The sequence below is a fragment of the Hyperolius riggenbachi genome, chromosome 1 (assembly GCF_040937935.1).
Source record: "Hyperolius riggenbachi isolate aHypRig1 chromosome 1, aHypRig1.pri, whole genome shotgun sequence".
In the NCBI taxonomy this organism is placed as follows: Eukaryota; Metazoa; Chordata; class Amphibia; order Anura; family Hyperoliidae; genus Hyperolius; species Hyperolius riggenbachi.
In genome coordinates, this window is record NC_090646.1 from 135,871,628 (window position 1) to 137,025,060 (window position 1,153,433).

The 1,153,433-nt window shown below is 43.7% G+C and overlaps 2 protein-coding genes and 1 long non-coding RNA gene across 7 annotated transcripts in view; 1 reads left to right on the top strand and 2 right to left on the bottom strand.

The window, feature by feature from the left end:
• Positions 1–52,556: 52,556 nt before the first annotated feature.
• Positions 52,557–622,434, bottom strand: DLC1 (DLC1 Rho GTPase activating protein). Of its 2 annotated transcripts, XM_068278607.1 has the most exons (18): positions 622,364–622,434; positions 554,424–555,510; positions 484,436–484,591; positions 452,947–453,075; positions 378,793–378,826; positions 95,804–95,875; positions 86,103–86,184; positions 77,864–77,927; positions 72,378–73,786; positions 69,324–69,500; positions 65,734–65,893; positions 65,441–65,639; positions 63,947–64,160; positions 62,728–62,842; positions 61,714–61,932; positions 58,806–59,023; positions 57,838–58,011; positions 52,557–53,066 (listed from the first exon to the last, which is right to left on the bottom strand). In XM_068278607.1, the coding sequence occupies exons 2-18, from the start codon at positions 555,450–555,452 to the stop codon at positions 52,946–52,948; spliced, it is 4,572 nt and encodes a 1,523-aa protein (XP_068134708.1). In that variant the 5' UTR covers positions 555,453–555,510; positions 622,364–622,434; the 3' UTR covers positions 52,557–52,945. The 2 variants fall into 2 exon arrangements, with proteins under 2 accessions (XP_068134708.1, XP_068134709.1); XM_068278608.1 differs by lacking the exons at positions 378,793–378,826; positions 452,947–453,075; positions 484,436–484,591; positions 554,424–555,510; positions 622,364–622,434 and adding an exon at positions 129,867–130,203.
• Positions 622,435–680,244: 57,810 nt separating this feature from the next.
• Positions 680,245–778,091, top strand: LOC137546310 (uncharacterized). Its single transcript, XR_011026231.1, has 4 exons — positions 680,245–680,377; positions 704,620–704,710; positions 711,752–711,873; positions 777,800–778,091. It is a non-coding gene; the product is annotated as an uncharacterized lncRNA (long non-coding RNA).
• Positions 778,092–1,052,310: 274,219 nt separating this feature from the next.
• Positions 1,052,311–1,153,433, bottom strand: part of SGCZ (sarcoglycan zeta) — a 1,116,694-nt gene continuing 1,015,571 nt past the window's right edge. For all 4 annotated transcript variants that reach the window (XM_068278612.1, XM_068278609.1, XM_068278611.1 and 1 more), the window contains 4 exons: positions 1,123,444–1,123,566; positions 1,100,582–1,100,654; positions 1,054,602–1,054,725; positions 1,052,311–1,052,987 (listed from right to left, as the gene is read on the bottom strand). In XM_068278612.1, the coding sequence (XP_068134713.1) occupies positions 1,052,793–1,052,987; positions 1,054,602–1,054,725; positions 1,100,582–1,100,654; positions 1,123,444–1,123,566 (515 nt within the window). In that variant the 3' untranslated portion in view covers positions 1,052,311–1,052,792. The remainder of the gene's footprint in view (positions 1,052,988–1,054,601; positions 1,054,726–1,100,581; positions 1,100,655–1,123,443; positions 1,123,567–1,153,433) is intronic.

Sequence of the window (1,153,433 nt, forward strand, 5' to 3'; positions counted from 1 at the left end):
TTTTACCAATATTCTACTATTGCCTTTATTAAATGTATGCCACAATGGACCACAGTGCCAAAAAACAGATGTGCACCAGTGTTATGTCAAATATATTTCATTGGCAGTAATGCCCGCTGTGCTGATGATTACGTGTGGCACGTCTCCTCTTTGCTTCTTTCCTCCGCTTTGTAAAATTATTTTCCACCAATTCATGCTGACCAATGGAACATTCTAGGATCTGAATTTAGACCTGGCCTCGCTACGGTGCCTAACTTCTGTTGCAGGTATTCCAATTTTCCAGATTCTCTCTGCCTCCCACTCTGCGTTCACATCTTCTAGGGAAGGGAGGGTAGGAAAAGCAAACTTGTGATTTGTGTATTTAAATATTCAGCTGATGGGACTTTTCACTAACAGCTGAACCAAGCAATAACACTCTGAAGATAGGAAAAAAACTATTGAGACAGCCACTGGTGTAAGTAAGCAGCTAGCTATAAGGGCACCCAGTGCAAGTTTCTCATTGGGCCCCTTCAAGTGCCCTATACAGAATAATTTATACTGGACAACACAAGCTTCAGAAATAGAAGAGACCAATCGGAATTGCTCTACTACGCATGTGCGCGGTGCCTGCACCTGCGCAGTAGAGCTGCACCTATCAGGCTCAGCTGCTCAGCTATTTCCACCTGAGCATGAAAGAATGCCAGGACTGCATCTGCGTGAGACTCACACAGGTTTGTTATAATCCTGGAGCCCTGGTGGATTTTTGGCAGCTGACAGCGCTGGAATGGAGAGGCGGAGGAGGATGGGGGAAGCCTCATTAGAATCCAGAAGCTTCCACCTCCCGAGGTAAGTACCCTATAGGGGCACCTTTTTCTTACAGATTCTCTTGAACCACTTGAGGACCACAATGTTAAACCCCCCTAAAGAACAGGCCTTTTTTGTAAAATTGGCCACTGCAGCTTTAAGGCCAAGCTGCAGGGCCGCACAGTACAGCACACAAGTGATTCCCCCTTTTCTCCCCACCAACAGAGCTCTCTGTTGGTGGGGTCTGATCCCCCCCAGGTTTGTTTGTTTATTTATAATAAATATTTTTGTAATTTTTTTTTATTGAAACTGTCTTTTTTTCAGGGATGAGCAGAAAGTACACCAGTGCGAATTTACGCATCGTAGTTGCATCTACGCATCGTAGTTTGTAGGTGAAGTTGCAGAACTACGCTTACGAATTTACGCGTAGCGAAGTACCGCTACGCGTAGTTTACGCTTACTATGCGTAGTTAACATGTGTATTGCGTAGTGAACTACTTATGCATTACTCGCGTCTATTTTTCCGCATACGATTGTATGCTTACAAAGGCGCCGGGACAGGTGAGTTGGTACAAGGCAGCTACGGAACATGCGGAGCCGGAGGCCAAGGGAGCAGTGAGTTAGCAGGAGATCACAGAGGGGATCCAGTGGCGAAGAGGCCCCTGGAGTAGTCGGGACCCTGGGACAATTGCCCCCTTTGCCTTATTGGAAGCGCCGGCCCTGGTAACACACAGGTTCTTGGCCCCTGAAAGAACATAATTGCTGTATCGTCTCAGATGAGTGCAGGCTGAGAGCATTGTTCCCCTCCTTACCCCTCCCACTCCTCAGTGCAACTGCTTAGTGCCTCTCCACCCCTTCATAGCAACAGTACATGTCTGTACAGCACTCAACCCTAAACTGTCACTTAATGGCTCCAATGTGTACAAGGCTTTATTCACTTCCCCCAATGGAGGTTTTAATGTAGCTAATCTGTGTATATTAAGAATTAGTGGAAAATGACAGAAAGCACTGCAGTATGTGTTTCTCTCTACGTTTCTTGTGTGTTCTTTTCATGCATGTATCCTTGTTAGTGCCCAAAACAGATGTAAATCCAGTCATTTATCTGCAATTATCCCTTACAAACCCTGGAAGTGAGGAGGCACAATTACACTTGAAATGAACAGAACGGAATATTCTGCTGTAGAACATAATTGAAGAGCTGTGTTAGATTTTATCAGTCTCCTTTGTGGATCCCTTCTTCCTAAATGGCTCATGTCAGGCCTGAGATGTAACTGGATAGTGTTGGAGAGGTTTCAGCTTCTGGAGGTGTGCAGCAATGATTGAGAGTGGCAGCACATCCCTCTCTGCACTCTGCACTTCATGAGGCAGAACATTGTCTGCAGTCCATCAACAATGCTTCCATTTGTAAGACAATCCTCTGTTCAATCAGATCACATTATGTGCTATAATCAGCACCACAGCGGATGGGCTTCACTGGCAAATATGCTTCTCTGCATAACCCCTTCTTCCTCATAATGCAAATTCTTCTCGCTTAGATAAAAGTGTAGCAGTGCTTCTGACAAACTTACAGATCGCCTAAGTGTGTGTGTGAGGGTCTGAAAGAGACCAAAACACCTCCTTACTAAAATGTCATGAGCTTGCTGGGCAATCTGTAACTTTGGGTGCTTAGTGCTTACCCTATAGTGCTCATAGAGCCACATTAATCCATGCCATGCACTGATGAGAATCAACCAATCCGAAATAAAACAAAAGTTTGCTTTCTTAAAACAGAAAGAATTTGCGATAATTCAGGTTGGAGTGAGCTTGAGATGTCTCCCAGTGCATCACTGCTGAATATATGCAAATTAACCATTATTGCCCTTAGAAGCTAAACACACCTCCAGAACCGCTGGAATGCAATGATGTGTCAGCTTGTTAATTTGTACAGAGCCATAATAATCCAACATGCATACAGACTGTTTCGGATTGGTTGAACCTCATCAGTGCATGGCGTGGATTAATTTGTCTCTATGGAGTAAGGCTTGTAACACCGAGAGGTACAGACCAACCAGCAAGCTCATGGTGAACCAGAACTCACTGGAGTGTGTGAGGGGCTACAATGGTCCTAAAAGCCCCCTTACTAAAATATTAAGGAAAACAAAAGTTTGCTTTTGTTTCGGATTGTTTGATCCTCATCAGTGCATGGCATGTATACATGTTGGATTATTATGGCTCTGTACAAATTAACAACGGGGCAATAACAGTGCAGGCCATCCCAACAACAGCACAGGCAATCACAACACAGCACAGGCGAGCACAACACAGCACAAGTAATCGCAACACAGTGCAGAAAATCACAACACATTGCAGGCTATCACAACACAGCGCAGGCAATCACAACACAGTGCAGGCTATCACAACACAGCAAGTGCAATAACAGTGCAGGCCACCACAACACAGCACAGGCAATCACAGCACAGTGCAGGCAATCACAACACAGCACAGGCGAGCACAACACAGCACAAGTAATCACAACACAGAGCAGGCAATCACAACACAGCGCAGGCAATCACAACACAGTGCAAGCTATCACAACACAGTAAGTGCAATAACAGTGCATGCCATCACAACACAGCACAGGCAATAACAACACAGTGCAGGCAATCACAACATATAAATCTGAATGGTCCCATTGAAGTCTGTGTACTATGCATTTTTAAAAGCACACCCTATGCCACAGCCATTAATCATGTTTTATTTATTTTATCGTCTTAGTTTCAGCTTTTTTAAAAGTATGGATTAAAAAAGTAGACTTGGAGCACATGATGGATTGGCTGAATGTCATTTTCATGACATCAGAAACTATTCCAGTCTAGGCCAAATCCAGATTCCTTCAGACTGATTGGCTCATCCCTATCTCTGTTATAGCTGTTTACTTTAATTCCAGATCAAACCAGCCCAAAGCTGTGAGGAGCCTAAAGCAAAAATTAACGATAAACAGTTCCAAAAAATGTGTCTACCACACACTAACTTGAAACATTCCCATTGCAGCATCAGGCATTTTTCTTAAATGAGTGTCATTGTCTGAGGATTTAAGGAATTCTGGGAAGCCAGAGTCACCATTTTGAAGCTGAATGAAGTAAACATGAAATTAATTCTTCATGTCGCTCCATATCTGACAGTAAACACAACAGGAAAAAGCTAAACATACATTAACTGTAAACCTCACCGAAGGCTTTGAGACTCAGTCAAGGGGAAAAGTAATAGAAAATTGCCTTGAACTGCAAATTTCATGGATGTGTGCTGCGTTTGAAAATCTTCCTTTCCACCACATCAAGCAATCTGGCTCTTTTCTGCTTTTAAACGTTGGAATGATGTGGTCATAATTGAGCTTCTAGAGATGCCATAGTGAAGAACTGTCTCTGAGGGGATTATTGTGTGTTCTCATACAATGTAATGGTCTAATGGCTGCCAGTTGGTCCAGACTGTGAGAGAAATCTGCCGTACGGCTCGTGTTTCATCTGGTCAAATACAGAGACTTCCCAACCCTTGCACTAACTTGTATAATTGCAGCGTTCTGATCCGCTAAGCCATGCATTACAGATTTACATTATAAATATACAATTGTTTTCCCAGAAGCCTGTGCTTAGGCGTATGATAAAATATTTTTTCTCACAGTAGAGAAGCAATGATGTTCTGCCACAGATTGGTTGGGAACTTTCAATGGCTTTGCAGTAAAGGGCTAGTAAACACAGGCCAGCACACTAGTTTGGTTGACATAAAAGGCCTTTTTAAAGCATTCAACTATTAATGTAATCCGTAAAGAAGAAATGAGGTCAAATCGAAACTCAATTTCAATTTTGAATTGTGTTATAATGAAGCCCCAGTCGGAGCACAAATGTTTGTAAAGGAGGCACTCCATTGAGTCATAGCTCCTTCTAGGTGGCTGGATAGTGTACATGTGAGGCAGTTTTCTGTGCACGTTTTCTGCACACCAAATGTGTTTCTATGCAGAAAACGCGCACGTTTTTTCACAGCAGCTAAGGTAATTGATTCAGAAAACTGTCAAAATGTGCAGAATCAGGATGCAGAATGTCAGTTTATTTATCTGCGCGTGAAAAACACATTAAGTGTGAACTAGCCCATTGATTAACATGAGTTCTCAGTTTTTCTGTGCAGAAAACGCGTACGAAAACTGTCAAGTGTGTTCCCTGCCTCAATGACACCACCTCAGGGGACCAGGGTTTGAAATCTGGCTGGAGCCAATACCTGTTTAGTAAGGAGTCCTTGAGCAAGACTCTCTAAGCCTCGTACACATGTATGAGGGCTGTCAGCCAGAGATGGATTAAGATGTAATGGAACCCTAAGCAAGGTAGTAGATTTGGTGACCCCCTGTGTTCTTTTTAGTAAGCTGGAGAGTGGAGAGAGGTCAAAGAAGGTGGCTGGTGGGCCCCTTGACATCCACTAGGCCTCAATTACCTGCCTAGGTTGCCTAGTGGATGATCCTACTCTGCTGTCACCTGACAGGAATTGGGACTTGATCCCTCGGGCAACAGTTTGGTTGTACAGACACAGCCTAGCGATGCATCTGTTACTATGGAGTGGGGAGGAGGGACAACCCGTGATGCACGATGAAGAGGCTCGTCATGGACCAAGTGAGTGAAAGAACAATGTGCTCGGGGATCGCTTGGCCATCACAGAAGTTCTGGCGTGGCTTACACTGGCTGGATTACTGCTGGGTTTGTTTTTGTATTGGCCGTCTAGTGTGAGTGCATAGCTTAACACTGCAGCACTTAGTGGCTGCAACTCTCAAATGATTTAAATCTTAAAGGATAAAAGCACTATACAAGTGTTTATATTATTATTAGTTAAAGCCAAATAAATTACTGGGCCCCATAGTAGGAGATTACTCACAGTAAGTTAGTGCTGCTCGGATACCCCTTTTCAAAATCTGGATCCGATCCGGATCCGGATACCCAGATTTCCGATATGGGTCGGATATCCGAGTTCAAAAATTTCCGATCCGTATCGGATATCCGACCCTAGTATCCAGCGGATTCTGATATCCGGGTAGAAAACCAGAAGTGGCCTTTAAATTGCTAAAAACGTTTTTTAGGGTATATGAGGCATGTAGCATCATTATTTTGTAAAGGGGAACACTAATTGATGATGTGGGGACTTAAAATCCCCCCCCCCCCAAAAGAAAATGGCTGTCAAATAACATTAGGCCTAGGTTCCAGACAGCGGTCGTGCAGCCCACATTGTGTCCAAAGTCCAACCGCACAACTGGGACATGACAGTTTTCAGCCAAGACACCTCCAAAACAATTACGCAGCAATTGTGTTTTGGGTTAAATATAGGTGGTATCAGTGGCCTGTGGTACCCTGGCATGGCGGTGGGAGCTGCACAGACAGCAGGAGCAGAGCAATGCAGCAGCAGGTGTAATGTGTGCCAGGAGCATGCCGGACGTGACACGTTGCAATTGGTACTTAGCACGTGTCACTTGGCACGTGTCACTTGGCACTGGCCACGTGTCACTTTGTACAGTGATACTCGGCAATGCCTGGCACTACAGTGATGACGGAGAGGCTAACGGGGACCATGTGTGTGTGTTGGTGGTGGGCCATGGTGCAGTTTCTGGGTGGCATTGTTTGTTGGGTGGGGGGATTGGAATGGTGACCCAGAAGCTCTGAAAATAAAAAAAGAGACCAGGTGTGGGCCCATTCCTTGGCCAGGGCCCCATAACAGCCGCTATGACTGCTATAGTTATTCCTATGCCCTTGCCTACTCGGTCAGAACAAATAAACAACGATCAGCAAATTTTGTGTGGTGTGAAAACTAGATGGAAATGCAGGCAAAAGAAAAAAAGCCCTTTCTGACTTTAAAGGGAGACTTAAGTCAAAAAAATGATTTTAACTTACCTGGGGCTTCTTACAGCCCAATGGAGTCCTCCTGTGCCCACAATTCTGGTCCAAGCCCCGGGAGCTAGCAGCGGCGACCCCCACAAAGCTCCAGTCAGCGGCTACTGCGCATGCATGGCCCCCGAGCCGTGCATACCCTAAGAGCACTCTCATGGCCGGCAGCGCTCTGCCCATGGGCAGATGAGGAGGCACGTGTCCAGCCACTTAGTGGGGGTCGCTGGACCGGTGTCGTGGGCACGGGACGACTCTAGGGGGCTGCAAGATGCCCCAGGTAAGTTAAAATCTTTTTTTTTCAGTTGACTTTAGATTTCCTTTAACCTTCAAACCCTAATATCTAAAACTAATATCCCACTTCCCTTTGATAACAATCCTCCTAAGCAGTACTTAACCTTAGCCAGAAACCCTAAGCGATGCTCACTATATGATGCTTCAACTTGGTCAGTGTCTAGCACCTGCCACTTAGTTTGATACCAGGCACCCAAACCAACCACCACATATACACAGTGTAGAAATGTTGGTTCTGTCTAGGCAGTGCCAGCAGACTGTAGCAGTTCCACTGACTGCACTCAAACGGAATTAGCATCTGACTGCAAAATATTTTGATACTCCTGCCATTGTTTCCGCCATATTAGGCTGGCAGCAGCGTTGTCAGGTACGGTCCCCTCCCTTCATAGATAAACATACACGCTTGGGTGATTTGCATATACGTGTTCAGGTCTGTAGGTGCATCTAGGAGATAGAATGACTATGCACACGTGCCAGATTTCATGTTTTCGTTTTGTTTATAAAGCCTCAGTTATTCTCCTACATGCTGGCTGGCCTGGATTGAATACCAGCAGTGGAAGCGCACATGCACGGACTGGGATTTTAGGTTAAAACAGCACCTTGTTTGTATCCCATCCAGAACCAATTCAGGCGGAATGAATGTTTGTGTTCCAGCAGGCAGAGCCCATATGTGTGAATCTGGGTGTATTTCCTGAGGATATATGTTGTTTTCCGATGAGAAATTCCTGGCATTCAGATAGCATTGCTGCCTGTGATATCATTTCATCACGCTGTATTCTTCAGTATATTAATACCACTCGGCTTTAGAGGAAGAAGCTAGTTTATCTTGCTGATGAGAGGCAGTAGTAGCTCTATTAGAAGAAGAGATGTTTATGTAATGCAGTGTGCGCTGAAGAAACATGCTTGGTTGAGATGTATGGATTTTTACTGTCCAAATAAATAGCACACATGACATAGATGTATCAGGGAATAATAACAGTGAGCAGTGCTCAGCAACCAGAACAGTAGGACTGGTAATGTAAAGCTATGCACTGTAAAGCTATGTTCAGAAGTAGACTTTTTTAGACAAGGCTGGATTTACATTGCGGGAACCAACCTTTAGGCACAGGTCTCGATGCTCCGAGACGGTGTTGTCAGCGTGGCTCCATAATGGAGAGCACGGGTTTGTTAACTTCTGAGAGCCAACTCTCAGTACACTTATGCCACTTGTCCCTTGCCTAGTGTGCCTAGTTCTAACGCCAGCCCAGGTCTGTTATTTTAAACTTTTTGCTGTTTCCTCCATAGGTACCATGACTATTCGTCCTTTTAAGGGGGCAGCAGTGATTGTATAAACACTGGATATTTTTGCACAATTCCTGTAGGAACTGGATGATTTTAATAGAGATCATTATTTTTGTGCATGAAGTTTTTTCATATCTTTCAATTTTAAAAGGCACCGCACAATTCCCATGTATGTGTGAGGAATCGCGGGGAAGCAGCCGCCTCTTCTCAGCGTGAGGCGGCTGCTTCCGTGAAGGGCATGGTGGAGCGCGGAAGTACAGCCCCCTTTACTCAGCGTGAGGCGGCTGCTTCCGTGAAGGGCATGGCGGAACGCGGAGAAACCGCAGCGTCAGACGCGGCGGTTAGCACGCATGGCCCTGTCGCGGATACACCGCAGAGCGGTGCTGGTATGGCTGGGACTTATAGTCCTCCTAGCTTCAGAATGAGAGGCAGAACTTATATGGCAGCCAGAAAAAGGTCAGCTGACCTGGTCGGTCAGCTGACAACCCTGCTCCTTCCCATTGCTCCAGCACTTAGGGAGGTGCTGGAGAAATGTCTGTGTATATATACTGCCGGCTGTTCAGTTGCTGGTTGTCTGGTGTTGCGATCACAATGTGGTAGCACTCAGACCTTAATCAGATCCTAAAGTGTGCCGGGACCAGCTGGAGCTGTAATCCTACACTTAGCTAGATTCTGTTGATAGTTTAAAGTACTAGTTTGATTGTGATTATCTGTTATGACCCTTTGCTTGCCTGACTATCCTGCTGAACTCTGATCCTGTACCTTGCCTTTCTGATACTCTGTTGCCGAACCTCGGCTCGTCCTTAGACCCTGCATCTGCCTCCTGATTTTGTACCTCGATATATCTGATACCCTGTTGCCGAATCCTGCCTGTACTTTAGACTCCGCCTCTGCCTTCTGAATCTGTCCGTGTGTTTACAACCTGGCTTGTCTGACCTCGAGAACCGACCTTACTGTTAGAGGCGGTTCCCCAGTCCTGGTAGTGACACTCCCTCTTGAGTGTCACTCTCGTTCAGTCATTCCTTCTCTCAGCCTGACTCCTCCTCCCGAGAGAGTCCAGAAGGAATTGTGCAGGACTCCTCACTGCTTTGAGGCCAGTCCTCTATATATTACTGTTTGCACCAAACACTCTTACTTTTCTCCGGTGACCAGAGGTTAGCTTATATATCTGATTATCGGTGATACTGCAGATCATCTATAATTTGGTATATATCTGTATTCCCTGTGATACTGCAGATCACCGGTAATCAGATCCTCTCTCTGTGTTACACCGATCGTTACAGTATGAGTGTGTAGTGTGGGTAATGCATGGGGAAGCTGTTTGAGTAATCCTCTTTGATGAAACTATTCATAAATAAAGGCATGAAATTTTAATATTTATTATTTGCGCTCCTTTTGTAAATATAATTTTTGTAAGTTCCTTATCAGTGGAATTGGGGGTAATCCACTGAAAATTAGGTAGCAGCAGGTGGAAAGTTTATTTATAGTATTACAAAGTGTATAGGTAGCAGCGCCATACAGTTTTTTGATTGATTAAAGAACTGTTATTTTAAAGTGGCTCTAAACTCAGAACTTCCTCTCTGCTGCAAAAGATTAGGCACAGTGTGATAACCTTTAGGGAAAAAATATACTATTTATGGAAATCCTACAAAAAAAGTTTTATCTGCATTAACTTTCAGGGAGCACAGAAAGGGTTAAAGCCTCACTGTTTTCCTGTACAGGCACAGCCACGGCACACTCTCATTCACAGTTACTGATGAGGCTTTTTACACTCTGGTGTAGCCAAACAAACACACACAGCTCAGAGCAGTGGAGATCTACACCATTTAAATATGGAATAAAAACATTTCATTGTGTGCTGTGCAAGAGTTCAGGTACATTTTGTCAGACCCTTCCTCTTCAGCAGTCCATCCGAGCTGGAAAACCTTCACTCATATGCCATTGTTTCCATGCTAGAGGCATGCCTTCTGCTCACCCCCCTCTCTTCTCTCCATAAAATAGTGCATGTTGCTTAACTGAAGAACTATCATCTGAAACAATCACAGAAGACAACATGTCTTCCAAGTACATGTACTGTAAAGGTTCACTTATACTTATGTTCTTAAAATGACTTCAAATTCCCATTATTCTCACTTGTCTGTAAATTGACACTGCAATATTTATCATTCCTCTGTAGATGTTAACAAACAAAACAAACACTGGTTATCAGGATGGCCTAGGACTCAGGGTTTTACTTATAAAGGGGTGGGGGATGTTAGAAATAAAAGTTGGCATTTTTGAACAATAAAATGACATCTTGATTATAAGATGCCACATCATGTCTCTCAGGTCCATGGCCACAGAGCTCCTGATTGGCAGTGTGATCAATCTCTTGCAGGAAGCTGACTCTCAGCCAACCCCTGCCTGCCAACCACGGCGGTCTCCTTCAGTGAGAGAGTGGGATATTCTCCTATACTCTCTTAGGTCAAACAGATTATATGATGTTTCACACTACGGGTAATATAATGGCAGTCAGATTTTTTTTTTAAAGCAAGAAGTTTTGAGTTAGGATGATACCATGTATTGGCTAACTTAACTTAACCCAATAAATGGCATCATCCTGACTCAAAACTTCAGCAATCCATTACTCCTTTTCCCCTGTGTCCCCCTTTCCTCCCTCTAGTTTATAAGCAGAAACCAGCACTGATGACTCATGGAGAGCATTAGTCACTTAGCATGTTAGCTTTTGGCTTCTAAAAACGGGTATGAAAATTGTACATAACTTTTTAGATTTCTTATGAAATATCTCCCATTATTAATACTAAGTAATTTCTGCCTTTTTGCCTCTGTCATAGAGCTAGGAAGCTCTTTTTTCAATCAGATGTTAACAGTAATCAGATATAAAACATCCATTAATTTAAATAAAAGCTAAATATTCTAATTCAGTGCATTAGGCACATGTAGTGAATTCAAAATAATAGTATATTAAACTGATTGTTAATACCAAGGGAACAAAAATAATAATACCATAGAAGCAATATAAGCGTTTGGCATACAAATGAAATGGGTACTGAGGAGCATGTGCACTTACCACAGACAAAAACAAAAAAAGTAAAAAAACTAAGAAAAACAAACCTCACAGTAAAGCGCTTCCCCCATATTTACTCTCCTGCATGCCCTGGTCTAACAATGGGGCTCTTTGGGAAAGGCAGCTACAGTAAATTTTCTTTTCTCATCAATGAATAGCGCTATATGTAGGAAGGGCAACCATGAAAAGGCGGACATCTCATCCATGAGAGATTTCCTTGTTGAAGGCAGAATCAATGTGCATCTGTGTTGGGGAATATATTTTAGGCAGATTTGATCAGAGAGATCAAACCTGCTGGGAATCGAACAGAAAAATGTTCAAGGGTGTGACTACATTAAGTCCCGCGTAACTCTGACTCTTTCAAGTTTAACTCCAGGAAGTATTTATTTTTCTTTTGATGCTGGGTCATCCTAGTGCTCTGCTGCCTCCCACTCCCACAGTGCCTTCTGGCAGGAGGTGTGGTCACTGCAGAGGAGTAGTGGGATGGGGCATTGGGAGACACCTGTCCCCGGGCACATCATCTGGGGGGCGCTGGAGCACTGTTCAGTCCAAGGTATCCATTGTGAGCAGCCCTGACAAAGCCTCAACTGAGCAGCCAGCGTCACCAATGTGTGCGGGCAGTGCACGGCACTCTGCAACTTCCTGCACTGGATGTGGTGCCCTGCCCTCTCTCTTTTTTTTTAGATACACAGTGGCAGATTCAATGGTCACAATTCACTAAGATCATCTCCGGTCTTTAAAGTATTCACTAAGCAATTTACCTCATGCAAACCTTAAAATAAAGATTCTGTACTTAAGTTACGGAGTCATTTCTAAAGTCAAGATTTCAGTCCTTAAAATCACTACATAATTCTAAAGACAGGATGTTGATGCACAGAGGGGAATGCAAGTAATAACAATTGTAAAGTGTATGAGGAATTATCACCTGGCCTGAGCTGTCGTTAAGTGGAGAGTAAAGGCTTGTACACACGTGCAGCTATTCTGCCCAGCAATCGTCTAAACTTGGTCTGTTGGATGATAGTTAGGCATGTGTACACAAAAGACAAGACGCCCAACTGATAACAGGTGGTTTGCCCAATCCAACCACAGAGTCAACCTGCCCAACTATCGTGCAGATTGGCCTCATGTGTACAAGTAGATTCAGGAGCTTTTGAATGCGAACTAGTTGGTGCGCACGCAGTATTTATATATTCATTCTATTGAGGACCACAGTGACCCCCCTAAAGACCAGGCTGTTTTTGTTTAATTGGCCACTGCACCTTTAAGGCCAAGCTGCAGGGACGCACAACACAGCACACTAGTGATTCCCCCCCCCCCCCATCTTTTCTCCCCACCAACAGAGCTCTCTGTTGGTGGGGTCTGATCGCCCCCTAGTTGTTTATTTTTTTAAAAATAAATATTTATTTATTTTTGTATTATTTTTTAACATTTACATAATTCTTTTTTTTTTCACAAACCCCTTCCTGCCCCCAGCCGGCCAATCCTGGCAATTGGCTGTCATAGGCTACTGCCAATGAGAGCCGATTGCTCTCTAGTGCCCCAGGGGACAGCCATGTCACACGGCTGTCCCCAGTACAGAGCTGCCATGGATCGCAGCTCTGTACTTAAAAGACGGCGGTTTCGCAGTCTAACAGTCTCCAGAACGCTGCTCGGAGACTGAAGGTGGGGCAGAGCTACGCCCCTCAAGCAGGAGATGCACGTGCAGCCTGCGCCCGATCTCCTGCAGTAAACAGCCCCTGGACCTGAAGCCATTGGCGTGCGGCGTTCGGTAGGTAGTTAAAGGAGTTGGTTGTTTAATTGATCAGCGCATGTGTACGTACTTGTCCTGTAAACAACAAATTGTGAGGCTGGTCATGTTGTACAGTTGTTTTTGCATTAAGTTGCACTTGTGTATGAGCCTTTACTGCAGGCTGCAATATAAACTGAAGCATTCTGAGCTGTATTTTAAGTAGTTTATGCAGAATGGGACTTTGTTTGTACATAGAGAAATAAACATAACAGGCACACAGAGAGTGAGGGAGAGAGAGACACCAAGCAAATACACACACACACACACACACACACACACACACACACAAGATGCTAGCCTGGCTTACGCGGGCGAAAAGAGATAATTTGCATATTCAGTAGTGGTGCATTGTGGGTAACCATAAACGTTCACTTAAAGTGAACCTCTGGACTAAAAATCTACTCAGCAGAACTGAAAAGGCTTGGTGTTTCTTTAACAGTTTCACAGCATCAGAACTTTGTTTTTCTTACCAAAGCATCATTTTTAGCTGCATTTTTAGCTAAGCTCCACCCATCAAAGAAAAAAAGCTCAGGCTTTTTTCCCCTGATGCTGTGCAGAGCATGATGGGAGTTCCTATGTTGTTATTCACATTGCCTAGCAACTGGGAGAGGTGCTCAGGACACAGGACAGTTGGAACTGTGTCTCATGCTCCCTGTCACCTCCTTTCAACCAAAAAGATCTCTGCCATCATGAAATCAAACATTTGCCTGTTCTTTTAAAACAGTGTGGGTAAGAGATTATATTACCTATCTATTTTAATTAACATAACTAATGTAACTTAATGACAGTATGTTTGTTTAGGCTGGAGTTCCTCTTTAAAGCTGAATTATTGCAAGTTTCCTTCTGTTTTAAGAAGGCAAATCACACCAAGCATTGCTTTTTAGTAGGAGGGCTTTTTGGTCTTTTTTAGCCCCCTATACATTCCTAGTGGTTTGGGTCACACTGAGCTGCTTGGTAACTCTTCATTCCCATATAAGTAATGTCAGTTGCCTGACATCTGTGCTGATAATCCACCTCTAACACTAAAATTCACTGGCCCAGAATGGGAATGCATAGCAGATGCTGTGACTCTGGTCTGACCCCACTGGCTGCATGCTTGGTGCAGGTGTATACCTTAGCCCCAATTTAAATTTCAAAATGATACCCTGCGTGTGTGTGGGGAGGTGAGCATAGGCTTACCACACCTTCCATGGCCCGGCATATTCCTCCATTTGTCCACTATTGCTGCTGTTTTCCATTTCCCAGTCGGCGTCCTTCGACACGGACATACTGTGCTGCGAGTGCGCAATATGTCCTATTGGGCTTCCTGTGACAGCGCTCGCTAATGGTTCCCAGTGCCCACACATGCGGGGTATGTCCTCGTTGGCGTGCATGCGTACAGTATACTGGTCCCTGGCCAAAGCGGTCACAGGCAGCCCAATAGAATGCATGCGCATCGCTGTATGTCCAGGTCGAAGGGCGCAGACCAGGAAATCGGCAATCGCAGGAATAGCGGACAAATGGAGGAAGACGCCTGGCCATGGGAGGTACGGTAATCCTATGAGCACCTCACCACACATACACACATAAGGCGTCATTAAGAAATTTAAATTAGGGCTAAGGTATCCTTTAAACACAACTTAAAGAGACTCTGAAGTGAGTGAGCTAGGGTTTGATTATAGTAAAGGACCTTACATAGAGCTAAACCGCCGATATCCCGCAGCAAAACGAGGGGTCTTTACCCCCCTGCAAAATCCACAACTTTCTTGGTCATGGATTTTGCTGCTCATGGAGGCAGAGCTATGAGCTGCAGCTCTGCCTCCATGCGCGTCAATCGCCGCACGGATCTCCGCCTCTCCCCGCCCCTCTCTGTGAAGGATGAGTGAGAGGGGCAGGGAGAGGCGAGATTGATGCGCTGAGAGGCAGAGCTACAGCCATTAGCTCTGCCTCTTCAGATAGCGCTCCCTGGGCACCACGGAGGGGATTTGGGGACCCCAGCTAATGGCTGTAGCTCTGCCTCTCAGCGCATCAATCCTGGCTGATCGCCGCCTCTTCCTGCCCCTCTCACTCTTCCTTCACAGAGAGGGGCGGGGAGAGGCGGAGATCTGTGTGGCGATTGACGCGCATGGAGGCAGAGCTGCAGCCCATAGCTTTGCCTCCATGAGCAGCAACATCCACGACCAAGAAAGTCATGGATTTTGCAGGGGGGATTTGGGGGGCAAAGACCCCTTGTTTTGCCGCGGGGTAGTGGCGGTTTATCTCTATGTAAGGTCCTTTACTATAATCAAACTCTAGCTCACTCGCTTCAGAGTCTCTCAAAAGCTCACCATGACAGGCAGGCAACTGGCGTTGTTTATAAGTGAATGAATATGGCAGCCACCACATTCATCTCACTTCAGGTTCCCTTTAACACAGTTTAGTGCGTACAACTCATCATTTCATGAGACACACTGAATGTTCAAGAGTATCATCAACATCAGAGCAACATTTTAAACACAAATACAGTTGCAGATAGTGAGTGAACATAATAAATAGGATAAATATATTGGTCAAACTGATTTATAATTTTTGTCAGCCATCTTACAATTCTCTGCCTCTGATCAGTGCTTAAAAAAAAGTTTAGCCTATGTCAGAATATTCAGACAACCTCTGCTATGTAAGCAACTTTAGTTTGTAGGTGCTAAAAAATGTAAAACCTTAGTGGTTGGTAGTAATAAGTGTCATTTAGTATTAGACATCCTGTGGAGCAGTTTGGAAAGAGCGATGTTCCGTGTGCTTTTACTATGTCCCCAGGCTGTGTAGGATGTGCTTAGCTCCAGCAGAGAATGAGTTGGTGTACATATAATGCTTCTGGTGTAAACATGCTGGCTTTTTCAGAGGTGGCCAATGCTCTTTTTCTGCTGTGCAGGAGTAGATGTTGGTTGATCCCTTACACCTTTGTTGTAGCTGTTTGATGACATGTAATGTGGTACCCTTTACTTTTACGGTTATTCCAGGAAAACTGGAGGCTTTGCTTCTGGGCTTCTCTCTGTTTTGATCTTTTATAGGAGAAGGATACAGTTGCACGGCTTAAGCTGATTTAATGTTGTGGAACACGTCTGTTTGACATCTGTTCTCTCTTTTTCTCTCTCCCTGGCTATGCAATTTATTCTTGTTCAAAAACCTACACCTATTATCATAAACTGATTTTTCCATTCTGTGTGGAGGCACAGATAGCTCAAGCTTTCATTGCATACATATGTGATATATATAATTGTCTGTATCATTATACTATATATCCCATGTTCATTTTCTTACTTTGTACAGCACCACGGAATATGCTGGCGCTATATCATCACCTGCAAATGTAATGTCAATTGAGAAATGGCTCTCGTTTCCTCACTAGTAAAGTTCACATTTTAGAAGAACTTTTATTATTATGTTTATTATTATTTACTAACTGATTGCCCGGCGTTGCCCGGGTATGTATTTGGTTGGTGTTGGCTCCGCCCACTTTTCTAACCCTAACACACAATGACTCAATGACCTAGTTTGTGAGCTTAGCATTGTTTGACATCAATAATTTGCATTGAAATGAAACAAATCTGATTGGCTGTGGCTCCACCCTCTTTTCTGATTTTGAACCCCAGTCACCAAATGACCAACTGTACCAGGTTTTAAGCTTGTATCCTTAACAGTGCAAGAATGGCAGCAATTGAATATGCCCCTTGAAAAGCAATAAATGAATTTGGATTGCCTTTTGTAGGCTCCACCCTCTTTTATGAATATTAATCCCAGTCACCCAGTGACCAACTGTGCAAAGTTTGAGAACCCTACCGTTAACAGTGTAAGAATGGCTGTAGTTTACATTTTCCCAGTGAAATTTCTATTTGTCTCCGCCCACTGATGACCCAGCATTGCCTGGGTATCTATTTGGCTGGTGTTGGCTATGCCCACTTTTTGTAATAGTAACAGACAATTACTTAATTACTCAGTGACCAAATTTGTGAGCTTTGCAGTCTTTGGCATCAATAATTTGCATTGAAATGAAACAAATCGGATGGGCTGTTTGTGTCTCCACCCCTTTTCTGCAATTGAACCCCAGTCACCCAATAAATAACTGTACCCAGTTTGGGGCTTGTGCCATTAACAGTGCAAGAATGGCAGTAATGAAATACTTCCCTTGAAAATCAATAGATTAATTTTGATTGGCTTTTGTGGGCTCCATTAACTTTTATGAGTAATAGCTGATGAATCGGTGTTGCCCGGGTATGTATTTGGCTGGTGTTAGCTCCGGCCACTTTTTCTAACCCTAACACACAATTACTTAATGACCAAGTTTGTGAACTTTGGGGTCTTTGTCACCAATAATTTGTATATTCCCATAGAAATTAAGCAAATCAGATTGGCTGTTTGTGGCTCTGCATCTCTCCGGCATTTGAACCCCAGTGACCCAATGACCAACTGTAGCAGGTTTGAGGCATCTGCTATTAATAGAGCAAAAATGGAAGCAATTTAAATATTCCCCTTGAAAATAAACAGGTGAATTTTGATTGGCTGTTATAGGCTCCACCCACTTCCCCACAATATTAATCTCAGTCACCCAGTGACCATCTGGGCAAAGTTTGAGAACCTTTGCCATTAAAAGTGTAAGAATGGCTGCAGTTTATATTTTCCCCTGGAATGAAATGCAGTTGTTGGCTCTGCCCACTTTTTCTAACCTTAACATACAGTCACTCAATGATCAAGTTTATGAGCTTTGGGCTTTTAGTATCAATTATTTGTATATTCTCATTGAAATTAAACAAATCTGATTGGCTGTTTGTGTCTCCGCCCCTTTCCGAATTTGAAACCCAGTCACCCAGTGACTAACAGTACCAGGTTTGAAGCATCTGCTATTAACAGTGTAAGAATGGCAGCAATGTAAAATTCCCTTTGAAAATCAACAGGTGAATTGTAATTGGCTGTTGTAGGCTCCACCCACTCTCTTGAATATCCATCCCATTCACCCAGTGACCAACTGTGCAAAGTTTGAGAACTCTGCCAGAAACAGTGTAAGAATGGCTGCAGTTTATATTTTCCTAGTGAACTTTATTTTTGGCTCCACCCACTTTTTGTAACCTTGACACACAGTCACTCAATGACCAAGTTTGTGAGCTTTCAGGTTCCTGGCATCAAAAATGTGTGAATGGAAGCAGTTTATCCAGCATGGAAATCTAATTGGTTGTTTGTGGCCCCGCCCCTTTAGTGAATTTGGACCCCAGTCACCCAATGACCAACTGTACCAAATTTGAAGCCTCTGCCACTAGCAGTGTAAGAATGGCAGCAGTTTTAATATTCCCCTTGAAAATCAATAGGTGAATTTTGATTGGCAGTTATAGGCTCCACCCACTTTCTTGAATCTTAATCGCATTCACCCAGTGGCCAACTGTGGCAAGTTTGAGAACCCTGCGATTAACAGTCGAAGAATGGCTGCGGTTTACATTTTTCCATTTAAAATGAACGGCTGAAATTTGATTGGCTGTGTTATGCTCCTCCCACTTTTCCTGGATTCATAACCTCGGTCACTAAGTGACCAACTGTGCCAAGTGTGGGGACTCTGGCTTGATTACTGTGAGAATGGCAGCCTTTTACATTTTTTCCATTGACTTGAATGGATGAAATCTGATTTGCTGTTTGTAGCTCCGCCCAGGTATGCAGGGGGGCCACGAGACCCCCAGACGATATCATCCCAGGTAGTAAGGGATCTGTATACCAAGTTTCGTTAAAATCGGTCAAGCCGTTTTCGTGTGATCGCGGCACATACACACACACACACACACACACACACACACATACACACATACATACATACGATTTTATATATATAGATTATGATATACAGTATACAACAATAATGTATACATTATTTGATGAATGTTTGCCCATTGTAAAATCTTTCTTGCCCCTGAATTACATTCTTAAAGTTATATCACATATATGGTGGCGAGGTGAATTACTATGAAATGTTTGTTGTGAAGTGAACAGAAACCTCTCCTGAGCCGATTTGAAATTAACTCTTTCTCCAAGGTGACATTTTCACACCTTGTTAATTAACCTATTTTGGTTCCTGGACGTAGAAACTACGTCCAGGAACCATGCGCGCTCCCGCGCCCGATCGCGCGCGTGCATGCATGCTCCCAACCCGCGGTTCGTTAGCCAGGCAATCAGTGTATCGGGCTATGGTGCCCGATCCCTGATTCCTCTTCCCCGCTGAAAAAGCGACAGCTTCTCTCGGAAGCTTCGCTTTTTCAGGCTGTTCCCTCCCCGATGCGTCACTCTAAGCGTGTGTTACGCTTAGAGTGACGTCATGTAAACAAACTCATGGCTGCCATCTTGTGGCCAAAAAGTAAAACTACAACAAAAAGTAAAAAAAATTTAAATCAACACACAATTACATTAAAAAACTATGGTTTAAATCCCACCCTCCCAAAAATATCCAAATAAATTGTTTAATATAAAAAAAAAAACATTACAATAAAAAAACAAAAACATGTAAATATTTACCTAAGGGTCTAAACTTTTTAAATATCAATGTAAAGATGAAATATTTCTATATTTTTTTTATTTTAAACTTATAAATAGTGATAGATGCAAAACGGAAAAAATGCACCTTTATTTCCAAATAAAATATTGTCGCCATACATTGTGATAGGGACATAATTTTAATGGTGTAATAACCGGGACATATGGGTAAATACAATACGTGAGTTTTAATTATGGAGGCATGTATTATTTTAAAACTATAATGGCTGAAAACTGAGAAATAATGAATTTTTTCCGTTTTTTCTTATTCTTCCTGTTAAAATGCATTTACAGTAAAGTGGCTCTTAGCAAAATGTACCACCCAAAGAAAGCCTAATTGGTGGCGGAAAAAACAAGATATAGATCAGTTCATTGTGATAAGTAGTGATAAAGTTATAGGCTAATCAATGGGAGGTGAACATTGCTCAAGTGAAAACGACGGAACGCGAATGGGTTAATTTGCCCTTTAAACCACCAACAAAACAATACTTTTAATAATAATTTTGACAGTACTTTTTCATCTACTTTTTTGGTACCTTTTCAATAGCAAAGTGCTGGAGAGGTATTTTAAACAGAGGGTGACAAATTATCTCAAATGCAGGAGAAAAAGATAGTTGAATAAGGGACCAGGTCTCCCAGAGTGCTCTGGGTCAGAAGACTGTGGGACATCATAGCCTAGGATAGGCATCACTGGGAGGGAGTTACATACCAATATTTAGATGTAGAACATGTTTCTGATGCTGAAACCTGAATAATTAACCTAAAAATGGGTATCCTAAATAATGTATTACATTCTACTAAATGGAATTGAATTTCCTTTTTAACTTAGCCTTCACTCTCAGCCCAGCCCTCACACTAACATTCTATTGGCGGTTTTCTTAACCCTAAATGTTTCCACTCTCCTCTGCCTAACACTAACTTCATTATTATTATTTACTATTTACATAGCGCCAACATCTTCTGCAGGGCTGTACAAAGTATATTGCCTTGTCACTTAACTGTCTATGTATGTATCGCGTAGTGTATGCATCATAGTCTAGAGCCAATTAAGTTGGGCCATTTAACCTATCTGTATGGTTTTTGGAACGTGGGAGGAAACCGGAGTGCCCGGAGGAAACCCCCGCAGACACGGGGAGAACATACAAACTCAATGCAGATAGTGCCCTGGCTGGGGACCGATCATTGCAAGGTGAAAGTGCTAACCACTATGACACCTTGCTGCCCACCGTTCCAACTTTACCACTTTTCTTCCCCGAAAGCCTTAAATCAAATGTTAGGGCAAAATCCATATCACATTGTAGATGAGTTTGAGTATTGATAACTACTTTTTCTACTATTCGCTGTATGTTGACAATATATAAAGATAAAAATAAATAATAATAATAATTTGTCTTTTTGCTGTTTTTCCTTTATTTTTATTTTTTTTCAAACCATATAATAAATATTTCTTACATCTCTGCCCCCTGTACCAAATCTCCTGCACTTCCCAGTGTTTCCTGTTATAAAACTCCAACAGGAATCTTACGAGCCTACAAATCACGGACTGGGAATACCTAAAAATACAGTGGAGCTCAGCAGTCAATTATTTGTGAAATTTGCTTCAGAATAGTGGTTTATGTAAAATGACATTTGGGCTGAGTGACCCAATGTCCTTAAAAGCAAAAGCAAACACAAGTTCACAGATCGGTTGTGTTTTGATGTCTCGAGAGTGATAATCGGCTTCAGACAGATTTTGGGATAGTCTTTTCTCTTGTTTTGACTTTAATCAAAGGTGTCACTTATTGCAATCCCCAACAGATTTTCAACAGATTCTCTAATTTGTTATTTATCTCACAAGGAATGCCAGCGTTTCCTGAACTGTCATCATGGTCTCCTGATAAGTGTGAGACCAACCTGTCTGAACATGTGCTTCTATCTCCCCCTCTCAGCATTACACTTTGTATTCATGTAGTGATCTATACCAGTTGACCTTAAGCCGCATCTACACGAGTAGATGCGGCCGCGATGCTCCTTATCAATCGAGCCGCATGATGCGGCTCGATTGATAAGATCCGACAGGACGGATCTCAGCACCGCCGATTCCCTGCTCGCTCCCTGCGAGGGGACAATGGCAGGGAATCGAGCGGAAGATAAGCGGCGCCGGCAGGGACGAGCGGGCACGAGCGGGGAATCGAATGCGGTGCACGCGCGGCGAGCGGGGACGTGGCGGGCACGCGGAAGAGGCGATCCGGCGGCTAATCGAGCCGCCGGATCGCTGCAACATCTTATAGTGTAGACGGGGCTTAACAGGTTACAGTTGGCAAGACATGTGCTCTTTATATAAACAATGGAGGTGGGCCAAAGTTTTCATACTTCCTGTTATTGCACTCCATTCCCTTTTATTGAATCCGCTTTCGTGTGCAATAGCACACCAACAAATAGGCTCTATGATTTTAAGACACCCAAATGTAGGGACAGTACCAATTTTTGTTTCAATGTTTGTATGTTCTCTCTGTGTCTGCGTGGGTTTCCTCCGGGCACTCCGGTTTCCTCCCACATTCCAAAAACATACAGATAAGTTAATTGGCTCCCTCTAAAAATTGGCCCTAGACTGCAGTACTTACACTACATAATAAAGACATATGGCAATGGTAGGGATTAGATTGTGAGCTCCTTTGAGGGACAGTTAGTGACAAGATATATATATATATATATATATATATACACTGTACAGCGCTGCGTAATATGTCGGCGCTATATAAATACTAAATAATAATAATAATAATGTTTTCATTTAGGCTGGATTCACACTTAGATTCGTTGTGTTGAGTTGCGTCGCGTTGCACCATGCTTTTTTCAATTGGATGCAACGCAACCCTACACAACTCAATGCAACTCAACACACCTTATCTAAGTGTGAATCCAGCCTAAAGGGTACCCAAACTGAATTCAAACTTTAAAATGAAATAATCTGATAAAGCACTTGTTGCAAAAGGTCATCCTGCTTCTGGTTGCCTTCAGGGTTACTCCTGTTTCATGTTCTGCACAATTTTAATAATCGACTGCTTAAAGTGGAGCTGAACTCAGAACTCCTCTCTACTACTTCCTGATTCATGGAAGCAGACATATTGTTTACAGCCTGTGCTTCCAAATGGGCTAATCTGCCCATCTCTGCCGTAGGCAGTCATGTGACACAGGGGAGGATCAAATTACCACTTGTGATTAGACACAAATGAGGGGGAGTTGAACAGGTTAAAGGAGTTCTGTGGAGTCATCCAATAAACAAAAACAGATACTTACCTGGGGCTTCTATCAGTTCCCTGTAGCTATTATGTCATGTGCCGTCCTCCTCCAATCACTTGTTCCCTGCCACCGGCACTGGGCAATTATTCGTCTAACAAGATGAATAATGCGCGCTCCTGCTCGCATCTCCGGGAGCTTACTGCGCAGGCGCAGTACAAGGTTTTCTTATGCTGTGCCTGCTCAGTAAGTTCCTGGAGACGCGAGCAGGAGCGTGCTGTAGAAGGCAGGCTGTAAGAAAGACCGTATAAGCCAGTCCATGGCAACAAGTACAAGTGAGGTGGCGAAACATGTCAGGGGGAGCCTAACCGACAGACCCAGGAAGTACCCAACGCTAACTGACGGAGGATGAGCGTGCAGCAACTCTACCTGCCTGTCACGGACGGTTGCGGGGCCGCAGGCGCGTCCTGTAACCGCCCGTGAAGAAAAGCGATTGCACTCGATTCTCTGCATCGATTGCGCTTCAAATCGATACAATCTGGGTTGAGTGTGTAGGGGCAGCTGAAGTCTTTTTTCAGCAGAGAGATAGCACCAGCCCAACTGCTGGATGGCTCTTTTGATATGCTAATGAGCCTGGGCCCAGAGAGTCCCTGGCTTCAAGCTGTGCTGATGGCCCATCCATCAGGTATAGACCATGACAGAAGCAATCTAGTTGGGAGAAAAGCCAGACCCTCTGGCTCCCTCCCAGCAGGGGAGCTGACACCTAGCTAGCTGCCCCAAACTTCAAAGAGCCTTTGCCTGGGAATGACCTGCTATCAATCCCAGGGGTATCTCATATTCCATAAACTGCTATATGTATCATATTTTCTGTGTTGCCAGGCTGGCAGACCCTCCAAACTAACAGAGCATGCTTGGTCCTATCTGGCGTTGGTTCTGAGAACATTTCAGAACCTTCTGAGGTAAGGACTGCCCGTTAGGCAGTTCAACAGTGCCCTAATGATACCACAGGGGTCCCACCCCTCATGTTTGGTATCAGGCTGCTGGGTACATCGAGGCAGACCTGAAAATATTAGTAAATCTGCCCTGACCTGTACGGTTCTGTGAGATAGAGCCCATATATGGTTAAGGCATGATTTCTGGTTCCCAGGACAAGGGGAGGACTCATCTCATGTTCTAAGGGGGTGTGGGGGCCCGCCCTCACTACCTCCTACTGAATCAGGGGCATAAGAATGGCAGAGGAGCCAAACTCAGTGTCCTCCACCCTGAAAACATCTTGAACTCATCGGTGCCAGCTTGAGGATATGCTGGCATCCACCTGGTCTGAACTCTGAACTTTGATTGAAACCCAGAACTCTGAACTTTTATTGAAACCCAGAACTCTGATTTTTCCCACAAAAAGGACATCTTTCCAGGAACTAAGTATTTTTCTCCCTTCTTTTATTTTTTATACTGGCTATTACTGTTTTAATAATTGTTGATTTTAATAATTGTCTGTATATATTAATTATTTATATTGCGTGAATAAACGACTTTCTCCAAGTCATTCACTGTCCGCTACCCTGCTTATCAGCACACACAGAACTGATCCCGGGTCTCTGAAGATACGCTACTGTTTGTTTGTTGTTGGCTAGACAGAATACCGTGTGTTTAACCGTTTTATTCGCAGGACTAGTCAGTCAGTAAATCGGGTCCACTGGCCCATACCAGTGGTGGTGGCAGATACCGTGGAATCGTGTGTACGTTGTAATTACCCGTGTCTCACAGGCTCCCTTCTGGGTTGTCTGCGGCTAATTCTTAACGGTTCCTGCGCATTGACTGCGACCAGAGTTCGCACGATCTGTGCGCTGGCACCGTTTAGAAGGCTAAGTGCGGTCAGACCACTAGGGCTCCTGTGACACTGCCTTATTCAGGAGGCAACGGGGGAGAGCCCGTAAAACTCTATGCCTACAATCCAAGTCAGCTTAATGTGAGTGTAATTTTTTTTAATAAAAGTTTTAGTGTTTTTATGGAATTACGCTATTGGAACGTTTTTTATGAGGTATTGCTGCTTGCTGGAGGACTACTTGTTGCAATAAAGTGTGGGAGCAACCAGGGCCGGAGAATACCTACAGAGCCTGATGCGTAGATAGACCAACCTAACGGTGGTCATTATATTCTGGTGAGTTCTCTCCCTCATGCCTGGTGGAACCTACTGTTTAAGCGCTTTTATACCCACCTATATTTACCTATAAGAACGTCACTGAGCCTTCCCTATCTGTAGTGTAAAGAGATTCTCATGTTCTTTTGGCACACACCTCTCATGCACCAGGTCAGAAGCAATAAGAGTGAAGAAGAGTAAAAAGTGAAGAAGAGTTCATAAAAGCTCCCTGTAGTGAGGTGATAATCAGTAAAGACTCAGCGCAGTCAATGTTCAAGTTACAACTATTGAAAACCATAATGACATATAGTAGAATGTAATACATTTGTGTTCAAAATTATTCAACCCAACTGAACTCAACTGAAATTGAGTGTTTTGGCCAGTTTGACATTGATTTTGATCATTTCAGTCATCTTGTTTACAATTAAATCAAAGAGGCACTTGTCAGTCAGATGTGTCAGTCAAATATAACATAACATTTTTAATGAAATAACCACAAATGTCTTTTCTGTGCTCACATCATTATCAGTTTTATTCAACCCCCAAGTGACATTCATTCTTAGTACTTAGTACAACATCCTTTTCCAGTTATAATAGCTTTTAAATGTGAAGCATAGCTTGACACAAGTGTCTTGCAGCGATCTACGGGTATCATAGCCCATTCTTCATGGGCAAAAGCCTCCAGTTCAGTCACATTCTTAGGCTTGCACGCTGCAACTGCTTTTTTTAAGTCCCACCAGAGGTTCTCAATCGGATATAAGTCTGGTGACTGCGATGGCCACTCCAAAATGCTCCAGCCTTTAATCTGCAACCATGCTCTAGTGGACTTGGAGGTATGCTTGGGATCATTGTCCTATTGAAAGGTCCAACGTCTCCCAAGCCTCAGGTTTGTGATGGACTGCATCACATTTTCATCCAAATCTCCTAGTACTGAAGAGAATTCATGGTACCTTGCACACGCAGAAGCTTCCCTGTACCTGCAGAAGCAAAACAGCCCCAAAGCATGATTGACCCCCCGCCATGCTTCACAGTAGGCAAGGTGTTCTTCATAGGCCTTGTTCTTCCTCCTCCAAACATAGTGTTAATCCATGGGCCCAAACAGTTATAATTTTGTTTTATCAGTCCACAGAACACTATCCCAAAACTTTTGTGGTTTGTCCACAGGACTTTTGGCATACTGCAGTCGACTCTTCTTTTTCTTTGGAGACAGCAAGGGGGTGCGCCTGGGAGTTCTGGCATGGAGGCCTTCATTACGCAGTGTGCACCTTATTGTCTGAGCTGAAACTTCAGTACACGTATCTGACAATTTTTTTTTCGTTCCTCAGCAGTCACACGGGGACTTTTCTCCACTTTGCACTTCAGGTAGCGCACAGCAGTCGAAGTCAGCATCTTCTTTCTGCCACAACCAGGTAGCGTTTCAACAGTGCCCTTTGCCTTGAATTTGCAAATGATGCTTCCTATGGTGTCTCTTCTTGGCATGTTTAACATCTTTGCAATCTTCTTATTGCTATTGCCCATCCATGTGAAGAGAAATCACCTCTTCTCTTGTCTTCCTGGACCATTCTCTTGACTTCACCATGTTTGTAAACACACCAGTAAATGTCTAGAAGGAGCTGAGTATCACAGTCATTTAAATCTGCCTAATTGGTGCTTATTATGCTTGATTGCTGCTCGTTAACATCCACAGGTGTTTTCAATACCTGATCGAAAACACTTGAAGGAACCTCTGTTCTTAACAGTGGTAGTCTTTAAGGGGTTGAATAATTGTGTCAATGAAGAAATCACACAAAAAAAACATTTAATACTGTATTACAAAAACAATTGATGTCATTTTAGTTGCATTTGGTTCTTTAAAAAGTCCTTGTAAGATTTCATTCTGAACACAATTACAAATGTACACTAAATTCCCTAAAACTCTTTACAGCATTGGGGGTTGAGCGCAGATGGGGGACCCAGGTGAGGGGGGGGGGGTCAAACCTCCCTCCCCGACGCTGTGCCCAATACCCCCTTCATGCCCGCTACCCTATTATGCGGCGTATGCTACGCCGCAGGTCCGCCAGTAAATATTATATTCAGTTCTTATTTAAGTGTCTTTTTGCCTTGCCATGGGTCTATTTAAAAAGGGCGCCTGGAAAAAAGGGCGCCTGGTGAAGCCCATATATGCCAAATTTGGCTACAAAAAAGGCGCCTGGTGTAGCCCATATACCAACTTCGGCTACAAAGGGCGCCTGGTGTAGCCCATATATTCCAAATTCGGCTACAAAGGGCGTCCGGTGTAGCCCATATATGTCAAATTCGGCTACAAAGGGCGCCTGGTGTAGCCCATATATGCCAAATTCGGCTACAAAGGGCACGTGGTGTAGCCCATATATGTCAAATTCGGCTACAAAGGGCACCTGTTGTAGCCCATATATGCCATATAGTTTTTTTTGTGTTGGGCTATAAAAGGTGCCTAACCTTAAGACCCCCAGGTGGTGCCTAACCTTAAGACCCCCAGGTGGTGCCTAACCTTAAGACCCCCAGGTGGTGTCTAACCTTAAGACCCCCCCCAGGTGGTGCCTAACCCTAACCCCCCAGGTGGTGCCTAACCCTAAGACACCCCTGGTGGTGCCTAACCCTAAACCCCCATAGTGGTGCCTAACCCTTAGACCCCCCCCCTGCTTGTGATGCCTAATCCTACCCCCCCTCCCCCCTGCAACCCCGAATCAAAAATCTTGGCTATAAAAGGTTGCCCTTTTGTAGCAGAATCAAGTCGAAAAACTTGTAGCTGAATAAAAAATATGGTCTACAAAGGGGTGCCCTACTGTAGCCGAAAAAAATATGGGCTACAAAGGAGTGCCCTTCTGTAGCCGAAAACCTTGTAGCCGAAAAAAATATGGGCTACAAAAGGGCTCCCTACTGTAGGCGAAAACCTTGCAGCCAAAAAAAATTATGGGCTACAAAGGGGCGCTCTACTGTAGCCAAAACACTTGTAGCCTATATCAGAACTCGGGTGCCCTTTTCACCACTTTGTAGCCCATATTTCCAGAAATAACATTGATGTCTATGGAGGCGTCCTTTTCATACAGGCAGCTCAGGTGCCCTTTTCAACTGATCCGCTTGCCATAGTCTAATATCCTAGGCAAGAGCAAGTGAATACTGACTTACTAATATCGGTGCCCCTGACTGAACTGTGCTGCCGGGTCTACATGAAAAGGGCGCCGGTAAAAAAGGGCGCCTGGTGGAGCCCATATATATATACCAACTTTGGCTACAAAAAAGGCGCCTGGTGTAGCCCATATAAAGTTCGGCTACAAAAAAGACGCTTGGTGTAGCCCATATAAAAACTTTGGCTACAAAAAAACCAAGGCGCCTGGTGTAGCCCATATACAAACTTCGGCTACAAAAAAACTCCGGGATGTGTTAATTACTATTCCCCCTCCAGGCCGCCATGGATAGTGGGGGAATGAAATAATTCGGCTTCCAGTGCTTGTAGCCCATATACAAACTTCGGCTAGAAAAAAACTCCGGGATGTGTTAATTACTATTCCCCCTCCAGGCCGCCATGGATAGTGGGGGAATGAAATAATTCGGCTTACAGTGCTTGTAGCCCATATAAAAACTTAGGCTAGAAAAAAAAGTCAATAATATGGGCTACAGAGGGGCAGCTTACTGTAGCCGAAAAAAATATGGGCTACAAAGGGGTGCCCGCTTGTAGCCGAAAACCTTGTAGCCGAAAAAATATGGGCTACAAAGGGGAGCCCACTTGTAGCCTATATCAAAACTCGGGCGCCCTTTTCTACACCTTGTAGCCCATATTTCCAGAAATAACATTGATGTCTATGGCGGCGCCCTTTTCATACAGGCAGCTCGGGCGCCCTTTTCAACCGATCCCGTGCTGCCACCTTAATCCTAAAAATTTAAATTCTCCAGTCTGCCTTTATTTTTAAGAGAAAGTGCTCCCTTGAGAGTTGCCACCAAGTTTTAGGCTAATGAGCTCTTGGTTTTTGCTTGTCCATGAGCTGAGCTACATTGCAGAGCAGTGCCACCAAAGACCCCATGGAATGTATCCTCAGGGCATTCCATTGTTCCTTGTTTTCCATTAGAAAAGACCGGGATCACCTGTAAACAGTTAAACTCTTGCTACACACCATTTACAGTAAATTGATTCAAGAGCATCAGCATAGCGGGAGAAAAGCAGTTATGGTGTCCATTGGAATTAAACAGATGCATATTATGTTGCTTTTACAATCCTAGTCATGCTTTCCAGACGCGCAGCTCACGTCTCGGAATTGTGATGGAACAGAACGCAATAGGTATATTTTATAAATAAGGACATTCATGTGTAGATCTGAGGGGGATTTGGGTGGATTAGAGCAAGCCTGAAAGGGGCTCTGAGTTGAGATTTGTAAATGTTGGTAGGTAAACAACAAAGTGCTAACAATTAAATTAAGAACAACAATGGGTTTGATTGCCACCAAGCTGGCTGTCTGCATGGATCTTCTATGTTGTCCCTGTTTCTGCTTGAGTGAGTGATGGCTGCAGCCACCTTAGGGGGCAGAGATAGGGAATTATACCCTTGGCTCTGTGTACATGGCAAAGTCCTACATAAAAAGTAGGGGTTAAATAAATAATTAATGATAAAAAATGGATTTGCAGGTATATGTCTACCTATACTCAGCCATGTGGTAATAAAGTATTTGCCCCTTCCTTATATCCTCCACTACATGATTTATTTAAAAAAAATCCAATTGAACACACAGGCAACTCAGCACTAAATGAGTAAAATACATTAAAATATATACTAAATAATAATATAAACTGAACCTCCCTTAGTGGGGGCCATGGGAAGGGGGGGGGGGGGGTGAACCAGGGATTGCTTACATTCAGAAGGTACGGTGGCATAGTGGTTAGCGCTCTCGCCCTGCAGCGCTGGTCAACATCTGCAAAGAGTTTGTTCTCCCCGCGTCTGTGTGGGTTTCCTCCGGGCACTCCGGTTTCCTCCCACATCCCCAAAACATACAGATAAGTTAATTGGCTTCCCCCCAAAACTGGCCCTAGACTACGATACATACACTACACGATACATACATAGACATATGACTATGGTAGGGGTTAGATTGTCCCTCTGAGGGACAGTAAGTGACAAGAAAATATACTCTGTACAGTGCTGCATCTTTAGCCAGACCCGCACCTCCTGAGCAAAAGAGGTAGCCACATTAAAAGTCTACATCTCCCAGCATGCATTGCGGTCGCTGGGGTCACTGGGAACACACAACATCGCCGCGAGACCTTGAAACTGTGGCACCTGTGGGTCTGAAGAAAATGGCAGAGCGCATGCAGGTGGGGGAGCAGTCCTCCAAAGGTAAGTAATGCCTGGCACCTCCCAACAGCCCACAATATTTATGAACCTCCCTGGAGGGAGGTTTGTTTTATACATTTTGCTAATTTAGTGTTTAGTTTCCTTTAAGGAAACATGGAACAGTTTTAAATTATTGCTTTATTTATATAAACTGTTTATGTGAAAAAGCAACTGCCCCCTAATTGGGAACCCGAAGTGGGAGGAATACGGCGGCTGCAATCTTCATTCTCTAATAAAAACCTCTGCTAATGTATCCTTCCAATACAGCTAAAAGTTACACAAAGTAACTCAAAGTCTTAAAGGAGTTGTCAGTAAAAAAAAAATGAGTTTCACTTAGCTGGGGCTTCTACAAGCTCCATGCAGCCATCCTGTGCTCTCGTAGTCACTCACTGCTGCTCCAGTCCCCCGCCGCCAGCTAGTTTTGTTTTAGCCGACCTCGGGGTCCACGGGCCGCATTACGTCCATTTTTATGCATCCTGCTGGTGCAGGAACATTAACACATACATTTTTACGTGTTAGTGGTGCAACGCTAAAAAATGTTAACCCGGAATTGGTTTTGCTCATACAGGTTCTGGAAGGATGGAGGGGTAATAATGTCCAAAAGACAAGAGCTGAGGCTGCCATACTACGGCGCCACCAGTCGCACTGGGCAATCATGTGGCCTCAAATGACAAATGCAACAGTCATGAGGCCCCAAATGAACAATTATGAAATCTAGAGGCCTCAAATGTCAAATGCAGCAATCATGAAGCCTCAAATGACAAATGTTGCAATCATGAGACCTTAAAAGACAAATGCAGCAACCATGAGGCTTCAAATGACAAATGCAGCAACCATGAGGCCTCAAAAGACAAATGCAGCAATCATGAGTCCCCAAATAACAAATGCAAAAATCAAGAGGCCTCAAATTTCGAATGCAGCAATCACAAGGCCTCACATGACAAATACAGAAATCATTAGGCCTCACGTGACAATGTAGCAACCATGAGGCCCCAAATGACAAATTCAGCAATAAAGAGGACTCAAATGATAGATGCAACAAGAATGAGGTCCTTAATGATAAATGCAGCAATCACAGTAAAGCGCAGGTCCATTCCGTATATTTGTTGGTCCACTTTTGACCGATTTGGAAAACAGTCCAGGAGATAGCCTAGTGTATCACGTAGCATGGCCAGCATAACACCCCTCTTCCAGTAACACATTTCTTGAGAAAATAACCTTGAAATTTATGATAGCAAATGGTTTTTAGATGTGGTTAAATGATGTATCCTTACCAATAGGTATTGCAGCTGTGCATATATCCCAGACAAAAGCAGTGTATTTGCTACCGCAAAATTTCATGTTTCTAATCTCAACTTCTGATTTAGAATTCCAATGTGAAATTCCAAATTCAAATGAAGTATTCCACGAAATTTGATTGCTCATCCCTATTTCTGACACACTTTGGCTAAATGCATCCTCCCACAGGGAGGATTAATGCAGCTGTTTTATTCACACATATCTAATGCCCCCAGTGGGGCTGTGGAAGTAACTTTGGGTCATTTCAACAGCTCCTGCAGGGGCATCAGTGGAAGTGGTACCCTTGTTAGTTGGAAGTGTATGCTGCCCCCCATGCATACAAAAGTACTGGGGTACCATGTGCACACTTCCCAGGGCAGGGAGGTCAGCAGATGCCAGATGGCATCTAGGTCATCCTCGATAAGCTCCAGGGACAACACCAGAGCATGTCATAGGACCCAAGAAGCCCACCCCTGGATCTGGACTTGGGTGAGTTTAGCAATTTGGCTGTATTTCAAACGTTGTATTTAACACAAAAGGCACATAGAAACATTGGATACATGATAATTCTGTGATATATCCATTGTATCTACACAAAAGTGCCTTACAGGTCATCTAGATACATGTGATGCAGTGACATTATTGCACTGCCCTGTTCCACAGGTGTGCAAGCATTGCTGCGTTCTGTGCGGAGGGAGGGGGAGGACATTTGTCGTGTCTAAAGGTAACCCTTCCACTTATAGATTTGCAGCAGATTCAACCATCAGATTCCTGTCAGATGCCTGTCAGGTCGAATCTGACAGGAACCTATCTAATGTGTGCCACACACTAGGAACAGATTTCCAATTGTTTTCAGTATGAAATCTATTGAAAAGCCATTGAAAAATGCATTGCTGCACTATTCGATCCAATGCAACGCTATGGGCCATTGATCTGCTGCCAGCAGCCGATCAACCTAGATTTTCCATCCGGTCGGTTGAAATCGGTCAGAAATCAGTCGATCTGTCAATAGATCATGTTGCCTGCTGCATCAATTTCTAGCCGATTCGATCAGAGCGGTCGGGTCAGCCGTATATCGATGTCAGAAATCAGGGCTGCTCAAATCCGACCCGGGAGACATCCAAATAGTTGCTGTGCGGGGGAGGGGGGGGGGGCGTCGGTCAATCTTACCACAATGACGTCCTCTTCTGGTCCATACGCGTCGCCTCCCACCATGAGTTCCAAGTGCCGCATTTGCCGGTCACGTGACACAAACACTTCCTCCTTCAACCCGGAAGTGTTTGTTCAGCAGCCCTGTCGCAAATTGACCAGTGTATGGGTAACTTTACTGCTGGAACTACAAAAGCATTTCCCACAATAAAAAAAGCTGTCAAATCATTAGTGATCCACCAGGATGATTCACTAATGACATTATCAGTGACACTGAGGAACACTTGTATTCAAATCTGATTTGCCCTGATGTGATTGTGAATGATCTTCTCAGGTGTGGAGTGGAGGGTCTAGTGAGATTTGTAACTAACTTGAGGCATTTGATGGCCCTACCAAGCTGCAGTCTCATCACTCATCACTACACTCTGGACACGACTACACAATAATTTCAGTGGTCCTAACACAGAGGGTATGCGCATTTGATAGGATTGTTTATTTTTTTTTACCTGAGCTCGCCTTTAAAGAGAAACCGTGACCAAGAATTGAACTTCATCCCAATCAGTAGCTGATACCCCCTTTTACATGAGAAATCTATTCCTTTTCACAAACGAATCATCAGGGGGCGCTGTATGACTAATTTTGTGGTGAAACCCCTCCCACAAGAAACTCTGAGGACCGTGGTACTGCTGGCAGTTTCATCTCTGTGAAACTTGTTGCATTGTGGGAAATAGTTTACAGCTGTTTCCAACTGTCAAAAAAGCATGCAGCAGCTACATCATGTCAGAATGTAAATCAGGGATTTAAAGGATTTTACAATGGGCAAACACTGACTAAATCATTTATACATAATTATTGTAAAAATGAAGCACTTCTTTATTACATTATTTTTACTGGACTTCCTATTTAAGAATGCAATGTTCAATATTAGAATAATGCTTTCTGGTCCCTCTTGCCTCCTCTACCAGAACCTATAACACAACTGGTTACCATGCCCTGCTGACCTTTCATGTCAGACAGAGATTAGAACACAAGCCCGCCTTATCAAGATCAGTAATGACACGCTCCTAGGATGGCTCCTAGTGTAGAGATGTTTTCTGATACTGAAGGTAACATGGATTTTTCCGTCCTGAGTCAACAAAGATCAAGTGGATGATTCAAAACCCAGGAGCTATTGGGTAGTGTAAATGGACGCAGATACCGCCCAATCACATATTTGTAATAGTTGTCACATAATGGCATTCGTTCAATGTATTCTGTTTACTGTAGTTAAAAGTTCAACTGCAGTTTAAATGAACAATAAGATACATTGTAGAGACTTAGCAATAATCATGGCTAGATCTCATTTGTGAACTTTGTAGTATGGTGGCCTGTATGGGCACAGATCTTGTAAAGATAGAATTCCTTAAACCTCAAGGTATTACAAGCATGCTTTTCATATGCTGCAATGTTAAATTCCTGTTCTGCATTCATTGACTGCTATAGCATTAATACTATTAGGTTTCTCATAAACTGCGTATTCTATTGACCAAGAAAAAAGGAACACTCATATTACAGTGTGTGCACTTGAGCATATTTCATAACATCTTCTCTCAGTACTACAGAATACCCAGATAACTAATGGTGACCCAGGACCACTAGGAAAGAATAATGGACTAGAAAAGCCCTCTTACGTAAAAGCAAAGCTGAAAATAATTGTGTGTTTTTAAAACAGATGGTATTTGCAATAATTCAGCATTAACCATTTCAGCACGTGGGTATTTTTCACCTTACGGACAAGAGGAATTTTCACATTTCAGCGCTCCTCCCTTTCATTTCCCAATAACTTTAGCACTACTTATCACAACAAAATGATCTATTCCTATTTTTTTACACCAATTAGGCTTTCTTTGGGTGGTACATTATGCTAAAAATTATTTTATTCTAAATGCATTATAATAAGAATAATAAGACAAAAAATTCATTATTTCTCAGTTTTCAGCCATTATAGTTTTAAAATAATACATGCTATTGTAATTAAAATCCACACATTTTATTTGGCCACTTGTCCCTGTTATTGCAACGTTAAAATTATATCCCTAGTATAATGTATGGTGACAATTTTTGGGGGGGAAATAAAGGTGCATTTTTTCAGTTTTACATCCATCACTAATTTTTATCCCATAATTTATTAATAATATGCCCTCTTGACATACATATTAAAAAAATGTTATTCCCCAAAGTCAGTAGGTGTAATTAGTTTTACTGTTTGGCCACAAGATGTCCCCACTGAGTACTTCCTATTCGCGTACAGTAAGTGTGCAATAGGAATTAATGTGTTGCTACATTGTAACTAGGGAAGTGACGCAGGCATCAATGGATGCCTGCAATCACGGTGGCCTGGAGGGGAGATTAATGCTAATGAGAAATATTGGCCAATCAGAAAGGAACAAAGGTGTGGGAGGGGAAAACAGGAGGGAAAGAGGCTTCAGCCAATCAGGCTGCATTAATTAAGTCTAAGGGGAAGTAGAGAAGCAAAAAAAGGCTGTCAAATCTCTCAAATCTTCCTCACACTGTACCTCACACCATGAGAACTTGCTGAAGATGTTTTGGCACTGGTACTTAACTCCTGAAAAAATTGCAGTTTGACCACCAGGGGCCCTATGCAATTACCAAATTCGCCAGCGCTAAGTGCTGGCGAGTTCTAAAACTAGGCGTCAGCAAGGTCGCCTAATGCAATTGCATTTAAAAATGATATAATCGCCCAGCAAGCTCCTTTCACCCTATGCAATCGCATTGTGCACCCCTGGGAAAGCGATGCTTCCCGCCAAACATAGGTGCTAACTTTTCACCTGCTCTGAGCAAGCGCAAAGACCTATAGCTGCTGTCAGCGGGCTGTTTTTAGCATCTGGGAGCCTCATTTACTAAGGAAACCCCAGATGCCAGTGATTTAAATAGGTAAAGGAGTCAGTTTTGACTTCTTACCTATTTAAAAAGTAACCAAAAACATACCTCCATCGTTCCCGTCTCGCCGCATGTCTCACGCCGCTCCTCCGCACATCTCTGTGACTGTCATTGTTCTCGGAGCCCAGCAAAGCATCTTTGAGTCTCCCGCCGGGGCTCCCCATTCGTCCACTAGGTGGCCCAATGAGAATCATCCTGATTCTCATTGGTCCAATTAGAATCAGGATGATTCTCATTGGGCCACCTAGTGGAGGAATGGGGAGCCCCAGAGGGAGACTCAAAGATGCTTTGTCGGGCTCCGAGAACAATGACAGTCACAGAGATGAGCGGAGGAGCGGCGTGGGACATGCGGCGAGACGGAACGATGCAGGTATGTATCTTCTGAAGGTCCCGCGGTAGCGACGAGCGGCAGGAGGCGACGTGCGGTCGGTAAGAGCCTTGCGACGATGTGCTGGCTCTTGCTACAATGCGCGCACATCTTCCGGGGAGCAAGGCAGCAGTGTTGTGGTGCTGAAGGACAGCTCCACGGCACAAATGCCTCGCTCCACATCGCTGGCCACACAGGAGCATCGCTCAGCGAATACCTAGTATTCGCCTGAGTTTTGCTCCTTTACGCAAGGAGAAACTGGCAATTGAATTTGTTGGTAAATCCTGAGCGATGTGAGGAGATAAGAAGCTCGCATGTTTTCAGCTTCTTATCTCCTCGAATTGCATATGGCCCCAGGTCTCACCTGTTTGTTGGAGGAACTGTGGCTAAATTGTCTCAATAGATCACATTTTCTGGCACTGTCCTTTAATAAAACCCTTTGAGAAGCACTAGAACTCCTACCAAAGAAACTACCTATGAATTTATCTTGTACTCCACCTCATATGGGTCTTCTTCATATCAAGTTGTGTGATTTACCTCCAAAGGAAAGATTTCTTATTAGTCATCTTATCTTTGCTACCAAGCTGTCAATTGTTGATAACTGGAAAACTCATAATATATCAAAAATGTATGAAATTATTAAAATTGTTGAATTTCATTGCTGAAAGGTCCTGGGCTTTGAGATATGGTTCATTGGATAAATTCCTTTGGAGATCTGATCAATGGGTATTATTATTTCCTAACTCCAAACTATTTGACTTGAGATTTCCTATAACAAGACCTATCATTATTACTATCCTGGACTACACAAAACTCCTTGCATTGAGTCACTCTATCCTATTCTAGGATGCACCTATTGCGCTAACAAAATCAGCATCTCAAACTATGTATAAACCACCTGAAAGTCGACTACAAGGCCCTTGTTGGGCAATCCCACCCTTCTTCTTTTCCCTGTTCCCCTTGTTATTAGCCATAACTATCTGTCCTTATTAGACTTATTAATTTGTAGACTTGGGTTCTTTCATGATAGTATCATGATAATATCTGTATATTTAGACATGCCAAGAAGAAAACTACAGATCTTGTTATATACATAGTTACATAGTTATTTGGGTTGAAAAAAGACATCCATCCATCGAGTTTAACCAGAGAACAAAGTACAACACCAGCCTGCTCCCTCACATATCCCTGTTGATCCAGAGGAAGGCGAAAAACCCTTACAAGGTATGGTCCAATTAGCCCCAAAAGGGAAAAAAATTCCTTCCCGACTCCAGATGGCAATCAGATAAAATCTCTGCGTAAAAAAGTGGGATCAGCGCATCACCAGGCCGCCTCTAAATGGCCTCTGCTCAGAGATGCGCTGAGCCCCCCCAGAAACTACAAACGCACCTTGAACCCAAACAGAGGCTCTGCATATACACCAAAGGCAAAACTGTTAAGGGCCCGTTTCCACTATCGCGAATCCGCATGCGGGCAACGCATGCGGATCCGCACAGTCAGTAGAAGTGGATGGGACTGTTTCCACTTGTGCGTTTCCCCGCACGTTTTTCTGTGCAGAAAAAATCTGCAGGGTAGGGGCCTCAGAATTCGCCTGCGTGTGGAATGCAGGCGAATCGCACACAATGTATTTAATAGGGAAATCGCATGCGTTTTCCCCATGCGTTTTTTGCCGCGATTTCGCATGCGATTTCGCATAGGTACCCATGTTAATTCACACAGGCAGTGACATGGTTAAAATCGCATACAGCCTTACCTATGCGAAATCGCATGCGAAATCGCGGCAAAAAACGCATGCGGAATCGCACCCGCATGCGATTTGCCTGCGGTGATTCGCCGGCGATTTCGTAACGCTACAGTGGAAACGGGCCCTTAGTGGGAGCAGCTGACCAGAAATAAATTATAACATAGCAAAGAAATGAACAGCGCTACTTAAAAACAGATGAATGCTTACCTGCAAAAGAGTGCAAGCCCCACTTATGGGATAAAATACACACTGAGCATACACATGACCTGTCTACCACTTGGAGGATGTTAGTTTCCTGTAACAGCTTGCATGCAACTGTAACAGCTTGCATGCATGAGATAAAATCTCTGGATCAACATCATTAGGCATTACCTAGTAATTGTAGCCATGGATGTCTTTCAACGCAAGGAAAGCATCTAAGACCCCTTTAAATGCAGGTATAGAGTTTGCCATAACTACTTCCTGTGGCAATGCATTCCACATCTTAATCACTCTTACTGTAAAGAACCCTTTCCTAGATAAATGGCTAAAACGTTTTTTTCTCCATGCGCAGATCATGTCCTCTACTTCACTCCTCTTTTAGTGAGTTAGTTATTTTATTACTTTACTTTACATTTGGATGCGACTGCTGGGTACTTAGCAGGGTGTCCCCCAGTATACCAACAGGACCTGCTCCACACTAAAGGAAGTACATTGTTCCAACTAACTCAAATGTATCTGTTGACATACAACAGCTGTTTGGTATCTACCTGGTAAGCTTTCCCTAGTGTAATCAGTTCTAGCAATTAGGGATGCTCGGATACCCCTTTTTATTATTCGAGTTAGGTCGAATTCGAATAGTAAATTATTCGAGGTCGGTCGAATATTCGAGTCGAATATTTTTTACTATTCGATTCGACCTCGAAATTCGAGCTCACTATTCGAGTCGGTATTCGAGCTCATTATTCGAGCTGACTATTCGAATTGGCCTTAAATAGCTTCCAACACTTGTTTTGGGGGTGAATGATGCAAGAAACTTCTTCTTCTTCTTCTTCTATATCTTCTTCTTCTTCTTCTATATCTTCTTCTTCTATATTATCTTCTTCTTCTTCTTCTATATCTTCTTCTTCTATATCTTCTTCTTCTTCTTCTATATCTTCTTCTTCTTCTTCTTCTTCTTCTATATCTTCTTCTTCTTCTTCTTCTATATCTTCTTCTTCTTCTTCTTCTTCTATATCTTCTTCTTCTTCATCATCATCTTCTTTTTCTTCATCATCTTATTCTTCTTCATCATCTTCTTCTTCTTCATCATCTTCTTCATCTTCTTCTTCATCATCTTCTTCTTAATCTTCTTTTTCTATATCTTCTGCGTAATAAATAGCTGGTGGCGCATGATGGAAGCTCCATTGTATGTGCTCCCTGGCAGGGGAAACAAACAGACAGCAGGAGGTAAATTCAGCAGCAGCAGCAGGAGGAGGATGATTGTGTGGCAGCAGGCAGTCAATGAGGCAGGCAGCGAGACATAATAGGCTGTGGTACCTAGCGGTGGTACCAGGCCGTAAATACACAGCATGAGGTTCCAGACAGCGGTCGTAAAGCCCACATCGTGTCCAATACACAACTGGGACAACACAGTTTTCAACCCGGACACCTCAGAAAAATTAAACCTTTTTTATTTTTTAATGGTTTATTTATTTATTTATTTTTACAGCAAATTTAACATATAGCTATTGTTGGACGTAATAGCTGGTGGCAGAGTGGCAGCAGAAGGTAAAATCTGTGTACCCTGGCAGTGGGAAACACAGCAGACAGACAGCAGCAGCAGCAGGAGGAATGGAGGAGTAGTGTGAGTGTGGCAGCAGGTAGGTAGGCAGCGTGACATAATAGCCCTGGTACCTAGCGGTGATACCAGGGCTGTAAATAAACACAACAGGAGGTCCCAGACAGTGGTCGTGCAGCCCACATCGTGTCCAATACACAACTGGGACAACACAGTTTTCAACCCGGGCACCTCAGAAAAATTAAACCTTTTTTATTTTTTAATGGTTTATTTTTATTTTTTTACAGCAAATTTAACATATAGCTATTGTTGGACGTAATAGCTGGTGGCAGAGTGGCAGCAGAAGGTAAAATCTGTGTACCCTGGCAGTGGGAAACACAGCAGACAGACAGCAGCAGCAGCAGGAGGAATGGAGGAGTAGTGTGAGTGTGGCAGCAGGTAGGTAGGCAGCGTGACATAATAGCCCTGGTACCTAGCGGTGATACCAGGGCTGTAAATAAACACAACAGGAGGTCCCAGACAGTGGTCGTGCAGCCCACATCGTGTCCAATACACAACTGGGACAACACAGTTTTCAACCCGGGCACCTCAGAAAAATTAAACCTTTTTTATTTTTTAATGGTTTATTTTTATTTTTTTTACAGCAAATTTAACATATAGCTATTGTTGGACGTAATAGCTGGTGGCAGAGTGGCAGCAGAAGGTAAAATCTGTGTACCCTGGCAGTGGGAAACACAGACAGACAGACAGCAGCAGCAGCAGGAGGAATGGAGGAGTAGTGTGAGTGTGGCAGCAGGTAGGTAGGCAGCGTGACATAATAGCCCTGGTACCTAGCGGTGATACCAGGGCTGTAAATAAACACAACAGGAGGTCCCAGACAGCGGTCGTGCAGCCCACATCGTGTCCAATACACAACTGGGACAACACAGTTTTCAACCCGTGCACCTCAGAAAAATGTAAACTTTTTTTTTTTACAGCAAATTTAACATATAGCTATTGTTGGACGTAATAGCTGGTGGCAGAGTGGCAGCAGAAGGTAAAATCTGTGTACCCTGGCAGTGGGAAACACAGACAGACAGCAGAAGGGCAGTACACAGCAGCCCACTGTAGGTGTAAAATGTGTGGCTACAGGCGAGGCGACGTAATATTTAAACTGAACCAGGCTGGCTTAGTAGTGAGCAGGAGCCAGGAGGTGGTAAAGGGTGGTAAGGCATATTAACGATGGTTCCGGCAGCCAGTTCATGTCCCCCTCTCGCCGACAACAGGGGCCAGGAACTCGCCTTCCACCCACGCCTGGTTCATCTTGAGAAACGTCAGTCTGTCCACAGACTTGTGAGACAGACGTGAGCGTTTCTCGGTGACCAAGCCACCAGCTGCACTGAAGCAGCGCTCGCTCCAGATCTCCAGGCTCTTGACCCAATACTCCATGGGATAAACAGGGGCATCGCTGTCAAGCCCGCTGTAGGACCCCATGTAGTCAGCCACCATGCGGGTCTTAGTCTAATGGAGCACTTATGGCTGGAAATTGGACGATCGGGAGCCATTCTACACAACGGAGAAGATTCAATCAAATCGGACGGATTTTGATGGAGAAATCGAGTATGTCCACCTATTGACCGCCTTCTTTAGAAGTGTAGTACATTGCCTTTAGCCCATTCATCCTTTTCAGCCTACCCACTTCATAGTAAAACAGATAAAGTTCATTTACAAAGTTGCACATATAAATAAATCTTTAGACCATATCCTGAGTTTCCTGTGAGTAAGGAATATGGCAACAATTTTGGAAGGTTACTCATAGGTCCTTAAGATCACAGCCTGTACTGTGCTAGTAGCTTTCCAAACCACAGGCAGAGCTAAAATCATGCAGTAGGAGTTTTAATTAGAAGAGTCTGTAAAGTCCCGATAATTACAGAACATCTAAGAATACCTAAGGGAGGGACAAAGTTAAACACAGGGGACGCAATATATTTTTAATGACGACGTATTTCTGTGGGTGGATAAAGAAATATCTGATTGAAGTTTACAAAGCAAGCAGAATGAATCTGTAATGGGGTGATTTGTTTTAATAAGAGACTTCTGTTCTCATAGATTACATATACATTGGAATAAATGATTTAATTTGGAGGTTAAAACAAGGGGTTTGCAGACAGCTGTTTATATGGATGGAGTGTTGCTACAGTCACATGTTCTCAGCATCAGACAGGTGCTTGTGCTGTGATAAAGCTATTTACACACTTTATATGTGCCTAGGCCAATATGATCTTCCTGATTACAGCATGTGGGAAGGTAAAGTCTATGTACAGTTATCTCCCATTGACACTAGCCTCCCCCCCTAGCTATTCAGCAGGATGGAGACTTCTTCATCCACCGCGGCGTCACTGTAGTCCTGACATGTCTTCTCGGTTCCAATCACATTACATGACTTTTTATCAGCACCCAGGAGACCATGTCATGGACCATAGAAAGCCGCTACTGCACCTGCACTGGAGCCGGGGAAGATAGGGATCCAGGAGACCATGTCAGTGTTACAGCGCCACCCAATGGTGGAAGAGGGGTGATGGAAGAGTCTCTTTCACCCTCGGGTAGCACTGTAACGCTGACATGGTCTCCTGGATCCCTATCTTCCCCCGGCTCCAGCGCAGGTGCAGTAGCGGCTTTCCATTTAGCCTCAAGCGGAAATATCCAAGCTCGATCGGGTCCACTCTGCGCAGACCCGATTGGTCATAGTGCTGTGTTATACTTGCTTATAGCACAAAGGACCAGGGTGCAGATGAGACACTTCAGACAAAAATTTGTGCTGCAGCTGTTAGTAAACAAATGTCTCTACTGTCTTTACATTTTTCAAAACATCATATCTGGCTTATTGATTTGCAGCTTGCGGTGGGTGAAAATGAAAAAGCACACACATCCTTTAACACTTCATTGGTTGCTTTTGGCAAAACCTCAGTTTTTTTTTAAAATATGTCATCGAAAACGTTACATATAGAATATGCTTGTGCCTTGAGATTAAGAGCAAGCTAACATCTGGAGCCTATGAAAACATTCCACAGCAATGAGACTGTCAGGTGTATTACATCATGTCAGTTTCCCTGGCAAGCCTGCAATGATTGATTTCACACTCCCCCACACTGAAATCTGCTAATTATCATTGCATGTTCCACATGCTGTAATAAAACTACCCTGTCGGAGAAGAGGCAGGTAATTTGCTTATGGGATGTGTAAGAGGACACACAGCACAAATGCGGATGGGTGGATGAAATACAGCTGCCAGCACTCTGTGAATACATTTATTCCCCCAGGGGTGGTAGCTAAATGAAAACTTGAATATAGATTACATAAATGTCATGCTATTGAACATAATGTACACATTCTATAGTCATTACATCAAGATGCAGTAAAGCTGTTAGGATTGTTGAAAACAGGAACACGGCTAAGAAAAACAGCTCAGCCAAAGTCTAGCTTTTAATTACACCGAAATGAGGACATTTTTATTTTGGTTGGTCACCATGACTACCAATAAGCCACCGCTCTTCACAGTTTTATTTAATTACCGTATAATTTTAAAAGGGTATTTGTAGGTTTACAGAATACTAATATTACTGACACAATTCACCTCAGAGGCATAACTGCTAATCATAGGGGCCCCATGTCTTCACACCTTTTCCCTCGCCGACCCTTTGGTGACCCTCACAGCCTGGGGTTCCATCTTGCAAGGGTCATAAAACAAGTGTGGCCATCATAATCGTCACACTCACAAAAACACCTGATCTTAGGGATGGACCCCTGAATTGGAGGAAGGGAAGGTTAGTAGGTGCTGCCACCTCAGAGCTCCTCCCCTGACTGATATAACAGAATAAAGCTCAGCAATATCTGCCAAGGCATGCACACAGAATAAATTGGACCTGTTTGACACCGTACACTATATGCTCCCAACATTTCACGCAAGACACTTCAGTTGGTCACGTGTTCCTGTTTTCAAAAACATTTCAATAAAGCTGAGACAGAAGATAGGTTTACCTCTGTACCGCATCAACTCTTCTAATAGCAACGCTGCAAGCTGAGACCAATTGCCGTAGCTGCTAAAGTGAAAGGTTATCCCATTCTGGCCTGATAAAGTAGACACCTGAGCAGCTAAATTCCTATGTAATATTTGTTAGTTTCATAATGCACCCTCCTCTCAAAAAAAAGCAATAGTCCCCAAATGGCAATCAAAAAAGTGGCAGTCGCTCTTACAGACAGATCTCTCACAGGAGGATTGGGAGCTAGCTGTCAAATCTCTCAAATCTTCCTCACACTGTACCTCACGCCATGAGAACTTGCTGAAGATGTTTTGGCACTGGTACTTAACTGCTGAAAAAATTGCAGTTTGACCACCAGGTCTCACCTGTTTGTTGATGGAACTGTGGCCAAATTGGCTCAATAGATCACATTTTCTGGCACTGTCCTCTAATAAGACCCCTTTGAGAAGCGCTAGAACTCCTACCAAAGAAACTACCTATGACCTTATCTTGTATTCCACCTCATATGGGTCTTCTTCATATCAAGTTGTGTGATTTACCTCCAAAGGAAATATTTCTTATTAGTCATCTTATCATTGCTACCAACCTGTCAATTGTTGATAACTGGAAATCTCATAATATATCAAAAACTGATGAAATTATCAAAATTGTTGAATTCCAATTCATTGCTGAAAAGTCCTGGGCTTTGAGATATGGTTCATTGGATACATTCCTTTGGAGATCTGATCAATGGGTATTATTATTTCCTAACTCCAAACTATTTGACTTGAGATTTTCTATAACAAAGACCTATTATTATTACTATCCTGGACTACACAAAACTCCTTGCATTGAGTCACTCTATCCTATTCTAGGATGCACCTATTGTGCTAACAAAATCAGCACCTCAAACTATGTATAAACCACCTGAAAGTCGACTACAAGGCCCCTGTTGGGCAATCTCACCCTTCTTCTTTTCCCTGTTCCCCTTGTTATTAGCCTTAACTATCTGTCCTTATTAGACTTATTAGTTCGTAGACTTGGGTTCTTTCACGATAGTATCATGATAATATCTGTATATTTAGACATGCCAAGAAGAAAACTACAGATCTTGTTATATACATAGTTACATAGTTATTGGGTTGAAAAAAGACATACGTCCATCGAGTTTACCCAGATAAACAAAGTACAACACCAGCTTGCTCCCTCACATATCCCTGTTGATCCAGAGGAAGGCGAAAAACCCTTACAAGGCATGGTCCAATTAGCCCCAAAAGGGAAAAAATTCCTTCCCTGAATCAACATCATTAGGTATTACCTAGTAATTGTAGACATGGATGTCTTTCAACGCAAGGAAAGCATCTAAGCCCCCTTTAAAGTGAACCTAAAGGCTGCCCAAAAAAATGGGATTAACTCACCTGGGGCTTCCCTCAGCCTTCTGCAGCTGATCGGTGCCCTCGCAGCTCCGCTCCGATGGTCCAGGACCCGCCGGCGAACACTTCCGGTTAGGCCGTCACCGGCGGACAGGCATGGGAACGCGAGTGATTGTTCGCGTTCCCAGCCTGTATATCGCCCCCTATGCTGCTATTGTGGCCAGGAGGACCTGCTCCACACTAAAGGAAGTACATTGTTCCAACTAACTCAAATGTATCTGTTGACATACAACAGATGTTTGGTATGTACCTGGTAAGCTTTCCCTAGTGTAATCAGTTATACAAATGCTCATGACAAGGTATATTACACTGACTGCAACTAATGTTCATTGAGTTCTGCTGTTACTCATGTAAATCTATTGTTTACATAGACCTGTTTATATATTTTTACCAATGTAACCTTCTACAATATATATTGAAGATGCCTTATGTTGGCAATGTTATTTAATTTCTTGAAAAACCCAATAAAAATTATTGAAACATAATGCAACGTTTCTTGCGGATGACAGGTCTGGTTTGCAGGCACATGTTAGCGCCTTGGCTCTTAACAGGGAGCCATATTGTTGCAATACATCTGTAGGATTCAGTTTCACATCGTCTTGCAAGACCCAGCCCAGGCATGGGTAAACTTGGCCCTCCAGCTGTTATAGAACTACAAGTCCCACAATGCATTGCAGGAGTCTTGACAGACACAGTCAGGACTCATAAAGGCAAATGCATTGTGGGACTTGTAGTTCTGTAACAGCTGGAGGGCCGAGTTTGCCCATGCCTGACCTAGCCTGAAAAGGTAATCTGGGTAGCTGCATATGGTGATCTGAAACCTGTATAACGCAAAGTCCCTAGAATCCGGCGAGGATCCCTTGGTACATGTGCTTGCTGATTCTTTCGAGCAACCGGCCAAAAAAGCACAACCCCGCAGAATAAAATACTCACCTAGCCTCCAGGGCTGTCCTCTCTGTACAGCTCACGGCATGTTACCTGACCCATGCCGGGTCACATGACACGCTGGACGCCAATGCATGGACACCAAAAAAAAAAAAAAAACCGCTAGGAGCTACAAGACCTCACTAAACCAGCAAAACTCTCCCAAAACAGTCCCCATTATCCCTCAAGTGTGCTGATTCGTTAAGACTTCTGTCTGAGTTCCAGATAACGGGGACTTTGCTGTATATTGTTCAGCAATCAGCATAAATGTTGCCTTTCCAAATGTGCAAGTAACCCAAGCCATGTGCACCAATCTAATACATCCTCATACCATTATGCTGGGAATACACGGTTTGTTTCTGCCATGCGTTTCTCCTCTCGATCATTTTTGGCGCTCGATTCTGCAGTCGATTCTCTTATCTTTCGCTCGTTTTTCTTATCTTTTTCCATTCACTTGTATCAGAAATCGAGCAGTGAAGGAATTAAAAGGGAGATCGGACATGTTGGAAATTATCTATCGAACCATCTAATCAGTTAAAAAACGAACCGTGTATTCCCAGCATTACAGATACTGCTTGTGTGTTGTGTGCTAGTGAACTAGTATGGCAATCATAGAATATTTCTGCTTCTCCACTGTTCCTTCTCCCTTCGTGGAACCTCTCTGCACTTATCTTACCTTTGCACTACAGATGAATCAGAGTACAGAGAATGTGCTAGACACGAGTCATTTTATATAGTAAACAATAGGCATAACATGCAGGTATGTATATGTTTTAAGACATTTTTACCACACATTAAAATTCCAGCGTTGTTGAGAATGAAGCAATCCTTTCAGTTCAGCTCCTGAAACTGCTAGGATTTAAGTAGAATGTTATTTTTCCCATTGTGTACCTTCATTCTGAGCAGTGTGACATGGTGCCTCCATAGCTCCTCCATCATGTTTCTGGCAGTCAGTCAATTTAGGAGTGTATGTCGCTGCCCATCACTCAATAACTTACGTTTTGCAAATTAACAGACCACCTGCTTTGTATGGGCCCTTTTCACAGTTACTGCTTCGAGGATAATCACTGCATCCTGTAGCAGAAGCAGTGGTAGTTCTATGAGTCTATCACATTGATCGGTGAAGTTGGTCCCGTCAGGATGACGCAAACGTTGCAGTGCATTGTGTGCACTTAACCCAGAAGTTGGGTATACTTTCATTGTAAAGTATGCCTCACTGTATGGTCGCACCTTTTTGGGACCGATGCTGTGTGATTGCAGTACAATCGCACCGCAATGGAAAGTGTGAAAGAGGCCTAATACATAGTACAGTATGATCTCGTTATAATAAACTCGGGTATAGCAAATTACCTCCACAGGTCCTGGCCATTCTCCATTATAAGTCTATATATAGTATATGTTATTTGTCTGCTACATGACGCGGACTCTGGATATCGTAAACAGTGGGCGGCGCATGCGTCATATGCAGGGCCGGATTTACCATAAGGCACTGTAGGCACGTGCCTACAGGTGCTTGCTGATGGAAAGGCAGCTCACTCCCCTCCCTTAGCACCTCCCTCCCTCCCTCTGCAGAGTCCTGATGACAGTGTACATGAGAGGCTATTCACCCTGTTCTCAGCATTCCACTGACAACATCTCCCTTCAGCCAGGGGCACCTCAAGCTATCTAATACTTGGGGGGACCTCTAGTTGCTTAATACTGACAATACTTCTGGCTTCCTAATACTAAAGGGCACCTGTAGCTACCTATGACTAGCAACGCAAGTAAAGGAGAAGTGACAGCTGGGACAGCCAACATAGCTACAGTGCAGTTTGGTGGGGGTTTGAAGGTTCATGAAAGGCTTCTGTAAGGTAAATCCGGGCCTGGTCATACAGTATGGCAGTGTGAAACCCATGGTTGGCTGCTCTCTTCAGGCTGGTTGCTAGTGAGTTGATGTCTGATAACATTTGTAAGACTAGGAGAATGGCACCGGCGGTGGATATACAGTACTATACAAATAAGCAGCCTGAGGAAAGTTTAAGACTAATGCTAGGAACACACCATACAATTTTGTGTTAGATAGATGGTTCGATAATTTCCGACATGTCCTATCTTATTTGCGATCATTTTTCTGATCGATTTCTCATAGAAGTGAATGGAAATAGATAAGAAAAGATAACAGAATTGATTCGGAAATTGATCAGAAAATCGAATCGGAAATCGATTGGATGGAAAATCGACCTAAAAAAATGCATCGTGTGTACCCAGCATAATGTGAACGTCAACTTAGTAATTAAGTTATGCTCCTGGTAGGGCGTGGAGCACACTACAGGCTAAACTAAGGAGAGTCCCGCTCACAGAGGTATAGGAGCAACTCACATTACCGTTGCAAGTGCCTTATGATTGGCTGCATTTTGAAGAGAGGCTTCATTATCAGTTCAAGTGTGAATAGAAAGGACACGAGCCCTGGATACTGTACCAGCAATTTTTCCAGCCTGGCTATGCAGCCCTAAGGTATTCTTCAGCTTGTAGTCCACCAAATGTGCCAGTGCTTGTACTGTACCTCCAATGGGAGGACAGTTTGTCCTTTGAAGCAGAGAATGTACCAGGGCATGTTGGGCCATTTCTGATATAGTAAACTACTTTTCTTGATCCCTCGGGGCTTACTATAACGACATTTTACTGTATTGTAATCTATTTTGAAGGTCCACTTGAAAGAATATCCAACTGAGATTAAGGAATTGCAGCGTGCATGCTAAAACACACTAAGCTAAAGATATTAGTTTTTTGAGGAGAAAGAGAAACAATCTGGGAATGCAAAGATTCATTTACAGTAAGTAAACTTAGACACTTATGCTGGGAATACATGAGTCGATTCTGGCGCTCGATTCTGCGCCCGATCGTTTTGCCTGCTCGATTCTCTTCCGCTCGTTTTTCTTATATTTTTTCAATTCACTTCAATGACAAATTGAGCAGCAACCAACGCTCAGCCTAGAGATAGTGTCCCAGTCCCTATGCCAGTGGACAAAAGTAATTGCATGTTTATGCATTTTGCTTATGTTAAGGTTCATACATACACTCAACAAAAGTCTTTTAAATGCACAATTCTCAAATAACTTGAAGAAGTTGGACACAACAAGGCGTTATCACTGATAAGAGACGACCAACTACTGATATGACACAGCTCAAGTCAATAAAACTGTTGGATTGACTTGAGCTGCGTCTTATCAGTCAATGGTCGCCTCTTATCAGTGATAACGCCTTGTCGACTTGACAAAAAGTTGTACAACTTTACTTGACAAAAGTTGTGCAACTTCAAGTTGTTTGACAATCGTGCATTTAAAAAAACTTTTGTTGAGCGTGTGTATGTGGTTTTATGGTAGGTACCCACTAAGAGATTTTCTAGCAGATTTACAGTCAGATCGATTATTTCTAACATGTCCAATCTGATTTCCAATAGATTACCGACCGTTTTCCACTCGATTTCCGATAGGGGTGACTGGAAAACAGTTGGAAATTTATCGGAAAATGATTGGAAATGTTTGAGATTTTCTGGCAGATTTACTGTCAGATCCATTATTTCATAGTGTGTACCTAGCATTAGAGACATCGGACTGGATGACGGGGATTAGATGGTGAGCTTCTCTGAGAGACAGCAAAGGCCTGGTTCAGATGAGTGTCTCGTAGCATCTCGCTCAAATGCTTTTCTGCTACCGAGCAGAAAAGCATTTGGCATCTTTCGGCAGCCCTTCCCATCGACAGTTTTATACCCATGCAGGGGGGGCACAAAAGTATGGTGCTTAGGTGGTCCTGGAAGCTACATGTAGCCTCTAGGACTAAGCAAGATGACAGTAAGCGGCGGGATTGAGCATGGTACTTCCGCAGATGGTAAACAACCGTACAGACACTCAGCGTTTGAACAAGGAGCACCATGGCCATCATTTAACAGTGGAATAGTGACTGTGTGAACCGGCTCTTAGTGGCATGACTTTGGACTCAATCAATTGATCATCATACTCATAAAAAGATCCCAAAATTAATAAAAGTCTTACTTGGCAATGACAAAAACATTTTTTAAGTTAAAACCAGCATGAGCTGTGGAGGTGTTGAACTTTTCCGAGAAGATGAGATAGAAAGAAAGACAAAATTCACTGTGATATTTTTCCCATTTAAAACATTTAATAGTGCATTTGGCTATACTTTATAAAGACATATGCAACAAGATATAAATCTATTCTCTATGCTCTGTCACTTTAATGTTTATCATGTTTAGCATATTTAAAATTGAGGGAATGTATCCAGATACAAAAAGACACATATCTGAGGTATAAATACAAGTATATTTTAAATTATTATCTTTGCCATGCATTGACTATCTTGAACATTACATATAACATTACAGTGGTATGTACAGCGATGCCTTTTATACAGTCATAAAGATTACAAGGAATATACAAGGTTTAGATATGTCATGATATATGTGGAAACACTGATATTTAAACACTATTATTTTTAACCTGTGACATAAAACATACAATTCTTCATTGAAACAACATTTCAGTTAATACTGACAACGGTAAAACAGAAGTCTTGCAACGTCTTTCATTCAAAAGGTTTCTTCCTTTCTGTCTGCATACTTTTAAATTACCTTAAAGATTTAACTTTCTTGTTCTCCCCCTGTACGACTATGCCACTGAGAAAGTCCTAATCAGAAGCTCCTCCCACATCAAGACTCTCCACCCACTGACTTGTGCTCACACTTTAACCCTTTGTCACCCCAGTATTTGCTGCACACGATTGTCACTGCAGGAGTATTGGGGAATACGGCTACTATTATACAATATAAATATGCTTTCCTGGCCAGCTACCCATAAAAATCAGGGAATAATGAACACTTGTAGAACTCAGAAGCTGGTTTGACCACTCTGGCAGCTAATAAGTTACTTCTGATTATCCCAAAAAAATACTTGCTTCCACAAGCAGCAATACAATAGGTGAAAAGTTTTACGAGCCAGCTTCAATGTTTTACAAGCGTTGACGTCTCCTGGCGTCTGTCCAGTTCTGATCTCTGTAAATCTGTTGCCTTATTGGGATCAGTCTTAACATGATAAACCCAAGTTTACAATATAAATATAGTTGTTGTGTTCTCTTGTGGTTGACTCATACTTGCCAACAGTTGATGGTGAACAGGATCTAATGCTGGAGCAAAGGTGAACTCAGTTTCGAGCTAAAAGTAGTGGAAAAACGTTTCAATATTTATATAGTCCTTGTATTTAGAGAGGCCAAGAAGTCCTGATCACTGCTGTTAAACATGCAATTGGTCAAAGATTTTGCCAAGTCCTGGTTGCTGAGGAAACATTTCATTCAGTAATAGTAAAAAAAAAAAAAAAAAAAAAAAAAAAAAGCAAAAAGCTAGTAAGCTTATTTCCACATTCAGTGGAAAAGACAATGTTAAAATGGATAACCCCAAAAATCTAACAAATTTACCTTATTTGCCAACAGCCAGTCAACGTCACCTGTGTGACCTATGAAGGACCTGGGAACCTATGTAGTTAATCTATACTTCCTGCTGCACAAGGGGTATTTTAGTACAGGGCATAGGCATTGACCCCCACCCCCTCCCTCCCCCCTGGCTGGATCTGGATGCATACGCATATGAGTATATGTCTGGCCCAAGAAAGGCCATATGAATGCATGATCTGCTGAAGTGTGGAGTGGCTGAATAGGTTTATGGATGTTCTGTAGGCTACACAAATGCCAAATGGAATGGATGTAATTAAAAAAAGACCTAAAAAAATAAAGTATAAGGTCCCCTCCTACACAGCCTAACATACTAATGCACAGCTACTGTTATAACAACAAAAAAATAAATAAAAATCAGCATTTCAGAGTTCTGCCAGACCCCAGGAGGGTGGGCACGTTGTATGGATTTAGATGGCTTGTTGTCTCATATGACCGTGATCCAAGCTCTCCATTAGTGAAGAGATTAGAGTATGATGTCATCAGAGGGAAGCAGTAGGCAGTGCTTTGGATGTGCCGACAGAGTAGCGGTTATCAATGGGGCAAAGACGGATTTTCTTTGAAGTAGTGCTGTGCATCCAGTATGGAAGTCTGCCTAGATAAGCAGCCTCAAACTTGGCGTTCTCTTTTAAATCTAACTCCAGACTACCTTAAGTGATTGTTTCTGTGTTACAGCATGCATGTTCTAGTGCTATCATAGTAAATTGAAGCTCAGTTTCTACATGGAGCATGGCTTTAATCCTATGGAACCAATTTTGTCTTGAAAATATTGGCAAGTATGGGATTATTGTGCCAAAAAATTATGAAACAAAAAAAATGAGTCAGTCCTTCAAGTTACATTGTGTCATGCAAATTAAATAGATATATTATTAAATAGTATTCACAGAGGATAAATAAAGAGATGACCTCTAAACTGATGGGTTAGCAAACGTGCAGCGGCAAACTAATCTCACGCAATACATATAGCTGGCTACTTCCATAACCATTGCAACTTAACCTGAGATTAAAACCATTACAATTAATCTGTCAGTGTACCAGACACTAGATGACTGGACTAAATTCACAAGGACGACACACAATCACACATTCACTGTGCAAATCTTTCTCTTCTGAACAAAATAAAAATAAAATAAAAAAAAGGTTTACAGATACGTTTATAAGCATGAGTACCAATTATTCCAGTGGATACACCAAATCCCTCAGTATGCTTATTAATAAACACAAAAGACAATATACAAGCTAACTGCATATAGGAATGTGGCATTACTTTGCACAACACAGTTTCCAATTAAGTCCTCTTGCTTCTCAGAAGCAAAGTCATTTGATATGTAATAAAACATATAGGATGATATATGATGAAAGCCGTAAGGCTGATAAAGTTTAGTCCATGGCCCTAAGCACCATAACGACAAAAAGCAGCTTCAGATCTTGGATTTAACTTTTTTCCAAGCAACTTAAGAAAAGTCCAGAATCTTCCACTTGACTCCCGTTCCACTTCCTTGAAAAGGATGGCGAGATAGGTCTGAGATGTCACCTTGACTTGCCATTATTGCTTTCTGGCTGAGGACTCTGAAACGAGTCTTTAATCCTCACAACTTCTGCTGCGCATAACTGTCCAAAAACTTTATTGTACCATTCTGGCATGTGGCCCCTGAAACACAAAACAAGACAATCCATGAGGAACAGAACAATCACCAGGTCAAAATAAGCACTGCATCTTAAAGTGTACCCGAGGTGATGTGACATGGTGAGATAAACATGTGTAGTGCCAAACATCAATAACCAGGCGGTTTTACTAGTTTTATTTTGCTGCTTGAAAGAGTTAATTTTAGGCATGGAAGCGACAGCTTCTATCTTGTCAGTATCTTGTCCGGAATATAGTAAACATCGCTGATAAGCAAATTACAGCCATAAAAGTTTTCCTGGCAGAATACAACTTCTGAAGGCAGGGATAGATAAAATACATTAACTTTTGACCTTTTTCTAATTCTGGGACACTTAATAGGCTACCACTGATCAGAGACAGTAAAACATTCAACCTACTTTGTAAATGCTTAAATATAAAAGAAAACCATGGGATAGTTAAAAATGGGGGGGGGGGGGGGATAAATTATAATTGTTTTATCTCATCAATGTTCACCTCAGGTTCACTTTAAACAAACCTTCACATTATATTTTTTTATATTAAATTCTAAAACGCTTGATCAAAAAGGTGATAAAAGAAAACCATGGGTGGCTGTCACCATATTATCACATTGTAAGAAAAATGATCTTGAGGAGGTCGATGGTAATACGGTAATTCCCTAAATCAATAATTCCATAAAAAAAAAACTATGTAACTTATTACTTAGAAGTGTCAGTGCAGGGGAAAAAAAAACCAACAACAAAAACCCCCCCACAAACATTATTAAAGGATTATCAGTTTTGGACAGACGTAGGAGAGCTGAATCCCACACTGGCTGTTTCCATCTCTGCTGGGGACAAGGGGCTTCAGCTATGGCACATCAGGAAGGCTCGATGTGATTCAGAGCCTTCCTTCTATATAGGCATCTTATTTTATTTTCTCGGGGTTTTCTTTAAGAACACACACTCATCTAAAGTGAATAGGAGTTAATACATTTAGTTAAATGCTGGACTTAAAGTCACTTGTGAGGCTATAAAGCAACACCTGAAAGCAGACCTAATAGTGGATTTAGATCTTTACTAGGAGGGGTTGTGGGGTGAGCGTAGTCCAGTTCAAATAACATCCACATCTGTTGCATGGTGTTCAATGTAAGGCTTTGTTCGCATGTACAATTGAAATCGCTGACGCCAATGATTTTCAATTTTTTGCACATTTTTCCCCCCTCCTGGTGCTTACTTGCACGTTGAGATTTTGTGGAAAGCGCATTTCAAATCGCTTTTGCAGAGCGATTTGTTTTTTCACTTCCTGGCGCAAGTCAGGAAGTGAACTCTGACTCGGAAAAGAATAAATACAACGTATTTATTCTTAAAAGCGCAAACACAATCACCGCACAAATTGATTTTGTGAGCATTTTGCGTTTTTCATATACCTTCCATTGTAGCAAAATTGCCCTAAAAATGGTTCAGGCAGCACTTTGGATCGGAAACAAAACGCTCAGATGTGAACTCTCTCATAGGGAATCATTGCACAAGAGATTTCAGGGCGATTTTGAAAATCCCCGGCGCTTAAAAAAAAAAACCCAAAACCGCAAAACGCCCTAGGTAAGAACAAGCCCTGTGAATCTGAACAAACAGGAAGGACACCAAATGCAAACTAGGAGTTCAATAATCCAAAATAGAAATATCTGTCTTAACTCTTGACATGAAAAATATACATGTACACAAAAGCTCTACTACTAGCATGTGACATTTTAATTGCAGTGTCCCTTTAAATTAAGTTTACAGAACCGAGTCATAAAAAGGAATTTGTGTGTCCAAGCCTACCTCAATCTACACAAGATATATAAAGAGAAATGAAAATCTCATCAGAAGAAGATTCCTGAATAGAGGCTGGGCCACATTTAGACGAGGGATAAACTGAAAACACAGAGGGTACTTCTGACAGGAAGCCTGTGATGAGGGATGGTGGTGACAAGCTCAGTCATGTGGGCAGAGTGAATGGCAGTCTAACTAAGACTTGTCATTAACGTGTTGACAATGCCAAACTTAATAGAAGAAAGCATCGGTCACATGAAAACAGGTTTCACAGCAGGGATTTCTCTCAGGTCACTGTAAGGAATATAACTTTCTTATGCTCTAACACATCACTGCTTAATCAGACATAAATTATATTATATTAATTTTTTGTCTGATATATTATATAATATATTATATTATTATATCTGATTATTATTATTATATAAATCCAAACAAAATGCTGCAGTGTTTTCTCTTTACAAACACTGAAGGAGCAGCATGCGTGTCTGGGCCTACAGTGCATTTCCAAGACAGCCATACAAAAACCCAATCAACTCAGAGGGCGTAGACCATACTTCAGCTTCAACATGTGTAGGGGTGGTCAATGATATGCAAGTAATTTCAAGTTGATGCTGAATTATGCAAAGTTTGTATGCAAATTTGTGCAGCTTGAAAATGGACCAATCAAATTTAACCTCAGCAGGATTTGGTTTATTTTCAAGATGCATACATTTGCATAATGCTGCATCTCACTGACCATTCCTAAACATGTGCAATGGTGCCCCTCTGTGGAGGTTTTTTTTTTTTTTACCACATGGGTTTAAAGTGGATCCGAGATAAACTTTTACTCATTGCATAATTGTATTCCTTTCATATACAGGGTCTTCTCAAAAAATTAGCATATTGTGATAAAGTTCATTATTTTCTGTAATGTACTCATAAACATCAGACTTTCATATATTTTAGATTCAAATACACACAACTGAAGTAGTTCAAGCCTTTTATTGTTTTAATATTGATAATTTTGGCATACAGCTCATGAAAACCCAAATTCCCTATCTCAAAAAATTAGCATATTTGATCCAACCAATAAAAGAAAAGTGTTTTTAAAACAAAAAAAGTCAACCTTCAAATAATTATGTTCAGTGATGCACTTAATACTTGGTCGGGAATCCTTTTGCAGAAATGACTCCTTCAATGCGGCGTGGCATGGAGGCAATCAGCCTGTGGCACTGCTCAGGTGTTATGGAGGCCCAGGATGCTTCGATAGCGGCCTTAAGCTCATCCAGAGTGTTGGGTCTTGCGTCTCTCAACTTTCTCTTCACAATATCCCACAGATTCTCTATGGGGTTCAGGTCAGGAGAGTTGGCAGGCCAATTGAGCACAGTAATACCATGGTCAGTAAACCATTTACCAGTGGTTTTGGCACTGTGAGCAGGTGCCCGGTCGTGCTGAAAAATGAAATCTTCATCTCCATAAAGCTTTTCAGCAGATGGAAGCATGAACCCACTTTTGAACCAGAAACAGTGGCAGAAGCGAGTGACCTGGGCTACAGAGAAGCAGCACTGGACTGTTGCTCAGTGGTCCAAAGTACTTTTTTCAGATGAAAGCAACTTTTACATGTAATTCAGAAATCGAGGTGCCAGAGTCTGGAGGAAGACTGGGGAGAGGAAAATGCCAAAATGCCTGAAGTTCAGTGTCAAGTACCCACAGTCAGTGATGGTCTGGGGTGCCATGTCAGCTGCTGGTGTTGGTCCACTGTGTTTTATCAAGGGCAGGGTCAACGCAGCTAGCTATCAGGAGATTTCGGAGCACTTCATGCTTCCATCTGCTGAAAAGCTTTATGGAGATGAAGATTTCATTTTTCAGCACGACCTGGCACCTGCTCACAGTGCCAAAACCACTGGTAAATGGTTTACTGACCATGGTATTACTGTGCTCAATTGGCCTGCCAACTCTCCTGACCTGAACCCCATAGAGAATCTGTGGGATTTTGTGAAGAGAAAGTTGAGAGACGCAAGACCCAACACTCTGGATGAGCTTAAGGCTGCTATCGAAGCATCCTGGGCCTCCATAACACCTGAGCAGCGTCACAGGCTGATTGCCTCCATGCCACGCCGCATTGAAGCAGTCATTTCTGCAAAAGTATTCCCGACCAAGTATTGAGTGCATAACTGAACATAATTATTTGAAGGTTGACTTTTTTTGTTTTAAAAACACTTTTCTTTTATTGGTTGGATCAAATATGCTAATTTTTTGAGATAGGAAATTTGGGTTTTCATGAGCTGTATGCCAAAATCATCAATATTAAAACAATCAAAGGCTTGAACTACTTCAGTTGTGTGTATTTGAATCTAAAATATATGAAAGTCTAATGTTTATGAGTACATTACAGAAAATAATGAACTTTATCACAATATGCTAATTTTTTGAGAAGACCCTGTAGTTTATAGGGCATTCCTCAAGCCCAATGCGTTTTTTGTTTTAATACTCTAATTCCCTATAAAACTAAACAAACTACGCCAACAGTTTTTCAGAGTGCCTCGGCATTTTTAGACAGTACCAAGCGCTTACAGGAGTTCAGTCTGGGCAGTAGGAGAGGGAGGTGTTCCTGTTACTGATTTCAGAGGCAGAGGGGAGGAGGAGAGGGGACTGAAGTTACACACAGGCAAGCTGATAGCATCTCCAGCTCTTAGCCTGTGACAATGTGACAAACAGAACATGGCTGCCCTCATTGTATCACAGGAATAAATAATCAAACTTTTGAAACTTTTGCAGCTAGATACTGTATGTTGTGTAAACTATCTAAACTTTAGACAAGATATATAGGCAAGTTACTTATTATAGTTAGTTCATCTCGGATCCGCTTTAAGCACACATTTACTAACGTAGCTTTAAAATATGTTCATTCATTTCTCTAGAGACTAGAAGGAAGTGTGCTTTCCACGAAGGTAGAAATCCCCCTGTAGATGGCATCTAGATTTCTAAATTGTGGTGCTTACCTTAAATCTGCCCGGTACAGATAGGTTAGCTTGGATTTGCCTGTGCCACAAGGTTCTATGAGGTATTTGGATTGCAGTACGTTGACTCTTACTCCCAGTAAAGGAGCTTGGTCGTGGTCCACCGATGTAAGCTGAAGTATGCAAGCTCCTTTAGCCAAATTGCTCCTCCATGATCTATACAAATGAAAGCATACACATTTAAAAAAAATATATTATTTAAGTTTTATATTAAAACCAAATTTTTACATCGGATTGTCATAGGATATGTTAACAGCTACAGGTATGGCAATGTTTGATTCATCAATGGTCAATAACATTGTCCGCTTGACACGCGTACTAAAAGGTAGAGGTCACATAAAACAGAAAATGGAGGCCTTCATTCTGTTTAAAGTAAAAATGTCAAGTCACTACCAGAGGCCCTGTACTGTCTGTTACAGTCCTGAAGAGAGTCACATGATCAGTGGACCAACCATTAGAAATGTTAAATGGGGAGAAGGCTAGAGCATCTCCATAGAGAGCAACAGTTTGACTTACCGTCAAAAAATATATGACACATCAAAAATATATGGGCGCCTTGTGCTGCTATTAAAAGTAGACAATGATCTTCTAAAATAGGCTAGGCATATTTTAGGTAGCGCATAATTTTGGTGAAGGATGAAGAACTGCTAGTAAAACAATACGATCAAAAACTGATCCATGTAAAAACTGATCCAAAGGGGTCAGATTTTATTTGGGCAACAGTTTTTGATCCGTGACTTCCACTCGATAACTTGAGCTCCATTCGGGCAGAACAGACTGAATGGATCCATTCGAATGGAGTAATGTGAACGGATCCCATTGATCAACATAACATCCGCTGATCGGATCGTTTGGTTTGAACTGGCTCTAAGAAGCGCATGAAAAAAAACTCATGGGTTGTGCAGACGTTTACTTTTACTAAAGAGGTGCCAGGTTTACTTTAAACTCACCTCAAAACAACAAAGTCTCTAGCCGGATGCGGAGCCATGTTATTCTGCACATATTGGTATATATCAGTTTGCTCGTCCAAAGTTGCAATAACTTTTGAGTCTAGCAGATCAGCATCCCATAGATGCTGCTCCTTAAGCAGACGCTGAAGAACGTCCTCTGGCTGAGCTGGAATCTCAGTGGTGCTTTTCCACAGGCGAAGAGGAGGACCATCAGGTACCTGAGATAGAAAAGACAGCAGAGAAAATTAAAGAACAAGCGACACCCATGCTAACCTAGAAATAAAAAACACATATATAAGTAGATAAATACTACTTCTACTTACATACAGATGTATTGTGCTATCCACGTAATGATTCCTGTGAATTTTATATTCTTTAGCAGTGGCCATCTTGCCAAGCTAATGCCGACATCATATCCTCCCTGACTCTTGTTTTCCCCCCTCCCTTCTCTTGCTCATTGTGTATTCATTAGCTGCCCTCCTCCCAGAGTCTTCAGACACTCCCACTGAGGTGTATACTAGGAACTGCACTGTCTTTTATTTACACATCCAATCGCTGAGTCACCTCAGCCTTGCTTGTAAACACAAGTGATAAGAGGGTGTTTCTGATAAGCTGCTAGGCAGGGAAATAAATGGAAGAGGAGGAATATATTCTGGATAAAAAGAACTCCCAGCATTCAACTGTTTGGCACTAGGGCCAGTGCTCCTAAAGTATGTGATAACTCCAAACCATAAAGCCGCATCTACACAAGTAGATGCGGCCGCGATGCTCCTAAGATCCGACAGGACGGATCTCCGCACCGCCGATTCCCTGCTCGCTCCCCGCGAAGGGACAATGGCAGGGAATCGAGCGGGGACTCTAATGCGGAGCGGGGACGCGCGGGCACGCGGAAGAGGCGATCCGGCGGCTAATCGAGCCGCCGGATCGCTGCAACATCTTATAGTGTAGACGGGGCTTAACAGCAGAAAAAGTTTTGAGTATAGGATTAGCATCTTTATCACTTAATACACTCAGACCAGTTGCTGTTGAAATTAGATTTTTATGGTGACAATACCGCTTTAAAGGGAACCTTAACTGAATGGGGGGTATAGAGTTTTTCTTACCTGGGGCTATTACCAGCCCCCTGCAGCAGTCCTGTGCCCTCGGCGCCGCTCTGGAATCCTCTGGTCCCCCACTGTCACTTAGTTTCGTTTTTGACGACTCACCAGTCGCCGGCCGCCATGCGTATTATTGGACGCATTCACCAATGCAATTAGCGCTATTGCGGACCGCAACGCGTACAAAAATACGCGTTGCCGCATATCTACGCGTGCGGAATGCGGCAACGCGTATTTTTGTACGCGTTGCGGTCCGCAATAGCGCTAATTGCATTGGTGAATGCGTCCAATAATACGCATGGCGGCCGGCGACTGGTGAGTCGTCAAAAACGAAACTAAGTGACAGCGGGGGACCAGAGGATTCCAGAGCGGCGCCGAGGGCACAGGACTGCTGCAGGGGGCTGGCAATAGCCCCAGGTAAGTAAAACTCTATACCCCCCGTTCAGTTAAGGTTCCCTTTAAAGATGTGTTTAAAGGGAACCTTAACCACAAAAAAAAGTTTCGTTTTTGCCGACTGGGAGTCGGCCGGCCGCCATGGGTACGTTTTTACGCATTCCTGCTGGTGCAGGAAGCTATTGCCGACATCAACAAGTACATTTTTACGCGTTACGAGTGTAATGCATGACATTTTACGCATTACACCCGTAACGCGTAAAAATGTACTTGTTGATGTCTGCAATAGCTTCCTGCACCAGCAGGAATGCGTAAAGACGTACGCATGGCGGCCGGCCGACTCTCAGTCGGCAAAAACGAAACTAGCTGGCAGCGGGGGACCAGAGGAGCCATGAGTGACTGCGAGGGCACAGGATGGCTGCATGGGGCTGGTAGATGCCCCAGGTAAGTAAAACTCATGTTTTTTATTTTTTTTTTTGAGTTAAGGTTCCCTTTTAGGATACTGAACTCATCACTAATAAAGAACATCAAGTGTATGATTTTACCGAACTGTAGAGAAATTACCACATAATCATAAGTGAGGCATTGTATGCTACGTATGAAAGGAACATACACAAGAACATGTAGACACTTAAAAATAGCACAGAGCCATTGATCAGCTACTAACTAATGTGAGGGTTTCCAAATATTTTGCAGTGCTGCTGGCCTGAGGACAGGGAGGGAAAAAGTAATCAACTGTCAAGCGACAAATCAACACCTCACAAGAGCCATAGCACAGCATAAACTCAAGCAACCGCCTTGTCTTAGGGGCTGGTGTACCACCTGCAAGCCACTAATCTGAGACAGCAATGGTCATCGCATTGTCACTCAACCCTCCCCTGTAACATTTGTGATTTTTCCCCCCACTTCTATCCACAATTACAATAAAATGGGTGCCCTAAAAACGATTTTAAAGAGGCATATTTTAAGGAAAACTGCATGGTGTATTCCCAGCACTAAAGACTTAAAAAAGTTGCACAATGCAAATTCTCAAAGCAATCAGGTGGGTTGCTGTAAAGTAGGAGTATTAAGGTGCCCATACACATTTGGACTGTGTCATTCCCTCTCTGATCTGATTCTGATCACAAAGGGATAACATTTCCTCATATGCAGCACACAGATTCTCAACAGATTCCACCATAAAATCTGTTGAACGTTTATCGAACCGTAGCACCGCATCGTTGGTGAAACATCTAATACTGTGCAAGACTTTTTGCTGCCTAAAATTTTTTTTTTTTTTTTTTTTACAAATGCTCATCATCAATGAAGCAGACTGACAGAAGCACCAGCTCGGTATTTGGTAGTGTGTGTCCTGCACAACTAAAATAGACAAATGAATACATTCCTCATAACCGCATACGTGAAAGAGCGCAACTCACTTTTTTGTAGGCCAGGTCAGCCGGCTCAGATGTTGAGCAGCTGACCCAACCTTTGAACTTGTCCTTGGCCTCTTTCAGCAAGTTGTCAATGCCCTCTTGAAGGAAAGCTTGATAGTCACAAAGCCCCTCGCTATTCCCGTTGGTCAGTTCATCCAAGCACACTGGCCTCAGGTCTTGTTCCATGTAGGAATTGCGACACTTGTTCATTTCTTCAGGAATCTAGAATGGAAAAAATAAGATCAGATCAGCTGAGCCTTCTAACAATAACATGGTTGTAAAATGATTTAATGTGTTTAGGGAAAGATTAGGCACAGACTTTACAAATCACTATTATTAGCACAGCGGCAAAGTAAATGGCGTATATTTACTACTGCCAAACAATGCAACAATTTAATTAATCCACACATTTTAAGTATTTGTGTAATCAGAGTGAATTCAACATTTCAGAAAATGAAAAAACAAATTGTACTGCTGTATTTTGGTAAGTCTGCATGCAGGTGTATAGAGGCAACCAGTAACTGGTTATTTTTAGTATTTATATAGAGCTGAAATCTTCCACAGCGCTTTACATTTAGTCTTGTCACTAGTCCCTCAGAGGAGCTCACAATCTAATTTCTACTATTATCATGTGTCCATCATAGTCTAGGACAGGGGTGTTGAACTCAAATACAAAGTGGGACGAAATTGTACACTGGGACCTTGTCATGGGCCAACCTCAATGTCTACTGGCCACCTTCCTCCCTTATAAAGTTCCCAGGGGTCTAATGGCCCCTCTTCAGCTCCTATACAGTTCCCTGGTGTTTAGTGGTCCCCTCCCCTATACAGTTCCATCGCGTTTACTTATTTCACACATCTCCCCCGTATGGCTTCCCTACAAACTCTGCAGATAGTACCCTGGCTTGGATTCAAATCAGGAAAGCAGCGCTACAAGGCGAGAGTGCTAACCACTACACCGCCATTCTATAATATGCTGTATGTATCATATCAGCTCTGATACAAAGCAACAGTAAATACCTGGAAGAGCTTTTTGCATTCAGCAATCATATGTGCCAGGCCTTGTGTGGCTGCAAGATTCTCATTCAGATCCTTCTGATCAGGCTTTCCCAAGCTCTGTTTCCTGTGCATGACCCTAGAAGAAAACACAAATGTAAATTCAGTTATGGTCAGCAAATACAAGAATTTACTCAAGACAACCTGAACTAATGAGAATAAGGGAGGGTGCCATGTGTATTTCCTTTCAAAAAATGCTTGCTTTCTGGCTGTAATGGTTATCTTTTGGCTTTGGCGGTTTGAGCGACACCTGAAATCAGAATGCATCAAGTGTAGTCAGTATGTTCATCCTCTGGGTCAGGGTCTTCAAAAGCGCTAAAGGCAGAGGATAAGTTCAAATGCCAGGCAAGTAGCATTTTAGAAAGGAAGTATGCAATGTCACTTTCTATATTTTACTTATTTCAGGTTTCAACTAAACAGAACTTGAAGTGAGAGGGATATGCGGGGTCTTCTGGACATGCACAGAAGACCCCGCTACTGATGCGACTGAGTCAGTTACCAGGGCTGACTGCAGCTGAACGGCAGACCGTGGGAGGACGGAGAGGGAATCTGATGTGCTTACGGGGCCGGAGGAAGCCATGGTAAGTATCAAATCTTTAGTTATATCCGTCTCTGGTACGCTTTAATGCTGGAAACAATTTCCGGCCCAATTATTTCCGACATGTCCAATCCATTTCTGATCGAGAAAGGGAGTGATTTTGCAAGGTTATAATCAGAAAATCAATCTATTTATTGATTGGGAGCAGTCTGGACATGTACTCACGCTACAACTTCCTGCCTGATCACCCGTCGATCAGACAGGAAATCGCATCATGTGTTCCCAGCATTATTTCCTGTTAAACAATGCAAATTGCATGGCTGTCCCCCTAATGTTAGGTACACATGGTGCAATTTCCCATGCGACTGGTGAGATCATACCGATTATTTCCGACATGTCCGTTTGGCTTCTGTTCGATAATGGGAATGATTTAGGAAGTTGCATTGTGTATACTGTACATGTCCAAACTCTATAACCAGATCTATTTTCCAATGATAACTTTCCAACACTCTTACCACTTAAAAAGTTGGTGAAGCTAGCTAAACTTTACAGAGAAACCTACATGATGACTGCATCCACCCTAGCAGAATTCCACTTTGTTGAGATGTATTAATTTACATAAGTAAGGCGCTGTAAACAACATACCTGGGAGAGGAGTTCTCTCTCTTCAGAGTATTGAGGTGGAACAGAGACGGCGCTAAGCACACAGCCAGGTTGGTGGGCGTCATCTGGTTTTCATCCACAGCTGCAGCAACATCACTCAGGAAGTACAACAGAGTCTGCAGAACCTCCCTGTTCTCATCAGGCAGCAGCATAATGGCAGCCTTGATTGCCTGGAGACGCTGGTCCTTCGGAACATCTACAAAGAATGCAAAAAACTCAATATAACCTCGATGTGGTAACTGTTATATCTAGCAGTCCATAGCAAGGGCTATAGATACACACACATACATAATACATATATTACACACACAAGAAAAAGTTCCCTAAACTGTTGTAAGTAGTTTAAAACGCATTAAAAGCACAACAAAAAACAAACATAAAACAGTTTGTACCATATGTCCAAGTCTAGCAGTGTCTGAAAGTAACTAATTTATACATGTTTTACTATGTATATCACGACAAACTTACATATAAAAAAAACGTACAATCTCCGGTAACGGAACCGGTTTGTAAGTAGGGGATCGCTTGTGTATGGTGTTAGTATAAGTCAAGAGTTGTGCAGGTGACGACCACAAGTAAATTGTTAAATTGTGCAGTGGAGTTTATTTGTTGTTGTTGTGGTGGTGGGAGGGTGAAGTGGCTTCAATTCCCAGAATTCCCAGAAAGTGTTTATTAGGAAAGGGAATTAAACTATATTTTTGTAACTTGAAAACCCAACATTCCATTACAACATTCTTTACTGAGAGCATCAGCAGTTTTGTACGTGAAAAGTCATCTTCTCCCAGCAGACATTGCTTTACAAGTACGTTTTAAAAGGAATTTTGCAACAGAATTCTAGGATTACTTTCTTTAAAGCGGACCTAAACTCAGAACTTCCTCTATGCTTTAAAAAATAAGCAACAGCATAATTACATTTAAAGAAAAAACATTTGTCTACTTCCTGCTTTCACAGAAGCAGACCTAGGGTTAACATGTGGTGTTTAAAAATTAGCTACTCTGCCGAGGTGGCCAGCTGACACAGCTGAGAGATCAAATTGCAGTTGTGATTAGTCACAGATAAGGGGAAATTAGACAGGCTAAACTCTCTAAATACCCACAGTGCATTTCTCTAGGTTTTCCTTCTGTCCTGTGCAAGAGTTCAGGTCCTCTAAATTAATTGAGAGATGTAAACCCTAAAGAGTTATTTAGATAGTCAGTCACCTTGAGCAAATACAGGCAGGTTTGGGCATATATGAGTAAAATGATAGAACTGGCTTGAAACGCACCACTTTATATTCATTAAACTGTGTGACTACCCAGTGCTTTGGAAACACTCTTAGAATACAGAGTAAAACTTATATATCAGTATATCAGTTAAAAACTGGAAGATGTAAAGCTCATGCAGCAGGCCCAGTACTTTCACATTCAGCCATTGTCACCGTTATGTCTTTGAGAAATAGTATCTTGTATGGAAAATCATTAATGATAACTACTTACACTGATAGATCTGCAGGAATGTTTCAGAGAGTTTGTTGGTGAGAAGAGGTTCAGGCAAATCCCGGAAATACTGCTTCAACATGTCAGCCACATCGTAAGCAGACTGCCCCTCGTAGATAGACCCTTCAACGCTGTTCTCACTTATCTCTCGCAGTGCCAGAATCCGAGACTTCACTCCAGATTTGCGGAAAAGTCCCACCTTTAGGAATAAAGAAGCAATGTAGTTTGTGATCTTTGCAAGTTCAGCTGTCAAAAAATAAGTAGCCGTTCCAGTTACGTCCCATTAGACATACCTGATCCAAACACTGACTACGCAGGTAGCGCATGGCTTGCTGGATGCACTGTGGCAATGCCTGGCCAGACCTCTGAACATTAACTGTTAATGGAACACCAAAAACATTTTTGTCCTTGTAGTCCGGAACTTTGACCCGTTTCATAAACTTTGGTACAGCCCTGCATGACAAAACGAGAACACCACAAGTTAGAAAACATAATAATCTCATATTTTTACAATGCATTGTGATACTGTCTAAATGACACAGCTGAATACCTGAACATTTAATTTGAAAAAATATCCACAGTAAATTGCCCCTACTCCTCCAACAGGAAATGGTAACCCCCTTTGCTTTTTATCACTTCCTGGCTCAGATCAATTAATTTCCTCACATTACCAACACCCACATATCCAGCTACTACTGGAAATACTAGAAAATTAGTTAATGATAGGTAAAACACAGCTCGAACCAATGAAGGTGCTGAGCGAGTGTGCTCAAAGAATCTGGTTGATGGCTGTGTGAAAGGTGTGGCTATATATTTGAGGACTGTAAGACAGACAGGAGGGCACAGAATGTGGTTAGCAGGGATGAAGGAGTAACAGATTTTTGATAGGAGATGAGGTGAGCTCACTACAGGATGGTTCGATGTGTAGCTTACAATAAGGGTGGGCATAGTGGAATATCAAGGACACACGCTAGATAGAACTTGGCCAAGGTGCTATAGTGCGAGGAAATTGAGACCCTGATGCAAAAGCACTCCAGCAATCAAGTCCCCTATGCCAGTGATCTGCAAACTTAGCTCTCATGATTCATAAAGGCAAATGCATTGTGGGACTTTTTAAATTGGATAATTGGATTGGAAAGGGTTACTATTCTCCTGCAGTACAGCTTCTGCAGTAGTTTGTGATGCTTGTGTCCAGATACACTTTAATGTGTCAGGATTCCAGCTCAGTAATTCACTTCAGAGCTCCATGAAGAGTTTCTGCTAAACTTGTAGCCAGAGGATACTGTTCTATTAACTCAGCTGAATAATGAAGGCTGTGCAGAAGCCAAAAAGAAAGTCAATAAATCCTGCTGCGAAAGACCCCTAATAATGTCACTTCTTCACTCTCCTGTTCATCAAGACAAAATAGTCTGCTTAACAAAGAAGGTTTTGTGCATGGAGATCTGCTGTTAACAAAGCCCAAAAGTGAGGTCTGCCACCCAGCAGTATGCAGAGCAGCAGGGATCTGGTGTAAAGCATTAGGGGCTGTCAGCCAGAAACATCAGCTCTACAAATGAGCCCTTTGAACAAGAAAGGCAATTGAAGGGAACATGACCAGTGCTACAGGAGTTCAGGAAAAGAGTCACAGTAAAACAATGCTCTATAATTCCTCTTTATGCTCCAAACCATTTAAAATACATCCAGCACTTTAGTGTCCGAGCCGCCCGCCTAACATGCAAGTCGCCATGGCGGCATCTTTCTTCACATCGGAGAATTACTGAATGGAAAGGATAATACCCGCTTTGTATACATAGCGAAAGCTCACAACATTATGGCTCATACTGAGAGACTCTTAAACACGCATGAAATGTTTACAGATCCTGGTTTCTGTACGCCATGACAGTCTGTGAGAATTCATGTAATCGGGCCTTTGAACATCGAAAACACTAAAGAAGCTTGAGCTACAGATATCTGGCATGTAGATGGGACTTTTATTACAGATTCCATTGATGCCACTGGCAACTCATTGAAGAATGAGTGAGCTTATAAGTACTCATATCTGGGCCAGGAAACTATCTGCATGAAGTTTGTATGTTCTCCTCGTGTTTGCATGGGTTTCCTAATGGTACTTTGGTTTCCTCCCACACCCCAAAATCAGATATGTTAATTGGTTCCCCTGAATACTGGCCTCTACAATAGGGACATAAAACTGACTAGGGTATGTATTAGATTGTGAGCTCCTCTCAGGAACAGTTAATGAAGAACTGTAATTAAAGCACTGTGGGACATGTCAGTGCTAAAAAAAATACAATATTGTTATTGCTACTATTAAAGGATACCCGAAGTGACGTGTGACATGATGAGATAGACATGGGTATGTACAGTGCAAAGCACACTAATAACTATGCTGTGTTCCTTTTTTTCTTTCTCTGCCTGAAAGAGTTAAATATCAGGTATGTAAGTGGCTGACTCAGTCCTGACTCAGACAGGAAGTGACTACAGTGTGACCCTCACTGATAAGAAATTTCAACTATAAAACTCTTTCCTAGCAGAAAATGGCTTCTGAGAGCAGGAAAGAGATAAAAAGGTTCATAGATTTTAGCTCTGGCATACTTCAATGAATGTGTCATTGAGCAAAAACAATAAAACAGTTAAAACTTAAAAAGTAGATTCAAACACAAAATAAAACTGTGGAATATCTTAAAAAGTCATTTTTAGGAGAAGGAAGATATATACAATCATTTATTTCATTAGTTTATTGTCGCTATGGGTGTCCTTTAACTATTCCAAATGCCCCATAATCCATTAATGGTTTTGCTCCCCTGCAGAGATCAGAGGATCCCTTAATGCTTATGGTTTTAAAATATATCTCCATTACTCAGTCTGTTTACTGCTGTTACTGACCGATTCTCCAGTCTCCGCATCTACGTCTCAAACTCCTCACCACTGGTCTCTCTAGGGGAGTAATTCATAAAAAAAAACCCAAACCACAAAACTACCCACTGCCTCCAATCACTATAACCATTATAATGTATAGGTATGATTATACATTAATTACCTTACACCAAAATGCAGCACCAGTCCTGATTATACCATAGAACACTATCATTTGCATGGAATCTTTATAATAAAGTATAACAACACAGCAGGCTTGATGTAGTACAATTAATAAAGTAAAATAGGCCATAGCAGCCCAAAAAAGGCCAAATCCAGGAAAAAAAAAAAAAAAAAAAAAAAAAAATTATATATATATATATATATATATATATATATATATATATATATATATATATATATATATATATATATATATATATATATATATATATATATATATATATATATATATATATATATATATATATATATATATATATATATATATATATATATATATATATTTTAAAAAAAAGCCAAGAAGGATTTCTCATTTTCAGTCTGGAGGGAACTCCATGGCATTGATATGGTTCTTGGTTGTCTCAGGGGCAAAAAATGAGAAGCAGTAATGAAAACATTAAATGTATGCTAATTCTACCACACAAAAGAAAAAAAAAAAAAGGGAAAAGAAACATTTTATCCAACATGGTTTTTGTCCTTGTTGGAGAGATTGGTTTTCTTCCTACCAGGACAGAACATAAGCGTGGAACTGCCACAAGGGGTTGCGACAGCAGTAAAGAACCCAACACAGGGTTCACACACTATTTCCTTCATACTTTACAAAGCTTTTCTTTCTGGTTTTGGACTTCCAGTAATTTAGCCCAGTTTAATAGATGACATTATAAACAAATCTTAAAGTTAACAGCCATTGTTTTAATACCTTTAAGGAACAGGTATTACACCAAGACTAAAAAATCCTTAATCACAGCTAGCCCACACCACTCGCACGTTATGATGTCATGCTTACCAGCTGAATCCATGTTTGTTTGACGGGGTGTATTTCTCCAGGAGAGCAGTTAACTTTAAAAGCGAGAACTTCTGCAGTAAATTAATCTGAGTCACCGACTGGCAGTTGATTTGTAGTGATGCAGACCTCAAGCTGGGCCGATGTGAGCTCTGGAAGCTGTGCCATCTGAATGGATGCCTGCAGTGTATAAAGAAATGATTAGGAAACGTACGAGGTTTAGATCTCTCACACATTCGCCATGATTAAGTGAACAAGCCTCAGCTTACATTTTATGAATCACTGTAATGACTGCTCACCATGGAATCATCAGAACCACCACCTACGTAATGAAGTCTTGGCAAGTTCAGATAAATAAAATGTGCAATAGAGGAAGAAGTGGGACTCGAGATGTTTCAGTGCACCAAATGTACGTAGTCACGTTTTCACAATCCATGTGACCAATGAGAGCAGAGAGTTAATCAATTACTTTGTGTATATTCCCACAGCTCTGTGTCTTAAAAGACCTGAACTCAGAACTTCCTCTCTGCTCTAAAAGTTAAGCAACAGCATAATAACATTTCTTTGTTACAGCTGATACAAATCCTGCAATACATCTGCAGTGTGTCTACTCCCTGCTTTCATGGAAGCAGACAGCATTCACATCCTAGGTTTACAAATTAGATCAAATTACAACTTGTAATTAGACAGGCTAAACACTCTACATACAGGGTGCATTTCTCTGTTTTCCTTCTGTACTGTGCAGGAGCTCAGGTCCACTTTAAAGCACATCTGAAGTGAGAGGGATACAATGCAATGCAAACTACCTGGATGTCCTGCTGATCCTCTGCCTCCAATGCCTGGTACACTCCATGCAATTCCCTGTCAGATAGAGGAGTCAAATCAATTATTTCTGACAGGTCCCATCTGATTTCGATCAATTTTCTATAGAAGTGATCGTAAATTGATCAGAAAAACGATCGGAAACCAGATTGAACCTGTCAGCACTAATCGATTTGATCAGTCTATCTGATGGGAAATTGCATGGTGTGTACCAGGCATTATACTTTTAGCCTTAGACCCCCAACATGCATACATGTCAGGGGCTCTGACTGAAGTCTGTCTAGATTAGCTGTATGCTTGTTTCAGGTGTGGGATTTAGACACTACTGAATCCAAAGAGATCGGCAGGACAGCCAGGCAACTGGTACAGTTTAAAAGGAAATAAATATGGCACCCCCCATATTCCTCTCACTTCAAGTTCCCTTTAAAAACTAAACGCTACTGTATATCAAGACAATTACTGATTAAAAGTGCCAAGCAGAAAGTATACCTAATACGCAAATCCCCATTACCCAGAAAACAAAGGGGTAAAATATCAAAACACAACAGCTGCCAATCAATTAACCGGCAGCTGATGAGTTACAGTTGTCAAGGCAGCGATAGGCAGTTGATGCCTTAGATTTGCTTATTGCAGAATTCTGAGCAAAACGTTTTGTATTCGGCAAATTCTCCACTCTACACAACTGAATTTAGAGTCTCCATGGACTCAATATAAGCTGCTCTGTTGCTTGGGAAGGGATAGGAGGGTGGAATAAGAAAACACCACGAAACCTAGGCTGTGGTCTCTTCATGTAGTGTTAGCAAAGCAATAAAGCAACTGAGTGTGCAAAAATAACAAAGTAGATCTGTTGTATTTTTGATATTTCATTATAGAAGCAAAACCAACAATGGAATACGCTGGCATTACTGATCAGGCCCTATTCTAGCCAGACACACACAATCATGCACTATCATGGGTTACTTGAAGTAAAGCCTGGAGTCCATTTTTTCCAGATGACTTTGGTCTTACATTATATTTATTATTTTTATCAGAAATGTACGGCAGTTATTCTTTACTTTTCTCCGCTCCCAAGGATGTCCTGCTGCAATTTCAATAGATCTGACACCATCGCTTCCTGCTCTTTATGCAGGAAGCTGTGTTAGAAAGGTCACAACACTTTCCTGTCAGCTGAACCCAGATTCACATGAAATTTCACACGAGAATTCTAAACATTTACACTTCTATGAGCATATGCGTGCATGATAGTTTACATTACAGAGCAGCTATTTTTAGATTGGTCATAGTTTTCCTTCAACTCATAACCACAGTCAATGCTAATATTGACCATATGCAAGCAGATCTTTTGTTCAGGGCATGAAAAGGCATTATACATATCTGGCCATTCTCTGAAAGATCACTGAGCACCTTGTAAAATCAATAATGGAAAACTTCAAAATGAGTTTTTGCCATGTGGCCCTCTATGCTCACAAACCTTTTCATACCTGCTTGGCACACAAAAGACATTACATGACGTTTGCGTTTTTGGCTGGATCATGCAATGATCTAATGTTGATAACTACAGGCTTCATTTAAAGCCCAACTAAAACCAAACACAGAACTACACAGAACTACATAAATTCTGAAATTTAATTCAGCTCTCCAAATAGACTCCTGAGCCTTCCAAGCTTATTGTTCAAGGTGGGGTCTGGCGACGCACTAAAGGTCTCGAGTGGGCTGTACCAGCATGGTGACCGATACAGGCTCCTGCTCTTGTGCTTGAAACTAAATTTGGAAAACATGAGCCGTTAACTATGCAACTAAAGAAACAAATGCGCAAACTACTTGTATGCGCCTCCCTATTTTTTTCCAGCCACGTTTTCTATTTGAATGCTGGGAAATGTCTTCTATTGTTTTTCCTAATTTAAAAGTCATACTCACTCCTGGTTGGTTCGCCTTCAAGCTAAATACAGTCAAGGTAGGAAGCACATTGAACTGCAGTGACAAGCACACTCCTCTCACGAAAAAATATTCTGACCAAAGTGGTCTATATATAGTTTATATCCCTATCCCCATCATCCTCATTGCAGTCAGAATTTGCTGTGTTCACTTTTGAGTTATAAACAATAACAGCTACACAGTTTCAGCCACCCTCAATTATGAGTTATCTACAGAATTAATCAACACATTCACATATTAACAACTTTTCCCTGTTATTCTTAGAAGGCCGTAAAACTCACAAACACAAACTTTACTAACCTGTTGGATCTGGTCAACGAAGCGCCAACTCCAGAGTCTCTCCTCCCTTGGATTACTGTTGTCACCTCACATTCATTCAGAGAGTTCCCTGTGCTGTCCAGATCACTGAGCACACTGCAGTCATTATCAATATCTAAATGGATCTGCTTGGGAGAGGAAGGGCAAGGAGACACAGAGTCTAGAGCAGAATCTGAATCCCCCTCATCATAAAATTTCTCTGTCCACTGGTTGACTATTCTCTGCATTCCTTTCACATGATACAAGATGTCATCCAGTTCTGGGAAAATATCCTCATTTTCCAGATCAGCCAGATCACCATTACTGGAGTACAGAAAAGTTCCCGGGACATTGTCATAGATACTCAAACGGCTCCCCTCAGAACAACAAGAATTGCGCCTCCTGCTGCTGAAAGAACTTTTGCAGCTATTCACACTGCTGACACTGTTTTCCCTTGTGAAATCATGTCCATGAAAACTTCCATTTCGCCAGTTTACAGAAGAACTGCTATCCACGGGAGACAAATTTCCATTTGAAAGTGCTTTGGGAAATGTTCCAGGCTTGTGGTCCTCAGGGATAAAAAATACATCCTCACCAAAACCCCTCTGGTTTTTATAATTCTGCTCAAGAACATCACTAAAGGTTGACTGGTTGAATGGATCAAAGCCTTCAAGATACATTCCAACTCGTTTGTGGCACGCACTTAGGCTCCTTGTTCTTGTGACTGGACTAGGAGTGCTGACTGCACTGCTCGTTTCGGATTGGCTGCTACTACTGCTCGTCTGCGTTGAGTTCGATATACTCCTCTTACGTACTTTTGGGGCATTTATGTGGTTTCCATTAAGAGAAGAAATTTCCACACAGTTGAGCTGTTTTAGCTTATCATCATCAACTCCTTCTTGTAATATAGGTTCACTTATTGTTAGACCGGTTTTGGGCTGAGATTTCTTTTTGCCGTGAGAGGTTTTGATTTTCAAACTTTCCATCCTCTTCAAAAGACTCTTTGTTCTGGACCTTGAGTTCTTTTCATTTGCTTTCATGTTAAAATTAAAACTGGAAAGTTCTTTTGGTGATGGAAGGCTACAAAATGAATCATCATTTGCAAAAAAGTTTCCAGAAGAACAAACACTGACCACGGAGTTTGTTCTGGTGGTGCCCGCATCACTCGGAGCATGTGCTCTTTGGCTGTCACTGCTGGTACTGTGGATGGAGGAAACTTCCTGGTGTTCACTTAGGTCGGTGAGAATGCTTTCCTGGCTAGCTGCATTTGCCAGCAGAAGGGATTCTCCATGCATGGGCTTATGACACTGAAACAAATCGAACTCTTCCAGTCTCGACCACCTCTTGCTGTCCCTCTGGAATGTCCATTTACCACTGATTGCACAAGGCTCATCTTCATCTGAATCTTCACTCTGAGTAGTAAATAGAGGATTAATCTCATTGGTCTCCCACAGGCAAAATTCTCAAATTACCCAAACATTTCAAATTTCAAATATAAAAAACATAGTACTCTCCATAGAGGTGCTTTACTTTTCTCTCTTTTTTAATACTTTAAAAACAAAGCACAATGTAGTCCTACCTAATGAAGAATAAATCATTAATCATTTTTAAGGCTGGTACACACCATGGAATTATCACATCAACGGGTCGATTGATAATTTCCGGCATGTCTGATCTGCTCCTGATGGAGAACAGGATAGATTTTCAGATCACTACTGCACAAATTTGACCCCATTCTCAATCGGGAGAAGCTAGGACTTGCTGGAAGTAATCGATCGACCCGTCGATCGGATGTGAAAATTGCATTGTGTATACCAGCTTTTAATTATTTGGAAGTTTTATTCAATAAATCTATCAAAACAAAACTGGATCAAAACCCAAAGCCTAACTTATCACCTCTGGTCATAATATTGCGCAAGAGTCAATAAGGAAAGTGGAAATTTTTGTTGACCGGGTATGGGGTGCAGCACCAGTAGATTAATGACTGCATAACTTTGTACTGCATCACCTGAGCTAGCAGTGGCTTTGTTTATAGAAATTCGATTTCTGCAGAAATCTGAACAGGGATATATTTGCAGGATTCAGTGCCCCTCACATAATGTTTGGATGCTTTTAAATAAAGGAATGCAAATTTTAATTTTTACAGATACAGCTTTGTACAATCCAAATGTGGCATTTTAGGTCAACTATTGTTACCTCTGACTTGACAATATTTCACAATGAATAAAAACTGCTATGAGCCTTATTTAAAAAAAGGTCAGAACTTTAAAGTCCAGCTGATTTAATTAAGTGTTCAGTTGTTTTCTACTACAAAATCCAATCACATAACCCGAAGAAGCTTAGCTGAAGAGGTGAACAGCAGGCTTTTGTATGTGGAGCTGCTGCTGAAGCAGAACGTTACTGGCAGGTTCAAACAAAACTGATCTAATGTGGCAAAAATGGATCAGAGAAACCGGTATGACCAGCCTAATGCCCAGTACACATGATGCAATTTTCCCATCAGATAAACATTTAATAAATTTCAACATGTCCGATCTGCTTCTGATGGAGAAAGGGATCAGTCTTGTGCAGTACTGGTCTTATGCTGGGTACACACTGAGATTTTCTGGCCGATTTACTGTCAGATCGATTATTTCCAACATGTCCGATTTGCTTTCCAATCGATTTCCGAGCATTTTCCAATCATTTCCGTTTACTTTAATAGGAAATCGTATCCTATTCCTTTCTCAATCAGCAGCAGATCGGACATGTAGGAAATCAAACAAGGGGCAATTTCCCATCGATCTGACGTGAAAATTGCATCATGTGTCCCCAAGTCTTAAGCCCAATATACATGATACGATTCTTTGTACGATTCGATTACGATTCTATTTACGATCTGATGAAATCCAGCATGTCCGATCAGGATTCGATTCGATTCAATTCGATTTGACATTGCAAAACAATGGCAAATCGAACTGAATCTAATCGAATCCCGATCGGACATGTCGGATTTAATCGGATCGTAAATAGAATCGTAATCGAATTGTACAAAGAATCGTATCGTGTAGATTGGGCTTTAGAGCCTTCACAGGACATGGCATTGGGCTTGCATGCTAGAACTGCCTATATAAGCTTGTATTTGCTGAATCTCAACTCACTCAAGCCCCAAGACCTGTAAGGGCCTGTTTCCACTACACGCAGATTGGATGCAGAAAAACTGACTCCAATGAATGCCTATGGGCCTGTTTCCACTAAACGCGATTTTTATGATGCAGATTTTCCCATAGGCATTCATTGGAGTCAGTTTTTCTGCATACATTCTGCATCCAATCTGCGTCCGATCTGCGTGTAGTGGAAACAGGCCCTAAGAGGTCTAGGCACCCTCATAACAGAGGCCAGATGTAGATCCAGTGGATACTTAATGTATACATAGCCTTCAGCACAATATTTTCCTAAATTGTATATACAACTTTATGGTCTCTGAAGGAATAGCTTGCTGATTTAGTAATCCAAATACGGAGGAAAGGGCAGAATAAACAAGGATTCTTGGGATAGTCTGCATGAGAAAGGCTGGCCGAGTTAAGCAAAGTTACCACCAAAGCTTCCACCCCCCACCGAACTAATATAATTAACAACAGCAGTGCTAGAGGCAACATTGCATTAAGTAAGCAGGTCCCAACATCTGTGCAAAGGCTGCACACAAAGAAATAAGAGAAAAAGAAGAGGACAATTAATAGACCGACATGTGGCAGTTTGTGGTTTTAGTAACAAATCTTAAGATATGGAAAACAAATTAATACATTTAACTGCCAGTGCTCAATCTCCCCACTTTTAATACAATTCTACTTTTTCTGCAGATTAGATTAGTTTTTATCCAGTCTCTTAATGCAGCAGTAATGTGAAAGAACGCACTCAAACAAAGCAAAAAAAAAATGCATTTCTAATTAAATTGGGACCAACAACATTGGATAGTGTGAAGAAGAGGGAGGATCTTTGAGGCTTCGATCGTCTCCCATGGGGGAAATTTCCTCTGTTTCCGATGGTCACAGTCTCAGGAAATCCCTTATTCAATTCCCGTTTTCTTCTAGGTTTTCTCCTAGGAGATAATTTTTTATCTTCTGTTTAAAATAATTTTTCAGGACTCTGCAATTCAGTACCATAAAAGTAGCTGAAAAAGTACTGACAAAATTATTCTGAGTATTTCCTTGCTTGTTGGTGGCATAAGGTGCGTACACACCTTTGATGGAGGTCACCCGGTCCCCTTAGGCTACATCGCTGGGCCGGCCTTTACCGACGCATGTCAGCTGTGTAGCCGACAACGCGTTCTGTGGGATGACGGAGTGGCGGAGCATGCAAGACATCACGTGGTACGCACATAGATGTTGGCCACTAATCAGTCAAGTTGATCCATCGGGCAGATCGCTTGTAGAGTGGCGGTCGCGGGCTCCTGTACACACACACACCTGTCGGGTGAGGTGGTCGTTTCTGGCCGCCCCAGCCAACTTTAGTCAGGCCTGTGTATGGGGCTTTAAAGTGTTAAATTAAGTGTAAAAATATCACCTTGGAGAAAACTTAGGATAAAAAGTAAATTGAATAAGATCCAAAGGGCTTGATTAACTAAGACAAATAGCATGCCTTATCAGAGATAACGCGCCTTATCAAAGTAGCACAGCGAGCACTACGAACCCGCAGGGGTTCAGGGCAGGGCAAGTGGAGCTCTCGTCATTGCCAATTGGCAGGCATAAGATCGTAGCGCTCCCTATGCTACTCTGATAAGGTGTGTTAACTTGGATAAGGCATGCTATTTGTCTTAGTGAATCAAGCCCAAAGTGTGGAAAATTCCACAAAAGGGAATTCTTGTTTTGGGGAGAAGTTTTCTACCTTCCTGCATTATCTGGAAAGTGAGGAGAAACCCTACAAAATATTGGGCTGGAGGACCACCTTAATACACAGGCACATACTAAACATATACATTTCCCTGGACGTTTGAGATAGTATTGTGTGTGCCAAGGTTAAAAAGATCGGTGTGGCGTAAAGATGTCTAGAATATGTTAAATGTTGACATTGAAGCTATGAAGGATTTGTGAAATTAGGAGCCAGAGAATGAAGAAAAGTTTACCGCACCATATAGGTAATCCGTGTTAAAGTCTTGGTAGACAAAAGAACATTGTTATATTGCAGAGAGTACTTATGAAAAACCTATAGGTCACAAGCCATGTGACAGCAGTCAGTCCCCTGGGATATTTGTGCTTGCAGGTGTTCCCTGATGCCCATCTTCCATCACCTGACTTCTATCCTCATCTACAGAGGCTTCATTAAGATGCTTTTCAAATTGAAGGGCAATTTCAAAACTTGGGAAGACCTTCCGTTTGCATTTTAATCTAAAATGGATTATCACTTGTAAAGGGAACCACCAATTAACTAGTTGACCACAAGCCTGGAGAGGTTACATTCTTCATTAAAACCACTTTCCATATTTTAAACGATCTCTCTCTCGCAAAACTCACCCTTTTCCTGTTTGGACTGATTTCAAGTTTCATGACCGCACACTTGTTTAGCGTATTTAGCCTTCTGTAAGAGATCAGAAAGATAGAAAACTATTAGTCACAGAGCTAAAATATGGACATATTTTATACAAATTTCTAGATGTTCAATTATGGCTCTCTTTTTAATTTGTTAGCAGGTAACTAACCAAATGACAAAATACAGTAAAAATACACATTACAGGATTAGCGATATACCCGTATACTCTTTCTGGGAACAAATGCTGAGTAACACAAATAACCCAATATTGGTTGGATCTGTCCGCCACTCTAGCCTTGCAAAGCTGTAGTCAGTCCAATCTAATCACCTGTGTGCAATAGCCAGCAGCTGAAAACATTAGTAGAGTAGTAACACAGAGGCGCCAAGTGGAATAAAAGGGATTAAAAAAACATTTAAAAAGGGGGAAGTTGGTCGACTCACCTCCCTCATGAAAGAGGCGAGTCCACCAACTTCCCCCTTTTTTTTCCCCTCATGAGGGAGATGAGCCCACCAACTTCCCCCTTTTTAAGCGGTTTTTAATCGCTTTTATTCTACTTGGCGCCTCTGTGTTATTACTGGAGGGGTGTATCCCCATTCCTTCCTGTCTACAGAGAGCGACTTATACCTGAGCGGGGTCAGGTCAAAATTCTCCCCGCCTGCCTATCCAGTGGTTGCCTTTGTGGTAACTCAGGTTTGTGAGTATAATCATTGCCTTGTTGTACATCTGACCAATTGTCACAGAGATACTACACTATATTGGGCTCGGTTTCTTTTTTGTCTCTTTCAAGCTGAAAACATTAGTTCCCTGATACTATGGCCATCTACACCAAATTAATAAGGACAGGCCTGGACATCTGAAAAGGCCTCCAAGCCTTGGGTAGCCGCGGAGCAAATGGGTGGTGGGACATGGAAAAGTGGTTGCTCCATATGGAAGAGGCAGCTGCAAAGTCACAAGAATGTTGGCCTGAGATTGAAAAAGTATAAATCTGGCCTTAAATAAGATTGTCCATGATACGTTTACTCAGCTGTTGATTTTTTCTCAAAACTTGATTATTTGAGCTGGCACTTTTGCTCAACTATTGGGCTTGTGTCTTGGATCTATAGTTATTGGCTACTGTTCAAGTTCTCCCATATACTAACAAGATCATTTTTTTGCATTGCCTATGGCCAAGTGTGCAGATCAGGGTGGTAATACCCAAGCCAAGTAAACAAAACAAGCCACCAAACACCAAAGCTATAGTAGTAACTGTATATAGCCTTATGGCTAAAATTATGATGGAATTCAGAATCTGAACATTAATAAGGAGTTCTATTTCTAATAATGTTTGATAGACTAATAAGGTTAAGGTATAAAACGTTGTTTCTCTGACTCCCCAGGCTAGGGGCACATTGTGGAATTTTTCTCTACTACTTGCCTATTTCAGTAATAGTTCAGTGGTCAAGGATCTGTATTTGATGTCCTGAGTGTTGCCAACACCCACTGTTTACATAGAGCCCCTCCTCTTATCGTCCTGCAGCATAATGACATTTCTATGGACAAAATGGACTCCTTGTAAAAAGGTAAAACTTTACATGAACTTGGTAGAAGCTAGGCTAATTTGAGTATCCATCTTTTGCTCTGCTTTGAATTGAAGATCTATGAGTAGCTTTACTGGCAGAAACATGCACAAGATTCTTTAGCAGAAACGCTTTGCCCATCTACTGCACTTCATACACTTCAGCATTTATAGATAGACAACATAAATACAGCCAAGCCATCCTGCATCTAACATTGCTGGCTACTTAATCTGTTTAAAATAAGCTCCATATTTAGTATTTACCTAAGAGGCGAGTGGCAAAACAAACCCCCTTAAGTATACCTGAAAAAATTCTAACCCAATGCCAAGATAAGCAATCCTGCGTCTAAAGAGATCTCCCTTTACTCACAGGTAAAATATGCTGGCCCAGCGAATCTCTTAATATCAGCCTTGTATGTGTATGTAAAGGAGCGCTAGTTGAAATTCTTTCCTTTGAATACACACTTCACAGCCAGCAGAGTACTGTATATGACTGTGTTCTTTATACTCGCTCGCCTGCCATGGTGGACAGCACTGTTCAGTATACAGTTTAAAAGTGGCTATAGAGCTTACAGGAACTGGGATAGTTTTGATCTTTGGATCTGGAGCTTATATTTACAGGTAACCACCCAAATCAATGGGTATAATCCAGATTTGATAGTTCAGGTCAATTCTATTAAACCTATTAAACAATTACCTTCCTCTAGATCAATCTATTACATTTAGTTAATTTCAATGAACCAAAATATATTTATTTGGAACAGACAGGGACAAATTTCCAGATAGGCAAAAAAGGCCCGGGCCTTGAGTGGCTGGGCGTGAAGGAGGGGCGGCTTGACATTGAAGAAGGGATGCTGTATAAGGAGGAGGAGGCTGCAAATTGAAAAGGGAAGCTGCAATTGGAAAGCAACAAGAAAAAGGGAGGCAACTGCTCAAGAGAGCTATACGTGAAAGACAGAGGCTGCTGTACATGGTTTTACACATGCAAAAGGGTCTACATAAGGAATGGGATGGCACTGCTGCTCATGAAAGGGGAGCAACATGAAAGCTGGCTTTGGGAATGGATATTCACTAAGGAGGTGTTTATCGAGGCTGACCGTTTTGTTCAACACCAACAATGGCATTGAAGCCACAGATCAGTGTGTAACACATTTGTTTGGTGACGGTCGGCCCTATATTGTCCTTTACTTTAATGGCTTGATCAATGGGACAGCAGACATGTTGGTGTTTAGGAAAAAAGACATTTGGACTGGAAATTTGGGGATACTCTTAATTCTCAGGAATAGATTGAATTCTTTGTCATACACATTTTAGCTGCGTAGCAAAGTATTTTGTTGCACAAAATCACTAGACTTGTTCATTTCTATAAGGCAGAGGGAGATACGGCTCCATCATATCCAGAATAACATGTTGTAAGCAGCACAGCACAATATCCATGAGGTAATTTCTGTACCTGACCTCCTGTGGGGATAAAGCAAGCCTGTTCCTTCACCCACATAACAGTGTTATCAAGCGCCTGGTAACAAAATCTATTTTCTATAAACTCACTAGTGGAACCGATCCAGTCTCGTCATGTTCACAAAATAAATAAATATGCCCTCTATAGGAAATATAAGAGCCATGCTACTGCGGCACATAAAGAACAAGCACATGTACGCTAGATAAGAGTCAGATTGTGCGCTAAAGATGAAAAACACGGGTCATTTATTACGGAGGGAAGACTCCTTTCATTGTGCACAGAGAACATGTTGATTCCAGAACCTTCGTCTCCACGATGCATCAGTCACTCACAAGAAGCACAGACTGTCCTTTCTTCCACATTTACACATCCAAATGCTAAATCCTAAGCAAACAAGTTGTGCGGTTGATTCATGTTTTTTCCTTGCCAAATATATACTCTGCAAACTATTTCAAAAATGCATTTGGTATGCACAGCAGAAACTTAGGCCCTTTAATACTAAAACTTCTTCCCCCCCCCAAAAAAAAACAAAAACAAAAAACAAATACCAAAATCAGAGTAACAGCAGAAACAGAATGGCATTGCTTTGCTACAATACAACTACAATAAAGCTAGGATGCTTTTTGACTTCCATTTCCTTTTACATACTTAAATCAAGAGTTCATTATGTGGAAAGTAGGATGACCCATTCAGTCCTGACCTATAACCATCTGATAACCTGGTCACAGTTGTAAAGTTAATGAGTTTGAGCCGTAAGCCTCTTTAGCTTAAGGGGGGAGTTTCACGTGACATACTTATTAAGACGACTTATTCTTCTATTGCGGCCTCATTATTAGCTGATCACACTTTCATCCATGTTGGCATGGCTTTCCACCACCCAACGAAATCCAGCAGTATACAAGATGCATCAAGCAAAGTTAAAAGTGAACCTAATGATAGACATGTGGGAGTGGTCATTGCAGCCTCCCCAATTATAAAGAATGGTTCAGTACAATTGCTGTAAGGAAACCAAGATCCTCCAACCCCGCATATAAAAACAAATGTTCAATGAAAATAATAGTCTTGCCATAAGTCCCGTCTCCAGGGAGAATCTGGAGTTTCTAATGCTGGGTACACATGGTACGATTTTCTGACCCGATCGTTTTTTCCGCTCGATTCTCTTATCTTCGCTCGTTTTTCTTATCTTTTTCCATTCACTTCTATGAGAAATGGAGTGCAGAATCGATCGGGAGTAATATCGGACATGAGGGATTTTATCAATCGGATCCATCTATTGCATGGAAAATGGTACCATGTGTACCAAGCATAAAGGCTGTGACTCTCAGATTTTGACAGTAGTTCCCAGACAAGAATGGACATTTTACCCATAGTACTCATGGGGCAAGGAGGACAGTCTCTCCCCCAACCCCCCCCCCCCCCCAAAAAAAAGAACTCTCAAGCACAAAATGTATAGATCATTCTGTCCTTAAGCTACAGCTGTTGATACTGCCAATATTGTACGAAGGCTTCTACCTCCTTCCAAGACTAATCCTCCCTCTACTACTTTTAAACTAGCCCTACCTTACACCCTATTCCTGACATTACCCCTCCCTTCCATACACCAGCTTGGGCTACATCTTGCACTCAAATTATACACCGCTATAGCTACAATTAACATTGCGGGCTAATACCTGCCTCAGCAAGCTCCTCCCACCACCACCACTCTTCAGGCCTCAATGTTAAACTTTTCATGCAGAATTTAAAAAAAATGATTTCTATTACATATAAAACGTGTGGCACTTTAAAGTAGCAAATGTCGCACAAACTTAATAAGAACAATGTGGTGGGATCCCATTAACTGAGCATAATCCTATATAATATGCCTGTGTCTCTGCGTCCCCTTGTCCCTGTGTCCGTGCGTTTGCGCTACTGCACACGTGTAGCACGGACAGCTGTTGGGACTGGACCAGGAGGCTGGAAAGGTGCGCATACGTGCTGACATGTGGCGGTCACAGGGGCTGGGGGGGGGGGGGGGGGTTGTGAGGGAGACCTAGAGTCCGTTATATTAACGGGCTTAGGTCTGCTAGTTAATATATAAAGGGCAAAAAGCCAGAACAAAGACTTACTTTTAAAAATTTTGACTCTGGTCAAAACTGAAAACTGGTCGCTATGGATTAATGCATCTCTCACATCATGCTTTCCCCAGCGCTTTACTCAAAATAGATTCATATTTCAGGACTATGGAAAAGGGCAGTGCAGGAATGCCAAAATTGTCTAAATTTACCATTAAATTAATGCAAACCAAACAGAACAATTCCAAATGAATTCTATTCCCACTAAAATTATATAGATTGGGACAGGACATTGATGGCTAATACAGACAAAAAGGCAGTGACAAAAAGAATGATAGGCCATACAGCGGAACAAACAGGAATGTAACAATGTATCTGAACAGCTGGAATTATCTAGTCCCATCCAGCCTCATCCAATTCCCTTTCCCAACCTGCAGAGACTTTGATGTGCAGGAGAGAATCTCCCCTGGCTGATAAGGCTGTCTAATCTCTCAGAGACTTCATTTTAATGTGGCTACACAACAAAACTGCAGAGTCGGCTGAAAAAAGATCCAGCCCCGGCTGTTTTCAGGAAGATAACTTTTACTTTTGTAAGGGAATAGTTCTGGAAAACCAAGTTACAATCTTTCTGATACGCATGGCATCAGTTACAAGAAAAACCATGTCTGCACGGATTACATTTCTGCTGGGTCACAATTTATGGTTGCCAAAGAACAAAAACAAGGGAAATATGTTGTCTTTTCGTGACCTTGAGGATTATCTGGGCAAGTCAAAGAAATGAGAGTCTCTCCTACACACCATGTCTTCATTATTGTTTTTAAGGTGAAGAATGAGAGAATGAAGCAGAACATATGAGTCTGTGCTATAAAATGTACAGGGCATACATCTTTTAAGAAGCCTCTGCCAAGCCATATTCACAAGTTACAACAGCAAAACTGACCACATATCAGATCCATCTAGTGTAAAGGTCTGGCTCGTAGGCATGTCTTATAAAGGTCATCCAAAATGATCATTCTCAATAGGTTTGGGCAGCCCTTTCCTGTACAAACACACTGCCCGGCTATTGGCGGGAAGATTGGGCTTAAAGAGAGTCTGAAGCGAGAATAGATCTCGCTTCAGACCTCATAGCTAGCAGGGGCATGCGTGCCCCTGCTAAAACGCCGCTATAGCGCGGCTTAACGGGGGTCCCTGTCCCCCCAAACCCCCTCCGTGCAGCGGGGGAGCGCTTCCTGGTTGGGGCAGGGCTAACCGCCGCAGCCCTGCCCCATGCGCGTCTGTCAGACGCGTATCTCCGCCTCTCCCCCGCCCCTCTCAGTCTTCCTTCACTGAGAGGGGCGGGGGAGAGGCGGCGATGCGCGTCTGATAGACGGGACTGGAGGCAGGGCTGCAGCCGTTAGCCCTGCCTCCAGGAAGACAATCCCCACGACCAACTTGCCGACCATCTTTTGCGGGGGGTGGGTTGGGGGTGAAGGGACCCCCGTTTAGCCGCGGGATAGCGGCGTTTTAGCAGGGGCACACGTGCCCCTGCTATATATAAGACCTGAAGCGAGATTTAGTCTCGCTTCAGCGTCTCTTTAAGTGCAAAAAAGGTCTTTCCTGCAGCAGATTGTCAGCCAAAGCAGTTCTTACCAGCTGTTTCAAGAGACTACAAATATCTTGCCTATAGATATGTCAATGTACAAAGGTACATACAGACATCAAATGATAGAAGCTCAAACAGACTAGAACAATCACATTTCTTTACATGTGTGACACTGACCTCCTGACTCTGCCCCTCTCTCAAGAGAAAAGCAACTGGTTTGGTTTGGATTTTACTCAGCTGATTATTGTATCCTAACATAAGGCAGCTACAGGAGAGCTGTGGTTCTTCTGGCCCTTCATTAAAATGCTGCAAAATCAAGCATGATGCTAAGGCACAATTCTATCAGATTCATTTTATGCCGAAGTGCAATATTGCCATGTGTGATGGTGGATTAGGAAAGCTCACTAGTGTCAGGTAGCATTTCAATACAACGTAACTGTACAAGGGAGCAGTACAAGAAGGGAACAAAACAAGAACATTTTTACATCATCAAGAAAAAGTGATCCATTTTTTTTAACCACTCATTTCTTCAAACAGTGCAAAAAGTGAGGTTTGCACATGGCCGATTGTTGCCCCACATTAGTGTATTTTGTATTGTTTTCTAGAAAGGCCCACCAGCAGGGAATCAAGAGATTAAGTAAGGTCAACAAAGCATGGAGCGGTACTGTAGAAGAAAAAGTCTTTGGAGGAGTTTCAGCTAATGAAGGCAATTTATGACAGAAGAACTAAAACCAAACACAGCCAAGCCTTTATGCCTTCATGTGACAAGGGTCAGCGCTTTTCAATATAGGACACCACAGGTCCTGCTCGGACATTCTTGGGGAGTTTGCACACAGATCATCTTCAGACACATGATCAGCTACAGCTTCCTAGCCATTAGCCAGTGACCCTATTCTACTTAGTAAATGGCTGGCAGACTTTTAACATTCTTTCTCTGTAGGCAATTCTGACCTCTACAAATACACATAAAATTAGCCCTTAACATCATTTGTTAATGGCACCAGTTAAAGAGGCACTAGTGACATAGTAAAATGCAGTAAATTATTCTGGATACACACTTTTGTAGTCATTTTTCTGGTTTCACCATTAGAAACACTTAATGTAGCCCTGAACTCCAAGTGATGTTTAGCCAAGGTTGAATAAATATGCAAAATTTTCCCCGTTCAGAGCATTCTAGACGTCCAGGTAGATTTTGTAGTGGCAACGGAACTCTCAGTAAACAAAGATACAAAAATTATACGACTCAGTTTATGAAACCACTGACTCCAGGTACCCAAAAATTGATCCAACTCCTCAACTCCACAGCCCTGCCACCAGAATATAAAACTGAGAATTCCACAGAATAAACAGCCTAGGATAAGCCTCAGTGAGAGGGCTGGGCTATATATCAGTACATAGAAATATTTAGCTATAGGAAGTGTTTGATGCTGGAACCAAGATAATAACCATAAAAGTGGGCGTCCTGAATCAATTACTGCATTCTACTATACCCTGTATGTTGTTACAGTTTCTCTTCAATCTGTTTTCATTAGTGTTAAAAAAAAAAAAAAATAATTTCATTCTTGCAATACTAACCTGCACAATGCTTCAATTGCATCTCTATCCAGGAAATCATGGTCCTTCTTCACAGCAGAGATGTCGATAGGAAACAGAAGATCTGAGGGAGACAAACAGAAAATATCTATATTTACTCACACCGCTAAGGAAGAAAAGAAAAAAAGTCCTTTCGAGGAACTGTGATTAAAGTGTGAATTTGACCAAAAGTGCCTTTCCCCCTCAGACTTCTCTCAGAGGAAATTGTCAGGGGCTAAAGTGGTCTGTAGATCTTTAGATTGTCACCTGATCCTGACAAATTTGTCAGGGTTAAGTGACAATATCACATCTCTTATGAGCCTTCTGTAGACTAAAATAATGGGACTGCCTTCACACAACACAACTAAACAAGCACTAGACAACGAGGTAGTAAATTTGGGCCACACAAAAAGCACGATTTTGGTTTGGCTTGCCTTTTAATTTGCTTTAGTATACTTTAATTCCTTGAATATATAGTGTTGCAGTACTTTAGTATGAGGCTTTCACTTTCACCATGAACATTCTCATCCTCAGTTAAAACGTATCGACATGAGCTGTGACTGCTTAAATGATTGATTAAAGGTTGTTCACACAATTCCAGTCTCTGAAATTATTGTGCATAATCACATCAATAATAGTGAAAATAATACTACTACCTGAAAAATCTCCTGTGTTTCGGCTTCCCATGTCCCTGTGTGTGTGTGTGTGTTTTTCCATAGTGCGCATGTGCAGGGACACAGAAACACTAAGGGGGATTGACGCACGGCTTGCAGGGAAGGACGGGGCCAACAAGGCAGGCGTGCGCGGCGGGCACATGCGCGCTGTTATGCAGCGGTGACAGAATTAGAGCCTGTCTTTAAACAGGCTTAGGTCGCATCATAATAATAATAATAATAATAATAATAATAATAATAATAATAATAGGTGTGTGTGTAGGAAATATATATCTATTTAGTGATGTTTTTATGCCATATGTCAGCCAATAACTGGAAAACTGGACAAAGTAGCAGGTCTACAGGTGATACTTTTCCCTTTCCTCTGAATACATAAATACCCCAACTTCACACCTTGTCATTGCAGTGGGAGTGGGGTGGGTGGAGTAGGGGTTAGTAGAAGAAGGAATAGTACAAAAGAATAGAATAGTAATAATTATAATTTTACTTTTTATTGAACGTTCCTTTCAGAACTTTTACCCAATTTCAGTAGTCAACAGGGTTTGTGTTTCTGTGAAGCATACAAACTGATGGTTTACAGAAGGGAGTTTACTTGCGGACCTACAGGTCAGCTGGATAGCGCTGCCTGTTGCCTTTGATGTAGGATTTGAGCCTTTGACCAGGGTTCAAAGCCCAGCTAAAGCCAGTATGTAAAACAGTAAGGAGTCTTTGGGCAAGGCTCCCTAATGATCCTGGTCACCCATAAAGCGGGCCTTAAGTAGCTGCAGCTCTGGCGCCAGGAGAAAAGCGCACTATAAATGTTGTGCGTCTTGTCCACCTCTTCGGTTGTGTGTTTATATAAGATTTTTTTTAAATAAGTTTGATTTCAGGCCAAAATTGATTGAAATACTGACTATCCAAGTTCACTGATGGCTGCCTGGGAGAAAAAAACGTTTGGACAACTTTCATTGACGCCCTTTCAACAATGAAAAAAAAAGTGTTAAAGGAACCAGATGCTTCCTCTAAAACACAACCATGAAAGCGAAATGGAGAAAGAAAAGACCAAGATAAATGGTGCCTTGTGCCACCTCAAATACCACCCTCTGAGGCACCGCATCACATGGTGGAACCTTCACATGCAGCTTTGATAAAATTCACATGGGACACAGTGGAAAGGTCGGGGAAGTTGGGCAAGGCAAAGATAAAAGCCAAGAGCCAGGGAGCTGGGAAGCTGAATTTAAACCATCTGCACAGGATCAAAGCTTAATATGATGTTAAATATCCTACTTGAAGATAAATATTTGCCCAGTCTGTACACATGTTTGCAGTATCTTGCAAAGCTAGAAGATTAGCAACCCATTATTTACCATGTCAGTGGGGATATTTTGGATAAATCTTCTAGTTCAGGGAGTACACAACCTTTGGAACTCCAGATGTTACTGCACTATAATGAGACTGGCACAACATTCTTGGAGATGCAAGTCAGGAAGGTCATCTGGGAGAAGGGAGTTGCATAGCAAAATTGGAAAACAGGGCAGGAAGTTGGAAAATAGCCCGGTCATGAGAAGGACTGGACAGTTCTCATCTGTGTGTGACAAACGACCCTACAAGGTGAGGCCATCAAATCAACAAATACAATAAATGCTATACAGTATAGACTGCTACAGACCATACATCTCATCCCAGTGTATACTTCCATTTTAGTATGTGCCTTCCTCCACAGAATCACCTTCACTAGGTTTTTTGTAACTGGTTAAAACATTAACACAAGAATCAGGCTTGCTCCCACAATACCTCCAGTTTTTAAAAGATCTAGCCTGTTCTTTTTATGAGAAAACACAAAAAAACCAAGACGCTTATTTCCAGTAAGCAGGTACATTCGGACGTACAGTTTTACGTAATATTAGAATTTAGGAAGTACTGTAAAAGACATTGTAGTAACTGAAATTCATCCTAGTGCCCATTCCATATGTTTCCTTCCCTTTATGGGATGTTTGGGTTTTCTATAATCACACTTCCTCTTATTGATGGTAAAAAGTGTTGGCTGTGGCATAAATCTTAAACTGAGATACTTGGCAGTAACCACACTTAAAACAGCTGTTTTGAGCATTTGTCAATTCTGAAAAGTAGAGGACAGCAATGGTATGGAGTGTACACTGCAGCAATGAGCAGAAGTAGAGGGTCTCGGGCTGGAAGGGGGACAGTTGTTTAAAAGGAGTCTCTGCATTGTACTTAGGTTTACTAACAAAATTCCAGTGGAAGGAGAAACGATACTGTAGAAAGTGCAGCATCTGGCAGTAGCCTATCAGAAAACATAAAACACATTTTAGCTGATCTGGTTGCTCTAAACTTATTAACCAGTGCATTTTCTTTTCACTTTCCACATATCAGACATTTCTAGCATGGTTATATTGGCGCAAACATAGAAATATTCTCCTTTTCAAAACACTAACCTTTAACTGTAATGTAATGCTTGCAAACCTGAATACCTCTTGATACAGGCCAATCACAGCATGGCCAATGACCACCTTCTGTTTGGCCAGTTGGTCTCTGTATCATCACTCTTTTTTTTTTTTTAAATCAACTGTCCTATATTTTTAAAGGCTCGAGTACACGTCCACACAATCTGCCCAACTATCGTCTAAACCTGGTCCATTGGAAGACAGTTGGGCGTGTGCACAACTGGCAAACAACAAGACAACCAACTGATAACAGGTGGTTTAATAGATCCATCCGGCGGATCAACCTGCACAACTATCTGGCAGGTTGGCCATTTTTGTATAAGTCATCTGAACAACTGTTTTTGAATGTGGACATGCCATGTAGTTTGTCATTTAGCTAGTGCACTTAGTATTTAGTGAGTTGGTGTGTGTGTGTGTGTGTGTGTGTGTGTGTGTGTGTAGGTGTGTGTGTGTAGGTGTGTGTGTAGGTGTGTGTGTTTCTGTGTGTGTGTGTAGGTGTGTGTGTGTGTGTGTGTGTGTGTGTGTGTGTGTGTGTGTGTGTATACTTGTGTAAACAACCTGTCCTGCAGTTGGTCATGTTGTGCATTATGTTGTGTGTATGAGCATTAAATTGTCGTTGACCAGTTAATCCGCACAGAGGGCCAGTTTGAGTATTCAAGGTTAAAATTACATTTGTGGGGGCACCAAAGATATCTAGAAGCCCTTTAGTGGGCTGGCCATCTGAAAACATGGTTAAAAAAAAAAAAAAAGATGCTTCATTGCATATAATACGTTGCCGCTCAATAATTTCATGCTTATATAATATTACAAGAAATCATAGCATTGGCATATAAAAATTTCAGCCAATGATAAAATAAAGCGCACTGCCTGCACTGATGAAGAACCTATATTCATTCAATATTCAAAAAGATACAATGGAATGGGAATTATTTTAACAAAAGGAAGAGCAATTGAAAAGAACTACAGTTAAAGCCTTGTCCAGGAAATGGCATTTACTGACCTACATCTGCAGACGCAGCTCCTTTCTTAGTTATTTTTGGCTCACTAGAAGTTGTTAACCTCTTCCCAGCATGACAGGTTTCCAGGATTTACAAGGCCCATTCTTCCCCTCAGCTCTGGGAATTTCAGCTGCTCTTAGGAATTACTTGTAATAAGGTCTCATTAGATTAAAAAAACACAGCTCTTCTTGGATGAATCAGTAGAACCTTAGCCATTTCCTCTAGACTGCAGAATTTTTCTTCTAGGTCACATCATCTTATGGATTAACCTGAAAGTCTGCTCCTTAAATGAAGGAGAATAATTGTAGGAAATGAGTTTTTCTTTTCCCGCAGAGCCGGCAAGTGCGTTCATTGAGAAGCTCACAATTGACCACCTCTGTGTGTCCAGCTATCCTCCACGTAGGAGGACGACAATCCGACATAGACATAACAGAGGAAAAGGAACCTGGGCTTCAGGTATGTGGCTTTATGAGAGCGCCAGACGTCCCAGGGATCAGAGTTCCTCTCCACTTCACGTCAACCTATTTCTGTTAGAAACTCTTATTGTATAGCAATTAATGTTTTAAATAGTTTCCTTCTTCCTTTAGCAGATGGATGTTTCCCATAATCAAAACCAGTCTAGGAACACATAGGAAGGAAAGGTATGCACAAAACCGCCAGAAGGATGCCCATTTTCTGGAGGCATCTGGTTGAGTGAGTGCAACGTACGGCAGTAAAAATTTTAAAGGAAACTGTAAAACTCAAATTTCTGTAGGATATATTAGCAAGAGGGGTTTGCGAAGCAACAGGAACTTGTAGGTTACCTTATATGAGATTTAGTTGGAAGCAGGAAGGAGAATATAAGCTCCAAATATCAAGTGACAGTCCTGCTCATAATTGGATAGTGCAGTTAGAAGACACTGAAATTTCGGAGAGGTTTTCAATATTTCAACATTCTATTATGAAATGTTCAAAGAAGTTACCGACCTGGCAAAAATAGTTCATAATTGTGTCCCAAATTAAAGCCCTAGTTTTTTTGTTTTTTAATGATTATTGAGGAAAATCTAAATTTATGAAGTACAAGTTTTGCTTGCTGCACATAAACCATTCTTGGTGTTTTATTTTTTTTGTTTTGATATTCACTACCTGGCATACTGGGGTTGCACTGCTATCTTAGGCATGCAATTTTCTCATCAGATCAACGGGAAACTTCCTGTTGGGCCGCCAAGTTCCAGCATGTCTGATCTGATTCCGATCGAGAAAGGGAATAATTTTGAGATCAGTAGTACACAAAAATCAATCACTTTCTCTATCGCAAATCAGACATGCTGGAAATGATGAAATGATGGGAAATTTCCAGTCGATCTGAAGGAAAAAAAAAATTACATATGCATGCTAGGCATTACTGTGCCAATGTGAGAAGCTGTTTGACTTAGAGAATATAAAGTCTCAGCTATATAAAGTACTCTCCCTATCCATTACTCACTTAAAGTAGTTAGGGACGAGGCACTTGGTAGTCTTTCGGCAGGCGGTGAGCCTCCCCACTGCTTCATTTTGCTCAAAAACTAGGGAGCGGAGGGAGGAGGTGGGCAACCTCTAGGGGGGATTCCATGCTGGGAAAGCAACTGGCATTCTCTTGCCAAGCTCTACACTTTGTGCATGGATCTTTGAGTCATGTGACTGACCTATCCAATGGGAATTTCTCTGGAACAGCTGCATCAAATATGAAAATTGTCAGCGCAGTTACAGTCTCCTATTCACATTTAATAAAGTGTACCCAAGGTGGATTGTGACCTAAAAAACAGATACTCGACTCGTATTCTCCTGCACCAAACCATTGCCGTATGTGGACATCTAGAAGATATCTGAAAAGAGCTTGACTGATAGGTTACCATGGCTGCGCTTTCAGCCCTGTATGAGCTGTCGCACAGGTGCGGCTATACTCGTGCAGATGCAGCACAGCTGCTCTTCTACACAACGGGGAGTGCGAACGCAGACTTCAAGAGGGTCCTGGGCAGCAGTGGTGGTCTGAAGGAGGACACGGGAAGGTTCTGGTGGATCCAGAGGCTTTCATCTTCCTTGATAAGTATTTTATTTATTGGTCACAATCCGCCTTAGGTTTTCTTTAAAAATCTAGGCGGATGTACTAGGGCTTTAAAGCTATCATTAAACTACCACGGTTATGAAATGAGCCAAATGTTTCTGTTAACTAGAGAACAAACTTTTCATAAACTTCATCCAAGTGTATTACATGTCAAGTACGCAACGGAGGGGCCATCCTAACGCTCACAAAAACAGCGTGGAGACTCCGCTTCTCACAAATAAAACATGATACTTTCCCTTTTTATATCAGGATAACATATCTGCCGCTGGCTCAGGAGACTCTGTAGACGAAGTTATGAAAGGAAAAATATTTACTGCTTGTATTTGACTAACTCTGCGTTACAATAATATGGATCCTATTTCACAAGCCTTTTATTGTACACAAGTCAGACTCTCATGGCATGAAGATTCCCGAGCTGGGTGTCTGGCCACATTCGTGTGTCATAATACCAGTCTGGATGTGTCACGTTCGGCTGATACAGGGAAGGTCGTAAAAGGAGAAGAAAGGCAAGAATGGGTCTTGCGTGCTTTATTGTTAAAACAGAAATTATTATTCTAGTCAGTTGTGTAACAAACTATTTCACGCCAGTGCCAGCTTTTAGCAGTTTTAGCTAAAGAGTTTAAAATGTTGATCCTAATTTGTTCTGTCGCAGACTTTGCAATTCACTACCAAAATTAGTGTAAGGCTCGGTTCAAACTGGTCTGTGTAAAAACTGATCCATGGAACGGATGTTTTTAAAAGGCATCAGTTTTCCATCCGTGACCCTCTGTTCTGTTAGCGTGCGGTCAATGCAACACATCCGCCGTTCCAGAAAATTTGCTTCAGACCGAAATTTGCGATCCGTGTGGTGAAATGGATCAGTTTGAATGGACCAATGTGAACAGATCCTTTGGTTAACATTGGATCCCTTCGCATCTGTTCTCATCCGCTAAACTGTCCATTTTGTAGGCCAATGTGAACTGGGCCTAATAAAGTGATCTTAAAATCAACTTGAGCAATAAATTACATAGATCATCCGGTGCTCCCGTGGATCTACCTGGTCACACACCACTGTTCTACCTCTCAGACCTCCCTATTCTTTACTTGCCTTTCCTTTTTTCTTTTCATCTCTTTAACTGCTCTGTCTTTAATTTTATAGTGAGTTTCTTTTTCTTTGGACCATCATATATTTATGAACCTTCATTTATCCTGGTTGACATGGTGGGTATTTGAGTCTATTAATGTGAAGTCACTTATACTCCCTGAAATAAGTATTATACTGACTAGGCACTTTGTTGTATGTTCCCTACGGGCCCAAAGTTGCTGTGCATTTTACTTTTGCAATTTTTTGGAGGAGATCTCTCATAATACTACTAAGCTCTACAACACATGTTGTGACTTTCCTCATGATGACACGTTTGTTATACAGGTAGTCCCCAACTTACGAACGACCCGCCAATATGAATGGCATGGATTCAGTGCTTTCATGGGAACAAGCCCCCAATTTCTTTTTTGCAAATTGCACTTGTAGTTTTGGAGAAAATCGATTTAAAAGAAAATCAAAGAAAAAATGGCTTTTAAACTTGTATAAGCAGGCACAGAGGACAGAGAGGACAGAGGGGACACTGGAGGCACAGAGGAGGTACAGGGGGCAGAGATAGCACATTGTTCCGACTCAAGAACAGATTCAGGTTAAGAATGAACCTCTCGTTCGTTAACTGGGGACTACCTGTATATCCTATGTAAGCCAATAAGAGTTTGAACTCTACTGCCTGTAATCACATCATCCGCACTGGTTAGCGGCACTTTCTAAATATCTTATAACTATCTTGTCCGGGCATTCAATCACCCCTATATGTCATCTGACATTATTTGGGTTCAATCGTATGTCATATTGTATACGTTGATTGTACCTGTTTCTTCCTCTTCTATTAAACCTTTTTTTTAAAAAAAAATCTATTTAAACCAAAAAACAAAAACATAGGACATGGTGACACGATGAGAGGTTTTCAGTACAATACGTTCTGTTCCATAAGCCCAGTCCTCATGGGAAAATCTCTTTCGCCCAAGGGATCATGTACCAATTCCTGTCGGGTGACAGAACATTGCCGACACTGCACAGATGCTTCTTCAGCCTCCTGTCTAGCAATGTGCCTGTTGCTATGTGGGGGGGGGGGCACGACGAGCAGCATGAGATGGAGCAAAGTCCCGTGGGCAGGGGGTGCTCTGGAAACGCAAATGATCTGCCAGATCTTTAGCAGACGTTGGACGGGCACTGTACACACGCTAGTCTGAATCCCAATTCTTTGTTATAGCCATCATTATTGGCCGCCACGCAGGGCTGGTTTAAGCAACAATGGGGCCCCAGGGCAAAATAAAGCTGCCCCCCCCCCCCCAACAGATACCCCGGAACAAAAATCGGCATTTAGGGACCTTTTTTGCAGCTGGTATAGTCAGGGTGTGAAGCCCCAATCAGTCGGAGCTCCACATTCTGGCTACCCCAGCCTGCATGGGGGACAAGGGGTTAAAAAGTTTCAGGAGGGGGGACCCCACAATTTTTTTTTAAAATTCCCACACTCTAAACATAAAAAAAAAATTGGGAAAATAGGAAAAAAATGCCAGGGATCTTCATGCAGCCATATTGCGGCTGTATAGCGATCCCTGGCCAAAGCGCTACGGCTGCGTATGGACCCCCAGGAAACCCCGTCAGGAAATTTATTGCTCTTTCTTTTGATGCATGTAAAATTACACTACCGTTAGGTTTGCTACTAAAAGTGACATTTACCACATTTAAAAGTATACTTTTTTCCTTCGAAACGTTAATATCGATTTTCTCAAAAACTATAAGGTCTTTTTCAAAAATGTTTTTTTCCTCTTATTCCAAATGATCTCCTTAACATATTCTACAAATTAAGGGTTTCTAGCATTTAAGGTGGATTTGCTATTAACCATTACAGTCGGCAGGTTTTTAAATGTGTATTTTTTTTCCTTTGAAACTTTAATATCGATTTTCTCAAAAACTATAAGGCCAATTTGAATTTTTTTTTCCTCTTGTAGCCACTGGGGGCCCCTACAAGCTCTGGGGCCCTGGGGCAATTGCCCCCTTTGCCTCTATGGTAGCGCCGGCCCTGCCGCCACGGCTGAGTTCAGACCAGCGTCTGTATGTAGCTATAGAGTTGATATAAAGAATGATATTAATTAATCCTGTTGCTGTAAGTGTCAAGTGGAAGTTTATGATGATAGATGATTTAGCTGACAAAGCTCCGGAGAGGAGTTCCAATTTGGTTTAGAACTACTGAAATCTCTGTAAATAAAGTGTTTTCACTGCAATTACGGTATCCTCTGATTTTGTCTATTTTAATCACATTTCCGTTTTTTCCATTGGAATTCAAAATGATTTATATACATTTTAATTAATGCAGAATTTCTTGTTTGAAAAATTAATCCTGCTTCAATTGTTATACATAAGAAATTATTATTTTAATTAAAAGATGTAAATTGAACATACATCTTGTTAGACCACACTTACCTTCATAAAGTTGTGCATATTGGGGAAACCCTGCTGCCCGCAGCCAATCACATGCTTCCTTCGCCTCTATTTCTGCAAGAGAATGAAAGGAGACCCCAATGTTAGTGATCCGCAGAGTAACAAGTTCCTCAGCACAACCTGTACCCTCTCTATAGAAACAGTATTAACATGCAAATGGGCTACAAGGGGGGCACGGCCTCCCTCCATTGTCATGCATGGAGGTTTCCCTTTTTAAGCAGGGGATTACTTTTCACCATTTCCTCTTTATTGTTAATTAAATCACATTTTAGGCACGTCTCTTAGCAATGAATATTACTGAGGTTCTTTCTACAATCTGACAAATGCTTAAAAGCAGAAGGAAGACATCAACCGGGTGGAGGCTGTCAAAGATTGTGAAAGAAAATCGTGTGATTAAAACATACAGTAAGCCATGTAATATCCAAATGATTTACGGTATATTTCCAGCACAACAGACAGGCAAATATTAAAAACCACTACTGGATAGTTTAAGGAAGCATAATGAACAGAAGATTGATTTCTTTCAAAATAAATTAGTAAACGAAATGCCAAGAAAACAAATCATGATATGGGCTTTTATAGCCTGGTACACACACACATGCAATTTTGATTGGCCAATGTTAACACTTCCATGTAGTATGAGAGGTTACCTACACAATCGGTCTATATTATTCAGAATCTGTTGTACCTGATGCTACATGGAGGTGGTAAACATTGGTCAGTGATTGGTCAATCAAAATTGGATTTGTGTATGCACCTTTCTGCTGGACCCACACCATACAATTTTTTTACATGCCAGATCAATTTACAGCATGTCTGATCTGAGGATCAATCAATTTTTTTAGTGATTTTCTGATCGATTTCCATAGAAACAAACGGAAATCGATCAAAAAAAATCACAAAAAAACAAACAAACAAAAAAAACAACGATTGATCCTCAGATTGGACATGCTGGAGATAATTGATCTGGCAGGTAAATCTGCCCAAAAAATTGCATGGTGTGGATCCAGCATAAGACATGTTATGGATTAACAGTGGCGTATACATAGTTACTGGGTGAAGGTTTTGATAAGTGATAGTATAAGTGTTGATTGCGCACTGCTGCTACCTACGATATACCGTACATAAATTCCTCACTGCTGCTACCTACGATATACCGTACATAGATTGCGCACTGCTGCTACCTACGATATACCGTACATAAATTCCTCACTGCTGCTACCTACGATATACCGTACATAGATTACGCACTGCTGCTATCTACGATATACCGTACATAGATTGCGCACTGCTGCTACCTACGATATACCGTACATAAATTCCTCACTGCTGCTACCTACGATATACCGTACATAGATTACGCACTGCTGCTATCTACGTTATACCGTACATAGATTGCGCACTGCTGCTACCTACGATATACCGTACATAAATTCCTCACTGCTGCTACCTACGATATACCGTACATAAATTCCTCACTGCTGCTACCTACGATATACCGTACATAAATTCCTCACTGCTGCTACCTACGATATACCGTACATAGATTGCGCACTGCTGCTACCTACGATATACCGTACATAAATTCCTCACTGCTGCTACTTACGATATACCGTACATAAATTCCTCACTGCTGCTACCTACGATATACCGTACATAGATTGCGCACTGCTGCTACCTACGATATACCGTACATAAATTCCTCACTGCTGCTACTTACGATATACCGTACATAAATTCCTCACTGCTGCTACCTACGATATACCGTACATAGATTGCGCACTGCTGCTACCTACGATATACCGTACATAGATTGCGCACTGCTGCTACCTACGATATACCGTACATAAATTCCTCACTGCTGCTACCTACGATATACCGTACATAAATTCCTCACTGCTGCTACCTACGATATACCGTACATAGATTGCGCACTGCTGCTACCTACGATATACCGTACATAAATTCCTCACTGCTGCTACCTACGATATACCGTACATAAATTCCTCACTGCTGCTACCTACGATATACCGTACATAGATTGCGCACTGCTGCTACCTACGATATACTGTACATAGTCTGTATACTGAATCAAACTATACAATAGATCAAAAACATAATAGTATCAAATAGATTTTCTTATAGTCTATGTTTATATAGAAACTAATGTTGGGAATACACGGCTTCCGCTCGTACATCTTCCGCTCGTTTTTCTTATCTTTTTCCACTCACTGCTATCACAAATAGAGCGGCAAAAAGATCGAGCAGGAGATCGGACATGTCGGAAATTATCTATCGAGCCATCTATCTGACTCAAAAACGACCCGTGTATTCCCAAGCATAACCGAAAATATAATTGATCACTGTATGGTGACTATTACTATGCTTATTCACACTGAGTCAATCTATATAAATGGCATCTATTGTGCTGTAGAAAAACACAAGTTAAAATCTGTTGCCTACAGTGCTATTTACAATGCTCACATAGACACAGCGATTCCATCTGTCTGCAGCTGCACCTCCCCCACCCAGGGCAACAGGCGGACTGAACATTTGTCCTTACAGCCCCCATATGTGTGATGGGATAAGCCATAATCTCGCCTTCAAAATCAAATCTGTCTGAAAGATGGAGTTTGTTTTTCACCAATATGGAAAACACAAACTGATGATAAAATCTCTTCTTTATTGTAATTATAAAGGTTGAGCACACATACAGTCAAGAGTTTAGCAAACTAACAGCATGTTACATGCAATAAATCAACTTACAAAAAAACTCAGCAATAATATTTCAGAGGTAGAACAGTTATAAGATATACCTGTAACTAAAAAAAGACATCATCGGAACACTGCTTGTTATTATAACATAAAAAGAGCAATAAGCGGAGACACTAAAACAAATTGGGATGAAACAAAAACTATTTGGAAACAAGCCCAACCGAAGGCCTGAACAGGAATTCATGATTTCAATGCCAAAGGCAGGGATGGTATTTTAAGTGAGATAAGGCACAGAAAGAATTTTATCTGTACAGTCCAAAGAAATGGATGTCAAAGTTTGTGCAATGTTTTGGCTTACAACAGGATTTCAATCCAATATAATAAAGTAATAGTTGTGAACATTAAAAATGCAGCAATTAATATTACTCACTGTAAAAAACACTGCATTGCGAGGTTGGTTCTAGTCTACCTTATGCTATTTATAAAAAGATTTAGATAGAGATGGGACAGGATGGGGTGTGGTGGTGATGGGGGGCGCAAGGGTGGTGTGTGTGCCTGACAGACACATGCCTTTGTACAGCCTTGAGGTGATCAATATTAGATCAGATTTTTGCTTTGATAGGACATCTGTAAATGTACACTGCTCCACCCCTGGCCAAGCAGCAAGTTCCGCCCTCTGGACAAGGCATACGTGTCACTCTACTGCTGACGCTTCCTTTGAAACTCCTGTAGGAACCGTGGCCTTCAGGTGAAAGCCATTCATCTTGTTGAGTGATGTCTTTAGACACTTTCCGAAGCCAAAACGATTGTTACCGATTGCGTTAGATAGAAATCTAAACGGGATTTAAGCTTCATGTTGAAGCTGAGTTGAGCAAGACTGCAATACACATAAATTATTGCGGAGATACTGATCACTTTGCTGAAAAATGACATTAGCTTGTCAAAAGATTGGAAAAAACAAAACAAGACAAAACAAAAAAAACCATAACTGCTGCTCAAGTGCCACACCTCAGAAGTGTTCTGAAGGTGCATCTACACCTCTACTTATACTTTAACATGAAGTGGTCCAGGCTACACAGGTTCCAGGTGGAGATTGCAGTGAACCTACTGCTCATAGCAGCCTAAGCTTATCCAAGGGTGGAAAAATTATTGTGAAGCTATTCCATAGAATCCAAAGGCAGCAAGACAGTTTACAAAGCCAACTCCACTAAAAAAAGAAGAAAACGCTACACTTTAGATGCCACTTGGGATTTCTCAAGCATTTAGCCAATTCATAGCTATCCTTCCACAGCAAAATCCTTCAACCTAACCAAATCAATGATGGGACTATACCAGCTCATTCAACCTGTCTAATGCTGGGAATACACCATACAATTTTCTGTTAGATTCTTCTGTTAAAGTAGCCATACACTGGTCGATTTGCCATCAGATTCGACCAGCTGACAGATCCCTATCTGATCGAATCTGATCAGAGAGGGATCGTATGGCTGCCTTTACTGCAAACAGATTGTGAATCGATTTCAGCCTGAAACCGATTCACCATCTGCTGAGCCCGCATAAATTACCTGAAGCATCTTCTCTGCATCACGGCATCCGCGTATAACTTTCTGTCACTCCAGTGACAGCGGAAGTTCAAATAGAGCGCCCTCTATTTGTACTTCCGCTTTCACTGCAGTGACACAGGAAGTTATACACGGATGCCGGATGCGGAAGATGCCAGCCGGGAGGTGATGCGGAGAAGATGCCGGGAGCCAGCTTCAGGTAATGTCTACCTGCGTCGATCGTACGCCGCTAGCGATGCGCTCCCTACCCGCGGGCGATCGACGGTAATATCCTGCACGGAGCGATCAACGGGACCGATCTATTTCAGGATGAAATAGATCGAAATTTAGCGTTTAGCGTGAACGATTTGACAGCTGATTCGATTCCAGTGATCGAATCTGCTGTCAATCGACGGGTAATCGGCCTAGTGTATGGCCAGCTTTAGATTCTTCTGTTAGATTTTTCTGTTAGAATGCATAATTAGATTATTTTCTGTAGTGAATGGTCATTATCTCTGGTGCATTGTCTTCTGTTCATTTCCTGCTGAGTAGAACAATTCCTAATTGCTCGGCAGATAGATGGTTAGATAGATAATTTCCAACATGTTGGAATTTATCTATCTGGCAGGTAAATCTAAAGCCCCATCTACACGGAGCTACATCAGAGCGATCCGGCGGCTCGATTAGCTGCCGGATCGCCTGTTCCGCATCCCCGCACGTACCCGCTGCATCACCGCTCGCCCGCGTGTCGCATTCGATCCGCCCTCGTCCCCACCCGGCGCCGCTTATCTTCCGCTCGATTCCCTGCCATTGTCCCCTCGTGGGGAACGAGCAGGGAATCGGCGGTGGCGAGATCCGACCTGTCGGATCTCATCAATCGAGCCGCTAATGCGGCTCGATTGATAAGGCACATCGGAGCCTCATCTACGCGTGTAGATGAGGTTTAACAGAAAATTGTATGGTGTATTCCGAGCACAAGATCTATAGCCACAAAGAGACTTTTCTGTGCTGAAAAAAAAGAATTTTTGTACCAATTTTTTTTTCTGAATACCCAAGACCAGACCAATGAGAAATTCATTCTACACTTTCAAATGATCAGAATAACTACCAGGGCTAGCTACAATGGGGCCCCTGGGGCAAAAGTAACTAGGGGGACCACCTTACACCCCCTTTCAACCAAATCACCCTCAGGGCCCCTGAGCCGGCTGTCAGGCTCAATACAATCCAAACAATATCATTAGAAGTCCATCATATGTCCCCTAAAAAGCATTTTTCTGGTCCCCATCGCCTCCTTTTCCTATACAGAATAAGCACACATCATCCCCACTCATTTATCACCATATTTGGAGGGGAGTAGGGACACCTTGGGGGGCCCCACAGATTCTGGGGCCCTAGGGCAATTGCCCCTTTTGCCTCTATGGAAGCACCGGCCCTTTAACTACACACATCAAATAAAGGAATATTACTAGCCCTTTTTCAGTTTTTGCATCTGAATTGAACGCAAAGTGTGCAGAAAATATATTTAGGTGCTGCACACTGAGCTGGTGGTCATTTCGGATGCAGCCTTAGTGGTATGCGCTGGCGTTCTCCTCGCTTTTTCAGTTTTGCCCACTTTACAGACTTGGAGAGATCATATGCATCATAAGCAAAATCTTCTGGAACTTGATTCTCTATGTTGCAACTTCCACCACGTGGCAAAAAAAATAATCACCGGAAGACAACAGAGTTTGACAGAAATAAAATGCGTCCTGAATGATTCTAACAAACCTAGATATGTTGCACAAATGCCAATTGCAAAAGTTAATATGAGTAATCTGTGTAAACCTTCACATTACAACCCTCCCGTTCAAGACACAAAGACATCTTAGAAGACCTTTTTTGAGAAAGGAGAAAAGCAAAGTCTGCAGTACGGTGTAACATACAATTCAATTTAGTGAAACCAACACTGACTCTTTCACATTTTGCTTAATCAGGCACACAGGTGGTGAGCAATCAAATTCTCAATGTTTATCCAGCCTTGACTACATTCAGCTTTCTTGATGAGCCAGAACAAAAAGACTTCATTAGACACAAGTGACTAGACAATTTTACCACCTACTCGGCTAGGATACGATCCCTGCCCAAAGTACGCCGGTGACATTTCACATATTCCAGCACAATCACTTTGAGGGCAAAAGAGAAATCCTCCAACATTTGACCTTTTGAATCGAACACTTAAAATATTTAATAATGGGCAGGTCAAGGTCAAGCAACTTGTAAGTCCAACAGAATGCTACAAAAGAGCCAACCAGGAATGCTGTCACTCTAAACTCTCCACTTCTAATTAGCAAGATGGATTTGGAGAGAATGGAAAGTATTGTCGTACAATTCTCTTAATCCCTGGTTTGGGGTCTCTGTGGCTCTGAAGCCATAATGATGTACACATTGCTGGAGTCACTAGAGAGCAAGGAAGAAGACGGGTCTTCTCACTGAAAGACGTGTATTTACAGAAGTTCGGCTATTTACTTCTGCCTAAGGTTAAAAAACACATGGCGAGTAGCACGTAGGACTGTAGCAAGGGAAGCAGTATTATAAACTGTCCGATTCTTAGTGCAACCACCACTAAACACAAGAGCCTCTGGAATTTCATAGGCAATTTGTAGCTGTACATGAAAAGAGCTGTTGAATAAGAAGAGAGGGTCAGGAAAGAACATTACAGGACAGCAATGATTTCATGGATCCAAGCCAAAGTGTACAAGAGAGCGGCTGATAACATAGAAAACGCTCTCTGGTTGACAGAAAGGAGAAATGGCTCGTTTCAGGAAAGTGGGTGAAGCCAAGAAAATTAATTCTTTATACTTCTGTGGTTAACGGAGGAATTCTAAACTTCTGGTTTATAGCAAAGATATAACTGTAGGCACACCGAGTCCTGGTCTCCCAATTTCTACCTGGCTGTTCCAGGCTATTCTCCATAGCCACAGTATGTGGTGCTTATACTGGGTACACACTGAGATTTTCTGAACGATTTACTGTCAGATCGATTATTTCCAACATGTCCGATTTGCTTTCCGATCGATTTCCAAGCATTTTCCGACCGATTTCGTATTAAATTGAATGGAAATTGATTGGAAAATGCTCGGAAATCGATCGGAAAGCAAATCGGACATGTTGGAAATAATCGATCTGACAGTAAAATCGGCCATAAAATCTCATAGTGTGTACCCAGCATTAGGTATGGCAGAGTGACGCATACGCACTGGCAGTGCCGCCCGCAAGATTAAGCCCAATGACTAGAGACACGGTGGCATAGTGGTTAGCGCTCTCGCCTTGCAGTGCTGGGTTCCCGGTTCGAATCCCAGCCAAGTCAACATCTGCAAGGAGTTTGTATGTTCACCCCGTGTCTGCATGAGTTTTCTCCGGGCACTCCGGTTTCCTCCCCCCCCCCCCCCCCCCAAATGCCTCAAACCCCTCCATTCCTTCATATACTGTACATTTGCCATCAAAGCAGAGGACATATAGCCACTGGCTTACTATAGGGTCTGACTTGAGATATACACTGGACTTCAGTGACCCACCAATAGGGCTCAAGAGAACCGTTTCATTAAAAGCGGACCTGAACGCTTGCCCAGGACAGAAGCAAAACATAGAAAAATCCACCCTGTATGTATTTAGAGAGTTTAGCCTGTCTAATTCCCCCTCATCTGTGACTAATCCCCAATGTAATTTGACCTCTCAGTATTGTCAGCTCAAGAATGTCGACAGAGCAGCTAATATGTAAACATATTATGTTAACCCTATGTCTGCTTCCACAAAAGCAGGAAGTAGACACTGCATATTTATTTCAGGAATCAGCTGTAACAAAGGAATGTTTTTCTTTAAAGGTTATTAGGTTGTTGCTCATCTTTTAGAGCAGAGGGGAAGTTCTGAGTTCAGGTTCCGCTTTAAAGTAACTACGCTGGCATGTTGGGAAGGTTTCACGGTATGTTATGTTAAGCCCCCTCTACACCATTCAATTCCAGGCGCAATCGATCTCGATTGGATTGATTAAATCCGACATGTCCGTCCGGGTTTCAATCGATCGTGTGATCGATTTTGCATTGAAAACTAGCCAAAATAGATTACACGATTGATCGAATTCCGATCGGACATGTCGGATTTCATCGATCCAATTGAATTTGATCCAACTGAATTTGATCGATCACGCCTGGAATTGAGTGGTGTAGAGGGGGCTTAAGTTTAAAGCGATCCATGGTGACACAGTACTAGAGAACTCGATCATGCCTTAAAATTGCAGTAACATATAAAATATATAACTCGATAATACTTTTAAACACTTTTTAGTTCTTGCTGAAATAAGCTGTGAAACATCCCTAAAGTCTGTTTTGCTCTTTTTACAGCTGTGTATAGTTTGAATAAACTTGTCATACCTTTACCAGCTGTGTCAACATTGATATGCACCCATCAGATGCTTCCCATCAGAACCAAGTCGCTTGATGATTTCTGAATAAATCTGTCTTAAAGTAAAAGACAGACCGCTGAAACTATCCCTTGTATAATGCAGGATCCACACCATGCAATTTTTTGGCAGATTTACCTGCCAGATGGATTATTTCCAGCATGTCCGGTCTGAGAATCTATCGATTTTTATGAGCGATTTTCTAACTGATTTCCGTTCGTTTCTTCACACAAAAACAACAACAACAACAAAAAAAAAACAACCTATTGAGTCTCATGTCAGACATGCTGGAAATAATCGATCAGGCAGGTAAATCTGCCAAAAAAAAAAATTGTATGGTGTGGATCCAGCATTAGAGAGCTAAAGGGGCCCATACACCTAACGGTTTTCACGTCGATATACAGCCGTTTTGATCACAGGGATCGAAACGGCTGTGAAATCCCCGCGCACACCGATGACAGAACGATCGATTTCCGTCCGAAATCAGTCATTCCTGCCGATTCCCGTCGACCCATGGGAGTGCGTCGTTAGCGGCGCTCAAATGCCCAACGACCGACGCAATACAGCGGGTATACATTACCTGCTCCGGCCGGCGCGAATCCCCGCTCACTGCTGTCTTCTACGCTCTGGTCTTCGGCATGCTTCACTTCTTCCTGCCCGGCAGGAAGTTTAAACAGTAGAGTGCGCTCTACTGTTTAAACTTCCTGCCGGTCAGGAAGAAGTGAAGCATGCCGGAGACCAGACCAGAGCGGAGAAGAGGACAGCAGAGACCAGGGGATTCTCGCCGGCAGAGCAGGTAATGTATGCGGGGGGAGCCGTGGCAGCACCACCACCACAGATTGTGAACGGTTTCAGGCTGAAATCAGTTCACAATCTGTTTGCAGTAAAGGTGGCCATATGATCCCTCTCTGATCAGATTCGTTCAGAGAGGGATCTATCCGTTGGTCGAATCTGATGGCAAATTGACCAGTGTATGGCCACCTTAAGGAGGTGGCCATCTTGAAAGATCCTCTGGCTTAAAGAGACTCCGTAACAAACATTGCATCCTGTTTTTTATCATCCTACAAGTTCCAAAAGCTATTCTAATGTGTTCTGGCTTACTGCAGCACTTTCTGCTATCACAGTCTCTGTAATAAATCAATGTATCTTTCCCCTGTCAGACTTGTCGGCCTGTGTCTGGAAGGCTGCCAAGTTCTTCAGTGTTGTGGTTCTGCTATGAACTCCCCCTTCCAGGCCCCTCTATGCACACTGCCTGTGTATTATTTACATTAGGGCAGCTTCTCTCTTATCTTTTACAAGCTGGATAAATCGTCCTCTGAGCTGGCTGGGCTTTCACATACTGAGGAGTTACAGACAAGGGCAAAGCTGTTTGCAGGAAGAAAAGAGCAGCCTGAAACTTCAGTGCATGAGAGATGCAGGGGGAAAGAAACACACAAATGATCTCTTGAGATTCAAAAGGAAGGCTGTATACAGCCTGCTTGTGTATGAATGTATTTTCTATATGTGGACATACTGTACATCAACCTACTTCCTGTTTTGGTGGCCATTTTGTTTGTTTATAAACAAACTTTTTAAAACTGTTTTTAATCACTTTTAATGCGGCGGGGAGCGGCGAAATTGTGACAAAGGGTAATAGGAGATGTCCCCTAACGCACTGGTATGTTTACTTTTGTGCGATTTTAACAATACAGATTCTCTTTAAACACTTTTGCAATCACACACTAGGAGCATGCATAGGGGGGCATTTTAAGACTAATGCTCTTTTCACAATAAACGAGTTATTCACCAGTTTGATTGGCGATCCCTTGATGGAATATCTCCAAAATATCTGTACTACCCCATTTTAGATGGAGTTCTTTAATCTGCTACCCAACTGGCCACAATAAAACTTCTTTAGAGAACTAAATGTAAATGTTGCATTTTTAAAATTAAGAGATATGTCTGACATAATATCAAACTAATAGCAATGTTATTCGTTATTCTCACAATCTGCCATATTCAGAGTTTTATTTTACCTGACCTTATGGAATAGACAACACACTAAAAACATTCCTGACACATCGTAGCCCCATCCAATTAAATTCACCCATACACGGCTTATGGAGGATGCCCTGTAGTTACCATTCATAAACACACTGCATGATTACGTTATCCAGTATCCACATCTGTAATGAATACAGCTCTCGGTGACAAGACTCGGAGCAGACAAAACATATGTAATCGTTAAAGCCCTATACTGGTATCAGCACAGCCATGTCTGAAGAGGAGAGCACGTCTACAAACTCAGATTCACATTGGAATGCGGCAGATAATATCTCATTGTTTGGGCAGGAATCGGTAGAAGATGCAGCACCCTGCATGCAGCAGGAAGTCCCTCCGGTAAGGCTGTATTGTAACAAGCATGCAACAGGCATGTGGGGCGGTGGTGGAAGGAAACAGGAAATTTTTATTGGAATCAGCCTTGTTTGTTAGCCGGGTTCACAAAAGCTGGCTCTGAGCTTTTCAATGAAGTTAAGCAAATCTCCTTTGTGTGCAAAGCTGGGAACTATTAAGCAATGTTAACCTACTTCCTCAGGCTTTAGGATAACATCTTTAAAACACACAAGTCATCTACAAAATGTCAAAAAAAGTCAAAAAAAATAAAATTGAAATAACTTACAAATACTTAGGATGGTAACGAGATCATTTTCAGGCGGAGACACAGGAACTAATGCAGAAACTGCCACAAGCATATACAACAAGCTACCTAAGGATTGTCTGGTAGTGTCAGGGTTAATAGAAAGCTCTCAGGTCAAGCAGATGGCCCTGCAACCTTGGAACACAGACATCCTCCTGGTCATCCTGGCTCCTAGGAACAGCAGGGGAAGATTTCCTTATCAGCACCTCTGGCTCTCTCTCTTTTTTAGCCATATTTGCTCTGCCAGCTGCTGTGAAGATGTGCAGATACAGCACTGTATAATCTCAGTCCATCTCTCCAGGTACTACATACAGCTCTACTGATGAAATTCTCACCCACCATAAACCATGCTGAGCAAACAGCAGGGGATCTAACGGGTTTATGACAAAAAACAAACAAAATCCTCTTACAATACAATGCATATAAAGTTCTCCCTCTCACATGTACACACATCACTCCTAGACTTTCCCTGCAGTGGCTGTTATTTGTATTTCAATGATTGGGGTCACTCATCTTTTACAATAAAATACATTCAATTAACCTCATTGCTTGCTATAGACTAATGAAAGCTGACCATACATAGATTTCCACCCAATGTTCCAAAACATGGATTAATCTCTAATTGCAACAGGAATCAAATCCTACCATACAAAGCATATGGATTATCAATAGCTTAATTATATTGGAACCAATTAGGTTCTAAGAAAAAAGTATCGTAATGCAAATTTCCACTGTTCAATACAGTACTATGCATTGGGCTATTGTTCTATCGCCGCTCCTGCTCATCCAACAGTCAACCTATATTTTCCATCCTGTCTGATCAATACTTGTGATTGATTTTTGGTAAAAATTGAGTAAAATTCAATCAACCTGACATTTTGGATAAACTTATTCCCATTAAATTTGCTCACAGTGTTTTAATCTGCAGGGAAACTGAACAGGAAAATCAATGTATGTAAGGGCACCTTAATGATGCAAGAGAGGAAAAGTACAGACAACAAACACAGTCACAAATTATACATAAGTATGTTTAACTCCGGCAATATTAAGGTTGACCTGTGGACTTCATAAAAAAATGGAACGGAATGCTCCTGAACCTGACTGATGAGACAGTGTTCTTGTCTATGGAATGGGGTGACAATGGCAATGCTACATCTATGACCCATAACGGCTGACGACACTGGCAGATGTTGTGTAAAGAAGCCAGGTCACACACCTAGAGGAAGGACATGTTTTTAAGGAACCAATTAGCCCAGAGTTTTCCAAAATTTTGTGAATTTTTCTAGATAAACTGGATATCTGCTTTTTCCTCCTTGGTTTAAAATAACGGATATGCATTTTTTTCCCTCAGTCCATGAAACTTTTGGACAAGTCCCACTAGACATGAAGTCAATGTGCTTCAAAAATGTGAATCCAGCCTAATTTTAAGTTTTTTTTGCTTTTTATCAGTGGAACTGAATACTAAATATGTCCTACTGGCTCTTGGTTTTGTCTAATCCTGCTTTAGGGCAGGTGCCAATAAACTTGCTGAAACAATCACTTCTGATCATGTCTTCCACCAGTTTAATGTCTGTGCCGGTATGCCCCCTTTTTATCATCTAGTTGGTTGGGTTGCTGGGATGTCTGCCTGCGACAGGAGACAGATGCTAAGAAAGCAGGAAGTCTGAGCCATCCAAACTCTTCTCCCATACCATTATTAGCCACATGAGGTAGTTAGGTGGGGGTCAGGTGATCTGTGCTTACAGAGGAAAAAAAAAATGTCTGTGCCCCTCACCTACCTCCTCCCTCTGCTGTTTACACCTTGTGGTCACTGCTGCAGCTCAGTAGAGTCTTATCTTCCTGTAGATTTACTCCCTTCTAAGTGTGATAAAAAAAAATGACCATTCTCCCACCCTGGCCAGGGTCTATAGTAAATGAATAAATAGAACAGTGAGGAATGATAATGGTTCCTTCTTGCAGGAAGAGCAGGTTGATGACACGTACACAATAGTGGGAAGGATTACTGTTGTGATGGCCCTGCCTAGGAGAACTCATGGAGAAGCATGTGATCAGCTGATAGATTTGTAAAGTTCTGATTTGCTGTGACGACTTCCTGGTTTAACACATGATCATGATCAGAACCTTACAAATCTATCAGCTGATCCCATGCTTCTCCACAAGTGCTAAGCATTGTCATCCCCAATTACATGCTTTATTTCTAAGTGAGCAGGGTGGAATAAGACAATAAAAAGAAAGATCTCTACTGAACTGTAGCTGCAAAGCAGGCTACAAAGAGTTATGCTGGATACACACTGTGCGTTCCCGCACTCTATTTCCCGCTCAATTCCCAGCCGCTCGATTATTTCCGACATGTCCGATTCGCGTTTTGATGGATCGTTAGGTCGATTCGACATTTACATGAGAATCGACCTATCATCGAAACGCGATCGGAAATGCTCGGGAATAATCGAGCGGGAAATCGAGTGCGGGAACTCACCGTGTGTATCCAGCGTTAGTCTCTTAGCAGCAGAGAGAGGGGAGTTTAGCAGGTTCAGGTGATGACTTTGTGCTGGGCCATAAATACTGTTAACTATTAAGGAAATGCCCACTGCGACAGCTGCCTGTATCATTAGGGATGCCTTGGGTCACAAAGACTGACTTTTCTAATGGAAATTTCTCTATAATGGTTGCATCAAAAATAAAAAATCGCATGAGTAATATGACAAAGCCTGTGAGGCCGAACTAGGGCTTTATTATCATATAGTATATGTGTCATGATGGAAAATGATTTTCTGGAGCACTGCAGAGTAGTCAACTCTTTGTGACCTCTGTGAAAATCACCCTCTCCTCCTAGGTATACTATTCTACTTATGCATGCCTAGGATTGCTGATAATTTTACCCAATATGCTAGAAAGCCAATGTTTTCTTTCTGACATTTCCTCTCCATTTCCTTCTCCTCCTTTGTACTTCGGCATACTTATGATGAGATTAGAGATTTCAATAAAAGGAGCTTTTGTAAGTCTTTGAGAGTCAGATACGCAGAGCCAAGTCCTGGAAGAGGAAGGCACACTCTAATAACACGATCCCTAGAAGGAGATGGCATACCAGCCCTTTCACAGTACCGTGATGACAGTTGAAGAATTACTTCATTTGCATCAATGACTGCGGCTTTTGTACACAAAGCTGACATTTTCAAAAGCTATCGAGGCATGTCAGGCTTTTTAGCAAGACTGTACGTGTACAGTTGAAAGTAGACAACAAACTTAATGCTACACGCCGCAATGTGCGAGGAAGTTTGCATACCAGTGTAATACAGCTAACTCAACACTATCACTCCACAACGGGAAGTGCCAGAATACAGCGCACCAATGTCTCTTTTCTAGAGGGACAGCACCACTTTTTGAAGAAAAATGCCTTTTTGGGCGATGTTCAGAACTGTACGAAAATATGCAGTTATGTAATATGTAGGCTCATACACATGTCTAACAAAAGTGCACAACCAACGCAACAACATGAATTGTAAGCATCCAATAGAGTAACAGAGATAATCGGCACAAAACACTGTAATGGCAGGCTCTTTTTTTTTTGAGGGGGGGGGGGGGGGGGGTGTCTTTGGTAGTTACTCACTGTGCCTCCGGTTAAGAATATCCACTGTACAACACAGAGAGAGAACCGGGCGCCAGCTGAGTTGCAGAATTACCAATTTATTTCATCCCATCCAGTGACAGATACAAACATCAGGCAGCAGGCGTAACAGCCGTTTCGCAAGCTCAAGCGATTGCTTCCTCAGAGACCTCTGAGCTTGAGCTTGCGAAACGACTGTTGGGCCTGCTGCCTGATGTTTGTATCTGTCACTGGATGGGATGAAATAAATTAGTAATTCTGCCACTCAGCTGGTGCCCGGTTCTCTCTCTTCTTGTTGTAACATGAATTGTATTTTCAACGCACCACCCAACTGAACAACCAACTCATTTGCATATTGTGCATGAAAGCGAAAAGATGGACTGCACAATATGGCTGCATTAAAAATTAGCAAAAGTCACTTAGAACCACTTGTAGACAAGTGGCCAACTGCACGATATCAGCCCAACAGTTGGGCTAGTTGATCTGCCAGTTGGATCAGGTAAACCACTTGTTATGAGTCGCTTGTCTAGTCGTTTGTCATACACGCGGACACCCAACAGACCAAGTTTGGAGGATGGTTGGGCAGAAAAGTTGCGTGTGTACAAGCCTTAAAATGTATGCCCAGTTGCTTATCTCCAGATACAGTAATAATTTGCAAAAGGAATCACAAGTGAAGTACGGTCTGGTGTCAGAACAGATATGCAGACCTCAAACCACCATAGAACAGAACAGATATGCAGACATCAAACCAACAAACTTTGCTTCAGGTAATACCTCTAATGACTAACTGTGCAATGTTTATTGCCAGCTTTTGAAATGTTAAGTTTATTCTTGAGGCATTATACAGAACTGGATCAGAACTTCTAGTCATTATTGCAGTACTAAAATTCTTATTACTCCATGTCTGTAGGGTGCATGGAGATGACAAACAATAGGGTCATATAATCACTGATGCTGGAGAAGATGCTTCCCCCCCATGTGATGGATGACAGGAGCAGTGCTCTTTGAGAATTACACAGATGAGTTGTCACTGGAAGTTGACTTTTCCACACAAACACACCTGAAACAATCTGGAAAAACTTCTACCGCTTTCACAAATTAGTCTAGGGCAGGCATGGGCAAACTTGGCCCTCCAGCTGTTATGGAACTACAAGTACCACAATGCATTGCAAGAGCCTGACAGCCACAGTCATGACTTGTAGTTCCGTAACAGCTGGAGGGCCAAGTTTGCCCATGACTGGTCTAGGAAATTGCTAGGGTCATGACAGTTAAACACAGACACATCTATTGAATAAATATTATTTAACACAGAATTGCCCACTGGCTGCCTACCAGACAAATAATTCAGGTTATTTAATAACTGTCTTTCAGAGGGGCTCACAATCTATTTTTTACCACAGTCATACGCTATACTATCATCTGCAGAGATTGGGAATCGATCTTTCGAGCGACAATTTAGGGCCAAGTGCAGCACTGTTGCTATGGAGGGGGAGTGCAGTACATGACAGAGCGGCTTCTGGCAGGTTGGGGGGATATAGAACAAGATTGTTCAGGAGTCATTAGGCCTCACTAAACATCCAACCTATCGGGGGCTCCTGTACACAGAATAAAAGATTCTTGGCCACGAAGGTCCTGAACGACCACCTTGGCTGAGTTTAACCCAGTGTGTGTCGAAAGCTCAGTCTTCAGATACCAAAACAATTCAGTCTGCACTCTGGAAACTCCTCCTCTCACCCACTAGTCACCTCATCCCACACCTGCATTCAGAACTAGGACATATCACCAAGCTACTGATCCACGACAGTCTACCACTCATTCACGGCACCACAGCTTACTGACTCCCTTCAGTTTGTTTTTCTACCCTTTATTCCATTTGATTGTAAGTTTTTTTTGATTAGGGTCATCCCTCTGAAAGCATAATGGTACTGCTGTATATTTCATCCCTTTTTTATATACATATATGAAAAGGACGTGCTAAATGACTGTGTATTACCTGGTCTAATTGTATCATGTAATGATCTGTAAATTTGTCAGTGCCACTGTAAAATTGGAAAGCTGCTGTATACTGGAGCTATGTAAATCAGTAATCAATTGCTAAAAGGTTAGAGAAACAGCAGTTGTGTGATTGTAGGTCCAGTACACACACACAAAGTGAGAATTCCTAATTATAACCAAGTTGTCCTGAATGTAAGTCCTCACTGCCTGTGAATGCCTGAAGCAACAAATGCCATTTCTTTATCACTGGAGAAATCCTACCTGTAGCCAGCTTGGTATGACCCACATGAAGGCTGCATTCTAAATGTCAATTATTACAAAATTTGTTGTCTAGCTCTGGAGAGTTCTGTTGGGTACATACAGTAAGATTTTCTGTGCGGTTTTGCGACCCGATTGTTTTTCCCGAATGATTCTGCACTCGATTCTCTTATCTTCATTCGTTTTTATCTTTTTCCATTCACCGCTTTGAGAAATCGAGTGCGGAAACGATCAGGAGCAATATCGGACATGACAGATTTTATCTATCGGATCCATCTATCGCCTGGAAAATCGTACCATGTATTAGGCATTACAGTAAATCAGCCCCATAATATGGAAATGAGAAGTTCATTTTCTTCCCTGTGGGAAAACAAATCAATTCTGCTAATGATGGGAGCGACTTCAATGTTGTAAATTGAAACATAACAGCCATTTGGCCAATCCCATGCCCGATGAGAATATGAAGCAGCTGAAATGTCTTCATGATGAGGCGATTTGGATCAGCAGGATCACCATCAAGCATGCTGATGACTGTGGGTAGAAAGAAACCACAAAGGGTTCAGATGTCAGCAGCCACTTGGCCTTGGCAGCAAATGGCTGCATCCCCTCCACTGAGGCACATGGTCAAACTGGACACGCATTTGCTGAATATGACTTTGTTCAGCCCACAACATGATGCATCCATGTTTACAACTCAGCCCTGCTGGAGATGAATGATTTTCACACAACTGAGAGGACATAGTACTATAATATGCAGTTATAGTAAAATATTTTATTCCCTCAGATGTAAATCCTTGAACATAAATGCCAGAAAAACAGAATGTCCCAGAATAGGCTGAATTCTCCAGTGTGAAGTAAATAAGTACAAGTTGGACATAACTGTGTGAGTTGTAAGATGGTCGCATTCCTCAGTAGCCATTTGTGCAAGCTGGTGAAAGCAGGAAGTCATTCACATGTAACACAGATAGCAAGTGTTTTCAATAACTCTCGCACTGCAATAAGACAAATAAATAAACAGAGCCATTCATTCAGGTCTGGTCCAGCCATTCATTGCTCATTAGCCCCTGCCCTCTCTTCTGCAGGCTCAGAGTGCCTGTCACTGCTGGAAGGGAGTGAGTGCCCAGACTGAGAGGAGCCAGGTGTTTGGGCTTACGTGCTTCCTGGTGAGGCCGCAGCGCACAACCATCTTGAATTAATGAACATGGTAGGAGTGAGGGGAACAGTAAAAAGCTATGCATGCCTCCATATCCCTCTCCTTACAGTTGTCCTTTACTCCTCGAGTGCCCTTTCACACTGGGGTGGTGCAGTATTTTTACTGCACCCCACCGTCAGGCAATGAAAGTCTATGGAGACACGTTACAGTGCGACGGAAGTGACGTTTTCGCCGCATCCCTGTCACAGGTCCAGAACTACGTTACCGTGCGGCTTCTGCATCAGCCCGGAAGTCATGTTAGTTTATGGCGAAGCCTGGATTTTTAAAAAGTTTCCGGCACGACTTCGCGGCGCAGAAGCGTATTTTTACAATACGCTTCTGTGGACTTCAGCATACCCCTAAAGCAGGAAGTGACCGCAAGCCCACATCACTTCCTGCTTGGCCCAATGCCAGATGGGGGATACCGTGTAATAACGTGGTATTCCTGAAGGCCTGATTTGGAGGTGCAAAACTGGCCTCAGAGTTTTGAATATTCCTACCCGGCTCTGCATAGATATTGTATAGCAGCAAAGCTCTTCATTCATTATGCGTGGTACACACCATGCAATTTCCCATCTGACAGAAGGGTTAAATCGATTAATTCCCACAGGTCCGATCTGATTTCTAATTGTTTTTCTCATCGAATTTATGGTAACTTCTATACAAAAATCAATCAGAGAAACTATCGGAAAGGAGATCGGACTTGTCGGAAATAATAAATTTGACTGACAGGAAATTACATGGTGTGTACCAGGCAACTAGGACATTAGCAATGCTGAACAGTGTTAGTAGGTAACTGGTTTTACCTCTGAAGTATTGTAAAACATTTTATCTCAAAGGTTTTCACAGTTGCCCTGTACAGCCACAGCTCCTACTGACAGGAGGTAAGAGCACCAACTCCTGCATATGTCACACGGTCTGCTTCAGCATGTGCATGATTTACTAGGCTAACACAAGGAAGGTGTTTCTCCTGCATTGGGCTGGGCAGGAACTGGATGAGAAATCCATTTGCTGCTTTTGGCAATTTGTGCACTAGGGCTCCTGCAAGGCAAAAAATGATCACAGGGGACATACAGTTTTTCCAAGTGCAGGAAACACAGGAGTAAAAGGTACATGTTCTCCTGGGCTGTCTTCCCTGGGAAAACGTCTGCTGGGATAACTGTAGCATAGCAGTCCACTCCAACGGAAGGCGGCTTCATAAAATTTAGTCAACACTAAGGTCCCATTCACACTTGTGCGCTTTACAAGTGATTTTAGCATCGCTGAAAACCACTAGCATTTTGAAAAACACTTGTACAATGAAAAATGTATGGAAGTGGTCTCATCTAAGCGATTTGCTGAAACGCAAATGCATTACCTGCAGCATTTTCTGAGTCATTAGCGTTTCAATGTTAAGTATAGGAGTGCTGGGAAACCGCTTTGGAAGCGCTGGCCTGTTCACAATCAGAGTTTTTCCAGCGATTTTACCCATCAAACCGTGCGGTTTACCTACAAAACACCTCTTTTTCCTGTGCAGATGTAATTTCCTGTTTATGGAAGACAAACACAGCTTATTGAACTAGAAATCACAAAACGCTGAAAAAACACTTTCTGTACAATAAAAAAAATCTCTAAGAGAAAAAAAACTCTAGAAAAATCACTCAGCGTTGGGATTGCGTTTAGCGATTTCTAGTGCGAATAGGCCCTAAAAGCAAATGTGAGTGGCCCCTCCCACCTACTGCTCAGCACTGCTTACACCTGAAAGTGCATCATGTTTGCTGGGCCAGTACTGGGTAAGTATTGCTTAAAATGAAACTGATCAATTCACTGTACTTGAATTACCAATTATATTTCCGTTCTAAAACATAAGCTAACCATTGCCATTGTTTACATTTTAAATCAGTAGTCAGAACTCCCGCACACAGTGTTTTTCAGATTTAATCAGCACTTCAATAGCACATTAATCAAACAGAGATCATTTCACGCTGCAGTAGCATCACACTATGGCCTAACAATCTGATATAACATTCAATAAAAATGTTTTCCTACTTTGTCTTACCCATAAAGTTACCATATTTGCTTTTGTGCACAATATTGTCTGTTTACAAATTACAAATTCCCAAAGTACAGTTTACCTGCGCTGAAAGCTGCCATTGTGTTTTATTGCATAGCTGCTGTATGTATATATTAAAAATCTATCTAGCGATCACGTCTCAACTCTTTCTGCTTCTCAGCTCAGTAAAGCGCAGTTCCAGCAGTTTTCTAATGTTTATTAAATGTATCTGACAAAGGAATGTAAACAAAAGATAATGTTATCACCTCTTTGGATGCAACCAGAAGCTTTCCACTGAAGCAAGGAGCTTTCCACTCCAAAGTACTGTGTTTAACTGTTTGAATGCGGTTCTGTTACTTTTTTTGTGGTAGATTTTATGCTGTAAATTATATTTTAGGACAAAGAGGAAATACTGAGTTTCCTACCATTTTATACACATAATTGGGTCTTCTTCATAAAAGTGCTAAATTATCACTTTTACCTTCATGCACAGATCCATCCCATCCTGTCAGTCACAATTTATAAACCCAATGCTCACCTCCAATGGGATGCCAGGATAATGGCTTACAATCATTTCTGCACAAGGACACAGATAATGAAAAAGGAATTCAATCGCTTCATGTGGTAAGACTAATGTACAGAGTAACAATCTGTATATTGTACTGATCCGAGGATCAGAGGTCTGAAAGAAGAAATAAGTGCGCTTAAAGAAAATATTATTTCAGCAACAATACCAGGAGGATAAGCTAGTACAAAGTGTGTCACAGAATTCTGCAACGGGTGAATGGAAGAGTCAGGAGACGCTTTTCTCCTGCCACAGAGTCCTGTGGAAATCTCCCAGCCTCCACATTCTTCCATACTCTTCAGCCTTGTGGTCAGACATAATAAACAATAAGAAAGACAATCCTGACATCCTGTGTACCACACACGTGGTTATTTACACTAAACTCCACTGCTCTGGCTGTCAGCGCTGAAGAACTCTTATGAATGGCCCAAACCAGCAGGATTAAAGAGACACTGAAGCGAAAAAAATATATGATATAGTGAATTGGTTGCGTACTATGAATAATTACTAGAAGATTAGCAGCAAAGAAAATATTCTCATATTTTTATTTTCAGGTATATAGTGTGTTTTCTAACATTGCATTATTCTATAATATGTGCAGATTACACAACACTCAGCATTCAAAATGATTCTTTCAGAGCAGTCTGTGAACTAATGACCTCTCCTCTGGCAGATAAAAAGTAAATAGTTAACTAACAGTTGAAATAATAAAAGTCAGAAAACAGCCCTCTCCACAACTTTGAAAGTCGTAGAGATAATGGCTTTTTTTGTATAGAGATAACAACTGGAGTTTCTTAACTCTTCCTCTACTGGAAACAATTAGACTGATGTATCTGATCTTAATGTTTTATTTCTTAGCTGTACTACACATACAAATCATAATATAGTTTTTTTTCGCTTCAGTGTCTCTTTAAGGAGCAACTTAGACATGAAATAAAAATATAAATAGGGTGCAGACATAAGTACCCTGAAACGCTTAAAAAGGACCACTGTTGCAAAAGTCAAAATTATATATAAACATATACAGTACATATAAGTAGTATGTTTCTTCCAGAGTAAAATGAGCCATAATTGACTTTTCTCATATGTTGCTGTCACTTACAGTAAGTAGTAGAAATCTGAGAGAACCGACAGATTTTGGAGTAGCCCATCTCCTCATGGGGGTTCTCAGGGTTTTCTTTATTTTCAAAAGCACTTAGTGAATGGCAGTTGCTCTGTCCAACTGCCCAAAAAGTGGACGGTGAGCAGGGAGGCTGCCCAGCAACTTTGTATAAATCCTTTTCAGGGAGTGTCTTTGTAAAGAATAAACAGCCATGCTGAGAATCCCCTATAGAGAGATGGACTAGCCCAAAGCCTGTTGGTAATAGATTACTACTACCTACTGTAAGTGACAGCAACATAGGAGAAAAGTAATGTATGGATCATTTTAATCAGGAAGAAATGTACTTATTTGTACTGTTTACACATATATTTTAAAGTTTTCGCGACAGTGGTCCTATAACTGTTCCAATAAATAGAAGGCAATGCTAGCCACACCTGTCTTTCACAACGGTTGAAACAATGTCAATTGAGGTAATATAGCATAAAGTTTTAAAGGACAACTGTAGTGAGAGATTTATGGAGCCTGCCATCAGGGCTGTGGAGTCGGAGTAATTTTGGGCACCCGGAGTCGGAGGTTTCATAATCTGAGGAGTCGGAAGATTTTTGGACTGACTCCACAGCCCTGCCTGCCATATTTACTTCCTTTTAAGCAATATGAGTTGTCTGGCAATTCTGCTGATCCTTTGCCTCTAATACTTTTAGCCTTAGACCCTGAACAAGCATGCAGCAAATCAGGTGTTTCTGACATTATTGTCAGATCTGACAAGATTAGCTGCATGCTTGTTTCTGGTGTTATTCAGACACGACTGCAGCCAAATAGCCCAGCAGGGCTGCCAGGCAACTGGTACTGTTTAAAAAGAAATAAATATGGCAGCCTCCACATCCCTCTCACTACTGTTGTCCTTTAAATAAGGATGATACCATTTATTGACTTCACCCTTTCCAATCCAACATCAGCCTAAGTCCATCATTGCATTTTCCCCTTTAACTCCGATGTCCAACAAGGAGCATAATGGCTGCTTCTAGGAGTAGGGTGGTTGGAAATAACCCAACGGCATCAGCCCCTGCAGATCAAAGCATTGGACTTATGATGCACCACGTAAAAAGAAATATTAAGTGTGTGCACTTGGGACCACCACTGCCTGCTCCACATCAAGTCCAGCATGGCAGCAGGCTACTCGTATCAAAGCGCAAGGAGGTAAAGACTCTACTGGCTCCCCCCACAGTAGCACAATGAGATCACGTGTCCCCTCAGCACAGATGTGTAAAATGCAAAGGGTTAGATTGGTTTAGATTGGTGATCTAAACATCGGATTATAAAGGGTTCAGCCCTGTACACACGTAGGTGTCAGGACTCCATACCTTGGGTGACAGTTCGAGGCAAAGTCCATAGCGGCAAAATTAGACGGAATTAGTTAGAACAACAAAAATAATCAAAATGAATCTCCTCTCAGCATAGAAAAAAAATATGGAAAAAGGCAGACAGTCAGGACACCACCAATGCAACAATCCTCAGTTAATTCTGAAACCGGAAAATTTGCAATACCACCCACAACCGTTTCAGTGAAATTTTTTTTTGTCCCTTCATGCTACAGGGAGCCTCTTGCTTCTCCTTCCCCCTCTGCTCTCCATAGAACATTACAAGTCTCTCATCCCAATAGGGAAAATGTAAAGTGTGTGTAGAGGACTTCAGACTTTATGATTTAAGGCAAAGAAACTCCAGGAGAGAAACTTTGCAAAAGTCAAGAAAAAGCCAAAAGAAAAAGCTCAACCCAAACTGGATGCTAAAAAATTGCCGCCAAGAACTAGTTATTTTCCTCCTTTTCCTGATCTTGCAAGAAAACTATACAGTTTAAGTTAAAGCTGTGTGAACCATGGCCAGTGGTAATGCACTCAGATAAACATTGCTGGGGTCTTTCAGAGCTCATGGAATAGCAGAACGGGGGATGGGAATGGTCTGCAGTTGTTTATGGAGGCTGAACTGTTCTGAACCACCAATAACTGAGATGTAAGATCTCTCTCTGGCTGCATAACCTCATGATCCAGGAAAACCATCAGCTTTATTTATCTGTGACTTCTCTCTGGGAGATTTCTACCATTTTCTTGAAATATTAACTACACGGCCACACTCAGATAATCCACAAAATGTGTCTTCAAACCAGTATTTGTAAATCAAAATACTGCTTATTAGAACATGGCCACTGAAACTTTTGCTTATAGTTTAGGAGACCAAGGCAGGCAAGAGCTAGGTCTTGCATCACTTCCTGTTCCTGTGAAGCCTGGACAAAAAGGACATGAGGTGAATTCTTGACTGTTACTAGAGATGGGAAGTTCGGATCTTTTCAATGATCCGGATGATTCGAATCGGATCATTGAAGAGATCCGGATCTTTGATCCGAATCTCGGATCATTTTACTACAGGAAGCATTCGGGGGTGAAATGAACAGCAGGACAGGTCTGTGGACAGGAGAAGGGGAGGGGGGTGGACACACAGAGAAGGGGAGAAGATGGACAGAGGGCAGGGAGTGGACAGAGAAGGGAGAAGGGACGAGCAGAGAGCAGAAATGTTTGCACGTAATACCCACATGCTGCAATCATATGCTTTACATATATTTCACCTATATGTTCATCTGTACACTTTGAAAGAAAAGGTCGCACAGTGAAAGAAAGCATTCCCAGAAGATAAGTGCAGCTGTTTAGTGCCGAGTGCAGGAGGATTATATTGCCTTTCAATCACAGTGTCTGCAAAGTTACTGAGCTGTGCTGAGCCAAAAGTTTCCAATGTGATCACTGTGCAGCACTACGGAACAGACAGCCTATAATGGGCAGCACATTGCAGCCAGTGTGTGTGCTCTACACATATCTGGCAGTGGCACCCATGTCCCCTCTCTCTCATCTACCTGTCTCCCTGCAAGGCTGCCTCCCATCCAACAGAGCGATCCCTGCTTCCAGGACCCCCGCTGCCCGCTGAGAGGGGGCGTGTCGCTCCTGGCCCCGCCCCTTTTGCGATCCGAATCGTTCATTTTGATGATTCGGATGATCGACTCATAAAATAGATTCGGATCAAAGATCCGAATCGTTCATGATCCGGACAACACTAACTGTTACAGTGTCACCAGAACAGGATATGAGGTAAATCAGCTAATGAGGTACCAGAAAATATGGGCTCTTTAGGGAAATATCTGATGATTCCCTGCAGGCTATTCCCTGAAAGGATGTGAAGACAGTCCTTCACAGCTGGGATGCAAAAAAGGTAGAAGTTACAGATTTGAACCTTATACTTTACTCTGACCAAAGTTAAATTGTAGCCTAGCTGTGGTCCATATGTTGTGTGCAAGATTTGCAACATAGTATCCAGGATTGTGCTGTGGAGAGGGCAGTAGAGCCATGAACAAGGGCTCATTCACACCAGTGCACTTTTTTCCAGCAACATGCATCTGTTAGGCCTTGTTTCCATCTGTCCGCTTCTATCCTCTTTTTATCAGCACATCAATGTTACAGATTGATACATGTTGCCGAAAAGCGGACAGAAGCGCATAGATGGAAATGAGGCCTTAACATTATATGCTGAAAAAAAAAGCGGACAGAAGCGTACGAAGTGTGAGCTGTATTTGCGTGTGATGGGGAAGTTGGTAGCTTTTTCTCTCCATTTGGCTGCCAGTATTTATAGGAGGCCTACAGGTGAAAGCCTAGTACACACATCCAATATTGATTGGCCAATCATTGGTCAATTTTGAGGGATTCAGATTTTGAATACCAAGCACAGATTGTGTAGCTAAGCACGTAGAAGTAGTAAAATTGGAGAATCAAAATTAGATGTGTGTGCGCATCCTAGAGTCCCCTGCAACTTGCATACAAAGTTTCACAACTGACCTGCTAAATTATTGCCAAATAGTAAATGGCAAATGGATTATCCAGTTTCAAAATCCAAAGAGCAAAGTAGAGGTAAATCTAAAGCTACTTACACACGCTGGATTGAACTTGGCTGTGGCAGCCGATAAAGACACTTTGCCTGAGAATCTAGCGTGTGTACAGCGGCCGTATGACGTTTGCTAAAGAGCCAGCATGCCAGATCTTTAGTAACCCCAACGCCTGATTGCATTGTTCTCTGCCCGCGGGAAGCTGCTCCGTCAGCACCCCCTGCCCCCCCATCCCGCATAGCAACACTTTGCCAGCCTGGTGACGCATCTGTACAGCGTCAGCGCTGCACTGTCGCTCAAGGGATTGAGTATCGATCACTGCTGGTCGACAAAAGTGCCTCTGCATTACCTACATCTGCATCAGTTTCTCAAAATGCCTCAATATAAATAAGCTCATTGTTCAATCAGAACTGAAATGTTCTCCTTGACACAGATTTTGTGTGGTCGGTTTTTGTTGTACAATTGTAGCTGGCCCAGCGTGTGCTGCTCCACAAGCAAAGGAAGAGGAAACATCTGAAGTTATTCTTATGTTTAGAAAGCTTTTTTTGTCACATACATAGCACGTCAGGGTGGGTCTGGCATTGTCTGGAGCCACTAGGAGTCCAAAAGCATTGGCTCATTTCCTTCTTCCTGTCACTGGGGAGGACACAAGTACAAGACCTCTTGTTTACCTCTGCTGGTCATCCTGTTCAAAGCAGCATCCTAATTTCCAAGCCAAAACAGAGACGCCACCCAAAAGCTGAATGCTGCTAGTTAATCACAATAGGCCCCAGACATTGTGGTACCAGGAACACAGATACAAATGCAACTTCAGTCTGCAACAGAATAGCTGCTTGGTGAATGGCTAATTATTCAAAATGGAAGTCCAAAGAGCACATCAGGTGTATTGATAACTAAATCTAACCTATTGAAATGTTTGTCTCTGTTTCTAAGGGGGCAGCTTGTATGTCAAGAGATTTATTTAATAAACCAGACACAAAATAATTGGTCGTCTGCCCCTGGTTTAAGATCATTAAGGGGCAGCTGCAGACATGGTGTAGATATGATGAATCCATGCCCTCTATTACCACCTAGATAGAGAGTAGCCGGGTAATCATATAGGTCCTAGCTTGTATTTTTTTATTTTAATATATAAAAGACACACAAAAATAGAGATGACACTGGGTTAGGTTTTGGTAGACAGAAGAGATGTACCGTAAGTGTTGGATTTCTTTATCAGACATTTTAAAATATGGCTGTAACGCATCACCAGAACTTCTTATGCGAATAAGTGCTTTAAGAAAGAGAGACGTTGACGTATCCCCACCTTGCACTATACAATGCTAATGGTACAATTTTTTCTTCAGATTTGATCTTTCAACGCAATTTTAACGATTAAAACTAATCGGAAGGCTATTATCGATTGTTCATATTAATGGAACAATATTAAAAAAAAAAAAAAAAAAAAGTTTTAAAATTCCATTTCAATCATAAAATCCAACTTTCGGATTAATATTTTTTCTTTCCAATCGACCACCGAATCATTTTACATTGATTTGCACCACACACACACACACCGCAGTTTTCTATACAATTCAATCTTACAAATTGTGTTGAAACACGGAATCTGAAGGAAAAATTGTATCGTTAATGGGCACCATAACGATTTTACTGTGAACAACCCATCATTCTATAAAAGATAAAGAAATATTCATTTTATGGATTCACCTAAATTGGATTTGAGTGAAAGGGAAATGCAAACCAAGCCTGAGCACATATCGAATATGAATGAAACAGCGCCCCTAGTGGGCATATACAAGATAACACTTTGCTGTCTCAATAATCAATGCATTATGTCATTTATAAACCAGCCCACACAGAAAAAGCCTAATGCTATCCTACATCCATATACATGACCTATACACAGGGAAAGAAAAAGGCTCATTTTGAGAGACATAACGCTGAGCATGAAATACGTGAACAGAAGTGGCGATGATAAATGTGTGTTGAAGTGTAAAGCCAGGAATGTGACTGGGATGGGAGCACATCTGCTAAGCATTTTCCTCCCATTCTTCCTGTGATCGGCCTGTCACTGGCATGCATGGAGGCACGCACCAGGTGAGGTGATAGGCCCCGCCACCATCTGCCATCATACAAGGAAAAACAACGTGGCAGAACAAAGTTGGTAAGTTAAAGACATCACCTAACACCAATTAGCCACACTGAGGACGAGCAATGGCCTGTGGACCAGATGGATGCTGAATTCTATAACCCTTCCAGGCCTGCTGACAGATTTATACTCACAGGCTGATCTACAATCTGTTACGGTATTATTTTTCTTCTGCTTCAGACAAGGCAGACAAAAGTGATGTGACAAGCTGCACCTTATCCTCTGCTGGGAATAGGAGGCTCACAAACCTGCACTGGGTGTCCAAACTCAACACAGGGAACAGGAATAATTGATTTCAATGTGGCAAATAAGAAAAGACATGTAAAGCAGTGTGGGGCAAAGCCTGATCATAATTTGCAGTGCTCTATCCCACAGCAACCAGTCACAGTCACACTTCATTACCTAAAAGCAGCAGAGCACTGGGGGAAAACCAAAAATCGGTGAGCAGTGGTAACCATGAAACAGAATGAAAGGGGTCTCTCACTTACAGATGTATGCCAGCATAACCAAATCAGTGCTAATTACATAGTAACGTATAAAGCTTTGACAACAAAATAAGCAGATTTTAAATTAAAACAATAACACTCAAGGTGAATCCAATGTGAAAATAAACTGATGAGATAATTATATTTATCCTCCTACTCCTAAAAGTGACTTTTTTTTTTAAAGTATCCTAGAGTTTTATTTTATATTTAAAAATTTACAAAGTAGGTTGAACGATTAACTGTCTCTAATCAGTGGCAGCCTATTAAGCGACCCAGAGTTGGAAAAAGTTGAAAAGTTTTCATTTATTTTATACCTCCCTGACCTCAGAAGTTGTATTCTGCCAGGAAAACCTTTATGGCTGTAATTTGCTTATCAGTGATGTTTACTATATTACTGCCAACATGACAGAAGCTGTCACTTCCATGCCTAGAAAATTAACTCTTTCAGGCAGCAAAATAAAAACAAGGAAAACAGCCTGGTTATTTATACGTTTTGCACTGTACATACACATGTTTATCTCATCATGTCACCTTGGATACACTGTAAAATGCATCACCCCATTTTAGGGAAATGCATATAGCTGGCTGTTAGTGGCTATGAGGGAGATAAACCAGCTGTTTAAACAGGACTATAGCCACATTCTGCAGTCACCAGTCCAGGACACTGTGGCCTGGGCAACTTATTCACTGTTATGCGAATGCAGATAGTTCGTAAATCCAAATCACAGTGTTCCATCTGGTTGGATACACTCATAGGCAGAAATTGTTCTCTATTCTACAAAGAAAAGGAAACACTCATGTCACCAACACACACTGGCTGTGCCAAGAGATTCACTATGTGTGAACATGGGCCAATACTGCCAACAAGCTTGTACCTAATGCATGTGAAGACCCAATCTGCTGTAAAGACTGCCAATCTTCACTATGGCATGTGCACAGCCATTCTGCCAATCTTCACTATGGCATGTGCACAGCCATTCCGCCAATCTTCACTATGGCATGTGCACAGCCATTCCGCCAATCTTCACTATGGCATGTGCACAGCCAATCTGCCAATCTTCACTATGGCATGTGCACAGCCAATCTGCCAATCTTCACTATGGCATGTGCACAGCCAATCTGCCAATCTTCACTATGGCATGTGCACAGCCAATCTTCACTATGGCATGTGCACAGCCAATCTGCCAATCTTCACTATGGCATGTGCACAGCCAATCTGCCAATCTTCACTATGGCATGTGCACAGCCAATCTGCCAATCTTCACTATGGCATGTGCACAGCCAATCTGCCAATCTTCACTATGGCATGTGCACACCCATTCTGCCAATCTTCACTATGGCATGTGCACACCCATTCTGCCAATCTTCACTATGGCATGTGCACAGCCAATCTGCCAATCTTCACTATGGCATGTGCACAGCCAATCTGCCAATCTTCACTATGGCATGTGCACAGCCAATCTGCCAATCTTCACTATGGCATGTGCACAGCCAATCTGCCAATCTTCACTATGGCATGTGCACACCCATTCTGCCAATCTTCACTATGGCATGTGCACACCCATTCTGCCAATCTTCACTATGGCATGTGCACAGCCAATCTGCCAATCTTCACTATGGCATGTGCACACCCAATCTGCCAATCTTCACTATGGCATGTGCACAGCCATTCTGCCAATCTTCACTATGGCATGTGCACAGCCATTCTGCCAATCTTCACTATGGCATGTGCACAGCCATTCTGCCAATCTTCACTATGGCATGTGCACAGCCAATCTGCCAATCTTCACTATGGCATGTGCACAGCCAATCTGCCAATCTTCACTATGGCATGTGCACAGCCAATCTGCCAATCTTCACTATGGCATGTGCACAGCCAATCTGCCAATCTTCACTATGGCATGTGCACAGCCAATCTGTCAATCTTCACTATGGCATGTGCACACCTAATCTGCCAATCTTCACTATGGCATGTGCACAGCCAATCTGCCAATCTTCACTATGGCATGTGCACAGCCAATCTGCCAATCTTCACTATGGCATGTGCACAGCCAATCTGCCAATCTTCACTATGGCATGTGCACAGCAAATCTGCCAATCTTCACTATGGCATGTGCACAGCAAATCTGCCAATCTTCACTATGGCATGTGCACAGCAAATCTGCCAATCTTCACTATGGCATGTGCACAGCCAATCTGCCAATCTTCACTATGGCATGTGCACAGCCAATCTGCCAATCTTCACTATGGCATGTGCACACCCAATCTGCCAATCTTCACTATGGCATGTGCACAGCCAATCTGCCAATCTTCACTATGGCATGTGCACAGCCAATCTGCCAATCTTCAAACTTGGGCGTCACTCGACAAATTTAGCAAGGTCTAGGGAAGTGAACAACCATGCAATACCACTTCCCTTTCCATTTCTATCCCATCCACTGTATCCTCATGATAGAAGTATGGCTTACAGGCCCATGAGGGTATGGCGGTGCCCAGAAGTCTTTGCATCCATGCCCATGGGCCTCACTAGAGATGGCCAATGAGAATAATTAAGACTTGCAAGTTTCATGCAAACTGTGTAGTCCTAGGAAATGTGCCAAATCAAATTTGACAGGAAGTGTCATTCATTGGCTTAGTTCCAAGCTGCACAAATATTCCACTAGGTTTACTTGCAAGTCCATTATTTGCATCTCATTGGCCATCTGTAGACAGCAGTGTTTTCATCCTGGTTGGGTGATGGTCTCTAACCTGGCAAACCAAACCAGCAGCAGATGGAATCAGAAAGAAAGCCTCCTCCAGTCACCACTTTCCTGGTAGATAAAGTCATTTCTAGATGCTCCATATTGCAAACTGGGTTTGCTGGTTCAAGCCAACAATCTAACCACCCCTGCATGTCTATGAAGAGCCTGACATGTCAACTTTGGACTGCTAACAAGTCTAGTGGACACACGAAAGCTGTACCGAGCAGAACATTGGCCCCGTTTTACTAGGCTTATTGCGCACAGGCCATATTGATTGGTCAATGTTACCACTTCCTTGTAGTAGGAGGGCCAACAGACTTCAAATACCATTAACAGATTGTGTAAGTACGGTAAGCTCTCATACTACGTGGAGGTTAGTGGTAAAACTGGATGTGTGTACTCACCCTAAAGCCTGAAACACTTTCAATTATGATTGCCTAATCATTGACCACATTTACCACCCCTATGTGGTATGAGGGGTTAACTACACAACCTGCTCATAGTATTCAATATCTGTTGACTCTCATACTACATGGGAGGTGGTAAAATTGGCCAATCAAATTTGAAGGCGTGTACAAGGCTTATGTTCATTCAGCCAGTGTGATCCAGCGAACTTTCCAAAAGTTAGCAAATGCCACCTGGGTCATATCAGATCCTAGTGTCTAGTTGAAAAGCAGTCATATGCAGTAAAACATTCTGGTAATGAATTCAAGACAAAATGGATAACAAACCCCATTTAAAAATTGTTAGCAATCCTTTTTGTAATGATATGAATCAGAGCTGGATTTTGGGATCACAAGGACTCTCTGCAGCTCTCTTCATATTTGAGTACCAGCAGGAAACATGGGTCAGCAAACAAGCTCTTGACAAAACAGGGATGCATTTTATTTGTGATTTTTCTCTTCTTCATGCTACCAGCAGGACATGCTGTTTTTAGGGAGGGTTCAAAGGAATGACATCATGGGCACCACAAACAGGAGGAGGGGGGGGGGGTAATTTGCCTTGTAAAAAAGCCAAGAGACTAATTAGCAAGAGCTTCAAAAGAAATGATTACTTGAGTGTGTGTCTTAACAGACAACATGCACACAAACTGCTGTAGTCAGTCCATGAGCGTCTGTGGATCATGGAAACCAAGATACAAACTGTCTACATCACTCAGCCAGTCATCTAACTGCATGGGTAGTAGCCAGTTATACATCTGAATTGTATAGTGATGATTCAATGAGGAAATGTAATCATCCATGATACCAAGCGTCAGCATGAAAACCTTTTATTGCAATCATGCTGTATACATCATGCTGGTTTTACAGACTTCTAAATAGAATATAGCGTTATTTCACCCCAATTTTCCAATTGAAAAGCTCTTGAATAATGTAGTCCTATGGTTTTTTTCACACTGGAACGATTCAGACCCACAGCCAAAATTGCATGGCGATCGCGCTGCTATGCAATATTTTCACAATTCAGCAATCCAAAAATATATTTTCCTGCAAGTTTTAATTTTTTTTCCCATAGGAAATCTCAAGCGCACCACAACCGCGCCATACACTCAACAGATGGGCCAAAAACTGCAACGGAATCAACGTAGTGGGAAATAGGAGATGTGAGATCGAACAGCAGCGCAATCACATTCCTCGCACTGGAAACATCCATTCGAAATGGCTTCCAAAAAAGGTCTATAAAATCGCTCCAAAATTACTAATTGCTAGCTTTAGCTGTGAATAAGTACTACAGGTACATGCATAGATTTACATATTAAGATTTGTATTTGAAGGAAGTACTCAAACCCACATACACACGTGCTTGATTAATATCCATACACAAACATCTGATCCACCACTACACAAGATAGAATCCAAAATCATTTAGCTGTTGATTGAATCTGAACACATTTTGAAACCCAAGAGGCTGATCCAATTCACTCGTTCTCCTAAGTTTTCTTCTGAGATACATTTTTCATCTTCTGTATAAAAAAAAAAAAAAAAAAAAAAAAAAAAAAAAAAAAAAACACACAACCAAAAACCTTTTAGCACTTTGCAACCGAAAAAGTACTAAAAAGTAGGTGAAAAAGTACTATCAAAATTATTCTATGTTTTGTTTTTTTGCTTGCTAGTGGCCTAAAAGGCATTCTATTTATAAGGTGTGATAATATCACCTAGGAAAAAACTTGGGGGAAAAGGTAATTTGCATCACATCATTTTACAGATGAAAAGTAATAGCCAGCACTTCCACTATCCCATGAGCAGTGAGACCCAGGCGGTGGTGGTCACACTCACAGCAATGGAGGGATTAGCCTAGCCAGAGCAGGCAAGATGGAAGGATGGATTGGGGACAGTCCGGAGTCCCCCCGGCTACACGACGTGCAATAGTCGCGGCTCTCCCCACTGATGCACGCCTCCAGCACATCGCTCAGATCACAGCAGCAATGTAATTAAAAAGCAGCGGAAGGTACCCTGCCCAAATCCCCCAGTCTACCTGGCTGTGGCTGAAAGCTTCCTGCAGCTTTCTTAATGAAGTGCTGCCCCGCTGCAGTCAGGGGCCACACTTCCCATGAGAATTCCCACGCCCGGGGACCCTGGCAGAGGGGGATAAGCCGCACGTACACATCTTATAGAGAAAGAAAAGGGGGGCTTACGTGTGAGGATCATTATCTCCAGCTTCTCGTTGCACATAAGTGGATCCAGCGCTAAAGCAAAAATCAAACTAGAAAGCTCCTTCAGAAATCCCCCTGAATGATATGAGCGAGGCGAGCCAGCTGGAAGCAGTCATCGCAGAACTTCAGATCAAGGTATAAATGTGAGCATCCAAACGCAAAATAAGGTCCACGCTGCTAGAAGAGGCATGTAATCCAATGAGTATCCCCTGCAAGCGCCATGGTTACTGCGTGTATCTTCTGCACAGAAGGCGTCAGCAGAGCAGCCTAGTCAGTGAAGGTTTCTAAGCAATAACCTATCCAGCTCCCAGCTACTCACACATACTAGTGCCAGAGTAATAGATCCTGCCTCTCCCACTGCCTAGGCGTGCCATTCAAATTCTCCTCTCCTTTCTCAGAATCCACGGCGCCTCCTATCCCCGGCCACACAAAGAGCGACATCTACAGGAGGCCGCCTACATTTTCCAAGAAAGCTGCTTCTTGTGAGTCACAAAACCCCCATTCATTTACAGAGAGGAAAGCTACAGGTTGTCTGTCTACCCCCTTCACGACTTACCATCATTGAAAAAGATTTTCCAGCCAGACTGAAGTTTGCAGTCTAATTAACTGGAGCTGTGATGCAGGTACATTCAGGTTCAGACATTCTCTCAACAGGTTTTCGAGACTAGCAGCAGTTAGTAGACTCATCAAATAAGTCTAACATTATAAACCCCATAGTGTAATGTTTTTAGGTTCTTTAATGATATTGGTACACACCATTCAATTTTTCCACCACATTGATGGGAAATTTACCATCGTTGGACAATTTCCAGCATGTCTGATCTACTTATGATTCAAGAAAGGGATCGATTTTGTACAGTACTGATGTATTTATACTAGGGTGACCATATTTTGATTTCCAAAAAAGAGGACGATCACAACAGCATGTGGGCGTGGTCATGGGTGGGGCCAAATATACAAGACCTTAGCAGTGTGCTGTTCAACTTCGTGGGCATGGAGGGATGTTTTTTTTTTCCAGACCACATGGTGGAGGGCCGGCCAACCACAAAATGCAATCAGATTCACAGAAGAATTTCCCACAAAATGCAATGAGATTGGCAGCAGATTTCCCCACAAATGTGCGGACAAGGTATATGCATGGCCGGATTTCTGGCAAGGCCACATAGGCCATGGCCTAGGGCACCAGATAAACAAGGGGCGGCCTGCAGACAGTGGGCATTATTTGCAAGTGTCCAAACAAATGAAAGTGGTCAGGATAACTGCACTATTAGTACCAGCTGGCATCTGCCTGTGCTGTGTTACAGGCAGCTGCAGTCCGTTAACCAAACGTTTGTGAACAGTGTGTGACTAGCAAAAAGCCAAACCTTGTCCAATGACATAGCAGCAGCTGCAGGCAGTTACAGAAGGCCGGTTCTCACGCACTTGGTGTGGGGGATGAAAGGACCTGGGGCAGCACCAGCAAATAGTACAGAATACAGAAGGCAGCGTCTCACAGTACCCATTTCTTAATTATTGATTGGCCAGCGCTGTTACCCTGGAGACAGCAGTGGGTACAGGACTCACTTTTACGTGTTGCTGACCCCACCCAATGTCCAATTGTGAGCCACTTTTGACTATGTGTGTGTGGTGGAAGGCTCCCAGCACGCCCATCACCTGTAGATCGCTTGATTGACCAGTTCCCCCGTGTGACATGATTGATTCACTTCACGTTGCCATGGAGACCTCGGCACTAGCCGCAATAGTGGACACCATCGGCCCAAAAAGTTTGGGTGTGTGTGGAGAGAGGTGGTAGGATACGGTTTCGGTTGGGGCGGCTGGTGATAGTCGGCCTTGGGCGGTAAGAAGTACAAATCCGGCCCTGGGTATATGTCCGCAGTATAGGTTAGATAGGAATATGGCCCCAGTATAGGTTAGATAGGAATATGGCCCCAGTATAGGTTAGATAGGAATATGGCCCCAGTATAGGTTAGATAGGAATATGACCCCAGTATAGCTTAGAATCTCAGACCCTTATGCTCCCACAGGCTGGCCACACAGCAGAGTGACTTCACTGCTAACTCAGGCCCTTATGCTCCCACAGGCTGGCCACACAGCAGAGTGACTTCACTGCTAACTCAGGCCCTTATGCTCCCACAGGCTGGCCACACAGCAGAGTGACTTCACTGCTAACTCAGGCCCTTATGCTCCCACAGGCTGGCCACACAGCAGTGACTTATCTGCTAACAACTCAGGCCTTTATGCTCCCACAGGCTGGCCACACAGCACCAGCATGACTTGAATCAATTCACTGACACTGACAGACTGAACTCAGGGCTCAGGCTGTGCTGCTGAGCTACTCCCACAGGTCACACACAAACAGCACCAGTGATCAGCCCAGCGTGAGTCCCACTGAACTCAGGCTGTCTCTGGCTGTCTCCACCCCTCTGCTCTGCAATTTGCTCTGTCTCAGTGGATGGGGGGGCTGGAGGTGGAGCAGAGCAGCAGGAAGGGATTGACTCACTGCCTAGCCCGAGGAAGAGCCGTTTGAGTCAGGAGTCAGGAGCTGAATGAGATGAGCCGAACACTGGGAGCCCAAGCTGCAGAAGAACAGCTTGCACAGAGAGAAGATCCACTGAGGCTGAGATGAGCCAAACACTGTGAGCCAGGGACAGAAGAACCACTTGCAGAGATCCACTGAGGCTGAGATGAGCCGAACACTGCGAGCCCAAGCAGCAGAAGAACCGTTTGCAGAGAATCTCTGCAAATGGTTCTTCTGCTTTGGGCTCGCTGTATTCGGCTCATCTCAGCCTCAGTGGATCTCTGCAAGCAGTTCTTCTGTTGCTGGCTCACAGTGTTCGGCTCATCTCAGCCTCAATGGATCTCTGCAAGCTGTTCTTCTGCCACTGACTCGCAGTGTTCGGCTCATCTCAGCCTCAATGGATCTCTGCAAGTGTGTTCGGCTCTCCGGACAGATCAAATATCCGGGAGGACAGCCCGGACAGGTCTGAAAAAGTGGACCTGTCCGGGCAAAAGAGGACACATGGTCAGCCTAATTTATACTTACCTGGGGCTTCCTCCAGCTCTATGAAGTGCTTAGGGACCCTCACCATCCTTTCTGGTCGCTCCAATCTCATATAATCCTCCCCGGTAATCTATTATGCATGCGCGGTCCAGCTGCACAGGCGCAGAACACAGTAGTGTGGCGGGGGAGCACGAACGGCATGTGTAGAAGCGCATGACTGGCCGTGACTGGCCAGATTACCAAGGGGGGTTAGAAGAGAACAGAGCCGCCGGAGAGGATGGCGAGGAAGCCTACGCACCTCATGGGGCTGGAGGAAGCCCCAGGTATCTATAAATACACCAAGGAAACCCATCTCAGGTAAAATGAGTCCTATAGAAGAAAAGCACTTTACAAACGTTTTTGTATTGTGTTGTAAAATCGATCCCTTTCTCGATCAGAAGTAGATCAGACATGATCAAACTACTGGATATTGCCTGTCCATCTGATGGGCAAATTGCATGGTGTGCACCAGACATTAGGATCTACTGTATATCATCAATAAAAAGACAAATGGTAGAAGGGTAAGAATTGCTAATGATAGATTGAATGGAATTCATGTTAAAAAAGAGTGGGGCAAATTTAGTTTCATGAATTTGTAACGTCTAAATGTTTTTAAAGACCCCTTTGGTGATCAGCAACAAAAAAATGCTCTAAAACTGGATCCATACGTTGTAATTATCTTTGCTTTTCTGTCTGAATAGTTGCAAAGCCTATTTCCAGGAACAGGTACCACTCATAAAATAGCTCTTCTGAAACAGAATCTAAAAATGACGCAGAAAGGCAAGATGCACGATAGTAACACGATAGTCAAGAGCCTCAATATTTTCAGCTACACGCATGAAATTCAGTAATGTTGCATGTAAAGTAGGCAAGACCCTCAATAATGGGTCTTGTAGGCAAGATCCTCAGTAGTGACACTTTTAGGCAAGACCCTCAGTAGTGACACCTGTACACAAGCATTTCATTAGTAGTACATGTAGGTTATAGCCTTAGTAGTGGTGCCTGTACACAAGCATTTCAGTACTGGTGCATGTAGGCAAGACCCTCAATAGTGGCACCTGTATGCAAGATCCTCAATAGGGTCACCTGTAGGCATGACCCTCAGTAGTGGCACCTGTACACAAGCATTTCCATAGTGGGACATGTAGGCAAGAACCTAGATAGTGGTGCCTGCAGGACCGGCGCTACCATAAAGGCAAAGGGGGCAATTGCTCCAAGGTCCCAGAGCCTGTAGGGGCCCCCAAAGGGGTCTTCTCCCTCCTCACCAGCTATGGTGATCCTATACATGCCTGCACAGAATGAGGAAAAGAGGGGTTGATGGGGAGAAGTGCAGAGCACGGTGCTGCCTGGTGTCCTGCCTGGATGGATTATGTAAGACTCTGCTGTGTGTAAACTCTGAATTTGTAAGAGAAAGCAGGAGGGGAATAATGAGGACCCAAGAATGCGTTTGGGGATATAAGATGGACACCTAATGATTTTGTGTGGCTGGGAGGGTGGTGGGATGGGTCATGGGAGCTGGCTTGGGGCTGCAGGGGGGTGTTTCTAGGGCCCCCCAATTTACTTTTGCCCGGGGGCCCCACTGTAGCTAGAACCGGCCTTGGGTGCCTGTGTACAAGACATTTAGTAGTGGCACCAGTACAAAAGCATTTCAGTAGTGGTACATGTGGGCAAGAACCTGGATAGTGGTGCCTGTAGGCAAGACCTTCAGTAGTAGCACCTGTACACAAGCATTTCAGTAGTGGTACATGTAGGCAAGACCCTAAATACAATAGTGACACTTGTAGGCAAGACCCTTAATAGTGGCACCTGTACACAAGCATTTCAATATGGTACATGTGGGCAAGAACCTAAATAGTGGTGCCTGTGGGCAGGATCCGTAATAATGGTGTCTGCATGCAAAATTCTCAGTAATGTTGTCTGTAGACCAGATCCTCAATAGTGGTACTTTGGGAAAGCATTTATAATAGTGGTGCCTGCAGGCAAAGTGCTTAACAGTGGTGAATACAGGTCAATAGTGTTGCCTGGAGGTAAGATTCTCAATAGTGGTGCCTGGAGGTAAGATCGTCAATGCTGGTGTCTGTGGGAAAGATTCTCAATAGTGGAGCCTGCAGGCAATATCCTCAATATTGGTCACTGTAGGCACATGTCTGGCATTTCAGAGACAATTTATTTTGAAAAACTTCATGAAATGGGTAACAGTTATTTTATTTACTTTAGCTAGCAAAGTAGTTGTAAGCAACGGTTTTAAGCTTTTTCTTGGAAATTTAAAAAGATCCTTCAAATTGGGTATATTTCCATCAATGTTAGCATTTGTAATAGGGATGCTTATTCGGATTCCACAGAATTGAAATTTCTGTGAAAGTCCAATCTCCAAATGACGATCGGAAATGCTGATTTGCGATCGGTCTTTGGAAACCGTAATTCCATGGAAATCTGATTTACCACAACTCAGTAACTTTACCCCAATCACAGAACTCAAAAACAGTGAACCAATCAGAGAATGCAGTTATTTCCGCAAAATTGGATTACTGCGGTAATTTTAGATCAGTCATAAGATTCTGTTTTTTCTAAACAGGACTGAAGTCTGATGAAGGCTGCACAGCCGAAAGCTTACTCTTATTCTTTTAAAGGGACCCTGAGCAGGTTTTAAAATTACAATTGGAACTTACCTGGGGCTTCCCCCAGCCCACCGCGGGCTGTGAGGTCCCCCGGTGTCTTACTGGCTCCTCTCTCGGTTGCACTGCCGGCTCCATTAGTTGACGACTTCCACCTAAAGTCGCCAGTATGATTCCTCGCCGTGCAGGTTACGCGTCATTGCACCGGCCAGCATGTGCCATTATGCCGACCTGCATGAGAGTCCTCCGCAAGCACGGTTCTCTAACTCTGAACTGCGCATGCGCAGGACTCTCACGCCGCCCGGCGTGGTGACACATGTGCAGTCCTCTAACTGAACCACGCATGCGCAGGACTCTCACGCCGCCCGGCGTGGTGACACATGTGCAATCCTCTAACTCTAAACCACGCATGTGCAGGACTCTCACGCTGACCAGCCTGATGACGCATGCCGGAGCGGCGTGATAACACATAAAATTCGCGGCGGGGACTCGTACTGGCGACTTCAGACGGCAGTTGCCAATTAATGGAGCCGCCAGCTGGCCCGGGAGAGAAGCCAGGAGGATGCTGGGGGACCTCACGGCCTACGATGGGCTGGAGGAAGCCCCAGGTAAGTTCAAATTGTGATTTTAAAACCTGCTCAGGGTCCCTTTAAGTTAAGGTGGCCATACATCAAGCGATTTGGCTGTATCATCGACCATCCGATTTGATAATTTTATAGAATCGAGAGAGAATCAAGTGTGTTACAGAATTCCCAATCGATGAAAAGTGGTTGATTTCATGTGGAATACACCAGCTTAGTCGACCGAGCAGGATGCAAGATATCGGTCAATCGCACAGGAATCAGCTACTGTTCACATGTTATTCGATCGACTCTGAATCTATTTTTGCATTCAGAGTATGGAGACACAACATCACTCAGATCAAATGTGAAGGTGAATCGCATAGGATATCCCTTGTAGTGTGCGGGTCACTAGTCGATTGACTTTCGGTCAACCATACTGAGGTTGATTCCTTAACAAAGTTGATCGCTTTGTCGATTGAATCGGAATCGCTAGATGTATGGCTAGCTTAAAGGAACACTATTGCGAAAATCCTAAAATTTAAAATACAGGTAAACATATACAAATAAGAAGTATGTTTCTTCCAGAGTAAAATGACCTATAAATTACTTTTCTTCTATGTTGCTGTCACTTACAGTAGGTAGTAGAAATCTGACAGAACCGATTAGTTTTCGACTAGCCCATCTCCTCATAGGCGATTGTCAGGGCTTTGTTTATTTTTGAAAGCATTTAATGAGTGGCAGTTGCTCTGTCCAACTGCCAAAAAAGTGTACAGCAAATAGGGATGCGGTCCAGCATCAATATATAATTCCTTTTCAGGGAATATCTTTATGAAGAATAAGAGCCTTATTGAGAATCCCCCATGAAGAGATGGACTAGTCCAAAACCTGTCGGTTCTGTCAGATTTCTACTACCTACTGTAAGTAACAGCAACACAGGAGAAAAGTAACTTATGGCTCATTTTACTCTGAAGAAAAATACTTCTTATTTGTATATGATTACATGCATTTTAATTTTTTTTACATTTTCACGATAGTGGGCAATAATGGTATCATCTTGATTCAAAACTTTTTGTTTTTATGGCGCGTACAAACGCCTGATTCCTTCAAATGACGGGTCGTCGGACCCGCCCGCGGGGTGGCCGTTCTGACGACACTTTGCCCGTGTATACAGTCTGTCGGCAGGCTGATGAAGCCAGGTTTTGATTGAACCGCTCGGTGGATCGGTCAAAACCAGCCTTATCAGCCTGCCGACAGACTGTACTCATGTGCAACTATCGGCAGAACGACCGCACTGCGGGAGGGTCTGACAGACCCATCGTTTGTAGACGTACGGCGAGTGTACGCGCCTTTACTGATGGCTTATGCTGGGTACACACTATGAGATTCTCTGGCCGATTTACTGTCAGATCGATTATTTCCATCATGTCCGATTTGCTTTCCGATCGATTTCCGAGCATTTTCCGATCGATGCCCTATTTAAGTTAACGGAAATCGATCGGAAAATGCTCGGAAATCAACTGGAAAGCAAATCGGACATGTTGGAAATAATCGATCTGACAGCAAGTCGGCCAGAAAATCTCGTAGTGTGTACCCAGCATAGCACAATACAATATTCTACTGCTACTATTAAGGAAATGATTGATAATTAGATTGTTCATGAAGCATTGTGCCCATTAGATTCTCTGTTTCCATACAATTCTATCAGAACGATCTGATTAAAAATACAACTGTTCACTAAAAATCGCAGCATTGGTGGGTGGAGGAAGTGGAAGTATTGGCAGTGGTCGTGGTGAGGTGTTAGGGCTGTTGCCTAATAAATAATATGTGCAAGTGTTCAAAATACTAAAATTGCTTGCTGCTGTAATTCCTCCCCTCCTCTCTGTGGCTGATGATGCACAGGAAACGCCTCTCAGCCACGATGTTCATTCATTTTGTATGAAAATCACTGTGGAGAGGCAATTCCACAGCCACAACTGCCGGCAAAGAAGGTGGTGCTGAATCTGTAAACACTAATTTTGGGGAGTATTTTTACACTTGCATGGACTTTTCATTATATTAAGTCACCTCTCCCACCAATCCTCATTCAGTCACACAACCCAGAGTCGCACATACATGCTGTAAAACAGAGCTTAACTTTTCAGCCAGATTGGTCTCTACGTGGTTGTACCTGAAGTCTATCGAGCAAGCTCACTAGAGAGTCAGGGGCTTCCAGAAGAGATGCCAATTGCTGAAAAGGACCACTTTTGCGAAAAACGTAAAATATATGGATACATGTACAAATAAGAAGTGCATTTCTTTCAGAGTAAAATGAGCTCTAAATTACTTTTCTCCTATGTTCCTGTCACTTACAGTATGTAGTAAAATTGTAACATATCTGACAGGTTTTAGACTTGCCCATCTCCTCATGGAGGGTTTTCAGTTTTTTTAAAAGCATGGCAAAATGGCAATTCCTCCTTCCAACTGCCAAAAAAAGTGTGCGGTAAGCAGGCCAGCATTTTTGTATAATTCCTTTTCAGGGAGTGTCTTTATAAAGGATAAAGGCCATGCTGAGAATATTCCATGAAGAGATGGACCAGTCCAAAACCTATCAGTTCTGTCAGATTTCTACTACCTACTGTAAGGGCCCATTAACACTAGTAGCGCATTTCTGAGCGTTTTGCGATTGATTAGCGTTTTTTAAAATCGCTCCCATTCACTTTCATTAAAATCGCAGAAAAATCGCATCGATTTACTCGTACGCAATTGCAAAATCGTGATGATTTTTTTGCGATTTTTACCGCTATTTTAATGGATGTGAATTTTACTCTGGAAGAAATGTATTTCTTAATTATATGGGTTTACATGCATTTTAAATTTTACAGTTTTCTGCGATAGCGGCTCTTTAAAGAGAGTCTGAAGCGAGGATAAATCTCGCTTCAGACGTCATAGATAGCAGGGGCATGTGTGCCCCTGCTAAACCGCCGCTATCGCGCTGCTAAACGGGGGTCCCTTCACCCCCAAATCCCCCTCCGTGCAGCGCATCCCCTCTTCCTGGTTGGGGCAGAGCTAACCGCCGCAGCCCTGCCCCACGCACGTCTGTCAGCGCGTATCTCCGCCTCTCCCCCGCCCCTCTCAGTCTTCCTTCACTGAGAGGGGCGGGGGAGAGGCGGCGATGCGCCGCTGATAGACGCGACTGGAGGCAGGGCTGCAGCCGTTAGCCCTGCCTCCAGGAACGACCAATTCTACGACCAAGGTTTGCGGGGGTGGGTTTGGGGGTGAAAGGACCCCTGTTTAGCCGCGGGATAGCGGCGTTTTAGCAGGGGCACACATGCCCCTGCTAACTATGAGCTCTGAAGCGAGATTTATTCTCGCTTCAGAGTCTCTTTAACCATAGTTTGAAGACTATCACAATACCAATGTAAACATATCAATTTAAAGGATGGGAATAAAATTTAGAGTCAATTAAAGTTTTAAATACATTTTAAGGAGAAAAATATATACAGTTACGTAGATCTGTACATCAGTCCTGAAAGAGGGACAAATGAGGAAAAAAGAGCGATAGAGGGATTGGTTTGAATTCCCAAAGAGGGACTGTCCCTCCAAAAGTGGGACAATTGGGAGCTATGGAAAGAGGTCTGCTGGTTTATGTACAGGTGTGTTTGCGAACAAGATTAATGTGAAAGGCTATCCAAAAGTAGACAATGATAATCCCCATCTGTTTGTAAGACACATACCTCATTTTATTAATATAAACAGTACACATCTTGCTGTTATTATCGTCTTGATATAGACATCCAAAATGTAAGTGAATACCATTGATAATTATTTAGACAAAGGCAACTGAATACAGATGTAGGGAAATAATGGTGTGCTGATACAATGTGCACATTGTGCCAAAGTATGTCTGCTCAATAACTGATTCATAGGAATATCCCACTAGATCAGATTACTTGGCACTGCATTAATAGCGCTGTACTGTACAATAAATACACTATAGCTATATAGTTTAAAGATGCAGTGATGTAATAGGCATATAGGGGTAAATAGATCTACTTTATCCTGGAATTGAATAATTTGTCCTTATTTCACCGAGGATGATTTATCAAAACAGATGCAAAGAAAACAGAACAGTTGTACTTAGCAATCAGAAGATTATTTTTGTAACTTAAGCCTTGTACAAGGCAAGTCATCTGGAAGGGAATTATTATTATTATTATTTAGTATTTATATGTACTTATATGTCGCTGGCATCTTCCGTAGCGCTGTGCAGAGTATATGGTCTTGTCACTAGCTGTCCCTTGGAGGAGCTCACAATCTAATCCCTACCTTAGTCATATGTCTATGTATGTATCGTGTAGCGTATGTGAGGGGAAACCATTTAACTTATCTGAATGTTTTTGGTATGTGGAAGGAAACCGTAGAGCTCGGAGGAAACCCACACAGACACAGGGAGAACATACATCAGAATGTAAGGAGACCATTGACCATCTCACATAAATTGGATAGGACATCATAGTCATATAGTCTGTAGCCAACCCAGAGCAGGATTATCCACCAGGCAACCTAGGCAGGTGCTTGGGGCCTAGTGGGTGTCAAGGGGCCCACCTGCCACCTTCTTTGTCCTTTTTCCAGTCTCCACTACATCTTACCAAAAGGACCACAAGAGAGCCCCAAATCTACTAGGGTCCCATTACATCTTAATCAATAGCCATAACTAAGTGATAGACAAACTTGGCTCTCCAGCTGTTAAGGAACTACAAGTCCCACAATGCATTGCAGTTTGACAGCCACAGTCATGATTCATAAAGGCAAATGCTTTGTGGGACTTGTAGTTCCTTAACAGCTGAGGAGCCAAGTTTGCCTATCACTACCATAGCTGTACAAACATGTATACTCAGCTATTCCCCTGAGAAGATGTTGCTCTGGGAAATAGGCATGGTTGGATTTCTGTAAAGACATCTCGGAGCTCACTCCAACCTGAATTATCGCAAATTCTTTCTGTTTTAAGAAAGCAAACTTTTGTTTTCCATAGCATTTTAGTAAAGGGGCTTTTAGGACCATTGTAGCCCCTCACACACTCCAATGAGCTTTGGTTCACCATGAGCTTGCTGGTTAGTCTGTACCTCTCGGTGTTACAAGCCCTACTCCATAGAGCCAAATTAATCCATGCCATCCACTGATGAGGATAAACCAATCCGAAACAGTCTGTATACATGTTGGATTATTATGGCTCTGTACAAATTAACAAACTGACACATCATTGCATTCCAGCGGTTCTGGAGGTGTGTTTAGCTTCTAAGGACGACAATGGATAATTTGCATATATTCAGCAGTGATGCACTGGGAGACATCTCAAGCTCACTTCAACCTGAATTATTGCAAATTCTTTCTGTTTTAAGAAAGCAAACTTTTGTTTTGTAAAGAATGCGTAAGACTTAGTCTAGGGGGCTGCACATGGAAGAGGTGTTTGTTGAACTGGATAAAAAGTGTGTTCTTGGAGAAAAACAGGGCATCATGTGAGATTTTTTTTTTTAAACGCTTAGGTCATGTTTACTCATTGCTGGTGGTTGTGTTGGAGGTGTACTAATGAGCTGCTCAATGGAAGGGTGATGGGGAGAGGGTAAATGTAAGGCCTTGGTATGGTGGACATTAGTTGTGGTTTACTGAATACTCTACAATATATTTAGTATTTTGGCTCCGCCATCATTGAAAAATATCTGCTCCCCCCCAATAAAAAAATAGGTTTGGCCAAGCCCAACCTAAATGTTCTCTAAACAATGATGGTCACGCCCACAGCAATCTGACTGAGCTACCTTTGGGTAAACTCCGTAACTGAGCAACATGAGGCCGACTTCACGCTGTAAATTGGCGGCAGCGGTGCTGGCCCGAGGGTCGCACCGCCAAAAACAGACCTTTGGGGATTACCGCGTTATTATGTCAGGCAGCTGGCCATGCAGGAAGTGACATTCACTTCCTGTGGCTGATGCGATCACGTGCACGAAAAGCAAAAAATACGCTTCTGTGCATACGCGTTGTAAAACTGACACACGTCGCCATGGACTTACATGAGTTCCAGTCCGCCGCACGTCGATGCAGAACCACGTGGTAACATAGATCTGTCCGAGCGTCGGGATGCGGCGAAAACGTCACATCGTGCCGTACTGCGCCAGTGTGAAAGTCTCCATAAACTTTAATTGCCCTGTGGTAAGGTGCAGTATAATTACCGCGCCGCCCCGGCGTGAAAGGGCCCTGAGGGTTTACTGAATTGAATATAATTTAAATGAACTGTTTGTGAGGATGCTCGCACAATGTACTGTAGGTGTTGGTAAATTGCCCAAGCATTGCTCAGTCAGATTGTCATCCCTGTGGTGATCATCAGAGCTATGCCTGTGTTGTTGTATGTATTCCTTGTTGCCATTGAACAGAATATTTCCTCTAGTGGTTTACTATGAAACAAATAGCTTGCATCACAACTAATTAGAGCAATATTTCTACAGAGGAGTCAAAATATGACTTCCAAGGTCAGGCTGTCCAAGGCTGAGTGGGCTTATGCTTCTTGCGCAATCACAATGTTTTTCATCGCTGTACTTAACAGCTCACCAAAAATAGTTGGAAAATGCTACAAAGAAATACAGCAAAGGGGGAAAGATGAGAATAATTATTTTTTCAACACATTATAAATACTCCTTGTCAGCAAACCAGCGTTTGCTAAACAAGGAATATTTTTTAATAAATTTGTTTTGAAAAAAATTTCCATCGTCTGTGTGAGGAAATTCCAGGAGGATTACTCCATATCATCTGTGCGTTTAAAGTGAATTTGAGGTGAGAGTGATATGGAGGCTGTCATATTTCTTTTAAACAATACTAGTTGCCTGGCAGTCCTTTTGATCTTCTGGCATCAGTAGTGACTGAGTCACAACTTCGAATCAAGCATGTGGCACATTTGGTTATGGTTCAGGGCCAGGCAACTTGCATTGTTCAAAAGGAAATAAATATAGCAGTATTCATAACACTCTAATGATAGGTACACACAATGAGATTTTCTGGCATATTTCCTGCCAGATCGATTATTTCCAACATGTCCAATCTCATTTCCGATCGATTTTCCATTCACTTCCATGGAAAATGGATCGGAAAATTGATTATAAATCAGATCGGACATGTTGAAAATAATGGATCTAGCAGGAAATCTGCCTAAAAAATCTCATTGTTTGTTCTAGGCATTACCTTGGTTTCCCTTTAAGCACTGCATATCATTATACAGGGAGTGCAGAATTATTAAGCAAATGAGTATTTTGACCACATCATCCTCTTTATGCATGTTGTCTTACTCCAAGTTTTATAGGCTCGAAAGCTTACTACCAATTAAGCATATTAGGTGATGTGCATCTCTGTAATGGGAAGGGGTGTGGTCTAATGACATCAACACCCTATATCAGGTGTGCATAATTATTAGGCAACTTCCTTTCCTTTGGCAAAATGGGTCAAAAGAAGGACTTAGACAGGCTCAGAAAAGTCAAAAATAGTGAGATATCTTGCAGAGGGATGCAGCACTCTTAAAATTGCAAAGCTTCTGAAGCGTGATCATCGAACAATCAAGCGTTTTCAGTCAAAATAGTCAACAGGGTCGCAAGAAGCGTGTGGAAAAACCAAGGCGCAAAATAACTGCCCATGTACTGAGAAAAGTCAAGCGTGCAGCTGCCAAGATGCCACTTGCCACCAGTTTGGCCATATTTCAGAGCTGCAACATCACTGGAGTGCCCAAAAGCACAAGGTGTGCAATACTCAGAGACATGGCCAAGGTAAGAAAGGCTGAAAGACGACCACCACTGAACAAGACACACAAGCTGAAACCTCAAGACTGGGCCAAGAAACATCTCAAGACTGATTTTTCTAAGGTTTTATGGACTGATGAAATGAGAGTGAGTCTTGATGGGCCAGATGGATGGGTCCGTGGCTGGATTGGTAAAGGGCAGAGAGCTTCAGTCCGACTCAGACGCCAGCAAGGTGGAGGTGGAGTACTGGTTTGGGCTGGTATCAAAGATGAGCTTGAGGGGCCTTTTCGGGTTGAATGGAGTCAAGCTCAACTCCCAGTCCTACTGCCAGTTTCTGGAAGACACCTTCTTCAAGCAGTGGTACAGGAAGAAGTCTGCATCCTTCAAGAAAAACATGATTTTCATGCAGGACAATGCTCCATCACACGCGTCCAAGTACTCCACAGCGTGGCTGGCAAGAAAGGGTATAAAAGAAAAAAAACTAATGACATGGCCTCCTTGTTCACCTGATCTGAACCCCATTGAGAACCTATGGTCCATCATAAAATGTGAGATTTACAAGGAGGGAAAACAGTACACCTCTCTGAACAGTGTCTGGGAGGCTGTGGTTGCTGCTGCACGCAATGTTGATGGTGAACAGATCAAAACACTGACAGAATCCATAGATGGCAGGCTTTTGAGTGTCCTTGCAAAGAAAGGTGGCTATATTGGTCACTGATTTGTTTTTGTTTTGTTTTTGAATGTCAGAAATGTATATTTGTGAATGTTGAGATGTTATATTGATTTCACTGGTAAAAATAAATAATTGAAATGGGTATATATTTGTTTTTTGTTAAGTTGCCTGATAATTATGCACAGTAATAGTCACCTGCACACACAGATATCCCCTAAAATAGCTAAAACTAAAAACAAACTAAAAACTACTTTCAAAAATATTCAGCTTTGATATTAATGAGTTTTTTTGGGGTTCATTGAGAACATGGTTGTTGTTCAATATTAAAATATTCCTCAAAAATACAACTTGCCTAATAATTCTGCACTCCCTGTATGTATATATATCCATATGTGAGCAAGTTCCAACCTACTGAAGAGGGTGTTGGGTCAGATGCATATTATATTCTTTATTTGTAAAACTAATTTTTATTCCCATATAAAAGTGACCCAGTCTCACAATAAAGCTACACAGTGTAATTGAAGGAATAACTTTTTTTCGGTGGGTTGGGAGAAGAATGTGATTAAATTAGCTAGACGGATTAGAGGACTTGGGTAGATGAGCTGCTATATGTCTCCGCTAAGTCTTTGGATAAACATCATATAGTTAGCTGTGCAAAGGATCTCAAACAAGATCAGAAAGTTTAATTGGGAGATAATCATTTTTGTAAATATAGAGATTATAAAGTGGCATTTTTTATTTGGAGTGTAAAGGTGCGTACACACATCGGATTTGTCCAAACGACCCGTCGTTTGGACGTCAAATCGGGCGTGTGTACAGTCTGTCGTTCAGCTGATAAGAGCGGACTTGAGCGATCCGCCAAAAGAGCGGATTTGAGTGATCTGCTTGGCGGATGGCTCAAGTCCGGTCTTATCAGCTGAACGACAAACTGTACACATGCCCGATTTGACGTCCAAACGACCGTTCGTTTGCGCAAATCCGACGTGTGTATGTACCTTAAAGGTAGCCATACATCTAACAATGATTGGCAGATTCGACTAAGAGACAAATCGCTCTCTAATCAAATCTGATTACAGAGAGATCTGTCGGCTGCCCATACACCGCATGCCGATTCACGATCAATTTCAGCATGAAATCTCTCGAGAATGGCCGAGCTAAAGCCTTTGCTCTTCACCGGCAGCGAGTATGGGGCTAACAGAAGAGCAGGGGTTCGGAAGAGGACGGCACCACTACACAGGACAGGTAATGTATAAATGCACAAATTACACAATTATAAATTAGGGCAACAGCACTCCTAAGCTACGCTACTGTTTATAACTTAATTTATTCTAGAGTTATACATGTGTTTGTATAGCTGTATATTTTGTTAAGCCCATTTGTAGGTCAACATTACAAAATGAAAATTACATTTTAATGAGGTTGATTTGGGATTAGTTTCTAATTCAATGCTTGTTCAGTTTCAATATTTCTCTAATTTAAAGTTTCCTTTAAGTGCATTAACATCAGTAAATTATTTGAACAAAAGTAGGATTCTTTGTTCTTACCCTGAACTTTTGTTTGTGTTCATTAATCTGGCCGCAATCAACCCTATCTACATGGCTGATTTATAAAGTGTTCTATAATGGAATGTACTGAAGTCAATGAAGGCCGTTCCCCTGAACAGTATACTGTGTACCTAATGTAACCTTGTGCTGTAACTCACAGATCTGCTATATGCAAGAACACTAGTTACGAAAGATCTGCTAACACACTACAGCCTAATAACACAAGGCCAGGGTTGGCTTCTAGTGGTTCTGATCCATGAAGGAGCTGAAATGGCCTATCTCTTTATTGTACACTCAGCAGCACTATGGCACCATCCTATTGGACTGCTGCACACAGAGACATTTTGTTGTCCCAAGTTCGGGGATATTTGATCTATTGGATTGCATGCCATTTGGATAGATAGTGTACTGGTCAAGGGTTCTGCCTCTGACACAGGAGACCAAGGTTTAAATCTTCCTGTTCGGTAAGCCAACACCTATTCAGTAAGGAGACCTTGGGCAAGACTCCCTAACACTGCTACTGCCTACTGAACATGCCCTAGTGCATAGCCGGCCTTTGACCTGAGCGACTGGAGCGGTCGCTCAGGGCGCCGGCTTTCAAGGGGGCACCTATAGCTGGCTACCTATACCGAGGGCACCTACACCTGAATTCCTATACTGGGGGCACCTAAGGCTGGCTACCTATACTGAGGGCACCTATACCTGACTTCCTATACTGGGGGGCACCTATAGCTGGCTACCTATACTGAGGGAGGGTACCTACTCCTGCCTACCTATACTGAGGGAGGGTACCTACTCCTGCCTACCTATACTGAGGGCACCTACACATGACTTCTTATACTGGGGGCACCTATAGCTGGCTACCTATACTGAGGGAGTGCACCTACTCCTAGCTACCTATACTGAGGGCACCAACACCTGGCTACCTATACTAGAGGCACCTATACCTGGCTACCTATAGGGGGAGACCTACAACTGACTTCATATACTGGGGGCTCCTATGTTTGGCTACCTATATTAAGGGCACCTACACATGAAATCCTATACTGGGGGCAGCTATACCTGGCTACCTTCCTATACTGGGTCTGAGGGAGTATCTTTTTGTGGGGGGCACACTGCGGCTATAATGCATGGTGCAAATTGTCAGTGCTGTGCTATCATTCCAAATTAGGGGGGGGGGGGGGCTAATTGTCCCACTGATCAGGTTTCGCTCAGGGTGCTGTAAAACCTAAGGCCGGCCCTGCCCTAGTGGCTGGAGCACTGGCATTTGATTCCGCCAGGAGAAAGTGCAATATAAATGTTCTGTGTCTATCTGACAAGTACTGATATGAACATTCTTTTGGCGTAAAATATGTAGTGGACCATACACTATATCATGGATGTTCCCTACAGACCAAAGATTTTTACCTGATGAGCAACAAGGAGGACAGTGCTTCTCATTTGTTGTAGGTAGTATGAGGTACTGAGAGGCCTCTTTAAACAACACACTTGTAGAGAATATAGATAAAACCAACCAAGCTCTACATGCACATTCAGACTAATAGTTGGATAAGCTACATTACCCTTTAGCTATCTACAGCTTGCTACGGAATGTTCACTTCCAACTAGAGGGCTCCGTGGATTCCTGGGAACGACTATAATCCTCAGAGAACAAAATAGATTAAAAAAGCAAACTGATGAATTAAAAAATAAATGTATTTATTATTGTTAATATCCCATTGCTTCAAAACACATTCCATCTGACAGAAAAGTGGATTCAAACTTTTGGAAGTAAGAAAGAAGAATTAAGGTGGTCATACATCAGGCGACTTGGCGGCCGATCGACCATCCAATTCGATTATAAAGTTGGTGCCGCCAAGTGCATGCCCGACCGACAAAGCGACCAATTTTGGGATGTAAATTGTTGATAGCGCATGCTTCAAGATGTCGGTCCAAAGTTGGTTGGTTGGGTGTGCGGCGTGATGCAACCATCTGCCGCTTTGCCGCTGTGTCCCGCCTTGTCAAAGTGTATACATTACCTGTCTGCGGCTTCTGTTTGTCCCTTGATGCTCCTGGCGCATTCTCTTCTTCCGCATACACGCACGCTCCACGTGGTTTCCTGGTAAGGGCGTGTGTGCCGTCACACATGCACGCCCTTACTAGGAAACCACGTGGGGTGCGCGTGTATGCGAAGGGGAGAATGCACCCAGAAGTCAGCGGGGGACAAGCGGAGGCCACTGACAGGTAGTGTATCACTTTGGCACAGAGGGTATTAGGGAGGATACAGTGATGAGGCAGCACACAGGGCCGTTAATGTGAGACTGGCCTTAGTAACATAGCTATGGACTCTGTAAAGATGTCATCACTATATAAATACACATTGATAATACACACTCTCAATCAATGTCATCCGACATTGAGCTCAATCCCTTGGACGACACTGCAGGGACGTGGCTGTGCAGACACATCGCTTGCTTGCAAGCTAGCAACGTGTTCTACACTATGCAGGGGGACAGATTGGCACGGGAATGGCATTGCGCGACTGGCTGGGTAAGTGGTGGAGAAGAATGTAATCTACCATGACTTCACTGAAGTGATCAGCCAGGACGGATTGCTGGCTGAGCGGTCAGGGGTTATTGGGGGCTGCTGTACACACTCTGGAATTTTCAGCAGAGGCGGTTGTTTTTGCCCACCTCGGCCGAGTTTCATATGGCATGTGCACAGGCCTTTACTTTAAGTATCTGATATTGTACACAGGATTCTACTATGTTGACCTTGTCTTTCCAATCTGACCAGATAGATAGAGAGTTTGTTTCCAAAAGAAAACCTCAACAGTCTAAAGGGGCCCATACACTCAGCCGATTATCGGCCCGATCGATTTGCGGCCGATTTTGATCGATTTCAATTGATCTGACATGATGGAAAATCTAGGGGGATCTGTTGAGATGGCTTATCATTTTGCATTGGACATAATGGAAATCTGATGGCAAACAAATGCCATCAGATCGATTTTCAATAGATTTTATACTGAAATCTATTGGAAATCTGTTCCTAGTAAAAAATGTTCCTAAATACATCAGATAGATCAGAGATCTATCTGCTGCTAATCTAACGAGTGTAAGTAACAAGAAGGAGACGCAAAGTGTGTGAGAATGTGCAAAGTGCGCAACTCACAGCACTGATTTTTAATTGGTCACTTTGGACTTTGCACTTTTTTTTGCACTTTTTAAAAACTTTAATTGTCTTTTGCCTTACTTTATCAGACATGGCCTTTGGAATTACACTTTACATATTAAAAAAAGGCTGGCACACAGACTTGGATGCCACACAAAGAGGCCATGTAAACAATGCAACCCCAATTTCCTTCCAGCACACAAAATCAGTTTGAAGTAAGCAGCCGGATTTACTTATCAAGGACCTTCACTGCAAAAACCAACAGCAGACAGGTTAATCCGCAGAGGGCAGGTGGTGATGGTACTCAGGAGGAGCCCATGTGTGCTCCTTTCAGATAACAGCCGCAACCTCTATTGTGTTCATAGGAGAAGAAAAAGTTGAAAGATCAAAGCAAGTTTGAAGTGTTCTTCAGAATTCAGGATTTCTAATCCGTGGGTTTGTGGAAATAAAGTACCTGGTGCTGAGAGCAGCAGAAGGCAGTGGCGGTACACATAGCTGAGCCTTATTTTCAGTGCATTATCCCAAGTCAGTGGAGTGATGGCTGGCTATGCCACATATGTTATTGTAGCAGCTCACACATGATGTAATTTCAGATTTCAACAGCCTGGGTGAAGGTTCAAAAGATTTTTCTCTCTCCTGTCTTATTTCATTATTGCTTCTGTAAGCTTTTCTAAACTACAAGGCTAAAACAACAGGATAATCTCCAGCATCCGTTAATCATTAACTCCTACCTGTCCATATTCACAGCTTGTCTGTGGAAGCAGCGGGATAAAAGTAGCTGCAGTAAATAGTGATAATATATTAGCATGTACTGTATAAATAATATTAATCAGTGAAAACTTTCTAATTGATAACGCGGGGGTCAAACCAACAACACAAAAAGATGCTTTTTCTTTTTGCAGGCTGAGTTACTCTTGTCCACTTTTTGTGTATTTGTCAGGTTTTCCAACTCCCAGGTGTCCAGCCTGCACTGCTTTGGATTATTTGCCCTTTAAAGGCAGCAGTTTCAGAGCAGCTTACCTTTTAAACTTAAACTGGATCTAAACTCAGAATTTCCTCTCTGCTCAAAAGGATTAGCGACAGCATTAAAGCCTTTAGACAAAACAATTTCTTAAATAAAGTTTATGGAAATCCTAAAGAAACCTGAAATTTTACTTGGATTCAATTGGCGTGGGCAGCACGGTGGCGTAGTGGTTAGCTCTCTCGCCTTGCAGCGCTGGGTCCCTGGTTCGAATCCCAGCCAGGGCACTATCTGCAAAGAGTTTGTATGTTCGCTCCGTGTCTGCGTGGGTTTCATCCGGGCACTCCTGTTTCCTCCCACATTCCAAAAACATACGGATAAGTTAATTGTCTCCATCTAAAAAAATTGGCCCTAGACTACAGTACTTACACTACATAATATAGACATATGGCAATGGTGGGGGTTAGATTGTGAGCTCCTTTGAGGGACAGTTAGTGACAAGATATATATATATATACACTGTACAGCGCTGCGTAATATGTCGGCGCTATATAAATACTAAATAATAAATAATAAAGAGGAACTTCAGCCTAAACAAACATACTGTCATTAAGTTATATTAGTTATGTTAATTAAAATAGATAGGTAATGTAATCTCTTACCCACCATGTTTTAAAAGAACAGGCAAATGTTTGATTTCATGAGGGTAGCCATCTTTTTGGTTGAAAGGAGGTGACAGGGAGCATGAGACACAGTTCCAACTGTCCTGTGTGCTGATCACCCCTCCCAGTTGCTAGGCAACATGAATAACAACATAGGAATCATCAAACTACGCACAGCATCAGGGAAAAAAAGCCTGGGCAGTTTTCTTTGATGGGTGGAGCTTAGCTAAAAATGCAGCTAAAAATTATGCTCTGGTAAGAAAAACAAAGTTCTGATGCTGTGAAACTGTTAAAGAAACACCAAGCCTTTTCAGTTCTGCTGAGTAGATTTTTAGTCCGGAGGTTCACTTTAACTAGAAGCACTGACAGTATTAAGCCGGTGTTAACACAGGGCAGAGTGCTGCTGTAGCACTCCTGTGTGCGAAGTTCTGATTCACAGCTGCTGCTAAGACACTATGATCTAGCTAAACAAGCACAGAGCACAGTCATGTGAATTGAATCAGCAACGAGTTGTGAAATAAAAAACGTTTTATTGTGTGATGTGCTAGGGTTCAGGTCCCCTTTGGGTCCACTGTACCTAAAGTGACATGATGAGATAAACATCCTATATAACAATCCTCATGTCTCTGTGTCCTCCTATGTGTTTACTGCTTTAGGCAGACTTTTAAGTAAGCAGTAAAGATGTGACTGAGTTGGCAGGTGGGTATAGTGTCTCTTGTTGAGCAATCAGCACCAGTGGTTTGGGAGGTATACTGCCTATGTTTTGGGACGCACTACCTATGTGTTTGGGGGTAAAAGTTGCTTAATTTTTAATGGGGAACACTGCAGAATTATGTTATTTGGTGGAACAGTCTGTCTAATTATGTTGATGGGGGACACAAACATTACTTCAGTAATTTTACCTCCTTATAGGTTCACTATAAAGGATCTGCTGCTAATGTTCTGACACCAGATACCACAGGACTCCTTCTAAGGTCTTGTAGAGTCCATGCCTTCAAGGGACAAGCTGATTTTAATGTTTTGCCAGATCAGTGTTTTGCGCTGGTGATTAGGTGATTGTATTGAGACATTTGAAATATACTTAAATATCCTAACATTTTCAAATCTCTGCATATTTTATTTCTGCGTTCTTGCTGAGGAGACTTCCTGAAATGCCAACAGCAGCAGCAACAGCAGGATGTGAGGGGAATTCCTCCAACAGGACACAGAAAGGAATTAGTTTTTTTTTATAGTGTGGGGAAAGGTAAATACTGTGACACTTTCATTGTGATCTGTGTCCTGTTTCTCTTTACTCGTATTCAAGTTATTACTCACAGGAAGAGAGGGGTATCTCTCCAATGAGGGCAGTAACCAAAATTTGAGTGTATGGTAAAAAGTAGTGTCCATCTAGCTATATCAGTTGTGCAATTAATCTTTGAATACTGTTTTCTCATTGCTTATCAAATGTTTTGAAGTATTCCTGAAAACAGTATTTCCACTATTGAAAACAGATGGGCATCTGAACCAGCAGCCCGGTATCTCAGTTCAATGCTTTTCTGCTAGCAAGCAGGAAAGCATTTGGCAACCGGCTTTGCCAGAGCTTCCCGTTGTCCGGAAAATGCATCACTCAGGGGGGACACGGAAGCACCACGTTTAGCCCATCCTGGATGCTACATGTAGCTCCCTGGATGAAACAAGAAAACGGTAAACAGCTGGATCACGTGCGAATTTTCTTGTGTACGGCTGTCCGTTAATTTGAACGGACAGCGCTTAAATGTTAAGCACTGTGCAGTCTGAACCAGTGTACGTATACGAGCTAGCATACGGCGTGAAACACTATCCTCCCTCTGAGTCGTCGCAACTCGGAGGGAGATGTAATTCGGGGTACAGGAATTTCCAGAGCCGCAAATTAACCTTACGCGCCGTATAACTTCCTGCTAGGTACAGTGCACTGGTACATGAGTAGGCAGGCCATCTGACATATTTATAAAATTCCTTGGCAAAAGGTACTTTTGAAAAGTGGCAAGAGCTTTAGAGCCATCAGATTAATGCTACCAACTATATGTGACAGCTTTATAGGAAAAAGTAATTTACAGTGCATTTAAAGGATACCTGAAGTGACATGTGACATGATGAGATAGACATGTGTATGTACAGTGCCTAGCACACAAATAACTATGCTGTGTTCATTTTTTTTCTTTCTCTGCCTGAAAGAGTTAAATATCAGGTATGTAAGTGGCTGACTCAGTCCTGACTCAGACAGGAAGTGACTACAGTGTGATGCTCACTGATACAAAATTTCCCCTTTTTATCTCTTTCTTGCTCTCAGAAGCCATTTTCTGCTAGGAAAGTGTTTTATAGTTGGAATTCCTCATCATGTCACATGTCACTTTGGGTATCCTTTAATTGTATGTTTACAGTTTGCTTCATCCTTCAAAAACTTGTACAGTAGATACCTTTTGAAAGACAAAAACATTATTCCTATTAAATACCCAATCTTTTAAAACATCACAGAATTCATGCGTAATGCATTTTCAGTGGTAAGAAATACCCAGGTAAGGAACAGAGCAAAAAAGACCACATTGCCCTTCCTCTAGGTCAGCGTTGGCGAACCTATAGCACGCGTGCCAGACCCGGCACGCGTAGCCGAATCTGCTGGCATGCCAACGCTGCTGCGCTATGAACTGGCCGCAGCATCTACTAGACGCTGCGCCAGTTCATAGCCCACAGCCCCACTCCAGCCCCCAGTCTCCTGGGAGGCAGAGCAGGGCTACAGGAAGATGGCGTCCGAAGCCCTGTACTGGAGACTATAGGCGCCATCCTACTGTAGCCCTGCTCTACCTGTCAGCGCGGGAGATATGCAGGAGGATCGTCCGGGGGAGATGCACGCCAGAGGCCGGCCGGGAGAGAAGACTTCTGTCAGATGAGTACATTCCTTTTTTTGCAGGTGAAATGTTGCCCACTGTGTTTATTTTCTGGTGAAATGTGGCCCACATTGCGTTATTTTCTGGTGAAATGTGGCCCACTGCGTTTATTTTCTGGTGAAATGTTGCCCACATTGCATTATTTTCTGGTGAAATGTGGCCCACTGCGTTTATTTTCTGCTGAAATGTTGCCCACTGCGTTTATTTTCTGCTGAAATGTGGCCCACTGCGTTTATTTTCTGCTGAAATGTGGCCCACTGCATTATTATCTGCTAAAATGTTTCCCACTGAATTATTTTCTGCTGAAATGTTGCCCACATTTATTTTCTGGTGTCTGGGGTAACTGTTGCTGCATTTATTATTTAATGGTCATAGTTGGCTATATTTGCTACTTTGGGGTTATGGCGGGTATACTAATAAATAGCATCACACAGTTTCTGCACACCCATGATGCCCCCCCCCCCCCCCCCCCCCATTGGCACTCAGTGATAAATAAGTCGATGTTGGGTCACAGTTTGGGCACTCGGCCTCTGAAAGGTTCGCCATCACTGCTCTAGGTACATGTAATTGGATGTTACAGCTCACATGACGTTACTGCATCTCCATCATAGGGTAGCACAGCCTGTATTCAGACATTGGCACTGCGTCTACTAGATGTATTTGCAGAGTGATTATATCCCACTGTGGCAGTCAGCAGGTCAGACAGAGAGCATGATCATCCACCAGGCAACCTAGGCAGGTGCTTGAGGCCTACAGGGTGTCTAGAGGCCTACCTGCCACCTTCTTTGACCTGTCTTTGCTTCAACTTACCAAAGGACCATGAGAGGGGACCTAGGGCCCCATTGCAATTTAATCCATCTTTGCACAGAAAGACCCTTTTAGTGGAGCCAGGCTCTATAGAAACGCTTCTATGTTGCTGGTGTTGTGAAGGAGCATCTGTACTGCTAAATGGACTCTGCACACTTTGTTTTTTTTACCTTTACAGTGTAGATTAGCATGTAGTTTATTATCTTACGTAGATTTTCAAACAATCTATTTTTATTTGTAATCTATTTTTGAAGCATTTATCGAGGAGTAAGTGAAAATGGCGGTTTTGTATTACTAGCCTTTGTACACATGGAAATGAGTCTGACATGACTCCACAATAAATATTATCTACAACGTGATATCTTGTACATGAATCCGAGGGTGTTGCTTGACTGGCCCAGTTACAATAGCCAGCTATGCTTGGATTTCCTCCTGCGGAAATAACCATTTGAACCACCTAGGCTGTTGTGCCAATGACATAAAAGGCTTCTGTAGATTAAGCCTTAGGGCGCCGCCTGAACACAGGAAATCTTTCTAAAGCGATTGCATAGGAAGGCATCATATCTGTTACTCCTGGAACACAATCTATGACGTTTCATTTACAGAAACGATACACGGGTTATTTCATTTGGCATTCTTCTCCATTTAAAATGAAGGCTGATGACCTCACGCAATAAAATGCTCTAAAGATGTGTGTTGCTGTTGCCTATAGCACCTAAATTTGTAAACAGAAGCATGTTATTATAAGTAGGAAATCGCTCATGACACATGAGGTATGGGGGGTGATTTAGGGCCTGAGCACACGCTCACATTGCTTTGCAGTGCAGGTGGCCGTGTATTTGACAGAAAGGTATGGCACCTGCATTTCTCTACATTGCTATGCTGTTGACCCCTATCAATTTACATTTAAAAGGACAGAATTGCGCTGCACATACAGTAGAAATGTAAGCAACACTGCATTGTCAGAACACATGTCACCCAGGCAAGGATTACAAACTATTGCCACCTAAGGACTTGTCAGGGTCGGATTTACCAAAAGCATTGTAGGCACGTGCCTACAGGCGCCTGATGATGGAAAGGTGGCTCACTCTCCCCAAGTGCCTCCCTCACGGCTTACCTAAGCAGGGTCCTAAGCGGAGTGTAAATAAAAGGTTACTCACCTGGGTCTCGGCATTCCACTGACCTGATCTCCCTTCAGTTGGGGGCACATCTAGCTACCTAATACTTGGGAGCAACTCTAGCTACTTAATACTGAGGATAGCTCTGGCCACCAAATACTAAGGGTTCAGCGGGTGATTGTAGGTTCATGGAGGGCGAAGTCTAGGGTGCCAGTGAGTACCTTTGTGCCTATAGGCTCCTGGGCCTCATTCACACTATGCAGGTTGCCATAAGTATTTGATCAGTTGAACGGACTTGCTGGGAAATTATGATTGATCGTACACCTGTTATATTGGGGTGTATAAATGGGGGAAGGGCTATATGGTGACAACTTCACACACGACTCTGAAACCTGACTAGAGGAGAGTAATGGCCATATAAAAAGAAGCAGTCTCCAGGCAGTATGGACTCTTCTAAGCAGTTTTATTGCTATATTTAACTGTTTTTCAGTAGTCCTGGAGTAAACTGTCTGTTTTTACATTTACCATTGTGTAGTTGTACTGACTTCTTCCACACGGCTTTATGCTGGGAATACACGATGCGTTTTTGCGTTCGTTTTTGCCGTCGTTTTCGCTTTCGTTCGATTCTCCTCTCGATTCACTGCTCGATTCTCCTCTCGATTCCTTATCTTTTCTTATCAATTACATTCACTTGAATGAGGAGAATCGAAACGAAAGTAGAATCGACCAGATCCAACAGGTTGGAATTTATCTATCGAACCCATCTATCTAAAGTAAAAACTTAAGGTGTATTCCCAGCATAACTAAGTCCATAGCCATGTCTTTAAAGCAAACCTGAACTGAAGCTTAAAAGTCAAAATAAACATGTCATACTTACCTCCAGTGTAGTCTACGCATCAATCCCTTTCTCCTTTCCTACGTCCTGTTTGTCCACTGTGATCAACGGAACTCTCCTTCCACCATTCTGAAGATGGCCATTACCCCATAGCAGTTTCCTGGTCAGCACACTGTTAAATCGTAATATCGCCCACTTGAGCCGTAAAGAAACATGAACATGTCCTTGCTTATCAGTTGTCCTTTCAGTTACAACTGATAGTAACTGCTATTTTTCAAAATCTTGTCAGAACTGAAAGGGATTGTTGTAAGAAGTAAATGGTGAGCTTCTGAGAGGAACTGACGGCGAGGTAAGTACGTAATATCCATTTGCAGCTACGTCATGTGTTTATTTTTTAAAAATGTACCCGGTTCAGGTTCACTTTGTACCTCAGAGGAGCTCCCAATCTAGTCCTTTCCTTAGAAGGGCACTTTCTTGAGCACACTGGCTATGTAATAGTCAGAGGTGCTACCCAATATTAGGTAGGCATTAGTTCAGGTGAAACTCTAAAAATAAGAATATCGTGCAAAAGTGAATTTATTTCAGTAATTCAACTAAACTTTTTTGTTTTGGTTCTTCTTCTTCCATTGGCACTATAGCTCAGTTCTGGCCTTGGCCTCCTTCAGTTTCTTGCACCATCCATCCTTGTCTATAGCTGCCTGTGTCTATTTGTTAGTCTAATGCCCGTACTCATATGAAGATGGATCTGGGACCTACAGCAACGTGAACCGATGAACGAGCGTTCTCCGATCCATCTTCCTACTGTGGGAACACGCGATGGCACATGACGGGCGCGAATGAGAGTTCAAACTATTGGGGCACTTTGCGCAGGAGTCATCGGGGATCTTAAAGAACCGATCCGCTCTGACGGTCGTAATCGTCACACATCACAAAACATTGTGTAATTGTGTACACACACCCACATCACAAAATTATGGAAATGATCGCTTGTGGGGCAAAGATGTGCCATTCGCGGGAGAAATCACGCAAAAAGTCACGTGGTGGGTATGTGCCTTTTATATGGATGTGCACTGCCACTTCATCTACTTTGGTTGCATATGCTTCTGCTAGAATATTGGGAAGCTGCACTCCTTGTGATCAGGGGCGCAACTAGAGGGGAGTAGCCCCTGCAATCTCCCCAGGGGGGCCCAGAGCCTTGGGGAGCCCTAACTACTAACCTTCCCTTCCTCTGATACAGGGGACTGTATTTCAGATCAGGTGTTTTTGTGGCTACACTTGTTATGGGCGTGAAGATCATAACAGCCACACTTGTTGTATGACCCTTGTGAGAAGGATCCCCAGGCTGTGAAGGTCACCAGGGGGAGGCAAGGGAAGGAAACGTACGTTAAAAAGGGGCGCTGGGAAAAAAGGGCGCGGGGTTTTAAACGATAAACATGGATAACGTTTAAAAATATAATGTACTATATTTCGTTTAAATATTCGTTTTTATAAAGTTATAAATCATTAAAAAATGTTCATGAAATCGGCAATTGTGAAAACGTTAATCTTCCGTTTAAAAAGTGAAATGTATAATAACGTTTAAAAAAAAATTAGTAAGTAACCCTCCCTGTACCTACCCCAAACCCCTAGACCCCCGTATTGGTGCCTAAACCTAAGACCCCCCTGTTGGTGCCTAAACCTAAGACCCCCCTGGTGGTGCCTAAACCTAAGACTCCCCTGGTGGTGCCTAAACCTAAGACCCCCCTGGTGGTGCCTAAACCTAAGACTCCCCTGATGGTGCCTAAACCTAAGACCCCCCTGATGATGCCTAAACCTAAGACCACCCTGATGGTGCCTAAACCTAAGACCCTCCTTAGTGATCACTGTATTGTGTGTAGAATAATGTTTTAGAAACGGTAAGGGATAAAATATATTACAATTTACGTTACATACTGATCGGTTTATTTTGTGAATAATAATGTTTTACAAACAGTAAGGGATAACATTTAAAATAATGTTTTATTGAAATAGGAAACGTAAATCATCACAAGCAGTTATAAAACATTAAAAATCTTCGGGCGCCCTTGGAAAATGTTATTATTCTCGGGCGCCCTTTTTTCCCGTTCGGCGCCCAGTAAACGATATTTATTATGGGAGTGAATGGCGGCGCCCGATTTGTCCACTAGCCTCCTGCGCCCTTTTTTACTGTTACCGGGAAGGGGTGTTAATATTGGGGGGCCCCATCAAAGCTTTGCTGGGGGACTCCATGAATTGTAGTTACGCCACTGCTTGGGACATCCCCCATACCTGTGCCCAACCTTCTCTTCATTGTGATATTTCCATTTCCAATATAATTACAAAACTATAAAATGGATATTTCCCATTCAAGGCAGCTTGTTTTTGTGTTTGTGCCACTCTATATTTTTCATACTGGGAAAGCAGTGGATATAATTGTCACATATATGGTTTTATTCTACAGTAAACAGCATCCTTGAGATTATTTCCAGCAGGATGATGTGAGCCCCCAGATGGTCACTCTTCCTGAGACCTGCTGAGAGACTGGCCAGATGGGATCTGCTGTTGTGAACAACGCAGGTGCTGCAAATAGAACGTCCATGTAATGATCATTAATAATCGCAGTCACCCTGCAGATACACGCTGGAAAGATTGATGAAGTACGACAAAAGTGTAATAAAATAATGGGATTACCTCATGGAAATGCATATTAAAGAAGTGGGTGTAAACAAACGTCTACAAAGATAAATGGCTAATATTATAGACAAATGGACTGCTTACCTAACATGGAATATTGAGGCCAGGCTAACATCTGCTAACAGACCTCTAACAACACGTGTCCTCTGATAGGGCAGCCTCTAGGGCTAATCTACATGGGCATAGTCTATGGTCTTACAGCATCTAATCGACAATTGATGGCCAGATCCCAGAACATAAATCAAGCCCATTTATCAATCATTTGTGCTAAAAACAGGTTTGTATTGTCCCACCACATACAGCCAGCTGCTCAGTCACAGTGTAGGGCTAAATCTCACCGCTAAAAGGAAACATGAACACGGAGGAATATGGAAGCAGCTGAAGAGCAATATTGCTTGAGAATTTTCACCACAGTCATTATCACATCGAAAATGTTTTTTTTTTTATTTTGAGAAAATATTTGCAACATGGCGACAATTGGTAAAAACGCGGAAAATTGTATATTTTACTGTAAAAATTCGCAAAAAGTGCAAAATAATTTATTTTCAGGAAAAAAAAAATTCGATTAAATTTTTACGCGAAAGTTGAATTTAACACAACCAAAAATAGCGTTCGGACTACATCAATCCCTGCCATGCACTGAGGAGGACCAGATAGTCCGAAACAGGTTGTATGTATGTTGGGTTATGCATGTTGGGTTGATGTGGCTCTCAGTGGCATAGCTATGGGCCCCCGGTGTGAGTTTCACATTGGGCCCCCCAAGCACTCTATATGTAACACTTGATACGGCGCAACAAAACTTGCCAAGGTCATCCACAGTATTAGAGGTGCAAGAAGGGGATGGGGAACAGTTTGTTAATGATTACCACTATTCAAAGCATCAACAGGACCAATGAAGAGCTTATACTTTGGTTGAGGAAGAGCCCCATGGGGTCGCTCTGGCCCACGGGCCCCGATGCGGTCGCTACCTCTGCAACCCCTATTGCTACGCTACTGGTGGCTCTGTAAAATGTATTAGCTATAGGCTTGATATACACCAGCTGGATGTGTGGCATCAGAGACATAAAGAGATAATTTGCATATTTGGGAGTGATACATTATGGGAAACCATATTTGCTGAATTATCGCAAATATATTCTGTTGTAAGAAGGCAAATTATACAATAAAATGGTCCGATTCTACCTTACTTTTAATTTGATAAAAGTTGATTGGGATTTGGGAGTGGTGTATTTTTCTGATCAATTTTTATGAAAATTGAATGGTGTGTGGTAATTGTCAATTTATTAATATATATACCCGAGCAATTTTCTCAGAGTTTCCAATCATTTTTATCATAATTGAGGAAAAATGTAACACATGTGTGTGGTACATTGGTCAGATTTTTTAAATGTTATAATCAGTTAGAAAAATTGATTGCTATTCTTAGATTGAACAGATATTTAAAAAATTGAATGGTGTGTGGACACCTTTATACAACCTCAGAAAAATCATTAATTAGTTCTAGTCATGGGCCACTGTGCATGCGAGGTACCCCTGATAAATCGATGTTGGAGCATTTTGCTTATGTACAGGGCAATTCTGTGCATGCTCAGAACGCTCCCAGGAGCACGGAGGCGCCCAGACAGGACCTTGCATGCACAGCACCCCGCGACTAGAAATAGTCACAGATCTTTCTGAGGGGGAAAACAGCACCAAATGATTTGAAGGATTACGAGGGCTGGAAGAAACCCCAGGTAAGTATAAGTCAACTTTTTTTTACAGTTCAGGTATGCTTTAAAGAGCTGCACGAAGGGGATTTGGGGGGTAAGGGACCCCCGTTAAGCCGCGGGATAGCGGCGTTTTAGCAGGGGCACACATGCCCCTGCTATGTATGAGGTCTGAAACTAGATTTATTCTTGCTTCAGAGTCTCTTTAAAGAGACTCTGAAGCGAGAATAAATCTCGCTTCAGAGCTCATATTTAGCAGGGGCACTTGTTTTCTTTTAGGCTGCTTACACACAGGGACGTTACAGGCGCACGTCAGTGCGCCTGTAACGCTCCCCCAACGCACAGCAATGTAACACAAGTGGGCTGTTCACACAGCCCACGTTGCGTTACATGTAACGCTGCACGTTCTCCCGAAAGTGCAGCATGCTACGACGTTAGAGCGGCTTAAGCCGCGTTAGACTGTCTGCACATGCGCAGTCATGTTGGGGAGGAGCGGAGAGCGGCCAGGCACATGGCTAATTAATATTCACTGCACGTTGTGACGTGCAGTGTTTACTTCCTGGAGCGGCCGCTCTGTGCGGTGATTGGCCGGCGGGACCACGCATCACGGCATCACGGACGCCAGAGTGAGCTGCACAACGCGGCTCACTCTGACGTCCACATAGAAGAGCACCAGGCGTCGCGTTAGGTGCACGTTATGCGACCTTAACGTGGCACCTAACGCAACGTCTTAGTGTGCAAGTAGCCTAAAGCAAACCTGAACTGAAAATTAAAAGCAAAAAAAAAAAACATACAGACGTCATACTTACCTCCCATGTAGTCTATTCATCAATCTCTTTTTCCTCTCCTGCGTCCTGTTTGTCCACTGTGATCAATGGAATTCTCTGTCCTCCATTTTTAAAATGGCCATTACCCCATAACAGCTTCCTGGTCAGCACACTGTTAAACTGTAACATTGCCCACTTGAGCCATAAAGAAACTTGAACATTTCCTTGCTTATCAGTTGTCCTTTCAGTTACAACTGCTAGCAACCAGGGGCGTTTCTAGGGTCCTTGGAGAGGGGGGGCACCTGTGGGCACCAGGCGGGGAGGTGCGCCGTGGCAAAAAATGGGCGTGGCCATGCGGTGAGTGGGCGTGGCCATGGGTGGGGCCAAATGTACATGAACTTAGCAGCGGTGTAAGCTACAGATAACGGGCCTGCCCATCGAAATATTGGATGGAACCCCCTGTCCTTTTTTTGGATAATTTACAATCAGTATAGGCATAGATCAAAGATGTATACGCACATACAATTTTGATTGGTCAATCACTGACCCCCAATTTTACCACCCCCGTGCAGTAAGTGGGCCAACAGACAATGAATTTTTTGAACAGAGCTAAAATTGGCTAATCAAAATTGTATGTGTGTACCAGGCTTTACAGCTAATACTGTACATACTGAAAGTAGAAGGGATCAGCATACAATATAGCTGGTTTACAATCAGTAAAGGCACAGAGTAACACCTTACACTGTACACACTAAAGGTAAATTAGCACACAGTGCAGGCACTAGAGAACAGCGTATACTGTACATACTGTAGGCAGCAGAATTCAGCACACTGCAGCTAGCGTGCCAAAAATATGAGGATCACGTTGTGCGGCGTGCTTATCGTGCCGCACCGAAAAATGGGTGGGCCCTGGACCAGAATATTGGTGTGGTAACGGCCGGGTGGAGACAAATTTACATGAACCTAGCAATGGTGGGACATTAGATTATGACAGTGGTGGCGAACCTTTTGGAGGCCGAGTGCCCAAACTGCAACCCAAAAGTCACTTATCTATCGCAAAGTGGCAACCGCAATTTAAACTAAATACTGTACACTCATACATGAACATTATGGAAAATCCAAGTTGAAAATAAACTGTGAAGATAAACAATTTCATCCATCCTACTCCTGAAAAATGTATTCAATTTTTTAGAACCTCCCAGTTTTATTTTCTGTTTTAAAAAGCTAAAAAAGTAGGTTTAATGCTATTGTCTCATATGATAAGGATTCAGCTTTTCCCATAGTCTCACAGTTAGCAATCATGTGACCCCCAACAAGACAAATTCAGCAATCATGAGGCCCCCAACAAATCATGAGGCCCCCAACAAGACAAATTCAGCAATCATGAGGCCTCCAACAAATCATGAGGCCCCCAACAAGACAAATTCAGCAATCATGAGGCCACCAACAAATCATGAGGCCCCCAACAAGACAAATTCAACAATCTTGAGGCCCCCAACAAATCATAAGGCTCCCAACTAGACAAATTCAGCAGTCATGAGGCACATAAATAGACAGCATTTCACATAAATAGGCAGAATGCCCCCTTAATATGGTAGCCCCCCAAGTTAGGTAGTGAGTGACAGGGACCCCCAGGTTAGCTAGTGAGTGACAGGCGCCTCCAGTTAGGTAGTGAGTGACAGGGACTCCGATAGTGAGTGACAGGGAGCCCCTTTAGGTAGTGAGTGAGTGCCAGGGAGCCCCTTTAGGTAGTGAGTGAGTGCCAGGGAGCCCCTTTAGGCAGTGAGTGAGTGCCAGGGAGCCCCTTCAGGCAGTGAGTGAGTGCCAGGGAGCCCCTTCAGGCAGTGAGTGAGTGCCAGGGAGCCCCTTTAGGCAGTGAGTGAGTGCCAGGGAGCCCCTTTAGGCAGTGAGTAAGTGCCAGGGAGCCCCTTTAGGCAGTGAGTGAGTGCCAGGGAGCCCCTTTAGGCAGTGAGTGAGTGCCAGGGAGCCCCTTCAGGCAGTGAGTGAGTGCCAGGGAGCCCCTTCAGGCAGTGAGTGAGTGCCAGGGAGCCCCTTCAGGCAGTGAGTGAGTGCCAGGGAGCCCCTTCAGGCAGTGAGTGAGTGCCAGGGAGCCCCTTCAGGCAGTGAGTGAGTGACAGGGAGCCCTTTAGGGAGTGAGTGAGTGCCAGGGAGCCCCTTTAGGGAGTGAGTGAGTGCCAGGGAGCCCCTTTAGGGAGTGAATGAGTGCCAGGGAGCCCCTTTAGGGAGTGAGTGAGTGCCAGGGAGCCCCTTTAGGGAGTGAGTAAGTGCCAGGGAGCCCCTTTAGGGAGTGAGTGAGTGCCAGGGAGCCCCTTTAGGGAGTGAGTGAGTGCCAGGGAGCCCCTTCAGGCAGTGAGTGAGTGCCAGGGAGCCCCTTTAGGGAGTGAGTGAGTGCCAGGGAGCCCCTTTAGGGAGGGAGTGAGTGCCAGGGAGCCCCTTTAGGAAGTGAGTGAGTGCCAGGGAGCCCCTTTAGGAAGTGAGTGAGTGCCAGGGAGCCCCTTTAGGGAGTGAGTGAGTGAGTGACAGGGAGCCCCTTTAGGAAGTGAGTGAGTGCCAGGAAACCCCTTTAGGAAGTGAGTGAGTGCCAGGGAGCCCCTTTAGGGAGTGAGTGACAGGGAGGCCCCCTAGGGAGTGAGTGAGTGCCAGGGAGCCCCTTTAGGAAGTGAGTGAGTGCCAGGGAGCCCCTTTAGGGAGTGAGTGAGTGACAGGCCCCCTCCAGCCGCCGCCGCCGCTCCCCCCCCCCCCCCCTTACCTCGTAGCAGACCTCAGGATCAGCGGCGACCCGACCAGTAAGAGCGGGCGCCGGACGCACCTGCTCGATATGCGGAAGTGATGTCACTTCCGCATATCAGTGCGGGCGATGGGTCCTAGCGCCCCGCACGATTGGTCGCCAGCTTGCCGCCTGATCCTGAGGTCTGAGTGACGCGGCGGCGGCGGCTGGAGGGAGCCGCTGCCAGAGAGGGGCCGGGCGGAGATCCGTGGCACCCCAGGACAGATTGGGGGCACGTGCCCCCCCAAAATAGGGCTAGCGACGCCCCTGCTAGCAACCGATATATAACTGACAGCCATTGGGAAACATTGACGTTACATTGATCATCAGTTGCCCTTTCAGTTATAACCGACTGCAATTCATATATAAGGGAAAGCTACTGATATATTTCATTTCATTTCATTTCAGTTCTGACAAAATATTCTCACTGTAAAGGGTAAATTGTAAGAAGAAAATGGTGAGCTTCTGAGAGGAACTGATGGCGAGGTAAGAATGTAATATTCATATGCAGGTACATCATGTGTTTACTTTAAATAATTTTACGCTGTACAGGTTCCCTTTAAGCGTGGCGATCAAGAAATTCCAGAAAGATTTTATAAGAAACAAGGAAAGATAAAGAATAGTTGAAAGACTTAAAGAGAATCTGTAAAAAAAAAAAAAAAAAGAACTCCTGGATAGTACTTACCTTAGGAGGGGAAGCCTCTGGACCCTAAAGAGGCTTTCCCCTTCCTCCTCAGTAAAGGGGATCCAGCTCTGGGACCCCCGAGCACATGCGCAGTAGCGGCTCTCTGCTCATACTCCGGTTGAAATAGCCAAGTACGAATCAAGTCTGCTCCACTGCCCAGGTGCATACGGCTTGTGCCTGCACCTGTTTCGGCAATGGTAATAAATATTATTACTGCTTGGTGTCTGGGGGAGCCAGTGCTGGATCCCCTCTACTGATGAGAAATGGGGAAGCCTCCAGGAGCCAGGGCTTTCCCCCTGACAAAGCAAGAGGTTTTTTTTTACAGATTCTCTTTAAGGGCTCGTTTCCATTATCGCGAATCTGCATGCGTCCAACGCATGCAGATCCGCACATGTAATACAAGTGGATGGGCCTGTTTCCACTGTAGCGTTGTTGAGGTGCGTTTTTTTCAGCGTGAAAAAAACGCACAAAAGAGCCAACGATTTCGCCTGCGTCGGGAATCCGTGCGAATCGCCGCTAATGTATTTAATAGTTAAAACGCATGCGTTTGTTACATGCGTTTTTACCCGCGATTTCACGTGCGATTTCGCACCTTTTTCAATTTTATTTAGCCCTGGCAGTGTCATGGTTAATTTCACATGGCACCCTGCCATGCGAAATCGCGGGTAAAAACGCATGTGGAAACGCATCCGCATGCGTTTTTACAAGCGTCGGAATGCGGCCGAAATCGCGTCGCAACAGTGGGAACGAGCCCTTAAAAGAGATGGCTTGAAGTGAGCCATGATGTCAGACAACTATTAGACTTATAGTGGACACAGGCAGCAATGGATAGGATGGTGCAAGACACTGAAAGAGGACGAGGCCAGAACTGAGCTATAGTGCCATTGGAAGAAGAAAAATGGGAATTCAGTGCTTTTGAAACCCAGATAACAAAAACAAATGTGAGTATTTGCCTATTCCTCATTTTCTTATAAACTTTATTATAAGCCACATTTATACTGTAGTTGGTATAATCAAGCAGAAAAAACAGAAGATAAGGTACAACTACCTACGGAAGGCTTCAGATGTTTTACCGTACTTACAATGTGTATAGCAAGGTCTAATTTTTTTAATACTTGCACCAAGTTATTCCTAGACTTCCCATAGAGTTTTATCCCCGAAGCCCAAATGAAAGGCATACTCCTTATCTACATCTCAGAGGAGCGCTCTGTACATCATTCACACTGAAATTACTTGCAATAAAGAAGTCTTTACCTTTCCCCTCTCTTCTCCTCTCTCATTTTCAAGTTCCAGACTTGGCTGACAATGCCGCTGTGGATATCAAAGAGCAAATCTCTAGAACACAGGGATATTTACAATGGACTCTCAGCAAGTTAAGCCACCATGTCAGCTAATAAATGGATTTCTAATGAATCCTGGCACTTTGCCAGAGATTTCCTTTCTCCTTATAGTTCATAACACAACAGTGCGCCATTCTTAGGGTAAGAGGGGGAGGAAAGGCACACATAACAGAGGAGTACATCTTGGCAATATAACTGTGAGAGAGAAAATGATCTTATTGGTCCAGGCTCATGCTAACATAGGTGGTATTTCTTCTATTTAACCCAGTGGTCCTGTATCCTAAAGGGTGGTTTACCCACAACGTTTATTTTGATTATGAATTGACACTAGTGAGCTGAATAACTGGATAGTTTCTTCTGGGACTTATGCTGGGGATACATGGTACGTTTCTGTACTGTGTATCGACCAGCTGATCCGGCCAGCTGATAATATTCAGCTGACCCGATCATGCCGCTTGACCTGCGCCCGCTCGATTCCCGCCGGCGGACAATGGCAGGGAATCGAACGGTGATTAGGAAGCGCCGGCGGGGACGAGCGGCAATGCGCCAGCATCGAGCCGCTGGCTCGATCCAGCGCATAAAACGTGCCGTGTATGCCCGGCATTAGAGCTGTGCTGCGGGTAAACTGCTAAAGAAACCACTGAATTACAGTATATGTGACACATCTGCCCACCAAAAGATTATATACAGACAGTCCTGTGAGTCTTTGCACTAGCTAGACAGCATAGCCAGCCTTCTCCCACTTGTCAGTTAGACAGCATAGCCAGCCTTATCCCACTTGTCAGTTAGACAGCATAGCCAGCCTTATCCCACTTGTCAGTTAGACAGCATAGCCAGCCTTATCCCACTTGTCAGTTAGACAGCATAGCCAGCCTTATCCCAATTGTCAGTTAGACAGCATAGCCAGCCTTATCCCACTTGTCAGGTAGACAGCATAGCCAGCCTTATCCCACTTGTCAGTTAGACAGCATAGCCAGCCTTATGCCACTTGTCAGTTAGACAGCATAGCCAGCCTTATCCCACTTGTCAGTTAGACAGCACAGCCAGCCTTATCCCACTTGTCAGTTAGACAGCATAGCCAGCCTTATTCCACTTGGCAGCTAGACAGCATAGCCAGCCTTACCCCACTTATCAGCTAGACAGCATAGCCAGCCTTATCCAGATTATCAGCTAGACAGCATAGCCAGCCTTATCCCACTTATCAGTTAGACAGCATAGCCAGCCTTACCCCACTTATCAGCTAGACAGCATAGCCAGCCTTACCCCACTTATCAGCTAGACAGCATAGCCAGCCTTATCCCACTTGTCAGTTAGACAGCATAGCCAGCCTTATCCCACTTATCAGCTAGACAGCATAGCCAGCCTTACCCCACTTATCAGCTAGACAGCATAGCCAGCCTTACCCCACTTATCAGCTAGAGAGCATAGCCAGCCTTACCACACTTGTCAGTTAGACAGCATAGTCAGCCTTATCCCACTTATCAGCTAGACAGCATAGCCAGCCTTATCCCACTTATCAGTTAGACAGCATAGCCAGCCTTATCCCACTTGTCAGTTAGACAGCATAGCCAGCCTTATCCCACTTATCAGCTAGACAGCATAGCCAGCCTTACCCCACTTATCAGCTAAAGAGCATAGCCAGCCTTACCACACATGTCAGCAAGACAGTATAGCCATCCTTACTACACTTGTCAGCAAGACAGCATGGCCAGCCTTACCTCACTTGTGAGCTAGACAGCGCTGCGTAATATGTTGGCGCTTTATAAATACAATAAATAAATAAAATAAATGGCCAACCTTACCACACTTGTCAGCTAGACAGCATAGCCAGCCTCGGCTCACATGTCAGAGAAGCAGCATAGCCAGCCACAGCCCACTTGCCAGTGAGACAGCATAGCCAGCCCCAGTCCCACTTGCCTGTGAGACAGCATAGCCAGCCTCAGCCGACATGTCAGCTAGATAGCATAGCCAGCCTGACAGCATAGCCAGCCTCAGCCCACATGTCAGCTAGACAGCATAGCCAGCCTCAGCCCACATGTCAGTTAGACAGCATAGCCAGCCTCAGCCCACATGTCAGCTAGCTAGACAACATAGCCAGCCTTACCTTAATTTTTTGCAAGACTATAAGCAGTAGATCAGTGATCATAAATGGAATATATTCTTATTTACAGCTGAACATGCATATTTATTTTGCCTTCATTATAACAGTACAGATATGATGTACTTTCTTAACCTATTCACCCTGGAGGAACCCTTCAAATAATTTTTGGATCTTAAGGGAATTCTTGTATTAGCGCCCCATTCCATGTTCCTCCTCTAAAGTGTTTCCTATTACAGTAACCTGTGGTAGTGTTTCTTTTTATATTTCCCACAATCATAGTGCACACCTATAATAGAGCTCTTTATTATTCTGCCTCACTCTAAAAAGTCGTATCCTGCATCCATCTCCTGGGATTAACTGTCTCCAATGACCTAAGCTGGAAGGCAAAAACACTGCCTCTATCCAGAGGAAAGCCCAGCAGAGACTATTCTTTCTGTGACAACTGATGAAGTTTGGCATGGCCCAGGAGCTTCTGATGAGGTTCTACTCTGCCACCATTGAATCTGTGCTCTGTTTTTCCACCCTAGTCTTGTCCTCTCTCTCCTCTGCTAGCGACAGACACAAACTACAGAGGGTCATCAGATCAGCGGAGAGGATCATTGGGAAACGCCTCCACCCACTGGACCTCCTCTACAACAGCAGACTATGTGTCTAGATCACTGATGATTGCCAACGATTCCTTAAACATGGGCCACCACCTCTTCAGGCAGCTCCCATCTGGCTGAAAGTTTTGGGATATCTGCACCAGGACCTCAAGGCATAGCAATAGTTTCTTTCCCTCAGTTGTCAAGCTCTTGAACTCTATTCACGCCCTCCCCCCAGTTCCCCATCCCTCCCCCACTAGTTTTTGGACGCAGGTCACCGCTAGTGACTACATCTGCTTTATTGTGTTTACTCTGCTGTATATTGTGTGACATCTCCTGTCGCTTACCTAAGCTGTGTATGTGCCAAACCCAATTCCCGTGCACGACTCAGTTGTACTTGGCAAATAAAGCTGATTCTGATTCTATCATAATGTTTTTACTACTGTGATCCTTATTATACTGACACCCCAATTAAGCCCTTCTTTTTATAGAGGAGTCAAGGAGGTACTTTTTCAACCCGCCAACTGAGACCAGTCTCACCGGAGGGAGAAATGCCAGGGAACCCTGCAAAGTCCTCAAGGAACCCTGTGGTTCCGGGAACCCCTGATGTAGACTATACTATGGGCTAGAATGCATTCAACTATGCTTCAAATGGCCTGTGACCAAATCTATCCCTATAGAAGAAGAATCAGATGTTGGGGCTATATAAATAATAGTATAATAACAATATGGTATTCATATGTTTCTAATTCTATTTGGGACATTTGAGTCCTCTTGAGACAAGGAGAGAAGTGAGTGGTTTGGGAAATTCCGTAGAACACTGCACAATGAGTTGCTGGAATATGAATACAGGAAATAAATAAAAGCATAAGTAAAACCTGGACATCCCAGCAGCAACGTTTCCATCCAGAGTCTGAGTTTGTTTAGTGAAGGATGCTTTGGAGCACAATGAGCCACACACAGCTTAGCCGGCTGAGGAAAAAGCATGTTGATGATAATGGTTAGCACAGATTTCTCCTCAGCACACACAGCATTTCATACCACTTCCTTTCCCGGAAAGATACAGTATCTGGCTGAAGATATGAGTCTCAGCCATGCACTCCTCCTAAAGTGTCTCTGGGAAAAAAAACTGCTATGAACTTGTTCAGGGAGGTTAAACTCCAGGAATCAAAGTCCTATTGAAAAGGTTGTGTCAGGGTGGTTAAAATGGGAACAGTAAATTCGGGCGCCTGAGGCTAGTGGACAAATCGGGCGCCGCCATTCACTCCTATAATAAATATCGTTTAATGGGCGCCCGATAGGAAAAAAGGGCGCCGGAGAAAAATAACGTTTTAAAAGCGGCGCCCGGAGACTTAATGTTTTATTACTGTTTCTCATGATTACACATTATTTAATGATTTATACATTTTTAAATTTTATTTTTAAACGAAAAACAGTACAATATTTTTTTTAAACATTATTTTTAAACGAAAAACAGTACATTTTTTTAACATTATTTTTAAACGAAAAAACTAACAGGGGGGTCTTAGGTTTAGGCACCAACAGGGGGGTCTTAGGTTTAGGCACCAACAGGGGGGTCTTAGGTTTAGGCACCAACAGGGGGGTCTTAGGTTTAGGCACCAACAGGGGGGTCTTAGGTTTAGGCACCAACAGGGGGGTCTTAGGTTTAGGCACCAACAGGGGGGTCTTAGGTTTAGGCACCAACAGGGGGGTCTAGGGGTTAGGGGTAGGTACAGGGAGGGTTACTTAGGCACCAACAGGGGGGGTCTTAGGTTTAGGCATCAACAGGGGGGTCTAGGGGTTAGGGGTAGGTACAGGGAGGGTTACTTAGTAATTTTTTTTTTTAAACGTTATTATACGTTTCACTATTTAAACGAAAGATTAACGTTTTTACAATTGCCGATTTAATGCACATTATTTAATGATTTATAACTTTATAAAACATTAATTTTAAACGAAATACAGTACAATACATTTTTAAACGTTATCCATGCTTATCGTTAAAAACCCGGCGCCCTTTTTTCCCAGCGCCCCTTTTTAACGTACGCGGTTAAAATGTATAGCAACAATATATAACACTGTTATTTGTTATGTAGATTGCAGGGTGTGGCATGGTAGACAATTGGTAGGACCTTTCCCCTCAAGTCCCAAGTCTCAGGCAGAGTACAATTCTGCATAGAATTGCTCTGGTTTCCTCCATTGGTGCCAGTGTTAGGCTATCATGCACCTGTGGGACTGGGAGGGCTGGGCCAAGAAGGATTTGGCACGTGATGTGTGTAGGCGGGCACATGGGAGGAGGATGTGTTTGGACTTTTGGACCAGAAAGTACAGGTAAGCTTACGGCGTCACCAGAGTTTAGAGAGCACAGCACTGTTAATTAAAAAAATAATAATGGTTTTGGAAGTGAATAAATGCCAACTTGTGAAGAACAACAAAACTTAATGCAGATATTCTGTCTCTTGACATTCCAAACCAGGACTTACAACTGCAAGGTAATATAACAATCAACTGGTATTGCCATATATTTTAGCCTAATTAATGTCCCGTCTGGCAAATGATTACTGAGCTTGGCTGAGCACAGCTGTCCCTTACTGTGAGGGAACTTGAAAAATAAAACAATTGTGAGTCCCTAATACTGTAGTATGTTAGTATAAAACGTATTGTTTTATATTTAACTTCCCTGGCGTTATGATTATTTTGAGATTTTGGGTCTAATAGCAATGTAATTGTTTCTCAAGCTTTTAGACCTTAAAAAAACGAAAAAAAACTCATAGCACAGAGAGATCTGCAGCGGCTCCTGCAAAAAACTCACTCAGGCTGGGGATTACTGCTCTGAGCTGCGGATTTCCATCCCGATCCTGACTCGGGATTACCGCTAGGGAGGTTAATGAAAGGGTACTCACAAAGCTGGGTTACCGCTAAGATAACCACTGAGACAACAGGTGGGGACAATGAAAGAATCCGCCCCTACTCGGGTTAGAAAGGTGCTTTCTGTAGAGGGGTGACAACCCCTCCACCAAGGGTGGACTACTAGTACTAAAATGTTTTTGAAACATAGGTGCCAAAATAGAATAAAATTCATTAAAAACAGTTTAAAAAGGGAGGCAGTAATGGATTTGTCCCATAAAAGAAGATAATCAATATCCAATAGAAAAATTCTTTCATTATATACTCTAAAAATGCAATGCGTTTCTCAGGTATTCACCCACTTCATTAGTCAATGCGTTGCATTTTTGGAGTATACAATTAAATCATTTTTCTATTGGATACTAAGTCCTTCATGGGAAGGTAAATCCGCCTCTATCTACCTTTTAAAACCTTTTTTAATTAATTTTATTCTATGTTGTTCTTGTGAAGGGAGGATGAGAAGGTGGCAAAGTAGTTTTTGCCACCATTATAATCTCATGTAAGAATTGTTGCTTGCTGGGTGCCACACGATGGGAGTGCCAAAGAAAAATATGCCTAATATTAACCCGAAAGCTGGCTATACACTATTCAATTATCACTTGATTTTGTTTACGATCAATATGATGATCAATATAATGATCAATTATTTTATGAAAAACTAAAGACCAACATTGCAGATCAATCACAATTGGACCTATTTTAGCCCTTAATTTTGATTGTAATATTGCAAATGTTTAAAACTTCTTCATCTTATGATCTATTAGATGATTTGTCTACTCCAATGTCTAATAAATACAAATGCATTGAATATTGTGTCTAGTGTGTTGTACGAGTCTATACATGTAGTGTGTATCAATGACCCATGAGTTTTGTGGACTGTGCCACACCACCTAATGGTGAATAATGAAAAGTACAAATAGTTTTGCTGTTTTATTTTATAAGACCATAATGACACATTACAGTATGCAAGAAGCAGCGGCGTTTCAGTGTATCAACCTCCTTTCGCAAGCTGTGTCAAATTTCACATGAGACATTTGACAATGAGGTTGACCCTCCGAAGTATCACAGCATGCTGCATACTGCAGTGTGTCAATATTGTCTTATAAAATAAAAGAGCAATACTACATTGGTGGTGCCGGTCTCATTGCCTAATTAACTATTATTAACTATTACTATTGCCTTTTTCAAGTTTCGGGCTCATTGTGCTGTCTGGCCAAGCACATTATCTGTCTATCTCGGGTGTGCTTCCCATTATCAACTATTGAAGCACAAATAGTTGTTATGATAATAAGACCATAGCTCTATGCGTTTCATGAAACAATGTTCACTTCTTCAGGAGATTTATGCGGTACCTATCAATTGACACAAATGTATATTATTATATAGGAAGCTGCACAACCTAATTTAATCCACCTCTCAGTTTAGGGATTTAAGTAAAAATTTGTTGCCATGTGTAGTCTCTACTGAAATCTGATCCAGATTGAGTGGGACAAGATGGTACATCCGTCTCTACTAGCCTATACATTTCTAACTGGGCAGTGATTGGATGCTTGTTGGATTGGGCTACTGTTGACCCTTTTATCAGTAATATGCCTTCTGTGGCTATACTCAAGCAGATTGATCTAGTAGATATCTGTCACATCAGCAGGATTTACCAGCAGCGCAGATCATCTCTGAAGTTACATCCTTGTTCAGTGAAAAGCTGTGATGCTTCACTGTGATAATGAACGCTAAACAGCAAATGTCCTAGCACACACGCACACGCACACGCACGCACACACACACACACACACACACACACACGCACACGCACACACACTCACGAAAATGAGGGAGGAGCTCTATGACAGCATTGTTCTCTCCAATTACCCAGCTTGCTACGTGACATGACGCCTGCACAGCTCCACCCCCAAAACATAACACACCGTTAGCCTGAAGGCTAGCGACGCATCTGTCAACCTCAGCCCAGTTATGTCACCCAAGGGTTTGGATACTCATCCCTGATGGGCAACATGCCTCATACTATACGTGTGTACAAGGCTTAAATCTCACATGGAATTCTAAGATCTACAGGCAGTAGCTGTAGCAATTCTGAGCCTTGCAGGTTATATCAGCGCATGCTCTGTCTGACCTGGGCGCCGCCATACACATAATGTTATTATCCGGGCCTCAAATTACTTCTCCCTCTGAGTTGCTATGACTCGGAGGGGAATAGTAATTAACACGGAATTTGTGCGCCAGCAGGGTGAGCCATCATTCGACTCACCCTGCACCAAAATGACGGGCAGCGAGGATCCATGTACGCATTGTGAGATCTCAACTTCTAATCTAGTCACATAGGTAGTTTGTCTGAAAAAAGACATCCACAATCAAGTTTAACCAAAGAAATAAGCACTATAGACACACATGAGAAAAATGGATACGAAAGAGCATTTATTTGTTTTTATTTAGGCAGGGAACACACTTACGGAAATCATGCATATTTACTCGCATCTGAAATTACAGGGCAATGTAAAGGCTTGTACCCACCTTGCGATTCTTCCACCGCCCGGCGATTTTTTGAGCGACAAGTGATTGTTTCCACAATCTTGCAAGGTGGGTACGAGTGCACAATAAAGCTACGTACTTTCCATCGACGAGTCCAGCGACATCCCCTTGATGACGGTTGTCAAGCGATGCCTCTTCCTGCTCGCGACGTCACGCAACTTCACGACGAGTGCAAACAGGAAGTAAGCCAGAGCGGGACTTTGCGCATAGTCGTCGGGGATCTTAAAGATCCGATCCGCCATATCAGTCGCTTAACAGCGCACGATCACTGCGGGGGGCAACATCGTTTAACATGATTATGTTAAACGATGTTGCCCGACGTCAGGTAACATCGCCCCAATTATTGTCGGGTGGGTACGTGGCTGTAGGCGAACAGCGCTTTGTGATGCGTAACGATAATGACCCTCATGACAGATCGAATCTTTACGAACCCCGATGATTCCTGCGCAAAGTGCCATGATTGTTCCAACTCTGGTTCGCGCCTGTCGTGTGCCGTAGAGTGTTCCCGTGGGCAGGAATATGGATTGTTATGCCCAGTTGGAATTTAAACTCCTACAATCCAAGTTTTCCCTGTTTGAAATGAACCCAAGACAACAAGATACTGAAGCTAACTGGATATATATGAATTATTCCCATTCTTAATAATGATACAAACATTATATCAGCCTACACCCTTGCATATATGAATTACATAATGAAAGAAATGAATGAGATCCAGAGAGACCTACCTGCCTAAATTTAAATATTACAGAAAAGAAGTGCTGTTTACACGGGCGTTCCGCCAATTCATTGTTAGGCTGCGCAGTAAAGGAAGACACATTTGGTGTATTTTTAATTTTTTTTTTTCAAAGCTTCCCAACAATGCTGTTCTATTTTCATTGTTCCTGTTATGTAAGTGAAGTATTAGCACACTGCAGACAATTAATGATTGTATGGTATGAGGCAGCAGCAGTATATGGGGAGAATCGCTGCCAATACAGGAAGGGTGAGGTGAGGGGTGTTTGGGGGTGGGGGGGATGAAGGAATACAGACAAAGAAACCTCAAAGGAAGATGCAAGACACTATGGCTTTTGTTATTTGTTCCAAGATGGAAATAACTGTGTCTCCAGCTCTGATAAGCTGTCCTTTTGATCTCCCTTTCTTATAATTAGCGATACACTGGGTTGTTTATGGAGGCTGTTTTTATATTCATCATATTTTAAGCTGTACCAGCGGTGGTTGTAATGTGACAAAACCCTCATTTTCACCTCTAACTTCTGGTGACCTCTGTTAGTCTTATGTGTTACATTTGTGGCGCTGTTTTGGTTCATTAAAGGGTAATACGATTACCTAGAATTGTAAATATTTGTGCTCATTTCCAGTGTTAGCTGATAACCTCCTTGTTAGTCGAATATCATTGGGGAGGTTCTTATTACCAATCATAAAGACCCATTCTGGGGTCATGTCCTCAGTTTGGTAAATTCCAAGAAGGGTTCATTTAAAGTGGCAGTGTACTTATGCGTAGGGCTAGTTCACAGTGCTCAGCTGCATTGTAGAATAATTCTGCATGTTAACTCACTGCCCATACCATTCTATGCAGTGGGGTAGCTAACGAGCTGTGGGCCCCAATGCAAGTTTTACATTGGGGCCCCCCAAGCGCTCTATTCATAACAATAGATACGGCGCAACAAAACCTGCCAATGGCAACTACAGTGTCAGAGGTGCAAGAAGGGGATGGGGAACAGTGTGTTAATGATTACCACTAATCAAAGTATCTATAGAAGTGATTATTATGAGCACAAGACCAGTAGAGAGCTAATACTGTAGTTGAGGGAGGGCCCCTCTGGCCCGATGACCCCGGTGCAGTCACAACTTCTGCAACCCCTATTGCTACGCCCCTGATTCTATGGGCCAGTTCACAGTACATTAAAAGAAACCCGAGGTGTGAGACCTATGGAAGCTGCCATATTTATTTCCTATGGAAGTTGCCTGGCACTCCTGCTGATCTTTCTGGTCAGTAGAATCTGAAACAAGCATACAGCTAATCTTGTCAGATTTGTCATTGACATCTGATCTTCATGCTTGTTCAGGGTCTGTGGCTTAAAGCGGACCTGAACTCAGAACTTCCTCTCAGCTCTAAAAGATAAGCAACAGCATAATATATTTTCAAGAAAAAACATTTCTTTGTTAGAGCTTGAGATATGATGGTGTTTTAATTTTGGATATGTCCAAACAATAAAGAGGAACTGTAGTGGACCGGTGCGGACCTTCCTTGTGTACATATGTGTCTACTTCCTGCTTTCATGAAAGCAGACATATGGTTAACATCCTTTGTTTACAAATTAGCTGCTCTCCCGAGAAAGCCAGCTGACACAGCTGAGAGATCCCATTCCACTCATGATTAGTCACAGATGAGGGGGAATTAGACAGGCTAAACCCCTCTAAATACATACAGGGTGCATTTCTCTATGTTTTCCTTCTGTCCTGTGCAAGAGTCAGGTCCACTTTAAAGTATTAGAGGTAGAGGATCAGCAGGACAACCAGGCAATGTGCATTGTTTAAAAGGAGATAGACATGTCAGCTTCCATATCCCTCTCACCTCGGGTTCCCTTTAAAGTCTTTGGGCTTGATTCACTAAGACACATAGCATGCCTTATCAGAGATAGCATGCCTTATCAAAGTTAACACGCCTTATCAGAGTAGCATAGTGAACTTATGCCAGCTAATTGGCAATGACGAGAGCTCCACTCGTCCTGTCCTGACCCCCTGCGGGTTCATAGCGCCGCTATGCTACTCTGATAAGGCGTGTTAACTTTGATAAGGCGTGTTAACTTTGATAAGGCATGCTATTTGTCTTAGTGAATCAAGCCCTATGTCTAGTCTCCTTAGCAGTTCACATTCAGAATGCCTGCATTATGCAACTGACCATTGTGAGGCCTCTTTTCCAAGGGCAGTTGAACTGTGTGCTCAGCAAGCAGCTATCAGGCAGCAGTGAGCAGTTGTGAGAGTTTGAGAGGCTTTTCACTGCCGATCAACTGCTTGTGGAAAAGAGGCCTCAATCCAGCCTTGTGTGTTTAAAATAATTTCAAATGAGGTTCTGAGCAACCATGCAGCGTACTTGCATTATTGGTTTTCCTGCAAGCTCATCCCTGCCATTGTTTACATTACAAAAAACAGCCCTTAGGGCTCTTTCACATTAGGGCAGATTTTCTGCGTTTCAACGCAACGGGTAAAGTTTGCGTTACCCAAGGTACAATGAAAGTCCATAGACTTTCATTTTAGCTTTCACATATAACGCTGCGTTTTTGTGCGTTGCGTTACACTGCACCCAGGCGCAGTTTTTCGTCCGACGCTAGCTTTATGCGTTACAATGTTAGTGTAAAACGCACACTATGCGCGTTTTTAAACCGTTAACGCAGGCAATCAGTCCCAGAATGCAACAGAGGAACAATGTAGAAAGTTGAAAACTAAAAAGAAAAAAAAAATTACCTGCGTTTTCTTATGTGCTGTAACGCATTGAAAACGCATTAAAAACGCACACTCGCTGCAGTGCAACGCATATCAAAACGCATACAACAAAACGTATGCTTAGAGCGTTCTCTAGCGCAAGCTCTGATGTGAAAGAGCCCTTTTACACCTGCACACGTTTGGAGATATTATCAGCATGTCAACAGAGAGATGCTAATGAGTTTACACAGTAAATTAAGCCCAGTGGAAATAGTGGAGACAGCTTCAAAGCACATTCTTCAATCAGAGAGACCAGCACTGACTTCACCTTGTTTAGCATCAGTAGAAAGGTGCCCATACACTAAAAGTAGCCATACACTGGTCGATTTGCCATCAGATTCGACCAACAGATAGATCCCTCTCTGATCGAATCTGATCAGAGAGGCATCGTATGGCTGCCAGGTCTCCGCTGTCTTCTTCTCCGCTCTGGTCTGGTCTCTGGGTCCGGCATGCTTCACTTCTTCACTGTCTGGGGGAAGTTTAAACAGAAGAGCGCCCTCTACTGTTTAAACTTCCTGCCGGGACAGGAAGAAGCGAAGCCTGCTGGATCCGGAGCCCAGCGGGGAGACGGAGCAGCGGTGACCGGGGGGGGGGGGGGGGGGAGGGGATACGCGCCGGCCGTATCAGGTAATGTATCAAGCTGTAGTATTGTATTATTGTATTGTATTGCGGCGGTCGTCGGGCACTCGAACGCCGCTAGCGTCGCGCTCCCTACCCGCGGGCGATCGACGGTAATTTCCCGCATGGAGCGATTGACGGGACCGATCTATTTCGGGACGAAATAGATCGAAATTTAGTGGTAACGTTAACGATTTGACAGCAGATTCGATCCCAGTGATCGAATCTGCTGTCGTTTGGCGGGGAATCGGCCTAGTGTATGGCCAGCTTAAATGTCCCCATACATCTAGCGATTTTGCAGTACGATCGACCATTCAATTTCATCATTTTATCGAATCGAGAAGGAATTGAGAGAGGATCGAGTGTGTTCCAGAATTCCCAATCGATGAAAAGTGGCTGATATCATGTCGAATCGACCAGCTTACTCAATCGAGGAGGATGCAAGATATCGGACGATCACACAGGAATCGGCTACTGTTCACATAACATTCAATCGATTTTTGCATTCGGAGCATGGAGACACAACATTGGTCAGATCGATTAGTGAAGGTGAATCGCATAGGAATCACTTGTAGTGTGTGGGTCACTAGTCGTTCGACTTTCGATCAACTGTCCTGAAGTCGATTCACCAATAAAGCTGATCGCTTTGTTGATTGAATCAGAATCGCTAGATGTATGGCTACCTTAATAGATTTCTCTCGCCAATTCCCGTCAGATTCCATCACTGTGATCAAATTTGCTAGAGATCTTCCAAATGTAATTTTGATAGATTTTGTCTAAAAACTAAGGCCATTATCGGACAGGGTGGGTGCGGCAGTAGATCATCAATTTTAAATTTAAAATAGAAATCAGCAAATGAACCAATAGGTGGCCGCTACCGAGTAAAGACAATGACCTAAGTCTGATCACAATGCTACAGTGCACGGTGCAGAATCTTTAAAAGTAAATCTAAAGCTGAAAAAAAGAAAAACCGTGTAGCTTAACTGACATTTCTTGCAGCCCCCCGCAGTCATCCTGTGCCCATGGCATTCTTCCGCGACCCTCCGACCGGCCATGCACCACCTCGTTGCGTCCCCTGCATGGCAGCATTCTGTGCATGCACAGTATGGGGAAATCGCTACTGCGCATTCTCAGAACACTCCTGGCAGCAGGAGCACCATCAGGGTGCGCGCAACTTGGGACCACGCATGAGCAGTAGCCTCCGACTAGCCATGATCGGACAGCTTTCTGGGGGTCGCCGCTGCTTGCTGGAGAATCGTGAAAGGACGGCGTGGGCACAGGATGACTCCATGGGGCTGCAAGAAGCTCCAGGTAAGTTAAACTGATTTTTTTCTTATAAGCATGTGATGTGTCACACCATCACAGACAATAAAAATAGAAGTTTACCAGCCAGAAACAACCTACATTATAAGATTGTAACTTTGCAATATTGAATCAATCAATCAAAGGTCACCATCCTCGGGTTCCAGGATACAGGTCTTGTTATAACCTTCCAGGGATGAGCCAGGCAGTAACCATTTCCAGTCAGACATTAAACACAAGCACATATGCTAAGCGCAGAATGCTATTTATTTCCTCATCAGTTAAAAGCAAATGAGTGAATAAAATAAGAACTTACATACAGGGCCCAAGTAATGGGTACCCCGGAATCACAAGTACCCGGGCCGTGTGTGTGTAAAAACCCAGAAGGTGGAGATAGATAAAGCTGCCGCCCATCTCCCTCCTGACCGGTGTCGAACTCTTGTCACAATTTGATGATGACAGAGTTATAAACCATAATTAAGTATGGGGTGACCCCGGAGGTGGTGGGCGGGGGTTGGGGCTGCAACTGGCTCGGGGCCCTTTGGGGGGGCTTTCTCAACAGGGTTCCCTGGAACCCCAGGGTTCCTTGAGTGTTCTGCAGGGGTTCCTTGAGATCCAAAAAGTATTTGCAGGGTTCCTCCAGGGTGAAGAGGTTGAAAAAGACTGCTTTAGGGCAATTGCAACTGGCTTGGGGCTCTTTAGGGCAACTGCAACTGCCTCGGGGCCCGGGGGCAACTGCCCAGGTTGCCTCTATGGAAGCTCCAGGCCTGGGTATAAAGTGAGAGGAGCAGGGAACATACTACAACTCACCACGATCAAAAGATCAGATAAAAGAGCAATCCTTCACAAGAAAATGTACTTGGCATTCCATTACAGAGGTCACCCGTTAGAGTTAAATGTAATAGTTGTCTGCAATGCATGTAAGTTGTACAGCTAAAATCCACATCTTTTGCTAAGATTTAAAGTAAATATTGGTCGAGAAAGAAAAATGGAATGAAAACAGGGAGCTGAGATTTAACTAATCGTGTAGGTATGCGCAGGGATGTCGCATTGAGAGAGGCAGATCAACTGTACGTACGTCAGAAATATTTCAAAGGTGATGTGGAACCCTCAATAACAAAATCAAATACTTGCGTTGTGATGATTGGCAGAGGTACAAATATTACTTAAGGGAGAACCTGTTCTCGTTTTCAGAGGTCTGAAGAAAAAGTACATTTAACATTTACCAGAGTTACGGAATATTTTCCACACATTTTGGTGCTCCGTGATTATTTTATTTGCCTATCCACCCTCCAAAAACACTATAGTGCTTGTTTCGCGTAATAACTCCTGTCCTTTCATACCAGCATTTGAGGAATGTATGAAATTTATTGAATGTTTATTTGAAGCGGTGAGCAAATCTACATAGAGTGGCTCTTCTGTGGAGTAGTACATGTAAGCGGCTGAACTATACAGCCTTGTGTCATTTTCACAACTATTTCTGTTCTATCTTTCATCTGACAGGAACGCTGAATTGGATCGGAATCAAAGGCTTGTCTGGGGTCCAGCGGACAAATTCAGACATGACACGGGTGCCAAAAAATGGGGTCAAAGGCAGGAAGCATATTAACAGATAACTAAACTTTGCACAAAACGTTAAAAGTGGTCTGTGCTGCAAAATACAAACTCTGCAGTTTAAAAGCAAACGTGAAGTGAAAAAAACTTATAATATGGGCCATATGCAATTAACCTTTTCTCATGAGTTATCCCCTATGTGATGATTTTCACATTCTGTTTAAAATAACTTTTTAGCATTTTGCAATTAAAAAAAAAAAGTACTGTACCCAAAAGTTGGAGAAAAAGTACTATCTAAATTATGTAAACTGGTATTTTCTTGCTTGTTGGTGGTTTAAAAGGCATTTTATGACAAGGTATGAAAATATCACCTAGGAGGAAACTCAAGAGAAAAGGGGCCATGTGCAATTCCCTTTTTCACCTGGGTTTTCTCCTGGGAGATAATTTTGCATCTTCAATTTAAAATAACTTTTCAACACTTTTCAACTAAAAAAGTACCGAAAAGTAGGAGAAAAAGTACTATCAAAATTATTTTGAGTATTTGCTTGCTTTCTGGTGGCTTAAAAGGCATTTTATTTACAAATTTAAAAATATCACCTAGGAGAAAACTCAGGTGAAAAAGTGAATTGCATAATGCATATGGGCCAATGAATTGTATGTGAAGTACGGATAACGAATTACGGAGTGGTAGCAAAGAAAAGAGACTCATATTTTTATTATCAGTTATATAGCTTTTTTTTATTTATAAAATTGCATCATTCTGTCATATTTGCAGTTTAGAAACCACACAGAGCACAGCTAATGACCCTTTGAACTTTCCTGCAGTAAAACCTTATCTTGAGTTGTCTCTCAATGTTTCTCTGCTGTTTCAGTGCTTCAGAAAACAGGACTGTATTTGACCCAGTGGGTCGAATGGCTCAGAGCTCTTTTGCATAGATACAACAAAGTTTTTTTTTTTAAACTCTTCCTGTAATGGAAAACAATATAAGACTTTTTCTTTGCTACTAATGTTCTATATCTTAGCTGTACTACACATAGAATTCATTATCTCATAAGTTTATTTTCGCTTCAGGTTTTCTTTAAAAGTACTGTTTAGTTATGCTTTCGTGTAAGAATATAAATGCTGTTGGAGTATTCAAAACTGTGAAATGATTTTGTATGACTGATAGAATGATATTACTACGCATGTACAAAGTCCCAATATTATTACCAGTCAGCTTTCTAATCCATCCTTTGCGACCTCTCTTTTCTTCAATGTGCTCTCAGAAAACAACTCACTGCTTCTATTTACCAATGGATCCCGCAGGATGAACAGGTAAATTTGGCTCCATTAGTGTAGTGGTGGGGGACCTAAAGTATTAAGACTTTTCATTGTAGCATGTAAGTATGGCTACATTAAGATGTTAGGATCAGTACAAATTAGGCTATTGGCACGGTCGTGCACAGAGTCCTTAAGTAGGGGGTGCTCAAATACCCCCCCTCCCCCCCCCCCCGAAATTCACAGTAGTACCAACAAGTGGTGGGGGGCTTTCCCCCAACCCCCTTGCCATGCAGTGACATGTGACCTCCCTCCTCCAGAAATGTTAAGTAGTACCCAACCAGAGTAGTAAGACTCTCCCACACCATCCACCTGAGCCCCTCCGCTTGACACACACATTCAGTAACAGAGGCACTGGCTACATTTAATGGTACAAAGTCGGTCAGACCTGTCACCGGTTGCCGCACGTTCCCTCCCCGTTTTTTGTCTCTTTGGCAGCCGCATCTCTGTTGTCATGATGGAAACAATGATATATGACCCACAGGGCGCGTGGTTACTATGGAGACGCCAAGCTTTGAGGAACCTCCGACTTCTTTGCACATGTGCCGCCTTGGTTCCCGCGACCAGTAAGTTTAAGTTACTTACTGCAAGTCTGCCGCAACACTCCAGTCCACTCCACCCATGTAATAAGGAGGAAGTCCGGTGGAAGGGCCTAGGGTAGGGGGTCACACAAAGAGGGGGTGCTTATACAAGAGTAAAGCATCTGGATCCTGTAGAGGTTTCCCTCACCATCCTCCAGACCTCCGTTGCCATTCAAGGACCTCCCAAAGAAAACCTACAAAAGCTTGTTGGACTGAAGATCCGGGCAGCTCTCCTCTTGCATGAGTGCAGCTGTACTGCACCTGCATCTGTATGCCCATGCCTATGCAGTAAGCAGGAGCCACTCATGCAAGGCCATGCTAGTGTATCAAGAGGACCTTCCGGAGGGTCCCAGTGAACAGTGACAGGATCGAGGAGGACAAAGGAAACCTCCACAGGATCCCCGAGGTTTCCTTCTTCTTAGGTAAGTATATATATGTTTATTGACCCAAAGTTTGCCACAGGTTCACTTTAAGCCTCGTGCCCAAGTTAGCAGGAACATCACTTGTTTGTCAGTGTCACTTAAATATATGGGGTTCAGTTCCCAAATATGTTAAAATTACTATGTGCAAGCCAAGCAGTGCATGGCAATTTTACCGGTAGTTTTGCAGTATTATGTAGTTTGGACCTCTGGAGCAGTTGTGTATTGTGTTTTGTAAGCATCTCTTAAGTGCTTTGCAGCTTTACAGAAGACATTTTGTTGAAGCTCATATGAAACACTTGTTGACTTCCTGCAATATGTTATGTTCCTGGGTGTAGTACTAATTCTACTTATATATTTTTGTAAATTACTCAACTGGAACTAGCATGCAGATCAAAAGTACAGATTACTAATCTGTACACTTGTGTCAGGTGAATGACTCAGAAAGTAAACAGCCAGCAGTTCAGCATGACAGCCAGGCCAAAGAGGATATTCAGAAGCTGGCAAAGGAATCAATCATATTTATCTCATGACACATCGGCATTAATAAAGAGGAATATAAGTTTGCCAGGAAATAGAATTAAATCCTGTCACCCAACTCTATTGCTCATTGATTTGATCTATCTAATTTTGTTCCAAAATAATGTAATCTGTGCAAAAATCACAATCCCACAAGGTTACAGCACTTTTAGTAGTCCATGCAGCATGGTGAGAATAAAAAGCAGTCTGCTGCTCGGGATCGGTGAAGCTGTCAGATCAGTGCCTCATATAAGCATCTGTTGTGTGTGCTTTGCAAGCAGTCTTGTTGCCTGTTTTCCGTACATCAAAGGAAAAGCTATTCATGATGAAGAGAGCTGAGTACAGCAAACCTGCCAGAGTAATTATGTGATAAGGCTCCAGGGAGGATAAAAAGGAACTTTTCTAAATGATTTTAGAGTGGACCTGAACTCTTGCATAGGACAGAAGTAAAACACAGAGAAATGCACCCTTTATGTATTTAGAGCAGGGGTCTCAAACTCAATTTACCTGGGGGGCCGCAGGAGGCAAAGTCAGGATGAGGCTGGGCCGCATAAGGAATTTCACAATCGCGGCGCATCGCCGCCTCTGCCCGCCCTTCTCATTCTTCCTTCACAGAGAGGGGTGGGGATAGGCGGCGATCCGTGCGGCGATTGACCGCAGGAGGGGCAGAGCTGAAGCTGACTCTGCCCCTTCCAGGAAATGCCGGCGGATTGCTCCCCGGGCGATTTGGGGACTCTGCAGCCCTCGTTTAGTGGCAAGGATGCGGCGGATTACTTGGGAGCACTGAAGCGAACTAGAAGGAAGCTTTTGCCGGCGAGGGCCACAAAATTTGTATCGAGGGCCGCAAATGGCCCGCGGGCCGCGAGTTTGAGTCCCCTGATTTAGAGAGTTTAGCCTGTCTCATTCCCCTTCATTTGTGTCTAATCCTAAATTGTAATTTGACCCTCTCCTGTGTCACATGACTGCCTATGGCAGATAAGCAAATAAGCCCGTTTGAGAGCACAGGCTGTAAACAATATGTCTGCTTCCATGAATCAGGAAGTAGAAACTGTGCAGATTTATTTTAGGATTGTCAGCTGTAACAAATGTTTTTTTTTTTTTTGTTTAAAGGTTTTTAAGTTGTTGTGTATCTTTTAGAGCACAGAGGAGAATTTCTTTGCTAGTAGTTAAAATTGTGTGGAGCAGAGGAAAAAAACGAAATTATAATTCTGTTCTAAATTTATGGTGGTTATTGTAGGATGACTTCTTAAACCGAGCAGCATTTTTAGCCCCAAGGCATCTCAATAGCACATTGAAAATGCATGCTAACAATCTGGCTCATTACTAAAAAAAATCCATTCTACCTCTTCTTTTTACATTTAAATGATTTTTAGAGGTTTTATTGTCCTACTTTCGTGGCCTGCCATCCACAGAAAGGGCAGGCAGATAAGAAATGCGGTAATTAGCAGTAGCAATGAGCAAACAAAAGCTTTCATCAGCAGGGGGTGGGAGGGGAGAGAGAACACTGTACTTCAAACAGTTTAGAAAAGTCTAACTTGATTACATTCACACCATCCCCTGGATAAGGGCAGAGAGAAAGGGAGCGGGGGAAATGGCAGCTCCTACGGCTATTAGAAATCACAACAAAAAGCTGCTTGGATCCCTTTAATAGTTGTAAGCTGTAAGTCTTCATAAAGTTTAGCTCACACTGACGTTGCTGTTTTATTGTTTTTTTCATAACCACAAAGTGGTGTTGATGCCTGTAGCTGTATAGTAGTAACAGTAGGGTATTGTACCGTGTTAGCCATCAGTAAAAGCAAGAAGTTTTAAATAAGGATGATACCATTTATTGGCTAACTACAAATGTAGTTAGCCAATAAATGGTATCATCCTGATTTAAAACTTCTTGCCTGTAGCTGTGTCAGTGCTAATGAAGTGGCTGTTGTCCAAAAGCAACAAAAGAAAGAACCACCACAGGCGGTACACATGCACGTGGTAGAGAGCCACGACCGCTATCAGACTTTACATGTTGCGGCTATTGTCACTATCCTCAACTGCACCACTCTCACCCGTGGGCATGTGTATGGACCAGTAAACTTACAATCGCATTTATATGCCTGCCGTGAACTGCTCTCACTCAGTGCAAACGAAGCCAATTAGAAAGAAAAAGTGGGCAAACATTTTTATAGGAACTGAAATAAAATAGAAGCAGCTGGTGTTGTGGTAACCGATGTTTAGTTCAATTCGTTAATCTATAGTACAAGTTGGTTGTTATAGGAACAAGTCCAGAGGGTTGATCTTATGTTACATGCATTATTATGTGACCGATTTCATTTGCAAAATAACAGGTGCCTGCAATGATGAGCAATTTGATACGCCATGTAAAACTGTGCTGCCAGACTCATTATGTCATTTTCCACTCTCATTACTCAAGAAAAATACTGGTCTTAAGTAATATAATTCCTCCATGTCAAGTAAATATTTTGGAAAACGAATAAATGAATCAATTTCAACAGCTGTGTTAAAACAACTACCCATGCAATAAATCTAGAAAGATATGCAGTTATTTACTAGGTTAAAACAAACAATGAGAGGGGCATGCTTGTAGAGCAGGAGAGATCTTGCTTTTTATTATAAAGCTGAAATATTTGCATACAGTAGAAGCTGAAATGCAATGTTGAGCCACCATCACAGGCAGGCCCAGATTTGCATCGCAGGAGCCTGTAGGCACAGATGTTCTGGCACCCTAGACTTCACCCTCCATGAACCTACAAACCCTCACCGAACCAGTGTGCTGGCTGGCCCAGCTCTCACTTCTCCCTTACTTCCCCTGCCTGGTGTAGGTGTCCCCTAATACTGAGTATACCTCTGGCTACCTAATACTAAGTAGCTAGAAATGCTCCCAGGTATTAGATAATCTGAGGTGCCCCCCACAAAAAGGTGATCATGTCAGTGGAATGCTGAGAGCTGCGTGAGTACCCTCTTATTTATGCTCTACTTGGGACGATAAGGAGGGGAGTAAACCGCCTTTCCACCATCAGGCGCCTATAGGCACGAGCCTACAGTGCCTTATGGTAAATCCAGCCCTGAGCAGATAATGAGTAATATCAACAGATTCATGTTCATTTTACACCCAACACAGAAAGTTTGGGCAAGAACTCAAGTAAGCACTCACACTAGGGCCTATACAGGATCTTCTCAAAAAAATAGCATATTGTGATAAAGTTCATTATTTTCTGTAATGTACTGATAAACATTAGACTTTCATATATTTTAGATACAAATACACACAACTGAAGTAGTTCAAGCCTTTTATTGTTTTAATATTGATGATTTTGGCATACAGCTCATGAAAACCCAAATTTCCTATCTCAAAAAATTAGCATATGTCATCCGACCAATAAAAGAAAAGTGTTTTTAAAACAAAAAAAGTCAACCTTCAAATAATTATGTTCAGTTATGCACTCAATACTTGGTCAGGAATCCTTTTACAGAAATGACTGCTTCAATGCGGCGTGGCATGGTGGCAATCAGCCTGTGGCACTGCTCAGGTGTTATGGAGGCCCAGGATGCTTCGATAGTGGCCTTAAGCTCATCCAGAGTGTTGGGTCTTGCGTCTCTCAACTTTCTCTTCACAATATTCCACAGATTCTCTATGGGGTTCAGGTCAGGAGAGTTGGCAGGCCAATTGAGCACAGTAATACCATGGTCAGTAAACCATTTACCAGTGGTTTTGGCACTGTGAGCAGGTGCCAGGTCGTGCTGAAAAATGAAATCTTCATCTCCATAAAGCTTTTCAGCAGATGGAAGCATGAAGTGCTCCAAAATCTCCTGATAGCTAGCTGCATTGACCCTGCCCTTGATAAAACACAGTGGACCAACACCAGCAGCTGACATTGCACCTCAGACCATCACTGACTGTGGGTACTTGACACTGGACTTCAGGCATTTTGGCATTTCCCTCTCCCCAGTCTTCCTCCAGACTCTGGCACCTTGATTTCCGAATGACATGCAAAAGTTGCTTTCATCCGAAAAAAGTACTTTGGACCACTGAGCAACAGTCCAGTGCTGCTTCTCTGTAGCCCAGGTCAGGCGCTTCTGCCGCTGTTTCTGGTTCAAAAGTGGGTTCATGCTTCCACCTGCTGAAAAGCTTTTTCAGCATGACCTGGCACCTGCTCACAGTGCCAAAACCACTGGTAAATGGTTTACTGACCATGGTATTACTGTGCTCAATTGGCCTGCCAACTCTCCTGACCTGAACCCCATATAGAATCTGTGGGATATTGTGAAGAGAAAGTTGAGAGACGCAAGACCCAACACTCTGGACGAGCTTAAAGAGGAACTCCAGTGAAAATAATGTAATAAAAAAAGTGCTTCATTTTTTACCATAATTATGTATAAAGGATTTAGTCAGTGTTTGCTCATTGTAAAATCTTTCCTCTCCCAGATTCACATTCTGACATGTATTACATGGTGACATTGTTACTGTGGGCAGGTTATGTAGCTGCTCCTAGCTGTTTTGGCTGTTAGACAGCTCTAAACAGCCATTTCCTGTCTGTGAACATTGTTACATTGTGGCAGTTTGCCAGGAGTACCGCGGTATTCAGAGCCTCTAGTGGGAGTGGTTTCAGCACAAAATCAGTCACACAGCGCCCCCTGATGGTCTGTTTGTGAAAATCATTCTATTTCTCATGTAAAAGGGGGTATCAGCTACTGATTGGGATAAAGTTCAATTCTTGGTTGGAGTTTCTCTTTAAGGCCGCTATGGAAGCATCCTGGGCCTCCATAACACCTGAGCAGTGCCACAGGCTGATTGCCACCATGCCACGCCGCATTGAAGCAGTCATTTCTGCAAAAAGGATTCCCAACCAAGCATTGAGTGCATAACTGAACATAATTATTTAAAGGTTGACTTTTTTTGTTTTAAAAACACTTTTCTTTTCATGGTCGGATGAAATATGCTAATTTTTTGAGATAGGAAATTTGGGTTTTCATGAGCTGTATGCCAAAATCATCAATATTAAAACAATAAAAGGCTTGAACTACTTCAGTTGTGTGTATTTGAATCTAAAATATATGAAAGTCTAATGTTTATCAGTACATTACAGAAAATAATGAACTTTATCACAATATGCTAATTTTTTTAGAAGATCCTGTATGCAATTCCCCTTTTCACCCGAGTTTTCTCCTTGGTGATAATTTTTCATCTTCTCTTTAAAATAACTTTTGAGCATTTCACAATTTAAAAAGTACTAAAAGTAGTAGTTAAAGTACTATCAAAATTATTTTGTTTCTTTTCTTATTGATTGGGGGTTAAAAGGCATTTTATTAAAAAGGTGTAAAAATATAAACTTGGAGAAAACGAAGGTGAAAAAGTGGCTTGAAAGACAAAAATGAAATTGATAGCCCAATCTAGTGTAGTATTTTGAGTAAGTCAAGATGTGTTGTATAAATGAAATTATACTCACAAGTGTAGGTCACCACACAGGCAACCACTGGATAGGCAGGTGGGGAGAATTATAACCTGACCCCGCTCAGGTCTAAAAAGTCGCTCTCTGTAGGCAGAAGAAGATGGGGATTCACCCCTCCACCAAGGGTGGACTAGATCAACAGTGTAACAAGAGTAACAGAGGCGCCAACAAAGAATAAAAAACGATTAAAATCCGTTTAAAAGGAGGGAAGTGGGTGGACTCACCTCCCTCAGGTAAATCAATGTCCGGATGAAATGAGCCGTTATTAATATAACAGTAAAAACGACAGAAGTGGAGGAGCACCCATGCAAAAGGATATGGGGTGTGCCGTAGCTTTAAGACCACTGTACCAATGATCCAAAGATGCAGATCCAGACGAAGCAGGCACCACCTTCAGTAAATAATTAGCTCTTTATTGAAAAAGTCATAAAAAATGACAAGTCATCGATAAAAAATGGCTTTAGCGGCTGACAGCCCGCTGTTTCAAGCTCAGTAGCTCTTTTTCAAAGCCAGAAGCCATACAAACAAGTAGAGGAACAACTCCTCCTTAAATAGGAACTATGCAAGTAATTAGCCAATCAATTTAAAATCTGGCTGGCCAATGAGAGCACTCAGGAGGGCTGTGGACCTGATGGGGAACTGAAAAAAATGACATCACCAAAAACACACCTCCCAAACTTGCCAACGCTTAGCGCATGCGTATACAGCCGTCCGCATGCGGAAAAACGTACGCATTATACGCGGAAAATCATCCAGACGACAAAAAAACGTACGTGCGGTTAAGAAGGTCCGCATGCGTAAAATTGTACGCGTCCAACGCGTAAAAACCGTACGCGTTTAACGCTGAAAACTTCACTAACATGCGTCAATATAGCCGCAAAGAAGATAGTAAGTGAAATTTAAAGATATAGCAGCGGTATACAAAAGTGCCTGGGGACCACCAAAAACGTCATCACAAATATGAAACAGTCATCACAACCAAGTGTGACAATATGCAATGACAACAACAGGGTGTCCCCAGAGCAAATAACAACCGCTTATACTTACAAAAAGGCAAGATACCACACATCGCTATGCGTTCAGCAAGACACATGGGAGTTTTCCTAAAAAAAGAAAAAAGAAAAAAGAAAAAATTAAAAACAACACTAGAAAAAATGAAAGGAACACTGCCGTCCCAAGATTATCACACAGGCCAACCAGAAGGAGAAACAGTAAGCAGAGAAAGACAGTCACAAAGGATAACTCATATACAGAAACTGAGATCATATTCCCGATTTAGCCCACCCAACCCCATAACATTAAGTTTTCGAATCCACCATGCTTCCCTACGTGCCAATTCAGCCTTTCTATTCAATCTACCCCGCCAATCATAAGGTACGCTATCTATAACCTGCACCTTCATCTGTGCCACACCATGTCGAGCTGTTGAAAAATGAGACGACACAGCCTGTGTCGTATCATGATTCCGGATTGCTGATTTATGCGATGCCATTCTGTCTCGTAAGGGTTGTGTGGTCATTCCGATATATCCAAGGCTGCACGGACATTTAATTAGATAAACTACATAAGTGGAGTCGCAAGAATAGCGACCTCTAACAGTATATTGTGTGCCCTTGCATGGATGAGTGAATGTACCACCTTTTGCTATGTGGCTGCACAAATGGCAGCTTAAACAGGGAAAAGTACCAATTCTTGAACCAGTGGATAATGAATTAACAATCATGGAAGAACTCAATGAATTACAGCTACGTTGTCTAAATACTTTATCACGAATGGTGGGGGCCTTTTTGAACGAAAGCAAAGGAGGATAGCGGAACTCCGGTATCCGGGGAAAGGCCCCTTGCAAAAGGTGCCAATGTTTTCTAACAATACTGCCCATTTGTTGACTACAGGCTGAATAAGTTGACACAAAGGGCATACGAAATTGTTTCTGAGTTTTTTTAGAACGACATGATTTAGGGTACAGAGTATGTTCTGGGTAACCTCTTGCTCTAAATTTGGTTTTAATTAGCTCTTTATGGGTTTCCAAAGAATCTTGATCAGATACTATTCTCTCTACTCGTGTAATTTGTCCCTGAGGGATAGCATTCTTTACCGAGGGTGGGTGGAAACTTTGATAGTGAAGAAGGGAATTTCTATCAGTGGGTTTAGTATAAAGGGTGGTAGTCAGTCTACCCGACTGCAAAATCACCCTTGTGTCCAAAAATATTGCCTCATCTAAACTGCCATTTACAGTCAATCTAATTGCCGGACAACTAGCAGCCAAAGAGGATACAAATTCTGTCAGGGTCGAATGTGGCCCCGCCCACAAACAAAAAATATCGTCAATATAACGGAACCAACATTTGCTCTGGGGACACCCTGTTGTTGTCATTGCATATTGTCACACTTGGTTGTGATGACTGTTTCATATTTGTGATGACGTTTTTGGTGGTCCCCAGGCACTTTTGTATACCGCTGCTATATCTTTAAATTTCACTTACTATCTTCTTTGCGGCTATATTGACGCATGTTAGTGAAGTTTTCAGCGTTAAACGCGTACGGTTTTTACGCGTTGGACGCGTACAATTTTACGCATGCGGACCTTCTTAACCGCACGTACGTTTTTTTGTCGTCTGGATGATTTTCCGCGTATAATGCGTACGTTTTTCCGCATGCGGACGGCTGTATACGCATGCGCTAAGCGTTGGCAAGTTTGGGAGGTGTGTTTTTGGTGATGTCATTTTTTTTCAGTTCCCCATCAGGTCCACAGCCCTCCTGAATGCTCTCATTGGCCAGCCAGATTTTAAATTAATTGGCTAATTACTTGTATAGTTCCTATTTAAGGAGGAGTTGTTCCTCTACTTGTTTGTATGGCTTCTGGCTTTGAAAAAGAGCTACTGAGCTTGAAACAGCGGGCTGTCAGCCGCTAAAGCCATATAGTTGACACAAAGGGCATACGAAATTGTTTCTGAGTTTTTTTAGAACGACATGATTTAGGGTACAGAGTATGTTCTGGGTAACCTCTTGCTCTAAATTTGGTTTTAAAAAATAAAAAATGACAAGTCATCGATAAAAAATGGCTTTAGCGGCTGACAGCCCGCTGTTTCAAGCTCAGTAGCTCTTTTTCAAAGCCAGAAGCCATACAAACAAGTAGAGGAACAACTCCTCCTTAAATAGGAACTATACAAGTAATTAGCCAATCAATTTAAAATCTGGCTGGCCAATGAGAGCAATGATAGCCGCAAAGAAGATAGTAAGTGAAATTTAAAGATATAGCAGCGGCATACAAAAGTGCCTGGGGACCACCAAAAACGTCATCACAAATATGAAACAGTCATCACAACCAAGTGTGACAATATGCAATGACAACAACAGGGTGTCCCAAGAGCAAATGTTGGTTCCGTTATATTGACGATATTTTTTGTTTGTGGGCGGGGCCACATTCGACCCTGACAGAATTTGTATCCTCTTTGGCTGCTAGTTGTCCGGCAATTAGATTGACTGTAAATGGCAGTTTAGATGAGGCAATATTTTTGGACACAAGGGTGATTTTGCAGTCGGACTCGGGTAGACTGACTACCACCCTTTATACTAAACCCACTGATAGAAATTCCCTTCTTCACTATCAAAGTTTCCACCCACCCTCGGTAAAGAATGCTATCCCTCAGGGACAAATTACACGAGTAGAGAGAATAGTATCTGATCAAGATTCTTTGGAAACCCATAAAGAGCTAAGTAAAACCAAATTTAGAGCAAGAGGTTACCCAGAACATACTCTGTACCCTAAATCATGTCGTTCTAAAAAAACTCAGAAACAATTTCGTATGCCCTTTGTGTCAACTTATTCAGCCTGTAGTCAACAAATGGGCAGTATTGTTAGAAAACATTGGCACCTTTTGCAAGGGGCCTTTCCCCGGATACCGGAGTTCCGCTATCCTCCTTTGCTTTCGTTCAAAAAGGCCCCCACCATTCGTGATAAAGTATTTAGACAACGTAGCTGTAATTCATTGAGTTCTTCCATGATTGTTAATTCATTATCCACTGGTTCAAGAATTGGTACTTTTCCCTGTTTAAGCTGCCATTTGTGCAGCCACATAGCAAAAGGTGGTACATTCACTCATCCATGCAAGGGCACACAATATACTGTTAGAGGTCGCTATTCTTGCGACTCCACTTATGTAGTTTATCTAATTAAATGTCCGTGCGGCCTTGGATATGTCGGAATGACCACACAACCCTTACGAGACAGAATGGCATCGCATAAATCAGCAATCCGGAATCATGATACGACACAGGCTGTGTCGTCTCATTTTTCAACAGCTCGACATGGTGTGGCACAGATGAAGGTGCAGGTTATAGATAGCGTACCTTATGATTGGCGGGGTAGATTGAATAGAAAGGCTGAATTGGCACGTAGGGAAGCATGGTGGATTCGAAAACTTAATGTTATGGGGTTGGGTGGGCTAAATCGGGAATATGATCTCAGTTTCTGTATATGAGTTATCCTTTGTGACTGTCTTTCTCTGCTTACTGTTTCTCCTTCTGGTTGGCCTGTGTGATAATCTTGGGACGGCAGTGTTCCTTTCATTTTTTCTAGTGTTGTTTTTAATTTTTTCTTTTTTCTTTTTTAGGAAAACTCCCATGTGTCTTGCTGAACGCATAGCGATGTGTGGTATCTTGCCTTTTTGTAAGTATAAGCGGTTGTTATTTGCTCTGGGGACACCCTGTTGTTGTCATTGCATATTGTCACACTTGGTTGTGATGACTGTTTCATATTTGTGATGACGTTTTTGGTGGTCCCCAGGCACTTTTGTATACCGCTGCTATATCTTTAAATTTCACTTACTATCTTCTTTGCGGCTATATTGACGCATGTTAGTGAAGTTTTCAGCGTTAAACGCGTACGGTTTTTACGCGTTGGACGCGTACAATTTTACGCATGCGGACCTTCTTAACCGCACGTACGTTTTTTTGTCGTCTGGATGATTTTCCGCGTATAATGCGTACGTTTTTCCGCATGCGGACGGCTGTATACGCATGCGCTAAGCGTTGGCAAGTTTGGGAGGTGTGTTTTTGGTGATGTCATTTTTTTCAGTTCCCCATCAGGTCCACAGCCCTCCTGAGTGCTCTCATTGGCCAGCCAGATTTTAAATTGATTGGCTAATTACTTGTATAGTTCCTATTTAAGGAGGAGTTGTTCCTCTACTTGTTTGTATGGCTTCTGGCTTTGAAAAAGAGCTACTGAGCTTGAAACAGCGGGCTGTCAGCCGCTAAAGCCATTTTTTATCGATGACTTGTCATTTTTTATGACTTTTTCAATAAAGAGCTAATTATTTACTGAAGGTGGTGCCTGCTTCGTCTGGATTAATATAACAGTAACATTTATTTAAACATCAAGTGTGCAACGTGTTTCATGGTCCACTATCCCGCTTCATCAGGCAATCAAGTTTGGAGAACACAATAGAACACAATAGAAGGTCAATCTCTGGGACAAGCATCACAGAGGCGCTTGGCCCAGAGATTGACCTTCTATTGTGTTCTCCAAACTTGATTGCCTGATGAAGCAGGATAGTGGCCCGTGAAACGCGTTGCACACTTGGAGATGTTTAAATAAATGTTACTGTTATATTAATAATGGCTCATTTCATCCGGTTATTGATTTACCCGAGGGAGGTGAGTCCACACACTTCCCTCCTTTTAAACTGATTTTAATCGTTTTTATTCTTTGTTGGCGCCTCTGTTACTCTTGTTACAAGGGGAAAAAGTGAATTGCATATGGCCCTATGAATGCTGGGAAAGAGTTGCTGTAGTGGAAATCAATTGATGCAGAAACTTCCATAGCACGTCTAATGCCCATTTATCTGGAGATTGTACTTTCTGCTGACTAGCTTTATTGAATAAACCTTTCCCATTGCTGCTTCTGTTTTCCTGATCTTCCCTGATTTTCCCTGATTGCAATTGTCGTGCCTGCTGCATTTTTTTGTGCTATTTGCCTCCTGTCCAAAATGTAGGCACACAGGAAAATCTCATAGCAGTTGTGCCACTATGCGATTCATCCACGATTTGGGCATTCAAAATATTTTCCTGGCCATTTTCTTTCTCCCGTCAGAAATTGCAAACCCATCGCAATTGTACAGTACACCCGACACATTGCGTCCAGATTGCAGAGTTTCTCAGTGGAAAACTGTCCCAATTCTCTGTGCCTTAGCTCATGCCCCGCCTTCTTGGTGTGCTTCCATTATCCTTCAAGGGTGGGCAAACAGTAACGACTTTCAGGTCCTAACCCTTTCTCACTTTAATTTCAAATGTAGCTGGATGCATGTACTGCTGTGTTCTATTGCTTGTGTGTGTTGAATTTAGCATTCAGTATGGAGGCAGTGTTGGTGGGTTTTCTGGATGTGAGAGGTCCAGAGCCTGGGTGTGAGAGGTCCAGGCCCACCTGCACTCCCCTCCAGGTATCGCGTGTTGACCTTGGGGCTCCGGCCAGTGAGAGAGGTCCGGGGCCCCTGGCCATCGTGTGAACCAATCGTGTGTTTTTAAACGTTTTCTTTCAGCTCTAGGACATGGCGGACAGGTGAGCGGTTAGGGAGGGACCCCTGTGGAAGAGATGCCTGCACGGGGCGGTCCTGCTAGCGACGCAATCTTGCGATGGCGTCCAACTGAAGCCTCCCACCTGAATGCTAATGGCCGCTAGATGTGGTATGGCAGGTAAAGGGTGTATGACAGTGCATCCTGATTGGCTGATGAGCACCTGCTGACCAATTTCAAATGTAGCTGGATGCATGTACTGCTGTGTTCTATTGCTTGTGTGTGTTGCCTTTCTCACTTTAGCCAGATAGGAAAACTCACTGACCAGTGTCCCTGTTCAAATAAACTGTCTTCTAGGGAGTCCTTTTAGCTGTCACAATGAAATCTTTAAGTCAACAATGGTGCACGTACAGTATGCCAAAGGGTTTGGCAAGTTGATTATAATGACTTAAACATAAAATGTTTCACAGCACTGCAGTATTCTTTTTTTAAAGTTAAACTCTTAGTAAAATCATTTATTGTCGTTAGAAATCAGGCATAGTAGGAGCTGTTAATCTGCTGGATTTGGGGTTGAGTAACATGATGTAATACACACAATAATGAAGAAGGTGTGGACCATTTTGCTGTGTGCACGGATCACTACACTTCTGCAGCTTGTATATCCTGGAGTTAGAGAGTGATAATGACACATAGAATAACTAGGACCAAAGCTCACTTTTACTGGCCTTGTGTTGCCACTGGAGACAGAGATGTAGGGCAGTGGGAGTTCTGTCTTAGCATGTGGACCCATCACGCATCTGGAGAAGGGCGTGTCACTAGGCACACATGAGGCATTTCAGAAAGCTCTAATATTCCACTTTCCTTTTCCAACCACATGAAGTCACTTGGACAACATCCATCTCAGCAGCTTTTACACATTTTTCTAGTTTCTTATACCACGACTGAGCCATCAGCCTTAAGGCATCAAAACACTCTGGGGGTAGCGGTGATATTTAATTTGTTATGTTTTGAAATATCAAATGTCTAATGGCAACACCATTAAATACTCAGGATTTTGCTCATGATGTCATATAAATCATCTCTCAGGAACCAAGCCTGTTCTGCACACAGACTAACTGCGGACTGATTAAAGTGGACCTGGACTCAGAGCTTCCTCTCTGCTAAGCAACAGCATAATAACCTTTACATAAAAACATTTCTTTGTTACAGCTGTTACATATTCAGCAATAAATCTGCCTACTTCTGTCTACCTCCTGCTTTCATAAAAACAGACATAGGGTTAACATCCTGTGTTTACAAATTAGCTGCTCTGCCAAGGCAGCCGGCTGACACAGCTGAGAGATCAAATTAAAGTTGTGTTTAGTCATAGATGAGCTGGAATTACACAGACTAAACTCTCTAAATACAAACAGGGTGCATTTCTCTATGTTTTCCTTCTGTCTTGTGCAAGAGTTCAGGTCCACTTTAAACATCTCACGTATGAATTGTTTACTACTATTCATTAACTTTTGGTTGTGTAGATGCTCCTTCGGAGTTTGGACAGAACTGTTATTCCTATTCCTTATGCATTTGGCTTAAAGCTATTGTTAAAAATAACTGATCTGCCCATTTGGGGTAACTCTGGAAGATACATTTCTGTCACTATATCGTTATCTTTATCATCAGAAGTAGTCGTTGTCACAGGCAGCAGTCGTAGTAGCAGTAGTGTTGGTTGTAGTCAATAACAGAAGAAGTAATAGTAGGAGTTGCAGTAGAAGTAGTATAAAAAGTAGTAATAGCAGCAGTTGTAACTTCAATAGTTCTATGATTGTTGACCAATAAACTAAATTACCACCATATGAACAGTAAACCAACTGTGTAATGGGCTTATATACTGTTGTGTCTGGACAATACTCCGGCCATTGCCTGACAGTTACAGAAGATGTACAGCGATACAAAAGATGTTGGCACTATACGCACACACACACACACACACACACACACACACACACACACACACACACACACACACACACACACACACACACACACACACACACACACACACACACACACACACACACACACACACACACACACACACACACACACACACACACACACACACACACACACACACACACACACACACACGAAAGTTTGGGCAACCTTGTTAATCGTCATGATTTTCCTGTATAAATCGTTGGTTGTTACGACAAAAATTGTCAGTTAAATATATCATATAGGAGACACTCACAGTGATATTTGAGAAGTGAAATGAAGTTTATTGGATTTACAGGTGCATAAATCTGGGCACCACAAAGAAGAAATGAAATCAATATTTAGTAGATCGTCCTTTTGCAGAAATTACAGCCTCTAAATGCTTCCTGTAGGTTCCAATGAGAGTCTGGATTCTGGTTGAAGGTATTTTGGACCATTCCTCTTTCCAAAACATCTCTAGTTCATTCAGGTTTGATGGCTTCCAAGCATGGACAGCACACCACATATTTTTAATTATATTCAGGTCTGGGGACTGAGATGGACATTCCAGAACGTTGTACTTGTTCCTCTGCACGAATGCCTTAGAGGATTTTGAGCAGTGTTTAGGGTCTTTGTCTTGTTGGAAGATCCAGTCCCGGCGCAGCTGCTCCGCCCAGTGCTCCCTCCTACACTAAGGGAAGCTACCTATCCAACCTACGCTGGGGGAAGCTGCCTATCTAATCTATACTGGGGGAAGCTGCCTGCCTGCCTATCTAATCTATACTGGGGGAAGCTGCCTATCTAATCTATACTGGGGGAAGCTGCCTATCTAATCTATACTGGGGGAAGCTGCCTATCTAATCTATACTGGGGGAAGCTGCCTATCTAAGCTATACTGGGGGAAGCTGCCTATCTAATCTATACTGGGGGAAGCTGCCTATCTAATCTATACTGGGGGAAGCTGCCTATCTAATCTATACTGGGGGAAGCTGCCTATCTAATCTATACTGGGGGAAGCTACCTATCTAACCTATACTGGGGGAAGCTGCCTATCTAATCTATACTGGGGGAAGCTGCCTATCTAATCTATACTGGGGGAAGCTGCCTATCTAATCTATACTGGGGGAAGCTACCTATCTAACCTATACTGGGGGAAGCTGCCTATCTAATCTATACTGGGGGAAGCTGCCTATCTAATCTATACTGGGGGAAGCTGCCTATCTAATCTATACTGGGGGAAGCTGCCTATCTAATCTACACTGGGGAAAACTGCCTATTGAATCTATCTGCCCACTTTACATGGCATGGCCACACCCATTTTTCACAGCGGCACACGCGCCGCACACTAGTCGTTCCCTCTTGTTTCCCAGGGGTGACCCGGATCTCTCATTAACAAACTGTTCACCATGCCCTTCATGAACCTCTGATACTGTGTTACCCTCAGGAGGTTCTGGTGCACTGTATCAATTTTTATGTATAAAGTACCGCCGGGTGGGGGAGGGGGCAATGTAAAATTTGCATCAGGGCCCAAAACTCCTTAGTTACACCAGAGGCTTAGAAGTACGCATTTACTTTTACAATTTTGCTGGGAAAATGTTGCCTGTCTCATGGCAGTATTTCTGTTGGAAGGTACCCCCTTATCTATATGTGAAGCAATTTCTCTGCACAGTGTGTGCTGCTGTATTGTACTATTACTAGGTATGTGGTGATGACTCCACTATCGTGCTCTGTAACAATCTCAGGAAATGGTGGATTGCACTCCCCACGGATAAAAGGGACATATCATTCAGTAATTAAAAGTTTCAGTGCCAACAAAATGCTTCCTTTTCTAAATCACTTTGTAGTCACTGTTTCAAGCGTTAAATATAGATAATACGCTCAAAAGGGTAGGAAAATATTTTCTACCACAAAAAAGTTTCATGTAAACAGTGCTGCTGGATAACTGGATCTCATTTATTGAGAACAGTATAAAAAAATAAGAAAAAATCCTAATATATTTGTTCTTGTCTGTGAAGGGCAAAACCAACTGATTGCATTAAAGTGGACCTGAACTCAGACCTCCTCTCTGCTCTAAAAGATACACAACAGCATAATAACCTTTAAACATAAAACATTTCTTTGTTACAGCTGATACAAATCCTAAAATAATTCTGCACAGTTTATACTTCCTGATTCATGGAAGCAGACATATTGTTTACCAGTGCTTTCAAATGGGCTTATCTGCTTATCTGCCATAGGCATGTGACACGGGGAGGATCAAATTACAATTTGAGATTAGACACAAATGAGGGGGAATTAGACAGCCTCTCTGAATACACACAGGGTGCATTTCTCGCTGTTTTCCTTCTGTCATGTGCAAGGGTCCAGGTCCACTTTAAAGCATAATGGAAGGCTAAAAGAAAAGCAGACAGCATGACTAGAATGGACTATGCATGTCTTACCACCCAGTGATGCCTTTCTGTACTGTATGGCCACCTCCTCTCCTAGGACCTAGTCTGTTATGTTGAAGATAGTATTATGGCTCTTCTCTTTTTCCTAACCATACCTAGCTAGGTCCATAGACTTTTTATTTTTAAACGTTATTTACAAAGCTCTAATATATTATGCAGCGCTCTACACTAGATAGAGGACACATCACAACACTAAACAATGGTACACAGGGGCATTACAGTGTTCAACAACGGTACACAAAATAGTGATACAGCAATAAACAATGGTGCGTAGATTGCAATGCAGAGATGACTATAGCAGTTGAGTCCATATGATGACGAAGAAGAGCACATGGGGAGGAGGGCCCATAACAGCGGGGGGCGGGGGAATATAACAGGGGGAGGGGTGTATGTCCTAGATTTGGGGCTGGAGATATGAAGTTGGTGGTCAAGCAATGGAGAACAGAATAGTTTTTAAGGCCTGTGTTAAAGGGTTGAGGGTGGGGGTGAGCCTGATGGGAGGAGGGAGTTCCATAGAGTAGGGCTGCTCTGGAGAAGTCCTAGAGCCTTGCTAGAGAGTAAGTGATACTAGTGGTGGACAATCGAGTGTTGGAGTTAGAGTTGTGAGTTGGAATGGAGAAAGTGAGTTAGGGAGTATATCTGGATGAGATCTGAGATGTACAAAAGGGAGGTATGGTGGATTTGTATGCCAGGCAGGGAGCCAGGAAGCCAGTGAAGAGCAGCAACTGAAGAGGAGTGGTGGGAAGAGTGGATGAACCTGGCAGCTAAGTTTATAATGGATTGCAGGGGTTGGAGTCTGGTCTCAGGAAGTTCAGAATGGATGGCATTGCAGTAGTCAAGACTGAAGATGACCAGGGCATGGGCCCGAGAGTTTGGCGGTGTCATGGGTTACTTAGGGGTGAATTTTGGCAATGCTGTGTGGACGTAAGGGGCAGGACCTGGAAGCGGTCTGGATGTGGAGGTTGGAGGGGAATGCTGAGTTGAGGAAGGCAGTGGGTTAGAGGAACAGGGTGGATGGACATGTTGTTGATAGCAATAGAGTTGTCGGGAAAGGGCTTGATAGACGAGGTGGGAAAATTCTGAGTTCAGTCTTCTCCAGGTTGAGTTTCAATAATCTGTAGAACATCCAGGTGATGGATAGACAAGTGGGGAATTTTATCAAAAATGCAGGAGGTGACATCAGGTACTGTATATTTGGGTGTCATCAGAAGAGTAGGGAGCCGAGGACAGAACCCTGGGGGACTCCAACAGCGAAGAGGGTACAGAGGGAGGAGGATCTGTTAAAGGAGGTCTGGAAGGAGTAGTCAAAGACCATAGTTATTCCTGCATTTAAAATTTAAAACCCCACATAGACTGATAAGTATTACTGCTCACTAACACCCGACATAGACTGAAAACTCTTCCTGCTCCCTAACAACCCACATAGACTGATAGCCATACTGTCAAACTTTTGAGATAAGAAACAGGGACATATTTAAAACACGCCCCACTACACCTCTAATCACGTCCCACCGCATCCTTAGTCATGCAAACCACAAAGAATTCACAAGCAAAAGTATTTGTTTTATGATTCAAACCACACTGGTCTTTTGTATCATTATTAGTTTTCCTTGATATGGACATGTGAAAATAATAAATATATCAATTTAAAGGATTGGAATAAAGTTTTGAGTCAATTAAGCACTTTTTTCAGTAGACAAATACACATTTACATCATTCTGTATACCAGTCTGGAAAGAGGGACAAATGAAGAAGAAAGAGGGACAGTGGGATTTGGTTCCCAAAGAGGGACTGTCCCTCTGAAAAAGGGACAGTTGGGAGCTATGCTGATAGCTGTTCCTAACCTGCTACTTAGCACCCCCATCCACTGATTATTATTATTATTATTATTATTATTTAGTATTTTTATAGCGCCGACATATTACGCAGCGCTGTACAGTGTATATATATCTTGTCACTAACTGTCCCTCAAAGGAGCTCACAATCTAATCCCTACCATTGCCATATGTCTATATTATGTAGTGTAAGTACTGTAGTCTAGGGCCAATTTTAGGGGGAGCCAATTAACTTATCCGTATGTTTTTGGAATGTGGGAGGAAACCGGAGTGCCCGGAGGAAACCCACGCAGACACGGAGAGAACATACAAACTCTTTTGCAGATAGTGCCCTGGCTGGGATTCGAACCAGGGACCCAGCGCTGCAAGGCGAGAGAGCTAACCACTACGCCACCGTGCTGCCCACTACGTCACCGTGCACTGATGACTATTTTTGCTCCCAAACACCCACAAAGATATCAGTCTTAAAAGTCCTGCTCTCTAATAGAGATGGTCCGAACCTCCGATTTTCGGTTCGTGAACTGGGTTCACGAACTTCCGCAAACGTTTGGTTCTGGCGAACCTTCGCAACCCGCAATAGACTTCAATGGGGAGGCGAACTTTGAAAACTAGAAACACTTATGCTGGCAAGGAAAGTGATGGAAAAGATGTTTCAAGGGGTCTAACACCTGGAGGGGGGCATGGCGGAGTGGGATAGACGCCAAAAGTCCCGGGGAAAAATCTGGATTTGACGCCAAGCAGCGTTTTAAGGGCAGAAATCACATTGAATGCTAAATTGCAGGCGTAAAGTGCTTTAAAACATCTTCAATCATGGAGTGTAATTAGACTACTGCTTCACACTGACACACCAAACTCACTGTGTAACGCACCGCAAACAGCTGTTTGTGTTGTGACGGCCGTGCTGGACTGGTGCGCACCATGGCCAGAGTGCAGACCGTGGCAGTTTTCAAGCCCATATGGTTGGGCTGAGGTAGCTGAATGAAAGAACAACAGTGACTGAGTGTCCAGCTGATCAAACTTGGTCTGTCCACAATGAAGCCACGACCTTATTATCTTGGGTGTGCCTCCCCCCCCCCCCAGGACACTCATACAGCTGGCGGTCATTGCTTCATTGTGATACGCAAGCCCCTTCACATGTACATGCCTTTTGTTTTGTTGTTGCAGCTGCAGTGCAGGAAGAAAAATTGGTGGTGGCGGAGAAGGCAGTCAAGCGGCCTGCAGGCAGAGATGCTGTGTGGGGAGCGACTTAGTCTTCGGGCGGGCATTAGCACTCCGGGATCCATGCCTCATTCATTTTGATAAAGGTGAGGTACTGAACACTTTTGTGACTTAGGCGACTTCTCTTCTCAGTGACAATGCCTCCAGTTGCACTAAAGGTCCTTTCTGACAGGACACTTGAGGCAGGACAAAGACAGAAGTTGGATGGCAAATTGTGACAGCTCTGGCCACAGGTCAAGCCTGTGCACCCAGTAGTCCATCACTGCTCATACTGTCGATGGGTCTTTCTCTACCATTGTTAAAGAAAGCGTACGGCCAGGGAGTCAGGGTTCGATTCCGGTCCGGAGTTGGAGCCTGAGAAATGGCTACCACCACACATCCAAGGAAGGCAGCAGGCATGGCATGCAAGTCCCGAGGTAGTGACAAAAAATAACAATACAGGAGGACTTTCGAGGCCCTGCTGTATATGAGACAAATCCATTTTAAATCCTTTAATGAGAATCTGTTATGGAGGGCAAGTCTGCCATCCATTCAAGTGAAAGGTATGCACTGACTGCCAGGTATAATACAATGTGCAGTCACAGATGCAGCAAAAGGAATGCAGTGACTGGTATTACAATACAATGTGCAGCTGTCCCACAGGTGCAGTTAACAGGTATGCTTGGAGTGGTATATTACACAGCGTGCGGTCACCCAGGTACTGTGAACAATTATGCAATGACTGGTATTACAAATGTGCACCTGTCACACACACACAGGTACCGGACAGGCACAGTAACACTGCGTGCACTCACGTAGGTAGGTGGGTGCACTGAAGTGAACAACAGGTATTAGGTATATGCAGTGATGGGTATTATAATGTGCACCTGGCACAGCAGTAATTATACCACCAAGGGGCCAAAGGCCAGCTGCGACTGACTGACAGGGCTGTATATAATGCAAGTGGGCCACACACACACACACACACACACAAAATAGATCACAAGAACAAGATTAGCTCTCAAAAGAGCTGTTGAGGGGTGCCTTTTTTTTAGCAATAAGAGTCAGCAAGGAGCAAGCTAAGAAGCCTACAAGAGCCTAACTAAGCTTTCCCTATAGGTCTCTGCACAGCAGCTCTCTCTTCTCTAATTAATGCAGGCACACGAGTGAGTGAAAAGCCTGATGCTGCCTGCATTTTATAAGGGGGGGAGTGGCTCCAGGAGGGAGTGTAGCCTGATTGGCTACAATGTGCATGCTGACTGTGATGTAGAGGGACAAAGTAGACCCTCATGATGCACTATGGGGGCAAACCGAACTTCTGGAAAAGTTTGCTGTTCTCCGCGATCGCGAACCCCGGAAGTTCGCCGGGAGCCGTTCGCCGGCGAACGGTTCGGGCCATTTCTACTCTCTATTCCCTAACACCCACATAGGCTGATAACTGTTCCTGCTCTATAAGATCCCATATAGACAAATAACTATTCTTGCTCTTGTCCTGAACACCCCATATAATAGTCCTTTATATGTTCTTGCACAGAGATGATATACAGTATCTAGTAGCTTTCTGTGGTGTTGTTAGAGGGGTGAGTTAACATTTTAATTTCGGCAGACAGGATGCGTTTAGAAGACTGCCAATTGGTGATGAGAGATATTAGCTTATTTTCGACTTGGCAGTTCTTCCTGCTCCATAATGAGAGTTCACTCCCCTGTGCTGAACAGGAACTTTGCATGGGGCTAATCAAAATCTGAAGGTTAATGATTGAAACTTGGTAGCAGAATAATTAATCATCAGCCTTCTGATTGTAATTAGTTCCATGCAACATTCTAGCTCCTCTTCCCTGGTGAGTTTTGTCTCTTGTGGAGCAAGAAACTGCTCCAAATTCAGAATCATTACATCACTTCACTGCAAGTAAAAATATATTGATGTTCATCTGTGTTCACTGCATTATTACACTTGTGAGTACAACTCAATTGCTGTACATACCAGCGCGGGTGGAGGTGAGTGGGTGCCAGGTGCAAAAAGCCTTCTTTTCCTTCTGATGTCTTCTCCAGCTGTCGTCACTCAGTCAGACTGAGTCTGACTGAGTCTGACTGAGCCGCGGACCGGGAGTTGATGGCATCTGAACAGGAGATCATAGGAGGACGGTGAGGGACACAGCCATGCTTATGGGGCTAGAGGAAGCTCCGGGTAAGTTAAAAAAAGGCAGGTAGACATCTCTGAGTCTCTTTAAAGGACAAACCACTAGGGTAAGTATAGGTTTTTTTCCATGCACAAAAGACAAAACGTTTCATGGGTGCTGGCCTGGTTTCTCAGGTCAATACTAAAGTGCCTTAGTTGCAGTAACAATGGTCTGAGCCGGGTGAGCACCTCTTAGCAGGGCCGGATTTATACTTTTTAACGTCCAAGGCTACGATCACCAGCCTCCTCCTGACAAACAGCAATACCCACTACCTCACACACACTTTTATTGGTATCAGTAATAAGTGCATTTAAAGATGCTTATTAATGATGCAGTTTTACTGGATGATCAACCTTACGATAGATTGATTGACCAATCAATCTGAAGCTTGACCGTTTAGCAAAATTGCATTACAGTGTTGAGCTTGCTAATCGACTACAAACAACCAATTTGTTAATCATTTTATCAATCTGTTTTGTGGCTCTATTATATCTGAAATGATTGGAATGGTTATCATTTTCATTCCATTTATTGGCCAAATTGATGCTTTCTTCTCTAATAGGTTGGAGGAGCTGGGTGGAGGGCAGAGCTGGAATTGAAGAGCGGCTGATAGTGATGATGAGTGACAGCTCAGGTCACTGACTATAAGCTGCACGTTTGCTGTCCCTTCATCCCTTGAGTTCCAGTCACTTGCCCCACTGCTGCAGTTACCGTACATGTTTGGCAGCTTGACTGCAAGAGTGTACCAGCCCATAGCCCGCCCCTTGCTTCCTGTGGCCCAACACCATGGCCTTGCCTGAAATTTGGCCATGCCTCTTGGATTGGTTAGTATTAGGCATCGGTAGAAGAAGGGTTAGTGTGAGAAAAGGTATAGGTTAAGGTATAGTAAAATATCGGTACAAATGACTGATATTCTACTATCAGAGTTAGCGAGCAACTGCCAAATAATAGAATATCTGTAATTTTCCCGACACCCAAATTAATGTGGCGCCATTTTTAATGTTCTCATCTGTAATGACTAATTTAGCCTTGCTTCTGTGAAGACACTAAGTATGCAAACAATTTTGTGTTTTGGGATGTTGTTAGGGATTGTGGGGAAAGAACGTCAGACAGATATAACTGCGCCTGCCATAAACAGCACAATCCTCTCTTTGATAATGTTACAAATAAGTACATACTAACTTTCTCTGAAAAGGACATTAAGTTCCCAACAAAAACTAGTGTAGAAATGGTAACAGACTCCTGCCTTGGGAGGCTGGGAGGACCAATTTAACATGGCTGTTGCCTCGCACTGTCAATGCGGCTTTGTCATTCTCTCCCTAGACTGCTGTAAATTTGCATTCCAAGCTGAACACTGCATGAAGAAAACTGTGTGATTCACTCTTGGGGGAGCTGCTGAAAATGTGTAATTACTTAGCTATGCCGTTATAAGATGTGCATAAATGCCACACACTATTCTGGAGGAATATGGAATATCAGCTAATTATCACAGGCTTCTAATATCTGTATAAAAAAATGAATTTTACATTTAATGAAATGCTCTTAAACATGATCTGTTATTAGAATCTGTTGTTTTTCTTTAGTGTATGAAACAACTTGCAGATGATTTATTTCATTCTTTATTTATGACTTCCCTCTAGAGGGATTGTAATGGAAAATAGAGATGCTTCCTGCTATAGGCATCCTCTCAGTATGGATGACTCTCTAGCACAGCATAATACAGCTACAGTATATACTCTTCTTACTTTTCTGCAATGGACCAGGCAGTCTTAAAGTGGCTCTCCTGGTAAAAAAAAAAACATAAGGACTTTTTCGGCCCCCATTCTGCAGTCACGTACTTATGAAAGCGCCGCAAGTAGAAATGGGTGCAAAATAACGGTAATTGAATATCTGAATTCTACAGATATTTTACTATTGTCCTAACTTAGCATATTCACACACAGAACCCTCCAATTTAATGCCTAACACTAATCTCAACCTTCTCACGCCCAACCCTTTAACGGAATCAGTTGCAAAAGGCGCCTGAGCCATCTGTATCAAAAGGGCGCTCACATAGACTTCAATGTTCTTTCTGCAAATATGGGCTACAAGGTGGTGAAAAGGTTGCCTGAGTTTGTTTCGCCTACAAGGTTTTCAATTCGGCTACAAAAGGGTGCCCCTTTGTAGCCCATATTTTTCATTCGGCTACAAGGTTTTTGATTCGGCTACAAAAGGGTGCCCCTTTGTTGCCCATATTTTTCATTCAGGTACAAGGTTTTCGGCGACAAGGTTTTTGAATCTGCTACAAAAGGGCGCCCCTTTGTAGCCCATATTTTTGATTCAGCTACAAGGTTTTCGGCTACAAGGTTTTTTATTGTGCTACAAAAGGGCACCCCTTTGTAGCTCATATTTTTGATTCGGCTACAAGGTTTTCAACTACAAGGGTTTTGATTCTGCTACAAAAGTGCACTCCTTTGTTGCCCAAAATTTTCATTCGGCTACAAGGTTTTCGGCTACAAGGTTTTTGAATCTGCTACAAAAGGGCGCCCCTTTGTAGCCCATATTTTTAAATCGGCTACAGGGTTTTTGATTCTGCTACAAACAGGCACCCCTTTGTAGCCCATATTTTTGATTCGGCTACAAGGTTTTCAGCTACAAGGTTTTTGATTCTAATACAAAAGGGCGCCCTTTTATAGCTGAGATTTTTGAATTGGGGGTGCAGGGGGTGTTAGGATTAGGCATCACAAGTGGGGGGGGGGGGGGGTTAGGGTTAGGCACCACTAGGGGGGGGGGGGGGGTCTTAGGGTAAGGCACCACCAGAGGAGGGTTCTGTGTGAGAGTAGGGAGAAGTTAGGTCATAGTAATCACTGGGAGAGGGGGGTCTTAAAGTTAGGCACCACCAAGGGGGCTTAGGCATCCTTTGTAGCCAAATTTGGCATATGGGCTAAACCAGGCACCCTTTGTAGCTGTACTTGGCATATGGGCTACACCAGGCACCCTTTGTAGCCAAATTCAGAATATGGTCTACACCGTGCGCCCTTTGGAAACAAATTTGACATATGTGCTACAACAGGTGCCCTTTGTAGCCTAATCTGACTTTTTTTTCGTCTATATCAGGCACCCTTTTTTCCAGGCGCACTTTTCAAATGTATGCCCCTTAGCACCACCCCTTAAGGCCCCCCTCATGCCTAACTCTTTAGACACCCCCCTGCTCCTAACCCTTAAGACCCCCTCCACACACCGAAACCCTTAAGACCTACCCCTCCACATACCTAACCATTAAGATCCCCTCACACCTAACCATTAAGATCAACCCCATGCCTAACTCCACAGGACCCCCCCCCCCCCCCCCCGCAGTCTTACCCAGTGAGGGGTAAGTGCACGCTATTTATTGGGCTCCTCAGGCACCCAAATTTTCCCTCAAATTTGCGCCCATTAGAATATCGACATTAAGGGGAACTTTGAGCAACCCCTGTCACTTGATAAAGCTCTGCTTCCATCGCTGCTAATGTAATTTAGCTGCTATACTGAGAATTGTCGGGCATTGATGGGCAGCACGCCCATTGAAATATTGGCAGGAAATTGAGGGGAAATTTGGTGCCTGCGCTGCTTGCTGTTTATCAGGTACCATGGGCACCCAAAATCCCCCTCAATGTCCATATTTTAATGGGTGCGCGCCCATAACTGGTGCGCTGCACCCAAATTTAACCATATGAGCATTAGTTCTCAGTATGGCAACTACATTTTATTATCGGCATACCAGCGCCTACATTTCATTGCGGCTTAATTGCCGTGACCGCTGCAGCCACACTGTTCTAAGCTGAATTTTTTCTGGGTCTCGGGGTTAAATACGTACTTGCCCTGACAGTTGATGCACCACCCCCTTCTTGGCATTGCAGTGATGGCCATGCTTCCAAAGACTTCCAATGCTCTTTGGAAACCTCTGTCTACCTCTGTGCTCCCTGTGCTCCACTACTTCTGTCTTTCTGGCCCGCCTGTCCCGGTGGGCGCACTCCTCTGTGAGTCTGTGGAACTGTGCTCCCTGTGTTCCACTACTTCTGTCTTTCTGTCCAGCCTGTCCCGGTGGGCGCACTCCTCTGTGAGTCTGTGGAACTGTGCTCCCTGTGTTCCACTACTTCTGTCTTTCTAGCCCGCCTGTCCCGGTGGGCGCACTCCTCTGTGAGTCTGTGGAACTGTGCTCCCTGTGTTCCACTACTTCTGTCTTTCTGTCCAGCCTGTCCCGGTGGGCGCACTCCTCTGTGAGTCTGTGGAACTGTGCTCCCTGTGTTCCACTACTTCTGTCTTTCTAGCCCGCCTGTCCCGGTGGGCGCACTCCTCTGTGAGTCTGTGGAACTGTGCTCCCTGTGTTCCACTACTTCTGTCTTTCTGTCCCGCCTGTCCCAGTGGACGCGCTCCTCTGTGAGTCTGTGGAACTGTGCTCCCTGTGTTCCACCGCTGGCTGCATCTTCTCTGTGACCTGGCGCATGCCCAGGTTGCCTGTATAGTCTGCACATGCACGTAGTGGGACTTACTTGGGCAGTATAATGTAAAATGGCTCTGGCTGATATTTTGTGGTGTGGCTGTGATATCCTTGGTTTAGTCCTTTAATTCAATTGCAGATCTAATTGTCATGTGTTGTGTTCAGATGTTTGTATACCGGAAAAAAAGCAGCTTCTCTGCAAAGCCTTGAAGCAAAATTAGGCAGAATTTAGAATTCTGATGATTGTCTTATGACTTAGATCCCACAGTAATACTCAGGGTCAGCATATCAGTAGCTTGCCAACAACAGCACACAGCTGGATTATTACTTTTGGGTGGAGCTGGCTTTTAAATTCTCATCTTGTCACACATTTTTCTTTAATTGCTTTGAACACATTGAAAGCAACTTCTCTGTATTGCCGAGGACATCCTCCCATTAAGAGGAGTATTCCTGACATATTTGCAGGCAGAGAGAAGTGTTCCCATATGAAGTAAAACTGTGAGCCAAGTCTGAATTTTTATCCTCTTATAAATCTATAAGCACTCTCGTTCAAGATCTAATCCTGCTTACTGCATATATGTCAACATTCCAGAATGAGGCTATAACACAAATCACATGCTGCACTATTCAGCCCAGAACCTAACAACTGGGCGCTGGATGTGTCTGGATTTCATGTATTCTAACAAAAAGAACTAACACACAGCTGCGAACAGCTGCTACTAAGCGCTATCGACAAAGTACTTCTTTTATTTGTTAGAATTAGATCTATAAGCTCAAACAACAGTTTCACATTCAGTTATGAACCTATCAATTATTTTAAGATCATTTGTTTTTTTTTCCATATGAAGAACAGTTTATTTTCATTTTCAGAGTTATTCTTCAGTTTATTAAAACAAACCTGAATCAAAAATAAAAAAGTATGATGTAATGAATTGCATGTGTAGTACGGGTAATGAATAGAACATTAGTGGCAAAGAACAGAGTCTCATATATATTTTTTTCAGTTATATAGTTTTTATTTTTTAAATAACATTGCATCATACTGACACAGTAACCACACTCTTTTAAGCTATAAAACAAAGCAGAAATAATGACCTTTTGAACTGTCCTGCAGTAAAACTTTATCTGAAGCTGTTCCTCACTGTTTCTTTGCTATTTAACCCTCTGTGCGATACAATTATATCGCCCAGGAGGGGGCGCAGCATTACTTTTTTTAATTTTTTTATTTTTTAAATCATGTAGCGAGCCCTGGGCTTGCTACATGATAGTTGCAGCGCAGTGGCATCCCCCCACCCACTCCGATCGCCTTCGGCGATCAGAGTAAGCAGGAAATCCCGTTCAGAACGGGATTTCCTGCTGGGCTTCCCCGGTCGCCATGGCGACGGGGCGGGATGACGTCACCGACGTCATGGACGTCGTGACGCCAGAGGGAGTTCCGATCCACCCCTCAGCGCTGCCTGCGCAAGGGGTCGGGGAGGGGGGGGCTGCGCGGCACGGCGGGTAGCGGCGGATCGGCGGCGAGCGGCGGCGATCGGAAGTTACACGCAGCTAGCAAAGTGCTAGCTGCATGTAACAAAAAAAAATGCAAATTGGCCCACTAGGGCCTGAGAACTCCTCCTGCGCGACATACCCCCAGCTCAGCTCGGGATTATCGCCCAGGAGGTTAAAGGGACACTGTAGGGGGGTCGGGGGAAAATTAGTTGAACTTACCCGGGTCTTCTAATGGTCCCCGTAGACATCCTGTGCCCGAGCAGCCACTTACCAATGCTCCGGCCCCGCTTTCGGTTCACTTCTGGAATTTCAGAGTTTAAAGTCTGAAAACCACTGCACCTGCGTTGCCGTGTCCTCGCTCCCACTGATGTCACTAGGATTGTACTGCGCAGGCCCAGTATAGTCTGTGCCTGTGCATTACGCTCCTGGTGACATCAGGGGGAGCGAGGACACGGCAACGCAGGCGCAGTGGTTTTCAGACTTTAAAGTCTGAAATTCCAGAAGTGAACCGGAGGCGGGGCCGGAGCATCGGTGAGTGGCTGCGTGTCCACAGGATGTCTGCAGGGGACCGTTAGAAGCCCCAGGTAAGTTCAACTCATTTTCCCCCGACCCCTACAGTATCCCTTTAAGTTCTTCAGAAAACAGGACTGTATTTGACCCAGAGGGTCGAATAGCTCAGAGAAGCTTTTTTGCATAGATAACAACTGTAGTTTTTGTTTTAACTCTTCCTGTACTGGAAAACAATATAAGACTCTTTTCTTTCCTACTAATGTTCTCTTTCTTAAGGCCCATACACACGTCGGATTTTTGCGAACGACCCGTCGTTTGAACGTTCCGTCATTCGCACTTCAAATCCGGCATGTGTACAGACTATCGTTCAGGTGATAAGACTGGTTTTCAGCGATCCGCCCGGCGGATTGCTGAAAACCAGTCTTATCACCTGAACGATAGTCTGTACACACGCCGGATTTGATGTGCGAACGACGGAACGTTCAAACGACGGGTCGTTCGCAAAAATCCGACTGTGTATGGGCCTTTAGCTGTACTACACATACAATTCATTTTTTCCTTAGTTTATTTTCGCCACAGGTTTGCTTTAAAAGGCAGGACTCAGAAATATAACACAAGAATGTGGTGGCCTGAAACCTCCCGTTTCTGAGTGGTGCCCACACTCATGTTAAGCCCCCATTTTTAGTCTAATTCTGCCCTTAGACATAGTTGCTGCAAGCTAGAAACCGAGATGGTGGTGGGAGGGCCACTGACGTAGTTTGGTGAACACAAGAGGATTCAAATTTACAATCAACATATATCACTATAGGGGTTTAGGAACCTTTATAGACAGGGCAAGTTCTAGCTTCAATAAGCCCCTAGGCAAAAATTACTCAGGGCCCCACTGACCTGAAATTTCCCCCTGGAAGTGAAATTAGGTGGCCTCTTTTGTCCCTGAACCTTCATCCCCCACATAGTATTAGGTGTTCCCCAGGCTCCAGAGCTGGATAGCGGAACCCCCAGGTGCCTTCAACCCCCTTCCCTAAAGGAATAGTGGTCCCAAAGGCCCCTGTAGAGTATTGTCAGGAGAACAAGTTCACCTGTGCGGCCAGCACTCTCCTCTTCAGTTTGTGTCCTTCCACCTTCATCCTCATGGGGGACCTCTTCTAAGGGACTGTGTAGCATGTACATACTCCTGTACACCCCACCGGGTCACAGAGAAGAGGCGGCCAGCGGGGACGGAGATGAAAGCACACAAACTGATGGAGGAGCCCATCGGCCGAGCAGGCGAGTTTGTTCCTCTGCAAATACACTGCAGAGGCCCTGGCATGGGTTGGAGACCTGAGCGGGCCCCATGAGCCAGCTCTGGGCCGCTGGTTAATAGCCCAGTTTGACCCTATGGAAGCACAGGCCTGTTTATAGGAGACTGCTATGATCTAAAGGATTGTTGTAGTTTTACCCCATCCAGCTGCCATTTTGCTGGATTCCATATTGGACATGCTGGGTTGTATTTACAGAGAGAGGGGATTTAAGATGAATAAAGTGTCTGTATGATCACCTCATTTACAGCTCAACTATGCGTTTACCAGGATGCACTGGCCAATAGCTTGCACCCCGTCACATAAAAAATAGGTAGGGACAAACTCAATCCATCATGAAAAAAATGCCATTTTAAAGTTATTATCAAACTTGATCAAAATTAATGTTACTGTAAGATTTGTTATCCAATAAATTGAGAGAATCAGTCAAGGGTCTGAGTGCTTTTCCAGGCGCTGTACATTAATTCAAATTATTTAACGTTGAAAAAAAATATTTTCCAGATGTTTTCTTAGAAGACTGAAGATCTAAAATTTACACTAAATGCTGGAGGAGGTGAACAGATGCATTCAAATCTGAATAAGTTAAGAGGAACAGAATCTGTACTCTGGTAATCAGAAGATAATGTTACAGTATTTATCTGTGGGGAGGATTTCTGTCAGTGGCCCTGTTGGGTAGAACTTTACTCATTTTCTGCTCAGACGTTGCTTTTTCTATCAACGAGAATTTCACTTAAAATGTATTTTTAACAAAAGATCTTAAAGATGCATGCGATTACAACCAATAAAAATATATAAATACCAGTTTTCATTAGAAAAACACCCAAAAAATCTGGAAAGATAGATGCTCCTAAATAAAAAGTCAAAGGATTATAATTTATACCATAGTAAACAGGAAATAATAAGGGTCACATTATGATGTACTTTGTATTGTAAGGACAATGGCCTCGATTCACTAAGATCATGCTGAAGATAATAAGGCAAGAGAAAACTCCACATAGTGAGAGAGTTATCTTATCTCTTCATTCCATAAGTTATCTCCTCTGTAGTTAATTTACCTCCTCTGTAGTTATTTTCACACGCAGTTAATAAACAGCCGGGCCCATATGCAATTAACTTTTTCACCCGCGTTATCTCCTAGGAGTTATTTTTCATAGTCTCTTTAAATCACTTTTCAGCATTTTAAAATTGAAAAAGTCACCAAAAGTTGGTGAAAAAGTACTATTAAATGTATTTTGAGTATTTTCTTGCTTGGTGGTGGCTTAAAATACATTTTATGACATGTTGTGAAAATATCACCTAGGAGAAAACCCAGGTGAAAAAGTAAATTGCATATGGGCCTCTTTCTTTAACTGTGGAGTTATTTTAAGGATTGAACAGTTAACTTAAAGACAGAAGAGTTAACTTTAGGTTTGCCTGAGGTAAAATGTTTCCTGAATACGACATGCCTTATCACCATGGTAACAACTCTAGAAACGTTATTAAAGACAGGAGATAAGCTTAGTGAATTGAGACCAATATGTTTTATGGAAACACGCAGTCTTTAAAAATCAAATACTGTGTATGGAAGGCTACTATTTTCTATCATGCCCCATGTTTTCAGCACAATGTACATGTAACCCCAATGGGTACGTAAGCTTTGATATATATATATATATATATATGAGACTTTTTCTCCTAGGTGATATTTTCACAACTTAAAATAAGCAAGAAATGACTCAAAATAATTTTGATAGCACATTTGATACGTTTTCAATTGCAAAGCGCTGAAAGGTTATTCTAAGTAGAAGATGAAAAAATATCTCATAGGAGAAAACTCAGGAGAAGAAGTGAGTTGCATATGGGCCATTCTGTTTCTACGCTGGTGATAAAAACTATGCTAATATCAATTCAACAGTTCTAGCTTTATAATACCAGCACAAAGATCCTATAGATAAATTGATTAATTGACTAAATAGTTTACCAAAACACGTGATTGTGAAATATTATTCAGATAACTTTATAAATACCTTAAATATTTTAGGCTATACCTTAAATATTTTAGGCTTTCAGTAAAACTTAAACATATGTCGCCTTTTATGGAAATAAAACTTACCAGTTAACAGACCCTAAACTTCCATGTCAAATACTTTGGCTCCGAGCCTCTCTGGATGCCATCATCTCAGAAAGTCAAATAGAAACCATAACCTACAGACTTCAAGCAGATCAAACGCTTGCTGGCTGCTGTTTCTGTAAATTCCTGTCTCTTGTCTTCATTCTTTCTAAGCCATTTTATTGTAATGTGCAATTTAACATTACCAGAAAAATAACTTATTTTATATGGCCTGATAGACCATATTTATATGTTTGGTCACCAGTTTAAAGCCATTATCACATGCTGCTCACCCTCTTTACAGCAAACTTTGTGCAGATTTTGCAGAATCCTCCTCATTTCACAGATTTTTATGGTTGTAGTTGAATGAATGAGTGACATTATTTAGTCCTCATCGAATTCGAGACCATAAATCTTGAGTATAAACAGCGCTCCAGTGTTCTATCTGAGATCTAGTAAAGGACCACTATCCCCAAAACATTAAAACATATAAAATACATACATATAGAACGTACAGGTCTCCTAGAGTAAAAGATGGACTAAGCAACTAGCATTCAGTAAGTGCTTTTGTAAATAAAGAATAACTGAGAATGCCTTATGCAGAGATGGACTTGTCCAAAACCTGACAGACTGTCAGATTTTCACTACCTACTGTAATTGACAGCTACATAGTTAAAAAGTTACTTATAAAGTATGGGAGAAATTAAAATTTTACATGTATATATTTTAAATTTTACTATTTTCTGTGATGGCTGTTCTTAAAGAGATGGTCCAGGACGATTAAAAAGTAAAAATCTACTTACCTAGGGCTTCCTCCAGCCCCTGGCAGCCATCCTGTGCCCTCGCCGTGGCCCGGGGTCCCCTCCGGTACAAAATGCCTCCTGCGCTTCAGCGCACTAACGTCATCCGGACTGTACTGCGGAGGTGCCGTAGTTCTGCGCTTGCGCAGTATGGTCCAGATGATATCAGTCCGACTCCATGAGCTGCACACTGAAGTGCAAGTCGATGCCGACCTGGCGAGGTCGGCATCTGCAACGGAAGGGACCGGGAGCCACCGGAACTGCGGTGAGGGCAGCAGGATGGCTGCCAGGGGCTGGAGGAAGCCCCAGGTAAGTACATTTTGTCTTTTTAATCATCCTGGACCTCCCCTTTAATTTTAGAGGTGTTACCTCAGTGAAGGGACTGATATGTTTCTGGAACATCGGATTATGTTGTTGGTCATCTTCACTGATTAAAATTAAGGCAATGCGGACCCTGTCTTTTGAAAGGTGTGTTGATATTTAATTGAAGACTTGGAGCATCCGTCTAATTGCAACTGGCTATACCTTTAGCAGTGCTAGACAAATACAATAGTATATGATACTATGACAATCTTGCTACCTTAAAGGAGAATTACATTCAGATTTTTCTCGCCACTCTGAAGATTTTTTTTTTGTATGTGTAGAGAACATAAGATTAACTTCTGTTTTTTTAAGTAAGCAAAGGAAGATTAGGAGGCTCACTGATTCTATGCAACAGAATACTTCAACCTCATGTACAGTTTAAGTCAACCTTATTGTTTGACCCTCCTAAGGGCCTGTCTCCACTTTGTGCATTTTATTTGTGCATTTTTTGCACAAAAACACTGCAACCAATGTTAATCAATGGGCTAGTTCACACTTGAATGCATTTTTCACATGCAGAAAAACAATTAACAGCCATGCAGCACTGTCAGACAACTCATGCAGAAAAAATGATGCACAGAAAAACTGACAAGTGGAGACAGGCTCTAAGCTGGATTTTTTATTGACTCGAGTATAAGTCCACCCAGCTCAGTTAATGGCTGCACTTGGGGACCTGGAGGAGTTAATGACTGCCCTGCATGAAGTATTGCAGCCATTAACCTCTCCTGGCTCTTAAAGTGAACCAGAGACGAAGCACCCTCATGTATTTTACCATATATATCAGTGGGAACATTAGAGAAAACACCTACCCTGCTCTCTGTTTTATCCTTCACTGCTCAGCCTGCTTGTTATCAGCCCCGATAAAATCCCAGACTGAGCATTCAGTCTGGGGTTGCTCAGGAATCATTATAGCTGAGTCATTATAGCAGAGCCAGAAGGAGGGCAGGCTTGGGCTTGAAAAGACATCAGAGAAGACAGACTCAGCTATAATGATATATTCAGTCATTCTCCATTTTAAGTTTTAACTGGTTTCTTGTTTTTGCTCAATGACACATTCATTGAAGTATGCCAGAGCTAAAATCTATGAACTATTGACCCTGTTTATCTCTTTCCTGCACTCAGAAGCCATTTTCTACTAGAAAAGTGTTTTAAAGTTGAAATTTCTTATCAGTGAGGTTCACACTGTAGTCACTTCCTGTCTGAGTCAGGACTGAGTCAGCCACTTACATACCTGATATTTTACTTTTTTAGGCAGAGAAAGAAAAAAGGAACACAACATAGATATTTGTGTGCTAGGCACTGCACATATCCATGTCTATCTCATCATGTCACATGTCGCCTCGGGTATCCTTTAACCACTTGATGACCCACCCTTTACCCCCCCTTAAGGACCAGCGCTGTTTTGAGTGATCTGTGCTGGGTGGGCTGTGCAGCCCCCAGCACAGATCAGGGTGCAGGCAGAGAGATCAGATTGCCCCCCTTTTTTCCCCCCTATGGGGATGATGTGCAGGGGGGTCTGATCTCTCCTGCCTGCCTGGGTGTTGCGGGGGGGTACCTCAAAGCCCCCCTCCGCACGAAATTCCCCCCTCCCTCTCCTACCTGCTCCCCCCCGGCGATCGAGGCTGCACAGGACGCTGTCCGTCCTGTGCAGCCAGTGACAGGACGTCCCCTGTCACATGGCGGCGATCCCCGGCCGCTGATTGGCCGGGGATCGCCGATCTGCCTTACGGCGCTGCTGCGCAGCAGCGCCGTACAATGTAAACAAAGCGGATTATTTCCGCTTGTGTTTACATTTAGCCTGCGAGCCGCCATCGGCGGCCCGCAGGCTATTCACGGAGCCCCCCGCCGTGAATTGACAGGAAGCAGCCGCTCGCGCGAGCGGCTGCTTCCTGATTAATCAGCCTGCAGCTGGCGACGCAGTACTGCGTCGCTGGTCCTGCAGCTGCCACTTTGCCGACGCACGGTATAAGCGTGCGGTCGGCAAGTGGTTAAGCATGCTGGCCACTGTGGATCGATCTGCAAAGGTTAAGAGAGAGGTGCACCGCCCACCCCCTCAGCTATGAGTAAGAAATTTCAGCCTGACTCGTGTACATGTAGACCCATATCCTTTAATTTAGTAAGTCAAATTGAGCATTGGCATAACTAGAGACTATGGGGTCCCAGAGCAATTTTTTTATGGGGCCCAAGATGTAGGCACTCTTGAGCAATGCCACCTGCCCCTACCGTATGGATATGAGTTGACTGGGCAATTTACATTTCCATGCACACAATGTATAGTCCATGAGCACTGAGACAAAATCAGAAGGTGGAGAAACATATCAAGTACCACCTGGCCCCCCTCCTCTCCAGGGCCCCATAGCAGTTGCTATGGTTGCTATAACTATTGCTACGCCCCTGGAGTTGAGTATATACTGTACTTTTTTCTCCTGCATGTACAACTCTCTCTGAACTTGATGTGGTGTAACCATGAACAACAACTGCTCCCAGCACTAGATGTGCTGGAAGGCCACAAAGGCTCGGGCCTTGGGAGGCTGCAGGCCAAGTGTCACCATATGAAAGAGGAGGGTTAAAAATGGGGAGTAACATGTAAAAAAGGAAACTGATGCTCAAGGGAGCTGTTCATGAAAGAAAACAGTTGCTGTACATGGATGATACACACGGAAGAGGGGGCTGCACATGGAATGGGAGGGGTGCTGCCGCTGCGGCACAAGAAAGGGGAGTCACAACATACTTCGCCTAGGGACACAAAAAGTATAAAATTGTTCTTGACACTAAAATGTACTAACCTTTATAACTGGAAACTGTGTAATGGTAAATGCCAGGTCAGGGACTTAAAATTCACAGCTTCATCAGTATCTGCCCAGTCAGGCAGGGTTCACATTTGCGTTAGCAGTCCGGATTTTCCGGACCGGATCCGGAACGTATACTGTACAAACGGAATGGACGTTTGGCAATCCAATGATAGTCTATGGATGCGTACATACTCATCCGTTCCACGCGGACCGGATACGGACCAGATACGGACGCCGGACACTTTTCCAACTTGCTCTATTTTTCACGTACGTCGGATCCGGCCGCCGCACCCGGACCGGATCCTGACTGCACCATCTGCACAACTGAACCAATGAGAAACGGAAAGGAGGCAACACACTGGCTATAAAAAATCTGAACGTTCTACCCACTTTCTATGCGTTTTCATGGGCCCAGCCTTTGAGGAGTGGAGCAGCAGTGAATTGTGAATGGAGATATTTGGCAGCATGTTGCACGAAAAGGTGAGGCCCTACACTCCTGAGGACCTGATTCTACAGATGCAGCAGCTACCTGCCTGGTGCACCCACCATCTCATGCGAGGAGCACGCCTTCTTCCCACATAGTAATAGGTAAAAATCAAAAAGGAGATAATTCCCAGGTAAAATGAGTACAAAAACACTGGATCCATGGTCCAAACTGCAGTCTCTATATCCAAGGATGGTCTCCACACGTCAGGCTGTCTCCAACAATGACCCCAGGGCTTCTGCAGACCTCCCAGACCCCAAGAATTTATATAGTCTGTATCTCTTTAAAAACGGATCCAGATATCAACCTGATCACCTACTGATGAAAAACCGCATGCAAACAGAACGGATCCGGACCGGATCCTGAGTGCAACCGTACGCACTTCCAAAAACGCAAGTGTGAACGGGGCCTCAGAAACAGCAGTTGAAAACAATGTAAACACTGACAGTAATTATTACTCTGGATTTAAGTAAAAACTTGAGACTACTGAGCCAGTCCACAGGAAACACCCAGAGAAACCTATAGGAGCAGAGCAAACTGACTGCAATAAGCATGTTAACCACACTTTTATGGAAAATATCAACACAATAAAGTGTTTTTAAAAAGCAGGACCTTAGATATTGTTACCTCGCTGACTTTGGTATCCGCTGCTCTGCATTCTGTATCTGACATTAGCTCTGTTTTCAATCCAGCATGTCTTTTGTGAGGATCAGTTTCCCCCCCCATAGTTTTGTGGTGTTCTGGAGATTGAAAGAAGATGATTTAATGGTTGTCAAATCTTGTTTTTTGGCACAGATCTCTGTGGATGTGAGCTTTTGTGATCTGCCTGTCAGCACTGAGCTGTGTATACTATAACACCGCTTTAGGCATTTCATTGGGTTGTCATGATCTTCTCTATTAAATGCTTAGAGAGTCTGAGAATCTGAGAATGATTAGGATGGAAAATTCTCCATAATGCCTGTCTTTCGAAAAGTTGTTTGCTACTTGATAGGATGGCGAATCAAAGCCTTTTCAGATGCTTGTCAATATAATATAATATACAATGGCCATATTTAGGCATATCTTTATATATGTGCACGTATAAATGTTATACACACATATTTCAAAGAATATTATTTTCAATTATTTATAGTTTTTGCAAAATACAAATGAAAATAAGTGCTGCACTAGTTTAGGAGTCCCCAGAAAACTCCGCTGCCTGCTGTTTACCTGACATGCAAAAGCTGTGCTTCCTGATGTTATGAAATAGCTGGCAGCACTGACAGATTAAAGTGAAACAGGCCCCAAGGGAAGCAACAACTTTGGGCCCACCCTTGATGGCCACCTAACTTTTTTTTTTTGGTAAGATTTGTTGTGGACCAGCATAAATTGGACCCCCAGACTCTCTACGAGCCCTAGGCATCTGCCTAAGTGCCATGGTGATGATCTGGCTCTGGCTGGGATGCGTGGCTTCAGCTGAAAGAGCAAGCACTCTCTCCCTACATGCCTAAGTGGGAATATTTCAGGCTGGCTTCCCAGGAAGAGAAAGACATTGAGTCAGTCAAAACCAGCAGCTGCCAGTTATTTAGCAGGAAGCTGGTTAAGTAAATGGCGGTTAGAGGCTTTAACCACTTGCCGACCGCACGCTTATACCGTGCGTCGGCAAAGTGGCAGCTGCAGGACCAGCGACGCAGTACTGCGTCGCCAGCTGCAGGCTGATTAATCGCGCGAGCGGCTGCTTCCTGTCAAATCACGGCGGGGGGCTCCGTGAATAGCCTGCGGGCCGCCGATGGCGGCTCGCAGGCTAAATGTAAACACAAGCGGAAATAATCTGCTTTGTTTACATTGTACGGCGCTGCTGCGCAGCAGCGCCGTAAGGCAGATCGGCGATCCCCGGCCAATCAGCGGCCGGGGATCGCCGCCATGTGACAGGGGACGTCCTGTCACTGGCTGCACAGGACGGATAGCGTCCTGTGCAGCCCCGATCTCCGGGGGGGAGCAGGTAGGAGAGGGAGGGGGGAATTTCACCGCGGAGGGGGGCTTTGAGGTGCCCCCCCCGCCAGCCACATGCAGGCAGAAGAGATCGGACCCCCCCCAGCACATCATCCCCCTAGTGGGGAAAAAAGGGGGGCAATCTGATCTCTCTGCCTGCACCCTGATCTGTGCTGGGGGCTGCAGAGCCCACCCAGCACAGATCACTAAACACAGCGCTTAAGGTCCTTAAGGGGGGGTAAAGGGTGGGTCATCAAGTGGTTAATGTGATATACTTTCTTTCCTCCCTGACTTTTAAACTCACTGATACTTGATAATGGTATGTAATAACTGTGAATCAGCCAGGCCCGTTGTGTGTCTTTGATCGCGCTCCTGTAGCCGGGAGTGCTCTGCGCATGCACACTACTAGTCTTTATGTAGTGTGCATGGGCAGCGAGCTTCCGGCCATGAGAACGTGATCAAGGATGCCCAGTGCTGGGCCAAGGCTTGCGCAGTAGTGCACATCTTGGCAGACTTGCAGGGCCTTTTACACAGGAGGATGCCAGTAAACAGTGGGATCAGGGGGCATGAGGACTCCAGCCCACACATGCCCGAAACCTCCATTTGTAAAGGCAAGCCTTCGTGATATCCTTTAAACCTCTTACTTTGTTAAAGGGATATATGCCAAGCACAAGAAAAGAAAATGCTCACGCCCAGCATCTACGATTATGTGCATCTGAGCTCTCTCTCCTGACTATGGCTAATTTGTGGCAGCTCCTGCTAGATTTGGTACTGGAGACACATGTGCAAGTATTTGCACCTTTTATTGACTGACAGGCTGTCTGCAGACCAATTTAAATGGTGCTGTCTGGGCAGGGGCATAACTAGGAACCACCGGGCCCCCCTGCAGAAATTTTGACTGGACCCCCGACCCCTGGGGCCTGCTCAGGTCCGTTTTGAGGGGCTGAAGGGGTTGCAGCATGAGGGGAAAGCCATGGCCACACATCGGCGGGGAGGGGGGGGGGCAGTCCCCCCCCCCTGCTCACCTGGGGCTCTCCCCTCTGCACTCCCCTCCAGCGTCAATATCAGTCTCTGTGCAATCGGCGGGCGGCGACAGATACACATACTGTACCTTCCTGTGTTTACATCCACGGTGGAACGCCGGAAGGTATGTGTATCTGCCGCTACCCGCCTGCACAGAGACTGATATTGACGCTGGAGGGGAGCTCAGAGGGGAGAGCCCGATGTGTGGCCATAGCTTTCCTCTCATGCTGCGACCCCTCAAGCCCCCCAAAATGGCCCTGACCGTGCCCCCCCCCCCGTGAGTGCAGGGGCTGCAGCCCCTATTGTTACGCCCCTGTGTCTGGGAGTAAGCATTTGCTTCTCTTGTGCTTGGCATTCAGTTGAGGGGCAGATGTGGGTGATTCCCCTGGTGGTGTGAGCACTGGGGTCCACCTTGACTCCCCCCTTTAGTGTTGCATGCAGGGTGGGAGTCCAGGGTGGTGGCAGACCCTGAGGCCCCCACCTGTCATGTGCACCAGTGTTTGTGATTTTAATCTTTATTTTCCGAGCTCCTAGTGTGCAGGTCAGTGATAAGGAGGCCGGCATGAGAGGGACACCTGCACACGGTGCCCTGTGCTGGTCACGTAATCTATGATTGTGTGCAGAGATGGATTAAGATGCAATAGGGCCCTAGGCAAGGTAGTAGATTTGGGGCCCTCTTGTGGTCCTTTTGGTAAGCTGAAGTGGAGAGTGGTCAAAGAAGGTGGCAGGTGGGCCCCTTGACACCCACTAGGCTCCTAGCACCGGAAGCGGGAAAAAGGGCGCAGGCAGCTAGTGGACAAAAAGGGCACCGCCATTCACTCTCATAATAAATAACATTTAATGGGCGCCGAGCAGGAAAAAAGGGCGCCGGAGATAAATAACGTTTACAAACGGCGCCCGGAGATTTTTAATGATTTATAACTGTGCTTGTGGTGATTTACGTTTATAAAATGCACCCGTGCCAAATAACGTTTATAAAAATACTAAACATATTTATCTTATTTAACTATTTAAAACATTATTTAAAGTTTTATCCCTTACTGTTTGTAAAACATTATTATTCACAAAATAAAGCGATCAGTACGTAACGTAAATTGCAATATATTTTTTGCAGCCACAATTAGTAAAACATTATTATCCACATAATAAAGCGATCAGTAAGGGGGGTGGTTAGGGTTAGGCACCACCAGGGGGGTCTTAGGGTTAGGCACCACCAGGGGGGTCTTAGGTTTAGGCACCACCAGGGGGGGTCTTAGGTTTAGGCACCACCAGGGGGGGTCTTAGGTTTAGGCACCACCAGGGGGATCTTAGGTTTAGGCACCACCAGGGGGGTCTTAGGTTTAGGCACCACCAGGGGGGTCTTAGGTTTAGGCACCAACAGGGGGATCTAGGGGTTAGGGATAGGTACAGGGAGGATTCTGTGTGAGAGTAGGCTTAGGTATAGTTTTAGTAAAATTTTAGTAATACTAACTAATGTTTTACAACACTTATTACGAACGTAGTTATATTTATATCATCGTTATAAAGAATATTTTCAGATTTTATTATAAGAACAAACCATAAATGAAGGTTATTCACAATAATATACAATTATAACAATTAAACATATATTATTGTTTTTTTAATAAACGTAATTATAAGTTTAACTTTTGAAACAGGGAAGATTAACGTTTTCACAATTGCCGATTTCATAAACATTATTTAATGATTTATAATTTTGTAAAACATTATTTGTAAACGAACTATAGCACACTATTTTTATAAACGCTATTAATGATTAATTATTAATTAGCGTTTACACCCCGCGCCCTTTTTGTCCGAGCGCCCTTTTTGTACGTACGCCCTAGCACCTGCCTAGGTTGCCTGGTGGATGATCCTCCTCTGATTGTGTGCGACCAAGCTGTCAGTGATTTGTTGCAGCTCCAGCTAGATTTGGTACTGTAGACACAGGTGCAAGTATGTGCACCTTTTATTGGTTGACAGGCTGTCTGCCTGTGTGAAGCCGTGTTATTTCTCAGACTTTAGGTTGGGATTTCTCAGCCCCTCTTCTAAGGGCTTTAACATTTTAGAAATGTATAAATAAGAGACTCATAAATACAGTTTTCTATTCGTACACATATATGTCAAATGTGGATCTTGTAAGTAGTGTTGGGCAAACATCTAGATGTTCGGGTTCGGGCCGAACAGGCCGAACATGGCCGCGATGTTCGGGTGTTCGACCCGAACTCCGAACATAATGGAAGTCAATGGGGACCCGAACTTTTGTGGTTTGTAAAGCCTCCTTACATGCTACATACCCCAAATTTACAGGGTATGTGCACCTTGGGAGTGGGTACAAGAGGAAAAAAAAATTAGCAAAAAGAGCTTATAGTTTTTGAGAAAATCGATTTTAAAGTTTCAAAGGGAAAACTGTCTTTTAAATGCGGGAAATGTCTGTTTTCTTTGCACAGGTAACATGTTTTTTGCCGGCATGCAGTCATAAATGTAATACATATAAGAGGTTCCAGGAAAAGGGACCGGTAACGCTAACCCAGCAGCAGCACACGTGATGGAACAGGAGGAGGCACAGGAGGAGAAGGCCACGCTTTGTGAGATACAACAACCCCGGCCTTGCATGAGGGCAAGAAGCGTGCGGATAGCATGCTTTGTACCGCCATGCAGTCATAAATGTAATAAAGATAAGAGGTTCCATAAACAGGGACCGGCAACGCTAACCCAGCAGCAGCAGCAGCAGCAGACGTGATGGAACAGGAGGAGGCGCAGGAGGAGAAGGCCACGCTTTGTGAGACACAACAACCCAGGCCTTGCATGAGGACAAAAAGCGTGCGGATAGCATGCTTTGTACCGCCATGCAGTCATAAATGTAATAAAGATAAGAGGTTCCATAAACAGGGACCGGCAATGCTAACCCAGCAGCAGCAGCAGCCGCAGCACACGTGATGGAACAGGAGGAGGTGCAGGAGGAGAAGGCCACGCTTTGTGAGACACAACAACCCAGGCCTTGCATGAGGACAAAAAGCGTGCGGATAGCATGCTTTGTACCGCCATGTAGTCATAAATGTAATAAAGATAAGAGGTTCCATAAACAGGGACCAGCAACGGTAACCCAGCAGCAGCAGCAGCAGCAGCACACGTGATGGAACAGGAGGAGGCGCAGGAGGAGAAGGCCACGCTTTGTGAGACACAACAACCCAGGCCTTGCATGAGGACAAAAAGCGTGCGGATATAGCAGCAATGCTTTTTGCCGCCATGCAGTCATAAATGTAATACAGATGAGAGGTTCAATAAACAGGGACCGGAAACGCTAAACCATCCCAGATGTTCATCGGTCATGTTACTTGGTTGGGGTCCTGGAGTGTTGCGTAGTCGTTTCCAATCCAGGATTGATTCATTTTAATTTGAGTCAGACGGTCTGCATTTTCTGTGGAGAGGCGGATACGCCGATCTGTGATGATGCCTCCGGCAGCACTGAAACAGCGTTCCGACATAACGCTGGCTGCCGGGCAAGCCAGCACCTCTATTGCGTACATTGCCAGTTCGTGCCAGGTGTCTAGCTTCATGCCCGGTTTCAGGTCCAGCGGTGCCAGCCACAAATCCGTCTGTTCCTTTATTCCCCTCCAAATTTCCTCCCCTGTGTGCTGCTTATCCCCAAGGCAGATCAGCTTCAGCAACGCTTGCTGACGCATGCCAACAGCTGTGCTGCACTGCTTCCACGATCCTACTGCTGCTGGTGCTGGGTTAGCATTTCCGGATGAGGTACAGCTTTGAGATGCGTTGGAGGAGAAGGAGTCAGAGAGGTAGGTGCTGCTGTTGTTATCCAGCTGTTTGCGGCGTGGGCAACACCCGCGCCGTAGCAGGTGAGGAATCGCTGCCAGGCTCCACAAGGTTCACCCAGTGCGCGGTAAGGGAGATGTATCGACCCTGGCCGAACGCACTCGTCCAGGTGTCAGTGGTGAGGTGAACCTTGCAGGCAACGGCATTCTTCAAGCTTCGGGTTATTTAGCTGACCACGTGCTCATGCAACTCAGGCACTGCAGAGCGCGCAAAGTGGTAGCGGCTGGGAACCACGTAACGTGGGATGGCCACTGACATCATGCCCTTGAAGCTGTTTGTCTCCACCACTCGATATGGCAGCATTTCGCAGGCCAGAAGCTTGGCTATGCTGGCTGGCTGTTACTGCCACGGCCCGGGGGTCATTTGCTGGCAATTTCCTCTTGCGCTCAAACATCTCAGAGACAGACAACTCAACCGTAGCGCTGCACACCGAAGGGCTGTTGGTTGTTGTGTTTGATGAACACTGGGAGACCTCAAGAGCACTAGTCCGGAAAGTGACAGTGTCAGCATCGTCTGATGTTTGTGAATGTTGTGAACCACGCAATGGCTGGGCTACTGCTGCTGCTGAGGCGGGTCTGGTGGTGAGTCTGGTGAACCCAAGGGAGGCAGTGTTGCTGGTGGTACCCTGTCCTGCCGCGTTTGCCCACAGAGTGGGATGTTTGGATAGAATGTGGCGGCTCATGCTGGTGGTGGAGAGGTTGTTAATACTTTTCCCCCTGCTCAGGCGGGTCTTGCACACCTTGCAAATCGCCATGGTAACATCCTCAGTGCAGTCTTCAAAGAAAGCCCAGACTTTAACTGGCTGAGGACTCGGACCTCGTGCGTGATGTGCTGGTGCTGCTTAACCCACTGCTGGACGCTTGAGAGGTCATCCAAGTAATTATCTGGTCCTGTTCTTTTGGATCTGTGAGGGTTGTTGTCCTGGACAACATGGGCGGTATTGAGTGGGTTTTCTTGGGTGCTCCCCTGTGGCCTGTACGTGAACCGTCAGGGGAAACACCTCTTCCCTTGCCCCTCCCTCTTTCACCGGATTTCTTCCTCATTTCACTTATCCTTAAAGTACACGCTGACTGGCAGCAGTACAGTGGCAGTACAGAAATGCTATACAGTGGTGGGTGAGCGGTGTACCACTATTGTCAGCAGCGACACAGAGCACAATGCTATACAGTGGCGGGTGAGCGGTGTACTACTGTTCCCAGCAGACACAGAGTGGAAGTAAACACAATGCTATATAGTGTGGCTGAGCCGTGTACACAGAGTGGCATTAAACACAATGCTATATAGTCTGCTATATAGTCACCCCGAACAGGGTGATGTTCTGCAGAACCCGAACAGTGGCAAACACTGTTCGCCCAACACTACTGGGAGGGAACGTAGATTTTAGTACCTAAACACACGATACAACATGTTTTCCGGGGTCGGACTCTGAGGCACATACAGATGGTCCCGATCATCATCCTCATCATACAACTCTTCTCCTGAGTCTGACCCACCCACCACCTCTGCCACCCCAACATCCCCAGACACAGACCCCTCATCGTCCTCAACATTAACTTGGGATGCTGGCCTGAGCCAGACCTCCTCCTCCACATCAGGCCCCATCATCTCCTCAATGGCAGCCCTCATTAATCGCTCTGGCGACGGACTGATGGACACAACGTTCTCCTCCGGGGAGGGCTGCTGCTGACCACTGGCTGCTGGGGTGGATGTTATAGCTTGCGTGGGGCGTTGGCTGTTGCTGTTGTTGGGAGTGCTGCTCACAGCGGAGGTCTCTGGGGAACTCATGTTGAGCTCATATAGTGGTTGACGGTGAGTGGAGTATTACTGATCCCAGCAATATACACACTGACTGGCAGAGTACGCAAAGCTATATAGTGTGGCTGAGCGGTGTACACAGAGTGGCAGTAAACACAATGCTATATAGTCTGGCTGAGCGAGCGGTGTACTACTGTTCCCAGCAGAATCAGAGTGGCAGTAAACAATGGTATATAGTCTGGCTGAGCGGTGTACACAGAGTGTCAGTAAACAATGGTATATAGTCTGACTGAGCGAGCGGTGTACTACTGTTCCCAGCAGAATCAGAGTGGCAGTAAACAATGGTATATAGTCTGGCTGAGCGGTGTACACAGAGTGTCAGTAAACAATGGTATATAGTCTGGCTGAGCGGTGTACACAGAGTGTCAGTAAACAATGGTATATAGTCTGGCTGAGCGGTGTACAGAGAGTGTCAGTAAACAATGGTATATAGTCTGGCTGAGCGAGCGGTGTACTACTGTTCCCAGCAGAATCAGAGTGGCAGTAAACAATGGTATATAGTCTGGCTGAGCGGTGTACACAGAGTGTCAGTAAACAATGGTATATAGTCTGGCTGAGCGGTGTACACAGAGTGTCAGTAAACAATGGTATATAGTCTGGCTGAGCGGTGTACACAGAGTGGCAGTAAACACAATGCTATATAGTCTGGCTGAGCGAGCGGTGTACTACTGTTCCCAGCAGAATCAGAGTGGCAGTAAACAATGGTATATAGTCTGGCTGAGCGGTGTACACAGAGTGTCAGTAAACAATGGTATATAGTCTGGCTGAGCGGTGTACACAGAGTGTCAGTAAACAATGGTATATAGTCTGGCTGAGCGAGCGGTGTACTACTGTTCCCAGCAGAATCAGAGTGGCAGTAAACAATGGTATATAGTCTGGCTGAGCGGTGTACACAGAGTGTCAGTAAACAATGGTATATAGTCTGGCTGAGCGAGCGGTGTACTACTGTTCCCAGCAGAATCAGAGTGGCAGTAAACAATGGTATATAGTCTGGCTGAGCGGTGTACACAGAGTGTCAGTAAACAATGGTATATAGTCTGGCTGAGCGGTGTACACAGAGTGTCAGTAAACAATGGTATATAGTCTGGCTGAGCGGTGTACACAGAGTGGCAGTAAACACAATGCTATATAGTCTGGCTGAGCGAGCGGTGTACTACTGTTCCCAGCAGAATCAGAGTGGCAGTAAACAATGGTATATAGTCTGGCTGAGCGGTGTACACAGAGTGTCAGTAAACAATGGTATATAGTCTGGCTGAGCGGTGTACACAGAGTGTCAGTAAACAATGGTATATAGTCTGGCTGAGCGGTGTACACAGAGTGGCAGTAAACAATGGTATATAGTCTGGCTGAGCGGTGTACACAGAGTGGCAGTAAACACAATGCTATATAGTCTGGCTGAGCGAGCGGTGTACTACTGTTCCCAGCAGAATCAGAGTGGCAGTAAACAATGGTATATAGTCTGGCTGAGCGGTGTACACAGAGTGTCAGTAAACAATGGTATATAGTCTGGCTGAGCGGTGTACACAGAGTGTCAGTAAACAATGGTATATAGTCTGGCTGAGCGGTGTACACAGAGTGTCAGTAAACAATGGTATATAGTCTGGCTGAGCGGTGTACACAGAGTGGCAGTAAACACAATGCTATATAGTCTGGCTGAGCGAGCGGTGTACTACTGTTCCCAGCAGACACAGAACAGTAAACAGAATGCTATATAGTGTGGCTGAGCGAGCGGTGTACCACTATTCCCAGCAGACACAGAACAGTAAACAGAATGCTATATAGTGTGGCTGAGCGAGCGGTGTACCACTATTCCCAGCAGACACAGAACAGTAAACAGAATGCTATATAGTGTGGCTGAGCGAGCGGTGTACCACTATTCCCAGCAGACACAGAACAGTGAACAGAATGCTATATAGTGTGGCTGAGCGAGCGGTGTACCACTATTCCCAGCAGACACAGAACAGTAAACAGAATGCTATATAGTGTGGCTGAGCGAGCGGTGTACCACTATTCCCAGCAGACACAGAACAGTAAACAGAATGCTATATAGTGTGGCTGAGCGAGCGGTGTACCACTATTCCCAGCAGACACAGAACAGTAAACAGAATGCTATATAGTGTGGCTGAGCGAGCGGTGTACCACTATTCCCAGCAGACACAGAACAGTGAACAGAATGCTATATAGTGTGGCTGAGCGAGCGGTGTACCACTATTCCCAGCAGACACAGAACAGTAAACAGAATGCTATATAGTGTGGCTGAGCGAGCGGTGTACCACTATTCCCAGCAGACACAGAACAGTGGACAGAATGCTATATAATGTGGCTGAGCGAGGTACACAGAGTGGCAGTAAACAGAATGCTATATAGTGTGGCTGAGCAAGCGGTGTACTACTGTTCCCAGCAGCGACACAATGACAGGGGGGACCCTGGCTAGCGTGGCTGGAGCGCGAACTACCCTGCCTGCCTACCCAAAGCTAAACCCACAGACAAATGGCGGAGATATGACGTGGTTCGGGTATTTATTTACCCGAACCACGTGACAGTTCGGCCAATCAGAGCGCCATCAGGTGTTCGGCCGAACTCGAACATCACCCGAACAGGGTGATGTTCTGCAGAACCCGAACAGTGGCGAACACTGTTCGCCCAACACTACTTGTAAGGTGAATCAAAGGTTGACTTTTGGAGGGAGGGACACATCTTTAACTTTGGTAGAAGAACATAGGCGCCAAAAGGATAAAAGGAAGCTAAATGAGCTTAAAAACCAAATTCTTGGTAAATAGAGGAGGTAGTGGTGGACTTACCTCCTCCAAGTAGACACACAACGACTGTAGTAAAGACAGTCAATATATTTTATTTATGAACTCCAAATATGCAGCGCGTTTCACAGGTTTGATCCCGCTTCATCTGCTGACAGAGGTGCCTGGCTCTTCTACTGACCACATATGCTATTGCTCCGTTGTTATTGCCTGATGAAGCGGGATCAAAAGTGTGAAACGCGTTGCATATTTGGAGTTCATAAATAAAATATATTGACTGTCTTTACTACAGTCGTTGTGTGTCTACTTGGAGGAGGTAAGTCCACCACTACCTTCTCTATTTACCAAGAATTTGGTTTTTAAGCTCATTTAGCTTCCTTTTATCCTTTTGGCACCTCTGTTCTCCTGCATAATATTGAGTCCACCCTGGGTGGAGGGTTGAACCCCCTTTTTTCTCATCTACAGAGAGCGACTTCTTATTCCTGAGTGGGGTCAGGAAAATCTCCCCACTTGCCTTTACAGTGGTTGCCTAATGGTAACCCTGGTTTGTGAGTATTAATATTTACTCTATCTAGTAACCATTTACCAGTACATATTACACTATTGGGGCTCTTGGTGTTCCTTGTTTTTAACTTTGGTAGAGGTGTGAGAGAGTTTAGGTACAAAAATACAATCTTGGAATTTGATTTACATTTGAGGACATAAACTTTCAACATTTCTGTGACAAAATAGTGAATCTGGGCTCAAGAACACGGTGTAGTGGCTTTTTGGATTTCAGTTTGGAATTGAGGATATTATAAACAATAAATCCAGCAAATCTTGATTGATTGAAAAATTGTTTGCTGCTAAAGTAAAGCAATTTGTACAACATAACAAGAAAAACAAAAGTTTGCTTTCTTAAAACAGAAAGAATTTGCGATAATTCAGGTTGGAGTGAGCTTGAGATATCTCCCAGAGCACCACTGCTGAATATATGCAAATTAACCATTGTACCCTTAGAAGCTAAACACACCTCCAGAACCGCTGGAATGCAATGATGTGTCAGTTTGTTAATTTGTACAGAGCCATAATAATCCAACATGCATACAGACTGTTTCGGATTGTTTGATCCTCATCAGTGCATGGCATGGATTAATTTGGCTCTATGGAGTAGGGCTTGTAACACCGAGAGGTACAGACTCACATAACAAGATATGCATCTACGTATTTATTGTACAACTTTGAGCTCCAAACAGATCCTTTGTCTAGTCATATATGCCACATACTGACTCGTCAACCACCCAATCAAATGATGGTCAAAAAGTGCATTTGGGTCAGATATCACAAATGAAGGCCACTATACTTGCAACCTAAGTCTGCCTTCATTGGTCTGTGGGCACACTCCAGGGTACCTCAGAGAGGAGTAATCATAGATCTATGCCATAATGCAGCATGGCTTTTTATATTGTAAAGTCCCAGTTAGGGCTGCACGATAAACCATTTGAAATCGATACCGCGATGCGGGGCATGATGATTTCGTAATCATCAAAGTGGCTTTTTTTCAATGCATATAATTTTCTGCGGCCCACCCCTTTCTGCTGCATTCCGCACGTATAATTATAGAGCAGTAACCCACCCTCCAGGATCTCCCGCAGCCTCTTTCTACTTCCTCTCCCAGGCATCCGTCACACTAGTACCAGCGCCCCCTGTGATGACATGCAGTTATGTCATCACAGGGGGCGGTGGTACCAATGCGATGGGCGCCTGGGAGAGGAAGTAGAAAGAAGCTGCGGGGATCACGAAAGGTGGGTGGCTGTGCTATGCCCTCTCTCCCCGCCTGGCTACCTATACTGGAGGCACCTACCTAGCTAACATATACTGGGTGCAACTATACTGGCTATCTATACTGGAGGCATCTACCTAGCTAACCTATACTAAGGGCAACTACCTATAACAGAGGCACCTACCAAGCTAAACTATACTGGGGGAAACTATACTAGAGGCACCTACATTGCTAACCTATACTGGGGGCAATTATACTCGGGGCATTGTAAATTTAGTACTACAGCTTGATTTGAATAAAATTGAAATCACAATTTCTGAGAGAAAAATCTCAATTTCAATTTCTTTCCCCTAAAATCGTGCAACACTAGTCCCAGTTTAGACACAGACAACCACCTGCTCCACCAGTTCAGAGAGTTTAACCAAGAGATCAGGGCTGTGAAGAGGGTCCTTAAGTGGGAGGGGGGGGGGGGGGTTTGCTCAAATTTAAAAAAGGGGCCTCACCCTTCTCCCCCAAATGCACAGTAGTACCTACAAGTGGTGGGGTACCTTCCCCCCAACCCCCTTGCCATGCAGTGATACAGTGATATGTGACCTTCACCCCCCCCCCCGGCTCTCCTCCAACTGTCCCAAACCATACCCCTGAGCCCCTCCACTTGACACACATTCAGTCACAGAAGTGCTGGCTCCATGCAATGGTGTGGAGTCAGCCAGACCTGTCACAGGTGGCTGTACATTCCCCCTCCTCTGGCTAGGGGGGTAATGGTTGTCATGTGGGTGCTGAATGCAAATGCTGGGGGCCATGTGCGTTCTGGGTGTGGGTATAGGGTGCCATGTGTGCCATTACTGGGTGCCAGCTATGGGGGAAAGGGGTGTGGGTGGATATTGGGAGAAGTAGAGGTCAGTAAAAATCAGTGTGGACGCTGCAGGAAGGGGAAGTAATTGGAGGTGCTGGGGGAGGGAAAGGTCAGTTTAGGTGCTGAGGGAGGTCACTATGTGTGCTGCTTGGGACAAGAAGGGTGCCATTGGGGGAGGGAGCGGTCACTGTGGGTGCTGGGGGAGGGAGGGGTCACTGTGGGTGCTGCGAAGGCAGGATCACTGCAGTGCTAATGCTGGGGAGAAAGAGGTCAGTATGGGTCCTAGGTGAAGGGAGGTCACGGTGGGTGCAGGGTTAAGGGAGAGGTCACTGTGAACGCTGGGGCAGGGGAGAGGTCACTGCTGTCAGGGAGACACCATCTTACCTGCTCCCACACAGCTGCAGGGATGGTTACACTTGAAACACTAGGAATCCTGTATGGGACCTCTTTACTCCAAAGTGTGCCAGATGGGGAGGAGCTTCCCACAGATGATGGGTGGGGCTTCCCATGGGTGATGGGCTGGGCTTATCACGGCCGGGGACGGGGCTTATTTTTCGCAGCCAAAGGGGCCTTTTTATGGGTATTTAAAAAAGGGTGGGTGCTTGTGCACCCAGAGCACCCCCCTCTGCACGTACCTGCCAGAGATCAGTGGTTACTCACATCTACATCACACACAGCTAGCCATACAACAACACTTTTTTATGCATAATTCATAAGGACAATGCTCTTGGCCAACAATTGGCCAAATTGATCTGCAGGGCTTATCGAGGCATCGGGGGCCCCTTTACTCACAGTAGATTGTCGGCAAAAGTGGTCATTATTTCCTGCTTTAGCTGAGTTTTATTTAGTATGTTTACGGCGCTGAAGCAGCACCCTGAACAATCATTAGCATTAAAGCAACATACACATTTAAGGTTTTCCTAAAAAATAAAGCATGCAGTATAGGTGTCCCCTGATGTTGTTTCAGGGCCGAATTTACCATAAGGCACTGTAGGAACGTGCCTGCAGGCGCCTGATGATGGAAAGACGGCTCGCTCCCCTTTCCGAGCACCTCCCTCCCTCCTTCCCTATGTAGAGTCCTGATGAGAGTGTAAATGAGAGGTTACTCACTCTCGGCATTCCATCTAAAAGATCTCCTTTCAGTCAGGGGCACCTCTAGCTACTCAATATATTGAGGTTCCTTTAGCTACTTAATACTTGGGGGTAACTCTAGCGACTTAATGTTGAGGGTACGTCTGGCTACCTAATACTAAGGGCACTTGTAGCTACCTATGATAAGCAAGGGAAGTAAGGGAGAAGGGACAGGGACAGCCAGCACACTTGCAGTTTAGTGAGGGTTTCTATGGTTCATGGAGGGTGGAGTCTAAGGTGCCAGGAAATCTGTGCCTATCCTGTGAGGTAATTCCGGGCCTGTGTTGTTGGCTTCCTCTTCAGCAGTCCGGTGGGACTGATCACTGTTTCTTGACTACTTTTGTCAACGTTTGCTTCCTTAGTTCCAGAAGAGGCATGCTATTTGCTTGCCCCTTCCACCCGCCCATTGGTGAGAACACGCTGCTTAGCCAGTACTGAGAAAAATGTCTGCACGGCCCTTGTTACTAAGCTGCCACCCCCTCCCCCTTTCCCCATTGGTGTGAACACGCTGCTTAGCCAGTACTGAGCAACATGTCTGCACAGCTCTTGTTACTTAACTGCCAGTCTGCCACAGAACATGATGAGTGAAAATGATTTCGGCTGTCAAAAGTTGAAAAGGCGTAGCTTAATGCTGACTATGGCTATTGTAAGAAGCCAGCATCTCACAATCACAACACTTCTGTCAGAATCAACAACAAGCATCTAAGGTCACACATTACACAAGCATCATGCTGTGGTCATATGTGCATTGCAGAACAACGGGCTCATTTATTACAGCTGAATTAGCCGCTCCCGAGAATTTCAAGGCCCTGACTTTCATTTTCAAGTATGTACAGTTGTAGGGCATGAAAAGACCAGCAGCCAAGGGTGTCTTCCATCAGAGGAAAATATTTTCTATGGCTCGCCAATGTTAGGGTCTCTTATTTTTCTTACCTTGACTACATTATACATTTTCAGCATCTATCAATCAAAACATTGACAAAAATGTAAAGACTTTACTTTTTCAAGCTCCCCCTCCCCCCATTAGGTAAATAGAATATACCTAAGATAACAAAAAATGATCCAATACAACATTTTCTGTTACTCAATATCACCACTTAATTTTCTCAGTAAAAATCAGCACGAAACAATAATAGCATCCACAGAGGTGAATAGACATATATCATTTAGTGTAGAATATGCAGGTTAAATGCAAGATGGCACTTATGGCTACTGGAAAGATGCGTTGCTCTCCTGTTTTATTGCTATAGAGGAGGGGGAAGGAGGGTACACAGAGTGGTACACAATGAAGAGGGTGGGGAGAGGGAGAGAACCATTCTATTGGCTAGTGCTCAGCCGAGTCAATCTGCCATGGCATTGAGAAGGTCTGGAGTCGCTGACACACACATTAGATTCTTGGTCGATGTGGCCCCCACTGCCAGCTTCTGCCGAGAACCATCATACATGTGTATTATCCTTGAGGCTCATTTCACATATGGTACAGCACGATTTGCGTGCAGCATATGACCCCCAGCAGTGCAGCACAGCGCACCATAACCAACAATTTGCTCCATGAGGCAGACTGCACCAACAGGGAAATTGCTGTGACCTGCTTCCCCCTCAGTGACGTGATACCTGCTAGGCAGGAAGTGCATCATGTCAATTTGCCGGATCTACGCATGCGTGCTGCACCTGTACCAAAAGTAAATTTAAAATTGTTTGCGCTGCCATTGACTTACATTACATTGTGTACTGTGCGCACAGCTTGCCAACGCACTGCAGTTTCAGCTGAACCACTTCCACCGCATTATGCTGCACTTACTGTGCCAGGTTCCTTTGGCTTTGATGGCCCATGTGACAAGCTGCAGCAGTGGAGGAGTGGGAGAGAGCCCCATGATGTGACATGGCAAGTATGAAAGGGCCCTGAGTCTATGTACAGCCAGTGGCATGTCTAGGTAATTCCATACCCAGTTCGGATTATTTACAGACCCCACCAACCAATATTTTTGATGGTTAGTCATATTTTTGATGGGAGGGTTGATGGGTTAGGGCACCGAGCATGTAGCTACAAATTTTGGGGGATTTGGGGGGAAAAGGATATTAGACTATGACGATGGTACGAGTAGATTGTGAGTTCCTCTGAGGACAATCAGGAAGGGGAGACATACAAAAGAGGGTGATGCATACGAGGGGGGGGGGGAGGGGATAAAGGGGTAGAGACACAAGACGGAGAGCCTAGTGGGAGAGGAAAAATGACAGGAAGACCTCTCTCCAGGACTGCAGACATCACTGGGGCTTTTTGGGAGGGACGTCCTGTTAAAAGAAACCCTAAAATCTGAAAAGAGGAAAGGGTCATGGGGAAAGACAACAGGGTCGGAGGGGGAGTTGGGAAAATAGTAATTAAAAAAGCTGGGCAATCAAGCTAATCTAAATTGCCTGGAGCTTGCTTCTCTGTTCACTACAGAAGTTGGCTGTCATCACCTGTATCGCTGGCTTCTGCAAAAGCAGACTGCCCTGCATTATTGATTAATTACTCTGATCCGGATAAATAATCAATAGTCTAGGGCACTCAATAGTCTAGGACACTCTGGTATTACAGCAGCCAGTGCACATGGCTACTAATGACAGGCAACTTCTGAAGCACTAAACACATCCTGCCACCTCTCCCTGCTAATGTCCCAGCTGCAGCACAGCAATCATTCTCTCCACTCACCCTGCTGCTCAGCACATTCACTCACTGCAGGCTGTGTGTAAAGAGCGAGGAAACACATTGCCCACGGGGCTGGAAGGGGGAGGGGTGCTACATCTAGTGCAGGAAGTAGTACAGTCCCCTGCACTGCCTGCTGCTATATTCCCGAATGTTGCCCAAACTATGAAAAAAGGTCCCAGGTGGAAGAACACAGTGGCTGAGCACCACAGTGACACCCCTAGCCATGGCTACACGCGGTGCTGCTGTGAGCACCTGCAGCCTTATGGTAGGTACTCCACTGCGTACACAGCTATAGTTACCTAGTTGATCCAGTTCTAAAAGGGCACTGTCACAGTGTTATTCTGTAACTTGTCACCACAGTATGTTGTTTCTGATTAAATATGGATAAAGTAAAGTACAAAAGAGGCCATCTCGGCCCATAATCTAGCATGTGTACATAGATGTAATTTAGTGATCTACATATTTATTTATTTATTGTATTTATAAAGCGCCAACATATTACGCAGCGCACATAGGCACATACTGTTTTGTTCTAGAATGCTAAAATATATTCACCGATAGTGTTTGGCCCTCTGCAGACTCCATTTCTGTCACTAAACAGTAACTCCACTATACTTGTATTAGTGATAAGAAATATTTCTCTTTTAACTTGTGTTTATTGCTCCTGGTGATGCTATAATCAGAGTAAATGACTATCCTTTCTATACTGAAACACTCAGAGCTTTTATGTCTCTCAGTTAATTGGCTAAATGAAGCCATTGTCAGTGACATTAACGCTCTGAAGAGCCGGATGAAGTAATTTCTTGAAAATCTAATTACCCGACACTACCGATGCCTTCCAGCCATGTATTTACTTCTAAGGTGTGCTCTGGCTGTTGACCAAGCCAACAGTACATTATTATTGTATCACTGTTTATGGTTCAGCTGTAGTGGGTGAACAATGCAGCCAATAGGAAGAATGAAAAGGCTGAAGAACAGAGTCAGTTCTGAAAAGCTTTAATTTTGCCAAGAAGCCATCAAATAACACGAAGGATAAAAACAAACAGATGTACAAGAATCATTGTCAGAAGGGAAAACCTTTGATCCCCTTCAGCAGTCTCTGCTACTTCTGATCTGGCTCCCTGAAGACACTAGTAACTTTGTTACCTCAACTAATAGCATTGCTGGGGTTAATAGATGCCCTGTAAACACTAAACAGGAGAAAATGCTGCTTTCTCAGAATCCTCTTTGATCACTGACAGTTATGATGCAATGAAACAGCATTCTTACTTTTTGCTGGTAAATGAACATGTCCTGCGGTTTCATATACAGTGTAAGTGCAGGTACTGTATGTGCGGAATGCAGAGGATGGACGCGGTATAGATGATAGCAATGTATGTGTGTCATTCTCGGAAGTGCCTGTGCTGCTGATCAAAGCCTTTGCATGCCATGCACATACCCGTGCATTCTCTTCAGACATGCCATTCATAATGCATAGCTGTAGGATGGTGTGTGTGCAGTGTGTACTACTATTAATATTATCGATTAATATAGCGCCAGCATCTTCTGTGGCGATGTACAACAGCATACAGGGTGTAGCAATACAAAACAAACAAACAGGTAATACAAGGCAATGGTGGATTACCGCTGATGCAGTGAACAAATCAACCACAGATTTTTACACACGGGCTACAACTGTCGACGCAACCACGTGGCACGCGCTTGTTGCGGCGACAGGTCGCCCGTGTGTATTAGGCGCATGCCACGAACCGTCGCTTGTCAGAGCTGTCGCCAGGCGATTGACTTGGCCAATCGCCGGCAACAGCTGTCACCGCAACTTCGATTGACTTGGCCAATCGCCGGCAACAGCTGTCGCCGCAACTTCGATTGACTTGGCCAATCGCCGCAACTGTCGCTAGTCCGCCGTGTGTATGCGGACTAGCGACAGCAACTCCATACACAATGTATGGAGCTTCCGGCGGGGGGACAGCGGGGAGGAGGGACCTTCGGCGACAGCTTCTGCCCGAATCTGTGTCCCTCTGTGCGGCGTGTGTACGGCTGTTGCACAGAGGGACCTGGCGACGAGCTGTTGCTGCTTTTTTTTTTTTTATGGCTCTTGCCACAGCGGCGGCTCGTGTGTATGAGCCATTACACAGCATTGTGAGACAAGAGAGCCCTGGCCAAAAGGCCTGACAATATAAAGGCCTGTACCCACTACGCAATTTTTTCTGCCGATTTTTCAGATGATCTAGGATCTTGTGACGTGGGTACTGGCACGTGATTACATGAACAACGCTTAGCGACGTGAGGCGATAACGACCACTATGGCAGATCTTTAAAATTCCCAATGAATCTGTGCAAAGTACCGCGACTCGGGATCGGGGAATGCGCGTTGTCAGACAACTGGTATTGCTTAAAGGGAATATCCAGGCATATAAAAAAATGACAATTACTTACCAGTGGCTTCCTCCAGCCCCTTGCAGCTGACATGTCCCTCGCAGCAGCGGGGACCCCGGGCCGGCGGCAGAGAGCGGAGCTGCTGCGAGGGACATGTCGGCTGCAAGGGGCCGCAGGAAGCCCCAGGTAAGTAAATATTTTTTTAATCTGCCTGGACATTCCCTTTAAAAGGGAATAAATATGGCAGCCTCCATATACCTCTCGCTTCAGGCTTCCTTTTAAGGATATCCAAGGTCAAATAAAAAAAATTTAGTTGTAAGCTTTACTTACCCGGGGCTTCTTCCAGCCCCTAAAAGTCTATCTGCTCCAGCGCTGAATGCAACAATGTATTGAAAATATTTTCTCTAACATTTTAGTTAGGGATCATATTTATAAAACACCTGTGCCATGTTATGTGCCTAACAAATCCTTGGGCACATTCCATTCCACAACTAAACCATCAACCGTTTACATTTTATCTTAAAGTGGACCGAAGGAAAGCCTAGAGAAATGCACCATGTATGTATTTAGAAAGTTTCGCCTGTCTAATTTCCCCTCATCTGTGACTAATCACCACCGTAATTTGATCTCTGAGCTGTGTCAGCTCAGGAATATCCTTTGGCATGGCAGAGCAGCTAATTTATAAACACAGGATGTTAACAATATATCTGCTTCCACGAAAAAAGCAGGAAGTAGACATACTGCAGATTTATTGCAGGATTTGTGTCAGCTGTAACAAAGAAATGTTTTACTTTAAAGGTTATTATGCTGTTGCTTATCTTTTAGAGCAGAGAGGAAGTTCTGACTTCAAGTCCACTTTAACATCAAAAGCCGTGCAGACATCCGGAAATGTCACGCAGGAGTCTTGAAACAGTCATTATATGTGTTCCTCTAAATTAAAATATTTTTAAGTCTGGTAAACAGGAATGAATGATGAAAAGTCCCTACCCAACATTAGGTAAGCGAGCAGGATGGGAGCAACTAATGCCTGCGAGCTTAGAAGCTATTTGCTACAACATGTGTCGGTAAGAAGAGATTTTATCACTTATCGGACAAATTACGGCACATACTTTAAATGTAGCTTGAAAAACAAATTGCTGGACAATTTCCACATTCTGAAGGGGAGGGAAGTTACGTTACTGGAAGGATGAGCAATCTCTGAAATTGATCAGGCACCATGCCAGATATCTACATGTCTTTTCAGAGATAATTTCATGTTTCGCAGAATTCCATACTATCACCAAACAAGCGTATTTCAGAAGATAACAGCACATCGCACTGCTAAGTGTAAAAACATTTGTCATCCTTTCACCAATCACATTCCAAAGTCCCAAACACACTCACTTATTAAATATGTCATAAAGGAAACATTTCTGTAGGCTTCAGAGGAGACCTTATCGGAAATGGCTCCCTCCCTACATGGAATGAGGTCTGATGAGGCTACACTGATACCTGATCATTTTTAACCTTTACCCAATTTGCCCGTTCATTCAGATATTCTGAATACCTCTTTTAACCTCTCTAGCCGACCACGTCATGGTCCTGGGATGGGGATTCGCAGGAAATTGCGTGCGCCGATGTGCGCGCATCTCCGCTTGGATGTCGGAGCTCTGCTTCGTCATCAGTCTCCCAGCGGTGATCGCCGCTAGGAGACTGTTAGACGGCGAAACCGCCATCTATTTACTCCATACAGCACTGCAATATACAGCAGTGCTGTACTGTGGGGACAGCCGTGTCTGGACCCACAAGAGTGATCGGCTGTCATAAACATCCTGGGAGCAATCATTGCCCACCAACAGAGAGCTCTGTTGGTGGGCAGAAAAGGGGGGGGGAATCACTGTGTGGTGAGTTGTACGGCCCTGCAGCCAGGCCTTGAAGGAGCTGCAGTGGCCTATTTTGTAAAAAATGTCCTGATCACTAGGGGGGGTTTAAGCCCGTGGTCCTTAAAGTGAACCTTAAGCCAGGAAAAAAAAATGAGTTTTACTCACCTGGGGCTTCTACCAGCCCCCTGCAGCAGTCCTGTGCCCTCGCAGCCACTCACTCATCCTCTGGACCCCGCTGCCAGCTAGTTTCGTTTTTGCTGACAGGCCCATCAGGACTGGCCATGCGTAGCTTTTTCCGCATTCCCGACTGTAATTAGCGCTATTGCGGGCCGCAACGCGTACTACGCATATTTTTGTACGCGTTGTGGCCAGCAATAGCGCTAATTACAGTCGGGAATGCGGAAAAAGCTACGCATGGCCAGTCCTGACGGGCCTGTCGGCAAAAACGAAACTAGCTGGCAGTGGGGGACCAGAGGATGAGTGAGTGGCTGCGAGGGCACAGGACTGCTGCAGGGGGCTGGTAGAAGCCCCAGGTGAGTAAAACTCATTTTTTTTTCCTGGCTTAAGTGTCCCTTTAAGTGATTAAGCCGAATACTCACCTCACCTGATGGCACAGGAAGATAGATCCTAACAACGCCCCTTGACAAAGAGTGTTCCCTGATCTATCTTCCTGCTGGCGGATACACGTGACGTCACGCGACAACACATGAGGAGTGCGAACGAGTTGTCAAGCAATTGCTGTACTTTGAGCGCAGTAACCCTGCTTAATGCAGAAACACGGTAATCAGTCCAGCAGGAACAGAAAATCTGGGGTACATGCCACGCCGGCGCTGGGCAGTTCGGCGCAGGGTGACGGCTCTCCCTGCTGCCGCTAAACTATCTGGCAGCGTTAAATACTATTCCCCTGTGAGTTGTAGCAACTGGGAGGGAGATGTAGTTTGGGGTCTGGTGATCGCCAGATCCCCGAATTACTGTTACGCGGAGTGCGCAGCAAAGCATTGCTGCTATGATGGCGCACAGCTTTCTTAGTGCTGAAAGAATGCGTGACTATGAGATGTAATAACATCTACATCTGCTCCTTGCACTTCTCCGCAATTGGCCTATCAGCAGTACGAGCAATGCTGTCAGTAGAAGGAGCAAAGAACATAGGGTCTTCTCTAGTCCTGGATCCACCCCCAATGCTTCAGGGCCTACTTCTGTTTGTTATGCCACTGGGGACCGTGCAAAGATGTTTAGCTCAGTGGGTATCATTTGCTAAGGTAACACTCAAGTTTCCCACTGTAATGGTGCTCATGGTTTGTGTCAAACAAAGTAGAATCCTCTGTTAGCATAAGAAGTCCACAGTACTGGTTACAGGAGAGTGAATGTGGGATTCTATGACTGGTTAACAGGAGTGATGTTGGGATTCTGTCACTGGTTATGAGGGATCTTATGATGGCACTGGTAGAAAGGCCCATCTGAACAAAAAACGGGAGCTAGGCCATGAGCGCTAATTCCCACCCTGCCCACAACATGCGCACAGACGTGTCCCGCTCGCCCATCCCCCACCGCTGCCCAAAGTATATGCACACAGGGAGATGTTGCTAGCTTGGCAGTTGGAAAAAAGCAGTTTTATTTCCCACAATGCAATGAGGTTCACAGACAGCAAACAATCAGGTCACAGGGACAGAGGAGGACACAGGGGTTTTATTATATAGGATAGGATAAGTAGCATAGTAAAAAAAACAACAACCTGTGTGTGATTTATTTATTTTAGTGCCAATATTTAAATTTAAAGTAGCAATGATAAAGTTAAAGCCTTAGCTGCATATTAGTAGTTAGAAGAATGAATTTAATATATGTTTGTATCAAATTACTATCAGTGTCTCAAATGTTTTAAATTGGTTCCATTAAAGACTCCTAACATCTCAAATTACCTAAGTGTTTACGTGATTCAGTAACATGATATGTAACAGTCAAAAAGTGCTACACGCGGACATAAAATTCTAGCTCTGCATTCTACCTCTCTTCCCTGTAGGTCCTGAGTATTACTAATTTAGATGTAAAGAAGGATTAACGTTTCTAAGCCTCCGCAGCTTAATATCATCACAATCATTACACGCTCTTCACTGAGGGGTGTTATTTGAAAAACTTACTGTAATTCAGATTCCGTGAGACATATGTCAGCATGAGAGGATCAGATATTATAAATCAACGTAAGTCCCATTGTTAGAGAGTACATCCTCACAGTACTCAGCAAGCAAAACAGAAGTTTGCCTTCTTGAAGTATAACTATCGGGCATAAAAATCAAAAATCAATTATTTATTCTTATCTGGTAAACAAGTAATAAAGATGCTAACCAGGCAATCCAAAAGTTAAAATCACTATTACTTTTCTTGTTGATAAATGATCATTCCCCAGTTTTGATCATTCCCCAGTTTGCCTGAACCTTATTTGGTACATTGCGCACAAAGGAAGTTTCAGGGCATGCTGGGTTGTCTTCTTTTGCTTCTTTACTTTGCTCTTAGACTTAACTAATGCAGCCTGATTGGCTGAAGCCTCTTTCCCTTCGTTTTCCCCTGCCACACCTCTGTTCCTCTATGATTGGCCAATATTTTGCATGCTGAGACAATGCACTTTATATTGCAGAGCTGGGTGGGAGTGCCTGGTGGGTGGGAGTGCCTGGTGACTGGGAGGAGGGCGGGCAATGCATACACAATCAGGCAACGGAGAGTAAGGGAGGAAATTACATCAGGATTGGCTTCAAGATAGACACAGTTAAAATGGAGAATCCTAAGAAGGATTTTCTCTTTTTTGCTATAGAAAAATCAATAAAATCAAAACGTGGACAGTGCAATACATATGTTATGTAAGTAGATCAAAGGCTTGATTCACAAAGCGGTTCTAACTGTTTAGCCCGGGTGTGCTAAACAGTTAGCACTTGAAGTGCCGTTTGCGGACTTTTGCGCGCGCAAAGTGCCGCGATCGCGCGAATTGTGGCACTTTGTGGGCGCAAAAGTCCGCGAACGGCACTTCACGTGCTAACTGTTTAGCACAACCGTGCTAAACAGTTAGCACCGCTTTGTGAATCAAGCCCCAAGTATTTATCTATCTATATATATATTATATCTATCTATCTATCTATCTATCTATCTATCTATCTATATATATATATATATATGTATATATATGTTTTTTTTCTGAGATAGTATGGGTGACAGCCCCTCTTTAAAACAGAAGGTATTTGAGTTTTTTTCAGGTTGGAGTGAGCTTTGAGGTGTCCCATAGTGTATCCCTGCTGAATATGCAAATCAATACCTTTTGTTTGAAGAAGGCAAACTTCTGTTTTGCATAGCATTTTAGTAAGGAGGCTTTTTGATCTCTTTCAGGCCCTTACACACTCCTAGGTATTCTGGTTCACCATGAGCTTGCTGGGAAATCTGAGTACTCAGCAACATGCAGGACAGTTTAGGCAATAGTATTACAAGAATTTCCAATTTTGCAGAAAACTGCATTTTAGGCGATAAATTTACCATATGTTATCTCTTTTTTTTTTTACAAGTCAATTAAATTGAAAGGGTCCAAGCTAATTAGAAAGCTACAGACCCACCTACTGTATATTATTGATCTACATTAATTATATTTTGGGACAAGGACGAGGTCCAGGTGGGGGTAAACGGGGTAAAGAGGGTGGGCGGGCCAATGTCAGGAGGCGGGCACGGAATATTATATTACATACTAAGGCCTCTTGCACACTGCAAGCAAATCAGATTCAGATTCAGATTTTTAATCTGTTTTTACATCCGATTCCGATTCAGATTTTTAATCTTAACTGCATGCTGCGTTTTTTGATCCGTTTTTCTGTTGAATGTATTCAAGGAAAATCGGAAACGGAATCGGAATCGGAAACGGAATCGGAATCGGAAAACGGATTTGCAGTGTGCAGGGAGCCTACAGATTTAGACTGAAATATATACATAGGGCAGGGAGAAATCTGCTGCTGATACATACAGAGCAGCATTAAAGATAACATTCACAAATAATTTTGAGAGATATTATCTGCATGTGTGAGTATGGTGCGCACCTCCACAGTACCACAGAACTGCTCATGCACGAGCAGCTTCATGCTACTGTATAGGTGTGGATTGTGCTCATTCATGCCCAGTACATCAGTGCTTGTACATGGACAGGAGTGCAGCTCCAAGAACAAGTACGACAACAAGCCTGATGTGGGGTGGACAAAGCAAACCAAGTACTGGAAAGACAAAGTGGACAGAAAAATGGACAAAAAAAACAAAACACCAGGAGCCAGTAGTGCAATATATCTATACACCAAGATAAATATGTGTAAAAGAATACACTCACAAGTTTCGTATTGCAAGAATTGCACCACTGATAGGACTTATGGAGGAAAACTAACCTCTGCTCGGGTCTGCAATGTTCCACAGAGGTCGCACTCGTGGTTGGTTGGGTAGTTCCTAGTGATGAGGGCTACTCAAACATACATCCTCCAAGTGGAAGTGAGATACGTATAAACTTAAAGCGGTGGAGGCTCCCAAAAGGTATAAAGCAATTAAAACAATATAAAAAGGAGAGGTATGGTAACTTTACCTCTCCTGTGGTGAAGTAGCACATATAGCAATCCCCAGCTCACTTGTCTTTACTGCCCCTTCCAAATGTGTGCTCTATCTCTAATTCTCTGGTGGAGTGCACTGGTAGCTTAGTGACACAGTCCCACATGCCCGAAAAAAATTGTGGAGTTAACAAAAAAAAAAAAATCTAAAGTACCGCATGTTGTATTTCACCAGCCGAAATGTCCTCATCAACCAGCACTTTACGAATGGAGGCCAATATGCATTAACAAGAGCTGAGAGTTTGAACCTCGCTCTTGTCCAACTAATAAAACCCTTTGGATGTCCCAAGAACAATCCAAGTGACTGCCCACTACAATGCAGGTAATAAAACAGACTCCATTAATAACATGATACTCCCACGTCTTTACGTCTTCCTTCTGCTTTTGATAAATCGTACACATACTTCATGTGAGCAATAGTGTATATATAACACATCATTCACTAATTCACTGTGAAAGAAATACAATAAATGCTAAGATGATGGCAATTAGTTGTTTTAAACCATCTGCTATTCAAACTTACATTACAGGACTAGCTTCCCTGCCAGCTGGAGCAGGTCCACTGAGAGTGAGACATGGGAAAGAAAAGAAACTGTGCAGATGTAAAAACATAAAGACACACACACACATATATAGAAACACATACATCAGAAAAAAACGCTTCCCTTTACAAAAGCGAACCAAGAAATCCAGTCTCAGGACAACAGCTGTACTCGCCCCAGCTGCAGATGCAAATACCACTCTCTGTGAGGCGGATTAAGTGCCTTGGAATAATGTGTATGAGTTACAGGTAGGGAGGGTGGGAGACGCAGAAGTCGATTAGCTGAGCTGTTATGCTGCCCAGTGCCCACACGTACAGCAGTTTTTCAGTTAACATTGATCTTATATATATATATATACTGGTAACTGAAAACTCTGAAGGAGGTGAAGGAGGGGGCACGCACGCAAGCATGGTGGCTTTGCGCATGGTGCTGGCTTTGAGGCGGGTACGCAGGCCAAGGGGGTATTAGCAGGGGAATTGAGCCGTCTTTCAGTAGAGTTATCAATACTGACTGGTTAAAAGCTAAATAAGGCCTCTTGCACACTGCATGTGATTCCGATTCAGATTCCGCTTTTTAATCAATTTTTACATCCGATTCAGATTCCGATTTGCAGTTTGCTCCCTGCACACTGCAAATCGGAATCTGAATCGGATGTAAAAACTGATTAAAAAGCGGAATCTGAACCGGAATCACTTGCAGTGTGCAAGAGGCCTTAGGCTTAATTTAAACTTTTTCCACCCATAGGCAGACTTTCTTGTTGCGCCCCCTTCAATGTGCAGCAGCGATCCTCCTATTTTATATGCAGCCCCTCTTACATGTGTAGCATTCATGTACAGTAGTGCCCTCTCTTTTATGTTCTATTCCATTGGCAGCAACTCCCATCTTCCATGTGTTGGTCCTTATTTGTAGCCTCCCTATCCGATTTCCGCATACATGGAATAAAAGCACCAGACAATTTGGGGGCTGGGTAATGCCGATAGGAGAATATCAGTAATGTTACCAATATTCTACCACCATTGTAACTAACTTAAAGGACCACTATCTCAAAAAAGTAGGCAGTTAAAATCTGACAGAACTGACAGGTTTTGGGCCAGTCCATCTCCTCATGGAGGATTCTTAGGGTTTTCTTTGTGTTCAACAGCATTTGCTGAACAGCAGTTGCAAAGTCTAACTGACAAAATAGTGTGCAAGTGAGTAGGGAGGCTGGCATCTTACTTTTTTGGCAGTTAAACATTGGTTTAGGAAATGCTGTTGAAAACAAAGAAAACCCTGAAAATCCCCCTTGAGGAGATGGACTTGCCCAAAACCTATTGGTTCTGTCAGATTTTAACTGCCTATTTTTTTGCGATAGTGGTCCTTTAACTCTCACACTTACATCCCATCATCTGCTCTTAATACTCCCCAACAACCTAACCCAGAGCCGAGGTGTGTTTCAAAATAGTTGAACTGTCGGTGCCCACAGTTACTTACCCCCACCACTGCCTCCACTAATATACTGCATTTACTGTGTCTATACTATAGCCGAGCACTTAGGTTAGTAACTAGAGGGGAACAGCCCCTGTGTCCACGAGGGGCCCAGTGCTGTAAGGAGGCCCAACCTACTACTGCACTCCTTCTTATAAAGGGGTCCATTCTTTGGATCAGGTGTTTTTCTGGCTAGACTTGTTATGGGTATAAACATTACGATGCCCACACTTGTTTTATGGCCCATGTAAGATCGGCCTCCAGGCTGTAAGTTTAAAACACAAGTATAACAGAGGCGCCAAACGAGAATAAAATAATTAAAATCCATTTAAAAGGGGTAAGTTGGTGGACTCACCTCCCTCAGGTGTACAAGGACCGGACAATGAGACGTTGCTATGAAATACAGTAACATTTATTGAGAAACTCAATAAAGCATACTTGGAGTTTCTCAATAAATGTTACTGTATTTCATAGTAACGTCTCATTGTCCGGTCCTTGTACACTTGAGGGAGGTGAGTCCACCAACTTCCCCCTTTTAAACGGATTTTAATTATTTTATTCTCGTTTGGCGCCTCTGTTATACTTGTGTTGCAAATTGATCTAGTCCACCCTGGGTGGAGGGGTGCATCCCCATCCTTTTCCTGTCTACAGAGAGCGACTTTTTATTACCTGAGTGGGGTCAGGTCCGAATTCTCCCCACCTGCCTTTCCAGTGGTTGCCTTTGTGGTGACACACGTTTGTGAGTATAATATTGTTTTTTCTTATACTGCACTTACTTTGGTTTGACATACTACACCATATTGGGCTCTCTGTGTCATTTTTGTCTTTTTCAAGCCATCTCCAGGCTGTAAGGGTCACCAAGGGAACGTTTGTGAACCTTGGGAGACCCCATCAAAGGTTTGCAGAGGAGCCCCATGATTTGTATTTATGCCACTGTGAGCACCCACCACTATTTTTCCCTCCAAAAATTGAGCATTAAAGGGTTCCTGGCCATATTGCAAAACAGCATCAGCAATCCTCCCTGCTAGCTGCAGTTTGCCTATATAATAGTTGAACTCTAGTGCCTCCTGCTCAAATTACCTTGTTGGTGATCCTATGGCCCCTAATTACATTGTGAGTGTGTAATGAACCCAAATTCCCTGCTTTGCCATTTCCAGCATCCTCTTCCATATGAAGCAACCCTACTTCCATGTGCAGTCACCTAATTGGGCAGCAGCCGGCCCATTCTAGACCCAGGCTGCAGTGTACACCCAAGGTGCTTTGTCAATAATACTTAAGGTGCATACACACGTCTGATTTTATGCCCGATTGTCGCTCAAATCGGACGTTTGAACGACTTGTCATTTAAACAAAAAGTTGTTCAGACTCCTTGTACACACAGACGACAAAACGTTTGAAATGCTAATTACAGCTAATTTACGTCATTTGACTGGTCAATGGACTTAATAGAACAATGGACTGAATGACTGATCAAACGGCTTGTTGTTTGAATTGAAAGTCTATTAGTGTGAAACGAATAGACTTTAAAGGCCCATACACACGTCGGATTTGCGCGAACGACGGGTCGTTTGAACGTTCCGTCGTTCGCACGTTTCCGCATGAAATCCGGCGTGTGTACAGACTATCGTTCGGGAGATAAGACTGGTTACCAGCGATCCGCCCGGCGGATCGTTGGTAACCAGTCTTATCTCCCGAACGATAGTCTGTACACACGCCGGATTTCATGCGGAAACGTGCGAACGACGGAACGTTCAAACGACCCGTCGTTCGCGCAAATCCGACGTGTGTATGGGCCTTAAAACAACAAGTCGTTTGTACACATGTGCGGACCTAACTGTCGTTTGAACGACAGTTAGTGCATGGATCCGCCAAAGGGATCAGTCGAAACTGCTGCTATCAGTCTAATGATCGTTTGTACACAAGCCAAACGACCGGTTTGAACGACAAGTCGTTCAGAAATATCAGGCATGTGTACATACCTTTAAAGAGAAACTCCGACCAAGAATTGAACTTTATCCCAATCAGTAGCTGATACCCCCTTTTACATGAGAAATCTATTCCTTTTCACAAATAGACCATCAAGGGGCGCTGTATGACTGATATTGTGGTGAAACCCCTCCTACAAGAAACTCTGAGGACCGTGCTACTCCTGGCAGTTTCCTGTCTGTGAACCTTGTTGCATTGTGGAAAATAGCTGTATACAGCTGTTTCCAACTGCTAAAAAAGCATGCAGTAGCTACATCACCTGCCAACAGTAAAAATGTCACCATGTAATAAATGTCAGAATGTAAATCAGGGATTTAAAAGATTTTACAATGGTCAAACACTGACTAAATAATTTATACATAATTATTGTAAAAATGAAGTACTTTTTCATTACATTATTTTCACTGGCGTTCCTCTTTAAACTACAAAAGGCGGTGTCCTTGGAAAAGTTTCAGGCTAGCACATCCAACAAGTAGAAGCCAGATTTAGAATCTAATATGTTTACATCTCCCAGCTGGCCTGGAAAGTCAGTTCTCCTTGAAATCCTGGAGATTTTGAGCCCAGTGCCGGGCAAAGGAAATTGAAGCCAAATGAATGGGGGATACTTATTTCCTCAACCCTAAAGGGTTAAATGGCTGGAATAAAAAAACAATATTTCCAGGATACATGCAGACCATAGCAGTAAGGTTCTGTGTACTCACTGCTGCATAACACACCAAAGAGGATCAAAATCATTCCATTTATCCAATATATTCCATCCATCTTTTCATTACCAGACAAATTTGTTTTTAGGATGATATTTTGCAGTTGTTCAAATGATTTTGAATAGTTTCTCTAAGCTTTAGAATCAGAGCAGGATCATCCACAAGGTAACCTAGGCAGGTTCTTGGGGCCCAGTGTGTGTCAAGGGGCCCACCTGCCATCTTCTCTGACCCCTCTCCACCCCAGATTACCAAAATGACCATAAGGAGAAGCCACAGCTACTACCTTGCCAAGGGCCTAATTTCATCTCAACCCATCTCTGTTTAGAATCCCTGAAAATATCAGTCAGCCTCTTTACTCACTGGAAACTGGAATTTTCCATGATGGCTTTTGATCCTAACTTGTAAAAAATGTGACTGTTCAATGGGTAAGAGTAAACGTATTACATATTTGAGCTCTATAGGTAATATGAATGAGCAGACACCTTACCTAAACATAATCGTTCAGATGAACGGAAAAGCTACAGAGCGATAAAATATGGCCCCAGTCCTTCTGGAGTATTATCTGTTAACTCCACTTCCTGTTATCAGGTCACTGCTATTCACGACAGTGAGGCGCTAGAAATCTCACTGCTAATTGGCCAGCTGGAACCCATGTGGGGAAGTTTAGTGCACAACTGGCCAGTCACAGGTTTGGTTTACCATCACTAACATAAGCAGCAGAGTAGGCTCTGAAAGGTGCAGGACTTGCTTCATGGCTCTGTCTCCTTATGCTTCACAATTGTGGCTGCTATATACACCACATTTTCAACATGGGAGTTTGTATAGGATCCATCCTCTTTCAAGTGTATAGAGGGCATTCAAACTGTAGGTGGTGATACATTCACTTCAATAACAGACTCACCAGATGAATTCAACTCATCAAGGTCAAAATGAGTTTCCCCAAATTAAATTGTATCCTCAGGCTGAACGTATCCTGAACTACCACAACTAGTCAACATTTATTTAGCCAGCTCATAAATGAAAACAATAAAAATGCAAATAGTCAGCCACACAATTGGGCCCATATGTGTATTTGTATCCATAGGGAAAGATGGAATGTTCAAATATGTAGCAGGGTGTGTACAGACTTCATCACACCCTAGCAGTTTTGTCTCTTTATCGGAGACTATGGGGAAACCACACCCAATTGAATTAACTCACTTTAAAAAAACAGAACACTATTACCGTATGCCTTTTTGCTATATATTTCTTTCTAATATTCTACATTTTGTATCATGCTGTCTAATCTGAAAATGTTAAGGTACATCTCAGTCCCTTGTGGCTAGACTGAAATAATAATAATAATTCCTTTTTTTTTGTATAGCGCTTTTCTCCTGTTGGACTCAAAGCGCTTCCGAGGCAGCCCCTAGAGTGCACTCAGTAGGCACTAGGCAGTAGCAGTGTTAGGGAGTCTTGCCCAATGAACTCCTTACTGAATAGGTGCTGGCTTACTGAACAGGAAGAGATGAGATTCGAACCCAGGTCTCCTGTGTCAGAGGCAGAGCCCTTAACCATTACACTATCCAGCCCAATAGCCTAGAGCAGTGGTGGCTAACCTTGGCACTCCAGCTGTGGTGGAACTACAAGTCCCATGAGGCATTGCAATACTCTGACAGCTCTAAACATAACTCGGGGAGGCAGAGGCATGATGGGATTTGTAGTTTTGTCACAGCTGGAGTGCCAAGGTTAGCTATCACTGGCCTAGAGTCTAACATCTGTGCTTTAAACAATGCAAACTACCTGGTGTGATGATCCGCTCAGCTGGCTGCACAGGCAGACAGCTGTTTGTCCATTCCTCTAGTCTGTGGGCTGCAGGTCTCTGGAACAGAGACCTGTCTTTTCATTGCAAGTTTCTGTTCTGTTCTCTTGCTGGGGAATTTGCATACATTCGTTATGCAAATCCTCTACCTGCCTTCTTTGATGACTGGCACTATAAGAGCTTTATGTTTCCCAGAATGCTTTGCTGGTCATTTCCCTTCCTTGCTCAGTTCCTGATGGACACTGCTGGAGTGTCAGCCATTGCTATCTAGTATAGTTATTTCCTGGGGGTTGCTTTTGGCTCCCCTTCTAGCCCAGTCAGGTTGTATTATCTGTATTGCCTGTTCTGTCTTGTCTTGCCTGTTTGCCATTGTCCTGTCCCTATGGTGGTTGACAGGAAATGGTTCTGATCTATGTTCTTGGAGTATAGCTGGTGCAGCGGTTGCTACCAGCTATCTCTTCTGTTCTGTTTCCTGGGATCGCGCTAGCTACTTTGTGCCAGCGCTGGGGATCCTTCTGTTCTGTTTCCTGGGATCGCGCTAGCTACTTTGTGCGAGCGCTGGGGATCCTTCTTTTCTGTCTTGTCGGTCGCGATTGCGTTGTCACCAACGGCGGTTGATAGCGAATCGTTCTGTCTTGCTGAGATCGCACTAGCCGCTAGCGTTAGCGGCTGTGGATCTTTCTGATCTATGTTCCTGCTTGGATCACACTTGCTCTGGCGGAAGAGCGGTGGATCCTTCCTGCCTAGTTCTTGTTTTTCGTGTGTCTGTCTTGTCCGCTGCGCTTGCTACAGGCTCGGTGAGGTAACCGTTAAGCAAGCGCTCGCGTCCCCTGTTTCATGTTTGTCTGTTTATGGTTAGTTAGGCGTGCTTGTCTCTATTGTGCTTATCACGTGGAGATCGCGCATAACCGCGTGCACTGTTGCGAATGAGTGCGGTGTTCGCGGTTAGCTAGCGGTTGTTATTTTCCGTATCTCCTTATTGTATTTGCTGTGCCTTTGCTACCCTTGTATTCTATTCTGTTCTGCCTTGTGTCACGTCTCGCGATCGCACCTCTCGCGATCGCGTTCCTATTTCGTATCTGCTGTTGTGTGTGTGCGCGGTCGCGGAGTGGCGACTGGATTGGCGCACACACATACAACCTATCCCTTTTGCTCAATCTCATTTACAATCGCCTCTCTTGCGATTGCATTCTGCGTTTCGTACAATTCCTGTCTGGCACTTGTGGAGGTACAGAGGATTGGTTCCTCTGCACTCCCCAGCGCCATCTGCTGACAGGAATTTCCCTCTACAGGTGCGTAGCACCTTTTGCTGGGTTCCTGCAAATTATACGCTTGTGGAGGATCTCCGCCGTGTCAGCGCACGCGTTGTGCGCTGATCACGGGGGAAAGTTCCACAATCGTGACACCTGGCTATCCTACTGGTCCACCACCTCTAATACTTTTAGCCATAGATCCTGAGCAAGCATGCAGATCAGGTGCTCAGTCTCTGACTGAAGGTGACTTAATTAGCCACATGCTTGAGGCTAGGGTCACACTTGGCATTGCCAACGCCAGTGGAAACACACATATTGCTTCCCAATGCACAATACTGGTGCACTGGGAGCACTGTGTGGTTTAACGCTGTTGCTTTTCATCCCATGATGTGTGCGATTCCCCTTTGCTGATAGCCATCTGCTCTTGCTGGCTGCCGACCAAGAAAGCCGATTGGTCATGAGAAAACACTGCCATTTTACTGTTGCCGCAAGTGTGACCCTATTCTCAGGTGTATGATTCAGACACTACTTATGCCAAGAAGATCAGCAGAACTTCCAAGCAACTCGTATTGTTTAAAAGAAAATAAATATGGCAGCCTCCATATCACACTTCTGGTGTCCTTTAACCTGCATACATCGCAATGACTCCTCTCATCTTCTCCATGGAGTGTTGTGCGAATGGGTTATAGTGTAAGTAGAAGGCCTTAAGGCTCATACACACGTCCAACTTAATGCACAACCAACCACACAACAAGATTTTTACCTGACAAGTACGTACACACATGCAAACTAACTAAACAACCGACTCACTTAAAAGTCTGAAGCCTCAAAAAATACCTCTTTTACTAGGCAGTCCTATTCAGCAATATTGCCATAGCTGAAACGCCGCATCCCTGAAGAAGAACAATCAATTAATACTCCAGAAATCCAGCGGCAAAATGACTTTCCAGGTCGTGGATTTTGCTGCCCGGGGGAGGAAGAGCTTTGCTCTGTAGCTCTGCCTCCGGTCGCGTCAATCTCCGTGGATCTCCGCCTGTCCCGCCCCTCTCAGTGAAAGAAGACTGACATGGGCGGGAGGAGGTGGAGATTGACGCTAGTAGTGGCAGAGCTACTGCACAAAGCTCTGCCTCTACCAGGAAGGAGCCCCAAATTTTGCCCCAGGATAACGGGGGTATTAATTGATCGTTCTGCCTCAGGAATGCTGAATTTCAGCTATGGCCTTATTGCTGAACAGGACTGCCTAGTAAAAAGAGGTATTTTTTTAGGCTTCAGACTCTCTTTAAATAGTGCAACCTAAATGACAAACGGCACAACATATCCGCATTCAAAAACAACAAAGGTGTTCAAGAGAGGAGGGTGGGCAGCTATTACATCACTGTTTGGGGGGTAGATGGGAGGAACTGTGTCTGGGTTATGGCTCCTTGGGAGTTGGGGTATTTGAAGTGACAGTTACAGAGCTATTGTGGACCTAGGAGTCGGGGATGTGAGGGTAGGCTTTCATCAATGTACATGGTGACATTAACAGTTTGTTAAATTTTTATGTCACTTTTCGTTTGCATTAAGTCCGCTATTAAGTCCGCTATATTAGTAAGTATTTCTTTGCCCTTTCGGTAAGGTGAGCATTATTGTACTGTCATGTGTTCAGATTAATGGTGCATGACATGGCTTGTAATGGTGACAAGTGGACAGCCTACGCTCTTAAAAACAGGAACACATTTCTGTAGGTCAGTAAATCCGTTCACTGGTAAAATTTCATTTGTTTACTTTAAATAGTTTGCCAGAGATAAGAATGTTTTTTTTCTAGGATGCTCCAATGAACCTGTGCAGAAGTCACTGACCCTTCCATAAACCCAGGGGAAAGTGCTTTTAAAATGTCAAGGTCTTTTTTTTTGTTGTTTTGTGTTCATGTATGCACTTTACTCTGCAAACCTGGTGCATTGTACATCAACCTCCTCACTGCATGCCACAGATTGAGAGAAGCGTGAATAAACTGTAAATCTTTAAAATGTTCGCAGACTGCTTAACCATTGTACTCCAACTCTACCCCGTTCCATGTCCCCCTTTTCCCCTTACTTTGGCAATGCTGCTATGAATCTTGGTAATGCCAATAAAGCTATCTTTGATTTGAGTGACAGTGCTGCCACCATCACCTTATCTAGCAGAATGATGTGTGTGTTTGACTGGGAAACTGGTTTCAGCCCACCGCATGTTTCAGCAAACTGTATAGCACACAAGAGCCGACTGCTTCTGGAGAAATTTTTCCACTGAAATGTAGTGTTTAATTTTGTTTCGCCACAAGTCAATAACAGTCGCTGCCTCCACGGTGGTGAATATTTTGGGTTTAAAAGAAAATCTATTCAGATAAATATTTCAGTAAATCAGTATGCTCTTTTCTATGGCCAGATGGTGTGCTGTATTTATTTGGAAATTGATGTTACCTTTCAAGGTTAGCCTTGTAACTAGGCAACTGTTACTATCGTATTATTACACCTACTAAAACCTAATGTGGAGAGAAGAAGCAGAAATACATTGCACTGCTGGTTCTACTACTTGTGCTGGATTTCTTCATCTATTTTTCTATTGTGCTTAAAGAGGAACTCCAGTGAAAATAATGTAGTAAAAAAAGTGCTTCATTTTTTACCATAATTATGTATAAATGATTTAGTCAGTGTTTGCTCATTGTAAAATCTTTCCTCTCCCAGATTAACATTCTGACATTTATTACATGGTGACATTGTTACTGTGGGCAGGTTATTTAGCTGTTTCTAGCTGCTCTGTCTGTTACAGACAGCTAATAACAGCTATTTCCTGTCTCTGAACATTGTTACATTGTGGCAGTTTGCCAGCAGTACCGCGGTATTCAGAGCCTCTTGTGGGAGGGGTTTCAGCACAAAATCAGTCACACAGCGCCCCCTGATGGTCTGTTTGTGAAAATCATTGTCTTTCTCATGTAAAATGGGGTATCAGCTACTGATTGGGAAAAAGTTCAATTCTTGGTTGGAGTTTCTCTTTAAAGAGGAGCTGTTAGGTATAAGGTCTCAGAGAAAATAAACACATATATCAGTAGCTAAATATAGGCTGTACTTGCATTACATATGCATTTCACTGTCCACGTTTGGATTTCACAGAATTTTTATATAGTATATGCAGAGAATGATGCTCCTGACAGCTCATGGCAGGTTCCATGTTTGTCTGTCTCCTATGAAGCCAAATGTGTCGTCATGTCCTCCCTGCTTCCTGATCACAGAAAAGCTCGTACTGAATAACACTAGTGTGCAGTGAATATTAATTAGCCATGTGGCTAGGAACAATAGCGGACTCCTGCAGTGTACTCTGCTGGGAGATTTATCAGTGCTGTGCGCTGGACTGAGTTACATGCTATTGTTACTTGACCCTGTAACTTCTCATTAGCAGCCGAGGGGAGAGCCCCAGAATGCTTTGCAGTATGGTATGCGGCTTGCGTCTTCTTAAGAGCTTGGGAATAACAGCTTTGCTGATAAGCACACATCAAATGTAAGAGAGATTTTTATCTTCAGTAATGCCTTTTTGGCTTCCTTCTAAACTGTTTAACACAGGAGAAAAGAGGTTTAAATTAGCTTTTGTAGCCTGACAGTCCATCTTTGTGGTATCTCATCTTAGTCTATTCCCCTGATATGCAGCAATAATCTTTTAAATTATTAGGATACGTACACATGTCCAATTTTGATTGGCCAATGTAATCACTCCCATGTAGTATGAGACCTTACCTTCATAAGAGGTTCATTTTCAAACTCTTAACCCTAACCTACAAAGCTCTCCACTATCTCTCTCCCCTGTACATCTCCTCATAGTTTCTAGATACCAACCCAACTGCAATCTCAGATCTGCACACAACCTTTTTTCCTCCACTAGAATCACCTCCTTGCATACAAGATTTCTCACATGCTTCACCACTCCTCCAGGAATTCTCTTCCAAATCACATCCGTCACTCTCCAAACTTTAAAATCTTTAAACACTCCCCCAAAACTCAATTATCCCGACAAGCATACACTCTAACTAAGGCCATTCCCTTCTTTGTCCTCTGGCCAAATTGTACTTCTTACTGGGTAAATTAAAAACACATTGCCTCTAGGTATAAAAATTGTATACAACCCCACCTCTTGCCAACCCCCATTCCAATCGATTGTAAACTTGCCAGAGCTCTCTCGCCCTTTTGTGTCTTGGAATTTGTTATTAATTTTGTGTTTTGCAATTTGTTTTATTTTTTATTCATCTTGTTACTTTTGTCTCTGTAATTACCAATTCTGTATTTTGTACCAACTCTGTATTTAATACATTGGTGTACGCCATTGTCTGTATTGTTTTGTATCCCATACTTGTTTCTTACTTTGTAAAATACCACTGAATATGTTGGCACTTTATAAATTATTATTAATAATAATGATAGTATTTAAAACTGTTGGTCCTCATACTACACGGAGGAGGTAAAATTGGCCAGCGACTGGCCAATCAAAAGTGGATGTGAGTATACACAGCACCTGTATAAGTACAAAAAGAAAAATATGGCAAAATAAAAATATAGCTATATATATATATATATATATATATATATATATATATATATATACATATATATATATAGTATTTGTATCATTTGATGATCCAAGTTTTTTTTGATGATTCAAGTTTTTTTCTTTTTTAATGTTCAGATATCCTCAAAAGCGTCATTTTAGATGGCAAGCATTGATTTTGACTTTAAGAGCAAAAACACAGTAGTCTGAATTGTATGAGCTTGCTTGATGTGCACAGCCAGCAGATAAAAGCTATCAATTTACCAAGACCTACAACTTAATCTCTGCTGAGCGGACATGGAAATGTTGACACTGCAGGCTGGGACAAATGCCAACACGACCATGCTTGATTATTGCTTACTCCACTGCTCGACAATGGCTTTCTCTGCTGTGTACCAGTGTACTTAGTGATAATGCACCATTAATTCACTACAGCTGCATCTGCAAGCCATGAGGTTAATGGACGCCAGCCTTTCACTGGGTTTCCATATTAAACCAGGATGTGCAGCTGATTTAGCAGGACCTAGGACACATAACTGCAATGACTACTGTTTCTATGTGATGCAAGACTTCTTTGTACTCAGAAAAGAACAGAGGAAGGTTTGGAAAAAGGCTATTTACAAAATCTCACAGTTCCTTCAGCTTCTGAAAAAACAACTTAGATTTCAAAAGTTTTGTCTGTGGAAAACTTATTTTGAAATATTTGTTAAAGTGGTCATTGACCCTGTGGATCCTGGTCTCTGAATACAAAAAAGGTCCTACTGGAAAGGTCCAATGACATACATTAAAAAGATCGATAACTTTATTAGTAAAAAGAATACCTGGTAGAACAGACAGTGGTAACCGTAGTTCTACGGTACAAGACAGTGTGGGTGGACCACTATAGGTGAGGTACAGGGGTGGTCTTCTTTGTTTATTCCCCGCCACTCCTGAGCGAGTACCCAGTGTGGGGTGTAATTATTCCACCAGACCTAATAGGTCACTACACACTGCTGTTGAATGACACACTGTGGCTGGTAGCAAGATGGATGGGGAAGTGTTGGCAGTAAAGTAAATCAGAGAGCCGCGCTGAACTACTGATAAGTACCCTCACAGCCTGCCAAATGTGCGTCAACTATAGCCCACCAATGTGTGTCAACTAGTCACGATTCCTTGTCTCTTTGAAGAAAATGAACAAACCGTAAAGCCTTGTACACATGTGCAATAAATGTCACCGTTGATGATAGTGTTATAAGGGTGTTATTTTGGGGAACAAGCGCTGTACAGACATGTTGCTATGGAGACGGGAAGACAAACGATAGGGCAGCAGTGCATGTGTGTGACGAAAGGAAATAAATGCTTGTTGGTCTTTTGTCATTCAATGTTTCAGCAGGACAGATCACTAAGCATGTCAGGACCAGGTGTACACATGCTAGATTCTCGACCAAGAGAATGCTAAATGACCATTTCAGCCGAAGATCATTTGGCGTGTGTAGGAAGCTATAGGCTGTGTTAGCTGCAGTCTCACTTGGCAAATGTGACAACCAGGCAAGCTGATGTGAAGCCCGGCAGTTTACCATCTTGAGGTTCACGTTGGCTGTACTGCATTGTCATGTGTCATGGCAGACCTCAGATGCAGCAGTTGTTTGGAAGGAATCCATGATTTCTCAAGGACTCTTTCATACATGTCCATTATGGTTCATGCATAGTAGAAATAGTTTTGATCCTTGATGGTTTCCCGTAACCTCCAGGTATCTGTAGAATGAGAGAGACCAGGAGCCTAATGGTGCAGTATTACTGGAACAGGGAGGTATATGAAAGGATATGTAATACTGTATACTCAAAAGGGTGGGTTGCAAAAACTTGCAACCACAAGCGTCTGAGCGTGCGGAGGATATAACCGGTTTCCCAGGTCTATTGGTGCAGATACTGGTTAGTCCCTCTCCTTTATTAGTTGTGAGGACTACACAGTCCTCATGACTATGAACCCTATGAATATTTGCACAATAGACAACGTATTTCGTGGGTCTCGGCCCGTCCCTTTAGGCCAACACAAGTGCCTGAATAGCTTTCTGTCACGAGCGTGAGCACCTTTAATTAGCTATTGTAGCGAAATATAAATAATTATAATAATTGTGGCCACGCTCGTTCACAGACAGCCGAGTGATGCAAACCTCCAGAGGGCGCCGGATCACAGGTTTGCTTTAAAATGTACCACATTTTTTACAATACAAAATATGTATGCATGGCTCCAAACTCGCTATGTACTATAGTGTACCACAGCAAAATTTCATTTTACTGAGTTTAAAAAACATTTTTCTTTAAAAAGAAAATCACTGGTCCTTGGAAAAATTGTTTTAGAAATTGCGTAGTGGGCACGGGCCTTAGGAAAACAGGGTCTGAGAAGGGACATTGTTTGGACATTGTGTTAGGTAAAAGTTTGTTTTACTTGCACACAACAATTTATGAGTGTTTAATCATGTTGGAGTAATAATACCAGGCTATACAATGAGGTTAAATGCAAACAACATAGATAGCAAGCATCTGCTTAAAAGGAAAAAAAAATTGAATTTGACCCTGGAGAGCATGAAATGTGAACCGTCTCCAACAAGGACTGGTCGTATGGAGCAAGCAGGACACCATCTTTGTTCAAACCTAATTGACACAGAACATAATATGCCCACAGGGTCCCAAAATGTGTCAGTAGCCAGATGTAGCGTGTAAAAGCAAATCATTAGCATAATCAAAATGTAACAAATACAATGAGCTGAAAGAAAAATAACTGAAGGGCAATGAAGGGGGTATGAGTGGAAGCTCTGGTGGCTGAAGCTTTTTCTCTTGAGGACATTCTTCTGTTCATTCCAAATAAATGAAGATTACATTATTCCTTCCGGAGGGAAATGAAATAGGAGCTTATCTTCCTTTCACTGACTTATTTATACTGGTGTGCCCTCAAACAGGCCTATCTCTAATCTTCATAAATCATAAAGGGAACAGTGTGTTCTTTTATTTATTCTTTCATCGTAACTAAAAATAATTTCACAAAAGTTAAATCATTAAATCCTAATCATCGAAGAGAGTGCACATTAGCGTCAGTCGGGTTGTGAAAGGAAATTGAGGCCAACAGCAATGCCAGAAGTACAGGTGACAAAACCTTATTTAGAAAAACATTGGACAGGACTTTTGTGTTCTTTGTGATATGAAAAAAAGCAGCGTTCAGTATACAGGTAACCTGGTATAGATGCTTTTTATTAATGAGGAACAAACAAATAAAAACAATTAAAAACCACAAAGTACAGCACATAGGGACGTAATAGGTAGAATACAATCAATATTGTAGATACATAGATCTCACAATAAGGTATACAAAATAAGCAGGGGGTCTGCCAGCAAGATATGCATAACTGTAATGTGCTGGGCCAAAAAACGAACCACACACATAACCAATATCTATAAGATACAATAACCCAGTCTGGGTAAAAGAGAAAATGGTTTAAAGTCAAAAATTGTGAGTCAGAAAATGGACACCAGGACCTCCGTTATAAATAAATGTATAAAGCCAGGAAGGTATCTTACCAGAGAACACCCCAGAAAGTGAACGTCCGCCGCGCTGTCCCTCACAAGTATCGCAGCTAGCTGCTGCTTCTTCAGAGGATCTGACTCACACTTTTTGACTTTAAACCATTTTCTCTTTTACCCAGACTGGGTTATTGTATCTTATAGATATTGGTTATGTGTGTGGTTCGTTTTTTGGTTCGTTTTTTGGCCTAGCTCATTACAGGTAACCTGGTAATCTGACGTAAAAGCATCGAAAATATGTAGAGATGGTCTTGAGATGGTCTTGGTCTAGTAATTTTGGACTCGATGCAGATTTGTTTGCAAATTTACACAGCTTGCAATTGATCCAGTACATTATCATTATTTAGTATTTAACCATTTATGCCTCCAGGACGTAGTACCTACGTTCAGGAGGCCACGTGCGCGTCCGTGTGCTCCCGCGGCCGATCGCGCGCGTGCACGCGCACTCCCGGCCGCAGATTCGGTAGCCCAGGAATCAATGTATCGGGCTATGGTGCCCGATCACTGATTCCTCTCCCCCGCTGAAAAAGCGACAGCTTCTCTCGGAAGCTACGCTTTTTCTGAAGCTATGTCCCTCTAAGCGTACATTGTACGCTTAGAGTGACGTCATGTAAACAAACTCAAGATTGCCATCTTGTGGCCAAAAAGTAAAACTACAAGTAAAAGTAAAAAGACAGTACAATACACAAATATTTCCCCAAATAAAACACTATTTATATCCCACCCTCCCAAAATGCCCACATAAAATGTTTAATAAAAAAAACAAACAAACATTACTATAAAAAAAACAACACATAAATATTGACCTAAGGGTCTAAACTTTTTAAATATCTATGTAAAGATGAAATATTTCTCTCTATTTTTTTTTTTATAAGCTTGTAAATAGTGATGGATGCAAAACGGAAAAAATGCTCTTTTATTTCCAAATAAAATATTGTCGCGATACATTGTGATAGGGACATAATTTAAATGGTGAAATAACCATGACATATGGGCAAATACAATACGTGGGTTTTAATTATGAGGCATGTTTTATTTTAAAACTATAATGGCCGAAAACTGACAAATAATGATTTTTTTCATTTTTTTTCTTATTCTTACTGTTAAAATGCATTTACAGTAAGGTAGCTCTTAGCAAAATGTACCCCCCAAAGAAAGCCTAATTGGTGGCAGAAAAAACAAGATATAGATCAGTTCATTGTGATAAGTAGTTATAAAGTTATAGGCTAATCAATGGGAGGTGAACATTGCTCGGATGCATAAAGTGAAAACGACTGAAGGCTGAACTAGTTAAAGAAAACCTGTACTGAAAAAAGTTCCCCTGGGGGGTACTCACCTCATTAGGGGGAAGCCCCGAAGCCTCTGGACCCTATCAAGGCTTCCCCCATCCTTCTGTGTCCCACGGCGGTCTTGCTGCAGCCCCCGGAACGCACAGGCGACAAATCCGACAGCCTGTGCAATATTTACCTTTTCAGGCTCCAGCGGGGGAGCTGTTGTGGCTCTTCTGACGGAGATAGGCGAAAATAGCCGATCTCCGTCGGGTCCGCTCTACTGCGCAGGGGCAGGAGACTTGCCCCTGCGCAGTAGAGCGGCCCGACGGAGTTCGGCTATTTTCGCCTCTCTCCCTGGCGAAATGTGGATACTGTGCCTGCACTGGAGCCAAAAGGTAAATATTTACATCGCCGCCGCTCCGGGAGGATTTTCTCCGCCACCGTGGGGCCGAGGAGGACAGGGGAAGCCTCAATAGGATCCGGAGACTTCCCCCACCCGAGGTGAGTACCCCCCAGGGGAGTTTTTTTTATTACAGATTTTCTTTAAATAGCACCAACATCTTCTGCAGCACTGTGTGCAGTATAGTGTCTTGTTGCATAACTGTCCCTCAGAGGGGCTCACAATCTAACCCATACCATAGTCATATGTACGGATGGTGCAGTGTATGTGTTGTGGGGGCTCACAATCTAACCCATACCATAGTCATATGTACGGATCGTGCAGTGTATGTGTTGTATCTAGGCCAAGGGGATCCAGCGCTGCAAGGCAAGAGCGTTAACCACTACACCACCGTGCTGCCCACAGTCTAATGCAGTGACTGATGATTTCTGCTGCTCCAACTACAAAGTGCATGTGTCTACTAAAAATTAAAATAATATTTGCACCAACCTGAAATTATTAGCATCTTATTGACCATTCCTGAAATCAAGTCATTATAAAGCCATTATGCTATCTTATGTCCCTACATACCCATGAAATGGTACTTTTCAGCACAGCTCTACACTAACCTAAAGGGATTTTTACAGAGATTACATTTCTGCGGCAATTCGTGGGGACAGACAGAGGTGCGGAGGGGTAGGTAGGTAATAATGATGGCAACCTGCCCTTGTGTCCCATTTAGTGATTTCATTTTGCCTTGGTACACTTTAAATGTATCTGCACTGTCCAAAAATTGTGGGAAATAACTTGACTGATGATGTTCATAGGTACTTTTATTTTACTAAGTATCCAACAGAAGGTTGTTAGTGAGGACACAAACAGTTGCGTAGCAATAGGGGATGCAGAGGTTGCAATCGCACCGGGGCCCCTGGACCAGAGGGGTCCACTAGGGGCCCTGCTTAATCCATCTTACTAGCTTTGCGTTGGTGCTATACTGGTATGAACACCTCTATATGAGCATTGAATAGTGGTAATCCTTCACAAACTTTTTCTTTACTCTGATTACACTTCTCTGAGACAGAGCTGTCCTTGGTAGGATTTGGGGCTCCATATCAATACAGTGCTTAGGGCCCCATGTAAAACTCGCACCAGGCCCACTGGCCACAAACAAAGATTCACTTTGAATTCAAAACAATGTATTTGCCTGACATATGTCGCTGATATCAAACACCAGTTTTAATTATCGGATAACATAAGACTCGTTACCAAATATTATATGCAGCATATTAAGTATGTCATGCAAGTATACAGTCTTCTTTATCTTTTGAGCCAAATGCACTTGTAGTGTTCTTATTCGGTCCTTAACCACTTCCGGGTTCCGGGTGGTTTTGCTGATCGGTGCTGCGTGGGCTCTCCAGCCCGCAGCACCGATCAGCTAGCAGCCAGGGCGATCAGACTTCCCCCCTTTTTTCCCCACTAGGGGGATGTCCTGCTGGGGGGGTCTGATCGCCGCCGGCTGCTTGCGCTTGCGGGGGGGCTCTTCAAACCCCCCTCCGCAGCGCTTCCTGACCTCCTTCCCCTTCCCTCCCTCTCCCTCCCCCTGTGAGCGGCGCAGGACGGATTTCCGTCCTGCGCCTGATGGGATAGGCTTTAGCCTATCAGATGCCGGCGATCCCCGGCCAATCAGAGGCCGGGGATCGCCAATCTCCTCTACATATGTATGTAAACACCGGGGAAGAACTTCCCCGTGTGTTTACATTTACCCTGCGAGCGCGATCGGAGGCTCGCAGGGTGTTCCAGGGCGTTCACGGAGACACCCTCCGTGAACTGAATACGAGCGGCCGTTTCCATGGAAACCACTTCAGGATTCAGGGGCGTACTTAAGCGTATGCAGAATCCTGAAGTGGTTAAAGAGGAACTGTAACCTGACCTGAAAAACATTTCATTGCCAGCAGATAGCCTATACCTACTTTATAGGGGAAACCCCAGTATTTTCTGATATAAATCCAGCATTTTGCTGCTATGTCACCTTTAATAGCTAAGCCACGCCCCCTCAAAAGTTACATCCGCGGCAGTATATTAATTCGCCTTGTGCACACTGCCTTCTGGGTAGTGATGTCACTGGAAGCTTTTCCTGCAGTTATTGAGGGGGAAAACATTGTCCTCCCCGTCATCAAGACAGGACATGTGCAGGAGGCAGAGGGAGAACCTGCAGCCCCAGCTGAGATCATCCTCCTCTGTGCCCCTGAACTTGCTAGGGGGGAGATCCCCCCCCCCCCCCCAGGCCTCTCCATTAAACGATTCAGGGCAGGCAAACCCAGATCCGATGAAGCAGCTGCAGCTGTCTGTCATTCATTAACTAATGCACTCTGCACTGGCTGCCACCGCGGTGCACTGAGCACAAGCTCCGCCCCCAAGTAGTAGCCTTCTGATTGGTGCTGTCAGTCCACCTGGCTGAGTGAGAGGGAGTGTGGAGAGTGGACTGGGACCTTTGCTGGCTGCCTAAACTGTCTGCACCCATGATGGAGAGGTGGCTGGAGGAGCTACTAAATGCCAGGCTCAGCCTGCCTGAGAGGATGGAGACACAGGACGTCACTTTGCCTGCAATGGTTTCCTGTCATGTGTGCATGTTTTTTTTTGGTGTGCAGGCTGGCAGGTCTGTGCAGACAGAGAAGGGGGCTCTTAGTTTTTAAAGGTTTCAATTAAGGTGCCCCACCACCAGCCGCGGGAAGTCCCACCCACTTTGCGGGAAACCCTGCCCCCTTTGCGTGAAGCACCACCCACTTTTGCAGTAAGCCCCGCCCTCCAGCCAAAAGGAGACTTGGTGTGGATAGCGGCTCCCTCACCCACACAGGTCATTGTGGCGTACATTCACAGGTGCGTAACGCCTGACCTGGGTGCGGTGGGATTTACAATATAATTCGAATGAATAGCTGGAACCCAAATTATGTCTCCCTCAGACCTGCAGGGCGAATAGTATTTAACGCCTCCCTGAATTTCAGCGGCAGCAGGGAAGCCGTCATTCGACACACCCTGCGTCCAACTGACTGGGCAACATTATAATACACTAGCAGACTAAAGCCAGTTTAAAAACAGGCTCTAGGCCACACTCACAACCCCCCTCCCCTCCCGCCTGTGTCCACTACCGGCCACATGTCAGCGTTCATGCGTGTGCCCCGCTCTACCGGTCGTGCACCATGCCCGCGCCCTGGCCCTGTCCTTTTGCGCAGTAGCGCAAAAGCACGGACACAGGGACAGGAGGGGGGCAGGGACTCTGATTTTATAGCATAGGATATGCAGTGACTTCTCCTTCCATGCTGGCCTGTCTTAAAGAAACAAAGAGCTTAAATACAGTTTTATAGTGCCAGTCTTCATCTTGATCCAGTGAGGCCTGACTGATGGTAATGCTGTGCTGGCCTGGCTAGCAGAGATGCTGGCCTGGCTGGCAAAGATGCTGGCCTGGCTGGTGGTAATGCTGAGGCCTGGCTGGCGGTGATGCTTTGCTAGCATGCCTGACTAATGTTGTGCTTGCAGCTGCAGTGATAATGCTGTGCTGGCATGGCTGGGAGTGATGTTAAGGCCTGACTGATTGTCCGCTGTGCTGACATAGATGGCAGCGATACTTAGGACCGGCTGGCAGTGATGCTGTGGCCTGACTGGTGGTGATGCTATGCTGGCCTAGCTGGTGATGAAGCTGTACTGGCCTGGCTGGTGGTGATTCTGGCCTGGCTAATGGTAAATGGTGGTGCTGTGTAGTGCACTGTCTGTTGCACTGCTGTGCTATCTGTGTCTCTCCCCCTTGCAGTTACTTACTGTTTGGCTGCAGACCTGTGGGATGTGGCTGGGTGGCTGGCTGCTTGCTTCAGCCCTGGAGGAGGACGAGACACTGGGCTGTCAGTCTAGCAAGCAGAGGTAGTGGCACTGGCACAGGCACAGGCAGTCTGTGTGTGGATCTTGGTGGGCAAAACAGTGAGGAGATGGAGAGAGGAGAGCAGGAGCCAGTCTGAGGAGGCCATGAGGTGGGAGGGCATATGGCTCTGCGTCCACACATACAGGGGCTTAGCTACTCAAGCTCTCTCTCCAGCCCCAGTTCCCGCACAAACAGGGCACCTGCACCCAGCCCCAACATGGCACCCGGTACTCACACCTGCAAACAGCCTCCACATGGCACCCACTATAAGCACTCACATAAGTATCCATTCCCAGAACCATAATGGCATGGAGTTCCTTCCCACTCATAGCCGGCACCCAGGACAGGCATGGCACCATGCATTGTCAACATGTGGCACCCAGTACTTGCACCTAGCCTCCACATGGCACAAAGTACCTGCACCCTCGTGGCATCAAGTAGTTTCATCTGCACTCGGCCTCCACTTCTGTTTGGCAACCAGTATCCGCACATACCACCCATGTGACACCCAATACCCACAAAGGAAAAGAATAAATACAATATATTTATTCTTTAAAACATGAACGCAATCACTGCACAAAGCGATTTTGTGAGCGTTTTGAGTTTTTCCTATACCTTCCCTTGAGGCAAAATCGCCGCAGAAATGGTCCAGGCACTGCTTTGCTGAACACACAGCTCATGAACTGCGCTGATATTTTCCTTCTAATAGATATTCATTGCACAAGCTTTCTGGGGGCGATTTTAAAAATCAACTGTGCTTTAAAAAGGGCCGAAAATGCTTCTAATGTGAATGAGCCCTCAGTGGGGAGTAGTAAAACAGACAGCAAATTTTTCTACGCCCCACCCTCTAGGCTGAGACTTGCTACTCACAGTTCAGAAACGGACCTGAACTACTTTTTCCTCTATTCCCCGTCCATCACAATAAACCACCTTTTTTTCATTCATTTACCCTGCTGCAATTACTGTACTAAAACTGCTTTACAACTACCATTCAATTTTGTTTGTATATACAGACAAACTACTTTTAGACTCCTTCAGCTAGTTCTCTAACTGCACTTCTCTCCACACATGGATTGTGTCAGGAATATATTGGGGTGCTGATGCTGTTAAGGATAATACAGTAATATATTTTCATTTTCCCATTTTTATATCTGCTGTGGTATGTCAAAGGTGTAGATATGAAGGCTAGATTCATGGACTGTTCATGTGATTGTGTGGGTGGGTCACTAGACCTACATTTGCATCTAAAGAGGACTTCAGTGAATAGAGCTGGGGTAATCAGAAAATGGCAGAAGTGAAGTGTTGAAGTCCTTGACACTTGAAACATTTACACTTCTGTTGAGGAAGTGAAGAACTCTAGACTAAGTCAGGAAGAGTCGCTTCACCAAAAGTTGACATGTGTGTTAAACACTATTTCATTGTGAGGAAATTGAATTATTGGTGGAGGTGCAAACTATACCCTGTAAATCACATCTATGGGAAGGGGTTGGAAATCTCTGCAGACTTTAAAAACGGAGACAGGAAAAAGCCTTAATCAAGTTTCCACCTGGAGTTGAAAGCCTCACTTCACAATCTTTTGATGTATAGACTTTTACCTGGAAATGAAATATGTCTGAGATTTAATTAAAAACTAGTTCCTCCCCTCCCCAAGGAAGTTGCAGCCTCCAGGCGTATCTCACAGTATAAAACAGCAGCTAGGATAGCCACAACTTGTAGTTCTTGGAGGTAGCCCACACGGCTAGAACTAACCTGGTTCCTGACCAGAAGTGCGTACTCCCGCAACAACGCCAGATCGATACGCTGGTACGTTTATTTCCCCGTTTATTTTGGTAAGCAAAATCGCTTTGTGTGTATTTTTGTACTTTTATCTTTGTAACTTTTTACTTTGTTTTTGTAATCTTTTGTATATATTCGGTTCTGCATTGTTCCACCTTTTTCCCTGGAATATTAAATTATTATTTAATAAGCTTGACCTCTGCCTTACTAAACTAACACTCATAGCCTAGAAGAGATTGAAGTGTGTATAAGTCCATGCCTAATTGTATGCTTGAGCAACACTACCATACAAAATTGTAATTGCATTGTGTGTGGGGGCGTTTGTCATACGTTGGCCTAAAGCGTGCAGCTGACCCAACGTACAAAAAACGCCAGTGCGAGTAGCGACAGCAGAGGGGCTAACAGTATCGTTCGGAACTACTGTTAGTGTTTTTTTGCTTCACTACAGTGTAAGATTGCAACTGTGTGTGTGTGTGGGTGCGTGGCATTCCCGTATTCGGCCTAAGCGCAAAGCTGACCCAAATACGAAAACGCGGATTGCGCGCTGAGGACTCGACAGCAGAGTGGAAGTGTCTAGCGAACCGCTAGTGGTGGCAGTGAGAGGTGTTCTGAGGGGTCCCAGCCTTGTTTTAGCTCGAATAAGGCTGCTCCCCGCTTGATCTGGTCAAACCCGCAGTCGGGAACCGTATACGCAGGCATGCCGCGGGCCGGTTCCTGACAGATTGGGCGCCTACAGATGACATCAGTCAAAAAAAAGGGGTGACAGCCTTTACTGTATAACAGTTACAACTGCAGGAATAAAGGAAAAAAACTGTTACTCTGCCAGGAGTAAAAATGGTTCGTCCCAGGCATTTTTACTGGACATCGCTGAGAGGATTTTTTTTTACTGTTTACAGTTCCTCTTTAAGTTCAGGATTTAAGCCCGACGAAGGCTGCAAAGCCGAAAGCTTGCTTATTCTTATTCTTTTTAGTTACCTAATAAATGGTATCATCCTGATTTAAAACTTCTTGGTTATTCAGTCCTGTAGTTTATGCTTGTAGACCGCAGTATGCAATATGTTTGCAATGCAGAAGAACATTTGTTGCATATAAAAACAATGACTGTTTCAGAAACAGAATAACCATTGTAGCTCATGTGTCACATACTACTCTACAGAACACAAGGGCATATTTCACATTATAATACATTGAAGCATAAATGGTCAATAGACAAATGTTTCTCCACTGGTCTTCAGCCTGATCCACCACGAGCTACACTTACCAGATTACCTGTAAAGTATTCATTGGGTACAAAATAAAAAAATCAACTATTTGTCCTGCAAAATGAGAACGCCTTTTCACAACTTCCCTTGCCATTTTTCATTTAACACTTAAGGGCCCTTTTCCATTGATTCTGCATGCATGCTGCAGATTCTCGGATCACTCCGCACAACATGCACGCAATGGAAACGGAATAGTTATTATTTTTATTATTATTATAAATAAAAAATAATAATAATAAAAATAATAACTTTTCCATTGTGTGCATGTGTTTCAGGACACTATGTAGCCGCATCACACCGCGTCTAATGGAAATGGGCCCTCAAGCACAGTTAGACAAAGACAAATAACATTTATATAGCGCTTTCGCCCTGGCGGACTCAAAGTGCTAGAGCTGCAGCCTCTAGGATGCGCTCTAGTGAAGTAGCAGTAGGGAGACTTGCCTAAGGTCTCCTACTGAATAGGTGCTGGCTTACTGAACAGGCAGAGCCGAGATTCAAACCCAGGACTCCTGTGTCAGAGGCAGAGCCCTTAAACCAGTACATTATCCAGCTACCACAGTAAGGCCCCTTTTACACTTAATCAGCTGCTCTCAGTTATAACTAAAAGAAAACTGATTTTCAAAGTAATGCCCATGTTCTCCTATGGCTCAGATCCCACTATATGCATTCTGACTGAAAGCTTTTTCACAATGCACTGCTTTGGAAAAAACGCATACCAACACATACTAACGCACAGTAATGCATACCAATGCATTAAGTGCAAAAGGGCCCTTAGGGACAGTTTACACTGGCACTTTAAGGGAGACGGATCCGTTTTAACGGATGCTTCCGGTTCATTTCAGGTCCGTCAGTTCTGTTTTGTTTCCCCATATACCCCCAGACCCCCATCACCAAACTAGATTCTTGCTGGCTAGAACCATCTGTTTATTTAGCAGGTGTGATTAAAAGCATCCATTTCTTATTGTCCCCAATACAGACAGTGCTTTTAGCATCCGTTTCCACTTCGCTGGGCTCAGCAGTCCAGAAAACTTACTGCAGCACCTAACTTGTGGTCCATGCAGAGCAGATCCTTTTGAATGTACCAATGAGAATGTATGCATAGGTAAACTTAACACTGGATCCATTCGCATCTGTTACGATCCGTTCTATTACGATTCATAAACGGACCGTTTTTAGAGCCAGTGTGAATTGGGCCTAATTTAGATTGAACAAGGAAAAAAGGGTGCCGCAGGCACCTTGGAAGAAAGGGCACCCCCATAGGTTCCCATTATAAAAGCCGCAATGTTTTATTTAAATTATGCATTACCTTTTGTACAAAAAAATAATGCAGTTTTTGGCCCAAAAATATAAGCTGTACTAATTCATAAAATCTCATCTTCTGCTTAGCAATCTCCTGCTGCCTACTCACTCCCACCCCTTCACTGTTAGTCTGAGGCCGTGACAGTTTGTCATTCAGTGGGGAGGTGTGGCTTCAGCTGACAGCCCAATCACCCTCCTGCTTTCATGCCCATGTGACTAAGGGGAGTTTTTCAGACGGACTGAATATGCGTAAACACGAGGATCGCTGACCTGTGGATCATATACTTTCCTTCTTCATTCTCTAAAAACTGTGGCCCAGATGCAATTAACTGTAAGATTGCTGTGCGCTCCCTTTACTGCTACTACTGCTGGTGAAGCACCTCCTGTTAGTGCCATGGAGGTTACCACAGTAATGTGCGCATTGCTACCATAGCAACGAGCGCGTTACAGCTGTAATGCTCATGGTTCTAACCAGTTAAAGGAACACTATCAAACCAAGTGTTCTAAATGTACAAATAATGTCTAAGGGGTGCATGTCATATCGGCGCAGTGAGAGCCGAATGATGGCTTTCACCGCTGCCGCTAAATACCGAGGCGGCGTTAAATACTATTCCCCTCCGAGTTGTCGCAACTTGGAGGGAGATGTAATTCGGGGTCTGGCAGCCGCAAGAGCGCAGCATAACATTGCTGCTATGGGGCACCCAGTTTCGTCACTCGGCTCTCACAGCCGCGCGCCGAAATAAGCTAATCCGTGTCTATGTAGCTGTGTAAACATTTTCCTACTTTTTATGTTAAATAACAGAAGCAAAAGCTGTAATTCACTGTGTGTTTTAGCTACATTTCGTATGTCTCATGTGCATAAGTGAATCTCTGCAGTCAGACATGCTAAGAACAGTGTAATATTAAAGCAGATTTATATGCAATGGCTCTGGAGTCGGGTTTCACACACTACAAATGATTATGTTGCACAATAAGATACATTTCCTTCTGCAGACAGCTCTCAGAGACAAGCAGCTGAAGCTGCTAAGAGCTTTCTGTCATACACAGGGTTAACAGATGGAGTGTGAGGGACCCCCCCCCCCCCCCCCAAGGTTCAATGGCCCATCAGAATCTGGCTAATCAGCTTCAGGGAAGTGTGAAAGTAATTTGATAACAGTAAACAAACAGATTAACAGTCAAATGTATACACCCATACTTAAAGTGGATCCTAGATAAACTTTTATTCATTGCATTATTGAGTTCCTTTTGTATAGTTTATAGGGTGTTCCTCAAGCCAAATACTTTTTTTCTTTTGTTTTAATACTCTAATTCCCTATAAACTAAACAAGCCTTGCCCACAGCTCCTTTTGTGCCTTGGCCCCATAGCAAGGGCTTATGGGAGCTCAGTCTGGGCAGGAGAAGAAAGAGGTTACTAGCCATTGATTTCAGAGGCAGAGGGGAGGAAGGAGGAGGAGAGGGGACTGAAGTTACACACAGGCAAGCTTATAGCATCTCCAGCCCTCGGCCTGTGACAATGTGGCAAACAGAACATGGCTGCCCTCTTTGTATCACAGGAATAAATAAGCATAAACTTTTGAAGCTGTTTGCAGCCAGATTTGCTGTGTAAACTATCTAAACTTTAGATAAGATATATAAACAAGTTACTTGTTATAGTTAGTTTTTCATCTTGGATCTGCTTTAACAGCACTTCTAGAGTTGGGCCGAACCTCCGATTTTAGGTTCGCGAACCCTGTTCGCGAACTTCCGCAAAAGGTTCGGTTCGCGAAAAAGTTCGCGAACCGCAATAGACTTCAATGGGGAGGCGAACTTTCAAAGTTTTAAAACATTCTATCAGCTGGAAAAATGATAGAAAACATGTTTCAAAAGCTCTAATACCTGGAGCCACACCTAACTGAGTGAAATACACATCATTGCTGGAGGACCCTCCCTCCTCCAAGCAAGGTCCTTTATACCATTTGCCTACCTACACTAATTAGTTATGGGACAGCTGCTACACACTCTGCTAGGGAGATTTTATCCTCCCTTCTACCCTTCTACCCTTCTACCCATTCCCTCCTACCAGAGGGAGGAGGGTCTCTTCTGCCAGGGAATTATACTATTTTAAAAACCAGTATACATCATACCATAGCTGGGAATACATACATGAGTATACATCATACCATAGCTGGGGATACATACATGAGTATACATCATACCATAGCTGGGAATCGAACCCAGATCTCATTGTGTGGTGGACACGTCACCCTAAGCACTGTACCACTACAGAAGTAAGTGAAGCTTGCCTAAAATTTAACATTTATGCTCAATGCAATAGAACCATTAGGTTGCTTAAAGGAGAACTGTAGTGAGAGGTATATGGAGGCTGCCATATTGATTTCCTTTTAAGCTATACCAGTTGCCTGGCAGCCCTGCTGATCTATTTGGCTGCAGTAGTGTGAATCACACCAGAAACAAGCATGCAGCTAATCTTGTCAGATCTTACAAAAATGTCAAACACCAGATCATACCATAGCTGGGAATCGAACCCAGATCTCACTGTGTGGTGGGCACATCACCCTAAGCACTGTACCACTACAGAAGTAAGTGAAGCTTGCCTAAAATTTAACATTTATGCTCAATGCAATAGAACCATTAGGTTGCTTAAAGGAGAACTGTAGTGAGAGGTATATGGAGGCTGCCATATTGATTTCCTTTTAAGCTATACCAGTTGCCTGGCAGCCCTGCTGATCTATTTGGCTGCAGTAGTGTGAATCACACCAGAAACAAGCATGCAGCTAATCTTGTCAGATCTTACAAAAATGTCAAACACCAGATCATACCATAGCTGGGAATCGAACCCAGATCTCACTGTGTGGTGGGCACGTCACCCTAAGCACTGTACCACTACAGAAGTAAGTGAAGCTTGCCTAAAATTTAACATTTTTGCTCAATGCAATAGAACCATTAGGTTGCTTAAAGGAGAACTGTAGTGAAAGGTATATGGAGGCTACCATATTGATTTCCTTTTAACCACTTGAGGACCCACCCTTTACCCCCCCTTAAGGACCAGCGCTGTCTTAGCTGATCTGTGCTGGGTGGGCTCTGCAGCCCCCAGCACAGATCAGCGTGCAGGCAGAGCGACCAGATCGCCCCCCTTTTTTCCCCACTAGGGGGATGATGTGCTGGGGGGGTCTGATCGCTCCTGCCTGCCGGGTGTTGCGGGGGGGGGGCACCTCAAAGCCCCCCTCCGCGGCGAAATCCTCCCCCTCCCTCTCCTACCTGGCCCCCCCTGGAGATCCGGGCTGCACAGGACGCTATCCGTCCTGTGCAGCCAGTGACAGGCTGTCTCCTGTCACATGGCGGCGATCCCCGGCCGCTGATTGGCCGGGGATCGCCGATCTGCCTTACGTCGCTGCTGCGCAGCAGCGCCGTACAATGTAAACAAAGCGGATTATTTCCGCTTGTGTTTACATTTAGCTTGTGTTTACATTTAGCCCCCCGCCGTGAATTGACAGGAAGCAGCCGCTCGCACGAGCGGCTGCTTCCTGATTAATCAGCCTGCAGCTGGCGACGCAATACTGCGTCGCTGGTCCTGCAGCTGCCACTTTGCCGACGCACGGTATAAGCGTGCGGTCGGCAAGTGGTTAAGCAATACCAGTTACCTGGCTATCCTGCAGATCCTCTGCCTCCAATACTTTTAGCCCTAGACCCTGAACAAGCATGCAGCAGATCTGGTGTTTGACATTTTTGTAAGATCTGACAAGATTAGCTGCATGCTTGTTTCTGGTGTGATTCACACTACAGTGGCTGGATAGTGTACTGGTTAAGGGCTCTGCCTTTGACATGGGAGACCAGGGTTTGAATCCTGGCTAGGTCAAGTACCTATTCAGTAAGGAGTTCAAGGCAAGACTCCCTAACACTGCAGGGTGGCCTCTTGAGCGCGTCCCTGTGGCTGCAGCTCTTGAGCGCTTTGAGTCTGACAGGAGAAAAGCGCTATACAAATGTTTGGATTATTATTACTGCAGCCAAATAGATCAGCAGGGCTGCCAGGCAACTGGTATAGCTTAAAAGGAAATCAATATGGCAGCCTCCATATACCTCTCACTACAGTTCTCCTTTAAGCAACCTAATGGTTCTATTGCATTGAGCATAAATGTTAAATTTTAGGCAAGCTTCACTTACTTCTGTAGTGGTACAGTGCTTAGGGTGATGTGCCCACCACACAGTGAGATCTGGGTTCGATTCCCAGCTATGGTATGATCTGGTGTTTGACATTTTTGTAAGATCTGACAAGATTAGCTGCATGCTTGTTTCTGGTGTGATTCACACTACTGCAGCCAAATAGATCAGCAGGGCTGCCAGGCAACTGGTATAGCTTAAAAGGAAATCAATATGGCAGCCTCCATATACCTCTCACTACAGTTCTCCTTTAAGCAACCTAATGGTTCTATTACGTTGAGCATAAATGTTAAATTTTAGGCAAGCTTCACTTACTACTGTAGTGGTACAGTGCTTAGGGTGACGTGCCCACCACACAGTGAGATCTGGGTTCGATTCCCAGCTATGGTATGATGTATACTGGTTTTTAAAATAGTATAATTCCCTGGCAGAAGAGACCCTCCTCCGAATAGGTAGAAGGGAGGAGGGAGGCCAATTAAAATCTCCCTAGCAGAGTGTGTAGCAGCTGTCCCATAACTAATTAGTGTAGGCAGACAACTGAGTCAAATGGTATAAAAGGACCTAGCTTGAAGGGTGGGTGGGGTCTTTAGCACTGAAAGCAGTGTGCTTCACAATAACATGTCTGCTGACAGTAAAATGGAGGCGAAAAATTTAGCTCAATACAGCTTTATGGGGCGAATCGAACTTCCGCAAAAGTTCGCCTGATGCAGGCGAACGCGAACCCCCAAAGTTCGCCTGGAACCGTTCGCCGGCGAACCGTTCGGCCCATCTCTAAGCACTTCCCAAACAATTCCTATCTCATTTGAAAAAAAAAACATGTTAATCGATAGTGTTCCTTTAACAGGCGGTGCTCCACTGGCAGTCATAAGCACACCCTGCACACAGCAATTTTATGCAGTTTATGGCATCCAGCCCTAGGTTTCCTTCTTTCCTTAAAACTTTTTTATCCATAACTATTTTAAAATGACGTTCTATGAAATGTATTTAAAAACTGTGGCTGGACGGGGGATTTAATCCAACTTGCACACAGCTGTATCAAGCTATTTTGGATGTCATCAGTGCAAGATCTGGATTATGTGAGTCCATGGAAAGGGCTTGTGGGAGTAGAGGATATAGGGTACTCAATTACATTTTTTTGGTGTATTGAACAACAAATGACCTAAAAACCTCCTTCTGGAAGACATCTCAGTTTCTCCAGATTTGCTCCCAGATGAAAAAAAAAAACAAAACAAAAAGAACATTCCATTAGGACACCAGTTATTTACCGAGTTCTCACACAACTTTCCACTACGTAATGTTTTTGTTCATACTTTATCAAAGTGAGCAAGGTGTTGAGTGTAAAATCATTTTTAAGCCTCCAGCCATGTCTTACAGTCTGCAAGTGCTAATGTTTGGACAAGTCAATATGAGGTTAATAACTCCCTAGCATGGTGCAGGCATGCCAAGCAATAATCATGTTATGCTTCCACCATGTCACATAGCATTACTCTAGACAGCCCCAATGGAATGATTCAATCACAGCAAGGCCAGTTGGTCATCCTCAATACAGTAAAGTTCTTGATGACATCAGGGTAATGCTATATCTAATTTCAGCAACTGGAATTATTTCAGAATGACTTTATCTAGGATTATAAAAATACACGATTACTAATATTCATTTTTCATGACCTTGGTCTGCATAGAAACTAGGGAATTATTTTATTTCATGATAACAAACCAAAACAATTTAGTTTCTGATCCAAATTGGAGTTTTGTGTTTTAAAAACATGGTGTGTATTACCATATTTCATATCATTTACCTCCTTTATTTAGTATTCCTAAAAACAGCATAATATGCATAAACTAAACAAATTCAATTAATCCTGCATAAATAATCCTAAATTTAATTATTTCAGATAGGATGTTCCTTGGCAGTAATATGACTTGCAAATGTTCTTAAGAAAATATTTCAACCTATTTTCTAAGATACACATCAGAACTTTTTCCAAGTACATATTAACCACTTCCCTACTACAGATTACTTTCCCTTAAAAACCAGAGCAATTTTCGCATATTATGCTCCTCCTATTCATTTGGCCATAAATTACTTTATCACTACTTATTACATCCAAATGATGTATAAATATTTTTTTTTGCGGGACAAACTAGGCTTATTTTGAGTGGTACTTCTTGCTAATAATTATTTTAGTTTGTAAACATTTTAAAGGGAATTAAGAATGTTTTTTTTTTAAAGTCTTTATTTCTCAGTTTTCAGCTATTATACCTGTAGTTTGAAAATAAAAAGTGCTATTGTAGATAAAACCCACACATCTTTTTTACCCATTTGTCCTGGCTATTACAACATTTAAGTTGTGTCCCTAGTACAATGTATGGTGACAATATTTTATTTGGAAATAAAGGAGTATTTTTTCCATTTTGTGTGTTGTTTTCTCGTTATAATCTGTCAAGCCATTATTTGCAAAAATAACAGTAATATACCTTTATTATATACATATTAAAAACGTTGAGTCAATACATATTAAATGCTGTCACTTTGGCTCTTTTTTTGTTTCTTTTTATTTTGGTAACTATGGGGGCAAGGTGGAAGCAGGGCAGAAGGGTTTAATGACTTTAGGAAATGTATTTTTTAATATATGTTAATGTAATTCAAATTTTTCTCCACTAAATGTCCCCAGACACTTAATCCTGTTAACTAAGAACTGTGTTCTGGGTTACCAGGAAGTGTGTTTACTTTCATTTCAATGAATGCTCTCTGCTACCGCTTGAAGCAGTGATCATTCATTCATCAGGCACTTTGATTGGCTATGGCAGCACATGTTCCCATTCACACTGCTCGTGTCGATACGTTTCTTGTCTTCAAGTGAAGTAATTAGGGGTATATATATGTGATGTGGTGGTCGACAAGTAGTTAAAGTATAGCTCCAGCCCCAAAAATTTTTGTTCAATGATTTCATAATATGATCCAATCTCATGAGATTATTTGAAAATGTTCTACTCCTCTATCTAAAAATATCTTTTAATTGATTATTTCTCTTAGAAAATCATTCAGGACAAGTGGTAAATTAATATTATTGGGTAGAACCTTCTTTTATTTGTGATCAGTCATGATATAATCTTCAACTGTTCTGATTGAATCATCAAATAGATTTTTCAAATATCAAATTGAAAATTTAGGCCCGGTTCATATCTGCGTTTTTTACGGAACATAACTGGAACATATACTGTACAAACGTAACGGACGTGAAAGGATCCAATGTTAACCTATTGGACCGTTCACATGCGTCCGTTGGTACGGATATGTTCCGTACCTTCCTCTCCCCGGAACAAAAAAATGCTGCAGGTTCTTATTTTCAGGACCGTTCTGCTAAGCGGAACGGAACTGGACAAAAAATGCTGTTGCATTGGGGAGATGGGGAACTGAATGTTTCATCACGCTAGTGAAGAAACGGACCGTTCTGGGGGGTGGGGGGATGTGGGGTCGAGAACCTGAACGGCAGGAGGGTGAGGGAGGGTGCAGCAGCCGGGCGGGTGGTTAGTGAGGGTGAACCGGGCCTCTTATACATACCTAAAAACCGGCAGTAGGGGCATCAGTCTTCTTCCTTTATGTGACTAGTCACATGACACACTGTGTTATCACAGCACAAGAAGAGGAAGCCTCTGCCGCTGACATTAGGTATGTATTTGCTGGCAAACAGAGTGAAAACCGATCCGATCCATCGGATATCAGATCAGTTTTCACAATCCGTTTGCCAATGTGCACAGAGCCATCCAGATCCGGTGAAGCGGAGACCAGATCCACTCACCGCATCCGTTTGTCTGTTTGGCTCATTTTTTTCTAATGTGAACAATTTTACACAAAAGTAGTCCTTTAAGGATCCACAGATATAAGCCTATGCTCATGGTGTCTGCTTGACAAATATCATTATGCCTCCAGGTTAAATCATTTCCCAATCACTTTTGAACCCTCCACATGAGTGTGAATAACCCCCGCGATTCTTAGGAAAATAACTGAAGAGACAGACACATAACTCCATTTTCTCATATCCTGTTCACAAAGATAACACAAAATTAGGTTTGAACATATGCATCCTATGCATCTCTCTGTACTTGGCACAATTAAGCAAAGTAAGTTTTTGAGGGTGGAATATTTGTAATAAGTTATATCATCTGGAGTTCATCAACACCAACATGATGTAGTGAAATATTCCAGATGCTGAAATACACGTTATGGTTTTAATCACCCTAAACAAAGTTGCTCAGAATAACCCAATCAAAAAATATGGGGGCGTTTGAGCCTGGGAGCCCAATTTTTAAGTTAACCACACATTCAGAGAAATAAAAGCCAGTGGGAGTTATTGGAAGATAATGTTCTTCCTTCTCCTTCTACAGCCAGCTCTACACGAACAAGATATTGCATAGGAATCTGTTTATGCTAACGCTCACCGAGACCAAAAAGACATAGTGCTGAAGGTGCAATATATTTCAATAATCGCTTCCAGCTGTTGTAACTTACATGGGAACTTCAAAACAATTTGTTCTCTGCCGTGCTATATTTACTGTATACGTACAGACAATGATGTAGCTCCAAATAAAGTGTTGCTTTAAAAGTAAGTCCATAAAATAGGATTTTTTTTCGTATCCCTCTAACAAGAATCCAGCTGTTGCGCATTTAAAACTATTTTAATACATTGATATATAGCACTACATGTTTATTAATGTGTTCCGGGAATAGAATTCATTTGAAAAACAACATTTCCTACAGAAACAGATGTTTAGGAGTTAATCGGTTTCAGCTGATATATTTTTTATCTTTAGCTTTGTTTCAACATTGTAGAGATGTTTCAAGAGAATACATCAAAACAAATAAAAAAAAAGAGAGAAAAGGAGGGACGCTACCACAACAAAATGTTCAACCAATGCACTGGGTATTTACAATAATAAAATAATGGCTTTATTCACGGGTGTACATTAGTGTTGGGCGAACATCTAGATGTTCGGGTTCGGGCCGAACAGGCCGAACATGGCCGCGATGTTCGGGTGTTCGACCCGAACTCCGAACATAATGGAAGTCAATGGGGACCCGAACTTTTGTGGTTTGTAAAGCCTCCTTACATGCTACATACCCCAAATTTACAGGGTATGTGCACCTTGGGAGTGGGTACAAGAGGAAAAAAAATTTAGCAAAAAGAGCTTATAGTTTTTGAGAAAATCGATTTTAAAGTTTCAAAGGGAAAACTGTCTTTTAAATGCGGGAAATGTCTGTTTTCTTTGCACAGGTAACATGCTTTTTGTCGGCATGCAGTCATAAATGTAATACATATAAGAGGTTCCAGGAAAAGGGACCGGTAATGCTAACCCAGCAGCAGCACACGTGATGGAACAGGAGGAGGGTGGCGCAGGAGGAGAAGGCCACGCTTTGTGAGACACAACAACCCAGGCCTTGCATGAGGACAAAAAGCGTGCGGATAGCATGCTTTGTACCGCCATGTAGTCATAAATGTAATAAAGATAAGAGGTTCCATAAACAGGGACCGGCAACGGTAACCCAGCAGCAGCAGCAGCAGCAGCAGCAGCACACGTGATGGAACAGGAGGAGGCGCAGGAGGAGAAGGCCACGCTTTGTGAGACACAACAACCCAGGCCTTGCATGAGGACAAAAAGCGTGCGGATATAGCAGCAATGCTTTTTGCCGCCATGCAGTCATAAATGTAATACAGATGAGAGGTTCAATAAACAGGGACCGGAAACGCTAAACCATCCCAGATGTTCATCGGTCATGTTACTTGGTTGGGGTCCAGGAGTGTTGCGTAGTCGTTTCCAATCCAGGATTGATTCATTTTAATTTGAGTCAGACGGTCTGCATTTTCTGTGGAGAGGCGGATACGCCGATCTGTGATGATGCCTCCGGCAGCACTGAAACAGCGTTCCGACATAACGCTGGCTGCCGGGCAAGCCAGCACCTCTATTGCGTACATTGCCAGTTCGTGCCAGGTGTCTAGCTTCATGCCCGGTTTCAGGTCCAGCGGTGCCAGCCACAAATCCGTCTGTTCCTTTATTCCCCTCCAAATTTCCTCCCCTGTGTGCTGCTTATCCCCAAGGCAGATCAGCTTCAGCAACGCTTGCTGACGCATGCCAACAGCTGTGCTGCACTGCTTCCACGATCCTACTGCTGCTGGTGCTGGGTTAGCATTTCCGGATGAGGTACAGCTTTGAGATGCGTTGGAGGAGAAGGAGTCAGAGAGGTAGGTGCTGCTGTTGTTATCCAGCTGTTTGCGGCGTGGGCAACACCCGCGCCGTAGCAGGTGAGGAATCGCTGCCAGGCTCCACAAGGTTCACCCAGTGCGCGGTAAGGGAGATGTATCGACCCTGGCCGAACGCACTCGTCCAGGTGTCAGTGGTGAGGTGAACCTTGCAGGCAACGGCATTCTTCAAGCTTCGGGTTATTTAGCTGACCACGTGCTCATGCAACTCAGGCACTGCAGAGCGCGCAAAGTGGTAGCGGCTGGGAACCACGTAACGTGGGATGGCCACTGACATCATGCCCTTGAAGCTGTTTGTCTCCACCACTCGATATGGCAGCATTTCGCAGGCCAGAAGCTTGGCTATGCTGGCTGGCTGTTACTGCCACGGCCCGGGGGTCATTTGCTGGCAATTTCCTCTTGTGCTCAAACATCTCAGAGACAGACAACTCAACCGTAGCGCTGCACACCGAAGGGCTGTTGGTTGTTGTGTTTGATGAACACTGGGAGACCTCAAGAGCACTAGTCCGGAAAGTGACAGTGTCAGCATCGTCTGATGTTTGTGAATGTTGTGAACCACGCAATGGCTGGGCTACTGCTGCTGCTGAGGCGGGTCTGGTGGTGAGTCTGGTGAACCCAAGGGAGGCAGTGTTGCTGGTGGTACCCTGTCCTGCCGCGTTTGCCCACAGAGTGGGATGTTTGGATAGAATGTGGCGGCTCATGCTGGTGGTGGAGAGGTTGTTAATACTTTTCCCCCTGCTCAGGCGGGTCTTGCACACCTTGCAAATCGCCATGGTAACATCCTCAGTGCAGTCTTCAAAGAAAGCCCAGACTTTAACTGGCTGAGGACTCGGACCTCGTGCGTGATGTGCTGGTGCTGCTTAACCCACTGCTGGACGCTTGAGAGGTCATCCAAGTAATTATCTGGTCCTGTTCTTTTGGATCTGTGAGGGTTGTTGTCCTGGACAACATGGGCAGTATTGAGTGGGTTTTCTTGGGTGCTCCCCTGTGGCCTGTACGTGAACCGTCAGGGGAAACACCTCTTCCCTTGCCCCTCCCTCTTTCACCGGATTTCTTCCTCATTTCACTTATCCTTAAAGTACACGCTGACTGGCAGCAGTACAGTGGCAGTACAGAAATGCTATACAGTGGTGGGTGAGCGGTGTACCACTATTGTCAGCAGTGACACAGAGCACAATGCTATACAGTGGCGGGTGAGCGGTGTACTACTGTTCCCAGCAGACACAGAGTGGAAGTAAACACAATGCTATATAGTGTGGCTGAGCCGTGTACACAGAGTGGCATTAAACACAATGCTATATAGTCTGCTATATAGTCACCCCGAACAGGGTGATGTTCTGCAGAACCCAAACAGTGGCAAACACTGTTCGCCCAACACTACTGGGAGGGAACGCAGATTTTAGTACCTAAACACACGATACAACATGTTTTCCGGGGTCGGACTCTGAGGCACATACAGATGGTCCCGATCATCATCCTCATCATACAACTCTTCTCCTGAGTCTGACCCACCCACCACCTCTGCCACCCCAACATCCCCAGACACAGACCCCTCATCGTCCTCAACATTAACTTGGGATGCTGGCCTGAGCCAGACCTCCTCCTCCACATCAGGCCCCATCATCTCCTCAATGGCAGCCCTCATTAATCGCTCTGGCGACGGACTGATGGACACAACGTTCTCCTCCGGGGAGGGCTGCTGCTGACCACTGGCTGCTGGGGTGGATGTTATAGCTTGCGTGGGGCGTTGGCTGTTGCTGTTGTTGGGAGTGCTGCTCACAGCGGAGGTCTCTGGGGAACTCATGTTGAGCTCATATAGTGGTTGACGGTGAGTGGAGTATTACTGATCCCAGCAATATACACACTGACTGGCAGAGTACGCAATGCTATATAGTGTGGCTGAGCGGTGTACACAGAGTGGCAGTAAACACAATGCTATATAGTCTGGCTGAGCGAGCGGTGTACTACTGTTCCCAGCAGAATCAGAGTGGCAGTAAACAATGGTATATAGTCTGGCTGAGCGGTGTACACAGAGTGTCAGTAAACAATGGTATATAGTCTGGCTGAGCGGTGTACACAGAGTGGCAGTAAACACAATGCTATATAGTCTGGCTGAGCGAGCGGTGTACTACTGTTCCCAGCAGAATCAGAGTGGCAGTAAACAATGGTATATAGTCTGGCTGAGCGGTGTACACAGAGTGTCAGTAAACAATGGTATATAGTCTGGCTGAGCGGTGTACACAGAGTGTCAGTAAACAATGGTATATAGTCTGGCTGAGCGGTGTACACAGAGTGGCAGTAAACACAATGCTATATACTCTGGCTGAGCGAGCGGTGTACTACTGTTCCCAGCAGACACAGAACAGTAAACAGAATGCTATATAGTGTGGCTGAGCGAGCGGTGTACCACTATTCCCAGCAGACACAGAACAGTAAACAGAATGCTATATAGTGTGGCTGAGCGAGCGGTGTACCACTATTCCCAGCAGACACAGAACAGTAAACAGAATGCTATATAGTGTGGCTGAGCGAGCGGTGTACCACTATTCCAAACAGACACAGAACAGTGAACAGAATGCTATATAGTGTGGCTGAGCGAGCGGTGTACCACTATTCCCAGCAGACACAGAGTGGCAGTAAACAGAATGCTATATAGTGTGGCTGAGCGAGGTACACAGAGTGGCAGTAAACAGAATGCTATATAGTGTGGCTGAGCAAGCGGTGTACTACTATTCCCAGCAGACACAGAGTGGCAGTAAACAGAATGCTATATAGTGTGGCTGAGCGAGGTACACAGAGTGGCAGTAAACAGAATGCTATATAGTGTGGCTGAGCAAGCGGTGTACTACTGTTCCCAGCAGTGACACAATGACAGGGGGGACCCTGGCTAGCGTGGCTGGAGCGCGAACTACCCTGCCTGCCTACCCAAAGCTAAACCCACAGACAAATGGCGGAGATATGACGTGGTTCGGGTATTTATTTACCCGAACCACGTGACCGTTCGGCCAATCAGAGCGCGTTCGGGTCCGAACCACGTGACCCGTTCGGCCAATCACAGCGCTAGCCGAACGTTCGGGGAACGTTCGGTCATGCGCTCTTAGTTCGGCCATGTGGCCGAACGGTTTGGCCGAGCACCGTCAGGTGTTCGGCCGAACTCGAACATCACCCGAACAGGGTGATGTTCTGCAGAACCCGAACAGTGGCGAACACTGTTCGCCCAACACTAGTGTACATAGTGGGGATCTTGCCTCGGATAATGCAGCAGATGCCATGATAAGTGTTAGGTGAGCTTCTTCTTTGTAGCCATGTTCCCATCACCATCACTGTATTAGCACAGCCACACTGCGCAAGTGCAAATATGGCCCACGCCTGCGCAGTAGCACAGAGCCACTTGAGCATGGAGGAAAAAGCCATGCATGAGGAGATCCATGCTACTGAGAAGGCACAGGCTGTACTTACGCCTGCATAGTGTGACCGCACACTCACACATAGCCAGGAGCATGTCCATGAGAACATATTTGGCAAGGGCTTAGAGGGTGCCAGAATTAGATTGGTGTGCATAAGGAGTATCAATGAAGTCTCTGGACTATCCAGAGGCTTCTCACTTCTTAGGTAAGTATTCCATGTCATGTCTTTTTTTTTGGCAGGTACACTTTAAGTGTTCTATAAGTATTTTTGCAATACAGTTGACTTGTTAGCTGATTGATACTATGCTCTTTAAATTAACATGGTATTGAATATACAAGCTTGTCTGAAAAGGTGTGTCTTGAGGGTACGTTTGATAATTTCCAGGCTTGTAGCATGATGGATAGGCTGTGGTAGAGAGTTCCAAAGGAGAGGTTAGACTTGTGAGAAGTCCTGGATGCGAGAGTGAAAGGAGGTGACCAAGCTGGATAACAAGAGGGTGTCTTGGGAGGGGCAAAGGTTCCGGAATGGAGATTAGTACAAAATGTATGGAGGGGATAGTCTATATAGAACTTTGTATGATAGTGTTAGGAGTTTGAACTGGATCCTTTGGGTGGTTGGTAGCCAATGGAGGAATTGCCAGAGAGGGGAAGCATCAGAGGAGTGGGCTGAGACGAGCAGCAGAGTTCAGTAGGGACTGGAGAGGTGGCAGTCTTTTTTTTGTAGGCCACTGAGTAGGGTATTACAGTAATCAAGGTGAAACATGATTAGAGCATGTGCAAGCATTTTAGTAGCCTCTTGTGTAAGAAAGGGATGAATGTTTGAGGTATGTTTTAGTTTCAAAGGTTCTTATTGTGAGAAAACTTCAACAAATATAGAGTGCCAACCCCTCTGGTAGCGGATTTTTGGGTGGTGTGTTACTCGCTTGCTTCTGAAGTGTTGGATAGGCAAGTCCAACCCGCCCCATGGTCTGCATTGTTCCACAGGCCCCACCCTTAACTCTAAACTTCAGAACAAACTGCTGGGGCAAATTTGCAATGCTGCAAAAGCTTTACTTGCCAGGACTTGGAAGTCCCTCCCTCCCTCCCTCCCTCTAGGTGAGAACTGATAAACAGAATACAATACATATATGTGCTAGAGAAAATTACCTCAACAATCCGGGAGACCACTTCCCAGTTTGATTCGATATGGGACCATTGGACCACATGGGCGACCTCAAATATTTCTTAATAATGCTTACTCCCTACTTCACCTGTTTACATTTAGGTAATTCTATGTATACTGTATTTTGCTTTAATGCTGTTGTTGTTATTTTCTGGCTAATGCTTTTTAACCACTTCTGTGCCAGGGGGGTATTTTTCTGATCGGTGCTGCGTGGGCTCTCCAGCCCGCAGCACCGATCAGATAGCAGCCAGGGCGATCAGACTTCCCCCCTTTTTTCCCTACTAGGGGGATGTCCTGCTGGGGGGGGGGTCTGATCGCCGCCGGCTGCTTGCGCTTGCGGGGGGGCTCTTCAAAGCCCCCCTCCGCAGCGCTTCCTGGCCTCCTTCCCCTTCCCTCCCTCTCCCTCCCCGTGTGAGCGGCGCAGGACGGATTTCCGTCCTGCGCCTGATGGGATAGGCTTTAGCCTATCAGATGCCGGCGATCCCCGGCCAATCAGAGGCCGGGGATCGCCGATCTCCTCTACGGCGCTGCTGCGCAGCAGCGCCGTATATATGTAAACACCGGGGAAGATCTTCCCCGTGTGTTTACATTTACCCTGCGAGCCGCGATCAGCGGCTCGCAGGGTGTTCACGGAGACACCCTCCGTGAACTGACATGGAACGGTTGTTTCCATGGAATCCACTTCAGGAATCAGGGGCGTACGTAAGCGTACGCAGAATCCTGAAGTGGTTAAGCATGAATGTTGCTGTTGTACATCTGATGTTGATTTATGTTCAATATTTGTTCTCTTTTCTTGGAAAATAAAAAGATAATTGAAAAAAAATATAGAGTGCCAACATATCCCCACGCAGGGAGCTGAAGCAAATACAGATATAGTTGGCAAATATATATATATAGTATTGGAGTAGAAAATTATTATCACAAATGTTATATTTTTAGGAAAGAAAAGAAAAATTGATGAAGTAAAACTGAGGAAAGGTAAATATATAAATGCAGTGAATTACATATAAGTATACGAGAGTCTAAGGCAATATTGCTTTAAGAGGAGCACCCTGAGGCCATTGTAGAGCTTTGGCAGCCATAGGTGTCTTTCAGAAATAAGCAACAAACAAGCAAAAGGTGAAACCTATGTAGTTTAAAAAAATAGTGTGAAGCGCAACCCTCTATTGTCAGCATGTTCGATCCAAGGAGACCAAGTTTTGTCAAATTGCGGCATTCTATCTTCTGTTGTTGCTATCATTCGTTCAGGGATCATAACATTATTAACTCTCGTCACAACCTGGTCAACATCTAAATTTAATGATTTCCAGCGTGAAGCACTTTTGCACAGTTTGTTACAGTGGGGTGCGAAAGTTTAGGAAACCTTGTTAATCGTCATGATTTTCCTGTATAAATCATTGGTTGTTACGACAAAAAATGTCAGTTAAATACAGTATATCATATAGGAGACACACACAGTGATATTTGAGAAGTAAAATGAAGTTGATTAGATTTACAGAAAGTGCACAATAATTGTTTAAACAAAATTGGGCAAGTGCATAAATTTGGGCACCACAAAAAAGAAATGAAATCAATATTCAATGTCATTTTATTGATTCCAAAACCTTTAGAACTAGTTATTGGAACTCAAATTGGCTTGGTAAGCTCAGTGACCCCTGACCTTCATACACAGGTGAATCCAATTATGAGAAAGAGTATTTAAGGGGTCCATTGTAAGTTTCCCTCCTATTTTGATTTTCTCTGAAGAGTAGCAACATGGGGTCTCAAAACAACTCTCAAATGAAGTGAAGAGAAAGATTGTTCACCATCATGGTTTAGGGGAAGGATACAGAAAGCTGTCTCAGAGATTTCAGCTGTTTCCACAGTTAGGGACATATTGAGGAAATGGAAGACCACAGGCTCAGTTCAAGTTAAGGCTTGAAGTTGAAGACCAAGAAAAATCTCAGATAAACAGAAGTGATGAATGGTGAGAACAGTCAGAGTCAACCCACAGACCAGCACCAAAGACCTACAACATCATCTTGCTGCAGATGGAGTCACTGTTCATCGTTCAACCATTTGGCACACTTTACACAAGAAGATACTGTATGTGATAGTGATGCAGAGGAAGCCTTTTCTCTTCCCACAGCACAAACAGAGCCGCTAGAGGTATGTTAAGCACATTTGGACAAGCCAGCTTCATTTTTCAATAAGGTGCTGTGGACTGATAAAACTAAAATTGAGTTATTTGGGCATAACAAGGGACATTATGCATGGAGTAAAAACAAAACAGCATTCCAAGAAAAACACCTGCTACCTACAGTAAAATATGGTGGTGATTCCATCATGCTGTGGGGCTGTGTGGCCAGTGCAGGGACTGGAAATCTTGTCAAAGTTGAGGAATGCATGGATTCTACTCAGTTTTAGCAGATTCTGGAGACCAATGTCCAGGAATCAGAGACAAAGCTGAAGCTGTGCCGGGGCTGGATCTTTCAACAAGACAAAGACCGTAAACACTGCTCAAAATACACTAAGGCATTCATGCAGAGGAACAAGTACAATATTCTGGAGTGGCCATCTCTGTCTCCAGACCTGAATATAATTTAAAATCTGTGGTGTGAGTTAATGTGAGCTGTCCATGCTTGGAAGCCATCAAACCTGAATGAACTAGAAATGTTTTGTAAAGAGGAATGGTCCAAAATACCTTCAACTAGAATCCAGACCCTCATTGGAACCTACAGGAAGCGTTTAGAGGCTGTAATTTCTGCAAAAGGAGGATCTACTGAATATTGAGTTCATTTATTTTTTGTGGTGCCCAAATGTATGCACCTGCCTAATTTTGTTTAGACAAATACTGCACACTTTCTGTAAATCCAATAAACTTCATTTCATTTCTCAAATATCACTATGTGTGTCTCCTATATGATATATTTAACTGACATTTTTTGTCATAACAACCAATGATTTATACAGGAAAACCATGACGATTAAAAAGGTTGCCCAAACTTTCGCAACCCACTGTATGTGCTGGACCATTCTGTGAGAAGGGTAGAAAAGAGAGAAATCAAGAGCCCAATATGGTGTAGTATGTTGATTGCTGTGTTTGTTGTCCCCGTTTTATTACCTGAAGAAGTGGGTCTGTTCCCACGAAACGCGTTGCAGATTTTGGGGTACTATTGAATAAATGTATTAGTTTGATTTGATGACAAACCTTGGTGTCTAATTATTGAGGGGAAGTCCACCACTTTCCCTCCCGGCAATTTTTAACAATTTTATATTAATTTTATTCTGCCGGCGCCTCTGATCACCTACCAGTATTCTGTGAGAGGGGTGTTTCAGGGCGCTAGGTTTATTGCCAAGCAAAAATATAGCTTGGTCATTAGGGATTGGGTGCTGGATAACTGAAGATACAATGCCGCAAATCTGAGACCAAAAGTTAGAAAAAATCGGACATTTCCACCACATATGATAAAAGGAGCCTTTTACCCCACATCCTCTGTAGCACAGATCAGATGAGAGAGGGTAAATAGAGGCAATACGCACAGGTGTAAGGTAGGCCCTATGAAGCAATTTAATATTAGTTTCTAACATAGAGTAGTATTGACTCCCCTTTCAATAAAGTCTTGTAACAATGTGCTCATTTAGCTGGAGAGAGGGTCGAGTTTATATCAGACTCCCACTTAGTTTGGATTGAATCCATATTACCCTAGGGGCTGGTAATAAGCAGACTATATAGATAAGAAATTATCCCCCCTTCAAGGGGGCTATCTAAGCACCACCACTCGAAGTAGATAAAAGTGATATCAGAGGGCAACTGTCCTAAGGAGGACCAGTAATGATAGACTTGTTGTAGGCGGAAGAACTGGTGAGACCGGCAATGGAGAGTATCAGCTAGGGTGGGTGTAGGTATAGGTTTGCCATTGGAAATGAAATCACCCAATTTGATGTAATTAAGATTTACCAGCCAAGTCAGGTCATCCGTTGTACCGGGTGGAAAGTCAGGAGTCGAGAACACCCTAGTATTAAGGGAGGGGTTGGCCTGCAAGTTCAAGATATATCTGTAATGTTTCCAGAGTCTTCGGGTATGTAATGAATAAGGAGAAGAGGAAGCTACTCTGGATAACTCAGAGAGAGAGAGAGGACCAAACCAAAGAGGGGATAGTATAGGGCTGTGGTAGATAGGATTCTAAGCTTACCCATAGGGGAAATATAAAATTGGCTTGAGTTGGAGGTACATGAGCTAATTGAGAAGCCAGGTAATACTTGTAGAGATTTGGGACACCTGGACCTCCAGCAGACCTCGGTAGTTGCATACATTTAGATGAAATCTTTGGTGTATTGCCATTTGCCAGCCCAAATTAATTTGGTCATCTCTCTCTGAAGATGGGCCAGAGCAGATTTGGTGACTAGCACAGGGATAACTCTAAATAAGTAGAGTATTTTAGGTAATAAGGCCATACGAACAACATGGATGCAGCCAGAAAGGGGAGATCGTTCAGGAACAGCCTTATCAGTCCGCTGACAGTGCGTACACACGCACTACAGTCTGCTGAAAACCCGCCCAGTGGGAGGTGCCGACTGACCCGTCGTTGGCCGCTGTAGTGCGTGTGTACGCACCTTTAGGAGTTGAGGTTACTGGGGTATTTTCTACATTAATTATTGTATAGGTCAGGGAGGCAAAGAGAGATATGGAGGAAATGTCACAATTTCTGTTTTGTTCATGTTAATTTTGAGGAAACGAGATGACTTAAATGCAGAAACAGGAGATGGACAGTCAGAACTGGAGATAATAGTGTAAAGAGGTCAGGAGCTAAATATTTTACATTATTAAAAATGTAGATAATTAAAAATGTTATAAACAACCACTTTCAATCTGAAAAATGGATTGGAATAGACACCAAAAACAGTAATGTGTAATACCTTAACATTATACCATACCTTAACATTGCAAGTGCAAAGTCCTCAGACTTGGTAACTGATAACTAGACTCTGTGAAACTCTCTTATCTTTACTGCACTGCTGCAAAATACGGCCACTTACTATTTGGCCTACGGACTTACACGTGACCAAGCGTCTTTAGAGTACGCAAAATGGCCGTTTAGTCCTGTCTGTGCCCTAGCACCCACCTTCACGTCAGCCATACCCAGCACATTCTCCACTTGGGAATGTGACACCACATCTGTGATAAATACAATGCTATGTGCATGATGGAATCTGTATGAATAAAAGTCACACAACATCCTTTGATGTACACTTACTTACCAAGTTTGGCAATGAAAATAGCATGTATATATGTAATTATATATTACATTTTCATTCATTTTGTTGTGCCATTTAATACTTTCCTGTTTAAAGTGAACCTCCGGACTAAAAATCGACTCAGAAGCACTGAAAAGGCTTGGTGTTTATTTAACAGTTGCACAGCATCAGAACTTTGTTTCTCTTATACAAGCCTAATTTTTAGCTGCACAGAAGAAAACTGCCCGGGCTTTTTACCCCTGATGCTGTGCAAAGCATGATGGGATTTCTGATGTTGTTGTTCTCGTTCTGCTGTTTTGGTGCAATTTTTTTTTCTTTTTACATTTTGAATTTGACATTTGAAGCCTAGCGTGTGCAGCTGGGAGGGGTAATCAGGACACAGGACAGTTGGAACTGTGTCTCCTGCTCCCTGTCACCTCCTTTCAACCAAAAAGATGGCTGCCCCCATGACAAAGATGGCAGCCCCCATGAATCACAAACATTTGCCTGTTCTTTTAAAACAGGGTGGGTAAGAAATTATATTACCTATCTATTGTAATTAACATAACTAATGTAACTTGATGACAGTATGTTTGTTTAGGCTGAAGTTCCCCTTTAAACATTAAAAACATTTTTTTTTTACTTTTTTTGTCATGCTAAGCCTATTAAATAAAACAAAAGACTAAAACAAAGAAAAAAATCATAAAAGCACAATAAGTTCACTCTTAGTGAACCAATAAGTGAAGATGTTTTTCTGTTTTTGATCCAGCTTAGAAAAAGTCTCATGCAGACACAGCAGACACCTGGGCAATGGATCATGGGAGAAAAGACAAGTTGGCGGGCCTGGTTTGATCCCTATTATTTATCTATAAATAAGCTGGGAGATACCTGTCTATGTCTTCCCATCTTCGTAGCATAAACACGCAGACCTCCCTTGAGGACTGGATTCTGCCAGTATTTCCAGCCATCCTTCACAATGCTTATGGTCTCTTAAAGCCCATCTCCAGACAAAAAAGCATATTTTAGTTCTGGATGTAGTGGGGGTGGCTATTATTTGGAGGTCATTAGGACAGCTGCAGTGGAACAGGAGGTGTGGAATGTGCAGATGTAGGCAGTCTGCCTGGCTGAACAAAAACTTGGGATGGTGCTGCAGAGTAACTAAAGAACATGGTCAAAATCAATATTGCAGGCATATTGCATTACTTAGGCTGGCAACATGTTAGGTCATGCAGCCCAAAGACATTGTAAACTTACACTTACAAAGTATGCAGTGAATACCTACAAATTAAGCAGTGCATATATCTGAAATGGTGATATTTGTAATTCAGAGACGGTTGTTCAGAATACATCCTTTGCAAATTTTTTCAGATCTTTGATGGAATATAAATGGAATGAATGAGACATAAAAATACTTTGCAAAACCATCACACTTTTTGCATATTAATGTTAAGTACCTGCTGCACCCATTCAAACAGTATATGTCCTCTACTCCTCAGCAACTTCCAGCTGCCTGCTGGCTCCAACCCCCTTCCTTCCAGTCATAGTGAAGCCACGCCTCCCTACTAAAATCTGGCATCCATAATAGGCTATCAGTGTGCCGGAAGGCTTGACTTCAGCTGATGGACCAAGCACTCTCTACCCTACATTCCCATGTGACTAAAAGGGGAGTGTTTCAGACTTATTCGGGGCCTACAAGTATCTGTTGGCTGCAAAGAAGATGAGGACCAATGAATTGGTGCTGTGGGTACTTTTCTATTCAGCAAAAAGTTGTATTTTGTTTTAACAAAATATTTATGCATAATTGATTGAAAATTAGGAAATTCTATAAAATGCATGGACAAAAAAGGGCCTGAACTGTGGTTTTAAGAAACAAATTCCGCTTTAATCTCCATTACGCTCATAGTAATGACATAAGACCTAGTATTATTGGCTTTTACCTTTTATTAGTGGGGCTGTTGACAGGCACACATTCCTCACAGTGTAAGCAAACAGCTCTCACATAATAGCAGTGCCTTCATTTCATCCCTGCTCTCCCACACAAAGCTCCCTCCAGATGGACAAACCAACAGAACAATCCATCTAAAGTAGTTTTACAAAAAAGGTCACTTTTATTCATCCTGTACTGTTAACCTTTATTTTCTGTTTCATGTTTCTACGCTATGTCTGAAATGTCAGAGAGGCATTCACCCTGCCAACAAAGAATCATAGCAGTACGTGGTATTCATGGTATTCTATATGAAGCCCATTCTGCAGAGGCCATCTACTAAAGCTTTGGAAAATGTTTTTTTTGCACATTTGAAAAGGACATAAAAATGTGGAAGTAGTATCAGAAACAAGTATATGAACTGGGGTGTAACAATAGCCTTTATGATCACTGGAATTGAGGCCCACTCCTCCCCCCTCTCCCCACCCACATGCAGAGTAGCGTAGGGAGTGGTGTAATATTTAACTGTTCCGGTGCTGAGAGTTTCCTTCATGCTTCACAGTCGTACACTCTGCTTCCATTTGCCAGCTCCTGATCACATGACTGATGCAAGACACGTGATCAACGCCAGAGGATGGCAGCAGAGAGTGTGTGGCTGTGATGCATGGAGGAGACCCGCAGCTCTAGTGAAGGTAAATATTACAATGCTTCCTAAGCTACATTGCGTGGCTAGAGGAAGTGGCTGGGGAGGGTTTGGGTTTGTGTGTGGGGAAAGGGGGAGTACTTTTTATATACTGTAGGTTTTTTCTTTATTGGCTGGCTACAATTGCGGGGTGAGGGGAGGATGTTGATGGGCCTATGGACCCATGCTATCTTTTCGCAGATGGGCCATATACATTCTAGTTTCGTCCCTATATGTGAAATGATGAATATATGATGATAAAGGATGAGATTGTCAGCATTCACTCCGAGTAGTTACCAGGCCCATTAAACACAGCATCTGACTGACCAGAAATGCGATACAAGATGTCTGCCTCTGCACAGATGGTGTCCACAGGAGATGAACCTTGGTTACACATGATGCTTGGGCAAACTGGGAGGTTTGACAGCCCAAATGTTAAGAAAAACTGAGTGGTCGTGCTTATGAGTGACCTCAAGGGTCTTGTAATGTAAGCCCACGATCTAGTTTGAACTTAAAAATACACCTTTTTTTCCCAAAAAAATATTGTCGCCATACATTATACCGGGGACATATTTTAAACATTGTAATAACCGTAACAAACGGACAAATACAATGTGTGGGTTTTATCCACAGCAGCACATTTTATTTTAAAACTATAATGGCCAAAAATTGAGAAATAATGCTTTTTTCCCATTTTTTCTTATTATTCCCATTAAAATGCAGCTAGAATAAAAAAATTCTTAGCAAAATGTATGACCCAAAGAAAGCCTAATTGATGGCGAAAAAAACAAACAAGATATTTTGCTGTGATAATTAGTGATAAAGTTATTGTCAAATGAAAGGGAGGAGCTCCACGCCTTTCCTTATAGAAGCAGAACACCTGTGGGCCTGTGAGAGCCTGTACTTTTTGGTGCCTCATAGACCACAATGCAGCTACAGTATAGTGGCATCTATGTGCAGAAATGTGAAAATTGCTCTTGTCCATAAGGGGGAAAATCCCTTAGGGATGAATTAATTTGATGCATAATCCTGCATCAAACTAATTTCACCTCATTGACCCCTTCTACTAAACACAGCAAGACGCAATACAGCCAGCAGGAATTTCTGCAGTTGCAAACAATACAATGACATTCATAGCCATGCATTCATTTTGAGAAGAGAAAATGTATTTGGAGTTATATATGAAAATGTTAGAAATATACGGCATAAAACAACAGTGTGAAATGTGTGTGCTCAGAGCCAGATCTCCATCCCTCATCTGCAGATTCTGAGGTCATACATTAAAATAGTAAAAAAAGACTGGCCTTGGAAAAGTCAGCTCTGCCCTGGAATTGAAATCACTGAGGAGCTGCCAGAGGAAATGCCATCAATTTCTCACTGCATAGCTCAAACATGCCAAATGACACACTCCTAGGCAATAAAACAGATGAGAGTTATTGAGGATTGTAAATCACTGCAGGACCCCCTCATAGGGAATCACATCAAAATAGGACCCCTCGCCTATTACCTATATGCTGCTTATTAATACACGAAACTCCACAGATAGGCTCTGTGCCCCCTTGAAAAGCACCTTTCCCAGAGACATGTGAATAGATACTTAACATACTTAACTTACTATAAACACAGCAGAATACCAGTGCTTATAAGAGCTTAAATCCTCTCACCTGCCAGTCGTTTTTCTCTTGCATTTTTCCAGATAACATCCAGAGCCTTAGCAGTGGAATTCCTAATATGATCACTCAGTGATCTCCTGAGTGGATTTCTCAATGACATTTCCATTTTAAGTAAACTTCATGAAAAACTGCATCGTGACAGTCCTTGTCAATGCAAGGCAGCGAAAGGAATTAAGCATCAGATCCTGCAGCCCGCCCAGACAGCCTGTGCTATTATCAGGCAATGCAGTCCTCACTGCAGACGCAGGGTAAGCTCATACTGCAGGCAAGATTCTGACAAGCTGCCAACTCTGCCACAGTTAGTACATCTGGAATATCTTATACAGGAGGACCAGGACTGCACAAGCTTAACACAATGGGCTGTCAGTCAGCCCGCTTCAACCTATCAATGGGGCAGATCACACACTGCTACAAATGCACAATTACAACTGATTTAGAAGATACTCTAATTATAGACCATATGTTGTGATCTGAATGACTTTCTAGCAATCTCTGAGATTTTGGAGATAGGAAACCCATATATGGCCAAAGGATGAGCAAAGTGCAATAAAACAAAGTACATTTCTTAAGAATTAAAGTGCAATGATTTGCAAGTCATGTTAACCCTATATTTAATTTAAAGTGGGATTGTCACCATAAAAATCAAAGTTCAACAGCAACTGGTCTGAGCTGAGGTATTAAATGATAAAAATGCTAATCCTGCATTCAAAACTTTGAAAACTTTTTCTGCTGTTATGGTTTGGAGTTATCACACACCTTAGGAGCACTGGCATTTTAATAGCCATTGCCAAACAGTTGCATGCTGGAGGTTCTTTTTATCTATAATATATTCCACCTCTTCCCTTTATTTCCCTGCCTAGCTGAAACATGATCCTCTGCTCACTTGTGTTTAAAAGCAAGGTGTTTCGAACAGCGGGGATACCACCACGGCGGAGAGCGGCATGTCCGCCGCTTCCGCATCACAGCTGGCGGCGGTCCCCGCCTCGCAGGCGTACAGTACGCCTCAGTCAGGTCCTTCGACCGCTCACAGGCTCAGGGCTACGTGTGCGCGTGCCCAGCGGCAGGACCTTTATTGTTTGAGGAGAAGAGTCAGCTGACCCGCCGGTCAGCTGACTTCAGCTAGCATTCTGATTGGCTGGGCTTCTGGGCGGCACTGCTGAATGATCCTTAGCAGTTGTTCTTTGTCTGTTGTTGCGAATACTTCGTGTTAGCGCTCAGACCTTTGATAGCTGTAATCAATAGTATTCAATACCATTGTATTTCCTATTGTGTTTTGAACTCTGCCTGTACCTTGACTATTCTCCTGCCTTCCGATTCTGTACTTTGCTTGTCTGATCTGTTGCAGAATTCCTGCCTGAACCTCTGACTCTGATTTTCGCCTCCTGATTCTGTACCTTACCTGTCCGACCTGTTGCCGACCTTGGCTGGTATTTGACTACAATTTTGCCTAACGATTCTGTATCGCTGCTGACCGACCTGTTACTGACTCTGACTGTACGACCACTCTCTGTCTGGTGATAGCCTCAGCCTCCAAGGGCTATCACCAAAAGGAGTACTCCTGAATTACTGTTTGCACCAATCACTACACTTGTGTAATAAAGTTTACGTTCCTGTTTGTATATCTGTATTATTTGATGATACTGCAGATCATCAAATAATCAGATATTGGTAGTCGTGCTGACACACATTGTTACACAAGACTGAGGTGACTCAGCGATTGGAGGAGAAAAGAAAAAAAAGTTAAGGGAAGAAATTACATCAGTATTTAGCCTCAAACTGTGGGCAAAAGACATGGTTCCCACCAGGAACAGAATTCCCTTAATTAACTATATAAGATTCACTGAAATCAAAACGTGGACAATTCAATACATGTGTTATGTAAGTAGATCAAATATTTATCTACTAATATATGTGTTTTTTTTCCCTGGCATAGTATGGCTAATCATCCTGCTTTAAAAGAGAACAAAGAAAACATAGCAAATTATGAAAATGGAAAATATTTTTCCTTGAAAAAATATATGTTCATTCTGAACTTGATACCGGAAACACGTTAGAAAAGTTTGGATGGGCATGTTTACCTCTTGAGTTGTTTAACCTCTTATTTTAACATCATTCTCTGGTGGATCTGGGGCATTCACCACCTGTCCGCTGCTCTCGTTCACTGGCCGGGTGCTTGCTAGGGCTTGGCATCAGCGGTGGACAGGCGACGCCCCTCCCTCCCATGAAGTTGCACTTGAGCACAGCTGGTGTTCTCAGATGTGGCAAAAGACATGTTTTTCTGGCAGGTAACTCTGCCACGCGTGTCGTGGTGTTTCTAAATGCTGCCATTCGGCTGCATGTAATTGCAGCTGAAAGATGCTGGAGGCAAGCAGCCAGGAGGCCGAACTGCACAACAAACGCGCAGTTCACCCTCCTGTTGAAAAGAGGCCTGAAATGTTTTCTTAGTGTGAGTCTCCTTTGTCATATTTTATCACAGAGAGTGCAGCATCCATGTTTCCCAAAAATAATTTAAGATGCATCAGATCACAGTTTTCTACTTCACCTGTCTAAAGGTGGTTTTGGTTTGGGAACCTGGTTATATATGGTTTATTTGTTTTGTATGGTATAGATTTAGCTTGCATTTGTGAATGCAGTTATGAACTGTTCATACAGTGTTTTTTTGGGGGGTTCCTGAGCCCATGCAGATATTTACACTACAGAATCACGCCTGTTTTTAATGCACTGCTTCCTGAAGGATAAAAGATAATGGCCATCCAATATAGGATTTCAGCCTGCCTCCTTGTACAGATTCCTTTGGTTTCTTTTAATTATATTGTCCCCATATTCTTTACAATTTTACATTGAGGAACATCATTTTCAAAATTGAACTATAGTTAAAATGTTAATTCTGCCCCAACGTATTAGCCACTTCTAGGGGCAAGCATTTGTTTGGTAAAGAGGTTTTAATGGGGCTAATAGATTGTGTCTCACTTTGCTTCCCCAGATAGTGTTTTGATTACTACTTTTATTACATATCACTGAGCAAACATATAACAGAATTTCTCCCTGACATGATTCAGTACCTGTAAGCAGATGGCAGATAATTTTCCTTACTGAACAACTTTTTAAAGTGTAACCAAAGCAAACCTTGGGTACAAAAAGACTTACTTACCTAAGAAGAGGGAAGTCTCTAGATCCTATAGACGCTTCCCACACTGTCCTCCAGTCCAGGGGCGTAGCAATAGGGGTTGCAGAGGTTGTGACCGCATAGGGGCCCTTGGGCCAGAGGGGCCCCGAAGGGCCCTCCCTCAACTACAGTATTAGCTCTCTATTGGTCCTGTGCTCATAATAATCACTTCTATAGATACTTTGAATGGTGGTAATCATTAACAAACTGTTCCCCATCACCTTCTTGCACCTCTGACACTGTAGTTGCCATTGTCAGGTTTTGGTGCGCCGTATCAATTGTTATGTATAGAGTCTTTGGGGGGGAGGGGCATTGTAAAACTTACATCGGGTCCCACAGCTCCTTAGCTATGCCACTGCTCCAGTCCCCTGTAGTTGAGGGCTTGTTGGAATGAACATCAGGGTCATGTTCCTCTTCAGACACAAGTGCAGCCACACTGTGCCTGTGCGAGTACGGTCGGATCTGCAACGTAGGCTGCAGCCATTTGTTCATGTTGAGTGACTCCTTGCTACTGCACTGGCATGGCCAAGCTCAGGCATATACAGCATGGCCACACTAGTGCCACAAGAGGAGCATGGACCTGATGTTCTGGATGGTCCAAGGCAGCAGTGGAGATCTGGAGGACAGCATGGGGAGCCTCTGGAGGACCCAGAGGCTTCCATCTACTTAGGTAAGTATGCAATTTTCACCAGAAGTTTGCCTCAGGTTTTCTTTAAATAAACTTAATATAACATTTCCACATAATGTTATCCCCTAGTTTTGCAGTGTTTATTGTGAGCGATTATGGCGGGAGCTAGTACAGTTAAATCTATGCTGTGTCTACAAACATGTAGCTAAAGTTGGTCCACAGGCAGTCAGGGAGTTAGTGGCTGGATAGTGTACTAGTTAAGAGCTCTGCCTCTGACACAGGCGACCTGGGTTCAAATCTCTGCTTTTCCTGTTCAGTAAGCCAGTACCTATTCAGTAGGAGACCTTGGGCAACAATCCCTAACACTGTTACTGCCTATAGAACGTATCCTAGTGGCTGAAGCTCTGGCCCTTTGAGGCTGCCAGGAGAAAAGCGCGATATAAATGTTATTTGTCTTGTCTAGTCTTAATAGTTTTGACAATGCCCATCTTGGAAGTTGGAAACCAATCATAGTCCTGGTTTTTCTACTATGATAACAGGAGTTTGTTGTCAGCATCATACTTTACTCCTCCAGTTTATTTTCATCCCCGACCATGTAGAATAGCCACAGACTGTCCTCATCTGCCATCCTATTTCTGAAGTGTGAAAACTGTGCCGTAATGTTTCTGCAAATATGTATGAGAAATGTGCCAGCGATCAGGCTGCAATGGTATTTTCCAGAGCTGTGGGCAAGCGTTCAGCACACATTTGAGCAATAAATCTCATCCTCATGAAACGCAGAGGATATTTCAGGCCAAAACTTTCCAGTCGTGAGATTTCATTTTGAGTCGCAAGGGATACCTGGGGCTCCACCTGGGCTTGATTGTAAAACCAGTTGACTCAGCAAATGAAAAAAAATTGCCTTGTTAAGAACAACAAGCATACAGGAACAGCTTGAAGAAGTAACTCTATGCTGCTTTGCTTACGTTAATTGGAAGCTTTTCTCCTCATCCTGCTTCTATTGTACAGCATGTTTCCTGAGTGAATGCCTTGCCTGGCTCTAAGAGCTCCTTCAGAAAGTTAATTCAGCCAGTCAGTTTCACATGACGCATTCACAAAAGTGTCATGTGACTTCCGCTGTGCTTGTCTTTACTCTCTCAATGCCTGTCGGTGCTTGATCTACTCAGGGTCAAAGTTACATCTTGACCCCCAATGTTAATTGTCCCCAACACTTACCCTATCCCCCCCACCCCGCTTACACACACACGCCCTGAGTGAGACTGTTATCCCTCACCCATTCAATATTCATAGACAGCAATTTTCTCTGCTAATATGAAGAATGATTCAAGCCAGGTTTATTTTAACGCATTCCCCTCCAGGCTTAAAGTGCCCTGAACCACGGACAAAAAAATTGAATGAAGGCCATGGTGCGCTAGATTACGTCTTACTTTGTGTCCTGTCGCTGCTCGTTGTCCTCAGGTCCCCTCGTATAATAATAAATAATAATAAAACAGGAAGGTCCCCCTAGCAGTGGCGCATGGCTCAGAACCTCGCAGGTGGAAGTTTTAAACCTTGCGAGTACAGCCAAAGCAAGCGCTCATCCACAAGCAATTTATTTCACTTTGCAGACGCACTTCGAATCTCCCACCTGCATAGTTAAGAATCACTTTGCACTTCTCGGAGGATCTTTCAGGAGGCTGTGGGGATAAAAGAACTGGGCTCAATGAATAGGGAGGACCCTGAGGACAATGAGTAGCCTCAGGAATCCAGCAATACGATAACCACCAATGACAGTCAATGCCCATAAGTAACCTACCGGTAGTCCCCAAACAGATTATTTATAGCAGACGGGTAGATACAGGTCGTGACTTTATAAGGAGGACGTGATCTTTGAACTTCTTATAGGATCGTCACCTGGATCTACCCGACTGCTATAAATACTCCGTCTGTTTGGGGACTAGGCTACTGATGGACATTGACTGTCTTTGGTGGTTATCGTATTGCTGGATTGTCCCTGTGATGGCTCACGTGTTTTAATGTTTGTGATTTTGAAGATTTTGCAGTAAAGATTTCTATGAAGTTTGGAAGAAATCCCTGAGTGTGCTGGTCCTTGTGGACTTGCTACACATATAGTTATACCCCTGACACACCTCCAGTCATGCCCTTGCCACACCTCTAGACATTCCCTCACCACACATATAGACGACATACCCCCGAAACTCCACCACTCATACCTATGACTTACCTCCAGTTATGCCTTTGTCCCATCTCTATTCATGCCACTCAAACCCCTCCAGTAATGCCCCTACCATCCCTCCAGTCATGCCCCTACCAGACCTCTAGTGATATCCTTGCCACACCTCTAATCATGCCCCTACCATACATCCAATCATGTCCTTGCCACGCCTCTATTTATGTCCTTGCCACACCTCTATTTATGCCCTTGCCACACCTCCAGTCATGTGCTTGCCACACCTTTATTTATGCCCTTGTCACATCTGTAAACATGAATTCCACAAATAGTTCAGCAGCAAAAGGCATACTTTCATTACTCTGATCATATTTGTCCTTTCTGTCATCACTACTGGTTAGGAAGAAAGAGGGACAGAGGACATTGGTCCCATAAGAAAGACTGTTCCTCCCAAAAAGGGGCAGTTGTCAGCTAGGATTACTTAATATGTGAATTGACCAAACACAGGAAGGCAAGCAACAGAAAAAATAAAGGAAAAAATGTTAAAAGGTTATGACAGTCATGACTCTATTATATAATGTATATTATCTATAGAATGTATACAGGTTCGCTGTTAGTGATGGCTTTGTGAACAGTTTGAGCATATGTTGTTGTCCTTCTGGTCACTCTGTGGCCATCTGCCTTGCACAAGGGCACGAGGCATTTTGAAAGAAAAGTATCAGTTTCCATTAATTAGGGTTAAACTATCACTTTTCTGGTCAGCCTGTTGCTCTCTGCAGTGGACAGCACAGCAGTGTATTAATTATTAGTCTGAGAAACTGAAAAGTAATGTTCTATACCAAACAGAGATAATATATCAGATAGATGGAAATGCATATGCAATATATAGGGCTGCTGGGATTTGAAATTAACAGTTAAATATATGGTTTTCATTGCTGCCATTTTCCACTTTTCACATCCACAAATCATCTCATATTGTGCACAGCAGGCAAGTAATATAGCCGCTAACTAGCATTTAGCTTTGTTTCCATACTGGTGCGTAGTGCAGAGGGACGTTCAAACTTTAGCCGTGGGGCCTGATTTCATTCAAAACAAAATGAAACTTATCACACTGCATTTGTGTTTCATTCCCTTGCAACCCGGAGTTGCTACTTTTAGGTGTATTGGTGGGCAATTTTAAAGAATTTAAGGTGAGCTTTATTTAATTAAACACATGCCAGAATTTTTTTTCCTTTTCACTAATTTTAATTCCGGAAGATGCTAATTGAAATTAGTGATGGGCGAACAGTGTTCGCCACTGTTCGGGTTCGCCCGGATTTTGGCCTGTTCGGGTTCGGTTCGGCACCCCCCGAACACCTCATGGTGTTCGGGAGGGTGCTCGGGCACGCTGCCCGAACCCGAACAGGCCTTCTTTGTTCGGCCGAACACAGCCATGTCCGGCCGAACATAGCCCCCTATAGGGTCCCAGCATAAAGGGAGAGCATGCCCCGAGTGGGGGGGGGGGGTCGGAAATGCCCCCCACCCCTCCCTGCTAAGCTCTCCCTTCTGCCGGTACCCTATAATTAAATTTAAGTGCCCAAAAGTACCTGAGGAGGAGGAGGGCAGGAAGAGGGAAGCCGGAGTTCTTGGGCGCTAGTATCATCTGGTACTTCCGCCCTCTCTTGACGCACTTCCTGTTTACATTTGAAGTCGCGTCAAGAGTGCGCAGAAGTACCGCGATGACGCGTACGAGGGTACGTGTCATCATGTAGATGACGCGTACCCTCGTTCGCGTCATCGGGGTACTTCTGCGCCCTCTTGACGCGACTTCAAATGTAAACAGGAAGTGCGTCAAGAGAGGGCAGAAGCACCAGATGGTACTAGTGCCCAAGAACTCCGGCTTCCCTCTTCCTGCCCTCCTCCTCCTCAGGTACTTTTGGGCACTTAAATTTAATTATAGGGTACCGGCAGAAGGGAGAGCTTAGCGGGGAGGGGTGGGGGCATTTCCGACACCCCCCTCCCCCCCGCGCTCGGGGCATGCTCTCCTTTTATGCTGGGACCCTATAGGGGCCCCAAAGGGACATGTTCGGGTTGGGTTCGAGGTTCGGCTTGAACATGCCGAACATCAGGGGCATGTTCGGCCGAACCACACCGAACCCGAACATCCAGATGTTCGCCCAACACTAATTGAAATCTATGCCTTGTTTTAAAGCTGCTGTGGCTGGCAGGGTGTAGATTTCAACTGGCTGCCACCGCACGTACTTGCCGTTCTCGTCGCTCCTGCCGATCATGTTCCATTCACCCCACCGCAGCTCACTTGCCCTGAAGTCTCTATGACTGCAGAGCCCTATAAGTGGAACAGGAGCCAATTTCATTGCCTCCTGACCCTGCCTATCAATGTAAGCAACTCCAATTGGCTTACATTGATAGACATGGCCAGGAGCCAATGAAAGCGGCTCCTGACCAGCTTACAGGAACTCTGCTGTCGTAGAGAAGGCAGAGTGGGTGTTTTGAGGATCTCGGCATGCGCCGTGGATGGCATTTGCGGCGGGTATGTGCGGCAATTTGTTGGTATTCTGTTGTTTATTGTTCAGTGCTCTCTGGTGGTCTCTGGTCCTTAAGGAGGCAGAGACCGCTGGTACTTAAAGAGAACCCATGGTGGGGTTCTAACAACGAAATTCCCATACAGAGGCTAGGTCTGCCTATAGAGCCCAGCCTCTGTTGCTATTCAGATTCGCCCTAAGCCCCCCCCCCCCGCTCTGCGAGACCCCATAAATCACAGCCGCGCTGTGCGGGCTGTGTTTACCTCCTCCTGTCAGTCTTGGCGCTCCCTCCGCCTCCTGCATTTCTCCGGTCCCCGCCCACGTCCCTTCCCTCCAATCAGCAGGGAGGGAAGGGACGTGGGCGGGGACCGGAGTGATGCAGCGAGACTGGCATTACGGAGGTAAACACAGCCCGCTCTGACACGCTCTGTGTCGGCAGCGAGGCTGTAATTTATGGGGTCTCGCAAAGCGCAGGGGGGGGCTTAAGGGGAATCTGACTAGCAACAGAGGCTGGGCTCTATAGGCAGACGTAGCCTCTGTATGGGGATTTCATTGTTAGAACCCCACCTTGGGTTCTCTTTAAGTGGTTAATATATATTTTTTTAAATATTAACATTAAAATTATTTTTATACATTTTTTTTCCAAAAATAAATAAAAACAGTGTGCAACTACTGTTTTTAACCTTTTATCACCCATGCACTACTGGCACTACTCAGGAAGACGAAAGCCTCATACACACTTTCAATTATGATTGGCCAATCACTGACTAATTTTACCACTTACCTATAGTATGAGAATTTACTTACACAATCAACTCATAGGGCTCGATTCACAAAGCGGTGCTAACCCAGTTAGAGACTTTAGGCGTGATAACCATTGCACCACGCTGGTGAAAAGCCAGTTTAGGTGTGATAAGTTTAGGTGTGATAAGTTTAGGTGTGATAAGTTTAGGCATGCTAAGTTTAGATAAGTGTAGATGGCATGCAAAGTCCCGCACGCAAAGCAGCGCCATTAAACTCTATGCAAAGTGCACCAGACTTTGCTAGCGCAAAACTTTTGAGCAGCTGTGCACTGCGGTGCTAACGCAGTTGGTGCTTAAACTTATCATGCCTAAACTTATCACACCTAAACTTATCATGCCTAAACTTATCACACCTCAACTTATCACACCTCAACTTATCATGCCTAAACTGAGTTTAGGCATGATAAAGGGCTTTTCACCACGGTGCTAACTGTTAGCACCGCTTTGTGAATCAGGCCCATAGGGCCTGATTCACAAAGCGGTGCTAACAGTTAGCACGCTAGTGAAAAGCCCTTTATCACGCCTAAACTCAGTTTAGGCATGATAAGTTTAGGTGTGATAAGTTTAGGTGTGATAAGTTTTTAGGCGTGATAAGTTTAAGCACCAACTGGATTAGCACCGCAGTGCACAGCTTAACAAAAGTTTTGTGCTAGCAAAGTCTGGTACACTTTGCATAGAGTTTAATGGCGCTGCTTTGCGTGCGGGACTTTGCGCGCAATCTAAACTTATCATGCCTAAACTTATCATGCCTAAACTGAGTTTAGGGGCTCGATTCACCAAGCGGTGCAAAGTGTTAGCACCGTGGTGAAAAGGCCCTCTTCACGCCTAAAGTCACTTTAGGCATGATAAGAAGGGCTTCGCGCGAAGTTTCCGCGCGTAAAGTTTTGCGCGCGCTCCCGCGTGCGTGCGCGCGAAGCGCCCCGCACTTCGCGCGATGCGCCCATTAAACCCTATGGGACTTTGCGCGCGCGCCTGTGCGGGTGCGCGCGCAAAACTTTGCGCGCGATAACTTCGCGCGAAGTGCAGGCAAAAACGGTGCTAACTCAGTGGTGAAGAGGTCATCACGCCTAAAGTCCTTTAGGCGTGATAACTGGGTTAGCACCGCTTGGTGAATCGAGCCCAAGGCATGATAAAAATGGTTATCATGCCTAAAGTCTTTAACTGGGTTATCACCGCTTTGTGAATCGAGCCCATAGTATTCAATATTATTTGACCCTCATACTGCACGGAGGTAGTAAAATTGGTCATAATTGAAAGTGTGTTCCAGGCTTAACCACTTAACGACCAGCTAACGCCGATAGGCGGCGCCTGGTCGTTAGTGGTATAGCATGGTCGTACTTTCCATGCCAGTTCACGGAGGGTGCCTCCGTGAACAGTGTGCGAGCCGCCGATCGCGGCTCGCACACGTAATGTAAACACACGGGGAAGAAATCCCCGCTGTTTACATCATACGGCGTTGCTGCGCAGCAGCGCCGTAAGGCAGATCGGCGATCCCCGGCCTCTGATTGGCCGGGGATCGCCGGCATATCATAGGCTGAAGCCTATCCTACAATGCGCAGGACGGATATCCGTCCTGCGCCACCTAGGGAAAGGAGGGGAGGGAGGTAAGCGGGGAGAGGGCGGAAAACGCTGCGGAGGGGGGCTTTGAGGAGCCCCCCCCCCGCTACTCACTAATGGCCGGACCCCCCCAGCAGGACATCCCCCTAGTGGGGAAAAAAGGGGGGGAAGTATGATCGCCTGGCCACAAACCTGATCGGTGCTGCGGGCTGTAGAGCCCACGCAGCACCGATCATTACAAACTACCATACACACATCTTTGGGCCAGTGCACACCAAAAACCTCTTACACATCCGCAAACGCTAGAGGTTTTTAAAGCAGATTTTCAGAGCGGCTATTGCGGCGCTTAGACAGCCATCAAAAGACGGCAGAAGAAGTTGGCAGTACTATGTACTTACAAAACTCATACAAATACAGCACTTCTGCACACACCAGCAAACATAAATAACAAAATGTGGTGTAGCATACAACAAGAAATAGAATAGGACATGTAATGTTATGGAAACATGCAAGAGAATATTTACAACACCTACTAGAAATTACTGTAAAGATAGCTTCTGAACACTTTTACTGAAAATGTAATTTTGTCTTGGCTGGAGGGCAACGCTTGTATAAAACTATACTTTGCAGCCCTTGCGTGAACCTTCAGCAGTATTCAAGCACATGTTTAGTGTTTAAACACATCTGTGTTAACATTTGTGCTTTGCACTTCAATTTTTAAAAGTATGTTTTTGTTTAAAAAAAATAATTACAAATAAATGCATTTTGATGCTCAACCTGTACCTGGAAAGTTTATGAGAAGAGGACAGTGTGATAAATGCCCCCCTCAACCCTACAAATAGAAATCTCCCATGTTCAGGACCACCATCTGTGTACTAGAAAGGTGAAAGGAGTGTCATAAGCAATGCTACACAGCCTTGTAAAAACATATCTCTTTATTTCATTAGTGTGCTTTTCCAAGTACTTCAAGGTAACAGGTTGTCTTTAAAGGGAACTAAGCACCCTTTCCCCCTGGAATTTCCCCTGGTTTTTAATAGCTATAGGAGCTGCCATGTTTCCCCTTCTAGCTGTCCTTATTCACAGAAGTCCAAGATACTAACTTCACACCTTCCCTTTGGATAAACTCTTTAAAGCAGATGTCCTAATTACCCACCACCCTCAGTTGATGAAAGGTAGTGTTTACTTCTTGCTAATGTGTGCAATAAAACAATTACATTAGTCCTTAGCTGCCTAATGGCCCATACACACGCGGAAGAGGGACCAGCGGCGCGACGGAAGCTGTCGCCGACATTCCTCCTCCCCCCGCCGGAAGCTCCGTATACCTCAGTGGAGGTTGCTGTCGCTAGTCCGCGTACTCACACGGACTAGCGACAGTTGCGGCGGAGTTGCGGCGGCGACTGTCGCCAGGCGATTGACCGTGCCAATCGCCTGGCGACATCAGCGACGGGCGACAGTTCGGGGTGCGCGCCCGTGCGACGGCGCATACTCACGGGCGACAATTGTAGCCCGTGAGTATGGGCCATAAAACCTCTGCAGTTGGGCAGGCCAGCTGAAGTAGGCTAATAAAACCTCTGATAACTTTTAAATCCCAAATAATGAGACACATTGTTTGCATGCTTTTTTAATGTGCTATTGAGATGCCTAGGTGCTAAAAATGTTGCTCGGTTCACTTTAAATGCTCAGTAGATGGCGTGTACCCTCTGTCAGAGCACAGCTAGCTCCCACTTTGGCAAATAACTCTGGGAGGAAGGCTGGATATCCTAAGAGGATGCAAAACATACTGAGGAAACTAAAGTTGATAAACCACATCCAACTTTTCCAATACAAATAACTGTGTGAAACTTCAGAAGAGGAAAACATTATGCTCAAGAATGATGATCTTCTTCTGTCAGGCAATTTTTATATAACAGCTTAAAGTGAACCTGAAATAGACTTTATCCAGTATATAATCAGAAGTTAGCTTCAGTGAAAACTGCACATCTGAGTGTTTATTTGTTCCACAGATTGGAGCAGATGATGGATGACTAAGTGGAAGGGACCAATGTGAACTGAGCTGCCCTACTAGTCACTTCATTACATTACATACAGCGATGGGTCCCCAGCTCGAATCCCAGCCAGGTCAACATCTGCAAGGAGTTTGTCTGCGTACGTTTTCTCCAGGCACTCAGGTTTCCTCCCACATACCAAAAACATACAGATAAGTTAATTGAACTACACGATCAGGGGCATCCCTAGAAATCCCTGGGCCCCCCTGCAAAAAAAAAAAACGGGCCCCATCCCACTTCCCTAGGGCCAGCTCAGGGACTTTTGTGGGGCAGAAGGGGTCGCAGCATAAGAGGAGAGCGTGGCCGCAGATCGGTGGGGAGGGGGGACATTCCCCCCTCCTTCACCTCGGGCTCTCCTCTCAGCGCTCCCCTCCTGCAATCATTGGTGGCAGCGGGCGGCGGCGGCAGGCTGAACATATACCTCCTTCTTGCCGGAGGTCTTCCGATCACGAAGTGCTTCATGTAACTTCCTGTGTAAACAGGAAGTAGCGTGAATCTCTTAGCGATCGGAAGACCCTCCGGCGAGAAGGAGGTATATGTTCAGCCTGCCGCCGCCACCCGCTGCCACCAATGATTGCAGGAGGGGAGCACTGAGAGGAGAGCCCGAGGTGAGGGAGGGAGGGGGGAAAGTACTCCCTCCCCACCGATCTGCGGCCATGCTCTTCTCTTATGCAGCTACCCCTCCTGCCCCACAAAAGTCCCTGAGCGGGCCCTAGGGGGGCCCTAGGCCCCCCGCGGCGGCAGGGGTCGCATCCCCTATTGTTACGCCAGTGTACACGATACAAACATAGACATATAACTATGGTATGGACTAGATTGTGAGCCCCTCTGAGGGGCAGTTAGTGACAAGACAATATACTCTGTACAGCGCTGTGCAATATGTCGACGCTATATAAATACAAAAATAAATAAAATTACAGGACCAAAAGGCTTGCATGAAAGGTGAAATGTGAACAACTTGTACTATTTACAGTGCCACGGAAGATGTTGGCACTAAATAAATAAATAAATAAATAATAATAATAACTTCCTCAAAGAGAATATCATTCTCTTTGGTGGCATTCTGAAAAAACACAAATCACTATCTATCTAGGACTCCGGCTGACGTGGATAAAGGTAGTAGGTAAATTCAGAGTTCAAAATTTAACTAAGAAGCAAAGTGGGTACAATATTTGTTATAGGCTGAAAAGCAATGTGCTATTTCAATTCCATTAACATCCTACCAACCTATAACAATTGTATCCATTTTGTGTTCCAAGTAACTTTTGAACTTTTGAAGGAGAGCAAGGAAAGCCTCCTGAGGTAAGTTCCATAAATTGTGCACTTTTTTTCCTACTGGTTTCCTGAAGCGAAAAAAAAATATATATATATATATAATGAATTGTATGGGCCTGATTCACAAAGCGGTGCTAACAGTTAGCACCCTGGTGAAAAGCCCTTTATCATGCCTAAACTCAGTTTAGGCATGATAAGTTTAGGTGTGATAAGTTTAGGTGTGATAAGTTTAAGCGCCAACTGCGTTAGCACCGGAGCGCACAGCTGATTAAAAGTTTTACGCTAGCAAAGACTGCTGCACTTCGTATAAAGTTTAATGGCGCTGCTTTGCGTGCGGGACTTTGCAAGCGATTTAAACTTATCTAAACTTAGCATGCCTAAACTTATCACACCTAAACTGGCTTTTCACCAGCGTGGTGCAATGGTTATCACGCCTAAAGTCTCTAACTGGGTTAGCACCGCTTTGTGAATCGAGCCCTATGTGTAGTACGGATAATTAATAGAACATTAGTGTAATTTTTTATTATTTTAAGTTATATAGTTTTTTTTTATTGCATCATTCTCTAATATTTGCAGTTTACATACTTCACTCAGCATTCTAAATAATTTCACAGAGCAGGCTAGTGAACTTTTGAACTTTACTCTGCAGAAAAAACAAAATACAGTGGCAGACACTTGGGCCCTGATTCACAAAGCGGTGCTAACAGTTAGCACGCTGGTGAAAAGCCCTTTATCATGCCTAAACTCAGTTTAGGCATGATAAGTTTAGGTGTGATAAGTTTAGGTGTGATAAGTTTAGGCATGATAAGTTTAGGTGTGATAAGTTTAGGCATGATAAGTTTAAGCACCAACTGCGTTAGCACCGCAGTGCACAGCTGATCAAAAGTTTTGTGCTAGCAAAGTCTGGTGCACTTCGCATAGAGTTTAATGGCGCTGCTTTGCGTGCGGGACTTTGCACGCTATCTACACTTATCTAAACTTAGCATGCCTAAACTTATCACACCTAAACTTATCACACCTAAACTTATCACACCTAAACTGGCTTTTCACCAGCATGGTGCAATGGTTATCATGCCTAAAGTCTTTTAGGCGTGCTAACTGAGTTATCACCGCTTTGTGAATCAGGCCCCTGAGATTATAAGCTTCAGAAGACAGAGCTCTCTGCTCAGATAAGCTCTTTTGCATAGATAACAACTGGAATTTCTTAACTTTTCTTGTACTGGAAACAATCTAAAGGTAACAACTGGAATTTCTTAACTTTTCTTGTACTGGAAACAATCTAAAGCCTCGTCTACACGAGGAGATGTGGAGGCGATGTTCCTTATCAATCGAGCCGCTAATGCGGCTCGATTGATAAGATCCGTCAGGTCCGATTTTGCCGCCGCTGATTCCCTGCTCGTTCCCCACGAGGTGACAATGGCAGGGAATCGAGCGGAAGATAAGCGGCACGGCGCGGGGACGAGGGCGGATCGAATCCGACACACGCACGGGCGAGCGGGGACGCGGCGGGTACACGCGGGGATGCGGAAGAGGCGATCCGCCGGCTAATCGAGCCGCCGGATCGCCTCGTGTAGATCCAGCTTTAGACTCATATCTCTGCTGCTGCTAATGTTTTATTTCTTATGCTGGGCATACACGGATGCATACACGGATGCAATTATGCGCCGGATCGAGCTGCTGGCTCGATGCCGGCGCATCCCTGCTCGTCCCCGCGGATCGATCCCCGCTCTTCCCCGCAGGCATCCCTTATCAGCCTCTCGATTCCCCGCTATTGTCCGCCCGCAGGGATCGAGCGGGGAATCTTTCCGGCAGGTCATCGGACCTTATATACCGGATATTATCAATCGAGCCATCAGCGGTTCGATTGATAACAGCGCACCTCACCGTGTATGCCCAGCATTAGATGTATTACACATACAATTCATTATATCATAAGTTTATTTTTCACTTCAGATTCCCTTTAAAGCCTAAATGGGTACTGCTGAGCTGATTAGAATAACAAAGGAGTTCTGAATAGCATGACAATGATATGGCAGGTGCTATTGAAGTGCTTATTAACTACTTTGGCCTCCTGGACGTAGTAGCTACGCCCAGGAGGCCATGTGCGCGTCCGCGCGCTCCCTCGGCCGATCGCGCATGCACGCCCGCTCCCGGCCGCGGTTCGTTAGCCTGGCAATCAGTGAATCGGGCTATGGTGCCCGATCACTGATTGCTCTCCCCCGCTGAAAAAGCGACAGCTTCTCTCGGAAGCTGTGCTTTTTCTGGCTGTAACGTCCCCCATACGTCGCTCTAAGCGTATGTTACGCTTAGAGTGACGTCATGTAAAAAACTCATGGCCGCCATCTTGTGGCCAAAAAGTAAAACTACAACTACAAGTGAAAAAAATAAAACTCAAGACACATTTACATTATAAAACTATGGCTTACATCCCACCCTCCCAAAAATACCCAAATAAAATGTTTAATACAAAAAAACAAAACAAAAAAAACATTACAATAAAAAAAAATGTAAATATTTACCTAAGGGTCTAAACTTTTTAAATATCAATGTAAAGATGAAATATTTCTATTTTTTTTTTATTTTAAACTTGTAAATAGTAATAGATGCAAAACGGAAAAAATGCACCTTTATTTCCAAATAAAATATTGTCGCCATACATTGTGATAGGGACATAATTTTAACGGTGTAATAACCGGGACATATGGGCAAATACAATACATGAGTTTTAATTATGGAGGCATGTATTATTTTAAAACTATAATGGCTTAAAACTAAGAAATAATGATTTTTTTCCGTTTTTTCTTATTCTTCCTGTTAAAATGCATTTACAGTAAAGTGGCTCTTAGCAAAATGTACCCCCCAAAGAAAGCCTAATTGGTGGCAGAAAAACAAGATATAGATCAGTTCATTGTGATAAGTAGTGATAAAGTTATAGGCTAATGAATGGGAGGTGAAAATTGCTCGGATGCATAAAGTGAAAACGACTGAAGGCTGAAGTGGTTAAGCTGTAACTGTTTTAGAGTGGTCTGTATTAATTGTTGCCACTCTTTTTAAAGTGAATTGGACGTAAGAGTGATATGGAGGCTGCCATATTTATTTCCTTTTTTTAAGCAATACCAGTTGCATGACCGCCCTGCTGATCCTCTGCCTCTAATACTTTCAGCCATAGACCCTGAACAAGCACATACAGATCAGGTGTTCTGACATTATTGTCAGAACTGACAAGATGCGTGCTTGTTTCTGGTGTAATTCAGACACTACTGCAGCCAAATAGATCAGCGGGACTGCAAGGGAACTAGTATTGTTTAAGAGGAAATAAATATGGCAACCTCCATATCACTCTCACCTTGGGTTCAGTTTAAGTGTCTACACACCCTTCACAACAATGTTACTAAGGGTTTGCTTAGTAAGGGTTTCTTTAGTGAGTTTGGACCGTAGAGGAGCATCAGGCCTGGTAATAATTTGTGTATCCTTTGTAGAATGAGGGGGCAGTGTGTGGGGTGGCTACCTCTGGAGGAAAAGCTGCAATATGTGCATGGCAGCCTGTCATCATCTAGCTATGGTTTAGATTAGAATATATGTCGATGACGGGTCCAAGAACAACCTCTTTGATTTTTCTCTCACTTCATTGCCTGATACTTGGTCTCAGACTTGAGATTCAAAAACTACCGCAAGCAAATAATCAGTATAAGAGACAGGCAATTTGCATTTTTTTTCAAAGGAGATAAAAATGGCAACTTCCATATTCCTCTCACCACAGGTTTCCTTTAAAGTTTCAACTGTCTAGTCATGAAGTCTGAACTTGAGGAAGCCTGATTTATTGGACAGCATCTGGACAAAACAGTTCAAAAGACTATACAAACAGCACCTTCCGAAATACTTCACTCATTTCTACTGTCAAAACTCAAAGTTCTCCCGAACATCAAACTTGCTAACATTCCTCCCTGTGCAGATGCTTTTACAGATGTGGCCTGCACTTCGTCATGACCATTTAAACAACATTCTTACTCATCCAAAACTCTGCATCAGCTCTTTTCTCCTCTGCTCACTATACCATGCCATGTATCCTTTAATAGTCCTCTGTAGTGTCTTTTAAAGGACGTACAGGGGCATAGCAATAGGGGTTGCGACCGCATCGGGGCCCTTGGGCCAGAGGAGCCCCATAGGGCCTCTCTCAACCACAGTATTAGCTTTCTATTGGCCCTGTGCTCATAATAATCACATCTATAGATACTTTGAATAGCAGTAATCATTAACAAGCTGTTCTCTCATCTCATTCAGGTTTTAGTGTAAAGTATCAATTGTATTGTATGGAGTGCTTGGGGGGCCCCAATGTAAAACTTGCACCGGGGCCCACAGCTCCTCAGCTACGCCACTGAGGACGTACATCACAAATATATAATCGTGTATAATGTTGCATACAAGTCATTCATACACGAAGTTCATTGGCTCAAAAGCATTTATATTCATTGTGCCTTTATTACTGCATAAGGGTATTTAAGTACAACTCCATTTTCACAAAATTAAAGAAGTTTTGAATCAGGATGATACCATTTATTGGCTAACTTATCCTGATTCAAAACATCTTGCTTTGACCGATGGCTAACATGGTACAACGCTCTACTGCTTCCACAAACATAAAACAAAACCCATAGTGCATCTGATGAAACCATTTGAAGACATAACATGGTGCGCAAAATGTAAAATAGCGGGGCAATTAGGAAAACTGGAAATCTAGATTTTGAGGTGATATATAAAGGTTACAGAGTTTGTGAGGGAGGAGGGGAGAAACGTATGAAGTGGGGAGAGGGGGCAAATGCGGGCACTGTAGGGGTTGAAGTGGGCAAATGAGGGCACTGTAGGGGTTAAAGTGGGCAAATGAGGGCACTGTAGGGTTAAAGTGGACCTGAACTCTTACACAGAACACAGACACTGTCTAATTACCCCTGTCTAATCACAAGTTGTAATTTGATTTCTCACCCGTGTCAGCTGACATGACAGAGAATTGGTAAATACAGGATGTGAACAATATGTCTGCCTCCATGAAAGCAGGAAGTAGACACACTGCTGATTTATTGCATGATTTGTATCAGCTGTAACATGTAATTATGCTGTTGCAAATGTTATAGAGCAGAGAGGTCCGCTTTAATGTTATGAGCCTGCATGTTCTAGGTCTGCATGCCATTGGTCTTGATAATATGTCCACCTTCTTGCAACTATCAAACTTTGATGGATTTGATTTTTTTTGAATGTTGAATACAGTATATTCCGGCGTATAAGACGACTGGGCATATAAGACGACCCCCCAACTTTTCCAGTTAAAATATAGAGTTTGGGATATACTCGCCGTATAAGACTACCCCTCTTCCAATGTACACCAAATTAAAATAAAAATTAAAAAATCATGTGCTGGTGCTGTGTATGAACAGATACTGGTGCTGTACTGTATATGTTACCCAGTATATAACAGTATATAGTCAATTGACTTGTTGCATTGGTCAACTCTACTTAAGTAGACTGGTCAGCTCTCCTTGTCTACCTATTTATCAGAGCGGTATGGAAGAATAGATTGCGCTCCCTCAGCAGGGAGATCTGAGAGGCGGTAACAGGATAGGGCGTATCACCCGGCATCAATGACACCCGGCGTATAAGACGACCCCCAACTTTCCAGAAGATTTTCAAGGGTTAAAAAGTAATCTTATACGCAGGAATATACAGTAATAGATTGTTGGTATATGTACCTGGAAGGATACCACAATCTGATAGATCTATGTTGCTACTTATTGGACATTTTTCATGTCTGCTTTGTTAACAAAATTGTGATGCTGGTAATCTTATTTCTACTGTATATGTGAAATATTTGGTTGTTATGCTCTTGACCGCATCAATAAAAATAATTTAAAAAAATGAAATAAAATAAAACCCCCACCAGCAGTGGCATTACTCTAGAAACCTACGGCCCCTGCTGGAGGGGGAGGCTATGGGGGATATGGGGTGTGCGCCTCCTCTGCCGGGTAGTGCAGTGTAGCAGTGTAATATCTTGGCACCTGTATAATCTATGCTATATAGCTCTGACTCCCAATGTATGCCACTTAACTGTGAGCTGGCGGTATGCAAGCATAAATTACCGAGCGGCTGTAATTTATGGGCTAGAGCGAAGCGCAGGGGGCACTTAGGGGAGATTCAAATAGCAACAGAGGCTGGGCACTATAGTCAGACCCAGCCTCTGTGTATAGATTTCTTTCTAAGATCCCCACCTCGGGTTCTCTTTAACTTTAGAATTCTGTAGTTATTTTAAGGATTGACGAGTTAACTTTAGGTTTGCCTGAGGTAAAATCCTGAACAGTGGCGTAGCAATAGGGGTTGCAGAGGTAGCCACCGCATCGGGGCCCTTGGGCCATAGTAAGGCCCTCCCTCAAATGCAGTATAAGCTCTCTACTGCTCCTGTGCTTGTAATAATCACTTTTATAAATGCTTTGAATGATAATAATCATTAACAAGCTCCTCCCATGCCCTTCTTGCACCTCTGACAGTGTGGTTGTCCTTGGCAGGTTTTGGTGCGCCGTATCAATTGCTATGTATAAAGTGCTGGGGGGGCATGTACAACTCGCACCGGGGCCCCTAGCTCCTAAGCTACGCCACTGTTTCTGAATACCACATGCCGCATCACCATGGTAATAACTCTAGAAACGTTATTAAAGACAGGGGATAAGCTTAGTGAATTGAGGCCAATGACAGTACTGAGAAGTGGGACCCCAGTCTACTGGCCAGTAGAGTGGGAGATACTGATACCAAGTACCGGTATTACTTCAATTAGCCGCTGCACACTGGAATAGAGATGTCTTTTTTTGAAGGTCAAATTAAATAATGTTTTGTGTTTTTAACACTGATATGTCTTATCATTTTTAATGAAAAGTGGAGTTATCCTTTAAATTAAATATTGTACAACCTTACAAAACCCATGGATGGGATGTCCGCTGTTACAGACCAGATGTGCTTAGCATGAGATTAGTTGATACACAGAAAATGGGGAAAACAGGAAATATTTAAGAACCAGAGAGCCCTTGTCTTATCAGTGCAAATATATACACTGAAAAGCAGTCCACTGGGAATCCCAAAGTCCATGGGGAAAGCTGTAATATGTGTTGTGCTGCTTAACCACTTCCCGACCGCCCACTACACAGGGGCGGCGGGGAAGTGGAGCCCTGCAGGACGGCCTCACCCACAGAGGCGGCGGTCCATTTAAGGGCATGGGCGGAGCGATCGCGTCATCCGTGACGCGATCCTCCGCCGGCGCCTGTCACCGCTCGCTCGCCGCAACATCCCGCCGGCTATACGGAAGCGCCGGCGGGATGTTAACCCCGCGATCGCCGCATACAAAGTGTATAATACACTTTGTAATGTTTACAAAGTGTATTATACATGCTGCCTCCTGCCCTGGTGGTCCCAGTGTCCGAGGGACCACCAGGGCAGGCTGCAGCCACCCTAGTCTGCACCCAAGCACACTGATTTCTCCCCCCCCTGCCCCAGATCGCCCACAGCACCCATCAGACCCCCCCCCTGCCCACCCCCCAGACCCCTGTTTGCACCCAATCACCCCCCTAATCACCCATCAATCACTCCCTGTCACTATCTGTCAACGCTATTTTTTTTTTATCCCCCCCCCCCCCTGCTCCCTGCCCCCTCCTGATCACCCCCCACCCCTCAGATTCTCCCCAGACCCCCCCCCCAGACCACCCCCCCCTGTTTACTGTATGCATCTATCCCCCTGATCACCTGTCAATCACCTGTCAATCACCTGTCAATCACCCGTCAATCACCCATCAATCACCCGTCAATCACCCCCTGTCACTGCCACCCATCAATCAGCCCCTAACCTGCCCCTTGCGGGCAATCTGATCACCCCCCCACACCAATAGATCGCCCACAGATCCGACATCAGATCACCTCCCAAATCCATTGTTTACATCTATTCTCTCCTCTAAACACCCACTAATTACCCATCAATCACCCATCAATCACCCCCTATCACCACTTGTCACTTTTACCTATCAGATCAGACCCTAATCTGCCCCTTGCGGGCACCCAATCACCCGCCCACACGCTCAGATTGCCCTCTGACCCCCCCTTATCAATTCACCAGTGCATTAATTACATCTGTTCTTCCCTGTAATAACCCACTGATCACCTGTCAATCACCTGCCAATCACCTATCACCCATCAATCACCCCCTGTCACTGCCACCCATCAATCAGCCCCTAACCTGCCCCTTGCGGGCAATCTGATCACCCACCCACACCATTAGATCGCCCGCAAACCCGCCGTCAGATTACCTCCCAAATGTATCGTTTACATCTGTTATCTTCTCTAAACACCCACTAATTACCCATCAATCACCCCCTATCACCACCTGTCACTGTTACCTATCAGATCAGACCCTAATCTGCCCCTTGCGGGCACCCAATCACCCGCCCACACGCTCAGATTGCCCTCTGACCCCCCCCTTATCAATTCACCAGTGCATTAATTACATCTGTTCTTCCCTGTAATAACCCACTGATCACCTGTCAATCACCTGCCAATCACCTATCACCCATCAATCACCCCCTGTCACCCCCTGTCACTGCCACCCATCAATCAGCCCCTAACCTGCCCCTTGCGGGCAATCTGATCACCCACCCACACCATTAGATCGCCCGCAAACCCGCCGTCAGATTACCTCCCAAATGTATCGTTTACATCTGTTATCTTCTCTAAACACCCACTAATTACCCATCAATCACCCCCTATCACCACCTGTCACTGTTACCTATCAGATCAGACCCTAATCTGCCCCTTGCGGGCACCCAATCACCCGCCCACACGCTCAGATTGCCCTCAGACCCCCCCCCCCCCCCTTATCAATTCGCCAGTGCATTAATTACATCTGTCCTTCCCTGTAATAACCCACTGATCACCTGTCAATCACCTGCCAATCACCTATCACCCATCAATCACCCCCTGTCACTGCCACCCAACAATCAGCCCCTAACCTGCCCCTTGCGGGCAATCTGATCACCCACCCACACCAATAGATCGCCCGCAGATCCGACATCAGATCACCACCCAAGCGCAGTGTTTCCATCTATTCTCTCCTCTAAACACCCACTAATTACCCATCAATCACCCATCAATCACTCCCTATCACCACCTGTCACTGTTACCTATCAGATCAGACCCTAATCTGCCCCTTGCGGGCACCCAATCGCCCGCCTACACGCTCAGATTGCCCTCAGACCCCCCCTTATCAATTCGCCAGTGCAATATTTACATCTGTTCTCCCCTGTAATAACCCACTGATTACCTGTCAATCACCTATCAATCACCCATCAATCACCCCCTGTCACTGCCACCCATCAATCACCCCCTGTCACTGCCACCCATCAATCACCCGCTGTCACTGCCACCCATCAATCAGCCCCTAACCTGCCCCTTGCGGGCAAACTGATCACCCACCCACACCAATAGATCGCCCGCAGATCCGACATCAGATCACCACCCAAGCGCAGTGTTTCCATCTATTCTCTACCCTAAACACCCACTAATTACCCATCAATCACCCCCTGTCACTGCTACCTATCAGATTAGACCCCTATCTGCCCCTAGGGCACTCAATCACCCGCCCACACCCTCAGAATGCCCTCAGACCCCAGCCCTGATCACCTCGCCAGTGCATTGCTTGCATCCATTCCCCCCTCTAATCACACCTTGAGACACCCATCAATCACCTCCTGTCACCCCCTAGCACACCTACCCATCAGATCAGGCCCCAATTTGCCCCGTGTGGGCTCCTGATCACTCGGCCAAACCCTCAGACCCCCTTCCGATCACCTCCCCAGTGCATGGATTGCATCTATTTTCCCCTCTAACCACCCCCTGAGACACCCATCAATCACCTCCTGTCACCCCCCTAGCACTCCTATCCATCAGATCAGGCCCAATACAACCTGTCATCTAAAAGGCCACCCTGCTTATGACCGGTTCCACAAAATTCGCCCCCTCATAGACCACCTGTCATCAAAATTTGCAGATGCTTATACCCCTGAACAGTCATTTTGAGACATTTGGTTTCCAGACTACTCACGGTTTTGGGCCTGTAAAATGCCAGGGCGGTATAGGAACCCCACAAGTGACCCCATTTTAGAAAAAAAAGACACCCCAAGGTATTATGTTAGGTGTATGACGAGTTCATAGAAGATTTAATTTTTTGTCAAAAGTTAGCGGAAATTAATTTTTATTGGTTTTTTTTCACAAAGTGTCATTTTTCACTAACTTGTGACAAAAAATAAAATCTTCTATGAACTCGCCATACACCTAACGGAATACCTTGGGGTGTCTTCTTTCTAAAATGGGGTCACTTGTGGGGTTCCTATACTGCCCTGGCATTTTAGGGGCCCTAAACCGCGAGGAGTAGTCTAGAAAACAAATGCTTCAAAATGACCTGTGAATAGGACGTTGGGCCCCTTAGCGCACCTAGGCTGCAAAAAAGTGTCACACATGTGGTACCGCCGTACTCAGGAAAAGTAGTATAATGTGTTTTGGGGTGTATTTTTACACATACCCATGCTGGGTGGGAGAAATTTCTATGTAAATGGACAATTGTGTGTAAAAAAATCAAACAATTGTCATTTACAGAGATATTTCTCCCACTTAGCATGGGTATGTGTAAAAATACACCCCAAAACGCATTATACTACTTCTCCTGAGTACAGCGGTACCACATGTGTGGCACTTTTTTACACCCTAAGTACGCTAAGGGGCCCAAAGTCCAATGAGTACCTTTAGGATTTCACAGGTCATTTTGCGACATTTGGTTTCAAGACTACTCCTCACGGTTTAGGGCCCCTAAAATGCCAGGGCAGTATAGGAACCCCACAAATGACCCCATTCTAGAAAGAAGACACCCAAAGGTATTCCGTACGGAGTATGGTGAGTTCATAGAAGATTTTATTTTTTGTCACAAGTTAGCGGAAAATGACACTTTGTGAAAAAAAACTATTAAAATCAATTTCCGCTAACTTGTGACAAAAAAATAAAAACTTCTATGAACTCACCATACTCCTAACGGAATACCTTGGGGTGTCTTCTTTCTAAAATGGGGTCATTAGTGGGGTTCCTATACTGCCCTGGCATTTTAGGGGCCCTAAACCGTGAGGAGTAGTCTTGAAACAAAAATGACCTGTGAAATCCTAAAGGTACTCATTGGACTTTGGGCCCCTTAGTGCAGTTAGGGTGCAAAAAAGTGCCACACATGTGGTATCGCCGTACTCGGGAGAAGTAGTACAATGTGTTTTGGGGTGTATTTTTACACATACCCATGCTGGGTGGGAGAAATACCTCTGTAAATGACAATCTTTTGATTTTTTTACACACAATTGTCCATTTACAGAGGTATTTCTCCCACCCAGCATGGGTATGTGTAAAAATACACCCCAAAACACATTGTACTACTTCTCCCGAGTATGGCGATACCACATGTGTGGCACTTTTTTGCACCCTAACTGCGCTAAAGGGCCCAAAGTCCAATGAGTACCTTTAGGATTTCACAGGTCATTTTGCGACATTTGGTTTCAAGACTACTCCTCACGGTTTAGGGCCCCTAAAATGCCAGGGCAGTATAGGAACCCCACAAATGACCCCATTTTAGAAAGAAGACACCCCAAGGTATTCCGTTAGGAGTATGGTGAGTTCATAGAAGATTTTATTTTTTGTCAAAAGTTAGCGGAAATTGATTTTAATTGTGTTTTTTCACAAAGTGTCATTTTCCGCTAACTTGTGACAAAAAATAAAATCTTCTATGAACTCGCCATACTACTAACGGAATACCTTGGGGTATCTTCTTTCTAAAATGGGGTCATTTGTGGGGTTCCTATACTGCCCTGGCATTTTAGGGGCCCTAAACCGTGAGGAGTAGTCTTGAAACGAAATTTCTCAAAATGACCTGTGAAATCCTGAAGGTACTCATTGGACTTTGGGCCCTTTAGCGCAGTTAGGGTGCAAAAAAGTGCCACACATGTGGTATCGCCGTACTCAGGAGAAGTAGTATAATGTGTTTTGTGGTGTATTTTTACACATACCCATGCTGAGTGGGAGAAATATCTCTGTAAATGGACAATTGTGTGTAAAAAAAATTAACAAATTGTCATTTACAGAGATATTTCTCCCACCCAGCATGGGTATGTGTAAAAATACACCCCAAAACACATTATACTACTTCTCCTGAGTACGGCAATACCACATGTGTGGCACTTTTTTGCAGCCTAACTGCGCTAAGGGGTCCAAAGTCCAATGAGCACCTTTAGGCTTTACAGGGGTGCTTACAATTTAGCACCCCCCAAAATGTCAGGACAGTAAACACACCCCACAAATGATCCCATTTTGGAAAGTAGACCCTTCAAGGTATTCAGAGAGGGGCATGGTGAGTCCGTGGCAGATTTCATTTTTTTTTGTCGCAAGTTAGAAGAAATGGAAACTTTTTTTTTTTTTTTTTTTCCTCACAAAGTGTCATTTTCCGCTTACTTGTGACAAAAAATAATATCTTCTATGAACTCACTATGCCTCTCAGTGAATACTTTGGGATGTCTTCTTTCCAAAATGGGGTCATTTGGGGGGTATTTATACTATCCTGGAATTCTAGCCCCTCATGAAACATGACAGGGGGTCAGAAAAGTCAGAGATGCTTGAAAATGGGAAAATTCACTTTTGGCACCATAGTTTGTAAACGCTATAACTTTTACCCAAACCAATAAATATACACTGAATGGTTTTTTTTTTATCAAAAACATGTTTGTCCACATTTTTCGCGCTGCATGTATACAGAAATTTTACTTTATTTGAAAACTGTCAGCACAGAAAGTTAAAAAAATCATTTTTTTGCCAAAATTCATGTCTTTTTTGATGAATATAATAAAAAGTAAAAATCGCAGGAGCAATCAAATAGCATCAAAAGAAAGCTTTATTAGTGACAAGAAAAGGAGCCAAAATTCATTTAGGTGGTAGGTTGTATGAGCGAGCAATAAACCGTGAAAGCTGCAGTGGTCTGAATGGAAAAAAAGTGGCCGGTCCTTAAGGGGGGTAAAGCCCTAGGTCCTCAAGTGGTTAAATCTCTATGCCTCAAAAAGGAAAAGTTGGTAAGAAGGCAGAAGGTCTATCTATCTATGAGATAGAAAACGATATGGAGACTGATGTATTTCTTTTTAAACAATGCCCATTGCCTGGCTGTCCTGCTGATCCTCTGCCCCTAATGGTGGGAATACACGGTACCGCTCGATTGAGCCATTAGATGGCTTGATTGTTAATTTCCGACATGTGATCACCCGCTGGATCGATTCCGAGCTCGATACCGCGGGCGGGACAATGGAAAAAGACAAGGAAAACGAGCAGAAGATAAGAGAATCGCCCGAGGTGACGAGCGGGAATCGATCCGGCGACATAATCGAGCGGTACAAACATACCGTGTCACTCAACAAGCATGCAGATCAGATGTTTCTGACTGAAGTCTGACTGGATTAGCCACTTGCTTGTTTCAAGAGTGTGATTCAGACACTGCTGATGTCAAAACGATCAACAGGACTGCAAGGGAAGTGATATTGTTTAAAAAGAAATAAATGTGGCAGCTTGCATATGCCTCTCACTTCAGGTTCCCTTTAAAGACACCACCTTTGACATAGGGTATCCGAATTCAAATCCTGGCTGGAGCCAGTACCTGCTTAGTAAGGACTTCTTGGAGCGAGACTCCAAAATATTCTAGAGTGGCCTATTGAGCGATGTGCCCTTAGTGGCTGCAGCATTTAAGTGGTTTAACTCTGTCACAAGAAAAGCACTCTGTAAGCGTTAATTTAGTATTTAAATAGTGCTGACATCTAACACACCATACAGGCTTGTTACCAAATGTCCTTCAAAAGAACCGAGGCGCTAATAAAGTATAAAATAAATAAAAACTATTAAAATGAGGGGGTAGGGGGTAGTAGAGGATGTACCTTCCCACAGAAGACTTGACAGATCAGAGTTGGTATAAGAACAACCAGTTATTTACGCCAAAAAACTGCTGGAACGGGTTTCACGGGTTTATAGCCTGCTTCATCAGGCAAATACAATAGGAGCAGGAAGGGCAAGAGCGCCTCTGTACATTTGTATCTATAAAGGTGCTCTTGCCCTTTCTGACAAAGAGAAAGCTTTCTTATGTTGTATTTGCCTGATGAAGCAGACTATAGACCCGTGAAATGTGTTGCAGCACTTGTTTTTGGAGTAAATAAAAGATTGTTCTTATACCAACTCCGACCTGTCAAGTCTTCTTTGGGGCAGTAAGTCAACCAATACCTCCCCCCCAATTTAATTGTATTTAAATTATTTTGTACTTTATTGGCGCCTCTGTTTTACAAACATTGTTTATCCACCCTAGTGGAAGGGTCAATTTTTCAAAAATTTTTTCCTATCTAGAGACTTCTTAAACCTGAGTGGGGACAAGTTCCCCATCTGCCAATACAGTGGTTGCCTTGGAAGTAACCCACCTTTGTGAGTACTTTCTCATAATTTTACATTTACCTTACTTGTACTCAACATACTACACTATAGTGGGCTCTCAATCATTTGTATCTTTTTTTCCTTCATAAGGGATCACAATCTAATCTCTACTATAGTTACCTTATATACTCGTGTATAAGCCTAATTTTTAGCACAAACAATATGCTGCAATGTTACCCCTCAGCTTATATGTGAGTCAGTGGAGCAGAATGGATGATGGAGCAGGCTTTAGTGTAGTGTAAGTATCGTGCACTAGTGATCCTGCTCTTGCCAGCTGGCTCCCTACTGTGGCCGTGGCCCCCCCATCTCATACAACATGGTGTGCAGAGTGCACTGCTCAAAACTACCTGCATCCCCTGGCTTGTGGAGTGAATCGTGCAAGAAACATGTCAGTGTTGCAATGATCAGGTGATCTTCCTGTGTGGCTATCACTGTGTCGAATATCTATGGCTCCCTGTAGCGGCGTCTTGAGACAGAGGTGTATCATCCTTGGGGCACAGCTGGCTATGGGGAGAAGGAGTGACTTGTACTGGAGGCACATCTGGCTACTGTGGAGAGGGCTATACTGGGGGGAGGTCATATGTAAGTTAATCACTTTTCCCTAGGTTCTGGAGGAAAAGTGGGTACCTCGGCTTATACTCGGGTCGGCGTATAGGCAAGTATATACAGTATTGGTCCCTATCATAGTTTAAAGGTAATTTGATGGAAGCCACTATGTTTTTTGAATGTAAGAGGAAACTTGCACAGAACATGGGGAGAATATACAAACTATGTAAAGATTGGGTCCTGACCAAGATTCAAACCAGGGAGCCAACACTGCAAGGCAAGAGTGCAAGTGCAAGGCAAGAGTGCCCACTACGCCACTGTGCCACCCTTTTATGCACTAAAAGCTATATTGTGGACATTGTATTCCTGTATTATCCTTGCTCTGTTACTTATACTGTAATTAGACAATGATAGCAACCAAACTTTAAATAACAATGTAGATTGTCAAAGAATATGCAGCCAATATCCTGATGACATCACTAGACCACCTGGAGGATGCACAGCTGAAACCAACAGGACCCAGATTCCTGTTTATTTTAAAATCAGTTCATCAGCTTATAGAGAGAGACAACTGGCCACTGTTCTGTTCTGCCACTGTAATGAGGCAGATGAAGGAAACTTTTTATTAAAACACAATGGAGAAGTTTTGGATAGGTCATCCATCATTTGACATAAAATAAATCTGTTGGTAATAGTGACAGCATAAAGAATACTCACACATGTAATATTTTTATTCCCTGTATTTATACAGTGACACAAGGTGTTATCCAATAGTTTACAGAACCCACTGAAAATTTCATATCACTTGCTTTCTATCAAACAGAGGCTTAAAATATATTGCCCAAACTCCAATCTAGGGCCAGTTTAGAGCCTAGCGCATACATGTCAAACTGACTGTGGGCCAAATGTGACCCACAGAGCCATCAAATTTGGCCAACAAGTGGTTTCTCTGATTTGCATTATATTTAACCCACACTAGATCAACAGGAAAGCTGTATTGGAGGTGAACCCTAGATCATCAGGGAAGCCATTTGGTGGAGGGAGGGAAAGCACAAGACAACAGTGAACAATTTAGGGGAAGAAGGGAGCACTCAGACACCAGAAAACTGTATAGGGGATGGAGGAGGCACCAGACACCAAGTAACTGTATAGGGGAGGGTGGGGGCCTCTACACGCCAAGGAACTGTATAGGTGAGGGGGCATACGAGACCAGGGAACAATTTAAGGGAGGTGGCCACTAGACATTGAGGTTGGCCCACGACTTGGTCCTAGTGTCAATTTCAGTCCACTTTGTATTTGAGTTTGACAGCCCTGGCCTAAAGGATGCCAGTTAACCTATATGTATGTGTTTTAAAGAGAATCTGTATTGTTAAAATCGCACAAAAGTAAACATACCAGTGCGTTAGGGGACATCTCCTATTACCCTCTGTCACAATTTCGCCGCTCCTCGCTGCATTAAAAGTGGTTAAAGGGAAGGTTCAGGGAGGGTGGGGAAAAAATAAAAATCAATTTCCACTTACCTGGGGCTTCCTCCAGCCCGTGGCAGGCAGGAGGTGCCCTCGCCGCCGCTCCGCAGGCTCCCGGTGGTCTCCGGTGGCCGACCCGACCTGGCCAGGCCGGCTGCCAGGTCGGGCTCTTCTGCGCTACAAGTCCTTGTACTTCTGCGTCCCACGCCGGCGCTCTGACGTCATCGGACGTCCGCCGGGCTGTACTGCGCATGCGCAGTAGTTCTGCGCATGCGCAGTACAGCCCGGCGGATGTCCTATGACGTCAGAGCGCCGGCGTGGGACGCAGAAGTACAAGGACTTGGAGCGCAGAAGAGCCCGACCTGGCAGCCGGCCTGGCCAGGTCGGGTCGGCCACCGGAGACCACCGGGAGCCTGCGGAGCGGCGGCGAGGGCACCTCCTGCTTGCCACGGGCTGGAGGAAGCCCCAGGTAAGTGGAAATTGATTTTTATTTTTTCCCCACCCTCCCTGAACCTTCCCTTTAAAAACAGTTTTAAAAAGTTTGTTTATAAACAAACAAAATGGCCACCAAAACAGGAAGTAGGATGATGTACAGTATGTCCACACATAGAAAATACATTCATACACAAGCAGGCTGTATACACCCTTCCTTTTGAATCTCAAGAGATCATTTGTGTGTTTCTTTCCCCCTGCAGCTATCTTCCACTGAAGTGTCAGGCTGTTTCTTCCTGCAGAGTGCGGACAGCTCTGCCTGTATGTAATTCCTCAGTATGTGAAAGCCCAGCCAGCTCAGAGGAGGATTTATCCAGCTTGTAAAAGATACAAGAGAAGCTGCCCTAATCTAAATAATACACAGGCAGTGTGCAGAGAGGGGCCTGGAGGGGGGAGATGCATCACAGAACCACAACACTGAAGAACTTGGCAGCCTTCCAGACACAGGCTGACAAGTCTGACAAGAGAGAGATAAGTTGATTTATTACAGAGACTGTTATAGTAGAAAGTGCTGCAGTAAGCCAGAACACATTAGAATAGCTTTTGGAACTTGTAGGATGATAAAAAACAGGATGCAATTTTTGTTACGGAGTCTCTTTAAAGGTTGTGGACGGAAACTAAGATAACTAGTATAGTAGCTGTTAAGCAAACTAGAAAAGATGCATTTTTTTTAACAGAAATTGTTCTTAAGGAGATTTCATGAAAAAGCATTTGATCAGTTTGGTCGGGTGTTTCCTTTATGAGTCTGTGATTACCGTATTAAGGCTTAGATAGGGGTAGATTAGTGTTAAGAGTACGTGAAGGGGGTTGATGTTAGGCTTAGTTAGTGGTAGGTTAGTGTTAGGAGTAGATAGAGGAAGGGTTAGTCTGAGAGGAAGGTTAGGTAAAGTAATAATAGAACATCAGTAAAATTGCCAACTATTACTATTGGTATTATCTAGCGCTTAACAGTAAAATATCAGCAGCATTGCCAATATTCTACTAGCAGCTTCAGCGATGGTCAAATTTCCCTTTTCTGGCAACTATTTTTTGGTACTTTTTGTCACTGACATGGAAGTGGAATGGGGGTGACAGTAGCCATCTTGGATTTATAATGGAGGGGAAAAAATCCTATGTAACAGGCACAACAGAGCCGCAGTCCGCAAAAATTGCAGGTATAGCCTGTATTTTGAATACTCTATCATGGGATATGTTTTATTTGTGTGAAGCCTTTCATCTCAGGTTTCCTTTAAGAGAAAAATTTAACTAAATTAGGGCCATTGCCTGAAAGGCTTCTCTGCTTTTTCTGCTCTCTCTGCAAAGGCAAGAGTGCAAGTGCATAACTTGCAAACCTAATAACACTCGCTCTTTTGGGTTAGGTTAGCGTTCCTTTTTACCAGCGGTATTGTCAAGTTTTTTTTGTCAAACAAATTTTTTTTAAAGCTTCAGTTGAGAGACCTACTTCTATTTTTACTGGTTGTATTTACAGCTGCTATATGTAAATATGATCATTTTTTGTACATACAGTACAGTTTGATCTACTCAATAGGCAGATATGAAATCATATTAGTTATCTTGTAGTTTTATTTTGTTTTCTCAGCATATTCTAATTCCTGTAAACAGGCTGCACATAAGCCTGACATTCCACATCTGGAAAGTATTTGGGACAAATGTGAGTAGGTTTTTTGCTGAATGCGGTTAGTTCCCAGGACTCTAGTTTACCTCTGTATAGTTATTGTTATAATGGAAATACTCATGATAAAAGTTTCTTTTTCTTTTTGTTTGAAAGAGCACTTCAGTTCAGCTAAAGTTAGAGCCATTGTTATATTTTTAACAGACCAAGAGCCATAACTCTCCGAATATATAACATATCAGCCTGTAGCTGCATTCCTTAGGCAATAGACATGAGAATACTAAAACGCTTTACAATACAGTTCTTTATAATACAATACTTTTGTGTTTACTTCTGAAGATTTGACATTTTTGATTTGTATGTTTATATGAGGTTTGTTTAGTTCAACATACAAAAATACATAACTGGAATTCTACAGGAATCATGTAGTAGCTATAACTATGCCAACACCTAAACCAATACAGCACTGATTTGTTGAATATGCGGCTTCTGGACAAATCGAGCATCGCCATAGACTTTATTTGAAAACATCGTCAAGCTGACTCCAAAAAGAAAATTAATAGTTATAATTTTTTGTTTTTTTTTTCTCAGTTATTAAGCTACTGACAAAAGGGAAATTCAGGCATCAGATGGCACCCGCCAAATATCGTCTTTCCCTTTTCTGTGTGCGGGGGGGGGGGGGGGGGAGGGGGGTTAGGGTTAGGTGTCCAGAAGGGTTTTTTGGGGTGGGGTGGGTGTCGGGGGTTGGTTAGGGATAGGTGTTAGGAAGGACGTTTGTGCAGTGGGGGACAGTTAGGGTTGGGCATCAGGAAGGGTGTTTGTGCATTCGGGGGGGGGGGGGGATAGCTAGGGTTAGGCGTTAGGAAGAAAGTTTGTTTGAGGGGAGGGTGGCTAGAGTTAGCAGTAAGGGGGGAGGGTTCTGTGTGAGAGTAGGGTTAGGTATAGCTAAAGTAAAATATCGGTCACAATGACCCATATTTTACTGTCAAAAATTGTACCGATATTCTACTATCGCCAGTTTTCCTGCACACGATTTTCCTTGTTGCCCGTAATTCATGTATATGATTTTCTGTGATGTGGCTGGTCTATATAAGGACTGGCATTGATTGCAGCAACAAGCGGGGAGGAGGGAGGAGCCATCTAGTGCAAAGTAGTCTCCCAGAGCTGCAAGCTGCATTTTTCTCAAGCAGCTCTACCTGTAAGTTGGTCTTTGCAGTCTCAATATCAAGATGATGCTGAGTCAAGTATCAGAAGACCTTTCAAATAATGCTCAAGCAGTTAAATCCTTCAGTTGAGCTACTTAAGATCTCAGGGCCAAACTTTATTAACATGATTTTTAGCTGCAGAAGTCCCACTTGATACAAAAAAGTAACATTTGGGAATTTAACTTACCAACCAGGCAGTACCGAGCACAATAACTTCCGACCAGTGGCCCTAACCTCTAACATCATGAAGCTCCTCGAGCGGTTAGTCCTGGCACACCTGAAGAAGTCCACAGACGCCCTTTTAGACCCGCTCCAATTTGCGTATAGGGCAAACAGATCTGTGGATGACGACATCAATGCCAGCGTGGCATACATTACGGAGCATCTAGACAGCCCTGCCTCCTATGCTAGGATCCTGTTCCTAGACTTTAGCTCAGCGTTCAATACGATCTGCCCAGACATCTTGATCACCAATCTGACGCAGCTCGGAGTTGACCCTACGCTTCGGGCATGGATCAAAGACTTCCTGACAAACAGAACGCAGCAGGTGAAGCTCGGCAACCACCTCTCCAGTGTTAGAACCACCAACACAGGGGCTCCACAAGGCTGTGTTCTGTCACCTCTACTGTTCTCCCTCTATACCAATAACTGCATCTCATCCACGGACTCTGTGAAAGTCATCAAATTTGCAGATGACACCACTATCATTGGCCTTATTGGTAGAAACGGGGAGTCGGAGTACCGCAGCGAAGTAGAGAGAATATGTAACTGGTGCAAGGACAACAACCTAGTCCTCAACGCAGCAAAGACTGTCAAGCTAGTCGCTGACTTCAGGAGAAACCCTCCCCCCCTCCCACCTGTCCTCATTGGGGGAACCAAAGTCTCTAGGGTGACATCTGTGCGGTTCCTCGGCACGACTCTAACAAACAATCTGAAGTGGGAGCAGAATACCACCAAAATCCAGAAGAAATCTCAGCAGAGGCTGTTCTTCCTGCGCCAGCTGAAGAGTTTTGGCATGCCCAGGGAGCTGCTGACCAGTTTCTATACCTCCACCATAGAATCCATCCTCTGCTCCTCAGTCATTGTCTGGTATGCTGGTGCAACGGCCAGCGACAAACACAAACTGCAGAGAGTCATAACGGACGCGGAGAAGATCATCGGATCTCCTCTTCCACCTCTCGATCTCCTCCACTCAAATAGGATGATGAAGAGGGCCACCATGATCTCCCGTGACCCCGCTCACCCTGGCAGCCACTACTTTAAGCTTCTCCCGTTGGGCCGTCGTTATAGGGCTATACCTTCCAAAACCACCAGGCGGAAGAACACCTTCTTCCCCCAAGCTGTTCGGCTTCTGAACTCCAACCTCCCCCTATCTGGCCCGCATACCAGCGTACTCTAGCTGGGTTGGTCAGCCGGTTCCCGCAGCTGCCTGACTGGGCTCATCAAATTTGACTTGAGGCCACTACCTGCATCTTTATTATTATCATTATTATTATTATTATTTACCTGTGTTTGAAATAACAGTGAAATGGCCCATACGAACTGACTACTGCATTTCAAGTGTACGTGTTGTGTATGTATTATACCAATTATGCCTATGCCATGTGTACCACAAGCAATTCCGATTACAGCTCTTGCTGTTCTTGGCGAAATAAAGTGATTCTGATTCTGATTCTGATTCTAATCTTGGTGTAATTGCCTTCTTAAAACAGAAGGAAATTTGCAATAATTCAGTTATAAGTGAACATTTGTGGTTACCCACAATCAATCCCTGCCATGTACTGATGAGGACCAAAAGTCCGAAACAGGCTGTCTACATGTGGGTTTGATATGGCTGTGTAAAACTTAAAGCTATAGGCTTGCTATAAACCAGCGGTTCTGGATGCTTGCTTGGCTTCCCAAGGGCAAAAAGGGATAATTTGCATATTCAGTGGGGCATTGTGGGTAACCACAAATGTTCACTTATAACTGAATTATTGCAAATTTCCTTCTGTTTTAAGAAGGCAATTACACCAAGCTTTGCTTTTTTAGTAGGAGGGCTTTTTGGTTCCTTTTATCCCCCTATACATTCCTAGTAGTTTGGGTCACCCTAAGCTGCTTGGTTACTTTGTAATTCTAATCTATTAGATAGTCTATTTATATCTGTGCCCAGAGTTGGCATTAAAGAATAACTGTATTTACTAACAAGCTATCCTTGTGCCTCCCAGAGTACTACTTAAAGCTAATGGGGACCCGTTTTTAAAAAAAAAAAAGTCAGATACTCACCTAAGGATTGGCAGGCTCTGGGTCCCATAGAGCATTCCCTCTCCTCTCCCGGTGCCCACTGCTGTCCTGGCACCCCATAGCAGTATTCGACCATTTTGGTCAAATACCGATGTCTCCCGGCCGAAGGGAGGCTTCGGAAATGCTTTGGGAGCCCGAGTGCTTCCGAAGACGGGCCGCTCTACACTGTGCACGCGCGTGCGCCCTCTATGACGCACTCGCTTGTGCGCCGCCTGTCTTCGGGAGGACTTGGCTCCCGAAGACTTCTGAAGTCCCCTCAGCGGGGGATGTGAACGGAGGAGCCAGCGCAGCACCGGGGGCACCGAGAGAGGAGAGGGATGGCTCATTAGGAGTGTATCTGCCTTTTTTTTATATACGGGGTTACATTAGGTATAAAGGGTACTGGAAATGACAGGTGGAATGATGAGATAAACATGCATTTGTGTAGTACCTATCCTAATTAAAGCTTACCTATGTTTCTTTATTACTTTTTAATTTGAAGGGTTAGTAAACCTGAGCATTGAACGACTCTACTAGAGTCAGAGTGCATTCTTAAAGATGTGAAGCTTTTTTTGGTGATGGGGGGAGGGGGGGGGGCTGCAAAAGAACTGACTCTCAGCAGTGCCAGTGAGCACAAGTCCCTCTCAATCAATAGCTTCTCTTTCCCTGTGTCTTCTGTTTTCCATAAGGGGGCAGGTCTGATCTCCTGTTCTCTCATTATTCAGTTGGGTCAGGCCAATAGAGTCACAGAACAGCTGGAAGCTGAACGGGAAACATAGCACCTCACTTTACCAATTTGTATTTTTCATGTAAATACTGGGGCTTTTTCTAAAATGTCCAATAATTCACAGCAGTATAGGGCAAACTGTTACACAGCATTTTATTATCACGATTTTATTTTATTTTTTAAATAGGCCAAGAAGCTGTTAGGCAGCAATGTAAATGTAGCCTGATTTTTTTCCTACATATAGCTCATCCCACCTTCAGAAACACACAGCATATTTGTAATCAGTGCTATTCTTCCTATGTCGGGATTTCTGCTATTATTTGAGTCTTTTGAAAAATGCAACGCAGATTAATGAATAAAGTATTTGTGGCTAATGAGAAGGTTTTTTCCCAGGTATCTACATGTTATAACTGGGAGCAGTTCTGCTGTCTGTCAATAAAGTCTGTGTAAGGTCTAAAGGAATGTAAATAGGCATGAAGGACCAGACAAACTTCAAAGCAATCCTTTCCCCCCCCTTCAAGTATTCAGTGAAAGAGAATGTACTACTCACAGAGGGTAGACTTTGGAGGCCCATAGACAAAAACTTTAGGCAATTACACTTACCATAATCCGAAATAAAAGCAATATATTTATATATTTTTTTAATTCAGCTGTGTTTGAACGGCACTGACTACAAATGTATTTATTAAAAGCTACAGCATGCAGGAATAATTATGTACATGCAGCATTCAGAAGGAACTCACTATACAGGTACAAGAATGTAAAATGTGTGCCATATTTAGAATTGTATAGCGCTATATAATCTTCCAGCCTACAGATGGCACTGTTCAAAATAAACCTAGTGAAAACACTGCCTGGTGATCCGTTTTTCTTCAGCTACAGCTTAATACTTAAACCTTACCTAACATGTTATGGGGCAACAAGATCGTCTGCACAAAATAAATGATGACAGCCCTAAAAAGTTAATTTGCATTTAACAGTCACTCAGTAATGTACTGCTTTTTGAGAGTAATCTTAGACTGGGCCCGATATAATTCACTTTTTCTCCAAGCTTTTCTGCTAGGTGATATTCACATCTATCAATATAACGTCTCACTTGATGACCCACCCTTTACCCCCCTTAAGGACCAGCGCTGCTTTGATTGATCTGTGCTGGGTGGGCTCTGCAGCCCCCAGCACAGATCAGGGTGCAGGCAGGGAGATCAGATTGCCCCCCTTTTTTCCCCCCTATGGGGATGATGTGCTGGGGGGGTCTGATCTCTCCTGCCTGCTGTGGGTGGCGGGGGGGGGCACCTCAAAGCCCCCCTCCGCGGCGAAATTCCCCCTCCCTCTCCTACCTGCTGCCTCCCCCTGGTGTTCCGGGCTGCACAGGACGCTATCCGTCCTGTGCAGCCAGTGACAGGATGTGGTCTGTCACATGGCGGCGATCCCCGGCCGCTGATTGGCCGGGGATCGCCGATCTGCCTTACGGCGCTGCTGCGCAGCAGCGCCGTACAAATGTAAACAAAGCGGATTATTTCCGCTTGTGTTTACATCTAGCCTGCGAGCCGCCATCGGCGGCCCGCAGGCTATTCACGGAGCCCCCCCGCCGTGATTTGACAGGAAGCAGCCGCTCGTACGAGCGGCTGCTTCCTGATTAATTAGGCTGCAGCTGGCGACGCAGTACTGCGTCGCTGGTCCTGCAGCTGCCACTTTGCCGACGCACGTTATGAGTGTGCGGTCGGCAAGTGGTTAAAGGACTTACGAGGCCTGTTTTGTAAAAAAAACATAAAAAAGTTTGATACTTGTGTCTGTTTGTAAGGCACGGAGGACGCCGTCCGCGCCCTCCGTGCTGTTCCGCCGGGTCCCCGCTGCACAATATCCCCCCGAACGTCCCCCGACCGCACGGCCCTGGTCGGGCTCTCCAGCCTGTACAAAGATGGCGGACGGAGGTGGCCGCGGCTGCACAGTACGCATAGCCGCGAGTGCGGCTGCGCAGCTCTAAGGCCAACCCCTCGATCCACGCTACTGTTACGTGGATCGGGGGGTTGGCCTTAGAGCTGCGCAGCCGCACTCGCGGCTATGCGGACTGCACAGCCGTGGCCACCTCAGGCCGCCATCTTTGTACAGGCTGGAGAGCCCGACCCGGGCCGCGCGGTCGGGGGACGTTCGGGGGGATATTGTGCAGCGGGGACCCGGCGGAATGGCACGGAGGGCGCGGACGGCGTCCTCCGTGCCTTACAAACAGACACAGGTATCAAACTTTTTTTATGTTTTTTTTACAAAACAGGCCTTGTAAGTCCTTTAAGCCACCAGCAAACAAGAAAATACTTTTGATAGCACCCTTTCACCTACTTTTTGGTGCTTTTTCAGTTGCAGAGTGTTATTTTAAACAGAAAATGAAAATTACCTCCTAGGAGAAAACTTAGGAGAAAAAGTGAAATGGACCAGGCCGATTATGTAACAGCATTATTACTTCCTAACATTTTTCTTATTGAGAGTGCAGACTGGTCATTGCCTCTTTAAGGTATTTTTGGCCATCACTGTCCCCCGTTGGTGAGTTTTTTTCTCGTTTACTGTTCAGATAAGAAGCAGCTACAGGGACAGAGACAGAAATGAAAACCTTTTTGGTTCGTATAAGGGAAAAAGAGGTCCTCTGTTAAGTTTTCCTTATTTTTGATCATTTTGCAGGTCACACATTGATTGGGAGTGGGATATACAGTTAAGAGCATCAGACAGGAGGGAAGGCGTATTATGGTAGGAGCAGTCACCATGCAGGAGCCTGCATGATACTTGGAAATCTTGGGAATGCATTGAACAGTACCAATGCTAGTAATGGTGGTGGTGCAACAGATATTAGATCAGATTCCTGAATCTGTCCAGTACTGTTATTATTATTATTTAGTATTTATATAGCGCCGACATATTACGCAGCGCTGTACAGTGTATATATATATATATATATCTTGTCACTAACTGTCCCTCAAAGGAGCTCACAATCTAATCCCTACCATTGCCATATGTCTATATTATGTAGTGTAAGTACTGTAGTCTAGGGCCAATTTTAGAGGGAGCCAATTAAGTTATCTGTATGTTTTTGGAATGTGGGAGGAAACTGGAGTGCCCGGAGGAAACCCACGCAGACACGGAGAGAACATACAAACTCTTTGCAGATAGTGCCCTGGCTGGGATTCGAACCGGGGACCCAGCGCTGCAAGGCGAGAGAGCTAACCACTACGCCACCGTGCTGCCCAAGTATTTCCGAGACCTAGAACTGGCCTAAAATTTCCAATTTTAGGCCAACCATAACACTGAAAATTTGGAAATACACGGTAGTATTGGACCAATCAGAAAATGCGGTAGTTTACCATGGAAATCGGAATACCACTGAAATTTTAGACCAGTCACAAGACTCGGATACTGCTGTGTTTTACAGAGTCTTGTGATTGACTCTAAAATTTCCACAGTATTCCGATTTTCATGAAAAAAATTCTGCAGCCTGTGATTGGTCAAGTGCTTCAGAGCTCTGTGATTGGACTAAAATTTCAGATTTGCAGTAATGCGGTATTTTTGCAGAATACCCATTTCCGAGACAGAAACTCGGAAATCGGTATTTTGCGAAAATTTTCTGACCATCCCTTCTTCTTAGAATAGCGTATACACTGTTACACTCGAGGCATATGCAGTTAAATTATATGTAACACATGTGAAGGAGTCCATTTTAGTTCTCTTTATAGAAAGTACAAGTACATAAAAGATTACTACATGCTGGAAGCTACCATAATCAGAAAGGCAAGGCCACAGACAGATAGCCAGGAGAAGATGCTGTTCTGCATATTCCATCTGTTTCAAATATCATCACACTGATTTTATACTACGAGGTCAGGCATGTCAGCACTCTGGAAATCATTAGGACAGTTTGCAGATTCCACATAAATTCTATACAGATTTCTAGTGGAACTACAGAAGAAAATACCTGAATATTTCATCTGCAGAGGCAGCGTGTCCAGACAGAAGATTTATTATTTGCACCAGTGACATTTCTGAGGTGTTTCCAGGTGAAGTTTTCATATCTGAGAAAACTTATTATGGGAAATGCTGTAGAAAATGACCATCAACATTTACAAAGTTGTTCTTTGTAACATAATTTTCTATTTTTTCAAGTATAATGTTAAAAATGTACAGTAGCTTGAGTAAAAAATGACAGTAGCATCCCGGTTATCCAGGACTCTACCAACTGGCAGTCTCAAGTAACTGGCTAGCAGCGGAAACTACGGTAGATACTCGAGTATAAGCGGACCCGAGTATAAGCCGACCCTCCAACTTTTACCATAAAAAACAGGGAAAAAATGATTGTTCCGAGTATAAGCCGGGGGTAGGAACTTAAGCAGCTGTATGTGTATATATATATATCTATCTATCTATATACATATATATATATATATATATATATCTCTATCTATCTATCTATCTATCTATCTATCTATCTATCTATCTATCTATATATATATATATATATATATATATAGTGTCAGAAAGGTGTAATCAGAGTAGGGAAACAGTTTAAGGATTAACACTATGCAGTGCACATATAAGGGTGTTCATTGCAAGCATAGCATCAATTAAAGGCTAACAAGATGGATGAAGGACTGGTCCAGGGGACCGTTGCGGTCGCAGCCTCTGCATCCCCTACTGCTAGTTAAAGTGGACCTGACCTCTTGCACACGACAGAAGGAAAACATAGAGAAATGCACCCTGTATGTACTTTAGAGTTTAGCCTGTCTAATTCCCCATCATTTGTATCTAATCCAGTGGCGGACACAGCCAGCAAATTGCAATTGTGGGCCCCTACGACCTGCGGCGCACTAAGCGCGCCACTGCAAAAAATGGGTGTGACTATAACCTGCGGCGCGCAAAGCAAATGGGTGTGGGTAGAACCTGCAAAAATGGGCGTGGCAATGAGCGGATGAGGGCGGAGCTAACTGTAATTTAAAGCGAACCCGGGGTGAGGGTTTATTTCCTTTTAAACAATACTAGTTGCCTGGCGGCCCTGCTGATCTATTTGGCTGCAGTAATAAACTGAATTACACCAGCAACAAGCATGCAGCTAATCTTCTCAGTTCTGACAATATTGTCAGAAACCCCTGACCTGCTGCATGCTTGTTCAGGGTCTATGGTTGAAAGAATAAGAGGCAGAGGACCAGCACGGCAGCCAGGCAACTGGTATTGCTTAAAAGGAGAGAAATATGGCAGCCTCAATATTATTCTCACCTCAGGTTCCCTTGAAAAGTGCAACGCAAAGACAGTGGGCCCAAGTTTTGGTGACCCTTTCCCCAGAAAATTCACATAATTGTGCAGGTTTTCTCAAGAAAATACACATAATGTCGGCAGATATGCCCAGAAAATACGTGCAATCATGTCGGCAGATATGCCCAGAAAATACGTGCAATCATGTCGGCAGATATGCCCAGAAAATATGTGCAATCATGTCGGCACATATGCCCAGAAAATACGTGCAATCATGTCGGCAGATATGCCCAGAAAATACGTGCAATCATGTCGGCAGATATGCCCAGAAAATACGAGCAATCATGTCTGCAGATATGCCCAGAAAATACGTGCAATCATGTCGGCAGATTTGCCCAGAAAATACATGCAATCATGTGGCAGACCTGCCCAGAACATACACCTGCTAATATAAATTTTAAAAAAATGTACTCACCTGCAGCAGCAGACCTCCTGTCCCAGCCTCCTCCAGCACGCAGCTGGCATGGGTGGTTGGGTGGATAGGTAGCCTGGTGGGTGGGTGGATAGGTAGCCTGGTGGGTGGGTGGGTAGGTAGCCTGGTGGCTGGGTAGGTAGGTAGGCAGCCTGGTGGCTGGGTAGGTAGGTAGCCCTTAGCCGGGTGGGTAGGTAGCCTGGTGGGTGGGTAGGTAGCCGGGTGGGTAGGTAGCCTGGTGGGTGAGTGGGTAGGTAGCCTGGTGGGTGGGTAGCCGGGTGGGTAGGTAGCCTGGTGGGTGAGTAGGTAGCCTGGTGGGTCGGTGGGTAGGTAGGTAGGTAGCCTGGTGGGTGGGTAGCCTGGTGGTTAGGTAGCCAGGTGGGTAGATAGCCTGGTGGGTGGGTTGGTAACTAGCCCGGTAGGTAGGTAGGTAGCCTGGTGGGTGGGTAGGTAGGTAGGTAGGCAGCCTGGTGGGTGGGTAGCCGGGTGGGTAGGTAGCCTGGTGGGTGGGTTGGTAACTAGCCCGGTAGGTAGGTAGGTAGGTAGGTAGGTAGATAGCCTGGTTTAGGTAGACATCCTGATGGGTGGGTAGCCGGGTGGGTAGGTAGCCTGGTGGGTGGGTGGGTAGGTAGCCTGGTGGGTGGTTAGGTAGCCAGGTGGGTAGGTAGGTGGGTGGGTAGGTAGCCGGGTGGTTAGGTAGCCTGGTGGGTGGGTTGGTAACTAGCCCGGTAGGTAGGTAGGTAGCCGGGTGGGTGGTTAGGTAGGTAGCCGGGTAAGTAGGTAGGTAGGTAGCCGGTTGGGTAGGTAGCCTGGTGGGTGGGTAGGTAGCCGGGTGGGTAGGTAGGTAGGAAGCCTGGTGGGTGGGTAGGTAGCCAGGTGGGTAGATGGTCAGGTAGCCGGGTGGGTAGGTAGCCGGGTGCGTAGGTAGGTAGGTAGCCGGGTGGGTGGGTAGCTATCCGGGTGGGGGGCCCGACTCCTATCCTCCCTCCCTCACCTCGGGGGGCCCCCCTCCCGGTATGCACGGCGGGAGAGCGGCAAATACAGGAAGTCTCCGGGGCTCCAGGCAGGCGCTAGAGGCTCAGCGGCCGCTTGGTCTCCAATATGTCTCCAACTCTATATACTGCTCGCTACTTCCTGGTTTAGTAGCGAGCAGTATATAGAGTTGGAGACATCGGAGACCAAGCGGCCGCCCCGAGGTGAGGGAGGGAGGGAGGGAGGGAGGATAGGAGTCGGGGCCCCCCAGGAAAAAATAAATTAAAAAAAAACAAAAAACAATACTTAATGGGCCCCTGAAGCAACGGAACTTCAGGGGCCCTCGTGCGGCGGCCGCCACTGATCTAATCACAAGCTGTAAGTTGATCTCTTCCCTGGGTCCTCTGACTGCCACGCCAGAAATGGCAGATAATCTCATTTGCAAGCACAGGCTGTTAACAATATGTCTGCTTCCATGAAACAGGAAGTAGAAACTGTGCAGACAGAAGTGACCTGGTCCCCCCCGAGTCATAACTTACTGCCAGTGTCATCCCCCTCCCCGAGTGCCCCCTTTATCAAATGCCGGTCAGCTTGTGCAGGCAATTTCTTAACACCCTCCAGTGGCGAGACGCCACTGCCCGACGTCATAGGAGTGAGCCCATGATAGGCATGCAGGGGAATTCTGCTGGCGAGGAACAGTGAGTGAAAAGCTCCCGCTATTTACCGATCAGTGTATGCAGATGGAGGGACTGACAGCAGGCATATACTTCGCTGCTCCACTCTGCCGGTGAGGACGGGTGAGTGAAGGCTCCCGTTCCCGCTGTACACTATGCAGCGTATGCCAATGGGGGGATGGGGTTTGCAGACATGGAGATCCGTTACCTCATTGCAGTGCATTCTGCCTGCACAATTAAGAAATTGCCTGCACAAGCTGACCTGCATTTGATAAAGGGGGCACTCGGGGAGGGGGACGACACTGGCAGTGAGATATGACTTGAGTATAAGCCAAGACCCCCATTTTTGTTAAAACTTTTTTGACCTAAAATCTCGGCTTTTACTCGAGTATATAAGGTATTTACAAAAACTCTGGGCACGGGTCCTCTTCACTTCCTGCAGCTGCCTGCTGCACCCTCGTACAGCTCACAATGTGTCACTGACTGAGTCACATGCATGCTTCGGAAACCACTGTGTAAATTAAGCAGGCCTGAAACTTTTGCAGGTAGTCTCCTTTGCATGCTGCCCTGCATTTGCCATATAATCAAGACTTTACTGGATTAGTATTACATCGGGGCTCTCGGTTGCTTGAACTCTCAAGCAGGTGAAAGGAATACAAATTCGGTATCAGGCCATCTCTATCAGTGCCAGATAATCAAGACTTTGCTATATATATATATACTTTAAGCCTTTTCTTATCTGGGGAAAACTTCACAAAGATGCAAGTTTACCACATGATAGCTTAGCAAGCAAAGTACCCAAAGGTTACTTTTTTTTTTCTGTTGTGGAGGTGTAAAGCATCTCACCTGAAGGTGGTATCAACAGGCACACTGTTTTGCCCATCTTATGGTGCATATTAAACAAGAATATATAATGCTGTACATCAGGACTATTTCTTGGGCAGTGCAGGCAGAGTGACCGCCCTGGGCGCAGACCAGCAAATAGAAGAAGGGGGGCACTGGCATAAGGAAATCACTGCTAGGGAGCTGGTGACGCTCAATGTAGCCAAATGGAAGAAGAAAGAAGATTACCAGCGTGATCACCTTCCTTGACTCCGCCTGGGCTGCCTGCTTCCGACGTCAAGTCAACATCACGTCACCATCGTGTGATGACACCTCGTGTCCTGTAGCAGTACTGTAGGCTGTCAGTGTGTTGTGCCCATGGAGGAGTCAGCTTTCTGGGCTCTCTTCGCCTGTTTTTTTTCCTGGTCCCTGCTTCCTCCTAGATGAGTAGCTGGTCACTACTAGTAAGTAGGCAGATCTACTTGTGACCTGTGGCTGTGTGACTGTCTCTAAAGAGAAAGGGTTTGCGAGTCCCCGGGGGAAGGTAGCGCAATTTTTACACCCTCGCCCTGGGTGCAATTTAGCCTAGAAACTGCCCTGCTCCTGCTGCCTGTGCGGCTCCCATCGCCAGGCCAGGGTGCCACAGGCCACTGATACCACCTATATTTAACCCAAAGCACAATTGCTGTGTAATTTTTTGGAGGTGTCTTGGCTGAAAAATGTCATGTCCCAGTTGTGCGGTTGGACTTTGGACACAATGTGGGCTGCACGACCGCTGTCTGGAACCTAGGCCTAATGTTAATTTACAGCCATTTTTTTTTGGGGGGGAGGGGGGATTTTAAGTCCCCACATCATCAATTAGTGTTCCCCTTTAAAAAATAATGATGCTACAGTCCTCATTTACCCTAAAAACGTTTTTAAAGCAATTTAAAGGGCACTTACAGTTTTTCTATCCGGATATCCGAATCCGCCTGGATAGCCCGGATAATGCGTTTGGATATCCACATGAACGCGGATATCTGAACGTTTGGATTCGGATATCCGATCCGGATTCCGGATATCTGGGTATCCGGATCCGGATCAATTCGGATTTTAAAAAGGGGTATCCGAGCACCCTTGCTCTTTTCATAAATCCAACTACCAGTACTTACTACACTATATTGGGCTCTCAGTTCTCTCTTTTTTAGTGTGTGTTTAGCTGCTAAGGGTACAATGGTTAATTTGCATATATTCAGCAGTGATGCACTGGGAGACATCTCAAGCTCACTCCAACCTGAATTATCACAAATTCTTTCTGTTTTAAGAAAGCAAACTATTGTTTTTCTTAACATCTTAGTAAGGGGGCTTTTATGACCATTGTAGTCCCTTACACACTCCAATTAGTTCTGGGTCACCATGAGCTTGCTGGTTAGTCTGTACCTTTCTTTTTTACATCTGCTTTCTTGAGAACATAGTCATCATCCTGCAGACTTGCCCCGGGTTTATAAAAAAAGTCTGCTTTTAGATGGCAAGAGTTCACAACTTGCCTGGGTCATATCTAATTATGGTAACCCCCCTGGCGGTATGAAAAATTCCGCCAGGGGGCAGCGCAGCAGTCTTTTTTTTTTTTTTAAATCATGTAGCGAGCCCAGGGCTCGCTACATGATAGCCGCTGCTCAGCGGCATCCCCCCGCCTGCTTCGATCGCCTTCGGCGATCTCCGATCAGGAAATCCCGTTCAAAGAACGGGATTTCCTGGAGGGCTTCCCCCGTCGCCGTGGCGACAGGGCGGGATGACGTCACCGATGTCAGCGCCGTCGGGACGTCATTGGGAGTCCCGATCCACCCCTCGACGCTGCCTGGCACTAATTGGCCAGGCAGCGCACGGGGTCTGGGGGGGGGCGCGCGCCGCAACGGATAGCGGCGATCGGGCGCGGGCCGGCGGCGATCAGTGTGCTGGCGCAGCTAGCAAAGTGCTAGCTGCATCCAGCAAAAAAAAAAATTAGGTAAATCGGCCCAGGAGGGCCTGAGCGGCACCCTCCGGCGGCTTACCCCGTGTCACACACGGGGTTACCGCTAAGGAGGTTAAAGTTTAGTGAAATAATTGCCATTTCTATAAATCTGCAGCAAGAACTGTTTAAAAAGTGAGAGTGATATGGAGGCTGAAATATTTATTTCCTTTACAACAATACCAGTTGCCTGGCAGTCCTGATTATCTTCTGGCTCGGTAGTGTAAGTCACTACCCTGAAACAAGTATGCAGCTAATCCAGTCAGACTTGAGTCAGAGCACCTGATCTGCATGCTTGTTTGGGGTCTATGGCCAAAAGTATTGGAGACAGAGAATCAGGAGGACAGCCATCCAACTTCCATTGTTGAAATGGAAATAAATATGACAGCCACCCCATCACTCTCACCTTGGGTTCCATTTAAAGAGGAACGTCAGCCTAAACGAACATACTGTCATTAAGTTACATTAGTTATGTTAATTAAAATAAATAGGTAATATAATCTCTTACCCACCCTATTTTAAAAGAACGGGCAAATGTTTGATTTCATGAGGGCAGCCATCTTTTTGGTTGAAAGGAGGCAACAGGGAGCATGAGACACAGTTCCAACTGTCCTGAGTCCTGTGACCACCCCTCCCAGTTGCTAGGCAATGAGAACAACAATATAGAAAATCCCATCCTGCTTTGCACAGCATCAGGGGAAAAATGCCTGGGCAATTTTTTTGATGGATGGAGCTTAGCTTCTGTGCAGCTAAAAATGAGGCTTAGATAGGAATAACAAAGTTCTGATGCTGTGAAACTGTTAAAGAAACACCAAGCCTTTTCAGTGCTGCTGAGTAGATTTTTAATCTGGAGGTTCACTTTAAGTAATCCAGGCTGTGCAAGACACATTAAAAAAAAGTTTTCACAGAGGGTGCAGAAAACAGGTCCAGGTCTGCAGGATCGCTTATGTTTTTCAGTGATCTCCACCCCAAGAGAACCTTAGTGAACAAAGCTAAATGTTTCTGAAGTAGTATGTGTTGATGTTATGGGAGGAAGCCTATACAGAAAACAGAAACACCAATTAAACTCCAATCAGATCATATATTTATGCTAGGAATGATTAGGTATCTTTCAGTGCTAATCACTTAGCTACTGTGCTGTCCCAAGAATATAATACAATTTAACCTTTCTCCATTACCTTTCATTCTTATTGCACATATTAATTTTTAAAAGCGCTGCCAAGACGCTCTGTTTGCCTAATGGATTCAGTTTGGAGAAAGTAGTTATGAGGACCATTTCCAAATTCCACATTAGCAAAAATATTGTAACAATACATTAGTTAGCTTTTCCAAGAAATTATAATGCTTTCAAAACCGAGTCAGAATATTTTGGAACTCTGTCTTCAATATTTAATATACTTAGGAGACTGACATAAATACGTGATTAATGGGCCCGGATAGTTTGCTTGGTGGGGAATCTAGACTTTTTCTATTTAGTCTTTTGTAACATTTATAAATTATATATTATAAGAATTATTTTGGCCTTTGCAGTACTTTTTGTTTTAGAACTGATTGACGGTTGATATAAGAAAGTTGCTCTTTTTGGTTTTCCAAGTGTTGTCCTGGTTTGTTGGTGACCATTCCTCATCCTTCCCTAGTTCTGCTTGCTTCTGGTTTTCAGTCATTGGTCCATGTACTTTTCAGTTTCTCCTCCACTACTGGCAAGCTTATCAAATCTTTTGACAAAACTTAAAATAGTCCTCAAGTCCACAAAACTACATACTAAAATAACTGGGACTCAAAGAATATAGTTTTAACTAATCTGACCCTGTCAAACAGTATGTGTGTGTGTTGGAATGTTACGGCCAGTGCCCGAAATCTGGCCACTTAAGGTTCTGGCTGGCCAAAATAGCGCATTTTGGCTAAACTACGGAGGCCAATGTTGGAAACTGGCTGATGAGGGATGAAATGGACAGTTGATACCATGATTAGGGGGTTAAACTCACCACAGACCCTGTCCTTTGCTCCAGCCTGTGCTGATCAGCCAAAGCCCCCTTCTTCTGGACGTGCCTGGAGCCGTTCGGATTCTCACAAATGTTAGCAGTTTGGCAGATGCCTGCTAATAGAGTGCACATCTTTGTGCTGAGCAGTGCCCCCATAATGAGCCTGTTCTCCGGCTTGCCTCACATTAATGGACTTGCCAGCTCCACTGGGATTTAACCAATCATGTAGCTGTGCCCAGCTCCTTCTACCTTTCTGATGATCAGTTTATTTAAAAGCTCTGAAGAACTTACTCGTACATACTAATTTCCTAATAGCTGTAAATAACTATATTTCAAAACACAATCCAAGGCGGGGTTTTATTTGAACCAAAGTTCTCTTATTTATTCTTCATACGTTATTTCTTCAATTTGCGGATAATGTATGTAGATACAACATCAGACCTTCACTTCACATCAAAAAATGCCTGACAAGTGTTTTCACGGCCAAAAGCCGCTTCCTCAGAGGCACACCGTACACAAAGCATCTGTTCAAAATATATAAATCACAAAATGTACATACCATTAGAGATCCATGCGCATGTCAGGAAAAAAGATCACTCCAAAGAATCTACATTAATCTAACCCGTGGGCCTACGTCAACCTCTTATCCGCAATCTAGAACAGAAATTCATATATATATATATATATATATATATATATATATATATATATATATATATATATATGTATATATATATATATATATATATATATATATATATATATGTGTGTGTTGAGCACCTCATATAATTTGCCAAAAAGCACAAGCTCAGAGCACATAGAGCCGTACCACATGCATCCCAATGCAATCTAGATGATACCTTCTCCAACCTAAACCCATAACGTGTCTCACCACAGTATACAGCCATATCGAACCATGTGACCAAATAATGCATCTAGTATGCCACCTTTAAATACCCCAGAGTGACATCCATGGATGTCACTCTAGGGCAGCAATGGCGAACCTATGGCACGCGTACCAGACCCGGCACGCATAGTCTCATCTGCAGGCAAGCCATCGCTGCTCATCTGGCCACCGTATGATTGCATTGAACTGGCCGTGGCATCTAATAGACACCACGCCAGTTCATAGCCCGCAGCCCCGCTCCAGCCTGCATACTACGGGAAGATGGCATTTTGCATGGTAGAGTAGGACTCACCAGATTGGGGACACTTTGGCGCAGTTGGTGAGCTTAAGCGCGTTAAAGCGTAACCAAGAGCCCCTGTCACTGTTTTCCTGTTGTGTGCTGCAGCCCCTCTGTACTTATATATTTCTTATGGAGTCTGGGGACCTCCAGCGCTGCGTGCATGCTTTGCATAGAATTGCATAAAAAAATTTGGTTTGTGCTGCTCACCCCTTGGTAATTTATTTATAATTTTCCCCTGTGAGCCTGCATGACCACGCCCACCTCTAGCACAGTTAAGTATATAAATGAGTGCTTTGCACATGTTAAGAGAGTTCGTTTGGTAGCTAGGTGAAGGGTGAGGTGTTTTTAATTTCCTTTTTTCCCATCTAGTTGACATTTTAGGGTTTTTGGTTTAGTTCCCACTAGACTGCATATAAAAACTGGCATTTTGCATGGTAGAGTAGGACTCACCAGATTGGGGACACTTTGGCGCAGTTGGTGAGCTTAAGCGCGTTAAAGCGTAACCAAGAGCCCCTGTCACTGTTTTCCTGTTGTGTGCTGCAGCCCCTCTGTACTTATATATTTCTTATGGAGTCTGGGGACCTCCAGCGCTGCGTGCATGCTTTGCATAGAATTGCATAAAAAAATTTGGTTTGTGCTGCTCACCCCTTGGTAATTTATTTATAATTTTCCCCTGTGAGCCTGCATGACCACGCCCACCTCTAGCACAGTTAAGTATATAAATGAGTGCTTTGCACATGTTAAGAGAGTTCGTTTGGTAGCTAGGTGAAGGGTGAGGTGTTTTTAATTTCCTTTTTTCCCATCTAGTTGACATTTTAGGGTTTTTGGTTTAGTTCCCACTAGACTGCATATAAAAACTGGCATTTTGCATGGTAGAGTAGGACTCACCAGATTGGGGACACTTTGGCGCAGTTGGTGAGCTTAAGCGCGTTAAAGCGTAACCAAGAGCCCCTGTCACTGTTTTCCTGTTGTGTGCTGCAGCCCCTCTGTACTTATATATTTCTTATGGAGTCTGGGGACCTCCAGCGCTGCGTGCATGCTTTGCATAGAATTGCATAAAAAAATTTGGTTTGTGCTGCTCACCCCTTGGTAATTTATTTATAATTTTCCCCTGTGAGCCTGCATGACCACGCCCACCTCTAGCACAGTTAAGTATATAAATGAGTGCTTTGCACATGTTAAGAGAGTTCGTTTGGTAGCTAGGTGAAGGGTGAGGTGTTTTTAATTTCCTTTTTTCCCATCTAGTTGACATTTTAGGGTTTTTGGTTTAGTTCCCACTAGACTGCATATAAAAACTGGCATTTTGCATGGTAGAGTAGGACTCACCAGATTGGGGACACTTTGGCGCAGTTGGTGAGCTTAAGCGCGTTAAAGCGTAACCAAGAGCCCCTGTCACTGTTTTCCTGTTGTGTGCTGCAGCCCCTCTGTACTTATATATTTCTTATGGAGTCTGGGGACCTCCAGCGCTGCGTGCATGCTTTGCATAGAATTGCATAAAAAAATTTGGTTTGTGCTGCTCACCCCTTGGTAATTTATTTATAATTTTCCCCTGTGAGCCTGCATGACCACGCCCACCTCTAGCACAGTTAAGTATATAAATGAGTGCTTTGCACATGTTAAGAGAGTTCGTTTGGTAGCTAGGTGAAGGGTGAGGTGTTTTTAATTTCCTTTTTTCCCATCTAGTTGACATTTTAGGGTTTTTGGTTTAGTTCCCACTAGACTGCATATAAAAACTGGCATTTTGCATGGTAGAGTAGGACTCACCAGATTGGGGACACTTTGGCGCAGTTGGTGAGCTTAAGCGCGTTAAAGCGTAACCAAGAGCCCCTGTCACTGTTTTCCTGTTGTGTGCTGCAGCCCCTCTGTACTTATATATATATATATATATATATATATATATATATATATGTATATATATATATATATATATATATATATATATATATATATATATATATGTGTGTGTTGAGCACCTCATATAATTTGCCAAAAAGCACAAGCTCAGAGCACATAGAGCCGTACCACATGCATCCCAATGCAATCTAGATGATACCTTCTCCAACCTAAACCCATAACGTGTCTCACCACAGTATACAGCCATATCGAACCATGTGACCAAATAATGCATCTAGTATGCCACCTTTAAATACCCCAGAGTGACATCCATGGATGTCACTCTAGGGCAGCAATGGCGAACCTATGGCACGCGTACCAGACCCGGCACGCATAGTCTCATCTGCAGGCACGCCATCGCTGCTCATCTGGCCACCGTATGATTGCATTGAACTGGCCGTGGCATCTAATAGACACCACGCCAGTTCATAGCCCGCAGCCCCGCTCCAGCCTGCATACTACGGGAAGATGGCATTTTGCATGGTAGAGTAGGACTCACCAGATTGGGGACACTTTGGCGCAGTTGGTGAGCTTAAGCGCGTTAAAGCGTAACCAAGAGCCCCTGTCACTGTTTTCCTGTTGTGTGCTGCAGCCCCTCTGTACTTATATATTTCTTATGGAGTCTGGGGACCTCCAGCGCTGCGTGCATGCTTTGCATAGAATTGCATAAAAAAATTTGGTTTGTGCTGCTCACCCCTTGGTAATTTATTTATAATTTTCCCCTGTGAGCCTGCATGACCATGCCCACCTCTAGCACAGTTAAGTATATAAATGAGTGCTTTGCACATGTTAAGAGAGTTCGTTTGGTAGCTAGGTGAAGGGTGAGGTGTTTTTAATTTCCTTTTTTCCCATCTAGTTGACATTTTAGGGTTTTTGGTTTAGTTCCCACTAGACTGCATATAAAAACTGGCATTTTGCATGGTAGAGTAGGACTCACCAGATTGGGGACACTTTGGCGCAGTTGGTGAGCTTAAGCGCGTTAAAGCGTAACCAAGAGCCCCTGTCACTGTTTTCCTGTTGTGTGCTGCAGCCCCTCTGTACTTATATATTTCTTATGGAGTCTGGGGACCTCCAGCGCTGCGTGCATGCTTTGCATAGAATTGCATAAAAAAATTTGGTTTGTGCTGCTCACCCCTTGGTAATTTATTTATAATTTTCCCCTGTGAGCCTGCATGACCACGCCCACCTCTAGCACAGTTAAGTATATAAATGAGTGCTTTGCACATGTTAAGAGAGTTCGTTTGGTAGCTAGGTGAAGGGTGAGGTGTTTTTAATTTCCTTTTTTCCCATCTAGTTGACATTTTAGGGTTTTTGGTTTAGTTCCCACTAGACTGCATATAAAAACTGGCATTTTGCATGGTAGAGTAGGACTCACCAGATTGGGGACACTTTGGCGCAGTTGGTGAGCTTAAGCGCGTTAAAGCGTAACCAAGAGCCCCTGTCACTGTTTTCCTGTTGTGTGCTGCAGCCCCTCTGTACTTATATATTTCTTATGGAGTCTGGGGACCTCCAGCGCTGCGTGCATGCTTTGCATAGAATTGCATAAAAAAATTTGGTTTGTGCTGCTCACCCCTTGGTAATTTATTTATAATTTTCCCCTGTGAGCCTGCATGACCACGCCCACCTCTAGCACAGTTAAGTATATAAATGAGTGCTTTGCACATGTTAAGAGAGTTCGTTTGGTAGCTAGGTGAAGGGTGAGGTGTTTTTAATTTCCTTTTTTCCCATCTAGTTGACATTTTAGGGTTTTTGGTTTAGTTCCCACTAGACTGCATATAAAAACTGGCATTTTGCATGGTAGAGTAGGACTCACCAGATTGGGGACACTTTGGCGCAGTTGGTGAGCTTAAGCGCGTTAAAGCGTAACCAAGAGCCCCTGTCACTGTTTTCCTGTTGTGTGCTGCAGCCCCTCTGTACTTATATATTTCTTATGGAGTCTGGGGACCTCCAGCGCTGCGTGCATGCTTTGCATAGAATTGCATAAAAAAATTTGGTTTGTGCTGCTCACCCCTTGGTAATTTATTTATAATTTTCCCCTGTGAGCCTGCATGACCACGCCCACCTCTAGCACAGTTAAGTATATAAATGAGTGCTTTGCACATGTTAAGAGAGTTCGTTTGGTAGCTAGGTGAAGGGTGAGGTGTTTTTAATTTCCTTTTTTCCCATCTAGTTGACATTTTAGGGTTTTTGGTTTAGTTCCCACTAGACTGCATATAAAAACTGGCATTTTGCATGGTAGAGTAGGACTCACCAGATTGGGGACACTTTGGCGCAGTTGGTGAGCTTAAGCGCGTTAAAGCGTAACCAAGAGCCCCTGTCACTGTTTTCCTGTTGTGTGCTGCAGCCCCTCTGTACTTATATATATATATATATATATATATATATATATATATGTATATATATATATATATATATATATATATATATATATATATATATATATATATATGTGTGTGTTGAGCACCTCATATAATTTGCCAAAAAGCACAAGCTCAGAGCACATAGAGCCGTACCACATGCATCCCAATGCAATCTAGATGATACCTTCTCCAACCTAAACCCATAACGTGTCTCACCACAGTATACAGCCATATCGAACCATGTGACCAAATAATGCATCTAGTATGCCACCTTTAAATACCCCAGAGTGACATCCATGGATGTCACTCTAGGGCAGCAATGGCGAACCTATGGCACGCGTACCAGACCCGGCACGCATAGTCTCATCTGCAGGCACGCCATCGCTGCTCATCTGGCCACCGTATGATTGCATTGAACTGGCCGTGGCATCTAATAGACACCACGCCAGTTCATAGCCCGCAGCCCCGCTCCAGCCTGCATACTACGGGAAGATGGCGTCTGAAGCCCTGTACTGGAGAATTTTTGTGTTTCCAGTACAGGGCTTCGGGCGCCATCTTCCCGTAGCCCTGCTATTCCATTCAGCGCGGGAGATAGGCAGGAGGATCGTCTGGGGAGCTACACACCAGAACCCGGCCGGGTGAGGAGACTTCCATCAGGTGAGTAAATTCTTTTTTTTTTTTTTGCAGGTGAAAAGATGCCCTCATTGCGTTTATTTTCTGGTGAAAAGCTGCCCTCATTGCATTTATTTTCTGTTGAAAAGCTGCCCTCATTGCGTTTATTTTCTGGTGAAATGCTGCCCTCATTGCGTTTATTTTCTGGTGAAAAGCTGCCCTCATTGCGTTTATTTTGTGGTGAAATGCTGCCACATTGTGTTATTTTTCTGCTGAAATGTTGCCCACATTGCATTTATTTTCTGGTGAAATGCTGCCCACATTGCATTTATTTTCTGGTGTCTGGGGTAACTGTTGCTGCATTTATTATTTAATGGTCTTAGTTGGCTATATTTGCTGCTTTGGGGTTACGGTGTACTAATAAATAGCATCACACAGTTTCTGCACACCCATGATGTGAATCCTCGTTTCACCACATCATGGCGGAAACACTGCTTTCTTATTCCTTGCTGTTACATCATTATGTTAGCTCCACCCATACAATGTCATGGCCACGCCCATTTTTTGGCACCCCTGCCCCGTATTGAACCCAGAAAAATCTGGTCACTCTAGGGTTGAGGGCCTGGCATTTTTCATCTCTTCTGAGGGGGGGGGGGGGGGGGGGTAATTTTGTTCAAACTGGCGTGTTGGCACTTTATGAGAGACAAGAGACTTTTGAGTTGAAGTTTGGGCACTCGGTCTCGAAAAGGTTTGCCGCCACTGCTCTAGGGTATTTAAAGGTGGCATACTAGATGCACTATTTGGTCACATGGTTCGATATGGCTGTATACTGTGGTGAGACACGTTATGGGTTTAGGTTGGAGAAGGTATAATCTAGATTGCATTGGGATGCATGGATCCTGAGATGCACATTTGGTACGTCTCTATGCGCTCTGAGCTTGTGCTTTTTAGCAAATTGTAGGAGGTGCTTAACACATGTGTATATATATTATATATATATATATATATATATATATATATATATGAATTTCTGTGTCAGATTGCGGATAGCAGGTTGTCGTAGGCCAACGGGTAAGATTAATGTAGATTCTTTGGAGTGGTCTTTTCTCCTGACATGCGCATGGATCTCTAATGGTATGTACATTTTGTGATTTATATATTTTGAACAAATGCTTTGTGTATGGTGTGCCACTGAGGAAGTGGCTTTTGGCTGTGAAACACGTGTCAGGCATTTTTTGATGTGAAGTGAAGGTCTGATGTTGTATCTACATTAGGGTGACCATATTTTGATTTCCAGAAAAGAGGACGATCACAACAGCATGTGGGCGTGGTCATGGGTGGGGCCAAATATACAAGACCTTAGCAGTGTGCTGTTCAACTTCGTGGGCTTGGAGGGCCGGCTTTTTTTTCCAGACCACATGGTGGAGGGCCGGCCAACCACAAAATACAATCAGATTCGCAGAAGATTTCCCCACAAAATGCAATGAGATTGGCAACAGATTTCCCCACAAATGGAATCAGATTGACAACATATTTCTCTACAAACGCATTGAGATTGGCAACATATTTCCCCACAAATGGAATCAGATTGACAGCATATTTCCCCATAAATACAATGAGATTGGCAGCAGATTTCCCCACAAATGCAATGAGATTGGCAGCAGATTTCCCCACAAATGCATTGAGATTGGCAGCAGATTTCCCCACAAATGCATTGAAATTGGCAGCAAATTTCCCCACAAATGCATTGAAATTGACAGCAAATTTCCCCACAAATGCAATGAGATTGGCAGCAGATTTCCCCACAAATGCTATGAGATTGGCAGCACATTTCCCCACAAATGCTATGAGATTGGCAGCAGATTTCCCCACGAATGCAATGAGATTGGCAGCAAATTTCCCCACAAATGCAATAAGATTGGCAGCAGATTTCCCACAAATGCTATGAGATTGGCAGCACATTTCTCCACAGATGCAATGAGATTGGCAGCACATTTCCCCACAAATGCAATGAGATGGGCAGCACATTTCCCCACAAATGCAATTTTATTGGCAGCACATTTCCCCACAAATGCAATCTTATTGGCAGCACATTTCCCCACAAATGCAATCTTATTGGCAGCAGATTTCCCCACAAAACGCAATTAGATTGTCGGCAGATTTCCCCACACAATGCAATCAGATTGTCGCCAGATTTCCTCACAAAGTGCAGTATATGTAGGCAGGTCTATAGTGGGCTAACATTAATTACTTGGAGGGAGGGTGGTTGGGCAGGCTGGCACGCTATTTGCGGTGCAGGAATTGCACTGGGTAGGCAGTTAGGTAGTTGGGTGGGAAGTTAGGCAGATAGGTAGCCGGGTGGGCAGTAAGGTAGCTGGTGGCAGGGTAGGCAGATAGGTAGATGGATGGGAGGGTAGGCAGATAGGTAGCCAGGTGGGCAGATAGGTAGGCTGGGTGGCAGGGTAGGCAGTCAGGTATCTGGGTGGCAGGGTAGGCAGTTAGGTAGCTGGGTGGCAGGGTAGGCAGATAGGTAGCTGGGTGGCAGGGTAGGCAGTTAGGTAGCCGGGTGGGAGAGTAGGCAGTTAGGTAGCTGGGTGGGAGAGTTGGCAGTTAGGTAGCTTGGTGGGAGGATGGGCAGCTAGGTAGCTCAGTTAGGTAGCTGCGTGGGAGGGTAGGCAGGTAGGTAGCTGGGTAGGCAGTTAGGTAGCCCGGTGGGAGGGTAGGCAGTTAGGTAGCTGGGTGGGAGGGTAGGCAGTTAGGTAGCCGGGTGGGTGGGTAGGCAGTTAGGTAGCCGGATGGCAGGGTAGGTAGACGGGTAGTTTAGTGGGGTAGGGCACGACTCCTATCCTCCCTGCCTCACCTGGGGGTCCCCCCTCCTTTTATGAGCGGCGGGAGAGCGGCATATACAGCAGGCTCCAGTGGGGTAATCAGACACTAGAAGTCCAGCTGCCGCCCGGGCTACAGTGTCTCCTCTGTATGCTGCCTGCAATAAACCAGGAAGCAGTGCGAGCGGCATACAGAGGAGACAGCGTAGCCCGGAAGGCAGCTGGACATCTAGCGTCTGATTACCCCACCGGAACCTGCTGTATATGCCGCTCTCCCGCCGCACATAATAGGAGGGGGCCCCAAGGTGAAGGAGGGGGGATCGGATCGGGCCCCAGGGGTGAAGGGGAAAAAAATGTGGTAAACCCCGGCCCCGGTCATTTCAAAAACCCGGGAGGACGGCCCGGACAGGTCTGAAAAAGTGGACCTGTCCGGGCAAAAGAGGACGCCTGGTCAGCCTAATCTACATACATTATCCGCAAATTGAAGAAATAACATATGAAGAATAAATAAGAGAACTCTGGTTCATATAAAACCTCGTCTTGGAGTGTGTTTTGAAATATTGTATATTTAGGGGTGAACCGCACCACTTTTTTTATTCTGTCAGTGCTAGCTGTAAATAACTGCTACAGGCAGGTTGATCAACATGTGCATTCAATACATAGCCAATCCTTCAGAGCCTGAAAGAGAATTTTTAAAGCACCTCATAAGATATTCCCCTCTCCCCTCCAACCAAGGTGCCTTACCTTTGCTTTTACCAATATTACCAGTTTCCAACTCCATTAAATGTTTAAGACTTTACAATCTTAATGACCTTCTAGACTCTGATTAAATACAGTATATCTTTTCCTTGAGTCTTCTTGCAGATGATTTTTCATTGTTTCTATAAAATACTTTTTTAACAACCCGCAAGTGAAAAAGAATTAAAAAGTCATTAATAAAAAAATATGAACCTTAAAAAAATTAGAGGAAAGTAGTGAGAACATCTCCTTTGAGAAAAATGATTTGAATTAGTTCTGAATATTTATAAATAACCAAACCCTTTTAACTAAAGAAGCTGTAAGTTGCTTTTATTCGCTCCTAGTCACTACATTCTTAGCTTTGATTATAATTTTCCCAGCAGATTAGCAGCGCCACCAGAAAGGAATCATTATAGTGACTCCAAGCAGCAGCACAGACATGGCTCAACTTCACACGAGAAATTCAAATATTTCTTTCCTGAAGCTGTGGATATTTACTAAAATATCTGGCTTCTGTTTTTAAATGAACATTTTAATGTACATGCATAAGTGTGAGATTACTTGTAGCTATAAACATTACTATTTTTAAGCTTTTTCCTATAAAAAGGTGTATTGACATTACGCTGCTTGAGAGACACGCTCTGACTCAGAACATGACATACTTCCTGTCTGCATGTATTAAGCCCATTGTGGATCATTGCTTTGGCTGATGTGACATTATACACACATAGGCTGACCTACTAAATTTGCTTGGCACATTGCTGCAATTAGTGATGGATGGGGAAAGGTATGGTTAAGATGTGAGGAGGAGAGGCTGACCTATGTGGCTGCCACAGGAGACCAGAGTTCAAATCTCGGCCCTGCCTGTTCAGTAAACCAGCACCTATTCAGTAGAAGACCTTAGGCAAGTCTCCCTAAAACTGCTACTGCCTATAGAGCGTGTCCTAGTGGCTGCAGCTCTAGAGCTTTGAGTCCGCCAGAAAAAAAAACACAATATAAATGTTATTTGTTAATGAAGAAATTTGATTGGCACTAGGGATGCTTATTCGAATTTTGCAGAATTTAAATTTCTGCATTTCCAATTGGAAAAACATATTTCCAATTGAATTCAGATCAGAACTTGGAAATCGTGTTTTGGTGGAAATTACCACAACACCAATCACAGACCTCGGAAGCATTGGACCAAGCAGAAAATACCGAAACAACTTGGAAGTATTTGGCCAATCTGAGAATGCGAAAAATGACCAAAAAAAAGGTACTCTTTGGAACTCGGAAGTATGATCTTTGTGGAAATACCGCATTATAGCAACTCTGTAATTTCAGACCAATCACAGAACTCAGAAGCATTGGACCAATCAGAGAATGCAGAAACAAGTCGGAAGTATTTGGCCAATCAGAGAATACAAAAAAATGACCAAAAAAAGGCTACTCGGAAATCAATTGGAAATCCACAGGATCGGAAATGTTGGAAATCAGAGTTTCCGCAGAATCTGAAATCGGCATTTCCGATCATCCCTACTCAGTGCATTGCTAGACTCAGGAAAGGTGTGGTTAAGGTTTGAGGTCAAGGAGGGAATCTAACCCAATATTGCTCACCGTTACCATCATGCACCCAATCGAGCAAGCTGACCCTACATCCTGCAGCATGTCCCACCAATTCATGTGACCAATTTCTGCCCAAAATTAGTCACATCGTTGATTGGGCATGCACTTGGCAGCACCAATTTTCATCCGATTTGATTATAATAATTGTATCGGATGATTGATCAGCCTGCCAAGTCGCTTGATAAATGACCACCATTACAGTAATTTTAATGAAGGGTTATCTTTTAGGATGTAATAACTGCATTGGGTACAGTAAGTTTCAACAGTATTTCAGAAAGTGGGTGTATTTTAAGCATCTTGTAGAGGGTTAAAGAAAAATGTACTTGGCCTCCAGCACATTGTAAAAGTAGACATGTGAGCCCTAAACATCAGTGGCGGCTCCAGGAAATTTTTTTAGGGGGTGCTATGCAGGTGCTGGACCAATTTCCGGGGGAGCTGACGACCTGCGGCGCGCGAAGCGCGCCGCGCCAAAAATGGGTGTGGCCACAACCTGCGGCGCGCGAAGCGCGCCGCGGCGAAAAAATGGGCGTGGTCATGACCGGATGAGGGCGGGGCTAACTGTAATTTAAAGTGAACCCAGGGTGAGAGTGATATGGTGGCTGCCATATTTATTTCCTTTTAAACAATACTAGTTGCCTGGCAGCCCTGCTGATCTATTTGGCTGTAGTAGTGAACTGAATTACACCAGAAACAAGCCATGCAGCTAATCTTGTCAGTTCTGACAATATTGTCAGAAACCCCTGACCTGCTGCATGCTTGTTCAGGGTCTATGGTTGAAAGAATAAGAGGCAGAGGACCAGCACGGCAGCCAGGCAACTGGTATTGCTTAAAGGGAGATAAATATGGCAGCCTCAATATTATTCTCACCTCGGGTTCCCTTTAAAAGTGCAACGCAAAGACAGAGGGCCCAAGTTTTGGTGACCCTTTTCCCAGAAAATTCACATAATTGTGCAGGTTTTCTCAAGAAAATACACGTAATGTGAGCAGATTTTAACAAAAAACACGTCCAATGACCCCAATATGCACAATCGTTATCAGATATGGCCCCAATATGCACAATCGTTATCAGATATGGCCCCAATATGCACAATCGTTATCAGATATGGCCCCAATATGCACAATCGTTATCAGATATAGCCCCAATATGCACAATCGGTAGCAGATATGACCCCAATATGCACAATCGTTAGCAGATATGACCCCAATATGCACAATCGTTATCAGATATGGCCCCAATATGCACAATCGTTATCAGATATGGCCCCAATATGCACAATCGGTAGCAGATATGGTCCCAATATGCACAATCGGTAGCAGATATGGTCCCAATATGCACAATCGGTAGCAGATATGGTCCCAATATGCACAATCGGTGGCAGATATGGTCCCAATATGCACAATCGGTGGCAGATATGGTCCCAATATGCACAATCGGTGGCAGATATGGTCCCAATATGCACAATCGGTGGCAGATATGGTCCCAATATGCACAATCGGTGGCAGATATGGTCCCAATATGCACAATCGGTGGCAGATATGGTCCCAATATGCACAATCGGTGGCAGATATGGTCCCAATATGCACAATCGGTGGCAGATATGGTCCCAATATGCACAATCGGTGGCAGATATGGTCCCAATATGCACAATCGGTGGCAGATATGGTCCCAATATGCACAATCGGTGGCAGATATGGTCCCAATATGCACAATCGGTGGCAGATATGGTCCCAATATGCACAATCGGTAGCAGATATGGCCCCAATATGCACAATCGGTAGCAGATATGACCCCAATATGCACAATCGGTAGCAGATATGACCCCAATATGCACAATCGGTAGCAGATATGACCCCAATATGCACAATCGGTAGCAGATATGACCCCAATATGCACAATCGGTAGCAGATATGACCCCAATATGCACAATCGGTAGCAGATATGACCCCAATATGCACAATCGGTAGCAGATATGACCCCAATATGCACAATCGGTAGCAGATATGACCCCAATATGCACAATCGGTAGCAGAAATGACCCCAATATGCACAATCGGTAGCAGAAATGACCCCAATATGCACAATCGGTAGCAGAAATGACCCCAATATGCACAATCGGTAGCAGAAATGACCCCAACATGCACAATCGGTAGCAGATATCGCCCCAATATGCACAATCCGTAGCAGATATGACCCCAATATGCACAATCCGTAGCAGATATGACCCCAATATGCACAATCCGTGGCAGATATGACCCCAATATGCACAATCCGTGGCAGATATGACCCCAATATGCACAATCCGTGGCAGATATGACCCCAATATGCACAATCCGTGGCAGATATGACCCCAATATGCACAATCCGTAGCAGATATGACCCCAATATGCACAATCCGCATCACCTGAAAAAGAAAAGAAAAACCCATTTACTCACCTACAGCCAGAAGACCTTCTTTCCCGACCTCCCGTCCCGAGTCCCGACCTCATTGTGGCGCGCAGCGCCCGCGCGCCCACGATCCTCTTCCTTCCCGACGTCACGACGAGACTTCCTGCCTGCATGCAGAGAGCAGGGCTACGGGAAAATGGCCGCCCGAAGTCTGCAGAACAGGGCTCCGGGCGGCCATCTTACCGTAGCCCTGCCTGCTGCTCCGTGCTGCCGGTGTGTGAACTGACTTGGCGTCTTTTAGACGCCTGAAGTCAGTTCACTCCAGGGGGTGCTTTGGGGGTGCTTGGACAATTCTAGGGGGTGCTCGAGCACCCCCAAGCACCCCCCTGGCGCCGCCACTGCTAAACATTTACATTTAATTACATTTTAATTATAATTGAATTGATGCTAGCCACAGTAATAAAAGATAGCAAAAAATGTTGGCAAAGATAAAAGGACTCTGGAGCCAAACAGATAGCATAGTTGTGCTTTAAAGAAAACATCTTCTTGGCCAAACAAATGTGATTTGGATAGCAGAAAGTTGTCTCGAGCAGAAATGTTTATGCAGTGAGAAAAAGTTATCCTGAAGAAGCTTGAACTCTCTGGGAAAACAAGCTCCTCCTGCCGAGCTCGCCAATTACACCATGTTTATTCAAGAGATAGTTCTGGGAATTATTACAGACTGAATACACTGAAGGGCTGGTGACATCCTGACATGCAGCAGCTGCTCTCGCCTCAGCTCTTAAAGCATTTTTTAATTTAAAGTGACATTTTTTTCACTGGGAAATGAAACAACTGTATCATGGGTTAGAAAACAGTAACGCATTGTTTACAGCCATTATCGGCACAATATGTCTTTTTTAATTTTGTTAATTTTGTCAAGAACGTAGAATGTATTGGCACCAGATGTGGAAATGGATGGGATGAAAATATTAATTAATTCTAAATATAGTTTCAAAGGACTTTCACATCAGTTTGACAGACAGGAATTAAACACAAACTCCAGTACAGAAAGGGACAGAGACACCGTTTGACACTTTTTGTGGAGTGAGAAGGCATTATAACTTAAAGAGTACCTCCAGTGAAAATGACAGGCAGGGGTCTCAGGTTTAAATACTTACCGGACGTCTTTGGGCCGTAGGTAACGCTTCGGGTCGCAGGTGACGCTCTAACCCCTCCTCAGCAGTGCAGTGGCAGGAAACCTCTGTAAACCTCTGCCTGTGTTGCTGCAGCCTGACCCCAACTTGGCAGCCTCCAATTAGGCAGTGGATGCTGAGCTGGGGGTGGGTCGCTGCAATGCAGATGGGGGTGGCTAGGGCCATGGCGGTGGTTTTGAAAAAAATTGCCAGGGTTGCATCTCCAAGGGGGGCGGAGAAATCACTTGCCTGGAGAGAGAAACTAGAACAAGTAAGTATTTAACCCTACCCCCCCCCCCCCCATCCTCCATCATTAAGACTGAGCCTGTCATTACAGACTCTGTAATTTTAGGTTTCAATGGTTTTTATTGAACAGTTTTTGAAATCTTTACAACAACAGACTTTAGTAAAGCAAGTCTTATTTCTCTTAGAAAAAATAATATATATTACATACATACTCACATATATAAAGACAGTATTTCTTGTCATTGATATGTAAAGATCAATACACATACATATGTCTGTTTGAGCTATGTACCTACAAAGACTCTGTAATTTTACTGGAGTTGAATGAGTTGAGTGAATGAAACAAAACTCAAACTGAAGAGGGTTGAGCAGCAAGGCTGAATAGACAACATTTGTCACAGTCTGTAGTAAAGAAAATAGTTCGAAGGCGAGTGAAAAAAGAATTGGAATGGTAGCTACATAGCAGAGAGAGGTAAAAGAAAACTTTCTAGACTGTAGTTGCTTGACCGTAATGTTGGATTCAGTACATTTTGGGTCACGCACTTGACAAAAAAAAAAAACAACAACTATCCAAATCACTAAATAAATAAAACAAAGTGCTAATATATTTTTGGGCCTCTAAATGGAATTAAAGGACTACTGTAATGTCAAAAAAAAAGAGAGAGTTTAACTTTGCTTGGGTTTCTACCGGCCCCCCGCAAATGTCCTGTGCCAGTGCCGGGGAAAAACGATCCGTCAGTGCCCCACCATGGCTCACTTCCAGTTCTTTTTTTATATAATATTTTTTATTTGGAAGCATATGCAAGAGAATAAAAATGCCATACAGTACTTATAACACATTGGGTATCATTCATAAAGGTGTTGTCGGTAATGAGACTCAGTGCGGAAAAACACAGCTGCCGGTATTTTAGACTTCTGTGTGGGCATTCATAGAAAAGGATACAGTTGCGATAGGAGTGAGGAGATTTCCCGAACTAGGCTGGCGGTAGGCAGGCGGTAGGCAGGCGGTAGGCTTGCGGAAACAGGAGAAGCTGCGGAGTTGATACATTTCTCCGTGTTCCGCTCTACTGCAGCTGCCTGGGAGGTCTGTATCTCCATTAACTTAACATTGTTATCGCCACATCAGAGGGGGCGGTATTCCCCGTCCTCATACCGCTTGCGGTAATCTTTATGAATTGACAGTTTGTTACATTTTTTATGATAATCACTGCACAAGGCGGTGATTTATCGCTCTGCTCGGAAATGTCAGCTTCGCATGCGGAAAGAGCCTTTATGAATGGAGACTTTGCTAAGAGGTCGGTAAAGTAAAGTCAGCTGTTTTCAGCATTTCCGCATGCGGAAATGCTTTATGTATGATAGCCAATATGTAGGTACAAAGATCAAGTTACAAATCGTTATAAAATACGTATTTTCATCCTACAGACAGCTTCCATAAATTTTTTAAACTTTTTTTTTCTGCATAAGGACAGTCTTAGTTTAAATAGAAACAGAAACAGAGGTATCCCAAATGGAAATAAGTTAATAAAATACTGATGAATATTGATCGTTGTTTGAACTGCTTGTGTTGTGAAATAAGTCAAACTTCAGATTTACATTAAGAACCCCGTTAAACAATATGTCTTATATGCACTAAGACAGACAGTTAGGGACAGTTAAACCAACCCCTCCTTAAAAAGAGGGGACTCAGTCCCTAACTAAAATTACAGATGTTATAACAGAAATAAAAACAACAGTATGAAAAGAAGAAGAAAATAAGAGAAACAACATCTTTCCATCAGACGAAAGCTTTTATAATTAAACGACTTCACTCATATATACGGAAAGCGTCATCACTGACTCCACCTCGGGCAAGGGAACATACTTATGTAATATGAGATATAGTGTTGTGTAGAGAATTGGGGTTAAACATTAAACACCCACATCTAAAACCCCTAAAGAACCTGCTGTATGTCTGGTCAAATACCATTTAACCTTCCTGGCGGTAAGCCCGAGCTGAGCTCGGGCTATGCCGCCGGAAGGCACCGCTCAGGCCCCACTGGGCCGATTTGCATAATTTTTTTTTTGCTACACGCAGCTAGCACTTTGCTAGCTGCGTGTGCAATCCGATCGCCGCCGATCCGCCACCATTCGTCGCGCCGCAGCTGCCCCCCCCAGACCCCGTGCGCTGCCTGGCCAATCAGTGCCAGGCAGCGCTGAGGGGTGGATCGGAGTCCCCTTTGACGTCACAACGTCGGTGACGTCATCCCACCCGTCGCCATGGCGACGGGGGAAGCTCTCCAGGAGATCCCGTTCTTTGAATGGGATCTCCTGATCTCCAATCGCCGGAGCAGCGGCTATCATGTAGCGAGACCTTGTCTCGCCACATGATATAAAAAAAATAAATAAAAAAAAGGCTGTGCTGCCCCCTGGCGGATTTTAATACACCGCCAGGAGGGTTAATGTATTTGAAGGGTTGCATAAGGTTTAGTAATTCAGTTCTGGGGAGATAGATTTTAATGAAAGGGGCCCAAATCTTGAAAAATGTTGCAATATTTTTGGACTTGTTTTGTTCTGCATCAAATTTAGCAATATACTGTACATGAGCTTGATAATTGTGTCAACTAGATTTTTGAGGTTTGGAGTTGTTGAGTATACCCAATGTGTCAAAATTATTTTTTTTGCGGACAAAAAGACAAGGTGCTTAATAGGTTTAAGTGGGGCTTCTGGCTGAGCTAGAGAGGGATCAGGGGAATGGAATAAAGATACCCAAGGAGTAGCTTTTCTTCGAGTTGAGGTTACTTGGAAAGCCATTTTCCATGCCTGTTTCCAGAAGTTATGTACTTGTGGGCATAGCCATAATCAATGGTAGAGATCTAGATAAGCTAAGGTACATTTTGGGCAGGCGGCTAAGTAATCTGCTTTACTTGATACATGTGTAAAATTAAATGCGTAATAAGCTTTGTATATAATTTTAAGCGGCATTTCCCTTCAGGATTAACTCAATATCGTGGATCGAACCTCTGCCCAACCTTTTTCCACCGCCGGAGTTAATTTCTCCAGGCTGGTAGATAACGCCTTAGCCCAATATGTAAGATGCTTGTTTGGTGGGAAAACCAATTTATAAATTTGCAATTCTAAATATACATCAGAGATGGACTTTTTCTCATTTAGGGTACCAATGATTTCAAGAAATTTGTTATGGTTGGGTAACGAGGATTTAGGCCCTAAAATTGAATTAAAATAATGTTGTATTTGATAGACCATCATGGATTTTGTTGGAATATTATATTTGGATTGCAAAGACTGAAAACTCGTCAGATGGCTATTGGCATCTAAAACATCTGCTAATATCGAGATTCCTTTACTTTTACATAGCACCGATATGGTGGTACCGTGGCCAGCCGGGAAATCAGGAGAGGACCATAGAGGCATCAAGGGAGATAAGTGTCCGGTGAGAGATAGAGATTTTTGAAATTCCCTGAAAGCTATACAAGTATCATGCAATAATATGTTTCTTTTGATACGAACAGGGAGTTTTACAATTCCAGCCAGAGACCAAGGAGTACATCATTCTTGCTCTAGAGTGGTGTTTATGAAAAAATTTGTGTTACCCAGCCAGTCTCTTGCATGTCTCAGTATAGAAACCAGGTTGTATGCCCTAATATTTGGAAAGTTGGCCCCAGCGGCTTATTTAGGTTTTTGTAAATGTCTCAAGGGAATTCTGGCCCTTTTTCCCTTCCACAGAAATATTGTGAATGCACGAGTTAGAGCCTGTATGTCCTTATGTCTCAATAAAAGTGGCAGAGTCTGGAGGGGGTATAGGAGTCTTCCAAAACTTATCATCTTTATTAAATGGCATCTTCCCAGTAAAGATAGGGGCAGATCTCGCCAATGTTCTAATTCCGTTATGACTTTATTAATGATGGGAGTAAAGTTAAGGTAGTACATTTTAGTGGTATCCCTCGCAATCTTTATTCCTAAATATTTTATATAAGAATTGGCTATTTGTATGCCCAAGAATTGTGTTAAAGATTTAGTTATAGGGTTAAGGACCTGTAAGTTTAAGAATAAAATTTTGGATTTTGTGTTATTTATCTGAAGTCCTGAGAAGGTTCCAAAGTACTTGAAATCAAAGATTCTTGCCAAACCCTGTTTCGGGTCACCAATATATAATAAAATATCATCAGCAAATAAAGAGCAATGTAGAGACCTAGTTCCCACCTTTTATGCCCTGAAAGATTTCCCCCGATCTAAACATTTCAGCTAGGGGCTCTATAGCAAGGTTGAAGAGTAGGGGGGACAAGCTTGCACAAGGATACAACCGATGATACCACCCCTTCAACATTTATTCTGCCAGTAGGAGAGTCATACATAGACTAGTATGAATATATGCCAAAAAGGATCCCTCAAAACCCATCTTAGCCATGTCTAGTTTTAACCAGTCCCTCCCAACTAAAACTGTCAAAAGCCTTCTCGGGATCCAGAGACAAAATAGCCCCCAGACGCCGAGAAGACTCCCCCAAACTTGCATGCTCCAAAACTGCCATAACCTCCCTACTTTTGGTTCTTGCAACGTTAATGTTGCAAGCCACTGCACCTGCGTGGCCCTAGCCACACGCGTTCTCGCTCCAGCTTCCTGCGCAGGCACAGTACCCTCCTGTAGAGGGAGATAGAGCCAGCCCCTACTCTATGGAACTCACTTCCACAATCAGTACGAGAGGCTCCTTCTCTGGACAGCTTTAAAAAAAGGCTAAAATCTCACCTCTTTTCCCTAGCCTTTAAGACTGCATAATGCAGAGTCACAGCGCTTTGAGTCCTCAGGGAGAAAAGCGCTATTTAAATGTTATTGTTATTTTTGTTATTGTTATCCCCAGTATTATGTTGCTCCCAGTAGAGGTAGATACTGTATACTGTAAGTAGCTAGGAGTACCCCAAGAGTCTCTATGAAGCCACAGTGGACCTCCTTAATCATTGCCAAGACCACTACGTTTCCCTTGACTACAGGGCCCATAGCAGCCGCTATGGCTGCTGTCGTGATTCCTAAGCAGCTGCATGTGATGTTATTAATTCCACCAATATCGCCCATTTTGATACTGAAGAAGTATAACAAGAAAGCTACAATTGTATTTATTATTCATATTGTTTTCATGTACGACTCTCAACCTTATCTCTTTGGGGTGGTACCCTATTGACGGTTCATTGCCATATGGAGTGATATGGGATCTACAACTACTTTTGCTATTGTATACTCTTGGTGTTATACTGACTCCCTATTGAGCCAGTAATTGCTTTTGACATATAGGCTACAACTGTCCCTTTAAGTTGTGCCATCTGCTTTCCTGAGCAGGTCTGTGAATGGGGGACCACTATCCCTCTAGGTGTCTGTTCCTGTTTATGATACTAGGCTGTGCTGTGTCTTTCTCTGAATGGGTCTCAATTGGATATCCAACTCTTTTGTGAGGATCAATACATCTCATGACAAGAATGCTTAAAATAGAACATTATCCTTTATTGTAACATGAAACCATAAGAATTGGACTCCCAATCAGGGAGATTATATAGCATGCAACGTGGGTTAAGCCACCTCCTGGGTACTGCAGTAGGAACTAGTCCTCCCTGTGATCACTCGGGTCTCCTGATCCTTCCTGGCCAGTGGTATTACGTGGCTATTTGCTTAAATGTACTCCTGTATCCTTTGTAGCTCCTAACTATGCGTTTTGTTGCTATGTTTCATCAGGGGCATACAGAGCAAAACGTGAGCAATCTTTATCTTAGATGTCCACACCTATCATGGCGTATACACCTACCATGACCACTCATGAATATTCACTCATACCAGAAATACTTATTATTAGGGGACTGGCCACACGGAAGCATTTGCCACCCGGAGGTAAGCTGCTTATTACATTCCATTTCAATGTTGTTTCATCATTTTTTTAGCCTCTTTATCAGTTTTTGGTACTATTGTCACACCCGTTTGATCTGTATTTAATGGCCTGCCACCCATAAATCTATAAATCACTTTCTTTCTCTGAATTTTGACCATTTGTTCAGTTTCTATCTGCCTAGATGGAATTGAGCCAGTCTCCTGTACAGTCAGTGCTTGCCTTTGTGATAACCCACCTTTTCAAGTATAGTTCTACACACTCTTATCCTGGTATTTATATATCTTGGTGTTGTCCCTAGAGATTTCCTCCAACCTAGTTGATCTCCAACATGGAAACAAGTACATAGACTGCATGCAGCTAAACGTCATACTTTCTTGAACTTGCCAACAGCTCACACATTTATACATCAGCAAATTAGGACCTAGTTACACAGTAAACTTTATAGTTTCTCTTTAACGAATTCAACCCTTAGCTGTGTTTGGGCATCACGCTCAGCCATCTGCTCCATATTACTCAGTCTAACTTGATACAAATTAGCATGGAAAATTTGGTTTCATTTAGAACGTGCAACCATTAGTCACCATTAAAATATTTTTCAAGTGATTACATTAATTCCCTTTTTAAACCTAAATAAATTTAATGTCCCTGACCTAGAGAAAATAGGCATTCATTATTTTTATATTGCCCTCAACAAGCAAAATGGCTTTCTGGGTGGCATCCAGCAAGTACTGCCTTTCACTGTTCAGATGCCTGAAGAAGAGGAAGTCATTTATTAGGTAGAAGACACGAGTGCCTCTGACCCAGCAGTACTTATTTGTCACTTCTGCATGTTCTGTGCCATCTTCCTGTACTAAACTGGAGTCAGGAAAATAGCTGCTATTTTGGATGTGTTTTGATTATTTTTTGAGCATACTTCATGGAAAGGAAATATTCAAGGCCAGCATAATGCATAAACTTTATGTAGAAAATATAAATAACATTCTGGTAATGATTGTTATTAAATTGTGCCTGGCTTCATTAATGTTAATTAATGTTAATGTTAACTTGCAAGCTGAATGCGCAAATTAATTATCACTAGCCGGTCAGCTAGTACAATAGATACGGCTTTTAGGCAGCATGGTAGCGTAGTGGTTAGAACTCTCGCCTTGCAGCGCTGGATCCCTGGTTTGCATTCCAGCCAGGTCAACATCTGCAAGGAGTTTGTATGTTCTTCCCGTGCCTGTTTTGGGTTTCCTCTGGGCACTCCGGTTTCCTCCCACATCCCTCCCAAAAAACATATGGATAAGTTAATTAGCTTCTCCCTAAATTGGTCCTAGACTACATTACATACACTACACGATACATGCATAGATGTATGACTATGGTAGGGACTAGATTGTGAGCTCCTTCGAGGGACAGTTAGTGACAAGACAATATATACTCTATACAGCACCGCGGAAGATGTCAGCGCTATATAGGGTTAGTGTTAGACATTAGGAGGGAGGTTAGTGTTGCACATTAGGAGGGAAGGTTAGTGTTAGGCATCATTCAGGAGGAAGGGTTAGTGTTATGTATTAGGAGGAGGGTTAGTGTTAGGCATTAGGAGGAAGCGTTAGTGTTACGCATTAGGAGGAAGGGTTAGTGTTAGGCATTAGGAGGAAGGGTTAGTGTTAGGCATTAGGAGGAAGGGTTAGTGTTAGGCATTAAGAGGAAGCGTAGTGTTAAGGCTCGTGTGTACGAGCCTTTAGACATTAGGAGGAAGAGTTAGTGTTAGGCATTTAGGGGCGTCTCTAGCCATTTTGTCACTCCAGACAAGATAACTTGTGGCGCCCCCAGGGGGCAGAGGTGGCACATGGGGACCAAAGAGGCACATGGAGACAAAATTAGGTACAAAGGGAGACAGAAGGAGGCACATGAGGACAGAAGGAGGCAGAGTGGGACTGAAGGAGGATCAGGGGGGAAGAAGTAGCACAATGGGACAAAAGAAAAGCACAAGGGGACATAAGGAGGCACAGGGGGACAGAAGGAGGCAAAAAGGGGCACAGAAAGAGGCAGAGGTGGCACAGGGGGACTGAAGGAGGCACAAAGGGAGACAGAAGGAGGCACAAAAGGGACAGGGGGGGGGGGAGGATACACAAGGCACAGAGAGACACAGTGGCAGCTGCCTGCAACTTATGCTAAGCAGATGCAGCAGAAGCAAGTAATAGAACACCCATGGAGGCGGGGATTAGTCAAAGGGTGGGACTTCATGCAGGGGGTGGGGCTTAATCCAGTAACATGGGGCCCGCAGGACCAATGGCACTCCAGGCAATGGCCTGTACTGCCTATGCTTAAAGGCTCCCCTGTAGGCATTATGAGGGAGGTTAGTGTTAGGCATCAGGAGGAAGGGTTCGTGTTAGGCATCAGGAAGGAGGATTAGTGTTAGGCATTAGGAGGAAGGGTTAGTGTTAGGTATTAGGAGGGGGTTAGTGTTACACATTAGGAGGGGAGGTCAGTGTTAGCTATTAGGAGAGGGGGTTAGTGTTAGGCATTTAGAAGGGAGGGTTAGTATTAGAATAGGAGATCAGGTAAAGCTATAGTAAAATATTGGTAATAGTATATGAAGCTGCCCCCAGTTCACCCAATACCCTCACAATATGCACTACTGTGGGAGGCCCATGAATTCCATTAATTTTCTCTGCAAAGCACCCCCTGAATGTCATCATGTTACATTTGACACTGTGACAATGTTGCCATTTTGTGTACATCATTATCTGTATTATTATGTACCCCATGTTTTTTGCTTACTCCGTACAGCGCCATGGACTATGTTGGTGCTTTATAAATCAAGAATAATAATTATAAAATTGCCCATTATCCAGATGCTCATAAATCATTCATCACCTCATTCAACACCACTATAACAAATCTGCAGTGCTGACATATTGCTATGTATGGATTCTTACAGTTGGAAATATCTCAAGTCTAGAAAGAATCTTAATAACCTTATGACCTTCACCAGCCTGTGTAGATGGCTTTTTATGTTTCTCGCTCATGTCTGAAGTATGTATTGTCCTGATATGCACAGAAGTCTATATTATGGGTCAATGTGCCCTACATTTCCATCATTGCCTTGCCCTACTTGGAAATGCCCTACATTAATTTCATTTCTATTGCAAGCTGCATTTCTGAAATCCAACACAGACTCTTTTTTTTTTTTTTTTTGCTTTTTGGACCGGTGATGATCTCACTGCAGACAGAGCTGTCACCAAGAAGGACAGTTAGTGAGATTTGTTCTGATCATGGCCCAGATCTGGATGCGATAGGATTGGATATGACTTTTGTCTCCTATGCAGAGTCAGGACAAGGTACTCCAGCACCCAAGGCTGAGACACCAAAGTGCGTCCCTCCATCCCTCCTACCCCAGCCGTCACACACTGATTGCTATTAGACTAAGAGGCACTTCAAGGGTCCCCAACCCCCCAAACACCTGATTCTCTAGTTATCTGGCTTGCAGTCTCTGCTAGGTATCCCCTTTTCTTATTTCTCAATGCTTCTAACACAATAGGGGAATGATAGATGAGTGAGTTGTGCACTCCTACACTGCGCCCTGAGGCTGGGGCCTCTCTCGCCTCTGCATTGGCCCGGCCCTGCTCATATGTCTTCAATGGTGTCATTGCAGTAAGGATCATTTCTGTATTATTCTTAAGTCACACACAATACCATTATGCATATTTCTGTCAGAATAAGGAGGGTGATAACTTTAAGGGTTTGATCATCTTGAAGCAGGTAGATTCTGTGTTGAGATGTTTCCGTACAAGATTTACTCCAAGCAGGGGTGCTCCTGTTATTTAAATGGGAAAGCATTGCTAGGACAAGAGGAAAGTAGTTTTTATGTTAGGGCAGATGTTATTTAGTGGTGCGAAATATACTGCTGCCTGCTTTGTGCTGACAGCTTTGTAACTGAAACTAATGGTGTCTAGCTGTCAGGAGGCAAAATAACATGCAGTTGTCCGTTCACACTGAGCACATTGATGCACAATATCTGCTATTATGTGATGTGTCTTAAAGGGGGTTGTACCATCCAAAAATAAAAAAGAAATTTCCCAAAAATAGTGCCCATCCAAATATGTAACCTCCCCTTTTTTTGTAAAATAGATCCCTATATGTCCCACCACTTTTTTTATTTTTAACTGGTCTGGGTGTCTTTGTTTAACTGTTTAAACTTCCTGCAGGGACAGGAAGTTCTGTGTAGCTGCAGCGGTCCGGAACCCAGCGCAGAAAGAAGACAGCGGGGACCAGGGGAGTCACGCCGGCGGAACAGGAAATGTATACCCGCTGTATTGCGTCGGTCGTCGGGCATTCGAACGCCGCTATCGACGCACTCCCGACCCGCCGGCGATCGAGAAAAATCTTCCGCACGGACGGATCAATGGGAAGCGGTGTGCGTGGCGATTTCACAGCCGATTCGATCACTGTATTTGAATCGGCTGTATATCGGCGGGAAAATCGTTAGGTGTATGGGCCCCTTAAGATGTGGCAGTAAGGAGGGAAAAATTGATACTGAGCTGGGTTGAAAAAAACTTTTGGCACCACAGAGAGCAAGTAAGGATGGAAACCAGCAGTAATATTGTTTTCTTTTTTCGTATCACATCCTAAATCTGACAGTAAACACTAAATACAAAAGGATAGGTTAGGGAAATAAACAAATCATTTCTTTTTATTTTTCAGTTAATATGGATTTCATCCCAGTTTAAGTGCCGCACTTAAGACTTTTTCCTTGTTTCCTGTTTACACGTATGCAGTATCCAACACGCTAATAGAAAGAGGCCACTAAATATAACATGCATCACACACTTTCAACACAAAGGGTACGTTAAAATAAAATATAAAATAATATATGCATATATAACATTTACAAAAATTACACCAGAAACATACAGCCTAGTATAACCTTTGTGTTCCCTGCTTAGATTTACAGTCAGATACGTTTGTTGTATCTAACAGTATCTAACAGTAATCATATTAACTTCTTGCCGACCGTGTCACGCTGATGGGCGTGGCCGTGCTGGCAGCCCCAGGACCGCATAATGCCGATCAGAGTAAAGTCCTGGGGCTTCATTTTGCAGATCGTGCGTGCGCGCATCTCCTGCTTGGTAGGCGGAGCTCAGCTCCACCTTTAGTCTCCAAGCGGTGATCCAAGCTCGGAGACTGTTAGACAGCAAAACCGTTGTCTAATCAGCATGTACAGCGCTGTGCTGGGTACAGCCGTGTGGCACGGCTGTCCCTTGGGGGACACGGAAGCGATCCGCTGTGATAGGCTGAAGCCTATCAAAGCCGATCGCTGTGATAGGCAGATGGGGGGAGGGGAATTTAAATAATTAAAAAGCCATGCAAATTTAATAAAAAATACTACAATAAATATTTATTTAAAATAAACAAACAAACCTGGGGATGATCTGACCCCACTAACAGAAAGCTCTGGGGCCTGGGGCGAGTGTCACATGCGGGGCCTAGAGCCATAAGTGTAGGCCATATACCGTATCGCAATGTTCATGGGCTTGTCGGCCTTTAATGCAGTATACCTTATTATTATTGTTTGAAAACAATTATGTCAGGTAAAGGCCACTAAGCCAACCAATATGAAAATAAACATTTGCATGGTGGTTTTAAGTGCGGGGTGGGGGAGCTCATGCTTCAATTAATTTGGAAATTCTAAGTGTTTCACAAAATTCACATTGTTGTAGTAACTTTTGTCTTGCAAAATTTAGCAAATTCAGCAATCATGAGGCCCCCAACATGACCAACTCAGCAATCATGAGGCCCCCAACAAGACACATTCAGCAATCATGAGGCCCCCAACAAGACAAATTCAGGGATCTTGAGGCCCATAACAAATCATGAGCCCCCCAACAAGACAAAGTCAGTAACCATGAGGCCCCCAACAAGACAAATTCAGCAGTCATGAGGCACATAAATAGACAGCATTTCACATAAATAGGCAGAATGCCCCCTTAATATGGTAGACACCTCTCACCTAGCAGCAGTTTCCCAAAATACACTCAATCTGACAGCAGTGGTTCCCCAAAAATAGGTAGCCCAAGGTCTATAGGTGGCCCCAGAATAGGTGGCCAGTGGTATAGATGTCCCCAGAATAGGTGGCCAGCGGTATAGATGTCCCCAGAATAGGTGGCCAACGGTATAGATGTCCCCAGAACAGGTAGCCAGGGGTATATGGACCCAGTATATATAGTCAGGGGTATATGTCCCCAGTATATGTAGCCAGAGGTATATGTGCCCAGTATATGTAGTCAGGGATATATGTCCCCAGTATATGTAGCCAGGGGTATATGTGCCCAGTATATGTAGCCATATGTATATGTGCCCAGTATATGTAGCCAGAGGTATATGTCCCTAGTATATGTAGCCAGAGGTATATGTGCCCAGTATATGTGGCAGAATGCCCCCTTAATATGGTAGACACCTCTCACCTAGCAGCAGTTTCCCAAAATACACTCAATCTGACAGCAGTGGTTCCCCAAAAATAGGTAGCCCAAGGTCTATAGGTGGCCCCAGAATAGGTGGCCAGCGGTATAGATGTCCCCAGAATAGGTGGCCAGCGGTATAGAACCCAGCGCGGAAAGAAGACAGCGGGGACCAGGGGAGTCACGCCGGCGGAACAGGTAATGTATACCTGCTGTATTGCGTCGGTCGTCGGGCATTCGAACGCCGCTATCGACGCACTCCCGACCCGTCGGCGATCGAGAAAAATCTTCCGCACGGACGGATCAATGGGAAGCGGTGTGCGTGGCGATTTCACAGCCGATTCGATCACTGTAATCGAATCGGCTGTATATCGGCGGGAAAATCGTTAGGTGTATGGGCCTCTTAAGATGTAGCAGTAAGGAGGGAAAAATTGATACTGAGCTGGGTTGAAAAAAACTTTTGGCACCACAGAGAGCAAGTAAGGATGGAAACCAGCAGTAATATTGTTCTCTTTTTTCGTATCACATCCTAAATCTGACAGTAAACACTAAATACAAAAGGATAGGTTAGGGAAATAAACAAATCATTTCTTTTTATTTTTCAGTTAATATGGATTTCATCCCAGTTTAAGTGCCGCACTTAAGACTTTTTCCTTGTTTCCTGTTTACACGTATGCAGTATCCAACACGCTAATAGAAAGAGGCCACTAAATATAACATGCATCACACACTTTCAACACAAAGGGTACTTTAAAATAAAATATGAAATAATATATGCATATATAACATTTACAAAAATTACACCAGAAACATACAGCCTAGTATAACCTTTGTGTTCCCTGCTTAGATTTACAGTCAGATACGTTTGTTGTATCTAACAGTATCTAACAGTAATCATATTAACTTCTTGCCGACCGTGTCACGCTGATGGGCGTGGCCGTGCTGGCAGCCCCAGGACCGCATAATGCCGATCAGAGTAAAGTCCTGGGGCTTCGTTTTGCAGATCGTGCGTGCGCGCATCTCCTGCTTGGTAGGCGGAGCTCAGCTCCACCTTTAGTCTCCAAGCGGTGATCCAAGCTCGGAGACTGTTAGACAGCAAAACCGTTGTCTAATCAGCATGTACAGCGCTATGCTGGGGACAGCTGTCCCTCGGGGGACACGGAAGCGATCCGCTGTGATAGGCTGAAGCCTATCAAAGCCGATCGCTGTGATAGGCAGATGGGGGGAGGGGAATTTAAATAATTAAAAAGCCATGCAAATTTAATAAAAAATACTACAATAAATATTTATTTAAAATAAACAAACAAACCTGGGGGTGATCTGACCCCACTAACTGAAAGCTCTGGGGCCTGGGGCGAGTGTCACATGCGGGGCCTAGAGCCATAAGTGTAGGCCATATACCGTATCGCCATGTTCATGGCCTTGTCGGCCTTTAATGCAGTATACCTTATTATTATTGTTTGAAAACAATTATGTCAGGTAAAGGCCACTAAGCCAACCAATATGAAAACAAACATTTGCATGGTGGTTTTAAGTGCGGGGGTGGGGGAGCTCATGCTTCAATTAATTTGGAAATTCTAAGTGTTTCACAAAATTCACATTGTTGTAGTAACTTTTGTCTTGCAAAATTTAGCAAATTCAGCAATCATGAGGCCCCCAACATGACCAACTCAGCAATCATGAGGCCCCCAACAAGACACATTCAGCAATCATGAGGCCCCCAACAAGACAAATTCAGGGATCTTGAGGCCCCCAACAAATCATGAGCCCCCCAACAAGACAAAGTCAGTAACCATGAGGCCCCCAACAAGACAAATTCAGCAGTCATGAGGCACATAAATAGACAGCATTTCACATAAATAGGCAGAATGCCCCCTTAATATGGTAGACACCTCTCACCTAGCAGCAGTTTCCCAAAATACACTCAATCTGACAGCAGTGGTTCCCCAAAAATAGGTAGCCCAAGGTCTACAGGTGGCCCCAGAATAGGTGGCCAGCGGTATAGATGTCCCCAGAATAGGTGGCCAGCGGTATAGATGTCCCCAGAATAGGTGGCCAACGGTATAGATGTCCCCAGAACTGGCAGCCAGGGGTATATGGGCCCAGTATATATAGTCAGGGGTATATGTCCCCAGTATATGTAGCCAGAGGTATATGTGCCCGGTATATGTAGTCAGGGATATATGTCCCTAGTATATGTAGCCAGGGGTATATGTGCCCAGTATATGTAGCCATATGTATATGTGCCCAGTATATGTAGCCAGAGGTATATGTCCCCAGTATATGTAGCCAGGGGTATATGTGCCCAGTATATGTGGCAGAATGCCCCCTTAATATGGTAGACACCTCTCACCTAGCAGCAGTTTCCCAAAATACACTCAATCTGACAGCAGTGGTTCCCCAAAAATAGGTAGCCCAAGGTCTATAGGTGGCCCCAGAATAGGTGGCCAGCGGTATAGATGTCCCCAGAATAGGTGGCCAGCGGTATAGATGTCCCCAGAATAGGTGGCCAACGGTATAGATGTCCCCAGAACAGGTAGCCAGGGGTATATGGGCCCAGTATATATAGTCAGGGGTATATGTCCCCAGTATATGTAGCCAGAGGTATATGTGCCCAGTATATGTAGTCAGGGATATATGTCCCCAGTATATGTAGCCAGGGGTATATGTGCCCAGTATATGTAGCCATATGTATATGTGCCCAGTATATGTAGCCAGAGGTATATGTCCCCAGTATATGTAGCCAGAGGTATATGTACCCAGTATATGTAGTCAGGGGTATATGTCCCCAGAATATGTAGTCAGGGGTATATGTGCCCAGTATATGTAGCCAGGGGTATATGTGCCCAGTATATGTAGCCAGGGGTATATGTGCCCAGTATATGTAGCCAGGTGTATATGTGCCCAGTATATGTAGCCAGGTGTATATGTGCCCAGTATATGTAGGCAGAGGTATATGTGCCCACTATGTGTGGGCAGGGGTATATGTGTCCAGTATATGTAGCCAGGGGTATATGTGCCCAGTATATGTAGGCAGGGGTATATGTCCCCAGTATATGTAGGCAGGGGTATATGTGCCCAGTATATGTAGCCAGGGGTATATGTCCCCAGTATATGTAGGCAGGTGTATATGTCCCCAGTATATGTAGTCGGGGGTATATGTCCCAGAATAGGTAGCCAGGTGTGCCCCCAGCAGGAGGGGAGCAGCGCAGAGAAGAGTGAGAGCTGTGAGCAGCGGCAGAGAAGGGGGGCCATCTCCCCCCCCCCTTCCCTCACCTTAGTGCTCTTCCTCCCTCGCTCTCCCCTCCGGAACTAATGTGCTGGCAGGCAGCGGGCGGAACTTACCTCCGTCTCGATGCAGGGCCGGCGCGGGATGGATTTGCCGCTACTCTGGTCTGGTCCAGAGCAGAGCAGCAGCACCATAACTTCCGGCGCTGGAGTGAGACGGGAGGTAAGGTCAGGTGGCGCGGGGCCTCTTCAAGCGCGGGGCCTGGGGCGATTGCCCCAGTTGCCCCCCCCCAAAGGCCGGCTCTGGGTGAGGAGAAGGAGGGGGGGATCACTTGTGAGCTGTGTTGTGCTGCCCTGCAGCTTGGCCTTAAAGCTGCAGTGGCCTATTTTACAAAAAATGGGCTGGTCTTTAGGGGGGGGGGGGGGTTAAGCCTGTGGTCCTGAAGAGGTTAAACAAGGTGATAAAATCAAATGCAAAGGAAACTCATAATCAGAAACAATGACTATTATATCTCATAGCCACATTCAGGATTGCTCATAACAACCATTTGCAACCACATGCCGCTATCAATATGAAGTGTTCAATATCAGTAATAATATACGACAACAAAATGTTTACATATGTGCACAAGCCACCAATCAAATATTAGCAATATACCATGTGCAACAAAAATATTCAAACTCAAACACATAAATAAAATTACCATGTTTTTATAAATAAGAAGGAAACTTATGGTAACAGCTAGCTAGTGCTGTATGCGCAACAGTGCAAAAGGGGAAAAAAAAACAAAATAACTTATTGTAAGTGCCTCCAGTGGGTTGAGGTGCTAGACAGCAGTGCTCTGCTTCATTTGGAGGCTGTCTGGGTGAACAGAGCCACTTAGTGTTCAGAAAGCTCCCTAATCCAAATGCTGTATTCATGGTGATAATATTCACCAAGCTCTCAGAGACACACCAACTGCCCCGCCTATTTGCCACATTTTTGGTACTTTTGGTGCTGCACCTAGCTTGACGCTGGAACTTCACACAAAAAAAAGCTTCTGATAGGAAGCCTCATAGCCAGCCAAGCTGTGGTCAGTCACTGGTTTTGTTTATCTCTATAGGCCACCGACAACAAAAATTCTGGCAGGAATTATAATATGGAATCCTGGCAGCCAGTAAATATCAGCTTATCAGACATGTGTCAGATTGGCAGTTATTCTGCCTTCAGTGTGGCAATGCACGTGGCACTAAGTGTTAATGGCCGGTGCTCCCCCTCCACTAGTAATGGTTAAATTGCCACTTTACTGGCCATGGCAACTTTACTGGTGTTACTACATCAGGACCCTTATGGGCCAATGAATGCTTGTTAATTAACCAACTGTCATCTCATCAGTTCACTAAATAACAGCTGCTAGCTTTTATTGGCTTAATTTCTTTAGCTTCCTGGGTCAGTGGAGATGTACATTTAAGATAATTTTTGCTCATTATCCATCTGGATCGTGTCTTCTGAGAAAGCAATCAAAGTTCTCATGATGCAGAGCTTCAATTTCTCTGTGCCTAGTTGATCTTTTATCTGTGCCTGCACAATATTGCATCATATATTTAATGGTTTTGTGGAATCAGAGAGTGCTTCTTTCTTATGCCTCATTTATGATAAAATGTAAGACAGGGAATTAAGCCTGAGCTCTTAGCTCTTACAGAAGATTCTTTGGTAAAGTCAGTGAATAATTTAACACTGCTCTTCATAAGAAGAGGATCTTATTCCCCTGTCAGCACCTAATGCTTTCCTTCCCATTCCAACAAATGCAGTTATCAAGGTATATTATGTAGTAGAAAATATAAGATATTGTTGCACTTACCAGCCTTCTCTTTTTCAGAAATTGCAGGCAAAGCCTAAAGCAGAGAGAAATAATTAATATTATAATACAAAGAGTAAAAAAAAGAAACATATATCAAGCAATTATATGAGTTGGACATACTTATATTCCTATTTGATCAATGCTATACATGAAAACATATCACTGATGCCCATCTGGTAGTCTGCAAGCCACATCTGGCCTTCTTAATCTAATGGTGTTGTCCTCCTAACCTGCCCTTTAGGGATGGTCGGAAAATTTCCATTGAAATCCAATTTTGCATTCGGAAATGGGGTTATTGCAGCGGAAATCGGCATGTGGAACTCGGTGTTCTGTGGAAATAACTCATTATCACAACTTGGAAGTTTTAACCCAACTAAAGTTCTTGGAAGCACTGGACCAATCATGGAATGCAGAATTTTTCCGCACAAATCTAATTACCGCGGTAATTTTAGGCTAATCACAAGATTTAGTTTTTCCGATTTCCGATTTTTATTTGCCATTCTTTTCTTTGATGCAAAAAAAATGACAAATAAGATACTTATCGGAAATTGGTAAAACTGAAAATTTGAAGAACTGTAATCAGAAAACGGAAAATTGGAAATCGGAATTACTGTGGTCATTTTAAGATTAATTTGGAGACTTCAGAAATATTGGGCCAATCACAGAATGCAGAATTTTTCTGCAGAAGTCAGATTACAGCGGTAACATTAGGGACAATCAGAAGACTTCGGAAGTATTAGGCCAGTCAGAGAACGCAGACGTTTGCAGATCAGAAATGCGGATTCTGCATAATAGCGTACATCCGCAAAAAAATAGCGGATTCCAAAATGTTATTTTATTTTTTGCAATTAACTAATGTATTGATGGAAAAATAAAATTTTTCGCAAATTTGCCGAAGTCATAAATTCAAATTTCCGCAGAAATCGGTAATTTGGAAAATCTGTGGACTCAGAAATACACTTTTGGGAAAGTGAATTTTTTTCTGGAATCAGACATCGGCATTTCTGACCATACCTAATGCCTTTCCATATTTTCCTACATAACTTCTATAAATTAGTATAAACTGGTAGAGAATATGCTGAAAGGTGCAACTATGCAACACAGGTATGAAAATGGGCTCTACATGCTGTACAACTGTATTCAACACACAGCTAGATCTGCTTTTCTCCATAGCTCCATTCTGAGAACAGAGGGTTGCAGCAGCAGAATTACATTTACTGCACTTATGACATAGTGGTCAACTTTTTAGAAATGTGCTGCTCACACCACAGCACAGTCAAGCCCTTTCACCTCCTAGGGAGCTTTGCACTTTAACCAGCATTTCACGGAAGCTACAAATTAGTATTGCTTAAAGAGAACCTGAGGCGGAACTTTGAAATCTTAATAGGACACAGAGGCATGTTCTGTGCACAATGACATGGCTCTGTGTCCTTCAATTGCCGCTGCTAGTCCACCCATGGCTCTGCTGTCCCCCCTGAAAGTAGCGCCAGGCTAGCGACAATCTGCTTGTCGCTAGCCGACTGTTTACCTGAGGCTTCCTCCGCATTGCCTCCTCCATTACAGGCTCCCCCCTGCCGCTCCCCACCTCCGCTAGCTTTCTCCAATCGGAAGCTAAGCTATGATCCAGGAAGTACTCCTAGGTCACGGCTTAATTTCCGATTGGAGGAAGTTAGCGGAGGCGGGGAGCAGCGGGGGGAGCCTGTAATGGAGGAGGCAATGTGGAGGATGATGATTGACAAGCTGCAGGTATATGGAAGCCACAACACGCACAACCTTGAGGCGGACGGGCTACAACAGCAGAAGACCCCACTGGGTACCACTCATCTCCACTAGAGTCAGAATTTGGTGTAAAGTGTAAACAGAAATGAGAACATGGATCCATCATGCCTTGTTACCATTGTGCAGGCTGGTGGTGTATGGTGTGAGGAATGTTTTCTTGGCACACTTTAGGCCCCTTAGTGCTAATTGGGCATCGTTTAAATGCCACGGGCTACCTGAGCATTGTTTCTGACCATGTCCCTCCTCACATTCACGTGTACAAGACTTGCCTCACCCCTCCTCTGGAATGCCCTTCCACAACACATCCACCACTCTCCCACCTTTGAAATCTTTAAACGCTCCCTCAAAACCCACCTTTTCCGACAAGCATATTCTCTAGCTTAGGCCATGCACCCACTAAATAACCTAATTACGCACTGCCTGTACATATACTGTATACTTCCCCACCTCTTGTATCCACCCCATTCCTTTAGATTATAAGCTCGGAAGGGCAGGGCTCTCACCCTTTTGTGTCATTGAATGTTATTAATTTAATGGCTTCTACTCTGTTAGACATTTATACATTTTAGTCATCATGTTAAATCAAATTGTAATCAGCAGTGCTGGATCTTGTATCAGTGTTCATATTTGATGTATATCATTGTCTGTATCATTATGTATCCCTTGTTTGTTTTCTTACATTGTACAGCGCCACGGAATATGTTGGCGCTTTATAAATAAATAATAATAATAATAATAATAATAAAAGACAGGAGCGCTCATAACTTTGAAAGGAGCGTACATAACATAGGAGCCTGCGCCATGCAGCACTACCGTGGCAGCGTGCACGTGCTGATTTACCTCGTGATGCTGAATTTTACCTTGTGCTGCTGCTATAACGCAGCTCAATGAATAAACCCACTGGACTGGTATTGTCTATAATTCGGTAGAAGTTTCCAACCCTCTTCTGGGTCATATTAGAATGCAGTGCATATTGATCAACAGTTAGTCAATTATAGTTTGCGGCATTGCAGTTTCGCAGTATTTGCAAACCTACAGCAAGAATTTAATTTTAATAAATCCAGTACTGCCTTTCACTTAGTTGGCATTCCTTCCTTTTTTGGTCTCTGTTAAAAAACAGTTGTAAAAATGTCGAGAAAAGTTTAATCTTCCCCCCTCTGAGAAATTCCATTACATGCAAATTACCCATTTTGTAAAACGACACATCGCACAAACGGAGTCTCCTAGGAGCAGGACCTTCTTTGAGCACATCTGCGATACAAATCCACAAGCACCGGGAGTAATTTCAGCTATATATAGAGAACTAACCCTTACGCGTTCCCAAAATAAGCCGGACTATATACTTAAATGGGAGAAAGAACTAGGCCTGCAGATCGATTACACTGAGATGTGTGATATATGGGAGAATATCCCTAAAACCTCTATTAATGCTGACCTGGTTGAGATAAATTATAAACTATTACTTAGATGGTACCTGGTCCCCCAGAGGGTAGCCAGATACAATAAGGAATGTTCAGGGAACTGTTTCAGGGGGTGTTAAACGATAGGATCGTTCGCTCACATATGGTGGACTTGTAAAAAAGTACGTAGATTATGGATCAGAGTTTGCAGCTGGGCCTCATCCCTGATTAATGCCCCAGTCCCGCGGAATCCTCTCCATGTCCTTCTAGGTTGCCCATACCCATCCCTCTCCCCGGCCCAAAATGCTCTCATTAACTACATCTTCACAGTAACCAAAATTAAAATAGCAGCGGCTTGGAATACTCAATCCCTCTCGTTTGAGGCAGTCAAAAATAGGCTTGGAAATATCTTGTTCTTTGAGAAATTGAGGGCCCGTATGAATGATAGCATGAAAAAATTCCATAAAATTTGGGATCCATTGATAGCTTACTTATTAACTCCTGAACAAATAGCTATGGTGCACAACCAATGATCTAATTATGGTTTCATGCACAAGCAAGGATGGCAGTCCTCGTCCCTGGAACCCTCTTCTACTGTCCCTTCCCTCTCCTTTCTAACTTTCTCCTATTCTACTTTCTTCTAATCTCCACATAATCACGGTTTATCTTTCAACTTGCCTCTGCTTACGACGGCATTGTAGATGTTAAGACACTAGATGTTTACTTGAATAAGTCTGTAAATTCAACAATATGCGAATATACTCCTCTTCCTATTACACAAGTTGGCACTTACTATCGCAACTAGAACCTATTGAGCTGACCCTAGCTTATGCTAGGAAATTAGCAAAACCTATCTCGCTGGAGCTTCGGTTTCATAGCTATAGGTACTGGACAGGTATGATAGACTAGTCCTCTCCCGACCCCGTACGGGTTAGAGTTGGTAGATGGACTATCCTGCATGATAGCGTTTAGGAATCCCTTATCTGATTACTAATTGTAATAGTTGTTCTACCCACAGATTAATATGTTGACATTACTAGTGTTATACTGGCTTTCACTCGCTCAAGCTAAAGATGAGTTGACTGTAAAAATTTTTATGCTGTTTCTGTTCACCGTTGTTGAGACTTGTTCTTGTTGAAAATTGAACTGTAACACTTATAAAACTTTTCAATAAAAAACAATTGAAACAAAAAAATGTATTTATTTATTTTGTTATTTCTGGCCATCTCTGATTCTCTTTGTACCAAATAAACATAACCCCCTCCCTGCAAACAAACCCTTGTCTATAAATTCCTCTCTGACATCGCTGTTGTGACATGACTTGGCCTCCGCCAGGTTGGTGATAGGTCTTCTGGAGGAAGACCAACATATTATCACAGTGGCCACTCAGAATGTCTTCTAGGAGCGCTATGGCCATAGCTAACTCTTACCCTCCGTGCCCTTTAACCTATGGATTGGGGTTATGGCTGACTGTTACGCCAGGCGCCCACTACAGATTGCTAATTGAAACTGCTCTGTGGTTTTGCTAGCATTTTGTACAGCATCCTGCCTCTCCCTCCCCTTCCCCAGTGAATTGTGGGGTGCACCTAGGGGGTGTTGTTGGTAGTAAATACACTATTAGTTAAACTGCAGTATAGTAAAGCAACCACAAGATGTCACTGTCTGTAAAGTAAGGCAATGATCTCTAATGCTGGGAATACACGGTTCGTTTTGTACCGTGTATCGAGCCGCTGATGGCTTGATTGATAATTTCCGACCTGTCCGATACCCCACCGGATCGATTCCCCGCTCGATACCGCGGGAAGGACAATAGTAAAAAACGAAAAAAGATAAGAAGCTGCCCACGGGGACGAGCGGGAATCGATCCGGGCACCCGCGGGGACGAGCGGGGACGCGCCGGAATCTTTCGAGCGGCTCGATACACGGTTCAAAACGAACTGTGTATTCCCAGCATAAGGCCTTGTTCTCATTGTGTTCCACGTTGGGCAATTTTTGATGCGTTTTTTTTTTTTTTGCGATTCCCGGCAATTTCTGTGAATTGGGCGTTTTTGGTAAGCGTTTTGGTGAGCACTTTTTTGGACCTTTTGCGATTTCTAAGTGTCCTAGGCCTAATTTTTAAAGGGAAAAAGGACCTAAAAATCCCAGAAACAAATCACATTTAAATTGATAGGGAAAAAAAGCCCACAAAATCGCTGGCAAAAGCACTTTTCTAGCGCTTTGCGCTTCTCCTATACCTCCCATTATTACAAAATCACCCCGACAATGGTCCATGCAGCGCTTTTCAGATCAGAAAGCGAACGGAACGCACCAATCTGAACTAGCGCATAGGAAAGCATGGTGTAAGCGCTTTCAAGGCGATTTTGAAAAATCGCCAGTGCATAGAAAAATGAAAAAAACACCACTAGTGTCAATGAGCCCTGAAGATATTGGAATTTTCTGTGTTCCTCTTTGGTGGTGTATGCAGCCCTGGGCCGCCCATGATGCCAGGTGATGCTGCTTCCTCAGGTGGTGTCACACGCCAGGCGGCATCCTACCCCCCTTCAGGTTGCCGCCTCCTGCAGCAGGATGGGCTCGCTCAGTCGCCCTTGACTGTCTGCTTGTAGACCTCAGATCCTTGTGTCCCGCAGCACTGCAGGAAGAAAGGAGAGCGGTTTCCATAGCGACGTGTATACTGGAAGTAATTATGGGAGCACTCTTTAAAGGGGTCACGCGGATCTAAGGTCTACAAGAAGAAGGCAGGAGAGGGGGACCTGCTGCAGGAGGAGGCCACCACTTGTTTCAAGAAGATAAGCGGTGGCCGGGAAGGGAGAGGGTTTGCAGCAGGCTATATTGGGGGAACCTACCTGGCTAACCTGTACTGGGGAACCCACCTAGCTACCGTATACTGGAAGAACCTACCTGGCTACCTTATACTGGGAGAACCTACCTGGCTACCTTATACTGGGAGAACCTACCTGGCTACCTTATACTGGAAGAACCTACCTGGCTACCTTATACTGAGGGAACCTACTGAAGAAGGGTGCATAGCCCATTGGGTAAATCTGTCACTTTGGAGGTGTACAGGGCCTAAAATAGGGTGTGTGTGTTGTCATTCATGCACCTTAGATAGAGGGTATAAGAGAGTGTGTGGTGTTGGCTTGTAGCAGGCATATTTGTGGATTATTAAATGAGATCAAGCATCACGCTGCATTTTGATACGTTTACTTTGTGGTGTATTATAGGGTATACTATATACTAACATCATGTTTTTATTACGTGGTACTAACGTATGGAGGCAGCATGAGACATCTGCTCAGGGATCTATGTCCTGTGAAAATGTTTTCACGCTGCAGTCTTGTTACTTTATATGGTCAAGAAGATCTCTGGTGATTTCTAATATCCCAAGAATTTGCATCAGTGGGTTGCATTAGAAAGCCCCGGACTTTTTCTGCTGTTATAGGAAGTGGAAAAGACTATGAGCTGGAATAGATACACCGCAATATGCTGCAACCCACAGTAACAACATCAGTAATAAGCTTCCATATTAATCATTATTACTGTAATGCTATCTGCAATTTTTCTTTTTTTTAGCTTGATGTACAGCAGGCATACGGCTTCAATTGTAACTGTCCCCTTTTATACCAAATAGAAAGGACAGAAACTGCATTTGGTTTTTGCAACTAGCGTATTTTAAGTAGGTTTCCAACTAATTCATAAAACTATTTTTATACATTTCTCAAATAATTGCACTGGCGGTTTTAGGTGTGTATATGGCTGAGTGCAAAGATGGAAAGAACAACATTGGTAGTAGAAAAGTAGGCACTAGTTTTAAATAAGCTTTGTGTAGGAGGTGTGTAATCGTCTTTCCTAGATAAATGCTGACTTTACAAAGAAGTCGTTTCATAAAATAAAGTAAAAAAAATAAAAAACTACAAGTTAATGCAATCCATATTTGTATGCTTGACAAGGGGGAAGCAAAGCTTTAGCTTAGCAGTTTCGCACGCACGCACGCACGCACGCACGCACGCACGCACGCACGCACACACACACACACACACACACACACACACCAAACAAACATACAGGAACTTTTATGGTACCTACAAACAGTGTTGCTTGCAAATTTTCGCCAAAGTCATTTTCACATCAAAAATGCTATTTTAGATTTCGAAAATATGTCTGTAAAAATACATTGTATTTTTGCAATGTGAATTTTTGCCAAGACTGCAAATTTTTGCCAGGATTTAAGAGTAAATTACACCTTTTAAATCAAAAAATTGCAAAAAAATCACAACTTTTAAAGCAAAAAAAATCTGCAAAATGTGAAAACCACAAATGTATAACAAAATTAATTTTGAAGGCAATTTTTGCTCAAAAGTCGAATTTTACATTATTTTCGTGAAAATGAATGCGAAAAGAATATTGGCGTTTTTGCTCATCACTACATGCAAAGGTAATTAATTACATATATATTTAAGCAGAATGCCAGCCAAAGTTGCTTATCATTCCACTTTTGAACAGGTTGGGCACAGAGTAGAGTACACTGGGCCTGGGGCGTACTCTAGAGCCATAAGTGTGGGCCATATACCTTACCGTACCACCACAGCCACGGGCTTGTCTGCATCTAATGCAGTACACTTTTTTTATTGTTTAAAAACAAATAAGACCACTAAGCCAACTAATATAAGAACAATTACAATATGTAATGTAATTAAACAACCAATGGTACTACCATTTGCTATTTGATTACATTACGTATTGTAATTATTCTTATATTGGCTTAGTGGCCTTTAACTGCCTGCCAGACTGGTACCCATCCCCAGCTCCCCAGCCAGCCTAGTACCCATCCCCAGCTCCCCAGCCAACCTAGCATCCATCTCTAGCTCCCCAGCCAGCCTAGCATCCATCCCCAGCAAGCCTAGTACCCAACCCCAGCACCCAAGCCAGCCTAGTACCCATCACCGGCTCCCCAGCCAGCCTAATGCCCATCTCCAGCTCCCCAGCCAGCCTAGTACCTATCTCCAGCTCCCCATCCAGCCTAGCATCCATCCCCAGCTCTCAAGCCAGCCTAGTACCCATCCTCAGCCAGCCTAGTACCCATCCCCGGCTCCCCAGCCAGCCTAGCATCCATCCCCAGCAAGCCTAGTACCCAACCCCAGCACCCAAACCAGCCTAGTACCCATCACCGGCTCCCCAGACAGCCTAGTACCCATCTCCAGCTCCCCAGCCAGCCTAGTACCCATCTCCAGCTCCCCATCCAGCCTAGTACCTATCCTCAGCTCCCTAGGAATGCAGCGCAGGAGGTTTGGGCACAGCCAGCGCCACAATAGTTCTAATAGGAATTACAGCTATAGCGGCACACACTTAGTAACTTCTGTGCTGTCAGAAGACAGAGCTGAAGTTACTTTTAAAACACTGTAATTCGGCCGCCAGCAATCACTGGAAGCTGAATTACATATTTCCCTATTATCCACATTGACCTGGAGGGGGAATAGTAATTAACGCCGTCAGGAGTTATGCAGGAGCAGGGTTAGCCATATACTGGCTATATCCTGCACCCAAGTCTCCCGGTGGCTTTTTCATAGGTACGCCCCCAGCCAGCCTAGAACCCATCCCCAGCTCCTTAAGCCAGCCTAGCATCCATCCCCAGCCAGCCTAGTACCATCCCCAGCTCCCCAGCCAGCCCAGTACCAATCCCCAGCTCTGCAAGGCAGCCTAGCACCCATCTCTAGCTCTTTAACCAGCCTAGCACCCATCCTCAGGTCTTCAGCCAGTCTTGCACCCATTTCCAGCTCTTCAGCCAGCCTAGCACCCATCCCCAGCCAGTCTGGTATACACCCCAAGCTCCCCAGTCAGTCTGGAGGCTCCAGCCTGAGCCCCCTCCAGCTCCAAGCCATGCTCCACTGACCTAAAAGCCCCTGGGCCCCTCATGCTGAGGCTCTTGCACATAACTTAATCTGACATTTGGCAAGCTTCCTGTCAGTGTAGAAATTAATTACAAAAATGACAACGGCATAGTACAGTAAAGCATGCTGAAGAGAAAAACCTAAACAATAGAGAGGTCAGTGCAAAATGTAAGGTGCACAAAACAAAATAGGAAGATCTGTGAATTTGTAAATGACTTACTACTGTTCAGATCACAAACAGCTAGACTTCTGTCACCCTTTCCTGCACCACCACCAAAATAGGCATGGCAGGCATGACTGCGGGGCCCCCTTGAGGCGCGGGGCCTGGGGCGATCGCCCTACTTGCTCCCCCCAAAGGTCGCCTCTGGTTGGGCACTAAGTAAAACCTCTGAGGCCTGGGAACCACTGGGGCAATTTTGCAGCGCTTGCCGATCGCCAGCTGCTACACCAGTGGAATGTTATAGGGGTGGTTGCAGAGCATTCACAAAGCACTGCATGCAGCATTTTGGGAACAATCCCCAAGTAATCACGTCATGCAGTATAATGAAGAGAGAAAAAAAGCCATTTTTATTTTAACATTTAATTTTCAACTCAAAAACACAGATTCAAGGAGTCGGGTTGAAAAGTTTTTCAACAAAACAGATATTTTTACAAATATGACTGGTTACCAGGGATGGATTTCTCAAAAGGTCACCAAGGCCCTGTCCTTGGGTGGCAGCTGGCCAAGGGGCGCTGGACATGGAACAGGGATTGCTGCAAATGGAATCCAAAGGTTGAAAATAAGGAGCAACACATGGAAATAGGGGGCTGCCAGTGGCGTAGGAATCACCATAGCAGGTATAGCAGCTGCTATGGGCCCTACACCAGTGTTGCTTGCGAATTTTCGCCAAAGCCATTTTCGCATCGAAAATCCCATTTTCGATTTCGCCGAATTTTCACGAAAATAAGTACTATTTTCGCTTCAAAGGCGAAATTGCGCAATGATATTTTCGCATTAATTTTCGCCTAAAGTCCGTTTTTTCGCGTTGAATATCTAAGCCCCCTTAAAAGCTAGAATCACCAAATTTGCAGGGTATATTAAAGAGATATGTGGGTACAAGAGGAAAATTTTTTCAAAAAGACCTTATAGTTTTTGAGAAAATCGATTTTAAATTTCAAAGGAAAAAAGTATAAATTTAAATGCAGTAAATGACAGTTACTTAAGCAAACCTAGAGGTAGTGTAAATGTACTAATAGCAAAAGAAAGGGCCAACTGCCAAGTGCAAACTGCCAAGTGCAAAGGGCCAAGTGCAAAGGGCCAAGTGCAAAAGTGCAAAGGGCCAAGTGCAAAGGCAAAGTGCAAAGGCAAAGGGCCAAGTGCGAAGGCAAAGGACCAATTGCAAGTGCAAAGGGCCAAGTGCAAAGGCAAAGGGCCAAGTGCAAGTGCAATGGGCCAAGTGCAAAGGGCCAAGTGCAAGGGCAAAGGGCCAAGTGTCAAATGAAAAGGGCCAAGTGCAAAGGCAAAGGGCCAAGAGCCAAGGGCCCTTTGCACTTGGCCGTTTGCACTTGGCCCTTTGCACTTGGTCCTTTTCATTTGACCCTTGGACCTTTGCACTTGGCCCTTTGCACTTGGCACTTGGCCCTTTGCATTGAGCCCATGGCACTTACACTTGGCCCTTTCTTTTGATATTAGTAAATTTACACTACTGCTAGGTTTGCTACAGTAACTGTCATTTACTGCATTTAAATGTATACTTTTTTCCTTTGACACTTTTAAATCGATTTTCTCAAAAACTATAAGGTCTTTTTGAAAAATTTCTTTTTCTTCTTGTACCCACATATCTCCTTAATATACCCTGCAAATTTGGTGATTCTAGCTTGTAAGGGGGCTTAGATATTCAACGCGAAAAAACTGACTTTAGGCGAAAATTAATGCGAAAATATTGAATTTTCGCCTTTCGAAACGAAAATAGTATTTATTTTCGCAAAAATTCGGCGAAAAGAATATTTGCATTTTCGCTCATCACTGCCCTACACCACTAGGGCACTTTCTATTTTTCAATAAAATTATAAAATATATAACATCGGTGCTCGCATGGGCCCCCAGCCACTTATTCCTTTAACCAAGTAGCAGCTGCACCTCTGGAGATGTATGCAGCTTCTGTGCCTCTGCCAAATGATGCATAACTTAGTCTGCAGGCTGGAAAGCTGTGATAGTGAGCTGCAACAAAGAGAAGTTTCTTCCTAGGTCTGTAACCTGTTGCCTTCTATATCCACTCCACACTCCTCTGATGTCTGCAATGCAAAAAAATAGATGTAAAACTGCTTTCTCCCAGTCATAAAACCAGTAACTATTTTTACTTATACTTCTCCATCTACTTACAGATGATTAATAGGAATAGGGTCTGTATTTAAAATGTGTTAAAGCTATACTGAAGCTTCACACAAAAAATGAATGAGGTGCTCATCAATGGAGAGGGAAGGCTCTGGATCTGGAGTTAAAGAATGTCGAGCATTAGTTTGCTGGCATGTAAATAAGTGCAGTTGTTTGGTAATCTGAGCACTCTTTAGCACTCATTCTCATTTTTAGAGTTGAAAATATACTGACCTTTTTTCAATCCATCAGCCACTCTTGTGTTTTCCAAATTGCTAAAAGCACTTATTTTAACACCATGTAACAGAGAGGCCATAAATAAGGTTATGTTTGCCCCCTCGGTATCAGTTGAAAAGGGCACCTGAGCCATCTGTGTAAAAAGAGCACCTCCATAGACTTCAATGTTATTTTCACAAATCTTATGCTATTAAAATATTCAGGTATGAGTTTTTGAAAGCGCTGCCATTTATTTTGCTGTATAAATTAAATTTTTACAAATCTTGCCTACAAGGTGGTGGAAAGGGCGGCCGAGTTTTTGATTCGGCTACAAAAGATGCCCTTTTATAGCCGACATTTTTGATTCGGCTACAAAAGTGCACCCTTTTAAAGACAAGATTTTTGATTGGCTACAAGGTTCTGTAAAATCAGTTTACTTGTTAAACTCGTTTCCAAAGACTACCTTTAAATATTTTAAATATTGCTAAAACATTTTGTTGAACTATAAATACTGTATTATGGAGTAACATAGATTTTTTACACCCATTGCTGTATTTACAAGGATAAGTGGTTTTATTTCATTAAAAACTATTAAAAATCCATCAATTTTTTTGTCTTTAAATATTCTATGTGGCCTATAGAATTGAAGGACAGTTTTTTTCTGTATAATATTCTCATCAAATATCCAATTCAGTGACACTTAATATAATAAGTCAATTACACACTCCTAGGAGTTCTGGTTCACCATGAGCTTGCTGGTCAATCTGTAACTCTTAATAGAATATACAACTCTTCCAAACCACAGTAATGCACAATTTGTCTCTCCAAACGTCTACATTATTTTGCTGAATTAACTCCTATAACAGGCAGAGGTGACTATATATATATATATATATATATATATATATATATATATATATATATCTCAAATATTAGTTTGTTTTAGAGCTTTTTTAAGTCTGGAAATTTCCTATACTATTTTTCAGAGCCTTCCAAGCGCAGCCCCAAATTTCCCTGATTTCCAAATACCTTTCTATTTGTAGCACTTGCGGACATAACATTCGGAGGATCTAGGTTTTGCCTCCCACGCTGTTAGTGGAAAATAGATGTAATGATTACACTTATGTCTTCGGAAACATATATTGCAATTATAAACACATATTCAGAATTTCCCACAGATGTTTAGAAGTGGTAAATACCCCATCACGTCTTTATGGACTAGGAACACTTGAGACATCTTTTATGTATGATGAGATGATCCATGATCATTTCTGTCTCTCAGTCACCACTAGCTTTTCAATTATGATAAATTTGCTTCACAGAATTTTTATGTCCTTCCTATTAAAACATTTTTATTTTATATTTATATACCAGTTTGTAATAGTAAATACTTTTCCTCATTGCATGCAGGACAAAGCTGTTTCATTCAGGACTGTGGCTTTGGAGCTGATGTTATTGGTGGATGAAGGGGTCTGGATCCAGTGCATATATCATGTATGCTATTGGACACTGCCTGGGACCAGCTATGGTAGCTTAGAGGAAGGGCTGGGTGCTGGACACTGAAGATAAAACGGATACCCCCCGACCTATAAATTATGATTTTCAATTAGATTTAGATGCTGATTGTGGGGTTAGTGTTAGGAGATAGGATAGGAGGAAGTTAACTTAAGTTGATAAGGTAAAGAGGTTAATGTGTGGCATCAAAAAAGGGTTGATATTAAGGGGAAGGTTGGGAATTCAAGAGAGTTTAATGTTAGGAGTAAAGGTTAGGGTTGGACATCAAGCACTGATTAAAGTTACGGGAATAAGTCAAGTTTCGCCAAAAAAACATGAACAAGGTGGCCAATCAGGGTTTATTGGTATCTGAAGGCCTGCTCCCCATATTTTTGTTTTCAATGATTGAGCACAATGTTTTTTGTATTTATTTGAAATGGGAGGAAATTTGGCCAACTCAAACTGGGGGACACCGCTGCCAACAAAGGGGATCCAGGATCCCTATTCTGGTATTTTTTTTTAAATCCCCCATTAGCTAAAATAAACAAAGCATAGTTAGTTGAAAACGAGAATATAATAATTCCAGTATTTGCTAAGTGCTTTTCTCCTTCCAGACTCAAAACGCTTGCAATGCAGCTACTAGAGCGCACTTAGTAGCCAGCAGTGTTAGGGAGTCTCGCCCATAAAATTCCTTACTGAATAGGTGCTGGCTTAGAGCCCTTAACCATTACACTATCCAGCCACTAGATGGCCAATCAACTTTTAATTGCTTTAGCTAAACATGTTTTTTTTGTGTTTTTGCACCTCTGATTACTTTTTCTGCATAGCACCAATGGGAGTTACACATCAGTACTGTACATAAAACACAAGTGCTGGGGCTTTTTCAAGTACTTAGTTTTTATGTACTTAGTTCAAAATGTCTTTGTCTCAGTAGAGTCCCTCTTGTCTGGTGAATCAGGCTGATCTTGATCAGATTCATAATAAACTGACTCAGTTTGCTCATCTAGAATGAGGGGTTCAAACTAGCACGGAAAACCACATTTGTATCCTTCAGTTAAGGATTCTGAAATTAATAAGTCATTAAATGCTAATGGATTGAGATTGCTCAAGTGCTCATCAACATTGTTCACGTTGGGGCAGTTTGGAAAAAATATCTTATAAGGGTTCTTACAGTGAATTTAGTACAAGAACATTGGTATCCAATAATGACTCAGCAAGCCATCAATTATTGTCAAAACCCCTCGGCAAGCATACCATGTATGAACTAGTGTACTGAGTAAGCCTTAGCAGTCAGAGTGATTTGTCTGTTGGCGGGCGGCCCACAGATATACACTCCAGAGCATATGAGTGAGGTGAAACAAACTAAACCCGTGTTTGATTCAAGCACAACACTTTCAGTCATGAGTTTAGGACTTAATGGAAAACTCCGCTTTCATAAAAAAAGAGCCATTAATATATATGTATGCTGTACAAGTCTTTCTGCAGTTTAATGTTATTAAATTATTAAAAAAAATACTTTCCATTGCAATCTGCAACCAGCTATTCATTTCCAAAATTGATAGTAAGCTCAAATTGTTATTTTTTTTAGAAACAGACTTCTGTGTACTCTATAATGAATGCTGCTTCCATTAAGGAATGTCCAGAAAGGTCCATTTTGCCGCAGTAATAGTTAGATTCACATGTCAACACCTGCACTAATCCTTTGACTGGCATACAAATTTGACACAGGTACGAGGCATGTCAGACGAGTGTTCTTTGCTACGGTATGCGGTTGGGGGACACACAGGAGATGTGCAGGTGTGATGTCACACAGTGATAGGGTGAGTGGAGAAAGCAATGCCCATGGCCATCATTGAACCAAATCAATCCCCTAGGCAAATCGCTGGTCGAGCAGCTGGAAGGGATGTTGGTTGGGGGCTGCTGTACACACCCTGGATTCTCAGCAGAGTTCATTTTCAGCTGAGTTTCACCTAATATGTGTCTCTACCTGCCATTTTCTCTGAATATGTGATTATTCCCATGAACAATTGTGTTCATTAGCACAATACAATCATTAAAAATAGTTCCTGTGTACTGATTTCTGTTTAACTCCTTCCTGACTGCCTAACGCTGAAAGGCGTCAAGTCCTTGAGCGGGGTTTTGCAGGGCATCACTCTGCTCCGTCATCAGTCTACCAGCGGCGATCACCTCTGTTGGACTGTAAGGCCCGGTTCACATTAGCGGTTGTTTGCCAAACGGACCGGATGACCTGACCGGATCCGGACCGGATCCGGATCGGAACCGTACGGTTCTGATCCGGATCCGATCCGGATCCGGTCAGGTTGCATCAGGTGTCCATCAGGATGCGATCCGGATCCGTTTGGCAAAAGTTCGTTAAAAACAAAAAAAAAGTTGGGGTCTGGGAGGTCAGCAGAAGGGGGACCTGTGGAATCAGGCCCTCTGCTGTTTAGCACTCACCTCCACCTCCGACATGCTGCCAACATCTCCGGATCCGGATCCAGCTGTGCTGCTCCACTCCAAAATGCTTGCCCATGTGTCCCCATCCAATATCGCCGCAACAATCCCCATAGGAAGTGGGGTAGAACATCCGGATTTCTCAGCCAGTGTGTTGTGCGCTCTCCGGTTCCCATTGGTTTGTATTGGCCGGATGGTGCAGTCCGGCTCCGCCCCGGATACGGCTGCCGGAGGAGCCGCATGAAAAAATAGCGCATGTTGGAACGGAGGCCGGAGTTTGGCAGAACGGACGCATGTGAACGGACGCATAGGCTTTCATTGCTATGCCGTGCGTCCGTTCCGTCCGTTCTGCAAGCGGTGCGGCTCCGGCACGGCGATTCCGGAGGGCCACCGCAAGTGTGAACCGGGCCTAACGGCGAAACCATGTTTTTACATTGTACACGCTGCGATCTACTGCAGCGCTGTACTGGGGACAACCGTGTCACTCTGCTGTCCCCCGTAGAGGCTCCGAACGTGATCCCCTCTCATAGGTTGATGCCTATGAGAAGGGATTGCCCTGATTGGATGGTGGGGGAGAGAGGGGCAGAAAATAAACAAATAAAAAATAGGCATTTTTAATAAAAAAAAACAAATAAATAAATAAAAACCCTGCAGCAGCAATAAGTGCCCACCAACAGAAAGCTGTATTGGTGGGCAGAAAAGAAGGGCAGTTTGTGTGCTGCGTTGTATGGCTCTGCAGCGAGCCATTAAAGTTGCAGAGCACTAAATTACAAAAAATAGCCTGGCCACTAGGGGGGTGTAAGCCTACAGCCCTCAAGTGGTCAATAGTTACGTTTTCATAAAATTGAAAAAAAAATATGATCAGACTTTTTTTTTTTTTTACTTTTTTTTTTTAAACATTAATCAAAAAAGAAACACCTTTTTGACCCAAAACTGATTTCCTTATTGAATAATGCATATTAGCCCTTAAAGGGCAATAGAGATAGAGAGGTGGAGGCTGCCATATTTATTTACTTTTAAGCAATACCAGTTGTCTGGCTATCCTGCTGACCCTCTGCATCTAATACTTTTAGCCATAGACCCTGAACAAGCATGCAGTAGATCAGGTGGTTCTGACATTATTGTCAGATCTCCCAAGATTAGCTGCATGCTTGTTTCTGGTGTGATTCAGACACTATTGTAGCCAAAGAGATCAGCAGGACAGCCGGGCAACTGGTATTGTTTAAAAGGAGATAAATATGGCAGCCACCATATCACTCTCACTTCAGTTCCCCTTTAACTTTAGCAGGACACGATAACTGGAACTGAATCAGGCCCAACCCATTTGTTCTTTAGCTTATTTTCCTAATACATTTGCAAGGGTAACAAGCAAAAGTCTAATGTTATTTATTATTAAAATAGGTCTTATACTACTTTTCCTAATGGGTTATTTTTACTTTCTTTTGCTTCACATATGCTAAAAATGTTTTATATAAATAAAGTTACATCTTTAAGTAGAGATAGCTAATAAAATGGTTTAGTGTATTGGGTCAAGGAGAGATGAGCCATGAGATAATGTTTGTGAATCATTCCCTTAAAGGCATAATATGGGGATAGTTTCAAAATAAATAGCAATAATAATAATAATACACACACTCTTTAAGACACGTATGCCTAACACGAGATCTCTCTCCTGTGTTTAAGTACAACACAATACAACAATATGTACATGCTTAGGCTGGACGTACAGGAAAGACCGCAACGTCAAAGTCATTCCCATGAGAAATACTGGAATGATTGTCTTTTGTTGTGACAAAGGCTCATCTGAAATCCATTAAAATGTAATCTGACTACTTGACTGTCTTAACTCTCAGTTCATGGGACCAGTATTTGACAACCATTTAAATAGGAAAGTTTGTGCTTCCCCATGGGAGGTCATATATGGAAGGATAGAATGGTATTTAAATGCAGCATAGGAAATTCTTTGTAAACATGGCATTTTAGTATTGCATGTGTAACAATCCTAGTTTAATATCTATATACAGAGCAGGAAAGGAAATACACTTTCCTACTTCAAAAACTTTTTTTTTCTGGGGATGACAACGCCACAACAGAGGGGATGCTCACACTCAGGTACCCCAAAGACTGGGGGGTGGGGGGCTGGAAGGGGACCCTTATAAGTAAATGTCATCTTTTTTTGGCATGGTTCAGGTGTGCTTTAAAGAGACTCTGTAACAAACTTTTGAGCCTTATTTCTTCTATCCTATAAGTTCCTATGCCTGTTCTAATGTGCTCTGGCATACTGCAGCCTTTTCTAGTTGCACTGTCTCTGTAATAAATCTTATCTTCTTTCCTCTGTCGGCTCTGTCGGGCTCAGGCTGTAATGTGTGGAATGTGCAGCACTGCTTGTGATAGGCAGAAGCTTTACACACCCTCTCCAAGTTCTCCTCTCAGCCTATCACACTCTGGTTAGCAGCCATGTCTTTTGTTTGTAAACACTGCCTAAAACTGGCAATTACAAGCCAGGATTGCAGCAGGGAGTGGCAGAAACAGCACAGAGGGGCCCAGGAGAACATTATGAATAGAATGGTATGCTTTTTATTGTAAGAATTTTACAGTACAGATTCTCTTTAAAGGAGAAACATTATAGGCTTCTTAAACTGAAAGAGATTTGCACATACAGAAAAAAATGCCATTTGCCTGTACTCCATGCTAATCTTTAGGCTTTTTTGGCTTTAGTTACATAGTCTATTTCCTTCCCTGTATCAAGTATGCAGTTGATGTGGTCACTTAATCTGCATACTCTTTCTTGGCCAGTCATTTAGAGAAGAGTTCCCCAACCCTGTCCTCAAGGCCCACCAACAGTACATGTTTTGCAGGAAACCACAAACATGCACAGGTGAGGTAATTAGTGTTTCAGCAGAGCTGATTACCTACCTCTGTGGATTTCCACGAAACATGCACAGTTGCTGAAAGTGCTGAAACCGGTGCTGAAAGTTCAGTAAATTAGCATTTGTCTGACTGCAGCCTGATGCCATCCCCCTTTATCGCTAACCCCTTCCTTATTCCTCAATCACCCTTCCCCTTGTTAATCTATTCTTGACATCTAACCCTAACCTTCTAACCTTTCCATATGACTTGGCTTGAGTGTCCATTGCCCAAAGAGTCCTTTAGTAGTGGATAATGTCCTGCTACCATTAATGGCACCAATAGTTTTTGCAAAGTTGCTGTACATTTTTACTAGCGCTTCCAAGACAGCCTGCTGTGGATAATGTGGGCATTTGCTCATAGCCCACCACCCAAGCCTTTCACCAAATAACTACCCATGCCTCATTCCAAATCTAAATGCGGAGTAAGACAAGTAAGGTTTATCTGTAATAACTTTAAACATTTATCTGTTTTTAATATCCTCATTGTTTGCTCTTTCTGCAAATTTCTATAGTGACTTACATTTCTCCTTAAAGTCTAATGAAAGGTACCATGCTATGCCCTCAGATCACCTCACTACTTCTTTCCCAATTACAATTTTGACTTTAAACATTAAATGGACCTTTAACTGTTGTTATTATTACGAAAAGAAAAAAATAGATCCCTATCCCTCTTTGGTCCTCTTATGACCCAATAGTAACATCTTAACATATAACTTCTTTCCACACATGACTCCAAGACTTCTCTAGGGCTGCCCCTAGCCTCTGGAATTTCCTCCCTTGTCCCATTGGCATTGCTCCCAGGTTTAACAAAAAGCCCCACTTCTTCAATCATATCTACACATGTTCCTGTTTAACTCTTTTCCATATCTAATCAGCCATAGTTCAATTTACCCTACCTATTGTATAATATGAGCCTGATCCAATTCACTTTTCTCCTAAGTTTCTCCTAGGAGATAATTTTTCATCTTCTGTTTAACTACTTTACGACTGCGTCACGCTGATTGTCATGAATGCGGCGGCTTGCCTGGGACTACGTAATGCCAATTGGCATCAAGTCCTGGGGGCGTACTTAGCTGGGAATCTGCGCGCTCTGATGCAGGCACATCCCCACTTGAATGACGGAGCTCCACTTCGTCATCAGTCTCCCAGTGGCGATCGCCGCTAGAAGACTGTTAGACGCCATCTGTTTACATTGTACAGTGCTGTGATCTATGGCAGTGCTGTACTGGGGACAGCCGTGTCACTCGGCTGTCCCCTGGGGAGGCACAAGAGCGATCGGCTCTCATAGGCTGATGCCTATGACAGCCGACAAGGATATTGGCGGGGGGAGGGATGAAAAAAAATAAAATTAAAAAAGTCAATTTTATTTAAAAAAAAAAAAAGAGAAAAAACATTTATATAAAAAAAACCAAAAGCCTCCAGCAGCGATCAGAGCCCACCAACAGAAAGCTCTGTTGGTGGGCAGAAAGGGGGGATTTATTTGTGTGCACCGTTGTGTGGCTCTGCAGCAAGCCATTAAAGCGGCAGAGCCCTAATTTGAAATAAATAGCTGGGGGGGGGGGGGGGGGGGTTAAAGCCTGTGGTCCTTAAAGGGAACCAGAGACAAAGTACACTCATGTATTTTACCATATACTGTATATCAGTGGGAGCATTAGAGAAAACACATACCTTGCTTTCTGTTTCATTCTGCACTGCACAACTTGCTTCTAATCGCCCCCCTGCTAAAATCCCCGACTGAGCATTCAGTCTGGCTTTGCTCAGGAATATTTATAGTTCAGTCTGTGTTCTCTCATGTCTTTGCAAGTAAAAGCCTGCCCCCTGCTGGCTCTGCTCAGGAATCATTATAGCTGAGTCATTATAGCAAAGCCAGACTGAATGCTCAGTCGGGGATTTTATCAGATCTGATAAGAAACAAGCTGTGCAGTGCAGAATGAAACAGAAAGCATGGTAGGTGTTTTCTCTAATGTTCCCACTAATCTATATGGTAAAATACATGAGGGTGCTTCGTTTCTGATTCACTTTAAGAGGTTAAAATAACTTTTCAGCACTCTACAATTGAAATGGTACCTAAATTAGGTGAAAAAGTACTGTCAAATTGATTCTTCTGTTTTCTTTCTTGCTGGTGGCGGATTAAAAGGCATTTTAATGATAAGATGTGAAAATACCACTTGGGAGAAAAGTTGGAGAAAAAGTGAATTGGACTGGGCCTTATATCCCATACCTTCTAGATTGTGACCTGGATTGCTCAGGGTCTTTTTTCCTGTCTGTGTCATAGTTTAAACTTGACATGTATGCAGGTTTGTTAACTACACCCCCTAATTATTGTGTTTCCTAATGTGTTGGAACTTTATAAATAAAAGATAATAATAATAATAATAATAATAATAATAATAATATAGGACATTTCTTCCTTTCTCTAGTAAAAAAAGGCAAAGAAAGTAAAGGAAAAAATAAAAAGGAAGAAAGAAATAGAAATACTTTTGCAGAGAGCAGATTGCTTGTCCATAGTACACAATGATGCAGATTTCTGTTTTTTATATTTTACAAGTCTCGCAGAGTCTGACATGGATCACAATGGGAAACAGAGCAGAGTCTTCTGACATTGGCCATTGCCACTGTGAAGTCTGTGATGAACATTATATGTAATGCTGGCCTGAAACCCATCGAGTCTGTGAATTCAGCTAATGGCATGAAAATGTCCTGGAGGTATGCAGAGTGCGTAATTCAGACACATTCAGTAGTAGGGCTGGTGGAAGTATGAGTTCATACTTGGCAGTCCTACACATATTAGAAACGTTGTTGTTACTTAGGAAACAAAACGAAGGCTTAACAACACCCATACCAAAGGGACAAATTATTACGATGCTTTCACTTGATGAAGCGCTAAATGTCTCTTGGCTCACACCATCAAATACCGTTATGACATCCAATTACACTATCTTGAAAGAAAACATAATGTATATTGTCTGGAGCTCATAATTTACCACTTAGGCCTGAACTGTAAAGCATACGTGTTTAAAACACACAAAAACCTTTAAATGAAGGGTCAATGTTAGCGTCAAAACACAGAATTACTGTAAATCAATCATGAGTAGTAAGTGCTGTATTTTTACTGGATCCCACAGAAATGTCTCTGTACAGTGTCTGAATTGCACCCTGCAGAAAGTGGGCAAATTAAAAAGGTCGACTCACTTTCACACTGAAGTAATAATGACAGGGGGTGCCGCCCTTACCATGTCCAGGAGAATAGCAATAGCAAGACCAAAACTGCCACCCCAACTGGGAACATATGTCATTGTTACACCCACTGTGCTGTGTTAGGGAATAGAAGGCTCCATATATTCTCTATGCTTTCAGTGATCCAACTGTTGGTGGGGTTACTTCAAGTTTTCAAAATTATAAGAACATGGTCCCTTATGTTATAAAGAAATGTTGGAATGATTTGAAGTGCATAGTGTTAGCCTATGTCAGTGATAGCCTCATTTTTAAATCCAGTGAAAAACATTTATACTCCTTCATACATACAACATAGGGTCTGATGCACTGAACATTTTCAGCACCTTTATCATCCGCTTTATATAATATTATAAAGTTTTTAATAATGAGTTTGCGTTAAACACATAAGCAAAGTTTTGCATTCATTTTGCACACATATGTGCATATTAATATTAACAAAGCTATGTGAAAATTATCTCATTTAATATTATTGACTAACTTAGGCCAACGTTTCATCTGCTGGCAGAATGTTTCTGTTGCATGTCTTATGGCTCATACACACGGGTTACAACTGTCGCCGCAACCACGTGGCATGCGCGTGTTGCGGCGACAGGTCCCCCGTGTGTATAACGCGTGCGCCCCCGACCCGTCGCTAGTCAGAGCTGTCGCCAGGCGATTGGCGTGGCCAATCGCCGGCAACAGCTGTCGCCGCAACTTCGCCGCAACTGTCGCTAGTCCTCCATGCGTACTGTGTGTGTATGCGGACTAGCGACAGCAACCCATGGACCCTGGATGGAACTTCCGGCGGGGGGGAGGAACCTTCGGCGCCAGCTTCCGCCGCATCTCTGTCCCTCTGTGCGCCGTGTGTACGGCTGCTGCACAGAGGGACCTGGCGACGAACTGTCGCTGCTTTTTTCCCCCTTGTGAGGATCCCCCTCTCCCTCTGCACCATATCCATCAGCAAGGGGGCTGATGAGGAGGGGAATGGGGTGGCTTGCAGGAGGAGGGAGAAGCGAGAGAAGAGCAGTAAGTACTAATAGCTAATTTTGCATAATTATGACCAATTTTCTCATAATTAAGTTGATTGTGATTAATTTACACGTAATTACAATAAATGATACAACGGTATGAATAAACATGAAATTACGCGTTACTGTGAAATTACAATGCAAAATTATGAATTACGACAAAATTAATAATGAGCTTGCCAAACATTAAGAATTATGATTTTACAAATTACACTGCAAAATTATGCATATGCGAAACTTTGGCTAATCACTACAAGTAACCACACCTGCTCTAGCCAGTGAGTCGAGGAGTTTTGTGGGTAGCCAGGTCCACAATTGCCTGCATCTGTCATTGGTAGCAGAGGTCTCTTTTATTATACGCTCTCAGACTACCTTATATCTACAATATATTGGCCAAGGTTTCTGATAATACAATACTGCATGTGAGCTGCTTTATAGGGATGGTCAAAACTATTGAATTGTGAATACAATGAAAATCCAAAATTTCACATGGAATTCTGATCAAATTAAAAACAAAAAATTGCTTTCCTAAAACAGAAAGAATTTGCGATAATTCAGGTTGGAGTGAGCTCGAGATGTCTCCCAGAGCACCACTGCTGAATATATGCAAATTAACCATTGTACCCTTAGAAGCTAAACACACCTCCAGAACCGCTGGAATGCAATGATGTGTCAGCTTGTTAAATTGTACAGAGCCATAATAATCCAACATGCATACAGACTGTTTCGGATTGTTTGATCCTCATCAGTGCATGGCATGGATTAATTTGGCTCTATGGAGTAGGGCTTGTAAACCGAGAGGTACAGACTAACCAGCAAGCTCATGGTGACCCAGAACTCATTGGAGTGTGTAAGGGACTACAATGGTCCTAAAAGCCCCCTTACTAAGATGTTAAGAAAAACAAAAAATTGCTTTCCTAAAACAGAAAGAATTTGCGATAATTCAGGTTGGAGTGAGCTCGAGATGTCTCCCAGAGCACCACTGCTGAATATATGCAAATTAACCATTGTACCCTTAGAAGCTAAACACACCTCCAGAACCGCTGGAATGCAATGATGTGTCAGCTTGTTAAATTGTACAGAGCCATAATAATCCAACATGCATACAGACTGTTTCGGATTGTTTGATCCTCATCAGTGCATGGCATGGATTAATTTGGCTCTATGGAGTAGGGCTTGTAAACCGAGAGGTACAGACTAACCAGCAAGCTCATGGTGACCCAGAACTCATTGGAGTGTGTAAGGGACTACAATGGTCCTAAAAGCCCCCTTACTAAGATGTTAAGAAAAACAAAAAATTGCTTTCCTAAAACAGAAAGAATTTGCGATAATTCAGGTTGGAGTGAGCTCGAGATGTCTCCCAGAGCACCACTGCTGAATATATGCAAATTAACCATTGTACCCTTAGAAGCTAAACACACCTCCAGAACCGCTGGAATGCAAATGATCAAATTACACTTACAGATTCCAAATTTGCATTGCGAAATCACAAAATTGTAAAGCACTGCGAAAGATTTCAGCATTACATAAATATTAAAAGAATAATTTAAAAAATATTGTTAAAAAAACATTTTTTTGCACTAACCATAGTAATTAGCATGATTTGCAAAATTATTTTCAAAATAGGTTACAATTTTACTTTTACTTTTTGAATCTTCACATAGAATTTTTGAATGTTCACATAGTTTTCTCATTTACGTCCCTTGAGCAACCTCAGTAGACATTTTCACTATGTGCAAAAAGAATTTGTGCATTACACAAACATAACTCCAAGTTAAAAGCCAGAATTTAGAACTTTGTATATTTCATGCGGTCATCATTACTGCTGCTGTGTCCATCTAGATAACAAATTGAAGTAATTACTCCCTCAAAAAACTATACAACACGGACTTCCCATGATCCCACCCACCCTGGTAGCCGGTTCTTTGAGCTCCTCCCATCAGGCCGCCGTTACAGAACCATCTCCATTAGAACCCCTAGGCACAGGACAGGAGCACCTTCTTCCCCCAGGCCGTCCTCCTACTGAACTCAACCCCCCCCCCCCCCCAGGTCTGTCCTCCAGCAGCACCATGGAACCCGAGTCTTTAGTATCTGAAAGCAGTGTACTCCAAGCCTCTGAACTCACCTTGCAGCTCTGCCCGTTTCCCACAACTGTTCACAGAAGACTTGCTGTCCCCATGCTATAATCTGTAGGCTTCACATGCTGTATATTTATCATTTCCGCTATGTCTATGCTGGCTGGGTCTGTTATATGTTGTCTTATGTGTATACGCTATGTATTTGTGTATGCTTGCTACATGTCTATGCTGTGTTTTTTGCTAAATGTCCACTGCTGCAGAGCCCATGTGTACCACAAATAATCCCGGATACTCCAATTGGCGTACTTGGCGAACAAATTGATTCTGATTCTGATATAATAGTACAACACAGCAATAACTAAGGCAGTTATTAAATCATTTCTTTCCCCTTAAAACCAGAGGATATAAAAAAGGATTAGGCACTTTATAAAAAGAAAATAAGAGACTGAACTAGCAGACTAATCTTCTATTTTGGGATTTAAAATGGAGACTTTTTTTTCTTGTGTCTAGGCAAAATATTTCCTGAAAGTAAAAACAAATTAATATGAAGCATTGTACTAATCTGGCATAGCAAGTCTCCGCACAAAAGGCTTCCTGACTCTGATCCAAAACTAGAGATTAGTGAACAAAGGGTTAGCAAGGTGAGGTGGCAGGATGTTTTCATTTCTCTAAATAGAGGGGTCACCTGTCAGGAACCAGGGCAGTGAGGACATCAGACTGATTTAATTCAACATAAAAACAACCCGGGCAGGCTAGCTGGGACTTGAGGTTATACAACTTTTAAGAATGCACTGTTGGAAATTGCTGGTGATTCACCTGATTGTTCTCACAGTCTTTTTCCTGAACTTCCATTTGGCAGTCTGATGCTGTTCTGTTATCCTGTCCTCTTGTTTTTCTTAAATTTTAATTGAAATCGTGAGTGTGCTTCTCACCCCTGAAAGGTATCACAGTACACAGGTAGCATATACCCTAGAAGGTAGCCTTTGGTTGATATCTTATCAATATGATAGCAACACAGAAGGAGAGATGATATACACAATGCCTAAGATGAGCTATGGCTATTATTCAAGTGAACCGAGCACCAGTTTTAGCAGTAGCAATAAGCAAACAAAAGGATAATGTACTTCAAAAGGTCTAGAGAGTCATACTCGATTACATTCACACTTTCCCCTGGATAAGGGCAGATGGAAGGGAAAGGGGGGGGGGGGGAATTGGTGGCAGCTTCTACAGCTATTAGAAACCAGGACAAACTGCAGAAAAAGAAAGCTGTTTGGATCCCTGGGACCAGATTAGTCCAAAACATGTTAGTTGCCTGTAAATGGGGATCATTTTATTGGAAATGTTTAAAATCTTATAGTAAGCATTGTGCGAATCATCTCTCCCTCTGTGTTGCTTTTTGGACTGGCTGCCCAGGATCGAGCACTGTCTATCTAATAGGAATCAAGGCCAGATTTATACTTTTTTTTTACCCCTAGGCCAAGTACAGAATTAGGGCTCCTCTTCCAAGTACAACAGAGCCCCTCCCATTCCACGTTCCACCCCCCTCTGTATCATCCATGTATGCAGACCCTCTCTTTCATGCACAGCTGTATTGGACATCAGCTTCCCTTTTTGTGTGTTGCTCCCCATTTAAAGCCTTTTCTTTCACATGTAGCAACCCCTTTTCATGTCCAGAAGCCCCCTTGGGCTGCAGCCGCCCAAGGCACGAGCCTTGGTGCCCTTTACAGAAATCCGGCCCTAATAGGGATGAGTTGTACAGCCTGTCTCTTCTCGTCCATTTTCATAGCAAACTGTGTGTTTTGTTCTAAGATTTGTGACTTCATGACTGCAGGTTTGTTACATGTCCATGACTCAAATTAGTAAAGTGAAAGCAAGCAGCAATATGCAAGCATCCCAGGCAACTGGATTTTTTTTAATAATGGAAGAAAGATTGCATCCTAAATATCTATATCACTACAGGATTCCATTGAAGTGGAAAAAGTGGGCCTAAACCTATATTCCATGTATGTATGTATTGAGTCCTTTCATATGACATTATACACTATCAACTTGCTTTTCTCAGGAAATCGGATGTTTTAAAACTAAAAAGTAACCCCAAAGGGTAAAAACAATCTGCCTCAAAGAAGCTCCGTAGGAGAGTGCAGTTATTAGTCTGTTACACATGAACGATGCATACAGAGTCAGGGGGCACCGGTATGTGTATGAAGTACATCATACGATGGAAGAGGGTTTTCTATGCCCTAGGTCCAAAACCAGTATGGTTGCATCATTATGAAAATCTCACAAACATAAGCAGATTGTTTTGTGCTTTGCATGTCTCATCATAGATATTTCATATACAGTCTTTTGTTTGCCAGGCCTTTTTAGCACGTGTGATTTTTAATTCAGCTTAAAGAGACTCTGAAGTCTCATTAAAATCAAGTTTTTATGTTAAAAATATCTAACTAAACTAACTAAAACGCCGCATCCCAGCGGCTGAAATCGAACTAAATCCCCCCTAACTCCCCCTCGCAAAATCCACTACTTTTTTGGTCGTGGATTTTGCTGCCCTGAGCACTTTTGTGAGAGGCAGAGCTTTCAGCTGCAGCGCATATCTCTGCCTCTCCCCTGCTCCTCTCAGTGAAGGAAGACTGAGAGGAGCAGGCGGAGGCGGAGATACGTGCTGATAGACGCGTGTAGAGGCAGAGCTGCAGCTGATAGCTCTGCCTTTCACGGAAGTGCTCCCCGCAGTGTGCCCCAGGGAGTTTGGGGGATTTCATTAGATTTCAGCCGTGGGGATGCAGCGTATTAGTTAGGGCAATCATGTTAAAGGCATTTTTAACATAAAAACTTGATTTTAATCAGACTTTAGAGTCTCTTTAATACAGTGTACATCTACTCCTGGCTTGATAAGCTCAGTGACCCCTGACTTACAAACAATGGTGAATCCAATTATAAGAAAGAGTATTTGAGGGGGTCATTTGTAAGTTTCCCTCCTCTTTTAAATTTCTCTGAAGAGTAGCAACATGGGGGTCTCAAAACAACTCTCAAATTACCTGAAGACAAAGATTGTTCACCATCATGGTTTAGGGGAAGGATACAGAAAACTGTCTCAGAGATTTCAGCTGTCTGTTTCCACAGTTAGGAACATATTGAGGAAATAGAAGACCACAGGCTCAGTTCAAGTTAAGGATTGAAGTGGCAGACAGAAAAATCTCAAATAAACAGAAGCAACGAATGGTGAGATCAGTCAGAGTTAACCCACAGACCAGCACAAAAGACCTACAACATAATCTTGCTGCAGATGGAGTCACTGTGCATCATTCAACCATTCGGCATACTTTACACAAGGAGATGCTGTATGCAGAGAAAGCCTTTTCTCCGCCTACAGCAAAAACAAAGCCGCTTGAGGTATGCTAAAGCACATTTGGAAAAGCCAGCTTCATTTTGGAATAAGGTGCTGTGGACTGCTGAAACTAAAACTGAGTTATTTGGGCATAACTAGTGGCGTTATGCATTGGAGAAAAACACAGCATTCCAAGAAAAACACCTGCTACCTACATTAATATATGGTGGTGGTTCCATAATGCTGTGGGGCTGTGTGGCCAGTGCAGGGACTGGGAATCTTGCCAAAGTTGAGGGATGCATGGATTCCACTCAGTATCAGCAGATTCTGGAGACCAATGTCCAGGAATCAGTGAGAAAACTGAAGCTGAGCTGGGGCTGGATCTTTCAACAAGTCAACGACCCTAAACACTGCTCAAAATCCACTAAGGCATTCATGCAGAGGAACAAGTACAATGTTCTGGAATGGCCATCTCAGTCCCCAGACCTTAATATAGTTGAAAATCTGTGGTCTGAGTTAAAGATAGCTGTCCATGCTCGGAAGCCATCCAACCTGAATGAACTAGAGATGTTTTGTAAAGAGGAATGGTCCAAAATACCTTCAACCAGAATCCAGACTCTCATTGGAACCTACAGGAAGCATTTAGAGGCTGTAATTTCTGCAAAAGGAGTAAACTTCATTTCACTTTTCAAATATCACTGTGTGTGTCTCCTATATGATATATTTAACTGACATTTTTTTATCATAACAACCAACGATTTATACTGAAAAATCATGACGATTATCAACTTTGCCCAATCATTCGCATCCCACTGTATTTACTCAGAATATAATACTCAGGATAGTTTTGGCAGTAATTTTTCACCTACTTTGTGGTATTTTTTCCATTGCAAAGTGCTAAAACGTTAATTTAAATTGAAAATGAAAAATTATCTCCTAGGAGAAAACTCAGGAGAAAAAGTGAATTGCATATGGGCCCAGATGTTTTTTCTATTCAGCTCAGAACACACACCACACAACCATTCCTCAGTGATGCACATTGCCAGCTTGTCAGCACTAAAGATGTCACCACTTATGATAAATTTGTATATAAATCAGGGTGAGGAACAATGTGCAAATGAGCAAACACTGGCTAAATAATTCGGAGTGAATATTGTAAAAAAAATAAGCAATTTTATAAATTATGCTATTTTCACTACAGTTCCTCTTTAAGTCTCTGTTATGTGAAATTTGTAAAACATTGCAATGGCAAGTGATTGTATTCCTAGAGAATGCTTCCTTCCTTATCACTGATAGAAGCTTTTATAATGAACAAAAAAATACAGAGTCAAAGCATTATTTATTTACCCAAACTTAATGAACTTATTGCTTTCAGGCGCTAAGAAGGTAGAGTCCATGGCTCATATTCAATTCATTTTTTCTTCTGAGTTTTCTCCTAGGTTATTTTTCACACCTTGTGATAAATTCCTTTTAAACCACCAGTAAGAAAATACTCAAAATAATTTTGATAGTACTTTTTACACTACTTTTAGGTACTTTTTAAATTTTAAAATCAAGAAAAGTAATTTTAAAGAGAAAATGAAAATGATCTCCAAGGAGATAACTCAGGAGAAAAAGTTAATTGCATATAGGCCCGTGTATCTAAAAAAAAAAAATCATCTTCTAAAATTACTAATTTTAGTTTAAGTTATGTTTCGTAATTTTTTTTCTGAATATTTTCAAGTATATATTATCTGGCTTTGAATATCTCACAGCGCAATGTATCATAGTGAATTGAATATGAGAAAGTCTTTGGAAAAATTTAAAGTATTAGACAAACCCTTTTTATTTTCAGTGTAAGTTGACTTCTATTAAACTTGTTTAAAAGAAATGTCAAGTATATGAAAAGGAAGGTCCTGTGGTGGTCACATTCTGTGATTCCTAAAATAACTTGTACTTGTGATTTGTTCCTGGTCTGCAGTGTGGTTAGACGGCAGATGGGGAGTCTAGACATCATTGTAATTCCGATTAACATTTTTAGTTGCTTGAGTCCAAAATTAATGATTTGACATCAAGCAGAAAAGGAGCAATGCCATTAGTCTCTGTATAGAGATAATCTATCAGTAAATCGCAAGAAAGCCCAGAATACCACTAACACATTGAGGAACACTGGCAATATATGGTAAAACACAAATAATAATAATAATAATAATAATAATAATAATAATAATGGCTAGAGTGAAAATTAAGATTCATTAATTTTGTATTTTAGGCAATAACAATACTATTTATTGCAATGAGGGAGAAACACAGTGGCAGGCTCCATGGCAGCCTGCTGTTAGATGACAATATTATCTCAACACACCGATTCTTTGGGTATTCAGTATGGATAGATAACAGCGTGCTCTAGACCAGAAACTGTAGATCAGTGACCATAGGCAAAGGATAGAGAACTTAAGGTCTGGCACTGCATTCACATTCCATAAAATGAGCTTTATTGTGCTCGGTGCATTAGTATACAAAACATTTTCAAACAGTGCTTCTTATAAATAATGCACACACCCATTTGGAGCGTGGATTAGGTTGTGGGGCATAATGGTGGCTGCGGCCCGCCTAACGACCGTTTCGCTAGGTAAGCGTCTTCAGAGGCATGTGTGGCAATAATATTTATTTTTCTTTCTTTTTAAATTTTCTTTATTAACCCCCTTGGTGTTATGATTCTTTCCGGATTTTAGGGTCTAAAAGCGGTGCCATTTTTTTTGCACCCTTTCAGACCCTAAAACCTGGAAAAAAACATGCTGCCAGGGAGATCTGCAGCAGTTCCACAAACACTCACCTCCCTGGCTCCAGCGCTGCAGTTACGCCTCCAGCTCCCCAGGGCCAGGTGCGACGGTGTCACGCCATCTTAGACATGTCTTGCCTCAAAGTGGAGAGTCACACTGGAGCAGCTCTCCTGGCTGCTCTTAACAAACAGGTGGATCAGTGGCTGACCCTGCGCCAACTGGAGATTGGCAACGTGGTGTGTGACAATGGCAGCAATCTCATTTTGGCATTGAATTAGGGAAAGTTGACACATGTACCCTGCATGGCACATGTGCTCAATCTCATAATCCAAAGATTTGTGTGTAAATACCCAGGCTTACAGGACGTCCTGAAGCAGGCAAAGTAAGTTGTGTGGGCATTTCAGGCGGTCTTACATGGCCATGGCACGCTTGGCCGGTATTCAGCGGAGAAACAACTTGCCGGTGAGGCTCTTGATTTGCGATAGCCCAAGCTGGAATTCGACCATCCTGATGTCCGACCGCCTGCTACAACAGGAGAAAGCCGTCACCCAGTATCTCTACAACTACAGTAGAAGGACACACTCTGGGGAGATGGGAATGTTCTGGCAGAAGAACTGCACACTCATGCGAAATGCCTGCAGGCTCATGCGGCCGTTTGTGGAGGTGACAAACATGGTGAGTCACAGTGAAGGCGCCATCATCGACTTGATCCCGTACGCTTTCTTCCTGGAGCGTGCTGTGCGTAGAGTGGTAGATCAAGCTGTGGAGGAGCGTGAACAGGAACAGTTACAGGAGGAAGAGTCGTGGGATCAATACTCATCAGAACCAGATGTTTCCTCAACACCTGCCGCAGCACAGAGGGGGGAGGAGGAGGAAGAGTCGTGTGGGGAAGAGGAGTCAGATGATGAGGAAGGAGTTTTTTTTTTTTGAGGAGGAGGCAGCAGAAGAACAACCGCAGCAGGTGTCGCAGGGGGCTTGTGCTGCTCAAGGTTACCGTGGTATTGTTCGTGGCTGGGGGGAGGAGGAGAACTTACCTGACAACACTGAGGAAGAGCAAGAGGAGATGGATAGTATGTCTGGATCCAAATTTATGCAGATGGCATCTTTCATGCTCTCCAGCCTGTTGAGGGGCCCCCGTATAAAAAAAACTCAAGGGGAATGACAATTACTGGGTGGCCACGCTACTAGACCCTCGGTATAGGCACAAAGTGGCGGAGATGTTACCAACTCACCTAAAGGCAGAAAGGATACTGCACATGCAGAACAAGCTGGCAACTATGCTTTACAGTGCGTTTAAGGGTGATGTCACAGCACAATGGAATAAAAGTACCACTGCCAGTAATCCTTCTCCCATGTCCATGCAGGCAAGGACAGGACGCTCTAGCGATCTCATGGTAATGTCAGACATGCGGACATTCTTTAGTCCAACACCTAGCCTTAGCCCTTCCGGATCCACCCTCCACCAACGCCTCGACCGGCAGGTAGCCGACTACCTGGCCTTAAGTCTGGATGTGGACACTGTGAACAGCGATTAACCCCTGGACTACTAGGTGCGCAGGCTTGACCTGTGGCCAGAGCTGTCACAATTTGCCATACAACTTCTGTCTTGTCCCGCCTCAAGCGTCCTGTCAGAAAGGACCTTCAGCACAGCTGGAGGCATTGTCACTGAGAAGAGAAGTCGCCTAAGTCACAAAAGTGTTCAGTACCTCACCTTTATCAAAATGAATGAGGCATGGATCCCGGAGGGCTACTGCTCGCCCGAAGACTAAGTCAGTCCCCACACACAGCATCTCTGCCTGCACGCCGTGTGACTGCCTGCCCCAAGACTAAGTCGCTCCCCACACAGCATCTCTGCCTGCAGGCCGCTTGACTGCCACCACCAACAGGGTCCACCAAGACTTCAGGTGGATTCCTGAATTTTTAAGGCTGCTGCTTGCAGCGGCCGCTATAATAATTTTTCTGGTGCGTGTACATGCCTGCCTAATTTTTCTGGCTGCTCTGCGGCTGCAACAACAAAACAAAAGACATGTACATGTGTCAATTCCGTCAATTCCCCTTCGTGATCGCTACCTTGCCGCGGTGAAGGGGCTTGCGTATCACAATGAAGCAATGACCACCGGCTATATGAGTATCTCGGGGGGGGGGGGGGGGGGAACTCGGGGGCACACCCAAGATAATTAGGTCGTGCTTCATTGTGGACAGACCAAATTCGATCAGCTGGACAGTCACTGTTATTCTGTCATTAAGCTACCTCAGCCCGACCATATGGGCTGGAGAGCCGCCATCACCTGCACTCTCGCCATGGTGCGCACCAGTCCAGCACGGCCATCACTACACAAACAGCTGTTTGCAGTCACTGCATACCTTTCGCTGCATCTGTGACTGCACATTGTATTATACCTGGCAGTCAGTGCATACCTTTCACTTGAATGGATGGCAGACTTGCCCGCCATAACAGATTGTCATTAAAGGATTTAAAGTTGATTCATCTCATATACAGCAGGGCCCTCAAAAGAGTCCTCCTGTATTGTTATTTCTCGTCACTACCTCCCTGAGTCGGGACTACCTCCCTGAGTCGTGCCTGCTGCCTTCCTTGGATGTGTGGTGGTAGCCGTTCCTGCTCCTTTGCCCACAGCGTTCCTGCTGCCTTCCTTGGATGAGTGGTGGTGGTAGCCATTTCTTAGGCTCCCACTCCGGAACGGAATCGAACCCTGATTCCCTGGCCATTACCCGTGGTCACCATGATACTGAGAAAGTAATATTGAAAGTTTATCAGTCACATAGTTGAATGAATGACAGACTTGCCATCCATAACAGATTCTCGTTAAAGGTACTGAACAGCAAGCAAAACAAGTATTAGTAAAAAAATAGATGAAAGCTTTAACAATGGTAGAGAAAGAACCATCGAAAGTTGATAAGGCAGTCAGACATTACCTGACATCACTGAGTGAGGAAGAGCACTCTGGCCATGGTGCGCAGTAGTTCAGCACGGCCGTCACTACACAAACAGCTGTTTGCGGTGCGTTACACAGTGAGTTTGGTCTGTCAGTGTGAAGCAGTACACTAATTACACTCCCTGATTGATGTATACACATGCAAGATGCTTGAAAGCACTTTAGGCCTCCAATTTAGCATTCAATGTGATTTCTGTCCTTAAAACGCTGCTGTGCGTCTAATCCGGATTTTTCCCCGGGACCTTTGGCATGTATCCCACCCCGCCATGCCCCCCTCCAGGTGTTAGACCCCATGAAACATCTTTTCCACCACTTTTGTGGCCATCATAAATGTTTCTAGTTTTCAAAGTTCGCCTCCCCATTGAAGTCTATGGCGGTTCGCGGAAGTTTGCGCGTATCGAACTTTTGTGGAAGTTTGCGTTCGCGGTTCGTGAACCAAAAATTGGAGGTTCGGGCCATCTTTCATCTTTAGTCTTCGATAAACCCAGTGCTACATTCCTGAAATACAATCTTGGCTGCTATGCATGCTTGGCTTCTTCGCCCCCTTCACAGAATTTGATTAAACATATTCAGTAGCAGCCTCCCTGAATAGTGTCATGCACTAATTTGTAATGGCACAGTGTGCTATATGTTGGGACAAACTGATCCTTTGTAAAAACTTAATTGACTGAAACCTCATTTCCATGTGGTGGTCAAAGTTGGAAACAAGACACTGACTCATTGTCCAAAAGACTATGATTGAGTTATTGACATGACTCTTCAGCCTGTAATGTGTCATGTTACTTACTGAATGAAATGCCTCACGACAGGCAAGCCAACCACAGAACACTTTCTGAACTGGCTTTTCCCAAACGGTGCATAGATAAAGCACATTCAAAGGAAATCTCAGCCATGAGTGGAAAAATATAAAATGGAAAAAACATAGTATTTGTTAATTTGTCAATAGTATTAAATATATTTTAGCTGTTTAGTAAAGTGCATTGGTTTAAATAAGCTCCAGGAGATAGAAAAAAAATACAATAAAGATGGCTGTAAGTGCTACCAGCACTGACAGTGCTGTGGTAAAGTCAATGTTCGTTCAATACTTCCTGTTAACCTGTGTCCAAATGTTTGGCCCAGTGTGTGGATCCAGAGGTGTCTTTTTGTGCGTGGCTTCCTAAACATGCGCATTCATACTTGAAAAAGACATTTGTGTCTTCTCCAGTCCCACAATTTCTATTTATGGCATGAATACACTCAGTATCTCACATACAAATTAATTTAAAAAGAATTGCATCAAACGGCAATAACCCATTGATTTTACAAGTGCTGTCAGTGGAAACTGGCCATTAGGACCCTTATATGCTTGAAATCTCTGTTGCGGTGTGATTGTTATAGCATGTTTCACTTCTGGGTAAACCAAAAATGACCTGTCGCACCCCACCTCATGAACTACGGGGGACTGGAGGAAGCCCCAGCACCCTTACACACTTGAAATCTCTGTTGCAGTGGGATAGTTATACAATCACACCGCAACATTCCCAGAATGTTGCACTACGTGTTACTGCCATGGTGAGGCAAAACAGTGAGGCATACAGTACTTTCCAATGCTACACTTCCGGATAAACCACAGACGATGCATGGCTACTCTTGCGGCATCACAAGGAGACCCGCCGCGCCCCACCTCATACAGTGTAATAGTGCCAGAGAGGCACAGACACGTCCGTGCGCCTCTCGTGATCACACTCTAATGGCTCACAAGCACGACTTCACAGCTTCACGTCTATCTCTAACTCACTCCCATGGCCAGGAGCATCCTGTGCTTGTGTAGTTCACAAAGACTTCTGCACAAACAAAGAATTTTCCCGACCATGGGAGCGTGATCAAGAGTGGTGCGCGGATTCACCCATGCAAGCACAATAACCCGCGACCACAGCTGTGCTCAAAGATCTTTCAAAGGGGACAGCAGCACCCTGAAGGGCAGCGGAACTACAGTGTTAACTGTCCCCTCCGGAAGATCCTTGAGCACATCTGTGACCATGGACTACTGTGCATGTGTGAGTATGTCCACACGCCTTCCTTGTTCGCAATCCAGCGACCGGGAGCATTCTGGGATTTTGTAGTTTAAAGCGACCCTGAGCAGACTCTTTAAAAGCAAATTTGAACTTACCTGGTCCCCTCCGTGGTTCTACTGGTGGCCCCATTAGTGCGGTCACTCCGGGCAGAGTCGTGCACTACTGCGCATGTGCGGCCCATCCACACACCCAACTCGATCTCGTGCCCCTCTGCGTAAGCATCCTGCACATGCACGGTTCTCAAAAGACTGAACAGTGCATGCACAGTACGCTTATGGCGATGGGAGCGTGATCAAGTTGGGTGCATGGATGGGCCACGCATGTGCAGTTGCGCAAGACTTTGCCACACTAAAAGAGCCATCAGCAGGACCACAAGCGAGACCCAGAGGGTGCCGACAGACCTCATGCTCTAAGGGGGCTGGAGGAAGCCCTAGGTTAGTTCAGATTTGCATTTAAAGGGTTTGTCCAGGGTCCCTTTAAGTCTTTGTGAACTGCACAAGTGCAGAATGCTCCCAGTCATAACAGTGTGATTGAGAGAGGCCCATGTGGTTGGGGATCTTTTGGAAGGAACAGTGGTACTCTGGAGGGCAGCGGAACTACACCGAGGTACTCATAGACTGCTAGGGGCTAGAACAGCGGTGGACAAACTAGATAGAGGGCCATCTTCTGCTGCTCTCCCCTTCCTTCTCCCTCTCCCTTAGAAAAATACATGCAGAGCATGTACAAGAAAACTAACTTACCCAATCACTCTTCAGCTGCAATCTCCATGGCAATGGCGGCATCACATGACCTGCTGTCATTACATACCAGTGTATCACATGACATGGCCGTTGCCAAGGAGAACGAGAGAGTGCGATTGAGTGAGTTATACCAAGTGCTTCCTTGAAATTGTTCTGTCGGGAGGGAGATGGAAGGAGAGCTGCAGTGGGTAAGAAAGTTTTCTGGCCCCTGGGCTAGAAGAAGCCCCAGGTAAATAAATCTAATCTTTTCCCTTCATCTCGGATGTCTTTCTTGGCAACATTCATATTTATTGATAACATTAATTATATGCTATTGTATTTTCTGTTCTATGTGCATTTTTCTTATAATTTTCCTTAGCAGTTTAATACTTGCTTTTCGGGAATAAAGCACTCATTGTTGAGGTTCCTTTCTACATGTTTGTAGGTGAGCATAACAATAAATAGTTCATATAGAATTACTGGTAGCATTTGAATCACTTTTAAAAGATACTGATCAGATGTCTCCAATGAAATGTTTTCCTTGGAAATATGATGGATGAAGGGAATGGAATTTCAGGCCTTGAACCCTAGAAGAAGAATGTAAGAACACTTACTCATATAGCTTTACGGCTTCTACCCAGTCCTGTAATGGGAAATCTGCCCCCATGACCCTTGTGTCAGCTGTGAGTGCAGCATCTGTTACTATATTAAGTCATCAAGCTTTGTTTTGTATGCAATTTTGCTATTTTGTATATATTTGAGTGAATTCTGAAGACTTTACAACAACCATGGTATGTGATGTAAAGTAGCATTTTAACCCAGCATCCTGAGGTGCTTCTGGCTGCTGAGATAGCACACAAACATTGCATGTTGCCTGAAAAGACCAAGACATAAAACTACCCAAATGTGTTAATGTTTTTCTTTTCAAATACTGTTTAAAGCGGAATATAACCCTGCATTTGAACTTTGCTCTAAAATATTATTTACAGCATATTATATGCAAAAAGCATTTTTTTTTTACTAGACCAGCATTGGAAGGGTTAAACACAGAGGTTTAAAGGTCCTGGAGAGATATGCAAAAGTTCAGATAGATACATTCTATTTAGTTACATGTATCTATTGATAAACAGTTACACACTCTTTGGCTGTCGTCCAAGCTCCATCTCAGTGAGAGAGATGAGTCACATTCAACACTTAGATACATTATGTAAACAAAATGTATCTATTTCAGCTTCGGATGCGTCTGCAGAAATCTAAAGGAACTTTAAAGCCCTGTGTAACCCTTCCAATGCTGGTCTAGTAAAAAAAAAAATGCTGGTTGCATATAATATACTGTAAATAATGTTTTAGAGCAAAGTTGAAATGCAGGGTTATATTTCGCTTTAAGGAACTTTGCATTATAAATGACCAGTGGTTTCAATAGTGTTCAATAGTTAACAGCACACATGGGTGATTTACTGGAGGTGCTGCTGAAGAGTGAAGTCTCTCATGAAGAGTCAGCCTGCCAGATAAGAGCAATCTTACAGACCAGCATGGTGCTCTTATTTGCATTTACATAGACACCAGGGATTTGGAGAAGTGACCTGCCTAGTATGCTTTGGGTGAAATCAGTGGTGTAACTGCAAACAAAATTTCACAGGGCCAGTTTAACCACTTCAGTCCGTGAGTAGTTATCACAGATAAGACAGAAGCAATTTTCACATTTCAGCAGTCTTCCCATTTATTCATCAATAACGTTATCACTACTTATCACTAGGGATGCTCGGAAAATTCCACGGAATTATGAATTCCGTGATTCCGTCCGGAATTAGGTTAATTCCGATTCCGGTAGTGAAATCGGAATTCCTATACCTCTCAAACGGAATTCCGTGGAAACTTTATAATTCCAATGAAATCTCTCCTCCTCCTCCTCCATCCATTGCAGTAGGGAATTGCAGATTTTCAAAACAGCTTATATACCATAGCTGGGATTTGAACCCAGAACCTAGTGTGTAGTAGGTATCTGTCTAACCTCTAGACCATGACCCACACTACATGCTAACGCTGGCGGTAGCATAAACCATACTTCCATTATGATCAATTCGATAGAAAAAGTAGCATGATTAAGGATTTGTACTTTTTGAAAAGCATGCTTATATACCATAGCTGGGATTTGAACCCAGGACCTAGTGTGTAGTAGGTATCTGTCTTAACCTCTAGACCATGACCCACACTACATGCTAAAGCTGGCGGTAGCATAAACCATACTTCCATTATGATCAATTCGATAGAAAAAGTAGCATGATTAAGGATTTGTACTTTTTGAAAAGCATGCTTATATACCATAGCTAGGATTTGAACCCAGGACCTAGTGTGTAGTAGGTATCTGTTTTAACCTCTAGACCATGACCCACACTACATGCTAAAGCTGGCGGTAGCATAAACCATACTTCCATTATGATCAATTCGATAGAAAAAGTAGCATGATTAGGGATTTGTACTTTTTGAAAAGCATGCTTATATACCATAGCTAGGATTTGAACCCAGGACCTAGTGTGTAGTAGGTATCTGTCTTAACCTCTAGACCATGACCCACACTACATGCTAAAGCTGGCGGTAGCATAAACCATACTTCCATTATGATCAATTCGATAGAAAAAGTAGCATGATTAAGGATTTGTATTTTTTGAAAAGCATGCTTATATACCATAGCTGGGATTTGAACCCAGGACCTAGTGTGTAGTAGGTATCTGTCTTACCCTCTAGACCAGGGGTCCCCAAACATTTTGGGTTGAGGGCCGGGTCAACATACTTCAGACCGCTGGTGGGCCGGAGTAAACATAAAATGATGTAGAAGTCTTTGCGGACCAGACAGTGAAGCATACCCAGGTGACAATCTGCAAGCCAATTGGACAGCAGTGTCACCTGATGTGGAATTTGATTGGAAACCAGCAAAATTTCTGCTTTCTGGCTTCCATGTGGATGGGGGGTGCTGCACTGCTATTCCATATGTGGACCACCAATATTTAAAGATGTAGCTGACTGCATTTATAAGCAATACATTTTCTGTGTGGGGGGCCGGTAAGAAAGCCTTAGGGGGCCACATTCGGCCCGCGGGCCTTAGTTTGAGGACCACTGCTCTAGACCATCAACCACACTCAGGGCCAGGCTTTAGCATGTAGTGTGGTCAGAGGTGGGACAAGGTCCTTCAGCACCCAAGGCTGAGACAGCAAAGTGCGCCCCCCCCCATCCCTCTTACCCCAGCTGTCCCACACTGATTGCTATTACACTAAGAGGTGCCCCAGGGCCCCCCCCACCCCAACACCTTAATCTCTACTTATATGGCTTGCAGTCGCTGCCATGTATCACCTTTTCTTATTTCTTTCTGCTTCAAACACAATTGGGAATGACAGCTGAATGAATTGTGCACCCCCTCCTACACTGTGCCCTGAGGCTGCAGCCTCTCCAGCCTCAGCCTTACTAGTGGGTAAGACAGATACCTACTACCATGCAGTGTGGTTCATGGTCTAGAGGGTAAGACAGATACCTACTACACACTAGGTCCTGGGTTCAAATCCCAGCTATGGTATATAAGCATGCTTTTCAAAAAGTACAAATCCTTAAAGGGGCACTATGGTTAAATTCTTTGTTTTTAAGTCACTGTAATATTTGTAGGTGTATGTAGAGCATAGTAGGTTAAATGTAATGAGGACGGTGACATTTTTATTTACACTGACATACTGCTTATTTACTTTTAGAGTCACGTCGGCAGATTTAGTTTACCGACGCGACTCAGGGCAATCCATTTAGTTGTAGGAGCCATCTGTACCTGCTGAGTTATTTGTCGTTACTGGTTACCCCTGTGTGCTGCGCTGTATGGATTGTTCCTAATCTCAACCGCACAATCTGCACGTTCCACAAATCCCCCATCCGCCGTAAAGAGCAGAATTTCATCTGCTGCGCACACTGGACTACATCATCCCTCCTCGGTGGGACGCAACTGCCGTGAAGATAGAATTTAACCATAGTGCCCCTTTAATCATGCTACTTTTTCTATCGAATTGATCATAATGGAAGTATGGTTTATGCTACCGCCAGCTTTAGCATGTAGTGTGGGTCATGGTCTAGAGGTTAAGACAGATACCTACTACACACTAGGTCCTGGGTTCAAATCCCAGCTATGGTATATAAGCATGCTTTTCAAAAAGTACAAATCCTTAATCATGCTACTTTTTCTATCGAATTGATCAAAATGGAAGTATGGTTTATGCTACCGCCAGCTTTAGCATGTAGTGTGGGTCATGGTCTAGAGGTTAAGACAGATACCTACTACACACTAGGTTCTGGGTTCAAATCCCAGCTATGGTATATAAGCTGTTTTGAAAATCTGCAATTCCCTACTGCATGATGATGAGAGAGATTTTAAAATTTTTCCGACGGAATTCCGTATAAGTCGGAATTCCGCGGAACTGCCCCGGTATACCGTCGGAATGGAACGGTAACGGAATGTCTATATGACGGAATGCGGAATTGTGCCGGAAACGGAAATGGGCTATTCCGACCATGCCTGCTTATCACACCTAAATAATCTACATCTTGTTTTTTGTTTTGTTTAGTTTTTGTTTTTTTAACATAAATTGGGCTTTTTGTGGGGGGGGGGGGGGATACTTATTTTCAGTAATAACTTTATCTTCTAAGTATTTTAAAGGGAACAATAAGGGGGAAAAATGAAAAAATACACTATTTCTCCAATTCTTTCCCATATAGTATCTATATATAGTTTTAAAATAAACAATGTTACTGTAGATAAAACCCACACATTTTTTGGGGCCATTTGGGGCCATTTAAATTATGTGTCTAGTACAATGTGTGGCGGCAATATATTATTTGGAAATAAAGGTACATGACATACATAGTAAACAAAAAAGCTGAGTACTTAAGTCAACCGTTTATGTATTTATATATAAATATATAAACTGTTACTTATTCCTGTTATTTATATTTTTAAAAGGAAACCTGAGACAAAGGAATAAAAAAGTTTTATACATACCTGGGGCTTCTTCCAGCCCCCTTCGCGCTGATTAGTCCCTTGCAGTCCTTCTTCACTGCCTGCAGCCTCCTCAATCTGAGCCGGTAACTGTTGGACTTGGGGGCTTATTGTGCCTACGTGGCCTGGCCGCACACACTCCCCCAATGTGCATCCGTTGCCGGGAGAGTTCTGTGTGCAGAACTCTCCCAGCCACGGGAGCAAGACAGGGGAGCGCGCTTGGCCGCACTGTGTCTGCACCGACAGGCCCCGACTTGATGATTTACTGGGCCAGATTGAGGAGGCTGCAGGCGGCGGAGGAATGTGACGAGGGAGCGATCAGGCTGAAGGGGGCTGGAGGAAGCCCTAGGTATGTATACAACTTTTTTACCTTCGTCTCAGGTACACTTTAAATGCTGTCACTTTTTTTTATAAGCGCTTCATTTTGGTAACTATGGGGGAGGGGGTTTACTAGATTGTAAGCCTTTGGCAGGTAGAGATGGTGTGAACATACGGCGAACGCAACCTTCAGCAAATGTTCCCGAACATGCAAACTCGGCGAACTGCCATAGACTTCAATGGAAAGGTGAATTTTGAAACCTACAAAGACTTTTTCTGGCCCTCAAAAGTGATGGAAAAGTTGATTTAAGGAGTCTGACACCTCGACTGTAGCATGCCGGAGAGGGATACATGCCAAAAGTCTCACCAAAAATTACGGAGTTGACACAAAGTCGGGTTTTTATCCCTAAAGGGCAGAAATCACATTATGCACAGCTCTGGGTGTCAGTGGGCTGTGGAGTGTCACACACAGAGAAATGCGACAGTACTATCAGAATACAGTGAAATAATAATGCACTGGAGTGGTGCTGTGCCTGTAACTTAATGTAGCAACAGCAGTAGTGTGCACACAGCTCTGGGTGTCAGTGAGTTGTAGAGTTTCACACACACAACAAAAACACAGGAGACCGTTGTGCTAGCCCTCAAAAGGGCTGTTTGAGATGCTTTCACAGCAAGTGAGGAACAAGAATACAGGCCTAGCTAATGCTTTCCCTACCTATCTGCAGCCAGTCTGACCCTGCTCTCACAAACAGTCAGCAGCCAGCAGAGAATTAATACAATATGGCCACCGCAACTGCTTTTTGATAGGTGGGTGGGGGTCCAGGAAGGGGTGCTAGCTGCCACGTGGCTGACTGTGAGGTAAGGGGTCATAGTTTAGCTCAATGATGATGTATAGAGGGCGGGTCAAACATGCCAAATGTTCGAAGTTCGCAGATTACTGTCCGCCGGCAAACAGTTCAGGTCATCTCTATTGGCAGGGTCCTCCCCTTCCTAGTGTATTCTACATGATCGTGAGCTCCTTTCCTAAGACAGCCTCGTACTTGTATTACTGGGCTTACCTAACCAGCCCAAAACCGCATGATCATGTATCTTGTACCCTGTTAGACTTGTATAGCTGTGGCCTATGTTGTATAACCTTGTTATGTCTGTCATCCTTTGTATCATTGTATGTATTTATTGTCCAGGGCTGCATAACATGTTGGCGCTTTATAAATACAATAAAGAATAACAATACTAGGGATTAATAACTATTGTAAATTTATTGTTTAACCGCTTCACAACTGAGGGGTTTTACCCCTTTAGCATCCAAGCAATTTTCTCCTTTCAGCGCTCCTCACATTCATTCGCCTATAACTTTATCATTACTTATCGCAATGAAATGAACTATATCTTGTTTTTTTCGCCACCAATTAGGCTTTCTTTAGGTGGGACATTATGTCAATAATTATTTTATTCTAAATGTGTTTTAATGGGAAAATAGGAAAACATTTGGAAAAAAAACATAATTTTTCAGTTTTCGGCCATTATAGTCTTTAAATAATGCATGCTACTGTAACTAAAATCCATGTAACTTATTTGCCCATTTGTCCCGGTTATTACACCATTTAAATGATGTCCCTATCACAATGTTTGGCGCCAATATTTTATTTGCAAATAAAGGTGCATTTTTTCAGTTTTGCGTCCATCCCTAATTACAAGCCCATAATTTATGAAGTAACAGTGTTATGCTGTCTTGATATAAATATTTAAAGATTTCAGTCACTAAGGTATCTATTTATGTTTTTTTTATTGTAATTTTTATTTATTTATTTTTTTATTACAAAAAAAAAAAAATTGGTAACAATTGGGGAGTGTGGGAGTTAATGAGTTAATTTTATATTGTAAAATAATGTATTTGTATGTGAAAAATGTTTTTGGGTGTAGTTTTACTTTTTGGCCACTAGATGGCCACAGTAATTTTTTTGTAAATGCGTCCAGGAAGCGTAGGAAGTACGCTTGCAGGAAGTTCAGGGAGGCTGGGAAACTGTTTTTTTCCCACAATGATCGCGCTGCTTCTCATAGAAGCAGACGATCATTGCCGGGGGGCAGAGATCGACGAACTGGAATGGTTTTTCCCATTCATTGATCTCCGGACGTGCGGGCGGCAGTGTGCATGATCGCGGGAGCACGCACGTGCGAGTGGGAGCGCGGACAGTGGCGGCAGCAGCGGGGGGTGCGTATATCTACGCTCTGGGTGGGGAACTGCATTCCAAAGGAGCTTAGATATACTGTACCCGGGCGGCGAAGTGGTTAAAGTGAACCGGAGGTGAAAATAAACTAATAAGATAAACAATTATATTTATCCTCCTACTCCTAAAAATGACTTTTGTAAGTATCCCATGGTTTTATTATATTTTTACACATTTACAACGTAGGTTGAATCTTTTTCTGTCTCTGATCAGTAACAGCCTATTAAGCATCTCAGAGTTAAAACACAAGAACTATTGACCTTTTTTTATTTTATCGCTCCCTGTCCTCAGAAGTTGTATTCTGCCTGGAAAACTTTTATGGGTGTAATTAGCACATCAGGGATGTTTACTATATTCTCAACAATGTACCGACAAGACAGGAGCTGTCACTTCCATGCATAGAAATTAACTTTTTCAGGCAGCAAAATAAAACAAGTAAAATAGCCTGGGTATGAATATGTTTTGTACTGTACATACACATGCTTATCTCATCATGTCACATATCACCTTGGGTACACTTTAATGTGATTTTATTGTAATTTTACTCTTCCTGGTTACCAGGAAGTGTTTGAGTACTTTTTTGTGTTGCTTTGCTATTCAGATAGAGAGAGGGGCAAGAAACCTTAGCCCCCGCACCCCTTTCCACACTCACGGGTGCTGTGAGTGCCATACTTACACCGTTATGGGGGGGACTCTACCTTATAATGATTTAGGGGTAAACTCTAATTATTATTTTAGGGGGATCTCTGTCTAGCTATAATTTTGAGGCATCTCTGCTTAGTTATGATTTTTGGAGGAAACTTGTTTCTTCCTATGCATTGGAGAAGCAGCCCCTGCAGCTGCAGAGGCTCCTCCCCATACCAGCATCACCCCTCCAGAGCATATGATGTTGTGGCCACCCTTTTAATGGGGTGTCATGGTGGCCACACTTTTTATATGACTCCTGGCAGGTGGGCCTCTTGCCCATGGGTGTCACCACAGGGAAGGGAGTATCAGCATTTGGAGATGCCCAACAAAATTTTGCATGCGAGTTTCATGGTTTTTAGTTATTATTATTTTTATTATTTTTTATTTATATAGCTCCAACATCTTCCGTAGCGCTGTACATAGTACAAACAAATAATGGGGAACAAATATACATGAGAAGTAAAAGACACTGTACAGTCTTGGCATTTAATAGAATAAATACAAATACATATTGTACATAGTTGATGTGTACAAATACATACATAGTTGATGTGTTTAGTTACACCCCTGTTCCTATGTTCAGATGATATTGCCCAGGATTGCAGGATTGAGTGCATTACATGAAGTGGCTAGCTACATAATATGTTGGTGCTTTCTAAATACAATAAATAAATAAATGTACACATAATAGTATAATGTCAAAAACCTATATCAGTCCATTAAGCTTGTAAAACTTTATAATGTACTGGCTAGGTAGCCTTTTTTTTATTACTGAATGCGAGATTTTGTCAGATGTGCAGTTGGTAGATGTTCGATAAACCAAAACGATTAGCCTATGCATTTGCAATGAAAGCCTTTCCATACTGGGAATGCTATAATTTGACTTTTCTTGGCAGGAAGAATTGAAACGTAGCACAGCCGCCCATCGCACCATGTGACTGTGTATAAAGGCACTATAGTTAAAGCCCAGGATTTCTGAGCACCTGAAACCCCGGAATAATTTGTAGGAACATTCTAAGTAAGACTTCAACAGGAAAGTGAAATGGGTGTAACTTTTTCCAGAAAAGAATCTAGTGAAAACAGTTTAATGCCCTGATTTGTTTTCTCTTTCCAAGAACGATTAAAATTAGTTAGGAACTGACTAAGCTGTGCAGAGCCGAGTATCTTGCAAAAACGACAGGGTTGTCTTTTAAAGGTGATGGGATTAACCCAGCTTATGAGATCATAAAAACTGCAGGAAAAAATATGGAAAAAAGACTAACAATGAGCCTTTCATTCACGGTATGACCAATCAGATTGCATCTGAGCATTAAATATAAACTCCATCTTGCAAATACAAAAAAAAAATAGATAAAAAAATGGACACTTAAACAATCACGTTTCTTGCCTTTCATTCTATATGTCTATTATGAGCACTAGGCAGTATGCTAATAATTTTTGATTTAGTTGAGAAGTAGAGATGGCCTTATCCTCCGATTTTAGGTTCGCGAACCGGGTTCGTTTGGTTCGTGCGAACTTTCGCGAACCGCAATAGACTTCAATGGGGATGCGAACTTTGAAAACTAGAAACACTTATGCTGGCCAGAAAAGTGCTGGAAAATATGTTTCAAGGGGTCTAATATCTGAGTTTTTGCATGGATGAGTGGGATAGACGCCAAAAGTCCCGGGGAAAAATCTGGGTTTGACGCAAAGCAGGGTTTTAAGGGCAGAAAACACATTGAATGCTAAATTGTAGGCCTAAAGTGCTTTAAAACATCTTGCATGTGTATACATCAATCAGGGAGTGTAATTAGAGTACTGCTTTACACTGACAGACCAAACTCACTGTGTAACGCACCGCAAACAGCTGTTTGTGTAGTGACTGCCGTGCTGGACTGGTGCGCACTATGGCGAGAGTAAAGACTGTGGTGGTTTTCAAGCCTATATGGTCGACAGGCTGAAATTTGGTCTGTCCACAATGAAGCAACGACCTTATTATCTTGGGTGTGACACTCATATAGCTGGCGGTCATTGCTTCATTGTGATACGCAAGCCCCTTCACGGCGGCAAGATAATGATCAAGAAGGGGAATTGACACATGTACATGCCTTTTGTTTTGTTGTTGCAGCTGCAGTGCAGCCAGAAACATTAGGCAGGCATGTACACGCACCAGAACAATTATTATATCAGCCGCTGCTAGCAGCGACCTTAAAAATTCAGGAATCCGCCTGGAGTCCTGGACCCTGTTGGTGGTGGCGGAGAAGGCAGTCAAGCGGCCTGCAGGCAGAGATGCAGTGTGGGGAGTGACTTAGTCTTGGGGCAGGCAGTCACACGGCGTGCAGGCAGAGATGCTATGTGTGGGGACTGACTAAGTCTTTGGGCGGGCAGTAGCCCTCCGGGATCCATGCCTCATTCATTTTGATAAAGGTGAAGTACTGAACACTTTTGTGACTTAGGTGACTTCTCTTCTCAGTGACAATGCCTCCAGCTGCGCTGAAGGTCGTTTCTGACAGGCCGCTTGAGGCAGGGCAAGACAGAAGTTGGATGGCAAATTGTGACAGCTCTGGCCACAGGTCAAGCCTGCGTACCCAGTAGTCCATCGCTGCTCATACAGTCGATGGTTCTTTCTCTACCATTGTTAAAGAAATCGTACAGGCGGGGAGTCAGGGTTCGATTCCGGTCTGGAGTTGGAGCCTGAGAAACGGCTACTACCACACATCCAAGGAAGGCAGCAGGCATGGCATGCAAGTCCCGAGGTAGTGACAAAAAATAACAATACAGGAGGACTTTCGAGGCCCTGCTGTATATGAGACGAATCAACTTTAAATTCTTTAATGAGAATCTGTTATGGAGGGCAAGTCTGCCATCCATTCAAGTGAAAGGTATGCACTGACTGCCAGGTATAATACAATGTGCAGTCACAGATGCAGTGAAAGGTATACAATGACTGGTATTACAATACAATGTACAGCTGTCACACAGGTGCAGTTAACAGGTATGCTCTGAGTGGTATATTACACAGTGTGCAGTCACACAGGTACTGTGAACAATTATGCAATGACTGGTATTACAAATGTGCACCTGTCACACACAGACAGGTACCGGACAGGCACAGTGACACTGCGTGTGCTCACGTAGGTAGGTGGGTGCACTGTGAACAACAGGTAGGTATATGCAGTGATGGGTATTATAATGTGCACCTTTCACACACAGAAAGGTACTGGACAGGCACAGTGACACTGTGTGCGCTCACGTAGGTAGGTGGGTGCACTGAAGTGAACAACAGGTAGGCATATGCAGTGATGGGTATTACAATGTGCACCTGTCACACACAGAAAGGTACCGGACAGGCACAGTGACACTGCGTGTGCTGTGAACAACAGGTAGCACTGTGAACAACAGGTAGTTATATGCAGTGATGAGAATTACAAATCTGCACCTGGCACAGTAGTAATTACCACCAAGGGGCCAAAAAAAATAGATCACAAGAACAAGCTTAGCTCTCAAAAGAGCTGTTGAGGGGTGCTTTTTTTAGCAATAAGAATCAGTAAGGAGCAAGCTAACAAGCCTACAAGAGCCTAACTAAGCTTTCCCTATGAGAGTCTGCAGCAGCTTTCCCTTCTCTAATTACTGCAGGCACACGAGTGAGTCCATTGCCTGACACTCAGAGGCGTAGCTAGGGTTTTCAGCGCCCGGGGACAAAGACTATTAATGCGCCCCCTAAGGTGAAGGGTCGTGACCAAATGTGGGCGTGGTTATGGGTACTCCACATTTGGTCACGCTCCTTCAAATGTACATGGAGGTTAGCAGGCTCACGCTCACCCACCCTCCCTCAGTATGTACCTTCCAGCATGTTCCAAGACAAATTCAGCAATCATGAGCCCCCCACCCCCATCAAGACAAATTCCGCAATCATGAGCAAACATGAGGCCCCCAACAAGACAAATTTAGCAATCCTGAGGCCCCCAACAAGACAAATTCAGCAATCATGAGGCCCCTAACAAGACAAATTCAGCAATCATGAGGCCCCTAACAAGACAAATTCAGCGATCTTGAGGCCCCCAACAAATCATGAGGCCCCCAACAAGACAAATTCAGTAACCATGAGGCCCCCAACAAGACAAATTCAGCAGTCATGAGGCACATAAATAGACAGCATTTCACATAAATAGGCAGAATGTCCCCTTAATATGGTAGACACCTCTCACCTGGCAGCAGTTCCCCAAAATACACTCAATCTGACAGCAATGCTTGCCCAAAAATAGGTCGCCCCAGGTCTATAGGTGTCCCCAGAATAGGTGGCCAGCAGTATAGATGTCCCCAGAACAGGTAGCCAGGGGTAGAGATGTCCACAGAACAGGTAGCCAGGGGTATATGTGCCCAGTATATGTAGGCAGGGGTATGTGTCCCCAGTATATGTAGCCAGAGGTATATGTGCCCAGTATATGTAGCCAGGGGTATAAATGCCCAGTATATGTAGCCAGGGGTATATGTACCCAGTATATGTAGTTAGGGGTATATGTGCCCAGTATATGTAGGCAGGGGTATATGTGCCCAGAGTAGGTAGCCAGGGGTATATGTGCCCAGAGTAGGTAGCCAGGGGTATATGTGCCCAGAGTAGGTAGCCAGGGGTATATGCCCAGTATATGTAGGCAGGGGTATATGTGCCCAGAGTAGGTAGCCAGGGGTATATGTGCCCAGAGTAGGTAGCCAGGGGTATATGTGCCCAGAGTAGGTAGCCAGGGGTATATGTGCCCAGAGTAGGTAGCCAGGGGTATATGCCCAGTATATGTAGGCAGGGGTATATGTGCCAAGAGTAGGTAGCCAGGGGTATATGTGCCCAGAGTAGGTAGCCAGGGGTATATGTGCCCAGAGTAGGTAGCCAGGGGTATATGTGCCCAGAGTAGGTAGCCAGGGGTATATGTGCCCAGAGTAGGTAGCCAGGGGTATATGTGCCCAGAGTAGGTAGCCAGGGGTATATGCCCAGTATATGTAGGCAGGGGTATATGTGCCCAGAGTAGGTAGCCAGGGGTATATGTGCCCAGAGTAGGTAGCCAGGGATATATGTCCAGTATATATAGCCAGGGGTATATGTGCCCAGAGTAGGTAGCCAGGTCAGGTGTCCCCCTCCCCAGCAGGAGGGGAGCAGCGCAGAGAAGAGCTGCTCTCCCTTCCTCGCTGTCCCCTCCAATGTCCGGGTGGCTCAGGCTGGCAGCGGCGGGCGGAACTTACCTCCGTCTCGTCGCAGCGCCGGATGGATCTGCCACTACTCTGGTCTGGTTCAGACCAGAGCAGCGGCTGCGCACTCGAACTTCCGGCCGGCGCTGGAGCGAGACGGAGGTGAGTTCCGCCCGCCGCTGCCAGGCCAGCCACCCGGACATTGGAGGGGACAGCGAGGGAGAGAGAGAGCACCTAAGGTGAGGGAAGGAGGGGGGATATGGCCCCCCTTCCCCACCGTCCGCACAGCTCTCCCTCTTCTCTGCGCTTCTCCCCTCCCCTCCGCCGCAAAAAAAAACAAAAACCGCAGCTCAGCCAGGCTGAGGGCGCCCTCGGGGACCAGGCGCCCCGGGGCACTTGTCCTACCCCGACCCCCCCTAGCTCCGCGCCTGCTGACACTGCCTGCCTTTTATAAGGAGGGGGGGGGGGGCTCCAGGAGGGAGTGTAGCTTGATTGGCTACAATGTGCCTGCTGACTGTGATGTAGGGGGTCAAAGTTGACCCTAATGATGTACTATGGGGGCGAATCGAACTTCCGGAAAAGTTCGCCGGAGCGCAAAATGTTTGCGAACACGAACCACGGAAGTTTGCCGGGAACCGTTTGCGGGCGAACCATCTCTGTTGAGAAGTCCCCTTTTCAGGTATACATGCAAAAATAGCGTCAGGAAATTTGGGCGCCGAGCAAAGCCGAAAAATGGCTCACCCTGCTCCTGCAAAAGTCCCAGTGACGTTAATTACTATTTCCCCTCCAGGCTGCCATGGATTCAAGGGAAAATACATGATTCCTATTGCTGGTGGATGAATTATGTTGTTTTTATAGTAATTCGGGCTCCATCTTTTGACGGTGCCCAAATTATTGTCTGAATGCCGCTATAGCCGTAATTCACCTTGTGCACCCAAATTGCCTTGCGCCATTTTGGGTTGTCTTGCCTTTTCAGACCCTTTAGTTATTCACTGTTTGCAGCTCTTGGCAGGATTACTTCTAGCTATCCAATGTAGATTCCATCAATTGACATTTTTTGTAACATTATATAGTAATGCACAGGTGGGAGAGAGATTCCAGGGCAAGGGTGGGAAGGATGAAAAGCTAGGTGGCCATGCAACCATTCCTGCTAACCTAAAGCTTACTTCTCTGTTTGCTGTTTTTTGTTTTGTTTTGTTTTTTAAGTGTGGTGTCACAGTTCACTCATCTCTTCAACTACAAGAAAGGCCCAGGAGTAGTCTTAGCTACCGTAATATCTATGGTACGGCAGGGCCCTTATTACACTTTCTCTTACAGGGCTATGGAAACTGTTTTGCCCATGCGATAAAGCGAGGTGCAAAATGAAATCATGCCTAGCAGAGGATGGTTTCAATCCATCGACCTCTGGGTTATGGGCCCAGCACACTTCTGCTGCACCACTCTGCTTACATTTGTATACAATCTTCAAGTTTAAGAAGGGTACATTAGCTGAAATAATTCCACTACTATTATCTATGCTACAAAAAGGCCCTAATGACACTTTCTCTTAAGGGGCTATGGCCGCCAATTGGCCCATGTGGTAAAGCAAGGTGTAAAAAACAAAGTACACCTAGCAGAGGAGTGTTTCGATCCATCGACCTCTGGGTTATGGGCTCAGCACACTTCCGCTGCGCGGAGGAGGAGAAGGAGGAGGAGGAGGAGAGAGATTTTTTTTCTGTCGGATCATCCTTATACTGACTTGAATCGCGGAAAACATAATTCTGCGGAAAGCGATGAGCATCCCTAGAAGAAATCCTGTTGTTTTCACTTTAAACTTCTTCTAGGGGTTTCCTTGTGATTGTCTAACAAAATTCCGCATTCCGCCGGAATTACGCATCGTTCCGCGGAATTTCCGTTATAGCTCTATGGCAATTCCGTTCCGATGCAACGGAACGGAATCACCAAATTCCAGATGGAATTGCAGAAAACGGAATTCCGCAGAACGCGGTGAGCATCCCTATTTCTGTCACACAAGCTATTCTGCAAGATCAGACTGCATGGGCTAGCCGTCTCTCCCCACACACATCAATGAGCCTTTGGTACCAATGTCTCCTGCTTCACCATTTGCCCTTCGTTGGACAACTTTGGTAGGTACTAACCACTCTAGAGTAGGAACACTACACAGAACCTGCCATTTTGGAGATGCTGTGACCAAATCATTACAATTTGTCTCATGCCATAGGTACGCTGATCCTTATGCCTGCCCACTTTTCCTACTTCAAGAACTGGCCTTCCCTCCTTTTTACTGGTTCCTTTGCAACAAGATAATCAGTGTTATTTATTTCATCTGTCAGTGTTTTTAGAGGTGTATGGGTAAAGCGTTCATAAATACGCAGCCAACTCCAGCAGGCAAATAGAGTATATAGGAAATTCAGTACCTACTTAAAGTGGCCCAGTTTGTAATGTGATTCAATTTGTTCCAACCAGCCCAGTCAGCAACTTGGCAACTACAGGTATATAATATAACAGGATATGCTAACTGTACTGTGCGCAGGTTAGCATTCTTCTAACAAGCTAATCTCAGCTGATCTAGGAAGTGGGATCCATGCTGACACATGGAAGCCACTAGCTTCTGATCAGCTAGATGAGCAGTCATCCAATGCCCAAGGCAAAGATGCACCCGCACCCTCCCCCCCCCCCCCCCCCCCACACACACACACCACTACCATGTTGGCATAGTCATAAAAATGCTTTATTACATATTACAATTAGATATATATGTAATAATAAAATCAAAATAGAGAAGAAGAGTCTGTGTTTCCCATATCTGAGGCTATTCCAATACCTCTCAATAAATTACATTATAGTTTTTGAAATGTTTTTTTTCATTTTGAAAATTAAAACATTATAGTTTTTGACATTTTTAAAGTTTTGTGTTTACAAATTATCAGTTTTTTTAAATTATTATTTTGAAATGTATATTTTTGAACAGAAAGGGGGGTTCTAAGGTTAAACACCAGGAAGAAGGGTTTCAGGGTTAGATGTCAGGAAGGGGGTTTCAGGGTGAGGCATCAGGAAGGGGGGGGGGGGGGGGGTTAGGGTTAGGCATCAGGTAGCGGGGTTTAGGGTTAGGCATCAGGAAGGGGGGTTATAGAGTTAGTCAACGGGAAGGGGGGGTGCTAAGGGTTATGCATCAGGAAGGGAGGTTTTAGGGCTAGGCATGGGAGTGGGGAGGGCTTTGTGTGAGAATAAGGTTAGGTTTAGCTGTAGTAAAATATCAGTAATATAAACCAATGTTTTACTATCGTTATTATTATCCGTGGAAATATTTATTGATTTCATTCGGCGTCCAGTTCATGGTGGTATTTATCGTTTACACTTATATTGGCATTTTTCCTTGTGCCCCTATTTCATACACCTGTATACAGTAGCATCTTGGATTATAAAACAGCAAGGTTTTTTTCTCACTGTGTTACATTGAGTAAAGTAAAGAAGTAACGTTCAGTTCTGTTCCTTTCTGTGATGGGACTCTTTGTTTGATAAAGAGCGGTTATGAGCTTAGATTGGACTTTAGCTGGCCCTGCGATTGAGGGCCAGCGAATTGCTATCCAATTTATATTCCACATTTCACAAATTGTTGCAGAGTTGGACTCTAATTATGAACTGTGGGGACTACAGCCCCATTTGTTCAGTACCTGTTTGCCCAGACGGAGTTTTTCTATACTATGCTATATTTTATATGCTTTTTTTTGTTATATTACTAAATTAATTCATGTTTACTAGATGTTTTTGTGATCATTAATAAAGTTATTTGCAATTTTTTAATGCACCAAAGAGCCAATTCTCTTTCTTAGTTTTTTTTTTTATCACATTACATGTTGGCATTGTGCATAAAAAATATTGATTATCATTCATTGTAATGTGTTATTATTTTTTCCTATTTGACTGTTGTCCCTATACATTGAGATATTTCTTTATTTTATTATTTGTTTGATAAAGCTGCTGATGGTTCTGGAGAAGTGTGCTATGTACTATTTATATACAGTATACTGGGATGCGGAGCTAGTAAGCATAAGGCTGCGGTCTATGACTTAATGATAGCAGCATGACTACTTATATATACACACACAACACTTATGGCCCATACTCATGGGCTACAAATGTCGCCGCAACACGCGGCGCACGCGTGTTGCAGCGACAGGTCGCCTGTGAGTATGCGGCGTTGCACGGGCGCGCACCCCGAACTGTCGCTCGTCGCTGATGTCGCCGGGCGATTGAACCGCTCAATCGCCTGGCGAAAGTCGCCGCCGCAACTCCGCCGCAACTGTTGCTAGTCCGTGTGAGTACGCGGACTAGCGACAGCAACAAAATAAGTAATACATTGGGTTTCCGGCGGGGGGAGGCGAAACAGCGACAGCTTCCGCCGCATCAGTTGCCAGGTCCCTCCGCCGTGTGTATGCGGAGGGACCTGGCGACGAGCTGTCGCCGGCCTGTCGCGCACACGCTCACGTGTGCTGGCGACAGGCCAAAAAGTGCCCGTGAGTATGGGCCATAAGTAACACCATTGTAGCCAGAAAAGCAGTGCCCCTGATGCTTATACACTAGAGAATGTGCAGCTCTAATAAATCACTTTAATTATGACAGATGAATACACCTTAGTATACCAGCTACAATAAACATAAATCATTACTACATGGCGTAACTTGTGCTTAATTAAGTCCACTACTGTACCAGACATGTCTGTCCTATTCCCGAAGAGGAGTACCAAAGTTTGAAAATAACTTTGCTAAGTATTATTTATGTATGGAAAAACAACAGCAACGACGCACAGAAATTTTCTGGCGAGTTATTGTTTTATTTATTTTTAACTTTATCAATATATTACCTTTTTAGCACCTGGAAAGCAAAAAAAGGCAAGAGTAATACCAAACATTAAATGAATGAGGAACTACTCTGAGACAACACACAAAATAAAAAAAACGCCATTATAGTACAAACAGAATATACTGCTTGCGATTGATCTTCTGCAGATCTTAGGCAGCATGCCCCAACTAATTATATCTATGGCTGATCCAGACAGGCAGGGGAAATTTCAACTTCAATGGCATTTACAAAGTTCCCAAAGAAAAATAGCTGTGCACATAGGTCTGCAATGATGATACAAGCTTTAATCAGATTGTTGTAAGTACACACATTACACAGACAGCAGAGAAGATGGTCCACGCCTCACAAGTGTTTTGAAGTATAACCGCTTTTTTAAAGGCAAAAGAATGACTAAATGCTCAACCGGCAACAACTACTTATGTAGTCTAAAAGACAAGGGGCTTACTTCACAAAAGAGTGCTAACTGTTAGCACGGCCGTTTTCGCGCGAGTTTTCGCATTGCGTGCGCTCGCGATTTTTCATGCAAAACGATAACGGTTTCGCGCGCAAACGCAAATTTTCCCGCGAAATCGATATCGTTTTCGTGCAAAAATTCGCATTTGCGCGCAAACCGTTATTGTTTCGCGCGAAAATTCGCGATCGCGCGCAATGCGAAATTTCGCGCGAAAACGGCCGTGCTAACAGTTAGCACTCTTTTGTGAATCAAGCCCTAGGTGTGTCACTTACCAGTCCATTCGCCATCACATTCCTGGTGTCTGATTATCACTGTCAAAACTTTCCATTTCCTGAAGCTTGGCTTGACGTAACTATTGTAGGTATCATAGAAGCGCCAGCCTTCAAGAAACATGTCTCCAGCACACGGCTGGATATATGGAGGTCCTGCAGACTGGACCTCTTTGAGGATTTTGCTCTCTCTATGGGCTTGATTCACAAAAGAGTGCTAACTGTTAGCACGGGCGTTTTCGTGTGAATTTTTGCATTGCGCGCGATCGCGATTTTTTGCGCGAAACGATACCGTTTTCGCGCGCAAACGCGAATTTTATTGCGAAATCTATATCGTTTTTGCGCGAAAATTCGCGTTTGCGCACAAAAACAATGCAATGCGAAAATTTGCGCGAAAACGGCCGTGCTAACAGTTAGCACTCTTTTGTGAATCAAGCCCCATGAGGCACAATCTACTATCGGGTCTCATTTACTTGGATCCAGCCATTGCAATTTGGGTTTGGTTGCAATTGATATCACTACTTATTGATTGATTGGACGATAAAACCATGATTAACATCTGATGACGTGGCTGTACACCCTATGTTTTTATTTGTCCTTTCTCATGAATCAGGCACCTAAAAAATTGTGTCTCTGAAGAAGCGACCAAGTTTTAAGTTGCAAAACGTGCGTTAGGTTGCAAATATGGAAATTACGTGTATTAAAGACATTTTCTTATGTGAATTCATACATGATTTTTATATAGTGTAATTAAAAGCTACATTGCCCTGTAATTTGTACATGTTTCTTGATCCGCTGTGATCCTGCAGGTCATCATCTTTACTGCAGTCAAGGAAAAAAAATAGACAGCACCAACTGTTTATCTATAAACACACCCACTAACAATAGGTGGTAAAAAAAAATAGGTAACAAAAGTGATAGGTTAAAAGGTTGTTTTTTAAATATATAAATATATTTCTGTCAACAGAGAGAGATACTGCTTGCTTAGCCACTGGAAACGGACATTATTTCCCACAATGCAACAAGTTTCACAGACAGGAAACTGTCAATGCCATGGCCCTGACATCACTCTGTGGGAGGAGTTCCATCACAATATCATCCATACAGACATCCCTGATGATCTATTTAAAAAAAGGTAAAGGTTTCTTATGAAAAAGGGGGTATCGGAAACTGATTGGGATGAAGTTCAAGCCTGATTTAAAGTTCCTCTTTAATCAGGCTTCCATGTTTAGTTACTCTCAGTGGCTTAGCTAAGGAGGTGTGGGCCCTGATGCAAGTTTTACAGTGGGGCCTCCCAAGCACTCTATATATAACAATTTATGTGGTGCACCAAATCCTGCCAATGGCAACTACAGTGTCAGAGGTGCAAGAAGGGGATGGGGAACAGTTTGTTAATAATTACCACTATTCAAAGTATTATTATGAGCACAGGACCAATAGAAAGCTAAAAGTTTAGGTGGGGGAGGGCCCTTCGGGGCCCCGACGTGGTCGCAACCTCTGCAACCCCTATTGCTACGTCCCAGGTTACTCTGCATCACAGGTTATAAAGAGATTCTGTGATGTACAGTAGACTAAATAATAACAGAAGGAAAAATGAATCGGCCCAAACACAATAGTAATTGAAAGGTAAATACAATATATACAACAACATTGATAGAACAAGGAGTAACATAAGTTTTTATCATAAGTGGATGGCAACAGAAATACACGTAAACATTATCACAATAGCGAACCTATAATAGAACTGTGCATTGTAAAGCTAGATACGCAAGCATTGCTTTGTGAAATCTAACAGCGTACACCACACATGTAACCGTGACACGGCAAGGGTGTTGACGATGCGCTTAAACTATTTTTACATGGCAGAGACAACAGAGGTCAAAGCTCGTATTTCCAACGTGTTTGCCCGTTTGCGTAATGTGGAATAATGTGTTGTCTCAGCGAGATCCAGAACAAAGCATGCACACCGAACTGGAGGCTAATTCCTGCTGTGGGTGATGTAACCCAAGAATTGCAGAATCCTCTATGTGAAACATATTATAGCACTTCAAATCTATGCATACCCCATGTCAATGGCAGCAACCTTTGATCTCCATTCTCCAAGGGGGAAAGTAAGCTTTTAAATATCACTGTATTTTACATTTACAAACAGAAATTCAATAGGGTCTAAGATGTCCATTCAAAAATCTATCGTATGCTTGCTTTACAGAAATAACACGTTCTCAGGACACATTGGAAATATAATACCACCTCTTTCTGGGATAATCGGGGTCTTTAAGATGTGGGAAAAAAAGCAAAAGAACAATCTAGCGTGATCTTATTATGCTTCTTTAAACACAGGTGTGTTTTAGTACATGTGGACAGGACCTCCATTGTGTTTAAAAATGTCAGCACATGATTGTTTAAAAGGGGTATTAGCGCTCTTTTACTTCAACCATCACATTCCTAAATGTCCGAATAAGCTTCATGTGCAGCAGGTCACACAGGGGAAAAAATGTGGCTTAATATTAGAATCATAATAACGAGAGCCGAGTTGTGCGCTACCGGACAACGGCCTCAATTCACTAAGATCATGCTGGAGATAATAAGGCAAGAGAAAACTTACCTTCACACGTGAGAGAGTTATCTTACCTCCTCTGTAGTTAATTTACCTCCTCTGTAGTTATTTTACCTCCTCTGTAGTTAATTTACCTCCTCTGTAGTTATTTTCACATGCAGTTAATTAACAGCCTGTCTTTAACTCTGGAGTTATTTTAAGGATTGGAGAGTTAATTTAAAGACAGAAGAGCTAACTTTAGGCTTGCCTGAGGTAAAATGTTTCCTGAATACTACATGCCTTATCACCATGGTAACAACTCTAGAAGAGTTATTAAAGACAGGAGATAAGTTTAGTGAATTGAGGCCTATGTCTGCATTACAAAACAATGACGATGTGTACAATACCGCAAGATGCTGATTTTGAGATCAATTGCGATGTGTAGAATGCAGGTTGCAACATTGTGAACTCAGCCTAAATCTACACAGAGGCGCTATAACCCGTCCTGACGCTGTTCCAGCTTCTTCTTTTTAAAATAAATAAATTTGTATTTCCTTTACAACAACATTGTCATGTCATCTGTAGGGAGGTAAGTCCACCTATACCCCCATTTTTAAGCTGTTTAAAATATTTTATTGTCTACTGGCGCCTCTGTACATCTCATACAGTTGATCTGGTGGATGAGTGTGTCTCACCCTTTTTCCTTATTCTACGGAGAGCGACTTCTTAGCCTGAGTGGGGACAGGATAAATCCCCCATGTGCACATACATCTCTTCATGGGGGGATTCTGAAGGATTTATTTATTTTCAAAAGCACTTCGTGAATGGCAGTTGCTCTGTCCAACTGCCAAAAAACTGTGTAGCAAGCAGGGAAGCCGGCCAGCATCATTGTTTAAAGAAAACCTGTACTGAAAATAAAAGTGAAAATAAGCATACACAAGTCATACTTACCTTCCATGTAGTCTACTCCTCAGTGTCTTTCTCCTGTCCCGCGTCCTATTTGTTCACTATGATCAAGGGAATTTTCTGTCCTCCATTTTGAAAATAGCCATTACCCCATAACAGCTTTCTGGTCAGCACACAGTTAAACTGTAACATCGCCCACTTGAGCCATAGGGAAACATGAACATTACCTGGTACATCCGTTTTCCTCTCAGCTATAACTGACAGCAACTGATATTTTACTGACAGCAACTGATCTATTTCAGATCTGACAAAATATTGTCAGAACTGGATGGGATTATTGTCAGAAGAAAATGGTGAGCTTCTGAGAGGAACTGATGGCAAGGTAACTCTGTAATGTTCATTTGAAGTTACCTCATGTGTTTATTTTAAATATTTTTACTCAGTACAGGTTCTCTTTAAATCCTTTTTAGGGAATATCTTAATAAATAATAAAATACTTGCTGAGAATCCCCTATGAAGAGATGAACTAGTCCATAACCTGTCGCTTCTGTTAGATTCCTACTACCTACTGTAAGTGACAGCAACATAGGAGAATAATAATTTATGGCTAATTTTACTCTGGAAAAAACGTACTTCTTATATGACTATGTTTGTAGTATTGTGTAGTGTATGTAACATAGTCTAGGGCCAATTTTTCTTTCTTTTATTGGGGGGGGGAGGGGGATAAATTTTTTTTTTTTTTAAATGTCTTTTTTAATTAATAACAATAAATAACTAAAAATCGCAGCAGCAATCAAATACCACTAAAAGAAAGCACTATTTGTGAGACGAAAAACGGGTAAAATTTATTTGGGTACTACGTTGTATGACTGACCAATAAACTGTTTAAATTGTGAAGTGCCAAATTGTAAAAAATGGCCTGGTCACTAGGGGGGTATAAACCTCTGGTCCTCAAGTGGTTAAAGGTGGCACCAGTATAGAAAGCCAGGCATAGGTATCCCAGTATAGATAGCTATGCATAGGTATCTCCAGTATAGATAGATGACCCCAGTATAGGCAGGAGGCATTACTCTCCTCCCCAGCTCCAGCGAAGAGCAGCTCTCACCACCTCCTCTCTCCCTGGCATCCAACACGAGAGGCAGAGCAAGGCTGGATGCCGGGCAGAGCGGAGGGGAAGCGAAGATGGCCGGAGGAACGTCAGTAGAGGTGAGTATGGTACTCTTCCTTCCTTATTACATAGTTATTTGGGTTGAAACAAGACATACGTACATCAAGTTCAACCAGAAAATAACGTACAACATCAGCCTGCTCCCTCACATATCCCTGCTGCTTCAGTGATCACTACGATCGGCGGCAATCGCAGTGATCACTGATCATGTGATCAGGAGCCAATCACTATGGTTCCTGATCAGTGAGGGGGAGATACCAGCTGTCATATGGCAGCTTAATCTCCCCTCTCGGCTGTGTGCAATCGCGTCGGGAGCGGCGGGACTTCAGGGACGTTACAGTTACGTCCTGCCACCAGCAGGCAGCCACACAGGAGAAGTAATTATAACGTCCTTGGTCCCAAAGGGGTGAAGCAGCATATCTCCAGACTCCAGCTAAAACTAGGCAGAATATCCCTTAAATAACATAATAGGGCGGTATGTTCTCAGTTAAGGATAACAAACTGGCGTAACATATAGATACAGGTATGTCCATGATGACCGTCTGTTCCTAAGCCACTTCTTTTCCCCTGGCTTCATCTCATCCATTCATAGAGGTGACAACTACACCCCTGGCAATATGGCAGGTATAGTGTCTGTCGCACATGCCATGCCCCATATATGTCCTTGCCCCAATATTGACCCAGACAGCAATAAAATGCCAATTTTCACTTTTATCTGCTCTTTTTCCAACCCTCTCCAAAAGTTTTAGGTAAAGTTCAGGTTTGCTCTGCTTGAATATTTATTCTTTTTTAAATCAATTTCAAAAATAATTATTATTACCTTTGTACAAGCGTTATGAAGACACTTTGATTAGAGACCGTTAACAAGGCATATGCAAGCATTACAAGAATGGCCAGAAGAAGTAAAATCACTTATACCATAAATATACTGTATTTTATACTTCTGCTGGGTTTGTCTAAATAAATACCATTGAGACCAGTAGCTTAGAAATGCAGCCTAATTGGATAATACCGTGTGTAAATAAATTCTGCACTTAGAACTTAGAATGGGGCCTTGTGATGGCAAGTAAGCATGTACTTACATGAAGTAAATTATTCAAATGTTTATGCATCCTGCCAGAATTCTGGACCATTTGCCTGCTTTCCATCATGTAAACAGAGGATGCTCTATGACTACTACAGTGAAGAACATAACTACTATATACAATCTGACAGCCACATGACAGTAAGACTGCTATAGACACAGTATTTGTTTACATGTAAAGGCTTGATGTTCTCTGCAGAGAGAATTCAAGAAACCACCATCAACAGTATGTAAACTTCTGCTCAGCTGCACAATAATCTTATTTATTACAAAAAATGATTTCAGCAAAAATGTAATCTTTTGATGGTACACACACAATGAGTTGATCAGAATGGAAACATGTATGTAACAGTTTAATGTTGGTGTGATGTATATGAAGATAAGCTATGACTGAACTTGGAAGGTATCCCTACCCCTCAGCTTTATTATATGAGCAAAAGGGCTTCTTTAACCTATAAAAAAAGTTTCACTTACCTGGGGCTTCTACCGGCCCCCTGCAGACATCATGTCCAGCGCCAGAAGCTCCCAGAGACACAAGTGGGAGGGAGGATGCGCGGCTGCGCGGGTGCGGTAGCCATGGCCGCGCAGGTGCAGTGGCAGTCATCTAGCTAGACGAAGAGAGCTAAAGGGACCTGCTCCTGGTGACATGAGGCTCCTTGAGGACCGGCTCGGGACAGGACACCTGCAGGGCGCCGGAAGAAGCCCCAGGGAAAGTGAAATCTTTTTTTTTTTTTATATAGGTTAAAGAACCCTTTAAAGTGAACCAATCACCATTTTTAGCCCGCAGGGAATCTCAATAGGACATTGAAAATGCATGCCAACAATGTGGCTCATTATTAAAAAAAACTTCAATTTCAATTCTTCTTTTTACATTTAAAAGTTTAGCAGAGGCTTTTATTAACCTGCTCCTGAAGCCTACCCGGCCGCAGAAATTTTGTCAGATAAGGACTGATGTACGGTAATTATTTTATTGCACACATTAGCAGAGAGCAAACAAAAGCTTTCATGTGGGGGGGGGGGGGGGGGGAATTGTGGAGAGATAGGATACTGTGCTTCAAAGATTTTACAGAACTCGCAGATGCTATCTTTACACCTTACCCTGGAAAAATAATGGGCAGCAAAAAAGGGAGGGGGACATGGCAGCTCCTATAGCTATTAGAAACCTGGAGAAACTGCAGAAAAAAAGTGGCACAATCAATAAGCAAAAGGCACTCCACAGACTTCAAACTTTCGTTTGTTTTATTGCAAGCAAGGACACATACATGTTACGGGTCACCTGACCCTTCCTCAAGTGGTGACCCATAACATGTATGTGTCCTTGCTCGCAATAAAACAAACAAAAGTTTGAAGCCTGTGGAGTGTCTTTTCCTTATTGATTGTGGATCTTATGGAGCAGGAGTGGTGAACCTGCAGGGAAAGTGCACCGGTCAGCTACCTTATTCAGGTGAGCTACTTTGAAGAGCATCAAGGTGATCTTTTGAAGAAAAAAAGTGGTGCTTGGTTCCCTTTAAAGAAATTTTTTTTGACCAAAATGAATGAACACCACCACTGCCACACTCCTAGTTACGTTTCCATCACAGCTCCAGTATGCCTCCAACACCTCTACAGTCGAATTCCTGCCGCATCTCCACTCCTGCCAGTTGCTGACCCTTCTTCAACACAGACCATATGACTTGTGGTTATTGCCTCAATAATGGTCACTGAAGACTGAACTAAGACTGAACTTCTACTATTTATTAGAGTTGGGCCGAACCTCCGATTTTAGGTTCGCGAACCGGGTTCGCGAACTTTCGCGGAAGGTTCGGTTCGCGTTAAAGTTCGCGAACCGCAATAGACTTCAATGGGGATGCGAACTTTGAAAAAAAAAAAATTATGCTGGCCACAAAAGTGATGGAAAAGATGTTTCAAGGGGTCTAACACCTGGAGGGGGGCATGGCGGAGTGGGATAGATGCCAAAAGTCCCCGGGAAAAATCTGGATTTGACGCAAAGCAGCGTTTTAAGGGCAGAAATCACATTGAATGCTAAATGACAGGCCTAAAGTGCTTTAAAACATCTTGCATGTGTATACATCAATCAGGTAGTGTAATTAAGGTACTGCTTCACACTGACACACCAAACTGTTCACTGAACAGAACAGGTATGCAGTGGCGGGTTCACTGAACAGGTATGCAGTGGCAGGATCAATGAACAGGTATGCACTGGCAGGATCACTGAACAGGTATGCAGTGGCAGGATCAATGAACAGGTATGCAGTGGCAGGATCACAGTACAGGTATGCAGTGGGCTGAGGGCTCACTGAACAGAACAGGTATGCAGCCAGGAAGAAGTTAAGCCTAACTAATCTTTCCCTATGAGAGACTGCAGCAGCTCGCCCTACTCTCACTAATGCAGGCACACGAGTGGCCATAACGGCCGCCGCTGCCTGCCTTATATAAGGGGGGGTGGGGCTCCAGGGGCTAGTGTAGCCTAATTGGCTACACTGGGCCTGCTGACTGTGATGTAGAGGGTCAAAGTTGACCCTCAGGTGCATTATGGGGCGAACCGATTTTTTGCGAACTTTTGCCGCAAAACGTTCGCGTGCGACACCCGCACGCGAACCACCTAAGTTCGCGCGAACCACGTTCGCCGGCGAACCGTTCGGCCCAACTCTACTATTTATGTATTTGATCATGGCATGGAGCGAGTTTATTCCAAAACACACCTGCTCAGGGAGACATATTGGGCTTGATTCACAAAGCGGTGCTAACTGTTAGCACGCCTGTGAAAACCCCCTTAGCACGTCTAAACAAACTTTTCGCGCATAAAACTTTACGCGCGCAAAACTTTATGCGCGTAAAACTTTACGCGCGTACTGCACAGAGCACAGGGCGCACCGCGCGAAGTGCCCATTAAAGCCTATAGGACTTAGCGCGCGTAAAACTTTGCGCGCGTAAAACTTTAAAGTTAGCGCACGATCTGATTGAGAAATCCGGTGCTAACCTACTTAGCACCCTGGTTAGCGTGTCTAAAGACTTTAGACGTGCTAAGTAGGTTAGCACCGCTTTGTGAATCAAGCCCATAGTATTCTCTGTTCATATGTATTCTTGGCTACTCTTTGTTGCTAGGGATGGTCAGAAATGCAGATTTCTGAAGATGCCAATTACCGATTCCCTGGATTTCCACAGAAATTCGATTTTTGGATACTGATTACTGATTTCCGCAGGAAGGGTTTCATTTGTAATTTTTGTTAATAAAGTTACTTTTTTTAAAAAAATATGTTTTTTTGAATGTTATATTTTGCGGATGTCCACTATGATGCGGACATCCTTCATACACTACTGAATTCTCTGTCAAAAGCACTGGACCAGTCACAGGCTGAATAATTTTTCAGTAGAGATTTGAATACCATGAAAATTTTAAACCAATCACAAGTAAAACTAGGTAGTCTTGTAATTGACCTACAATTTCTGATTGTAGGCCAATCACAACACTCGAAATTCAGAAATACATGATAGTATTGAAACAATTAGAGAATGTTGTAGTTTACTGAGGAAATCGGCTCGGATACTACCTTGTGATTGGTCTAAAATGTCTGTGGTATTTAAATTTCCACTGAAAAATTCTGCAGACTGTGATTGGTCCGAGCTCTGTGATTGGGGTAAAATTTTCTGAGGTGCAGAAATGTGGTATTTCCAAAGAATACCGATTTCAGAGATCAGATTTCTGATTACTGCTGCGGAAAGTCTATTTTCCGACCATTCCTATTTGTTGGAAAATGTCAAAAACTGAATTATTTCTTTATATAAAAAAATGGTTATTTCACGGTAGAACACAATGGCCCATATGCAATTCACTTTTTCTCCTGAGTTTTCTCCTAGGAGATAATTTTTCATCTTCAATTTTAATTAACTTTTTAGCACTTTGCAATGGATAAAGTTCAAAAAGTAGGTGAAAAAGTACTGCGGAAATTATTCAGAGTATTTATTTGTTTGTTGGTAGTGTAAAAGGTATTTTATTTACAAGTTGTGAAAATATCACCTAGGAGAAAACTCAGGTGAAAAAGTGAATTGCATATGGCCCCATATAGTGGATCTTAAGTATAACTGAATGCTGTAGTACTAAAGTTTTGATTTTATATGTTGGACTAATATGTGCCTAAAACTTAATTTGCTATTGTTTTTTGAGCAATAGGGATAGTTGTCTCACAGTCCTAACTTTTATATTGCCCATCTTTTCATTACTAACCATTAAGTGACCTATATAGCGACTCTGAAGCCACACCCTGAAGAAACGTCTGCCCTTGACGTGAAACGCGTAGGGGGGCGTGGCTTACGTGCTGTCATGGCTGCTGACCTAACTACAGCCCGCATGGAATGCTGCTTCTAGCGTCCTTAACCGCTGAATGGCCTGGCTGGAACTCAGGCTGCATTTACTAAGTGTTACACCACGGGATCCCATCTGCATATGTTATGGTCCACGGTGAGCGGAGCTTCTAGGACAGCGTTAACCAGCGACATCTTTGTCTGGAAACAGCGTGGGTGAGAGCGTTCCTGCATTGATTTGCATGTAATATATGTCTATCTGCTTGCTTAGCTGAACTTTGGCTCCCCCGCTCCTTAGCACTGCCCTATGTGCTTGTCAAGCTTATGCTGCACGTTTCATCAATGGCTATGCAATTTCTCTTGTGAGCCCAGGAATAGTGTGCTCTATCTATCGACTTATGCTCTGTTTGTGGATATGTACTGTGCTTGTGATCCCTGGAAACGGTGATTCACTCAACTTGTTCATGCAGACAGTTAACTTTGAATCCTAAAAAGAGTAAAGGAACCCTGAAGGATATATATGGTCTTTGCTTCCTTCATGGACTCTCCCTTTTTTTGCCGGCCTAGGTGATGTGGGTGGAGTATGAGTGTACAGGATGGTCTGTGTGTGTACAGTGGCCACTGTATTCTATTTCTATAGCAGCCATTATTATAGTGACAGTATTGATAAGCTGAGGCTTTTTTAACATTGTTTTATTGTATTTTTGTACCATTTTTTGCATGCATAAGCTTATCCTTATCTCATCCAATTTTTCCAATTGAATAAAGTGATTAATTATAAACAGTGCCTTAAACCAATCCTTTTTATGCATTCGCACGGTTGCACTGCCTCCTATTTGGAGGGATATAACTCAGCCAATTCCTAATAAGAATTGACAGTTGGGAGATTGTGGAGGTGTTGTTCCCTTATTTCTCTATATATTATATAGCGACTCTCTATGGCAGATTTGCTTCACTGTGGAGATCATATTAGAGATGGCCCGAACCTCCAATTTTTGGTCCGCGAACCGCTAACGCGAATGTCTGCAAAAGTTTGGTTTGTGCAAACTTCCGCGAACCGCAATAGACTTCAAAGGGGAGGCGAACTTTGAAAACTAGAAACACTTATGCTGGCTACAAAAGTGATGGAAAAGATGTTTCAAAGGGTCTAACATCTGAGTTTTTGCATTGATGAGTGGGATAGGCGAAAAATCTGGATTTGATGCAAAGCAGCGTTTTAAGGGCAGAAAACACATTGAATGCTAAATTGCAGGCCTAAAGTGCTTTAAAACATCTTGCCTGTTTATACATCAATCAGGGCGTATAATTAGAGTACTGCTTCACACTGACACACCAAACTCACTGTGTAATGCACCGCAAACAGCTGTTTGTGTTGTGACAGCCGTACTGGACTGGTGCATACCATGGCAAGATTGCTCTTCCTCAGTGATATCAGGTAATGTCTGACTGCCTTGTCAACTTTTAATGGTTCTTTCTCTACCATTGTTAAAGCTTACATCTATTTTTTTTAAATTACATTTTCTGCTGGCTGTTCAGTACCAATTCTGGTCCGGAGTGGGAGCCTAAGAAACGGCTACCACCACCACGCATCCAAGGAAGGCAGCAGGCATGCTGTGGGCTAAGGAGCAGGAACGGCTACCACCACACATCCAAGGAAGGCAGCAGGCATGCTGTTGGCAAAGGAGCAGGGAGCGACTTAGTCTTGGGGCAGGCAGTCACACGGCGTGCAGGCAGAGATGCTGTGTGTGAGGACTGACTTAGTCTTCGGGCAGGCCTGAGGGTGCTTTGCAGACCAGGCATCCGTGGTCAGATGGACCCTTGACCCAACGCTGTGTGCCAGAGATTTACCACTTGCCTTTCAACATCATGGTACAGTTTAGGTATCGCCTTTTTGAGAAAAATTTGCGGCCTGGTATCTTCCACTGCGGTGTGTGGCTTTGCTTTTGTGTGCTGCTTTTCCTCAGGTGGTCATCCCATTGCAGTTTGTGCTTTGTAATCATGTGCCTTCGTAAGGTAGTTGTCCCTACGTGGGTCTTGGTCTTTCCACTGCTCGGTGGCAGAGAGTACAGATAGCATTGCTCTCATCTGAGGCAGACACACAAAAAAATTTCCACACCGCTGAGCCCTGGGGTGATGGCACTTTGGTGGTGGCGGCAGCCAACTGAGTGTTAAGTGGGGTGCCAGAATCAGAGCAGGAGGAGGAAGATATGTCACGCTTCCGTGCGGAAGCTGAGAAAGATGAGGTGGTCTGTGTTAAGCAGTCAACTACGTCCTGACAATATTGGGGGTTGATGGCACGTGCCTTCTTCTGAACACTGTACTTTGGACGAAGGCTGCACGAAATCACGACAGCGCGACCTCGAACAGACCTGCCAGGTGACCTGCCTCTGCCTTTTGGTTTTTCCATATTGGGAGGGATGAAGTGAAAGGTATGCACTGACTTGACTAATACAATGTGCAATCACACAGTTAACAGTCATGCACGGAGTGGTATATCACACTGCGTGAACTCACGTAGGTAGGTGGGTGCACTGTGAACAACAGGTAGGTATATGCAGTGATGGGTATTACAATGTGCACCTGTCACACACAGACAGGTACCGGACAGGCACAGTGACACTGCGTGCGCTCCCATAGGTAGGTGGGTGCATTGTGAACAACAGGTAGGTATATGCAGTGATGGGTACTATAATGTGCACCTGTCACACACAGACAGGTACCGGACGGGCACATTGACACTGCGTGTGCTCACGTAGGTAGGTGGGTGCACTGAAGGGAACAACAAGTAGGTATACGCAGTGATGGGTATTATAATGTGCACCTGGCACAGTAGTAATTATACCACCAAGGGGCCAAAGGCCAGCTGCGACTGACTGACAGGGCTGTATATAATGAAAGTGGGCCACAGAAAAAAAAAATAGATCACAAGAACAGGATTAGCTCTCAAAAGAGCTGTTAAAGGGGTGCTTTTTTAGCAATAAGAATCAGCAAGGAGCAAGCTTACAAGCCTACAAGAGCCTAACTAAGCTTTCTCTATAGGTCTCTGCACAGCAGTTCTCCCTTCTCTAATTACTGCAGGCAAACGAGTGAGTGAAAAGCCTGATGCTGCCTGCCTTTTACAAGGGGGGGAGTGGCTCCAGCAGGGAGTGTAGCCTGATTGGCTACCCTGTGCCTGCTGACTGTGATGTAGAGGGTCAAAGTTGACCCTAATGATGCACTATGGGGGTGAATCGAACTTCCGCAAAAGTTCCCAGTTCCCCGTGAACGCGAACCACCGAAGTTCGCCGGGAACCGTTTGCCGGCGAACCGTTCAGGCCATCTCTAGATCAGATACTGTATGAGAGTGGAGAGGTTTATTTGGGGGTCCGTGTCTCACATTCTGTACAGCTTCATACATTTCAATGTTACATCACCGTTCCTTATTTTGATACCAACACAGGTGGGCTAAAGACACAGTTATTAAAATAAATGATGTAGCCATTTATACCAAAATGTGATGGTGTCCTAAAGTATTCTTTTTGGAAGTATAGTTGTGGGTGGGGCTGGGGAAGACCCGGCTGTCATGGTACACATTGGCACCAATGACAAAGTTAGTGGGAGATGGAAGGTCCTCAAAAAGGATTTTCAGGTACTTGGAGATAAACTTAAAGCAAGGACCTCCAAGGTGGTGTTTTCTGAAATACTGCCAGTGCCACGTGCTACATCTGAGAGACAGAGGGAGCTTAGGGAGTTAAATAAGTGGCTGAGAAATTGGTGTAGGAAGGAAGGGTTTGGGTTCCTGGAGAACTGGGCAGACTTTGCAGTCGGCTACAGGTTCTACAGCAGGGATGGGCTGCACCTTAATGGGGAGGGTGCAGCTGCATTGGGGGAGAAGATGGCTAAACGGTTGGAGGAGATTTTAAACTAGGATCTGGGGGGAGGCGGGAGGATAAAGTCTCAATACGTAGACAAGATGAGGTAAAAAGACAGTGGGAACCTATCATTATGGAGGGTGGAGAGGGGGGTGGGGACAGTGTAAAGATTAAGGAGGTTGGTAAAAATTCAAGTAGCCAAATTCATGTAAACAAAATTGGTAAATGTGGTGGTAAAAATATAAAGTGCATGGTAACCAATGCTCGGAGCCTTGCAAATAAAATAGACGAACTAGAGTTCATTCTGAATGACAAAGGCTATGACATTGTGGGAATAACCGAGACATGGATGGATGAAAGCCATGACTGGATAGCTAATTTAAAAGGATACAATGTGTTTAGGAGGGATAGAACAGGGAAAAAAGGTGGAGGGGTTTGTCTCTTTGTTAAGAATTCTCTTACAGCTGTCCTCAACGATGAGATGGAGGAAGATTGCGAAGATGTGGAGTCCGTTTGGGTAAATATTCATGGTGGAAATAAAAGTTGCCAATTGCTTATTGGGGTATGCTACAGGCCACCTCTTATTAATGAAGCTGCAGAACTGCGATTACTACAGCAGATTGAAAAAGCTGCAGGTAAAAATGAGGTCATAATTATGGGCGACTTCAACTTTCCAGACATTGACTGGAGTATTGAGGCTACCCATTCTGGTAAAAGCAGCAGATTTCTGGCAGCACTACAGGACAATTACTTGACTCAAATGGTAACTGAACCAACTAGGGGGCATGCGTTACTGGATCTGATCATTTCTAATAGACCAGATAATGTATCAAATGTGCAGGTTCAAGAACATTTGGGAAATAGTGATCACAACATGATAACGTTTGATCTGGTGACTGATAGGCCAAGGGGCAGCGGGACCACTAAAACTATGAATTTTAGAAAAGCAAAGTTCACTCAAATTAGGCAGGCACTAAGTTTGGTGAACTGGGATAATGTACTACAAGGGGAAGACACTGAAGGGAAATGGCAAGCTTTTAAACTTATACTCAATCAATACTGTAGTATGTATATCCCATATGGAAACAAAATGTCTAGGAATAAAAAAAGGCCTCTATGGATGAATAGGAAGGTTAAAGATAAAATGAAGAGGAAAAAGAATGCCTATAAGGTCTTAAAACAGGAGGGGACCAAGGCTGCACTAAGCAATTATAAGGAGTGCAATAAAAATTGTAAAAAAGAAATTAGGCAGGCAAAGATTGAAGCTGAAAAACAAATCGCTAAGGATATCAAATCTAACCCAAAAAAGTTTTACAAGTACATTAACTCTAAAAAAAGAAAGGTTGACTGTATAGGACTCCTAAAGGATGAGGATGGGAACTCAATGGTGGATGACCAAGGTAAGGCAGAGTTATTAAATGCTTTCTTTGCTTCTGTCTTCACAAAAGAAACAGCACTGTTGCAAACTACAGAGGCAGAAGAGTCTCAATCTTCTAACTGTAATATGAAATACTTAACGCAGGAAGAAGTGAAGGCAAGACTAAATAAATTAAAAATAGACAAGGCACCTGGCCCGGATGGCATGCATCCTCGGGTCCTAAGGGAATTAAGTTCAGTTATAGATAAACCCCTTTATCTTATCTTTTGTGACTCTCTTGCAACTGGCAGAGTCCCAGTGGATTGGCGTACAGCCCACGTTTTCCCATTATTTAAGAAGGGCAAAAAATCTGATCCAGGAAATTATAGACCTGTAAGTTTAACATCAGTTGTATGCAAACTATTTGAGGGGTTACTAAGAGATACTATACATGACTTCATAGTAGAAAATAATCTTATTTCTCAGCATCAACATGGGTTTACTAAAGACAGGTCCTGTTTGACTAACATGCTCAGCTTTTATGAGGTAGTGAATGCTAATATGGATATTGGGAATGCTGTAGATGTGATATACTTGGACTTTGCAAAGGCCTTCGACACTGTTCCCCACAAAAGTCTGGTGCAAAAGTTGAGGATGCAAGGACTGGGGAAGAGTCTGTGTTCATGGATAGGGAACTGGCTAATGGACAGAAAACAAAGAGTTGTGGTCAATGGATCGTACTCAAAATGGGAGACTGTTAGCAGTGGGGTCCCACAGGGGTCTGTTCTGGGTCCAGTGCTCTTCAATTTATTTATTAATGACCTAGTAGATGCAGTAGTGAGCAATGTTGCTATTTTTGCAGATGATACAAAATTGTGTAGAATCATCAACTCTCAGGAAGATAGTGTCATATTGCAACAGGATCTGGATAGGATGGCTATATGGGCACATACATGGCAGATGAAATTCAATGTTGACAAATGTAAGGTCATGCATTTTGGACGTACTAATGGTCTAGCACCATACACAATAAATGGGATACAGTTGGGGACATCAAACTTGGAGAAGGACTTAGGAGTACTCATTGACAACAAGTTAAATAATCGTACTCAATGCCAAGCAGCTGCAGCTAAAGCTAACAAAATTTTGGGATGCATTAAAAGGGAAATAAAAACTCGAGATGCTAGCATAATATTGCCCCTGTTTAACTCTCTAGTAAGGCCACATCTGGAATATGGAATTCAGTTCTGGGCACCACATTACAAAAAAGATATTGCAGTTTTAGAGCAGGTGCAGAGACGAGCAACAAAATTGATGCGTGGGATGGAAGGTCTCACTTATCGAGAAAGGTTAGATAAACTGGGTTTATTTAGTCTAGAGAAAAGACGCCTTAGAGGGGATCTAATTAACATGTATAAATACATCAGAGGGCAATATAATACCTTGGCGGATGAGCTTTTTGTCCCTAGGCCTTCTCAAAGGACTGGAGGACATGATCTGCGCATGGAGGAAAAACGTTTTAACCATTTATTTAGGAAAGGGTTCTTTACAGTAAGAGTGATTAAGATGTGGAATGCATTGCCACAGGAAGTCGTTATGGCAAACTCTATACCTGCATTTAAAGGGGGCTTAGATGCTTTCCTTGCGTTGAAAGACATCCATGGCTACAATTACTTGCCTAATGATGTTGATCCAGGGATTTTATCTGATTGCCATCTGGAGTCGGGAAGGAATTTTTCCCTTTAGGGGCTAATTGGACCATGCCTTGTAAGGGTTTTTTCGCCTTCCTCTGGATCAACAGGGATATGTGAGGGAGCAGGCTGGTGTTGTACTTTATACTGGTTGAACTCGATGGACGTATGTCTTTTTTCAACCAAAATAACTATGTAACTATGTAACTATGAAGTAAACAGATAAATAGATAGAGTTTTTACTGCTACCTAGAGAAAGTTATCAGCTGTGTGGTTGCAAACGTTTGTTAATTACAGAAGAGCCACCGAATATAAAAACTGACCGATTTGATTGGCTGGGCAGACTGAGGTTGGTCTGCATGGCTCAGGTGATGTAAGAGTAGAGCTACCTACACACGTTCAACAAGTGCACAACATGCAAATGACCACCTGTGCGATACAATGAACCATACGACCTGAGGTACCGCACGACCTGTATGTCTACACACCCGGACTGATAAACGACCAACTCATTTACATACTGTGCACGATAGCGGAACAACGGACTATGCATTGAAAACAAGTACAAGTCATTTAACAGTCGTACAAACAACTTGTACACATTGACCAACTGCACAATATCAGTTGACCATAGGCCAACATAGATTTGACAGTTGGATGGGGCGCAACGCCTGTTATCAGTCGCCGTCAAGTCATTTGCATGCACACACACACCTGATTGTCGTCCAATAGTCTAAAAAGGACAAAAGTCGGATGACAATCAGGCAGTTTTTTTAAGAGTATGTGTACGAGCCTTAAAGGGGTTCTTTCGTGAAAAAAGTAGGCAAATGTGACAGATGACAGGTTTTGGGCCAGTCCATCTTTTTAAGGGGGATTCTCAGGGCTTTCTTTGTTTTCAACAGCTTTTCCTGAACAGCAGTTTAACTGCCAAAATAGCAAGATACCAGCCGGCCTCCCTAATCACTTGCACACTATTATGTCAGTTAGATTTTGCAACTGTTGTTCAGGAAATGCTGTTGAAAACAAAGAAAGCCCTGAGAATCCCCCTTAAAAAGATGGACTGGCCCAAAACCTGTCATCTGTCACATTTTTTAACTGCCTACTTTTTTCGCGAAAGAACCCCTTTAAGAAAGAGCCTAATTGGAGAACAGATAATTCTCCTCATCTCAGAATGAAGATAGCGGCTCTTTAGAAGGATGAATGAAAGTAAACCAACTTCCTACCAACATGTGCAGGGCTGGATTTCTGGAAAGGCCACCAAGGCTCGGGCCTTGGGTGGCTGCAGCCTAAGGGGGCACCTGGACATGAAATAGGGGTTGCTACATATGAAAGAAAAGACTGAAAATAGGGAGCAACACATGAAAAGGGAAGTTGATGTACAAGAGAGCTGTGCATGAAAGAAAGGGTTTGCTGTACATGGATGATACACATGGAAGAGGGGGCTACATGTGGAATGGGAGGGGCGCTGCTGCATTGGAAGTGGAGCCCCAATATACTGGGCTTTGAACATATGGTGGTGAGTGTCTCACTGAGGGGATACGTTTCCAGGCAGACCACAACGTACACTATCAGTAAAATAACATTTGTTTCCGTTTAATACTGTAAGTTATGGTGAAGACAGTTTGACTTACCATAATCTTTGGTTTAGCTCCATGGTCATGTATCTGAGCTGGTGATGAACCATCTGTGTTTTGTACCTGAGAGATGATCTTTGGTGAGAGATGGGGAGGAGAATCACCTCCAGCACCAAAAATAGTTACCTGAAGAAAAGGAAAGCAAACACAATTTCAGTTGCTAATGTATATCAACACCCTTCGCTTCTCACTAATACACTTTCAGTAAAACAATGAGAGAATCAGTGGACATTTTCAGTTATATAGGATTCCGTAGCACTGAGTAAAGCATTGAAGCTACTCTTGCTCACAGTTTAACCATACTGTATAGGCAATTATCTTGTGATATGTCCAGTCAATTTAAATGACAGTGTAGCACATTTCACATTTTTGTGAACTGGAAAAGGGGTCAAGAGGTTCAAGCGGGGATTGGATTAAAACTAGGTAGATAACATTTTATTGTTATTATTAATACCACCTCTCTTTGAGCTTGTTAAAAACAAAACCTATTTAAAATAAAACTAGATGAGTAATGTGAAGCAAAGTCTTTCTGTAGTGCTGACTGCATTTGATAACATAAATCGTCTTTTGGTAGATCAGAGAAGGGATGCTCACTCAGAATAAAATAAAACTTATCTCAACTCACTATCTGTATTTGGGGGACATCTGGCTACCTATACTGGGGGGATCATCTGGCCAGCCCCGTTTCTATGGGCGGGCCAGGTGTGCAACTATGGGGGGCCCAATGATGGAGGAGAGAGCCACAGCCACACAGAGACTCAGCCATGTGGAGGGGAGTGCAACTTCTCCATCCCTTTTCTCCCTGGGGATGCCCTCCATGCTCCTTCAAGGCTGTTGCAGTTTGATAAAGGGCATAGCCCGAAACAGAGTCTGTCATTGCTGAGCCGTGCTTGATGTAATAAAAGAGCTTTGATACTACTTTCTGCAGTGGTGCCGGTCCTACTTGATATTTTTTTCCTAGTTCAGGTGATAAAATTAAGACTAGTTCAGCAATGATAGGAATTAATTACAAGGGATCTTGGAAGAATTGTGAACTGTGTATGGCAAGTAGATAAGTTTAGGTTTATTTAGCACCTACTAGAGTTGGGCCGAACCTCCGATTTTCGGTTCGCGAACCGGGTTCGCGAACTTTCGCGAAAGGTTCGGTTCGCGTTAAAGTTCGCGAACCGCAATAGACTTCAATGGGGATGCGAACTTTGAAAAAAAAATAGTTATGCTGGCCACAAAAGTGATGGAAAAGATGTTTCAAGGGGTCTAACACCTGGAGGGGGGGATGGCGGAGTGGGATACATGCCAAAAGTCCCCGGGAAAAAACTGGATTTGACGCAAAGCAGCGTTTTAAGGGCAGAAATCACATTGAATGCTAAATGACAGGCCTAAAGTGCTTTCAAACATCTTGCATGTGTATACATCAATCAGGTAGTGTAATTAAGGTACTGCTTCACACTGACACACCAAACTCATCGTGTAACGCACCGCAAACAGCTGTTTGTGTAGTGACGGCCGTGCTTTACTGGTGCGCACCATGGAGAGAGTGCAAGTTTTGGTGGCTTTACAGCCCATATGGTCACCTGGCTGATGTAGCTGAATGACAGAACAGTGACTGTCCAGCTGATCAAATTTGGTCTGACCACAATGAGGCAACGACCTTATTATCGTGGGTGTCGCCCCGAGACACTCATCTAGGCGCCGGTCATTGCTCCATTGTGATACGCAAGCCCCTTCACCACGGCAAGGTAATGATCACGAAGGGGAATGGGCGCATGTACATGCCTTTTCTTTTGTTGTTGCAGCTGCCCGCAGTGCAGCCAGAAAAATTAGGCAGTCATGTACACGCACCCGAAAAATTATTACATCGGCCGCTGCTAGCAGCGACCTAAAAAATTCAGCAATCCGCCTGGAGTCCCGGACCCTGTTGGTGGTGGCGGCGGGTTCACTGAACAGAACAGGTATGCAGTGGCGGGTTCACTAAACAGAACAGGTATACAGTGGCGGTTCACTGAACAGAACAGGTATGCAGTGGCGGGTTCACTTAACTGCACAGGTATGCGCACTGATGCGGTGGGTTCACTGAACAGAACAGGTATGCAGTGGCGGGTTCACTAAACAGAACAGGTATGCAGTGGCGGGTCCACTGAACAGAACAGGTTCACTTAACTGCACAGGTATGCGCACTGATGCGGTGGGTTCACTGAACAGAACAGGTATACAGTGGCGGGTTCACAGAACAGGTATGCAGTGGCGGGTCCACTGAACAGAACAGGTATGCAGTGGCGGGTTCACTAAACAGAACAGGTATACAGTGGCGGTTCACTAAACAGAACAGGTATGCAGTGGCGGGTCCACTGAACAGAACAGGTATGCAGTGGCGGGTTCACTAAACAGAACAGGTATGCAGTGGCGGGTCCACTGAACAGAACAGGTATGCAGTGGCGGGTTCACTAAACAGAACAGGTATACAGTGGCGGTTCACTAAACAGAACAGGTATGCAGTGGCGGGTCCACTGAACAGAACAGGTATGCAGTGGCGGGTTCACTTAACTGCACAGGTATGCGCACTGATGCGGTGGGTTCACTGAACAGAACAGGTATGCAGTGGCGGGTTCACTAAACAGAACAGGTATACAGTGGCGGTTCACTAAACAGAACAGGTATGCAGTGGCGGGTCCACTGAACAGAACAGGTATGCAGTGGCGGGTTCACTTAACTGCACAGGTATGCGCACTGATGCGGTGGGTTCACTGAACAGAACAGGTATGCAGTGGCGGGTCCACTGAACAGAACAGGTATGCAGTGGCGGGTTCACTAAACAGAACAGGTATACAGTGGCGGTTCACTGAACAGAACAGGTATGCAGTGGCGGGTTCACTTAACTGCACAGGTATGCGCACTGATGCGGTGGGTTCACTGAACAGAACAGGTATGCAGTGGCGGGTTCACTAAACAGAACAGGTATGCAGTGGCGGGTCCACTGAACAGAACAGGTATGCAGTGGCGGGTTCACTTAACTGAACAGGTATGCGCACTGATGCGGTGGGTCCACTGAACAGAACAGGTATGCAGTGGCGGGTTCACTAAACAGAACAGGTATACAGTGGCGGTTCACTAAACAGAACAGGTATGCAGTGGCGGGTCCACTGAACAGAACAGGTATGCAGTGGTGGGTTCACAGCACAGGTATGCAGTGGTGGGTTCACAGCACAGGTATGCAGTGGTGGGTTCACAGCACAGGTATGCAGTGGTGGGTTCAATGAACAGGTATACAGTGGCGGGTCCACTGAACAGAACAGGTATGCAGTGGTGGGTTCACAGCACAGGTATGCAGTGGTGGGTTCACAGCACAGGTATGCAGTGGTGGGTTCACAGCACAGGTATGCAGTGGTGGGTTCACAGCACAGGTATGCAGTGGTGGGTTCACAGAACAGGTATGCAGCCAGACAGGAACAAGCTAAGCCTAACTAATCTTTCCCTGAGAGACAGTCTGCAGCAGCTCGCCCTACTCTGACTAATGCAGGCACACGAGTGGCCGTAATGGCCGCCGCTGCCTGCCTTATATAAGGGGGGGTGGGGCTCCAGGGGCTAGTGTAGCCTAATTGGCTACACTGGGCCTGCTGACTGTGATGTAGAGGGTCAAAGTTGACCCTCCATGTGCATTATGGGGCGAACCGAACTTCCGCAAAGGTTCGCCTGCGGGACGCGAACGCGAACCACTGAAGTTCGCATGGAACCGTTCGCAGGCGAACCGTTCGGCCCAACTCTAGCACCTACAGAGACTGGATGACATGGAGAGTTCTTTTCAGACCCTATTCTGCATGTTACTGAGCGGGGAAGGGTGCTGGGGGGGCCACACTCAGCATGGCACAGTGATTCCCGGGGGGGGGGGGGGACAGTGCCCCAGCATGCCCAAGTTTAGCGCCGCCACTGGGCATTCAAATGATCCTAACTTCCCATTCTGGAGATCGTCTGATTGACTGATCTATAAAAATAACGATCAAGTTAAACGATTGCCAGTTCAATGATCACCAGTATTGCTGATACATATTGGTGACAATCACCTTTTTGTAAAGTAGCTACCATTCAATGTGTTTACCACTTTATGAATTATTAAGTAGCATTTTCCCTTGGAAAATGGTTTCAGTGGGGTGGAAAAGAGAACAGGGTGTTTTATTCTAATACTTGATCACCACTCTTGCTGCAGATCACTACAAATAAAGGTAATGGATGCCCCTCGTGTTTAGTGAACGGTGTGTTCGCCACTTCTTTTCAAAGCCTCTATTCCAGTGAATGAAGCTGCAATTAGCCACTTTCGTACAACTCTAGTAGGCAACCAAAGCACTGATCATCACTGTAAAAAACTGACTGCCTTTTTATTAACATGGCGGTCTTAAAGGCTGGCCTGTTACTTAAATAACGATTAATAATAACAAATAACGATAACATTTCTTTTCTCGCTTTTCTCCCATAGGACTCAAAGCGCCTAGGCTCTCTCAGATTCAGTAACTGGTAGTAGGATGAAGTGTTAACAAACTTAACAAAATTTTATTTCTGCAAATGCCAAACTGAACAGGGTTTTCAGGCAGGATTTAAACACGTCCAGAGATGGAGCTTTCCTGATCTGCTGAGGTAAGGAGTTCCATAATGTAGGAGCAGCATGACAGAAGGCTCTGGGACCAAAAGTTTTCAGGTAGACTCTGGGTATGACTAGATTATTAGAACCTGTGGGTCTGAGATTGCAGGGAGTGCTACGCAGCTGAAGCATTTCTTTCACGTATCCAGGGCCCAGATTATGAAGTGACTTAAATGTCAGTAAGCGATTTTGAAGTGGTAACCTGCTAAGACTTCAACACAAATAGGCACCATTACTCTTCAAAACAAAAATTAAAGTGAACCTGAACCAAGTAGAATGATTTAAATTAAACACATGGGGCTTGATTCACAAAAGGGTGCTAACTTAGTTAGCACACCTAAAAACCCCTTAGCATGCCTAGGACCCCTTAGGTAGCTAAGTTTAGCGCTTCGCGGTGCATGCAAAACGTTTCTCTCACACCGGATGTGACTTTTTAGGCGCACCCGGTGCAACGTTGGGTATGGATGTTTTGCGCGCACCACGCAGCGCTAAACTTTTCGTGCGATTAGTAAAATCTTTGGGCGTGCTACCTGCTTAGCACCCTAGTTTGCATGCCCAAAGCTTTTAGGGGTGCTAACTGAGTTAGCACCCTTTTGTGAATCGAGCCCATGATGTACCTGCAAATGAATATTACATACTTACCTCTCTGCCAGTTCCTTTAAAAAGCTCAACATTTTCTTATTTCAATGATTCCTTCTAGTTCTGCCAAAATCCTGTAAGAACTGAAATTTACATCAGTTGCTGTCATTTATAATTGAAAGGACAACTGATGAGCAAGGTAGTGTCCATGTTTCCTTATGGCTCACATGGGCGTTATTACAGGTTAACAGTGTGCTGACCATCGGCTGTTATGGTGTAATGGCCATTTTCAAAATGGAGGACGGAGAATTCCATTCATCACAGTGGACAAACAGGATGCTGGAGAGGAGAAAGAGATTGATGAGTAGACTATGCGGGAGGTATGACGTGTGTATGTTTATTTTGACTTTAAATTTCCAGTTCAGGTTTGATTTAATGTATGCATTTTAAGTAAGTTTAGTATATAAGATGCAATAGCCTTTTATAATTGATACTACTGTATATGTGTATATTACTGACCTCCTGTATTTTTATAAAATAGATGAAAAAGCACCTGGAATTGTTAATCTTGCGGTTCTTCAGAGCCAATTGACTTTAGCCCACAGATGTCGCTCTCCAGGCCTGGAGGGCCAGATCCATACCAGTGTTTAGGATGGACTGAGAAAAAGATGAGTGTATTCCACTTGATGGACCACACCTTTCCTGATTGAGACCCATCAATTCATTTTAGCTGGGTCAAAAATGTGTGAGGATCTCAGCCCTCGTAAGACCCGTTTGACATCCCTGTTTAGCAGAATGAGTTGAGTTTCCATGCCACCTACTCTATTTACTGACTGAGCAAAGCTCTTTCTATCTATCTGGGACTTTCCATCTAGAAAAGCAGCAAGTACATTTTGTGCAATCCTCAGTTTGGTAAGGCACTTGATAACATAATTATGCCATGCACCTTAGTACTAATATGCTGTAGAAATATTAAAATCATGCGCTGGACTTTTGCCAGAAGTGAAGCTCCAATGTTGTGTAATATGTAAAGCTATAATGATGTGCAAAATAAATATATTCAACATGTTGAAATGAAGCAAGTGCCAGCCTGTTACTGCCATCATTCTGCTCTGCAACCCAACTTCCACTCTGCTTTCCCACAAGTCCTAGGCACAGTAAAAACATACAAACTCCACATAGACAGGGCCAGAGTTATGGAAAGGCCACATAAGTCCAGGTGTTGGGCGGCTGCTGTCCAATGGGGTGGACGGGCATGGAAGAAGGGTTGCTGCAGAGAGGTTGCAATTAGAGATGGCCCGAACCTCCGATTTTCGGTTGGCGAACTTTCGCCAAATGTTCAATTCATGCGAACTTTCGTGAACCGCAATAGACTTGTGAGAATCCGCTTAGCTGCCTGACCATTGTTTAGGTTTGCATGCTGCAGGACTCTGGAAAGAAGAGCTTCTGTCAGTTTTGCAGCTTGTGCTTGCAGAGGAATTTGCATACGTTGTCATGCAAATTGCCTGGCCACATTCATTGGAGGCGTGTACTATAAGTACTATGTCTTTCCCACAATGCTTGGCTGATCATAAGGAGTCTTCCTGTGAAACACTCTGGAGAGTGTCAGCCATGCTCTTTGTTTGAAGATCAGCTTAGAGTAATTCCTGGAAACTGTGCTAGGCAGATTCCCTAATGCAGTTAGGATTGTTTATCTGTTTGTTTGTTCTGTTGCTGTTGTCCTGTCCCAGTGGTGGTCGACAGGAAATGGTTCTGATCTCTGTTCTTGGAGTATAGCTGGTGCAGCGGTTGCTACCAGCTATCTCTTCTGTTCTGTCTCCTGGAATCGCGCTAGGCACTTTTCGCTAGCGCTGTGGATCCTTCTGTTCTGTTTCCTGGGATCGCGCTAGCCACTTTTCGCTAGCGCTGTGGATCCTTCTGTTCTGTCTCCTGGGATCGCGCTAGCCACTTTTCGCTAGTGCTGTGGATCCTTCTGTTCTGCTACTCTGTACCTGGATCGCGCTAGCCACTTTCGCTAGTGCTGTGGATCCTATCTCTCGCTTGTCCCTGTTTTCGTGTGTCTGTCTTGTCTGCTACGGACGCTTGCTGGAGGCTCGGTGAGGTAACCGTTAAGCAAGCGTTCGTGTCCTCTGTTTCATGTTTGTCTGTCGATGGTTAGTTAGGCGTGCTTGTCTCTATTGTGCTTATCACGTGGAGACCGCGCATAACAGCGTGCACTGTTGCGAATGAGTGCGGTGTTCGCGGTTAGCTAGCGTTTGTTATTTTCCGTATCTCCTCATTGTATGATTTGCTGTGCCTTTGCTACTCTCGTGCTCCGCCTTGCTGTAGCCTTGTGTCACGTCTGGCGATCGCACCTCTCGCAATCGCGTTCCTATTTCATATCTGTCGCGGGGTGGCGACTAGGTTGGCGCACACACATACAACCTGTCCCTTTGCTCGTTCTCATTCGCAATCGCCTCTCTTGCGATTGCGTTCTGCGCTTCGTACAATTCCTGTCTGGCATTTGTGGAGGTACAGAGGATTGGTTCCTCTGCACTCCTCAGCACCATCTGCCGACTGGAATTTCCCTCTACGGGTGCGTAGCACCTTTTGCTGGGTGCCTGCAAATATACGCTTGTGGAGGATTTCCGCCGTATCAGCGCACGCGTTGTGCGCTGATCACAGAGAAAGTTACACAATCGTTACAGTATGACCAGCCCAACCCAAAACCCCAGTGTAGACGGAATTTCTGATTTGTACGATTTTGTCGAGTTTGGGTCCTGTGTCTTTAAGAGCTTTAAAAGGCTAAATTCAGAGACCAAGGCGGAATTTCTTTCTGAATGTGTGAGGTTTTGCCTGAATCCCACCATTCAGATTTCTGATCCGTCCACATCGGCTTTTCTGTTTGCCTATGTGCTCTTAAAAGACGATTTGTTCACCTGGGCATATGATGTGCTAAAAACCAATTCTTGGAATGATAATCTGTATCAGTTTCTTGCAGTGATATTCTCTCACTGGTTTAAACTGCCTGGCTTACCACCTGTTCTGATTGAGTGTGTAGCTGCTGATAAGTCAGCTGATCTTTCCCTTCCATGCAAAACCTTTCAGTATGACAATCAGTTCAATGTGTCTGTTGCCACTTCAGGTTTTAAACAGCAGACATGCAAAGTTGCAAAAAAGGGAAAAACTAAAAAGCGCAAGCATCTGAATAAAACACTCCCTAATGATGTGTATAATGATATTGCTCAATCTCCAGGTTTTTTGCCCCAATCCAAAGCTTATGTGGATCCTGCTATAGGTAGGATCGCACACTATATTAAAGCAGTTAAAAAATCTGTTCTTGTTCCTGAACTCCACCCCTATGGAGATTATCTGGACACTGGCCTGTTTGAACCCCCATTTGCTTCCTGGGATGTTGGGGCCTTGCTGGAAGAATTCGATTTTGATTGGAAAGCCTTTTGCGATTTTTACATCGCAAAAAGCGAAAATGTCTTGAATGCTTGTCTCGATTCAATGTACCTTCTGATTGATTCCGATGAATGTGACAAGGATGATGTGGATCTGGTGATTTATGTGTGGCAGACGATTTTGGATGAGTTGCACACACACCAACCAATTTCCAATAAAGAGACATCGTTGTCGGATGATTGTTCCTACCTTTCTGGGGTAAAGCATGAGAGTCTTGACTTTGTGCAATCTGAAATGAATGAGTGTGCCGCTGTGGTTGATTCCTGTGCGAATTCTGAAGGATTCGCTCCTGACAGTGTGCAGTTTAAATCTGTGCAATCTGATGCCTGTTTCTCGGATGTTCCTGCAGATTGTGATCGGCATGAGTCTGCCGGTTTCCTCAAGGATGTGTGGGATCCTTTTTCATTTAGAAACAGATCTTTGAGATCTTCCGTCTGTGACCCTGCTATGTGGAAAATTTCTCGACTATGCAGCGTCAAAAGTAAAATTAATATGCCTAATAAAGTTTATCCTGTTGATGTCACTATTTATTCTGCAAATGAGTCTCTGTCTCACCCTGTTCACGCCTGTAAGGACCCGTTGCCTGATGACAGTTGCTCCAGTGTTTCGGTCCTAGATGCCTTGCAGTCTGCTCCGCAGATCGCGGAGGTTTGCGCTATGGAAGCATCAGTTTCACAACCTAAAGTGAGTTTTGATTCGCAGGTTTTGCCTTCTGATTCCTTGGATTCTACATTGTTAGCCGAATCTAAGAGTGAGACAGCGCTTCGGTTTTGCGAATCTGATGCTGAACCTTCTTTGCCTTGTTCAGAGACGCTTTCTCTGAACCGGCCCTGTACCATGAATAAAAACATGTTTTCCTTTCACACTGACGTTTGTGAGCCCCTTTCTTGCTCTGAGGGAAGTGCTGATTCTGCACCCTGTACTCTGGATGAGTCAATGTGGCCTTGCTTAGAATCCCCTGCAGTGTCCCTAGAGGCTTGTCTAGGTATTGCCACTATACTCACCTGTTTTTCTGCAGTTTTGGAGTTACAAGCTAGTTTGACTGCCACACAGAATTCTGGGTACAGTGAGAATGAAGTTAGGGAGTCAGTGTGTGTTCCAGTCACTATTCCTGTACATCCCGCTAATTATGATGAAGTTCAGTCTCAGGTTATGGTGGAACCATTCCTGGGACATCTGCCCTGCTTGCAGGAGGTATTTAATGTTCAGCCCTGTAACATGGATAGTTCAGAATTCTTCTTAGAAAACCTGGAAAATTATGTTCCTGAGGTCTTGTTTGATGTTCTGGAGGTCTCCGAGTTCCTCCCAAAGGGTGCAGAACTTGTGGGAGATGTCTCCTGCCCCCCAAGTCCTTCTGAGGTGTTGCCCTCTTCCGTAGGCATTGCTGCCTTGCTGGCTACCTTTTCAGCTCTGGTGGAGCTTCAGTCATGTGTAGTCAATGATGAATTTCTGTCAGATACCATTACAGTCATTGAGATTTCTAAGCCTGAGACCGAGTCTTCTTTTGAAAGACCAGTACCTGTGACCTCTACTCGTGAGGATTTTCTGCCCTGTCCTGGTTTTGGTCTGGTCGTGCTGGACTCATAGGGTTGGCAGTTCCCCGACATGTCCTGAGGTTTCTCCTGTGCTGGTGTACCCCAGTGTGCTCTGTGACCCAGAAAGCCCAAGTGTGCTTCGGTTATCAGCGTACTCAGATGCTTCCTTGGTGGAGACATGTTCTGATTTAGCCTGCCTGCTTGCATGCCCAGAAGTGGTCCCTGAAAGTCTTGATCTTGATGGGTGTCCTCGTAATTCTGAATCCGGAATTGTCATTGGTTCCATGGGGGTTCTTGGTAATTCTCCATGTGAGCCTGGTGATTGTTCTGCCCTCTTGGGATCTCTGTGGAGCTTCAAAAGGTTCTGGGAGATTCCGGGAGAAATTTTGCTTGGTACCCTGGATAAGATCAATGGTGGCTTTTGTGTTGTAAGGGACACTTCGAACAGGTATTGTGGCAAGTTTGGTATTTTCGGACGCTCCTTGGAAGGTGGTGGGTATTGTCTGGAGGGTGTCGATGGCTTCCTCTCTGGTATCCACAGTCCTGATGGGTGTTACGCTGAGACTTGTAGTGCTGATAGGCATGTTTTGGTGGCTTCTGTTTCCGATGAGGTCGGTTTCGGGTGGACTGACTCTGGAATTGGACCTTGTCGGGCTGTCCCGACCTTCATGAGTCTTCTGTTAAAGTGGTTTGGAGATATCAGTTTTGAGGGTCGTCTGGAATTCGACCCTAGAAGGGGGGGTACTGTGAGAATCCGCTTAGCTGCCTGCGCAGGCAGGCAGTATTTTGACCATTGTTTAGGTTTGCATGCTGCAGGACTCTGGAAAGAAGAGCTTCTGTCAGTTTTGCAGCTTGTGCTTGCAGAGGAATTTGCATACGTTGTCATGCAAATTGCCTGGCCACATTCAGGCGTGTACTATAAGTAGGGATGCTCATTCGGATTCCACGGAAATGCAATTTCCGAAATTCTGATCGGAAATTGCATTTCCGCATCGGAATGCGGAAATCGGTAATGCAAGTGTGTTAGGCGGATTTCCGCCGGAAATCGCGGAAATTCTGCCCGACTTTAACATCGATTTTCTCAAAAACTATAAGGTCTTTTTGAAAACTTTTTTCGGGTGGACTGACTCTGGAATTGGACCTTGTCGGGCTGTCCCGACCTTCATGAGTCTTCTGTTAAAGTGGTTTGGAGATATCAGTTTTGAGGGTCGTCTGGAATTCGACCCTAGAAGGGGGGGTACTGTGAGAATCCGCTTAGCTGCCTGCGCAGGCAGGCAGTATTTTGACCATTGTTTAGGTTTGCATGCTGCAGGACTCTGGAAAGAAGAGCTTCTGTCAGTTTTGCAGCTTGTGCTTGCAGAGGAATTTGCATACGTTGTCATGCAAATTGCCTGGCCACATTCAGGCGTGTACTATAAGTACTATGTCTTTCCCACAATGCTTGGCTGATCATAAGGAGTCTTCCTGTGAAACACTCTGGAGAGTGTCAGCCATGCTCTTTGTTTGAAGATCAGCTTAGAGTAATTCCTGGAAACTGTGCTAGCAGCTAGGCAGATTCCCTAATGCAGTTAGGATTGTTTATCTGTTTGTTTGTTCTGTTGCTGTTGTCCTGTCCCAGCGGTGGTCGACAGGAAATGGTTCTGATCTCTGTTCTTGGAGTATAGCTGGTGCAGCGGTTGCTACCAGCTATCTCTTCTGTTCTGTCTCCTGGAATCGCGCTAGGCACTTTTCGCTAGCGCTGTGGATCCTTCTGTTCTGTCTCCTGGGATCGCGTTAGCCACTTTTTGCTAGCGCTGTGGATCCTTCTGTTCTGTCTCCTGGGATCGCGCTAGCCACTTTTCGCTAGTGCTGTGGATCCTTCTGTTCTGCTACTCTGTACCTGGATCGCGCTAGCCACTTTCGCTAGTGCTGTGGATCCTATCTCTCGCTTGTCCCTGTTTTCGTGTGTCTGTCTTGTCTGCTGCGGACGCTTGCTGGAGGCTTCAATGGGGAGACGAACTTTGAAAACTAGAAACATTTATGCTGGCCACAAAAGTGATGGAAAAGATGTTTCAAGGGGTCTAACACCTGGAGGAGGGCATGGCGGAGTGAGATAGATGCCAAAAGTCCCGAGGAAAAATCTGGATTTGACGCAAAGCAGCGTTTTAAGGGCAGAAATCACATTGAATGCTAAATTGCAGGCCTAAGGTGCTTTAAAACATCTTGCATGTGTATAAATCAATCAGGGAGTGTAATTAGAGTACTGCTTCACACTGACACACCAAACTCACTGTGTAACGCACCGCAAACAGCTGTTTGTGTTGTGACGGCCATGCTGGACTGGTGAGCACCATGACAAGAGTGCAGGTGATGGCGACTTTCCAGCCCATATGATCGCCGGGCTGAGGTAGCTGAATGACAAAACAGTGACTGTCCAGCTGATCAAATTTGGTCTGTCCACAATGAAGCAACCACCTTATTATCTTTGGTGTGCCACCCCCGAGACACTCATATAGCCGGCGATCATTGCTTCATTGTGATACACAAGCCCCTTCACCGTGGCAAGGTAATGATCACGAAGGGGAATGGGCACATGTACATGCCTTTTGTTTTGTTGTTGCAGAGATGCTACTGCCCGCCCGACTGACTTAGTCTTCGGGCGGGCAGTAGCCCTCCGGGATCCATGCCTCATTCATTTTGATAAAGGTGAGGTACTGAACACTTTTGTGACTTAGGTGACTTCTCTTCTCAGTGACAATGCCTCCAGCTGCGCTGAAAGGTGCTTTCTGACAGGACGCTTGAGGCAGGGCAAGACAGAAGTTGGATGACAAATTGTGACAGCTCTGGCCACAGGTCAAGCCTGCGCATCCAGTAGTCCAAGGGTTCATCGCTGCTCATAGTGTCTACATCCACACTTAAGGCCAGGTAGTCGGCTACCTGCCGGTCCAGGCGTTGGTGGAGGGTAGATCCGGAAGTGCTAAGTCCAGGCGTTGGACTAAAGAATGTCCGCATGTCCAACATCACCATGAGATTGCTGGAGCATCCTGTCCTTGCCTGCGTGGACATGGTAGAAGGATTACTGGCAGTGGTACCTTTATTGCGTTGTGCTGTGACATCACCCTTAAACGCATTGTAAAGCATAGTTGCCAGCTCGTTCTGCAAGTGCTGCATCCTTTCTGCCTTCATGTGAGTTGGTAACATGTCCACCACTTTGTGCCTATACCAAGGGTCTAGTAGCCTGGTCACCCAGTACAGCTCATTACCCTTGAGGTTTTTTTATACGGGGGTCCCTCAAGAGGCTGGACAGCATGAAAGACACCATCTGCACAAAGTTGAATCCAGACGTACTATCCATCTCCTCTTGCTCTTCCTCAGTGACGTCAGGTAAGTCCTTCTCCTCCCCACAGCCACGAACAATACCACGGGAACGTTGAGCAGCACAAGCCCCCTGCGATGCCTGCTGCAGTTGTTCTTCTGCTGCCGCCTCCTCCTCCAAAGAAACTCCTTCCTCATGATCTGAGTCTGACTCCTCTTCCCCACACGACTCTTCCTCCTCCTCCCCCTCTGTGCTGCCACAGGTGTTGAGGAAACATCTGGTTCCGTTGAAAATTGCTCCCACAACTGTTCCTCCCGTAACTGTTCCTCTTCATGCTTCTCCACAGCTTGAACCACCACTCTACGCACGGCACGCTCCAGGAAGTAAGCGTACGGGATAAAGTCGCTGATGGTGCCTTCACTGCAACTCACCAGGTTGGTCACTTCCTCAAACGGCCGCATGAGCCTGCATGCATTTCGCATCAGTGTCCAGTTGTTGGGCCAGAACATTCCCATCTCCCCAGATTGTGTACTTTTACTGTAATTGTACAGGTACTGGGTGATGGCTTTCTCCTGTTCTAGCAGGCGAGAGAACATGACCAGGGTCGAATACCAGTGAGTCGGGCTATCACATATCAAGTGTCTCATCGGAAAGTTGTTTCTCCGCTGAATGTCCGCAAGGACCGTAAAGCGTGCCATGGCCGTGTAAGACCGCCTGAAATGCCCACACAGCTTCCTGGCCTGCTTCAGGATGTCCTTTAAGCCTGGGTACTTTGACACAAACCTTTAAATGACTAGATTCAGCACATGTGCCATGCAGGATACATGTGTCAGCTTTTCCAAATTCAACGCAGAAATGAGATTGCTGCCGTTGTCACACACCACGTTGCCGATCTCCAGCTGGTGTGGGGTCAGCCACTGATCCATCTGTTTGTTAAGAGCAGCGAGGAGAGCTGGTCCAGTGTGACTCTCCGCTTTGAGGCAAGACATGTCTAAGATGGCTTGACACCGTCGTACCTGGCATGCAGCATAGGCCCTGGGGAGATGGGGCTGTGTAGCTGGAGAGAAGATCGCAGCACTAGTAGAGTTGAACTGCCATTCAGCCAAGGAGGAAGAGGAGGACGATAGCGAAGAGGATGTAGCAGGAGGAGAAGGAGAGGAGGTGGCAGGAGGCCTGCATGCAAGCTGTGGAGGTGTCATAAGTTTGTCCGCTGCACAGCCACGTACTCCCTGCTTGCTATCGGCCACCGGGTTGACCCAATGGGCTGTGTAAGTAATGTAGCGGCCCTGACCGTGCTTGGCAGACCAGGCATCCATGGTCAGGTGGACCCTTGACCCAACGCTGATTGCCAGAGATGACACCACTTGCCTCTCCACTTCACAGTACAGTTTGGGTATCGCATTTTTAGAGAAATATTTGCGGCCTAGTATCTTCCACTGCGGTGTCCCAATGGCCAAAAATTTACGGAAGGCCTCAGAGTCCAGCAGCTGGTATGGTATCAGCTGGCGAGCTAACAGTTCCGCCAAGCCAGCTGTCAAGACGCCGGGCAAGGTGGTGATTGGCAGAAATTGGCTTCTTCTGCTCAAAGATTTCCTTCACGGACACCTGGCAGCTTTGGGCAGAGGAGCAGGAACTGCTCAAGGGCAGAGGCGGAGTGGAGGAGGGTGGCTGTGAAAGTGCATGGGAGTGGCTGAAGATGCTGCTCCTGAAGGAGGAAGAGGAGAAGGAGGGTGGCTTTTCTTTTGTGTGCTGCTTTTGCTCAGGTGCCCATCCCATTGCAATTTGTGCCTTTTCTCCATGTGCCTTCGTAAGGCACTTGTCCCCACGTGGGTGTTGGCCTTTCCACGGCTCAATTTTTGGAGGCAGAGAGAACAGATGGCATTGCTCCAATCTGAGGCAGACACTCAGATGCAATTTCTAGTGGGCCCCAGCCCTAGAGGTGCGCACACGTGCTCTATCATTGTCGCTGACGGAACCTGCAGGTGACACTACATGGCCAAGCACTGTACAGACATATCACTTGTGTACATACCTGAGTAATGTGTACTGTCTCTATGGATGTGGGTGGAGGAATGATGGGGATGTGCAACAATTACCTGGGGAGGGGTTGGGGAAGGATGGAAACAATGTGCGTGGTCATACCTGATCCTGAGAACTAGCACGGCAAGAGCTCCATTGTTAGGGCAAGTCCAGGAAGAATCATTTGGGTAGCACATTGGCGTAGGGGTTAGCACTCCTGCCTTGCAGTGCTGGGTCCCAGTTGGAATCCCAGCCAGGGCACTATCTTTAAGGAGTTTGTATGTTCTCCCTGTATCTGCGCGGGTTTCCTCTGGGCACTCCTCCCACATCCCAAAGACATACACATACGTTAATTGGCTTCCTCTTAAATTGGCCCTATGATACATACACTACATGACACATACATAGATATATATGACTATGTTAGGGATTAGATTGTGAGCCCCTGAGAGAGAGGACAAGACAATATACTCTGTAAAGAGCTACGGAAGATGTTGGCACTAAATAATAATAGTAATATTAAACATACTGCACTCAACTTCTTTTTGAATTAACATCTCTAGGAAGAACTTTAGCTTTGCTGTTGCCTCCCAATATTTTAAAAACCTGATGCTGCCCTATTTTTTACTTTGTGGTAAATAGAAAGTTAACAGAACATATCACTTACTTATCCACTGTGAAATATGAATTGCAAAATGTTTCTAATTTGCGCCTCACATATTTTATTAGTCCATGTGAGTTAGAAGAAACCAGAGCTTTGTTTGTGGTGGCAGATTGACAACTGACGTTCATCTTTGTTTTGACCACTCAAGCTTTAAAACTGACGACAAGATTATCCATGGCTTATTTTGTTTGAAACCAGAGAAATCGTCCATTGTTAATAAACATTTTGACATTTTTTAGTCTTTCACTTTCCCACAGGGTAACGTTTTCTTTGCTGCTAGTGAATAACTATGCTCTGATGCATTTTCAATATTAAAATGCATTGACGTCCATGGGGCAGTAAACAAGTTCTTACCACCCTCTTTTATGCTCATTGAATTTCCCTCCATTCTTCCTATTTGGCCGATGGGCAGAGGCTGCTGTACTTGCTCTATGTGACCAGCCTCTAAATATACATTAAGAACTGGTTTTCTGATGAGTTTTTGAATAATAATAATAAAAAAAAACTTGATAAGCACTAATTTTTATGAATGTTTTGTTGGAAGTGATGGCAGGGATTACATTATAAGATCCTCAGAGGACAGTTAGTGACATGATGGCAGGGATTAGATTGTAAGCTCTTTAGTGAGCAGAACATTCGGGGAGTGATAGGCAGCTCAAAGATCACTGTAAGTGCCCGTTTGCTGCCCCTTCATTCCCCCAGTGCTAGATCTGGCTGTTGGTAGCCACCCACTGCTATGTGCAAACTCTGTGTAGCATGATGAATGTTCAGCAGGCTAACTGGTATTGGCACCCAGCTGCCCACAGCCAACCCTTGCTTTCTTGGTGCCCTAGGCAATGGCCTTTGTTGCCTGCCTGAAATCCGGCCATGCTAAAAATGGAGTACTTTAAGGACTAGTGCTGTAAGGCGACAGCGCTACCCACTACACCACCACGCTGCGCCACTTTAAACATATCATTGCCGCTGTTCACACAGGCTGCAGCAATGGAATTTATTCCTCATGGATTTAGGATAGACAGAAGTGATGACTCTTCACATATACAGTATAAGTGCACAGCTTGTGAAATGATTGTTGGCCACATATTAAAACAAAGAAGACCAGAATAAGCGAACAGCTGATGTTCCAAGTGCTGTGACCAATCAAACGCATGCATTCATTTTTTGTTCTGAATAAGAAAAATGACAGCAGATGTTCCCTTTCTCTTCTAGGGGGATGGATTTGTGAAATTTGCTCTTCAGTAAACAGAGCGCTTAATATTCTTGTAATCTTTTATTAACCTGCAAAGTGTTTACAAGCTGCAGACATCTGTAAGAGATTAGGGATGTGCTGTGATGTCATCTCACAGACATTTATGGCTGTGTGAAAGCTGTGCTTATAGAGGAATCGCTAGGAGAAGGATATGCCCATCTATGTTACTTGCGACTTTCTCCATTGCATCAGCACAGAAGAATTAGAATAAAAAAAGCACAATAGTTTGTTTAATAGCCAGACGGCAAACACTCATCACATTAATGCCTGCTGGATACATGGTAATATATCAAATGTGTTATTCAAGCTGACAGTGTACATGTTTTGAAGCAGCAGTGAATTTTCACAAAATACGGTTCTGAACTTCCTTTTCCTTTCGGATGGCTCCCTCTGCTGGTAAAATGGTTGCAAACAAAAAGAAATTAGGAAAAAGAATAATAGCTTTAGGCAGTGGTCACAGTTGTTGAAATCGCAGGCATTTTGGCGCAATGCAAAAAGCCAGGTGAAAATACAAGTAATGCTTTCCTATGGGGCCGCTGCCTTTTCAGGAGCAAATTCTGTATAGTGTTTAAATGGACTCTGTAATAAAAAAAAGGCCCCTGTGTGGTGTACTTACCTCGGGAGGGGGAAGCCTCTGGATCCTAATGAGGCTTCCCCCATCCTCCTCCGTCCCACGGTGGCAGCGCTGGACCGTCCCTCCCCCCCCCCCCCGAAACCACAGCCCACAATTTGTTGTGCTGTGGTGCAGGCACAGTAGCACCTGCAAAATTTGCCTTCCTGACTCCAGGGCAGATGCAGTAGCGGCTCCCTGATGAGATCAGGCGAAAATAGCCGATTCCAGTCGGGTCTGCTCTACTGTGCAGGTGCAGGCAGCTTGCACCTCACCTGTGCAGTAGAAAGAACCTGACTGGGATCGGCTATTTCCTCCTGATCCTGATCAGAGAGCTGCTACTGCATCTGCCCTGGAGCCAGGAAAGTAAATATTTACATGCCCACCATTCGAGGTCTTCTAGCGCTGCCATCGTGGGACAAAGGAGGACTGGGGAAGCCTCGTTAGGATCCAGAGGCTTCCCCCTCCCGAGGTAAGTACCCCTAGAGGTTTTTTTTTCGTTACAGGTTTCCTTAAAAGAAAACCTGAAGCAACATAAAAAAAGACTTAGATACAGTACTTACCAAAGAAGAGGGAAGGCCCTGGATTCCATAGATCCTTCCCGGTCCTCTCTCGGTACTCTCACGTCACCACTGTCCCCCAGTGAAGTTATTCGACTCCAGGTCTCCTGCGTTGGAAGTACTCACAATCCCAAGTACTTCCAAAGATTGGCCGATCCTTACCATGCATGCACAAGTTCAAGCTTGCATATGTGCAGTGCTGCTGATGCGCCAGTCTTTGGAAGCACTTTGGAGGTCCTGAAGGTGTGTCTATTGAATGGGGGACAGCAGTGGAACCAGAGCACAGAGAGAGGGCCAGAAAGGCTCTATAAGATGCCGAGCTTTCCCTCTTTTTAGGTATGTATCCAAGAATCCCATTTTTACATCACTTCAGTTTTGCTTAAAAAAAAAAAGAAGGAAAGAAACAACCTGCACTACTTTTACGCACAGCATATTCGATTCCTTGTTGAAATTCTCTGGGTACTATAAAAAAAAAGCCTGCGTTCAATTGCAAACAGCTGTACTTGTTAAGCAACAAGATGGCGCCGGACTCGGACGCCTCAGCCACAGGGCTCCGGCCTTTTTTGCTTTTTTAATGGCTATCTCTCCTCCATTAACCTCTATGTTTCTACCTCTTGCTGAGGCAGGAGGCGGAGGACATGGGCACTGCCGGTCTGACTCTGCATCAGCCACGGATTGAGGTATATGACGGTCAGCAAGAGGATCAGCTGTTCGGGGGCCCACATGCAGTGCGCAGGCATGGAGAGGCAGCGCGGAGCTCTGCTGATCTGCCGCCGCTGTCCCCGGACCATCAGCGACACCACCCACGCCAACCCCGTGTGCCGACCCCATTACGGCATTGATAGCTCCCAGCGGAGAGGCCCCCATCCTCCGCACGTTCCAGCCACGGAGGACGATGTCGTGCAGGCCACCGGCCACCCTGCTGGTCGGGTGCGCACAGCTTCACATAGCTGGCTGTTTGGGCGCTCGTGCACTACCACCTTCGTCACTGCCCGACTGCTGCCCCGAGCCAGCCCCTCCAGCCACAGCCACGACAGAAGCTTCAGAGACCGCAGGCTCCCACACCAAGCAGGCCCAATGGAGAGCAGCCGACCCAGAGCTCAGTGTCCACGTGATGCGGGGCGTATGGTGTACGGTACCCCCGCTACCCAGGGCGATCAGGACGCCACCAGTACTGCAGGAGCACCCATCCTCCGCAGCCTGGGATTGATGAGGCTGCAGTATCCCCTTCCACCACGTAGGCCGCTGCGACAGTGCCTAGGAGTCCAGGACGCCAGCCAGAAGCATGTGGGACACTCCATATGCACAGGAGGCCTGACCACCGCCGCTTCCTGCTGGGCCTCCCACATGGAAGAGATCCTCAGGCTGAGCTCCAGAGAGGGTCTCCACCAGCCGCAGCCTCCAGCCTGCTCGGCCACCCACTATTTGGACTGATTGTCGGACCCAGGGGTGTTTTTTAACCTGCAGCCCTAAAAGGACTCTGCCCCTGTCTCTCTCCTCTTGCCTTGGTTCTCTTTCTTCCTCAATCTCTCTTTAGCTATCCCTCCTCTCTTTCTCTCTCTCTTTCTCTATCCACTCTTTTTCCAGGACACACTGCGGGGCATCTGGAACTGCGGTGGAGCTGAGCGAGCGCCGCCGGTAGATGTGGCTGCTCCCCTCACACAGCACTCCAGATTTCCCCACGCGTCCTCCACTATAGTTAAGTGCTGTATTTATACCGTATATACTCGCATATAAGCCGACCCGCATATAAGCCGACCCCCCAACTTTTCCCTGAAAAACCAGGGAAAAATGATTGACCCCCATATAAGCCGGGGGTAGGAAATGCTGGATTGGTGCAGCCCCCCAGTGTGTCCCAGTATAGCTAGTATAGTGCCCAGTATAGGTAGGTAGTGTCCAGTATAGCTAGTATAGTGCCCAGTATCGCTAGTAAAGTGCCCAGTATAGCCAGTATAGTGCCCAGTATAGCCAGTATAGTGCCCAGTATAGCCAGTATAGTGCCCAGTATAGCGCCCAATATAGGTAGGTAGTGCCTCAGTTTAGCTAGTATAGTGCCCAGTTTAGCTAGTATAGTGCCCAGTTTAGCTAGTATAGTGCCCCAGTATGGCTAGTATAGTGCCCCAGTATGGCTAGTAAAGTGCCCAGTTTAGCCAGTATAGCGCCCAGTATGGGTAGGTAGTGCCTCAGTATAGCTAGTATAGTGCCCAGTTTAGCTAGTATAGTGCCCAGTTTAGCTAGTATAGTGCCCAGTTTAGCTAGTATAGTGCCCCAGTATGGCTAGTAAAGTGCCCAGTTTAGCCAATATAGTGCCTAGTTTAGCCAGTATAGTGCCCAGTTTAGCCAGTATAGTGCCCTGTTTAGCTAGTATAGTGCCCAGTTTAGCTAGTATAGTGCCCAGTTTAGCCAGTATAGTGCCCAGTTTAGCCAGTATAGTGCCCAGCATAGGTAGGTAGTGCTCCCCCCGCTCCCCCCGCGGCCGCCGCTGCTATTACCTGCTTAGGCAGCGGCCGCTTCCTAATGCGCGTTCCCCTCTGAAGTTTCAGTGTATCACAGCAGCGCGCCCGGCGCTGCTGCTGTGACGATGCAGAGTGCAGGAAAGAGCGCGGCTCCCTATAGCGGCGATCTGTACCAGGGGAACCGCTCTTTCCTGCCCCCTGCATCGTCACAGCAGCAGCGCCGGGCGCGCTGCTGTGATACACTGAAACTTCAGAGGGGAACGCGCATTAGGAAGCGGCCGCTGCCTAAGTAGGTAATAGCAGCGGCGGCCGCGGGGGGAGCGGGGAGGGGGGGGGAGCGGGGCGCGGACCACCCACCACCCACCACTAGACCACCAGGGAAGACTCGCATACAAGCCGACCCCCCAACTTTTGACCCCCTTTTTGGTGGTCAAAAATTCGGCTTGTATGCGAGTATATACGGTATATAGGTATATGCTTACTTTGTACTACTGTACCTGATTGTATGTGTTGGATTGCATGTGTTTGTACCATCTCTGTGTTTGTACCATCTCCGACCCTGTATGAGCCAGAAATAATTCCGGGTACAACCCCGTTGTACTTGGTGAAATAAATATGATTCTGATTCTGATATCGTGCAGAAAAACGCTATCGAGACATCATCGGTGTTTCCCGCAGAATGTGTGATCCCAACCTCACTTAAAGTGCCACTATCACTAAAAATTGGGCAATTTAAAATATATTTAAAAACATACCAATAAAAAGTATGTTTCTTACAAAATAAATTCAGTTATAAATTACGTTTCTTCGATGTCACTGTCACTTACAGTAGTTATTGGAAATCTGATGAAACTGAAAGGTTTTTGACTAGTCCATCTCTTCATGAGGGATTCTCAGTATTTCATTTATTCTTTACAAAAGCACTCCCTGGATCTATACAAAGATGCAGCTACCCCCCCCCCCCCCATCACCACCGCCACCTGTTTGCACACTATAACCTGGCAGTTGGACTGAGCTATTGCCATTCACTAAGTGCTTTTGAAAATAAATAGAGTGAATCCATATCTATCTATCTATATGCATACACTTAGAAGGATTGCAAGTTAATTTTGGTGCAAGATATAACCGATATTGAAAATATCGGTAATAACTACACTTTCTCCCTTCCTCACACTAACCTCTCTTCTCAACACATAAAATTAAAATCCCCTGTCCATGCCTAACACTCACCTCCCTCTCCATGCCTAACCTAACACTAACCTAACCGATGGGGCTCACCCTGGCACTATTGTAAGTCTGGGTACAGTGTAGCCGAACTCACAACCAATCTGACCGCTGTTCCTACCTTTGTATCAGTTTGACTATAGTGTAACCTAACCTTTCCGTGCACTTCCCCTACCGCTGTATGAGTTTGGCTACAGTGTACTCATAACCGCTGCATGCGCACATCTATATGATAGCTAAGCGCCCATGCCTAAACTAAACTCCCCGCCTCAACATAGCTGCAATTTGCATTACTGTCTATGGTACTACTGAAGCGTGCCTGTCGCCCTTGCATCCAAAATCCCTGTATCTATCTATTTTATTAGAAATTAGCTAATGCAACAACTGTGTTGTGCCATGGGAGTATATGCTGAAAAGATACACTTTCTTATGTCTACACAGTTGTCCAATATCTTGGAAGTCTAAAGTGGCAATACATACTTAAACTCAGATGGTTTCAATACTCCTAAACACTTGTTTCCAATTTCTCGGTTACCAAATCCTGTATAAACAAAGTGGTATGCTTTTAAAAAAGTTTCCAAATATCTGTATATGTTTTTTAATTAGCAAAGTCGCATGGCTACTAATTATTAGTATTGCACTCGGCTTCAGTGCAATTAGAGACAAGCTCCATACAGGCTTCTTAACTGTTGGGCGCAAGCCTTCTGTCCACAGACCAAGTCCCCTCTGCTGACCATAGTGGGACAGTTTGTAAGTGGAAGTGGTGTCCGGTCCAGTTATTTTAGAGAAAGCAATGCTTTGTAGTGAGATGATGTAGTGCTCCCTCTTCAGAGAGGAATAGAGGGAGACTTCAATGAGAGCTACATGACTGTGCTTAATAATGCACTAAAATAAAATAAATAAATAAATAAAAGTGAGTTGGGAAATAGTTTAAAAAATGTATTCTAAAAAGGGGCTTTAATATTATGTAATATTATGGGCTTATTCACACTTCTGTGTTTTCAAACATATATACAATGAGGTCATCCAAAAAGTAACAGCCATTTGCTTTATCTGTCACGCAGGGTATTCTTTCTGTGTAATTTAACTTTCATCTTTTAGGTTAACCTCTTCTCTGTCTGCATCGCTTGTCATGTGACTGCAGAAAGCCGGTAAGTGTTTGTTCAGCAGCATTAACATGAAGACACTGCCCTTTTGTAAATACCTCAGTCAATACAGTACATTTTGTTTTCCCCATAACTCCTACAAGTGTCCAGGTTTTTTCATAGCAAACAACTTCAATGAAGTCTGTTTTGCTTGTCCAATATGTGTGGCCTAGTGCTTTGTGGACCATGCAGTTCCACAGGAAGGAAGAATGGTGGGGATTGTTGTGGGCAATATCTATGGCCACTTTGAACTCATTTTGGAGGGGACACACTAAAGACAGCCTGCATAAATTCAACAAAGTACCAAAAGGAGATACCAATAAAGATCAGTTGCACAAGGACCATTTGCTCTCTGTGTCCACCACAACTTAGCTAACTGGCCATCATATTACAAAAGAAACCACAATTGGATATTATTTGTTTGCTAGATATTGATAACAAAGAATCAGACTGTCTTCTTTTTCCAGAATTTCTTGTTATGGTAAAATGTTTTTAAGCCTCATGTGTTAAAGTCCAACATGAAGATTTATTTTTTATTTTAGTTTTGAGTAGTGTGGAAAGTGTTTGGAAACTTGCTGAATGTGTCCCCACCACAGAGTCCTTCCCACGCATCCTGCCCTTGGGACCTCCAAGTCACTTCATGGTTGTAAACCACTGTGAAAGATGTCAATAATAATATCCACAGGATGGATAATAAAGGGAAAAGTATCCACTTGTTGGATATTCTGACCCTACTTCAGTTTTATATTTTCTGTCTATGGCGTGCTCCTCAACCCTGTCCTCAAAGCCCACCAACAATCCATGTATTGTGGAAGTCCACAGAGGTAGTAAATTAGCTCTTCTGAGGCACAAATGTCCTCACTTGTGAATGTTTGTGTTTTCTTGCAAAACATGTACTGTAGGTGGGTCTTAAGGACAGGGTTGGAGAACTCTGGTCCATGACACTACCTGACGGCAATGAAATTAAGGTTGTAACCCATTTCCAAACTATCAAAAACAGTATATACTGTATATAATTTTTTTTATGGAGTTAGACAGTTATGATCCTACTAAAAGACTTTCGGTGTTTGTTTTTGTACATGCTTCACTATAAGAGAAGAAGAGCTGAAGTCAGCCAGACCCCTATTGCTTGCCAGCCTAGACAACCATTCGTGGTAAACACAAATTATGTGTGGATCAAGATTTTATCAAATTTGATTATGTTTTGTTTTTGCAATGATTCTTCAACATGTGCAAAAATCATTTAAGAAAGGTCATATCTCATTATTTAGAAGCAGAAACACTTCTTGATGGCTACCAGGCTGCATATTCTTTACAACAATAAAGCTAGCGTGTGTATGTATTGTATATGGAAGCATTTTGGTTTGATTGTTTTGTAGCACTTAAGTGACGTTAACTGATGTAACTTGAGATTTGACCAAAAGCAGAATCCCTGATGATTCATAACCTGGATCCAAGACCTACAATGTAAGGAGAACTGGCAAAACTTATTATGACTATGCTGCCTACATTCCTTTCCTATCTACCTACATGTGAAGGTGGATGGTGTACATTAAAAAAAGCCCCGTGTTTAAATGACAATGAATTTACCAACTAGTAGAATATCGGTAGATTTACCAATATTCCGCTATCTACTTTTACCATTAATAAAATTTGGGTAGATTGACCGATTTTTAAGTGATGTAAGCTGATGTCACTTGAGATTTGACCAAAAGTAGAAGCCCTGACCCCTGATGATTCATGACATGAATCCAAGAACTACAAGAAAACTGATTTATTTAATGATGCAGTGAATAAATCAGCTACAGATTTTACATAGCGGTGGAAGATACTATCAGTAAATTTACCAATATTTTACGATATAACCCTTATGTACTCCTCACATGAGCCCTCCCCTACCTATGCCTAACACTACACCTCACTTATACCTAACACTAACCCCTCTCCACCTACACCTAACACTAACCTTCAGCACAACAAGCCAGAGTTCCACTATAGCATCCGCCATAGCTGCAATTTTACCCAGCACCCAAATTACATCCCTGGAGCAGGCTTTCACCACCGGCCTATGGTAGCACCCAAATTAATTGATTTGCGTTGGTTGACAATAACTAGCAAAGGTTTGTATATTTTGCAACTACTCGGCCCCAATTCACATATCTTTATTGAAGTCTTTATTCTAGTAGGTCTTATGGCACAGTCTGTACAGTAAAGTAAATCTTTGACTTGCGAGCCAAGTGACTATGAACTTTATGGGTTACAGTATATAGGGTATTTCTTTTTTTTAAGAAAAGTTTTGGCTATTTTTGCCTGAAGAGCTAATTTTAGAAACTAATCTTCCTACAAATTCCTGAAACCTGTCCTAAATCTGTGTGCCTGCCTATAAATGCCCACTGACACTCCCGCTAATTACAACCTGCCATACAGACTTATCAAAGTTATAGTTGTATTTACACTAATGTTTTACAAAAAGCCCCAAAACATAACTTCTTTTGTATACTAGCTAAACTGTGAACTGTAAAGTATTACAATCGAGAAGAATTCTACAAATGTACCCTTTGTGGAGACACCTGCCAACGCTGTCACAACTGATGCATATTTTCTACAAAGCAGCTAGTGAATGTTTGACCATAATATCATCTTGACTTAGCATGATGAAGGTAACGGGGGAATTTGGATCCAAACACATGGGAAAGAGTAGGAATGGCAGAATAATTATCTAAATGATGCTGTATCATAAGACTTGTTAACATCTGCCAAAACAGAGATGTTTAATGAGAGGTAAATCTCTAGTACTTTAATCTGCTATGGGAAACAACGATTTTGGGTTTGTAATATATTGCTTGTATTAGACCACATTCATGGACAGACTCCAAAATTATCAGCATCAAGTCAAATCACACATTCTCAATAGTGCTGGATAATTGGCACACAGCAGTCAACTAGATACACAATTTGTTTAATATGCTGCATGATTTGGCTGGTACAAGTCTGGCTCTGACTTTCCATTGCTTAAAAGGGAACCAGGCACCACTTTTTTTCCCCTGCAGTTCCTCCTGGTTTCTAATAGCTAATTTCTATTAGCTATGGAAGCTGCCTTGTTCCCTCTTCCCCTTCTACCTGCATTTATTTATCCAGGGGCAGGTGCGAATATATATAAACTCTTTGAAGAACAGTGTCTAATCTCCCCACTTCCCCCCCCCTTCCTGCTGATGAAAGCTTTTGTTTGCTCTCTGCTAATGTGTGCAATAAAATAATTACATTGGTCCTTATCTGCCTGAAATTTTAGGGGTTGTGTGGGCCTTGGAAATAGGGTAATGAAAGCCTCTGTTAAACTTTTAAATGTAAAAGGAAGAGGTAAAAATTCAAGTTTTTTTAATCAATGAGTCACTTTGTTAGCATGCATTTTGAATGTGTGATTGAGATGCCCTGGGTGATACAAATGGTGCTTGGAAAAAATATGTATTTGCAATTGCTAAAATGTACATAGTTTTTTTTCTCATAACGGGCCCAAAGTTCAGAGCTGAAGCTACTTAAGGCGCTGGATAGGCCAGCCTGGAGCCTTATGCTACGTACACACATGCGACAACGATTGTTCGTTGAGAACGACGAACGAACTTTTAATTGATGAAAGATAGTTTTAAAAGGTGTGTAACGATCTGATCGTTAGAACGAACGTTACATCACGTAAAGCAACTATTGCGCCTGCGCATAAAAATGAAAAGTTTCACAGAGAAATAGTGAAATGCGCATGTCAAGCCTAGTACGAACGAACGACCGTTTCCAACGATGTACTACTTTTGCAAACGATCATCGTTGGTGAAAATCCGCCGAGACAGAACTTTCTTTTGTAGCGATTTGGCTCGTTCGTCGTTTGCCTTAATAGTCGGTGGTTCGTTTTTTGTAACGATTGTCGTTGGTAAAGATCGGGGAACGATCGTTACAAACGACTATATTCGCATGTGTGTACGCACCTTTAGAGTCTTTCCTTTAACCAGTACACTATTTATCTGCATATTTAAAGGGTACCTGGAGTGAGAAAAACATTACATACACACCTTACCTCAGTAGAGTCTAGTCCAGAGGCTTCCTTTATCTTGTTACATCCCTCCATTCCTGCGCTGGGACCCTTACAAATATTTGACAATAATGCTGAATATAGTGCTTGTGGCCGCATTCCTGTCCATGTGCAACCACTGCTGCACTGCACAGGCACAAAGTACTGCCCACGCCTGCACAGTAGCGCTGAGCCACTAGTGCAGGGCTCTGTGATCTGTGCACAAGTAGCTCCGTGCCATTGCCTAGTCGCAAAACCTACTGGTGCCTGTGCAGTACTGTCATGCTCCTACACATAGGGGAGCATGGCTGTGAAGAAGAAGAGGGTCTTGGCGAGAAGAGGACGGAGGGCTCCATGAGGAATGGGAAGCCTCTAGAGCATCTATAGGGTACCCTCTACAGTGATTGGTATCTAACTGTTTTTCTTCATTTCAGATTAGCTTTAAACATCTAAGCATAATGAATAAAGTGGCTAATTAAAATGTGCATTCAAAGCCCCGTTCTAGGAATTATCTGTGTTTTACAGCATACTAACCACTGCCAGCATGTGCATGTTATTTTGGCGCTGTAAGATTTGGCAAAAAACCTGCTAGCATAGTGGGTGAGAAACCAATATCACCAGACATCAACAATTAGTTTAGCCCCCTCCCAACCTAGGCATACTCCCACCCCACCATGTTAAGTTGCTATTCCCCTTTCAACAGTGGTGTAGCAATAGGGGGTGAGAGGTTGCAACTGCACCGGGGCCCTTGGGCCAGAGGGGCCCTCCCTCAACTGCAGTATTAGCTCTTTATTGGTCTTGTGCTGATAATAATCACTCCTATAGATGCTTTGAGTAGTAGTAATCATTAACAAAGTGTTCCCCATCCCCTTCTTGAACATCTGACAGGTTCAGGTTTTGGTGCACTGTATACATTGTTATGTATAGAGTGCTTTGGGGGGGAGGGCAATGTAAAACTTGCACTGGGGCATATAACTCCTTAGCCATGCCACTGCCTCTCAACATGTACCTACCTTAACATAAAGCACTATTCCTACTCCATGGGCCTGATTCACAAAGCAGTGCAAACTGTTAGCACGCTGGTGAAATGCACCTTATCACGCCTAAACTCAGTTTAGGCATGATAAGTTTAGGCATGATAAGTTTAGGTGTGATAAGTTTAGGCATGATAAGTTTAGGCATGATAAGTTTAGGCATGATAAGTTTAGCTGTGATAAGTTTAGGCATGATAAGTTTAGGCATGATAAGTTTAGGCATGATAAGGTTAGGCTTGATAAGTTTAGGCATGATAAGTTTAGGCTTGATAAGTTTAGGCATGATAAGTTTAGGCTTGATAAGTTTAGGCGTGATAAGTTTAGGTGTGATAAGTTTAGGCATGATAGTTTTGTTTTAGGCATGATAGTAAAAGTTTTGCGCTAGCAAAGTCTGGTGCGCGAAACATCGCATAGAGTTTAATGGTGCTGCTTGGCGCGCGGGACTTTGCGATCTAAACTTATCTAAACTTATCACGCCTAAACTTATCAGCCTAAACTTATCATGCCTAAACTTATCATGCCTAAACTGAGTTTAGGCATGATAAAATGGTTATCACGCCTAAAGTCTTTAACTGGGTTATCACTGCTTTGTGAATCGAGCCCCATGTCTTAGCAAGAATCCACAACATTAAAAATGTTCCGCTCCATATCCTTGCAATCTTCTTTGGAATGTATACCCCATACCCCAAAAACATTACCCCACATCCCCCAAACATTAAAGCACAATTCTCCATGTCCTAGCAATCTCCTTCAGAATGTAAATCTTCCCCCATCCCCCTAACATAAAAGCACTATTCTGTATTTCCGGGCAATTCCCTTTAGTATATAACCTTCCCATTGCCCCAGCATTAAAACAATATTTCCCATGAACTAACAATCCCCTCCCCCAGCACCTAACTTATTTTCTGCAACTCCAAAAGTAGTAATAGCCCCAAAAAATCATATTCATACAATGATTAAGTCCAGTGCCTCAATCCCCCATGCTAGGCCCATCTCCAGCTTGGCCCAAAAGCATGTGGTGCTAAAATGGTGGTGAAAAAGTGGTGAACACTGAACAGAACTGTTTGACTATTTATAAATATTGTGGCTGATGTAAAAGTGCAGATAGCTAGCTAATACTATTTTTAAGTGATGATCACTCTGAAATGTATCTAGACTTTTATAAAACAAAAATGCCAGTATTTCATTTTTGCAAGTTTCATTTAACCACTTGAGGACCAAAGGTTTATACACCCTAGTGACCAGGCCATTTTTTTTTACAATTGGGCACTTCACAACTTTAACAGTTTACTGCTAGCTCATACAACTTCACGCCCCAAATGAATGTTACCTCCTTTTCTTCTCACAAATAGAGCTTTCTTTTGGTGTATTTAATTGCTGTAGTGATTTTTTTTTTTAAATAATTAAAAAAGATGTTTTTGTTAAAAAAAGTATATTTTTTATCCCCCCACCCTAAATTGGCCCTACACTCTGATACATACACTAAACTTTACATACATAGACATGCCTATGGCAGGAATTAGATTCTGAGTCCCTCTGTGGGACAGTTAAGTGACAAGACTGTACTCTGTGCAGCGTTGTGTAAAATGTCAGCGCTATATAAATATTTATAGAACTAATTACTTAAATAAACAGCCTGCCAGCTCTGATCCCTGGCTGGCAGACTGATCGCTGGGGTCCACTGTGGACAGTGACGGGAGAGTGCGCTCTTGAGAGTGCAAGCTCACATCAAATCTTGCTCCTCACGAGATGACATCACATGGCGGTGCGGCAGAACAACAGAGCCATTCTGCCACCACCATATGGTGTCAGGCGATCGGCAAGTGATGAAACAATCAGAGTATAGTGCTGCTATCACTTTTAAGTAGAGTTCCTTCATCTGGGACTCTACTATTTTTTTGCAGTGAGTCATTCCTGTTCTCTTGGACACTCCCCTTTCTAGACTTGTGGAGCTGAACTGAAAATGGTGATGAAGTCACCATTTAATCTCTGTTTAAACTTCTAGAAACTTCTAGAGATGCACTATGTTGTGCATATGCTGCATTATGATAGAATCCCTTTTGCTTGAGGTAGAAAATCACTTAAAATAAATGGGTAAATTCAGGGGCATAGGTAGAAATGACTGGGCCCCATAGCAGAAAAAAATTATGCCCCCCCCCCCCCCGACCTTCCAACCCCATGGACCTCGGACCTCCACCCAAACATTTTGTGGGGAAATCTGATTTCCCCACAAAACGCAACCAGATTGTCGGCAGATTTCCACACAATATGCAACCAGATTGTCGGCAGATTTCCCCACAAAATGCAACCAGATTGTCGGCAGATTTCCCCACAAAATGCAACCAGATTGTCGGCAAATTTCCCCACAAAATGCAACCAGATTGTTGGCAGATTTCCACACAATATGCAACCAGATTGTCGGCAGATTTCCACACAAAATGCAACCAGATTGTTGGCAGATTTCCCCACAAATTGCAACCATATTGTTGGCAGATTTCCCCACAAAATGCAACCAGATTATTGGCAGATTTCCCAACAAAATGCATGCTCTGTATGCCACGCGCAATAAACCAGGAAGCAGTGCGCGTGGCATACAGAGGAGACACCGTAGCCCAGGGGCAGCTGAACCTCTAGCTTCTGATTACCCCGCCAGAGCCTGCTGAATATGCTGCACCTCCCGCCGCTCGTAAAAGGAGGGGGTCCCACCGAAGTGAGGTGGAGGGGGGCAGGGGGGGGGGCGGCGCCGGCAATATAATAATAAAAAATAAATAAAATAAAAAGTCCTCTCAGGCAGCTGCGGTTCCCCTGTGACATAGGGCTGCCGCGGGGCCCCATAGCAGCGCTATGGCTGCTATCCCCATTGCTACGCCTCTGGGTAAATTACCATGTTAAGAGTTTATTTAAAAGATCAGTGATGTATAGAATAATTATGGGATCAGTGTCTCTGGGGTCCAGCTTTAAGTATGGAGTCACTTGGAAACTTACATGTGCAGCTTGGTGTTGTTGCGGATCATATGCTTCTGTGCAAGATGGAGATGGAGAAATGAGAGCACTGTCTATGTCTCTGTCCAGTTGGTCCAGTTTCATTATTAGCAGCACCATAGAGTCCAGTCTTGACTGATCTTTGTTTTGTCTTAATTTCTGGAAAAGGAAGGAAAAAACATATGTGAATGTTTATCCATTGGGAAAACATGAGATACTGTAAAATGTCGTATTTAATGTGATTTCAGATTGTTGCAGTAGAAAAGGTAATTTGGGATGTTTGTTTTGAGCTACTGAGCTAGATCCATTTCACTTTTTCTCCTGAGTTTTCTCCTAGGTGATATTTTCACATCATAAATAAAATGCCTTTTAAGCCACCAGCAAGCAAGAAAATACTCAGAGTAAATTTTCACTGTACTTTTTCACCTACATTTAGTACTTTTCCAATTACAAGTGCTGAAAAGTTATTTTAAACAAAAGATGAAAATTATCTTATAGGAAACAACGGTTGGCGACCAATACACTGCATTCCAAATTATTATGCAAATTGTATTTAAGTGTCACACAGATTAAACATTTTGTTTTCCAATTAAACTCATGGATGATATTGTGTCTCAGGGCTCTTTTGATCACTGAAATCAATCTCGGACATCTTTGATAACTAGTTTGCCATGTGACCCCGATTAAAGCAAACAACTACCTAAAAAAGGTGTTCCACATTATTACGCAGGTGACCATTTTCAAGCAGTATGAGAAAGAAAAATGATCTCTCTGCAGCTGAACATTGTGAAATAGTTGTGTATCTTGCAAGTATGAAAACCTTTGTATTTCATGAAAACTTAAGCATGATCATCATACAGGTAAAATATTTGTGACTGACTCACGGTTTGTGCAGATTAAGTCAAAATGAGGAAGGGTTCTGCCAACATATACATCAGATTAAGAGAACAGCTGCTAAAATGCCATTAAAAAGCAAAAAACACATATTTGAAGCTGCTGATGCCTCAGGAGTCCCTCAAAACAACCAAGTGCAGAATTCTCCAGAGGATTTCAGTGCAACCCTCTATTTAACCACCCCTAACCTAAGTTCACAAGCAGAAACAGCAGCAGTGGGACAGAACTACAAGAAGACTCATTTTCAAACAGTCTAGTTTACTGATAAGTGCCGTGCAACTCTTCATAGTCCAGATGGATGAAGTGGTGGATGGTTGGTTTACAGCCACCACATCCCAACAAGGCTGCAATGTCAGCAAGGAGATGGTAGAGTAATGTTTGGGGCTGGAATCATGGTAAGAGAACTGTTCAGCCCTTTAGGGCCCCTGAAGGTGTGAAAATTACCTCTGAAAAGTAAGTGGAGTATCTGACTGCCCACTTTCTTCCATGGTACAAAAAGAAGAACTGTATTTTCCGTGATACAATCATTTTCATGCATGCCAATGTACCATCTCACGCTGCAAGGATTATCTTTGCATCATTGGCTGCTATTGGCGTAAAAGGATCCTCCCATGATCTCACTACTATTGAGAACTTTTGGCGCAACCTCAAGCAGCAGATCTATAAGGGTGAGAGGCAGTTTACATCCAAACAGCAGCTCTGGGAGGCTATTCATCCTGCAAAGAAATTCTAGCAGCAACTCTTCAAAAACTAACAAGTTCAATGGATGCAAGAAATGTGATGCTGCTATGAAATGTAACTTGACCTGTTAAGATGTTTTTGATTGAAATAGCTTTTGATTTCAGTAAATATGACCTCCTAATGCTGCAAGTTTATAAAACTGCCATTTTTGTTCTTTACAAATTATAAAATGTTTTGAAGCGCTATGGTAAGTAATAATTTGGAACAGTGCATTTTACAGTTTTTATTTTTTTAAAACTTACGGTTATCATTGGGAGGTTTATTCAATAACATTCAAATTATACTCTTAGGGCCTGAGCCCACTAACGCAGTTGTGCGCAGTTGTATGCAGGTGTGTCTGCTTTTCAGCATCTGTATCATTGATGTTTTGCTGAAAAGCGGACACAACTGCGCACAACTGCGTTAGTGGGCTCAGCTCCGAATGGTTGATGACTCAAAAATGATGGCGACTGTCACTTGCATCCTATATAAATACAATATATTATAGTAACTGCTCGTGGACTTATCCAATTCAATGATTAACCTTTATTCAGTACAAAATTCCACATAAAAGGATCCCCTATAACCTAAAAACACTTAAAACTGCCTGTGGAGCGCTCCTCACACATGACCCAGCACACATTACTCATACCTCACCCACACTGGTATCGGTACCACGCTACTCCGGATCTTTTCTTCAGAGTGGGAGGGAAGGAACATAATGCGAGCTATCCCTGGGGCATGAATTGATGGTATGCTGCCTGATAGAGAGAGTCCCCATGCAGCAAACTTCCACTGACACCGAGGGCATGCATATGCACTACACTGTATAGCCACCCAGCAGATCTCACCAGTCCGATGACAATATGGTAGGCGCTCTGCTCTTCCGGTTTCCAGTACTCTGCATGCAGCTATCTTCACCACCTGGCTCTACCACACTTTTGGGAAACAGCGGGGAGCGGCGGCTCAGCACACCTTGGGTCCTCTCTACGCTTGTCAGCATGTAGTGAGACGCTCTGACACAGGACAGGACGTGACCCCGCCCATCGACGCGTTGCGCCCGCCCACCGCGAGCTTCGTCAGGATGAGTGACAGGTGGGCAGGGATCTCTTTTATGCAGCCCCGGCTTTACGTATACAGGCTTCTTTTGTCTCTCCCCTTGTTGCCATGTCAACATAACACCTTTCACCACAGATCAAGGGACTGCCTTCTTTCGGCTCATGTAACATTTCTGCTACTCCCAGCACGAAACTTTAAAGCATCAGAACTGCAGGCGACCACGCTTTCACAACAGCTGATCCGCCTCCTCTATTCCATCCACCTTTATCTCATGCCGTTCTTCTGCTCATAGTTTGACATCTCATCTTGACATTTCGCCAACCAACTATATGCAGTATTTCCATTGGGTTTCCTTCCACCTTCTCTCTTTTCTCCATCTTTCATCCCCCCCACTCTCATTTTCAGCTTTTTAGCACCTTCTTACTTTTGCTGATTCTGATTTAGAGAAATGGTGTATAGTCTACTTCCTGATTCAGACCATTTGGAGTTAGGGAGTCCAGCAGGTATATCCACCTGCATTCTTGTTGCAATAGCACTCTTTCCCTATCTCCTCCCCTCCTGCTCTTATTCAGTCTATATATGCCTTTACATTTTAGTCCTTTTGTCGACCCGTCATGGTTTACACAAAAATGTTCTGCTAGTGCACTGCGGTATTCCCCGTTTGGTTTTGCCCCACAGTTTATATTACTTAAATGTTCGCCAATGCGAGTTTTCAGTTTTCTCGTGGTCATCTCCACATATATTAGTGGACAATGACATTGAATGACATAAACTGTCCATTCTGAGTTGCAGTTTATGAAGCTGCGGATCTCCCATTCTCTTCCTCGTCGGGGGGCCCTAAAGGTTTTACATGCATCCACGTAGCAACACACAGAGCAGTCCCCACACCTATGCATTCCATTCAGGACTCTAGACTGTAGCCATGTCATCTTAGGCGCCAAGTCTGAATGTACCAAGTGGTCCCTCAAAGTAGGTGCTCGTCGTGCCACCATGCTTAGGGATTTCCCAACAATTGGCCCTATCTGGGGGTCAACTGTCAGTACAGACCAATGTCGCTGAAGCACGTCATAGATCTTATGCCAGTTAGAATTGAATGGAGAGACATATCTAGTTTGACCACCCTCACTTCTCCCACATTTCTGTTACCTGGTGTTTTCACCTCTTCCCTGCAACAACTCACTACGGGTAGTCCATATTGCCCTTTCAGCACTAGAGCACAATGTTTCGTGTCGGTAGCCTCTTTTGCAAAATCTGTCGTACATTGCCTTGGCCTTGACGCAAAAATCCTCTTCCCTGGAACAGTTCCTGCGGATTCGCAGGAACTGTCCCGTCGGGATCCCATCCTTAAGATGTCGAGGATGATGGCTGGTGGCGTGGAGGAGAGTATTCCCGGCCGTGGGCTTGCGGAATGTAGTACTCCCCAGTCCTTCATCGCTCTTCGTAATACGCAGATCAAGAAACGATACCTCACTTCTACTATGCGTATACGTGAGGCGAATATTTCTCTGATTTAAATTGAGTTGGTTCATGAACTCCTCCAATTCAGCTTCACTCCCCCTCCACACCACCAGCACATCATCAATAAAACGCAGCCAAAGCCGGACAAACTTCTCAAAATCGCGTCTTGGGTATACATCACATCGTTCCCATTTGCCTAAATGGAGGCAGGCATAGGCAGGTGCGCACGGCGCTCCCATCGACGTGCCGCGCACCTGCCTATAGTGGGTGTCACCGAATAAAAAGCAATTGTGCTCCAAAATGTACTGCATTGCCCTCACCACCGAGTCATTGTGTACAGGGGTATCCGGGCTGGCATCGCCCAGGAAAAATTCCAGTGCCCCCAGTCCTACCCCATGGGGAATCGACGTATAGAGACTCTCCACGTCGATTCCCACAAGGAGATCCTCAGGGTCAACTTTAAGGCCATTCATAAGGCGCAGAACATCCCTGGAGTCCTGAACAAAGGACGGAAGAGATGCTACTAGGCCCTTGATTTTTTTCATCCACCCATTTTGATAGTTTTTCAGTGGGTCCATTTATGGCACTCACAATTGGCCTACCTGGTGTTCTATTAGCATTTTTATGAATCTTTGGGATCAGATACAGGACAGGGACCGTGAAGGTTTCCACCCTCAAATAATCCCTCTCCCTGACATCAATCACCCCTTCGTCCAATGCATCATCGATCCACTCATTGACACCTTTTGCGACTTTTTCATAAGGGCTCCCGCGCAACCGCTGGTATGTATTCGTATCTGAGAGCTGCCTTTCTGCCTCCTGCATATACAGCTCCCTTGACCACAGGACCACATTTCCCCCCTTGTCACTTGAACGGACTATTACCTCATCCGAATCTTTTAATTCATCCAGTGCTAGTCTCTCATGCCTAGTGAGATTGTCCCATCTGGGTTTTTCCCACCCTATCGATTTTAGGTTCTGGGATGCCAGGTCATGAAAGATTCTAAGGGTAGGGTTTGACTGTATGGAGGGCATGTATTTTGACTTTCCTTGATATTGTACATGCCGGATCAAGCCACCTTCACCACCCACCCCATATTCCACCACCCCTCCTTCTTTTTCTTTTGCCTCATCCTGTAAAGCCTCTAGGTTTCTCAACGCCTCACGATCCCTCAAGTTCCACCTATCTGCCCCGGCATTGTCATTGATCACTTGATCTTTGTCCACAACCCTGGGAACGCTTTCCCCCTCCCCTTCATTGGCATAAGTGGCTCTTAGTAGGACCTTACGCAAAAACATCTGAAGATCCTTCTGCACTAAAAACTCATCTCCACCTTGTACAGGTGAAAATGACAATCCTTTGCTAAGGAGGGAAATGTGGTCCGGGCCCAAGGGGAAGTCAGACAAATTTATTATATTCATGGCTGTATGTCCAGGCTCATGGCCTGAGGGACATTGTCCCAATGCTGCCATGAGTTCTCCCTGGCAGCCCATTTGAGTACCTACCTCCCCTTGCCCTGTCTCGGGGGCTGCACACGCAAGATAGGCTTCAAAGGCTGCTCTTTCTTTTTCTTCCGCTCTCGCTTTTTTTCTCTTTCTCGCTTCTTTTTTATTTTGCCGTCGCTTTCTGCGTCGCTTTCGCCTAAAAAAACCACTGATTTCAATGAGGTCGCTGATTCAGGGGAGTCTGGGTTCTCTTCAGTATCCCCAATTGGGGTTCTTGGTCTGCTTCCTGAACGTGAGCGTGGTCTACCTGGGAGATAGAGGTAGTATTCACCTTCTTTCCACTCATTTATATCTTTTAAATACTTTGCTTGCTTTTCTTTTTTAATTCTTTTTTGTGTTCTTTCTACCTCAATTTTCAACAAATCGTTAAGCTTAATAAACAGGGGATGGTCCTTAAATGAATCCAGGCCCTGAATGCTAAGCATTACTGCGTCTTTTATTTCCTGTAACTGCAAAGTTTCCTCCTCAATAATCAGTCCCAGGATTACAAAACCATGTGCAATTGAAGCCATTTTCCACTTTGGGAGGAAGCGATCATTCCGTAAGTGCTCAGCTGGTATGATCCGTTCCCGGATTCCCCATGGCAATACCCTGGCTTCCTTATAGGATTCCAGTGTAGAGATGTTCCACTTCCTCCTCAAATGTTTCAAAGTCAGCTTTCTATGTTGCCTACATAATTCCTTTATTTCCTGGTCACGACTGATTACTTCAGAGGCTGGTTCCGTTACTTTAAAAGTTGCCTCAATATCAAGATGGATGTCATCAGAGATTGCATACGCCATGCCGGTATAAGAAATTCTGATCACAGGTTAACTCAATTACTAAATAGCCTAGGGAGAAACAGCAATCAATTAAAACTACCGTTTTTATGCACAAATTAGGCTGTCTATCTCACCTGCTACATATGGATTCCATCAGACTACAAATTGTAGGAGCAATCACTATCAAGGGACAACATTCTATATAAATACAATATATTATAATAACTGCTCGTGGACTTATCCAATTCAATGATTAACCTTTATTCAGTACAAAATTCCACATAAAAGGATCCCCTATAACCTAAAAACACTTAAAACTGCCTGTGGAGCGCTCCTCACACATGACCCAGCACACATTACTCATACCTCACCCACACTGGTACCGGTACCACGCTACTCCGGATCTTTTCTTCAGAGTGGGAGGGAAGGAACATAATGCGAGCTATCCCTGGGGCATGAATTGATGGTATGCTGCCCGATAGAGAGAGTCCCCATGCAGCAAACTTCCACTGACACCGAGGGCATGCATATGCACTACACTGTATAGCCACCCAGCAGATCTCACCAGCCCGATGACAATATGGTAGGCGCTCTGCTCTTCCGGTTTCCAGTACTCTGCATGCAGCTATCTTCACCACCTGGCTCTACCACACTTTTGGGAAACAGCGGGGAGCGGCGGCTCAGCACACCTTGGGTCCTCTCTACGCTTGTCAGCATGTAGTGAGACGCTCTGACACAGGACGGGACATGACCCCGCCCATCGACGCGTTGCGCCCGCCCACCGCGAGCTTCGTCAGGATGAGTGACAGGTGGGCAGGGATCTCTTTTATGCAGCCCCGGCTTTAAGTATACAGGCTTCTTTTGTCCCTCCCCTTGTTGCCATGTCAACATAACACCTTTCACCACAGATCAAGGGACTGCCTTCTTTCGGCTCATGTAACATTTCTGCTACTCCCAGCACGAAACTTTAAAGCATCAGAACTGCAGACTGTCACTTGCATCACCTACTTAGGAAAAGCAGAGACAAATACGATTTGCATAATTACCATGTTTTTCGGACCATAAGACAAAAGTGGGCGGTGGGAGGGGGGGAGTCATTGCGTCTTATGGTCCGAATATATGGCCCGGTACTCCCCCCACATAGAAATTCCCACGGCTCGCAGGTAAAGTACCAGTAATCCTCACTCACGTTACCGAATCTGTAAATCTCAATACACAGCCCAGTGCCTGGTACATAGAAATCCCAGCGCAGCTAAATTACCAGTAATCCACACTGCCAGTACAGAACCTATAAATTCTGATAAACAGCCCGGTGCCTTCCACAGCTAAAGTAGCAGTATCCCACACTTGCACAACTGATCCTGTAAGTCCCACTTAACGGCTCCGGACCATAAGACACACCTAGATATAGAGGCCAAAAACCAGGGGGAGAAAATATTTTAAACCTGGTGCATCCATGGTGCAGGGGCATCTTTTGGAGCATCTCCCACCAAGCCGCAGGGATTTCTATGTGGGGGGAGGGGGCCAACATCAGGCTGTTTATACAGATTTACCAATTCAGTTAGTTGGCATTTGCCATGAGGATTCGCTTAGCTGTGGGCTACAGTAATTTATATGCGCAACTACATTCTAGACATCATCTAACATCATCTACAGTCCCAGTTCACTTTGAAAATTAAACAATGGGGGCAGTGGTGGTGGTTACTTCAGCTGGGGAGCAACTAGGATTGCCATTTGCTGAGATGTGCTTGAGACACAGCTTGGTGGGAGATGCTCCACAAGATGCCCCTGCACCATGAATGCACCAGGTTTAGAATATTTTCTGGTTTTTGGCCTATAAATCTAGATGTGTCTTATGGTCCGGAGCATCTTATGGTCCGAAAAATATGGGTATTTGAAACGCAGCGTATACAAGAATTTGATAGAAAAACGTTTTACTAAAAGCAAGGTAAGTGTTGGGCTACCTTCAAAATGAAGATTTACTGATAATTCAAACTTGTAACTTTATTCAGCACTGTAGACAACACATTTCGCTGCTCTGGACACCTTCATTAGGTCAATAAATGTACTTTTCCCTTATAGTTGCGCTCAGACCTCAGGTCCTTCACAATAAGGTCCCACAGGCCAAAATAAATTGCACCTTATTGAACAGAAAAAATATATACCAAGCGGGACAACGCGGAATGGGGATGCGGGAAGCTGCAGTCCACCTGACCCAGAGATGGTGATGATATATATGTTGTTTTTATGTGATTTCATTTACGGGCATTACTGTTTTTTAATGTTGTATTAAATTTATGGTGTTACACATGATCATTCCTGTTTTGAGTTCCCTAGATCATGTCCTAAGCTTATAACTCCAGGTGACCACACTATATTAGCATCTGACAGTTGGTGGATTTGATGAGAAGCCTGCTGTGCTTTGCTGCTGGTGAGCAAGGATAACTAGGGGGGGGGGGGGGGGGGAGTGCCTGAAGTAGGTGATGTTGGGCCCCTAACCCTGGTGTTTATATACACTGCTCTCAGGGTGTGTGTCACTTAAAGGGTGCTAATCTCTCTGGTTGCTCAAACAGATTACACTATATATTTTTTTCTGTTCATTAAGGTGCAATTTATTTTGGCCAGTGGGACCTTTTTGTGAAGGACCTGAGGACTGAGCGCAACTATAAGGGAAAAGTGGATTTGATGGACATGGTAGTCTAAATAGTGCACACCACCAAACTTTGAACAGTGGATTGTGTGGTAACTTGTGACTAAAGGGATAGTGATGCGCAACCTATGGATACTGTATTGGGTTTTATTAGGTCAATGAATATGCCAGATTCTGTATAGCGCAGGAGCTGGGAGAAGAATGTTAACATTTTTTAGAGTTAAAAATGTAACACTATAGTTACATTTATTAAAGCAGCAGGGACAGCCATACTATCCCAGGAAAACAAAACAAAACAAAGATATACGTAGATAAATGCGTATTCAACTTACATAACATATGTATTGTACTGTCCACATTTTTATTTCAGTGAATTTTATATAGTAAATAAAGAGAAAACTGTTCCATGCATTTTCCATCTTTACTGCCTATGACTGAAACCAATCCTGGTGTAATTTCCTCCTTTACTCTTTTTTCTCCTCTACGTGAGTAGAAACTACACTGTCATACCTAGCTTGCTTTGTAAACACATCAGATTTAAGCAGCTTCTGCAGAGGGGTAAGGTGTATTTCCCTTCTTAGCCTCTTGTCACACTGAACTGCCCTCAGCCAATCAGTGAGGAACAGTAGTGTGGGAAGAGACATAACAAGCTTCCCTCTCCTCTGCAATGTATCAGAAAGGAGCCAGGCTGACTGAGATAGGATTAATTGCAGCTGAAACATTTATGATTATATTGGAATGCTTGCAATGCAGGGTCAGGATGTAGACACAGACACAGAACATTTATATTGCATTTTCTCCTTGTGTACTCAAAGCGCCAGAGCTGCAGCCACTAGGATGTGCTCTATAGACAGTAGCAGTATTAGGTCTCCTACTGAATAGGTGCTGGCTTACTGAACAGGAAGAGTCAAGATTCAAACCTTGGTTTCCTGTGTCAGAAGCAGAGCCCTTAACCAGTACACTATCCAGCCACTATCCAGACTGTATGATAAACACAGCAGTGGGTAAATGGAATTTGATTGTATGGCTGACAATCCCACTTTAACTGTCTTTGGTAAAAACAGATTCTATATCTGTATAACTAGAACCTGCACAATTTAAGAACATGAACTTCCACTGTAGAACAGCATTTAATGACCTGTATGCAATGTAAAACAATCCTCTAATAGTGCACACAGGAAAAAAGGACAAAGGGAAACAGCCAGCAAAGCAAAACAGCCCAATATTCACTCAACACTAGTGCTATATATAATCAATTGAATGATTCAACAGGGGGAAAGCAGGTCCAGCAGTTTTTTCCCATAGGCACAGGACACCTGCAACAAATCAAAACATAAGATAGTTTCAAAAATGCATCCAAAGTCATTATCTCTTCCCGCGTACTGAGCCAAGTTCCAGCTTTGATTCACACACTCTTCATCCAGCAAATAATCATGTGACTACCCATTACTCTCAAGGAAACATGAGATACCTGGACTGCGTGATTATACACTGTACAAGAATGTGTGTGTGTGTGTGTTAGATGAATAAGAACATACGAAAGAACAGCAGCCCTTTTCTGCTACATTTGATGCATACATAAAATAAAGGCGCAGTATTCTCCTACTGGATTTTAATAGTAAAATATCGGTAATATTTACCAATATTTTTTTTCTATGGCTAAACCTAACCCTATTATCCACAAAGTTAGTAGCGCTCAGTCCATATATTTGCTTGTCCTGAAGTCTTCAAGATCTTTGCCTATTACATGGAACACACCTCAATAAAGATAAAAAAGAGACAAAAGAGTCGCAATAGTGCAGACTGTTATTCCTTCTGCGTAACTACACCACTTGTGAGTAGCATGCACAGACACACACTAGTGTCCAGGTATAAGGGGCAGGGAAGGAGACCCACCAGTGTATGATTAGACGGTGGTGGGTCTCCTTCCCTGCCCCTTATACCTGGACACTAGTGTGTGTCTGTGCATGCTACTCACAAGTGGTGTAGTTACGCAGAAGGAATAACAGTCTTCACTATTGCGACTCTTTTGTCTCTTTTTTATCTTTATTGAGGTGTGTTCCATGTAATAGGCAAAGATCTTGAAGACTTCAGGACAAGCAAATATATGGACTGAGCGCTACTAACTTTGTGGATAATAGTGTTTTACAGTTTTTGGGTAACTATATAGAGCGCACCACCTCTGGCTGAAATTGGTTGATAGCGCTGTAATCTTGTGTGTGTGTACTTTTAAGGAATTAAACCTAACCCTAACTCACATAGAACCCTTCCATGGTGGTGCTTAAAGAGACTCTGTAACAAATTTTTGAGCCTTATTTCTTCTGTCATATAAGTTCCTATTACTGTGTAATGTGGTCTTTCTTACTGCAGCATTTCCTACTTGCACTGTCTCTGTAATAAAGCTTATCTCCTTTCCTTTGTCGTGTCTGTCGGGTTGAGGCTGGAATGTGTGGAATGTGCAGCACTGCTTGTCATTGGCAGAAGCTTTACACACCCCCTCCAAGCTCTGCATGAGTCACACAGTAAGCTAGTTCTCAGCCTATGATACTCTGGTTAGAAGCCAGTCTTTTGTTTGTAAACACTGCCTAAAACTGTTAATTACAAACCAGGATTGCAGCAGGGAGTGGCAGAAACAGCACAGAGGGGCCCAGGAGAACATAAGGAATAGAATGGTATGCTTTTTATTGTTAGAAATTTAAAGTACAGATTCTCTTTAAACCTAATATCTCCCAGGTGGTGCCTCTTTCGCAAAGCCACAATGTGCGGCTATGAAGGTAAATTTCAGCACCTGAAGGTGCCCGATTAACAGCGAGAGGGGTGCCCGATATGCAATGCCGCAATGTATTTATCAGCAAGCTATTTCTTTTTCCACAGGCTTTTCCGCATTGAATGCTAATCTTGCTGCTAATCACAAATTTTCCTTCAAGGCCGCATATCACAGCTATTTAAAAAGAAGGTTGCGGCAAAGAAGGCTGCCACTGTGTGCCCAAATTTCCCCATCATGCCGCTAAAGGTGGCTTTTATCATAGGTTTTATCACCTATGGCAGCGCCATTTTTTTCTGTAACGGCTCCTGCGCCCTTTTTTCCAGTTTCGCATTTGATACTCTAAGACAAGAATTAGGAGAAAACTTAGTAAAGGTCTTTTTTCTTTCTTTTTTCTTTTTATAGGCTCTATCACACCCAATGGGAATGGCTCCAGTTTACTAAGATACAGTACAAGCACTGATATTTTCTCCTATGCAGATGTGTATTGGCAGCTGTAAGTGCAATTTTCCCAGGGCAACAAATTAAATTCCATTACTCCCTGGATACACAGAGTTCTAAATCATGTACAGGCAATAATAATGAAATGCACAATCAGTACGAAGTAGAAAGTTTTATTGTCCTTTGTTACAATTTGACATTTTTTAGCCTGCATGAAAATGTATATTACAACAGTAGCCAGACTGATATTACTATATATACAGTATTTATATGTATTCACCAGTTCTGTCACCACACATGTCACAGGCTGCCCCTTAGAGAGGCATTTTAATTCATGCTACAATTATAGGATCCTACCATAGTGACATAATGACAAATGGGGAGGGGACTTGAGACAGCAAAATAGCCCTTACGCCAACATGCCACCTTAATGCCACTTAAATATGTCCTGTTGTTATTTGTTACATAATCCTACAGAAGACTGAATAATGCTTACATCTGAAAATGGCACCTGAGAATAATGACGCACGGTGTTGCCGCTAATCTGTTTGCCGCTTATCGCTATTTAACGTTAAAGCCTTATTGTTATTTAGCGTTAAAGCCTTATTGTTATTTAGCGTTAAAGCCTTATTGTTATTTAGCGTTAAAGCCTTATTGTTATTTAGCGTTAACACACAGAACCCTCTCTGTACCTACCCCTAACCCCCCCCCCCCCCTGGTGATGCCTAACCCTAAGACCCCCATGGTGGTGCCTAACCCTAACAACCCCCCTGGTGGTGTATATTGTACTGTAACTATACCTAACCCTACTCTCACACAGAACCCTCTCTTTACCTATCCCTAACCCTAAGACCCCCCTGGTGGTGCCTAACCCTAAGACCCCCCTGGTGGTGCCTAACCCTAAGACCCCCTTGGGGTGCCTAACCCTAAGACCCCCCCTGGTGGTGTCTAAACCTTACCACCCCCCTGATGGTGCATAACCCTAAGACCCCCCCCCCCCCCACCCGGTGGTGCCTAACCCTAACCTTGACAGAGTTACATTAAATCCATTCACCGTTTTGCAGTTAAATAACGTCTGCAGTTTGGCTTATGTAGGGGGCTATTGATTAATAACGTTAGTGTGTGCCACTATTGATAAATAACGTTAGTGTGTGCCACTATTGATAAATAACGTTAGTGTGTGCCACTATTGATAAATAACGTTAGTGTGTGCCGTTTTTCTTCTTTTTTCCCTGTGCGCCATTATTATGCAGTACTAACGATAAATAGCGATAAGCGTATCTTTTTAATGTGGCGCCATTTTTATGCATAGGCGCTGTGTGCCAATTTTCACTGATCCGCTGAATAATAGCACAAAGACTAGTGTGGCACAGACAGTTTTCAGGATAACACAAGTTAGGGCTGGTGGCGACATCTTTCGTGCTTTCAGGTGATCTCTGCGCAATGTTTGTTATATCTGTGTTCTGAAGCCAGAAGAAAAAAATACCTGGTCTCCCAGAATGCCCTGGGACACAATTCCACATAGCTTAACAGCCTTGGCTGTGACATCACTCAGAGGGCAGGGCTACATGCCAATATACAGCAATATATATAGAAAGTGAAATGTTTCTTATGCTAAAACCAGGATAAGTACCGTAAAAGTGGGTATCTAGAACAATTTACTACATTCTACCATATATCACTTTAAGGTACAATTCCATGACGTGCCATTAGACTGGACATTGAACAGGAAAAAATATTATTAATTTTTATATATTTAAAAGTATTTCATTCCTTAATGTTATGAGTTGTAGACGTTTTAAACACTCTCTAGCCAGCAGGCACCTCACCTGAGTCTGGAGATAATAGGAGGAAAACATTACTTATAATACAGGTCTGTAACGTCTGAAACTGTGGCGGCTGCGGATGCGCAGGAGAGATCCGCTGCCGCCTTTGTTCCTTGTTCACAGGCCTTATCCGCCCCGGCGCCGTCCAGCTCGGGTCTCTGTATCGCGCGGGTCTCTGTATCGCGCGCGCGGAGACAGGACCTTTATGCTGGAAGAAGGCGCGTCAGCTGACCTGCCGGTTGGCTGACGTCAGGAGTGACTCGCGCCGCTAGGATTGGCTGATTGCTAGGGGGCATGGCGCTGGGCTCTCCTTGGCTTCTTAAGCCTTCACTGTTCATTGGCAACTTGTCTGCTGTTGCGAATACACTTGTGTTAGCGCTCAGACCTAGTGAGGTTCCAGTTGATGATAGATGTATATGCAGTGTTTGCGATATACATCTATCTATAGTTAGTTATTATTACATTGTATTTCCGATAACCTGTGTATGATTCTGGCTACTCTCTGACCTTGCTATTGCTAAACGATTCTGTACCTCTGCCTGATATTAACTACTCTCTTGCCTGCCGTTTTGGTACTGTCTCTGCCTGCCTGTTATCGTACTTTGCCTGTCTGACTACTCTACTCACCAGTGGGCCCTAGCCACTGGTGAGGTGCTCTGGCCATTAGAACCCACCAGCCCCTCTGGTGAGGTTCAGACTCACTTGTATAAGCTTCAGTGACTGTTGCCTTAGTACCTTGCCAGCTCCTCTGACAAGGTCTTGCTAAACTATTCAGTCACTGGTACTGTTAGTACCTTGCCAGCTCCTCTGACAAGGTCTTGCTAAACTATTCAGTCACTTGTGCTGTTATTACCTTCCCAGCTCCACTGGAAAGGTCTAGTTTAACTATTCAGTCATATGTACTGTCAGTACCTTACCAGCTCCTCTGGTAAGGTTTAGCCACACTTCTTTAGTTCTTTCATTATTAGTACTTTCCCAGCTCCTCTGGTAAAGGTATTGTTTATTGTGTTGATAGACCCTCCAGCTCCTCTGGAGAAGTCTATACTGTTGCAGCTAGTACCCACTAGCTCCTCTGGTGCGGTCTAGCACTGTTCTCGCAGCTAGTACCCACCAGCTCAGCTGGTGAGGTCTAGCACTGTTGTTGCAGATAGTACTCACCAGCTCCTATGGTGAGATCTAACCATTTATTCTACTGTTGCACACCACACCACATCACACCTTACTCTCAGCTAGCTATAATAGTATTATTGGTGATACTGCAGATCACCACATAATCAGGTATAGCGTCTGTATTATTGGTGATTCTGCAGATCACCAATGATCAGACGTCTGAGTTGCAGCACCCAATCGTTACAAGGTCTAAATACTGTACAAAAGTGTTACGTGTGAGACAGCTTATCCATCCTTACACAACATGACATGTGAAAAAGTCCTAAAAAGTAGGCAAAAAATAACATCAGGCGTTTCGTGATTTGTTTCTTGCTTCCTTGGGGCTTTAAACGTCTGATAGGGTGTGAAGACATCTCCTATGAGTAATCTCTGGAGAAAAGGTAATTGAATAGGGACCCATTTATCTCTCAAAGCACAGTGCATAGTGTTTTTTTACTGGCAGAAGTTTTTTTTTTTTTAAACAGTATCAAAAGATTAATTGATATTAATTATAGCTAGATGTATACATTTGTTTAGCTCATCCTGAATGAATCAGGAAAAAATGGCGCAGGAGCCTTACAGCAAAAAGGGCGGAGCGATAGGCACCTATTATAAAAGCTGCGACTTGCCATCCGCATGCCTCTGCACCTGTGATTCTATCGGTTTCCTCCGGGCACCGAAATTTAGCTTCTTTGCCAATAATCATGGCTCTGCGGCTGTGCCTCCGGTAGTGTAGTGGAAATGAAGCAATATGGACTGAAATATTATAGAATAGCATTGTCATATTTAGTTTGTGCCAGTACAATAACTTTTTTTTTCAGCTTCTTGACATTCAACACACTGTTTAGGCTGAGCACACAACCTATAGGCTATTTGAGGGTAGTGATATCTCCTTTTCACATACCACTGGGCATAGCATGCTTTCTTTTGCATCTTCTACAGTTTTGTTGAGCATGATGGCGCAAAACCTGACAATGACCAGGAAAAGGAAAAGTAACGCACTATGCATTTCTTCAGACATATTATTGCATAGCAATATAATATATTTAATTAAAAGGGATATTTGTAGGTGCTTCAATTTATTGTATGACCATGTGGTTCAGCAGTAGATGATTAACTGCTGCCACTTGGTTACATGCTACCAAAAGGGCATGTCCACATGGGTGGTTGTAGTTGGTAGGCAAGGTCAAACATTGTGATTTCACCATAAAAATTTGCGAACCAGAATTTTGTGGCAAGACCTATTGACTTAAATGGCAGAGAGACATCAAAAACCTGCAGGGCATCTCTGCAGTGAGGGCTGGTGCACACCAAGCGTTTTTGGTAGCATTTTCAAATATATCTCAACCTCTAGCGTTTTGCGGATCTTGAGGTTTTTGGTGTGCACTGGGCCTAACAATGTTTTTTTAAAAGATGTACAAAAACCTGTACGGTGGCATGGCCGAGGGGGGATCAAGAAGGAAATGTTCTTCAAAAAAATATGTTTCTTATGCAAAGGCTTTATTTCATGCATATGTTTCTAGATTTTTTAAATTAAGGTCTTTAGACTGGCCACTGTGTTTACCTGCCTAAAAATTGTTGGATGTTTTGAATGCACACCTAAATAACTGGGAAAATGTGACAATAATTTTGGATCATTCTACTATGCTTTTACTACTGGATGCGATGGATTGGTGTTTACTATCATCTGTATGAGGCTATGTTCCCACTTGACTTCCAGATCACGTGCGGCCGGCGGGAGCAGACAGTACAATCTCCGCACTGATGGTCTGCAGTGATCTGGCTGGAGCTTGGGGCAGATGCACTACCCCATAGGCTATATGAGGGTCGAGGGAACACATCCGCCTGGCCTGGGATTATCGTGGACAGCACACCACAGAAGTGCAGTCCACTTAGGCCCAGTTCACATCTGTGTTTTTTTGCAGAGCCGGCCGTATGGATCCAGCAATCAGGATCAGGTAAAAACTTTACGTTTTTCAGCCAGTGTGCTGTAAACTGTCAGTTATCTATTTGTTCCTATGTAGGTGCAAAACCTTCCGTTTCTGTTCCGCTGAGTGAAATGGTTCTGAAAATTGGGTTCTGCTTAATTTTTTGTCTGTTGAGTGGAACGGACAACGGATCTGTACAAGCGGATGGATGTGAACGGATCCATCGGTTTAACATTGGATCCGTTTGCATACGGGACCATTTGTACAGTATACGTTCCGCTCATTGCTAATGTGAACCGGGCCTTACTGCCATGGATCCACTGCAGCGTGACAAGTGTGAACAGCTTCTATGTATAATGAAGGAGCTGTTCACTCTCTGCTTAGCAATGAGTGGAGAATGGACAAAAAAGGCAGTTCTCCGCTCTAGTGGGAACACAGCCTTGTTTCTAACATGGAGCTGTAAGCACAAGTCATTTGCATCAGTAATTGTCAAACACCACAAACATGTTCAGGCTGTGTAAATCTATAGTAAAAAAAAAATCTCTTATAATTATCTTGGTAATAGAAATCTGTGTATGGACAGCGGAGTTATTAGATAGCAAAAAGTGTAGAGACATATCACAGTAAGTGAAAACTAAATAACGCTCTCAGCATTTTGCTAAATAAGTAGTATTTATTCACATTTGTTAATAATGAGCTTGTTATTTTAAAGTATTTACAGAAAAAGCATTTAGAAGTAATTTGACCCAGCAAAAGGGTAATCCCTGTTTCTTAAACATCTCACTCATCTGCTTCTTAATTACTTCCCAGCGGAGTCTTTACCTTTCCTCAAATTAAGGAAAACAATCCAAAATATTTTCATTTACTAATCATTCAACTGGGAAAAGACAAAATGAGCAACTTGGAATGGATTTAGAATAACTCAAGCATAGAATAATCTATTTGCATTAATCTAACTGGACCATGTTATGTGATAAAAATAAGCAACACAGAAAACAGATATACTGTATATGTAAGAAAAATAGTGAAAAAAAGCAAAGAATGACTGAGCATACTAAATCAAAGCAGCTGTTTAACCACTTGAGGACCTAGGGCTTTCTACCCCTTAAGGACCGGCCACTTTTTTTCCATTCAGACCACTGCAGCTTTCACGGTTTATTGCTCGCTCATACAACCTACCACCTAAATGAATTTTGGCTCCTTTTCTTGTCACTAATAAAGCTTTCTTTTGATGCTATTTGATTGCTCCTGCGATTTTTACTTTTTATTATATTCATCAAAAAAGACATGAATTTTGGCAAAAAAATGATTTTTTTTAACTTTCTGTGCTGACATTTTTCAAATAAAGTAAAATTTCTGTATACATGCAGCGCGAAAAATGTGGACAAACATGTTTTTGATAAAAAAAACCCCATTCAGTGTATATTTATTGGTTTGGGTAAAAGTTATAGCGTTTACAAACTATGGTGCCAAAAGTGAATTTTCCCATTTTCAAGCATCTCTGACTTTTCTGACCCCCTGTCATGTTTCATGAGGGGCTAGAATTCCAGGATAGTATAAATACCCCCCAAATGACCCCATTTTGGAAAGAAGACATCCCAAAGTATTCACTGAGAGGCATAGTGAGTTCATAGAAGATATTATTTTTTGTCACAAGTAAGCGGAAAATGACACTTTGTGAGGAAAAAAAAAAAAAAAAAAAGTTTCCATTTCTTCTAAATTGCGACAAAAAAAAATGAAATCTGCCACGGACTCACCATGCCCCTCTCTGAATACCTTGAAGGGTCTACTTTCCAAAATGGGATCATTTGTGGGGTGTGTTTACTGTCCTGACATTTTGGGGGGTGCTAAATTGTAAGCACCCCTGTAAAGCCTAAAGGTGCTCATTGGACTTTGGACCCCTTAGCGCAGTTAGGCTGCAAAAAAGTGCCACACATGTGGTATTGCCGTACTCAGGAGAAGTAGTATAATGTGTTTTGGGGTGTATTTTTACACATACCCATGCTGGGTGGGAGAAATATCTCTGTAAATGACAATTTGTTAATTTTTTTTACACACAATTGTCCATTTACAGAGATATTTCTCCCACTCAGCATGGGTATGTGTAAAAATACACCACAAAACACATTATACTACTTCTCCTGAGTACGGCGATACCACATGTGTGGCACTTTTTTGCACCCTAACTGCGCTAAAGGGCCCAAAGTCCAATGAGTACCTTTAGGATTTCACAGGTCATTTTGAGAAATTTCGTTTCAAGACTACTCCTCACGGTTTAGGGCCCCTAAAATGCCAGGGCAGTATAGGAACCCCACAAATGACCCCATTTTAGAAAGAAGACACCCCAAGGTATTCCGTTAGTAGTATGGCGAGTTCATAGAAGATTTTATTTTTTGTCACAAGTTAGCGGAAAATGACACTTTGTGAAAAAACACAATTAAAATCAATTTCCGCTAACTTTTGACAAAAAATAAAATCTTCTATGAACTCACCATACTCCTAACGGAATACCTTGGGGTGTCTTCTTTCTAAAATGGGGTCATTTGTGGGGTTCCTATACTGCCCTGGCATTTTAGGGGCCCTAAACCGTGAGGAGTAGTCTTGAAACGAAATTTCTCAAAATGACCTGTGAAATCCTAAAGGTACTCATTGGACTTTGGGCCCTTTAGCGCAGTTAGGGTGCAAAAAAGTGCCACACATGTGGTATCGCCATACTCGGGAGAAGTAGTACAATGTGTTTTGGGGTGTATTTTTACACATACCCATGCTGGGTGGGAGAAATACCTCTGTAAATGGACAATTGTGTGTAAAAAAATCAAAAGATTGTCATTTACAGAGGTATTTCTCCCACCCAGCATGGGTATGTGTAAAAATACACCCCAAAACACATTGTACTACTTCTCCCGAGTACGGAGATACCACATGTGTGGCACTTTTTTGCACCCTAACTGCACTAAGGGGCCCAAAGTCCAATGAGTACCTTTAGGATTTCACAGGTCATTTTTGTTTCAAGACTACTCCTCACGGTTTAGGGCCCCTAAAATGCCAGGGCAGTATAGGAACCCCACTAATGACCCCATTTTAGAAAGAAGACACCCCAAGGTATTCCGTTAGGAGTATGGTGAGTTCATAGAAGTTTTTTTATTTTTTTGTCACAAGTTAGCGGAAATTGATTTTAATAGTTTTTTTTCACAAAGTGTCATTTTCCGTTAACTTGTGACAAAAAATAAAATCTTCTATGAACTCACCATACTCCGTACGGAATACCTTTGGGTGTCTTCTTTCTAGAATGGGGTCATTTGTGGGGTTCCTATACTGCCCTGGCATTTTAGGGGCCCTAAACCGTGAGGAGTAGTCTTGAAACCAAATGTCGCAAAATGACCTGTGAAATCCTAAAGGTACTCATTGGACTTTGGGCCCCTTAGCGTACTTAGGGTGTAAAAAAGTGCCACACATGTGGTACCGCTGTACTCAGGAGAAGTAGTATAATGCGTTTTGGGGTGTATTTTTACACATACCCATGCTAAGTGGGAGAAATATCTCTGTAAATGACAATTGTTTGATTTTTTTACACACAATTGTCCATTTACATAGAAATTTCTCCCACCCAGCATGGGTATGTGTAAAAATACACCCCAAAACACATTATACTACTTTTCCTGAGTACGGCGGTACCACATGTGTGACACTTTTTTGCAGCCTAGGTGCGCTAAGGGGCCCAACGTCCTATTCACAGGTCATTTTGAAGCATTTGTTTTCTAGACTACTCCTCGCGGTTTAGGGCCCCTAAAATGCCAGGGCAGTATAGGAACCCCACAAGTGACCCCATTTTAGAAAGAAGACACCCCAAGGTATTCCGTTAGGTGTATGGCGAGTTCATAGAAGATTTTATTTTTTGTCACAAGTTAGTGAAAAATGACACTTTGTGAAAAAAAACCAATAAAAATTAATTTCCGCTAACTTTTGACAAAAAATTAAATCTTCTATGAACTCGTCATACACCTAACATAATACCTTGGGGTGTCTTTTTTTTCTAAAATGGGGTCACTTGTGGGGTTCCTATACCACCCTGGCATTTTACAGGCCCAAAACCGTGAGTAGTCTGGAAACCAAATGTCTCAAAATGACTGTTCAGGGGTATAAGCATCTGCAAATTTTGATGACAGGTGGTCTATGAGGGGGCGAATTTTGTGGAACCGGTCATAAGCAGGGTGGCCTTTTAGATGACAGGTTGTATTGGGCCTGATCTGATGGATAGGAGTGCTAGGGGGGTGACAGGAGGTGATTGATGGGTGTCTCAGGGGGTGGTTAGAGGGGAAAATAGATGCAATCCATGCACTGGGGAGGTGATCGGAAGGGGGTCTGAGGGTTTGGCCGAGTGATCAGGAGCCCACACGGGGCAAATTGGGGCCTGATCTGATGGGTAGGTGTGCTAGGGGGTGACAGGAGGTGATTGATGGGTGTCTCAAGGTGTGATTAGAGGGGGGAATGGATGCAAGCAATGCACTGGCGAGGTGATCAGGGCTGGGGTCTGAGGGCATTCTGAGGGTGTGGGCGGGTGATTGAGTGCCCTAGGGGCAGATAGGGGTCTAATCTGATAGGTAGCAGTGACAGGGGGTGATTGATGGGTAATTAGTGGGTGTTTAGGGTAGAGAATAGATGGAAACACTGCGCTTGGGTGGTGATCTGATGTCGGATCTGCGGGCGATCTATTGGTGTGGGTGGGTGATCAGTTTGCCCGCAAGGGGCAGGTTAGGGGCTGATTGATGGGTGGCAGTGACAGCGGGTGATTGATGGGTGGCAGTGACAGGGGGTGATTGATGGGTGGCAGTGACAGGGGGTGATTGATGGGTGATTGATAGGTGATTGACAGGTAATCAGTGGGTTATTACAGGGGAGAACAGATGTAAATATTGCACTGGCGAATTGATAAGGGGGGGTCTGAGGGCAATCTGAGCGTGTAGGCGGTCGATTGGGTGCCCGCAAGGGGCAGATTAGGGTCTGATCTGATAGGTAACAGTGACAGGTGGTGATAGGGAGTGATTGATGGGTGATTGATGGGTAATTAGTGGGTGTTTAGAGGAGAGAATAGATGGAAACACTGCGCTTGGGTGGTGATCTGATGTCGGATCTGCGGGCGATCTATTGGTGTGGGTGGGTGATCAGATTGCCCGCAAGGGGCAGGTTAGGGGCTGATTGTTGGGTGGCAGTGACAGGGGGTGATTGATGGGTGATAGGTGATTGGCAGGTGATTGACAGGTGATCAGTGGGTTATTACAGGGAAGGACAGATGTAATTAATGCACTGGCGAATTGATAAGGGGGGGGGGGGTCTGAGGGCAATCTGAGCGTGTGGGCGGGTGATTGGGTGCCCGCAAGGGGCAGATTAGGGTCTGATCTGATAGGTAACAGTGACAGGTGGTGATAGGGGGTGATTGATGGGTAATTAGTGGGTGTTTAGAGAAGATAACAGATGTAAACGATACATTTGGGAGGTAATCTGACGGCGGGTTTGCGGGCGATCTAATGGTGTGGGTGGGTGATCAGATTGCCCGCAAGGGGCAGGTTAGGGGCTGATTGATGGGTGGCAGTGACAGGGGGTGACAGGGGGTGATTGATGGGTGATAGGTGATTGGCAGGTGATTGACAGGTGATCAGTGGGTTATTACAGGGAAGAACAGATGTAATTAATGCACTGGTGAATTGATAAGGGGGGGTCAGAGGGCAATCTGAGCGTGTGGGCGGGTGATTGGGTGCCCGCAAGGGGCAGATTAGGGTCTGATCTGATAGGTAACAGTGACAGGTGGTGATAGGGGGTGATTGATGGGTAATTAGTGGGTGTTTAGAGAAGATAAAAGATGTAAACGATACATTTGGGAGGTAATCTGACGGCGGGTTTGCGGGCGATCTAATGGTGTGGGTGGGTGATCAGATTGCCCGCAAGGGGCAGGTTAGGGGCTGATTGATGGGTGGCAGTGACAGGGGGTGATTGATGGGTGATAGGTGATTGGCAGGTGATTGACAGGTGATCAGTGGGTTATTACAGGGAAGAACAGATGTAATTAATGCACTGGTGAATTGATAAGGGGGGGTCAGAGGGCAATCTGAGCGGGTGGGCGGGTGATTGGGTGCCCGCAAGGGGCAGATTAGGGTCTGATCTGATAGGTAAAAGTGACAAGTGGTGATAGGGGGTGATTGATGGGTGATTGATGGGTAATTAGTGGGTGTTTAGAGGAGAGAATAGATGTAAACAATGGATTTGGGAGGTGATCTGATGTCGGATCTGTGGGCGATCTATTGGTGTGGGGGGGTGATCAGATTGCCCGCAAGGGGCAGGTTAGGGGCTGATTGATGGGTGGCAGTGACAGGGGGTGATTGATGGGTGATTGATGGGTGATTGACGGGTGATTGACAGGTGATTGACAGGTGATTGACAGGTGATCAGGGGGATAGATGCATACAGTAAACAGGGGGGGGTGGTCTGGGGGGGGGTCTGGGGAGAATCTGAGGGGTGGGGGTGATCAGGAGGGGGCAGGGAGCAGGGGGGGGATAAAAAAAAAAATAGCGTTGACAGATAGTGACAGGGAGTGATTGATGGGTGATTAGGGGGGTGATTGGGTGCAAACAGGGGTCTGGGGGGTGGGCAGGGGGGGGGGTCTGATGGGTGCTGTGGGCGATCTGGGGCAGGGGGGGGAGAAATCAGTGTGCTTGGGTGCAGACTAGGGTGGCTGCAGCCTGCCCTGGTGGTCCCTCGGACACTGGGACCACCAGGGCAGGAGGCAGCCTGTATAATACACTTTGTAAACATTACAAAGTGTATTATACACTTTGTATGCGGCGATCGCGGGGTTAACATCCCGCCGGCGCTTCCGTATAGCCGGCGGGATGTTGCGGCGAGCGAGCGGTGACAGGCGCCGGCGGAGGATCGCGTCACGGATGACGCGATCGCTCCGCCCATGCCCTTAAATGGACCGCCGCCTCTGTGGGTGAGGCCGTCCTGCAGGGCTCCACTTCCCCGCCGCCCCTGTGTAGTGGGCGGTCGGGAAGTGGTTAATGCATTTAACTCTTATCTCAAATCTATAAGTATTTTAAAGTTGTAAAACCAATATATTCAATATATCTGACCATTTCTGTATTATGTAACAGTCTATACGTTTAAGTAAACCAATGCCTATATTTTTATGTACCCATGCTTGTTTTTTACTCACACAGAAGATGATGCCACAATATAAATCAATAATAGCAATAAGTAATAAGTAATTAGAGACAAAGCCCTTCTTTTTCCTAATGGCTCTCTCATATGCTTCCAATATACCTCTATGGTCAGATTGGCAGATGGGGCCAGGCAATGTGATTTTTCTATATTTTTTCTTTCACTTTTTAAAATCTTTTGACACTTTTTTGCTGAGGAACTAGGATTGAAAGTTGATAAAATACATACTGCATACAGCCTAAATAAAACAGCATTGCTGAAATTCAATGAAAATATAACAAAAGAGAGAAAGAAAAGTAACAAACACTTGTATAGGAAATTTTCCAACTGCTCTCCATTCTTTGCATGGATATTCACCATTGTCAAGGTAGTAAAAAAGATATGTCCACTTTTGTGGAGGACAGGTGTGTAAGGGTAGGCATAAAATGTGCAGTGTCTGGTAGCGCCCAGCTCGGCTCACAATACCGCAATGGAACTCGATGCACCGTGGAGCCAATGTGCCAATATGAATGGGCCCATTGGTTAAAACAGCTATTTACAGAGAAGGTGGACAATCAAACCAAACCCACACCCTAGCAAGTCAGTGCTTCCTAGGAAATGTTTATGGGGGCTGTGGGATTATAGATCAAGTGGCACACATTCATCTCCATGTACATTTCCCCTAATGGGAAAATAAATGTTTTCTCACATATGTGAACATGAAATATTCTGCAAATGTGCTGCTCCCTTCAGGCTCTTGTTGGTTCTTTCCTTTTCTGTCCTTGATTTTTAAAGTCTTTTTACAGTATATAGCATACATATCTCATGGCATGGGCAGCATGGTGGCATAGTGGCTACTGGCTAGCACTGCTGTATTACAGTTCTTGAGTCCTGGCATGGATACTGCAGAATCAGAATCATGTTTATTTTGCCAAGTACAACAAAAGTTGCACCCGGAATTGATTTTGGCACAAGCAGGGTTGGTGATGGTACAGTAACAGAAAGATGCATACAGTGGATACAGTAGACATTACAGAATATATACAGTGCTTACAGGTACATATGGATACATACATTAGGTGCATACATATATGTATATATACAGTAGGTACATTGCATATACAGGCATAGAATAGGGCATAGATAGGAGAAAACAAAAAGATGGACCCAGGAGAAGGGCCGGGGGGGGGGGGGGGGGGGGGTGATCTGTTGCTGTCTAGGCACTCAAAACGCTTCTGCAGCGATATTTTGAATCAGATTTCCCCCAGTCTGACCTAGGAAAGAGAAAAAGAGGAAAGATAAAGAAAGAGAGAGAGAGAGAGAAAAGAACAGAACAGTGAAAGTGAGTCCCCTTTGGATTCCAATGTAATCTGGCTGGTTAGTGTCCTGGGTCCTGCCTTTACCCCCTTGGTTGCATGTATTGAGTCCAGAATCATGTGCATGGGTCTAGCCATGGGTGAGCAGGGCGAACTGCATGGGCCCTTCTGGGTACAGACGATGACTTTGTGGCCTAGTATGGTGTTTGCAGTAGCCACAAGGCCTTAACCAGGGACAGAGGATCAGGGAAAACAGTGGCTGCGGTGGTGAGTGGCTCCCCTCACATACCTAGGTGTTTTTGAGAGTGAGTTCCACTGATCCAGTAGGAGAAGGACTTTCTTCTGGATGGAACTGGAGGCTGCAGTTTGGGGTTCCAGGTAGCAGAGCAGCTTGTGAAGCAATGGCGGCAGCGGCTATGTCCCCAGCAGAAACCCCGACGTCTCACAGACTGGCAGCAGTGGAGATATGTGTGTGTGTGTGTGTGTGTGTGTGGGGGGGGGGGGGGGGGGGGGGTTGTACAAGCGGCAGCAGGCGTGCTCTCTCGCAGTCTGGCAATTAGCACAGAGCATGAGCGTCTGGGAGCCGGTGTTCCGACGTGATATCCTACACGTCGAATTTGCCTACATCCACTATCAAACATATACCAGGAGGGTTAGGGTTAGGGTTGGGGGAGGGGAAGGGATAGTAAAAGTCTATGGGATGTAGGTTAGTTCGACGTGTAGGATAAAGCACCGGAAGTTTGTAAGCACGTGGGCGGCCGGGGACCGGCAAATTTTAAGCATGTGGGTCGCCGATCCTCCGCAAGCATCACGTGATTGACAGCACGCTCGTTCCTCCTGTGCTGTTTCCCGCAGCGGGGCTTGATGATCTGGCTCTCCATGCAGCGGCAGAGGAGGCGACCCCTGGCTGAACATTGTAGTGACACCTGGTCCTCTAGGAGCAGCAGCAGTGCTTCCTTGGATGATGGTCGGCACAGCTCACTTGGCAGCCATAGCAATGCCTTAGGATCCAGAGCCCGGTGTTCTCTTGCCCCCCATTGGGGGTGGAGCAGGGGGAACTCATCTGCGGGTTCACCATAGGGAAAAGGGAGAGAAAAGGGGTGAAAGAGGAGTTACGGCCTGAGCCCTGTGGCCGTAGCTTCCTATCCCGGTGCCATCTTGTCTTGGCCAAGACAGTATCTGCATGGAGTCTGTATGTTCTCCCCAAGATTGTGTGGATTTCCTCTGTAGATAATTTTATATGGGCTAGCAGTGGCATAGCTAAGAAGCTCTGGGCCTCAGTGCAAGTTTTACGTTGGGGCCCACCTAAGCACTATAAATATAACAATTTATACAGCACACCAAAACCTGCCAAGAACAACCACAGTGTCATAGGTGCAAGAAGGGGGTGGGGAACAGCTTGTTAAGGATTACTACTGATCAAAGCATCTATAGCAGTGATTATTACAAGCACAAGACCAATAAAGATCTAATACAGCGGTTGAGGGAGGGCCCCTCTAGCTGAAGGGCCCCGATGCATCGCAACCTCTGCAACCCCTATTGCTACGCCACTGCGGGCTAGGCTGTTCTCGGTTGAGGCAGCTGGATAGGTCTATCTTAGTTGAGAATCTGTGTGTGTACAGGTGTCCCCTAAGGTCTAGCAAGGTCATTTAATGATCTGACATACTGGATCTTTAAGCGACAATTGTCCATTAATCATCTCCTTATCCTGCTAGGAATCACTCACTGCATTGTGCACCGTGCAATGTCCCTCCACCCCTCACTATTTCAACAGATGTATCGCTCACCTAAAGCAGAGGAAGGTTTCTGATCCCATTCCATTTAAAAGACAAGCATTCTGCACCTGTACCACCTTAGTCCTAGACTGTGACAATGGTAAGCAGGGGCACAACTACAGGGGAGCAGCCCCTGCCACCACATGCTGGGCAGGGCTGTAAGGGGATCCAAACTACTACTTCACTCCTCCTAGCCTGGTGCTATTCGTGTTTCTACCGAGCTACTGTTCTCCTTTTTTCTCTCCATTGAATTGCCTGATTGAGCGGGAGTGTTTGCCCACGAAAAGCGTTGCATATTTGAGTTTCGATTAAATTGTCATTTTTTTGAATAGAAGAAAAAGTAGTGTTGCACATCCAGCTAAAACACCAATTTTATTGTTCCAGTTTAAAAACACATTTCTAAAAAATGACACAATCCAGCGTCATTAGTATTACTAAATTGTATGCGACGTTGGCGCAGCACTAATGCGCTGTTTATGGAGTACGTTGGTGATGTACTACGCTAGTCTATGCGGCCGTATGGTCGCATCGACCGGAGGTGACGTATATGTGGCCCACCATGCGGAAGTGATTGCATTCGGACTGGTCGTGCACCCCAATCGGCGGAACGGCCTTCTGTGCGCTCGTTTTGGGGATTTCCTGCCTCAAAGGTAAAAACATTATTTTAGGGGAATAGAGATTGGGGGCGGTTAGTCCTGATGATGCACCACATTTCATAGGGCACGAAACGGCTATAGACTGCTTTAACTGCCTGTACTTCTCTCCATCTATGCTGGATTGTGTCATTTTTTTGGAAATATTTGTATATTGTATATTGTATTTTTAAACTGGAACTATAAAATTTGTATTTTAGCTGGATGTGCACCACTACTTTTTCTTCTATTCAAGTTGATGGCTGCTGGATGGTGAGTTGCACTCAAAGGCTGGCGTTCTTTGTCCTGTGCATGGACGTTTTCTTCATTGATTGAAAATTGTCATTTTTTACTGAAAAAAATGACTCATAGCCTGTGTCTTCTGGAGGGAGGTAAGTCCACCAACTTCCCCCTTTTAAACTGTTTTTAGACATTTTTATTCTACATTGGCGCCTCTGTTCAAAAACCTCTTTACATAGTCTAGTCCAGCCTTGGTGGAAGGGTACATCCCTATTCTTCCTATCTACAGAGAGCGACTTCTTAATCCTGAGTGGGGTCAAGTTATAATCCTCCCCACCTGCCTTTGAAGTGGTTACCTGGCTGGTAACCCACACTTGTGAGTATACAGTATATATTGTTGGCTTATTCTAACAATTTGTAACAAATAACTACTACACTATATTGTGCTCTCGGTTTTCCTTTTTCTTGTTTTGCTGCTTGTAGATGTGCAGTAGGAGGAGGGGGGACGAGCAGGGAGGGGAGGAGGAGGGCAGGCGGGCAGCCCCTCTACCCAGCTACCTATACTGAAAGTCCCATACATACCTACCTATACTGAAAGCCCCATACCTATCTACCTACCTATACTGAAAGCCCCATACCTACTTACCTATACTGAAAGCCCCATTACCTACCAACCTACCTATACTGAGGACCCCATACCTACCTACCTATACTGAGGACCCCATACCTACCTACCTATACTGAGGACCCCATACCTAACTACCTATACTGAAGGCCTCATACCTACCTACCTACTTACCTATACTGAAGACTCCTATACCTACTACCTATAATGAACCTACCTATACCTAGCTACCTATAATGAACTAAAGGCCCTTATACCTACCTACCTATACTGAAGGCCCCTATACCTACCTACCTATACTGAAGACCCCTATACCTAGCTATCTATGCTGAAGGCATCTATACCTAGGTACCTATCCTGAAGGCATCTATACCTAACTACCTATGCTGAAGCAAAGCCCCTGGGCCCAGCAAAGCAAAGACCCCGAGCCCCAGCCTAGCAAAGCCCCCAGCAAAGGTAAAACCCCTTAGCCCCAGACAAGCAAAGCAAAGCCCCCAGCCCAGCCTAGCAAAGCCCCAGCAATGCAAAGCCCCCGGTTCCAGCAAAGCAAAGCCCCTGGGCCTCAGCCCAGCAAAGCAAAGCCCCCAGCCCTTGCCCAATAAAGCAAAGCCCCCAGACCAGCAAACCAAAGCCACGGGGCTCCAGACCAGCAAAGCACAGCCCCCAGCAAACCAAACCCCTCAGTCTACCAAAGCCCCCAGCAAAGCAAAGCCCCCGGGCCCCAACCCAGCAAAGCGTACAGCCAAGCAAAGCTCCCAGCTCAGCAAAGCCTAGTAAAGCCTGCAGCCCAGCAAATCGCCCAAAAATGCTGAAGCTTCCAGCAAATTGCCCAGCAAAGCCCAGAGCAAATCACCCAGCAAAGCCCCAGAACATCACCCAGCAAAGCCCCAGCAAATCACCCAGCAAAGCCCCCAGCAAATCACCCAGCAAATCACCCAGCAAAGCCCCAGGCCCAGCACCCAGCAAAGCCAGGCCGGCACAGCATCACCACCAGCCAGGCAGCCCAGCATCATCACCAGCAAGCCCAGCATAACCACTAGCCGAATACAGCACACAGGCCAGCCAGTCAAAAACAAGATAGAAGCCAGGTGAGGGGCTTATTTATGTGAAATACTGCCTATCAAATATATTTAAGTTACACCACTTCTATATTCATGTACATCTGGCCCCACCTATGACCACACCCACTTTCCACGGCATGACAACGCCCATTTTTTTTGCACACACCAGACAATCTTTCCCTCTTGGTGCCCAGGGGTGCCCGGGATCTCACAGGAACCTAGAAACGCCCTTGTTGTAAACTGAAACTTTGTATAAAGTGCCATGTTTTCAGCCTAGCGTAGCTTTGTAACTGCCCCTTACAGTCATACTAGTGCATTATGCTCCTTTTTCTCTTTACTACAATAGATTCCCTGACATTGTTATTTTAGTAGTAGCCAGGATACAACCATGGAGAAACAGTAAATCTTGCTTTGTATTATTTCTTGTATAACATGCCAAAACAGAGCCATCACTGCTATTGTCTTACGTCCTATAATTCTGCATGCTTACTGATGACTTTTTTTTATAAGTATTCCCAGTTACATATTTGCAATGAGTATCTGCCATGAGTTCCACAGCTGTAGCTCTCTATTCCCTGAAGACATTGCTCTGTTGTGTTTGTGTCAACATCTGTGCATTCTTTTAATCTCCAAACAGGGCGTATAATAAACAAACATATTCTCTCTCCACATACAAAGAAACTGTTATTAGATGTGCTATATATTGTTATTAGATTGCTTTTCATGCTGGTAATTTAAAAAGAAATTCTAATTGAATCCATGTTTCTGTGTTCCATTTATTTTGCCTAAGAACAAGAGAATACATCTCATCAATGGGTTGCAAAATGTATTTAATTGTACTTTGGCCATACTAGCTCTTTACCCAATGTGCTGAGCAATCAGGGAAAATAAGTTTGTTTCCTAAGGTCCCAAGGGAGTTGCACTCAGTGGTGTAACTCAAACTGGACAATTTTATGTGTCCATTTTAAGCACCGCATCCTGTTTATTAGCGGCGGGTGTGTGTGCACGCTCCCACCTCTCAGTCATGATGGGACTTGCAGTACAGGGATTGGTGAAAGGGAACATGTGTTCCCTGAGCTAATCTGAGGCTTTTAGTAAAGAAAGTACATAGTTCATAGTTCTCCTCGCTCAAAGAATGTACATAGTTACAATCAGTAACAATGTGTATTCTTGAAAATGTTTGTAAACAATAGTGTTTTCTCTCTCCCAGCTCATCTATTACTACAGATTGCTGTCAATCAGTGTTCTGTGGTGACAGGAGCTGGGAGAGAGACTGATACTGATACTAATACATTTTGCCCCCATACCTATCCTATTAACCCAAAACCTGCCCATTAACCACAGATTTTTTTCAGAGTTTTCAATAATTTTTGCATATTGGGGAAATATAAACTGTGTGTGTATGTATGTGTGTGTGTGTTTGTAATAAATTGATTTCAAAAGTTATAATCAATCGAACATTTTTTTTTGATGCAATCGTGTAAATTATAAAAAAAATCGTATGGTATGTGACCATCTTTGTGCTGCTAAAGGTCCGTACACACGCCGGACTTTAGGCAACGACGGGTCCGTCGTTGCCTCCCGCTGGGTGGGCGTGCCAGCGACAGTCCGGCGTGTGTACGCTCTGTCGTCAGACGGATACGGCTGTTTCTGAGCGATCCGCCGGGCGGATCGCTCAGAAACAGCCGTATCAGTCTGACAACAGAGCGTACACACGCCGGACTGTCGCTGGCACGCCCACCCAGCGGGAGGCAACGACGGACCCGTCGTTGCCTAAAGTCCGGCGTGTGTACGGACCTTTAGGGTATCTGCCTTTCAATGGCATTTACATATCATAGTGTGTGTTGGTGGAATCGACCTATCAGTGGTCTGCCTGTTGATTTTATTTAGCTGGGCATTGAATCTGTCTGTCAGTGGTATTGGGCATATGTAATGGACTATAGATGTTATAAATTCAAATTTAATTGGCTTCAAAGGAATGGGCTGCACGTTTACCGGGGGCAGATGAGGAGTTGCATGTGAATGGGGGAAGGTACATGGACTGAACATGAATGATGGTGGGTGGCAGGTTGACCTTGCTCCCTCTAAAAAAGCTGCATATAAGAGTGGGTCTCCTGGAAGTATCTGTTCTTCCAGATTTCATGAAGAAGCACATGGCTGATTTATTAAGTGATCAGTTTAAATGTCTCTGATTGGCTTGGCACAGTCATGTGATCACCAATGGCTTATATTTCATTCCTGCGTAGGCTGGTCCTAATCATCAAATCATAAGCCAGCACCCAGGGGCGTAACTAGACTTAACAGGGCCCTCCTGCAAAAGTAATAGCATGGATCCCCCTTGGTCCCCGAACTCCATGCGGGTCACATGATTGGGAGCCAGCGAATGACAGCAGAGAGAGTTCTTCTGTGAAGCAGCATCTGGAAGCAGGAAAAAAATTACACTCTCCTGCAGCTGGTTTTTGTGAGTGAACAGGGAGGTATTTTTACTAATTGGCTGCACTTGTGGTTGAGGAGAGGGAGGAGCAGGGGTCCCCAAAGCCTCTGTGCTCCCCACCCCCCCGCAATGGAAGGGGTCTCAGGGGTGATTGCTACGCCCACGCCGGCACCTATTCAGTAAGGAGACTTTGGGCAAGACTCCCTAATGCTGGTGCTGCCTATAGAGTGCATCCTAGTGGCTGCAGCTCTGGCACTTTGAGTCCGCCAGGAGAAAAGCGCAATATAAATGTTCCATTTATTACGGTCTTCTCCATGAATCCTTTGCAACTGAAATTCTCTTCAGAGTCATTGCCTGTGTTTCCTTAAAATATTAAGGTTTTGCATCATTATTCCAAAAAATATATATTAAAAAAGATTGCATTGTTCCATTTTAATTATCCAGATGGATGTAAATAATAGTGTAACTCTGTTTTTTCCATCAGTTAAGCAATAGTTTGAAACACGAAAGCTTGAAACAGTGTTGCCTGGTGACGTGATTTACATTTGCTTGAATGACATTATGGAAAAGTTAAAGTATAACATGTAGCAATGTTATATGAAACATTTTTTTATAGTGCTTATATTTGCTAACTTACAGCCCAATACAAGTACCACTGGGCCTGTGTGTGTGTATGTCTGTGCGTGTATATGTGTGTGCGTATGTACGGGGTGTGTGTGTGTGTGTGTATGTGTATGCGTGGCGTGTGTGTGTGTATGCGTAGGGTGTGTGGGTGTGTGTGTGTGTGTGTGTGTGTGTATGTATGGTGTGTGTGAGTATGAGTGTGGTGTGTGTGTGTGTGTATGCGTAGGTTGTGTGTGTGTGTGTGTATGCGTAGGGTGTGTGTGTGTGTATGCGTAGGGTGTGTGTGTGTGTGTGTGTGTGTGTGTGTGTGTGTGTGTGTGTGTGTGTGTGTGTATGAGTGTGGTGTGTGTGAGTGTGTGTGAGTGTATGTGTGTGCGTGCGTGTGTGCAAAGTACATACATATATATATATATATATATATATATATATATATATATATATATATATATATATATATATATATATATATACACAAAACAGCTGAAGACCTCATGGAGATGAATCACTGAAAATGAGAGAGTTAACTGGTAAAATAAATGATACAAATGTTGGCAGTTGTAACCTGACAGAGTTAGTTTTTTCCAAGAAGTACTTCATTTAGCAGAGATGAATTTTTTCATTATCAACATGATGCTGACCAAAATACATTACAATGCACCACATGAGGATGATAACTCCCCAAACCAAAACACAGAACAATATTTTACAGTCACACAGCTGCATAATGAAACAGATCAGCTTTTTTATGCTGTTCCTAAAGTGAAATATAATAAACATAAGCCACAACAGGCCATCTGTGCATGGGAATGAAGCACATTTATACACAATATTCAAACTGTTACAAAGGACCTGTTTTGCATTATAACCTTACTGCAAATAATCAAGCTTATTTAACCACTTGCCGACCGCACACTCATAACGTGCGTCGGCAAAGTGGCAGCTGCAGGACCAGCGACGCAGTACTGCGTCGCCAGCTGCAGCCTAATTAATCAGGAAGCAGCCGCTCGTACGAGCGGCTGCTTCCTGTCAAATCACGGCGGGGGGCTCCGTGAATAGCCTGCGGGCCGCCGATGGCGGCTTGCAGGCTAGATGTAAACACAAGCGGAAATAATCCGCTTTGTTTACATTTGTACGGCGCTGCTGCGCAGCAGCGCCGTAAGGCAGATCGGCGATCCCCGGCCAATCAGCGGCCGGGGATCGCCCCATGTGACAGGAGACAGCCTGTCACTGGCTGCACAGGACGGATAGCGTCCTGTGCAGCCCGGCTTACCAAAGGGGGCCAGGTAGGAGAGGGAGGGGGAGCATTTCGCCGCGGAGGGGGGCTTTGAGGTGCCCCCCCCGCCAGCCACTCGCAGGCAGCAGAGATCAGACCCCCCCAGCACATCATCCCCATAGGGGGGAAAAAAGGGGGGCAATCTGATCTCCCTGCCTGCACCCTGATCTGTGCTGGGGGCTGCAGAGCCCACCCAGCACAGATCAATCAAACCAGCGCTGGTCCTTAAGGGGGGGTAAAGGGTGGGTCCTCAAGAGAGCAATGGAGGCTGCCATCTTTCTGAAAAAGTCTAGCTCCTTGGCTGTAATGCTGATACTGAACATTTAATGTGCTCAGACAGAATACCCAGATGGCTCGGGGTAACCCAGAACCACTAGGAAAGTATAAGGAGCTAAAAGAGACAAAAAAGCCTTTTACTAAAAAGCAACCCTGAATATTATTGTGCTCTCCTAAAACAGAAGGTATTACGCTGAGTGACCCAAAAATTAGAGACACCCTTTAATAAGGAGTTGGTCCACCTTTAGCTCTGATCACAGCCGATTCTTCTTGGCATGGACTCAACAAGATGCTGAGGAGTGTTGGCCTATGCTGACATTATGGCAGCTCTAAGTTGGGTCAGATTGGATGGGGATATATTTGTTCCGGTTGTGGCTTTGTTTTAGAATGGTTGCCTGTTTCAGACTGCCAACCGGCGTTACAGCTGCAGTGCGACGATCGCATTACACCGCAACGCTAAAAATAGCCTTCAGAGATCACTGTGGCAATGCACAGTAATCTCCCTTCTGGCTGCAAGCCAAGCAGGAAGGCTCTCTAGCGCTAACTTCCTGTGGCTGAAATTACAACTCTGCGGAAGTGTATTGAAAAAATAACCGCAAATGTCGAAAATGTGCAAAAAGCAGCGTCACCATAGACTTACATAACCTCTGGTCCCATCACCATGCTTGCCGGCACCTATCGCGCTGTTGTCCGCGAATCAAATTGGAGACTCCCGGTGCATTGCACCATAGCAGGGGCTTGATTCACTAAAGCGTGATAACTGCATTACTCTGCGTAAACGTGCGTGTTTCAAAACGTTCGTTTATTATGCAAAGTAATCCTTTGCGCACGGCAGATTGCGTGATAACTGCGGTGATAGCAGTTATCATGCTTTAGTGAATCGAGCCCCATGTGTGAAATGCCCCATAGGCTTACACTGGCTTGGGGTGGCCACTAACGATACAATCTTTTTCATCCAATCTTACCAAATCTCTGTAGTAGAAGGGTAAATTGAGTGATTATATTGAATAGATAACTTAGGCAGTTACCTTTATATTACAAAGAAATGGTAAGATTGGTTGAAAAAGATTGTATCGTTAGTGGCCAGCTTTAGCGTTATGCGTGATGGATTTGCAAGGCTCAGACTTGCTGTGTGTTAAAGCAGGAAGTGATCACAGCAAATCTGTCAACAGCCCAAACCAAGTACATGCTTTGTCATGAATTATGGTCAGAGGCGTATATATCTAGAAGGGTGCATGCATGGCTCATGCTATGCGCGCCACAGCACCATCGGCGCCAATCCTGCTCCTGTGCTGTACCCCCATGCCTGCCCCTGTGCCTCCCTGTCACTCAGACCTCAGATCAGATTAATTCTGTTATCTTAGGAACATGGCTACTTAAAGTGAACCTCCGGACTAAAAATCGACTCAGCAGCACTGAAAAGGCTTGGTGTTTTTTTTAACAGTTTCACAGCATCAGAACTTTGTTTCCCTTATACAAGCCTCATTTTTAGCTGCACAGAAGAAAACTGCCCGGGCTTTTTTCCCCTGATGCTGTGCAAAGCATGATGGGATTTCTGATGTTGTTGTTCTCGTTCTGCTGTCTTGGTGCAATTTTTTTTTTTACATTTTGAATTTGACATTTGAAGCCTAGTATGTGCAGCTGGGAGGGGTAATCAGGACACAGGACAGTTGGAAGTGTGTCTCCTGCTCCTTGTCACCTCCTTTCAACCAAAAAGATGGCTGCCCCCATGACAAAGATGGCAGCCCCCATGAATCACAAACATTTGCTTGTTCTTTTAAAACAGGGTGGGTAAGAGATTATATTACCTATCCATTCTAATTAACATAACTAATGTAACTTGATGACAGTATGTTTGTTTAGGCTGAAGTTCCCCTTTAACTTATGCATATGGCTCACTTGGCTTAGTGTTAAAGAGGATGGAGAGCGAATAAGAAGAGATAGTTCCAAAAAAGTAACTTCAACAATAGCCCAAGGCAAAAACACAGGCAACCGTAACAGATGTACACGAGAAAGTATGCTTTTTTATAGGGGAAGGGGGCTTTGACCGGGGGGGGGGGGGGGGGTTGCAATTTCAGTGTTTGCTATACGCTCTGTATTACCCAGATACGCCCCTGATTATGGTACTTTTGGGCTTCACAAGATCCGACACAGGAGATAAGAAAGATGAAGATACTCTAGAGTCTGACAGTAAACATTTATTTTCCCTGATTTTAGTTAGGCTATTGTTTTGCACCAAAGAACAGCATCATAAAGAAATGTGCTTCTGACTGTGACAAGCCCATCTACAGACCCACATCTCTCAATCATGCCTCCAAACAAATGAAAAACAGGACAGTAATGAGAGATACTGGGCACTGTATGGCTGAATAGGTCACAGCAGTTTCCAATTAAGGAAGTGGCTCCTGTGTATATTGGCAACAGTGGAAAATCAAAGACATGTTTCGGGTGCGTAGAAAGATAGGACATTCCTTGGTAGGGACTGGAAAGCTGGGCCATACTATGGGGGTGGGTGGGTGTGGGGGGGAGGGAATGGGGGGGGGGGTGTAGAATGCTGGCACACCTATGGGGGAGTTTAAAGCAGTCATTAGGGACCACTAGAATTCTAGGTTATTCTAAAGGTGTCATTATATGTGTCCTAAGCAACAATGCCCACTTTTGATCACCTCCTTCTCCACTACCGTGCTTCAGCTTTGCATGCATATTCCCACATACAGGAAGGAGTGGAGCATCTGCTTTCCTATCATAAATTTGGTGTACATTCCTTCCCTTTCGTGATATGTGCTGTATAACAAATGGGATAAATACCTCAGAGCTATTCCAGACCAGGCCAAAATGTTTGTGATGCAGAGACAATACAAACAACAACAAGCCAGGAAAAGAAAGACATCAATGTTCTGTCAGCAAGATGATTCATACAGTAAAACTGACTATTTAAGATGTGATGAACCCTGGAAACGTGCCAGCTTCCTGCTGTCTGCTGCCAGCCTAAATATTTTGGATGACTAGTTTCAAAAGTTCCATAAAGAGAAAAAAATTTCTGATTTCTGACATACCAAAGCTATTTGTGATTAGTATTTATCATTCAAGGTCTCTAGTGTGTCATAAATGTCCTGTCTGTGGCAGCAAATGTAACTACATTTAGACGGAGATTTGGAAAATGACGCACATGTCCTTTAAAGTGAGCCTGAAGGGAAAATAAACTTACGAGATAATGAATTTAATGTGTAGTATGGATAATAAATAGAACATTAGTAATATAGAAAATAGTGTAATTTTTATTTTCAGTTTTATATCTTTATTTTTTAAGATTGCGCAAGCTTATCACAGTTGCAGTTTAGAGTTCACACTCTGTGTTCAAAACTGAAAAGCTGCAGTAAAAGCTCATTAGAATCCTTATCTCACTGTTTTTCAGCTGTTTTAGATTCGATTTACCTTTCAGGAAACCAGACTGACTCCCACATGCTATTAACAAGCTTTTTTTACATAGATAATCACTCTAATTTTTTAACTCTTGCTGTACTGGAAAACAGAAAGGGATTTCAGATACTTGGTATGCACTTTCTTGGTATGGCTAGGAATATATGTGTTTATGTTTATATCATTATGGCACATCATGTCACTTCCGGTACGGTAAGTATACTGTACTTTTTAACTACCAGTAAGAGAAAAAAGTGATTGGTTGGAAAGAATCAGAATCAGAATCGTTTAATTCGCCAACCATAACAGGGTTATGCCCGGAATTGGATTTGGCACAATACATAGCTCAAGAGGAAGACATATATAATAGGTTCACAAGCATGCGAAAGACATCAAGCAGAGGAACAACAATAACCGTTTACATAGTTTGTACATAACATAACGTGACATAGCAGATCATCCTGTGGTTCCTGTCCACACACAAGATAACTAAAGGACCAGTCTTACATAGAGTTAGTCAGTCCTGTGGCATGGACAAATTGATTGGCAGAGTCACAGCTCAGACCGTGGCTCGTTGAGGGAGGTGGGAGAGCAGATGGGAGTATTTGGAGGGAGTTTAGGAGCCTGACAGCCAAAGGGAAAAATGAGTTCATGTGTCTAGCGGTCTTTGTTGAGATGGCCCGAAGCCTCTGGCCCAATGGGAGCAGATTAAAGTAGCTGTTGCTTGGGTGGGAAAGGTTGTTTGCAATCCTCAGTGCCCTAGATCGCAGCCTTGTGTTTTGAAGTGTAGCAGCAAGTGAGGGGAGGGTTCTCCCAATGATCCTCTCCGCCGACTTGATGACCCTTAGTAGTTTGTACTTGTCGCTGTCTGTGGCGCCAGCATGCCAGACCAAGATTGAAGAGCAGAGAATCGATTCAATGGTGGCTGAGTAGAAGTTTGTTAGAATCTCCTGGGCCATGCCAAATTACCTGAGTTGGCGTAGAAAGTAAAGTCTCTGCTGGGCTTTCCGCTGGATAGCAGTGATGTTGGCTCCCCAGCTGAGGTCATTGGAGATGGTAGTGCCCAGAAGACGAGCGTATGGTACTCTTGCAACCTCCATGCCGTCGATGACGATGGGAGGAGGGGTGGAAGCAGCCTTCCTGAAATCTATGATCAGCTCTACAGTTTTTGCAGTGTTTAACACTAGACCTTTCTCCCTACACCACTGGCAGATTCTCTCCACCTGCTGACAGTACTCCTGTTAGTCCATACCAGAAGTGATGCATTGACATTTGACTTGTTTCTCAAAACAGTCGGTTTACCTTAACTGTTTATCTTTTTGCTTAGATAACTATAGATAACGAGGAAGATGAGCACAGGGAGTCTAGCAGCACTGCAAGAGCTACAGAAGTGGATGGCCAAGAATTATTCTAATATGTTAATCACAGAATAGTAGGCAACTGATCTACAAGGCTTACTCTCATGTTAAACTGGGATTATCATTTGTGGGAGTCCAAAATTAACTACATGAGCGTTCACCATGGTGGGAAAACAGCTGCTAATGTTGCATGTCAACACACTGACACTCCTATTGTTAAATTGGCTTCACTCACTTTTATTCAATGGGGCTGTGCATGGGTTAAAAATGCACCAGGCAGGCCATCACACTACAGACCATTACCCTAGAAGTGGGGAATATTCACTAGAAGAATCCTTGCCCAAGCAATGTGTCTGTGAGCTTCTGCTTTCTCTGCTAAAAAATACCACTGTGTTTTATCTACTGGAGTTTTTCAGCAGGGGGCCGGGGCTATGCGGACACAGGGCTGATGGAGGCATTTGGAGGGAAAGACACAGCAGATAATTATAACTTCCTATTAGAAGTGGATGCATTGGATGTGTAATTTACTCTGGAGGTCCGCTTTAAAAAAAAAAGAGTAAATCTTTCTATTCCTGTAAGGACTCTACAGGCTCTATTCCTGTAAGCTGACAAGATGTTAGACCACACAGCTTATATACATTTGAACATAAAAAGGAGATACTTTTTTTACAAAAAGAAATAAATGCCATTCAGATGCCTTAAAGAAAACCTGTAACGACAAAACTTTCCCTTGGGGGTACTCACCTCAGTAGGGGGAAGCCTCCGGATCCTATCGAGGCTTCCCCCGTCCTCTTGTGTCCCATGGCAGTCTCGCTCTGGCCCTCCGAATGGCGGGGATGTATGTAAATATTTACCTTCCCGTCTCCAGCGCAGGCGCAGTATCAGCTCTCCGCTCGGAGATAGGCAGAAATAGCCAATCGCTGTCGGGCTGCTTTACTGTGCAGACGCAAGTCTGCTGCGCCTGCGTAGTAGAGCAGACCCGACGGAGATCAGCTATTTCCGCCTATCTTCATACTGAGAGCCACAGCAGCGCCACCCACTGGAACCAGGGAAGGTAAATAAATGTAGCTTGTCAGGCTTGTCGAGCCTGGATTACCGGAGACTTCGGGGGTAGGGGGTGTTGTTGGGCAGCGCTGGATTGCCTGCAGCTACAGAGGAGGGGGAAGCCTCCTCGGGACCCTGAGGCTTCCCCCTACCGAGGTGAGTACCCCCCAGGGGAACTTTTTTTTGTTACAAGTTCTCTTTAATTAACACAGGACATCAGAGATATCTTGCAAAGATGCTTGCTAATTTATGACTAATAAGTAAATCCCCTTGTTTAAATAAACATCACATATTGACTTAAGGTGGCCACACACCATACAATTAAAAGATCAAATTTTACACCAAATCGATAAATACAAAAACAAAAGTTTTTTGGGGTTTTGTTTGGGAAATCTGATTGAATTTCCTTTTTTTTCTGATTTCTTTGAGATTGGACATGTTGGAAAATTCAGACCAATTTGATCAAGAATTGTATGGTGTGTGATGGATTGTGAAATTGTATTCAAATAGAAAAAATTGTGTGTAACTATTCAGTACATACCAAACTTTATTTTTTCTAACCAGCCAATTTTTTTATTTTATCCCGCAATTGCAACAATTTTGAAATTATGAGTGTGATACCTCTAAGATTCTGATCAAAACTTCTGATCATCAATCAAAAAGTTGGATCAGAATGCTCGAATTGAATCAAAATAAAATAAAAAAATGTATGGTGTGTTGCTACCTTTAGGCTGAGTGAAGATTTTGTAAATTCAAAGATCAAAAATGAAATAAGAAGCAGAAAAGATACAATATTTGTTATAGGCTGAAAAGAAAAAGGTGGCATTTATTCAACATCATACCAGCCCCAAAAATTGCTATCCTTATTCAAGCCTCTACCTACAGTTTTGAACCAATGTATAATAATGGATTTTGTCTCTCCTGTTAATCTTTCTTTGTACAACTTGAAGCCACCCATTAATACAGTAATGAGAAGCTCTGTCCCTGGGAGCAAAAATGTGTAGGCACTGGGAGATCAGTATAATTTTTTTGTTGACGCCTCTGTTCTGTTGTAATTAAAGAATCTCAATCACATTTAGTTATGTTTGTAAAAAGTCTCTGGGCCAGATTTATCAAAGCATTACCGACAGTTTTTTCTTCTAAAACTGTTCTAACCAGCAGAAGAACAGTTCTGCATGAGAGTAAGAAACTTCCCAAAGCCTATGTATTACCGGCAGTTTAGCCTGGATTTCTAGAGCTACACTACAGTTAAGAAAAGTGTAAATCCATTCCTTAACTGCTACAGATTAAGAAGTGCTCATTAGCAGTTCTACAGATAGTGCAGGCTAGATGTGATTTGTGAAGGGCTCCTCCCCCCTCACTCAAAGCTTGCTGACAGCAGGTGTGGTGGTTACCTCAGCAACAGCAATTCCCCTTACACACTGCACTGCCTGACAGACCTTCCTAGCTTCTTCTAGTCCTTACAGTTTAAGAAGGAATCTGCACTAGCTAGTTATTTCTTAGGATGTCTGAGACAGTTCTGCATGGATTTCCTACTAATATTTTGTCTCAGACACTCTTGATAAATCTGGCCCACTGTTCCTCCTTCTGGTGTTCAAATATATATAGGATGCGTGTTTCCCTCCAGCACCAGGCAAAAATATAATATTATGCATGGTACGTGCAAGGGGGAATAGCTACAGTTCAAGTTGGTGCAAGCCAAGGGGAGGATACCTTTTGTTTTACACTATGGACAAGTATCCAATAAGATAAAAGATATTGTGAGAAAGTGCTGACCTGTCTTGCAGAAAGATGCAGAGTGTGGGGCATTGCACAGGAATTTTGCTTATTGAAGAGGCAAAAAGAGGTCCAGATTGATAACGCAAGTCCATCAGTCACAAGTCATGTATCTACCCTTGCTATTTGTTCAATTGTTGCTCTGCTATAATTCATAGCAATGTCTTTTCCAAATCTCACACCAGATAGAAAATTCCAATAAGAGATTGTAACAATTGCAATTGCAACAACTGCAACAGCAATTTTGCTGTGTATGGATTGAAATGTTCATGTGGATTTGTCTATGTGGAAATGACTTCTCGCCATGTGAAGGTCAACATGCAGGAACATAAGCAAACCATTCTGAAGTGTTGCAAAATTCCAGAGAAACAAAATGTTCCTGTGGCAAGACATTTTGTAAGTTTCTTTGATTTATCACAGGAAAGAATAATGTGTGAATATATGCTGCGGGGAACGTAGGGAAACCCATCCACTGCTTATTGCAGGATGAACTGTTTCAGTAGTGCCCTGTTTAGGATCTATTTCATGAACTTAAATTTAATTTCATGAGTGTGTTTTAATAGATTCATGAATATTCTTTTTTTTTTTTTAAACAACATTTTTATTGGACTGAAACGTAGACAGTACAGTGGAAATAATCAATTGATCACGCAGTGTAACCAATTAAAACATTGCAGCAATATAAACTTGAAAGATATAGCAACATTATTTGCTTAAAATAGTTAAACTGATAAGCAACGCTACATGAAAATAGTGGTCAGCCCATTTTTATATAATTTTTCCTATTTTAACTAGCCTGCACATAGCAAAACCTCAACCTGAGGTAGCCATGGCAGAAAACCATTAGGCTATTTCCAGCCTAATACCGCAGACGTCCTAATCTCCGGGCAAAAGCCCTTGGGAAAGCCCAAATAAGACCAAGGCCCCAAGTTCCAGTAGAAGAGTCGGTAGATGTTGTTTTTATTTTTACATTTTTTTTTTTTTTTTATACATCCCCCAAGTTATTGATATAAAGGTAGGACGGGAGATAGACTAAGTCTCAGTCTCCCACATCATATATACCCAAATTTCCAGCTATACGTCCCAGTAGATACCATCTTGTCCATTTAAATGGTTGCATAATATTATTTAACTGCGTTCTTGGAACATATTTCTTAATAAATTGTCCCCAAAGTTTAAAGAATTTAGCAGTTGCCTTGGTCTTATGTTGCTCTGCATCAAACTTGGATATATACATTAAAGTGTGTAATGTATCCACCATTTGTTTGTGAGATGGAGGGAGAGAGTGGACCCATTGGCTCATTATACATTTTTTTGCTGCCACAATAATAAAATGTTCTATAGGTTTAATGCTTCTATCCGCCGTTGTTGCTGTGGGATTACTAGCGTGGAATAGGGCCTCCCAAAAAGTTAAGGTTCTTTTCTTTGATGTGGTTATAGAGCATATTTGTTCTACCCTTTTCCAGAAACCTTGGATCTGGGGACATTTCCATAGTAAGTGGGCCAAATCTGGTAGCTGTAGGTTACATTTTGGACAGCTGGTAAGATAGGTGGAGTCTGGGGGGAGGTGCTTGAAATTAAAAGCATAGTAGCCTTTTGTCATAATTTTCAACTGCATCTCCCTCCATGTCTCCCCCTTCACCACTTTTCTCATATCTAACCATCCAAGCTCCATTGCTTTATTTAGTTCGTCCATGCCACATCCCAGGGAATCTGCCCAAAACCTTAGGTATGTTTTAGCTGGTGATTTGATCCTAAAGGAGCGCAAATCAGAGTATAACTCAGATATGGACCTATGATCCTTTAAGTTGCCCAGGATTTTCCGCAACCCACCATGATCCGGCATGGAAGATCCTCCCAGAGTTTGAGAGACATAGGTTTTGATCTGATGGTGTAAAAATTTTTGTGGGTTTGTCAGCTTAAATCGGGTTTTTAGCTGGTCAAAGTCAAGTATTTTCCCGCTAGGATCTATTACCTGAGACAATTGGGTTATACCCTTGTTTTTCCATTCTCTTGCCATGGCATTCCATCTTCCTCCTGGGAAATCAGGAGACGACCAAAGAGGCGCCAGAGGGGATAAAAGACCTGGAAGACCCAGAAATTTGCGAAGTTCCCGCCAAGCTATACATGTATCTCGGAAAATTATATTGTTCTTAATATGCCAGGGGAGGTGTGCTAATTTAGTATGTAGGACTCCAGCAAGAGACCATGGTTTAACCATTTCTTCTTCTAAGTGGGTATTGGTAACTGATTGCTTATTTCCTAGCCAGTCTCTGACATGTCTTAAAATTGCTGCCAGATTGTAAGCTCGTATATTGGGAAAATTAACTCCTATCTTTTCTATGGGGTTTTGCAACAGTGCCAAAGGAATTCTTGCCCTCTTCCCCTGCCATAGGAATCTCTTGAACGCCCTCATCAGTCTTTGGTTATCTTTATGTTTAATTAATAAAGGCAGTGTTTGTATGGGATATAATAATCTTCCAAAGCTTATCATTTTTATAAGGTGGCTCCGACCCAGCAGAGAAAGAGGTAGATTTTCCCAGCTCTGTAACTCTAGTACAACCTTATCTACTATGGGAGTAATGTTGAGTTTATATAGTTGTGTGGGTTCTCTTGGAATTTTTATTCCCAAATACTGAAAGTAAGTACGGGCTATATAGATACCCAATGCATTGGCTTTTTCTGGGCCCCTGCCTGTACTAATAGAGCCTGAAAGAAACATGATAACCGATTTGGATCTATTGATAGACAGGCCTGATAATGTACGGAAATTATCTAGAAACTCAAAAACTTTGTCCAGATCATGATCTGGGTTGCCCAGATAGAGTAATATGTCATCTGCGAAGAGAGAGCACTTAATTTCTTGTGTACCAATGGACATGCCCGCGAAAATTTGGCTGGATCTGAAGTATTCAGCCAGTGGCTCTATAGCCAAATTAAATAGAAGGGGTGAGAGGGGACAGCCCTGTCTTGTCCCCCTTTTCAAGGGGAAAGTGGGCGAGGCTGTAGGTCCTATAACCAAACGGGCTATTGGGGAGGTATACATCAGATGCACATAGTCTAGAAAAGGTCCACTGAACCCCATTTGCCGCATCACTAGGTCCAACCACCTCCAGTCTATGCTATCAAAGGCCTTCTCGGCGTCCAGGGACAAAATCGCCCCTGAACCCCGAGAAGGCCTCATCAGCCTATGGTTCTCCAACACCACAAGGACCTTTCTGATGTTCATTACTGCTGCACGTCCACGTATGAATCCCACCTGTGATGTTTTTATGATCCTAGGGAGAATGTCCGCTAGGCGGTCAGCCAGGATTTTAGACAGAATTTTAAAATCACAGTTTAGAAGAGAGATGGGGCGGTAGGAGCTGGGATCAAATAAATCCTTATCTTTTTTGGGTATCACCTTAATATAAGCTTCATTGCTAGCTGGGGGGAATAGCTTCTTGTCTAACATAAAATTATAGAGGGACGTCAAGGAAGGTATTATTTCTGCTTTTAGGCTTTTATAAAACTCCATAGAGTATCCGTCAGGCCCAGGAGCTTTACCATTATGGGAGTTTTTTATGACTGCCTTAACTTCACCAACCGAGATAGGGGCGTTCAAGATCTCCAACTCCTCATCTGTCAGCTTTGGGAGAGAAATTCCTTGTAAAAAGTCCTGACCTTTTATAGTATCAGTAGGTCTGTCTTCATAAAGTTTCAAATAGTATTTTTGAAATATTTTAGCTATTTGGTCGGGATCTGTCTGGATTGTCCCTTGGCTGTCTTTTAGATGGGTTATATGATAGATTTTGCGTTTGCCTCTGGCTATATTAGCCAAAAGCCGACCTGCCTTATTTCCAAATTTGTAGAAAGTCCAATCTGTCTTTGATCTCCAGAAGGATGCATATCTCTTATAGCTAAGATCAAATGCAGCTTTGGCATCTAACCATAGCAATCTTGTGTGTTCGTCCATGCGAGCTACATATTCTAAGTATGTTGTTCGTGCTAAGCTTGCTGTCTTAGTATAGTCATCTAATGCCTTTTTCTTTCGGTACTTTATATAAGAAATTATTTCCCCCCTTAGCACCGCCTTGGCCGCCTCCCAATAGAGAATTCGATCTCTAGAATGTTTCTCATTATTTCTGACATAGTCTAGCCACCAAAGTTTGATTTGTTCCAAAAAATCCTCATCTTGCAAGAGTTGGCCCGGGAACCTCCATTGCCTAAAGATGGGCTTTTGGGAAGGTGTCAAAGCAAGTTGTAAGACAACTGGGGCGTGGTCAGATACGACCATATCTGATATTTCAATTGTTTTCACCATTTGCATAACTGAGGCCGAGCCCAAAAATAGATCAATGCGGGAAAGAGACTGATGAGGTGGAGAATAGAATGAAAAATCTCTGTCTAAGGGATGAAGGAACCTCCAGAGGTCTGTTAAATTGAGAGAGTGGGCAAATGAAGATAGATTCCTATCATTTTCTAGGATTCTTACTTGTTTTTGGGTGGCTATAGTGTAGCGTCTATCTTCCTTTGGGTTCAGAACTGAATTAAAATCACCTCCTATCACATATGGTGTAGAGTGATCAATGTCTACTATCAAGGGGACAAGCTCAGATAAAAATCTCCTGTTTGATTCATTCGGGCCATAAATATTGAAGATTATCAGTTGTTTGCCTTGGAAATCTAAGGTCAATTTTACCCATCTTCCGCCGACATTGCCAACTATTTGATCAAGTATTTGACAGTGGAGGGATTTGTGGATTAATATTAGAGAGCCGGCTTTGCCATTAATTGCTGGGGCACCGATAACCTGGCCTACCCAGAGCTTTTGTAGATACTTGAATTCTTCTAAGGTCAAATGGGTCTCTTGGAGAAGTGCTACATCAGCCTTTAGCTTATGCAAATGGCGAAGAACTTGAATTATTTTCTCACCCGTCCTCAATCCTTTAACATTCCAAGATATCAAACGGATTTCAAGGGGGATGAAATAAGAAAAAGAAAAATTTGTTAGTTTGAACTCTCATTGGTGAAGCCAGATGTGTCCCAGCTGAGCACATCCGCCTTCTTTCTAGTAGGGGCCTAGAGATCTTGAGGACGTCTGCGGTAATAACAATAACAGAGTGAATTAACATAACATATAAAGAATAGACAGCTGGCACAGAAGGTAAAACCTGATCTCCCAACTGACTTCCTTTTTTCCTCATGACCATCATAGGGATATCCTTGTCTCTTAAAATATATGAAGGATGACACTTATATAATTGTAGATATGACCCATGATGTAAATAGAGGAGAACTGGAAACAAAAAGCTTGATAGAGAAATCATCTCCTCTCAGCTTATTCAACCAGACTTTTAAACCTTAGTTTAGCTCCGCTTCCCCACCTAAGTGCACAGAGAAAGAGAGAGGGGACCAGGAGGGGAAAAGAAAGAAAAAAGAAGAGAGGAAGGAGTGCAACAAAATATGGAAAAGAGAAGCACATCACAACTGGCTCCCACATTCCCTCCGTGTCCTAGTCCCCACTGTCCCTCCCCCCTCCCGGTGCCCCCCACCCCCACCCCCCTTTCCTCAGTATTAACATCAGATTATAGCATATTACAGCCACCATATAGGTGGCATGCAAAAGAAAATAAGTGTGTCTGAAACACCATACAGATAGAATCCATCTAGGGGGATGAAGGTAAAGGCAAGTGTCTCATGAAGAGCCGAGACCTCTTAGTCTGTTCTCCGTGGTTTAGGGCACAATGTTCCTCAGTTCATCTGAGAAAGTTTTGCAAAAGAGAAACTCACATGTCCAAGATATGGGGCGAACCTCTCCACGCATAAGGTAATCGAGATGGAGGCCTCATGTCCATTCGTTGGTCCCAGTATCTTGAAGGTCGTTAGCCTTCTCAGACCCGTCTTGAGAATCTTCCAGTCTTGGAGTCTTTGATGCGGGTTCCTTGTTAGGAGATCCCGGAGGGGATGGAGAGACATCGCCATGTTGCGGTGAGCTTTTAGACGAAGTTCTCTCTGTTTGTGGTGACGCGGCATGAGTGTCTCGTACCGAGTCCGGGTGGTCCGTGTCTAAAGTTTTTATATAGTCCAAACTGTCTGCCGGGTTTGTAAATGATTGCATTGGCGCATCTGGGATATAGATCCTCAACACTGCCGGGTAGACTAACGCAAAGCGGATATTCTTCCGTATAAGCAACTGACACGAGGGAACAAACTCTTTTCTTGCCTTTGATACTTCCACCGAATAGTCGGAGAACACCAGCAGTTTATGGTCTAAGACTTTTAAGACTTTCTTTGTTCGATAGGCCCTCAAGATTTTGGTTTTATCGGTGAAATCCAAGTAGCGGGCAATAACTACACGGGGGCGGTTGATATTTGGGCGTATCGGGCCTAGTCTATGCGCTCTTTCAACTTTGAGTGGGCCTGCAAGGCCTAAGGCTTCTGGTATTAATGTTGTGCATAGTTCCATCAGGTCATCCGGCTTGTACGACTCGGGTAGGCCTACAAATTTTAAATTGTTGCGCCGGGACCTGTTCTCAAGGTCTTCGACCCGGTCCGCTAATACGTACTGCTGCTTATCATGGAGGTCAGACTTCTTTTTAAGTGAGGAAAAGTCATCTTCTAGAGCGCTGACCCGTTTCTGTGTATCGTCTATCCGGTAAGAGTGTTGTTGCAGTTGGGCTGTAATCGGGGCGAGGTGCGTGTGAAGAGATTTGGATATAATGTCAGTCACATCTTGCTGTAAGTGCTGTGCTACTTCTGCAGCGAGTTGTTTATAGTCTATCACAAAGGACCTACCCAAATCCTCGGCCTCTTTCATGCCGTCTGAGTCAACCACCGCCGCCATTTTAGATCTTGTAGTGGCGCCGGTTCTTGTCTTAGGCGTATCCTTGACTCGCGGTGCTTTGGCCACAAACTTGTCCATCCGGACTCTCGGGACCCTCTCTGATATCTCCCTCCAGGTTTTGAGGCTAATCGGCACGGGGTCTCGGCTCGGTTCAGCGTTGAAGTCTCGGGCGGGGAGCGGAGCTCGTTGTGACACGTCTCCTACATGAGGCGCCGGAACCGGAAGTCCCCCAATCATGAATATTCTAAGTGCACACTGGGTGTGGACTTCCTGTTAATGGTTATCCATAAAACAGAGGGTTGCAGTGGGTTCCGGTATACCGGAGGAAGCGTCTGTGCACCCGTAACATGTAGTGTGTTGTGTGTGCTTAAAACCACTTAAGGACCGGCTGATTATTCTGTGATCTGTGCTGCGTGGGCTCTTCAGCCCCCAGCACAGATCAGGTTTTAGGCAGGGCGATCAGACTTCCCCCCTTTTTTTCCCACTAGGGGGATGTCTTGCTGGGGGGGTCTGATCACCGCCGCTGCCTTGTGCCTACTAGGGGGGCTCCTCAAAGCCCCCCTCTGCAGCGCTATTCTCCCCTCCCTCTCCTTTCCTCCCTCCCCTTCTCAATGTAGGCGGTACAGGACAGCGATCCGTCCTGTACCGCCTCAGATAGGCTTCAGCCTATCAGATGGCGGCGATTCCCGGCCAATCAGAGGGCGGGGATCGCCGATCTCCTTTACGGCGCTGCTGTGACAGCAGGGCCATACGATGTAAACACTGGGGTTTACTTCCCCGGGTGTTTACATTTAGCCTGCGAGCTGCGATCGGAGGCTCGCAGGCTGTTCACGGAGCCCTCCGCCGTGAACTGACAGCGTTTCCATGGAAACCAACATGCAACCAGGCTGGTCGTTAAGTGGTTAATAAAACAAACATAAGTCTGAAGCCCATGGAGTGCCTTCTTCTACCTTATTGCTGTTAAGCGTTGTCGCGGGAGTGGCGATGAACCCGCAGGAGAAGTAGCACCGGCATTGCAACCTTGGATAAAGGTTTGCATAGAGAGAGGACCAAGGTAATTTTATTGTAGTAAGCTGGTGTCCGTCCCGCCCTCACCCTGATCCTGGGTCACCTCCTCACTCTAGAGAGAATATGCACAAACTTTCCACCCCTCATCCACTCTGCAAATCTGAAAAAAGAAAGTGCTGGGGAAAGGGGGGGGGGGGGGGGGGGCAATTGGTCCATGGGTTATCCAAAAATTGGTTTGGAAAGGGTTTGAGCTTTGCCACAATCATTGCTTATCTCTGTGTTTATGTCCTGTGGAGAGGTGTGTGTGTTTGTGCTTTAAATTCACCTATGAGTGGTGCAGGGCAGTACGGTGGGCTTTCCTTCCTGCAGTTCCCCATCAGGTACATGCATTTACATGGTGATTTTAGTTAGTCTGATCTGTTTCATTTTTGAGTATTTAAAGCGGACCCAAACCAAACATTTTTTTTAATTAAAAATATTTAGTTGCACCACTCTGACACATACAAAGATAAATGAACAATCCTTCAAACCTATGATCATTTCAGTACATGCTTTTCACCCTTCTCTTTTCATAACTAGGGTTATACTGGGGGCAGCCATTAGCAATTCCTCCATTGCTGGACACCATCTACTCCACCAGTTTGCCGGATTCTGTAAAATATTTTATATTTGTCATCATGCAGCTGAAAAAAGGCTGCTATTTATTATTATAATTTAGAAAATAGATTTTATTTCTGAAATCTTTAATTTGGGTCCACTTTAAGAACTTTTAGCAACTTTGACGCATTAGGATGTGTGGCGTGAACAAGGTCATTTTAGTAAAGCTGTGCCGCATTACTTCTGGATTGATACTGCCCTTGTCCCGTTGGTACACAAGTCGGATCTGATGCACACTTCTGTCACCTAGTCATTTGGATGCTGCTTCTTCCTACTCTGGTTACTTACTTTGTACAGGAGCAGATGATACTGAAAAATAATATCAACTGTACTACTACACACTTACACAGGTTTACTTGAATTATAAACTGCTATTCTAGTGCATGCATTATTCTGCTAAACATAATTATTAAAATATGGGTTTCAGCTATATGGAAAAGAAAAGAAATATATAACACAATCTACTATCCAAGGAAAGGGCCTTGATAACCTTGAGTGAGGTCATGAGCAAACTTAATAGATCTTTTTCCATTTATGGCCTTTAAAATGATGTAGAGGAATGGTCTAGACAAACTTGGCAGCTTCCAAGTAAGCGCTGCCAGAAAATGTATAGATGGTGAATGTGTTTTAACCACTTGAGGACCTAGGGCTTTCTACCCCTTAAGGACCGGCCACTTTTTTTCCATTCAGACCACTGCAGCTTTCACGGTTTATTGCTCGCTCATACAACCTACCACCTAAATGAATTTTGGCTCCTTTTCTTGTCACTAATAAGGCTTTCTTTTAGTGCTATTTGATTGCTCCTGCGATTTTTACTTTTTATTATATTCAGCAAAAAAGACATGAATTTTGGCAAAAAAATGATTTTTTTTAACTTTCTGTGCTGACAGTTTTCAAATAAAGTAAAATTTCTGTATACATGCAGCGCGAAAAATGTGGACAAACATGTTTTTGATAAAAAAACCCCATTCAGTGTATATTTATTGGTTTGGGTAAAAGTTATAGCGTTTACAAACTATGGTGCAAAAAGTGAATTTTCCCATTTTCAAGCATCTCTGACTTTTCTGACCCTCTGTCATGTTTCATGAGGGGCTAGAATTCCAGGATAGTATAAATACCCCCCAAATGACCCCATTTTGGAAAGAAGACATCCCAAAGTATTCACTGAGAGGCATAGTGAGTTCATAGAAGATATTATTTTTTGTCACAAGTAAGCGGAAAATGACACTTTGTGAAAAAAAAAAAAAAAAAAAAAGTTTCCATTTCTTCTAACTTGCGACAAAAAAAAATGAAATCTGCCACGGACTCACCATGCTCCTCTCTGAATACCTTGAAGTGTCTACTTTCCAAAATGGGGTCATTTGTGGGGTGTGTTTACTGTCCTGACATTTTGGGGGGTGCTAAATTGTAAGCACCCCTGTAAAGCCTGAAGGTGCTCATTGGACTTTGGACCCCTTAGCGCAGTTAGGGTGCAAAAAAGTGCCACACATGTGGTATTGCCGTACTCAGGAGAAGTAGTATAATGTGTTTTGGGGTGTATTTTTACACATACCCATGCTGGGTGGGAGAAATATCTCTGTAAATGACAATTTGTTAATTTTTTTTACACACAATTGTCCATTTACAGAGATCTTTCTCCCACTCAGCATGGGTATGTGTAAAAATACACCACAAAACACATTATACTACTTCTCCTGAGTACGGCGATACCACATGTGTGGCACTTTTTTGCACCCTAACTGCGCTAAAGGGCCCAAAGTCCAATGAGTACCTTTAGAATTTCACAGGTCATTTTGAGAAATTTCGTTTCAAGACTACTCCTCACGGTTTAGGGCCCCTAAAATGCCAGGGCAGTATAGGAACCCCACAAATGACCCCATTTTAGAAAGAAGACACCCCAAGGTATTCCGTTAGGAGTATAGTGAGTTCATAGAAGATTTTATTTTTTTGTCAAAAGTTAGCGGAAATTGATTTTAATTGTGTTTTTTCACAAAGTGTCATTTTCCGCTAACTTTTGACAAAAAATAAAATCTTCTATGAACTCACCATACTCCTAACGGAATACCTTGGGGTGTCTTCTTTCTAAAATGGGGTCATTTGTGGGGTTCCTATACTGCCCTGGCATTTTAGGGGCCCTAAACCGTGAGGAGTAGTCTTGAAACGAAATTTCTCAAAATGACCTGTGAAATTCTAAAGGTACTCATTGGACTTTGGGCCCTTTAGCGCAGTTAGGGTGCAAAAAAGTGCCACACATGTGGTATCGCCGTACTCGGGAGAAGTAGTACAATGTGTTTTGGGGTGTATTTTTACACATACCCATGCTGGGTGGGAGAAATACCTCTGTAAATGGACAATTGTGTGTAAAAAAATCAAAAGATTGTCATTTACAGAGGTATTTCTCCCACCCAGCATGGGTATGTGTAAAAATACACCCCAAAACACATTATACTACTTCTCCCGAGTACGGCGATACCACATGTGTGGCACTTTTTTGCACCCTAACTGCACTAAGGGGCCCAAAGTCCAATGAGTACCTTTAGGATTTCACAGGTCATTTTTGTTTCAAGACTACTCCTCACGGTTTAGGGCCCCTAAAATGCCAGGGCAGTATAGGAACCCCACTAATGACCCCATTTTAGAAAGAAGACACCCCAAGGTATTCCGTTAGGAGTATGGTGAGTTCATAGAAGTTTTTATTTTTTTGTCACAAGTTAGCGGAAATTGATTTTAATAGTTTTTTTTCACAAAGTGTCATTTTCCGCTAACTTGTGACAAAAAATAAAATCTTCTATGAACTCACCATACTCCGTACGGAATACCTTTGGGTGTCTTCTTTCTAGAATGGGGTCATTTGTGGGGTTCCTATACTGCCCTGGCATTTTAGGGGCCCTAAACCGTGAGGAGTAGTCTTGAAACCAAATGTCGCAAAATGACCTGTGAAATCCTAAAGGTACTCATTGGACTTTGGGCCCCTTAGCGTACTTAGAGTGTAAAAAAGTGTCACACATGTGGTACCGCCGTACTCAGGAGAAGTAGTATAATGCGTTTTGGGGTGTATTTTTACACATACCCATGCTAAGTGGGAGAAATATCTCTGTCAATGACAATTGTTTGATTTTTTTACACACAATTGTCCATTTACATAGAAATTTCTCCCATCCAGCATGGGTATGTGTAAAAATACACCCCAAAACACATTATACTACTTTTCCTGAGTACAGCGGTACCACATGTGTGACAATTTTTTGCAGCCTAGGTGCGCTAAGGGGCCCAACGTCCTATTCACAGGTCATTTTGAAGCATTTGTTTTCTAGACTACTCCTCGCGGTTTAGGGCCCCTAAAATGCCAGGGCAGTATAGGAATCCCACAAGTGACCCCATTTTAGAAAGAAGACACCCCAAGGTATTCCGTTAGGTGTATGGCGAGTTCATAGAAGATTTTATTTTTTGTCACAAGTTAGTGAAAAATGACACTTTGTGAAAAAAAACCAATAAAAATTAATTTCCGCTAACTTTTGACAAAAAATAAAATCTTCTATGAACTCGTCATACACCTAACAGAATACCTTGGGGTGTCTTTTTTTCTAAAATGGGGTCACTTGTGGGGTTCCTATACCGCCCTGGCATTTTACAGGCCCAAAACCGTGAGTAGTCTGGAAACCAAATGTCTCAAAATGACTGTTCAGGGGTATAAGCATCTGCAAATTTTGATGACAGGTGGTCTATGAGGGGGCGAATTTTGTGGAACCGGTCATAAGCAGGGTGGCTTTTTAGATGACAGGTTGTATTGGGCCTGATCTGATGGATAGGAGTGCTAGGGGGGTGACAGGAGGTGATTGATGGGTGTCTCAGGGGGTGGTTAGAGGGGAAAATAGATGCAATCAATGCACTGGGGAGGTGATCGGAAGGGGGTCTGAGGGGGATCTGAGGGATTGGCCGAGTGATCAGGAGCCCACACGGGGCAAATTGGGGCCTGATCTGATGGGTAGGTGTGCTAGGGGGTGACAGGAGGTGATTGATGGGTGTCTCAAGGTGTGATTAGAGGGGGGAATAGATGCAAGCAATGCACTGGCGAGGTGATCAGGGCTGGGGTCTGAGGGCATTCTGAGGGTGTGGGCGGGTGATTGAGTGCCCTAGGGGCAGATAGGGGTCTAATCTGATAGGTAGCAGTGACAGGGGGTGATTGATGGGTAATTAGTGGGTGTTTAGGGTAGAGAATAGATGGAAACACTGCGCTTGGGTGGTGATCTGTTGTCGGATCTGCGGGCGATCTATTGGTGTGGGTGGGTGATCAGTTTGCCCGCAAGGGGCAGGTTAGGGGCTGATTGATGGGTGGCAGTGACAGCGGGTGATTGATGGGTGGAAGTGACAGGGGGTGATTGATGGGTGGCAGTGACAGGGGGTGATTGATGGGTGATTGATAGGTGATTGACAGGTAATCAGTGGGTTATTACAGGGGAGAACAGATGTAAATATTGCACTGGCGAATTGATAAGGGGGGGTCTGAGGGCAATCTGAGCGTGTAGGCGGGCGATTGGGTGCCCGCAAGGGGCAGATTAGGGTCTGATCTGATGGGTAACAGTGACAGGTGGTGATAGGGGGTGATTGATGGGTAATTAGTGGGTGTTTAGAGGAGAGAATAGATGTAAACGCTGCGCTTGGGTGGTGATCTGATGTCGGATCTGCGGGCGATCTATTGGTGTGGGTGGGTGATCAGATTGCCCGCAAGGGGCAGGTTAGGGGCTGATTGTTGGGTGGCAGTGACGGGGTGATTGATGGGTGATAGGTGATTGGCAGGTGATTGACAGGTGATCAGTGGGTTATTACAGGGAAGGACAGATGTAATTAATGCACTGGCGAATTGATAAGGGGGGGGGGGGGGGGGTCTGAGGGCAATCTGAGCGTGTGGGCGGGTGATTGGGTGCCCGCAAGGGGCAGATTAGGGTCTGATCTGATAGGTAACAGTGACAGGTGGTGATAGGGGGTGATTGATGGGTGATTGATGGGTAATTAGTGTGTGTTTAGAGGAGAGAATAGATGTAAACAATGGATTTGGGAGGTGATCTGATGTCGGATCTGCGGGCGATCTATTGGTGTGGGGGGGGTGATCAGATTGCCCGCAAGGGGCAGGTTAGGGGCTGGCTGATGGGTGGCAGTGACAGGGGGTGATTGATGGGTGATTGACGGGTGATTGACAGGTGATTGACAGGTGATTGACAGGTGATTGACAGGTGATCAGGGGGATAGATGCATACAGTAAACAGGGGGGGTGGTCTGGGGGGGGGGGGTCTGGGGAGAATCTGAGGGGTGGGGGGTGATCAGGAGGGGGCAGGGAGCAGGGTGGGGGATAAAAAAAAAAATAGCGTTGACAGATAGTGACAGGGAGTGATTGATGGGTGATTAGGGGGGTGATTGGGTGCAAACAGGGGTCTGGGGGGTGGGCAGGGGGGGGTCTGATGGGTGCTGTGGGCGATCTGGGGCAGGGGGGGGGAGAAAAATCAGTGTGCTTGGTGCAGACTAGGGTGGCTGCAGCCTGCCCTGGTGGTCCCTCGGACACTGGGACCACCAGGGCAGGAGGCAGCCTGTATAATACACTTTGTAAACATTACAAAGTGTATTATACACTTTGTATGCGGCGATCGCGGGGTTAACATCCCGCCGGCGCTTCCGTATGGCCGGCGGGATGTTGCGGCGGGTGAGCGGCGCCAGGCGGAGGCGGAGGATCGCGTCACTGATGACGCGATCGCTCCGCCCATGCCCCTACAAGGACCGCCGCCAATTGTCAATACGGCGGTCCTTGCGGGGTGCACTTCCCGGCCGCCAATTGTACATACGGCGGTCGGGAAGTGGTTAAGGCTGTGCAGATTTAAAGTGATCTGGCATGCGCTCCTAACACATAAATTGTGCATTTAGTATATTTTAGGTAGGTCCAGGAAGTGTGATGTTCCAAAAATAAGGCAAAGGAAAGACGCTGATTGCAAGTGCAACAGATATTCAACAGAAAAGCTAAAATAGCTTTAAAGAGGAACTCCAGTGAACATTTTACTGTTGGCAGGTGATGTAGCTGCTGCATGGTTTTTGGCAGTTGGAAACAGCTGTAACAGCTATTTCCCACAAAAGTTCAAACTTTTCTTGTGGGAGGGGTTACTTGTGGGAGGGGTTTCACCACAATATCAGTCATACAGCGCCCCCTGATGGTCTGTTTGTGAAAAGGAATAGATTTCTCATGTAAAAGGGGGTATCATCTACTGATTGGCATAAAGTTCAATTTTTGGTCGGAGTTTCTCTTTAATTGTATCACGTGAGGAATGTAAACTTTCTCTGGCAATTCAGACACGCCAGAACACAGACAGATACTCAGAAAGTATGTCTGGGTACATTACAATATGAATACACCAGTTATGAATAAAATGCAATGTCAGCTCCCAGAGCAAAAAAAATGTACTTTGGGAACTTGTAATTTCTAAATGAATAATAATACTTATTCACAAAAGCAAATATGATAACTGTATGAGATATAAAAGGTAGGAAAACATGTTTTTTATTGAATATTATGTCTGAGTTTTATAACGCTTTAAGAACTAATTTTCAGAAGTAGAGTGAGCATCTGTCAGGTTTTGTGACCATAACTCTAGCTCACTGCATTGTTGTAATGCTGTATTAAAACATCAGGCACAATGAATAAGCAACTAGAAGAGAATTACCCAATACAGAAATAATGATCAACTACATGTGTCACTAGAAGACAAGTGAACCGCCAGCAAACGTTTGGTGAGGTCCCTAACATTCCTCAACCCTTTGTGAGCCCCACAGCCTGGGGGGACTTTTTTCAAGAATAATTTAACAGCTGTTTCCAACTGCCAAAAACCATGCAGCAGCTACATCACCTGCCAACAGTAAAATGTTCACTGGAGTTCCTGTTTAAGTAAACACAAGATAATGTTATCTCCAGTTCGGATGCATCCAGCTTTCCCTGCAGGGAGCTTGTAAGTCCTGTGTTTAACTAGTTGAATGCTGTTCTAGTAAAAAAAAAAATGGTGGTAGTATATAATATGCTGTAAATAATCTTTTTAAGCAAAGAAGAAATGCTGGGTTTCATACCACTTTAAGGGGGTTGATGTTACCACGTGTTAAAAGCAGTATGATTGGGTCAATTATATTTTTTGCCCAAGGACAGCTGGAGCAGAGAGGCCATATCACATTCAGGAGTAGTCTCCCACCCACACTCCCGTACAGACATAGAGATACTAGAGATGCCATCATAACTGTGATGCAGAGTAACATGCCCTCACTTTAGATATCAGCACAGGTATTGCAAACAACCAAATTCTGTATATATATATATATATATATATATATATATATATATATATATATATATATATATATATATACACATATTTACTATGTACCAGTGTAGTCCCAACTGTATCCTAGGATGGTACCTTGAAAGATGGAGAGCCTTTTCACTGGGAAAAGGGAGTGAGAAGACAGCGAGGGAGCATTCAATCTGACGGGGGCTGGAGGAAGCCCAGGTATTTATATTTTTTTATTTTATTTTACTCCTCTCAGGCTTCCTTTAAAGGGGAACTGAAGAGAGAGGTATATGGAGGCTGTCATGTTTATTTCCTTTTAATCAATACCAGTTGCCTGGCAGCCCTGCTGGTCTATTTCTTTGCAGTAGTATCTGATTAAAACCAGAAACAAGCATGCAGCTAGTCTTGTCAGATCAGACTTATAAGTCTGAACCACTGAAACACCTGATCTGCTGCATGCTTGTTCAGGGGCTATGGCTAATAGTATTAGAGGCAGAGGATCAGCAGGGCTGCCAGGCAACTGGTATTGATTAAAAAGAAATAAACATGACAGCCTCCATATACCTCTCTCTTCAGTTCCCCTTTAACTATTTATGTGCTCCCATGAAACCAGGAGGTAACTACACTGCAGCATCTCAGTAGGATTTCTGTAGGCTTTAACTCCTCTAGGACTGCGTCACGCCAAAGGGCGTGCACGCGGCAGCAGCCCTAGGACCGCCTAACGCCGATTGGCGTAAAGTCCTGGGGCTGGCTTTTGCAGGAGATCACGCACACGCTGTGCACGCATCTCCGCTTCGTAGGTAGAGCTCTGCTCCACCTTCAGTCTCCCAATGGCGATCACCACTAGGAGACTGTTAGACGGCAAAACCGCCATCTATTTACTACGTACAGCGCTGCGATCTAAGGCAGTGCTGTACAGAGGACAGCCGTGTCACTCGGCTGTCCCCTCCAGAGGCACAAAAGCGATCCGCTGTGAAAGGCTGAAGCCTATTACAGCCGATCGTGCTGATTGGCTGGTGGGGGAGGGAGGGGGGAAGAGGAAAAAAAATAATAAAAAATATTAGGAAAATAAAGAAATAAATATTTACAAAAAAAAAAAAAAACCTAGGGTGCGACCTGACCCCTCCAACAGAGAGCTCTGTTGGTGGGGAGAAAAGGGGGGGATCACTTGTGTGCTGAGTTGTGCGGCTCTGCAGCGAGCCCTTAAAGCTGCAGTGGCCATTTTTGTGAAAAATAGCCTTCTTTGGGGGGTGGGGGAGTCTGTGGTCCTGAAGTGGTTAACAAATACATTTTCTTAAAGGTTACTATGCTGTTGCTTATCTTTTAGAGCAGAGAGGATGGGTTTAAGTCTTCTTTAAATTATACAGCCAAAATACCTATCTTCACCCTAAATCATCAGTACTGTTACCATACTTTGTGTATCCGGGCAGCACAGTGGTGTAGTGGTTAACACACTCGCCTTGCAGTGATTGGTACCAGGTTCAGATACCGGCCAGGGCACTATCTGCAAGGAGTTTGTATGTTCTGCCCAAATCTGTGAGGGTTTCCTCTGGGCACTGATAAGTTAATTGGCTTCTCCCTAAATTGGCCATAGACTATGATACATGCACACACTATACAAACATAGACATATTACTATGGTAGAGATTAGATTGTGAGCCCCTTTGAGGGACAGTGAGTAACAAGACAATATATACTCTGTACAGCACTGCGTAATTTGTTGGTTCTGTATGAATAAGTAAATAAATCTACTTTACTGTCTCATCTGTATATACAACGAATGTGTGTATCTCTCTCTCTCCAGCTGTGTAGTATCTGTAAGCAAATTCAAATGATATATCCATGCCAGGATTTACAGGATCAGGGATCACAGGAGCCTATAGGCACAGATGTCCTGGCACCCTAGACGTTGCCCTCCATGAACCTACAAATCCCAGCTAAACCACACCGCAAGTGTGCTGGCTGGCCCAGCTGCCAATTCTCTCTTACTTCCCTTGTCCATCATAGGCAGCTCTATCTACATTAGATAGAGGTACCCTCAGTATTAAGTAGCTAGTGGTGCTCCCGACTGCAAGGAGATCTCTTCAGTGGAATGCCAAGAGGTGGGTGAGTAACATTTATGCTCTACTCAAGACTACATAGGGAAGGTGGCCCTAGGGGAGGGGAGTGAGCTGCCTTTTCATCATTAGGCGCCTGTAAGCAAGTGCCTACAGTGTCTTATGGTAAATCCAGCCCTGGATATATCACATAAAGCAGTGGGTGTGATCCTCTAGCCTGCTCTATTCGGAGGCTTTGCATGCACTAATAAAGTAATAATCAGAATGAAACACCAGAGGATAAGTTATATAACAATTTTAGTTACTAAGATGCTATTACATTTCAGTCTAATCACATTGAAAGAAACACAGTTGCATTTTGTAATTGAAGTTGTTAAATTTTAAAGCATGAGGATACTTGTACCCATGACATGTCTTAACTGCCTTTGCAGCAGCTACAGACAATAACAAGCTCAATACAAATACTGCCATTATTATATTACTTACCTTAGTAGTTTGATGCCTCTGGATAGCTCCCCCTAGAGATACTCCCCTGTTTGTATTAAAGGCTGCTTACTAAATGCTAAGTATTTTATTGTAGCTTTCAAGGAACATCGTGACAGTTGAAACTGGTAATTAACGCTGCATAAGGAGAGCCTTTCTTTCAGCTGAAACATCGTCCATATTTCTCCACCACATAACACATGAGTTCTATTAAGAACAAATCCCACATCAGTTCTATCTGAGTTGACAATACACTTATGTGATTTATTAAGAATAAATAACACATATGCCAAAATAGGAGAATGCATTCCAGCATCCATTGTGAGATACTGGCAGTTATACATGTGGAGGGAAAGCAGGGAGGAATCCGAAGAAATAAATGTTATCTGCATGTGATTGATACTAATAAAAAAGCCTTCATGCACCAAGAACTGAATAAAAAGAGGAATGTGTACAGTAAGGGGATGACTTTATTTGTCAGCGGCCACTACCAGACTCTTTGCCCATTTTTCTCTAGTTTTCTTTGATACGATTTTACTCACTTCATTAGCAGATTGTGCAAAAAACTAGACGCCACTTATTTATACATCAATTAAATACGTATGTGCTTGCTTCTTTTATGCAAATAGCGGAGCCTTGCAGTTGGCATGTGGGATTTTGCTGTTAGTATAGGGGTTGTGGCAGAGACACGTACATGTTAAAAGGCGCCTGGAAAAAAGTGCGCAGGGGATTGCTAATAGTAGAATATCGATATAATTACAGATATTCTTCTACTTAAAGCTAATGAGAGTATTTCTTTTTAAAAAAGACACCAGATACTTACCTAAGGAGAGGGAAGGCACTGGGTCCTAATGAGCCTTTCCTCTCCTCTCATGGTGCCCTTGGTGCAGCGCTGGCTCCCATGGTTAAATCCCCCGCTGAGGGAGACTACGGAAGTTTTCGGAAGCCGAGTCCTCCCAAAGACAGGCGGCTCCATACTGCGCATGGAGAGGGCACTTGTGCGTACGCAGTATGGAGCGGCCCGTCTTCAGGAGCGCTCGGGCTCCCAATGACTTCCGAAGCCTCCCTTTGGTGGCAGAGAGACCAGTATTTGGCTAATTTAGTCAATACTGCTACGGGGGAGCCAACACTGGAACGGGCACCAGGAGAGGAGAGGAAAGGCTTATTAGGACCCAGAGCCTTCCCTCTCATTAGGTAAGTATCTGGATTTTTTTAAAATTAAAAAGTGGTTCCCATTGACTTTAATTCTTTACCGATATTTTCTATGCCATAATCTAACCCTACTCTCACACAGAGCTCTCCTTCTACCGATGTCTAACCCTTACCCCACCCCCCCTCTACTGATGCCTAACCTTTAACCCCCACTGCTGGTGCCTAAACCTTAACCACCCTCCACTCCCTCCCCCCCCCCCAGGTGCCTAACACTTAACACCAGAGGCAGGCAGAAGGGCTGAAGACAGAGCATGGACAGAGCCGCTGGGACAGATAAGCTATTACAAAGCAGCTACACATTGTGCAGGGGTCCTGGGGAGCAGTGGGACGCCCGAGGCTCTGGTAGTGATTAACAGCAATAAAGGGACATTTGGGAACCCAAGCCTCTTCTCCAAACAGTTATTATAATGCAGCCACACATCGTGCAGTGAGCCCTGGGGACTTGGGAGCAGTCAGGAGGAGACTACCTGGGGGGGTCTGATGGCATGAGGGGGAGGAGGGGCTGGCAGCGGTGCCCCCGTGGCAATTGCCCCCTTTCCCTCAATGGCAGCGCCAGCCCTGCCAGAGACTACAGATAATTTTCTCTATAATTATATACAAAATACCTCTTTTAACTGATTGGTTGGCTCCTGTTTCAGCAGCAACAAAATATGGGGTGGAGCTAATAAGACTAGACCCAGCTAAATCCTCCTCCCTCCAATATGTAGTAGGTTTATATATGGAAACATTCTCAATCTGTAATGTGCTGCAGAAGATGTCAGTGCTATATACAGTAAATGTATAATACTGTACTATCCTACTTGCTGACAGGTAGGAGGGGCGAGAGCAAGTACTAGCACATATGATTCATTTCTTCTCCACTGGTGGGACATGTGGTAGACAAATTTTCTCATGGAGCTTCAAGGCCTACAGAACCTAGAAAAATATAGAAATCTGTCCTGCTCTAAACCATGAAAAACTGGGTGACAGTTTGGGGTATGCAAGGTAGATGGTAGGATTTTTTATATAACTTTTTGTAGCTAGTTTCACACTGGGGCATTGCAGTGCATACCCTGTAAAAACAAGATATGCTTCACTACAGCTGTAAAGACATACATCATCCAGTACCACACAGCATGCCTCGAGTTATTCTAATGGATTGCATCACATTTCTTTCCATCCGATGTGACTGTACCATTATAATATTTTGTTTGCTATGTGATTGCATTGGCCAACGTAATACAACATTCTGTATCAGTGTGAAAGTAGCCTTAATTTTACAGGGTACCCAGGCAGGGCCGGCCCTAGACTTTTTGCCGCCTGAGGCAAATTTTGATAAAATTGCCGCCCCCGCCGCCCCCCCCAGGGGGGCGCTCTGGGGGGCCGCCGAGCTGGAGGGGTAGCTGGCAGGACGGGGGTATTGGGCCTAGCGGCGGGGAGGGGGGTCGGACCCCCCCCCTCCCTCGCCTGGGTCCCCCGATCTGCACTCCCCTCCAGCCTTAAATCGAAGCAGCCGCTATTAGTAGGCACGGGCGGGGAGGACTCAGGACTCACCTCTTCCCAGCGTGCGCTCCACTGACGGCACTTCCTGCAGCGTTGCAGGAAGTGACGTCAGTGGAGCGCACGCTGGAACGAGTAAGAGGTGAGTCCTCCCCGCCCGTGCCTCTTACAAATAGCGGCTGCTTCGATTTAAGGCTGGAGGGGAGCGCAGATCGGGGGACCCAGGCAAGGGAGGGGGGGTCCGACCCCCCTCCCCGCCGCTAGGCCCAATACCCCCGTCCTGCCAGCTACCCCTCCAGCTTGCCGGCCGGCTCCCCGCACCCACGGACGGGCGGGTGCCGCCCCTGGAAATTTGCCGCCTGAGGCAAAAGTTTCACCCCGCCTCATGAGCGGGCCGGGCCTGTATCCAGGAACCTCATGCTGACCCAGAACCTCTAGGATATTATAAGTGGCTTCAATGGGCCAAATCATCTTAGCTTTGCTAAATGTTAATTGACCTTCTTAAAGTGAACCCAAAGTGAGAGTGATATGAAGGCTGCCATATTTGTATCCTTTTAAACAATACCAGTTGCCTGACAGCCCTGCTGATCTATTTGGCTGCAGTAGTGTCTGAATAACACCAGAAATAAGGATGCAGCTAATCTAGTCAGTTCTGACAACAATGTCAGAAACACCCAATCTGCTACATGCTTATTTAGGGTCTACGGCTAAATGTATTAGAGGCAGAGCGTCAGCAGGATAGCCAGGCAACTGATATTGCTTAAAAGGAAATAAATATGGAAGCCTCCATATAACTCTCAACTTGGGTTCACTTTAAACCATAAATGGTATTTTTTTTTCAACTTTATTAAGCAGGAAAGATCTCCCATAGTGCATCACTGCTGAATATGTAAATTATTCCTCTATGTCCCTAGAAGGCACACATCCAGAAACACTGGATAGCAAGTATGCCACACTAACCCAACATGCATACAGCTGTTTCAGAATGATTACTCTTTCTACTTTGTCTATTCTTAAGAGACATTTCATTGCTCCTACAGAGAAGCTTCTCTAATTCTAATGAGTTGTATAAGTACAGGGGATCAACTTACTTCAGCCAATAGCCTAGCTTATTCACACTATCATGCAGACATGAAAGGTTAATTACCTAGCTGAAGCTCAGGGCTGTCTCTAAAATGTCAATGTATGTTGAAAACACGCAATGACATAATCAAATGTCAATCTATGTTGAAGACAAGTAGCGTTGAAGGCCTTCTGCTTGAATAAGGATAGTTATTAGAGATGGCCTGAACTGTTCGCCGGCAGACAATTCCCGGTGAACATCGGCAGTTCACGTCTGTTCATGAACATATGGTGTGTTTGCCTGCCCACTTTACATTATAATGGAGCAAAAAATTGACCCTCAACCCAGAGTCAGCAGACACATGGCAGCCAATCAGCTATCCCTCCCATCTGGACCGCCCCCCACCTATCAGAAAGCCAGCACAGCAGCCATTTTGCAGTCTGTGTTTTGCTTCTGTGCTAGGCAGTACAGGGAGAGTGTGCTGCAGATAAGGAAAGCGTTAGTTAGGCCTGTGTTCTGTGTCCTCAGTGCGGATTCTTGCTGCTACCACAGTATAACAACTATTAGCCCTTCTTAGGGCTGGTACATTGTTTTTCTTGCTGTTCTGTGTGTCCAGTGCACAAGTATGCTGTTGGAGACAGGTCTGCTGGTCCTAGTAGTGCACTGACTGGATAACCCAATAATCCTTCACCACCACTACTGGCACCTAATATCCACTACTGCCCTGCATAAGGCCTTACTGGCAGGACCTATATTTTGAGGTGATTATTGCACATGGCATAAACCTGTCACCTGACCTGCGTGAAGTGACAATCAGTTCATCTCTGGCAGAGTTTTTTTTTATATTGTAATATTGTAAAAAAAAAAAATTACAGGCAGGGGCACGCCACCCAGCATGGGTCGTAGGGTTCATGCTGCTGTGGTTTCCTGTGGCCCTAGCATATTGCTTAGTGTTTAGAGGCCACATACCTTGAACTCACAAAATGCCACAGTAGTAGTTGACTGGCGTACACAGCAGCACACCCCATCTTCTACCACTTCTGCTAGGAAACTTGCCGCAACATTTTCATCCTCCTCTGATATGGGCACTCCATAACATCATTGAACTACCTCAACCCTAACATAGGGACTGGAATATCGTGATCGCCTGCACTCTCACGAATGTGCGCACAAAGCATTGCGACCATCACCACTACACAACGATTGCTGCCGAGAGGACTAACATTTACATCCTGGAGGTGTCAACTAGTAAAAACAATAATTTGCTCACCTGACGTTATCACTAAAGCTCTTTGCAGTTGTTTGCAGTGCGGTAAATGTGGTGTTCCGTCTGTCAGTGTGAACCAGTCCTAACCTTTATACTACCTGATTGACGTATACACACACCGGATGTTTTAAAGCACTTTATTCCACAAATTTTGGAATGTGGCCTGGTGTCTTCTCTGGTGCATGATGCTGAACTCTGCAGGTCAGCATCTACTGCGCCTGCGTGAGAGCCACTCGCGGTGGTGCTGACGTCATCTTGAGTGTACTCGACAGGCGCAGAACTACTGTGCCTGCGCAGTACACTCAAGATGAGGTCAATGCCACCGCGAGCGGCTCTCACACAGGCACAGTAGATGCTGACCTGCCGCATTCGGGGGCTCTCGCACAGGTGCAGTAGATGCTGACCTGCTGCATTCGGGGGCTCTCACACAGGTGCAGTAGATGCTGACCTGCCGCATTCAGGGGCTCTCGCACAGGTGCAGTAGATGCTGACCTGCCGAGGTCGGCATTTTGCACCAGAGGAAGAATCAGAAATTCTATATCAATATTAGTGCCCTTGGATACTTAATATTGGAGAACCTCTAGCTATGCAAAATGTTGTCTGTTATGCTTAAAAAAAATCCTTTCATGTAAACAGTCTCCTATGAATCAGACTGTAATTTACACTCCCAGGTCACTCATTCAAGGTGTGTATCAGCTACTCATTTGATTCTGATCACTATTAGACAATTATAAAAAAAGGTTTACAACATGTAATGAGGCAGGACATTGTTCTGTGTTATAATCTGTGCGCTTTCTTATTGTATATAAGTTGTGCTAGAAAAATTCAGTTCAGTGTGATGCATAGGCGCCAGGAGCGGGGGCTTTTTTTCCCCTGATTCGCAGTGTGATCGTTTGCAGAGGTAATCTATCCTACAGCATTTTGAAGGTTTGCCTTTTCATTCTATTCAGTTTGGCAATAGGCCGTATCATCCATACTTAAAACCTTTTGCTTATTCAAAATTAAGTCATGTTAAAGGAAACCAAAGCTCTTAATTTAGTAATCTTTTGGGCATCGTTTCCTTCCCTCTCTCGGTTATTATATTTTCAGAATCTCGCAAGCAAAAAAATTCACTTCAGTTAACCTAATTATATATAAACCTTGATTCTCAGCTTACTTTAATGCTTTTTTTTTGCTGGCGTGAGGTCAAAAAAGGTATTATGTACATAAGATGAGAAATTTATGGGTCCTAACGCACAAAACATTTCCATGAAACTTCACTGCTCATCTTTTTCTCACTTTATATAACATAACCCTTTCAGCATACAAGGTTCTAAAAATAAGATGACAAAAAGTCAAGATTAAGTTAATCACAAACACCTGACTGTGTTTCTGCTTGCTAGGTACTGAAAACCTATTATATAGTTTAACAGTAAAAGCCCTGATGCTTTTCTCATTATCATGCTTTATATTTTTTTTCACCTTCTCTGTATAATAACTTTTCAGCAGCGGGGCAAGCAAACAGTGCTCAAGTACTTCAGGGATAGTTCAGGGCTAAGCATTGCTAGGTTACATCCTCACAACATGTTCTGATGCTGCCAGGGGGAGGAGAGATGGATTCCTAGCACACAGGGCCAGATTTCTTGGGGGGCAGCTGGCCAAGAGGCGGCTGGACATGGAAGAGGGATTACTGCATATGGGAGAAGAGGCTGCAAATGGAACCCAAAGGTTGCAAATAATGGGCAAATATGGAAATAGGGAGCTGCTGCCCAAGAGACCTGTATAGAGTCGAAGGAGGCTGCTGTACATGAATGTCTTACATATAAACTTTTTTCATCAATTCTCTTTTTCTCTCTATTCCCCTTCTCTATTTAAGAAGAGTGGGAATATCTGTCTGTGATTTATATGTATGCTAGGCACACATGTGCTGTCTGCTCGCATCGCCCAGCTATGGCCACTTACCATCCTGCACTATTCACCATCTGCGTGTGTGAGTAACACACGCCGGAGCTGTTTACAATTGTTCTCAGCTCCGCCCCATAGTGTTGGATTGGTGGTGGCTTCCCTGGGTGGATGACGCACATGCTTGCCTGTTGCGTATGGCTGCATGTGTGTATTTAGGCAGGGCACGGATGTGATGCTTACCACGCCTCCCTTTGAGAAAGCCGGAAGTCCCGGCGAAACATGTCAGGGCACCTGGCGTGTCTTGGACGTCGCACTTCGTGCTAGCCAGACTGGGTTCTGCTGCTCTCTGCCTTTGCACCTCCTTGACTGCTGGGGTCCGCCGCTCGCCGCTATCCATCCGCGGCTACCCACGTTCCTGCCATATACCGGGCCTGCTGGGGCTTGTTGCATGCTGTTAGCATTTTCCTCGATAACTACTTGTCCTGCTACACACCTGCTGGTGCGGAAACCGACCTACTGAGGACTCAACACATGACAAGCTGATCTTTGGAACTTTAGTGTCTCTCCCTCAGCCGTGAGCTCCGGCGGTGGGTTGAGAGACCAAGACCAGAAGCCTCTTCGTGCCACCTTCTGCTGGAGTGGGTACAGTATACAAGTTAACTATTAACTGCTTTTGTTGCAGTATGAACTACCGCTTACCTGACACAGGTGCATGATTTGCTGTATCTGCCTGCATGAGCCTCTCCTGCTAATCTGAAGGCAGGCCCTGCTTCCTGGGCCATACATTCCCCTGCATCTATACCTCCTAACAGCTTGCTACTAAACCACTTCTCTCTGCAGCTGACATTATTGCTGGGATTAAACAGGATACCTCTATTTTTGTCATACTGGATTGGCTAAAATCGATAATCCTTTTTTTTTTTTTTTTTTGGGGATCCCTGACCTCATTAGGTGGTCATAGTTAGGCATGGGTGCATGAGGATACATGAGTTGTGGCGGTGCTGAATGTCTGGCTGCATTTTATGTGCGATTCTTTTTAATGATCTTTGTATAAGTAATTAATTAAAACATTTTTTGTACTCTTATAATTAACTAGTTGGTCTGAGTTTATTGCATATGCCTCCCAACCCCCCATTTTCCTTGACTTTTACGGTACATGAATGTTAGACATGGAAAACTGGGCTGCACGATGAATAGGAGGGGGTGCTGCACATGGAAGCGAAGCTGCAAAAAATTGGCCTGGGGTGGAAAAAGTATTAATCCAGCCTTGCTAGGTTCTTGGCAGGGTCATCCATGATAAGCCATCTCAGCCAAGAACACTCTAGTTTATGTATCGGCCTTGTGAGAAAAGGGATATCAACGTTCATTTACTTAGATTAACATTTATTCTAAGTGTTTTTTTTTCTGCATGGCAAGTAGTCAGTGGATGAGAGTACAGAGATGTTCTCGCATCCCTGGACTACATCTCCTGGAGTGTATTGTGGCAGACATGCTCTCGAGACCTCGCTGGGAACTACAACATGTGGCAGATGCAGTCAGTCCATGGATAAGAATGCCCATATGGATGGGTGGCCAGAGGCCACAGCACCCCCATAGGTAAGTAGTGACACTTATTCCTACCCCCGCCTCCCCAATGGCACACTCTATCACACACCTCCCTAATAGGGAGGTTCATTGAAAAATAATTTCAGGTGCACAGCCACAGTTCCCTTTAATGTCATTGTATAGTTAAGGAAGTGACTTGTGCAAGGGCCAAGGGGGCATAATTATGAAACTATGTTAAAACTGATGTGCACAGGCAGCGTGTGGCAAACTTACTGTTACACAGACCAGCTATGTAGCATGTGTGTGCGCTGCACAAATACCGCAACCCACATTACCTAGGTAACGCCTACATGGTTAGTATGCCATGCATTACACTACTAACTATTTGTACAACAACATAACTGGCATAAGTAACACCAATTTTAGATTTGTGAATATGCCCCAAGGTGAAATAACTGACGACAAAAGGGTCATACTGCTGAGACACTAAACATGCAAAACAGGCACTGTTGGTGGGCCTTGTGGATAGGGTTGGGGAACAATGCTGTAGACGATAACACAGTTGAAAAAGTACATTTTGACTAGGAATGCTCATTCAGATTTTGCAGAACTGGAATTCCCACATTTCAGATTGAAAATCAGCATTTCCTATTGGAAATAAAAAACAGAAATTGAAAATTTTTCACAGAAATATCAAATTACCACAATTCCTATTTTAGCCCAATCGAAGAACTCGGAAGCATTGGACCAGTCAGAAAATACAGAGTCAACGTAAAGTATTTGGGCAATAAGACAATGCAAAAAATTACCAGAAAAAGACTCTTCGGAAATCTATGGAATTGATAGTCGTCATTGGCGGAAATCAGAATTTCCGTGGAATCGGAAATCAGGATTTCCAACCATCCCTAATTTAGACTCTACAGTACCATGATAGATATCTGTGTTCAGTAGCTACATGTGAAATGTTTAAATATGTAATTAAGGTGTTCTTACCTTTTTTCTACGCAGCCTGACCTGGCCATAAATATTTCCACAAGCACTCTTATAATCCTTAGCCTGGAGAGACTCAATGCTGTCCATTGAACATGCTCCTTCGAATTGTTCTTTTGACGTGTGCAAATTGTCACCTATGACACCAGTATTACGCTGGTCCTTTTCTCCTTCTTGGCATAATGATAATATTCCACTGTTTTTAAGATCTGTTTTGGTGTCCATTTGAGAAGAATTACATGGAAATAAAGTATCAGATGGCTCATCTGGCTCTCCTTCACAGATATTTGGTCCCTTAGCATCTTTTGATACATCAGACTTTCTTCTTTGTTGAGCAACTCTAGCGGAATGTAGAAGCTGTTCTCTACCAGGCATGTCAATGTCATCCAAATCTGCATCATTACATAATGTTTTTTCTTCTGAAAGTTTTATGAATTTCTCCTTAAAAACATTTGTATTATCTGCTGTTGTTATTTCCTCCATGTGTTCTCCATCTGAAAACACATCCTCTTCTGAAGCTTCCACGATATCCTTAGCTCCAGATTTTTTGTTGTAAGCTCCATCTGTATCCTTCTCTGAAGAGGCTATATCCAGTTGGTTAATTCTAGGATTGCATGGCAGGTAGTCCTCATTTTTGAGGTCATGTTCTCCATCACTAGTTGAGAAACAAGGCCCCATCTCTATGCTGGTGTTAGCGCTGAGGGAAACAGCACAGTGATCTTCCATATCTAAGTTATCGTTCTCATCCACATCTTTGGAGACCTGAATCCCCACAAACCCACTACCATCCTGTGATTCTCCATCATTGGGTAAAGAGAGTTTCTCCTCTGGTTCCTCTGCTGAAATCCCATATTCTTCCATATCTGATTTTAGATGATCCTCTTTAAATCCATGGCAACATAACGTATCACACCCAGAACTTCTAGAAGACAATCCTGTCCACTGAGCTACATGGTCTTCCCAGCTTCTCTGAACAGCTACAGACATGTCACAGAGGAAAGTTCCAGCCAATGTTTGCAGACAGCAAAACATCTGACTGTAGTGTGGAAATCCTGTAAAGAACTGAGGATGCAACCCAGCCAAGTATCATCTGCAGAGCAAGAAATGAGATTTATTAGGGTTAAAATGATGATAAGCTATCAATGGGAAATACAGCATCATGGATGAAAAGCGTCTCTCTTCCTCCAGCCGCACATACTGATACATGCCAAACTCTCCACAAAAAGACCCTTTTTATTTTAGTCATAGGATAACTAATTTCATGCATTTGAAATTCTATAAGTCCTCGTGACTCTGTTTACCAGTAGCTTGTGAATTAGCTAAACAGATCCTGTCTGGGCTATATCCACTTCTCAAAGGCATTCTCTTCATTCCTAATCAGGCAACATCACATTTTCCGAATGCAGTCAGAGGATTCCTTTGACATCATACAAACCACTGATAACAGAATAACATCTACAAAAAATAATACAAAACTGACCAGCCTTTCTGCTTTGAGTGTATTGCACTTCCCCTCACTTTCACCACGGTCCCACTTTGAGTGAGTATGTATTGTGGTGCCTTTGCATGAGCTGGACGTTCGGTGGTGCCGCTAAGAGTAAAATATTGGTAATTTGAATTGCCTATGCAATGCACTACCCTGGCACTACACTATGCAATACCCCAGCACCTATTCTCATTTGGACCCTCCGCCATAAATGCCTAAACCCCGCCACTCCGTCCCCTAATGCCTAACGCTAACCTCCCCCTGTGGGTGTGTAACTCTAAACAGCACCTAATGTATAACCCTAACCCTCCTGGTAAGTGCCTAAAAAGAACTATCCCAACCTAATTTCTAACCCTAACCAGGAACTGGAGTACGTGAAGCAAACTCACGCAAAGAACATACAAACTCCGTGCAGATAGTTCCCTGGCTGGGATTTGAACTGAGGAACCATGCTGCCTATATCAGTCTAGAAGAGGCTTTTTAGTCATGCTGACAATGGGGCCTCATAAAACTGCCAGATATGAGCACAGCATGTCAGGAACACATTGTAAAAATAAAACTAAAGGCCCAACACAGTAAAACTGATCTGAACTTTTGTGAGGGTTCTTGCAGTCACACACAGAGATAAAGTACACAGCTGTGAAAAGACAATGTAATTAAATTACAGGTCAAAGACCTGTTCTAGGCATGCACACCAGACACCTCTGCTAAGACAACTTCACACTGAAAATTCACACACAAATGCATCCTTGTGCCTGGGTCTCTTTAAGAGCAAACTACATCATCCACGTTAGAAAGTTGTTGTTTTTTTCTTTTTTTTTAGGCACATGTCCTTAGATATTTTACAACTGTCATATCTCAATTACAAAGTGGATAAAAAACATAACTCCTTTGTTACTGAGATGATCCAGCAGATGCTTAGCATGTGAACATTCTATAAAATACAGCTGCACTGGCCATTTTCTGGAGTGCATTCCTGTAAAACCTCCAGGCTGTATGGCAGGAAATCATACAGAACACAAAAGCCAGCATTGTGGAGCAAGCTGTGCACAGTAACATGACAGCTGACTCCTTTGAGTTACACCTTCAAAATCGGAGTCTTCTCAGCTCATTACATCAAACTACCGGTTAACTGTAGCATTACATAGCTACAGTATTTGTTGTGGGTCATTTTAGTTCACTGAGGTAGATTGCCCATCCAGCCACAGTATCACATGCCTGAGGAAAAGAAGGCAGCTAATGTGTGAACTGTGGATTGCAGTTTGCATTGCCGATTGCATAACTAAGACAAACTACACTACACAAATAAAAGGTAATCTCTCTTTAGGAAAGGAATGTAGTAGTTCTCTAACTAGATAATACACATGGATTTGTGGAAAATGTGCAAGTGTTTGCAATTCATGATAAGTATACATGCTTTCTTAAGAGTTATTGGATACAGTGCAGTATATTTACGCCCCTTGAGACTTAATCTAAGCCTCAGGGGCGTAGATCTATGCACTCCCCTGCAATCGCCCGCCACATGCATGTGCTGCACTCCTGGCCGCATTCCCATCACCACCCGTTGGTACACTGAACAGTGAATAGGAACAGGTGTTCCCAAACCTGTAATCAATGATCACCGACATCAATGAGATGCCAGTGGTCATTGACAAAGTGAAAATAAACACACACATACACATTACTTTCTGTGTACTGTTCCCAGTACACAGGTATAAAGTGGTGCGATATCTATTTGCCAAGTAAAAATACATACACATTAAAACATACTACATATATTACATTAAAAAAAAAAAAAAATCCCCCATAAATTAACTACTTACCTCCCCCACTCTGCCATAGTTACCAAAATAAAACACGGATTTACCAAAATAAAAGTGACATTAAAAAAAATATATATAAATAGTTACCTTAGAGATTCAACTTTCATTAATATGTATGTCTTGAGGGTATATTACAGTTATTTTTGCAAATAAGGGCTTGTATAGTGATATACCGTATTCTCCGGAATATAAGACACACTTTTTCTCCCCCATGGAGAGAAAAAGTCCCTGCATCTTATATTCCAAAGAAAGCCCGCCGATACGAACCGCTGACCAGCCGCGATGTCTGAGTCTCCCTGCCTTTTCCCCCTGTGTGGTCCACCTTCCCCCTGCATGTCTCCGCTCCCCCTGAGTAACAATAACGGCAGAGCGACTCACCTTCCTATTGATTCCAGCTCTGTGTGGTCGTCCAGCATGTCAGCGCTACCCCTGCAAAAGAATATTTAACGGCAGAGTGCCTCACCTTCCTAGCTATTCCAGAGGCGGCAATCTGCAGACATCTTGCATACCACGTGGCTTCTCCTAGTGAAGGCTCCTGTTGATTAGTGTTGGGCGAACAGTGTTCGCCACTGTTCGGGTTCTGCAGAACATCACCCTGTTCGGGTGATGTTCGAGTTCGGCCGAACACCTGACGGTGCTCGGCCAAACCGTTCGGCCACATGGCCGAACTAAGAGCGCATGACCGAACGTTCCCCGAACGTTCGGCTAGCGCTGTGATTGGCCGAACGGGTCACGTGGTTCGGACCCGAACGCGCTCTGATTGGCCGAACGGTCACGTGGTTCGGGTAAATAAATACCCGAACCACGTCATATCTCCGCCATTTGTCTGTGGGTTTAGCTTTGGGTAGGCAGGCAGGGTAGTTCGCGCTCCAGCCACGCTAGCCAGGGTCCCCCCTGTCATTGTGTCACTGCTGGGAACAGTAGTACACCGCTTGCTCAGCCACACTATATAGCATTCTGTTTACTGCCACTCTGTGTACCTCGCTCAGCCACACTATATAGCATTCTGTTTACTGCCACTCTGTGTCTGCTGGGAATAGTAGTACACCGCTTGCTCAGCCACACTATATAGCATTCTGTTTACTGCCACTCTGTGTACCTCGCTCAGCCACACTATATAGCATTCTGTTTACTGCCACTCTGTGTCTGCTGGGAATAGTGGTACACCGCTCGCTCAGCCACACTATATAGCATTCTGTTCACTGTTCTGTGTCTGTTTGGAATAGTGGTACACCGCTCGCTCAGCCACACTATATAGCATTCTGTTTACTGTTCTGTGTCTGCTGGGAATAGTGGTACACCGCTCGCTCAGCCACACTATATAGCATTCTGTTTACTGTTCTGTGTCTGCTGGGAATAGTGGTACACCGCTCGCTCAGCCACACTATATAGCATTCTGTTTACTGTTCTGTGTCTGCTGGGAACAGTAGTACACCGCTCGCTCAGCCAGAGTATATAGCATTGTGTTTACTGCCACTCTGTGTACACCGCTCAGCCAGACTATATACCATTGTTTACTGACACTCTGTGTACACCGCTCAGCCAGACTATATACCATTGTTTACTGACACTCTGTGTACACCGCTCAGCCAGACTATATACCATTGTTTACTGCCACTCTGATTCTGCTGGGAACAGTAGTACACCGCTCGCTCAGCCAGACTATATAGCATTGTGTTTACTGCCACTCTGTGTACACCGCTCAGCCAGACTATATACCATTGTTTACTGACACTCTGTGTACACCGCTCAGCCAGACTATATACCATTGTTTACTGAAACTCTGTGTACACCGCTCAGCCAGACTATATACCATTGTTTACTGCCACTCTGATTCTGCTGGGAACAGTAGTACACCGCTCGCTCAGCCAGACTATATACCATTGTTTACTGACACTATATAGCAGACTATATAGCATTGTGTGTACACCGCTCAGCCAGACTATATACCATTGTTTACTGACACTCTGTGTACACCGCTCAGCCAGACTATATACCATTGTTTACTGCCACTCTGATTCTGCTGGGAACAGTAGTACACCGCTCGCTCAGCCAGACTATATACCATTGTTTACTGACACTCTGTGTACACCGCTCAGCCAGACTATATACCATTGTTTACTGCCACTCTGATTCTGCTGGGAACAGTAGTACACCGCTCGCTCAGCCAGACTATATACCATTGTTTACTGCCACTCTGATTCTGCTGGGAACAGTAGTACACCGCTCGCTCAGCCAGACTATATACCATTGTTTACTGACACTCTGTGTACACCGCTCAGCCAGACTATATACCATTGTTTACTGCCACTCTGATTCTGCTGGGAACAGTAGTACACCGCTCGCTCAGCCAGACTATATAGCATTGTGTTTACTGCCACTCTGTGTACACCGCTCAGCCACACTATATAGCATTGCGTACTCTGCCAGTCAGTGTGTATATTGCTGGGATCAGTAATACTCCACTCACCGTCAACCACTATATGAGCTCAACATGAGTTCCCCAGAGACCTCCGCTGTGAGCAGCACTCCCAACAACAGCAACAGCCAACGCCCCACGCAAGCTATAACATCCACCCCAGCAGCCAGTGGTCAGCAGCAGCCCTCCCCGGAGGAGAACGTTGTGTCCATCAGTCCGTCGCCAGAGCGATTAATGAGGGCTGCCATTGAGGAGATGATGGGGCCTGATGTGGAGGAGGAGGTCTGGCTCAGGCCAGCATCCCAAGTTAATGTTGAGGACGATGAGGGGTCTGTGTCTGGGGATGTTGGGGTGGCAGAGGTGGTGGGTGGGTCAGACTCAGGAGAAGAGTTGTATGATGAGGATGATGATCGGGACCATCTGTATGTGCCTCAGAGTCCGACCCCGGAAAACATGTTGTATCGTGTGTTTAGGTACTAAAATCTGCGTTCCCTCCCAGTAGTGTTGGGCGAACAGTGTTTGCCACTGTTTGGGTTCTGCAGAACATCACCCTGTTCGGGGTGACTATATAGCAGACTATATAGCATTGTGTTTAATGCCACTCTGTGTACACGGCTCAGCCACACTATATAGCATTGTGTTTACTTCCACTCTGTGTCTGCTGGGAACAGTAGTACACCGCTCACCCGCCACTGTATAGCATTGTGCTCTGTGTCACTGCTGACAATAGTGGTACACCGCTCACCCACCACTGTATAGCATTTCTGTACTGCCACTGTACTGCTGCCAGTCAGCGTGTACTTTAAGGATAAGTGAAATGAGGAAGAAATCCGGTGAAAGAGGGAGGGGCAAGGGAAGAGGTGTTTCCCCTGACGGTTCACGTACAGGCCACAGGGGAGCACCCAAGAAAACCCACTCAATACTGCCCATGTTGTCCAGGACAACAACCCTCACAGATCCAAAAGAACAGGACCAGATAATTACTTGGATGACCTCTCAAGCGTCCAGCAGTGGGTTAAGCAGCACCAGCACATCACGCACGAGGTCCGAGTCCTCAGCCAGTTAAAGTCTGGGCTTTCTTTGAAGACTGCACTGAGGATGTTACCATGGCGATTTGCAAGGTGTGCAAGACCCGCCTGAGCAGGGGGAAAAGTATTAACAACCTCTCCACCACCAGCATGAGCCGCCACATTCTATCCAAACATCCCACTCTGTGGGCAAACGCGGCAGGACAGGGTACCACCAGCAACACTGCCTCCCTTGGGTTCACCAGACTCACCACCAGACCCGCCTCAGCAGCAGCAGTAGCCCAGCCATTGCGTGGTTCACAACATTCACAAACATCAGACGATGCTGACACTGTCACTTTCCGGACTAGTGCTCTTGAGGTCTCCCAGTGTTCATCAAACACAACAACCAACAGCCCTTCGGTGTGCAGCGCTACGGTTGAGTTGTCTGTCTCTGAGATGTTTGAGCACAAGAGGAAATTGCCAGCAAATGACCCCCGGGCCGTGGCAGTAACAGCCAGCCAGCATAGCCAAGCTTCTGGCCTGCGAAATGCTGCCATATCGAGTGGTGGAGACAAACAGCTTCAAGGGCATGATGTCAGTGGCCATCCCACGTTACGTGGTTCCCAGCCGCTACCACTTTGCGCGCTCTGCAGTGCCTGAGTTGCATGAGCACGTGGTCAGCTAAATAACCCGAAGCTTGAAGAATGCCGTTGCCTGCAAGGTTCACCTCACCACTGACACCTGGACGAGTGCGTTCGGCCAGGGTCGATACATCTCCCTTACCGCGCACTGGGTGAACCTTGTGGAGCCTGGCAGCGATTCCTCACCTGCTACGGCGCGGGTGTTGCCCACGCCGCAAACAGCTGGATAACAACAGCAGCACCTACCTCTCTGACTCCTTCTCCTCCAACGCATCTCAAAGCTGTACCTCATCCGGAAATGCTAACCCAGCACCAGCAGCAGTAGGATCGTGGAAGCAGTGCAGCACAGCTGTTGGCATGCGTCAGCAAGCGTTGCTGAAGCTGATCTGCCTTGGGGATAAGCAGCACACAGGGGAGGAAATTTGGAGGGGAATAAAGGAACAGACGGATTTGTGGCTGGCACCGCTGGACCTGAAACCGGGCATGAAGCTAGACACCTGGCACGAACTGGCAATGTACGCAATAGAGGTGCTGGCTTGCCCGGCAGCCAGCGTTATGTCGGAACGCTGTTTCAGTGCTGCCGGAGGCATCATCACAGATCGGCGTATCCGCCTCTCCACAGAAAATGCAGACCGTCTGACTCAAATTAAAATGAATCAATCCTGGATTGGAAACGACTACGCAACACTCCTGGACCCCAACCAAGTAACATGACCGATGAACATCTGGGATGGTTTAGCGTTTCCGGTCCCTGTTTATTGAACCTCTCATCTGTATTACATTTATGACTGCATGGCGGCAAAAAGCATTGCTGCTATATCCGCACGCTTTTTGTCCTCATGCAAGGCCTGGGTTGTTGTGTCTCACAAAGCGTGGCCTTCTCCTCCTGCGCCTCCTCCTGTTCCATCACGTGTGCTGCTGCTGCTGCTGCTGCTGCTGGGTTACCGTTGCCGGTCCCTGTTTATGGAACCTCTTATCTTTATTACATTTATGACTACATGGCGGTACAAAGCATGCTATCCGCACGCTTTTTGTCCTCATGCAAGGCCTGGGTTGTTGTGTCTCACAAAGCGTGGCCTTCTCCTCCTGCGCCTCCTCCTGTTCCATCACGTGTGCTGCTGCTGCTGCTGCTGCTGCTGGGTTACCGTTGCCGGTCCCTGTTTATGGAACCTCTTATCTTTATTACATTTATGACTACATGGCGGTACAAAGCATGCTATCCGCACGCTTTTTGTCCTCATGCAAGGCCTGGGTTGTTGTGTCTCACAAAGCGTGGCCTTCTCCTCCTGCGCCACCCTCCTCCTGTTCCATCACGTGTGCTGCTGCTGGGTTAGCATTACCGGTCCCTTTTCCTGGAACCTCTTATATGTATTACATTTATGACTGCATGCCGACAAAAAGCATGTTACCTGTGCAAAGAAAACAGACATTTCCCGCATTTAAAAGACAGTTTTCCCTTTGAAACTTTAAAATCGATTTTCTCAAAAACTATAAGCTCTTTTTGCTAAATTTTTTTTCCTCTTGTACCCACTCCCAAGGTGCACATACCCTGTAAATTTGGGGTATGTAGCATGTAAGGAGGCTTTACAAACCACAAAAGTTCGGGTCCCCATTGACTTCCATTATGTTCGGAGTTCGGGTCGAACACCCGAACATCGCGGCCATGTTCGGCCTGTTCGGCCCGAACCCGAACATCTAGATGTTCGCCCAACACTACTGTTGATCAGTCATCAACAGGAGCGTCACTAGGGGAAGCCACGTTGAATGCGAGATTTCTGCAGATTGCCGCCGCTGGAATAGCTAGGAAGGTGAGCCGCTCCGCCACTAACTATTTTTATGTAGGGGTAGCGCTGACATGCTGGAAGCTGAGGACCCCACATCGCTGGAATCAATAGGAAGGTGAGTCGCTCTGCCGTTGTTGTTACTCAGGGGAGCGGAGACTTGCGGGGGGGAGGGGCTATAGGACAGGATGGGACACAGGGACTGGAGGACCACACAGTGTGTGTGTGTGTGGAGGGGGAGGAGGGGCTGGAGGGGACAGGGACATGCACAGGACAGGAGGACAGGAGGGGTCACAGACACACAGGAGGACAGGAGGGGACACAGATACACAGGGGAACAGTAGGGGACACAGACACAGACACACAGGAGGACAGGAAGGGATACAGGGACTAAGAGAGCAGTTTTATCTGTATGTAAATTAATGGTAATGAATAATCATGGAATCCACCCCCGCAGCCCTTGCAATTACAGGGGGGCCTGGGAGCACATAGCGGTCCCATCAACCAGAAAAATGTATCTTTTTTAAACAATTTTTTGCAAAATTTTTGCAGGGGGCCCCCATGGTTCGTAGTTACACCACTGATGGAACCCATGGGGGATCCTCACCCCAGCAAAACAATTATTTTCCTCTAGATGGGTAGTACTTAAACCACTGCTGGTTTTACAGAGGTTTAGGGATAGTTTTGCCATGTAACCTGTAAAAACCACATTAGGCATTAAGTGACCACAGTACCATGTTACTCTGGCTGTCAGACTGACGTTCTTCAATGCAGAAATGCACAGCAGAAGAAATTCACAGTTTGCAACTTGACATATTCTCAGTGCCTGTTATATCATGTAATGTATTATTTCAGTAATGAACAGTTGGACGTTTAGTACCATGACAGGGTTAAATCAGTAAAGTTATTCTGCTGAAGAGTTCGGAATGCAATGCACCTTCACTGTGCCACCAACAGCACCCCATGTGGTGTACGAGAGAACTCGCTGCCGGGAGACTTGGACACAGGATACAGCTCATACATATACGGCTTATCCTGCTGCTGCACAAGTCCTGGCAGCGTTAATTACTATTCTCCCTCCAGGTCCACGTGGACGGTGGGGAATGATGTATTTCAGCTTCCAGCCAGTGATGCTCGGATATCCCCGATCACAAAATTGAGTAAATCTGGCCACGGCAGTATCGAAATCCGGATCCGGATTTGATGCTCAAATCCAAATTTGATTTGGATTTTAGCCATGATTACGTGTAGAATCCATGATCACGGCTGTGAGCAACGGATTTTACTTTAACGTATATAGCAAAACCCCCATACATGCTACAATCACCAAAATTGCGTAAAGGTGATCAATGGGTGTAATGTAAAAAAAAATCAAGAAGAACTTTTAGTTTTTGAGAAAATCAATTTTTATAGTTTCAAAGGAAAAAATATTAATGATTAAAAACCCGCCAAAACATGATGATTTTAGAGCTTAATAGCAAGCCCCCTTACATGCTAGAAACACCAAATTTGCCAGATATGTTAAGAAGAACAGTGGGAACAAGAGGAGAAAAGTATACATGTAAATTTGGTAAATGCATTAACTGTCATTTACTGAATTTAACCACTTTACCCCCACGCGTACGGATTTCTCCGCCCCTTTTTTCCCTCCTAAAAAACCAGGGACAGAGAAATCCGTACCTTCCGCGCTACCGCCGCTGTCCGCGCTCCCACCGCTCGTGCGCGCGCACCCGCCGCTCGTGCACGGCGCCGCCCGCTCGCCCGGAGATCAATGAACGGGAAAATCCATTCCCGTTCGTTGATCTAAGCCCCCGCAATGATCTGCTGCTTCTTTCAGAAACAGCTAGATCATTGCGAGTCTCCCAGCCTCCTACTGCTTCCTGTAAGCGTCCTTCCGGACGCTTACAGGTCGCATGTAAACAAACACTCTGTGGCCATCTTGTGGCCAAATAGTAAACTACACCCTAAAAGCATTTTACATATACAAACATTACATTTACACAATAAATTAACTCATTACCTCCCACACTCCCCAATTTTTTTTTTCTTGTAATTAAAAAAAAAAATACAATAAAAAAAAACATAAATAGTTACCTTATGGACTGAACTTTTTAAATATTTATGTCAAGAGGGTATAACACTGTTACTTTATAAACTGCGGGCTTGTAATTAGGGATGGATGCAAAACTGAAAAAAATGCACCTTTATTTCCAAATAAAATATTGTCGCCAAACATTGTGATAGGGACATAATTTAAATGGTTTTATAACCGGGACAAATGGGTTAATACATTTCATGGGTTTTAATTACAGAAGCATGCTTTATTTAAAAACTATAATGGCCCATTAAAACACATTTAGAATAAAATAATTCTTGGCATAATGTCCCACCTAAAGAAAGCCTAATTGGTGGCAAAAAAAACAAGATATAGTTCATTTCATTGGGATAAGTAATAATAAAGTTATAGACGAATGAATGGACGGAGCGCTGAAAGGTGAAAATTGCTCTAGTGGTCAGGGGGTAAAACCCCTCAGTGGTGAAGTGGTTAAATGTATACTTTATTCCTTTGAAAATTTAAAATCAATTTTCTCAAAAACTATATGGTCTTTTTGAAAAAAAAAATGTTTCCTACGGTTCCCACTGTTCTCCTTAACATATACTACAAAGTTGGTGTTTCTAGCATGTTGCAATTAACCGCTAAATTCGGCAGGTTTTTAAGTAATAATCACAGCTGTGATCACAGCTATATCCGTGATCACGAGCCGGGTTTGGACCGCGATCACGTATGCATTTGGACCGCGATCACATATGCATTCGGAACTGAATCCGCGATTGAGAAGCGATCACGAATTCGGAATCCAACCTCGTGATCAGGAAAAAAAGGCCGTGGAGAACATCACTGCTCCCAGCTATTGCTTGTGGCCGAATTACAGTGTTTTACAAGTAACTTCAGCTCCGTCTTCTGACGGCGCCGAAGTTACGAACTGTGCGCCGCTATAGCCTTAATTCCTATTACGGTCTATGGTGGCGGCAGTTGCACCCAAATCTCCTGCGCTGTTATTACAGTGCTCGCCCATGTGTACCAGGGCCTCATTGCAGTAGCTAAGGCTACTACAGGTATTGTTACAACCATGGCTGCATTAAGACACAAGTTAAAGTTCAAGACCCTATATTGACAAGGTGGCCATTACTACAGATTATAGATAGAACGCTAGCACTTTCACAGTTTTGTCATCCAAGTGCAAGACAGATCCCCTTCATCTGATTATGCTGGGATTGGCAGGTATTGATTTGCTGTTTTAACAAAATCCATTAGCCTTTACCTTCCACCTGGGGGATCAATATATCAGTTAGCACTTAGCAAATTAAGATCTGCTAATACTTTATCATTACTGAATCTCTAATTCACTTGACCATCAGAATTGTTACTGAATCCCATCCTTTAGTCTTCATACATTTCTGTGCATGTGTGGTATGATCTTAAACTGCAGAATTAAGCTTCTATGAGGTTATCAGAATCAGCTCTGATTTGCATCAGTAAATTAATAAGCAAAATAAAAGACAAAGAAAGCAAGATCTTTGCAGAGATCCGTTGTTCCCTATTGAGCTGCTTGTTAGATATCTCTGCTTAGGCTTTCAACTTCTGCTTAGGCTTTCGGAGCAACACAGCTGCTCCTAAGGGAAGCAGGAAATTTGGGCGCACGAGGCAAGAGGACAAAAAGGGCGCTGCCAATCATTCCCATAATAAATATCGTTTGATGGGCGCCGAACAGGAAAAAAGAGCGCCGGAGATTATTAACGTTTTCAAATGGCACCCGAAGATTTTTAATGTTTTCTAACGGCGCTTGTGATGATTTAAGTTCACAAAATGCGCCCGTGACGAATAACGTTTACAATAATACTAAACATATTTATTGTATTTAACTAAAACATTATTTAAAATTGTATCCCTTACTGTTTGTAAAACATTATTATTCACAAAATAACGTACATTGTAATATATTTTTTACAGTCACTATTTGTAAAACATTATTCTCCAAACAATAAAGCGATCACTAAGGGGGGGGGGGGGGGGGGGGTCAGGGCCCATTCACACTGCACGCGTTTCCAGCCGCGTTTTGGAAACGCGTGCAGGTGGCCGATACGCACGACATCAGACATTGCATAGAGTGCAATGTCTGATGTTCACACTGCATGTGTTCCGGACCTGTGCGGTCCGGGATTGCATGCTGCACGCAGATTTTGCTTAAACGCGTGGCTGTCCCATTCACTTTTCAGTGATGGGATCAGCCACGCAACGCACACAAACGCGGATGGCTATGCGTTCGTACGCGTTGCGGTCCGCACGCGTTCCGCACACATGGCCATCTGCATTTGTGATCTGAACGGGCCCTTAGGGTAAGTCTAAAGTATGTATATTAGTATAGCGCTCAACAGATATAATCACATATATAGTCCTGGAAGTGATATTACTAAAATATAATTAAATTAAACATAGGTCCATTTCATAGTTGCAGGAATAGTCCCATAATATTTTCTTATCGAATAAGTTTCACTCAGATGGTACCCCTCCTCAGATCCACTTTAGTATCTTTAAAACATATCCGCTCACCGGAAAAAGCAGCTGACCCAGTCCAATCAGCATGTGCACCTCTGGCCCAGCCAGCAAGTCTCTTCAATCTTCAATGTGTGCTCTCCACAGCTCATGCATACAAAATGAAAAAATATGGACAAAAGGAAAAAAACAGATAGCGTAATACTGTTTGATATTGCTTATATCCTCCACTTCACCAGTGTGAACCAAACAGGCAACCAAATTACACTCAGTGCGTTCACATGCAGGTATTTCAAGCCTCTCACCATATGCACTGGCTGACCCAGCACAGACCAGCAAACTCGCTCAGCATGGGGCTTTCAACAGCCTATCCCCAGATGGTGAGGTTCTAAAAAACTAAAAAGCGCTGACATAGCGTAACTCTGTCTTTTATTGTAAAAAAAATTAAAAATCCAGTGCACTCACAATGCTTGTAGTTAAAATGCGCATATCAGTATCCTCATGGCCACTCTGCGTCTCCAACACTCCTTAGGCTCCGCCTAAGCAGCCTAAGCAGTGTTGGAGAAATACAACACAATATTTTTATAAACGCTATTACCGCTTATCGTTATACCTCGCGCCCTCTTTGCATGTATGCGCTCCTAAGACCATGCACTACACTCATCATGGCAGCAGACAGTTATACCACTTTTCACAGGCGCCCCAGAACAACGCAGTGCAGATGTCAAGGAACATTTTTGTAAAAGACTCAAGCAGGCTGGATTGTAGTCAGAAAGGAGAGTACTACTTGATGGACATTCCATTTACAATGTTACATGAAGGCTCCATAAGGAAGAAATAAAACTTTGTAATGGTTATACTGGTATCAATGACGCTCTCAACATAATGGCAAATATTTAACAATCTTGAGTGACTATTCTTAGATTCTTTACTAGGGCGAGAGCTGAAATATATAAGTGATGCACTGCTCAAGCTTTTACACTTGGCTGGAAAATACACTTGAGTTAAAGCGGACCTGAACTGCACTGAAGGGAAGTAGAACACAGAGAAATCCACCGTGTCCACCCTGCATGTGTTTATACAGAACACCCTGTCTAATTCTACCATTTTGCCAAGTAATCAGCAAGTGTAATTTGAGCTCCCAACTGTCTGCCGAGTCTGTCGAATTCAGAGCTAACATGTAAACCCGGGAGTTTAACCCTTTCTGTGCTCCCAGCAAACCAGGAAGTAACTACACTGCAGCATCCCTGAGGAGCTGTAAGAGCTGTAACAAGGAAATATTTTTCTGTAAAGGTTATTATGCTATTGCTTATCTTTTAGAGCAGAGAGGAAGTTCTGAGTTCAGGTCGGCTTTCAATAAAATGTAATCACTGTCCCTGATGTACTACAGGGCCTGGTTGAAGTGTGTTCAGTTGTCAAGCATAACTGCTGAACTTCTCATTCAGTTCAAGTTCAAGAGTTGGATTATCGCATCAAAAGTGTAACAGCTCTATCAGAAAGCATTGCTAGCAGTTAACAGTGAATCCAAAGTCGTAAGAATTTTCCAATAAAGATTTTCAAAACTTTGGTCTTGGAACCTCCCTGGGATAAGTAATGTCACTTCACATTTATTTATTACATCCATTGACACCGATGATGCTAGCAAATCAACTACATTTTTGGCCTTTAGTCCTGTGTGCAGGTTACTCTGCACGTGCTTGTCTTATGGGTCCTTGCTACAAAAAATATGAAAACCTTCTTTTGTACACATCCAAACAATATCTCAATAAGCATGTGTTAAACATTATGAGTCTGGAAGCGAATGGATGTTAGTTCATATGCCACGGAAATGAGAACAAACTGCTAGCGCACAATAAACAGTACTGGGCCACCATACTGCCATCACATGTTTGGCTTGCAGTTGTGAGATGGAAATGTACTATGAAATGAAATCATCTTCAAACTTAAAGTGAACCCGAGGTTAAAATAAACTGATGAGATAAACAATTGTATTAATCCTCCTACTCCTACAAATTACTTTTTTTTTTTTTTTTTTTTTAGAAATCCAATGGGTTTATTATATATTTAAACATTTACAAAGTACAATGAATGTTTTGTTGTCTCTGCTCAATGGCAGCCTATTAAGTGTCCCTAAATGATAATACATAAATTATTGACCTTTTTCTGCTCTCAGAAGTAGTATTCTGCCAGGAAAACTTTTATGGCTATAAGTAGCTTATCAGTGATGTTTACTATATTCCCGACAAGGTACCAACAAGACAGAAACTGTCACTTCCATGTCTAAAAATTAACGCTTTCAGGCAGCAAAATAAAACAAGTAGAACAGCCTGGATATTAATATGTTTTGCACTGTAAATACACATGTTTATCTCACCATGTCACATGTCAACTCGGGTACACTTTAAAGTGACACTGAAGCAAAAAAAAAAGTATGATATAATGAATTGTATGTGTAGTAATAAAACATTAGTAGCAAAGAAGTCTCATATTTTTATTTTCAGTTATATAGTTTTTTTGTTTTTGTTAAATAACATTGCATCATTCTGTCATATTTGCAATTACAAACCGCACACTGTATTTTAAACTATGAAACAGAGCAGAGCTAATGACCCTTTAAACTCCCCTGCAGTAAAACCTTATCTGAAGCTGTGTCCCGCTCTTTCTTTGATGTATAAATGTTTCAGAAAATAGGACTATCTCCGACCCAAGTTGGGTCGGAGAGCTCAGAGAAGCTCTTTTACATAGATAACAACAGACGTTTCTCAACTCTTCCTGTACTGGAAACAATATGAGACTCTGTACTAATGTTCTATTTCTTAAAGAGAGTCTGAAGCGAGAATAAATCTCGCTTCAGACCTCATAGATAGCAGGGGCATGTGTGCCCCTGCTAAAACGCCGCTATCCCGCGGCTTAACGGGGGTCCCTTCACCCCCACATCCCCTCCGTACAGCCGGAGAGCCTTCCGCATTGGGGCAGGGCTAACCGCCGCAGCCCTGCCCCACGCGCGTCTGTCAGCGCGTATCTCCGCCTCTCCCCGCCTCAACAACTCCTCCCTCCATTCCCTTTTACATCTACCTGTGGTGGGACCTCTTCTCATTGGCTGCTGGGGCGTGCTGTGCATCCTGGGAGCAAATGATTTGCTCAGCACATGCCTTTTCCGCATTTCCTGATGAAATTTTGGCAGTATACCACTCCCAAGTGTTGCCAATGATTGCTCAAAGCAAACGTGAACACATCAAGAATCACTCGGGCTGTCTCGCTAAAAAGTTTGGTAAACAAGAAAGGCCTGCTTACTTTTCACTCCTAAATGGGCTGTTTCAAATAATGCTTTTCGAGATAAAAATCCAGTTTTAAAAATTTGATCATGTGTCTTAAAGCAGCTTAAGTGAAGGAGTTAACAGCAGACTCTGTTGATGTGGTTAAATCTGCTGCTTGGTTTGCATCATCATGTTGTTCAGATTGCAGGTAAAGCACTCTGAAATCTGCAGAATAGTCGATTTATTAAAAGAGGAACTTACTAAATATAACTTAATAAATACAATTCATTATTTTTTTCAATATTATTTTAGAAATTATTTAATCCCATTGTAAAATCTTTCCTCACTGTGATTTACATTCTTAAACTTATTACAGGTACATTACAGGTGGCAACATATTTACTGCTGGCAAGGTGCATCACTGAATGTTTGTTTGCTGTATGTTCCAAAGTGAGCAGAAATAACACCTGGTCTCCCAGAATCCACTGGCAGTAGAAGGCTTTGTGACATCATACCCTTGTTTAAATATCACTGGGACAGTGGGGTTACAATCAAAGTTTTTGTGGCTGCACTTGTTATGGGTGTGAAGATTATGATGGACACATTTGTTTTATGACCCTTACAAAGATAGGCACCTAACAGGGGCGTTGCAATAGGGGTTGCAGAGGTTGTGACCGCACCGGGGCCCTTGGGCCAGAGGGGCCCTCTCTCAACTACATTATTAGCTCACTATTGGTCCTGTGCTGGTAGTGATTGCTTCTATAGATGCGTTGAATAGTAGTAATCATTAACAAACTGTTCCCCATCCCTTTACTGAACCAATGACACTGTGCTTGTCCTTGGCAGGTTTTGGTGGGCCGTATCAATTCAATTGTTATGTATGAAGTGCTTGGAGGGGCTCAATGTAAAACTTGCACTGGGGCACATAGCTCCTTAGCTACGCCACTGGCCCCCAAACTGAGGGTCACCAAGGAGGGGCAAGGGAACCGATGTGAACATTTGGGGGCCCCATCAGAGTTTTGATAGGGGCCCATTGATTTGTAGTTATGACCCTGGATATAGGAAGTGTTTCTGATTCTGACACCAGGATAATTATTGTAAAACTGGGTATCCAAAATAATGTATTACATTTTCCTATATGTCATTGTGGTTCCTTTTTTTCAACACCAACTAATCGAGCAACATATAAAGTACAAAATAAAAAATAATCTTTGCCACTGAGTGTCTGTAGAAGTCTAGAAAATCTTCTTGTCTGGTATTGGCCATAAAACCTGTTTAGCTCAGCTCCAGATTTCCTTAGCATTTCCTAGACGAGTTATTCTATTATGTGCTGCTCCTTTAATGAGTAGTTTGCGAGCCTGTCTCAGGGAAAACTCTATTATGCTTGGAAGAAAGTCCTGGACTCGGTATTTGTGTATTTCTTGCATGCAGAAAAAGCTGGACTGATAACAAGTGTTAGAGGTTCACAAAATCTTTATTTATGCAGAAGGCAAGAAGAAATAATGGAGGATTCTGGTGATCTTTGGAAAAGCTCTTAGGCATTCCTCCAACAGTTTCAACGAAGATCTCATTTTAACTTATGCTTAACAATAAAAAAAAACAGAGACGCTTTATTCACATGGAGGGTTAGAAAATGGCCATAGTGCAGCTTGGCATTTGGTTGTTTTTTGTTTTGCATCTGTTTACAAGACTTTAAAGGAAATACATGCTTTCCAACGCCTACTCCATCTTTGTAGGCAATCTGATATTGTTTTATTGGACTATGATCAACTTTTTTATGTAGCATTTAACATCTGTATTGCTCCCTGATGATTTTGCAAGCTTTTGCAGTATCCTTCTTGCCAAGTGGAAGAGGTTCAAGCTATGCCTGTTTGCATAGGGGTAGGATTGAAATCTAATAAATAATGTAGTCATAGTAACAATTGTGGCAGCAGTGTTTGATTTCACCTTCAGGATGTATGCCAAAATGGGGGTTCCAGCTTGCAGTTCTTGTTACTAGCTTTGTGTGGACCTCTACAGCAGAGACCTGCATCGGTCTTATTTTCAGACCTGCACCTGGAAACCCAGCATCTCTGCTTTGGGTTCCATAGCTACACCAAATTCCAGAGCAGTATAATTCACCAGGCAATTTGGGCAAGTGCCTAGGGCCTAGTGGGTGTGGGAGCATCTGCCACCTTCTCCGACCTCTCTCTCCACTTTAGCTTACCAAAAGGACCACAAGGGGGTGGCAACTCTATTACCTTGCTGTAATGAATAGCGGAGATACCGCCGCACGGGCAAGCGGCAGGGTGGCTGTCTCCACGTTCAAGCCGGCGGCCTTTTCCGCGCATCAACATGTCTCTGGTTCGCCTGGTCCTTCTAGTGCACACAGATGGAGAGCTACGCGCGCGCGCGGCAGGCGGCAGGACCTTTATGCCAGCAGAAGGGGAATCAGCTGATCAGGCCAATCAGCTGATCCCAGCTGGACTCTGGATTGGCTGAGTGGCTGGGGTAGCGCTGCGGAGCGCTGCAAGTATATATAGTACTTGCTTGTCAGTTGCAGGTTGTCTGCCGTTGCGAATACTTACATGTGAGCACTCAGACCTCAGTCAGATCTTACAGTGTGTTAGAACCAGTTGGAGCTGGGAATTCACACTTAGCCAGATTCCGCTTTAGTCTCTATTGTGTTATACTACTGTTATACTTCAGACTAGTTCCCAGGTGTTGAGACCAAGGACCTCACACCTAAGACTAGGAGATTGCTGTGTTACTACTGTTATACTTCAGACTAGTTCCCGGGTGTTGACACCAAGGACCTCACACCTCAGACTAGGATTGTGCTATACTGTTACCGGTTATGATCCCTGGCTTTGCTGACCACTCTCCTGCTTACTGATTCGGTACCCTGCCTATCTGTCTACCCGTTGCCAACCTTGCCTGTACCCGGATACTGTATTAGTCTTCTGTCTCTGTACTTTATCTGCTCGTGTGTTGCCGACCTGGCCTGTATGACCCTTCTGGCGTTCACTCCTCCCTTGAGTGAGCAGCCTCACTGTACTGCTTGTGACACTAACTCTCTAAGTGTCCATTAGCTGTAAAGGCTGCCTGCTTCGCTTAAAGACCTTCTTACAGTCCAGTCAGGGGACTTTACCTATAGGAGTCCACTGGCTGCAGTACAGTCTGATTCCCAGCCCATCAGGGAATCCTTGGCTGCAGTACAGTCTGATTCCCGATCCATCAGGGAATTTCTGGCTGCAGTACAATCTCCATCTCCTCCTCTTAAGGAGGTTAGTGTCTACACAGTCAGAGGCCACCTGCACCTCAGGGGTCCACTGGCTGCAGTGCAGTCCAATTCCCTGCTCTTCAGGGGATCCTTGGCTGCAGTAGTGTCTGTATCTCCCGCTCCTCGGGAGATAACCTTTCTTGCTGTTGCACCAAACACTCACACTACATTAGGTGTCCTGTGTCAAGCTATACTTGTATTATTGGTGATTCTGCAGATCACCATACAATCAGGTATAACATCTGTATTATTGGTGATACTGCAGATCATCAATAATCAGATACACTCTGTGTGCTGACACCATTCGTTACACTTGCCTAGTGTGTCATTATATTTTAATCGATCTCTTTCTGATTCACAAACTTTAGACTTTCAATCTGACCCTAACCTGCCTCTACTAGTTCTCCCTAAAATTCCTTCTTTAATGCTTAAAAAAGGGTGCAGGTGAAAAAAACCCAACAACATCCTATATAATAATTTGCAAGTGTCTCTGTGTCGTGTGTGTGTGTGTCTGCTTCCAGACATAGCCGGCCATTGACCTGTGCGACCAGAGTGGTCGCTCAGGGCGCCGGCTTCCAAGGGGGTGCCTATAGCTGGTTACCTATACTGGGGGCACCTATAGCTGGCTACCTTTACTGAGGGCACCAACTATTACTATTAATAGTATTTTTTCTGTTATACATGTGACGTGTCACGGAGATCTGAGCATTTGGCGTGATGTGTTATGATGTCAGAAAGGTTGGGGACCACTGTACCTAGGAGATATCTCAGGAGAAAAGGTGAATTGCATATGGGCCTGTGTGTGTGTGTGTGTGTGTGTGTGTGTGTGTGTGAGAGTGCATGTGTATGCGCGCATGCGCGAAGAGGATGAAGGGCGGGCACAAAAATCAGGTTTCGCTCTGGGCGCTGTGACATCTAAGGGCCCGTTCACACTGCACGCGTTTCCAGCCGCGTTTTGGAAACGCGTGCAGGTGGCCAAAACGCACGACATCAGACATTGCATAGAGTGCAATGTCTGATGTTCACACTGCATGCGTTCCGGACCTGTGCGGTCCGGGAACGCATGCTGCACGCAGATTTTGCAAAAACGCGTGGCTGTCCCATTCACTTTTCAGTGATGGGATCAGCCACGCAACGCACACAAACGCGGATGGCCATGCGTTCGTACGCGTTGCGGTCCGCACGCGTTCCGCATGCATGGCCATCCGCATTTCTGATCTGAACGGGCCTTAAGGCCGGCCCTGCTTCCAGATCAGACAGTTTGCTGTCTGTGAACCTCATTGCATTGTGGGAAATAACAGCTTTTTCCAACTGCCAAGCAAGCAAAATCTCCCTGTGTGCATATACATTGGACAGCAATGGTGGAAGGGCAATCCGGACGCATCTGTGCACGCCTTTTTACTAGTAATTTATGAATAAACAATGCCAAAAAAAGACGTTCATTTTTTGTCACCATGTTTCCAATGCTGAGCACATGCAGATTTGCCCTGATGGATATCTGCCAGATCACAGAATTTATCAGGACACAGGTAGTCACTGAAGGACGTGTGCAATGAAGAGATGTGACATTTCACAAAGATAATTTTTCTAATATGCTCCATGTGTAATAAACATCCTGTTTCTGTGTACTTTTAAAAAGTAAGTTAAAAAGGACGCTGATATTGATGGTGAAATATCAGTAATTTTAACTGATATTTTACTATGGCCTAGCTTGACTCCATTCTCACTTGAGCCTTCCCTTTATTGATGCCAAACCCTAACTGACCTCCAACTGATACCTAACCCTACCCAACTCTCCAACCACTGACCCCTCCCACTGATGCCTATCCCTAACCAATTCCCCCATCTGATGCCTAACCCTAATCAATCACCTCCAACGGATGCCTAACCCTAACCGCCTACCCTATGCCTTAACCTAACCACACACTCCCATCCCAAGTCACCTTCAGACAATATTTTTTTTTCCGATTAGCATTGTGCCCTAATTAACTTTGATGCACCATGTAAAAAGTTATAGCCGCAAAAATGCACTGAAGAAGTAGCCACACCATTTTTAACTTACGCTATTTTTAAATGATTTGCCTATTTTTTTGTAATACTTACAAACTTCATGAGATAAGGAATAGAGACACTTTTTAGCACTTGCATACTAGGAAAAAAGACAAACATCTGCCCCAGTTATGCCATCATCATGCCTCCAATAATGCCATGAAGAATGTATTTCTCTAATCTTTATGAGATAAACAAAGTATAGTCACTCAGTTTAACCCTCTACTACATAGATTCTGTGAGATTGTGCACTCAAGATTGTGCCATTAATGGGCACCTTGGAGGTTTCTTTTCTCTGCTGTACCTATTCTATCAAATGAACATACATATCTGTTGGTGATTGGTATCACACTATGCAATAACTTTGAATGCATTGGTGTACTTGTGACACTGTTTTTTCTGAACCTACGGTTTGTTAACATTATGTATTTATGGTACATGACTCAGTATTTTGTTGATATTGTTGAGATGCTACTCAGAACAGGGCCACAGTTGATGGTGGTGCTATAGAAACAAGCAAATAAAATGCCCATTCCTGTGTACTTTTGAAGATACAGACCTTGCTTCCTTCCCTGCATAATCTCTGATGATTAACCATTGACATGTTCCAGCCAATCACACAGTTCTTTTATGTTCAAATAAATGTGTATTCCCCTACATATAACTTTTTTGAATGTTAACTTACAAGTTTTCTTTAAAGCTGGTGGGGAATTTAAATAACTCGCTTTAAAGGAAATCTGAAGTGAAGAAACGCACTTCAGATTTCATGCATAACTAAGTAGAAGGAAAGCTCTGAATACCATAAGGCCTTCCCAGTCCTCGGTCCATCCCATCATTGTTGCGCCATCCCTAGTTGAAGTGAACTTTTCGGCACTCTGCAGGCAACCTTTGGAACTACTCACATCACTGAGCAGTTCCATAGACAAGTGCATTCGTTCCGCGCATGCACGTGTCCGGAGACTGCCGAGAAGTGCCGAAGGCCTAAGAGCATGGGTAGTTTACGCGGCAGGAATGACTGGACAGACCGAAGAATGCAGAAGGCTCTTTACCTATCCAGAACCTTCCCTCTATATAGGTATGTATGAAACTTGAAGTGTATTTCTCATTTCAGATTTGAGAAACTTAAGTGTAAAAGGGAAAAAATAATCAATTCATTGCAAAGTGAGAAATGAAAAATAGAAGAGAGATCAAGAAATTATTTATATTCACTATGTAATTTGTTCATGTTGTTTGTTCCACAATCAGCCTGCACATCATCATCATCATCTACTACTGGCAGAAAAAAAAAACTAGACAGCACCAACTGACATTATTTATACCCACTTACATTAACATTGCAATAAGCTAAATGGTGTTTTTTAATAGATATACATATGTGCAGAGGGCGATACTGTTTGCTTGGCAATTGGAAACAGCCGTTATTTGCCACAATGCAACGTGGTTCACAGACATCCCACTGTGGGAGGGGTTTCACCACAATATCAGCCATACAGACACCCCCCCCCCCCCCCGATGATTTAATGATCTATTCGAGAAAAGGTAAAGATTTTCATGGGAAAAGGGTATCAGCTACTGACTGGGATGAAGTTCAATCCCTGGTTACAGTTCCTCTTTAATTTCTCATTTTAAGATCAATTGACAATAAATATTTTTATGACACCAACATAATAGTTCTAATCTCAATGGTTTGAATAGAAAAAAGATACTCTGTTCATTTTCGTTAATAGACAATGCAGTAGATTTTTCATTGTTAGGTTAATAATAGCCATGACTTTTAGGAATGGACTGACTATAGGTGACATTTCCATTTTAATGAAAACCTGCAATTCTAGGTATTCATAAAGATATGTCTTGATATATTAAAATTAATCTCTACTGGGTATGGTGTTGCAGTCCAAAAGGATTAATAATCGTTCAAGGAGGAGTCCAATGAAAATCAGTGTCCATTCAATCAGGTGTAGAGATTCTCCCTTTTTTTGTCACTTGCACATTATTGGATATGTGATGTTAGTACCAATTCATTTTACTGTTTCTTCCCTGTTGATCTATCTTAATAAATCTTATTAAAACATGATTTACAGCTTAGTTACCACACGATAAAAAGCAAACTTGTCATATTTTGCACACCTACTGCACAATGTTTTGTAAGATGAACATAAGTTAGCAATAAAAACAGTTTTCAAAAATGTTCTTCTATATAACCCTATAGTGCCAAAAAGGTGGTTTTAGATTTGAAATAGTTTCTTCCCAAGGGATAGAAATTGTAATGACAATGTTCGCACATATCCCCAGCCCCTTGGGAAGCGTGGACTTGAAAACAAAGTCTTCATCTCCCTTTAATTACACACTCTTAGATATTTTCTTAATTCTCAGATCTGTTTTTCAAACAAGTTAGATTCCTTTTTTGGATGTTAAAAATATATAAGTTCACATTGCTCACTGCACAATTCACATATTTCAGATCCCAAAAACATACACAGTTAAGTTAATTGCCTTCCCCCTAAATTGGCCCTAGACTACGACACATACACTACACAATACATACTTAGACATATGACAATGATAGGGATTAGATTGTGAGCCCCTCTGAGGGAAAGTTAATTAATAAGAAAATATGTATTCTGTATAACGCTGTGGAAGATGTTGCCGCTATATAAATACTAAATAATAATAATAATTAGAAAGATCCAATCAGATACTGAATGAGGTAGCTACATTATCAATAACCATAAGCAATAATCATAATATTGTTCACACATACACAACAGCCTTACCTATTACGGTATTGAAGAATAATCTCTGAGGGGAGTTACCTTATATGCTGGTTGTAGGAAGCTTTTCAGCTATTACCAAAGATCAGTGTAGTGTGGCAAGCATTTTCTTTCTCACTGAGTAAACACACTTCCTTAATGGAAAGGTCTTTAAATCAAGTCGAAGTCCCTGAAGTTCTTTTTTTTTCCTCCCCAGTAACTTCTGTCTTCTAAAACCAGAGGGATGTTTTGTGAAAAAGGGGCCCTCAACAAGCAGGCCTAGATTACTTAGAAAGTATTTCCTGCCCAGGAGAAATATGCATGTACTAAAAGAGAGCAGCAAGGATGGAAAAAATAAAACTAAAAATGGAATCTGCAAAAAGAAAATAAGAGGAGGAAAAAATCTTCTCTGCGGAGTCCAGAGGTTTGATTTAGGAGACTGTGGCGTTTACGCCTACGAGTCTGAAACAGCAGTATGTGATGAAGTAGAGAAATAATAATTCCCAGTCTCTCTCTACTATCCAGTTAAAATATTTTTACATAATAGAAATAGATATATAAGAAGTTCAATTTGGAGAAACATTTAAGTTTTATGTTTAATGGACTACTATGTCTTCTTTCCATCATTCACACAGATTGGATGCATGATGTAAAGATTTTTTAAATCCATCTAATCCCTTATTTTTTGTAGAGTTGCTGACATATTTCAACACGTGGGGAAAGAAATAATATTTCACAAGTCATTTAATACATCAGCTCACAACTTTACCTCTCCGATGAGACCACCAAGTCCTGCTACTTTCTGACTGCGCCGAGGAACATCATCGTAATGATCCCCCTAGAATTGGGCTGACGTGGTATTTAGTCCTGTATCGTGTACAGCAAGTTTTCCAGATAACCTCTCCGTCTGCAAGCTTTGTAAAACTGTCAACTATTATCTTTTTTTTTTCACTCTTATGTCTCCGTTGAATGACTTCCTTCTGACTGCTCTGGTCTAGGCTGAGAACTTGGATCCTCATTTGGTTTTGATTAAATCCAGACAGGCTGCTTAAATGTTCAGATGTAAGCAAGAAAAAAGAAATGGCACACAGAAATATAACTGGTGCATTTATTTGATAATTACTGTAGCAAAAAGTAATATCTTTTAGTGCGATGTAAAAAAAAAATCCCCATACATCAAAACGCTTATACTCGTCATGTAATGGTTCAGATTCCTTTGGATTTTTTTTTTTGTGTGTTTTAGATTTGGTCAACATTTTTATTAGCCACTTCCGGACCACAGTAATTGAAATCTACGCCCTGTTTATGGCTTCTTATTCCTGTCAGGGCATAGATTTTAATTATTGTGCCGCACGGACCTGCCACTACTGCAAATCGCGCTGCTCTCCCGTCGCTGCAGGCTCCTTGGTGTGCTGTCGCTATGATGGCAGAGCTCTGTGTGCCAGCCAGGAGCTGAATTCATTAGCTCCTGAACCTGTGATCATTGCGAGCCAATCCACCATTTAGTAAACTAGTAAAATGTTCCTTTCTGGCACAAATACCTCACAGGAAAGGGGCAAAAGTATTGGGTAATCCAATTAGTGGAGCATGGGTAGGGTATGATAGAATACTTCAGGGCCCTTTCACACTGGTGAGGGTGGTCAATTTACCGCTCCTCACTACCGCTTTCATACAGCATGCAGTGGGGTGCGCCGGAAGTCACCAATCTACCGCACGGACAAATCGATGTTACCGCACAACCTCTGCAACCAACTGTAGGGATGTGCAGTGGACGGGAAGTCATGTAAGTCTATTGCGAGACTTGGCGCTGCGGCATGGTGTGCGGAAATGTATTTTTACAATACGCTTTCGCGCACTTTTGTCTCTCCAAAACAGGAAGGGACTGCAAGCAAATGTCACTTCCTTTTTGGATCCCAGCCAGAAGGGGATTACCGCATAGTAATGCAATATTCCCCGAAGGCTTGTTTTTGGTGATGCAGCCCCGGGCAACGCTGCCGTCAATACGCAACTCTGCCATCAATACATGGGGCTTGATTCACAAAGCAGTGCTAACCTAGTTCGCATGTCTAAAGTCTTTAGACGTGCTAACCAGGGTGCTAAGTAGGTTAGCACCGGATTTCTCAATCAGATCGCGCGCAAAGTTTTGTGCGCAAAGTTTTACGCGCGCAAAGTCCTATGTGCGCGCTAAGTCCCATAGGCTTTAATGGGTACTTCGCGCGGAGAACCTTGCGCTCTGTGCAGTCCGCATAAAGTTTTGCGCACAAAAAGATGGTTTAGACGTGCTAAGGGGGTTTTCACAGGCGTGCTAACAGTTAGCACCGCTTTGTGAATCAGGCCCATAGTCTGAAGCCGGCCTCAAAGGTATCCTATATGCATTAACCTGCCTGGCGTTCTATTAAGATCGCCAGGCAGGCTGCGGGAGGGGTTTTTTTTAATAAAAAAAAAACTATTTCATGCAGCCAACTGAAAGTTGGCTGCATGAAAGCCCACTAGAGGGCGCTCCGGAGGCGTTCTTCCGATCGCCTTCGGCGCCCAGAATAAACAAGGAAGGCCGCAATGAGCAGCCTTCCTTGTTTTGCTTACATCGTCACCATAGCGACGAGCGGAGTGACGTCATCGACGTCAGCCGACGTCCTGACGTCAGCCGCCTCCGATCCAGCCCTTAGCACTGGCCGGAACTTTTTGTTCCGGCTACGCTGGGCTCAGGCGGCTGGGGGGACCCTCTTTCGCCGCTGCTCGCGGCGGATCGCCGCAGAGTGGCGGCGATCAGGCAGCACACGCGGCTGGCAAAGTGCCGGCTGCGTGTGCTGCTTTTTATTTGAGCCAAATCGGCCCAGCAGGGCCTGAGCGGCAGGCTCCGGCGGTACTGGACGAGCTGAGCTCGTCCAGACCGCCCAGCAGGTTAATGCTAAAATGAAGGATTCCAAGGGAATGATTCATGAAATAGGAACTCTTTGCTTGGGTATTGTATAGGTTATGGTCACAGCCAGAAGTGTGGCCAGTTTCCAAATTGGCCGGCCAATGTGGAAAGTGGCCAAGAGATGTGGCCAAGGTCAAATGTAAGAGAATACATCATACCTTGGCTTGTGAGGTGACAACAAAGTATTTCTTTCCAAATGTGTGACCTGCAGGCCTATGCCTAACACTAACCTTCACCTCTCTAGTGCCGAACACTTATATCCAATCTCCTCTGCCAAACACTAACCTTTCCACCTCTCCAGATTCTGTAATTTCCAAGAAACACCAGGCAAAACAGCAAGAATTTGGCCAATTTAAGAAATGCCTAGTCTGTTCCCGCTTTGGCCGACTTCTAGCTTTGGTCATAACATATATATCAGCCAAAAAGGTAGTGTAGAAATATGGACCATAGAATCCAGAAGATAATGGAGCACAGGTGTCCTTAGAGGACTAGAGAAAGTGAACATGGATGGATCATTCAGAACCTTTTTACTGATGATAAAGTTAAAACATTTAACAGTATGTTTCATGGTTTCTGAATGCTCCTCCAAGTGAACTAAGCAGAAGATGCTGTAGAAGCTTTTATATTTCTTTCCCCTTATGGTTCATCTCTTCTGAAAGGTTAGACTTTTCGCTATTGCATAAATAAGACCTTTCCGTATGCTGTTTTTTTTTACACATGTAGATAATAAGTACTCAGAGTTACAGATTGCCCAGCAATCTCCTGGTGAACCAGAACTCCTAGGAGTGTGTAAGGGGCTACAAAGGACCAAAAAGCCCTCTTACTTAATTTGTTATGCAAAACAAAAGTTTGCTTTCTTAAGGGCTGGTTCACACGGGCGTCTGCTGAGCTTTTGCTTGGCATTGCGTTCAAACGCCAGCGTTTAAACGCCAGCGTTTAAAAGCTAGCTTTTGTAAGCTTTTGAAAAGCGTTCAAGGCTAGCAGTTCTGGTCTCTGCTATTGTTTCCTCGCGTTTACTGCCTCTGAAAGCAGCATGTTGCTTTTGAGACTAGACGCAACACTGGGATCTACTGCCAGGCTTTCATGAAAGCCTGCAAAAGCCAGCTCTAAACGCTCCCATTCACTTGCATGGGATGGCAGTAGATCCCAAAAAACGCTGCGTCTGAAACGCTGCGTTAAACGCCACAAAAACACCTGTCTGAACCAGCCCTTATTCAGGTTGGATTGAGCATATGATGTCTCTCATGACGCATCACTGCTGAATATGCAAATCATCCTTTGTTGTCTCTAACCACACCTCCAGAACGACTTGAATTCATAGAGCCACATTAATCTATGCCATGCACTGATGAGGATCAGCCAATCCAATGGGGGCTCTGTATAATTAACAAGCTGACACATCAATGCATTCTGGAGGTGCGGTTATCTTGCATGGACAATAAAGGATGATTTGCATATTCAGCAGTGATGCATTGTGGGAGACACCATACACTCACTCCAACCGGAATGATCACAAATACCTTCTATTGAAGGCAAATTTTTGTTTTAGATAATAAGTACCAAATTAAAATCAAACCAAAACATTTTGCTTCTTTACTTATCTGTTAGGAAAATAATCCAAATTTACACATTTGTGACAAAATTATAAGAACCTTTGCTTTCAGTATCTAGTGTGCCCCACTTGAACCACAAGAACTGTAATCAAATATTTCCAGTAACTGTTGATCAGTCCTGCATATCAAATTAGAGGAATTTAAGCCTATTCCTCCTCACAGAAAGGTTTCAACTCAGTATGGCGTTTGGCGTCCTCACTTGAACTGCCTTCTTCATTTCTATAGGATAAAGGTCAGGACTTTACATAGCCTTTCCAAAAATATTAACTTTATTCTGCATAAATATTCTTTGGTTGGTAGGGCTGAGAGGGCCATTAACACAAGTATTGGCAGGCGGCATCTGTGGAATCTGTCACTGCGAAGAGTATTAAGTGTAAGGTTAAGTGATAAACTCTGTAGTGGAATTCTAATGTCAGAAGAAGCAGTTCTAAGAAAATACTCCTGTGCATTTTCTAATAGACTAAGAAAAAAAAGCCAGTTTCCCTATCTTATCTTTTTCTTTTCTAGCCCAGTGGTGTAACCAACTGGGAGCAACTCCTCCATACAGATTCTAGTTTTTATCTGGGGGGCATTCTGCTGCCTGGTGACAACATTTTGGGGGACAAGCTGACTAGTGCCTAACGGTTATTTGGGGGATATGTATAGGCTGACATATTGTGATACTCTATTCTTATAGGCCATTCTTCTACTCAACTTGGACACAACCAATTCAACTGAGACTAAATATTTGGAGGGTGCATTCCCTTCCCCTGATTTGAAGGAACCCCATTGGTCTGCTAAGGACCAATGGGGCTACTTGGAGCCCAAATACAAAGATGCTTAGAGAGCTCTGAGCTATAGCTCAGAGCTCTGTCGGGTCCTGCAGCACAGACGCGGTGGCGGCGGTGGCGGTGAGTGACGTCGGGTGCGGCGTAGTTACAATGTAACAAAGTTGTTACATTGTAATAACTTTGGTACATTGTAACTGATTAGTATATTTCCGAGGATATTGCGTGGGAACTGGCTTTTAAAGGGACAGGTAAGTATTAATGGTTAATTAAGAATATTAAAGGACTTTTTTCGTGGTTATGTTTTTTGTTCAATTAAAATACTTTTTCTATGTGTTTGTGTGTTTATTTACTTTTAACTCTTAAAGGAAATGGGTAAGGGGTACTACAAGTACCTCTATACTCATTTCTCCTGGGAGGGGGGTGGGCATCTGGGGGACCCCTTTTTAAAGGGGACTCCCAGATGCCACCATGAACCCCTCCCCAGGAAATCGCGGCCTCCACCTCCACCGCCCATCGGAGGTGGAGAAGAGCCCCTTGTCCTTGGATTGGACAAGGGCTCGGAGGGGGAGGGGAAAGCTTGGCTGCCCCTCCCCTTCCGAGACCCCCCAATCCATGGACCATGCGGGCTGGTATAGTCAGGGTGCGGAGCCCCACGCGGCCGGTGCTCCGCATTCTGGCTATCCCAGTCTGCATGGGGGACAAGGGGTTAAAGAGGTCTGGGAGGGGGGACCCCACGTCGTTTTTTTTTATATTTCTCACACTCAGAACGAAGTAAGTAAAACTCTTCCCACTTGGGGGAATCTATGAAAATAAAACACTATTGTTACCTGTGCAAAAAAAACTGACATTTTCCGCATTTAAAAGACATTTTCGCCCTTGAAACTTAAAAATCGATTTTCTCAAAAACTATAAGGTCTTTTTGAAAAAAATTTTTTCCTCTTATTCCCACTGATCCCCTTAATATACCCTGTGAATTTGGTGTTCCTAAATTTTAAGCAGGCTTTGCTATTAACCGTTAAATTCGGCGGGTTTTTAAATGTATATATTTTTCCTTTGAAACTTTAACATCGATTTTCTCAAAAACTATAAGGTCTTTTTGAAAAAAAATGTTTTCCTCTTATTCCTTCTGATCTCCTTAATATATTCTCCAAATTTGAGGCTCTTAGCACTTAAGGGGGCTTTGCTATTAACCCTTAAAGTCGGCGGCTACCTAACATTGATCCATGCGTCAACTTTTCCGCTTGGCAGCATGACCTTACGCATTAATTGCTAGTAGGATTTTACGCGTAAACCTATAACGTAATAACATGAATTACGGTATACTTACGCGTAATTGCATAAGTGCTATGCGTAATTATAGACATGTACCGAAATTGACTGTCTATGCCGTAAGCGTAATTTCGTAATGCGTAATAGCGTAAAATTACGCGTAATGATCCGTAAGCGTAGCTTTCTCCATTACGACCAGCACTGGCGTAAATATGCACAATAATTGTGTAGGTTGTTGGATCGGATCCCTAAAGCATGAATGAACACTATACAGATGCAATGTATGGCTTCAGGGGAGCAACATGTATTGTTACCATTGGTGAGGAAAAGAGGATGAGTCATATTTATGCAGAAACATTTAACATGTAAATGTTCGCTACACCACTGGGTACCTTTGTTGCTTAATTTTCTCCTTAGGTACCCCTGATAAGGAAATACTGTTATCCTTATTTTCCTAATTGGGTGTTGCCATAATAAAGAAGGATTTTAATAGGACAATAATATCACATTGATTAAGATCCTATAACTTCCCATCAACCTTTTTACTGAAGCGCTAATTCAAGTAATTGCTTCTTTAATCGTCGGCAATCTGCAGTGAATATTCACTTAATGTAAATGTAACGATTGTGGAATTCTCTCCGTGGTCAGCGCACAGGATGCGAGCTGACACTGCGGAAATCCTCCACAAGCGTATAATTTGAGAGAACCCAGCAAAAGGTGCAACGCATCTGTAGAGGGAAATTCCTGTCGGCAGATGGAGCTGTGGAGTGCAGAGGAACAGATCCTCTGCCCTGCCACAGACGCCAGATAGGAATTGTACGAAGGGAAGAACGCAGGGCAAGATAGCCCTTAAAGAGAGAGAGTAAAGCGACAGAGTGTATGTGTGTCCACCACTCTAGTCGCCACCCAGCGACGATGAACCCACAACCATGAAGATCAGGTGAGAAGGCAATTGCAAGAGATGGCGATTGCTAACAGTGACACAAGACAGAACAAGCACAGAGGAGGAATGTATGTGTGTGCACCAATCTAGTCGCCAACCTGCGACGGTGGACACACAACAGAGGAAACCAAGTGAGATCACAATCGCAAGAGAAGCGATTGCGAATGAGAATGAGCACAGGGACAGAATGTATGTGTGTGAACCAATCTAGTCGCCAACCCGCGACGGTGTACACACAACTGCAGATACGAAATAGGAATGCAATCGCGATAGAGGCGATTGCCAGAGGTGACACAAGACTTAAGCAAGACAGGGCACAAGAGTAGCAAAGGCACAGCAAATCATACAATGAAAAGATAAGGAAAATAAAAAACGCTAACTAAACGCGAACACCGCACTCATTCGCAACAGCGAAAGTGTTTACAGCGTGATCTCCGCACGTTAAGCGCAACAGAGACAAGCACGCCTAACTAACCCCCGACACCCAAACATGAAACAGAGAACGCGAGCGCTTGCTTAACGGTTACCTCACCGAGCCTACAGCAAGCGTTCGTATCAGAGAAGACAAGCAGACGGACGGGAAACAGGATAGGAAAGATCCACTGCTCTTTCCGCCAGAGCGAGTGCTATCCAATGTAAAGCAACAGAGCTTAGCAGGATCCACTGCTCTTTCCGCCAGAGCGAGTGCGATCCAAGTTCAGGGACAGGATAGGAAAGATCCACTGCTCTTTCCGCCAGAGCGAGTGCGATCCGGGTTAGACAGATGAAACAGAAGGGGCTACCAGTAGCAACCGCTGCACTGGTTAGCACCCACAGACAGACAGGACGATTTCCTATCGACCACCATTGGCGACAGAACAATCACAGCAGAGAGACAACATAGACAAAACAGATAAGCAGGCTAACTGCACTAGAGGAGCTGCCTAGTGCAGTCCTCAGAATTACTTTAAGATACCTATAACAATCCAACAGGGAAGGCTGACACTCCAGGAGTGTATTTAACAAACCGTTATGACCAGCAAAGCCTACTGGTCAGCAGAAGGCTTATATACTGCCAGCCCTCAAAGGAGACAGCTGGGCAATTTGCATGTATGCAAATCCCTCAGCAAAGCAACTCAGAAAGTTGTAAGATGAAGCCAGGTCTCTTTTCCAGAGACCTGCATCTCTCAGACATAAGGAATGGTCAAACAGCTGGCTGCCTGTGCAGCCAGCTGATCGGATCATTACAGTAGATCAGCTAGATCATATCCCAACTTGTATTTATCAATCTGTTCCTTGTTCTCACCAATATTAAGACTACAAAGACCAAAATCCACCATCTGTTGTCATATTATCACTTTTCTGATGCCAGTGGCCCAAAAAAATAAATCTAAAGCCTCCAATGAAATTAAATACTTTAATATCATAAATGTGAATGTTTTTGTGATTCTTTTAATAGCATCCAGATAGACTGATGGGACAACTTAAAAACTCTACTTAATAGTAACAGACATTGTTTTTTATAGGAAGAAATTAATTGAATCCATGTCTTAATTCAGTTATGATTCTGGCCATTAGCACCTCATTTGGCAAGAAAGAAAAGTTTTGACTATATCAACAAGAAAATAAACTCTTTCTAAGCTTGGGATCATGAATTTTTCTCCCGTAGTACTTTGCATAATGCTAACATGGGTTATTATTGAGGGGCCTGGCATGCTATTGTCCATGGGGTCGCAAAGAGTTGGACACGACTGAATAGCAACCGAACAGCTGCCTTTTAAATTAACTGTACTTAAATTAGTAAACCTTAAATCAAACCTGAAGGGGAGGAAGGGGGGATGGGCAGAGGGGGCGACAGGGGCATTTATAGCCTTTATGTCACTACAGACAAAAAATCCTGTGTCAACCCCCCCCCCCCCACACACACACACACACACACACACAATACAAAAAAAATCACACACACTATAGAACACTTTACATATAGTATGAATCATCAGCTATCAGAAATTACTATGAAATGGGGCCCTAGGCAAGATAACATGTTTTGCCCTCCACTGTCACCTGCCTTATTTAGTTAAATTAGGGGGGGGGAGGGGGGCTAGTATCCACTAGGCCCTTAGACTCTTTCCAGGCCGTAGGCAGCTACCTAAGATCTCCTTGTGGATCATCCAGCTCTGTATGCCATACAGCACATGCTGACACTATGCACCTCAAATAAAAATAGCACCCACACTACAAGTTCTGACAACATGTCAGTCACATTGCAGGATCAGGTTATCAAGCAAGATGGTCTTCATTTCAGTATAACTTTTCACAAACATTATGGGATATGCAAATATGTTATCGCCTGTTAAGATAGGACTGGAGTGGGTATACCATGACATTGAAGGGCTGACCTAGTGAGATGGAACCATACTTTATTGATTCATAACCCATTCTGGAGACAAGCACGGTGTGTTGGTAGTGTAAGTGAGACAAGATAAGAGAAGTGGAATAGACGGAGGAAGGGAAGTAGCAGGTCAGAATTGATGACATGGATGAGCAGATAGATACAGTAGGAGCGGAAAGAAGGCATAGTGGATAGCACTATTGTTTTTTAGTGCTGAGCCTTAGGTTTGAACATTGGCCAGGGCCACATCTGCATGGAGTTTCTATTTTTCCCCCGGATTTCATTCAGACACCTCCTTTTCTCCTACATTTTACAACATACTAATAAGTCAACTGGTTTCCCCAAAAACAATCCTATATTGAAAATATTAGACTATAACTGTGGTAGGGATTAGATTGTAAGCTCCTCTGAGTACAGTCAGTGACATGACTATGTGATCTGTAAAGTGCTGCAGAAGATGTCACTGCTATATAAATACATAATGGTAATATTGTAGGGACATTAGATATTAATACATGTCACATAACCAGATGATTCCCTGTTATAGAATATGCTGACATTTTCCTCACCTGTATGCAACTTTCATAGGAGTGGTCGTAACACCAGAAAGACCGCTTAGCATATAAGATAAGATGCCTCCCGAAATACCATCCACAGTGAGGATACCAGCTAACCCAACCTACTTTGAGGAATTCAATTCACCATTACTTTCAGTTGCTGTATGGATTTTATAGGTTCTCAATGTGTTTGTCTAGGTTTCCTCTCACAACTCACTAGTGTACTGGTTGATAAGTGGCAAAAAGAGAAACCTTCCATTGTGAACACAGGGGGAGTAGACCAATAGTGCCAACTGCCCACTAGGGATGGTCAGAATTGGCAATTTCCAAATACAATGGAATTTCGCCTTTTTTCATTCCAAATTCTGTGGAAATTAGAAATTTCCGAATTCCGCAGTATTGTTTTTTAGTTATTATTGTTAAGAAAATTTGTTATGTTAATTTGCAAATTCCACGTAATCCATTATATTTTGCAGATGTACGCTATATTACACGTACTCCGAAATTCTGAATGCCAACCGCGGTACAGTTCCAAATTCTCTGAATGAAGTTCTTCAGTAAAAATGGTTAAGCGCTCTTCTCTGCCTGTTCCTTCTTAGACACAGCAAATATGTCATATAATGAAAAAGCCCCCCCTTCAGGGAGAGACTCACCAGACTTCTCCTCTGAGGAGTTGCTAGGGCAACGAAACGTTGGGCGGAGCCACGGAGTGACGTCACAGCGCACGACGCTCGCTGGACGCGGCGGGATTGTCTGTGTGCAGCAGGCTCGGTATCTTTTAGAGCACTAGCCAGTAAGCTATTGCGGAGAGGGACGCTAAATGACAGAGGCGTGCGCCTTGTCACCAGCTTAGTGCATCTCATCTCTGCATACCCCTGTACCTGGAATCAGGTAGCTTGTAAAACAAGGGGCTGGCTGTGTTTTTTCATTTTTGATGAAGTTTTCTGACCCAATGAGTGGTTATACACCACTGATCTGTTTTTAAATTTTTTAAAAATAAACTGGTACGCTTTTACGCGATGTGGAATCCGCTTTTTGCTTACACAGACTGGGAATAGCCAAGAGAGGACTGCCAGAGAGGCTGCGGGGTGGCCAATACCCCGAATGCGAGCATTGGCCTTGGAGGCCTAGAAGTCTGGTGAGTCTCTCCCCGAAGGGGGGGCTTTTTCATTATATGACATATTTGCTGTGTCTAAGAAGGAACAGGCAGAGAAGAGCGCTTAACCATTTTTACTGAAGAACTTTATTTTGATGGTTGCACGCATCTAGGAAGAGCGCTCCTACATGATAATTATTATATGAGCAAGGACATTATACATGTGGTTACTGCCTGCTATTGTGTTTTTTACTTAGAATTTAGCACATGTAATATGAATGTTTGATGAATGTTTGATTCATTATCTTTTATATAAAACATTTTTTAGAGGTGACCTATATAACATCTGACTCAGCATATGAGCGCAGTATCAGGGTGCTGTAATTGTTGTGAAATTCTCTGAATGGCCAGAAAAATTCAAAGCCTTGGTACTCGGAATATACCTCTTGGAAAAGTGGTGTTCTGCGGAATTTCCACACTCCAATTTTCAAATACTGCTTTGGGTTTAGGAAAGCAGATTTCCAATTAGAAACGCAGAAATGGTAATTCCACAGAATTTGGAAGCTACTACCTGCACAGCAGAGGAGAATAAGGTCATAACCTCAAGGATATGAGTTGCTGGTAGTAGATGTAGTAATGAAACAACCACAAGCTCTATAGTCACTGTGGTTAATACTATTGGACTAGAGGCACTCCAGGTGCAGAGTCGGATCATCTATAAGGCTGGTGCTACGGCCGTGTGGGTGTCCCGGAGCAGGGCGGGCACTATTTTTGACCCCCATTCCTCATCTTACCTTACCAAAGAAGCCATGTGGCCAGAAGGAGGAGCCAAATTTGCCATCTTGCTTAGGGCCCTATGTCATGTTAATGCTTCTCTACTCAGGTGTATAATATAACTAAAATCATAAAACTCTGTAATGCTTGCGGTGGTTTATCTCCCACACAAGCAGCACAGCTCACATGCTTATTAGTAAGGGGATTTGAACGCTGTAGGTACCAATGTGTTTTGCAAGGTCACCGCTTGTTCGCTTTACAGAAATTTCAGTAAACAAATATGAGTCATAAGAGCATAATCTTAAAATAAACCATAATCATTCACTCATGTTTAGTACAAAGTTTCTAGCTGAAGTTGAACCATATATTGCAACATCTTCAAAATATCATACACACTCATGACTCCATTTATACAAGTAATTGTAAACAAGGTAAAACAAAATAAAGTAAAATGTATGTATGTAAGTAAGCACAGAGTTCACTCATACTGTACATGTGTATCATTTTCCCTTAAGTTTTGCAGGGTTGAAACTGTTCCTCTGACACCCGGCCAGCGAGCGAGTGCCATACTACTCTAATGGCTCATCTGGAATAGATCACTTGGGTGTTTATCCAGTGCCATAATTATGGAGCAGTAACAACCACCACAAGCAGTGTTTGATGCTGAATACCTTCCTTACATGCAAAATAGTTTCCAGAATTTATTTTTCACTCCCACAGTTGTATCAAATGCTAGGAACAAACATGAATGGCAGTTATGATACAGGAAGAGGTAGAAGCTGGTGAGGTAGAAGCCCAAGTCCATCTATTAAAAAGCAATGCTAAGTGTGGCAAATCACACTAAGCACATAATCATCCACTTGGAAAGTTTAGTCCCCTATACTTTCCAAATGTAGTAGGCGTAATACGCCTGTACAGGGAGCTCCTGGAGATATCAGCGGGAGTGAGAATACGCATGGCCAGGGCCGTGCAGGCAGTTGTTTGCATCATTAGTCACAAAAAACTGGAAGCGAGGTGTGGCAGGGAGCGGAGGATCGTTTTGTGCCAGCACGGGCACTGGAGGTCTGCGGGGGGCTGGTAGAAGCCTCAGGTAAGTTGAACTAATTTTTTTTTACAGGTTACAGTTCTCCTTTAAGGCTATAGGCTTGCTATACACCAGTGGTTCTGGATGTAAGCCTGGCTTCAGGAGCATAAAGAGATAATTTGCATATTCAGCAGCGTACATTGTAGGTAACCTCAGTTACACACTTAAATCTGAATTATCTAGAGCAGGCCTGGATTTATCTCACAGGAGCCTTTAGGTACAGATGTCCTGGCACCCTAGACTTCGCCTTCCACAAACCTACAAATCCCAGCCGAACCGCACCGCAAGTGTACTGGCTGGCCCAGCTGTCACTTCTCCCTTGCTTCCCTTGCCCGTCATAGGTAGCTACAAGTTTCCCTTAGTTAGAGTGACCAGATTTTTGTTGGTTCAACCTGGGGCGGCCGCGCCTGAAAAATGAGGGGCTGCTTTGAAAAATGTGGGTGCTGCGCGCCGAAAAATGGGCGTGGCCATGACATTGTATGGGTGGAGCTAGCATAATGATGCAACAGCGAGGCATAAGAAAGCAAGAAAGCAGTGTTTACGCCATGGAGGATTCGCATCATGGGTGTGCAGAAACTGTGTGATGCTATTTAATAGTATACCGTAACCCCAAAGCAGCAAACATAGTCAACTATGACCATTAAATAATAAATGCAGCAACAGTTACCCCAGACACCAGAAAATAAACGCAATGTGGGCAACATGTCAGCAGAAAATAAACGCAATGGGCAACATGTCAGCACAAAATAAACGCAATGTGAGCAACATTTCAGCAAAAAAATAAACGCAATGTGAACAACATGTCAGCACAAAATAAACGCAATATGAGCAACATTTCAGCACAAAATAAACGCAATGTGAGCAACATTTAAGCACAAAATAAACGCAATGTGAGAAACATGTCAGCACAAAATAAATGCAATGTGAGAAACATGTCACCACAAAAGAAACGCAATTTGGGCAGCATTTCACCTGGAAAAAAAAAAGCATTTACTCACCTGACAGAAGTCTCCTCTCGCTCCTGGACGGCTTCTGGCGCGCTGCTCCCAGATCCATCTTGCTCCTCCTGCAGTCTCCCGCGCTGACAGGCATAGCAGGGCTACGGCAAGATGGTGCCCGAAGCCTTGTACTGGAGACACAAATAGTCTCCAGTACAGGGCTTAGGCAGCCATCTTCCCGTAGCCCTGCTCGCGCGCCGGAACGGAAGAGTATGCGGGGCTACGGGCAATGAACTGGCACGGTGTCTATAGACGCCGCAGCCAGTTCATACAGATACAGTGGCCAGAGTCCCGAGGCCCGGGATGTCCTGCTGCTAAAAGCGGGATGTTTCTCAGGACCTCATGCAGCCTGGGACAGCGCCCCCCCGAAGGCGGGACCTGTCCCGGGTAAAGCGGGATGTATGGTCACCGTACCTTAGTACAGTATTAGGTTTCCGATATTAAGTAGCTTGAGGTGCTTCCAAGTATTAGGTAGCTAGAAGAACTTCAGTATTAAGTAGCTAGAGGTGCACCTGACTGAAGAGAGATCTCATCAGTGAAATGCCGACACCCAGGTATGTAACCTCTCATTTACACTTTCATCAGGACTCTGCATAGGGAAGGAGGGAGGGAGGGAGACTCTCAGGGAGGGGAGTGAGCCACCTTTCCATCATCAGGCGCCTGTAGGCAAGTGCCTACAGTGCCTTATGGTAAATCTGGCCCTGATCGCAAGTACCTTCTGTTTTGAAAAGGCAAACCACACTAAACATTGCTTTTTTTTTAGTAGAAGGGGTTTTCAGCCTCTTTTAATCCCCAATACTTTCCTAATGGTTTTGGGTCACCCCGAGCTGCTTGGTAACTCTGTATCACCATAAAGTAATTGAATACTCCCACCCTTTGAATAATTTACACGGTGATGTAAGCCTGTTGCCTAGGTGATGTTTATTGTGGTAGGGACAGTAAGCTGTGGCTGTAGGGAGAAAAAATTGACAATGAGCTGGGTGAAAAAAAAAAGCAGAAGTGATGTCACTTCTGGCATCCCAGAGAAACAGTAAACATGGAAACCAGCTGAAATATTATTTTCTTTGTTTCATACAACATTTCTCCTAAATCTTACAGTGAACACTAAAAATCACCAGGCTAGGTAAGCTAAATAAGTAATTTCTTATTGTACTACTTATTGGATTATTTTGTTGTTGTCAGTTATTATGGTGTTTTATCACACTTTAACAGGTGACTAGACATTACTCCCTAATATGTTTGCAAATTTATCAAGTATATTCTTCAGAAAGCTCCACCTAATATCTAGATTTCTATAGCTTTGCAAAAGACTAAGCTAGCTATTTCTATGTACAGTTTTTGTAAATGTTGTAAACATTTATTGACTATATTCAGACAGCCAGGGCCGGCCCTAGACTATTTGCTGCCTGAGGCAAATTTAGGAGAAAATTGCTGATGCCCCCCCCCGTCCGTGGGTGCGGGGGGGGGGGGGGGGGGGCGGGACGTTGAGCCGGAGGGGTAGCGGGCAGGTCGGGGGTATTGATTGGGCCTAGCGGTGGGTGCCTGGGTCCCCCGATCTGCGCTCCCCTCCAGCAGTAATTAGGAAGCAGCCGCTTGCAGATCGTAAGAGGCACGGGCGGGGAGGACTCACCTTATCCGCGTTCCATTGTGCGCTCCACTGACGTCACTTCCTGCATCGCCGTCCACTTACAATACAGTGGCCGGCGATGCAGGAAGTGACGTCATTGGAGTGCTCGCTGGAACGCGGAAAAGGTGAGTCCTCCCCGCCCGTTGCCTCTTACGATCTGCAAGCGGCTGCTTCCTAATTACAGCTGGAGGGGAGCGCAGATCGGGGGACCCAGGCAAGGGAGGGGGGGTCCGACCCCCCCTCCCCACCGCTACGCCCAATAACCCTCTGGCTCGGCGGCCGGCCCCCCGGGCGGGTGCCGCCCCTAGAAGTTTGTCGCCTGAGGCAAATGTTTACCCCGCCTCATGAGGGGGCCGGCCCTGCAGACAGCTACTTATAAACCTTCTGTTTCAGGCATGATACAAAACTGAATAAAAACAGTATGGATGGTCTGAAATGCCCAATTCCGAATTTGCGGAAATTCCGATTTCCACCAATGCCAATTTTCATTTTTCCTATTTCCAATTTTCTGTTTTTTAAATTTCCATTTTTCTAATTTCCAAAGGGTATTTCATTAGTCTTTTTTTTTTTTTTTTGCATCAGAGAATGCAAAAAATGAAATACAAAAATCGTAAAAATGGATATTGGAAAAATGGAGAGTGGTCTAAAATTACTGCGGTGAGCTGATTTTTGCTAAAAAATTCTGCATTCTCTGATTGGTCCAATCCTTCCGTGTTCTGTGATTGGGATACAATTACCCTGTTGAGGTAAGTCGGATTTCTGCGTAATTTCTGTTTTCCGATTTCCAAATTTTGATAGGAAATGCACATTTCTGATCGGAAATGCAGAAATTTAAGCTCCGCAGAATCCCAATAAGCATCCCCAAAGAACAGTACAGAACTAGCACAAACTTACATATAAGACGCATAAACAATCTTGAAAGTATTTTGTAGATGTTTACAGCACTCAGAAACTGCTATCAATTAGCCCCACAGAGTCTTACATTTAGAAGTGTAAAAAAATCCTAAGGGCCTGTTTCCACTACACGCGGATTCTAGATGCAGAAAAACTGACTCCAATAAATGCCTATGGGCCTGTTTCCACTAAACGCGATTTTTCTGATGCAGATTCCCATAGGCATTCATTGGAGTCAGTCTTCTGCATCCGGAATCCGCATGCAGTGGAAATGGGCCTTAGGGTCTCTTTCTCAAGGATGACTGAACTCCTGCAGGCTAACATCCTGTCTGTACAGCACTTGGCCTCATACTGCTGCCCGAGGGATTAAGTCCCAAACTCTATGGGTGACAGTCCTCATGCGTGCTTATGAGGCTTAAGTTGCAAATAAAAATAAGGTTTTGGATAAATTAAAAAGAATAGTAGATAATAGGATAACAGAGGCGTCAACAGGATAAAAAACACTAAAAGAACTTAAAAACCCATCTTGGTAATAGAGGAGGTAGTGGTGGACTTACCTCCTCCAAGCAGAACATACGACTGTGGATTTTCAGTCCAAACTATTTTATTGGATACTTGTAAGGATTGTGGAATTATTCCCGTGGTCAGCGCACAGGATGCGCGCTGACACTGCGGAAATCCTCTACAAGCGTATAATCGGAGAGAACCCAGCAATGGTGCTATGCACCTGTAGAGGGGAATTCCTGCCGGCAGATAGAGCTGTGGAGTGCAGAGGAACAGATCCTCTGCCCAGCCACAGATGCCAGATAGGAATTGTATGAGGGGAAGCAATGCAGGGCAAGATAGCCCTTAAAGAGAGAGAGCACAGAGACAGGGTGTATGTGCGTCCACCAATCTAGTCGCCAGAGCGACAATGAACACACAACCGTGAAGACCAGGTGGGAAAGCAATAGCAAGAGATGGCGATTGCTAACAGCGACACAAGACTGAATAAGCACAGAGAAGGAATGTATGTATGTCCACCAATCTAGTCGCCAACCAGCGACGGCGAACACACAACAGCAGAAACAAAGTAGGAACGCAATCGCAAGAGTGGCGATTGCCAATAGTGACACAAGACAGAGCAAAGGTTAAACACAGGAGCAGAGAGAAAGGCACAGCATATCATACAATGAGAATGTCAACGAAAATAACAAACGCAATACCTAAACGCGGCCACCGCGCGTTAGGCGCAACAGCGACAAGCGCTTTTACGGCGTGGTCTCCGCAAGTTAAGCGCAACAAAGACAAGCACGCCACCCTGACTAATGAATGAACACAAATGGACAAATAACAGGAACGCTTGCTAAATGGCTGCCTTACCGCAGACAACCGCAAGCGTTTGCTCCAGACAGACAGACGAACGGAAAACAGGAATAGGTCAGATATGATCCACCGCTCTTCCGCCAGAGCGAGTGCGATCTGGGTTCAGGGATAGGACAGGAAGGATCCACTGCTCTTTCCGCCAGAGCGAGTGTGAACCAAGTAGAGAAACAAAGCTAGCAGGATCCACTGCTCTTTTCCACCAGAGCAAGTGTGATCCATGTACAGAAACGGAGCTAGTAGGATCCACTGCACTTTTCCACCAGAGCAAGTGTGATCCAAGTACAGAAACAGAGTTAGCAGGATCCACTGCTCTTTTCCACCAGAGCAAGTGTGATCCGAGTACAGGAATAGGCCTAGCAGGCTCCACTGCTCTTACCGCCAGAGCGAGTGCGATCCACATGGCAAGACAGACAGAAGGAGCAACCAGTAGCAACCGCAGCTACGAGAAAAATCCAAGACATAGACTAGAGAGATGCACTGCCACTACCGCTAGAGCAAGTGTGATCCAGGTACTGGACCAAACGATTCACCATCGCCAACCGCTGGCGACAGTGCAATCGCAAGGACAAGACAAGACAGGCAATACAGATAATACAACCTGACTGCACTAGAAGGATTGCCTAGTGCAGTCCCCAGGAATTACTCTAAGATAATCTTTAGCAAACAATAGCAAGGCTGACACTCAAGGAGTGTTTAAGTGGTAACAAACCATCATGACCAGCAAATGATTGTGAGATCACATGGTATTTATGCTGCAAGCCTTCAAGGGAGGTGGCTATGCAATTTGCATGACAAATGTATGCAAATTCCTCAGCAGCAGAACAGGTCTGAAACTTGCAAAGTGAAGACAGGTCTCTCTTCCAGAGACCTGCAGCCTACAGACTTGAGGAATGGTCAAACAGCTGTCTGCCTGTGCAGCCAGCTGAGCGTATCATTACAATACTCCAAATAAAGTGCAACGCGTTTCGCGGGATACAAACCCGCTTCATCAGGCAATAACAGATAGGACAATCAGGACAATCTCCCCACCTGCTTTGACAGTGGTTGCCTACCTGGTAACCCTGGTTTGTGAGTATTAAATTAATATTATTACTCTTCCAATTATACATTACCAGTACATACTACACTATATTGGGCTCTTGGTGTTCTCTCTTTTTCTAAAAAGAATAGTAGAGGCCTAATCTGATGTTCTGAAAAAAATATCAAAATGCTGTATTCAGTAATTCAAAATAATAGACTCCAAAATGTGTACTCTTCCTCTTTGTTTGGATTATGCCATCCAGAAATATTCACACAAAATCTGAAAATATTTGTATCACATGGCACAGGTCTGTCCAATTACAGGGTAAAGAAAACTTCAGGGGCAACAAGCAGGGGTATAGTTAGAGGGGAGCGGCCCCTGCAATTGCAGCAGGGTCCAGGGCTGTGGTGGGCCCCACCTACTAACCTTCCCTTTCTCCGAAAAGGGAACTATACTTCAGATCAGGTGTTTTTTTGGCTACACCTGTTATGGGTGTAAAGATCATAATGCCACACTTATTTTGTGGCCCTTGTGAGATGGGCTCTAAGGCCGTGAAGGGCACCAAGGGGAGGCGAGGGAACATTGTGGGGCCCATCAAAGTTTTGCTGTGGGCCCCATAAATAGAAATGGCTCAAACAGTTTGACGACAAACAGTATTCTGTGAACTTCCGTTGTTCGAACAGCGAACATTTGGGATGTTCGACCCGCCCCCTATACATCATCATTGAGCTAAACTTTGACCCCCTACCTCACAGTCAGCAGACACATGGCACTCTAATGGACTTCCACTCCCCTATCAAAAAGCAGTTGTGGTGACCATTTTAGATTCATTCTCTGCTGGCTGCTGACTGTTAGTGAAAGCAGGGACAGACTTGCTGCAGTCAGCTAGGCCTGTGTTCTTGTTCCTCACATGCTGTGAAAGCACCCCAAACAGCCCTTTTGAGGGCTAGCACACCAGTCTCCTGTATTTTTTTGTGTGGGTGACACTCCAAAGCCCACTGACACCCAGAGCTGTGTGCACGCTACTGCTACAACATTAGGTTGCATGCACAGTACCACTCCTGTGCATTATTATTTCACTGTAATCTGATAGTACTATTGCATTCCTCTGTGTGAGACACTCCACAGCCCGCTGACACCCAGAGCTGTGCATAATGTGATTCCTGCCCTTTATGGATTAAAAACTGACTTTGTGTCAACTCCATAATTTTTGGTGAGACTTTTGGCATGGATCCCCCTCTGACATGCCACAGTCCAGGTGTTAGACCACTTGAAACAACTTTTCCATCACTTTTGTGGCAAGAAATAGTCTTTGTAGGTCTTAAAAGTCGCCTGCCCATTGAAGTCTATGGAAATTTGCCAGATTTGCCTGTTCGCGAACATTTGTGGAAGTTGGAGCAATAGGATTCATAAATGAGGAGAAATTAGTGAAACTGCTTTTTATTTCAAAAGTATCACACCTTGGGATGCAGTAAAACAAATTAGTTTCTTTGGGAAAAATAAGGTTCATTTTTAAGAATCAACATGAAAGGCTTCCGCTTTGCTCTTAAGATGATAAATATTCTATTCATACCTAAGTGACACTTTCTTCTTCCTCTTTTCTTTTCTTTTTCCAGCTCAGTATTTTTTTTGGCAAGTGTCAGTCTTTTCCTGGTATTCCTGAACAGAGAATTATTCAGCAAATTTTTGCTTAGTAAACCGTATTCTTTCTCATATTTCCAAAATGCCTGACATTGACTGCCGCGATTGTTCGAAATATAGCAAAGTGGCTCTCAGAATTGCAAGATTTGACAATGATAAAAACGTTGTTTGCACAGCTTTCTCAAAGTCAGAATGTTTAACCTAACGCTGATTAATCAAACAATGCCGGTTTTATTTCAAAATAATTCTGTTGGGCAATAATATCTCTAGATCTATAAATGTATAAGAATTTGGTGCTATGAAACGCTAGAACAATATGGCCATTTTTTAATAAAGTTATCTGGTTACATGGAATACTTTAAGGACTGAAACTATTAAAATATGATTTTTCAAAATAAATACACATTGTCTAGGTTGGCAGCCAAAGGTACCATTGAAGAAACGTACATACTTTAGTGGAATAAAGGTGTTGTTATTCTCTAGAGGTGAAGCACAGGGCAAGATAATACAGTGTAATGTCCGTGTCTATCTATTCAGTTTTGCAACTGCAGCGTATTTGCTTAGAATAAATTAGTGGTTGACTTTCTATACTCCATTAATTAAATGGAAACACTTGGAAAATAATGTAACATACAGAAGTACTCCAAAACATATGTGATGAACCATACATGCAGGCAGAACAGTGGCGTAGTGGTTAGCAGTCGTCTTGCAGCGCTGGGTCCTTGGTTACAATTACAGAGGCAGAGGCAGTCTCGCAGCGCTGGGTCCTTGGTTACAATTACAGAGGCAGAAGAGTCTCAATCTTCTAACTGTAATATTAAATACTTAACGCAGGAAGAAGTGAAGGCAAGACTAAATAAATTAAAAATAGACAAGGCACCTGGCCCGGATGGCATGCATCCTCGGATCCTAAGGGAATTAAGTTCAGTTATAGCTAAACCCCTTTATCTTATCTTTTGTGACTCTCTTGCAACTGGCAGAGTCCCAGTGGATTGGCGTACAGCCCACGTTTTCCCATTATTTAAGAAGGGCAAAAAATCAGATCTAGGAAATGATAGACCTGTAAGCTTAACATCAGTTGTATGCAAACTATTTGAGGGGTTACTAAGAGATACTATACATGACTTCATAGTAGAAAATAATCTTATTTCTCAGCATCAACATGGGTTTACTAAAGACAGGCTCTGTTTGATTAACATGCTCAGCTTTTATGAGGTAGTGAATGCTAATATGGATATTGGGAATGCTGTAGATGTGATAAACTTGGACTTTGTAAAGGCCTTCGACACTGTTCCCCACAGAAGTCTGGTGCAAAAGTTGAGGATGCAAGGACTGAGGAAGAGTTTGTGTGCATGGATAGGGAACTGGCTAATGGACAGAAAACAAAGAGTTGTGGTCAATGGATCGTACTCAAAATGGGAGACTGTTAGCAGTGGGGTCCCACAGGGGTCTGTACTGGGTCCAGTGCTCTTCAATTTATTTATTAATGACCTAGTAGATGCAGTAGTGAGCAATGTTGCTATTTTTGCAGATGATACAAAATTGTGCAGAATCATCAACTCTCAGGAAGATAGTGTCATATTGCAACAGGATCTGGATAGGATGGCTATATGGGCACATACATGGCAGATGAAATTCAATGTTGACAAATGTTAAGTCATGCATTTTGGTCGTACCAATGGTCTAGCACCATACAAAATAAATGGGATACAGTTGAGGACATCAAACTTGGAGAAGGACTTAGGAGTACTCATCGACAACAAGTTAAATAATCGTACTCAATGCCAAGCCGCTGCAGCTAGAGCGAACAAAATTTTGGGATGCATTAAAAGGGAAATAAAAACTCGAGATGCTAGCATAATATTGCCCCTGTTTAACTCTCTAGTAAGGCCACATCTGGAATATGGAATTCAGTTCTGGGCACCACAGTACAAAAAAGATATTGCAGTTTTAGAGCAGGTGCAGAGACGAGCTACAAAATTGATACGTGGGATGGAAGGTCTCGCTTACCAAGAAAGGTTAGATAAACTGTGTTTATTTAGTCTAGAGAAAAGACGCCTTAAAGGGGATCTAATTAACATGTATAAATACATCAGAGGGCAATATAATAGCTTGGTGGATGAGCTTTTTGTCCCTAGGCCTTCTCAAAGGACTAGAGGACATGATCTGCGCATGGAGGAAAAACGTTTTAGCCATTTATTTAGGAAAGGGTTCTTTACAGTAAGAGTGATTAAGATGTGGAATGCATTGCCACAGGAAGTCGTTATGGCAAACTCTATACCTGCATTTAAAGGGGGCTTAGATGCTTTCCTTGCGTTGAAAGACATCCATGGCTACAATTACTAGGTTATGCCTAATGATGTTGATCCAGGGATTTTATCTGATTGCCATCTGAAGTCGGGAATTAATTTTTCCCTTTTGGAGCTAATTGGACCGTGCCTTGTGGGGTTTTTTTTGCCTTCCTCTGGATCAACAGGGATATGTGAGGGAGCAGGCTGGAGTTGTACTTTGTACTGGTTGAACTCGATGGACGTATGTCTTTTTTCAACCAAAATAACTATGTAATTCCAGCCAGGGCACGATCTGCAAGGAGTTTGTATGTTCTCCTCGTGTCTGCATGGGTTTCCTTTGGCCACTCCGGTTTCCTCCCACATCCCAAAAACATACAGATATAATTAGCTTCCCCCTAAATTGACCCAAGGCTACGATACATCCACTACACAATACATACATAGACATATGACTATGGTATGGATTAGATTGTGAGCCCCGCTGAGGGACAGTTAAGTGACAAGACAGTATACTTGCATTGCTGTGGAAGATGTTGGTGCTATATGAATAATACTAAATAATTATAATAATAATCATATTTGATAGACAGGTTGTCACGCCGGCTTTTGATGCGGATAGCGGCGCAGCCGCCACTTCCACATCCAGCGTCGCAGCAGCTCCCGCTGCGGCGTCTCCGGGCCTCCCGCCGGCGTCAGGGAGGTCAGGTCACTCTGGGCTTGTGGGCGAGCATCAGGCTCGCGTACGCGCAGATCGCCGACGCACTTATTCACTTAGAAAATGTGTCAGCTGACCTGGTGGTCAGCTGACACCTGCCTGCCCAATCCTGCACCTGATTGGTTGGGCTTCTGGGGCGGCGCCAGGTTGAGTTGTCCGCAGTATATCAGGAGCTGCTTCTCAGTTGCTCCTTGTCTGTTGTTGCGAAAACTTCACAGTGATAGCTCTCAGACCTTAGTCAGATCCTGGTGTGTTTGATCCGGCAGGACCCCGGTTATTCACACATAGCTTAGTAATAACAGCAGGGAATCGGCAGGATAGACAATAGCCATGATTTACCTACATCATGCTGGTGATAATAAAGGTGCGTACACACGCACTACAGCAGCCAACGACGGGTCTGTCGGCACCTCCTGCTGTGCGGGTTTTCAGCAGACTGTAGTGCGTGTGTACGCACTGTCAGGGGACTGATAAGGCTGTTCCTGAACGATCCGGATCATTCAGGAACAGCCTTATCAGTCCACCGGCAGTGCGTACACACGCACTACAGTCTGCTGAAAGTCCGCCAAGCGGGAGGTGCGAACGGACCCGTCATTTGCTTCTGTAGTGAGTGTGTACGCACCTTTAGGCAAGTTAAAACTTATAATTATAAAATATCAAGTGGCAATGTAAATGCCAGTTCACTAAAGAACCTGTCCTTATTAACCTCCTTGCCGGTCATCCAGAGCTAAACTCGGGCTAACCTGCGCAGGAGGATTGCTCAGGCCCCTCTGGGCCGATTTTCACAATTGTTTTTTATTACACACAGCTAGCACTTTGCTAGCTGCATGCATAAGTCAATCACCGCCGCTTGCTGCTGATTCACCGCTACCCGTCGCGCCGCCCCCCCCAGACCCCTTGCGCAGCCTGGCCAATGAGTGCCAGGCAGCGCTGAGGGGTGGATCGGGATTCCCTCTGACGTCCCGACGTCCATGACGTTGGTGACGTCATCCCGCCCCGTCGCCATACACGCCTGATTATTGGCTGAGGTGGTCGTTATCAGCTGCCTCTGCTGACTTTTTATCAATTTCATGAACAAGCCTTAATTAGCTGTTATCAGCAAGTTATCAGTACCTATTAAGTAAGGAGTTCAAGGTAATACTCCCTAACACTGCAGGGTGGCCTCTTGAGTTTATCCCAGTGGCTGCAGCTCTTCAGCACTTTGAGTCCGACAGGAGAAAAGCGCTATACAAATGTTCAGATTATTATCAGCAAGTGGGGATTAGGGCTGTGAGCTGTGCTGCAGTGCACCACAGGTTCTGCGATAATATGTAAACAAGGAAAGTTAACACTTTCTGTGCTCCTAGAAATGCCCAGGAAGTTAACACTTCAGTTTTTTTCTCCCTTTTTTTAAAGGAATACTGTAGGGGGGGACCATACTAGGCCTGCGCAGTACGCTCCTGGTGACGTCAGTGGGTGTGAGGACACGGCAATGCAGGCGCAGTGGTTTTCAGACTTTAAAGTCTGAAATTCCATAAGTGAACCGGAGGCGGGGCTGGAGCATCGGTGAGTGACTGCGCGTGCACAGGATGTCTGCGGAGGACCATTAGAAGCCCCGGGTAAGTTCAACTCATTTTCCCCCGACCCCTCTACAGTATTCCTTTAAGTTAAAGGTTATTCTGTTATGGCTTATCTTGTAGAGTAGAGAGGAGGTTCTTAGATTAGGTCCATTTTAAGGTTATGTAATGTTTCCACAGTGATGCTCTTATTCAATACACTTATTCTCCTATGTTTTTCCCTATATTATATTTTAACATCTTAACAATAAAATTGCTTTTAAAGGGTACCTGAGATGGGGGAATTAAAAAAAATCAAAAAAAACAAAACTTATACTTAACTGGTATTTGTAACGATTGTGGAATCGTCTCCGTGGTCAGCGCACCAGACGTGCGCTGACACGGCAGATTTCCTCCACAAGCGTATAAATTTGCAGGAACCCAGCAGTAGGTGCAATGCACCTGCAGAGGGAAATTCCTGTCGGCAGGTGGAACTGTGGAGTGCAGAGGAACAGCTCCTCTGCCCTGCCACACACGCCAGACAGGAATTGTACGAAGGGAAGAACCGTAATCGCAAGAGAAGCGATTGAGAGTGAGCACAGAGACAAATTGTGTGTGTGTGCATAAAACTAGTCGCCAACCCGGGACTGTGCACACACCACAGCAGATATGAAGTAGGAACGCGATCGCGAGAGGTGCGATCGCCAGACGTGACACAAGGCTACAGCAAGGCGGAGCACGAGAGTAGCAAAGGCACAGCAAATCATACAATAAGGAGATACGGAAAATAACAAACGCTAGCTAACACCGCACTCATTCGCAACAGTGCACGCGGTTATGCGCGGTCTCCACATGATAAGCACAATAGAGACAAGCACGCCTAACTAACCATCGACAGACAAACATGAAACAGAGGACGCGAACGCTTGCCTAACGGTTACCTCACCGAGCCTCCAGCAAGTGTCCGTAGCAGACAAGACAGACACACGAAAACAGGGACAAGCGAGAGATAGGATCCACAGCACTAGCGAAAGTGGCTAGCGCGATCCAGGAAGACAGAACAGAAGGATCCACAGCGCTAGCGAAAAGTGGCTAGCGCGATCCCAGGAGACAGAACAGAAGGATCCACAGCGCTAGCGAAAAGTGGCTAGCGCGATCCCAGGAGACAGAACAGAAGGATCCACAGGGCTAGCGAAAAGTGGCTAGCGCGATCCCAGGAGACAGAACAGAAGAGATAGCTGGTAGCAACCGCTGCACCAGCTATACTCCAAGAACAGAGATCAGAACCATTTCCTGTCGACCACCGCTGGGACAGGACAACAGCAACAGAACAAACAAACAGATAAACAATCCTAACTGCACTAAGGAAACCTGCCTAGTGCAGTTTTCCAGGAATTACTCTAAGCTGATCTTCAAACCAAGAGCATGGCTGACACTCTCCAGAGTGTTTCACAGGAAGACTCCTTATGACCAGCGAAGCATTGTGGGAAAGACATAGTACTTATAGTACACGCCTCCAATGAATGTGGCCAGGCAATTTGCATGACAACGTATGCAAATTCCTCAGCAAGCACAAGCTGCAAAACTGACAGAAGCTCTCCTTTCCAGAGTCCTGCAGCATGCAAACCCAAACAATGGTCAAAAAGCTGCCTGCCTGCACAGGCAGCCGAGCAGATCATCACAGTATTGTCAAGAGAAACAGAGGCGCCAATAGGATAAAATCATATATTAAAATTTTAAAATTCCTCAGGAGGCGGTGGTGGACTCACCTCCTTGAAGCAGACAAAATACCGTGGATGAGGGGACAAGCAAATTTATTCACATATACAACAAATAGTGCAACGCGTTTCGCAGGTATATTCCCGCATCCTCAGGCAATAACAATAATGGAGTACACACTGAAAAGACAGAGACAGCGTACAGTGTTCTTAGACTGAAGTATATATAGTGATTAAACATTTTTAAATTTTATATATATATATATATATATATATATATACATACACACACATACGTACATGAGAAATTGGTATGGAGAGAGGGGGGGTTTAGTTGGGGGGAGAAGTAGGTAAAGAATAGACGAGGAGGGTCCCTGAAAAAAGTGTCCCTGAAAAGGGACCCTCCTCGTCCTACTTGTTGGTCCTTTTTTGCAAAGTGCTTTCCTCACTTCAGGTTTACTTTAATGTAAAGTTTGTGAAATGCAGTGCGTCTCCAGCACCCCAGTCTTTTTCTGCCCGGTTGAGAATGAGTGTAATGAATCTTATGAGTTTGTATCCATGTTAGAGGGCACACTTCAGCTTAGACTTCAATCCATGCATGGTCCAATCTGTCCGACTCAACAGATTCTATCAGTTCAGAAGACACCACGAAGACCAGTCACATTGTGGCGAAGGACGACATACCATCCGAAATGACAGCAGTCCGTCAGAACTTCGCCACAATGTGACTCCGCTTCCACCATCGTCTGGCGCTTCCATTGTGCGGTGGCATGAGCTTTAATACACTGAGCTATAATTACATCCATATGTGAGACCGATGTTGGCTGTATTTTGATCATAATTGATGTGAATTAATACCAACGTAAAAGTCTTCCAGTGCTGGTCTTCGTGGTGTCTTCTGAATTAATCTTATGAGTGGCAGCACATCTGCTATCTGGAAAAATGTGCAGGGCTGTGATGTAATGCAGTGGCCAAAACCGAAACAGACCAGAGAAGAATTAAGACGAAATGGGCTCCAAGACAAAGTCAAAGATTTGGCTTCTCCAACCGGATCAGTGAATAATGGTGCACAGCACCTATGCATAAAAATGGCGCCGCGTTAAAAAGATACGCTTAACGCTATTTATCGTTAGTACTGCATAGTAATGGCGCACAGAGAAAAAAGAAGAAAAACAGCACACAGTAATGTTATTTATCAATAGCGTCCTACATAAGCCAAACTGCAGATGTTTTTTAACTGCAAAACGGTGAATGGATTTAATGTAACACTGTCAAGGTTAGGGTTAGGCACCACCAGGGGAGATTTAGGGTTAGGCACCACCAGGGGGGTGCCTAGGGTTAGGCACCACTAGTGAAGTGGTTAGGGTTAGGCACCACTAGGGGGGGTCTAGGGGTTAGGCACCACCAGGGGGGGTCTTAGGGTTAGGCACCACCAGGGGGGTGGTTAGGGTTAGGCACCACCAGGGGGGGTTTAGGGGTTAGGGATAGGTACAGAGAGGGTTCTGTGTGTTAACGCTAAATAACAATAAGGCTGTAATGCTAAATAACGATAAGGCTCTAACATTAAATAGCGATAAGCGACAAACGGATTAGCGGCAACGCCATGCACCATTATTCGCAGGCGTAATTTTCAGATGGATCCGGGTCCTCTCCAACAGTCTTTTTGGCAAGTTCAGATGAGAGAGGAATCAGATAAGCTGGCAGTCGAACCCCTTGACACCCATTAGGCCTCAGGTGCCAGCCTAGGTTGTCTTGTGAATGATCTTGCTCTGCAACAGACATATCTAACAGACCCATTTGAAAGCCAAATTGCTGTCTGCCGTAGTACAATACAGCATAATGGGATACGTGTGAATTAGCCCTTTTTTAGTGACTGGCGTTAGTTTACTTGGAATTAAAACAAAAATATAAACTAATTTATTTTCCAGTTCACACAAGCAAAAAATAATAATATAAAAACAACAACAAAAAATCCTTGAAAAGAGCTTGCATAATATCTAAGGAACAATAAATGCATGGAAATAATGACAGTCTGGATAAGTCTTTCAACAGGTGAAGATGGATTTCCCAGATGTGAGTAGAAGTAATATACTGATAATAATGTATGACATTTTTATTGATTTGCCAGGTGCAATACAACATTTTTATTACATGCGCTAGGTCTGAAAAGCTGTGTAATAGTCTTACGCAATGGCTTGCCGATAGCCAATTCCGCCCACATTAAAGAGCCGCTTTAGCTATCATTTTGGGTCAGTTACTTTTCTGCCTGTATCATATACTTTTGAATGTTTAAAATGGATCCAGATTTTTTTAAAGGCCAGGAACATGTTCTGTTAATTGTAGACAGGGCACCTTGATGGAACAGCACAGTTCATGGATGAATGACAACTAGCTAAAACAAAATGTTGACAAAACTGAGTTTTTTGTCATCGGAGCTTAACGCTTGGCAGTAAAGCAACTCCAGTCTCAGCCAGCACCACAAAGGGTAGGAAGTTTAGACCTGAATAACTTTAGCGTTGTGCACAGCTTGGGTGTATTGATTGTTGAGGAATTAAACTTTAGGAATCAAATGTTGCTGTTGTGCAGTATTACTTTTTCCACCTAACATTAAGTGTCTCATACCTCCAGCAACCCTAGTAGTCCAACCCTCATCACATCATGGCTGGGCTATTGCCATGTTCTCTATGTAGGCCTTCTGAATAAGGACCTGCACCACCTGAAAGTTAGTACAGAATGCTGCTGCAAGGCTGATAACAAACCAACTACACCATTGACGCAGAATACCAATCCTTTAAGTACTCCACTGGCTACGCATAAAATTGAGAATCTTCTTCAAAATGAATGATCCTCCGACTAACGTTAACATATCTACACAACTTAGATGCTGGATACCCGAAGGATTTGTTGTAACTGTACCACACCTTCTACAAGCTCCGATCAAAAAGATGTAGTAACTTAGAACCCCCAGAATTCAAATCAAAACCTTCGAGTCAGAGCCAGAGCCTTCTGCCATGTTGCGCTCACCTTCCCTTTGAAAATCCTTGCCCCACCCAAGGAGTCTGGGGGACCAGCCAATTATCCATAATATGAAAAAAAAGCACAGAAGAGAATTGAGAGTCCCTTATGGTGTAGCATGTCAATAATAACCAAGGTTGAAGTAATATATGAATAAGGTACTCACAAACCCGTGTTGCTGAATGGCAAACATGGTAGAAAGCTTTTTGGTGTGGTGGGTCCAACCACCCTCTGGAGTACATAGGTTTAATATGTATTCAGCAGTGGTGCTCATCCAATATTCGGGTATCCAAACTACCCAGATAATCTAAACTTTTTCCACTATCCGAACTTTGAATAGCAATTCGGATATTTTTTAAAATCCGAATAGCATTATCCGACAAACTCGGATTTCCCATCTAAAATCCTAAATCCAGATGGATAGTTAGTTCTGATATCCGAGCAGAAGCCAGAATCACCTTCAATGGCAAAATCTATTTTTGAAGGGAGAGAGAGAGAGAGAGAGAGGAGAGAGAGAGAGAGAGAGAGAGAGAGAGAGAGAGGTATGTATCATGAGGATGAGGAGGGTCTCTTGGTAAAGAGTACAGGCAACTGGCTTAACAATATACTATATATATATATATATATATATATATATATATATATATATATATATATACATACATATATATATATATATATATATATATATATATATATATATATATATATATATATATACGGTATATATATATATATTGTACACACTCAGGTAGGTCTCAAGGTACATCCTTACTGCTCTGTGTTCCTTTAAAGAACAAGTTATTATTGTGGTTGGCCATTGTAGCACAAGCTGGTCATGGATCTAATGTAATTAATGGGATTAGTCCAGTGATGGCTAACCTTGGCACTCCAGCTGTGACAAAACTACAAATCCCAACATGCCTCTGCCTCCCCGAGTTATGCTTAGAGCTGTAAGATTATTGCAATGCCTCATGGGACTTGTAGTTCCACCACAGCTGGAGTGCCGAGGTTAGCCATCACTGGATTAGTCCCACTGCTGGTCCTGGTTATTTGGCCTTATCTAAACATCACTTGAGGACTTGTTAGAGGGATACTGGGGACTACTATGTCCACACTGGTATTATTACACTGTTTCGCTTTTTACAACTGTCATTATTAACTGTTTTGTAATCGCAAAACACTGTCAATGTCACCAAAACATGTTTAGCATCTGTGCCTTACATACACATTTACAGATATTAGCAGAATGAATGATAAAGGCAAGCTGTGTGGAGCAAACATGAGTGATGGAGCCCTTCTTAGAGCCTTCTCTGCTTACCACCCCGGCTACATGACTAAAGATTAAACGCTATTAGAGGCAGTGTAATGTTTTCTGAATGGATCACAGCTGTTTATAGCTGGAGCCACCTCTGTACTATACACTCCAAAAAATCAAGAGAAGGCAAAAAAGTGTCTGTATGTCACTAGAGCTGGAAACAGCTCTCCACAAGTGTCCAGAGATTTCTTGAGAAGGTACAAACAAAGTAAAATAAAAAGATGTAAAAATTAAATTTTCTGTCCCTTAAAGGTAATCTAAACTGAGAGGGATGTGGATGTTTCCGTTTAAAAAATACCAGTTGCTTGTCAGTCCTGATCTCTTTGTTGCAGTAGTATCTAGCTCGTACACCTGAAACAAGCATGCAGCTAATCCAGTCTGACTTCAGTCAGAGCACCTGATCTTCATGCTTGTTGAGGGGCTGTGGCTAAAAGTATAAGAGACACAGGGTCAGCAGGAGAGTCAGTCAACTGGTATTATTTTAAAAGGAAAATATGTATCCTTCTCAGTTTAGGTTCCCCTTAGAGGCAACTTTTAAAGGATAACTGAAGTGAGAAGATATGGAGACTGCCATATTTATTTCCTTTTACATAATACCAGTTGCCTGGCAGCCTTGTTGATCTATTTGGCTGCAGTAGTGTCTGAATAACACCAGAAACAAGCATGCACCTAATCTTGTCAGATCCGATCTCCTGCATGCAGGGTCTATGGCTAAAAGCATAAGAGGCAGAGGGTCAGCAGGATAGCCAGGCAACTGGTATTGCTTAAAAGGAAATAAATATGACAGTCTCCATATACCTCTCGTTACAGTTATCCTTTAAGTTTTAAATTGTTTCTTAAAAACGGAACCTGAACTGAGTGAAAGTATTTAAAATAAAAACACCATCTACCTGCAAATGAAAATTACATACTAACCTTGCCACCAGCTCCTCTCACCAGCTCACCATTTTCTTGTAATTATGATTCCTTCTAGTTCTGAATAAATCTAGTCAAAACTTAAAGCCTTAGGGCCCCCTTCCACTATATCAGTTGCTGTAAGTTATAACTGAAAGGAAAACTGATGAGCAAGATAATGTTCATGTTTCTCTATAGCGTAAGTGGGCGATATTAACCACTTTAGCCGCAGAGAAGTGAACATCACGTCTGTGGCAGGTGCTGCTACAGCTGCAAGCACGTGAGGCTCATGTCCCTGCAGCTTGGGAGCTATGCATGCAATCGATCGCGATGCTCCTGGCGTTAGGGGGGATTCGTGGCAGGGGACAGAAGTTCTTTTCCGGCGAGAATGATTACTGTTTTTGTTCAAAAACAGTGATCATTCTCTGATCATGCGCTGCCTCCCGCTCGCTCGTTTCCGCCGCTCCCACGGCCAATCATTAGATTAATGAATGGGAACTTCGTTCCCATTCATTCATCTCCCCTCAGGCCCCTGTGATTGCAAGCAACAATGAGTTGCCTGCGTCACTTCCGAAGTAACACTGTAACGCATTCATTCCTATTTAGCGTACTTATTGTATGCTTATAGTAATGTGCGAGGACATCTTGTGGCCAAATAGTAAAATTACACCTGCATAGAATAGGGAATATACATTTTTTAATATGTATGTCAAGAGGGTATATTATTATTAAATTATGGGCTTGTGATTAGTGATGGATGTAAAACTGAAAAAAATGCACCTTTATTTCCAAATAAAATATTGTCATCATATATTGTACTGGGGATATACGATTTAAATGTTGCAATAACCGGGACAAATGGGCAAATAAAATGTGTAGCTTTTATGTTTTATGTTTTATTTTAAAACTATAATGGCAGAAAACTGAGAAATAAAGATTTGTTTTCTATTTTTTTTGCTTATTATTCCTGTTAAAATGCATTTGGAATAAAATAATTGTTAGCATAATATACAGTACCTCTCAAAGAAAGCCTAATTGGTGGCAAAAAAACAAAACAAGATAAAGATAATTTTGTTGTGATAAGTTGTGATCAAATTATTAGGGAATGAAAGGGAGGAGCGCTGAAATGTGAAAGTTCCTCCTGTCCATAAGGTGAAAACAATCTGATGGCTGAAGTGATTAAGGGTGCTGACCCAGAAGCTTGAAGGACGGCACTGCAAGCAATACTATTTATTCCATATAAAATGCATACAGAAGTATCAAAAGGTGCTATCCAGTGCAATAGATATTCAAGTAGGTGCACATACTGGTCCAGGTGGGCAGTCAGTGGGTGGTGGGTGCGCTTTTTCGCTTCCTGATCACTGTGATTGTGACAGTGGAGATCTGTGCTGGTGGGGACATGCTATTGTGGTCTGTGCTCGGGGTGCGCTTGCGTTAAAACTATGCCACATCAGGCTTAGGCAGCCACAAGTGCGGCTTAGTTTCAAGTACTATCGACAGTCACAAAGCAGTTAATATCAGAAGGCCTCATTTTAAATGTAAGGTTTGCTGCTGCAGAGGACTGTTTTGACTCAAAAAAGGAAACATTTTAGTACTTGACTAAGGAAGGAAAGTGAAGCTGAGTGAGAATGATAAAATGATCCCAGATTTTAAAACCAGGTAATAATTGGGCTGTGGAGCTGGAGTCGAGAAGTCAGAAACCTTTTTGGGTCCTGAAGTCTATGAAAAAATTACAGATTCCAACTTCTTATAAATTGAAATTGTAATGAAAAAAAAATACACCAAGTTCAAATGTACCATTTTACAAACAAATTGTCATAATGAATTACTTATCTGCTGTAAGTATAAAGCCCAGCACATTTACCAGAGTAAAGTTCAGCTGTTTCAGAAACGCAATACATTTTGATGACATCAGAAAGTGCCTTAACGCTTGTGATTGTGATTTGTAACAGTGATTTTGGAGTGATTTCTGTAGCGCTATGAAGGAATGCGACTTCACCAGTACATTCCTTCAAAGGCAATCCCTCCAATAATGCTTCAGGCAGTGAAATTGCAAGCAATGTGATTTCCCTAGTGGAATTACCGTCATAGCGTTTCACTATTGCAGCATCTTGCTGTAAAAGTGCTTATAGTGGGCCCCAGGCCAGCCCTCACAGAAAGCAATGACTGCAGTCAGCTGGGGGCAGCATGGAGTGTTTGACTGTGTTTGGTTTATTCTGGCACCAGTTTTGGGTGTCATCCATAACCATGTCCATCATGAGCAATATTCATAGTGTTCATTTGGAATTAGAGATGTCGCAAACCTACGATTTTCGGTTCGCGAACCCCGTTCACGAACCTTCGCGGAAGGTTCGGTTCACGGAAAAGTTTGCGAACCGCAATAGACTTCAATGGGGATACGAACTTTGAAAGATAGAAAAAAATTATGCTGGCCACAAAAGTGATAGAAAAGATGTTTCAAGGGGTCTAACACCTGGAGGGGGGCATGGCGGAGTGGGATACATGCCCAAAGTCCCAGGGAAAAATCTGGATGTGACGCAAAGCAGCGTTTTAAGGGCAGAAATCACATTGAATGCTAAATTGCAGGCCTAAAGTGCTTTCAAACATCTTGCATGTATATACATCAATCAGGGAGTGTAATTAGAGTTCTGCTAAGGTACTTAGATGCAGTGAGGTGGGTTCACTCAACACAACAGGTTGTTAGATGCAGTGAGGTGGGTTCACTCAACACAACAGGTTGTTAGATGCAGTGAGGTGGGTTCACTGAACAGTAAAGGTACTTAGATGCAGTGGGGTGGGTTCGCTCAACACAACAGGTAGTGAGATGCAGTGAGGTGGGTTCACTGAACAGTAAAGGTACTTAGATGCAGTGAGGTGGGTTCACTCAACACAACAGGTAGTTAGATGCAGTGAGCTGGGTTCACTCAACACAAAGCTGGGTATATGCAGTGATGAGGTAGGTTAGGTAAACACAACAGGCACTGGGTATATGCAGTACTGGGTAGTACAATGTGCAGCTCCCTGTCACACACACAGGTAGTCACTGAATGTGCTGGGCTGCTGGCAGTGGCACACACACTATGAATTAGCAAGGCTGTGCATGCAACAAAAGTGTCAGTTTGACACACAGCAAAAAAAAAAGTACAGGATGAGCTCTGAAAAGAGCTGTTGAGGGGTGCTATAAAAGCAATAATAATCAGCCAGGAGCAAGCTAAGCAGCCAAGAACCTAACTAATCTGTCCCTAGAAGAACAAGTCTGCAGCAGCTGTCCCTAGTCTGTCTCACTCTCTAGCAGGCACACGAGTGAGGTTAATGGCCGCCGGAGCCTGCCTTATATAAGGGGGGGGGGCTCCAGGGCTTAGTGTAGCCTGAATGGCTACAATGTGCCTGCTGACTGTGATGCAGGGGGTCAAAGGGTCAAAGTTGACCCTCATAGTGCATTATGGGGGGAATCGAACTTCCGCAAAAGTTCGCTTGGTCCAGGCGAACGCGAACCCTCAAAGTTTGCCTGGAACCGTTCGCTGGCGAACCGTTCGCTACATCTCTATTTGGAATCAGCAGTCTGCTGTGGCACATCTGACTTCCATTCTAAGGATAGTGATGGTGTTTATCTGGATCATCATCTTGGTCATGCAATAAATATATGTGTGTGAATTTTGAAATTATCTTGGCCACTGGGAAAACCAAGCACTCTTCTGCATTACCTGATGCAGTAACAGAACCCACTTCCTCGGAGGTTGACAAAACAGGTATTTTTTTCTACTAGCTTCAGAACACAGAGTATACAAACATTCTGCAGATATGTATCTGACAGCACTAAAGAGCTCACCACCTGTGATATATATCAGAATGTGAGTCAGGTTGAGGAAAGATTTTACAATGGACAAATGGTGACAAAATCATTTGTAAAGTAAGATTGTAAACAAATAAGCAATTGTATTCATTTTGTTAGATTTCCTGAATAATCCCTCTTAAGGTAGATCTTGGTAGCTCATTTACCCATTCTGTTAAAGTCAAATAATATCGCTTTTTTATTTTAACTGATTCTAGATGCCCTGTTTGGAGACCATTACATCTGTCAGGATGAAGATTTCAATGTCTATACTGTACGCATTGCTACTTCTACACTCAGCTGTCTGATGAAAGTTGAGCACCGTGTGCTGGTCGGTAGCCAGTTTCACTTTCTTTCTACCTTGTGATCACTGTGAGCCAATCACAGTGATCACTTTGTAAAAATGAAAAAAAAAAGGCTCTGGTCTGACTCCTTAAAGGGCCAGAGAAACCCCATCCTGAATCACTTAAAATATTGCGGCACAGGATGACTGAAACAGATCAGCTCCTACTTATTTTAGCTATCCTACCCCAACCCCCCCCCCCCCCCCCAACCACACACACACACACACACACACACACACACACACTTATGTAACTATTTAGCTAGTGTTCGTAACAGTGTGAAAAAAAATTGTTGTTCTTTAAACAGTAAGGGGCAAGGGCCCATTCAGAGTGGGGATTGCAAAATGCTAGCAAAATCACAAGAGTTTTGCGATGGTGATTTCATCACTATTAACACATATATTTTTTTTATTGGACATTTTCGCGATTTTTGAGCGATTGCGATTCATGTGTTTAACATTTCAATTGTGATTGCTCTAAAATCGTGAAATAGCACTTTACGGCGTTTATTTATTGTATTTATAAAGAGCCAACATATTACGCAGCGCTGGAGGACATTAGTTAAGGTTACAGACAATATTTAGGCGTGACATACAGCAATGCTGCGGTTGGCAGTAAACATCCGCAAATCGCCCCAGTATGAATGGGCCCTTAGGAATCTTGTTGTGATAAGTTTAGTTGAACATTCTGCTAAAACCACAATTTTCTGGAAGCTGTGATTGAGTACAGTTGCTTTGCTAATGCTCTTCAAATGAAAATGGCAGTTCAAAGGGTTAAAAGAACATTTTATTGGCATAAAAAACTCCATATCATAAGATGTAACTAGGCAGCAAAGAACCAACAAATGTTAACAATGAAAACATTCATGTTCAATTCATTAGTCACGATTCTCATGAGCTTCCATTAGTAGTTTTTCATAAATGCCGAAATTGAAAATAGAAAATAAAACAACATTGCAATTTCCACAGAATAGAAAAGCCACAGGTCTACTGCCAGATGAAATATCCAAGAAAGATCTCTGTAAGTTGCTGATTTGATCTTTTAAAATTACTGATGGAAACCAGCTATTTTTTAGACGCTAAATATATGTTTAGACCACAATGTTGGAAAGGGCTGTGACAATATAGTCCAGCAATCTGAACTCTCCGGCTCCTTCATGACATCAGTTATGGGTTATTCCAACAGGAAGGTCAAGCTTGTAGAATTAGTCATAAGTACAAGATCTCATTTTTTCCAGAGAAATCTTAACCTCAGTTGTTAAACTTTTTTTGTAATATAAACTAAACTCTTTTATTTAAAGAGACTCTGAAGTCTCTAAAAAAGTCTTTTTATTTAAAAAATAGGTTTAAAGCCAATGGGTACCACTTTAAAAATAAAAAAGTCAGATACTCACCTAAGGAGAGGGAAGGCTCGGTCCTAATGAGCCTTCCCTCTCCTCTCCAGGTGCCCTCGGTGCTGCGCTGGCTCCCCCGTTCGCGTCCGCCGCCGCAGGGACTTTGGAGGTCTTCGGGAGTACTCAGGCTTCTGAAGACGGGCCGCTCCATACTACGTATGCGCGAATGCGTCATAGAGGGCGCTCGCGCATGCGTAGTATAGAGCGGCCCGTCTTCCGAAACCTCCCTTCAGCAGCGGAAGTGGCAGTATTTGACCGAACTGGTCGAATAGTGCTGCGGGGCGTCCTGCGCAGGACCGGGCACCGGGAGAGGAGAGGGAAGGCTCATTAGGACCGAGCCTTCCCTCTCCTTAGGTGAGTATCTGACTTTTTATTTTTAAAGTGGTACACATTCACTTTAAAATGTTATCCCTAACTAAACCGCCGCATCCCCGCCGCTATAAACTATCTAAATCCCCCCAAACTCTCCGGGGAGCGCTTCCGTGTGAGGCAGGCCTATGAGCTGCAGCCCTGCCTCACATGCCTCAGATACTAAACGGCTGTTTTTTATAATCTGGGCAAATTTTCATAGTGTATAGCGTTTACCAGCAAATGTGCCAGATGACAGCAGCTCAGTATTGTAGTCATTTATAGTGGATGGATTCCCAGCTACATAGCACTATGGGTCTGATTACGTACCCACATCGCGATTTTGCAAGCGTTTTATTCTGCGACTGTTGACTTTTTGCATGAAGAGTGATTGTTTCCTAAATTTCACGACGCAGGTATGTATGTGCAATTAAGTTAATGGCGTTTTGTGATGTACTGCGATTACAATTGTCATGGTGGATCTTTAAGATCCTCGATGATCCCAGTCGTTGGAACTCTTGTTCGCACCTGTCGTGTGATCTCAAGGGTTCCTGCTGGTAAGAAGATGGATCAGGGAACGCTCATTTGTTGAGTTGTGTAGTTGGGGGTCCCCGATCCATCTTCCAGTGGGTACAGGCCTTAACTAAGACAAAGACACTGGGATTATTTGGCTTAATGTATAGTGTCTCAGCAACTGTGGTTGCAGGGTTACATGTGATCACATCCCCCTAGATTAACTTTTGTTAAACTGTGTGTTCTCACGCATTAGACGTCCAAAAACAAATCGATTAAAAAAAACGCTCTATTGAAATCCAAACCAAATGATGTGTTTAGATGTTCAGGAAACTGAATCCATTAAACATGAGGTTCCACTTCTGCCCCCTGAGCAATACCAATCCACCTAGGTTTGAAAACTGTAATTGGGGTACCTTGTGAGTGGTGGATGAAGCTGGGAGTGGGGGGTAGGAAAGTGGCTGGCACAAAAACTCCTCCCTTTGCAAAGCACCCTTGTTCTGTCCACACTTTTTTGTACCCCAAACAGGATGGAGGCTTATGTTGCTTTCTGGTGACCTTGTTAGTAGGGACTGAAACTAAGAACAACAACAAAAAGGTTGTAAAGATAAAAATACCTACACTGCAGAACAGCATCTGCATCAGGAAGTTTAAATATCTTAATGCCAGGCTCCTGGGCAGAATGCCAGGGTGGCAAGACTGCAATCAGGAATGAAAAGAACACATAAGAAAAGAAGAAAAATAATATTTTGAAGATAAAGAATGACGATTGCAGAAGTCAATAATGGACTGATATGAAATGCTTGCAAATCTAACTACTGTACAAGTGTTTTATGTCATAAAAAAATATTTAAGTTGGCAAAAAATGTGACCTTCTCATGAACCTAATTGGAAAGCTCATTGAAATCAATGGAGATTTAAATAAAGTGGAGGTTGGTGGGATTGTGGAAATTGTAACAATCAAAACAGCCCCCTCTCCTGGCCGACACATTTACTGATGCCATATTACCTTCACAAATATTGTTTTTTGAAGAGAAATTTAACTTGTAAAAACAATTCTTTATTTTTAATTTAGCACTCTCTGTGTGCATTCATTTATCCTGAAGCTAAAATAGTCAGCTATCAGATGGCCACTGCCAGTACTTCTTTTTTAAAAATTATCTTGTCATGTCAATACATCATGCAAAATGAGTTCATTCTTTTTCTGACCGAATAGACCATAGATTCATTGTCATGCAAAGAAAACCAACAAATATAGAACTACTATCTAATTGGAAAAATGGATCTTTGCTTATTTGGAGATTTTTCTCTTTGGATGGATATTTGCTTTTTTCACAATTAAAAAAAACACAACCCCCCCCCCCCAAACAGGGCAGCCATCAGAAATTTTGGGGCCCCTCACAAATCATCAGACCTGGCCCACCCTCCCTGGGCCCACCAACTGGTTGCTGTGCCCACCCACTAGTCACCCCAACCCCGTGTCTGTGCGCGAAGTGCGTGATGCGGCAAAAAGTGGGCATGACCATGGCATGTTGTGGGTGGAGCCAAACCCGGGGACTACTCTATCAGTTAGCCATTAAAAGGTATTATTTTTTTACAAAATGTTGTTTTTTCTACCTATATAATTTGTTTGGCTAACACGTTACAGAAACTTTTTTGCTACCTTATGTCCTGTGCAAGAGTTCAGGTCCACTTTAACACACATTCGGTTTGCAGGATGCGGTGACGATCTTCTTTGACTTATGTGGCTTTTTCCAATGCAAGCTTATCTGTGACTAAGGATTACAGTTGAGCGTGATAGCTGAACTGAGTACCACTGCCTACCTGCTTGATAGGAGCTTGCATGCTTTAAAGCCCTTTCAGGTTTTAACTTGTTTTAATAGTGATTTTGAGAATAAAAAGAGTTTTACACTATGTAAGCATTTTTTTTAATTAAATGTCCTATAGTGGGAAGAGAGGTGTTGGGGTGGCCTACATCCCAGAGGCGCATTTGGGCCCTGTCGGCTGCCGTAGTCCTCCCGAGCATGTGCAGAAGACACGACTGAGCCAGTTACTGGGGCTGATTGTGGCTGAACGGCAGACCGTGGAAGGACGGCGAGGGACTCAGACGTGCTTATGGGGCTGGAGGAAGCCCCGGCTAATTATCAAATCTTTCCTTTCAGCCGTCTCTGGTTTCCTTTAAATGTAAAAGTTAGACATGAATAACCGATTGCTACTACATAGTGCTTAATGGTTGAAGCTGTTATTTGGGTGCCAAATTCATAGGTTGGTTTTAGGCATCTATCAGGGGGCAAGCTGGGTTGGTTTCTTAAATTTAGGCAATAGGCAGGTGGGTTAGGCACCAACAGGGGGGTTAGGGTTAGGCATTAGGCGGGGGAGTTAGGCACTTATAGCGGAGGGTTAAAGTTGGAACAAGTGCTGAGTAGAGCCAGGGGTGCACGGATACCCCTTTTCAAAATCCGAATTGATCCGGATCCGGATACCCAGATATTCAGATCCGAATTTGATATCCGAATCCAAACTTTTTGGTATCCGAGTAAACTCGGAAATCCGAACCCAATATCCGTCCGGTTTCGGATATCCGGATAGAAAACCGGAACTCTCTCTCTCTCTCGCTCTCTCTCTCTTTCTCTCTCTCTCTCGCTCTCTCTCTCTTTCTCTCTCTCTCTCTCTCTCTCTCTATGCCTTCGAAAGGGATTTTTGCCATTGAAGGTGATTTTAGCTTCTGCTCGGATATCTGAACTAAATATCCGCCCAGATTTCGGATTTCAGATTGGAAATCCGAGTTTGCTCGGATAGTCTATTCGGATTTTAAGAAATATCCGAATTGCTATTTAAAGTTCGGATAGTGGAAAAAGTTCGGATTATCAGGGTAGTTCGGATATGAAAAATCTTGCTGAGCACCACTGGGTAGAGCATAGTAAAATATCAGTCATTTAAAATTACCAATATTTTACTTTTACCCAGCACCCTACAGATGTGGCCGTGCCGCAATATGTACTCGAGAAATAGGTAGAGTATAAATTAATAATAATAATAACAATTGGCGAAATAATGACATTTTGAAGCTATACAGGCTTCCTTCAAGTATAGTTTCTAAAACCGCAAAGGATAGAACTAATTAAGTCAATCTCAGCAGGACTGTATAAACTATTCAATTAGCCTGCTCTGTTAATTTCTCTCTCGGGAGAGGCTCTCAGATGATCAATTTATGCTAGTAGTACTAGTAGAAAGCACCACACGGGAATACATACACCTCTACACATCAATCCAACCTGTTATACTGGCATCACTCTCTCCTTCCTTCACCCACATTCTAACAACACTGATAGTAACTGCGTGTCAGTTAACCAACCTAAGCAGCATGCCCGTTGCTGCTGCTCCTAACCTACGGACAGCAGAATTATTAAAAATTCAGTTTCCTTGCTGAACACAAACATTAGGGTCATTTGTCAGATGTCCAATTACACCTGCTTGCTGTGCTATTCTAAGATCCTGGATGCTGCGATGAAGCATACATTTAATAGAGGCACTATGTATATTATATGTATTTGCCATCATTGCTCAAAGAGCAGCATGATGCAGAACTGACCTGTAAACATATGCTTATCTCTAAGTCTCAGCAATCAAACCTTGTCTTTAAATCACAATCCTCTAGAATAGAGTGAAGCAAGCTATAATATAAATTGTGTACATAATTTCTTAGATATTCCTTAGCTGTACAAAGAACAAAAACGAACTCAGCAAACATAAAACATAAAACATAGAGCCACATTATGCAAAAAGAAAAAAAATATAACCACATTAACAACAAACATAAGAGAAAACTGGCAAGCAACCTGTGGTTCTACAACTGTTGTAAAATTGCAAGACTCAGTTACACCCAAAGCATGCTGAGACTTGTGGTTCTGAAAAGGTTGACAGTCATAAATTGAGCATCAACTCTGACTGTCAGTGGTTGCACAATGTCATAGTGGCTGTACATGATGATTAAATGTAAGTAAATGCAGCAATTAATAATAAGAAAAGTATACTGCAGAAGACACCTTACCTTTGCCAGGTTAATGCATTCAGAGTAGGGCTGTGTGTGTGCTTCTTGTTACTCTTCTTCCATTTCTCACTACTTGCTGGGAAATCACATTAAGATCCTGAGCCCAGTTAGACAGGGTGGGTCTCTGTCATGTAGTTAGGAGAGAGCATAAAGGAACATGCCTAGAGATAATGATGTCACAGACTGGGATGCATGGATTTAATTTTATTATCACCAGCTTTTAACTGATTGCTTTCCTAATTGTATCATTTGCTTAGCGCTGGGTGGAAAGCTAAGAGAAGTCTTTTCCTTCCAGGCAACGCACGCACACTCCCACAGACAAATACTATAAGCCAATTATTATATAAATTGCACTCAGTGCACAGACTAAAAGTCTGATTTACTAAGGCCAGAAGCTTGCTCCCAGGATGCCAATCTTAGGTAATACTTACAGGGATGCTGTGTCAGCCCAGGCACCTGTTATATTTAAAGAGGACCTGTAGTGAAAATGACTTGATGAATAAAATTGCTTTTTTTTTGTTTTCAATATTAATTTATAAATTATTAAGTCAGTGTTTGCTCACTGTAAATTGTTTCCTCTGCCTGATTTATATTATGAAATGTATCACAACTGGCAACATCTTTAGTCCTGCCAGGTGATCTCTGCGGAATGTTCATTTACTATGAGTTCTATGCAGGGCAGCCATCGGGGGGGGGGGGGGGGGCACTGACACTGCAGTGAGGGGCGCAGGGCTTCTGGGGGCCCTGGGCTCCCCACAAAGCGCTGGAAGGGCCGCATGTGCAGGCTGCGGGCCTGTGGTTCACTAACCAGCATGCCGCGTTCCAGCACGTGGGGAGCAGATGAGTGAGCCCGCTACAGCGGACTTTCTATACTGGGGCCCCACCTATATCTGGCTACAGGATGCCTATACTGGGCTATCGCCTATACCTGGCTACCTATACTGGTGCGGGGCCACCTATACCTAGCTACCTATACTGGGGCACCACCTATACTTGGTTACATTTACTGAGGGCACCATCTGTACTTGGCTACCTATACTAGGACACCACCTATACTTGGCTACTTATACTGGGGTGGCTATAGCTTGCTACCTATACTGGGGGCAACTGTACCTGGCTAACCTATACTGGTGCACCACCCATATCTGGCTACCTATACTGGGGGCAACTATACCAGGCTACCTATACCAGGGCACCACCTATAGTTGAATAACTCTACTGGAGCCAGGGCCGGGCCGAGGCATAGGCTGGAGAGGCTCCAGCCTCAGGGCGCAGTGTAGGAGGGGGCGCACAATTCATTCAGCTGTCATTCCTAATTGTGTTTGAAGCAGAAAGAAATAAGAAAAGGAGATGCATGGAAGTGACTACAAGCCATATAACTAGAGATTAAGGTGTTGGGGGCCCTGGGGTGCCTCTTAGTGTGTTACGGCTGGGGTGGGTGGGATGGAGGGGCGCACGTTGGTGTCTCAGCCTTGGGTGCTGGAGGACCTTGTCCCGGCTCTGACTGGAGCACCTGTATCTTGCTGGCCTATACTGGGGCACCAGCTATAACCAGGCTACCTATACTGGGGGCATCTACGCCAGGCTACCTATACTGGGGCACTACCTATAGCTGGCTACTTATACTGGGGGAACCTATACCTGGCAACTGATACTGGTGGCACTTATGCTGGGATACCTATACTGGGGGGCACCTATACCTGGCTAGGACAGGGGGATGAGCTGAGACAGAAGGGGACAAGAGGTAACACAGGGGGATAAATGAGGCACAGGGAGAACAGAGGCAGACAAAAGAGACACAGGGAGAAAAGAGATGAGACGGGAACCTGAGGTCACACAGAGGGACACAAAAGAGGCACAAACTGAGGTGAGACAGAGGGTGCCCCCCTTAAAGAAGCACAGGGAGAAAAGAGGGGGACAAAAGAGAACGGAGAAAGGATAAAAATGGACCTAAAAGTCCCTATCTCATTTGTTAACCAGGGACTACCTGTATTTTGGCTCCACCCATAACATGCCACTTTTTGCCGCATCACGCTGTACATGCCACTTTCTTCAGTGTCGGAGCAATACACATTTTTCGCCGCAGTGCACTTTGCGCACGGACATGGGGGTGGGGTAGCTAGTGGGTGGGCACAGCAACCAGTGGGTGGGCCCTGGGAGGGGGGCCCTAGACCTGATGATGTGTGAGGGGCCCTAAAATTTCTGGTGGCGGCCCTGGTTCTATGCATGGAGGAAGATATTGCTTGCTTGGCAGTTGGAAATAGCTGTTATTTCCCACAATGCAATGAGGCTCACAGACAGCAAACTTTCAGAGCTATGTCCATGACATCATACTGTGGGAGCAATGCAGATGTCCTTGATAGTGATGATCGCAATCTTCAGATTATGATTTTGTGAAATTTCGCGTAATTTTTTGTACTTACGGCCATACATAATTCAGCTTGAACATTCAATTGATTTTGCGTAATCCATCGCAATTTTGCACAATTATGCAAAAAATGTTGGGTTTATTTTGTGCCGACTTTAGTGGTTAATAGCAAAGTCCCCATACATGCTGTTGTCACCAATTGCTAATGTTGATGGGGAAGAGTGTGAACAAGTCAAAATAGGAATTTATCAAAAATACCTTGAAGTTTTTGAGATGATCGATTTTGAAAAAGCAAAAGGAAAAATGTTTTTTAAACTCAGAAAAATGTCAGTTTAAAAAAGGTTTTTCCTTTGCATTATCAAAATCAATTATCACAAACTACAAAGTATATTTGAAAAACGGTAACAACAACATGTCTTGGGGCTTTGCTATTAAAGCGGAATATAACCCTGCATTTCAACTTTGCTCTAAAACATTATTTACAGTATATTATATGCAACCAGCATTTTTTTTTTACTAGACCAGCATTGGAAGGGTTACACAGAGTTTTAAAGTTCCTGGAGATTTCTGCAGACGCATCCGAAGCTGAAATAGATACATTTTGTTTACATAAATGTATCTAAGTGTTGAATGTTACACACTTTGGCTGTCCTCCAGCTCAGTCAGAGAGAGTGAGTCACATTCAACACTTAGATACATTTATGTAAACAAAATGTATCTATTTCAGCTTCGGATGCATCTGCAGAAATCTCCAGGAACTTTAAAACTCTGTGTAACCCTTCCAATGCTGGTCTAGTAAAAAAAAAATGCTGGTTGCATATAATATGCTGTAAAAAATGTTTTAGAGCAAAGTTGAAATGCAGGGTTATATTCCACTTTAACTGCTAAAGTCGGCACAAAATTACATGAAAATTAAGTGAAATTACGAAATTACAGTTCCTGATCAGGTTTTCATACAAAATGAATTACAATTCTCCCGAAATTTTACATTTCACACGATTTTGCAGAGTAATTGCGAATTACGATGCAAAACTACAATTACGCTAAATTCGTGCACATCACTAGTCCATGATGATCTATGTGAGAAAAGTTATCGGCTACTGATTGGGATGAAATTCAATCCTTGGCTACATTTCCTCTTTAATATACAGGCTTTTCTCAGGGGTTTTGAATGCAACTTGAACACAGTATTTGAATAGGATCTTATGAAGTAATATTGTATTTACATTTGCCTTTGACAGTACTGAGATGAATGGTAATTCAGTATAATTGAATGACAAAGCCAGTGGCGTAGCTAAGGAGCTTTGGGCCCCGATGCAAGTTTTACATTGGGACCCCCCAAGCACTCTATACATAGCAATTGATACGGCGCACCAAACCCTGCCATTGGCAACTACAGTGTCAGAGGTGCAAGAAGGGGATGGGAAATAGCTTCTTAATGATTACTACTATTCAAAGTATCTATAGAAGTGATTATTACCATCTCAGGACCAATAGAGAGCTAATACTGTAGTTGAGGGAGGGCTCTTCGGGGCCCCTCTGGCCCAAGGGCCCTGATGCGGTCGCTACCTCTGCACCCCCTATTGCTATGCCCCTGGACAAAGCATGCTAAACACATCAATGTAGAACACACCCTGAAATATAGCATATATTCTGCAGTATGTGCATGATATACATCACATCTAAGAAGTACATTGCTGCTGAGAAAAACTCAGTGCTTTACCATTACATATTTTGAGCATCAATGGCTACAGCTTTTTGTACATATAAATCACCATCATCTTTTAAAAGCAACTAGCATACAGATTGTCAACATTTATTCACAATCTGTGAAAATGAGGTGTTGAAAATGAGTAACAATGGGTTATGGTTACTAAAATACATTAAAACTTAAAGGCAGAGACAGCACATGTACATTTTAATGGCTGCTACTGCTATGCAAGTTACACAATGCAAGTTACGCAATTTGCGTAAATCATATTATGTACACAGTGTGTGCATTGCCTGTATAATATGCTTTACACTATTTGCCTAATGAATGTAACACAAGAACCACATGAGTAGCGCAAATTGCTGAACATCATTACGTAATTTGTGTAACTTTCCTTAAAATGTATGTGCACTGTCTAGGCAATGTAGGCATATCATTTTAACATAGTTTAATGAAAATATCCCAGCATCTCCCACCATGTGCAGCAGATTAACAAAGGGGCGGTCTTCCTTTGGCTCAAGTGATGGAGAAGAGTTTAATGGAGTGAAATTCAGGTTTGCAATTAGCACAATGAACTACACTCATTATACAACATTATTTCACTTTGCATCTAAATAGATGAAGAACAACAGATTGACACCTCTAGTCAAGAAACACTGACTGCAGAATAAACTTTAAGCTTCTTCCAATAACTCAACCAAAGAAATGAAAACATTACACATTTTTGTATACCAAATTGTGCACCATTGCTGTGGTTGCAGTGAAGCTTACTTTTAATCAACTGCGATGATATGGAAAGTCCAGAATTTAGAACGGTAAATTACGTAAAGATTTATGTAACCTTAGAAATACTTCAAACTTTTTCAGCCATAAAACTGTTGTGGGCTCTTTTTTTCCAACCTGGACCTCCAGGAAAATCAACTTTGTACCTGTGCGTCTGGGTCATGCCCCCTTCCCATAAAGCCATATTCCAGGGATAGATACCAAAATTGTCCAGGCTACTCTTGTATTCCATAAGGGATGCAATGCAATGTGGGTAGTATATAGTCCGACAGTGTCCATTTGAAAATATACCTCTTAAGGTGGCAACTAATAATCCAATCTTTTTCATCCAATTTGACCAAATGTATGTAGTATAAGGGTAAAATGAGTGAGTATATTGAATGGATAATTTGGGCAGTTCCCTTATATTACATAGAAATGGTAAGATTGGCTAAAAAAGATTGTATCATTAGTGGCCACCATTAGATAAATATTTAAATTAACTCTAATATAATAAACACATTAACTATATAACTTATTAGTATTAATAATTCAACATTGTGCCCACACGTATCCATCCAAACCTGTTTCTTCTTAGTGTTGATTATGTATATTTGGATATAAGGTAAATGATTTTTTTTTTTTGGTGTAGTTAAAATTTCCCTAACATCTGACTTATACTTAACACCAACTTCCACTGTTCACATCTAACCCTACCTTTTGTGCACTGTCACAAGTACTTAGGTTATCCAAAACGATAATTTGTGATGGTTTTGGGCTCCTGTTCTAAGTGTGTACAAATACCCTCACTGGTTGATGATGACAGCTTGTTAGAGATTGGACATTCTGGAAAAACATGCCAGATCACCATTGTTATAATCCTCTGCTGGTACCAGCTGCTCGCTCCTGCTTGTTCTTCCCCATCCAAGGATCAGACTGGCAGGGAGGATGGTCTCCATGGTCACTCTACAACATCAAAACAATGTGCAATTATTACTTATATATTGTGTCGAAGGTTGATGTTCACAAATAGCTCTATTCACCGTTATAAAATAGTTTGTCAGTACTCTAATCTGTTTTACCCTAGCAGTACAGTGTTGTACCATGATAGCCATCAGTAAAAGCAAGAAATTTTGAATCAAGATCATGCCATTTATTGGCTTTACTTGAAAGAAAAAGAGTAAGCTTTCGACGAATAACTACCCCCAACTACCAAACTTCACTCACTTCGATACAAGGGTCCATCCTCCAGTCAGGGGTTTTTGTGGCTACCCTTCTTGTGGATTTGAAGATCATGATGACCACAACTTTTTTAAGACCCTTGCAAGATGGGCCCCCACAGGTGAGCAGTTGCAAGACTTCAGCTATGCTAAGAGAAAACAGAAGGGTGGATGGGGTCTGAATGAATAGGGGAACACAGCTTCACATGGGTTTTTGAATCAGAAAAAAATGACTTCCAAAGGCAATATTTATTTTACAATAATCAACATGTTGCTTTTTCAATCGTGGGTTTGAGTCAGATACAGAAGAACAGTTCAGAGTAAGGATGCCAATAACCATAGTTATCCCTTAAGTTATCCAGCCTATTCAGTATAGTGGAAATACACAGTAGTCAGGTTAGGAATAAGTCAAAAGATTTAGGCAACAACCAATCAAAAAAGGCAATGGCAACTCTATCAGTGACACAGCAGCAGTTTCTACAAAAATAAAAAATGGGAGCACTCATGATCAGTGCTGATCAAAAATGCTGATATTCTTTTTGCATTCATTTTCATGAAAATAATGTAAAATTTGACTTTTGCGTGAGAATGATATCGAAAATATTGTAATAAGTTTGCGATTTTTCACAATTGTTGTGAATTTTTGTGTTAAAAATAAAAAAAACTTTTGCGCATTGTTGTGGTAAAAAGTACATTTTGTTTCCGTTCTTGCAAATTTTTGCATCATAAAGAAAAAATGTGAATTGTGGCATATTTCACTGATATTTTCTCGAAATCGAAAATAGCAAAATTTGTAAGCAACACTGATGATGAGATACATGACTCTTTATAATTGTTATCTGATCCAAATTTATCTTGCTAGGGAGAACTTTTAATATCAAAAGGCATGTAAGCAGTCTTTGGTGTAAAAGAACCCAGTTCTGTATTTGGTACTGTTAGCTCAAAGCTCTTCCCAGTTCCTCGGTTTTAGCCATGAGAATGCATACCTGGTGTAAAGTGGGCAAATTAGGTGCCAAACGAATCTAAGCCGACAAAGCTGCAGCTGCAAATTAGAGCAATAAGAAATGTAGGACTCAGTGTGGCAATATATATGGATTGCAGGAATGTGAGAGTGAGCTCATAATCTAATTTATTGCTCCCTTGTGGGCCAGACAGGAAATCAATAAGTTAAAAGCAATGCCTAGATACTAACTCCATAAATCAAAGGGATTTCTTGTGAAGCCTTTAAGTGCATGGCAAATCACATCATGTATGTGCATAAATATGAATAGATTTCAATAAAAAGTAGGCACTGGAGCAACATATCAACAAAAGCACTTGTGTACTTAAACCATCTCTGCTGTCTCCTGTCAGAGGTACCATAAAATATCCTGCTAGGCCAGGCAATGAGTAAAAGTGTTTAGGGATTATATTATTATCACCAAATATCATAGGCTAATTAATACTTGATTTATTACAGGAGAGGGATTGTTACCCAGCAGCAGCAGTGAAACTGCATACAAATTCAAAGCTCATTTTTCCTAGCTGCTGTTCGATGAGAATCCTTTTTGTTTGTTTTTAAGACCCTAAAGAGATTTTGTTTAATTTATGTTTGTTTTTGACGATTTAAGTGAAGCATTTTTCCCCGGGCTGCATACTATAATTCATATGAGTATTCCACTACTTAGTTGCCCAGCAGGCAGGCCTCCTGCTAAGTTTAAGTCTACTTAAAGGCCCTTATTCAATTCACCTTTACAGCTTCATTTTTTCCTAGGTGACATTTTCACACCTTAAAGTGGAATAAAACTCTGTTATAACATTCAATAAAAATTTGTTTTCCTACTTTTTATTTCCCATGCAGTTATCATATTTGCTTTTGTGCACAAGTAATATTGTCTGTTTACAAATTACAAATTCACAGAGTACAGTTTATCTGCTCTGAAAGCTGGCATTGCATTTTATTGCATGGCTGCTGTATTCATATATTAAAATCTATCTGGTGATCACTTCTTAGCTTTTTCTGCTTCTCAGCTCAGTACAGCTCAGTTTCAGCAGTTTGCTAATGTTTACTAAATGTATCTGACAAAGGAAGGCAAACAAAAGATAATGTTATCGCCTCTTCCAATGCAGGCAAAAGCTTTCCACTGAAGCAAGGAGCTTTCCACAGAATAGCAGTGCTGTGTTTAACTGTTTAAATGCTGTTTTGCCACAATTTTTATTTTGTGGTAGTGGATTTTATGTTGTAAAAGAGGAAATGCTTTATTTCATACCACTTTAAAAATAGAATGCCTTTTAAGCTACCAGCAAGTAAGAAAATACTCAGGGTAAATTTGACAGTACTTTTTTCCCTACTTTTTGGTATATTTTCAATTGCAGAGTTCTGAAAATGTATTTTAAACCAAAGATTAAATTATCTCCTAGGAGAAAACTTAGGAGAGAAAGTGAAATGAATAGGGGCTGTGGCTGGATATTGTACTGGTTAAGGGCTCTACCTCTAACACAGGAGAACTGGATTCAAATCTTGGCTCTTCCTGTTCAGTAAGCCAGCACCTATTCAGTAGAAGACCTTGGACAAGACTCCCTAATGCTACTACTGTCTCCCTAGTTACTGCGACCTAGTGAATGCACTCTGGCGCTTCAAGTCTGCCAGGAGAAACACTTGATATAATATAATTTGTCTTTTGTCTTGTCTTGTGTGTTAACTTAAAGTGCACTCGAAATGTGTTAAAATAGGGTCCCAAGAGAATTACATTAAAAGTTGTGTTTTGTTCACATAATCACATTGTGTGCTAACACCCTCATCACACCTCCTGACACCCAACTTCTACACTTCCAGCCACAACTTCATCACACTTCTTGACACACAGCCTTAGTACCTCCAGTCACACCTTTATCACACCTCCTAATATACAACCTCTACACCTCCTAACACACAATCTATACACCTCCAGTGACACCTTTGTCACACCTCCTGACACACAGCCTCTACAGGTCCTAACACACAACCTCTACACCTCCAGTCACACCTTCATTACACCTTCGGACACACCACCTCTACACCTCCAGTCCCACCTTCATCGCACCTTCGGACACACAACCTCTACACCTCAAGTCCCACCTTCATCGAACCTTTGGACACACCACCTCTACACCTTCAGTCCCACCTTCAATGCACCTTCAGACACACAACCTCTACACCTCCAGTCCCACCTTCATCGCACCTTCGGACACAAAACCTCTACACCTCCATTCCCACCTCCATTCCCACCTTCATCGCACATTCGGACACACAACCTCTACATCTCTAGTTCAGAGCAGGATAATCTACAAGGAAATCTAGGCATATGTCTGGGGCGTAGTAGTTTGTCAAGTGGCCCAGCTGCCACCTGCTTTGACCCTTCTCTAACCTCAACTTACCAGAAAGACTATCATGGGTATCCAAATCTATTACTTGGCCATGGACCCATTTCATTTGAATCTGTCTCTACTCTAATTTCACCTTCATCACATTTTATCACACTTACAGTCAGGGAGGCCATGAATGTATGAGCAAAATACATTCTCATGTTTCCAAATCATGCTGGTCCTTTCTTTAGCATTGCATAGCCAAGCCTTTAATAGGTAAATACATTTATTTGCGCAGGCTTGCATCACAGACCAGAAGGGGAGCATTCAAGGAAGAGAGAGGGACAGGGTACCTGGCTTCTTTATACCACCATTAGTTCTAATCAGATGACCACCTTTTAAAAAAAGGCCTACAAAGTCAAATGCAAAAATGTGACCCACATCCCACCTCCCCCTTCTTCCAAAAGGCACAAGTTTATTTTATTGCTGTGTTAAGTTACCTACAACTTTTCTTTTACTCCAAGCAGTTCAGAGCTAAATGTTCAACACATATTTAGGTGGTAGGCCTGCATTAAATGGAGAGCTCTATACTCAACTATAGGATGTCTTGTGGGGAAGCACAGAATGATCTTTTGCTAGCTGAAACATGCCTGTTATTTTTGGTGAAAGGTGATGATAAACTGTCAAGTGAAAGCTAAGTTAGGTGATTTCCCACCAGTGATCTTGTGGATGAGCAGAGAGTTGTCTGTCGGATATAGGCCTTCGTACCTGTTTACACATTGTGCTTTAGTAATCAATAATGATGAGCAGAAATTACGCCCATGCGTAATTACGCATCGTAATATGCAATTACGCATCATAATGCAAAATTTCGGGGAATAGCGTAATTAGTTTCATAGTTATTTGTTACCATTCGTAATTACGCATGACTTTACGCTTAATTTATGCGTAATTTTGTGCTGACTTTGGCGGTGGATAGAAAAGCCTCCATTTATGCTATTACTACCAAAATTGCTACATATATTAAGATGAATAGTGGGTACAAGTTACAAAAAGAATTGTTCAAAAAGAAATTGTACTTTTTGAGAAAATAGATTTTTAAACATACAAAAAAAATGTTTTTTTAAACTGTCATTTTTCTTGGTTCAAAAACCATATTTCGTTGCTTTTTTAAAAATCTATTTTCTTGATAGAAATTGAAAAATTACTTTTTTGACGTACCCAGTTTTTACCTTCAATTATTTAGAAATTTTGGTAGCAATAGCATGTATAGGGGCATTACAATTCACTGACAAAGTCGGCAAGAAATTATGCATAAATTACACGTAAATTCATGCATAATTACAAATGATTATACAAAGTCCATTGAGTTACGAATTTGTAATTACATATAGGCGTAATTGCAAAAATGTACGCGTAATTTGGCATAATCGTAATTAGCAGATTACGATAATCTCTAGTAATCAAGAGGAAAGCTGCATGAACCTATTCAACAAGCCCTTGATGAATAGGTTTAGAGGGTCCCAGCACTGGATAGGCTTACTCACGGGGTAGCATTGTGGGGCATATGTTGTCACTTTATGGTTTAGGGCCTATTTCCACTAGCGTGCGTTCGGATTGCGTCCAAAAATCTGCATCAGTTTTTTTATGCATTTTTAAAAACGCATACGCGTTTTCACGCTCCCTAAAAGTATGGACTCCAGTGTCTCTAGCCCGGACCATGATATCTTATCATCATTACTTTATGGAACCCCAAGATCTTACAGAAAACCTGCTTCTTCTAATTTTATGACTGTTTCAACAGTATTTAAATAAATATGCTCAAGAATCAGGGGGAGCCTTATTTTTGGATAGCTACAGTACAAGTCACGCAAAAATATATATATAAAAAGGGTGCATAATATGATCATTGTAATCAGCTCTCTCTAAGCCATGTCTTCCTGAGGCTTACAGTATAAACCCAATTTAACAATTTGATGTGAACAGCTTTATGTACCATTAACCTGAAATCTATTTAAGGGCTTCTGTTTCCATCTGGATACCTGCAAATACTGTATGAGTAAAGGCACAATTAGCCTGAGTTTGACCTCTTTACATAAATGGAAACTAATACTTATTTTTATTATTCCTCTAAGCAGACCTTTCCTCAGAAAAAAGCTGTCAATACTGTGGCAGGTTGAGTGTTTTTGCTTATTCTTTGAGTGAAGCCAAGCTAACCCCAAAATAGAATAAGGTAAATATGTAAATGAAGTTAGCACTCGTGATGATAAATGGTGATGGCACAAACCGTTCATAGGCAAAAGTTACATGATGTATGTTCGTGTCCGCCCCATACTTTAACATGGGGCGAACGCAAACTTTGTGAAGGTTTGCAATTGGTCACCGCAAACTGCTGGCCTAAAATTACTTTTTAATTAAAAGGGCAGAAGTACTAAAAATGGGCATCATTGCAAGAAGCAGCCCCTGAGACCGCAGGGGGGCCCAGAGCTGTAAGGGGTCCCCAACTACTACGTCACTCCCTCTGATAAAGGGGTCCATGCTTCAGATCAGGGAGTTTTTGTGGCTACTCTTGTTATTGGTGTGAAGATTACGATGTCCAAACTTGTTTTATGACCCTTGCAAGATGGGCCCCCAAGCTGTGAGGGTCACCAGGAACTCCTTGTGACCCTCACAGCCTGAGGGCCCATCTTGCAAGGGTCATAAAACAAGCTTGGACATCGTAATCTTCACACCAATAAGATTATGGCTGTTATGGGCTTATGGCAAGGGAATGGGTGTAAACATTGGAGGCTCCACTAAAGTTTTGCTTGGGGGGAGGGGGGGGGCTCACAATTTATAGTCACACCACTGGCTTAAAAAAGACAGATGAAAGAAATGTGGTAAAATTGATACAGTATCAATTAATGGAATATCTATCTATCTATCTATCTATCTATCTATCTATCGGGGTAACTCTAAATCATGGGAGTTAAACCCCCCTCCCCCAGGAAACTGTTGATGGGGCCTCCCATTGTTCACACCATTTCCCTTGCCTACTCTGGGTAACCCTCACAGCCCAACTAGCAAAGGGTCATAAGATAAGTATGGCCATCATAACCTTCACATCCATAACAAGTGTAGCCACAAAACACCTGATCTGAACGATGTACCCCTTTATTGGAGGGAGTGAAGTAGTAGTTGCTGCCCCCTGGTGGCAGAGGCTGCTCCCTTGTAATTACGACCTTGCTATCTCTCTCTCTCCTTCTCTCTCTGTCGCGAAAATCTTAAAATTTAAAATACTTGTAAACACATACAAATAAGAAGTACATTTCTTCCGGAGTTAAAAGAATCACAAATTACTTTTCTCCTATGTTGCTGTCACTTACAGCAGGTAGCAGAAATCTGGCATTACCGACATATTTTGGACTAGCCCATCTTCTCATAGGGGATTCTTATGGTTTTCTTTATTTTTAAAAGCACTTAGTGAATGGCAGTTGCTTCATCCAACTGCCAAAAAAATTGTACGGTGAGCAGGGAGGCTGGCCAGCATCATTGTATAAATCTTTTTCAGGGAATAGCAAGGAGAACGCCAGCGCATACGCCAGGCTGCATCTGAAATGACCACCAGCTCAGTGTGTAGCACCTATATAGACTTTCTGCACACTTTGCATTCAATTCAGATGCAAATCATATTCAAATCTGCTACTACTTATCATGCAAACAGGAAACTCAGGAGGAAGGGCTGGGAGCAGCTAACCTAACAGTTACATAGTTACAAAGTTAAGGAAAGGTGTGGAGGGAAAGGCTGCGCATCCCTAAACACATGTTGTAATTGAATGGTTAATCGCACAGGCATACACCGCCTCTGCCAGACTGAAAAATGCATGCCCTGCATCCAAGACAAGTGCTAACATTTATTAAACTAGGAGGTACTTTAGCTTCCAATATGGTTTGCATGCAAAGTATATTATACTAGACACTTGCGCCACGGTGAGGCAGACCTCCGGGCAAGTGACCTAACCTAAATTTAAAACCTTGGGAGCAGCTATGCAAAAAAAATGTGTAACTTACATTTGGTAGAACAGCAAGGAGAACGCCAGCGCATACCACTAAGGCTGCATCTGAAATGACCACCAGCTCAGTGTGTAGCACCTATATAGACTTTCTGCACACTTTGCATTCAATTCAGATGCAAATCATATGCAAATCTGCTACTACTTATCATGCAAACAGGAAACTCAAGAGGAGGGGCTGGGAGCAGCTAACCTGACAGTTACATAGTTACAAAGTTAAGGAAAGGTGGGGGGGGGGGGGGAAAGGCTGCTCATCCCTAAACACATGTTGCAATTGAATGGTTAATCGCACAGGCATACACCGCCTCTGCCAGACTGAAAAATGCATGCCCTGCATCCAAGACAAGTGCTAACATTTATTAAACTGAATTGAATGCGAAGTGTGCAGAAAGTCTATATAGGTGCTACACACTGAGCTGGTGGTCATTTCAGATGCAGCCTTAGTGGTATGCGCTGGCGTTCTCCTTGCTGTTCTACCAAATGTAAGTTACACATTTTTTTTGCATAGCTGCTGCCGAGGTTTTAAATTTAGGTTAGGTCACTTGCCCGGAGGTCTGCCTCACCGTGGCGCAAGTGTCTAGTATAATATACTTTGCATGCAAACCATATTGGAAGCTAAAGTACCTCCTAGTTTAATAAATGTTAGCACTTGTCTTGGATGCAGGGCATGCATTTTTCAGTCTGGCAGAGGCGGTGTATGCCTGTGCGATTAACCATTCAATTGCAACATGTGTTTAGCGATGCTCAGCCTTCCCCCCCCCCCCCCCCCCCCACCTTTCCTTAACTTTTTCAAGGAATGTCTTCATACAGAATAAAGGCCATGCTGAGAATCCCCCATGAAGAGATGGAAGAACCCAAAACCTGTCGGTAATGTCAGATTTCTACTATCTACTGTAAGTCACAGCAACATAGGAGAAAAGTAATGTATGGCTCATTTTACTCTGGAAGAAATGTACTACTTATTTGTATGTGTTTTAAATTTTAAGATTTTCAGTTCCTCTGTAAGTAAAATTATTTCTCAAAGTTAGAATCCAGATAAAATAGTGACACTGAAGTGAAGTAGGAAATGCTAATGGTCCTGCTTCTCATGCTTCCTGAATGTAAAGTAACCTGCAATGCCCATTAAGTACTCAGTAATAAAAATTGCTTCCTTGCAGTGCTGTGTGAATGCTAACTGCTTTACTGACTCCTTAAGTATATTAGCCAAAGGATCTGATTTCTGCTTTTTATACGGTGACAAATTGTTTTATCTGCCAGACATGTTTGGGGGCTTGCATTAAATTAGCAGCTCACTGTTTTACCTTCTCTCCCCGCATTAGACTAATAGAAATAGCATGACTGCCAAAGGTCATTTATTCAGCTTGCAATGAATTTCATTTAGTCTATTTTCCATGCTGGATGGAGGAGGGAAACCGTATCTGCCGTCCATTGTATTTCCCTCGAAGAGACTACATCCATTAGTGATCAGAATAAGGCTCTGCCCTAATCACATTACTGCAGTGCTGTGTATGAGGAATGTGCCGGGCGATAAAGAATATCCAGTCCAGTAAACTGTCTCTTTCTTCTGGGAAAACATTAATCATTCAGCCCTGGCATTATTTCACAGTCCAACTGAGGCATGTTCAGCGCACATCAGAAAGTTAATATTAGTTCGGCAAAGAATAACAAGGGCATGTAATTTTCTGTCTGGAGAAGTGGACTGTGGTTTGATGTATGGTACCAGTTCATTCAGCAGTGAGAAGAGGTAGGAATCCCTGCCAGGTTACCACTGCAGCTTCCTGGACTGTGGTGAGCCTTCTGTATTTAATTCAGGGTCTAATATTACATTTGAATGAGTGCAACATTACTTTATAGTAATTCTTCATCTTTCCCTTTATAGGAGAAATAAAAAAAACAATGCTTTCCATCTGCTATAAATATTATTTAAATCCAACCAAGGATGATAAGTGAATAATATAAACAATATACACAATATAAGCAAAGTGGTAGACACTGAAAGCTGATTAGACAGGGCAGGTCTTTAGACTGAATGGGTTGCCTCTCACCATGCCACCTCTACTAAGGCGACCAACCAATATCTTTCACAGAGGCGCTTGGCATAGTACCAGACCTGTTGTTGTATATACCCCACCTTTTTGCCTGAGGAAGAGGGTCACCCCCGCAAAACACATTGTATTTTGCAGGAGTATGTAAATAAATTATTTTGCTGAAAATTGATCGGCATTTTCTTGTGTCTGCTCGGAGGAGGTAAGTCCACCACTACATCCTCATTTTTAAACGTTTTAGATATTTTTATGCTTCTGGTGCCTCTGCATCCAAACTACGTTATACATATCCAACCTTGCTGGGGGGGCGTTACCCCTTTTTTCCTTGACCTACAGAGAGCGACTTCTTAATCCTGAGTGGGGAGGGACAGGTCTAATCTCCCCACCTGCCTTTACAGTGGTTGCCTATGTGGTAACACTGACTTGTGAGTTTTCTGCACATACTCTTTCCATGCACCTTCATTTACTAGTGAATACTACACTACATTGGGCTCTCTGTGTCTCTCTTTTTGTTTCTTTTGCAAACCAACCAATATGGCTTTTATCACTAGGGATGATCGTATTCAGCTAATTACAATTACGTGAAATTTCATGTAAATGTTTGCAATTACGCCTATATGTAATTACGATTTGTAAATTCAATTGATTTCATATAATCATTTGTAAATTTGTGTAATTTTCATGTCATTTTCGAGTCATTTCGTGCCATCTTTAGCGGTGAATGGCAAAGCCACCACACTATTGTCACCAAAATTGCTACATGTGTTAAGGAGATAGGAGAATAGTGGATACAAGTCAAAAAACATTATTTTTTTCAAAAAGACCTTGTTGTTTTTGAGAAAATTGATTTTAAAAACTCAAAGGAAGAATGGTTCGTAAACTCAGAAAAACGACAGTTTAAAAAACATTTTTCCTTTTGCATTTTTTTTTCTTTTTTTGCATTTTTAAAATGTATTTTCTCAAAAACATATTAACGATTATGAATTACGATTTTACCCGAAATTTTGCATTACAATTTTGCATCGTAATTGCGAATTTCTATGCAAAAATACGTGCTCACCACTATTCATTACAGGGGGTACCGCGGTGGAGGGAGTTTCAAATCTCTCCAAAACAAATGAAAGGTAAGATGCTCATTCTCATGCCTGCAGTGCAGTAGAAAGTCAGTCTGGCACTACAAAGTGATGGGCTTGATTTTATTGTGTTGTGCAGATAACTCATATATTACAATGGCCTCAATTCACTAAGCAGTTTAGACTAGTCTACTGATGGTTTGGTGTAATGTTTTAGACCGGTTTTTAGACATGGTCTAACATTCAGTAATTACACAATTCACAAAGGCAAACAAGGAATTACCACACCCACTTTTTCTGACAGAGATTAGACCAGCTGATTTCTTGTTGGTAAAGTTATTCTGTGAGGTATTTTAGATGTGAGGGTGTCATTTTTTGCATTAATTATGCAGGAGTTTAATTGTAGGCAGAAGAGAGCTCATCAGAGGAGAAGGATGTCAGTCCTACTTGTTTGTGAATTGCATCTTTTGATCATTTCCCCTGCTTTACCCACCTAATTACCAAATGGTTTAGACCAGATCTAAAAACAGGTCTACAACATGTGGTAATAGTGAATTCCCCTTTGATGCAACTGACCAAACCATCAGTAGACTAAAAACCATCAGTAGACTAGTCTAACTGCTTAGTGAATTGAGACCCATGGACGAGGTTTCTTATCAGGTGTCACTGTGGGGATAGCGAAATAGTGGGCTTCAGGTCATGGGGTCATTCTCATGATTGTGTCTCTTCACAACTGTGGAGGTTAAAGGACCACTATCGCAAAAAAATTAGGCTGTTAAAATCTGACAGAACCGACAGGTTTTGGGCCAGTCCATCGCCTCATGGGAGATTCTCAGGGTTTTCTTTGTTTTCAACAGGATTTCCTGAACATCAGTTGCAAAGTCTAACTGACAAAATAGTGCGCAAGTGAGTAGGGAGGCTGGCTGGTACAGTGAGATGCGAAAGTTTGGGCAACCTTGTTAATCGTCATGATTTTCCTGTATAAATCGTTGGTTGTTGCGATAAAAAATGTCAGTTAAGTATATCATATAGGAGACACACACAGTGATATTTCAGAAGTGAAATTAAGTTTATTGCATTTACAGAAAGTGTGCAATAATTGTTTAAACAAAATTAAACAGGTGCATAAATTTGGGTACCACAAAAAAGAAATGAAATCAATATTTAGTAGATCCTTCTTTTGCAGAAATTACAGCCACTAAACGCTTCCCGTAGGTTCCAATGAGAGTCTGGATTCTGATTGAAGGTATTTTGGACCATTCCTCCTTACAAAACATCTCTAGTTCATTCAGGTTTGATGGCTTCTGAACATGAACAGCTCACTTAAACTCACACCACAGATTTTCAATTATGTTCAGGTCTAGGGACTGAGATGGCCATTCCAGAACGTTGTACTTACTCCTCTGCATGAATGCCTTTTTGAGCAGTGTATAGGGTTGTTGTCTTGTTGAAAGATCCAGTCCCGGGGCAGCTTCAGCTTTGTCACTGATTCCTGGACATTGGTCTCCAGAATCTGCTGATACTGAGTGGAATCCATGTGTCCTTCAACTTTTCAAGATTTCCAGTCTCTGCACTGGCCACACTGCCCCACAGCATGATGGAACCACCACCATATTTTACTGTAGGTAGCAGGTGTTTTTCTTGGAGTGCGGTGTTGTTTTTCCTCCATGCATAACGTCCCTTGTTATGCCCAAATAACTCATCAGTCCACAGCACCTTATTCCAAAATGAAGCTGGCTTGTCCAAATGTGCTTTCGCATACCTCAAGCGGCTCTGTTTGTGCTGTGGACGGAGAAAAGGCTTCCTCTGCATCACTCTCACTTACAGCATCTCCTTGTGTAAAGTGTGCCGAATGGTTGAACAATGCACAGTGACTCCATCTGCAGCAAGATGATGTTGTAGGTCTTTGGTGCTGGTCTGTGGGTTGACTGACTGTTCTCACCATTCGGTACTTCTATATATCTGAGATTTTTCTTGGTCTGCCACTTCGAGCCTTAACTTGAACTGAGCCTGTGCTCTTCCATTTCCTCAATATGTTCCTAAAGGTGGCCACTAATGATCCGACCTTTTTCATCCAATCTTACCATTTCTATGTAATAGAAGGGTAAATTGAGTGAATATATTGAATAGATAATTTAGGCAGATACCTTATATTACATAGAAATAGTAAGATTGGATAAAAAAGATTGTATCGTTAGTGGCCAGCTTAACTGTGGAAACAGAGAGCTGAAATCTCTGAGACAGCTTTCTGTATCCTTTCCCTAAACCATGATGGTGAACAATCTGTGTCTTCAGGCCATTTGAGAGTTGTTTTGAGACCCCCATGTTGCTACACTTCAGAGAAAATTTAAAGAGGAGGGAAACTTACAATTGACCCCCTTAAATACTCTTTCTCATAATTGGATTCACCTGTGTATGTAGGTCAGGGGTCACTGAGCTTTCCAAGCCAATTTTAGCTCCAATAATTAGTCCTAAAGGTTTTGGAATCAATAAAATGACAACAGTGCCCACATTTATGCACCTGCCTAATTTTATTTAAACAATTATTGCACACTTTCTGTAAATCCAATAAACTTCATTTCACTTCTCAAATATCATTGTGTGTGTGTCTCCTTTATGACATATTTAAAGGACATTTTTTATCGTAGCAACCAACGATTTATACAGGAAAATCATGACGGTTAACAAGGTTGCCCAAACTTTCGCATCCCACTGTATCTTACTATTTTTGGCAGTAAAACTGCTGTTCATGAAATGCTGTTGAAGACAAAGAAAACCCAGAGAATCCCCCATGAGGAGATGGAATGCCCCAAAACCTGTCGGTACTGTCAGATTTTAACTGCCTACTTTTTTCGCGATAGTGGTCCTTTAATAGAATGGGGGCCATACAGCTTTACCTGGTCACACACCCTCAATAAAGAGTGAGCCGACCCCCCCCCCCCCCCCCCCCCCCGCACACACACATATTTGGATAAGTAAACAGTCCCTTTATTTATTCAAACAATGGATGAAATGGTTATATACTGTAAACACAGTTATGGATTGGTACCATTAATGGGCACCTTTACACTTACTCAGAACAGGATTCTAACAGTAGGTAATGTCATGGGTAAGCTGTTCAGCACAGTGGGTGTTTCTGCTGTGCCATTGTTCCCAGCTACAGCTGCTATAATTCTACAGCATCCCCTACCCTTTTTGCACCCAAGTCTGGTGCCTTTCTTGCTTCTTCCTCAGCCCAGCTCATAACTGTGGATGCAAGCAGGTGAAGGTAGATTCTAAGAGACACTGGGGAAGGGTGAGGGGCAGCCCAAGTTTTAGGATTCTTTGTACTGCTTCACAAGTAGATTCATATTTTAACTGACAACAGTACAGTAGTTATTACTTTGGCTCTCAGTACAATTGTACCAGCCCACCCAAAGGCAGACAGAAGGGACCTGGGTTTCTGTGATCAGTGAAAATGACTGGAATACACACATTTATCAGCCTTTTTAGACCATATATTTACACAGTGTTGTCATTTTAAAAGACTTCAAGCAATGTTATCGCCCTAACCTTGTGATATGCTGGGCTGCTCTCTTCATGTCTGTCTTTAGTTCTGCTTTGATACCATGCATACCATCTTGCTTGAGAACACATATTTGGTTATTAAGCTGTGGTATCACACCCATGTTCCTGCGCAAATAGGAGAAATATGGCCCACAGAGACTTTGTAACACATACCAAAAAATGACTAATAGTAGTTACAGGTCCAGTATACTCCAGCTGTACTGTGTAAAAATGAAAATCCCAGTACAGAATTGTAACATTATTCATAAAAACGAAATGTGTTTTGAATGTGGAGTGTTTCAATATTTATTTTGCAAATTACACTTTAAAACTGTAAAACAAATATTATAATATCTGTTATTTGTAATATCTGTTATCAGTGTCTCTGGACACTGGTTATAATTTCGTATAGTGGTAATTTTACAGCAAAATTTGTAAATTGAACACAAAATCGTAATGCAAAATTTAAAGTACAACAAAATTAATTTCCCACATAAATGTAATTAGGATTTGCAATTGTTTTTTTTTTTTTTTACAACAACGTGTCATTTTGCAAACATATAAGTTTCTCATGCCTATAGACTTCAGAAAATGCTTGTTTTCATACGTAAATGTCAAAAATCGGACATAGTTTCTTAATTTTTCAAATAAAGGTCTTTAGAATGGCCGCTATAGTTACTTGCCTAAAACAGTTATTTGCAGCCACTATAGCAGAGTCCAGAAATGCATGTTATTGTACATTTTTCTATTACACTTTGAACCTTTTTGAGACATAAAATTTCAACATTTAAAAAATTTTAATTGAACTTGCCATGTTGTAGACTTCACTCTACAGCCACTCTATCCTTCCTTCCCAATAACGCCAGTCCACAGAGAGGCCTGAAATATATGGTATTGCCAATAGTTCTATGACAAGTTAAACATTTTGGCGCATTTAAGTTTCAAATATGTCATATCAGGTAGTAAACATTTTAGTTGCATCCACTGTATGAGCGGCCTAAAATGCATGCCACATTGCCAATGACTACACTCTACGGCCACACCATCCTTCATGTCTGACCAAGACAAACGCAAGTCCTTAGAGAGGGCAATATATCTGTCAGTATTGCACACTTGTGCGTCCTAGACCTATGCTCATTGTTTGGGGTCTAAGGGCCAGCTACACCCCACTTACCGTGCATTCAGCCTGCAGTTGGTAGCAATACGATGCATGTGTGTATGTGGGGGGATAAGCAATGACACCCATCCTGACAATACTGAATTAGCAATAGTGTTGGGCGAACATCTAGATGTTCAGGTCGAACAGACCGAACATGGCCGCGATGTTCGGGTGTTCGAGCCGAACTCCGAACATAATGGAAGTCAATGGGGACCCGAACTTTCGTGTTTTTTAAAGCCTCCTTACATGCTACATACTTTAAATTTACAGGGTATGTGCACCTTGGGAGTTGGTACAAGAGGAAAAACAATTAGCAAAAAGAGCTTATAGTTTTTGAGAAAATCGATTTTAAAGTTTTAAAGGGAAAACTGTCTTTTAAATGTTGCACAGGTAACATGCTTTTTGTCGGCATGCAGTCATAAATGTAATACAGATGAGAGGTTCCAGGAAAAGGGACCGGTAACGCTAACCCAGCAGCAGCACGCGTGATGGAACAGGAGGAGGGCGGCGCAGGAGGAGAAGGCCACGCTTTGAGACACAACAACCCAGGCCTTGCATGAGGACAAGAAGCGTGCGGATAGCAATTTGCTTTTTGTCGGCATGCAGTCATAAATGTAATACAGATGAGAGGTTCCAGGAAAAGGGACCGGTAACGCTAACCCAGCAGCAGCACACGTGATGGAACAGGAGGAGGGCGGCGCAGGAGGAGAAGGCCACGCTTTGAGACACAACAACCCAGGCCTTGCATGCGGACAAGAAGCGTGCAGATAGCAATTTGCTTTTTGTCGGCATGCAGTCATAAATGTAATACAGATGAGAGGTTCCAGGAAAAGGGACCGGTAACGCTAACCCATCACAGATGTTCATTGTTCATGTTACTTGGTTTGGGTCCGGGAGTGTTGCGTAGTCGTTTCCAATCCAGGATTGATTCATTTTAATTTGAGTCAGACGATCTGCATTTTCTGTGGAGAGGCGGATACGATGATCTGTGACGATGCCTCCGGCAGCACTGAAACAGCGTTCCGACATAATGCTGGCTGCCGGGCAAGCCAGCACCTCTATTGCGTACATTGCCAGTTCGTCCCAGGTGTCTAGCTTCGATAACCAATAGTTGAAGGGGACACAGAGCACAATGCTATACAGTGGCGGGTGAGCGGTGTACTACTGTTCCCAGCAGAGACACAGAGTGGCAGTAAACACAATGCTATATAGTGTGGGTGAGCGGTGTACTACTGTTCCCAGCAGCGACACAGAGCACAATGCTATACAGTGGTGGGTGAGCGGTGTACTACTGTTCCCAGCAGAGACACAGAGTGGCAGTAAACACAATGCTATATAGTGTGGGTGAGCGGTGTACTACTGTTCCCAGCAGCGACACAGAGCACAATGCTATACAGTGGTGGGTGAGCGGTGTACTACTATTCCCAGCAGCGACACAGAGCACAATGCTATACAGTGGCGGGTGAGCGGTGTACTACTGTTCCCAGCAGAGACACAGAGTGGCAGTAAACACAATGCTATATAGTGTGGGGGAGCGGTGTACTACTGTTCCCAGCAGTGACACAGAGCACAATGCTATACAGTGGTGGGTGAGCGGTGTACTACTGTTCCCAGCAGCGACACAGAGCACAATGCTATACAGTGGTGGGTGAGCGGTGTACTACTATTCCCAGCAGTGACACAGAGCACAATGCTATACAGTGGTGGGTGAGCGGTGTACTACTATTCCCAGCAGCGACACAGAGCACAATGCTATACAGTGGCGGGTGAGCGGTGTACTACTGTTCCCAGCAGAGACACAGAGTGGCAGTAAACACAATGCTATATAGTGTGGGGGAGCGGTGTACTACTGTTCCCAGCAGCGACACAGAGCACAATGCTATACAGGGGTGGGTGAGCGGTGTACTACTGTTCCCAGCAGCGACACAGAGCACAATGCTATACAGTGGTGGGTGAGCGGTGTACTACTATTCCCAGCAGCGACACAGAGCACAATGCTATACAGTGGCGGGTGAGCGGTGTACTACTGTTCCCAGCAGAGACACAGAGCACAATGCTATACAGTGGTGGGTGAGTCGTGTACTACTGTTCCCAGCAGAGACACAGAGTGGCAGTAAACACAATGCTATATAGTGTGGGTGAGCAGTGTACTACTGTTCCCAGCAGCGACACAGAGCACAATGCTATACAGTGGTGGGTGAGCGGTGTACTACTGTTACCAGCAGCGACACAGAGCACAATGCTATACAGTGGTGGGTGAGCGGTGTACTACTGTTCCCAGCAGCGACACAGAGCACAATGCTATACAGTGGTGGGTGAGCGGTGTACTACTGTTCCCAGCAGCGACACAGAGCACAATACTATACAGTGGTGGGTGAGCGGTGTACTACTATTCCCAGCAGCAACACAGAGCACAATGCTATACAGTGGTGGGTGGGTGAGCGGTGTACTACTGTTCCCAGCAGCGACACAGAGCACAATGCTATACAGTGGTGGGTGAGCGGTGTACTACTGTTCCCAGCAGAGAGTCAGAGACACAGAGTGGCAGTAAACACAATGCTATATAGTGTGGGTGAGCGGTGTACTACTGTTCCCAGCAGCGACACAATGACTGGGGGGACCCTGGCTAGCCTGGCTGGAGAGAAAACTACCCTGCCTGCCTACCCAAAGCTAAACCCACAGACAAATGGCGGAGAAATGATGTGGATCGGGTATTTATTTACCCGAACCACGTGACCCGTTCGGCCAATCAGAGCGCGTTCGGGTCCGAACCACGTGACCCGTTCGGCCAATCACAGCGCTAGCCGAACGTTCGGGGAACGTTCGGCCATGCTCTCTTAGTTCGGCCATATGGCCGAACTCGAACATCACCCGAACAGGGTGATGTTCTGCAGAACCTGAACAGTGGCGAACACTGTTCGCCAAACACTAATTAGCAATAGGCCTTCGAATTTTTGAGCCTTCAGCCGTTTTATTAATAAAAATATACAGTCTATTCGATTTTATTATACAGTATGTATGTGGCAATACTCACCTCTACCTCTGTACTATCTAGAAATTTTGAGCCAAAACTGACTCCCGTGGCGCATAAGTCCTCAGAGAAGCCTGAAATATGGATTATTGCAAATTTATCTATGACATTTTGAAACATTTTATGTCATCAAAATGTTTCCACTCTAATGACACTTTTAATGTTTACTCTGTTGTTGCTGCTTTCTCCAGGCCTATGCTACAGTGCGTAGCATAGGCCTGGAGAAAGCAGCAACGACAGAGTAAACATTAAAAGTTGCATCCACTGTAGAAGAGACCTGAAATATATAGCATTGTATACCAATTTTTTAAATTTTTATGAAGTTATTTTCACAATGTAAATTTTCAATGTTATCTGCAGCAGGCACGGTAGCATAGGCCTGGAGAAGGTGGCAGGTGGCATGCTAAATAAACATTTTAATTTCCTCCACTGTAGGAGGGGCATGAAATATTCAGAATTCTATTACCAATTTTTTTACATTTTTATGAGGCTTTTTATGAGGTTCACAGTGATCAGTTGCATATCTCACATGGTATAATAACTGTGAACTGCAGTTGGAGACCGCACATATACTTTAAAGTGTACCCGAGGTGACTTGTAACATGATGAGATAAGCATGTGTATATACAGTCCAAAACATATTAATATCCAGGCTCTTCTGCTTGTTTTATTTTGCTGCCTTAACCACTTGAGGACCACAGTCTTTCTACCCCTTAAGGACCAGGCACTTTTTTTCCATTCAGACCACTGCAGCTTTCACAGTTTATTGCTCGCTCATACAACCTACCACCTAAATGAATTTTGGCTCCTTTTCTTGTCACTAATAAAGCTTTCTTTTGGTGCTATTTGATTGCTCCTGCGATTTTTACTTTTTATTATATTCAGCAAAAAAGACATGAATTTTGGCAAAAAAATGATTTTTTTTAACTTTCTGTGCTGACATTTTTCAAATAAAGTAAAATTTCTGTATACATGCAGCGCGAAAAATGTGGACAAACATGTTTTTGATTAAAAAAAACCCATTCAGTGTATATTTATTGGTTTGGGTAAAAGTTATAGCGTTTACAAACTATGGTGCAAAAAGTGAATTTTCCCATTTTCAAGCATCTATGACTTTTCTGACCCCCTGTCATGTTTCATGAGGGGCTAGAATTCCAGGATAGTATAAATACCCCCCAAATGACCCCATTTTGGAAAGAAGACATCCCAAAGTATTCACTGAGAGGCATAGTGAGTTCATAGAAGATATTATTTTTTGTCACAAGTAAGCGGAAAATGACACTTTGTGACAAAAAAAAAAAAAGTTTCCATTTCTGCTAACTTGCGACAAAAAAAAATGAAATCTGCCACGGACTCACCATGCCCCTCTCTGAATACCTTGAAGTGTCTACTTTCCAAAATGGGGTCATTTGTGGGGTGTGTTCACTGTCCTGGCATTTTGGGGGGTTCTAAATTGTAAGCACCCCTGTAAAGCCTAAAGGTGCTCATTGGACTTTGGACCCCTTAGCGCAGTTAGGCTGCAAAAAAGTGCCACACATGTGGTATTGCCATACTCAGTAGAAGTACTATAATGTGTTTTGGGGTGTATTTTTACACATACCCATGCTGGGTGGGAGAAATATCTCTGTGAATGACAATGTTTTCATTTTTTTTACACACAATTGTCCATTTACAGAGTTATTTCTCCCACCCAGCATGGGTATGTGTAAAAATACACCACAAAACACATTATACTACTTCTCCTGAGTACGGCGATACCACATGTGTGGCACTTTTTTGCACCCTAACTGCGCTAAAGGGCCCAAAGTCCAATGAGTACCTTTAGGATTTCTCAGGTCATTTTGCAACATTTGGTTTCAAGACTACTCCTCATGGTTTAGGGCCCCTAAAATGCCAGGGCAGTATAGGAACCCCACAAATGACCCCATTGTAGAAAGAAGACACCCCAAGGTATTCCGTTAGGAGTATGGTGAGTTCATAGAAGATTTTATTTTTTGTCACAAGTTAGCGGAACATGACACTTTGTGAAAAAAAACAATTAAAATCAATTTCCGCTAACTTGCGACAAAAAAATAAAAACTTCTATGAACTCACCATACTCCTAACGGAATACCTTTGGGTGTCTTCTTTCTAAAATGGGGTCATTTGTGGGGTTCCTATACTGCCCTGGCATTTTAGGGGCCCTAAACCATGAGGAGTAGTCTGGAAATCAAATTCCGCAAAATGACCTGTGAAATCCTAAAGGTACTCATTGGACTTTGGGCCCTTTAGCGCAGTTAGGGTGCAAAAAAGTGCCACACATGTGGTATCGCCGTACTCTGGAGAAGTAGTACAATGTGTTTTGGGGTGTATTTTTACACATACCCATGCTGGGTGGGAGAAATAACTCTGTAAATGGACAATTGTGTGTAAAAAAATCAAAAGATTGTCATTTACAGAAGTATTTCTCCAACCCAGCATGGGTATGTGTAAAAATACACCCCAAAACACATTATACTACTTCTCCAGAGTACGGCAATACCACATGTGTGGCACTTTTTTGCACCCTAAGTGCGCTAAAGGGCCCAAAGTCCAATGAGTACCTTTAGGATTTCACAGGTCATTTTTGTTTCAAGACTACTCCTCACGGTTTAGGGCCCCTAAAATGCCAGGGCAGTATAGGAACCCCACTAATGACCCCATTTTACAAAGAAGACACCCAAAGGTATTCCGTTAGGAGTATGGTGAGTTCATAGAAGATTTTATTTTTTGCCACAAGTTAGCGGAAATTGATTTGAATTGTTTTTCTTCACAAAGTGTCATATTCCGCTAACTTGTGACAAAAAATAAAATCTTCTATGACCTCGCCATACACCTAATGGAATACCTTTGGTTGTCTCCTTTCTAGAATGGGGTCATTTGGGGGGTTCCTATACTGCCCTGGCATTTTAGGGGCCCTGAACCGTGAGGAGTAGTCTTGAAACCAAATGTCGCAAAATGACCTGTGAAATCCTAAAGGTACTCATTGGACTTTGGGCCCCTTAGCACACTTAGGGTGTAAAAAAGTGCCACACATGTGGTACCGCCGTACTCAGGAGAAGAAGTATAATGTGTTTTGGGGTGTATTTTTACACATACCCATGCTGGGTGGTAGAAATATCTCTGTACATGACAATTGTTTGATTTTTTTTACACACAATTGTCCATTTACAGAGAGATTTCTCCCACCCAGCATGGGTATGTGTAAAAATACACCCCAAAACACATTATACTACTTCTCCTGAGTACGGCGATACCACGTGTGACACTTTTTTTGCAGCCTAGGTGCGCTAAGGGGCCCAACGTCCTATTCACAGATCATTTTGAGGCATTTGTTTTCTAGACTACTCCTCACAGTTTAGGGCCCCTAAAATGCCAGGGCAGTATAGGAACCCCACAAGTGACCCCATTTTAGAAAGAAGACACCCCAAGGTATTCCATTAGGTGTATGGCGAGGTCATTGAAGATTTTACTTTTAGTCACAAGTTAGTGAAAAATGACACTTTGTGAAAAAAAACCCAATAAAAATCAATTTCCGCTAACTTTTGACAAACAATAAAATATTCTATGAACTCGTCATACACCTAACAGAATACCTTGGGGTGTCTTTTTTCTAAAATGGGGTCACTTGTGGGGTTCCTATACCGCCCTGGCATTTTACGGGCCCAAAACCGTGAGGAGTCTGGAAACCAAATGTCTCAAAATGACTGTTCAGGGGTATAAGCATCTGCAAATTTTGATGACAGGTGGTCTATGAGGGGCCGAATTTTGTGGAACCGGTCATAAGCAGGGTGGCCTTTTAGATGACAGGTTGTATTGGGCCTGATCTGATGGATAGGAGTGCTAGGGGGGTGACAGGAGGTGATTGATGGGTGTCTCAGGGGGTGATTAGAGGGGAAAATAGATGCACTCAATGCACTGGGGAGGTGATCGGAAGGGGGTCTGAGAGGGGATCTGAGGGTTTGGCCGAGTGATCAGGAGCCCACACAGGGCAAATTAGGGCCTGATCTGATGGGTAGGTGTGCTAGGGGGTGACAGGTAGTGACAGGAGGTGATTGATGGGTGTCTCAAGGTGTGATTAGTGGGGGGAATAGATGCAAGTAATGCAATGGCGAGGTGATCAGGGCTGGGGTCTGAGGGTGTGGGCGGGTGATTGGGTGCCCTAGGGGCAGATGGGGGTCTAATCTGATGGGTAGCAGTGACAGGGGGTGATTGATGGGTAATTACTGGGTGTTTAGAGGAGAGAACAGATGCAATGCACTTGGGAGGTGATCTGACTGCGGGTCTGCAGGCGATCGGATGGTGTGGGTGGGTGATCAGATTGCCCGCAAGGGGCAGGTTAGGGACTGATTGATGGGTGGCAGTGACAGGGGGTGATTGATGGGTGGCAATGACAGGGGCTGATTGATGGGTGGCAGTGACAGGGGGTGATTGATGGGTGATAGGTGATTGGCAGGTGATTGACAGGTGATCAGTGGGTTATTACAGGGGAGAACAAATGTAATTAATGCACTGGTGAATTGATAAGGGGGGGTCAGAGGGCAATCTGAGCGTGCTGGCGGGTGATTGGGTGCCTGCAAGGGGCAGATTAGGGTCTGATCTGATAGGTAAAAGTGACAGGTGGTGATAGGGGGTGATTGATGGGTAATTAGTGGGTGTTTAGAGGAGAGAATAGATGTAAACAATGGATTTGGGAGGTGATCTGATGTCGGATCTGCGGGCGATCTATTGGTGTGGGTGGGTGATCAGATTGCCCGCAAGGGGCAGGTTAGGGGCTGATTGATGGGTGGCAGTGACATGGGGTGACAGGGGGTGATTGATGGGTGATAGGTGATTGGCAGGTGATTGACAGGTGATCAGTGGGTTATTACAGGGAAGAACAGATGTAATTAATGCACTGGCGAATTGATAAGGGGGGGGGGTCTGAGGGCAATCTGAGCGTGTGGGCGGGTGATTGGGTGCCCGCAAGGGGCAGATTAGGGTCTGATCTGATAGGTAACAGTGACAGGTGGTGATAGGGGGTGATTGATGGGTGATTAGTGGGTGTTTAGAGGAGAGAATAGATGTAAACAATGGATTTGGGAGGTGATCTGATGTCGGATCTGCGGGCGATCTATTGGTGTGGGTGAGTGATCAGATTGCCCGCAAGGGGCAGGTTAGGGGCTGATTGATGGGTGGCAGTGACAGGGGGTGACAGGGGGTGATTGATGGGTGATAGGTGATTGACAGGTGATCAGTGGGTTATTACAGGGAAGAACAGATGTAATTAATGCACTGGCGAATTGATAAGGGGGGGTCAGAGGGCAATCTGAGCGTGTTGGCGGGTGATTGGGTGCCCGCAAGGGGCAGATTAGGGTCTGATCTGATAGGTAAAAGTGACAGGTGGTGATAGGGGGTGATTGATGGGTGATTGATGGGTAATTAGTGGGTGTTTAGAGGAGAGAATAGATGTAAACAATGGATTTGGGAGGTGATCTGATATCGGATCTGCGGGCGATCTATTGGTGTGGGTGGGTGATCAGATTGCCCGCAAGGGGCAGGTTAGGGGCTGATTGTTGGGTGGCAGTGACAGGGGGTGATTGATGGGTGATTGATGGGTGATTGATGGGTGATTGACAGGTGATTGACAGGTTATCAGGGGGGATAGATGCAAACAGTACACAGGGGGGGGGGTCTGGGGGGGTCCTGGGGAGAATCTGAGGGGTGGGGGGGTGATCAGGAGGGGGCAGGGGGGGATAAAAAAAAATAGCGTTGACAGATAGTGACAGGGAGTGATTGATGGGTTATTAGGGGGGTGATTGGGTGCAAACAGGGGTCTGGGGGGTGGGCAGGGGGGGGGTCTGAGGGGTGCTGTGGGCGATCAGTGGGCGGGGGGGGCAGATCAGTGTGTTTGGGTGCAGACTAGGGTTGCTGCAGCCTGCCCTGGTGGTCCCTCGGACACTGGGACCACCAGGGCAGGAGGCAGCCTGTATAATACACTTTGTATACATTACAAAGTGTATTATACACTTTGTAGCGGCGATCGCGGGGTTAACATCCCGCCGGCGCTTCCGTATGGCCGACGGGATGTTACGGCGGGTGGGCGGAGCCAGTTGCCGGGGGAAGCGCATGTCATCAATGACGCGATCGCTTTCCCGGCATAGGAAAAGGACGCAACGCCCTAAGGCGTATTGCGGTCCTTAAGGCATCCACTTTGCCGCCGCCCATGGGCTGTGGGCGGTCGGCAAGTGGTTAAAGGAGTTACGAGGCGAACACACAAAAAAAAGTTAATTACCTCATGGCCATTGCAGTGCTCCTAGCAAACTATCAGCGCCTGGCCTGTCACTGTGTGGCCTTCTGTTAGCATTATCCAAGCTGTAGTTCAAGCCTCGACCCTGCCCAGGGTTGCCCTATCAATTTGCGAAACGCCGCTTTAAAAAAATCCTGCATCTGCGCAGTTCTTAGCCGTTAGTGCGGCTGCGCAGGTTCTCTGGCCTGTCCCCGGCCCATGCTCGCTCCCTTCACTCAGCTTTGTATGTCATGTGGGCGTGCCCGCACGGCCGCCAACATGACTGATTGAGGGACAAATCAGCCGCGCCCCCTCAGCCGAGAGAAACAGGGCTGAGTGTGGGGAGACGTGACTCGTCCCTCAATCAGTCATGTGGGCGGCCGTGCGGACACGCCCACATGACGTACAGAGCTGAGTGAAGGGAGCGAGGATGGGCCGGTGACAGGCCAGAGAACCTGCGCAGCCGCACTATCGGCTAAGAACTGCGCAGATGCAGGATTTTTTTTAAAGCTGTGTTTTTGATCGCAAATTGATAGGGTGGCCCTGGGCAGGGTCGGGGCCTGAACTACAGCTTGGATAATCCTAACAGAGGGCTACACAGTGACAGGCCAGGCGCTGATAGTCTGCTAGGAGCACTGCAATGGCCATGAGGTAATTAACTTTTTTTTGTGTGTTCGCCTCGTAAGTCCTTTAAAGAGTTAATTTTAAACATGGAAGTGACAGCTTCTGTCTTGTTGGTACCTTGTCAGAAATATAGTAAACATCCCTGACAAGCTAATTACAGCCATAGAAGTTTTCCTGGCAGAATACAACTTCTGAGAACAGAGGGGGATAGGAAAAGGTCAATAAGTCAAGTATTTTCATTTAGAGACACTTAATAGACTGCCACTGAGCAGAGAGAAAAAACATTCAATTTACTTTGCAAATGTTTAAATATACAACAAAACCATGGGATATCTAAAAAAAAAACATTTTAGGAGTAGGAGATTAAGAACAATTGTTTGTCTCATCTAAATATGTTCACCTTGGGTTCATTTTAATACAAAGCCTGCATGCAGTGAGTTAAAATAACACAATACATTGCAACACAGCCCCATAGAATTGTATTGTCAGTGAGATGACATGCAGAATTATTCTGCATCACAACTGAGCACTGTGAACCAGCCCTGACATAATTCTTACAATGTTAATTTCTGAGGTTAGTTGCAGCAGGCACAGTGGCATGGGCCAGGAGAAGATGGCAGCGGCAGTGTAAACATTGTAAGTTGCCTTTACTGTAGAAAAAGCCTGGAGTAACTGGCATGCGGCGGTGTAATAATGCGTAACAATCCTATTACATGTCAGTGCTGTAACCATCTGTGATCCACTCCTTCTTTATTTTTATAAATGTTAAAGGAAACATCAGGCAACTAAATAGTAAATCTGATTTACTTACCTGGGGCTTTCTCCAGCCCCTCGCAGCTGTCCCTCTACTGAGAGCTCCGTTCACAGCCGCCGGCCCGGGGTCCCCGCACGGTGCAGAATACGACCTCGAGGTCGTACTGTGCTTGCGTGATGCTCAACTGTCAATCAAGTCCACATTGTCAGCGGTGTACTGAGCAGGCGCAGAACTACTGCGTCTGCGCAGTATGCCACAGACAACGTGGGCTTGATTGACAGCGGTGCTTCACTCAGGCGCAGTAAGGACGACCTCGAGGTCATCATCTGCACTGTGCAGGGACCCTGGGCTGACGGCTGCAAACGGAGCTCTCAGTGTGGGACAGACAGCTGTGAGGGGCTGGAGAAAGCCCCAGGTAAATAAATCAGATTTGCTATTTAGTTGCCTGATTCCTTTAAGTAATCAACACTGCTGCATGCTAGGTGACTTTTCTTGTCTGTCACCATCCCTCCAGCTACACTGAACATCCGCTTGGATAAGACACTTGAGGTGGTGCAAGCGAAAAGTTCCATGGTGATTTATGACAGCTCTGGCAACACACCAAGCCTTCACACCCAGAATTCTAGAGGTTTCTTGCTCCTCAGTGTCCACGATGATCATATAGTCAGATACCTGTTGGTTGAGGCATTCCCTAGATCCAGAGGCAGGCAACCTGTTGGGGCATTGTACAGAAGAAGGAGCTCATACTGGACATGATTGGCACATGACCTTCAGCAGCAATTTGCCCTGTTTTTGAAGACGGGAGTGTTACCTGTGGCAATGGGTGCTTATACATCTATTTAGCTGTTAATAATGCATCTATGCATTATTTGGCTGTTAATAATTCTTCCTGTACCACCATCCTGAAAAGCATTATGCATTTTGGCCACCAACTGTGAATGTGGCAGCATCTCAACCATTTTCTGTTTGTACCAAGTTTCTAATAAGGTTGCCACCCAGTGCAAGTCCGTGTCCTTCACGGTTTTGATACATGGGTCCTTCCTCAGACTAGTCAGCATGAAATCCCCCATTGTAATGAAGTTTGAGGGAGAGGACTCCAGCTCATCTTTCTCATCCAGGGAAACATCCTCCACCACTGTTTGTTCCCCCTATCCAAGAACCCTGAATGATGAGAAGCCCCCCCTGGGAAACCTGCTCCTCTTGCACTTCCTCACCACCACAGCCACCATACTCCTCCTCTGACTGCTCTTTGGACACATCCCTCTGTCCATATGCATCTGATGACAGTGCCCCCTCTCCAAGTTGCGACCGAATAAACTCTAAATTCTCCCACCTCTTCACAATTCTAAAGCAAGGGCCTGCTCAAGCAAGTACACTTAGCACGATGATGTCACTGATGCTGCCTTCACTGCGACTGACCAAATTAGTGACCTCCTCGAAAGGACACATCAGTCTGCAGGCATTGCGTGTTTAAGTGCCCATTGTCGCAGGTAAAAATAACCTATCTCCCCAGAGACTGAACCATAAGCAAGTGCACAGAGGTACACATTCAATGCAAGTTGTTGCTGGTGCAGCCGATCCAGCATAAGCAACGTCAAATTCCATCTGGTGGGGCTGTGGCAAACGAGGTGTCTCACAGGCATTTTATAATGCCACTAAATATCAGCATGGCAAGCCATGACCATGTAAGATCATCAGAAATAGGGAAGCTATTTTCCTGGCCTGCTTCAGGATACCCTGGGGTATCCGGGGTACTTGACTACAAAATGTTGCCCAATAACATTTAAGACCTGTGCGATGCAAGGCACGTGAGTCAAATTGCCATTTTTTAATGCAGCAAGCTGATAGGTACCATTGTCATACACAACTTTACCAACACTGAGGTTGTGTGGGGTCAGCCACTCATCGGCCTGTGTCTGCAGAGTGGACAGTAGGGTTGGTCGGAAAATTTCCACAGAAAATTGATTTCCGAGTTTCTAATTGGAAATGGGCTTACTGCACCTGTAATTGGAAATCGGCCTCAGAAATCGGTATTCTGCAGATATACCGCATTACAACTTGGAAATTTTAGCCCAATCTCAGAGCTCGAAAGCATTGGACCAATCAAAGGCTGCAGAATTTTTCAGAAATTTGAATACCGCAGAGATTTTAGACTAATCACAAGACTCAGTAATATTGGACAAATCAGAGAATGTTGTGGTTTACTGCGGAAATTGGAATACCATGGACATTTTAGACCAAGACTCAGATACTGTCACAAGACTCACATACTGTTACGTTTTACTGAGTCTTGTGATTGGTCTAAAATTTCCACGTGATTCAAATTTCCACAGAAAATTCTGTAATTGATCCAGTGCTTCTGACTTCTGAGAAGTATTTGGTCAATCAGAGAATTTGGTACTGTATCAAAGATGTCTGCATAATATCAGACATCCCAAAAATATAACGGATTCCAAAAAAACGCAGGAGGCCGCAATAGCAGCAATAGGGGGTGATATTGTGGCTGGGGACGCGAATAATCACTCGCGTTCCCAGCCTGTCGGGTCTTGACGGTGAAACCGGAAGTGGTCGCCGGCGGGGACGGGAGGATCGCAGAGACATGGCGAGGGCACCGATCAGCTGCAGGGGACTGAGGAAAGCCCTAGGTGAGTAAAACTCATTTTCTGGGGGAAACTTAAGGTTCACTTTAAGGGCTTTCTGCCACAGGGCTTTGTGATGGGATTCCGGGTGCCTGCTCAGCTAACTTTTTCCTACATAGGCGCTGGTCTTCCCACAACTAATTTGCTGGTGACACAGGATGCATTTGGCTTTTGAACTGTCAGCAGCACACACACAGTAGTATTTCCATACTCATGAGCCTTGTTGAGATGGTCTAGTACTGCTATAAGTGAATGGGCGCGGTGTCTGGCTGACCCCCGGTGACGGAACACTCTTCTGTTTGCCCCCTGTACCCTGCAATCTCTAGTATTTCAAAGAGGAATACTGTACTTTTAGGAGAGCTGAGACATTTTCTGCAATAGTGTCAGTAAGTGTCAGTAAACATAAACAATATGGGTGAAGGATGGTAGACTACCAATATTCCTTGTGATTTTGCAGGGTAATCTCTCTGAGTGCAGATCCATTCTTATGATAGACCCACCTGGGTTACACAGCTAAATTTGCCTCACAATAAAGTGGGCCAAGAAACCAAGGGCTGCAAAAATAAAAAAAAATATTGTGGCAGACTTGTGTTTTAGGTCTAGAATTGTGGAGTTCTTCTACCTCATAGGACGCAGCTGTTCTGTAAACTGCGGTTTGTCTACAAGCCGATTACCATAGTTTTTGGAAAGTGCTGACGATTGCTTTTCCAAGAAAAGTTCAGCAAAGTTGTTATACCACACAAATGTATCACCCATCTTTGCCATATAACATAGTTACAAGCTTGTCGCCAGCTAAATGCTTACTTTTATAAGTTTCTGCAGCAATAGTCACCATCAAGACTCGTGGAATGTGTTTAGTTTCCATTACTTTTTAACTAAAGCCATCACTGTTTTCTTGGCACATTTAAATAGGGGAATATGGCATATTTCCTAGAAAATTCCCTATGCATCCAGCAACATTACTGGTGACTACACCCAATGCAGCTGTTACAGCGAAGGACAGAACTTCACATAGTCTATTTAAGTGAAACTCAACTTTTTTAGTCATCAGTCTCTTTAGCTCTACAGTGTTTAATGACACATGTTGTCAACTTTCTCATGTTGTTTATATCCATACTGACGCACGGCTGTGCCATAGCAATCCTTACATATGCTATCAGATTCAGAAAGCTAAATCGGCTGCCAATCACTAAATTAGTGCAGGTATGAAAAATAAGTAAACATTGTTCCTGCGTCTTGCAGCTAGTTTCTCTTGCAAGGAGGAGGAAGCACCTAACATGTGTCAGGAACAGTGCCCTTTTTTGTTTTGCCTGCTGGTGGCAGTGTGCCTTTGGACTGTGGTGGACTTCCGCTACCCACTAATAGGTGTCTTGCTTCCTTCCTGTGGATTGTGGCTGCTCTCTGCCTCTCCTGCTGGAAGTGTTTGGAGCTGTGCGAACTTGCTCTCCTTTTTAATCAATCCCCCTGCAGGTAGGATTAAGCTTTTTAAAGAGAACCCAAGGTGGCATATGATAATCCTAATAGGACACAGAGGCATGTCTTGTGCACAATGACATGCCTCTGGGTCATTGTACCGCTGCTGCCAGATCCCCCCCCCCCCATGCCATACTGCACCCCCTTAGAAGATCACCAGGCTAACGACAATCTGCTTGTCACTAGCTGGCTTTTGTTTATGTGAGGCTGTCAGTCAGCCTCGTAGCATCTCCGCCTGGATTCCAGGCTCCTCCCACCGCTCCCCGCCCCCCGCCCCTGTTATCTTCCACCAGTCGGAAGCCAAACCGCGACCCAGGAAGTACCCTGGGTTGCGGCTTGGCTTCCTATTGGAGGAAGCTGACAGAGGCTGGCAGCGACGGGGGAGCCTGTAATTGAGGGGAAATGCTACGAGGCTGACTGACAGCCTCACATAAATAAAGCCAGCTAGCAACAAGCATGGCGATCTTTTAAGGGGGTACAGCGCGGCTCCCGGGGGGGGGGGGGGAGGGGGGTTGGCAGCAGAGGTACAATGACCCAGAGGCAAGTAATTGTGCACACGACGTGCCTCTGGGTTCTATTAGGATTATCATATGCTACCTGGGGTTCTTTTTAAGGACTTAAGAACTCCACCTGCAAGAAACTTTCACCTAGTGAATGCCAGACCATCAGCTATTTGGTTCTAGGCTGATGTTTGTCTGAACATCCTTTCTCCTTTTTTCTCTTATATACCTGTTGCCAACCTATATCTTACCTTGACCTTTGTTACTTGCCTGCCTATTTCTGTACAGCATGATTATATATTTGTCCCCTACTTACAAACAGGTTCCGTTCCGGGGGTTTGTTGGCAAGTTGAATTGGTTTTTAAGTTGAGTCCAGTGTGAGGATAAGTGATTTGTTTTCAGATAACTCTGGATTTGAATAGTGCACGCATTTCTGCCCCACACGCTCTCTCAGGCGTTTTGCAGCAAGCCGTTTCTCCAGAGCGTCACAGAAGTATCCACTATTCAATCCTTTGGGTAACTTCTCATTTTTTCACTTCCTATTTCTTCATTTGCTTACCTCTTTCTATCTGCTAGGGATTTATATTGACATTTGAGCACTGATTTAAGAGAAGTGATCCCTTAGTTGATCCACATATTTTTGTATTATGGAAAATATTGCTCTGTGTTCATGTTTTTTTTATATTTATTGTTTTTACATTGTATTGGCTCTTCACTAACATGTATGATTATTGTTAGCTTTGGCATACATTTTTTGCATATTCAGTTATGGATATCTTTTCTTCAAGTATTTAATGTTTCACAAACCCATCCTTGCTAACACTTATCATGGTGGTTATGGTTTTATATTTATGGCTTGTAGTTGGTTGTCAACTTTGGATTTGGAAATATTTTATAAACTATGTTTTTTAGTTGTTTTCAATGCATTTTAAAATGTTTTAAACCCCTTATAACAGTTTATACAATACTGTAATATTTAACAGCAAAAACATGTAATAGAAAAACAGTATTGTATATTTTGTACTTGACAATAACTTTGTATTTCTGAAACATTTTACCTCGAGTTATTAGATGTATTTGTTGTTCTTTAGCTTAGATAGATAGGTATTCTTGGTTCTTTAGTTCATCTTTTATTTGCTGGGATACTCACTTTTGTTTGTATTGTAGTGTACCTTCTTAATAACCATTCTATTTCTGTGTCTTGTTGTAACGATCGGTGTCAGCACACAGAGAGAATCTGATTATTGGTGATCTGCAGTATCACCAAGAATACAGATATATACCTGATTATTGATGATCTGCAGAATCACCAACAATACAGATATAGTACTAACCTCTGGACACCTGTATATATCGTGAGTGTTTGGTGCAACAGTATACTTTGAGTAATCCACCTGATGAGCAGGTGGTCCTTGGCAGTGTGGGCAACACTGCTATTAGAAAAGCACGAGAACCCTCCAGCAGCCTGAGATCTTCCAAGGGGTGGAGTCTCAGGCTGAAGTAGGAAGGGTCAGAGAGTGAGTGACACCTGAAGGTGGATGTCACTAACTGATCTGGAGACTATCTCTTAAAGAGCCGGGTCGGCAACACACAGACAATTAAGGTACAAAGACAGAAGGCTGGTTCGGTATCCAAGACAGGCAGGGTTGGCAACAGGTAATCAGATATGCATGGTACCGAATCAGCGAGCGAAGGGATAGTCAGGAAAGCAATAGGTCATAACAGATATCAAACAATGCCTAGTCTTGGGTGTGAGGTCAGTGGTCTCTACACCCTGGAACTAGTCTGATGTATAACAGAATGATAACACAAGTTCCCTAGTCTTGGGTGTGAGGTCCGTAGTCTCTACACCCTGGAACTAGTCTGAAGTATAACAGAATGATAACACAAGTTCCCTAGTATTGGGTGTGAGGTCCGTGCGTGGTCTCTACACCCTGGAACTAGTCTGAAGTATAACACAATAATAATACAGTAGTAATCTGGCTCAGTGTGAATTCCCAGGTCCTCCTGGTTCAAACACACTGTTGGATCTGACTAAGGTCTGAGTGCTTCCACGTAGTGTTTGCAACGGCAGACAACTTGAGACTGGCCAGCAGTAACTATATATAGAGCAGCGCTCTCTGGCGCCACCCCTAAGTGATGGACCAATAGTCACTTGCTCTGATCCCCCTTGGCCGTCATAAAAGTTCTGCCTCTCAGCGCGCGCGCGCGTATTTCTGAATCTGTGTGAACTAACAGACCCAGCCACACCAGACGCATGCTGCTGCATGCAACCCGCCGCGCTGGACGTGGAACCAGCCGCTGTGCTATCAGTACACGCGGCGGCTTTTCCGCGTTCTCTCGCAGTACCAGACGCATGCTCCTGCGTGCAAACCGCCGCACTAGACGCGGAATCAGCCGCCTTGCTGTCAGCCCACGCTGCGGCTTTTCCGCGTTCTCTCACAGTACCCCCCCCCCCTGAGGAGTGGACTCCGGACACTTCCCACCAGGCTTTCCAGGGTGCAAATTATGGAATTCCTTCTTTAATTCCTCTGCGTGCATACGACAGTCTGGCACCCAAGTTCTTTCCTCTATGCCATACCCCTTCCAGTGAACCAAATACTGCACGGAGTTCTGCACAAGCCATGAGTCCAGAATCTTTTCAATTTCATACTCCGGTTGGTCATCAATCAACACATGGGGGGGGAAGCGGAATCCACGTGTACTGCCGGCTTGAGCAAGGACACATGAAATGATCTCACACCTCGCATGCTGGTAGGGAGATCAATGGCATAAGTGACATTATTGATTTTTCTGGTCACTGGAAACAGAGGCGTAGCTAGGGTTTTCAGCGCCCGGGGACAAAGACTATTAATGCGCCCCCCAAAGTCAAGGTTGCGCCGCGCCAAAAAGGGGCGTGTTCACATAATAAATGTGGGCGTGGTTATGGGTGGAGCCAAATGTATATGGAGGTTAGCAGGCTCACGCTCACCCACCCTCCCTCAGTATGTACCTTCCAGCATGTTCCAAGACAAATTCAGCAATCATGAGCCCCCCCCATCAAGACAAATTCAGCAATCATGAGACCCCCAACATAACCAACTCAGCAATCATGAGGCCCCCAACAAGACAAATTTAGCAATCATGAGGCCCCCAACAAGACAAATTCAGCAATCATGAGGCCCCCAACAAGACAAATTCAGCGATCTTGAGGCCCCCAACAAATCATGAGGCCCCCAACAAGACAAATTCAGTAACCATGAGGCCCCCAACAAGACAAATTCAGCAGTCATGAGTCACATAAATAGACAGCATTTCACATAAATAGGTAGAATGCCCCCTTAATATGGTAGACACCTCTCACCTGGCAGCAGTTCTCCAAAATACACTCAATCTGACGTGGTTCCCCAAAAATAGGTAGCCCCAGGTCTATAGTTGTCCCCAGAATAGGTGGCCAGCAGTATAGATGTCCCCAGAATAGGTGGCCAGCGGTATAGATGTCCCCAGAATAGGTGGCCAGCGGTATAGATGTCCCCAGAACAGGTAGCCAGGGGTAGAGATGTCCACAGAACAGGTAGCCAGGGGTATATGTGCCCAGTATATGTAGGCAGGGATATGTGTGCCCAGTATATGTAGCCAGAGGTATATGTGCCCAGTATATGTAGCCAGGGGTATATATGCCCAGTATATGTAGCCAGGAGAATAATATGTGCCCAGTATATATAGTCAGGCGTATATGTGCCCAGTATATGTAGCCAGGGGTATATATGCCCAGTCCATGTAGCCAGGGGGTATATATGCCCAGTATATGTAGCCAGGGGGTATATATGCCCAGTATATGTAGCCAGGGGGTATATATGCCCAGTATATGTAGCCAGGGGGTATATATGCCCAGTATATGTATCCAGGGGTATATATGCCCAGAGTAGGTAGCCAGGGGTATATATGCCCAGTATATGTAGCCAGGGGGTATATATGCCCAGTAGATGTAGCCAGGGGTATATATGCCCAGTAGATGTAGCCAGGGGTATATATGCCCAGTAGATGTAGCCAGGGGGTATATATGCCCAGTATATGTAGCCAGGGGGTATATATGCCCAGTATATGTAGCCAGGGGTATATATGCCCAGTATATGTAGCCAGGGGGTATATATGCCCAGTAGATGTAGCCAGGGGTATATATGCCCAGTAGATGTAGCCAGGGGTATATATGCCCAGTAGATGTAGCCAGGGGTATATATGCCCAGTAGATGTAGCCAGGGGGTATATATGCCCAGTAGATGTAGCCAGGGGTATATATGCCCAGTAGATGTAGCCAGGGGTATATATGCCCAGTAGATGTAGCCAGGGGTATATATGCCCAGTAGATGTAGCCAGGGGTATATATGCCCAGTAGATGTAGCCAGGGGTATATATGCCCAGTAGATGTAGCCAAGGGTATATATGCCCAGTAGATGTAGCCAGGGGTATATATGCCTAGTAGATGTAGCCAGGGGGTATATATGCCCAGTATATGTAGCCAGGGGTATATATGCCCAGTAGATGTAGCCAGGGGTATATATGCCCAGTAGATGTAGCCAGGGGTATATGTGCCCAGTAGATGTAGCCAGGGGTATTTGTGCCCAGTAGATGTAGCCAGGGGTATTTGTGCCCAGTAGATGTAGCCAGGGGTATATATGCCCAGTAGATGTAGCCAGGGGTATATATGCCCAGTAGATGTAGCCAGGGGGTATATATGCCCAGTAGATGTAGCCAGGGGGTATATATGCCCAGAGTAGGTAGCCAGGTGTCCCCCTCCCTGCCTCCCCAGCAGGAGGGGAGCAGCGCAGAGAAGAGGGAGAGCTGCTCTCTCTCCCTCGCTCTCCCCTCCATTAATGTCCGGGTGCTGGCAGCGGCGGGCGGAACTTACCTCCGTCTCGTCGCAGCGCGGATGGATCTGCCGCTACTCTGGTCTAGTCCAGACCAGAGCAGCGGCTGCGGGATCCGAACTTCCGGCCGGCGCTGGAGCGAGACGGAGGTGAGTCCCGCCCGCTGCGCCAGCACCCGGACAATAACGGAGGGGACAGCGATGGAGGGAGGGAGAGCCCTAAGGTGAGAGAAGGGGGGGAGATGGCCCCCTTCTCCACCGTCCGCATAGCTCTCCCTCTTCTCTTCTCTGCGCTGCTCCCCTCCGCAGAGAAAAAAAAAATCAGCTCAGCTGGGCGCCCTTAGGGACCCGGCGCCCGGGGGCACTTGACCTACCCCGACCCCCCCTAGCTCCGCGCCTGACTGGAAAGGGACCCACAAATCTGGGACCTAACTTGGGTGACAGTTGCTTTAGAGCCAAATGTCGTGTGGACACCCAGACCAAGTCTCCTGGAAGAAATTCCCATTCTATGGAACGTCTCTAGTCATCCTGTTTCTTCTGGTTCTGAAAAGCCCTCCCCAGATTTCTTTTAACCATTCCCCAAATCTGTTTTAAAGACCTCTGCCAACTCTCCAGGGCTGGAAATGGAGTAGAAGCCACTGGCAATGGGGTGAACTTAGGTGATCTTCCGGTCACCACCTGAAATGGGGAAAATCCTGAAGAGGAACTTTTCAGGTTGTTGTGTGCAAATTCTGCAAACGGCAAAAATTTGACCCAGTCGGTTTGTGCATCTGCCACATAACATCTCAGAAACTGTTCCAGGGACTGATTGACTCTTTCAGTCTGGCCATTAGTCTGTGGGTGGTAGCCTGATGAAAAAGAAAGCTCCATGTCTAACTGATGGCAGAATGCTCTCCAAAACTTGGATATAAATTGGACTCCCCGATCTGACACTATATTTTCCGGAATACCATGCAGCCGGAAAATGTGCTGGATGAAGAGATCAGCCAATTCCTGGGCCGAGGGAAGTCCTTTCAGGGGGACAAAATGGGCCATCTTACTGAATCGATCGACTACCACCTAAATGACCATCATGCCCTCCCACCTGGGGAGTTCGCCCACAAAATCCATGGACAAATGGGTCCACGGCTCACTTGTAACTGGTAAAGGCTGCAATGTTCAAACAGGTGCCTGACGGGAGGGTTTGCTTCTAGCACACACTGCACATTCTCTTACATACTCCTTACAGTCTGTTGCCAATGACGGCCACCACGCACATCTAGCAATGAGATCCTGAGTTCTGGTGGCCCCAGGATGCCCAGCATTCTTGTGGGAATGAAACAGCTGCAACAGTTGTAGGTGAAAAGGTAATGGTACAAACATGACCCCCTCAGGCTTCCCCTCTGGAACATCTTGTGGGAATGGACTTAAAGTGACAGTCCAGTCTTTCCAGGTCTCAGTGGCTGCCAGGACCACTCTCTGAGGGACAATGGTCTCTGAGTCTGAGGGCTGTGCTGTCTCGGGCTCAAAACACCTGGATAAGGCATCAGCCTTGATGTTCTTACTACCAGGGGTATACGTGATTACAAATCTGAATCTTGAGAAAAATAATGACCACCAGGCCTGTCGGGGGCTAAGTCTCTTAGCGCCCTCAATGTACTCCAAATTCTTGTGGTCAGTGTAAACAGTAATGGTATGTTCTGCCCCTTCTAGCCAATGTCGCCATTCCTCAAAGGCCAATTTGATGGCTAGAAGTTCCCTATTGCTTATATCGTAGTTTTTCTCTGCGGGAGAAATAGGCACAAGGATGCAGTTTTCCCTGCAAACCAGAATGCTGAGACAGCACAGCCCCTACCCTTACCTCTGAGGCATCTATCTCCACAATAAAGGGAAAGGTGACGTGAACATGTCTCAGTATGGGTGCAGAACAGAACAATTTCTTCAGAGTAGAGAAAGCAGCATGGGCCTCTGGGGACCAGTGGTGAGTATCTGCCCCTTTCTTGGTGAGACTGGTGAGAGGTGAAATCACCGTAGAGTACCCCTTTATGAACCTCCTGTAGTAGTTGGCAAACCCCAGGAATCTCACATCGTTCCTACTCCGAGTCTGTCTTTGATAATGTAGGCGACGATCAACCCTGACTGCTAATGAAATGGCCTCATCAATAGACTTCGGTTCGGGGTGACCCAACATTAGATCAGAGACCGCGTCTGATAACCCTGAAAAAAACAGTCCAGAAGTGCGAATGAGTCCCATTTAGCTGACACTGCCCATTTCCTGAACTCAGCTGCATAATTTTCCACCGGACCCTTGCCCTGCCGTAGCGTCTTGAGCTTCCGCTCAGCGGTAGAGGCAATGTCCGGATCATCATAAATTATAGCCATAGCTTTAAAAAATTCCTCAACCGAGGATAGAGCCTCATTCCCTGGCTGAAGATTATATGCCCAGGTCTGGGAATCCCCTGACAACAGAGTCTTAATGAACGTAATTCTCTGTGCCACGGTTCTCGAAGAATTAGGTCTCAACTCAAAATACGATAACACTCGATTTCTAAAGTTCTGAAAGTCAGATCTGTGACCAGAAAACCATTTGGAGACAGGCATGCGTATGTCTGTGCTAGGAGGAGATCGCACTGTATTCACAGCCGTCTGAAAGACTTGTACAGACCCAGATAATGCGTTGATCTGAGTCTGATGACTGTCCAGCACTCGGATGAAAGTTTCCACCAAGGTGGTGAGTGCATCAATACGGCTTTAAAGTGCGTCCATTTGGGTTTGGTCTGCCGTTCTGTAACGATCGGTGTCAGCACACAGAGAGAATCTGATTATTGGTGATCTGCAGTATCACCAAGAATACAGATATATACCTGATTATTGATGATCTGCAGAATCACCAACAATACAGATATAGTACTAACCTCTGGACACCTGTATATATTGTGAGTGTTTGGTGCAACAGTATACTTTGAGTAATCCACCTGATGAGCAAGTGGTCCTTGGCAGTGTGGGCAACACTGCTATTAGAAAAGCACGAGAACCCTCCAGCAGCCTGAGATCTTCCAAAGGGGTGGAGTCTCAGGCTGAAGTAGGAAGGGTCAGAGAGTGAGTGACACCTGAAGGTGGATGTCACTAACTGATCTGGAGACTATCTCCTAAAGAGGAGAGATAGCTCTCGAGGTCGGGCAAGCCGGGTCGGCAACACACAGACAGTTAAAGTACAAAGACAGAAGGCTGGTTCGGTATCCAAGACAGGCAGGGTTGGCAACAGGTAATCAGATCTGCGTGGTACCGAATCAGCGAGCGGAGGGATAGTCAGGAAAGCAATAGGTCATAACAGATATCAAACAATGCCTAGTCTTGGGTGTGAGGTCCATGGTCTCTACACCCTGGAACTAGTCTGAAGTATAACAGAATGATAACACAAGTTCCCTAGTCTTGAGTGTGAGGTCCGTGGTCTCTACACCCTGGAACAGAAGAATAACACAATAATAATACAGTAGTAATCTGGCTCAGTGTGAAATCCCAGGTCCTCCTGGTTCAAACACACTGTTGGATCTGACTAAGGTCTGAGTGCTTCAATGTAGTGTTTGCAACGGCAGACAACTTGAGACTGGCCAGCAGTAACTATATATAGAGCAGCACTCTCTGGCGCCACCCCTAAGTGATGGACCAATAGTCACTTGCTCTGAGGTCAGCTGACCAGCCTGGTCAGCTGATCCCCCCTTGGCCATCATAAACGTTCTGCCTCTCAGCGCCTGAATCTGTGTGAACTAACAGACCCAGCCACACCAGACGCATGCTACTGCGTGCAACCCGCCGCGCTGGACGCGGAACCAGCCGCCTTGCTATCAGTACACGCGGCGGCTTTTCCGCGAGAAGGCTGATGATCTTGTTGTGTCTGGTCAACCCATTAAAGGTATTGTAAAGTGAGCACAGATTTCAGGTTTGAAAACAAGTGCTTTTGTGTACCAACTGTTGTTTGTTCACAGTAGCGGGAATTTGGACATATTTTTGTTTCTCCTTGCCCTTAATGTGCTGGGCTAGCCACATACACTGTGTAAAATCCAGTATCCTTCCTGTAATCTCAGCAGGTATTTTAAGAATCATTTATTTCCCAAGTACAAGGGGGGGGGGGGGGGTATCCAGAATTGTTTTTGGCTCATACAGGTTCTGGAAGGAGGGAGTTCGATGGTGAGAGTAAGAGGGAAATTGTCCGAAAGCCAAGAGCCGAGGCTGCCATACTACAGCGCCACTATGGCACTTGGCAATCATCTGTTATTCCTAAGGAGACTGGGGAAGTGGGGGACAGAGGGAGGCTAAGGTTTAGCAGCGATGGCCCCGTTTTTTACGAAGGAAACCGGCAGTGATGTCTGACACTGCTGAGGATCCCGAGTGCTGACAGTGCTGGCCAAGATGTTCCAGTTCAAAAGGTGCAGTGGTGTTCATTTCTGTGGTGAGTCCTGACTCCTGGGCAGCATTTAGCAGGGCTCGTCAAGATAATCTGGTTGTAGTCAGTGCTGCTCATCAGGATTCCGGATATCCGGGTAACCCGGATATCCGAACTTTATTCAGCTATCCGACCGTATTCAGATTCTGGATACCTGGGCCAAAATTTGGATAGCAAACCATGGATATTTTGCCGCATACCCGGATATCCGTGGATACCGGTCTGATATCCGAATCTGGGTACTGTTACCATGGAGATGATGTCCATGACGTCATTGAGCCAATCAGAGGGCTCCCAGCCTAAGCCCAAGCAACCAATCACAGAGGGGAACATTGGCCAGTCCCTCCTGTATATAAGGAGGAGGCCATGATGAGAATCTCGTCCTTGCTTTGTGACTGCCACTGAGAGACAACTCCAGTGTGTTTGGCTAAAGCAAGTGCAGTATCAGAGTGATAAACCCAGCGTTTTTACACTTAAACACCTTCACTACACTACTGTTATATTGTGTTGTAGTTACGCGTACGTTAAAAAAGGTCGCCGGGAAAAAAGGGCGCAGGGTTTTAAACGATAATCATGAATAACGTTTAAAAAAAAATTGTGCTATATTTCGTTTAAAAATAATGTTTTATAAAGTTATAAATCATTAAATAATGTGTATGAAATCGGCAATTGTAAAAACGTTAATCTTCCATGTTTAAACAGTGAAATTTATAATAACGTTTTATAAAACATTAATAAGAATTTTACTAAAGCTATACCTAACCCTACTCTCACACAGAACCCTCCCTGTACCTATCCCTAACCCCTAGACCCCCCTGGTGGTGCCTAAACCTAAGACCCCCCTGGTGGTGCCTAAACCTAAGACCCCCCTGGTGGTGCCTAAACCTAAGACCCCCCTGGTAGTGCCTAAACCTAAGACCCCCCTGGTGGTGCCTAAACCTAAGACCCTCCTGGTGGTGCCTAAACCTAAGACCCTCCTGGTGATGCCTAAACCTAAGACCCCCCTGTGATAAGCATTAATAACGTTTTTAAAAAATATGGTGCGGTTTTTTGTTTAAAAATAATGTTTAAAAAAAAAATTGTACGTTTTTTTCGTTTAAAAGTAATGTTTTAAAAAAATATTGTACTGTTTTTCGTTTAAAAATAATGTTTAAAAAATTATAAATCATTAAATAATGTGTAATCATGATAAGCAGTTATAAAACATTAAAAGTCTCTGGGCGCCGCTTTTAAAACGTTATTTTTCTCTGGCGCCCTTTTTTCCTGTTGGGCACCCATTAACCTCCTTGCCGGTTTTCCCGACCTGAGCTCGGGGTAGAAAAAAGAAGCTATTAGCGGTGATCCCGAGCTCAGGTCGGGGTAGGCATTGCAGAGCTTTACCTTTAGTTGTGGAGTCCCGCACGCGATCTCGCTGCGCAGCGGGACTCCAGCCTCTCTCCCCGGCAGTGTGGGGTCTTTCCCTGGCCGCCGGGATCCCCCATGTCCCCGCTATTCTTCCGGGGACCCGGCAGCCAGTTGGAGCAGCGCAGCCGTGGTGGTGGCAGCAGAGCGGTGGTGGCAGCGTGACGTCATCGGGGGCGGGGCTAATATTGAAAACGAACTTCTCTATATTAGAGAAATATAGAGAAGTTCGTTTATATGTATATTAGCGCCATCTTGTGGGCAAAGAGAAAACTGCAGCACAGGAGCCCAGAATGGTAAAAAAAATTTTTTATTTTGCTGCAGATCTCCCTGCCAGAATGATTTTTTTCAGGTTTTAGGGTCTGAAAGAGTGGAAAAAAATTGCACCGCTTTTAGACCCTAAAATCTGGAAAGAATCAGAACGGCAAGGAGGTTAAACAATATTTATTATGGGAGTGAATGGCGGTGCTCTTTTTGTCCACCTGCCTCATGCGCCCAAATTTCCTGCTTCCGTAGTTAGCTAGTCTGTATAATTTGTTAGTGTCAGTCAGTCAGACTTTGAGCTGCAGCAGCTGCCTGCTAGTTAGGTCCTCTTTCTGTGTCTGCTGTGCACAGTCTAGGCCTCCTGCTGCTGGCTGGCCTGCTATTAGCCTTAGCTAGCTAGTAGTTAGTTACAGTATAGGTAGGTAGGATTACTGTGTTATATTGTGTAGTTAGTGCAGTGCTATAGTTGTTAGAGAGTGAGAGTAGTACTGTGTTAGCTACTACAGATTATTGCAGTGCTGCTGTGCTGCTGACTGGGCAGTGAGCAGTGTCAGTGTGTTGTTGTACTCTGCTGTCTGTCACTCCATGCTGATTCACACTCCAAGCCCGCTAATAAAGTACAAGTACCCCACACATCATCTGTGACATCAACACATATCTTGTACTATGTCTGGTACTGGCAGCCGGGGGAGGGGCAGCAAGGCCAAGAGGAGAGGAAGCAACATCAGTCTTCATTCCGCCGCTACCCACTGGCCGTCCAGCTGTTAGGGGGAGTCATGCTGCAGAGATCCAGCAGCATGTATCGGTCATTTTCAAGCAGGGTCAGCGGCGCAAATTGGAGGAGAAAGACGCCGCGCCTGTGATGCAGCTGATGGTGGATGACGAGCAGGCCACCACCAGCCCTACAAAACACATTCTGGACGCAATGGGCTTTGTGGAAGAGTCTGAGATGGTGACAGTAATTGTTGGGGGGATTCCGTCGTCCATGATGATGTGTCAGCAGAAGAGGAGTTTGGGGCGGGCTCATCATCCCAGCAGTTGTTCGAGGAGGGGGAGTTTGATATTGATGACGAGGTGATCCCCCTCCACCGGAGGGGGATCATTTCAGCTCTAACTCTGAGGAGGAGGATGATTCAGTGGGTCTGGCATGGAGGATCAGAATTGGCAGGAGCAGCAGTGGGCATGGAATGCGTGACCCACAGCCTGCTGCTCCATCTGCCACTACTACCACCTGCCACACCACTCAACCCCAGGTCCCAACCACCACTGGGAGAAAAGCAGCACCAGCATCCCATTCAGAGCGACGTAAGGGGAAACTGCAATCCCCAATATGGCATTTTTTTTTATCTGCCCTCACTTGATAGCAAGTTTTGTAACTTTTAATGTGTGCCATGTGAAGATGAGCAGTGGGTCTAACCCCTCCAATTATGGAACCTCCAGCTTCATCAGCCATCTGGCCAATAAGCTCCAAATGGAGCACCAGGAATTAAAAAGGCTGAAGGAAGCTGGCGCTGGCCCTTGCAGTGGCCAGAGCACCATAACCCACTTTGCCACTCCTGCCGACACTGAGGCCTGTTCAGACAGCCAGTCCTCCTCAGTGGTCTCCTCTTCTCCCTCCTCGGCTTCCCGTGCAAGCCAAAAATGCCATCACCACCAGACCCTGCTGAGTGACTCGTTTGTGGTCAGGGCTCAGCCTCCCGGCAGCCGTCGCATGTGCCAGCTGAACGGCTTGCTTACACGGGCCATGTCCTCCCAGCTCCTCCCGTACTCGTTTGTGCAGGAGGGCAGCCAGATGCGTGCGCTCCTGCAGTGCGCAGCGCCGGATTGACCAATCCCCAGCCGGCACTACTTCGCACGCACGGCCATCCGAGCAATGCACCGCTTTATGAAGGCCAACGTGAAGCGTGGGCTGGATCATGCGGTGGGTGAGCGGGTCCATGTGACCATGGACTCCTGGAGCAGCAGGTTTGGCACAGGCCACTATCTGTCCTTCACGGCGCTTTGGGTCAATTTGGTGGAAGGGGGTGAGGAGGGGACAGCACCACCACAGTGAGGAGGGGACAGTGCCACCCCGCAGCAGGGTCAGGGGAAGTGCAGCAGGTTCCACCTCTGATCCGGTTCCATCCTTCGGCAAACCCGCCGCCAAACACCCCCGCCTCAGCAGCAGCGTGAAGGCACACCACTGCCAAGCACTGCTGCAGATGGTCACCCTGGGTAAGAGCAAGCTTACGGCAGACCACATCCTGGCCAAGCTCCGAGAGCAGGAGAGGAGTTGGCTGACCCCCAGAGGCCTCAGAGTCGGAGAGGTGGTGGTCGACAATGGGGCAAACCCGGTTACTGCCATCCACCGGGGAAACCTCACCCACATCCCCTGTCTGGCCCACATCCTGAACCTGGTGGTGCAGAAATTCCTGCGCACCTACCAGGGGATGGACACTCTTTTGGGAGCGGCAAGGAAAACCGTGGGTCATTTTCGCCGCTCGGTTGGTGCCACAGCGTCCCTGGCAGCCGTGCAGCTGGAGCTGAACCTCCCACTGCACCGGCTCATCATAGACGTTCCAACACGCTGGAATTCCACCCTGGCAATATTGGAACATCTGGTTGAACAGAGGCGGGCTGTCAACCAGTACCTGGCCAAAGCCACCATGGAGGTCAACTTGTCTGGGACCAGCACCGCCCACCTCCCAGACATCATCCGCCCTGCTGAGTGGGGAAAAATGCAGCTGGTGTGCTTGGTGCTGGCACCCATCCTTGAGGCCACCAACATGGTCAGCCGGGACCATGCGTCACTGTGTGAGTGGGTGACCATGGTGTGCATGCTGGACAAGGCCCTCGATGCTCTGCTGGAAGCGGGAGAGGCAGCCTTGATCCAGCAGGAGCAGCCGCAGCAACCTTCACAGTCCATCTCTGTGCGGCAGGAGGAGGAGTTTGAGGACTTGGAGGTGTTGGAGGTCCCTGATCTTGAAGAGGAGGGGGCACAGCGGATTGCAGCTGCAGTGGTGTGGGGGTGGAGAGAGCAGGAATCAGAGGAGGAGGACAGCACTGGGGGTGATGAAGACAAGTATGTGTCAGCAGAGATGGCAGACCTCTTCCCCATGGCAGCACACATGCTGCAGTGCCTGTGCAAAGACCCAAGGGTGAAGCAGATGCGTGCTCAGGAGGACATGTGTGGATCACCCTGATGCTGGAATCATGGCTGAAGGGGAAGCTGGCTCAGTTCCTGCCTGTAGGAGGAGACCCGGTGCGACGAATGAGGGACTTGCAGCAGATTCTGGTTCGGCGCTTGGAGGAAGCCTTCCCCCAGACTCCTACCAGCCCTGCTGTCACAGTCCAGCTAGTGCAGCAACAGGTGCCTGCATCCAGCAGCAGCAGGCGCCCAACAAACCTGCTGTCTCTGACAAAGGCGCTCTACGCCACGCCAGTACCGCTGCCGACTGAGGAGATGCCTGCAGCAGCATCCGGCTATCAAAGCCAGAACCAGCACCTGACCCAGATGGTGGCCGACTACATGGGGTCCTACAGCGGGCTTGACACCGATACCCCTGTGGACCCCTTGGATTACTGGGTCAAGCACCTGGATATCTGGAGCGAGCTGGCGCAGTACGACCTGGAAGTACTGTCCTGCCCGCCTTCCGGCGTGCTGTCAGAAAGGTGCTTCAGTGTGGCCGGTGGCATGGTCACCGAGAAGCGCTCTTGTCTGTCCACCCAATCTGTGGACAGACTGACTTTTTAAAAATGAACTAGGCTTGGGTGGTTGGTGAGTTCCTGGCCCCTGTTGTTTGCAAGAGGGGGAAATGAAGTGGCTGAGTGGGAATCACTATGCCTGCCTCACCACCCTTTACCACCACAACCTCCTGGCTCCAATTTTTTTTTTTTACAGCCGTGTACCAACACTAAGTGCCATAGCAATTCTCTGAACACAATAGCTGTGTAATTTTTTGGGAGGTGTCTGTGCTGTCCAAGTTGTGGGGAGGCCCCAACTGCGGCAGTACTACCGCTTCCTGGAACCTAGTCCTGATATTAATTGACAGCCATTTTTTTTGGGGGGGGGGGATTTTAAGTCCCCACATCATCAATTAGTGTTCCCCTTTACAAAATAATGATGCTACATGCCTCATTTACCCTAAAAAACATTTTTTTAAAAGCAATTTAAAGGCCACTTCCGGTTTTCTATCCGGATATCCGAATCTGCTGGATGCTGAGGTCGGATATCCGATTCGGTTCGGAAAATTTTGAACTCGGATATCTGATCCGGATCGGATATCGGCGTATCCGGTTCCGAATCGGATCCGGATTTTGAAAAGGGGTCTCCGAGCAGCACTGGTTGTAGTATCTATGTAGTAAACTGAGGTAAACTGCATGAATATACATACTTTATATGGATACTTTAGGTGGTCCCTCATATTACATAGAAGTGGTAAGAATGTACAATCAAGAGTGTATCATTAGTGGGCACCTTTAAGTTAAAAGGTCTGTTTTAAAACTGTCAGCTTTCTGCTTCAGTGCCTTACTGGTGAATTGGGTCAGTCTCACATGTGTCGTAAGACTATAGGTATAATTGTTCATTTTATCAATTTATTTTCACTTAAGGTTTGCTTTAAATGACAACTGAAGTGAGAAGAGTATGGAGGCTGCCATATTTATTTCCTTTTATACAATACCAGTTGCTTGGCAGCCCTGCTGATCTGTTTGTCTGCAGTAGTGTCTGAATCACACCACAAATAAGCTTGTCAGATTTGACAATCATGTCAGAAACACCTGATCTGATGCATGCTTGTTTAGGGTCTATGGCTAAAAGTATAAAATGCAGGAGATCAACAGGACAGACAGGCAACTGGTATTGCGTAAAAGAAAATAAATATGGCAGCCTCCACATACCTCTCGCTATAGTTATCCTTTAACCACTTAAGGACCACAGTGGTAAACCCCCCTGAAGACCAGGCACATTTTTAATAAAATGGCCACTACAGCTTTAAGGCCAAGCTGCAGGGCCACACAACACAGCACATGAGTGACCCCCCCCCTTTTCCCCCCACCAACAGAGCTCTCTGTTGGTGGGGTCTGATCGCCCCCCGTGTTAATTTTTTTAAAATACATATTTATGTTATTATTTTTTTTCATTTTATTTGCTGTTTTGTTTAATTTTTTTTTTTATAATTCCTCCCTCCCCCCAGCACGGGCAATCCTGGCGATAGGCTGTCATAGGCTTCTGCCTATGAGAGCCGATCGCTCTCTTGTCCCCCAGCGGGACAGCCATGTCACACGGCTGTCCCCAGTACAGCGCTGTATTAACAGTAAAGACGACGGTTTCGCCATCTAACAGTCTCCCGAGCGGCGATCGCCACTCAGAGACTGAAGGTGGGGCAGAGCTCTGCCCCCGAGCAGGAGATGCGTGCACAGCCTGCGCGCGATCTCCTGAAAACTGCAGCCCCAGGACTTGACGCCGATCCTGGGGCTGGGGCTGCCGCCGTGGCCACGCCCATCGGCGTTAGGCAGTCCCCAGGAGGTTAAATCACAGAAAACTATAGCACTTACACATTTTTTTTTGAAGTTTTTATCTTAGAATGAATTGTTTATTTCTGCCATGTAATCTTGTATTTGATTTATTAATAATATTTATATGACTAATGAGCTGATGGACTTGGATGGAGGAAACTATGCAGTGTGTGAGATGATGTCATGGATAGAAATCATTGCTGGACTTCCCTGTGCTCTTCCCAGTTGTGCAGTACTGGAAAATCATAATTGCTGGATTGTATCTAAAGAAGTTCAGGATCCTTTCTACCCGGATCCCAAATTACATTGTCATGCAAATATTTAAAACAAAATATCCATGCAGGAATATAATATAGGCCAGCACTGTCACTTTTTAACCACTTCACACTTAGACCTGTTTCCTGTTATGGACCACAGCAGTTTTGACATTTTAGCTTTGCCCATATTTAAATGATTTATATGACACTTAATGATATATACATATTTTTTGGGGGGCGGGAAATAGACTTTCTTTGGGTGCTTTATTTTTTCTTTTTAGCAATCTATGCACTTTGAAAGAAAAAAAGGAAAAAAATGGAAAATACACAGTATTTCTGTTTTCAACTATTATTGCTTAAGTAAGAAGGGTGGGGAGAAGTGGCGATAAGCGCAGATTGACGCAAATGGAGGCAGAACTACAGCCCAAAGCTATGCCTCCCCCGGGCAGCAAAATCCACGACTTTTAACCACTTCGCATCCAGACCTTGTTTTCCCCTTATTGACCAGAGCAGTTTTGACGCTTTAGCGGTGTCCCTATTTAATCACCAATAACTTCATTTGTACTCGTGCCATATAAATGATCTATATATCTTTTTTTTCAAGACAAACTAAGCTTTCATTGGGGGGTATTTGGTCCCAAGTAAAATGTTGCTCTCTATGCATGTTAATGGGAAAAAGGGGGGAAAACTAAAAAAAATTCACTATTTCTCAATTTTGACCAATTTCTGTTTAAAAATTAAAAGTGCGATTGACATAAAAACTGTGCCACCAGTTAAAGTCGCCCCAGTATAGATATCCAGATGTGTCCCCAGTATCACCCCCCCCCCCCCCCAGTATAGCCAGATGTGTCCCCAATATCAGCCCCCCAGCATAGCCAGATGAGTGCCCTGTGTTTGCCACCCCCAGAATAGATTGACAGATGCACCCCCTAGAGTTGGGTTGGGGGAGGGAGGGGTGGATAAACAGTATTTTCATTGTAATAGACTCACTTATCCTTATAATTTGCCCCGGTGATCTTCTAGTGGTTCCCTCTTTTATTTATAGCTTTCCCTGGAGTCTAAAGCCCCTCCTTCACACCTATAGATTTCCCTGGTAGTCTAGTGTTCCCCCCTCCCCCCTTATAGCTTACCCTGGTAATCTAATGGTACCTCCAACCCCCTTGTAGCTTTCTCTGGTAGTCTAGTAGCCCCCTCCCCCTCGTCCTTTGTAGTGGGCTCTGATAGTCTAGTAGTCCCTTTAAATGTTGCCCGGTGCTTTTCTATTGTCACCATTGCTCCAGCTCCATCTTATCGGAATGCTATAAAAAATATTCTATAACCTCATTAATACAGCTACTTCAGATCATATCATGTGATTTTCTACACTTCCATAGACCACCATGTAAAAATCCTCAAAGCTATTCCATCAATATACAGTAGATGAGCAGTGCATAGAAGCACTCACAAGATTTACACTGCACTAAAGGTACTTCATAAATCTAAATATAGTGTAACCATATTTTATACCTTTATACCTTCGGTTTTACACTGATAAAAAAGAGCAGCTATCATTTAAAGACTATAAAACTGTCTACTACAACACATGTATAGAGTGTTTGGTAGATCAGTGTTGCATGGTAAATAAACCATTAGGTACAATTCTGCTGTCCATCTGCCAGCCAAACACACTTTCTGCAGTTTTATATGAATAGCACTGAAGCAGTTGATTCCGTGTTCTTGTGCTAGACCTTGTTTTCTTGCTGAAAATCGCACAGCGCACATGAGAAACTTGCTTGCCCTCCTATTTTTGGTGTAGTTGTTGATCCCCATTCAATGATACTAAATCATCAGAAATACAATTCCATCAAATTGTAACATACACTGCGTTTGGAGTTGATCAAGAATTACATGGCAAAAGTGGGAACAGCATCATGAACTTTCTACAAGAAACAAATATAAGCAATATGCATACTTTTTTTGGTGTGATACTTTCATTTTTTGTAACAGATATACAGGACAATTTCTAGCCCAAACAGCTTTGAGGGCAAGAAGAAAAAAATCACAACAAGATCTACATGTACACCCAAAAAACAGGTATGAACCCACAAATAGGCAATAATTTACACTAAATATTATGATAAGAGAGGCATGTACCCCTAAACAACACAATGAGAAAGCATGTGCCTCAAAATAAATAACATGAAGTACCCATGGATGTCCCTACGTCAGGCAAAATGGGGCATGCGCACTCCCCTGGCCAGCTGCTGCCCCCCGCCACCCAAACACGGAAGTGGCCGGCCCACCCACCCTGCCATGGCAATGGAGAGAGAAAAGGGAGCATGTGGACAGCGGTGGGGAAGTCTCCCCCCCTTCCCTCACCTTTGGGGCTCCCCCTCTCTCTCGCTCCTCCCCTTTAGAAATCAGTGGCGGGACACTTACGCTATTACCAGGCGCGAGTGACTCTCTCTCTGTGAGCTGCTGCGCTGGTCTGGACTAGACCAGAGTAGCGGTGCACAGATACAGAGAGTCACTGGCGCCTGGTAATAGAGTAAGTGTCCGCACTGCTGATTTCTAAAGGGGGGACTGAGAGAGAGGGGGAGCCCCAAAGGTGAGGGAAGGGGGGGAGACTTCCCCACCGCTGTCCACATGCTCCCTTTCCTCTCTCTGTTGCCACTGGGGACACCTATAAATCTGGCTATCTATACTACGGGGCACCTGTCACTACCTGAACTGGGGGTTCCTGTCACTACCTGAACTGGGGCACCTGTCACTACCTGAACTGGGGGCTCCTGTCACTACCTGAACTGGAGCACCTGTCACTACCTGAACTGGGGGGCCTTGTCATTACCTAAACTGGGGGGCCCTGTCACTACCTGAACAGGGGCACCTGTCACTACCTGAACTGGGGGGCCCTGTCATTACCTAAACTGGGGGGCCCTGTCACTACCTGAACTGGGGCACCTGTCACTACCTGAACAGGGGGCTTCTGTCACTACCTAAACTAGGGGCTATCACTACCTGAACTGGGGGCCCTGTCACTGCCTAAACTAGGGGGCCCTGTCACTACCTAAACTGGGGGCTCCTATCACAACCTAAACTGGGGGGCCCTGTCACTACCTAAACTGGGAGGCTCCTGGCGCTACCTAAACTAGTGGGCACATGTCACTACCTAAACTTTCCAGGCCAGCCAGCCCAGCATCACCACCAGCAAACCAGCCCAAAATCACTGTCAAGCATCACCGCCAGCCCGGCCACAGCATCACCACCAGCCAGGCCACAGCATCACCGACAGCCCGGCCACAGCATCACTGTCAGCCAGGCCACAGCATCACTGCCAGGCCTTTCAGCCCACACATCATCTCCAATCCAGCCAAAAACAGTATTGCCAGGCCAGCCAGGCACAGCAGCCAGTAGAGGAGAATTCAGAAGCCAGGTGAGAGGTGTCTACAGAGGCGGCGCTACCATAAAGGCAAAGGAGGCAATTGCCCCAGGGCCCTAGAGCTTGTAGGGGCCCCCAGTGGCTACAAGAGGAAATCTTTTTTTTTTTTTCAAAAAGACCTTATAGTTTTTGAGAAAATCGATTTTAAAGTTTCAAAGGAAAAAAAAATTACACATTTAAAAACCTGTTGACTTTAACGGTTAATAGCAAATCCACTTTAAATGCTAGAAACCCTATGTGTGTTTATTTTATTTTAAAAAAATGTATGTAGATGCAGTTTTACTATTTGGCTACAAGATGGCCACAGTGACATTTTTTGTTTTTTTTTAGTCCTGGACAGGCATGGGCTTCCGAATTCCGCGGAAGCTAAAATTTCGAAATTCCGCCGGAATTGGGGTTTCCGCATGGTTCCGCGGAATTTGGAATTTGCAATCCGGAATTCGGAATTTGCAATCCGGAATTCGGAATTCCGGCAAAATCGGAATCGGAATGAATTGACCAATCAGGAGATGCGGAATGAGTTGACCAATCATAATCAGCGGAGAGTTACTGCGCTAAAATAACGGTTTCAACATTTTTTTTATCCAAATTTACAAAATACAAATCAACTTTATTAACAATAGATATTTCAAATGAGCGATTGAGTGTTTCCTCCTAAATTTACGGAAATCCGTTTAAAAATTACGGAAGTCCGTTTAAAAATACGGAAAGTGCACAGGGCGGAATACCGCGGAATTCCGCGGAATGTAGCAGAATTCCACCGGAATGTAGCGGAAGCAGAATTTCGGTAGTGGTGGTATGCGGAATTACCGCGGAATCGGAAATTGGCTCTTCCGACCATGCCTGGTCCTGGAAGCTTCCAGGAAGTATAAGGAGGACGGGAAACTTTTTTTTTCTCAGAAAGACTGGGGCTTTTGAAAAGAAGGTGTCTGTCTTTCTACCGGGGACTTAGATCAATGAACTTGTTCATAAGGGTAACTTCAAAAATGAACAATCAAGAAAAATTTCTGAGTACAAATGTATGAAAATGTTCAAGACATTAACAGAAGGTTTAAATTGTGGAGCAGGATTCATGACTCCTTATGTAACATGATTGATTTGGCTTCATGATCTTCAGAAACCTGCTGGATTTCATGTATGGTTGCACTAACTCACTGGCTCCAGCCTGCTGATCACCTGACACCTAACGGATAAACAGTAACCAGCACAACTGTCATCTTCGTGTTTACTATTTACCTGCATCAGTGTTTTACTTCAGCTAACATCTGGAAATATGCCTGAAGAAGGGGACTAGATCCCAGAAAGCTTGCATAATTGAACTCTATCAGTTAGCCATTAAAAGGTATTATTTTTTACAAAACGATGTCTTTTCTACCTATGTAATTTGTTTGGCTAACACGGTACAGAAACTTTTTTTTGCTACTACCATAACGTTCATGTATGAGTTAAAACGTTTGTATTTAGTTTAAGTTGCTGTTGGTACTTTGCGATAGATAAGTGACTTTTTCGGTTGCAGTTTGGGCACTCGACCTCCAAAAGGTTCGCCACCACTGTCCTAATCTAATGTCCCACCATTGCTAAGTTCATGTAAATTTGTCTCCACCCGTGACCACACCCACATTTTCTGGTCCATGATCACACCCATTTTCCGCACGCCGCACCACGCAACCCCATTTTTTGCCCCGCTAAGTGAGCCACATTAAGTACTCCCAATGCAGCACAATTATCAAACAACTTTTATTGTGAAACAAGTTGAACAACCAATAAAAAGTTGCTTGCTATTGTTCACACAACTGATAAGACTGATAAGACGTCAATCCAACTGTTCCTTCTACAGTCAACAATAGCATTATCAGTTGTCTGAGCTGCAAATCTTCACCACACCCGACCCTCTTTAGCATTTCTTTTTTCACCTCAAACAGTTATACAGTATATAAAGCAAATTAAAGGCTTGGCAAAAGTTGAAAACACTTTTCCATGACCTTAGCATAGGGTTGCTCCAGAACTGTTTTATTTTAGCCCAACCACAGTCACTAATCCTGTATAGGCACTCAGCAACATAGTGTCTATTTATGCACGTATAAGCTCCTTCATTAGCTTGTGTCAATTAAAGGCTTGTGTACATGGGCAGATTGCAGAGCTTACATTTTGAATGTGATCTTACTGAGCAGTGTCGTCCTGTATTTATATCTGCTTTGCCCAGCATTTCAGTTTTCCAAACCCAGCCCATTCTGCTCTTTTTCTCCATTCACCTATGATTTTTTTTTTCAGTGGATGCTACACCATTTATCCAATAAAATAGCACATATCTGCTCCCAAATGCAGCAAACACTGTAGCGCACCCACTGAGCAGTACAGAGCACATTCATACTACAAATATGCTACCTCTCTGGCAATGAGCTGAGCAGAAAAAGTACTTTATAAAGAGTCAACTTAAAATACAGGCAAGTAAAGCCACGATGTGAGAATCCAACAGATAGACAAAATTGAAACGGCTAAAACTGGTCCCCAATCTGGAATACTACACATGGCTGTCTGAATTACTATAACTCACAGAAGTTCCTGGACATTTGGACATTTGTCTACAGTTCTATGGCCATATCTGTCTTGTCCCCTGCAATGAGATTGTTTGATCCTTCTTACAAATGACAGAGCAACCAAGCAGCTCGGGGTGACCCAAACCACTAGGAATATATAGGGGGATAAAAGAGACCGAAAAGCCCTCCTACTAATAAGCAATGTAGGAGGGCTTATCGGTCTCTTTTACCCCCCCCCTCCCTATACATTTCTAGTGGTTTGGGTCACCCCGAGCTGCTTGGTTACTCTGTTGTACTGGACCAAGCCCTATCCCATACAGCCATATCAATCCCTGCCATGTACTGTGAGGAGGGTCAAAAGCCCGAAACAGGCGGTCTACATGTGGGGTTGATGTGGCTGTGTAATGTTTAACGCATTAGGCTTGCTATACACCAGCGGTTCTGGATGCTTGCCTGGCTTACAGGGGCAAAAAGAGAACATTTGCATATTCAGTAGTGGTGCATTGTGGGCAACCACATATGAACAGGGATGCTCGGATACCCCTTTTCAAAATCCCAATTGATCCGGATTCGGATCCCCAGATATCCAGATCCGAATCTGATATCCGAATTCAAACTTTTAGTTATCCGAGTGAACTCAGATATCTGACCCCAATATCCAGCCGGATTCGGATATCCGGATAGAAAACCGGAAGTGACCTGAAAATGGCTTAAAATGCTTCCAAAGGTCTCTTCAAGTGGTCAAAATCCCTTTTGGAATTCTCTATCGTGTTCTCTCTCTCTCTCTCTCTCTCAAATGGATTTTTGCCATTGAAGGTGATTTTAGCTTCTTGTAACGATCGGTGTAACACAGAGAGGGTCTGATTACCGGTGATCTGCAGTATCACCGAGAATGCAGAATATACCCGAGATATGAGAGCGTTTGGTGCAACAGTGATACTTTGAGGAAAGCACCCGTAAGATGGATGCTAGACAGTAAGAGCTACTGATATAGATCAGATTCCTTCCACAGGTCTGATGCTCCCCAAGGGGCGGAGCCAGGCTGAGACAGTGGGAAGGACAGAACGTGAGTGACACCAATGGGCAGTGTCACTAACAGATCTGTGAACTATCTCTTAACAGGAGAGATAGTTCTCGAGGTCGGACAGGCCAGGTCGTAACCACACGGACAGATACAGTACAGAGACAGAAGGCAGATGCAAATTCCAGAGAGTAGCCGAGTTTCGGTAACAGAATGACAGAAAGACAACGTACAAAATCAGAGATCAGGAGAATTGTCAGGAGAGCCGAAAGTCATAACAAATAATCAACAATGCCTAAGCTTGAGTGTGAGCTCCAAGATTCTCACACTCCAGGAACTAGTCTAGAATATGACAAATAATACAGATGATACTGAATTCCTAGACTAAAGTGTGAGTTCCTTGGCCATCAACACCTCGGAAACTGAACTAGAGAATATTACAAATAACAACAGATTTCCTAGACTAAGGTGTGAGATCCTTGGCCATCAACACCTTGGAAACTGGTCTAAATAACACAGATACTGACAAGGTCTGAGTGCTACCACGTAGTGATCGCAACGCCAGACACCAGAGAAATGACCAGCACCCAGTATATATACACAAGCGCTCTCCAGCGCCTCCCCTAAGTGCTGGACCAATGAAGGTAGCTGAATTTGTCAGCTGACCGGCTTGGTCAGCTGACCCCCTTCTGACTGCCATAAAGGCCCTGCCTCTCTGCGCGCGCGCGCGTCCTCCTAAACCAATGTGGACTATCAGTCCCAGCCACACCAGTCATGTGTTGTAATGTTTCTGCTGTATTAGATGCGGGATCCACTGCACCGCTGTCCATGCGTGTGACGTTTTCTCCGCATCCCGCATTACCAAGAGGCACAGGCCTATGCGTGCAACTTGCCGCATTGGACGCGGACTCCGCCGCCCTAATGTCAGAACATGCGGTGGTTTCTCTGCGCTCCACCAGCTGCCATGTTGAACTCCGACTCAGCCGCCTCACCTTGAGTATTGGCGGCGGCTTTTCCGCGTTTTCTCACACTTCTGCCTGGATATCTGAACTAACTATACGCTTTTCGGATCGATTTCGGATTTCAGATGGGAAATCAGAGTTTGTCGGATAGTGCTAGACTAGTCGGATTTTAAAAAAATATCCGAATTGCTATTCAAAGTTCGGATAGTGGAAAAAGTTCGGATTGGGTAGTTCGGATATCCGGAATCCAGATGAGCACCACTGCATATGATCACTTATAGCTGAATTATTGCAAGTTTCTTATATAACTTTCTTATAAATGATAGATTTTAGACTGGGGCATTGACACTCATAATTAACTACAAATGAAGTTGTAATTTTCCTGTTGAACCTCAGAGGAAGTGGTGGAAGGGTCACAAAATATGCATTAAACTGACTGTTTTTGCAACGAACAAATGTTGAAGAATCCTACATTATCTATAGGATCCATTCTGACATGTTAAAGGAAACCTGAGATGAGAAACATAAAAGCATTTATACTTACCTGGGGCTTCCTCCTGCCTCCTTCTGGTTGTGGGTTCCCTTGCCAACCCCCGGGGCTGCTCCAATCCTCCATTTTCAAGCCTGGTAATTTTTTTCAGTCGCGCTCACATAGCCAGGATCATTCTGCGCCTGTACTACTGCACAGGCACACAACAACACAATGGATGTATTGTATGCGGCTAAAAAAATTTACCGGGACAGTCAGCGGAAGATCAGAGCGGCCCGGGGATGTTAAAGCCACCCATGGCCTGAAAGGGGATGGAGGAAGCTGCAGGTAAGAATAAATGCAGAACTTTGCATTCTTAAAGAGGAACTCCAGGGAAAAAAATTGTAATAAAAAAAGTGCTTACATTTTTACAATAATTATGTATAAATTATTTAGTCAGTGTTTGCTCATTGTAAAATCTTTCTTCTCCCTGATTTACAACCTGACATTTATCACATGCTGAGATTTTTACTGCTGGAAGGTGATGTCACTGGAAGGACATGCTGCTTTCATTATTGGCAGTTGGAAACAGCTGTTATTTCCCACAAAGCAACAAGGCTCCCACAGTGTGAAGTCAGGACCTCACTGTTGTGAGGTGCTGACATCACACTGTGGGAGGGGTTTCACCACAAAATCAGCCATACAGAGCCCCTGATAACCCGTTTGAGAAAAGGAATAGATTTCTCGTGGGAAAGGGGGTATCAGCTACTGATTAGGATGAAGTTCAATTCATGGTTACGGTCTCTCTTCAAACTGTACCTGGAGAAACATAAAAGCAGCTTTTATATTTCTCGTTTCAGGTACACTTTAAGAAGAATGCAAAGTTTTGACGCTTGACAACTTTACTTGACACCTCACAAAACATGCACATGCCAGTGATAGCATCCTATCTACGTCATGCCGATTACATGGATGGACACAGCAGTTTGTATATCAGATCCACTGTAACTGCCTATGTTGTAGTTGTGGTGTAACCTTAAGCATATTGGGCCAGATTTATCAATGCATCACCGACAGTTTTTTCTTCTGAAACTGTTCTAATCAGCAGAAGAACATTTCTGCATGACAGTAAGAAACCTCTCAAATCCTTCTTAATAGCGGCAGTTAAGCATGGATTTCTAAAGCTGCACTGCAGTTAAGAAAAGTGCAAATCCATATCTAAACACGCGCCACGTCCAGCGCGTCTGACGTCATCACACCGGAACAGTACTGGGAGCCTGGAGAGTGAGATCTAAAGCGCCGATTAGCAGCTGGTTCGCCGCGGAGGGACGGGGAGTCGGGACGCCGCTCATCTATCCACTCAGGTGCTGGGCAGACCTTGCTATTAAGGCTTTTGATGTGCAATATTTCAAGAAATTTTCATGTGAGTGCGCTCTGATGCGCGGGCATTGTGGCCAAATTTTATACAGGATTACACTATTGTACCTTTTATGTGTTTTATTGAGGATGTTTTACATTAAAGACAAGATGAAGATTTAAGAAAGAAAGTGCCATGTGGAATTTATATAAACGCTAGACCCACCTGTTGTCTGAGGTGGCAAAGATCCGGTGAGCAGATTCACAGAAGGAGTGTGCGGGCACGTGTTTTGCACTTTGTGAGCACTGATACCACGGGTGGTGTGGATACGTATTAGCAGAGTCACGCTATGTGCAATATTGTGTCTTTATAGGAATTGGAGAGCGCAGTCCAGCAGTTGCATTGATTGGATTCATATCTAAACAGCTGCAGATTAAGAAGTGCTTCAAAGCAGTTCTCCAGATAGTGCAGCAGTGCAGGCTAGATGTGATTTGTGAAGGACTCCTCCTCCCTCATTCAAAGCCTGCTGACAGCAGATGTGTTGGTTACCTCAGCAACAGCAATTCCCCTCACACACTGCACTGCCTGAGAGACCTTCCTAACTCCTCCTATTTGTTACAGTTTAAGAAGGAATATGCACTATTTAGTGATTTCTTAGGATGTCTGAGACAGTTCTGCATGGATTTCTAAAAACCTACTAATATTTTGTCTCAGATACTCTTGATAAATGTCCCCCAGTAACTTTTTTTAAAATTAAATTTAGATACCTACCATGGGCGTAGCAATCACCCTTGCGACCCCTGCCGTCGCAGGGGGGCCCAGAGGCTTTGGGGGCCCCCTCCTCCTCCCTCTCCCCAACTGCAATTGCAGCCAATTAGCAAAAAAACACCCCGTTTGCTTACAAAAACCATCCCTGCCACCTCCTCTTGCCATGCAGAGTAGCAAGTAGCAGGAATGTCTGTTATTTTTTCCTACTTCTATTTCTCTGCTTCCATTCACCAGATCCCGATCATGGGATCTGCATGGGGGTTGGGGGACCAAATGGGTCCCATGCTATCATTTTTGCAGGGGGGGCCTATTGTGTCTAGTTACGCCCCTGATACCTACCTTGGGAGGGAGAAGCCTCTAGATCATAAAGAGGCTTCTCCTGAATTCCCCATCTTCAAATATTTAATGCCCCGAGGGAGGCCTCCCTGCACATGCAGACTAGCATCATCCTGCTCAAGCTCCAGCGGAAATTGCAGAGTCTGATTGGGTTCCTGCTACTGTGCAGAAGCAAACAGCTGGTGCTTACGGAGAAGCGCAGGCCCTATTCGGCCAGACTTTTTCCAAAGAAAGCTGAGTGGGAAGGTGCTGGTGCGCCTGTGTGAGCTGTCAATGAGCTCTTTTTTTGGGGGTCCCAGCACTGGGACAGGGCTGCAGAGGAGGATGAAGGAAGCCTCTTTAGGATCTAGGGGCTTCCTGCTCCTGAGTTAAGTACCTCATCCTAGGTACACTTTAGCTAAATTTCTAAAAATGGGTTCAGTTTCATTTTAAAACACTGCTTTCTTTATTTCATATCAGATCTTTTTTGAAAGAAGGAGAACAAGCCTGTGCAATCTCAAGACGTCAACTTTTGTAAAAGGCTTATCCTATCAAAAGAGGTCACGGAACTATACTTGAAGTCGCACATAAATGGGCTCCCAGTAACTGTAGGTGTGAGGATGTTGTCGTTATACTTTCTCTAGTGAAAAAAAGAAAAGAAAATATCTCCTGCATCTTTTATGGCTGTACCTTTTTGCTAAAATGACTTAAAAATAATCTTCAGTACAGTATGTCACCTTTCCGTTTACAGAAGAACAAAACAAAGACTCACTTCAGAAATATTTCTTCAAATCACTTTGATCCTGTGATGTCTTTTAACACATATAATTGCAATGTGTTGAATGTGGGATTGCTTTACAGAAGAAAGGGAGCAACATGAATGTAACATTTCTAAGTCATTTTATGGGAAAATGTAGTATTTACAGTTTCCAGATTTTCAGAGAAATAAAGCAGCATATATTTATAGGAATCAAAGGGTGACCTCTTGTGGTGAAACATGAAATCTGCAACAACATCACAGCTTTGGGAAAAAATGTGTATAGAAGTATCCAGTTTCTCTGAATTAATTCTTCTGTTAATGAAAAAAACAAAACAAAAAAAAACCTCCAATACTTTATTAACAGTTAATTGCGAAAGAGGATAATACCGTATATTAGCTTCAAGTCTAAGGCCTAGGGCACACAAGGAGCACTTTTCTAAGCACTTGTGATTTGTAAAGCTCTTGCTAATGTAATGCTTGCTATGTGTGATTTAAGAAAAAAAACCACATCCCTCAAGGGTGTTCACACCCATAGCATTACATTAGTAAGAGCTTTTCATATCACAAGTACTTTAAAAAGCACTAGTTGGTTACAGGCCTAAAGATTAAAAGAGCAGACCGTCTCTGCTATAAATATCTTTTCAGGCTACTTGGAAAGCTTTAGAATTAAAATCCAAAAATAACACCATTGTTATTCAAAACTTTCTCTTTAATAGATTGCTAAAGTAGAACTCTACTCACTGTTATAGATAATGCAATATTCATAATAATAACACTTGCCTGGAATCTCAGCTATGGCCAAAGAAAATGGAAATAATCATGCTGCTGCTTGCTTTTTAATTGACGACATACAAAGTACTGACAAAAATGTTTCCACCCACCTCACTGCATATACCTAGCATCCACCCGAGATGGACAAAATGGACAAACCAGGTAGAGGAAGAGGTAGAGGCAGACCCAGAGGAAGGCCACCAGGCACTGGCAGGTCTGTGCGAGGTGGTGTTGCTGTGATTTTGTGCGGACATGCCCCAAAATACAGTGCTCAGAAGAAGGCACGTGCCATCACTTCCCAAGATCAGGACGTGCTTGACTATTTAACACAGAACACCTCATCTCCCACAGCCACCAGCGCTACAACAAGCACCACATCTGCTGCATTTGACACTTCGCAGGAGTTATTTGGTGGTGGTGGTGAAATCACTGGTTCCCAGCCACTACTGCAACAACAAGAAGAAGGCGCAGGTACACCACCTCATACGTCTGAGTTAGGTGGCGATAGTATGGATGTAACGTGTGAGGATGGGGATGATGAACCACCTTAAGTTGGTGCAGTTGAGGAGGTGTCTGAGGAAAGCGAAGCTGGCCAGGAGGATTATGATGACGATTATACGGATACCACATATGTTCCCGGTAGAGGAGATGACCAGGGGGACAGTTCAGAGGGGGAGTCAGAGAGGAGTAGGAGTAAATGAAAGTAAGTAAATAGTAATACTCACAAACCAGGGTTACCATATAGGCAACCACTGTAAATGCAGGTGGGGAGATTAAGACCTGTCCCCAGTCAGGATTAAGATGTCAAAAGAAAAGAGTAGAAGGAGGAGCGCTCCGTAGTGTATTAAAACTTTTAATAGAAAAACACGCAAGGATTAAGAACACTTACTATAAAGTGATGAAAGACAGGCATATCTTGGGTAAAAAAAAAACAAACCGATGACCCTGAATGGCAACCTGTTCCTCCTCGGTGGCCAGCAGTGGGGGTAGTCCTAGATGTTGATGGACAACGGGAGCCTTTCCTCTGGTCGGTGGGTGCAGTAGCTTTGCAACGCGTTTAGGCGTATCCATGCCTTTGTCAAGCTAGTTACTGCCATGCACCCAATCAGTTTATATACCTATTAGTGGCAGGAAATGAATAGTGTGACCTCAGTGGTCACCTAGGTAACCTTTGGTTATACTTCCGGTTCAGCGTAGTGTCTTATATTTGTAATAAAAAATTCTATATGGATATGCACATACGAGTAAAAAAAAATGTTTAAACAAGTATATATGGGTATATGCTGCATATATTCCTGTTTACACAAACAGTAAATCTGAATGGCACTATTAACCCACAACTTATGCGGAGCCTTATCTCATAAAAAATATATATATATAAACAGTTGCTCACCTATCGCCGGTATAGGCTATGGCTGCTGTACTGTCCTAATGCAGTACCGGGTCGTAACCATGCCCAATTTCCCGAAGTAAGAGCGGGCAGGGTAGAGATGGAGGAACATGGCCCGAGTTCACCGGAAGCTGTAACCACGCTTAAGCGCAGGAGAAGAACGAGTCACTGCCGGAAGGCGTGACCGTCTCTCTCTCTCTCTAGCGTGGCTGCCGCGATTAAGGATTAAGATGTCGCTCTCTGTAGATTGGAAGATATAAGGTATAGCACCCCTCCACCGGGGTGGACTCAGGTATCACAGATAAGGTAAACATCTTATCTGTGCCAACTGGATAAAAATTGTTAAAACCTTTAAAATTTCTAGGGAGGCAGTAGAAGACTTACCTCCCCTGAAGCAGCCATAAAACTGCCAATTTTCAAACACATACAAATGTATTCACATACTCCAGAATACAATGCAATGCGTTTCGCAGGTATAATCCTGCTTCCTCAGGCAACAACAGGGAGGGGTATATAACTGTAAAATCAGAGACATAAAAAGTGCCATCAGACTATTGTTTACATTTTTGTAGATAATGCAAATAACAATGGCATATTTTATTTTTTGCAAAAACCTTGGAAATTATTCCTGGGTACTAAGGGTGGAATATATGTGAAACAAATGGATAGGGAAATCCATCACAGGTATTGCAGGTAAAAAAGGTAATATCTTATAATTGGTGTGTTATAAGTACCGTACTAAAGTATCTGGGTCAATTAGATTGTTGGGTGCCAAATGACAGGGGGGAAAAAAGCACAACAGGGGGAGTATAAAACCAGTGCGGATGGGCTAACTTGTTTGTAATGGGAAGGAGTGAGTTAGAATAACACATAAGTGTATGGTAAGGCAGGAAGGGAGCATGGTAGTGATGAAGATACAAAAATAGCAAGTTTTCACTTACCAGTATAGTCGCGTGGCAACTCTAGGCGCCTCTGTGCTGGTGTCTGTGCACACCTCCTGTTATATACTAGTAGCAAGTGTAATTATCCAATTATGTTAATTGGTTGAGGTGGGACTGCAGTATAGTGTGGGCCAATCGGGCTTTTAGGGAGTGTCTTTATAAAAAATAAAGTCCATGCTGAGACTCCTCTAGTGATGATCATAATCAACAAATTACGATTTTACAAAATTTCACGTACATTTTTGCAATTACGCTTATATGTAATTATAATTTGCAGTTCAATTGATTTTGTGTAGCCATTCGTAATTTCGCATGAAATTCCGCAAAATTTCGAGAAATTTCACGTAATTTCTTGCTTACTTTAGCAGGGAATAGCAAAGCCCCCACACAAGCTATTGACACCAACATTGCTACATATGTTAAGGAGAATTGTGGGTACAAGGTAAAAAAAGAATTTAGCAAAAAAAACGTTACAGTTTTTGAGAAACTCGATTTTAAAAATGCAAGTAAAAAATTTTTTTTTAAACTTGATGACAGTTTAAAAACCATTTTTCTTTGCATCTTTAAAATCGAGTTTCTCAAAAACTACAAAGTCTTTTTGCTAAATTCTTTTTTTGACTTGTACCCACGCTTCTTCTTAACATATGTAGCAATTTTGGTAGCAATAGCATGTATGGGGGCCTTGCTATTAACCTCTAAAGTTGTCATGAAATGATGCGAACTTTCGTGGAAATTATGCAAAAAATTACGTGAAATTTTGAAATACTACCTGTACATATGAAATTAATTACGATTTTCGCTGAAATTTCACATTACAATTATGATGCGTAAATGCAAATTTCGATGCGAAATTTAGCAAAAGCGAAATTTCGGCCCACCACTGGACTCCCCGGTGAAGAGATGGACTAGTCCAAAACCTGTCGGTTCTGTCAGATTTCTACTACCTAGTGTAAGTTACAGCAACATAGGTAGAGATGTGGCGAACAGTTCCCGAACCATTCGCCGGCGAACATCTCTAAATCCATGGGCCTCTAGTACGCCTGCGCTGCCCGGCGGAGCGCGTCCTAGATCGCGCTCCTGTTGCCGGACACTCTCTGCACATGTGCGTGACGTCATGAGTAACGTCACGCTCATGCGCAAAGAGTGCCCGGCAAGAGGAGCGCGATCTAGGATGCGCTCCGCCGGGCAGCGCAGGCGTACTACTCCGGGTCATTGCGACCTGGAAGAAGTAAGAGGCCCAGAGAGGTTCGCCAGGCGAACGGTTCGGCCCATCACTATCCACGTCCTGCTGACCCCCTTGGGGTAACTGCTTTTACAGAGTGCACTCTCCTGTCTTTTTACTGTTTCAGCCTCTGCATGCCATGGTGTACTTTTTACCTAGACATTGATATATTATATGCATTTTCTCTTTAAAGAAAACCTGTAACGAAGAAAACCTCCCCTGGGGGTACTCACCTAGGGTGGGGGAAGCCTCCGGATCCTATTGAGGCTTCCTCTGTCCTCCTGGGTCCCACAGCAGCGGCAAAAATACTCCCGGAACAGCAGGGATGTTAATATTTATCTCCCCGGCTCCAGCGCAGGCGCAGTATCAGCTATTTTCGCCTTTCTCTGTGCGGAGAGTCACAACAGTGCCCCCACTGGAGCCAGGAGAGGTAAATAAATCAGCGCTTATGAGCGATTGCCAGGCTTGTCGAGGGAGGATTCTGGGACTCTTTGGGGGAGCCAGCGCTGGACTGCCTGTAGCTACAGGAGTGGGGGAAGCCTCATTGGGGCCCTGAGGCTTCCCCCTCCCGAGGTGAGTATCCCCTAGGGGAACTTTTTTTTGTTACAGTTACAGTTTCTCTCTAACCACCTCTTGTTATTTACAGTTCAAAAACATGTCCCTTGTTAAGGTCTTCCTCACTTAGGACACCTCCTCTGTAGCCTTACAACTTACAAGTAGCATTCTTCCAATCCATTCTGCCAATTAATCAGAGAATCCTAACTTTGGCCTACAAAGTGTAACGATAGGTGTCAGCAACCAGAGAGAGAATCTGATTCTTGGCGATCTGCAGTATCCCCAAGAATACAGATGTACCTGATTATTGGGTATCTGCAGAATCGCCAATAATCAGATATGACTAACCTCTAGACACCTGAGAGTGTAAGTGTTTTGGTGCAACAGTAACCTTTGGACCACCGGGGTAGCAAGTGGTCCAATAAGTAGAGAAGACTCTACTGCAGTCAAGGACACCTGGAGAGGGAGTCCCTGACTGATAAGAAACAGTGTCCCCTCTGTAGAGCCGGGGACCCCTGTGGAAAGGCTGGACACCCTGCGGGAGGGTGACAGCCAGAAGGTCAGGCAGGCCGGGTCGGCAACAGAGAATCAGAAATGCAAGGTACCAAATCAGAGATCAGAAGAATAGTCAGGAACGCTATAGGTCATATCAGATAACAGAACAAGGCCTAGTCTGAAGTGTGAGGTCCGTGATCTCAACACCCTGGAACTATGCTAGAGAATAACACAGATGATATACAGTATTCCTAGTCTGAGGTGTGAGGGCCGTGATCTCAACACCCTGGAACTATGCTAGAGAATAACACAGATGATATACAGTATTCCTAGTCTGAGGTGTGAGGGCTGTGATCTCAACACCCTGGAACTATGCTAGAGAATAACACAGATGATATACAGTAACTGGCTAAGTGTGGATTCCCAGGTCCACCTGGTTCCACCACACTGAAGGATCTGACTAAGGTCTGAGTGCTAACACGTAAGCATTCGCAACGCCAGACAACCAGCAACTGAACAGCAGGAGATATATATAGTAAAGCGCTCCACAGCGCCGCCCAGCCCCCATCAACCAATCACTGACTGAGCAGGGATCAGCTGACCGGCCTGATCAGCTGATCTTCCTCCTATTGGTATAAAGAGCTTGTCTTGCAGCGCGCGCGCGCGCGTAGCTCTCCATCTGTGTGCACTACTAGGTCCAGACAGCCCAGATACATGTTGCTGCGGGGAAACCGCCGCACTGAGCGCGGAATCCGCTGCCTTACCGTCAGAACACGCGGCGGCCCCCACGCCATCCTTCCCATGTGCACCATTAGTTCCAGACAACCCAGACGCATGCCGACGCGGACAAACCGCAGCGTCAGACGTGGAATCAGCCACCTTACTTTCAGAACACGCGGCGGCTTTTCCGCTGTTCATCACACAAAGTCCTCCCCAATCTTTGTCTTCCATATCCACTTCACAACTGAGGGGTTTTACCCTTTGAGCACCAGAGCAATTTTCACCTTTCAGCGCTCCTTCCATTCATTCGTCTATAACTTTATAATTACTTATCACAATGAAATGAACTATATCTTGTTCTTTTCGCCACCAATTATGCTTTCTTTAGGTGGGACATTATGCCAAGAATTATTTTATTCTAAATGTGTTTTAATGGGAAAATAGGAAAAAATGTGGGAAAAAATTTATTATTTTTTAGTTTTCGGCCTTTATAGTTTTTAAATAATGGATGCTACTGTAATTAAAACCCATGAAATTTATTTGCCCTTTTGTCCCGGTTATAAAACCATTTAAATTATGTCCCTATCACAATGTTTGGCGCCAATATTTTATTTGGAAATAAAGGTGCATTTTTTTCAGTTTTGCGTCCATCCCCAATTACAAGCCCATAGTTTCTTTCCTTCCTTCCAAAGCACATCCAGCATTCTCCGTCCCTTGAAATCTTTAGCCACACTTTTATAACTTGTAAAACTAGATTGTATGTTTTTTTTAGACAAATATACAATCTAATTTGGGACATGAATCAGTTAATTTTGGAGTGAATCATGCTTGATAATTTTGGGACTACCATAGGCTGCTGTAGAAATTGCAGCTATGGCGGCAGTAATTTGGGTGCGGGATAATTAGTGGCTATGGTGAGCACCGTTGTTTTGCTATACTATAGCAGATCTCCAGCTTATAGCACTGAAGGTTACTTTTAGGAGTAGGGAGGAGAGGTTAGTGTTAGGCATAGGCGGTGATGGCGGTGATGGCGGCAGGTGGTAGTTTTAGGTGTCATTGGGGGAAGTTAGTGTTAGCAATAGATAAGGGAGGGCTTATGTGAGAGTTATGTTAAGGTTGAGCATAGTAAGAAATTGGTAAATGTACTGATATTTTACCAATGGTAAAAGTAGTAGAATATCGGTAAGTTTACTAATATTATGTTAATGGTGATAGTAGAAGTTGAACACATAAATAAATTGACAAATATTCTACTACTAACTCTTAAAAAACCTCCAATACTTTATTAACAGTTAATTGCGAAAGAGGATAATACCGTATATTAGCTTCAAGTCTAAGGCCTAGGGCACACAAGGAGCACTTTTCTAAGCACTTGTGATTTGTAAAGCTCTTGCTAATGTAATGCTTGCTATGTGTGATTTAAGAAAAAAAACCACATCCCTCAAGGGTGTTCACACCCATAGCATTACATTAGTAAGAGCTTTTCATATCACAAGTACTTAAAAAGCACTAGTTGGTTACAGGCCTAAAGATTAAAAGAGCAGACCGTCTCTGCTATAAATATCTTTTCAGGCTACTTGGAAAGCTTTAGAATTAAAATCCAAAAATAACACCATTGTTATTCAAAACTTTCTCTTTAATAGATTGCTAAAGTAGAACTCTACTCACTGTTATAGATAATGCAATATTCATAGTAATAACACTTGCCTGGAATCTCAGCTATGGCCAAAGAAAATGGAAATAATCATGCTGCTGCTTGCTTTTTAATTGACGACATACAAAGTACTGACAAAAATGTTTCCACCCACCTCACTGCATATACCTAGCATCCACCCGAGATGGACAAAATGGACAAACCAGGTAGAGGAAGAGGTAGAGGCAGACCCAGAGGAAGGCCACCAGGCACTGGCAGGTCTGTGCGAGGTGGTGTTGCTGTGATTTTGTGCGGACATGCCCCAAAATACAGTGCTCAGAAGAAGGCACGTGCCATCACTTCCCAAGATCAGGACGTGCTTGACTATTTAACACAGAACACCTCATCTCCCACAGCCACCAGCGCTACAACAAGCACCACATCTGCTGCATTTGACACTTCGCAGGAGTTATTTGGTGGTGGTGGTGAAATCACTGGTTCCCAGCCACTACTGCAACAACAAGAAGAAGGCGCAGGTACACCACCTCATACGTCTGAGTTAGGTGGCGATAGTATGGATGTAACGTGTGAGGATGGGGATGATGAACCACCTTAAGTTGGTGCAGTTGAGGAGGTGTCTGAGGAAAGCGAAGCTGGCCAGGAGGATTATGATGACGATTATACGGATACCACATATGTTCCCGGTAGAGGAGATGACCAGGGGGACAGTTCAGAGGGGGAGTCAGAGAGGAGTAGGAGTAAATGAAAGTAAGTAAATAGTAATACTCACAAACCAGGGTTACCATATAGGCAACCACTGTAAATGCAGGTGGGGAGATTAAGACCTGTCCCCAGTCAGGATTAAGATGTCAAAAGAAAAGAGTAGAAGGAGGAGCGCTCCGTAGTGTATTAAAACTTTTAATAGAAAAACACGCAAGGATTAAGAACACTTACTATAAAGTGATGAAAGACAGGAATATCTTGGGTAAAAAAACCCAAACCGATGACCCTGAATGGCAACCTGTTCCTCCTCGGTGGCCAGCAGTGGGGGTAGTCCTAGATGTTGATGGACAACGGGAGCCTTTCCTCTGGTCGGTGGGTGCAGTAGCTTTGCAACGCGTTTAGGCGTATCCATGCCTTTGTCAAGCTAGTTACTGCCATGCACCCAATCAGTTTATATACCTATTAGTGGCAGGAAATGAATAGTGTGACCTCAGTGGTCACCTAGGTAACCTTTGGTTATACTTCCGGTTCAGCGTAGTGTCTTATATTTGTAATAAAAAATTCTATATGGATATGCACATACGAGTAAAAAAAAATGTTTAAACAAGTATATATGGGTATATGCTGCATATATTCCTGTTTACACAAACAGTAAATCTGAATGGCACTATTAACCCACAACTTATGCGGAGCCTTATCTCATAAAAAATATATATATATAAACAGTTGCTCACCTATCGCCGGTATAGGCTATGGCTGCTGTACTGTCCTAATGCAGTACCGGGTCGTAACCATGCCCAATTTCCCGAAGTAAGAGTGGGCAGGGTAGAGATGGAGGAACATGGCCCGAGTTCACCGGAAGCTGTAACCACGCTTAAGCGCAGGAGGAGAACGAGTCACTGCCGGAAGGCGTGACCGTCTCTCTCTCTCTCTAGCGTGGCTGCCGCGATTAAGGATTAAGATGTCGCTCTCTGTAGATTGGAAGATATAAGGTATAGCACCCCTCCACCGGGGTGGACTCAGGTATCACAGATAAAGTAAACATCTTATCTGTGCCAACTGGATAAAAATTGTTAAAACCTTTAAAATTTCTAGGGAGGCAGTAGAAGACTTACCTCCCCTGAAGCAGCCATAAAACTGCCAATTTTCAAACACATACAAATGTATTCACATACTCCAGAATACAATGCAATGCGTTTCGCAGGTATAATCCTGCTTCCTCAGGCAACAACAGGGAGGGGTATATAACTGTAAAATCAGAGACATAAAAAGTGCCATCAGACTATTGTTTACATTTTTGTAGATAATGCAAATAACAATGGCATATTTTATTTTTTGCAAAAACCTTGGAAATTATTCCTGGGTACTAAGGGTGGAATATATGTGAAACAAATGGATAGGGAAATCCATCACAGGTATTGCAGGTAAAAAAGGTAATATCTTATAATTGGTGTGTTATAAGTACCGTACTAAAGTATCTGGGTCAATTAGATTGTTGGGTGCCAAATGACAGGGGGAAAAAAAGCACAACAGGGGGAGTATAAAACCAGTGCGGATGGGCTAACTTGTTTGTAATGGGAAGGAGTGAGTTAGAATAACACATAAGTGTATGGTAAGGCAGGAAGGGAGCATGGTAGTGATGAAGATACAAAAATAGCAAGTTTTCATTTACCAGTATAGTCGCGTGGCAACTCTAGGCGCCTCTGTGCTGGTGTCTGTGCACACCTTCTGTTATATACTAGTAGCAAGTGTAATTATCCAATTATGTTAATTGGTTGAGGTGGGGACTGCAGTATAGTGTGGGCCAATCGGGCTTTTAGGGAGTGTCTTTATAAAAAATAAAGTCCATGCTGAGACTCCTCTAGTGATGATCATAATCAACAAATTACAATTTCACAAAATTTCACGTACATTTTTGCAATTACGCTTATATGTAATTATAATTTGCAGTTCAATTGATTTCGTGTAGCCATTCGTAATTTCGCATGAAATTCCGCAAAATTTTGAGAAATTTCACGTAATTTCTTGCTTACTTTAGCAGGGAATAGCAAAGCCCCCACACAAGCTATTGACACCAACATTGCTACATATGTTAAGGAGAATTGTGGGTACAAGGTAAAAAAAGAATTTAGCAAAAAAAAAACGTTACAGTTTTTGAGAAACTCGATTTTAAAAATGCAAGTAAAAAATTTTTTTTTAAACTTGATGACAGTTTAAAAACCATTTTTCTTTGCATCTTTAAAATCGAGTTTCTCAAAAACTACAAAGTCTTTTAGCTAAATTCTTTTTTTGACTTGTACCCACGCTTCTTCTTAACATATGTAGCAATTTTGGTAGCAATAGCATGTATGGGGGCCTTGCTATTAACCTCTAAAGTTGTCATGAAATGATGCGAACTTTCGTGGAAATTATGCAAAAAATTACGTGAAATTTTGAAATACTACCTGTACATATGAAATTAATTACGATTTTCGCTGAAATTTCACATTACAATTATGATGCGTAAATGCAAATTTCGATGCGAAATTTAGCAAAAGCGAAATTTCGGCCCACCACAGGACTCCCCGGTGAAGAGATGGACTAGTCCAAAACCTGTCGGTTCTGTCAGATTTCTACTACCTAGTGTAAGTTACAGCAACATAGGTAGAGATGTGGCGAACAGTTCCCGAACCATTCGCCGGCGAACATCTCTAAATCCATGGGCCTCTAGTACGCCTGCACTGCCCGGCGGAGCGCGTCCTAGATCGCGCTCCTGTTGCCGGACACTCTCTGCACATGTGCGTGACGTCATGAGTAACGTCACGCTCATGCGCAAAGAGTGCCCGGCAAGAGGAGCGCGATCTAGGATGCGCTCCGCCTGGCAGCGCAGGCGTACTACTCCGGGTCATTGCGACCTGGAAGAAGTAAGAGGCCCAGAGAGGTTCGCCAGGCGAACGGTTCGGCCCATCACTATCCACGTCCTGCTGACCCCCTTGGGGTAACTGCTTTTACAGAGTGCACTCTCCTGTCTTTTTACTGTTTCAGCCTCTGCATGCCATGGTGTACTTTTTACCTAGACATTGATATATTATATGCATTTTCTCTTTAAAGAAAACCTGTAACGAAGAAAACCTCCCCTGGGGGTACTCACCTAGGGTGGGGGAAGCCTCCGGATCCTATTGAGGCTTCCTCTGTCCTCCTGGGTCCCACAGCAGCGGCAAAAATACTCCCGGAACAGCAGGGATGTTAATATTTATCTCCCCGGCTCCAGCGCAGGCGCAGTATCGGCTATTTTCGCCTTTCTCTGTGCGGAGAGTCACAACAGTGCCCCCACTGGAGCCAGGAGAGGTAAATAAATCAGCGCTTATGAGCGATTGCCAGGCTTGTCGAGGGAGGATTCTGGGACTCTTTGGGGGAGCCAGCGCTGGACTGCCTGTAGCTACAGGAGTGGGGGAAGCCTCATTGGGGCCCTGAGGCTTCCCCCTCCCGAGGTGAGTATCCCCTAGGGGAACTTTTTTTTGCTACAGTTACAGTTTCTCTCTAACCACCTCTTGTTATTTACAGTTCAAAAACATGTCCCTTGTTAAGGTCTTCCTCACTTAGGACACCTCCTCTGTAGCCTTACAACTTACAAGTAGCATTCTTCCAATCCATTCTGCCAATTAATCAGAGAATCCTAACTTTGGCCTACAAAGTGTAACGATAGGTGTCAGCAACCAGAGAGAGAATCTGATTCTTGGCGATCTGCAGTATCCCCAAGAATACAGATGTACCTGATTATTGGGTATCTGCAGAATCGCCAATAATCAGATATGACTAACCTCTAGACACCTGAGAGTGTAAGTGTTTTGGTGCAACAGTATCCTTTGGACCACCGGGGTAGCAAGTGGTCCAATAAGTAGAGAAGACTCTACTGCAGTCAAGGACACCTGGAGAGGGAGTCCCTGACTGATAAGAAACAGTGTCCCCTCTGTAGAGCCGGGGACCCCTGTGGAAAGGCTGGACACCCTGCGGGAGGGTGACAGCCAGAAGGTCAGGCAGGCCGGGTCGGCAACAGAGAATCAGAAATGCAAGGTACCAAATCAGAGATCAGAAGAATAGTCAGGAACGCTATAGGTCATATCAGATAACAGAACAAGGCCTAGTCTGAAGTGTGAGGTCCGTGATCTCAACACCCTGGAAATATGCTAGAGAATAACACAGATGATATACAGTATTCCTAGTCTGAGGTGTGAGGGCCGTGATCTCAACGCCCTGGAACTATGCTAGAGAATAACACAGATGATATACAGTATTCCTAGTCTGAGGTGTGAGGGCTGTGATCTCAACACCCTGGAACTATGCTAGAGAATAACACAGATGATATACAGTAACTGGCTAAGTGTGGATTCCCAGGTCCACCTGGTTCCACCACACTGAAGGATCTGACTAAGGTCTGAGTGCTAACACGTAAGCATTCGCAACGCCAGACAACCAGCAACTGAACAGCAGGAGATATATATAGTAAAGCGCTCCACAGCGCCGCCCAGCCCCCATCAACCAATCACTGACTGAGCAGGGATCAGCTGACCGGCCTGATCAGCTGATCTTCCTCCTATTGGTATAAAGAGCTTGTCTTGCAGCGCGCGCGCGCGTAGCTCTCCATCTGTGTGCACTACTAGGTCCAGACAGCCCAGATACATGTTGCTGCGGGGAAACCGCCGCACTGAGCGTGGAATCCGCTGCCTTACCGTCAGAACATGCGGCGGCCCCCACGCCATCCTTCCCATGTGCACCATTAGTTCCAGACAACCCAGACGCATGCCGACGCGGACAAACCGCAGCGTCAGACGTGGAATCAGCCACCTTACTTTCAGAACACGCGGCGGCTTTTCCGCTGTTCATCACACAAAGTCCTCCCCAATCTTTGTCTTCCATATCCACTTCACAACTGAGGGGTTTTACCCTTTGAGCACCAGAGCAATTTTCACCTTTCAGCGCTCCTTCCATTCATTCGTCTATAACTTTATAATTACTTATCACAATGAAATGAACTATATCTTGTTCTTTTCGCCACCAATTATGCTTTCTTTAGGTGGGACATTATGCCAAGAATTATTTTATTCTAAATGTGTTTTAATGGGAAAATAGGAAAAAATGTGGGAAAAAATTTATTATTTTTTAGTTTTCGGCCTTTATAGTTTTTAAATAATGGATGCTACTGTAATTAAAACCCATGAAATGTATTTGCCCTTTTGTCCCGGTTATAAAACCATTTAAATTATGTCCCTATCACAATGTTTGGCGCCAATATTTTATTTGGAAATAAAGGTGCATTTTTTTCAGTTTTGCGTCCATCCCCAATTACAAGCCCATAGTTTCTTTCCTTCCTTCCAAAGAACATCCAGCATTCTCCGTCCCTTGAAATCTTTAGCCACACTTTTATAACTTGTAAAACTAGATTGTATGTTTTTTTTAGACAAATATACAATCTAATTTGGGACATGAATCAGTTAATTTTGGAGTGAATCATGCTTGATAATTTTGGGACTACCATAGGCTGCTGTAGAAATTGCAGCTATGGCGGCAGTAATTTGGGTGCGGGATAATTAGTGGCTATGGTGGGCACCGTTGTTTTGCTATACTATAGCAGATCTCCAGCTTATAGCACTGAAGGTTACTTTTAGGAGTAGGGAGGAGAGGTTAGTGTTAGGCATAGGCGGTGATGGCGGTGATGGCGGCAGGTGGTAGTTTTAGGTGTCATTGGGGGAAGTTAGTGTTAGCAATAGATAAGGGAGGGCTTATGTGAGAGTTATGTTAAGGTTGAGCATAGTAAGAAATTGGTAAATGTACTGATATTTTACCAATGGTAAAAGTAGTAGAATATCAGTAAGTTTACTAATATTATGTTAATGGTGATAGTAGAAGTTGAACACATGAATAAATAAACAAATATTCTACTACTAACTCTTAAATCCATGCCTATTTTAACTTTCTTCCCCCCTCTACCCCGTCTCAGTCATAAGCATTTTGCCAGGCAGGTAAATTAATAGAATCTAATGTACACCCCATCCTTCTTAAAGGGAGTTGTAACATGTGCCCCCTTTTTTTTCTAAAATGGATCCCTATATGCCCCCCATTTATTTATTCTTTTACTGCTTGCTTGTTGTCTCCCACAATGCAACAAGGTTAACAGCGAGGAAACTGTCATAGCCATGGCTAAAACATCACACTGTGGAAGGAGTTTCATTTCAATATCAGCTGCACAGCCCTGGTGAACTATTATATAAAAGGTAAAGATTTCCTGTGGGGTATCAGCTACTAATTGGGATGAAGTTTAATCCTGGGTTAAAGTTGCTCTTTAAAGAGAGTCTGAAGCGAGAATAAATCTCGCTTCAGAGCTCATATTCAGCAGGGGCATGTGTGCCCCTGCTAAACCGCCGCTATCGCACTGCACAACGGGGGTCCCTTACCCTTCAAATCCCCTCCGTCCTCGCCGGGGATCTCTACCGCATAGAGACAGGACTAACCGCCGCAGCCCTGCCTCACTGTCAGCGCGTATCTCCGCCTCTCCCCCACCCCTCTCAGTCTTCCTTCGCTGAGAGGGGCGGGGGAGAGGCGGCGATGCGCCGCTGATAGACGGCGCTGAGAGACAGGGCTGCAGCCGTTAGCCCTGCCTCAACAGCAGCAAAATCTACGACAAAGTTGGTAGTTGATTTTGCAGGGGGGGATTTGGGGGGTAAGGGACCCCCGTTTAGCCGCGGGATAGCGGCGTTTTAGCAGGGGCACACATGCCCCTGCTGAATATAAGCACTGAAGAGAGATTTATTCTCACTTCAGTGTCTCTTTAAATCCTTAAACAGTTTTGAAAGGCAGATCAGAATAGCTGTTTAGTCCCCTAAAATAACCTGTACTTATACCTCCTTGAATTAAAGTATTGGGCTGGATTGGTGCCCCCCAATTAGTACATAGCCAGGCTGATGGGCAGGCTAGACTACCATCCACCACCAGCACCTCTTCCTTTTAAAAATAATGAGAATAGCCTGTGATGGATCTCCCAAATATACTCTCCCACCACCATACGGCAGAATGGGAGGGTCCAGTGACTGATACCTCTGTTGCCTATTGGACAGCTCCTTTCATGGACAAAGGGAGAATATAAGTTGCCATTGACAGTGACCTGGAGGCAGCATGGATGGACAGGGAAGGACTTGCTGGATGCAGCATGGATGGACAGGGAAGGACTTGAATTGCAAGCTCTGCTGTCATAGTAGTAATGTAAATGGCTGGGATGCTAAGAGTGTAGATTTTGCCTGGACCACTGATTAAAATAGTATGACCAGATTACTTTTTAAAAAAAAATGTTTTGATTTAACAGAAAAAAAAGCTGCTCCAGAAGATGTGGCTCACTTAAATATAATTTTCTGTAGCAGCTTTTTTTGCACTAGGTTTGCCAAACATAGCAGGTCATTTTAGAATGCTAAGTATAGTAAATACATGGAAGGAAAGCCATAGCAATGAACAAAAGTACATATTTTCCACTTTCTTATCCATTTCTGTAAAAAGTACATTCAAATACAATTTCTATTCTCATTGTATTGCTTAAGGCTGCCATAGGGAATAAGTAGTTCAAGTGACCTGAACACAATATTCTGCAGTGGCTTTACCAACGCGTTCATTGCTATTTTTATTCTGTAAAAATAACTGGAACTGGAAGGAATGGAAAATCAGGAAGACCCATTATAATAGCTTTAAGTAGGGCAATACACTTTTTTTTCTCCACAGTTACAGATTATTGGTTCATACCTTACCTTGCTTGGTCTACCTGGCTACCTAAATCATAAATGCTGCATTTGTTTTAGCTTCCTGCAGCATCAGGATGTGTATGCCCAATGCTACAACATCCCCCCTAACCTGTCTAAATCATGTTTTTAAAACATGCTCTGTGTTAAAGAGAATCTGTACTCTAAAATTCTTACAATAAAAAGCATACCATTCTATTCATTATGTTCTCCTGGGCCCCTCTGTGCTGTTTCTGCCACTCCCTGCTTCAATCCTGGCTTGTAATTGCCATTTTTATGCAGTGTTTACAAACAAAAGACATAACAAGTGATAGGCTGAGAGTAGCTCAGTGTGTGAGTCATACAGAGTGTGCAGGGGGCCTGGAGAGGGTGTGCATAACTTCTATCCAATCACAAGCAGCACAGCACATTCCAGCCTGACTGCCTGAGCCCGACAGAGCCGACAGAGGAAAAGAGATTAGATCATATAACAGAGATAATACAGCCACTGTGCAACTGTGAAAGGCTGCAGTAAGACAGAGCACATTAGAACAGTTATAGGAACTTATAAAATAGAAGAAATAAGGCTCAAACTTTTGTTCCAGAGTCTCTTTAAAGTGACACTGTGAAGTGAAAAAAAAACGTATGATGCAATGATTTGTATGTGTAGTACTGAACATTAATAGGACATTAGTAGCAAAGAAAGTAGTATGATATTTTAATTTTTAGATATATAGATTTTCTTTTATAACATTGCATAATTCTGTCATATTTGCAATTACAAGCCACACTCTGTATTTTAAACTATAACACAAGCAGAGCTAATGACCATTTCAACTTCCCTTAAGGAAAAAATCTTATCTAAATATGTCTCTGACTCTTTCTTTGATGCATAAGTGCTCCAGTAAACAGCAACCTTTGGGTCGGAGAGCTCAGAGAGGCTCTTTTGCATAGATAACTGAAGATTCTTAACTCTTCCTGTACTGGAAACAATATGAGACTCATATCTGTGCTGCTAATATTCTATGTCTTAGCTGTACTACACATGCAAATCATTATCTCATAAGTTTATTTTCACTTTAGATTTCCTTGAATCATTATCTTATTACATTTGTATCTGCTTAGTGTTACTTTGTTCAACGTTATTACCAAGATTTTAATTCTCCAGGTGCGTCAATGTTTTCAGAAACAAAACGTTTTTTTCAGGTTGTACTGCCAGGTGGTGGTTCTGAATTTCCAACAATTCCAACCATGCCGTTAATCCTGAAGTTGTACAGCAGATTTAGAGGATAGGCTGGTAATACTTTTTGTTTTTATTTATACCTGAATAACTGCTTTTGTCTCTACAGTATAAGATATGACAGATTTATCTGCTGGTCTAGACCAGAATAAATCTTCATGTGGAGTTTAACCATAGCAAGCTGTGTGATAGATTTATTTCTTGTTATTCTATGTTGTAGAAGCTAGTAACAAAACTGCTTTTTTTGTGACACAAATATGGGTGTGGTACTTTTAGGTCATGATTCAGAAATTTTGATCTGAGAATGGTTAAAGTTCACCTTTGACATTCATATTCAATTCATAGTTAGCACAATTACTACACTGTCACATAATGTAACTGAGATAAATACAAGATATCTTGCTATTACCTAGAAGTTTTAAATCAGGATGATACTATTTATTGGCTAACTAAAAAGAATAAGAATAAGCAAGCTTTCGGCGTTGCAGCCTTTGTCGGGCTTGCTATTACCTAGTTTAAGCTCATGTTTTTCATTAAAGCGGATCTGAAATGAAAATCTAACTATAGCAAGTAACTTGTCTATATATCTTATCTAAAGTTTAGATGGTTTACACAGTAAATCTAGCTGCAAACAGCTTCAACAGTAAATGATTATTTCCTCCTGTGATACAATGAGAGCAGCCATATTCTGCTTGTCATCATTACACAGGTAAGCTGTTCTGCATCTCCACCCCTCAGCCTGTGAAAACTCCCACTCTACTCTCCTCCTCTCTCCGCTCCCTTGTCTCTGAAATCTTGTGCCTGCTTCAGCAAAAGCCTCCTACTCCCCAGGCTGAGCTCCCATGAGCACTTGCAGTATGGGACTCAGAATGCCTAGGTGCTGGAGGAGCTGGGGGCGTGGATACATTCATTTACATGCAATTAGGTAATAAATAACATAAACATAACATTTAAAAACAAAAAGCATTGGGGGGAAGAATGTCCGATAAACTATATGTAAAGGTGCATGAAAAAAAGGGTGCCAGGAAAAAAAGGGCCCGGCTGGATAACAAATTGGCGCCGGTGGTTAACAAAATCTCAATAACGATAAACATTGTTACAGAAATTGGTTAACGATAAATACCAGTTGAAACCAGACGGGAGATGATAACAAAGATATTAACATTAAAAATTGTTATGTAATTCAACAATACAGCTTAACCCAAATCTATTCTCACACAGAAGGCCTGCTGGTGCCTAAAACTATCCACTCCCCTGGTGGTGCCTAACCCTAACCCCCCCCCGGTGGTGCCTAACCCTAAACACCCCCCTGGTGGTGCCTAACCCTAACCAACCCCCCAGATGGTGCTAACCCTAGAAGCCCCCGGGATGGTGCCTAACCCTAATCACCCACCTCCCCTGATGGTGCCTAACCCTAACCACTCTCCATGCAGAAACACCCTTACATACATAGAAACAATAATATATTTCATAACGTAAAATCTGTACATACTAAAGAAATAATATAAAATGTGCAAAAACTATAACTACTGTATAACGTTGCAAGCTTCTAAAATGATAACATATTTCAAAAACTTTAATGTTCTAATGTTGTTAATGATACTTATTGGGCGCCCTTTTTTTTGCTTTGGGCGCCATATTAATGATAAATACATTAGAGTCTATGGTGGCACCCTTTTCGTCCACTTGCTGCTGGCACCCTTTTTTTCCTGCTATCATATCTAAGGGGCAGAAAAATGAAGGCAGCAAAAGTTTGTCTTGGATCCACTTTAAGACTACAAACATAAGTTACTAGGAGGCGCCACTCATTTACTCTCTACTGACTGTGGAGCAACTTGTAAAATTACACCAATAAAAGAAGGAATGCTCTCTATGACTCTTGAGAAAGGTCAGGTTATTGGGTGAAAGCATGTATGCAAAGAAGTGTTGGAGCCAGCCAAGCTGTGTGGAGTTTCTCCCTGATGCAGAACTCAGCATGTTTGAATGAATATAGCGTGGCCACACTTACAACACACTTTGACGGTGGACCGAAGTCTGATCATGCTGCCCTAATATGCTGTCCATCCCATAAACATTTTTCCCAAAGATGGCTCTTGGCAAGGTAGTCAATTTGGGACCCCTTGTGATCTTTTTGGTAAGCTTAAGTGGAGAAAGGTCAGAGAAAGTTGGATGGCCACTTGACACCCACTAGGCCCCAGGCACCTGCCTAGATTGCCTGGTGGATGATCCTACTCTGCTTTTTCCCAACCACCATGGGCCTTATATAGGCCACCATGCCCCCTTCCCCTCACAACAGCAGCCACGTCCTTGACTTCCTAAAACCCACAAGTGTGGCCAAAACAATAGTTACTCTGGAGGCAGGTCTTGTATTAGAAGGTGGGAGCATATATATGACCCACCATGCTTTGGGCCGCCCCTACAAATGCAGAGGCCTTAGTAGTTATGTCTCTGTTAATAGCAAAAATGATGAACAACTAGTTCAGCCATGAGCAGTTTAGTGTTGGCATTAACCTTAACACCATGACAGAGGATCTAATATTTCCTCAGTCTAGAAGATGAAACAAAAAGTTTTATAACTGAACACGATCTTCAGTGTTGGTTGAGTGATTGAGTAAAAAGTACAAAATTAATGGCTGTAACAACTTTTATGTACTGTACTGCTTTACAGTGAAGCCTTTTATCCTGCAGATATGAGCTGTTAAAATTTTATGATATTTGATTAACAACTAATGACTGTACAATTTATTAGCAAGCAGAAAAATGCTTCAAAGCAATCTTTCAATATAATCAAGGAAAATATCACACTTAGTGGCATTAAAAAGGGAGTTTATTTCAACCGAAGTTGATATTAATGGTTCAGTTTATACTTTGTAGATATAAATGTCATTTTTCCCTCTTTCAGTTATTTATCACTAGACATTTGATTTATATATTAGCTATTAAAAACACCTCTGAATAAAACAAGCAAAGAAAAAACCTGAAAAATTAACACATATTTTAAATATTACCTCCCGTTAAGTCAGCCCAGCTTCCTCTTGTGGTCCTGTTTGCCCACTATCTATCCAAGAAAACCAGCTCCTCCACTTCAAAAATGGGGCCAGGCCCAGAACTGCTTCCACACACAAACGGAATGTTCCCTCATGACAAGGGGAGCGAGTAGACAGCAAGGGGTGTACACTGGGTGGGAAAGGGGTGGAAAGCAGGATGGACCTGGTGTGGTTAGATTCTTCCTTCTTGCACTTATTCAACAAATGTCCTAGTAAAATTGAGGGACCAGGGGGGATGGGGGGGGGGGGCGTTGGAGCACTTCGTAGTGGTATATTTAGTGGCATACATGTTCGCTAAGTTCAGGGGTACTTTAAAGCAAACCCGTGAGACTTGCTACAGGCACATTTGAATACTAACTTCGGGAAAGGGGAAGCCTCTAGATCCTCACAAGACTTCCCCCCATCGTCCTCAGATAGGAGGGGGGGCAGCAAAGGGATGGCTGAACACGTTTGCCAGTGTATGGTTCCCTACCAATAGGGACTGCTGGCCATCTGTTTTTTACCGCAAATTATCATGTACAAAATTTGTATTCACATTTACCTTTTAATTTAATGGCCACCAAATTTAGCGGTTAATAGCAAAACCCCCATACATGCTAGAATCACCAAATTTGCAGGGTATGTTAAGGAGAACAGTGGCAAAACAAAAAATTAAAAAGACCTTGTAATTTTTGAGAAAATCGATTTTAAAGTTACAAAAGTAAAAAAAAATAATATTTTTTTTTTCAAAATTTGGTTAAATTGCAAATAATGTATCACCCTACCAGTAGTGGAAATTTACATAATTTAAAAAAGAGCAGTGAATTTCATGGCAGGGTAATGACCACTTTGAAACCCTGTGGAGCTGGCAATGCTTTGGCCAGGGATTGCTGTATAGCCACAATACCCTTTCCCTTTCCCTCCCAAGGCTCTTTAACCTCTTGTCACCTATGCACGCTGGATAGCTAGGATGCGGAGCTCTGACTTCTTGGGCTCCTCCGTTTGAGCTGTACCAGCCTGCATAGTTCATGGTATAGGGGGGCTCTGGAAGTGAGGGGCAAGCAAGCCTCCCCCTCTACTTCAAAGCCTTCATTCAATTAATGGACAAGGGGTTTTTCCCTACCTCCGGTGCCAAGAAGGAGGTGGGGCCATTGATGCCGGGGGGGGCGCTCAGGGTGACATCTATACTAAGTATAGCTAGCCCCATCATGGACACTGAGGCCAGCTCCCATTGTCCTCCCTGTCCAAAAACATATATTGTGCCCACCCACATCATCACCTAAAGCATCCAGAGGACTCTGTGGCACTATGGCACTGAGGCACTATGAAAAAAGGGTGCAATATACAGCCACACGTTTTGTTTTATAATAATACGTACAAAAATATTGGTTCACAAATAAATTTTGTTTTAAATGATCAATGAAAATGTATTTTTAACTATTGTTATTATTCCAGAGACACATAGTTTATGTTAATGTTAATCGTGTTTCTGTCTGACATTTACCGGAAACTATCAATAACATGTTACAGTAACAATACATATAAAGTATAAATTAACGCTAAAAAACATTAGTTGTAATCTTAATCATATATTTTCATTCCTGAAAAATTTTAGTGGCTATTCTTTTTAAGTCCAATATAATACCTGTCCATGAATCAAACGGTATTTTAGTGTTATTGATTTAGGTGATTGAAAAAAAAATAGAGGTAAAGTTTGTTTTATTACTACGAAACCTAATGCTGGGCATACACAGGTCCCCGCTCGTCCGCCCGGATCGATTCCCATCGGCGCTTCTTATCTTCCGCTCGATTTACCGCTATTGTCCGCCTGTGGGTATCGAGCACGGAATCGATCCCTGCGGTGATTGGACACGTCGGATATTATCAATCGAGCCATCAGTGCCTCGATTGATAAGCCTGCGTCGAGCTGTGTATGCCCAGCAAACCCTACTCTCACACAGAACCCTCACTCTATCTATCCCTAACCCTTAGACCCCCCTGGTGGTGCCTCTCCCTAAGACCCCCTGGTGGTTCCTAACCCTAAGACCCCCCCCTTTTGCTGCCTAAGCCTACGACCCCAAAATTAAAAATCTCAAAAAGAATGTAAAAATTATAAAAAAGTTAAATTACATGTCAAAACGATAATTAACATAATGATCATTCTAAAAAGGTCCCCTAAAGTTAAAAATTTCAAAAATAATGTAAAAATGATAAAAAAAAAGGTACAATATCAAAATATTTTAAAGTTAACCTCCTTGCCGGTCTAAAAAATCCGGCAAGGAGGCAGCGCCGCACTTTTTTTTAATTTAATTTTTTTTTTAATCATGTAGCGAGCCCAGGGCTCGCTACATGATAGCCGCTGAGCGGCGGCATCCCCCCACCCACTCCGATCGCCTTCGGCGATCAGAGTATGCAGGAAATCCTGTTGAGAAAGGGATTTCCTGCAGGGCTTCCCCGGTCGCCATGGCGACAGGGCGGGATAACGTCACCGACGTCATGGACGTCGGGACGTCACAGGGAATCCCGAACCGCCCCTCAGCGCTGCCTGGCACTGATTGGCCAGGCTGTGCAGGGGTCTGGGGCGGGGGTGGTGGAGGGGGGGTGGGGCGGCTCGGCGGGTAGCGGCGAATCGGCGGCGAGCGGCGGCGATCGTGTACTACACGCAGCTAGCAAAGTGCTAGCTGCGTATAGGAAAAAAAAATTATGCAAATCGGCCCAGCGGGGCCTGAGAAATCCTCCTGCGCAGGTTACCCCGAACTGAGTTCGGGATAACCGGCAAGGAGGTTAAAATGATAATTTAAAAAAATTATAATTGTGAAAACAAATTTTATAATGATATTTTTCATTTTAGCATTGTAAAATGATACATAACAATAGGTGCGAAACAGTTTAACAGAGTTTAACGGGCGCCCAACTTGTACAGTTTTGCGCCCAATAACCGATACTTAACATTGGAGTCGATGGCAGCGCCCGATTTGTCCACTTCTCATATGCTCCCGATTTTTATGCTTCCCATATATCACTTGATACCATTAAGAAAAAGCGTTTGCATAAAACACATATTTATTGGGCTACTATTTTGCCATTGATTCCCTTCCATCATGCCACTGTCTGTGTTTTTTGGACACTTTAAACATCTTTTTAAAGGAATTAGTGGCTGCAGAGATGCCCTGAAGGTTTTAGAAGTTTGCCTACCATGTAAGTCAGTGGAGCTCGCCAATTGGTTCACGGATTTTTGCGAATATGAAATCATGATGTCCAGCCATCACTGTCCAGCGATGGTACCCCTGAAGCCACAGTAGCACAGACAGGGCCGGATTTAGGCCAAGGTCACTTGGCCCTGGCCTAGGGCACCACAGCAGCAACGGCACCAAAGCAGCAGGCTAAACTGGAGCAACATTTTCAAGCTTGCAATGCAGGGAGATCAAGTGATTCCCTGAGCGCAGTACTCTGCTGCTAGCCATCTGTGCAGCAGCCACCTTGCTCTCTTTGCATGTTTGCATTGTGGCCGGGGGCTATTGACTTGGGCAGCATTGGACACAGAGAGGAAAAGGAAGCTTCTGCACTGGAGACGAGCGGAGAAATGAGTGACACTGATGGCTGCTGCGGTGTGAAGGCGAGCTGGCTACCTATACTGAAAGGGGGGTGTGGGGGAGGGATTAAGGGAGTCATCTGGCTACCATACTAGAAGAAAGGAGGGAGGGGTCATCTGGCTACCTATACTGGAGGGAAAGGGGGAGGGTCAACTAGCTACCTATACTGAAGGAGAACGGCTGGTAACAGTGGCCTTGGGTGGTAAAGAGTACAAATCCGGCCCTGAACACAGACCTGATCAGGCTCAGCTTTTTTCTGCTGGAGCCTGAGCGGTCCGTTCTATTGTGCATGCATGAGCTGATGACAAGCATCTTTTCTGGGGTCCCCGCACTGGAATGAGCTGGTGGAGGATGGGGGAAGCTATTCCAGGATCCAGAGGCTTCCCCTTATGGGCCTCTTTTTTCCCTACAGGTACACTTTAAGTAATGTTGATTGTTGAATGTAACCACTGGTTTCATTAATAATGTATGTATTGTAGATTGGCTGCATAAGGGTTGGAGAAGATGTAAAACTTGGATTGAAATAATAAGGGCACCAGATGATGTTCACCGAGGCTCTTTACCTGAGGCAAGGACCAGTGTAAAAGGAGTGGCACTTGTGGTAAGAAAATAGGGATTATGCATGCCGAGTCCTCATTTTGCCTTGTTCACTTTAATCAGGCCTTGTATGATTAGACAACGTTGCCCTCCCTTGTTCAATAATTCCTTTTTTACAATAGATAATAACTGATCACTTCTCTTTCTGTAGCAGAGGCTAGCTAGTCTGACTAACTACAGACCATTTTCCTGAGTATCCAGATAAGATAGAAGGTGCAGGCTCTGGAAATATATTAAGAAATATAGGCAATTCAGCATTTTATAAGTCTGTGCTACTTGAGTAGTAAACTTGGAGCTCATGTAGAGGGTCATTAGCCACATTTACCATCAAGCATGCAAATGTTATCTTCTGAGATGCTAAAAAACCCGACTTTTATTTCACTAAATTCAGCTACAATTTCTTTTTTGAGTCCATAAAGAGGCATATTACTGACAAGTGTCTATTCTGCTGCCAGTTTACTGTGTTAAATGGAACCTTTATACTATTACCTACGGTGTGAGGTGTGACTTGACAGCAGTTCTCCAAACTCAAGATTGCTTTGAGCCATACAATCAAAACTATAATAGGTTTCATATGCAATAACACACCTGCGTTCTGTGTTCGTGTGATGTCAGCCCTCTGGTTCGCCTCCTCTTTCACCACAAAAAATACACAGTACATACAAGAGGATGGCGCTCACAGTCCCCAAATATTTCACCTTAAGGGGAGAAGGACCTATATGCAAGATATACAGATATAACAGTCCTCAATCAATCTCAGATTTTCCAGACCAGCATAAGAACCATAAAAAACATCAAGTACCATGAGAGTTAATCCTATGAATATGTTGGGCAAAGTTCACATTTCAAAGAGAGAGTCTAGCATGTTCAACTTCTTTACTCAGATTCCTGCCTTGTGTGCTCCTAAAACAGATGCCTTGCATAGACAGCCACCACCAAACCCCAGTGAGCGACTCACCGACCGTGTGTAGCAACCTACTGGCAAGTCAAATGTAGCATTGGCACCGTTCTCAGGTCATCCCCCATCACTCTGGCTTAGCCTCCTTTTCACCTTCAACTGTTTATTTCACACCTTGGGCTTGATTCACTAAACCATGATAACTCAAATATCAAACCTTATCAAAGATATCACACTTTATCAAAGTTAACACACCTTATTAGAGTAGCATAGCGAGCGCTATGAACCCTCAGGGGCTCAGGGCAGGACGAGTGCCATTGCCAATTAGCAGGCATAAGTTCGTAGGGTTCGCTATGCTACTCTGATATGGTGTGCTAACTTTGATAAGGTGTGATATCTTTGATAAGGTGTGATATTTGAGTTATCACGGTTTAGTGAATCAAGCCCTTTGTGTGCTGCACTCCGAGTTCCTCAATAAAAATGCCTCATACAGTGTAAATCTGCTATGATTTATTAAAAAATAAAATTCCAATGCAATCACATACTCCAAAAGTATTCAACAGTGTAGAGTTTTGGGATGGGCTCTCCCCCATTTGTTGGCTGCTTAGCTGGCTGAGGACCTCTGTATTCCCAGGTAGCGTTCCTTCCGCCGCACACTCGGCTAGTTCCGCTCTATCTCTGGTGCCCCTGATGAGTCATTGAGATGAAACATGTCGGGTGGAGCTTAGATGCAGAAGTGAAGCCACACGTGCTACGCTGAGAGGTGGCGGGACAACCTGGGATACCGAGACAGAGCGGAACAAGCCGAGCGCGTGGCGGTAGGAACGCTACCCAGGAATACAGAGGTCCTCAGCCAGCTAAGCGGCCAACAAATTCTATGCTGTTGAATAGTTTTGGAGCATGTGAGTGCATTGGAATTTTATATTTTAATAAATAATAGCAGTTTTACACTATATGAGGCCTTTTTATTGAGGAACTGGGAGTGCAGCACACGGTTTAGTGAATCAAGATTCACTAAATCGCTATAACTCAAATATCACACCTTATCAAAGATCACACCTTATGAAAAGATATCACACCTTATCAAAGATATCACACCTTATCAAAGTTAACACGCCTTATCAGAGTAGCAAAGCGAGCGCTACAAACTTATGCCTGCTAATTGGCAATGGCACTTGTCCTGCCCTGAGCCCCTGCGGGTTCATAGTGCTCACTATGCTACTCTAATAAGGCTTGTTAACTTTGATAAGGTGTGATATCTTTTCATAAGGTGTGATATCTTTAATAAGGTTTGATATTTTAGTTATCACGGTTTAGTGAATCAAGCCAAAGGTGTGAAATAAAGAATTGAAGGTGAAAAGGAAGCTGAGCCAGCGTGGCGAGGGACGACCTGGGAACGGTCCCAATGCTACATTTGTCCTGCCAGTAGGTTGCTACACACGGTGAGTCGCTCACTGGGGTGTGATGGTGGCTGTCTATGCAAGGCATTTGTTTCAGGAGCACATAAGGCAGGAATCTGAGTAAAGAAGTTGAACATGCTAAACTCTCTTTGTGCAACATATTCATAGGATTAACTCTCTCATGGGATTTGATGATTTTTTTTTTTTATGTATTTTTTTTGTATGGTTCTTATGCAGGAAAATCTGATGTACTTATGAGGAGAGCTGTTGTCTCTGTATATCTTGCATATAGGTCCTTCTCCACTTAAAGTGAAATATTTGGGGCCTGTGAGCGCCATCCTCTTGTATGTATATAATAAAGATAAAGCACAGGGATTTGTCGCTAAGATTAGCAATATTCCACTACATAATTCCCATAGTAAACTATCCGTAATATTTACCGATATTTTGCTATGCCTAAACCTAACCCCGCTCTCACACATAACCCTCCCTCTACCGATCCCTAACACTAAGATCCTAACATGGTGGTGACTAACCCTAGACCTCCCCCCTCCCTCCACCAGTGGTGCCTAACCGTAATACCACTCCAGGTGGTTCCTAATCCTGACCACCCCCTGGTGGTGCCTAACTTTAAGACCCCCCCCCAATGGTGCCTAACCTTAAGACCCTCCATGGTGGTGCCTAACCCTAACCCCTCCCCTGGTGGCACCTAACCCTAAACCCCCTCAAACCTTTCCTCCTCTTCTAACAGAAAGACATGGTGTGCTGAAAACAAAGTGATTTTTTTTTACCTTGCTGCATATTGCGGCCATTATAAAAGCCTCGATTTGTGGCTAAAAAGGTACATTTCAGCGCCAGGAGGCACCCGATAGCGGCTACCACTGTGCGCCAATACTTTCTTTCCTTGCCGCTAATCGTGGCTTTTATAATAGAGGCCTATGGTGGCACTGTTTTTTCCTCATGTGCCCTTTTTTCCTGCTTCATTTATGTCCTGGTATAAAGGATTGAAGTAAAGCTATATGCTATGCTAGTTGGTGAATGAACGGACATTAAATATATTACAGCGCACACACAAATGCTCTTCTCAGGCTCTAAACAGATGTGTGAAATACTGATTAGGAAGAGCTAATCCATGTATGAAAGATTCATTTTCATTCCCTGTAGGTGACAGAACTAAAACACCACAGTTGCTAATAGCATCCTCTTTGTTTATCGATATCAATGGTTAGTAAGTTCACTTCTATCACCTTGAATATGCTTACTATTCATGTCACATAAGTTATTTTCACGTCCATCATACACATCATAGCAGCTTGTTCTGGCCCATAACTGAATTGTCCTTTGATGCTCAGCACATCAGTGTGAGGCCTGGGACCCAATACAAATCGCAAATTGCTATCGCAATCGCTAGCATTTTTAATGTTTTTAATTAGCGTTTTCTGGCGATTAGGTAGCAATTTTAAAAAGTGTAAGCTCTTTGCCAGCGATTGGGTAGTGATTTACGATAAGCGATTTTAATTCTGATTGGTCCTTTCAATTAGTTTTCATCTTTTTTTTACAGTGTGCAGTAATTTAAAAACGCTAGCAAATCGCTCTGTGTAGGTTTTGAGGAGTTTATATACTTTACATTGCAGAAACGCTAACGCAAAACGCTAAAAATGCTGCATGTCCTGCATTTGCGATTTTGGTAATCGCAGTCGCTCCAGTGGAATTTGGCCCATCAATTAACATTAGCTGAGCATTTAGGGAAATCGCTAGCTAGCGGTTTCAAAACCTCCAGCCCTTATACAGTATGGTGATCTGATTTTAGGCAATCTGGATCACGATTGCTTTGAAATGGAAGGTTTGAAAAGCGTTGTACTGCCTCCCAGTTGATCAGGTTTTTTGTTTTTGCTTTGCTCCTCAAATCACACCATTATTTGAACTGTATTGAAAGTTTTTGATCAATGTGTGTAGAAAGATGAAATATCAGGTCATCGGGTGTATTCCTTCGTAATGACCGAGTCATTATGAGATTGGTGGGTATGATTGTACTGTATATATCAGCCTTTACACAAACCATGGCACAGAATCTTTGGCACAGCCATGTCTGTACTATCACAATCGAGATAAACAGAGTAACACCAAGAGCCCCAATAGTGTAGTATGTATTGACAAAGGGGATAATGCCAAAGAGTAATAGTTGTTATACTCACAAGCATGGGTCACCAATAGGCAACCACTGTAAAGGCAGGTGGGGAGATTATCCTGACCCCACTCAGGAATAAGAAGTCGCTCTCTGTAGATAGTAGAAAAGGGTCGCAACCCTCCACCCAGGGTGGATACAATATTATATAGGAGAGAACAGAGGTGCCAAAAGGATAAAAGGGGTTTTAAAAGAGCTTAAAAGCCAAAAATTTGGTAATTAGAGGAGGCAGTGGTGGACTTACCTCCTCCAAGCAGACACAACACGACTGTACATTCAGTCTATTTATTAACAAACTCCAGATAAAACAAAGCAATGCGTTTCACGGGTCAGCGCCCGCTTCCTCAGGCAATAGAAAAAGGAGTTACAGCTGCAAATGACAGAGATCAGAGGGTATATTGTTTCTACTATGATACATTCTTCATTTAAAGCTTTGATCAATGAGTGACAAACATGTGCAACATAATATGGTATATTGGCAGTAAAGATACAGTATTTTGTATAATAGAATTGTTATGTTGGTGGGTTATTTTAGTGGGGGGGGGGGGGATGGGATTTTGATAAAGACAAAGGGAGGGGAGGAGAACCACACAGGGGTGGGGGATGGGGGATCCTGGGGGACGGGGGGAGAGGAGGGGAAGTTGCCAAGGGAAAGTTGTGTATCAGGAGGAGGGAGTGGGGGGGGGAGGGGTTTATCAATTATAGCCATGGGACGTGCAAGTGTTAGAGCAAGTAGCAAAAGAGAGACTGTAGATCAAAGGTAGTAAAAGAGTGTGAATGGCAGAAAAACAAACAGTGGCAGCAAAACATACCCCAGTATGGGGTTAAAAATCACAGATGGCAGCAGTAAAGACAAAATGTAAGTGGGTGAACCCACCAGAACTTACCATCTAGCAAAACAAACAACACTCGGCACCTCTGTAAAGGCAGAGAGTGTCTGAGCATGCTAAGTAGTGTTCAGGATGTGACATCAACTGGGGAGAGGAAGTGCATCATCAGTGGGCGGAGCCTACAAGGACTTACCCTTTTAAAAAGGAGTCAGGCCACTGTTTTGCTGCCACTGTTTCGTTTGTTTTGCTGCCATTCACACTATTTTACTACCTTTGATCTACAGTCTCTCTTTTGCTACTTGCTCTATAACTTGCACATCTCATGGCTATAATTGATAAACCCCTTCCTCCCCCCCCCACTCCCTCCTCCTGATACACAACTTTCCCTTGGTATCTTCCCCTCCTATCCCACCGTCCCCCAGGATCCCCCATACCCCACCCCTGTGTGGTTCTCCTCCCCTCCCTTTCTCTCTATCAAAATCTCTCCCCCCCCCCCCCACCAAAACAACCCACCAACATAACAATTCTATAATACAAAATACTGTATCTTTACTGCCAATATACCATATTATGTTGCACATGTTTGTCACTCATTGATCGAAGCTTTAAATGTAGGATGTATCATAACAGAAACAATATACCCTCTGATCTCTGTCATTTGCAGCTGTAACTCCTTTTTCTATTGCCTGAGGAAGCGGGCACTGACCCGTGAAATGCGATGCTTTGTTTTATCTGGAGTTCGTTAATAAATAGACTGAATGTACAGTCGTGTTGTGTCTGCTTGGAGGAGGTAAGTCCACCACTGCCTCCTCTAATTACCAAATTTTTGGCTTTTAAGCTCTTTTAAAACCCCTTTTATCCTTTTGGCGCCTCTGTTCTCTCCTATATAATACTGTACTATCACAAAGCCATGATAAATTTGTTCTCTTGTGATTGTTAAATTAGTGTTAATGTGAGGATAGGGTAAAATGTTAAGGTATCTAGGTCACTGATAGCCATTTTTACAAAGGTTAGCGTCAGGCATCAGATGAGGCAAGATTTTGTAAGGGTGTGTGTGTGTGTGTGTGTGTGTGTGTGTGTGTGTGTGTGTGTGTGTGTGTGTGTGTGTGTGTGTGTGTGTGTGTGTGTGTGTGTGTGTGTGTGTGTGTGTGTGTGTGTGTGTGTGTGTGTGTGTGTGTGTGTGTGTGTGTGTGGTGTTAAAGAGAACCCGAGGTGGGTTTGAAGAATATTATCTGCATACAGAGGCTGGATCTGCCTATACAGCCCAGCCTCTGTTGCTATCCCAAACCCCCCTAAGGTCCCCCTGCACTCTGCAATCCCTCATAAATCACAGCCACGCTGCTGACAAACAGCTTGTCAGAGCTGGCTGTGTTTATCTCTATAGTGTCAGTCTGCTGCTCTCCCCGCCTCCTGCAGAACTCCAGTCCCCGCCTGCATCCCTCCCCTCCCTGCTGATTGGAGGGAAGGGACGGGGGCAGGGACCGGAGCTCTGCAGGAGGCGGGGGAGCAGCTGAGACTGACACTACAGATGTAAACACAGCCTCACAGCACGGCTGTGATTTCTGAGGGATTGCAGAGCGCAGGGGGACCTTAGTGGGGTTTGGGATAGCAACAGAGGCTGGGCTGTAAAGGCAGATCCAGCCTCTGTATGCAGATAACATTCTTTAAACACACCTCGGTTTCTCTTTAAGGGTAAAGAGATATTAGGAAATAGATGGGGACAAATTAGTGTTGACAATGGGTAAAGGTATACTAGCTATTACTAGATATAATTCACTCATAATGTCCCCTACTCTCATCTGACTATATTCTTTATCAACCCTTCTCCTCACAAGAACATTCTCCCGAGTCCTGACCTCCCTCTCCCCTCACATGGCCACCAGCTCCTTCCCCTCCCATGGTCATTCTCCTGGCCTGCCCTCTTCCTCTTGTGACCATACTCCTGGTGTGCCCCTCCCCTAACATGACCATACTCCTAGCCATCTGTTGCTTTGTAATACTGTAGGTATCAGTACAGGCAATGTGGACAATGTACAAGTGTAACATCAGTAGCCACTCCAGTTGGAGGAAGTGCTAGTAATTTTAAATGTTGCATAGCATAAAGCGGATAAAAGTAAAAGAACTGCTCAGTGGCAAAGTATTGCATATAGTCATCTATTTTATCTGACTAAGAGGGTGAAGGGTCATCACCGTTTAGCTTAATTTATTGTAGTCATCAATAAAGTTGTTCCATTTATTTGAAGGTGACTTCCCCATTGTACATTGTCTAGCTATAACGTTTCTGCTAGCAATAGTTGTCGCTGCTGCTGAAGCATACATTTTGTAATCTATTGTAGTGGGACATTGTGTTTTGTCGTGGAGAACATTTACAAACTGTTTTCAGATTATCATAGGTGGACCAGACCAAATCATTGCATTGTGGTAGGATTATAAGCCACATAATGGCCCCTATTCTATTCACTTTTTTCTTCAATGTTTTCTCCTACGTAATATTTTCACACCTTACCATTAAAGTGCCAACAAGCAAGAAAATACTCCAAATAATTTTGACAGTCCTGTTTCATCTACTTTAGTACTTTTCAATTGTAGGGTTCCAAAAAGTTATTTTAAACAGAAGATGAAACATGATCTCCTAAGAGAAAACTTTTGAGAAGAATTGAATTGAATAATGCCCAATGAATCTGTTTGTATTTAGATATCTTGGTAATAGCTAGGCTTTATGTACAGGTTGACCTGTGACTTTGTATAATCTTTTTTATGCAGGGGGCTTTTTTTATTACTGTAAGGAAAACAGTAACTTTTCCGAACACGATTGGCAATTCGAAGTAGACATGGAAAATATCTTTGGAGATCATTGCATTTCTTCTAGTGCATTACCCCCTTTGGGTTTTATGGTTAGACTGTTGTGTTTTTGACTTGTCTCCTGCGCTGCTGTTTTCTTGCAGAACATCCGTTTATAAATTATATAACAAGGTAAAGGTAAATGTAATACAAGGGCAGCCGCTAGGCTAGAGGTCGGCTGTGCGGAAGAAGTGATTGTTTTGTGCGAAGTAATTTATGAGCTTCAGGTTTGAAAAGATCAAAATGTGGAGTGACACCTAAGCTAAATCGATAGGAGCTGTCACAAGTCATGCAATCGCCGTTCTAAGTAATATAAATACAGAACAAATGCTATGAGCTCCACAGGCTTCAAAATACCATGACAATGTAAAATGTGAAGATCTGCAATCGCATACATAATACAGAATCATTCCAGTCTGAAATTCAAAAGTTATGAGAAGCAAAAAGTGCAGCAAAGTCACCCAAATATTTGACTTATTGTTATTTATTCTACCGAAATGTCTACATTAAAAAAATGCCTGTCAAAATCATAAATTATTATTATACTATTTATCTGAGGTTTCAGTTTTTCAATCCACTTAGTAAAATGGGGTTATTATTAAATAGTACTATTAGTCTATTTGCTGGCGATTTCTACAGCCGTTGCCATGGGGATAATAACCCATGGTGGTTGCTGGCGAATAATTATTAAACACTAATGATAGGTAATGTTTATGTGGCTGCATAGAATACTTCTCTTCCAATATTCAAATGTCTTATTTCACCAGGTCAAGGTTAGGAACCAGGAAGGAAATGTCATTAGAGTTGGAGAGGATAGAGTTAGGTATTAAGAAGCTCTTTATGTTGAGGAAGGGGCCGGGGGTGAGTCAGGGTTTGGCACAGGGGTACGTTATGGTTAGGCATAAGAAAATGAATTGGACTGATTCAGTGGTGTAGCCATAGGGGTTGCAGAGGTAGTGACCACACCAGGGCCCCTGGACCATAAGGGCCTTGAAGAGGCCCTCCTTCAATCACTTTATTAACCCTTTATTGGTGCTAAGCTGGTAATGATCCCTCTATATGGGCTTTGATTAGTTGAAACCATTAATAGACTGTTATCCTTCCCTTCTTACACCTCTGTTACACTACAGCTTTCCTTGGCAGGTTTTGGAGCTCCATATAAATTTGTATGTATAGAGTGCTTGATGGGGCCCCAATGTAAAACTTGCACTGGGGCGCAGAACTCCTAAGCTACACTACTCGACTGATTAATTAACTTTGATGGATTAGGTGGAAATGCTAAAAATGCTAAAAATATTACCATTGCTAAGTTAATAGCTGAATGTGAGTAATCTTATTTCACTAATATTCTTACACACAAATGAACAGGTGCCTTGGTAAAACACCATCAGCAGTGCACCAATAGGGGATGCAGAGGTTGCAAATTTGCAATTACAACTAAGACCTTGGATAAGGGCCGATGTGGTCCCCGACTCCTCCCGATGTGTTCCCCGACTCCACATGTCACAATTCCCACGCCTTTTCATTGATGTTATAGTGGTAATGATTACCATTGTGTGTACTGCTTGTGAATTACAGGACTATAATTAAATGTCAGCAGGAAAATATTTCATCTGAACTATATTTCAAATCTTTAGTTATTTGGATTTTGGCTTTAAAGAAAAGCTGTGATTGTTTTTTTTCTTTTATGGAATCTACTAAAATCCTGGCTGCTTATTCTGAGGGAGTCCCTGCACAGTGGGTGTGATTTACTGAATTCATAGATTGTATTTGTGATCCTTTGTCTTGCTGTGGCTACAAGCACCATGCAGGATTCAGTGCAACCTGCTCAGCAAGTGAGGATTGGTGCTGTGGGAAAAAAATACAATCTGCTGTGGCTTTGTGTACATCAAGAGCTATTCCTGACTGAATCAGCAGCTGCACATGCAGGGACAGATTTCTGAAACGGCCACAGTGGCCCAACCCTTTGGGTGGCTTCTTTCCTATGGGGCAGCTGGACATTGGAAAGGGGTTGTTGCATATGGAAAAGGAGGCTAAAAATAGAAAAGGGGGCTGTAAATGGAGATCAACACATGGAAGAGAGGAGCTGCTGCCCAAGGGGGCTGTACATGAAAGGAAGGGGCTGTACACATAAATGAGAGGGGCTGCTTTACTTGGATGTTACACATGGAAGATGGGGATGCATATGGAAGGGGGGTGCACATGGATGGGAAGACACAAAAAATTGGATAAGGATCGGAAAAAGTATAAATCTGAAAAGGTAAAGAGTGTATGGACGGCGTAACTACAATTCCCCCCCCCCCCCCTCCCCAGCAATACTTTGATGGGACCACTTAATGTTCACAACCCGTCATTTGCCTCCCCTTGGGAACTCTTACAGCCTGGGGGCCCAGGTCACAAAACTAGTGTGGCCATCAGGATCTTCACACCCATAACATGTGTAGCCACAACCCCTGATCTGGAGTGTCAGAGAAAGGGAAAGTTATTAGTTAGGGACCCTCACACCTCCGCTTTATTTTCACTTCAGATTTCCTTTAAAAGAAAGAACATTTCAACAATCCATCTCCAGCATTGAAAGTGCAATATTTAGAATAGGCTTGCTTTTTCAAGCATGCTGGATTGAACTATTTTCTTTTAATGGAATAATTATCTTTTGGAATGCTAAAAAAGGGATCTCTACTAGAAAATGAATGAAAATTAGTTATTTTTTTTCCTCCTATACCTCTCATTTAAATGTTAACCACCTCCTGTTGTCAGCTCCAGCTAAAGAACAGTTCTCACGGTCGCCTCTTCTTTAGACCTAAACTACATGTGCATACATCACAGTTTCCTGTTTTAGTTACTAGAATGCGTACTAGTGATATTCTACTATTACATTTCCATAGTAGAATATCGGTAGTATGTACCAATAATTTACTATTGCTAAACCTAATCCTACTCTCACATAGAACCCTCCCCTAACCTCCCCGGTGGAGCCTAACCCTAATCCCCCCCCCCCCCCCGGTGGTGCCTAACCTATCACTCTGTGAGGCCTAATCCTAACCCTCCCAGTGGTGCCTAACCCCCACGTGCAGTCTGACCCTAACCCCCCTGGTGGTGCCTAACCCTAACCTCCATTACTAAGTCTCCCTCTCTCCTAAACCTAACCGCTCCCCCCCAAGGTAAAGCCAAGCACCCGCTGTGCAATGCTGCAATTTGCATTTCCACAAACCCCCGATGCCCGCGATTGCATCAGGTGCCTGCGGATGCATAAATCTGGTGCCCAAAATTAGCTGCTTTGTCCCAAAGTAAAAGCTGTGATTTGCAGCAAAAGGGGTAAAATTCATTGCCACCTAGCACCTGATAACGGCCGTCGGCTGACCGCCATGCGCCCCAATTTAACTTTTCTAGCGCTAATCGTGGCTTTTAACATTGGCGCCTGTGAGTCATCCTTTCTTCCGTAAGGGCTCCTGCACCCTTTTTTTCCTGTCAACTGGAAAACCCTTTTCTGTGGCCTTCCTGCTAATGGACTGGCTCACTCCAGTCCATCATGAATAAGGGCCAGTATCCTTGAAAAGTCATGGCTCTCTTCTAGTGTGCTCCAGTACTGATGTGTTAAACATAAGCAAGAGGGGACTCAGCCAAAGTGGCCCTTCAGGGCCATCTTCGCCAGGAATCTAGTGTGTGTACTATGGCACGCCAACATTATTTTAAGGCCCAGCAAGCCGGATCTGGATGAGTGCATTATTACCCTTCTTACCCTGCCTGCCAGAATCCACTCCATCATGTGCCAGCTGTCATCCCTTCTCTCCCTACAGTCCATGTCAGTTAGTTAGTTGAGCTGTATGTAGAGTTTGACTGCTGACCGGTCAATCACGTATTGTCTATATCCACTTGTTATTTATACCCAATACCCTTTAGATTTTTAAGCTCACAAGGGAAGGGCTCTCTCACCCTTTTGTGTCTTGGAACTTGTTATTCATTTCATAGCTTGCACTATGTTATACATTTTATTTATTATCATGTTACATCTGTCATTGTAACCACCAATTCTGTATATTGTACCAGTATCCATATTTGATGTATACCATTGTCTGTATCATTGTGCATCCCTTGTTGTTTTCCTACTTTGTTCAGTGCCACAGAATATGTTGGCACTTTATAAAATAATAATAATAAACAATAATAATACACTATTTTTGCTATGTAGGTATAGGCTATGTACAGTGCCTATTTGTGGGTGCTTCTGACCTTTTTGTGGAAATGATTTCCTTTCCTTGCTGATTCACCTTGGTAGATGTATGTAGACAAACAAAATCATTACAAAAGAAACACTACTAAGCAAGCATGCAGCAAACATGGAAAAATATAGCAATCTGAAAAATCTCATAAAAACATGAACAAAATCTCAACATTGCAGAGATAAAAAAAAAAAAAAAAAAGTCAAGGGACAAAAAACATCAACATGTCAGTAATAATATGCCCCATTAGGATTGTTCAAGTTTCAGTCTAAAATCGCTGCCTGCAAGTTTGAATAAATGAGTTTATGAAATTAAAAGTAAACCATCTTGCAAAGTGATTTTTTTTCCTCTGCCCACTGTCAAGTGATGCTATATATGTGGAAGTATTTAGCTAATATTAAGTTATGTTGTATGTTTGTAAACTTTTACGAAAAGTGAATGGTGCTATTTTTAATCCGACCACAAGAGGTCACTAGCAGACTTTACAAATAGTTATTTCAGCTCATAAACTGCATTTTGTTTGTTTTTAAATACTTGTGCTATTTGTAAGTGCTCTCAGCATTGAGGAATTTCAAGAAAGTACCAGTAAAATGTTATCAAGTAGTGACTATGTTATTATTGCCACTTGAAAACAATATTGAAGTGTAAGATCCTAAGAAGACACATTTTAGTTAGTAAAACAGAACTTAACATTCAGGGCTTATTTCCATATGCGCGATTTCAGCCATACTTTCGAAAATGCAGCACAATGTGTCATCACAGGCACAACAGAAGTGCATAGAATGCACAGTCTGATGTTTCCATAAATGTGTTGATATTCACCGCGGAATCGCAACATATGGTTGCATGTTTTTCAGTGTTGTTGTGCAGCGATCCCATTCAATATAAATGAACGGGATCACAAGTGCTTACGGGGGAGAATCTCGATGCAACGCAGAGCTTTGCGTCACCATGGCCACCTGCATCACACGTTAACCTCCTTAGCGGTATGCCCGACAGTGTGTCAGGCATACTGCTCTCTGGCCTCAGGAGTCCCACATGAATAATTTATGTGATCCAATTGGTGCAATAGCTTTAGTCGCCCCTGATCCATCCACTTAATACATTACCCAGCCTGGATCCAGCGATCAGCGCAGCCTCCCCACACAGCTCTGGTCTCTCTATAGGAAGGATCGGGTCTGCGCATGACGTCATGACGTCGGTGATGTCATGATGTCATGTACGATCCTCCCCATAGCGAAGAGTGGAGTTGTGCAGAAAGGCTGTGCTGATCGCTGGATCCAGGCTGGGTAATGTATTAAGTGGCTGGATCGGGGTATTGGGGGGTGATCGGGGGGGTGTCGGCTACCTATACTAGCTAGCCTAGTGCCAGCTAAAGCTGTTGCACCCCTAGGATCACAAATTATTCATGGGCGACTCTAAAACTGTAAAACCTCCTGAGCGAAGTTACTGTGGAAACTAGGCCTTAGAAATAAAAAAAAGTAATCTAGGGTATCAAGTTTATGTTCAGACTAAAGTAAAAGCTGACATTTATCTCATATACAGTATGTATCAAGTACTGGCCTAATTCCGTAACTTGTACCTATGAATTAAAGATTGCCCAGCAAGCTCATTGTGAAGCAGAATAAAGATGGCCAAACTGCCAGCGAACAATGTTCGGGTTTGCCCCCTCAGGTGAACAAATGGTGTGTTCGACCCCCTATACATTATAATGGAGCCAAACTTTGACCCCTCACTCCAGAGTCAGCAGACACATGGCAGCCAATCAGCTATCTCTCCCACCTGAACAGCTCCTCACCTATCAGAAAGCCAGCACAACCGCCATTTTCCAGTCTGTGTTTGGCTTCTGTGCGTGGCAGATCAGGGAGAGTGTGCTGCAGATAGGGAAAGTGTTAGTTAGGCCTGTGTTCTGTGTCCCCAGTGGAGTTTATTGCTGCTACAATACCAATTCACCATCTACATAACTCCAGAGCCCTTCTAAAGGCTCTGTTTTTATCTTGTGATGTTCAGTGTGTCCACACAGTGCACTTTAGCGGTTGCAGAAAGGTGAAGTCAATGCTTAGTGCTACAATAGTACAGGAGGGCTGTTTTTCTATTTCTTGCTATTGTTATATTGCAATCCTGTGTGTCCAGTGCACGTTAGCTCTTGGAGACAGGTCTGCTGGTCCTAGTAGTGCACCGACCATAACCCAATAATCCTTCCACCACTACTGGCATCTAGTATCCACTACCGCCCCCTGTATAAAGCCTTAGTGCAGAATCAGTTTTTGTTGGTCGCTTAACTGTCATTGAACTACCTCAGCCCGACCATAGTGGCTGGAAAACTGTGATCGCCTGCACTTCCATGAACGTGCGCACAAGTACTGCAGCCACTACACACCACTACACAAAAATTGCAGCCGAGAGGACTAACATTTATGTCCTGGAGGTGTCAACTAGTAAAAACAAAGATATGCTCAACTGACGTATTCACTAAAGGTCTTTGTGGTTGTTTGCGGACTGCGGCGTATAAAACACTGCGTTTGGTCTGTCAATCATGGATGGTCGGAAATGCCAATTTCCGATTCTGCTGTAAATCCGCATTCCGCCATTGCCAAATACCGATTCCGCGATTTCTGGCGCAATTTCCGCATTCCAATGCGGAATTTCCGCCGGAAATCGCGGAAATTCCGCCCGACTGTAACATCAATTTTCTCAAAAACTATAAGGTCTTTTTGAAAACTTTTTTTTGCATCTTGTTCAGAAGATTCTGTTTAATAAACCCTGAAACCCTTGGGGTTTCTTCTTACGGGGGCTTTGCTATTAACCGCTAAAGTCGGCGGATTTTTACTGTAATGTATTGTAAATGCAGAAAATAGGCAGATGCAGATTTTCTGCATTTTACATTACAGTAAAAATCCGCCGACTTTAGCGGTTAATAGCAAAGCCCCCGTAAGTCCTAGAAACACCACATTTTCAAGGTTTATTAAACTGAATACTATTCAAGCTTGGCAGTGAAAAATTCTAAGCAGTGGGACATACACTCCCAGAGACTAATCTGAATGACAACTCAAGAAAAATATCAAAATTTATTTACTGAATCCACAATCGGTACTAATAAAAAGCATATATATTAAAAATCACATGGGATGGCCACCCCGTTACGACTCACCCGCTCAAACCACCATACCACACCAACAGACATACGCCGGCATCTAGCACTAATGGCAGACCTACAAACATATGTCACATCTAATATTGTAATTATGGTAAGCAATGTCCCTACAGCACATAGGGAAAAAGGGACAAAAAAGCAAGGGGGCTGATGTCATGCACAGTCCAGCATCATATATGTGCGCAAGCCTTGAAGTTAATATTGCAGAGTGATATACAGAAAAAAAGCAGTTCATCCATCAGCAGCAGCATAGCAAGCAAGATAGTGATAGTTCACCTCAGCCAGGTTAGTTCATCAAACAGGCGTTTCCATAGACATAATCACAAAGCTTCACAGCATCAGAATCAAGTACAGTGAAAGTTCATCTCACCGGATCATGACAGGGCTTCATTGAATACCTCACCATGCTCTCAGGCTGCATGAAAACTGCCACTCCAGACTCACTGGCTGTATCGACTGTGGGGTGATGATTTGTACATCCAGTATGGGATGAAGTGCAGGATGCTGTAGGCTGATGTATTTGCCCAGGCTGTGCTCAGCCACCATCAGCGCTGAGGTCGTCCTGAGTGTGGAGCCGGGTGGTTGGGGGAGGCTGATGGCAAAAGCCTCATATCAGTGTCAGAGCGGGGGTCGGAGCGGCGTGGCGTCCCATGCAGAGGCAGAAGGCTTCCCCTTATTAAACTGAATCTTGTGAACAAGATGCAAAAGTTTTCAAAAAGACCTTATAGTTTTTGAGAAAATAGATGTTAAAGTCGGGCGGAATTTCCGCGATTTCCGGCGGAAATCCGCCTAACGCACTTGCATTACCGATTTCCGCATCCCGATGCGGAAATGCAATTTCCGATCGGAATTTCGGAAATTGCATTTCCACGGAATCCGAATGAGCATCCCTACTGTCAATGTGAAGCAGCCGTAACCCTAGCACTAGCTGATGGATGTGTACACACGGCGGATGTTTTAAAGCACTTTATTCTACCAATTTAGGAATGTAATGTGATTTCTGCCCTTTAGAGATGAAAACACAACTCTACATAAATGACATCATTTTTGGTGGGACTTTTGCCATGGATCCCTCTCTGGCATGCCCCTGTCCAGGTGTTAGGCCCCTTGAAATAACTTTTCCATCATTTTTGTGGCCAGAAACAGTCCCTGTAGGTTTTAGAATTCGCCTGCCCATTGAAGTCTATGGAGATTCGCCTGTTCACGATTCTTTGCAGAGATTCGCATTCGCCATTTGCGAATCTTAAATTTAATGTTCACCCATTTCTAGTCCTGGCCCAGATATTAACTGGGTACTCTAGAGATGCAAGAGTGCTATCCACTACACCCTGCTGCTTACAAATGAGAAGCTCAGCTTGCACACCTAAGGCCCCCTTCCCCTCACTCATCTTTATAAGCCATGTATTGCGGTAAAGTGATGTGACGTGATCCGTGGGGACATCAGGAGTGTTTCCATCCATGTGTGCCAACTACCCTCCCTCTAACTGCATTTGTCTGGCCCTGAATGATTGACCAAGTCACTTCCTTAAAGAGACTGTGGAGCGATCAAAAATTGTTATTTTTACCTGCTAGTTCACTTCAGTAGTCTCATTAGATGTAAACCGCCGCATCCTCGCCGCAAAACGAGGGCTTTAGACCCCCAAATCCTGGGCAATTTGGGGGGGTCTATTGCCATGAGAGGCAGAACTTTCTGCTGTAGCTCTGCCTCTCCTGACATCAATCGCCGTGCAGATCTCCGCCTCTCCCCGCCCCTCTCTGTGAAGGAAGAGTGAGAGAGGCGGCGATCTGTGGCGATTGACCTCAGTAGAGGCAGAGCTGCAACTGAAAGCTATGCCTCTTTCAGGGGCCGCCGGTCGGATTGCCCCCCGGGGATTTGGGGGGTCTAAATCCCTCGTTTTGCGTCGGGGATGCGGCGGTTTACATCTAATGAGAGTGAAGCGAACTAGAAGGTAAAAATAGCAATTTTTGTTCGCTTCAGTCTCTCTTTAAAGAGAGTGGTAATGCAATATTTATTATCGCTGCAGGCACCTCACACATGGAAATGTTTTAACTAATGTCAATAGTCAATATGAGGACATTTTGTGTCAATACTGAAAATGCAATTTCTGCTATGTGCTACACATTTTTTGCCAATGAAGTCTGATGATTGGTCTGTGATATCCCTTTTGTTCTTGTGAATGCCACTTCCCTGCTTCACTGTAATAAACAAGAACACAAAGGGATACAAAGAAACAATGGTGCGTTCTAACTATAGAGCAATTAAATATAGCTAAAGCTTTCACATAGAAATGGACAGCAGTGAGAGAGGCATGGAGCACCTATCACAGCTGCAGAGACAGTAGGTCTGGTGCGCAATGTACATAGTAGACAAATTGCTGTGAAGGACAAGTTCTTACTAAGAGGTCATTCTCAGATCCCCCTAAGGAATAAAATCAACAATGTATTATAGCAGCGCTATTGATCAGGAAGCAATTTCAAACTAATTTAATGTGGCCTACATTTACCTTTTAATGTAAAATTACAATTTATGCTTACCTTTAACAATGTGGTGATGGTCTTTGTGGCTTCTTATTTCCTGCAGACTTACATGTAGGGCTTGATTCACAAAGCCGTGATAACTCTTATCATGGTTGCGCTAGCACTTTTAGACGCACTATGATGCGCGTAACTTTTTTTTTGCGTGAAAATGGGTGCGATTTGTACATTATAACGCACATTGTACGCCATAACACGCATAGGGCTCGATTCAGAAAGAGGTGCTAAGCCAGTTAGAGACTTTAGGAGTGATAACCATTGCACCACGCTGGTGAAAAGCCAGTTTAGGCGTGATAAGTTTAGGCGTGATAAGTTTAGGTGTGATAAGTTTAGGTGTGATAAGTTTAGATCGCGCGCAAAGTCCCGCACGCAAAGCAGCGCCATTAACCACTTGAGGACCGTGGGCTTTACCCCCCTTAAGGACCGGCCACTTTTTTTCCATTCAGACCACTGCAGCTTTCACGGTTTATTGCTCGCTCATACAACCTACCACCTAAATGAATTTTGGCTCCTTTTCTTGTCACTAATAAAGCTTTCTTTTGGTGCTATTTGATTGCTCCTGCGATTTTTACTTTTTATTATATTCATCAAAAAAGACATGAATTGTGGCAAAAAATGATTTTTTTAACTTTCTGTGCTGACATTTTTCAAATAAAGTAAAATTTCTGTATACATGCAGCGCGAAAAATGTGGACAAACATGTTTTTGATTAAAAAAAACCCCATTCAGTGTATATTTATTGGTTTGGGTAAAAGTTATAGCGTTTACAAACTATGGTGCAAAAAGTGAATTTTCCAATTTTCAAGCATCTATGACTTTTCTGACCACCTGACATGTTTCATGAGGGGCTGGAATTCCAGGATAGTATAAATACCCCCCAAATGACCCCATTTTGGAAAGAAGACATCCCAAAGTATTCACTGAGAGGCATAGTGAGTTCATAGAAGATATTAATTTTTGTCACAAGTAAGCGGAAAATGACACTTTGTGACAAAAAAAAAAAAAAAAAGTTTCCATTTCTTCTAACTTGCGACAAAAAAAAAATAATCTGCCACGGACTCACCATGCCCTTCTCTGAATACCTTGAAGTGTCTACTTTCCAAAATGGGGTCATTTGTGGGGTGTGTTTACTGTCCTCGCATTTTGGGGGGTGCTAATTTGTAAGCACCCCTGTAAAGCCTAAAGGTGCTCATTGGACTTTGGGCCCCTTAGCGCAGTTAGGCTGCAAAAAAGTGCCACACATGTGGTATTGCCGTACTCAAGAGAAGTAGTATAATGTGTTTTGGGGTGTATTTTTACACATACCGATGCTGGGTGGGAGAAATATCTCTGTAAATGACAATTTTTTATTTTTTTTTACACACAATTGTCTATTTACAGAGATCTTTCTCCCACTCAGCATGGGTATGTGTAAAAATACACCCCAAAACACATTATACTACTTCTCCTGAGTACGGCGATACCACATGTGTGGCACTTTTTTGCACCCTAACTGCGCTAAGGGGCCCAAAGTCCAATGAGTACCTTTAGGATTTCACAGGTCATTTTGAGAAATTTCGTTTCAAGACTACTCGTCACGGTTTAGGGCCCCTAAAATGCCAGGACAGTATAGGAACCCCACAAATGACCCCATTTTAGAAAGAAGACACCCCAAGGTATTCCGTTAGTAGTACGGTGAGTTCATAGAAGATTTTATTTTTTGTCACAAGTTAGCGGAAAATGACACTTTGTGAAAAAAACCAATAAAAATCAATTTCCGCTAACTTGTGACAAAAAATAAAATCTTCTATGAACTCACCGTACTACTAACAGAATACCTTGGGGTGTCTTATTTCTAAAATGGAGTCACTTGTGGGGTTCCTATACTGTCCTGGCATTTTAGGGCCCTAAACCGTGAGGAGTAGTCTTGAAACAAAATTTCTCAAAATGACCTGTGAAATCCTAAAGGTACTCATTGGACTTTGGGCCCTTTAGCGCAGTTAGGGTGCAAAAAAGTGCCACACATGTGGTATCGCCGTACTCAGGAGAAGTAGTACAATGTGTTTTGGGGTGTATTTTTACACATACCCATGCTGGGTGGGAGAAATAAATCTGTAAATGGACAATTGTGTGTAAAAAAATCAAAAGATTGTCATTTACAGAGGTATTTCTCCCACCCAGCATGGGTATGTGCAAAAATACACCCCAAAACACATTATACTACTTCTCCCGAGTACGGCGATACCACATGATTGGCACTTTTTTGCAGCCTAACTACGCTAAGTGGCCCAAAGTCCAATGAGTACCTTTAGGATTTCACAGGTCATTTTTGTTTCAAGACTACTCCTCACGGTTTAGGGCCCCTAAAATGCCAGGGCAGTATAGGAACCCCATTAATGACCCCATTTTAGAAACAAGACACCCCAAGGTATTCCGTTAGGAGTATGGTGAGTTCATAGAAGTTTTTATTTTTTTGTCACAAGTTAGCGGAAATTGATTTTAATTGTTTTTTTTCACAAAGTGTCATTTTCCGCTAACTTGTGACAAAAAATAAAATCTTCTATGAACTCACCATACTCCTAACGGAATACGTTTGGGTGTCTTCTTTCTAGAATGGGGTCATTTGTGGGGTTCCTATACTGCCCTGGCATTTTAGGGGCCCTAAAACTTTGACAAAAAATAAAATCTTCTATGAACTCGTCATACACCTAACAGAATACATTGGGGTGTCTTTTTTCTAAAATGGGGTCAGTTTGTGGGGTTCCTATACCGCCCTGGCATTTTCGGGCCCAAAACCGTGAGTAGTCTGGAAACCAAATGTCTCAAAATGACTGTTCAGGGGTATAAGCATCTGCAAATTTTGATGACAGGTGGTCTATGAGGGGCGAATTTTGTGGAACCAGTCATATGCATGGTGGCCTTTTAGATGACAGGTTGTATTGGGCCTGATCTGATGGATAGGAGTGCTAGGGGGTGACAGGAGGGGGCCGTGGGCTATCTGGGGCAGGGAGGGGGGGAGAAATCAGTGTGCTTGGGTGCGACATAGGGTGGCTGCAGCCTGCCCTGGTGGTCCCTCGGACATTGGGACCACCAGGGCAGGAGGCAGCCTGTATAATACACTTTGTAAACATTACAAAGTGTATTATACACTTTGTAGCGGCGATCGCGGGGTTAACATCCCGCCGGCACTTCCGGCGGGATGTTACGGCGGGTATGCGGAGACAGGCGACGGCGGAGGATCGCGTCACGGATGACGCGATCGCTCCGCCCATGCCCTTACAAGGACCGCCGCCTCTGTGGGTGAGCTGGTCCTTGCGGGCTCCACTTCCCAGCCGCCCCTGTGCGTTAGGCGGTCGGGAAGTGGTTAAACTCTATGCGAAGTGCACCAGACTTTGCTAGCGCAAAACTTTTGATCAGCTGTGCACTGCGTTGCTAACCCAGTTGGTGCTATAGTTATCACGCCTAAACTTACCACGCCTAAACTTATCACGCCTAAACTTATCACGCCCAAACTTATCACGCCTAAACTGAGTTTAGGCGTGATAAAGGCCTTTTCACCAGCGTGCTAAATGTTAGCACCGCTTTGTGAATCAAGCCCATAATGTTTTTCATGCGCAAACGCGACTTTGTGCATGAAAAACATTAGGTGCGTTATAGCGCGCGTGACCGTGATAAGAGTTATCATGGCCTTGTGAATCAAGCCCGTAAAGAGCGAGTTCAAAACAAGCACTCCTCTGGATGCTTAAAGGGGTTCTTTCGCGAAAAAAGTAGGCAGTTAAAAAATGTGACAGATGACAGGTTTTGGGCCAGTCCATCTTTTTAAGGGGGATTCTCAGGGCTTTCTTTGTTTTCAACAGCATTTCCTGAACAGCAGTTTAACTGCCAAAATAGTAAGATACCAGCCGGCCTCCCTAATCACTTGCACACTATTATGTCAGTTAGATTTTGCAACTGTTGTTCAGGAAATGTTGTTGAAAACAAAGAAAGCCCTGAGAATCCCCCTTAAAAAGATGGACTGGCCCAAAACCTGTCATCTGTCACATTTTTTAACTGCCTACTTTTTTCGCGAAAGAACCCCTTTAAAGGTTAATGGACAACTTTATGCAAAAAATTGTAAAATATAAAATATATACAAATTTACATTTCTCTGAGTAATGCACTATAAATTACCCTTTCTCCTATGTTGCTGTTACTTATAGTAGGTAGTGAAATATATGACAGATCTGTCAGGTTTTGGACTAGTCCATCTCCTTATTGGAGATTCTCAGGGTTCTCTTAATTCACAAAAGCACTTACTGAACGGCAGTTAATCAGTCCAGCTGCCAAAATAGTGGGCAAGCAAGCAGGGAAGCTGGCTGACATCTTTGTATAGATTCTTCCCAGGAAGTGCTTTTTGTAAAGAATAAACGGAATACCTAGAATACCCCATGAGATGGACTAGTCCAAAATGTCCAAATAGAAAAAGACTCGGTCTCAACCTGGATTTTAGGCCAAGTGCAAGAGCACTTGAAAAAGACCACTAGGTCAAAACGTTGTGCTCTAGCACTGTGGTTTCTGCAAATAAAATTGGCCAAATGGCCTAAAATCCAGGTCAAGACCCAGTCTTTTTCTATTTGGACTGTTGTTGCACCCTTGGTGGATACGGGTATGGACTGGTTGACTCCCTGGTGCTGTACAAAACTTGGGGTTGCAGCATTAAGGTTTTATCTGCACCTAGTCCAAAATGTGTCAGCATTTTACTGCCTACTGTAAGTGACAGCAACATAGGAGAAAAGTCCTTTATATAGCATTTAACTTTATGACCCAGCACTGCACTTTCCGTGCTGGAAGAAAGCCTAGCTGGAGTGTCCTGTTTTGTCATAGCCACATGTATGTATACATAGGGAAGAGCAGTGCATATGCCATGTATGTAAACCTCCATGAGCTAGATAATCAAAGCCACTAGCCACCAATCAGTTAAAGGACCAGTATTGTAAAATTGTAAATACATGTTAACATACACAAATAAGAAGTACACTTCTTTCTAAATGAAATGAGCCATAACTTACTTTTCTCCTATGTTGCGGTCACTTACAGTAGGTAGTAGAAATGTGACAAAACCGACAGGTTTTCAACTAGCCCATGTCTTCATGGGGGATTCTCAGCATAGCCTATATTCTTTTAAAAGACACTCTCTGAAAATGATTTATAGAATGATGGGCCAGCCTCCCAGCTTGCTGCATACTTTTTGTGGCAGTTGGAGGGAGCAACTGACATTCACTACGTGCTTTTAAAAATAAGGAAAACCCAGAGATCCCCCATGCGGAGATGGGTTAGTCCAAAACTTGTCAGTTCTGTCAGATTTCTACTACCCACTGTTAGTGATAGCAACATAAGAAAAAAGTAATTTATAGCTCATTTTACACTGGAAGAAACATACTTCTTATTTGCATGTGTTTACATGTATTTTCAATTTTACAATTACCTTTCCTTTAACTAGCAACTGTTTTAATTGGTTGGTTGCTGGTGACCTTGATGTGTTCACAGCTGCTTCTATTTCCTGGGTGATAGAGATTTGTACATATGACAAAATCTTCAGCTTGTTGCCGTTTATAATGTATGATGTATATTGAAGTTTTCTGTCCAGTAAGCGTAAACACACATTTCTTATCTAATGCAGAGAGATACATTATCATTCTGCATCCTGTACCGGGTAATGAGAAGCTTATATTTTATTCCTGTAACGGAAGGCTATATAGACTTTTATGAAATCATGTATTTTCCCTCCTAGTCTGACCTTCCTCGCTGCCCATAACTTTGTTCAATACATATTTTTCACTAAGTACTTTGCAGAGATTACACAGTAATGTTACTTGATCAAGGTCAGGTTGTTCCCGCTAGATCTTTTATAAGAGCGTTCACTGCCATCAGCCTGCTGGATTTCATCCCTCATGGGAAAATAAGGAGAAATATGTGTAGGTGTTTTCTAGCTGGTCCAGAATAGAAGGATTCGCAAATATAGTGACAGGCTTACACAATAATATCAACAATACATATATAATAATACATTTGACAGCAAAATAAAATAGCTGTTGGACATGTGCTGCTAGTCGCTCAGTGAGCAGCTGTATTTTATTACTGGCAGCATAGATTTCAGCGTGACTACGGCCCCATTTACACTTAAAGTTAATGGGAACCGCATTTTTTTAAAAATGAAGCAAATACTTACCTAAGGATAGGGAAGGCTGTGGGTCGTATAGAGCTTTCCGTCTCCTCTCTCGGTGCTCTCTATCCTGTGCTGACTCCCTCCCCTGCCGAAAGGGTATTTGGAAGACTTCGGGAGCCATGTCCTCCCGAAGACGTTCGGCTCCATACTGCACAGGCATGAGCGTGCAAGAGAGCGTGCTTGCGCAGGTGCAGTACAGGGCCACCCTTCTTCAGGATCACCCGGGCTCCCTAAAGACTTCTGAAGCCTCCTTTCGGCCGGGTAAAGCAGTATTTGACTAAATTAGTCAAATACTGCTACCGGGCGAGGCAGCACTGGAACAAGGGGACCAGGAGAGGAGCAGGAAGGCTCTATAGGACCCAGAGCCTTCACTCTCCTTGGGTAAGTATCTGTCTCATTTTTTTAAATGCGGTTCCCATTCACTTTAAACACTATTTTTTGTGCTGCGTTACCCATTCTGCATGCAGGATAGCGCAACAGCAAAGAAAGTGTATGCGGCCTGCTACACTTATCGCGTCACGTCACATTAAGGCGGAAGCTTCCAATCTGCTGCTGACCCGCAGCACAGTCAACAGTGCGTTGGATTTCCACGGCGACCGAATGCATGTAAGTCAATGGGCAATGCAGAATCTTTAAATACAATGGCAGGGTTGTGACTCACATGCGCGGAATGACGCAAATATGACGGGGAAGCCAGGAATCCCAGGGATTCGCAGGGAGTACGTGGCACTGGGCAAAGGGCGGCGGGAAAGGGGGGGGGGGGTGTTTAGGCTATGAGAGAGGTAAATAAAAAAAAGAGTATGTCTCTATGTGAATGCTAAACAGAGAATGTATGTGTGAAAGAGTAGTAAGAGGATTGCAAGTTGGAGGAGCCTACTATAGAGTTGCCTACTATATGAAGGTTAGACATTGCATACATGTAAGGGATGCAGCCCTCTCACAGCTCCTGTAACCAGCACATCACGCTGTAGCAAGTCTGGGGAAACACTGTCTAGCGACAGCTAGATTCATAAAGCTGTAACCTCTCTACAGTTCTAACGTCTCTCCTGGCAGATAGAGTGCATTGGGAAGGAGGTCATGCCATATAGCTGACACTATACCAGGCACAGCAGGGATTCTGCTGCTGGGTGAAATCATATATCTGCACTGAAATGCTGTCGCTTAACTTTCCTTTATGGCATCAATTCATCAAAGGCTGTTCGATAACAAAAAACAAGTAGGGAAAATACAGCATTTCGTATTTTAGACTTTTGTGTGCTAATTCATCAATTTTTCACAGGTGCAGTAGCAGCAGTAGAGTGTGAGTTGTCTGTGTTGTTACATGCTGTTCTCCCTGCAGAGACAGCATTACAATAGTAAGAGGCATCCCGACATCCTTTTAAATGTTTGTTATACTGCCTCTGCTTGCTCTAAATCCGTCTATTAGTCTCCATTAGTCTTTCTTAACATTTTATTTAATTGCCACAGCTTAGATGGACTTCCAGGAGACATTACACATGCCATGCTTGGGTGATTTCCACGCTAGCTCCTCCACGTCTTCAAACAAGAACCTAAGAGGTTAAACTGCCAAAGGGAGGCAGGGGAAACCTCTTTAGTTCAGGATTTCTCTGCTTGCTGCCTGGGGGGTATAAAAGCTAGACCCGCCGGAGAAGCTTGTGGGTCCTATCAATGGGACTTGCAGGAGACAGTGCTGTTTCTACTGCCTTCTGCTCCTGTCAGTCATAAGGAATCGTCTCTGCTTCAGTGAATTCTGTGAGTCCCGCACTGATTCCGACAGAGGAGAACTACCAGTAATGGAACTGTGTTTTACCGCATGCTGTAACATTGATGAATTGACATTTATTGACATTTGTTGAGGTATTTACCGAACAAGTTGGTAATTTACCTCACTGTTCAGTAATTTCAGCTTTTCATGCGGTAACAGCCTTGATGAATTGACATTTTTCGAAGTGCTCGGTAAACTCAGCTGTTTTCAGCTTTACTGAATGCGGTAATGCTTGATGAATTGACGCCTATGTGCTCTGACCTCTGAACTGCAAGACAGGAGCCGAGGCTGAAGGAAGCACATGGGGAGAAAGCTGCTGTGGGCAGTGATTGCTCAGTCACCTGGAGGAGCAGGAGAAGAGCCCCATAGTAGCTGGGAGAGATCAGTGACTTACTGGAGGGAATAGAGCAAGCTGCACATTCTCCCCACTTCTTCTGTGCATAGACGGCTCCTGTGCTTTCCCCGCCCCCTCCACACACACAGTAGGCGAGAGGAGGGCAGAGATAGTGTCTGAGTGACAGCGGCCGGCTGCATTAACACAACCGCTGTCCACTATACTAGATTGAGCATTGAGGAAGGCCATTCTGCAACAGACCAGGACTAGCAGCATGGGGGCAGGCATAGCACCCAGGGTGCTGTGGCACCCATGGCATGGGCCATGCCTGTACCCCTCTAAATACGCCATTGATCCCATTGTTACAACACAAAGCATGCAGTGCGTTTCTAGTATCACACATGTTAATGCACACAATGTTTGTCAGAGTGCTCAGATAATTCTTTGCCTGCATTTCATTGCATGCCACTGCAAATGTTGTTTCGATTGTATAATGTGCATGTTATAATGCAATGCAATGCAGTGCAACACTCCAGTTTAAACGTGGAGTAGTGAATCTGGACTGGATTCTTTAAAAAATGATCTGCTCCGAAGGAAAAGTTTAATATATTTGAGAAAACTGGGAGACCAAAAACACATCCTTAAAGAGAACCCGAGGTGGGTTTTACAAATCCTAATTGCATACAGAGGCTGGGTCCGCATATAATGCCCAGCCTCTGTTCCTATATTATATCCCCCCAGGCCCCCGCTGCGCTCTGCTGTTTCCCCCAAAGTAAACCACCGTGCTAGCGACACACAGCATGTCGCCAGCAGGCTGTTTACATGTATACTGTCATTCTCACCGCTCCCCCGCCTCCTATATGTCGCCGCTCCCCACCTGAGTCTCTTCCCTCCCCGCTGATTGGAGGAAAGGGGCGCAGGCGGGGAGCGGCGTAATAGAGAAGGCGGGGGAGCAGCGGAGAGTGACAGTGGCAATGTAAACAGCCTGCTGGCGACATGCTGTGTGTCACTAGCACGGCGGTTTACTTTGGGGGGAACAGCAGAGCGCAGAGGGGGTCTGGGACAAAGTCCTGAAAGAGGGACAAATGAGGCGGACAGAGGGACGGAGGGACTGGGCTCCAAAAGAGGGACTGTCCCTCTGAAAGAGGGACAGTTGGGAGCTATGGAGGAAGTGGATAGGTTAGGCCTCTTTCAGACTGGCAGGTGACAGGTGCTCTCCTGCACTAGCCGGGCGCTTGTTAGCACTCAGTATCGGCGCTAGACAGGTGCCCCTCCCCAGGGAGGCAGATCAGAGCGTGGCCGCAGCTGTGCTCAGACTAGACATGTTGCAGTCCTCTGCCTCTGCTCTGTAACACCATTATGTGTCAGCACTTCATACATGTGGTGTTACTACAGCTTCAATGTAGCGGCATTTAAATTGCACCTGAATTGCACTGGCAGACAGCAGATGGGAGACTGAACTGCTCGCAGCTCATCCTCCATCTGAAAGAGGCCTAAAATTTAAGTGAAGCAGCAGTCGTGCAATTGTAATCATGTGTTGTACCTGTACTGCAAAATGTTTTGTACTTAATCTAGTTATTTATTGATTTATTACAAATAGTTTTCACTGTGGGTACATGCATCAAAATACAATAAAACAGGCACTGATTTTAGCAGTTCTCACTGCCTTCCAGAGCCGGTTCTAGACAGGCACATATGAGGGAGGGGCAGTCAAAAATGTGTAGATGGCATTATGCACAAGGAAAATTGTGGCACACAAAGCGCACTGCGGCAAAAAAAATGGGCGTAGTCATGATGTCATGTGGGCAGGGCTAACTGTAATGTAACGCGCAACACTACGGCGCCAATGCAAGAACCCTTACTTCCGAGTTCCGACACATGAAATGCAAGAGCCATTACCTCCGCTCCAACACGTAAAATGCAACAACCCTTATCTCTGAAACATGAAATGCAAGAACCATTACCTCCAACATGTAAAATGCAACAACCATTACCACGGACACATGAAATGCAAGCAGTGCAGCAGTGTTTCACTATAAAATAATCGTAATGTGATTAGGTATCAGATCAAATATATATAAATGTAATTATAGTATAAATGCTTGTGTATCATTCATCTCAGGTACACTATACAAGCATACCAGTTGCATAGAAAGCAAACCTCTGTACTACATTACAGGACAAGCATTGCAAGAGGATACTTCAGGGAACTTATATGGAAATGTCATTTATAAACATACACACAGGCTATGAGGCTGATGCTGGGTACACACGTTGCGATTTCCGGCTCGATCAGCAGGATTGATTATTTCCGTCATGTTCGATCGGGTTTCGATTGATACAGCCGTCGATTTTGCATGTAAGTATGCAAAATCGACGGCTGTGTAGTTCGGTGCCCCCCCACCCACGGCCAGACGGGCACCCCCCCACACACTTCCACCGCCTGAGGAACCTGCCTCACCCCACCTCATGGGCGGCCCAGGGCTGGTTAATTTTATGCAATCCATGGAGAATCTCGCCCATTTCATACAGGATAGAAGAAATCTGTATTAGTAGATCTGGTCTAAGTGGATCTCATATTGGCTACTTTTACCACATTGTGGTCATTGTGGCTACACTTACTTGGTCGCATTACTCTCCCCGCCGCAGCTTGTCGCAAGGGTAGTGTAAGTCTATGGAGACTTACACACTATTGCGACATGATGCAACGGATGTAGTGAAATTGCCACAAGCCTGCCGCAAACTCTGCAATGCGTTACCACATGATCCCTGCATACCATAAGTAATAGCGTGCATTTTTCAAAAAAAAAACACAATGCCAGTGTTTTTTTTTTCCCCAGAGGGAAAACACACATTATTCCCACCGCACTGTGATTTTCCTGTGCGTTTTCGCTGTGAAAACCCCCATAATTTTGGCAAGTGTGACCCCCTGTCTCACTGCTGTGCAAATTGGTTACATTTTTCCACCTCTACGTACAAAGCATTAACTCACCTGTTCAATTGTCTATTATCTGTAGCCCATTTTTTTTGTAACTGTCTATAGTTTTGTATATTCTTTTATACTGTGATACAGAAATCATGTCTCCTCTATATAAATAAATCCTAAATAATAACAACCATTCTTTTAGTATTAGGTTAGTAGAACTGAACTCGTACACAGGGCAGAAGGATAACAGAGAGAAATGCACCCTGTATGTATTTAGAGAGTTTAGCCTGTCTAATTCCCCCTCATCTGTGACTAATCACAAGTGTAACTTGATCTTTCAGCCGTGTTAGCTGGCTGTCTCGGTAGAGTAACTAATTTGTAACCACAAGATGTTAACCCTACCTCTGCTTCCATGAAAGCAGGAAGTAGACACGCTACAGATTTATTGCAAGATTTGTATCAGCTGTAACAAAGAAAATGTTTTTCTTTAAAGGTTATTATGCTGTTGCTTGTCTTGTAGAGCAGAGAGGAAGTTATAAGTTCAGGTCCTCTATAAGCCTGATAAATAGTGGCTGGATAGTGTACTGGTTACGGGCTCTGCCTTTAACATGGGAGGCCAGGGTGGAATCCTGGCTAGGGTCAGTATCTATTCAGTAAGAAGTTGTTGGGCAAGACTTCATAACACTGCAGGGCGGCCCCTTGAGTGTGTCCTTAGTGGCTGCAGCTCTTGAGTCCAACAGGAGAAAAGCGCTATACAAATCATAGGAGGATTATTTTATTTTTTTAATTTTTTTTAAGTCACGGAGTTACTTTAAGAATTCTGCTTAACTCCGTGCCTGCCACCATTTAGAGCCGCTTTACTTTCAAAACAGATTCAGAAAGCTACTTCTCTTCAATCTATTGTTCAGGCCAGGCAGCAGCTCCACTACACAGTGTGCATTTTTGCAATGTGCCAATTTTCCAATATCACACCGAACAAAAGCTGAGCAGCTCAGACCTGCGGGAGGGTATGCAAAGAGGCTTTCCACCTTCTCGATGAAAACATTAATGATTGCCAAATAAAATATAAATGCTATCCCACATTGCAATGGATTTTTAAAAATGTTCTTTAAGAAAAGAAATCGTGTAAGACTTGGCAAGCTTGTAAGACTGTAAAACCAGATGTCAGAACAAGTAATCCATTTCTACTTCTCTCCTTTGATCGAGAGATTGGCGGAAGAAATATTACCAGTAGCACAAGGTTACGGGACTGGCTGAGTCAGAGACTTTATTCACACTTCCCACAGAGCATTGAAATCTCGAGTTTGCGTCATGTGACAGTATTTGCGTTACACAGTGACCCGCTACCTTAGGGGGCCTTCTAAACAGCTTTCCTGCTAGGATCAATTACTGCGGAAGCTGGGAGATAGATTATATCAGTGGGTACCACAAAATTCTCAAGTCTACAGTAAAACATAAGTGAACGAAATGGAAATTAGCATGAATTCCCGCCCGGTAGAACCGGGAGAGAAATATGAAAGCGCATCAGTATTCATGCCCAATAAAATGTCATGGGAATTAATAGTCAGCTAGTTTAGTAATAGGACCAAAAGAGGATAATGGAGGGGAAGACCAATTATGCTAATTATGTTAATGCATAATGTACATCGCATTAAAATATTCCGTCAGCCTTCTCATTTGCAATCACCTTTGCAATTTACAATATGCATATCCATTTACAATAACCATTTACATCCTATCAGACATCCTAACCTTTACTTTGTAATAATCACCCTTCCATTTTCAAAGTGCCTGCCATACACATTTCATTTACAACATTAAGGAGCATCCTGAGATCAATGGCCTGTTTACTGTATTCTAGGAAAAGTATGGAGAAAACTTTTGACAGTTAAATTGATAAAAGTTTCTAATGAAGGTCAAATGGAATTCAATAAAGCACTGCAAAGAGCAGTAATCCATATTAGCCGATCAGGTCTTAGTTTGCTGTGGTTAGAGTTATAAAAATCATTGGTACCGTGGATTGGATCAGGTCATTTGGTACAGGAATCAGCAGGTATTTAACAGATACCTGTGTTATAAGTATCCGTAACCGGGTGCGGCTACGGCTACTACATAGGAATTAAAGGATACCAGAGCTGAAGGAAAAAGTAAAAACAGAGGGAGCAGGCATGTATATGGAGTATTCTCACACATGGGCATCCGCAGAAAATTTTCCAGGGGGGGGGGGGGGCAAAAGGGGGGGAGGAAAAAGAGGGGCCGAAAATTCGGGGGTGGTGTTGTGTGTCGCGCGTAGCGCGCAAAAAAAATGAGTGTACGTCATGAACCAGAATGTGGGTGTGGTCGTGGGTGGAGACAAGTTTACATGAACTAAGCAATGGTGGGACATTAGATTAGGACAGTGGTGGCGAACCTTTTGGAGGTCGAGTGTCCAAACTGCAAAGTCACTTTACTATCACAAAGTGCCAACAGCAATTTAAACTAAATACAAACGTTTTAACTCATACATGAACATTATGGAAAATCCAAGTTGAAAATAAACTGTGAAGATAAACAATTTCATCCATCCTACTCCTGAAAAATTTATTCATTTTTTTTAGAACCTCCCAGTTTTATTTTCTGTTTTAAAAAGCGGAAAAAGTAGGTTTAATACTATTGTCTCATATGATGATGATTCAGCTTTTTCCATAGTCTCGCACTTAGCAATCATGTGACCCCCAACAAGACAAATTCAGCAATCATGAGGCCCCCCCATCAAGACAAATTCAGCAATCATGAGGCCCCCCAACATGACCAACTCAGCAATCATGAGGCTCCCAACAAGACAAATTCAGCAATCATGAGGCCCCCAACAAGACAAATTCAGCAATCATGAGGCCCCCAACAAGACAAATTCAGCAATCTTGATGTCATGACTACATCATGCACATGCACAGAGTGCTCCTGGCTCCACCCGTGCATACTAATGCCCGACCCAGCTGACCAGGAAGTGGCTGCAAGGGAATTTGAACATTAAAGAAGGGGGGCGGAGGAAAACAGGGGAGGTGTGGGAACATGGGCGTCCGCACATATGGCAAAATCGGGCATCTGCCCGACCCTGGCCGCCCGCTGCCCCCCCTGGGCACGTGCCCGTGCAGCCAGCAGGAGGGGAGCAGCGCAGAGAAGAGGGAGAGCAATCTGTAAATCGCAGGTCTCTATGTTTTTTTGACTAACATTGCTGCATAAAATGCAGCGTTTTATGCAATGCTAGCGTTTCTGTGATGTGTGCACCCCGCCTTAGGGAGGGATGAGAATGTGACTGCAGGAACTGCATTTTTCTACACCATCCATATGTGCTTTGTCTGTGACTGAATGCATAGGCTTTTTTACTGTAGCCAGTGAATATCAATTAAATTATTATTAATATTGTTTTATAAAGCGCAACATATTCCGTGGTGCTGTACAAAGTAAGAAACAATTATGGGGTACATATAATAATAATACAGACAATTGGTATACACCAATACACAAAATACAGAATTGGTGACAAAATACAGAGTTGGTAATTACAGTGACAAAAGTAACATAATGAATAAAATGGATAAAACATAAAAAGAGTGAGAGAGTCCTGCCTTTGGGAGCTTACAATCTAATGGAACAAGGAGGAAACAAGAGGTGGGGTAGTATACAATAAACATACCTCCCCCCTCTGGAGTGTGATGTGTAAGCCAGCCCTGAGCTCCAAAGCTTGGGGTGACCCATGCTTCACTCCTTTCCCATGTGGTGCCCCCAAGTTAATGCACATGTAGCAGAGCACAGTAGACGTTAAGGTAAGTGCCTGTTTTTAATATTGAGAGGTGGTTGCAGACGGCCCTCCCCGGCGCTGGCCACGCTTAGGGGGGTCGCCTGCAGCACCCAGCCTCCCCCTCCGGGGTGCCGCTGTGGTTCCCAGCCAGTGAGAGAGCTTGGGGCCCCGTGCCCCCCCCCCCCCCCCCCCCCCCGTTGTATGGGGCCATTGGGAAGCCTCCCCATAGCGCTCCTGGATAGTGCTAATGTAGCATGAACTAATTCCCGCAGGGCAACCGCTTTGCAGTATTGGTTTTTGACCCTGCATAATTTGGCATGTGAAAGCAAATGCATATTTGCATGAGCAATGCCTCATGATAAGCCAATTAGGCCAGATTTGCAAAGCCAGATTTGTTAGGGTTAAACTTAAATAAATTCTCTTGTGGTAAGCAAACATACCTAGATGCAGTGTGTTTTAGGGTATCTAGTAGGAGTACAAATTGGCCTTAGTACAAAGGGGAAGTGGCCTAAGGTAGAGCGTATGCTTGTCAGAAAAAGTGAGTTTTAAAAAAACTTTTAAAGATATCAAAGATTTGAGAGTGACTAAGGTGTTGTAGAGGGGCATTCCAGAGGAGGAGTGAAGCACGTGCAAAATCTTGTATATGTGAATGCGAGGAGGAAATTCTAGAGGAGGAAAAAAGAAGTTCATAAACAGATCTGAAATTGTGATTGGGTTGGTATCTGCAATCTAGTGAGGAGATGTACAGGGGAGAAAGATTATGGAAAATGTGTAGTGTGGAAAAGTGATGCAGGTTGTATCTTTTTTTAAAGGATCACTGCGCTTAGTAGGAGCTTGCGCGCCAGTGAAAAACAGCTGAGTGTCGGCAAATGAATGGAGGTGAGGAGTGGCTTATTTAAAATCAGCTCATTAAGCCTGACGTCATCATGGGGGCAGAGCCGCGGCGACAAGATAACAGAGTCGGCTCATTAGTAGCCGCATGTCATCATTAAAAGACAATCGGCAAATGGATGGCGAGGGAGAGCAGCTCATTGCGCAGCAGAGTCTGCGCTGACAGCTGCCTCCCTCAAAGCCTGTGGAAAGCTAGAGTGCGGGGGTCCTTGCTGTAACTGTTCGTTATGGGGAAGAAGGGCAGCAGGTGAGCTCCTGCATTACGGTTTTCGGCAGTTGTAGAAGCAGGGCTATACCATCTGTTTTATTTCCTCAAAACCTGAAAAGGCTCCCCCTGCTGTGACTGCTAGTTTAAAAAAGTCCGGCACCATTCTGTGAGGGACTGACGGTCACAGATTACATTGATATGTGGTAAATTAAAGGGCCATCGCAAAATCTTAAAAAAAAACCACAGCAAGGCTGTTATAAACTTGTTATATCTGCTGTGGGGTAGCTGAAAATTAAATGATTCGCGGGAGTGGTCCTTTAAACACTATACAGAATCAGAATAATGTATTTTGCCAAGTACAACAAAGTTTGTACCTGGAATTATTTTTGACACATACAGAGTCAGTGGTGGTACAGTGATTGGACATACAGTAGAATACATAGACTGGCATATACAGTAGAGTAGGCATAACAAATACAGGGATTGATTCACTATAACAAATAGTGTGCCTTCTCACAGTTAACATGTCTTGTCAGAGTAGCATAGCAAGCACTACGAACTTATGCCTGCTAATTGGCAATGACAAGAGCATCACTCATCCTGCCCTGAGCCCCTGCGGGACCGATCACTCTAAAGGACATTATCCCCGCACTTTGATTGGCCCAATAGGCTGCCTGTCAAGTTTCCTGTCAAGTGTCAGGCAGCCTATTGGGCCAATCAAATTGCTGGGATGATGTCCTTTAAAGTTATTGGACCCGCAGGGGCTCAGGGCAGGATGAGTGGAGCTCTCATCATTGCCAATTAGCAGGCATAAGTTCGTAGCGCTCGCTCGCTATGCTACTCTGATAAGGCACGCTAACTCTGATAAGGCACATTAACTCCAATAAGGCATGTTAACTCTGATAAGGCACACTATTTGTTATAGTGAATCAACCTACAATATGATATACACAGAGCAGGCATATACACATGGAACACAGTAAGAAGGAGCAGATTGGTCATCTGATTGCTATGTGAGCAAAGGCTGGAGGTCCCTTATGGCTGCACTGAAAAATCTAACCCCCGACTTGCGGCCTATTCCGGCAAATAGCAGTCTATTCCGGAAAGGCCTATAGGTTGGCAAGTAGTCAGACAGGCAACACTCAGCATCCACTAGTGAAGAATTGGCATCTGCAGGCAGCAACAGCGGCCCATGAGCAGCAAAGCAGCTGCAGCACACATAGTGAGACAAGGAAGCAGGCCCGGGTCCCCTGTGGCTGTTTAAACAAAATGCAGAAGTGGGAACATCGGAGTGCAGCCAGTATCAGTGTTCAGTCCAGCCTGTCCCACTGTTAGCGGCTGAGCCGCTGGAGGAGGGGAGCAGTGAAAAATGGCGCCAGGCGCGGGCGCTATAAAAAAGGCGCCTCATTGAAAATCATTATTAAACAATATTTATCGTTTTATAAAGTTAAAAAATGGCGCCAACAGTCAAAACATTATTGTGAGAAAACGCGGAAAAGTACCAGCCAATACTCAAGGTGAGCCAATACTCAAGGTGAGGCGGCTGATTCCGCGTTTAACATGGCAGTTGGGACGCAGTCGGAGCACGGAGAAATCGCAGCATGCTCTAACAAGAGAGCGGCGAAATCCGCGTCCAATGCGGCAAGTTGCTCGCATAGGCCTGCTACTCTCAGTAAGGCGGAATGCGGAGTAAACGCCGCACGCCCAGACAGCGTTGCGGCGGATTCCGCATCTAATACAGCAGAAACATTACAACACATAACTGGTGTGGCTGGGACTGATAGTCCACACTGGTTTAGGAGGACGCACGCGCAGAGAGGCAGGGCCTTTATGGCAGTCAGAGGAGGGTCAGCTGACCAGGCCGGTCAGCTGACAATTGCAGCAACTTTCATTGGTCCAGCACTTAGGGGTGGCGCTGGTGAGCGCCGGTGTATATATACTGGATGCTGGTCATTCATCTGGTGTCTGGTGTTGCGATCACTACGTGGTAGCACTCAGACCTTGTCAGTATCTGTGTTTATTAGTCAGTTTCCAAGGTGTTGATGATCACGGAGCTCACACCTTAGCCTAGGAATTCTGTTACTATCTGTATTATTATCTAGACCAGTTCCAAGGTGTTGACGGCCAGGGAACTCACACCTTAGTCTAGGAATTCTGTACCATCTGTATTATTTGTATTATCTAGTCTAGTTCCTGGAGTGTGAAAATCTTGGAGCTCACACTCAAGTTTAGGCATTGTTGATTATCTGTTATGACTTTCTGCATTCCTGACCATTCTCCTGATCTCTGATTTTGTACTTTGTCTTTCTGATTCTCTGTTGCCAAAACCCGGCTAGTCTCTGGATTCTGTATCTGCCTACTGTCTCTGTACTTTATCTGTCCGTGTGTTAACGACCTGGCTTGTCCGACCTCGAGAACTATCTCTCCTGTTAGGAGATAGTTCACAGATCTGTCAGTGACACTCCACCACTGGTGTCACTCACGTTCTGTCCTTCCCACTGTCTCAGCCTGGCTCCGCCCCTTGGGGAGCAGCAGGCCTGTGGAAGGAAGTTAATCCTTAACAGCAGCTCCTACGGTCTAGCACCCATTCTACGGGTGCTTTCCTCTAAGTATTACTGTTGCACCAAACACTCTCATATCTCAGGTGTCCAGAGGTTAGAAGATACATCTCATTATCGGTGATACTGCAGATAATCAATAATCGGGTATATTCTGCATTCTCAGTGATACTGCAGATCACCGGTAATCAGACCCTCTCTGTTACACCGATCGTTACAATTATTTATCGTTTTAAAACCTGCTTTTTTGTCCTGCCTGAACGATATTTATCGTTTTAAGCCATGCTTTGCTGCCGTTTGGAAAATGTCTGGGCGCCGACTTTAATGTTTAATAGCAAAGCCCCCTTAAAACATAGAAACACCAAGTTTGCAGGTCATGTTAAGAAGAAAATTGGGAACAAGAGGACATTTCTTTTTTCAAAAAGACCTTATAGTTTTTGAGAAAATTAAAAAACGTGGGAAAATTAAACGCCCGCCGACTTTTGCGGTTAATAGCAAAGCCCCTTTAAATGCCAGAAACACCAAATGTGTAGGGAATGTTAAGAAGAACAGTGGGAACAAGAAGATTTTTTTTTTTTTCAAAAAGACCTTATACTTTTTGAGAAAATCGATTTTAAAATTTCAAAGATAAAAGTATACATCTAAATGTCGTAATGACAGTTCTTAGGGAAACAATTCCCGCCGACTTTAGCAGTTAATAGTAAAGGCCCCTTAAATCCTAGCAACAACAAATTTGCAGGATATGTTAAAAAGATAGTGGGAAACAATATTAAAAAAAAATATTTAATTTTTTTTATTTTTTTTTTTACATTAATTTTTTTTTTAATGTTCAGAGTGTAGGATATTTTTAAGAAGGGGAACCCAGATGCCTGCCCCCCTCCCAGGAGAAAAGAGTATAGGGGTAGAAATGACCCCTTACCCATTTCCATAAAGGGTTATATGAAATAAAAACGCAACAACGAGAAAAGTCCTTTAATGTTCTTAATTATCCAGAAATACTTACCTGTACCTTTTAAGAAAAAGTTCTTCAAGCCAATATCCTCGGGAAAGGTCCCACGCTATAATCTGTTATGTCCCACGACGACAGTATCTTCTAACTTGCGATCTTCAGAAATACTTACCTGTACCTTTAAGAAAAAATTCCCACGCCAATTTTCCCACGGCAATATCCTCTATCTTGTGATCTTCTATTACATGTTGATTGAAGATCTCCTCGCGCACCCGACGCCACACACGCCACCTCCGCCGAACTGCTCTCAGCTATGGTATAGCTGAGAGCAAAAAGCATCTCAACATTTTGGCTCCAATGCTCCCCATTGGTTCCTTAACAGACCAATGGGGATCAGGAAGATCCCCATTGGTCATTAAGGAACCAATGGGGAGCCTTGGAGCCAAAATTTAAAGATGCTTTTTGCTCTCAGCTATACTTAGTATAGCTGAGAGCGCGTCTATACAGACGCATTACCGCCGGCTCCCGCTGCCCTCCCTGCCTCTCTCACACCTTTCACCCTCACCCATGCTGGCACCCATGGGTGCATTGGGTGCCAGCATGGGTGAGGGTGACAGGTGGGGGGGGCAGGGAGGGCAGCGGGAGCCGGTGGTAATGCGTCTGTATAGACGCGCTCTCAGCTATACTGCATAGCTGAGAGCAGTTTGGCGGGGGCGGCATGTGTGGCGGCGGGGCGGCGGTGATCTTCAATCAACTGTAACAGAAGATCGCAAGATAGAGGATACTGTATTCGTGGGATCATTTACTGAGGATAATGGCATGGGAACATTTTTTTAAAGGTACAGGTAAGTATTTATGGTTAATTTAGATTAATAAAATACTTTTTTCGTTGTTGCGTTTTTATTTTATTTTTAACCCTTTGTAGAAATAGGTAAGGGGTACTTTGTACCCCTATACATATTTTTCCTGGTGGGGGCGGGCATCTGGGGGTCCCCTTCTTAAAGGGGACTCCCAGATGCCACCATGAACCCCCCAGGGAGTCGTCGCCCCCACCTCCTCCTGGTGCACGGGAGGTGGGGAAGAGCCCCTGTCCATGGATTGGACAAGGGCTCTGGGGGGTAGAGGAAGGCTTGGACACCCCTCTCCCCAGAGCCCCCCCCCATACCATGGACCATGCGGGCTGGTATAGCTCAGGGTGCAAAGCCCCAGTCAGCCGGGGCTCCGCATTCTGGCTATTTCAGCCTACATGGGGGACAAGGGGTTACAGAGCCTCCAGAGGGGGGACCCTACCTCGTTATTTTTTTTTTCTATTTGCTATCATTTTTTTTTTTAATCTTCAGATGGTGGGAAATAAAAAAAAAAACATAAAAACGACGTGGGTTCCCCTTTTGGAGGCTCTGTAACCCCTTGTCCCCATGCTGGCTGGGATAGCCAGAATGTGGAGCCCCGACCGACTGGGGCTTCGCACCCTGAGCTATACCAGCCCGCATGGTCCATTGTATGGGGGGCTCCGGGGGAGAGGGGCGGTAAATATCGTTCAGGCAGGGCAAAATATGCAGGTTTTAAAAATGATAAATTACGTTCACAAGGTCTGCACTATTTTAACCAAATATCGTTTTAAACAAATATCGGGCAGAAGGGGGCGCCATTATTTAACCGGCGCCATTTTTCACTGGACGCTGGAGGAGGACGGTAGCTGATGTCCAGGCCGGTGGGCCAGCTCTGTGCTCTCCAGGCCCTGTGTACTTCCTCCACCGTAATACGTTCTGGGATCCTGGCTGAAGGGACTGCAGAGAAACAGCTGATGTAGCCAATCAGCTGATGGGGTTCCAGCGTATCCCACGAGCCTGGGAGCTGTGTACCAGGAAGGGGAAAAGAGAAAAAGGCCGGGGCCTTGTGACCATGGCAATCATTCACGGCGCCATCTTGGATATACTTGGATATCACAGATGACTCCTGAAAATGCAGTGGCCCCATAGTAAAGCATTACTTTCGTTTTTGCTCTAGTTATCAACAAGTGTGACCCCTGCTTCACTGATTCTAAAAATCAATTTGCTTTAGGCAGGGGACACACTTGTCTTTCAGTTTTCTGTGTGCGTTTTTCTTCATGTGTTTACTTCCAAGTGTGAACTAGCCCATTCAGTAACACGAGTTCTCAGTTTAAATCAGTTTTTCTGTGCAGAAAACGTGCACAAAAATGGACAAGTGTGTCCCCTGCCTGAGTCACACTTATGACTGAGACAAAAGATTGGTTTGGTAGCTTGGAAAATGACAGTTTAAAAATGACAGAGCAACATAGCTATTTCCTCTCTGTTCAAGTTCATTTATAGACCCCAGCAAACGTCAATCTCTGCTGCAAGCAGCAATCTTTCACATAGAATGCCTCATTCTAAGAAAAGATGAGCAAATTGTGTATATGTGAATGGCTATTTCTGAAGTAATCTGTAATCGTCAAGCACTTAACCTATGTCCAGGGTATAAATATATAATATAATTATCCATGTAAAAATCCTCCTCTCAGCTTCTGCTTCCTTACGATAGTCCTGCTTTTCTCTCCTCACAAGACAGTTATTATGCTCATTGTTCGTAAAGGAATAGGTTAATGTTCCCCTGCACTAAATAGGTATAATTCTCATTAAAAATACATGCTAAAATGTTCCAATACATCACATTTATTAGGCCTTTCCCGGAAAGAATGCATTTGTTCTTCAATCCTGCTGTAAAGTCTACTCCAGCAGAAAATATGGTACATATCGCTTACATCTGTGCCGTGAAGTAGCGAGTCCCGCAGCACTACGCCTCATTGACTTCACATTTCATGCGAATGCTGAATTTTGCCAGATTATTTGCATTTTCACTGTGACCTTTTTTTTCTGGCAGGGGTTTAGTTTGATGTTATTAGCATATCCAGATTGTTCAAAATTGTATAAAATATGGAATGAGATCTGAATGTAATCATTGGTAAAACATAGCACAGCACATCATTTTTTGAACATGGTTGTCACGGGTTGCACAGAGTGGTAGGCAGGCGGTCATGTTTTCTGTAATGTACAGAAGGTCAGACACTAGATTGTAGTGAAGTTATGCTTGTTTATTTAAAGAGTACCTGAGCCAAAGTTTGGGTACACAGAATTAGATACTTAAAGAGAGGGATGCTTCAGGATTCTATTGAGTCTTCCTTTCCTGCTGTGTTGTCCCTCGTTGCTGGGTGTGGCCCCCCAGAAGATTAGCAACAATGCATTGTCGCTAATTCTAACGGGGCTATGCAACTCTTCCTGCTCCAGCATGGCCATGCAATAGCTGACCCAGCCCGCAATAGCTGACCCACAGGCTCCATGCTACTGCGCATGCGCGGGTGGGCTCGCGCAGCTACCGGGTGGGTCCGCTGCCAGATGAAGAGCTGCGCAGCCCTGATGTGAAGGGGGGCCGTGCTCTGCAACAGGTGGCTTTACAGCAGCGAGTGAAGATTTAATAGGATTCAGAGGATTCCCTCTTTTAAGGTATCTATCTGGTTTTGATCCCGAGCTTTGGCTCGTGATCACTTTAACCTCCCTGGTGGTAGTGACCTGTATGCACATACATACATGTGCATACACATCATTACTCTCCTGTATACTAGACCCTTGCTTGACACATTTTGGCAAGGTACAGGAAAAAATGGTTATAAAAAATTAATAGGATCACTTTTTGCACTGAAATCCTAGGGAAACTGAACATCTGGGAGGTTAAAGGATACCAGAACAAAATATATATTTGTATAAATGGAGGCTTGTGTCGGGTCGGTTGTGCATTGGTGTTGAAACTTACAGTGCCTCCCGTTCATTTCCATCATGCTCTGTTCAGCTGTAAAAGGTCTCATTATCGAGCATGGGTGACTAAGCCGACCTGCGCATGTACAATATATCCATTCCCCCCTTGTGGCTGGGCTCCCCGAGCTCTGCCTATCCGGCGTGCGCTCCCATAGCTCTTGTGTTCCCATCGTGCATGTTCCTGTCCAGACCGCATGTGCAGTATGTCCAATCCACACCCCCTAGCACTGTGGTCTGGATGGGAGCATGCACGCCAGCCTTCTTGCTTGTGATGTCGTGTCAGCGAGTTGCAAGGCTTGCAGATGAAACAATTGTAAATCAAAGAAAAGTGATGTCTTTCTAGAAGGTCGATAAGTGAAAAGGTCTGGAGGAGTAGTGGCAGTGCCTCCTAATTAGCTATTTACTTCTGCAAAGGATTTTGAGGAAAGTCAATCTTATCTTCTGTATATTAGTTCTGCTGTCTTATTTGTTTTAGAAAAAAAGGGGACTGTAACCTTGGCCTCACTCTCATTTGAACCTTTCTCATGTTCATCCTGACACAATCACTCAAAAGACCAGCAGCGACAGTGCACTATAGAAATGGCAAAAATTACCGCCATATAATGAACTACATGTCTATACACTGTTTGTCAGTACTATATATAGAAGGACATCCCAATGATATGATCGCTCTGTGTTATAACTACTGTATATTGTCTATCTCTTTCTTTTTTTTTTCTGTTAAAGTGACACTGAAGCGAAAAAAAAAACAAAAACGTATGTTATAATAAACTGTATGTGTAGTACAGATAATTCCTAGAACATTAGTAACATAAAATATGTCTCATATTTTTATTTTCAGTTATATAGCTTTTTTTTTAACATTGCATAATTCTCTAATATTTGCAGTTTACAAACTATTATGATACAGAGCAGGAAAGTTCAAAGGACCATTAGCTCTGTAGTAAAACCTTAAAGGGAAGCAGAGATGAATGTTTCACACAAAGTAAACATATCAGTCGATAGCTTGTAAAGAATAAATGCTCTACCTGATAATTTCAATGCTCTGGTGTGCCTTTTTTAGTGTTTTTTATCCATTATTGCTCCAGGAAAAATCAAATATGGCCGCCGGCTCATATCCCTTCTGCTTCCGGGTTATGAGTTGTTCTGGATGTGCTGTCTAGGCTATATGAGACTAGGCTGCTATTTAGGCTATATGAGAAAGGCTGCTGCAGCCTTTCATCTGTGTGCTTTCACTTTGTTATGATGTGCAGCTGCCTGTAGGAAGTGTCTCTCATAGGAATGAAACTGCAGTCATCATCATTATCTATGCAGACAAGAGTGCACACAGAGCACACAGATCATATTGCAGCCACACTTGTCTGTTTCAGAGATTCTCTCTCAGCAGCAGCAGCCCTTCCCATGTCATCACAGCTCTCAGTATGCAAAGCAGGAAATCTGAGCCAGGAGGTGGCAGGCTTGGGCTTGAAAAGACTCCACAGAAGAGTGACTCAGCTATAATGATTCCAGGTCAAACCTAGACTGAGCCAGTCGGGGATTCTTATCACAGCTGATAATAAACTAATTAAGCAGATAAGAATGAAACTAAAAGCAGGGTAGGTGTTTACTGTCATGTTCCCACTGATAAATGTAATAAAATACATGAGGGTGCTTCATCTCTGGTTCTCTTTAAACAAACAAGAAATTGTAAGAGACAGGTTGAGATAACTGCTTCAGAAAAGAGAACTGTAGACGAATACATTAGTTGTTGAGCTCAGAGAAGCTCTTTTGCGTAGATAACAACTGAAGTTTCTTAACTCTTCCTGTACTGGAAACAATATGAGGCTCCTATCTGTGCTACTAATGTTCTATGTCTTAGCTGTACTACACATACAAATAATTATCTCATAACTTTATTTTCACTTCAGATTCCCTTTAAATGTCCCATATAGCAGTTTCAATCATAATTCTATGCAAAAATAAACAACAATTGTCAGCGCCAAGGCAGAAGGCGACCGCAGCCGAGAAGGACAATGTCCAAAAGTCCACACAAGCAATGAATATATAAAGTCAGCGCAGGTCTATAGTAATACAGCTTTCGTCATTTTCTGGTATACAGGATCTTCGAACAAAAAGGTAAAGAAGCAAGGCTTACCAGATTCCAACAACCCACATTATAAGGTTGTAAACGAGTTTGATAGATGGTCCGCAGAACTTTCAAATGGTGTCGTTTCATCAGCGATGTTGCACACCACAGATTCCTCCAGAATATATTAGATATCCTGAGGTCGCAGAGACTCGCCAAAGAGGAGTCCAGTAGGATAGTGACCTGAAAGATATGTACGGCACATCTAAGTGTAAACCGTCTTTATTACATAACAAGTAAAACAATTAAAAAACAAGGATAAAAGAAACTCACATACGGGGCCCGTGCACTGGGAACCCCGAAAAAGTAGCGCGCGTAAAATGGTCAATAGAAGACCTCAAATAAAATGGTGCCGCCTGTCGCCTTCATATAATGTGGGTTGTTGATATCTGGTAAGCCTTGCTTCTTTACCTTTTTGTTCGAAGATCCTGTATACCAGAAAATGACAAAAGCTGTATTACTATAGACCTGCGCTGACTTTATATATTCATAATTCTATGCAAGCATAGCTTTTGTGCTTCATCCCAGATAAATTAAAAACCGACGGTAATTATTTCTATGAATTCTAAAAAGCATGAGCAGAAGTACATTTTAGTATGCTAAGCCTTTTCCCGATTAGCTTTATTTGTGCCTTCCATCCACTGGCAAAATTTTAACCTTGTACAATATTTTCTTCAGAACTTGAAATCAGATAATTCTGTTTGAATGATGATTATTTGAGGAACTGACACCGTAGAGTTAGGGGAAATTATGGAAATACAAAACTATAATATGATCAGAATCATCAAAGGTATCTGCGAAAGAGGATACCATATGAATAAATGGCATTCAGCTTTCGACTTTACATTTCTTGTAATATTGTCCTGTCATTCAAAATATAGTAGTCAGTGTACACAATGGTGGGAAAAATATAAGAAACACCTTTATAATTATTAATTTTTTATTATTATTATTATTATTATTAATAATTTATAAAGTGCCAATAAATCCCATGATGCTGTTTAAAGTAAGAAAAACATGGGGGAACAAAATAATACAGAAAATGGTGTACAGCTCGGATGTCAAATTCCAGTCCTTAAGGGCCGAGGTCCTCACACATTTTTGGCGCAGCTCAAATTGATTGATGATAAAAGGTGTGATTCATCAAGTAGAACACATTCTCCATGTCTCAGTCCATCCTAAACACTGCCATGGATATGGCTCTCGAGGACGGGGGTTCTACACTTGTGATGTACACCAATATACAAAATCCAGAATTAGTACAAAATACAGACTAGCTAATAACAATGATAAAACGACTAATAAAATGTATAACAAATTCTAATACACAAAGGGATGAAGGGGGAATGGCCTAAGGTAGAGTGTTTGCGTGTCAGAGAAAGTGAGTTTTGAGGTAGCGTTTAAAGATTTCAAAGGTTGAAAAAGTGGCCAATGCAGTGTGGATAGTGTTGTCGCGACTCGCAAACCTGGACCCTGCAGGTGGTGGCAGAGAAGGCAGTCAAGCGGCCTGCAGGAAGAGATGCTGTGTGGGGACCGACTTAGTCTTGGGGCAGGTAGTCACATGGCGTGCAGACAGAGATGCTGTGTGTGTGGGGACTGTCTTCGAGCAGGCCTGACTGTGCTTTGCAGACCAGGCATCCATGGTCAGATGGACCCTTGACCCAACGCTGTGTGCCAGAGATGACACCACTTGCCTTTCAACATCACGGTACAGTTTGGGTATCGCCTTTTTTGAGAAATAATTGCAGCATGGTATCTTCCACTACGTGCTGCTTTTCCTCAGGTGGTCATCCTATTGCAGTTTGTACTTTTTCATCATGTGCCTTCGTAAGATATTTGTCCCTACGCGGGTCTTGGTCTTTCCATGGCTCAATTTTCGGTGGCAGAGAGTACAGATGGCATTGCTCTCATCTGAGGCAGACACACAAAAAATTTTCCACACCGCTGAGCCCTGGGATGATGGCATTTTGGGGATGGCTGCCGACAGAGTGTTAAGTGGGGTGCCAGAATCAGAGCAGGAGGAGGAAGATATGTCACGCTTCCATGCGGAAGCTGAGGAAGATGAGGTGTTCTGTGTTAAATAGTCAACTACGTCCTGACAATATTGGGGGTTGATGTACGTGCCTTCTTCTGAACACTGTAATTTGGTTGAGGGCCACACAAAATCACGACAGCACGACCTCGAACAGACCTGCTGGGTGGCCTGCCCCTGGCTCTGCCTCTGCCTGTTGTTTTGTCCATATTGGGGGGATGAAGTGAAAAGGTGTGCACAGACTGGTATATAAAACAGCGTTCGGTCACACAGATGTGCAGTGAACAGGTATGCAGTGACTGGTATATAAAACTGTGTGCTGTCACACACAGGTGCAGTGAAAGGTGTACAGTGACTGATATTACAATACAATGTGCAGCTGTCACACAGGTGCAGTTAAAAGGTATGCAAGGACTGGTATATAAAACAGCGTGTGGTCACACTGAGGTGCAGTGAACAGGTATGCAGTGACTGGTATATAAAACTGCGTGCTGTCACACACAGGTGCAGTGAAAGGTATACAGTGACTGGTATTACAATACAACGTGCAGCTGTCTCACACACACAGGTGCAGTGAAAAGGTAGGCACTGAATGTGATGGGCCTGGCACAGTATAGCAATTAGCAAGAACCAGCTGCGACAGACAGGGCTGTATATGCAAGTGTCAGTGGGCCACAAATAAAAAAAAAAAAACACATCACAAGAATATTAGCTCTCAAAAGAGCTGTTTTGGTGGTGCTTCTCAGCAACAAATATCAGCAAGGAGCAAGCTAAGAGACCTCCTAACTATCGCTTTCCCTATCTCTCCAATGTCTCTCCCTTCTCTCACTAAAACAGGCAGCAGCCAGCATACCGAGTGAAAACATGGCCGACGCGGCTGCCTTATATAAGGGGGGGGGGCTCTAGGAGGGAGTGCAGCCTACTTGGCTGCCATGTGTCTGCTGACTGTGATGTAGAGGGTCAAAGTTTAGCCCAATGATGTAGTATAGGGGCGGGTTGAACCGCCATACAGTTCACGTTTCGCCGCGAACGCGAATCCGCGATGTTTGTGTGAATAAGTTCCCGTGCGAATGGTTCAGGACAACTCTGGTTGTGGAAAGGCATTCCAGAGGAAGGGTGAAGCACGTGCAAAATCTTGTATACGTGAATGCAAGGAGGTAATTCTAGAGGAGAACAAAAGAAGGTCATGTGCAGATCTAAGATTGTGATTAGGTTGATATCTGGAAACAAGTGAGGAAATGTAAAGGGGAGAGAGATTGTGAAGAGCTTTGTAGGTTAGGGTTAAGAGTTTGAACTGGATCCTCTGATTGAATGGCAGCCAATGAAGAGCTTCTCAGAGGATAGCAGCAAAATAAGAGCGAGAAGAAAGATCAATGAGATGAGCAGCCCAGTTCAGTATAGATTGGAGCTGTGTCAGTCGTTTAGCTGGTAGTCCACTTATACAGTATATTATAGTCCAGATGAGATAATGTAAGATCATGTGCTAACATTTTAGTAGTGCCCTGAGTGAGTTACAATATATTAATATCTAGGGACCAATACATGTATTTATACTGGTGTCATTCTGGTATTTGAGATTATGTGATAACAGTAATTTAGCATAACCACCAGAATGTGAAAATATATAAGAAATGTGACTTTTTAGATCAGTTTAGGGTTTCAGAGGGTTCCATGAGACTGTAATTTTGTTACTGTCCATCTAACCTATTTTCTTGCTTTTACATTGCAACCTTAGTTTCCTTTTAAGCAGGGTCATACAAATTCACGTGCCATTTGCAAAATTGCAAAAATTTGTTTGCCACAGATGTAATGTATCTCAATGCCATCACATTATATTTCTGATTTTGTGGAAATGTTCTGCCTTCGAAAAAAGGACAGCAAGTATCCTTTTTTTTTTTTTTTTTTTGCGTGGGTGATTTGTATGTCCCTGCAAGTCAGTGGGAACCAAGAATATTCACACATAAAAAATTGCATGCAATTTTGAAGTTGATACGTTTTTATGTAAATTAGCTTAGTAGTCACGGAAAATCACAATGCAATATGTAGCGTACAAATGCATGTAAAAACCACAAAATGTGTACAAATAAAAATGTTTGTACAAGAAAAAAAAATCAAAAATTGCGAACAAAACCCTCCTGAGATTACATCCACACTCCAAAGAGTCAGTTGCGATACAATATTACTGCAATCACACCACAAGGCTCCTGACAATTTGGGAGCATTGCAGTATGATTGCAGAAGATTCGCATTGCAGCTGACTCTTTGAGGCATACAGTCAGGGTTGGTTCTCTCAGGAAGCAAGGTGGAACATTTGCATCAGGAGCAGAGATTTCAGGGGCAGCATTTTTGTACTATGTGTACCTTTCTGAGGAGGAATGGAATGGCTGAGGGTGAGCAGTTCGTTTGTCACAGACTCACAGCCAGCCAGTGTGCTTTGTGTTGAGCTGCAGCATGTCATGTGAGAACATAAATGAAGCAGAGTCAATTGTCTGGTGCTGTGGGATCTTTCCAAATCAGGGTGGGGGACGCATCCTCACAAGTTTGCCTCAGGCAGCATAAAGTCTTGAACCGGCCCTGCATACAGTACAATAAAAGTATGCCTCACTGACATGGTAAATGCACCCACAGTACTACTAATGCATTTGGACCCAATGCACCGGATCAATGAGATAGCCCTCCATAGGGCTATCGCTGGGTGTGCAATGGGGTGCGATACAGCACAGTAAGTGTGAAAGGGGCCTTAGTGGGACCGTTAGTATGATCTGTTAGATATGCTGTTTTAGAAACCTTTATATCTGTTTAAAAGATGACACTTCCTGTTTATGGCTGACAAATACGCCTGTTTTGCAGTTCACCTAAAATGACTCCTCTCTGCAGCTATGTTGTGTTTGTGTGGAATGCACTAGGCACCAAAAGCAATTTTCAAAGGTACACTAACTTCAAGGCAGAGTGGAATAGGTGCAAACGTAATTAACTTAACCATTACTGCGCATTTTCTTTTGCCAAGTTTCTTCTGTGTAAAGCTATGTACACACTTCAGCTTATTGTTTGTTTGTGATTATCTCTATGGGAAATAAGTACATGTGCCTCTCACTATAAAGCCATGGGCTACATGTGCCCCTCACTATAGAGCCATGGGCCCTGGTGCAAGTCATAAGGTACATACACACGTCTGATTTTTCCAAACGACCGGCCGTGTGTACAAACGATCGTTCCGCTGATAAGACTTTGGCAGATCGGTCAAAACCAGTCTTATCAGCTGAACGATCATTTGTACACACCACCAGTCGTTTGGAAAAATCAGATGTGTATATGTACCTTTACCTTGTTTTCCACCCAAGTACTGTATGTATAATCAGATAATTTCCAAGGACAGCCACTGTGTGAGAGAGGTTTAAGGCATTGTTTGTAAATGTTTTTCAGGTAAAGGGGTGGGTGGGGGGCAGTTGTGGTTAGCCATGAGGTTTGGAGTGGTTAAGGTTAGCCAGGGGGTGGTGGTTTAGGTTAGCCATGGGGTGGTGCTGATTAAGATTAGCCATGGGAGCTGAGTAGTTAAAGGGATACTGTAGGGGGTCGGGGGAAAATGAGCTGAACTTACCCGGGGCTTCTAATGGTCCCCCGCTGACATCCTGTGTCCGCGCAGCCAGTCACCGATGCTCCGGCCCCGCCTCCAGTTCACTTCTGGAATTTCTGACTTTAAAGTCAGAAAACCACTGCGCCTGCGTTGCCGTGTCCTCGCTCCCGCTGATGTCACCAGGAGTGTACTGCGCAGACACAGACCATACTGGGCCTGCGCTGTGCGCTCTTGATGACATCAGCGGGATCGAGGACACGGCAACGCAGGCGCAGTGGTTTTCTGACTTTAAAGTCAGAAATTCCAGAAGTGAACTGGAGGCGGGGCCGGAGCATCTGTGACTGGCTGCGCAGACACAGGATGTCAGCGGGGGACCATTAGAAGCCCCGAGTAAGTTCAGCTCATTTTCCCCCGACCCCCCTACAGTATCCCTTTAAGGTTAGGCTTCGGTAGATGGAGGTTTTAGTGTGAGAATAGGTATAGTGTATATTCACTAGCTTGAAAAGCCAAACTCTTGGCCCCCGACCTCATTGACATCCACTTCTGTAGTAGGAATTTCTGTTATAAATATGTTATTGGATGTATAATATAAAACCTTACATCCTTTTCATGATAAGCAAAAAGACAAGGAAACACGGTATATGTATTATTCTGCAGCAGGGGCGTTTCTAGGGTCCTTGGAGATCGGGGGCACCTGTGGGCACCAGGCGGGGAGGTATATGCGATGCGCATAGCGCGCCGCGGCAAAAATGGGCATGGCCATGCGGTGAGTGGGCGTGGCCATGGGTGGGGCCAAATGAACATGAACTTAGCAGCGGTGTAAGCTACAGATATCGGGCCTGCCCATCGAAATATTGGATGGAGCCCCTGTCCTTTATTTGGATAATTTACAATCAAAGATGTATACGCACATACAATTTTGATTGGTCAATCACTGACCCCCAATTTTACCACCCCCGTGCAGTAAGTGGGCCAACAGACAATGAATTTTATGAACAGAGCTAAAATTGGCTAATCAAAATTGTATGTGTGTACCAGGCTTTACAGCTAATACTGTACATACTGAAAGTAGCAGGGATCAGCATACAATATAGCTGGTTTACAATCAGTAAAGGCACAGAGTAACACCTTATACTGTACACACTGGAGGTAGATCAGCACACAGTGCAGGCACTAGAGAACAGCGTATACTGTACATACTGTAGGCAGCAGAATTCAGCACACTGCAGCCAGTGTGCCAAAAATATGAGGATCACGTTGTGCGGCGTGCTTATCGTGCCGCACCAAAAAATGGGTGGGCCATGAACCAGAATATAGGTGTGGTAACGGCTGGGTGGAGACAAATTTACATGAACCTAGCAATGGTGGGACATTAGATTATGACAGTGATGGCGAACCTTTTGGAGGCCGAGTGCCCAAACTGCAATCCAAAAGTCACTTATCTATCGCAAAGTGGCAACCGCAATTTAAACTAAATACTGTACAAACGTTTTAACTCATACATGAACATTATGGAAAATCCAAGTTGAAAATAAACTGTGAAGATAAACAATTTTATCCATCCTACTCCTGAAAAATGTATTCAATTTTTTAGAACCTCCCAGTTTTATTTTCTGTTTTAAAAAGCTAAAAAAGTAGGTTTAATGCTATTGTCTCATATGATAAGGATTCAGCTTTTCCCATAGTCTCGCAGTTAGCAATCATGTGACCCCCAACAAGACAAATTCAGCAATCATGAGGCCCCCAACAAATCATGAGGCCCCCAACAAGACAAATTCAGCAATCATGAGGCCTCCAACAAATCATGAGGCCCCCAACAAGACATATTCAGCAATCATGAGGCCCCCAACAAATCATGATGCCCCCAACAAGACAAATTCAGCAATCTTGAGGCCCCCAACAAATCATAAGGCTCCCAACAAGACAAATTCAGCAGTCATGAGGCACATAAATGGACAGCATTTCACATAAATAGGCAGAATGCCCCTTAATATGGTAGCCCCCCAAGTTAGGTAGTGAGTGACAGGGACCCCCAGCTTAGCTAGTGAGTGACAGGCGCCTCCAGTTAGGTAGTGAGTGACAGGGACCCCGATAGTGAGTGACAGGGAGCCCCTTTAGGTAGTGAGTGAGTGCCAGGGAGCCCCTTTAGGTAGTGAGTGAGTGCCAGGGAGCCCCTTCAAGCAGTAAGTGAGTGCCAGGGAGCCCCTTCAGGCAGTGAGTGAGTGCCAGGGAGCCCCTTCAGGCAGTGAATGAGTGCCAGGGAGCCCCTTCAGGCAGTGAGTGAGTGCCAGGGAGCCCCTTTAGGCAGTGAGTGAGTGCCAGGGAGCCCCTTCAGGCAGTGAGTGAGTGCCAGGGAGCCCCTTCAGGCAGTGAGTGAGTGCCAGGGAGCCCCTTCAGGCAGTGAGTGAGTGCCAGGGAGCCCCATTCAGGCAGTGAGTGGGTGACAGGGAGGCCCTTTAGGTAGTGAGTGAGTGCCAGGGAGCCCCTTTAGGCAGTGAGTGAGTGACAGGGAGCCCTTTAGGTAGTGAGTGAGTGCCAGGGAGCCCCTTTAGGCAGTGAGTGAGTGCCAGGGAGCCCCTTTAGGGAGTGAGTGAGTGACAAGGAGGCCCTTTAGGGAGTGAGTGCCAGGGAGCCCCTTTAGGGAGTGAGTAAGTGCCAGGGAGCCCCTTTAGGGAGTGAGTGAGTGCCAGGGAGCCCCTTTAGGGAGTGAGTGCCAGGGAGCCCCTTTAGGGAGTGAGTGGGTGCCAGGCAGCCCCTTTAGGGAGTGAGTGAGTGAGTGAGTGAGTGAGTGGCAGGGAGCCCCTTTAGGGAGTGAGTGAGTGCCAGGGAGCCCCTTTAGGGAGTGAGTGAGTGCCAGGGAGCCCCTTTAGGGAGTGAGTGAGTGCCAGGGAGCCCCTTTAGGGAGTGAGTGAGTGCCAGGGAGCCCCTTTAGGGAGTGAGTGAGTGACCCCTCCAGCCGCCACCGCTCCCCCCACCCCCCTTACCTCGTAACAGACCTCAGGATCATCGGCGACCCGACCAGTAAGAGCGGGCGCCGGAAGCACCCGCTCGATATGCGGAAGTGATGTCACTTCCGCATATCAGTGCGGGCGCTGGGTCCTAGTGCCCGCACGATTGGTCGCCGGCTCGCCGCCTAATCCTGAGGTCTGAGTGACGCGGCGGCTGGAGGGAGCCGCTGCCAGAGGGGGCGGCCGGGCGGAAGTCCGTGGCACCCCAGGACAGATTGGGAGCACGTGCCACCCCAAAACAGGGCTAGCGACGCCCCTGTTCTGCAGCATATACAGAATAATCACTTTAATCCAAAAGAGGGGGGAAAACAAAGTATGCATATTGCCCGTGTAGACAATTAACTGGGGTGCTTTAATGTGATCCCAGGTGGAAGCTCATAACATTTGGTCTCCACCCAGCTAGTCCACCAACTAAAGTAGGATAAACGTAAGATCTGAGGGAGAGTAAAGGGAGTAGAAACAAGAGAAGCATGAAGTTTAGAGGCTAGCTAGTGATGATGATTTATTTAGTAGGGAGGGCTCTAAACGTATCCAGGGACCCCTATATCTTTTGGAACTTTTTTGACTGTCCCACAAGATATTGGTAAGTTTCTAATTCACCACAAATGTCCTCATCAGGAACTTAAAGCAAATCTGAAGTGAATATAAACTTATGAGATAATGAATTGGATGTGTAGTACAGATAACAAATAGAACATTAGTGGAAAAGAAAAAGTCTCATGTTTTTCAGTACAGGAAGAGTTAAAACACTTCAGTTTTTATCTGTACAAAATAGCTTTTCTGAGAATACGGAACACTTTTTGTTGCTACTAATGTTCTATTACTTACCAGTACTACACATACAATTCATTATCTCAGAAGGTTATTTTCTCTTCAGTGTCACTTAAACCTCATTAAAATCAGTCAACTGTGGGTTTCTTTCTATTTTTAGCAAAAAGTCATCTTTTTGAGTAGTTGTAGCTGCAAGGATGGCAAGCTTGTTTTGGGGCTTGGTGAAGACTTCTATTCTCTCAGCCAGTAGGGCCTGCCAGGAGTCCTTAATCCCTACTCTATGAAACATGGATTTCAGTAATTTGTAAACCTTACACCAGAACCTGGTCAGCTGGGGGCAAGAAAGCCAAATATGCAACATATCCCCTTTGGCCAAGCAGCCTAGGTAGCAATCTGGGTTAGCTCCAGGCTGCAGCTTTGACACCCTAGAAGGAAACAGGTACCACCTGGTAAGTACTTTCTTGGCTACCTCAACATTGTGCAAGTTGTTGGAGCATTAATATAATCTGTTCTGTGAAATTTCACGAAAATAAGTTTAGTACTACTTGTTTGTCAACCCAATGTCCCTCATCATAGAGCAGTACATGCTGCTCACCCGGGCAGCCAAACAGCATATCTATCCATTGATTGCTCCAAAATCTCAGCCTGATATTTACACAACATTTTAGTTGACAAAACTCTGACAAGTGTACTAGGCTTTAGTCAGCACTCAGCAGTACGTAACTTGAACAAAAATAATGTATACAGCCTTGCTGCAGGGGAAGAACCATCCAATGATTGTCTTATTCATTCAACAGCCAAAGGACATCCATTTTGTATATATTTAAAGCACAGTTTGAAGGAAAACTCTACAACGTTCAATTCAATCTTTCACAAAAGCAACTCTTGTCATTTGTAACTTTTTATATTTTTGCCCTTTAGAGATTTACTGAAAAGAGTTTCAATATTTCCTAAGCTGTCTTTCTAGCCAGCTCTCTTCTCTAATTAGTTCTTGGGAGTTAGACTGATGTATTGAAAACTTTTATCGACAGCGGCACAGAGACATAGAGAAGTGAAGACAATAGATTGGGCATGTTATGAAATTGCTTGTCAGTGTTGACACAGCTTAAGGGTGGTAGAAAAAGCCTACTGGAGCATCATCCTTTTTCGGCAAACCAAAGAACGATTTAAAGCCAAACTAAAGTAAAAATAGGAAAAAAAATACATTCTTCCCTGTTATAATATTTTTTAGTTTGTGCCTATAGAAATGATGCACATATCTAACTTACACTGCCTTCAATAGTGTAATAGGGGAAAGACATGTTCACGGGGAGTAGGCCTTATACAATTGACCAATAGTAAACAACCACACCTAAGGAAATTAAAGAAAGGTAGTTCAACATTGGACTGTTACAGCAAAAGGGGCAGTTTTAAAAAGACATTTAGGGCCCGTTTCCACTAGGAGCGGTGCGATGTGGCTACATAGCCGCATCGCACCGCAGGTGTCCTGAAACACATGCACGGCAATGAAAGAGTTTTCACTGCGTGCATGTTGTGCAGAGCGATCCGAGAATCTGCAGCATGCTGCAGATTCTCGCACGGCCGCATCCGCCTGCAGCCATGTCCCATCTCCTCCATTGGCTTCCACATCGGGAGATGCGGAAGTGATGCGACCGGCGGCGGAAGTGATGCGATTCGGCTAGGTAGCAGCATTCGCATCCTTTAGCAGTGGAAACCGGCCCTAAGAGTTTATCTGTTCCAAATGGTTTCATTTTAAAATACAGCACTTATTTTGTTTATCAATAGCATTATTGTTATCAACTATGGTGCTGTATAGAGTACAAGACGGGGAACAATAAATACATACATACTTCATGCACATCCAGCAACACAAGTACAAAAATACATACACAGTTAAAGCGAGATGAAACTTAGTTAATCAAATATTGTATAAATAATGTACAACCCAAAAATGTATTATTCAAAATGTCAAGCATTTAGAAAAGTGTTCATTACCTTAGCAATTACCTGGTTCATCTGCCTGCTCTGTAATTTCCGAAGACAATGAAAAGGAAGTGAACTTTTCTGCAATTGGGATTTTTTTTTCTTTTTCTTTTTGGCATCCTTTTCTGTGATTTTTAAGCACAACATGGATGCTCATCCAGGATAAATAAAAAGAAAAGAAAAGTATTTACCATGGTCCCAAGCCTCGGACACAGGAAAAGGTGTTACAGGTACAGAGCATTTATTGTGAGGGTGCCAAAGAAAGCATTTTTGTAGTTCATTATATTACAGTTTAATCCTGCTTTAATGCATAGTATGATAACCTTTCAAGTGCAAGTACCTGTTCATTTTATAGAATACATGTATCACAATGGGAGGGGGGGGGGGGGGAGGAGAGCGGAATACTTGAAACATTAAAAAACTTTCTCAGAAAGTAGAGTATACAAATACTGTTCCGTAAGTTTACAATTGAGAGGGGAAATACCAGATAAGGGGATGAAGAAGCTAGATTGTGAGGCAGTGAGTCCTATACCATCTGAGGCAGTTGTGTCTATGTCTGTGAAGGGGTTTTTGAGAAATTATAGGCAGAGATGACTTTAAATGGTACATGTGAAGGTTTTAAGAGGCAAGTATGGCGTATAGGATTGTTGAAAAGAGTTGCAAAGGTGGTGTGAAACTCACATCCTCAATGGGAGAGTGAGATTTCAGGTTTAAGATTGGCACACCTTACCGTGTGTAGCTTGGGTGCTCAGTCTTGATGCAAAAGCAGCATCAGTCCAATATCAATGATACAAGTCCGACTGGCACACCATGTCGATTCTCCAAACGAGTTTATTGTTTGCACAGCATGACAATTGGGAGAGTGAGAGAAGTTAATCTAAATGGAGGATACAAGTGTGTCAAGTGAGAAGTAATAGTTGATTGAAGACAAAGGGGGCAAATTATGGAGAAGAGAACATTGTAAGAGAGGGCTTGGAGTTTGAGCTTGGTCCCCTGGGTAGTTGGCAGACAATGGAGGGATTGGCTAATAGAAGTGTGTGCATGAAATATGCATGCATGAAATAGAGGCACCATGAAAAATGGGTGTTGGGTGAATCCAACATAAGTCTACAGGATAAATACCATTGTGAAAACAAAAAAAATATTTACAGTGGTAATAACAATAGATTGGTAAATGTTACCAATATTTTAATTCAATTAAACCTAACCTTACTGTCACACAGAACCCTCTCCCCTCGCATTCCTTCTCAACACCTAGGCTAGCCCTACAACCCCCTTCCTGACATTAAACCCCAAATCCCCCCTTCCTGATGCCTAACCCTAAAACCCTCCCTTTCTGATACCTAACCTTAAAACCCCCCTTCCTGATGCCTAACCCTAAAACCCACCTTCCCGATGCCTAACCCTAAAACCCACCTTCCTGAAGCCTAACACTAAACCCCCCCTTTCTGATGCATTACCCAAAAGCCCCCCTTTCTGAAGCCTAACCTTAAAACCCCCCTTTCTAACCTTATAATTTTCAAAACAATACATTCCAAAAGATAATTTTTCAAAAATGTAAAATTCGTAAGTGCAAAAGATAAAAAATTTCAAAACTGTAAGTTACTCATTTTCAAAGAAGATACATTTTGTTTAGATGGAACAGGTACAGACTTTTTATCGGGCACCCAGATTTCTGCTTTGGGCGTCCCATAGCTGATATTTGCATTAGAGCCTATGGGGTGCCCAAATTGTCCATTAGTCCCAGGCACTCAACTTTCCTGCTTCCGAAAAAAGTATATGCTGTAGACTTCATAATCCATGCTGCTTCTGTGTCAAGACATTTCATCCTAGCCGGACTCCTGCTACCACTTAACATGCACAGACCCAGTGGCATAGCAATAACGGATGCAGCGGTTGCGACCACATCAGAGCCCTTCTTCATCCATCTTATTGGCTTTTCATTGGTGCTATGCTGGTAATGAACACCCCCTATATGTGCATTGCATAGTGGCAATCTTTTACAAACTCTTTTCTTACTCTAAATACACCTCTCTGACACTGCAGCTGTTTTTGGTAGGTTTTGGGGCTCCATATCAATAGAGTGCTTGGGGCCCAATGTAAAAGTCGCACTGGGGCCCTAAGCTTCTTAGTTACACCACTGCACACACAGACCACTGAAGCGGTGCAAAAGTCATTGTTTGACATAGAGGATGTGCTGCCAAAGGGTTAGTGGAGAAGTGTTTTCACAAGGAAGCAGCACCAAGTGCTAAGCAAGGCTTCAGAAATCTCAGTAATACTGTATGATCTTCAGAATCATCTTAATACTTTTTCTTTTATTTTAAGATATGTAATTAGCACAGCAGCCATGGACAAATCCTTATTTAAGTAAATCTTGTAATGACATCCTCCATGTTTGTCACACATCAGGTCTCCTTTAAGTTACTTCTCTTTGTGGAAATACCATTTTTTAAAACATATGATCAGAGCATTATATTTTCACTATCAAACAAATAGAGCTCTGCAAGGCCATTACTGCTCAGCTGCAGAGGAAAAGTCGTTTGTGTTATGTGGCTTCCCACTGGCATCTGTTATGTGTTACTAGATCACCCTAAGACAAGTCAGCAGGCAATCACTCATATCACACGTATAATGCAGAGGGACATTTACTGCTACACATGTACTTACAAGTGTTCCCTTCTGCATTTACTTCATTATGCTCAGATTATTTTCTGTACATACTGCAAACAATGACTTTTGTCGCACAGTTCTAGGGACTAAAGTGGAGAAATCAAATGATTTTCCAAAAGTAGCTAATATCACATTTGTATTTTTAATAACACTTTCAAATTCAGCCCATTTCCTTAACATTCACTTTTGGTCTAAAAAATGTAAAACAATATATATATATATATATATATATATATATATATATATATATATATATATATACATTCTTTCTTTAAATAATTTACTTCCGAACATAAGTGATGGAACTCTACACCCTGATTAGTGCTTCTTGTTCTTGCCAGGGCATATATTTCAAACAAAAGAAGCAAAAGAGTTGTGTGCTCAGACCAGGAGTCACCTGCCATATACTGGCTGCCAAAATGTCTATTGACAAATTAAAAGTAACAGTATATGCATGTTGCATCTGCTTGCCAGGATGTGCAGGGTCTGAAACTAACCCACTGCTATGCCCTGCAGGAGTTGGCCCATACAAACACTTAGCATCTCAACAGGGACACCACGTGTGGGTCTCCCATGTCCCCAATTTCAGCGCTGATAGCACCCCAAGCACTCTCACTGCTCAGGAGCATAGCAACTGCATCCCCTGGGGGAAGGGGGGAGCAGAGAAAGGAGAAAGAGAGGGAAAGAGAGAGTTGGCCAACTCCTGCAGGGCATAGCATTGTGGCAGAGCCTCCCCACCCCTCTTTCCCTTGGCGTTGTCACTCCCAGGTCATACTCTTTCAGCTGGTTGCAATTCACAATAAGGTTGGAATATTTGCCTTTGGGGGGGGGGGGGGGGGGGTAACGTGGACTGTCCTCCACACAGATCATTGGCCACGCCTGGAGGTGTACCCCAGGGTGCAGTCGCTATGCTCCTGAGTAGTGAGAGTGCTTGGGGTGTGCGCTGCTCCCCATTTCTTGGGGGCATGGGACGCCTACTGGCGGAGCCCCTGTTCCAATGCAAAATAATTTGTGTTGGCCAACTACTGCAAGGTTTAGTAGTGTAGTTAGTTTAAGACCCTGCATATTCTGGTAAGCAGATGCAATATCCCTATGCTGTGCCCTTTAATTTGTCTATAGACATTTTGACAGCCAGTATTTAAGTCAGGTGATGCCTGGCATTGGCACACACCTCTTTCTTTTTTGTATGCAGTTTAGCAGTTGCTTCTTCTTATGGGGGTGGGTGGAGGGCGTTGGCTGCGCCTGGAGGTGGACTATCTACATTTCTCTGCCCCCCCCCCCCCCCCAAGGGTGCAGTTGATATGCTTCTGAGCAAAATTAGTATAGAAAACAGCACTATGCTGCAACCAATAGCCAATCAAATAATCCTGGTGCGCTATTGTAAACAATCACTGCATCTTTGAATTATACAAACAAGAAAAAACACAACAGCGCTGCCACTAGAAAGTCCAAAGTACAGCTGCATCACAACATCAGAAAATGTTATGCAGTCCAATAAATGCTAATCATCTTCATTTACAGACTCTGTTGTCAGTTAAATTCTTGTATCAATAAAAAGCCACTTAACACACTCACCAGATATACGGACTCTTGCTACAGGAGTTTGTTATGCTGTGAAGGGTTTCAGCGACCCTCCTAGCTGCCTGGCAATCAACGTACATTCTTAGATCAAAGGATCTCACGGAATGCCCTGAGCAGTGAGAGTGCTTGGGGTGTATCAGTTTTGCTCCCCATTTCTTGGGGGCATGAGAGGCCTACATGGGCGCCCCTGTTGAGATGTAAAGTATTTTGCGTGGGCCAACTCCTGCAGGACAAAACAGTAAGTTACCGTAGTTAATTTAAAGGTGCTCACACAGAATACAATAGAATAATCCAATTTTACGGCAATTTGATAAAAATGATTGGTTGTCCCCCCAAAAAAACGAAAACATTCGTTCAAGTAATCAGATCGAATTTCCCATTTTTATTCTATAAAAGAAGATTGGGAGTGTTGGATTTTTCTGAAAATGTGAACATATGTGTGGGATATTGGTCAGATACTTGAAATTATACGATCAGTCAAAATACTTAATTGCAATTTTTGAACTGAAAAAAAATATAAAAAAAATTATATGGTGTGTGGCCACCTGAAGACCCTTCACATTCTGGCAAGTGGATGCAATATTCATACGTTGTGCCCTTTAATTTGTTAACAGACATTTTGGTTGCCAGTATATAAGTCAGGTGATGCCTGGTATGAGCCACACCTCATAAAATGCATAAATTGCAATTACTTGCTGGTGCATTGTCCCATTGCTCCCATTGCTGCTGCTTTCCACCCACTCTAATGGGCCAGTCAGGAGCCGATTTCATTGGCTCGTGACCCTATGAACCCTATGAGCCAATCACAGTGATCACAGCTAGAATTCTGGATGGCGACAGTGGGCCTTGGGAAGTAAAAAAGTACAAACCCAGTCCTATTCTGAGTAACTCTTCTATTGTGATAAAAGCACTCCATCTATTTGCCGAAGTCAATAACTTTTAGTATGTATGCCAAAGGTTTACCAGGGAGAGGAAAATCATTAAAGTTTGTGTCTGTGATCCGTGGAAACCTTCTTATATAGTGCCTATGCCTCTGAACAATATATAAAGGAAAACAGGCTTTCGCTGAATCAACCATTATCCTGGATGATGTGTACTGGAAGACCTGTAATGTGTACACAGCATTTAAGATGCCTTTCTTATAAACATTTAGAAAGTAGACCCAGGACTGATTATACACAGAAAACAAAATGACACTTTTGTGAGTAATTCAGCTTGCACACTTACTCCTTGCACCCGTACAGTTGTTAATAATGATGCACTGAAATCAAAAAGTGGACAGTACAATACATATGTTATATAAGTAGAACAAATATTACTTATATACCATACATAATCGAATACAAGTCAACCTCTTGTATAAGTCGACTCCAATATTTGACCGGGTTGACCCTCTTAAGCTGGAATTTTTTATTGACTCAAATATAAGTCTACCTAGCAAAGTTAATGGTTGCTCTTGGAGACCAGAAAGAAATTACAGCTGCACTTGGTTGGGGCCCCGATTAATGACTGGACTGCATACAGTATTGCAGCCATTAACCCCTCCTGTCCCTTAAGTGCAGCCAATAACTCCCTCAGGCCCCCAAGGGTAGTAATTATTCACTCCCCTCTCCTGTAGCCCAGTATCCCCCTCCCCCCACCTCTTTCCTTCTTAATTGTTGTGGTTAGGACTTTCAGACCTGTGTTTTCTTTGCATTTCCTTTATCAAATGGGATTGTCACTAATAGTACACACATTACTCAGTGTTGCCTGTGACTTGCATATAAGTCAACTGTACTTTTATCTAGTGAGTCCGACCTACATTTCTAGACTTATTCTGGAGTATATGGGGTATGTTTTTTTCTTTTTCCTGAGATAGCAAGGCGGTCCCTGCTGCTTTACAGGCTTAGAGGGCAGATAAATAAATGCACTTCATTTTAAAAGTTTGCTTTTCGACTACATTTCTGTGGTGGTGAAATGAAAGCTACTGTCATTTATCATTGGTTGTTATCATCACTATGGTATTAAAATCTTGTTCTGAAATACCAGCATAACTTTCTCCTAATTTGTGTCTTTCATTTGAAATGTAGCTTTTTTTATTCTAAGAAAGCGGCATTACCCAGTTCTGATCAGGGCTACAATGCTTTTAAAATCATTTTAATAATGTATTATTGGTTTCGTAATTAACGTTTCAGCTAAAGAGCACATGTTTTCTTTCATTATATGACTTAATAATAGTATGAGTCATGCACATTCTCTCTGTTTAATTAATCATACTAAAGAATAAAAGCAGACAGAACAGTCCTGGCTGGAGTCATATTCAGTTGCCAATATGTAGGATAGAGAATAGCGGCCCTGCAAGAGCTTGGCATATGTACGAAAATGGCATTCCTAATCCTAACCTCTCCACTTTGGCTTGTACAATTCTTTCACGTGAATTGGTCATTGCAGTAAATCTAGAAACAGTGGGAAGCCTGATATTTTTCTCATTTGTTATGGGGTAATTTTTGAAGCATTGACATAATGTCAAAGATATAAACGGTATTTGGCGTCATTGTTGTAGCTGCAATTTTTATAGTGTAAAAATTAGATCCACCTATTGTAGCCGCAAACATTTGCATGATATAGCGGTAATAAAATGACCAGTGCACCCGTAAATAGCCATAATAAAAATGACGGGTGCCCTTTTCACCGCTTTATAGCTGCAAATCACGGAAAATAACATTGAAGTCTATGGCAGTACCCTTTTTACAAAAGCAGCTCAGGCACCCTTTTTACCTGATACCCCAAGCTAGGAATCAAGAATCACTGTCTGATGTCTGCACACCTTGTGCTGCATGGCTCCTGTGAACTGCAGTCATCCAGCAGACCACACTCTCCTCCCCCTTTTTGCTAATGAGGAAGAAGGAGGATCCTGCAGCTGCAGGAGCTCCTCCCATCAAAAAGAGGACAGTGTTGCAGGCATCCACTGCATGTCTAAAGAAGCCCTGCTCCCAGCACGAGCATGGAGAAAACTAGTGCATGCAGGTCAGGGCATGCAGGTGACAGAAGGCCTTCATCATGTGTCTGAAGGGGCTACATCCCCCCCACGAGCATGAAGGAATCTAGTGCATACAGGTGACAGGACACATTCATCACACTGCTGAAGAGGCTCCACCCCCATGAGCATGGAGGAAATTAGTGCATGCAGGTCAAGGCATGGGGAGAGCAGGGCTAGCCATAAAGCCATGATAAACATTCATGCAGTGAATGAAAAGTATGCTTTATTGTCACTGTCAACACATGCATGTTGCATGCAGTGCATTACAATGCCACACGCCGTTATACTACAAAACACCTGCTGGATTGTGAACATTGCTATAGGTGGTGCATTGCAGTGCAGAAAGCATATTGTGCCTGGCTAAGAGAGAGAACTTTCAGTAATACCCCCCCCCCCCCCCCCTTTGAAAATCCCTGGTTTGTCCCTGTCCATTATTCAACACTGCTAAAAATGCAAAACTTTGTGGGAAGCGGGAAATTTGGGCGCCTGTAGCTAATGGACTGTTTGGATGCTGCTACTATAGGCACTAATGTAGATATTGGCTATTGGACGCCAAAAGCAGAAATTTGGGCACCTGATGAATACCGTTTTTAGAAAATTATCATTTTTTTCAATTTATCCTTTTTACATTTTTAAATGTATCATTTTCGAAATCCATTTATTTATTTTGTATTTACATTATTTGTGGCAGGGTTAGGGACAGTGTGTGTGTGTGTGTGTGTGTGTGTGGGGGGGGGGGGGGTAGTGAAGGTTAGGCATCAGAAGGGAGGTTTTAAGGTTAGGCTTCTGGAAAGGGGGTTTATGGTTAGGTGTCAGGAAGGGGGTTTTACGGTTAGGAATCAGAAACAGGTGTTTTAAGGTTAGGAGTGAGGTAGGTGGGTTTTAGGGTTCGGCATTGGAAGGGGGAGGGTTCTGTGAGAGAGAAGGGTTACGTTTAGCTGTGGTAAAATATTGGTAACATTTACCAATGTTTTACAATCATCATTACAACTGTAAATATTGCTTCGATTTCATTTGGCACCCAGTTCAGAATGATATTTATCGTTTAGACTTATATTGGCTTCAACCCGTGCCCATTTTTTTTTTGCGTCCATAAAAGCCATCCATAATTGCTAGAGATATGGTATATTAATTGTTTTTTCAGAGATGTTGTACCTGATCTGTGCTTGGTACGGATGAGTATTGCTCTTTGTGGTGGAACTTAGACAATAGCTCATGGCGACCTAAAACCATTAAAATACAATAAGGTGCTCAAAGGGACCAATAGGTCCTTTTACTATACTAAAAATGAATATTTAAAATACCATTGCATTTATTCAGCTTTATTTCATCCAAAAAAATATCTCCCATGAAGCATCAATGCTAATTATGTAAATCACCCCAATATATTTTATAATGTGACAATACTGAAAATTCCCCTTTCATTTCAATGTGCAGGAAGATGTTAAAGGGAACCTGTACTGAGTAAAATTATTTAAAATAAACACACGAGGTAACTTCAAATGAACATTACATAGTTACCTTGCCATCAGCTCCTTTCAGAAGCTCACCATTTTCTTCTTACAGTGATCCCTTCCAGTTCTGACAACATTTTGTCAGAATTGAAATATATCAGTTGCTGTCAGTTATAGCTGAGAGGACAACTGATGTGGCACGTAATGTCCATGTTTCCCTATGGCTCAAGTGGGCGACGTTACAGTTTAACAGTGTGCTGACCAGGAAGCTGTTATGGGGTAATAGCCAGTTTCAAAATGGAGGACGGAGAATTTCCTTGATCACAGTGGACAAACAGGTCGCTCGGGGAAGCGGAGAAAGAGATTGAGGAGTAGACTACATGGGAGATAAGCATGACCTGTGCATGTTTATGTTGACTTTTAATTTTCAGTTCAGGTTTTCTTTAAAAATCTAAAAGAAGTAAAAGCGTTGCCTCCTTAAGACACTAGTTCACTATATGGTGTATCTATATCTTTCCACGTGTGTAATTGACTGTATAAAGTAAAGAGCTGAATTCTGGAATTGCCAGGCATTATACTGCTTTCAAGTTTTTTGGAAGGTCTGTTCAAATGAAGCATTTTCCTGTTTATAAAACTACCATTGATCATGTTATTACAAAATATTTACACTGTCTGTCATCTCGGCTATTAGGTGCTCATTACAATTTCTTATGTAACAATGCGCATAGAGGACTATGGAACAATGTTTGCTAAAATCAATACAATACATGAAAAGGGATGTTGTGTAGAAAAAAATTGAAGTATAATAATCATCATCAAATGGCTTAAAATATACATGTAACCATAAAGGGAGGGGGGGGGGGGGGGGGGGTTACATACTCACCTAAAAAGAGGGAAGGCTCTAGATCTCGTTTTGCATCCCCTTGTTCCACCGCTGGGCCTCTTTAAATGTACCATCAGCTCCATCTTCATGTTTCTTTGTCAGGCTACGTAAGTATGTCGGTCTGCGATTACTTATGGAGATACCCAATAGTAAGGATCACACACCATTTATGAGCGAATTCAGGTGCTGGAACCTTGTGGCAATCATATCAAGTAATCAAGAAGAAGGTTCCGCTGTATTTCAAGAACTATGCAATTTTATTGTCCCATCACACACAAAACGACATCTGACCGTTATCGCCCACAATTGTTTCTGAGTCAATCTGGTCCCTTATGTTAAGGCATAGGCCAAACAAAAAAACATGCTTATGAAGATAAGCGGCTCCAAGTCCATGTGTATGCGCAGTATGGAGCTGCTCATTTTCAGAAGTACTTGGCTTGTCTGCAGAAGTACATTAGTTGGATGCTGGAACGATGGGACACAGAGAGGACTGGATCAGGTGACACGCCTGAAGCTGTACACTACTGATTACCTAATTTGTCTCTTGGCTGCATAATTTAGGGTCTGGCTATCGCTGGTACCCAGACTACAGTGTTTTTTGTTTTCATAATTTGAGCTCTGGCTATTGCCAGTGCCCAAATTACATAGTGGGCATTAAAGAAGAGCTGTTAGCCATACTATCTCTGAATAAAATACATATAATAGTCAATAAATACTTGCTCTACTTACATTACATATGTATTGCACTGTCCACATTTTTATTTCAGTGAGTTTCATATAGGAAATAAAGAGAATTCTGCTTCTGTCAGTTCCCACTTTGGAATCCCTGTGTCTGAAGCCAATCCTGATGTCATTTCCTCCCTTAATCTCTTTCTGATTTAGTATGCTTGCATGTCCTCCTCCCAGTCTTTAGACACTCCCACACAGCTCTGAAGTAAAAAGTGCATAGTCACAAATCATTGTGTGACTTTGCAGACCTGGTTTATTTGTATGGATCGGATTTAAGCTGAGTCACTTTCTCAGCTCCTCAGCACAAGAAATGTTGGCCAATCAGAGAGGAAAAGAGGTGTGTGAGAGGAAAACGGGAGTGAAAGAAACTTCAGCCAATCATTTTGCATTAGTTATGTCTGAGGAAAAAAGGGGAGGAAAGTAAAGAAGGAAAAAAAATAAAAACAGCATGCACTGCAACTTCTCTTTTGCGGCAGATGTACCAAATAAGAGCCAGGGGACCTGGTAAATTATATTTTATTGAGAAGAAAATTAAGAGTGATTTTTTTAACTTTTGGATGGTCTGTTTAGCATCCTTATTATTTGTTTACCATATAAAAATAGAGAATTGATTTTTTATTTTATGCCTAACAGGTACTCTTTAAGGTCTATGGGGCACCTGAATCCTCCACAGCACAGGCGCCAAGCGGGCACCAAAATAACCTGACTTTCAATGGAAAGGGTCATTGTGATTGAAGGAACCCACACAGTGGCCATATATCACCTTGTAGGAAAGAGAAGCTCACACTCCATATTGAGACGGATGCATATAATAGCCTTTCAAAATCAATGGCTTATTAGCATGCACAATACTGTGAAAAGCCACTGTGAAAAAAAATTACAACAGCTATCAACTGATAATGTTTAAAGAAAGGTGAAGATATTCAATTAGCAGTTATTAAAATATGTAAAGCATGCTTGTCTAGTACTTAATATCTGTGTGAGAGAAACGATCCTGTTTCCTACAGATAAATCTCACATGTATAACAAGATTAAGATGAATAGTCTCACTACAAGTCACATAGGGATGCCTTTAGTCACATAATTACTAAAGGATCTTATGACAAGACGACTGAAAACCAACTGAGATAAAGTGATGCTGGAATAATTACTGAAATGCGAATTATGTAAGATAAGGTGCCGTGCCTAAAGCTACCCTAGGTATAAATGCCTGTAAATATGTGAGGGAATACAATTAGAGCTGCACGATATTGTTTTAAAAGGTGATAATATGTTAATTTATGTGCTGCACATATGTAGTGTGTTCTTGTATGAAAACTAGTCATTAAATGAGAAGATATCACAATGGGAGAAGGACTGTTTGCCCATCCTAGGGATCACAGCTTTCTCTCTCTACATTACGGATGATATTTACTCTGTTTTCTCTAACAGAAAGGAACAAATACATATATTTTGCAGAAATGTTGAAGAAACTCTTACAAAAGTTTGGACATTTAACACCCACTATCTTGTTACAGGGTATGACAATTTTTTTTTTTCATTTTCATTTCATATTATTTTATTAATGAATACAAAACCAATTATTTTCAATATTACTATTTTTTTTAAACTACGTTTCTTTTTTTTTAATCAGAAAAACACAAAAACACAATTGTCATACAAATATAATATTTGTTTATAGCTCCATTTGCAGATTTGACTTGAATCTTTGTAACTTTGTGTCTACTTAAGTGCAGCAAACATAAGACTATTCAACACAGAGTAAAAGAAGGAATATAAATACATACATAGAAGTAAAAAAATACAAATGTTATAATTCACCAAGTCTATGGATTTTTTTTATTTCAAGGGACACTTTGCTGTAAATAACTTAATTTTCAAAAATAGCTTTCCCCCACCCCTTTGTTCTAGGGGAAAAAAAGGAAATTGCATTGTTACCATGGTAAAACATCACTGAGGGGGTGGGGCTACATACTAATATCCTGCTGTATATCATTATGTTCATCTGCCATTGTCAACACTGTGTACAGTTAGATAAACATATTAACTTTACAAATGGTACCTTGTAGTGAACAGAACAGACTTACAGTTATATTTGTAGTAGCACCTTCATCTTTCTCCTTGGGATTGATGCTTTGCAAGTACAACCTCAGCATTGTGTCCTCCCCTGTAGTATTTTATCCTCCCCTCAAGCCTGCTGCCCTCCTCTGCCCTCTTCCTGCCTGCTGTGATCAAATTACATCACTTTTCACAGTGGGTAGCAGAGGGGGAGACAGGAGAACTGCTGCAGCCGTCTTATCATGTCTGTTTGCTATAATCTTATTTCAGATGTCTGCCTCCCTGGATCCGAGTACATCACTTTTCACAGTGGGTGTGGGCTGGGAGCAGGACATGTGGGATGAAGTCATGACATCCCCCAACATCCTTTTCATCCATGACTAGGAAAGAAAAAAATTGCCAGGGCCTGGTTTCAGACATGTGGCAGGGATTTCAAGACCATATGTGGAAACAGAACTTGAGGGTGAGAAAATCACACGTTATGTGTGATTTAATATATATTGGCAACTTATTAGGTTTAAAGCAAACTGTCATTTATAATGTAGCTACTCTTTAACTACTTAAAGACTGTACAAACCATGGCGAGATTAAAATGAAGGTGAGTATGACCTAATTGGACAAAAAACTGTCAACTTCAACTCAGAAAACACACACAAAATCTTTATTATTAATCATATACATAATATCCCCTATTAAAAGATGTGCCACCCAGCTCCCCACTCCCCGACCCCCCCCCCCCCCCCCAAAAGAAAGCACGGAGACCCCCACCCACTCCTCACACTCCCTATAAAGCTAGTATGAAACTGGCCACAAGATTTGTGTTCTCAGATGAAATTAGCACATGCAGATCTATATCAATACTGGACTTCCAGTCAGCAAAAATAGGTCAGAAAAAAAAATATTTATGTGTGTACACTTCCAATTGTTCAAAGTATCGCATAAATCGCCATGCAGCTAGTCATTGAGTGAAGTGGCAAGCACAATTGATGTAAGCAAGGAAGTTCGTCCAGCCAGAAAGTTGCAATGTAAGCATAGCCAAAACTTTAAATCAGCCTCTTTGTAAAATAGTCCCCAGCGTTAGCAGGCATACATAACACAGTCTATGGCATACCACAGCAGACTAATGAGCAGAGACATTGTAGCGCATGCAGCAGGTAAAGCCATTCAATAAATCTGTCACAGTTCCAATTCCAGGATCATTGATATGCAGGTAATGCAAATAGCAAGTATCAATGGCTGTCCACATACATAACAACAGGTCATGCCCGTGGGGCTGCTTACGTCTCCCAAGGAGGATGCGCTTAAAGACTGCCTCATGCCAATAGGCGTGACCGTGGTGGCAGCCCAAGGACCGCCTAACGCCAATTGGCGTCAAGTCCTGCGCGATTGTTCCCTGTCACTTCACGGAACGGAGTTCCGTGAATAGCCTGCTAGCCACCGATTATGGCTAGCAGGCTGTTTGTAAATGAAAGAAGAAATAAATCCCCTTTGTTTACAAGCGTACAGCCCCCATCAGTGCTGTACGAGATCGGCGATCCCCGGCCTCTGATTGGCCGGGGATTGCCGTCCTCTCATAGCTTGATGCTTATGAGAGACGGAACAGGATGGATCGCAGTCCTGTTCCAATTTTGTTCACAGAGAGGAGAAGGGAAGGGGAGGGAGGAGGGAGGGAGAGACAGAGCCTCATAGAGGCTGGGAAAAAAAATGGCCGCAGCGATCGGACCCCTCCAGCGGCTTGTCCCCTTAGGGATAAAAAAAGGAGGTGAGTCCGATCGCTGGGCTCCTCAGCTGGGCTGTGCAGGAGGCTGAAAAGCCTGCACAGCCCAGTACTGCATAAAATCGCCTGGTCTTTAGGGGGGATTAGCACTGTGGGCGTTAAGTGGTTAAAGTGAACCTCCAGACTAAAAATCTACTCAGCAGCACTGAAAAGGCTTGGTGTTTCTTTAACAATTTCACAGCATCAGAACTTTGTTTTTCTTACCCAAGCCTCATTTTTAACTGCACAGAATCTAAGCTCTGCCCCATCAAATACATCTTCCCAGGCATTTTCCCCCTGATGCTGTGCAAAGCATGAAGGGATTTCTGATGTTGTTGTTCTCCTTGCTTAGAGCGCACAGCTGGGAGGGGTGATCAGGAAACAGGACAGTTGGAACTGTGTCTCATACTCCCTGTCACCTCCTTTCAACCAAAAAGATGTCTGCCCCTATGTAATCACAAACATTTGCCTGTTCTTTTAAAACAGGGTGGATAAGAGATTATATTACCTATCTATTTTAATTAACATAACTAATGTAACTAATGACAGTGTGTTTGTTTAGGCTGAAGTTCCTCTTTAAGTTCCCTGTACCACTGACAGCAACAGTCAATGTAAACTAATTCCAGCAGTGGTTTTAAGGATGGTTGGGAGAAAGCAAAAAACAAGGTAGTTAATCAATTCACATTATTTTGAGGTGTTTGGTTGCATTTAAATGTGTGTGTATAGAAAATCCCTAATCATGCCTCTTCCAGCCAGATTGTCAAGGTCACATGACCTTGAAATTGAAGTCCCCTAGAGGTGAGTATAGGGAGGCTTCTGTAGGGTGGGTGGTGTAGCATTATGTTTGGAGAGAGAGGTTAGTTAACCAACCCTTTAAAGTCATTGGGAATAATCTTTAAAAAAGAAGGCAGATACTAGCCTAAGGAGAGGGAAGGCTCTGGGTCCTAATGAGCCTTCCTTCTCCTCTCCTGGTGCCCGTTCCAGCGCAGGATCCTCCGTAGCAGCATTCAACCAATTTGGTCAAATGCTGCTGTCTCCGCCAACAAAGAAAGGCTTCATGAGTCTTCAGGAACCCGAGTGCTACTGAAGACCGGCGGCACCAGACTGCGCACGCATGAGCACCCTTGCTCACACAGGCGCAGAATGGAGCCGCCAGTCTTCAGGAGGACACAGCTCAAGAAGACTTCCAAAGTCCTCCACGGCGGGGGATTCAAACGCAGAAGCTAGCCCTGCATAGAGGGCACTGGAAGAGAAGAGGGAGGGTTAATTAGGGCGCAGAATGGAGCCATCTGTCTTCAGGAGGACTCGGCTCATGAAGACTTCCAAAGTCCTTTGCGATGGAGGATTCAAATGTAGAAGCTAGCATTGCACTGAGGGCACCAGGAGAGGAGAGGGAAGGCTCATTAGGACCCAGAGCCTTCCCTCTCCTTAGGTAAGTATCTGGCTTTTTTTTATGACGATTCCCAAGGACTTTAATGATACTAGCAAGCCTAAGAAAATACGTAACTGATATACACGAAGTTGCATATAAATGCAGTCTTATTTATAATGTAGTGTTGATTATGCTGCAATGCAGGCATATACGTTATTGACAAACCTAATCAGTATGAATCCATTCATCCAACTCAATTGTGAAAGAGCTCGATTTTGTCAACAATTATGTTCATCTGTTTTCTCTTCACTCCCCTCCCTAGCAATTGTCCTTGATGTTCTTTTTTTTTTTTTTGCCACTTGACTGCATGCAAGGTCAGGGTAAATGAGAGTCAATCCTAACAGAGATAAGAGCTGCCAGAAAATGTAAGCAGTGGCAAATAATATAAATAATCTTCTGCTTCTGATAATAGAAATGTCAAGGAAACAGGAATTATCTCATATGTGAGGAATCTTCCTTGTATTCGGTGCCTGTGATTTCAAACATCCAGATGGGTCAATACAACTAAGAGGAAACGGACTGAGACAGACCAGGGGAAAAAAAAGCAATTGTTTTAAAACGCAAGCCATTAACAGCTAAGACAAGGCGAAATGGCTCTTCGTACAGTTTGTTTAGCTCTAATTTGAGGAGATGTATTGCCTATTAATGCTGCAGCAGCCTGCAGGATAGAGAGTAAATGGTTAATAATTCAGGAGATCCCAAACTATAAATCCTTATTTTAATACTGTGAGCCTCAGCAGATGTGATCAATATGTTGATCCCAGCTCATTCCAATAAGCGTGGGGCATTTTCTTGAATGGACTCCTATACCGCCTAAAGAGTTAATCATTTTCATTTGCTATATCAACTGTTAATGCTCCAGGTTATTTTTAAAACTGCAAAGCAATAAAGATTTATATGAAAACCTCCGTTTAAACCATTACATGAAAACATCAATTTTAGTAAACACCCCAGGGACGGCTTCAAGGACAATTTTTGATATATTGCTTATCACTGAAGAGGAAAGAAAAGTAAGATTCAGCAGTGAAGTTTATTTCCACTTTTTCTGCATTGCCTGGAAGGAAAGAATGATTATATTAAATAAAAAAAAAAGTAGATGATGACGGATAATGTGAATTATGTGATAAGGCCTCATTTACTTGGCTGTTTGATTTTGTGTTTAAGTTTTATTGACAGGTTATTGAGCTGGTAATGTAAAGAAATGCCCCGGTAGTCATTTGTTTTCTGCAAGATTCTGTAAGTTCATCTGTTGAATAGAAGTATATAATATTTACACAATGTTAGCCATTATTTCAATTGCCTATTTGAAACATTTGTAGCGTACAATAGATAGGTCTGAAGAGGCAAAACCCTGTACATTAAGGCCTCTTTCACAGTGGGACGTTGCGTTTGATGTGACGTTAAGGTCGCATAATGTGCCTTTAATGCAACGCATTGAAAGACTATAACTTGGATGTTATTTAGCCCTGCGTTTAGTGCGCCGTTTTTGTCGCACAGTGATGGAACGAAAACGGCGCATGTGTTACATTTTTTTTTTTCAAAAACCTTACTGAGCATGTGCAACACACATAACGCAGCAAATGTATTGCTAAACGCACAGCATGCAGCACTTTCTAAATATTGCTACACGTTACACACAACGCAACGTATGCACTGTGAATGTTGCACAGACTTAATATTGCTGTGCGTTAGTCCACGTTAAAATATTTTCTAACATGCGACTTTAACGTCGCACTGTGAAAGAGGCCTTTCACAGGCCTTTCACAGAGTCAGAGTCAATAAAATGCAAATGTTAACATCATTCATATATCTTAATGCTTGTAATGTGCTTAGTTTTAACCAATAATGTGAACATTAGGAACTTAAGTCTATTCCATAAAAAAAAAAAAATCTCCATTGTTGATGGACGCTCCTGTGGCGATGGACACACAAAGACTTCTAGGGGCTGGAAGAAGGTAAGTACGGCTACATATACTTTCTTTTCCACAGAGGTCCTTTAAAAATTCAATTGGGACATGTTCCCACAGGTACCCAAATATCCCCAGCAATTTTGCTGACAATGCTATGTTGCTTTGCAATTAAATCAAATAGGCTGACAAAAATGGCAGCGTATAGACTCCAATGCAAATTGATAAACATTTTGGCGCCAGCATTTGTTAGATTCTGTAGTTAATTCAACAGCTTTAGACCAAATAGAATATGGATTAATTTGTCCATATGTTTACTAGAGGACAGAAATACAAAACATAATGATGTATCAGTAAAGTCAAATGTAAGTCATCATCAGTACTTTTTATAGTTTAGGAAAGTGTTGCCATTTTTCTTGTATCCCTGTTGGGGAGAAATATCCTTGTTTCTTGACCTGGTGAAAATAGGTTTGATTTATTTTGGCTCTCTAAGGCTAGAGAGCACTGAAGCAAAGCACCTAAATTTAATCTTTAGTTCTGGTACATTTTAAAAAGTTGAATTTCATAGAATGTGATTTAAAAATATGTTACAGAAGCTTTTATTTTTGGAATATCAAAAAAAGTCGTCAGCAGTCAATTAAAGTAGATTTCTGTGCAAAAAAGAGAGCTTTACTGTATTAGTAGGGCAGTCACAGCCTGGTTTATAGACTGAGCACCCACATGAAGCCTTGAGTCAAAGAGCCCTGAAAAAAAAAGATCACAATCAAGCTTTAGTAAGGGACCCGGATGGGTGGGAACAAAGCTCAAGCCCCATCCTACTACCTTCTTTCCGTAGTCAGTGAGCATGATAGATTAATGATTAATTCCTTGCTCCTGGTTAGTACCCTGTAATCCCCTGGGTCGTCTCCTGCCCCACCTTCTCCTTTTCCTCTTCTTCTTCCTTTGCCCTTCAGCTGTGGCCCTAAAAAAAGAAAGTCCAGTAAAGCCTGAGGACCCTTCTCCTGAGCTGCTATCTGAAGGGAGATTACCCTGAGAAAGTGGTTGTGGGCGACATTTAGGTTGCCTTTTAGTTCTCCAGCTGTATACCTTGATTCTCCTGATAATCAAGAGTATCGCATCTAAACTTATCAACCTTTTAGTTAATACCTCTTGTTTACATAAATCAATTGCTGCACCCTTTTCCTCAATATAAAGATCTAAATCATCAATTGTAAGGACTGATTCGAGTTTGGATTTGAGGTTAGATGCTTGTGTCTCCAATCTGGAAATTTCACCCTGAATATCCTGGACTGTGAGCATTATCAGGTCCAAGCTATACTTATTAAGAATCTTGAATTAGTTTTCACAAAAATCCCTACTCTTTCTAGAGAAGGTAGGACAAATGTTAAGTCTTAAGCCCCTTGGGATTCTTTTAGCCCAAAGATACTCTACAAGGGTGTCAGAGTGCAATTTATAGTCAACCAACCTAAAAATCCTCAAACTTCAGAAAATGGAGTTCCTCTTTAAGTCATTAAAGGGGGACTATGGCGAAAAATTAAAAAATTTAAATAGATGCAAACACAGACAAATAAAAAGTACGTTTTTCTAAAGTAAAATCAGCCATAAATTACTTTTCTCCTATGCTGCTGTCACTTACAGTAGGTAGTAGAAATCTGACAGAAGCGACAGGTTTTGGACTAGTCCATCTTTTCATAGGGCAATTTCAGCAAGGCTTTTATTCTGTATAAAGATATTCCCTAAAAAGAATTTAAAACAATGATGCTGGGCTGGCCAGCTTCCGTGCTCGCTACACAATTTTTGGGCAGTTGGACAGAGTAACGCCCATTCACTAAGTGCTTTTGAAAATAAATAAATCCCTGATAATCCCCTATGAAGAGATGGACTAGTCCTAAACCTGTCACTTCTGTCAAATTTCTACTACCTACTGTAAGTGACAGCAACACAGGAGAAAAGTAATTTATGGCTCATTTTACTCTGGAAAAAAATGTACTTTTTATTTGTCTATGCATGCACATATTTAAAATTTTATAATTGTCCGCCATAGTGCCCTTTTAAGCGATCATAGCCTTGATTTATTCGAAATTGCCTGTTGTTATGTGGATTGCATTGTTTGCAACCATCTCATGGCCCATTGTAGATTATAGTAAGGATTGCTAGTAATTGTGTGATTGCAGTTGCTTGCATACATCAGGTTTGACCTGGTAGAAAATTCTAGCCATTCTCAATTTTATCTGTAGGAAGAGGAATGTTTTTGCTAGAGCTCTACTAAGTTCAGACATATGCAATAGCTACCAAGGTAACACATAACAAAGGTACAAGATCTTTACCTTTTTGGCTCTAAAAGGTGCTGGCCCATTAAGGAACTGAGACCCTTTTCCTCTATTTTTGTTTAATGTGATCACTGTAATTAACTAACAGTGATCACATGGTGAGGAGCCAATGAAATTGGCTTCAGACCGGCATATGGTTCTTCGCTGCACTCAGACAGCTGAGTGCAATGTCAACAAAGTGAAGTCAGCAGCGGGAGTGCACGGCGATGGGAGAGTGAAAAATATGCCCTTGCTGGCATAAGAGACAGTAAACAGGACATACATTTCAATAATCAGCATCCAAAACAGGCTAAAGGGAACCTGCAATTATTATTATTGATTTATGTAGAGCCAGCATCCTTCATGGCGCTGTACAACAGAATACAAGGTATAACAATACAAAATAAACAGTACAACCGTTAACAGTACAAAGGTCGCTTTAGAATTGTACTATTCTGTGGTTCTTGCAATTGGACGAAACTAAAATGACCCTTGTTTTATAAAAAGATAAACAAAAAGGAGAAATCTTCTTTGTGCTTCTTTCTATTACGTAAATGCTTCAGGGCTTAGTGCCGACAGTTGGTGATTTCAGCTTTGAAGCTTACGTGTTGTCACAGTCTGATCCTCAACTTTTATGACAATATCCTGAAGGCTTAACTGAAGAAATACAAAGAAAAACAAAAAAAAAACACTTTTGTTACAACCGAACTGTATTGTTTTGAAGCTAATTGTAGTTAAAAGGATAAAAGAAAAAGAAAACACCTTATATTAGTATGGCCAACATGACTCAGCATGGCATTAGGTCATGACCCAAGCTTAACAGAAGAGAAATACACAAAAAGAAAACACCCTTGGCATGATGCTCTCTGTTTTGGAGATATTGATTGTCCTTCTATTATATCTGGAGGCATAGATGAACTTAAGGACAAAATTTCAGATACAAACCACTGATGAAGCAAAACGTTATAGTGTAAAGGCGTCAATACAAGAGAAATGTCACAAAAGGTTTAAGGTATGGCAGTGTGAGGGCAGATATTTTGCCTGTGACACGGGATTCAAATGGAACAGATTTAAAGGTTAGTGCTTTTAAAAAAAATGCCAGGCACGGTATTTGTTAGACAGGTACAGAAATGTATTAAAAATTGGCCAGACAGGCTTAGAAGAACTTTCAAGCTGTAAGGCATTTTTAGGCTATTTATGTTTTTTGCCTTTGTCAATAAAACTAATTTGGAATAGGGCAACAATGTTTTACATAAGTTGGTATATATAATATAGAAACTATTACTTATTTGTGCTTTTATAACCCATCTACTTGAATTATTTATTTGCATGCATTTTATCTAGATTCAGTATTTGCTAAATACTTGCTGGTGGCATTTTCTGAAAATATTTGGTGGCATTTATAAAACAGACTTTTGCTTGCTTGCATTTTTTTTCATAAAGAACACATCCATTTAACAATGTTCCTAACAGAAGCATAAGGTGCAAGTGGGAAGGCATCTTGCCAGCAATTTGCTTAGTGTTGGTGTTAAAATTAATAATAACATTTCCTGCTCTGTGCAGCCACACTTATGCAAGTAAAAGAACATTTCTATGCAGTGCATACTGCAGAGGGAGTAAAAAACTCCACACGTGTAAACAAAAATGCAATAAAAGCTAACAGTGAATTTTGAAAATTCATAGCTGAATGAATAAATAATTGTAATTACTTTAGACTATGAAATTACTTGAGTAGGACTATAGCAATTTCAATTTCACCCTTTCTGGCACAGTGCTGAAACTGGGCGCAGCTAAAGCACTAGTGCTATGCTACGTGCCCCACGCATGGGTAATTTGTCTCACCCCGCCGCGCCTAGTTTACTGACAGCGTATATATATATATATATATATATATATATATATATATATATATATATATATATATATATATACGTCTTTCCAGACCGGATGGTTCTTTCCCTATTTTACATTGTGATTACTGTGATTGGATCACAGTAATCACGGGGTCTGGTGTGAACCCACTAAAGATTCCAATGAGAGCTTGACAGAGTTCAAGCTTGTGACCACACTACTTTTGAAGCACGAGCGCTGCCGTACTGCACCTCCACGGCCACGGCAATGCCTGCACAGTAAGCTGGATGCATCAGCTGCTCTGTGCTACTTTGCAAGCGCGGCCATGTTTGCACAGGTGTATTGTAGAGATGTCGCGAACCTCCGATTTTCGGTTCGTGGAAGGTTCGGTTCACGGAAAAGTTCGCAAACCGCAATAGACTTCAATGGGGAGGCGAACTTAAACATTTTGAAAAATTTCTACCGGCTGGAAAAATGATAGAAAACATGTTTCAAGAGATCTAATACCTGGAGGAAGACATGACTGAGTGAGATACACATAAAAAGTCCCAGGCAAAAATCTAGATTTCACATAAACCCCTATTTTAAGGTCACAAATCTCATTCAATGTTCAATTACAGTCCTACACTACTTTACAACATCAGGCAGTATATCCCTCACTCCCTCCTCTCTCACTCCTCCCGGAGGGAGAAGGGCCTCATCTTTCAGGGAATTGTAGAATTTCAAAAGCCAGCTTATATACCTTGGCCAGGAATTGAACCCAGGTCTTGGCCGGGAATTGAACCCAGGTCTGAGTGCTTGGTAGTCAGCTCTCTTAACCGCTATACCACCACCAACACTACATGCTGAAGGCAGCCTAGCATGTACCATTATGATATATCCTAGAGAAAAATGAGCTTGTTTAAAGATTTGTAGGCTTTTAAAAGCCAGCTTACATACCTTGGCCGGGAATTGAACCCAGGTCTTGGCCGGGAATTAAACCCAGGTCTGAGTGGTATAGCGGTTATGAGAGCTATCTACCATGCACTCAGACCTGGGTTAAATTCCCGGCCAAGTCCTAGAGATAGAGCAAGCTCATTTTTCTCTTAAGTATATCACAATGGTACATGCTAGGCTGGCTTCAGCATGTAGTGTTGGTGGTGGTATAGCGGTTAAGCGAGCTGACTACCAAGCACTCCAACCTGGGTTCAATTCCCAGCCAAGACCTGGGTTCAATTCCTGGCCAAGGTATGTAAGCTGGCTTTTAAAAGCCCACAAATCTTTAAGTAAGCTCATTTTTCTCTAGGATATATCATAATGGTACATCCTAGGCTGCCTTCAGCATGTAGTGTTGGTGGTGGTATAGCGGTTAAGAGAGCTGACTACCAAGCACTCAGACCTGGGTTAAATTCCCGGCCAAGGTATATAAGCTGGAGTCAAGGGAAAAGGGAGTGAGGGAGGAAGGAAAGTACTAACAATTAGCTAGGAACAAGCCTACAAGAGCCTAACTAAACTCTCCCTTGCAGAGTCTGTCAGCAGCTGTCCCTTAACTAATTAGTGCAGGCAGACTAGTGAGTAAAACAGCACAAGGACCTTGCCTTTTCTAAGGGGGGTGGGGCTCCAGGAGTGAGTGCAGTCTGATTGGCAACCATGTGCCTGCTGACTGTGATGTAGAGGGTCAAAGTTCTGCTCAATAGAGCATTATGGGGCGAATCGAACTTCCGGGAAAGCGAACCACCCGAAGTTCGCCTGGAACCATTCACCGGCGAACCGTTCGTGACATCTCTAGTGTAGTGCAGCCACATTTGTGTATGAAGAGAAGTATGGTCGTGATGTGCAGGAGGGTCCCGTGCAGCGTTGGAGGTCTGGAGGACAGCATGGGAAGCCTCTGGAAGATCCAGAGGCTTCCTTCTTATTGTATTTGATTTTTGAACAGAGGTTCCCCTCGGATTCCATTTAAAATGCACTTGCGGGGATTATGTAACTGAACAACATATTTGGAGCTGGTTGAACCTTGTCTCAAGGTTCATAAATAGGGATAAGCAGAGAATACTTCCAACTTCCTAACTTTTGTTAAAGAGACTCTATAACAAAATGTTCAGCCTTATTTCTTCTATCCTATAAGTTCCTATATCTGTTCTAATGTGGTCTGGATTACTGCAGCCTTTTCTAGTTGCACTGTCTCTGTAATAGATCTAAACTTCATTTCTTGTCAAGCCTTGTCAAGCCAAAGAGGAATGCACTGTCTCTGCTGTGGTAGGGAGAAGTTATGCACGCTCCCGGCACACCCCCTACAGGCTCTCCTGTGTGTGTATGAGACATTTCAAACAGCTGTGAGTGCAGAGAGATCAGTGCAGAGATCAGACAAGCAGCTAAGGCAACACATGGGAGTAACATTTCAGCAATCAAGGGACATTTGAGAGGAGCTTCTGCAAATGGGCACCTGCTCTGATGATCTATTTTCTGTTTGGCAGCCATCTTCATTGTTAACAAAAACAATTAATAAAACAGGAAAGTAGCGGGAGTGGCGAAAATGTCACAAAGGGGGCTAAGAGAAGAAAACTTATGGGGCCCATACACCTAACGATATTCCCGCCAATATACAGCCGTTTCGATCACAGTGATCGAATCGGCTGTGAAATCGCAGCGCACACCGCTCACAGAATGATCGATTTCCGTCCGAAATCGATCGTTCCCGTCAATTCCCGTCGATCCGTCCGTGCGGAAGATTTTTCTTGATCGCCGGCGGGTCGGGAGGGCGTCGATAGCGGCGTTCGAATGCCCAACGATCAACGCAATACAGCGGGTATACATTACTACCTGTTCCGGTCGGCGTGAGTCCCCTGGTCTCTGCTGTCTTCTCCGCTCTGGTCTGGTCTGGTCTCCGGCATGCTTCACTTCTTCCTGCCCGGCAGGAATTTTAAACAGTAGAGGGCGCTCTACTGTTTAAACTTCCTGCCGGGCAGGAAGAAGTGAAGCATGCCGGAGACCAGACCAGAGCGGAGATGAAGACAGCAGAGACCTGGGGAGTCGTGCCAGCGGAGCAGGTAATGTATGCGAGGGCTTGGGGGAGCGGCGGCAGCACCACCACCACCACAGATTGTGAATGGTTTCAGGCTGAAATCGGTTCACAATCTGTTTGCAGTAAGGCAGCCATACGATCCCTCTCTGATCAGATTCGATCAGAGAGGGATCTATCTGTTGGTCGAATCTGATGGCAAATCGACCAGTAAATGGCCACCTTAACAGGCTAGTACGTTTATTTATGTAAGATTTTCACAGTACAGATTCTCTTTAATGTTTCCACAAAAAATCTTTTGGTGCTTTAAAAATGTGTTGAATGCAACTCAAAATAGAAATGTAAATACATTAGTTGTATAAAATATGAATTATGTAGGTAGTAAAAAGCAATGTTTTGTAAAAATACCTTTTAATGTATTATACGAATATAAAAAATTGATACAACTGTTCTAAAGTATCCTAAATACCAGACTTTTGCTGTTCGTAGCAGTGGTTGGGTGGGTAGTGAGGAAGTCAACAATTCTGTGCTCTGATTGACCAGTACTTCTGGTCAATCTAAAATGCTGATCGCTATACTTTCACCATATTGTGCCATATTTTCACCATATTGTTACCAGAATCAAAAATTCTAAATAATTTTGTCTGAAGTGGTGGTTTATCTCCATCATGAACTTTTCTATGGCAAGGTTTGTGTGGGCAATGGGCACATCCTTTTCCTGCACATCATGTGCACTCGTCTTCCATACAACGTGCACAATTTAACAAAATAGCTAGTAATTGTAAATTAAAAATGCACATACTGTGCTTTGTATAACTGTATCTGAAAATGAGAATGACTAAAATGCACGAGCTCTTCTAAGGCAGCTCTTCCCATACAATAAACACCCAGACTTAACCCTTTCACTGTTCCCCACAATGTGAAGCCAATTTTTAAACTTCAGGGTTCTTTTTAGGATTTCCATAAATTTGTAATGAAAATATTTGTTTTGTTCATAAACAAGCTTGTTCAAATCCGAATTCGGGAGATACCCAATAAGTTCTATCCGGATATCTCCCAGTAAAGCTGTGTGGGGGGGTTCACTCTTACCTGACATCTTCTTCGGTCCATACGCGTCGCCTCCCACGATGCGCTCCAAGCGCCGCATTCCCCAGTCACGTGACTACAAACACTTCCTCCTTCAACCTGGAAGGAGGAAGTGTTTGTAGTTACGTGACTGGCGCATGCAGCGCTTGGAGCTCATCGTGGGAGGCGATGCGTGTGGACCGAAGAAGACGTCAGTCAGGTAAGATTGACCCCCCGCACAGCTTTACTGGGAGATATCCGAATAGAACTATCCAGGTATCTCCCGAATTCGGATTTGAGCAAGCCTGCTCATAAAGGTTATCATGCTGTGGCTAATGTTTTACAGCAGATAGGAAATCCTGTATTTAGTTCCACTTTAAAGAGTTTTACCAAAAATTTTCCATAAAGACAAAACGGTAACAGCTTGATTTATCTGCTACTTGGTTTCCTAGTCTACTTGCGTAAATAACAGTCCTTGGTTGTAGTCAAGTTATTTATTGTTCTTCCAAATTAAAGAAAAGTATAACAAAGTAGACGGAAAAGTTACAAGATAAGGCGCTCCTCTAGTCCTATCTACTAATTGCGTATCAATGCAGGCACTCTATATCTTAATCAAGATGGCTGCTGCTTACATCAAAATGGAGGCTTGTTGTCTCTCTATGCTGCTGGTCTTAAGCTGCTGCTGCTCCTTCTGTTCCTGCTGTTGCTATTGCTGCTTCTTAAATACTCACTGAAACTCATTCATTCACATACACACACCCACACAACCACCCCTAGCTCAGGTATCATTCTGCCTCCTTTTGGTCTCCTCCTCAGTTACCACTAGATGGTGTTATCCCCTCACTCATGAAGTCCTGTGATGTTGGTTATCTGTCCACCAGGGGGCACCCTGATCATACAGGTGTTTGGGGTCCGGACTGTGACCTTTGACTCATACTGAGATAGCTTTCATGCATCAAAGGACCGACCTCCTGCTGGGGTGTTATATTGTCCTTTCCGGCTTCTTGCTTATCTTGTCAACAGGAAACCTATTGTTTCAACAGAGATCATTGTTTATGGAGCCAGGTGGTGTTTGGATCTGATGGCCCAGAGGGCATCCCTAACAGGAAGCCTATTGATTTAACCAAGATCATTGTTTATGGAGCCAGGTGGCGTTTGGATCTGATGGACCAGAGGGTATCCCTAACAGGAAGCCTATTGTGTATTACGCTTTAAGGGTCCCCTTCTTTGAAATCAGATACCACCAGTTTGTCCTTAAGGCTAATACCACCAGATCTGCAAGAGAGTCTCACTCTTTGATCTTGGTTTCTTGTAAACACCACAAGCTGGTTTTATAGTTCATTCACCTGGTCCATTGCATGTTCCATATTTCCCAACAAAATAATACCCAACACAGCTGATTTCACCTTACATGAGGCTTATTGAAATACTGATGCATAGTAATAATAAAGCGATGCATGGAAAGAAAAACACATTTCTGCAGTGGGTAAGCTGAATCTCTCAGCTGATGCACATGGTTTAATCCCTGTCACTTTCCCAATATTCCATTATCTATCATGCAGTGACAGGAATAGAGGAAAACGCACAGCACAGAATTATGTGACCTAAGCAGGCACCATATTTGCTGCCTGGAAGCTACCACAATGAAAACAGTTTTCAGGAAACATTAAAGACGCCTTTTAACGAGGAAACAATATAGGCCCTTCCTGTCCAAATACAGTGAAAAATCGGTCCTGCTGCATATACTTCATTCTTTTGCAATATTAACTTAGGTGCTTTCTATGACTGCATGTTTGTAAAATGCAAGTACCTGTGTACACATACATATAACATGTACATTTATTTACTCATTCTTTCCTAAAATAAAATATATACTATAAACTACTTTTTTCCCCGATGTTGCTGGCACTTACAGTAGGCAATAAAAATCTGACAGATTTTGGACTAGTCCATTTCCTCATAGGGGATTCTCAGAATTTTTGCAGAGTGAAAACCGCTACATCCCACTGGTTCTCCGGCAGTGCTCGACCTGGCTAGCAAGTCCAAAAGGTCACAGGAAAGGAGAGAGAGGGTCCGCACTTGTCAGTAGAAAAAAACTTTATTGAATGGACATATCCAAGACAGCCAAGGCAGCATCAGATAGCTATCTATAACTTTTTGGCATCTTTGTATGGATGCTTTCCAGCGAGTGCTTTTGTAAAGAATAAAGAGGGTATTGAGTATCCCCCATGAGGAGATGGACTAATCCAACACCTGTTGGAGCTGTCAGATTTTTACTAGCTATTGTAAGTGATGGTAACATAAGAAAAAAGTAATTTATAGTGCTTTGTACTCTAGAAAAAAATGTCTGGTTTATATGTATACATAATTATAGATTTTAAATATAAAAAAAAAATTACATTCTTGCTCATCAATTTTTGCGAAAATTCACAGGAAATTAGTTTTTTTTACAAAAATCTTCACAAACCTTAAAGTGTACCCGAGGCGACATGTGACATCATGATGAAATAAAACATGTATGTACAGTACGTATGTTTTATATTAATAACCAGGGTATTTAACTGTTTTATTTTGCTGCTTGAAAGTATTAATTTCTATGCATGGAAGTGACAGCTTTTGTCTTGTCAGTACCTTGTTGGCAATATAGTAAACATCAATGATAAGCAAATTATAGTCAAAAAAGTTTTTCTGGCAGAATATAACTTCTGAGCTCAGGGGAGATAGATAAAAAAGGTCAATAGTTCATGTATTTTAAGTCTGGGACACTTAATAGGGTGTCACTGATTAGAGCCAGTAAAATATTCAACCTACTTTGTAAATGTTTCAATATTAAAGAAAACCTTGGGATACTTAAAAAAAAAGTCCTTTTTAAAAGTAAAAGGATAAATATAATTGTTTATCTCATCAGTTTATTTTCACCTCAGCTTCACTTTAATTTTACATCTTTGGAAACCTAGGCAGACACAGGGAGAACATACAAACTCAATGGAGATAGACTATGACTACTACTACTAGCATTACTATTACTACTGCTAATTGTAATCATCATCATCATCATCATCATCATAGTAACATACACATCTGGCTCTTAAAATATCAACTATAAGCAGCATTATATAATGATAGGTACATAACTAAAATTTGTATTTATTTTTATAGATGTTTAAATCTACAGACATCATACACTAAAACTGGTACTTCAAATGTCATGCTTTAATTTTCATACAGTTCAAAAGTAAACTGAATCCAAAAAATCCCAGTTCATTTAGAAATGAAAGTCTCCCTTGATGCTACCAGCTTCTGAGGTAAACGTCCAATCACTGGTTACATGTGGTCTTCATCGTTTCTCTGTGACTTGACTTTTGGCTTGACTGACAGAATGCAACTCTTCACTAGCTTTGGTAGCAGGGACTCTTTCCTGGAGAGATCAATTTATGGAAGCCTTCACAGTCAGTGGTTGGATGTAACATAAAATATAACAAGCAAAGTCACTGAACTGGATAGCAATATGATAACAACTCCCACCAGCACACAGGAACCTGGTAACTCTGCCTGTGTGCTGATGGGAGATATTGAAAATAACACTACTGGTATATTTCTTGTTTGTGTGACAGTGTTTGCATCTTAAAGGGAACCTGTGCTGAGTAAACTTATTTAAAATAAACACACTAGGTAACTTCAAATAAACATTAAATAGTTACCTCACCATCAGTTCCTCTCAGAAGCTCACCATTTTCTTCTTACAGTGATCCCTTCCAGTTCTGACAACATTTTGTCAGAACTGAAATATATCAGTGGCTGCCAGTTATATATCAGTTGCTGTCAGTTATAGCTGAGTGGACAACTGATGTGGCAGGTAATGTCCATGTTTCCCTATGGCTCAAGTGGGTGATGTTGCAGTTTAACAGTGTGCTGACCAGAAAGCTGTTATGGGGTAATGGCCATTTTCAAAATGGAGGACGGAGAATTCCCTTGATCACAGTGGACAAACAGGACACAGGACAGGAGAAAGAGATTGAGTAGTATACTACACGGGAGGTACGTATGGCCTGTGTATGTTTATTTTGACTTTTAATTTTCAGTTCAGGTTTTCTTTAAACGTGGTTCCATCACTGAGGCCTGTTATTTCTTGACCCTTAATACAAACAGTATGCAGAGATTAAGTGAATAAGTAGACAACATTTTGTGAACAAGATAGCATGAAGTAGAAACTATGTAGCACATCCGTGAGAGGACAAATTGTAGTGTGGTCTGCTAAGCAGTGCTTGCAGAGCCAATGCTGTGTTTACTCAAGATGGACATGATTGGAGATTATTTGAATGCTTTTCTTGGCTGTGTGCTTCAATAGATAAGGTTTAAAGAGACTCCGTAACAAAAATTGCATCCTGTTTTTTATCATCCTACAAGTTCCAAAAGCTATTCTAATGTGTTCTGGCTAACTGCAGCACTTTATACTATCACTGTCTCTGTAATAAATCAATGTATCTTTCCCCTGTCAGACTTGTCGGCCTGTGTCTGGAAGGCTGCCAAGTTCTTCAGTGTTGTGGTTCTGCTATGAACTCCCCCTTTCAGGCCCCTCTCTGCACACTGCCTGTGTGTTATTTAGGATTAGAGCAGCTTCTCTGTTCTCTCTTATCTTTTACAAGCTGGATAAATCGTCCTCTGAGCTGGCTGGGCTTTCACATACTGAGGAATTACAAACAAGGGCAAAGCTGTTTGCAGGAAGAAAAGAGCAGCCTGAAACTTCAGTGCATGAGAACAGGGGGAAAAAAACACACAAATGATCTCTTGAGATTCAAAAGGAAAGCTGTATACAGCCTGCTTGTGTATGGATGTATTTTCTATGTGTGGACATACTGTACATCAACCTACTTCCTGTTTTGGTGGCCATTTTGTTTGTTTACAAACAAACTTTTAAAAACTGTTTTTAACCACTTTTAATGCGGCGAGGAGCGGCGAAATTGTGACAGAGGGTAATAGGAGATGTCCCCTAACGCACTGGTATGTTTACTTTTGTGCGATTTTAACAATACAGATTCTCTTTAAGGTTTGTTTAGTCTGTTTATGAATTACCTTAACCACTTCACCACTAAGGGCTTTTTACCCTACCAGACCAGAGCATTTTTCACCTGGCATTGCTCTTCCCTTCCATTCACAAATAACTTTATCACTACTTAGCACACAAAATGATCTATACCTTGTTTGTTGACACAAATTTGGCTTTTTGGTGGGGATTTTTGTTTTCGGTAATTATTTTACTTCCTATTCATTTTAAAGGGAAAATATACACTATTTCTCCAATTCCATTTAAAATAAATAATGCGACTGTAAATATAACCCACACATTTTGTTTGGCCATTTGTCCCAGCTATTACAATGTTTAAATTAATTTCCAATGAGCACCTTCAGGCTTTACAGGGGTGCTTACAATTTAGCACCCCCCCCCCCCCACTTGCCAGGACAGTTAACAAACCCCACAAATGACCCTATTTTAGAAAGAATACACGCTAAGGTATTCCATGAGGGCCATGGTGAATTCATAGAAAATTTTATTTTTTGTCACAAGTTAGCGGAAAATGACATTTTGTGAAAAAAAAAATTCTGCTAACTTGTGACAAAAAATTAAATATTCTATGAACTCACCATGCACCTCACGGAATACTTTGGGGTGTCCTCTTTCCAAAATGGCATCATTCGTGGGGTCTGTCCTGGCATTTTAGGGTCTCTGCAATCATTACATGTATGGCCAGTATTAGGAGTTTCTGCTATACTCCTTATATTGGGCATACGGTTAATGCACTCTGGGCGGAAAGGAAAAATGAAGTTTTTTGCACCCTAACTGTGCTAAGGGGCCCAAAGTCCAATGAGTACCTTTAGGATTTCAAGGGTCATTTTGAGACATTTGTTTTCAAGACTACTGCTCACAGTTTAGGGCCCCTAAAATGCCAGGGCAGTATAGGAAACTAACAAATGACCCCATTTTAGAAAGAAGACACCCCAAGGTATTCTGTTAGGAGTATGGTGAGTTCTTAGAAGATTTTATTTTTTGTCACAAGTTAGCGGAAAATGACACTTTGTGAAAAAATAAAATAAAAATCAATTTCTGCTAACTTGTGACAAAAAATAAAATCTTCTATGAACTCACCGTACTCCTAACAGAATACCTTGGGTGTCTTCTTTCTAAAATGGGGTCATTTGTGGGGTTCCTATACTACCCTGGCATTTTAGGGGCCCTAAACCATGAGGAGTAGTCTTGAAAACAAATGTCTCAAAATGACCCTTGAAATCCTAAAGGTACTCATTAGACTTTAGGCCCCTTAGCGCAGTTAGGCTGCAAAAAAGTGCCACACATGTGGCATCGCCGCACATGGGAGAAGTAGTTTAATGTGTTTTGGGGTGTATTTTTATACATACCCATGCTGGGTGGGAGAAATATCTTTGTAAATGACAATTTTTTGCTTTTTTTACACACAATTGTCCATTTACAGAGTGTTAGAATTTAAGTAGGCCTCAGTTACATAACTCAGCCTGAGTTTAGGGCAAAGGCTAGTCCGCAGTGTATACCTTTAAAATAAATAGAGGTATTGTGATGCAGGCAGAGGGATCTCAGTGTCTGCTTGAATAAACAAGCAGATACTGAGAACATCGGAGAACATGTTCCTAAAAGAAGGCCACCGGCCTACTCTGACCTCAACACGTACACCACAGGAACAGTAAACATAGGCCGTGTTTACCAAAATACCAAATTCCAGTAAGTAAAGGAAAGGTGACATTAAATATTAATCGAGTAGGTGTGTATTATGACACCACAAGGGGGCTAAGCCAATAGTCGTGGCGAAGATGATGTCATATTTAACTCTTTCCTATCCGCTATTAAAGATGCGGAACAGGCGGACAGAGGGCATTCTCTCTCTGATTCCTGCTATGCTTCCTACTTTAATGCTGACTAGGACCTCTAAGTATTTTCATTCTATATATAATCTGATATAATGTATGCTGTACATAGGTAGTCTAGTGTAACGTAGTTTAGAAAGAAGGTACCTGATTGACTTCAGCAGGAAGGTTAATCAAGAAGCTTTTAACGCAACATGAAGATTGGCGTGGCTAGGATATGATGAACTGTATCTATCTGTATTTCTGTTTCCTGAATAAATAACGTGAATATTGAAGAAGCCTGAGAAAGTCTATCTCCTGCTTGCTGTGATGAGTCGTATGTGCAACTCTTGCTGATGAGTTGCTGGTGCCGGAAAAAGGTGATTAGAACAGTTTATAACAATGGTGCCGATTAAACCCTTCACTGTCTAGCAAAACAGGCAGACAGGGGCCAGGGGCCGAAGTTTTCAAGGTATTCCACGGCGAAACAAGTGGAGTAGATGTGGACTGGGAAAGCTTATCAAGCTAATAAGGAGTGTGTTTGTGAGCCAGCACATGGGCTGCAATTCGAGGAAATCAGCGGCGAAACTCTTGGACGTTAAACTTTAGCTGCATGTGCACAGCAGTTAAAAGCCTAAACAGGATCGGGAGATAGGAACACTCCGAGGCTATGGCTCGCAACTGCCGCTGGAGATCGATCCACTGAGGAGTCCGGTGTGGGGCCAGAGAGATTACCCTCAGGAGTTCCGGGGTCCAAATCAGAAGTTTTGCGGGGGAAAAGTTGCGAAAGCTGATGAATTGCCCAGAGTCCGCAGATCAGGCATGTATGATTTACGTTGTTATGTTGCATTATCTGTGTTGCAGCTTGGAGTCTGCATATTTTTTTACCTTCAGTGTAAAGCGTACATAGTACAGGCTTTAATGTTTCTGTAATGTATGTTACGGTTTCGAATGTGGTTACATCCACATTTGTCACAGGCATGTTTTTTTTCCTCCGCTGTATAGTTGCTAACGGTGGGATTTGCTGGGTTTGTTTTGTTTTTTTTCTCTTTCGCTTTCTCAGAGGAGCTGTCTGCGTAGGGGTGAGGACAGCTTGGAGTGATGCCAGCGATGCTGCAGTCTAGCGTAGAGCGCCCCACAGAAGAGGAGGGGGGCAGCTTTCGAGTAGTAGAGGGGATTGAGAGGAGAGAGGAAAGCGAGGGAGAGACAGTGGTAAGCTGTGAGGTTTAGAAGTGTGTAGTGTTTAAAGCATGTGTTAACTGTTGGCAGTATGGGTTTTTTTTTCTTTTTTCGGTGAGCTGGGTAGACAGGAATGCACAGCCCACGTCTCTGGGTCGCTTTGAAGGTGGGAAACAGTTCATAGCTACAGCTGAGATAATAGGTGAGGTGTCACTGTACTCTGGCGTTTTTTTTCGGTCAGCATGTTCTTTACTCTTGTGGAATGTTTACAGCACGTTTTAGTAGTTCTGAGCTATGTCTGGGTTAAGCGGATGGCTGGGTTGTGAAAAAGTCGTACGTCACTGGGGATCATTAGGTCTGATAGCATTTAGGATTACAGCTGTGACTGGTTTTTTTTTTCTTAGGTTTTTGCAGGCATCCAAGAGTGTATGTAGCGGAATGCTGATTTTCTGCACTGTGTATCGATGCTATGTGCGATTATGCATAAAATCTTTGTTCTGTTTAAGTTTGTTTTTTCTCCTAATGTTTATAGGATTGAGAGGTTTCTATGGGAGCAGCCATCTTAGCTGGCAGTCCAGGACTCAAAAGGGCGGCAGTGGGGAGGGCCCGCCCCCAAGAGTCATGGCCCCCACATGTCATGGCAGGGGGAAGGAGGGGCTGGGGGGATCCACGTCACGTCAGGCTGTGCTCGCGGCTCCGGGCAGAGCAGCTGAAAGGAAGGGGGGTAGAAATACAGAGACATTCTACTGAGTATCTCGGATCCCGAAGTATTTCCCCAGAGCCTTTCCCTGGGTCCAGGGAAAGGAATGCCAGAATACGTGCATTAAGCTATTACTGTAAGACTAGCATGGTCACGGATAGGAAGTGTTTCCCAGCTAGGTGCAGGGAGACACGTAGCAGCGCAGATCAGGAAAGTATCTGTAGTGAGTGGCTTATGCGATTATTTCTTTAAGTGAGGCACCTTAACGGGTGGTGCAGCATGAGTTCCCAATAGAGTAAAGGGGGGACAGTGCATCAGGGGGTGCTGGAGTTGGAAAAAAGGGAGTTGACCAATACAGGTATCCGTCGCCGCGGTTGCAGAGCGGTGATGTTTTTTTCCGTTTTTTGTCGTGGACAGGTCCAGAGTTTGACTAAGAGGTCTATGCTGGGCTGGGGCTGTTTTTTGTGCGTTTTTCTCATCCACTGATTGGTCAAATATGTTTTTCCAGCTCCTACCAAGTGTAGCACAATGAACAAGAACTGATCGCAGTTCATTGGGCAATTATACAAATGAAAGAATTGCCATTTACAAAGTGACAGTGTATCAGTACAGGTTTGCCAGATGACTACCTACCGAGTGGGCATTCAGGGATCTGCATGCAGGCATTTGATGCTGGAATGCTTAGCCATGCACCCTGTGTAGTTTAAGTGCAAAGTGCTCCTTCCTACAGGGAGGCAGTCATTTTTTTTTTGTAGTATGGGGGTAGTAGCACCGCAACCATTGGTCAGAGGTAGTGTTGGGCGAACATCTAGATGTTCGGGTTCGGGCCGAACAGGCCGAACATGGCCGCGATGTTCGGGTGTTCGACCCGAACTCCGAACATAATGGAAGTCAATGGGGACCCGAACTTTTGTGCTTTGTAAAGCCTCCTTACATGCTACATACCCCAAATTTACAGGGTATGTGCACCTTGGGAGTGGGTACAAGAGGAAATTTTTTTTTTAGCAAAAAGAGCTTATAGTTTTTGAGAAAATAGATTTTAAAGTTTCAAAGGGAAAACTGTCTTTTAAATGCGGGAAATGTCTGTTTTCTTTGCACAGGTAACATGCTTTTTGTCGGCATGCAGTCATAAATGTAATACATATAAGAGGTTCCAGGAAAAGGGACCGGTAACGCTAACCCAGCAGCAGCACACGTGATGGAACAGGAGGAGGGTGGCGCAGGAGGAGAAGGCCACGCTTTGAGACACAACAACCCAGGCCTTGCATGAGGACAAGAAGCGTGCGGATAGCAATTTGCATTTTGTCGCCATGCAGTCATAAATGTAATACAGATGAGAGGTTCAATAAACAGGGACCGGAAACGCTAACCCATCACAGATGTTCATTGTTCATGTTACTTGGTTGGGGTCCGGGAGTGTTGCGTAGTCGTTTCCAATCCAGGATTGATTCATTTTAATTTGAGTCAGACGGTCTGCATTTTCTGTGGAGAGGCGGATACGCCGCCGATCTGTGACGATGCCTCCGGCAGCACTGAAACAGCGTTCCGACATAACGCTGGCTGCCGGGCAAGCCAGCACCTCTATTGCGTACATTGCCAGTTTGTGCCAGGTGTCTAGCTTTGATACCCAATAGTTGAAGGGTGCAGATGGATTGTTCAACACAGCTACGCCATCTGACATGTAGTCCTTGACCATCTTCTCCAGGCGATCGGTGTTGGAGGTGGATCTGCACGCTTGCTGTTCTGTGTGCTGCTGCATGGGTGTCAGAAAATTTTCCCACTCCAAGGACACTGCCGATACCATTCCCTTTTGGGCACTAGCTGCGGCTTGTGTTGTTTGCTGCCCTCCTGGTCGTCCTGGGTTTGCGGAAGTCAGTCTGTCGGCGTACAACTGGCTAGAGGAGGGGGAGGATGTCAATCTCCTCTCTAAAGTCTCCACAAGGGCCTGCTGGTATTCTTCCATTTTGACCTGTCTGGCTCTTTCTTCAAGCAGTTTTGGAACATTGTGTTTGTACCGTGGATCCAGAAGGGTATAAACCCAGTAATTGGTGTTGTCCAGAATGCGCACAATGCGTGGGTCGCGTTCAATGCAGTCCTAGGCTGAAGAGGTCATAGCCTAGGGTCACAAAACCTGTTTATTTGGGCAATTTCAATGGTGGCGAGTCTGACGTACATAAATCGCAGCAATGGCCGTTAGCAACGTCTGAATCTCAGGAAATGTCTCATGCAGGTAGAAGACATATTGTTAGACTTGGGCTCCAAAGATGGGTTCCCTAAATCTCTGCAAACCAGAGTTACAGGGCTCCAAATTTGGTAAAATCCCCCATAGGCTTTCATTGGGCCTCCTATTTACAGTTCCAAAATCTCACATCTTTTCAAAGGGCAATTACTCAGCAGTGGCAAATTTTCTAGCATTGTAGGGACCCTTAGGGGGAACATGACTGGTGAGTTTCGGGCCCCTAGGCCAAAGAGGTCATAGCCTAGGGTCACAAAAACCTGTTTATTTGGGCTATTTCAATGGTAGTGATGGTGACGTACATAAATCGCAACAATGGCCGTTAGCAAAGTCTGAATCTCACGAAATGTCTCATGCAGGTAGAAGACATATTGTTAGACTTGGATTCCAAAGATGGGGTCCCTACATCTCTGCAAACCAGAGTTACAGGGGTCCAAAATTGGTAAAATCCCCCATAGGATTTCATTGCCTCCCTATTTCACTTTCCAAAATCTCACATCTTTTCAAAGGGCAATGGCTCAGCAGTACCAAATTTTCTAGCATTGTAGGGACCCTTAGGGGGAACATGACTGGTGAGTTTCGGGCCCCTAGGCCGAAGAGGTCAAAGCCTAGGGTCACAAAAACCTGTTTATTTGGGCTATTTCAATGGTAGTGATGGTGGCGTACATAAATCTCAGCCATGGCCGTTAGCAACGTCTGAATCTCACGAAATGTCTCATGCAGGTAGAAGACATATTGTTAGACTTGGATTCCAAAGATGGGGTCCCTACATCTCTGCAAACCAGAGTTACAGGGGTCCAAAATTGGTAAAATCCCCCATAGGCTTTCATTGGGCCTCCTATTTACCGTTCCAAAATCTCACACCATTTCAAAGGGCAATGGCTCAGCAGTGGCAAAACTCACCAGTCATGATCCCCCTAAGGGTCCCTACAATGCTATAAAATTTGGTACTGCTGAGCCATTGCCCTTTGAAAAGATGTGAGATTTTGGAAAGTGAAATAGGGAGGCAATGAAATCCTATGGGGGATTTTACCAATTTTGGACCCCTGTAACTCTGGTTTGCAGAGATGTAGGGACCCCATCTTTGGAATCCAAGTCTAACAATATGTCTTCTACCTGCATGAGACATTTCGTGAGATTCAGACGTTGCTAACGGCCATTGCTGCGATTTATGTACGCCACCATCACTACCATTGAAATAGCCCAAACAAACAGGTTTTTGTGACCCTAGGCTATGACCTCTTCGGCCTAGGGGCCCGAAACTCACCAGTCATGTTCCCCCTAAGGGTCCCTACAATGCTAGAAAATTTGGTACTGCTGAGCCATTGCCCTTTGAAAAGATGTGAGATTTTGGAAAGTGAAATAGGGAGGCAATGAAATCCTATGGGGGATTTTACCAATTTTGGACCCCTGTAACTCTGGTTTGCAGAGATGTAGGGACCCCATCTTTGGAATCCAAGTCTAACAATATGTCTTCTACCTGCATGAGACATTTCGTGAGATTCAGACTTTGCTAACGGCCATTGCTGCGATTTATGTACGCCACCATCACTACCATTGAAATAGCCCAAATAAACAGGTTTTTGTGACCCTAGGCTATGACCTCTTCGGCCTAGGGGCCCGAAACTCACCAGTCATGTTCCCCCTAAGGGTCCCTACAATGCTAGAAAATTTGGTACTGCTGAGCCATTGCCCTTTGAAAAGATGTGAGATTTTGGAAAGTGAAATAGGGAGGCAATGAAATCCTATGGGGGATTTTACCAATTTTGGACCCCTGTAACTCTGGTTTGCAGAGATGTAGGGACCCCATCTTTGGAATCCAAGTCTAACAATATGTCTTCTACCTGCATGAGACATTTCGTGAGATTCAGACGTTGCTAACGGCCATTGCTGCGATTTATGTACGCCACCATCACTACCATTAAAATAGCCCAAATAAACAGGTTTTTGTGACCCTAGGCTATGACCTCTTCGGCCTAGGGGCCCGAAACTCACCAGTCATGTTCCCCCTAAGGGTCCCTACAATGCTAGAAAATTTGGTACTGCTGAGCCATTGCCCTTTGAAAAGATGTGAGATTTTGGAAAGTGAAATAGGGAGGCAATTAAATCCTATGGGGGATTTTACCAATTTTGGACCCCTGTAACTCTGGTTTGCAGAGATGTAGGGACCCCATCTTTGGAATCCAAGTCTAACAATATGTCTTCTACCTGCATGAGACATTTCGTGAGATTCAGACTTTGCTAACGGCCATTGCTGCGATTTATGTACGCCACCATCACTACCATTGAAATAGCCCAAATAAACAGGTTTTTGTGACCCTAGGCTATGACCTCTTCGGCCTAGGGGCCCGAAACTCACCAGTCATGTTCCCCCTAAGGGTCCCTACAATGCTAGAAAATTTGGTACTGCTGAGCCATTGCCCTTTGAAAAGATGTGAGATTTTGGAAAGTGAAATAGGGAGGCAATGAAATCCTATGGGGGATTTTACCAATTTTGGACCCCTGTAACTCTGGTTTGCAGAGATGTAGGGACCCCATCTTTGGAATCCAAGTCTAACTATATGTCTTCTACCTGCATGAGACATTTCGTGAGATTCAGACGTTGCTAACGGCCATTGCTGCGATTTATGTACGCCACCATCACTACCATTAAATAGCCCAAATAAACAGGTTTTTGTGACCCTAGGCTATGACCTCTTCGGCCTAGGGGCCCGCAACTCACCAGTCATGTTCCCCCTAAGGGTCCCTACAATGCTAGAAAATTTGGTACTGCTGAGCCATTGCCCTTTGAAAAGATGTGAGATTTTGGAAAGTGAAATAGGGAGGCAATGAAATCCTATGGGGGATTTTACCAATTTTGGACCCCTGTAACTCTGGTTTGCAGAGATGTAGGGACCCCATCTTTGGAATCCAAGTCTAACAATATGTCTTCTACCTGCATGAGACATTTCGTGAGATTCAGACGTTGCTAACGGCCATTGCTGCGATTTATGTACGCCACCATCACTACCATTAAAATAGCCCAAATAAACAGGTTTTTGTGACCCTAGGCTATGACCTCTTCGGCCTAGGGGCCCGAAACTCACCAGTCATGTTCCCCCTAAGGGTCCCTACAATGCTAGAAAATTTGGTACTGCTGAGCCATTGCCCTTTAAAAAGATGTGAGATTTTGGAAAGTGAAATAGGGAGGCAATGAAATCCTATGGGGGATTTTACCAATTTTGGACCCCTGTAACTCTGGTTTGCAGAGATGTAGGGACCCCATCTTTGGAATCCAAGTCTAACAATATGTCTTCTACCTGCATGAGACATTTCGTGAGATTCAGACGTTGCTAACGGCCATTGCTGCGATTTATGTACGCCACCATCACTACCATTGAAATAGCCCAAATAAACAGGTTTTTGTGACCCTAGGCTATGACCTCTTCGGCCTAGGGGCCCGAAACTCACCAGTCATGTTCCCCCTAAGGGTCCCTACAATGCTAGAAAATTTGGTACTGCTGAGCCATTGCCCTTTGAAAAGATGTGAGATTTTGGAAAGTGAAATAGGGAGGCAATAAAATCCAATGGGGGATTTTACCAATTTTGGACCCCTGTAACTCTGGTTTGCAGAGATGTAGGGACCCCATCTTTGGAATCCAAGTCTAACAATATGTCTTCTACCTGCATGAGACATTTCGTGAGATTCAGACTTTGCTAACGGCCATTGCTGCGATTTATGTACGTCACCATCACTACCATTGAAATAGCCCAAATAAACAGGTTTTTGTGACCCTAGGCTATGACCTCTTTGGCCTAGGGGCCCGAAACTCACCAGTCATGTTCCCCCTAAGGGTCCCTACAATGCTAGAAAATTTGCTACTGCTGAGTATTTGCCCTTTGAAAAGATGTGAGATTTTGGAACTGTAAATAGGAGGCCCAATGAAAGCCTATGGGGGATTTTACCAAATTTGGACCCCTGTAACTCTGGTTTGCAGAGATGTAGGGAACCCATCTTTGGAGCCCAAGTCTAACAATATGTCTTCTACCTGCATGAGACATTTCGTGAGATTCAGACGTTGCTAACGGCCATTGCTGCGATTTATGTACGTCAGACTCGCCACCATTGAAATAGCCCAAATAAACAGGTTTTGTGACCCTAGGCTATGACCTCTTCAGCCTAGGACTGCATTGAACGCGACCCACGCATTGTGCGCATTCTGGACAACACCAATTACTGGGTTTATACCCTTCTGGATCCACGGTACAAACACAATGTTCCAAAACTGCTTGAAGAAAGAGCCAGACAGGTCAAAATGGAAGAATACCAGCAGGCCCTTGTGGAGACTTTAGAGAGGAGATTGACATCCTCCCCCTCCTCTAGCCAGTTGTACGCCGACAGACTGACTTCCGCAAACCCAGGACGACCAGGAGGGCAGCAAACAACACAAGCCGCAGCTAGTGCCCAAAAGGGAATGGTATCGGCAGTGTCCTTGGAGTGGGAAAATTTTCTGACACCCATGCAGCAGCACACAGAACAGCAAGCGTGCAGATCCACCTCCAACACCGATCGCCTGGAGAAGATGGTCAAGGACTACATGTCAGATGGCGTAGCTGTGTTGAACAATCCATCTGCACCCTTCAACTATTGGGTATCGAAGCTAGACACCTGGCACAAACTGGCAATGTACGCAATAGAGGTGCTGGCTTGCCCGGCAGCCAGCGTTATGTCGGAACGCTGTTTCAGTGCTGCCAGAGGCATCGTCACAGATCGGCGGCGTATCCGCCTCTCCACAGAAAATGCAGACCGTCTGACTCAAATTAAAATGAATCAATCCTGGATTGGAAACGACTACGCAACACTCCCGGACCCCAACCAAGTAACATGAACAATGAACATCTGTGATGGGTTCGCGTTTCCGGTCCCTGTTTATTGAACCTCTCATCTGTATTACATTTATGACTGCATGGCGACAAAATGCAAATTGCTATCCGCACGCTTCTTGTCCTCATGCAAGGCCTGGGTTGTTGTGTCTCAAAGCGTGGCCTTCTCCTCCTGCGCCACCCTCCTCCTGTTCCATCACGTGTGCTGCTGCTGGGTTAGCGTTACCGGTCCCTTTTCCTGGAACCTCTTATATGTATTACATTTATGACTGCATGCCGACAAAAAGCATGTTACCTGTGCAAAGAAAACAGACATTTCCCGCATTTAAAAGACAGTTTTCCCTTTGAAACTTTAAAATCGATTTTCTCAAAAACTATAAGCTCTTTTTGCTAAATTTTTTTTCCTCTTGTACCCACTCCCAAGGTGCACATACCCTGTAAATTTGGGGTATGTAGCATATAAGGAGGCTTTACAAAGCACGAAAGTTCGGGTCCCCATTGACTTCCATTATGTTCGGAGTTCGGCCATGTTCGGCCCGAACCCGAACATCTAGATGTTCGCCCAACACTACACGTGACCCGTTCGGCCAATCACAGCGCTAGCCGAACGTTCGGGTAACGTTCGGCCATGCGCTCTTAGTTTGGCCATATGGCCGAACAGTTTGGCCGAACACCATCAGGTGTTCGGCCGAACCCGAACATCACCCGAACAGGGTGATGTTCTGCAGAACCCGAACAGTGGCGAACACTGTTCGCCCAACACTAGTCAGAGGATACAACACACAGAACTTCTAGCAGAGCTGGTATTGCAATGAGGTTCTAGGTTAGTAAATGTTATAATGAGTAAGAGCATTGCAGGCTCACCTGCAAAGCAACAACAGGTGTGGCATCCGTGATCTGTGCATGCGACGGCCGCGCATGTACAGATAGGGGGGGATGTGGAGGGAGCTTGCAATGAGGTGAGAGCTTCCAAAGGTGAAGTCCGCGGGAGCATATTTTACATAGGTAAGTGCTGAGGATAGTGTTTTAGCACTTAGGTAGGGGAGAGAGGTTTAACTCCAATCTACCAAAAAGAGTAAACAGAGTTCATGAGATGAGAACCATAAAGCAACGAGATCAATTACGGTATATATTGATCAATTTAAAGTGTACAGAGTACAAGCCGCAGGGCGAATCCCAAATCATTAATAAGAATTGATTTGTTTGTATTTCGATTTCAGGAGTTTGGCCAGGGGCGTAACTAGAAATCACTGGGCCCCCCTGCGAATATTTGGATGGGGCCCCCCCATAGGTGCCACATAATCGTAATGGGGCAGCGTTTCACTGTAAATTAATTGTAAAGTGGGCAGCATTTTACCAGACAATCGTAATGTGGGCCAGAAAATCGTAATGTGGGCAGAGTTCACCAGAAAATCGTAATGTGGGCCAGAAAATCATAAATTGGGCAGAGTTCACCAGAAAATCGTAATGTGGGCAGCAGTTACCAGAAAATTGTAACGTGGGCACCAGTCATCAGAAAATTGTAACGTGGACAGCATTCACCAGACAATCGTAATGTGGGCACTGCGTTCACCAGAATATCGTAATGTGGGCCAGAAAATTGTAATGTAGACAGAGTTCACCAGAGAATCGTACCGTGGACAGCATTCACCAGACAATCGTAACGTGGGCAGTGTTCACCAGAAAATCGTAATGTGGGCCAGAAAATTGTAATGTGGGCAGAGTTCACCAGAAAATCGTAATGTGGGCACCAGTCACCAGAAAATCGTAACGTGATCAGCAGTCACCAGAAAATTGTAACGTGGACAGCATTCACCAGACAATCGTAATGTGGGCAGCGTTCACCAGAATATCGTAATGTGGGACAGAAAATCGTAATGTGGGCAGAGTTCACCAGAAAATCGTAATGTGGGCAGCGTTCACCAGAAAATTGTAACATGGACAGCATTCACCAGACAATCGTAACGTGGGCAGTGTTCACCAGAAAATCGTAATGTGGGCCAGAAAATCGTAATGTGGGCAGCGTTCACCAGAAAATCGTAACGTGGACAGCATTCACCAGACAATCGTAACGTGGGCTGTGTTTACCAGAAAATCGTTATGTGGGCCAGAAAATCGTAATGTGGGCAGCAGACACCAGAAAATCGTAATGTGGGCAGCAGACACCAGAAAATCGTAATGTGGGAAGCAGTCACCAGAAAATCCTAATGTGGGCAGCAGACACCAGAAAATCCTAATGTGGGCAGCAGTCACCAGAAAATCGCAATGTGGGCAGCAGACACCAGAAAATCGTAATGTGGGCAGCAGACACCAGAAAATCGTAATGTGGGAAGCAGTCACCAGAAAATCCTAATGTGGGCAGCAGACACCAGAAAATCCTAATGTGGGCAGCAGTCAGTCACCAGAATATCGTAATGTGGGCAGCAGACACCAGAAAAAAAATGCCCCTGTAAAAAAACAATTCACTTACCTGTCAGGAGTCTGTCCTGGCCTCTGGTGCGCAGCTCCTCCAGCGACGATCCTCCTGTGCACTGCAGCACATTTCCCGCGCTGACAGGCACTGTGCAGGGATACGGCAAGATGGCTGCCGAAGCCCTGTACTGGAGACACAAAAAGTCTCCAGTGCAGGGCTTCTTCGGCAGCCATCTTGCCGTAGCCCTGCTCTGCCTGCCGGAGACTATGCAGGCTGCTGGAGCAGGGCTGCGGGGAATGAACTGGCACAGCGTCTATCAGACGCTGCGGCCAGTTGAGCACCTTGCTGGGGGTCCAGAGCAGCGCTCCCCCTGCGCACAGTGAGCGGGCCCCAGAGCAACCCCGGGCCCCCCTGCGGCTGAGGGGGTCGCATCCCCGGTAGGTACGCCGGTGAGTTTGGCAATATGGACTCGAGACAGCTGCAGTGCTGGCAGCAAAGATGGAGATGTCAGTCGGATAAGCGAAAGGTTCCAGATGCCAGTCTGAGTTTGGAGAACAGCGAGATTCCTGAGATTGGAAAGAGACTAAAAAACGAGATTCCTGAAATTGGAAAGAGACTAAAAACCGAGGTTCCTGAGATCGGAAACCGACTAAAAAAACTGACTGAGCAAAGCACAATGCAAATTGCTAATGTTTTTCTTTCCCAAGGTGGTGCTTTTATAATGAAGAGTACCATGCTGATGGTGATCCTAGGTTGCCATTTCGTCCTAGGAGAACGAAGAGAGGACATTCTCATGTATAATAAGGGGTTAATGAGAACACAAGTGCCAGGTGCAGACAAATATCATGGCACAATGTGGGTGAAAGGTCTGAAAGGTCAGGTGTGCTGGAAGGGTGACATGAACAGCAGTGTAAATCTGCTATTGAATGTCACACTCCCAGAATCGATGCACCGATCCAAAGTTTTGTTAAAAGGTACATTGCAGTACAATGGGTACATGCAAAAGGTGGAGTGTGTGATTCGGGGGTACCTTGTCTTGGTTATCCAGAGTGAGATGGTTCCAGATTGGAGAGGAACGAGCAGGAGGCATCAATTCTCCTGCCAGAGAGACGCGGGGGACAACATCACACTCTGGAACTACCAACAGAGAGTGCCTCTGAAACAACTATACACACGTAAAGGCTGGAAAGCCGAGGGGTGGTGGTTATCGAAACAAGAAGTAAAAAATCGAGATCGAGCCACATTTCCAGGTGACAAAGAGGGTGGGGAGAGCGATCCCGGGGGAGAGAAAGCCAACACAGGGAACCCCATTCACATTACACGGGTCACAACAGGGGACGATATTACACAGTCCATATGCAGCCGCTTATCCTCATGCTAGTTGGGTAAGTGAAGAGGTACTCTTAATTGAAAGATTGCAGAAAGTACAGTCTTCCCGACCTCAGGTACATAGTGTGCCTCAGTACATAAGGGGGGAAGAGGTCCAATCAGGACAGTTGGGGACATATTTTGTCAGGGAGATGCTTAAAGATCCAGTCCAACTGAGATTGGACAAGGGGAGGTATATCGATTTTTCTGGAGAAGGATCTTTTGTATGGAAGCTTCGAGATGTTTGGGTGAACAAATGGAAACGGTGCAACATTCCTTTAGGCACCGCCACTTCCTTAGTTCCCACCTCAACACCTGTCTTACACCATGACCTGAGAGGTCAACCTTTTTTGGTGCTAGACGGGGAGGTGAAATGAGTAGAGTTGTCCTCATGCGGGCAATTCTCACAGAGGTACCTGTGGTGGTCGGGGCAAGTCAAATTTAGTGAAGAAGTCTGCGGGCTCAATAACACAGAATGCGAGGCTACCATTCAAAAGATCCACCCTGAAGCCAAACCGATAGTTCCGGTGGCTGAAGGAAAGGTTTGTTTTTTTTAGCATCATGTCTAAGCACACATTCAAGGTACATTTTCATAATTGTTCCAATAAGGGGGATCTGTCAAGGGGAACATATTGGGTGAGTGGAGATCCCATATGGATCCAGTCATCCAGGTTTGATGACGTTATTTCTCAAATGGTTAAGAGAACTCCAAAGTTCAAAGTTTCGCGGGAAGTTCCCCTCCTGAAAGAGAATACGACATGGGACAAAGGGGAACAGGGTTTGATCCAAGACCACACTTTGTTACAACGGTTAAACAAACAGTACACTAAGTTAGAGGTAAGATTTCACCATGATCCAGGTGAGCTTAACGAGGTAGAACACCAAAATAAGCAGGTGAGTTCCAGTCTGACCTGGTGGAAAAGGTTTCCGGTGATGTTCCAGGGACACTCGGACTGGGCCTCTGCAGTTCAAAAGTTCTTCCTACACCCACTGGTCGTCTGGATGGGGATGACAACTTTAGGCATCATTATCCAGGTGAGGTTGTGTGTCAAATTACGCAAAACAAATTAACCTGGTGAAGAGATTGGTGCCTCATAAACAATCTCATGAACCAATATTTCCAAATTAAGGGATATACAGGATTACGGGTATAGGTGTAGCAGTACCTGTGATGGAGCTGATTGTATAAAGGCGCTCTTTTAGAAGGCACCTGGCACTGCTCCGTTGTGTAACAGACAAACGAGTTTCATTTTTCTGTGGTCATGCAAGTTTGTGAGTGATACGCAAGTGACGCAAATGCTGAGCATGTGGTATAGAGGGAATTAGAAGTAGGGCATCCCCAGAGAGCCTGGTTACAGGAAGACCAAGAGGTCTTGCCCTCTCTCCCAGGGATAACCACCTAGAGCAGAGAAGTTGTGTGAGCACGAACATCGAAAAGTGAAACATAAAGAAACGAAATCAGGTACTGTGTGGTTCAGAAGCTGGGATCTGCGGATCAAGCCATTTTAGGGGGGATTGTTAGAATTTAAAGCGGAATATAACCCTGCATTTCAACTTTGCTCTAAAACATTATTTACAGCATATTATATGCAAAGGGCATTTTTTTTTTTTACTAGACCAGCATTGGAAGGGTTAAATACAGAGGTTTTAAGTTCCGTGCAGACGTTCAGATAGTTACATTCTATTTAGTTATATGTATATATTTAGAAATGTTACACACTCTTTGGCTGTCCTCCAACTCCTTCTCAGTGAGAGAGATGAGTCACACTTAACACTTAGATACATTTATGTAAACAAAAAGTATCTAACTCAAGTTCGGATGCGTCTGCAGAAATCTCCAGGGACTTTAAAGCCCTGTGTAACCCTTCCAATGCTGGTCTAGTAAAAAAAAAATGCTGGTTGCATATAATATACTGTAAATAATGTTTTAGAGCAAAGTTGAAATGCAGGGTTATATTCCGCTTTAAGTAGGCCTCAGTTACTTGGCCTGAGTTTAGGGAAAAGGCTTGTCCGCAGTGTATACCTTTAAAATAAATAGAGGTTTTGTGATGCAGGCAGAGGGATCTCAGTGTCTGCTTGAATAAACAAGCAGATACTGAGAACATCGGAGAACATGTTCCTAAAAGAAGGCCACCGGCCTACTCTGACCTCAACACGTACACCACAGGAACAGTAAACATAAGCCGTGTTTACCAAAATACCAAATTCCAGTAAGTAAAGGAAAGGTGACATTAAATATTAATCGAGTAGGTGTGTATTATGACACCACGAGGGGGCTAAGCCAATAGTCGTGGCGAAGATGATGTCATATTTAACTCTTTCCTATCCGCTATTAAAGATGCGGAACAGGCGGACAGAGGGCATTCTCTCTCTGATTCCTGCTATGCTTCCTACTTTAATGCTGACTAGGACCTCTAAGTATTTTCATTCTATATATAATCTGATATAATGTATGCTGTACATAGGTAGTCTAGTGTAACGTAGTTTAGAAAGAAGGTACCTGATTGACTTCAGCAGGAAGGTTAATCAAGAAGCTTTTAACGCAACATGAAGATTGGCGTGGTTAGGATATGATGAACTGTATCTATCTGTATTTCTGTTTCCTGAATAAATAACGTGAATATTGAAGAAGCCTGAGAAAGTCTATCTCCTGCTTGCTGTGATGAGTCGTGTGTGCAACTCTTGCTGATGAGTTGCTGGTGCCGGAAAAAGGTGATTAGAACAGTTTATAACACAGAGATATTTCTCACACCCAGCATGGGTATGTGTAAAAATACACACCAAAACACATTATACTACTTCTCCTGAGTACAGCGATACCACATGTGTGACACTTTTTTGCACCCTAACTGCGCTAAGGGGCTAAGAAAAAAACAAAACAAAAAAGGAGGGGAAGGTGTCCGCCTGGACATAGGAGCTGCCACCCCAAAAATCCAAACCCACGATCTCGTATGCCCATGCAAACCTGATTTATTCATCCACATCGATTGATGTGAATGTAGAAATCATTGCTTGAGTTCTTTTTTGATACAAAGTGCTTGCCAAAGCATATGAACCCCAACACCGCTCCTCAGCCCATATGCCTCGGCAAATGTATCTTTTTGACTGAGGAGGAGAAATCTCGTCCTGCAGCACTGCATGCACCGACTTGTGTGTAATCTGACAGACGCACAATGCCTCTGTCAGGATGCACCATCAGTGCCTCAGCTGGTTGGTCAGTCGCTCAGTCCACCTGGAAGGGTAATGGATGGAAAAAAAGAGAAAAAAAAAATCAAGCAAGCAGCAAAGCAATAACTTCATTAACATTTATCAACTTCTTCAAACAAAACCTTGATATTGTGACCAAACATTAGCTTTTTTGCTCACCTGTTTTTTTGTGTTTTTTTTGTAGTTTTTTTTTTAAACTTACCTTCCGAGGACAAACCTCTCCTCCCCATGGGACAATGTGTGAAGTGCAAATCGCACAGAGTTGTGGCGAAGTACATTACGCATTTTGTCCCAAGTGAAAGGAGAGGTTTCTGGCAGCCCTGTGTATTAGGGTCTCTCAAAACCAGATGTTTGGTTTCACACTGCATATTGGCATATGCGGTGGGTCGAGCCCGCCGCACCGTATCGCCCAAAACAGACCTTCAAGGAATACCACAAGAGTAGCATTGGGCCTAGTAATGAACTGCGTTGCCAGATACTAACATGACTTCCGGGCTGACCTAAATTGCCGCAGAAGCCACGCAGTAACGTCGGCATGCACTAGCGTTAAAGTGTAACTGTTGGGTATAAAATAAAAAATCAATTCTTTATTTTTATCTGGTAAACAAGTAATAAGGATGCTCACCAGGCAATTCAAAAGTTAAAAGCTTTATTAGTTTTCTTGTTTATAAATGATCATTCCCCAGTTTACCTGACTCTTATTTGGTACGTTGCCACACAAAGGAAGTTGCAGGGCATGCTTGCAGGGCATGCTGGGTTGTCCTTTTTTGCTTGTGTACATTCGTTAAGTCTGAGGGGAAATACAGAAGCAAAAAAAGACACCCCAACATGCCCTGCAACTTCCTTTGTGCGGCAACGTACCAAATAGGAGTCAGGTAAACTGGGGAATGATCATTTATAAACATGAAAAGTAATAGAGATTTAAACTTTTGGATTGCCTGATTAGCATCCTTATTACTTGTTTACCAGATAAAGAATTGATTTTTGATTTTATGCCCGACAGTTACACTTTAAGTCAAGCACTTCTGGCTTAGGGGGGGATCACAAACTGTGACTTTCGCTAGGCAATTTGCCCTAACGCATTGCAGCAGTGTGAAATAGCACTGAGAGACCCTTGTGTGCCTACTGCTGTGTCTGTAGTTCCCTACTCTCTAATAGTGTACCTGCTCGTGGTACCTCTCATAACACTCCCCTAGGCATAGGCCAGGCTGGTCAGGACAGGTGGGACAATAAACAGTGGTGTCACGCCTTATTCCAGCCTTGCTGCAGACACGACAACGTTTTCTTCGGATTCGGTGACCTGGGGTACTCGGAATTGGATAGGCGTAATGCCTTCCATGCAGCTGGCTAGTTGCATCTTGGGGTTGGGCCACGGCACCCCCTGGATACAGGAGGTCCATCAAGAACTGTTTCTGAAATTGAAGAAATGATCCAGTTCTCCCAGCCTTACTGTAGAGAACAAAGCTGTTGTAAATTGCCAATTGAATGAGGTAAAAAGACACTTTTTATACCAGCGTCTTGTTTTTCGGGAAACTAAATAGGGCGCTAACCTTTGGTCATTGAAGTCCACCCCTCCCATGTTAGTATTATACTTGTGGGTGTCTTGTCCTTCCATTTCACCGCGAGCAGGTCATCAGCACACAAGGCGGTCCTTTGTATACAAGGGGGTGGTCTGGGGGGGATCTGAGGGATTTTAGGGATTGAGGGCAGTTAGGGACCTAATCTAGGGGATAGCGTTGACAGTTAGTGACAGGGAGTGATTGATGGGTTTTTAGGTGGGTGCTTGGGTGCTAACAGTGGTGTGCTGGGGTGGTCGGGGGGGGAGGGGTTTCTGAGAGCGTATGGTGGGCGGAGCCTATTGCCGGTGGCAGATCACGGCATTAATGACGCGATCGCCGCCTAAACACGCATGCCGCCGCCGATGGGCGTATTGCGGTCGTTTGGGCCCAGCCCTTGCAGCCGCCCATCGGCTGTGGGCGGTCGGCAAGTGGTTAATGTCTACCAAAGAGCATCTCTAAAGGAAGAGAGTGACTACTATGGATTTTTACTAGCAATCGGTGGTACTGGTCAGTGGTAAGCCTCACTAAAACTCTTTACAGAACAGCCCATCATAAATAAAGAATGCTTTTTACTTTTTCAAAGGTTTTTTGGGGCATAGGACAATCAATAAGTGCACTTTTGCTTGTAAGTACAATTATGCTTTAACCTCCTTAGCGGTAACCCCGTGCTATACACGGGGTAGCCGCCGTGGAGGATCACATGGCCCCAGGACTTAAAAAAACAAAGAAACTGGTGCAGTACGCTTTAGCTAGCGGTTCGCTAGCTAAGCGTATGCACAAAGTTGCTCTGGTCCCCCGTGATCGCCCGCAGTTACTTCCGGGATACGTACCTCCCAGCGTTCCCACGCAGGCGCAGCCGCCCAATCGGCTCCAGGCATCGCGATGGCGGCGTTTGGGATTGCGGCTGACGTCATGACGTTGATGACGTCAGCTCCGATCGTCACCATAGCAACGCCGGAAGCCGATCGGGAAACTGCGCTCTACGTGAGATCGTGACAAGGTACTTATAGCCGGCGGCGATCGGCGGGCATGGGGGGGACCGGAGCAACCTAAAGCATACGCTTAGCTAGCGAAATGCTAGCTAAAGCGGCAAAAAAAGATTTGGGGTCAAAAAACCTCCCGGCAGACGCAGAGTCAGAAACTGCGTACTGCCAAGGGGGTTAAGTCACATTCATCATTTATTTCAGAGGAATCTTTAAATGAAGGATGCTCGCACAGAAGTCATTGGCTTGCCTTTTAACAAGGTTTGACTGCTGGCTTTAAATGTGTGGTCAGGGTACTTAGAGTAAATTACAACGGCAAATGTAAGCCATTCATACTATTGATATAAATGAAAGAACTTGAGGCTGTGTCATATTTAATTTCCTCACATACTCCGAAAGTATCAATAAGCAATTTCAGAAAAGGTGCTCATATATTCTATGGGGTTTACTTACCAGCTCATGGCAGGTAATATTAATCATAAGTAACAACTGAAGTCAGTCGTCATTTCTTATTTGAGAAAGAACACTGCACTTCACTAAATGAGCCTTTCTGTTTGATACATGGCTTATTTACTGACACATATTATTGTAGTGACTTAGGCTGTTTGCTGCCAAGGCTCTAAAAATCCTCCAAGCTTAACACATTCTGAGCTTTGAACTATTCAGTCGTATAAGTTTAATTTGTTTGATAGATTTTCTCAGAGTTTATCCAAAATAATTTAACACCTTCTGTAGCGGGATTGTGTATGAATTTTCCTCCATTGGTAACCACCAAAAAACTCCTATCTCTCTTTTCAGTTTGCATGGTATGCTTTTTAAAATATCCAAAAATCTGTTATTTTATGTATACTTTTTTTTAGAAAATCAGGGTTTTTTTTTCTTTTAAAGTGGACCTGAACTTAGAACTTCCTCTCTGCCCTAAAAGATACACAACACCCTAAAAACCTTTAAAGAAAAAACATTTCTGTGTTACAGCTGATACAAATCCTGCAATAAATCTGCACAGTTTCTACTTCCTGATTCACGGAAGCAAACATGTTATTAACATCCTGTGCTTTCAAATGAGCTTATCTGTCATCTCTGCCACGGCAGTCAGGTGACCCAGGGGAGAGATCAAAATACAACTTGGGATTAGAGATGGCCCGAACCTCCGATTTTAGGTGCGCGAACTTCCGCAAAAGCTCGGTTCTTGCGAACTTCCGCGAACCGCAATAGACTTCAATGGAGTGGCGAACTTTGAAAACTAGAAACACTTATGCTGGCCACAAAAGTGATGGAAAAGATGTTTCAAGGGGTCTAACATCTGAGTTTTTGCATGGATGAGTGGGATAGACGCCAAAAATCCCGGGGAAAAATCTAGATTTGACGCAAAGCAGCATTTTAAGGACAGAAATCACATTGAATGCTTAATTGCAGGCCTAAAGTGCTTTCAAACATCTTGCATGTGTATACATCAATCAGAGAGTGTAATTAGAGTACTGCGTCACACTGACACACCAAACTCACTGTGTAACGCATCGCAAACAGCTGTTTGTGTTTTGACGGCTGTGCTGGACTGGTGCGCACCATGGCGAGATTGCTCTTCCTCAGTGATATCAGGTAATGTCTGACAGTCTTATCAACTTTCGATGGTTCTTTCTCTACCATTGTTAAAGCTTACATCTATTTTTTTAAATTACAGTTTCTGCTGGCTGTTCAGTATCTGTAACGAGAATTTGTAATGGAGGGCAAGTCTACCGTTGTGAGTAACCACGGGTAATGGCCGGGGAATCAGGGTTCGATTCCGGTCCGGAGTGGGAGCCTGAGAACCGGCTACCACCACCACACACCCAAGTAAGGACCCATTTGCTGTATAAGTAATGTACCTGCCCTGACCGTGCTTTGCAGACCAGGCATCTGTGGTCAGATGGACCCTTGACCCAGTGCAAGACGAACCAATTCAAAAGCATTTGCCAAGAATGTGTTATGGAGGGTAAGTCTGCCATTCATTGAACTGTGTGAAACTTTCGATAGTACTTTCTCAGTAGCATGGTGACCACAGGTAATGGCCGGGGAATCCTGGTTTGATTCCAGTCTGGAGTGGGAGCCTAAGAAACCACTACCACCACCACACATCCAAGGAAGGTAGCAGGCACGCTATGGGCAAAAGAGCAGGAATGGCTAGCACACATCCAAGGAAGGCAGTAGGCATGGCATGCACGTCCCAAGGTAGTGACCAAAAATAACAATACAGGAGGACTTTCGAGGCCCTGCTGTACATGAGATGAATAAACTTTAAATCCTTTAACGAGAATCTGTTATGGAGGGCAAGTCTGCCATCCATTCAAGTGAAAGGTATGCACTGACTGCCAGGTATAATACAATGTGCAGTCAAAGATGCAGTGAAAGGTATGCAGTGACTGCAATCAGCTGTTTGTGTAGTGATGGGCGTGCTGGACTGGTGTGCACCATGACGAGAGTGCAGATGATGGCGGCTTTCCAGCCCATATGGTCGCCGGGCTGAGGTAGCTGAATGACAGGACATTGACTGTCCAGCTGATTAAATTTGGTCTGTCCACAAAAGGCAGAGGCAGGTGGCCTGCCTCTGCCTTTTGTTTTGTCCATATTGGGGGGGATGAAGTGAAAGGTATACACTGACTTGACTAATACAATGTAGGCCTACTTATCTGCGGGCCTACCTACCATTGAATCCTTGACTAATACAATGTGCAGTCACACAGGTGCAGTTAACAGGTATGCACGGAGTGGTATATCACACTGCGTGCTCTCACACACACGTATCATGAACAGGTACAGTGACTGGTGGTATTAAATATCACACTGCGTGTGCTCACGTAGGTAGGTGGATGCACTGTGAACAACAGGTAGGTATATGCAGTGATGGGTATTACAATGTGCACCTGTCACACACACAGGTAGTCGCTGAATGTGCTCGGCCTGGCAGTGGCACACACAGTAGGAAGTACCAAGGCTGTCTATGCAACACAAGCGTCTGTGAGACACACACACACAAAAAGATCACAAGAACAAGAGAAGAGCTGTTGAGGGGTGCTTTTTTAGCAATAAGAATAAGCAAGGAGCAAGCTAAGAAGCCTACAAGAGCCTAACTAAGCGTTCTCTATAGGTCTCTGCACAGCAGCTCTCCCTTCTCTAATTACTGCAGGCACACGAGTGAGTCCAATGCCTGACACGGTCTGCCTTTTATAAGGGTGGGTGGGTCTCCAGGAGGGAGTGTAGCCTGATTGGCTACAATGTGCCTGCTGACTGTGATGTAGAGGGTCAAAGTTGACCCTAATGATGCACTATGGGGGCGAATCAAACTTCTGGAAAAGTTTGCGGTTCTCCACGAACGCGAACTACCGAAGTTAGCTGGCGAATCGTTCGCCGGCGAACTGTTAGGACCATCTCTACTTGTGATTATGCACAGATGAGGGGGCATTAAACAGGCTAAACTCTCTAAATGCTTGCAGGGTGCATCTTCCTATGTTTTCCTTCTGTCCTGTGCAAGAGTTCAGGTCCACTTTAATCAAACTACCCTCTGAATTGATGGCTTACTTGGTGGTAGCAGGCAGGGCCGGATGACCGACCAGGCAACAAAAGCAGTCGCTTGGGGCCCTATTCAGAGTCAAAGCGGCCCCATCAGCACATAAACCAGGCCTTGGCCTCGCCATCCTGTCAGCGGTGGCTGGATGGTAGAATGGTTAAAGGGACTCTGAGCAGTGCAGTAACTATGGAAAGATGCATATCATTTTAAAGCTCTCTTTCTCCTCTTTTCAATGATATATAAACCGCCGCCCTATGCCTTTTAGTTTTCGCTATTTTCGCGATTGAAATTGTGGCCATGGCAATTTTGATTGCGAAAATAGCGAAAACTAAAAGGCGTAGGGTGGCAGTTTATCTATCATTGGAAAGAGGAGAAAGAGAGCTTCAAAATGATATGCATCTTTCCATAGTTACATTGTATTACACAGGACGACTTTTCTCCAAAGTTAGCAGCTCGATTCAGCACAATGCAATGAAATATAAGGAACCCGGGGGGATATAATTACAAACATCATGCTGGTAGGTGTGAGGATGTAATTAATTAGTTGTGGGTATGCTTAAAGGCATACCCACAGGCACTGCTCGGAGTCCCTTTAAGGGCTCTGCCTCTGACACAGGAGACCAGAGTTTGAATCTCAGCTCTTCCTGTTCAGTAAGCCAGCACCTATTCAGTAGGAGACCTTAGGCAAGTCTCTCTAACACTGCTACTGCCTATAGGGTGCATCCTAGTGGCTACAGCTCTGGCGCTTTGAGTCCGCCAGGAGAAAAGCGCGATATAAATGTTATTTGTCTTGTCTTGTCAAATGATGCCGTGCGCTGCTGATTGTCTTCAGAGCCAGACTCTCCTCCTAGGTCCCCCTCCTGCTACTGTGCGCTCTGCCACTGCCCACTCCTCCCTCCCTTCCCACAGAGAACTACAGCTGCAGCAAGAATGATAGCAGCAGATGGCAAACGCTCACTCACCTATCCATGATCCAAGCGATAGAGATCCCGTTATCTGAAACCCATCTGCCTCTTCTACAGTGCAGCCACTCACTCTGAACTTCCTGATTCTCAGATCAGACAGGAAGTAGGAAGTAGTAATAGTAGTAACAGAGCGGCAGCACTCTAGAGGAGACAGATGGGCTCCGGATGACAGGACCTCTATTGCTTGGATCGCAATAGGTGAATGTGAGTCATCTGGTGCTGTCATTCTCCCCCGCTACGGCTGCCTTCTCTGCTGGACTATCGTATTCACTGGGATGGAGGCTGCATGGTGGCTGTCTAGTTTGGGAGGAAATAGTTTTTTCAGTGCTGGGGGTGGTTATGTAATTCTGTCTGGGGAACGGCTTTTGGTTTGGCGGTGTCTAGAGCTTTCTGCTATTGCCAGGCTGGAGATGCAGGGGGAAAGTGCTGCTGCTGTGATATCTGGCGCCCTCTTCACAGGGGTGCCCCAGCCCCTGAGTGCAAATGTCCCAGCCATTCATCTCTCACTCTGCATTTTGCCGCTGCTATCCCCTGCATTTTGCACCCACAGAGGAAAGCGGGCTGTTGCCCATAGCAACCAGCAGCTCGGCTGCCCCGATGTGTGCGGCATGTTGCTGTGCAGCTGCATCTTCTGATTCTATTACGACATGATGGGGGGCCCAAATCAGTTACTTTGCTTAGGGCCCCATTTAGCCTTAATCCGGCTCTGGTAGCAGGTGACAGAAATATTACTTGTTCTGTTAATTTAGATGGTGATGACACATTTGGCAGTGTTTTACGTACCATTCCTGCCTCAAAAACACCTCATAGTCTAAGGCTAAGTTCACACTGAAGCCAAAAATGTTACATTTTTTTGTCCATTTTATGTATTGGCAAACGGACATGTCAACGGACCCCATGTTATTAATAGGTTCCATTTACAGATCATTTAGACCAGAAATACAAAGTCCAGACCTGCACTTTTTTTTCTTTCAGATAAGGGGATACATTGCTCATAGAACTCTGTGGAAACACATTCACTTCAGACTTTACAAGAACCTCATTCAAGGACAAGGACCACAAGAGCAGGTCTTGCAATGTCCAGTCCAGCTGGCCATTTGTATCCCAGCCCCAATGTGGATTGTGCCTTGTATTCCTACCAAAACAATGATTTCTGAAAGCATTGTTGGAATATTGAAGATGTTTCAGGGGCTGAGCAATATTCCCCCCTGACTTCAAAAGTTAGGGAAGTTATTTTACAGGCAGTGTTCCATATCCCTAGCGACTCAGCTTTGAGCCCAGATTTTAGGTGCTCTCCTGGAGTGACCTTTCATAAAGCTCCAGCAATGTCACCACACTTTCAGAGTAAATTTAGATCTCTACCAAGAATAACCTGGTTAGAAAGGGCCAAGCCAGTTGAAAGTCAGTAGCTACTGCAATTGCTGACCACAATGCTTCCGAGTTTGTTTGGGCTTAAATTACTGAGTTGTGGTTAACTGGATTTCCACGGAATTCCAATTCCCTATTCCCACTTTCCAAATTTCGATTGGAAATGTCAATTTCTTATCAGAAATGCGGAAATTTCAATTACGTGGAATCTGAATGAGCACCCCTATCCACAATGCAGGAAGCTTGCAGTAAGTCATATTGCTCTGGGTCAGCCACTAAGAAACTGTTGGAGGCAGCCAGGGGCGTAGCAATAGGGGGTGCAGAGGTAGTGGCCGCACCGGGGCCCTTGGGCCAGAGGGGCCCCGAAGGGCCCTCCCTCAATTACAGTATTAGCTCTCTATTAGTCCTGTGCTCATAATAATCACTTCTAATAGAAACTTTGATTAGTGGTAATCATTAACAAACTGTTCCCCATCCCCTTCTTGCACCTCTGACACTGTAGTTGCCATTGGCAGGTTTTGGTACGTCGTATTAATTGTTATGTATAGAGTGCTAGGGGGGCCCCATTGTAAAACTTGCATCGGGGCCCACAGCTCCTTAGCTATGCCACTGGAGGCAGCAGATCATAACAATAGCCAAGTAAGGGCTGGTGCACACCAAGAGTGCTTCTGAGGGCTTTTTAAAACAGTTGTGCTTCAAAAAGCGTTTGGCTAATGTATTTGAATGGGATGGAGCACGCCAGAATTATGTGTTTTTTTCCCAAACGCAAAAGCGGGTCCTGCAGCATTTTTGCTGATTTCTGAGGCGATTCAGCCTCAATGTTAAGTATAGGAAAGTTGAAAATCGCTCTGAAAAGCGCTAGATCAGAGCGATTTTTCATGTGTTTTTTTACGGAAGCTGTTCAGTTACAGCTCTACTGTAACAAAGAATAAAAACCGCTACACAAAACGCTCCAAAAATCGCTAGGCATGCTTAGAACATCGCTAGGCACATGCCTAGAATCGCCTTAAAAAATCACTTCAAAAAGCGGTGAACGTTTGCTTTTACGCTAGTGCATTTTGGTGTGCATTGGCCCTAAGAGCCTTTTTTTTTTAAATCAAGTCAGCAATAACTCCTGTTTTGCTCTCACTGCAGGTTTCCCTCTATAAGGAACAAGAATGGTTATACTGTACACCAGTCCAAACATAGCATCAAACAGCATGTTGTGCATTTCAGGAGAAAAAAGAAGCAAATCCTAGGATCACTTTTTGTTCAGATAATATAATAGAAGGAAGATCTAAATGAGAAAAAATGACAATAGAAAGGTAGAAATGAAAGGTAAACCTTGTATTAATTCTGTGTTTAGAGATGTTTGTAACATTAGCTCAGAAGCTGCATTTATACTCCATAATCACAAACAAGCGAGACGTAAAAAATGTCAGTTCATTATATTCACAGCAGAAAATGACACTTTAATAAAGGTAAGAACCATCACAGTTATTTGTCTCATGATGCCAAAGAAGCCGCACAAACATTTCAAAGGCAAGCAATATCAGTGCTGTGTCATCCAAGGGTCATTTCCCATCATACTGAGAAATCCTTCTATTAGCAATGCTTTATACCTGACAAGGACAGCATGTCAGAACAGCAAATTAAAATCGCTCAGGCTCATATTTACAGGCTGATTTACTAAAGTAGTCACTCTTACATTGGCATGTGTCCACGTCAAATAAACAAGTGCAGGGGAGTTAAAAAAGTGAAATTTCCTTCCTTTTGACTGTGCATACTGTGAGGAATGTGCTAGTCTAGGAGCTTCTTCTTTAGTTAAAATGGACTCAGTTCTGGTAGCTGTACGAGGAAAAGTAATCAGCGGAAAATACCTCACTTGTTATTTGTTTTTGCTTTGCCTAATTCTGGTACATTTTCCCACCTGCTGCTTATGGTCGCTAAATTACTGACATGCAGGGGGAAAACAGTGAGGTATTTTCCCGACTGCTGGAAGCCCCGGCCAGCCCGCCTCCTGAGGGTCCCAGAGCTGAGGAGGGGGGCACAGCACAGGAAGGGGGGAAATTGTGCACAGAGCAGCGGGGAGGGGGGGAAGCCTCCCCCCCTCCCTCACCTAGGGGCCCCCCACTTCCTGATAGGTGGAGGGTGCATTCTCAGTACGCCCTCCGCAAAGGTAAACAGTAGTAAACTGTCTGCGGTCAGCTGACAGCGCAGTGTCAGCTGATATTACAGCTGACACTTAGGCAGGGTACTCCTGTCTGATTGGATGTGCGAAGTGTTGCCGGATGAGAGTTGTATTTAAACATGCTGTGTGCTCCCAGTCATCTCCCATGATAGCATAGCTGTGGCTAGTTGCTGGGTGTGCACTCTTATCAATAATGTTGTTATCTGGAATTGACCCATGGCTTGTCTTTGATCATTCTTGTCTGCTGCCTGAACCAACCTTGTTACCTGGATACTCTTGCCTGCTGTCTGGACCGACCTTTGTTTGTTACCTGCACATCTTTGCTTGCTACCTGGACTGACCACTGCCTGTCATTTGGATCAGGGATGAGCAGAAACTACGCAGGTGCGAATTTACGCATCGTAGTTCACATCTATGCATTGTAGTTCGTAGGTGAAGTTTCAAACCTACGCTTACGAATTTACGCATAGCAAAGTACTGCTACGCGTAGCTTACACTCAATATGCGTAGTTAACATGTGTACTGCGCAGTGAACTACGAATGCGTTACTCGCGGCTAATTTTCCGCGTGTGATTACATTCTTACAAATTTACGCGTTGGAAAGGGGAATGTACGCAGTTCCCGGTATAAGCATTTACCAGAGGAATTAATGCGTAAAAATTTTCTGCATACGGGCATAAGTATCCGCATACACTACACTTCGCACTACTCGTAATTGCGTATTTTAACGCGTAGTCTACAAAACGCATACGATGCGAATGTTTGATTTCGAAGCCGTAGTTTGGCAAAGCGTAACTGCGTAAAACTACGCGTAGTTAAAGAGTAGCGAAGTTGGCTGACTACGACCATCCCTGATTTGGATCTGCTGACTGCCTATCACCATTGTGGGCCTCATTCTCATCATCAAGGTATTATTACAGTTTAACTTTTGTGAACTTTTGAATTCTGTTGATACTGCCTCAGTGGGGCTCTGGGGGGTTATTGTCCACTCTACTTCAGTCTGTATGCCTTGCACGTTAAGACCTGGGGGTAACCATAGTCAGGAGACAAAGGCCTCGATTCATAAACAGCAGTGCGATAACAAAAATCTTGTCGGGAAAATACCGCACTCGGTATTTTCCCGGTCTGTGTGCTAATTCATAAAGATTTCCCCAGCTGCCCTTGGAGGTCGGTAAATTACCGCAGCCCATTGAGCGGTAGAGTAGAGCATTGTCCCGATTCCCTCTTTGCTCTGCAGAAATGAATCACAGAGACGGCTCTCTCTGGCTCTCCCACTGATGACTCAGACAGATGAGTCACACAGTCTTTCCCTGCCTGCAGAAATTACTCACACAGCCGGCTCTTACCACTGATGACTCAGACAGATGAGTCACACAGTCTTTCCCTGCCTGCTGAAATGATTCACACAGAGGGCTTTCTGGCTCTCTCCACAGATGAATCAAACAGACTTTCGGATCTCTGCACTTTGCATTAATCAGAGCTGTCAGAGCTGTCGGTAACTTGTTAAGACCTCACCAGAGGTGTCGGTAACTACCGCCAGGCTTACCGCATGTTGCAGGCTTTATGAATTGACATTTGCTGACAATTTACTGACATGTGTTGTCGGTAACTGCAGCCAAGTCGGTAATTTAGCTCCCTGGTCGGTAATGTCTTCATGCGGTAACAGCCTTTATGAATTGACATTTTGCTAAGTGGTCGGTAAAGTCTGCTGTTTTCAGCATTACCGCATGAGGTAATGCTTTATGAATCGAGGCCAAAGTGTCCTGTTCACGCGGGGGCTTGTCTATAGGTGAAGACCATGGGCCAGACTCAGAGTCATGGCACTAGATTGAGGCATAGAGACTGATTGTAGACATAACCTGTAAAGCCTTACAATTATTATTATTTTTATGACTGCTGTTGTTGTGTTTGTTGTTATTATTATCATTGCTATTATTATTATCTTAGGCCTACAGTCTGATAATTTTCAGCATTGACACACAAATAGATAATTTATCACCGGTAGGATGGCTCATGTTTTATTAGTGTTATTTCATCCTTCATATAAAATACAATTATTACTACTTTAAAGCATTTTGTATACAAAAAAAAACAAGATTATTTATTATTGTAATTAATAATAAAATAAATTGCAATGGCCACTGGTTTCTAGTTGGAAACCTCTTATTGTGTTAGCATATGACCTTTTTTTATTAATTGTTGGTTGGTCAGGGAGTAGGTAAAATGAATGTTACAAATTTGGCTGTAGTTCACAGATCATTTCTATTAAATAAAATAAAATGTCAAGAATTACACAAAAAGAATGGTTCATTAAGTTTTGTTTACAGTAACATTCATCATGATCAGTGTCGGCACTAATAAGTATTGCACTTTATATGAAGGGGATAATTTACTAAAGGGAGAAAATGTTACTCTGGTTCAGTGAACCCATGCTTTCTTCAGACACCCAATCAGGCTAAAGACGTCCTCCAGGGATGATAAAAAATTACCACTTAATAAATGTCATTAATGCATGTCCACTTGACATTTCTTACTTAAAAAGAAGCCTACTACAGGGTCTGTATTTTTGTAAAAAAATAAATCAATAAATCAATGGAGTTTATTTTTGTAATGATTGACTAAATTAATCAACACTTCTAGAAGCTTTTCTTCAGTGGCAATGTATGGGTCCTTGGGTGGCATAGAACAGTTGAATGACTTACATAACCAGAATGTGTGTGGACTCGATAAGCCTATAACTGCTTTGTATTTCAGTATTTTTTTTGTGTAGTGAGCTAGATTTAATCGGTAGGGTATTGTCATGCCAGAGATACTGACAAATTATTTATAACCTCACTGCTCAGAGATTCAAGTTAGCCTGTTACCTTACAGAGCTGAAAAGTTTAAATTCAACAACTACAGCTGAGTTCATTATACATGCATCTTTGTTCTAAGGAAATCTGTTACTATGTTTAACATACACCTACTAATTTTAATAACCCCTCTTTTCTATGTATATGTACTGGTTGATTGTTCTGCCTACTGGTTCTTCTAATATTGTATTAGGATATACTGAAGGGTCTTGTATTTAATGTACTAAAGAAATTTGTATTCACTAGGAACTAGTGACCCAGGCAGTAAAGTCAGTCCCTGTATAATCTTTAAACAGTGCCCTTTAGGAAGAAATCAGCCATAATACTATACCACAAGTCCACAACCCACCTGAGCACCTGGGGGAGATCTAGAAGGAGAAGTTGAAGATTAATGACTGTGCTGTCCCAAAGGACAATGTGGACGGGAGTGATGCCAGCATACAGTTAGTGCTGAACCAGAGTGCGATGTGGAAACTTGAATTGAGCACTGATTACAGCACCATCAAGATTAGGAGCTGGTCATAAAGTCCATTTCCATAATTCTCTAGTGTCAGGTGAAATTTAAACTTTTGATGGCTGAACAATCATCAACCATAATTTCAGGCACCAGCCAGATGTCTGTAAAAGCATCCCTTTGCTGTAAAAGCAGGGGTCTTTGGTGGTCAAACATGAAAAACACAAAAATTAAGTGAAATGGAAAATATAATCTCCTTTCTTTATTTTCTCACCATCCATGCTCTCCAGAGTAATAGGGCAAAGCATGTAAGAATGTCACTGCCTGCTAGCAGTTGACCAGTTAAATGATGTCAGGTCCATGCAGGTGCAAAAAAAAAAAAACCCACACAAAACAAAAACAACAGACAACAGAAATTACCTGGGAAAGAAGTGATAGTGGAAACATACTGTGGCAAACATGTCTGCTACTCCAGGACATAGTCAGTGTCATATTTGTTTACATTTTGTGTTAAGTAAATTTTTTCTTCAAGGTTAGTCGTGTTAGGCACATACTTAAAGGGATACTGTAGGGGGGTCAGGGTAAAATGAGTTGAACTTACCCGAGGCTTCTAACGGTCCCCCGCAGACATCCTGTGTTGGCGCAGCCACTCACCGATGCTCCGGCCCCGCCTCTGGTTCACTTCTGGAATTTCAGACTTTAAAGTCGGAAAACCACTGCGCCTGCGTTGCCGTGTCCTCGATCCCGCTGATGTCATCAAGAGCGCACAGCGCAGGCCCAGTATGGTCTGTGTCTGCGCAGTACACTCCTGGTGACATCAGCGGGAGCGAGGACACGGGCGTGCAGGCGCAGTGGTTTTCTGACTTTAAAGTCAGAAATTTTAGAAGTGAACTGGAGGCGGGGCCGGAGCATCGGTGAGTGGCTGCGCCAACACAGGATGTCTGCGGGGGACCATTAGAAGCCCCGGGTAAGTTCAGCTCATTTTCCCCGACCCCCCTACAGTATCCCTTTAAGATAAACTGAATGTTATAATATTTAGGAGTTAATGAATAGTGAGTTCAGCTCACAGCAGAGAGTTAACTCTTTTGGGGTCACAATGGAGATACTTTTAAAATTAAAAAAAAAAAGATGGCGATGAAAGCTAAAAGCTGTCCTTATCCATTTTATCTCTGATGTTGTCACAGCTGAAGATGTCCTTTATCATTCAATTTAATTGCATTAAATAATGTATTTAATTCAAATTATTATTTGCTTTATACTTTCTTATTAATGTTTGGAATTAAAATAATGTTTGTAGCTATGCCACTGGCAAAAAGCACACAAAAAAAAAGAATATTTAGCAATGCTAAATGCAAAAATCAAAGAAAATACATGTGCTCAGTAGCGTCCCTATCATAGGGCGCAGGGGGGCGGGGCGCACCGGGTGTCAGACACCCAGGGGGGTGTCACCACGACCCCCCACAGCAGCACAGCAGGAGGGTGAAAGCAGCGCTAGAAGGAGGGGCAGTGGGGGCAGCGGTGGGGAGGGGGGAAATATCCCCCCCCTCCCTCACCTGGGACCCCTCCTTCTGCCTCTCTCCCCCTCCATAGCTAATTGTCGGGAAGTGCGGGGTGGCCGGAGGCGTGCTAAGAATTACTCACCTCATTTCCGCGTTCCAAGCGTGGAGCGCAGCCGCAGCGTGATGTCGTTACAGGTCTCCGCCTTCAATGCCGCCCACTGTGCTTCCTGATTAGTGGGGGCAACTATACTGGCGGGGGGCAACTAAACTAGCTATACTTACTGGGGGCAACTATACTAGCTATACTGGCGGGGGGCAACTATACTAGCTATACTGGCGGGGGGCAACTATACTAGCTATACTGGCTGGGGGCAACTATACTAGCTATACTGGCTGGGGGCAACTATACTAGCTATACTTACTGGGGGCAACTATACTAGCTATACTGGCTGGGGGAAACTATACTAGCTAAACTGGGGGCCACTATACTGGGGGCCACTATACTAGCTGTACTGGGGACTACTTTACTACCTTCACTGGCACCTGGCGCTACCTAAACTAGGGGGCACCTCTCACTACCTAAACTATCTAGGCCAGCCAGCCCAACATCACCACCAGCCAACCAGCCCAGAATCGCTGGCAAAAAGGCCACAGCATCACCCCCAGTCAGGCCAGCATTTACTTCAACCAGCCAGGCACAGCCACAGCATCACCGCCAGCCAGCCCAGCCACAGCATAACCTCCAGTCAGGCCACAGCATCACCGCCAGCCAGCCAGCCCAGCCACAGCATCACCACCAGCCAGCCCAGCCACAGCATCACCGCCAGTCAGGCCACAGCATAACTGCCAGTCAGGCCACAGCATCACCGCCAGTCAGGCCACAGCATCACCGCCAGCCAGGCCACAGCATCACTGCCAGGCCTTTCAGTCCACACAGTATTGCCAGCCAGGCACAGCAGCCAGTAGAGGAGAATTCAGAAGCCAGGTGAGAGGTGTCTACCATATTAAGGGGGCATTCTTCCCATTTATGTGAAATGCTGTCTATTTATGTGCCTTATGACTGCTGAATTTGTCTTGTTGGTGGCCAAATGATTGCTGAATTTGTCTTGTTGGTGGCCTCATGATTGCTGAATTTGTCTTGTTGGGGGCCTCATGATTTGTTGGGTGCCTCAAGATTTCTGAATTTGTCTTGTTGGGGGCCTCATGGTTGCTGAATTTGTCTTGTTGGGGGCCTCATGATTGCTAACTGTGAGACTATGGGAAAAGCTGAATCATAATCATATGAGACAATAGCCTTAAACCTACTTTTTTAGCTTTTTAAAACAGAAAATAAAACTGGGGGGAGGGGGTTTCTAAAACAATACATTTTTCAGGAGTAGGATGCATGAAATTGTTTATCTTCACAGTTTATTTTCCATAATGTTCACGTATGAGTTAAAATGTTTGTATTTAGTTTAAATTGTTGTTGCCACTTTGCGATAGATAAGTGACTTTTGGGTTGCAGTTTGGGCACTCGGCCTCCAAAAGGTTCGCCACCACTGTCCTAATCTAATGTACCACCATTGGTAAGTTCATGTAAATTTGTCTCCACCCGTGACCACACCCACATTTTGGTCCATGACCACACCCATTTTTCAGCGCAGCCGCACAATGTAGCCCCATTTTTCGGCTAAGCGTGCCGCACGTTGTCTTCCTGATTGGGGGGGGGTGTCTGTGGATAATCAGCACCGGGTGCCAAATACCCTAGGTACGCCACTGCATGTGCTATTTACTTTGCTTTTTTCTTTTGTCTTTTGCATTACGGTATTTTTATTGAAATATTAAAATTGTATTGCTGCTTCAAAAGCTTAATTGTACATTCATGTCACAGACTAGTTGAGTTAATACAGAAAACATTTGTTCAATTACAGTTCACAATTAACTATTAAATTATTTCTCATTTCTAATTTAAACTTTAATTACTGCCTTTTTTAATATGATTAAAATTTTAATTAAGCAATAACTGTGCCATTTTAGAAACTTTAGTTTGTAAAAAAAAAAAAAAAAGCACAACAAAAATATTTATACTATTTATGAATATGTCTTCTAGCAGCATCAAAAAAAAAATAATGAAAAAATGTTTGTATATTCAGAGCCCCTACATTCAATATGTATTTCCCCTTAGTTTACATAAATTTTCCATTGCAGAATATACCTCTGTCTTATGTGATAGTGTTTATGCTTTATACTAATATTGAACCAGAGTGCAATGGTTTAACTGCATATAAACCTATCTTTTGCAAAAATTGGTACATATTTCATTAAACATGGCCACATTAGAACTCTTTAATTATCTACAACCCTCTCTTACCTTGAAGCAAAACCCAGGATGAGGAAAAAATTACATTATTTTAAGTGCATTGCAACTAATAGGAATTAAGAATTTAGGAAAACAGGTAATAGTTCTGAAGCTAGTAGGAGAGTTAATACTCAAACTTTCACTCAGAAGCTAATTGATAAGATTGCCTTTGCTGTCCAAAATTATCAGTTTGACTTGAACTGTACTGAGCTGTGTAAACAATACAAAAACAATAAAAAATAAAAAAACAACAACAACAAAAGAAAAAACAAACAAACAAGCAGCACTTCTCTATCCATGGGGCAGCAGATCACTTTCTCTGCTTTGTTTGCACAGCAAGACAATCTGAGATTTTGTCCTGTAACAGCCTATGCTATTAGCTCCAGTGAAGTGTAAATATGCCTTCAGATGGTATTAGACCAGTCTTTTATGTTTTGTATTCATTTTTTTTGGCTGCATTGAATGTTTAAGAGTTAAAATATTAAATTGAGTTTCATACAACTTTAAGAAAAAAATGAAATCTGTTTTAAAGGGCAACAAGTGAGAAGGATATGGAGGCTGCCATATTTCTTTCTTTCTTTACAAAACATGTTGCCTGGCATTCATGCTGATTTATTTTGCTGCAGTGCAGTAGTTTCTAAATCACACACCTAAAACAAGCATGTAGATATGACAAATGCAGTCAAACTTCAGTCAAACATCTAATCTGCACGCTTGCTTAGGGTCTGCGACTTAAATTATTATAGGCAGGATGTGATGCTGGGTAATAGACGCAATAACTGAATAGATAAATTGTGGTCAGATCGTCAGCTAAAGTCATACACGTGTAGTCAGAAATACTGTGGTACAATAGGACTTAGGCAAGGCTCGGTCAATAACAGGCTGATATCATACACAGGTGGTCAGATGGCTATAGTACAGAAGGCTGAGACAAAGACAAAAACATAAAACAGGATGAGGTCATACACTTAGATCAGATGGCTGAAGTACAGACAAGAAGGAGACAGAATCAGAGTGAGGTTTTAGCCGGGTCATACACAGAATACCAAATATATATATATATATATATATATATATATATATATATATATATATATATATATATATATATAACTGGTCTAGCAAGAGTACATATATATCGACAGTATCTGCATATATATATATAGCTCTGAAAACTAGCTGACTAGGCACAGTAGCAAGACAAGGTCCAGTGCTCAGCGAACTGATAGCTATAACGGACAGTGAGTAACTGAATGCCCAGGGCTTATATAGCAGGAATAGAGCACAGACCAAGCCCCCAGGAAAATCAGATCAATCGGCGCAACATCCCTGCAGCAAGTGTCAGCTGACTGCAGGAATCAGCAGACACTCCTTAGACATGCCTCCTTAACCTATAAAGGCAGCTCTGAGTTGCGCGCGTCCTCCTAGGGAGACTGCCAGAAACAACATGCTGACCCACATCTACAGGGGAGCTGGGGATGCGAACATGCTGATTCACGTCTACTGGGGATCCGGGGATGCGACTGACCAAAAAGGAAGAGGAAGCCTCCTCCAGCTGCTCCACACTATCAGAGCAGCCTCCAGAGACAACACCAGATAAGTTTGTTACATTACCCCCCCCCCCCCTCGAGGGGTCGACTCCGGACACTCCCTACCTGGCTTATCAGGATGTTGACAATGAAATTCCTGAATTAACTCGTCGGCATGGACTTGCCGTGCAGGAACCCAACTTCTCTCCTCTCGGCCATAAGCTTTCCAATCCAACAAGTATTGTAGAGAATTACGGAACTTCAGAGAATCCAAAATTCTTTCTATCTCATACTTAGGTTCCCCATCCACCTCAATATGTGGAGGAGGAACAGAAGAACATTGTCTGCTGGTTTTCAATAAAGATACATGGAAAGATCTTACTCCCCTCATAGTAAGATCTTACTTACTTACTTACTTACTTACTTACTTACCCTCATAACTCTAGGGTTTTAGTCTCTCCAGGATGTCCTGCCAGTTTGGTATTATGATATTGTTGAAACACCTGTAGGTGAAGATGAATCGGTACATAATACACATCTGAAGGTTTTCCAGGTGGACAGTCCTCCTGAAAAGAAGACAATATTTCAGACAGGTCAGAAAAATCTTGAGTGTCAGTGGCAGCGAACGCACAGTGCTTAGATATAATAGAAACAGTGGACTTGGGTTGTGAAACAGAATCAAAACACCTGGATAAAGCATCAGCCAGCCTTCACATTTTTACTTCCCGGTTTGTAAGTAGTAGTGCAATTGAAACGCGAGAAGAACAATGCCAACCGTGCCTGTCTGGGATTGAGTCTCTTGGCTTTTTCTACATGTTCTAGATTTTTGTAGTCAGTGTAAACTGTGACGGAATGTTCAGCTCCCTCCAACCAATGCCTCCATTCTTCAAAAGCCATCTTGACTGCCAGGAGTTCCCTGTTCCCTATATCATAGTTACGCTCAGCCCTAGAAAATTTCTTAGAAAAGAAAGCACAGGGGTGCAAACGCTCTGGCTGACCCGAATATTGTGAAAGAACAGCCTCCACTCCCACTTCAGAAGCGTCAACCTCCACACAGAAAGGCAATGCAATATTAGGGTGTGTTAATATATAGGTGCAGAACAAAAAGCCGTTTTTATTGTGGTAAAAGCATTACAGGCTAAAACTGGCCAATTAGAAGGGTCCATCCCTTTTTTTGTTAAATCAGTCAGAGGGTGCCACCAATGTGGAAAATTTCCTGATAAATTTTATTGATAATAATTTGCAAATCTTAAAAAACGTTGTAGGGTCTTCAAGTCCCCGGGCTTTGGCCAATCTAAAACTGTGGATTCTTTTTTTCTTATTCATAGACAACTCAGAATCAGAAATTATATACCTTAAAACTGGTACCCGAGTAACCTCAAAAAGGCATTTTTCAAGTTTTGCAAATAGGGAATTTTCCCTTAATCCCTGAAGGACCCATTTAACTTGTTCTCGATGTTCTGACAACGAGTGAGAGTAGATCAAGATATTGTCTAAATAAACCATGACATATTTGCCCAGAACATCCCTGAAGACGTCATTAACAAAGTCTCTGAAGACGGCTGGAGCATTACATAGGCCGAAAGGCATTTCGAGATACTCATAATGTCCATCTTGGGTGTTAAAAGCTGTCTTCAACTCGTCGCCCTGACGTATCCTAATCAAATTATATGCACCCCTTAAGTCCAAATTGCTGAAATTCTTGCGCCAGATACTTGTGAAAACAAGTCATCAATGAGGGGTAGTGGATATCTGTTTTTTACCGTAATTTTGTTCAAGCTCTTGTAATCAATACACGGACGCAACCCTCCATCTTTTTTTTCTACAAAGAAAAAACCCGCCCCAGCTGGGGAGGTCGATAGTTGAATAAAACCCTTATCAAGGTTCTCCTAATATATTCTCTCATAGCTTGTTTTTCAGGGCCAGCGAGGTTATATAAATGTACCCAAGAAGGCATGGTACCTGGCAGCAAATCAATAGGACAATCGTATGGTCTATGAGGGGGCAACTTGTCAGCAGACTACGGAGAAAAAACATTGGCAAAAGACTTATATTGATACGGTAACCTGTCAGACATGATTTCTACATTATGAAATGGAATTTTCTTTAAAGACTTCTCAGTACACTGAGAATACCAATTCGTGAGTTGACCAGAGCACCAATCAATGTGAGGATTGTGTGTCTGCAACCACGGGAGACCTAGCACCAAGGAACTAGATGGCATTCTGAGAACAAAAAACTGCAATTTTTCAAAATGTAACACACCGATCTGTAAAGAAACCTCAGGAGTAGAGATGGCTCGAACCTCCGATTTTCGGTTCTCGAACGCGAACTTCCGCAAAAGTTCGGTTTGCGCAAACTTTCGCGAACCGCAATAGACTTCGATGGGTATGCGAACTTTGAAAACTATAAACATTTATGCTGGCCACAAAAGTGATGGAAAAGATGTTTCAAGGGGTCTAACACCTGGAGGGGCATGGATGAGTGGGATAGACGCCAAAAGTCCAGGGGGGAAATCTGGATTTGACACAAAGCACCGTTTTAAGGGCAGAAATCAGAATGCATGCTAAATTGGAGGCCTAAAGTGCTTTAAAACATCTTGCATGTGTATACATCAATCAGGCAGTGTAATTAGAGTACTGCTTCACACTGACACACCAAACTCACTGTATAACGCACCGCAAACAGCTGTGTAGTGACGGCCGTGCTGGACCGGTGCGCACCATGGCAAGAGTGCAGGCCTTGGCGGTTTTCAAGCCCATAAGGTCGCCGGCCTGTGGTAGCTCAATGATAGAACAATAGTGACTGTCCAGCTGATCGAATTTGGTCTGTCCATAATGAAGCAACGACCTTATTATCTTGGATGTGCCCCCCCCCCCCCCCCCCCGAGACACTCATATAGCCGTCGGTCATTGCTTCATTGTGATACGCAAGCCCCTTCACCACGGCAAGGTAACAATTACGTAGGGGAGTTGACACATGTACATGCCTTTTGTTTTGTTTTTGCAGCTGCAGTGCAGCCATAAAAATTAGGCAGGCATGTACACACACCAGAAAAATTATTATAGCGGCCGCTGCTAGCAGCGGCTAGCAGCGGCCTTAAAAATTCAGGAATCCGTCTGGAGTCCTGGACCCTGTTGGTGGTGGCGGAGAAGGCAGTCAAGCGGCCTGCAGGCAGAGATGCTGTGTGGGGAGCGACTTAGTCTTGGGGCAGGCAGTCACACGACGTGCAGGCAGAGATGCTGTGTGCGGGGACTGACTTAGTCTTCGGGCGGGCAGTAGCCCTCCGGGATCCACGCCTCATTCATTTTGATAAAGGTGAGGTACTGAACACTTTTGTGACTTAGGCGACTTAGGTACAGTGACTGGTGGTATTAAATATCACACTGCGTGTGCTCACGTAGGTAGGTGGGTGCACTCAACAATGGGTCGGTATATGCAGTGATGGGTATTACAAATGTGCACCTGTCACACACACGTACCGTGAACAGGTACAGTGACTGGTGGTATTAACAATGCGTGTGCTCACGTAGGTAGATGGGTGCACTGAACAACAGGTAGGCATATGCAGTGATGGGTATTACAAATGTGTACCTGTCACACACACGTACCGTGAACAAGTGCAATGACTGGTGGGATTAACAATGTGTGCGCTCACGTAGGTAGGTAGGTAGGTAGGTGCACTGAACAGTGAATAGGTGCAGTGATTGGGATGGGATTACAAATGTGCAGCTGCCTGTCACACATACAGGTAGTCACTGAATGTGCTGGGCCTGGCAGTGGCACAGTAGGAATTAAGGGGCCAAAGGCCAGCTGCGACTGACTGACAGGGCTGTATATAATGCAAGTGGGCCACACACACACACACACACACACACACACAAAATAGATCCCAAGAACAAGATTAGCTCTCAAAAGAGCTGTTGAGGGGTGCTTTTTTAGCAATAAGAATCAGCAACGAGCAAGCTAACAAGCCTACAAGAGCCTAACTAAGCTTTCCCTATGAGAGTCTGCAGCAGCTCTCCCTTCTCTAATTACTGCAGGCACACGAGTGAGTCCAATGCCTGATGCTGCCTGCCTCTTATAAGGGGGGAAGGAGTGTCAGCTGATTGGCTACAATGTGCTTGCTGACTGTAATGATGTAGTATAGGAGGCGGGTCGAACCGCCATAAAGTTTGCGTTCCTTAGCGAACGCGAACCACCAAAGTTTGCACGAATAAGTTTGCAGTCGAACCGTTCGGGCCATCTCTACTAAGTAGTTATGGTGATGGGCTGACCACACTGAAGAGGGGAGTCGTAATGGCCGTAACATACAACTTGTTCAGCAAAGGCAAGGCCGGAATTCCTAAGCTTGTGGCAAAATCTGAATCAATAAAGTTACTTGCTGCCCCAGAGTCAACAAAGGCCTGAGCAGGACTAGACTGATTATTCCAATTGATTGTTACAGGTAATAATACTTTCTTTACTTTCAGAGGAAGAATCTGCTTGCCCAGGTGAGATTCCCCAACTACACCTAGGCGCTGAAGTTTTCCGCCTTCCTTTTTGCTGAACAATTTTGAACAAAATGCCCAATTTCACCACAATACATGCATAACCCCTTATGTCATCTTCTAAGTTTCTCAGAAGGAGACAATTTGGAATAAGCCAACTGCATGGGTTCTTCACCCGAGGATGTAGTCACACTAACAGAACGAGGAGTGGCTGTGGAGGATGCATGAGCACCACCATGACGGCGATATCAAATTCGCCTATCCACACGAATAGCCAGAGCAATTGCTTCCTCGAGGGTTTTAGGCTCAGGATGCCTGACCAGTGCATCGTTTATAGAGTCAGCCAGACCTAATAGAAACTGATCAATCAGCGCAGCCTCCCCCCACTTGGAGGAAACTGACCAACGCCTAAATTCGGCGGCATAATCCTCTGCAGTATGACTGCCCTGTCGCAGTTCGCGAAGTGTACGAACTGCGGTAGAAGCCACATCAGGATCGGCAGAGATCACAGCCATTACTTCAAAAAATGTGTTTACCGATGTAAAAGCTTCGTGCTTGGGAGGTAAGCCATATGCCCAATTTTGTGAGTCACCTTGTAAGAGAGTTTTAATAAGGGTTTTTTTCTGGGATTCAGAACCAGATGACCTCAGCCTAGCCTCAAAATATGTCAAACATTGATTCATGAAGTTACTGAAATCGGATCTGGACCCAGAGAATTTTTCAGGCAATGGCATTTTAAGCTCAATGATAGGAAGACCTACTAGCTGGTCTCTATCTACGGCCTGCCGAATGCTCAGGTGGAGGTGCTTTAAGAAACTGTTCTTGCAGAACAGCGACTGTATTATTAATGATAACGGCAGTCGCGAGAAACTGAACCTGACGTTGCAACTCCTCCATGATAATACTTTTTGGGTCCATTATAATGTGACAATGGGTATTGGACATAATAACTGAATAGATAAATCGTGGTCAGATTGTCAGCTAAAGTCATACACGTGTAGTCAGAAATACTGCGATACAATAGGACTGAGGCAAGGCTAGGTCAATAACAGGCTGATATCATACACAGGTGGTCAGATTGCTATAGTACAGAAGGCTGAGACAGAGACAAAAACGTAAAACAGGCTGAGGTCATACACTTACATCAGATGGCTGAGGTACAGATAAGGAGAAGACAGAATCAGAGTGAGGGTTTAACCGGGTCATACACAGAATATGAATCAGAATAATATACAATTTACAATATATATATATATATAATATATATATATATATATAACTGGTCTAACTATAGTACATATATATCGGCAATGTCTGCATATATATATATATAACTAGCTGACTAGGCACAGTAGACAAGGTCCAGCGCTCAGCGAACTGATAGCTATAACGGACAGCGAGTAACTGAATGCCCAGGGCTTATATAGCAGGAATAGAGCACAGGCCAAGCCCCCAGGAAAATCAGACCAATGCGCAACATCCCTGCAGCAAGTGTCAGCTGACCGCAGGAATCAGCTGACACACCTCAGACACGCCTCCTTAACCTATAAAGGCAGCTCTGAGCTGCGCGCGTCCTCCTAGGGAGACTGCCAGAAACAACACGCTGACCCACAACTACAGGGGAGTCAGGGATGCAAAAATGTTGATTCTTGTCTATAGGGGAGCAGGGGATGCGACTGACCAAAGAGGAAGAGGAAGCTTCCTCCAGCTGCTCCACACTATCAGAGCAGCCTCCAGAGACAACACCAAATAAGTGTGTTACACAGTGGATCAGCAGAACAGCAGGGGTGTAACAATAGCCCCTGCAAGGGATGCAGCTGCAGGGGGGCCCTTAGAGGGAGAAGCCTGTGGGGGGCCCCTGGCTCTGGGGCCCACCAGGGCCATTTTTAGGGGCAGGAAGGAGCACAGCGCAGGAAGGGGCAGCAGTAGGCACAAACATCAGTGGGGAGGGAGGCCCAACTTCCCCCTTCCTTCACATCGGGCTACCATCAACACTACCCCTTCAGAAATGACACGACAGTGTGGGAGTGGGTGTGGGCCTGGGGGGGAGTGGGGCGCATCCAAAGTTTTGCTGGGCGGCCCAGTGATTTCTAGTTACGCCCCTGCAGAATAGCCAGGCAATTTGCATTGCTAAAAGGAAAGAAATATGGCAGCTTTCATATCCTGTTCACTTCAGTTATACCTCCTTCAAGGCATCCCTATAAGGGTTTTTGGAACTCATGTTCCTTTGTAGAGGAGGGCGAGCTCCCAAGGACCACATCCCCCTTTCTCTAGTGAGGCCATTCTTCAGTCATTTGCCTTTTTAGGTTAAAGAAAATCTTAGGTAGATTTATAAAGCTGCTGACCAGTGATGAGCGAAAATGCAGATATTCTTTTTGCATACATTTTTGTGAAAATAATGTAAAACTCAAACTTCAACCTAAAATCATTGTGTAATACGTTTCTGATTTTTTTGCATTCTTAGCGATTTTTCACTTGAAAAGGTGTGGTTTTTTTTTCCTTCTATTTTTAGCTTTCTAAGGTAATTTGCTCTTATAGTGTGCCAGTGAAGGGATAACTAAAAGATTTGATACTTACCCGGGGCTCCCTCCAGCCCCATAAGTACATCTGAGACCCTCACCGTCCTCCTGCGTGCCTCCGTTCAGCTGCAATCAGCCCCGGTAACTGGCTCAGTTGCGTCAGTCGGGGTCTTCTGCACATTAATGGATGACTGCACATGCGCAGAAGACCCCGACTGACGCGACTGAGCCTGTTACTGGGGCTGATTGCAGCTGAACGGCAGACCGCAGAAGGATGGCGAGGGACTCAGACCTGCTTATGGGGCCAAAGGAAGCCCTAGGTAAGTATTAAATCTTTTAATTATCCCATCTCTGGTTAACTTTAATTCATGAATGGCAATTCAGGCGGAAATTCTGGAAGTTTTCGCAAAAATGTTGACAAATTTGTTTCGTGAAAAATTACATTGTAAAAAATACAATGGCCTCAATTCACTACGCTTATCTCCTGTCTTTAATAACTCTTCTGAGCCATTTTTACAGTTATCACCATGGTGATAACTGTAGAAAAGGCTCGGAAGAGTTATTAAAGACAGGAGATAAGCTTAGTGAATTGAGGCCATTGTATCTTTGCAAATATATTTTTGAAGTCAAAAATAGCATTTCCAATGTGAAAATTACAGTGGCAAAAATTTGCAAGCAGCACTACTGCTGACATGCACAAGATGCAGATACCAAAAGTTTCTAGTAAAGAATGCTGCCCTGTGCTCACAAGCTTTATGCTTTCATCAAACAGCATTTCTTGGTAAGCAGCCTCAGTCCTACCACCTTCCTAGCTTAAAGGGAACCTGAACTGAGTAAAACTATTTAAAATAAACACATGATGTACCTGCAAATGAATATTACATACTTACTTTACCTTCAGTTCCTCTCAGAAGTTTATCATTTTCTTCTTACAGTGATCCCTTCCAGTTCTGATAATATTTTGTCAGAACTGAAATACAGGGAGTGCAGAATTTTTAGGCAAGTTGTATTTTTGAGGAATAATTTTATTATTGAACAACCATGTTCTCAATGAACCCAAAAAAACTCATTAATATCAAAGCTGAATATTTTTGAAAGTAGTTTTTAGTTTGTTTTTAGTTTTAGCTATTTTAGGGGGATATCTGTGTGTGCAGGTGGCTATTACTGTGCATAATTATTAGGCAACTTAACAAAAAACAAATATATACCCATTTCAATTATTTATTTTTACCAGTGAAACCAATATAACATCTCAACATTCACAAATATACATTTCTGACATTCAAAAACAAAACAAAAACAAATCAGTGACCAATATAGCCACCTTTCTTTGCAAGGACACCCAAAAGCCTGCCATCCATGGATTTTGTCAGTGTTTTGATCTGTTCACCATCAACATTGCGTGCAGCAGCAACCACAGCCTCCCAGACACTGTTCAGAGAGGTGTACTGTTTTCCCTCCTTGTAAATCTCACATTTTATGATGGACCAGAGGTTCTCAATGGGGTTCAGATCTTGTGAACAAGGAGGCCATGTCATTAGTTTTTCTTCTTTTATACCCTTTCTTGCCAGCCACGCTGTGGAGTACTTGGACGTGTGTGATGGAGCATTGTCCTGCATGAAAATCATGTTTTTCTTGAAGGATGCAGACTTCTTCCTGTACCACTGCTTGAAAAAGGTGTCTTCCAGAAACTGGCAGTAAGACTGGGAGTTAAACTTGACTCCATACTCAACCCGAAAAGGCCCCACAAGCTAATCTTTGATGATACCAGCCCAAACCAGTACTCCACCTCCAGCTTGCTGGCGTCTGAGTCGGACTGGAGCTCTCTGCCCTTTACCAATCCAGCCACGGGCCCATCCATCTGGCCCATCAAGACTCACTCTCATTTCATCAGTCCATAAAACCTTAGAAAAATCAGTCTTGAGATATTTCTTGGCTCAGTCTTGACGTTTCAGCTTGTGTGTCTTGTTCAGTGGTGGTCGTTTTTCAGCCTTTCTTACCTTGGCCATGTCTCTGAGTATTGCACGCCTTGTGCTTTTGGGCACTCCAGTGATGTTGCAGCTCAGAAATATGGCCAAATGGGTGGCAAGTGGCATCTTGGCAGCTGCACGCTTGACTTTTCTCAGCTCATGGGCAGTTATTTTGCTCCTTGGCTTTTCCACACGCTTCTTGCGACCCTGTTGACCATTTTGAATGAAACGCTTGATTGTTCGATGATCACACTTCAGAAGCTTTGCAATTTTAAGAGTGCTGCATCCCTCTACAAGATATCTCACTATTTTTGACTTTTCTGAGCCTGTCAAGTCCTTCTTCTGACCCATTTTGCCAAAAGAAAGGAAGTTGCCTAATATTTATGCACACCTGATATAGGGTGTTGATGTCATTAGACCACACCCCTTCTCATTACAGAGATGCACATCACCTAATATGCTTAATTGGTAGTAGGCTTTCGAGCCTATACAGCTTGGAGTAAGACAACATGCATAAAGAGGATGATGTGGTCAAAATACTCATTTGCCTAATAATTCTGCACTCCCTGTATACCAGTTGCTGTCAGTTATATATCAGCTGCTGTCAGTTACAACTGAATGTGCAAGGTAATGTCCATTTTTCCCTATGGTTCAAGTGCGCAATATTACAGTTTAACAGTGTGCTGACCGGGAAGCTGTTATGGGGTCCATTTTCAAAATGGAGGACAAAGAATTCCATTGATTACAGTGGGCAAACAGGATGCAGGAGAGGAGAAAGAGATTGAGGAGTAAATTACACAGGAGGTAAGTATGACATGTTTATGTTTATTTTGACTTTTAATTTTCAGTTCAGGTTCTCTTTAAAGTTAGTCTTGGTGACCTGTAAAGAAGATCGGTTCATTTTAAGTTGGGAACCTGGCTGTGTGTTATACAGCATACCAGCAGCTTCATAATTTTACAGCTGCCTTCAAGTTCACTTTAAAGCGTGATGTGTGTAAATGTCATAAAATTAAATGATCCAGACCTATCACCATTTTTTACTTTGCCACCTCATAAGGAGAGAGAGAAGCTGGCTCAATAATGGGACACAAATTAATCAAATAATAAGATCTCAACTTCTACAGCACTCACTTTATAAAACATGTATTTTGGACAGCACTTGAAATCCCATTATAAGAACATCATTCCATGTATACTTACTTAAAACGACAATGTTTTCATACCAAATTTGTGCCCATGCATCTTCCACTACTGACCTTGTAAAAAAAATGATCTCATGCCAGAAGATCTTAAAGGGAACGTGAAGTAAGAAGAATATAGAGCCTGGCACCTTCGTTCTCTTATACACAATCTCACTTGCCTGGTTGTCATGCATTTAACAGTACATTTTAGGGAAGTTGTGCTCTATATCCTATTATTTCCTTAACCGAGTACAGTGGGATACGAAGCAAGTCTTTTCAGCGTGCACTGTAACAAGTGCTGCGCCTGACCTGGGCGCTGCCATAGACATAATGTTATTAAGGCTATGGCCATGCAGAGGTCTAAATTGGGTGCCAGATCCCAAATTACTTCTACCTCCGAGTTGCTACGGCTCGAGGAAGGAATAGTAATTAAAGCTGCCTGGAATTTGTGTGTCAGCAGGGTGAGCCAGAGCCACATTCCCTTTACTCACTGACAGGCAACTTGGGAACCTGCACATAATAAACAATGATGGATCCCTCAGGGTTATCTGACCTCAGAAGACAGGCTCCGCAAAGAGCATTACGAAAGGTTTATTCTGTTTATACATTAATTCAGAAAGTGCCGCTAGTGCTTAAAGGAAGGTTGTGATTTTTCAGGCAAAACCAGGTATATGATGTGCAGCTGCATGGCAGAATCCAGCCAAAGTTTTTGGATGACCAAGAGAGATTCATAAGTGTTTACTCTGTGACCTTAAAGGGACTCCGAGCAGTTCAGAAACTATGGAAAGATGTATATCATTTTAAAGCTCTCTTTCTCCTCTTTCCAATGATATATAAACCGCCGCCCTACGCCTTTTAGTTTTCGCTATTTTCGCGATTGAAATTGCTGCGGCCACGATTTCAATCGCGAATATAGAGAAAACTAAAAGGCGTAGGGTGACGATTTAGGTGTCGCCAGAAAGAGGAGAAAGAGAGCTTTAAAATGATATCCATCTTTCCATAGTTACTTGTATTACACAGGGCGACACTTTCCCCAGTGTCAGCAGCTCCATTCTGCAGAATGAAGCTGCTGACTTTAGGAAAAAGTCGCCCTGTGTAATACAATGTAACTATGGAAAGATGGATATCATTTTAAAGCTCTCTTTCTCCTCTTTCTGGCGACACCTAAATCGTCACCCTACGCCTTTTAGTTTTCTCTATATTCGCGATTGAAATCGTGGCCGTGGCAATTTCAATCGCGAAAATAGCGAAAACTAAAAGGCGTAGGTCGGCGGTTTATATATCATTGGAAAGAGGAGAAAGAGAGCTTTAAAATGATATGTATCTTTCCATAGTTTCTGAACTGCTCGGAGTCCCTTTAAGAGAGTGAACTCAAAAAGTGGGAGTGTTTGACTTCCTTCCTTCTGGTGGCACACCCCAGTGGAGTGCAGGGTGTGTTTTTATGTGCAGATTGTACATACAGTATTAAGCACTATTTGCAATTTTTTATTTACTTTTTAGGGTGATCCCAGAGAACTCTGGTTAAGAGAACAATCGGATCTAGTGTGCAACTTCCCCAAAGTGTATTGTGGAGTTCTGGAGTTGGTGACTCTTATTTTGAAATTTGGGAACCCCTTGAACTAACTGGTACCTTATATTTCATTGAAATCCAGTAGTAACTTTATCCTTTCATCAAAGTAACTGGTATTGCATATTCCATTGGATCGCAGTTGTAACTTGGTTCTTTGATAATGCTAAGCTTTGGCTTTCATTTCTGTCTCCAGTAAGCTCCGCCATTCCATCAAGCACCCTTGGACATTTAACTTGTGACGTGGAAAAAGTTAGATACTCACTAGCGAAGAAGGAAGACTCTAGATGATCCAGAGGCTTTGAGATCCATCTTGTTGCCTACCACTGCTGTGCAGGACCCCTTCAAACGTATCTGACAATGGCTTATTGGATATGTTCTCATGACCACATTCCCCACTTTAGATGATCGCACTGCTGCACTGAATGACCACACTCATACACAGGGGAGGTCAGTGGTGGTGGGGTCAAGGAGGCAAGAAGCTTCTGAAATATCCAGAGGCTTCCCTATACGTGATACGCATTCAGGGTTTTTTTTATGTCACAGGTTCAATTTAAGTAGAACCAACATTTTGCTTGGCCAGACAGGTGCAAAATCTGAATGTTAACAGACGTCTGGCTATTAAAACAATTGCATTGTTGTAAAATGTTTGTAATAACTTTTACAGTATAGAGCTTCTGAAATGGTTACTGTGAATTTGTGAGGCGTGCATGAAAAAAAGGCGCCGTGAAAAAAGGGCCCGGCTGGATAACGAAATGGCTCTAGTGGATAACGAAATCTGATATTAACGTTAAACATTGTTACGTAATTCAACAATACAGCTTAACCCAACCTTACTCTCACAAAGAATACTCCCCTGGTAGTGCCTAAAACTAACTTCTCCCCTGGTGGCGCCTAACCCTAACCACCCCCCTGGTGGTGCCTAACCCTAACCACTACCTCTGCAGAAACAACCGTTTACACATAGAAACAATAATATCTTTGATAACGTAAACTCTGTACATACTAACGAAATAAAATGACAAAAACTATAACGTTGCAAGCTTCTAAAATGATAACATACTTCAAAAACTGTAATGTTCTAATGTTGTTAACTATATTTATTATGGCGCCCTTTTTTCTGCTTTTTTTTAGCCGTATTAACAATAATTGCATTCGAGTCTATGGTGGCGCCCTTTTTGTCCACTCTCAGCCAGCGCTCTTTTTTCCTGCTCTTGCGAGGAATGACAAAACCCTAGGTCATGGAAGCAGGACATAAAATATGCATGATAGATGTAAAGGATCAGCTATGGATGAGAGGTTGTAAATATGGAACTTAATTATCAAAATTTCTAAGCCAAATGTAATATACAGTGGCTTGCAAAAGAATTCGCCCCCCTTGAAGTTTTCCACATTTTGTCATATTACTGCCACAAACATGAATCAATTTTATTAGAATTCCACGTGAAAGACCAATACAAAGTGGTGTACTAGTGAGAAGTGGAATGAAAATCATACATGATTCCAAACATTTTTTACAATTAAATAACTGCAAAGTGGGGTGTGCATAATTATTCAACCCCTTTGGTCTGAGTGCAGTCAGTTGCCCATAGACATTGCCTGATGAGTGCTAATGACTAAATAGAGTGCACCTGTGTGTAATCTAATGTCAGTACAAATACAGGTTCTCTGTGACGGCCTCAGAGGTTTCCTAAGAGGAAAAAATTGGGAGCAACAACACCACGAAGTCCAAAGAACACACCAGACAGGTCAGGAATAAAGTTATTGAGAAATTTAAAGCAGGCTTAGGCTACAAAAAGATTTCCAAAGCCTTAAACATCCCATGGAGCACTGTTCAAGCGATCATTCAGAAATGGAAGGAGTATGGCACAATTGTAAACCTACCAAGACAAGGCCATCCACCTAAACTCACAGGCCGAACAAGGAGAGCACTGATCAGAAATGCAGTCAAGAGGCCCATGGTGACTCTGGACGAGCTGCAGAGATCTACAGCTCAGGTGGGGGAATCTGTCCATAGGACAACTATTAGTCGTGCACTGCAAAAAGTTGGCCTTTATGGAAGAGTGGCAAGAAGAAAGCCATTGTTAACAGAAAAGCATAAGAAGTCCTGTTTGCAGTTTTCTACAAGCCATGTGAGGGACACAGCAAACATGTGGAAGAAGGTGCTCTGGTCAGATGAGACCAAAATGGAACTTTTTGGCCAAAATTCAAAACGCTATGTGTGGCAGAAAAGTAACACTGCACATCACTCTGAACACACCATCCCCACTGTCAAATATGGTGGTGGCAGCATCATGCTCTGGGGGTGCTTCTCTTCAGCAGGGACAGGGAAGCTGGTCAGAGTTGATAGGAAGATAGACGGAGCCAAATATAGGGCAATCTTGGAAGAAAACTTCTTGGAGACTGCAAAAGACTTGAGACTGGGGCGGAGGTTCACCTTCCAGCAGGACAACGACTCTAAACATAAAGCCAGGGCAACAATGGAATGGTTTAAAACAAAACATATCCATGTGTTTGAATGGCCCAGCCAAAGTCCAGATCTAAATCCAATCGAGAATCTGTGGCAAGATCTGAAAACTGCTGTTCACAAACGCTGTCCATCTAATCTGACTGAGCTGGAGCTGTTTTGCAAATAAGAATGTGCAAGGATTTCAGTCTCTAGATGTGCAAAGCTGGTAGAGACATACCCTAAAAGGCTGGCAGCTGTAATTGCAGCAAAAGGTGGTTCTACAAAGAATTTACTCAGGGGGCCGAATAATTACACACACCTCACTTTGCAATTATTTATTTGTAAAAAATGTTTGGAATGATGTATGATATTCGTTCCACTTCTCACGTGTACACCACTTTGTATTGGTCTTTCACGTAGAATTCCAATAAAATTGATTCATGTTTGTGACAGTAATTAGTGTTGGGCGAACAGTGTTCGCCACTGTTCGGGTTCTGCAGAACATCACCCTGTTCGGGTGATGTTCGAGTTCGGCCGAACACCTGACGGTGCTCGGCCAAACCGTTCGGCCACATGGCCGAACTAAGAGAGCATGGCCGAACGTTCCCCGAACGTTCGGCTAGCGCTGTGATTGGCCGAATGGGTCACGTGGTTCGGGCCCGAACGCGCTCTGATTGGCCGAACGGTCACGTGGTTCGGGTAAATAAATACCCGAACCACGTCATATCTCCTCCATTTGTCTGTGGGTTTAGCTTTGGGTAGGCAGGCAGGGTAGTTCGCTCTCCAGCCACGCTAGCCAGGGTCCCCCCCAGTCATTGTGTGTCGCTGCTGGGAACAGTAGTACACCGCTCGCTCAGCCACACTATATATAGCATTGTTTACTGCCACTGTGTACCTCGCTCAGCCACGCTATATATAGCATTGTGTTTTCTGACACTCTGTGTACACGGCTTAGCCTGGCTATATAGCATTGTGTGTACTGCCACTGTGCACCTCGCTCAGCCACGCTATATATAGCATTGTGTTTTCTGACACTCTGTGTACATGGCTTAGCCTGACTATATAGCATTGTGTGTACTGCCACTGTGTACCTCGCTCAGCCACGCTATATATAGCATTGTGTTTACTGCCACTCTGTGTACACGGCTCAGCCAGACTATATAGCATTGTGTGTACTGCCACTGTGCACCTCGCTCAGCCACGCTATATATAGCATTGTGTTTTCTGACACTCTGTGTACACGGCTTAGCCTGACTATATAGCATTGTGTGTACTGCCACTGTGCACCTCGCTCAGCCACGCTATATATAGCATTGTGTTTACTGCCACTCTGTGTACACCGCTCAGCCAGACTATAGACCATTGTTTACTGACACTCTGTGTACACCGCTCAGCCAGACTATATACCATTGTTTACTGACACTCTGTGTACACGGCTCAGCCTGACTATATAGCATTGTGTGTACTGCCATTGTGTACCTCGCTCAGCCACGCTATATATAGCATTGTTTACTGACACTCTGTGTACACGGCTCAGCCAGACTATATAGCATTGTGTGTACTTCCACTCTGTGTACACCGCTCAGCCAGACTATATAGCATTGTGTGTACTGCCACTGTGTACCTCGCTCAGCCACGCTATATATAGCATTGTTTACTGACACTCTGTGTACACAGCTCAGCCAGACTATATAGCATTGTGTGTACTGCCACTCTGTGTACACGGCTCAGCCAGACTATATAGCATTGTGTGTACTGCCACTCTGTGTACACCGCTCAGCCAGACTATATAGCATTGTGTGTACTGCCACTCTGTGTACACGGCTCAGCCAGACTATATAGCATTGTGTGTACTGCCACTCTGTGTACACCGCTCAGCCAGACTATATAGCATTGCGTACTCTGCCAGTCAGTGTGTATATTGCTGGGATCAGTAATACTCCACTCACCGCCAACCACTATATGAGCTCACCATGAGTTCCTCAGAGACCTCCGCTGTGAGCAGCACTCCCAACAACAGCAACAGCCAACGCCCCACGCAAGCTATAACATCCACCCCAGCAGCCAGTGGTCAGCAGCAGCCCTCTCATGGTGATAACTGTAGAAAAGGCTCAGAAGAGTTATTAAAGACAGGAGATAAGCTTAGTGAATTGAGGCCATTGTATCTTTGCAAATATATTTTTGAAGTCAAAAATAGCATTTCCAATGTGAAAATTACAGTGGCAAAAATTTGCAAGCAGCACTACTGCTGACATGCACAAGATGCAGATACCAAAAGTTTCTAGTAAAGAATGTTGCCCTGTGCTCACACGCTTTATGCTTTCATCAAACAGCATTTCTTGGTAAGCAGCCTCAGTCCTACCACCTTCCTAGCTTAAAGGGAACCTGAACTGAGTAAAACTATTTAAAATAAACACATGATGTACCTGCAAATGAATATTACATACTTACTTTACCTTCAGTTCCTCTCAGAAGTTTATCATTTTCTTCTTACAGTGATCCCTTCCAGTTCTGATAATATTTTGTCAGAACTGAAATACAGGGAGTGCAGAATTTTTAGGCAAGTTGTATTTTTGAGGAATAATTTTATTATTGAACAACCATGTTCTCAATGAACCCAAAAAAACTCATTAATATCAAAGCTGAATATTTTTGAAAGTAGTTTTTAGTTTGTTTTTAGTTTTAGCTATTTTAGGGGGATATCTGTGTGTGCAGGTGGCTATTACTGTGCATAATTATTAGGCAACTTAACAAAAAACAAATATATACCCATTTCAATTATTTATTTTTACCAGTGAAACCAATATAACATCTCAACATTCACAAATATACATTTCTGACATTCAAAAACAAAACAAAAACAAATCAGTGACCAATATAGCCACCTTTCTTTGCAAGGACACCCAAAAGCCTGCCATCCATGGATTTTGTCAGTGTTTTGATCTGTTCACCATCAACATTGCGTGCAGCAGCAACCACAGCCTCCCAGACACTGTTCAGAGAGGTGTACTGTTTTCCCTCCTTGTAAATCTCACATTTTATGATGGACCAGAGGTTCTCAATGGGGTTCAGATCTTGTGAACAAGGAGGCCATGTCATTAGTTTTTCTTCTTTTATACCCTTTCTTGCCAGCCACGCTGTGGAGTACTTGGACGTGTGTGATGGAGCATTGTCCTGCATGAAAATCATGTTTTTCTTGAAGGATGCAGACTTCTTCCTGTACCACTGCTTGAAAAAGGTGTCTTCCAGAAACTGGCAGTAAGACTGGGAGTTAAACTTGACTCCATACTCAACCCGAAAAGGCCCCACAAGCTAATCTTTGATGATACCAGCCCAAACCAGTACTCCACCTCCAGCTTGCTGGCGTCTGAGTCGGACTGGAGCTCTCTGCCCTTTACCAATCCAGCCACGGGCCCATCCATCTGGCCCATCAAGACTCACTCTCATTTCATCAGTCCATAAAACCTTAGAAAAATCAGTCTTGAGATATTTCTTGGCTCAGTCTTGACGTTTCAGCTTGTGTGTCTTGTTCAGTGGTGGTCGTTTTTCAGCCTTTCTTACCTTGGCCATGTCTCTGAGTATTGCACGCCTTGTGCTTTTGGGCACTCCAGTGATGTTGCAGCTCAGAAATATGGCCAAATGGGTGGCAAGTGGCATCTTGGCAGCTGCACGCTTGACTTTTCTCAGCTCATGGGCAGTTATTTTGCTCCTTGGCTTTTCCACACGCTTCTTGCGACCCTGTTGACCATTTTGAATGAAACGCTTGATTGTTCGATGATCACACTTCAGAAGCTTTGCAATTTTAAGAGTGCTGCATCCCTCTACAAGATATCTCACTATTTTTGACTTTTCTGAGCCTGTCAAGTCCTTCTTCTGACCCATTTTGCCAAAAGAAAGGAAGTTGCCTAATATTTATGCACACCTGATATAGGGTGTTGATGTCATTAGACCACACCCCTTCTCATTACAGAGATGCACATCACCTAATATGCTTAATTGGTAGTAGGCTTTCGAGCCTATACAGCTTGGAGTAAGACAACATGCATAAAGAGGATGATGTGGTCAAAATACTCATTTGCCTAATAATTCTGCACTCCCTGTATACCAGTTGCTGTCAGTTATATATCAGCTGCTGTCAGTTACAACTGAATGTGCAAGGTAATGTCCATTTTTCCCTATGGTTCAAGTGCGCAATATTACAGTTTAACAGTGTGCTGACCGGGAAGCTGTTATGGGGTCCATTTTCAAAATGGAGGACAAAGAATTCCATTGATTACAGTGGGCAAACAGGATGCAGGAGAGGAGAAAGAGATTGAGGAGTAGATTACACAGGAGGTAAGTATGACATGTTTATGTTTATTTTGACTTTTAATTTTCAGTTCAGGTTCTCTTTAAAGTTAGTCTTGGTGACCTGTAAAGAAGATCGGTTCATTTTAAGTTGGGAACCTGGCTGTGTGTTATACAGCATACCAGCAGCTTCATAATTTTACAGCTGCCTTCAAGTTCACTTTAAAGCGTGATGTGTGTAAATGTCATAAAATTAAATGATCCAGACCTATCACCATTTTTTACTTTGCCACCTCATAAGGAGAGAGAGAAGCTGGCTCAATAATGGGACACAAATTAATCAAATAATAAGATCTCAACTTCTACAGCACTCACTTTATAAAACATGTATTTTGGACAGCACTTGAAATCCCATTATAAGAACATCATTCCATGTATACTTACTTAAAACGACAATGTTTTCATACCAAATTTGTGCCCATGCATCTTCCACTACTGACCTTGTAAAAAAAATGATCTCATGCCAGAAGATCTTAAAGGGAACGTGAAGTAAGAAGAATATAGAGCCTGGCACCTTCGTTCTCTTATACACAATCTCACTTGCCTGGTTGTCATGCATTTAACAGTACATTTTAGGGAAGTTGTGCTCTATATCCTATTATTTCCTTAACCGAGTACAGTGGGATACGAAGCAAGTCTTTTCAGCGTGCACTGTAACAAGTGCTGCGCCTGACCTGGGCGCTGCCATAGACATAATGTTATTAAGGCTATGGCCATGCAGAGGTCTAAATTGGGTGCCAGATCCCAAATTACTTCTACCTCCGAGTTGCTACGGCTCGAGGAAGGAATAGTAATTAAAGCTGCCTGGAATTTGTGTGTCAGCAGGGTGAGCCAGAGCCACATTCCCTTTACTCACTGACAGGCAACTTGGGAACCTGCACATAATAAACAATGATGGATCCCTCAGGGTTATCTGACCTCAGAAGACAGGCTCCGCAAAGAGCATTACGAAAGGTTTATTCTGTTTATACATTAATTCAGAAAGTGCCGCTAGTGCTTAAAGGAAGGTTGTGATTTTTCAGGCAAAACCAGGTATATGATGTGCAGCTGCATGGCAGAATCCAGCCAAAGTTTTTGGATGACCAAGAGAGATTCATAAGTGTTTACTCTGTGACCTTAAAGGGACTCCGAGCAGTTCAGAAACTATGGAAAGATGTATATCATTTTAAAGCTCTCTTTCTCCTCTTTCCAATGATATATAAACCGCCGCCCTACGCCTTTTAGTTTTCGCTATTTTCGCGATTGAAATTGCTGCGGCCACGATTTCAATCGCGAATATAGAGAAAACTAAAAGGCGTAGGGTGACGATTTAGGTGTCGCCAGAAAGAGGAGAAAGAGAGCTTTAAAATGATATCCATCTTTCCATAGTTACTTGTATTACACAGGGCGACACTTTCCCCAGTGTCAGCAGCTCCATTCTGCAGAATGAAGCTGCTGACTTTAGGAAAAAGTCGCCCTGTGTAATACAATGTAACTATGGAAAGATGGATATCATTTTAAAGCTCTCTTTCTCCTCTTTCTGGCGACACCTAAATCGTCACCCTACGCCTTTTAGTTTTCTCTATATTCGCGATTGAAATCGTGGCCGTGGCAATTTCAATCGCGAAAATAGCGAAAACTAAAAGGCGTAGGTCGGCGGTTTATATATCATTGGAAAGAGGAGAAAGAGAGCTTTAAAATGATATGTATCTTTCCATAGTTTCTGAACTGCTCGGAGTCCCTTTAAGAGAGTGAACTCAAAAAGTGGGAGTGTTTGACTTCCTTCCTTCTGGTGGCACACCCCAGTGGAGTGCAGGGTGTGTTTTTATGTGCAGATTGTACATACAGTATTAAGCACTATTTGCAATTTTTTATTTACTTTTTAGGGTGATCCCAGAGAACTCTGGTTAAGAGAACAATCGGATCTAGTGTGCAACTTCCCCAAAGTGTATTGTGGAGTTCTGGAGTTGGTGACTCTTATTTTGAAATTTGGGAACCCCTTGAACTAACTGGTACCTTATATTTCATTGAAATCCAGTAGTAACTTTATCCTTTCATCAAAGTAACTGGTATTGCATATTCCATTGGATCGCAGTTGTAACTTGGTTCTTTGATAATGCTAAGCTTTGGCTTTCATTTCTGTCTCCAGTAAGCTCCGCCATTCCATCAAGCACCCTTGGACATTTAACTTGTGACGTGGAAAAAGTTAGATACTCACTAGCGAAGAAGGAAGACTCTAGATGATCCAGAGGCTTTGAGATCCATCTTGTTGCCTACCACTGCTGTGCAGGACCCCTTCAAACGTATCTGACAATGGCTTATTGGATATGTTCTCATGACCACATTCCCCACTTTAGATGATCGCACTGCTGCACTGAATGACCACACTCATACACAGGGGAGGTCAGTGGTGGTGGGGTCAAGGAGGCAAGAAGCTTCTGAAATATCCAGAGGCTTCCCTATACGTGATACGCATTCAGGGTTTTTTTTATGTCACAGGTTCAATTTAAGTAGAACCAACATTTTGCTTGGCCAGACAGGTGCAAAATCTGAATGTTAACAGACGTCTGGCTATTAAAACAATTGCATTGTTGTAAAATGTTTGTAATAACTTTTACAGTATAGAGCTTCTGAAATGGTTACTGTGAATTTGTGAGGCGTGCATGAAAAAAAGGCGCCGTGAAAAAAGGGCCCGGCTGGATAACGAAATGGCTCTAGTGGATAACGAAATCTGATATTAACGTTAAACATTGTTACGTAATTCAACAATACAGCTTAACCCAACCTTACTCTCACAAAGAATACTCCCCTGGTAGTGCCTAAAACTAACTTCTCCCCTGGTGGCGCCTAACCCTAACCACCCCCCTGGTGGTGCCTAACCCTAACCACTACCTCTGCAGAAACAACCGTTTACACATAGAAACAATAATATCTTTGATAACGTAAACTCTGTACATACTAACGAAATAAAATGACAAAAACTATAACGTTGCAAGCTTCTAAAATGATAACATACTTCAAAAACTGTAATGTTCTAATGTTGTTAACTATATTTATTATGGCGCCCTTTTTTCTGCTTTTTTTTAGCCGTATTAACAATAATTGCATTCGAGTCTATGGTGGCGCCCTTTTTGTCCACTCTCAGCCAGCGCTCTTTTTTCCTGCTCTTGCGAGGAATGACAAAACCCTAGGTCATGGAAGCAGGACATAAAATATGCATGATAGATGTAAAGGATCAGCTATGGATGAGAGGTTGTAAATATGGAACTTAATTATCAAAATTTCTAAGCCAAATGTAATATACAGTGGCTTGCAAAAGAATTCGCCCCCCTTGAAGTTTTCCACATTTTGTCATATTACTGCCACAAACATGAATCAATTTTATTAGAATTCCACGTGAAAGACCAATACAAAGTGGTGTACTAGTGAGAAGTGGAATGAAAATCATACATGATTCCAAACATTTTTTACAATTAAATAACTGCAAAGTGGGGTGTGCATAATTATTCAACCCCTTTGGTCTGAGTGCAGTCAGTTGCCCATAGACATTGCCTGATGAGTGCTAATGACTAAATAGAGTGCACCTGTGTGTAATCTAATGTCAGTACAAATACAGGTTCTCTGTGACGGCCTCAGAGGTTTCCTAAGAGGAAAAAATTGGGAGCAACAACACCACGAAGTCCAAAGAACACACCAGACAGGTCAGGAATAAAGTTATTGAGAAATTTAAAGCAGGCTTAGGCTACAAAAAGATTTCCAAAGCCTTAAACATCCCATGGAGCACTGTTCAAGCGATCATTCAGAAATGGAAGGAGTATGGCACAATTGTAAACCTACCAAGACAAGGCCATCCACCTAAACTCACAGGCCGAACAAGGAGAGCACTGATCAGAAATGCAGTCAAGAGGCCCATGGTGACTCTGGACGAGCTGCAGAGATCTACAGCTCAGGTGGGGGAATCTGTCCATAGGACAACTATTAGTCGTGCACTGCAAAAAGTTGGCCTTTATGGAAGAGTGGCAAGAAGAAAGCCATTGTTAACAGAAAAGCATAAGAAGTCCTGTTTGCAGTTTTCTACAAGCCATGTGAGGGACACAGCAAACATGTGGAAGAAGGTGCTCTGGTCAGATGAGACCAAAATGGAACTTTTTGGCCAAAATTCAAAACGCTATGTGTGGCAGAAAAGTAACACTGCACATCACTCTGAACACACCATCCCCACTGTCAAATATGGTGGTGGCAGCATCATGCTCTGGGGGTGCTTCTCTTCAGCAGGGACAGGGAAGCTGGTCAGAGTTGATAGGAAGATAGACGGAGCCAAATATAGGGCAATCTTGGAAGAAAACTTCTTGGAGACTGCAAAAGACTTGAGACTGGGGCGGAGGTTCACCTTCCAGCAGGACAACGACTCTAAACATAAAGCCAGGGCAACAATGGAATGGTTTAAAACAAAACATATCCATGTGTTTGAATGGCCCAGCCAAAGTCCAGATCTAAATCCAATCGAGAATCTGTGGCAAGATCTGAAAACTGCTGTTCACAAACGCTGTCCATCTAATCTGACTGAGCTGGAGCTGTTTTGCAAATAAGAATGTGCAAGGATTTCAGTCTCTAGATGTGCAAAGCTGGTAGAGACATACCCTAAAAGGCTGGCAGCTGTAATTGCAGCAAAAGGTGGTTCTACAAAGAATTTACTCAGGGGGCCGAATAATTACACACACCTCACTTTGCAATTATTTATTTGTAAAAAATGTTTGGAATGATGTATGATATTCGTTCCACTTCTCACGTGTACACCACTTTGTATTGGTCTTTCACGTAGAATTCCAATAAAATTGATTCATGTTTGTGACAGTAATTAGTGTTGGGCGAACAGTGTTCGCCACTGTTCGGGTTCTGCAGAACATCACCCTGTTCGGGTGATGTTCGAGTTCGGCCGAACACCTGACGGTGCTCGGCCAAACCGTTCGGCCACATGGCCGAACTAAGAGAGCATGGCCGAACGTTCCCCGAACGTTCGGCTAGCGCTGTGATTGGCCGAATGGGTCACGTGGTTCGGGCCCGAACGCGCTCTGATTGGCCGAACGGTCACGTGGTTCGGGTAAATAAATACCCGAACCACGTCATATCTCCTCCATTTGTCTGTGGGTTTAGCTTTGGGTAGGCAGGCAGGGTAGTTCGCTCTCCAGCCACGCTAGCCAGGGTCCCCCCCAGTCATTGTGTGTCGCTGCTGGGAACAGTAGTACACCGCTCGCTCAGCCACACTATATATAGCATTGTTTACTGCCACTGTGTACCTCGCTCAGCCACGCTATATATAGCATTGTGTTTTCTGACACTCTGTGTACACGGCTTAGCCTGGCTATATAGCATTGTGTGTACTGCCACTGTGCACCTCGCTCAGCCACGCTATATATAGCATTGTGTTTTCTGACACTCTGTGTACATGGCTTAGCCTGACTATATAGCATTGTGTGTACTGCCACTGTGTACCTCGCTCAGCCACGCTATATATAGCATTGTGTTTACTGCCACTCTGTGTACACGGCTCAGCCAGACTATATAGCATTGTGTGTACTGCCACTGTGCACCTCGCTCAGCCACGCTATATATAGCATTGTGTTTTCTGACACTCTGTGTACACGGCTTAGCCTGACTATATAGCATTGTGTGTACTGCCACTGTGCACCTCGCTCAGCCACGCTATATATAGCATTGTGTTTACTGCCACTCTGTGTACACCGCTCAGCCAGACTATAGACCATTGTTTACTGACACTCTGTGTACACCGCTCAGCCAGACTATATACCATTGTTTACTGACACTCTGTGTACACGGCTCAGCCTGACTATATAGCATTGTGTGTACTGCCATTGTGTACCTCGCTCAGCCACGCTATATATAGCATTGTTTACTGACACTCTGTGTACACGGCTCAGCCAGACTATATAGCATTGTGTGTACTTCCACTCTGTGTACACCGCTCAGCCAGACTATATAGCATTGTGTGTACTGCCACTGTGTACCTCGCTCAGCCACGCTATATATAGCATTGTTTACTGACACTCTGTGTACACAGCTCAGCCAGACTATATAGCATTGTGTGTACTGCCACTCTGTGTACACGGCTCAGCCAGACTATATAGCATTGTGTGTACTGCCACTCTGTGTACACCGCTCAGCCAGACTATATAGCATTGTGTGTACTGCCACTCTGTGTACACGGCTCAGCCAGACTATATAGCATTGTGTGTACTGCCACTCTGTGTACACCGCTCAGCCAGACTATATAGCATTGCGTACTCTGCCAGTCAGTGTGTATATTGCTGGGATCAGTAATACTCCACTCACCGCCAACCACTATATGAGCTCACCATGAGTTCCTCAGAGACCTCCGCTGTGAGCAGCACTCCCAACAACAGCAACAGCCAACGCCCCACGCAAGCTATAACATCCACCCCAGCAGCCAGTGGTCAGCAGCAGCCCTCTCCAGAGGAGAATGTTGTGTCTATCGGTCCGTCGCCAGAACGATTAATGAGGGCTGCCATTGAGGAGATGATGGGGCCTGATGTGGAGGAGGAGGTCGGGCTCAGGCCAGCATCCCAAGTTAATGTTGAGGACGATGAGGGGTCTGTGTCTGGGGATGTTGGGGTGGCAGAGGTGGTGGGTGGGTCAGACTCAGGAGAAGAGTTGTATGATGAGGATGATGATCTGGACCATCTGTATGTGCCTCAGAGTCCGACCCCGGAAAACATGTTGTATCGTGTGTTTAGGTACTAAAATCTGCGTTCCCACTTCCCAGTACTGCCCGCAGTGCCCGGGTCCACGGATCCATATAATTTTTTGGGCAGCACTATCAAACTGTGGTACTATGAGCGAGTTGCCATGGTCCTTCTGTGCTGCCTGTCACACTCACCGTCTGTCTGCAGATGGATTGTTCAACACAGCTACGCCATCTGACATGTAGTCCTGGACCTTGACCTCTAGGCGATTGGTGTTGGAGGACGTGGAACTGCCCGATTGCTGTTCTGTGGGCTGCTGCATGGGTGTCAGAAAATGTTCCCACTCCAAGGACACTGCCAATACCATTCCCTTTTGGGCACTAGCAGCAGCTTGTGTTTTTTGCTGCCCTCCTGGTCCTCCTGGGTTTGCTGAAGTCAGTCTGTCGGCGTACAACTGGCTAGAGAAGGAGGAGGATGTCAATCTCCTCTCTAAAGTCTCCATCCTCAAGGGCCTGCTGGAATTGTTCCATTTTTGACCTGTCTGACACTTTCTTCAATCAGTTTTTTAACATTGTGTTTGTATAAACTGGGTATAAACCCAGTAATTGGTGTTGTCCAGATTCCAGAATAATGAATAATAATGAATAGTGAATAATGCGCGGGCCGCGTTCAATGCAGTCTAGCATGAATTGAGCCATGTGTGCCAGAGAGTCCTGCCAGACTCCTCTATCTTCATGTTCTTGTAAGCGTTGTGATTGTTGTGATGCACCATATTCGTCACCAGCATCACTTTCTTCCTCTTCTGCTGTCCTTTCCCGCTAAATTGTGGAAGTCCAACGTGCACCGCTCTGTCCCTCGGCAGTGGGGGCATCCAATTCCTGCTCCAACTCCAGCTGTTCCTCGTCCTGTTCTTTGTCATAGCTGGGACCAGCGTTTCCTGAGGCAGGTTGCCTGATGTTGGTATCATCACGCTGATCGTTTTCATCTTCAGAATCCCCCACTTGCATCATGCCAGCGGTTTCCATCTTCAACATTGATTTCTTCAGTAAACACAGCAGTGGTATTGTAATGCTGACTGTAGAGTTGTCACTGCTCAGTCACGCAACGTGGATTGCTCAAAATTTTGGAGGACTTGGCAGAGATCCAACATGGTGGCCCAATCAGATCCACAGAAGCTTGGTAGCTACTAGCTGCTGGAATGCGCCTCGGCACTGCGCAAAAGCGTGCTAGCATGTGCAGCGTAGAATTCCAGCGCGTAGGCAGGGACATCACCCAGCGAGCGATGGTGCGCTAGATTGAAGCGCTCCTGCATCTCTTGGTGAGTCCTTCAGAAGCGGTACTGGACTTTTAACAATGTTTTTTTTTTTTTCCTTCAACAGAAGATCTGCCACGTTGGAGTGAGGAGGACGCCGCCGACCCCGACACCAAGCTGAACCCCGGCGAACTCCAAGCAGAGGATCTTCAGGAACCCTCAAGGCTTTGAGCAAGCTGAGGAGGATCAGCAGTCCCGACGAGACCTCTCCTCATATGCGACTGAGTGCAGTGGAGCTCCCCAGAACAACCTCTCAGTTGTCACTTTGTCACTGGTCACTTTGTCACTTTGTCACTTTGTCACTTTGTCATTTTGTCACTTTGTCAGTTGTCACTTTGTCACTGGTCACTTTGTCACTTGTCACTTTGTCATTTTGTCACTTGTCACTTTGTCACTTGTCACTTCTCACTTTGTCACTTGTCACTTTGTCATTTTGTCACTTGTCACTTTGTCACTTGTCACTTTGTCACTTTGTCACTGGTCACTTTGTCACTTGTCACTTGGTCACTTGTCCAGATGATCTCGGTACACCTCCTGAGATTCAAATTCCTGCACACATTGCTCTGGGATTTGGGTGTGATGAATGATGCATCTAACTGGCCACCGGAGGCAATTAAGGCCTTCAAAACATTGAAAGCAGCTTTCTGTTCCGCCCCCATTTTGCGTCATGTTGAGTTGTTGACGTCATGTTCATCCTCGGCCTCGCCTTGCATTTCAGTGCGAGGTGCATTTTCCACAGAAAAAGGTTGTGAATCCGGGCACAACATTTGTGGCTGTTCCATTGACCTTTCACAGGTAGAAGATTGTGGGGGTGGGAATAGCTCCTCCGAATAGCCCATTGTGTCCTGAAAACTACTCATTGCATTGCTTTGCGCACACATTTTTTTGTCCTCATGCAAGGCCTGAGTTGCACCTGAAAGCGTGGCCTTCTCCTCCTGCGCCTCCTCCTGTTCCATCACGTCTGCTGCTGCTGGGTTAGCGTTGACGCCCGGTCCCTGTTTATTGAACCTCTTATCTTTATTACATTTATGACTGCATGGCGGTAAAAAGCATGCTATCCGCACGCTTCTTGTCCTCATGCAAGGCCTGGGTTGTTGTGTCTCAAAAAGCATGGCCTTCTCCTCCTGCGCCTGCTCCTGTTCCATCACGTGTGCTGCTGCTGCTGGGTTAGCGTTACCGGTCCCTTTTCCTGGAACCTCTTCTCTGTATTACATTTATGACTGCATGGCGACAAAAAGCATGTTACCTGTGCAAAGAAACATGACATTTTCCACATTTAAAAGACAGTTTTTCCTTTAAAACTTTACAATCAATTTTCTCAAAAACTATAAGCTCTTTTTCAAATATTTTTTTTCCTCTTCTACCCACTCCCAAGGTGCACATACCCTGCTAATTTGGGGTATGTAGCATGTAAGGAAGCTTTACAAAGCACGAAAGTTCGGGTCCCCATTGACTTCCATTATGTTCGGAGTTCGGCGCGAACACCCGAACATTGCGGCGATGTTCGGCGAACGTTCGCGAACCCGAACATCTAGGTGTTCGCCCAACACTAACAGTAATGTGACAAAATGTGGAAACCGTCAAGGGGGCCGAATACTTTTGCAAGCCACTGTATATATATAAGAAATTAATTTAAAAAAACTGTAAATTTTTTACAGCTAATAGTTTTTATGCACAACAAGTGTCAGTGTAAATGTTTACAGTAATGTACAAAACAGAAGAAAAATAGTATTTTGCCTGTATTTCCGATTGCCTGAAAGCCTTACGTGCCATAATGCAGAAAACTAAGCATTTTGTAAAATGATCACACTCAAGACATCTGGAGAAAATGGAGTATTGATGTATTTTAATAAAAGCAACATCTGTCTTTGAATGTGTACATGTATTTACAGAAGAGCGTGAACAGATTGGTCCTCTGAAGGCTTCATGCAGTGAAAACAAGATTTATTGATTACATGTAGCATCAATATTTCAGAGTCACCAGGGTCCTTTCTCAAGACGATTGAATACTTACGCAGAGTTACTATAAATGCACACATAAGTTGGGAATAATAGAAAATTTATATAAAAGCCATATGTGAGTTTTACATTATAGCAAAATTGCTGAAAGACTGAAATTAAAGTGTGTATGTTACAAACAAACATTTGTAATAAGAACCTCCACTGTGAAACTATTCTTACTGTGTATGAAAGTGTTGCCTGATTAAAAATCTCTTGATTTAACTACACTTCATACTAATAGATTTGTTTTGCCATTGAAAAGCAAAAAAAAAGAAAGACGAAAGAAAAGGCTATCTTAATTGTAAGCTTGAAAGAAAGGGGGAGAACCGAGAGCCCGATATGGTGTAGTATGTTAATGAGGTGATGTCTGATGCAAACACACACAATGGTTATACTCACAAGGACGGGTCACCTCCAAGACAACCACTGGATAAGCAGGCGGGGAGAATTGTAACCTGACCATGCTCAGGGTTAAGAAGTCGCTCTCTGTAGATAGAAAGAAATTGGGATACACCCCTCCACCAAGGGTGGACTAAACAACCCTACAGAGGCACTATATCTGGCTCTTGACTCGACTTTGCTCCCTCCAAGAATTGTTTGCCTGAAGAAGCGGGACTGTTACCCGTGAAACGCGTTGCACTTTTGGAGCTCATAATAAATGTTACTTTAAACTTGAAGTAACCTGCCTGTTGTCTGCCCAATTTTTTCAGAAGGGAGGTGAGTCCACCCACTTCCCCCCTTTTAACAATTTTAACTAATTTTACTCTACTTGGTGCCTCTGTTGTTATACCACATAATTATCTTAATTGTAGCATACAGCATACACAGCATGTTCCCAATTATGTTTTTAAATGTTCATCTTCTATTTACCATCCATTTTTTTAAACCCTTGAGTTCTCTAATCATAATTTTTGGTAGCTTTAGGGCAAGACTATTCTCCACACTGTGGGGTCTATTTATGAAATTCTTTTTTTTAATTTTTTTTTTCATAGAAGTTATTAGCTGCAATTAAAGTAAATTTGTTTGTTGGAGAATGTCCATTCTCAAAGTCATAAAAAGCTCAATGCAGTGTCAAAGTACTGATCGTTACTGTAAAAATGTGATTGTCCCTTCATAAATAGCCAAGCCATATCAGGTCCACTCTACTGCGCACTGCGCAGGTGTGAGGCGTCTGTGCCTGCGCTGTAGAGCAGACCAGATTGGGCTCAGCTATTTCTGTCAGAGTCTGAGTGGAGAGATGCTAGTGCACATGTAGTGTGTATAGACTTATCTAAATCTACACTAATGCCTCAAAGTCATCAGGACCTACACCTAGTACTGGTGTAGAGGCCAAGCAATTAAGTCACCACGGGGCTGGGTAGGGGCATGATTAGGGCATAGCAAAAGGGCAGGAGAAGCCCATGGCAGGGGTAAAAAGTGTATAGCTGAATTTCCAAAAAAGAAGTCCAGCCAAGCGCTAGCAGTCAATATAGCTTAGGGGAGTCTTGTTTGGAATTAGAACCAGTGTGAGGTAGTAAGTCTGTATGTACTTCAGCCTTACTGCTGAAGACAGTGGCTCTCTACAGGGCAATTTTATAGTCAAACTCTTGATAAAAAAAAGCAGAGACAATGTGCAGAACCTTAAACTTACCTCCTACCTTGCTATTTCTTATTTCACTGATGCGTGTCTTCTTCCCTTGGATGTGACAGTTCCATTCATGCTGGGAGTGTCCTTTTCCATCTCCTGCCAAAGTCCTCTCTTCTGGTTGCCACCTTGCAACAAGGCAAGGTGATAGGGTGGTGACTTTGACTGACGATTCACAAGCCTCTCACATTGACTAACATGGCAGTCGACAGAGTGAGACAATGTCATATCACTGTGTATCAATAAGGCCTAGGACCCAGTAGAGTGCTTTCAGCAGTGATTTATGCTTTCTAGGTGCCAGGCGATTCCAAAAGCTCTTCACTGCTGAAAGTAAATGGCCATGATCCCACAGGAGCAGTTGTGATTCGCCCCGCCTGCAGCATTTTCATAAAGTCATTTCATGAAGGAAAACTGGGTGTAAAATCAGCTGCTCGAAATTGCTCTGGAAATCACTCCACGTTTAAAGAGGACCTGAACTCAAAACTTCCTCTCTGCTCTAAAAGATAAGCAACAGCATAAGAACATTTAAAGAAAAGCATTTCTTTGTTACGGCTGCTAGAAATCCTGCAATAAATCTGCAGTGTGTCTACTTCCTGCTTTCAATGAAGCACACATAGGGTTAACATCCTGTGTCAACAGATTAGCTGCTCTGCCGAGGAAGCCAGCTGACACAGCTGAGAGATCAAATTACAGCTGGGATTAGACACAGATGAGGAGGAATTAGGCTAAACTGTCTAAATACATACATGTTGCATTTCTCTATGTTTTTCTTCTGTCCTGTGCAAGAGTTCAGGTCCACTTTTAGTGTCAAAATTGCTCTCACAAACGCCAGTGTTTTTTTGAGAGCATTTTAAAATTGTGAGTGGCTTTCAGGCCTAAAGGTCATCTTTCCAGTACACAGGTCTGTATATTGGTTGTGTCCATGTGCTCTGCTAAGGAGAGGTATTTCATGATGTGATTGTAAAGCTTTCTCCTCAGAGGCTTTTGTTTTTCTTGCATAGGGTTCTGTTTTGAATGCAGTCAGATGACAGCATGCTTTCTAGAGCTTGATTGCTTTTACTATGCATTTGTGATGCATTTGGCTTGCACCACCATTCCATTTTGATCAACAGAATACAAATAAAGACAACAATTGCAAAACGGCAGAAAACGACATTCGGCTTTCACAAAGCAACAATAAATCTCATTTAATGTGAACACGGTTTCCTAAAGTCAAAATGCAAATATTGTGCTTACGATGCTTCAAACACTTATCTAGAAAGCATGTTGAAAATGAAACATGAACATTCAAAGATGCAGAATCTTCCAGTGTCTATTTCATGAAATCCTTCCTAACGTGCATTTATTTCTTCCTCAGCTAGTGGTCCAAATAAATTAAAAGGACTATTCAAACTGAAGTCATTGAGGTTCACACAAACCACCAGGGAGAGAAGGTCACAGAAAACTTCCCCAGTGGTAAATATGATAGCCATTAAGGATACCCAAAGTGACACGTGACATGATGAGATAGACATGTGTATGTACAGTGCCTAGCACACAAATAACTGTGCTGTGTTCCTTTTTTTTCTTTCTCTGCCTGAAAGAGTTAAATATCAGGTATGTAAGTGGCTAACTCAGTCCTGACTCAGACAGGAAGTGACTACAGTGTGACCCTCACTGATAAGAATCTTGAACTATAAAACACTTTACTAGCAGAAAATGGCTTCTGAGAGCAAGAAAGAGGTAAGAAGGGGAATTTATTATCAGTATGCGTCACACTGTAGTCACTTCCTGTCTAAGTTAGGACTGAATCAGCCACTTACATACCTGATATTTAACTCTTTCAAGTAGAGAAAGAAAAAAAGGAACACAGTATAGTTATTTGTGTGCGAGGCACTGTACAAACACATGTCTACCTCATAATGTCAAATATCACTTTGGGTATCCTTTAAAACCAAATAGGCCAGGGATAAAGGTAGAAGAATCCGGGCACCATCAAACTGCAGCTTCCAAACTTTATTTCATCCCCACATATAGACAGATACAAGTGTGCAAGGCTGGTCTAACAGCCGTTTCACAAGCAGATACGCTTGCTTCCTCAGAGACAAGCAGCCTCAGCATAATGACACATTTCATACATAATCCCCATAGAACAATTGATTCAAAACCAAATAGGCAGTGGCGGCACCACACTGTCTGGGGGTAGCTGAGGCACTTGCACCCTCCATCAATGGCTTTGCCCCTCTCTTGTGCCCCCTTCATAGGCCCACAGCAGGAACCTGCTCGGGACAGAGCACACACAGCCATAATCAGTGAGCACACAGTACAGTGCGTCCCCACCCCCTTTCTTTCCCAGCAGAGCTGTGTATTCAGGACCGGATTTACCTATAGGCTCTGTAGGCTTATGCCTAAAGGCCCCTGGCATGTTCCAGGCAGCTCACAGAACATAGGAGACTTATTGGCTCCCGATATTTCATTGCTGACATTTCCCTTCAGCAGCATGGCCACAGCGCCCTCTTATTGGTCAGCATAGCAGAAGAGCATTTGTGTTGCCTTGGCAATGCAGCTCTTTTCCTGCTTAATGTGGCCATGCTACTCTGTGCTCTGATCCACACCCTCTCCCCTCCAGCCAGCCATAGATTCTGGGTGGGAGGCCAGACCAGCGCAGAGAAAGGCCATAGCAGTCACCAGGAAAGCTAGGAGGACCCGGCGGCCATACAAAGAAAGACACAGTCGAGCAGTAAGCACAGCAGCAGTGGGCCGGAAACTACCCAAAGGCCTGAGGCGGCAGACCCGGACCAACCCTGACCTAAAGACATTCGCAGTCAGATGAGTATAGGCCTGAGAGCCAAACCTAAGCCACAAAGTGTGTACAGTTAGTAGCCAGTGTCCAGCATAAGCTTGCTGACGATAGCAATCCAGAACCTGGAGGCCCAAATTCAGTCCCTGAGTGGTACTGTTAAAGACTGCCTGTGTGAGAGAGCTGTACAGTCACAGTACAGTATATTGTGCTGAGAAAACAGTTGTTTATATAGAAGAAAACTGCTGGTGTAAAGTGAGACAAGTTGCTATCGATTATAAAAAGTCCAGGTCCTACTTTCACTGAGAGACATTCATAGCCTCCATAGAGTACCCTGCTGAGCTGACACAGCCCTCGCTTGCATATGGTCCTGCTACATAGAGACATTATTCCTGTCAAGTCCGTTTCATGCCAAGGGTTAAACTTCATATGTTCTTCCATTGATGTGTTCTGCATAATTACAAAGAGTCTGATAGCTAAAGAGAACCTGGCAGTATTACAAAGCTGAGTGGAAGAGGAGGAGTTATATTGCATCTTGTGATATTAAAGTATACTGCAGGAGAAACCAGGTGATACCTGATTAAGATACAGAGTCAACTATGTTGGAATACAATTGTTGCAACGTTGAAAAGTTCAGAGCTTATTCAGCCTTAAAGTCAAAGTGCACTTAAAGAGAATTCTATTGTAGGAAGGTGGTGTTGATGGTATAGAGGGGTGCATCGGTCACTTTATATTTTATTTTATTTATCTTTATTTTGCTTTAACCCTTTTTGATTATTTGATTTATATTTTATTTTGTTTGTTGTTTTGGGAGGCCCAAACCAGAGGGGAGGTATTAAGAGTAAAGTGTATTGAGTGCTACAAATACAACCTAAAGAGTCTAAAAGATTGTGGAGCAAGGTGAATGTCCTGATTGGACCAACCAACAAACTGTCAACTATTCAGTACCATATTGCGAACTGTCAGGAGTTTCCCCCAAGGTTTTGCTGAGCAATATATCTTGGACTTGGTTGCAAGGGACTGAGAACTGATTAGGTATTAGACTGAATTGCTCAGTCAGCCCTTTCCCCAGCCCACGCTCAACATCGGTACTGTGATCTGTATATGCTGTAAAGTGGTTGATTGTTGTACAAGAAGACCTCTTGTAGCTCACTATAATTTGTATGTAACTAACCGTTTCCTTCCGCAGGTTTTACCGGTGCACCGGCTGTGAAGACTAGAGATTGTGTATTATTGACCTTTGATGTGCAAGGAAGGTGTATTGTGACATTGAAGAGTTTTGGGTTGATTGCAACTACCGTGACCACTGTTAGGTTACAAATAAATCTTTGATAATCTCATCTGAGTCAGTGTCTGGTGGATTCCACTCACCCATAGCCTGGTGCTAACGGATCATACGGGTTACAGGACCTTTGCAGAACCATGGATAAGGTATCCTGCCTTTCAACCATCTCATCCTGGATGTCAGCAAGGTTCCTCCTGAAGTTAAACCTGGAAGAAACAAAACTCCAAATTTTCTCACCCAATGCAATCTTATCCCCTGCGTAAATCTAATTCACTGCCAACTGTATCCACCCAATTGCACAGGCAAGTTTCCTGGGTGTCACCCTGGACTCAGCCCTCTTCTTCACCCCCCCACATCCAGACCATTACTAGGGCCTGCAATTTCCATTGATACAACATCTCCAATATCCATCCCTTTTTGACCCTGGACACTGCCAAACCCCTCGTCCATGTCATCATCATCTTTCACCTGGACTAGTGCAACATCTTCCTGTCAGGCCTCCCTCTGAACTGCATTTCCCCCCTACAATACATCATGAATGCAGCAGCCATACTAATCTATGCCTCCCACTACTCCATCTATTTGACTCCACTATGCAAATCCCTCCAGTGGCTTTTGATCCACTTTAGAATCATCTTCAAGATCCTATGTCTGTCCCACAAATGGATACTCAAGTCCTGCCCGATCTACATCTCTGATCTGGTCAGCAGATACATACCCTGCTGCCCACTCCACTCCATGAACGATTTCCTCCTAACTACCCCACATACCTCACACTCCCATGCATGCTTACAGGACATAACTAGACCCGCCCCCATCCTGTGGAACTCTCTCCCAATGCCCATCAGGCTTGCCCCTCCTTCATCACCTTCAGACAGGACCTCATAACCTACCTCTTTTCTTCCTTAAAGGGATACTGTAGGGGGGGTTGGGGGAAAATGAGTTGAAGTTACCCGCGGCTTCTAATGGCCCCCCACAGACATCCTGTGCCCGCGCAGCCACTCACCCGCCTTCAGTTCACTTCTGGAATTTCTGACTTTAAAGTCAGAAAACCACTGCGCCTGCATTGCCGTGTCTTCGCTCCCGCTGATGGTACCAGGAGCGTACTGCGCAGGCACAGACCATACTAGGCTTGTGCAATACTCTCCTGGTGACATCAGCGGGAGCGAGGATGCAGCTGCGCAGGCGCAGTGGTTTTCAGACTTTAAAGTCTGAAATTCCAGAAGTGAACCGGAGGCGGGGCCGGAGCATCGGTGAGTGGCTCCGTGGGTACAGGATGACTGCGGGGGGCCATTAGAAGCCCTGGGTAAGTTCAGCTTATTTTCCCCCGACCCCCCTACAGTATCCCTTTAACTCTCTCTGCCGAGAACATCTTCTATAGTGTAACCACCCCCTCCCTTAAGATTGTAAGCATTTAGCGCAACCCTCCCTCCTTGTGTATCCTACCTGATCATACATCTTGCTGTCATGATATTCACCTTTGCATTCCTACTGGTGGCAACATCATGGACTTTGTATGGACTTTTGCTGTCCACCAACATGTGTCTCTCCTTGGACTGGAAACTGCAGTTTCCCAGATCACCTAAGAAATGGGGCTCTGGGGACTTTTCTGAACTGGCACCAGATATTTGCGCAGTATTTAAAGGAAACCTGAGATGTATAAACGGGCTGTATTTATACTTACTTGGGCTTCCTCCAGCTCCATGAGGTGCGTGGGCTCCCTCTCCATCTTCCCTGGCTGCTCTTTTCTGCTGCTAACTTGGTCTACCTTGCCACACTCTTCTTTGCATGCACAGCTTGGCCACATACACGTCCCCATTGTATTCCTGTAGGTAGGAGCATTCTGCACCTGTGCAGTAGTAATGTACAGGCACAGAAAGCTCTCGGGAGTTGAAGAGCACAACTGGCTATGACAGGCCAGATTACTGAATGAGATAAAAGCAGAATAGAGCGGCTGGAGAGGACGGCGAGAAAGCTCAAACACCTCATGGGGCTGGAAGGTCCACGTAAGTATAATTACAGCCCTTTTACACATCTCAACTACTTAACACTTAAAGGCTGCTTCTGGCATAAGGATATTGCTAGATCATTTTTGTTGGTTGCTTGTGATTCTGGTCATCGGTCCCTGTTTCCAGTACCCTGTACCTTGCTCTTGTATCTGATTCCTTGGTAACTGACCTCCGGCCTGCCTATCCTTATTGCCTATTGTCTGAATCACTTCATATTCTGTTAATTGGTCTTGGACTGTCTGACTATTTTCCATATACGTTCTTATATGTGCTTATACGTTCCTGTATATTGCATGATCGTTGCTCCTGCATATTTGCCAGTGTGTATATATTGTGTGATCCATGTTTCTGTGTATTCCCATTGTACTGTATATATTGAGTGATCCGTGCTCTTGCATATTTGTAATTGTATATATTAGTTTAGATAGTTAGTCAGGGTGGTTAAGTTTGTGCACCATGTGTTTCTGATTTTACGATTGTATGTATATTGTTGTGTATATGTGTATCATATTTTTTGGACTCTAAGATGCTCCTGACCATAAGACGCACCTAGTTTTAGTGGACAAAAACCAGGAAAAAAAATACATACTAAACCTGGTGCATCCATGGTGAAGGGGCATCTTGTAGATTATGCCCCCTTTGTACCTCATGCCCCTTTGTACTTCTTTTGTCTCCCTGTGTCCTCCTCTGTACCCCTTGTGTCCTCCTGTGTTCCCCATGTGTCCGCCTCTATCCTCCTTGTGTCCTTCTCTATGCCCCTTTGTGTCCCCGTGTCCTCAGTTTTTCTCCCTGCGTCCTCCTCTGCATGGGCTCAGTACAGGGAGTCCCCAACATTGCAGCGGGTTGGAGGTTTGTATTGGCAGGCGTTCCCAAGCTAGGAACTCCCTGCATTTGGACTATAAGGTGCAGTGACTTTTTTCCTCCACTTTTGGGGGAGAAAACGTGAGTCTTATAGTCCAAAAAATACAATATATATAAATGACTCTCTTGTAAATAAACACATTTGTTTACTTTCAAATGCAGACCTCAGTATTTCCTTGCCAGCAATCTCTTGTTCCTGTGTTGTCATGATAGCAATCCGCATGTGTAGATCGTTGCACCTGCTAACAGAATAATATGAACTGGAATTACTTAGACTAATTCTCCAATGTATGATCTGGCATTGTGTTTCTTACTGCTTATTACCTGTATTGTGTTGTTTGTCACCCCCTTATTGTCTGTCACCTTATTTATTATCCAGCACTGCATAATATGTTGGCGCTATATGAATTCAATACCTAATAATAATAGCGTTTGTCTCCCACAAGAAAGAATCAAAGTGTGCCATAATGACAAGTGCAACTACTGTAGTGGAAGAACAAAAACTAAAGTAACTTATTTTTTCCTGAATTAATATCCCACTCACTCACTGAAAACAATGGGTTGGGATTTCATGTTCATAAAGATGTCTATAAGCATTTAGCTGGTAGTTTATTTTCTTATTCAAAAATTCCTCTATAGTAAGTATTTAAGACTAAAAACAAAAGTGAATAATACCAACTTTCAAAAACTAGAATTTAACACACCTACAAGAACACCATTGGGGGATGATTATTAAGACAGCCACATAGGAAGCTAGATCAAATATAGAACAGCTGTCCAGAGAAACCAATCACAGTCCTTGTTTTCTGTAACAGATAAAACCTGATTGGCTGTTCTAAGTATCCTTGTTTTAGTATTCTTTGAACCTGTCTTGATAAATCAGCACAATCGCTATTTTCATTGAGAATTACCTAAGCCTTGGTGACTTTGTTAATAGTCAAAATGTTCATCTTAAGAGGACATTTCCAATTCACATTAGCATCTTTATTTGACCATTGTCCCTATCTGGCAAAGGTTCCTAAATGTAAGCTTACCTTTACATACGCCATGGAACATTGAGTCAGATTTAATTTGCTATGAGCCCTGGTGTTGCTCAGAATAGCATCTAGTTCAGTAGCTTCTGAAGATACTGGGCTCCCAGTAATTACTCAGACTACCCCAGTGATAATAGGTGTCTGCTCTAGTTTCCTTGCTGTTCAATGTCATAGAGATAATAATGAATCTTCCCGCCTACTATGACAGTTGCTTATATTTAATGGAATTTGAAATGCTAATTAAATGCTGATATATGGAGGAAGAGGAATCGGGAAGCATGAGCTGCTGCACTGACTCTATTACCTAATTTAACCAGTGAAGGCCAAGTCTCTCTGGTTAAGCAAAGAACTGGTGTACTTAAGAGGGAGTTTTTGTATTCCGCAAGTAAGAAGTCAATAATGACTAATGTACAGAAGTTAGGAGTGCTGAAAAGAAAGGACAAGATTTTAAACACAAGCTGGGAAGGAAAGAAAGCAGAAAGGACAGTATAGCTAAAGCAATAACATAAATGAATACTTAAGAACTGTGATTAATGGAATGGGAAACTTTTTTATTGGGCAATCACATAAAGTAGTCATCAAAGCTGGCAGCACTTTTATTCATTCAGAGATTTTATTAACATAATGTGGTCAGATTTAGACATGATCTCTGTAGAGCAACATTCACAGCAAAAGCTACAACCTACAATGACCCCATGTTCATATATTTTATTAAAGCACAGCGCATCACTTTACACACTAAAATATGTTCCTGTCTTTTTTTTTTTACATATGCAACCTAAAAGTGTGGTCTTCTCCATGCTCATAGAAATTGATCATTTTTTTCACTAGTTGTGTGTTGCTAGAAAAGATAACAATGACCGATCTTCTTACTTATGCTTTTGTGGTAATATCAACATTTTAGCTTTTGTAATGGAGGTAATGACAAGGCAAAAACGTAACTTTTAAAAAACATGACATAGGGCCTAAAGGTGTACATAGAATTGTTAGAATCAGAGGTCAACATGAATCATCCCAAAGATGACAGCTGATTAGGCTGATGGGGCAAAAATTAGCACAAAGCAGACATGGACAAAGCATGGTTCAGAGATCTTTGAACTGTGCAAGAAGGAATTAGAGCTGACAGTGCTCTCACAACTGAAGAAGCAAGAGCCACGGCTAGCATGGTTCCTGAGTAGGCAGCTTAAGAACTTAAAAAACTGAACAGGCAGAAGATTGAACTGGTAGGATTCTTAGAACTGAACATGCGGTGCAGTGAACTGCAATGGAGACTGGACATAGACGTTAATGCAAAGCCTGCATGCAGTGAGTTAAAATAGTTAGTGATCCATTACAACACAGAGATGTGAACAGACCCATATAATTGTAATAGGTAGTACGATGACATGCAACGTAAGTGTGAACTAGCCAGTGGTGGCTCCAGTTTCAATTTTTTAGGGGGTGGGGACACAAAGGGGCACAATGGCTGGCTGGTGGGGTAGGTGATCAATGTCAATGTTTGTATGGCAAGTTTTAGATATTTTTTGCCTAACTCAAGTTACTTACTGCCATTATACTTATATACTGTTCTCTTGACTTGTAATATACACACTGTCTGTCCTTTGTTAAGCAACTGCCAAGACAAATTCCTTGTAAGTGCAAACTTACATGGCGAAATAAATTGAATCTGATTCTGGTTCTGATTCTTATTATAAAATGAAAGCTAACTAGTTCAGCAATGATAGGAACCAAATGCAAACATTACAAACAGAACTCAGAGGTAGGGATGATCGGAACAGGCGATTTCCGATATGGCGGTAATTCCGCCTTCCGCTATAACGAAATTCCGCTACCGCTACATTCCATGTTCCGCGGAATTGTGCATTCTGGCGGAACAATTTCCACAATGTTAAAGAGAACCTAATGGATGTTCCTTTTAAACAAATACCAGTTCCTTGGCAGTCCTGCTGATAACTTTGGCTTTAGTGGTGGCTGAATCACAATCCTGATTACAATCTTTTTTTTGAGGCAGCAGGAGTTGTCGTAGGCCATGGGACCTAGAGGTGGTTCCACAGCAGTCATTACATTTTTTTTGGAGCGGCAAGAGAAGTTGTAGGCCATGGGACCTAGAGGTGGTTTCACAGCAGTAAATAATTTTTTTTTTAGAGCAGCAGGAGCAATTGTAGGCCAAAAGCATAGGATTAGGATAGAATATAACGTCGGACAGCTGCAAAAGCTGCATTTTTATGATCTTAAAAAGGAAAAAATATGCGATGATGGTGATAGGCAGCAGAGTTGGAGAGGGAGACCATTTAAAGGCTTGAAAAACAGCAACATTTTAATTTAGCCTGTCTAATCTTCATCATGAATCAATGAGAGGGGCCTTGTAATTATCACTGATCCATGACTCATTCATTTTTATGAACGTTAGTATGTCCACATTGTCTGTGGACAGACGGGTCCATTGGTCAGTGACCACCCCACCTGCAGCACTAAATACTAGCTCAGAAAGAACACTGGTGGCGGGGCATGCAAGAACCTCCAGTGCATACTGAGCGAGTTCAGGCCAGGTATCCAGTTGTTGTGTCCAATACTCCATGAGGTCATCATTACTCTCCATATTGTCTGGAGCACTGGCCGACCCCAAGTAATCATTCACCATTCGGGCCAGCCGCTGGCGGTGACTACTTTGCCCGCTGGTGGTGCTGCTGCTACAAGGAGTATCTGGCATTGGCTGATAAAATTCCTTCACCATACTCAGCAGGTTCACAGATTGGCTAATGGTGCTGCTGGGAGTGGGACCACCAGACCTTTGCTGAGTATGATGAGGCTTGGTAGCTTGGGCCCGAGATACAGGTTCAGGAAACGCATCTTCTACCCAACGAAGAAGGGCATCCTGGGTGTGGCTCATCCTGGCGTCTGCTTGGGAGTGGGGTATGAACTGCCGCATTTTCCCCTTGCACCGGGGATCTAAGATGGTGGCCACCCCCATGTCGAGCCTTGATTTTAAAGTTTTAATCCGGGGGTCCTTACGGAGGCACTGGACCCTATGCACAACCATAGGGAAGAGATGTCTGCCATTAATCACCTCTTCCTGGCTGTCAGAATCAGAATCAGTTTTATTTCGCCAAGTAAAGCAGAGCTATACTCGGAATTATTTGTGGTTCACATGGCATAGACAGCGTAAAGACAGACATACAACATATACAATTTGAAATGCAGTAGACAAATAAAGATGTTGGCAAGGGCCCTGAGTCCATTTTCGGATAAGAACCAAGGCAGGCAGCGGCGTGGGGGGCGGCTGACCGACCCAGCAGTTAGAGATGCAGGCCGGGCAGGGGGAGGTTGGAGTTCAGTAACCGAACGGCTTGGGGGAAGAAGGTATTCTTCCGCCTGGTGGTTTTGGATGGAATAGCCCTTTAGCGATAGCCCAACGGTAGGAGCTTGAAGTAGTGGCTGCCAGGGTGAGAGGGGTCACGGGAGATCATGGTGGCCCTCTCCCTCATCCTAGCGGAGTGGAGGAGATCACGAGGTGGAAGAGGAGACCCGATGATTCTCTCTGCATCAGCTATGACCCTCTGCAGTTTGTGTTTGTTGCTGGCCAACTGTCGTCATGCTCCAGCTCCACATCAGAATCTTCTTCCCTCCCCTGGACAATGGGCTCTTCCGTTTCCACAAGCTCTGCCTCCTCATCCAGGACTTGAGCATGCTCACTCACTCCCCCACTCGACTGACCACTGTTCAGTAGGGCTTCCTCACCCTGTCTGAGCACTTTGTCAAGAGCCTTGTCCAGCATGAAGATAATAGGGAGCACATCTGATATGCTGCAGTGCTCCTCACTGACCAATTTTGTTGCCTGATCAAATGGCTCCAAGACTTTACACACCTGTCCAATCAGCTGGTCCCCAGTAATGTAGTCCAGTGGCCCTGTTCTGGAGGAAGATGTCTGAGACAGGTATAGCCTGACCGCCATTCGCTGCATCCACAACCTCTCCAGCATGTGAAGGGTGGAGTTCCATCGCGTCGGACAATCAAAAATAAGCCTGTGCTGCGTCAGGCTATGGCGGCGCTGCAGCAGTTTCAAGGCCGCGGTGGCGGTTGAGGAGTGACGAATGTGGGCTGACACTTTCTGTGCTGAGGCCTGAGTGTCCTTCAACCCTTTAAAAGTTCATAAAAATTTCTGGACTACTGTAACGATCGGTGTAACACAGAGAGGATCTGATTACTGGTGATCTGCAGTATCACCGAGAATGCAGATATATACCCGATTATTGATGACCTGCAGTATCACCGATAATCAGATATATTTCTAACCTCTGGACACCTGAGAGAGAAATGAGTGTTTGAGTAACAGTAACACTTTGAGGACTGTACCTCAGGAATAGGTACAGAAGCAGTAGGGAATACTGCATAGGAGGATGTTCCTTCCGCTAGCCTAGATTCTCCCGGGGGAGGAGCTAGGCAGGACGTGGGAAGGACAGAGCGTGAGTGACACCAGTGAGAAGGTGTCACTAACAGGTCTGGGAACTGCCTCTAACAGTAAGGCCAGTTCTCGAGGTCGGGCAAGCCAGGTCGTAACCACACAGACAGATAAGGTACAGATTTCAGGAGACAGATACGGAATCCAATGAACAGGCAGGGTTTGGCAACGGAGTATCAGAATAGCAAGGTACAGAATCAGGAGGCAGATGCAGAGTCCAGAAACGAGCAGAATTTGGCAACAGGATATCAGAAATAGCAAGATACAGAATCAGAGTTCAGAGGAATAGTCAGGCAGGCAGAAGGTCATAACAAATAATACAGTTCAATTCCTAATGTTAAAGTGTGAGCTCCGTGATCATCAACACCTTTGGAAACTATGCTAGAACACAGATACTGACAAGGTCTGAGTGCTACCACATAGTGATCGCAACGGCAGACACCAGAGAAATGACCAGCACCCAGTTTATATACTACAGCACTCACCAGCGCCACCCCTAAGTGCTGGACCAATGGAAGGTGGTGGAAATGTCAGCTGACCAGCTTGGTCAGCTGACTCTTCTCTGGCTGTCATATAAGCTCTGCCTCTCAACGCGTGCGCGCGTCCTTCTGAACCTGTATGGACTAGCAGTCCCAGCCACACCAGACATGTTTTGCAATATGTCCGCTGATTCTAGCGCGGGAGCCGCCGCACCGCTCTCCAAGCAAGCGGCGGCTTCCCCGCGTCCAACCACAGTGTCAGTAGTATTGCTATGCGCGCAATCCGCCACATCCAACGCGGACTCCGCCGCTCTGCCCATGCGGCATGCGGCGGTTTCTTCACGTTGTGCCGCCATGTTGGACACGGAAACAGCCGCCTCACTCTGAGCACTTGCGGCGGCTTTTCCGCGTTTCTTCACAACTACAAGCTTGAAGACGTGGGCCAAGCAGGGTAAGTGAGTGTAGCCACCTTCAGAAATGGCGGCCAGCATGTTAGCACCATTATCAGACACCACTGCACCTGTCTCCAGTTTTCAGGGGGACAGCCACTGCCGAATCTGATCCTGTAAGGCTGCAAGGATTACAGATCCAGTTTGCCAGTTCTCGTCCATGGATTCAAGTTTCAGTACTGCTTGGCATCGATGGTGCTGCAGACCAGTGTAGGAGCGGGACCACTTGCTGGGAGGCTCAGCAATGGTGGACTGGCCTTGGACAGAACAGGTAGCAGAGGGAAGTAGAACAGGCATCCCCTCCAACCCACGTGGTGGCACCACCAGCTGAGATGCCCCAGATCTTGCACCCTCCTCAGCAGCACCATGGAGGGTGACCCAATGGGCGGGAAAAGTTAGATACTTTCCCTGCCCATGCCTGTTGCTCCAGCCATCCATAGTGAAGTGCACCTTGCCACCGACAGCATGATCCATAGACCGGCCGACACACCCCACAATGTGCTGGTGAAGGGCAGGGATAGCATTCCCGGCAAAATAATTTCGGCTGGGGATCCGCCATTGTGTAGCAAAACTGTTCATCAGTCTGCGGAGGGGAGCACAGTCCACAAACTGGTAGGGCAGCAGCTGTTGGCCCAACGGCCTTGCCAGGAGCGCATTATTTTTGACAACAAACGGATCAGTTGCAGGGAGCATCCACTTCCTCTGCAACATTTCTGGCACAGAGGCCTGACGCTGGAAGTTGGAACACTGGTGATTCAGAGGAAATCAATAAGGGTGATGATGAGGTGCTTGCCGAGGTCTGGAGCCCTCTTCCAGCCTGGCATGCAGAAGGATTTGAAGTAGAATGGGACTGAGCAGGTTGGATAGGGACAGGATGACTAGCAAAAGAAGAGGAGGGGCCTGTTGCTGCTGCTTTTCCTCCACCCATCTTATTGTAATTCTTTACACATCCAAACTCCCATTTGTGGTGGATGCACAGATGGCTTATCAGCCCTGAAGTGCCGAACCTGCTGCCCGATTTGCCTCTGCTCACCGATTTACAGCACACAGAACAGACTGCCCTGGATTCATCCTCTTCCAGAACAGTAAAATAATTCCATGCAGGGCACGTGCATGCACGTGGAGCAGTGGTGCGACCTGTTATAGCACGTCGATGCTCAGCATTGGACTGGTGGGTACTGACAGATGGGAAAGCACTTGCAGGCTGCTGGCCAACCATCTGCTCTGTTTCTCGATGCTGCTCATGCCTGCTAGTGCCTAACCCACCAGATAGCGACCACGTTGGATCAGCGTCTCATCATTCAAAACATCATCCAGTTCAACCAAAGCACTGGAACCCATAAGTGACTCTTCTGGACCCTCCACCTGGCCACGAAACATCTCTGTAGTGGACTGGTGGTGATGTAGATTGGTGGTGACACAAGTTCCCAGTTGTGATGGATTACTGGATGAAGAAAACCCAGGGGCCATTTCTGTCACCACAGAACCCACCACTTCTTGGGACCTTGGTCCCATGGTCTCCTCCAATGCCTCATCCCATTCCTTGTGCACATCTCTCTCATCGACATAGGTGTGATTTATTTCTGTAGGAGCGTACTGGGAGGAAGCAATCTCGTCAAGAGAAGCAGCTGCGGTCGGGTTCTGGTCATGAGGAACCTGACCACTACTGGTGCTGTTGCCACTAGCTTCAAGTTCCTCACACTGGGTAGAGGGTTCCTGATCAAAATAATCAATAACTCTGTTCGCCTGCTGGTCTGTCAAAATTCCCCTGTGTGTGAACACAGGGAAGACATCTCTGATCAGGGCGGAATGCTTCTTGCTGCTGCTGCCACCCTCAACCTGACGTGATCCACCAACACCACCATCACTCCATTTTCTTTTAGGAGTAGCAGGAAATTGCTGCTGCTCTCGCTTCCTTGTTTTGGGGCCAAAAAGTTTATTGGGGAAGGGGTATGAGCGACAGAACCAAAGTAAAATAAATCCACCTAACTTGAACTAAAAAACAGATAAGAAAATAAGGGGGTGAAATAAAGAAAATAAATCAAAAACAAAATAAAGAAAACAAAAAACAAACAAAAAAAATAACTTAGAAAACGAAAAAAAAATTGCACTGCACTCAACGAATCAATCACCTAACTCTCTCACTCTGTCAAATACTAAGCCTGCGGCCTGGCTGGCTCTCTCTAATGGCCCATACTCACGGGCAGCAAATGTTGCCTGTCGCCAACACACGTGAGCGTGTGGGCGACAGGCCGGCGACAGCTCCTCGCCAGGTCCCTCCGCGTACACATGCGGAAGAGGGACCAGCAGCATGACGGAAGCTGTCGCCGACGTTCCTCCTCCCTCCGCCGGAAGCTCTTCATACCTCAATGGAGGTTGCTATCGCTAGTCCGCGTGCTCACGCGGACTAGCGACAGCTGCGGCGGAGTTGCGGCGGCGACTGTCGCCAGGCGATTGAACTTTTCAATCGCCTGGCGACATCAGCGACGGGCGACAGTTCGGGGTGCGCGCCCGTTGCGGGCGACAGTTCGGGGTGCGCGCGGCCCATACTCACGGGCGACCTGTCGCCGCAACACGCGCGCGCCGCATGTTGAGGCGACAAAAGTCCCTCGTGAGTATGGGCCATTACCCTCTCCACACAGCAACTACTAGTACACTACACTACAATCTATCACTCAAACTAACAATCTACTGTCACTCTCTCACCGGAACGGAACTGTCAATTTCCAACCGTAATTGCGGAAATCTCCATACCACGGAATCCGATGAGCAACCCAACTCAGAGGCTTTTGAGCAAAGCAGATGCTGTTATGGAAGAAAAGTTATATACAGCTGTACTTGGCTAGTTGGCTCGTATGCTTTAATCCTAACTTGCCAGCAAGCTGCACCTGTATGGACAGATCACCGACAAATCATTCCAGCCCCTAGCCTGTGTCTGATGACTGTACAAGTAAGGGGAAGGGGGGAGAAACACTGTGTGTAATTTCTTATCTTAGTAGCTAAGCATTGCATTGCTTTGAATCAGGATAATACAATTTACTAGCTAATTTAAAACAAAAACAGTAAGCTTTCACTCAGTAAGCCTTCTTTAGACTCTATTGCTATTGACTGACATTTTTTTTTTTTTTGCAAATACAAGTGTCATTCAGATACATTAATTACAAGGGATTTGTAAAGATTTTGAGGTATTTATGGCAAATAGATAAGACCCGAGATTTACTACATAGACTCAGGCTGACATGAAGAGCTTTTTACAGACCCTTTCCTGTTCAATGAATGCTGCTGGAGCCAGCTGATTGGAAACAGTTAACTGAAGTTATATATACTATATAAGTATTTATTTAGCATAGTCATAGTCTAATGTCCTACCATATTATTACTACATATTCCTGTAGCACTGACATCTTCTGCAGCACTTTACAGACTACAAAGCCATGTCACTGACTGTCCTCAGAGGAGCTCGCAATCTAATCTCTACCATGGTCATGGTCTAATGTCCTACCATATTATTATTAGTTTTATTATTATTGTTTGTATTATTATTCTTATCATATTATTATGTATTTAAATAGCACTGGCACCTGCAGCACTTTGTACATAGTCATGTCACTAATTACAAGGGATCTTGCAAGGACCACAAGGTATTTTCTGGCAAATAGATAAGAGACTTAGTTTACTTAATGCCTTTATAGATTCAGTCTGAGTTTTTTACAGACCCTGGCCCATATGCAATTAACTTTTTTCACCTAAGTTTTCAACTATTTGATATTTTGACACCTTATCATAAAATGCCTTTTAACCTCCCTGGCAGTAACCCCGAGCTGAGCTTGGGATAGGAAAAAAAAGAAAGAAGCGGTAATCCCTCTGCCTGGATTTTGACTTCTCTCTGCCTGTCGCCTGCAGCGACCTCTGCCTGGATTTTGACTACTCTTTGCCTGTCGCCTAAGACTGATAGCAAAGGGTAAAAAATCTGAAAGGAATCATGCTTCTACTGCCCCGATTAATGTCAGGCCTCTGTGCCATTCCCTGTTTCAAAATAGACCACACGGGAGGTGTATTAGGTGTACATACGGTATAGTCTGGTGCTTTATTTGAACAGTTTCACAATTTTTTAAGTTTATTCATAAATTGAATTATTGCAACAATGTTGTGTTCTAGTCTGTTATTATATGTGGGATGTCTTAAATACATTTATTCTGACATACTTTGGTGAGTTATGACTTAAGAATTGGAGGCCTAAAATTCTTGAAAAAAATGTACCGCTTTTAGACCCATAAATCCAGACAGAAATGAACCGCCAGGGAGGTTAAAGCACCAGCAAGTAAGAAAATACTCAAAACAATTTTGATAGTACTTTTCCACCAACTTTTAGGTACTTATTTAATTGTTAAATGCTTAAATGTTATTTTAAAGAAAATCTGAAAATTATTTCCTAGGAGAAAACTCAGGAGAAAAAGTAATTTGCGTATAGGCCCTTATACTGTTCAGTGTACGCTCCTCGAACCTTGAAATGGTTAAATATATGTTACTAAGTGGGAAGGCACTCAGAGGGGCATCATAATTTCTGGGGGGCCGATTGCCCCAGCATTCTCCAGTGTAGGGCCACCCCTAGCCCTAAAGTAGCAATTAGAGATGGCCCAAATGGTTCGCCAGCGAACTTCCGGTGGTTCGCGATCGCGGAGAACTGCAAACTTTTCCGGAAGTTCGGTTAACCCCTCACAATGCACCGTTAGGGTCAACTTTGACCCTCTACATCACAGTCAGCAGGCACATTGTAGCCAATCAGGCTACACTCCCTCCTGGAGCCACTCCCCCCCTTATAAAAGGCAGTCACCGCTGGCCATTATACTCACTCGGGTGCCTGCAGACAGTAAATAGAGAAGGGACAGCTGCTGCTGCAGACTCTCATAGGGAAAGATTAGTTAGGCTCTTGTAGGCTTGTTATCTTGCTCCTTGCTTATTCTTATTGCTAAAATAGCACCCCACAACAGCTCTTTTGAGAGCTAATCTTGTTCTTGTGATCTATTTTTTTTTCTGTGTGTCCCACTGACACTTGTGTTGCATAGACACCCTTGATAATTCATACTATGTGTGTGCCACTGCCAGGCCCAGCACATTCAGTGACTACCTGTGTGTGTGACAGGTGCACATTGTACTACCCATTACTGCATATGCCTACCTACCTGTTGTTCACAGTGCACCCACCTACCTATGTGAGCTGAGCGCACGCAGTGTCACTGTGCCTGTCCGCTACCTGTCTGTGTGTGACAGGTGCACATTGTAATACCCAGTACTGCATATACCTACCTACCTGTTGTTCACAGTGCACCCTCCTAACTACGTGAGTAGAGCACGCAGTGTCACTGCGCCTGTCCGCTACCTGTCTGTGTGTGACAGGTGCACATTGTAATACCCAGTACTGCATATACCTACCTACCGCAATGGCAGACTTGCCCTCCATAAAGGATTCTCGATGCAGGTACTGAACAGCAAGCAGAACAAGTATTTAAAAAAATAGATGTAAGCTTTAACAATGGTAGAGAAAGAACCATTGAAAGTTGATAAGGCAGTCAGACATTACCTGACATCACTGAGTGAGAAAGAGCAATCTCGCCATGGTGTGCACCAGTCCAGCTCGGCCGTCACTACGCAAACAGCTGTTTGCGGTGCGTTACACAGTGAGTTTGGTGTGTCAGTGTGAAGCAGTACTCTAATTATACTCCCTGATCCATGTATACACATGCAAGATGTTTTAAAGCACTTTAGGCCTGCAATTTAGCATTCAATGTGATTTCTGCCCTTAAAACGTTGCTTTGCGTCAAATCCAGATTTTTCCCTGGGACTTTTGCCGTGTATCCCACTCCGCCATGCCCCCATCCAGGTGTTAGACCCCTTGAAACATCTTTTCCATCACTTTTGTGGCCAGCATAAATTTTTCTAGTTTTCAAAGTTCGCCTCCCCATTGAAGTCTATTGCGGTTCGCGAAAGTTTGCGCGAACCGAACTTTCGCGGGAGGTTCGCAAACCCGTTTCGCGAACCTAAAATCTGAGGTTCAGGCCATCTCTAGTAGCAATTAGTGACTTTTTTTAGTATTGAACATGCTAACCATCATCATCGGCAAAGTGTCAATAATATGATATTCAAAGTGGCTCACCACTGTAGGGTTCACCACTACCAAAGAGGAAATCTGTAAGGTCCCTTATAAAATAGTTTACAGCATGTTTACCCTTTAAACAGGACATTTTTAGAGTGATCATTCCTATACCTACAATTAAATGGACTACTTTGGGGGTAGATTACGTGAAGAATGAGTTAATTTAAAGAGACTCTGAAGCGAGAATAAATCTACCCCCAAAGTAGTCCAGGGGTTTGTGCCCCTGCTAAACCGCCGCAATAGCGCCGCTAAACGGGGGTCCCTTGACCCCCAAACCCCCCACTGCGACACTTGGTCGCAGACTTGGTCGCTCCTGGAGGCAGGGCTAACGGCTGCAGCCCTGCCTCCAGTCGTGTCTGTCAGCGGCGCATCGCCGCCTCTCCCCCGCCCCTCTCAGTGAAGGAAGACTGAGAGGGGCGGGGGAGAGGCGGAGATATGCGCTGACAGACGCGCATGGGGCAGGGCTGCGGCGGTTAGCCCTGCCCCAACCAGGAAGCGCTTCCCCGCATTACGGAGAGGATTTGGGGGATCAGGGACCCCCGTTAAGCCGCGGGATAGCGGCGGTTTAGCAGGGGCACACATGACCCTGCTATCTATGAGGTCTGAAGCGAGATTTATTCTCGCTTCAGACTCTCTTTAATTTTATCTAATATTTTATTTCTTTGTTTTCTTCTGGTTACTCATAGAATCATGCATTTGTGGGATAAGTCACATCTGTATTTATTTAGGCTCAGTGCTGGTGAAGAATAATAGGGTTTTACGATAATGTCATTATATTTTCCCTAAATTTGAAAGGATTAAACAGAGCAACAATAGCATAACTGGACACATGCCAACTGTCACAATAGCTATGCAAGAACAGGCTGTAAAAAGAACAAAGTCTTTCATCTAGAGTAAACGTGTATACTTTCTATTCCTAGCAAGAACAGTGAAAATATCCAGCTTTTGAAGAGAAAGGGCTTAAAGAGGAGCTGTCAGCCATACTATCTCAGGAAAAAAACAACAAATATATAAGTAGATAAATATTGCTCTACTTACATAACATATGTATTGCACTGTCCACGTTATGATTCCTGTGAATTTTATAAAGGAAAAGTAGAGAATCCTATTCTACACAGTTTCCATATTTAATGTGGCTATTTTGAAGCCAGTCATGATGTAATATCCGCCCTTAGTCTCCTCTGCCTGATTTGCCCACCCTTCACTATAGAAAGTGCATCGTTTCAGCCTGAGAAATTTTGGCCAATCAGAGAGGAACAGAGGTGTGGGAGGGGAAAACAGGAGGGAAAGAGGCTTCAGCCAATCAGGCTGCATTAGTTAAGTCTGAGGGGAAGTAGAGAAGCAAAAAAGACAACCCAGCATGCCCTGCAACTTCTCTTTTGTGTACCAAATTTTCTGTGTACCAAATAAGAGTCATGTAAAGTGGGGAATGACCCTTTTGAACATGAAAAGTAATAGTGATTTTAACTTTTGGATTGCCTGATAAGCATCCTTATTACTTGTTTACCAGATAAAAATAAAGAATTGATTTTTGATTTTATGTCCAACAGTTACTCTTTAAAGGGATCCTAAAATGAGAGCAATAAGGAAGCTGCTAACTTCATACTGAATAATAAATGTCAGCGGCTTGGCTTTTGTGCTGATGTTCTGTCTCTAAGGGCCTGAACCCACTGATGCAGTTGTGTCCATTACACCTCAATGTTACAGATGCTGAAAAGTGGACAGAAGCGGACACAACTGAATTAGTAGGCCCAGGCCCTAATACTGTAAGTCACCTAGAGTAAGCAGGCAGGTCAGATGCTTTGACTCAGGTCTGCCTCCACTGACTTCATGCTTATTGCAGGTATGTTACTCAAAAATAACTTAAGTCAAAAGATCAGCATGACAGCCAGGCAAACTGGCATTGTTTTGTAAGAGAATGAAGATGGCTGTCCCAATATTCCTACAAGTTCCCTTTAAATGGTTAACTATCTGGAACTTCAGACTGAAGCTTCTAGCTAAGTGGAGAGTATCAGGGTCCAAGGGAGATCTGAGAGTGCCGATGAGATATTAAAGTGAGCCAAGCACAATTTTTAGCTCTCATAGCATCTCAATAGCACATTAAAAATGCATACTAACAATGTGGCGTGTATCTAAAAAAATCCATTCTACCTCTTATTTTTACATTTCTTAGTTTGTTATAGGCTTTTATTGCTCTACTTCCATGGCCTGCCATTCACCGAAAGAGTAGGGAGATAAGGTTTTCTGTAATTAGCAGTAGCAATGAACAAACAAAAGCTTTCATCAGCAGGGGGTGGGGAGATTGTACACTGTACTTAAAACAGTTTTGAGAGTCACACTTGATTACATTCACATCTTCTCCTAGATAAATAAGAGCAGAGGGAATGGGAGGGGAGAAATGGCGGCTCCTAAAGCTGTAAGAAACCAGGACAAACTGCAGAAACAAAAAGCTGCTTGGATCCCTTTAATAATTCCTAATAATTCTGGCTTCCATGTAAATTTAAAGCAAATTGAATGCAGCTTGGAACTAGGTCAACCTAAATCAACAAGAACTACATTTGACTGACCCAGTTGTACGCTGCACACATTTTCTTAGTTATTTAAAGTTTTATGAAAAAGTAGCAAAATAAAGATAGTACATCACACATTGCAGAGATAACAACAAAAGCAGCCAGCTACAAACCATACATGTCTACATCTGGCAATCAAGGAAAAGCAATGTGGGAGGTTGCTATTCCTCCTTGATTAATTCCACTGAGGAGAACATGTTGATTGCTTTCCCCTTACATCTAGCAACCATCCAAACAGGTTTAGTGAATCAGCAATGCCCCAGGGCGTGGGCCAGTTCTCCCTTCATATGCTCTAGAATAGCCTAAAACTAGTGAATGGTCAACATACCTAACTGTGCAAACAGGTAACTAGAACAGAGAGAAGAAGAAAAAAGAAAGAAATGAAGAAAAAATAAAAGAAGGAAGACACAAGAAATACAAGCTACCATACAAATCTTCAATGAGGTGAGAAATAGTACAAAACACTACTCAGAATACCTAATAACTGTACAATATAGAGTTTCTCCAAACCTCCTGGAAAATATAACGTGTCCACTATCCAGAAAATGTGGCTATTAAATGCCCCATCTTGTGTACATATTGAATTTTGGAATAAAGGTCTTTGGCATCTGGTGAGTTTGTATTCTTCCAATATTTTAATCTGGCTGCTGTTAAATAATGGGTCTATAATCTTTGTATATGGGGCTTGGGCTTAGGGAGAAGTTGACCTAGCAACCAAATCCAGGGGTCTAGATATTGATAGGATGGGGCATTCCCAGAAGCAATGATACATAAAACCAAACTGACCACATTATGTCCAGCACATTATGTTGAAGGGAACCATTTATGTAACATGGCAGATGTTTTATACCACAGCATTGTAATTTTGTACAGGATCTTCTCAAAAAATTAACATATTGCGATAAAGTTCATTATTTTCTGTAATGTACTGATAAACATTAGACTTTCATATATTTTAGATTCAAATACACACAATTGAAGTAGTTCAAGCCTTTTAGTGTTTAATATTGATGATTTTGGCATACAGCTCATGAAAACCCAAATTTCCTATCTCAAAAAATTAGCATATTTCGTCCGACCAATAAAAGAAAAGTGTTTTTAAAACAAAAAAAGTCAGCCTTCAAATAATTATGTTCAGTTATGCACTCAATACTTGGTCGGGAATCCTTTTGCAGAAATGACTGCTTCAATGCGGCGTGGCATGGAGGCAATCAGCCTGTGGCACTGCTCAGGTGTTATGGAGGCCCAGGATGCTTCGATAGCGGCCTTAAGCTCATCCAGAGTGTTGGGTTATGCGTCTCTCAACTTCCTCTTCACAATATCCCACAGATTCTCTATGGGATTCAGGTCAGGAGAGTTGGCAGGCCAATTGAGCACAGTAATACCATGGTCAGTAAACCATTTACCAGTGGTTTTGGCCCTGTGAGCAGGTGTCAGGTTGTGCTGAAAAATGAAATCTTCATCTCCACAAAGCTTTTCAGCAGATGGAAGCATGAAGTGCTCCAAAATCTCCTGATAGCTAGTTGCATTGACCCGGCCCTTGATAAAACACAGTGGACCAACACCAGCAGCTGACATGGCACCCCAGATCATCACTGACTGTGGGTATTTGACACTGGACTTCAGGCATTTTGGCATTTCCCTCTCCCCAGTCTTTCTTCAGACTCTGGCACCTTGATTTCCGAATGGCATGTAAAAGTTGCTTTCATCCGAAAAAAGTACTTTGGACCACTGAGCAACAGTCCAGTGCTGCTTCTCTGTAGCCCAGGTCAGGCGCTGCTGCCGCTGTTTCTGGTTCAAAAGTGGGTTCATGCTTCCATCTGCTAAAAAGCTTTATGGAGATGAAGATTTCATTTTTCAGCACGACCTGGCACCTGCTCACAGTGCCAAAACCACTGGTAAATGGTTTACTGACCATGGTATTACCGTGCTCAATTGGCCTGCCAACTCTCCTGACCTGAACCCCATAGAGAATCTGTGGGATATTGGGAAGAGAAAGTTGAGAGACGCAAGACCCAACACTCTGGATGAGCTTAAGGCCGCTATCGAAGCATCCTGGGCCTCCATAACACCTGAGCAGTGCCACAGGCTGATTGCCTCCATGCCACGCCGCATTGAAGCAGCCATTTCTGCAAAAGGATTCCCGACTAAGTATTGAGTGCATAACTGAACATAATTATTTGAAGGTTGACTTTTTTTGTTTTAAAAACACTTTTCTTTTATTGGTCGGATGAAATATGCTAATTTTTTGAGATAGGAAATTTGGGTTTTCATGAGCTGTATGCCAAAATTATCAATATTAAAACAATAAAAGGCTTGAACTACTTCAGTTGTGTGCATTTGAATCTAAAATATATAAAAGTCTAATGTTTATCAGTACATTACAGAAAATAATGAACTTTATCACAATATGCTAATTGTTTGAGAAGATCCTGTATATGTTTTCTTACATTAGCACACATAATGAAGATTTAGCAACATTAGGCCAGAACTTAGACCATGTTTCCAAACGGTAGTGGTGCCCCAAAACCTATCCCAGTACTTCATGTAACCGTGCTGAAATTCTTCCAGATTAACACATGTGGGGGAATGGACCCAAGCAAGCTTCACACAATTTATATTACATTTTTATTCAAGCTGGAATCATTAGCATATCGTTGACTTTCTCTGCTGAAGATAGCCTGCTCAGAAACTTGCAGCAAGTTTTTGAACCTGAAGCAGCTGGAACAGAGAATGGCAGATTAACCTTTAAGGTGCTCATCAATAATATAATCTTGATTGCACAATCTTACCAAATCTGTGTAGCAGAAGGGCAAATTGGGTGAATATACTGTGAATGGGTACTTTATTATTGGACATTAGAAGGAGGGGTACAATTGTGCAATAAAGATTGTATCATTATTAGACCCCTTTTGAATGATTTGATTGTACTGTGTATGGGCACATTTAACCATTTAACCCCCTAGTGACCAGGCCATTTTTTACTAAATAGGCCACAGCAGCTTTAAGGCCTTGCTGCAGGACCGCACATGTCAGCACACAAGTGATTTCCCCCGACTCTTTTCTCCCCACCAACAGAGCTTTCTAGTTGGTGGGTCTTATCCATCATCAGAGTGGAGATGCACGTTCATCGGCGCGCGTGCTCTCCTGCAATCCCCATAGGAAGCCATTCACTCCAATTGGCGTGGAGTGGTTTTGAGGCTGCCGCCGCATTCACGCCGATTGGCGTGGAGCGGTCGGCAAGAGGTTAAGGTGGCCATACATTAAGCAACTTGGCAGCTGATCAAGCATCCAATTAGATGCCTCCGGGCTGGGTCCTTCGTCCATACATGCCCCCCGCGTGGTTGCTGGAGTAACATGGGCACGGGTGAAATAGACTCCAGGTTTGGATCACTTTATTAGCATTCTTTTTTATTAAACATAAAACAGATTAAAATGTTTTAATTCTGCTTTAAGTACTGGATATCAGCTTCCACTGAGCATCATTCATATATGGGAGGAATTTCAAACTTTGCAGGTTAATTCACTCATGCGCAGTAATTCCAAATCATTGGATTAATGTTGGTCTCTTAGTGATATGGTTGTAATGGTAAATTAAACAGCATAATACACGGGACTTTTCTGATTAAAATATAATGATGACAATCCTACATACTAGAGATGGTTGGAAATGCCAATTGCTGCTACAGAAATTCTAATTACCAAAAATGCAGATTCTGCATTTTTAGTCAGTTTTGTTAATAAAAGTTATATATATATATATATATATATATATATATATATATATATATATATATATATATATATATATATATATATATATATATATAGTTGTTTAAAGTTGTTTTTGCTGAATATGCAACATTTTTGGGATGTCCGCTATCATGCAGATATCCTTGAAAACCTGCCAAGTTCTCTGATTTGCCAAATACTTCGGAGTCAGAAGCATTGGACCAATCCCTAGCTGTAGAATTTTTCCATGAAAATTTGAATACTGTGGGAATCTTAAAATCGTAGACCAATGACAAGACTCGGTATAGCTCGGTAGCATTTAAGTCTTGAGCTACCACAGCCCGGCAAACATATGGGCTTGAACACCGCCACGACCTGCACTCTCGCCATGGTGCGCACCAGTCCAGCACGGCCGTCACTACGCAACCAGCTGTTTGTGGTGCGTTACACAGTGAGTTTGGTGTGTCAGTGTGAAGCAGTACTCTAATTACACTCCCTGATTGATTTATACACATGCAAGATGTTTTAAAGCACTTTTGGCATGCAATTTAGCATTCAATGTGATTTCTGCCCTTAAAACGCTACTTTGCATCAAATCCAGATTTTTCCTCGGGACTTTTGGCATCTATCCCACTCATCCATGCCCCCCTCCAAGTGTTAGACTCCTTGAAACATGTTTTCCATCACTTTTGTGGCCAGCATAAATGTTTCTAGTTTTCAAAGTTTGTATCCCCATTAAAGTCTATTGCTGTTTGTGAAAGTTCGCGCGAACAGAACCTTTCGCGGAAGTTCGCAAACCTAAAATTGGAAGTTCGGGCCATCTCTAATCTCCAGTTGGTGCGGGGTCAGCCACTGATCCACCTGTTTGTTAAGAGCAGCCAGGAGAGCTGCTCTAGTGTGACTCTCCGCTTTGAGGCAAGACATATCTAAGATGGTGTGACACCGTCGTACCTGGCTTGCAGCATAGGCCCTGGGGAGCTGGGGCTGTGTAGCTGGAGAGGAGATTGCAGCACCAGTAGAGTTGAATTGCCACTCAGCCAAGGAGGAGGAGGACGACGACAGCGAAGAGGATGTAGCAGGAGGAGAGGAGGAGGCAGGAGGCCTGCCTGCAAGCCGTGGAGGTGTCACAAGTTGGTCCACTGTACAGCCACGTACTCCCTGCTTGTCATCAGTCACCAGGTTGTCCCAATAGGCTGTGTGAGTAATGTACCTGCCCTGACCATGCTTGGCAGACCAGGCACCCGTGGTCAGATGGACCCTTGACCCAACGCTGTGTGCCAGAGATAACACTACTTGCCTTTCAACTTCACGGTACAGTTTGGGTATTGCCTTTTTAGAGAAATAATTGCAGCCTGGCATCTTCCACTGCGGTGTCCCAATGGCCACAAATTTACGGAAGGCCTCAGAGTCCACCAGCTGGTATAGTAACAGCTGGCCAGCTAACAGTTCCGCCAAGCCAGCTGTCAGACGCCAGGCAAGGGGGTGACTGGCAGAAATTGGCTTCTTCCGCTCAAAGATTTCCCTCACGGAAACCTGACTGCTGCTGTGGGCAGAGGAGCAGGAACCGCTCAAGGTGAGAGGCGGAGTGGAGGGTGGCTGTGATTGTGAAGGTGCAAGGGAGAAAGAGGCTGAAGATGATGCACCTGAAGGAGGAAGAGGAGAAGGAGGGTGGCTTTTCTTTTGTGTGCTGCTTTTCCTCTGGTGCTCTTCCCATTGCTGTTTGTGCCTTTTCTCCATGTGCCTTCATAAGGCAGTTGTCCCTATGTGGGTGTTGGCCATTCCACGGCTCAATGTTTGGAGGCAGAGAGAACAGATGGCATTTCTCCGATCTAAGGCAGACACACTAAAAAATTTCCAAATCGCTGAGCCCCCCTGGGGTGATGGCACTATGGTGGCATCAGCAGCTGACGTTGAAGGGCATGTTGGCTGGCTGTACATAGGTGGCGATACATGGCGCCGGACACTGCCACCAGCTGTTTATGATGATGAGCTCCCCCTGCTTCTTTCAGGAACTCGTCTCCTACTCCTCTCTGACTCCCCCTCTGAACTGTCCCCCTGGTCATCTTGTCTCTTAGGATCCCACGTGACATCTGTATCATCGTCATCATCATATTCATCATATTTATCCTGCCCAGCTTCGCTTGCCTCAGACACCTCATAAACTGCACCAACAGCAGGTACTTCATAATCCTCCTCCTCACACGTTAAGTCCATAGTGCGCCTAACACAGACATATGAGGTGGTGTAACTTGCTTAGCGCCCTTATCTTGCTGTAACAATAATGCCTGTGAATCAGTTAATTCCCCACCAAATAAATCCTGTGAAGTGTCAAATGCAGCGGATGTGGTGCTTGTAGTTGCGCTGGTGGCTGCGGAAGATGAGGTGTTCTGTGTTAAATAGAGATGTCGCGAACCGAAAATCTGAGGTTCGCAACATCTCTATTTAACACAGAGCACCTCATCTTCCGCAGCCACCAGCGCAACTACAAGCACCACATCCACTGCATTTGACACTTCACAGGATTTTATTTATAACTTTCGTGGAAGGTTCGGTTCGCGCAAACTTTTGCTAATCACAATAGACTTCAATGGGGAGACTAGAAAAATGATAGAAAACATGTTTTAAGGGGTCTAACACCTGGAGGAAGTCATGGTTAAGTGAAATACACATCAAAAGTCCCAGAAAAAAATCTAGATTTAACACAAAGCAGTGTTTTAAGGTCAGAAATCTCATTGAATGTTCAATTGCAGGCCTACACTGCTTTACAACATCAGGAAGTGTAATCCCTCTCTCCCTCTCTCTTCTCCCTCACTCACTCCTCCCGCAGGGAGGAGGGTCTTGTCTTCAAGGGAATTGTAGAATGTCAAAAGCCAGCTTACATAACTTGGCCAGGAATTGAACCCAGGTCTGAGTGTGTGGTAGGTAGCTCACTTCACCACTATACCACCACCAACACCAACACTACATGCTGAAGCCAGCCTAGCATGTACCATTATGATATATCCAAGAGAAAAATTAGCTTGCTTAAAGATTTGTAGTATGTCAAAAGCCAGCTTACATACCTTGGCCGGGAATTAAACCCAGGTCTGAGTGCGTGGTAGGTAGCTCACTTCACCACTATACCACCACCAATACTACATGCTGAAGCCAGCCTAGCATGTACCATTATGATATATCCAAGAGAAAAATGAGCTTGCTTATTTTTCTGAACCACTGAAGTTCACGCAAATAAGTTCGCGGTCGAACCGTTCGTGCCATCTTTATTCAGGCACTACTGCAGACAAATAGAACAAAAGGGCTGCTAGGCAACTGGTATTATTTAAGAGGAAATAAATATGGCAGCCTCCATATACTTCTCACCACAGTTGTCCTTTAAAGCTAGGAGTACAACCAGTTTCTTTTTTCTTCTTACAGATTTCACAGGCTTTGAATGAGTTTGCAGCAGCAAGTAACATTGTAGATAGGATGTTATTACCTTTCATTACTTTTGACAGATGAGAGACTGACTGCTTATTCAAAACAATAAATATCCCAACTCATGTCTCTCAACAGTGTGTTCTGGTGATTGACGGGGGCAGGTCCTGCTATTTGGTAATACAGATGTTACACTGCCTATTTAAAAAAGTGCTGAGGCTGATTCACAAAGCCTTAGGATTTCAAAATATATTCATTCACTTCAATGGTGGTCAGAAGGCAAGAGAAATTACAGCCACACGCAACATACAGACCCTAACAATGTATAGGAATTAGCTCCCTGGAATAGACTATGTATTGTAGGTCTCCTTTTTGCCATATATAAACTGAGGTTTTAGGTTTCCAAAATGCCATTAAACATGAAATCTTGGCTCATATTTGATCTGCTGCCAGTCATCTATCCACCTGATGCAAAGCACACATATATGTATGATAGCTATTTTACCTCCAGCTGCCAGAACTTATCAGGTTCCCACCACCTGTTCAGCATCCTTATGTTGATGTGACGTCACAACCACAACAAGGCTGAATGTTGGGGAATATGGCAGGGGTGTAACTATAAATCACCGGGCCCCCTGCAAAAATTTGGATGCCCCCCCGGTCCAGCTCAGGGCCGTTTTGGGGGGCCAGAGGGGTCGCAGCATGAGGAGAGAGCTTGGCCACACATCAGCGGGGAGGGGGACAGTCACCCCCTCTCACCTCAGGCTCTCCCCTCAGCGCTCCCCTCCAGCATCTATCAGTGGCAGCAGGCGGTGGGTAGGAACACATACCTCCATCCCCATGGAGGTCCGATCTCTAAGTGCCTCACGCTACTGCCTGTTTAAACAGGAAGTAGCGTCCTCACACTACTTTATGTTTAAACAGGAAGTAGCGTCAGACACTCAGAGAGAGGAACCTCCGGCGGTGGAACGCATGAAAGTATGTGTTCCTTCCTGCAGCCTGCTGCCACTGATAGATGCTGGAGGGGAGCTCTGAGGGGAGAGCCTGAGGACGGATCTAGACCAAGTTGCCCCAAGTTGCACCTGGGGCAAAGTCAGGTTTTGGCGCCTAAACTGCCATTTCCCATCCAAATTTTGCCGCCTTTTTAAGAATTCAACAAACGGCGCCTGGGGCAAGAGACCTGCTTGCCCCCCCCTAGATCCGCCCCCGGGGACTGTCCCCCCTCCCTGCTGATGCGTGGCCAAGCTCTTCCCTCATGCTGCGATCCCTCCACCTCCCCAAAACGGCCCTGAGCGGACCCTCGAGGGGCCCCCCATGGGTGCAGGGGCTGCAGCCCCTATTGTTACGCCATTGGAATGTGGCAATAGGCAGTTACTCGGTAAAGACTCCAGATGCAGTGTCCAGAGTAGGAAAAGATTTCCATACTGATCACCTTAGCTTGCTACAAATGCAAGTTCTTTATGGGTCAAGTGGACTAGTTGGAGGAGGACTAATGATGAGAGACCATGGCAGTCACACCTTTGAGAGGACCAGTGTGGAACTGCAGCAGTGTTCTGGGAAAGTACAAAGTGTGGTGTATGCACTAAACTGCATTAAGCAGAATAACATGCTTAAAGTCTTAACACACAATGGTCTTGATTCACAACGGCGTGACAACTCTTATCATGGTCGCGCTAGTGTTATAACGGTTTTTGCGCGCAAACAGAAATTTTGGCGCAAAATCGCAGCCAGTTTCATGCAAAAATGCTAATTTGCACGAGAAATGCTAATTTGCACGTTAAACCAGCCGCGATTTTGCACGCACGTTATAGCATGCGCAAAATGCTAGCGTGACCGTGATAAGAGTTATTACGGCGTTGTGAATCAAGCCCAATGAGTAGAGCAGAATGCAATACATAACATGCAGTGCATTACGCTGTACTCATCAGCACAGTTTAATGTATACACCCCAATGTCTGCTAATACCCACCTGAAATTAATGCAGTTATATGGGAGTCCCTATGAAGAAAGACACAGATCATAAAATGAGAGTTAATGAAGCAAAAATACAGGAAAAACAATTCTGAGACTTGAGCAGCCATTGGATATCGATCATGCATTTAATGAATACAGAGCATCACAGCAAATGGCAGCACAATGTTTTGAGCTCTCATTGCCCTTTCTCAATGGCTCTGTTTTTTGCTGTTATGCTTTGTCATTAGGGATGGTCGGAAATGCCAATTTCCGATTCCGCGGTAAATACACATTCCGCCATTGCCAATTACCGATTCCGCTTTCCGCTACCAATTTCCGCATTCCAATGCGGAATTTCCGCCGGAAATCGCGGAAATTCCGCCCGATTTTAACATCAATTTTCTCAAAAACTATAAGGTCTTTTTGAAAACTTTTTTTTTTTGCATCTTGTTCACAAGATCCTGTTTAATAAACCCTGAAAATTGGGTGTTTCTAGGATTTACGGGGGCTTTGCTATTAACAACTAAAATCGGGGGATTTTTACTGTAATGTAAAGGCAGATGCCAATTTTCTGCATTTTACATTACTTTAGCGGCTTTAGCGGTTAATAGCAAAGCCCCCGTAAGTCCTAGAAACACCAATTTTCAGGGTTTATTACACAGAATCTTGTGAACAAGATGAAAAATAAAGTTTTCAAAGACCGTATAGTTTTTGAGAAAATCGATGTTAAAGTCGGGCGAAATTTCTGCGATTTCCGGCGGAAATTTCCGCGATTTCCGGCGGAAATCCGCCTACCGCACTTGCATTACTGATTTCCACATTCCGATGCGGAAATGTAATTTCCGATCGGAATTTCGGAAATTGCATTTCCGCGGAATCCGAATGAGCATCCCTATTTGTCATCTCCACTGGAGGAACCCATGTCAGTAACACTTTTACAAGGTACTCTAAAAGGGACACAATAATCCTTCTCCACGTTAAAGCACTTTCTAATTATCTAAGCTACTTCTTATTACACTTAATGATCCCTGTAATCTTTATTTGTCTCTTTTCATTGAAATGAAGAGCAGGGCCGGCCTCAGGTTTCACAGCGCCCCGAGCGAAACCTGATTTTGGTGCCCTCAGCCTCTTTGCACGTGCACACACACACATACACTTTGCCCCCCCCCCCCAACCTATCTGCCCCCCATCCCCTCCCCTGGGCAATCCACCACAAACAATAACTTTTTTTAGGCACCACCATAGGTGCCCATATAAATAGAGGCTACAGGTTTAAATCTGTCCACCCACAATGTAAAATACAGCTGCAAATAATAGGCACTTATTTCCACCTATATAGCTGCTATTTATATGGGCCCATGACTGTTTCCCCCTGGCCCGCATCACAATTGTCAAATGCATGCATGCACACACACACACACACTACACACTCACACTATACACACACACACTACACACAATCTATATACACAGCCACACACGCACACACTACATATACACACAATCTATATACACAGCCACACTCAATCTATATAGACAGCCACACACTACACACGCACACACTACATATACACACACACTACAAACGCACACACTACATATACACACACACACTACACACACTACATATACACACACACACACACACACAACTACACACACACACACTACATATACACACACACTAAACACACACACACTACATATACACACGCACTACATATACACACACTACAAACGCACACACTACATATACACACACACACTACACACACTACATATACACAAACACACTACACACACACACACACACACACACACACACTAAACACGCACACACTACATATACACACGCACTACACACGCACACACTACATATACACAAGCACTAAACACACACACACTACATATACACACACTACACACACACACACTACATGTACACACACATACACACACACTTATCCTCTCTGGCCAAAACACAAAAGAATAAATACATTCTAGCAGCGGCAGACAGGACATCTGAAAAAGACACAAGCAGCCCACAAGGGGATTACCTCGCCACCTCAGGCTACTGTATACATCCTGCGTGCTTGACGGGGTGGGGAGGGGGGCTGATAAGGAAGCATCGGAGCCAGAGGGTAAAGAGAATTATGCTTCCAGGTCCTAGCGCCCACCGCTGCACCAGACAACAGCCTGCTCGCAGTTTGTTCGTACTCGTCTGCCTGCTTGTTAATGCATGCGGGCGGCCAGGGTGGAGCGCTCCCTGGAAGCAGGCGCCCTGAACGATCGCTCCGGTTGCTCAGGTCAAAGGCCGGCCCTGATGAAGAGGAACTCATGCACAATCCCACAGTAATACCGCAGTAAAGATCCCTGGCAATCAAGTCAAGTATGCGTGCACCTGCTTGCACATATGTGTGCATATACATGTATAATAATCTGAAATTGGGGCCTTTTTTACATTGTCCACTCAAGCTGGAGCAATATGCCAAAGAAAAAAAATGCAGAAAAGAACATTTTAAATAATCATCACTTCTTAAAAGCATAGACATTGGAGGAACTTTAACCTCAGATTGAACATCATCTCAATTTAGTAGTTGATACCCTCTTTCCCAGGAGAATTCTTTACCTTTTCTCAAATAGAGCATAGGGGGGTCTGTGTGGCTGATAATATGGTGAAACCCCTCCCACAGTGTGATGCCATGTCCATGGACCTGACAGTTTGCTGTCTGTGTGTGAGCCTCGCTGCATTGTGGGAAACAGCTGTTTCCAACTGCCAAGCACATAGTATCTCCTTTTGCTGACATCACCTGCCAGCAGTAAAGAGGTCACCTGTAATCAATTTCAGAATTTAAATCAGGGTGAGGAGAGATTTTATAATGGGCAAACACTGACCAAATAATTTATAAATGGAAATTTTTTAAAAATAAGCAATTTTATTCATTATATTATTTTCACTGCAGCTCAAGCATGTTTGCATTTGAGTTCTAAAATGATTAGATTTGATAATTTGAGCATTTGATAAACAAAGGTTCTGTAAAAACTATATAGCTGCAATGCAGCATCCCATTATATTTGCTGGTGGCCATTGAAGCTATTTTCTGGGCCATACCAAGAGATAGTGATGTTTCAGGAAGAGTTAGAGAATGCAAGATGAGTGATTGTGTGCAAGAGGGCTCACAGCCACTGAATTATATAAATGTACTTTCCCAGATATCAGAACAGGCCACTACTTATCACAGCTTTTATAGTTCAGGCCCAGTGTGTGTTAATAGTATAGCTGACCTGTAATTATATTTTTTCTCTTTATTTCAAGACAAGACAAATAACATTGCAGGAACAAATCTGGGCTGCAGTTGTTTGTTTTAAACGTATTTTGATTTTTACAGTGCTGGTTGTTTAATTTCTATTTGTGGCCAAGCATTCCGAACAAATCCAGAAATGATTTGATACTGTGTTCACCCAACATTGGATTGATTTGACTTTGTATTGCCTTCCAGCATATAACATAACTGATGTATATAGTAGCTTGGATATTCTGTTTTGGCAATAACACATAAAACAATTTTGCGAACAGCATCTATACGAATCTAATTTCTTGAATGTAAAAAATAGCCTTATCTGTTTGCATCATGTTATTACTTGTCAATGTCAGAAATTATGGAAAGGTGGTTTTGAACGCAGAGAGATTAGATTGTTATCATATGAATATACCATAATTAATTTTACAGAATCAGTGCTGTAAGAGACCACAGTTTTATACACTATCTATTCATGGATCTGTAATAGATGGGTGCAATATTTGTGGAGGCTGAGTGGATTAAAAATTATGCCATTGTGCCGATAGCCCACAGAGGAAAGTAGCATGTATATCTAGCTACAATTGTACCGTATACTATCATGAGATAAATAATATAATAAAAACAACCAGTGAAGAAAAAAGTAATTGCCATAAACTCTCTCTCTCACTGTATGAATCGTTGGTTGTTAAGATACAAAATGTCAGTTAAATATATCATATAGGATGCACACACAGTGATATTTGAGAGGGGAAATTAAGTTTATTGAATTTACAGAAAGTGCGCAATAATTGTTTAAATAAAATTGTCATTTTGTTGATTCCAAAACCTTTAGAAGTAATTATTAGAACTCAAATTGGCTTGGTAAGCTCAGTGATCCCTGACCTACATACACGGGTGAATCCAATTAGGAGAAATAGTATTTAAGGGGGTCAATTGTAAGTTTCCATTTTAATTTTCTCTGAAGAGTAGCAACACGGGGGTCTCAAAACAACTCTCAAATGACCTGAAGACAAAGATTGTTCACCATCATGGTTTAGGGAAAGGATACAGAAAGCTGTCTGCGAGATTTCAGCTGTTTGTTTCCACAGTTAGGAACATATTGAGGAAATGGAAGACCACAGGCTAAGTTCAAGTTAAGGCTCGAAGTGGCAGATCAAGAAAAATCTCGGATAAACAGAAGCAACAAATGGTGAGAAAAGTCAGAGTCAACTCACAGACCAGCACCAAAGATCTACAACATCATCTTGCTGCAGATGGAGTCACTGTGCATCATTCAACTTTTCGGTGCACTTTACATAAGGAGATGCTGTATGCGAGAGTGATGCAGAGGAAGCTTTTCTCCGCTCACAGCACAAACAGACGTATGCTAAAGCACATTTGGACAAGCCAGCTTAATTTCAGAATAAGATGCTGTGGACTGATGAAACTAAAATTTAGTTATTTGGGTATAGCAAGGGCCATTATGCATGTAGGATAAAGAACACAGCATTCCAAGAAAAACACCTGCTACCTACAGTAAAATATGGTGGTGGTTCCATCATGCTGTGGGGCTGTGTGGCCAGTGCAGGGACTGGGAATATTGTCAAAGTTGAGGGACGCATGGATTCCACTCAGTAGCAGCAGGTTCTGCAGACCAATGTCCAGAAATCAGTGACAAAGCTTAAGCTGCGCTTGGGCTGGATCTTTCAACAAGGCAACGACCCTAAACACTGCTCAAAATCCACTAAGGCATTCATACAACATTCTGGAATGGCCATCTCCGTCCCTAGATCTGAATATAATTGAAAATCTGTGGTGTGAGTTAAAGAGAGTTGTCCATGCACAGAAGCCATCGTACCTGAATGAACTAGAGAATGTTTTGTAAAAAGGAATGGTCCAAAATACCTTCAACCAGAATCCAGACTCTCAATGGAACCTACACGAAGCGTTTGGAGGCTGTAATTTCTGCAAAAGGAGGATCTACTAAATATTGATTTCATTTCTTTTTTGTGGTGCATATTTATGCACCTGCCTAATTTTCTTTATACAATTATTGCACACTTTCTGTAAATCCAGTAAACTTCATTTCACTTCTCAAATATCACTGTGTGTGTCTCCTATATTATATATTTAACTGAAATTTTTTATCGTAACAACCAACGATTTATACAGGAAAATCATGATGATTAACCTCCTGAGCGGTCTGGACCTCCTGAGCGGTCTTTATTTTATCAAATAAAGTGCAGCACACGCAGCCGGCACTTTGCCAGCCGCGTGTGCTGCCTGATCGCCGCCGCTCTGCGGCGATTCGCCGCGAGCAGCGGCGAAAGAGGGCCCCCCTAGCCGCCTGAGCCCTGCGCAGCCGGAACAAAAAGTTCCGGCCAGCGCTAAAGGCTGGATCGGAGGCGGCTGACGTCAGGACGTCGGCTGACGTCGATGACGTCACTCCGCTCGTCGCTATGGCGACGATATAAGCAAAACAAGGAAGGCCGCTCATTGCGGCCTTCCTTGTTTATTCTGGGCACCGGAGGCGATCGGAAGATCGCCTCCGGAGCGCCCTCTAGTGGGCTTTCATGCAGCCAACTTTCAGTTGGCTGCATGAAATAGTTTTTTTTTTATTTAAAAAAAACCCTCCCGCAGCCACCCTGGCGATTTAATCAGAACGCCAGGGTGGTTAACAAGGTTGCCCAAACTTGGTGAGTGGATAACAGTTCTATTAGAGTGCTGGTGGTGGGTTGCTGAGTTTTGAACACCAACACACGCGTGGGGCTGAGTAACTTTGTGACACAATTTCCTAGAGCTGGATTACGCTATGTATTCTCATTCTGTTTGAGTTTCAGGTACGGGCAGATACAGGTGGTGATGAGAATTTATTGATGTGCCATTCTTGCTGATCTGTAATATAATCATCCATCTCATCTGGTGAGAGTACCCAATGTGAACTGTTTCTAGATGTGGAATTTGAAGATATATATGATCAAATTTGAACTGTTGATGTGAATTTTACATGTTGAGCACCTACACAGACCTCTATAGACATCTATCTATCTATCTATCTATCTATCTATCTATCTATCTATCTATCTAGATAGATAGATAGATAGATAGATAGATAGATAGATAGATAGATAGATAGATAGATAGATAGATAGATAGATAGATTATATATATCACAAAAAGGCAACTCAACAAGCAGCATTCACCTCTATGGAAAATCGATCAGAAAATCAGTTCGGACATGTTAGTAATAATCAATCTGGTATTAAATCTGCCAGAAAGTCTGATCTTGTATACCAGGCATTAGAACATCTGCCATGATCTCTGCCAAGGCAGCTTTCCCAGTAAACACTAAGGCTTAACCCTTTCAGTACTTTCTGAAAAAGTGAAAACAAGTTCAACTTCATTTTTATGGAGGATTTCCATAAATTGTAATGAAGACTTTAACCACTTCGCTGCCCAGGTACAGTATATCTATGCCCCTTTTAACTTCATTTCCCCACCTGGGGCGTAAATATATGCACCCCCACCTCTACCGCCGCTGACCGAGCTCCCGTTCACTCGTGTGCTCGCTCCCGCGCTTGTGCATGCCACCAGCCGCTTCCCTGGAGATCAAGGAATGGGAAAACTGTTCCCGTTCGTTGATCTAAGTCCCCGCAGCAATGATCGGCATGCTTCCATGAGAAGCTGCTCGATCATTGTGAAAAAAGTTTCTCAGCCTCATTACACTTCCTTTAAGCGTACCTGCTACGCTTAACCCCTTGAGGACTGCTGTGTTAAACCCCCCTAAAGACCAGGCACATTTTCATTAAATTGGCCACTGCAACTTTAAGGCCAAGCTGCAGGACCGTAAAACACAGCACACAAGTTATTCCTCCCCCCTTTTCTCCCCACCAACAGAGCTCTCTGTTGGTGGGTTCTGATCGCTCCCCAGTGTTTGTTTATTTGTGTTTGTTTTTTTTTGTTTGTTTTTTTTAAATAAAAACTGTGGGTTTTTTTTCCCCTGTTGTATACCCATCTCCCTCCCTCCCCTCGCCGGCCAATCCCTGTGATCAGCTGTCATAGGCTTCAGCCTATGACAGCCGATCACCTCTGTGGCTCAGGAGGGGACAGCCGTGTCACTCAGATGTCCCCAGTACAGCGCTGCTGCTGATCGCAGCGCTGTACGGGTAATTAGACGGCGATTATGACGTCTAACAGTCTCCCGAGCGGCAATAGCCGCTCGGAGACTGAAAGGGGGACGGAGCTCCGCCCTCCGAGAATGAGATGCACGCGCAGCGTGCACGCGATCTCATTCAAAACAGAGCCCCAGGACTTTACGCCAATTGGCGTTAGGCGGTCCTGGGGCTGCCACCCCCGCCATGCCCATCGGCGTGACGCGGTCGGCAAAAGGTTAAAGGACGCATTCACAAAAAATTCATGTGGCCATCTTGTGGCCAAATAGTAAAACTACATCCAAATACATAGTTTTACATTATAAATTAACTCATTACCTCCCACACTCCCCAATTTTTTTTTTGTAATAAAAAAAAATGACAATAAAAAAAATATACATAAAAAGTTACCTTATGGACTGAACTCTTTAAATATTTATGTCAAGAGGGTATAACACTGTTACTTTATAAACTACTAGCCAACCCGCGTCGTAGCATACGCCGCATCTATCTATCTAATAGAGTATGTGCCTCAACCTTGAAGCAAGAAGAAGTAGGCTTTCCATGAGAAAATGTATGCATGCTCAAAGTTTAACCCTAGCAAGTCTGGCTTTGCAAATCCGGCCTAATTGGCTATTCATGAGGCAATTCTCATGCAAATATGCATTTGCTTTCGCATGCCAAACTATGCAGGGTCAAAAAACCAATACTGCAAAGTGCTCTCTCGCTGCCTGGGAACCACAGCGGCACCCCGGAGTGGGAGGCTGGGTGGCGCAGCCCCCCCCCCCCCCCAAGCGTGGCCAGCGCTGGGGAGAGCCGTCTGCACCCACCTCCTAATATTAAAAACAGCCACTTACCTTAACGTCCATTGGGTTCTGCTACATGCGCATTCATTTTCTCATGGAAAGCATCTTTTGCAGTTTGTATCCTTTGGAGGCAGGTGGTGGATGGCTTGCTCCGGTGGTGTGAACCCTGGAGTGAGTGCGCCTGTCCTCCCCCCCCCCCTCTGGAGTGCTGTATGTGAGCCAGCCCTGAGCTCTAAAGCTCGGGGTGACCCATGCTTCTCTCCTTTCTCATGTGGTGCCCCCAAATTAATGCGCATGTAGCAGAACGCAATGGACGTTAAGGTAAGTGCCTGTTTTTAATATTGGGAGGTGGGTGCAGACGGCTCTCCCCGGCGCTGGCCACACTTGAAGGGGAGGGGGGGTCGTCCACGCCACCCAGCCTCCCCCTCCGGGGTGCCGCTGTGGTTTCCAGGCAGTGAGAGAGCCTGGGACCCTGCGGTCCCCCCAGTTGTATAAAAAGGGGGCATTGGGAATCCTCCCCATGGCGCTCCTGGAGGCCTGGAGCACACCAAAAACTGCTAGTAGATCCGCAAAATGCTAGCAGATTTTGAAACGCTTTTTCTTATTTTTCTGTAGCATTTCACCTAGCATTTTGCGGTTTTGTAAAGCGTTTTGGTGTAGTAGATTTCATATATTGTTACAGTAAAGCTGTTACTGAACAGCTTCTGTAACAAAAACGCCTGCAAAACTGCTCTGAACTGCCGTTTTTCAGAGCGGTTTGCGTTTTTCCTATACTTTACATTGGAGGCAGAAATGCCTCCGCAATCCAAAAAATGCCTCACCTCGGGAGTATGCGTTTCAGCAAAACGCCTCCCGCTCTGGTGTGCACCAGCCCATTGAAATACATTACCCAAGCGTATCCGCAGCCGCAAGTGGATCGCAAAACGCTGCCGAACCGCTCTGGTGTGCACTAAGCCGGATAGTGCTAATGTAGCATGTAGCAGGGTGACTGCTTTGTGGTATTGGTTTGTGCATGCATTTGCATGAGCATTGCCTCATGAATAGCCAATTAGGCCAGATTTGCAATGTCAGACTTGCTAGGGTAAGGCCTCTTTTCCATGGACTGTGAATAGGCAGTGAAATGGCTCTCAAACTCTCACAACTGCTCACTGCTGCCTGGTAACTGCTCACTGCTGCCTGGTAACTGCTTGCTGCTGCCTGGTAACTGCTTGCTGCTGCCTGGTAACTGCTTGTTGCTGCCTGGTAACTGCTTGTTGCTGCCTGGTAACTGCTTGTTGCTGCCTGGTATCTGCTCACTGCTGCCTGCTCACTGCTGCCTGGTAACTGCTTGTTGCTGTCTGGTATCTGCTCCCTGCTGCCTGGTAACTGCTTGCTGCTGCCTGGTAACTGCTTGTTGCTGCCTGGTATCTGCTCACTGCTGCCTGGTAACTGCTTGCTGCTGCCTGGTAACTGCTTGTTGCTGTCTGGTATCTGCTCACTGCTGCCTGGTAACTGCTTGCTGAGCACACAGCTCAACAGTCCGTGGAAAAGAGGCCTTAAACTTGGTGTTTGAGCACGCATAAATTTTCTCATGCAAAGTACTTCTTCTTCTTGTTTGAGGCCTGGAACCCACTGAAATCAGCAAACGCAAAACGCAACCGCTAGCGTTTTGTCTGAGCGGTTTGCAAGCGGATTCATGCGCGTTTTTGGTTGTGTTTTGCAACATTGTATTTTTTTGCCCAGCAGGTGCGTAGCGTTTTGCATTTTGCGTTTTTATCCTGATTGGTCCTGTGAATTATTTTTCATTTTGTTACAGTGTGCTGAACCGCAAAACGCTAGCAAAACAGCTCAGTTTAGGTTTTGCTGAGCGTTTCTGCTAGCGTTTCAATACTTTACATTGAAGCGCTAACGCTCCCAAAATGCTGCAGGTCCTGCGTTTGCGTTTCTGGGAAACGCAAACGCTCCTGTGGAAGTTGCCCTATCCATTAACATTAGCCCAGCGTTTTGGCAAACTGCTAGCGTATCGCAGTGCTGCCAAAACGCTGCCAAAAGCGCTCCTGTGGGTTCCAGCCCTCAAGGTTGAGGCACTTAGTCTATTATATATATAGATGTGCTTGTAATTAGGGATGAACACAAAACTGAAAACAAATGCACCTTTATGTCCAAATAAAATATTGGAGCCAAACATTGTGATAGTGACATAATTTAAATGGAGTAATAACCAGGATAAATGGGCAAATACATTTAATGGATTTTAATTACAGTAGCATGCATTATTTAAAAACAATGATGGCCGAAAACTGAAAAATAATGTTTTTTTTCCACATAATTTTTTCCTATTTTCCCATTAAAACACATTTAGAATAAAATAATTCTTGGCATAATGTCCCACCTAAAGAAAGCCTAATTGTTGGCAAAAAAAACCAAGATATAGTTAATTTCATTGCGATAGGTAATACTAAAGTTATAGACGAATGAATGAAAGGAGCGCTGAAAGGTGAAAATTGCTTGGATGCTGCTGGAGGGGTAAAACCCCTCAGTTGTGAAGTGGTTAAGAATTGTTTTTCCATAAAAGTTATCATCCTGAGAGCAGAGAGAAAGTTCTGAGTTTAGTTCCACTTTAAAAAGGAGTCAGACTTTTGAAAGTAATCCTTCTGCTAATTTTCCATGTTACCATATATATTGTGGTTACTTTTTTGTTTGTATAATTTTGTTTTGTTTTATTTTGTATAAATGTTTGTTTGTTTTTGTTTTTTTTCTGGTGCTCGCAAATCTTCTTCAGCATTACTTAAACTCTGCCTTAAAGAGAATCTGTATTGTTAAAATCGCACAAAAGTAAACATACCAGTGCGTTAGGGGACATCTCCTATTCCCCTCTGTCACAATTTCGCCGCTCCCCGCCGCATTAAAAGTGGTTAAAAACAGTTTTAAAAAGTTTGTTTATAAACAAACAAAATGGCCACCAAAACAGGAAGTAGGTTGATGTACAGTATGTCCACACATAGAAAATACATCCATACACAAGCAGGCTGTATACAGCATTCCTTTTGAATCTCAAGAGATCATTTGTGTGTTTCTTCCCCCCCTAAAGGGGGGGGGTGCATAGCAGAACCACAACACTGAAGAACTTGGCAGCCTTCCAGACACAGGCTGACAAGTCTGACAAGGGAAAGATACATTGATTTATTACAGAGACTGTTATAGTACAAAGTGCTGCAGTAAGCCAGAACACATTAGAATAGCTTTTGGAGCTTGTAGGATGATAAAAAACAGGATGCAATTTTTGTTACGGAGTCTCTTTAACATTCAATAAAAATGTCTTTTCCTACTTTTTATTGCTCATACAGTTATCATATTTGCTTTTGTGCACACTTAATATTGTCTGGGTTTACAAATTACAAGTTTCCAAAGTTTAGTTTTTCTTGCCTTGAAAGCTGGCATTGCATTTTATTATTATTCTATTATAACTGCTTTTAATTATGTATTAAAATGTTCTAATGAGCTATTCTGAACACTGTGTGTGCCTGAAGCAGAGACAGTTTCTCAGAGAGTGTTATGCTTCATACACACTTGAGATAAACGTCTTTGGAAAATGAAAGATCACAGACCAATTTTACTCCATTCCATGTAGTATGAGAGCCATACTCTACACAGTCTATTCCATGGAGCTGCACTCCCCATCAGATAAAATCTTTGCAAGATGCTGCACACAAAGATGCCCGTACACATTCAAAAGATCATTATCTGCAAAAGATCTGTTCCTGCAAAAGATCCATTCCTGCAAAATGCATTCATAGTCTATGAGATCTGCAGATCCTCATACACACCTGGTTTAACAGACAATCATCTGCAGATCATCTGCAGATCAGATCCACCAGGATGGATTTTCAGATCTGCAGATGATTGCCAGATATGCAGATCTTTTGCAGATAATGATCTTTTGAATGTGTACGGGCATCTTTGTGTGCAGCATCTTGCAAAGATTTTATCTGATGGGGAGTCCAGCTCCATAGAATAGACTGTGTAGAGTATGGCTCTCATACTACATGGAAGGGGGTAAAATTGGTCTGTGATCTTGCATTTTCCAAAGACTTTTATCTCAAGTGTGTATGAAGCATTAGTTTACATTCCAGTGTTGATACATTTGTGTTTAACAAGTAAAAAATATACTGTTATCTTCGTTTGGGATGCAGATTTGAAGCTGATTAGCAGGATAAACTTCTTTGTTTACAGTGATGTTCTGCTAGAATTTTTTTCAGGAATAGAGCTTTCAAGCTGTGAGGATTCTTGTAGAACAAAGTAGAAATGCTGGCTTTCAGACCACTTTAAGGCTGGATCCACACTATAAGCGCTTCTTTGAGCACCTGCTGAGCGCTTTTCTGAGCGCTTTTTAAAAATCACTTCCATTCACTTTTATTAAAATTGCGGTAAAAAAAATCACTGCATATGCAATTTGCGTGATCGCATCGATTTTTACGTGATTTTTAGCACAATTTTAATGAAAGTGAATGGGAGTGATTTTTAAAAAGCACTCCGAAAGTTCTCAGCAATCACAAGCGCTGAGCAAGCACTCAGGAAAGCGCTTATAGTGTGGATCCAGCTTTAGCAGTAGGTTATTATAACTTTTTTTTTTGGGGGGGGGGGGAGGGTTATATACAGTGGAGGAAATAATTATTTGACCCCTCACTGATTTTGTAAGTTTGTCCAATGACAAAGAAATGAAAAGTCTCAGAACAGTATCATTTCAATGGTAGGTTTATTTTAACAGTGGCAGATAGCACATCAAAAGGAAAATCGAAAAAATAACCTTAAATAAAAGATAGCAACTGATTTGCATTTCATTGAGTGAAATAAGTTTTTGAACCCCTACCAACCATTAAGAGTTCTGGCTCCCACAGAGAGGTTAGACACTTCTACTCAATTAGTCACCCTCATTAAAGACATCTATCTTAACTAGTCACCTGTATAAAAGACACCTGTCCACAGAATCAATCAATCAAGCAGACTCCAAACTCTCCAACATGGGAAAGACCAAAGAGCTGTCCAAGGATGTCAGAGACAAAATTGTAGACCTGCACAAGGCTGGAATGGGCTTCAAAACCATTAGCAAGAAGCTGGGAGGCCTGGAACCCACTGAAATCCGCAAACGCAAAACGCAACCACTAGCGTTTTGTCTGAGCGGTTTGCAAGCGGATTCATGCGAGTTTTCGGTCGCGTTTTGCAACAGTGTATTTTTTTCCTCAGCGGTTGTGTAGCGTTTTGCGTTTCGCGTTTTTATCCTGATTGGTCCTGTGAATTATTTTTAATTTTGTTACAGTGTGCTGAACCGCAAAACGCTAGCAAAACCGCTCAGTTTAGGTTTTGCTGAGCGTTTCTGCTAGCGTTTCAATACTTTACATTGAAGCGCTAACGCTCCCAAAATGCTGCAGGTCCTGTGTTTGCGTTTCTGGGAAACGCAAACGTTCCTGTGGAAGTTGCCCCATCCATTAACATCAGCTGAGCGTTTTGGCAAAACGCTAGCGTATCGCAGCACTGCCAAAATGCTCAAAAAAACGCTCTTGTGGGTTCCAGCCCGGAGAGAAGGTGACAACTGTTGGTGCGATTGTTCGAAAACGGAAGGAGCACAAAATGACCATCAATCGACCTCGCTCTGGGGCTCCACGCAAGATCTCACCTCGTGGGGTGTCAATGGTTCTGAGAAAGGTGAAAAAGCATCCTAGAATTACACGGGAGGAGTTAGTGAATGACCTCAAATTAGCAGGGACCACAGTCACCAAGAAAACCATTGGAAACACATTACACCGCAATGGATTAAAATCCTGCAGGGCTCGCAAGGTCCCCCTGCTCAAGAAGGCACATGTGCAGGCCCGTCTAAAGTTTGCCAATGAACACCTGAATGATTCTGTGAGTGACTGGGAGAAGGTGTTGTGGTCTGATGAGACCAAAATAGAGCTCTTCGGCATTAACTCAACTCGCTGTGTTTGGAGGAAGAAAAATGCTGCCTATGACCCCCAAAACACCGTCAAGCATGGGGGTGGAAACATTTTGCTTTGGGGGCATTTTTCTGCTAAGGGCACAGGACAACTTAATCGCATTAACGGGAAAATGGACGGAGCCATGTATCATGAAATCCTGAACGACAACCTCCTTCCCTCTGCCAGGAAACTGAAAATGGGTCGTGGATGGGTGTTCCAGCACGACAATGACCCAAAACATACAGCAAAGGCAACAAAGGAGTGGCTCAAGAAGAAGCACATTAAGGTCATGGAGTGGCCTAGTCAGTCTCCGGACCTTAATCCAATAGAAAACCTATGGAGGGAGCTCAAGCTCAGCGTTGCACAGAGACAGCCTCGAAACATTAGGGATTTAGAGATGATCTGCAAAGAGGAGTGGACCAACATTCCTCCTAAAATGTGTGCAAACTTGGTCATCAATTACAAGAAACGTTTGACCTCTGTGCTTGCAAACAAGGGTTTTTCCACTAAGTATTAAGTCTTTATTGTTAGAGGATTCAAAAACTTATTTCACTCAATGAAATGCAAATCAGTTGCTATCTTTTATTTAAGGTTATTTTTTCGATTTTCCTTTTGATGTGCTATCTGCCACTGTTAAAATAAACCTACCATTGAAATGATACTGTTCTGAGACTTTTCATTTCTTTGTCATTGCACAAACTTACAAAATCAGTGAGGGGTCAAATAATTATTTCCTCCACTGTATATATTATTTTTTAATTAAGTTTTGTTTACAATATTCTGCTAATTTTTGTCTGCTATTTCTTATAAGTTATATTCATGTTTACAGATATTTAGAATCTTTTCAGAAATAGCACAACTTTTGCTATTACAGAAATAGGTCTTATTATAGTGGCAATTTTTCATCTTTTGCCTTATACCCAGAGGGGTTGTTTTCAATTTACATTTCCTTTGATTATTGCATTTCCGACTTAAAAAATGAAAATAAATAATAATTTGCATCAAGCACACTGATATTCCCACATACTTATTTCTGAGATAACATCCGAGCCATTAATATTTGTATTATAACTTGTACATAGTTTTTCATATCCTAGTTTTACACAAAATCAAGAGGCAGAAGCTAATAAATAAATGCAGATGAAACTTGTGGATGAGTTAGGGGATATGGTGCAATGCAAACACATACTGCATGCTAAAAATCACCAACGGAAAGCAGTGCAGTATGTAGGACCAGCGTGCAGAAGGACTACACAAGAGCTTCTGGGTCACACATTTCCAGGTGCACACAGCCACTACAAGCACAGGCTGCAATATGCTTATAAAGTCAATCACTGAGTTATCAGTGCCCCAAGCAGAAAAAAGAAGGCAGTATAAAGCAGAGCAGAGCAGAGAAGCTAAACTACTTATGCAACCAATTACCTTTAGTGAGACATGTATGCTGTAATACTCCTTATTGTCTGAAAAGAAATCATCTTGTTATTGAACACAATGTTACACATAGGTGAGAAACAGGCAATTTATTTTTTGAATGCTGCTTCCCAAGATGTAGCCCCAATGTTAGGTAGTCAGATGCACCCACCCCCCCCCCCCCCTATAGACAGCCATATATAGCCACTTCAGGACCACAGTCTTTTCGCCCATTAAGGACCAGAGCCTTTTTCTCCATTCAGACCACTGCAGCTTTCACGGTTTATTGCTCGCTCATACAACTTACCACCTAAATGAATTTTACCTCCTTTTCTTGTCACTAATACAGCTTTCTTTTGGTGCTATTTGATTGCTCCTGCGATTTTTACTTTTTATTATATTCAGCAAAAAAGACATGAATTTTGGCAAAAAAATGATTTTTTTTAACTTTCTGTGCTGACATTTTTCAAATAAAGTAAAATTTCCTATACATTTGAGCGCGAAAGTTATTCTGCTACATGTCTTTGATACAAAAAAAACCATTCAGTGTATATTTATTGGATTGGGTAAAAGTTATAGCGTTTACAAACTATGGTGCCAAAAGTGAATTTTCCCATTTTCAAGCATCTCTGACTTTTCTGCGCACCTGTCAGGTTTCATGAGGGGCTAAAATTCCAGGAAAGTACAAATACCCCCCAAATGACCCCATTTTGGAAAGAAGACATCCCAAAGTATTCAGTGAGAGGCATGGTGCGTTCATAGAAGATTTTATTTTTTGTCACAAGTTAGCGGAAAATGACACTTTCTGACAAAAAAGAAAAAAAAAAAAGTTTCCATTTCTTCTAACTTGCGACAAAAAAAAATGAAATCTGCCACGGACTCACCATGCCCCTCTCTGAATACCTTGAAGGGTCTACTTTCCAAAATGGGGTCATTTGTGGGGTGTGTTCACTGTCCTGGCATTTTGGGGGGTGCCTAATTGTAAGCACCCCTGTAAAGCCTAAAGATGCTCATTGGACTTTGGGCCCCTTAGCGCAGTTAGGCTTCAAAAAAGTGCCACACATGTGGTATTGCCGTACTCAGGAGAAGTAGTATAATGTGTTTTGGGGTGTATTTTTACACATACCCATGCTGGGTGGGAGAAATATCTCCGTAAATGACAATTTTTTATTTTTTTTTACACACAATTGTCTATTTATAGAGATATTTCTCCCACTCAGCATGGGTATGTGGAAAAATACACCCCAAAACACATTATACTACTTCTCCTGAGTACGGCGATACCACATGTGTGGCACTTTTTTGCACCCTAACTGCGCTAAGGGGCCCAAAGTCCAATGAGTACCTTTAGGATTTCACAGGTCATTTTGCGACATTTGGTTTCAAGACTACTCCTCACGGTTTAGGGCCCCTAAAATGCCAGGACAGTATAGGAACCCCACAAATTACCCCATTTTAGGAAGAAGACACCCCAAGGTATTCCGTTAGGAGTATGGTGAGTTCATAGAAGATTTTTTTTTTTTTTTGTCACAAGTTAGCAGAAATTGATTTTAATTTTTTTTTTTCACAAAGTGTCATTTTCCGCTAACTTGTGACAAAAAATAAAATCTTCTATGAATTCACCGTACTCCTAACGGAATACCTTGGGGTGTCTTCTTTCTAAAATGGGGTCATTTGTGGGATTCCTATACTGCCCTGGCATTTTAGGGGCCCTAAACCGTGAGGAGTAGTCTTGAAACCAAATGTCGCAAAATGACCTGTGAAATCCTAAAGGTACTCATTGGACTTTGGGCCCCTTAGCGCAGTTAGGGTGCAAAAAAGTGCCACACATGTGGTATCGCCGTACTCGGGAGAAGTATTATAATGTGTTTTGGGGTGTATTTTTACACATACCCATGCTGGGTGGGAGAAATATCTCTGTAAATGACAATTATTTGATTTTTTTTACACACAATTGTCCATTTACAGAGAGATTTCTCCCACCCAGCATGGGTATGTATAAAAATACACCCCAAAACACATTATACTACTTCTTCTGAGTACGGCGATACCACATGTGTGACACTTTTTTGCAGCCTAGGTGCGCTAAGGGGCCCAACGTCCTATTCACAGGTCATTTTGAGGCATTTGTTTTCTAGACTACGTCTCACGGTTTAGGGCCCCTAAAATGCCAGGGCAGTATAGGAACCCCACAAGTGACCCCATTTTAGAAAGAAGACACCCCAAGGTATTCTGTTAGGGGTATGGTGAGTTCGTAGAAGATTTTATTTTTTGTCACAAGTTAGTGAAAAATGACACTTTGTGAAAAAAACAATAAAAATCCAATTTCCGCTAACTTTTGACAAAAAATAAAATCTTCTATGAACTCATCATACACCTAACAGAATACCTTGGGGTGTCTTCTTTCTAAAATGGGGTCACTTGTGGGGTTCCTATACTGCCCTGGCATTTTAGGGGCCCTAAACCGCGAGGAGTAGTCTAGAAAACAAATGCCTCAAAATGACTGTTCAGGGGTATAAACATCTGCAAATTTTGATGACAGGTGGTCTATGAGGGGACAAATTTTGTGGAACCGGTCATAAGCAGGGTGGCCTCTTAGATGACAGGATGTATTGGGCCTGTTCTGATGGATAGGAGTGCTAGGGGGGTGACAGGAGGTGATTGATGGGTGTCTCAGGGGGCGGTTAGAGGGGAAAATAGATGCAATCAATGCACTGGGGAGGTGATCGGAAGGGGGTCTGAGGGGGATCTGAGGGTTTGGCCGAGTGATCAGGAGCCCACACGGGGCAAATTAGGGCCTGATCTGATGGGTACGTGTGCTAGGGGGTGACAGGAGGTGATTGATGGGTGTCTCAAGGTGTGATTAGAGGGGGGAAATAGATGCAAGCAATGCACTGGCGAGGTGATCAGGGCTGGGGTCTGAGGGCGTTCTGAGGTGTGGGCGGGTGATTGGGTGCCCTAGGGGCAGATTAGGGTCTAATCTGATGGGTAACAGTGACAGGTGGTGATAGGGGGTGATTGATGGGTGATTAGTGGGTGTTTAGAGGAGAGAAGAGATGTAAACACTGCGCTTGGGAGGTGATCTGATGTCGGACCTGCGGGCGATCTATTGGTGTGGGTGGGTGATCAGATTGCCCGCAAGGGGCAGGTTAGGGGCTGATTGATGGGTGGCAGTGCCAGGGGGTGATTGATGGGTGGCAGTGACAGGGGGTGATTGATGGGTGATTGACAGGTGATCAGTGGGTTATTACAGGGAATAACAGATGTAAATATTGCACTGGCGAATTGATAAGGGGGGGTCTGAGGGCAATCTGAGCGTGTGGGCGGGTGATTGGGTGCCCGCAAGGGGCAGATTAGGGTCTAATCTGATGGGTAACAGTGACAGGTGGTGATAGGGGGTGATTGATGGGTGATTGATGGGTAATTAGTGGGTGTTTAGAGGAGAGAAGAGATGTAAACACTGCATTTGGGAGGTGATCTGATGTCGGATCTGCGGGCGATCTATTGGTGTGGGTGGGTGATCAGATTGCCCGCAAGGGGCAGGTTAGGGGCTGATTGATGGGTGGCAGTGACAGGGGGCGATTGACGGGTGATTGACGGGTGATTGACAGGTGATTGACAGGTGATCAGGGGGGATAGGTGCATACAGTACACGGGGGGGGGGGGGGGTCTGGGGGGGGGGGGTCTGGGGAGAATCTGAGGGGTGGGGGGGGTGATCAGGAGGGAGTAGGGGGCAGATTAGGGACTAAAAAAAAATAGCGTTGACAGATAGTGACAGGGAGTGATTGATGGGTGATTAGGGGGGTGATTGGGTGCAAACAGTGGTCTGGGGGGTGGGCAGGGGGGGGGTCTGAGGGGTGCTGTGGGCGATCAGGGGGCAGGGGGGGGGGGATCAGTGTGCTTGGGTGCAGACTAGGGTGGCTGCAGCCTGCCCTGGTGGTCCCTCGGACACTGGGACCACCAGGGCAGGAGGCAGCCTGTATAATACACTTTGTAAACATTACAAAGTGTATTATACACTTTCCGTGCGGCGATCGGGCAGCTAGTAACCCGCCGGCGCTTCCGAACGGCCGGCGGGTTACAGCGAGCGGTGGGCGGAGCCAGTCCCCGGCGGCTGATCGCGTCACAAATGACGCGATCGCCGCATAGCCACTCCCGCAGCCACCCCCGCCGATGGGCGTATTGCGGTCGTCTGGGCCCGGACTTTGCCGCCGCCCATCGGCTGGGGGCGGTCCTTAAGTGGATAGTATTAGGCCACATGCAGACCCCAGTATATGATGCCCTCAATATAGTTAGCCAGAGAGCTCCCCCCAAGTAGATAGTCAGGGATCCATGGATCCCATCATCCCACCACTCTACCTGCCCCTAGAAACGGGCATGAAACCAGTTCATGAGAAAAAGCAGCTCAGATGTTGAGTTATCAGAGGTAGAGTAACAGCAAATGTCAGCCAAGGAATCAAAGAGCCACTAGGTAGGCAAGGCCAGAAGGATCATCTGCAAGTACTCGGAGCATGCACACACACACTTGTACACACTGAGCAGGGACCACATTATTACCAAAGAAGCTAGGCTGATAGCCCACAGCTCTTCAGTATGGTATTTTTGCTTGTCGGGCTGAGGATGTTTCTATGATTATTTGTTTTCTCTATAGCCAGAGGATAAGCAGCAGGCTGTAGGTACTTAACTGAGAATGAGTGCTTTTATATAACTTAAAGAGAACCCGAGGTGTGTTTAAATAATGTTATCTGCATACAGAGGCTGGATCTGCCTATATAGCCCAGCCTCTGTTGCTATCCCAAACCCCACTAAGGTCCCCCTGCACTCTGAAATCCCTCATAAATCACAGCCAAGCTGTGAGGCTGTGTTTACATCTGTAGTGTCAGCCTCAGCTGCTCCCCCGCCTCCTTCATAGCTCCGGTCCCTGCCCCCGTCCCTTCCCTCCAATCAGCAGGGAGAGAAGGGATGCAGGCGGGGACCGGAGTTCTGCAGGAGGCGGGGAGAGCAGCAGACTGACACTAGAGATAAACACAGCCAGCTCTGACAAGCTGTTTGTCAGCAGCGTGGCTGTGATTTATGAGGGATTGCAGAGTGCAGGGGGACCTTAGGGGGGTTTGGGATAGCAACAGAGGCTGGGCTGTATAGGCAGATCCAGCCTCTGTATGCAGATAATATTCTTCAAACCCACCTCGGGTTCTCTTTAAGAACTACCACTGCAAGATACAGTGGCAGCAATATCAACTAGCAAAGAAAAAGGGCACACAGGCTTTTGTCTTTGCTCTTCCTAATCCTCGAGTACATTATCTCTACTTCCAAGTTCCAAATGCTACATTCTTTTCACTGTTAATTAATGCTCATGTTTCAGAAACATTTGTCATTTTCACAATAATATGCCCCAAAATATCAAGGTAACTGGAAATAATAAATAATTCACAATGCGTATGTGAGCTGTGCATAGCACGGGTTTACTAATGTTAATGAACAGGCTGAAGCAATAGGGCATTTTTTTATGTGGTCATTTTACGTGTTCTCTTTGTTAATTCAGTACATGTACAGTATATAGTGAATCACTGCAATAAGTTTGGCAATAGCACCAGCAAAAGATTTGTTGAAGTTCTTCTACTTTATTCCGTGCTAAGTTGCACTTGAAAGATATTGATTTGTTTTCTTAGTAAGACAGAAGAAAACAGCAGATGTTTTTAAATTATAAATGTAGTGTTGAAGTTGAAAGTTGAAACATAAAAGTTTTGATTTGAAGATGTAGTTTGACTCTAGAGTATTCCAGAAGAGCAGCATTTGGTCTGTTTACATGGCCGATACCTGCTTTCAATTGCAACTTTTTCACACTTTTTGCTTAGTTTTGTTCATAAAAAATTCAACATCTGTTACTTTTTTTCATATAATGTGCTGTCTGTAATTTTGGTGAACGCAATTAGTTAATACGTTTTCTGCAAGAAGCTTGACTGTTTCAGTAAAATTCCACTTTTTTTGTTAAGAAATAGGCAATCCCATTAACTACTTCCCAAGCGCCTAACGCCATATGGTGGCGGGAGACCCTCTGTTGTCCCTTCGTTCCGCCAAATGTCGTCATCTCACGAGGAGTGAGATTTGACGGGAGCTTGCAATCAGCCACAGCAATCAGACTGCCAGCCCACGATTGGAGCTGGGAGGCTGTTTTTTTTCAGTATTTAACGATCATTTATTTATATGGTGCTGACATCTTACACAGTGCTGCACAAAGTACAGTTTTGTCATTTAATTGTCCCTTGTAGAGGCCCACAGTCTAATCCGTACCATAGGCATATGTCTATGTCTGTGTAATGAATAGCGGAGATACCGCCGCGTGGTCAAGCGGACTGGCGGCTATCTTCGCGTCCAAGCCGGCGGCTTCTGCCGTGCAGCAACATGCTGCTGGTTCGCCTGGTCCTTCTAGTGCACACACATTGAGAGCTACGCGCGCGCGCGCCAGGCGACAGGACCTTTATGCTAGCAGAAGGGGAGTCAGCTGATCATGCCGATCAGCTGACTCCAGCTAGGTTCCGGATTGGCTGAGTGACTGGGGCAGTGCTGCGGAGCGCTCTAGGTATATATAGGACTTGCCTGTCAGTTGCAAGTTGTCTGCTGTTGCGATACTTACGTGTTAGCACTCAGACCATAGTCAGATCTTACAGTGTGTTAGAACCAGCCGGAGCTGGGAATTCACACTTAGTCAGATTCCGGTGTTACCTTGAAAGTATCTGTTAAGACTAGTTCCCAGGTGTTCAGACCAAGGACCTCACACCTAAGACTAGGAGATTGCTACATTGCTACTGTTTATCTGTTAAGACTAGTTCCCAGGTGTTGAGACCAAGGACCTCACACCTAAGACTAGGATTGTTATTTATATTCTGTTACCTGTTATGATCCCTGGCTTTCCTGACCACTCTCCTGCTCACTGATTCGGCACCTTCACCTATCTGATTACCTGTTGCCGACATTGCCTGTACCCAGATACCGAATCAGTCTTCCATCTCTGTACTTTATCTGTCCGTGTGTTGCCGACTCTGCTTGTCTGACCTTTCTGGCTGTCACCCAACCCTTGTGTGGTCAGCCTTACTGCACTATCTGTGACACTTGCTATTCAGGTGTTCACCAGCTGCAAGCACAGGTTTAGGGTCACCTGCTCCTCAGGAGACCATCTTGCAGCTCAGCCAGTGGTCTCTATCACTAGGAGTCCACTGGCTGCAGTACAGTCTGATTCCCTGCCCTCAGGGAATCCTTGGCTGCAGTACAGTCTGATTCCCTACTCCTCGGAAAGTCCCTGGCTGCAGCCTAATCATATCTCTCATTCAACCAGTTATAACTCTGGCAGTCCAGTCAGTGGTTCCTGCTCCTCAGGTGTCCACTGGCTGCAATACCATCTGATTCCCTGCTCCCCAGGGAATCCTCAGCTGCAGTTCCATCATAATCACTCATTCCACCAAACTGTCCTCTTTGCAGCCCAGTCAGTGGGACCCTGCCCCTCAGGGGTCAACTGGCTGCAGGGCAGTCTGGTTCCCTGCTCCTCAGGGAATCCTTGGCTGCAGTAGTGTCTGTATCTCCCGCCCCACGGAAGATAACTTATCTGATTACTGTTGCACCAAACACTATATCACATTGGGTGTCCTGTGTCTAGCTATACTAGCATTATTGGTGATTCTGCAGATCACACATAATCAGGTATAGCACCTGCATTATTGGTGATACTGTAGATCACCAATAATCAGAAAAAATCTGTGTTGCTGACACCAATCATTACAGTCTGTATAGTGTAGTGTGCGTATCATAGTCTAGGGCCAATTAAAAGGGAAGCCAATCAATTCAACTGTATGTGTATTTTTAAAGAAAATTTCTGTCGTTTTTAATTAATAAAAAAAAAAACTAGCAGCAGCAATCACATACCACCAAAACAAAGCTCTATTTGTGAGAAGAAAAGGAGGCAAAATGAATTTGCATGTTAAGATGTATGACCGAGCAATAAACCATTACATTTGTGAAGTGCCAAATTGTAAAAAATGGCCTGGTCACTAGGCGGGTATAAACATCTGATCCTCAAGTGGTTAATGCAGCTTTACATGCTATTAGCATTAATGATACATGTTTTTTCAAACTGCTGGTATTTGCATTCAGAAACTTAGCTTCTCATAAAAACACAGTGAAATAGCATGATTTCTGTGCCTTTGATGCCCCTTTGTAGTCAGGGAGCACTTTATCCTGAATCACTTCCATGGTGTCACTGCTCTAAGCCATAAGAGCTACCTACCATGCCTTCTGTTCTCCCCTCCTGCCTAGCTGCATTGTCCAGTCGCAGCAGCAGAGGAGGAAGAGCTGCATGGACAGTATGGCTGCAGGAAGAGGACAGACAAGAGGCATTCCCGAGGAGAAAGCCATGCTGGTGGGACAGATAAGTGATGATCCACTGACCACCAGAGATCCTGCCTGTCACCCAATAAATATTACCTATGTCCCCCAATACCTGTCAGCCTTGTGACTCATTACTTATTTATCACCCTTGTCACTTAGTGTCTGCAGAAATGGATTAGGATCAAATAGGCAAGATAGCAGTTTTGTCCACTGCTAATGATCACCTGGCTTTTTTTAGTAAGATGTGGTGGGGGCTAGCATCCATCAGGCCCCTGGTCTCTCTCCAGACCCTAGGAAAATGCCTAGGTTTGTCTTGTGGATAATCTGGCTCTGAGTGTTCATCACCCAGGTCACCCAATACCTGCCACCATTCTCACCCTGTACCTTACACCCAATACTCCTGTTTGAAAGACCAGTCATCTATGTCTTCTAGTGCTTACCACCCAGAACCTGACACCCCCTCCATGCAGTACTCACAACCTAATACGTATTACCCAGAACCTGTCATCCTGCACCTAACCCAGCACTCGTCACACTGCATTCTCTATCCAGCTGCTGGCAATAGCCAGTGCTCAAATTAAATGACCCCTGAGTTACTACAACTCGGAGGGGTAATAGTAATCAGCGCACGCCCGGAGTTTGTGCAGGAGCAGGGTGAGCCATTATTCAGCTTCACTGCTCTGAAATGCCTGGCACTAATAATGAATTGAATGCACTCAACTTTGCCCATTCAATATATTGGAGTCTATTAGCTAGATTTCTCCCTGTGTATATTTCACTAATCACTAACATAAAATGTTTGCCAAAGTTTTTCTAAAAATGTTGTGAATACAAAATGGCACTATTTTCTATAAAATCAAATGTGATCAAATTTCAACTACTATTACAATGATTTATTATTATCAACAACATCATTACCATTATTTTTATAATAATTTTCCAGTTTTTGATCCAGTCATATTTTTGTTTTTTCATATTTTCTAATTCTTACTTGGCGTCACCTTAAAGCAGCAGTGTGATAGGTGGCAGCTGATGGCTCATGCTAACCTTACAAGCATTGATATATTTTTGATAGACATGCATTATGGAAGATGTGATACAACTTTAAAAATGAAACTATTACAGGTAGTACCTGGTTAACGAACGAGATAGGGACTGTAGGTTCGTTCTTAACCTGTATCCGTTCTTAAGTTGGGACAATGTGCCATCTCTGTCCTATGTACCTCCAGTGTCCCCTCTCTGTCTCATCTATGGCCCCCCGTTTCTCCTTGGTCTTCCTTGTGTGTCACTTGTGCCTCCTTGTGTGTCACTTGTACATCCTTGTGTGTCACTTGTGCCCCCATGTGTGTCACTTGTGCCTCCTTGTGTGTCACTTGTACATCAATGTGTGTCACTTGTGCATCCTTGTGTGTCACTTGTGCCCCCATGTGTGTCACTTGTGCCCCCTTGTGTGTCTCCCTTGTGCCACCTTTGCCCCATTCCTTAAGCAGAGTAGGCGCAGCGGAAGCCACATTAGGGATGTCCACTTGTGCCCCCTTGTGTGTCAATTGTGCTTCCATGTGTGTCACTTGTGCTCCTTTGTTTGTCACTTACTTATGCCCCCATGTGTGTCACTTGTGCCCCCTTGTGTGTCTCCCTTGTGCCACCTTTGCCCCATTCCTTACGCAGAGTAGGCGCAGTGGAAGCCACATCAGGGATGTCTCACCTGTTCCATGGCGGTGTAACATCCCATCGTGCTGCCTGGAAGCTGCGCGGCCCGTCCTCTCTCCGTTCACTGTTTCCCCGGCGGCTTCTTATGCATTGCATAATGATGCAGTCAGGAGGAGCTGCCACTAGGGGGCGTCTCCTGATTGCGTCATTACGCGACACAAAAGAAGCCACCGCGGGAACAGTGAATGGAGAAAGGACAGGCCGCGCAGCTTCCTGGCAGCATGATAGGACACCACGTATACACCGCCATGGAACAGGTGAGATGTCCCTGATGTGGCTTCCGCTGCACCTACTCTGCTTAAGGAACGGGCAGCAGAAGAGGTAGTCCCCACTTTGTGACATCATCGCGGTGCATCAGCGGGCGTTCGTATGGGCGGGTCGTTCGTAAGTCAGGGACTACCTGTATATGAAATGGTGCCATTGCATGCAAAGAGTATTTCAAACCTTTATTTGTTATAATTTTGATTATTATGGCTTACATAGCTTATGAAAATATTGTGAAAATGTTCAATATTTAAGGCTAAAAGTGTCAGACTCTAATCAGCTAATTAATCCAAAACACCTGCAAAGGGTTCCTATTTCATATATTAGTTCCACCTTTAATTAATACTGAAATCAATGGACTTTTGCACAATATTCTAATTCTTCGAGTGTCACCTGTATTAGCTGAAGTTTGGGGGAGTGTTGCCAAGGTTACAAAAAATCCTGGCCAACTGCTGTAACTTTAAAGATGTGGTACTACAGTGCAGATGGAAAGCTATTTTTACTTACTTGTAAAATTTTCATTGCATTGTTTACTTTTTGTAATATGAAGGCATATTGTTTAATTCAACTTGAAATGCATTAAATGTGAATCACTACAGTGGAAAATAAATATTAATCTACTTGCAAAGCGAGGAAGCCATGTCATGTATTACAGGAACAATGCACTATATTCATTTGGAACCTTGTGCAATTCAGAATAATTCATTGTATTCAGCAGGAAAACATTTTAAATATCATTTGTCATTTCAGAGGAAATATTCTTAGAAAAGTCCCATCATAAATGTGACAGCTTAACTACGGCATAGCAAAACATTGCTGTCATTGCCTAAACAAAGCAACTACAGTCTGTGCTCTTTTAGGAGTAATGTATTGTTAATACATTCTTTGTTTGCAGCAGTATTTTTATAGATCCAGCATCTGGAGATAACATTTTCAATTTTGTGACTGGCAAAAGATTGGAAGATATTGCAAATAATTTAGAAACGAAAGTACAAAAATAATCCCTTGGTGACAGGATACAGTCAAAATGAATAAAAAAGTTATAGAAGAAAAGATGACAGTGCTGCGGATTCAAGTATTTTAAGATAAGGAAGGAACGAGACAACTTTTTAATATACCCTTATTTTTAAAGCCTATAAAATGTTCTGGACCCCTTTAAAGGCACATCTTTTAATCAGGCATTGGTGTTTACACATGACAGCAATAGGCAACTTTGGTTTTGGGTAGAGAAGATAGTCTGAGTATCGGTGAGCTGGCTTTAGCCCATTTGTTCTTAAACACTTCTGCATTAAAAGGATCACTACAGTGAAAAAAAGTAAGCAGTTAAAATCTAATGCTAGGTGGTTCCATGGTGGTGGTTTTGGCGCCGCAGGAGGTGTCGCATAAGCTTTGGGACCTGGCGGTGGTCCCATGGCGGTGGTTTTTGTGCTGCAGGAGGTGTCGCGCAAGCTTTGGGACCTGTTGGTGGATCCATGGCGGTGGTTTTTGTGCCGCAAGAGGTGTCGCATAAGCTTTGGGACCTATACAAAATGGTGGGATAGGCGATATAGCTAGGGAGCTGGTTGCTAACATAGGATTGATTGGTTTTTGTTAACACTGTAATTGGTGCTGAAATAATTAAGATTTTCATGCAGAAATCCGTTTGGGTGGTTTTTGTAAGCCTCTGATTGGTGCAGAGATTCCGATTTTCATGAAGAAATCCTGTTGTTTTCACTTTAAACTTCTTCTAGGGGCTTCCACCGCTAACAAAATTCCACATTCCGCCGGAATTACGCATCGTTCCGCGGAATTTCCGCTATAGTGCTATGGCAATTCCGATCCGATGCGATGGAACGGAATCACCAAATTCCGACCGGACTCGCGGAAAACAGAATTCTGCGGAACGCGGTGAGCATCCCTAATAATAATACTGTTTTATTCATGAGTACAGTATACAGGGTTATTTTTACATTTTATATAATTCTCTGTATATCATTATTAAACTTTCTCTCTGACCTGTATAAAAGGAAAGGCTATTTAGTGCTTTGCAGTGAAATCATGTCAACTTCCATAGATGTGCAGCTAAAGAAAGACTCAGACAGTTAACCCAGTGCACAGTGATATTGTACAGATTTTGTATGCTTCAGCATTTCCACTATACATAGGTTCCAAGCACTGAACCAAGAAATATCAAATAACTAATTTACAATACATGGTTATTATAATTAAAGTTCTGCATCCAGATCTGAAATGCTGAGGATGGACATTTTTCATGCATGAAGACCTCTGTTACATACTGTGTATGCAAATGATACTGGTAGATGAAAAAAATACAATTGTTTAGAAAAAATTGCATTTCTTGTTTACAAATAAATCTTTAAATTCAAAACTAATTAGGAAAAGTATATTTCTATGTCTTCAGATCAGTGCAGAAATTCCCACTGCTATTGACATTGGGACCTGAAACCTGACTTTTCAAAAAAAAAATAAAAATTAAAACATTAATTGTTTAAGTTTTAGCAGTAGTACATTTGTGCCAGAACAAAATTGGAATATATATTATAAACACAGATAACATATAAGAATGCTTACAGTTGGCTAATTATTATTATTGTTGCTGTTATTGTTATCACTGTATATAAACAGAGGTATTGAACATAAAACTACAACATTGTTAAGCTCAACATGTAAAAGGTTGAACATCTTATACAAGAAGGCTAGTTAGCAGAGGAATATGAGAATGTATTTGAGTGGGTATACTCATGCTACTTTGAGATTTGGGGGTGACATTTTCCAAATGTATTAATGATGAAGAGTGATGGTGTGGGAGATAATACTATGCACAGAGAGGTATCATATATTCATATCACTAGCATGAAATTAAATAATTAGTGGATGTATGGTCTTTTCCATATTAACATTGGCTGTTGCTAGAGCAAGAGTTTGTTCCCCGGAGGGTGGGGTAGGAGTGCCCCAATTAATCACAATCATATGGCGTGTAGCACATACTATTTGGGAGATTTCTAGACGGTACGGAGTTGGTATTGTGTCTAGTCCTATATGTAGTATGGCTAGTTGTGGAGTTAGGGTTAATGAGGACCAGATATGAGAGGTGATATATACAGAGATTTCTCTCCAGGGGTTTCTTATATGTTTGCAATACCAGAAAATGTGGGGGAGTGATCCTAAGGATCCACATGTTCTCCAACAGTCTGGAGATTCATCCTCCTTATATTTTGCTATTCGTAAAGGGGTGACATACCTATGAAGTAAAAGTTTTTGAAACGTTTCCCAGTGGGTGGTACATCTGGAATATTTAGATATGTGGGAAGAGGCACGTTGTAGTTGTTCAAGAGATATATCAATTGCTAATTCATGAGACCAATAACGTAAATATTTCTTAAGTTGGTAATCAAAAGACCTAAGGATTTCCAAGTAGCATAGGAAGATGCCTTTTTTGAGAGGAGTAGATGCTCTGACAAATTGAAATATAGTTTTAGGGATGTTAGGGAGAGAATTATGTATAGAAGCCCATAGATGTTTCAGTTGGTTGTATGTTAAAAATTAAGAGACTGGAATATGGAATTCTGATTGGAGTTGAGTAAAATATTTGAATCTTTCTTCAATGAGGAGGTCACCAAAGTAGGAGTGTGATGGATGTTTCCAGTGATTTCGGTTTAGGGATTCTATTAGGAACTGGGCTACTGATAGTGGAATTTTTGGAATGTGCGTTCCTTCTGCAAATTTTCGTTTCATAATATAGTGCCAAGAGTTGATTGTGGCATTTATGGTCGGGGAGGAAGATTTCTTGTCATGGCCTGTATTATATAGATACAGTAGAAAATAACTTAGGTCTCCTTTAACAATAGAACGCTCTATTGATACCCATAGTGGGACTTCCCTGGATTTATGCCACCAATATTTAGCTATTTCAAGGTTACACGCATGGTATAAAGATAAAATACACGGGACTCCAATCCCACCACTTCTTTTAGGTATTATTAGGGTTTTAAAAGCTGTCCTGTGTCTTTTACCTTGCTAGATATATTGTGCGATTATTTTATTTATTTCTGTGAAGAACGAACAATGGATTAGGATATTAACTGTCCTAAGAATGTAGGTTATTTTAGGCAGTGTTTGCATTTTAAATGCAGCTATCCTTCCAGCCCAGGATAAATAGTGAGAGGATAGGTCTTGTAGCTCTAATTTAATTCAGTAGGGGTATATAATTTGCTTTGTAGAGGTCTGCTGATTTCTTGGTTAACCATTTCAGCCCGCAGGGATTTTTCACCTTATGCATCAGAGCAATTTTCACCTCCCATTCATTCGCTAATAACTTTATCACTACTTATCACAATTTATTGATCTATATCTTGTTTTCTCCACCACTAATTAGGCTTTCTTTAGGTGGTACATTTTGCTAAGAATTATTTTTTTATAAATGCATTTTAACAGGATTAATAAGAAAAATTCATGATTTCCCAGTTTTCGACCATTATAGCTTTCAAATAATCCATGCTACCATAATTAAAACCTATGTATTTTATTTGCCCGTTTGTCTCGGTTATGACACCATTTAAATGTTGTCCCTATCACAATGTATGGCACCAATATTTTATTTGGAAATAAAGGTGCATTTTTTCCGTTTTGCGTCCATCACTATTTACAAGCTTATAATTTAAAAATGTTCGTAGTATACCCCTTCGAATGCATATTTAAAAAGTTCAGACCCTTAGGCCCGGTTCACATTAGCGGTTGCTATCCGGAATCGCCGTGCCGGAGCCGTGCCGGAGCCGGACCGCATGCGGACCGGACGAAACGGACGCACGGCATAGCAATGAAAGTCTATGCGACCGTTCACATGCGTCCGTTTCGTCCGGACCGGAGCCGGACCGGATCCGGACTCCGGCGTCCGTTCCAACATGCGCTATTTTTTGGTCCGGCTGGTCCGGCTGACGTATCCGGACCGGAGCCGGAATGTTGCATCCGGCCAATGGAAACCAATGAGAACCGGAGAGCGCACAACACACTGGCTATAAAAACTAGATGTTATACCACACTTCCTATGCTGACTCTATGGTATGGTGGCCATTTTGGATGGGGACCACATGGCACCAGCGTTCACAGAGTGGAGCAGCAGTGACTTCATGCTGGAGCTCTTTGGCAGCAATATGGAGCAGGATCTGTCTGATAGCGAGGGGGTGAGGCCCTACACATCAGAAGACCTCATCCTACAGGTGCAGCAGGTACCAGCCCTGTGGGACAAGGGGGATGCGGACCACAGCAACATCAAAAAATGCAGAGGCCTGTGGAAAAAAATTGCCAAGCTGTATGTGGAGGACTTTGAGCACTTGAGCAAGAGACAGCAAGGCACAGAGGGTATGTTGACTAGAAGTTTTTGGGGGGGCTTGTGGTTTAGCTTGTGATGTATTCCACTTTTGCTATGGATTTGTGTCACCCACGTGTTGCCCACCCACCCGTGGCCCACCCACCTGTTCCCCACCCACCTGTACCCCACCTGTGATGTATCCCACCCACCTGTGATGTATCCCATCCACCTGTACCCCACCTGTGATGTATCCCACCCACCTGTACCCCACCTGTGCTGTATCCCACCCACCTGTACCCCACCTGTGATGTATCCCACCCACCTGTGATGTCTCCCACCCACCTGTGATGTCTCCCACCCACCTGTGATGTATCCCACCCACCTGTACCCCACCTGTGATGTATCCCACCCACCTGTACCCCACCTGTGATGTATCCCACCCACCTGTGATGTCTCCCACCCACCTGTGATGTCTCCCACCCACCTGTGATGTATCCCACCCACCTGTACCCCACCTGTGATGTATCCCACCCACCTGTATCCCACCTGTGATGTATCCCACCCACCTGTACCCCACCTGTGATGTATCCCACCCACCTGTACCCCACCTGTGATGTATCCCACCCACCTGTACCCCACCTGTGATGTATCCCACCCACCTGTACCCCACCTGTGATGTACCCCACCTGTGCTGTATCCCACCCACCTGTGATGTCTCCCACCCACCTGCGATGTACCCCACCTGTGCACATAAAACATACACAATGACCAATTATTAAACATCAATTTATTGTAAAAAATTAAGACATTTAAAATCACTTAAAAACTTGAAACTCCAAAATAAACACATTTCAACAAAACATTAAAAACCAAACATTCACCCTCGTCCTGGTGGTGTGGTAAAATAAAGTCTCAGTTGGTCCCTGTTCCGCAGTGACACTACCCTTGGCCTGGTTGCATACCTCCGCAGGGGCATTAGTGGAAGCACATTCGGGGGTTCCGGAGTCTCTCTTTCCTCCTGCCGCACAAAGTTGTGGAGGATGCATGCTGCCTTCACCACGACAACTGCGTTGCCCGGTTTCAGCAGCATGGGCGTGTGGAACACCCTCCACTTTGACACCAGGATCCCAAATGTGCACTCCACCATTCTCCTTGCACGGCTCAACCGAGCATTGAAGTGTAGCTGGCTGGCATCAAGTCCCCTGTCTGGGTACGGACGCATTACATGGTCGGACAGGGCGAAGGCCTCGTCCCCCACAAACACATAGGGGTAGTCTGGTGCCCTTGTCCCAGGCCAGGGTCTGTCACGGGGGAGACGCAGTCTGCCTTCCTCCATCAGCCGGCAAAGGGTCGTACGCTGGAAAATTCCAGAGTCATTGGAACTACCGTACGACCCCACGTCCACGTACACAAACTTGTAGTCCGCATCTGCCACTGCCATTAGAACAATGCTGAAGTATTTTTTATAGTTGAAATAATGGCTGCCACTCCCCACGGGTTTCTGAATCCGGATGTGTTTCCCATCCAGTGCGCCAACACAATTAGGAAACTTGCACTCGGTCCAGAAGCCCTGGGCGATCTCCTCCCATTTCGTGGTGTCCGGCACAGGCATGTATCTGGCCCTCAGTCGCGTCCAAAGGATCCTCGAAGTCCTCACGACGATGCCTGCCACCGTGCTCTTCCCAATAAGAAATGTGACATGTAGCGATGTATATGTTTGTCCAGTTGCGATGTACCTACAAGAGAAATAATCGAAATCAATTTTTCATGTCGTTACAGGAGAAAGGTTCAAGACAAGGTGGCGCAATATACGTGATGCATACGTGAAATGGCTACAGAAGAAAAAACTTGCCGAACGAAGTGGCAGTGGCGGGGGAAAGCGACAAAAAGACTACCAATTTGCCAAGCAATTGTCTTTCATCAATGCAAGCCTGGAACCTAGACTGTAAGTACCACTACTGTGGGCAGGAACTGAGAGTTCATTTTAGCAGACAACTACCATGACTTCGGCCATGTATTGCTATAAACTGGCCTCAATTCCCATAGCTAGCGAACTTTTCTCACAAGCTTTATCAAATGTTTGGTAGAAACGGTTGATAAAGTGTTTGCTAGTGTTTGCTAGCTCTGTGAATTGACGCCACATGCTGTTTGGCACACCAATAAATATTGTTTTTATCTACAGGACTGAAGACAATTTGGAGCAAGAGGAACCGACCCAGGAGGCACGGTTCAGCAGTGAGGAGAGCTTGGTGGATGATGACGTCGCCGATGTAACCTATGTCCCCGAGGAGAGGAGTAGGAGGAGGGAGTCCCAAGCTCTCTCTTTTGATGATGACTTGGGAGAAGAGAGCTTGGATGTTGAGGTTGCAGGACCGAGTGTGGATGAAGCTGCACCTCCACAATCGACCGCTATGGAAGCTCCCGGGGAACAAGAACAAAGTGAGGAGCACCGAGAGACTGCAGCACAACCAGCGCGCAGGGCAACCCCGACACAGGCCAGAGGACGGGAAGATGCTGCCACACCACCAGTGAGGACCACCACACCAGTGAGGCGTCGAGGTACCTTCCCCCCAACAAGGAGAGAGACAGAGTCCGAGATGTCCGGGGCTGTCTCCGGACTTCTCGGGATTCTTCAGAGCCACCAAACTCTCATAACCCGGCAGTTGCAAGATGAGGACAGGGGCCATATCATGGAGCAGTACAAGTCCCACATCACTTCACTGCAATGTGAGCTCGACGCTGTACATGGGCACTACAGGGACGAGCTTAAAATGATGCATGAGATGCACAGAGGAGAAATCGACCAACTGCGTGCGCAGCATCATCAGTCGGTGGGCCAGCTGCAGAACATGATGCAGCAAATGCATCAACAAAGCAAGGAACTACTGAAATTGCAGGCACACCCGTGTTTTCACACTGTGATGTCTCTAATACCATATTTGGAAAAGGTGCCTTCCCAAAACTTGATGGCGTGCCATTCCACTTTGCTGGAGGTGATCAAACAGCACATGGACACGCCATTATTGCAACCACCAATTTTTAGACCCCCACAACCAACAGCGGTGCCCACCTGGCAATCATCACAGATGTACACCGGCTACAGAGGCAGTCAATATGGGCCACCGCTGTCAGGGTCCAGCTCATCCACGACCAGCACCCAAGAGAGTCCAGATTTCCAGGCAGCAACTCCCACCTTTTCTAGTAGTGGTGCCGATACAATTTGAAAAAAAAAGTCAAATTGTTCCTGGACATGCTCCTCTGAATACCTCCGATCCTCGGAGGAAGGATACCATCACAGGGCTTTTTAGCCCAACCTTTTCCCTGCCCCATCTCCTTCAACCAAGGTTCAGAGGTGTTCAGATGACCATGTCAGGGAACTTTTGGTTTTGCTGGATTTGAACTTTAGGGCCTGGTGTCCCCGAAAGACACTACCTGGGTCACAACCTTGTGCCTTTTGCACTGCACCTGTAGTCATGCACCTGTCCCTTTGATTACTCTTGTTCCTTACTTTGTTGTTCCTAATCACTTGCACAAGACCCTTGGAGCCATGGGTGAAGGACACCTTGACTGGTCGGTGAGAGGCCTAGCCTTTTCACTGACCTGTGTCCTTCATCCATGGCTCAGAGGGTCATGTGCCAGTGGTTAGGTTTTTAAAGCACTTCAATTTTAGGGCCTGGTGTCCCCGAAAGACACTACCTGGGTCACAACCTTGTGCCTGTTGCACTGCACCTGTAGTCATGCACCTCTGCCATCGGTTCCTCTTGCTCCTCACTTTGTTCTTGTTCCTAACCACTTGCACAAGACCCTTTGAACCATGGATGAAGGACACCTTGACTGGTCGGTGAGAGGCCTAGCCTTTTCACTGACCTGTGTCCTTCATCCATGGCTCAGAGGGTCATGTGCCAGTGGTTAGGTTTTTGAAGCACTAATAATTTAGGGCCTTTTGTCCCTTAAAAGACACTACCTGTAGTCATGCTCCTCTGCCATCGGTTCCTCTTGCTCCTCACTTTGTTCTTGTTCCTAACCACTTGCACAAGACCCTTGGAGCCATGGATGAAGGACACCTTGACTGGTCGGTGAGAGGCCTAGCCTTTTCACTGACCTGTGTCCTTCATCCATGGCTCAGAGGGTCCTGTGCCAGTGGTTAGGTTTTTAAAGCACTTCAATTTTAGGGCCTGGTGTCCCCGAAAGACACTACCTGGGTCACAACCTTGTGCCTGTTGCACTGCACCTGTAGTCATGCACCTCTGCCATCGGTTCCTCTTGCTCCTCACTTTGTTCTTGTTCCTAACCACTTGCACAAGACCCTTGGAGCCATGGATGAAGGACACCTTGACTGGTCGGTGAGAGGCCTAGCCTTTTCACTGACCTGTGTCCTTCATCCATGGCTCAGAGGGTCATGTGCCAGTGGTTAGGTTTTTAAAGCACTTCAATTTTAGGGCCTGGTGTCCCCGAAAGACACTACCTGGGTCACAACCTTGTGCCTGTTGCATTGCACCTGTAGTCATGCACCTCTGCCATCGGTTCCTCTTGCTCCTCACTTTGTTCTTGTTCCTAACCACTTGCACAAGACCCTTTGAACCATGGATGAAGGACACCTTGACTGGTCGGTGAGAGGCCTAGCCTTTTCACTGACCTGTGTCCTTCATCCATGGCTCAGAGGGTCATGTGCCAGTGGTTAGGTTTTTGAAGCACTAATAATTTAGGGCCTTTTGTCCCCAAAAGACACTACCTGTAGTCATGCTCCTCTGCCATCGGTTCCTCTTGCTCCTCACTTTGTTCTTGTTCCTAACCACTTGCACAAGACCCTTGGAGCCATGGATGAAGGACACCTTGACTGGTCGGTGAGAGGCCTAGCCTTTTCACTGACCTGTGTCCTTCATCCATGGCTCAGAGGGTCATGTGCCAGTGGTTAGGTTTTTAAAGCACTTCAATTTTAGGGCCTGGTGTCCCCGAAAGACACTACCTGGGTCACAACCTTGTGCCTGTTGCACTGCACCTGTAGTCATGCACCTCTGCCATCGGTTCCTCTTGCTCCTCACTTTGTTCTTGTTCCTAACCACTTGCACAAGACCCTTTGAACCATGGATGAAGGACACCTTGACTGGTCGGTGAGAGGCCTAGCCTTTTCACTGACCTGTGTCCTTCATCCATGGCTCAGAGGGTCCTGTGCCAGTGGTTAGGTTTTTAAAGCACTTCAATTTTAGGGCCTGGTGTCCCCGAAAGACACTACCTGGGTCACAACCTTGTGCCTGTTGCACTGCACCTGTAGTCATGCACCTCTGCCATCGGTTCCTCTTGCTCCTCACTTTGTTCTTGTTCCTAACCACTTGCACAAGACCCTTGGAGCCATGGATGAAGGACACCTTGACTGGTCGGTGAGAGGCCTAGCCTTTTCACTGACCTGTGTCCTTCATCCATGGCTCAGAGGGTCCTGTGCCAGTGGTTAGGTTTTTGAAGCACTTCAATTTATTAGGGCCTGGTGTCCCCGAAAGACACTTGGGCAGCTATGCCCTGCAACTCTTCCAGCACAAAGTTGGTGGTTGGTGTTCCTTAAAACTGACCGGGCTATACCATAGATATGTTATTTTTTTGTCTTCCATGTTGGAAGAATGTTTCCATGTTGGAAAGTGGTTGTTTTTGCAATAAAAAAATTTGTTTTTACATACCTCAGTGTGATGAGTAGTTGTTCTTGTGGTGTGACTGCTCTCCTGAACGTGGTATCCTTCTTCCTAAGGTCATCCTTCACCATCTCCAAAAGGGTATCAAACCTGTCAGGAGATGTAAAGGAAGAAGCTGTAAAGTATGTTGTGGGACAAGGTGTTGGGTGGAGGATGGGGGAGGTGTGTTTACAGAGGTTTGGGAGTGTTGTGGAGGGTGGGGGTGTAGTGTATAGCTAGGTATACAGGGGTGTGGGGGTCAGGGTGGTGTGTTTAGCTAGGTATACAGGGATGAGGTGTTGTGGGGGTGAGGGTGGGGTGTTTAGGAATGGTGGGGGTTGGTGTATTTAGGCCTATATACTTACAGGGGAATAGACATCCGAGTGTAGCTGTAGAACTTCTGTGGGTGTCGTCTGAGGTCCCGGTAGAGGGCCTGGAACTCTCCCTTCCTCTGCCTCCTGGCTAGTAGAGGGTGCACCCACCATCTCCTGCGAGGAGCACGCCTTCTCCCCACATAGTAGTAGGTAAACAACAGGAAGGAGAGAATTCCCAGGTAATAAGCGTAAAAAATGACTGGATCCATGGTCCCAACTGCTGTCTCTGTATCCAAGGATGGTCTCCACACGTCCAGCTGTCTCCAACAATGACCCCAGAGCTTCTGCTGACCTCCCAGAACCCCAGGTATTTATACAGGTTGTTATCTCTTTAAGAATCCGGATCCGGACCGCAACCGTGTTCATACCGCACGGAAACCGTATGCAACCGGACCGGATCCGGACCGGATCCGGACAGGAACCGTACGGTTCAGGTCCGATCCGGCTCCGGTGCGGTCCGGACATCCGGTGCGGTTTTCGCAAAACCGCAAGTGTGAACGGGGCCTTAGAGATAACTATTTATGTCTTTTTTTATTGTAATTTTTTTTCCATTAAAAATTTTATTTGTGTAATAGTTTGGTGTGGGAAATAAATTTAAAGTTAATTTTTAATGTTATTATATGTGTAAATTGTAATGTAAAAAATATGTAGATGTCGTTTTACTATTTGGCCACAAGATGGCCACCTTTAATTTTTTCCCCCCTCCTTTTGCTTCTCGCTAAGCGGAAGCACAAGGGGGATGCGGAAATTTTTGCGTGCAGAAAGACTGAAGCCTCTAGTAAGAGCATTTCGGTTTTTCTGCTGGGGACACGGATCGGTGGTCGGGAACCATATTCCTGTTCACTGATCCCAGGGCTACCGGGGGACACCACGGGGGCGCGCCCGCGATCCCACACGGGAGCGCGCCGAAGTGCGGCACCGCAGCAGAGCAACCGCCTGGATGTGAGCTTCACGCCCGGGCAGCATAAATGGTTAATTTAATTCCCAGGTATGCAATTGAGTCTGAGACCCAAGGGAAGGGATAGCAGTCTTTAATGGATTGAGAGGTGTGCTTGGGGATATGAGATCCTAGTAAAAAGGATTTGGATTGATTAATTTTGTAATAGGAGACATTCGAGAAGTTCTTTAGGGTGTCTAGTAAAGAAGGTAGGGTCCGTAATTGCTAAGATAGTGTCGTCTGCAAAGAGGCCAATTTTATGAGGGTATTCATTAATAGTGATTCCTTTCATTTGGGGGTTAGATCGGATGGCTACTGCTAGTGTTTCCATGATTAGAGTGAAAATTAGAGGGGATAGGGGGCACCCCTGTCGAGTGCCATTTGTTATTGAAAATTCCTTAGAGATGAAACCAGATGCTGCTACTTTTGCTGTGGGATGGGAATATAACGACATTATGCCTTGATGTATAGGGCCTAAGATACCAATTTTTTGTAAGGTTTCAGCGAGAAAACCCCAGTGAACACTATCAAATGCCTTCTTTGCGTCTAGGGTAAGAAACAGAGAAGGCATTTTTTGTAGTTTGAGGAGTATGTTAATGAATCTCCTTGTTCCATCACTGGCTTGTCTTCCTTTTGTAAAGCCTACTTGATCAAGGCCTATGATTGTATGGAGAATAGGGAGAAGTCTGGAGGCAAGAACCTTCGCATATAACTTTGTATCACCGTTCAGGAGCGATATAGGGTGATCATTGGCTGGGTTGCTTTCATCTTTGCCTGGTTTAGGTTTTATGGAGATCCTCGCCTCCAGAAACTCCATGGGAGGAGAGTCTTTTGACATAAAGTTATTGAATAAGGAGGATAAATGGGGGGAGAGCAGGGCAGAGAAGGACTTATAATAAAAGTTGCTAAACCCATCTGGGCCTGGGGCTTTGTTAATTTTGATTGCTGATGTGATTTCATCAGCTGTGATAGGTGAATTAAGGAAATGTAACTGGTCATTAGAGATGGTGGGTATATTCAGAGAGTCTAAAAAATTATTGATAATTTGAACTTTAGTAGTCGCTAAAAGCATCAACTATGACTTTTGGATTATAGAGTTTTACGTGAGTGACCGGGTGAATGAGACATTTTATTCTGGCTTTGGCTTGACGTACTTTGATTATAGCAGATAGTTTTTAACCTGCTTTGTTGTTCTGTGAACAGTGGCGGCGCTACACTGGGGCTTACCCAGGCTTAAGCCCCAGCTCACAAGCTGCCAGCCCCCACAAAAGCCCCCCTGCCCGTACAATCCATAACAGAATGGTCAGCATTCGTAAAAATGTTACAGCGGGGGGCGGGGCCGCCAGCCGGGGCATCATTGCCACACAGCTAATGGAGACAGAGCTGGCTGACAGAGGGAGAGACTCCAGTCCCACCCCTCAGCTCAGGCATCCAACTGCAGCCCAGCTTTTCCTCCTCTCAGCCTCTATCTTACTGTCAGCCGGGCTCCAGCTCCACCCCCTCTCTACAGCACACGAGACACAGACTGAGACTACTGGAGAACGAGGTAGCCTGCAGGAAAGTGTAGCTAGCCGTGCCATACAAGTGACAGCAGCCAAAGCAGCCAGTCAAGCCCAGCAATGAATCACCACAGAAAGGTTTGGGCTCACAGTCTCACATTCATTGTCTGTAGTTACTGCCTGTGTACCTTCTCCCAGCCCCCAACTGCAGCTCTGACCCAGGTGCTGCGAGCAGGGGGAACTGTCTTTCCCTCTCTGAGAGTGTCTCTCCTCTCCTTCCTCATCATCCCCCACAATCCCCCCACCTTGCCAGCATTCACTTATCAATTAGGTCTGCCTGGAGACTCTTATGAGCACACAGAATGTAATAATGGGGGAAGGGAGCCTTATGATGTGCACTGATATCCTCCTGCTGACCAGCCATGAATGGGGTCAGTTTAATTTATAAGTTTTACCTCCTCTCCACACTTAAAACACAACTGAAGACTGGGAAATAAAGAGATTCACGTTACCTGGAGCTTCTCCCAGCCCCCTGCAGCCATCCTGTCAAAGATCCTCCGGTCCCCCACCGCAGCTCGGTTTATTCACCGCTGACTTACAAGTCAACGGCCACTATGCCTGCGCAGCTCTGGCCACACACATCCTTATTTGCGCTCCTGTGGCCGGCAGTGTATTGCGCAGGTGCAGTATGAGAAAATCTGTACTGCGTCCGCAAACCAGTACAAACTGCACCTGGCGGGGGACCAGAGGATCGGTTCAGGTATGTGCGGGCACAGGATGCCTGCAGGGGCTAACAGAAGCCCCAGGTAAGTGAATCTCTTTGTTTTTATTCAATCTTCAGGTCCACTTTAAGGTGGCCATACATTTATCGACTTTGTGGCTGATCAACCATCCGACTTGATTATCAAATCGGATGAAAATCAGTGCTGTTAAGAGAATGCGTGAACGATGATGCAACCGATTTCGGGCCGAAATTGGTTGCATGTATTGATCGGACATGATGAAAGATGTCGAGCCGTCGTGGTTGATCAGGTGTACAGCTGTAACCGCGAGCAATATCAGGACGAGCAACTAAACCCCCAGCACTGTCCCCTCTAAAGTCAAATGTGTGCTATTCTTAATGTGTCCGCAGCTGGCTCCATCCACAATCTGCATACATTTGCCTACGTTACTGTGGCAACCACCTGGGGCACGTGTATGCAGATTTCAGACGAAGCCCCCAGCGAACACAGACAGGTTAAGTGTAGTGCAACAGGAAGGGGGCGGGGGCAGCGTCAAGGCGGTGGTTAAGGTATCACAAGGTTGATTCCCAATCGATATCAGCATAAAATCGATCGGGAATTGGCCTGCAGTGCATGGGCAGGCAACTGATCTCTTTCTAATTAGATTGAATTAGAGAGAGATTTGTCTCTTGACTGAATCTGCCCATCATCACCTGATGTATGACTCTACCTTTGGAGTGCTGCCAGATTACGTGTGTTTTGGGGGGGAAACTACGGCGATGCTCAAACTTCCCCGGCAGGCCCACTTACACCACTGTCTCTCCTTACATGCATTTACTGAGGAAACGCTGTCTGTCATTATGTGCATTTACTGGTGAAAGGCTGTCTCTCATTACATGCATTTACTGGGTAAACGCTGTCTGTCATTATGTGCATTTACTGGTGAAAGGCTGTCTCTCATTACATGCATTTACTGGGTAAACGCTGTCTGTCATTATGTGCATTTACTGGTGAAAGGCTGTCTCTCATTACATGCATTTACTGGGTAAATGCTGTCTGTCATTATGTGCATTTACTGGTGAAAGGCTGTCTCTCATTACATGCATTTACTGGGTAAACGCTGTCTGTCATTACGTGCATTTACTGGTGAAAGGCTGTCTCTCATTACATGCATTTACTGGGTAAACGCTGTCTGTCATTACGTGCATTTACTGGTGAAAGGCTGTCTCTCATTACATGCATTTACTGGGTAAACGCTGTCTGTCATTATGTGCATTTACTGGTGAAAGGCTGTCTCTCATTACATGCATTTACTGGGTAAACGCTGTCTGTCATTATGTGCATTTACTGGTGAAAGGCTGTCTCTCATTACATGCATTTACTGGGTAAACGCTGTCTGTCATTATGTGCATTTACTGGTGAAAGGCTGTCTCTCATTACATGCATTTACTGGGTAAACGCTGTCTGTCATTACGTGCATTTACTGGTGAAAGGCTGTCTGTCATTGCGTGCGTTTACTGATGAAACGCTGTCTGTCATTATGTGCATTTACTGGTGAAACACTGTCATTATGTGCATTTACTGGTTAAAGGCTGTCTGTCATTGCATGCATTTACTGGTGAAACGCTGTCTCTCATTACGTGCATTTACTGGTGAATGGCGGTCTGTCATTACTTGCATTTACTGGTGGAACACTGTCTCTTATGTGCATTTACTGGTGAAACGCTGACTCTCATTACGTGCATTTACTGGTGAAACACGGTCTCTCATCATGTGCATTTAATGGGGAAACGCTGTCTGTCATTATGTGCATTTACTTCATTTTTTCATGTAACTACATTAGCTGGTATAACTACATTAGTTAGCCCCGCCCACATGACATCACGTCCATGCCCATTTTTCACCGCGGCGCGTAATTTCTCCCATGAGCCCCGCCTGCCAGCCACTGTGCCCCTTTTGAGCCCCCCCAAAAATCTGAAGCTGGAGCCGCCGCTGTCTGTGAATAATTTGAGATTTTAGCTTTGTTTAGTAAGAATTGGTACTCATCTTGAAATAATATTTTGAGTTAATTTCGAAGTTCAAATAATTTGGAATAGTAAGTATTGGCCGGAGTTGTTTTAGAGAGATTTTCATAATATTTTATCTGGGAAAGGAGATCGTTAAGTTTAGCTGTTTTGATTTTCTTTTTAATGGCCACTTTTCTTCTTAATATGCCTCTAATATAGGCCTTGTGTGCTGCCCAAAGTGTACTTGGGTTAACCAAACCATTGTCATTGATTTGGAAAAATTCCCTTAAATCATTTTTCAAAGATTGCTGATCAGCATTCAGCAGCGGATGAGATGAGGGAGTTATTTAGTTTCCAAGAATTACATAGGAAGTAGGAACCTTTAAGATGCATCTCTAATGTTATAGGGGCATGGTCAGACCATGTGATGGGGTGGATCTGAAATGTTTTGGCTAGTTGTAAGGAGGGACCATCTAATAAGAAAAAATCAACGTGGGACCAGGACTTGTGGACCTTTGAATGGGTGTAATCTTTTTCACTTGCATGAAGTACCCGCCAAGAGTTGTATAGATTTTCTAAGTGCAGTGTTTTTTGTAAAGAGAGGTGTCGACTGAGATCTAAGAGGGTGAGATGAGTCTAGCTTGGGGTCAATACAGATATTGAAGTCGCAGGCTATTATTAGTGTCCCTTGCATTTGTTTTTTAACTTTATGTATTAGGCTTTTTATGAATTTCAGTTGGCCTTGGTTGGGGGAATATGCATTAACAACAGTAAATAATGAGTTGTTAATTTCGCATATTATAATTATAAACCGATCTTGTTGGTCTTTTATTGTTTTTTTAATATCTACTATGAGCTTATTATGGAAAGCCACCAGTACACCTCTCTTTTTTATGAAAGTTAGCATATTCAATATTGGTAAATTTGTTTATTTTACAAAAATGTTGAGTTGCATCAAGGAGATGGGTTTCCTGGGCTATGAGGATGTCAGTTTTGAGAAGAGCTAATTGTCTGCTCAAAGCATGTCGTTTTTGAGGTGAGTTAAGACCATTGAGGTTTAGAGAAGTGAACTTTAGACTCATGGTGGCCACCAGATATGTGATAGAGTATAAGCAGTGATATGAGTTTTGGTATACCTAGCATAATTAAACCTGATGTATATAGTGAGTGATAGCCCAAATGAACAAACTGAAAACATGAGAATGAAAAATAAAAACACGTAACTGAGAACAAATTATCTAAAGCAGAACGTCTGTTAGTCGCTAGGATGTCAGCGCGACTATGGAACGGGGGGAAGGGAGGGTTTTCCTAAAGGTGGAAAACAGTGTAGGTAAGGTACCTAAGGTGGAAAACAGTGTAGGTAAGGTACCTAAGGGAGCTCAAGGATGGAACCGCGTCCTTTTAAGAGATGGTAGGAGATTACCCGGGTGAGTGTCCTTTTCCTGCCTGACTGCCATACAGTTGGGTTGTGGTTTTTAAAGGGTTTTTAAAGGAGCCAGTCTTGTCATGTTGAGTAGGCTTGTCTGCAGATATTTTCAAGCTTTTGAAGAGACGCAGGCCTTCTTCAACACTTGTGAGGACATGTGTAGTGCCTGCCTTCAGGACCAGGAGCTTTAGTAGAAAGCCCCACTTATATTTAACTTGATGGTTGCTTAAAGTTCCCGTAATTATTTTCATTTATTTTCTGAAATGTAGGGTTGCCTGGGATAGGTCGGGAAAGATCAGAATGTGCTTGTAGATTTCAGGTAGTGATGGCGGTTTACGCATAGCTTGAAGTATTGCTTCCTTGACATGGAAGAATGCCAGTCTGAGAACCACATCCCTGGGAATGCTGATAGGGAGCTGTTTTGGCTTGGGGACCCTGTGGGCCCTGTCAATTATCAGTTGCCTTTCAGGGATTAATGGGATCAGGATCTTAAAACATTTGATCAAAAAAGGCTTTAGTTCTTCATTGGATATGGCTTCCGAAATACCTCTAATTTTGAGGTTCTGCCTCCTGTTTCTATTTTCCATGTCTACAAGTTTGAGCTTTATCTGAGAGATGTCATCAGTGTTGCTTTCTGCTGTGTCAACCATCTTGTTATGCTCTAGTGTAGTGGCTGGATGGTGTAATGGTTAAGGGCTCTGCCTCTGACGCAGGAGACCAGGGTTCGAATCTCGGCTCTGCCTGTTCAGTAAGCCAGCACCTATTCTGTAGGAGACCTTAGGCAAGTCTCCCTAACACTGCTACTGCCTATAGAGTGCATCCTAGTGGCTGCAGCTCTGGCGCTTTGAGTCTGCCAGGAGAAAAATGCAATATAAATGTTATTTGTCTTGTCTTTGTCTAGTGTAAGTGCATTGATCCTATCTCCTGCACAAGCAATCCTGTGTTCCATGTCTGAAAGGGAAGACTGCACTGATCTAGAGAGTGACACAAAGTCAGTAGATATAGATTGCTTTAGGGTCAGCAGCATTGATTTCATATTAGCTTGGGTGAGGGGTTGATCCGTTATCTGGTAGTCCTCTAGTGGGCAAGGAGAGGGCTCAGAGCAGTCGGAGGGAGGATCAGGGTCTACCTGTGTCTCCTGCATGGAGCAGTCAGACAGCTTCTGTTTTGACTTAACTGGGCTGCGCAGGGAGGGAGAGCCTTCCGGAGAGACAGTCTCATCGCCTGATGCTAGCAGCTCTGCAGCTCCGGTGTTTGCCGAGCTGCTTTCTGTGGGATCCGTAGCTGCGAGGCTTCTTTGGGTAGTGGTAGAGGAGGGTCCGGCGCCATCTTGAGGTCTACCTTCAGAGCACGGGTGGCGCTCTGTGAAGTAATCTGTGAGCTTTTGCGGGCGCCCACTTCTGCTCTTTCTTTTGCAGGACATCTCTGAGTCCATCGGCTCGTCCTCCTCAGCAAGAGGGATCTGTGTGGCCATTGTCTGGCTGTTTAGGGCCATTTTGTTTCGCCACGGATAGAGAGCTGAGGAATCAGGCGACCATCCATGAGAGCCGCTAGCCACCCCCCGACTTTTCAAAAATTAACATAAGTTTGTGTGGGTGCCGCCGTAGGCCATAATGTGAATTACAGCTATAGTGGCGCTCAGTCAGTAGTTTGGGTGCCATCAAAAGTCGGAACTCAAATTACAATAAAAACAGCATAACTTGGCTGTCAGTAATAGCTGGAACCTGAATTAGATGTTTCTTCAGTATCAATTGGGGCCTGAAGGACTTTTGCTGGAGCAGGGTGAGCCATTTTTCAGCTTTACCCAGAGCTAGGTGCTTAATTACATGTATTCTCTATGGGGTCTATAGGTGGTTTATTTTAATAGTGAATTATTTTTTCTTTTCTGTAACACTTGCCAGTGTCTAATAGAGCCTTATTTCACTGTTTAATCCTGCAATCAGTGACCCTTGGCACCTCTTCTAACCAGCTAGTCTTTTATTTAGGAAAGGTTTTTTTTACAGTAAAAGTGATAACATTCTCAATTCTATTACCACTGGAAGTAGGTATGACAAATTCTTTATCTGCACTTAGATGCTTTCCTGGCATTGAAAGACACATATGGCTCTATTTGCTAGACAATTCCTGGCAGTGTTGATCCAGGGACTTAGTCTAATTGCCCTCTGTAATCGAGAAGGATTGTCTAATTACCCACTGTAATCGAGAAGGATTTTTTCCCTTTTAGGGCTAATTGGCCGAAGCCTTGTAAGGGTGTTTTCACCTTCATCTGAATCAACTGAGATATATTAAGGTGCAAGCTAGTGGTGTACCATTTTTTCTGGTTGAACTCTATGGGCGTATGTGGCTATGAAAACTGTTTATTGAATTGACCAGAACTATTGGCCAGTCAGAAATGTCCAGAAATATTTACAGTATTATGGACAAGAGTCTCATCCTCATTTTGTGCTAAAAAAAAAGTTGGAGTTACTGCTCCCAACTATGTAAGGGTACCTTATGAAATAATAAATAAAAAATAATCATTATTTAATAATAAATGGACCTCCCTGATATATAGGTAAATGGACTGCTTTCCGTTCACCTACCTATTTTGTATATAAGTCTTAAAGAGACTTTTAACTTGTATTTATGTTAAGCAGTATAATCCCTGCTAAACCACCGCTATCGCATGGCAAAACGAGGGGTTTATACCCCCCAAATCCCCTCTGCAAAATCCACTACTTTCTTGGTCATGGATTTTGCTGCTCATGGAGGCAGAGCTATGAGCTGCAGCTCTGCCTCCATGCACGTCAGTCTGCCGGCGGATCTCTGCCTGTCCCCGCCCCTCTCAGTGAAGGAAGACTGACAGGGGAGGGGAAAGGCGGCGATCAGTGGGGATTGACGCACTAAGAGGCAGAGCTACAGCCCTAAGCTCTGCCTCAAGCAGGAAGTGCTCCCTGGACACAGGAGAGGGGATTTGGGGGGTATAAACCCCTCATTTTGCCACGGTCTAGCGGAGGTTTAGCAGGGATTATACTGCTTAACATAAATACAAGTTAAAAAAGGGGATTTAGACTCACTTCAGAGTCTCTTTAAGTTAAAACTTTGTTTTAAACAATAAAAAAAAGAGAAAGAAACAGCAAAATACTTTTACCAAAACAAATGTGTTATTTTTTCTTTATACTCTTCTGTTTTTTCTTTTCTTCTGCTTTGTAACATTCTCTCTTGTTTGTATACTCATGAGTAGTTACTGCTTCTTTTCTTCCTTCATTTAGATGTTTATGTTTCCGTGTTCTTGGTTTTTATTCTTCTTCTATTATTCTGCCTTTTTTTCTTCTGTGTCATCAGTTGAAAGCCAGGCATTTATCAAGAATCATTTGTTTATAGTACCATTATAACTTTTAATTTTACAACATCATCTATTCTAACTTGCATACAACTGGGTTTTTAGTTCTGATTCAATAAGTATACAGCTTTTAAGATTGGTAATGGAGGCACCGTTAAAGCCTTTTTCTAGGAATATAAACTTATTTCACTGTCTCCCCTCTCTCACCTTGTTAACCTAAGTGTGTACCCACCAAAACCCCTCTATATTTATCTTCAACATCAAGGTCACATAAATCCCAATATTTAGCCAGTCACATAGCCATGGGGCATGAAGCACTCAGAGCAATTTGGATCTGATTGACACTGCTCCACCCCCTTTGTTACCATATTGTAAGCTCACCTATGTTGTTCTCATAATTTTGTGCCCACCCACAATGCCTCTTGGCAAAAACATAACCAACCCCCCCCCCCAAAAAAAAAAAAAAAAAAAAAAAAAAAAATAAATAACATAAAATAAAATAAGGCAGGTTTTAGGGGATGATGAAATTATTTCTTGGAGGTAAGGAAGGTAAAAATAAAACAAAAAGTATAAATACAGTAGGCTTTATGTTATGTTGAGCCAGAACCACTACAACTTATGTAGTGGGCCTATAGGAAACTAAAACCTTTAAGCGCTTTCCTAATGCTCAAATGTTACATGGATCCATTTCTTTTCCTCTGTAATCCTTTTTTTTCCTGGTCACAGCTTAATCACACTATTCACTGTAGTTTTTTTGACAGCTGAGTGTGAATTATAGGCACTATCTTTTTTTTCAGTGAGCTTTCACTTAAATGAAGTTGGATAGGGTGATAGATGGTTCAGGTCAAAGAGGTTAAATGCGTACCAATGCCATAGTTCAGAATGCATGATGTGCTAGGGTTTGCTAGGTTTACATGTTCCATTTGACCATAAAGTCACTGGTTCTTCTAATTATGTATTCTTACTTGAACATTTAAGGGAACAAGATCTGCAATGTTAATGTAATTATAGTTTTGCAGTCTGAATGTTTTTTCACATAAATTCTTAACTTTGCAGTCTGAGGCCCATATGCAATTAACGTTTTCACCCGAGTTATATCCTAGGAGATAATTTTTATCTTCTCTTTAAACTAACTTTGCAGTATTTTACATTTGAAAAAGTACACAAAAGTTGGTGAAAAAGTACTATCCGATTATTGTGAGTATTTCCTTGTTGGCTGGTGGCTTAAATTGCATTTCATGACAGGTTGTGAAAATATCACCTGGGAGAAAACTCAGGAGAAAAAGAAAATTGCATATGGGCCTGAATGTTTTCTTAACTGCCTGCTTAGGGCAAAAAAGTCCCTCCATCACAAATTGATGCTGGAGTGGAATATAGTTACATTGTAAGTGCTTCTGAGGGACAGTTGGTAAAGTGAATTGATCTGTGTACTATGTTAACATTGCAAAAATGCCAGCCTATATAAAATGCATAATTATATCAATATAATGTTGTAAGCTATGTAGAGCCAACCAGTGTTTATTTTGGAGAATACAATAGTAGGTTTACTTTGTTAGAGAGACTGAGTTTGGAGGTGTTAATGGGCAATAGTTATTGTTGGCATTTGTAAGAACAACACAGGGAATTATTAAACAAACCTATGCTGTTAAAAAAATAGGTTACTATGGACAGTGGTAACGGTTAAGGTCCGTACACACGCCGGACTGCAGGCAACGACAGGCCCATCGTCACCTCCCGCTGGGCGGGCGTTCCAGCAACAGTCCGGTGTGTGTACAGTCTGTCTGCAGACTGATATGGCTGTTTCTGAGCGATCCGCTCGGCGGATCGCTCAGAAACAGCCATATCAGTCCGCCGACAGACTGTACACATGCCGGACTGTCTGCTGAAAACCCGCCCAGCGGGAGGTGATGACAGACCCGTCATTGCCTGCAGTCCGGCGTGTGTACGGACCTTTATCCTACAGTAGTTTTAATTGAAATCGAACTTGATGAAAGTAATGATTAGATAATAAATAAATTGACTGTGACTTTCTATAAACTGTGACTTTGATAAATTAACTTTCAAGACAATGGCCACAATTCACTTAGCTTATCTCCTGTCTCTAATAACAATTTTGAGCTTTTTTTTACTGTTATCACCATGGTGATAAATCATTTAGTATTCACTAAGCCAATTACGTCATGCAATCCTTAAAATAAGGATTCTGTCCTTAAGGTAAGGAGGAGTTCCTTAAGATAACAATTGAAGAGTTGTATCTCTCTGCTGCTGGGTAGATTAATTAGCTAGATCACATTGTAGGTTTTATATAGCACAGGATTTACAGAATGTAACTATTTAGTGCATGCAGAGTCTGTGTCAGGAAGTCAGACAGGGGCCTCAGCATTAGTGCACATCTGTCATAAGGCAATCATCAGGATTGATTTCTGTGGTTACTTAGTGAGTCATAAGCATTGTTTCTTGCACATTTTCAGCAAAGTTATTTTCGCATGGAAAATGCTATTTTCGATTTCAAAAAATATTCGCAAAAATACATAGTATTTTCCCAATATGGTCAAAGGAAACAAATAGTAGTCTCTGTTGGCAGTGTCCTTTATTTATTGTACATTCAGTTAACCTGCTCTATTCTACAATGCATTCAATTATATTTTTGATGCTAAAATTCATGAAAACATGAATAATCTGTAATTTTACTACAAAAATAGTTTTTGTTTAGCGTGACAATTCACAAAAAAATCACAAACCTATTACAAAATGATTTTCATTCTATGCCATTTGCGCCAGTGGCAAAGCTAGATATTATGGGGCCCCATAGCAAAACTTTCATGGGGCCATAAATTGTAGTAATTCTTGAGAAATGCCACCTACTTCTAGCCTATGGATACGAGTTAACTGGGAGATTTGCATTTCATGTGATCTATACTGCATATAGTCCATGGGCACTTAGATAAAATCATAGGGGGGAGGAACACAAGAAAGTTGTTGAATACATCAAGTACCACCTGGACCCCCTCTACTCCAGGGCCCCGTGGCTGCTATGACTACTGCTACGCCCTTGATTTGTGCTCAAAAGTCAAACTTGCATTATTTTCGTAAAAATGAACGTGAAAAGAATTTCAGCATTTCATCCTTGGTTGTCATAAGTGTAGCAAGTATTACAAGAAGAAGCCATGGAGTGTTCCATGTCTCAATACCCCAAGTTATAGTGTGCCTCAATTACAGTGCCCGCGGTTATAGTGTGCCTAGTTATTATGCTCTCAGTTACAGTCCCCTATTTATAGTAGTCTCTGTTGGCAGTGTCCTTTAGTTATTGTGCATTCAGTTAATCAGTTTTACAATGCATTCAATTATAATTTTCCCAAGTTATATACCCTCAGATATAGTGTTCCCATTTAAATTGGCCTCAGTAACAAAAGGCGCTAATTAACCCCCATTGCTAAATAGTATGTTTTATGCCCCCATTACCAAACATCTTGGTTTAAAGACTTCCAATTCTGATCTTACTACCATGGTGATTTTTTTGCGCCTTGGCCCCTCTCTAATAGCCCATTCCCCATGTAGCATTCGGAAAGATCTATGATGGCTTGTCCTCAATGCATGTCTCTGACACCATCAGTGAAATGCTTCAGATTGATAGCACTCTGTAGATCTCTTGTCATACATGTCCTAGACAGTTGTGTTGTCACTATGGGGGGGGGGGGGGTGGAACCAACAGGCATCATAGTGAATAATGCCTGGACCAGGGGGAAGCATGGGGAGTTTAACAAGGAATGGATGCCATGCCAGCATGCAATGGAGAACAGTTCAGGACTGGTGGTCACATTGGGGTAGGGAGAAAGAGCACAGGCCCTAACTTACTAATATATCGATTTAACAACCCTTTCCGTAATACTCAGTATGTACTGTATATATGTATATTTTTCAAACGTAACCTAATCTAAATCAATATATAAATATGGATATAGCTTGTATTTTTTGTTTACTTGACTGTTTCCTAAAAATGTACTTTATAAAGTAAAAAATTCCCACATAATATACAACACAATTTCCATAATTTGTCTGGGAAGTATTACACATAAACACGCAAGCACGCACACACAAACACATACATGCACACAAAAGCATGCACACACATGTGCACACACACACACACACGCCTGTGATGAAATTTGAATTCCTTTCATAACATCCCTATCTCTTGCTCTAGGTAGCACACAGGGAATAGGATGATGGACTCTCTGAAGCTAAGAATGTCAGGCATTGCATTCCAAGGTTGAGCTTTTGCTATGAACCCCTGCTGAGTTATAGCGTTTTCATCTTTAACTCTGATGGTATGTATATATGTTTTGTTGTTTCTGTTGGTGCTCAAACAGAACTGCAGTATGTGTAACTGTAATGTTTCTGTTGGATTGGGAAGAAACAGATGTCATGAGTGACACTTGTTATTGTGCCCAATAAATATACTGTACCTGTTATTGTGCCCAATAAATATTCCTTTCCAGCAGACAGAGTAAAATATCTAAGAAACAAATATTTAACAGTATATTTTTTTTCAAATGTCAATTTACGAAGAATCACAATACATAGATAATGTAAAATATGTGATGTAAATTATGAACTTGTGAGGTAAATATCTCAAAAATGTTAATGTAATGATCGGTGGGCGCAGAGAGGTCTGATTACCGGTGACCTGCAGCGTCACGGGGAATACAGACGTATACTAGATTATATGTGATCTGCAGTATCACCGATAATCCAATATACTAGCTAACCTCTGTTCACCGGAGTAGAGTGTAGTGTTTAGGTGTAACAGTAACACTTAGAGGACTAGGCCTCAGTACAGTAAGACGTACTGTACAGATTACTTCCGCAACCCTGAGCTCTCCAAGACGGGAGGAGTCAGACTGCTAGCAGGAAGTATCTTCTGAAAGTCACCCTCAGGCGGAAGGGTTACTAACAGAACGAGGAACCTCCTCCAATGGTGAGGTCGGTTCTCGAGGCCGGACAAGCCAGGTCGTACACACACAGACAGATAAAGTACAAAATCGAGAGGCAGAGGAGGAGTCAAAGTACAGGCGGGGTTCGGCAACGGGGTATCAGAAATATCGGAGTACAAAATCAGGAGGCAGAGGCGGAGTCAAGGTACAGGCTGGGTTCAGCAACGGAGTATCAGAGATAACGAGGTACAAGGTCAAGGTTCAGAAGGATAGTCGAGGCAGGCAAAGGTCATAACAAATAATCACAATCAAACTAGTACTTTAAGCTATCAACAAATCTAGCTTAGTGTAGGATTACAGCTCCAGCTGGTCCCGGCACACTAACGGATCTGACTAACGGATCTGGGTGCTCCCACGTATGTGAACGCAACGCCAGACAAGGAACAAATGAACAGCTAGCAGTATATATACATATCCTCTCTCCAGCACCTCCCTAAGTGCTGGACCAATGAGGTGTGGAGCCAGGATCAGCTGACCAGCCTGGTCAGCTGACCCCTTCCTTGCTGCCATATATCCCCTGCCTGAGTGCGCGCGCGTCACTCTAAAACTAGAGGGACTACGAGTCCCAGCCAGCGCAGCCCCGCTCAGCGGTGACTCCGCAGCGGGGACCTGCGGGCTACTCGCCGCACCCAACGCGGCGGTTTCGCCGCGTTCTGAGGCCTCATGCACGGAGGCAGCCGCCTCATGATGCGAGGAGGCGGCTGCCTCTCCGTGCGAGACAAGGCTGAGTGCGGAAGGAGCCGCCCGCCGCCGGCTCATGGCGGCGGCTCCTCCGCGCTTTCTCACAGTTAATTTATAAAGCAAAACTCAGGAAATACAAGAGCTAGAGAGAGAGAGAGAGAAGTGAGGAAGTGAGGTATTAACAGGACATGTAATTGAAACATATACACAACGGTGATTAAAACATTTTAAAAATGTCACCCGTTTGTGAACATTGTCAATAACTCCATGATCTCATTGATTATCGCTACATTCCACTGCAAATGTGGAAGCCTCTCACACAATCATTATACTGAATAGCATCACAAATTCTATATTCATATTGTCTTTGTGAAGTTAATTACTGTGTACTTCACCAGTCTAGTATAAGTACAAGACCATTTCAAATCACAACTGGATTCCAATTTCCACTGCTATTAACAAAACAATACTGCAAGGCTCCTTAAAATAACACATGAATCCTTAAAGTACAACTTAAGTGTTTATTTTTTAAGTTACATACTTACCTCAGATGTGGAAAGCCTTTAGAGGGTCAGCTTCCTTGACCCTCTTATGCTGGGAATACACGGGTCGATTCTGGCGCTCGATTCTGCGCCCGATCGTTTTTGCCGCTCGATTCTGCTGGAGATTCTCTGATCTTCTGCTCGTTTTTCTTATATTTTTCCATAGTCCTCAATGCAGAATTGAGCGCAGAATCGATCGGGCAGGAGATCGGACGGGTCGGAAATTGTCTATCGCACCATCTAAATGGCTCAGAATCGAGCTGTGTATTCCCAGCATTACAGTGCAAAATTAATATGAATAAATTGTGTAACATTACAGCCCACCTTTGTAGCAAAGGATCCCTCTAAACTCATTCAACTTGTGTCAGTTAAATACATTTATTCTCTGGGGATGAGCACATCCTGACTGGGCATGCACCAGTGAGTTATTTGCATGTCCAGTAGCCAATCATTCATGAATGATTCATTCTATTGGCCTTATCAACACATTCACAGTCAGGATGCAGTTGTCTATGGATTAAGCTTTTATATAAAGCTACGTACACACATGCAACAACGATCGTTCGTTGTCAGCGACGAACGAACTTTTAATTGATGAAAGAATGACCTAAGTAAAGTAAAGGTGCGTACACACATGCGACTATAGTTGTTTGAAACGATCGTTCCCCGATCCTTTCAAACGACGATCGTTTGAAAACAAGCAGCCAACGACCATGAAGTCTAACGACGGACGAGCTAGATTGTTCAAAACAAATGATCTAGCTTAGCGGATTTTTCCCAACGACGATCGTTTGCAAAAGTAGTACATCGTTAGAAACGATCGTTCGTACTAGGCTTGACATGCGCATTTCACTATTTCTCCATGGAACTTTTCATTTTTATGCGCAGGCGCAATAGTTACTTTTACGTGATGTAACGTTCGTTCTAACGATCTGATTGTTACACACCTTTTAAAACTAACTTTACTTAGGTCGTTCTTTCATCAATTAAAAGTTCGTTGTTAAGCTTGGAGGTGTAATCTCCACAGTCAGCATACAACACATAAGCTGACGTGAAGGAGGTACACACACCAGCACAAGGGATCAGGATATCCCCAGTTTAGTGGAGGAGAGGACTGACTCCAATAGGAGATTGTGGTGCACAGAGCCGGTGCAGATCCGAACAGCCACAAACAACACTTTCGTAATAACGTCTCAGCGCAAAGTAGCGCTGAGCGCATAAACCAGGACTGAGGAGGACAGGTAGACAGAATGAACGCTTGCTAGCTAGCGATTACTTAGCGACAGCAAGTGTCCAAAACCAGACAGACTGGAATGAGGCAGCCAATGCGTTGCGGCGATGGCGTGCCTCACAAAGACAGGACAGGAGAGACAGGAAATAGCAGGATCAAGATAGATGAACGTAACACAGATAAAATACACAATAAGTATGTTTTCCTAGCGTATTACAATTACAGCTATCAATGAAACTATTCGTAACGTCTGACTAACATATGTATATATCGGCAATGAACCGATATATGACATAAGCAGGAACTCTGACTAAGACTGGAGTAATACAGGGAACAGGACTCAGAAGGATTCGCTATCTCTTCGCAGAGATGAACGCAATCCACAAACAGGACCAGGAACAGGATAACTAGCTCAGCGTGCTGGAACGCTGACTAACGGAACACAGGATATAAACAGTTCGTGTACGTATATATCAGCGACACTGATATATCAACGTAACACGAATACAAGGAAAATAACAAAATGCGCAAGTATGCGTATATATTGGCGATGAACCAATATATGACACAAGACAAGCAAGTAACAACTTCTAGAACAAGAGCAGAACTAGGAGGACTCGCTGACCCCTTCGCAGGAGTCAGCGCAGTCCACACGGACCAGGAACGAGGTGGGGCACGAGCAGAGTAACAGATAGAGTCTGAGACTATGGTAGCCCATGAGACATTGCAGGAAGCAGTTCTTTATACTGAGGTCATCCAATGGGAGCAGACCTGCAGATTCCCACACAAGTGAATGGTAATTAATCACAGGCTGATAGCAGGAAAAGGCAGACAATGATATGCAGCCTGCAGGAAAGGGACTGCCCCTCCACTGCAGCAGACAATGTTTGTTTACACAAGAGCATGTTAAACAGTCATTAATTTCAGAGTGACTGCAGATGGAATCAGCAACTAGTTTAAGTGCAAACCAAACTATGCAAGAAAATGCATGTAATGACATCAGAACTGCTTGGGTTACAATACCACTGCGGCCAGCAGTAAACGCTGCAGACATGATCATAACATTACCCCCCCCCTTAAAAGCGGATACCAGACGCTTTTCGAAACTGAAATTCCCAACAAAACAATCTGACTGATAATTCATGATGACCGGGACAGCCCGGCAAGACCAAATTCCAGAATCAGTCCCCACAAGACTGGACCCATCAGAACCAGAACCTACAGAACCATGCCCGTCAGCACCACAAGCCTCAGTGTGATACCCATCAGAACCACGACTTCCAGAGAAAAGCCCCCAGAAACTCTCCGAGCGATACCCACCGCCTTCCCGGGGCTGTCCAAAAACGCCAAAGCCTTTGCAATGCCCACCGGAACTGTCCCCACCAACACAAAACCCACCGTTGAACCAGTCCAAGGTACCAGGACAAGTTTCCTCAGAGATCTCCCAGAACACTTGGAAGCTCCAAAGAGATCCCCACAGGTCAGAACGCCCCTTAGGCTCACATGGAGAACCATCAAGAACCCCTATGGAACCCAGGGCAACTCTAGAGTCAGGGTCACAAGGACAAACATCAAGATCAGGGTTTTTAGGGACCAGAACCATCTCCGGGCATGCAGGCCAACCGGCAACATCAGAACATGTCTCCACTAGGGAAGCGTGTGAGCACGCCAACACAGACACACTTGGGCACTCTGGCATACGAAGCACATCTGGGCACACCGGCACAAGAGAGACTTCTGGGCATGTCAAGGAACTGCAAACCTCAAAGTCAGTCAAGGTAGGACCGAAACCAGGACTGGGCAAAAAAAAAATCATCATGACTAGACTTCACAGTTACTGGATTCTCACTAAAAAATGCAGGATCAGACTTAGATGTCTCTGATTCCAGCAAAGTTATTAACAAATCATGTTCAGGGGCATTTACAAGACAGGACAAATCTTCTGATGTATGCACCGAACTAGACAGGGTTCCCATAACTTCTTCTGGACTAGACAGAGACTCATCAAATACACTGGATTGGAGCTCATGAAGGGCTGCAAAACAAGTCAGTAGTGCAGCAATCCCCACTGAACTAGGCAAAACTGAGTAACTCACTGGACAGGAAGGGGACTCAGGAACTTCTGCCACACCGGCCAGAGAACCAGAATTTTCCAGGATACAGGGCTGGGTTTCAGAAACACTCATTAACCCGGACTGAAATTCTGAGATTTCTATTATTTTTTCCAGCGAGTCAGAATTATCCATGTTACAGGGCAAGACTTTTGAAACATTCAGAGGACAGGGCTGGAGTTCCTCGGCTGTTACAACACTGGAGAGGGACTCAACAACATTGGTTAAATCAGACTGTGTACAGGGCAAGGTATCTAACACACTTGCTGACGAGGACAATATTTCAATGGCTTCTGCTTCGCTGGGCAGAAATTCATCAAGTTTTATTAGAGCAGACTGTAATTCCAAAACAGCTGCTAGACAAGTGAATATTACTGCAACACCAACTGAGGTAAGCAGTGCCTCAGACTGTTCTGCTAGAGGGTTTGAAGTATCCAAAGTACTGGGTGAAGCATAAGACTCTGTGACCACAGCTTCACTGGACAGGATCACCGAACAGTCCACACTGCAGGGCAAAACCATGGAAGCACCTGCTGGACAGCATAATGATTCTGTGACCTGAGTTTCATTGGAGAGATCTACTGCACAATTCATGGTACAGGGCAAGTTCACTGGAACATTTTCTGAACACGGTCATAATTCTGCGATTTCGGACTCACATAGCAGACGCTCTGAGTTATTCCTGAAACTAGAGTGAGGTGTAGAAACAGGAAGATCAAAACACAATGGCGTCAATTCACCAGAGAGGATTTACTAAGAGAAAAAAGGTAGGTAGTTTATCTCATGAGGTATTTTAACACTCTGGAGTCAATTCACCAGTGTGAGAGGACAGAGAGAAAAATGTTAGATAGCAGGGGATAATGGAGAGATATGCATGAGGAAAGTGTGAGAAAGCAGAGAGTTAGGTAATCGGTATTAATGATTTACATGGGATACTTTTCCTCTCTGTAAGCTTGAAAGTAAAGCATTGTGGGTAGGAGGCGGAGTTTTACCACTACCTGACCAGAGTATTCCCGCCTTTTACTGCCGGATCATATCATAAATCATATCACGAGTGAGTCTGAACTTCTTCACAACCTCTGTCTCAGTAAAATTATCAAGAACTGTTCTCTCGAAAAATACGAGGGGCGATTAAACAGACCCTCCTCCTGCGCCTTCGTCTCCTCATAATAGAAGCAAGCTCTAAGGCCTAGTGCACACCAGAGCGGTTCGGCTGCGTTTTGCGATCCGCTTGCGGCTGCAGATACGCTTGGGTAATGTATTTCAATGGGCTGGTGCACACCAGAGCGGGAGGCGTTTTGCAGAAACGCATACTCCCGGGCTGCTGCAGATTTTGGATTGCGGAGGCGTTTCTGCCTCAATGTTAATTATAGGAAAAACGCAAACCGCTCTGAAAAACGGCACTTCAGAGCGGTTTGCCAGGTGGTTTTTGTTACAGTAGCTGTTCAGTAACAGCTTTACTGTAACAATACATGAAATCTACTACACCAAAAAAGCTTCACAAAACTACAAAATGCTAGCTGAAACGCTACAGAAAAATAAGAAAAAGCGTTTCAAAATCTGCTAGCATTTTGCGGATCTGCTAGCGGTTTTTGGTGTGCACCAGGCCTAACAGAGTAAGCTCAAAAGGCTCCATCTTCCACAGCAGCAGCTGCTGTGTGAAAACCATGATATCTCCAGGTTCATTCAGGGGATAAAGAGATGAAAAAATAACGAATGGCCACACCCCCTTTCTTCCCTGGTGAATTGTGATTTGGAGAAAAACTAACTACTAACTATCACTTATTTATCTCATACTTATCTCACATTTATCTCTTGCATTTCTCTCTGTCCTTATTTTCCCCTATACTTCTGGAGAATTGCTATTTGGAGATATCACAGGAGGTAAATTACCTCCCAAGAGATAAATAGGTTGGTAACCTCTGGTGAATTGACGCCAATGTTTGCGCATCTAAATCACCATTCAATTGTGAAATTGGAAAATTCAGATGCTGGGGTTCTGAGATTTCTGGACAGGATTGCTGGGACTCAGAAACTGATGTAGTGCATCTATTGGCATCTGCTGGATCAGACAGGAGTTGAACTTTATTAACACAGGTAATTTCTGCAGAAGTGTTTGCAGAGACAGGCAAGATTTTTCTGGTGTCTGTTTCACTGAACAAAGACTCATGAGTACTGGCTAGGCTGGACTCAGAAGTCAGCAGGACCTCTGGGTCCTCTGCTGAGAAATTTGTGCAGGGCAAGATTAAGGAAGTATCAGTAATTTCTGTCTTACTGGGAAGTAACACTGAGTTATCCATGGTACAGGGTGGAATTACAGGAACTTCAATTTCACACAAAAGGAGCTCTGAATCACTCGCTGAATCAGCCAAAGGTGCTGAAGCAGGCGAGTCCTCAGGAACTGAGGAAGTGGAACAATCTCCACTTGACAGTGTGTCTTCCCTGGTATCAACTGATTGAATCGCATAAAAATCGTCCAGAATCATTCTCCACACATCGATCAATGGAGCCACAAAGTCATACCCACACACACCAGTTTTTATTAGGTTATAGGCAGACTTAATGCATGCATTCAATACTAATTCACTTTTTGCACTGTAAAACTGACAAAATGAACTTGCATCTTTCTTCCATTCATAGACCAGGGCTTCCATCTCTCCTTTCTCAAATGGAGGATCCCATGCATATTTAACAGCTGAGCATTCCGGCTGATCATAGTTTGCAAATGTGTTAGTGGCAGAAACATACATTGGGTTATTTAGCAGGTGATTGGCCGATTTCTTATTCCTAAGGATCTCCAGTACCTGTAGCAAGTGTTGAACTGTAGTGTATGCAAATTTCCCTTGCTGCACGAATAAATTGATCTGTTCAATACTCTGTAATATATCTTCATAATCATATTCAGATAATTCATTTAAACAAGAACTTTTATTTTCCCTGGCTAGCAATGAAAGTTCATTAGTAGTTTCATAGGTCCATTTGACTCCCCTGAATGGTGACTGAATTTCATTATCTGCTAATGGTGGAGTCTCGTTACAGATCTGATGCGCAGTCGCTAAGGGCAACGACTCCGCTGATTGTAACGCTTTTCTTTTGGAGCGCTTACGTTTGGCTTTAGACCCTGCTGCCTTAGCAGAAGAAAAGTTATCAGAACAATTATCTGCTTGCTGATTATTTTTGTAGGCAGTAGAAGGAGCAGCTGATTGACAAGCTGCCAGGAGCTTATCAAAAGGGCTAGGCAAATCGGTTTTGCGCAGCCAGTTATGGATCACAAACGCTAGAAATTCCAGTGGTCTCTCTTTTAAATTGGTATGATCCAAGACATCGTAGGCCCACTGAAACAAACTTCCCTTAAATAAAACATAAACTAGCTGGGGGGGCCCACGTTGAAACAGGAGTAGCCTGGAGCTCGGGATTGGCCAGGAACCTGGTACATTCAGAAAAAAACTCATTTTCTGTTTCAGAATTGAGTTTTTCAAAATTCTTAAAGGAACAGGAACCATAACAAACAGTGTAATTTTTGCTGGGAACCCCCCCCCCACAATGGGAATTGGTAATGGGGCTACCATAATGTTAAGCTTGGAGGTGTAATCTCCACAGTCAGCATACAACACATAAGCTGACGTGAAGGAGGTACACACACCAGCACAAGGGATCAGGATATCCCCAGTTTAGTGGAGGAGAGGACTGACTCCAATAGGAGATTGTGGTGCACAGAGCCGGCGCAGATCCGAACAGCCACAAACAACACTTTCGTAATAACGTCTCAGCGCAAAGTAGCGCTGAGCGCATAAACCAGGACTGAGGAGATCAGGACAGGTAGACAGAATGAACGCTTGCTAGCTAGCGATTACTTAGCGACAGCAAGCGTCCAAAACCAGACAGACTGGAATGAGGCAGCCAATGCGTTGCGGCGATGGCGTGCCTCACAAAGACAGGACAGGAGAGACAGGAAATAGCAGGATCAAGATAGATGAACGTAACACAGATAAAATACACAATAAGTATGTTTTCCTAGCGTATTACAATTACAGCTATCAATGAAACTATTCGTAACGTCTGACTAACATATGTATATATCGGCAATGAACCGATATATGACATAAGCAGGAACTCTGACTAAGACTGGAGTAATACAGGGAACAGGACTCAGAAGGATTCGCTATCTCTTCGCAGAGATGAACGCAATCCACAAACAGGACCAGGAACAGGATAACTAGCTCAGCGTGCTGGAACGCTGACTAACGGAACACAGGATATAAACAGTTCGTGTACGTATATATCAGCGACACTGATATATCAACGTAACACGAATACAAGGAAAATAACAAAATGCGCAAGTATGCGTATATATTGGCGATGAACCAATATATGACACAAGACAAGCAAGTAACAACTTCTAGAACAAGAGCAGAACTAGGAGGACTCGCTGACCCCTTCGCAGGAGTCAGCGCAGTCCACACGGACCAGGAACGAGGTGGGGCACGAGCAGAGTAACAGATAGAGTCTGAGACTATGGTAGCCCATGAGACATTGCAGGAAGCAGTTCTTTATACTGAGGTCATCCAATGGGAGCAGACCTGCAGATTCCCACACAAGTGAATGGTAATTAATCACAGGCTGATAGCAGGAAAAGGCAGACAATGATATGCAGCCTGCAGGAAAGGGACTGCCCCTCCACTGCAGCAGACAATGTTTGTTTACACAAGAGCATGTTAAACAGTCATTAATTTCAGAGTGACTGCAGATGGAATCAGCAACTAGTTTAAGTGCAAACCAAACTATGCAAGAAAATGCATGTAATGACATCAGAACTGCTTGGGTTACAATACCACTGCGGCCAGCAGTAAACGCTGCAGACATGATCATAACATTCGTTCGCCGTTGACAACGAACGATCGTTGTCGTATGTGTGTACGTAGCTTCAGTTTTAAAAGGTGTGTAACGATCAGATCGTTAGAACGAACGTTACATCACGTAAAAGTAACTATTGCGCCTGCGCATAAAAATGAAAAGTTCCATGGAGAAATAGTGTCGTTTCCAACGATGTACTACTTTTGCAAACGATCGTCGTTGGGAAAAATCCGCCAAGCTAGATCATTCATTTTGAACGATCTAGCTCGTCCGTCATTAGACTTTATGGTCGTTGGCTGCTTTTTTTCAAACGATCGTCGTTTGAAAGGATCGGGGAACGATCGTTTCAAACGACTATAGTCGCATGTGTGTACGCACCTTAAGCCTCTCTGTAACCTTAGCTCTTTGAATGACCTATAGCACTAACCTATACAGTATAATGAACAATGCTTAACTCCTATCACTATCTATATGACAAAGATACTGTAGCCTCCGCTGACATGTAGACACACTAGATGGAACTTGTTGAAGGCAGCCATTAAAGAAAACCTTTACTGAAAAAGGTTCCCCTGGGGGGTATTCACCTCAGCAGGGACCATATTGAGGCTTCCCCAGTCCTCTTGTGTCCCACGGCGGTCTCGCTGCAGCCCCCGGAACGCACAGGCAACAAATCCGACAACCTGTGCAATATTTACCTTTTCGGGCTCCAGAGGGGGCGATGTTGCGGCTCTTCTGACGGAGATAGGCAAAAATAGCCAATCGTCGTCGGGTCCACTTTACTGCGCAGGCGCAGGAGCCAAAGGGTAAATATTTACATCGCCGTCACTCCGGGAGGATTTTCTCCGCCGCTGTGGGACCGAGGAGGACGGGGGAAGCCTCAATAGGATCCAGAGGCTTCCCCCACCCGAAGGTGAGTACCCCCAATTGGAGTTTTTTTCATTCAGATTTTCTTTAAAGGCCATCTCTGCTGAGAATTTAGCATGAGTACAGGTGTCCCCTGAGGTCACTTAAAGATCCAGAAGATTTTGTTTTCCTGCATCCCCAACTCTACAGTGTTGCTTGCAATTTTTCAAATCAAAAATGCTATTTTCGATTTTGAGAAAATATTTGCGAAATACCATTGTATTTTTGTAAAATGGGTGAAGGAAGCAAATTTGCAAAACATTTTGCTAAAATCTTTATTTTATTGCAAAAATTTGTGAAAAGCATGTTATATTTAGCTGTAACATTTTAGAAAAAAAAAAAAAAAGGAAAATCACAAACTTAAGACAAAATGATTTTCAATGGCATTTTCACATGAAAATCGAATGTAACATTATTTTCGTGACAATGAATGCGAAAAGAATATCAGCATTTTCACTTATTATCACTGAAAGTCACTCCATAGTATGCAATTATATCTTTCCTCCTCCTCTCTCCATACCAACAACACATGTCACTTTGGTATGCCAGAGCATTTGTATGTACAGCACTTGCTCTCTGTAGTGTCACCTGCAGGAATAAGCTTGATCCTGTTGGGTGACACAAATAGCCTTTACCTTCTCCAATCTTCCCAGCCTCTACAATCTGTTTATACCAACAAACACAAGGTCCAGATTATTTCTTTTAGTATGCAGGATCTTTAACCTCCTTGCCGGTTATCCTGAGCTCAGCTCGGGGTAACCTGCGCAGGAGGATTTCTCAGGCCGATTTTCACAATTTTTTTGAACTTTGCTAGCTGCGTGCATATCTCAATTGCCGCCGCTCACCGCCGATTTGCTGCTACCCGCCGCACCGCCCCCCCCCCCTCCAGACCCCTTGCGCAGCCTGGCCAATGAGGGCCAGGCAGCACTGAGGGGTGGATCGGGATTCCCTCTGACGTCCCAACGTCAATGTTGTCGGTGACATCATCGCGATGGTCACCATGGCGACAGGGGAAGCCGAGCAGGAAATCCCGTTCTGAACGGGATTTCCTGCTTGCAAAGATCGGCGGCGGCGATCGGAGTAGGTAGGGGGATGCCGCTTGACAGCGGCTATCATGTAGCTAGCGCTAGGTTAGCTACATGAATTTAAAAAAAAAGTGCTGCGCCACCCCCTTGCGACATAATTGAAACGGCAAGGGGGTTAAAGGCAAACATTTAACCTTCATACAGGTGTTACCCACTGTTGGCAATCACCCCTGAAAAATATTGGACAAAGATTTTATTGTGTGCCCAGTAGATAGTTTCAAAATTGTGTTCCTCCCTTTCCTCATAATTGATGAAAAAAGGTGTTTGTCAGATAACCAAGCCACATGTTTTTATGATTATTCAACCCAAACAAACATAAATTATCATTTCAAGTGCCAGTTATCCTTGTCCAACTTATTATCAAATAACCTTTGTTGCAACTTTTACTTAAAGAACCATTATCCCGAAAAAAAATAGTCAGTTAAAATCTGATAGAACCGACAGGTTTTGGGCCTGTCCATCTCCTCATGGGGGATTCTCAGGGTTTTCTTTGTTTTCAACAGCATTTCCTGAACAGCAGCAATTCTAACTGACAAAATAGTGTGCAAGTGAGTAGGGAGGCTTGCTGGTATCTTACTATTTTGGCAGTTAAACTGCTGTTCAGGAAATGCTGTTGAAAACAAAAGAAAACCCTGAGAATCCTCCATGAGGAGATGGACTAGCCCAAAACCTGTCGTTTCTGTAAGCTTTTAACTGCCTATTTTTTTTATTATTTTTTTTGCAATAGTGGTCCTTTAATTCACCATGCATCACATTTGGCTGCTTTGTGTTACATTAATTGTATTACAATTGCTTTTCAATAAATACAATACATACTTGGTCTGAAATGTTTTGTTAAATACATTCCTGGAGTTTTGCATTAATATAAAAACATGCTTTCAGGTTAACCAGGTTCCATAGTTTATGGCAACCTTTCCTGCTAAAGGCCAATATAATGATAATAGACTATAAACCAGTGGCTTATATATGTATCTCTTTCCAAATTAAAATAAAATACATCTTCCAAAAACCTGCACTGCATGCAGTCTACATGACCTTTTCCCTTTTCATGGCACATAGTGGTTTTTTAGCCTTTCAGTTCCATAGATTTATTTTCTGTTTTTCACAGAGCAACCCTTGATTTTATGAAAAACCTGGAGGGTAAAAATGAAATGAAATTTGGAAAATATAGCATTAGAATTCCTTGTTACAAAGTGCTCCCTAGGCAGGTAAATGTGGTTTTAATGTTTGAACTTTATATTCAGTTGTTGTTACAGACAATCTGACAGCATAATAATTTAGATCTGTGCTTGACATTGTTCCAAAGTAAGAGTGAAACCGTTTGAACGTCTATATTATGTTTTGCCTTTTGGGCTTTGGAATAAATGCAGACATTGATTGAAATGATAATTGTCATATTTTTTTCACTTTTTTGGAACTCACACACATATATTTAAGCGCTTAGCATAAACAGTTCTACTTGTTAAATCTTATTCCCTACACCTGCAGTTTCTCGGCTGTTTTAGAATAGCTAGAATATGTTATTAAAAGTAATTCTCCTTGGAGTCCAGTTTGGAAGAATGAGTACACTTTTGAAGTTACATATTATGATGATAGGTAATTAAGGGGAACTTGAAGTGAGAGGAATGCAGAGGCTGCCATCTTGATTCCCATATAAACAATGCCAGTTGCCTGGCAGTCATGCTGAGCTTAAGTGTCCTTTTACACCTAAAGAGACACTGAAGTCTCTTTTTTTTACCTAATTTTCTTATAAAGTCCTCTTCAGCATTAAATTCTAAGCTGGTTTGCCACATCCCCGTGGCAGAACAATTGATTTATTGCCCAGAAACAGCCCTGCAAAGTTCCAGGGCTCGCAGATTTTTCTTCTCGGTTGAGGCAGAGCTTTGCGTAGTAGCTCTGCCTCCTCCCCAGTCAATCTCTGCCGATCTCTGCCTCTCAGTCTTCTTTCATTGAGAGAGGGCATGGAGAGGCAGAGATCGGCGGAGATTGACTGGATAGGAGGCAAAGCTACTGCGCAAAGCTCTGCCCCTACCAGGCAGTAAAAACTGCGACCTGCAAAGTTGTGGAGCTTTGCAGGGCTATTTCTGGGCAATAAATCACTCGTTCTGCCACGGGAATGTGGCAAATCCGCTTAGAATTTAATGCTGAAGTGGACTTCATAAGAAAATAGATAAAAAATAGAAACTTCAGTGTCTCTTTAATAATTTGCTGCTGAAAGGATAACTGTTGTGCAGTCTAGTGTCCATGTTTCCCTATGGCCTCTTTCACACTATATGCTGAAAAACTGAAGCTCTTTTACAATGCACTGCTATGGAGTGGAAAAAAAACAACCGATACCAATGCAACACCCATACAGCCAGTGGAGTCATACCAGAGTCAAAGCACCTGATCTGTGTGCGCATTCTGGGCCATTGACTTATAGTATTAAAGTGCAGAACATCAGCACAGAAGTCAGGCGTCAGGTATTTATTAGAGAATGAATAGGGCAGCCTCTGATTTTCTCTCAGTTCAGGTTCCCTTTCAGAATGCATGTTATAATTCTCTTTTGGGGTAAGATATTGGTTGTTGCTAAGAACACTAAGGGTGAAATAAAACAGTTTTGCGGCCGAGCAGGAAAAAAGGGGGCAGGACATAAATAACGTTTACAAACGGCGCCCGGAGATTTTTAATGATTTATAAGTGTGCTTGTGGTGATTTACGTTTATAAAATGCACCCGTGCCGAATAACGTTTATAAAAATACTAAACATATTTATCTTATTTAACTAATTAAAACATTATTTAAAGTTTTATCCCTTACTGTTTGTAAAACATTATTATTCACAAAATAAAGCGATCAGTACGTAACGTAAATTGCAATATATTTTTTGCAGCCACAATTAGTAAAACATTATTATCCACATAATTAAGGTGGGTCTTAGGTTTAGGCACCACCAGGGGGGTCTTAGGTTTAGGCACCACCACGGGGGTCTTAGGTTTAGGCACCACCAGGGGGGTCTTAGGTTTAGGCACCACCAGGAGGGTCTTAGGTTTAGGCACCACCAGGGGGTCTTAGGTTTAGGCACCACCAGGGGGGTCTTAGGTTTAGGCACCACCAGGGGGTCTTAGGTTTAGGCACCACCAGGGGGGTCTTAGGTTTAGGCACCACCAGGGGGGTCTTAGGTTTAGGCACCACCAGGGGGGTCTAGGGGTTAGGGATAGGTACAGGGAGGGTTCTGTGTAAGAGTAGGCTTAGGTATAGTTTTAGTAAAATTTTAGTAATACTTACTAATGTTTTACAACACTTATTACGAACGTAGTTATATTTATATCATCGTTATAAAGAATATTTTCAGATTTTATTATAAGAACAAACCATAAATGAAGGTTATTCACAATAATATACAATTATAACAATTAAACAACATATATTATTGTTTTTTTAATAAACGTAATTATAAGTTTAACTTTTGAAACAGGGAAGATTAACGTTTTTACAATTGCCGATTTCATAAACATTATTTAATGATTTATAATTTTGTAAAACATTATTTGTAAACGAAATATAGCACACTATTTTTATAAATGCTATTAATGATTAATGATTAATTAGCGTTTACACCCCGCGCCCTTTTTGTCCGGGCGCCCTTTTTGTACGTACGCTATGTTGCCACCCAAACAGGATTGTGAGCTCATGCATCCTGCCTTGCATATGCCTGTCTTTAACTCAGTTGTACACAGTTGCATAACTATGATTGGAACAGCCAATGTGAGGCTGCAACAGAGAGAAAAAATGTGGGTTGAAAGGGCTGATCATCAGCCAGGGTAATTACTGAAGCACTTAGAACTGCTCAAGGTCCTGCCTCAACCCTCCTCTCTCTCAGACTTTACTTACCAACTCTAGTTTACTCCAGTCCTAGACTCCAAGTCTATCTTCTGTAGAATTTTAAAATTTAAGTTGACTATAACTAGGAGCAGTACCCAGGGAAAGTCGGGCTTGCCATAGCTATAGCGCTCCCAAGCTGCTCTATAGTAGAGGCACAGTACTACCAGGGATGCATGTCCCATCCAGCAAAATGACAGAGCATGAGGGAGACACCGTGAGTGACTTACACTGAAAACCTGAAGTGTGGGGCAGCTTGGCAGATGGAGGAGAGAGCACTAGCACCAGCCAGCCCTGAGTAGGGGAAGGCAGCCAGCCAAGTGAGAAAGAATAACTCACCTCTCCACTTGCCTCCAGTGCAGCTTCCTCTTCTTCTCCATCAACAGCTGCCACTGTGTATCTGTCTCTGCAGCCGGCAATTCCTAAAATGTGATTTGCCAGTAACATGCCAGCGAGTCACATGTGAGAGACAACGGCTGCAGAGACAGATACACAGTGGTACAACAAAGTCCAAGGGTAGACTTGGCACACCATCAGATTCCAGGGTGCTTGATAATGTGGTATAGGCAGAACCACTAGTCAATGTAGATAGCAAATATTATCATCACGCCTATTATGCGATTAACATCACACACTTTATTGTGCTAGTATCCACAGAAAAGTTCAAAAACATTTTCCGGGGTCCTCAGGGCCCTGAGGCCCCCGAAACAATTGTTGAACATTTCTGTGGGTATTGGCACAATAAAGCGTATGCTGTTAATCGCATAATTGATGTGCTGACAATACTTGCTATCTAGATACACAGTGGTGGCTGATGACAGGGTGGAAAAGGTAGCTTTGGTGATGAGGTGAACAGAGAGGTGAGTGAGGTAGGTAGGTAAGCATCTTTGGTCACCTATGCTATAAGGGGAGGGAGGGGGGGAAACTTTTCTCCACCTATACTACAAGGGTTGGTGGAGGGAAACATCTCTGGCCACCGATACTACAAGGTAAGGGGGGGAGCATTTCTGTCCACCTATATCTTCTGCAGCACTTTATAGAGTACATTGCCATGTCACTGACTGTTCTCAGAGGAGCTCACAATCTAATGCCACAATAGTCATAGTCAAATGTCCTACCATATTGTTATTATTGTTGTTTTTGTAGTTATTATTATTATTATTATTATTATTATTATTATTATGTATTTATGTACCACTGACATTTTCTGCAGCACTTTACAGAGTACATATTCATGTCACTGACTGTCCTCAGAGAAGTCCACAATCTAATCTCTACCATACTCACAATCTAACCTCCTAAAATATTATGTATTTATATAGCACTGACACCTTCTGCAGCACTTTACTGAGTACATAGTCATGTCACTGACTGTTGTCAGAGCAGCTCACAATCTAATCTCTGCTATATGTACTGTATATTAAGTTATTAAAGGGAAGGTTCAGGGAGGGTGGCTAAAAAATAAAAATCAATTTCCACTTACCTGGGGCTTCCTCCAGCCCGTGGCAGGCAGGAGGTGCCCTCGCCGCCGCTCCGCAGGCTCCCGGTGGTCTCCGGCGGCCGACCCGACCTGGCCAGGCCGGCAGCCAGGTCGGGTTCTTCTGCGCTCCAAGGCCCGGCACTTCTGCGTCCCACGCTGGCGCACTGACGTCATCGGACGTCCGCCGGGCTGTACTGCGCAGGCGCAGTAGTTCTGCGCCTGCGCAGTACAGCCCGGCGGACGTCCGATGACGTCAGCGCGCCGGCGTGGGATGCAGAAGTGCCGGGCCTTGGAGTGCAGAAGAGCCCGACCTGGCAGCCGGCCTGGCCAGGTCGGGTCGGCTGCCAGAGACCACCGGGAGCCTGCGGAGCGGCGGTGAAGGCACCTCCTGCCTGCCACGGGCTGGAGGAAGCCCCAGGTAAGTGGAAATTGATTTTTATTTTTTAACCACCCTCCCTGAACCTTCCCTTTAAGTAGGGATTTTTCTTTTTGTTAAGAGAGGGGGCTTCAGTTAAAGTTTTGCTGTTGATGCCCACTGTCTGTGAATCACACCACTGCTAAGTTAATGTAAATTTGGCCCTGCCCATGACCTGCCATTACCATGCCCACTTTCCAGTGCATGGACACACCCATTATTTTCTCCGGTGCACTCCGGGTACAACAGGTTGACAGCTACACTTTATCACTAGATTAGTTATTGTCAATTGAATATAGCACCAACCTATTGTCCTGTGTGCTGATCACCCCTCCTAGTTGCTAGGCAACATGAATAAAAACATAGGAAATACCATCATGCTTTGCACAGCATCAGGGGAAAAAAGGCCAGGCAGTTTTCTCTGATGGGTGGATCTTAGCTAAAAATGCAGCTAAAAATTATGCTTTGGTAAGAAAAACAAAGTTCAGATCCTGAGAAACTTAAAGAAACACCAAGCCTTTTCAGTTCTGCTGAGTAGATTTTTAGTCCGGAGATTCACTTTAAGCAATAAGGTACACAATGCCAGATCATACGCTGGAGTAATAGTCTTAGCAATTCAGGTTGACGTTACTCTATGAGCAGAGTGCACAGAAACATAAGGAGAGAGGGCCCTGCCAAAGGCTTACAATCTAAAGGGAGGTGGTGATAACATGATAGGAAAAGACTGAACATAAATTCCCATGATGTGATGTAGAATTGTAGAGAATTGCTGGTGAATTCTGGTAAATTCGATTCAATTGCTTTACTCTTAAAGAGACACTGAAGCAAAAAAAAAAATGATATAATTAATTGGTTGTGTAGTACGGATAATTACTAGAAGATTAGTAGCAAATAAAGTATTCTCATATTTTTATTTTCAGTTATATAGTGTTTTTTATAACATTGTATCATTCTCTAATATTTGCGTTTTACACACTACTCAGCATTCTAAATCTTATTACAGAGCAGTCTTGTGAACTATTGACCTGTCCTCTGAAGAGAAAAAGATAATACGGTGACTGACAGTTGAGATAACAAGCTTCAGAAGGCAGAGCTCTCTGTGACTTTGAAAGTCATGGAACTCAAAAGCTTTTTAGCATAGATAACAGCTGGAGTTTCTTAACTCTTCCTGTACTGGAAACAATATTAGACTCCTGTCTCTGCTCCTAATGTTTTATTTCTTAGCTGTACTACACATACAAATCATTATATCATAATTTCTTTTTCGCTTTTATCGTCTCTTTAAACCGCAACTCTTTAAACGCAAACTGACATCAGCCGTGAACTGACTACAGGCCTTGCTTATATACAAGGCCACACAGCCAGAGCAAATCAGGATGGTTCACTCTACTCAGCTGAGTGAGGTAGCATATCAGCAATGGTGGGGTCTCTACAAGGCTCATGCATATCAGTCAGGATTGTAGAACTATAGTAACAGACTATTAGAAGTTATATATAAGCCACTAGGTAATAAGGGTAAAGCAAGTGAATGCCGGAATTACAAATCACAGTTAGTAGTGAAAATCACTAAACAGAACTCAGCAAATCGTACATATGGTTACGGATGGTCATAACATATGGAATGGGACACACAAAGGCAATTCTCGTAATGTGCATTTGGTTCGTGTGCAGTCAGATGGAATGGAACACACATCAGCAATTATCGTTAGTTACAGTTCTTGTTATGTTTATGCTACAGTACTTGCATAGAATGTACCTTTAGGCCTTTTGCACACTGCAAGCAATTCAGATTCAGATTCCGCTTTTTAATCTGTTTTTACTTCCGATTCAGATTCAGATTTGCAGTTTGCTCCTTGCACACTGCAAATCTGAATCTGAATCGGAGGTAAAAACTGATTTAAAAGCAGAATCTGAATCTGAATTGCTTGCAGTGTGCAAGAGGCCTTAATTGGCTAAGTAGCCCTACCCTGCAGTCCTAAATAAGCCAGGCACCACTTGGTTTCAAGATCATATAGAAGCAGAAAGTGTCATTGTAGGCATTTGTTTTGTAAACCAAAAATAAGAGATTCAGCCCTCTGGGTTAGTAAGTTAAAAAGCCATACAACGCACCCCATTTTTATGGTCAGTAGATCTAAATGACATGATCCAAAGCACAAATATCTTTCTAAGCAACCCCCCCCCCCCCCCAAAAGAAAAAAAAAACCTGGAGGTTCATTCCTTGGGCATGCCTGGGTGTAAATTCTCATCAGTCTTTGCTACCATACTTAATGTTTCAAGTGGATCAGCACCAATGGATAATGTTGACGTGCAGTGATCGCCCCTGGAGTGCACAGGGATATCCAAGTAACTAAGCCGTCAGGATCCGCACCGTCCAAAATCCTCCCCTATTTTAGCTCTTCAAAATATCATAACAGGCATAAAAATATGTGTATCACACTGCCATGACGTGCACAGCGTTTCAGAATAGCTCCTTCCCCAGACGGCATCAGGTACAGGTGTGTACCTGACGCCTTCTGGGGAAGGAGCTATTAGGTGGAGGTAGCATACTTATTGTACACTAATAGGAAATACTCAGCAGGGACATCTTGTGGTCAAATAGTAAGATTACACCTACTGACTTTAGGGAATAATTTTTTTAAATATGTATGTCAAGAGGGCATATTATTATTAAATTATGATAGGTAAACAGGATGCAGAGAGGCACTATTGTCCCAATAGTGGTTGTGGGTGCATGACCAGGGATGCTAAGCAACATCCGGAGCAATATCTCAAAAGTAAGACGGTTGGTCAGCACACCAGCTTCTCAAATCAGTGAAGTTTAATCGATCACATGTCAACACACAAGTTAACAATTGTTTCGGGGCCACAAGGGGTCCCCTTCATCAGAACAGTGCAGACAGACCAGTTTGTCTGCACTGTTCTGATGAAGGGGACCCCTTGTGGCCCCGAAACAATTGTTAACTTGTGTGTTGACATGTGATCGATTAAACTTCACTGATTATTAAATTATGGACTAAAAATGAGTGATGGATGTAAATCTGAAAAATGCACCTTTATTTTCAAATAAAATATTGTCACCATACATTGTACTAGGGATATAATTTTACCGCTGCAATAACCGGGACAAATGGCCAAATAAAATGTATGTTTTTTAATTATGGTAGCATGTATTATTTTAAAACTATAATGGCCGAAAACTGAATTGTTTCAATTTTTTACTTATTATTCCCATTAAAATGCATTTAGAATAAAATACTTCTAAGCATAACGTACCACCCAAAGAAAGCCTACTTGGTGGCAGAAAATGCAAGGTATATAGTATTTTGTTGTGATAAGCAGTGATAAAGTTATTGGGGAATGAAAGGGAGGAACGCTGAAATGTGAAAATTCCTCGTCCATAAGGTGAAAAATACCCGCGGGCTGTCTTTTTAACTTTTTTTTTTTTTTTAATAGCAAACTGTACTATAGATCTAACTTAGCTGACAGGGCATACTGGGGTTACAAATTCATCAAAGAATGGTTGTCTGACTCTGGTGTCCAGTGTAAAATAAACCAGCAGCAGTAGGCTAAGATACAATTAGATCAAAAACAAAACTCTTCAGATTACTCCTGTCCCTATGTGCAGATTATGGATCTCTTCCACTGTATTCAGTATGCACATTTTCTGGCTCAAATAAACAATGTAAATGATGTTGCTTTCACTAAGTTGCTGTGTCGCTACGTAACTGCTTTGTAAGTGTAAGCATTTATTGTAGCTAATTATTTACATTCATATAATACTATTTATGTTTCATTTTTTTTGACGATTTAGCATCTGTTGGAACAACAGAATATCGAGTTTGATACAGTTTAGCATCTGCATTGAATTAATTTTATGTCGATCTTGGCAAGGGGCTGAATAAAGTATGAGCTGGCAGTCTCAGCACTTACATAGCAGCAAAGCCTCACAAAGATGCCTGAATACAATGAATGGAGTACTGTGCTATCCTAAATGCTGCATACCAGTCTTATAGAAAACATTTCATCCTAAGTGGTTTATTTTCAGTGTTGTAGAGTAATTGGCTCTGTATGAGAAAATATTGAATTGGAAAGCTTCCAGCCTTCCACGTCTTGCTTTGCTTTCCTTGTTTTTTTGTTTTGTTTTTTTTTTGTTTTTTTTTTAGTTTGCTGTATAATGTTATCTAAATAGAGGAATGATGTCAGCAAATTTATAGAACATTTTGTCCAAAGATTTCCTACTTAGAGAACATCTGTCACAAATGATCACGTTAATAATGTGAATTCCAACTCTTAACTGGTGATTATTAGAGATGGCCCAAACAGTTCGCCGGCTAACGGTTCTAGGCGAACTTCCGGTACTTCGCGTTCGCCATGTAATGCAAACGTTCCCAGAAGTTCGCCTCCATAGTGCACCATTAGGGTCAACTTTGACCCTCTACATCACAGTCAGCAGGCACATTGTAGCCAATCAGGCTACATTCCCTCGTGGAGCCACTCCCCCCCCCCCTTATAAAAGGCAGGCTCCGATGGCCATTACACTCACTCGTGTGCCTTCATTAATTAGAGAAGGGACAGCTGCATCAGACTCTCTCATAGGGAAAGATTAGTTAGACTTTTGTAGCCTTGTTAGCTTGCTCCTTGCTGATTCTTATGGCTAAAATAGCACCCCACAACAGCTCTTTTGAGAGCTAATCTTGTTCTTGTGATCTATTTTTTTTTCTGTGTGTCCCACTGACACTTGTGTTGCATAGACAGCCTTGCTAATTCATACTGTGTGTGTGCCACTGCCAGGCCCAGCACATTCAGTGACTACCTGTGTGTGTGACAGCAGGTGCACATTGTAATACGCATCACTGCATGCACCTACCTGTTGTGTTCAGTGAACCCACCTCATCACTGCATATACCTGCCTGTTGTGTTCAGTGCACCCACCTCATCACTGCATATACCTACCTGTTGTGTTCAGTGAACCCACCTCATCACTGCATATACCTACCTGTTGTGTTCAGTGAACCCACCTCATCACTGCATATACCTACCTGTTGTGTTCAGTGGCACGCTTTACGGACATTCAGAGGAGAAAAAACTTGCCGGTGAGACGCTTGATATGTGATAGCCCGACTCACTGAAATTCGACCCTGGTCATGTTCTCTCGCCTGCTAGAACAGGAGAAAGCTGTCACCCAGTACCTGTACAATTACAGTAGAAGGACACAATCTGGGGAGATTGGGATGTTGTGACTCAACAACTGGACACTGATGCGAAATGCATGCAGGCTCATGCGGCTGTTGGAGAAGGTGACCAACCTGGTGAGTCGCAGTGAAGGCACCATCAGACTTGCGCTCTATAACAGATTCTCGTTAAAGGATTTAAAGTTGATTCATTTCACATATACAGCAGGGCCTCAAAAGTCCTCCTGTATTGTTATTTTTGGTCACTACCTCAGGACATGCATGCCTGCCTGCTGCCTTCCTTGGATGTGTGTAGTGTTGGGCGAACACCTGGATGTTCGGGTTCGGGTCCGTTCGCCGAACATGGGCCAGATTTTCGGCATGTTCGGCCCGAACGCCGAACTCCCCCGAACATCCCGCTTTTGGGGGCCCTATGGGGTTGCAGGCATAAGGGGGGAGCATGCCCCAGTCGCGGGGGGGGTCGGAAATTCCCCCCACCCCCTCCGCTAGCGCTCCCCCCTCTGCCCGCTTCCCCATACAAAAAATTTCCGTAAAGTTCAATAGTACCTTCAGTGGCTGGCTGGCACTGTGGTGTGAGTGAGTAGGAGGAGTCCGAGTAGGACACGTTGAGGCCGGGCAGCGGGTGGTTCAGCGGTAGTACCCTTGTGGTACTTCCGCCCTTTCTCTGACCTCACGTCCTCTGCATACGAGGGTACGCGTCACGCGTACCCTCGTATGCGTCATCACGTAGAGGACGTGAGGTCAGAGAAAGGGCAGAAGTACCACAAGGGTACTACCGCTGAACCGCCCGCTGCCCGGCCTCAACGCGTCCTACTCGGACTCCTCCTACTCACTCACACCACAGTGCCAGCCAGCCACTGAAGGTACTATTGAACTTTACGGAAAATTTTTGTATAGGGAAGCGGGCAGAGGGGGGAGCGCTAGCGGAGGGGGTGGGGGGAATTTCTGACCCCTCCCCCCCCGCGACCGGGGCATGCTCCTCCCTTATGCCTGCGACCCCATAGGGGGGCAGTATTCGGGCGAACAGGGCCCTGTTCGGCCGAACAGGGGCCCTGTTCGGCCTGTTCGGCTGGGCATTGAGCTGTTCGGGCGAACCCGAACTAAAAAGGCCGAACACCATGAGGTGTTCGGCCGAACTCGAACATCACCCGAACAGGGTGATGTTCTGCAGAACCCGAACAGTGGCGAACACTGTTCGCCCAACACTAGATGTGTGGTGGTAGCCGTTTCTTAGGCTCCAACTCCGGACCGGATCGAACCAGGATTCCCCGGCCATTACCCGTGGTCACTCGCAATGGCAGACTTGCCCTTCATAAGATTCTCGTTGCAGGTACTGAACAGCAAGCAGAACAAGTATTTTAAAAAAAATAGATGTAAGCTTTAACAATGGTAGAGAAATAACCATTGAAAGTTGATAAGGCAGTCAGACATTACCTGACATCACTGAGTGAGGAAGAGCAATCACGCCATGGTGCGCACCAGTCCAGCACGGCCGTCACTACGCAAACAGCTGTTTGCGGTGCGTTACACAGTGATTTTGGTGTGTCAGTGTGAAGCAGTACTCGAATTACACTCTGTGATGATCGCTGCTGCAGCAGCTGTTGCTGGAAGTAGTAGTGCTGCAGCTCAGGCAGTTCTGATCTATTTCCATGCAAACTGCATAGCTTTGTCTGTCTTTCCCTGCTGTCAGCTTGTGACTGATTATCATTCACCTGTGTGGGAATCTGCATGTCTGCTCCCATTGGATGACCTCAGTATAAAGATCTGCTTCCTGCAGGGTTTCCTTGGGTTTGCATAGCTTCAGTGTAAGCCAGTCTTGCTGTCGCTTTAGCCCCCGATCGTGTTTCTTGTTATAAAGATACTTTGCTGGTCTTTGCATCATATATTGGTTCATTGCCAATATATATGCATACCAGCACGTTTATTATTTTCCTTGTATTTGTGTTACGTTAATACATCAGTGTCGCTGATGTATACGTACACGAACTGTTTATATCCTGTGTGCAGTTAGTCAGCTTTCCAGCACGTTTTGGTAGGTTGCGCGTACCGTGACCACCCGTGCTGAGGTAGTTACCCTGCTTCTGGTTCTGTTTGTGGATTGCGTTCATCTCTGCGAAGAGATAACGAATCCTTCTGAATCCTGTCCTGTTACCGTTTGTGGATTGCGTTCATCTCTGCGAAGAGATAACGAATCCTTCTGAATCCTGTTCTGTTACCGTTTGTGGATTGCGTTCATCTCTGCGAAGAGATAGCGAATCCTTCTGAGTCCTGTTCCCTGTATTACTCCAGTCCTAGTCAGCGTTCCTGCTTATGTCATATATCGGTTCATTGCCGATATATACATATGTTAGTCAGACGTTACAAATAGTTTCATTGATAGCTGTAATTGTAATACGCTAGGAAAACATACTTATTGTATATTTATCTGTTTTACGTTCATCTATCTTAATCCTGCTGTTTCCTGACTGTCCTGTCCTGTCTTTGTGAGGCACGCCATCGCCGCAGCGCATTGGCTGCCTCATTCCAGTCTGTCTGGTTTTGGACGCTTGCTGTCGCTAAGTAGCCGCTTGCTAGCAAGCGTTCATTCTGTCTACCTGTCCTGATCTCCTCAGTTCTGGTTTGTGCGCTCAGCGCTACTTTGCGCTGAGACGTTATAACGAAAGCATTGTTTGTGGCTGTCAGATCTGCACCGGCTCTGTGCGCCACAATCTCCTATTGGAGTCAGTCCTCCCCTCCACTATACTAGGGATAGCCTGTTTCCTGGTGCTAGTGTGTGTACCTCCTCCACGCCAGCTCATGCGTTGCATGCTGACTGTGGAGAATACACCACCAAGCCTTACATTATGCAAACCCCATTACCAATCCCTATTGTGGGGGGAATTTCCAGAAATTATGACACTGTTTGTCAGGGGTCCTGCTCCTTTAAAAAATTTGAAAAGCTTGGTCCTGAAGTTACAGACAAATTTATATCAGAATTGGTTAAAGTTCTGGCCAATCCCGACTTTCGGGCTTCTGCAATTTCTACCTGGTCTGATTGGATCGTTTGTGCTCTTTTTAAGGGCAAACTTTTTGATTGGGCAATCGATGTCTTAGATCACACTCAGTTTAGACAAAGTCCTTTGCAATTTATAGCTTTTGTAATTCACAATTGGTTGCGCATAGATCCATTGCCTTTTCCTCTTAATGAACTCCTGGCAGCAGGCCAATCAGCTGCTCCTTCAATTGCTTGCAAGAATGAGCAGCAAGCAGAAAGTGTTACTGATAATTTTCCTGCAGCTTTGAATAAATCATCAAAAACCGCAAGGTCAAAGGCAAAACGCAAACGTTCTAAAAAACGTGTCCAATCTGCAGAGTCGTTATCCTTAGCGACTGAGACCTATAATGAGATTCTGCCATTAACAGATAATGAAATGCAATTGTCTTTCAGGGGAGTTAAATGGACTTATGAAACTACTAATGAACTTTCATCACTGGCTAGGGAAAATAAAGATTTTTGTTTAAAAGAATTGTCTGAGTATGATTATGAGGAGATATTACAGAGTATTGAACAAATCAACTTGTTTGTGAGGCAAGGAAAGTTTGCATACGCTACAGTTAAACACTTGCTACAGGTATTAGAGATTCTTAAGAATAAGGAATCTGCCAATCACCTGCTAATTAACCCAATCTATGTCCCTGCCACAATCATATCTGCAAACTGTGATCTGCCTGTTAAGTATGCTTGGAATCCTCCATTTGAGAAAGGAGAGATGGAAGCTCTGGTCAATGAATGGAAGAATGATTCAAGTTCATTTTGTCAATTTTACAGTGCAAAAAGTGAATTAGTATTGAATGCATGCATTAAGTCTGCCTATAACCTAATAAAAACTGGTGTGTGTGGGTATGACTTTGTGGCTCCATTGATCGATGTGTGGAAAATGATTTTGGATGATTTTTATGCGATTCAATCAGTTGATACCAGGGAAGACACACTGTCAATTGGAGACTGTCCCACTTCTCCAGTTACTGAGTCCCTGCCATGTCTTCTGAATGTTCCTGTAACTCCACCCTGTACCATGGATAACTCAGTGTTACTTCCCAGTAAAACAGAAGCCACTGATACTTTCTTAACTTTGCCCTGCACAAATTTCTCAGCAGAGAATCCAGAGGTCCTGCTGACTTCTGAGTCCAGCCTAGCCAGTACTCATGAGTCTTTGTTCAGTGAAACAGACACCAGAAAAATCTTGCCTGTCTCTGCAAACACTTTTGCAGAAATTACCCGTGTTAATAAAGTTCAACTCCTGTCTGATCCAGCAGATGCCAATAGATGCACTACATCAGTTTCCGAGTCCCAGCAATCCTGTCCAGAAATCTCAGAACCCCAGCATCTGAATTTTCCAATTTTACAATTGAATGGTGATTCAGATGCGCAAACATTGTGTCTTGATCTTCCTGTTTCTACACCTCGCTCTAGTTTCGTGAATAGCTCAGAGCATCTGCTCTGTGAACCTGAAATCGCAGAATTATTACCTTGTTCAGAAAATGTTCCAATAAATTTGCCCTGTACCATGAATTGTGCAGTAGATCTCTCCAATGAAACTCAGGTCACAGAATCATTATGCTGTCCAGCAGGTGCTTCCATGGTTTTGCCCTGCAATATGGACTGTTCAGTGATCCTGTCCAGTGAAGCTGTGGTCGCAGAGTCTTATGCTTCACCCAGTACTTTGGATATTTCAAACCCTCTAGCAGAAGAGTCTGAGGCACTGCTTACCTCAGTTGGTGTTGCAGTAATATTCACTTGTCTAGCAGCTGTTTTGGAATTACAGTCTGCTCTAATAAAACTTGGTGAATTTCTGCCCAGCGGAGCAGAAGCCATTGAAATATTGTCCTCGTCAGCAATTGTGTTGGATGCCTTGCCCTGTACACAGTCTGATTTGACCAATGTTGGGTCCCTCTCCGGTGTTGTAGCAGCCGAGGAGCTCCAGCCCTGTCCTCTGGGTGTTTCGGAGGTCTTGCCCTGTGACATGGATAATTCTGATTCTCTGGTCAAGGTAGTAGAAGTCTCAGAATTTCAGTCCGGTCTGATGAGTGTTCCTGAAACCCAGCCCTGTATCCTGAAAGATTCTGGTTCTCTGGCCGCTGTGGCAGAGGTTCCAGAGTCCCCTTCCTGTCCAGGGAATTCCTCGGTTTTGCCTAGTCCAGTGGGGGCTGCTGCAATACTGACTTGTTCTGCAGCGCCTCATGAGCTCCAATCCAGTGTATTAAATGAGTCTCTGTCCAGTCCAGAGGTAGTTGTGGAGTCCCTATCTGGTTCAGTGCATACGTCAGAGGATTTGTCCTGTCTTGTTAGTGCCCCTGAATCTGATTTGTTACTGACTTTGCTGGAATCAGCGACATCTAAGTCTGATCCAGCATTCTCGTGTAAAAGTCCAGTAGTTGCGAAGTTTAGTCATGATGATTTTTTTTTGGCCAGTCCTGGTTTTGGTCCTGTCTTGGCTGACCCTGAGGCTCACAGTTCCTTGGCATGCCCAGAGGTTTCTCTTGTGCCGGTGTGCCCAGATGTTCTTTGTGTGCCAGAATGCCCAAGTGTGTCTAAGGTGTTAGCGTGCTCTGATGCTTCCTTGGTGGGAACACGTTCTGATGTTGCCAGTCTGCCTGCATGCCCAGAGATGGTTCTGGTCCCTGAAAGCCCTGATATTGATGTTTGTCCTTGTGGCCCTGACTCGGGAATTGCCCTAGGTTCCATAGGGGTTCTTGATAGTTCTCCATGTGAGCCTAAGGGGCATTCTGACCTATGGGGATCTCTTTGGAGCTTCAAGGTGTTCTGGGAGGTCTCTGAGAAAACTTGTCCTGGTGCCTTGGACTGGTTCAACAGTGGGTTTTGTGTTGGTAAAGACAGTACCGGTGGGCATTGCAAAGGCTTTGGCGTTTCTGAACGGTTCCTGGAAGGCGGTGGGTATCGCTCAGGGAATTTCGGAGGGCTTTCTTCTGGAAATCATGGTTCTGGTGGGTGTCACATTGGGGCTTGTAGTGCTGATGGGCATGGTTCTGTAGGTTCTGGTTCTGATGGGTCCGGTCTTGTGGGGACTGGTTCTGGAGTTCGGTCTTGCCGGGCTGTCCCGGTCATCATGAATTATCAGTCGGACTGTTTTGTTGGGAATTTCAGTTTTGAAAAGCGTCTGGAATCCGCTTTTAAGGGCGGGGGTACTGTGATGATCGCTGCTGCAGCAGCTGTTGCTGGAAGTAGTAGTGCTGCAGCTCAGGCAGTTCTGATCTATTTCCATGCAAACTGCATAGCTTTGTCTGTCTTTCCCTGCTGTCAGCTTGTGACTGATTATCATTCACCTGTGTGGGAATCTGCATGTCTGCTCCCATTGGATGACCTCAGTATAAAGATCTGCTTCCTGCAGGGTTTCCTTGGGTTTGCATAGCTTCAGTGTAAGCCAGTCTTGCTGTCGCTTTAGCCCCCGATCGTGTTTCTTGTTATAAAGATACTTTGCTGGTCTTTGCATCATATATTGGTTCATTGCCAATATATATGCATACCAGCACGTTTATTATTTTCCTTGTATTTGTGTTACGTTAATACATCAGTGTCGCTGATGTATACGTACACGAACTGTTTATATCCTGTGTGCAGTTAGTCAGCTTTCCAGCACGTTTTGGTAGGTTGCGCGTACCGTGACCACCCGTGCTGAGGTAGTTACCCTGCTTCTGGTTCTGTTTGTGGATTGCGTTCATCTCTGCGAAGAGATAACGAATCCTTCTGAATCCTGTCCTGTTACCGTTTGTGGATTGCGTTCATCTCTGCGAAGAGATAACGAATCCTTCTGAATCCTGTTCTGTTACCGTTTGTGGATTGCGTTCATCTCTGCGAAGAGATAGCGAATCCTTCTGAGTCCTGTTCCCTGTATTACTCCAGTCCTAGTCAGCGTTCCTGCTTATGTCATATATCGGTTCATTGCCGATATATACATATGTTAGTCAGACGTTACAAATAGTTTCATTGATAGCTGTAATTGTAATACGCTAGGAAAACATACTTATTGTATATTTATCTGTTTTACGTTCATCTATCTTAATCCTGCTGTTTCCTGACTGTCCTGTCCTGTCTTTGTGAGGCACGCCATCGCCGCAGCGCATTGGCTGCCTCATTCCAGTCTGTCTGGTTTTGGACGCTTGCTGTCGCTAAGTAGCCGCTTGCTAGCAAGCGTTCATTCTGTCTACCTGTCCTGATCTCCTCAGTTCTGGTTTGTGCGCTCAGCGCTACTTTGCGCTGAGACGTTATAACGAAAGCATTGTTTGTGGCTGTCAGATCTGCACCGGCTCTGTGCGCCACAATCTCCTATTGGAGTCAGTCCTCCCCTCCACTATACTAGGGATAGCCTGTTTCCTGGTGCTAGTGTGTGTACCTCCTCCACGCCAGCTCATGCGTTGCATGCTGACTGTGGAGAATACACCACCAAGCCTTACACACTCCCTGATTGATGTATACACATGCAAGAGGTTTTAAAGCACTTTAGGCCTGCAATTTAGCATTCAATGTGATTTCTGCCCTTAAAACGCTGCTTTGCGTCAAATCCAGATTGTTCCCCGGGACTTTTGGCGTCTATTCCACTCATCCATGCCCCCCTCCAGGTGTTAGACCCCTTGAAAACATCATTTTCATCACTTTTCTGGTCAGCATAAGTGTTTCTAGTTTTCAAAGTTCACCTCCCCATTGAAGTCTATTGCAGTTCGCGAAAGTTTGTACGAACCGAACCTTTCGCAGAAATTCGCGAACCGAAAATCGGAGGTTCGGGCCATCTCTAGTGATTATAGAGTTTATTTCTTCTCAGAGTAAAGGTGGCCATATACTACTTGTTGATTTTGTTTTTAAATAAAATCTGCTAGATATAGATGCAGAAAACAATTCCCAAACAATCGATTTCCAAAATTTATCAATTTGATGGATCGTGGCAGATGGAAGACTTTGCTCAATCGGCATCAGGTCATGTGTGAGTCACTAGCGGTGTTTGATTTTGGGCCAACTGAAGCAGCGCTTGTCCACCGGTGCTCCCTCCTATGTCTTATCTCCACTGATGGGGCTTCTTCTAGTTTCTTCACTATTGGAGTGCTGTGCATCACTTGACAAACACAAGAGGCCAAATACTAGAGGTCCCATAGTGGTCGCGTAAGGTATGTGCCACAGTGCCCCTAGTGTTTGGGCCTCTAGTGTTTAGTCATGGTACATATACAGGATCTTCTCAAAAAATTAGCATATTGTGATAAAGTTCATTATTTTCTGTAATGTACTGATAAACATTAGACTTTCATATATTTTAGATTCATTACACACAACTGAAGTAGTTCAAGCCTTTTATTTATTTTGATACTGATGATTTTGGCACACAGCTCATGAAAACCCAAATTTCCTATCTCAAAAAAATTAGCATATTTCATCCGACCAATAAAAGAAAAGTGTTTTTAAAACAAAAAAAGTCAACCTTCAAATAATTATGTTCAGTTATGCACTCAATACTTGGTCGGGAATCCTTTTGCAGAAATGACTGCTTCAATGCGGCGTGGCATGGAGGCAATCAGCCTCTGGCACTGCTCAGGTGTTATGGAGGCCCAGGATGCTTCGATAGCAGCCTTAATCTCATCCAGAGTGTTGGGTCTTGCGTCTCTCAACTTTCTCTTCACAATATCTCACAGATTCTCTATGGGGTTCAGGTCAGGAGAGTTGGCAGGCCAATTGAGCACAGTAATACCATGGTCAGTAAGCCATTTACCAGTGGTTTTGGCACTGTGAGCAAGTGCCAGGTCATGCTGAAAAATGAAATCTTTATCTCCACAAAGCTTTTCAGCAGATGGAAGCATGAAGTGCTCCAAAATCTCCTGATAGCTAGCTGCATTGACCCTGCCCTTGATAAAACACAGTGGACCAACACCAGCAGCTGACATAGCACACCAGACCATCACCGTCTGTGGGTACTTGACACTGGACTTCAGGCATTTTGGTATTTCCCTCTCCCCAGTCTTCCTCCAGACTCTGGCACCTTGATTTACGAATGACATGCAAAAGTTGCTTTCATCCGAAGAAAGTACTTTGGACCACTGAGCAACAGTCCAGTGCTGCTTCTCTGTAGCCCAGGTCAGGCGCTTCTGCCGCTGTTTCTGGTTCAAAAATGGGTTCATGCTTCCATCTGCTGAAAAGCTTTATGGAGATGATGATTTCATTTTTCAGCATGACCTGGCACCTGCTCACAGTGCCAAAACCACTGGTAAATGGTTTACTGACCATGGTATTACTGTGCTAAATTGGCCTGCCAACTCTCCTGACCTGAACCCCATAGAAAATCTGTGAGATATTGTGAAGAGAAAGTTCAGAGACGCAAGACCCAACACTCTGGATGAGATTAAGGCTGCTATCGAAGCATCCTGGGCCTCCATAACACCTGAGCAGTGCCACAGGGTGATTGCCTCCATGCCACGCCACATTGAAGCAGTCATTTCTGCAAAATAACTCCCGACCAAGTATTGAGTGCATAACTGAACATAATTATTTGAAGGTTGACTTTTTTTGTTTTAAAAACACTTTTCTTTTATTGGTTGGATGAAATATGCTAATTTTTTGAGATAGGAAATTTGGGTTTTCATGAGCTGTATGCCAAAATCATCAATATTAAAACAATAAAAGGATTGAACTACTTCAGTTGTGTGTATTTGAATCTAAAATATATGAAAGTCTAATGTTTATCAGTACATTACAAAAAATAATGAACTTTATCACAATATGCTAATTTTTTGAGAAGATCCTGTAGCTCCCTGGGAGTGAAGAGACAGAAAGAAGTCCTACTTGTGGAGAAAAGGCATTGGAGGAAGCACCACTAGTGGACAGGTGGGGGAGACTTCACTGCATATGGGGGAGGGGAGGGTCTGGGAGACCTGAGGACCTGACAGGCAGTGAACACAGATTTTTGATACATATGTTTTGCTAAAATGTATTGGAAATTTGTGTGTGTGTGTGGAGGGATTTGATCAGGTAGATCCTTCTCTGATTAAATAATGATCTGCAAGAGGTGTATGTGATGACCACATTGACCAGTGTATAGCCACCTTAAGATACTTGTCCTTTTTATTTTCTTGCCCTTCCTTCCTAAAAAATTTCAAATATCATATGTGTTGTATGGAGTACATGTGGAGTACATAAAATATTAAAAAAGCTTTTTGAATGACAAAATGAGCAGAAGGAAAAAAAAAAAAGACGGGCCTATATGCAATTAACTTTTCCTCCTGAATTTTCTCCTAGGAGATATTGTTAATATAAAACATCTTTTAAACCACCAGCAAGCAAGAAAATGCTCAAGGTATGTGAATTGTGCTACATGCAGGGTTGCTCTCCAGGACTCCCGAATGCGAATTTACCCGAATTATTCAGGTAAATTTCAGCGTTCCCAAAGTCGAAGCCGAAGCCGAATGCGCCGGACCCGAAGCTGAAGGCGGGCGAATGTGCGCATTTGAATTCGGCCTGATGACGCGTTGGGTTCGGATTCGGGAGTGACGCGGGCCAATCAGAATTCTTCCTGCCGAGTCCCTGGCAACGGTAGCAACCAATCAGAGGAGGGGAGCCTGGCCCTCCCCTCCTCTATATAAGGCGGCAGCCATTTTGCGGAGCTACGCACTTGTGTAACTGAGCTGGTACTGAGAGCATCTCCAGTGCTGTGCTGTGTGTCTGATCAAGTGTATCCTGTGCTAAACCTAGCGTTTTGCTCTTAAACACCTCCTAAACACATTCATTGTACTGTTGTATAGATAGATAGTAATTTGATTGTAGTCAGCTAGTGTGTACTGTATACTGTGCTAGGCTAGTGTTAGTCTGTGTGCAGGCTAGGCCTGCTAGCCTAGGGCAGCCTTAGCCTACTACTAGCTTAGGTAGGTTAGGGATTCTAGTTAGTTGTGTACTATAGTAGTTTAGTTAAATTGTACTGCTGCTGTTTGCTGTAGTCTGTTAGTTTATAGCTTCAGTACTGTTAGTTAATACTAGTTAGTTACTGATTGGCTGTGTACAGGCCAGCATCCCTTGTTGTCACCTGCTGTGATTGTCATTTGCCGGCGCACCCTATTGATTGCATCTGACCGTGTGTAACCAACCGACTGTAATTGGTCACCCACTGTCTGGCCGTTAGTTATATTGTTTACTGTTTAGTACAGCAGGCGTTTCATAGTTACTACCTGCGCGTACAACCGTACTACTACTAGGTAGGTGGTAGTCTTCCACTACTACCACCACCCACCCCTTAATTTAATTTTTTCCATTTTTTACTGTGTGATTTATTACCTTCCTCTAGTAAATTGTGACATTCACAGGCCAGCATCCCTTGTTGTCACCTCCTGTGACTGTCATTTGCTGGCGCACCCTATTGATTGCGTCTGACCGTGTGTGACCGACCGTAATTGTCACCCACTGTCACACGAGATAGTACTGTAGAGACTCACTGTTAGTAGTACTACTACTACTATTACTACTACTTCTACTATTACTTAAAAAAAATCATTTTTTGTTGACACTTACCACCAGTCAGTCACCACCACCACCAGACTTAATTAAAGTTTAAGTTGCCTCATCAGCTCCCTTCACAGTGGCCTCATCAGCTCCCTCCACAGTGGCCTCCTCATCCTCCCGCGCAGGCAAACGCCGCCAGACAATGCTCAGCGAGTCCTTTCCCGGTGTGACCAAGGTGTTGCCTCCTGCTCACATCCGGGTGCTGAACGGGTTGCTTCCCCGGGCCATGTGCTCCCAGCTCCTGCCATATTCCTGGCAGTGAGGGGAGTGACATGAGAGCGCTGCTGTATTTTGGGATCCCGGAGTGGCAAGTCCCCAGCCGCCACTACTTCCCCCGCACGGCGATCCCAGCACTGCACCGGTTTGCCATGACGAATGTGGGCCGCGCACTCGATCACGCTGTGAGTGCGCGGATCCACATAACCATGGATTCATGGAGCAGCCGTTTTGGGACAGAACGCTATCTGTCCTTCACGGCACACTAGGTCAGCCTGGTGGAAAGCCCGAGCGAGAAAGCAGCAGGTCCACCCTCGGGCACAGCAGCAGCGGCACCAGTCGCCCACTATGTGGTGCCACCACGCGGGGTCAGGGGAGAAGCAGCAGCTCCCGCCGCTAAGCGACAACGCAACAGCAGCATGAAGGCCCGCCACTGCCAAGCGCTGCTCGAGATGATCAGCCTGGGGAAGAACAGCCAACGTGCTCCGCTACCTGAGGGAGCAGGAGAAGACATGGCTGACCCCCAGAGGCCTCAGAGTCGGATTGGTGGTGTCCGACAATGCCGCCAACCTGCTGTCTGCCATCAGCAGGGGACACTTATCCCACATCCCCTGCTTGGCCCACGTCCTGAACCTGGTGGTGCAGAAGTTCCTGTGCACCAACCAGGGGATGGAGGAGCTGTTGGAAGCGGGGCGGAAAATTGTGCGCACTTTCCGCCGCTCAGCTGTTGGTGCATCAAAGCTGGCAGAGATCCAGCAGCGCGAGGGCCTGCCACCACACCACCTTGTCATCGATGTGCCGACTCGCTGGAACTCCACCGTGGCGATGTTGGAGCGGCTGGTTGAGCAGAGGAGGGCAGTCAACCGGTACATCGTGGAGGCCACTCTGGAAGGCAACCCCAAACTCCTCACCAACGCACAGTGGGGGCAGATGCAGCAGGTCTGCTTGGTGTTGGCTCCCTTCCTGCAGGGAACCAACCTGGTGAGCCAGGAGCAGGCATCCCTCTTTGTTTGTCTGCTGAACAGGGCACTTGGCGATTTGGTGGATTTGGGGGAGGAGGCCCGGAAGCAGCTGGAACAGCAGCCGCCTGCGCAGTCCGCTGCTGTGCAAAAATTTGAATCTCTGGAGGAGGATGAGGAGGAGTTGGAGGTGCTGGACGTCGCTGCTGAGGGGGAACAGCAGAGCGCAGCAGCAGTGGTGCGAGGGTGGAGAGAGGAGGAAGAGGCTCAGGAGCCAGAGGAGGACGCTGACCCTGATGTCTCTGTGTCAAGGATCACCCTGTTCCCCATGGCAGCGCACATGCTGCCTGTGCTCCCACCGCCAGGGTCCACAGAATACATTGCCTGCTGCCATTCGCCACTCCTCCTCCTGCTGAGTTTATCCTCCTGCCTGTCTGTGTTCCCACCGCCAGGGTCCACAGAATTATGCGCTGCTGCCATGCGCCACTAGCTATTACGCCACTACAATAGCTATACTGTTGTTTAAAAAAAAATCCTGAGGTGTCTGGGTTTAAACCTGTGCTGTCCCAGTTGTGCATTGGGCACAATGTGGGCTGCACGACTGCTGTCTGGAACCTCCTCCTGCTCTTTGCTGTTTATTTTCAGCCATGGTACCAACGCTAGGTACCATTGGCCTGTGACATTGCCTGCTGCCATACGTCACTACTCCTCCTCCTCCTGCTATAGTTATCCTCCTGCCTGTCTGTGTTCCCACCGCCAGGGTCCACAGAATTATGCGCTGCTGCCATGCGCCACTAGCTATTACGCCACTACAATAGCTATACTGTTGTATAAAAAAAAAATCTGAGGTGTCTGTGTTTAAAACTGTGCTGTCCCAGTTGTGCATTGGGCACAATGTGGGCTGCACGACTGCTGTCTGGAACCTCCTCCTGCTTTTTGCTGTTTATTTTCAGCCATGGTACCAACGCTAGGTACCATTGGCCTGTGACATTGCCTGCTGCCATACGTCACTACTCCTCCTCCTCCTCCTCCTACTGCTGCTGCTGCTGCTGCTACTACAGTTATCCTCCTACCTGTCTGTGTTCCCACCGCCAGGGTCCACAGAATTATGCGCTGCTGCCATGCGCCACTAGCTATTACGCCACTACAATAGCGATGCTGGTGTTGAAGATAACATTTTACAACAGTACAGTTCTGTCAGGGAAAAAACAAAGAATGTTGGTGGTGGACGGTGAAGAAGAAGAAGAATAACCATGTGAAGAAGAAGAAGAAGAAGAAGAACCAGGTGAAGAAGAAGAACCAGGTGACGAAGAAAAGAACCAGGTGAAGAAGAAAAGAACCAGGTTAAGAAGAAACAGATGCTGTTGACGAAGAATAAGAAGATGAAGAAGAACCAGGTGAAGAAGAAGAAGAGAAGAACCAGGTGAAGAAGAAGAAGAGAAAAACCAGGTGAAGAAGAAGAAGAATAGAAGAACCAGGTGAAGAAGAAGAAGAAGAGAAGAACCAGGTGAAGATGAAGAAGAGAAGAACCAGGTGAAGATGAAGAAGAGAAGAACCAGGTGAAGATGAAGAAGAGAAGAACCAGGTGAAGAAGAAGAAGAGAACAACCTGTTGAAGAAGAAGAAGAGAAGAACCAGGTGAAGAAGAACCAGATGATGATGATGAAGAAGGAGAATAAGAAGACAAAGAAGAACCAGGTGAAGAAGAAGATGAAAAAAAACAATTGAAGATGAACCAGGTGAAGAAGAAGAAGAACTTAAAGAACCAGATGCCAGTGAAGAAGAAGATGATGAAGATGATAGTAATGAATGATTGATGATGAGAAACAAAAAGAGGGTAAAACAGAAAAAGAAGATGGTGAAGAAAAAGATGGAGAGAAAAAAAAAGAAGACGGTGACGATGAATAAACAAGAAATGCTGAAAAAAAAGTTTTCCATCACATTTTTCTTTTTTTTTTTATATTAGACGTATTTACATGTGATTTCCCTTTAAAAAAAAAAAAAAAACATCCGAATTCGCGAACACGAATTTTTCCCGAATTTTTGTATGCAACCCGAACCGAATTCGGCGATCGCATCCGAATCCGAATTTTCTGCGGGCCCGAATTCGAATGTACCCGAATCGAATTTTGGTACATTCGAACAACCCTGGCTACATGTATGTTCACTGCACTCAACCAAGTTTGTATGTAACTTCCACATGGTAATAAATACTTTCAGCAGCAGTGCCAGTTGTGCTCTTTCCCACTTTGAAGTACATGCATCTTTTAAAGAGTAACTGTTAGCCCCCAAAGTGAAATTTAAATCTGTACAGCAATGTTTTATTTAGTATTAAAGTGATCAAAAAAGCCAATGCGTTCTGCAAAAATCAATATAATTTTGCTACTATGTAGCCTTTTGCCCACGCTAACGACGCAAAGCCGCATATCAGATACTGATGACGAGCATGCAGAGCATGCCTATGTTTGCCCGACCACCCTCTCCCCCCCAGGACCAGGTGCCGATCTATTTGCACCACAAACAGCTGACCGCTCTGACACGGAGACAGAGCGGCAGCACTTCCAGCGGGAGCACCGCAGAGCAGCCGCCGCCGAGTCACATGTGAGAGAATCACATGTGAGAGATGCACGGTGGCGGCTGCTCTGCGGTGCTCCCGCTGGAAGTGCTGCCGCTTTGTCTCCGTGTCAGAGCGGTCAGCTGTTTGTGGTGCAAATAGATCGGCACCTGGTCCTGGGGGGGAGAGGGTGGTCGGGCAAACATAGGCATGCTCTGCATGCTCGTCATCAGTATCTGATATGCGGCTTTGCGTCGTTAGCATGGGCAAAAGGCTACATAGTAGCAAAATTATATTGATTTTTGCAGAACGCATTGGCTTTTTTGATCACTTTAATACTAAATAAAACATTGCTGTACAGATTTAAATTTCACTTTGGGGGCTAACAGTTACTCTTTAACATATTGCATCGAGAGCATGCTGCAATACCGTACTGGGGCCTGAGATCTGCACAGTATCAATCTTTGATCATTGTAGTGCCGACACATGCATCTTATTTTATCAAAATTAATTTCATAGTACTCTTTCACCTACTTTTTGATCCTTTTTTATTTGCTGAGTGCTGGGAAGTTATTTTAAATAGAAGATATAAAAGTATCCTCTCATGAGAAAAAGTTAATTGCATATGAGCCAGGGTCTCTAGCAGGCAGCCCCCCAGAGCCCCCCAGAAAACTTTGACAAGTGTTATGGTTTACCCAAGGGTATGTCCCCAATAAATGATTTGTTAATGGTCATGGATAGGGATGCTCGGAAAATTCCGCGGAATTATAAATTCCGTGATTCCGGCCGGAATTAGGTTACTTCCGATTCCGGTAGTCGAAACGGAATTCCGCGGAAATTTTATAATTCCGACGGAATTTTCCGGAATGACACAAAAAAACTCACTCCTCCTCCATCCCCCATCCTCTTATATCATGCAGTAGGGAATTGCAGATTTTCAAAACAGCTTATATACCATAGCTGGGATTTGAACCCAGGACACACTGTGTAGTAGGTATCTGTCTTAACCTCTAGACCATGACCCACACAACATGCTAAAGCTGGCCTAGCATAAACCATACTACCATTATGATCAATTCGATAGAAAAAGTAGCATGATTAAGGATTTGTACTTTTTGAAAAGCATGCTTATACACCATAGCTGGGATTTGAACCCAGGACGCAGTGTGTAGTAGGTATCTGTCTTAACCTCTAGACCATGACCCACACAACATGCTAAAGCTGGCCTAGCATAAACCATACTACCATTATGATCAATTCGATAGAAAAAGTAGCATGATTAAGGATTTGTACTTTTTGAAAAGCATGCTTATATACCATAGCTGGGATTTGAACCCAGGACACAGTGTGTAGTAGGTATCTGTCTTAACCTCTAGACCATGACCCACACAACATGCTAAAGCTGGCCTAGCATAAACCATATGCGTCGGAATTCCGCGGAACAGCCCCGGAATACCGTCGGAATGAAACGGTAACGGAATTTCTGTATGACGGAATGCGGAATTGTCCCAGAAACGGAAATGGGCTCTTCCGACCATGCCTGGTCATGGACAACTGTCTGTTTTTGATTCAGTTATGGATTTTTTTTACCCTTTAGCAGCCAAGTAAAACTTTATATGGTTGTAGGGACAAATTTTTCCTGCTGCTGGGGAAGTGGGCCTTCCCCAGCCTGACTGGCCCGGCAGGGTATGCATTGGCAGATTAGGGGTGGCAGCAGCGAGCGCTCATACATACCTGTCTGGATGGCTGGATCGGCTTCTCCTCTTCCTTCACCGTGGCAGCGATGTACTCCCATGTGATTAGAAGTGATCGGCACCCAGAAGACCTGCTTAGAGTTCATAGGGACCAGTGGAGGAAGAGAAGAACCCATCTGAAGCAGGTAAATACAACACCTTACTCCCACAATGAATTAACCCGACAAAGGCTGTGAGTGGAGCAGCAGCTTTCAAATGAGGCATCTGGTTTGAAGCTGCTAAAAGGTTAAATGGTTCACTTTAATTATATCCATGGCAAATATTTATAGTTTGTGGCTCTGCTTTTTCGGTTTAAATGTCTTAAGCCTTGTACACACATATAAGGAGTGTTGCCTACAGGAATCAGGACTCAATCACTCGGGCAACAGTTCATGGCTGAGTTCTGTACAGAAGCATTGCTAGCCTGCGGGGTAATGATGTGTGTTTTTGCTATGAAGGGGGGAGGATGGCCAACAACACACTATGCATGGCCTCACCCTGCACTCAGCCTAAATAATCTGCAGGCTGATCACTTACCGACGCCACAAAGGGATTTGGGGGCCACTGTACACAGGTAAGATTCTCCGCAGAGGCAGCCTGAGAACCATCTACCATGTTTACTGTACAGGGCTTTAAACTTCCATTTACTTTTTGCTTACTGCCACCTAAAAGCCCTAACCTTAACCATTTTCCAAGTCAGATTTCTAGCTTCAATCTCTAACTTTTACCCTAACCTTGAATTACGGATATGTTTAAACCAATATGTCTCCCAAACTATACTTTTTTTCTAACTATAACTTCAAGTTAACTTGAACTTACCCCTAGGAGCCCGAGACCAAATCTCTTCTAACCCTGTCCTACCTTGACTCCTGAAAATGTCAATAACACTAGCTTTTCAGATTCCAGGAACTTAATTGTAGGAAGTACACAAATTAACCAGCTAAGAATAGAGTTTCAGGGATGTACATTTAATACCTAGCAGAGATGGCCCGAACTGTTTGCCCGGTGATTATTCATACATAAACAGTATGTGTTAAAGATAACAATTAGCCTTAAGTCTCATATATTATTAGTATTATTATTTATTTACATAACAAAGACATCTTCCATAGAGATGGCCCGAACTGTTCACCTGGCTAATAGTTCAAGGCAAGCAATGCGTTTTCGCTTCTGTTTGCGAACATATGGCGTGTTCATCCCACCCCCTATACATTATAAGGAAGCCAACAATTTACCCCTTACCCAGAGTCAGCAAACACATGGCAGCCAATCAGCTATCCCTTCCACCTGGACCGCCCTCCCACCTATCAGAGAGCCAGCACAGCAGCCATTTTACACTCTGACTGTGTGCTGTGTGAAGCAGTTTAGGGAGAGAGCTGTGCTGCAGTTAGGGAAAGTGTTAGGCCTGTGTTCTGTGTCCCCAGTAGGGATGGTCGGAATTGCCAATTTCTGCTTCCATGAAAGATCCGCTTTCCGCCATTGCCAATTACTGCTACTGCTTTTCGCTACCACTTTCCGCATTCCGATGTGGATTTTCGGGGAAATTTCCGCCTACTTTAACATTGATTTTCTCAAAAAGTACAAGGTCTTTTTGAAAGATTTTTTTTCCTTGTTCCCACTTTTCTGCTTAACATACCCTGACAATTTGGTGTTTCTAGCACCTATGGGGGCTTTGCTATTAACCTCTAAACTCTGCGGCATACCGCATATCAGTAATGCGGATTTTCTGCATTTTACATTACAGTTATTGGCCGCCGACTTTAGCGGTTTAAGACCTTGTACTTGTACTTTTTGAGAAAATCAATGTTAAAGTCTGCAAAAATTTCTGCGAAAATCCGCCTACCGCACTTTTATTACCGATTTCTGAATTCTGATGTGGAAATGCAATTTCTGATTGTAAATTGCATTTCCGCGAAATCTGAACAAGCATCCCTAGTTCCCATTGGAGTTTCTTGCTGCTACAGTTCAAATTCACCATCTACATAAACCCTAGAGCCCTTCTAAAGGCAGTGTTTTGATTTTGTGATATTGCTGTTCAGCGTGTCCACACAGTGCACTTTAGCTGTTGCAGACAGGAACAGTCAGTGCTTAATGCTGCAGTAGTTTACCCTTCTAAGGGTTGTTTTTCTTTTTCTTACTATTGTTATATTGCAATTCTATGTGTCCAGTGCACCCATAAGCTGTTGAAGACAGGTCTGCTGGTCCTAGTAGTGCTAATACCTAGTTCATTGTAAGGGATTGCAGAGATGCCGCCGCATCAGAGAGTGGCATGGCGGCTATCTCCGTGTCGCAGACGGCAGTTTCCGCCGCGCGAATACATGATGGAACTATGCCTGGGATTGTGGGGAATGTAAAGGAAGCTGCCGCGGCGCCGAGTGGCATGGCGACTGCCTCCGCGACTCAGCCAGCGGCTTTCGCCACATGGTCGCATGGTGGATCTTTGCCTGCTCCCTCAGTCGCACATAGACTGAGGTCTACGCGCGCGCGTGCACAGACAGGATCTTTATGCAAGCAGAAGGGGAGACAGCTGATCAGCCGGTCAGCTGACTCCAGCACTGATCCTGATTGGCTGAGTGACTGGGGCTAACTGCAGTACAGTCTTAATCACCTGCTCCTCAGGTTCATAGCTGCAGTACAGTCTTATCACCTGCTCCTCAGGTTCATAGCTGCAGTACAGTCTAATCATCTGCTCCTCAGGTGACTAGCTATCACTAGTACTGTCTGGATCTCCTGCCCCTCAGGAGATCACCTGTTGCAGTACAGTCTGAATCACTCGCTCCTCGAGTGATCCCTCTTCAGTGGCTTACTGTACATCACCCGCTCCTCCGGTGAACACATCATCACGCCACTGAGTCTCCAGCTTTCTGGAACACTGATTACTGTGTTTATTAGAGATACCCCCTTTTACCAGCTCCTCTGGACAGTGGGTATCTCCATCTATATTTACTGTTGCACCAAACACTATCTTACATCTTTGTATCCTGTGTGTCTTACTATACTTGCATTATTGGTGATTCTGCAGATCACCATATAATCAGGTATAACCTCTGTATTATTGGTGATACTGCAGATCACCAATAATCAGAAAAATCTGTTCTGGCTGACACCGATCGTTACATTCATCATTTAATCTAGTTGACGTGTAAATTCACATGGATTTCATGTGAAGAATTCACTCATCTGTATTTATTTCTACATTCTAAATTTTCTTTCAGCACTTACAAAGAGCATACAGTATGTAGTCTATGATGTTCATTACATCATACGCTGATCTTAAAGCTTTTCATTTACAAGCTTCTCAGTGACTTTAGCATAAGAGCAGCTGTAATAGAGAAAATCCTCAGTTTACTAGTGTCACATTTAACTTTATTACTGAGAAGTTTAATGTCACATTTAACTTTACAACCTGCACAAGGTAACAGCAATAATGACCATGATAAGTTTGATTGTGAGACTAAAGCCTATCAAATATCTTTGCTTTTTATTTTGTACAAAATTGCAATGAAATAATACAATAATCAAGTTTCGTCGTATAATTATAAACAAAGCTTAGTAGATAAGACACAGAACATTTATATTGTGTTTTTCACAGGGAGAGCTGCTCCCTGTTGAACCTGGGGAGGTGAGTAGTGCAGGCTGGGGGCCCGGGGCACTAGGGACACCTATCTATACTGGGCACACCCATGCCTGACTATACTGAGAATACCTATGCCCGGCTATCTAAACCTCGGACATCTAAACCAGGCACACTGCTCTGGTCCTGAAGGGGGATTTCAATGCTGGTCCTCAAGTGGTTAAGAGGAGTGTATGAGGTGGAGGAAGAGGAGTATATGGGAGGGTAATAGGAGGGAACATTTTGGCAAACATTCTTGTCTGAAAATTCCACTTTAGCTAAAAGTCAAATTTTTCAAGGCAGGATTATGCAGATCAGAGGGAACGAGGAGAGAGTGGACAATGCAGAGGTATGTACATGAACAGCCTTGCCTTAAAGAGAACCTGTAACAAAAAAAAGTTCCCCTGGGAGGTACTCACCTCAGGAGAGGAAAGCCTCAGGATCCCAATGAGGCTTCCCCCATTCCTGTAGCTGCAGGCAGTCCAGCGCTGGCTCCCCGAAGAGTCCCAGAATCCTCTCTCGACAAGCCTGACAAGCGCTGATAAGTGCTGATTTATTTACCTCTTCTGGCTCCAGCGGGGGCGCTGTTGCGGCTCTCCGCACAGAGATAGGCAAAAATAGCCGATCTCCGTTGGGTCCGCTCTACTGCACAGGTGCAGGAGACTTGCGCCTGTGCAGTAGAGCGGCCCGACAGAGATTGGCTATTTTCGCCTATCTCTGTGCGGAGAGCCGATACTGCGCCTGCAGTAAATATGTACATCGCCACTGTTCTGTGAGTATTTTTGCCGCCACCATGGGACCGAGGACGGGGGAAGCCTCAATTAGGATCCGTAGGCTTCCCCCACCCGAAGTGAGTATCCCCAAGCGAGGTTTTCTTCGTTACAGGTTTTCTTTAAGTCACTAGGCGTTCTAGTTCACAAGGAGCTTGCTGGACAATTTGAACTTTAAAAAAATCAAGACATTTTGTTCTGGCACCCTTTGGCCTCAGTTCACTAAAGACAGTTTGGTAAAATAATTTAGTACGGTAAACTACAGCATTCAGTATTTTACACTTTTTTTCTAAATTCACTAAAGATTTTCCAGATGAAGCAGAAGTTTGGTAATTTACCTAACAAACATACTTCAATTCATTAAACCCTGCTCGGTAAGTCTCACTTACCAGCTGTGGAGCAGAAAGTGTGTGTATGAGTCATGGTTTTCTGTCCAGTGCATCCCCAACATCCCTTTAGATGTGCTGCAGCCACCAGGGGGAGCTCTTCTGTATAACAGAATACAGCTTCTCACACCTAAAGGGATGCAGAAAAGCCTCATAAAAAGACTCTTTCTCCTGCTGGTCTGGTCCCCTGCTGGGCTGATCTTGGTCTGATGTCAGACCAAATCAGGATGAGAAGCAGAGTTGTGTGGCTCTCCCTATTGGCAGTCGGTCAATGTTACTGCATGGAGAGAGCATGGAGAGAGTGAGTTACCGGCTGGTCAGAGCTGGAGAAAAATATTGAACAAGTTTGCCCGATTTAAAAAATTCGTAAATCTTTGTGAATTGCAATATTTCTTGAGTTATTTACCGCACAAGTCAGTAATTTACCTCACTAGTCGGTAATTCTAATTTTCTGTGCAGTACTAGGTTTATTGAATAGAGATGTCGCGAACCTCCGATTTTCGGTTCGCGAACCGGGTTCGCGAACTTCCGCAGAAGGTTCGGTTCGCGGAAAAATTCGCGAACCGCAATAGACTTCAATGGGGAGGCGAACTTTGAAAAATAGAAAAAATTATGCTGGCCACAAAAGTGATGGAAAAGATGTTTCAAGGGGTCTAACACCTGGAGGGGGGCATGGCGGAGTGGGATACATGCCAAAAGTCCCGGTGAAAAATCTGGATGTGACGCAAAGCAGCGTTTTAAGGGCAGAAATCACATTGAATGCTAAATTGCAGGCCTAACGTGCTTTCAAACATCTTGCATGTGTATACATCAAACAGGGAGTGTAATTAGAGTACTGCTTCACACTGACACACCAAACTCACTGTGTAACGCACCGCAAACAGCTGTTTGTGTAGTGACGGCCATGCTGGACTACTGCGCAACATGGCGTGATTGCTCTTCCTCACTCAGTGATGTCAGGTAATGTGTGACTTCCTTCTCAACTTTCCATGGCATTGTTAAAAAGCTTACGTTTTGTTTTTAATTTACATTTTCTACTTGCTGTGTACTTGTTCAGTACCGCTACAATGAGAATCCTGTGGAGGCGGGCAAGTCTGCCATTGTGACCCCGGGTAATGGCCGGGGAATGAGAGGTTTGAATCCGGTGTGGAGCCTGAGCAACGGCTACCACTACACATCCAAGGAGGGCAGCGGGCAGGCATGCACGCTCGCCCGCCCCGAGGTAGTGACCAAAAATAACAATACAGGAGGAGGACTTTCGAGGCCCTGCTGTGTATTTGAAATGAATGTACTTTAAATCCTTTAACGAGAACCAGTTATGGCGGGCAAAGATGACACCACATTCCTTTCACGAGAATCATATGGAGGCGGGCAAGTCTGTCATTTGTGACCCCGGGTAATGGCCGGGAAATGAGGGATGGAATCCGGTGTGGAGCCTGAGAAACGGCTACCATTACACATCCAAGGAGGGCAGCAGGTAGGCATGCACGCCCGCCCCGAGGTAGTGATCAAAAATAACAATACAGGAGGCGGACTTTCGAGGCCCTGCTGTGTATTTGAAATGAATTAACTTTAAATCCTTTAACGGGAATCCGTTATGGAGGGCAAGTCTGCCATTGTCACCGCGGGGAATGAAGGTTGGATTGCGGCCCGAAGTGGGAGCCTGCTGAGACCCGTGCTGTAGCTGCCCTGACCGTGCTTTGCAGACCAGGCATCTGTGGTCAGATGGACCCTTGAGCCAGCGGAAGACAAACCAAGTCGAAAGCATTTGCCAAGAATGTTTTACGGAGGGCAAGTTTTTTTGCCCTTTTTTAAATTTTTTGAAAATGATAGATGGTTGTATTTTTAAATTGTTTGAAAGTTTAGATGGTTGTATTTTTAAATTGTTTAAAAGTGTATCCATTCTTCCTCCCCCCCAGCTACGAACAATACCATGGGAACGTGGAGCAGCAGAAGCCCCCTGTGACGGCTGCCACGGTTGTTCTCCGCTGCTTGTCTTTTGAGGGGTGCTTCTTTTCCTCAGGTGTTCTTGCCATAGCTGTTTGTGCCTTCTCTCCAGGTGCCTTCGTAAAGCACTTGTCCCTACGTGACAGTTGGCCTTTCCACGGCTCAATTTTTGCTGGCAGAGACAACAGATGGCTTTGCTCCGATCTGAGACACACACGTGAAAAAATTTCCAAACCGCTGAGGCCCCCTGGGGTGATGGCGCTACGGTGGCATCAGCAGCAGCTGACGTTGAAGGGCATGTGTGCTCCCTGGCCATAGCTGGCGATACATGGCACTGGACACTGCCCCCAGCTGTTTCTGAGGACGAGCTCCCTCTGCTTCTATCATGGAGTCGTCTCCTCCTACTCCTCTCTGACTCCTCCTCTGAACTGTCCCCCTGGTCATCTCCTCTACCGGGAACATATGTGGTATCCGTATAATCGTCATCATAATCCTCCTGGCCAGCTGCGCTTTCCTCAGACACCTCCTCAAGTGCACCAACTTCAGGTGGTCCACCATCATCCCCATCCACACACGTTACGTCCATACTATCGCCACCTAACTCAGACGTATGAGGTGGTGTACCTGCGCCTTCTTGTTGTTGTTGCAGTAGTGGCTGGGAATCAGTGATTTCACCACCACCACCAAATAACTCCTGCGAAGTGTCAAATGCAGCGGATGTGGTGCTTGTTGTAGCGCTGGTGGCTGCGGGAGATGAGGTGTTCTGTGTTAAATACTCAATCACCTCCTCACGATTTTGGGAAGTGATGGCACGTGCCTTCTTCTGAGCACTGTATTTTGGGGCAGGTCCGCATGAAATCACAGCAACACCACCTCGCACAGCCACAGACCTGCCGGTGCCTGGTGGCCTTCCTCTGGGTCTGCCTCTACCTCTTCCTCTACCTGGTTTGTCCATTTTGTCCATCTCGGGGGTATGCTAGCTATATGCAGTGAGGTGGGTTCTTACTCAACACAACAGGTAGTTAGATGCAGTGAGCTGGGTTCACTCAACAGTAAAGGTACTTAAGATGCAGTGAGGTGGGTTCTCACTCAACACAACAGGTAGTTAGATGCAGTGAGGTGGCCAGGTGGGTTCACACTCAACACAACAGGTAGTTAGATGCAGTGAGCTGGGTTCACTCAACAGTAAAGGTACTTAAGATGCAGTGAGGTGGGTTCTCACTCAACACAACAGGTAGTTAGATGCAGTGAGGTGGCCAGGTGGGTTCACACTCAACACAACAGGTAGTTAGATGCAGTGAGCTGGGTTCACTCAACAGTAAAGGTACTTAAGATGCAGTGAGGTGGGTTCTCACTCAACACAACAGGTAGTTAGATGCAGTGAGGTGCCCAGGTGGGTTCACACTCAACACAACAGGTAGTTAGATGCAGTGAGCTGGGTTCACTCAACACCACGCTAGGTATATGCAGTGATGATGTGGGTTAAGTAAGCACAACAGGTACTGGGTAGTTAGATGCAGTGAGCTGGGTTCACTGAACAGTATACAGTAAAGGTACTTAAGATGCAGTGAGGTGGGTTCTCACTCAACACAACAGGTAGTTAGACTTAGATGCAGTGAGCTGGGTTCACTCAACACAACGCTAGGTATATGCAGTGATGAGGTGGGTTAAGTAAACACAACAGGTACTGGGTAGCTAGATGCAGTGAGCTGGGTTCACTCAACACAAAGCTAGGTATATGCAGTGATGAGGTGGGTTAAGTAAACACAACAGGTACTGGGTAGCTAGATGCAGTGAGCTGGGTTCACTCAACACAAAGCTAGGTATATGCAGTGATGAGGTGGGTTAAGTAAACACAACAGGTACTGGGGTATATGCAGTACTGGGTAGTACAATGTGCAGCTCCCTGTCACACACACAGGCAGTCAGTCACTGAATGTGCTAAGCTGCTGGCAGTGGCACACACACTATCAATTAGCAAGTCTGTGCATGCAACAAAAGTGTCAGAAAAAAAATGTACAGGTTGAGCTCTGAAAAGAGCTGTTGCTGGGTGCTTTAAAAGCAATATTAATCAGTCAGGAACAAGCAAAGCAGCCTAGAACCTAACTAATCTGTACCTAAGAGAAAAAGTCTGCAGCAGCTGTCCCTTTCCTCTCTCTAGCAGGCACACGAGTGACTGTAATGGCCGCCGGAGGCTGCCTTATATAAGGGGGGGTGGGGCTCCAGGGCTTACTGTAGCCTGAATGGCTACAATGTGCCTGCTGACTGTGATGCAGAGGGTCAAAGTTGACCCTCATAGTGCATTATGGGGCGAATCGAACTTCCGGAAAAGTTCGCCTGGCGCAGTCGAACGCGAACCCCCAATGTTCGCCTGGAACCGTTCGCCGGCGAACCGTTCGGTACACCTCTATTATTGAATATGAATTTGGGAAGGTGATCGGTAAAATCAGCTGTTTTCAGAATTACCGAAAAAGGTAATGCTTAGTGAATTGAGGTCTTTATGTCTATTTAGGCTAATAACATTCTACTATCTTGTAAGTAGCTGTTCATAAATAGTTAGGAAGAAACCTTGAACCTCAAAAAACAAAAAAAAAAAAAACAGCTCTGGTTGCTGTAGTCCATCTCCTAGAACAAAGGGGTTGATTCACTATCACTATAGCTCCCCTTACTGCACACTTAGCATGCCTTATAAGAGTTAACGTGCCTTAAAGGATAATGGCCTCAATTCACTAAGATCATGCTGGAGATAATTAGGCAAGAGAAAACTTACCTCCACACGTGAGAGAGTTATCTTACCTCTTCATTCCTTAAAGTGGTCTAACACCCAGCATTTCAACTTTGCTTTAAAAGATTGCTTACAGCTTATAAACTATTATGCCAGATTTTTTTTTAGCAGAAATTCACTGAATGGATTAAACATGACATTTTAGTGCTGCATTTAGCTAGAAATCCTCCTCGTGCTTGCTTGTTTAGTTACAAATGTATCTATTTACAATGTAACAAACAAACACTGCTCTGAGAGAACAAAGAGGGCTTCCCTGGCAGGCTTTTCAAAGGTCTATTTGTATAACAAATAAAGATACATTTGTAACTAAAAGATAAGAACGGATGCGGATTCCTAGTTGAATCCAACACTAAAATGTCATGTTTAACCCATTCAGTGAATTTTTTTTTTAGCAGAAATTCACTGAATGGATTAAACATGACATTTTAGTGCTGCATTTAGCTAGAAATCCTCCTCGTGCTTGCTTGTTTAGTTACAAATGTATCTATTTACAATGTAACAAACAAACACTGCTCTGAGAGAACAAAGAGGGCTTCCCTGGCAGGCTTTTCAAAGGTCTATTTGTATAACAAATAAAGATACATTTGTAACTAAAAGATAAGAACGGATGCGGATTCCTAGTTGAATCCAACACTAAAATGTCATGTTTAACCCATTCAGTGAATTTCTGCTTAAAAAAAATCTGGCATAATAGTTTGTAAGCTGTAAGCAATCTTTTAAAGCAAAGTTGTAATGCTGGGTGTTAAACCGCTTTAAGTTACCTCCTCTGTAGTTAATTTACCTCCTCTGTAGTTGTTACCTCCTCTGTAGTTATTTTCACGTGCAGTTAATGAACAACCTGTCTTTAACTCTGGAGTTATTTTAAGGATTGAAGAGTTAACTTAAAGACAGAAGAGTTAACTTTAGGTTTGCCTGAGGTAAAATGTTTCCTGAATACTACATGCCTTATCACCATGGTGATAACTATAGAGATGTTATTAAAGACAGGAGATAAGCTTAGTGAATTGAAGCCAATGTCCTTTAAAGTTAACCTCCTTAGCGGTATTCTCAACACTGTGTCGGGCACAGTGTCGCCCATGCTCAATTAATTTTATCAAATGGCTGCAAAACCTTTAGCTAGCACTAGGCTAGCTAGTACAGGTGTCCGGCACCCCCCAATTGTCTGAAATCTGATCCCCCCCACTCCCCCATTTATGCATTACCCAGCCTGGCTCCAGCAGTCAACGCAGCCTCCCCGCACAGCTCCGGTCTCTCTATAGGGAGGATCAGGTTTGCGCATGATTAGACCCACAGGGGCTCAGGGAAGGACAAGTGGAGCTCTCGTCATTGCCAATTAGCAGGCATACGTTTGTAGAGTTTGCGATGCTACCCTGATAAGGTGTGTTAACTCTGATAAGGTATGTTATCTCTGATAAGACACGCTAAGCGTGCAGTAAGGGGAGCTATAGTGATAGTGAATCAAACCCAAAGACTTACAGTTGTGTTCAAAAGTATTCAAACCCCACTGAAATTGAGTGCTTTGGCCAGTTTGACATTGATTTTGATCATTGCAGTCATCTTGTTTACAATTAAACCAAAGAGGCATTGTAAGTCAGACAAATATAACATAACATTTATAATGAAATAACCACAAATGTCTTTTTCTGTGTTCACATCATTATCAGTTTTATTCAACCCCCAAGTGACATTCATTCTTAGTACTTAGTACAACATCCTTTTCCAGTCATAACAGCTTTTAAACGTGAAGCATAGCTTGACACAAGTGTCTTGCAGCGATCTACGGGTATCTTAGTCCATTCTTCATGGGCAAAAGCCTCCAATTCAGTCACATTCTTAGGCTTGCACACTACAACTGCTTTCTTTAAGTCCCACCAGAGGTTCTCAATTGGATTTAAGTCTGGTGACTGCGATGGCCACTCCAAAATGTTCCAGCCTTTAATCTACAACCATGCTCTAGTGGACTTGGAGATATGCTTGAGATCATTGTCCTGTTGAAAGGTCCAACGTCTCCCAAGCCTCAGGTTTGCGCCGGACTGCATCACATTTTCATCTAATATCTCCTGGTACTGAAGATAATTCATGGTACCTTGAACACGCTGAAGCTTCCCTGTACCTGCAGAAGCAAAACAGCCCCAAAGCATTATTGACCCTCGGGTGAGTACATCTATTTACTCAATGGGCTTAGAGGATGGGGGGGGGGGGTCGGGGGGGGATCGGGAGGGAGGGGGGAGGAGGGTGATAGACCACCCACACAGCCACAATAGAAGGGGATCCCCCCCACCCACACAGAGGGGGATCCCCTGCCCTCAACAGCCACAATAGAAGGGGGATCCCCCCACCCGCACAGAGGGGGATCCCCTGCCCTCAACAGCCACAATAGAAGGGGGATCCCCCCACCCACACTGAGGGGGATCCCCTGCCCGCAACAGCCACAATAGAAGGGGGATCCCCCCACCCACACAGAGGGGGATCCCCTGACCGCAACAGCCACAATAGAAGGGGGATCCCCCCACCGGCACAGAGGGGGATACCCCGCCAGCACAGCCTCCACATACATAGGGGAAACCCCCGCACATTCTCTGCCCCGCTGGCTGCCCAGGGATTCCCTAGGGTGTGCTTGTTCTGCATGCTGTGGGTAGCACAGATAGCTACCCACAGCGTGCTAGGAGGGGGGGGGGATCGGGAGAGGGACATCTGTACCAATCCTGTACCAATCCTTAATCATGCTACTTTTTCTATTGAATTGATCATAATGGTAGTATGGTTTATGCTAGGACAGTTTACCATGTAGTGTGGTTCATGGTCTAGAGGTTAAGACAGATACCTACTAGCTACTACACACTGCATACTGGGTTCAAATCCCAGCTATGGTATATAAGCATGCTTTTCAAAAAGTACCAATCCTTAATCATGCTAGTTTTTCTATTGAATTGATCATAATGGTAGTATGGTTTATGCTAGGATAGCTTTACCATGTAGTGTGGTTCATGGTCTAGAGGTTAAGACAGATACCTACTAGCTACTACACACTGCGTCCTGGGTTCAAATCCCAGCTATGGTATATAAGCATGCTTTACAAAAAGTACCAATCCTTAATCATGCTACTTTTTCTATTGAATTGATCATAATGGTAGTATGGTTTATGCTAGGATAGCTTTACCATGTAGTGTGGTTCATGGTCTAGAGGTTAAGACAGATACCTACTAGCTACTACACACTGCGTCCTGGGTTCAAATCCCAGCTATGGTATATAAGCATGCTTTTCAAAAAGTATCAATCCTTAATCATGCTACTTTTTCTATTGCATTGATCATAATGGTAGTATGGTTTATGCTAGGATAACTTTACCATGTAGTGTGGTTCATGGTCTAGAGGTTAAGACAGATACCTACTAGCTACTATACACTGCATCCTGGGTTCAAATCCCAGCTATGGTATATAAGCATGCTTTTCAAAAAGTACCGATCCTTAATCATACTACTTTTTCTATTGCATTGATCATAATGGTAGTATGGTTTATGCTAGGATAGCTTTACCATGTAGTGTGGTTCACGGTCTAGAGGTTAAGACAGATACCTACTAGCTACTACACACTGTGTTCTGGGTTCAAATCCCAGCTATGGTATATAAGCATGCTTTTCAAAAAGTACTGATCCTTAATCATATTACTTTTTCTATTGCATTCATCATAATGGTAGTATGGTTTATGCTAGGATAGCTTAACCATGTAGTGTGGTTCATGGTCTAGAGGTTAAGACAGATACCTACTACACACTGTATCCTGGGTTCAAATCCCAGCTATGGTATATAAGCTGTTTTGAAAATCTGCTATTCCCTACTGGATGATATGAGAGAGAGAGAGAGAGAGAGAGAGAGAGAGAGAGAGAGAGAGAGAGAGAGAGAGAGAGAGAGAAATTCCGTTCCGACTAACAAAATCGGAATTATTAATTCCGACCGGAATAACGGAATTAATAATTCCGCGGAATTTTCCGACCATGCCTGCTGGCTACCTATAAATCTGGCTAAACACCTGGCTCACTATATACCTGGCTAAACATCTGGCTCACTATATACCTGGCTAAACACCTGGCTCACTATATACCTGGCTAAACATCTGGCTCACTATATACCTGGCTAACCATCTGTCTCACTATATACCTGGCTACACACCTGGCTCACTATATACAGTACCTGGCTAAACACCTGGCTAACTATACATGGCTAACTATACCTGGCTGCACATCTGGCTAACTATACCTGTCTGCACATCTGGCTAACTATACATGTGGCTAACTATACATCTGGCTAACTATACCTGGCTGCACATCTTCTACCTATACATCTGGGTCTTATACTCACCATTGGCATGCTGATCCCTCGTCGTGTACCTCTGATAGCTTCCCCAGTGTCTTCTTCCATGTCCCTTGGCGGATTTTGCTTCTCCCTCGGTGATCACATGTCCCCCGTTGATCAGCGTTGATGACACCAGGGTCACACAGCGTCATCAACATCTTGCAGAACATTTTTTTTTTTTATTGAATTCAATACAATAACCTGTATTGAATTCAATATAAAAAAAAATTAGTTGCAAAAAGAAATGGTTGCAAATTATTGGAAATTAATTGAAACACGTTCCTGGGGAAACTGAACGCCAGGGTGGTTAATCAGTCCACAGAACACTATCCTAAAACTTTTGTGGTTTCTCCACATGACTTTTGGCATACTGCAGTCGACTCTTCTCATTCTGGAGACAGCAAGGGGGTGCGCCTGGGAGTTCTGGCATGGAGGCCTTCATTACGCAGTGTGCGCCCTATTGTCTAAGCTGAAACTTCAGTACCCGCATCTGACATCTTTTTTCAGTTCCTCAGTAGTCACACGGGGACTTTTCTCCACTTTGCATTTAGCGCACAGCAGTCGAAGTCAGCATCTTCTTTCTGCCATGACCAGGTAGCGTTTCAACAGTGCCCTTTGCCTTGAGTTTGCGAATGATGCTTCCTATGGTGTCTCTTGGTATGTTTAACATCTTTGCAATCTTCTAATAGCCATTGCCCTTCCTGTGAAGAGAAATCACCTATTCTCTTGTCTTCCTGGACCATTCTCTTGACTTCACCATGTTTGAAAACACACCAGTAAATGTCTAGAAGTAGCTGAGTATCACAGTCATTTTAAATCTGCCTAATTGGTGCTTATTATGCTTGATTGCTGCTTGTTAATATCCACAGGTGTTTTCAATACCTGATCGAAAACACTTCCTCTGTTCTTAAGAGTGGTAGTCTTTAAGGGGTTTAATAATTGTGTCAATGAAGAAATCACAAAAAAAATAAAATAAAATGAACCACTTTACCCCCCCGCGGTACGGATTTCTCCGTCCCTTTTTCCCCCCTTATAAAACCAAGGGACGGAGAAATCTGTACCTCCTGTGCTACCCCCGATTTCCGCGCTCCCGCCGCTCATGCGCGCTCCCGCCACTCGTGCACGCGGCCGCCCGCTCGCCCGGAGATCAATGAATTGGAAAATCCATTCCCGTTCGTTGATCTAAGCCCCACAATGATCTGCTGCTTCTATGAGAAACAGCGTGATCTTTGTAATTTTCCCAGCCTCATAGTGCTTCCTTCCGGACGCTTACAGGTCGCATGAAAACAAACTCACTGTGGCCATCTTGTGGCGAAATAGTAAAACTACACCCTAAAGCATTTCACATATACAAATACATTCGTTTTGCACAATAAATTAACTCATTACCTCCCACACTTCCCAATTATTTTTTTTTCTAATTAGAAAAAAATTCAATAAAAAAAAACATAAATAGTTACCTTAGGGACTGAACTTTTCAAATATTTATGTCAAGAGGGTATAACACTGTTACTTTATAAACTACGGGCTTGTAATTAGCGATGGATGCAAAACTGAAAAAAATGCACCTTTCTTTCCAAATGAAATATTGGCACCAAACATTGTGATAGGGACATAATTTAAATGGTTTTATAACCGGGACAAATGGGCAAATACATTTCATGGGTTTTAATTACAGTAGCATGCATTATTTAAAAACTATAATGGCCGAAAACTGAAAAATAATATTTTTTTCCCACATTCTTTCCTATTTTCCCATTAAAACACATTTAGAATAACATAATTCTTGGCATAATGTCCCACCTAAAGAAAGCCTAATTGGTGGCGACAAAAACAAGATATAGTTCATTTCATTGCGATAAGTAATAATAAAGTTATAGACGAATGAATGGAAGGAGCGCTGAAAGGTGAACATTGCTCTGGTGTCCAAGGGGTAAAACCCCTCAGTGGTGAAGTGGTTAATACTGTATTACAAAAACAATTGATGTCATTTTAGTTGCATTTGGCTCTTTAAAAAGTCCTTGTAAGATTTAATTCTGAACACAATTACAAATGTACACTAAATTCCCTAAAACCTTTACAGCATTGGGGGTTAAATAATTTTGAACACAACTGTATGTGGTCCAATTAACATGATGATACCACAACAAATAAACAGCTGTAGTTTTCAGCTGACATATTTTGAGCAACAAACCTAAATTAAACTGACAGCACTCACATAAACTCATTGTGACAGAAAAAGTCAAAGGATAAGAAATGTTACTATATATATGTAGGTAGGTAATGCTCTACAAAGGTTTGCAATAAATCTATATGTTTAGCTAGAAAATGTAAAGGTCACAAACTGAAGAGGCTCTTAGGAGAACATTCAAAGGCTGTTAATGCAACGATATATCAACAAATGGACAAATACTGTAGGTGCCATTTAGTAGGTTTAACGAGTTTTAATGCTGTTGGTAAGATTATATATTTTACAAAATAGAAATATTGAAATACATATATATTGATTTATTCTACACTGCTTCACAATGAGATTTGTATTGTTTTACTTTGTACATGATATTTGTGGCTAAAATTGATTGTTATTCCTGTCCTCTGCTGTCCTGGCATCCCTGCGCTCAGCCTGCTGTTCATAGATGCAATTAATATATAATACTCATATATATTCTACTTTTAAATCTCGAACCTTCAGAGAGGCTCATTTGACATTTAAGTTAATTAAAGATTATTTTCTTCATTTAGAGCCATACTTATTTATGAACAGCTAAAAAACAGCAGCTTCACAACACATTTTAGGTCAGCAAAGTCTTTTGTCTGAAAAATGAAAATGAATTCTAAGGAGTCTAAAAATAAAACACCAGTTGGGTTAAAAAAATAATAAAAAAAGTCATTTATTCTCGCTAAATGTAATGCACAGAATTAAGTAAACACTACTGTCTTCCTGCTTTTACTTTGCATATCTAAAGAAACACAAATTAATTTCAACTGGGCATGTCTTTTATATTCTAGAACCTAGGTTCTCATTTCACACTGTGTACTCAGGTGTACTTGATTCAGACTTGGGGGTACTTCAGCTTATCACAATCAATTCATTATAGGAGGTTATAAAGAAAAAAAAATGATGTACTATTGTTAGGCTTGGTGGTGTATTCTCCACAGTCAGCATGCAACGCATGAGCTGACGTGGAGGAGGTACACACACTAGCACAAGGAAACAGGCTATCCCTAGTATAGTGGAGGGGAGGACTGACTGCAATAGGAGATTGTGGCGCACAGAGCCGGTGCAGATCTGACAGCCACAAACAATGCTTTCGTTATAACGTCTCAGCGCAAAGTAGCGCTGAGCGCACAAACCAGAACTGAGGAGATCAGGACAGGTAGACAGAATGAACGCTTGCTAGCTAGCGGCTACTTAGCGACAGCAAGCGTCCAAAACCAGACAGACTGGAATGAGGCAGCCAATGCGATGCGGCGATGGCGTGCCTCACAAAGACAGGACAGGATAGTCAGAAAATAGCAGGATTAAGATAGATGAACGTAACACAGATAAATATACAATAAGTATGTTTTCCTAGCGTATTACAATTACAGCTATCAATGAAACTATTTGTAACGTCTGACTAACATATGTATATATCGGCAATGAACCGATATATGACATAAGCAGGAACGCTGACTAGGAATGGAGTAACACAGGGAACAGGACTCAGAAGGATTCGCTATCTCTTCACAGAGATGAACGCAATCCACAAACGGTAACAGAACAGGATTCAGAAGGATTCGTTATCTCTTCGCAGAGATGAACGCAATCCACAAACAGTAACAGAACAGGATTCAGAAGGATTCGTTATCTCTTCGCAGAGATGAACGCAATCCACAAACGGTAACAGGACAGGATTCAGAAGGATTCGTTATCTCTTCGCAGAGATGAACGCAATCCACAAACAGAACCAGGAGCAGGGTAACTACCTCAGCACGGGTGGTCACGGTACGCGCAACCTACCAAAACGTGCTGGAAAGCTGACTAACTGCACACAGGATATAAACAGTTCGTGTACGTATACATCAGCGACACTGATATATCAACGTAACACAAATACAAGGAAAATAATAAACGTGCTGGTATGCATATATATTGGCAATGAACCAATATATGATGCAAAGACCAGCAAAGTATCTTTAACAAGAAACACGATCGGGGGCTAAAGCGACAGCAAGGCAGGCTTAAGCTGAAGCTATGAAAACCCAAGGAAACCCTGCAGGAAGCAGATCTTTATACTGAGGTCATCCAATGGGAGCAGACATGCAGATTCCCACACAGGTGAATGATAATCAGTCACAAGCTGACAGCAGGGAGAGACAGACAAAGCTATGCAGCTTGCATGGAAATAGATCAGAACTGCCTGAGCTGCAGCACTACTACTTCCAGTAATAGCTGCTGCAGCAGCGATCATTACAACTATGTTAACAAACCTGAATAAGTATGTTTTAGTTAAAACAACTATTTTGAATGCATTCATGCACAATTATAGTGAACTCTTAAGGTGTCCGTTCATTTAGTGATTTTGAGGCATCAGCCACTCGATTCAATAATTTAAGATAATCAGAGGAAAATTGTCTGCCGGAATGATGATTTGATCAATTTTGAGCTGAGATCGGTAAATTGCTTTGATCAGACATGCAGGAAAATGTTGGTCGAAAGGGCTCAATTAGGTGCATGGTGGTAATGGCATTCAATATCGCAATAACCGACGGAAAATGATGGACTCACAGGCCACTCTCCCCTCGTGCTCTGTAAATTCCCATCTGTCCTGCTGGTGCAACTCCTGGCATCCACTGCTGAAACCCCTGTTACTGTGGTTAACTACCACGTGACACCAGGAGTGTGAGAGAGATCACACACGCACCAAGTGATAGAGCAGTGATGGCGAACCTTGGCACTTCAGCTGTGACAAAACTACAAATCCCATCATGCCTCTGCCTTCCCGAGTTATGCTTAGAGCTGTCAGAGTATTGCAATGCCTCATGGGTAGTTCCACACCAGCTGGACTGCCGAGGTTAGCCATCACTGTGATAGAGGATATCACAATAACCGGTCAGTCAGCGTAGGATTCTTGGAGTTGCGTCAATGGGACAAGTGAGAATTTTAAGAGCACGGGCACCGGGAGAACATTTACACATGGGGCAATAAGGCAGGAGGAAGAGACCAATTTCTAAAATATACCGTATATTCCTGCATATAAGGTGACTGGGTGTATAAGACTACCCCCCAACATTTCCAGTTAAAATATAGAGGTTGGGTTATACTCGCCGTATAAGACTACCCCAGTTGTGAGAGTGCCGGGTGCCAGTCGACAGGCAGAGCTGTAATTACCTAATCCTGCAGTCATCCGGTGAAAAGAAATATAGATTGCGCTCTACATTAAAAAAACAAAAAACAAAAAAAAAACTTGTTGTAATAGCTTCTTGCAAGCAGCCGCTCTCACGGGTAGCAAGGCAGCTTCCAGGGTCACCTGACTGGTGATATGTGCTCTCCACAATATAGCCCGGCAATCTCTTCCTGCATGAGCGTCATCAGTGGAGCACACACGCCACCGGTCAGGTGACCCCGGAAGCTGCACTGCTACCCGGGCAAACGGCTGCTCGCAAAAAGCTATTACAAGTTTGTTTGCTTTTTAAACAGAGAGCACAATCTATTTTTCTTTTCACCGGATGACTGCAGGATTAGGTAATTACATCTCTGCCTGACACCCGGCACCCTCCCTACTGACACTACCTCTAGACAACTGCACAGTAACACTCGGCGTATAAGATGACCCCCAACTTTTCTGAAGATTTTTAAGGGTTAAAGTCGTCTTAAATGCCAGTTTATATGGTATTCCATGCTGAAATCTATTGGAAATCAGTCTGCGGTGTATGGGTAGACATCAGATTTCTGTCTGATCAGATTTGATGAGTGAGAGATCTGTCTTATGGTTGAAAGTACATAGCTACATAGGAGATATAATGTAAATATGTCAAAGGTTATTGAGATGATTGATGTTACCCACAAAAGGAAATCATTGGTAAGCCCCTTATTTCACAAAGGGGCATGTTCTATAGTAATGTTGAGAAAAACTGCTTCAGGCAACTTGCTCAGTTCAAATGAACATATTAAAAATAGCAAAAGGTTTCAGAATAGGGGTCAGTTTAAAGGTTCTATATAAAGTATACTTCAGATGCCTCAGACTGTCAATGTATGCCTGAGGGAGGCTGGAAAGTAATGCTGCTGGTCACATTACAAATTATTGTTATTATATCTATAAAGTACACAACGAAGACAAAGCTGGGGTGCAAGATCTCATCCTCATGCTTACCTAAGGAGAGGGAAGCCTCTGGATCCTAATGAGGCTTCCCACTGCATCCTTTGGAGGATCCATTGCCGCTCCCGGGTCTTCCAAAGATTACCAACAAGGGTTTGTTGGTAATTAAATTAGGGCCGCACTCCTCTTTAACCACTAGATGACCAGGTGTGGTTTGCCTGATCTGTGCTGCGTGGGCTCTCCAGCCCGCAGCACAGATCAGGATTATGCCAGGGCGATCAGACTTACCCCCTTTTTTTCCCCACTACAGGGATGTCCTGCTGGGGGGGTCTGATCGCCGCCGGCTTGCTGCGCTTTGCGGGGGGGGGGCTCTTCAAAGCCCCCCTCCGCAGCGTTTTCTGTGCTCCCTCCCTCTCCCTCCCTACCTCTTCCTCCCTGGGCTGCGCTGGACGGCTATCCGTCCTGCGCATTGTAGGATAGGCTGCAGCCTATCATATGCCGGGGATCCCCGGCCAATCAGAGGCCGGGGATCGCCGATCTGCCTTACAGCGCTGCTGCGCAGCAGCGCCGTATGATGTAAACAGCGGGGATTTCTTCCCCGCGTGTTTACATATTGCCGGCGAGCCGCGATCGGCAGCTCTCCGGCTGTTCACGCAGACACCCTCCGTGAACGGACATGGAAAGGCCGCTCGACCGAGCGGCCGTTTCCATGGAAACCCGCAGACGACCAGTTTATGCCAATCGGCATTAGCTGGTCGTCAAGAGGTTAAAGGAGTCATCAGGTAAATTCTAATAAAATAAGTGCTACTTACCGGGGGCTTCCTCCAGTCCCAAGCTCCCAGCATGTCCCTCGCAGCCATTCGCCGCAGCTCCGTCCCGGTCCCCGGCGATGACGTCAGGGTGACCTCCAAGTCGGGCTGTACTGCACCTGCGCGAGCGGTGCTGTCAATCAGGCGGGCTGGAGCGGACTGCGCAGGCGCAGTAGTTATTTTATTAGAATTTCCCTGATGACTCCTTTAAGCACAAGTGCGGTCAGAATGCACCTTGAAAAATGTATATAAAAATATCAAATGACACAAGACATTGTTTCATATAATGTAAATAAAAATTAACTTTGCAATTCTATCTGAAGCTTTGAATTTCTAAGCACTGCAGATAAGTAAAAATGATGCTAGGAAAAAAAGTATGTATGGTAAAAGGCACATTCAGTACTCTAGTTACACTCAAACAGATGTTTATCTGTAAACAATGTCAAAGTTGCTAATTTCTGTTGAAGTGCTTTATCAAAACACCTGCCCCACACAGCAACTGTGTGCCATGTTTGTCTCCACTAAAGTCAAAGTAAGAGAATAATAATAATAATAATAATAATAATAATAAAAACATATACAGCACAGCATATGCTGTATAGCTACTTAGTCATATTTTTACCAGCATGTTTTTTTAAGACAAAGGCTGACTCCTACTATATTTACTTGAAGGAGAAGAAGAAAGAGGAAGAGGAGGGTGAGGGGCGGTGAAGGAGGAGGATACATGCTCAAGACCATATTAGTTCAAATTTACAAAAATGCCTGCAATGACAAGATTGCATGAAATACATTTGACAAGCAGTTACACCTTTAAATAAGAAACAACCCTTGGTAATTACACGTGTATGATTGGTCTCTGAGGAAGTGGTTGACTGCAAAATGGCTGTCAGCCTATTCACCCACAATGTATGCCTGTTGTATGTAGCAGTGGCTGCATAGTGTACTGGATAAGGGCTCTGCCTCTGAAACAGGAAACCTGTGATTGAATCTCGCCTCTTCATGTTCAGTATGCCAGCACCTATTCAGTGAGGAGACCCTGGGCAAGACTCCCTAACACTGCTAGTGTCTATAGAGCGCACCCTTGAGGCTGTAGCTCAAGTGCTTTGAGTCCTTCAGGAGAAAAGTGCAATATAAATGTTCTGTGTCTTATCTATCCAACTATAGTAAAAATATATGACCGGGACCATCTAATGTATAGTTATGCTCTTTTATTCGTCAAATGACATGACAGGCAGTATCTCCAACCTAAACCAATCCCCCTTGGTTTAGGTTATACAGGCTAATTTTTTTGCTTGCATCAGTTAATTTATTTGTTACCTAGCTCCGAGTCAATAAAGAAGCCCAACAAAGTAAAGAAAATCTGATATGAAACAAACTTTTTACTTAGTGTTTGAAAGCACATTTCAAAAAATCTTGAGGAGTTATTCCTAGTCGATGCTTAGGGGCCCTGTTACAAAATAGAGAAATATTATTAGAACGAGAGTGCATTTATAGAAGGCCGCAGTACTTGTAAAATAATTTCATGTTGGTCATAACACTGGAACGTTATCTAGTGCAGCATTCCCATCATCTTTTTCTCTGCAGGTGAATATGAGAAAATATGCTCGAAATTTCCCAAATACCAGTTTCATAAAAGACAGGACCTTCAGGTATCAGTGCCATCTGTAAAACAAGCAATAAAAGGTTTAACAAAAAATTGTCACACAAAACGTGCTTTCTGTGCATCAATCTTCTCAAATGTCAAATGGAGGTAAAAGCAAAGTAATCTTCACAGCTTGCTCAGCCGTCACACTTACAAAATGCGTTTTATATGATACCTCTTGCATGTAAATGCTAAAAGGAAACAGTTTGGATGTGTCTCTTAATAAAAGAACAAATTGAGTCAAATAAATGGCCTGAAAAATACAGTATATGTAGGCTTCCTCTGAAGTGTAATTTGGTCTTTTAACCTATTTTTCCATTTATGTGTTTTCCCAGGTTGTCATTACAGCTACAGTATTGAAAGGCAATGTACTCTGTACAAAACACTGAGGTCAGTCGGAGGAAACGTTTTCTTTTTAAGTGATTTATTTAAAGTGGAATATCCGGAATAAAGACACACACACAGTGCATCTGAGCAGATTTGCACAATTTTACCTGCCAAAAGGTTTCTTCTATTGAGTCTTGTGATTTGCACACCTCTGCTACTCTACACAGTCAGGCAAGTGACCAGGGCCGCCATCAGAATTTTCTGGGCCCCATACTTGGCAAACCTACAGGGCACCCCTCACGCCAAATAACAATCTGATAGGTAGATTGTGTGGGGGCAGAGCCACAGTATGGGGGGGGGGGGGGGGGTTAGAGTCAAAGCAACTTGTCTGTTGCCCATAACTCCCTCCCCCCTGTATTGATGCATGTTCACCAATCACGCAGCAGGTAAGAAGGAGATGACCACACAACTCCTGTTATTCCACGGTAGAATAATTGCCAGCAGAGGTTCGAGTGGCACTGCCACTGTTTGGGCCCCAGACCCTACCTGGGCCCCATACTACTGTCCCTCTTGTACCCCCCGGATGGCTGCCCTGCAAGTGACTTTGTGCTACAGCTTTACAGCCAGTAGATATAGGGAAAATGGAGGCACAACACCTTTATTCCATAGCTGGATAAACAAGACAAGTCAAATGACATTTATATTGTGATTTTCTCCTGAGGGACTCAAAGCACTTGAGCTGCAGCCACTAAAGTGCGTTCTATAGGCAGTAGCAGTATTAGGGAGTCGTGCCCAGGGTGCTTACTGAACAGGAAGAGCCAAGATTCAAACCCTGGTCTCCTGTGTCAGAGGAAGAACCCTTAACCAGTACACTATTCAGCCACAGCTCCATACAATGAGACATACAAGTTTTTTGCAGTTGCCCACTTCCTAAGAGACCAATCATACATGTGTAACCACAAAGGATTGTGGCTGGATAGTGTACCAGTGACTGCATAGTGCACTGTTTTAGGGCTCTGTCACTGAAGATCTGGGTTCGAATCTCAGCTCTTCCTGTTCAGTAAGCCAGCACCCATTAGTAAGAGACCTTGGGCAAGACTCCTTAACACTGCTTATATAGCATGTCATAGTGGCTGCAGCTCTGGCGCTTTGAGTCCACCAGGAGAAAAGTGCAATATAAATGTTTGGTGCTTGTCCTTTCTATTTACTGGACAGTGAATCGATGAATTGTACAGTAAGCAAATCGATGATAAAGATTAATGGTATGCAAATCACCTGCTTCACTATGAAGTGTGGCAGAGCTGTGTGAATCGCAAGTGCAGTTTGTTAGCACATTTTAGTTAAAGAGGAACTTTACCAAAAGATAGTAGTAGGGGAAAAAAGTAGATTAATACATTGCAAAGGAAGAAATAAAAAAATAGAATATATGGTAGAAATAATTGATACTTGCTTTGCAATTCATTCATGTCATTTAATCCACAGTCAGCCTGCAGATCATCATCTTTACTACAGGCAGACAATGGCCTCAATTCACTAAACTTATCTCCTGTCTTTAATAACTCTTCTAGAGTTGTTACCATGGTGATAAGGCATGTAGTATTCAGGAAACATTTTACCTCAGGCAAGCCTAAAGTTAACCCTTCTGTCTTTAAATTAACTCTCCAATCCTTAAAATAACTCCAGAGTTAAAGACAGGCTGTTAATTAGCTGCATGTGATAATAACTACAGAGGAGGTAAATTAACTACAGAGGAGGTAAATCAACTACAGGAGAGGTAACTTAAGGAATGAAGAGGTAAGATAACTCTCTCACGTGTGGAGGTAAGTTTTCTCTTGCCTTATTATCTCTAGCATGATCTTCGTGAATTGAGGCCATTATCTATAAATGCACCCACTAACAATGTGATAGGCTAAAACGTTGTTTTTTATGTATATTCATGCACAGAGGGAGATACTGCTTGATTGACAGTTAGAAATAGCTGCTATTTCCCACAAAGCAATGAGGTTTACCGGCCAGAAACCGTCAGGACCAGAAGCGCAACTAGAGGGGAGCAGAACCTACAATCACGGGGTGGCCCAGAACTATGGGGGAACCCAACTACTAACCTTCCCTTCCTCCAATACAGGGGACTATAATTTTGATCAGGTGTTTTTGTGGCTACACTTGTTATGGGTGTGAAGAGGCCGTGAAGGGCACCAAGGAGAGCCAAGGGAAGGGGTGTGAACATTGGGGGCCTCATCAAAGTTTGGCTGGGGGGGCCCCATGAATTGTAGGTACACCACTGGTCAGGGCCACCATACTGTGGGAAGGATTTGACCACAATATCAGCCACACAGACCCTTTTGATGATCTATTCAATAAAAGGTAAAGGTTTCTCGGGGGCTACTGATTGGGATGAAGTTCAATCCTGTGTTAAGGCCTAAGCCCACCAACACAGTTGTGACCTCTTGTGTCCGCTTTGTTCAGCATCTATAACATTGATGTGTAACTGAAAAGTGGACACAACTGGGTTAGTGGGCTTAGGCCCTTACAGTTCCTCTTTAACATGGGCTGTCATACCTGGTGAGATTCTGCAGGTGGGGAAACTGCGTGCAATCCCCTACACTGTCATCTAGTTCAACATGGTTGGCACATTATTAAAAAGAAGCTTGATGGTCCTTGAAACGTTTTTCTATCTGAAGTTTTTAGGCACCTACTTCAGGACGAGTTTCCTTTTTGATGGATTTGTCCTTCCTGTCTGATCACGGTAACTAGCTTATATAAAAGTTGCATTACACTAATCGCAACATCACTGCCATCATTTGGCTTACATAATATAACGGTACACTTTATGCCTTTTGATAATAATTTTATGGTCTTGTTTTGCATCATTAATACCAATTAAAATAATGTAGCATTTGATCTTGAAACGTCTTCCTATCTTTACTCATTACGTTTGTACTATAACCACATCATTTCCATCCTATAAATTCTGAAAGGAACACATAAACTTACATTATCACCCTAATAAATTGGTTCATACAACAGCCTTTTCAGTTTATTGAATCCTAAAAAAATAAATAAAATAATGTGGCTGGTGTTATTGAAAGTGCGGAATTCTCAGCGACGATAATGTTGTTGCGCTGAATGTATTAATCTGGAATGGCAGCTGTTGTGTTATGCAGCCCATTAGTCCCTATGAAGGCTCAGCAGCAATACATCCACTTGGGTTCTGCAGTCGCCAACACCTGTAAATCCATAATTGCTGCTTTTATTGCCATTCTAAAACAATAATTTAGAAATACAATTATAAAAAAATTACAGTTAAAGCAAAGTTGCCTGTCTAAGAGTGTCATGCACATTCGTATACCAAATTACACATCTGTTATGCTGCTGGTAATAGTTTTTATGTGTTTTACCATTCCATTTTATGCATGCATCTGTTTATAACAGTATCTTTTTTGTTTTTGCGAAAGAAGCTACTGTATATTCTTCTGTTTTCAGAAATGTTGCATCGTTGTTCATACTCTCCTTTCACTTATTACCTTGTTATTAATGTTATTCTGTCTGGGCTCAACAAAAATAAGGCACTTTTTTTTGTTTTGATTGATTTTGACTGTTGTGGGATGGAATTGCACTGGTCTGTGTGTGACCATTTCTGTAACTCTATTTTTTCTGCACCATGAGGCTTCTCAACAGAACAATCTCATGAAAATTCAGAAGATCTTTGGGGACACCTGCGGGGACATTTACTAACTGGAAACAAACCTGTTTGGTTTTGCCATAATTCAAAGAGACGGGAGAAAGTGTTTTCAATTGTAGCAGAATGCCTGTCTGTAGTTGTTTTTAGCTTGTTTGTATTTACATGCCTAGTTAACAACTATAGAACATCCAAGGTGAAAATAAACTGATAAGAAAAACAATTGTATCTATCCTCCTTTTCCTAAAATGACTTTTTTTGATATCTCACTGTTTTATTTTATATTTAAATCTAGTTTTTACAGTTTCATTTTCTCTGCTCAATAACACCTTCATTAAAGTATGCTAGAGCTCAAATCAATGTATTATTGACCCTTTTTATTTCTTTCGTGCTCCAGGAAACAATTTACTGACAGGAAAGTATTTTAAGGCTGTAATTACTTATCAGTGAGGGTTATGCTATAGTCTGACCCAGTCCAACCTGGTTCCAACATGGATAGAAACTGTCACTTGCATACCTGATGTTTAACTCTTTAACCACTTCCCGACCGCCCACTACACAGGGGCGGCGGGGAAGTGGAGCCCTGCAGGACGGCCTCACCCACAGAGGCGGCGGTCCATTTAAGGGCATGGGCGGAGCGATCGCGTCATCCGTGACGCGATCCTCCGCCGGCGCCTGTCACCGCTCGCTCGCCGCAACATCCCGCCGGCTATACGGAAGCGCCGGCGGGATGTTAACCCCGCGATCGCCGCATACAAAGTGTATAATACACTTTGTAATGTTTACAAAGTGTATTATACATGCTGCCTCCTGCCCTGGTGGTCCCAGTGTCCGAGGGACCACCAGGGCAGGCTGCAGCCACCCTAGTCTGCACCCAAGCACACTGATTTCTCCCCCCCCTGCCCCAGATCGCCCACAGCACCCATCAGACCCCCCCCTGCCCACCCCCCAGACCCCTGTTTGCACCCAATCACCCCCCTAATCACCCATCAATCACTCCCTGTCACTATCTGTCAACGCTATTTTTTTTTTATCCCCCCCCCCTGCTCCCTGCCCCCTCCTGATCACCCCCCACCCCTCAGATTCTCCCCAGACCCCCCCCCCCAGACCACCCCCCCCTGTTTACTGTATGCATCTATCCCCCTGATCACCTGTCAATCACCTGTCAATCACCTGTCAATCACCCGTCAATCACCCATCAATCACCCGTCAATCACCCCCTGTCACTGCCACCCATCAATCAGCCCCTAACCTGCCCCTTGCGGGCAATCTGATCACCCCCCCACACCAATAGATCGCCCACAGATCCGACATCAGATCACCACCCAAATCCATTGTTTACATCTATTCTCTCCTCTAAACACCCACTAATTACCCATCAATCACCCATCAATCACCCCCTATCACCACTTGTCACTTTTACCTATCAGATCAGACCCTAATCTGCCCCTTGCGGGCACCCAATCACCCGCCCACACGCTCAGATTGCCCTCTGACCCCCCCTTATCAATTCACCAGTGCATTAATTACATCTGTTCTTCCCTGTAATAACCCACTGATCACCTGTCAATCACCTGCCAATCACCTATCACCCATCAATCACCCCCTGTCACTGCCACCCATCAATCAGCCCCTAACCTGCCCCTTGCGGGCAATCTGATCACCCACCCACACCATTAGATCGCCCGCAAACCCGCCGTCAGATTACCTCCCAAATGTATCGTTTACATCTGTTATCTTCTCTAAACACCCACTAATTACCCATCAATCACCCCCTATCACCACCTGTCACTGTTACCTATCAGATCAGACCCTAATCTGCCCCTTGCGGGCACCCAATCACCCGCCCACACGCTCAGATTGCCCTCTGACCCCCCCTTATCAATTCACCAGTGCATTAATTACATCTGTTCTTCCCTGTAATAACCCACTGATCACCTGTCAATCACCTGCCAATCACCTATCACCCATCAATCACCCCCTGTCACCCCCTGTCACTGCCACCCATCAATCAGCCCCTAACCTGCCCCTTGCGGGCAATCTGATCACCCACCCACACCATTAGATCGCCCGCAAACCCGCCGTCAGATTACCTCCCAAATGTATCGTTTACATCTGTTATCTTCTCTAAACACCCACTAATTACCCATCAATCACCCCCTATCACCACCTGTCACTGTTACCTATCAGATCAGACCCTAATCTGCCCCTTGCGGGCACCCAATCACCCGCCCACACGCTCAGATTGCCCTCAGACCCCCCCCCCCCTCCCTTATCAATTCGCCAGTGCATTAATTACATCTGTCCTTCCCTGTAATAACCCACTGATCACCTGTCAATCACCTGCCAATCACCTATCACCCATCAATCACCCCCTGTCACTGCCACCCAACAATCAGCCCCTAACCTGCCCCTTGCGGGCAATCTGATCACCCACCCACACCAATAGATCGCCCGCAGATCCGACATCAGATCACCACCCAAGCGCAGTGTTTCCATCTATTCTCTCCTCTAAACACCCACTAATTACCCATCAATCACCCATCAATCACTCCCTATCACCACCTGTCACTGTTACCTATCAGATCAGACCCTAATCTGCCCCTTGCGGGCACCCAATCGCCCGCCTACACGCTCAGATTGCCCTCAGACCCCCCCTTATCAATTCGCCAGTGCAATATTTACATCTGTTCTCCCCTGTAATAACCCACTGATTACCTGTCAATCACCTATCAATCACCCATCAATCACCCCCTGTCACTGCCACCCATCAATCACCCCCTGTCACTGCCACCCATCAATCACCCGCTGTCACTGCCACCCATCAATCAGCCCCTAACCTGCCCCTTGCGGGCAAACTGATCACCCACCCACACCAATAGATCGCCCGCAGATCCGACATCAGATCACCACCCAAGCGCAGTGTTTCCATCTATTCTCTACCCTAAACACCCACTAATTACCCATCAATCACCCCCTGTCACTGCTACCTATCAGATTAGACCCCTATCTGCCCCTAGGGCACTCAATCACCCGCCCACACCCTCAGAATGCCCTCAGACCCCAGCCCTGATCACCTCGCCAGTGCATTGCTTGCATCCATTCCCCCCTCTAATCACACCTTGAGACACCCATCAATCACCTCCTGTCACCCCCTAGCACACCTACCCATCAGATCAGGCCCCAATTTGCCCCGTGTGGGCTCCTGATCACTCGGCCAAACCCTCAGACCCCCTTCCGATCACCTCCCCAGTGCATGGATTGCATCTATTTTCCCCTCTAACCACCCCCTGAGACACCCATCAATCACCTCCTGTCACCCCCCTAGCACTCCTATCCATCAGATCAGGCCCAATACAACCTGTCATCTAAAAGGCCACCCTGCTTATGACCGGTTCCACAAAATTCGCCCCCTCATAGACCACCTGTCATCAAAATTTGCAGATGCTTATACCCCTGAACAGTCATTTTGAGACATTTGGTTTCCAGACTACTCACGGTTTTGGGCCTGTAAAATGCCAGGGCGGTATAGGAACCCCACAAGTGACCCCATTTTAGAAAAAAAAAGACACCCCAAGGTATTATGTTAGGTGTATGACGAGTTCATAGAAGATTTAATTTTTTGTCAAAAGTTAGCGGAAATTAATTTTTATTGGTTTTTTTTCACAAAGTGTCATTTTTCACTAACTTGTGACAAAAAATAAAATCTTCTATGAACTCGCCATACACCTAACGGAATACCTTGGGGTGTCTTCTTTCTAAAATGGGGTCACTTGTGGGGTTCCTATACTGCCCTGGCATTTTAGGGGCCCTAAACCGCGAGGAGTAGTCTAGAAAACAAATGCTTCAAAATGACCTGTGAATAGGACGTTGGGCCCCTTAGCGCACCTAGGCTGCAAAAAAGTGTCACACATGTGGTACCGCCGTACTCAGGAAAAGTAGTATAATGTGTTTTGGGGTGTATTTTTACACATACCCATGCTGGGTGGGAGAAATTTCTATGTAAATGGACAATTGTGTGTAAAAAAATCAAACAATTGTCATTTACAGAGATATTTCTCCCACTTAGCATGGGTATGTGTAAAAATACACCCCAAAACGCATTATACTACTTCTCCTGAGTACAGCGGTACCACATGTGTGGCACTTTTTTACACCCTAAGTACGCTAAGGGGCCCAAAGTCCAATGAGTACCTTTAGGATTTCACAGGTCATTTTGCGACATTTGGTTTCAAGACTACTCCTCACGGTTTAGGGCCCCTAAAATGCCAGGGCAGTATAGGAACCCCACAAATGACCCCATTTTAGAAAGAAGACACCCCAAGGTATTCCGTTAGGAGTATGGTGAGTTCATAGAAGTTTTTATTTTTTGTCACAAGTTAGCGGAAAATGACACTTTGTGAAAAAAAACTATTAAAATCAATTTCCGCTAACTTGTGACAAAAAAATAAAAACTTCTATGAACTCACCATACTCCTAACGGAATACCTTGGGGTGTCTTCTTTCTAAAATGGGGTCATTAGTGGGGTTCCTATACTGCCCTGGCATTTTAGGGGCCCTAAACCGTGAGGAGTAGTCTTGAAACAAAAATGACCTGTGAAATCCTAAAGGTACTCATTGGACTTTGGGCCCCTTAGTGCAGTTAGGGTGCAAAAAAGTGCCACACATGTGGTATCGCCGTACTCGGGAGAAGTAGTACAATGTGTTTTGGGGTGTATTTTTACACATACCCATGCTGGGTGGGAGAAATACCTCTGTAAATGACAATCTTTTGATTTTTTTACACACAATTGTCCATTTACAGAGGTATTTCTCCCACCCAGCATGGGTATGTGTAAAAATACACCCCAAAACACATTGTACTACTTCTCCTGAGTATGGCGATACCACATGTGTGGCACTTTTTTGCACCCTAACTGCGCTAAAGGGCCCAAAGTCCAATGAGTACCTTTAGGATTTCACAGGTCATTTTGCGACATTTGGTTTCAAGACTACTCCTCACGGTTTAGGGCCCCTAAAATGCCAGGGCAGTATAGGAACCCCACAAATGACCCCATTTTAGAAAGAAGACACCCCAAGGTATTCCGTTAGGAGTATGGTGAGTTCATAGAAGATTTTATTTTTTGTCAAAAGTTAGCGGAAATTGATTTTAATTGTGTTTTTTCACAAAGTGTCATTTTCCGCTAACTTGTGACAAAAAATAAAATCTTCTATGAACTCGCCATACTACTAACGGAATACCTTGGGGTGTCTTCTTTCTAAAATGGGGTCATTTGTGGGGTTCCTATACTGCCCTGGCATTTTAGGGGCCCTAAACCGTGAGGAGTAGTCTTGAAACGAAATTTCTCAAAATGACCTGTGAAATCCTAAAGGTACTCATTGGACTTTGGGCCCTTTAGCGCAGTTAGGGTGCAAAAAAGTGCCACACATGTGGTATCGCCGTACTCAGGAGAAGTAGTATAATGTGTTTTGTGGTGTATTTTTACACATACCCATGCTGAGTGGGAGAAATATCTCTGTAAATGGACAATTGTGTGTAAAAAAAAATTAACAAATTGTCATTTACAGAGATATTTCTCCCACCCAGCATGGGTATGTGTAAAAATACACCCCAAAACACATTATACTACTTCTCCTGAGTACGGCAATACCACATGTGTGGCACTTTTTTGCAGCCTAACTGCGCTAAGGGGTCCAAAGTCCAATGAGCACCTTTAGGCTTTACAGGGGTGCTTACAATTTAGCACCCCCCAAAATGTCAGGACAGTAAACACACCCCACAAATGATCCCATTTTGGAAAGTAGACCCTTCAAGGTATTCAGAGAGGGGCATGGTGAGTCCGTGGCAGATTTCATTTTTTTTTGTCGCAAGTTAGAAGAAATGGAAACTTTTTTTTTTTTCTCACAAAGTGTCATTTTCCGCTTACTTGTGACAAAAAATAATATCTTCTATGAACTCACTATGCCTCTCAGTGAATACTTTGGGATGTCTTCTTTCCAAAATGGGGTCATTTGGGGGGTATTTATACTATCCTGGAATTCTAGCCCCTCATGAAACATGACAGGGGGTCAGAAAAGTCAGAGATGCTTGAAAATGGGAAAATTCACTTTTGGCACCATAGTTTGTAAACGCTATAACTTTTACCCAAACCAATAAATATACACTGAATGGTTTTTTTTTTATCAAAAACATGTTTGTCCACATTTTTCGCGCTGCATGTATACAGAAATTTTACTTTATTTGAAAACTGTCAGCACAGAAAGTTAAAAAAATCATTTTTTTGCCAAAATTCATGTCTTTTTTGATGAATATAATAAAAAGTAAAAATCGCAGGAGCAATCAAATAGCATCAAAAGAAAGCTTTATTAGTGACAAGAAAAGGAGCCAAAATTCATTTAGGTGGTAGGTTGTATGAGCGAGCAATAAACCGTGAAAGCTGCAGTGGTCTGAATGGAAAAAAAGTGGCCGGTCCTTAAGGGGGGTAAAGCCCTAGGTCCTCAAGTGGTTAAAGAGACACTGAAGCGGAAAAAAATATGATATACTGATTGGTATGTCTAGTACAGCTAAGAAATTAAAACATTAGGAGCAGAGACATAAGTCTAATATTGTTTCCAGTACAAGAAGGGTTAAGAAACTCCAGTTGTAATGAGCTCCACGAATTTCAAATTTGCAGAGAGCTTTGTCTTCTGAAGCTTATTATCTCAACTGCCAGTCACTGTATTTTCTTTTTCTCTGCCAGAGGACAGGTCAAAGTTCACAGCCTGCTCTATAAAACCATTTATGGCTGGAAGAACAAAGATTAATCGAGAGCCCAATATGGTTTAATATTGTTAAGTTGGTTGTGGTTTAAAGCAAAATATTTAGATATACTTAGAAACATGGGTTACCCATAGGCAAGCACTTCAAGTGCAGGTGGGGAGTATTAAAATCTGACCCCACTCAGGTTTTTAAGATGTCGCTCTCTGTAGATAGGAAACGGGGTAGCACCCCTCCACCGAGGGTGGAATCAAGATTTCAGCAAGGCTTGGTGTACAGAGGTGCCAGAGTAGAATAAAAATGTTTAAAAACCGTCTAAAAGAGGGGTATGTTGAGGTGTACTTACCTCCCTCAAAAATATAAAACTCAATTGAGTCACAATATATCAATACAAACATTTTATTTAACTCCACTTAGTGCAACGCGTTTCACAGGCATGGTCCCGCTTCATCAGGCAAAAAGGAGCATAACTCAATGGGTCTGTCACAGAGGCGCTCACTTCTGCATTTAGACCCATTGAGTTATGCTCCTTTTTGCCTGATGAAGCGGGACCACGCCTGCGAAACGCGTTGCACTAAGCGGAGTTAAATAAAATGTTTGTATTGATATATTGTGACTCAATTGAGTTTTATATTTTTGAGGGAGGTAAGTACACCTCAACATCCCCCTCTTTTAGACGGTTTGTAAAAAATTTTATTCTACTCTGGCGCCTCTGTACACCAAGCCTTGCTGAAATATAAAACCCATTTAGAATGCTGAGTAGTGTGTAAACTGCAAACATTAGAGAATGATGCAATGTTATAAAAAACCACTATATAACTGAAAATAAAAATATAATATTTTCTTTGCTTCCAATGTTCTAGTAACTATCCGTACTATACAACCAATTCATTATATCATAATTTTTTTTCCCGCTTTAGTTTCTCTTTAAGGCAGAGGAAGATAAAAAAGGAACACAGCATAGTTATTTGTGTGATTGGCACTGTACATACATATGTCTATCTCATCATGTCACATGTCACTGCAATTGTCCTTTAATGGTTGTCCTGAGGTAATTGCTTAAAATTTAAAGTGACAGCATCCCATTTTAAAAGTGTAAAATACAGGAAAACAAACAGCGTCTGGTACAAAATGTCAGGAAAATGTCAGGAATTCTTTTTTATAAATAATTTTTAGACTTTTCATTTTAAATTGTAATTTTAAATTTAGCCAGATGGTTCCTTATGCAGGCATGCAGCTTGGTTAACCAATAATGAGAAGGTAGCAAGTCTGATCCTCCTTTTCCTAAACAGTTCCAGCCATCATGCTTTGTAACTTAAGTCTCAAGTGTATTTCTGGTGGCGGGGTATAAAATCCTCCCTTTACTAAAAACCCTTCTGCTGGTGTCAAGTCCACTTACCTCATAAAGTGAACAAGCAACAAGCCAGTTCAGCTTAACATCAACGGATCCATTATGGTGATCAAGTTGTAAATTCTAATCTTAATAATCTTGTATGAAAACAGATTGTCATCATACAGAGAAATTAGAGTCATAATCATTGTGGATACCAATGTATCATCCATCATAATTATGAGATAAGTGGGCTGTTATATTTTCACACAGAGCCCATATTTGCTGTTTTTTTTTACTGTTACAAGAAAGAAGATACCTGTTGGAAGGGGGGTAGGTGGGGCTTATGGAGGTTCCCTCCAAGCATGGGACGTAAGAGTCCATTGGTCTTCACCAGAACATCCCACAAGGAATAATGGGCCATGATTCCTAAAGGGCAATGGACTGCCTAGTTGCAAAAGATTACCGAATCACACCAGATTTACTCCACTGGGGAGAAAGAGAACAGATGAGTAAGCAGATGCTAGTTTATGTCCAGAATCAGTAGGTACATTGTATTTAATCAACAAGCTGAAGTGAAGGCAGGTGGCAATAAGAACAAGGTCCGAAGACAAGCAGAGGTTGAGACAAGCAGCAGCCAAGGTTACGTTGATGAAGAGGAAGACCACAGCTGGTGGCAACAAGAGCAAAGACAATAATCAGGCCAAGATCAGTAGCAGGAACAGAAGAATGGGAATTTTGAGACAATCATGGTTATCTCTCGCAGACAAAAGAAGTAGCAACAGGGCTTCAGATATAACCAGAGCTGATCACAACTGTTAGAGCTAGCAGTGCCATTGCCCCCCCCCCCCCCCCCCTCTCTCTCTCTGTACAGTATATATATTGTGGTGGTTTTTGCTGTTGTTGTTGTTTTGTTTTTCTAATTGGATATGCACCCTCTTTTCAGCTTCTCATTGCCTCTATATCTTGCAATAAATAACACAATAACATATACAGGTTTTCAATAAAAAGTTTAAACTTTCCATCGGCTACAGCTGCAGCTCTGGCACACTGTATGAACTTCAACTGTAATATCCATGCATGAGGCTGTCTGAAGGATGAATAACAATCCCTGTAACGAGATAAATTTAAGGAAGCATTTCATGTTATTCTTTTTAAACACTTGAGGACCGCAGTGTTAAACCCCCCTAAAGACCAGGCTATTTTTACTTAAATAAGCCACTGCAGCTTTAAGGCCTCGCTGCAGGGCCGTCCAACTCACCACACAAGTGATCCTCCCCCCTTTTCTTCCCACCAACAGAGCTTTCTATTGGTTGGGTTTGATCGCCCCCCCAGATGTTTATTTTTTATAAATATTTGTTTTATTATTTTTCTATAAAATGTGTGTGTTTTTATTTTCTGTACCCCCCTCCCTCCCCCCCCAGTCATTCACTGTGTTCGGCTGTCATAGGATTCAGCCTATGACAGCGGATCACCCCCGAGTCACACGGCTGTCCCCAGTACAGCACTGCCTTACATCACAGTGCTGTACAGGCATAAAAGACAGCGGTTTTGCCGTCTAACAGTCTCCAAGTGGCGATCTCTGCTGGGAGACTGAAGGTGGAGCAGAGCTCTGTCATCCAAGTGGGGATGCATGCGCAGTAGCGCACGCGATCCCCTGCAAAACACTCCCCCAGGACTTTATGCAGATCGGCGTTAGGCGGTCCTGGGGGAGCCACCGCGTTCATGCCCATCGCATGACACAGTCTTAAATTGCTTAATCTAAATCTAAACTGTTTTGTTTAAATACATCCTTACCACCAGCTAATTACCAAAGTTTCATGCAGCTGAATGTCTGTCAGATTTAGCAGTGTGCAAATATAGACAAATCAGAATAAAGTAGGTTGCCCATGTGAGCAAAAGACAACAGATTAAGTCATGCATAGGTAATTTAGGCCCTGATTTAATAAACTTGAAGAGCAGAACGGAACTTGTACAGGATCTTCTCAAAAAATTAGCATATTGTGATAAAGTTCATTATTTTATGTAATGTACTGATAAACATTAGACTTTCATATATTTTAGATTCAAATACACACAACTGAAGTAGTTCAAGCCTTTTATTGTTTTAATATTGATGATTTTGGCATACAGCTCATGAAAACCCAAATTTCCTATCTCAAAAAATTAGCATATTTCATCCGACCAATAAAAGAAAAGTGTTTTTAAAACAAAAAAAAGTCAACCTTCAAATAATTATGTTCAGTTATGCACTCAATACTTGGTCGGGAATCCTTTTGCAGAAATGACTGCTTCAATGCGGCGTGGCATGGAGGCAATCAGCCTATGGCACTGCTCAGGTGTTATGGAGGCCCAGGATGCTTCGATAGCAGCCTTAAGCTTATCCAGAGTGTTGGGTCTTGAGTCTCTCAACTTTCTCTTCACAATATCCCACAAATTCTCTATGGGGTTCAGGTCAGGAGAGTTGGCAGGCCAATTGAGCACAGTAATACCATGGTCAGTAAACCATTTACCAGTGGTTTTGGCACTGTGAGCAGGTGCCAGGTTGTGCTGAAAAATGAAATCTTCATCTCCATAAAGCTTTTCAACAGATGGAAGCATGAATCCACTTTTGAACCAGAAACAGCGGCAGAGGCGCCTGACCTGGGCTACAGAGAAGCAGCACTGGACTGTTGCTCAGTGGTCCAAAGTACTTTTTTTCGGATGAAAGCAACTTTTACATGTTATTTGAAAACCAAGGTGCCAGAGTCTGGAGGAAGACTGGGGAGAGGGAAATGCCAAAATGCCTGAAGTCCAGTGTCAAGTACCCACAGTCAGTGATGGTCTGGGGTGCCATGTCAGCTGCTGGTGTTGGTCCACTGTATTTTATCAAGGGCAGGGTCAATGCAGATACCTATTAGGAGATTTTGGAGCACTTCATGCTTCCATCTGCTGAAAAGCTTTATGGAGATGAAGATTTCATTTTTCAGCACGACCTGGCACCTGCTCACAGCGCCAAAACCACTGGTAAATGGTTTACTGACCATGGTATTACTGTGCTCAATTGGCCTACCAACTCTCCTGACCTGAACCCCATAGAGAATCTGTGGGATATTGTGAAGAGAATGTTGAGAGACTCAAGACCCAACACTCTGGATGAGCTTAAGGTCGCTATCGAAGCATCCTGGGCCTCCATAACACCTGAGCAGTGCCACAGGCTGATTGCCTCCATACCATGCCGCATTGAAGCAGTCATTTCTGCAAAAGGATTCCCGACCAAGTATTGAGTGCATAACTGAACATAATTATTTGAAGGTTGACTTTTTTTTGTTTTAAAAACACTTTTCTTTTATTGGTCGGATGAAATATGCTAATATTTTGAGATAGGAAATTTGGGTTTTCATGAGCTGTATGCCAAAATCATCAATATTAAAACAATAAAAGGCTTGAACTACTTCAGTTGTGTGTATTTGAATCTAAAATATATGAAAGTCTAATGTTTATCAGTACATTACATAAAATAATGAACTTTATCACAATATGCTAATTTTTTGAGAAGATCCTGTATATGGTAGCAAGCCTGGACCCACAGCATTAAACATGTGTTTGCTATTGGGTGGAAAAATGTTGCAACCCTACCTGAGTCATATAGGAACATACAGTACTTATCAAATGAAACTGCGCTCAGTGTCCTGTTATCACCACTACTCCAGGTGGCACACTATAAAAGAGAAATATAGTTCCTAAAATGTTCCAGTCAAGATAGCAGCGCCAGCAGAGTCCGCTTGTAACCTCCACAGACCTTAAAGATAAGCAGAGTCAGAGAGGGGAGCCCTTATAGCAAGTAACGCCTTATCACAACACCCTTGTGCTCAAAAAGGTAGCTGAAGTGATCAAGGCTAACACCAATACGCGTTTCATCACGGCTTGTGACTCATGCCCCTGATGAGTCACAAGCCGTGACGAAACGCGTAGGGCGGAGCATAGGAGACGCACGCACGCTGTACACAGTATACCGGCCGGGGACGCGCAGGAGGCGACCGGAGCTGTACCTGGATGTGTAACTATGATATGCTTTGATGCAAGAGTTTTTAATGTACGTGGATTTTAAAAGGGGCCATGGGCGCTCTATTAAACTGATTTACACTATGCAAAGTTGCTTTCCCTATACTTTTTAGAAGCATTCACATGGGACTTGATACGCTATATACCAAAGCAGTGATCCGGAGACCGGGGTAAAACGGGGGGGGGGGGGGGGTGTATTCCTCCTGTTCTATTGGTGTTAGCCTTGATCACTTCAGCTACCTTTTTGAGCACAAGGGTGTTGTGATAAGGTGTTACTTGCTATGAGGGCTCCCCTCTCTGTCTCTGCTTATCTTTAAGGTCTGTGGAGGTTACAAGCGGACTCTGCTGGAGCTGCTATCTTGACTGGAACATATAGGAACATAGTAAGAATTGATAAAGAAAAAGTGAATGAATAATCTTTCTGCAATTTCAGTATCATGCAGGCTCCTGCCGTGAGGTTTTTCTGTAATAAATATAGGCCAGGGCTGCCATCATGGCATTCCAGGTAGTACTGGCTTATGGGGTCTGAGAGATTCTGGGACCCAGTGAACAGGGGCACACACATGGGCCCCAGCTGCTGCCTATTTATGTGTGTCCGAGTGACTGTCCCTTGTATAGTAAATGAATTTGCCTCGGCCGGTGTTTATGCATGGGGGGATGTGTGTAACCTGTTGTCTGCTGTTACACTGTTCGGTGCTTTGAGTTAGCTGATGCTATCCTCTGGTTCTCTTCCGGTGTCTCCCGTCATTGTGTGTGTCAAACTCTGCCCCTTACATCTTCTTCACACTAATTCTCTGGTGCTGATTGGAGGAAGAGAAGCACAGGACAGGGGAAATAATCGATTAAACACTTTTGTCCGCTAGGACCTAACCCAAAAGTACTATAAGTGATGCAGGTTTGTCATCCCCGATCACCCCGTCAAAGATACACAGACCTGGGTGTGCAGGTAGTACATAGTATAAAAATAGTAAAAATGCTAGAGCAAATGGTGTCAGATATCTATATGGTGGTAATGGGTAATTTGTGCGTATTGCCCATTTGGGCTTAGACACCCCCACACTTAGAATCTGACCCACTAGCAAACTTGCATCAATATGTTAAGTGGATGAGAGATCTTTGCTGATCCCCCCTATAATTGGTTCACACTGGCGATTTTGTGAATGCCAAAATAGGGTGTAGCTATCCCACCCAACAGACATATATATATATCACGTAAATGGTATCAAGTGTACTGTCTATGAGATCAGTCTTAGCATTTGGAGAGTCACATAAGTATCAGTGATCTACTGGTGCTTAATCTACATAGTAGTAAAAAGAATCCTTCATAGAAGGTATAGGTTGCTGCGGTACGGATGCATACAAGGTGCTATATAGATATATACAGTGCTAGTGCAAACATCAACTAGAGCTAGTTTCACTCAATCATTTGAGCTTCGTCAGGACAAGAATACACATGATATATGAAAAATAATAAAAAGCCCCCCACCACAACCCACAGCAACACACAGCCCAGATCAGAGGGAGGAAAAGAAGCACAGCACAAGAGGAGGAGAAGATTATTATTATTATTATTATTTATTGTATTTATAAAGCCCCAACATATTACGCAGCACTGAACATTAATTTAGGTTACAGACAATATTTAGGGGTGACAAACAGCAATATGACAATACAGGAATACAAGAAAACCAGATCACACAGCACAGTATGAGCATAAGGTAATGCTTAGTCAGTCATTGGGTGGAGCATGGAGATTAGGCAAGTTAGGTTTCCTCAAGTGCATAGCATGGGTTCACAGTAATGGAGGTGCATGATCAGGTAGGACACAAAAGGAGGAGGACCCTGCACCAAAGGCTTACAATGTAGAAGGAGAGGTAGAGACACGAAAGGTAGGGGACCAGAGTTCCGGTGTGGGTTTAGAGCAATTGTGAGGGGTGGTAGGCCGGAGTGAAAAGGTGAGTTTTGAGGGCCTTCTTGAAGATGTTGAAGGAGGGGGCTGCCCTAATGGGTGGAGGTAGAGAGTTCCAAAATGTTGGAGCAGCTCTTGAGAAGTCCTGGACGCGTGCATAGGACTGTGTGATGCAGGGGACGGTCAGACGAAGTTCATTGGAGGAACGGAGTGAGCGGCTAGGTGTGTAACTCTGAGTAAGATCAGAAAAGTAGGTTGGACAGGTTTTGTGGTCAGATTTGTAGGTCAGACACAATATCTTGAATCTGATTCTGGACTGGATAGGAAGCCAGTGGAGGGATTTATGGAGGGGAGCCGCCCTGGTGGAGCAATGGGAGGAGTGGATAATTCTGGCTGCTGCATTCATGATGGACTGCAGTGGGGCTATTCGGGTCATAGGGAGACCAGACAGAAGGGCATTACAGTAGTCGAGGCAGGAAATTATGAGGGCATGGATGGGGAGTTTGGTGGTGGCAGAGGTCATGAAAGGGCGAATCTTACAGATGTTACGAAGGTGGAAGTTGCAGGACTTTGTGAGGTTTTGGATGTGGGGAGTGAAGGAGAGTGCGGAATCCAGGGTGACACCCAGACAGCGGGCTTGAGAGGTAGGGCAAATGGTAGTGTGGTTAACAGTGACAGGCACATCTGGGAGGTTCAGGGATAGCCGGTGTGGGATGATCATAAATTCCTTTTGTCTAGATTTAGTTTCAGGAACCTAGCGGACATCCAGGAAGATGACACATACACCATGAGTACAGTGACCATCAAAGAAGAGCCAGGATTTTAGTGCCTAAAATAGAAAATACATCTAAAAATGTGTATATTATATAGGTACTTATTATCTCTGACTGATTCTGGTAGATGCAACAGTTTTATAAGAATGGTTTTCTGAATTTTTTACCCCTATGACCAGACTTCTAGCTATTTTGAATTGCAGTTTCTATGATCACATTGAAAGCCAAAGAACTACAGTCATGAATGAACCCAGTACTTTGTATTAGATGATATTCTTTAGAGCAAACCTGTGTCATACTTGAAAGTGTCTGCAAAGGACACAGTTTTACCTCCCTCCCTGCAGTGCTTATTTTGATAAATGCGGCTCTAAAATTCTTTCCCAGCACTTTGTATGCATCTCCTTTACTTAAAGGATACCCCAACTGAAATGTGACATAATGAGATAGACATGTGGATGTACAGTGCCTAGCACACATATAACTATGCTGTGTTCCTTTTTTTCGTTCTCTGCCTGAAAGAGTTAAATATCAAGTATGCAAGTGGCTGACTCAGTCCTGACTCAGACAGGAAGTGACTACAGTGTGACCCTCACTGATAAGAAATTCCCCTTTTTATCTCTTTCTTGCTCTCAGAAGCCATTTTCTGCTAGGAAAGTGTTTTATAGTTCGAATTCCTTATCAGTGAGGGTCACACTGTAGTCACTTCCTGTCTGAGTCAGGACTGAGTCAGCCACTTGCATACTTGATATTTAACTCTTTCAGGCAGAAAAATAAAAAAGGAACACAGCATAGTTATCTGTGTGCTAGGCACTGTACATACACATGTCTATCTCATTATGTCACATTTCAGTTGGGGTATCCTTTAATGGTAGAGGAGTGTAGAGCTTTATCTCTAGCAGATTGGTATTTGAGTTGTGGGAGCAGAGGGTAATTAGGGGGCCCGGTAGGTTTGCCGGGGCAAAGACATTTCTGATGGCGGCCTGTCTAGTGCTGCCTGGATATGCTGCTGAAATCAACTACAGTTGCATAATATTTTCAGCAAAGTCATTTTTGCATCGAAAATGGCATTTTTTATTTACAAAAAAATGATTGCATTATGGTAAAAATTAGCAAAAACGCAAAAAAAAACTTTATTTTTACTGCCAAAATGCGAAAATAATTAATTTTAGCCCCATTTCTGAAAAATGAAAAAAAAAAAAACAACACAAACCTATTACAAAATGATTTTCAATGGCATTTTGGCTCGAAAGTTGAATTTAACATAATTTTTATGAAAATGAATGCAAAAGGAATATTGCCATTTTAGCTCACTTACAGCAATCTTCACTATGACCGGACAAGACTCAGGTGAAGGGTTGCGTGTTTTGTCACCTAATAATAGTTAATAATAACAATTTTAAAAATAGCGGTTCTTGTAGGAAACAAAAAGACACAAGGAGACCGGGAGCCCGATCTGGTGTATTATCAAGGGGACACCAGAGGATAGGCATCGAGAATGAAAATATACTCACAAAGGTGGGTTGCTGTATGGGCAACCACTCATCAGGCATGTGAGAAAGTGCCATCCTCGTTCGGTCTTGCTTCAGGTAATAGGGTAGGTCGCAACTCCAGGAAAAAAAGACCACACTCCTGTATTGCACTGTCCACGTTATGATTCCTGTGAATTTTATAAAGGAAAAGTAGAGAATCCTGTTCTAGACAGTTTACTGTGGCTATTTTGAAGCCAGTCGTGATGTAATATCCGCCCTTAGTCTCCTCTCCCTGATTTGCCTGCCCTTCACTATAGAAAGTGCATTGTTTCAGCCTGAGAAATTTTGGCCAATCAGAGGGGAACAGAGGTGTGGGAGGGGAAAACAGGAGGGAAAGAGGCTTCAGCCAATCAGGCTGCTTTAGTTAAGTCTGAGGGGAAGTAGAGAAGCAAAAAAAGACAACCCAGCATGCCCTGCAACTTCTCTTTTGTGTACCAAATTTTCTGTGTACCAAATAAGAGTCATGTAAACTGGGGAATGATAATTTATCAACAAGAAATGTAATAATGATTTTAGCTTTTGGATTGCCTGTTTAGCATCCTTATTACTTGTTTACCAGATAAAAATAAAGAATTGATTTTTGATTTTATGCCCGACAGTTATTCTTTAAAGGAGTCAAACTCACACGTAAGGTAGCAAAAAAAGCTTCTCAAATTTTATTAAGGTACAGACAATGCATTTCACGGTAACAACCACTTCCTCAGGTCAATAGGGGTGCCCTGCAAGGTACAGTCTGTATCCTGAGTGCCATAGCGCCATCAATTCCAGGTTTACTGGAAGTCATAGACTCTCCACAGGGTCGCAGTGACGTAGGTTCTGATGAGTTCAATTTGAAAAAAAGAAATATATTTTTGTTTAGAAACTCTAATCCAGATAAAATAAGAGATAAAATAAGAAAACATTCTTTAAAAACATAATATTGGCCAGTTATTAATATTTTTCAGCTGTGCTAGAAGTATCATTAGTCCAATTAGTTAATGATAAATAAGTCTGCTGTGAAGTTTCCTCCTGAAGGCTGAATTAAACTGAAGTTTGAAGACTACTGTGCAAGTTGGTCTGATTGTTATCCTGAATTAAATTCTGGGAAGCCAAAGGAGCTGTATATGTTTTTTACGCTAGACCCACCTGGTTTTTGAGGAGGCTACTATTTGGTGAGCGAATGCAGTGTGCGGGGGTGGCGAGTGATTTCACCGTGAGACACCTGTCACCAGTCACTGGGTTGTTCACTGTGTGCCCTATACTTAACATAAATACTCTATCGTGAGGTTTCTTTCTATAGGATATCAGTGAAGAGCGCAGCAGAAAACTATATCTGTTTATATACAATGGCAAATAACATATTATGGAAGGGTAGTTTGTTTTGATAGAATCAATTCCACATTTAAATTTTTATGTTCCCTGGAGCCCTTCTAGGTCCCTTAGGTAATTAAATGTTACCAGGTGTGGATGTGAATGTTCTTTATTACATTTTATTAATTAAGCATTATTTGACACGGGCAATCTCAAGGAATGAATTGGCAAAAACCCTGAAGGGTTTTCTTTTTTTTCTTTTTTCTTTTTTTTTTTTTGGCCAAAAGCTCATTAATTCCCTTATTCCATGCAGGCTGGTATTGATTAGGAAGGGGAAGCCAGCAATCCTGAGGCTCTGACCCCTAAGCAAGAATAGGCCTCTTGATTTTTAACATCAAGCCCCATATACACATGCTCAACAGCGGTCTTTTATGCAGCACAATTATCAAACAACTTTTGTTGTGTAACAAGTTGAAACAGCTAAAAAAAGTATTTTGCTATTGTTCAAAAAGCTGATAAGACTGATAAGAATCTAATCCAACTGTTGGGTCTACTCTACAGCACAGGTGCAGATGGCTCATGCCTGCATTCAGTGGAGACAATTCCCAACAAGAGAACTTCTGGGGGTTCCACCGCTGGATCACCACTGCTGAGAAGGATGGGGGAAGCCTCTTTAGGATCCAGAGGCTTCCCCTTCTTGAGGTAAGTACTCCCCCTCCCCCGGCACTTTTTTCCCTTAAGGTTTACTTTAGTTCATATACAGAAGATGTTATCCTTCTGCGGTAAAATATAATTAGCTCACAAGTAAAAATGTGTGAAAAATGTGTTCTTGTATGGAAACATCTATACATTTCATGATGATCATTTTCAATGGACCTTTATTTCAGTGTTTTCAGGTTCAGCTTTCATTAGCCCTGAAAAGCAACATGTAATATTAAGCCCCCAATGGACATCAGAGAAGATTTACCTCTGGCTGAAGTTCTTACATAGAGAAAATTGCCAGCAAAATAACCTAGTTCATGCAGATCATTTTTGGAGACACTGGTGTATTAAGTACATTATTTATTTGTTTTTCACAAGTAAAATGGAAAACCATGCTATTCAACTGGTTATAATAATTGCCTGGGAATTGAGGTTGGGCTTTAGCTGAAGCACATTGGGACTAAGGTAATACAGTAAAGTTAAAGAGAAACTCCGACCAAGAATTGAACTTTATCCCAATCAGTAGCTGATACCCCCTTTTACATGAGAAATATATTCCTTTTCACAAACAGACCATCAGGGGGCGCTGTATGGCTGATATTGTGGTGAAACCATTCCCACAAGAATCAAGAAAAAAAAAGTACGTACTTTTGGCAGTTTCCTGTCTGTGAACCTTGCTGCATTGTGGGAAATAGCTGTTTAGAGCTGTTTCCAACTGCCAAAAAAACCATGCAGCAGCTACATCACCTGCCAACAGTAAAAATGTCACCATGTAATAAATGTCAGAATGTAAATCAGGGATTTAATTTTTTTTTTACAATGAGCAAACACTTACTAAATCATTTATACATAATTATTGTAAAAATGAAGCACTTTTTTTATTACATTATTTTCACTGGAGTTCCTCTTTAAAAGTTAAAACCACTATCAGTGTGGATTTTGGTGGCTTTGGGAACACTACACATCATTTGTTACAAAAATGCAGTTGGACAGTAAGGCATGGTTTATACTTTTTTTTTTTTTGCAATTGCAGCACAGCTAATGTATTTTAATAGTATAACAATAGTATAACAATTTTTGTACATTCATATGCAAATGTTGTTGTTTTTATGTCTAAAACTTAGATATATCCTGTGTGTGATGGTGCTATTCATGTTTTAATGTCAGTGACAATACATGAAAATCAAATTTTTGCATTAAGAGTTAGGGCCCATTCACGCTGGGGTGATTTCCGGGCATTTTCCGCAGATTTCAGAATTGCTGTTGATCGCTGGCGCATTGAAAAGCACGAGTGGAATTTAAAGTAAATGGCAGAGATCTACCTGCAGTGCTCACCGGCGATTTGTGGAAAACTAAAACGCAGTGCATGCAGCTCTTTTTCACAATTTTAGAGAGATCGTGATTGAATCATGATTGCTCAAAAATCACAAAATTGGGATGTAAAAAATAAATAAATATGCAAAACATGCAAAAAAATCCTTGTCGCAAAACCCTAGCGATTTTGCTAGTGTTTTGTAATCCCCAGTGTAGATGGGGATTAGATACATTTTTATGTAAATAAATGTAATTCCGCATAGTTTTATTTTATTTCAACATTTACAGAGCAGATTGAATGTTTTGTTGTCTCTGCTCAAAAAAATATGCACAACATATATGCACAAAAGTTCCTACAAAAAAGTGTTTGACTTGGAAAATCACAAATGCAAATTCATGCATCCGGGAAATTGCGTGCAAAAATCGCCATACCTGTGAATGGCCTTTAATATGTATAACACTATGCTACTGCAGACTGCTAGAAACCAGCCTGTAAATGGAAGAAACAAAACAAGCTTCTGTATTTTTTATGTATCCTCTATAAAACAGGAAGGTCACTAGAGAAGAGCTGCATGTACAGTAGCATGTGAGCATCACGGATCTGATAGAGGACAGTGGAGATAAATGCCCATGTGATGGTAAACTGCTAAGCCACTCATACTGTTTCAGCTTTTGTTTGCGTGCACTAAACTTGTCCTTCATCCCTTTTGGAAACACTCTCCAAATGAATCTTTGTATGGATTTTCCTTCTTCTGTTACAAAATGTCACTGATAAATTATTCACTGTCCTCATTCTGTGCCGGCTCTTAATGTACTGAAAATTCTTCTTGCCTTCCATATAGTTCCCTTCAGCCATTCTGGCTCACTGACAGTTGGATTCTTCCAGCTTTCTTCACAACAATAGGCAGAGGTGCAATCTGCTGCCATGATAAAGAAACACAGAGCGCAATCGTTTACTAAATTAGAACACAATATGCCTGTGAGTTTTACTTCAGTGGCAATTAAATTACCTTTTTAGAAAATGTATTTTTACAGTTTAACGTGAACCCAAGGTGAAAATAAACTGATGAGATAAACAGTTGAATTTATCCTCCTACTCCTAAGTGACCTTTTTTTTTTTTTGATACCCCATAGTTTTATTTTATTTAAACATTTACACAGTATATTGAATGTTTTGTTGTATCTGCTCAGTGGCAGCCTATTAAGTGTCCCTAAATACAAATATATGAACTATTAACCATTTTTCAATCTTTCTCTGCTCTCAGAAATTGTATTCTGCCAAACTTGTATTTAGCTGTGCATCAATTGTGCAAAATATACATACATTGTCATAGATGAAAAGAAAACATACCAGTTGGATGAAGAGAGGCACACTAGATGGCGGTGAGTGCTGGGTACAAAAAGCCTGACGGCCGTTTTGCACCCTACTGTGCTTCTATGGAGGCTGTGCGAAACAGTCGTCAATTGATGCACAGCAGATTTGAATAAACCCAGTGTTTCACAGCAGTGCCAGCATCTTCCATTCTTCAAGATATAACGTTGCAAGTCTGTATGCTAGAGCATGCTGCCAGCGCTAACAAGAGAAAACACATGTTTTAATCACTTGTACACGGCTCAATGTTCCACTCTACACTGTAGTGCCAAGCCAACCTGCTGCAATTCTCCTTATAAACTTTTAATTAGTTATCAGTAGAGATGGGCCGAACGGTTCGCCGGCGAACGGTTCCACGCGAACTTCGATGGTTCGCGTTCGCGTCCCGCTGGCGAACCTTTGCGGAAGTTTGGTTCGCCCCATAATGCACCTTGAGGGTCAACTTTGACCCTCTACATCACAGTCAGCAGGCCCAGTGTAGCCAATTAGGCTACACTAGCCCCTGGAGCCCCACCCCCCCTTATATAAGGCAGGCAGCGGCGGCCATTACGGTCACTCGTGTGCTGCCTGCGTTAGTGAGAGTAGGGCGAGCTGCTGCAGACTGTCTCTCAGGGAAAGATTAGTTAGGCTTAACTTGTTCCTGGCTGGCTGCATACCTGTTCTGTGAACCCACCACTGCATACCTGTACTGTGAACCCACCACTGCATACCTGTTCAGTGAACCTGCCACTGCATACCTGTTCTGTGAACCCATCACTGCATACCTGTTCAGTGAACCTGCCACTGCATACCTGTGCTGTGAACCCACCACTGCATACCTGTTCTGTGAACCCACCACTGCATACATGTGCTGTGAACCCATCACTGCATACCTGTTCAGTGAACCTGCTACTGCATACCTGTGCTGTGAACCCATCACTGCATACCTGTTCAGTGAACCTGCCACTGCATACCTGTGCTGTGAACCCACCACTGCATACCTGTTCTGTGAACCCACCACTGCATACCTGTGCTGTGAACCCACCACTGCATACCTGTGCTGTGAACCCACCACTGCATACCTGTTCTGTGAACCCACCACTGCATACCTGTTCTGTGAACCCACCACTGCATACCTGTTCTGTGAACCCACCACTGCATACCTGTTCAGTGAACCCACCACTGCATACCTGTTGTGTTCAGTGAACCCGCCACTGCATACCTGTTCTGTTCAGTGGACCCGCCACTGTATACCTGTTTAGTGAACCCGCCACTGCATACCTGTTGTGTTAAGTGAACCTGCCACTGCATACCTGTTCTGTGAACCCGCCACTGTATACCTGTTCTGTTCAGTGAACCCGCCACTGTATACCTGTTCAGTGAACCCGCCACTGCATACCTGTTGTGTTCAGTGAACCCGCCGCTGTATACCTGTACTGTTCAGTGAACCCGCCACTGCATACCTGTTCAGTGAACCCGCCACTGCATACCTGTTGTGTTCAGTGAACCCGCCACTGCATACCTGTTGTGTTCAGTGAACCTGCCACTGCATACCTGTTCTGTGAACCCGCCACGGTATACCTGTTCTGTTCAGTGAACCCGCCACTGTATACCTGTTCAGTGAACCCGCCACTGCATACCTGTTGTGTTCAGTGAACCCGCCACTGTATACCTGTACTGTTCAGTGAACCCACCACTCATACCTGTTCAGTGAACCCGCCACTGCATACCTGTTGTGTTCAGTGAACCCGCCACAGCATACCTGTTGTGTTCAGTGAACCCGCCACTGCATACCTGTTGTGTTCAGTGAACCTGCCACTGTATACCTGTACTGTTCAGTGAACCCGCCACTGCATACCTGTTGTGTTCAGTGAACCCACCACTGCATACCTGTTCAGTGAACCCACCACTGCATACCTGTTGTGTTCAGTGAACCCGCCACTGCATACCTGTTCTGTTCAGTGGACCCGCCACTGTATACCTGTTCAGTGAATCCAACACTGCATACCTGTTGTGTTCAGTGAACCTGCCACTGTATATACCTGTTCAGTGAACCCGCCACTGCATACCTGTTGTGTTCAGTGAACCCGCCACTGTATACCTGTACTGTTCAGTGAACCCGCCACTGCATACCTGTTCAGTGAACCCGCCACTGCATACCTGTTGTGTTCAGTGAACCCGCCACTGCATACCTGTTGTGTTCAGTAAACCCGCCACTGTATACCTGTACTGTTCAGTGAACCCGCCACTGCATACCTGTTGTGTTCAGTGAACCCGCCACTGCATACCTGTTGTGTTCAGTGAACCCGCCACTGTATACCTGTACTTTTCAGTGAACCCGCCACTGCATACCTGTTCAGTGAACCCGCCACTGCATACCTGTTGTGTTCAGTGAACCCGCCACTGTATACCTGTACTGTTCAGTGAACCCGCCACTGCATACCTGTTCAGTGAACACGCCACTGCATACCTGTTGTGTTCAGTGAACCCGCCACTGCATACCTGTTGTGTTCAGTGAACCCGCCACTGTATACCTGTACTTTTCAGTGAACCCGCCACTGCATACCTGTTCAGTGAACCCGCCACTGCATACCTGTTGTGTTCAGTGAACCCGCCACTGCATACCTGTTGTGTTCAGTGAACCCGCCACTGTATACCTGTACTGTTCAGTGAACCCGCCACTGCATACCTGTTGTGTTCAGTGAACCCGCCACTGCATACCTGTTGTGTTCAGTGAACCCGCCACTGTATACCTGGCCTGTCATTTAGCATTCAATGTGATTTCTGCCCTTAAAATGCTGCTTTGCGTCAAATCCATATTTTTCCTCGGGACTTTTGGCATGTATCCCACTCCGCCATGCCCCCCTCCAGGTGTTAGACCCCTTGAAACATCTTTTCCATCAGTTTTGTGGCCAGCATAATTATTTTTTTTTCAAAGTTCGCATCCCCATTGAAGTCTATTGCGGTTCGCGAACTTTAACGCGAACCGAACGTTACGCGAACGTTCGCGAACCCGGTTTGCGAACCTAAAATCGGAGGTTCGGCCCATCTCTAGTTATCAGTGATGTTTATTATATTCTCGACAAGGTACCGACAGACAAACAGAAGCTAAAAATTAACTCTTTCAGGCAGCAAAATAAAACAAGTAAAACAGAATGGTTATGAATATGTTTTGCACTGTACATACACGTTTATCTCATCATGTCACACGTTGCCTCGGGTACACTTTAAGTTAAAATTGGGTGTCGCAAGGACAATAATTGACCACCTTAAAGTATTTACCAACTACCAATACCAAGTATTTAACAAGTATTAACAGTTTTGGGACTAGAAAGGAAAATATTTGTAGGCAAACCAACAATATACAAAAGCAGTATGGGGTTGATTCGCAAAAGAGTGTTAACTGTCTATTTAGTAGGCTGGGGAAAGCACCGGTACCCACTTTATATCATTCAACCACAGCAGAGAACAATTACCTCTAAGATCTGGTCAAGTTATCTACTACAACAACAGTAACATAGAATTAGAATTATTACAGAGGTAACACTTCGCATACACAGGGGTTGATTCACAAAAGAGTGTTAACTGATAGCACGACTGTGCTATTCAGTTAACACGTGAAGTAAGGCGCACGCACCTTTGCACGCGCAAAGGCTTACGCCCGTGTGCTAACTAATGTTTGCGCGTGATAACGCAGACTTTTGCACGTGAACGGGTGCAAACCTTTAGTTAGCACGTGGGCGTAAGTCTTTGTGCATGCAAAGGTGCGCGCGCCTCACTTCACGTGTTAACTGAATAGCACAGTCTTGCTATCAGTTAACACTCTTTTGTGAATCAACCCCTATGTATGCAAAGTGTTACCTCTGTAATAATTCTAATTCTGTGTTACTGTTGTTGTAGTAGATAACATGACCAGATCTTTGAGGTAATTGTTCTCTGCTGTGGTTGAATGATATAAAGTGGTTACCGGTGCTTTCCCCAGCCTACTGAATAGACAGCCTGATCAGCATAGGGATGAGAGAATTTGGCCAAAAAGTATTCACTATTTTTGCGAAACTACCACGTTTTGAAAATATTTGCAAACTATGCATTGAAGTATATGGCACAGTTGAAGTCTTGGTGGCCCTTGTGATGTTGAAGGTTTTTCCAGGTTGCACCATAAGTCACCCATGTAAATTGGTGGTAGATTCCCACATGTTCTTCTGAGCACCAGAGGTGGGGGTGAGCTCCTTATCCATAACCTTGGACAAGGGTGCTCCGAAGATGGAAAGGGGGCTTTACTGATGCCCCTCTGTATGCAACCTCCAATATGAGCCATTTGTGCTGGTATTGGGGATGGAGCTCCATGCTGGTGGGCTCCAAATTCCCTGCAGAACAGCAGCCCAGATTGAGATAAGAGGTTAACAATGCTTGGGAGGTGGCACATTATGCTGCCTATTTTTTAATAAAAAAAATATGAACTGTCACTTTTTTTAAAGTATTAACAGTAGATAAATATATTATATTTTAAATGATGGTGAAGCTAATTATCCTGAAAACAATGCAAACTCATGTTGCATGGGGTATTTAACCGCCTTGGCGGTAACCCCGTGCTGGACACGGGGTAACCCACACAGGAGGATTTCTCAGGCTCCGCTGGGCCGATTTGCATAATTATTTGTTTTTATACACACAGCTAGCACGTTGCCAGTGTTCAGCCAGGGCGGTAGACTGGTCCCCCACCATGGAGTTGCATCTAAGCTTGCTGGTTGCTGCACTCAGATGCAACATGAGACTTTTTCGGCCGCCGGGTAACACCTTTCGTGTCAAGCATGGTGTTACCAACGACTGCCATTTGCATGCATACAATTGGAGCCAAAGGGCACTTGTGGTCGGTAGCCAAGAGTCTGAGGCAAGGAAGCCTTAAAGGACACCTGAACTGATAAGGATATGGAGGCTGACATATTTATTTTCTCTAAAACAAGGCCTGGTAGTATTGCTGATCCTCTGTCTCCAGATGTTTCCGACTGACTGTATTAGCTTTCAGGTGCGTGTGATCCAGATGGTACTACAGTCAAAGAGAAAAGCAGAATGCCAGGTAACTTGTATTCATGAAAAGGGAATAAATATCGCAACTTCCATATAACTGTCTGTTCAGGTGTCCTTTAAGAAGACGATGAGACCGTTCTTCAAAATAAGACACTTTGTAGATTGTGAGATTTGTAAAATTGACACTTTTTTGAGGGATTGCCAATTTCCACAAACATATCAGTACAGAACAAATGTTCAGTGCTAATCACAGTAATTGTAAAGTGGTGATCATCATTATCAGTATTTTACACTTGGAAAGTACACATTACCCTAGCAACAGCCACATTATATAGGTAACATTAAGATGTGCTTCCTGCACACAGCATTTTACTAATATTAAGGGAATATGGCCCACTGTCTGTTAGCTGAAAATGACTGATTTGTTTTGGCATCACAGAATACTTTTTTTTTTTTGCTAAAAGTGAACATACATTTTTTTATCACTTTATCCATGTTCCTTAGATTTGTTTTATTAAAGTAACATCATTTGTTTTAGTACAGCTCCAAAAAAGGACAATAACCCAATATAGCAGAGCAAACAGTAAACAAATCCTGACAGAATTGAGCCTGGGACCAAAAATAAATGAAAAATAGCTGCACATTCATTATTTCTATTTGCAATTCTCCTAATCTCTCCCCAAGGTTACAAATGAGGCTCCCTAATGGTTTGTGATCCTTCTTTTACTTTTCTATTATCACAGTAATTATGTTCACCTAGCAACATTACACAAAGCAGTCAACAGAAGAGGCACATTTATGTTTGCAGACAGAGAGGGTTTATCATGCTTAAAGCTTCAAACAAATCCAACCTCTAGTGTTAAAAACTTGTGCATTCTTTTACATTGGTTTAAAGCAGCAGATAAAGTGAAGTTTTTAAATGCGGTTAATAGAGCATTACTTTAATCTAATTATGGTTGTGATGTTTTGTAAAACGATGTCGTTTTTGCAAAATTAAAAAGGAAAACATTTGCTTTTCTCCAAGTCAGTGACCTGCAATTTCCTGCTCATTCCAAGTAAGTATTCCCCCAATAACCAGAGCATGCAAGACGACCATGATTGTTCTCCTGTCACATGAAGCCATGAATCCCTAATAGCCATCATGGTTGGCCATCACAGCTACAAAGAGATTGAATATTAGCTACTATAAAATACAGTAGAACTGGTGGAGTCATTTACCTACTTGGGAAGTGTTACCAGAGATGGTGGTGCAGAAGGTGATACAAAAACTGAACCAAAAAAGCAAATGGAGCATTTATTCAGTTGTACTCTATATGGAGAAGTAAAAACATCTCAAAAAGATCAAACATTTAAATTTTTAATACTAACATGGTAATCATTCCTTTAATATGCAACTGAAACTTGGTAGGTCACACAACCCATTACCACAAAAAAAACAGACCTTTGTAAAAGAACAAATGAGGATCTGTGGAGAAATACTAACCACCTATCAATAGAAATTCAGGTAAGGAAAAGGAAGTGCGGTTGGATCAGCCAAATACTCTGGAAGGGAGAAGAATCTATAGAAAGAAGAGCCCTAGAGTGGAATCCACATGGATCAAGGAGAAGGGGACTGACTCATAAAACATGGAGAATATCAGTGTAAGAAGACATTGGAAAGATGGAAAAAAACTTAAATGAGACCAAAAAAATAGCTACAAATAGCTCTGATTGGAGAGTCTTCCCAGATGCCTTATGCTCCACTGGGAGTAAAAGGAACAGATAAGATGAGAATCATGGTTGGCAGCATGTGTAGTTGGGAGGTGTGGCTTCATACTTGCTGGTGGGAGGGGGAGGAGATGAGGGTCTATGAAGCAGGATTGCCAACTCATCCCTTTAAATACTGGCACATCTAAGTTATAGAGGTTCTGGGGCTTCTCACACATAATCAGTGCCTAAACTGCATCTAACTAGCCACAAGACATGTATAATTCATAAGTGTCCATATTTAAAGGGATGAGTTGGGAACACTGCTATGAAGTAGCGCAACAAATATTTTCATTTTTTAATTCTTAAAAAACTGGAACTAAGAGATACATTTTCATCTTCTTTTAAAAATAACTTTTCAGCACTCTGCAATTGAATAAAGTACCAAACAGTAGGAGGAAAGTACTGTTAAAATTATTTCTTGCTTGCTTCCTTGTTAATGGCTTAAAAGGCATTTTATTGAATAGATGTGAAAATATCACCTTGGAACTTTATAATAACACAACCGCCTGCTGTAATGCATTCCAAGTCATTTTGTGACTTTATTAAGGTCAGAGAAGAAGATTAAATGTATGCTAAAAGCATCTCCAATGCATGGTCAAATGGTTAAAATGCAACAGAACAAGGTCTTCAATGGATCTAAAAAGTAATCAGGTTTTTTTTTTTTTTTTTTGCAGTGCTATTATAAGAACATGAGGTGCCCAAATTACATAAAACAATTGAAGTGTTAAAAGGGCTGCTCAAGGTCACAATATAATAATGCTAGAATATGACACAGTCTATACTTCAGTGTGTTTCACTGGTGTACCCTGGCTTCTTAAGTTCTAATGCCTGCTAGTTAAAGGGACTTACTTCTGTATCTGGTTGGCAACAGACTGCTACACCTGAAGGAGCCATGGCACACTGGAAAGAAATATTATTATACATTTTTTCTATAGTTTGCCAACATTGGCATCAATTCATAAAAATGAGTGCGGTAGTTCAGAGACGGGCGGGAAATTACCGCTAGAGGTAAATGAGGGTTTTTGCAGTGAATTCATAAAAAAAATTCTGAGTGTGATAGCAGTCGGTAAGTGTGCAGTCAGTGTGCGGTGTGGTGTGGAAAACTGTCGGTAAAATTTGCTGAGTGCGGTAGTTTGCCGCTGACTTCCCAATGACAAGGTGCATGCTGGGTAGAAGTGGGCAGTTTTAGACACATGTGACTTATTTGTTGTAAATTATTATATTTTTTATAAATTATTGTATTTTATATAAATAAATATATATATATTTATATAAAATATAAATTTAAATATATATATACATATATGTATATATATATATATATATATATATATAGAGAGAGAGAGAGAGAGAGAGAGAGAGAGAGAGAGAGAGAGAGAGAGAGAGAGAGAGAGATAGATATCTATCTATCTATCTATCTATCTATCTATCTATATATATATATATATATATTATATATATATAATTATTCCTATAAATTATATAACTCTGTACGATTTCTTATCCTTCCTCCTCTGTATCCTTAAAAATTCCATAACATTAAGCTGCAAGGGCTCCATTTGTCACCTAAAATGCTACTGTGTAGAGCAAACTCGCCAGGTCTTTGCTGGTGATAACAAGCTGTTATTTATCCCCTCCTTACTCCCCCTTTTTTTTCCATGAATACATTTCATTCACTTTACCGACACAAACAACGTTTACACTCCTGCACCATTACTGCACCATTACCGCACATGCGGTAAACATACGGTAAACATGCGTTAAATTTTATGAATCCACTAACAAAAACATACAATGCGGTAATTTAAGGCTTGGGCGATAACGCATGCGGTAATGCTTTATGAATTGAGGCCATTGTGGTCTTGTAACCATTTTTGACTGATCGGGTGATTTAGGCACCAGTTTTACCAATTTTGGACCACGTGGTCCTGGCACCTTATGGATCAGAGTCTTTTTTTTCTTTTTTCGCTTGCTGATCGCTGTGATCAGGGGGTCAGGAGACAATGAAATTGGCTCCTGACCTTGGTTTTGTGCTGGCAAAGACATGCTACTGTGCCACGCGCATGATAGCCAGTAGCGTTAAAACTATGCCCCATCAGGCTTAAGCAGCCACACGTGTTGTGTAGTTTTAACTACGGCCAATCTAAAACTAGTTAAGGAGGTGTCTAATAGAATGCAATGTTAGCAAGCATCGATGGGGCACTGAGTGGGTCATTTGGGTATGGGGCATTGGCTTTACCAGGCACTGCCATAGACTTCAATGGCTATGGTGCATCTGGTGGTTTATTTGGGCACCGAGAAGCAAGAGGTTATTGTCAGAGAGCCAATTAGTGTTAGGCATGATAATAATAATCTAAATATTTCTATAGCGCTTTTCTCTTGTCGGACTCAAAGCACTCAAGAGCCTGCAGCCACTGGGACACACTCAAGAGACCACCCTGAAGTATTAGGGAGTATTACCTCCTCCTCCTTACTAAATAGGTTTTGACCCTAGCCAGGATTTGAATCCTGATCTCCCATGTCAAAGGTGGTGCCCTTAACCAGTATACTATCTAGCCACTAATAGGAGGTTTAGTTTAGGCATAGGTACAGGGGTTTGTGTTAGGCATTACTAGGGAGAATAGGGTTAAGTGTAGATAGAGGGGTTAGTGTTAGGCATTAATAGGGGTAAGTGTTAGATGTAGTGTAGGTAATGCATAAGCATTACTATTGGGTTAGTGTTAGGCATAGGTAGCAGAAAAGCCAAAAAGTAGATTATTGCTAATAAGGAATTTTTGTACATCACATACCAATGCACAGACAATACAGACTAGATTTTTGAAAATATGCCTCCTTTTTAAAATTTTAGTTATTATATTTAAGCTATTATAATTTGGGCCAGCAGGCTTTACCTATGTTTACTGGACAGTAACAAAGTGGCAATTGGGGTTGATATTTTACAAAGCTACGCTTTTTAAAAAAAAGTTAAAAGAAAGGAAAAAAGTATAATAGTTGTCACTTTGTCTTATACCTATATTGGTTACTAGAATAATACACCAGGGGCTCCTTCTGCTTGTTTTATTTTTTAATCTACAGAAACCTTTTCTTGAAATAACGATTTTGTCTTAGTATGGTTCTGAGTCTGACACCTGTGTGGACAGAGACAAAGGGTTAGAAACCATGTCAATGTTCATTGTGTTTGAACACATTTGATCTGATTCTGTGATGTGTTTGTGAAGCATTTGTAAAGCATTGCCATATGTTTGTGATGGTTTGCCAAGCATTTGAACTGCCTTCCCAGTGACTTCAACAGAAACACAAAATAATTTCAAACACAGCAAGAAACATCAAACTGCATCAAGAATAAATAATTAAGAGAACAAAAGCAAACTAAGCTTGTCAAAGGCAACTGCAGATGCAAATTTATATTGCTCTTATAAATTCCATTGACATTCTATGCTTTTCCGTAAGCTTCATCTTCATTGCTTCCGGAAACTCAGGACAGATCTATAGCATTTAAAGGAATGCTAACCTTTTTTTGAAAGAACAACATTTATTAGTACTACATAAACCATTTTGTAATTTAGTGCTAGTAATATGTACTTAGCATTTCACTCTGCAGATAAACATTGGAGAAGATTCAAAATATAAATACTTGAAGCCATGATGGAAGTGTCCTCTTTGGTGAACACTGGGAGGGAGAAGGAAACCCCAAAAAATAACCATGGATGTAATAAATATAAAATGGCTTACCTCTAACAAGAAGGGGCAACGCCAATACAGGAAAAAAATGTTAACAATCAGACACAAAAACGATAACGCATTTCGCGGAGCACAGTCCGCTTCCTCAAATCAAAAAAAGCAATGTCTGGTTAGCCAAGGTGCAAAGCTTGGAGCGCCTAAAAAGCTTTTTTTTAGGCGCTTCTTGTTAGAGGTAAGCCATTTTAAATTTATTACATCCATGGTTATTTTTTGGGGCTCCTTCTCCCTCCCGGTGATGTTGTTTACAGCCCCCTAGCTATTAGAGGTTGCTGTCAATTGTTTGTTTTGTGTACCCAAACAATCGTTTTTTACTGGAGTGCGACCCATACATTTGAAGACAAAGAACCCGAGTGGGACAGGATTTTCTCACTGGTTTTTATACTGTGGTTGCTGGTCTTGCAACCCACCTTTGTGAGTACCTCATCACTTTGTATTTATCCAGAACTTGACATTAATATACTACACCATAAGGGGCTCCTGGTCTCTCTCTGTGTTTTTCCTGTATGCGTAGGAAGTCTTGGGACTCCTCTGGACTACACACCTCCTCTCTTTGGTGAACAGCACACCCTTTGCACACACCCAGTTACCACACTTTGTTCAAGGGCTTTAGCCTGGTACACACCTTCAACCTTGTTTGGCCAATTCCTGATCAATTTTACCACCTCCATGTAGAATGAGTTCTTACCTACACAATGGGCTTGATTCACAAAGCGGTGCAAACAGTTAGCACCCTGGTGAAAAGCCCTTTATCACGCCTAAACTCAGTTTAGGTGTGATAAAAACAAAGTCGCGCAAAACTCCCACGCGCAAAGTTTAGTGCGCATAAAGTTTTGCGAGCGCAAAGTTTAGTGCGCATAAAGTTTTGCGCGCGTAAACTTTTATGCACCCATTAAACCCTATGCAACTTTTTGTGCGCGTAAAACTTTGCGGCTAAAACTTTGCACGCGAGTTTTATTCCTGAATACGGTGCTAACCTACTGGTGCAAAGGTTATCACGCCTAAACTACTTTAGGCATGCTAAGTAGGTTAGCACCGCTTTGTGAATCAAGCCCAATCTGTTTATAGTAAAATAAAATCTAAATGTAGTAAAACAAAATCTGTTGGCCCTCATAATACATGGAGGAAGTAAAATTGGCCAACGATTGACCAATCAAATTTAATATGTGTACCAGGCTTTACAGCCGGAGGATCAGCCATACTATGCCGGGGAAAAAAACACCACATATATAAGTAGATAAATACTTGATCTACTTACATAAAAGATGCATTGTACTGTCCACATGATTTTAGTGATTTCAGCTTTTTTATATAGTAGTAAACGAAGAGAATTCTGTTCCTGGCAGGGGCCATGTCTTTTTTCCATAGTGTGAAGCTAAATCCTCATTTCCTCTCTTTTTTTTCTTTTCTCTCCAATCTGCTGAGTTACCTCAGCCGTTCTTGTAAACATGAGTGAGCACAGGATCATGTTGCAGCCTCAGTCTGTCAAACTGAAGTGTGCTCAGACCAATCAGTGAGAAGCAGGAATGTGAGGGGGGGAGATGACAAGCTTCCCTCTCTCACTGCCCTCGGCGATGGTGAGAGAAAAGAGCCTGGGGGACTGAAAGAAGATAATTACAGCAGAGACATTCCTGAATAGATTAGAGAGTTTGAACTGCAGAGTGAGACTCCTGGCATCATTGTAAACACACTGCAGTGTTTCAATGAAATTTGATTTTGTGGCTGAAAATCCCTCTTTAAAGAGAACCCGAGGTGGGTTTGAAGAATATTATCTGCATACAGAGGCTGGATCTGCCTATACAGCCCAGCCTCTGTTGCTATCCCAAACCCCCCTAAGGTCCCCCTGCACTCTGCAATCCCTCATAAATCACAGCCACGCTGCTGACAAACAGCTTGTCAGAGCTGGCTGTGTTTATCTCTATAGTGTCAGTCTGCTGCTCTCCCCGCCTCCTGCAGAACTCCAGTCCCCGCCTGCATCCCTTCCCTCCCTGCTGATTGGAGGGAAGGGACGGGGGCAGGGACCGGAGCTATGCAGGAGGCGGGGGAGCAGCCGAGACTGACACTACAGATGTAAACACAGCCTCACAGCACGGCTGTGATTTATGGAGGATTGCAGAGTGCAGGGGGACCTTAGGGGGGGTTGGGATAGCAACAGAGGCTGGGCTGTATAGGCAGATCCAGCCTCTGTATGCAGATAACATTCTTTAAACACACCTCGGGTTCTCTTTAAGCTTCTGACCTAACATAAAGAATTCGTCTCCAAAAGGTTGGGAAAGTGCTATTATGTCTTCTGAAATCATAACAATCTACAATCTGGAGATGTCCAAAAGGATGTGTGTGCCCAAGAAAGAATGCTTAGTCTCAGGGGCGTAGCAATAGCCATAGCAGCCATAGCAACTGCTATAGGGCCCTGGAGAACAGGGGACCCAAACTGAAATGTGTTGTCAGGATCTGTGTCTCTGTTGTCCTGCTGGTGTTTCCTGCCTTGCCTTATTACTCTGAATTCCCAGTATCGATCCTTGCTAGCCTGACCTTTCTCTGCCTGATATTATTGCCTGATCCTGATTTCCTGGTTTGACTCTTGCTTGTATGAATTCCCTTTGTGTGTGCTGATTCAGATTATTCATTGTTGTATATATTCTGATATTTTCTGTGTTGCTATTCTAGTATTTTGTGTGTTGCTGTATATTTTCTGTATAGATAGATAGCTAGTTAGGGGTTCTGGCATTGTGCTGCACCACATATTGTTTGATTGTATGATTGTATGTGTATGGTGGATGTTTATTTGAATTGCTGTGCCTTTGTAAATAAAACATGTTTTCACCTTCAGATCCAACCTGTGCAGACCTCAATATTTTAATTTCCTGCTACAAACCTTGTTCTGTGATAGTAAAGAATAAGATCCAAACTGGTTCTTTGTCTGTTAGAAACCAGTCTAGTCTCTTGACCCTCTTTCTGATGCAGTCCAGTCTAGTCCAATTAAAAACCAAGTTGATTTGCAGTGTGTGCAGAACCAATCCCGTTTAGATCCTGTCTTTTGTGCAGCTGATATTAACCATCTATTTCCTTATTTAAAGAAGGATAGGAAAAGTTTTTTAAAACACTATTCGAAAATGGAAAGTTCATGTCTGGTTAAATATGTGCATGCTGTGAAAAGTCTGAGTGATTGTAGATTGTGCCATCGAGAAGCCGACTCTGCTCTGATCCAAGTTTGGAAGGAAATATTACCATTGGATTCAAGTGCAGATGCATGCATGCATGTTATTGAGGAAACAAATGCGTGGAGAGATTGCAACAATCGAGTCAGTTGTGATTTTACTGCAGAACAGGTCAATGCTTATTATGGCTATTTGACGAATGAAAGGGAAGAGTTTATTACACACTATTTGCAGCAAGGTGAGGAATTTATCAGCAGATGTATGTGTGGAGTGAAATCACTGATGGTCAATAACCTATGTGAGTATGAACTTGCTGCTGCTTTGATGGAAATGTGTCAAGACCTTCTATATTCTAAGTTCCCCTTTCTTCTTCCCTCTGTTAAACCTGTCAACTCCCATTATGATCATCACCATGTCCAGAGCTCACAATCTGCATGTCAAATTGCAGCCAAAACCCCATTGCAAACTGCAGTTAGACCCATACCTTGGTCTTGGCAAAAACCTTTAAAGACTATTTTTGCATCCAAAAATAAAAATAAATCTTTCCCACCAGCTCCATCCAGCATGTGCAGACTCCAGCCAAGCCCATGCAGACTCCAGCCAAGCCCATGCAGACTCCAGCCAAGCCCATGCAGACTCCAGCAAGGTCCGTGCAGACTCCAGCAAGGTCCGTGCAGACTCCAGCAAGGTCCGTGCAGACTCCAGCCAGGTCCAAGCAGACTCCAGCTGATCTGTGTCCACAGCAATCTCTAGTCAGTCCTGTGCAGCCTCTAGCCTTTCTTTTTGGACTTTTTCATGGACTAGATTTGCTGACAGTATGTCAGCTTGCCAGGCCTGCAGAGTGCCAGAATGTTGGCCCTGCAGTATCTAGTCCTGCAGTGTCTCAGCCTGCAGAACTTTTCTGCCAGCCTGCAGAACTTTGCTCCCAGCCTGTGGAACTTTGCTCCCTGCATATACCTACCTGTCGTTCACAGTGCACCCACCTACCTACGTGAGTGCACGCAGTGTAACTGTGCCTGTCCGGTACCTGTCTGTGTGTGACAGGTGCACATGGGTATTATAATGTGCACCTGTCACACACAGGTACCGGACAGGCACAGTGGCACTGTGTGCACTCACGTAGGTAGGTGGGTGCACTGAACACAACAGGTAGGTATATGCAGTGATGGGTATTATAATGTGCACCTGTCACACACAGACAGGTACCGGACAGGCACAGTGACACTGCGTGCGGTCACGTAGGTAGGTGGGTGCACTGAAGTGAACAACAGGTAGGTATATGCAGTGATGGGTATTGCAATGTGCACCTGTCACACACACAGGTAGTCACTGAATGTGCTGGGCCTGGCAGTAGCACACACAGTAGGAATTACCAAGGCTGTCTATGCAACACAAGTGTCTGTGGGACACACACAGACAAAAAAAGAATAAAGGTCACAAGAACAAGATTAGTTCTCAAAAGAGATGTTGAGGGGTGCTTTTTTAGCAATAAGAACCAGCCTGGAGCAAGCTAACAAGCCTACAAGAGCCTAACTAAGCTTTCCCTATGAGAGTCTGCAGCAGCTCTCCCTTCTCTAATTACTGCAGGCACACGAGTGAGTCCAATGCCTGATGCTGCCTGCCTTTTATAAGGGAGGGTGGGGCTCCAGGAGGGAGTGTAGCCTGATTGGCTATAATGTGCCTGCTGACTATGATGTAGAGGGTCAAAGTTGACCTTAATGATGCACTCTGGGGGCGAACCAAACTTCTGGAAAAGTTTGCGTTCGTTCGTGAACGCAAACCACCGAAGTTCGCCGGGAACCGTTCACCGACGAACTGTTTGGGCTATCTCTACTGTTGGGCGGCCTACTCCACTGAGCGCATGCATTGCGGGGATCCGAGGCAGGGGTCCGTCCGGGCTTGCACTGGCTGGGGCTGTGACTGCAGGCCAGTGGATTCAGCGTCAGTGTGCTGGCTGTGGCAGATCGGCGGCGAAAAAACCCGATGAGGGCAACGGAGATTAAGCCGATGGAGGTGAGGTGATGCTCACAGAGAGCCAGCCAATGGAGGTGAGGAGTGCTCAGCGTGGGTGGTCGGGGCTGTGAGTCAGGACTCCAGGCTAGAGAATGGGAGTCCTGGGAATAGCTAGGGACTAGGGAGGCTTTTTGCGGAGGAAAGCAAAATCAGTAGCTAAAGCTGCTGAAAAATTGACAAAAACTGCTAGAAAAACAACAAAACAGAGAAAATTCACAGGAGCCCTGTGAGCTGAGGCAGCCTCACGGTGCCATCTCGGAGACATGCAAATGGGAAATGGGAATTAAAAACTAAATCAAACTTGCAGCATATTGATCTTTTTGAAGTGCACTAAGCCATATAGAACCTTGTGTGGGCAATGAAGCAATTGATTTCAACAGATTTTTTTTTTAATCAGATTTCCTGTGAGTCTAGTCATAGTCTTCTGTGTTGTATAATTTAATCCCTGATCAATTGAATTAAACCACTGATAGTTTGAATGAAATAATGTATGACCACATTATGATTAGACATGATGAATGCAATGTTTCTAATTTGCATACAAATTTAGTGCACACCGCATGTACTTTGGAATTGGGTGCGACAAAATCTGCAGCAAACTGCATTGGTCCAGTTCCAAGCAGCTTGCAATTGCATGCAAATCAGAAACAAAAAGTATAATTTTTCTGATAACATATACACATTTTGTATTTTACCTTTATTTGCATTAATTACTTATTGATTACTTATAAGTTAGTTAAAAAAAATTCAGAAACCTCCTGATTTTATGGCATCATTTATTTAAAAATAGTATTGGAGAAACCTGTTGAAAAAAAAAATCAACAATTAACAGTTGCCAGACAATGAAATTTTTTTTGAATAAACCTTTCTTTTATCAGTAATAGGCCACATTATACACCTTGTGAACTTACATTTCTAAAGTTGCAGATTTTTTTTCCACCATCCTTTAATTCTTTTACAGTGAAAATGGTTCTATTAATAACTTTTTGAAACTCCTTTGAAATTATAATTAAAAATGATACGGTGGCAGATTTCTCAAAAACAAAAATAAAATAACATCAAGTAAAATTTAAATTATATGGAGATAAATAAAAGAACACATACATGAAGATAAAAAAGGCTGATAAAAAATATATGGAAATCAGCTTAATTAAATATGAATTAACAAAGCTATTGATGACATATAGATCTAGAAGTCAGAGCTTCTAAAAAGGAAAGCAATTGCTTAACAAAACATAGTAAAGGAAATAAAAATAGCATGTTTTTATATAATCTTATTTTGTAATTATCTGTATTGCTTAAAAATCACTATATTATATTTTAAAATAGGCATGAAAGTGCAAATTAAAGAAGAGATTTCCTATATCTTGATGTTTATTGACCACCATTGTCACTTTCTATATATAAAATTAAATATATTTTAAGTTTCAAATAAGGTAAACCAAGGAAGGAATAAACATTTGTTTTTAAAAACAATAACTCCAATTTAATTGTTTAGTAAAGGCAATATCACATAATACTTTAATCCAAAAATATTGAATGGAAAATTGTGCTTTAAAACAGTACAGTCTTTTCTTTTTCCACAATGGATTTTTTTTTTGATTATTATTTCCCAAGTAAAGGTCCAACAAGTACACTCATGAATGAGGTGTTCATTTTCCATTGTTTCAGATTCCTGTAAAACAGAATGTGCTTCACTTCATGTAGCAAAGGCACCCATGTAATCCTCTAAAACTAACATCCAGCAATCCAGATAAGAACGTCTGAATATTCATCTCCACCTAAATGCAAGATTATTTCCAAAGACGAATTAAAATGTCAAGGCAGTATTATATCCCCATTAATGCTGGAAGAAACTCTGAAGGCCAATAAAGCATCCAATAGACCACATGGGAATCTGAGTAGAACCGTGAAGCAAAAAGATAGTAGCAAAAGGCTATTCTGGTGTGAGAAATCATGGAGTTCCTTCAGCTCCACAGACAAATGTTGCTACTTGATTGACATGTGGAACTTGCTCCTGCTGGAGAAAGATACAGTTTGCCATTGGGACAAACACAAAGTTCATAAACAGTTTGTCGAGGTCCTACAGAGCTTTGTGATGATGGTGTAAAGGAACCTTGTGGTATATTTCCTAGTCTGATATTATCTGCATCTAAAAATATCTGCAAAATTGAAATAAAATAATGTCAACATTTTTGCAATAGTAAAATGAGACACATTAAAAGAATGTATAAAAGACAGAATATTTTATGTAATCTTTACTAATATTTTTTTCTTCATATATATATTTCAAGCATTTAAACTAAAAATAACTTTTTCCCCCTCACATTAAGTTAAAAAGGCCCACGCAGAGCGTACCTATGAAAAAGCCGTCGGGAGACTTGGACGGAGGATATAGCCAGTATATGGCTAACCCTGCTCCTGCACAACTCCCGGCAGTGTTAATTGCTATTCCCCCTCCAGGTCCACGTGGATAGTGCGGAATGATGTAATTCAGCGGCCGATTTACAGTGTTTTAAAAGTAACTTCAGCTCCATCTTCTGACGGCGCTGAAGTTACTCAGTGTGTGCCGCTATAGCCGTAATTCTTATTACGGTCTATGGTGGCGCCGGCTGCTCCCAAACATCCTGTTCTGGATTCCCAGTGTTTGCAGGCAGTTACAGATTCCAATTTCCAAACACACTGGACCATATGCAGTTCACTTTTTATCTGAGTTTTCTCCAAGGTGACACTTTCACACTTTGTCATAAAATGCCTTTTAAACCACCAGAAAGCAAGAAAATACTTAACATAATGTTGATGTACTTTTACTTTTTCTTTAACTTTTGGGCACGTTTTCAATTGTAAAGTGCAGAAAAGTTATTTTGAAGCACAACTGTAAGGAGAGGGATATGGAGGCGGCCATATTTATTTTCTTTTAAGCAATACTAGTTGCCTGGCTGTCCTGTTGATCCTCTGCCTCTAGTACATTTAGCCATAGATCCTGAACATGCATATGCAGATCAGGTGTTTCTGACATTATAGTCAGATTTGACAAGATTAGCTGCCTGCTCCTTTCTGGTGTTATTCAGACACTACTGCAACCAAATAGATCAGCAAGACTACTAGGCAAGTAGTATTGTTTGAAAGGAAATACATATGGCAGCCTTCATATCCCTCTCACTACAGTTGTCCTTTAAAGAGAATGTGAAAAAATATCTCCTAGGAGAAAACTCAGGAAATATTGTACCTGTCAGATTTGGAAACCAAAACATTCATTTAATCAACATCTATGCATCCAAGACTACTGCTAAATTGCTAAGAAACAGAATCTCAATAGAGGCCACCCACATGGCAATATGATTATCTTGCAACCTTATACTAAAAGGTATGAACAACGTAGTATGGGTTAAGGGTCGAAAATACTGGAGTGCAAAGCTTATAAATGCCCTCATTCAAGATTGACAAAAGGTTCAAACAATTCTGGCTTGAGTGCAAATTCATGCACATTGGAATCTGTCCAATCGGTTACAGCAGAAAGTAAATCTGCCTGGACCATTACTAAGCTGCATGATATTATGCATGCCAGACTCTCTCTAGTCCCCCTAATCATCAATACATATAATGGAAATGCTAAAAGATTACTTCATTAAAAAGTTAGTATATGTCCTGCACAGTGCTTCATCCGTCTCATTATGTATAATCAACATGCATAGGTGTGCTACAAAATGATTGACATTTATAAAACAGATTTTAACTGGAAATAAAAGACCTCTGCTTATGTAGGTTATACAGACCTCTCCATCTGTGGACTGTAATTGTAGTTCTTTTCTACAGCTGGCTTTGAATTCTCCTGCTACAGCACTGATCTGAACTCCTTTTGGTGCTTCCATGACCAAAGATCTTGTTGGTGATTCAAGTCTGAAAATAAAGACGTACATGTAACACTTTAAGGTTGAATTTGTTTTTTTGTTTATAGAAAAAGAAATACAAAAGAATCGAGAGCCCCCAATAGTGTATTACTGTTGGACCAGTTACGTGTAAATAATAGATGAGATGTATACTCACAAGTGTGGGTTGCCAGCCTCAGGCAACCACTCCCAATGCGTATGGGGAAATTAGACCTGTCCCCACTCAGGCTAAAAGAAGTCGCTCTCCGTAGGAAGAAAAAAGGGGGGGGGGGTATAATCACCCATCCACCAGGTGGATTCCAATGTGTAAGAACGGAACAGAGGCGCCAGCAGAATAAAAATAGTCACCAATTAAAACCAATTAAAATGTTGGTGGCGAGGGTGGACTCGTCTCCCCAACAAAAAAAACACAATCGCTGTGTATGTTACTACAATTTTAATCAATTTAGTAAGTACTCCAAAAATAATGCAACGCGTTTCTCGGGTCTCAAGCCCGCTTCATCAGGCAAAAATGTAAACAGGAGTAACAGCGCAGTAGTGTGTGCTCGTGTAGCGTCTCTGCCTACACGAGCACACACTACTGCGCTGTTACTCCTGTTTACATTTTTGCCTGATGAAGCGGGCTTGAGACCCGAGAAACGCGTTGCATTATTTTTGGAGTACTTACTAAATTGATTAAAATTGTAGTAACATACACAGCGATTGTGTTTTTTTTGTTGGGGAGACGAGTCCACCCTCGCCACCAACATTTTAATTGGTTTTAATTGGTGACTATTTTTATTCTGCTGGCGCCTCTGTTCCGTTCTTACACATTGTTTTTTTGTTTGGTCTAACATGAATTATGTAAATGGTAAAGTTAGTCAGCATTTTTTTTAAAGATCATATAGACCAAGTCATCAGTGACTGTCACTTGATCCAAACATTTCATGGGCAGCTAATACTAAAACGGCATTTGGCCAAGATGTAAAAGTGCAACTTTACTCAGGAATGTAAAATTCAATTTGGTGGGCATAGTTAAGAGCATAATTACTTATTTACATTCATCTTTATCACTGCATTCGTTTTTTGCGCTGCACATACACAGCTAAGTCCATATTGCTTTTACGATGGTGAAGAAATAAATAATAGTAATAATTATTAATAATAATAGAGACAGGGTGACATAACCAGTCACCAAGCAAGACTTCTAACTATGCTTACCATTGTTACATGGCTTGTGGTGAGCAGTCACATGATTTATAGTACATATGAATAAAAGATTGCTATCTTGAAACTGGAGGATTTGTTTTAGGCAAAAGATGTGCAATGTCTTAACCACTTCTGTACCACAGGCTTCTCCCTCCCAGTGACCAGGCAATTTTTTACTAATTAGGCCACTGCAGCTTTAAGGCCTTGCTGCAGGGCCGTACAACTCAGCACACAAGTGATCCCCCCTTTTCTGCCCACCAACAGAGCTTTCTGTTCCCAGGGGGACAGCCGTGTCACACAGCTATCCCCAGTACAGCGCTGCCGTAAATCACAGCACTGTACAGTGTAAATAGATGGCGGTTCTGCTGTCTAACAGTCTCCTAGCGGTGATCGTTAGGAGATCTCCATGCGGAGATGTGCGCGCATCGGATGCGCGATCTCCTGCAAAACCCCACCCTAGGACTTCATGCCAATTGGCATGGGTGGTCCTATGGCTGCCACCACATCCACGCCAGTTGGCGTGGAGCAGTCGTTAAAAGGTTAAAGTGGAATCCTACTCAAAGTTAAATTTTTGCTTTAAAACATTAAACAGTAAAAAAATACAGTAATTAAGTAATTAGTGAGCCAACAAAAAAAAGAAAGTCCTCTGCTTCCTTTGGATACAGCAGAGACTTTTCTACCTTGCTTACACACTATAGTACACTTCAAATAAAGTATGATAACGCTGGCCTGAAATGATGAGAATTACATGAATTAATGGCTAATTAAAGTGAAAAACTTAAGTATTAACTCTTCCAGCACTTTAGAAGTCACTTGGTTAGTTTTAGCTGTAAGCTAAAACTTGAGTGTAATCCCACTTTAAACCTGGCACCTGAAGCTCTAAAGTAGAGATCAGTTGGCAAGAGTAGTAATTATTTAAACTTTAAAATTGAAGGCTGTAAATACAATTAATTTGTAGTAACTACAGGGCTCCCCGTTAAGTTCTGGAAAACCAAAATTAGGATTTTTGTAGAACATGTAAAGGAACCAGACATACTCCCTGCAGCATGCAGTAAGAGATTAACTTCTTGCTCATGTACGCCTGAATAATTGCAAATTCAATTTGTTTCATTAAAGCATAATTGTACCAAAATGTTTTTTAGGACCCTTTTCCTCTCTTCATTGCAAGTCTTACCGTACAGCCATATAAATGCACTGATGAAAGTTAAGAAGCCTGAGATAGCTGTCCGCAAGCAAGATTATACGACTTTACAAAATAAATGAATAGGCTATAACCCTTCTACAAATCAGCAGTTTGAATGTGTGTCTGGCTCTTCAGGAACTTATGGAGTGGTCAGCTTGTTCACACATTGTCAACATTTTACAAGTAACTTATAGTTCATACTTTTCATTACAGGTAGTCCCCTGTTAACGAATGAGATAGGGACTGTAGGCTCGTTCTTAACCTGAATCCATCCTTAAGCCGGGACGCTATGCCATCTGTGTTCCCTGTGCTTTCAGTGTCCCCCCTTTGTGTCTCTCGTGCCCCCCTTTGTGTCACTCGTGCCCTCCTCTGTGTCTCTTGAGCCCCGTAATGCAGAGTATGTGCAGAGGAAGGCGCAACAAGTCTCACCTTCTTCCATGGTGGCTCCAGGCCAATCAGCGGCGTCCTCTCAGCCCTCAATGTTCCTACCGGCGGCTTCCCTAGCGTTGCGTAATGACACAATTAGAAGGAGACCCAGCGGCTCCTTCTGATTGCATCATTACGCGATGCTAGGGAAGCCGCCGGGAGGAACACTGAGGGGTGAGAGGACGCCACTGATTGGCCCGGAGCCACCATGGAAGAAGGTGAGACTTTTTGTGCCTTCCGCTGCACATACTCTGCATTAAGAAAATGGGCACAAAACGGTAGTCCCCGGGTTGCGTGACGTCATTGTGGCGGGTCAGCGGCGTTTGTATCGGCGGGTCGTTCGTAAGTCGGGCGTTCATAACCCAGGGACTACCTGTACAGATTATTTGTTTTGCTTAATTGAATATTCCTAAGCTTCATACACGTCAGGTTGAAAGTGAGGGGGATGATTGAGAGCATTGTTCTGCCTGCTGGAAGGTACTCCATCCATCATATGTTGCTAAATCATTACTTCTCCCATTCCTAAGGCATTAATATCCATTGCTCAGCTGTAACTAAAGGATGTACCTTCATATACGTGTGCAAGGAACATGCGATACACAGAAGCAGAATGCAGTCACCATCCAATGCAAAACAATCAATACACTACACAATACACTACAATTTTTGTAGTGTCAGTCCAGCAAAATCCAGCTTAACATGTCAGTTATACAGTTACCAACAGCGGCATGTGCTTGCATCACTGCTCCTTTAACATCGGTGCAGGGGTGGGCGGTGGGGCACTAGGATGATCGCCCCTGATGTTTTCCTGTGCTCTGCAAGGTTTGGAACTCAATGCTCTGTAGATGTTCTAAGGTCTATCAGCTCTCAAGCTTTTTATTTAATTACATATGAGTCACTATGTACGCATATGGATTGACCATGATGCTGGTTGAGAGGCTTGCCCCCGCCTGTGGATCAATGGAACCAAGAAGCTTTGCTTTTTGGAGGTGTTTTGTACATTTGCCGGTTTCATGTGAGTTTTCAGCCAAGGTCCTATTAAATTGTTCCATATAATTTTATCTAGCATCTTCCTAACATGTTAGATTTCACTACAGTGACGTAGATTATAATTTCTATGCAATACTTTAATAAGGGCACTAAATATCTACAAGCTGAAGGGCCCCCATACTACATTTTTGCAGGAAGGCAGACATTTATGTGTACATATGGTACAGCCGCCGGTGAGTTGGGCGCAGGGCGAGCCAAATGACGGCTCACACTGCTGATAATAAGCTCCTTGGCGGCATTAAATACTAATACCCCTCTGATTTGTAGCAACTTGGATGGAGATGTAATTTGGGGTCTGGCGATGGCTGGATCCAAAAATTACTTTTGCACAGGACGCGCATCATAGCATTGCTGCTATGAGGGCGCCCAGCTTCAGCGCTCAGTTACCAGCTCCCACATTTTCTCCAACTACCTAAAAACATACTATTGGTTTAATTGGAATCCCTAATATGAACCTAGATTGTTTGTGGTACATACTGCAAATTGTAAACACAATGCAGTTAGCATTGTGAACTGTTTTATATCCTCTATAAGTGCTGCTAGGTGGCTGTGCTATCTACTACATTACTGTGCTACCCATTTTATAACAATTTTAATTCACTTCATTCAAGGACTAGTGCAAGGATAGTGTGGTGATCTATTTTGTAATGTATCATTGGGGAGGTTGGAAATGCCCATTTCCGAATACATGGAAATTAAGATTTCCGCCAATGTCAATTTCCGATTTCGATATTTACGATTTTTCCTATTTTCCAATTTCTGAGCATTTTTTTTATTGTTGTTGTTATTCTTTGCATGAGAGAATGCAATAAATGAATCAGTAAAATGGAATATTGACATTGGTTTAAAACTAAGGCTATAATCTGATTTTTGCTGAAAAATTCTCTATTCTCTGTTTGGTCCAATGTTTGCGAGTCCTGTGACTGGGCTAAAATTACCAAGTTGCGGTAAAATGGATTTCTGCGGAATTCGCCTGTCTGTTTTCCAAATTCCATTTGGAAACACTGACTTTTGATACGAAATGCAGAAGTTCAAATTCCGCGGTCTGCACATTCCATCTGTGCCACTAACTTATAGCATTAGAGGCAGAGCATTATCACAGCAGAAGTCAGGCAACTGGTATTATTTATTAAAGAATGAAGATGGCAGCCTCCATGCCAGGATCACTTTCAGAAACTCAAGCTCAGAGGCTTGCATGGAAAGTGCCAAATGTTTAGAATGGAAGAGTTATTATTATTATTATTATTATTATTATTATTATTATTATTATTATTATTTAGTATTTATATATCACAGTGCTGTACACAGTACATAGTCTAGTCACTAACTGTCCCTCAGAGGAGCTCACAATCTAATCCCTACCACAGTACTATGTCTATGTATATATCATGTAGTGTATGTATTACAGTCTAGGGCCAATTTATGGGGAAGTCAATTAACTTATCTGTATGTTTTTGGGATGTGGGAGGAAACCGTAGTGCCCAGAGGAAACCCACGCAGACACGAGGAGAACACTTGCAGATGTTGACCTGGCTGGGATTCGAACCGAGGACCCAGCGCTGCAAGGCGAGCGCGCTAAACACTACGCCACCATGCTGCACGAGTTAACCTTAAAGGGAACCTAAACTGAGAAGGATATGGATTTTTTCTTTTAAAATAATACCAGTTGCCTGAATCGCCTGCTGATCCTGTGTCTCTAATACTTTTAGCCACAGCCCCTCAACAAGCATGCAGATCATGTGCTCTTACTGAAGTCAGACTGGATTAGCTGCATGCTTGTTTCAGGTATGTGATTCAGCCACTACTGCAGCCAAATAGATCAGCAGGACTGACAAGCAAGTGATATTTGTTTAAAAGGAAACATCCATATCCCTCTCAGTTAAGGTTCCCTTTAATGGCTGTATTTCCTTAGCACATTTACCATAGTGAAAAATCCTGAATCCTTTTCACTGAAATTCCAGCAATAGTAAAAATGCCAGTTCTTCACAAGAAGACAGTAACAGAAATGACTGATGTCCTGCTGCCATTGCAGCTAAACCTATGGAATGTAACAGTCAGCAACATGTAGATGCATAGATCTGAATCGTAGCCAAGTCTCTATAACAAAGTTGTTGGTGTGACACAGCTCAAAATTAATAAAATCAAGGATTTGAGCAGCGGAAAAATTGGCACGCTAATTTCATCTGAACACTTAAAAATAAATGAAATTCACGGGCAAAGTGTTTTTATTTACTGCTTCTGTCATAGCTGCTCGGCAGATTTAAAACCTGGCATTTGGCCACACAGTGCATCATCAAATTGCCACATTTTTTATCAGAATACTCTTGAAATGGAAGAGATTTTCTCTCAAGAGGAGGCATTTGTTCTAAAGACTAGACACAAAAGAAAGATCTGTTGTAAACACGTGAAGATGGCATTGTAGTCTGCAAAAGAAAGGGTTGTTTTGAGCATCCTAGGCCTTCTTTGCTGCATGAACAATTTCCATCTCATTATGCCTAGCATTAGCTTTTAGGATTATCTTGCAGTCATTATCTGAAAGTCATTGGCAACTGCTAACAATGTCACTTGCACTGACATGTAAGAAAAGCTATTAAATGTGATCTGAGTCTTCTCCCCACGGGCTTCTAGGGTGAAAAACAACAACAAAATCATTTACCTCCATAATAAAGGGGCGATAAAGGCTACTATTTGTAACATGGAGCTTCTTGCCTTCACGGATTCGTAAATATTACCTGTTGCTAAATAAGCAATTATGCTAATTAAAGTTGTACCTGAAGAACAGATGTAATTAGTGTAGGCTCCCCTAAATTTATTCAGTAATCAAAGAGATTGTGCTACTGCTTAATTGTTCTACTGCATCCCATTCAGTTTACAGTCAATACAAATGCATGTGCTCACCTCTCTTGTTCTGTTAGATAAATAATACTGGTGAAATGTGTTTCATTATAAGCACAAGTGTACCTTTGCAATAACAATTAATTGTTATACTGTTCTCAGAATCCAGATTAGCATGATTTAATTGATTTGAGCTGGAGGATATCCTGCAGTGCTGATACTTGGTGATGCCAACTGTTTATGATTTCAAGCTACCGTAGTTAGTATATCTTATCATGAAGGCAGAGTTAATGTGGTAACAGGGCTAGTGTAAAAGTAAGATTAGTGTATGGGTTAATGATAGCATTAGACACATTCACTGCGTTATGTTTGTGCTAGCCTGCTAGGACTAGAGAAAGATTAAGTTTACTGTTTGATCTGTTTTAAGGGTTAATGGCCTCAATTCACTAAGATCATGCTGGAGATAATAAGGCAAGAGAAAACTTACCTCCACACAGTGTGAGAGTTATCTTATCTCTTCATTCCTTAAGTTACCTCCTCTGTAGTTAATTTACCTCCTCTGTAGTTATTTTCACACACAGTTAATTAACAGCCTGTCTTTAACTCTGGAGTTATTTTAAGGATTGGAGAGTTAACTTAAAGACAGAAGAGTTAACTTTAGGTGTGCCTGAGGTAAAATGTTTCCTGAATACTACATGCCGTATCACCATGGTAACAATTCTAGAAACGTTGTTAAAGACAGGAGATAAGCTTAGTGAATTGAGGCCAATATCAGGTGTTGCGATAGCTTGCGGGCTGGTGATATCACAGTCAGGCATTGTGGTAGTGTGCACGCTACTGATAGGAATAGTATACTGAGAAGGTCACGTTTAGTTTGAGCATTAGTCTTTAACTTTTCAAATGAGTCCTGGAGAATAAAGAAGCTAAGTGAATGTGTGGTATAATTTAGTGCATACTGTTTATGTGGCTCATCGGTTTGAGCTACTGTTAGATATTTAGGATAAGATCAGGGGTTAAGTTTAGTGCTTTGCATGTTTTGCAGGTTAGTACTAGGATATGGTACTTTACTTTAGTTAACTACTCCTAGGAGAAAACTTAAGAGAAAAGTTAATTGCATATAGGCCATGGGCTCTTATTCAATTTGCATGTTTTCCTAGTAGATAATTTCCTGTTTAGCTTACCTGTTCAGCACTCTGCAACTTAACAAGTACCAAAAAGTAGGTAAAAGAAGTACTTAAAATTATTTTGAGTATTGTTTTGCTGGTTTGCTTAACCACTTACGTCTATCTGGACGGATATATCCATCCAGATAGACTGTGCAGCTGCCACTGCTCCCGCTGCCTGCCGTTACCCCCCCCCCCCATCCCCCGATCAGTGAATGGGAATATAATTCCCATTTACCGATCTAAGTTCCCTGCAGGAAAAACAACACTTTCTAATCAGAGAGCGCAGTATTTCTGCAAAAACATTTTTTTACAGCCTCCTTCCTTATAGTTCCTGGTATCGTGATCGTACACTCCAGGACTTTTTTGACTGTGGCCATCTTGTGGCCAAATAGTAAACTACACCCACATACATTTTTTAAATTACATTACATTATTTTATATTTAAAATTAGCTGTTTCAAACCCACACCAAAAATTACCCAAATACATTTTTTAATAAAAAAAGATAAATAAAAAAAATTACAATAAAAAAAAACAAATAGTTACCTAAGGATCTGAACTTTTTAAATATACATGTCAAGAGAGTATCTTATTATATTTTTTTAAAGTTATAAGCTTTTTAATAGTAATGGACGCAAATTGAAAAAAATGCACTTTTATTTCTAAATAAAATATTGGCGCCATAAATTGTGATAGGGACATAATTTAAATTGTGTAATAACCGTAACAAATGGGCAAATAAAATACATCAGTTTTAATTATGGTAGCATGTATTAATTTTAAACTATAATGGCCAAAACTGAGAAATAATGATTTTTTTCCATTTCTTTCTTAATCTTCCTGTTAAAATGGATTTAGAAAAAAATAATTCTTAGCAAAATGTACCACACAAAGAAAGCTTAATTAGTGGTTGAAAAAACAAGATATATATCAATTAATTGTGATAAGTAGCGATAAAGTTATTGGCGAATGAATGGGAGGTGAACTTTGCTCGGATGCATACGATTTTCAACACTGTAGGCTGAAGTGGTTAAAGGGCATTTTATTGATAAGATGTGAAAATATCACCTAGGACAAAACTTAGGAGAAAAGGTGAACTGAATAAGGGTCCAGGGCTCATATGAAATTAACTTTTTCTCCTCAGTTTTTTCCTAGGAGATACATTTTTATCTTTTATTTAAAATAACTTTTTGTCATATTGCAAATGAAAAAGTACCAAAAAGTTGTTAAAATGGGCATTTTATTGACAAGTTTCAAAATATCACCTAGGAGAAAACTGAGTAGAAAACATTAGTTCCATATGGGCCAGGGTGTGATATGTTCTGCGTAGTGGAGCTTAAGTCATTATGTTCCTTATTCAATTCATTCATTCATTTCTCCTAAATTTTCTCCTATAAGATACATTTTCAGCACTCTGCAATTGAAAAAGTACAAAAAAGTAGGTGAAGAAGTTTTCAAAAAAATATTCTGAGCATTTTCTTGCTTGCAGGTAGTTAGAAAAAAAAACAAAAAACATGTACCGTAATTGATAAGGTATGAAAATATCACAGAGGAGAAAACTTAGAAGAAAAAGTAAATAGAATGAGGGCCAATAGCTCATATTATTATTATTATTATTATTATTATTATTATTATTATTATTATTACTAGTGACCTTAGCCCGTTTAATAACGGGCTCTAGGTCTGTCACAGCCACCACCTGTCAACGCGTGTGCGTGCGCAAACACCCGTGCACATGCCCGCTCCCCGCACAAACTCCCGCCCAGCCCCCTGGCTGTCCTGCTCCTGTCCCAACCACGGCTGTACCTGCAGCACATGAGCAGTACCGCAAATGCAGGGACACACACACACACACAGGGACAGGATGCAAAGACACAGGGGTTTTATTATTACTAATAATTTAATTTATATAGCGGCCAACATATTATGCAGAGCTGGGCAATAAATAAGGTTACAGACAAGATAACAGGGAGTTCTGGAGTACTAGTCCCAACAATACACGTTAACATTATTCTGTGGGTAGAGTGCACAATCAAGTATGATGCACAAGGAGGGAGGGCCCTGCCAAAGGATTACATTCTAGAGGGAGGATGGTAATAACACAAAAGGAGGGGGGCTTCATTGAGAGATTCTTAGCAGAGACAGTTAGGGCAGTGGTGAGGTGGAGTGGGCTTCCTTGCTTTGAAGAAGTATTATCTAGAGTCATCCAGAAAGTAACAGTCTTTTTTATGTAATCAATTAAGAAAACACTTTATTTTATTTTAGAAACACTGGCCCTTATCCAAATAACTTTTCTCTTGAATGTTCTTCCAGAAGATAATTTTTAATGTTTCTAAAAAATAACTTGTTAGCATTTAGCAATTAAAAAGTAGTTAAAAAAGTAATATCAAAGTCTGAGTATTTTCTTGCATCTGGAGAGTTATTTTATTAGTAAGCAGTGTTGCTTGAACATTTTCGCCAAAGTTCTTTTTGCATTGAAAATGCTATTTTCAATTTTGAGAAAGTATTTGTGAAAATACATTCTATTTTTGCAATACGGTCAAAGAACCTGATATTTTCTTTCCTATGCAAACATTTGCAAAAGCATGAAAATTAGGGTTTGTTTGTGGAGACAATTTGCAAAAAAAAAACAAAAACAAAACAGGAAATCGCATTATTAGCACGAGAAATTGCAAAAATGTGAAAAAAAGTTTTTCAACCCCTTTGTTGTAGTAGCATCACACTCCTCACCCATGAGTTAACGTAATGCAGGACGTGTTTCATGTTAATTCTGCTGAACAAACACTTGTTGGCATTCTACAGTCATGTGACAAACAACACAGGGAGAGAAGACAATAACCTGACAGATGCTAGTTAAATTACATTGAAATAATACCTTGTATGGCTGATAGAAGAACATTGTTGTTACTTTCTGGGTTAAATACTGTATACATTGCATTGTTGAAAAGGAAACATGTCAGCCCCATATCCCTCTTACTTCAGGTTCCCTTTAAAGCGGACCTGAACTCACAACGTCCTCTCTGCTCTAAAAAATACATGACAGCATAATAACCCTTAAATAAAAAAACATTTCTTTGTTACAACTGATACAAATCCTAAAATAAAACTGCACTGTTTCTACTTTGTTAACAGCCTGTGCTTTCACATGAGCTTATCTGCCATCTCTGCCATGGCAGTCATGTGACACAGGGGAGAGATCAAATTACAACTTGTGATTAGACACAAATGAGTGGGAATTGAACAGGCTAAACTCTCGAAATACATACAGGGTGCATTTCTCTATGTTTTTATCTTCTGCTCTGTGCAAGAGTTCAGGTCCACTTTAAATGAAGCCATACACTAAGTTACAAGTGCTAGGATAGGTTTTCTTTATGTGCTCTGTGTTCTGCTGCACTGTATCTTCAGTAAATCAACAAAGAGGAAGTATGAGTAGGGAAGGTTTGAAAAGATCTTTCAACTTTGAAAACACAAGAAGCAAGACTAGTCACCTGTGGGGACTGAAGTACTAAGGTAGTGTTGGAAAGCTTCAGGTATAACAGAGTTTTTGATGGTATTTTTTAAAATAATTTTTCCCTTTTTATTCAGATGAAGTTCTGAAAAGAAAGAATTAAACTACCATAATGCCCTGAGAGCCATATGGAGAAAAACAGCCAGAAGTAGCAATAGTTATTGTAATCTAGCACATGTCTGTCAACTTAAAGGGATACTGTAGGGGGTCAGGGGAAAATGAGTTGAACTTACCCGGGGCTTCTAACAGTCCCCCGCAGACATCCTGTGTTGGCGCAGCCACTCACCGATGCTCCGGCCCCGCCTCCGGTTCACTTCTGGAATTTCTGACTTTAAAGTCTGAAAACCACTGCGCCTGTGTTGTCGTGTCCTCGATCCCGCTGATGTCATCAAGAGCGCACAGTGCAGGCCCAGTATGGTCTGTGTCTGCGCAGTACACTCCTGGTGACATCAGCGGGAGCGATGTAAAGTGCCCAGTTTAGCCAGTATAGTGCCCAGTTTAGCCAGTATAGTGCCCAGTTTAGCCAGTATAGTGCCCAGTTTAGCTGGTATAGTACCCAGTTTAGCCAGTATAGTGCCCAGTTTAGCCAGTATAGTGCCCAGTTTAGCTAGTATAGTACCCAGTTTAGCCAGTATAGTGCCCAGTTTAGCTAGTATAGTGTCCCAGTATGGCTAGTAAAGTGCCCAGTTTAGTTAGTATAGTGCCCAGTTTAGCCAGTATAGTGCCCAGTTTAGCCAGTATAGTGCCCAGTTTAGCTGGTATAGTACCCAGTTTAGCCAGTATAGTGCCCAGTTTAGCCAGTATAGTGCCCAGTTTAGCTAGTATAGTACCCAGTTTAGCCAGTATAGTGCCCAGTTTAGCTAGTATAGTGTCCCAGTATGGCTAGTAAAGTGCCCAGTTTAGTTAGTATAGTGCCCAGTTTAGCCAGTATAGTGCCCAGTTTAGCCAGTATAGTGCCCAGTTTAGCTAGTATAGTGCCCAGTTTAGCTAGTATAGTGCCCCAGTATGGCTAGTAAAGTGCCCAGTTTAGCTAGTATAGTGCCCTGTTTAGCCAGTATAGTGCCCAGTTTAGCCAGTATAGTGCCCAGTTTAGCCAGTATAGTGCTCAGTTTAGCCAGTATAGTGCCCAGTTTAGCCAGTATAGTGCCCAGTTTAGCTAGTATAGTACCCAGTTTAGCCAGTATAGTGCCCAGCATAGGTGGGTAGTGCTCCCCCCCGCTCCCCCCGCGGCCGCCGCTGCTGCTATTACCTTGTTAGACAGCGGCCGCTTCCTAATCCGCGTTCCTCTTCTTTCTCAGAGTGTATCACAGCAGCGCGCCCGGCGCTGCTGCTGTGACGATGCAGGGGGCAGGAAAGAGCGCGGCTCCCTATAGCGGCGATCTGTATCGCCGTTACCAAGGGAACCGCTCTTTCCTGCCCCCTGCATCGTCACAGCAGCGCTGCTGTGATACACTCTGAGAAAGAAGAGGAACGCGGATTAGGAAGCAGCCGCTGTCTAACAAGGTAATAGCAGCAGCGGCCGCGGGGGGAGCGGGGAGGGGGGGGGAGCGGGGCGCGGACCACCTGACCACCCACCACTAGACCACCAGGGAAGACTCGCATACAAGCCGACCCCCCAACTTTTGACCCCCTTTTTGGGGGTCAAAAATTCGGCTTGTATGCGAGTATATACGGTATTCCCTTTTGTGTAGTTTCATATATATAGCTAGAAAAACTGAACACATGTGGCCTAATTGACTTAACTCTTCTCCTCAGTTTTCACCTTGGAGATGTTTTCATACCTCATCAATAAAATATGTTTCAAGCTCCCAGCAAGCAAAGAAAAAAAAAACCCTAAAATTTCAAGGATAACTATCACAAAAATAAATAAATACACTTAAAAAACATCCACGCAAATGTTTAGAGAGGCGTTGTAAGCGCACACAAAAATAGGAGTATAAATGTAAAGAGCTCATATAGAGTAGCATTAATGCTCAGTGTATAGGGATGCCTTATAAATAGTAGTTTAATGTCTGTTCACAATAGACCACCATCATAGGAACATTTTATACCATAAGTACAGCCCCCCCTCTTTTCAGTTGGGTACCCAGGCCAACACCATGAAAGATGCTGGCACTATATAAATGTATAATATACTACTACTACTACTAATAATAATAATAATATTAATATGAATAATAATAATAACTGTTACCAGCTGCCCCCCTTCGGTGTAAGTAGCAAGATGACCCCTCCCCTTTCCCTCCAGTATAGGTTGCCCGAGGACTTCCTTAATCCCCCCTTTTCCCACCCCCACTTTTTAGTTTAGGTAGCCAGCTCACCTTCACACTGCAGCAGCCATCAGTGTCACTCATTTCTCCAATCGTCTCCAGTGCAGAAGCTTCTTCCTTCCTTTCTGTCTCCAATGCTGCCGAAATCCATAGCTGCTGGCTGCAATGCAAATGTGCACAGAGAGCAAGAGGACTGCTGTACTGGTGGCTAGCAGCAGAGTACCGTGGTCAGGTGATCGCCTGAACTCTCTGCATTGCAGCATTTGCAAATGCTGCACCAGTTTAGCCTGCTGCTTTGGTGCCCTTGCTCCTGTGGTGCCCTAAACCATGGCCTAGGTGGCCTTGGCCTAAATTTGGCCCTGACTAAAATAATAGCTAATAGTAAATAAAACCATAATTTTATGCTATTAAAAGTTATTCAATTTTTTATGAGGTGTATGCTGAAGGCAGGAGAGAGATGGGTTGACAATTGCAGCAGTATTGTCAAATAGGCTGGGAGTGGCCATACAATCCACACGTGCTGACTGACCTGCTGAGACAGTGGATCTGGTGAGTCGACAACTAGAGGGGAACTGCACTTATGGTGTAAAGCATTCCTACAGTGGTGGTTTGTTGTGAACAGACATTGAACTGCTATTCCTGAGACATCCTTGCAAACTGACTACAGTGAAAGCACTACACTATATGAACTCTCTACATATAAACGCACAATTTTCCCATAATAAAATACACTATGAATTTATTTTGCTCGGTGTTGCTGTTACGTACAATAGTTAGTAAAAAAAACTTGACAGATCTATAAGATTTTGGACTAGTCCATCTCCTCATGGGGATTCTTAATTATTTATTTATTTATTTACAAAAGCACTTACTGAAGTGCAGTTGCTCAGTCCTACTGCCAAAATGTGCAAACGAGTAGGGAAGCTGACTGATATATTTTATTTTAAATGTATTTATTTTTTTTCTCTCACATAGCACATTTACATGGCACCCAGTACAACCCTTAGACCTCACCAAGCACCTACATGGGACCCAGTACCCACATAGTCTGCACCCAGCACCCCCATGGCACCCAGTACAACCCTGTGTAACTACTTACACAACACTAGAATCTATGGATCACTACCTACTCTGCCACTAGATTCTACCAGTCATTACCAGCCTGCCAGTAAAATCTAACAATCCCATGGCCTACCACTTGAACCTACTGATTACTTCCTACTAGAATCTATCGATCACTACCAGCTAGCCACTGCAATTTACTGATCACTACTTGCTTGCCGCTAGAAAATAATTATCAAAACCTGGACATATGCATTGCTTGGAGTGCCAAATTGGCCAGAAAAAAAGCCCTTGTAACTGGGACATTAATTTTTTCTTTATTAAAATACAGGGATTTCATCCAATGTTTTGCTGTTTTTGAATTACACTGCTGCTATCTTCTTGTACATTTGGTCCGGCCCATGACCCATCATGACCATGCCCACTTCCAGATGCATGGGCATGCCCATTTTTTGGTTAACTTCACCCTGGCACCCAGGATGCCCTGGATCTTCCAGGATCCTAGCAATGCCTCTTAAAGTGTAAGGTAGCACCACTGTAAAGCTGAGTACACTCATGAGAAAAAAGTTTTGAAAAATGAAAGATCCAAGGCCAATTTTACCACCCTCCATGTAGTATGAGAGCATACATACACAGTATATCTTAAGTTGAGTACACCCATCAGATACAAATCTTTACCTTATTTGTGTACTCAGTTTAAGATTTTTAAGTTGAGATAATGTTTGAGTTGCATTTAAAGAGATCAGGGGAACTGTTTACTACACATCTGGCCAGTCTTAAGGGGCCCATACACCTAACGATTTTCCCGCCGATATACAGCAGATTCAATCACTGTGATCGAATCTGCTGTGAAATCGTTGCGCAAACGCTGACCGAACAATTGATTTCCGTCCGAAATCAATCATTCCCGTCGATCCATCCATGCGGAATATTTCGCTCGATCGTCGGCGGGTCGGGAGTGCGTCGATATCGGTGTTCGAATATCAGATGACCGACGCTAGCGGCAATACATTACATGTTCCGTCGGCGCGAGTCCCCTGGTCTCTGCTGTCCTTTCTCCGTTCTGGGCTCCAGCTGGCTTCACTTACTTCCTGTCCCGACAGGAAGTTTAAACAGTAGAGTGCCCTCAACTGTTTAAACTTCCCCCGGCAGGAAGTCAAGTGAAGCTGTAGCCCTGGAGCCCGGCGCGGAGAAGAGACAGCGGAGACCAGAGGACTCATGCCGGCTGGATCAGGTAATGTATACTGTTTACTGTTTGCAGTAAAGGCAGCCATAGGGTCCCTCTCTGATCAGATTCGATCAGAGAGGGATCTATCTGTTGGTCGATCTTATGGCAAATCGACCAGTGTATGGCCACCTTAACTTCTCTATCAATTGTTAATCTCTCTTCAATTTATCTTCAGTGGATAATTTTCCAAAAAGAAACTAAACAGCACCGCATGACAGGGTGATATCAACCCCCTCTTTGTACCTGTACTGAATGGATTAAACACCAGTGATGAATTAAAGCAGGGATGAGCAGAAATTACGCCAGTGCGAATTTACGCATTGTAGTTCGCATCTACGCATCGCAGTTCGTAGGTGAAGTTTCAAAACTACGCTTATGAATTTACGCGTAGCGAAGTACCGCTACGCTTAGCTTACGCCCACTATGCGTAATTAACATGTGTATTGCGTAGTGAACTACGAATGCGTTACTTGCGTCTAATTTTCCGCGTGCGATTGTATGCTTACAAATTTAAGCATTGGAAAGGGGAATGTACGCATAGAAGAGTTCCCGGTATAAGCATTTAAAGAGAAATTAATGTGTAAAATTTTCTGCATACAGGCATAAGCATCCGCATACACTACGCTTCGCACTACATGTAATTGCGTATTTTAATGCGTAGTCTATGAAATGCATAAGAAGCGAATATTTGATTTCAAAGCTGTAGTTTGGCTAAGCGTAATTGTGTATAACTACTATGCGTAGTTTCAGCGTAGCGAAGTTGGCTGACTACGACCATCCCTGGATTAAAGGACAACTGAAGTGAGAACAATATGAAGGCTGCCATATTTATTTCCTTTTAAACAATACTAGTTGACTGGCTTGCCTTGCTGATCTATTTAGCTGCAGTAGTGTCTGAATACAACCAGAAACAAGCATGTGGCTAATCTTGTAATTTCTGACAATATTGTCAGAAACACCTTATCTGCTTATGCTTGTTCAGGCTATAGCTAGAAGTATTAGAGGCAGAGGATCAGCAGGACAGCCAGGCAAATGGTATTGCTTAAAAGGAAAAAAATATGGAAGCCTCCATAAAACTCTACCCTTGGGTTCACTTTAAGATTAAATTATTATTATTATTATTATGTATAATATGGTCATTCAGGGCTTGCCCCCAATACACAACATAAAGTGGTTTTGTTTCTAAAAATGGGAGAAAGTAAAAACAAAAGGAAGTAATTTTGTTTTAAATCTAGCAGAGCGATGTTTGACTATTCAAGGTATTTATAGAAAACCAAACACCCAATTTATGTCAGACCTTGTTGTTAGTGTAACTCTTGTTGTTTGGCAACCAGGATGTAATGGGTGTTATTCACATTTAGTGGGTGTTATATTATTCACTTTATGGCCATTTTGCTATATATACACATGCTATATATTTCTGTCCAGTAATGCATGCTGTTTGGCCATCAATTTATATGGGTTATTTTTTACATTGAGGGGGTTATGATGTAATTTGTAAATAAAAGGGATCTATCTTATTGCACTTGTGTATTTTTATGTGTGAAGTATGTTTTTGTACAGTAATTTTGCAATGTTCTGAACCTTGATGAAGGATCCACAGTGGTCACAAAACTTTCCATGATAATGAATTCTGCACTTGGTAAAGATGAATGGAGATTTCATTAATCTAAGTTACAACAGCAAAACCTAAATTTTCTAGTTCTTCATTTGTAAAGCAACATCTGACTATTATCTAATAAATAATGCACTAGGAGGTGCGCTGGATATAAAATAATACACAATTCTAGTTAAAATTAAAAATGAGAACGTATTTATTAGAATGATCTCCCAATTAGCAATGCTATATCTCAGACACATATGTATTTCACACAAACAACCTTTCACACAAAGAAAGCATGCTGGTTCCCCTTAAAAAATGGATAAATATCCAGCAGATCTGCAAAAAGGCATATATGTATATATCCTCATTAAAAATTAATAAAATTGGATAGTCATAGGCACTGATTGTATTTCCTATTAAATAATGGATACCTCTCTGTGGGGGGAATCAAAACGGTGGATTGCACCGCAGGTGCCAAGGCGAACTCCTCTACACTCAGTTGTTTTGTTACACTGCGGGCTTCTTACCAGGTCTTGCCGCTTGTAACGTTCATGGGCGGTCTCCTTCCTGAGACGCCTTCCGAGCCTGGAAAGTCCTCTTCCCCTGTCCAATATCGTTCCGAGGATATGTCACACAGTGCCGCTCCAGCGGTCAGCTGTAGTTTCCCGAGCGCTGCACCGCAACTCTCTCTGACAGACGACTTCCAGTTCTCCGACCTCAGGGCATAGACGTCACTTCCCAGTGCACGTCAGCCCGGTAGCTGAAAAGGACCTCCTTGCGTTCCACCGCTGTAAATCCACTCGTATGTCGCAGTCAGTGGATAACTGGTAGACAAGAGCAAAGGGTCACTCTGTAATCAATGGGGCGCCCCTATAGAGTTACAGTCAGCAACTTGATTGACATGTTTCGACGGCACGGCCGTCTTCATCAGAATCTGGAGAATGATATGGAAGTCGCCATCTTTTATGGGATGGTGTTTCCCAATTGACTCCTCCTCATGTTATATTAAAGTGGTACTCCTCTCCTTATCTTCATGTTGTTCACAAAAGCACTTTTATTTGTAACTTGATATTGTACAGATGGAGAGTTCATACTCTTCACAGCAATAAAAGGGCACTCTGTATCCATGACTCCATACTTCACAGAAATAGAAAGTTCTTACTTCTCAAATTCCTATTTCAATTTATTTAATTTAGTAGATACCCCACATATCTCTAGATACAATCTCAGCTGCATAATTGAATTTCATATTCATATAATCACACATAAAATAATTTATTGAATATTTTGGGGGAGTCCAGCAATGCTTTGGGGAACCAAAATGCTTATACTAAAAAGGGTAATACACTAGCTCATAAAACCAAACAATTCCATCTCATCATTCAAACCTTTAGGTATTAGGGTGTCTAAATTAAAAATCCACTTACTCTCCTGTCTTGACATTTTGGCTATGTAGTCACCCCCCCCCCTTATGTCCTTGTATACGACCTCCAGGCCAAAATATATCACTTCACGTATACTACACATATGGGATTCCCTGAAGTGCTTGGACAATGGATGTCCCTCCCACCCCTTCCCAATATTGTTTAAATGTTCACCGATTCTGCTCGATAGAGTTCTGTTGGTGCGGCCAATGTACCTTTTATTACATGGACAAGTCAGACAATAGATTACCCTCTCAGTATCACACGTGATTAGATCTCTAATTTTAAACGTATCCCCCCCTTCTACTACTTCTACTATCTTTTTGTAGTTCTTGGTCCTTTTACAGTTGATACATCTCCCACATCTTACAAATCCCCCATTGCCTTTCAGCTTAGGGGCGTGTGTATAGCTACTAGCCGCCGTTGCTACCTTAAGGCCTATATTACTGGATCTTCTCTAGATGATTGAGGGTTCTATAGGCAAGATCTCATTCAACAGTTTATCCTGTCTCAGGACTTTCCAATGTTTAGAAATAATATTACGCACTATTCTGCTACGTGGTCCATACTTCAGATTTAAACCTAAATTTTCTAGTTCTTCATTTGTAAAGCAACATCTGACTATTATATGTCATGGCACTCAAGATGATTGGAAAATACCCTTAGCAGTGCAAAAGGATCATCTAAGGTCTTTTTTTTCCTCTATCCCAAGGAATACTTCCCCTTCCTTCACACCTGACAAGCCCAAAACCCAAAAGTAGGAACAAAATAACTAAAATATTTACCTAATGAAGAAACTTTGCGCTGAAATTTTCACTGGGAAGATAGAATGTAGCCTGCACCTACACCATCTGCACCTAAAGCACCGGGCCTGAGATTACAAAACCTAGTATGTAATCTTGCCACCTGCAGTTTCCGGTAAGGAGTTGGGTCCAGCAAAAAACATCCATACAGATTCTGAATCAGATTCTGACTTTGAGCCTGAAAAGTCTCTAAGAATGTGGAAAACTGGAAACTGACTTTTATGGATGGAAATCAATGATGTCAACAGACGCAGAGCTAGGGGGGGTCGGGGTAAGACAGGTGCCCCCGGGCGCTAGGTCCCAGAGGACGCCCAGCTGAGCTGCAGGGGTTTGGTTTTTTTGGGAGGGGAGCAGCGCAGAGAAGAGGGAGAGCTGTGGGCAGCGGTGGAGAAGGGGGGCCATCTCCCCCCTCCTTCTCTCACCTTAGGGGGCTCTCCCTTTCTCGCTGTCCCCTCCACAACTAATGTCCGGGTGGCTGGCAGCAGCGGGCGGGACTTACCTCCGTCTCGTTCCAGCGCCGGAAGTTCGGGTCCTGCAGCCGCTGCTCTGGTCTGGACTAGACCAGAGTAGCGGCAGATCCATCCGGCACTGCGACGAGACGCAGGTAAGTCCCGCCTGCTGCTGCCAGCCACCCGGACATTAGTTGTGAAGGGGACAGCGAGGGAGGGAGAGCCCTCTAAGGTAAGAGAAGGAGGGAGGAGATGGCCCCCCTTCTCCACCGCTGCTCACAGCTCTCCCTCCACTGCGTTGCTCCCTTCATGCTGGGGGACACACCTGACTACATATACTGGGCGCATATACCCCCTGACTACATATACTGGGCGCATATATACCCCCTGACTAGATATACTGGGCACATATACCCCTGGCTACATATACTGGGCGCATATACCCCCTGACTACATATACTGGGCACATATACCCCTGGCTACATATACTGGGCGCATATACCCCCTGCCTACATATACTGGGCACATATACCCCCTGCCTACATATACTGGGCACATATACCCCCTGACTACATATACTGGGCGCATATACCCCCTGACTACATATACTGGGCGCATATACCCCCTGCCTACATATACTGGGCACATATACCCCCTGACTACATATACTGGGCACATATACCCCCTGACTACATATACTGGGCACATATACCCCCTGCCTACATATACTGGGCATATATACCTCTGGCTACATATACTGGGCACATATACCCCTGGCTACATATACTGGGGACATATACCCCCTGACTACATATACTGGGCACATATACCCCCTGACTACATATACTGGGCACATATATACCCTGACTACATATACTGGGCACAAATACCCCTGACTACATATACTGGGGACATATATCCCTGACTACATATACTGGGGACATATATCCCTGACTACATATACTGAGCACATATACCCCTGGCTACAGATACTGGGGACATATACCCCTGACTACATATACTGGGCACATATATCCCTGACTACTTATGCTGGGCACATATACCCCTGGCTACATATACTGGGCACATATACCCCTGGCTACATATACTGGGGACATATACCCCTGGCTACATATACTGGGGACATATACCCCCTGGTGGTGGGCGGAGTCAGTGCAACGTGTGGCCGTCCAGAACTACCCACGAGAACTACCCTACCCAGGAACCACTGCGGGCAGAGGACGGGCGCTCCATACGGAAGTTCGCGGAGAGTACACTCTGAGCTGAGCTGGGACGCCGGCCAGCCGAATCTCCACGCTGCGCCCTGCACACGGCTACCGACCTGATGACCTGGTGAGAAGAGTAGCTCTTGATGATTACATATACCCCATTGATCTAATAGCAGTTGGAGGCAGCGCTGCTGAAGCTTCCAAAGACACTGGTGAGATCTACCCATGTTACATTACGCTATGCATGCATTATTAAACTGCTGAAGTTTGCTACTAGCTGCTATATATATATGAAGTCTGACTAACCATCTGCATGCCACTAACCCTGAAGAGACTTGAGAAATTGATTAGGACTCTGAACCATGGTTCCATCATTATCATTCTCACAGCGCTGTTAGTATATTAAACTGCATGGGGGAGTATATGAGTGCGTGGTGTGTGTTGTGTGACTAACTGTATGGCCGGCCATATATATTGCTGATGCTGACTCCGCAGAATTTCCTTCTGTAGTTTTAATTACCCTATCCCAACCCTATTCCCTATTTTGATATTAATAAAGTATTACTATTTTTGATTACACTATATACCGAATTGTTCATTGTTATTGGAGTTAACGTTAACTGGTTGTGTTTCTGGCAGTTGTGATGGATTGGTATAAATTGTTCTACTAATTTGGAGGCGGTTTTCTTTCATGCCCCACCTGAGCCTGTTGAAATCTGCTCACTGCATCAGATCATTATAAATTAATTATAGGACATATACCCCCTGCCTACATATACTGGGGACATATACCCCCTGCCTTCATATGCTGGGCACATATACCTCTGGCTACATATACTGGGCACATATACCCCTGGCTACATATACTGGGAACATATACCCCTGACTACATATACTGGGCACATATACCCCTGACTACATATACTGGGCACATATACCCCTGGCTACATATACTGTGCACATATACCCCTGGCTACATATACTGGGCACATATACCCCTGGCTACATATACTGGGCACATATATCCCTGACTATATATACTGGGGACATATACCCCCTGCCTACATATACTGGGCACATATACCCCCTGACTACACATACTGGACACATATACACCTGGCTACATATACTGGGCACATATACACCTGGCTACATATACTGATCACATATACCCCTGGCTACCTGTTCTGTGGACATCTCTACCCCTGGCTACCTGTTCTGGGGACATCTATAGCGCTGGCCACCTATTCTGGGGACATCTATACTGCTGGCCACCTATTCTGGGGACACCTATAGACCTGGGGCTACCTATTTTGGGGGAACCACTGCTATCGGATTGAGTGTATTTTGGGGAACTGCTGCCAGGTGAGAGGTGTCTACCATATTAAGGGGACATTCTGCCTATTTATGTGAAATGCTGTCTATTTATGTGCCTCATGACTGCTAAATTTGTCTTGTTGGGGGCCTCAAGATCGCTGAATTTGTCTTGTTGGGGGCCTCATGATTTGTTGGGGGTGTCAAGATAGCTGAATTTGTCTTGTTGGGGGCCTCATGATTGCTGAATTTGTCTTGTTGGGGGCCTCATGATTGCTGAATTTGTCTTGTTGGGGGCCTCATGATTGCTAAATTTGTCTTGTTGGGGGCCTCATGATTGCTGAGTTGGTCATGTTGGGGGCCTTATGATTGCTGAATTTGTCTTGATGGGGGGTGCGGCTCATGATTGCTGAATTTGTCTTGGAACATGCTGGAAGGTACATACTGAGGGAGGGTGGGTGAGCGTGAGCCTGCTAACTTCCTGTACATTTGGCTCCACTCATAACCACGCCCACATTTATTATATGGCCACGCCCCTCTTTTGGCGCTGTGCGTGCCGCAGCCTTCACCTTAGGGGCGCATTAATAGTATTTGTCCCCGGGCGCTGAAAGCCCTAACTACGCCTCTGGATGTCAATCTTTTCTGTTAACCTCCCTAGCGGTATGGACAGAAATGTCCGTTCAAAAAAACATGCTGTGAACGGTATAAACATGCATACACATCAATACTCTCCTGCACTGTATACTAGACCCTTGCTTGACACATTTTGGCAAGTTACAGGAAAAAAAAAAGTTTTAAAAATACATTTTTTGACTGTTTGCACAGAAATCCTGGGGAAATTGAACGCTGGGGAGGTTAAAGAGGAACTGTAGCAAAAAGAAAGTAATGAATAAAATTGCTTATTTTTTTACAATATTAATTATTTAATCAGTGTTTGTCCATTGTAAAATATTTCCTCTCCCTGTTTTACATTCTGAAATGTATCACAGGTGGTGACATCTTTAGTCCTGTCTGGCGATCTATGTGGAATGTTTGTTTACTGAGAGCTGGGGGGGAGGAGGGGAATGGAAGGTGAAGCTAAACATCAATAGGAAAATTTGCATGAAAAGCTAAAATTGAATCTCATCACTACAGACCATGATAGCAAGCAAAGTGCAATAATCCACGACAGCCAATCAGATGTCAGTTAATGGTCATCATGGTGAGGAGAAGTGAGTAGCACTCTTCCTTGGAAATGTCTATCCAGTCACACACCGTAGTTTTTCCAGATTCAAATTTAACATTTCCTATGGTGAAAGCAGTCAAACTGCTGTTGAATAAATGTGTCAATCCAATCATAATGATGGAAACAACTATTTCAATCACTTCTCTTTCGAGAAGCAAATGGAAATATAGATCGAATCAGATTGAAATGATTGCTTTGAAAAGTTTCTATTCCCACTCCATTCAATAAAATGATTGAATCCACTGGCAAATTATAGTTTTTTCTGCAAAGTGTGAACACCATTAGGTCTCCTTTTTGAAACCTACCAAGAACACTGTTCACATGGAGCTTTAAGGCTGCTTTCACAGTAAGACGTTACAGGAGCACGTTAGTGTAGCCTGTAACGCAGCCTAACTCACAGCAATAACAACTAAATGAGCTGTTCACAGTGCCCACGTTCCGTTACATTGTAACGCAGCACGTTTAAACAAAGTGCTGCTTGCTGTACGTTATACGCGGCTAAGCCGCGTTAGACTGTTTGCACATGCTCAGTAATGTTGGAGGAGGAGGTCTCCCCTCCTCCTCCTCCGCGGCAAGCCACATGGCTAATTAATATTCACTGCTCTGTGTGACGTGCAGTGTTTACTTCCTGGAGCGGCTGCTTTGTGCGGCGATTGGCTGGCGGGACCACGGGATGCCGCATGCGTCCAAAAGTATGCATCACGGCATCACGGACGCATGAAGAGCCGCATAACGCGGCTCAATCTGACGTCCAACTTCAACCCCACTATGTGGGGGCACGTTATGGGGCACGTTATGCGACCTTAACATGGCATCTAACGCAATGTCTTAGTGGGAAAGAAGCCTTAATGTACATTCTCCCAGTGTTAGATGATGTCGAAACTTAAAATAAATAAATAGTCACTATGTATATTGGTGTGTGTGTGTGTGTGTGTGTATGTGTGTGTGTGTGTGTGTGTGTGTGTGTGTGTGTGTATGTACGCACAAACTGCCTAATCTTGCTTCTTCTCCTCAATAGAATAGTGGCAAAATCTGTTTCTTCAAAGCCCATTCAAACCTAAATGTTATTTAACAAGCGACTTCCAACCCTCCTAGGTATGCCCATTCAGTGACATCAGTCTCTGCCCATCTTCTGGATCCCGAGCAAGGGAAAAAAAATGGCAGTGAGGGGCTGACTTCACTGAGTGGGCAATCTGGGCAGAGCTAGCTAAAGCATCCAAGCTAAAGGCTGTATGACTGGAATGGCATTCAGGTTTGACTGAATTTGAACAGATTATGCCACTATACTAACAAGAAAAAGAAACCGTTTGTGAATAATTACAAAAATATACATACATGATGATGTCAAATTGCTATTTAATCTGCTACCTCATAGCAGATAACACACTGCCGCTGTACAGACAACAAGTGTACATTGGAAGCTGTGTGGTCACATGATCAAGCAATTACAGGACTTTGGGCTACACAGTAATAGCGGAAGTTCACTGCCATCTCTTCTGCCTTTTGAACACTCTAGTGGGGGATCCATTGAAAAGGGCTCCTGAGCTGCCTGTATGAAAAGGGTGCCTCCATAGACATCAATGTTATTTCTGCAAATATGGGCTACAAGGTGGTGAAAAGGGCGCCTGAGTTTTGATATAGGCTACAAGCGGGCACCCTTTTGTAGCCCATATTTTTTTTTCGGCTACAAGGTTTTTGGCTACAGTAGGGCACCTCTTTGTAGCCCATATTTTTATTCAGCTACAAGGTTTTCAGCTACAGTAGGGTGCCCCTTTGTAGCCCATATTTTTTATTCAGCTACAAGGTTTTAGGCTACAAGGATTTTGATTCTGCTACAAAAGGGCACCCTTTTATAGCCGAGATTATTGATTTGAGGGTACAGGGGAGGTTAGGATTAGGCACCATCTGGGGGGTTTTAGGGTTAGACACCACCTGGGGGGTCTTAGGGTTATGCACTACCTGAGGAGTCATAGGGATAGTCACCACCTTGGGAGTCTTAGGGTTAGGCACCACCTGGGGAGTCTTAGGGTTAGGCACCACCTGGGGGGTCTTAGGGTTAGGCACCACCTGGGGGGTCTTAGGGTTAGGCACCACCTGGGGGGTCTTAGGGTTAGGCACCATCAGGGGAGAGTTCTGTGTGAGAGTAGGGAGCAGTTAGGTCATAATCCCTTTTCTTACCTATATATAGAGCCCTTTTATAGCCCAACAAATTTTGCCTATAACAGCATCCTTTTAAATAAACTATAACTAGCTTTTTCGGCTACACCAGGTGCCCTTTGTAGCCTAATTTGGCATATATGGGCTAAACCAGGTGCCCTTTGTAGCCAAAGTTGGCATATATTGGCTACACCATGTGCCCTTTGTAGCCGAAGTTGGCATATGGGCTACACCAGCCACCCTTTTTGTAGCCGAATTTGGTATATATGGGCTACACAGGGAGCCCTTTTTTCCAGGAGACCTTTTCAAATAGATGCCTCTAGTGGGCAACAGACTGTACTACACTGCCTCTTATACTGTCTACTACTTACTTATTTTTTATTGCTACAATCCTAGTATTGAAGTTTGAACCTAATAATTATTAGAATACCACACTTGATTGTACCATATCACAGCTGTTTTTTTTAATTTTTGATTCACAATGGAATTGCATTGTTGTTTACGTGTTTCATACTGAATTTTTTATTTTTCTGTTCAATTTTGTTATTGCCTCAAACTACAATAAAGTTAGCAAAAAGTACAGTAAAGTGGAAAAAAAGAGAGAATGTGCAAAAATGGAAACACAAACAAATGGAAAAAAAATCCCATATCACAAGCAGCCTATTAACTTTAATCATATGTGTGGCAGTGCACGTTTTACTCTATGCAGCCCGCCTGCAAGAAAATATTGTGAATCAGAAAAGAAATTAAATTTTCCATAATAAATTTATCATGATTACTTGCAAACCACTACCTAATTTGGCAGTTGAAAGGTTAATCATTTTGTGTCCACTAGGTGCACTTCAATGTGGATTTCTTTTAGGTGTTCCAGCTTATTCTCACAGCTTCAGTGTAGGTTAACTGGGGCAGGATTGAATTGTTCCCACCATGTGTGCTTGTGGAAGAGAAGCTAGATGATCAGTTCCGTTGATGGAGAAATGTGAATTGATCAATGTGTTCTATAAAGTGAAGCAGGAAACTTGGGTGCCGGTGGCACTTTTGTACAATGCCAGCTAAAGTAACACTCAGTGGGTAATCTGTGCACTGATCGGTAATCATACACCGGACGTCACAGGGGCAGAATACGATGCAGCGTTCGTGTGGATTCGCTGAAACGCGTCGTGAGGTCACCGCACACGTTGACCAGAGGGAAGGCCCCCACAGTCCACCATCATCTGGGACATCCACCACTGCTGGCCACAGAGGAGTACCAGGTTGCCACCCATGGTCATTGGATTGGGTTTTTACCCAAGATATGCCTGTTTTTACTGCTGTCGAGTAAGTGTTTTTAATCATTGCGTGTCTTATTATTAAAAGTTTTAATACACTACGGAGCGCTCCTCCTTCCTCCTTTTCTTCTTGTGACCACAGTTATACCCTCCAGCCAAGGTAGAGGAGCTGCTAGTTACTGTATTAATCAACTGCCAACACTGTGTCTGATTAGCGCAAGATTGCACATAACTTTTTTCTTGTTGGATCAATCTGTGCACTGGCAGGGCCTGATAACTATTGGAATTAGGCTGCACAGATAAGTGCAGAGGATGAGTTCAATGGCCAAGGCAACATAGATTACGGGGCATTTTGTGGGTATGATAAGGGTTAGGCACCAGTTGAGAGCGGGTAAGGGTGTGAATAGGGTTAGGTTTAGCAAAAGTAAAATATTAATTTTTTTTTTGTTTTTGTTTTTTTTAAAGTTACTATCGTATTACCAATTGCCTAATAGTAGAACATTGGTAATTTTACTGATATTCTACTATTGGCTGGTCAAGATGTGTGCCTGTAAAGTTCTGTATGTTAGGCTGGGGCTATACAAATTTGTGAAATAAACAGAATATACAATAAAGATGAACTTTCTCATTTATATGGGCTACTGACTGCACTTTTCTCATTACAATTGTATGTTTCTGCTCAGACAAACCTGAATGTCTAGATTTAAATTTAGCAGAAGAACATAAAGAATTAGTTATCCTTAATTTAAAGATAACCCCTTTTCTTTTTTCAAGCAAAAAAGAATGTGCTTTTTCAGCATTAATACCAAAACTGTTTAAGTACAATCTGATTTAAATTCACTAGTGAATACATCATGCATAATTAAACTCGGTATAGAAGGCCATGCTTATTAAGCAGAGAGCAGAAAGGCCTTGTTGCCAAATTATTTTATAGTGTACGACTAAATGACAAAATACAACCATCATTTAGAACACATCGCTAGATGATTATATAAGCATTACAGTACGCATGATGCAGTTTTTTTTTTTGTTAATATGGATACAATCATATCTTTAAAAGAATGGTTTTAGTTATATCGTGGACAGGATCTACTGCAAAGAGAACTTTAGAACAGCCTATTTCTCTCTGACATATCACTATAGCTAAAATAATGATGCAAGGAAGCAAAGGCATCCCTAAGGAACACACAGTACCTATGTAGGGCAATGTCATTATCATTTCCCCTGCAGCCGGAAACAAAACCTTAGCAAAAATGCAGCAGATTAACTCTGTATTAACAATACTGGAAAAGCTCAGAAGAAAAATGTTTACTTCCTGTATTTACGTGCTGTCAATATACAGGTCCTTCTCAAAAAATTAGCATATTGTGATAAAGTTCATTATTTTCTGTAATGTACTGATTATCATTAGACTTTCCTATATTTTAGATTCATTACACACAACTGAAGTAGTTCAAGCCTTTTATTGTTTTAATATTGATGATTTTGGCATACAGCTCATGAAAACCCCAAATTCCTATCTCAAAAAGCAAGAAGTTTTAAATCAGGATGATACCATTTATTGGCTAACTAAAAATGAATAAAAATAAGCAAGCTTTCGGCCTTGCAGCTTTCGTCGAGCTTATATCCTGTTAGTTTGCAGGCTGGTGGTACAGACAGCTTATATACATGCAACATCAAAAGGGAAAACAGATATTTTTTTCAAGCATAAATACATGTCATTAAGATGCCTTAATTCAAACAGACCATCTGAATGGGGTTAGAGCAGGGGTCTCAAACTCAATTTACCTGGGGGCCGCAGGAGGCAAAGTCAGGATGGGGCTGGGCCGCATAAAGGATTTCACAATCAGCAGCTCCCGCCGCACGACACCCACCCCTGTCCCTTGCATTGATTTTTATTTCAAAATCAAATTCACACTGATGCAAACTATTTTGCCTATTTTACCTTATAGTTCGCTTCAGTGCTCCCATTACAAGTAATCTGCCGTGTCCCTGCCGCAAAACGAGGGCTGCAGAGCCCCCAAATCGCCCAAGGGGCAATCCGCCAGCATTTCCTGGAAGGAGCAGAGCTTTTAGCTTCAGCTCTGCCCCTCCTGACATCAATCGCGGCGCATCGCCATGTCTGCCCGCCCCTCTCACTCTTCCTTCACAGAGAGGGGCGGGGAGAGGCGGCGATCCATGTGGCGATTGATGTCAGGAGGGGCAGAGCTGAAGCTGAAAGCTCTGCCCCTTCTAGGAAATGCCGGCGGATTGCCCCCCCGGGCGATTTGAGGGCTCTGCAGCCCTTGTCTAGCGGCGGGGATGCAGCGGATTACTTGGGAGCACTGAAGCGAACTATAAGGAAGCTTTTGCCAGTGCGGGCCACAAAATATTGAATTGAGGGCCGCAAATGGCCCGCGGGCCGCGAATTTGAGACCCCTGGGTTAGAGGTTATTAGCTAAGATAAGGATCCTTGTTTCCGCCATGCTCACAGACCTGGGATTAGGATAGACCCAGAGGTATCATAAATTCTTAGTTCACAAGTTCAGCTAGAATGGCTGAGAAAGGTTAAATATCATCAGTCTCATACCAATATAAAAAATTGTTGTCCTTATTCAAACCGTTTTGCACAGCTTTGAACCAATTTATACATTTTGTTTCTGCTATTAATCGATCATTTGACGTTTTGAAGCCACCCTTCAGGGCAGTGACACGAAGATCATCCATGCTGTGTCCTTTGGACCGAAAGTGTGTAGCAACTGGGAGTCCAGATTTGGTATCATTAATAGTGTGCATTAATAGTGTCCATTCATACGTTTGCGCAAAGTTTGTCCAGTTTTTCCCACGTACAGAACATTGGGGCATTTAGCACACATGATCAGATATACCAGATTGGTGGGACCACAGGAAAATGTACCTTGTACTCTGTACTCCTGTTGTGAACCTGGTATCGTTACCCTGTCAGTGGTGTAAATGTGTCTGCAGGTCCCACATATTTTTTGTCGGCAGGGTGATGTTCCATTTTGTTGAGGCCTATTCAAAGAACTCCTGACAATCATCCGTTTTAGATTGTGTGGTTGCCGATATAACAAGAGGGGAGGTTTAGGGAAAATCTTTCTCAGTCTGTGATCCTTGTGTAAAATGGGATGAAGTTCCTTAGCAATCCTCCTTAAGATTTCCAGGTGTGGGTTGTAGATGACAACCAAAGGGACACATTCCTCTTTCTGGTTTTGCTTATATTTCAGGAGGTCAGTCCTGGGGATGATGCTGGCTTTCCTGATTTGGGCCTCAGCCATAGGAGGACTGTAACCTTGTTTAATGAAAGTGTTCTTAAGGCGATCCAGGTTCTTGTCTTTGTCCATCCTGTCAGAACAAATCCGGTTGTACCTTATAGCTTGGCAGTAAATTATAGAGTTCTTAATGTGCTTGGGATGAAAACTGTCATATCTTAGGTATGTGGGACGGTCTGTAGGTTTGCGATACACAGAGGTTTGTATGTTGTTACCAATGATGTATATGGTGGTGTCCAGGATCCTGAGTAAAAGAAAGACACTGGCCCAGAACGTAACACCACAGGAGTGACAGGCCATCAGATCCCTTAAGGAGAATAAGACCATTATTATTAAACCAGCGGATAAATGTGGGGCCAAAGTCATAATGAACACCAGTGACTACATCCAGGAGGCACAAAGACAATTATCCAACACCGCTCACTATGCCAAATTACAGAGGGACCCCACAAAAGGCTACAGGATGGCACTCAATAGGATGGTTAACAGATTGCCTGCAAACATCAGACAACATGTAAGGACCCTTACCCCTGAAGAGCCTAGAACAGCCTGCTTTTACATGCTTCCCAAGATCCACAAAGAGGGAAACCCAGGCAGGCCCATAATCTCAGGGAGCGGAACTTTTACAGAGAACATCTCAGGGTGGCTGGAAAACATCTTGAAACCTCTTGTCTGTAAAAGGCCCAGCTACTTACAGGATACCACCCACCTCCTGAACAAACTGACAGCCATCGGCCCAGCACCTGAGGGAACCATACTGGCCATGATGGACGTGGAGTCCCTGTACACGTACATTCCACATGATGATGGTATTGCGGCCTGCCGTAAATATCTTCAGGGTCAGGTCATACCTGAAAAGCCTATTGCTGGACTGATCAAATTCATTCTCACTCATAATTATTTCACTTTTGGACAGGACCTCTATTTACAGCAGATGGGCGTGGCAATGGGTTCGCGATTCACACCACAGTATGCAAATCTATTCATGGCCAAAATCGAAGAGGAATACCTCAATGTATGTGGCATAAAACCCATGGCCTACTTCCGCTTCATTGATGATATTTTAATCATCTGGTCCGCAAGTGAGGATGATCTTCTCCAGTTCCACAGGAACTTCAATGCCTTCCATCCTACAATCAAATTGAAACTTACCTACTCTCACACAGAGATTAACTTTCTGGACACCACCATATACATCAGGGGTAACAACATACAAACCTCTGTGTATCGCAAACCTACAGACCGTCCCACATACCTAAGATATGACAGTTTTCATCCCAAGCACATTAAGAACTCTATAATTTACAGCCAAGCTATAAGGTACAACCGGATTTGTTCTGACAGGATGGACAGAGACAAGAACCTGGATCGCCTTAAGAACACTAGAGTTGGGCCGAACGGTTCGCCTGCGAACGGTTCCATGCGAACTTCAGTGGTTCGCGTTCGCGTCCCGCAGGCGAAGTTTTGCGGAAGTTCGGTTCGCCCCATAATGCACCATGAGGGTCAACTTTGACCCTCTACATCACAGTCAGCAGGCCCAGTGTAGCCAATTAGGCTACACTAGCCCCTGGAGCCACTCCCCCCATAATAAAAGGCAGGCAGCGGCGGCCAGTGTGCCTGCGTTAGTGAGAGTAGGGCGAACTGCTGCAGACTGTCTATCATAGGGAAAGATTAGTTAGGCTTAGCTTGTTCCTGGCTGCATACCTGTTCTGTGAAACCACCACTGCATACCTGTACTGTGAACCCACCACTGCATACCTGTTCAGTGAACCCACCACTGCATACCTGTACTGTGAACCCACCACTGCATACCTGTTCAGTGAACCCACCACTGCATACCTGTTCAGTGAACCCACCACTGCATACCTGTTCAGTGAACCCGCCACTGCATACCTGTTCTGTGAACCCACCACTGCATACCTGTTCAGTGAACCCACCACTGCATACCTGTTCAGTGAACCCACCACTGCATACCTGTTCAGTGAACCTGCCACTGCATACCTGTACTGTTCAGTGAACCCGCCACTGCATACCTGTTCTGTTCAGTGAACCCGCCACTGTATACCTGTTCTGTTCAGTGAACCTGCCACTGTATACCTGTTCTGTTCAGTGAACCCGCCACTGTATACCTGTTCAGTGAACCTGCCACTGCATACCTGTTCTGTTCAGTGAACCCGCCACTGTATACCTGTTCTGTTCAGTGAACCTGCCACTGTATACCTGTTCAGTTAACCCGCCACTGCATACCTGTTGTGTTCAGTGAACCCGCCACTGCATACCTGTTCTGTTCAGTGAACCCGCCACTGCATACCTGTTCTCGCCATGGTGCGCACCAGTCCAGCAAGGCCGTCACTACACAAACAGCTGTTTGCGGTGCGTTACACGGAGAGTTTGGTGTGTCAGTGTGAAGCAGTACCTTAATTACACCACCTGATTGATGTATACACATGCAAAATGTTTTAAAGCACTTTAGGCCTGTCATTTAGCATTCAATGTGATTTCTGCCCTTAAAACGCTGCTTTGCGTCAAATCCAGATTTTTCCCGGGGACTTTTGGCATGTATCCCACTCCTCCACCTGGGGGTCCAGGTGTTAGACCCCTTGAAACATCTTTTCCATCACTTTTGTGGCCAGCATAATTTTTTTTTTTCAAAGTTCCCATCCCCATTGAAGTCTATTGTGGTTCGCGAACTTTTACGCGAACCGAACCTTCTGCAGAAGTTCGCGAACCCGGTTCGCGAACCGAAAATCGGAGGTTCGGCCCCACTCTAAAGAACACTTTCATTAAACAAGGTTACAGTCCTCCTATGGCTGAGGCCCAAATCAGGAAAGCCAGCATCATCCCCAGGACTGAACTCCTTAAATATAAGCAAAACCAGAAAGAGGAATGTGTCCCTTTGGTTGTCACCTACAACCCACACCTGGAAATCTTAAGGAGGATTGCTAAGGAACTTCATCCCATTTTACACAAGGATCACAGACTGAGAAAGATTTTCCCTAAACCTCCCCTCTTGTCATATCGGCAACCACACAATCTAAAACAGATGGTTGTCAGGAGTTCTTTGAATAGGCCTCAACAAAACGGAACATCACCCTGCCGACAAAAAATATGTGGGACCTGCAGACACATTTACACCACTGACAGGGTAACGATACCAGGTTCACAACAGGAGTAAAGAGTACAAGGTACATTTTCCTGTGGTTCCACCAATCTGGTATATCTGATCATGTGTGCTAAATGCCTCAATGTTCTGTACGTGGGAGAAACTGGACAAACTCTGCGCAAACGTATGAATGGACACAGGCACACTATTAATGATACCAAATCTGGACTCCCATTTTCTACACACTTTCGGTCCAACAGACACAGCATGGATGATCATGGTGTCACTGCCCTAAAGGGTGGCTTCAAAACGTCAAATGATCGATTAATAGCAGAAACAAAATGTATAAATTGGTTCAAAGCTGTGCAGAACAGTTTGAATAAGGACAACAATTTTTTATATTGGTATGAGACTGATGATATTTAACCTTTCTCAGCCATTCTAACTGAACTTGTGAACTAAGAATTTACGATACCTCTGGGTCAATCCTAATCCCAGGTCTGTGAGCTTGGCGGAAACAAGGATACTTATCTTAGCTAATAACCTTTAACCCCATTCAGATGGTCTGTTTGAATTAAGGCATCTTAATGACATGTATTTATGCTTGAAAAAAATATCTGTTTTCCCTTTTGATGTTGCATGTATATAAGCTGTCTGTACCACCAGCCTGCAAACTAACAGGATATACGCCCGACGAAGGCTGCAAGGCCGAAAGCTTGCTTATTTTTATTCATTTTTAGTTAGCCAATAAATGGTATCATCCTGATTTAAAACTTCTTACTTTTACTGATGGCTAACATGGTACAATACCCTACTGCTTCTACTATCTCTAAAAATTAGCATATTTCATCCGACCAATAAAAGAAAAGTGTTTTTAAAACAAAAAAAGTCAACCTTCAAATAATTATGTTCAGTTATGCACTCAATACTTGGTCGGGAATCCTTTTGCAGAAATGACTGCTTCAATGCGGCGTGGCATGGAGGCAATCAGCCTGTGGCACTGCTCAGGTGTTATGGAGGCCCAGGATGCTTCGATAGCAGCCTTAAGCTCATCCAGAGTGTTGGGTCTTGCATCTCTAAACTTTCTCTTCACAATATCCCACAGATTCTCTATGGGGTTCAGGTCAGGAGAGTTGGCAGGCCAATTGAGCACAGTAATACCATGGTCAGTAAACCATTTACCAGTGGTTTTGGCACTGTGAACAGGTGCCAGGTCGTGCTGAAAAATGAAATCTTCATCTCCATAAAGCTTTTCAGCAGATGGAAGCATGAAGTGCTCCAAAATCTCCTGATAACTAGCTGCATTGACCCTGCCCTTGATAAAACACAGTGGACCAACACCAGCAGCTGACATGGCACCCCAGACCATCACTGACTGTGGGTACTTGACACTGGACTTCAGGCATTTTGGCATTTCCCTCTCCCCAGTCTTCCTCCATACTCTGGCACCTTGATTTCCGAATGACATGGAAAAGTTGCTTTCATCCAAAAAAAAGTACTTTGGACCACTGAGCAACAGTCCAGTGCTGCTTCTCTGTAGCCCAGGTCAGACGCTTCTGCCGCTGTCTCTCGTTCAAAAGTGGCTTGACCTGGGGAATGTGGCACCTGTAGCCCATTTCCTGCACACGCCTGTACACGGTGGCTCTGGATGTTTCTACTCCAGACTCAGTCCAAAGCTTCCGCAGGTCCCCCAAGGTGTGGAATCAGTCCTTCTCCACAATCTTCCTCAGGGTCTGGTCACCTCTTCTTGTTGTGCAGCGTTTTCTGCCACACTTTTTCCTTCCCACAGACTTCCCACTGAGGTGCCTTGATACAGCACTCTGGGAACAGTCTATTCGTTCAGAAATTTCTTTTTGTGTCTTACCCTCTTGCTTGAGGGTGTCAATGATGGCCTTCTGGACAGCAGTCAAGTCGGCAGTCTTACCCATGATTGCGGTTTTGAGTAATGACCCAGGCTGGGAGTTTGTAAAAGCCTCAGGAATCTTTTGCAGGTGTTTAGAGTTAATTAGTTGATTCAGATGATTAGGTTAATAGCTCGTTTAGAGAAACTTTTCATGATATGCTAATTTTTTGAGATAGGAATTTTGGGGTTTTCCTGAGCGGTATGCCAAAATCATAAATATTAAAACAATAAAAGGCTTGAACTACTTCAGTTGTGTGTAATGAATCTAAAATATATGAAAGTCTAATGTTTATCAGCACATTACAGAAAATAATGAACTTTATCACAATAAGCTAATTTTTTTGAGAAGGGTCTGTATTACTGATTGCTTTAGAGTGTGTTTACCATGCAGCATTGGAGGACTGGATACATGTACTTGCTGCACCATCACCTGTAAGTTGCTGGATAGGGTACTGGTTAAGGGCTCAGTTGGTCACTGGGGGACTAGGATTAATATTCGGAAAAGTAGGTGGAGCCTACAAGAGCCAATCGAAATTCACCTATTGATTTTCAAGGGGAAAATTGAAACTGCTGTCATTCTTACACTGTTATTGGCAGAGGCCTCAAACCTGCTACAGTTGGTCATCAAGTGACCGGGGTTCAAATTCACTAAAGGGGCGGAGCCACAAACAGCCAATCAGATTTGCTTTTCTGGATAAACTGCTTCCATTAACATAATATTGATGCCAGTACCCCAAAAGCTCACAAACTCGGTCATTAAGTAGTGACTGTGTGTCAAGGTTACAAAAAGTGGATGGACTCAAAAACAGATTTTTCTGGGAAATTGTAAACTGCAGCCCTTCTTCACTGTTAATGGCAGGGTTCTCAAACTTTGCACAGCTGGATACTAGGTGACTGGGATTAATATTCAGAAGAGTGGGTGGAGCCTAAAAAAGCCAATCAAAATCACCTGTTGATTTTCAAGGGGAATATTAAAATTGCTGCCATTCTTGCACTGTTAATTGCACGAGCCTCAAACCTGGTACAGTTAGTCATTGGGTTTTAAATTCAGAAAAGGGGACAGAGCCACAAACAGTTTCATTTCTTGAGAAAATACAAATTATTGATGCCAAGGACCCCAAAGCTCACAAACTTGGTCATTGATTGACTGTGTGTCCAGGTTACAAAAAGTGGGCGGTGCCAAAACCAAATTGCACTTGGAAAATATAAACTGCAACCCTTCTTACACTGTTTAAGGCAGGGTTCCCAAACTTTGCCCAGATGGTCACTGGGTGACTGAGATTAAAATTCAGGAAAGTTGGTGGAGCCTATAAAAGCCAATCAAAATTTACCTGTTGATTTTCAAGGGGAATATTTAAATTGCTGCCATTTTTACACTGGTAATAGCAGATGCCTCAAACTTGCTACAGTTGGTCATTGAGTGATAGGGTTCAAATGCTGGAGAGGGGCGCAGCAACAAACAGCCAATCTGATTTGTTTAATTTCTATGGGAATATACAAATTATTGATGCTAAAGACCCCAAAGCTCACAAACTTGGTCACTGAGTGTTTTGCGTTAGGGTTAAAAAAAAGTGGGCGGAACCAACACCAGTCAAATACATACCCGGGCAACGCCGGGTCATCAGTGGGTGGAGACAAATACAAATTTCACTGGGAAAATGTAAACTGCAGCCATTCTTACACTGTTAATGGCAGGGTTCTTAAACTTTGCAAAGTTGGTCACTCAGTGAATGGGATTAATATTCAGAAAAGTGGGTGGAGCCTACAAAAGTGAATAAAGCTTCACCTATTGCTTTTCAAGGGAATATTTAATTGCTACCATTCTTGCACTGTTAATGGCACAGGACTCAAACCTGGTACAGTTGGTCATTGGGTGACTGGGGTTCAAATTCAGAAAAGGGGGTGGAGCCACAAACAGCCCATCAGATTTTTTCATTTCAATGCAAATTATTGATGCCAAAGACCACAAAGCTCACAAACTTGGTCATTGAGTAATTGTGTTAGAGTTAGAAAAAGTGGGTGAAGCCGACACCAGCCACATACATACCTGGGCAATGCCGGGCAATCAGCTAGTATATATATAGGTCAACACAATCCAAAAATCATTTCATCGCTTCCAATCTAAGTGATATCCTCAGTTTGGCTTATAGTCCCATTTGGGCTTATAATGAAACATTATCTAGAACTAGTAGACCCAAGCCTGTTTAAAAACAGGCTCTAGGCCTATTTTTACTGCCACCGCCAGTCACTGTGCATGTGCGCGCCCGCACCCACTGCGCGCCCACACCTGTGGCACGCGGCCATCGCACACCCACACCCGCCGCGCGTATGCAACCGCCCACCTCGCTCCCTTGTCCCATCCAGCTGTGCATTACTGCGCACACGCGCAGTGACAAAATAACAGGGACGCTGCATAACTTCTGGACGCAGCGACACAGGGTAATTATTATATAGGATACACAAAAAAGCCCATCTGAAGTTGACACTTTTTCCACTAGACATCCACTGCATAACACGCTATTTCTAACATAAAAAAATGAGCAAATGCACAATTATTTCAAGAATTCAATCCAGTGTTATGCAATTAGCTTACATTTCAGTGCTCATCTTCGTGAATAATATATTATAAGCAATCATTCTGCGTTGTACAGTAATGGAAAATTTCTCCATTGTGTGCTTAGTCTTTCAGGCATAAAATGTGGCCAAACATCGTGTTGAGTGACCAGCTCATTGTGCAGATTGATTTCCACTCAGCTTTAAAATGACGGGCAGTTGGTTCAAGGAGGTTTCAGTCCAATTAAAACAGTGCAAGACATAAAATGCACAATACTGATCCATTTTTTGATTGCCAGTGGAGTATTAAAACTTCTGTAGGACAAGAGTTATTTACGGTTTTATTTTAATGCTCTATGGAAAAGAACAGTTTGTTTGTTTTTTACCATTTTTAATAATTGATCTTTAAAACAAAACTGTTTATTATTATTATCAGAGGTAGTAACAGTAGATTATGTAGTCATTATTTCTATTTTGTCTTCTTACCTTCCTTGTGAAGTGCTGGAAAAATGTTGTGCATGTACATTATTAGTATCATTGTGTATTTATATAACATTGACGTCTTCCTCAGTACTTGACAAAGTCCATAAACCATAATCATGTCACTGTCCCTCAGAGGGGCCCACAATTGAATCCCTACCATAGCCATAGTCTAGTGCTGTTATTATAGTCTATGGCCATGGCTTATGGCATAGACTGCAATTTTTTTTTCGATTTACGCAGAAACTGCATTTTCGATCAGCAACTGTGGTAGACTTCTGCATTCTTTAATTGTCCTAATAGTTCCAAGTTTTCTGATTGGCCTGACATTCCTGTGGTAATCCAATTTCCACATCACAATACTGGTTCTCTGAGGGTCCTTTCACAGTCAGCAACACCGTAGTGTTGCTGTAAGCAATTTTACCACAAGAGGCCACTAAGTCGCTGAAAGTCTATTGAGACTTTCATACTTAATTTGATGCAGGGCACTATGACAGAAGTAGTTAAATCGCTGCATACCCAACGATAAGTCATCCATGCATTACCACATGATCTGTGCCTATCGCATGGCTTAGGCAGTAATATTCATCTATATATATCCAAGAAAAAGCAATAGTGCGGCACTCTCAATCTCATCAAAGCATATGAATGAGAAAGTAAATTATAGCAATACTCTCGCCACTTGCGCTGCATTCCTGCTGTCATCATCAGGACGTGTGCTCCATTGTAGTACTAGAAGAAAGACATCAGATCATGTGTATAAAGACAAAAGCACGTGCACCTTCCGTCTGTTGCTGTTTTGTGTTTGTTGACAGAAATAGGAAAATACTTTACATCATGGTCAAAATGGTGTACTGGCCTGTGTGGCAGCCATGGTGGAGGAGGTGGGTGGTGGGTAGTAACAGGGGACAAGGCTTGAAGTTTGGGTTTTGACACTCATTTTCCTATGTCTATTAACCCTTTATTAGCCAACTTACAGTATTTAGAGGCTTGCAAGTGCTCTGGACCAATTTATTTTAGCACTTTTTTATTTCTTATTTGTTACATTTCCATGCTTCTAATTAGTACCGCTGTGATGTGTATTTATGGCCACTTATCACTAGGGGGTAGTGTGAGACAATAACAGAGGACTTTTGCTTTCAGCTTCTTCCTATAATGCTAGTAGAAAGAGATCAAAGCATTCCAAGAATTTACAGCACAACGAGTTCTGCCAACTGAAGTCAAAAGCAGCACACTTATCTCAAACGTGATAACTCTATTGAAGTTGCTAATGGGTTAAACAGAAGAGGAGCTATTTACCTTGTATTATACTGTTTATACATCTAACAACCTTACATTTAAGACTAATAAGCACACCAATATTGCACAGCATTGTAGATGTTAGAGGTTTACCTACGTTGCCTAAGGATTTACTTAATCTGTGAAACCCCATCAGTGTGGAGGAGGAACTGGACAGGAGTTATAAACCATAAACATGAAATGGCACCTGTGGCAACAAGAAATATATTCTAGCAGAAAGATTATTCCCCCACCCTCAGACACGAATCCATAGATAAAGTTCAACACGCTCTTTATATAATCAAGTAGAACATCTCCTATGCATTTGTGTTATGTTTGTAGAGTAGAGTGGGGCCGAACCTCCGATTTTCGGTTCGCGAACCGGGTTCGCGAACTTCCGCGGAAGGTTCGGTTCGCGTAAAAGTTCGCGAACCGCAATAGACTTCAATGGGGATGCGAACTTTGCAAAAAAAAAAAAATTATGCTGGCCACAAAAGTGATGGAAAAGATGTTTCAAGGGGTCTAACACCTGGACCCCCAGGTGGAGGAGTGGGATACATGCCAAAAGTCCCCGGGAAAAATCTGGATTTGACGCAAAACAGCGTTTTAAGGGCAGAAATCACATTGAATGCTAAATGACAGGCCTAAAGTGCTTTAAAACATCTTGCATGTGTATACATCAATCAGGTAGTGTAATTAAGGTACTGCTTCACACTGACACACCAAACTCACCGTGTAACGCACAGCAAACAGCTGTTTGTGTAGTGACGGCCGTGCTGGACTGGTGCGCACCATGGCGGGAGTGCAGGTTTTGGTGGCTTTACAGCCCATATGGTCGCCTGGCTGATGTAGGTGAATGACAGAACAGTGACTGTCCAGCTGATCAAATTTGATCTGACCACAATGAGGCAACGACCTTATTATCGTGGGTGTGCCCCTGAGACACTCATCTAGGCGCCGGCCATTGCTTCATTGTGATACGCAAGCCCCTTCACCACGGCAAGGTAATGATCACGAAGGGGAATGGGCGCATGTACATGCCTTTTCTTTTGTTGTTGCAGCTGCCCGCAGTGCAGCCAGAAAAATTAGGCAGGCATGTACACGCACCAGAAAAATTATTACAGCGGCCGCTGCTATACAGTGGCAGGTTCACTGAACAGAACAGGTATGCAGTGGCGGGCTCACTGAACAGAACAGGTATACAGTGGCAGGTTCATTGAACAGAACAGGTATACAGTGGCGGGTTCACTGAACACAACAGGTATGCAGTGGCGGGCTAACTGAACAGGTATACAGTGGCGGGTTCACTGAACAGAACAGGTATACAGTGGCAGGTTCACTGAACAGAACAGGTATGCAGTGGCGGGTTCACTGAACAGAACAGGTATGTAGTGGTGGGTTCACAGAACAGGTATGCAGTGGCAGGTTCATAGAACAGGTATACAGTGGCGGGTTCACTGAACAGAACAGGTATACAGTGGCAGGTTCACAGAACAGAACAGGTATGCAGTGGCAGGTTCACTGAACAGGTATGCAGTGGTGGGTTCACTGAACAGGTATGCAGTGGTGGGTTCACTGAACAGGTATGCAGTGGCAGGTTCACTGAACAGGTATACAGTGGCGGGTTCACTGAACAGAACAGGTATGCAGTGGCAGGTTCACTGAACAGAACAGGTATACAGTGGCGGGTTCACTGAACAGAACAGGTATGCAGTGGCGGGTTCACTGAACAGTACAGGTATGCAGTGGCAGGTTCACTGAACAGGTATGCAGTGGTGGGTTCACTGAACAGGTATGCAGTGGTGGGTTCACTGAACAGGTATGCAGTGGTGGGTTCACAGAACAGGTATGCAGTGGCAGGTTCACTGAACAGGTATGCAGTGGTGGGTTCACTGAACAGGTAGGCAGTGGTGGGTTCACTGAACAGGTATGCAGTGGTGGGTTCACAGTACAGGTATGCAGTGGTGGGTTCACAGTACAGGTATGCAGTGGTGGGTTCACAGAACAGGTATGCAGTGGTGGGTTCACTGAACAGGTATGCAGTGGTGGGTTCACAGAACAGGTATGCAGCCAGGAACAAGCTAAGCCTAACTAATCTTTCCCTATGAGAGACAGTCTGCAGCAGCTCGCCCTACTCTCACTAACGCAGGCACACAAGTGAGCCTAATGGCCGCCGCTGCCTGCCTTTTATAAGGGGGGGAGTGGCTCCAGGGGCTAGTGTAGCCTAATTGGCTACACTGGGCCTGCTGACTGTGATGTAGAGGGTCAAAGTTGACCCTCATGGTGCATTATGGGGCGAACCGAACTTCCGCAAAACTTCGCCTGCGGGACGCGAACGCGAACCACTGAAGTTCGCATGGAACCGTTCGCAGGCGAACCGTTCGGCCCAACTCTATTGTAGAGCACAGCCAACACACTGCTTATTAAGCCACTCAAAAAAAATACCTTTTATGTGCATGAATTTTGCATTAATGAAATATTAGTCTTTGTAAAAAATTGTTAGACATAAATGGCCTCTCTGTTAGATTTGCTGATATTTAAACATGATTCCACAGATAACAACAAATATTCACGTCTGTGAAAAGGTGCTACAAAAAAAGGTGCTACAATGTTTTTCTTATGGTAGACTCACACCATGTACATGATGTGAAGGAGGTCCAAGAAATATCTACATATTTTTTGCACACACCATAGGAAGCCTTTGCTTGAAGATGTAAAAGATTTCCATTGCACTGATCTTGGCAGTACACTAACTTATAAGCAGAGAAAAAAACATGAATGAATTTCTTCCATCTGTTATCTATGCCTGACTGTGAACTGAAGAAGATCCAAGACTATTGGAGTGCTTATGTATCACTTTTGAACCTTGCAAGATTCAACAACTCTCCTTCTAAAGTCTTTTGATAGAGTTAGATTTCTCTTCAAAGGCACTGTGTTGTAAAGAGCAAGAAATCGAAATTGTAGCTTTTTGTATTTTTAGGTAGCAGATCGAACCCATAGCTGGATTAACTGGAATTAATTGTAGCAGTAGATTGTTGTACCATGTTAGCCATCAGTAAAAGCAAGACATTTTGAGTGAGGATGATACCAGTAGGGATGATTGGAAGAGGCGATTTCTGATATCGCAGTAATTCCGCTATAACGAAATTCCGCAACCGCTACATTCTGGCAGTTTCCCGCGGTATTCCACGGAATTCCACATTCCGCCGGAACAATTTCCACAATGTTAAAGGGAACCTAATGGATGTTTCCTTTTAAACAAATACCAGTTCCCTGGCAGTCCTGCTGAAAACTTTGGCTTTAGTGGTGGCTGAATCACAATCCTGATTACAATTTTTTTGGAGCAGCAGGAGTTGTCGTAGGTCATGGGACCTAGAGGTGGGTTCACGGCGGTCATCACAATTTTTTTTTGGAGCAGCAGGAGTTGTCATAGGCCATGGGACCTAGAGGTTGTTCCACAGCAGTCATTACAATTTTTCTTGGAGCAGCAGGAGTTGTCGTAGGCCATGGGACCTAGAGGTGGTTCCACTGCATTTTGAATGAGGATGATACCAGTAGGGATGATCGGAAGAGGCGATTTCTGATATCGCAGTAATTCCGCTATAACGAAATTCCGCAACCGCTACATTCTGGCAATTTCCCACGGTATTCCGCGGAATTCCACATTCCGCCGGAACAATTTCCACAATGTTAAAGGAAACCTAATGGATGTTTCCTTTTAAACAAATACCAGTTCCCTGGCAGTCCTGCTGAAAACTTTGGCTTTAGTGGTGGCTGAATCACAATCCTGATTACAATTTTTTTTGGAGCAGCAGGAGTTGTCGTAGGTCTTGGGACCTAGAGGTGGGTTCATGGCGGTCATAACAATTTTTTTTTGGAGCAGCAGGAGTTGTCATAGGCCATGGGACCTAGAGGTGGTTCCACGGCAGTCATTACCATTTTTTTTTGTAGCAGCAGGAGTTGTCGTAGGCCATTGTTCCACAGCAGTCAATACAATTTTTTTGGGAGCAGCAGGAGTTGTCATAGGCCATGGGACCTAGAGGTGGTTCCACGACAGTCATTACAATTTTTTTTTGGAGTAGCCTTGCCAGGAGCGCATTATTTTTGACAACAAACGGATCAGTTGCAGGGAGCATCCGCTTCCTCTGCAACATTTCTGGCACAGATGCCTGACGCTGGAACACTGGTGATTCAGAGGAAACCAACAAGGGTGATGATGAGGTGTGATGATGAGGTGCTTGCTGAGGTCTGGAACCCTCTTCCAGCCTGGCATGCAGAGGGATTTGAAGTAGAATGGGACTGAGCAGGTTGGATATGGACAGGACGACTAGAAAAAGAAGAGGAGGGGCCTGTTGCTGCTGCTTTTCCTCCACCCATCTTACTGTAATTCTTTACATATTCAAACTCCCGTCTGTGGTGGTTGCACAGATGGCTGTTGAAAAATGTGAAGACATCAGCATCCAGTAAGAGATTTCCATTATGCACCACTGCAGGCACTCTGCAGAAGAAACACATGATCCCACCGGCCAGATTGACTTCATACACGCCAGTTTCTTTATACACTGCAGCCACTGCCAAACCGCCAACCCCAACACCCTGCCGATTAGCGTCTTGAGGACAGTAGCCAGTGGCCATAATAGTCACAGCCTCCCCCCCCCCCCCCCCCCCGCAATTATGTATATATGATATGTTCCCCACAACATCTTTAGCCTCAGGTACACTTTAAAACATGGCTAAACAGAATGTCATTATACTGGGCTGTTAATAAAAGTGTCAGTGTAAAACATTTAACTACACTTACATATGAGAACACTAATATTTTAGGCATTTGAAGGCATTTTAATATGTGAATCCAATTATCATAATAATAATTCCAGTATTTTAAATGATGAAGTGTTAATATTAATAAAATGAAAAATACTCCCCAGTATTACTGTTTAGCTTTGGTAAAGAGCTAAGATATATGATAACATTACAGCACTATATCAATATTCAATAAAAGCATGGGGGAAATTGTTTACATAAATCACACATATTATTTCCAGTCAGATAGTACAAATATATAATGTGCTGGGAAGTTCCTCAGATCTATGGTAAGGGCTCTCTGTAATCAGTGGGTTGTCAGATGTTATTAAACCATGTGACATTCTATTTATTTAGCCTGTGATTTACAGCACTGGCTGGGGTAGAAAAGATAGCTCAGAGGCCAAATATAACTCATATAACCAGTATGACAACAAGGAGCGCAATCTTTATGGACCCCTTTCCACTCAGCAAAACAGGCTATGTTAACTACAAAACAAAATCTTTAGATTAAAGAGAACCCGAGGCGGCATCTTTAAAAAAAAAAAATACAACCTGCTCCACGCCACCTCCTGGTCCATCTGCGCTGCTCCACGCTGCTCAACACTGCTCTTGTTTGTCCCCGTTCATCCTTCCACAAACGGTGTATCCACCATTCACTGTCAGAGGAAATCCAAGATGGTCACGACCCGGAAGTACTTCCAGGGTCATGGCTTAGAAATCCATTGGAGTATGCCAATGGAGGTGGGGAGCGAAGTGATGCAGGCGGGGGAGCAAGGCAATGAAGTAGGTGGGGGAGTGAGGCATGGAGGAGGCAGGGGAGCAGGCTGATTGATTTATGGAAGGTGAACAGAAGGCTAGTGACAAGCAGGTTGTCGCTAGCCTATCACTAGTTTTGGGAGGGGGGGGGGTAAGTTGAAGTGGAGAGAGGTCAAAGAAGGTGGCAGAAGGGCCCCTCAATGCCCACTGGGCCCCAAGCACCTTCCTAGGTTGCCTGGGGGATAATCCTGCTCTGTTTACAATACATGACAGCATTTATTCTAAGATGAAAAACAGGCATTTGGTTTCTCTGCACTCTTAATAGTTATACCTGAGGTCTTGTGAAGGTCCTGCTCGTATGTGGGGCGTCTCTACAGAGTGTCCAAACACAGCTCCTTCTGTTCCTATAAGACAAAATGCTGGAGTTTTAAATATGTCTACAGAACTCATTTTATACAACAGGACCAATTGTATGCAATGCGTTTCTAAAGTTTCAGTTGTATGAGTTGTTATTACCAGTGGTGCTCACCGCCAGGTCGTGATCACGCTTACGCGTGGATTCACAACCATTTTGACGCATTCCGCCTCGGACACGCTAAGCCGTGAATAGATTTTCAACCACGAAAATCTACTTCGGCTTCGCGTGAATGCGGACAGAAATCCGCATTCACGCTCGTGAAACCCGGTGCTGAAGTCGTGGTTTGCGGAAATGCGTCAAACTATGCGGAAGTGACACATTGCAGGCCAATCAGAGTGCCCCAGCCAGGCCCTAGCAACCAATCACAGGAGGGGAGCTATGCCCTCCCCTCCTGAATATAAAGCGGCGGCCATGATGGAAAAGCTCTGTCCTTGCTAGACTGTGGTGCTGAGAGGATTATCTCCAGGCCATTGTTGTTTGAGCAAGTGCATTTATTGTGTTAAAAACAAAGCGTTTTTTTTTGCTAACACTGCTCTTATACTGTACACAGTTAGCTAGTCAGTGAGTGATTGCTGTAGTTAGTTGTAGTCAGTGTAGTGTAGTGGGAGTGTGGGAGTCTAGTGATTATTTAACTGTGTGTAGTGCAGGCAGGTTCAGTGCTGCAGTGTAGTCAGTGTAGTGGGAGTGGGGATTATCTGTGTGTAGTGCAGGCAGGCAGGTTAGTGCAGCTGCAGTGTTCACTTGCATATTCCAGTGACAGTTATACACTTGTACTATTTGCAGGCAGCCAGTCACACCGCCGGCGCCGCCACTCTCTGCCAGCGCTGTTCATTCATTCTGTCTGACCTTGTGCCGTGCCCAGTGCCTACTGCTCACTCGCTGGCATATGAGCATCTCATTACACAGTGTGACATTCTTGTGTGCCCACTGCATCCTTCAGTGACCTAGTTGTATATCCAGTGCCCACTGCTGTGCCCACTGCATCCTTCAGTGACCTTGTACTGTGCCCACTGCATCCTTCAGTGACCTAGTTGTATATCCAGTGCCCACTGCTGTGCCCACTGCATCCTTCAGTGACCTTGTACTGTGCCCACTGCATCCTTCAGTGACCTAGTTGTATATCCAGTGCCCACTGCATCCTTCAGTGACCTTGTACTGTGCCCACTGCATCCTTCAGTGACCTAGTTGTATATCCAGTGCCCACTGCTGTGCCCACTGCATCCTTCAGTGACCTTGTACTGTGCCCACTGCATCCTTCAGTGACCTAGTTGTATATCCAGTGCCCACTGCTGTGCCCACTACATCCTTCAGTGACCTTGTACTGTGCCCACTGCATCCTTCAGTGACCTAGTTGTATATCCAGTGCCCACTGCTGTGCCCACTGCATCCTTCAGTGACCTTGTACTGTGCCCACTGCATCCTTCAGTGACATTGTACTGTGCCCACTGCATCCTTCAGTGACCTAGTTGTATATCCAGTGCCCACTGCTGTGCCCACTGCATCCTTCAGTGACCTTGTACTGTGCCCACTGCATCCTTCAGTGACCTAGTTGTATATCCAGTGCCCACTGCTGTGCCCACTGCATCCTTCAGTGACCTTGTACTGTGACCACTGCATCCTTCAGTGACCTTGTACTGTGCCCACTGCATCCTTCAGTGACCTAGTTGTATATTCAGTGCCCACTGCTGTGCCCACTGCATCCTTCAGTGACCTTGTACTGTGCCCACTGCATCCTTCAGTGACCTTGTACTGTGCCCACTGCATCCTTCAGTGACCTAGTTGTATATCCAGTGCCCACTGCTGTGCCCACTGCATCCTTCAGTGACCTTGTACTGTGCCCACTGCATCCTTCAGTGACCTAGTTGTATATCCAGTGCCCACTGCTGTGCCCACTGCATCCTTCAGTGACCTTGTACTGTGCCCACTGCATCCTTCAGTGACCTAGTTGTATATCCAGTGCCCACTGCTGTGCCCACTGCATCCTTCAGAGACCTTGTACTGTGCCCACTGCATCCTTCAGTGACCTAGTTGTATATCCAGTGCCCACTGCTGTGCCCACTGCATCCTTCAGTGACCTTGTACTGTGCCCACTGCATCCTTCAGTGCCTTGTACTGTGCCTGGTGCATCCTTCAGTGACCTTGTACTGTGCCCACTGCATCCAGTGATTCATTACTAGCAACATGTCTGGCAGGGCTTCGCGGGGTGAGAGGAAAGGGAGTTCAATTGCCTCAGCCACTTCTGGGACTGCTCCACGTCCAGGGAGAGGACGCCCAGCTGTACGTGGTCGTGATGCAGCAAAAAGGGGGGCAGCAAAGCCTGGGCCGAGTGAGCGGATATCATTGTCCAAGTATTTTAAAGTTTCTGGTCCCCGTGTGGTGGTTGAGCAAATGGAACCTGACGTACTCATGGACATCATGACTTCCTCCCAGACCTCTACTGTGAGCACCACTCCAAGCAGCAGCAGCAGCAGCAGCCAACGTCCCACGCTTGTTGTGACATCCACCCCAGCACCCTCTGGTCAGCAGCCCTCCCAGGATGACAGCGTTCTGTCCCTCAGTCCGGCTTCTGGGAACCTGCTGATGCAAGAAGCTCAGGACTTACTGGGGACGGATGTGGCAGAGATTGAGATCGGGCCACAATCACAAGCGTTGTTGAGTTCTGGTGATGAAGAAGAGGGGTCTGTGTCTGGGGATGTAGGGACAGAAGAGGAGGCGGGGGAGTCAGAGGAAGAGCTGGATTATGATGATGCTGCTGATGATGACGACGTTGTGGACCCTAACTATGTGCAGCCTGCTGAGTCCGTGGAAGAATGGTCAGAGGCAGAGCAGGATGACGAGTCACCTCGGCCTAGGCAAGGATATCGCCATATGTCAGGCAGGGGCATCGGCAGCAGTGGGCGTGGAGGAAGTAGACAGGACACTGCTTCAGCCGGCACCACCACCATGCAACCCCCGGCAACTACTACCACACATTGTTCCGCTGCACCCTCTGCTAGTGGGGGCCGCAGTAAATTAAAGTCACCAGTGTGGGATTGCTTTGAGGAATGTACTGATGACAAAAGGTATGCGGTGTGCAGGTTATGCAGCAAAAGATTGAGCCATGGAAAAAGTCTGAGCAAGATGGGTACCTCATCCCTCCAGGGCCACCTGAGAAGCCGCCACTGCCGCGAGTATGCGGACTTTAAGAGGAAGCAGGCACTGCTGGCAGGGGTTCCTGAGAGCAGAAGGCCCACCAGCGCAGCAGCATCATCCCTCCCTCAGGGTCGTGAATCCCCCACAGCAGCAGCAGTAGTAGTACGCAAGCACTCTTCCACCTCGGCTACTCAGGACACAGACATTGAGGCTGGCAGCCAGTGTTCGTCTCTCTCCTCTGTCTCCCCTGCATCCCAGCGTCGTCAGACCCTGCTGAGCGACACCTTTCAGGGTCTGACCAAGCCTCTGCCTCCAAGCCACAGGCGGATCCGCAAACTAAATGGCTTGCTGGCCCGGGCCATGGCATCACAGCTGCTTCCCTACTCCCTGGTGCAGGAGGGGAGCGCCATGCGGACGCTGCTCCAATTTGGCATCCCCGAGTGGCAAGTCCCCAGTCGCCACTATTTCAGCAGGAGCGCGATCCCAGCACTCCACAAGTTTGCGGTGGAAAACGTGGCCCGTTCCCTGGACTACTCTGTGGGCAAGCGGGTCCACGTGACCATGGACTCGTGGAGTAGCAGATTTGGGACAGGTCGCTACCTGTCCTTTACGGCCCACTGGGTGACACTGATGGAAGGGAGGGAGGACAAGAGCGCATCAGCCCAGCTAGTGGTGCCACCACGCGGGATCAGGGGGGATGCAGAAGGGTCCTGTCACGACACTCCCTCTGCACCCGGAAAGCAAGCCCGCCTCGGCAGCAGCAGCACCAAGCCTCGGCACTGCCAAGCCCTTTTAAAATTGGTGACCCTGGGGAAGGAGAGGCTTACGGCCACCAACGTCCTGGCCGCCCTCAGGAAGCAGGAGCGGAGGTGGCTGACCCCCAGAGGCCTGGAAGTGGGGTATGTGGCAGCCGATAACGGGGCCAACCTGGTGGCAGCAGTGCAGCAGGGAAACCTCCAGCACATCCCCTGCTTGGCCCACGTGCTCAATCTTGTGGTGCAGCGCTTCTTGCGCACCTACCAGGGGATGAGCGAGCTGCTGCAGGATGCCCGGGCGGTGGTACGCTTTTTCCGCCTGTCAGCCACTGCCTCTGCACTCTTGTCCACCTTACAGCAGCAGTATGGAAGGCCACAACACCGGATGATCATCGACATGCCAGTTCGCTGGAATTCGACTCTGGCCATGTTGGAGTGGCTGTGTCAGCACAGGCTGGCTCTTAGGGCCTACATGCTAGACCCAAGTGTCCCCAGCAACCAGCAAGTCCCCATGATTACTGCCACTCAGTGGACACTGATGCAGCAAGTATGCCTGGTGCTGAGTCCCTTCCTGGAGGCAACCAAGATGGTCAGTGAGGAGCGGGCCTCTGTGTGCCAGTGGGTGCCCTTGGTTTGTCTACTGGAGCAGGCAATGGACAATTTAATTGAGCGTGGGGATGAAGCCCTGAGGCAGTTGGAAGAACAGGAGCAGATGGCAGCACAGTCCAGCTCAGAGGAGGGCTCACAGCAGGTAGTGGAAGAGTTGGAGGTCCCTAACCTGAATGAGGAGGAGGAGCAGAGTGCAGCAGGCGTTGTACGTGGATGGCGGTTTGAGGAGGACAACGACATGGCACAGGAAGAGGACAGGCATGCGTTATGGGACAATGGCGAGGACGAGGAAGATCTTGCTGGTAGGGCCCACTTGTTTCCCATGGCTGTGCACATGTTGCGCTGCCTTCGCAGGGACCCCCGGGTGATCCAGATGCGTTCAAGGGAGGACATCTGGATTACCTTGATGCTTGATCCCCGTCTGAAGGGGAAGCTGGGAGACTTAATGACGCCATCCACCACCGAGCAACGCACAAGGGAGTTGAAGGAGGCCCTTGTGCGCAGACTACTGGAAGCATTCCCCCAGTCTTCCACCCCCACTGTAACTGCTCTGCCAAGCCAGCAAGAGGTGCCTGCCATTGCCACTAGCAGCACAACAACAACCACCAGCAGCAGCAACTGGCGCCCCCGGAGACCTGAAGAGCCTATCAAGAGCCTGTATGCAGTGCAGCAGCCCAGAACAGAGGTGCCCGCCACAGCATCCACCACCAACCAGCACAAGCAACGACTGACCACCATGGTGTCTGACTATATGGGGTCATCCAGTGGGCTCAATGACACCGACAGCCCCGTGGACCCCTTGGAGTACTGGGTCAAGAGACTGGACATCTGGAGCGAGCTTTCCCAGTACGCCCTGGAACTCCTATCCTGCCCTCCTTCCAGTGTCCTCTCAGAGAGATGCTTTAGTGCGGCCGGTGGCGTGGTCACAGAGAAGCGCTCTCGGCTCTCCCACGCCTCTGTGGACAAACTCACCTTCCTGAAAATCAACCAGGCTTGGGTGGAAGGTGAGTTCCTGGCCCCTATTGTCGGACACAGGGGGACATGAAGTGGCTGCTGCATGTGCTGTTGTTAACTATGCCTGCCTTTATAAAGACAGTTACTACCTGCCTAGTGCCTACCTTGGTTAATTTTTTGGTGTTATGGTACTACTACCAGTAAGTTGCCATGGCCCTCCTTCTGAGCTGCTGAACTGACCGCCCGCTTTGTCCTCCTGACTCAGTCGCTACTACACTCTGCGTTCACACTGCCCGGGTCACTGGGTGCATTTAATTTTTTGGCCAGCACTATGACGCTGTGCTACTACTACTAGCACCAGTATGTTGCCATGGTCCTTCTGTGCTGCTGAACTGAACGCCTGCTTTGTCCTCCTCCTCCTCCTCCTGACTCAGTCGCTACCATGGTACCACCAATGTACTCTGTCTGCGTTATCACTGCCCGGGTCACCGGGTGCATTTAATTTTTTGGCCAGCACTGTGACGCTGTGCTGCTACTACTACCACCAGTATGTTGCCATGGTCCTTCTGTGCTGCTGCTGCTGCTGAACTGAACGCCCACTTTGTCCTCCTCCTCCTCCTGACTCAGTCGCTACCACGGTACCACCAATGCACTCTGTCTGCGTTATCACTGCCCGGGTCACCGGGTGCATTTAATTTTTTGGCCAGCACTATGACGCTGTGCTGCTACTACTACCACCAGTATGTTGCCATGGTCCTTCTGTGCTGCTGCTGCTGCTGCTGCTGAACTGAACGCCTGCTTTGTCCTCCTCCTCCTCCTGACTCAGTCGCTACCACGGTACCACCAATGTACTCTGTCTGCGTTATCACTGCCCGGGTCACCGGGTGCATTTAATTTTTTGGCCAGCACTATGACGCTGTGCTGCTACTACTACCACCAGTATGTTGCCATGGTCCTTCTGTGCTGCTGCTGCTGCTGCTGCTGAACTGAACGCCCGCTTTGTCCTACTCCTCCTCCTGACTCAGTCGCTACCACGGTACCACCAAAGCACTCTGTCTGCGTTATCACGGCCCGGGTCACCGGGTGCATTTAATTTTTTGGCCAGCACTATGACGCTGTGCTGCTACTACTACCACCAGTATGTTGCCATGGTCCTTCTGTGCTGCTGAATTGACCGCCGGCATTGTCCTCCTCCTCCTGACTCACTCGCTTCCACCAATGTACTCTGTCTGCGTTCACACTGCCCGGGTCACCGGGTGCATTTAATTTTTTGGCCAGCACTATGACGCTGTGCTGCTACTACTACTACCAGTATGTTGCCGTGGTCCTTCTGTGCTGCTGAACTGACCGCCCGCATAGTCCTTCTCCTGACTCAGTCGCTACCACCACTGCACTCTGCGTTCACACTGCCCGTGTCCACTGACAACTCTGCTGCAATGTCATTGCTAATTGCTGCAAAAAAAAACAAAATAAAATTACAAAAACCTCTCTGGGGCCTTTTTGGCGTCAGCCACTCATCCTCCTCCAGCGGTACCTTCGCCGCCAAGTGCCATTGGAACTCGCCTTCACCTCTTTGACTGCTTAACGCGTATATCCCTTTTTAAAACCACTTATTACCAATTAATAGCCCCATTTAAAGTGTTGATTTCACTTTAAAATCCATTTTCTCTAGAAAAATTTTTGGGGGGGGAATTTTTTATGTTGAAGTTATGTTGCCCCTTATCACCTCGATAATCCATGCAATTTGGGGGATTGTAGCATGTATGGGGGCTTTGTTATTAACGTTAAAAGAAAATCCGCCTCCGGGCGTGAATCCACGCGTGATTACGCCATTCACGGCAGAAAATCCGCGTGGTTGTGTGGACGCGGACAAAAATCCGCATGCGGCGGGGCCGAATGCGGATTTTTTTTTTGCAACCACGCGGATTGCCGAATTCGTGGATGAGGCACATCCGAGCATCCCTGGTTATTACAACAATGTGATATGCTGAAGAACTCAGCTGGTGTTTAGGGAACAGAAAGGTAAGGGTATTGGGGTATTGCTCTGGTTTAAGTGTCATACTGACCTCCAGGCACCTAAATGTGTACGCAGATGGAATACTGCACACACAAAATGTCTTTTCTTATAGTACAGCCAGACAGTCCATTTAGTAGAGATGGCCTGAACAGTTTGCTAGCGGACAGTTCCTGGCACACTCGGGCTGTTCGCTGATCACATTTCATACAAATGTTTTTGTAAAACATTTGCGTTTGCATTTTGTACATTAAAATCAATGGCCACCGACTTTATCAATTAAAAGCAAAGCCCCCATACGTGGTAGAAACCAAATTTGCAGGGTATGTTAAGGAGGGCAGTGGGAACAAGAGGGAAAAAAAATCAAAAAGATCTTATAGTTTTTGAGAAAATCGATTTTAAATTTCTTGTTCTGAGTGTGGGAAATGTTTAAACGGCTGCCGACTTTAGCAGTTAATAGCAAAGCCTTCGGAAATGCTAGAAACACCAAATCTGCAGGGTAGGTTAGGGAACATTTTTTTTCAAAAAAAAGTTTTTAAACTAGGACCTGGGAAGGGGGGTGGGAGCAGAGACTACATAGGGGTTAAAAAAAAGTAGACAGACAATGGGATCCTGGGAATGTAGAGGCTGGAGGGGTGGGGGGGGGGGTATGGGGAGCTCAAAGAGTAAGGAGGAGAAAAACCATAAGGAAGTGATTAAACCCTCTACTGCTTCAGTATGTGCTACAAAAAAAGTAAAGTGTGGTGGTAATAATATAAAATGCATGCTAACCAATGCTAGAAGCCTTTTAAATATGATTGGTAAACTGGAGTTGCGCTGATGAGAGATAATGAATATGGTATTGTAGGTGTAACAGAAACATGGATTGATGCTAGCCATGATTGGATGGAAAAGTAACTTTGCAACTTTTTCGCTCTAACGTTAACATCATTTTTTTTCCAAAAATTATAAGGTATTTTTTTTTTCTTGTTCCCACTGCCCTCCCTAACATACCCTGCAAATTTGGTGTTTCTAGCACATTTGGGGGCTTTGCTATTAAGCACTTAGGTCGGCGGCCGTTTGCCAGCCATTAACGTCTACGGAGCCTACCGTGAACAGCCGATTTGCGAACATGTGCGGTAAATTCCCCGAAAAATTGATGTTCGCTACATCACTACTATTTAACAGGATGACCTGGCTATTTAGCGCTGTAAAGAAGCAAATACAGTAATTCTTACTGGACTCAAGTCATCATGATAGTCTCTCCACTCTGAAATAAGCTTACAAGGCTAAATTAATTTTTAAAGTGAACCTGAAGTAAAGGGTAAATGGAGGCTGACATCTTTATTTCCATTTAACCTCCCTGTCAGTATGATCATTTCTGGATTTTAGGGCCTAAAAGCTGTGCAATTTCTTCACAAACTTTTAAAACCTAAAAGCAGGAAAAAATGATACTGCTAGAAAGATCCAGTCCTGCACATTACTCACCTCCCCTGGATCCAGTGCTGCAATTCTCCCTCCATCCTCTGAGTGGCATTCTACCCCTATAGTGAAATCACCATCTGTTGTCATGTGACAAACGGCGATTTCAACTGGGGGATCAAGAGCCTCTGAGAACTGGAAGAAGAAGGGCTGCCAGCGTCTGGATACCGGGGGAGTTTAGTTAGAAATGCCGCCTAGCTGCACTGTGTCTACATAGCTCCCGGTGGCTACCCTTCCTGACTCAGGTTAAACAATACTAGTTGCTGGGTAGTCCTGCTGATCTCTTTGGCCACAGAATTGTCTGAATCACACATCTGAAACATGTACATGGCATTTTGGCAACAGGCTTTTTGGCGCAGGGTGAGCCGAAATGACGACAAATTCAGGGGGGGGGGGGGGGGGTGTTTCTCGGGTGTTAAACACTATTTCCCCTCTGAGTCATTGCAACTCAAGGGGAGTATTAATTAGGGATCTGGCAATATTTGATTTGGCACCACTGACATGATCTGAGGACCCTTTTAGCTTATCACATAGTGAGTGTGGTTCCAGATAACGGTAGTTGTGGCTGTCTAGTTTTTTCTTGTCTGCCAGTAGTAAAGATGATGGCTAGCAGGCTCATTGTAGATCAAATATTAAATGATGAATATCAATTGTTTCTTTATCTCTTCTATTTTTTAATTTCTCACTTTGCAATCTATTAATTGATTTCCCCCCACTACTATTCTTGTTGCTCCAATATTTTTGTGTTGTAGAGCTGAAAGGAATGTAAAAACTGAAAGTTTGGTAAATTTTTGTGTTACCTTCTCCAAACAGAAGTTATTTGTATTTCATACACTTGCGTTTGTAAAGTTTGCAAATATCTGCATTTTTAAGAAGCCAATACAGTACAAAACATCCTGGTGTTTCAGTTTCTTCCTAACTTGATGTGTAACTTGTATCCCTTAATGTGGTTGACAAATATGTTAAATTACAAAAACAGCAATGATGTGTACTATTTTTTTTCCTAAATTTAGTGCAAGGTAATACTATCTGTTGATGGCAGAAAGTGGGAAAAAAATAATTTAGATACTGCCAGTGGTACATAAATGCTGAATGATTCAATTCACTGATGATCTGTCAAAACTGGAGAGACAAATAAACCCCATAGTACTATTAGGCATGACTAGTGTCTGTCTGTACACAGGATCTAGGAGCAGCCTCCATTTGAGTCTGCTTTTTGTGTTTATCATAATACAGTATATTCCCCAATGTTGATACTTCATTGTTTAGGCTACTTGCACACCAAGACGTTGCGTTAGGTGCCACGTTAAAGTCGCATAACGTGCACCTAACACAACGTATGGTGCTGCAAGAGAGGACAGTAGAGTGAGCCGCGTTAGGCGGCTCTATCCCTTTAAGGTCTCCCAGAGTGGTGCTGATTGGCCGGCGGGACAACGTGATGCGGAGCGAGACACTCCGCATCACGTGGTCCCGCCGGCCAATCAGCTGCCGCCAGTGCAGTGAATATTAAGTAGCCATGTGCGCGGCTACTGTAGCTGGCTCTCCCCGCCTCCTCTCTGCCCCCCACTGAGCATGTGCAAACAGTCTAACGCGGCTATAGCCGCTCTAACGCCGTAGCATGCTGCACTTTCCGGACAACGTGCAGCTTTACATGTAACCCAACGTGGGCTGTGTGAACAGCCCACTTGTGTTACATTGCTGTGCGTTGGGGGAGCATTACAGGAGCACTAACGTGCGCCTGTAACGTCCATGTGTGTAAGCAGCCTTACAGTAGAGGCCAGGGTGAACAGGGCAGTGTTGCTTGCCTATTTTTGAAAATGGAATTTTGTGAAAATACTTTGATTTTTGCGCAATTCACGAAAACGCAAAAACGCTATTTTTACCGCAAAACCATGCAAAAAATTATTTTAGCATGAAAATGCATAAAACCTTATTATAAAAGGCTTTACAATGGTATTTTGGCTCAGTAGTTGAATTTAACATTATTTTTGTGAAAATTAATGTGAAAAGGCTATTGGCATTTTTGCTCATCACTGAAACTGATGTATAATTTTTTTTTATCTCCTTTGCCCTAGCAGACTAGCAGATGGAATCTGTGTAATCTCTATCAATGTCTTAAAAAACGTTTCTATGGGCTTGTTCACACCTAGGGCGTGTAGCGGGTTTTTTAAGCACCAGCGATTTTAATAATTGCCCTAAAAACGCTTGTGAAATGATTGCCTATGAGAGTGTTCACATCTGAGTGGTTTGTTTCTGATCCGCTCAGCAAAGCACTGCCTGTACCTTTTTTAGGGTGATTTTGCTACAATGGAAGGTATAAAAAAATGCAAAAACGCTCCCAAAATCACTTTGTGCGGTGATTGCGTTCGCACTTTCAAGAATAAATACATAGTATTTCTTCTTTTCCAGGTCAAAGAGTTTACTTTCTGACTTGCGTCAGGAAGTGAAAAAACAAATCGCTCTGCAAAAGCGCTTAGAAAGGGGCGTGACAAAAAAATCGTAGCGCACAGGTAAGCGCCGGGAGTGGAAAAAAAACATTCACACAATCGAGAAACGCTGGCCTCAGTGATTGCAATTTTATATGTGAACAAAGCCTTATGCTACGTACACACTTGCGATAACTATCGTTCGCTAGGAACGATAATTGAAAGACGAACGATACGGCAATGATAGGAATGCAACGATAAGATGCAGCGATCATCATACACATTGTAACGATCGTTCTCGCAGAAAAGAACGATCAGAAGGAAATGTTGCGTACATACTTATATAAAATATAAAAAAAAACAATGACATGGAGTTACAATAGATACAAATATATGATTGTTAACTTGAAAACAAAGTTTAATTGAAATAAGCAATGTAACAATCTTTACAGCCGCGCTACAAAGGAAGTACGGAAGCTGGGCAGAATTCAACGCAGGCGCATTGGCCCTTGTAACGATCGTTCTCGGCTGATGTCTGTACACACTATAGTTTTATAACGATTGTCGGTAGATACGATCCATCAGGTTGGATAATTCCATCTTCCCGATGTCGTTCTTTTGTCGTTCGTGTTAATGATCGTTGGCTAAAGTTTTTTCCCCCGATTGTCGGCGGAACGATTGTTAATTAGCTGTTTCAAACGACCGTAGTCGCCAGTGTGTACGCAGTATAAGTCTCTGTTTCTACCAGAAGGTCCTTCTTTAATATATTTGTTATATTATGCTGTTCTAATGTAGTTATCTATTCTAATTTTTGTCCTAAAAGAAAGTACACAGACCTTACAAAGGCCTTTTTATGTGTGTTTTTTTTTTTTTTAAAGCAAAGGTTATACCTCTTTATTTTATTAAGTGTACATAACACAGGAAAAAAATACGCTTAAAGAAAAGCAATAGCTGTACTATACTGAAACTTGTTAAGTGCATAAATGTGAAGCAATAAGTCACTTGACAGACCTGAGTTGTGTGCAGTAGAGCAAAAGATTAGAATACAACACTGTTCCTGTAGAAAATATCACCAGAAGTATTAGTCTCTTTCTGTAGCTGAAACGCATTAAATGTGCTCAATTTCCCAGCATAACGATACATAAGTAATGCTCCCAATAACATGCTTACATTTTCCAAATCATTTAAAGTATAGTAGAGTACTTCTGTTTAAATTATACTGCCTGACTAATTTTACAGCTCTTTTTTCAATCTAAGAAAATACTCTACTGGTTATTTTATTATTTACAAATAATACTGCCAGACTTGATACAAATATTCACTTATACAATATACAAATTATGATACAGTCAAAATATCCCCTCTGCTCCAATAAGTTAGCTATAAGAGCATCTATAAACAATTATTTGCCACTAGATAGCTAATAAAAAGGTTAATAGACTGCTTTTCACTTTGCTCAGAAGCATATCAGTTCCATATCACGCTGCCTATTTCTGAGAAGTAATGGAAAAGCTTGTAATCAGTTTGATTAGTTGATAGATTTGCAAAGCTCTGCACTGTGTTCATTTCCTAATTTAACACAGGAGCAGCAAATAAACTCCTCACAAATCATAGCAGGCATAGCTCATTGTGTGATACCCAGTGATAAAATGGGAAACATGCCTGCATGTGCACTACTTCCTGTTCATATCAATGAAGTCAGTCTTGGCTTTTGTTCTGTAGAGGCGCCTTATGTGCGGCTACTAGTACTGCTAGGCACTGCTATTTGGCCTAAGGAAGTGGGCGAGTACCCATGAAACGTATTGCCAGTGCAATAAACACTCTTCTATTAAGTAAGTTTGTGTTCCTTGAGGTAAGCCACCTCGCCTTTTTTTCTTTTTATTTGTTTTTAAAGTATTTTTTTTACTCCTGGGCGCCTCTTTCCCCTATATCTTGTTCTGTTGACAGCTGAAAAGGAAGAGATGGGTTGAGTTGTAATGGCGACCTAGGCAAGGTATTAGATTTGAGGCACCCTTGTGGTCTTTTTGGCAAGCTGAAGTGGAGAGGGGTCAAAGAAGGTGGCAGGTGGACCCCTTGAAACCCACTAGGCCCCAAGTACCTTTCTAGGATGCCTGGTGGATGATCCTGCTCTGTGCAGAGGTACAAGGTTCTCAGTACATTAAGACTATAATACATCAGCAACATACTAAGTTAGCAGATTGCAATTTGTAATCCTTTTACCCATTTCAACCTTTAGCACCCTACTACTAGTGCAATAATACAATGGGAGAAAGCGGTTAATTCATTACCACTAGAAAAAAACATGTTTTTGTTTTCTAACCTGAAGTTTCAAAATTTGGGCCTAAGCTTATATAAAAAAAATGGTTTATATTCTTAGGAATGAATATACTGTCTTTAAAATGAGTATAAAAATAAATAATAGTAATAATGTAATTAAGCCACTAACAACAAACATAAAAGCTTTGTTCCGGGAAGATTCTTACAGAATACATGAAATGACAGGAAGAAATTATTTAGCCAGCAGCTATTGAAAATCAAACCTTTGATCAAGACAAATAAGTGGATCATTTGCTAATCCTTTTAGGCAGCGTGGTACCTTTATGAACTGTTCAGACGAACACAGCACACAGGATTAATACCTAATGTGCAGTAACTGCAACCCACTGATATCACATCTATGTCTAAAAGAAGCTTTATTACTGTGTGAAAGGTCATGTCCAAACAGAGAGCACAACATCTATTGGCTCCTTAACTGTTTGCCTGCAGCTTATTGCTTTAAAGAGGAACTGTTAGGTATAAGGTCTCAGAGAAAATAAACACATATATCAGTAGCTAAAGATTGGCTGTACTTACATTACATATGCATTTCACTGTCCACGTTTGGATTTCACAGAATTTGTATATAGTATATGCAGAGATAGATGCTCCTGACAGCTCATGGCAGGCTCCATGTTTTTCTGTCAAATGTGTCGTCATGTCCTCCCTGCTTCCTGATCACAGATAAGCTCCTACTTGAACAACACAGTGTGCAGTGAATATTAATGAGCCATGTGGCTAGGAACAATAGCTGACTCCTGCAGTGTACTCTGCCCCGAGATTTATCAGTGCTACGCGCTGGAAGGATTAGAAGCTGCTGTAACGTCTCATTAGCAGCCGAGGGGAGGGCCCCAGAATGCTTTGCAGTTTAGTATGCGGATTGCGTCTTTATGGGTCTATAACAGCCTTTAAGATAAGCACACATCAAAGGTAACTGAGATTTTTATCTTCACTAATAGCTTTTGGGCTTCCTTCTAAACTGTTTAACACAGGAGAATAGAGGTTTAAATTAGCTTCTGCAGCCTTACTCTTTAAAGAAGAACTTTAACCAAAGATTGAACTTCATTCCAATCAGTTGCTGATACCCCCTTTTCCCATGAAAATATGTTCCTTTTCTCAAATACATGATCAGGGGGGTCTGTGTGGCTGATATTGTGGTGAAAAAAACCCCAAAGTGTGATGTCATGACCAAGGTCCTGACAGTCTGCTGACTGTGAACCTCATTGCATTGTGGGAAATAACGGCTTTTTCCAACGGTAAAGCAGGCGATATCTCCCTATGTGCATATAACTCTTAGTAAAGCATTCCATACAGATCACATGGCAGAACGAAATATGTCACCACCAGTGATAAATGTCAGACTGTAAATCACAGGAAAGATTCTATAAAAGGCAAACGCTGACTAAATAATCTATAAATGAATATTAAAACAGTGTACAGGGCGCTCAACAAAATAAAATCATTAACATCTGCATAAAGCACTTCACGCTCACCAGATAATATGGCTGACCCATTTAGGATCAGCAACACACGCCTCTGGCCTTGCCAGTTCACAGATATGCCACGTGTTCCACCTCTGATCTTCATGGCTCCATACATGTAACAACAAATAACGCAATAGTGCAATACTGTATGGCTTTTCCAAGCTTCCACAACACCACCAGTGCTCCTTGGTAAAACTCAAGCACCCAGTGTTCCACCACCGAGCTAAAAACTTAAGCCTCTCACCAGGTATGCTGGCCAACCCAGCACAGATCAGCAATTAGCGATTGAAAGTGTGTTACGATCACTCCCTCCAGTATGGGGTTTCCTACGACTCAAACAGGCTGGATATAGTGTAACCCCATTTTTATTTAAAACATTAAAAAAAGCAGTGCACTTACAAATTTCCACTTTAAAAATGCACATATCGGGCTCATCTAGCGTCTGCTTCGCTCCTTTGGCTCCGCCCTACTAGTTTCGTCGAATTGACTCATCAGGGGCTTGGCCAATAGGAGCTGCCAGACACTATATGTTGTCGCCCACTTGTCACATGGTTCGTGTTTCAGCAAGTTTACTGACCGCTCTCTGACACTTTCCTATAGAGCGATTCTTATTGGATGGCATAAGCGTCCCTGTACTACAGCCCCCATAATCCTCTGGTCTTCCTGCAGCGATCCACAATCCCATTGGTCCGCCATATATCTTAAGACTGCATTCCCCATAATTCTGTGAGGGCCTCTTATGTAGTTAGTCCTTCTGTAGGGAGAAAACTATGTTACCCATAGTCCTGTATCCTGCATTTCCGTGGTCTATGCTTATATGGGGAAAGAGACTACATTACCCATAAGCCTCCAGCAAGCGGCATCTTGATTCATTATTTTAAGATTTATAAATTAATATCTACTTTCTTATAGTGACCACATTCTAACATTAATTAAAATAAAAATAAAACTGCTAAGCTGAAAATGTAAAATTTAAAATGGTACAGCACATGAAAGTTCAGCATATCTGAATGATATCCAGTTATTGGCGCTGCATTTCATAAATTTACCTCTCATATATTGGGCTACATAACCCATATTAATCTACATAGATACATTATTTTTATATGCATCCCAAGTCTAAAGAGTAGAGGGGGGACTTAATTCACTTAAAGATGTTCAATTTTATTACTGCTTTGCGGCCAGTAATTTTGCATTACCCGAAAGTATTTTTATACATATCCCACTTTTATTCACATATACACAAATATCTTATATGCATTACTGGCCTTTCTAATCACAACTGACCAAACATATCATTCTGTTGTTTTCCCCATACTAAATTAGGGCAATAGATGTCAGTTTAGTACATATGAATACAATTCCACATGCTATGACATCCCTATCTTCCAATCGCGTTTCCTTCATTCCCAGACATTATACAGGGTTCACTCCAGAAAGACCCAAGCATGCATAACCTGTATCTTATACAATGGGCTAACAATTGAATTAAAAGCACATGACCAGCCAAATGAAAATACAAATAGAGAAGCAAAGCTAAACCCCATGGGCCTCAGTCATCTGCTATAAAACAGTTGACGACTAGCTGAACATTCAATCCGCCAGGTACCGATGTATTTAATTCGTAGATCCAGCGGGTTTCCATTTTGGATATCTCCCTAATTTTATGGCATCCTCTCCACCTAAATGAATATTGTAAACAATAAGCAAAAAAAAGACCTAAAATACCATTTTCTGTTGCTCAAAGTTACAAGTGCGTAAACTCATCCAAACCATGCACTTATCTGATATCTCGTTCTATTCAATCTCAGGCGAAAATAAATAAAAAGAGTTGCTTATACAAGGGATACCTCCAAGAGAAGAAGTCTAAATATGTCTTCCTCATGAGGGTCAACTCACACTAGCTCTGCTCTTGGATCATTTTCTGGAGCAGGTGCCAGCAGACTAACAAGCTTTTCCAATGGGCCTGTTCACATGGCCTATTTGCTTTTGGATATGGCAATGCAAATGGACATATTCAATCTGCACAGTACTTAGTGGATAGTAGATACATTCCCATATCAAAGAACATGGCGCAATTCCACTTTACAAACACAGCAAGCACCTTCAGCAGACCACCTGAGCGGGTAAAAATTGCATTAGGTAAGCTACCTGCTCCAGAGGGTGTGACATAGTGAGGACTAACCTTAGCTCTGTCAAAACGGAGTTTAGATGATTTTAAATGAACACTGTAGTTAAGATACAAGGGGCAATATCCTATTTGGAGTAATAAGTAGCTCAAAGCGTGCAAGCTACTTACCTCCTGCCCATGGCATAAAGATTACCAGCAAATCTAATTGATCTCTTCACTTGTGCAATGGCTGAGCGTTAAAGGTAGCTATTCACCAAAGTGGTGCTCACATGTGTCTAGGGATAAGGAATGAGGTTTTGTGCTGTGATGCTGTCCTTCAGCACTACTGCTTTGCTCCCTCAGGGGATGCGCACACTCCATTCACTGTCACCAAACATCCACCATTAGAGCGACAAAGCTTCCCATAACTTACCAGATGCTCGCTGCTGCATGCCAGACTCTTCTGGCACCATCACTTCCTCTTGCTCTGTGCCGACCGGTGACCTGCCAATCCAGCTGAGACTGCTGCCACTTCTTTCTGCTGCATGAGAGAGTAGTGGAGCCCTGGCAAAAGCATTTTTAGAACTCCTAAAGTCGTCCATTAGGTGTCCCAATGAGTATCAGGGTGATTTTCATTGGTTCACCTAGTGGGCCAATGGGTGACTCCTGTGGGAGCTATGAAGTTCTATTGTCAGAGCTCCAGTGTTAGCCTCAGTTGGTATGGTGGGTCGGCACAACGGGAAGTGATGGTACCTGGTGAGCCTGGCATGCAGCGGTGGATGTCGGGTGAGCTCCAGGGTGCCTGGGGCTAAAGCAGTGGCTAGCAAGGGAGAGCATCAGCCAGGAAAGTATTCTTCTATAAAGATTTAAAGGATAAGAAAAAAAGCTAGAAGTAAAAGAAGAAATAAGTTACAGATAAAAAAAGAATAATACATGAGGAGGATTTTAATTTCAACATTGAATAATGGGAAACCCAAGCAGGAGTTTCAAGGATGCTTTGCTAGGGCTCACAGTGTTATAGTGTGAAGGGGTGCCAGGAGTACAAGGCAGTGGATGTTTGTGACAGTGTCTACGCTTGGAGGTAGGTATCAGCAGGCCCCAGGGGTACATGGCAGAGCTGTAGAGGGGTTTGTCACAGAGAGGGCAGGTAGCGATGGAGCACTGGCAAAGGATCTTCAGGCAGTGACACTCAGTGGTGGTATTCCGTCAGTGAGCTACTATGTAATGGAGGCTCAGAAATGCATGGTTACTGGGAAGGAAGATGTGCGTTAGGGATTGAAGACCTGCTACTAGCAGGTCTAAGCTTATGTTTATTTCTGACAGTAGCATCACTTCCCCACAGCATGAAAAGGGAAAGTGGATAGGGTATACAGAACATGAAATACATTACTGTATTACCCAATGCACATGCGCACTGCGCTGCTACCACAATTTACACTAACTGCGTCACCATGGACTAGCATAGCTGCATAATTCATGCGATAGTCATGGATCATGCAGCAACGAACACACTACAGAGTTTGCAACAAGCTTGTGGTGATTTCGATACTTTCATTACACCACATTGCGTTGCAATAGTGTTTAAGTCTCCATAGACTTACTTTGCCCTAGCGAGGAGCTGTGGCGTGAGAGAGTACTGCAACATAATACGACATGTGTAGTGTGAAAGTAGCCTAACACACCCTCATGCCATACGTAATAAAAAAGTCCCTAAGATAACAAGTTATGTATTGTCTTTAAATTCCAGCATTTACGCTATGTTTTGTGTTATATGGGGCGGAGGAGTGAGCAGTTCATGGGCATATTACAGATGAAGTTAATTTGTTTTGTAATTTTTTTGTGTACTTTTTTTTTACCACTAGATGTCCCCACACTATTCCTGTCTACTTAGAATGAGGAATCACAGCATTCTAAATAGTAAGAAGTGAAAGTGTCTTGTTTACACTGAACGATCACTGTCCCTGACTGGAAGATGTGATCGTTTAATCATTAGACACTTTGATTGGCTTTGGGACCACATGTTCCCATTCACCAATCTGTGCACTAACTGATGGCACCCTATGTATGCCACTCATCAACACAGACATATGAGAATCTGCATCTCTGGGAGCTAAAGTGAAGTCCTCAGGGACGTAGATTATCATCCTGTAGGAGGGGAACTAGTTGAAAGGCATTTTATTAACAAGGTATGAAAAAATCACCTAGGAGAACTTAAGAAAAAAAAGTGAATTGAATAAGGGGCACTGTGGTTTACTAGTTAAAGCAAGTTGCTGCAGATTTTTTTTTTATGTTAACCTCCCTGGCGGTACGCAGTTTGAGGCTGGGAGGGATTTTTTGAATTAAAGTTGTTGTAGCCTTTGTAGCTAGCACCAGGCTAGCTACCATTGTCCCCCAAGTTCCCCCGCACCCTTCTGATCCCCCCGATCACCGCCGCTATAAGTTACCTAGCCTGCGATCCTGCGAGAGCCTCAGCCTCCCCAATAAGCTTCAGTCGTCGCTATGGCGACATGACGTCTGTCATCATCGACATCATGCGCAATCCCGATCCTCCCCCTAGCGAAGCTTGGAGCTGATTGGAGAGGCTGCGCCATTGCGGGATCTGGGGGGGGGGTACGTATAACGGCGGCGATCATGGGCAATCAAAAAACAGCGGAGGGACTTGGAGGATAATGGTAGCTAGCGAAGTGCAAGCTACAAAGGCTACAACAACTTTCATTCAAAAAGTCCCTCCCGGGGCAGAGAAATCCTCTGCGGCTGCTACCCCGAGTGTAGCTCGGGATTACTGCCAGGGAGGTTAATCAAGATTTCACAGTTTAATGAATTTTAGCAATGCTTTTGTTGACATTTATTAAAATAATTTTTGCATACAAAGGGTCAGCATAAGTTAGTATGATAAATTAAGGCAAGGCTAGCCTAGCGGCAATACTATATAATCATGTAATCCTAATACAAGGCGCAATGAAAAAAGGTGCGTGATCATGAAGATAATTATTCTTATTTTACAGACATTTGTTCCTGAAACCAATGTTTTCCTTATCCCTTATTTTTTCTAGTTTAAATAAAATAACAGACAATAATTTATATATCAAGTAAGCAAAAGACAAGATAACCATTAGAATGACAGCACCTAAGTAAGTCAACTATATGCAAGGGCTATAAAATAAAAACCAATCACTAGAGCAGGCTGTCAGTCTTTCAGTCAAGGCTAAGATGCCGCAAAATGTACTAGTCTGAAAAAATGATATGCAGTAAATCAAGCCCCTCGCTCATAATTCACTCATCCATAGTAAAGTACTTAGAGTTGTAGAAGGAAACCCGAGGCATGAGTCCTGCAAAATAAATTCACTGTGCAATCTTCAGTTCACATTGTCATTCTCTCCTTCCTGTACACAGCTGTGAAAAAAACAGTCTGGAACTTCATAGCCAACAGAATGCTTTATACATGTCAAAGAATCTAATTTCCGTGTGGATTGTAAACAATTTTTCCAGAAATCCCTAGGCAAGGTTTCAATGCAATAACTGCCATGATATAATAAAAAGCAATAATGCCATCATCCGCTTTAAAGGATAAATACATTTTAAACCATTTTTGTCAACGTGTTGCAATATCATTAGTATGTAAATAAGAGTACATAAATAACAGTGTCAAATGGTGGTCTTTTTCCCCCTGTCCTTCTCTACTTTAAAGGTGATTAAAGTAAGTTTAGCTATAGTTTTTGTCCTTCAGAGATAAACACAACACCTAATAACAGTTCCAACTTCAATGCTATAATTTAATTCCACCCTCTCCTTGGCATTGTGTATAATAGTCATTAGTTCTGGGGTTTCAGTGTGCCCACTGGCGAAGGCTTGAATTATTGTAATGAACTGGGGGTGCCTGCATCTTTGTGTTCCTCCTCTAATTCTCACTGGCTGCTCTCTCTTCTACCCATAACAAAGTAGCACCACCGGAGGCAGTGGCAGCAAGGTCAACCAGTACACAGCATCACCGGGCTGACAGTCATGACGGCCTGCCAGCACAGCATCCCCAGGAGCATCCAGCCAGCCAGCACAGCATCACCAGGGCATCCATCCAGCTCAGCATCACCAGAGCATCCAGCCAGCCAGCACAGCATCACCAGGGCATCCAGCCAGCACAGCATCACCAGAGCATCCAGCCATCCAGCACAGCATCACCAGGGCATCCAGCCTGCCAGCACAACATCACTAGAGCATCCAACCAGCCAGCACAGCATCACAAGAGCATCCAGCCAGCCAGAACAGCATAACCAAGGCATCCAGCCAGCAAAACATCACCAGGGCATCCAGCCAGTACAGCATCACCAGAGCATCCAGCCAGCCATCACAGCATCCCCAGAGCACCCAGCCAGCACAGCATCACCAAGGCATCCAGCCAGCAAAACATCACCAGGGCATCCAGCCAGCATAGCATCACCAGAGCATGCAACCAGCCAGCACATCATCAACAGGGCATTCAGTGTGCCCACTGGCGAAGGCTTGAATTATTGTAATGAACCGGGGGTGCCTGCATCTTTGTGTTCCTCCTCTAATTCTCACTGGCTGCTCTCTCTTCTACCCCTAACAAAGTAGCACCACCGGAGGCAGTGGCAGCAAGGTCAACCAGTACACAGCATCACCGGGCTGACAGTCATGACGGCCTGTCAGCACAGCATCACAAGAGCATCCAGCCTGCCAGCACAGCATCACCAGGAGCATCCAGCCAGCCAGCACAGCATCACCAGGGCATCCAGTCAGCACAGCATCACCAGGGCATCCAGTCAGCACAGCATCGCCAGGGCATCCAGCCAGCACAGCCCCACCAGGGCATCCAGCAAGCACAGCATCACCACGGCATCCAGCCAGCACAGCATCACCAGGGCATCCAGCCAGGACAGCTTTACCAGGGCATGCAGCCATTACAGCTTTAGCAGAATGGTAATACAGCACAGTATCACCAGGTTGTACAGCTAGCACAGCATCACCATGGTGTCCTCCCAGTCACTACAGCGTTGGCAGGGCATCCAGCCAGCACATCACCTGTGCTTGGGATAATAGACATAAATATCTATTTTATTATATCTCCTGTTGTTGTTTGTATGGAAACTAGGGAATTATGTTTAACAAGGGGATTCTTTTTGATTAAAATAGGGGGGGCTTCATCCAGTGTTTTGTAGCTATATCAGTGCATGTACAGGGTAAAAAAGGGGGTTGAGAACTGTATGTGATGCTGTTTGCACTAACAAAGTATTGGCCACTGAAAGCAGTTCCCTTTGTCAGATCCTGAGCCCACAGACTCAACTTCAAAACTCGAAAGAGATGTAACAGCATGTTCTGATTGCAATGGAGTAAATATTTTTATTTCCTGTTCACAGAAAATGCGAGCTGATTTTCCACTGTGATTCCAACACGCAACTGTTGTGCCTTTCACATTCCTGAAGTGCAGCAAGAAGGTACTTACAGAAAAATTGTTCTGATAAGAATGTTTTCAATATAGTGCTGTGTTCAATCCATTACCTGTGACTCGGAGTTTGTCAGCACCAATTGTGATTTCATCTTCATCCGCTGAAAACAAAATCTTTCCGTCCTCAGTTGACTTCACTTCAAACCTCTTACACTGGGCTTCCACTGCATCAGCCCCTGCATTAGAAAAGAGAGAACATGCACAGATAAAGAATATAATTTAGCATTAAAATATTGATAATTTTTGATATTAGCTCTAACAGCAGGAAGCACATTTGTACAACAGCAGAGCTAACTTTGTACTATGACTAATGCAAAACAATGGTGTATTTATATAAATCCCATTTCAGTGAAAGCCTTGCTCATTGTTTCTAAACGCAACTTCTGCCAAGCTAAAAGAATAAAATATATATATATATATATATATATATATATATATATATATATATATATATATATTGTGACAGGGTGTCACAATGTTTATCAGAGAAAGTGCTGGATGGTGTATATGTTGCACCACGATTCCAGCACTTCATGTGTTAAAAGGCTCCAGGAATATTGTTGTTTTCTTCTTTCCTGAAGCCTATTGGGAAAAAGAAAACCAGTCTAGGGTCCTGGAGCCGGTCAGGGAAGAGCTGGGTGGGTTCCCTGACCACCTGGAGCCAGTCCGGGTTTTTCCTATCTGTGTGCTGCTCACACAGGTGTAGTACTTAAGTTAGCAGGCTGGACAATGGGAGAGCTTCCTGTATGCAGTCTGCCTGAAAGCTGCAAGGAAAAGGAGCTCTGTGAGTAATTGCAAACCTGCTAAACTGTAAGTTGCTCTGTTTTGTTTCATGGACTGTGATCAAATATATTTGTGTTGCTAGTATAGACAGGACTGCTGAGTGAGGTAGGCAGGAGCCAGACGGCTATGTTTATTTTCCTTTTTGTTTATTGTTTTGAGCAACTTGCAAAATAAAGACTGAGCAACAGACTGGTTGTATGGGAAAAACTGGTCACTACCCCTGTTTGTGCATGGTGGAATCCTGCAAGAGGCTGCAACAGTCCACAATTGGTGCTCGGATGCGGGCATAAAGATTCCCTACCAAGTGCGTTTCATCTAGCAAGTTGGTTGCATTGCATCACGTCTGCTGTTTGTAAAAACGATGGAAGATCTTGTGTTACGCTTGGCTCAACTTAGTGCAGCCCAGCAAGAGGCAAATGTGCTGCAGCGAGAGACTAATGCACAGCAGGCTGCCCAGCAGGAGGCGCTGGCTGCACAGCAGGCTGCCCAGCAGGAGGCACAGCAGGAAATTGTACGTCTGCTGAGTGCTCAGGTGACAGCCCTGGCTGAGGCAGCAGAGAGAGATAGGAATGTGCAAGCTGAAGCTGCCAGGAAAGACAGAGAAACCCTTGCGGAGGTTCTGCAGCAGCTGAACTTGCGCCAGGAACAAGCTGGCAGTGCCACTGGTAACAGTGGCTTGGTTAAAGCAAGCCACTTTCTCCAAAAGATGACTCCACATGATGATGTGGAAGCATTTCTGAATACATTTGAGCGTACAGCAGAGCGAGAGGCGTGGCCTAAGACCCAGTGGGCAGGCTTGGTTGCTCCGTTTCTAACCGGTGATTCTCAGAAAGCATATTTTGATTTGACTGCTGAGGATGCTCAGGACTATGAGAAATTAAAACTAGAAATTCTCCGCCGGTTGGGGGTCACTCCAGCTGTGCGGGCCCAACGAGTGCACCGTTGGAATTACCTGTCTAATAAGTCTCCCAGGTCACAGATGCATGATTTGATTTATCTTGTGCGAAAATGGTTACAACCTGAGATACTCACTGCACCCCAGATTGTCGAAAGGGTCACGATGGATCGATTCTTGACAGCTCTGCCGCATGAGTTAAGAAAGTGGGTTAGTCATGCTGATCCAAAGTCCGCAGATGAGTTGGTTGAGATGGTAGAACGCTACCTAGCGGCAGAAGGGTTTTTAGCAGGTGTGTCGGCTCCAGAGAACTTACCTGCAAAGCGGCGTCTGCCAGCAGGGCCAGGAAGAGGCACATCAGCCCTAAGTTCTCCTGGGGGTTCTAAAACATGGGTGAAGACCAACATGGATACCAGGTGTTCGAAAGATACTCTACCAGGCTCCAGTATCCAGTGCTGGCGGTGTAAAGCTTGGGGGCATGTAGCTGCCAAGTGTCCTATGGTCACAGAGCCCATGGAGTGTGAAGCAGCACGGCGGTTATCCTTCTTTGCCCATCCTGCGTGTCTGACATCTGCTGTGGCCCACATGGCGCTGGTCAAAGTGGGTGGAAGGAGTGTCCAGGCATTGCTAGACTCTGGGAGCCTGGTCACGCTTGTACATTCAGATCTGGTAGCACCAGACCAGATGAAAAAACAGTGTATTGGTGTTTTGTGCATACATGGTGATGCAAAGAGTTATGGTACAGCGGTGGTCCCAATTGAAACCCAATTTGGTGTAACACCCCATGAGGTTGGAGTGTCTAAATCATTGATGCGTTGGGCTCTATTCTCAAAGAGCCAAAAGTACCGCAAAATTTTACCGGTAAATTCCCGCCAGCGGTAAACTCCGCATTTTTTTAGCATTCACTAACATTTTCCGCATGTTTGCCGCATGCGGGAAAAAAGATGCGGAAACAGGCATTATTCATGCGGGAATCATGCGGTAAAAAGGTCGCATGAAAAAGTGTTTAAAAAAAAAAAGTTAAAGTCCACCAAGCACAGCCCTTAAGCCTCCACACTTCATTAAAGTCAATGGGATGCGGAATATATCACCTACTTCTTGTAGGTGATAAAAATTCGGTAATTAACGAAGAAAAGATGCGCCTGAACATCTTTGAGAATTGATCTTTTATTGCGGAAAATACCGACTTTTGCGGAAATTTTACCGCATGAATCCCGCACTTTTATCACACTTTTTCCGCATGCGGAAAAAACATGCGGAACATTTTGAGAATCCCAACTTGCCGGTATTTTGGGTGCAAACTTCCCGCATGTACTTTACCGCATGCGGAAACTCATTGAGAATAGAGCCCATAGTGTTATACTGGGACGTGACTTTCCCTTGTTTTGGGAACTCTGGAAGGTCGAGTTCCCACCCCAGACTCCCTTAACTTTGGGAGATGAATGTTCAGCTTCTTTGCCAGAAATTGGGGACTCAAGTTCTGAAGTCTCAGCTGTAAGGGTAGCCCCACTTGAGCCTGACCAATTCCCTCTCTCTGTGTTGGTTGGGGACACTGAAGCGTCCCAGGAGACTGTGGAAGAGTCACCTATGCCAGAACTGGAGTATTCTCAGGATAACTTTGGCACATCCCAGTTAAGGGATCCAACCTTGGCTCATGCTTGGGAAAATGTGGCTGTGATTAATGGTGTTGCCCAGGGTACAGGATTGGAGAATGTGTATCCTCAGTTTGTTGTCAACCATAATCTCCTTTATCGTGTTGATAATATAAGAGGTGAAATGGTGGAACAACTGGTTGTTCCTAGTTCACACAGAAAAATTGTACTTGACCTGGCTCATAAAAACCCAATGGGAGGACACTTGGCTGCTGAGAAGACTCAGCAACGAGTGCTCCAAAGGTTTTTTTGGCCTGGGGTGTTTGCAGAAATCAAACGTTACTGTGGGTCTTGCCCAGAATGTCAGTTGACGTCCCCTGCTCCTCATTTCCGGGGCCCCTTGGTACCACTACCCATCATTGAGGTACCTTTTCACCGGATTGCTATGGATCTGGTGGGGCCCCTGGTGAAGTCTGCAAAGGGACATCAATACATTCTGGTGGTTTTAGACTACGCCACAAGATATCCAGAGGCGATTCCCTTACGGAACACATCAGCTAAAACAATTGCCCGGGAACTGTTTCACATGTTTGCTAGAACAGGTATACCCAAAGAGATCCTGACAGATCAAGGAACGCCCTTTATGTCTAGGGTAATGAAAGATTTGTGTAAATTACTGGGTATACAACAGTTAAGGACATCAGTCTACCACCCTCAAACTGACGGGTTGGTAGAGCGATTCAATAAAACTCTCAAAAGTATGTTAAAAAGGGTCGTTGATGCAGACGGGAGAGACTGGGATTGCCTACTCCCTTACTTGATGTTTGCAGTTCGTGAAGTACCTCAGTCATCTACTGGGTTTTCCCCGTTTGAGCTTTTGTACGGGCGACACCCCCGGGGACTTTTAGATATTGCAAAAGAATCATGGGAAGAGGAGCCTTCTCCTCACCGCTCAGTTGTGGAACATGTTTTACAGATGCAGGACCGCATCACAGCAGTAATGCCCATAGTTCAGGAACATATGAGGCAGGCTCAAGAAGCCCAGAGTCGTATCTATAATCGGGGAGCCAGACTCAGGGTTTTTGAGCCAGGTGATCGGGTCTTGGTTCTGGTCCCCACAGCAGAAAGTAAATTTCTAGCAAAGTGGCAAGGTCCCTATGAAATTGTGGAAAAAATGGGGGATGTGAATTATAAAGTACACCAACCTGACAAACGGAAAAAGATACAGATCTATCATGTTAATTTAATCAAGGCCTGGAAGGACCCTTTAGTCTCAATGGCAGCTGAGCGTCTCAGTCCTTCACTCCAGGGAGGAGTTCCTGAGGTGAGGGTCTCGGAGGCTTTATCAAGGCCCCAAGCCCAAGAAGTAAAAGAATTCCTCCTTAGAAATGCTGACGTATTTTCAGATTTGCCAGGGTGCACTCATGTCATTGAGCATGATATTGTTACCGATCCACAAGCTCGGGTTCGCCTGAAGCCATATCGTATTCCTGAAGCCCGCAGGCAGGCAGTAGCAGGGGAAATTCAGAGAATGTTGGAACTAGGGGTTATTGAACCATCACATAGTGAGTGGAGTAGCCCTATTGTCTTGGTACCAAAACCTGATGGTTCATTGCGGTTTTGCAATGATTTTCGTAAACTTAACGAGGTCTCAAAGTTTGACACTTATCCGATGCCACGGGTGGATGAGTTAATAGAAAGATTAGGGCCAGCAAGGTACATTACCACCCTGGATCTAACCAGAGGGTACTGGCAGATTCCACTTACTCCAACTGCTAGAGAGAAGACAGCATTTTCTTCCCCACAGGGCTTGTTCCATTATGTGCGAATGCCATTTGGGCTTCATGGGGCCCCAGCCACCTTCCAGAGGCTGATGGATGAGGTCCTCAGACCACACCAGCATTTTGCATCGGCGTACCTTGACGACGTTGTGATATTCAGTTCGGACTGGGAAAGTCATCTTCCCAAAGTTCAAGCTGTTATCAACTCCATTCGGCAGGCCGGTCTGACTGCCAATCCAAAGAAATGTGCCCTGGGCCTCGAAGAGGCACGATACCTAGGGTACATTATTGGAAAAGGCCTCATCAGACCCCAGGTCCAAAAGGTACACGCAATCAAGGAATGGCCTCAACCTTGCACAAAAAAGCAGGTCAGGACATTTCTGGGCATGGTAGGATATTACCAGAGGTTTGTCCCAGATTTTGCCACCATAGCTGCCCCACTTACGAACCTAATCAAAGGCAAAAGCTCAGGGGGAATTACTTGGAACAAAGATGCTGAGGTTGCATTCTGTAAACTCAAGGAAGTGTTATGTAGTGGGCCAGTCTTGATTGCTCCTGATTTCAAAAAAAAGTTTGTGGTACAAACGGATGCGTCCAATGTGGGCCTAGGCGCTGTGTTGTCACAGATGGTGCATGGAGAGGAGCATCCAGTGGTATACTTGAGTAGAAAATTAACTCCGGCTGAGAAAAACTATAGTATTGTGGAGCGTGAGTGTTTGGCCATCAAATGGGCCTTGGAGGCTCTACGATACTATCTGCTTGGCCGTCGGTTTCGTTTGGTGACTGATCACTCCCCCCTTACCTGGATGGCACAAGCAAAAGGTCAGAATGCGAGAGTAACTCGCTGGTTCCTGTCTCTACAAGACTACAACTTCTCAGTGGAGCACAGAGCTGGAAAGCTGCAGGCTAATGCTGATGCTCTCTCCCGTACTTATTGTATGTTTATGGAAAGTGTCCGTACCCACGGGTTCGAACAGAGGGGGGAGGTATGTGACAGGGTGTCACAATGTTTATCAGAGAAAGTGCTGGATGGTGTATATGTTGCACCACGATTCCAGCACTTCATGTGTTAAAAGGCTCCAGGAATATTGTTGTTTTCTTCTTTCCTGAAGCCTATTGGGAAAAAGAAAACCAGTCTAGGGTCCTGGAGCCGGTCAGGGAAGAGCTGGGTGGGTTCCCTGACCACCTGAAGACCAGTCCGGGTTTTTCCTATCTGTGTGCTGCTCACACAGGTGTAGTACTTAAGTTAGCAGGCTGGACAATGGGAGAGCTTCCTGTATGCAGTCTGCCTGAAAGCTGCAAGGAAAAGGAGCTCTGTGAGTAATTGCAAACCTGCTAAACTGTAAGTTGCTCTGTTTTGTTTCATGGACTGTGATCAAATATATTTGTGTTGCTAGTATAGACAGGACTGCTGAGTGAGGTAGGCAGGAGCCAGACGGCTATGTTTATTTTCCTTTTTGTTTATTGTTTTGAGCAACTTGCAAAATAAAGCCTGAGCAACAGACTGGTTGTATGGGAAAAACTGGTCACTACCCCTGTTTGTGCATGGTGGAATCCTGCAAGAGGCTGCAACAGTCCACAATATATATATATACTGTATATGCCACTAATATTATAAAGAAATCCAGCAAAGGACCGGCACCACTCCAGGATGTTATAGCTCAAATACTTTAAAGAGACTCAGTAACAAAAATTGCATCCTGTTTTTTATCCTACAAGTTCCAAAAGCTATTCTAATGTGTTCTGGCTTACTGCAGCACTTTGTACTATCACAGTCTCTGTAATAAATCAATGTATCTTTCCCTTGTCAGACTTGTCAGCCTGTGTCTGGAAGGCTGCCAAGTTCTTCAGTGTTGTGGTTCTGCTATGCACTCCCCCCTCAGGGGGGAAAGAAACACACAAATGATCTCTTGAGATTCAAAAGGAATGCTGTATACAGCCTGCTTGTGTATGGATGTATTTTCTATGTGTGGACATACTGTACATCAACCTACTTCCTGTTTTGGTGGCCATTTTGTTTGTTTATAAACAAACTTTTTAAAACTGTTTTTAACCACTTTTAATGCGGCGGGGAGCGGCGAAATTGTGACAAAGGGGAATAGGAGATGTCCCCTAACGCACTGGTATGTTTACTTTTGTGCGATTTTAACAATACAGATTCTCTTTAATGATACATCAGAAGCAACAACAGACTGCTGTTTCGGCCTTCCATAGGCCTTTGTCAAGTTGCACAAAATAATACAACCATAAAATACACCATCAAACTTATATGCACACGTGCACCGCCCATTGGGTGCCATGAGACCAATCTTGACCAATCCTGACCAGACAGTGCAGGTGGACCTGATAGAGAACATGCAGTATACAAAGCCACCAATCAGGTGAACAAGATTTGAACAGGTACCCACCTGTGGCAAAAAGCGGAAAAAAACACCGCTCAGATATCCCCAGACGCGCCGTCAATATACTCAATACCGCCAGGTACGCATCCAGCAGAGGCGGAAGTGACGTCATGTTCACATGACTCCCAAACGCCCAATCATCGTAAAAGTCGTGTCTCATCACATAAAACTGCCATTAGAAATTACACGGCAGGACAAGCAGTGTCTGACCATTTCACTATGTGTCAGCACAGTGTAGCTCAATTTAAGGTCATGGCTATTGATAGGGTACCCAGAGATTGGAGGGGAGGAGATTGGGTTAAGGAGCTACTTCACAGGGAAGCTGGGTGGATCAAGAGACTAGGTGCTATGGATAGAGCAGGCTTGAATAGGGAAATTGATTTCTCTTTTTGTATTTGATTATATCCTGTGATACTTGTTCCACTGTTTACTTTATTTATGACATGTATGTTATGGTTTCATGTACTTACTTTGTTTTTATATGTTTTTATCTCTCAGATCGTCCTGACCTGGCAGTCCATGTGGCAGTGTTCCATTGCAGACAGTGGGTCGTAAGTATAGTGCGGATATGCACGCGTATGTTTATATTTATGCGTAGCTATGGCTACGCTTTGTTTACGCACCGCCCACTGTCATGACGATGAGCCACTCGGTGTACCCATTTGGACGTTTGCCGGCTACGATGATTGGGCGTTTGGAATTCATGTGATCATGACGTCACTTCCGCCTCTGCCGGATGCGTACCTGGCGGTATTGAGTATATTGACGGCGCGTCTGGGGACATCTGAGCGGCATTTTTTTCCGCTTTTTGCCACAGGTGGGTACCTGTTCAAATCTTGTTCACCTGATTGGTGGCTTTGTATACTGCATGTTCTCTATCAGGTCCGCCTGGACTGTCTGGTCAGGATTGGTCAAGATTGGTCTCATGGCACCCAATGGGCGGTGCACGTGTGTATATAAGTTTGATGGTGTATTTTATGGTTGTATTATTTTGTGCAACTTGACAAAGGCCTATGGAAGGCCGAAACAGCAGTCTGTCGTTGCTTCTGATGTATCATTAAAGTATTTGAGCTATAACATCCTGGAGTAGTGCCGGTCCTTTGCTGGATTTCATTATTACGACCCCTTGGTACTGGGGTGGGACCTTGGCACACATTTTTACTTTTGAATTTCATCTGTGCTCCTGGATTTATTTTTGCACTAATATTATAAATGCAAAAGTTTGGATGTTTGGATGTTTGTTACTCAATCACGCAACAATGGCTGAATGGATTTGAATGAAATTTGACACACACATAGTACATTACCTAGAATAACATACTGTATATGATACTTTTTATCCCCATAACAAAAAAGTGGGTGGAGACAAATTTAACCACTTGAGGACCACAGTCTTTTCTCCCCTTAAGGACCAGAGCCTTTTTTCCATTCAGACCACTGCAGCTTTCATGGTTTATTGCTCGATCATACAACCTACCACCTAAATGAATTTTACCTCCTTTTCTTGTCACTAATACAGCTTTCTTTTGGTGCTATTTGATTGCTGCTGCAAGTTTTACTTTTTATTATATTCATCAAAAAAGACATGAATTTTGTCAAAAAAATGACTTTTTTAACTTTCTGTGCTGACATTTTTCAAATAAAGTTAAATTTCCTATACATTTGAGCGCGGAAGTTATTCTGCTACATGTCTTTGATAAAAAAAAAACCATTCAGTGTATATTTATTGGATTGGGTAAAAGTTATAGCGTTTACAAACTATAGTGCCAAAAGTGAATTTTCCCATTTTGAAGCATCTCTGCCTTTTCTAACCACCTGTCATGTTTCATGAGGTGCTAAAATTCCAGGATAGTATAAATACCCCCCAAATGACCCAATTTTGGAAAGAAGACATCCCAAAGTATTCAGTGAGAGGCATGGTGAGTTCATAGAAGATTTTTTTTTTGTCACAAGTTAGCGGAAAATGACACTTTGTGACCAAAAAAAAAGTTTCCATTTCTTCTAACCTGTGACAAAAAAAAAATGAAATCTGCCATGGACTCACTATGCTCCTCTCTGAATACCTTGAAGTGTCTACTTTCCAAAATGGGGTCATTTGTGGGGTGTGTTCACTGTCCTGGCATTTTGGGGATTGCCTAATTGTAAGCACCCCTGTTAAGCCTAAAGATGCTCATTGGACTTTGGGCCCCTTAGCGCAGTTAGGCTGCAAAAAAGTGCCACACATGAGGTATTTCCGTACTCAGGAGAAGTAGTATAATGTGTTTTGGGGTGTATTTTTACACATACCCATGCTGGGTGGGAGAAATATCTCTGTAAATGACAATTTTTTTATTTTTTTTACACACAATTGTCTATTTACTAAGGGGCCCAAAGTCCAATGAGTACCTTTAGGATTTCACATGTGATTTTGCGACATTTGGTTTCAAGACTACTCCTCACGGTTTAGGGCCCCTAAAATGCCAGGGCAGTATAGGAACCCCACAAATGACCCCATTTTAGAAAGAAGACACCCCAAGGTATTCCGTTAGGAGTATGGTGAGTTTATAGAAGATTTTTTTTTTTGTCACAAGTTAGCGGAAATTTATTTTAATTGTGTTTTTTCACAAAGTGTCATTTTCCGCTAACTTGTGACAAAAAATAAAATCTTCTATGAACTCACCATACTCCTAACGGAATACCTTGGGGTGTCTTCTTTCTAAAATGGGGTCATTTGTGGGTTTCCTATACTGACCTGGCATTTTAGGGGCCCTAAACCGTGAAGAGTAGTCTGGAAACCAAATGTTGCAAAATGACCCTTGAAATCCTAAAGGTACTCATTAGACTTTGGGCCCCTTAGCGCAGTTAGGGTGCACAAAAGTGTCACACATGTGGTATTGCCGTATTCAGGAGAAGTAGTATAATGTGTTTTGTGGTGCATTTTTACATATAACCATGCTGGGTGGGAGAAATATCTCTGTAAATGACACATTTTTGATTTTTTTTAAAACACAATTGTCCATTTACAGAGAGATTTCTCCCACCCAGCATGGGTATGTGTAAAAATACACCACAAAACACATTATACTACTTCTCCTGAGTATGGCGATACCACATGTGTGACACTTTTTTGCAGCCTAGGTGCGCTAAGGGGCCCAACATCCTATTCACAGGTCATTTTGAGGCATTTGTTTTCTAGACTACTCCTCACGGTTTAGGGCCCCTAAAATGCCAGGGCAGTATAGGAAACCCACAAAGTGATTAGGAGGGAGCAGGGGGCAGTTTAGGGTTAAAAAAAAAATTGCGGTGACAGGGAGTGATCGATGGGTGATTAGGGGGGTGATTGGGTGCTAACAGTGGTCTGGGGGGTGGGCAGGGGGGGGTCTGAGGGGTGCTGTGGGCAATCAGGGGGCAGGGGGGGGAATCAGTGTGCTTGGGTGCAGACTGGGGTGGCTGCAGCCTGCCCTGGTGGTCCCTCGGACACTGGGACCACCAGGGCAGGAGGCAGCCTGTATAATAGGCTTTGTATACATTACAAAACCTATTATACATACGTGCAGCGACGATCCGGGTGCTAGTAACCCGCCGGCGCTTCCGAACGGCCGGCGGGTTACAGCGCGAGAGGGGCGGAGCCAGTCGCCGGCGGCTGATCGCGTCACGAATGACGCGATCGCCGCATAACCACGCCTGCCGCCGCCTCCGCCGATGGGCGTATTGCGGTCATTTAGGTCCAGTCTTTGCCGCCGCCCATCGGCTGGGGGCGGTCGGCAAGTAGTTAAACTGCAGCCATCCTTACACTGTTTATGGTCGGGTTCTTTGCACGTTTGGTCACTGGGTGACTGGGAATAATATTCACAAAAGTGGGTGGAGCCTACAAAAGCCAATACAAATTCACCTATGAATTGTAAGCCTTTGGCAGAGCCCTCTCCCTTTGTGTATCATACTTGATAGTGTATTCTACCCAGAGTAATGTTAACATGTATTATTGGGACTATTACTCCAGTGTATGATCTGGCATTGTATTACTACCTGTATTGTGTTGTGTATCTTATTGCCTATTACCTGTATTGTGCTGTCACCCCTGTTATAAATGTCTGCAACCCTATTTATTGTACAGCGCTGCGTAATATGTTGGCACTGTATAAATCCAATAAATACATAACTATATATTGCACTCACATTAGCCATGTGGTTCAACAGCTTAGACTTTGAAATGTCTTTCCTCTGTGTGTCTGTGTGTTTGCAGTAAAGTGCACACAGACAATGCAAAAACACAGTTTTAATAAATATATCCAAGACAGACAGCACTGCTATGTAAGATGTGCATAGCATGCACTACAGCACATCAAGCTGCGCTGCTTTAGCAGTGCAGCTTGATGAATCAAGTCCATAGTCTGCTTACTTGTGCGGAAGTGATGTAGCTCTTACCTGGGTACAACAAAACAAAATGGTGGATGATATGAGACCTTTTGTAACAAATTCTGTCTGTCTTGGATATATTTATTACATCTGTGTTCTTGCTTAGTGTGTGTGCACTTGACTGCAAAAGCTCAACCTAAACACTCATTTATTAAACTTTCTGCTATCCTCCCTATGATCTGTTGAAGTGTTGCAATCCTCCATATGATCTGTTTGTCAACAAATAGCAGAAAAAAAAAACAATCTTAATTTGATTTAACATATAAAAACATATCTCTGACCTTTTCTCACCCAAGACACAACTAATATGTTAATAAATGCTCTTATAATATCACGTCTGGACTAGAGATGGCCCGAACCTCTGTTTTTAGGTTCACGAACCTGGTTTGCGAACCTCCCCAAACATTTGCGAACTTGCGAACATTCTTGAACCTCCATAGACTTCAATGGGGAGGCGAACTTTGAAAACTAGAAAAAATTATGCTGGCCACAAAAGTGATGGAAAAGATGTTTTAAGGGGTCTAACACCTGGAGGGGGGCATGGATGAGTGGGATAGATGCCAAAAGTCCCGGGAGAAAATCTGGATTTGACTTTTTAAGTGTAGAAATCACATTGAATGTTGAATTGCAGGCCTAAACTGCTTTACAACATCTTGCATGTGTATACATCTATCAGGAAGTATAATTCTCCCTCCCTCCCTTTTCCTCTTCCTCCGGAGGAGGATCTTGTCTTCCAGGGATTTGTAGGATGTCAAAAGCACGCTCCCATACATTGACCAGGAATCAAACCCAGGTCAACTGCTTGGAGTGCTATGCTTACCACTATACCACCAACACTACAGGCTGAAGCCACCCTAACTGGCCTGGGAAGGATGAAAAGCTAGGTGGCCATGCAACCATTCCTGCTGACCTAAAGCTTACTTGTGTCTTACAACACATTGGCTTAAGACTTTACCAAATCCAATGCTCCATTATGGGGAAGCTTCTCTATTTGCTATTTTGTTTTTTGTTTTTAAAGAGACACTGAAGTGAAAAAAAATATATGATATAATGAATTGGTTGTGTACTATGAATAATTACTAGAAGATTAGCAGCAAAGAAAATATTCTCATATTTTTATTTTCAGGTATATAGTGTGTTTTCTAACATGGCATCATTCTCTAATATGTGCAAATTACTCAACACACAGCATTCAAAATGATACTTTCAGAGCAGTCTGTGAACTAATGACCTCTCCTCTAGCAGATAAAAAGAAAACTGATCACTTATAGTTGAGATAATAAAAGTCAGAAGACAGCCCTCTCCACGACTTTGAAAGTCGTAGAGATTAATGGCTTTTTTGCATAGAGATAACAACTGTAGTTTCTTAACTCTTCCTGTACTGGAAACAATTACACTGATGTATCTGATCTTAATGTTTTATTTCTTAGCTGTGCTACACATACAAATCATAATATCATAATTTTTTTTTCCGCTTCAGTGTCTCTTTAAGTGTGGTGTCACAGTTCACTCATCTCTTCAACTATAAAAACGGTCCAGGAGTAGTCTTAGCTACCGTAATATCTATGTTACGGCTGGGCTTTTATTACACTTTCTCTTACAGGGCTATGGAAACCGTTTTGCCCATGCGATAAAGTGAGGTGTAAAAATGAAATCATGCCTTGCAGAGGTTGGTTTTGATCCATCAACCTTTGGGTTATGGGCCCAGCACACTTCCACTGCACCACTCTGCAGTCTGCTTACATTTGTATACAATCTTCAAGTTTAAGAAGGGTACATTAGTTGAAATAGTTACACTACAATCTATGTTACAGCAAGGCCCTAATGACACTTTCTCTTAAGGGGCTATGGCCGCCGATTGAAACAAATGTTTCAATTTAACCACTTCAACCTTTAGTGTTTTTTCACCTTATGCATACGAGCAATTTTCACCTCCCATTCATTCACCATTAACTTTATCACTAATTATCACAATGAGATAATCTATATCTTGTTTTTCCACCACCAGTCAGGCTTTCTTTGGGTGGTACATTTTGCTAAGAAATATTTTATTCTAAATGCATTTTAAAGGGAATATTCAGAGAAAAATTGAGAAAAAAATCATGATTTGTCCATTTTCGGCCATTATAGCTTTAAAATAATACATGCTACCATAAATAAAACCTATTTATTTTTTTGGCCCATTTGTCCCGGTTATTGCACCATTTAAATTATGTCCCTATCACATTGTATGGCGTCAATATTTTATTTGGAAGTAAAGGTGCATTTTTTCAGTTTTGCGTCCATCACTATTTACAAGCTTATAATTTAAAAAAAATATTAGTTATATACTCTCTTGACATGCATATTATAAAAGTTCAGACCCTTAGGTAACTATTTATGTTTTGTTTTGTTTTTTTATTGTAATTTTTTTCTAATTAAAAATAGTATTTAAATATTTTTTGGTGTGTGTGAGGTAAACAGTTAATTTTAAATGTAAAAATGTCTATTCATTTTAATAAAAATGTATGATGTAGTTTTACTATTTGGCCACAAGATGGCCACAGTCAATTCTTTCTTTTTTTTGGCTTTCTGTAAGGGTACTTACAGGAAGTGAAGAGGGGATGTGTAACAGAACAATCGCAGCTTCTCCATAGAAGTCAGCGATTGTTTTAGGCTGCTTTCACAGTGAGACGTTACAGGCGCACGTTAGTGCAGCCTGTAACGCAGCCCACCGCACAGTAATGAAAAATTAATGGGCTGTTTACAGTGCCCACGTTGCGGTACATTGTAACGCAGGACATCAGTTGAATGTGCTGCATGCTACGGCGTTATGCGCGGCTAAGCCGCGATAGAGTGTGCGCACATGCACAGTAGTATTGGAGGAGGAGGTCTTCCCTCCTCCTCCTCCTCGGCCAGCCACATGGCTAATTAATATTCACTGCACGGTGTGACGTGCAGTGTTTACTTCCTGGAGCGCCGCTCTGTGCGGCGATTGTCTGGCGGGACCACGTGATGCCGCATGCGTCCAAGAGTACGCATCACGGCATCACGGATGCCAGAGTAAGCTGCACAACGTGGCTCACTCTGACGTCCACATCCAAGCGCACCAGGCATTGTGTTAGGGGCACGTTATGTGACCATAACGTCCCCTAAAATGCAACGTCTTGGTGTGTAAGTAGCCTTAAGGGACTTAGATCAATGAATGGATACTGCTTTCCCATTCATTGATCTCCGAGTTAACGTGCAGCCTGTGCACCCCGGTGGTTCCGGCCCTGCGAACCCCAGCGGCTATGTTTTTTCATGGGCGTAGCTTCTACATCCAGCATGTATATTCGGACGTAGGAGCTATGTCATGGAGGCTAAAGTGGTTAAATAATGGAAATAACATTTAGGCCAGAAACCCACTAGGAGCGATTTCTAATCGCTAGTGATTTTAAAAAGCTCTTGCTAATGCAATGCTATGGGGGATTTTTATAAAATCACATCGCTCAAGTGGGATCACACCCGTAGCATTACATTAGCAAGAGCTTTCAAATCGCAAAGCGCTCAGAAAATCGATCCTAGTGGGTTTCTGGCGTTAGAGTGTATTGAACACATTTTTCACTTTCCACCAAATGAGGAAAAAAGAGGGACAGAGGGATTTAGTTCTCAAAGAGGGACTGTCCATAAAAAAAGGGACATTAACCACCTTAGTGGTATGCACGAGCTCAGCTCGTCCATTACCGCCAGAGGGTGCCGCTCAGGCCCTGCTGGGCCGATTTCGCTGAAATAAAAAGCAGCACACGCAGCTGGCACTTTGCCAGCCGCGTGTGCTGCCTGATCGCCGCCGCTCTGCGGCGATCCGCCGCGAGGAGCGGCGAAAGAGGGTCCCCCCAGCCGCCTGAGCCCTGCGCAGCCGGAACAAATAGTTCCGGCCAGCGCTAAGGGCTGGATCGGAGGCGGCTGACGTCAGGACGTCACTCCGCTTGTCGCCATGGCGACGAAGTAAACAAAACACGGAAGGCCGCTCATTGCGGCCTTCTGTGTTACTTTTGGCCGCCGGAGGCGATCAGAAGAACGCCTCCGGAGCGCCCTCTAGTGGGTTTTCATGCAGCCAACTTTCAGTTGGCTGCATGAAATAGTTTTTTTTTTATTTAAAAAAAACCCTCCCGCAGCCACCCTGGCGATCTTAATAGAACACCAGGGTGGTTAAGGAATAATTTGCTGAATAATGTTTCTAAGTGTTCTCCACCTTTCAATCAATCAACTCTATATGGTGAATAAAAGGAAAATATACCAACCTGCTCACATACACAATTATGAACACTTAGTGCAGCCATTGTTTAAAAAAAGAGAAAACAAATAATGCAAAGTATGTACTTCTATAGTTTACCTTGAAACATAAACATTGCTAAACGATCAGACAGTCATGGTGCTTTTAAATGCACATTATGCAAATCTAGTTGTTGCTTTGCATGGCCATATAGTTGATGTTTTGTGTGCAAAAAGGAAATTATTGTGTTTCTTGCTTACAGTATGGATGTAGTTTTCATGGTAAATGAACTGTGCTAAGTGATTCTGCAGCATTTAATTCACAAGGTGTAAGCAGAGGTCAGAGCATGATATTGATCTATACATAAGAGCGAAACATTACAGAGGCCACTTGCTGCAATGGCTGTAGTTAACATGATGCCACTAATAACTAATGCTTTGTAAGGCAGATGATCCGACGGAAGATGAAGAGGAATGTCGTAAACTGGACAACACTCAAGAGCCAGTTAAAATTAATGAGGCAATTTTACGAGACTGTTAACAGAACGTAATTCTATAATTTTATCCTCAAATGGAAGGGATTTGTGAGTTGATACATATCGTATAAATCACTTTAAAAGTGTGTGGATTAATGAGCAGTGAATGCTTTTCAAGCAAGGAATTCTACAAATTATCCACTAGTAAACACAGATGGAGCCCTAATCTATTAAACCCCTTGATTCAACTGTTTGAACAAACATATAATATACAGGTTTGACTAAACAGCAGGCAAAAATAAGCAAAGCTAAATATCGAAATTGCAGTACAAAATGCATTTAGTTTCCTGTTTAATTCATACTATATACATTGTTCTTAACTACTTGCCGACCGCCCAATGCCAACTAGCGTGAACGCGGCGGCATCCCCAGCAGTGGCGGCGGCATCCCCAGAAGTGGCGGCGCCATGCTGGGGCTTACCCAGGCTTAAGCCCCAGCTGGCAACTCATTAGCCCCCTCAAAGCCCCCCCGCCGGCTGTGTCCGACCCGACCTGGCTCGTCACTCTCTGGCTGCACTGCAGTGAGTGGAGCCGAGGGCTGCCTGGGAGTCTGGGACTCTGGGAGGAGGGCGACTGGGCAAGGGCTTGGGCTGGCCTGGCACCCACCCCAGCAGCGATCAGTCCCACGGACCCACCCACCCTGGCCGGCCGACATGTCCGCTTCCGTTCTGTCCCTGGGGCGGGCGCAGGCTCAGCTGAGTCACGCAGAGCGGCCCGCCCCAGGGGTAACGTGGTGGTGGCGTCTCGCCGGCGCCGCGTGTAGCGGCGTTATAAAAGTGTGTCACGTGACAACGTCCGGCGTCACGTGACACTTGCCCGCCGCGCATCCAGCTAGTTGCCGCCGACATGAGAGTGTCTGACTGCGTCACAGAGTCAGACTCTCTCTGCGGGCTAGTCACGCGGTGTGTGACAGTGTGACACCCAGGCACTGACACACGGACAGCGGCAGCGCACGCACGGGGCTGGACTCTGGAGCTGACAGCTAGGCTAGCCAGCAGGACTTGGAACTAAGTCGGAACTCCGACAAGGTGGGTGCGGTGGGCGGTGGCTGTCCTCTCCAGCCAGTCAACTGCCAAATTGTCTTTCTGCCCCAGGCCTCCTGAGCCTAGCACCAGCAGCACCACCACCAACAACCCCCAGGCCCCAGGCCTGACTCTGGGGCCCCAGCCCACCTACCAGTCCACCAGCCAGGCCTGAGCTGCCCTGGGGCCCCCCATCCCACCATCACCAGCCAGGCCTGAGCTGCCCTGGGGCCCCCCATCCCACCACCAGCCAGGCCTGAGCTGCCCTGGGGGCTGGGGCCCCCCATCCCACCAGCCAGCCCTGAGGCCTTCCCACCAGGCCTGAGCTGCCCTGGGACCCCAATCCCACCACCACCAGCTAGGCCTGAGGTGCCCTGGGCCCCCCATCCCACCAGCCAGGCCTGAGGCCTTCCCACCAGGCCTGAGCTGCCCTGGGGCCCTCCATCCCACCACCACCAGCCAGGCCTGAGCTGCCCTGGGCCCCCCATCCGACCACCACCAGCCAGGCCTGAGCTGCCCTGGGGCCCCCCATCCGACCACCACCACCAGCCAGGCCTGAGCTGCCCTGGGGCCCTCCATCCCACCACCACCAGCCAGGCCTGAGCTGCCCTGGGGCCCCCCATCCAACCACCACCAGCCAGGCCTGAGCTGCCCTGGGGCCCCCCATCCGACCACCACCACCAGCCAGGCCTGAGCTGCCCTGTGCCCCCCATCCCACCACCACCAGCCAGGCATGAGCTGCCCTGGGGCCCCCCATCCCACCATTACCAGCCAGGCCTGAGGCCTTCCCACCAGGCCTGAGCTGCCCTGGGACCCCCATCCCACCACCACCAGCCAGGCCTGAGGTGCCCTGGGGCCCCCAGCCCACCATCACTAGCCTGACTACATATACTGGGGACAGCTATACGCCTGGCTACTTATACTGGGGACACTGGCTGAAGCCTATGACAGACGAAGCCTATGACAGGGAGGCAAAAAAGTGATCCACAGTCATAGGCTGAAGCCTATGACAGACGATCACTCTGATTGGCTGGCTGGGGGATTAATAAAAATGACAAAAAAATAGGAAAATGTATTAAAAATAAAATAAAATAAACAAGGCAGGAGGAATCAGACCCCACCAACAGAAAGCTCTGTTGGTGGGGAGAAAAAGGGGTGATCACTTGTGTGTTGAGTAGAGATGGCCCTAACGGTTCGCCGGCAAACGGTTCCAGGCAAACTTTGGGTGGTTCACCTTTCCCGGAAGTTCGATTTGCCCCCATAGTGCACCATTGGGGTCAACTTTGACCCTCTACATCACAGGCTCGTTGTAGCCAATCAGGTAACACTATCTCCTGTAGCCACCCCACCCCTTATATAAGGCAGGCAGCGCCGGCCATTATAGTCGTTCGTGTCCCTGTAGTAATTAGTGAAGGGAAAGCTGCTGGCAGACTGTCATAGGGAAAGATTAGTTAGGCTCTTGTAAGCTTGCTCCTGGCTGATTGTTATTCCTAATATAGCACCCCACAACTGCTCTTTTGATAGCCAATCTTGTTCTTGTGTTTTTTTTCCTCCCTCCTTCCCTCTCTCTCTCTCTGATTTTGTCTTCCAGAGATTTGTAGGCTGTCAAAAGCAAGCTCACATACATTGGCCACGAATCAAACCCAGGTCAACTGCTTGGAAGGCAGCTATGCTCACCACTATACCACCATTGGCTGGGAATCGAATCCAGGTCAGCTAACATTACAGGCTGAAGCCAGCCATTTCAGCCAATAGCTAAGACTCCTCCTGGGCCTTTCTTGTAGTTGAAGAGATCTTCAACTACAAGAAAGGCCCAGGAGGAGTCTTAGCTACCGTAATATCTATGTTATGGCAGGGCCCTTATTACACTTTCTCTTACAGAGCTATGGAAACCATTTTGCCCATGCGATAAAGCGAGGTGCAAAAATTAAATCATGCCTAGCAGGGGATGGTTTTAATCCAAATCCCTGGAAGACAAGATCAGAGAGAGAGAGAGAGAGAGAGAGAGAGAGGGAGAGAGAGAGAGAGAGAGAGAGAGAGAGAGGAGGGATGGATTACACATGCAGTAGTGTAGGCCTGCAATTTAGCGTTGAATGTGATTTCTGCCCCTAAAACACTGCTTTGCGTGAAAACTAAAAAAAATTCTGGGACTTTCGACACCTATCCCACTCAACCATGTCTCCCTCCAGGTGTTAGATGCCTTGAAACATCTTTTCCATCACTTTTCTGGCAGCATATTTTTTTCTAAATTTTCAAGTTCGCCTCCCCATTGAAGTCTATGGTGTTTCGCGAACGTTCGCAAGTTCGTGAACGTTTGCGGAGGTTCATGAACCGGATTCGCAAACCTAAAATTGGAGGTTCGGGCCATCTTTACTGAAAAGCAGTTAAAGGACCACTGTGGCTAAATGTATAAAAAATAAAACTAAAAATTATTGATACTGAAGAGAAAGCTACTAGCGGGAATAGTGAAGGTTTAATAATTAGTTAAAAAAATATCTTTTCAGAAAGACTTTTCAGAAAAAGGACCCCTCCCCCATTTGCACAGGCACAGCAGAGAACAGCCTCTGCTCGTAGCAGAACAGCTGATGAGTCTCTGCAGTTTAGCACAGTGCCTGGCTAATAATCAGGTGACAGTTTTACTACTAGCTGAAAATGCCGTTGGGATGCTCCAAGGTTTATCAACTCTAGGAGAGGGGGAATGTTTTTTTTTTGTTCATAAGGATGATTTGTTGCTTCCCTACATCCCGCAGTAAAGCCTCCCATAAGCCACCGGTAAGACCCATCAGATGCAGACTGTCAAGGCTGTGTTAACAATAGCATGATTTATTTTTTAACTAATTATTAACCCTTTTCTATTCCTGCTCGTAGCTTTCTTGCCAGTATCAATAATTTTTAGTTTCATTTTTTATAAATATTGCCATAGTGGTCCTTTACAGAAAGTCTGAAGCGTAAAAATTTACCTCTTTTTTACACAGTCCTCTTCATCATTAATGGCATAGCTGAAACTCTATCCCGAGGCAAATAGAGGCCTTAATCACCCCGAAATCCCGGGGCAAGTTGCGGGGCTCCTTCCTGTTAGAGGCAGAGCTGTAAGCAGGTAGCTCTGCCTCTCCTCACATCAATCTCCATGGATAGCCGCCTCCTACCGCCCCTCCCAGTATTCTTTCACTGAGGGGCGGGAGGAGGCAGAGATCCGTGGCGATCGACGTGAATGGAGGCAGAGCTACAGCACTAAGCTCTGCCTCCCTGGGCAGCAAAACCCACAACTTTGAAAGTCGTGGATTTTTGCCCCAGTATTTGGGGGTGATTAAGGCCTCGTTTTGCCGCGAGATAGCAATTAATGCTGAAGAGGTATGCCTAAAAAAGAGGTCATTTTGTAGGCTTCAGAGTCTCTTTAAGTGCGCTGCTGTCAGATGTTCATGAGAAAGGGCCCTTTAAGGGGCCACTTGTGTTTTTAGCTGGTAAGCAGCATTTATGTCATGTTTTTAAAAATAGAGAAAGTGATAAGAGTTCTTGCAGAAATAAAAAGTAATTTGTTCACTGGCTATTCTAGCTAGAATGTAAAAGAATTGTTTAAGCACTTGAGCAGAGATCTGCACAAATAATACCAGACTTAATGTAATATGATCATAGTAAAGCTCTCTGCTTCTCTTCTTTTTGTGACTTGCATTTCTCTGAAGACTGTAATATCTTTCCGAAGCCTCTTCCTTCACTCCACATAATTCTGTTTCTAGGTATTCTGCCCGAGGCAATGAAAACAAAAACTGAGCCTGGTGCTTCACAGCCGTCCTGAGTTGTGCAAACAGTTTAAAAATGGACACTACTGAGAAAAGCAGAAATCTCTTGCTACCTTGTTAGCCCTACGCACTATGGATTTTATACTTTCTCTACTCTATCCCAAAGCAGGGGATATTGAAAAGCAAAATCTTATACCAGTGTAGATTTATGGGGATATGGCAATAGTTGAAAATCCTACCTGTATGTAGTAGTAAGGATGGAAGGACAATTGCAATGATGGCGGGAGTAGAACCTGTAGAAGTTGCGGTAAGTAGTAACAGTAATATTAAAGACTGAGCTCGACAGACATGCATAGTAAAGCACCATAGGAAGCAATGATTCTTTATGGTAGGTATTTTGCTTGATGTAATGTAGGACAAAGTGGTAAGCACTGGGCAATGACAGTGTCACTTAAAGAGCCTTCCCTGTCATCTCTTGTACCCCTCATTACAGCGGCATCACCCCCATTTGATTTCATTCCTCAGGTGGCTTCTGAAGAACTCCAATGCTTTCAAAGACTGGTGGCCCCGTACTGCGCACACGCAAGCGCAAGTACATAGCCACCTGTCTTCAGATGCACCCGGGAATACAAGTGTTTCCGAAGTCTCCCGAGGGGGGGGGTCACAGATGTGTATTTGACTACATGATGGAGTACACACAACGGGGATAATAATACTGGAATGAGGGGAGCAAGAGAAGACATGGAAGGCCCTATGAGATCCAGAGCCTTCCCTGTTCATAGGTAAGTATCTGACTTTTTTCTGCCTTTACACTCACTTTAAGCCTCGTATGAGGCATGTTACGCAGCGAGGATCAGCACCCTATCCTTTGGACAACATTGCAGGGTTGAAGCTGTACATATGCATTCAGGGACGGATTTAGGCCAAGGCCACCTAGGCCATGGCCTAGGGCACAACAGGAGCAAGGGCACCAAAGCAGCAGGCTAAACTGGTGCAGAATTTGCAAGCTGGCAAATGCTGCAATGCAGGGTGATCAGGTGAGCGCCTGACTGCAGTACTCTGCTGCTAGCAACCTGTGCAGCAGCCATCTTGCTCTATGTGCATGTTTGCATTGTGGCCGGCGGCTATGGACTTGGGCAGTATCAACGACGGAAAGGAAGAGGAAGCTTCTGCACTGGAGACAAGTGAAGAAGATGAGCGACACTGATGGCTGCTGCAGTGTGAAGACGAGCTTGCTTACCTTTACTGAAAAGGGGTGGAGGAGGGATTAAAGGAGTCATCTGGCTACCTACACAGGAGAAAAAGGAGGAGGGGTCATCTGGCAACCTATACTGGAGGGGCCATCAGGCGACCTATACTAGAGGGAAAGGGGGGAGGTGTCATCAGGCTACCTATACTGGAGAGAAGGGGGAGGGGTCATCTCGTTACCTATACAAAAGGAGGGGAGGGGGGGGTCAGCTGGTGACAGTGGCCTTGGGTGGTAAAGAGTACAAATCCGGCCCTGTATGCATTGCTAGCCTGCAGGCTAGTGACATGTTCTGTTCCTATGTGGTGGGAGGTGGAGTGGTAAGTGACGCAGAAAAATTCCTGGCCAAGCAAACCAAACAGGTCGAGGGCTTTGGTAAACATGCTGATTTTCAGCAGAGGTGTTCATTATTGGTGTACCTGGCCAAGTTTCATCTAGACTGTGTACAGAGCTTCAGTGAAGAAAGTAGCAGCAGTAGTTTTGATATAGGTATATTTGTGGAAGAGTCTCCCAGTCACAGAGGGTACAAAGATGATGCCAGTCAGTGGCAAAGTAGTGGTCGAGGGGAGATTGCCTGGCAGCCAAGAAGAAAGGTCCCAATTTGAGGTTGCAAAAGGAGAATCTGTGCAGCTACTTCTAGCAGACTGCTATATTGAGGCCTCTTGCACACTGCAAGCGATTCAGATTCAGATTCCGCTTTTTAATCAGTTTTTACATCCGATTCAGATTCAGATTTGCAGTTTGCTCCCTGCACACTGCAAATCGGAATCTGAATCGGATGTAAAAACAGATTAAAAAGCGGAATCTGAATCGGAATTGCTTGCAGTGTGCAAGAGGCCTAACATCCATATATTTAGTCTGCGTGAGACTGCTCCCTCTGGTAGTGCACATTGTGCAGCTCTGTGCAGACCTTCATCACTGTAAGTACTGTCACAGACTTTGCTCATCTGTCTTGAACAGTATTACGCCTAATGATCCAATGATCCATTGAAAGACTCACAAACAAAGCAGTACAGCGCTAATAATCTTAAAGAAACATTAGATGCTTTGTGTTAATTACCTGGGTCATGGAAAGGTCTATTGATATGTTGCTTGGGTTGTTAAACTGTTAAATACTCTGTTATTTGCTTTCATTTTTACACATAAGCCATCCTCACTAATTTCAAATTCCAATATTTCGGTATTTAACTGAAGGGATATGGACTTAGTGACCGACAAGAGCACCACAGTCCTTATACTAAGGCTTTGCTTTGAAATCTTTTAGCTACTATTTATAAAACAACCCAATGAGCTGCAAGAGCAGTAAACAATCACTACCATGGGAAAAATAATGATGAAAGATAGACTGGGACTTCTAGATGCAGGTGACATGTGTGGTTGCCTGACTTGTTACGTAAACTAGATCAGTTACAGATGTTCCAGGTTACTTAAAGGTCTAATGTGCCCATTAACAGTGCTTTTTTTTTAGCCAAAGATTGTTCATTTGATAAGGCAATTCCGATCAAAAGAAAGGACCATAATTAATTCACAGTCACAGCATTAAAAAAAATCCAAACTATTCCCAGCATTAAAGTTGCACTATTGCAATAGTACCTATAAAAAAAAAAAACTAGTTCTACTAGTTGTGTAAGAAAATAATCGATAATGCGGTCATACTGGAACTACAAACAAGAAAAAGAAACAGACTCCCCACATAGAATGTACCCTAATAGGTATCTGTAATAAACACGGTTTTGGCCTTGAATCACAAAACAACCATAGTCTTTATTGAGGGAAATATTTTAAAAACAACTAAAAACAACGTATGGCCATCAAGCCTCCTCAAGGTGACAAGCAAGCATAATTAATGCCACACTGTCCATGTAAAATGTCATAACGGTCCTGTAAGCATGACAGGGATCAATCAACCGTGAATGGACAGAGTTTGTGGCCCTGAATAGATTATACAATAATTGTATAGGTGATACAACCAATGATATTGTATAATTGTTAAAAAAAACAATGATCTGTCACACTGTATGCCATCATACTAATGCAATCATACTAATGCGATCATATTGGATCAACTGGGCCCACCAGCTTCTCCGTTTTCATACGATACAATCATTACCTGAATAATCTGATCAAAAATATGATTGTATACTGGGGGAAAAAATTACCCTAGTCAGGTAACTTGTGTAGTAAGTGCAAACTTGATATGCCTGCAGATAAATTGTATGGTCTCTACTAGCAGATTTGAGTATGATGTTCAACAACCAGTGTATACTTTCCTAGACACAAGAAATCATCTGTTATGCCAGAGCACTATATAAGGAAACTGTTAAATACTTTGGTGTTGAATATAAAACAAGAAGAGAACTTTTAACAGGAGTACAGGTGGCAGTACCATAGCACAAAATATTTATTGCAGACTGCGATTAATGATAGGGGTACCATAAAAATAGATTTTTTTTTTAGGTGAACCAGGTGGCATGGGGACCATGTGGGGACCATGTGGTCTTTAACCTGTAGTTTCTGCAGCTGCATTCAGAAATCACCAGGCATGTTGGGCTGGCTATCTGTTATATGGTAATGTCCGCAACAGCATTAGTGTGACAGTGACCAGCTGAGTGTCCAAGGAAATGATTCCACAGAATGACCATGTTGAGTTGATGAATAGACACATGCAATAGAAGTGTTAATGATCAGTTCTAAACTAGGAAGTAGCAGAACTTATTTTTGAAAACTATACAACCATTGGAAAGAATGACTTAAAGTTCGGGACTTTGAAGGGGAACTCATAGGATCACTGTATTTATACTTTAAGTCCTCCTTTTCAATTGATTGTATAATTATAACAATAACATAGGGATGTGGGATTAGGTAACTGAAATATGACCTGAGTTCTAATTTTTGATATCGAGGCACTTTTGGAGGCAATTGTTGTTTTCTTATTTTTGAAAACATATTCATAGTAAAATATAGCAAATCAGGAAAACATATTTTCATTGTTTCACCATTTCAAATAAGCCAAGAGTATATCCTGTGATGTTACTTTAAGAATTATCTAAGCAGTTTTATGTCATCACTGTAGAGATTTCTAGTCCTGGTGAAAACTACAGTGATCACAAGCTAATAACTGGTGATGCTGCTTTTTAAACACATTTTTTGGCTGGGAAAATGTTTCAAAATAACACAGCAAGCCTAAATAAAAATTTCAACACTATACACATTTTTTTAGAATATAATAAAAAAAAAGAATCATATCCCCACTATTTAGGTTGTGTAGCTCGTACGCCAGAACTAGCAAGCATGGGGCATCCCTGATCAACACCAACCCCAATGGCAACAATATCTAATGCTGGGTTCATACGGTAAGATTTTGCGTGCCCTTTTTGCGACCCGATAGTTTTTCCCGCACAATTCCACACTTGATTCTGCGCTCGATTCTCTTATCTTCATTCATTTTTCTTATCTTTATCCATTCACCGCCATGAGAAATCGAGCGCGGAAACGATCGGGAACAATATCGTACATGACGGATTTTAACTATCGAATCCATCTATCGCACGGAAAATAATACCGTGTGTATTAGGCATAACATACCTTTTAAAGGAAGAAGCAGAAGCATCATTCTCTTGCAATCACAAGCACCACTGTCCCAATATTAAGGAAAAGGAAATTCTCCCACTCCTTTGTGCCCTCAAAAATAAGGTGATGTAATAGTTGGAGGAGCTTACGATGCTACCTTGTCTTTCCTTTGAAGGAGCATTTAAAAAAAAAACTGTAAAATGTAAAATCCCTGTGTACACATTCTGTACTTATAAGACTGCCAGAGTAAAAAGTCCAGAGTAAAGTCCAACTGCCATATTAATGACACAGAATTGGGAAGGCTGGTCAGCATCTTTGCATGGGTCCTTTCCAAGGAGCAGTTTTGAAAAGCATAAAGAAAAACTCTGGGAACTCCCATGTGGCAATGAACTAGTAAAAAACCTATTGGTGAGATGCAAAGAGATATCAGATTTATAATAATGACTGTTGTTGACTGCTACATAGGGAAAATTCAATTTACTGTGCATTTTATTCTGGGACAGCATTTTCATTGACAATTGTTTAGTAAGGCTATGATAGGCTATGATATGATTGCTTAGTAAGGCTATGATCTGGAGATAGAATAGGATACTGTGCCTTAACCTCCTTGCCGTTTATCCCAAGCCGAGCTCGGGGTAACTCACGCAGGAGGATTACTCTGGCCCTGCTGGGCCGATTTTCATAATTTTTTTTCCTACACGCAGCTAGCACTTTGCTAGCTGCGTGTGGTACGCGATCGCCGCTGCTACCCGCCGATTCGCCGCTACCCGCTGCGCCGAGCCGCCCCCCCGACCCCTGTGCAGCCTGGCCAATCAGTGCCAGGCAGCGCTGAGGGGTGGATCGGGATTCCCTCGGACATCACGACGTCCATGACGTTGGTGACGTCATCCCACCCCGTTGCCATGACGGGGGAAGCCCTGCAGGAAATCCCATTCTCAACGGGATTTCCTGCTTGCGCAGATCGCCGGCGTCAATCGAAGAAGATAGGGGGATGCCGCTTGTCAGCGGCTATCATGTAGCTAGCGCTGGGCTAGCTACACGATTTAAAAAAAAAAAAAAAAGTGCTGCGCTGCCCCCTTGCCACAATAATTGGAACGGCAAGGGGGTTAATAGTGCCTGATCTATCCTTATGTAAGATTTCTACAGAGCAAAATCTTTCACAGGTGCTGAATATGTCCATCTCTAGAGAAAAAGTAGAAACAGTGTGAGGGTTCCTTGCTGGGTCTATGCTAGCTCCAACCCACAGCCTTGGATCCATGATGAAGAGAGGAGAGAGATCTGGAGTGCATGCTGTCCCACTTAATTCTAGTTATCAGTTTGCTATGTCTGTCAGCAGAGTGGGTGCTTTAAAGGGCAGGACAACTAATCCACTCCTCCCAAAAGTCACTGACAGTGATCACTGCTTGTAGACACTGTAGCTGTTCAGACACCCCTGATATTGCACTAAATTGATATAAACCAGGTGGCACTGTTTGTGTTTCTAGACTTTGCTGGATGATGCAGCAAGGTGATATAGCTAAGTTAAGTCAGTAGTGGCAGTGATTTCAAATATATTCTGGAGGTCTTGCGGTACCACTTCCAATACCTGATAATAATTGTTCTTTGATTTTTTTTTTCATTTTTTTGTGCAGGGAGATGGTTATGTTTAGGCATAGGGTTAGGCAAAGGGTTAGGCACCACCGTGGGGGTCTTTTTAGGCTTAGGCACTATCAGGGGGTGTGGTAGGGTTAGGCACCACCAGTGGGTTAGAGTTAGGCATAGGTAGTAAAGGGTTCTGTGTGAGAGTAGGGTTAGGTTTAGCTATAGTAAAATATCAATAACAATTATAAATATTTTACTAATGGAAATTAACACTTTAAAAATAGTAGAGCAGAGTGGTAAATTTGCAGATATTATGCTATCGGCACTGTTCCTGCACCCAGTTTTCCATGGCGCCCAAAATTAATGTAGACATTGACTAAATCAGTTATAAATGCATGTTGGAAAAAAATATGCAATTTCATGTACAGAAAAATTCCTCTTCAAGTTGATAAGTAAGATAACTAGTTTTGTGAATGAATCAACCCAATTGTCTATCTTCGTATGTTTACTTGCATATTAAAGTCCTATTTAGCTTCACACACATTTAAGAATATGTATGGAAAAAGACGGACTTATGCCCTTTCTATATTTTCTCCACTTAGAAGTCACACTTCATTTTTGAATGCCATTTCCTTTTCCATTTTAAAATACAAATGGAAGTTCTGGAAAGTCTAATACTAGCTCATTTTGACATACATGGAGAACTAGTAATTATGAAAGATTTCATTTCTTGCAGTGATAATGATAAATTAAATTTAGTTTCCAAGGCAGAGCTCTATAATTTGTCCTTGCAAAGTATAATTGTTTGGCAAAATGTAATATGTAGAATCATGCATCTAGTTTATTTCCAACTATTTTTCAATATAAAAATGCAAATCTTTATGAATGTTTGGTACTTTTCTAAATATACGGAAACTCATTTAGCATGTTTACTGACCTTTGAGCAACAAATCACTAGCTCTGCTTATTCTCTCCAAAGCAGATGTATTAATGGGAAATAAGTCATTCTTTATAAGCTTACTTTAATTCAATGCAAACTTAATGCACATATTTATACATGCACATAATTTTATTGCACAGCTTCTCATATAATAAAAATAACCAGAAAACATAATAAGGGATTAGGCAAACTAGAAATGCAATAGAAACAGAAGTTTCAGGATCTGCAGGAATACCTGAACTCCCTAGTTACCAATGTGGTCTCGCCACAAACCCCTTTCTGCCATTGTTGTTGTTCATATCTAGGTAAAAATGAAATCCATTCTAAACATTGAGTGTTTGATTCTAGAACATTTGTAGTGGACTGGACAACAGCAATATTCAATTTCAGGGTGCATCTAATAATGTATTGGGCATCTACAGCAGTTTAATACCTGTCAGATATGATAAGGAACCAAAGTCCTATGCTAAAGCTCGTGTTCAGAAATAGATACTTACCAGGAGAGTAAAGTATCTGGATCCTAAAGTGGCTGGCTAGTGTACTGGTTAAAGGCTCTGCCTCTGACACAGGCGACCTGGGTTCAAATCTTGCCTCTTCCTGTTTATTAAGCCAACACCTATTCAGTAGGAGACCTTGGGCAAGACTCCCTATAACTGCAACTGCCTATAAAGCATGCCCTAGTGGCTGCTGCTCCGGTGCTTTGAGACTAGAGATGGCCCAAACGGTTCGCCGGCGAACCTCCAGGGTTCGCGATCGCGGAGAACCTCAAACTTTTCAGAAACTTTGGCTCACCCCTATAGTGCATCATGAGAGTCAACTTTGACCCTCTATATCACAGTAAGCAGGCACATTATAGCCAATCAGGCTGCACTCCCTCCTGGAGCAACTCCCCTTCTTATAAAAGGCGGGCAGCGTCAGACTTTGGACTCACTCGTGTGCCTGCATTAATTAGAGAAGGGAGAGCTGTTGCATAGAGAGCTATAGGGAAAGCTTAGTTAGGTTCTTATAGGCTTCTTAGCTTGCTAAAAAAAAAGCACCCCTCAACAGCTCTTTTGAGAGCTAATCTTGTTCTTGTGATCTATTTTTTTTGTGTGTGTCCCACTGACACTTTTGTTGCATAAACAGCCTTGGTAATTCCTAGTACCAGGGATGCTTATCCGGATTCCGGATATTCGGGTAACCCGGATATGCGAACTTTTTTACGCGTTCCGGATCGGATTCGGATTCTGGATTATTTAAAAAATCCGGATAGCTATCTGTGGATATTTGGACTCATGACACGGATATCCACGGATATTGCAGATATCCGGATTTGAAACTGATTACACAGA

Bases quoted from the DNA above. Each gene is read 5' to 3' on its own strand.
- DLC1 (XM_068278607.1), bottom strand. From the start codon at position 555,452: ATGTTTTGCTGTCTGCAAACATTGGCTGGAACTTTCCTCTGTGACATG. The intron at 59,024-61,713 runs GTGAGTTGCGCT...TTTCTATCTCAG, and splicing joins CTGACCTGGCCTACAAAAAA to GTACCTGATGGTCCTCCTCT. The intron at 58,012-58,805 runs GTGAGTTTAAAG...TCATTTGTATAG, and splicing joins AGAGACTTTGTTGTTTTGAG to ATCATGGAGGAGCAATTTGG.